At 38.2% G+C, this 858,460-nt stretch overlaps 10 protein-coding genes, 1 long non-coding RNA gene and 3 pseudogenes across 19 annotated transcripts; 9 read left to right on the forward strand and 5 right to left on the reverse strand.

The window, feature by feature from the left end:
• The first annotated feature begins 8,045 nt into the window (after nt 1–8,045).
• On the forward strand, nt 8,046–26,936 carry C4H4orf54 (chromosome 4 C4orf54 homolog). The gene is made up of 2 exons (XM_026015642.2): nt 8,046–13,614; nt 22,205–26,936. The coding sequence occupies exon 1, from the start codon at nt 8,169–8,171 to the stop codon at nt 13,575–13,577; it is 5,409 nt and encodes a 1,802-aa protein (XP_025871427.2). The 5' UTR covers nt 8,046–8,168; the 3' UTR covers nt 13,578–13,614; nt 22,205–26,936.
• Nucleotides 26,937–39,704: 12,768 nt separating this feature from the next.
• On the reverse strand, nt 39,705–84,556 carry MTTP (microsomal triglyceride transfer protein). The gene is made up of 18 exons (XM_026015646.2): nt 84,354–84,556; nt 78,817–79,004; nt 77,376–77,519; nt 71,608–71,715; nt 70,287–70,403; nt 69,834–69,973; nt 67,700–67,850; nt 65,427–65,584; nt 61,450–61,618; nt 60,526–60,633; nt 55,461–55,670; nt 53,740–53,951; nt 51,404–51,501; nt 51,165–51,286; nt 49,545–49,772; nt 44,709–44,833; nt 42,534–42,704; nt 39,705–41,029 (listed from the first exon to the last, which is right to left on the reverse strand). The coding sequence occupies exons 1-18, from the start codon at nt 84,412–84,414 to the stop codon at nt 40,858–40,860; spliced, it is 2,682 nt and encodes an 893-aa protein (XP_025871431.2). The 5' UTR covers nt 84,415–84,556; the 3' UTR covers nt 39,705–40,857.
• Nucleotides 84,557–96,016: 11,460 nt separating this feature from the next.
• TRMT10A (tRNA methyltransferase 10A) lies at nt 96,017–112,969 on the forward strand. 6 transcript variants are annotated; one of them, XM_072755585.1, is made up of 9 exons: nt 96,747–96,821; nt 97,392–97,452; nt 102,073–102,269; nt 103,103–103,265; nt 103,992–104,063; nt 105,305–105,379; nt 107,630–107,779; nt 109,416–109,521; nt 110,961–112,969. In XM_072755585.1, the coding sequence occupies exons 3-9, from the start codon at nt 102,085–102,087 to the stop codon at nt 111,227–111,229; spliced, it is 1,020 nt and encodes a 339-aa protein (XP_072611686.1). In that variant the 5' UTR covers nt 96,747–96,821; nt 97,392–97,452; nt 102,073–102,084; the 3' UTR covers nt 111,230–112,969. The 6 variants fall into 6 exon arrangements, with proteins under 6 accessions (XP_025871415.2, XP_025871414.2, XP_025871416.2 ...); XM_026015630.2 differs by lacking the exons at nt 96,747–96,821; nt 97,392–97,452 and adding an exon at nt 96,017–96,467; XM_026015629.2 differs by lacking the exon at nt 97,392–97,452 and having other exon boundaries at nt 96,676–96,821.
• An 8,084-nt stretch (nt 112,970–121,053) lies between these two features.
• C4H4orf17 (chromosome 4 C4orf17 homolog) lies at nt 121,054–471,636 on the reverse strand. Of its 2 annotated transcripts, XM_072755587.1 has the most exons (10): nt 471,273–471,620; nt 255,701–255,858; nt 254,522–254,721; nt 149,389–149,608; nt 140,884–141,093; nt 138,480–138,544; nt 134,417–134,560; nt 127,013–127,094; nt 125,052–125,238; nt 123,990–124,120 (listed from the first exon to the last, which is right to left on the reverse strand). In XM_072755587.1, exons 3-10 carry the CDS (start codon nt 254,573–254,575, stop codon nt 124,072–124,074), a joined length of 1,011 nt encoding a protein of 336 aa, XP_072611688.1. In that variant the 5' UTR covers nt 254,576–254,721; nt 255,701–255,858; nt 471,273–471,620; the 3' UTR covers nt 123,990–124,071. The 2 variants fall into 2 exon arrangements, with proteins under 2 accessions (XP_072611689.1, XP_072611688.1); XM_072755588.1 differs by lacking the exon at nt 254,522–254,721 and having other exon boundaries at nt 121,054–124,120; nt 471,273–471,636.
• LOC112932649 (sterile alpha motif domain-containing protein 12 pseudogene) lies at nt 237,475–238,099 on the reverse strand (annotated as a pseudogene).
• On the forward strand, nt 259,604–276,590 carry LOC112932667 (alcohol dehydrogenase E chain). The gene is made up of 9 exons (XM_026015643.2): nt 259,604–260,162; nt 263,871–263,972; nt 264,480–264,618; nt 265,019–265,106; nt 265,205–265,424; nt 267,356–267,616; nt 269,573–269,708; nt 270,318–270,456; nt 273,863–276,590. Exons 1-9 carry the CDS (start codon nt 260,145–260,147, stop codon nt 273,885–273,887), a joined length of 1,128 nt encoding a protein of 375 aa, XP_025871428.1. The 5' UTR covers nt 259,604–260,144; the 3' UTR covers nt 273,888–276,590.
• LOC112932670 (alcohol dehydrogenase 1-like) lies at nt 316,408–330,457 on the forward strand. Its single transcript, XM_026015645.2, has 9 exons — nt 316,408–316,534; nt 319,406–319,507; nt 322,577–322,715; nt 325,250–325,337; nt 325,483–325,702; nt 325,905–326,165; nt 327,681–327,816; nt 328,691–328,829; nt 330,142–330,457. Exons 1-9 carry the CDS (start codon nt 316,517–316,519, stop codon nt 330,164–330,166), a joined length of 1,128 nt encoding a protein of 375 aa, XP_025871430.2. The 5' UTR covers nt 316,408–316,516; the 3' UTR covers nt 330,167–330,457.
• LOC140598587 (uncharacterized) lies at nt 428,933–431,509 on the forward strand. The gene is made up of 3 exons (XR_012001043.1): nt 428,933–429,046; nt 429,188–429,286; nt 430,121–431,509. It is a non-coding gene; the product is annotated as an uncharacterized lncRNA (long non-coding RNA).
• ADH4 (alcohol dehydrogenase 4 (class II), pi polypeptide) lies at nt 433,394–454,845 on the forward strand. The gene is made up of 10 exons (XM_026015640.2): nt 433,394–436,100; nt 437,528–437,770; nt 438,512–438,613; nt 439,647–439,788; nt 441,392–441,479; nt 444,072–444,303; nt 446,687–446,947; nt 451,385–451,520; nt 452,194–452,329; nt 454,406–454,845. Exons 2-10 carry the CDS (start codon nt 437,753–437,755, stop codon nt 454,428–454,430), a joined length of 1,140 nt encoding a protein of 379 aa, XP_025871425.1. The 5' UTR covers nt 433,394–436,100; nt 437,528–437,752; the 3' UTR covers nt 454,431–454,845.
• A 110-nt stretch (nt 471,637–471,746) lies between the features above and the next one.
• On the forward strand, nt 471,747–487,459 carry LOC112932644 (alcohol dehydrogenase class-3). The gene is made up of 9 exons (XM_072755583.1): nt 471,747–471,933; nt 475,821–475,922; nt 477,957–478,098; nt 478,614–478,701; nt 482,842–483,061; nt 483,212–483,472; nt 484,072–484,207; nt 486,869–487,007; nt 487,147–487,459. The coding sequence occupies exons 1-9, from the start codon at nt 471,922–471,924 to the stop codon at nt 487,169–487,171; spliced, it is 1,125 nt and encodes a 374-aa protein (XP_072611684.1). The 5' UTR covers nt 471,747–471,921; the 3' UTR covers nt 487,172–487,459.
• Nucleotides 487,460–495,754: 8,295 nt separating this feature from the next.
• On the reverse strand, nt 495,755–564,078 carry METAP1 (methionyl aminopeptidase 1). Of its 2 annotated transcripts, XM_026015636.2 has the most exons (12): nt 563,783–564,018; nt 532,028–532,175; nt 528,514–528,565; nt 521,495–521,607; nt 520,328–520,388; nt 515,675–515,766; nt 514,075–514,158; nt 511,465–511,603; nt 509,788–509,919; nt 506,467–506,610; nt 502,083–502,148; nt 495,755–497,537 (listed from the first exon to the last, which is right to left on the reverse strand). In XM_026015636.2, exons 2-12 carry the CDS (start codon nt 532,097–532,099, stop codon nt 497,374–497,376), a joined length of 1,119 nt encoding a protein of 372 aa, XP_025871421.1. In that variant the 5' UTR covers nt 532,100–532,175; nt 563,783–564,018; the 3' UTR covers nt 495,755–497,373. The 2 variants fall into 2 exon arrangements, with proteins under 2 accessions (XP_025871421.1, XP_025871420.1); XM_026015635.2 differs by lacking the exon at nt 532,028–532,175 and having other exon boundaries at nt 563,783–564,078.
• EIF4E (eukaryotic translation initiation factor 4E) lies at nt 563,489–676,687 on the forward strand. Of its 2 annotated transcripts, XM_026015638.2 has the most exons (8): nt 563,489–563,825; nt 633,027–633,073; nt 657,600–657,706; nt 668,021–668,116; nt 670,776–670,839; nt 671,534–671,647; nt 672,931–673,070; nt 675,588–676,687. In XM_026015638.2, exons 1-8 carry the CDS (start codon nt 563,504–563,506, stop codon nt 675,700–675,702), a joined length of 1,005 nt encoding a protein of 334 aa, XP_025871423.2. In that variant the 5' UTR covers nt 563,489–563,503; the 3' UTR covers nt 675,703–676,687. The 2 variants fall into 2 exon arrangements, with proteins under 2 accessions (XP_025871423.2, XP_025871422.1); XM_026015637.2 differs by lacking the exons at nt 563,489–563,825; nt 633,027–633,073 and adding an exon at nt 656,706–657,342.
• LOC112932658 (EP300-interacting inhibitor of differentiation 1-like) lies at nt 574,810–575,562 on the reverse strand (annotated as a pseudogene).
• A 64,305-nt stretch (nt 676,688–740,992) lies between the features above and the next one.
• On the forward strand, nt 740,993–741,783 carry LOC112932673 (small ribosomal subunit protein eS4, X isoform-like; annotated as a pseudogene).
• The last annotated feature ends 116,677 nt before the right edge of the window (nt 741,784–858,460 follow it).

Here is an 858,460-nt window from a genome sequence, read left to right on the forward strand (position 1 = left end):
GGTTTTATCCAGATCATGTCCCAAAGTCAATGTTTTGTGGGCTGCTGTATTAAAAGTGTGTTGTGTTGAGTTAGAAATGGTTTTCTTGCCCATGAGCTTGCTTCCGTGGCTACAAAAGGCATACAGAGAGGACAGTTCACCAAACTTAGCCCAAAAAATCCTCTGCACCTATTTCTATTCTTAGAGGCCGTGTGTGTGATAATTATACAGAGACCAACACCAGTCTTATGGAAGGGGGTATATGTTTACAAGGACTAAAATAGTAGCACATTAAAATCAGGCAGGTGCTTGACTAGGGAATGTAAAACCATCTTCTCAAAGAGGCTCTGGAAGTTTTTATTTAAATGTTTTCAGCAAAATAAACTGTTACTAGGAAAACATGTTGTTATAAATATAAGAAGGGTCCGCGGGTTTGAAATGTATCTGGCTGATTTCTCCTTCCTTGTAGTTCCACTAAGCCTACATGCTCAGCAGTGAAAGTCAGATCTCCTGATACCCTTGATCACCCCTGGCAGCGGGCAGAAAATGGTCGGCTTTCTGAGCTTACAACAGACAATCTTTCTTGATTGATGACCCCTGACCTTTTAAAGATTATGTATTCAGAGATCTCATTTGACCCAGGGTCTCTCGTGTGGTAGAGTGGGCCAGTCTACAGGTATCTTACATTCTCCATGTGAGAAAAAAAACACAGGAAAATGAGAGTAAATAGCAAAAGAAGAAACAATGCATTAGTTCAGAGAGTTCATAATTTCTGTGGGTACTGAGAGTAAGGGTCACTTTGTGACGGTGATGGTAGCCAAAGGACCAGAGATAGGGGCCTGGAGCAGGTAGTTCAGAGGAATCGTGAGACCTCTGAAACAGGATGGTTTGTACATATTTATTTTCAGGAGAATCATCAAATTTAAATTTGTCCGATTCTCAAAGGGTTTTGGGAATTAAAAAGGATTAGAAGCTTGTCATAGGAGATCATTTTAATCAGTCTTACAAGATTCGTGAAGTTACAGAAGGTATAGAGGAGGCCATCTCAGGAAGTGGGGAGAATGCAAGACATAAGCAAAGAAACACTCTGAGAGATGAAAGTGCAAGGCATACTGGAAATGGTTTTAGATTTGTGTGATTGGGACAGGGAATTCATATGGAACAGCGAGGAAAGTAAACCTGGAAAATAGGTAGGAACTGAAATGAGGGGCAACTTTAAATGAAACTGAAGGAGGGACACCTGGGTGGCTCAGTGATTGAGCATCTGCCTTTGGCTCAGGTCCTGGGATTGAGTCCCGCATCAGACTCCCCACAGGGAGCCTGCTTCTCCCTTTGCCTATGTCTCTGCCTCTCTCTCTGTTATCTCTCATGAATAAATGAATAAAATAAAATAATAAATAAATAAATAAATAAATAAATAAATAAATAAATAAATCCGAAAAAGATTGTGTTTCCTTCTATAGACCATGGGGAATCACTGGTTCCACTTCAACTGAAAAAATATTGTGTGTCTGATACCTACAAAGCAATGTGCGGTGTCCTAGCTTGCAGGTGGGGATGGGAGACTCATGTGTAAGGGAGAAGCGTTAAAATTTGCTCGAAGCATAACAATAATTAGCAACCATTAACATTTACTCCCGTGCTTACTGTGGGCCAGTCCTTGGACTTAGTGCTTTAAATGGATTATCTGATTTAATCCTCACACCGCTGTTGAGGTGTACCCTATTGGAGTAAAAGGAAATTACATTACTTGTCCTTAGTTATACAGCCAGGAAAGGTGGAGTCATTATTCAAACTCAGGCAGTTGTAATTCCACTGCCTAAGCTCTGGAAGGCTCTTCAGTTCACTGTTTCGGAATATCCTGACCTACTGCTGCAGCCAGATATGGCCATGATCCCATGATTCTCATCAATACCAGGGTATTGACATGTCTAGAGGCTCCCAAAGTTTACTGATTGCTACTGATGTGGCAAAATGAATATTGCATGTTTCTATAAACAATCAACTTTATCTCAAGACTTGAAAAAAAATATATGACAACAGATATGAGAATATTATGCATGTAAAAATCACATTAATTTAATTTTTTAATGAACATAGCATACATGCAGAAAAGTAAACAATCACAAGCATGCAACTTGTTATACTTTCACACAGCAGATGCAATCATGCAACCAACACCCAGATGAGGCAACGGAGCTCTTCCAAAGCTCCCATCTGCCCTTTCTCTGACATCATCACCAGCAGTAGCCATCATGTAGTATGTTTTCTTTGCAGCTGGCTTCTTTTCCTAACATTGCATTTGTAAGATTTATCTATATTGCTGCCTGTAGCAGTAGACTATATAAGTGACGTTAGCTTTTAGGATAAAACCTGATGCCACAATGAAGTTATTTGCTTTTAAGGGAATATTTTCCTATTTTTTTGAGAATGAAGTTGAGTCTCCTGTTTGCTCACTTTGATGACCAGGTTTGAGCAATATAGGAGAAAGCACTCAATTTGGCATCAGAAGAAAGGATTCTAGTATTCCTCCACTACTCATAGCTGTGTGACCTTGGGCAAGTTACTTAAATTCTCTGAACTTCTTACCCTATTAATAAAATAAGGAAGTGGGAATGGGGGAATGGGGTGGGGGGGGGCAATGTCTAGGAGACCATTGAGAGAGGAGGGCAGAAGGAGTGAATGTCTCTTGTTCTACCCCTGTATGTGTTGTCTTTGCTTCAATTCTAAGCAGAATGGGCTTAACTTAAAGAAAGTTGATAGAAAAGTAAAATTTTTCTAAAATAAAATTGTGTTTTCTATTACAAAAGAAAAGCATATTTGTTGTAATAGTTCAAACAACACCAAGCTGCATAAAAGAAAATTTGATAGTAATTGTTCAATCTTACCTTCCCAGTACACAAAAACAGTTAGTTTGGTGTTTATGCAACTATAAATTTTCTATTGGCACAACTATACTTTCCCTTAATGAGTTTTATTACTGTTATTTTTGAAATGGAATCATACTAATACATTTTTGTCTGTAATTTTCTTTTTGTGGAAATTCTTTCAAGACCGAAGCATATGTTCCTATTCATTTAATGTCTGCAGAATTAATGTCTGCACAATGTGCCATAGCATGCATGCACTTTAATCAATCAACCATTCCTTTACTGATGGATATTTAGGTTGTTTTCCAATTTCTTGCTATCACAACATGTTGCAATAAACATCCCTGTACATACCTTATTTAACCCTAACATTCTTATTCTGCATGATAGATAGGAACTGTCAGGTTGTTTTCCAAAAAGTTGCTTAATTTGCATCTTGACACTTGAGTTTTGAGCAGATTGGAATGTGAGATTTGAAGCAAGGAAAGAAACAAGATCTTAAACAATTTTCATAATATTTCAAATAGTCATAGAAAATAAAAAGCTGAAAAATAAAATATTAAGTGCATCTTCAGAGGCTCCCATTTGAAATTGCTGAAGCCTGAAATCAGAAATGTGAGAAAGGGAAATATTTCCCAAAGGAACACAAAACAGAAACGTGATTTCAGCCCCCAAAATGCAATATGAAGAATTAAAAGACAAAAAAATTCCTGTCTAAAATCACAGAAATGCCACTCGTGTTATTCTGTAGACAGGCAGCTCAGTTGACTGGTAATTTAAAGTGTGTTTTAACACCAACCTGGAAAAACTTCCAGTAACTTTTAAAGCCTAGTGATGCATCTTTGTGGACCTGCTGTCCCAGACCCTTAGCAATTCCCCCCTGGAGGACCCTGCTTCCTTCGGGCTGGGATAACCCAGAGGCGAGTCAGGAGAAACGACAGAGTAAGGCTATTCAAAGTGGTCAGTTTCACACAGAGGAAGGTTTATTTGTCTCGTCAGGGTTTCACTTTGAGGTCTGGGAAGGATAATTTTCTTTGATCACAGTAAGATCTGAAACACCAAAATCTCCACTACTCCCTCAAGAGAGAACCAGATGGAAGCTTTTGTCAGGAGCCAAGGGGAAGAAGGGGAAAGGAGGGCAGGGTCTAGGAGACCACTGAGAGAGGAGAGGGGGAATTGGGTGGGAGACCAGAGAGGAGCCAGTCCTTGATACCCATCCCGACTGGAGGGGAAAAAAAGTGAGGAATCTTTTTTGCACCACCTCCGCTCTCTGTGCGCAGGCTTGAGTGTCAAAGTTTTATTTCTGGTGGTGAAGTGTTTCTTCCTGTCCTCCCAAGTTTTAAGGGCATAGCCGAGGGGTGGCATCTACAATGCACATGGCACGATGCTACAACGTGCTCTTCTTTGCCCAAGTAGATTGTGCTACTTATTCATCCTCAGGGTACATGCTGTTTTTTTATTCACAGGGATAGTTTTACACTAATCCTGCCACTCCATTTCCTTGGACTCTGTGGTGACCAGCTGGTGCCATGCACAGGCAGCTGGTTGAGGCTGTGGCATGGCTAACTGGCCAGCAGTGGCAATACGCCTGTGTGACCTCCACCTCACAGCCCCAGTGCTCAATCACCAACTGAGCGCGGTGGGCTTGAGTCACTCAGACCTGGGCAGTCAGTGCTCGAGCACTGTTAGCTGTGGCAAGGTCACGCAGCTACACATCTTCACTAACCTACATTTATTCTCTATAAAATGGGAATAATCATTGCTCTCTCGTGGTGTTTCTGAGAGGATTAAACAAGCCAGAGCATATATTTACCTCAGTAACTACATACATAACTTCAGTAACGACACAACTAAACACTTTTTGGCACACCCAGCCAAAAAACAAGTTAAAATAAAATAAAAAATAACGCGATGACTTCCCTTCAGATGTAATTCTTAGGTGTGCCTACCTGGGCCAGGAGGTGAAGCAGCTGGCCACACTCTGTCATTAAGCAGCGTCCAACAGAAAAGCCTCCCTCACATCAGTGTTTGAGAATAAATGTGCAGGTATATTATGGAAACCCTTACACAGAATTCAAAGTAATCAGAAAATCTCTCCCTCTTACTGCAATCCAGAGAAGCCTGAGAATGTCTGTGGTTAGTAAATCTTTTGTCTGACTTCTGGTTCGAGTCCAAGTTTAAACCTATCTCTTTATTTCTGGTCTAGTAGTCTATATCTGCTAAAGTGCTCTTCCTTTTGAATGATATATTTGTCTATTGTATTATGCCACTGTCAGAGACCTGGAATATAACCATATCCCTTTTTCCAAATGGTGGATAGCTTGGCCTTCATTCTCAATTTCTTTAATCATGTTAAAGTTTCTCATACTGTGATACATTTCACAAGACTTTCAGGGAATGCTAAGAACTTTCTCTGCAGAGATAAAAATAATGACACTGAGTCATTTCCTTTGTTGCTCTTTGAAATCCCATATAAAGTTATCTAACAAGTATACCTTGCCTGGTCTAGCAAGTATGCTTGCTTAACACGGGTTAACGCTGGCAATATTAGTCACTGTCAATTGCTCAAGAGTTGAGATCAGATAGGCAATCACTGAGTTCATCTGTAAAAAAAAAAATGACTATAGTCATATTAAGGAATAAAAGGCTCTATGGCTACCAAATGAGTATTTCAAAGTAATATATACTGACAGAGAACTCTGGAAATGCAGGGACAGGCAGGTTGGGGTTCTTAATTGTGTTGACTTTACCTTACAATCGGTTATTGTTTTTCCATTTATGAGTTTCTTTCTTCTTTGTCTCCTTTTTTTCAATCTTTTAATAGAGTCTGTCCTATTCTGAATTCCCTGCTTGTCTGAATTTTAAATAGAATTCATGATTTGGATTAAACCTTACCTTTTGGAAATTGACTGTATTTGAAAAAGATTTTCTTACAAGTTCTTCCTAATTCATTTAGTTAGAGAAGAGAAAAACTGCTGCGCAGAGAATGTGAAGGTAAGTACCTCTTTTAGGATAACCCTCTCTTTTTGTCTCTTGTGGAGCTTTGGCTAGGGCTGTGCTCTCTGGAGGAAGCAAGAGTCTGGAAGCAGGTTTTCATAATTTCAGGCATTAAGCAATTATACTTTAACCTACACCCGGGACATCTGACCTTCCAATTTTGTACTTTGCCAACTGCAAGGAGAAACTGCTGAAATACATCGAGTTATCATGACAGACAGGGCCATATGGAAAGTGCTGGAAAATTCCTCCTTAGGCGCGAATTGCCTTGACGGGCAGAAATGCTGCCTTCTATTCCTCTTTGGAGTGTGTATGGCCCATAGATGCATTGCTCCCTCCTAATTGTGCATTTGGTGCCACGGAGAGCATTTGGGCAGAGAAGCCAGCAAGCTTCTGCAGCATAATGGTTCAGGTTCAAGCTCTGGAGCCAGACTGCCTGGGTGTGAGTCCTGCTCAATAATTTCTTAACATCTCTGTGCTTCAGCTTTTCTAACTATAAAAACTCTACCTAACTCGTCAGGTTGTTATAAGGATTAAAGAAATTAATACATACACATCTAAAAGTGCTTCAAATCGTAAGTGTCTATTCCCTACACACAGTAAGCACTGTATAACTCTTAGTTGTGATTATTATTTTTAAGTTTTTATTATCATTAAAAATCTAGGATTCTGTGCCATTAAGTCTGGTTCTCCCTAACCCAAAAGCTGGTCGCAAATTTAGCAAATTCTCTCTTTGCTTCTTGTTCTTTCATCCCATTGCTTTCCCTCTATCTGTTTCTTTCTGTTTCCTTTTTGCTTTTACTCTCCACCTAGCGCTCTGGCTTTATACACATACTATGATACTTGATATTTCCAGTCTTTCCTTATGCCATGTTTTTAAAGGCAATGATGCGGGCAGAAGCAAATTGTCATGCGGAGAACGGCAGGCCTGTACTCTCTGTATCTTGAGTAGGGGAAGGTAAACTCTTCAGTCGTTAGGGGCTCCCACTCCATACCTACCCCACGCCTATCCAGAGGAAGGAACATTTTTCTGTGCGGGGGTGGCATTCATGTTGGAAGGGGATGGGTGATGATGTTATTTTTGTTCCCCACAAATGTGGATGTTTAAAATAGTGCTTTATTCAGTCGGCATAAGTGACACATAGACTATGTATAGTGGTGAAACTGGGCCTGGCAGGTGGTGAGGGCCAGATCTCACCAAAACCAAGTGTCGTGGTTCTCCACTGATAGCACCCAAGGACCTGTTCTGAGGGTGGCCAGCACAGAACCCCCATCGTGGGGTGCCTGGCAAGTTCACTTGCGTAACTACTAAATTATCTGAAATGGATGTACCTCAGAGCCAGTGAACTAGGACTTTGGCTTCGTGTCCATGGGGCATGCCAGCGGGTCACATTTCCTCTCTGAACCTCCCTCCAAGCTGCACTGTACTCATGAAGGGTAAGTGTATTCGTTGTTCTTTTGTGCCTTTTGACTCCACGCCCTGCAGGTCTGGAACTCAGCCAGCGAAACCGAATCATGAGGCTGCAGCTCAGGCTATATTTAATTGAAGGTTTATGGTCTTGCCACAGTTTTAGAAGTTTAAGGAACTTTTCTTCTTCTTCTTTTTTTTTTTTTTTTTTGAGATCGATTGGATACTGTAGGGATTTGAAGTAGTGTTCATTTTGACCCCATGTGCTCCTTTTTAGTGACGCTATGTAAAAGTTTATTTAAAGTGTTATGTCTGAAGTCTTTGAAAATTGCCCCTTCATACTTCCAGTCACTACGGTAAGGATCCTAGAAGGGATTCTATTTTGAGACAGATTACGTTTTATAGAGTGTAACTTTGGAGAAAAAGGGATGGAATATTTTATTCCTCCGAAAAGTTTTATTACCAGATCTCATCTGATTTGAGATGAAAGGAAAAGAAAATGCAGAGATTTTTGAGGCAAGGGTAAAGCCTACCATATGCCCAGGAGAGATTTTGAAATCTTTCTGGATTGTCCTGAATTCGTTTGAAACGCACTGCAGAATTTGGATTTTATTTAAGAACAAGGGGGAGAACCCATTCAATCAGACGTGGGAGTGAATGACGGCAGCCAGTAAAGAATCCTTTCATACCTGCTAGACCTCTCTAGGAGATTCCGCAGGGCATGTGGTTGATTTGAGTGAGAACCCCCATGCCCCCCTCCACCCTCCACCTTGTCTTTTCAGAGCCTCTTCTCTCTACCCTCAAGTGTGGTTTCAGTATGACTAGGGAATAGACACTAAAAATATTTCTGGAATGACGTGACCCACTCTCGCCCCATCCAGGAAAGGGACGACAGGCTTCACAAGAAACAGCACATGCTTTCCTTTCATTTCTGGAAGTCCCTGGGTCGACCTACAGATGCTGCTCCCTCCGTGGCCGATGGCATTCAGACTCCTCGCGGCCGCCGACGGTGCCAGGCAAACAACTGCACGGAGCAGCTCAGCCACGGGAAGCTGGCCCCGGTCTCGGCCCGAGCAGCAGCCCCCGGGCCCCCGGCCACCTCTGCCTCTGCATCCGGGAGCCTTCCCGCCTCCCTCAGGCTCGTCCCGGCCCCGCCACCGGGGCTGAAGAGCTGGCAGGTGGTGGCTGCGCGCGCAGCGGTGCCTCCAGCCTTGGGCGCAGTCGGGGCACGTGGGGGCCTGCCTAGGGCCACTCTGCAGCCCCTCCGGCCCAGCCCCGCCGCTCCCCGCTGCCTCTTCCTGTCGCTGCATCTCAGGCGCGGGCCCAGGATGGAAGCCGCCACCCCTGAGCGGGGTCCCCGGGCCCGCCTGAGCGAGGTGGGCGGCCGGGTGAGCGCGGCTCGGGAGAGCCAGGAGCCGCGGCGGCAGCAGCTGCGGCCACCACCCAGCAGCGGGCCAGCGGCCTCCTCCCAGCCAGAAGCGAAATACGTGGAGATGTGCGTTTCGGCCGCGGCCCAGGGGCACAGTCCCCGCACCCCGACACCTGCTCCGGAGCACCGCCCCGGGGAGCAGGGGGCCCCTGGGGGTCCCAGGGAGGAAGCCCAGGATGAACCCAGCGGTCAAGAGAGCCAGGCTCCGGCCCCCCCGAAGAAGCCTGCCTCCTCGGAACTCTCCAGACCCCAGCTCCCCGGCACGGCCGGCCGCGGCAACTTCTCCTCTTCCTCCTCCTCCTCCTCTTCCCCAGTGGACAAAGCAGAAGGTGGCCTTTCCAAGACGGATGACACCACCACGTCCACAGGGGCCCTGGCCACCTCGTCTTCGTCTTTAGGCTTTGAGAGTGACAGTGGTGAGAGCGCAGTGAGCTGCCAGCCCAGGGGAGGAGGAGGAGGGGGAGGAGGAGGAGGGGCAGGAAGAGGGGGGGGAGGAGGGGGAGATGGCACAGAGTGTAGGGACATTATTGCCAAGTCGCAGGGCAGCAGGGACCCCCCCAGGAATGAGGAGGCTCACTACATCACCACCCACGAGATCCAGCTGAGTGAGGTGGAGCAGGACATGGATTTTGACGTGGGACTGGCCTCCCGCTGGGACTTCGAGGACAACAACGTGATCTACTCATTCGTGGACTACGCTTCCTTTGGTGGCAGCGACGAGACCCCAGGGGACGTCACCACCCCGACGGAGGAGGAGGAGGACGACGACGACAACAGCTGCTACCTCAGCACCACTCCCAGCACCAATGCCACCCAGACTCCGAGCCCCACCAGCAGTGACCCCGCCCGCCCCGGCGCGGACAGCAGCGGTCGCCACACCAGCAGCACGGAAGTGGGCAGCGGCCCCTCTGACAGTGACCCCACGCCCCCACCCGCTGGGCCTGGCACTGCCAGTCCGAGCGAGCCCTTGCTGGAGCCCCCGGAGGCAGCTTCCCGGGCAGCCGCCGCCACCGCCGCAAGCAGCTGTGGGAGTGCAGCAAGCCAGATCCTCCTATCAATCAAACCGACTTCCCGGGCTATAAATGAGCCTAGCAACGTGCGTGCAAAGCAAAACATTATTTATGCTGCCAAGCATGAAGGCGACATGAGCCTCCGCGTCTCTACAGCTGCTGAACACAATTCAAGTTCACTGAAGCAAGACCCGGCTGCAGCCGTGGCTCAGGACCATGCAAAGAAATTCATCGCTGTCCCTGCTCGCCTGCAAACCCGGTGCGGGGCCATCCGGGCGAAGGAGCTGGTGGACTATTCCAGCGGGGCCTCCAGTGCCGTAAGTGAACTGGACGATGCGGACAAGGAGGTGCGCAACCTGACCTCCCGGGCCTTCCGGAGCCTTGCCTACCCCTACTTTGAGGCCCTGAACATCAGCTCCCGGGAGTCCTCCACTCTCTCCGAAGTCGGCTTCGGGCGGTGGTCGACCTTCCTGGACTTGAAATGCGGAGGTGTTGGAGCCCGGGTGGAGCAGAGCCTCCTCAGGAGCAGTGCGGCCTCGGTGGCCGCAGGTCTGAGGAAGGGCGGCGGGGCCAGGACCACCGCAGACCAGCTCTACATCCAGGCCAAGAAGTCCCAGACCAAAGCCTTGGAGTTCGTGGTCAGCAAAGTCGAGGGGGAAATCAAGCACGTGGAGACGCCCCTGTGCTTCCAGAAGCAGGTCCAGACGGGCTCCCGCGTGGTCACCCTCCTCGAGCCCCTGAATTTTCGCAGCGAGAGCAAAGCCAGCTCGGCCACGGGGCCCTGCAGGACCACCAAAGTCTCTGGCAAGGGCCCCGGCTCGGTGTACACGGACGATGGCTCCGAGGCCTCTGAGAGCAGCAAGCCTGCCTCCCGCGCCGACGGCCCCCAGAAGAAGTCCAAGTTTGCCTCCAGTCTGCTCAAGAATGTCATCTCCAAGAAGATGCAGCGGGAGCACGAGTTCAAGATGGAGAGGGGAGAAGTCACTGACACATCCCAGCATAACCTCTCGGGCACCTGCAAGGAGCCAGAGGGCCCGGCGCGGGGGGAGAGGCAGCAGCGGGACAGGGGCCTGCAGAGGCAGAGTTCCCGCCACTCCGAGGCGGGCTCCGAGTACACGGTGGTCAGCGCGTCCGAGGCAGGTGCCGAGGGCCCCGCGGCCGAGCCCAAATCGCCCGTTTTCAAAGCCAGCGCCCCGCGGGAGAGCAATGCGGGCTCCTGCCGAAATTTCGCGGACGGACACCCCGAAGAAGTCTGTGAAATTAAAAAGAGTGCATCAGAGACGGTCAAAGGCATCTTCCTCCGAAGTCAGAACAGCGCATTCCGGTCCTGGAAGGAGAAGGAGGCCGAGAAGAGGGAGGAGAAAGCCCCTGTCGGGAAGCTGAAGCTTCCCAAGGGGGGCGACTGGAGGGCCGACCTCGGAGAGATCTCCGCCAGCAAGTCCACCATCATGTCGCGCCTCTTCGTCCCCAACATCCAGCAGACGCCCAAGGACAAGCAGCCGGGGAAGCAGGCTACCAAGTACCCCGCGGCCCAAGCCGCGTCCACCGCGGTGATCCGGCCCAAGGCTCCCGAAATCAAGATCCGCCTGGGGAGTGTGCAGCAGCCAAGCTCCGACTTCAACATTGCCAAGTTGCTCACGCCCAAATTGGCCAGTGGCAGCGCCTCTAACCTCTTCAAGACCATCGAGGACAACAGCAGGGCGCAGCAGCAGAAACTCTTCCGGGGAGACAACCTGGAAAAAGTGCCCCAGTTCCAGGTGAGAGACGTCAGAGACAAGTCCAAGGCCCAAGGCCCCCTCCACCAGGTGAGAGATGTCAGGAAGCTAATCAAAGGGTCAGGGGACAGCAGCGACAAGGGCAGTGTTACCCCAGAGCAGGGGCTGACCGGGCCCAAACCCAGGCAGCTGGCTGCTGCAGGGGGCGGATCCAGATCCCTTTCCCCCATAGTGATTACGTGCCAGGCGGTGGTGAGCCAGAGAGAAGATAGCAAAGATAGCATGGACCGAGAGCCGAGGGACAACGTAGGCAAAGGTGGCGGCGGCAGGTTCTTGAATTCGTCCTCACCCGAAGGGACAGTCTTGGTTCACAGGGCGTCGGGCAGACTGCCCGTGGCCACCATTGCCCCCAATAAGCCTGAGCAGGGCTCCTACCTGCCTGTGCTCAAGATCGTCTCTAAGGCTTCTGCCCAGAAGACCCCAGAGAAGGCCAAGGAGGAGGAGGTCAAGGAGGAAGGGAAAGCCTCCAAGCCATCTCGGAATGCCCTGGAGAAGCTGACTGCCGCCGTGAGGTCCATGGAAGAGCTGTACAGCTTCAACAGGAATGAGTGGAAGCGCAAAAGTGACCCTTTGCCCATGATGATGGACAGCCATGTCCTGTCGCTCATTGCCAGTGAGGAGAGGGAAGGGGCTTCGGGTGCTGAGGGGGACCCAGACAAGCTGGCCAGACGACCGGGTGAGCCAGAGGAGCGGGGCTCGGGAAACAAAGGTGGTGTGGTGCTGCGTGGGGGCCCCGGGGAACGTCTGCAGCGGAGGAACTCCAACCCGAGCGCCGAGAGCGTGTCTGCCCGGGCAGCTGCCTTTGAGAACCTGGCCAGGGAAAGGCCTCGATCCCTCTATATCCCCCCAGTCCACAAGGATGCGGAGAGAACCCAGCCCCTGCAGCCCCTCCCACCACTCCCCAGTAACCGAAGCGTGTTCACAGTGAGTGCCAGCAGCACCCAGAAAACTGGGGATGTCGCTGGCAAGTTCCCCCAAGGGCCTTCTCCAGAGAGTCCTTCAGCAGCCAAGGGCATCAAATCACAGGGACTCCGGTCCCTCAAGATCTCTCCGGCCACGCGGCCACCTCCCGAGGAGGTGACCAATAGGAAAAATGGCAGCAATTTGGAAAAGAACAATAGCGACTGTGAGAATTACCTATCCATCCCTCTCAAAGGAAGCTCTGCAGCGGGAGAGCTTCCTGGCAGGCCCGGGGCTGGGAGGGAGGGGCCCCCAGCCTCCTCAGGGGCCACTCTCTGCAGCTTGCCCCCTCTGAGTGCCCGCAGTCAGGTCCCCAGCAGTCCCAAAGGTTCTCAGGTCAGTGGAACCAGCCGGCCAGCTTGGCGTACCAAACCGGATAACCCCAGGGAGACAGTAGCTGCCCCCGCAGGGCCACAGAGCCCTGAGCATCTGCCCACTGCCATCTACCACCAGCAGCCACTGCCGTTCACCCTGCAGGGAGCTCAGCCCCAGGTCCTCTGCTTCTCCCCACCCAGCATGCCTGCCCCAGCACCGGCAGGCCCAGCCCCCGTCCCTGCAGACCCTTTCCAGCAGCCGCAGCCCCAGCAGACCCAGCGCAAGATGCTCCTGGATGTGACGACCGGCCAGTACTATCTGGTAGACACGCCAGTACAGCCCATGACCCGAAGACTCTTTGACCCTGAGACAGGGCAGTATGTGGACGTGCCCATGACCTCCCAGCAGCAGGCTGTGGCTCCCATGTCCCTCCCTGTGCCTCCCTTGGCCCTGAGTCCTGGGGCCTATGGACCCACCTACATGATCTACCCTGGGTTTCTGCCCACGGTGCTGCCCACCAGTGCCCTGCAGCCCACGCCAATTGCTCACACTCCAGGGGCTAGCGAGCTCTCCTCCATGGCGGCAGAGCCCCCCAGCAAAGAGGCAGCTGCGACATTCACTGAGGCCCCATACTTCATGGCCTCTGGTCAGTCTCCTGCCTCCTCTTCCTCCTCGGCCCCAGCAGCCACGTCCCAGCTCGTGGGGGCCAAAGGCTTCGCCCAGCTGCACGGCAAGCCTGTCATCAGCATCACTTCGCAACCCCTGGGGCCAAGGATCATAGCCCCCCCCTCCTTTGATGGCACCACCATGAGCTTTGTGGTAGAACACAGATGATGAGCAGTCACCAGAAAGCAGAATGGAGCAGCAGCTGGTGAGTGAATTTTACTTTGATAATCAGTTTCAAGGGATTAAGAGCAATCCCATTGCTTTGTGTTTGCAGTGGCAGAAGAGACTGTCTGTAGAAAGGGGCATTTTGGAAGAACAGAACAAAACCCCATCCCAATGATTAAGGAGCTAATTTTCTTACCAAGTTTCCTCTTCTTCCCACTCCTCAGCCTTTCCCCCATTGACCTTTTCAAACTGCCTGAGTATTTTTTCTCACCAGCCAGCAAGTAGGAGGGAAGTGAACCTTGGATTCCTCAGGTTAGCCTTTGGTGAAGGTTGGCAGGGAAAGAGCTGAAAACTCTGTCTGGATTTGGTGGAGTGAGCTTCACTCTACTCCTGGCAGCCCCAGTGACAGAAGGCCTGAATATCCCGAGGGATCACTGGGAACACCGTTAATCTAATTCCACCTCACAAGGAGGGAGAATCACGTTGGCATTTTCTTGTTAGGAGGTTTTCTAAAATTTTGTAGAAAGGCTTCTCTCCCTCGGCCACTTCTTCTGTCTTTTGACATTTCTTACACAAAGGGACTAAGTTTTTTTAAGTCCTTGTTTTTCTGTTTCTGGATAATTAGAGTACTTTTTCCTAGGGCGAGTTCAATATAGTTTAATATACCTTACACACACATACACACACACATACACACACACACATACACACACACATACACACACACACACACACACACACACGCTTGACTGAAAAGGGGGCGGTCCTCCAGCTGCAATGGCTCCTTGGATGGGCTGCTGAGCAGACCATGTCCACTGTGTTCGGCTGCTGATCCCAGTAAGACACTCCTTTTCATATCTGCATTCTCACCCTTTGGAAACTAACCTACACTTGCCCCCTTTGAACGAAATCAAATAAAATAGATTCCTAACACCCTAATTAATCCACATTCACAGACCAGAATCCTTGCTGTAAATACAGTCCATGGAACATGAAAAGAAGTGAGTTTGGCTTGTCTGAACCAGGAAACTTCAGGTCAAACACATAATAAGACAGGGGGGCCTTCAGATAGGAGCACAAAGGTGCCCGCAGTGTATGCACAAATTTGCCCTCTCATTTCCCCCCCACCCCCCGCCCCCGTTCTCTTCAGCTTAGATAGAATGTGTTGGCACCATGGACGCTTCTAGGACTTTCACTTTTTGGCAAGATCCTGCTGAACCAAGAAGGGAGATGGAGAGGAAAGAAACCCTTTCTCTGCCTGTATGAAAGGAATAAACCATTTTTCTCTTTTCTGAACTGAAAAGGAACAGAAGAACATTGTTTCTTTGTGCAATGGCAGAGCCTTAAATTAGGGAAGTGGGAGCTTTGAATTAGAAACGCAGCCTGCTCTCCTCACCAGCCATGTGTTCTTGGACATGCAAACTCTCTAGCACTCATGACACTCATGTGTCAATAACATCCACTCCTCACAATTTACCTGAATGTCAGATGACATAATAGTATATTGCAAAGTAGGAAACCTTTTTCAATTTCAGGGACTGTTACTATGCATTGTGTTTATTAGACTTCTAGACTTTCAGCCAATGTTCAAAAATCCTTGGGTCTTTCTCTAAAAGTTCAGGTGAGAGCACAAGCCTCATTTTCCTTGCACTCTAGAAATAGATAATTGGAATTCTTCCTTTCTAAGAGATTGCAACAGGCAGTGTATGATAATCACAAAGAGGGAGTGTGGGGATTAAAGGCAAATTTATTACATCTTTTATTCAATGTAAAAAATCCAGTATGCATATGGAAGAGGCTCAGAATTAGACACTTAGTTCTGCAGAAAGAAAAGAGTAGCCTCTAGTCAAAAATGTTTTAATCTTCTGGACAGGTGGTATGTTTACCTAAAGCTATTTTGGGGCAGTTAATCCTGTGAGGCCTTTGTGTGAGCCCTGGAGGTGCAGAAGCAAGGGGAAGAGAGGACAGGGCATAGAGGAGGGAGCAACCGGGCACACGCTTGCCTGGTGTCCCTCTAGCAGCTGCGTTTGGCTTTTCTCCCATCTGCTGAGTCTGGAGAGATTAGGCATGGAGTTGTTTCCATCAGACACAGATATAAATCCAAATTTTTAGTGTTCGAGATTTGAACAGTAATTTTTTTTAAGTTTTTCCCTTTTGAAAGTACACTCTTTTATTTTAGTCCACAGCCCTAAAGATAGAAGTGCAGAAGCTGGCTTCTCAAGTGAAGAAGACTAGTTAGGAACTAACGATTAGCATTTTGTATACAGACAAAACTCTAATATCCAAACTCAGATAACTAACTAGAATCCTTCAAAACTTACCTTCCTGAAAGTTCTATGCTGCTTTCCAGAGAAAGTCAGATACATAAAAAAGAAGTGTGCAGTTCTTTGTCCTATATGACAAAAATTGTAAATATTGCTCAGATATGTTTTAAAGAATTACACTAAACACACTCATTGATCAATGGATGCTCATATGGATGGTTGGGATGAGAAGTCTTGGAAGCTGGCTTCAGTTCAAGATTTCCTGTAAAACCCAAACTGACTTCAGAGATTTTCCTTGAGATAGAGTAGGAGTTTGTGTGCCCTTTTCAACTAAGAAGTCACACCAGTGATTTGATCCAATCACAATATTTCACAAAGAAGAAAACTACAGCTTAGAATGGAATGGCTTTGCCGAGATCCCAGGGAATGAGATAAGCCAGGACCTGCAGAAGGGGCTCTTTGCTCCTGGGTCACACTGTGCCCTCATAGGTAGGAGGCCTAGAACAAAGGAAGGATGGCAAAGAAACATAATGAGCTTGGTATTGGCAGCCAGGACACCTGGACTCTACTCTGTGCCTCTCCGGACATTTGTATAAAATGAATGTTTGAGCGGAACGCACTCATTCCTTCATTCATCCAAAGAACATGAATTACCTGTTTACGCTCCACCAGCCACAGTGTACTCTGCCGTGAGGCTGTCAACACCCATGTGACTTGGTATGGTCCCACAGGCTGAGAGCCTGCACTCCAGCTGGAGGACACAGACCCGTTCACGCAGAACTGCGAGACCAGGATTCAAGTCCTGTCTTAACCTTTAAGATTCCTTCCAGCTCAAATAATAATTTCATTGTCTATTTTTAGCTACACATTGTAACAGGGAGCTTTGCTTTCTCCCCCTGTGTATATCTGAGCAGAACCAGCTGCCATGATCTCTCTCTGATTATTAGGTTATGAATTTCCCTTTGGTTCTGCTTTCACAGGTGGGTCTTTCTTGCTTCTCGCCTTCCTGTGGTCAATGTGGCAGCATTTCTCACTTTGTCATGTCACAGCCTAGCTAAGAAGATAACTAGCAATATTATTTACTTTATCCTTTCCTAGTAATGATGTCACACATTGTGGTAAATGGAGGAGGCAGTTCACAGCCAGTGGCCGAGTGGCCAGTGGTCACAAGGGGAGCCTACTCGCGAAACACCACTGTGCTAGGCACACCAGTTGCAAAACTCCACATATTCTCCTTTTCTGTCACAACTTTTCTATTCTAGGCTTTTGTTGTTTGTTGACTTTTGGTTTGAACGTTACAGAATCTTTGATGCTTTTCCTGATGAGATTATTTTGGGTTTAGTTTTCTATCGTCCAACACACAGAGCTGTTATTTTTCCCTCCCCGACATATTCACGCTCATGCTTTCTCCTGCCTATCCTCTTATAAAGCCATATTTTTGCTTTAAAACTTGTATTGAGACTTGATCACAAATGCCATTCATGGGGGCATAAAGATAAAAGAAATCGGTAATAAAAACAAAAGAAAACTTTAATTGGCAACCACACTTGTGTCACAGAAGGTCATGCAATTGTTTTTTCATTGGATGTCTGGTTTTTTTTTTTTCCCTAGAGGACTTGATCCATTTGTCTTTTCATTTCTGAGTGCACTTTACGTGGCTCCTACACGTTGGTCTCTCTTTTCTTCTTGCTTCCACATCCTCCGGCTTCTTTCCACCCCCTCAACGGAGCCGCACAGAGCAGAAGCTGAAGTGGAGAGAGAGGGGGGTTGGAAACAGGGGCAGCTACTTTTGTAGAGCTCTAAGGAGGCCCTTGAGGGCTCCTCAGATCATCACAGCCTGTCCCTTGGGTTAAAATTGCAGGAGGAGGGGCACCTGGGTGGCTCAGTGGTTGAGTGTCTGCCTCTGGCTCAGGTTGTGATCCTGGGGTCCTGGGATCAAGTCCCACATAGGGCTCCCCGCAGAGAGACTGCTTCTCCCTCAGCCTATGGCTGTGATTCTCAAGAATAAATAAATACAATCTTTAAAAAAAAAAATTGAGGAGGAAATTGGGAATCAGAGAGAGCTTAAGTGATCCTTTTTAAGTCACAGTGTCCCTGAGGGCAGAGTTGGGACTAAAAACCAGAATGATCCTACACTACAATCTCTTTCCCATTGGCTTCTCACCTGCTCTTCCTATCGCCTTCTCTTTTTCTCCCTCAGGCAATTCTTCTTTGGTGGCCCTCCTTCCTGGTGTCTGTCCTACTCACTCATTCCCCACCCCTTTCTTCCCTTACCGTTGGTTTGAGAATTTAATTTTTACCATTTTCTGCATTTTTAGTTTTTGTTTGGTGATTTCATTCCCTTTTACGGTCTCTCTTTTCCCATTCGATTTTGGTGGACTTAATGTGATGCTCCACTTTGCTTCTTCCCCCCCCCCCCCGTCCTCCCCCCCCCCTTTTTTTTTTTTTTTGTCACCCACTGGTCGCCTAAAGGACAGGTGCTCCCTCACCTGCACATTCTTTGTACCTTTGTGCAGGAGACCTGGTGGCAGGACTTGGGGCTGCAAGTGCCACATTTCATTTGTAGTTCATTCTATAATTACATTCCTGAATCAATTTGCTTATTTCTATTTTTTTCCCGTAACTCAGTCGTGGCTTCCTCTCTCCATTATTGTCTCTAGCTGCTCTTTTATTTTACTATCTTCCTGATGTCTTTTTCATCTTTCCTTGCTTTTTTTTAAAAATGATTTTATTTATTTATTCATGAAAGACACACAGAGAGAGAGAAAGAGGCAGAGACACAGGCAGAGGGAGAAGCAGGCCCCATGCGGGGAGCCTGACATGGGACTCGATCCCGGGTCTCCAGGATCACACCCTGGGCTGAAGGTGGCACTAAACTGCTGAGCCACCCAGGCTGCCCCTTTTTCTGGAGACTGTGGCTTCCCTCCAGCTTATTCTTGAGTGCCTTTCTCCATGATTGGATAGCCTTTGTATTTTCTTCTCTACCTTCTACAAACTTAACAATAAATGAAAAATAATAGCTAATGTGTATTCATAATTTATTATATTTCAAGACTTAATACCATGCCATTTGATTCTTAAAGTAAGTAGGTACTGTTTTTCATTCCTCTTTGACAAATGGAAAGATCACTTGTCCCAGATAATCAGATCACCTGCAATCCAGGCCCTCAAGCTCTGTGGCCATGCTCTCACAGGTGACCCCTGTACGCATGCTTCTTTTGCTTTCTGGCCTCCAAGCCTTGGTTTCCTGTTGTGAATTGTCCCTCTTACCTTACCTAGGCAAAGGGGGAAGAGAATCAGGTGACAAACTGACCCTGAATCTGGCAACATCTAGCATATACTAAGTCTCCATGTGTGTTTCTCTTGATTAAAAAGTTAGCTGTCCTTGGTTACTAGAACATCTTATGCCTTGAAGAGAATAAAAGGCAGTTCAGAACTTCTCGGGGTGGCTGTGGCTCTCCATTGGCGGGGGGCGGGGAGGGGGAGGGCTGGGGATGGGGTTCATACACTGTAGTTGAAGGACTAAAGGCCAAGTATGTGCACCCTTGCAGTCGGGCAGCCCTGGCTCAAATTCAAATGCTTGTATTACTTTGGACAACCGACATATCTTCTCTGGGCCTTGGTCTCTTCAACTGTAAAATGGAAATACCTGGTAGGAGTGTTGTGAAGACTGACTTATGAAACCATTACAGGGATGCCTGGGTGACTCAGTGGTTGAGTGTCTGCCTTCAGCTCAGGTTGTGATCCCAGGGTCCTGGGATCGAGTCCCACATCAGGCTCCCCGCAGGGAGTCTGCTTCTCCCTCTGCCTATGTCTCTGCCTTTCTCTGTGTCGTTCATGAATAAATAAATAAAATCTTAAAAAAAAACATTAAAAAAGACATAACAAACAGCTCATGGCACATAGAGTTCAATCTCCCTTGGAGACTAGAACCTCCTCCTGCATTCCTCAGAACAGGGGCATGAAGAGGCCCCTTCCAGAGCAGAAGAGTGGCCCTTATCTATGCAGATTTCCAGGGCAGCATCAGGGAGTGCTTTATATTTCCCCAAACTGAAGGCAATACCCAGAGCCCTGTGGACCCTTCAAGCTGGCTTATCTCTTGGGGCAGGCCAGTTGGCCATAGGTCAGGATACTCTAGTACCAAGGCCTTCCAGAATGTCATACAACTCTGGATATAGCTTTCCAGCTGCATGTAGTGATTTTCCTCTCTGTCTGGGCGCAGGTCTGTGTGGAGCAAGGGAAAATCTGACCGAGCATCCCTGCTGAACTCTGTCATGTGTTCTGATCCTATAATCATGGAAGTCATGCAGGCAAACTGCCTGGTGACATAGTATAGTCATCCCTCTCATGTTTACTGACTTCTTCATGATCCTCTGATAGGCAAAACTGGTGGGTTTTGTTATTTTCTCCTTAATAGGAGTCAGAGCAACTTCATGACTTTCAAAATTTCAAGTCAAATTCCTCTGAAGTTAATGAAAGCAGAACCAGTGTCCTGTGAATGGATGAAAAGGTGATATCCAGTTCATGGATCCCTAAAAATGTTCCCAATAGATTGTATAAATAGATTTCTCCTTCATTTCTCAGACTGTTCTCATTGTCTTATAGTAGGCTTCCCACTGCTCCCCACCACTGTCTGCACCCTCCCTGCCCCCACTACCACCCTGTATCCTTCTCATCCGCTCAGGGCATCTTTGCAAAATCTTGCCTTATGATGGAGTCAGCCTGACTTGTTGTCAGATCCTTGGGTCCCTGAATCTGAAATAACTCTTCTAAGTCTTCTATTTTCTTCTCCTCCCCTTCTAATTCTATTTTCTTTTCCTGTTGATGCTTTATATGTCTTAAGGTTCAAAAACTTAAATTTAGCAAATGAGAAGTCTCCAAACCTACCACAGCCCCTTTCATCTTGAAGGTCATTCCTCAATATAAAATACAAAAGAATAAAACAAACAAACAAAAAAACCATGAGATATATACCTATGAAATCATAATTATTCTTTTTTTAAAAGATTTTATTTATTTATTTGAGAGAAAGAGTGTGCATGCCTGAAAGAGAGCATGGTGGGGAGGGGGAGAGGGAGAGGGAGAAGCAGGCTCCCACTGAGCAAGGAGCCTCACATGGGGCTGGAGGCTCAATCCCACTGCCCTGGGATCATGAACTCAGCCAAAGGCAGACACTAAATGGACTGAGCCACCCAGGTGTCCCAATAATCATAATTATCCTTATAGACTTTTTTTTCTTACATGTTTAACGCAGGCCAATTTTTAGATGACAGGATTAAAATATCCCTTGCCGAGCTACTCTGATTGCATATAATTGATTAGATAGCTGTTATTTGATACTTCCCAGAGGTTATTTTTCACATGACAGAGTCTTCTTAATCCCTAACAAATATTACCTGTAGGCCACTCTATTTCTGTCTTCATAATATTATGTTCAAATATCAACTCCCAAATGTTAAAAAAATGTTTTTTATGCAAAGTTTTAGTAGATATCCTATATATATAGAAAGATTGGCAGAAAGGGCTCATTTTCAATAGGCCTTTGAATTTGTCAATGCTTGTGATAGAATGGATTTAACTAAGTTAAAGGCTCTAATCAGTGTATCACATTTTAGTCAAAATGCACTGTATGAAATTCTGTGTAACTTAAGTAGTGCTCATTCACTTATAAGAATTCTCAGTATAGAGTTTAGTTCTTCAACGAGATCACTAACTCATGGTAAATTTCAAATATTTCTCTTTAGCTTAAATATCATTTCTGCATGATGTTTTAGGAACATATCTATTGCACTTTTATCTCTGCTATGGATGATTTCAATGAATCTAAACATTTAACTCTAAAATCATTTTTGAGGGGATCCCTGGGTGGCGCAGCGGTTTAGCACCTGCCTTTGGATAAGGGCGCGATCCCGGAGACCTGGGATCGAGTCCCACGTCGGGCTCCCAGTGCATGGAGCCTGTTTCTCCCTCTGCCTATGTCTCTGCCTCTCTCTCTCTCTCTGTGACTATCATAAATTAAAAAAAAGAAAGAAAGAAAAAAAAGAAAAAAAAAACAACCAAAAAAAATCTCCATTTAAAAAAATAAAATAAATAAAAAATAAAATCATTTTTGAACAGTTGATTGGATTTAATTCAAGTCTCAAAGAAAGGTTCCACTCTGGGCACTTTCTTGAAGTCAGTATAATGTCTAAGTACGTTTAGAAACACATTTCCCAAACACATTTTGAGATGGGAGCTTCCTCATTATCAGTGTTGAAATTAGCCAAATAGTCAAATAAAATGTATCTTGACATTTTCCTTGCTTCTTGAAAAGTGAAATTTACTTTTAGAACTAATGATCTTTTCCTTGACTATGTTTGTTTATAGGAGCAAGACAGAAGATGGACTATTCTGTAATCTGAAGGTTGCGTTGTAACAGCACTAAGAATTCAGCTGAAAAACTTCCTCTACATGTGTTATTCTTAGTTTTTGCTTCTTATAAACCAAGTGTGTAAGTTTCTATATTTTCCTGAACAACCCTGTTAAAGACAGTTTGTGTTATTTTAGTGTTACTAAGCTGAGTGAATGGTTGCAGTTTTCCCCTGTAAAGCAGGTTCTTTTTATACTTTAAAACAGAATATAAGCTTTCTTTTCATCTTTCCCTCCTGTCCCTGTGACTAGGCAAGCCATCCCTTAAGGGTTTTCATAGCTCAATCAAAACATACGGCAGAATGAGGTTGGTTCTGTTGTAAACCACGCCGGCAGATCAATAATCTGGATCACAGATCTCCTTGGAGGTTCTCAGAATACGTGAGGATTAGCTTCCAGAGCTGTAACACATGTTCGATTTTAAATATGGTGGGTCTACATTTTGAATTATATACCAGCCAAACCTGGTCATTCCCTTGGTTACGTTCTACATGTTCTTTTATTGGGTTTAGCATGATTTCAAATGGGATTGTGAAAGATAGTGGCTTTGACTCTTGGGCTTTGTTTTGATTTTCCCATTTGTACAATGCCGTGACACTATCTGTTGCCTTAAGATAGAATGGCTTGAAATAGCAAAGAGCCAGCGATTGCGTTTAAAGTTAAGTTCTTAGTCTCAGAAAGGTATAACATGCCTATTTTCCTCCAGGAATCTGATCTTTATGATGAGTGGATAGCCTTTTTTTGGTCTTCTTTAGTGATTCCCTTCCTGCATAGTTGCATGCTCCTCTCTCACAGACTGTTTGGAGTTTGAGGAGTGGCCTGTTTGGGGCAGTAGAGTGGAATGTAAACTGATTCCGTGGCTCTGATGCTCTCCAGCCCAGCCACACTTGCTCCTTATGGGCTTAAGAGATGTCAAGAATCCAAATCACAGAATGTTTCAGCGACTTTCAATATTGCCTCAGTCGTAACTCAATTCTGAAGGTTATTTTAGTGAGTGTTCACAGTGAATCTTGAAGAGCTGATTGAACAGATAAATATTTAGATTGTCATCATTAATAAGTGTGTTGACATATATCCAACAAACGATACTTTGGAATAGATAGTCCTTACTTTTAAAAGAGAATAACTTGAAGGTTCTCCCAGGCTTTCTTTAAGGAATCTCCTCTTATCTATTGACTTGTTCAAAGATAAGGCATCCTGGTAAATTTTTTTTTAGATCCTTAATTTAGATTTTGATGCTCATTGGTCTTGGTTTCTATTTAAAATTTTTTTCTTGAAGCCATAGCATTTTATGCTATTCATGACTGAAGATATGAGTAAAAACCTGAGACTAATTTTTATATGATTTATATAATCTCATTACTTTGTACTTAGGCTTCCTATCTCAGACTCCTTTAGGAAAAATAATTCAATTTCACTTTTAGCACCTTCCTTAAAGGGATCTTGCTCTAAAAAGAAATACTGTTGGGTAGAAGAAAAGGTTTGAGGGAGGAATAGCCAGCCCTGGTCACAATTCAATCAACGCACTGATGAGTGATGAAATGAAGCATGAAATATAAAACAGCCCCTGGCCATAGACACGATGCCCTTGTACCATATTGGGAAAAGCTTAATTCCTTGGCCACAGAGGTCTTCTTACCCAGGTACAGCAGCAGCTCTGCCCTAGAACTGACTTAATTTTTCACCACTGGAGAGCTTCTCTTACAGCACCAGTTGCTCCTCATTATCCAGAGATTGGCTGGGCATGAGGTCATTGAATATTGAAAAAAGAAGGTAAAGTCAATTTCAAAGATCTCAAACCTGTAATATTCAAAGAAGCACCATGAATTCTCAGGTGTTTGAACACATCTGGCAAAACTGATCTAGGATTTGGGTGGAGATAGTACCAGAATCGACAAAGACTATTTTAAAACCATGTGTGACTTTTAGGAAAAGGCTAATCATGCCCATATTGAGTGATCATAATCAGTGATCATATTGAGTAGTCAACTGCTTGCAAGGTCTTTAAAAAGAGAGATATCTCCTTCCCTAGATAATGTGGTAGAATTCTTACCTACCAAGGACCTGGGGACCCCATAAGCTATTTATCACTATTTATCACCAGCAGATCTGAGCCTTAAGTTCTCAAACCGAGGTAAACTAGTACAGAAACTAGGAAAGAAAAGAGAACTTTTCACTTGTTGGTTCCACCAGAGAGGCCACATACTCTAAGAAGTTATCAAGTACATAGTAAATGTCCAAGGGATTAAAAATGTAACTTTAAAAATAATGTTCTATGAATACCACAGTGTTTATTGATAATTTTATGGTTCTTTATTTCATCAAACCAAAAAAACCAAACCAATGCTGCTGGCCATTTACTACCTCAAGTGATAGGAACATTTTTAAAGACATGAGTCAATCTAAATCCTCATTTTCAGTGTTTTATTATTTCTTGAGATTGCCTTGCTATTTGAATGAAGTGGTTATGTCCTTCCTGTTTCAACCAAAGATAGGTGGAATAAAACAAGAGTCTATGAAGCCTTCTTATCCATAAAACTATCACCCAACACTGTCCCTTTAGCTACTGAACTACATTTTTATAAAGTTAAAAGTACATAAAACTGTTGATAAAGCATGAGGCATTTCCTAAACAGTGCCTCAAGCTGGAGTCGAACTAGAATTGTAGAGTCTGGTTTTTGCCATTTCTTTTCAGGGTTACATGTGTGACTCAGTTTTCCAGAGGAACCATGGGGCATTGTCTGTAGAAACCTTGACCCATTTCCTCTTTCTCCGTTGGTTAAATGGTAAGGTTGACATACTCTTTATTTGCATTGTTTCTGAAAAACTGAACACATTTGTAACCAGTATGAAAACTTCAATCTGCCAGAATATATTTTCTTAAAAGCACTCACTGAAATTGCCCTCAGAGTTAAATGAAGCCCAAATATGCAGTTAGTGACTTAATATATGGGCTCTCTGTATGTCTGTATATGTCTTTATTTGTTTGTGTGTATGTGGCTCTCTATATACCACTGAGGAAATAAGCTAAACCAAATTACACTTTGACAGCTTTATGACAAATCTCAAATGTTAACACACATTTCAAACTTAGCCTTATAACACTAGGAAATATCTAGTGATATAAATTTCTTAATTTCAGATTTGACTTCATCATCTTGCCTCTTAAAGAGACTTCATGCATTTTAATTATTTTCATACTTCATAGAAATGAAAGTCTGTGTTTGCTACAAATTGAATGCTCATGCTACCTGAAATAATACTTTGGACTGCAGGACAGTATTGATTCTTAAGTAGATTGACTATAATTTCATAAGTATATATATATGTGCACAAGAAAACACAGTCAGTAATAGTCTCTGTGTTTAAAAACTATCATGGTATATACATTTTCCTACGTGGTGCTTGAGGAGTTTCATTCTACAGTTTACAAGGTGTCGGTTTGCACCCCAAATTCTCAGGGTATGCTATTTTACCCAAATACTTGAAAGAAAAAGGTGCCCTGTATTTTATCAGTACTGTTGATGGGGAAAAATTTTGTGTAGGCTTTGTTTTAGAAAACTACTTATAAAAATCAAATTCATAAACTACGTTAGGCTTTTTCATAATTTCTAAGATATATAGATAGACATGAGATATATTTTCCAGAGACTGTTTCTATATCCTTAACCACTTCTGGGTCCTGAGTAGACCTCACAGGTGCATAAAATCATTAGTAAAGCATGAAGCATTTGCTAAACTGTTACCTTGAGCTTGAATCTAATCAGAATTGCAGACTCTGGTTCTCTGGAAAGAAAACATATCCATCTGTGGCACGTGTGACTACAAGGCCCAGAGAATGATTCTGAAAATTGAACTCATTTGTATGCCCCATGTCTCAGAAGAGAACTGAACGTTCACAGCAGTGTTTGTAAGCTGTTAACATTCTTGTTTCGTGTTGCAACTAGAGCGTATTATTAGATTTATTCCTATTGAATTCAAAATGGTGCAGAATAACACACACACACACACACACACACACACACACACTACACATTTGATTTGATTTTTTTTAAAGGTTCATAATTGCTTTTTACAAGCTAGTGTTACTGGCAGAGTCCTTGTCGGGGCTCCCTGAAATTACCTATCCTACCCGGATCTATTTTCTAGCAGGTGGTCCTTTTTCTCCCTCTTTAAGAATGTAGTTTTCTATATTTACGTGTAAGTCATATTATCGTATAGTGAAGACAGTGGTGGTTGAAAAGAATGTGAAGACTGTGGAAGTTATGTCCCAAGCAGAGGAGAGGAAATCGTGTGGTAAATGGAGAAAGACATTGGGTAATGCCGAATTGTACCCCTGACTAGGAAAAAAGCCAGAGGTAAATGGAAGAATGTGAACATTAAAACTGCTCTCAAGACAGAAATCTTGGTGGAAAAGTTCCTACCTGAGGTCTGATTCAATTACAAGACACAGTGAGCTTGGCCAGCGGGACTGTGAAATCAGCTCAGCAGCTCTGAGAATTACGTTATCGATGTATTGCAGATGGAGAAAACCACTTAGACAAGGACTCTGTGAGACTGGCCTACTTACCTTTAACTGCGGCATTCGTAAGTGATTGTGCAATCTTGTGTAATGGTCTTTTATTTTGACTCTTTTGGAAAAAAAAAAGTTTTGTTGTTGTTTTTCCAGTAAAAATAACTGCGAAGAAAACATGCATTGTTTGTCTCTATTTTAACTCAAAAAAACAAGCTGTGGACATGTTCATTTTCTTCTTTATTCTAATTGAAATCCCTCACTTAACTAAAATCCTCTATCATAATGGTTCATGTCCAGGTTGTATTAATTTCTGATTGCTGCGGTCACCACAAACTTCGTGGCTTACGACAACACAAATTTGTTATCTTTCAGTTCTAGAGATTGAAAGCTGGCCTGGCTCTTTCCCTGTACCAGAGTATTTCCCCTGACAACTAAAGGACTCTAACTGCCTGCATCACTAAGTAGCATTGTGAGGTGCACCTACCAAAGTGTGTGATGCTCCAGTGACACCAAAGAGCAGCCTAGATGAGTATCCCCAAGGGTTCACACGGACTCCTGGGAAAGTAATTGTGCTAATCCCCTTTAAAGCACAAATATGAGAGGTGTACATTTTGGAGATTTAGTGCACGATGAGAATCAATGCTGTAACGTGTCCCTTAAGTCAACCACCAGTCAACTGAAGTCCCTATAAACCTTGAGATCAAAGCCCCAAAAAGATTTGAGCCCACATCCCACAAAGAGAGATACCCAGGATCCCTCACATGTGTCCAGGGGTTAGGGTTATGGGGAGAGAAAGAGTTGAAAACAGATACAAACCTTATATTTCCCTGAGTCATCTCTGGCTTCCAGCTTCTGTTTCCAGTGAATTCTCAAATTGCAGAGTCTCCATTTTGCTTCAAATGTTCATTGTGTTACTCTGTATGGCATAGCTCCACAAACTTTGAGGCAGTACACCCATCAAAACCTGAGTATTCCAGACTCAAAACTATATGTACAGCAGGATTTAGGGAAAAGTTTAGGGTGCATGGGATGGAGATCAGCAGGTGCTTCATCACATGGCATCCAGCTGCCTTAGCAGACACCTTAGACCTGAACCCCTGATATCCCTGCTCTAGATCATCTCTGGTATCTCTGGCATCAGGAAATTTCACAGGCTGTTGAGTTCATTTGTGCTTCAGCCACGCCCCGTATTGCCGCAACCCTCTCCCTTCCTTCAGCCTTTGCTTCCTCTGTTCCTCAGCTTGCTGGCTTAGAATGCTCCAGTATCCTTTTCCTGTTATTTCTTACAGAGAGCCATTTAGCCACCTAATGGAGCCCTGCTAATGCGGTCCCACTATGATATGTGCAGAAGACCTCATCTCATTACCAAGTACGCCCCTTGTCCTAGTTGGGTATTGCTAGGTAACAATCCACCCACAAACAGTGGCTTAAAAGTCATGAACACCTTTTGTTTAGCTCACAAATCTGTCGAGCAGGGCTCAGCGTGGAAGGTCTGGGTCTGCTTCACACAACAGCTCAACTAGGGACTGGAGGATCTACTTCCCAGATGGCTTACTCACATGACTGGAAAGCTGATGCTATCAGCTTGGCATTCGGCTGGGGGCCTTGGTTCCTCTTCAGCTGGGCCTCTCCATGGGCTGCTTGGGCTTCCTCAAAACATGGTGGCTGACTTCCAGAAATGAATATGCCAACACACAGTATCAGATGCTTCCAGTTCTCAAGGCCAAAATTTATAAAGTGACATGGCATCACTTTCTCCATACTTTATTAGACAAACACAGAATCCAGATTCAATGGGCTGGAACATAGATCCCACCTTTCTTGACAGAAAGAGTGTCAAGACACGTTTTAAAGGCAGCATCCTCATTAAAGTGAATTTTTAAACTTTCTTTTAAATTTTTAAACTTTCTTTTAAAAGAAAGCATAGATGCTTTCTTTTAAAGAATTCTAAAGTTGGTTCTCAAGTTAGAATAAGCTCAGTTGAAGATTCTAGAAAAAATCTAGAGTGAGGATAGTCTGTACAAAAAGCATGCTTTCTTGTGTGTGTTGGGTAGATGTTGGAGTCTCATAGGGCAGAAATCACTGTTGCATTTCTAGTGTGGAGGGGATCGATGTCCTTTAGGAATGAATGAATGCCTACTCTATGCCAGGTGCTGTGATTCCTGAAGAGGTTAGGGTTTCAGGAAGCCTTTAAATATGGTGAGAATGCCTGATATGCTGATGAAGCTCTCTATCTAAGCCTTGTCAAAGGCATGGAGAATGAAAGAGGAAACTGGCTAACAGCCACAAAGAAGAGATCCATGTCAACGACCCAGCGTGGGGCAGGCAAGGAGCAGAGGGCTAGGTGTGAAGAAAATCAGGAAAACCAGAGCAGTAGCAGGAGACCAAAAGTGAAGAAAGTGCACAGTTGTGCAGGGGGTATAGCTACACTAGAGGGTAGAGAGAGAAGCAGCCTGGCCAAAGCCCTTCAAGAGGAAGTTTATCCAACAGAAGTGGTGTGACACAGCCAAAACATATTTCTTGTTGTCCCTTGAAGTTACAACCTCAATCCACAGATTGTCCCTTGGGTGTATTCCTCTCTGAAGGCTTATGTACTTCAGTGCTACCAGATACAGAATAATAACAGGTTTTATTATACACATATGTATATGCACATGCAAACACAGCAGAAATACAGTTATTGCAGAATAACATTATTGGATTATACATATTATTATAATGTGAGAATTATATAGAGGTAGTATATATTACCTCTAGCCTGAGGTCGGCATTCAAGAAATACTCTACTACAATACGCATCTTCATTGCAGCATTTCTGCTTCTGAAAAATTCAACCTCACCGCTCTACAGGTTGCTTAAAAATTCTCAAACCCTTCATTGGGACATGTACTATTTATAAAAATAAAGCCTGTTCTTTGAAGGAAATTTAGAAAATGTTAGAATATTCTAGAAACTGAACAGTTGGGAAAATTTGTAATCACTCAGAGGTACCTGCTACACAAATTGCCCTCTAGAAATAAATACTCGTAAGTATACTTGGTACTTTGCATGCTATTTTATAGTCTCCTTTTTTGCTTCATAAAATTATAAACCTACCTCCTTATTTTACCATATTCTTAGAGGGCTAAATTTTTTTGGAGGGCTAATTTTTAACAGCTGTATCTTACTTCCTCATATGGCTATATCAAAAGTTAGTCTCATATTTTAAGTACTTCGTTTTATAGTTTAAGGCTATAAAAATGATGCTTCAATGAACATCTTTGAACACAAATTTTTCCAAGCATCTCTGATTATTTCCTTGAGATTAAACCCAAGCCCTCTAAGTGGAATTACTGAATAAAAAGGCCAAGAACACTCCTAAAACTTGTGACATGTGCTATTTTGAGATGTTCTCCTAACTCCTATATCCCCCAACTCTGCTACCTCCAAACATGCAAACATGCCATCTAGAAACTTCACATTTTAGTACATGTTTAAAATTATCCTTAAAGATGGACAGGGAGAGGGGCTTAATGATTTGCTGAAACATATATTTCATTGTAGAAACTACAAACTTTTGTACTTTTACAGACACACACACACATTCACACACACAGAGGTTATAAACATTAGAAGAGATCAATGTTTTAACTGGTTTTAAGTCTCTTCTTCCTTCTCTTGAGTGAGGATCTCAAAGTGTAGCCTCCACATCAACAGCATGGCAAATGTCACCAAATGTCAAATGGCCAAAGAGCCATTTGAAGTAGATTTCAGTCAGATCCTGAGGAACAAATCAGTTTACTCCCCCTTCATGGCCTGATGCTTTTATTCTTCCCTCCAAAGCAAAACAAAACAAAAATAAAGGGGCAAAAAATAAAGGCTAGATTGACTTTGCCACAAAGGAAGAAAAGTAATATTTTTTAAGCACTATCTTTTTTAAATGTTTGCAAAAACCCTGACATGGAAGGGTTTTCTCTGTTAGAAAAAATAATCATTGAGGAAAATGAGGATCTCAAAGGGAATAAGTTACTGGGGACTGGTATGCTAACTTGATGGCTCAAGAGCAGAGTTCTCTACTTAGGGACATCAACCTTCTTGCTTCTTTCCAAGTGGTCATACTGTGGTTGTCAGTGAACTGTAGTCCAGAGCAGTGGTTCCCAAAATTGTGTGCATGAGCGTCACTGACATCCATAGGGAACAGCTCAGTAGTTACTGAACATCACGCCTGCATGGAGGATACATAGTGCTGAGCTTGAGAAGCTCACACTATTTGGGAAAATAAGATATTTACATAATGAAAGTAATTTTTTTAAATAACATGAGACAATGGAGAAAGGCGGTCCCTCAAGTTGGTATGATTAAATCCCAAGTGGGTGGTATGGTAAAAAGTTGTGCTTGGGAAGCAGGTGTCTCAGCAGCTGGCAGCTTCCATACACAGGAAATGTGTTGGGAGCTGGGCTTGCTATGATTCCTTTGGACAGAAGGCAGAGGGAAGAATGAGCAGAGGAACTGAAAGAGTTGAATGTTGGTGTGTTCAGAGTGTGCACGCTATAGGAACAGGAAGGGTATTGTTCTGAAGAGTAGTGTATATGAGGCTGCAATGAAATGTTGAACCCGACATTGTAGGGGGAATGCATTTCCAGGATTAGAGACTCAGACTGGACCCCAGGTAGCTAGCAGAGTACACGGTAGGTACACACTTGAACTCTAGAGGGAGACTCCTGGGTTAAATCACAGTTCTGCTCTTTACCAGCTGTGAGGTCTTGGACAAGTAACTGAATCTCTCAGTGCTCCATATGACAATGGTGTATAATAATAGTTCCTATCGTATAGGGCTGTTATAAGAACAAAATGATTGTATACCTGTGAAGCCTGGAACCATCCCTGGTACCTAACAAGTGCACCTAACCTAAAATGTTTGCTGAGTCATATAGGGAGAAGCAAACTTTGGTAGGGTATAAATAATTTTAATTTTTAGAAATTATCTACTCATCCAATAAATACTTTGTATTTATGTCCCCGTTGGATTTCATTAAAGAACTAATGTCTTCTTTCCTGAGAAATGCATTAGAACATCACTGCTAGACACCTCTTCATATCTCAATAATTTGAAAGGTTCATCTCTTACTCCATGACTCTGGTTACATGGCTAATCTTCAAGCAAACTGAATGGAAGAAATATAAAAAAAGTGGGGCTAGGTACCCCAAGATGGAATGGAAGTGACTCACTTTCACTAACAAAAGGAATAATTTATTTTTTTAAATTTTCATTAAAATTTCAGTTAGTTAACATACAGTTATGTTAGTTTCAGGTATACTATATAGTGATTCAACACTTCCATGTATCCCGGCGCTCATCACAAGAAGTACACTCTTTAATCTCCATCACTTATTTCCCCCCACTCCCTCCCTTCCAGTAAACATCAAAGGTCTGTTTCTTAGTTTGGTTCTCTTTATCTCTCTTTTTTCCCCGTTGCTCATTTGTTTTGTTTCTTAAATTCCACATATGACTAAAATCATATGGTATTTTTGTTTCTCTGACTAACTTATTTTGCTTAGCAGGACACTCTCCAGCTCCATCCACATCATTTCAAATGGCAAGATTTCATTCTTTTTTATGGCCGAGTAATGTTCCTCTGTGTGTGTGTGTTTGTGTGTGTGTGTGCGTGTGTGTGTGTGTACCACTTTTTTTGTCCATTCATCAATCAGTGGACACTTGACTTGGCTATTTCCATAATTTGGCTATTGTAAATAATGCTTCTACTAACATCAGGGTGCACACATCCCTTTGAATAGGTATTTTTGTGTCCTTTGGGTAAATACCTAGTAGGGTGATTGCTGGATGGTAGAGTAGTTCTATTTTTAACTTTTTGAAGAAACTCCATACTGTTTTCCAGAGTGGCTGCACCAGTTTGTGCTCCCACCAACAGTGTAAGAGAGTTCCCCTTTCTCAACATCCTTTCCAACACCTGTTGTTTCTTGTGTTGTTGATTTTAGCCATTTTGACAAATGTGAGGTAACATGTCATTGTAATTTTGATTTGCATTTCCTTGATGATAAGTTATGTTGAGCATCTTTTCATGTGTCTGTTGGTCATCTGTACGTCTTCTTTGGGAAAATGTCTATGTATGTCTTTTGCCTATTTTTAATTGGATTATTCATTTTGGGGGTGTTGGGTTTTATTAATTTTTTAGTGTATTTTGGATACTAATCCTTTTTCAGATACATCATTTGCAAATATTTTGTCTTATTCCATAGGTCGCCCTTAAGTTTTGTTGATTGTTCCCTTCATTGAGAAGAAGCTTTTTTACTTTGAGGTAGTCCTAATATTTATCTTTGCTTTTGTTTTTTGTTTCCCTTTCCTCAGGAGACATATCTAGAAAGAAGTTGCTATGGCTGATGTCAAAGAAGTTACTATCAGGAATCAGGTAATTTCAACCTAAAATCTATTCTGGAGAGAACACATCCAGATTTTTTTATTGAAGTATAGTTAACATACAGTGTCATATCAATTTCAGGTGTACAATATAGTGATTCAACAATTCTATATGTCACTCAGTGCTCATCACACAGGTGAACTCTCAATTGCCTTCACCTATTTCACTCATCACCTCATCCAGCACCCCTATGATAAGGAACAGTTTATTCTCTGTATTTAAAAGTCTCTTTTTTTTTTTTGGTTGTCTCTTTTTTCCCTTGTTCATTTGTTTTGTCTCTTAAATTCCATATATGGGTGAAATCACATGGTACTTGTCTTTCTCTGACTTATTTCACTTAGCATTATACTCTCTTGGTCCACCCATGTTGTTGCAAATGGCAAGATTCTTTTTTATGGCCAAGTAATATTCCATTTTATGTCTCACATCTCCTTTATCCATTCATCTATCCATCTTTCATAACTTGGCTATTGTAAATAAAGCTACAGTAAACACAGAGGTGCATTTATCTTTTTAAATGTATGCTTTCATTTTCTTTGGGTAGATACCCAGTAGTGGAATTACTGGATTGTGTGGTAGTTCTATTTTTAGTTGTTTGAAGAAGTTCTATTCTGTTTTCCACAGTAGCTGTGGCAATTTGCATTCACACCAACAGTTCTGGAGGGTTCCTTTTTCTTTACATCCTCACCAATACTTCTAACTTCTATTCAAGCCATTCTGACAGGTATAAAGTGATATCTCAATGTGGTTTTGATTTGCATTTCCCTGATGATTAGTGATGTTAAGTACCTTTTCATTTGCACAGTGAAGGAAACTATCAACAGAATGATAAGGTAACTTGCTGAATTGGAGAAGATAATTGCAAATGACATATCTAATAAGGAGTTAATATCCAAAATATAGAAATAACTTATACAACTCAACACCAAAAAACCCTAAGTAATCCAATTTAAAAATGGGGAGATGACCTAAATAGAGATTTTTCCAATGAAGACAAACACATGGCCAATAGAGAACACACTTTTACATGTAATCCTAGAAGATTATGGCAGGAATCTTTCTAGTAAAAATAGAAGGATGAAAATAGCTTACAGGTTATGTGATGTTCCAAGTCAACTGTGAATAAATTAAACTTTTATTAATAGGAGGATAGCAAGTGATTACAAATTTATTCTAAATTAGCTGTAATCCCGTGATAGGAGGTAAATGACAAATTAATGTACCACCAATGATGGACTTTTATTGATCTAAATTTTTATATTCTTCTATAATCTCACCAAATAGATTATGTAATTGCACAATAGACTCTCCGAGAGTGAGAATTGTTTATCTGCACATTCAAGCTGAAGGTACACAGAACACACTTCACTTTGGAACTTCAGATATCTTGGATAGTCAAGGAATCTGATACACAACCAAAGGAAGAGGCCAATTCAGGTTGGCTAGTTGCTGGGAGGCCCCAGCTCAAATTTTACCTCCTTGATCTTTCTTTACCTCCTTTTTCTTCTTTATGCTCTCTTAGGATTTTGAACATACTTCTTTCACATCATTTGTACTATTGTGCTAAAATTATTTGTAACTGTATTAATTCCCTCACCTCACTGGTTTTCTTGAGGTGAGGCAACCTATTTTACTTTTTTTAACCTAGTACATTCTTTGATCCTAATAGACCCACCATGTTGTATATGATGACTAATTAAATCAATTAGTAAATTATATGGAAGGACTTATCATACAAACTTGGGCTGGATTGTTCCCATTTTCCCTTCCAAACCCCTCTTTACTCTTTCCACCTTTAAAGATAATTTGGATCAATAGGCACTCTTGCTTCTGGCTTCTGGTTGGTTTCAGCCAGTGGGTATCCCAGAGATCAAGGGGAGGAAAGAAAATGAGGTCATAGTGTTGGTTTCCCCGGTTTCCTCTGAGGGGATGTGGTGAGGGATGTTTGTGTCAAAAGCCATAGCTCCATTCAGTTTATGTTCTCTGGGTTCCAGTGATTACTCTCTCCCTTGACCTTTCAGGCTCCCTGTTGTTATGAGCCTCAGTACTGCACCATCTGTTGTGGCTTCCCTTTACCCTTCTCATATCTTTATGATATTTATTGAGCTCTTCCCAAATTACCCAGTTTGGATGTGCCGTCCATTTCACACAGCAACTCTGGGCCTGCAGGGTCCCTGACAGAGAAAGAGAACCTGCCAGTGAGGGGGGTTGGTGAGTAAGAATAGGTGGAAGTTTAAATACAGGTCATTCTGTTCAAGTTCTGAAGGATAAAGTCTGGGCTGAGATGCAGTCTTCCAGTGTCTTCTTCCCTCTCAAAATGCTATCCATTTCATTTATGATGTGGATTCCTCTTACTATTTTCTCTAAGAACTGTACTGGAACTTGCTTTTTTATGGCTAAATTTTAGATTCATTCTATGGTTTCTCATAAAAATACTCTTTCCTCTTGGTAATTATCACAGTCACAGAGAACAAAAGTGAAGTAATTTGGTAAAGAAAGAATCAATGAAATCTGAAGTCAACTTGGGCATGCTGAGAAGTCACGTTGTTACAAAATATGAAAATGATTTTTATAATGTGAAACTAGTGTTTTCATGATAAGTAAATCTGGTAATCTTTCTAAAATCCATGATGCTCAGGGGTGAAAATACAGAAACTAGATTCACTTTATGGAGTCAGAATATAAAATGTTATTCAGGAGTTCTATAGGACTACATATTAAAAGTTAATATCAGGGAATATTGACTAAGTGCATGCTATGTCTCAGACACTAGCGCATTACCTTACTTCATTCTTACAACAACCTATATGAGGGGCTGCTCATTTTACACAAAAGGAAGCTGAGAGGCTGGGAGGTTTATATAGTAGGAGTGTGTGGAAAAGGTGAGATGCAGGAGTATCTTAGTCCAAATCACCCTCACTGCTGTACTGTCCTGCTTCTTACCTTTCTGCATGCTGCATACAAGAGGTTTAGATATCCAAGCTATACTGCACTAAGCCCCGAGAGTTAAAGGACTACTATGTTCTAACTAGTTGCAAGGTAAAGGTAAAATAAAGTGCAAACAAACCCCCTTGCTAATAATAAGATTAAAGCTGATTTTTTTTAAAGATTTTATTTATTTATTCATGAGAAACACAGAGACAGAGGCAGAGACACAGGCAGAGGGAGAAGCAGACTCCCTGCAAGGAGCCTGATGAGGGACTCAGGACCAAGGACCCCAGGATCACAACCTGAGCCAAAGGCAGACACTTAACCACTGAGCCACCCAGACATCCCATTAGTAGAAAACATTTATCAAATGTTCCTGTATTCTTGGCACTATACTTTACATGCATTGTCTCAACTTAACCCAGTGAAGCAGAAATAATCATACCCATGTTAGAGATGACAATTGAGTCATATGCCCAAGATCATTCAACCAGTAGGTAGCGGAACTAGAATTCCAAACCAGGCCTCCCTCTCTCTCTCTCTCTCTCCCTGCAACCCCCACTGCTTTTTAGTTAACAGCTAAACTGATAAAGAGTAGTGAAGCTTCAATTGATCTGAATCTGGAAGATTCTTTATGCCAAGATAGATACCTCAAGTTCTGCTTTCCCCCTCCCTGTATTTAGGGAAGGTATTTAAACTACTTAAATGTTTTAAGCTTTCAAATAAGATTTTATTAATTTTCAAGCATATCACTTAGTGAAAATAGAACTTGAGCCATTCTCATATAATTTGAGCCTTGCTTTTATGTTCTGTGACCATGAATGTGTCACTGTTATTACTCCCCATCACCATCTTCACCAGCACTGTCATCTCGGCTATGACTACTCTCACCACTCCTACTCAGCAGTATCCTAGAGGTTCTAGCCAGGACAACCTACCAATAAAATGAAATTAAAGAAATTCATGTTGGAAAGGTAGAAGTAAAATAATCTCTGTTTACAGATGGCATGATCTTTTACACAGGAAGTCCTAAGTACCTACCAAAACTAATAAGTTCAGCAGCATTCATGACCAATATATAAAAATCAACTGCATTTATGTACACCTGCAATGAACAATTCAAAATTGAAAGTAAGAAAATAGTTTCATTTACAATAGCATCAAAAAGAATAAAACACATGGAATAAGGTTAACAAAGGAGGTGTAAAATTTGTACCCTGAAAGTTATAAAACACTGTTGAAAGAAATTAAAGAAGATCTAAATAAGTAGAAAGATGACCCATGTTCATGATTTAAGATTAAAACAACAATATTCCTAAAACTGATACATAGGTTCAACACAATCCCTATCAGATTCCTCGCTAGCTTTGTAGAAATTGACAAGCTGATCCTAAAATCCATATGGAAACTCAAAGGACTCACAATACCCCAAACAATCTTGAAAAAGAACAAAGTAGGTGAACGCACACTTCCCAAATTCAAAACTTACTACGAAGTAACAGTAATTAAGACAGTGATGTATTGGCATAAAGACAGACATATAGATCAATGGAATAAAACTGACATCTGGAAATGATTGTTTATAGTTAGTTGATTTTAAGCAAGGGTGTTAAAACAATTCAATGGGAAAGAATCATCTTCCAATAAATGCTGCTGGGACAATTGGATATCCATATACAAAGGAATAAATTTGAACCCCCTACTACACACAATAAACACAAATTAACTCAAAACTGATCAAATACCTAAATTTAAAGCTAAAACTGTATACTCTTCATGGAGGGAGCATTACTTGGCAAAGAATAGAAATAAAGGTCCCTGAGTGGGTAAGGACTTCTGGTACTATCAGAGAAAGAGACATAAGAGCCACAGAGAAAGGACACTGGCTCTGGAACTTTGTAATAAGGCTTAAAGCCTTATAGATGCTGTCCCATGTTTGCCATTTTCCTAACTATTGTCTGGATTCTTCTAGCAGCAAATTTTTTTAAACCAAAAGACTCTGGAAAGTATAGTATAGTGAATTCAGAGAGCAGGTTCTGGGAAAGACCACTTTATATTTGAATCCTAGTTTCACCATTTTCTAACTGAGAAAATGTCTTCTGTTGGGTAAATTAAATGTCTTCTATGCCCCAATTTCTCCATCTATAATTGTCCTGTCCAATTCAGTAACCACTAACCACATATGGTTATCGACTACTTGAAATGTGGCTAATCCGAATTGAGATGTGCTATACAGCATATACAAATTATATATCACGTTTCAAGGATCTAAGCCTCCCCCCCAAACTATTTAATACTTTATATATATATTACTTGTTGATATAATACTTTGCACATATTGGATTAAAATATATTATTAAAATTCATTTCACTTGTTTCTGCTTATTTTTTTAAAGTCACTACTATAAATTTAAAATTACTTATGTGGCTCACATTACAGTTCTATTGGACAGTGCTGATCTTTAACATGTAAATAATGATGCTATTGTTTAGATGTAGTTATTGTGAGAATTAAATAATTTGATACATATACAATGCTTAAAATACCTGCCATATAACAAGTACTGAATACGGTATTTTTGAAGGTGGTCGGGTTCAGTGAGGCAGGGAGCAACTTGTCATGGGCAGAAATCTAATGAGATACAGGAAATGCAGGAGCACTTCACAGAAGAAAAGCAGCCAGGCTAAATCCTTAAGGTTTGCAGAAAGGGCAGAGGACTCATGTCTGAGGGCTGAGCACTTCTCCGGCAGACATGTTTTCAGAGGACAAAGCTGTCTGAACACTGATGTTTGAAACAGTGAAGTGGTGAGAATTAGAGATTATATATATATATATATATATATATATATATATATATATAGTTATATTTCTGGCTCCAACACGTCAGAAATAGTGCTGCAAAACATGGACTATCACTCCAGCCCTCTTACATTTCTACCTTGTTCATCCAGACAGAAGTCAGTGCTTGTCCTAAGTTTCAGGTTTCTTGTTTCTTTGGAGGAAGTGAGAGTTGCTAAGTACGATCTATTCTCCAAATGGGTGGCAGTGTTTGACTTGGCCAGGCAGACACGCAGTTGGGAAGTAGCATAACACTCATGTCCAGGACACCACAGTCATCACTCCTGAGTAAATTATTTTGTACTTTCCAGAAGCAGTTGTGATTTGTTAAGCATCACATGGCTGAGCTTCCTTGGCCCATGACATATTTGGCTTAGGCCCTACACCAACTTACTTTCGCTGTAGCATGAGTAACTTTACAGAGTGCTTCTTCCAAGGTCAATGCCACCACCCATGACACACCACCCCTTTCTAGTTTTTGATTCCTGTCTCTCTTCCTGGTAACATAACAATAAAGGCGCCAGTCCAAAGCCTTATGAAAACTGGAATTAGAACTCATTTTCAAGTTTACAGGTCCTGAAGAGGTTCTCACTGTTGGTATTCTGTGGCTCATATTTCCAAGGGCTCTGACCTCTTATTAGAGAATCTGGCTTGTTCTATAGAGTGATAGAGGATTAGTTGTATATGTATCTGGGCTCCAAAAGTGGCAGAAACAGAGAAATATGGTGTTTGAAGTAATAGATGACAAAGGCAACTCAATGGGATGTCCATATATTTATTCCATCACACATTATTTAAAATTTACAACCAGTGGTGGGCTAGCTGAACTTCCATTGTGCACCCATGCACATGTGCGTGTGTGTGTTTAATGGACAAATGAGTACCTATAATCTGTTTTGAGTTTATCACTGTCAACACATACATCTGGTTTATTAATGGATATTTAAAAATGTTTAACATAGCTCTTTTACTTTGTACAAATAAAGACCATCTTTTCTTGATTTCTTATTTTAGAAGTCCAAATCCATCAGTATGAAATTCTCTTGGCCATTCTGGTTTTTGTACAGACTGTAGTCAAGCAGACTAGATCCCCCACCACAAAACACTTGAATGAAAGAAAAAATAATGAATATATGAAGATGTCCCTTATAAAGGACAGTGTTCCACATTATAGTCTCAAAGAGACACAGCACAAGTAAAATCAAATGGAGTTTCTGAAATTCATATTTCTAACTCTTACATGCTAAGTACAATATTCTTGCAGAGCAGAAGGCAGAGGGCAAAATGGCTTCCTTCTAGCAATCTGACCACATGGCCAGCAGAAAGATGATGCTGTTTTAATTCTTCATGCCTTCTACCTCAATGTTTAGTAAAACAAATGAAAAAAGAGATAAATATTCCCTCTTGAAGCTGTGACAAAAGTCTTTAAAAAATCTTATTCCCTCCCTCTACATCCTCTCAAAATAAAACAGTCTGGGTTTTTTTTTTCCTGATTGGGCAATATATTTGGTAGAAACAAGCCATGCAGAAAGTCTTCAAACATACTGATTGAAAATCGTTGAAACAAAATTGGGTTCTCCTGAGTGTACACGTATTTTGTATTGTATTTTATAAACAATTGTTTCTTCTAAGAACAATACTCTTCTCACTGTACCAAATGGGATTTGATAGAGGTACCAGAACACCAGGAATGTTTCTGGAAGTGTCACATATGTTGGCTCAAAATGACACTAAAGGTAGTATACTGAATAGGCCCAAATTTAATCATTTGAGGTTTTTTCAGAGCTTTTTACAAAAATCTTAAATACGGGTAAATATGTAAACACCGTGCTCTCAGAGAGCAAGTACATAGGCATGTCACATCATATCCCTTCTGGGAAGACAGATTCAAGTGAAACCCCACCAATAAGTTTCAAAACCAACCACTAGAAGCACTCTCTGGTTCAGGGGCAAACACCACGTTGCACATCTCAGAGTTCTCTTGGTGCAGCGGGAATTCAGATCCTGCTATGAGACTTTCTTTTCTTCTCCGAGAGATGTAACCTCTGCCTGTGGACAGCCTTTCATACTTGGTCTCAAATTGCCTACATAACAACAGCAACAATAACAAAATTACACACATAATTAAAGTTACCCCACACCCCTTAGAGCCAAGCTACTGAATGTAGTACACTTGAAGCTTCTGTTTCAAAGCAATTTGAGAAAGGATGAGAGTGCCAAATACTACCAGTTTCCATTCCCATGAATGGGCTGATTGTTTTCTTCCCATTTCTTTCTACACCAACAGATATACTTCAAATGCCTGGAATATAGGAGTCCTGCCATACATTTTTCTAGAATGAAGGACCAAATTCCTCTCAGCTTTTTGGAGATGCTGTTAAGCTTTCCAGGCTTTGCTATGTCTCCCACCCCTCATTCCAGGAGCCCCACCTTAGGAGCACTCCCCTCTTGAGTAAGTAGTAGGTCCAACTGGATTTAGGCTGAGAATGCTGACAGGCAAACATTCCTAGAGCTCTGGGCCAAATGGAATGTGGAACCATTCCAGTTAGCCTGATGAGCCTGGCGAGCCTGGCTTGGTGGTCACTGCATTTTGACTATTGGAAAGTTGATTTTTTTTAAATTCATTAATCGAGGTTTAATTCTAAACTAAGTTAATATAAATTGAGAATGGCTTAATATTCTGATTATAATCCACTTTTATTCTTTAAAAATATAACATACTCATATTTGTACTTCTATCATCATGTATACATTTCTTATATGGATCATGAAATGTCAGTACAATAAAGCAAGTGCTCAACTTTGGTCTACTTATCAAAGGAGATGATGTAAGATATGCTTGCCATTTTAAATATATAAATCACCTTCATGGTTAATAATGTGTGTCAGGGAGACCCCCTACAACTAGTAGAAGAATCAGTGCTAGTTAGCATTCTACTTCCATGTGGTAGTATTATTATAAATCACCATTATAAGATTCAAAGGACACAGGGTAAATGAGAAGCTGTAAGGTAGAAGAGGTGCTAGGTTGCTTACTTGAACACATATTTGGCATTTGAGACACTAAGAATTCTACTGAAAGCATTTTTTTTTTAATTCAAAATCCCAAACTCTCAAGCTTGAGCCAAAACTTGAACAAGTTGCTGTTGTAGGATTACCTAAAAATTGTGAATTAATTGGAGCTCTTAAACCATGGTAAATGATTGTCAGGTGTTTTGTTTTGAATGTTCTGTCCAGGAGACAGTTGTGAAGTTAACTGATAGCAAGCACACACCCACTATTTTTGCTGAAACTACATGGCAACTCTAACAGCAAATCAAATCCCTTTGTTACTTTGATAAATTCTTTCTGGACTAGAATATAATATTATCCCCAGAATCAAATGAACTAGTCCTCATATTTTCTTGGTATCCTAAAAACTGACTTTTTTTAGCCTTATCAATTATTCTCTTATTTAAAGGAAATTTACGTTTCACTCTCTTCTTACCATTTCTTTTTAAATTTCTGAAACTAAATGCTCAAAACTGAGTGTAAGCTCCTGGAGAACTGGGGACTACCCAGGAACAGGTCATGAGGACTGCTTCTTACCTGAATGGAACTCCATCCTTGTCCATCTGCATGCAAACCAAGAAGGGGTACTGCGAAAACTGTACGGTGGAAATAAACTCCAGACCCGTTTCTGTTTCTGCACTGATTTCCAGGCCAGCTTTCACAAAAGAGGAGTCCACAGTCATGCTGCCAATTATTGCCAGAGCCACCCTAAAGATTTAGGCAAAAAAAAAAAAAAAAAAAAACCCTGTTAATATCACACTTAACTAATCTGGAACAATTGCTATAATTTCACAGGGTCTGAATTCATGAATGGAAAGAAATGTGTAAAAGACTACTATATGACCTAAATGCACATGGAGTTCTGTTGGTCACCAGGGGTTGGTTAGTCCCAGGGATGAGATAGTGAAGGTCTGCCCTTGTCCCGAGCCCTTCCATAGCCTTCAATCTAGATGAGGGAATGTAGAGTCTATCAGGTACTACTGTTTGATAGGGGCATACCAAGAGCTGAGGGCAAAATGTGCCTAGAACCCAATCCTTTCAGGGAGCCGGAAATACATGAGCTAGCTTAAAACAATGTCTAAACTCACAAAGACAGCTAGCTGACGTTCATAACAATTTTCTTGGTAAATATCTCTCCGTGGGCTTCTGCATTGCTATTTCAATTCCATTTCATTACTTTCTCCAAAAGGTCTCCAGAGACATAAGTCTATGGTTGCCAAGATATTTGAAAAAATACTGTGCCCACCAAAAGCTATTCCTACAGTGGGGCACGTACCATGCATGCCCAGAAGGGACAAATATGGTGGGTTCTCCAACAGTTGCCTAGAGAAATTAGGCAGATTGGGTTGACTAGGGAACATGGCTTGGATGATTATGAGGAGCATAAACAATCCCAGTAGAAGGCTTACCTCTAGGATCACTCTAATTTAATTGTAGACTTTAAATGAAACTGTGGGAAATTACTCCCCCAATTAAGTCTGAGTTCTATGCCCAGGCTTTTCTGATAGAAGGATACTATCAAAGTTTGCTGTGCAAATTAAAGTCCCTGCTGTTGTTGTCAGTATAAAAGTAGGTCAGAGGTGATATCATGTAAATCCTTGAATCCCTTACATACCTTCTAATATCTTACACTCAACAAAGGCTTAAGAGATATTTTTTAAATGAACAAGTGAAAAATTGAAGATAGATTGGCTACAATGTGGATACCAGTAGATTCTTAGGGATACTGTGTCCTTTTTAAAAATCCAGATAATTTTTGATGCGGCTCTAGATGATTTCTTTCTGAAAAGAATTCATTTCCATTTAATTTGGGGAAATGTCTATCTAGAAAATACTTCAGAAAAGGAAAAAGAAGACCAGTTCACCGGGAAACCCTAAATTATACTCCTGATCTCTCTGATGGCCTATCCTATTTCTCATTCTTTGTTTCCTTTTAGTAACACTGTGAGTCACCTTTCACATTAAAATGATGTGTTTAAATTCTGATTTCTCAATTCCTTTGCCACAGGTTAATAGAAATCAAAACTTTAATTTTATCACTCCAATCTCACTTCTGTCCCACCATAGTTTTAAATATCAAAAGGTAAAAATTCATTGCACTTCCATTTCCTTTTCTTCAATTCCATGACAAACAGAAGAATAATTCTTTTGATTATCACACTGGTTTAGAAACATTGTCTTATGCTCAAAATAAAACACTCCATTTGATTGGACATGAACGTTACAAAAACTAAAGGAGAAAATTTTGTTTAGAAAAATGAACGCTAATGAAAAAACTTAAGGACTCCTAATGTTTAAGACTACGATTCTTCACAAAAGTGACCACTTTTTTATTTTTCTCCACTGAAGACAGCAAAGGAGGAAAGATTTAAAATCTCAACAAGAGTGATAAACTAAAAAGTTTACTTTGGAGTCATATTTTCTGACAGTATTGTCAACTACTGAAGTGGAATACCAAGAAAGGATGAATTTCTCATCCACAGGGCATGCTGGCTGTGGATGTCTTTAAAAGCGTGATAATTCTTGGCTGAGTTGATCAGATAACTGGCCCTCTCAAGAGAAGCTATGGAAAGAATGACTTCCCATGGTTTCTTCCTACCCTGTGATTTAATGATTACAAATAGAAGACATAGGTTTTGAAAAGTCAGAGAGCTAAACAATTCCAGAAGCATCTCTGCAGTTCATTGCATCGAATATTATACACATGCTTACCGATTTTTCACCCGGGTTTTAGACTCACGATACCACAGGCTAAACTCCATTGCACCTGAAATGTCAATAGCTAGACCACCCTGGACATCCATATTGGCCTTTAGTCCAGATTGCAACTGAAGCTCCTAGAAGCAAAAATACATAACAGTAGTAATAATAAAAACAAATAAATTTAGCCAACTCCTTTCCAAAGGCACATTCAATCTCCTGCTATAGATAATACCATTTGAGTTGTGCTAATGTTGGAGTCTTCCTCTAGGCTTGGAAACACATTGTTCTAACCTTGATTACTGGAAGTAAACTGCTGATTCGCTCAAGTATTTAGTCAATTAAAATACTAGAAAAGCGAAGTGCCAGTTGAGATGGGTGAGATTTTTTTTTCCAATCATTGCCTCTCTTTGGGAGAGGCAAAGGTTTTCAAGTATAGTCCCCTTTGGAACAACATCAACATACTAGGAACTTGTTAGAAATTCAAGTCTCCTACCTACTGCATTACAAACTCAGAGAATGGGGCCCAGCAATCTGTGTTTTAACAAGCCCTCATGTGATTCTGATGTACCTAAATTTGAGAACCACCTGACTGGGGAAACTGAAGGCATCTTCACCAGAAATCCAGCTGTGGCTCTGGGATGGGGGGGAGGAATTGGGCTGGATGATCTCTCGTGTCCTTCAGCACTTCTCTGGTTATGTGCTGTGTCAAATATAGGCAACTGCATCCTGCTGGCAAATGAAAGGCAGAATAAAAACTGCCGGTGTACTATACAAGTTCTAGGGATTGCCTAGATAAAGCTAGGAAGGGAAGGTACAACAATTTAACTCAGCCTTTACACCTTGCTGTTTGACATTTGGAATGACATCCAAATAAACAAACAAGTCCAACGTGAAATCAACAGTATTTTCCAGAGGGACTCATTTACAAACATAGTCTATCTTGAGCCATTTTGCAATTATCCAAAACCCATTGTTTTGTGTTGTCTGTCAGCAGTTAGCCTTTAAGTCTTGCATTTTCTGAGTGCATTAGCTGGGGTGATGTTGGCTGAAAAGTTCTTCAGTTGGATTGCAATCAGATTACCTGGGGACGGTGTTGGAAATGATAATGGCTCTGGGGGAAAAAAAAAGGCTTTCTATCCTTAATTTTGATATCCCTTCAAAGATCTTAGGTTCATGATAAGTGGCAGCATGACTAACTCCCTTGTATAACTGCCCTACTCAGACCAAACAAGCCATGCTTTCACCAACTACAAATGCCATGATTTTGCTTTCTAGAAAGGATCATATTGATCTCCCTGAATTCTCTCCACTTTCCAAAATATGTGGCAAGAAATCTCAGTCAAAGGCCTTGGTTTATCACCAAGTATACCAAAAAAGTCTCACTGTGGCATAAAGCAACTTTCAGTCTAAAAGGCACTTGAATGAAAGCATGAGATTCTCGTAACAGAGCTCAGGACACAGTAGGAGAGAGCCCTAAGAATACTTACAGCTACATTTAGTCTAGAACTAAATGTGATTGTAGTAGGACACAAGGGTGTCTCGTGCAATGTAACTAATATGAAGGAACACAAATTATCCTCAGAAAGCCAGAATAACTATGCTCAAATTTTAACCTATGCCTATGAATTACAGAACCAAGATTTCAGCATTCTACATTTGTACCATAATTGTGATTTTTCCTAAATGAATCCTACTGTGTACCTTATCGCAGAGGTATTTCCTTCTGGGGCACCTGGGTGGCCCAGTCAGTCAAGCATCCAACTCTTGATTTTAGCTCATGATCTCAGTGTCATGAGCTTGAGCTCTGCACTGAGTGTGGAGCCTGCTTAAGATTCTCTCTCTCTTCTCCCCCTCTACCCGCTCAACCTCACACATTCTCACTCACATGTGCATATGTGCACTTGTCTCTCTCTCTCTCTCTCCCTCCCTCTCTAAAAAAAAAAAAAATGAAGTATTCCTTTCTTCGGAATTTCTCCTCTCTTCTCAATTTGAAAACTATAATCCCATTAGTCTACCCAACCAAAAAAGGGTCTTTGATGTAAACTTTGGCTTTCCCACTGGCCATACGATAGGTAGAAGTCAAAACACACCAGGTGCCATGAAAAAGAGTTATTTCACAGCTTTTAGATAATGTGCCTTTTGTGGGGAGAGAGCATTTTCATTGCAGTCTGGGTTTTAAGGAGTGCCTTGGTTTTCTGGGAAGATTCCATTTCTGTCATGCAAAGGGACCATGGAAGAACTCTTATGTATAATCACAGAGGAATTTTCTTGAGCTCCCATAGAAGGACAGAGCACTGACCCTTGTAAGAGGACAGACCACTCTTCCTTGTGAAAGGGACTAAGCAAGGGATGCTTGGGTGGCTCAGCAGTTGACCATCTGCCTTCAGCACAGAGCGCGTGATCCTTGGGTTCCAGGAACAAGTCCCACATTGGGCTCCCCTCTAGGAGTCTGCTTCACCCTCTCTCTCTGTGTGCCTCATGAACAAATAAATAAAATCTTAAAAAAAAAAAAACAAGAAAGGGACTAAGCCACATAGTGCAGTGGTTCTAATTTTTAAGGGTATAAAATAAGTGGAACTAAGAGTTTGAGTACCTACTGTGTCTCCAAAGCTCGACATTTGGTATCTCTTTCAATTCCCATACTAAATCTTCCATGGTAAGCATTATATCTGAAGATTGAAAAGGAAATCAGGCCTGGTAGCCACACATGGAGACAGAATGAATACCCAGCTGTCTCTAGGGAGGATACTTTTCTATTACCACACATGACTATCACAAATCATAACTGTCTTTTGTCTCCTGGTGTGCAAGAAAGCATGTTCTGAGAAATATCATTAAAAAGATCATAGGCTTATGTCCTTGCTTGACCCAGATGCATATTTATTTAAACTATTACCTATGACCTACAGGAACAAGATACTAAAGCTTTACATTTGTAGCTAGTGTGACCTCTTGATCTTGTACCTTTGATCCCAAAGGTGTCTCTTATAGTTCAAACACGGATATTTTGACAAATTATCCCATTGCTTCCATTCAGGAGAATATGTTCTTTGCTGGCTAAAGAGGATCTCCCTTTTAAGCTGACTTTATCAGACATCCTTCTCTGAAGAGTAATCCAATTAGCCGAAAAGAGAGAGCGAGAGTAGGCACCGAGTAATTCCATCTGCCTTGGTGGCTGTGACAGGCTATCCACTGCCAAAATTTCCTTCAATGTCAGCACTTGACCTAGAGTGGTATGTGCCTCTGAAGCTGGGATGGCATTACTGGGTTGCTCTGCAGAACCAGGGAGCCTCAAGCAGCTTATTTGTATAGTAACCCCTGATCTGCCAAATGTTCCAATAGGAAACACACAAACATCGGGTTAAGTTTTAATAGCCATAGGGTGATCTTTGCCTTAGAATACATCTTAGATGCCCTCTCTTAATGAAAAGAACTTTACAAGATAATATAGATCAGGGGTTGGCAAACTATGAGCCTTCAGGCTAATCTGACCTGCTTGCTGGACAGAGTAGGAGAGAGCCCTAAGAATAAAATGTTGGAGAACGGCCACTTTCATTTGCTAATATACTGCTGAGAGCTGTTTTCACTCTATAGTGGCAGAGTTGAGTAGTTGCAATAGAGACCATATGTCCCACAAAACCTAAAATATTTGCTTTCTGCCCTTTACATAAAAAGTCTGAAGAGCCTGATCTAGATTACTATGTTTTCATGAAGATTTACAGCCCAATTCTGACCATCAGAGATTGCTCATAGGTAGCTGAGCACACACAGGTGGAGTTGAACCATCATTATTCCCATGTCTTAAAATGTAGATCACCTCCTCAGCACTCTATGGCTTCTTCAGAGATGTTTTTCATTAAGAATTCATCTCCCCTTAGGGGTGCCAGAGTGGACTCAGTCTATTAAGAGCCCAACTCTTGATTTCAGCTCAGGTCATGATCTCAGGGTTGTGGGATTGAGCCCACATCAGCCTCTGGGCATGGAGCCTGCTTAGGCTTCTTTCTTCCTCTCCCTCTGCGCCAACCCCACACCACATGCACCCGTGGACTCTCTCTCTCTCTTTCAAAAAAAAATAATCTCCTTAAAGTTAATACTGCAATGGATATATGCAACACAAAATTCTTATATAATTTACTATTTTTTCATATGTGACTTTGAGGATTAAAGGATATGACATGTACAACTGGTTGTCCTTGTCTTCATTCATACTAACTGAAACACAGGCTTATTCAGGGTGACGCGACACCCATTGAAAAACTACGTTTACCAGTTTTCCTTGCACCTAGAGATATCCATATGACACAGTTTTGATGAACAACAAAAGGGCTTAGGTTATTTTCTCCGTAATTTCTTGTTTGTGTTAGCATTAGTCTCTTCTCTTCTCTTCTTTCTCTTCTCCTCTTCTCTTCTCTTCTCTTCTCTTCTCTTCTCTTCTCTTCTCTTCCCTTCCCTTCTCCTCTCCTCTCCTCTCCTCTCCTCTTCTCTTCTCTTCTCTTCTCTTCTCTTCTCTTCTCTTCTCTTCTCTTCTCTTCTTTCTCTTCTCTCTCTTCTCTCAGTTTTATTGAAATACATATAATCTTATTACTCATATTATATTGACTATTTTCTCTTTTGCCTCAATGTGAGGAGGTGACTTCACCAGCTAACAAAGATGAAAGAAAACTCTGCTTGCCTATAACAAAGGAGAGAAGGAGAAAGGCCAGCAATACCAACTGGGCGAGTGCTTAGAATGTGACCTGTAGATGGGTGGAACCTTGTCCTGTATCCTCCAAGCATTGGGCACATTTCAAATGTGCCTGGAACACGTTAGGGATTCAATAAATACCTGCAGAATGAATAGATTACCTGAGAATGATCTGTCAGCAGAATGAGTCCCTTCACCACACTAACAGGGTCACCAGATGCTGACAGCATTTTGGACATCAAATCACTGTATCCATTGAAAAAAGTGACAGGTCTGAGCTGAACATCAAAGAGGATGGCTGACATGCCAGCATAGGAGTCAAGGTTCTCCTCCCCCTCATCAGGAGTAGCTGCAATCAAGCCCTCCAGACCTTGTGCTTCAATGACCACCTGTGAAAAAATGGAGATGACAGTCATGACAGAAGCTCCCTGCCTGTTCTGTCAGTGATGGTGAGGCTTCTGAACTATTGCTAGAACTTTCCTCAGGGTCAAAAAGTCAGATATCTGCAGCAGCTAGGCAAACAAAAACAAAACAAAAATAGGAAACCAACTCTATGCCTGAACAGAAGGTGAATTTATTTTCTTCATTTAATCCTTAAAACCTTTTATCCATTTTGTAGGTGAGGCAAAACCAAAAACCAAAAAACTCAAATGGCCAAGGCAGAACTCAAGCCCCTTCTGTCTGACTACCATGGCCAAGAGCTTTCCATTGTATGATGTCACTCTCGAGACCCTTAATCCCTCTAGGACTGTCACACATAATGAATCAGCTGTCCTTCAGAGCCCCTAAAAGGAGATGGAGAAATATTGGGATAGTGGCCATAAGGCGGCTGCTACAAGAAGGCGTGGAACATGCTAAGCCATGACTCAACACCTTTCCTGTCAAACTTTTCTCTCAAGCTGAAAGAAGAGATGATGGGGGCTCACATCAAGATCTCTCCCATAAATAGGAATCCTATATATTCTCTGTCCTCCATACCCAGCCCTGTAACCACTGGGTGTTTGACATTTCGGAGTGCATATCAGCAAACAGATGGTGATTCCTCAGGCAGAAGGACATAGTATTCTGACTGGAGTCTCATCATAGGGAATAGTAATATGATATTGATAAGAATTCAAGTTTGTGTAGTATTGGATCATTTTTAAAGCTAAATGAGCTTAATGAGAAGGTGATAACTTGAAATGCATAAAAACTAAAAATAAAGTATGTTTTGTAATTAGGAAGTCTTTATAGACTATAACGAAATTTTGGATAAAAATAAAGAGATGTAATTCAGCCAGTTGTCAAATGCCTCCACTTTATTCTTTTCTCTCCTATTGGTACTTAAAAATGTAGATGGACTCTTTAGAGAGTCAAAGTTTTTATTATGAGGAATCAACCCCCTTTTCCTAGAAACATCTAGAGAAGGAAAATATATTCCAGGGTAAGGTAAGTGGAGCCTGAAGGAATATATCTATGAATAAAAATAAAATATTTTTAAAGCATAAGTAAAATATATTAGCACAATTTCAATTTTGTGAATAGGTTTGCCTTTGAAATGACAAATAGATATTTGGCAAGTCCACTAAATCAAATCACTTAGGTTTCAAGTACATACTTGAAACTCTCTGGGGTTATAAACCATATATAGCACCCTGCAGATGATGGAATCATGAGCAACTTAAAATAGAAGCCACCATTAGCTTACACATTCTATAGTGTTACCATCAGTATGTATTTTATTCTCTTTGGACTAATTTTTTATATACTTCATTAAGCAAAACTAATGGAAAATGAGTTACCTGGCTACTGTGAAGATGAGACTTCCCAATGTACTGAAAGATGTTCAGGTTACTTCTCCTTAGAATGCCAGAACCAGAGTAAAGAATGTCAAGGCTGTAAGTAGATGCCAAATGGGGAGCACCTAATGACAAAGCAAAACAAAATAAAACAAACCCCCCATGTGATTTAGTAACAGTTCTAGCAATACCAACTTGGGGAAGGGCAGAGTCCAGGGAGAACCCCTTTCTGGGTGACATACGTGTTATGTAGCCAGTATAGGCAGAAGAGGATCCACTCTTGGAGAAACGGTCATAATTATGAGCAAGCATATCCTTCAGAACTCGACGGACCATTTTGCTGTAACACAGAAAAGGAAAAAGCTGCACATTCATTGTAATGGCTGCTTCCCATATCAGATTTGGAAAAAAAACAAATCCTCACTGGAAAAAAGAGGGGGCCAAATTTTCCTCATGCCGCTCCAAGACCGGGGAGGTGCCAGCTGGAGTACCAGCATTAGGATTAGGGCTTTCCCTTTCATTCCTCAGATATTTGAAATTCGGGTTGGTATCAAAATGACAGCAAGGCGAGGACACCCAGCTATGAATGGCTTAAACCAACTGATGACACACCTCAGGAGTGGAAAACACATGTTCTATGAATCATCATGGTTCTATTGTTAAATAGTATATACTTTCAAGGAAAACTGTACCAAACTGGGGGGGAGGGGTTGCCCAATGTTTCTTTAAACATTTTCCTATGCCTTCTAATGTTATCATTGGCTGATGATATGTTATAGTTCATTTCCAGGAATTTTTTCTACTTAATTAATTAAAGAGATATCTCAGTAAAACACATATATGAAAGATTATCTCCTCTAAAGTAAGTCTTCAACCTTACCCCATGCCTCTGTCTTGCCTGCCATCTAAGGAGTGTTGTAATCTTTCCAATCTTGACTATTTAACACTAATCATATCAGTAATAATAACATTATGATAATACCACAAAACATATCAAAATAATCAACCAAAGAAATCTGGATCTAAATCTGAGGTAGAAAATTATTGAGCGGAGGGAATGGTTACCCTATTGGTACCCCCCAACGCAATATGACTAAGTTATATCAGCCTGAAGAAAAAAGGATAAGGAGGTCATGATCGCTATCTTCAAATATTCAAAGGGCCTGCATATGGATGAATGATTAGACCTGCTCAGTCTGTTCCAGAGATTGGGGCAAATAGGGCCAGAAGGAAGTTTTCAGTTACACAAAGAAGAACTAAGTGATAGTCTCTGAATAATGATACAAATTCCCTCAGAAGAGGTGAACCCCACACCCCTGGACAGGTGGAAGCAAAAATTAGACTCCACTTGCCAGAAGACTAGACCCCCCGACACTGAAGAGAGAGATACCAAGCAAAGTGGCCTGTAATGTCCTTTCCAACTCTAACCATTCTGGCCCTGAGACTCTGACTTGCAGTGTTTGTGACGGCTTGCTTGCCTTTCCCTCGTTGCTCTCTACCCCACTGCCTCCTCTTTTACTGTCCCCTACATCATTCGGTTCACAAGACAAAGGCAGCAGACCGGTCCAGGGTCTCCTCCACAGAGTGTCATAAAAGCAAACAAAAAGATAGAAGTCAAATCCATTCTACTTGGAATACATGTCTACTGGCAGACTTTGCTTCTTCCTCCCTCACTCATCTGTTCCTTCTTCCTTATCTGTCCTGCTCTTTTCTACCTGTCTCAGTCTTCCCACACCCTCTTCTTCTACTGCCTTTAATTTTTTCCCCTTTCTCTTCATCTATTTTCCAACCTCCCCCATGTCTGTTTTCCTTTTCAACCAGAAACACTCAAATTGGACCTTTCCTGGGGATCCTGCTGTGCAAGGATCAGTAACTTGACTGATAACTCGGAAGGGGTGGGTGGGTAGAAATTTCTTTTCCAGCCCTCTCATTTAGGTGAGGAAGTACAGAGAGCTCTGGGGAAACCTCACTTTGAAGGGAGACATCAGTGAATTCAGAAGAAGAAACCTGGGGACTGGAAGGAAGATGAATCCAGTAAGAGTTCTGAGAGCGATGAAGTCTGCTGATCCCGCTCTTCATACCTTGCATAGTCCCAAAATGTGAGCCATGCCTGAGGTTTTTAACTTAAATGGTAGATTCATTTGATCTGTGATAGACAAGGCTTCAATGTCAGATCACTAACATTTGAAAAGCTAACAGTGAAGACCATTTGGTGAGAATTTACATCATTTTGCTGTGCTATTGATAAAAATCATCCTATTAAAAATGTAGCTGGGTTTTAGAACACTACAAACAAAATATATATTGGCAATATATATTTATCAGACTAAATAGGAGACGTAAAGTAAAAATCATACCCTGGGTTTCAAATCATAGTGCCAAAGTGAAGTATCTGGCCTGCTAAATAGTTCTCATGGGAGATTTGGCAAACTCTGGTTTTATGTAACATAACCTAGCATAATGACCACATCATTATTATTAGTTACATGTGTGCTACACCAATATACAAACAAGCTTGAGCAAATAAAATAAAAAAGCTTGCTTAAATAAACAGAAAGGCAGGTGCACTCTATCATACCTTGCAGGAGTTTCAAAACGTAGGATGTCCTGAACAACAGCGAGCATGTATTTATTCATTTCTTTGGGAAGCTCCCCAATAGAGAGCAGAATGTTTTTGACTTCCATGTAGGACGGATTGTTATTTAAAATGATAGTGGCTGCAGTTGTGCGTACAGTCTTTTCATGAACTTTACGATTCTGGTGGTATATCCTGTTCAAAGTCTTCTTTACCTGTTCAAAAATGTCCAAACATAGTGCACATCTAGATGTTTTAAATTGGTATTGTGAGGACTAGTTTGTGCTCTAAAAAAATATGTGTGTGTTCTTATATTTTCCAAGGTTCTTTACAATTAGTTTGGGGCCAAAATTCTGGCCAATGGGCCATGAACAGAATTGCTGTGGGTAACTTCTTGTGGGACCAAGACGCTTAAGAGCTGCTTCTCCCTCTCTTTTTACTACAACGGTAGTAAACTTAGAGCCACATTTCCCATTACCTACATGAGGCATGGCATGAATGGGAAACAAATTTCTAAAAAGCTGAGATTTTTTTAAGCTCACTTGTTATTGCAGCATATCATGATGTTACCTAACTAATAATGATTTTTAAAGAGAATACTGCCACATGTCAATGGGGCTCTGGGGAGAGTAGGCTATATTAAGTGATATTTCCTTCCATGAAGTCCTTCATGGTCTTCCTTTACCCTTTTTTTTATTAATAAATCTGATTTTTAGGGCACTTTTAGGCTCACAGCAAAACTGAGCTGAAAGTACAGAGAGTTCCTATATGTCCCTTGCTTCCAGACTCCCCCCTGCCCAACACACATGCAACCTCCCCCTCTAGCAACATCCTGCAGCACAGTGGTACATTTGTTACATTTGATAAACCTATACTGACACACCATTGTCACCCAAAGTCCACAGGCTACATTGGGGAATGCTTTTAACAAAATATTGACACCAAAGAAAATCTGCCAAAATAATTTCTGGGGACTGGAAGGACTGGAATTTTGTTGGCTACTAGCCTCGCCTAACAATATGTGGTATGGGGGGTTCTGACCTAGGCATTTATAAGCAGTCCTTTCAATTCCACTTCCCTCTTCTCTTTTCTATCTCCCCCAAATGTTGGCCTTGTTCTCGAGTATATAGAAGTTAAATAACTCACCTGAGCACAAACAACTGGGAAAAAAATAGACAGAATTTATATGTAGGTCTGTCTCAAAAGCCCTGACCCTCGCCATGATGCTTTGCAGCCCACCAACTTTGACACAAAAGTAGTGGGAAGGTGCTCAGCTGCAAACTGGAAATATTCTCAGCAGGCAGCTTATCTTGAGATTTATAAACTTTTCTGCTCTAACAGAAGTTTAACTTAGATGGCTTCCTGAAAATGTAGCTATAGGAAACAACACACATAATACTTAAGCCAGGATATTTCAGTGTTAAAAAATTTAAGAGCATCTTAAAGCTTACGGAAGTAAAGGTATTTCTGTAAAGAATTTGTTTCTTAAAATAAGAGGATGTGCTTCAATATTTTGCTTCGGGATATAGGACATTATCTATTCAAATGTAAGGCTGCTTCAGAATAGCCTTAAATTCAATTTAAGAGTTATTTCTAAACAGGAAAGAGAGATGGTTCATTTGGGGAAAAAAATAGGGTGACTTCAGAGAACTTTGCATTTAACTCAAGTTTAGACATGCTTCTTTTCCTTTTGTGAATGTTGCAAATACTCTTGGGGCACTTACCTCATCAGTTATGAAATGCACATCGTATCTCTGGAGAGTGGTGGTAGCGAGGTGGCTGACAGGCCCTTCTGCCTCTGCATATTTCAGAAGGAGTGGGATGCCTTCCGGAAGCAGAGCATTCTTCAGTGCCAGCAGGTACATCATGGTGTCCTCTTTTTTCTCTGTTCTTTCAAGTCCTCCCAGGATTAACTTCTTGGCTTCTATCACTGCCTAAAAGAATCACATACTACCTCAGACATACATATAATAAGACATTAAATAAGGCTTGGACAATACTGGCTTCACTGTTGGGGCCAAGAAAACAACCTAAATTCTTAGAAAGTTTTGCAGTGGTTGACTGACTGAGATACACAATGAAAATGAACAAGTATACTTGATAAAGGTGTGCTTTTTCAAAAATCCATATATAAACATATTCTTAAGGAACAATGAGTGCAATTAATAAGATACATTTTCTTTTGAACACATTCTGAATGTATAAAATTATTTTTAAAATTATCTTGTAATTGATTACTCATTGAACTGCCCACTCGTTGAATTTCTAAAGCAAAAATTAGATGGCACCTTTGTGACACCACACACTTTTTCTTAAGTAACAATTTGATGAAAGTACTTAGACCTTGACCATACGGTTTGTTCTAAATGTTTAAATTTGGAATCAAGTGCTTGTTTCCGCTTAAATCCAAATTTGATTAATGCTGCCATACAGTTCAGGAAATATTTCTTAAATGCCTTCTATGTGACAGATATTTTGATAGGTACTTTTCAAATATGCTCTTTAATCAAAAAGGCCCCCTTTTCTGGCATAGAATAAAAAAAGATTTGAGCATAAGTTAACAGTTTAATGGAAAAGCAAATTATAAAATAGGGACACCTGGATTCTGGTCTTTGCTACTACATCTTTTTAGGGGCTTCAGTTTCATCTTCAAAGATTCCTAAGATCTGATTCATTTATAGGATTTGCAAATTCTGAAATTAGGCAGCAGGTACACACACACACACACACACACACACACACACACATATACACATAGTAGGGAGAGAGAGAGAGAGAGAGAGAGAGAGAGAAAGATAGGAGTGGGGGAAGATATAAAAGGTCTCCAATAGAAGGAAAGATACTAAATTTCATCGGTAACCAGAGAAATGCCATTTTACAACTATCAGACTGATTAAAAGATTCAGAAATTTGATAATATACTTTCCCACTGAGGCGATGGGGAAATAGGCATTCTCATGCATTATTGGTGAAAACATAAAATGGTACAATTCCTAAAGAAGATAATTTGGCAAAAGCTGACATGTCTGCATTTTGTTCCAGCAACCCTAGCCCTGAGGTTCCATCTCCAACAGTAAGAAAAAATATGCCTAAGATTATTCATCTCAGCATTATTTGTAATTGTAAAATGGCAGAAATCACCTCGTGACCATATGCAAGAGATGCTTGAATACACTGGTATATAGTACCAGTATATATATAGTGTATATAGAATGCTGTATTTTATGAAAGAAAAAAGAAACAAAAATATGTGTGTACATCTGCTTACTGTCGCAAGAAGAAACACAGGAAGGAGAAACCAAAAACTAAGGACATCAAGTATGTGGAGGAGGCAGATGAGAATGGGTAGAAGGGCTAGGAAAGGAAATAGGATCCCTTTGAGAATGCTTTTAAAAGGTAGTTTTGACTTTTGAACCATGTTATTATTTCACATATTCAAGAAATAAAATTAAATCAACAAGGATGGAAGATTGCCAAAATTGAATTCAAACAGAAACAAACATAAGTGTATATCAAACTGTTAACATCATTAAACAGAAGAGAATAACAAAGACTTGATGCAAGAGACTTCTGAATATAGAGCTCTGGCTGTACCCATTTAGTGGATTATATTCTAAGAACAAAAAGAACTGTGATGGTCTTAAACTTTATTTAGTCTGACTTTTGTAGCAATACTGGTATAGCAATTCCCAAACTATTTCATGTGTGTTATAGGAATGAGCAAATGAATCAATATATTGATGTTCTTGAACATCAAGGTTCTCGCTGTAGAAGGAAGACAAACATATGGAATGGAAGGAAAGAAGCTTGTCGCATTGGGTTGGAATTAAAGATAGCAGTATGAGCTCGCCACATAATAAATATATATATTTTGTCCACCATAAGGGCCTAGATGTAATAGCACTCAAGTAATGTGAAGTAAAAGGGATTAAGGGATAAAATGCCAGATGTCTCCAACCCACTCTCACCTGGTTCAGTCAAAATACAAATAAAATGAGATACTAGAAATATGCAAGATGTTAAAAATTGGCAAACCTAGGTGAAGGATACATAGAGTTTCAAGGAATTATGCTATTTTTACCACTTTTCTGAAGGTTTGAATTTTTTCAAATACAAATTTGAGGAAAAATGAAATTAAGGTGGAAGGAGGTCAAAATGTAGGCAAAAAACTAATAAGAAAAAGAAATAGGAGGCTTTGTATTCAGTGAGTAAACTTGTCTGGCTGTCACAGGGCAGATGAGAGTTTTCACATTAGTAAATGCTGAAAAACTTCAGCAAATGACAGGATAGCAGATAACTTCGGGGCAGTAAAAGTATTGTATGTCCTTTAGATACCCTAAATTTTTCCTGAGAGGCAAGATAGATAGATAGATAGATAGATAGATAGACAGATAGATATTTCATCACAGAAAGTTGAAAAGCAAACGTCAACATTTACAACAGTCCATCACGTGGCTAATTATCTTCAAAGATACATTTTTTAAAAAGTTGCCCCAAAACATTAACAACTTGAATGACAGTGGTAGTGGATAGTTTTAAGCTACCTATAAGATAACTTTTAAGATTTGATGAGAACTTGGCTATCCCATTTTCAGGAAAACTTTACCTTTAATCCTTTGGTTTCCTTCTCATGCTACATTCTATTCTCTCCCAAGGTTGCAGCCACTCTGTTCCTGGCCCTAACTCCTCTTCTGGGCTGCAGGGCGCTATGGCCATCTGTCTTTTGGACATCTCAACTTGGCAGCCCAGAGGATTTCAGACTTAAACATGGCCAAATCCATAGTTCCACCTTCCTCCCACCCCCAAACTAAGTTCTATAAACTGTTTAAGTGGATAACATCACCACACCTAGTATCCTACCCTGGAAGCATATTAGTCACCCAACTTCTTAGCCTCTTTCATACTCCCCCCCCCCTCCCTAGCCCATCAGTCACTGTGTAGTATTAACTCTATCTCCTTAATGACTCTTGAATCTGTCTCATTCTCTCAACCCTACTGCTTCTCTGTTAATTCAGACCTTTACTAATTATTGCCCATTTGTTGCAAATGTTTCCAATCAGTTCTCACTGGCTCTAATCTGGTCAACAGCCAGTCCATACACTCTGTTTCTTTACAAATAAAAAAATATCTGAGCATCTCATTCATCTGCCTAAAAACTAACTGTTTTCCTCTCCTTCTACGGAATGAAGGCCAGACTTGTGAGCTTCTCATTAATAAAGATCCAACTTCTTTTCTCTTTTCTCTCTTCCCTTCTTTCTTGCAGCTATACTCTCACCTATCTGACTCACAAATATGAATATTGTGCTCCAGCTCCACAGAATTTCTCACTGCTCTCAGCATACCAGACCTATTTTGACTTTGGACCTTTTCATGCATTGTTGTATTTCTCCTACAATGTCCTTCATTCCATACTATCATCTCTTTACCTAAAAAATTCTTCTAGACTAAGCTCAAATATCCCTATTTTGGTGAAACCTTCCCCAGTACCTTCAAACAGAATAGTTTGCTATATGTCCTGTATTCTCAGAGCACTTTGCTTTATTTCAATATGATTTTTGTTTGTATTTGATACATGGACTGGGAGTTTTTTGAGGATGGTTTTTTAATGCATTTTTATCTTATGCATTTTATGCATCTTTATATTAAAGGATTAATATACCTAGCACAAAGTAGATGCTCATTAAATATTGCTGAATGGATATTTTCATATATGAGTTTTGTCTTTAGCCAAAATATTTGACATATGATTACTGAAATAAATTGGCTACTCAAATAATTATGGAAATTGAAAAATATGAGAAGTCATATGACTTTGATGTCATAGAAATAGTACAAATTTGATCTCTGCCAGAACTCACTAGGATGATATTCAAACATTTTCATTGCCATTTCTTTTTTTAGTGTTCTTTTTCATACTTAGTTTACATTCTAGTTATGGGTTGCCTCTTTCAGCACTATTTCAAGAATGTTCTCCCTGTTATTTTTAAGGGCAAGCACTCAGCAGGAAAAATAATATAGTGGTGTCCTTTTTGAGAGAGAAGAAAAATGCTGACTAGAAGCTGGCTGTGTAATAAATGTGGGCCAGAAAAAAAAAAGACTTTTTATATATTCAGTATCTTTAACTTATTTGCATTATAGAAAGATAGGCTTTGTTGGATATTAATCCATTTGGGTTTCCTATATCTAGTTAAGCTTACAAAATGAGTTTTTGGTTTTTTATGAGAAAAATGTTAAAATTGATAGTCCACTCAAGCAAATGGAGAAGCTTCGAGCAAATGAAATTAAAAACAAAATGTAAAGTTCTGTGTAATCAGAAATTCCCTCCATCAAAACTCAAAACTGCAAACCACACTTCTTACAAAGTTCTTCTCAGGGCGCCTCAGTTGGTTAAACACCTGACTCTTGGTCTGCTCAGTTCATGATCTCAGGGTTGGGAGATCTAGCCTTGCATAGGAAACTGAGCTCGGTGAAGAGTCTGCTTGAGATTCTTTCTCCTCCCTTTGCACCCCCTGCTCATGCTTTCTTTCTCTCTAAAATAAATAAATAAACCTTAAAAAATCTTCTCCTCTAGGAGATAGTCCTAGAGTCTAATATTTTTCTTAAAAAAATGAAATAGAAGGAAAAATGAATAACTGAATTATAAAGTATGTTAGATGACAATAATTGCTAGGAAATAGGGAAAGTGGAGTAGGGTAAGGGAGATTAGGAGTGCCAATGATAGGCAGCTCAGTGTGTATGACATAAAATGATCTGGAACTATATAATACATGAGATTGGATTTGCACTTACTTTGAGTTTGCAACCTTCATTCTGACACAGCTTCCTGACGAGGGCCCCAATGATGATCATAACAGTTTCTCTGATGTCATTGCTCCCAAAGGAACCTTTGAACTTACTCTATTAGCCAAACAGAGATAAAAGAGATTATCAAAACATTTAAACATTTCCAATGGACATTTTAAGAAATGTTTTTTAAGAAACAAAATAACCAATGTCTAAGAAAAATGTTTTTATGTTCCTAGATAGCAAATTCAAAATTTTGATTTGGGGACACTTAAAAATTCACTTTCTAACTTTGAATTAAAGAGTTATTAGAATCTCTCCTTTCCAGATCTCCTTAACATAGGTCTATGAACTTCTGAGAGGTTTATGGATTGGGCTCACTGTGTCAGTGAACCAAAAAAAAAAAAAATCCGTAAAATTTTGCATATGGGTAAAGAGAAGCTTCATTGCTTTTATCAGGTTCTCAAATGGTTTCATTTTCCAAAAATATTATGAGTTATTCCATTAGTTCATAAGGGGATAAGTGCACATTTTGTTTTTTAACTCTTGAACCCAAGAGAAGTCTAGCTTTTATTTCCAATATAAATTTTTTATATTGGAAGATTGTATCTCTTCAATGCATTGTATATTCAATGCCAGTAAAGACTTTTGAAATCAAAACAAATCCTCAAAAAATCAATTGTTGAGAATAATCAAGATTCACTTCCTCTGAAATTTTGTTCTATGTTATATTGTATGATAGGTGAATATAATCTTTTTAATTTTCTTACAGTTTATGTTATTTTAAAGGAATTGCAAAGAAGACACTGTGAAATAGTTTACTACAGTTAAGATTAATGAATAAGATAATAATCTAATTACTGCTTAGACTCTTAATGAACTTTTTAGCAGCTGAGAGCCTTTATTTTTCCCAGTGTTCATTTGACTTACAATGAGGGCTCTCAGGAGTTCTTCATCAGGATGGGAGGCAAATCCACAGGCATAGAGAAACCTTTCCTGGAGGACAATGCTACTGTCACTTTTGAAATCCAAAAAGTCCAAAATGGCATCTAATGAGTCTGAAGTCTGAGCAGAGGTGACGGCATCTACCAGTTGAGGTCTAAGAAAAAGGGAGTCATGGATATCAATGTTTAGTCCACTTAGGAATTATTTAAATCTCTAATATTCACAGACTCTCCATTGATTTGAGTTTCCTAAAGAAGTGAAATTTTTTTATATAAACAAAAGAAAAATGAATAACTTCCTCAAAAAGAGCTCCCTACTTTATTTTAAACCTCTCCTTTAATGCTTCTCTCTGTAACTCAACATATACTTAGAATATACAAACTAATTTTCCTGTAATAGCCTAAGCCAAACATAACTTGGAAATTTATATGCCAAAATTATACACATAAAATTATAAATTAGGTTCAAATTCTTTTCTGTATGAGTAATACATCAGATTTATGGTCTCAAATGTTGATTCTCTTTCTCTAATTAGCTTTGCAAATGTACACATTTCTCAAATGCCTAATTTAACTCAGGCGGTATTACTTAAAGAAAAGATGGGAAATCCTTTTAACTTTAATTTATATCCAAGAGAGAAGATTTTGTTCATTTTTTTTCTAAAAATAAAAAGTACCATGGTATATAGTTCAATGTTCAACCATAATGACTATGTGTGGACAGAGTAGCGCTCCTATAGGCAAGTTCATTTCTAATTATATATACCAGTCATTAGGAATCTAGTTGGGTCTGGGATGGTAAAATTTCTGAAACTAGTTGTCGTACTAATGAATATATTATGTATGTAAGTTTATTCCGCATTGTATAAACACACTATACATGTGGTTAGTGCTTTATACTTAAAAAAAGGGATATGCTTGCACTATATCATTTTGTTCCTAGCAAAAACCTAGTGAATGAAGAAACTGAGAGAGAATACTTACTAGGTACCTATTATGCAAGTACTGCACCAGAAATTTTAGGTGTGCAACTTCTCTTTTACCTTCATTTCTTTGTCTATAAGATAGGGCTAAAAATAGTGGTTACCTTAGTATTGTTGGGAGGAATAGATTACATAATCTATGTAGAGCACTTAGAATAGTGCTGGACACGTGGTAAACACTCAATAAATATATATTGTTATTAATACAATTACTTCATTTAATCCACGAAACATCTCTGTCAGTTTAATACTAATATTTCCCCTTATTTATGAGGAAAGAGACTCAGAGATGTTCAAGGCCCCATAGCTGTTAAGTGTATAGCTGGGGTTGGAACTCAGGTTTTTCTGACTCTGGTATCCATGATCTTTTAAATATATTGGTGTTTCCCAAAGTGTTTTTTTCCGTGTGATTCTAGCTCTATGAAATGTTGTAAGGAAAGGGCTCTTCAAGGTTATTTAAGCCTAGCATATGTTTAAGGAAACTTATACATAATAATTTACGACTAAAGATGTTGAAAATTTCTGCAGCCAAGAAAACTATTTGATTTGGTTTCACCCAGCATTTTTCCAACTCAGTTGCTCACAGATTTCTTTCCTCTTGGCATACTGTTAAAATTCTTCAAATTACAGGATACACACAATGGACACTTTGGGAAATATTACATTCCACCATCCTGCCTTTCACTATGCTATAATAATTAGAAGGAATTATTCTCTGTATTTTACAGATGTTGAAAGTGAGGCTTGCAGAGGCTAAATGTAAAAATTTGCCCAAAGGATGGACGCTGTTGGAGGTCAAAATTAAAAACCAGGCCTTCCAGGGGCGCCTGGGTGGCTCAGTTGGTTAGGTATTAACTCTTGATTTCAGCTCAGTTCATGATCTCAGAGTCCTGGGAATGAGCCCTGTTTAGGGCTCCCTGCCCAGTGGGGAATGTGCTTGAGATTCTCTCCCTCTGCCCCTCCCCCTGCTCTCTCTCTCTCTCTCTCTCTCTCAAATAAATAAATCTTAAAAAAAAAAAAAACCAAGTCTTCTAATTTTAGTTCATCCCAGTATCCTTTCTATTACATTATACTACGTGTGGGTTGCATATTATATGGTACAATATTACATAAATGCAAGTATCCCCTGCTTTTCCAAAGTTTATGTTAGGCTACTTTGCTTTTACAAAAGACCTACATTAGTACCTGTTTTTGCTAACTAAAAGAGATCTGAAGAAGATTTTCACTTTTACAAAAAAAGGGGGGGTAGTTAAAAGTAAAATAGTATTCAATGTGCTTTGCAGCAAGCCTGTTATAGAGGCAGCCATGCACCGTGAGCAGGAAGAGTGGTTCCACCAAGCCTCTTCCCAAGAAACTATACTCAGGATCTCAGCATCAGGCCACCATAGCTTAGAACTGTGTCTATGAGCATCTGGGCTTTATCTCAATGTATTCTGTGTATGCATTTGCAAGATGTGTCCTAAGGTATCAGAAAAACCTGAGAGGTTATTATTTTTTTTTTTTTTGGTTTGAAAATACTCAAAAATTCTCCACGTAAATTAATGACAATTCTTTGCTTTAAACTATTTTAGGTTATAAAAGGTTTCATAGGGAGGTTCTACTTTTGGGTAGCAGGAGAAACCTGTAATCTGATTTAGGAAATACATCATGAAATAATCCAAATAATTTCTATCTTAAGGCTTTTAGGACACAAATAAGGTTAAAGTTTAATGCAATCTCCATTCTAAACTAATGGCCAATTTTTAAACTTTTCTTGTCAGTACCCTTGCCTTTTCTATAAAGACAAATCTCTCTACAAATATATTTCAAAGTTTTATGATTAAAACAGGAGTCTGAGAATTTCTGACTTGTGTATCTTTCAACTTCTAGTTCAAATATTTATTTTTGAAGAGGCCAACCAACTCTGGTTAGTCATATGGAATTCCTATCAATTTTTTAAAATGTCCTCAAAGCAAGTAAATAACAAATAGAATAAAGAATAAACAGACTTTTTGAAAAAAAGCTAAATTCTTTTCTTTGTAGAATTGAGTCCTTTGAACTCAGTGACTACTGCTACTGCTACTGTGTGTGTGTGTGTGTGTGTGTATAAGTTGGCCAATTTCCATTATTTACTATGGTAATGGCTAGTTTTGGCTGTTAAATTAATTGAACCATCTTCAGTATCATTGGGGTAATTAGTATCATACAGGTGAATTTATATTTACAAATCTTTATTATAGACAAAAAAAACACTTGTATTTACAAAGTAAATTTGAGAATTAAGTCAACTATCTTTACTATGTATGTCAATGAATCACACTTCCACCAAACATTCAAATAATGTTCAGATTTCTTTTTTTCTAGATTCTCTTTGACTATATACCTTAGTTCTCAATTTTCTGAATAAAAAAAATGGCTTCAATGGGTATGGTCACTGGATCTTTAATAAAATCATAGTTGGATCAATTGGGTAATGGGCATTAAGGAGGGCACATGATATGAGGAGCATTGGGTATTATATGCAACTGATAAATTATTGAATATTATATCTGAAACAAAAGATCTACTATATACTGGTAATTAAATTTAAAATAAAAAAAGAAGTCATACCCCTTTTTTTTTGTTTTTATAATCAACTTTGGAATATTTTCAAATGTAAATTAATAGGTCCAAACACAGGGGGGAGGACATGCATCCATGTCAGGATGAAGTCCTACCCCCTCCTTATCTACTTGCCAATGTGGACCTAATTTAAACTCATAGACACTCAAAAAATGTTCATTCTGAGTCACTGCTAAAACCTTTTGTTGGCACATTTCTGGGCAAGTAATGGTTAAATTACTGTATTGTGGCATAGCTGTTTGATGAAAATGCAAAACAATGCAGTAATTAATTTGGAAGTTGGCCAGTTGATTAAAAAGGATCTTTCTTGCTTAAAAAGAAACCAATAACCTGGAAATGCTTGTCTACAGACAACCCCACACAAGATTTGGGAACTTACAATACTTCCTTGTTTTCAGCCTTTAGGATTTGGAGGATCTCTTCTCTTTTTGCAGTCCTGAGGTGCTGAATGAAGGCCAGGAAGTTTCTGGCAGCCTCAGCCTTGGAGAGGTTGTCAGGCTGCAGGTGTTTTCTGATGGACTGCCAGTGCTCCGCGAGCTGCAAAGAAACACTGCTGCAGGCTCACATGCCATTTGTGTGCCTCTGGGCATCCACATTGAAAAGGGATGTTATCCCCAGAAATAAATGTTTCCTTGTAACTGAAAGCAGAAGCTTTTTTGTATCTTACCTCAATATACCTGATTGTCACTTGCCCCTCTCACATTTCTGTGACTCTCAGAGACAAATATAGAGGCCTGCTGACCCTGTGTGCAAGTCCTCTGCGGGAGGACCACTTTTGTCTATTAGTACTTAGCTCCAAAGAACTCAGGCTCCTGGGCCAATAAGGTCATTACATAGTTACACCAAGGGAATTATATCTAAGGCCAGGCTTTGACTACCATCTTGCAACTATGCAGAATTTTCCTTAACAGCAGGATATGTTGGAGGGGGAAAAAATTAAAACTGCTAAATTATTGTGCCAGTTTTCTTGTGTAATAGGACCTCGCTGAAAATCAGTCTCTGTAATAACTGAACTCCCAAGTCTATCTCTTTATTTTATTGTTTTTATAAAGTTCAATGTTTAATTATGCTGAGGTCTGAACTGTTCATTACTTATATGTTGAGTAGTATCTAGATAAAGGTAATTCTCATACTATTGTTATTCTCTTGTGGTTTTAACAATAATAAGTAAATAATTCTAATTGGTGACATTCTGGCTTTGAAATAAGCTAAGTAACTGATTTTTCATAGTTTACCACTTTTCCCCTAGTTGTAAATAATGTGTTTAATCCCATTAGTGACCTCCAGCTCTCTTATTCTGGAATAATCAGCATGCTACCAATATTTAAATTACTCCTTCTAATAAGCAATAGACATATATTTCTCTTTTTAAAATCTATCTTGGTTATCTAAACTTAAGAGGATATTCCAAAGCAAAACTCCAGCTATCCTTAAATAAATATCTACTGGGTCATTTCTGAGGACAGAGAGCACACCAGTGTGAATTCAGATTTTCTTTTCTTTAAAGGGTTGCAATGATGACAATGTACTGAAATTGGAAAAGCAATTCCTCAAAGACATCATCCTTCCTACAACAAGGAAGAAGTAATTATCAAAAATCTAAAATGGTTTATAATATTTAATAACCATGGGGAGAGAAATAAGTAGCTCACAGCATTATAAAAGATGACTGGTTTCATCAGCCACTTTCTTAAATAATTTCCACCTTCATAGCACACATTAGAAAAATTACTGAAATATAAACTGATATATGGAAGAAAAACAAATAAAAAAATAAGATTTAAGAATGATAATTCTTCTTCCTTTTTGTTTTTTCCCTTAGTTCAATTTTGATAAATTTGAGAAATTAGCAAGGAACTAATGTCTTATACTTTAAGCAAACTATATATTAGTACTTGATAACTCTACTTCTCTGAACACCAATCATATCCAAGGGAATGGCATCTTCCGGTAGCTACCAACAGAGCATGAAGCCACGGGTTTGCTCTCCTGACAAGAGGTTAAGTATTAGGAAATGTTAGACAGAAAATTTCTGTCTGTGGGCATCCTCACAGGTGACTTAGGCAATAAATGAAATTTCTCTTTGTTGGATTGAAAATGTTAACGATGATCAATACTTTGCCTTGGAGATGTGCTATCTCATTTCTGGCCACAATTGTAGGGGAGTTTGGGGTGTGGTAAAGAAGTGTTTTCTAATTTAGTAGAGAGCTTGGTATCCTTTTTTTTGTTCTCACAGCAATACTCGGAACACTGAGCTCAGAGCTCAGTAAAATATTAACCTGAGGACTCACTGCTACTCAGCGGCAGAACTTTCAGGATTCAGATCCCTGTCCATGCTCTTGACACTATATGCTTTCCTCTAATTTCATTAAGCCCTCTATCCCCTCCTGCATACTATTCAGAAGCTGCCCTTAAGTCATAACATTTTAAATTTGGGATGAGTGGATGGTAATTATTTGTTAATCATTGTTGGATTACACATCATCTCGGGTGCATATTGTTAAGTGCTGATGCCATTATAATTCAGTGGTGGTTGGTAGCTCTTTATAAACTTTTTTTGAAAGAATTGACTGAAGCTTCCATTGGAGACAAAAGGAAAATAGAATTTTAAGCCATGATTATGCCCCTATCTGACCAGTTATTCACACTTACAGAAGGGCATCCTTTACACTCGCTCTGGAAGTTCTGTCCCATAATGGGAAGGGCTCTGTACTCTGAATTAACTGCTTTAATTATAGCTGCAACCTGCTTTCCAGGCATCAGTCTTGGGCCTGCTTCAGTGGTCTTCAGCTCTAATTTCTGCCTGTACAACCAAGGAAAAGAAATATCACATTAACAGCTTTCTTTTGAATGAACAAGCTACTGATTGTCATTCTTCTGGCAAACCAGATACTAATTTATTCATGCTACGTAGGTCCGTGTCTTTCAAACTGCAAATCTCAGTAACAGAAACCTCAAGATAATTATGAAATCTTTCTGGAGCAACAAATTTACTCAAAGGTTTGAAAAATTGAGTCTGGATTTAACAGAATACAGGGAAGAAAACTTGCCCAGATGCTGAGCAAGATATGTGATGTTACTACTTCTGAATTTAGCCCTGCTTTCTGAAAATGATGTCATCAATACAACCACACATCACTTATTAACTAAGACAATTAAGAAATCTTATTTACTAAATATTGTTTCAATGATATTTTTGCCTATTGTGCTCTTTCAGAATCTTGTCTCTTTCCCATCAAGAGGTAGAGTCTGTATCCCTATCCTTGATCCTGGGCAGGACTCTGTGACTTCCCCAACTAAGAGAGGGACAATGGAAGTGACACTACATGACTTCTAAGGCCAAATCTTAAAAGGAAATTCAGCCTTCATCTGGAATGCCAGAAGTGCATGTCCCTTCAGAGCCTTGAGCTGCTATGTACAAAGTCTGGCTCCTAAAGCCGCCATTTTGAGAGGCCACATGTTGATAAAGAGGCTCATGTTTGTGAGCCTCAGTAGTTTGAGTTTTTCCAGTCCAGATAATAAATAGATGAAGAAATAACCTTTGAACCAGCTCTGGTCGGTGACTACAACTACAGAACAGACCCGACAAGGCATGCCTTGCTGAGCCAAGGCAAGATACAGAATTCTGAGAGAGAATAATAAAATGACTGCTGCTTTTTGCACCACTAAATTGGGAGTGTTTTGCTGTAGGACAATGGAACCTGACAGACCTGGTAAGTAATTTAAAATATTTATTTTATATGAATATATATGAAAACAATATGGTGCAAAGTAAAATGAAAAATTCTATCCAGATGAGACTTCAAAAAATTTCAAGCATTTATGGTTTGAGGCACATCTCCAAAGACTTTGCATCCACTCTCCTCTGATATTAGAGCTACTTCAGAGAAAGTATTTGACAGAAATGGCATATGATAGAATATATTTAATGCTAGGACACTTCTATATTAAAATACAAAAACAACATATACTCTTAGATTTGAAAATTCTAGTTCTTAAGCCCATGAGGACTTCTTACTAGAGAAATTTTCTCACATTGAAACAACAGGCTTGAATATGGTTAAGTACTACAAATCAAAAATACAAAAATTCTGCCATATGACTTTACTATGGAACTTTTTATGTATTTCTTAACAACAATAACAACAAAAATTTCAAGGAGAGAACATACAAATGCCACCACTTTTCAACCTTACCATTGGAAACATCTAACAGAGAAATTAGAAAATAAACTAGAGTGAATCAGGTAGTTTGTCTTTTTTAAATGTAAATTTTATTCAATAAATGACTGGTACAATTTTAAATGAAATTCTATTAAAAAACAGCAAGTACTTAATATATGCCAGACAGTGGGATCCCTGGGTGGCTCAACAGTTGAGCACCTTGCCCTCAGCCCAGGGCATGATCCCGGAGTCCCAGAATCAAGTCCCACATCAGGTTCCCTGCATGGAGCCTGCTTTTCCCTCTGCCTTTATCTCTGCCTCTTTCTCTCTCTCTGTCTCTCATGAAAAAATAAATAAAATCTTTAAAAAATGCCATATAGTACTGTAGATGATGTTAAAAATAAAGGTGAACAAGATATAATCACAGTTTTCAAGAAGCTAATAGTCAAAATGAGGAAGCACTCTATATCTATCTATATATATTATATATAATGATATATATTATATATATATATATATATAACATACCTACATTTAACATTTGTAACATGTATATTTAGAAACCAAACATAACAATATAACAAAGAATAGGAAGGAAAATTTAAATTTCATCATTATCTTACTTTGATACTATATTGCCTGCAATGGTTGGTAGGAAATTCATCCGAAAAGCATGTATCTCTTCTGCAAACACAGCTATAACAAAGCTGTCTTCTATCTTATAGGTAGTAACAGCTGTGCCTTTTGAAGTGACACCCAAGACCTAAATAAATACATACATACATAAATACATATTTGTAGTTGTAACAATCAGCTTTTTATCTTTAAATCAAGTCAAATAGCAAACTCTTTTTTAAATCTTCAAACGAACTTCCCCTTAATACCTTCCCTTCACTGCCCAAACTTACAATATACGAAAATAAACCTTTTCATTTGATATTGTGTGAAACAATAACCTAAACTAAAAATTATAAACGTTCCCAAATTATACTGTTACCTTATTGTTCTATTATTTTAAATTAACTCTACAAAATGTAATTATTTGGATGCCTTAAAGAGAGTAATATCAACCATACCTGATTTGAGGTTGTAAATCCAGGCCTCTCTATTTTGCATGAATCCAAGGCCTTAATTTTGGTCACTTTGTCTTGATGAGCCTGGTATGTCACCTTACAATCCCCAGAGATATCTACCTAAAAAGAAAAGTAAAAATACAATGTTTGGGATTCTCACATGGACCATTTAAATTCCAGTGGGAAGTGGCCTGAAAATTGAGTTTCCTGATATTGCCATGGGGGGCTGACTTTTGACTCATTTTGCCCAGGCTGGCAAGACAGAAAGACAAGTAGAATTCAGTGTTTCCTGAAGCATATGGATTCTTTTCCATCCTCTTTTTTTCAGTCTTCCCACCATCCTCTTATTGCCCCAGTAATAATAAAGGATTTCCTACTTCTCTCTAACATCTAGTAAGAATTGGACAAATGGCCTGGTCATAATCAAAACCTCTGGTAAATGGGTAATTATGTGGGAAGACAACCTGACTTTTAATTCTGTATCTAGATGTGAATATGTGTGCGCATGAACATGTGTACACATGCTCTTTGACTAGCTGAATATAATTAGAAACCCTTAAAAACCTGTGGGATTAATTCAACTCATTATAAGTCACATTAACAATATGAGTGTGGGCAAATGTAGCCAGTATGGACTGTTTAGCTTCTCTGAGCCTTCCCTCATGTCTCGGCCAGCACCACATCTAGCCTTTATTCTAGCAAACTACCCATATTCCCTTAGCTCAGCCCTGCCATTAGATTTTCTCACCCACTCGTAGGTTGGCTGAATTCAGAAGAGGAAACTCAGACTCATTTCTGCCTTTGACTCAAAGTGTGATACTGGAGAAGCCACTTAACTTCTCTAGTCTAACCTTAGTTTCTTTGTCTGTAAGATGAAGGAGGCTGGTATAGACCACTGGTTCCCCAAACTGACAATGTCTCCAAACTATCTGAGAAAATTGTTATAATACAGATGCTCAGGTCCTGATCTACTGACAGAATCTCTGCGGTGAATCTAGGGAATCCATATCATAAATAAGGTCCCCATAGGATAGTGACGCACAGTGATGCCACTGAGAGGCTCCCCAATGTTTTCTGCATCTTTGTCATTCATTCTATAAGTATCCTTAGTATAATGGATTCTAATTTCTTTCACTCTGTATTTGAGTACAAATTGGGATAAATGGTAATTAGTTTCAAATGTAAATGAGACTTAACCACCCTACTCACCTTTTCTGAGCATTACCACAGTAGTAACTTTTTCACTCAATTTCTACAAATAGAAATCCATATGAGCAATTTTGGTAAGTAAATAATATTCTGGATCCTTAATCTTAGTAAGTACCTCATTGGTGGTTCCAGAGCTTAACTGCATCTGAAACAGACTAGCCAGGCCTCTCTTGAGATTTTCTATGGCCACTGGCTCATTTGGATATGAGTAGAACTCTTTGACCTAGTGGGGGAAAAAAAGACAAACATAAATGAAGCAAAAAGGCATTATGTATCAATAGCAGTATCTATCAGTCTGGGAGATAGAGACCTGTTACTTCAAAGCTAGGATTTCTTTTTTTGTGAAAAGAAGCTATTTAAGTTTCTAAGAAGCTAAACTCTGAGAATATGAAATTTTGGGAAATGGATAATTAAGTCTCTGAACATAATGGGCATAGCCTAGGGAAAGAAAGGGTAAACCGATTTAGACTGGGATTTCTGTGAAAGCAAGAAGGATTGCTGAAGGAAGAGAAATCAGGAATATTTTCTTTGAACATATCAATATGTTCCCTTCCTGTCACTCTGTTTGAAACAAAAATGAACCAGTGTTTAAAATAACAAAGAAATCAGTTAGTTCTTGGAAGAGATTGGCAATCATCACACTTGACACTCATAAGCTAGCACAGTCTCTAAGGATTATGATGAGCACCAAAACATGGCCATTGTGCCCATGGACAAACTTCCACAGAGGTGACTTTTGCTGGCCTTCCAGAGGATTCATGTTGACCCTGAGTATAAGGAGATAGAGAAGGTTGGAGGATTTGAGGTTGAAATTGCTATCATTGCATGGCCTGTCACAGGCACTGCTTTGACTCCCTTCAGAAGGCAGGAAATGAGGTTGAAATGAAGAGGATGACTGTGATTTGTCTGTAATAGTCAATAGCTTAGCTTTGTTTTACCCTTGCTATCTGTAGGCCCAGGGGTGATAACAATCTCTCATACCAATTTGATAATTTAGGTCATGTTTAAGAAACAAGAATAAAAATACAAAGATAATTTTCTGGAAGTTCTGCCACTCTTCACCCTGTATTAACTCCAAACACATCACATAATTTAGAAATAGAGAATGGATATAACTTCCTTGTAAAAATCCCCAAGGTCTCTGGTAATTATAGCTGAGCATTCCTACTGGAAATATCCTGAATGCCTTCTTATTCTCTCTAAAACCAACTATGATTTTTCAAGTAAAATAGAAAGTTCAGAAATTATGCAATGAATTCAGTTAATACCAAGCTCAGCAATTCAACCTATATGAAAACCCTCTCACACCTTAGAAGAGAATATTTTGCCTGAATTAGCCAAACCAGTACCTTAAATCTCTATTTTTATTTTCTACATATACTCTGCCTAGTGACAAACTTACTAGGTACTTTAGCCAGCAATCAATTTTAGTCATTATACTGAGCAAACCTATAAATGTTGGAATTGTGTTTGTCCAGGTTAAAAAGGAACTGGAATGGTGACCTCAGTGTCTGAAAATCCATGGTATCATATTCTCAAAGAAATCACTGGCAATTTCTCAGACCCAAGGCTGTTTCTGATGTTCTATTTTGTACACTGGGTCTTCTTTCCCTCTCAGAATTACAGTGTAACTTCCTTTTCAAATTTCTGGGAGTGTATCTCCAGATATCAGGACTACTAAAGGTTCATAGGTGGATTGCTTAAACCCAGGTACAGCCAGAAGGACTCTCTTACTGGTAATATGCATATGCCTATGGCCTGTGACTTTTGTGACCTGAGTTTTAAGTACTTCAGGAGGCAAAAAAAGGAGTTTTTAAGTGGTGAAAATACTTGTACAATCATCAGTATCCTCACTTTCCTTCCAGGCTATAAAATGATGCCTGGAATATTTATATCAAGTTTTACTTGAAATTTCAGGAAACCTAGTTCTTTGATTTAATTTTTGGGCTATACAAAAGATTAAACACTCTTTTATCAGTAGCCCATGCCTATGGATCAAGTTTTGCTCTTGACTGCTAGGTCTCTAAGAAAATGGTATTAGCAACTTTATTTCTTAAACAGATGGAACAATGTAAACTGGAAGACAAAAAGAGATTTTTTTTCATTCTTCTATTGGTTTTTATTGGCTCCCTAAACTAGAAAAGTGGACAAATATGTTCTCCTCACTTGTACGACTGCTATCTTTGGGGCCTAAATTCTGTTGTTTTAGTGTAGACCAATGAGATCCAAAGTGAAAACAGCTCTGGTATCCATATTAGCTAAATGTCAAAATGCTTAGAAGTAAGCAGGCTCTCATAATTAAAAAAAAAAAGTCAGAACTTTGCAGTTCAATCCATGTGGCTGTCACAGCAATAATCTTAAATTCATTATTTTGTAACAGGAATCAAATAAGTTTTATTATATTCAGGCCATAAAACTGATTTACTTCATTCAGTTCTGAAATGAACTCTGAATATCTGAAAGCACAGGACTCTTATCTGAATTCACAGTGCCCACAGCTTCTGGAAAGCAACAGTGGCACCATCTAGTTATACAAACTAAGTCTTCAAACCAAGGAAACCAAAAACAGAGGAAGATGGGTGAGCTGAGGAGAAGGAGATGCAGTGCCTCTTTTTATCAAATTTTGAGGGCCAATTTTAACTTGGAATCAGTCAGGATTCATTGTATTTTTTCCTTAGGAAAAAAAATGTTTCTATATATCCCCTTAATTAATATATTCTTTAAGAATAAGAGAAACAGCCAAAAGAAGCAAAAAGAATCCCAGCAAACAGACTAATCATTTTATTTAATCTACTTAGCTGGGGCTATGTCTCTAAATATATCTTTGATATATATCTAACTGTATAGCTAGGGAATGACACATTGGAAAGCAGACAAGTAAAGATATATCTGAACAACCGAAGGATTTCAGGGTGTCACATTTCTTATGGAGGTTCAATGTGTATAAAGGAGCCATACTGCCAGATTCAGAGAACAAATCAATACCTAGAAACAACACAAAATAAAGGGCCAACTAAGCAGCCATGAGGTTATTTTAATCAATACTGACAGTGAAAACCAAAAATGGAAATCTGGTAATTATCCAGTTAATTGGATTAGCATTTTAGGCCCAAAAAAGAATCCATGCTGTAACTGGAGGCATCTTTTGCTTGTCAGTGTTAATCAACATAACCAGGTAACTGTCATGTTTCCAACTTCACTTATGATTTGTAGACAAAACTAAAGCCATGCCCAAACATGTATGTGGGGAAGGTGAGTGGACATGGAAAAAAGATGATATACAACAAATAATGCATCTGAGTGTTTTAATGAGTTCTCGCTTATAATGTAAATATAAGAGCTTAAAACGGGGGCTCCGACAGGACAAAAAAATACATGCTGCTGAGCATCCTTGAAGTCACAGAAATTTCAGGAGGTAAAACTTAATTTGAGCCTGAGGTAGAACATATTTTTTAATAAAACTGCCAATCAGCAGCTCAGCCTTTCCTTTCATAATCCTCTCATAGTAGGCTGAAGTGATCCTTTAAATAATGATCTTTCTGACAGTGATGTGGCTGAAAATTCCACATGGCTTCTTAGTCTCCAGGGTCATATTTTTTTTTTCCAATGAGTACTTTATCATATCATTGATAGATACCACAGTGCACTTTAACCTGAGGCTATCGTAAATCATTGCAATCACAGCTCATGTAGAATTGGCATGTTGGAGTCACTGAAATAATGATGTGGCAGCTTCATCCCAGCCTTTGAACAGTGAGGGCACTGAGTCCTTTTGTGTGTGTAACAAAAGACTTTGTACTCAACTGCTATCCAAGAGGCTATAAAATGGTAGGTTGTTATTAAGATTATAAATGAAACTAATATTTTATGGGCTCAAGTGTCTTTCCACACTGGAAGGCAAGAGAGGAAAAAAATGGTATTTCATGTTTGTTGTGTCATATGAAAATCAGGTGAGTTAATAGATACATTGGAGGATAAAACAGGTCAACCAAAGAGGTGGTGCTTCCCAAATCCTTATAGCTGAAGACAATATAATGTGGAGGTTTCCAGTCTAGCCCCTGAAATCAGACCTTCTGTTTCAATCCCATCTGCACTACTTGCCAGTTGTGTGACCCTAGGCAAATTTCTTTACTGCTCTTAACTTTGGTTTCCTCATCTATTACGAGAGGATAATAAAGCAGCACCTGCTTCCCAGAGGTGTTCATGAGGATAAAAAAGATAATTCATGCAATGTCTTTGGCTTCCGGTGCACAGTAAGTGCTCAGTACAATTTAGCTATTATTAAGCAAGCAATAACCAAAGTCTTTCTCAAAGTTCAACTCATTTTAGCCCCATATACCCTTATAGATTCATTCCTTTAGTTTACATTCATTGAGTCCCTACTATGAGCAGGCATTGAATATACAGTTAAAGACACAATTGCTGCCCAATGCTGACTGCAGACAAATAAAGAGAGGATTTCAACATGCTGTGATAAACATTTGAATAGAAATAAGTCTAGGAAAGTATGGAGTTTGGGAGAATATTGGGAAAGTCTCCTGGAACACTAAGTTGGTGCAAGGCACGGTTCTGGGTGCTTTGGGGAGGAAGAGAGTAGAAGGTCATGAAGGAGAGAGGGGGGAGCTGGAATATACATAGGAATGGGAATTTTCTCTACTGAAACTCATAATCTAGCAATGAACACAAATGACCAAAAGAACAGTGATAGGGCCACAAGCAAGCTACAAGGTGTTAAGAGGGTTCTAAAGAGGAGTGGTTATTTCCAACTGGTTAGAAGGACATAAACTTTATAAAAGAAAAGGCCTGTGAGCAAACTGTTAGGCATGGTAAGTATTTTGACAAGGAGAAAAGAAGCAGCCTTGAGATGGGGATTCATATTTGGTTGTAGAAGTAACAACGCAAGAATCCCTTTTCGGTGCCTTATATAAAAATGTACATCATGATTAGCAATATATCACATGTCTGAAATTTATAATTTAATGTATTTGTTTTCACCTTTATTTGAATCTAGAAAATGTGAATCTAGAGACATTTTAGAGACATGTAGCACTTTAGCTCTGAAGATCCCTTACTGTTTTTCTCCTTTGGTACCTAAAATCGAGCTTTTATCTTTACAGATACATTTTTATGTATATCAATATAATATCTATACTTTTCAAAAGCCCACATATGTAATGCCTAGTAATTCACTGATCACAATTTTGTCTCAATTTCAAACATTTAATGACCAGTTTAATAGACTACAATCAAATCATAGTTATGCACATTCTACAGAATTCTCTGAGCAAACTTTCAAATGGATATTATAGTGTTCATTAAGTACTTTAATATATAAAATGCTTTTCAAAGTCATAGTTTTAAAATAAGCTCTAAGTGCTTCTTTGAAAAATCAACTCTACCTTAGGAATGCCATGCCCTTTAAAATGCTATGCCCTTTCAATTTTGTACATAGCCAGATACTGATATTCTCATGAGCTAATATCACTAATTCAAGTTAGATCATTTCAATCTCATAATTTGTCTACTTTCCTAAATGATGTACACAATCACCTGTGATGACCTAGTGTTTTAATACCTTTCTAATCCTTCCTAATTTAAGAAGGAATATAGCTTTTAATAATGCATCTCAATAAACAAATACTTGGTTCCACTATAAAGATTTTCATAAAAATAGGAAACAAGTGGCTAAAAACATAAGTGAATTCAATGCCTTGATTTACTTCTGAAGCATTTAATTTGCAATCTCTGCTTATTTGTTCTTGAAAAATTTCCATTTACTATGAAAGTAATGATATTATGATTACCTCAAAATAATAACTACTGAAAGGAAGAAAAATTTAAAGTAGAAGAAAAAAGATGGAACACCCCCAAAATCACTTTTACCTTTCCATGGATTAGATGAAGGAGTACAGGTCTTTGTAAAGCTTCCAAATTTTTCTTTCTTATGATTTTGGGTGGGTTTTTTCCTTTGAAAATGCTCTTCTCTCCTCTCTGCTCATTCACATTTTCAACATTTACATCTTTCATCTGGAATCATGGAAATATACCTGTTAGAAAAATTTGCTATGTCTATTTCCATCACAGTCTCTTAGAAAATAAAATGGGGTAAAGCAATAAACAGCATTGGCCATAATGTATTCTGTTGTTTTTCAATTCATGATTTATAGGACTTAGCCATTAACTTTAAAAGAATGGAGAAGGCATCCAAAAATTAGGTTTTTGAGTTAGGTAAAAATACTGATACTTAAATCTGTGAATTCAGGTTTACAATAATTATAACTGGAAAGTGGCTCTTTTTTTTTTTGTCACTATCACTCTCAATCATGTTGACTGTTGCTGTCTTCTGGGTCTCTTCACTTTCTTTACCATTTTTTGAAAGGGATTATAACCCATTATACTTCACTTATATATGCAAAATTAAAGATAAACAGTCTGATGACTGAACAAGGAAGTGCATAATGTTTTCTGCAAAGTACTTTACCATTGAGAGAAATGGCTTACAGAAGTGGATGATGAAGTTTTGATCCAACTTGGAAGACACAACAGCTATTAGAGTCATCCAAAGAAGCAAAGATCACTTGACATATGTATTACAATGACAACTCATTAGGAAGTTTATCAACAACTACTTATCAGTTACAAAGGAACAAATCTTGGTCCTGTGTACCTGTTTCACACGACCATGTGGAAGAATAACTGACTTTACTAGAGAAATCTATTGCCTTTAGACCCTTGAAAACAAATATGGAATCATTATATATTAAAACTGAAAGTTCAAGGCCTCAGTGGCCATCTAATTTAAACTCCTTTCTCAACACATAAATCTAAACTATCATAACTGACCAAATACTGCCATGCCAGACAGCACCTGGTTCTTACCTCAGGAAGAATATAGAATAGGTTCACTTCCTCATTGGTAATTCTATCTGTTATACGAAAGAATTCAGCAAAATTGAGAGCTCCCAATTTATCTCTTCTTTCAGTTAGAGTGATCTTAATTGTGTTTCACATGATATGGATTCTAGACTTCTTCTCACTCCTAGAACATCTCAAATGGATTCTAATTTAATGCAAATATTAATGTGAAATATAGAACTGGATATCATGCTATAGTTACCAACATATGCCTTCTTTTGCTTATTCAACAACTTGGAAAGACTAGATCACTTTTGATTAACAAGAACTTCTAAACTGTATATCTATTTATTTCAGTGATAGATAATAAACTAAATGGATATATAACCAAGAGCACAAAACAAGTGCTGTCCAATGATACACTTCACAAAGACATGTAATCTTTGCATCTCTGATAGAAAATACCTACAGTGATTTGGATCAGTTGGTCATCATCTCCATCAGGATTCCTCCACAGTAAGACGACGTCCACATTAGACGAAATTCGGTAGCCTACACTGTCTTGTTGTTTTCCTTTGCCCCGATCAAGAAAAACTTCAGTGGAATATGTGAGTTTGTACAGCCGGTCATTATTTAATGAGAGACCAGTTGTGTGACCTGCATAAAGATCGTGACACAGTCAAGGCTCAGTTGTAAGGTACCTGTCAGGCAAGGGACTGTACTTTCTTGCTATCAATGCATTCCTCATTTAGCAAAGCGGTGCCTAGTAGGAGCTTGGTAATATTTGCTAAATGAAAGATGGTTCTATTCTCCAACTGCTGAAATATAGACTTGAACAACAACAAAAAGAACAACTAATAAACAAATAAGCTTCCATTTCAGAAAACTTTAGTTTGTATTCCTAATTGATAATTAGATAACCTAAATATTGCCCTGGCTGATACTTCCTTTTTTTAAGGAGATATCGTATTGCTTTTAATTATATGGATATGATTTCTCTTCTCCCCCTAGCTTTATTGAGGTATATTGGATATGATTCCAAGTAAAGATTTAGCCAGGAATTGCTTTACAAAATTAATAAAAAAACATTTGTAATTAACATATCATTTCAGTGCAACAGATCAATGTTGAGGTAATTTTAAGGGTTAGAAGGCAGTTCCTTATTGGGTATTTAAAGACTATCCCCTGAAATGTAATTTGCGCTACTAATTATAATAAATATATTACAGTTTATTTAACCTTAGTAAACTTTTAGTACAAAGGTACATTTCAAGGCTACACTATGTAAATTTAAATTAGCTGCTCCTGAATAAAGTAATGTTTTACTACGTAAAATCTTAGTACAGGTTTTAATATGGCAGAGGCAGTTAAATGTCAAATAGTATAGTGAGCCAAAATAATTGATATATGGAGCAGCTCACGCATTCTCTAATTCAGCTTAACTTAACCCAAAGAAATGTGAAGGAGTAGGATCAAATATTTCGAATCTGATGGGGTAGATACCATTATTAGTCTCCTTTTATAGATAAGAAAAATGGAAAGGCAGAGATTATGCATTTTACCCAAGGTTACCCAGTCAGTTAGTGATAGAGTCAGGATTTGAACCCAGGCTGTTTGGCTCTAGAGACAATGCTCTTCCTTTACCACACACATCTAAACCTTTAGGTTGAACTCTTTCATTCCTAGGGAGTGAGTTAGGAATTTGCTCATATATTCAACAAGGACGTATTTAACACCTACTGGGTGGTAGGCACTTTCCTAGGTTCTGGAGTGATACCAGTTAATAAGCAGACAAAATGTCTGCCTTTGTGGAGTTTACATTGAATGAGGAGGAGATGGGCAATAAAAAAGATTATGAGGAAATTATAAAGTATTAGAAATGCTAATGAAGGGAAATGAAACAGGAAAGATAATGGGAATGCTGAGGGAAAGACCATCCTGAGAAGGTAATATTATGGGCAAAGGCTTTTAGGCTAGCCAAGGGATATCTGTGGAAGGAAGAGCCTCCTCCCCACTATCCCCACACTTTTACCTACTCCTCCACCACCCCTTTCCCACCTCCCTCACACACACATAGAGGTAATAGCAAGTTTAAAGGCCCTGAGAAGAGCTCAGTGCAGGTGTAATGGAGGAGTAGCAGGAAGGCCAAAGAGATTGGGATTAAGTGAAAGACACTACAAGAGATGAGGTCAAATAGATGCCTATGGGTGACAGGGAGATTTGCAGGGACATGAGTTAGAATTGGACTCTGAGTGAGATGGAAAGCCCCTGGAAAGTTTTGGGTGGTGAAATTGTGTTCTGACAAACCTTCAAAGAAAAGAGATAAGGAGACAAGAAATAGGAATCTAAAAAGGCCAGGAGAAGGAAGCATGGGAGGCAGGTATCTAAGAGTATACGTACAAAATCAGACTGTGTCCAAGCATCAAATCACTCAGAACCACAGATATAAGATACAGAAGACCAAAAACGTCAGGAAAAACCTTGAAGGAGACAAAGTCTATGACTACCTCTTGCTTCTTCTACCTCCAACTCTTCTACATTTTAACTGGTGATACTGCTACAAGTTCAAATGTTAGCTTTCTGGCCAGGAAAGACATTTTGACCAGATAGGCCTTCTTTTTATGATGCCTATCAAATTCCACAGAGGGCATAAAGGAAATATATGTCTTATCTAATCCTCACAGCAGTTCTGAAAGGTAAGCATTATATCACAAGCTGAGAAAAGCTGACTCTGCTTTCAATCCAACATAGCAGATAAAATGCAGAATCTGATGTTTAAATTACTGAGATCCAAGTTTTGTGGACTACACAAAGATGTCTGTTTGTTAAAATAACTACAAAAAGTTTGTAAGAAGATAGCCCCTCTTAAATTCCAAAGATTTCCAAAGTATCATGTTGATCTTTTTTCCCTTTTACTTTACCAGTCCAATGAATGTGAAAACAGACAATACATTATAGATCAGTTCTTGACTCTGATTTGTAAGTGATCAAAAAAAATAGGCCTCATTTTAGATCTTTTTCCTACTTTGTTTTTTATTTTTATTTTGTTTGATTTATTTATTTATTTATTTATTTATTTATTTATTTATTTATTTTTAGAGAGAGAGAAAGTGTGGGTTAGGGCAGAGGGAGAGACAGAATCTTAAGCAGGCTCCACATTCCGCGCAGAGCCCAACATGGAGCTCGATCTCATGACCCTGAGATCATGACCTGAGCTAAAACAAAGAGATGCTTAACTGACTGAGCCACAGTGGTGTCCCTTTCCTTTCTCTTTTAATTGTAGATAAAGCCTAAAAGGATTAAAATAAGTGGACTGTGCTGTAATATTGTCCCTGTTATCCTTTCCTCTTTAATAAGTATTTCTCTGTTTATGTTATTCAGAGATCTGGCAACACTGGACAACAGAAGCATATTTTATTTATTCTGTTCATTTATTTCTTTCTTAGGATGTTGCTCTACAGAGTATGCAAAACGGTACTTTTGTAACTGAGATTAGATAAAACCTCTTCAACGTGCCCCTTCAAATCCATTTTAAAATTTAAATGACTTAAAAACAACAAAACTCTCAGTTTTAGTCTGTTAAGAAATATCTTAAAATATGCATTTATCAAAACTAGGTAAATTCAAGGTGAGATATAAGACACATGCAATAGTGATAAGGATAGGTAATGGGATTTAGGATTCCAACAGAAAACTATAAGGCAAAAAGTAAGAGTAGGATGAAGGATAAGGGGGAAAAGATTGGAAGATGATTAATGAGAATGAACTGAAAAGTGAAGGTCAGGCTAGGGACTGAGAGAAAGACAGTAAGTGAAGGGACAGTTCCAGTTTAGAGGTAAGAAGATTGAATAGAAAGCTCATGCCTGGGTTAGCAAAAGTAAAAGTACTATAAAGGAAACACGAGGAAAGCACTGAAAATAGATCCACCATGACGAAATATGATTGAAAAAAAAGTAAGGAAAACTTGAGTCTTTAGGACATTCACGAACTCAGCCTATTCTCTTCTAAAGGAACCCTAGTCCCTACTAATCCCACCCCTCCTTCTTTTCAGTACAACCTGCACTCAACATCCACCCAGACCTGGGGATTTGCTAAACAGTTGCATTTATAATTAAGTTTGAGATGGAACAGTTAAAAAGTAAAAATAAATAATTTTTTTAAAGTTTGAGATAGATTGTGAGGTGATACATGAAATCCCAAAACTTACAATGGCCTGATTTAAAAATGGACGATTACAAGTAGTTTGTTTCTTAAGTGTCAATCATTACAAAGGGTAAGGAATCTATAATGAAGTCATGGTAACATAATACAAAAAGTTATTACATCCAGGTAGAGAGAGCTGTCAAGTCCTGTACTTTTTATTTATAACATTTGACATAAGTAGCTTGTAGCATGAAGCCAATGGTGCTTAAACTTTGGGGCCTTCACTTGGCCAAGCTCCTTCCAAGATCTTGGAAGAGAACTCTTGCCGTATCTTTTCTTGCAGTAACATTTGCAAAAGTAAGATATTTTTGCAATCTTTTCTCGAAGATGGCCCCTAAATTGTATAAGCTTCAGGTTATAAAACTCCGGAGTTACCATTGAGCTTGTACACAACAAACTAGCTATCTGTCATCTTCTAAACTGTAATTTCTGTATGTCATTGTCATGTATGTGCCTGGATGTGTGTGCGTGTGTCTTAGAGTCTCTATATGTGCATGTGTTGGAAAACATCAAGTTATCCAATTTTCTCCTTTATAGAGTGGGAAAAGATAGAAGTGTACAATAACTACTATAGTTCAATTATTTTTCTCAAAATAATAAGGGTATAAGATTTGCTATTATAGTATATAAATCTTTCATATTTCAAATGCTCAAAAATTTACTTAGCAGATAATACCAAATAAGGACTATATTTTTAAATAATAAACACTTTAGAAACTGATGAAAAATATTATCTTTAGTTCCAGAGCCTAAAGTATGATTTGCTTAACTGAAATAATTTAAATTTAGCCCTGCCTTTATTTCTTCAATAACAAAGATTGTCTCTCAAGAGAAATCTTGAGACAAATTTCACTTTATGATCAAGAACTAGTTATCCCAAAAGTGTTTTAGAAGTTTGCAAGTGAATTGTTTTATGTCACTTAGAGTACACAGTTATTAAAACTGGATCCTATCATGCTAAGTTATGTGTTAGATTAACTGGTTTTTACAGTGTGTCCTCTTAAGAGACTCTAAAAGTGATTAGTTTGCATCAGGGGCCACACTTAGAAATCCAAGGAGTTTGTTTATGTTCTAGCTGATTTAAAACAAGATTCCATATTAATACATTTCCTTCAGCTTGCACTAACCATCCCTTATAAAATATGTTTGTTCTAAAAGGTATCAATTCATATGTTTTTTAAAACCAACTTTAAAGTAGAAACTATAACTAGTAACACTATTAATCCAAAGATAATAAGTCTTATTTCTTAAATCTACACCATGTAGCCTTATTTTCTTTAATTCACTAAGTATGATAATTCTCACTTTTGAAAGGTAATGTAATTAAATGCATGCTTTACCATTTCATTCATAATTCTTTGGCAAATCAAACGCCTTTTTCATTGGGTCTAATTCTTCTTGATGTCACATTGCTAAGCAACTACAAGGAAATTTAAAACTGGATTTTCAAAATCCTCTTTTACAATTCAAATGAAGGAGCTGCATTCACTGAGTGACCAACAGCAGCAGGTAACAATAGTTGGCATTTCTTTTCTCCCTTTTAAAAATAGACCATGAATGAGAAATTGAAGCAAGGAGCACATTAGTCTATGGAACTGAAACTAAAAGGAACCTCTGTTTTCTTAATGTATGTAGGAATTTGCATTTGGTTTTCATTCCAACCCAGGCATGCCTTCACGAGTATTCCAAAGTTATGTAGTTTTGAAGAGGGTTTAATTAGGAACTCTTTCACTATTTCTCTCTCTCTCTTTCATGCACACACTGATTAAAATTAAAGTTTAGCAAAAGGCAACACAAACTTACCTTTAACAGATGCTGAATATGAAGAAATGAAGCAGAGAAAAAGCACAGCGAGGAGAATCATATTGACTAGCTACCCTCTAATGCATCCAGTTCCCAGCCAGGAGTCACTGAGAAGTGGACTCTTCTGATGGCAGCCAGGAAGTGACCCTCCTCAGAACCTGCAACAAGCATGTTTATCTTTGGGGAAAGGTCAGATTCCAAACTCCAAAATGAGGACCTAAGTTCACCAAAGAACTCACTATTAATGATTAAACTTAGGTGGGCTGTAGGTCTTGGTGTCTCATTCCATTTAATTTTTTTTTAACTCAAGAAGGAAAATCAAGAAAAATTTCACTTTTGAGATCTAAACCAGTCTGCCTTCCTATAAATTCAGAAGTGCTGAAGGACATTTGAGAAAAACTGGTGGCAATACTTCTCTATTCAATACACAGTATCATTGTCCTATATTAGGTACTTATCTGTATATTTTGCCACTTTATGTGGGAGGGTGGTGAGGATTCTCAACTAAGTTAAATCTTAATTGAGTTTTATTATGTCTTTTTGGCCAACTTGGAATTTTTTTTAATACTGTGTGGATGCTATTATTTAAGAATCACTCTGAATTTTAGGATTTATTTTTAAATTTTTAGGTTGTACTACCACCAACTACTTCAAAATAATGTTATAGCAGATAGAGGTTTCCACTTTGAAAATTAGATGGTTCTCTTTATGTGTGAAACTAATAGGGTTGTAGCAAATCAGCATTATCTATCATTAATATGCTAGCAGGCCAATTGAGGATATTATAGTAGACCTCTAGCTCTTTCTATGACAGGAAACACTTGTCTGAGTCCTCGGGCTGGCTGGTTGGAGTCCCCTATGCTTTCTGAATCCCATTTCTAGGAAAAGATTCAGAGGTAGAATTATAGCCCTTAGCACTTTTGCTACAGAAAATTAATCAGGAAATTCTCTAGAATTAAAGTGAATATACTAGTATGGCTAAGACTATGCTAACCGAAACAACACTTGTCCTTGAAAACTCCTGCAAGGGAAACCTGCTCTGAACAAAACCTACTAAAATGAGATGGTTTGGGGAGAAGGTGGGGATGTTTTTGCAGGGAATAAAGTACTGGTAAAGGGCTATTTGAATGAACTTGAAAATACAGCCATGTTCAAGTATAAAACGAGTTCTTAAATCTTCCTTCCTCTTTCTCAAACCTTTTCTAGAATCCTAACCTTAAGCTTATATCTTTTAGACAACCCAAGTAAAAGAAAGCCAATAGGGTCACGAAGTGAAGTATAAAATTTTAAAATCTCTAGAGTTAAGCCTATTACCTCTTGAAATATATTTTTGTATAAAGAACTGAAAGATGAAAATTGTTTATCTTTATCATCTACTGAGATTAGAACCTTATTTGCTATCCTAAATTTCATATACAATCATGGTTGAAGTACCTATACAAAAATAAAATGTCTGGCTGTGAGTACCACTGTAAAAGTATAAATAATACGCTTTTCTGGGCTAAACAGAAAAGGCCATTCTTAAAAAAATGTTTGTTGAGGAAATGTAAGTTTTTATGAATAACAGGAATTACAAATACAAGGTAATGTGAAAGTGCTTTGCTGCTTTACATTTGAATGGATTTCTACATGTTCCATGATATCTGCATTACACACATTGTGATATGAAGCCATTAGAGGCACCTAAACGTTACGTGCTTATTTATTTAAATTAAAGACTGGTTTGAGTCATATGTGATTCTATGAAAACTGTCTTTTGTATTTCCATTTGAGGCTTACAGTCACATAGACCTTTAATGTTTGTGGTTAGATTATGCGATTCATGATACGTGTCTCTTTGGGTAAAGTACCATTTGTTGTCAAGCGTCTACCAGAGTCCAACCAATAAAAACCACATCAGTATTGCCTAATAAAATAAGGTCTTTCATTGAGCATTTGCTTTGGACTAGAAAGCTTCTGTGAATCACAGTATTAAACAGTCATTTTAGCATGGGATGTTCAAAGAAGCCTGTTTCTGTTAGTAATAAATAACATCATCCTTTTATATTTTGCTTATAACTTTTACTTCGTACAAAGATATTTGAAAGACTTAAGATTGTTTTACCAGAAATGAAATAAGAATGCCAAATTCTTTCCATATTCAGTGAATTCTGTGTACCATGGAAGAGGCATTCTCCTCTGTTGCTCAGCTGATCAAGTAGAGCAAATGTGGTATAACATATTTGGAAGATATCTCCCCAAATTCATAACCTATTTCACATGGCATGTGAAACAGAACAGAAGCACAGCACAGTATAAAAATAACAAGAGCTATCATCTATGAAGTGATTACTATGTACAATACACTATGCTAATAAGCACTTTAGATTTTTTATAATATATTCTAACAATTTACATATTAGAAAAATGAGGCTTGGATTAATTTAGTAAAAATGACTACGAAATATAGAAAAGCAAACCTTAAAATCTAATCACTCTTCTCCTTTACTTAAAAAATATTAGAGATAGAAAGTGGAAAAATTGATTTATTAACGATGACAGAGGAATATTAACTGGGACTGTCACTAACTTTAATAAGTCTTTCACAATTTGTACAGAAGCTAACAGAGCACTTACTGTTGTGTTTAGATGTTCATACAGGCTGAACATACAGGGGGGAAAATTGATCCGTGCTAACCAGGTCAAAATCAAATAATAGATTTTAAAACAATTCTATTGAAATGAAATTCTATTGGTAGTACATGACACTGTGGAGTATCTGCTATACAATTATTTGGCAGTGATAAATAAGAGACTATGACATAAAGATGAGTGACTAATTCCAAAGTGCAGGCATGTTTCTGTTAAGTATCAGAGGTTATTAGAAGTTAACTCATTTTCCAAGATTGGAAGACAAATGAACTTCACCCATGAGGAGCTGGAAGGAAATGCATTACCTTACCAGATATCGATATAGTAAGTCAGGCTATATGATAGAGAAAAAAAAGTCTTTATATCATTAGAACACCTTACTGTGTTCTTAGGGGGGGAAATGACATTAATAGGGGAAAAAATTAGAAAGGCACTTCAAGTTACCCTTAAGTGGTCATAATAAAGTCTAATAGCATTTTCAGTTGAATGAAGGAGTTAGAATTTTCGAGAGGTCTTGCAAAAATCATTCTGTTAGGTTGAGAATATTCTTATGATGTAATGATCTCTTTTACACCAAGGCAAAATTATAGGAGAATATATAAACTATTTTAGAAAGTATACTTTAAGAATTCTCTTTGAAAAAATAAAAATCTAAGTGCCTAACACTAAATGCCTTTCCTTAACAAGAATAAACTTGAGACTTAGGTTTGAAACATTTGAAATCTAAGGCTCTCCAAAAAGGATGGTAGTTTTTCCAAAACGAAGTTAATAAACAAACTGTATCTTCACCCCATTTCCACAGACACATATTTGACAACAACAACAAAAAAACCCTTATGGTTCAATAATAACCCAACAGCTCCCTAAGAGGAGTCCAACTTTACATTATCTTTGACCACAAAATAACTGATTTTTCAGCATTTAAAGGAGAGAAATGATGACTGTCTTTCAGTAAACTACTGTAAAGAAAATAAAATTTAGATTTAGATCAGATTGATTTTAATTACTAAGGTAGCCTAGAGATTTCCTATATAGCCTGCATCTAGTTATTCCTCTTAGTATCTTACATTATTTGCAAGATTTATTTTTGGTTTTTTAAATTAACAAACCAATATTGGTACATTATTATTAACTAAGATACAAGCATATGTTATTTTTTTGCACTTTATTGTGCTTTGCAGATCAAATTGTGCCATTTTTCCAACAACATTTGCCCATTTTATGACTGTCACATTTTGGTAATTCTTACAATATTTCAAATTTTTTTCTCATTATTATATTTGTTATATTGATCTGTGATCAGTGACCTTTGATGTTACTATTGTAATTGTTTTAGGGCACCACAAACCACATCCATATAAGATGGAGAATTTAATAAATAAATGTGTGTGTTCTGAGTGCTCCACTAGCCAGCTGTTCCCCCATCTCTCTCCATCGCCATAGGTCTCCTATCCCCTGAGACACAATATTGAAATTAGGCTGATAACCCTACAATGGCATCTATATGTTTAAGTGGAAGAAATAATCACATGTCTCTTACTTTAAATAAAAAGCTAGAAATGATTAAATTTAGTGAGAAAGGCATATCAAAAGCCATGATAGGCCAAAAGCTAGGCCTTTGGTACTAAACAATTAGCCAACTTGTGAATGCAAAGTTCTTAAAGGAAATGTTAGTCCACTGAACACATGAATGGTAAGATGAAACAGCCGTCTTGCATATATGAAGAAAGTTTGAGTGGTCTGGAAAGAAGATCAAACCAGCCACAACGTTCCCTCAAGCTAAAGCTTAATCCATGGCAATGCCCTAACTCTCAATTCTCTGAAGGGTGAGAGAGGTGAGGAAGCTGTAGAGTTTGAGGCTAACAGAAAAGTTTGAAGCTATCAGGGGTTGGTTCATGAGGTTTAAAGAAAGGAGTCATCTCCATAACATAAAAGTGCAAGGTGAAGCAGCAAGTGCTGATGTAGAAGATGCAGCAAGTTATCCCAAAGATCTAGCTAAGATTCATGAAGGTGGCTACACTAAATAATAGATTTTCAATATAGAACAGAAAAAGATGCCACCTAGGACTTTTATAGCTAGAGAGAAGTCAATGCCTGGCTTCAAATCATCAAAGCCAAGCCGACTTGTGACTTTAGGTTGAAACCAATGCTCATTTGCCATTCAGAAAATTCTAGGGCCCTAAGAATCACACTAAATCTACTCTGCCTGTGTCCTATCAATGAAACAATAAAGCCTGGATGATAACACATCTATTTATAAACAGTTTACTAGTATTTTAAGCCTACTGCTGAGACCTACTGCTCAGAAAAGACTTCCTTTCAAAATATTATTGCTTACTGACAATGCACCTGATCACCCAAGAGCTTTCATGGGTGTGTGCAATGAGATTCATGTTGTTTTCATGCCCATTAACACAATATCCATTCTGCAGCCTATGGATCAAGGAGTAATTTTGACTTTAAAGTCTTATTATTTAAGAAATACATTTCATAAGGCTATAGCTGCCATAGATAATCACCTCCTATGATAAATCTGAGGAAGATCAATTAAAAACCTTATGGAAAAAAAAAAACTTCTGAAAAGAATTCACCAATCTAGATGCCAACAAGAACATTTGTGATTCATGGGAAAAGATCAATACATCAACTTTAACACGAGTTCAGAAGAAGTCAATTCCAACCCTTATGAAGTACTCTAAGGGGCTTAAGACTTCAGTGGAGGAAGTAACTAGAGATATGATGGAAATAGAGAACTAGAATTAGAAGAGGAGCCTAAAGATGAGACTGGATTGTTGCAATCTCATGAAAAAACTTTAACAGGTGAAAAGCTGCATCTTGTGGATGACCAAAGAAAGTGGTTTCTTGAGATGGAATATAATACTGGTGAAGATTCTGTGAAGATTGTTGAAATGACAACAAAGGATTTATAATATTACATAAACTTAGCTGGTGAAGCAGCAACAGCAGCAGCAGCAACAGCAGGGTTTGAGAGGATCGAGTCCAATTTTGAAAGAAGTACTACCTAAGGTAAAAATGCTATCAAACAGCACTTTTGCGTATGAGGTGTAAAGTAACAATCCATTTGTTTGGATTTTCCTTTTCCTGATTAGTGATGTTGAGCATCTTCTCATGTGTCAGCTGGCCATCTGAATGTTTTCTTGGGAAAAAATGTCTACACAAGTCCTCTGCCCATTTATTAAAAGATTTTACTTATTTATTCATGAGAGACGCACAGAGAGGCAGAGACATAGGCAGAAGGAGAAGCAGGCTCCCCTCGAGAAGTCCAATGTGGGACTCCATTCCAGGACTCCGGAATAACACCCTTAGCTGAAGGCAGGTGCTCAAACACTGAGCCACCCAGGTATACATCTCTGCTCATTTTTTAATCAGGTTGTTTTTTTAAATATGAATTTGTCTATGTACTTTACATATTTTGGATATTTACCCCTTATTGGATATATGACTTGCAAATACCTTCTCCCATTCAGTAGGTTGCCTTTTTATTTTGTTGATGGTTTCCTTCACTGTGCAAAAGATTTTTAGTTCACTATAATCCCATTTGGGATTTATTTTTTAAATTTATTTATTTATTTATTTATGATAGTCACAGAGAGAGAGAGAGAGAGAGAGAGAGGCAGAGACACAGGCAGAGGGAGAAGCAGGCTCCATGCACCAGGAGCCTGACGTGGGATTCGATCCCGGGTCTCCAGGATTGCACCCTGGGCCAAAGGCAGGCGCTAAACTGCTGCGCCACACAGGGATCCCCTTGGGATTTATTTTTTAATTATGTTTTTTTCTTTTGTTGCCCTTGGACCAGGAGACTGATTCCAAAAAAAACATTGCTAAGACTGATGTACAAAAGCTTACTGCCTATGTATTCTTTTAGGAGTTTTATGGTTCCGGGGCTTATATTCAGAATCACCCAAGAGCTTTCATGGGTGTGTGCAATGAGATTTATTTTGTATATCGTGTAAGACAGTGTCCAGTTTCATTCTTTTGCGTATAGTTGTCCAGTTTTCCCAACACCATTTATGCAAGAGACTGTCTTTTCCCCCATTAAATATTTGTTATAAATTAATTGACTATAAAACAAAAATAAAATAAATTAATTGACTCTAAATTCATGAGTTTATCTCTGGACTATATATTCAGTTCCATTGATTTTTGTGTCTGTTTTCATGCCACTACCATACTGTTTTGAATACTGTAGGTTCGTAGTAACTATCAGGTAGTGTGATACCTCTGGCTTTGTTCTCCTTCTCAAGATTGCCTTGGCTATTCAGAATCTTTTGCGGTTCCATACAAATGTAAGGATTATTTGTTCTAGTTCTATACAAAATGCCCTCGGTATTTCTGTTGGGATTACAATGAATCTGTAAGTTGCTTTGGGTAGCAAGGGAATTTTCATGATATTAATTCTTCCAATCCATAAGCATGGTACATATATTTATCTGCATCATCTTCAGTTCCTTTCATCAATGTCTTACAGTGTTCAGAATACAGGTCTTTCACCTCCTTGGTTAAATTTATTCCTAGATATCTTATTTTTTGATGCAATAATGCATGGCATTGTCTTAATTTCTCAGATAGTTATTGGTGTACAAAATGCAACAGGTTTCTATAAATTATCCTGCAAATTACTGAAGTCACTTATTAGTTCTAATAGATTTTTCAGTAAATAAAACCTTTAGGGTTTCTATACAAAGTATCATGATATCTGCAAGTCGTGACACTTTTACTTTTTCAAGATGCCTTTTATTTCTTTTTGTCTTATTGTCATGGCTAGGACTTCCAGTACAATGTTGAGTAAAAGTCTTGAGAGTGGTCATCCTTATCTTGTTCCTGATCATAGAGGGAAAATTTTCAGTTGTTTGGTTTTTTTTTTACATTAAGTATGATGTTAGCTGTGAGTTTGTCATATGTGGCCATTTTTATATTGAGGCATTTTCTTCTATTCCTGCTTTGGTAGTTTTTATTGTAAATTAATGTTGAATTTTGTCAATCTCTGCATCTATTATGATGATTATATGATTTTATCTTTTGTTTTGTTAATGTGGTGTATCACATTATTTGTAGATGTTGAATTATCCTTGCATCCCTAGAATATATCCCACTTGATCCTGACTTATGATCCTTTAAATGTATTGTTGAATTCATTTTACTAATAATTTGTTGAGAATTTTTGCATCTGCATTCATGAGGAATATTGATGGGTCTTTGGTTTTGGTACCAAAACAATGCTGACCTCATAGGATGAGTTTGTAAGTGTTCCTTCCTCTTCAATATTTTTGGAATAATTTAGGTTAGGTACTAACTCTTCTTTAAATGTTTGATGGAATTCACCTGTGAAGTTGTCTGGTCCTGGACTTTTGTTTTTTGAAGAGCTTTTAAAATTACTGATTCAATTTCATTACTTGTAATTGGTCTATTCAGATTTTCTATTTCTTCATGATTCAGTCTTAGAAGGCTGTTTCTATGAATTTATCAATTTATTCTAGGTCTTTCAACTTGTTGGCATACATTGTTCTAGTAGTCTCTAAGAAAACTATTTCCTTTTCCTGTCTTATTGCACTAGCTAAGACTCCCAGTTAAGATAATCAAATATATATGTGTACTTTCTATATTTTGTATTCTTTTCTGAGTTCTGTTGCTCTTCTTCAAATTTTCTTTTTTCCAATCGCTTTATTCCTGAGGGGGTTTTGTTTATTTTATGTTGTTCTGTCTTCTATCATTAAAAATTTTCTCTTGGTTTAAAATACTGGATTATAGTTTTTATACGCTTTTTTTCTATTTCATATTTTCTTATTATAACAACTTAAGAAATATTCAACAATAATCCTTTTTGTGGTAAAGTTTTAAGCTAAATAAGTCATTGTTTACTTTCAAGAGGGAAGGGTGGGTACAATAGCTAATTTTAGCCTCATAGTTCTAGAGCTTCCTTTTCTCATATTTTCTTAAAATGACACCTATGTAACCTTATCATTTCTGAGCTCTGTCTCCTCTCCCACTTTTATTTGAACTGCATTTTCTTTGCCTCTCTTGTTCCTGTCCTGTTCAATTTGGATTCTACTTCCAGAAATTTCTCCTTAATCATGGGCTTTGTCCAAGAAGGGAGCTCAGAATTATTAAATTTTATGAGTTCATAATCTCCATATCTCTCCAGCACTTTCAGACCTTCTCGCAATTCCCTTTGTACTTACCCTGAAATTACAATCATCCAGTTTTGCTCCTGATCTCATATTGGTCTTGCTTTTCAGGGAACACCTGTTGGCAGTTTGGGGTCCTCTCATTCTCATGGCGTTCAGATGCTCTCTTGTCTTTCTGCTATTTCCTCCTACACAGATACTGATACTAAGTTGAGTTTGTTCTCATCTGCTTGTATTTTGAGCTTTATGTGGATTCTTTTTCGCTTAGTTATGTTATAGTCATGATCTGTATTTGTTGTTGTTATTATTATTGCTTTGCTATCCAAGATGTTCTACCTGTTTTTATGAGGAGATTCAGACTACAATGCCTCCATAGTCATCTTCATAGAGCTTCAATATTCATGTCTTACTTGGGGGCCACGGGTAAGTTATGGTTTTTCAAGTTTTAAATGTTTCCTATATTTTTTAAATCAATCAAAATGCAAGTTGAAATGGTCATAATAGGTTAATTTTGCCTTGTAGATAACTTTAAAGTAATTTAAAATAAAAATTAATTTGTTTTCTTTCTTAGCCTGAAATTGACGTACACACAGTGTTACTCTATTCCCACACCCTCCCACTCCCAAGTTGCTGAAGGATACTTTTAGACTTAATGAAATAACAGAACTAGGCTTAAAATAATGGTATTTGTGATGACTGCCCAATGTTTTCAAGCCAAACATTTGGAGGATCTCATAACTGTATTTATTACTATTTTGTTGTTGTTGCTGCAAAATTCTGCTTCTATCTGAGCCCCTTTCTCACTCTACAAATGACAGTCCAACTTAACAAACTGGCTGCCAATTATCTAATTGTGGTCCATGTGTTTTGTTTAGCCTGCTCACTACTTTAAAAACAAACAAAATAGTTGCCAACACTTAAAAACAAGATTTCATAAAAATCCAGTTTCCTGGCTGCTCTTTAAAAATTGAGATCTAGTATAATGAAACTCATGTTCCTACTTGGTATTTGTGCCCTGACTAAACAGAAAATACTCTCTCTCAGGTTTGTGGCACTTTTCTCCCAGATAATTTCTCGCATTCCTTACCTTCTAGTCCTCATAGGCTTATAGGTTTGCAACCCTAGAACTAGTATCTCTTTGATTTCAAACTCTTATTTTGGCTTAAACCACCATATATGTGCTGATGATTTCTAAATCTCTATTTCTACTTAAATATCCTGCATACTCCCTAGGACCCATGTATTCAGTATCAAATTATTATTTTTTAATAAACCTAATTTTCTTCCACTATTCTCTAAATGACCCAGTTTAACATAATTACATTCCTACAGTTGTCCAAATTTTTAAATACCCTTAGGGTTCTTCTTCTTCCTTTTTTTCTCATCCTACCCACAGCTTTTCAATCATGTGTCAAATTATGACATGTCTTTGCTTTTACAGCTCTCAATATTTTGAATACCTTTCTCTTCTTGATATCTCGAAAACCACTTGCTTTCCAAGATGAAGCAAAATTAATTTCTAAAACTAAATCTCCTGTCTCCCAGAGCAGTTAGTTTCTCCTTTCCATGTATAGGCATCTCAAGCACACTGTACATTGTAAGGGTATTTATTTACAGCTGGCTCTCTCACCAGTTGATGGATTCTTACAAGGACAGAGATTATGATTTAGTTATCTTTGCATCAACAGTACTAAGACAAAAACATGAACTCAATGAATGTGTCTCATGAACAAATACATGAAGTTATACAATTCAATGAAAATAAGATTAGTTCCTATCATGAGTTTACTTCCAAGTACAGTCTATGTTATACTTCAATTTCTGATTAAATCTCCCCCCTCTTCTTGCTGGCACTTTTCTTGGTGCTTGCTTTGTACTGATAATCGAACCACTTAAATATTTGTACCTGTAAAAGTTAGACTGTAAAGTTAAAGTGGCTGTATCAAAAGAAAACTTATTGGCTCCACGATGACAATATGAATTTTTAAGGTAACTTTAAAAATTATGCTTTAAATATATAAGGATGCCAAATATTAACACTGAAAAATATGTACTCATAATCAGAATCCTGAGAGGCACTGAACAGCTGCTGAAAAATATGGCATGTCACTATGCCAGCTTGAGTTTAATGACCTACATGTGAAGGGCTACATATCCAATTACTAATCCTCCCTCAGCTACTCTTTAGCCTGATATAGAGGCAGCTGAAAAAAAGATGCCCTACTAACATCAGAAATGGATCCAGACTTTGTTGTCAATGTTTAGTCAGGAGATCTTTTAGATTTAAGACGAGGAAGAAATAGGGAGTGACCCACAACAATGTTATAGCTGACACAGCTTTTCAAGTAAAAATTGAGGGTTTAAAGCAAAAATGATTTCAGTTTTCTGACTAGAGAACTCAAATCCTGCATTTAATTTTCTGTTTATTAAAACCTTTAAACAGGCTCAAATATGTTTTCAAATATCAAGAGTAATTTACTTCGCAATTCTTCCCGTACCAATGTGGCAGTCTTCTAATTCATCCACTCAAATCTCATTCTCATCTTCAAATTCTGTAGTAATTACCTATTAGAAGTGGGCCAAAACAAAAGCTAAATAGAAAACGACAGTCTACTAGATTATGTTTCAGTTGTCCCTCAGTTGACTTGGTCTATATATAGCGAAAAGATCATATAAGGTCATGTATTATGAACAATGAAATGTCACATGATGTTTTGCAAAATAGCACAGGAAAAATAGTTCAAGGAATGAATGGCTAGTAAGATTTAGGACTATAATTTTAATAAAAACGTTTAAGCAGTCTAGATTTAAGTGCATCTTATTGGGAGTTTGACTCCTTCTTAAAATTCGATTTTTCATTTGAGTCGCGTGAAACCGTGTGATACCGAGAACTCTCTTCTGCACACATTATAGTTTGGGCATAGCTATGCTTTCCCTTCATCTTCGGTAGAGAATTCAAGAGCCCTCCACCGTTGACTCGAGTAAGTATGTCTTAACACCGCCCTCATCCCCAAAGGAAGATATAAATGAACACATGGTGCAAGTACACACTTGCTTGGAGGTGGAAAAACAGACATCACTGCAACTGCCCCTCACCCCCACTCCGAAAACTCCCAACTCCGCCCAACATGAACTCCCTCCCCTTTCTTCCACTGCGGGTCCAAACGTGGCGCAGTTCGATGACGTAAAGGCGTAAGCGTCGGCGTCTCCTACGCGTAGCTACCGTCCCTGCCTCTGGGAGTTGAAGTTTCCTAGGGAAGATTCGTGAGCTGTAGCAAGACCACTAGGAGAAGGCTCTGTGTTGGTGCTCTCGGTTCCCTGACAACTCCTCAGCTCGGTAAGTCACCTGGCACTGCCGCTGGCGTGTGCCTACTCTCTGGTCTTCTCTGGGCGCCAAAGAGGCTCTTGCAAGTGCCAGCCTCGACTAGCAACACGGCTTCCGGGGGACAGGGGAGTGGGGCTGTGGAAGCGGCGCGACCCAGTTCGCAAAGGAAGTGATGTCAGATGGAGCGCGTCCCCGGCGCCAAGCAGCTCCCTGATTGGCTGGCTGCGGTTTAATCCCTCCTCCAGTGCGTCCGTAGGCGGGTGCCTGGAGGGGAGAGTGAGGCGAGGCCCTACCCACCGGCTGTGGGGGCGCCTCCGGTCGACGTTTGTTTGGGGGTCGGGATCCGGTCCCTAGTGTATGAAGAGTGTGAGTTTCCAAATAATGAAGGGAGAGGGAAATCTAGACTCTGAGAGGCTGGAAAACGAGCTGTGGTTCTGCCACTTGGTGGCGAGAGACCGTGAGCAGCCGCCTTAGGTTTTCCCATCGGCCTCCTCTCCTTTCTCCGACGAGGGGCTGGCTGGGCGCTGTGCACGCAGAGGCCGGCCGAAAGGTGCTGCAGGTGCTGTAGGCCCCGTGCTGGTGAGCCGAGGATAGTTTCTAAGGAGGACTGAGGCGTTGGTTTCAGTGAAATGTTTAAAGTGTTAAAATTCGGCAGTTTTTCTAGAGCTATACAGAGGATAGCAACAGACGACTTTCTCCCTTTTTGTTTTGGTTGTTTTTCATTCTTCCCCATTTCCCCAGCCCAGCCCAGTCCTCCCACGGGGCCTGACGTCTGAATCAGGCGCTTCCGATACTGCAGGACTGGGCCGGCGCCTTTTAAAAAGGTTTTAGGTTTTTTGTTTTTGTTTTTGTTTTTGTTTTCTTTCTTTCCCTTAATTAAGTCAGGTCACTTAATTCCATTTTGCAGTTATTCCAGCATTCGTTTGCATCTTTCAGGAAGGGAGGCTCTGTCATAAATTATGAAGACTGTTTATTTAGCCCAACCCAAATCATAAAAGTTGAGTTTTTTGTTTTGTTTTGTTTTGGCTATTCACTGATGTATGTGTGTGTTCCCTGCTGGAAGCTGTGCTGAGAACTGCAAATACAGGGGAGATTGAGATGCCTCTTTTTTTTTTTTTTTTTTAAACTTGTCTCACACCAAATGACCTTAGTCACCTTTATCCAGTATTGGTTTTATCAGACCACCTGATAGCCTGTTTCTGTGACTAAATTGACCAACCTTGCAAAAAATTCTGTGTTAAATTTCATAACAAATATTTCTATAATTGCTGCAAAATATTGTTCTTAAGTATTTGTTGAACACGGTTGAGTAAGTGAAAATGGACCGTGTCACTGCATGTGAGGGAGGAACACAAAACCGTTGCGGAGTTTACACCGTGGCAAAAACTTTAAAAAGCAAAGTATACCTAGTGAAAGAGAATGCCACATTTTGCTTCAGGTAATCTGAACAAGCTAGTGAAATGCTTGTTGAATGGTATAGCAAGTGGGAGTTGGTACATATCTTTTGTATGTAAAGTGTGATGTAAGCAGTAATATATTGGCTCTCAGGCTAGTATCTAGCTTATCAGAGCTTAAAAAATTCACTTGCTGCAGGGCATTTTCTTAATTGGAAATAGCTTTTAAAATAATGAAAATGTCAGCTAGCTCATGACCTTTCCTTGTATTTGATAGGCTGTTTAAAAACATTAGTATGCAGTGATAAGCCAAGTTAAATTTGACTTAGACTTTTTAGATAGGAAAGGCCAAAGCTCCCCCTGGTGTACACGAGTTGTAAAACATTTCTATATTGCTTTTTTTTTTTTTTTTTTTTTTTTTTAATTTTCACATTATAGAGCCAATCAACACTGGAAGTTTTTTAACAGAATAAAGAACTAGCAAAATACGATGCCACTGATGAACGGAAGTGTTCCCTTTTGGAGTATTAGGCGTTGTTTTATGAAGACAGCAGTTTTTTGTTTCCTGTGAATTTTAATTGTGCTTTTAAGTTTACACACTTAGCGTGGTAAATAGGCTTAACTTGTTTTCTCTCCCATGTACTGTTTTGCATATATGCATTGCTGACTTCTATTTAATGTTCTGTGTATGTAAAGGAAGTAAAATAAAAGTGATTTTTTTTTTTTTTAAGATTTTATTCGGGAGAGACAGAGAGAGAGGCAGAGACAGAGGCAGAGGGAGAAGCAGGCTCCATGCAGGGAGCCCAATGTGGGACTCGATCCCGGGACTCCAGGATCACACCCTGGGCTGAAGGCAGGCGCAATACCGCTGAGCCATCCAAGTGTCCCTATGGTTTTCAGTTTGTGTAGAGTGAACTTATCTCCTAATTGTTGATTTTGTTGGGTTTTTCTCATTTCTGTCTTTTTTGTAACTTTTCATGGTCCTCTGACGGAATTATCACTTCCTCTCTCCAAACCCTCTATCTGCTGCTGATTTTGTAGATGCTCCTACCCATGGCCCTGTTACGTGCTTCATTCCACAACACAGCTTACATAGATGATTCAGAATTCTAATCCTGTAGTGTTCTAAGTTAATATGTCATCTCCTGGTTTGGCCCTTGTTGTAACTGAGAAGCTGTGTCCGCTTCCTTTAGGTTCCCCAGGTGACCAGTGTGGTATAAGCCATTAGTCTCAATTTCACCTGTTTTCAGACTTTCTTCATGGAAAGGGGAGCCTCCCCCCCCCCAACATTAGTTTAAGGGTTCACCTTAAACCCTCTGCTGAGGGCACCTGGAATGGTGGGTGCTCAGTCTGTTCAGCATCCGACGCTTGATTTTGGCTCAGGTCATGATCTCAAGGTTGTGAGATTGAGCTGTGCATAAGGCTCCACGCTTAGCCAGGAACTTATTTCTCTCCCTTTCCCTCTGTCCCTTGTCCTGCCCTGCCCCCCACCCCCACCCTGTCCCCCATGTAGCTTCTCTCTCTCCCTCTCTCTTTCTCAAATAAATCTTTAAAGAAATGTATTTTTTAAACCTGTCTGCTATCTTCCATCCTCTTTTTTTTTTTAAGCTTTTATTTATTTATTCATGAGAGAGGCAGAGACACAGGCAGAGGGTGAAGCAGGCTCCATGAAGGGAGCCCAACATGGGACTGGATCCTGGGTCTCCAGGATCAGGCCCCGGGCTGAAGGCGGCGTTAAACCACTGAGCCACCTGGGCTGCTGCCCTCTTCCATCCTCTTTAAAGCTAGGAGGAAACACACACACACACACACACACACACACACACACACACCCGCTGCCTTTACATGGCTGACTCAACATGAATAGTACCTATTTTAGTTCTTGTTTTTGGTTTTGAGAGAGGGTATACCTTTTTTGTTTCCTTTTGTATTTTATCTACTGTTGTCATGTATTTCACGATTGAGAGGATGCCTCAAAACATGAACTTTTGGCAACTATCTCTAGGAAGTCTGTCCCATTTTTGTATTCAGTAGCATAGGAATAGAACCGGAGCTATTTTTTCTTCTCTTTGAGTGACAGTGTTCTCTGAATCCTCCAACATCAGGGGTAAAGCAACACAGCTCTTTTACATTCTTTGGAAACCCTCATATTCTAAATAAGATTTTGGATGTCTAGGGGAGAGTAGAGTTGAATCTGGTTTTGAATCTTAGCTCCATCACTTCATTTGTCTTTTCACTCAGCAGTATTTTGAGGACCTCCTTTGTCCGAGATTTGTTCTAGGTGCCTGTTTTTAAGGATTAATTAGTACTTTTGTAATTTGGGGCAAGTTATTTTATCTCACAGTGCCTTCTTTCTTTGTAAAGTAGACATGATGCTGTCTACCTCATAGGATTATTTTAAGGATTAAATTAGATAATACTTTTTAGCCCAGTAAGAATTAATAAATGTTTGCTATAACCACTTTCATTACTTTCTAAAATCTGTTGTAATCACTCATTTATTCCACAAATATATAATAAGCATCTACTAAGTGCCAGGTACTATGTTAGTAATGTAATGTGGCAATATAATGTTAGGCAAAAGCAGACATCATCTGTGCCCATAGGCAGTTTCCAGTGTAAAATCAAATTGTCATTTCTAGGAGATATTTTCCCCAAACTAAGAATACTGTTTGGTTAATGGTATAAGGAAAACTTGTGAACTCTTAGATTGCTAGATGGTTCTTTCCCCCTCAGTAATATGTGACCTAGCAAAATGCCAGGACTTTTTTGTAGCTACCAAAACACACATCGTAAGATTCATCTTTCAGTTAAATTTGGTAAACTTTGTGTTTGCTTAGTTATCCCTCTGTACCCTGCCTGTTACATTACACTTTTAAAGAAAGCAAGAATCATATAATAAAACTACTGCTTAAATTATGTTCTGCAAGGTTTTGTCCTTTCCATTATCTGAATTGTTGAGATTTTTTTCTCCTAGATGTTAGCTTCTCTGCACAGACTTGTTAGCTATCTCTTTAAGAAGGGAGAAGCACAGAATTTTCTTTAAAGCCAGTAGAACATTTGCAAGCTTCATGCTTAGACTTTGCTAGGGATAAATCAGTAAATTTTTAAGTTGTAGTGTTATTAATCTGTTCAAGACAAAAGAAATCAGTATTTTTAGCCCTTTCCTAATCCAAAGGTAAGTTTAGTTCTAGACAATAAAGTTGTGGGTAGTTAATCCAATTAAATATGTTTGAGATGGTCCTACACATTTCATGACTAATTTTAGGATCAGCTTATGTATTTTATTTTATAGCCATCATAATGTGGATATTTATAATTACATATTACAGTGAAATATACTGAGAGGAAACCAAATTTGTTTTTTTCATTGTCCAAAATCTATAAATCTATAGCATATCTTTTGTCAAAAATCATTTCTGAGTATACACTCAGATAATAAAAGTAACATTTCTCTTGTACTGTAGCATTAATGACAGCTTAAAAAAAAAGATGCTTCCAAAAAAAAAAATGCTTCCTATCACTTTTTTAAAAGTATTTTTTCTTTTACAAAACAATATATTTTCATTATATAAAATACAGAAAGTGCAAGAAGAGTCATGAGTAAGAATTACATATGCTTATGTGTACATATTCTTTTTAAAACAAAGTTGGAGATAATATATATTGTTTTCTGTTTTTATTTTTAGTTAGCATAACCATTTCCCTTATCACTAAATAATTTTAGGAAATATGATTTTTACTGGATGCTTAGTATTCCCCACCCATGTTACAGATGAAGTGTAATTTATTTACACCTACCTTCTGCTGACATTCAAGTAGTCTAGTTTTTCATTGTTAAAAATTATACTGCAGTACATATATCTTTTTGCATTAATTTTGTATATATTTCTGATTCATTTACAGGGATTTATTGTGAGGAAATAAGTTATTGGGTCAAAGGGTATCATGACATTTTAAAGCTCTGTGTAACCTGGAAAAATTGTGCCGTGACTGCTAGCTAATAGTATATGCAAAAACACCCTATTTAGTCAAATGATTTTTTTTCCAGTAAATGACATTAAATTATCTAAATTTATATTTTTATTTGTTATTGATAGGATTTAATTTTAATCTTAATCACATCTATTGGTCTTTTTTTTTTTTTACTTTTTGCATGCGTGTGTGTGTGTGTGTGTGTAACTTACCTGTTCATGTTAAAAGTTGCTTTTCAATTTTTTCAGAGGCATCAAATAATGTCCTCTGAAATGTTGCCAGCATTTATTGAGTCTTCTAATGTTGAAAGAAAGCAAAGTTTAAGTGAAGATCAAGAAAAGAGCCAGAAGCCAAGATTAGGTGAACAGTTTGAACCAATATCTAAACGACAGATGAAGAAGCTAATTAAACAGAAACAGTGGGAAGAACAACGAGAACTCCGCAAGTATGTTTCAAAACACATATATGCTTCCCCATTCAGGAGTGTTGAACTTTGTAATTGTGTTAATTAAAATTTGGGGTATGTATGTTGTTAAGCTAGCACTCTCAATTGGATGTTAAAACTGTATTTATTCAGTCTAGGTGGATTTACACTACACTTTTTCTCACCCAGAACCTATTGTGAGTAGCAGCACAGTTTCTGAAATAACTGACTTAGATAAGGGATATAGTTAGCATCCATGTCCTAGATATATAGAACAGAAATAACCACCTCAGATCAAATTCGAGCCTAACATTGATTTTGCTAGAAAAACCATTGTTTTGGTGAGAGTAGTTAAACTGAAGCTATTATTGTATAATGCCAACATATTGAGGAGAAATAAACTATAGTTGATGTAGATTATAGAAAATGTATGTTTTTTTAAAAAACACTTTTACTTTGCTTTTTTTATATTCTAATGTCATTTGAAAATCATGTAGGAGATGAATGATAAAAATAAAAATTCTTTAAGTCTAAAATTCAGTATTTCATAAAGTCTTAGTATGGGGTAATAGCAATAATAAATGAAATTAATAGTCATAAGGGTTTGTGTAGAAAATACTATGTTTTTGCAAAATCATTTTCTTTCTACCTAAAGCTTTTAGATGGACCATATAAAATTACTGATATCTGACCCACAGAAGTGGTAGTTTGATGTGGTTCAGCCTGCTAACCACAGGCTGGTTAAAAAAATTTTTAAATTTTTTTTAAAAAATTATTTTTTTGTCTATTTAGAAGAGTCTTGTAAATATCTGAATATGTAAATAACAACAAAAAGTTTCAATTCCTGATTTTAGACAAAAGCGAAAGGAAAAACGCAAAAGAAAACAATTAGAGCGACAGTGTCAACTGGAATCAAACTTAGATGGAAATGACAGAAAACGTATCCGAAGAGATGTTGTTCACAGCACACTCCGCCTTATCATTGACTGCAGTTTTGACAGCCTAATGGTATTAAAGGTATCATGAATCATTGTCAGGAAAATCCTGTAGGCAAAGTAGAGTGACTAATTCTTGCTTTAAGAGGTAATATCACTTTGGTGTAAATTTATATACTAAAATGCATCTTAAAATTTTTCAAGCTCATGCTCCCTAAGTTAAACTAGCTAATAAATCGCTCTATTTTTATGTATGGAAGAGAGAGACAGATACCATAATTAGATTATATGATTCAGTAACAGCATTTTAATCATAAAGATCCAGGAGTATTTTTGCTATTTGTCCTAACCAGAAGAAGAAAGTAAGAAATGTAATTAGTTTAATAGAATTATTTCTTATTTTAGTAGTTTGAGAAAACTGGTTGTCTGAAGAATTTTAGTGAAGGGAATATGCTTCACTTACTTTACAAACCATTAGTAAATTATGAAAATAGCAATAGTATGGCTCTAAGAGTTTTTCTTCTTTTGTTTTCTCTTAAGAGAGTATTATTTTCATGAATTAGCCTTTTCAGTGGATACAAAATTGAAATTATTGATCAGTTATAGAGTATTGACTTTACTTAAGGTAATTATTGTTAGTACTTACAGAAATTGAATGGAAAATATCAGAAAGAACCTATTATTGCCAGAGGGGGGGAAAAATGTACCTGTCTAGTCCCTCTCTTCTGCTTATTCTATTCTACTAAGACTATGGCATGGCCATAGATGATTTTCAAAATGCTGCTTTAAAAATTACACTCTTTTATAGGACATTAAGAAACTTCATAAGCAGATTCAGCGATGTTATGCAGAAAATCGACGGGCACTGCATCCTGTGCAGGTATGTTTGGGGAATTTAAAATAGTTTCCAGTTTCCTTTTAAAACGTCCTGGGGAAAAGGCACAGATAATTCCAGTTGTCTATACAAGAGTTTTACAGATGCTTTTCCTTAGAGAACAAAATGCCTAATTGAAAAGTATTTTAATTTGCTACAAAAAGAAAATATTTTCAACATTTTTTCCCAAGTCAATCTTAGTCACATGCTCACACTCATTGTATTTTGTTACACGCTGACCTCATTCCTGTGTAGTTGAACATCTTCATTTAAGGATATATATATATGTATTTTTATACCAGTTTCTCAGCTGTCAATTCCTTCCCTCCCAGGAAATGAGGGAACTTCCCCCAGCTTGATGCATGCCATTGTACCTGTTGGTTAGTTACTTCTACCTAAAGGATTTTGAGTCTGTGATCATTTTGAAAGGTACTTCCTTAGACTGATTGGCTGCTGTTAAGAGTAGATAGGGTCTTTTTTCTTATTGAATTTGTTTGAATACTAAGTGACCTAAAAATTAACACTGGCTCCCTGATGTTAAAAACCAGAAACTCTTAATATATTCTGGGTAGATATTTATATTCATTATATCAAGTGGTAGTATTTTTATATTTTTACATTTTATATTCTTCTCAACCTCAATTAGACTTGAAATAGGTGTCAGGGTTTAGAATGAAAGGAAAATTATGAAGACTTTGGACTATGGGGATCCCTGGGTGGCTCAGTGGTTTAGTGCCTGCCTTTGGCCCAGGGCATGATTCTGGAGTCCCGGGATTGAGTCCCGTGTCAGGCTCCCCGCGTGGAGCCTGCTTCTCCCTCTGACTGTGTCTCTGCCTCTCTCTCTCTCTCTCATGAATAAATAAATAAAATCTTTAAAAAAAAAAAAAAAAAAAGGACTTTGGACTTATAAAAAACAGTGATGGCAAAAAAAATTGAATGAAAACTTGACATGGAAGTAGGGAGTTTGTAGAAGAGTGATCATTAAGGGAAAGTCAAATTGTAGTTGCTTGTAAACTGGGGAAAAAATGTTGATGGAATACTTGAGGTATTGTATTATGAGATACACCAAACATGTCACTTCTACCACACATTTATTTTGTATGTGTAAAGCATGTCTCAAATTTTTTTTCTAGAATGAATATATTTTATGTTTCATTGATGATCAGATGAGTATAGAAGAGAAATAAAATGTTGGATTTTAATAGTCATTTGCTCTCTCTTTCCATGTCCACCAATCTCTTTATCAGTTTTACTTGACAAGTCATGGAGGCCAGTTGAAAAAGAACATGGATGAAAATGACAAAGGATGGGTCAACTGGAAGGTAATTAAAATAGATTAATTCTCACATAATTCCAAGTATCTTTATGCTTAAATTTTTTACCTAAGTTCTACATACTGCCAATAAATATAAGAGTCAACAGCCTTTAAACCCTGTATGTCACTATACCTGAGTCTAATGTTACTAGCAGAAGAAGCCAAATAAAGTGAAATGCCTGTTCATAGCTGCTCTCATTAAATCTCACTTATTTTTCACCAACTTTATCTTTTTATTTAAATTTTTTATTTAAATTCTAGATAACATGGTAAAATTGGTTTCAGGTGTAGAATTTAGTAATTTATCGATTCATCACTAAATATAGCACCTAGTGCTCATCACAAGTGCTCTTCTTAATGCCCATCACCCATCTAGCCCATCCCCCACCCACCTCCTCTCCAGCAACTCTTAGTTTGTTCTTTACCACCAACTTTAAAACAGTTTTTTAAAACAGGAAAAATTTTAAAGGTCTGTATATCATCTTTATCTAGCAGACTGATGATACATTATTTATAAGAATGAAATCACTTTAAAATTTGGAAATTCTATTTTTTCTAAATCTGTGCCATCCCATATGGTGTCCACTATCCACATGTGAATATTGAACTCTTGAAATGTGACTGGTCTGAATTGAGATCTGCTATAAATGTGAAATATACATTGGATTTCAAAGAGAGAGAATGTAAATGTAAAATGCCTGCTTGAAATGTTTTTTAAAAATTAATTATACGTTGTAATAATAACATAAACCCCAGTAAGGTATATTGTGTTGGGTACAATGTACTAAAATCAATTTCACCTATTTTCACTTTTTAATGTGTCTACTGGAAGATTTAAAATTACATATGTGGCTCACATTTTTTTTTCTGTTGGACTTAAACTATTCTCATTTGGAAAGATGACTAATAGATTGGCTTTAGAATTAATCCCTGAAGAACCTTACCCTATTCAGAGATGTACTGGGTTAGTCCTATTTTTTTTTTCCTTTCTCAAAGCCAATTCTTAACTGTGACAAACTTACCCTCTTACATTCACTAATCCCATAATAACTGCATCTATTTTTTTGTTTTGTTTTTATTTGTTTTAGAGAGGCAGAGGGAGAGAGAGGATCCTAAGTGGCTCCATGCCCAGCATAGAGCCTGATGCGGGGCTTGATCTCATGACCCTGAGATCATGACTGATTTGAAATCAAGAGTCAGACGCCTAACTGACTGAGCCACCCAAGCGCCCCTGCTTTTCTTTTAATAATAGCCTATAGTGTGAAACATTTTCAAAAGCTTTTCTAAGTTTTAAAGTACAATATATTTACCAAGTTTTATATTCATGCCTGTTTTCCTAAGAAATTAATATAATTAGTTAGTATAGGCATACTTTCAGTTATTTTGTGTCTGGTTGAATTTGCTATTTATATCACCAGTTTTCCAGAGAATCATGAGTTCACTAGTCTCTACCCAGGTCCCTGTTAGGGCTCTGATTAAGTATTGATCAAATTAATACCATTAATACCATTTTCCAGGAAAGTGGCTATTTATTACCTAGTAAGTTATGCATTTTAGGTGAGGTGTCTCCTTCATTTTTTATTCTTTACAAATTATTAGCAAATGCCATCTGAGTCTGGCGATGCATCATCCTTTATTCTATCAATGTAGTTTGCAAAATTTTGACTGCCAACTGTTATTCAGTCTTTTACCTCTGACCTGATAATTTTGGTGGAGTAGATTTCAAATGTGTATCTTTGTAGAAACAGATGCATGGAATTTATTAAATCTATAAGTCTTTTCCTTTTGATGATTCATGCAAATGGAGAGGAAGTAATTGGAAAAAGGCATTCTTTGGTCGGAGAATAGTATGAGCAGATATGTGGACAAAAAATGTATCTTTTGTTGGAACAAAGATAAAGTTAGAAAGCTAGGTTAGTGCCATATTCAGGAAAGGGGTTTAAGTTTTATCCTACAGGTAAAGATAAAACATTGAAAGTAGGGTTGTTAGAAAGTGAGTCTGCCATCAGTATCTAGAGGCAAATTGGAGGGATCTGAGCCTTGAGACGGAAATAACAGTAGGAGGCCACTTAAGTAATTGGGGTGTGAGCTGATGACGAGTTGAAGTAGTAGGTTCTCAATAATACATTGTAAAATATTCCCCCATACTTCCTTTCATATGCTGTTGGGTGGCTTTGTCTATGGAAAAGAAAATAATCATGTTTAGCCAATTTTCACAAAATCCTATTAATAACATCTTTCTCCTTGTGTCTTTAAGGATATCCACATCAAACCAGAGCACTATAGTGAATTCATAAAGAAAGAAGACCTGATTTATCTTACATCAGACTCACCTAATGTACTGAAGGAATTAGATGAATCAAAGGCCTATGTGATCGGAGGATTAGTGGATCACAACCATCACAAGGTACTCTTAAGTTTTTATTTTTGCTTTTGCTCATTCTTAAAATGGATTTGCCAATTTTCTTGACAGTAACAATAGTATTAACGATAGTCGATCTTTTATCGAGTGCTTACTGTATTTCAGTCCACCTTTCTGGCTAAGGAAGCATTTCACATATATTACTAATTTGCTTAGTCCTCCCTATAACACAGTGAGGTTAGTGCTGTTATTTTCTACGTTTTACAGATGAACTGGAGGCACAGAGAAACTAAGTCTAAAATAAATAGTAGATGAGAAAGCAGATATTTGAAACTAGCAGATTGTTCCAGAGCCTACATGCCTAAATGATATATTGAGGGTAGATGCTGCTGCTGATCAATTTCTAGGTCATTGGTAAAATTTATACCAAAACTGATACCAAAATGATAAATTTATACAAGTTTTTAAATATGCAATTTTCATGCAGTGTGTTTTCTTTTATATTATGTATTTTTGTCTCTTCCCACCACCTCCTTACCCTCATTTGAATGAAAAATTGCAGAAATAAACTTTCTAAAAGAAAATGTTATTTCGTACTTCGCAGCTACTTTGGAGCCTGCTAAATTCAACCCAATTCAAGTAAAAACATGTTTACCAATTGTCTGAGGAAATACTGTCAGCAGAATATCAAGTAATCCATTATTCTTAAATAACATCACTCTAAATTAGATTGTCTGTAACGGTGGAATAATTTATATTCATTATATTCATCTTGTCCATTATAGTAGTCATGTGGCTGCTGGGCAATTCAAACTCAAGTAGTCACACCTGTGGCCATAACTGGTCAGTGCAGCTCTGTAGCATCATAGGGAGTTTTTATCAGAATGATCTGTAGCTTTTTAAATTTTTTTTCTTAGTGGAACAATTCTGTTTTGTTATTTGCATGGAATCATATTTTTTTCTCTGATGTATGTTTTTCTGAACTACATTAATTTTGTTTTCAAAAGCACCTGTTTCAGTCTATTATTTGTCCCTAAAATATGCAAACTATTGGTTAAGAAATCTAGCTCTTCTTTTTCCTGTACTTTGTCTTTTGGCTACTTTAGTTCTGTTTAGAATAGGCTTTAAGGATTTTAATTTTGAGGAGAAAATTTATATTCAATATTTTAATAAGGAAAAATAAAATTTGTCAGCAATTTAACATTTTTTTTCAATTCAGGTTTTCATTTACTTGTCTTTGTCATTTGTGCCTCTTAATGTTATGTGATTAAACATAGTTTTATCTTTATGTCTTTTACATTCATGGGAAGGGTAATGTTGCTTCTCTAGGAATTCAGTTTGAGTATTTTAAACTGAGAGAAAGGCAGTGTAGTATGGTGAAAAGCTATCTGAGTCAAAAGGCATGAGTTGGATTTTTCCTATGGTTCTTCCACTGAGGAGCTTTGTGATGGGGCAGGAAACATGTCTTTTGTTTCCTCCTTTGTAAACTTGTTAAAGCAAATGCCCTAAACATTCTGATGATACTTATTATCAAAAGAACGCTTCCAAATTAGCAGGTAAATACACACACACTTCACTTTGTCTCTGAATTAAGTCGTTTTTACAAAGTAATTATTCTGTTATAGACTTTAAGTTAAAATAAACCAATGTTCTAGTCCAAGTTATAGTATCTTTGTTTTAGGGACTCACATATAAACAAGCTTCAGATCATGGAATTGATCATGCACAGCTCCCCCTCGGAAATTTTGTGAAGATGAATAGTAGAAAAGTTTTGGCAATTAATCATGGTAAGCTATAAGGGGATTATGAAAATATACCAGAGTGAACAATGTGAAAAATAACATTACTTTTGGACAAGTAGAAAATATGCATCTTGCTGGAGACAAAATTATAAAATGTAATCATTTATCATTTGTTTGAATATAGAAATAATACATGCATATTTTAGAAATATTGGAAATGTAGAAAAATATAAAGAAAAATAAGCTATAATTTTACTACTTAGAGATACTTGGTAGAAACTTTTTGACGTGTTTCCTTCCAGTTCTTTTCTTATGCCTATATAATATTATTTGTTATATAATTGGATTTTTACTCTGTTGCATAAAATGTTATAAATGTGGGTGTTTCCTCCCCATTTATAATTATATTTTTCTATCATTGAATCATTGTTAATGGCTACATAATACCCCATCATCTGAATATACAATAATGTAACCATTCTTCTGTCATTGAATTTTTTCCTTTTTTGCTATTTTAGATAACATTGTAGTAGATATCTTGGACCTGAGTCTTTGCCTGGAGTTTTGCCTTTTAGGATTTTTTTTAGTAGAGATTTTTGTTAGTATACAACTATTTATTGGGCTTTTTTTATGTGCTAACCACTTTACAGCAGGCTCTAGGGAATTACAGAAATAAACTTATTCATTCAAGGAATGAACTTCGAAGACTTTTGATAGATAATAGAAATTACTTTCCCATAAAGTAATACAAATTAGGCCCTTGAGCAATATATTAAACTGAGAATACCTTGAAGACAGCATTTATATTCTTTACCTCTAATGTAAGAAAAAAAAAAAAAAGCAGGCAAGGTGTGCTCCCCAAAGTGAGTGACTCTTTATAGGAAAGATAGAAAAAATAGAGATAAATGCTAACTTTTTTGGTTTGTTTCTAGTTTTTTTTGTTTGTTTGTTTTTTTAAGATTTTGTCTATTTATTCACGAGAGAGAAAGAGAGGTAGAGATATAGGCAGAAGGAGAAGCAGGCTCCCTTCAGGGAGCCCAGTGCTGGACTTGATCCAGGATCCTGGGATCATGCCCTGAGCCAAAGGCAGATGCTCAACCACTGAGCCACCCAGGCATCCCTGTTTGTTTCTAGTTTATGTTAGCATGTAAAGGATAAAGAAGTGAAAGGGATAAAGAAGAATAGGAAGGACATGAAAAAGGTTATCCCTCCCTGCCTGTTGATTCTAATTGACAAAAGATAATGGTAAATCTTTGAGTGCTCTTGAACTGAATTGAGGAAAAGCTGGAGAAGGGATAGCAGGCCTAGAGGGACTTGGGGCAGATTGACTCTGACAATGGCACAGGAGAAGGAAGTGACATGAACAGAGTAGTTATTAGGACATATTAACGCTCTAAATGCAAAAGCAATGTATTTTAAAATACAGAATGCAGCATGGTAATGAACCTTGGCTACGAAATGCATGGAGTTTGTCTTTGTTGCAGTGTTTGAGATTATTCTGGAATATCTGGAAACCAGAGACTGGCAAGAAGCATTTTTTACTATCTTACCCCAACGGAAAGGAGCTGTACCCACAGACAAAGCCTGTGAAAGTTCTTCGCATGATCTGAAATCTGCCAGGATTGAAGATGGGTTGGACAGTGATTCCAGTGAGGAGGACAATAGCAGAAATGAACTAGAGTCACCCCACGAAGAAGAAAAGCAGGATAAAGAAAATAGCAGTGAAACTACAGTGAACTCAATACCACACTAATGTCATCTGTTGTTTTTTGTTTTGTATTTTAGTTTTTGTTTTTTTTAGTTTAAGGAAAACTTAGGAGAAAATGAGGTGCTTCATAGAATATTCTAATTGGAAGAAAATTTTATTTCCTCTTATTTCTGTTAGTGAATTTTTAAAACTTTTTTTACAGCTAAGTGATAAAAAGCCCTTATAAGAAGTATTTTTGTTTTTGCATAAAATTTAAATGTTTAATTTTTAAAGTAGTTTTCTAAGTCTCAGTGGTTTCTTGAGAATTTTACTTTATTGGTAAACTTTCATTCTCTTTTATTTACTTGATTATATTCTTTAGAATGTGCCTTCTGACCTTTCAGGTTTTTTTTTTTTTAATGTTTATATCAAATATCTTTCTGATTTATTGCCTACTTAGTTGTGGAGATAGATATTCATAAATCTCCTGTAAGTGTACCAAAATGTTCTGTATGGGAGGTTACCTCCTATTTGCAGCTTTTTTTTTTTTTAATTCAACTCAGTTTCTTCAAAGGAATATAGTTAATTTTAGAAAGAAGTATTAGATTGATAAACTCAACAAATTATTTCTTTTGGACTATGGAGCCCATCTCTGTTCCTCCTCTATGATGCCTTTCATGGTTCTAAAGCAGTCACTGGAGAGTAAAGAATCTCCTTAATGTATTTTAATTTCAGTAATGATGGTAAATTATTTAAATTACAGAATTTAATTTTTCAGGATAGATTATTTTAAAAGGCTGCTGAGAATCAATTTTGTCTTAAATTTAAAAGGAAATAGCTCTTAGCTATCATTTTCTTCTATATGTACTTTTATTAAAAAATATTTGTTCTTAAAGTGAATAAAGTTAACTTCATTATATGTGCATCTGTCTACTAGCATATAATATGCAAGCTAATATAACTTTCTGTAAATAAGCATGTATGAAAAAATATATATAATTGTGTGTGTGTATATATATATCTATATATCTGTATCTGTCCACAATCATGTATGATTCTCAGTTATCAATAACAGGACTGAGTTGCCAAATACCTGTGTTATTTGCATAAATGGTTGTGTCGAACAACCCTAAGAATTTGATTTTCAGAAAGTGCGAAAATCCGTAACTAAACATTTGTATGAGGACGTTGGCAAAGGAAGATGGGGCTAAAAGGAGATGTTTTCATTTTCTACTGGTAAATGTAGAGCAGTTTACATTTAAAGTAGTGACTGTTCTTTGTCACAGCTAAAGTAGGATTTCAGAAGCCTTCACTGAGTTTGTATAAAGTTTTTGTTCTTTTCACTCATTGGCATTTCAGATAATGTACACATTTGGTAGAAAGTTCATTAGATTTAGTATTGATGTTCACTGTCTCTTACTTTTGGTTGCTTTATTCTTAGTAATCTATTATAGCTATTCATTTAAAATAAGGTTTTAGAGCATGGTATATAAATAAAGAAAAGCCCCTATAATTCTAGAAGATCAAAGCTTATGTATTAAGTTGTATTTTTCAAAGGTTCAGGTTTTCCTGAGTAAATATGGTTCAGTAGTATGAAATCCAGTTTATCCTTGAAAAGTGTGGGGGTTAGGGGTACCAACCCCCGACATAGTTGAAAATCCATGTGTAACTTTGTCCCCAAACTTAATAGCCTACTATTGACCAGAAATCTTACTGATCATATAAACAGTGTATTAACACATATTTGTATGTTATATGTACTATATACTATATTCTTAAAATAAACTAGAGGAAATGTTAAGAAAATTGTAAGAGAAGGATCCCTGGGTGGCGTAGTGGTTTGGCGCCTGCCTTTGGCCCAGGGCGTGATCCTGGAGACCCGGGATCGAATCCCACATCAGGCTCCCGGTGCATGGAGCCTGCTTCTCCCTCTGCCTGTGTCTCTGCCTCTCTCTCTCTCTCACTGTATGCCTATCATAAAAAAAAAAAAAAAAGAAAAAAGAAAATTGTAAGAGAAAATAGATTTACAGTACTGTACTATGTTGAAAAAATTTCCCATGTAAGTGGACCCTGCATTTCAAACCTTTCTTTTTCAGAGGTCAACTATATTATGCCTTTTACTTAAATTATTTGATATGGAATGAGGCACAAGTTAATTTTGAAATGTGGGGAAAAAGTCATTACAGGCACTGTGTAGTTTTAATTGTCACTAATTTTGAAAGCCCTGTATTAGTTTCCTAAGGCTGTCATAACTAATTACCACAAGCCAGGTGGCTTAAAACAATAGACATTCTTTCTCTTATAGTTCTGGAGGTGAAAAGCTTAAAATCAAAGCGGATCATATTCACTCTGAAGGCTACAGGGAAGAATCCTTTGTAGCCTCTTGGCTTTTGGTGGTTCCCAGCAATCCTTGCTCTTCCTTGGCATTCAGCTGCATCACTCCAGTATCTGCTTTGTAATCACGTGGCTTCTGCCGTCAGTCTTCCTTGTCTGTGTTTGTGTCCCTCTTATAAGCATACAGATCTTTGGATTAGTGTCCATCATAATCCAGCATGACCTCATCTTAACCTGATTACCTTTGCAAAGATCCTATTTCTAAATAAGGTCACATCTAAAGGTATAAGAGATTAGGACTTGAACATATCTTTTGAGTAGGCACAATTCCATCCATACAAGTCTGTATCTTAGGCTGTTGATGACAAGAAGGAGACACAACCTCACAACCCTCTCAGAAAGGGCAAAATCACAATTGTAAGTATTGCTGAGGTATTTAAAAATATTTTTTAAATAATAGTAATCTTGGAGACCCAGGATCAAGTCCCACGTCGGGCTCCCTGCATGGAGCCTGCTTCTCCCTCTGCCTGTGTCTCTGCTTCTCCCTCTCTCTCTGTCTCTCATGAATAAATAAAATCCTTAAAAATAATAATAAATAATAGTAATCTTTTTTCATATTTTAATGTATTATTTCCTCTCATCATTGTTTTGGCTTACTGAGTGAGATGCCTTATTTTAAAAACTACTGTATTGGGCAGCCTGGGTGGCTCAGCGGTTAGTACTGCCTTCAGCCCAGGGTGTGGTCCTGGGGTTCTGGAATAGAGTTCCGCGTTGGGCGCCCTGCATGGAGCCTGCTTCTCCCTCTGCCTCTTTTTCTCTCTGTGTCTCTCATGAATAAATAAATCTTTAAAAAAAAAAAACTGTGTTGGAACATAACAAAGGTAGGGAATTCAGCTCGTGTTTAAATAAATGCATCAAAAGGCGATATGCCTCCTGAAATAAAATTTTCTCAGTTCATTTCTTCAAAAACCTATAGTCCTAACAAATCAAGCTCATTCATAAAGGAAGGAGCATTCTTTGGATTGATTCTCCAGAAATCAATGTGTTGTCATCTTGGAGCATTTGAAAATAATTGAGATTGGAAAAGCAAAAAAGAAAAAAGGGAAGCTATTCTGAAGGATGTCAAGGTGAATGAACAATTATGAAAGCCATCAATTATTGTCATTACAAAGTAAAGTGATAGGTCATTTCACTTTATAGATAGAGAGGCTCACAGACGATATAGGTAAAAGGTAAGAATTGTCCATAGAGTACCGAGAACATGTACAGACTACAGTAGTAAAAAGAAAAAAAGAGAAAAGAGACTGGCAGAGATCAGAATTAAGACAGTAGTGGCCTATGGTGCTCATTAAACTTTGATCTCAATTGGCATAGAGATGTTTAATGTGTTTTTCTAGCTCCTAGCCAGACACATAGAGCAGGAACCTCAAAAATGTGAAGGAGAGAAGCAGTGTCAGAATGAAGAGACAATAAAGTTAGTAGGAAGGCTTACATATTGGCACTGCCACCTGCTGTTAGGACTTTGGGGAACTTGAACCTCTGTCAGTCTTCATGTCTCACTTGTGAAATAGGAATGTTAGCCCATTTATCCTCTCGCTTAGGGTTGAGCAATCAATCTATTTGAAACCAATCAGCAGCTAATTTCACAACACTTTCTCATTGATATTTCTTCACTTCTTGACTTGTTTCCCTTGTTTCTCATTCTTTTTTTGACTATGTCTGCCCCCTTCCCCAAAATAAGCCTTTGTTTCAGACTCTGCTTTCTGAGGAATCCAGACTAGATAAGATTTTTTAAATGTGACCTTTGTAGATTAACAAAATGAACAGCCATTAAACAAAATATGGATATCACAGATCATTTAATGAAATATTTTAAAAGGCAACGAAAACAGAATGCTAATATAAAACACAAAACCAAATCTCTCCTATAAATGTCTAAAATCACCCAAATTGGATTAAAAAAACCCCAGAACCTAAATGTATGTTCTATTTAAATGATGTTATTCAGCAGTGTTGAAAATAAAAGAATAGTGAAAGCATATTGGGCTAATAATAAAAAAGTCACAATTTTAACATTGGGTAAAGATCAACACATTACTTAAGGAACAGAAGGGCATGTTGTAACGTTCAAAAATGCAATCGATAGTGAAGATTTGACAGTTGTAAATATCTAAATATCAAATAGCATAGTATTTGAATTCATTGAGAAAAAACTTTGGGAATTACATGAAATACTAAGAAATGCATTAGTATAAGGAAACTTTAACTCATGTTTCCTAACCCATGATAGTTCAAATGGACAAAAGATAAATATATAGAAGATGTAAATGCTATAATTAATAATTGATATATGCCAAGTTCTATCAGCTGAAAGCAGTCTTCCAGTGTCCATGTAATGTTCATAAAAGTATCTGTATATTAGGCCACAAAAAATGTTTCAAACATCATAAATAGGCACCTTCTTTAATGATATGTTAACATAGGAAATAAACTTGTGAATGGGAGGAATACTTTACCCTTCTTTAGTGTTAGATGTAAAAACTAGTGTAAGAGATAAAGTTGGTCATGACTTCATTAAACAATTCTAAACTGTGTTTACACATCACTTCAAAATGTATGAAAATGGACAAAATTACAAAAACCACAGAACTACAACAGATACCCTAATAGTTGGAAATTTTTATTATACATCTGTAATTGATAAATCAAGCACAAAGAAAAATTAGGATATATGAAATTGAACAACACAAATAACACATTTGTTGTAATGGATAGATCTGCAACTTTGTGTCCAACAATTTTAAAATTCTCAATCTTTTCAAGTCTATGGGACATTTATAAAATTAACCATATACAAAACATCAAAACTACCCTCAAGAAAATTAAATGATTGGTCATTTTTACAGATCACATTATCTGACCATAATGCAATTAAATCATTTAAAAATAAAAGAAGTTTGAAAAACACTGTGTTTGGGAATTGAAAAAAAAAATCGAAATAACTTGGTACATAAGAAAGTGAAAATTAAAAAATATTTGAAAGTAAATTTAATTAAATCATGGATTAAAACTTGTGGAATATAGCTAATGCAACATTTAAAGGAAAATTTATAGCCTAAATTGCTTAAGTTAGAGAAAGACTATCATTATTGAGCTATACATTTAACAAATTAAAAGAAAGACTGCAGAATAAATTCAAAATTGAAAGAGGGAAATAATAATGATAGCAGTAATAACTAAACATAGTAAAGAGGCTCAAGGCAAACACCGACTTTTTTTTTTTTCTCATTAAACTTTTGTTTTAGTGGGTCTCAAAATTCTGTGACAGATTTTTGGTCAAGTTGTTTCCATTAAAAAGTACTGATTTTAAAAATCAATAACTTAAAAGTGCCACACACGCACACACAAAAAAGAAAACAAATGGTCCACAAAACATTCTCCTTTCCTTCTGAAGATGTTACGATGCATTGTTATCATTAACCAGTCTTTTACTATTAAACTTAAATGGCCAATTGACACAAATAGTTCTGAGACCATTCCTCCGACTCTTTGAAAAGACAAATAGATTAACCTCTGGCAAAATTTAAAAAATTTAAGAGTGAGAGTGAAGACACATAAATATAGAAATTAATAATGGAGATATTGGAAACATGGATACTATAAACCGTTCATTTGAAAGTTTATATGAAATAACTAAGTTATAAATTAAAATTACCAAAGAAGAAAATTTAAAAACCCAAAGACTTTTTTAACTTGGGTAAACTGGTATAGTGTTTTAATATCTGTTTAATTATGTTTTATGGGCATATCTGTGAGACATAATAAAAATAAATGCCATCTTACACAGATTCTTTGTAGATAATTGAGAATGAGGGAACACTCATTTTATGAAGCTTATTAACTGTGCTCTTCAAGTCTTACATATTTTCCTATTTATATACACTTTTTAATCATGGGAAAACATTAAATTTACCATCTCAACAATTTTTAAGTGTACAGTTTAGTAAAGTATATTCACATTGCTGTGCAACAGATCTGTAGAAAATTCATCATGAAGCACTGAAATGCTATATCCACTAAACACCAGTTCCACCTGCCCCCCCCCAACTCTTAGTAACCATCTTTCGTCTTTGTGATTTTGACTACTTTAGATACTTCATATGGTAGAATCATACAGTATTTTGTCCTTTTGTGACTAAAGTCCTTTTTCTTAGCATAATGTCCATAATGCTGTAATATGTGACAGGATTTCCTCTTTAAGGCTGCATAATATTCCACTGTGTGTATGTACCATATTTTCTTTATTCATTCATCTGCTTCCACATCTTGGCTATTTTGAATAATGCTATGAATGTGGTATGAAAATACCTCTTTGAGATCCTGCTTTCAATTCTTTTCCATATATAAACCGATGTGGGATTGCTGAGTCATATGGTAATTCTATTTCTGATTTTTTGAGTAGTCTCTAATGTTTTCCATAATGGCTGTACTATTTTACATTCCCACTAACAATACATAAGAGTCCAACTTCTTCACATCCTTGCCAACGTTTATTATCTGTTCTCTTGATAGTGGCCATCCTGATGACTGTGAGGTGACATCTCATTATGGATTTGATTGCATTCCCTAATGATTAATGATGCTGAGTGTGTTTTCATGTGCTTCTTGGCAATTGGCATATCTTTTTTTAGAGAAATATCTATTCAAGTCCTTTGCCCATTTTTAAATAGTGATGTCTTCTGTCATTGTGTTATAGAAATTCCTTATATAGTCTAGCTATTAAGCCCTTACCAAGTATATGATTTATAAATATTTTCCCCATTCCATAGCTTGTCTTTTCACTATATTGATTGTTTCTTTTGACACAAAATTTAACAATTTAATGGAGTCCCATTTATTTTTTTTTGCTTGTTTTTTTTTTTTTTTTTTTTTTTTTTTTGGTGTCACATCCAAGTTTTAGGTCTTATATTTATGTCTTTAATCAAATTTAATTTTGTATATGGCATGTGGTAACTTCATTCTTTTGCATGTGGAATCCAGTTTTCCTAACACCATTTGTTGAAGATAGTTGTTTCCCCACTGTGTAGTCTTGACACCTGTAGTGGAAATCATTTGACCATAATGCAGGGATTTACTTCTGAGCTCTCTATTCTGTTTCCTTGGCCTAGATTTCTGTCTTTACACCAGTACCACACTATCTTAATTACTGTTGCTTTGTAGTATGTTTTGAAATCGGGGAGTGTAAGGCTTCCAACTTTGTTCTTTCCAAGATTTTTTTTTTTTTGTTTATTTGGGGTCCCTTGAGATTCCATATGAATTTTAGGATTTTTTTTCTATTTCTGCAAAAATTGTCACTGAGATTTTGATAGAGATTGCATTGAATCTGTAGATCTTCTTGGGTAGTGTGGATATTTTAGCAATATTGTTTTTCAATCCATAAGTATAGGATATCTTTCCATTTCTTTGTTTCTTCTTTCATTTCTGTTAGCAGTGTTTTGTAGTTTTTAGTGTAAAAGTCTTTTACCTCCTTGGGTAAGTGTATTCCTAAGTATTTTATCCTTTATGATACAGTATATATATAGTAAATGGGATTTTTTTCTTAATTTCCTTTTTGAATTGGCCATTGTTAGTGTATAGGAATGCAATTGATTTTTGTATCATCAACTTTGTTGAATTTTATTAATTCTAACAGGTTTGTGTGTGGGATATGTATGTATATATTTGAGTTTTCTATAAATAATAGCATGTCATATGCAAACAGACATAATTTTGATTTTCTTCTTTTTAAAAAAATTTTTTTGCCTTATATTTCTTGTTCTTGTCTGATTGCTCTGGCTAGAAGTTCCAGTACTGTATTCACTAGAAACATGGTGAGAGTGGGCATCTTTGCCTTGTTCCTGATCATGGAGAAAAATCTTTCAGTGGTTCCCCTTTCAAATACAGTGTTAGCTGTGAGTTTTTATATATATAGCTTTTATTATGTTGAGTATTTGTTGAGTATTTTAATCATGAAGGGTTTTGAATTTTTGTCATCTTAAAAACTTATGCTAATATATGAGAATGAATGAATATAACTGTATTAATACATCTAACTTAAGACATTCGAATACTAATGAACCTAAAAAACTAAAATAAATAAATAATGAAAGGAGATATTAGTGAAATAAAGTATAGGAACATTGTGGAACATAGCATTAAATTCATATGATTTTTTTGAAAGTGAAAATAAAATGTCAAAAGCCATTAGTTACCTGAATCAAAAAAATTACAAATACATAAAAATGAGACTGCAGAATAAAGATAGCAAGGAATTTAGAATTATGACAAACCTGTCTCAATTTTATGTTTAGAAACATGGATGAAATGCTTAATTTTCTAAGAAAACTAAATTTTCCAAAATCAGTCCTCCAAAATACAGAAAATATAAACAGGCCAGCTATCATAGAAGGAATAAAAGTGTCAAAGGGCTACCACCCCCCCCCCCAAAAAAAACACCAAAACTACATGGTTTAATAGGTGAATTTTACTAAGTTTTCAAGGAAAAGGAATTGTGTTATTCCAATACAGTGTTATTGTAACCTCTCTGTAACAGAAAAAAGAGGAAAAGAGAAAAAGCTTTGACATTAATTTTATGAAGTCAGCATGGTTTTGATACATATCAGTGGTGCTTAGTGGTTAAGCACGTAGGTTTCAGCCACACTTTGAGTCAGTCACTAAACCTTTGTGTCAGAGAGAGCTGTCTACCAAAACTCAATTTTTCTTTCCATAGAATACAGTTATAACTGGAATATGGTTTCTATTTAAGAATTTTATCAGCCTCCTTTCAGCTAGACTATTTTTCAACCATGGAATGTGATTAGGAGTGATGCTTGTCATTTCAAGGCCAAGAGTTTAAGCAGATGTGCCCCCTTGTGGAGGGCAGAGTAATGTCCCATCAAGATCCTAGTCACTGGAACCTGTTACACAGTAAGGGGAAATTAAATTGATAATCATGTGACCTTAAGATTATCTTGAATAAGCTGGATACTAGGCAGACCCAGTGTAATCATAGGGTCCTTAACAGTAGAAGAAGAGAGCAGACGAGTCAATGTCAGAGGGATGTGTTGTGAGAAAGACTCAACTGGCCATTGCGGGTTCTAAAGACAGAAGAGAGCCATGAGTCAAGGAGTGTGGGCAACTCCTAAAAGTTGGAAAAAGCAAAGAAACATTCTCAATTAAAGTCTCCAAAAGGAATATAGCCCCGCCAACACCTTAATTTTAGCCCAGTGAGACCCATTTCAGACCCCTGACCCCAGATTTGTAAGAGATTAAATTTGTGTTGATTAAAGCCACTAAGTTTATGGTAATTTATTACAGCAGCCAAATGAAATCAAGACTTTCCTCCACTTTCCTTTCCCTCTTCTGCCAGCAGGATGTAGTTGACAGTGAAACCCTGGGTGATGGTTAAGCCACAAGATGGAAGGATCCTGGGCTCCTGAATCACCAAGTAAAGCAAAGTCACCTGCTGACTAAAAACACATATTTTGAACTTATATATGAGAAATAATCCTCTACTGTGTTTGAAAGATGACATTTATTACAACTGTTTATATTATCCCAATGAGTACAACATTCGGCACCTCAGCTTGCTTATCAAAAAGAGAATAGCAATAGTAGCTATTTCGAATAGTTATTGTAAAAATTAAATGTTACTGTATTTAAAGTGTTTAGAATTATTACTGACACACAATAAATATGATACTAATGTTGTCATTAAAACTGCACAGATACAGGGTACCCTGGGGGGCACAGTCGGTTAAGCGTCCAACTCTTGATTTTGCCTCAGGTCATGACCTCAGGGTGGTGAGATTGAATCCTGTGGCTCCATGCTCAGCAGAGTCTTCTTAAATATTTTCTCTCTTGGGATGCCCGGGTGGCTCAGCGATTGAGCATCTGCCTTTGGCTCAGGGCGTGATCCTGGAGTCTGGGAATTGAGTCCCACATCAGGCTCCCTGCATGGAGCCTGCTTCTCCTTCTACTTGTGTCTCTGCCTCTCTGTGTGTGTTTCTCATGAATAAATGAATAAAATCTTTAAAAAAAAAAAAAAAGATTCTCTCTCTTCTCCTCTGCCCTTCCCCCCACTCCCTATCTAGAAAGAATTGTACACACGCATGCACACATACACAAAATTTATAGTATCTCTTGAATATTGTCTCAAACATTCTAAAAGATTGGCTAGTTGGTAGATAGAATCCAGCAATACACTGAAAGAATAATAGCCATGGCCCAAGAGTGGTTTATTTTAAAATACAAAAAAGTTAAATATAGGAAATTTGTTGATATCATCCACAATTAGCAATGAGTAGAGACTAGTCCCTTTCTGGCTCATAAATTAGTGATAATTTTTATATCTTTTTTGGGAGGAGGCTAGTATTTTTCCATAATCACTATGGAATCCATTCAGTATTCCCACAGCACTGAAACACTACAGATTGTGGAAAAATAGCTCAGATGTTAAAATTCTGTGTTTGTTTTTGTTTTTTCTCTATCTAGAGTTTGGGGGATGTGTCAAATTGCAGCTGCCTTTTTCTGTTATGGATGACTTCCCTGGTATCAGGACCCTATGCTTATATACATATACAGTCAGTGCAAGACTAGAAATGTAGCATACAAATAAACATACTCCTTTTATACATGGTGCTAAAATTAACTACAAATAGAAATACTGTCTCCATTAATATTTATTTAGTAGCATATACAGGTGCTTTGAGATTTACATGTGCCACCATAAAGAGGAGCTATTGATTCTCTGATACCAAAATATTTTTTAAAAAATAATTTGATACTGTTATGGAGTGAAGCTCATGTTTGTGAAAGAAATAGCTCAGTCTATAATTTCTACCTTTGGAATGTCTAAGGATAAAATGCTCTCTGGGGAGAGGGATTGTATCCTTGTTGCATACTCCTTGCTGACATTGGTTTTGTTGATATGCTTTCCTGAGTTTTAGGCCTGAGAGGAGACTTTGGTTTGCTGAAATAGTCTGCAACGGGAATTTTCATCTTATTTCTTCTGATAAACAATGGAGGCCTGTTCTCAGCCTCTGAAATAGAAAAAACCTAAATAAGACCAAAACTGAGACATCAAATATAGTTTCTGCCATGTTGTAGTAGCAAATGACATACAAAGCAAAACAACTATATGCAGTTTAGGTGAATCAAATATACCCAAATTCATAAAAGAATCTATTCTTATCTTTCTTACCACCTGCTCATTTTTTTTCTTTTCTTTTCTTTTCCCACCTGCTCATTTTTAATGAGTTACTTGTTCTATGGCATGCAGGATATGTCGTATTCTTTTAAAATCAAACATTATTTAGGAAGGAATGAATTAGAACTGGTGATCTGTAAAGGTGATAGGCAAGGATGGGACCAGTGAGAAAAAGGAAAAGGATCTATGGTCCTGATAGACAAAAAGAAAATAGACAAGCAGATTAAAACAAGTTAATTGTACTCATAAGAGCTTCCTAAGACCTATTTGGTCAGATCCAAGCAGGAATAAGGATTTGGAGAGGCACCAAATATTACCACTGGAGACGAAGAAGTATGACTGTGGGTTCTTAAACAAAACTTCTTCAGGAGCCAACAGGTAAGACATAAAGTTGAGTAATAGAAACCATCACTGTCATTATTTTGTAGTCCTAGGGTGAGGGGTTTGGTAGAAGTCAGGTACGATAGACTATCCTTCGTGTGTCAGAGTAAGGGAGTATTTTCTAACTTCTAAACTGTACTTCTTACTGCCTGTTAGCACATATAGCCTGTTTTGGGTTTAGTTAATACCAACAAAAACTGCTGGAGTTCAGAGTGGCCTCAAAGAATTCTGATTACCATATTATTCCTGGTATAAGAGACACTTGTAGAAATAAGAGAATAGACTTTTGTTTGAGGCTTATGGACATATTCATAACTGCTGCTCTATAGTCATTGTTGCTACACTTGTTTTAAAATCACGAGCTGCCAAACCCACAGGGATGTTTCAGTTGATCCATTCTGGACCAAAGTAGGACATTCTATAGTTCTTGATTCTTCTTGGTCTAAACTGTAGGATGTGGCTGGGCTTCTGGCAGGGACACAAAACTGCTCCTCTTTCTTGTGTTCCATCTTCTCAAAGAGCGTCTGCTTATGGCTGCTGGCCATTTTAATATTTTCTATGGTTGACTTAGTTTCTAGTTAAAATAATTTAGCTTGACAGTTAAGCTATGAAGAACCAAACTCTGAGGTCATTGTCCTTTTATTAGGTCAGTGCAGGGCTTCTCCTGTTGCTGGACTGGCATGACCAGACCTACAATTCCTACTATCCTGCTATCTATCTTACTTCTTAAAGAGTATCTGTCTCTGATGAGGCACTTTGCCTTTCAAAACAAAGTTAAGTTTATGTCAAACTTATCTTAATGGTAAATTCAGCAGATACTGTCCCTTAAGAATAATTAGAAATCATTATTGTATTTTACTGCCTTTAAAACCACAGTCTGTATCCCTAAAAAGTTAAATATTTGTCGGTTTCCCTATACCAACTCAGTAATGATCACAAACTGTACTTAACCTTTTGGTACTTCCTTATTTCCTTCAGATCCTTGACTTGACACTCTAAATAATTGGAGAAAGAGAAAATGAAATTCACAGATACAAACAAGTATTTTCTATAGACTGCACTATCATCAAGCTAAGTATATATGTATCCTAAATATTATATCCCAATTCTTTGTTTTTCAATGCAGATAGTATTAAGTGTACTTTCCAATGAAAAATTCTTCTTTGAGTAAATAGCTGAACAGTGCCTCATATATTATTCACTAACATAGAAAGACTGACCCTATTTCCCAGTGTCCAATTTTATGGAAACTTTAAGATGGAAACAAATTGCAATCTAAAATCTCTGTCTCACTGATTTTTAAAGTGACTTGGGTTTTGAATAGACATTTTTCTCTCAACTTAAGCTTTACCCAACTTTTAATTTTAAAGCAACAAGATTTTCTCTCTTGACTTAAATAACATCACATTTTTCACCATATTATACATATATGTATATATATATATATTCTTCTGTCACTGAAATTATAAGGTTTAAGAAAAATTTCTACTAAAATAATTTCCAATTCCTGTAATAGTTATTTTTTTCCTCTAGCGGCCTCCAGGAGCATGCTAGTGAAAATTAAGTGAAGCCATTTATTTTAATCTAGCATTGTTCTACTCACAAAAAAAATGATACTTGTGTGATATGCATTTGACAAAATATACAATAATAATACAATTTTGGTTTCCTTTATTGCTTCCATTTTTAGGTCAAATTTTAAAAAACTTCATTTTCTTAGATGTCTGGGTGGCTACAATAGGATTTAGAATGATTCTCATATTATGTTTATGAAAAAGAAAGAAAACAAATACACACTCTGGTCATTTACTGAATAAAGAAGAGACTGAAAACATCAGCATGTTTAGTGTTTTGTAAGCTAACAAAAAGAAACTTGAAAGTCCTTCCCTACCATATGCCCTCAAGGTGGCCATTATATCTAATTACCTGGTTGGCTGATGTCCTTCCCTCGATTTGGTCAGCACTTTCAATTTTGCAGGTGAATGTGGGGGAGATTTAACTTTGGGTGGCTTCTTAGTCTCTGCTGCTAGTTCTGCTGAGATGCTTCTTCGTTGAGCCAACAAGTTTATTTCAGCCAGTTCAGCATGAATCAAAGCTGAGATCCACTCTTTTTCTGATTTAAAACAAAGGGGGGTGGGCATGAAGGTTATCATTATCATGTTGGCTAGAAACATGGGATTAGTTCTTTTATCCATCATTTTAGTGTGAAAGGCTGGTAATCTATTTTCTGAGTACGGGTTTATTTGTGAGCCAAAGTTTCTGCAGAAAAGTTGGTTCACATAACCCTGATTTCTGTTGGCCTGTAACTGTAAAGTGCCCCGTGTTCTTAACTCGTTGAGGGATTTGTCCCTGAATGACAGTGGAAATAATTTTTAAATATTGAGAACAAAACCCAGCCTTTCAGGCTGCTGCCACATAAGAAAAGAAAGTATACCTGAACAAAATAATAAGTACTATATGATCTCATTAAAATACAGACTAATAATAGAAGCATATCTGTAAAGATATATACTGAAGTTGTCACTGAAATGATTTCTGCGATGTTTTGATTATTGATTTTCCTGTATTTTTCTCTGGTTCACCTAGGATTCCCTCCCAACAATAAGCATTTATTATTTGTGTATATTTCTAAAAGCTACATCATCGGGGATCCCTGGGTGGCTCAGCGGTTTGGCGCCTGCCTTTGGCCAGGGGCGCGATTCTGGAGACCCGGAATCGGGTCCCGCGTCAGGCTCCCTGCATGGAGCCTGCTTCTCCCTCTGCCTGTGTCTCTACCTCTCTCTCTCTCTCTCTGTCTATCATGAATAAATAAATAAATAAATCTTAAAAACACACACACACACAACTTTATAAGTAAATAAAAATAAAATAAAAGCTACATCCTCAAAAAAGGAAAAAAAAAAAGAACTAAAGGCTCCTTACCTCCAAATACTTCTTTTTTTTAAAAAAAAAAAAAAAGAATATTTATTTATTTATTCACAATAGACAGAGAGAGAGGCAGAGTCACAGGCAGAGGGAGAAGCAGGCTCCACACAGGGAGCCTGACGCAGGACTGGATCCTGGGACTTCAGGATCACACCCTGGGCCAAAGGCAGGCGCTAAACTGCTGAGCCACCCAGAGATCCCCACCCCCAAATACTTCTTGATTGCTTGCCAAGTAGTCTTGAATTCCTGGGTAAAGTACTATTTCCAAAATGTTCCCTATTTAAAAATGTTAGTCTATCCCTAACACACTGGTATTTCCTAACCTTTACTAGTGCAGATTCTCAAAGACCCAGACCAGCATTATGAGCATCATCTGGGAGCTTGTTAGAACTACAAACCCTCAGAAGCTTTGCTGCAGTCTGATGCCCAGCTGGGTTTCAGCACAGCTACTCTCTGCTGTTTATAGCTGTCCCACCTGAGACTGGCATGTTTTCATGGAACAGAACACAAAGGCCCCAAAGGAGGCTGGGAGATGACTGAAGCTGATGGTCTTGATGGGGCACGGGCAGAGCTATTAGAATCCAAAACTTGGATGGCTGTGCTCTGCTGTCTGTACCAGAGAGAGGAAATGGGCTCTGTGCTCAGGTTCAGAGCAGGCCAGAAGATATGCCACACCTGGGGGTGGTACCTGCAAAAGAAGCACAAACCAGCCCTGGACACAAGTGCTTCCCATCACGTGAAGAAGTTTAATTTGGGGCATACCAAACTTCGGGTCATCGAGTGACTGGGTACATGCAGGCAGTTCTAGAGGACTGCAGAGACCTGGATACTGACACACCAAGGAAGGAATAGTGCAGTAGTATCTTTGCAAATCTAAGGTAGAAAACTTCAGATATTGGCACATTCCTACTTTCCGACAATAACCCAAGCTCAGTGTTTGCAAATGCTTATTTTAATCTCACCTTTTGAGCTTGCATGAAGCAGCCACTGGAGAACTTCTGCCAGGGAATCCGTCCGTAAAATGTTACAGAGCTTTGCCAGAATCTGACAGAGAATATTAGAGTTACATAGTGAGCAAATAAATGGTGCAAGTATTATGAGATTTCCTTTACCTTCTCCACTATCTCACCTTCCCAAATGTCACCCTGTACATGAAGCTCAGTTAAGTTAATTGGGATTTCAGCCTGGGAACAGGATTTCAAATAGTATAGAGTAGAATCTTCAAAACAAAACAAAATGTGGCCAAAACAAGTAACAGTTTGGGTTAGGCATTATAGGGCTTTTCTTGTTTTGTCTGCTCTGTACCCACATTTTCCAGAAGAGAGATTAGCTTTTCTTCTTTTGGGGAATGAATCCTTCCCCCTCTGTACCATGGGGTTCTAACTGAGCTTTTCCAGTCACAGAACTGTCCCAGTCTGCACTGCTCCTCTCTATGGTGGATAAATCTAGCTGGAGTCAATTTTAGCTCAGTTCCCTGAACACAGTGGTTGGCCCAATGGGCTAGGAATATAATTCCCTTTTGTCAATCAGAATCCTTCCTTGGCTTTTTTTTTATTTGGAGCTAAGGATGTAAGTGTGAATGATAAAGGAGATAAATATATAAAATAATTGTAAAACAGTTGGACCATAATAAAGTACAAAACATTAAGCACAAGTAATGATGTTTCCAGTTTGACTGTAAATTGTATCTAATCTTAGAATTTAAACGTTTCTGAAATTCGGCCATATATTTGCATCTGCCTACCAAATGTATCCACTCAGATACACTATAGGTACTCTGAACCCAGATTACCTAAAACTAAACCCATCTTTCTCTTCCTAGAGCCTGCTCCAAACTTGGCTCCTCCTCATTCCCCTAACTCGGTGGACAGCATTAGCATACACTGAATAGATGTCCAAGCCAGACCCTGAGATTCATCTTGGACAACTTCCTTGCATCTACAATATGCTGCCAGACAACAAGTTTGGTAAATTCTTTCTTGTGGGATCCCTCGGTGGCGCAGCGGTTTGGCGCCTGCCTTTGGCCAGGGCGCGATCCTGGAGAGCCCGGATCGAATCCCACATCAGGCTCCCGGTGCATGGAGCCTGCTTCTTCCTCCGCCTGTGTCTCTGCCTCTCTCTCTCTCTCTCTCTCTGTGACTATCATAAATAAATAAAAATTAAAAAATTAAAAAAAAATTCTTTCTTGTATTTCTCAAATATCTTCATTTTTTTTATCCCCACAGTCTAAATTATCAGCAGTTCTTGCTTGAGCTACTCTGCAAAATCCTTTTCCCTAGTCTGCCTGAAATTTTTTCTGTTTTTTAAAAATTTCTTATTGAAGTATAGCTGAAATACAAGGTTACATTAGTTTCAGGTGTACGGCACAGTGGTTTGCCAATTCTATACTTTACTCAATGCTCCATGCAGTAAGTCTAGTTACTATGCAGCAATATTACAATATTATTGACCATATTCCCTATGCTGTACTTTTTATCTCCATGTCTTATTTTTTATAATGGGGAGTTTGTATTTCTTAATCTCCTTCATCTGTTTTACTCATCTCCTAACACACCTACCCTCTGGCAGCCATCAGTTCTCTGTATTTAAGAGTCTGTTTGTTTTGTGTTTTATATTCCACATGTAAGTGAAATCATATGGTATTTATTTTTGATTTATTTCACTTAGCATAATACCTTCTAGGTCCACCCATGTTGTCCCAAATGGCACAATCTCATCCTTTTTTATGATAAAGTAATAGCCCAGTGTGTATGTGTGTATGTATGTGTGCATCATATCTTCTTCATCCATTTATCTATCAATGGACACTTGAGATGCTTCTGTTTCTTGGCTATTGTGAATAATGCTGCAATAAACATGGGGGTGCCATATATCTTTTTGAATTACTGTTTTCATTTCCTTTGGATAGTGATAGTGGGATTACTAGATCATATGGTATTTCTAATTTTTAATTTTTTGAGGAAACTCCATACTGGTTTTCACAGTGGCTGTACCAATTTGCATTCCCATCAACAGTGCAGAAAGGCTCCCTGTTTTCCACTTCTCACCAACTTTTTACTGCCTTTTTTTATACTAGCCATTCTGACAGGTATGAGGTGATATCTCATTGTGGTTTTGATTTCCATTTCCCTGATGATGAATGATGTAGAACATATTTTCATGTGTTGTCATAGATTAATTGGCCACATAAGCATGGGTTTATTTCTGGGCTCTCTATCCTGAACCATTGACCTATGTGTCCCTTTTTGTGCCAGTACCATACTGCTTTATTATAGCTTTGTAGTACATCTTGAAATCTGGGATTGTGATACCTCCAGATTTGTTGTTCTTTCTCAAGATTGCCTTGGTTATGCATTGGGGTATGTCAAAAATTTTTTCTGAATCTATTGAGATGATCATATGGTTTTTATCCTTTCTCTTGTTTTGTTTTATTTTGTTTTGTTTTTTAGAGAGGTGGGGGGAGAGTGAGAGAGAGAGAAAGAGAGACAAGGAGAAAGAGAATCTCAAGCAGACTCCACGCCCAGCATGGAGGCCAAAGCAGGGCTCAGTCTCATGACCCTGAGATCATGACCTGAGCCAAAATTAAGAGTACGCTCAACCAACTGAGCCACTCAGGCACCCCATCCTTCCTCTTGTTAATGTGATATACCACATTGTTTGATTTGCAAATATTGAACTACATTTGCATCCCTAGAATAAATCCCACTTGATCATAGTGAATGGTCCTTTTAATGTATTGCTGAATTTGGTTCACTAATATTTTGTTAAGGAATTTTACATTTTTGCTCATTAAGGATATTGGCCTATACTGTTCTTTTTTTGTAGTGCCCTTGTCTGGTTTTGGAATCAGGGTAATACTGGCCTTGTAAAATTAATTTGGAAGGCTTTTTTCCTGTTTTATTTTTCAGAATAGTTTAAGAAGAATAGGTATTAACTCTTTTTTAAATATTTGGTCAAGTTCACTTGTGAAGCCATCTGGTCTTGGGCTTTTGTTTATGGGGAATTTTTTTATTACTGATTTAATTTTGTTACTAGTAACTAGTCTATTCAAACTTTCTATTTCTTCCTGGCTCAGTTTTGAAAGATTGTATGTTTCTAGGAACTTATCCATTTCTTCCATGCTATTCAATTTGTCGCCATATAAATTTTCATATAATTCTTTGTATTTCTGTGGTGTTGGTTGTTATTTGTCCTCTTCGATTTCCGATTTTATTTATTTGAATCCCCTCTCTGTTTTCTCGGTGAATCTGGCTAAAGGTTTATCTACTGAAATATTTCCTTAAAATATTATTAGTTCAATAAATATTTGTGTTTGTCGTTGATCTAGAAGCTAGAGATACAGAATTGAAATTAAAGGACAGAAAAATCTACTGCATTATATTGAGCTTTGTTATATTATTGAGATTTCTGTCCTCAATAATGCCATATTCTAGAAGACGGTAAATTGAATTTTCTCCTAATTTCACAATAAATCAATAGCCATAGCAAAAATAGAAAAAGAGTCTTATGGTATTCCCTAGGCCCCCTCTGACTAGTGGTTTTCTCATCAATATGGTGATTATACCTTGCTCCTAGCTTCTTCTAATTTACAGATCACTCAGTGGTCAACTCTAAGAGAATATAATTATTCCTTTAGTGAGAGGAAGTACAATATGCCCTTTAAGGAACTCTTCTACTCTCTTTTCATTGAGTTTTTTTCTGGAAGGTACTTAGTATATTGGCAAGTGAATTTGATCTATTAAAACTTGATTTTAGGATTTGAGATTATGGATCTAGTGTAGCCCCTACGGTAGGTAGAGCACCCTATTCTCTCTCTAGGGTTTCAGTAGAATTCCTGGTGAATTCAGCAAGGCCTCTCCAGTCTGGCACATCAGAACACTAGCATCTCTAAGCAATGTGCTACCTCCCATTAGTTCTCTTCTGCCAGGTGTCAGAATCTCATCCTGTGCGTGTGCAACTGATGTTGAACTAAAGACTCACAGAACCCTCTCCAGATGGCTGGACCTCATTCTCTCTGCAGATTCCTCTCTTTCAGTATCTTATTTGTAAATCCCAGCCACTTCAGAATCCCCAACTCTAGACTCCGTTTTTTTCTACCGAGTGAAGCTGTGCATCTCTATTTGGGCTCCACTTCTCTGACCCATGATTAGTACTGTGCCCCAGGCTGAAGTCTAGGTTGAATGTGGAAATCATCCCAATTTGTTTGCCTTCTCTTAACTGTCATAAATCTATATTGTCTGTTGCCTAATGCCTTAAAACAGTCTTTTCATGTGTTTTCCCCAGTTACATAGCTGCTTATGGCAGGAAGCTAAGTCTTGGACCTAATTTAACATGTGGAAGCAGAGTACCTTCCCTGCAATTTTGCCTCCACCTTCCAAATTAATTCTGCATATTGTATCTAGAGTGATTTTTCCAGAGTACAAATCTAGATAATTCTTATACTTACAAAATAATTTCAGTATAACTTGGTGTTTAAAATTCTTTAGTAGCTTCCCACAGCACTTCAGATGAACCTGAACACTTCAGTATGGCTTATAAAGTCCTTTATTTCTGGTTTCTGTGTAAGTCTCCAGCCTCATCCCTTGCAGCCTTCTCCCTGCACTCTCTGCATCAGTCGTATTGTTTTTAGTTCCTTGAATAAACAGTGCTCTCACCTCTTAGCCTTTACATATGAAGGTCTCTTGTCTGGGAATGATCTCTTCCATGCTTCTCTTCACCTTTTAATTTTATCTTAAACCTTCTTTGCCCTTGAAGACTCTCAGCTCCAAAATCTCCTCTTACATGTTCTTGCGATGCCTGTACAATCCCTCTCATAAACTATGTGAATGAAGTAATGAACTGTATTCCCAAACTCTAGAATGTTGTCATTGATATTAGATATTTACAAAATAAAGTGTTTGGCAGACTTCTCATGTCAAGAGTAAAGAGACTATTATTTCTATAAATTCAAGATTTGGGGGAGGAAGTCGAAAGACAAGATACTAAGAGACACAGAATTCTGTTTTTCTTTTCCTCTAAAGTAATACTTGTGAAGCTGTATACTCTTTTATACACACCCCTGCACAAATATTTTTTTACTTCATAGCCATTCAGGGTTACCCGCCTGGATAGCAGGAAACTGGAAGATATTTCAGATTTTTTTTTTGTAGAAGGCATGGAAGGTTGGAATACCACTAAAATGAGATCTATTTTTAGGACTCATTTATATAAGCCAGAAATTTTTGGTATGACCTATTTTCTCACTTTACCCTCTCTGTTTTCATTTATTTCACAAATAGCCACCAACTATTTGATAAAATGCCATGCTATGTGTGTCAGTTAATAGTTTTCAAGCGAAGTGATGAGTGCTGACTGAGTTGTAAACAAGATAAATAGGACCTTTTCCTTCAAAGAGTTTACATTTTGGGGGGATCGCTGGGTGGTTCAGCAGTTTAGCATCTGCCTTTGGCCCAGGGCGTGATCCTGGAGTCCCAGGATCAAGTCCTGCATTGGGCTCTCTGCATGGAGCCTGCTTCTCCCTCTGCCTGTGTCTCTGCCTCTCTCTTTCTCTCTCTCTGTCTCTGTCTCTGTCTCTGTCTCTCTCTCTCTCCTCTGTGTCTCTCATGAATAAATAAATAAAATCTTTAAAAAAACAACAACAAAGAGTTTACTTTTTTGTGAATTCTGTATTAATGTCCAGTTAAGTCAATTATCTGTGAGGTAGAAGATGCTTTTGAGAGGAGGGCCATTCAATAGATGCCCAAAGGTCCAGTTCTATAGGATTATGTTGCTTGTCTATTATTGATGTGCTTAAGGAAGTAAGACAGCCTTACTAAAACTGCACTTTTATGGTTTGGTTGAGTTGAGGGCCTATATAGTTAGCTGATTTTCTACAGTTCCACTTTAATCTTGGTAAAACTTTTTAATTTTTGTATTCAACATTCAGTAAATACTTATTTAATAATTACTAGATGCCTAGCATTTGTCTGGGCATGGGAGGGAAAGCAGTAACCAAGACAGAAGAGTGTGAGATCCTATAAGACTTAAATTTTAGTTTGAGTGGGGTGAAAGAGGCAGAGACTATTGAAACAAATAAACATGAACATATGAGATAGGGATGTGAAGCTGTATACTTTAGATTGGGTGCTCAGGGAAAGTATATCTGAGTGACATTTAAATTGAGACCTTAATGGGAAGAAGGTGACCACTGAGAGAATCAAAGAGATTTCTTAGCTGGAAAGTTTCTAAAGGTGGGTAATGAGCAAATTATAGAGAACCGGTGGTGCCGGAGTATATTAGGTAAGATGGACAGTGATTCTGAAGACTCTTGTACTATAGGTAGTCTTTTGCCAGAATCGTAAGGAAATCATGTATAACCACAACACTTGTCTGCAGATATTGTCCTTTCTTCTCCTTTCATTTCCTTCCCAATTTTAATTATCAGCATAATTATACCCACTGCCACTGTACCTTTTTTTTTTAAAGGTTTTATCTATTCATAAGAGACATAGAGAGAGAGGCAGAGACATAGCAGAAGGAGAAGCAGGCTCCCTGTGGAGAACCTGATGCAGGACTTGATCCCAGGACCCCGGATCACACCCTGAGCTGAAGGCAGATGTTCAACCACTGAGCTACCCAGTTGCCCCTATTTACTTTTAAAATAGTTCCTTATCAGGACTATTCAGTAACAATCCTTATAATATGCTCTGCTGCTTGTAATTGCTACTACAGATAATTTAAAACTGCTATCAAAGTCATCATTACAATATTTTCATCCTTAATTCATTGCAGTGGGTCTTACAGTGAGGCAATGTGGAGGTTACCAAAAGGATCTAAAGAAGGAAAACAAAGGGAGATAACAAACATTGGAGGATTGATTTATTCTTCATTATATGTCATTCTCAGATATAACTGTGGCTGGAGAGGACCTTCCAGTAGCCTGATATGACATATTACTATAAATATAACTAAGTTTATAATCCCAGACAGAGTAGGTTTGAAGAAATGGTATTCCACAGATAAGAGGGAAAGATGAATCTCTGCCTTAATACATGTGAAGGAAATGCATAGGTAGCAGCATGAAGTAGTGCCTCTCAAGCATTAGGAAGATGATAAAGAAAAAGATGGGGGGAAAAGGGCTGAGTTTGTTCGGCAAATGTCACGTTCTTCACTATGTCTAAACCAAAGGTTGTGTTTCCACAGCAGGGACAGGGTTCCAAGGAGAAGACTGGAAATAATAGAAGTAGGCCTTGGATTTCAGGGTAAGTGGTTTTAAATCAATTCACTTGTTAAAGCGGCACCAATAAAGAGTTTTAATGATGTTAGTAATGTGATTTTTGTACGTTCAGTTGTTCCCAAATTATGGATTTAGTAAACCTGCCTCTTACTTTGATTTCCTGATCCAGATAGTTTGGTATGCAAACAGTGTTGTCTTTGACGTCAGTCTTGGTACTTGTCACCTCTGAAGAACAAGAGCCAGCAGTAGAGCATGCCTTGGGAGGTGATGGTGGCTTTCTTATCTTAATTTCTTCCTAAATCAAAGGTATAATATAATCAATATGCATTTGCATCCACTTATAACTTCTTTGAAAATTGAATATAAGATGAAGAGAAATATTGTAGCTAAATAAGAGATACACATAAAAGTGAAGATAGGTTAGTTTTAAAGTTCCCTTAAAATCTAATTATCAAATATTTGTGTTTGGAGACAGAACACATAGTGAGATATTATTTACTTTTTTGTGAAGCCATTTTAAACCCTTGGTTAAACACCAAGATAATAATCTTTTAATATTTATTGTGTAACCTTTACTTATCTTGCTGCTCCAGATAACAACCAACTTATAACACATGAGATTTTCTGTTAAGTTAGGAAGATTTATGACAGGAAGAAGACAGTCAAAAGTTATTTTATGCAATGTCTGTGAAGACACTACATGGTGTGAAATGCTGCTTCCTTGCTCTGCTGAATGGCAGCTAAGAGCTGGGGAATTAGAAAGGTCACTATTACTTGCCTTGATTAACTAGAAGAGGAAAGAGAAAGGCTATTTTCTTGTTCCAAGAGGTGAATATACTCTTTGTAATTTAAAATTTAAAAAGGTTATAAGAGCTTTCAGTTCAAGAAGAGTTATAGAAGCCTTAGATCTATGTGCTTATTTCAAGAAAGTCTTTTAACCTTCAGAAGTGAGTGATATTTAAGACACACGGAAGCCTGAATACGTCAACTGAATTTGTCAACAAATGGGGACTGTGATGATTGGAGTTATTGCAACAATATGGAACTACTGACATTTAGTGAAAAGAAAGCTATATTATATATAGATGCATTCTTCTGTTAAAGTTTATTATATAATGAGACGTCTTGTTTTAGGGAATAGCAATATATATTTTTTGGTTCAACCTTTCCACTGGACACAACTAAAAAGGCAGATTAAAATAAAAAAAAATTAAAACTGTCAAGGAGTGACTAAAGTAGGAATAAATAGGGCAAAGTAAAAGAGAAGTGAGAAGCCTCACTTGTAGGGAATACAGTAGCCATTTTTGCCTAAAGTCATTGTAAGATTCTGTGCCCCTGGAGTGCCACTTTTCTTGTGGCAGTTTAAAAGGTCCTGAAAGATAGGACTCAAAGCACAGGACCCAAATAAGGGCCGACAAAGGGCTACTCTCTGAATACGAAGGTGACCTAGAAGTGCAATGATCCTTGAAGAAATGTACCTTGAGATCAAGGTTTGAACTTGGTTTAAGTCAGTCTAAGCTGGTAGGGTCTCTGGGTTCCTACAGAAGCAAGCAAAAAGTTATCTTTGGAAAAAAGTACTTTTATCATGAGTTTCAGATTTCTACAAATAACTTTTCATACACAAAGTCCAGCAACTAAGTCATGAGGCAAAAAGAAATTATAGTGCAAATTAGAAAAAAAATTTAACTTAATGCTGATAATAAAGGTTATGAAAGCACCTAAGGCAACCCTCAAAGAGAAATTTATAGCTAAATATAAATATTAGAAATATAAAAGGAGTCAAGTAAAGAGTAATAAAGTCTGTGCATGAAAAGAGGGAAAAGACAACATAGAGAATAGAAAACCCCACAGAATTTAGTTTTTTGATATACTAATCGATAACCTTCTGTGGAAACTGATTAAGAAAGACAAAGACATAAATTAACAAAACTGATGGGTAAAAAGGAGCATCTTACAGATACTGCATATATTTTAAAAATAATATGATGTTATTATATATAACATTATCAATACATTTGAATGTTTAGATGAAATGAATAATTTCATACTGAAAATAATTTCAAAAAGAATTAGAAAACCTGAAGAGGTCTATAATGAAACAGATTTCAAATCAAAGAACGCTATCAGGATTGAAGAGAATAATGTTATAATGATAAAAGAGTAATTTCATCAAAAGGATATAACAAATCTAAATAGTTATACTCCTAATAAGAGAGCTTCAAAATATATGACTAAAAATTGACAAAAGTACCATGTACTAACCAACTGTGCTACTGGAGTCCTTGAAAAACTGATATAAATTAAAAGAGAAATATAGAAAACTACAATAGTCAGGGATTTTAACACCTAATAACGGATAGAATAAGTAGAGAGCAAAATCAATAAGGCTACAGAAGACCTGAATGACAGTAGCAACCAATTTAAATGGTATTTATATTATATTCTACCCAACAATAGCAGAGTGAGCATTCTTTTTGTGAGCACAAAGATTTATCAAGGTTGACCATATTCTGGGCCATATAACAAGTTTCAATAAATTTACAAAGTTTCAAAGTATACAAAGTATCTTCTCTGACCACAATGGAATTAAATTGGAAATCAACCTCATAAAGTATCTTTAAAGTCTCCAAATATTTGAGAATTAAATTACATAATTTTAAGTATCCCATGGAGAAGAAATTAAAGAGTAAATTAGGAAGTATTTTGAACAGAATGAAAATGAAAACTCATCATTATAAAATTTGGGGCATGCAGCCAAAGTAGTGTTTATAAAAATATTATAATAATATATGCTCATATTAGAAAGGAAAAATGTCTCAAATCAATGACCTAAGCTTTCATCTTATATAAAAACGTGAGCCAAAATCAATAAAGTAGAAAGAGAAAATCAGAAAAATAGTTATCACCAATGAAATGAAAAGCTTATTCTTTAAGAAGATCCATAAAATTAACAAACCTCTAGCTAGATTCATCAGGGGGGAAAAAAGAAGATACAAATTCCCATTGTCAGGAATGAGAAGCAGAGCATCTCTATAGACCATATAATCATATAATAGAAGTGATGAGAGCACCTAAGCAGGAATGTCTGCTTTCATTACTTCTATTAACCATTGTACTTGAGGGTTAGCCTTTATAATAAGGCACAGTAGATGTGTGGATTTGAAACTATGATAGAAAAATTTTAAATTGGGGCTTCATGAAAGTTATACATTTTGGTTCCTCAAAAGTCATTGTTATAAAAACAAAAGGTAAGCCCCAGACTGGAAGAAAATATTTGCAAAATGTACACGTGACAAAATAATTTTTATCTAGATTACATATTTGTCAAAATTCATCAAACTGCATAATCTCAATATGTGCCTTCTTTTTTTTTTTTTATTTTTTATTTATGATAGAGAGAGAGAGAGAGAGAGGCAGAGACATAGGCAGAAGGAGAAGCAGGCTCCATGCACCGGGAGCCCGATGTGGGACTCGATCCCGGGTCTCCAGGATCGCGCCCTGGGCCAAAGGCAGGCGCCAAACCGCTGTGCCACCCAGGGATCCCCAATATGTGCCTTCTATATCATGTTAATTTTACCTGAATTAACTGTAATGTTCACAATAGTCAAAATATGGAAAGAGCTCAGATGTCCATTGACAAATGAATGGATAAAGATGTAGTATGGGCACACAAACATACACAGAATAGTACTCAGCCATCAAAAAGAATGAAATCTTGCCATTTGCAATAATGTGGGTGGAAGTAGAGGGTAATAAGCTAAGCAAAATAAGTCAGAGAAAGAGAAATATCATATGATTTCACTCATATGTGGAATTTAAGAAACAAAACAGTTGAACATAGGGGAAGGGAAGGAAAAATCAAATAAGATGAAAGAGGGAGGCAAACCATAAGAGACTCTTGGCTGTAGGAAACAAGCTGAGGGTTGTTGGAGGGAAAGTGGGTGGGGGATCAGGTAACTGGGTGATGGGCCTAAAAGAGGGCACTTGATATAATGAGCACTGGGTGTGACGTGCAACTGATGAATCACTGAAATCTACCCCTGGAATTAATATGTTATATATTAACTATCTAAATTGAATATAAATTTAAAATTTCATTTAAAAGCTGTAAAAAATACTGTGAAGTGTGCCTTTTCAGAAAGGTATGTGAAGAAAAGGAGAAGAAACAACAGAAGTTGAACTAAATAGGTAACTGTAAATAGTTGTTTCTTTACCTTTTTAATTGCTAAAGGATTCTCACTGGAAGTTTTGAAGCACTCCTTGATTTTTCTACAGGGCTCTGAAATGATATTGCAGAAAAATATATTTAGATCAAACTGAAAAAATCTCTACCACATGACACATATGTCAGTTGCTAAAATAAATGAAAGTATATCTGTATTTCAAATAAAGTCAACTCAGGGATCTGTTTACAAATATTGGAAATTTTGCAGGTAGATTTATACTACAATAACATAATAAAAATATATTTACATTTATAAAACGAATTCAATGCCCAGGAAGATGATATAAAGAAAGACTGGAAGAGCTTTCTTGATCTGAATAAACTAATTTTTTAAAGTACATTTTTCAGTATAAGACATATTTTTCTCTGTTTCCTGTCCATATAACTGTCACTTTCCCTAATTAAAGAGATTATATGTGTGCTGTTTTCCCTGTGGCCAGAAAGAGATGCATGTTGAGTTATAATTACATTTTTAATTTTATTTCTTATTTCATCAGTCTCTCAACTCTACATATTTCATAAACTCACTAACAAAATCACTCTAAAACAATTTAAATATTTGCTTAATTCCCCTTTGCATTAATTTAAAGATATATTCTCTGTAAGTGGTGCAATCTTTTTTTACTGAAGCCACAGTTAACACAATTTCTTAAAAGATAAAAAGAGTTTGTGCATTTCCCAATAGTAACTGAATTCATTAGTTCTAGCTGAACAAAGAAAAATATTGTAGAGTTATCTCTCTCCAGAAGAGAGCAGGAAGGAAGCAGGGAAAACAAAATTATGGGTGTTGAGTCTATTAAGCTAGTGTTCAGTTGTGGGAAACAGAAGCCACTCGATTTTAAGCAAAACTGTAAATGAGACAGGGAAGTGGGTGTTTGCAGTATCACTCCAAGGGCCGGAGCAGTGAGCTCTGGTGCTGACCCTCACAAATCACTTCAAGAACAGCACCTTGCACCCCACCTATCCAGGGGAGCACAGACTTTACCACAATCAGGGGGAAGGGGAGACGGGATGCTACTGACACCTCAGTTGCTGTCACAACCATCTGTGAGGCTAAACATGAGGCACTGGGTTACTGCTGCAGTCTGAAAGCCAGCATATCTACTGAATTTGCCATCTGACTCCCATAAAACTGCGGAACACTGGGATATTGTAGCAGGAAAACCCCATGTCTTCAGTCATGCTTGAGATCAGACAGCAACCAAAAAGATGACCTTAGCCCCCCTTCTGATATATAAACCTTACCAGATGGCAGCACCTAACTCCCATCAGGTGGCTCTAGCAAATATAATCATTAAGTTTCTGGGGTTTATGGTGTAAGAAGGAACACCAGAAAGAAGGTGGAAAATGGGGGCTTTGATTCTTTATTGCTACTGGGTAAGGAGGAAGAAGTCTTGAATGGATGAAATGAGTTAACAAGCGTGAGGACCTTAGAATGCAATCACATAGTAAGTTCTCTCTACTAATGATCCCTCTTGTTATCTTTTGAAAGAGAATATATCTTACCACACTGTACCAAAACAATTTTCATGTGTCCTGAAACTTTCAGTGATGGGACAAGAGAAAGAGAACAGGATACAGTTTCCGCCATCCAGAATTCCTTCTATTTTACCAAGCCCTTTAGATGTGGCCATACTACGCTTTTTAAGATATATTAGTGTAAGATATACAACATAATGATTTGATATATGCATATATTACAAAATGATTATCACAGTTAAGTGTAGTTAACCAGCCCCTCAACAAAATCACCAATTTTTTTCTTGTGATGAAAAATTTTAAATCTACTTTAGTAACTTCCATATATACAATACTGTTAACTATAGTCATCATGCTTTGCTGCTGAATAATCCTTTTTTGAGTCAATTCAATAAACATTAATTAATAGTGAACTAAAGACCAAACACTGTGCTGGGACCTGGAGAGACACCAAGAATACCAGAGACACAGAAGGCAGTAACACTGGGCCATGACCTTCAGGACCTGGCCGGCCAGTGGGAGAAGGTGGAAGCATACAAGTCCATCCCTACTGCATTTCCCTGACTCACATTTTGTCGCAGTAGTTTCCCTCTCAGTGTTGACTAAACATTCATTATTAGTACCTCTCAGATACTTTTGTCAAGATTAGAGACTAGAACCACGCCAAATATGTCTTGGACATAATAAAGACAATAATAATGTTCAGTAACATTATTGAACTACTGAAATGAGATTAAATGAGTGAAAAATTTTTATCATGAATAACCTGTTTCATAGTGAGAACATTTCCTGATTTTTAAATAAAATCACTGCAGCTGTATTAACAATCATAGAGACTATCCTCCTCTCCCCTGTCACCCCTGATAGTTCACAGGAAGCCTCAGGAAAGATGTCATTAGTTGCAAGGGACTCACCAGAATGAGGCCGTGGGGGCACCTTGACATTGTTTGGGGCTGGTGAGACTCCTCTGGCAGGGCTCTCCAGGGCTGCAGTGCTGGGTGGGTAACTGCATTTGGCAAATGGTGTCTCATCCTTCTCTAAGTGGTTGAACTGGCCAACACCCCACAATGTTCCCAGTGCATTCTCATCATCATTCACGGTACAGATGGGAATGTTATTCAAACCTAGGTAAGGATAACAGAACAACCACATTAGGTTTTTGGCAGATTTTCTTTGAATGATCAGCCAGTTCCCAACCAGATATCATTAAGTGTCCCTAAGATGTCAGACTACAAATTGTATGGACCAGGGCTGGGTGGATATTCTTTGAAGGTCAGTGTAGCAAGTTATTTTTGCAATACATGTTCCCTTAAAATGTTCTGCCATCTGGTTGGCCTTGAGAACCAGGCTCACATCTTTGATCTTGGTGTGAGAATCAAGTGCAACAGATCTGTCTCTATCCCAGATGGACTTCTCATTTCCCAAGTCTTGATGGTCAAGGAATTGTGTTAGCCCTCCCCACGAATATCACATTCAGGTGTTTGAAAACATCCAAAGTGTCTCAGTACAACAAGGCTTCGGAAAAGACATACGCTGGCTCTGTTTTGGTCCTGGCAGAAGGTATAAACAGCCACAGGAGCTAGGAATGGGAGGCAGGATGAAGTAGAATGTGAGGGAGGAAAGGAAGGAAAATACGGTACAAAGGAACCACCTTCCTCATGTCCAAGCCTTCTAGGTCCTTCACTCTCCTGTAACGGTTATTTGCTTTTGGCTCATATATTGAATTATAGGCAGATCCTCTTTTTGGTGTCAATGCCATGTCATGACATATTGGACAGCTTAGGAAATGAAGGTGTAAGGGGCTTTGCTCAATGTTAAACAATAAATTATGAGAGAGAGGAATAAGTGGTTGCTTTGTTTCCAAGAAATTGCATAGGAAGCTTCCGAATAGCATTTTTCATGCTTGCCCATTCTTCTAAATTTCCTTCTAGGCCCATCAGTCTACCCCTTCTTATCTATCTGCTCAAATTATACCAAAAAGGTCTTTGCTTAAAACCCTGTCTGAAATGTATCCCATCATACTCTGTCCCTTTATGGTTTTTTTATTCTTCCAGTAGCATTTGTCACCTATTATATCTGTTTGCACATGGCTGGGCTGAGCTGTCCTAGAATGTAAGCTTCATGAAAGCATGTATTTCATCTGTTTTGTTTGCCAGTCTATCGCCAGTGTCTAGAATAGTGCCTAGACACAAAGTAGATGCTCTACGATCATTTATCAAATGAATGAATGACACAGCCAAATATAAAGCTTTTATTTAGTCTGATACTTAGAACTTTAATGATTCCCAATAGAATGAGAATAAAATTTTTGAAGGTAGCATCACGTCTTACCATTTTATCTTAAACACTTGAGATAGTGAATGACCCAGGTGCATAGTGAAAAATTGCCTACCAAATGAAATAAAATATTAACATAGAAACAAATCAATAGAGAAATTCCTATTTTCTCTACCTTCTTTAATTAAAAATGGTAATAAGTAATATGAAAGAATTTAGATTCTAGAATTCCATAAGAAATGTATAAAGTGCAATGGCATTAAAGTGGCTTCAGAGTCAAATGGGACAATATTAAATGATTTAAAGCTAGTCAGGGAAATGTAAAAACCAGCTCAGCAGTGAAGGAGATTGAGGACAGTATCAGTAGGAATTTCATCAACTTCCTTGAATATACAGGAAAATTAGGTAATGGTGTCTTGGGCTCAGGAAGGACTGGCTCCTCTTATGGGGCATGGCCATCTGTTGAGGTTATGATTTGGAAGGACTCACCTTTCAGAGAGTGCCAGGTGAAGGTTCAAATCTCACATTCCTGCCTAATTTTCTGATTGATATACAAACCCAGTTTAATGAGAAAGTAACGAATTTTTTTTCCCGAGATGATTGTTTCGTTGATGGTGTGCTTTAACATCGGGAAGGTTCCAAACAGAAGATAGACATGACAAAATAAGAAAAAGGGACGCCTGGATGGCTCAGTGGTTTAGCGCCTGCCTTTGGCCCAGGGTGTGATCCTGGAGTCCTGGGATCGAGTCCTACATTGGGTTCCCCGTGTGGAACCTGCTTCTCCCTCTGCCCGTGTCTCTGCCTCTCTCTCTGTCTCTCTGTCTCTCTCTCTGTCTCTCATGAATAAATAAATAAAATCTTTAAAAAAATAAAAAGAAAAGAAAAGAAGAAAAATACACACTATTCTTATTCATGAGTTAAGTTTAGTAAAAACCATTGCATATGTGTATATAATATTTAAGCAGTAAAATATGAGAATATAATTAAGTTGGTAAACAGTAAAGAAATGTTTTAAATAATGTATTTTTCTATATTTATAAGTTTAATTTATTTAATTTACAGGAGTTATTTGTACCTTGATGAGAATTCACATGATAAGGATGTGAAATATTTTAAAAGAACCAAGTCTATTTAATGAGTAATTTACATTTAAACTTTTAAAGGTGTTTTTTTAATAAGTGTGTAAATGGGACTAAATATTAATCAAAGACCTCCTTGAAGTGATTGTTAAAATTTTCTAATTTATAAGTAAAATAATAAAATGTATAAGTTGAATTTTAAATGTTAAAACAAAAAGGTTTGGGATGGTTATTTTAAAATTGACTTTAAAAATAACAAGTAACTGCAATAATTTTGATTGTGCACAAAACTTTCCATCAAGAATGCCAGATATTTACTGTCAGGATAGCTAGTGCTATAAAAGTATTAGTATTCCATTTCAGACTCTCCTCTATAGGCCAAGGATGATCCAGCCTCTACAGACCAACAGGGGAGTGGGGGTGTAGTCTGTTTTTCCACTACCTTGCCCTTCCACTCTTCCTTCCCCATTCACTGCTTTCAGCTCCTCTGGAGTTGGGGTGGAGGATGAAGAAATGCTGAAAGGGATACATACAGTCTTACTTGCATTAATGGTTTTAATTAACTGTTGAGGGATCTGTGAAAGGAGATCTGTGAGGCAGAGAAGAAATGCTGGCTCTTTCTCTCATGAAGTATTTTTGTGGGTTTTTTGGAGACTCCTGGCTGAGGAAAACTCTGACACTGTTCACTGTCGTGGAAAAGGTACCTACCAGATAATTACTAACATCTCTTCCATCCCACCTTCACCCCAGGCAAATGTCACCAGCCTTTTGCCTGGAGTTGTCCTATTATAGCAGTTAGTCCTCTTGGGCTGGGTCCTTGCAAGACAGTTCTCAACCTGCTTCCTCCTGAGTTTCCACTCTAACCCCCAGGAAACAAGATCCTTTGCCTGGTCATCCGGGTGACAGCAGCTCAATCCCGGTCTGTGCTGCTGACCCAGCAAGCTTTAGCCAGCTCTAGTCAGCTCTTGTCCTGAGATTTTATTTCATTTCATTTTTAAAAGATTTTATTTATTTATTCATGAGAGACAGAGAGAGAGAGGCAGAGACTAGGCAGAGGGAGAAGCAGGCTCCATGCAGGGAGCCCAATATGAGACTCAATCCTAGGACTGCAGGATCACACCCTGAGCCACCCAGGCATCCCCTGTCTTGAGATTTTAGAAGACAATCAGACACCATTCTCTGTGTCCTCCATAAACATAGAAAATATAGAACAAGTTCACTCCAGGAATAGTCTCCCCATAATCCACTGCAGAAAGAGTGTGGGGCAGACCAGGAACAGCACAGGCACAGAGCTAGCTATTTAGTGAGATCTGTCTCCTCTCTAGACATTCTCCACAAAGGATTCCCAGCAAAGCTCTGCAGGTACAGGTGAAGGCTGTACTGCTCCTCATGAAGGGGAGGGAAGGACACAGCACCCCAATGACTCTTCAAAGAAATCTTCACTTTGTTTCCTTTCTATGAACTTTTTTACTCCTCTCTAAAGCAAAAGAGCCTAGAGATAGGCTAACATCGTAAGACGAGTTTTTAAGTTTCCTCTTAGCAAGTCATGTGTAGATGATCTCAAAATTTGGCTTTAGCTAAAGTTCTGAAAAGCCTTAGTTAATCCCATGACAAAATATAATCTTTTTGCCATGCAGTAGTGATATTCAACTTTTTTGGCTACTGTGCCCTTTGTTCAAACACATTTTACTCTATCTTTGCCTCTTGCCCAGATCTCTAGGACCCCTCAGAATACAGCCTAAAATCTTCTGCCAAGCAAATGTAAGATTTTATCTCTATAAATTTAAACTTTCCCTATTCTATGTAATAGAAGAGGTTGTAGAGATCACTAGTTTGTGAATTAAATGTTGGGCAGCCTTGGGGGCTCAGTGGTTTAGCACCGCCTTCATCCCAGGGCCTGATCCTGGAGACCGGGGATCAAGTCCCATGTCAGGCTCCCTGCATGGAGCCTACTTGTGTCTCTGCCTCTCTCTCTCTCTCTCTCTCTCTCTCTCTCTCCTTCTCTCTGTCTCTCATGAATAAATAGATAAAATCTTTAAAAAAAAAGAATTATATGGAAAATTTTCATCTTCTAGATATGCACTGTTCCCTCTTTTTAAAAAATCATCTTTCTTCATTTTCAGAGATGATGTTTTCTATCCCAACATCTCTACTCTTTCTTTTCAGAGCGTGTCAGAGTTAATCCCTGTGTTTTTCAGAGTTCTGTTGGGATTTCTTTGCTTTCTTGGGCAATAACATTACTGTTTTAACGAATATGCTCTTACTTTTCAAATCTACTTTACAGCCTCAATCAGTCCTTAGGCTCCAAGTCCTTATAGCCATTTCTCTACTTGGTCAGTTACTCCTGAATGTTCCATTGACACATCAATGTTTGATGTGTTTGTCTGAAATGAAGGTTTTAATCTTACCTCCTACAAATGCTCTTCCACTGATATGCTCAAGACTAATAGTTGGTCGACTATCCACCCAGTCAATAAACCAAACCAACAAAAAAATTAGTAGCAATTCTAGACTTCTTATTCCATCCTTAAATCCAATAAATCCTCAAGTCCTGCTAATTGTTTCTTCTTAATGTTTATCATGTGTCTCTCTGTCAAAACCTCTGTGAAATGCATTCTTGGCATTCCTCCAGTGGCTTCCCTAGCTCTGTATTACATCTGAACTTTCAGCATACTTCTATCATTGCACATAACACAGTGCATCATAATTTTTTTCTGGTGTTACTATCTCCTTCAACTACATTGTGAGCAGAAACTGGCTTATGTTGTATTGCTGGCAAAGTGCACATATGTATCACAAACAGATTTTGACATTTCTTAGACTGAATAAACTTACTGATGACTTAATTTTTTAAGGATTTATCTATGAAAATAACATTATGTCTCACGGACTAAAACATTTGATGTTGGTAAAATGGACTGTAAGAATTATCTCTGGGGTAAAACTAAGGAAACTAGTTGTAGTGTCCTTGTGCTGAGTGTGGGTTCAAAGCACATAGCTGTTAACTCAAAGTAGTTTGCTGCTCTTCTCTTCCTCCTATAATTCCAGTTACTAGGCTTTCTAGAATTAGCAGGGATAACCTTGAAAGATTTCCAAAGAAAATTTTCTATTTAATTGAACATATATTTATATGTGGACACATTACTATAAGCAAGGCTTTGTGGTAGGCGTTATAGGGGATTTGAAGACATAACAGTCCCTTGCCTGCCAATAGTTTTATATTGTATTATAGGTATAAGATAATTCAAGGCAGAATGTGAATTAACATATACAGGAGTTATATATCAAGTACTTCCAAGTATTTGAAAGTCAGAAAAAATATTACACTCATTTTGGTAGTATTTGCCTTCATAGAGAAAAGCATTCTAATTAAATGCAATGTTTTTCTCATGTGGATTTTGAAAAATCCCGTCATCAGATTTTGCCAAGACAATAGGTTGTAAGTCATCTATGACTTCTTTGTTGTAATATCTATTTTCTTTCTCTTGGCCTTTTTTTTTTTCCTGATCTTCTTTAGAAATTTGTCTTTGATAGCCACCCAGCCATTCTCACTGAATCTTGTTTTATCTCATAACGCTCTGATGGCTTTCTCTGTGCTGCTCATCTGGGCTTTTCTCTTGCTCTAAACCCCAAAATTTAATCTTCACTTCTCTGTTCTGTTGTCTTCCCTGGCCCATCCCTCTCTCTTGGATGACTGATTCAGCCTTTTAACTTATCTCTCAAGCTCTACTTAGGTCCCTGTTTCTCTTCCACTTTCTACAATATAGCTAGAATGAATTTTTTTTTAAATGAAATCACTTACTCAAGGACTCACAATTAGATAGCTGAAGTAGAATATGAACTCTCTTTAAAATCTATCAGAAGATCTAAATTTTATCTGGATGTAATTTAAGCTTCCTTCTTTCCTTCCACAAGAATTATCTAGTACCTCCCATGTGACAGCCACTCTAGGAAACAGAAATAAGTGGTGAGCAAAACAGACACATGTGTTTTCTTTCTTTCTTTTTTTTTTCACATGTGTTTTCAAGGAGCTCACAAATTAGTGGAAGATATTTGATAATAATCAAATAAAAATATTTAGTCATAAGCTGCAATAATTGCTGTAGTAGATGTGGAGATGCATCTACCCAAACCATGCCTTCAGGCCCAACACATTCATCTGCCCACTTGACAGTTATGTCAGCTACTGACGGCTCATGCTGAGTCCCTCTCTGGGAACAGCTGTCCGCTGAAGACAGCTCTCATACACGATGGAAACTTGACCAATGAGTGATTGATGGGGATTATAAAGGCCTGACCCCCTTGCTTCAAGCTGAGACCCTTCTACAGAGCTGTCCATGGCTCCTTATAGGGCTAATTGAGACCTCTTTTGTCTGTATCACAGTTTAACCTCTGCCCAATCCTGCTTCCCTGGCTTCCTATACATGTTGTTCCTAAGAGCATTCTCCAATAAACATCTTTCACACAAATCTCCAATCCAGAGTCTATTTACAGAGAACCCGATCTAAGACAATTCCTCTGATAAAGTACTATGAGAATATACCGTAAGGAAATTTAATTTAGATTGAGCATGTGGAGCCTAGAATGTCTCTTTTAAGTTACACTTAACCAAAACCTGAAAAATAAGAAACAGCAAATAATGAGGGAGTTTTGTAGCAAGAGGAAATAGTATGAGTGAAAATCCAGAGCTGGGAAAGGTCTTATTATGTGTTCAAAGAACTTAGGCAAGTCCAGTGTGGCATATGTATAATGAAGATGGGTAGGTGGGTGGGTAATGATAGTAGATGAGTCATAGGAAGCAGAGGCCACATCATAGGGAGCATTTTAGTCTAGTCAAGATAGATGTTATCCTAAGTGCATGGGAAGGTTTTGAAGGGTTTTGAGTACGACATTTAAGCAGTTAATTTGCATTTTAATATAATCTTTCTTGTTCTGTGGAGAGTGGATTGGATGAGGGCAGGGGTGGAAATAGAGCAGTTAGGAGGCTACAAATTGCAAACGTAGTAGTCAGACCAAGAGATAATAATGGCCTAGAATGGAGCTGTAACAGTGGCCATGGAGAGAAGTGACTTAATTTGAAAAATATTTAGGAGAAAATGTGACAAGATCAAGGGAAGTATTGCAAGAGGAAAGCAAGGAAAGGAAGGAGCTCAAGAAGGGACCAAAATGTATAATACCATTTACTAATTAAGGTAGACTAGTTGGAGAAACACACTTTTGAAGAAAGATCAAGAGTTCAGTTTCAAAGAACAACATTCAAGGTGTCCATGAAGCATCCAGCACCTCACATATAGGTCAAGTAGGCAGTTGATTATGGAGGTCTCAATCTTAGAAGAGAAGTCTGAGTCTACGATACACATTTGAAAGTACTTGGCCTGTAGACAGTATTTGAAACATGTGAATGAGTCAATTGGACTAGAGTCATGGGATAAATTAAAGAGAAAATGGCCAAGGACTGGGCTGTGAGGGACTCCAACATTTACTACAGAGTATTCAGGAAAAAAAAAAAAGTCTGGGACGAAGTCAGAGAAAGAGGGGGGGAATTAGGAATATATGGTGCTACAGAAACTAAATTTTAAAATGTGAAAGAATGAAAGGGAGGGAAGACATGAGGGAAACATGGAGGAAAGGAGAGATGGAGGGAGGGAGGAAGGGAAAGAAGGAAAAAGGAAGGGGAGAAAGAAGATAAAGAAAGGGGGGGAAGGGGGAAAAAAGAGCTAGAGGGTAAAATACATGCTTCTCCAGGGCTAATATTTAGCGGCCATGCAATTTGTTAAAATATTGAAATATTTTTATACCAATTGGTCAGTTGCTGTGAGCTCTCTGGCACCTCTCCAGGCCTGTTTTCTAACAGTCAAGAAATCTCAGGACTAATGCCTGGCATAGAGGATGCCTGCAGGCTCTGCTCTAATTCCAAGGCTGGTATCAGGTCTCAATGGTCAATACCTATGCCTCACCATTAGTTACATATTTTGAACAGCATCCCTGTGTTTACTCACCAGAATTATCAAGTAGCCCAAATGTAGGGAGAGAGAGACATTCTAGGACCTTAAGTCACCTTACCTTTTATGTGGCAGACTCTCCTGGGATGAGGGGTGTGCCGGACTAGAAAACAGCCTCCATTTCTAGCCATAATATGGCTGCCTTTGCTCTCAAATGGGACAGCAGACATTGGGGATTTGAGGCTCATGTTCCTGGGGTGTTGGTTTGCCCCTCTCCACTGTTGCTGCAAAAGGTCTTCAGGTTCTACCCTGTTAACCTCACTTCCAGAGGTGCTTAGACCCTGAAATCACAGAGCAACAATCATTCTTGACATTTCCTTATATGTCAAACATTTCTTCTTCTTTGTTTGCTCTAAATTGTTTCTCCTGTCAAAGCAATATAAGGCTATTTTACTTTCAGACCAAATTTTTGTAACCATTGAAATAAATACAGGCATACGTGGAACAGAAGAATTTTTCCCCAGAAAGTTCAAAACATTAAAATATCTAAGGTCACTTTGTTAACTTACCAACATAAAAATGCATAACATGGTAAAAAAAATACATAACATGGTTATTAATTTTGATACAGTAAATGAAGATGATAGCTTTAAAATATAATACTCACAAATATGCTTTACATTAATGCACCTTTCATATTATGATATGATACATAAACATATTGAAAGTCTGATTTAAACTTAGGCTTTTGGAAATAAGATAAATGAATAACTCAGGACAAAGTTGTACAGAATAACCAGGAACACCTTGATTGCTTCCATTTTTCAGCAATTATGAATAAACACTCATGTGTAGGTTTCTGTGCAGACATGATTTCAACTCCTTTGGGTAAACACCTAGGAGTGCAATTGCTGGATCATATGACAAAAGTATACAAAGTGTAGCTTTATAAGAAACTTCCAACCTGTGTTCAAAAGTGGCTGTACTGTTTTGCCACCATTTCCCACTGGTAATGAAAAAACATGGAAGAACATTAAATGTATATTGCTAAGTAGCCAATATGAAGAGCCTACATCCTGTATGATTCCAACTATATGACATTTTGGAAGAAGCAAAACTATGAATATAGTAAAAACATCAGTGGTTGCCAGGAGTTCCAGAGGGGAAATAGGGGAATAATGGATAGGTGGAGCACAGGGGATTTTCAGGGCAGTGACTCTAGCCTATAGTATACTGCTCTAAACTAATTGCAGATACATGACATTATGCATTTGTTGATACTCACAGAACTGTACAACACACAGTGGATGCTAATGTAAACTATGGACTTCGGCAGCCCCGGTGGCGCAGTGGTTTAGCGCCGCCTGCAGCCCGGGGTGTGATCCTGGAGACCCAGGATCGAGTCCCACATCGGGCTCCTTGCATGGAACCTGCTTCTCGCTCTGCCTGTGTCTCTGCGCCTCTCTGTGTGTGTGTGTGTGTGTGTCTCTCATGAATAAATAAATAAAATCTTTAAAAAAAAATAAAGCACGGCTTAAGTCACATTTAAAAAAATAAACTATGGGGATCCCTGGGTGGCGCAGCGGTTTGGCGCCTGCCTTTGGCCCAGGGCGCGGTCCTGGAGACCCGGGATCGAGTCCCACATCGGGCTCCCGGTGCATGGAGCCTGCTTCTCCCTCTGCCTGTGTCTCTGCCTCTCTCTGTGACTATCATAAATGGATAAAAATTTTTAAAAAATGAAAAAAAATAAACTATGGACTTCAGTTGATAATAATGTATGATATTGGTGTATCAATCATAACAAGTAACCACACTAATGCAAGATGTGAATAATATGGGAGACTGGGTAGGTAGGATATAAGGAACTCCCTATGCTTTCTGCTCAATTTCTCTGTGAACTTAAGAACTATGCTAAAATATAAAGCCTATTAATTGAAAAAGAAGCAACTACCTCAAATCTAAAGAAAAGTAAAACTATTTTAGTTACTATTAATAATGGCCCACATCTTTCTCTTACACCTAGTGCCTATATTGATTTTAACACTCTTTGATAATTCATTTCTCATTGATTTTAATGGATATCATTCCACAGTTCATGAATTAGCTTAGAATAATATTTTTCTATTAAGATTTCTCTTTATTATAAGTATTGATTTTGGATTGTAACTTTTTAAGACTTATAAACTCAAAAGAAATGAATCATTCTTATGAAAGGTTTTTTCCCCATAGACAATAAAAATATGAAAAGAACATATTATTTAAATAAGGAATTAACAGGAGGCCAGAAAAGAATTTGTTTAAACAAATATTATCTTTATTAGATAATCAGAAATCTCATTTACTTTATAATGAAATGACTAAAGATTTTCTTAAACCAGTATTAGAGAAACCCATCAATGCAAAACTGGCCAATGTATATCACAGATGGATTCTGTAAACTAAATCAGTTATAATAACTTCTATAAATGTGCTGTGGTTATTTACTAGAGCCCAGATACAGTTTTGTAAAATAATATGTATTTTTTTTAAAAGAAACCCAAACAAACAAAAGATACGAAAGAAAACAAAATACACACACACTTGTTTTCACTATTTTAGCTTACTAGGTATTTGCAGTATAATATGGAGCAGCAGTTCTCAACCTATTTTCCCCACCATGGTGCACATGACAGGCGATGTTCACAAGAAAAGACATGTCCCCAATGCACATTCAGATTTTAAAGAATGCATTCCACACTTGGGGAGAAGCAAAGTTCTAAATATATTTTCAATCACTGCAACTATGGTGTGTCAATAACTGATGCTCAGAAGAGCTTTATAAACAGGTTTTAACTCCAATCTTTCCAAAAATGCCATGCAGGCACATGGCATTGCAACTAAAGCCTAGAGACAGTATTAGAAAACATACCATTCTTTATATTAATTCCTTTTAAAAGCTAAACAACTTGCAAACATGAATATTTTGGCTATTATTAGTAAATATGTTTGGTCTTGCCTCACTGCCTGTATTTCAAAATCTTGGTGGAGCCCTCCTGACTTAGAAGTTACACCCAAAAGATCTGTTGAAAGTAGCCAAGTGAAAGTAGCCAGAATAGAATTTATAATTCTATTATAAATAGAATTTATAATTCTATTTTGCGTGTGATGCCAGCATTCTACTTTCACTATGAAGAAGAGGAAAACCTGTATAGTGGTAACTGAGGGAAAATCTAATTAAAATTACCATTGCCATCGAAAGAATTGTTGAAAGTGCTTCTGAGAGCAGTATTTCCTTTCCTACAGCCCACTGAATTGAACTATATATTAGCAAATCACTAAATTCTATTTAGACTACATGACACAAAATCCTCAAAATCTGTGTTTTAGAAGCATTATTAATCATCTAGTCCTGACTCTGGTCATTATTACTTTTGAAATATGCAAATCTGTATTAAATATTAATGATCTTAGTCCAAAACAACACTTAATGTTTAAAACAGGAGAACAGGGGGGATCCCTGGGTGGCGCAGCGGTTTGGCGCCTGCCTTTGGCCCAGGGCACGATCCTCGAGACCCGGGATCGAATCCCACATCGGGCTCCCGGTGCATGGAGCCTGCTTCTCCCTCCTCCTGTGTCTCTGCCTCTCTCTCTCTCTCTGTGTGTGTGACTATCATAAATAAATAATAATTAAAAAAAATTTAAAACAGGAGAACACAGTATCTGATCAACAAACAGCTGAAAGTTACTATGAATTACTAGAGATGTAAAGATTACCATTTAGGTGATGAATGCTGAACCATTTTACATTTGAAGATCCCCTAACCTAAAATGCATCCCACTCAGATTGTCATTCATGACTCTGCCTAATTGAGGCTTTCTCCAAAAGGCTTCCTTACCCTTCTCAAAAGTAGCTCCTAACCATCCTCCCAGGCTCCATCACTCTCTATCCCTTACCCTCCGTACACTGTCTCCATAGCATGTGTCATTCCCCGTCATTTTTTTAACATTTCTGTGTTTATTTTCTGCTCTCCATAGGATATCATAATCAAGCAGACAATGGTCTGGTTCAACCTCTGTATTCCCAGTACCTGTCCCATAGTGTATGCTCAGTATTTGTTACGTGAAGTTAAATGTTTTTGACAGAATAAACGTCTTTATTCCACTAATTAGCTTACTTTATTTGTATGATCTCCTCAAAGATAGGTAGTTTACTTTAAAAGATAATATACCATCACCTAAAAACAGACTTATTTGGCCTTCACATAATCTTGAAAAGAAGATGAACCCGTGGTCCATTAACTAAATCATATCTAAACTTATTGAAAATTATTTTATTGATGAATTTAAAATTATACCTGAGGACAGTTTTCAAAGAAGGTAATCTGGTTGACAGGAACTCAAAGTTGCTGATACCCTCCAAGCCTCATATTGGGGCTATACTGATGTGTCATTGATTTCCTTAATTCTTTGCACTTGAGCTGGGAATTTTCAATTGGCAGAGACAGCCTAATGTCTAATGCTTCCAAAAGAATATCACTACCTCCCTCTAATTTCTCCCACTGTTGCTCCAAGGAGCCCACGGGGCTCCCTGGTTGTTAAGCTACACTACATAGCTTAGCAACGTGGTAACATTCCTTAGGGAAATTTGAGTTCCAGAACCTCTCCACCTGCCATTCTTCTCAAAACTTCACTTAACTCCCAGCTTGAAAAAACTGCATGGCAACAGTGACTCCTCTCAGTGTCAGACATATAAAAGTGTTGAACCGAATGTGAGAGAAAGAGGAGAAAGAGAAAAGAAAGAACAATTTTAGTCATACTGATACTTTTCCCCATAATTCTGGTTGAAGAACACATACCATGCAGATGTAATCAAGTGTAATCAAACTGAGCTCACCCAAAGCCTATGGGAAGAAAGTGTGGATGATTTTATTTTATTTTATTTTATTTATTTTATTTTATTTTATTTTATTTTTTGTATTTTTTTATTGGAGTTCGATTTGATGACAGGCACTGAGGGTGGATGATTTTAGAGATAACCCAGTCATCCTGCTTGGTAGTCAGGATGTCCATGATGATGTGTATTCAATAGCCTTGAAAAAAAATTGAAATGTTAATTAAAAGCCATAAAAAGACATTAGGTAATACAGTTAAAGTCATAAAATACAGTTAAAAGCCATAAAAAGACATTAGGTAATACAGTTAAAGTCATAAAATTTCCTGTGAAAAGGGAAGGTGGAATCATACATAGCAATTCTATATATGTGCATGTACACACACACACACACATACACATTACATACATGTTGCTTCCAACTATCAGGATTAGATATCCTGGGGCTTCCTAATATTTTTCTTTTAAGACCACATGTGATTTTTAATTTCTGAATCACAGTCTCTGAAATCAATGTAGATGGTTTCTAAAGGGCAAATACTAATTTGAAGCAATGCAAGGATAGAGATTAATTTAGTCTGTTTTCTTGATTGGCTCCAAAAATTAAAAGCTAAACATCTCCTCATGCCTATAACACATTCAGGACTTATGCCATGCTATTTTACTGTATTTTATGGAGGATTTAAAGGATTTTCTAAGGCAATTTTGACATTCTGAGATTTTCATCCTACACTTTGTATCAGTTATGCATTTGCTTTGCACAACTAGTCACAGAGACTTATTTCTCCCTCACATGAGAGTTCAATAGTCGAAGGTTGGTATGAAAGCTCTATGGTATCATTATGGGCCTAGGCTTGTTCCACATTTTAGATTCATCTTCCTTAACATGTGGCTTCTCCTCCTTGATGTTATCTCTTATCCAAGATGGTTCCTGAAGTTCCAGTCACCCAAATGGCTGCTGTATTTCCAGACATCAAATGCATAATTCAGGCCAAAACTAAAGGAAAGGGGGGTAAGAGCAGACAAGGACACATGATAGCGATGTACTTCCTCCATAAAAGCCTTTCATGAGTCTCAGACAATAATCTAGATGCACTGATCACTTCTAGCTACAAGGGGGAGATAGAAAATGTAGCTTCTTCACAGGACACATTGCCACTGATTTCTAAGATAGGAACTCAGTTCCTAACAAAAGAAGGAGACAAAGTATATTGGGTTGTAATCTCTACCAGATCCTGACATTCATACCTAACCCCTTTCATTCATGTAGGTGTCTACATTTTGTGTGGTGGTACCTTTCATTAGAGAGGTTCAAGGATCCATCAGAGGGAGACATACCCCTGGCTACGTAACTATAGGTCTGTTATATTCCCTTTATGAAGAACTGGGACCTTTCTTGTCTCATTACTGGAAAAAATGATACAACTGGTTTGTTTGGGCACAATTTGCAGTAATTCTGTCAGAACGAAGGGACAAGAGGTTGCTCTGCTGCCCTGCTCAGGGCACACATATATCTTTGTTGCCTTGGTAACAGACAGACTACCAGTCTAAGATACTCTATTATTTTCAGCAAAGATACAAAATAGATGGAGAGATTTCTTGGAATATGTGCATGAATTTTTGAATGGTGATGAGTTATTTTAAAAACACTGTTTGGAGTGCTTGGGTGGCTCAGTGTGTTAAGTGTCCAACTCTTGATTTGGGCTCAAGTCATGATCTCAGGGTCATAGGATTGAGCCCCATGTTGGATTCCACACTCAGTACAGAGTCTGCTTGTCCCTCTCCCTCTGCCCCTCCCCTCCTCAAATGAATAAATAAAACAAAATCTTCAAAACAAAACAAAACACTCTCTGTGGTAATCATAAGCAGGCAACTCCCAGGTTGTTTATTGTCCACAGACATTTTGAATATTGTTATGGACTGAATTGTGTACCCCTAAATTCATATGCTGAAGCCCTAACCCCAAGGTGACTATATTTGGAGATAGGACCTTTAAGGAAGTAAGTAAGGCTAAATGAGGTCATAGGGTGAGTCCAAATCTGATAGTACTGGTGTCTTTATAACAAGAGGAAGAGACACCAGAACTCTCTTTCTCTCCAAACACACACAGAAGAAAGGCCATGTTAGGACACAGCAAGGAGGTGTCTGTCTACTAGCCAGGAAGAGAGGCTTTACTAGAAACCAACTTTGCCAGAAACTTGACCTTGGACTTCTAGCCTCCAGAATTGTGAAAAAAAATGAATTTCTGTTGTTTAAGCCACCCTATCTGTAGTATTCTGTTATGGCAGCCCTAGCAGATTAATACAAGTATGAATATGCAGAACACTCTGTTAGGTCCATTTTCTCCATATATAAGCAATGTAGCCACATCTTGGAGCTGTGAAATTCTTGGACCTTTTCATTTTTATCCTCATTTTGCATTTTCTATAAAAATGCCACTAGTGTCTGCTTAACACATAAGAAAGTAATGTAAATAATTTATGAAAAACAAAAATGCTAATTTAAAATAATACAAGAATAAAAACTGATCTCATCTGGTGCCTTGCCTACCCTATACTTTGTTCTGTCAATTTAGGAAACACATGAGTCAGCCCTAAATTTGCAACAAGTATCTGCAATCACAGAAAATAGTACTTTGTGATTACCAGAGCATAACAAAAGTACTGATGGTAAGTGTAGTAGAAAGATTCTAAATTAGCCTCCATATTTCCTCCCCGCTAGTGTACATACCCTGTATAATCCCCTTCCCTTGATTGTGGGCACAACTGTGAATATGATGAATGTCACTCCTGTGATTAGGTTACATTTTATGGCAAAGATGAAGAGATTTTGCAGATATAATTAAAATCCCTCATCAGAATTGCTATAAGCTCATCAAAAGGAGATTGTTTAGGGGTGGGTCTGACCTAATCTTTAAAAGAAGATTTAGGCCTTCCCTAAGATCAGACAAGCTTCCCAGCTAACCTTAAAGAAGCAAGCCATCATGAGTTCTACAGCTAGAAGGAAATGAATCTGCCAACAACTCCGAGAACCTGGGAGAGGACTCTAAGTTGCAGAGAAGATCCCAGACTCAGCTGGTGCATTGACTGCAGCCTTATGAGACCCTGTTCTGAAGACCCAGCTAAAGATAAACCATAGCTATACTCCTGACACATGGAAACTGTGAGGTAACAACTTTGTGCTGTTTAAAGTTTCTGGGTTCCTGGTAATTTACTAGGCAGCAGTAGAAAATTAATACAATAAAACTAATTTATGAAGACTATTCATGGTCATACTCAAATATAAAAACAATATCTGTTTTAAGTAGCAGGTTGTGATCTCTTCAAGTGAAGCAGATTGTGAAGATGGTTCACAGGATCCAATCATAAAATATATCCATGTCTTCACAGGAATGTGTTATAGTTATGGGCTGCATGTGTGTCCTAGGGAAGCAAGCCCAGCAGGTTGAAATTCAGTTGGCCTACCCTGACTGGGTGTACTGATTGTTATGAGCTATGTCCCTTCCAATTGGTTGGTATCCATGCCACCCTAGTTGTTTGATATTTTGGATATCATCTCTCATTATAGGACAATCTCTGTCTTCTCAATTTTGACAGATTGTCTAAAATTGCCCAAGCAAACCTGTTTCATGGGAGAAGTGATTTTGCCTAAACTTGACATTTAAAATGCCTCAGGTGGGAGCTCATCAGGAGAGCTCTGATGGCATAGTGAGAAGACGAGTTAGGCCAGTGCAGCACTTCCAAGTGCTTTCCAAGGTTCATAACAATTCCAAGACCCATGACAATACCTGTCACAATTCCAGGACTTTTCAGTTTCAACACACTACTGATAATATTAGTAATGCTAGCAGGAAGGCTCATTTTCTTAAGACTTGTCTGATAGAAAAGAACCTTTAGCAGAAAGCCCCTCCTTCTCAGTATTAGCTCAGCTCATTGCTGTCCCTCCATCACTCTCAGCTTTTATTCTCACTGTAGCAGAGGCCTCTGTGTTGCTGCATTTTACTTTTGCTCTTACTTTTCAGCTAAGAATGTTTTTATTTTAATAAATGTCCCACTCCACATGCTGCATATCATTCATTCTTTCCAGACTCTTCTCTGAAAATCTGTGTGCCAGACATTGTGCAAGATGCTGGGTGCACAGTTGTGAAAAACAACAAAAAAAAATCCCTGATGGCTCCTTTCTTCATAAAGCTCAAACACAGACTCAAACACATAAACCTATATAGTCTCCCAGCTTGTCCATCAAATACTAACTGTCCTAAATGTGTGTCCATAGAGGAATTAATATTTTTCCATCCAGGTCAGTTCTGGGGAAGATGGTAGAGGAGGAGCATCCTAAGTTCTCCTTGTCACATAGATAACTCCTAGATAATACCCACATAAAGGTGAACAACCCAGAAAACAACCTGAAGGGTGAAGAGATTTTTCCACAGCTTAAATGTAGAAAAGAGGCCACAATGAAGAGGGTGGAAAGGGAAGGGACATGGTCAGCAGCCAAACTGACCATCAAGACTGTCCATGGGAGGGAGGGACACCATGGGTGAGGAGAAGGGAGAGGAGCAGGCCCTACAGTAGGCACCCCAGGCATGGGGGACCCACACAGGGAAGATAAGTCCTCATAATATTTGGTTTTGAAAACCACAAGGGCTTAATTTCCCAAGTTTTTATAATCAGTGGAGCTTCACATCTGGAACTTTAAAATTCAGCAGGCTCAGCCAGAGGTCTATAGGAAACTGAGCCCCTATCCTTAAAGAGACAGCACAACAAACATCCCTGCTGAGATACAGCATTGAAGCAACAGTTTGAAAGACACCTGGGATATATAAGGGAGGGAGATTTGTTTACTAATCTCAAAAAGTGTGCTGGAAGGGTAGGGATCTTTGGGAGACTTCTCCAAGAACAAAAGAACTGGTAAACCCCATTTCCCTCTGCCCCACCTACCAGTCCAAATACAAAGACACCTGCAGGAATCAGTTCAGGGCAAACACTCTCCACCTAATGTACTAATAGTGTGTCCCCTCCACCCCCACTCCCAAATTATCCTGCAGACCCAATAATCCAACCTGGTCTGGGTAGGAGTTCTCCAAAGCAGCTACAAGTCCCCTCCAACATCAGACCAGCACAAGCCTTGCTAACACCATGCACCCCACCTCTGGTTCTCCTATGGACTCCCCAGCATGTACCCACTTTGGGTCCACCCAAAGTGGTACCACAAGCATGGCAATGTGCAAAGCAGCCCTGATGAGGCCCAACACCACTCCAAAATGACTTGCTCTGGAGAAAGGGGGAAGATGACTTGCTCTGGAGAAAGGGGGAAGATAACCATACACATCAGTCTGACTGTGGCCCCAGCAGTGGGCTGGGGGCAGACATCTGGTCTGACTCCAAGCTTCTCAGGGGACAACACAAGGGAAAGTACCCTGCATTTCTTGTTACTGCATCTCTAGCAAACACCTTGTCTGACCCAACTCAAGCGTAAGGTGGCCCCAGATTGGCCCATTAATAGGACCAAACCCTGCCAACAATAGGCAAAGAAAGTCATTGCAGGCAACTGGTCTAAAGGCAAATGTGGGTCAGCCACAATAGTAGGGTGCACACAATACACACAGGAAACACCCTTGAAAAGCTGAGTTCTAATAACTTAAGAGCACATTGCATTGAAAGGCACTACAGGATTTCTTCATAAGGCTACTATTTTTTTCTAATTTTTTTTTATTTATTTATGATAGTCACACAGAGAGAGAGAGAGAGAGAGAGGCAGAGACATAGGCAGAGGGAGAAGCAGGCTCCATGCACCAGGAGCCCAACGTGGGATTTGATCCCGGGTCTCCAGGATCACGCCCTGGGCCAAAGGCAGGCGCCAAACCGCTGCGCCACCCAGGGATCCCATAAGGCTACTATTTAGTAGGAGATATTGCCGATTTTCCTAAAATATAGAAATAGACACACAGAGTTTGACAAAATTAGGAGAGGACTATGTTCCAGGTGAAAGAACAGGACAAAAAATCACAGCAAAAAAGCTAAATGAAATGGAGATAAGTGATATGTCTGATAAAGAATTTAAAGTAAATAATAAAGATGCTCACTGGACTTGAGAAAAGAGTGGAGGACCTCAGTGAGACCCTTAGCAAAGAGATAGAAAGCAAAAAAAGAGCCATTCAGGGATGAAGAGCTCAATAACTGATATTAAAAATACATTAGAGGAAGGGGTATCTATGTGGCTCAGTTGGTTAAGCATCTGACACTTTTGGCTCAAGTCATGATATCGAGGTTGTGAAATTAAGCCCTGTGCCAGGCTCCATGCTCTGTACTCAGTGAAGAGTCTGCTTGAGTTTGTCTCTCTGTCTTCCTGCTCTCTCTCTAAAAATAACAAATAAATAATAAATCATAAATAAATCTTTTTTTAAAAAAATACACTAGAGGAAATAAATAGACTAGAGGAAGTAAAATGGATTAGTGACCTAGAGGACAGAGCACCCAAATACATAAAGCTGCTAATAACAAACACAAAGGAGGGGCACCTGGGTGGCTCAGTTGGTTGAGCATCTGACTCCTGGTTTCAGCTCAAATCATAATCTCAGGGTTGTGAGATGGAGACCTGCATCCAGTTCTGCACTCAACAGGGAGTCTGCTTGGAATTCTCTCCCCATTTGTCCCTTCCCCTGCTGCATGCTCTCTCTCACTTTCTCTCTCTCTAATTAATTAATTAAAAAATTTTTTTAAAAACATAAAAGAAGTAATCAGTAGTAATATAATAACAGTAGGGGCCTTTAACATCCCACTTACATCAATAGATAGATCATCCAAACAGAAATCAACAAGGAAACAGTGGCTTTGAATGACACATTGTACCATGGATTTAGCAGATATATTCGGAAAACTCCATCCTAAAACAGCAGAATACATGTTCTTCTCAAGTGCATATGGAACATTCTTCAGATTAGATCACATGTTAGGCCACAAACCAAGTCTCAAAAAATTCAAAAAGACTGAAGTCATGCTATATGCATCTCTTCCAACCACAACAGTTTAAAACTAGAAATCAGCCATAAGAAAAAATTTGGAAGGAACACAAATATATGGAGGTTAAATAACATGCTACTAAATAATGAATGGGTCAACCAAAAAATTAAAGAGGAAGCAAAAAATACACAAACGAAAATGAAAACCCAACAGTCCAAAATGGGATGCAGCAAAGGCTGTTCTAAGAGGGAAGTTTACAGTAACATAGGCTTACTTCAAGAAGCAAGAAAAATTTCAAATAAACAACTTGACCTTACATCTAAAGAAGCTAGAAAAATAAGAACAAAAAAACCCGCAAAACCAGTAGAAGGGGGGAAATGATAAAGATTAGAGCAGAAATAAATAAAATAGAAACTAAAAAAAAAAAAAACTACACTAGAACAGATCAATGAAACTAGGAGTTGGTTCCTTCATAAGATCACCAAAATTGATAAAACTTTAGAAAGACATTAAGAAAAGAGAGAAGGGAGAAGAGAGGACTCAAATAATGAGAAATGAAAGATGACAAATAACAACTGACACCACAGAAATACAAAGGCTTATAAGAGGATTTTATAAAATATTTTATGCCAACAAATGGAACAAACTAAAAGAAATGAATAAATTTCTAGAAACATATAAACTATCAAAACTGAATCAGGAAGGGCAGCCCAGGTGGCTCAGCAGTTTAGTGCTGCCTTCAGCCCAGGGCATGATCCTGGAGACCCGGGATCGAGTCCCATGTTGGGCTCCCTGAATGGATCCTGCTTCTCCGTCTGCCTGTGTCTCTGCCCCTTTTTCTCTCTGTGTCTCTCATGAATGAATAAATAAATAAAATCTTTAAAAAAAGACTGAATCAGGAAGAAAAAGAAAATTTGAACAGGCTAATTGCTAACAATGAAATTGAATCAGTAATCAAAAAGTTCCCAACAAACAAAAGTCTAGGATCAGATGGCTTCACAAGTAAATTCTACCAAGCATTTAAAAAAGAGTTAATGTCTATTCTTTTCAAACTCTCCCAAAAAATACAAGAATAAGGATAAACAAAACTGGAGTAATCAAAATTCCAGATTTCAACATATACTATAAAGCTATAGTAATCAAAACAGTATGGTACTGGCACAAAAACAGACACATTAATCAACAGAACAGAATAGAAACCCAGAAAGGAACCCATGAATAATCTTTGATGAAGGAGAACAGAATATCCAATGGGAAAAAAACAGTCTCTTAAAAAAATAGTGTTGGGAAAACCAGGTAGCAATATAAAAAAAAAAAAGAATGAAACTGGACCACTGTCTTAGACCATACATAAAAATAAATTCAAAATGGATTTAGGACCTAAATGTAAGACCTGAAAACCATGAAAATCCTAGAAGGGAGAACAGGTAGTAATTTCACTAACACTGGCCATGATAACATTTTTCTAGATATGTCTCCCGAGACAAGGGAAATAAAAGCAGAAATAAACTATTGGGACTACATCAAGATAAAAAAGATTCTGCACAGCAAAAAACACCATCAAAACTAAAGTACATCCTACTGAATATGAGAATATATTTGCAAGTTACATATCTGATAAAGGGTTAGAATCCAAAATATATAAAGAACTTATACAACTCAACTCACAAAAACCCAAATAATCCAACTTAAAAATGAGCAGAAGACATAAGCAGACATTTCTCTAAAGAGGACATACAGGTGGCCAACATGAAAAGATGCTCAGCATCACTTATCATCAGGGAAATGCAAATCAAAACCACAATGATATATCATCTCACACCTGTGAGAATGGCTAAAATAAAAAACACAAGAAACAAGTGTTGGTAAGGATGCAGAAAAAAAGGAACCCTCATACACTGCTGGTAGGAATGCAAACTAGTATGGCTCCTCTGGAAGACAGTGTGGAGGCCCCTCAAAAAGTTAAAAATTGAATTACCACATGATCCAGTAATTCCCCTACCTAAAGAATACAAAAACACTAATTCTAAAAGATAGATGCACCTCTATGTTTATTGCAGCATTGTTTACAATAGTCAAGTTATGAAAACAGCCCAAGGTTCATTGATAGATGAATGGATAAAGAAGTGATATATATACCACATATATATTGTACATAGATAAATGTAGAGACTATAATCCTAAGTGAATGAACAACAACATGGATGAATGTAGAGGCTATAATCCTAAATTAAATAAGTCAGAGAAAGTCAAATACCATATGATTTCACTATGTGTGGAATTCAAGAAACAAAACAAATGAAGAAAGCAAAAAAGAGAAAGAAATAGATTCTTAACTATAGAGAACACCAGAGGTCACCTCTCTGGTGGTCACCAGAGGGCATGTGGATGGGGGGTAGGGGTGGCAGGGAGATGGACAAAATAGGTGAAGGGGATTAAGAGTATCATTATCATGATGAGCACTGTGTAATATATAGAATTGTTGAATCACTATATTGTACACCTGAAACTAATATTGCACTGTATAATAACTATAATGGAGTTAAAGCTCACAAGAAGACTGTCCATCAAATATTAATTGTCCAAAATGCAATGTGGTTTCTTACATTGTTGGATTCTTGAGCACAATAAAAGGCCTAGAATGTATCTTCTTTGGGGATTACCCCACTCTTGGTTTTTCCCTTATATGCTTCACTGTCTACTAGATACTTCCACTTTGATGTCTCAAAGGCACCAGAAAAGATAGCTCCTATTCAGTCAAATAATAACATAGTAATAACATGTATGACATGCTTGTTTTCAAATCAGACTCAGTGTTGTATTGAGTACTTTATATGGATTATCTCACTTAATTTTTACAACTCTTTGAAGTAGATATTATTCTTATTAGATCTTGTTATTCTCATTTCATATAGAATATAAACTGAGACTTGGAGATATTAAATAATGTTCTCAGGACCATGTGGTCATGCTATCAGGGTCTAACCCAACTGTTTGAGGCAAGACTTGTGTGTAATCATACCTGCCTAACACAGTTAATGATTACCTCTAAACTATTTAAAGCCCTGAGCACTATGATTAACTGTGAAATGTGATACAGACACTTAGAAATGCATCCTAACATTCTAATTCTATTCTAAAGGTTTTCACATATAATATCTTTAAAGAAGCTCTTTGCACCAGACTTAAACACTTGAAATGTGGCTAGTCCACAATGAGATATGCTCTAAGTATAAAATATATATATGGAATCATGAAGGTTTGTCATTATAAATAAAATAATTAATAATTTTTAGCATTCATTATACTTTTAATTGATAACATGTTGAATAGATCAGCTTCAATAAAATGTTATTAATTTCACCCATTTCTATTTTTTTAAATGTGGCTACCAGAAAATTTAAAATTACATGCGTAGTTCGCACTATAGTTCTATTGGACGGTATTGTTTAGAAGACCAGGTATTGTGCCTTTTTTACCTTACCTCAGTTCCAAAAACATTCTGCTTCTTACATGAATTCTCTTTGGCAGGTACTGACCCTTAATATTTCAAAATTGAACACGAACAGATAGTTCTCTTTACTGATATCAGACTTCAAACTGATCTTAGGAGTATAAAGAGATGATTTGGTGACTGTTACCATAGGCCTTTATGATGCTGCAGGCTTGCTAATGGCTTTCTCAATTTTCTAGGAAAAAAAGCTAAGGATCAAGGAGGAATACCACCAAGTGTTCAATTCAATATTACCTAAATAACTAGGTTTCTGCATTGTATAAAGGAGAGCAGGAAAGTAACAACACACCTCCGGATTAGCTGATATCTAGTGATTTGGGGACAGCCAGGACATTGCAGAAGTAAATTTTTACTTAGTTTTCTTTATCTTTCTAAAGATAATTACAACAAGTGCTCTTGTTTTTTGGATAAATTAGGGAGCCACTTATGTTCACTTCTTTTTTGGTTGGCAAAGGAGGGATGGTAGATTACTATTCTGCTATGAGCTTACATACCTGTAATTCTCATATCTTTACCATAGTTTTCATTTGAGAGTAAGGAAATGGTGAAAGTTAAATTTTAAAGTTTTGAATATTTAAATAATTCATATTAAATTTTATTTTGCAATAATTATAGATATGCAGGAAGTTACAAAGATAGCACATAATGTTTCTGTATACCCTCCATCCAGTTTCTCCTAATCTTCCATTACTATTGGCACACTTGTCAAAACTAAGAAAGCAACATTAGTACATTACTATTTCCTGAACTTCAGACTTCATTCCAATTTCAACAGTTTTCCCACTAACGTCCTCTTATTCTGTTTCAATATTCAATCCAAGATGCCACATTACGTTTATGTGTGCAAGGTAGGGATTTTTAACACAGCTTTACAGAAGTATGATCCGTATACCAAAAAACTACAAGTATTTAATGTGTATAATCTGATAAATTTGGACATATCCATAAAACTACCATCACAATCAAAGTAATAGACATATCCATCACCTCCAAAAGTTTCCTTATTCCATTTTTACTGTTGTTGTTGTTGTTGTTATGGTAAGAACATTTAACATGAGATCTATATACTTTTCACAGATTTTTATGCACAATATAGTAGTATTGTTAACTATAGGCACCATGTTGTATAGAAGTTATCTATTTAATTTACTCATCTTTCACAATTGAAATTTTATACTCATTAACAACTCTCCATTTATTCCTTTCTGCAGCCCCTGGCAAACACCATTCTATTCTGCTTCTGTGAGCTTGATTTTTTTAAGAAACATCATATAGTAGAATTATGCAGTATTTGTCCTTCTGTAATTGACTAATTTCACTTAGCATGATGTCCTCCAGCTTCATCCACATTATTCCATACAGTAGGATATCCTTTCTTAGAGCTGAATAATATTCCATTATATGTAAATGCCACATCACATTTTATTTTTCCATTTATCCATCAATGAACATAGAGGTTGTTTCCACGTCTTGACTATTGTGAATAAAGCTGTTTTCAAATACACAATCCTGGGGGCACCTGGGTGGCTCAGTTTGTTAAGCATCTGGCTCTTGGTTTTGGCTTAGGTCATGATCTCAGGGTCCTAGGATAGAGCTCTGCATCAGGCTCCCCACTCAGCAGAGAGTCTGCTTGTCTCTCTCTCTGCCCTCTCCCTGCTCTCTCTCATTCTCTCTATCTCTCTAAAATAAATGGATAAATCTTAAAAAAAAAAAAAAAAAAACAATCCCTAGGACAGGTGGGAAGATTCCAGAGAAGCTGGGTCCTCTCATCTCACCTGGTCTCTGAAAGACACTACAGAAAATTAGCTCATTAGATTAGCTAGTCAAGATCTTGGAAAGGATAAAATGTTGATGTGATATAGGACAGGTGTGTTTTGAATAGTCATGTGACAAAAAGGGACGAGACTGAGTAAAATGGCATATAACTTGACCCCGCAGTGAAGGGGGTTGCCTGAGGAGGGCAGTAGGACCCAGGATGAGTGGGTGGGGCTAGTATTATATTGGTAAAATTCACCCATGTTGTTGGGAATGGTGGTAATTGAATTTTATTTCCATATGGTATTCCATTATAGAATATGCCATTATTTATTCATCTGTTTTTATTTTGATGGACATGGATTATATATATATATTTGGCTTCTTTGAACATTTTTATGCATGCATTTCTCTTGGACACATATTTATAAATGGATTGCCTAGGCACACGTTGTATAACTTTAATTTAGTAGATAAGGTCAAAAGTTTCTCAATGTGATAGTTTCAATTTATGTTGCCATTAGTGGTATGAGACTTCTGGTTGCTTCATAACCTTACAACACTTAGGATTGTAGTTCTTTCTAAATTTTGAAAGTTTGGGTAGTAATTAATGGTATCTAATTGTGGATTTAAATATTTGTTAATATATCAAGCTGAGGTAGAATTTGAATACAATCAAATTCATCTTTCTACAGGTATACAGTTCAATGAGTTTTGACAAATATGTACAGTAATATAAATACCACGACAATCAAGATATAGAATATATCCATCATTCTCACGTCCTTTGGCAGGAATTCCCTTCCTCCATCCCAATAGCCATGCAGACACTAATCTATTCTGCATCTGTATAGTTTTACCTTTTGGGGAATATTATGCAAATGGCATGTAGCTTTTGGATCTGGCTTCCTTTATTTAGTACAGTATTTCAAAGATTCATCTTGTTGATTATATTGTAGTTCTCTCCTTTTTTTGTTGTAATATGTTACAATTTATTTTTTTAAGATTTTATTTATTTATTCATGAGAGACAGAGAGAGAGAGAGAGAGGCAGAGACACAGGCACAAGGAGAAGCAGGCTCCATGCAGGGAGCCCGACGTGGAACTCGATCTCAGGTCTCCAGGATCATGCCCCGGCTGAAGGTGTTGCTAAACCACTGAGCCACCCGGGCTGCTCCTGTTACAATTTATTTATCCATTTACTATCTCATGGAAATGTGAATAGCTTCCAATTTTTTTATCATTATTAATAAAACTTCTGTGAGCACTTGTGTCCTAGTCTTTATATGGAACTGTTTTCATTTTCCTTGGCTAGATACTTAGAACTGACACAGTCAACTTATGTTATCTGTCCTTTGGTATATAAATGACCAAAAAAAAAAAGTGTATCTGGGCACTTAAGTATTTCCTGAGTATTTACTATTGCCAGTAACTGAACTAAGTCTATAACATATATACATTATTTAATACACTTACTTACATATAAGACATCTGTGACCCAGACAAATCCAGAGTTAAGAAAGGTCACACAGACCTTGTCGGAGTTGGCATTCTAATTCAGACTTACTGAACTAACACTCATATTCACAGGTTCTGGTCCATGCAGGAAGTAAATGTTACAGAGATTCTTGCAGATTGATTCACAGTATCAGCCAAAATCAATGATGAACATGAAAGGGCTCCACAAATGGTAAAGCAATATGCAAAATTAGGTGTTACTATGATGTGCTTAATTTGATTAAAGGCCAGAGATAGTGCAACCATTCAACAGACTTAGCTTTGGCCCAGAAGGAGAGCTCTGAGAAGGAAGCACATTCAGTGACTAAGAACATAGATTTTTGTAGTCAGAAAATTTTGATTTTAATCTTGGCTCTGCCTTGTACTAGATGTTTAGTTTTATAAAATTATATAACCTCTTTGGGTTAGACCTTCATTGGATAAAGAATAATAAAACCCACTGGATAAGGTTTCCTTGAAGACTGGAAGAAACAATGTTCAAGAAATAGGAAAAAAAGATCTTAAAATTTATATGGAACCACAAAACACCCCAAATAGCCAAAGCAATCCTGAGGAAAAATGACAAACCCAGAGGTATCTATCTCACTACCTGGCTTCAAACTATACTACAAAGCTACAGTAATAAAGACAGTATGGTATTGGCATAAAAATAGACAAATAGATGAATGGAACAGAATAGAGTGCTCAGAATTAAAATACTACTGTATATAGTCATCTAATATTTGACAAGGGAGCCAAGAACATCCAATGGGGAAACAGAAAGTCTCTTGAACAAATGGTGCTGGGAAAACTGGACAAACACATGCACCACAATTAAATTGGACCCCTATCTTAGACCACTCACAAAAATTAACTCTGAATGGATCAAAGACTTAAACATAAGACCAGATATCACAAAACTATGGGAAGATAATACAGGAAAGAAACCCTTTAATTGATGTCGGTAATGATTTTCTGGATATGACATCAAAAAGCAAAACTAAGCACTAAGCACTAAAGCACTAGTTTTGCCACTAAAGCAAAACTAGACAAATGAGACTACTTCAAACTAAAAATCTTCTGCACAGTAAAGGAAACCATCAAAAAATTAAAAGAAAAAAGTAAAACATACAGAATGGGAGAACATATTTGCAACTCATATTCTAATAATGGTTCATATCTAAAATACGTAAAGAAACCCAAGAGCGAAAAAACAAATAATTAAAAAATGAGTAGAGGATCTGAGTAGACAGTTTTCCAAAGAAGGCACACATAGCCATAGGTACATGAGAAACTGTTCAATATCAGTAATTATCAGGGATATGCAAATCAAAACTATGTTGAGATTTGCTATCACCTCAAATCTGTTAGCATGGCTATTATCAAAAAGGCAAGAGATAACAAGTGTTGGCAAGGATATGGAGAAAAGAAAACCCTTGTGCATTACTGGCAATCAAAATAATAATCACTGCAATTTCTGTTCCATTAGATAGTCAAGAAGTCTAGACTTATTTTACCAGTTTCCCTTCCATCTGGAGGGCGGTCACCAGGTAATTCTAAAACTATTTCACAAATGATTCCTGATTTTTCCTTGTCACTTTAGCCAGCCCTTCCTCTCACTCCAGGCTGCTGCTCTGGGCTCTTCTCCAGATCACTTCCTGCCACTAGCTATGGCAGGGAATGGTCCCAGGACTCTTTGACCCCAAGCATAATACAGACACTCCTAGTGCTAATTAAAAAGTGATCATTATCACACTTTCTATAGAGCAGCTTCTATTCTAAGCAATTTCTAATTATTCTTCACAAAGCCTAGGAGGATGGTATTGTTATTTACATTGTTTTACAGATGCGAACACTAAAGCAGCAAAAGTTTATGTAACTTTGTCATTCAATTAGAAAATATCTACATCAGAATTCACCCCCCCCCCGCCCCCCCCCCCCCCCCCCCCCCGTATTCTGGCTCAAAGGCTCTGTTCTTATGTAAGAAGCTAGCTTGTCTTCACTCATTCCCTCGTATGCAAGACTGAAGGGTGTTGAAGAACAGAAGAGAGTTAAATTGAGGAAAACATAAAACCGAATTTGGCATTTCATAGTTCCTTGATGACCACATAATCCTTACCCTATGGCCTCATGATATGTCTCAACGTCTCACCCACATCTACACACACATACACACACACACACACACACACACACACACACACATATACACCACACACCAGAGGGCATTGTGCTGTTTCCAGGATCCTCAATCCAGGTCCTACCCACCTTCTGTGGGGCCAGATAGACAGTGGCTTTCCTACTGATACTTCAGATTTACACATTCTCAACATCAGAATTATCTGGAAGATTCATCTTTCTTTGCCTCTTTCAGCTTTTAGTGGTTCCAGGTATTCCTTAGCTTGTACTTATGAGACTATTCGTCATTGGATTTAGGACCTACCTGAACGATCCAGGATTAAATGATCATGAGACCCTTAACTTAATTATACCTAGAGACCCTTTTCCCCAAAAAAGGTCACATTTACCAGTTCCCAGGGATTAGGATAAGGACATATCTTTTGGGAGGGGGGGCAGTTACCACTTAACCTAGTACAAGGTGATTATAGGGTCATGGATCTTTTGAACAAGATACTATGGCAAGGGAATAAGTGCTTGTGTGTGCATGTACACATGTATATCTGTGTGTGTGTGTGTGTGTGTGTGTGTGTAAAGTAGAAGCAATCTAGGCATCTAATTTCAAGGGTTTTCAACAGAAACCCAGCAAATGTGAGCAAGTCCCCCAGATCACACACAGAACTAGCTAGTGGCAGGATTGGTCCCATGTGTAGAAGAACTAAAAGAAATGTTGTGTCTTCAGCTTGAAAATGCTGACAGTTTTGCAAAATTCAAACTTCTATGGATGAGCTATTTGCTTCTCACACTTCTGTCCGCTCATTTGAATAAAAGGGAAAGATGGTGGAAATGTTTATTGAGTTTCTTGGGAAATTTAGGATAGACAACCTTACTTCAGCTCATCAATCAAAACAGAAAAAGAGACATGATAAATTTATTTTTTTTTTTCCAGCTTGTGGATCTAATCACTGTCAACTCCTTTCAAGTGATCTCTCTACAGGTGAGATGTTAGAACTCAAAACGGAGGTCTGACATCTGAATTCTTCTGAACTGTTCTGGCTCTGAGAAGAGAGATTGCATTCACTGGGAGAAGGGCTCTACGTGAGATGTTTAGGTCTTCATAAAAAAGGATGAAAGAACATTCTCTGTCTTTTGCATATCCGCATTAGATATTTCACAAATATCGAGAGGTTAAGGCGATAGTTTTTGATTTTTTTCTTCAAAGGAAAAAGTATAGGATATGAACAGAGGAAATAGGGAAAAGAAGCATCGGTGCGCCAATTTTTAAAAAATGCCTAATTATATATCTAAACTTGTCGGAAAGGTATACCAGGGTGATTTTTGGAGGGCCAGAGAGGAATTCAAGATTATTATCAAAATGACCTTGAGAATTCTACTCTATTTATTGCCCCCTCTCTGCGAGATTTTTATTCCTGTCACAAAGGTTAAACACCATCTTCACCACTAGGTGGCGGCAACATGCTACACTGGACACAGATTTGGCTGCGCTCAGGTCAGCGAGGGTAGGGGTCCCAGAGGCAGGACCTGCTATGGCCATTCAGTTCCCTAAAGTAACCCCTTGAAGGTAAAAAAAAAAAAAAAAAAGAAAGAAAGAAAAGAAAAAATCAACGAAGGCTTATGCACAGCTCCTTCAATAAGATCTTCTTAATAAATTAGAACATCTGCACTAGATTGCTTCCACGAGAACTGATATTTTATATGTTGGCATAAGCCATTGGCCAGCAAATGATCTTCAGTTTTCTCTTCATCCAAGATGAGCTATAAATACTTACAATACTACATCTCAGGATAGGCAGAGTGAACAATTAACATAAATGTCACAAAAATGCCTTATAAACTCAAAAGTGCTAGAGAAATATGGGCTATCATTGACTATTAAGTGATTATTTGGGGATGAAAAGTAGCTGAAGAGCCAGGCCTCCAGCAGAGACTTGCTTTACAGCTGGAGCACACTGATTGTTCCTCCAGTACTCAGTTGTCCTGTCCCCCTTTCACCCTGGGTTCACACAATGCCTGATTTGTCAGTACCCCCATGTGGCCTGAAATGTTACAGTATTGAAGGCACACTTGACAGTTCAGCTGCTCATTTATGATGGGCCAGGCATCCTTTTCTTCTTCTGGCATATTAACAGCTAACATTAATTGCACTATTTTTCTCAACCTGGTTCTGAATCAACCTACCAGGGAAGGCTTCTTAAAACACAAACTGTAGGCCCTATTACAGAGCTCCAGAATTTTTGCCAGGCTCCTCAGATGCTTCTGACATTAGTATTGTCTTTGCAGTTTAAGAAGGTTATCACCTGTGACTACATTCTTAAAAGGATTGATGAGTTAGTGTTGTCTTGGATGCGCCAGCCCTTGAATCTGTCTGGAAAGTCACCCTTGAGTATTTGTGCAGCCCAATCTCTGCATATCAATGTGGTTATACTTCCTTGCCCTTTCATATCCTGCCACCCACTTCTAATGGTGCAGAACCACCCTCAGTTGCCCAATGGGCCATTTTTGTAAGAGAACACTCACTCACCTGCCCTTGCTGTGTCTTCTAGGACCCATTTTCTGAGGTCCTATGTTTGTCTGGTTGTGTTCAGGCTGCCCATGTGTACACCTTCTGCGTTACTTTTTGCCGACTTTGCCTGGAGAGAAGAGATGCTGTAACATACTTGCCTTTTGGCTAGAGGTCCCTCAGGTATTAGTTTCCTAGGGCTGCCCTAATGAATCATACAAAATTGATAGTGTCTGGAAGCCAGAAGTTAAAAATCAAAATGTTGGCTGAGTTGGATCTTTCTGTAGTCTCTCAAGCAGAATCTGTCCTCTGCCTCTCTTGTAGCTTCTGGAGGTTGCTAGAAATCCCTGCTGTTCCCTGTAAAAGCACTACTCCAATCTGTCTCTGTGGCCACATGACCTTCTTATACAGACACTGGTCATCTGATTTAGGGCCCACCATAATCCAATACAGTCTCATATTAACTACTGACATCACATCTGCAAAGACCCTATTTTCAGATAAGGTCACATATGGAGGTTCTGGTGGACACGAATTCCGAAGGGACAAGAGTCAACTCACTTCTTTCTTCCTAGCTAGATCTTACAAGAGTCTGAAGCACCATTCAGGCTTGCTTGAGATTTTACCCACATGATGAGTCTATATCTCTACATGGAGGTTCATTTACCCAGAGAGAAAAGAACTAAAAAACCAGCTTTTCACCATTGAATACACACTTAAAAGTGGCAGTTCAGAGAAAATCATGTGAACTACAAATTTTTCAATGCTCACCACATGTACCTTAGTAAGGCTAGTTAGCATGATCAGGGAGCTACAGTGTGCCAGGCTTACCACTGATCTTCAGTAATAATAATAAAAGCTAATACTTGTTCATTAACTGTCAAGTGTTTCATATACAGTATCTCATTCAATTCTTTCAACAATTCTGTGACACAAGTGCTCTCAGTCTTATCTTCATTTTACAGATAAAGAAATGAAGACTTGCTGAAATTCGGTAATTTATTGAAGATAAAAATATTGTCAAATGGATGTCAGAGTCCAGTGATTGAATTTTTTAACACTGTTCAATGTAGTATCCCCATAAGAAAGACATTATCTTCTCCATTTGGCAGATAAGAAAGATATGAATACAAGATGTTAAGTCATCTGCCTGAGGTCTAGACAGTAAATCTGAAATGCAAATCCTAGTATACTTTACCTTCCATCTAAATTCTGTTTATAACACCTGACTGTTATTTTGGGCTCTACAGGGGCCTAAGTGATGATGGCAATGGAGAATAGAGGGTAGTTAGGATCTTTAAGGATTCAGCTGATCAAAAGAAAAAAGAAAAAAAAAGAGGCAGTAGAATTATGGATGATGACCTAGATATGTTTGATCAAAAGTTTGCTAACTCCATGCTGGTCTGACTGTGTCCGGAATTTTGTATTCAAGAGACCTTTCTTCCTTCTTGAGGCTGATTCTACGAATGAGTGAGCAAGACAATAAAGGTTTCACACTACTCTCTGCTGCTTGAATTTAGGGCCATGGAAGCTATCATAAAGCTTCAAGCTAAAAATGATAGCTCATTAAAGAGCTTGGATCTAAGACTCAGATCCCATATCTGTTTCCAGCTCTTTTCCTTTTTAGCTCCTTCAGCATCTTTCTCTTCTTTATTTAGCTATTTTGTAAACACTTCTACCACCCACCCTGAAACCATAAAAACCTTAGAGAACACAAACAGCAACCTCTTTGACAATGCTGTAGCAACTTCTTTCTAGATATGTCTCAAAGCAAGGGAAACAAAATAAAAAATAAACTATTGGGACTTCATCAAAATAAAAAGCTTCTGCACAGCTGTGCCTGAATGGCTTAGGTCTGAGCATCCAACTCTTAATCTCAGCTTAGGTCTTGAATTCAGGGTCATGAGTTCAAGTCCTGTGTTGGCTCCATGCTGGGTATGGAGCCTATTTAAAAAAAAAAAAAAAGTTTCTGCACAGGGAAGAAAACAATCACTAAAACTAAAAGGCAACCTACTGAATGGGAGAAGATATTTGCAAATCATATATCTGATAAAGGGTTAGTATCTAAAACATATAAAGAACTCATAAAACTCAACATCCAAAACACAAATAATTAAAAAATGGCCAGAAGATACGAATAAACATTTTTTCCAAAGAAGACATACAGACGGCCAACATGAAAAGATGTTCAACATCACTTATCATCAGAGAAATGCAAATCAAAATGATTATCACCTCACACCTGTCAGAATGGCTAAAATCAACAACATAGGAAACAAGAGGTGTTGGTGAGGATGTGGAGAAAGGGGAACCCTCCTGCACTATTGTTAGGAATGCAAACTGGTGTAGCCACTCAGGAAAATGGTATGGAGGCTCTTCAAAAAGCTAAAAATAGAATTACCCCATGATCCAGTAATGCACTACTAGGTATTTACCCAAAGAATATAAAAACACTAATTCAAAGGGATACATGACTTGGTATTTATAGCAGCACTATCTATAATAGCCAAATTATGAAACAGACAAATGAAGGCTAAAGAAACTGTGGAATGCATATACAATAGAATATTACTCAACCATAAAAAAGAGTGAAATCTTGCCATTTGCAATGGATGGATGAACTAGAGAATATTATGCTCACCAAAATAAGTCAATCGGAGAAAAGCAAATACCATATGATTTCACTCATATGTGGAATTTAAGAAACAGAACAAATGAGCAAAGGGAAAAAAGAAAAATAGAGAGGGAAGCAAGCCAAGAAATAGACTCTCAACTATAGAGAACAAACTGATGGCTACCAGAAGGGAGGTGAGGGGGCTGGGAGAAATAGGTGATGGAGATTAAGGAGTGTATTTACTGTGATAAGCACTGGGTGATGTTTGGAAGTGTTAATTGGTATATTGTACACCTGAAACTAATATTACACTGTATGTTAACTGAAATTTAAATGAAAAATAAGTAAGTAAATAAATAAATAAATAAAATGGACTTACTATCATGTGCTTTGTAGGGGTTTCATGAACATTAAATTGGACAATGATTAACTAACAAACATTAGCTATATCAACTGAAGGAAAAAAACCACTTACAAAGAAAGATGCAGAGCATAATTTGACCAAGGTAATTTCTAACAAATTACAGACTATAATTCCAGATAGAAAAAGGTCATCTGCTCTCCTTTTTTCACACTGGCAGAAATTTGGCCATATTGCTAGCTAAGCATATTCTGATATAAAATATTCTGTTCCATTTTTTTCCATAAAGCATTGAAATGTTTCAGAAAATTCCTGTTTATCATAAGTAAGTAAATAGATAAATACTTTTTTTTTTAATTAGAAGTTCTTTGTTTTGAAATAATCCAGAACAAGTCACAGACTTGTCAGTTTAGTCCTCTCCTTTGAATTGTTGCTCAGACCTCAATTTAGCCACTAGCTTTTCCATGATTATGCAATCTTGGGTCTTGTCTTCAATGAGAACTGCCATATGTTTCCATCCTGTCACATAACTTCATTTAAGGCCAGGGAAAAAAAGCAGAGCTATGAATCTACCTGACCACAGTTCTTTAAAAAGGCCCAGGGCTCTTCCCTCCAAGAGTGAGTTTGGCTAAGGAGCCTCATGTTTGCTAGAAGACAGGCACCTACTGCTTCATCTCAAAGTGCTATTGAGATCTGTCTTCCTTTTGCTTTTATCACCGAGAGGTAATTTACATTTTCTACTCATATATTTCCTTTTTTTTCTCCAGGCACACTATAAAAGGCATGAGAGAGTGCTACATCTATGTTCTCCGACAGAAACCAGCAAAGATAAGCCAATTCTTAAAGATGCTATAGTTGACCCTGCTAATGAAACAAAAAATGGTAAAGGATCCTACTCCATGTTTTCCTGAGACAGGCCCTCCGGGGAATTCTGGAAATAGATGAAAAGAGAGAACAAATCACCAGCTTGACTTAATAAGTACAGTGCCTGCCAGAGTCATGGCTGCCTTTTCCCAAGGCCACACCTCCTGCCTTCCAGTTCTAGGCATGCCCCCTTTCCAGTTGCTATGATGATTTGTGGCCTGCTCTTCTAAGAAACAAGCTCTAGGCTCATATCTGTAAAGAACTGCCAGGCTTGGGAGTTATTTTCAAATTGTTCTCAGCCCGATACATAGCAAAACCAATTTCTCTGTTTTTTTTTAAAAGGGGGAGATAGTGTGGGTGGTATACAAAACAAATTGGATTATCTTTTTACTTGATTCCTGACCTTCTCAAATGGAAATTCTTATGATTTTTTTTAAGATTTATTTATTCATGAGACACATACACACACACACAGAGAGAGAGAGAGAGAGAGAGAGAGAGAGAGAGAGGCAGAAGGAAAAAGCAGGCTCGTTGTGGGACTCGATCCAGGACTCCAGGATCACACCCTGGGCTGAAGGCAGGCTCTGAACCACTGAGCCACCCAGGGATCCCCTCAAATGAAAATTTTCATCAGCAGCACACTCAGCGGGTGAGTTGAGCACAATGGAGAACTTAGGCTTTAGCAAATGTGAAGCTCTTGCCTTCTTATGAAAAATTTGCTTTGGATTCTTTTCTTGGGCAGGGTGTACGTGCAGAAGAAAATTTCCTGACACTGCCAAGCACAATCTCACACAGCCGTTCTGAAAGCTGCCACACTGTGCCTGAGAAAAGGATTAGCAGAATCTTTCCCTAGCAGTTTAGAGCTGCAGAAACCCCATCCAGCCTGGCTCTCCAGCATGGCTCCAGCCCCACATGGCTTGGCATAGTGGAAAGATGAAAGGATGAGTTGCAGCTTTCATCTGGCCATCTGACCACCTGAGTTTGCGGTGCTGGGGAGAGAAAACTTTAGGAACAAAAGCCAGAAACAAATCCCATTCTGAAGGTCTGGCGTTTGCTAGAGCCAGGCAGAAGTCAGCAGGGTTCATTGTGCTTCTGGGTGACTAGCAGCTGTGTGCCACTCAGCATTACAATAGCACAAGTCTTTCTGCCAAGAAGGATGATTCAGCAACAGGCTGAGGTCCACTTCTCTGTACACAAGGGTCCTTTTTCCCCCTCTCTTAATTAACCTTATCACTTATAGTAATTTTCTTTTATTATCTATTCAACAGTTTAATAAGCATGTCTGCATGTTACTTCAAAGATCTGAAGTCAGTATAATCTCCTCTCACTTCAAAAGTCACAGCGTTTAGCATCTTGCCACAAGCACTTGCCAATCACCACTAGAGCTGATATTTGAATCCAGTTCTCCTGACCCTGGGGACTATTTTCACTTCCCTGCTGTCATTTTGAGACTCAGGTGGTCAGAGTCCTGTTTGAGGTCTGAATGGGGAAGGATCAGGGCTTGTGAGAAGAGAGCTGACAACTGAAGCTACCACGATCCTGCACACCACACACTCTCATGGACCTGTAGTGATTTAGAGTGAGCATAGGATGGCCAGTATATCTCCATTGGCCTGGGACCCACGGGCTTTAGCACTTAAAATCCCATGTTCTGGGAATAACCTCAATCCTAGGCAAACCAGAATGGTTGGTCAACCCATGTGTGGATTATATTTTGCCTCTGGCTCCACTTGAATTTCTGGTAGTACCTCTGGGTTCAGAAGATTCTTAGCCTCAAACTCAGGAAATTCTGGAGGTTTTTGAAACTCCACAACTGATCCTGCAAAACAGTTTTTACTGAACCTGGACTCCTGGTCATTTTGTCCGAAGGGTCCCAATATTTTAAATATTTTAAAGATCCAGGCCCTTGGTTACTAACAAGAAGCAAGGTGATTATGATGATTTTTGCTACTGAGTATGAACCAGGTAATGTAGGAAGTGCTTTATGATCCTCATCACTAATCCGCAGCATTGTAGTTATTACTATTCCCATTTTACAAATGTGGCAGTTGAGTTCATACACATTTAAGCAAGGCTCCAGACCCTGAACCAGGTGTACAGGATTCCAAAGCCCTTACTCCTTCCCACAGAACACTTCCCCAAGTTGCTTCCAGGTCCCCCATATCTTATTCTGAGGAAACTAGAGTTGCCTGAGTATTTTGGGATTAGCACCTTTCTTTAGAGACTTCTATAAACTTCTGAAGTGGAACCAGGTTCACAGCAGTTAGGAGATTCAGTACCCTGAGAAATTTGGCCCCAAAATTTCACAGAAACACTGTAAAGAGGTTTATAAGAGAGATCTAGCCGGCAACTTCTCCAAACCTAAATTTAGGACAAATGTGCTGTATTATCAAACACGATGATAAACTTTTTTCACTGAACTTTTTTTTTTTTAATAGATCATCTTCTGCAGTTTGGCTTTGGACATTTTATCCTCCAATCAATTCTCCTAGAAAAGGGATTAGGACCATAAAGATTTATGCACATACTAAACCTCACTCAATGCACTATTTCCTTTTTGCTTTGGAAAATTTTGTTTTATAGATGAATGTGCTATAAGATTTTGCCAAGGCCTTAAGAGGAGTTTACAATTGAGCATTTTTATGTCTATACTGGCAGCTCCCATGTTAGTACTGTTTCACTTTTGTTCATAAGTAAACAACATTTCATTGCAGAGATAAAGTTTGTTTTCTTTGGTTTAAAGACTCAGAAGAGCTGTTTGTCTATACCTGCTTAACTTTGCCTGATAATGCCTGCAAGATAGGTCAGTTTTCTTCAGCATTTTTCCTGCTGGAACAATGGTACTCAACTCAAGCCTGATCAACCAGTAGTGTGCTTTTATCTGGTAGATTTAATTTGGCTAATGACCTTATATATTACATATCACAGGAAGAGAGATATTTGTGGCAAAGCTCATACCAGTTTTTCCAAGGAAAGTGTTGTTTATATCTGTTATCTGAAACATATTTCATTGTGTTAACAGCTTTATCCAAAGACTTAGAAAGTCTGCCTCCCTGATTCACTCTTCTAGGGTAAAATCTCACTTTTTTGGGATGAATTTACTTGGAGGTATGTGTGCCAGTGCAGCCACTAAAGACTTTAAAAAATAAAATCTATTTTGGGCACCCTTTTATTGATAGAGTCAGAAGATCCAGAAGATCATAGCAGCATTACATCTTAAATTAAGAAATAGTGGCCTAAAGTGGTCAAGTAGCTACTTCAGAAAAGCTAAGTATTTGTCCAAGTAAATGAAAGCCCTTTGACATTTGAAAGCCAGTATGTAGGCTGGATTTTAGTTTCCCTTCTGCTCTGCACTTGCACCTTTATGCACACTGTTAGGACACCTCCAACACCACCACCACCACCTCCATTATGCAGTATATAATTTAAGATACATCATAAGAGCCACAAAATTTTGATATAAAGGTAACCATGCAATATATATATACACGCAAATTACACTAATTATATATATATATAGTTACTAGAGTAACTTGGGATATATATATATATCCCAAGTTACTCTAGTGTTTCAGGAGAGCTCATGAAAGGAAGCATTCTCTTTATATTGAGGATTTTTTTTTCTCTTTTTTAAAATAAACTTTTTTTTTTTTAAATTAAAAAAGTGAGGGGTGCTTGGGTGGCTCAGTTGGTTAAGCAGTTAAATGTCTGCCTTTGGCTCAGGTCATGATTGCAGGGTCCTGGGATTGAGTCCCATGTTGGGCTCCCTGCTCAGTGGGGAGTCTGCTTCTCCCTTTTACTCTACTCCTCATCCCAGCTTGCATGCACTCTCTCTCTCTCTGTCGAATAAATAAATAAAATCTTTAAAATAAAGTGAATGATGATTCTGCAGCTTGCTACGGCTGCCATATCAAAGCACACAGAATGGATGTTTAAACAACAGAAATGGGATTTTTTCCAAGGGAGAAGTCTGTGATCAAGGTGTTGGCAAGGTTGGTTTCTTCTGAAGCCCCTCTCTTTGGCTTGTAAATGCTATCTTTTCCCTGTTTTCACATGGGGACATATCTGTGTCCCAACTCCTCTGTTTATTTTTATTAAAAAATTTTATTTTTTATTTTTTGAGAGAGGAGAGAGTGTGCACGAGCTGGGGTGGGGGGACAGCAGAGGGAGAAGCAGGCCCCTGCTGAGCAGAGAGCCCCATGCGGGACTCATTCCCAGGATCATGACGTGAAGAAGGCAGATGTTTAACCAACTGAACCACCCAGGCACCCCTCAAGTTATATTTCTTTTTTTTTTTAAAGATTTTTATTTATTTATTCATGAGAGACACACAGAGAGAGAGAGAGAGAGAGAGAGGCAGAGACATAGGCAGAGAGAGAAGCAGGCTCCATGCAGGGAGCCTGATGTGGGACTTAATCCTGGGACTCCAGGATCACACCCTAGGCTGAAGGCAGGCACTCAACCCCTGAGCCACTCAGGTGTCCCTCAAGTTATATTTCTTTTTTTTTTTTAAGATTGTATTTATTTATTCATGAGACACAGAGAGAAAGAGAGGCAGAGACATAGGCAGAGGAAGAAGCAGGCTCCATGCAGGGAGCCTGAGGTGGGACTCGATCCCAGGTCTCCAGGATCATGACCCAGGCTGAAGGCAGGCGCTAAACCACTGAGCCACCCGGGCTGCCCTATATTTCTTAAACATGTATAAATTTTATATGGCAAAGATATCTTTGTAAAGTTGCCAAAAGAAGTAAAATGTGACTATTTACAAAAAATAAAACATTCTTAAGTATCCTGATGTATATACTGCAAGTTATTTTCCAGAGGCGTTTGTATAAATAACATTGCCCATTTCATCACCCCTTTGACAATACTGTGTTTTCTCATAGAATAAAAAGTCATTGTCCATATTACTGAAAGCAATCTACAGGTTCACAGCAATCCTTATGAAAATACCAACAGCATTTTTCACAGAACTAGAACAAATAATCCTAAAATTTGGATAGAACCACGGAAGCCGGGGGATGCCTGGGTGGCTCAGCGGTTGAGCACCTGCCTTCGGCCCAGGGTGTGATCCTGGAGTCCTGGGATCAAGTCCCACATCAGGCTCCCCGCATGGAGCCTGCTTCTGCCTCTGCCTGTGTCTCTGCCTCTCTTTTAAATTTTTTTTTTTTAATTTTTATTTATTTACGATAGTCACAGAGAGATAGAGAGAGAGGCAGAGACACAGGCAGAGGGAGAAGCAGGCTCCATGCACCGGGAGCCTGACGTGGGATTCGATCCCGGGTCTCCAGGATCGTGCCCTGGACCAAAGGCAGGCGCCAAACCGCTGCGCCACCCAGGGATCCCTCTGCCTCTCTTTCTCTCTCTCTCTCAAATAAATAAATAAATAAATAAATAACATACATACATACATACATACATACATAAATCTTAAAAAAAAAAACATGGAAGTCCTCAAATAGCCAAAGCAATCTTGAGAACAAAGCTGGAAGCATCACAATATCAGATTTCAAGATATATGACAAAGCTGTAGTAATCAAAACAGTATGCTCCTGGCACAAAAAATACACACACAGGTCAATGGAATAGAATAAAGACTCCACAAATAAAACCATGATTATATGGCCAATTCAGCTATGACAAAGGAAGCAAGAATATGCAATGGGAAAAAGACAGTCTCTTCAACAAATGATGTTAGGACAACTGGACAGTAATGTGCAAAAGAATGAAACTGGATCACTTTCTAACACCATACACAACAATAAACACAAGATATATGAAAGGCCTAAATATGAAACGTGAAACCATGAAAATCCTAGAAGATAGCTCAGGCCGTAATTTCTCTGATATTTAGCCATAGTAACATTTTTCTAGATATGTCTCCTGGGGCAAGGGAAACAAAAGCAAAAATAAACTACTGGGACTTCATCAACATTAAAAACTTCTGCACAGCAAAGGAAATCATCAGTAAAACAAAAGACAACCTATGGAATAGGAGAAGATATTTGCAAATAATATATTCAATAAAGGATTTTTGAAAATATATAAAGAACTTATAGAACTCAAAACCAATAAAGCAAACAATCTGATTTAAAAATGTACAGAATAGACATTTTCCCAAAAAAGACATACAGATAGATGGTCAACAGACATATGAAAAGATCCCCAACATCACTAGTCTTAGGGAAATTCAAATCAAAACCACAATGAGGGACACCTGGGTGGCTCAGCAGTTGAGCATCTGCCTTTGGCTCAGGGCGTTATCCCAGGATCTGGGATTGAGTCCCACATCGGGCTCCTTGCGGGTAGCCTGCTTATCCTTCTGCCTATGTCTGTGCCTCTTTCCCTCTGTATTTCTCTCATGAATAAATAAATAAAATCTTAAAAACACAATGAGATATCACCTCACACCAGTTAGAATGGCTAAAATCAAAATGATAAAAAATAACAAGTGTTGACAAGAAAGCAGAGAAAAAGGAACACTGTTGATGGGAATCTGAATTTGTGCAGCCACTCTAGAAAACAGTATGAAGTTTCTCAAAAAATTTAAAAAAAGAAATTCTATATGATCCAATAATTTCACTATTGGGTATTTACTCAAAGAAAATGAAGACAGTAATTAAAAAAGATATATGCACCCCTGTGTTTACAGCATTATTTACAATAGCTAAGATATGGAGTAACCCAACTGTCTATCAATAGATGACTAGATAAGAAAGATGTGGTACACAAACACACAAATATTACGTAGCCATAACAAAGGATAATATCATGCCAGTTGAGACAACAAGGATAGACTCAGGGGGTGTTATGCCAAGTAAAATAAATCAGACTGAGAAAGACAAATACCACATTCCACTCATAAGTGGAATCTTAAAAAAAAATGAACACACAAAAAATCAGAATCAGATCTATAAGTATAGAGAACAAACTGATGGTTGCTGTAGCGGGGGGAGTGGAGGATTCCATAAAATGGTGAAGGAGAGTAGGAGATATGGAATGAGTATCTCCAGTTATAGAATGAATAGGTCATAGGAATAAAAGATACAGAATAAGGAATATAGTCAGTGATACTGTAAGCAACATAATGGGACAGGTGGTGGGACACTGGTGATGAACATAGCATAATGTATAAACTTGTCAAATCACTAAGTTGTATATGCATAACTAATGTAATACTCTAACAGCTATATTCAAAAAAGTTATTGTTGACTTAAAAGAGAATTAGATCTCATTACTTATATTTAGGGGAAAAGACACTTCCCTACATATTTATTGACTGATATTCTCCTCCTTACATCTTATACATGTGTCTCCAGGTGTAAGTATGATATTTGGGAGGGCAGGAGTAATAGGAGTAGAACTCTTGATGTTTTTCTTATAAATTTGATTAAGCATTATGTATATCAAAAATGTTAATTTTGTCAGTTTTGCTTTAATCATTTTTCTCTCAGACTACTTGCTTAAATTATTGAAATTTGGAAGATTTATTTACTATTCTCAACACAAATTTTTCATTCTTAGAAGTTTCCCTTAAGACTTTTTAATCATTCTTTTCTTTTTTTTTAAGTGGGCTCCATACCCAGCAGAGAGCCCAATAAAGGGTTGGAACTCAGGACCATAAGATTGAGACCTCAGCTGAGATCAAGAATCAAATGTTTAACTGACTGAGCCACCCAAGTGCCCTCCCCCCCCCTTTTTTTTATCATTCCTAAGCATAAAATTTCCTCTATTCTCCAAATATTTGATATTTATAGATAGATGATAGATATATAGATAGATAGATGATAGATAAAATAGTTTGATTTTAAAAATAAATGTCAACTATTAATCCAGCAGGAATTTGTGTGGGATTGTGGTACGAGATTTCTAACTTCCACACTGAGCCACATTACAGTATGACCCATAAAATTTTTCTTAGAGAGGCAGAGGGTGAATATTAATTTGAGTCACTAATGGCTTTCAGCCACCCATCTATTTCCAGCATTTAACTCTTTGCAAAAGAGCCATGTAACCATCTAAAAGAGCTCTCTAGGAATGTTACATTAGTTGACAAGTAAGACAGGGAATAATTCATTTTCCATCTGAACAAATTAATTAAAATATTTTACAGGATTCTTAAACAGATTTTGGGGGAAATCAGGAAGAGTTTCCTTTTCTTTCTCTCTTTGTCTCTCTTTTTCTCCCCCACCTTACACTTTCCCTCCTCCACCCCTCTGATTTCAATAATCTCAGAAAAACAACTTAATTGAAAACTGCAGCAAAATCAGTTGGACAGATGGAGGCTAGTCATGGAGTATCTCCACACCTTAATTTTCACATCTTATAAGATGAGAAACTTTAATTAACTAGCCTGTCAGGATCCACAAGATGCAAAAATTAGGTTAGGAACAAAAAAGAAATATAGACACAAAGTCACAGACTGAGTCATTCAGGAATCCTATATGCGTCATAGGTTCATAGTGCCCTTCAGCTCCAACCATGCTAATTTTCTAATTTCTTCACCATCACTACATGGTTATATAGCATGTAAGTAATAGCTTCATTCTTGCAGACAAGTCCACAGCATTTTCTGCTTTATAAGTTTATCCTTGTAGATTAGTGATATACAGATGCCAGCTTTGTTAACTTGAAATTATAGTATAAGAACCTAGTTTCGTGAAATATTATGTGACCACAAGCAAAAACAGCTGAGGGCTAGATCTAGTCCAGCCCTGCTTCTCATGTGTTATGTGACCACGGTCAATCATTTAGTCTCTGTAGGCTTGTTTTTCCATATATCAAACATGAGCATACACAGATGATCTCTAAAGGTTGCAATTCTAGTTCTCAATGAAAATCATCCTAGGCAAATTAGAATATTATATGAAATCTTCTGTCAATATTCATATTATTTGGGGAATCTGTATTTGTAAAGACATAATTAGGACAATGGTAACTCTCACCAATTTCCTGTTATTAAATGCAAAGCAGCTGTGTTAGGGGAACAGAACAGAAGAAACACTTTTTCATTAAGGAAATAGAAGTTGTCCCATTAATGTCTGAAGAAGTTCATATTAAGGAGCTTTGAAGTATGCATGCTTAAAATGTTATCACACCTACATTGAGTTTACCATTGTTAAAAGGTTAGATTCTGAAATGAGAAGATGTTTCTCAAATTTCAGATATTAATTTTATTTTTTTTAAGATTTTATTTATTTATTCATGAGAGACAGAGGGAGAAAGAGGCAGAGATGTAGGCAGAGGGAGAATCAGGCTCCCCTTGAAGAGCCCGTGCAGGACTTGATCCCAGAACCCCAGGATACAACCTGCGCTGAAGACAGACACTCAACTATTGAGCCATCCAGGCATTAATTTTCTTACTAGTTCTTCTTTATTTTTTTTTTAATCTTTATTTTTATTTATTTATTTATTTATTTATTTATTTATTTATTTATTTATTTATTTTATGATAGTCACAGAGAGAGAGAGAGGCAGAGACACAGGCAGAGGGAGAAGCAGGCTCCATGCACCGGGAGCCTGATATGGGATTCGATCCCGGGTCTCCAGGATCGCGCCCTGGGCCAAAGGCAAGCGCCAAACCGCTGCGCCACCCAGGGATCCCTAGTTCTTCTTTAATGTTAAATATCTTGTCATACTGGATATGAAATTACTGACTTATCCTTTTTTAAAAGTTTAAAAAAATTTTTTTTTAATTTTTATTTATTTATGATAGTCACACACACACACAGAGAGAGAGAGAGGCAGAGACACAGGCAGAGGGAGAAGCAGGCTCCATGCACCGGGAGCCCGACATGGGATTCGATCCCGGGTCTTCAGGATCGCGCCCTGGGCCAAAGGCAGGCGCCAAACCGCTGCACCACCCAGGGATCCCTTAAAAGTTTTTTTAAAAAGATTATTTCTCTATTTTAGAGAGAGAGAGATCAGGGGATAGGGGCATAGCAAGAGGGAGAAAGAGTCCCAAGAAGACTCTGCACTAGCATGGTGTCCTATGTCCGTCTCAATCCCAGGACCCTGAGATCATGACCTGGGCTGAAACCGAGAGTCAGCTGCTCAACTGACTGCACCACCCAGGTGCCCCTAATGACTTATCCTTTAAAAAACAACACTACTAATCTGCTTTATTAAACCTTTTATTTGTTGAACTTTTATTGACACAGCATCTGATAAAAAGAAATGGTTAGTAATCATGACTAATGACTTCCTTTTAAATTTTCTGAAAATCAGATTGTATTGAGATTATTTTTCACAAGCAGTGAGGAATTCATTTGTGTCTGGAAAAATGACAACTGCACCCCTCATTCCTTTGGGCAGAGCCTAACCATTGGTTTCAGCATCAGATTGTTGAGTAGGTGTTCCTGTTGATCTTTCTTTAATGTTCTCCTGAACATTATAGTAACCTGAGCATTGTAGTAACAGTACAATTTTGCTCCTCAGTTACCTTCTTACACACCTTCCCTCTACCTTACATTAAGAGAGTCCTAAGAGGGCCTTACTGTAAAAATCTACTTTATGGTGGCCACATATGGTAATATCTGCATCTTGGTTCCCTCACAAGAACACCAATTTACTACAGAAAGGCACTGAAATTCAAAGTAGGGCCAGAGGCAGCAATAATGTGAACCCCTTGATGAGAGGGATCATGTTTAATAGTTCTATATTAGGCTCAGGATCTTCTAAGAGTCAACAGTATTATATTAGGCAACCATATTTAGTAAACAATTATTATATTTTCAGGAGCAAATTAAATATCCTTCCAACTTCAAAATTCCCAATTTGCCAGTTTGTACAATGTTCTTATCTTGGAACACAGAATTTAGTCATAGGACTCTGTCACAGAGATGACCACATGCTAAAAGAACCAATGGTGTCTAAGTTTCCAGTGACTGTGGGCCATGAAGCAACTGGAGAGAACTAAAGAAGGGTAAACTGAGTATGCAGATCTCAAATCACAAATTTGAAGAAAATAGGATTTGATTATCCCATCAAAGGAAATAGTACAATCAGACATTATTAAAAAGAGCCTTACCACAATCTAAGAGGATAAAAGGACCCAAGGAGAATAGATTGTACCAGAGTGAAGTTTAATTTGGCAAAATCTCAACTTTTAGCAGGCAAATCCTATGGTGCTTACAAACTTTAGAATAGTATAAGAACTTCTTGCTTGTGGCTTAAGTTCAATTCACATGTTTATTCCATCTTTTTTTATTTCATATTTTAACATTAATGACCAAGAACTTATAGCATGATGCTCTCCCTCACGCTGACAAAGTCACCCTCCCTTTCCGTCTCCGTGAACAGAATGCAATGCATTCTCAACCTGAATGCCAACTTTGGCATTATGAAGGAGCAGGGTTCAGTCAAGTTTACTCTAATGCCATTTAATTTGTCCCTGTGCTCATTTTTTTTTTTTTTTTTGGAATTGGTACAAAGTTTACTAGGTCATACAACGTTCATTTTTTAACTGAATAAACTAATATGTGTATTTGATGCATTAGATAGCATTGCTGGTTGTGGAGTACTGCTGATAGATCTTTTTTTTTTTTTTTTGCTTTTAAAAAGTGTGTTTATTTTATTTTTCTTACATTTTTACTTTATTTTTAAATTTTTTTTATAAATTAATTTTTATTGGTGTTCAATTTACCAACATACAGAATAACACCCAGTGCTCACCCCGTCAAGTGTCCCCCTCAGTGCCCGTCACCCATTCCCCCCCACCCCCCTCCCTCCTCCCCTTCCACCACCCCTAGTTCGTTTCCCAGAGTTAGGAGTCTTTATGTTCTGTCTCCCTTCCTGATATTTCCCACACATTTCTTCTCCCTTCCTTTGTATTCCCTTTCACTATTATTTATATTCCCCAAATGAATGAGAACATACACTGTTTGTCCTTCTCCCATTGACTTACTGCACTCAGCATAATACCCTCCAATTCCATCCATGTTGAAGCAAATGGTGGGCATTTGTCGTTTCTAATGGCTGAGTAATATTCCATTGTATACATAGACCACATCTTCTTTATCCATTCATCTTTCGATGGACACCGAGGCTCCTTCCACAGTTTGGCTATTGTGGACATTGCTGCTATAAACACTGGGGTGCAGGTGTCGTGCCATTTCACTGCATCTGTATCTTTGGGGTAAATCCCCAACAGTGCAATTGCTGGGTCATAAGGCAGATCTATTTTTAACTCTTTGAGGAACCTCCACACAGTTTTCCAGAGTGGCTGCACCAGTTCACATTCCCACCAACAGTGTAAGAGGGTTCCCCTTTCTCTGCATCCTCTCCAACATTTGTGGTTTCCTGCCTTGTTAATTTTCCCCATTCTCACTGGTGTAAGGTGGTATCTCATTGTGGTTTTGATTTGTATTTCCCTGATGGCAAGTGATGCAGAGCATTTTCTCATGAGCTTGTTGGCCATGTCTATGTCTTCCTCTGTGAGATTTCTCTTCATGTCTTTAGCCCACTTCATGATTGGATTGTTTGTTTCTTTAGGGTTGAGTTTAATAAGTTCTTTATAGATTTTGGAAACTAGCCCTTTATCTGATGCGTCATTTGCAAATATCTTCTCCCATTCTGTAGGTTGTCTTTTAGTTTTGTTGACTGTTTCTTTTGCTGTGCAGAAGCCTTTTATCTTGATAAAGTGCCAATAGTTCATTTTTGCTTTTGTTTCCCTTGCCTTCATAGGTGTATCTTGTAAGTAGTTACTGTGGCCGAGTTCAAAAAGGGTGTTGCCTGTGTTCTCCTCTAGGATTTTGATGGAATCTTGTCTCACATTTAGAATTTTCATCCATTTTGAGTTTATCTTTGTGTATGGTGCAAGAGAGTGGTCCAGTTTCATTCTTCTGCATGTGCGTGTCCAATTTTCCCAACACCATTTATTGAAGAGACTGTCTTTCTTCCAATGGATAGTCTTTCCTCCTTTATCCAATATTAGATGACCATACATTTCAGGGTCCACTTCTGGGTTCTCTATTCTGTTCCATTGATCTATGTGTCTGTTTTTGTGCCAGTACCACACTGTCTTGATGACCACAGCTTTGTAGTACAACCTGAAATCTGGCATTGTGATGCCCCCAGCTATGGTTTTCTTTTTTAAAATTCCCCTGGCTATTCGGGGTCTTTTCTGATTCCACACAAATCTTAAAATAATTTGTTCTAACTCTCTGAAGAAAGTCCATGGTATTTTGATAGGGATTGCATTAAACGTGTAAATTGCCCTGGGTAACATTGACATTTTTACAATATTAATTCTGCCAATCCATGAGCATGGAATATTTTTCCATCTCTTTGTGTCTTCCTCAATTTCTTTCAGAAGTGTTCTATAGTTTTTAGGGTATAGATCTTTTACCTCTTTGGTTAGGTTTATTCCTAGGTATCTTATGCTTTTGGGTGCAATTGTAAATGGGATTGACTCCTTAATTTCTCTTTCTTCAGTCTCATTGTTAGTGTATAGAAATGCCACTGATTTCTGGGCATTGATTTTGTATCCTGCCACGCTACCAAATTGCTGTATGAGTTCTAGCAATCTTGGGGTGGAGGCTTTTGGGTTTTCTATGTAGAGTATCATGTCATCGGTGAAGAGGGAGAGTTTGACTTCTTCTTTGCCAATTTGAATGCCTTTAATGTCTTTTTGTTGTCTGATTGCTGAGGCTAGGACTGTGGAACCCTTTCTGTTTTATGTTATGACAGAAGCGGACAATACTGGTTGTCACTTGACTGGATATTTTTCCAAGGAAAAGAATTCATTCCTCAAGTACAATGTGTCGTGTATCCTCACCATGCCTCAGTACATGAGATAGGGCTATGGCAAGATGCTCATCGATTTCAGTTACTTGCTTTCCAAAGTGGAAGAAAGTTGGCTCCCTGGAGCGTCCCCTCTCTGACCTGGGGCTCATAAGCTATCACAGTTACTGAAAAGAAGTGCTTCTCCTTTACCTGCACAATTTCCAAGGCAAAGAGATTTCTATCAAAGGAATTAGCCAGGAGACAGCTGTGAATCCTGTGGACATTGTCAGTACTCTGCAAGCCCTTCAGATGCTCAAGTTCTGGAAAGGAAAACATCTAGTTCTAAAGAGACAGGACCTGATTGATGAGGGGATAGCCAAAGAGGCCAAAAGATCTAACTCCAAAAAACAATGGATCCAAGCTGTTTAAAATGGACCCCTCCCAAGGGCACTTAAAGTAACCTGTTACTCTGAGCCAGCGAACCCCAGCAGTAGGAATCCATACCCTAGAGATCTGTGATTTCTGTCGCTCTTGTGATTGGCAAGTACAGTATCCTTTGGGAAGGCCATCCCCCTCAGGACTGTCCTGCCTCTGACCCTCGTGTACACTGCAGACGCTGGTTCTGAGGAACTGTTGTTTCGGCCTCAGTGAGTTTGCCTGGATGGGATCACTGTTAAACTTGAGTGCAGATCCCTCGTAGCACTGACCCAAGGTGTTCTGTTTGGTACTGTCCCTGTCCAGTCACTAGTTCTCCTCATGTCCTCTAGCCCCATGAGGTTGTGTTGTATCTTCTAAACTTTGTACTAGTGCTTCTTGCTGCCCAGATACCAGACTTCAAACCATGGTTGCAACCACCAGGACCTTTCCAGTTACTCCTTACATGTGGTTTTTTTGGAAGAACAGGGAAGAGGACGGGAGGGGCAAGATGGCGGAAGAGTAGGGTCCCCAAATCACCTGTCCCCAACAAATTACCTAGAAAACCTTCCAATCATCCTGAAAATCTACGAATTTGGCCTGAGATTTAAAGAGAGACCAGCTGGAACGCTACAGTGAGAAGAGTTCGCGCTTCTATCAAGGTAGGAAGACGGGAAAAAAGAAATAAAGAAACAAAAGGCCTCCAAGGGGGAGGGGCCCCGCGAGGAGCCGGGCTGAGGTCGGGGCGAGTGTCCCCAGGACAGGAGAGCCCCGTCCCGGAGGAGCAGGAGCTGCACCAACCTTCCCGGGCGGAAAGGGGCCCGCAGGGAGTTGGAGCAGGACCCAGGAGGGCGGGGATGCCCTCGGGCTCCCTGGGACACTAACAGGCACCTGTGCCCGGGAGAGTGCACCGAGCTCCCTAAGGGCTGCAGCGCTCGGCGGGACCCGGAGCAGCTCGGAGGGGCTCGGGCGGCGGCTCCGCGGAGGGGGCTGCGGGGCGGGAGCGCGAATCCAACAGCGCAGGCCCCGGAGCACAGGGCGCCGTGACACAGCCCAGGATCCGGCCTCCCCCGGGACAGGCAGAGGCCGGGAGGGCCCAGGACAGCGAGGACGCTCCTGCCCCGAGCTGAGCAGATCAGCGGCCCCGCCCCGGAGCCTCCAGGTCCTGCGGACAGAGAGCCCCGGAGTTACTGCGGGGGATGACTCCAGGGCTCCAGAGCTGGCCCCGCCACTGTGGCTTCCTCCCGGGGCCTCACGGGGTGAACAATCCCCAATGAGCCCTGCACCAGGCAGGGGGCAGAGCAGCTCCCCCAAGTGCTAACACCTGAGAATCAGCACAGCAGGCCCCTCCCCCAGAAGACCAGCGAGGCGGACCAGTTCCAGGCGAAGTCAAGGGACTTAAAGTACACAGAATCGGAAGATACTCCCCCGTGGTTTTTTGTTTTTGTTTTTGTTTTTCTTGTTTTTTTTTTTTTTTTTTGTTTTGTTTTGTGCTTTTTCTTTCTTTCTTTCTTCTTGATTTCTGATTGCTTCCCCCACCCCACCCCCCCTTTTTTTTCTCCTTTCTTTCTTTTTCTTTCTCTTTTTCCCCTTTTTTTCTTCTTTCTCTTTTTTCTTTTTCTCTTTTCTTTCCTTCTCTCTCTTTTTCTCCTTTTCCCAATACAACTTGTTTTTGGCCACTCTGCACTGAGCAAAATGACTAGAAGGAAAACCTCACCTCAAAAAAAAGAATCAGAAACAGTCCTCTCTCCCACAGAGTTACAAAATCTGGATTACAATTCAATGTCAGAAAGCCAATTCAGAAGCACTATTATACAGCTACTGGTGGCTCTAGAAAAAAGCATAAAGGACTCAAGAGACTTCATGACTGCAGAATTTAGATCCAATCAGGCAGAAATTAAAAATCAATTAAATGAGATGCAATCCAAGCTAGAAGTCCTAACGACGAGGGTTAACGAGGTGGAAGAATGAGTGAGTGACATAGAAGACAAGTTGATGGCAAAGAGGGAAACTGAGGAAAAAAGAGACAGGCAATTAAAAGACCATGAGGATAGATTAAGGGAAATAAATGACAGCCTGAGGAAGAAAAACCTACGTTTAATTGGGGTTCCCGAGGGCGCCGAAAGGGACAGAGGGCCAGAATATGTATTTGAACAAATCCTAGCTGAAAACTTTCCGAATCTGGGAAGGGAAACAGGCATTCAGATCCAGGAAATAGAGAGATCCCCCCCTAAAATCAACAAAAACCGTTCAACACCTCGACATTTAATAGTGAAGCTTGCAAATTCCAAAGATAAGGAGAAGATCCTTAAAGCAGCAAGAGAAAAAAAGTCCCTGACTTTTATGGGGAGGAATATTAGGGTAACAGCAGACCTCTCCACAGAGACCTGGCAGGCCAGAAAGGGCTGGCAGGATATATTCAGGGTCCTAAATGAGAAGAACATGCAACCAAGAATACTTCATCCAGCAAGGCTCTCATTCAAAATGGAAGGAGAGATAAAGAGCTTCCAAGACAGGCAGGAACTGAAAGAATATGTGACCTCCAAACCAGCTCTGCAAGAAATATTAAGGAGGACTCTTAAAATTTCCCTTTAAGAAGAAGTTCAGTGGAACAATCCACAAAAACAAGGACTGAATAGATATGATGACACTAAACTCATATCTGTCAATAGTAACTCTGAACGTGAACGGGCTTAATGACCCCATCAAAAGGCGCAGGGTTTCAGACTGGATAAAAAAGCAGGACCCATCTATTTGCTGTCTCCAAGAGACTCATTTTAGACAGAAGGACACCTACAACCTGAAAATAAAAGGTTGGAGAACCATTTACCATTCAAATGGTCCTCAAAAGAAAGCATGGGTAGCCATCCTTATATCAGATAAATTAAAATTTACCCCGAAGACTATAGTGAGAGATGAAGAGGGACACTATCTCATACTCAAAGGATCTATCCAACAAGAGGACTTAACAATCCTCAATATATATGCCCCGAATGTGGGAGCTGCCAAATATTTAAACCAATTAATAACCAAACTGAAGAAATACTTTGATAATAATACACTTATACTTGGTGACTTCAATCTAGCTCTTTCTATACTAGATAGGTCTTCTAAGCACAACATATCCAAAGAAACGAGAGCTTTAAATGATACACTGGACCAGATGGATTTCACAGATATCTACAGAACTTTACATCCAAACTCAACTGAATACACATTCTTCTCAAGTGCACATGGAACTTTCTCCAGAATAGACCACATACTGGGTCACAAATCGGGTCTGAACCGATACCAAAAGATCGGGATAGTCCCCTGCATATTCTCAGACCATAATGCCTTGAAATTAGAACTTAATCACAACAAGAAGTTTGGAAGGACCACAAACACGTGGAGGTTAAGGACCATCCTGCTTAAAGATGAAAAGGTCAACCAGGAAATTAAGGAAGAATTAAAAAGATTCATGGAAACTAATGGGAATGAAGATACAACCATTCAAAATCTTTGGGATGCAGCAAAAGCAGTCCTGAGGGGGAAATACATCGCAATACAAGCATCCGTTCAAAAACTGGAAAGAACTCAAATTCAAAAGCTCACCTTACACATAAAGGAACTAGAGAAAAAGCAACAAATGGACCCCACCCCCAGCAGAAGAAGACAGTTAATTAAAATTCGAGCAGAACTAAATGAAATCGAGACCAAAAGAACTGTGGAACAGATCAACAGAACCAGGAGTTGGTTCTTTGAAAGAATTAATAAGATAGATAAACCATTAGCCAACCTTATTAAAAGGAAGAGAGAGAAGACTCAAATTAATAAAATCGTGAATGAGAAAGGAGAGATCACTACCAACACCAAGGAAATACAATCGATTCTAAAAACATATTATGAACAGCTGTACGCCAATAAATTAGGAAATCTAGAAGAAATGGACGCATTCCTGGAAAGCCACAAACTACCAAAACTGGAGCAGGAAGAAATAGAAAACCTGAACAGGCCAATAACCAGGAAGGAAATTGAAGCAGTCATCAAAAACCTCCCAAGACACAAGAGTCCAGGGCCAGATGGCTTCCCAGGGGAATTCTATCAAACGTTTAAAGAAGAAATCATACCTATTCTACTAAAGCTGTTTGGAAAGATAGAAAGAGATGGAGTACTTCCAAATTCGTTCTATGAGGCCAGCATCACCTTAATTCCGAAACCAGACAAAGATCCCACCAAAAAGGAGAATTACAGACCAATATCCCTGATGAACATGGATGCAAAAATTCTCAACAAGATACTAGCCAATAGGATCCAACAACACATTAAGAAAATTATTCACCATGACCAAGTAGGATTTATCCCCGGGACACAAGGCTGGTTCAACACTCGTAAAACCATCAATGTGATTCATCATATCAGCAAGAGAAAAACCAAGAACCATATGATACTCTCATTAGATGCAGAGAAAGCATTTGACAAAATACAGCATCCATTCCTGATCAAAACCCTTCAGAGTGTTGGGATAGAGGGAATTTTCCTCGACATCTTAAAAGCCATTTACGAAAAGCCCACAGCAAATATCATTCTCAATGGGGAAGCACTGGGAGCCTTTCCCCTAAGATCAGGAACAAGACAGGGATGTCCACTCTCACCACTGCTGTTCAACATAGTTCTGGAAGTCCTCGCCTCAGCAATCAGACAACAAAAAGACATTAAAGGCATTCAAATTGGCAAAGAAGAAGTCAAACTCTCCCTCTTCACCGATGACATGATACTCTACATAGAAAACCCAAAAGCCTCCACCCCAAGATTGCTAGAACTCATACAGCAATTTGGTAGCGTGGCAGGATACAAAATCAATGCCCAGAAATCAGTGGCATTTCTATACACTAACAATGAGACTGAAGAAAGAGAAATTAAGGAGTCAATCCCATTTACAATTGCACCCAAAAGCATAAGATACCTAGGAATAAACCTAACCAAAGAGGTAAAAGATCTATACCCTAAAAACTATAGAACACTTCTGAAAGAAATTGAGGAAGACACAAAGAGATGGAAAAATATTCCATGCTCATGGATTGGCAGAATTAATATTGTAAAAATGTCAATGTTACCCAGGGCAATTTACACGTTTAATGCAATCCCTATCAAAATACCATGGACTTTCTTCAGAGAGTTAGAACAAATTATTTTAAGATTTGTGTGGAATCAGAAAAGACCCCGAATAGCCAGGGGAATTTTAAAAAAGAAAACCATAGCTGGGGGCATCACAATGCCAGATTTCAGGTTGTACTACAAAGCTGTGGTCATCAAGACAGTGTGGTACTGGCACAAAAACAGACACATAGATCAATGGAACAGAATAGAGAACCCAGAAGCGGACCCTGAAATGTATGGTCATCTAATATTGGATAAAGGAGGAAAGACTATCCATTGGAAGAAAGACAGTCTCTTCAATAAATGGTGTTGGGAAAATTGGACATCCACATGCAGAAGAATGAAACTGGACCACTCTCTTTCACCATACACAAGGATAAACTCAAAATGGATGAGAGATCTAAATGTGAGACAAGAGTCCATCAAAATCCTAGAGGAGAACACAGGCAACACCCTTTTTGAACTCGGCCACAGTAACTTCTTGCAAGATACATCCACGAAGGCAAAAGAAACAAAAGCAAAAATGAACTATTGGGACTTCATCAAGATAAGAAGCTTTTGCACAGCAAAGGATACAGTCAACAAAACTAAAAGACAACCTACAGAATGGGAGAAGATATTTGCAAATGACGTATCAGATAAAGGGCTAGTTTCCAAAATCTATAAAGAACTTATTAAACTCAACCCTAAAGAAACAAACAATCCAATCATGAAGTGGGCTAAAGACATGAAGAGAAATCTCACAGAGGAAGACATGGACATGGCCAACATGCACATGAGAAAATGCTCTGCATCACTTGCCATCAGGGAAATACAAATCAAAACCACAATGAGATACCACCTTACACCAGTGAGAATGGGGAAAATTAACAAGGCAGGAAACAACAAATGTTGGAGAGGATGCGGAGAAAGGGGAACCCTCTTACACTGTTGGTGGGAATGTGAACTGGTGCAGCCACTCTGGAAAACTGTGTGGAGGTTCCTCAAAGAGTTAAAAATAGACCTGCCCTACGTACAACCCAGCAATTGCACTGTTGGGGATTTACCCCAAAGATTCAGATGCAATGAAACATCGGGACACCTGCACCCCGATGTTTCTAGCAGCAATGTCCACAATAGCCAAACTGTGGAAGGAGCCTCGGTGTCCATCGAAAGATGAATGGATAAAGAAGATGTGGTTTATGTATACAATGGAATATTACTCAGCCATTAGAAACGACAAATACCCACCATTTGCTTCAACGTGGATGGAGCTGGAGGGTATTATGCTGAGTGCAGTAAGTCAATGGGAGGAGGACAAACAGTGTATGTTCTCATTCATTTGGGGAATATAAATAATAGTGAAAGGGAATATAAAGGAAGGGAGAAGAAACGTTGGGAAATATCAGGAAGGGAGACAGAACATAAAGACTCCTAACTCTGGGAAACGAACTAGGGGTGGTGGAAGGGGAGGAGGGCGGGTGTTGGAGGGGAATGGGTGACGGGCACTGAGGGGGACACTTGACGGGATGAGCACTGGGTGTTATTCTGTATGTTGGTAAATTGAACACCAATAAAAATTAATTTAAAAAAAAAAAGGAAGAACAGGGAAGAGGTAATATTTCTGAGTGTGTGTACTAGGGGGGGTCCATCCCCTTCGGATTTTACCTCACTTGAAATTTTTTCTGCCATTTTTATTGAAAGGCTGGTTTTTGATCAGTATCAAGCTGACAAGAGACCAGTATTTTTTAAAACTCTCCCAGGGATTCGTCTTGGTAACTACACATAATTTATCAGAATGAAATGGAGAGAATTGACAGGTGGTGTTTCTATAATTTTATTTGAGTTCACCTGTGGGCATCGTGGTCAGTGGAAGGAAATCAGTCCTTTCTGCCTCAGCAGAAAGTGCCCAGCCCTAAGTGTTTTCCTCTCTCCTAACCCCTTGCTCCTTTTCACACTGGCAGGGGCTAAACAGTGTCCAGTTCTCCCTTTCATGCTGCATGCTAACCAGTTCATCAGACTGCAGAAACCTTCCCCCCCACCCCCATCCCCACCCCCGTACCTGCCAGTCTGATCTAGCACACCTGTACTTTTGCATTGATTTTTGCCTGAACCTCCTTGGAGAAGTAGGAAATGACTGCACATGACTTCCAGATCTCCTCTCAGCCCATGACTCCGCAAGGCAGAGTGCCACCTGTCCCTGCCCCCTTCCAGTGTTTGCTTCTCTGACAGTGCCTTGCCCTCCTGCTTGAACTGAAGTGCTGCTGCCCTTCCAAGAACTCCTCCATTTCCTTTTTGGGATTTGTCACCATTCCCCCTGTTCCCTGCTCTCCTATTTTTGGTTTCAAAGGAAGAAATGCTCCCTCTAATTTCTCTCCAGCCCATTATAACCTGCTATCTTGGGGCAGCTTTTTTTTTTTTTTTTAAGATTTTATTTATTCGTGAGAGAGAGACACACACACACAGAGGCAGAGACACAGGCAGAGAGAGAAGCAGGCCCCATACAGGGAGCCTGATGTGGGACTCGATCCCAGGACTCCAGGATCATGCCCTGGGCTGAAGGCAGGTGCTTAACCACTGAGCCACCCAGGGATCCCTTGGGGCAGCTTTTGATGTATGACATGCCACCCTTCCCAACTTGGTCTCCTCCAGCACCACTGTCTTCATGTGGAGCCTTTCCACAATCCCGACTCTGGTCATTTGTGCCTTTCTCTTGTCATCTCTGTACCCTTCTTATACTCACTGTGGGTTGGGGGGAGCTAATTTTTAGCATGTTCAGCTCCCTGCCAGTTTCAGTGTCACTGTTAAAGTTTATCCAAAAGCAACTTCACTGGAGGTTTTCTTAAGGGATAAAGGTCTTTTACCGAAGCTAACCCTTCTCCACATGTGGTAGACTGTGCTGTTCTATATCTATTCCTCAATAAAGCATGTTCTCTGCTCAAAAAAAAAAAAAAAAAAGAAAGAAAGAAAGAAAGAAAAAAAAAAAAAAAAAGAAAGTTCCCAGTTCAGGGCCACCATAGTAAGTTGAACACTTATTAGAGATAAAACTGAATGAAGTTCCAGAAGACTGAGCTAGACTCATAAGCTTCTGTACATAAATCTAGAACCTGAAATGCAACTACCAACAAAAGTTTCCATCTTAAATCTAGACAATAAAGCTAGTACATAAACTGCAAGGAAAGAAAGGCAGAGAATGCCCAGTTTAGTTTTTGGTGCAAAATGGTTACCATTAAGGAATCCATCAATAAATTTTATTGAATGAATGAATAATACTTAAGAGAATGACTGCACTGATATCAAAGCTTCAAATTCGGAACTGAACTGAGGGATTCAGTGGCAATAGCTGAAATTTAAATTCATGGACAGTGGGTGTACTACATCTGCAGTTCTCTGTAAATCTGTGCTTATAGGTTCAGACATTTCAAAACACATGCACACATATATACATGCAAGGTATTCTTTCAGGTAATTCCTTCAAGGAAGGTCAAAACCAGTGAATCAAGAGGTCTTAAAATAGGCCCTGCTCACCCATAAGCCTTTGAATTAAGGGAAGGGAGGGGGGCAGGAGGGAAGGAAGGAAGGAAGGAAGGAAGGAAGGAAGGAAGGAAGGAAGGAAGAAAGGAAGGAACCAGAAACTATTACATTTTGTGGATTTCCCTGTGTTCAGGTATCCCTGCTACCTGATGTGAAATAAGATTAGGACTCACCTAGCAGGAAAATTACTTTTGGCTAGAATCTTCTTTAATATAGCACAGCGGAAAAATCTCAAAGTGATTTAACTACATTTCCTTCCTAGAGCTACATATACATGAATCACTTAATTGTAATATGGAGGTTTGACTTTGATGAAAAACCTATTTATTTACAAATGATTCAGAATCATAGTTATTAAGAAAAAATGAACTAGGGGTGGTGGAAGGGGAGGAGGGCAGGGGGTGGGGGTGAATGGGTGACGGGCACTGAGGGGGGCACTTGACGGGATGAGCACTGGGTGTTATTCTGTATGTTGGCAAATTGAACACCAATAAAAAATAAATTTATTATAAAAAAAGGAATTGATTATGATGTATACAGCAATGTTTGATGTGAGGAGAATAGTATAGAACTTGATTCCTTAAGTTTCTTTGTAAAATAAGGCAGGTTGATTGTAACTCTTTTTGAGTGTATTTTTACTGAAGAGAGATAATGAAGTACATGACTTCTAGTAGATTTTTATTTTAATAATAGATTTTATTTAAACATTCTAAAATGAATATAGGAATATTTCACATAACCGATGTATTTATATTATCTTCAAATCAACTCGACATATTTCTCTCACAAATAGAGCAAGAATATTAAATATCAGTAATATAAAAAAAAAAAAGAAAGAAAGAAAATGCGAGCCTAAAACAGATTTAGAATAGCCCTGTGGAGAAGAGATAATAGAGATCTTACCACTTACTTCATCCCGCTATGAGGTTAGATGGGGTTGTGGGTGGTGGCCAAGAAGGCTACAGAAGCCCCCACAACAAAAGCCTGGATAATGTAACCTTTTATAAAGGGTTGGCAAATACTGTTTTTGTTCCTTTTCTGTTCTCAGACCTTCTACAGTTTCGAATCCTCTTTGCAGTATTATTATCAGAACAAATCATCCAACCCTGATATCATACAGATCCTCTGAATTTTGTGTTCTTGATACTGGAGACATTTTGTGGGTCTAGCTTTTTTATACTACTTCTAGCATTAACAGGAACTTTTCTCTCCACAAGTTACCACTGTTTTAACTTGTGCTGTCTTTGGCCTGGGAAGGATGATCTTTCAGTCATCATGGGGTGTAAGCTGGCTGGTGCACCCAGGTTTCTTGGGATTGATCTGAACAAAGACAAATTTGAGAAGGCCATGGCTATGAGAGTCACCAAGTGCATCAACCCTCAGGACTCTATGAAGCCCATCAGTGCAGTGCTGTCAGAAATGACAGGCAACACTGTTGCCTACAGTTTTGAAGTGATTGGGCATCTTGAAAAGGATGGTAAGAGGCAAGATAGGGGAGCCACACAACACCCCTGTTTGATTACACAAAGTGAAACTCACTTTCTATAGCTTTGTTAGCAACCAACTATGGAAATACCTGCTATGTAAAAACTAGTAACCATTAAGAAATTTTGTTTAAAAAGTCAAAAGCTTATGAGCCGGTGTCCTGACCATAAGTATCACATTATACCACACTCATGTGACCAGAGTCCAAGGCAGTCAAACACCTAGACAAATTTGTGTGTTATCTTTCTTGTATATGTGGATTTCTTGGCAATGGTGATTCTATCTCTTATACTTTAGTAAGTCAAATATCACAAATATCTCTGAGGAGAGATAAGGAGATCCAAGGGGAAAGGAGACTATTCCAAATTTGGTAGTCTCTTCCTCAAAATCTGTGATGTATCCAACCTCACTCTTTACCCCTGAGTTTTATTTTCTCTTATGTGAATTTCCTTAGAACAGAAGCCTTCAACTTTCTAAAATATGTCTCCATTGCAGCAGACAGCAGCACCAGATCTCCATTTAGATTTGAGAAGCAGGTCCAGGGCTCCTGGGGTAGGGTAAAGGGACTTGGATATATGGAACAAGGTCAATCTTGCTCATGACTGAGTAGTATATTTAATTCACTTTAATACTTATGGCAATGTATGAATATTTAGCCTTTAATTTACCATTGTTGTCATATCCCTTTTGCACTCAGAATTATTCCATAACAACAAATAGCATTCTACATTGTATGTTTACAGAGCCAATATGCAATGTTGGGTATATTGTTAGGGCCTGTTGATTTCTAGTGATACTTTGATGAGCCCTGGTCTCTGAAAAATGCCCACATCCACTGCCACAATCTAGCGACTATTCAAAAAGTTATTAATAGAAAACCAGACAGGCATATGGCCCCAAAATGTGGGGTTAGTCTCCAAGATGTTCCCCCAAAAGAAACTCCTTTCTCACATCTTAGTTTATTTAATTTTCATACTAAACTTTTTTTTAAATGTCTAGGTTAATTGATTTACTATAGTTAATTCAATTTAGTTGAATTTGAATGACTTTTCAGGGCTTATCTGAAGGGCTGATATTGGTCTGAAAATAGCACAGGAATTTTCTGTTGTGTTTTGATCCATGGTACGCTGAAATGCTGTGAACACTGACCACAATAATTTCTGCTTTCTGCCTTGAAGAGCAAATGTATGAAAAAGTTAACCTGGGCAGCCCGGGTGGCTCAGCGGTTTAGCGCCACCTTCAGCCCAGGGAGGGATCCCGGAGACCCGAAACCGAGTCCCACATCAGGCTCCCTGCATGGAGCCTGCTTCTCCTTCTGCCTGTGTCTCTGCCCCGCCCCCCCCCCCCCCCCCCCCCGCGCTCTCTCTGTCTCTCATGAATAAATAAATAAAATCTAAAAAAAAAAGTTAACAAGACTAGAGTTATAATATAATGAGAATATTTTTTTAAGCAAGAAGAAAACAAAACGCATGTGGACCTAATTTAGCATCATGACTTGAAAACTGAACTGTCTGCTGGAACCACAACAAAACCAGCATGGTGGAAGGTGCTTCTCCATGAGCCAATATACTCATCTATGACCTTATGCTGCTCTTCGCTGGACACAAATGGCTGGGATTTTTTTTAGGGGTAAGGACAACAGAGTCTCTGACCTGAGAGTGGTGTCTTTAACTCTGGGGCTTCAACAAGTAAGAGATGCCTATTATCTCCTCATATCTCCCTTACAGGACTTGCAAGAATGGGTATAAAATGAGACCATGACCACAATGATGCAAAAGGTAATTACCCACCCCTCCCCTTGACTTAGGGCTATTAGTGGGCACATGTGTAATATTAGCATCTGTAACTCAAGTTCCTCAAAGGCCTGATAAGAAGCACCAGCACTGTCTCCACTGGGATGATCTTATGGGACAAGAAGTTCTAATTGATTGTTCTCAATATACATAAGAACATGTATGAAAAATAGAATGTAATCAATTCACAGCAGCATCAGAAAAAATTCTGGACTCTGAGCCAAAAGATGCAAAAGGGGCTTGTTACATTTTATAAGGACAATTGAGATTCACACTGAAATGACTGACATAGACAATGGCCAATTCTTGGTCCTGGTCTTATATGAACTATCAGCAGGATCTGATCTAACTGGTGGTTCCATTTTTCTCAAACATTCAGTTCACTTGGCTTCTAGATATTACTTTGTTCTTCTTCTTCTCTCCTTTTTTTTAATTCTCCTATCTCACTGGTCAGTCCTTCCAGGAATCTAAGCTGGATCCTCTACATCCCTCAGACATATAACTTTGGGGTATCCTAGGGCTCGGTCCTCAGACTTTCTCCTCTTTACTTCCATCTACTTCCAAGGTGATCTCCTCTGGTCTCATGGCTTTAAATACATTGTTTACAATACTTACGGTTCTATCTTCAGCCTAGACCTCCATCTGAGCTACAGACTCATATATCTAATTAGCTATCTGACACCTCCACCTGGATGTTTGATAGGCATGCAAACTTAACCTGCCCCCGACCATGCCTGATTCCACCGCTTCTACTCTAGCCCTCAACCTGTTCCTCCCAGTCTTCCCACTTCAGCAAACGATATCTCCGTCATTCCTGTTGCTCAGGCCCCAAACCTTGGATTATGCTCTTTCTCTCAAATAATGAATATTTCAGCAAGTCCTATTGGTTCTATCTTCCAAGTATACCCAGGGTCTGATCATTTCTCACCAGCACCATCACTCATCCAAGCTTCTATCCTCTCCTTCCTGCATTACAGTAACTTCTTAAATGGTCTCCATGCTTTTGCCCTTTGCCCTCATATAGAATATTCACCTCGAGCAGACAGAGTGTGACTGTTAAAAATGGAAGTCAGATCAGGTCACGCCTCTCTCAAAACCCTCTAATGGCTTCCTTTTTTCACTCAGAATAAAATCCCAAGATACACAACGGCCAAAAGCCCCCCCCCCCCATATGATCTGGTTCTCTGACCCCAGGAGCTACTATTCTTCTGTTCTCATGCTCCTCTAGCTGCACTAATGCCCTCACCTTCTCATAGGCCAAGACTTGCCCTTGTTGGCCTTTGCATTTACTCTGCCCTCTCCTTGAAATATTCTTTCCCAAGATGTCTGGCTAACTAATTTCCTTTATGTTTTTGCTCAAATGTCACTTTGTCAGGCAGCCCTTCCCTGAGCTTTATGAAGGAGTATTCCTTCCCTACCTCCCTACCATTGCTCCCTACTGCCCTTACTCTATATTTCTCCTTTGTGCTTGTCATGGATTACTCATTTATTGTTAGTGTCTCTGCACTAAAAACAAAAGGATTCTCTTGCTTCCTGAGATCAGGGACTTGGTATATTTTGCCTCTGCTATATTCTCAGCCCCGAATTGGTGCCTGATACTCAGTATATACTCAAGAGATATTTACTAATAACTGAATTTTACTTTTTAATACTCTTAAATTGTCCATAGTCTCCCCACATGACACAAATAGTCAAAGTGAAGAGGCTCAACTTAGAACTCGTATTGTTTGTTCCATAATTCAAGTTTTATTTCCTCTAAAGAATCTTCTCTAAAGAACCCCATCCATACCAACAAGCCCCTCATTCTCAGAACTCAGTTACTGTGGAAAGAAAAAAAGCTTTGGCCTCACATTGACCATGGTGTCATGGGTGACCCTGACAAAAGCTGTAACATCAGACTGCTCAGTAGGCTCCAGAGAGAATGGGAAGAAAGGTAGTGAAACCAAAAACAATGAACTAGAGACAATTCTTTCTGTAAAGACAGTTCTATGTAAAAGGAACACATACAGGGCAACAAAAAGAAGATGCAGGCATCAAGAAAGGGTTTTTTTGGTACATTTTTTTGACTTTGTTTCTTAAGAGAAGTGAGATACAGTCTGTGTGCTCTTGAGAATATGGGGAAAGATAATACTGGAGAGAGAAGGGATAAATATAACAAAATGTAAAGATCATTTAGTAAAATCTAAAGAGAAAATGTGAGCTTATTTATAGGTTGGAAAAGCAGAGAGAATGTTCCAAAACCAGTGACTGATTTCTTGGCAAAGAAATTTGACCTGGACCAGGTGATTCCCTATGTTTTACCTTTTAAAATAAAATCAGTAAAGAATTTGAACTGCTCTTATTCAGGGCAACGGCCTCTTTTTGTATAGTGATCTTAATTCCTCCCCACAGGCTACTTTTAAAATTTAATATTTTATAATTGTGCCCATTTCCTTCATATTTTATTTCTGATTATTTAATCTAGCAAGATTGATATCACTGATTACTTCTTCATAGACTTAGTATATCACTCTCCTCTATTCTCTATTAACCTTTTTTTTCTGTTTAAGTCATTGTTTATTACAGAAAAAATGAGCTCACAACAAGCAAGAGGATTCAACAGATTCGCTGGACTGATCTGGTGTGAAATAATTGCATTGATGACTTTCTTCAAATTGTGATCACCAGATAGTGCCTGGCAATTATTTTGAACAGCTGGTTGCTATTGTGCGTCTATTTATAAAGCCATCCTCTTCAACGAAACTGGGATCTTTTTTTATTTTCTTTTTTAGTTGATTTCATCTTGGCTATTTTTATCTCATGTAAAGATGTTCATTTCTTCAAGTATGCCACAAAAACTTACTTTATAGTTTTCTAAGTACTTTTTCAAATGTACTTTCTTCTAATAATTTTATTATTGTTGTTTTTGTTACCATTTCCAGTTGAAGAAACTAAGATTGTGAGTGGCAAGTAAATAACTTGCCAGACCTTGCAGGTGCAGCACCAGGATACAAACTCAGTGCCAAAGCCTGCACTCTTTCCACCACTACCAAGCTCCTTGGACGGAGCTGGCAAGTTCTGGGCAAACATGAGTCTTCTTGTCACTCTGTGTTGCTTCAGAGGGTTGGATAAGGGTAGAAGTAGGATATGAAGAATTCACACAAGTGTCAATTGGGACATCTGTTTCATGGATGTCTGAAACAGCCTTCAGAGAGCCTGTCTACAAGATGAAATAGATTTCATTCACTGAGTCTATAAATATTTACTCAATATCCGCTATGTGCCAGGGATATGGGTTTCATTAGCAAAAGGAACTATACCTTTATCTGAGATCCATAGTCTCACTAATTATTCCCCTGCATGCTTTTTCAGTGTTGTCTCTAAATCTAGTCTAGATTACTAGATCATTACATCATGAATATTCAAACTGTTTGTAATAATAATAAAAAAAACAATAGGTCCAACTGTCAGAATCACCCAAATACCTCCACTCAGTTAAGCAAAAGTAATAGCTTAATATGGCCAGTTTGAAAAATCATTATTAATTCTTGTCCAAAGAAACAAATGCTGCTTTCAGGCAAATATCCTACCTTATGCAGTAACTTCCAAATGTTTATTTATAAACCAAAGATCTTCAATTTCCACCTACTTCCTGTATACCTCCACTTTAATGTCTCACTCATATCAGCTTTGTCCCAAACAAAAGGTACATTTCACCGGTACACTTATCTCAGCAAATAATGCCACTTTTTCTGCTTTTACAGACTATAAGCCACAGCCTCATATTTGACTTTTTTTTCACTCTTCCCTAGCACACGCAAAACTGATGCTAAGACCCAGTGGTGCCCGCTCCAATATGCTCCCCTCTCATTGCTCATGATCATGACCTTAGCTCAGTCGAATCATCTGTCATCTGGACATGTTAACATAGCAGTGGGATACCAGGTCTCCTGCCTACTGCATTTTAACATAATAGGCCTTCACTAAACTGCTAAAACTCAAGTTGTTCCAAAATGCCAATGCCTTAGCATAGTCTTGAAAATCTTTACTATTGTACCACAACCTATTTTATTTACTAATGTATCCAGTCTTTCAACAACTAAGAATTTAACACCCACTCCAGAGCTGTGTCTGTGCTAGGCTCTGGGGATACAGTGAAGGAGGAGATCTCATCTACTTTTACAAGTCTGCTAGGCATCTCGGAGTTTAAGGGTGCTGCATTACCCTTCCTTCCACGCTCACCCTGTTTCCTCGTGGTGGCCTTTTTCTTAACCGATCCACATTTTTATTTTTTACAACCGGACCTCCACCCCCAACTTCTCCAGCCCAGCTGGGCTTCCTTTGTTGGAACTGACTGATGATCTTCCTCACTACCCTTAAGTATTGAAAGTACTTTGTATAATTTTAGTGGAATTATTATTATTAAAGAGAAAAATTTTACAATCCTAACTGGCTTTTTCCAAGTAAAGAGCTGCAGACCCTGAAAGGAGCTTGTACCCATGTGTCATTGCCTGCACTTTCTTCGGCTCTGTTCTTTATACTGTGACTGTGTTCTATTTGTCATACTCAGGGTAATAAAGAAGTTTCAGATAAAAAAAAAGAAAAAAAAGAGGCTTTTACTAGCCTTAAACATGTTTTCTCTTCAGCCGGAAAAAAATCATTTCCCCTTGCTAGCCTGTTGCAAATATACTGATGCTTTGAGAATTGACTCAGGTATTCTTATCAAAGACCCATGAAAAAGAAGTTAATTGGTGAGGACCTCAGGCCCAGAGGATTTCCAATAGCAGAATTTACTGGAAGATTCCTATAACAGATAGGAAGGACAATTGCTTAAACTGTCATTTGGAAGGCATGGAATCAAATTACTAAAAATGATCATTTTACCTCTCAACTTCTGAACTGTCTAGATGTTTTGAGTCTAAGCACCTGGAAGTCTTCATTGTGTGATGGTGACCTGGAGCTCCCCTATCACATTTCCCTCCATTGTGATCATGGATCTGTTTCAAAAATACAAGCAGAAGTAGATTTGGTGAAGATATATAATCTTTATAAAACAAATATTTAGAGTCTTGTTAGCCCCTGGGAATTAGCCCGGGACTTAGGTCAACAGTATTAAAATTTTAAATTTACATTTCCTAAGTCTGTAGTTATGCTGGAATTTTTATGCCTGGATTGAAATAGTTTTTTGTTTGTTTGTTTGTTTTTTGTTTTTTAAAAGAGATTTAACCAGCTGCCACCTCCTAAAACAGATTGGGCATATAAAGATAACAGTTTATGTATTTCCTAAGGTAATGGTCATTTTATGGATGGTCTTTAACACATTGTAGCCATATTTTTTTGGATTCAAATAGAAATTGTTTTTAAAAACACTTATTGTAAATTAACTTGAATTAGGTTTTCAGATCTGCTCATTCCTTGATTAGATTAGGAGAGAAATAGGGTCGTTTAAGGGCAGAGCACATTTTTTAATCATTAACTTTAAGAATAATCATTATATAACTAGGTGAAACTGAAGAACATAACAAAGTGCATGAAACTTTACCAGCATATGTTAATATTTTCAGAAAACATGCCTTTTTATACTATTACTTAAATATAAAAGTACAGATAGAATTACATTGTAATAAATATCCTAATGTTGGGCTCAGTAAAATAGAATTGTAAGTCCCCAAGTCCCTGTTTACTTAGTAATGACTCTGATTTAACAACCACAAAAAAATGTTTTCAATTTGGTGCAACTACATTGGTATATCTATCTAATGTACAACTAAATTTCTTAAAAATTAAATATTTTACAAAATATTTTGTGGTGTTATATTTTGTTGGAAGAGGTCAGTTTTATTTTGTTATTGAGCTTTTACTAGCTGTGGATAAAATATTAAAACACCTGAAAAACATATGAGATGCTTTATAAGAAAAATAAGTAAGGTGGGTATAGCAGAAATTGGGGGTTTTAATACAAAGACATAATATAGTTTAGACAAATCTGCCTTGGCAGATTGCAAAATCTCCAAATAATTTTGAGCCACTTTTATACAATGAGCATTTCCCATAAGTGGCTTGAACCCAAGGAGTAAAGTTCTCTTTCCTTCTCTTATTTGTTGATCTAGTTTAATCTAGGTTAAAAAAAAAAAAACAAAACACCAAATAGCTGAATATCTAAAAAAGTACATGGGGTTCCTTTTTGAAGTAACTTCATCATCAGCTAAGTTTGGCAATAGCAATTTTCAAGGCATTTGTCAGAGTCACAGTTTATAAATAATATACATAATACATATATAACTATGTATATTTATATACATACTATATATACAATCTCTACCTAAGAATCATTGAGAGACATTTCCCTCAGCTATTAGCAATGTTTACAGGTAGAACCCTATGACCTAATGAATTAAAAGAGCCCCCAGAGAAGAATTTTTTTTAATTGGAGTTCAATTTGCCAACAAGTAGCATAACACCTCAGTGCTCATCCCGTCAAATGCCCCCCTCGGTGCCTGTAACCCAGTCACCCCACTCCCTGCCCCACCTCCCTTTCCACCACCTTTTGTTTGTTTACCAGATTTAGGAGTCTGTCATGTTCTGACACCCTCACTGATATTTTCACTCATTTTCTCTTTTCCTTTATTCCCTTTCGCTATTTTTTATATTCCCCAAATGAATGAGACCATATAATGTTTGTCCTTCTCCGATTGACTTATTTCACTCAGCATAATACCCTCCAGTTCCATCCACGTCGAAGCAAATGGTGGGTTTGTCATTTCTAATGGCTGAGTAATATTCTATTGTATACATAGACCACATCTTCTTTATCCATTCATCTTTCGATGGACACCGAGGCTCCTTCCACAGTTTGGCTATTGTGGACATTGCTGCTATGAACATTGGGGTGCAGGTGTCCTGCCGTTCCACTGCCTCTGTATCTTTGGGGTAAATCCCCAACAGTGCAATTGCTGGGTCATAGAGTAGATCTATTTTTAACTCTTTGAGGAACCTCCACACCATTTTCCAGAGTGGCTGCACCAGTTCACATTCCTACCAACAGTGTAAGAGGGCTCCCCTTTCTCCGCATCCTCTCCAACATTTGTTGCTTCCTGTCTTGTTAATTTTCTCCATTCTCACTGGTGTGAGGTGGTATCTCATTGTGGGTTTGATTCGTATTTCCCTGATGGCAGGTGATGCGGAGCATTTTCTCATGTGCTGTTTGGCCATGTCCATGTCTTCCTCTGTGAGATTTCTGTTCATGTCTTTTGCCCATTTCATGATTGGATTGTTTGTTTCTTTGGTGTTGAGTTTAAGAAGTTCTTTATAGATCTTGGAAACTAGCCCTTTATCTGATATGTCATTTGCAAATATCTTCTCCCATTCTGTAGGTTGTCTTTTAGTTTTGTTGACTGTTTCTTTTGCTGTGCAGAAGCCTTTTATCTTGATAAAGTGCCAATAATTCATTTTTGCTTTTGTTTCCCTTGCCTTCATAGGTGTATCTTGCAAGGAGTTGTTGTGGCCAAGTTCAAAAAGGGTGTTGCCTGTGTTCCCCTCTAGGATTTTGATGGATTCTTGTCTCACACTTAGATCTTTCATCCATTTTTAGTTTATTTTTGTGTATGAAGTAAGAGAATGGTCCAGTTTCATTCTTCTACATGTGGCTGTCCATTTTTCCCAGCACCATTTATTGAAGAGACTGTCTTTCTTCCAATGGATAGTCTTTCCTGCTTTGCCGAATATTAGTTGACCATAGAGTTGAGGGGCAATTCCTGGGTTCTCTGTTCTATTCCATTGATCTGTGTGTCTCTTTTTGTGCCAGTACCACACTGTCTTGATGACCACAGCTTTGTAGTACAACCTGAATCCGGCATTGTGATGCCCCCGGCTTTGATTTTCTTTTTCAATATTCCCCTGGCTATTCAGGGTCTTTTCTGATTCCACACAAATCTTAAGATGATTTGTTCCAACTCTCTGAAGAAAGTCCATGGTGTGTTGATAGGGATTGCATTGAACGTGTAAATTGCCCTGGGTAACATTGACATTTTAACAATATTAATTCTTCCAATCCATGAGCATGGAATATTTTTCCATCTCTTTGTGTCTTCCTCAATTTCTTTCAGAAGTGTTCTGTAGTTTCAGGGTATAGATCCTTTACCTCTTTGGTTAGGTTTATTCCTAGGTATCTTATGGTTTTCAGTGCAATGGTAAATGGGATTGACTCCTTAATTTCTCTTTCTTCAGTCTCATTATTAGCGTATATAAATGCCACTGATTTCTGGGCATTGATTTTGTATCCTACCACATTGCTGAATTGCTGTATGAGTTCTAGGAATCTTGGGGTGGAGTCTTTGGGTTTTCTATGTACAGTATCATGTCATCAGTGAAGAGGGAGAGTTTGACTTCTTCTTTGTCAATTTGAATGCCTTTTATTTCTTTTTGTTGCCTGATTGCCGAGGCTAGGACTTCTAGTACTATGTTGAATAGCAGTGGGGAGAGTGGACATCCCTGTCATGTTCCTGATCTTAGGGGAAAGGCTCCCAGTGCTTCCCCATTGAGAATGATATTTGCTGTGGGCTTTTCCTAGATGGCTTTTAAGATGCTGAGGAATGTTCCCTCTATCCCTACACTCTGAAGAGTTTTGATCAGGAATGGATGCTGTATTTTGTCAAATGCTTTCTCTGCATCTATTGAGAGGATCATATGGTTCTTGTTTTTTCCCTTGTTGATATGATCTATCACGTTGATTGTTTTATGAGTGTTGAACCAGTCTTGCATCCCCAGGATAAATCTCACTTGGTCTTGGTGGATAATCTTCTTAATGTACTGTTGGATCCTATTGGCTAGTATCTTGTTGAGAATTTTTGCATCTCTGTTCATCAGGAAGGTTGGTGTATAATTCTCCTTTTTGGTGGGGTGTTTGGCTTTGGAATTAAGGTGATGCTGGCCTCATAGAATGAGTTTGGAAGAATTCCATCTCTATCTTTCAGAACAGCTTTAGTAGAATAGGTATGGTTTCTTCTATAAAAGTTTGATAGAATTCCCCCGGGAAGCCATCTGGCCCTGGACTTTTGTGTCTTCGGAGGTTTTTGATGACTGGTTCAGTTTCCTCCCTGGTTAGCGACCTGTTCAGGTTTTCTATTTCTTCCTGTTTCAGTTTTGGTAGTTTGTGGTTTTCCAGAAATGTTTCCATTTCTTCTAGATTGCCTAATTTATTGGCATGTAGCTGCTCATAAAAAGTTTTAAAATCGTTTGTATTTCCTTGGTATTGGTATTGGTGATCTCTCCTTTTTCATTCATGATTTTATTAATTTGAGTCTTTTCTCTTTTGTTTTTAATAAGAATGGCTAATGATTTATCTATCTTAATTCTTTGAAAGAACCAACTCCTGGTCTTGTTGATCTGTTCCACAGTTCTTGTGGTCTCTATTTCATTGAGTTCTGCTTGAATCTTTATTAACTCTCTTCTTCCACTGGGTGTAGGTTTTATTTGCTGTTTTTTCTCCAGCTCCTTTAGGTGCAAGGTCAGTTTCTCTATTTGAATTCTTTCCAGTTTTTTGAGGGATGCTTGTATTGTGATGTATTTTGCTCTCAGGACTGCTTTTGCTGTATCCCAAAGATTTTGAACTGTTGTATCTTCATTCTTATTAGTTTCTATGAATCTTTTTAATTCTTCTCTAATTTCCTGGTTGACCCTTTCATCTTTTAGCATGATGGTCTTTAACCTCCATGTTTTTGAATTTCTTCCAAATTTCTTCCTGTGATTTAGTTCTATTTTCAAAGCATTATGGTCTGAAAATATACAGGGGATGATCCCAATCTTTTGGTATCAGTTAAGACCTGATTTGTGACCCAGTATGTAGTCTATTCTGGAGAAAGTTTCATATGCACTTGAGAAGAATGTGTATTCAGTTGTGTTTGTATGTAAAGTTCTGTAAATATCTGTGAAATCCATCTGGTCCAGTGTATCATTTAAAGCTCTTGTTTCTTTGAATATGTTGTGCTTAGAATTTCTGTCATTTACAGAAAGTGATGTGTTAAAGTCTCCCAGTATTAGTGTATTATTATCTAAGTATGTCTTATCTTTGGTTATTAATTGATTGATATACTTTGCAGCTCCTGCATTCGGGGCATAAATATTCATGATTACTGGGTCCTCTTATTGGATAGATTCTTTAAGTATGATATAGTGTCCCTCTTCATCTCTTACTACAGTCTTTGGGATAAACTTTAATTTATCTGATATGAGGATTGCTACCCTAGTTTTCTTTTGAGGACCATTTGAATGGTAAATTGTTCTCCAACCTTTCATTTTCAGGCTGGAGGTATCCTTAGGTCTAAAATGAGTCTCTTGTAGACAGCAAATAGACGGGTCTTGCTTTATGTATCCAGTCGAAACCCTACGCCTTTTGGTGGGATCATTAAGCCCATCCACGAACAGAGTTAGTATTGAAAGATATGAATTTAGTGTCATCATTATACCTATTCAGTCCCTGTTTTTTGGGATTGTTTCCTTGGACTTTCTCTTTCTTTTACAGAGTCCCCCTTAATATTTCTTTGTTTTCCCCTTAATATTTCTTGCAGAGCTAGTTTGGTGGTCACATATTCTTTCAGTTTCTGCCTCTCTTAGAAGCTCTTTATCTCTCCTATTCTGAATGAGAGCCTTGCTGGATAGAGTATTCTTGGCTGCAGGCTTTTCTCATTTAGGACCCTGAATATATCCTCCCAGCCCTTTCTGGCCTGTCAGTTCCCTGTGGAGAGGTCTGCTGTTAACCTAATATGTCTCCCCATAAAGGTTAGGGACTGCTTGTATCTTGCTGCTTTAAGGATCTTCTCTTTATCTTTGGAATTTGCAAGTTTCACTATTAAATGTCAGGGTGTTAAATGGTTTTTATTGATTTTAGGGGGGAGATCTCTCTATCTCCTGGGTCTGAATACCTGTTTCCCTCCCCAAGTTAGGGAAGTTCTCAGCTATGATTTGTTCAAATACAATTTCTGGTCCTCTGTCCCTTTCAGCACCCACTGGAACCCCAATTAAACTAGATTTTTTCCTTCTGAGGCTGTCATTTATTTCCCTTAACCTTTCCTCATGATCTTTTCATTGTTTTTCTCTTTTTTCCTCAGCTTCCTTCCTTGCCATCAACTTGTCTTCTATGTCATCATTCGTTGTTCTACCTCATTAACCCTCATCGTTAGGACCTCCAGTTTGGATTGCATCTCATTTAATTGATTTTTAATTTCAGCCTGATTAGATCTAAATACTGCAGTCATGAAGCCTCTTGAATCCTTTATGCTTTTTTCCAGATCCACCATAGGTTTATAATTATGCTTCTGAATTGGCTTTCTGACATCTAATTGTAATCCAAATTCTGTAATTCTGTGAGAGAGAGTACTGTTTCTGATTCTTTCCTTTGTGGTGAGTTCTTCCTTCTAGTCATTTTGCTCAGTGCAGAGTGGCTAAAAACAAGTTGTACTGGAAAAAGGAATGAAAAAAAAGGGAAAAAATGGGGAAAACTAAGAAAGAACAAAGAACAAAAAGCAAAAACAAAAACAAAACAAAAGCAAAACGAAGAAAAACGAACAAACAAAAACCAAGGAGGGGGCATCCTCTGATTCTATATACTGTAAGTCCCTCGACTTCCCCTGGAGCTTTCCAGTGCTGCTCGGTCAAGAACTTGCTCTTCCCCTGTCCTTCCAGCTGGTCTTCTGGGGGAGGGGCCTGCTGTGCTGATTCTCAGGTGTGTGCACCTGGGGGAGCTGCCCCACCCCCTGCCAGGTGCACGGCTCAGTGGGAGCTGCTTATCCTGTGAGGCCCCTGTTCCCTGATGGCCCTGCTCTGTCCCAGGCACAGGGTGACACCAGGAGGAACATGGCGGCGGCCAGCTCTCCAGCCCTGGAGTAAGCTCCTGCAGTAACTACCACAGCTCCCAGTCTCCACGGGCCTGGATGTTGTGGTGGGGTGGGGGCATTGATCTGCACAGCTGGGGGGTGCCGGGTGGCATGATCGCCCTCGCTGTCCTGTGTCCTTCCGGCCTCCACCTGTCCTAGGGGGAGCGCCAGATCCTGGGCTGTGTCCCCCAGCGCCCTAGGATCCAGGGCCTGCACCACTGGAATCGCACTCCCAGGGCCACGCAGCCCCCTCCACGTGGAGCAAGAAGAATTTTTAATCAGAAAAATACATGAAATGAATTGTCTCCTATCTCAAACTTAAAAACATTAAGTAAAGACAACTGAAGTTATTTTCAAGTATAGTTATAGCAAAGGAAATAAATCCAAGAAGGAATTAGGTCGGTTTTTGAAATAAACTCCACTTGATTGGACTAGAACTTCCTATCAATTATTTTTTTTACAAATGTTACATATGCCATTATTTCATATATTTAATATTTATTATGAAACTTTTTGAAATGATTTTCCATTTCTGAACTTGTCATGGCCAAATACTAAAGAGAAAGACTTTTTATTATCTTACCAGGGAAACCTGCCTGTGAATGGTTTTTTGAAACATCAGAAAACACTGGCTGTAAGGTGAGATGAGCAAACTGATAGTTTTTGTATATTTTTCATTTTAGTCAATGAAGCTATGAAGCAGTGTCAAAGTGGATGTTATATCAAAGGACAAAGGAGCAAGAAATACCTAGAGGAATGTTAGAAGAAATATCCTTATTTAAGCTTCTTGTTTAAATAAATTTTAATCACTAAAATTTTAATCACTTAAATAATGTGTGAGAGGTATTAATTCATATGGCAATTTTTCCCCCCACTTCAACCATGTACCAAGTACTGAGTTAGGTAAATACCTAGCTCACAGTGGCAAATAAAACAGACACAGTGTCTGCCCTTATAGATCATACAGTATAGCAAAAGATCATTTAGTAAGAAAAGTAAATAAACATATATTACATAAATTTGTGCTAAGTGCTAAATAGGGGAATGACCAAGTTACTTTGTTAGAGAAAAAAAGGGGGGGTGCAGAAGGAATTTTCAGCTTTCTATAAGGAATTTTGGACAGCCAACTGACAGGATCACTTTAAGTTCACATATGAAGTTTGAGCTGGAACCAGCACTCCAGGGAGACAGGCAAAATTCTCCCATTGAAGGAACCACATGGCCAAAGGCCTGTAATTTGGAAAGATTGACAGCCTCCTACTGAGAGAAAAAGGCCAGCACAGCTAGTATTTGCCTCAAAATGTTTATAATATTGTTTGGGTTCATGAACATGAAGAAATGCTAATTCCTTAAGGACATTTTTTTAAATCTATTGATCTCAATAGTCTGCTCCCTTATACACTTGTCCAGAAAAGAACATGATTTAGTTTTCACCAAGATTGATATAAAATGATTTTTACTTAGAGGAAGGAAAAGACTATATATAGCTTTCCCCTATGGCTTCAACTCCAATCTGCAAAATTCCTTTCTCCAGCATTTTTTATTCTCATTCCTTTTATATCTAAAATATTTTATAATCCTCTGTAATAATTAGCTGAGGCCTCAAAAACTAGTCTTTATCTTTCTCCTGCATATACGTTTATCCATCTTTTTGTTCCTCACTTCTTCAGAGTCAGATTCCATGACAGAAAAAATATGACAGAAAAAGTAAAAACCCCTGCTATTCCAGGCAATCAGCCTCGGGTTCCACTAGTTCTTTCCACTACCTACTGACATTGCCAGTCACCCTATGACCTATAGAGAAGTAACTGATGCCCTCCTTGAGAGTTTAAACCATTACACATATAGTTTCAGAAAACAGGGACTATACTCCAATCCCTTTCTTTAAATATTACCTAGTAGAGCATCCTGTGCCCAATGGACACTATGCACTCTTGACTGATTCAAAATCCAACTGAGAGGATTATGTATTTCTGGCAGTACCAAGAATCCAACACACTAAATACATCATCATGTGAGCCAAAGAATTGAATGAAGTAGTAAAGTATATTCTTGGCCACCGCTTGTTCCAGCAGTCATATATTTAATTTCAAATTTGGATTTATTTTTCTCTATTGTGAATGAACAAGACTCTCACTTAAAAATCAAGTCAACATTTTAATTAAAAATAATGTTTCCTTGAACCTGCACTTGTACATTTGGGGACGGGGGGAATCATTGTTTTAACTTCACTGGAATTTGATAGATTTTGAGGCAAATTTTGGCAAAGAACCATATACTTACATAACTATTTGGCATACCTCAAATGTAGCACTATTCATTCAGGAAAGCATATTGTGAAACAAACTTGGATACAAAAAAAAAACATCACGTGTAAATATCATAGTGTGATTGTGGATTAGAGCTTTAGTCAAAGGTATGAGTGGTCAGTTGATTCAGAGGCCTGAGTTCCAACTCTCAACATTTGAAGTTCCATCTTGTTCTAACTTTCTAGAAAAGAAAGACTTAACTAGAATGAGGGATCCTGATTTCTCTGTATCTTGGAAAGGAATACTGAGGAGTGTCTACATATGAATTAAAGGTGGTAAAGCACTTCTACTTAACTTTTGCAAAATAGGGGGCCCATGCTAGTGCTTTAGTTCTGACAAATGAGAATCATAGTATGGGGTCTTGCCAAGAAGCCACCAAAGGTCCTGGAAAGCACTTGTCTGAATTCTAAAGAAACTCGAGTGAGTCAGCTTGTTAAAGGTGTAATACCTCCAAAAGAGAGAGGCCTGGGTTCTAGGACCTCAACCCTAGCACTATTAGAGGCCCTGTTTCATTCCTATTTGTTTCTAGAATGCTTGGTATGATAAATCACACCGAATTTGGATGTTATCACTTTGAAACTTAAATTACTATAGCATCGGTCATTTTTTAAAAGCCAATTTGCTCATATTCTGAGGTTTCTCTTTTTTGAATAATATTGTTTCATCCTTTCCCCTAGTTGCTTCATGAGTGATTAAGCCATGGAGAATGTGTTGTTCTCCAAAGTCTTTCCTCTAATCACAGTAAGAGTAAAATGAAGAAAGTGAGCTACTTCCCTACCCTGGATGTTTATTTCCAGACTTTCCTAGAGGAGGTCAGGCATGTTCCTTTGGTGTTGGTGCATTAGGCAATGTTTGCAGGAATAGTAAGAGTCCCTGAAAGGAGAAACATCTAATCATTCCCTGAAGTCTCCCCACCTCACTTAGGGGACTTGCTAATATGAGGTCTCTCTCTACCTTTTCAAGAATATTCTTCTTCTTTTCAAAACTTACACAATGGGGATTGTACCTGATAGTCCATGCCCAGTACTTTCCCCTAAGAATAGTTTGGCATTTTGACCTTGAGATCTGGATGATCTCTTCAACTACTGGGGGATAATCATTGGGGTAACTCAAACTCATCAAATAAAACCCTTTATTCCCCCCAAAGGGATCTATCTCCTGGGTTTTCCATTTTAGTTTGTGGTCCCACCATCCACTCAAACTGGAAAGCTGGGCATCATGCTGGATTCCTCCTCTGCACCAGTCTTCACATCTAATGATTCATCAAGGCTCCTTGGTTTTACCTCCTATATATGAATCAATTCCCTCTCATTTCCTGCTAGCTCTTGTCTGGCTTTGTTTCCTCATCTCTTGCCCAAATGCCTGTAATAACCATCAAATACATGTCCCTGTCTGTTGCAGAATGGCTCTGGACTAGCCCATCCAAGGCCTCCAAGCCCACCAAGCCTCCCAGCCCACCCATGGCAGTGCCCAAACTGAGCATTCTCCCTTTCCATTCTTTAATATACAAAAAGGCTTTCTGAGTGTAAAGGAGAAAGCATCACCAACCTCCTCATACCACATTAACTCCTGTCAGGCCCCAGAGCAGGATCCCTCACAGTCCCAGTGTAGAAAGAATGTGTGAAGTAGAGAGGGTATGCCCGGTCCATTGTGGACCAGCTCTGCTTGGGCCCCAGTTTGTTCCTATTCAGGTGGGAGAGAGAACGAGGCCTCCACCTGAAAAGGATGGATAGAATGCCAAGTGCAGGTGCACCCTGTGGCCACAGCTCAGACCACACTGATGTCTTCTCCTTTCCATCACAGCAGGAACTCATTGTTCCTTTTCCCTTAGGGAAGAGCTTTCTCTTTCCCTGGCTTATTTCCCCTGAAACACAACAGAGAATTCAGGGTCTAGGTACCATAGACTTAACTGCTTTCTTTCATTGGAAATAAACTCAGTAATACTTTGGGAATCATGACATTCTTCTAGTTAGATTTACTGAGTTTTTAAATTTAATTTTACTAGTATTCACCAAAAACATAGCCTGTATGACCTTCTTAATTGTCTCTAATCTTTGGAAATTGTCAATACTTAATGAGCAATGTTACTATCCTAAACTCTAATTAGAGTTTTCCTATTACCTTTCACCGAGGTAATTACAAGGAGAACTTTAGGAAATTCCATTTACCTTATTTCTTGTTCTTTTCACGCTTTTCCCCACAGTCCCCAGGTGAGGCATCTTAAAGGCAAATCTGATTACATCATTTCTTTACTTAAAATCCTTCATAAACTAAACTTTGTTCCATATGAGAATGAATTAAAGATCCTGTGTGATGGGCGGACTGACCTCCCACCACCCCCTGTACTACCTGACAGGTTCAGGCAGCACTAAAATGCCTGAGGTCTCTCCTGCTCACATCATGCTTGGGTTTCTTCTTCCCTGTTTTCTCTCTTGCTACTCCTCCTCCTAGAATATTATCCCATCCTGCCCCCTTGGCTTAGCAAATTCCTGCTTAGTCATCAGGATTCAGGTTAGTCTTCACTCCTCCAGAATGTCTCCTCTGACCTCAGTGCTTGTCCACTCACTCATTAACCTGGGTATGATTCTGTCATTGAGCGCGCGATGGTACATGGTAGTATTCTGTTTATGGGCCTGTTCCTTCATGACTATTCATCTCTCTCCAGCCGCCAGCAGAGAGGCTAACAAGATTAGATGCCCAGTAGTGTTTCTTAAGTAACAAATGCAATGGAAGGTTTGGAAGGTTCTCATTCCAATGAGGACTCTTCTCCTCTGCAGGTCTTAGAAAGGAATTGAGGGCGGCAGTATCTAGTGAGGCCAAAAGTTAAAACTGAGTCTACTATCAGATTAGGAAGACAGATAAGACATAACTGCTCCTTTTTGCAGGTACTTTGGGACACTCTTCCAGGTGCCTTGTTGTTTCTCTTTTCTAGTAGAGTTGGAGACAATGAAGTCATAGCCAAAAACTTGTCCTTGATGGAGACACCCAACCCTAAAATGTTGGACCAGCTGTGCAACTTACACAAAGCACATCCTTACACAAAGCATACGTGTGTCCTGCACAGTCTAGGAACTGCTTTAGGAATAAAAGCAAATGTACAGAAAATGGTCTGTTAATATGTAATCGTATGTAAATCACATTCGAGCTTACAAATGACATCAGAGGCTGAGAACTTTGAGCCAGTATGCTTATATGCCCACTATGCCTTCAAGTCTTTCTTTTTCTACTGTATTTACATTTATTAGTTTTTAATCTCACTGAATTTATCCCATTAGTCCATTTTAAATCCAATCTCCCCACATAATTCCTTACCCAATAATAAGTTACAAACAAATAAATGTAGGTTGAAAGAATGGTTTAGTTCAGTCATCTCTACGTGTTTACTTTGATGGTTGCTATACTTGCCATTTTACATTCTTCTCTTTGTTCCTTACATTGGTGAGCTTCGAACTAGTAAGCCAGAAACTAGAATTTTCATCACAATTGCGCTCATGCTGAATAGTCACTGTTTATTGACTTGTCTGGTGAACAACTCAAGGGGAGGAGCTCTATCAGTCAGGATCCTAGCAGGAAATAGTATACACAGTCTAATTAGAGTTTCACTGAAGAAAGTTTAATAACATTTTTTTCAGAGGTGCAGCTAGAATTAGCCACTCCAACAAGGAGAGATGAAGCATCTAATGTCTCATTACAGTACGAAACTGCTATTGCTTCTAAGCCTGAAGGGCAAGAACAAGTAAGAACAACCAGAATGTAGCAAGAGCTGGAACTACAGGCAGAGCAGCAGCCGCAGGCAAAGGAAACAGTCACTTCCAAACCAGGATGGGCAATGAGGAAGATAGGGAACAAACATCCAACCTCTCTTTTCTCTTGCCCTCCGGTCTTGTGCTGGTAACCTCCTTAATTCAACCTAGCCAGAATGCAGAGGCCAAGTGGGCCTAGTGTTCCTGCTGTAGGGATCAGTCTCCTGGGGGCATAGAGCAAGTCACAGCACAGATTTGCAGGGGCCAGCAGAATAGCACAATCAAGGACATAGGCCCCATTCCTCATTTTCTCCCTGATACTTAGCACTGTACTTTTCATCCGGGTCCCAATAAATATTTAGTAAATAAATGATTCTCTTTAAGTATTTACCAATAAACTAGGCTAATCCAAAAGTGACGGAATTGCTGGTGAAACTATTCATGATCCAAAAATTGGTTGACCTGACCCAAGGCCTGTTTTCCATCACTGGTTTCATTAATGATTCACCACCCATCTGCCTTTCATTATTATAACCCCCTCATAGACTTCAAGTTTTAAGACAATTTTTCTGTCAAGCATAATTTTAAAGCAACTATCATTAATCAAATCCACACATTGTCACCCAGCTTCTAATTAGCATAAAACACCTAAGGTTACCACACTAAGTTTATATAGCCCAACCAAAAGAAAAGCGATTTGACCTTTTAAGCTCTGTAATCTTACCAAGAAAAAGACACATGTTTTTTAATATCTGAAATAGGTCTTTACTCCTGTTACTTCCTTCTCAAAACTTCAAGACCCTCTAAGATCAAGAAATGAAATTTGATAAACTGGTGTCCTGTAGAATTAAAGCCAACATGAAACTTATAACTGGCTTTGTGATGACCACTTCACCCTTTATATGAATGTACTATGTATTTATATATGAACTTATTTAGCTATAGAGTAATTTGCTGCTTAAAGGAAAAGATTTGTGTCATGAAGAAACAAAGTATCCATTTTCCCCACCATGATAACCCACCAATCTATGAAATACACGTGGATCTCTAAACAGGGCATCTGGTTCCACAGCTTCTCAAATTACCCTCATCACTCCTGTAGCTGGATCCATCTTATTTCACACAGTTTCTTTCTCTATAAGATGGGAATAAAAAAAAAAATTACCCTTTGGGAACAAGGTTGTAATTTTATGTATTTTTTATGGCACTATGAGTTGAGCTTCAAGATAACTATTTTATATTACACTTTTCGGATTCTAGAAAGATACAAAACCATATTCAGTTTTCAGAGTTTTATAGGTATTAAAAGCTCATGTTAGGTAACATATTAAATTTGCACTGTGTTTCAGTGTGTTTCAGATCTAGCATTGATAGGTCTCTCTCTTGAACTTTGTAGCCACAATCCACTTTTAGGGAGAACCAAGAACATAAGTATTTTTGTCATTAACCATAAATTTCAATGGTTAATCCTGTGTATGATTAGCTTAGCTTCTATTTATCCAAAGTTCAGAAATACGGTAGATATCATCAGAACAAACTTTGTTTAGTTTTAACAAGTATTTTCAAATGTTCAGTTCATACCGCAGACTCCAAAGCCTACGGTGGGTGATGGTCCAGTGAGGCCAAAGAAAAGACCTGGGTATAGTGACAGAGATAGATTTATTAGGGAAACTTAGATACAGCGAGTCTCAGAGTAGCCAAATGGATAAAGCATCCACTGCTGGGATCTATGTGCAACTAGTTTTTATATCATAACAATGTAACCAAGCAACTGTCAGTGGCCCTTCCCCTCCCTGCACTGCCAGCATTTCCAAGGAGATCAAGGCCTGACACTTGGACGTTCTTCATTGCAAGCTAGACAGTGCCTCTCCCAGAGCCCTTGACCCTGAACACTGAATAATATGCTTTGCTGCACATTCTGCTTGATGGGAACATAGAGGGAGGACAGGATCTCTATGTTTTTCAAGATTGTGATTAACAGAAGCATTTAGGGTATGCTTGCACAAACTAGCTATCTAGCATGTACCATACAGCAAAGTGAGGCTCAAAGTCTACAATCAGAGATCCAGAGGAGGAGGGTCCCTTTACTTTGGTCACAGTGAAAGAATGACACATGTTCATTGCATGTGGATATGGTGTCTTTGATCTTTTTGGTTTCAGCTGTTTACCACATGGCAAAAATGACTGTGACAGAAAACTAAACTGGACTTTTTTTGAGGGGAGGGGGGATGACTGTGTATAGCAAAATTGCTGGCCTTGTTTTCCTCTGAGAACATGAGTTTGGCTAAGTCAAGAAGAGTTTCACAGGGCTGGTGAGGTTGGGAGTCGGGGAAGCAATGCCCTTCTGAGGAAATAAGGATATGCAGGTGATATGCACATAATTCTCCATCAAGGTGAAGGACCGTTTCTATTGGCCTTTGATCTTTTGGGTGCTTATGACTTTGAAGCCCCTGTGTAACACTGAGGACAGAGAGGAAGACTGCTTAATGTCCAGTCACTGCACAGGCCATAAGGGTGGGTCACGCGACTGTCTTGGCTATTTATGTGTTTGGGATATAGCCCATGGCCTATTCAGCCCTAAAGAGACTCTTTGAATGAACAAATATTTTAGAGTCCCTACCCTAGTTCTACCTGTAAGACATTCTGAGTCCCTATTCCACACTTCTTAAACTTCATGGCTTGAGAATATATATGGACAGGGAAAGGCCTTTAATTAGGACAAGCTTCTCTTTCCATACCCTCACCTCTTTTCCTCAGAGTCCATCATGAGTAGAGGGATTTAGACCCTTCCAAAGCAGAGAAATTCACACTAGGAAATGTCATAATCCTCCACCTGCAGCTGCCAGTCCCATGGAGTAACCCAGTGTCTCCTCACTTAGAGATCTTAGAGGCTCCCTGACAAAAGATAGGGGAAGACCAGAGTTGGGGGCTCCTGCTACAACTCAGTGCAGCCCCCAACTTCACCTGCCAGTAAGAGCCCCCAGGACTTGCCCGGACCTCCTAGGATCTCTTCATAGGTAATGGTCTGGATTGTTCATCTCTCTACTTAACCCCATCAACTCAGAGTTGAGCTTCTGTCATTAGTGACTCTGAGGCTTCTGTGCACACAGAATGTATGAGATGGGTAGGAAAGGGCAGTAGATGCATTCAGAGGTCCCAGGAAAAAAGAGGAAAGGTCTGAGTGATTGTCTTCCTTCAAGACCACACTTAGTTTCCTATTTGTAAGATGGGCATAACCCCATGCCTCATCTCCCTGCTGGATAATGGTAGGATACAGTAAAGTTGCATCAGTGAACTCTGAGTCTCTAAGCCCTATGGTCACAGTCAGACAGTAGTTCCACTGAGAAGCTAAAGGAGACCTGCAAAGACATCAATAGGAGGCTATGAGGAGCAGGAGTTTAGGATGAAGGGTGCTTCCTCCTTTACCTTCTCACCTACAGAGCCTTGTGGCTTTCATAACATCTCCAGTAAAACTAGCCTCAGTGGGATAACAGACTCAACTTTAGGTTAATTGCTAAACGGTGAAATTGTTCTCATACACATTTTAAAACTCAGCTAAAGCCTCCACAGGTGCTGTGTGAGGAGAGGGAAAAAGGAAACTAATGCTGCTGAAGTGAATGTTTGTTTTCATTGAGTCTACCCTCATTGTGGGTTTATATGTGACACCTCTCTGTAGACTCCATTTATGTTGGAGGAAAATCTCTGTGACTTTTATCATCTCATCATTACATCCCCTGACACTCACAAATCACATCTTACTAGGCTTGAGCCCCCTCAGTGGCACCTTTTACATGCAAAATATTTAGCCATCCAACTTTTAGATGACTAAGAGAGTACCCAAATTCACAATCTGAAAGTAAACCAAACCCAGCAAAATTGTAATACACTGATTTTTATGGGAGGGAAAACTGAACTGATAATACATAGTGAGCAAAAACGCAGATACTGTTGAAGAAGCATAGGCTGTGAGAGCTGGAAAAGCCCTTAAATTTCCTCGAATTCTACCCCCTTATTTTATAGGTGAGGAAAGTGGAGAATAAAGTCACATTCTTTGTGATTTTGATTGGTTCAAAAATGGGAACAGAGATAGGAACTCATGATCTTAAGTGTGGTTTCTTCCATTCCTTTCAGTGGGACATTCTACATTCCAGCAGCTGGTGTGTTTTAAATGATTAAGCTTTAGAACAGGACAAAAACTGTTCTCTGTTGCTTGCATTAAAAAGGCCAGGGAATGATGTGTACCCAACAGCCTGAAGATTCTAACCTCGGGTTTAGAAGAACTTTATAAGTTGTCTACTGGGACCATCCCTCCCATCTGGTGTTCAGCTTCTCCACACTGTGATCTATCAAAGGGTTTGCATAATCTGCTAGGACATCTCTAAGCCTTCCTGTAAGTGTTCTACTGCTCAACAAACAGCCTGGGGAAGTTGTTTGTCAGACTGATCTGCCTCTAACTCCAAACTTTGCCCTAGACCTGCTCCATAGATCTAAGAAAACAGATTTGATCTTTTTTTCCCCACATACCAGCCCCTCTCCAGATGGTTGAAGATGGCTATCAACCTTTGTCCCAAGCTCCTTCCTCTACAGAGCAAATGTCTCAGATCCATCAATGACTGGGCCAAGCAGCATGCAAAGATGGCAAAACCTCCCAGCAAAGACTATTTCCTGTGAGGCCCCCTGCTGCCTCGAATGGAAAATATATTTAGAAATAAAAAGAATATTAAGAATTTGAATTTATGAGATTTATTAAAATTAAACGTTTTACTATCAAGCATTGTCATGCTTTTCTACCTATAAGGAAAATGCAAAGGTCCTTGTGTTTTCTACTTTTTTCAATAACTACTTACCCTTACTGAGTCTGAATTCCCTCATTTATAAATTGACAATAATAAATTTGTGGGGCTATTAGAGATTATGTCAGCCCAGCAGAGTGCCTGCCACTGAGTGGACACTCCATATATGGTAGAAATGATCACAGCCTATGCTCCCCTTCACCTCTCCTAGCTCCTCACACCTCCTTCCTGTGCTCTTTGCAGGGTCAGAGTCCACTGCTCCCTCAACAGCCCCTCCAGTCTCCTCTCCAAGGTGTCTAGTAAACATTTGTCTCTCCTTTCTCTGAGTTTCTGTCACAAAACTGGCATCAGAGTTGCCGTAGTCTCCAGCTCATTGGTATGTTTTAAGCTGTCTAATTCATCCCTTGCACCATTCTTGCATCCTTTGCTTCCTGCCCTCCTCCCTCTCCAAACAAACACACAGTCTATTCTCAACCAAAGGACAAAAGAATGCTATTAAAATAGCTGTCAGATCAGGAAATGCCTCTGCTTAAAACCTTCCTGTGGCTTTCCATCTCAATTGGAATAAAAGCTGAAATCCCCTCAAAATGACCTCAATACTCACATGATTTTGCTCCCCACCACATTGCTTCTCTGGCAGCCTCCCTTTCACTCCCAGTCCTGCTCACTGTGCCCCATCCTCATGGCTTCCTTACTACTCCTCAAGCCTTCCAGGCAGACTCCCACCTCTGCACCCTTTTATCTAAAATGACCTTCCCTGTGCCTCCTTCAACTCTGTCAAGTCTATGCTAAAATGGAATATTCTAAGGGAGACCTTCCCTAACCACCCTATTTGAAGTTTATACACATCTCTCCCAGGACATTCTTGGTCACTTTCCAGTTTTATTTTCTTCTCAGCATGTATCACTAATTTATTATGTGACTGATATATCTTCTCTCTTCTCTGTAAGTCCTCACAAGAATTTGAGTCACATGGGGACAGATGTTTTTCTTAGAACAGTACCCAATATGCATCATATATTCTATCTGTTTACCTAGAATGAACCTGTGGGAAGGTACTATGATGGGACAACTGTGGGTTTTGGATTTCACATTACCATTCTGCCACTGACTGCCCTTTGGAACAGTTACTTAAACTTATAGCTTCGGGTCCCTCATGTGTGAAAAAGTATAATAGTAATTATCTTGCAGCATTTTGATGATGATATCTCAAGATGGTGAGGTCTTTCCAGTTGCAAGAGAAACTCACTCCCAGTATCTATTTACTAATGCTTTATCTATGGTTGTCATTTCCTCCATTACAGGCATGCTTTTCCCATGCAATGGGTGGTTGGGATACAGACAGCTCAGGACTCATGCCATTCCAGGATGGCAGTCCCAAAAGAAAGAAAACTTCTCTAAGAATCTTTGCCTTAAAAACCCAAAGATGAGCTCAAACAAGGGTGTCTGGGATCATGTGCCACTTCCAGCGCCAATATCTTTGGCCAGAAGGATGTGAGGCTGTAATTGACCGAGTCTGGGTCTTGTGCTCACCCCATGGCCAGGGTGCGGTAGAGGCAGCTCCATTGGGAAAATGTGGTCAGGGAAGAGTAATTCCCAAATGAAGGCAATTAAATTTAAAAAGAAGGAATAATATAGTGTTCCAAATTAAATAAAACAGATGTCCCTGACAAAGTGAGACTGTATTAATTCATGGAATTCAAAGAATGATAAATAATCAAACAATGATTAGGATAGAAAGCACCTGGACCTCAACAACAGTGATCAACAGAACTTGATTTCAGTGCAAACTTCACCTTTAGCATTTTATCTGCTTTATGTGAGTTAACTTCTCTTTCCTTCACTGAAGTCTGGATTTCTCTATACATAGTGAGAGTTAGTAACATTTCCACCACAGATTCATGCCCTCTTCATAAATGGGTTGATATGGGAACAGAGGACTTAGGCAATTCTGAGAAGCAGAAGACTTGGGCATGTGTGTTCCCTTTATGCTCCTTCTGCCTCTTTTCTCTCTCTCCTGAATCTGAGCCAGCCTTGGTAAGTGCACAAAATTTATTATCCAAACAAGTATAATTTTAAGAGTGATTGGCTATCTTACTAATTATGCTGAGACAAACCCACAGCACCCCAGAAAAACTAAGACATGGTTTTTCGTTCTCACTCTCACTCTCTGTCTCCCTTAAGACCTGTTCAAGAACTTTTGTAACAGTTACTTACATCTCTATATGAATCAAAATACTTTCTCTCCCAGGGAAATTTTAAGTTACATCAAAAAATAAATAATTTTATTTCTTTTGTGAAGGAACTAGAAGGGATTGACTTTTATACATTTAATTTTATAGGAGCTTTAAAAGATACTTTATGATTCCATGTCTTTAATCAAAGACATCCCTGCTGCCAGATAAAGGTGTGTGTGTGTGTGTGTGTGTGTGTGTGTGTGTTGGTTTTGGTTTTGACTTTTTTTCTCCATTATGGGACCCTGATCACAGCTGAATACAGGAAGATAAAGCCAACTCAATGACTGTTAGAGCAATAATAAATATTTCACTGATCAACCTCATAATGCATATATAGGCTTTAAAAAACTTTTTTGAATATAACTGACATACAGTAAACTACACAGATATAGAATATGTAATTTGATAAATTTTTATGCATAGTCACAACAAAGATAATAAACATATCCATAACCCCTACAACACCCTTGTGCCTCTTGATAATTCCATAGTCCTCCCTCCCTGCCCTCTCCCAACCAATGTAACAAGTGATCTTATTTCTGTCACTTTAGATTTTCCTTTTGCTTAAAGGATTTTCTTTAATATTTCTTATACCATGAGTCTTATGGTGAATTCTCTGAGTTTTTATGTGCTGAAAATAGTCTTTACTTCCCCTTCAATTTGGAAAGATTTTCAGTGGTACAGAAAACTGGATTGAAGGTTGTTTTTTTTTTTTTTTTATTCAGTGCTCTGAAGATACTGTTGTACTTTCTTCTTTCTTGTGTTGTTTCCAACAGGAAATCTGCTTTGCTTTTTTTGTTCTTCCGAACATGACCAATCTTTATTTTCTGGCTATTTTAAAGATCTTCTTTTTATCATTTGAGCAATGTGATTATGATATGCCTTGGCATAATTTTCTCCATGTTTCTTGTTCTTGGTGTTTATTGAACTTTTTAGACCTGTGGGTTTATAGTTTTCAGCAAATATGGAGAATTGCCAACCATTATGTCTTCAAATATGATAATCTCCCCCACTTTTTTTTTCCTGGGACTACAATTACACATACATTAGGCCTCTTGAAGTTAACTCACTTCTCACTAATGCTTTCTTCATTTTTTCCCCTGTACTTAATTCTGGATAGTTTCTCTCTCTCTCTCTCTTTCTCTCTCTCTTTCTTCAAATTGACTAATCTTTTCTTCTGCAACATCTAATCTGCTTTTAGTCCCGTCTAGTGTGTTTTTCGTGCCAGACATCTAAAAGTTCAATTTGTATCTTTTTTTATTGGTAAAAAACATAAAATTTACCATCTGAATAATTTTTAAATGTATAGCTCTATAGTATAAACTATATTTACACTGCTGTACAACAGATCTCCAGAACTTTTTCATTTTGCAAATCTAAAACTCTATGATCATTAAACAACTCCTTTTTTTCCCCCATGGTAAGTAACATTATACTTTATATTTCAACATATTTGGCTACTTTAGAAACCTCATGTAAGTGTAATCTTACAGTTATTGTCCTTTTGTGACTGGCTGATGTCACGTAGCATAATATCTCTAAAGTTCATCCATGTTGTAGTATGTGACAGGATTTCCTTCCTTTTTAAGGCTGCATAGCATTTCACTGTATATGTACTACATCTGTTTACCCATTCATCTGTCAATGGACACTTGGGTTACATCCACCTCTTGGCTATTGCGAATAGTGCTGCCATGAACATAAGCATCCAAATATTTGAGACCTTGCTTGCAATTCTTTGGATATATGCCCAGAAGTGAGATTGCTGGATCATATGGTATTCTATATTTAAGTTCTTTAGGAATTGTCAGTTTTTCGTAACATTTGTGCCATTTAATAATCCCACTAATAGTGCACAAGATTTTCAGCTTCTTCACATCACTGCCAACACTTGTTATTCTGTTTTAATAGTAACCATCCTAATTGATATGAGTGATATCTCTTTGTGGTTTTTATTTTTAATCCTGATGATTAATCATGTCTCCTCCAGAGAATAAAAAAAAGGAACATTTTCCAAATCATAAAGCTAGCATAACAATAATAATACCAAAATCTTTTAGAGCATCACAGAAAACAGGAAAATTGCAGATGAATCTTACAAAAAATGGATGGAAATATTCCAAACAAAATAAATTCAGCATAATATAAAAAAGATAATAAGGCTAAGTAGATTTATTCAAGGATGAGAAATTGGTTTAGCATTGAAAGTCAATGTATCCCAGCACATTAACAAGAAAAGAGAAAGTTATATGATGATCTTGATAGATGCAGAAAAGCATATGATAAAATTCAAATTCCAATTATGATAAAAACTCCTAGCAAAATATGAATTAAAGAAAACTTTCTTATTCTGATAAATAAAACCTACCCTACAGTAAGCATTATACTTAATAATGAATTATTGAGACTGACAATGAGGCAAGAATACTTATATAAATACAATTTCTATTAACTTTTAGTGGAACCCCTACCCAGTGCAAGGATGTGAAAAAAGAAATACAGTGGTTAAGAATCAGAAAGGAAGAAATAAAGCTTTCATTATTCCTAGATAGCATATGTGTAGAAAATCTAAAAGAATCTTCAAATTATTAAAATAGGGGAATTTAGAAAGATCACTGATGCAAAGTCAATATATTTCTGTATACCAGTGACAGACAAAATGAAATTAAAAATAAATCTACATATCACAGTTATGGAAAGACAATCCAGTAGAACTAATTTAGGAAATCTATAAATAGACTTAAAAATGCCTAACAATTTAGTATATAATAATCAAAATTTTAATAAATGCTAAAAGGACAGATAACTCCATAATTTATACCTAGATAATACTCCTACTTGATCATATTCCTACTCAGTCCATATATCTAAATAAGTACCAGAGAGATTAAGATTTATACGTATATACCCCAATTAGTATTATAAAACACATGCTAAAGCTAAAATAAGGGCCCTAGAAAAATTTTAACTGCCAATGACAAGTTGGAAAATTTTTCAAATTAAACATAAATGGTTAATATATTTTCTAGGATGTTTTCTTGCATATCAGTAAGAAAAAGACAAATCCCTCAAAGAAAAATAGGCCAAGTAAATAAATTAATAATCTATGGAAGGAAAACAAATGGTCAATTAGTACAAAAAAAATTAAACCTCAGTACTTAAGAAAATTAAAACTAAACCAATCAAAGAAAGAAAGATTTCAAAAACTGAAAAGACTAATTTGGGTTTGAATGTAGGAATCAGAGATTCTAACATATAGCTCAAAAATTATGGCATATCTATACAATAAAATACTCTTTAGCAACTCAAAAAATCATAGATGGACATTTGCCAACATGAAAATATTTTCAAAAAAAAAGGAAAATATTTTCACAACTATTGTGACATGAATTTAAAAAGTCCCAGAGTATAAGTCATATAAAATTACGTGTACAAAGATTCTGGAAGCAAATAGACCCAGATGTTATTCATGGTTATCTCTGGCGTTGAATTTTATTCTTTTTATTATCAGCATTTTATATTTCTATAATAAGCGTGTACTATTTCCCAATAAATTTAATGTCAATAATAAAGGAAACTTTATGCTGTGTTTGCAATGTCTATTAAGGATAAACATTTCTGAGGAAATTATCTGCTGTAAATATTACTGATATCTGCAACAGTTCCTTAACATTAACAGAAAACATTGTCACTGGCACTGATTCCACTTGAAATCATGTGTAGTGCACACATTTACTTTGGATGTTTAGTTTCATTGGAATTCTTTGCGATAAGGCAATTCTCACAAACGTGATAATATTGTGGGTTTTATTAGGCATAATTTTCTCTTAAGTGCTCTTATAAGAGAAGACATGGAGAACTCACTCTAACATGTGAGGGCACAGGAGAAAGTAGTCATCTATGGGCCAGGAAGGGCGCTCTCACAAGGAGCCAAATCAGTCAGCACCTTGACCTTGGACTTCTCAGCCTCCAGAACTATGAGAGATAAATGTCTGTTGTGTAGACCACTCCATCTGTGTAATTTGGTTATGGCAGCCCAAGCTAAGATAAGTGGTGAAGTATTTGCTTAGGTAAGTGTTTGGCTGGTTCTGCAGCTCTATCACAAGAAATGGAATATTACAAAAGTCCGTTTGATAAATACTATCTATGGTGAAAAAACTAACACTGTACCTGATCACTGAAGAGGAAATTAGCCTTGCCTATAAACTAACATCCACAGGAAACTACTATAAACATCAAATTAATTATGCTTGCATCTTGGTGTTGTTTTTGGTCATCTCCTAGAACTGCTGCTAAAAACAAAATTCCCCTTTGGAAGAGAACTTCATTATTTTTAGAATTATAATAATAACCTTTCAGACAGGCAGGTTTAGGTTTGACTCAGCATTGCTACTTTTCCAGCTATGTGACTTCACAAGAGTTATTTAATCTATCTGAACCCCAATTTATATGTAGTATAGAGAAAATCGTAACTACTTTAGTTTTTTTTTTTCTTAATGCATCTTTTTTCAGACTTTTATTTTAAAAATCATAGCTATTTTAAAGTGATGTTATGAGCAGTCAATGAGATGGTATTTGTTAAATGTGACTGGCACATGGTAAATTCTCAACAAGGTCTATTCCCTTTCATGGCCACCTATTTCTTCCACCTAACCAGAACATGCTCCAACCTGTACCTCAATAATAAAAGCATTGGTGGTAATTAGGGGTTTGAGCATTGACTCTTCTTTTCCATTTTAATTCTGCTTCTCTGATTATGAATATTTATAGCTTCTTAAGAAAAGCAGTATTTCTACTGTAGGAACTTCTACACCATACACACACCTCACAATATTTTGTACAAGGCTAGGGGATTTTTATAAGCCACAATTTTGATCCTTTCACTTTAATACTGAGAACTTTCAATGGCCTCCTTCTTTTGAAAAAAAATAAATGCTATCTCTTTAAAATAGTGTTTAAAATACAGTTGACCTTTGAACAACATGGGTTTGAATTGTGCAGGTCCATTTATATGTGGGGTTTTTTGAACAAATACAAGACAGTACTTATTTAATTTTCTTTATGATTTCCTTACCATTTTCTTTCCTGTAAATTATTTTATTATAAGAATATGGTATACAATATATATGCATTAGACAGCTGTTTGTTATCAGTAAGGCCTTGGATCAGTAGCTAAGTTTTGCAGAGTCACAAGTTATATGTGGAAGAGTGGCAGGGGATCTGGAGAGACTGCTGCCATCACTACTGCTCTTCGCAGCCCAGTGTTATAGTATTGCTGCTGGACTCTTCCCTCCCTCCTCACTCCCCCCCCCCGCCCCCACCATCAGGATGACATGAGACTTGAAAGAAGACAATGCATACAAAATCATCTAGGGTGGAATTTACTTAGGTCATGATTGATATTGTTGACTCAGGCTGCTCATACAGCCACTCTGCACTGAACAAAATGATTAGAAAGAAGAACTCACTGCAAAAGGAAGAATCAGAAACAGTACTCTCTCCCACAGAGTTACACAATTTGGATTATAATTCAATGTCAGAAAGCCAATTCAGAAGCACAATTATAAAGCTACTGGTGGCTCTGGAAAAAAAAAAACATAAAGGATTCTAGAGACTTCATGACTACAAGATTTAGATCTAATCAGGCCGAAATTAAAAATAAATGAGATGCAATCCAAACTAGATGCTCTGATAGGGTTAATGAGGTGGAAGAGAGAATGAGTGACATAGAAGACAAGTTGATGGTAAGGAAGGAAGCTGAGGAAAAAAGAAAAAACAATTAAGAGACCATGAGGAAAGGCTTAGGGAAATAAGCAATAACCTGAGAAGGGAGAACTTACATATAATTGGGGTTCCAGAAGATGCCAAGAGGGAGAGAGTGCCACAAAGTATATTTTAACAAATCATAGCTGAGAACTTCCCTAATTTGGGAAGGAAAACAGGCATTCAGATCCAGGAGATAGAGAGGTCCCCCCCAAAAATAAAAAAAAAAACTGTTCAACACCTCGACATTTAATAGTGAAGCTTGCAAATTCCAAGGATAAAGAGAAAATCCTTAAAGCAGCAAGAGAAAAGAGATTCTTAACTTATGTGGAGAGAAATATCAGATTAACAGCAGACCTCTCCACAGAGACCTGGCAGGCCAGAAAGGGCTGGCAGGATATAGTCAAGGTCCTAAATGAGAAGAACATGCAGTCGAGAATACTTTATCCAGCAAGGCTCTCATTCAGAGTAGAAGGAGAGATAAAGAACTTCCAAGATAGGCAGAAACAGAAAGAATATGTGAACACCAAACCAGCTCGGCAAGAAATATTAAGGGGGACCCTGTGAAAGAAAGAGGAAGCCCAAAGAAATAATCCACAAAAACAGGGACTGAATAGGTATTACAATGACACTAAATTCATATCTTTCAATAGTAACTCTGAACGTGAATAGGCTAAATGATCCCATCAAAAGACAGGGTTTCAGATGGCTAAAGAAGCAAGACCCATCTATATGCTGTCTACAAGAGACTCATTTTAGACCTAAGGACACCTTCAGCCTGAAAATGAAAAATTGGAGAACCATTTACCATTCAACTGGCCCTCAAAAGAAAGCAAGGGAGGGCAGCCCAGGTGGCTCAGTGGTTTAGCACTGCCTTCAGCCCAGGGTGTGGTCCTGGAGATCTGGAACTGAGTCCCACATCAGGCTCCCTGCATGGAACAGAACCTGCTTCTCCCTCTGCCTTTGTCTGTCTGTCTGTCTGTCTCTCTCAAGAATAAATAAATTAAATCTTTTTTTAAAAAAAAAGAAAGAAAAAGAAAGCAGGAGAAGCAATCCTCATCTTTATTTTTTTTTTTTTTGACTGAGTGACATTTTCATTTAATTAAAGCAGAAAATCAGCTCTAAAACAAATGATTATCCCTGACAAAGAAGCAGAAACTGGTCCTTTATTAATAAATTTCTAATAGTTCTTTTGCGGGCTGAGCAGTCTGTAGTGGAGAAGTACATTGGGGGGAAAAGAGAGGATAGTAGAGAGGGAGAACCCAGAACATAATGCATGTTTAAACTTTTAGAAATAGAAAGAAAATTAGAAACCATTTATTTATGCTTGAACACATGTCAAATCCTGCTAGACCAAAAGTATTATAGTAAAACTCTTTGTGTAACAAGACAAACATTCAAGACTCAGGAGATGATTTAAAAAAAAAAAAACAAATCTAGGTCAATAAAATTTGTTGTTACTATTTCATCTCTTCTTCCCTTCCATGGTGTCATCAAATGACAAAAGAAAAATACTTAGGAAGATAAATATCCAAATATATGTAGTTTACAGTAAACATGAACCAACTTGACCAACCAATGTGATAGAAATGGGATGCACTAAAACATATATTCAAATGCTTCTCATATATTTTCAGAATCACCATATCCTACCTTTATCAATGTTTAGAGTTTAACAGTTTTTGATGCTAAACATCTGTGTTGTGGAAGTGGCCTTTCAGATGTATACCTAAAAGCCACATCACATCTTACATAGCAGATACTTGAAACCTTTGAGGTCACTGTTAATAATTTTCTGTGCATTCATTTATGCCGAATCAATTTCAATTAAATCAATAAAAATGGCAACTAGCAAAACTTCACATCATTGATCCAACAAGATTCAGACTACTCAGGGTATTTGGGGGCATCAGGAAATGCTAGGCTGGCATCTCTGCTTCATTATGTCAGTTGGGAAATGAGTTTCTTAGTATCCCAATATCTTGGGTAGGCAAAAGGGGCTTAGCAAAACCATCCACCTACCAAATCTAGCATCCCAAAATAATGGAAAATGGAGGATGGAGAGTGAAAACAATGTGTGATAAGGAAGATATTAAAAGAAATCTTGGGATGCCTTGGTGGCTCAGCAGTTGTGCATCTGCCTTTGGCCCAGGTGTGATCCTGGAGTCCCTCCTCAGGCTCCCTGCATGGAGCTTGTTTCTCCCTCTGCCCATGTCTCTGCCTCTCTCTCTCTGTGTCTCTCATGAATAAATAAAATCTTAAAAAAAAAGAGAGAAATCTTTTTATATGAATAGTCTCAAGAATTTTTTTTTTTTTTTTTTTGAGAGAGAGAGAGCACGTGTGAGCAAGGTGCGGGAAGAGCAAAGGGAGAGGAAGAGAGAATCTTAAGCAGGCTCCATGCTCAGCTCAGAGCCCAATGTAGAGACTGATCTCATGATCAGTTGTGAGATTGTGACCTGAGCCAAAATTAAGATTTGGACTTTTAAACAACTGAGCCACCCAGTTTCCCCCTCAAGCATTAATTTTTTAAAAGTACATTGGTGTCTTACTATTCACATCAATGTGGATGGAACTTGATGGTATAACGATAAGTGAAATAATCAGAAAAAGACAATTATCATATGGTATCACTCATATGAGGAATATAAAAAACAGCACTGAGGATCATAGGGGAAGGCAGGGAAAATGGATTGAGAAGAAATCAGAGAGGGAGACAAACCATGAGAGATTCTTAACTATGGGAAAGAAACTGAAGGTTGATGGAGGGAGATGGGTCAGGGGATGGGGTAACTGGGTGCTGGGCATTAAAGAGGGCACATGATGTAATGAGCACTGGGTGTTATATACAACCGACTTCTATATCTGAAACTAATAATGTACTGTCTGTTGGCTAATTGAATTTTTAAAAGTACATTGGCATCAAAAGTATTTTATAAAAGAAAAAATGTATCTTTGTGAGAAGGGAAACTTACCAGCAGGCAGGTAGGTCACCAGCAAAGAGCACTGGTTTTGGAGACAACTAGTTATCTTGCCCACTGTGATGGTTACTTTTATGCATCAACTTGACTAGGCTATGGGGTATCCACACAGTGAAACATTATTTTGAGCATGTTTATGATGGTGTTTTTGGATGAGATTAACATTTGAATAGGTAGCTGGAGTAAAGCAGATTGCTCTCTCTAATGTAGGTGGGCCTCATACAATCAGTCGAAGGTCTGAAAAGAAAAAAAATCTGATCCCCATCAAGTTACAGGGGATCCTTTTTGCCTGTTTTGAGCTTGGGCATTGGTTTTTCCCTGCTTTTGGACTTGAACTGAAACACTGCCTCTTCCTGGGTTTTTGGTCTTCTGGTTTTCAAACTAGACCACCACTGGTTCTTCTGTGTCTTCAGCTTAGTGACAATAGATCCTGGAACTTCTCAGCCTCCATAATTTTGAGACCCAATTCCTTATAAGTTTCTCTCTCTGCATATAAATTATAATTAAAACATTAAGTATCTATCCCCTAGTGGTTGTTTCTCTGGGGAACCCTGACTAATATTTGCACTTTTAAACTGTGGAAAGAGCACTGCAGCTCTCTGGGCCAAGTTTCTTTATCTAGAGAATGGGGCTCATGATATCCATCTTGCAAAATTATTGTGGGGGCTAATTATAGGATTCAAAATGCCAAATGTGCAAATTAGGTGCACCATCAATCTTAGCTCCAGACTTCCCTTTCATAATAAATTGAAGATTCAGTAACTTGTGCCTTTGTGTGGAAATAAAGACAGTATCTAATGCTGATGTTAGATATTAATGATTTTGAAACAGCTGCCAAACTTTACAAAACTTTGATGGTTTCAAATATTAATCTCCAAACTGCTTCTTGTAGAGCTGAAACACTTTTCTTTCTCTCCTTCGCCCTTCTATCTTTAGAGGAGGTCCTACCACAATAGCTTTATCTTTCCCCTGCCCTGCATAGGAAATAGTGGAGTCTCCATGTGAAGTACCTTCTTTATGGCCCTGGGGGATTGCCCAAGGAAACCTATTTCATTTTGCCTGGGGAAATGGGAGTGGAATTACAGTGGTGGTCTCCTGGGAACTATGGAGGCTGGGCCACTTTCATGGACTTTGAGGACACCTGCAAGGTTAGGTGAGAGCATAGGACGGGCTCCACCCCATTTTGGGCTTTAATATAAGATATTCTCATTCATCTCAAGGGCTGAAGCTTTCATCTGAGTTTACCAGGTTACGGCAGGCAAACTCATGAAGCCCAAGAGAGTCTTATGCCATGAAGGGGCAGAGTGCCTGGTGCACTGTGCACGTGGAATCTGTAGTGTTGGGCAGTGACAGACAAGCTCTCATCTGCCTAAGCATCATGTAGAAAATACCAATGCCTGGGCTGGAGAGCCTCATTCCACAGGTCCAGGGGTCAGGTCCAGGAAGCTTGTGTGAGTAACTGTAGGTTTCTGACTTCTTCTTCTCGCACCTTCAGCTGGAGCACCTGTTGTAAGATGTGCTGCCGGAGGTTCTCCTGGGCAATCCCCATCCGCTCAAGCTTTTTGTCAGTAAGTCTCAGCAGGGCTCGCCCAGTAATGTCATGCTGTTTGAATGACTCACTGTAGATCTGATACTGATTCGGACAATGTTTCTTCAACCACTTGCAGACATCCTGCTGAGTCCACAGAGCCACTGGTTTTGACAGCTTCACCGTAGCCGACTTAGCTGTCTCAGCTTCTGTTGGCAGTCGCTTGGGGGTTCCTTTTTGGTCAAGCACCTTCTGAAAATTTTTGTTTTTAATGGACTGAGATTCAACACCTTCCCCTTCAATTTGCAGTTTAAGGCCTTCAGCCCGGGCAGAGTGATCAATACCCCGCGGATTCAAGCCACAGTGGAGAGCTTCCACAGCCATTCTCTCAGAGCTTCCCTAACGCATGCATAATTTTCTCGGCCGAGATACTCCTCCTGCCCCGCGCTCCCCCCTCCTCGCGCTCTCGCCTAAATATTCTGCGCTCATCTGCTCCTCATCTTTAAATATAAGTTTATCCCAAAGATTATAGTAAGAGATGAAGAGGGACACTATATCATACTTAAAGGATCTAGCCAACAAGAGGACCTAACAATCATGAATATTTATGCCCCTAATGTGGGAGCTGCCAAGTATATCAATTAATAACTAAGTAAAGACATACTTAGATAATACACTAATAGTAGGAGACTTCAACATGGCACTTTCAGCAAGTGACAGATTTTCTAAGCAGAACATAACCAAAGAAATGAGGGCCTTAAATGATATACTGGACCAGATGTATTTCACAGATACATACAGAATTTTCTGAATACAACTGAATATACATTCTTCTCAAGTGCACGTGGAATTTGATCCAGAATAGGCCACATACTGGGTCACAAATCAGGTCGCAGCTGATATCAAAAGATTGGGATGGTCCCCTGCATATATTCAGACTACAATGCTTTGAAACTAGAACTCAATTACAAGAAGATATTTGGAAGAAACTCAAACACATAGAAGTTAAAGAGTATCCTACTAAAAGATGAATGGGTCAACCAGGAAACTAGAAAATAATTAAAAAGATTCATGGAAACTGATGAAAATAAAGAAACAGCCATTAAAAATCTTTGGGATAGAGCAAAAGCAGTCCTAAGAGGGAAATACATCACATTACCAGCCTCCTTCAAAAAAGTGGGAAAAACTCAAATACACAAGCTAACCTTGCACGTAAAGGAACTGGAGGAAGAACAGCAAATAAAACCTATACCAGGCAGAAGAAGAGAGATAATAAAAATTCAAGCAGAACTCAATGCAATAGAAACCAGAAGAACTTTAGAACAGATCAACAAAACCAGGAGTTGGTTCTTTGAAAGAATTAATAAGATAGATAAGCCCAACCAGCCCTATTAAAAAGAAAGACTCAAATTGATGAAATCATGAAGAGGAGAGATCACAACCAATACCAAGGAAATACAAATTATTTTAAAAACATATTATGAGCAGTTATATGCCAACAAATTACATAATCTAGAAGAAATGGATACATTTCTGGAAAACCACAAGTTATCCAAACTGGAACAGGAAGAAACAGAAAACCTGAACAGGGCAATAACCAGGGAGGAAATTGAGGCAATCATCAAAAACCTCCCAAGACACAAAAGTCCAGGGCCAAATGGCTTCCCAGGGGAATTCTATCAAACGTTTAAAGAAGAAATAATACATAATCTACTAAAGCTTTTCGGAAGGATAGAAAGGTATGGAATACTTCTAAACTCATTCTATGAGGCCAGCATCACCTTAATTCCAAAGCCAGACAAACACCCCACCAAAAAGGAGAATTATAGACCAATATCCCTGATGAACACAGATGCAAAAATTCTCCTCAAGATACTACCAAATGGATCCAATAGTTCTTAAGAAGATTATTCACCATGACCAAGTGGGATTTATCTCAGGGATGCAAGGCTGGTTCAGCACTCATAAAACAATCAACGTGATAGATCATATCAACAAGAGAAAAAACAAGAACCATATGATCCTCTCAATAGATGCAGAGAAAGCATTTGACAAAATACAGCATCCATTTATGATCAAAACTCTTCAGAGTGTAGGGATAGAGGGAACATTCCTCAATATCTTAAAAGAAATCTATGAAAAGCCCACAGCAAATATCATTCTCAATTGGGAAACACTGGGAACCTTTCCCCTAAGATCAGGAACACGACAGGGATGTCCACTCTCACCACTGCTATTCAACATAGTACTAGAAGTCCTAGCCTCGGCAATCAGGCAACAAAAAGAAATAAAAGGCATTCAAACTGGCAAAGAAGAAGTCAAACTCTCCCTCTTTGCAGGTGACATGATACTCAATATAGGAAACCTAAAAGACTCCACCCTAGGATTCCTAGAACTCATACAGCAATTCAGCAATGTGGTAGGATACAAAATCAATGCCCAGAAGTCAGTGGCATTTCTATACACTAACAATGAGACTGAAGAAAGAGAAATTAAGGAGTCAATTGCACCCAAAAGCATAAGATATCGAGGAATAAACCTAGCCAAAGAAGTAAAAGATCTATACCCTGAAAACTACAGAACACTTCTGAAAGAAATTGAGGAAGACACAAAGAGATGGAAAAATATTCCATGTTCATGGATTGGAAGAATAAACATTGTGAAAATATCAATGTTACCCAGGGCAATTTACATGTTCAATGCAATCCCTATCAACATACCATGGACTTTCTCCAGAGAGTTGGAACAAATCATCTTAAGATTTGTGTGGAATCAGAAAAGACCCTGAATAGCTAGGGGAATATTGAAAAGGAACATCAAAGGCAGGGGCATCACAATGCTGGATTTCAAGTTGTACTACAAAACTGTGATCATCAAGACAGTGTGGTACTGGCACAAAAACAGACTCATAGATAAATGGAACAGAATAGAGAATCCAGAAATGACCCCTCAACTCCATGGTCAACTAATATTCGACAAAGCAGGAAAGACTACCCACTGGAAAAATGACAGTTTCTTCAATAAAAGTTGCTGGGAAAATTGGACAGCCACGCACAGAAGAATGAAACTAGACCATTCTATTACACCATACACAATGGTAAACTCAAAATGGATGAAAGATCTAAATGTAAGACAAGAATCCATCAAAACCCTAGAGGAGAACCCAGGCAACACCCCTTTTGAACTTGGCCACAGAAACTTCTTGCAAGATACATCTATGAAGACAAGGGAAACAAAAGCAAAAATGAACTATTGGGACTTAATCAAAATGAAAGACTTCTTCACAGCAAAAGAAACAGTCAACAAAACTAAAAGAAAACCTACAGAATGGGAGAAGATATTTGCAAATGACAGATCAGATAAAGGGCTAGTATCCACAATCTATAAAGAACTTATTAAACTCAATGCCCAAGAAAAAGATCATGAAATCAGCAAAAAACATGAACAGAAATGTCACCAAAGAAGACATACACGTGGCTAACGAGCACATGAGAAAATGCTCCACATCACTGACCATCAGGGAAATACAAATCAAAACCACAATGAGATACCACCTCACACCAGTGAGAATGGTGAAAATCAACAAGACAGGAAACAACAGATGTCAGAAAGGATGTGGAGAAGAGGGAACCCTCCTGCACTGTTGGTGGGAATGTGAACTGGTGTAGCCACTCTGGAAAACTGTGTGGAGGTTCCTCAAAAAGTTAAAAATAGAGCTACCCTACAACCCAGTAATTGCACTACTGGGTATTTACCCCAAAGATACAGGTGCAGTGAACTGCTGGGACACCTGCACCCCAATGTTTATAGCAGCAATGTCCACAATAGCTAAACTGTGGAAGAAGCCACATCCTTTGATAGATGAATGGATAAAGAAGATGTGATATAAGTATGCAATGGAATATTACTCAGCCATCAGAAAGGATGAATACCCACCACTTGCTTTGACATGGATGGAACTGGAGGGTATCATGCTGTGAAGTAAGTCAATCGGGGAAGGACAATCATCATATGGTTTCACTTATACCTGGAATATAAGAAATAGTGAAAGGAATTATAAGGAAAAGAAGGGAAAATGAGTGGGAAAAATTAGAGAGGGTGACAAAACATGAGAGACTCCTAATTCTGGGAAACGAACGAGGGGTAGTGGAAGGGGTGGTAGGCAGGGGGATTGGGGTAACTGGGTGATGGGCACTAAAGAGGACACTTGATGGGATGAGTACTGGGTGTTATACCATCAAGAAAACCAAACTTCAATAAAAAAAAAGTTATATGTGGATTTTCACCTGCATAGGAGTTGGCATCCCTAATCGCCATGTTGTTCAAGGGTCAACTATAATATATATTTAGATCTTACCTATAATAAATTATAGTCAACTTCACAAAATTATGTTTAATTTCAAGATTAAATCCCTCTGTTCGAGGGATTCATCCTCATGTCTTCACTTTTTGAAATACATAAAGTCCTGTTTAAATGTCATCTTTGTGGAGATTTCCCAATCGCACTGGTTTGACTTAGTTGATAACTCTTTTTTTATGCCTCTAATAAAGGATTTGTCTAACGTTACTTATACAATCTTCTTACTTATACAATCTTTAAGATTCTTGAAAGCAGAAAGAGCATCTAATTCATCTCGGTAGTTTTGTATCTGTCTCCCACTGAGCATTAAGAGTTGGCTGAACTGAATTTTTTAAAGTAAAGAATGACACCTTCATGAGATTGAGCCCCACATCGGACTTCGCACTGAGCATGGAGCCTACTTAAGATTCTCTTTCCCTCTCCTTATGCCCCTACCTGCCTCCTGCCACCCCGCTCAAGTGCTCTCTCTCTCTCTCCCTAAAATTTAATAATAATAATAATAATAATAATAATAATAGAAAAAGAAAGAGAGAAAGAAAGAAAGAAAGAAAGAAAGAAAGAAAGAAGAAAGAGAGAGAGAGAGAAAGAAAGAAACAGAAAAAATGACATCTTCCTCTATGTTTCATCCTTTCCTATCTACTCAGGATTTTTCTACAAGCTTTAATGAAAGACAGAATCATAGTACCCAATCTCACATTTCCTATATAGATCAGCATGTCCCACATGGACACTGCTCTTCACCAAAGCCCAACAGGATCTGGCTGTCTTATTTGTCAGCACTATTTAAACTTTTCCCTCCCATCCTACCTTCCAATCTTACCTCAAATCCCCAGAAGGAAGATGGAGTGTGTTGATTAGCAACAACTCAAAGGCAAAAGGAAATGTCACTGGAAGAGAACATGAGCTGTAACTAACAGAGATTTAAAGGAAATCACAAAGAAGTATGGGAGACACAAGTGAGGAATGGGGGACAATAGATGGAAGAGATTGCAATCTCGATGTCAACTCATAGTGTTTGACTCCAAGCTTTAGAATTCACAAATTCTACACATCTTAGCTCCTGCATTGTCTTTGGTGATCTTTAAATTTTAAGGTCTTGTAGGAGAAAACTGCCAATTTTATCATGAAAACAGACTTCACTCTAGAGTTGAAGTCACTGCTCCTTGAGCCTGTAATATCCTGTTGCTTTACAGCTCTTCTGGAAATTTCACTACTCCTTAGATAACAATCTTAGATTTGACCTAAGACTTGGCCTCTCTTCCCTTGTTTTAATTTTAAAATATTGCTTTAATACTGTTCATTAATATCTTTTTATCATTATCCTTCCCTAATGGTGCTTTTATTCAGTCCCTGGTTTCAACTGCTATTTGCTAATGCCTCCCAAATCTATACCTCCAGTCCAGGCCTTTCTTTGGAACTCCAGGTTCATATATGCCAAATGTCCATGGGGCACTTCCATTTGGATGGATATGAGGCACTTCAAAATTCACATGTCTAAAGTGGAACCCATTACCTCTTCCACCAACTTCTTACTTCTGTGATCCCTCTGTAAGTGCAAGAACCAGAGAATCAGTGTACATTTCTCTGTCTCCACCTCCAACATCCAATCACTAACTCCTGCCATTTCATGTCCTAAACATCTCTTGATCTCTACCATTACCCACTACTTATTTAGCTCACTATCTCACTTAAGCTGTCATGCTCTTTCCTATGTCCTACTACAATAGGCATCTACCTGGTTTTCAGTTTCCAGCTTCACCTCTATCTAATCTATTCTTCACCACACAAAAACAATGATCAGTCGAAGATGCTAAAATGATTATAAGCCTCTCTTTTCCATTTAGAAATATCCAAAATTTCTAAAATATATATATAATATGTATATATATTATATATATCCCTCCAAAGTTTCTCAATCACTCTTATTGACAAAGTTCTAAGTCCTTTTTTTTTGGCATTGCTTATGAAAATCCCCTAAATGGAGGCCAAGGCTTCCTGGAACAACTATATAATGGTTATTTTTTTCCCTTTGTGGGGACAGATGTGATTAATAGCTTTTGTTTTCTATTTTTCGCAAGCAAAATATGGCAAGGGCTGGACTCTATTCTGACTTACATTGAATATCTAGAGTAAAAGGGTACACATGTAATGTGCAGCTATCATTTCAACATTCTCTTTGTTTAGAAAATCAAATATTATTTACCTTTTATTTGTCTGTAAAAATTAGCAAAAAGCTTGTCCTCTGTATCCTAAATCAGAGCAGAAAAATGTTGTGATTAAATGCCACTATTATATATATGATTTGCCCTGAAGAAGTAATAAAAGGAAACAGAACACTCTCCTCCTCTATCCTTCCTGGGAAGGTGATCAGCTTCTCCCAACAGGAGCTCAGCTGTAAGTGGCAAGTAAAACTCTTCTGTGGTCTTCTCACTAACAAGTGAGCTATACTTGCTCTGGGTGTCAGTTTGTAAGGCAGTTAAAAACTTCCACTTTCAAGGACAGGGTTGGGCACAGCACAGTACTAGCAGATTAATAACTGGCTTCTCCACCAGTGTAGAGAACAATGACAAAGCTACAGGTGGGTGAAGAATATGATTTATAATCTATATAAGAAAAAGATCAATTGAATCACTTTTGCCACCAGACATATGTGTCTTGGCCTGTACTTCCCACAAAGTTGTGGGAAGTATTTTCTCTACTTCCTTAACTTAAATATCTAGATTATAATCTTTCTTATTAAAGAATTAAAGCTTTTGCCTTATGAATACAGTTGAGAGCATCTTACAAACTTTGGTATATAGCCTTCTAAAAAGTCCATTTTATTTTTAATGTCTTCTTTGAAACAATAGCTGGTAGTTTTTGTTTGTTGATTTTTGTTTGAATCTGCACAATTAAATTTTAATCTAATTTTTCAACTATATGACTTGTACAATTCTGCTCTTCAGAGTTAATAGGAGTTTTGTTATAGCTCAGTGATGCATTTCTTAAGTCTTCCATAAATGTTCAAAAAAGAGGATAGTCTCTATATGTAGAGTTTGTAGCATATATAATTTTACCTTATTATTTTATTATTCAAAATCTTCTTTATATATCAAGTATGTGAGTGTGCATGAGAATAATGTACATTTGAATCACCTGGGCCTTTTGTTAGAATGCAGATTCTGATTCAGTAGGTGTGGGCTGGGCCTGAGATTCTGCATCTCTAACCAGCTCTAGATGAATCCCTTGCTGCTGGTCTGCGGACCTCACTTTGAGCAGCAAATGTTTAAGTCATTGTTCATTAAGGTTTTGTAACTTAGAGGCTAGGCATCCTCACATATTGAGTAGCCCAACCTGTATGCGCTCTTCTTCCTTACATTAGATCTGCACTTCCAAGTTCCCATTAAGTGTTTGTGTCTCTCATTTTTCCCATAATTCTAACTTGTAAAATAGTACATTATTGAATACTAAGATACTTTTTGATAATGCACTTTCCTTTGATCAATACAGAATTGATACCTCTTTGTCAGGTCTCATGCTACTTTGCCTTGCATGCTACTCTATATGATGTTTATGAAATCATCTTGATTTCTTTTTCATTTGAATTTGCCCAGTATATGGCTAAAACATAATAGATATTCAATAAAATTAAATAAATAAGTAAAGCTATTGTCATCTTTTATTTTTAACCTTTATCACTTTAAGAAGTGTCTTTTAAAAAAAAAGGTGTCTTTTTTTAAAACTCACTCTAGAGTTTCTTGATGAGTCTCAAGTTCTCCTCCAGATTATTGATTTGATGTCAGAAGTGTTCATTCTATTTACTACTACTTCCACTGTGAGAGGATTTTTAAACTAATATATACCTATAGCTATTGTATAAGTTTCCCATTCACTTAGGTAATACATGGATCTAGCCTTTGCTCTAGCCTAATGGTCAAAGCACATACTTTATGGAGGCCACCCCATTCATACACTTGAAGACCAATGAAGCAAATGCTTTCTAAAATTATGATATATTTCTTATATAGATTTATTTTCCTTTATATTTAAGGGTGTGGTTCCCTTTTCTTAAGCTATAGTATCCTGTTATAAGCCTTACTGTAGATTTTTCTTGTTTGCTTTTTCTTAAATGACATCTATCTAGACACTGCATTTTTCAAAAGACAGGGTGACAGGGTGAGTAGAAGTCTTTGGTTTCCATTTTATGCTCTTGAGAGCTCATTTTGTAGCTAAAGCTAAAGACCTAATTTATGCACACAGTTCCTAGGTCATTTTACATTCACTAGCAATGCAACTGCTATGCAGTGTACACTTCTTACTTGAACAAAATAACACATAAGACTAGACTCCCTCATAAACTGTTCCTATGCTCTAACTCCATCTGCATTTACAATATTTTTCCTTAGGTTACTAAGCATTTCAGGATGCCATGTCCTTTCTCCAGGCACCTTTCATATCATACAATAGATTCATAGAAAAGCCTGGAATGAGAAGGGAGGTGTGATATTGCAGGATCTGGTAAGGAAGAGTAGAATAATTCTGATGGGCAAAGATAATACCTCATAGTTCAGGAATAGTCAAATTTCCCAATGGTCGCTTTAGGACTCTTTCATTCTTAAAAAAGTGGGGGGGAGTTGGGGCGTGGGGGACACATAGAAAAGAGATAAAATAAAATACTTTTCTATTTTCCTTGCAATTGAGTTTCTATCTGACTCAAAGGCTGAATGAAGTATGTGGTATGCTTCAAAGACTATGCTTCTCAATACAAATGGGAAATCTATTCTGACTGTGGCCATCTGAATTTCTACTGTGGACACCATTTTTTGTAGTCATTTTTTGTTTTATTGAGTGATAGTATAGCAGGCAGGCCACTCTCCTATCAGACTGAAGCCAAGGATGCCATAACCTTGGAGTACTAATACACCTCTGGTCAGACCCCTATATTAGTGAAGTATACAAGAAAATACATGAAATTCCCATTTTTCATCAGTTTTGTGTGACCTGAATAAATTGAATAATCCCAGAGTACCCTTGGTTTTATCATGGATAAAATAACTTAGATTTTAATATCCCATCCAACCACAGAATGTTTTGAACAAAATCTCAAAGTGCATTAGGAGTGTTTTTATTTTTCCTAGAGTTTTAGTGTCAGAAAGGCCTTATGGAGCAGAAGCTCTCTACTTTTCAAAAGCAGAAAACTCAGAATTTACAATGGTCTTATTGGAATATCGTGTAACGTTAACATTAAATTCAGAGTAATTACACAATCCTGAGATATTAGAATAAACATGTAGAAGCAGGTGTCAAAAGTTTAAGTTTATAGTAGAAAGAGAAAACATATACTTTTGCTTGTTTCTACTTCTTAACATTATTTTCAAGTTCTATGTGATAAATTATATGCATACTCCTTTCAATTATCTATTGTTTTTATTTTTAATTTTTTTAAAGATTTTATTTATTTATTTTAGAGAGAGAGCATGGGGGGAGGACCAAAGGGAGAGGGAGAGAATCAAGCAGAGTCCACACTGAGGAAGGAAACTGACACAGGGCTCAATCCCAGGACCTGAGATCATGACCTGAGACAAAACCAAGAGTCAGACGCTCAACTGCACCACCAAGATGCCCCTCTATAGTTTTTAGAAGAGTTTTAAAAACTTAAGATTAACTTTTACTGGACTTCTGTCTTTCAGACTCTTGAAGATGTTATTTTATTGGAGGTAGCAGAGCACGGCTTGCTTTTATTTTTACTTATTTTTATTTTTTTACTTTTTAAAGATTTTTTTTATTTGACAGAGTGAGAGCATAAGCAGGGAGAGTGGCAGGCAGAGGGAGAGGGAGAAGCAGGCTCCCCTCAGAGCAGGAAGCCCAATGTGGAGCTTAATTCCATGACCCTGGGGATTGTGACCTAAGCCAAAGGCAGAGGCTTACCCAACTGAGCCACCCGGGCACCCCCACACCCTACTTTTAAATTTAGTTAAAAATGTTAGTTAACTAATTATTCCAATCATGTGATAACATAAATAGGAAGAAACCAGCCAACTCTGACTCAAGGGCTCAGGCACTTTGTTGAAAGAGGTACTGCTCCTCTTTCCCAGTCACTGTGTGGTGTTCCAAACAGATTTTAATCCCATGAGAGCAAGATTATACATTTCTTTCTTTCTTTTTTCTTTTCATGGCAGAGGCTTTGAAACAAAATTAAAATGTGTAGTGTCATTCTACCTGGAACTTAGCCACATGGAATAAGAAATACTTTCTTCTTTTATTTCTTCAGCCGTGCAAACATGGTAAACAGAAAGGGAAGCTACAGATGGTTGTGTTTTTATTAGTGTATATGCATGTCTGGGAGGGCTTGTCTCTTAAATACCAGGATATTTTGATTTATTTTTTTATATGGTAACCCCAAAGTAATTGCAAATCACTGCAAAACATTGCAAAGTATTGAGTGAGGACATGGTAATGTTCAGATAGCAAGATGCCTTCTAGAGTGAAAGAAAATATCTTCCTAGAAAAAGGATAAATAGATGTTTCTACTCAACAACCATGCTCTGTAGCCTTGGCCAGAAAAGGGAAATTGAGAAGATACTGGAATTTTCCACCCAATTCCAAACAGCTGTAGAAAGGAATTACAGCTGTTTGCTTCTCTATAATACCATCTCCCTTTAAGAGCTTCTTCTCAATTGACCAGAAATATCCATTTGATTTGTGGCTAAAGAAATATGGATAAGGATTATTGCTATTCAATTCCTGACAATTAAAATAGGACTTTGAAGTAAGACAATAAACTTAAAAGCCAAGCTTTGTAGGGAAGATAATTTTCTTTTTTAAATTTAACTCAATTAGCCAACATATAGTACATCATAAGTTTCAGATGTAGTGTTCAATAATTTATTGGTTGTGTATAACACCCAGTGCTCATCACATCGTGTGCCCTCCTTAATGTCCATCACTCAGTTACCCCACCACCCCCTTCCCCTCCAGCAACCCTCAGTTTGTTTCTCAAAGTTAAGAGTTTCTCATAGTTTATCTCCCTCTCTGATTTATTATATATATATTTTTAACATATATATTTTTTATTGAAGTTCGATTTGCCAACATATAGTATAACACCCAGTGCTCAGCCCATTAAGTGTCCCCCTCAGTGCCCATTACCCAGTCACGGCCCACCTGCTCTCCCACTCAGTTTTTAGGAAAGAGAATTTTCTAAATTTCTTTCTTTCATTTGTTCAAACCTGGAGAGTACTCAGATTTTTTACACAATGGCAACACCTATATTCCTTCTGCTCATGATAGTTAGGCCTTGTTGCATGGTGATAAGAGGAGAATATGATGCAGAAGAAGGGAAGGAAGTCAATCCCTGTTATTAGAAGGCTGTAGGAAGGAAAAGGGAAAGAGAGAAGACATGGAAAATAGTCAGATCTGGGTGTCCCAGGTTCTCTCAGCTTCAGCCAGGACTGGGTGTTAGAAAAGAAAGAAATGCCATGAGAGAAAGAAATGCCATGAGAGAAAGGGAGTTGTTGGTTTGGGTCTCTGCAAAGAGCCCAACCACTGATCACATTGCTTGAGTGTTGACAAAGCCACATCAGAGTTTAATTTGGCAACAAAGAGTGGTTAGGCAGAGATTAGCCTTCAAGTTTGCTTTTCAAGGCAGCTTTCTGTTGCTACAGGGCAGAAACAAAAACAAAATGTTCCTTTATTCCTTCCATAGGGTAAAGCAAGAGTGAGGAGGAAGGATTGAGCAATCAGGTGACTAAAGAGGCAGGTGAAGGCCTGCACATTAGGGCCTGGACTGGTGAGGTATAAAGGGATCCCTGCCATGGGTTGGGATGGCATAACAGGAGGGCACATGGAGGACAAAGAGTTTGTTATGGATCTTGGATACTAGCCCTTTATCTGATACGTCATTTACAAATATCTTCTCCCATTCTGTAGGTTGTCTTTGGGTTTTGTTGACTGTTTCTTTTGCTGTGCAAAAGCTTCTTATCTTGATGAAGTCCCAATAGTTCATTTTTGCTTTTGTTTCTCTTGCCTTCATGGATGAATCTTGCAAGAAGTTACTGTGGCCAAGTTCAAAAAGGGTGTTGCCTGTGTTCTCCTCTAGGATTTTGATGGAATCTTGTCTCACATTTAGACTTTCATCCATTTTGAGTTTATCTTTGTGTATGGTGCAAGAGAGTGGTCTAGTTTCATTCTTCTGCATGTGGCTGTCCAATTTTCCCAGCACCATTTATTGAAGAGACTGTCTTTTTTCCAGTGGATAGCCTTATTAAACTCAACAGCAAAGAAACAAATAATCCAATCATGAAATGGGCAAAAGACATGAACAGAAATCTCACAGAGGAAGACATAGACATGGCCAACAAGCACATGAGAAAATGCTCCGCATCACTTGCCATCAGGGAAATACAAATCAAAACCACAATGAGATACCACCTCACACCAGTGAGAATGGGGAAAATTAACAAGTCAGGAAACCACAAATATTGGAGAGGATGTGGAGAAAGGGGAACCCTCCTGCACTGTTTGTGGGAATGTGAACTGGTGCAGCCACTCTGGAAAACTGTGTGGAGGTTCCTCAAAGAGTTAAAAATAAACCTGCCCTACGACCCAGCAATTGCACTGCTGGGGATTTACCCCAAAGATTCAGATGCAATGAAACGCCAGGACACCTGTACCTCGATGTTTATAGCAGCAATGTCCACAATAGCCAAACTGTGGAAGGAGCCTCGATGTCCATCAAAAGATGAATGGATAAAGAAGATGTGGTCTATGTATACAATGGAATATTACTCAGCCATTAGAAACGACAAATACCTACCATTTGCTTCCACGTGAATGGAACTGGAGGGTATTATGCTGAGTGAAGTAAGTCAATCGGAGAAGGACAAACATTATATGGTCTCATTCATTTGGGGAATAGTGAAAGGGAATAAAGGGGAAAGGAGAAAAAATGAATGGGAAATATCAGACAGGGAGACAGAACATGAAAGACTCCTAACTCTGGGAAATGAACTAGGGGTGGTGGAAGGGGAGGTGGGGGGGGTGACTGGGTGATGGGCACTGAGGTGGGCACTTGATGGGATGAGCACTGGGTGTTATTCTATATGTTGGCAAATTGAACACCAATAAAAAATAAATTTATATTAAAAAAGAAGGAAAAAGAAAAAAGCTGGGGAAATAAAAAAGAAGGCTTTTCTTAGATTGTAAAAAAAAGAGTTTGTTATGCCACTGTAACCTAAGGTGAGCTGAGAAAACTCTAGTCAACCGAGATAAACCAGACTATGGATTCCACCAGGTGGAGGACTTTAGCTACAAATGCAGTAGGCAAGCAGCCAGGGTGCCCAAGCAGACAGGGCATCCTCATGAAGACTGGCAGAATGGAATGGAAAGCATCACAAGTGCTGGGGAGCCCATCTTCCCCAAGCCAGGAAGTCATGAAGTCCTGGCTTCATAGAATAACCTGGGATCTTTCCTTTTCTAATGATCTGGTGTGGTGGTGCAGCTCAAACAACATAGAATTATCCCTTCCTTGAAGGTTTGATAAAAATTAAAAGCTGATCATTTATTTTAAAATAATCTTAACACCCAGATTTAAAGAAGAAAATTATCAAATTAAATTTAAATGCAACACCCAACTATATCCTGCTTCCGTGAGTCCCCTTACATTATAAAGATGTAGGTTGAAAATAGAAAGATAGAGGGGAAAAAGCACATCATCTAAACATTAACCAGCAGAAAGTTGGTATAGTTCTACTTATTTCAGGCAAAGTGCATTTCAGAAAAATACCTATTATAAGTAATAATGAAGAACACTGCACAATGATGGAGGTAATTCATCAAAAATGCATAGCAATCCGAAACATGTATGGACTCAATCACACTTCAAGGTACATGAAACAATAACTGCTACAACTGAAAGAACAAACAGGCAAATCTAATCATTAAAGCTAAAGAAGTCAGCACTAGCATATACATACTTGATAGAAAAAAGTAGAAAGAAAATCCATTCTGAACAACACAATACTACCAACCAATTTGAGCTAATTGACATTAGTTGACATTCAACAATAAAATAGTATGCATTTTTTTTAAATGACTTAGAACATTCATCAGGATGGACATTATCCTGGACCATATACTAATTCTCAAAAACTTTGAAATGACCAAAATCATACAGGCTATGTTCTCTGACTACCTGAAATTAAGTTAGAAACCAGTAACAATACATCTATAAAACTCCCAATGTGGAACATTATGAGTCAAAAAAGTAGGGAAATTATTTCCAAGGGAAATAATAAGATATTTTGAACTGAATGATAATCACAATACAGCATATCAAAAGTTGTGAGATGCAGCTAAACGAGAGCTTACATGGAAACTGTATAGTTTTAAATAATGATGATAGAAAATAATGAAGGCTTAAAATTGCCAGCTCAGAGGTTCTTATTAAACTAAAAAACTGAGAAACAAACCCAAAGTAAGTAGAAAAAAATAGAGAGATAAAACTGAGGAACCATAAAATAATAAATGAACAAAATGGAAAGAAGCCAATGAAATCAAAAGCAACTCAGAAAAGAACAATATGATTGATAAACCTCTAAATAGATCAATTAATTTCAAAAAGGCACAAGTACAAAATTTAGGAATAAAACAGAAGATGGTAGTACATATACTATAGACATTAAAGGAATATGAACGGAATACTATAAATAATTTTATTTCACTAAATTAGATAATTTAGAAGAAATGGACAAATTCCTTGACAGACACAGACGAAAGTTACCAATTAACCAAGGAAAAAGGGGAAATATGAAGAGCCCTATGACTATTTTTAGAAATTACATTCTTAATTAAAAATATTCCCACAAAGTAACCCAATTTCTAAGTGACTCTACTGATAAATTCTATAAATCACTTAAGGCAGAAATAAAAACAACTTTACTCAAATAACTTTAGAAAATAGAGGAAAAAGGACACATCCCAACTAAGTTTACTGTTACTATTACCTTTATAACTAAACCAGACAAATATTTTACAAGAAAACTATAGATTTCATGAATATATACACAAAAAAATCTTAGCCAAATATTAGCAGATCAAACTCAACAGTATATAAAAATGATACTACATTATGATCAAGTGGGATTTATTTCAGGAATGCAAAGTTGGCTTAACATTAAAATATTAATATAATTCACCACTGAGTAAGAGTAATTCATAACAGAATAAAAGAGAAAAGTCATATGATCATCTCAATAGATACAAGAAAAATTTTGACAAAATCCAATATCTATGCATGACCAAAAATCTCTTTGCAAACTATGAAAAACCTAAATCTAGCAGCACACTTTCTATTAATCCTACATGCTTATATTTGGGACCAAAGCAAGAAATTCCACCTTTACCAATTCATCATTTACTAGAGGTCCAAACTAGTGGTTAAGGCCAGAAAAATAAATAAAAGTCCTAATATCAGAGAGGAAGCATTAAAACTGCCTTTATTAACTAATGGCATGACTATACATATAAAACATGGTAAGAAGTCCTTAAAAAATCTTCTAGGATTAGAGGTGAATTTAGCAAAGTTATTGAATACTAGGTCAATAGACAAAAATTAATTTTAGTAGCAATGAAAAATCAGAAAATAAAATAATTATAATTAACAGTATCATTCAGTATATGAAATGCTTAAGAATAAAATGAACAAAATATGAACAAGTATCAAACATTGAAGTCATAAACATTATTGTTATATATTATGACATATATATCAATATTCATATATTATGAATGATATTAAGTGAACAGATATACCATGTTTACAGGTTAGATGACTCAATATTGTTAGGATATCAATTCATCCAAAATTGATTTATAGATTTAACACAATTCCAATACTTGCAGGTTAGTTTTGTTCTTTGGGTTTTTGTTTTTGTTTTGTAGACAAGATGGTTCCAAAACTTGTATGAAATTTCAAAAGAACAATCACCAAAACAGTTTTGAAAAATAAGAATGAAGTTGAATGAGGGGCACCTGGGTGGCTCAGTGGTTGAGTGTCTGCCTTTGGCTCAGGTCATGATCCTGGGATCCTGGGATCAAGTCCCACATCAGACTCTTCACGGGGAGTCTGCTTCTCCCTCTCCCTATGTCTCTGCCTCTCTCTGTCTGTCTCTCATGAATAAATGAACAAAATATTTTTTAAAAAGAATGAAGTTGAATGACACAAGGATTACTATAGAGCTATAGTAATTAAAATAGTACAGAATTAGACAGAGAGAGTGCATACATGCAGGGAGAGAAAGAGAGAGAGAGGGTGAGAGAGAGAGAATCTTGAGCAGACTCCCCACTGAGCAGAGAGCCTGGCTCGAGACTTGATCCCATGACCTTGAGATCATGACCTGAACCAAAACTAAGAGTTGGACACTTAACCAACTGAGCCACCCAGGTGGCCCTGAAGTAAGTACAAATTTAAACCACACTGAAATTAACACTATACCCAATACATTGGCTAAAATTTAAAAGACTGTCAGTATCAAGTGTTGGTGAGGATGTAGAACAACTGGAATTTACATACCTTGGCTGTGGGAGTGTAAAATGGTACAACTACTTTGGCAAACGGCATAGCCATTTTTCATAAAGCTCAACATCCACCTGTCACATGATGAGCAAATGTACTCCTCAATATTTATCCGGAAGAAATGAAAACATAGGTGCACAAAAGAACTTGGCTGTTTTCATACTGGTCCAAACTGCAACAACTGAAATGTCCATCCTCTGGTAAATGGATACACAAATTATGGTAAATCCATGTCATGGATCACTGTCTAACAATAAAAGGAATGAGCTACTGATAACCACAAGCTAAACACAAAAGAGAATATACTGGCATGATTTTATTTATATGGAATTATAGGATAGGCAAAGCAATCTGTATCAACAGAAAGCACAACAGTGGTTGGCTGGGGCTGAGCATATGTAGGTAGATTGACTGTAAAGGGGCATTGGAGGAACTTTTGGGGATGATAGAAATGTCCCCTATCTTGTTTGTGGTAGATTTAGAGGCCTATCAATAGGTCAAGACTCATTGAGTCTATACTTAGAATGGATGCATTTTTCTGTATGTAAAGCTGACATCAATAAAGTTAATTTTAAAATAAATAAGTAAAACCTGCTCAAAAGGTCCCAGAACCCTCAGACTTGGAAATCACCCACTGCTTGAGTGCTGTAATCTTTGAAATGTCCCTATAAGAGAAGAAGGAACTATGTGTCACATAAATAGCTCATGAACTCTAAACCCTTTCTGCTATTTTTATTTGAGCATGTAGGGTGGGGGTGGGGGTGCCTTTGAACTCTTTCATAGAGAAAAGAATATACTGCACACCAGCCTTTCCTTTAGATTCTATTTTCCCAAGGTGTGAATTTAGACTTAGGAGAAATACATATTCCTAAAGTTGTTTTTTAGCATTCTTCCCCCTACCTCTCCCTGCAACTTAGATTCCAGACAAGGCATTCCAGGAAGATACTTACTTTTAACATTAAAGTACACGAATGTTAATTCTGTTTTGAGACTACAGTGATCTACCTTGACAACTAGATTCTGCCAAGATTACCACAATTCCTGGATTTCCAGGTGAGTAGTAAATCAGAAACACCACACTCCCACAAGAATGATCTTGCTTTTTCTCTCATTTGCCTTCGTTGAAAAGAAAATTTCTTATATTTGCTGACAAGGTAAATGCCTTAAAAAACTTACCTGGGGGGATCCCTGGGTGGCGCAGCGGTTTGGCGCCTGCCTTTGGCCCAGGGCGCGATCCTGGAGACCCGGGATCGAATCCCACGTCGGGCTCCCGGTGCATGGAGCCTGCTTCTCCCTCTGCCTGTGTCTCTGCCTCTCTCTCTCTCTCTCTGTGACTATCATAAATAAATAATAATAATAAAAAAAAACTTACCTGGGCAATCTTTTGCACAGTTGTACAAACAAAGATTTTCTAAAATTTCCATTTAGCATGCAGTTTAATAAAAAAGTCATGTCTTTGTTGTTGATGCTAGCAGCACACAGAATGTCTTCTAGATTGTAAGTCAGAAAAAAAGAGAAAGAGAAAAGAAAAATACCACCCAAGTCCATCTTTATGAGCATTGATCTCTTCAAATACCAATTTGATTAAAGATATAGCATAACCATTGCACTTTTCACTTTCCCATTCCAGTAATTCTATTTGTTCTTATGCAATGGCCCATTTCCAGATTATTACAAGTTTTATACAAACAAAATTTGGCTACATCAACATAATCACCACCTTCAAATCTTTCAGTGACTACTCAAGTTTTTGTAATAATCATTTTCTAACAAAATTAAACATTTAAATATTATGTAGTTATTGAATATAGACTTTGATTCATTCTAATTCAGCTTCTGAGAGTAATTTTCTCATAAGCCTCTCAAATTTAAAAACTCACATTATCCTCTGCTCTTCCTAATCCTAGACCAGTTTATATTATTCACAAAATGGTAAATTAGCTAAGTGATATTCTGTGCCACTCTTTACAACGAATTGTTACAATATTACTGACACAGGTCACAACCATCAGAACTACTGGTTAAACAATTAACAAGTTCTAACTCTTGAAACTCTGAAATTTGCTTTATTCCAAGGAAGCCTTTTGAAGCTGACTAAATCCAGGTCTTATCCAAGGTATCCATCAGTCTCTACAATGGCTCACAAGCAAGTATAAATAGGGTGATCCCATAACTAACCATCGGATCTAGCACACTTTTTTTTTTCTAGCACACTTTTTAAAGCAAGGGGTAAGCTATTAATAATCACTCCGGGACAACAGTCATTGTCTCTGGCAAACTGAGATGTGTTATTATCTGCTATAACTGTGGCACAGGTCTGAACTGGACTATGAACTTATCAATTATCATATAAATATCATTCACAATTTCTCAGGAGACATGGTAGCATGGTAGGCAAAAAATCAGGGTTCCCGTTTCCATGAATATAAGATGTGTAACTTCACAGGTGACAATTTGGTGAAAACTAGCAAAAGTAGAAGCTCTTATTCTTATAAATAAAAATTTTTTATCACTGGGAGCCAGCAGGGCACTCTGAGGTGGGGCACTACTGCTCACCACTGCAGGCTTCGATTCCAGGGCATCTCTTGCCCCACCCCTGGAACAAAAGATGAAGTGCCAGTGCTCGATGGGCAGGTACTCCCAATCCCTAGTGGGGCTGTGCAATGCTCTGCAAACCCTGACTATGCCACCTGTGCCTTCATGTTCAGAGGAGATTTGGAAACTGGACAGAGCACAAACAGATGGAAAAGAGGAAAAGAGGAAAAGGAGGCTGAGCGAGAAAATGAGAGTGGAATATCAAAACATTCAGTATCTGAGTAGTAGGAGTTCCAGAATAAGTGAAAGAACAGAGAAGGCAGAATGGGACGGGTAAGGAAGGAAGAGCATTAATAAAACAGTTTAAGTAAATTTGCTAGAACTGAAAAGTTAATCTTCATTTTTTTTAAAGCTACTGCATGCCAATAAAATGGATAAAAATACACCCACTCAAAACAGATCAGTGTAAAATTTCAGACCACTGGGGAGACAGGACAGGCTACAAGTTCCCCAAGACAGTGTGGGGGAAGAGGAAGAAAGAATCAGGAAAGGAAAGCATTGGAGTTTGGGGCCACAAGCCAGGGAATGTGGCAGCCACCAGAAACTGGAAAAAGCAAGGACTGGACTCTTAGAACTTCTTCTGATCCTTGACTGCAGCCCAGTGATACTGACTTTGGATTTTTAGTCTCCAGAACTGGGGGGAAATAAACCTCCATAGTTTGAAGCCACCCAATTTGTGATAATTTGTTACAGCAGCAACAGGAGTCCAATACAGCAGGTTGCCCCAGATACAGAGCACACCTAGCCTATTCTGGAGCAAGCTGAAGACTCCAGGAGATATTTCTCTATAAGACAAAATTGGTGGGAGACTTAATGCATCTATTTGCCTTAAGCAGAGAATTAGACCACTACTTTGGGCATTGAATTAGTTGTAGGTAGAAAGACAAAACCAAGCTAGTTTTTTTTTTAAAACCAATGTTTAATCCTCGGGAAAAACAGAATTATTTAAGTAAAGGGAAAAAAAAATTGCAAACTATGTGACTCACCTCTAAGTAGCATTTATATAGTCCTAATAATATAAATTTTTCTGTTACTCTTTTAGGAAGCAGAAGAGAATTTTGTGGCAATGACTGCCCCAAATTTTCATTGTACAAAATGAGAAATTAATAGAAATGTCTAAAGAAAAACCAAGTTAAGGGGCAGCCCAGGTGGCTCAGCGGTTTAGCGCCTGCCTTCCGCCCAGGGCATGATCTTGGAGTCCTGGGATGAGTCCCACATCGGCCTCCCTGCATGCAGCCTGCTCCTCCCTCTGCCTGTGTCTCTGCCTCTCTCTCTCTCTCTCTCTCAAAAATAAATAAATAAAATCTTAAAAAGAAAAACCAAGTTAGGAATATAGACATACTTAGAAATGTAGAAAGAAAAAAACGAAATAGTAAGTTTCAAAAGTCAAAAGCAGTGGCTTCTAGGGAGGAGTAAATGTAGGAAGATGTAGGAAAGTCAATACTGCTGCTTCTCTTGAGGCTCTGTAGAAAACATTTTATGTATGTATAGACACATATAATTTTGGTAAAAGTGAAAATGAAAAATCAAAAACCGGAAAAATGATGAAGACAAAAGAGTTGGTTATATCCTAGGACTCATAGAATGCAAAATAGATGAAAATTCTAAAACAAATTTCATAGCCTCATGCAAATAGGAATATGTGGCTGAGCATAACATTTTCAGTGACTGTATATATAGGATTTAAAAGGTACTGAATTTTGAACATCTTGCAAGTGCTCTGGAAAACTACTTAAAGGCACATGGGTAGTGCACAAAACATTGAAGATCAGACCTCCATTCAACTATAATAGAAAAGAGCAACTGGGCCCCATTAGTCATCTATTGACTTCTCTGTTGATGATTCTGGATCTTTTGCTTTCTTCTCAATCCCCTTAAACATAATCGTTCCAGTGCTTTCTATGTCAGCAAGTTGTAACCACTAAAAAACCATCAACTCAGTCTGTGTATATATTTTTGTTTACTTGCGAGTATGCTTCCAGGACTACTCTTGGTGCCAGGAATTGTATTGGTGTCTAGTTAGGGAAATATAAAACTGAATTTCAAACAAAGTGGATTTAATTCAGAAAACTGGTTGCATAATTGTTGGAAAGCTGAAAGATCACAAAAGGTATGTTGAGGACACACGGAACATTAAGAACAGTCAGCCCTGAGGGTGCTTGGAGAACAAAAAGAAAGTTGTAAGGTTGTCAGCACTGAAACCTTAGCAAGTAGCTAATATTCAAGGAAGGTTTTCTTATTTCAGGCTCCCTGTTAATCCCTGAACAGGATTATCTCAGTTTTCCTCAAACAACTGCTTGCAGAGGTTAGTCATCATCCTCATTTTACAGATAAGAAAACTAAGGCCAAAGACAGTTAAAAACTAAATCCAAGTGCACACGGGTGGTTAGGATAGGGTCTGCCTGAATCCATGCCATGGCCACCCCACCATGCCCAGCTGAGTGCCTGGGACAGGGAGGTACGAGGTCAATACTGACTTCTATTATACAGAGCAGAAATGCCAGAGACATAAGCACCTTTGCTGTGACTTCCCTGCTGTGAAAAGAGTGCTAAATCAAACATGTTCTCTGGCTCGAGAACACTCTCTGTCCTACATTATTTGTGCTATTTCCTTGCCTCTCTAACTGTAATCTGTGGGTTAGAAGTTGGAGATCAGTGCACACAATGGGAAAACAGATCTCTGAACACGCTGTGTCAGTGTGAGAGAAGAAATACAGAATCCAGGAAAAAGAGATTAAAATTTGTCTGTAGGATAATATTTAACCTCACGGAATCAAGATATTAATTGAAACTGACATATGCAAGCAAAGTCAAGGTTTGAAAGCTGGCTCACTGCCCTTTTCTTTCTGATTTGATTTGGTTTAAGAATAAGCTGATGGGTGTGGCTTAAAGACCCCAGATGCTATGAGAGGAACAGGTTGTTGCTCAAGCAAAGTATCTATTTAAGATATCAGCTTTATGTACTCAAGCAGAAAACAGTCTATAAGAAGTCACCAGTCTCCTGGCCTGAAGAGAAAACGGAACCATGAGTACAGCAGGAAAAGTAAGCAAATTCTTTTTTTTACTTTGGAAATACATTCTTAAATAATACAAAAAGAGGTATAGGATTAATGGATAATTTAAAATTCACATCTAAGTTAGAAACAATATCTACTGAAATACAACACAGATTATGTGCTTCAATATGCAATTATACTAAACTACAATGAAAAATAGGCTATTCCTCTGTTAAGAATATTTTATAGACTGTGACAGCACTGGGATATATTTCTGATAGATTATTTTGAAGTATAAATTATAATACATTTATAGTTGATGAGTTTCACAATACTTTTTCTTAAAAAATTTAGCTCTTCATCCAGCTGAGTTTCCTATCTAGATTTAACGTTAGAGGTTAAGTAATGGTAATTTAATGTTTACTATAATATGTGATGTAACTTGTAGAGGTCATGCAAGAAACTAGAAGTGCCTTCATGAAATAATACAAAACACCTGTTTGTGCACTGTCAGTATGTTCATTTAAAAGGAAAAAAATTTTTTTCAAATTGTCTTGTTAATAATTGGTTTATGCAAAGCTTCATGTAAAAAACAAAGGAGTTTTTTCCTGTTGAATTGGGTGATCTTTAAATTTATTTTCTATTTCTTAAAAAAAAGGCTATTCCTAAATATCTTCATCAAGAATGAATAGCACCTGTATCTAACAGTCTTTACTTCCTATATTAATGTCCAGTAGTTATGATCAATCATGAATAATGTGCAAACATAAAATTCTATGTTTTTAATCAAGAAGTTATCTTTATATTAAGAAATCATAATTTAAATGTGTTATTTTTTTGGAACATAGGAAAGTTACATCTGACAAAAGTTCTATAAGAGGAATTTGATTCAGAGGGCTTTATCCTTTGAAGCCTACTATGAAATCTCTTACAAAAGGCATACTGATTTCAAAGCATTAGAATTATCCAAGGTTAAGCAAACCAACATCAACATGCAAATTCTGAATTTAAAGGGTCTTATTGTGGCATAATCCATAGAAATCCTATGGAATAATATCTTTTCCATTTAAAAAAAAAATAATAATAACAGTGATACAGTCGGAATCCCTTATTAGCAATGGAAACATCGATAACTGACTCTAAGTCTTCCATGGATTCATGCTTATTTGTTCAATTTGTGCACAGGGGCAAAGAAATGCATGTGGTCCTTCAATATAAGCAATTCATGTTGTTTAACTACTCAATTACAAAAGCCTGTGCAACTGTTTCTAGTACATGTATTAGGTTAGGAATGGATCACACAATATACTATCTTGCTATAACTTAACGATTCTGAGGTTTCTACACACACTGTGACACAACACTCCTAATCAGCAGGATTGGTTGGAAATTGCATGGGTTGCCAAATACCAGTTTTCTCATTCCAATTCTCTTTATTTTCACTCATTACTAGTTAGCCTTTACAATGGTATTACATTTCAAATGAAGAACAGTTAGGAAAAAGGAAAATTTAAAATGCCAAAACTCAGCTTAAAAGAAGAAGGTCTGAAAGTGAAAGTGTAAGCCAAATATATTTAAGAAAACAATCCACCCCTTTCGATGCAACATCAACCACTTTTTGCTTTGTGATAACACCATTTATGTTTGCCCTCCTGCATTATATTCCCTCAGAAGCTAAGTGGCAATAATGATATCTATTTTATAAGGTGGTGGTGAGAATTTAATAAATTAATGCTGTTAAGCACTTAGAATAGTGCCTGGATATATAGAAATAATTCAATAAATCTTAGTCACTGCCATTATTGTTGATATTATTATTATTTAACCTTTGTTAATCTTTCATTACCATAAGGTAGTAAAAAAATTAAGTTGGACAATTTTTTTCTTAAGTTGGATTGATCTTATTCTCTGGACAGTCAGCTTTGTGACTTTGAGAAAATTACTCAGTCAATTACAGTCAATTAAGCCTCAGTCTTCTTCTGTAAAATAAAACCAGTAATTCAATAATACTGACCTGGTAGCATCATTCTGAGGTTTAAAGATCAAGCATGTAACTTGCCGAAGAATAGAACCCTATAATTAGGACCTATCTACCATTAGTGTATTATTTCCAAGAATTTTCACATTTTGTGGGATTGACCATAGCAAAAACCTTGCAAAGTAGGAGGATTTAACATAAATAATGAAAATAAACTGTCAAAAGACTAAATCTCTATTGGAAAATTTTTATCATATTTGCAATTATGTTAACTCTTTCTAGGAAAAACCTCCCTTAACTGTACAAGCTTTGCAACAAGGAAGACAAGTTTTATATTGCATTCGTGAGCACTAAAAACGTTTTCAACTTTTATTTTTAAGAACCTCCGTGGGGGGCAGCCCTGGTGGCACAGCGGTTTAGTGCCGCCTGCAGCCCAGGGCGTGATCTGGAGACCCTGGATGGAGTCCCACGTCGGGCTCCCTGCATGGGGCCTGCTTCTCCCTCTGCCTGAGTCTCTGCCTCTCTCTCTCTCTCTCTCTCTCTCTGCATCTCTATGAATAAATAAATAAAATCTTTAAAAAAAAAAAAAAAAAAGAACCCCTGGGGGTAAGCTAGCCAGAAATTCAAGCACATCTTTCTCGCATTTTTCAATATATACATGGATCTCTGGGTGTGTGTGAGCAGGTGTATACGGCTGTAACCTCTGCAGTTTGTGTTGCAAATCTAGAAGGAATTTCTGCACATAAATTAGATGACAAAACAGCACTACCACAGCTGTCAAATGAGTGATGCAAACAAGTAGCACACGTAAGCAGTAGGCAAGACAAAGTCAAAGGAAGAGAACAGGCAACTAGAGAAAGAGAAGGCAGCCTAAGCAAATGTGCAAAGGTAATCATAAAGTCAGATAGTTTGGGCTTCAGCAGAGACTTGAGCAAAAGGGCAACAGATTTGGCGAAGAGCACTACATCTGTCAGCAATCAGCGAAATCACATCGATTTCGAACTTCATGCACCAGCCAACAGTTGTGGGTTAACAACCCATTTAAGGAGTACATTAGGAAATATGGGGCAGCCTGGGTGGCTCAGCGGTTTAGCACCACCTTCAGCCCATGGCGTGATCCTGGAGACCCGGAATCGAGTCCCACGTCGGGCTCCCTGCATGGAGCCTGCTTCTCCCTCTGTGCACCCCCCCCCCCGCCCTCTCTCATGAATAGTAAAATCTTAAAAAAAAAAAAAGAAAAGAAAAGAAGGAAAGAAGGAAAGAAAGAAAGAAAGAAAGAGAAAGAAAGAAAGAAAGAAAAAGAAATATCAGGAAGGGTCATGGGGGTGCTCAGTGGTTGAGCATCTACCTTTGGCTCAGGGTATGATCTCAGGGGTCTGGGATTGAGTCCCGCAGAGTACCACATTGGGCTCTCCGCGGGGAGCTTCTCCTTCTGCCTATGTCTCTGTGTCTTGCATGAATAAATAAATAAGACCTTTAAAATATATATATCAGGAAGAAACAACGCTTGGAGTAAAAAATCATAAAGGTGGCCTCAAAGAATATATTCCATTTTATCTCAATGTCTCATTATAGTTAATTCAGTTTCTCTTTTCTTATGTTATTGCTTTGCCTGTTTTTTTAAAAAGGTATTTTTATTCTCTTTGTAAATCAGAGGTTCTTCATTTCTATAGAACCCTTTTAGGTTCCAGACATGGGGCTAGATGTTGCACATAAAAAAATAAAAGTCACCATCCCTGACTTTAAAACTGGTATCATCTTTCTCTTCAATTTCCAGGTAATCAAATGCAAAGCAGCTGTGCTATGGGAGTTAAAGAAACCCTTTTCCATTGAAGAGGTGGAGGTCGCACCCCCTAAGGCCCATGAAGTTCGTATTAAGGTGAAACATTTTTCCATTTCTATTTAGTTTCAGGTTTAAAAATTTCAGAAAATAGTAGAAATGAAAATAAGCAAAAATCCATTTAAGAGGAACTTTTTATATGGTGATCCAAATAGTGGGATTATATTCATTGTCAAGGAGAGATATAAATACAAATCATTACATTTTTTTTTTGTTTTTTTTCAAATCATTACATTTTTAAAAAGGAACCAGAGCATATATGGTATAATCCTAATAAAATAAAAAATAACTTAAGTGTTTGTACAAGGAAAAAATTCAAAGAGATATTCATCAAGATCTGAAAATCAACTAGCATTAGATGATAGAACGTGTGATAATTTTCTTAGTTCTGATCTGAATTTCTACTTCTATAAAAAAAAAAGGACACAATAAGACTTAAGTATTTCAGAAACAGTTATTTCACAGACTATTCCAAATTGTTTGATGAGGAACAGGAAAGGTTCCTAATCTTTTTCTAAATCTAATCATCCTCCCTTTACTGTGTAGATGGTGGCCTCAGGAATCTGTCGCTCTGATGATCACGTGGTTACTGGAGCGTTTGCTGTGCCTCTCCCCACAATCTTAGGCCATGAGGCTGCCGGCATTGTGGAAAGCATTGGAGAAGGAGTGACTACAGTAAAACCAGGTACAGGAATTGATACTTAGGGAATCTGCCTCAGTTCAGAACCCCAAGCTCTTCCAGCCTGGAAAGACCTTGCAGAAGGTCTTCCTCCTTTCTTCCCTCCCTGCTGGACTCAGACATGTATGCATTCATGCAGTCATAAATTCTCTTCTTTAGCAAGTGCCTACTGATTACTTACCAGATGTCAGGCACCAGGTTAGATCCTGGAGACATGTAAGGATTGAGAAATGCAGAGCCTGCCAAAGTTCATAAACAAATAATTTCTATTTCCAATTTCCTGAGTACTATCTTCATCAGGTCCAAAGAGACAAAATAAGAAAAATTAAGTCTATGTCCTGAGCCTCCAAATCGGGGTATGGAAATTGTTCTGTGCTGATTTAAGAATTTGTTTTATACCCTCCAGGTGACAAAGTCATTCCACTCTTTACTCCCCAGTGTGGAAAATGCACTGTTTGCAAACACTCGCAAGGCAACCTCTGTGTGAAAAATGAGTAAGTTTCTGATACTCTCCTCATACAGCCAATGGTTTTGCACATCATCTATGTTCCTGTATCACACCCTGTGTGTCTCTCTGTGTTATACTGGTTAGTCTGAGCAAACCTCGGGGGACCTTGCAAGATGGTACTATCAGGTTCACCTGCAGAGGGAAGCCCATCTACCATTTCCTCGGCACCAGCACCTTCTCCCAGTATACGGTGGTGGATGAGTTTTCAGTGGCCAAGATCGATGCAGCCTCACCACTGGAGAAAGTCTGTCTCATTGGCTGTGGATTTTCTACTGGTTATGGGTCTGCAGTCAACATTGCCAAGGTAGGAATGGCGATGAATGACAAAACTGGTTACCTTTGGACTGTCAGGAACTGAAAGAGCAATTTCTCACAATAATCAAGATCATTCTTCATAGATTTATTGGTAGCTTTCCCCCATTACCACAATAACACTGAAAAGCTCTACAAAATTTAGAGTATCAGTTATGAGTGGAAATGGCCTCAGAAGGTATTTAAGAGCATATCCTAGAAAATTTATCTGTTTATCACGGATTAAAAAGTGACTAATGCTTAGTTAAGAAAAAGTAAAGATATAACTTTCAACAATTATTTTCTATATTTGTTCTTTATGTGACTACTAAATTTTAGAGCTTTGAGTTCATTTAGTAATTTTACTGTTAGCACCAACATGCATCAGGTATTGTAGGTTCAGCTAGCTTTTGAGGCAACAAAAGTAACTGAAATGAAGGGATCACCTCTGAGGAGCACCTAGTCATGGATCTTCTACTCCCAAAACTAGGATCAAAAGTAGATTTAAAGCCTTATCTGATACACCTCCAAACCAAAAGTCACCAACCCACCCACTCTGTGGATCCCATTAAGAGAAGTAATTATGCTTCAATACTGCATTTTGCATCTATTCCAATCATTAGGGGACTTCACTGATACATCTCATCTCTTGCCATGAACACACACACACATACACATGAGGCAGTAGATTTTTAAAGAGACGTTCTTTAAAGGCCTCTCTCCCCAAAATACTGGAAATCTAGCAATATCCATTCATTTTATGAAATGGAGGCCGGGAGTCATAAAGCTACTGCCCAAAACCTCACAGCTGGTTCATATGGGAGCTACAACTAGCCTATTTCTCAAACTCCTGCTGAATCTTAAACCATGATACATAATTATCTTCACCTTTAAATCACAATCACAGGTCTCAAATTTTTCTAAGTAAGGTCAAAAGTGTCATTGTATCTCATAGAATGATCACTTGGGACAGGAGAAATATTTTTCCCACACTGACTGCAGACTATAGCAGTCTAGTTTACTAAACCCTCCCTAGCCAGTTTAAGCAATTGAGAGCACATGTTTTCCAAATTTTCTGTGGCTCTAGCACTAAGTTCCTTGTGAAATTACACCATCTGTTTGAGAAGATGGTCTAATTCAGTCTACATAGAGCAGAAGCTGAGGACACTCGTAATAATTAATCTCAACCATTTTTAAATACAGATGCAATTTTTCATTGCACTATTGTTTATTAGTATATTCTTAAAAGCAAGGATAACAACACACTAAGATCACAGAGGTCTCAAGCTGTAATATCTTAATTATCTGTTAAATTTCCCCTGTTCTTAGGCTCTCCTCTAAGCTAAGGATAACTTTTTTATTTCACAGCTAATTTCTGGTCTCATGATACCAGTCATGATACTGAAAGTAATGAACGAAAGAGTTAATTGTTGAGGGTTTGACTGGATTATTTTTCAGTATCCCAGAATAATCTTTTCCACTTATTATTTCATTTCCCAAAACTTGCATTTCTGTGTGTGAAATATTAAAACTGACTGTCAATGGATTTGAGCTACTAGATTTTTTTTGCAAGATGGGAGTCACTAGAATTTAGAGCTTAAAGATCACCTAATCCACTGGCTTCCACCCTGGGCTTCCCATTGGAGTCACCTGGGAACTAGATCCCACCTGCAGAGATTCTGATGGAATTGGTTATGAGCTGTGACCTGGGCATTGAGATGTTTTAAAGCTCCCCAGGTGAGTCTAATGTTCAGCAGAGTTTGAGAACCACTCATCTAGTTCATCCCCTTAGTTTAAACAACTAAAGCCAAAAGAGATTTGACAGAAGGTTGGACGTAAGAGTATGAATAGCTCCTCATAATGGACAAGGCATGGCACTTTATGCAACTTAGGCACTTCTAGTAATCATTATTTAACCCATTTTTGCATTTTCTGAAAACACAGGTCACCCAAGGCTCCACCTGTGCCGTGTTTGGCCTTGGAGGAGTTGGCCTGTCTGTTATCATGGGCTGTAAAGCAGCCGGAGCAGCCAGGATTATTGGGGTGGACATCAACAAAGACAAGTTTGCAAAGGCCAAAGAGGTGGGTGCCACTGAGTGCATTAGCCCTCAGGACTACAAGGAACCAATCCAGGAGGTGCTGAAGGAAATAAGTGGTGGCGGTGTGGATTTTTCATTTGAAGTCATTGGGCGGCTTGACACTATGGTATGTAATATGAAATGCCCTGAGATATATGCTTCTATATTCCAGAGTGTACTTTTAGGCAGCAGAATATAAATATTATATATAAATAATATTTTTAAAACTATGAATGGTGATTTTCCATTTCTTGTTGGTTACCTAGGATATTCAGTTTATTACTATAAGAAATCTTTAATTCTACCAGCTAAGCAAATCTGCCTCAAGTAATATTTCCCCTTTAGCGAAGAGGGTCTTTTAATTAAGCCATTATAAATTTACTTTGTTAATTTTTAGTAGGAGAATTCAAGCTCAAATAAATATAGACAATACAAATTTTGTTTTCAAATTGGCAAGTTTGATATTTTCCCCCACACTCTTAATAAAATGGTTTAACAATTTTTTATATTTTAATAAATTTTGGGGTTTTTTTAATATATCATACTTTGGCCAGAAGGAATAATGGCCAATTTTAGACCAGCATCATTTTATTAACAAAAATATTGCATTTTACCATTTACCACACTGCCTCATTTTGCCACAACATACAGCACAGTGCCTGGCACATAGTAAGCACCCAATATCTTTGTGTTGGGCTGAATACTTTAGAAAGTCAACAAACTTTTCCACCAAAAAAAGTTTAAGAGATACATAACATACATATGTTTAAGATACATATCTTAAACAAAAGTTTAAGAGATACATACAACAAACTTTTCCACCAAAAAAAGTTTAAGAGATAAATATCTTTAAGAGATATGTAAGAGATACATATCTTTTTACAGATACATATCTGTAAAAAGTTTACAGATACATATGAGATATGTATGGACTGTTTATAAATTATGAGCTAATGTATATAAAATACTTAGCACAGAGCCACCTGTCAGATAGTAAACTCAATAAATATTAACTAGAGTTATTGATATGCAGTACTAATTTGATATCTTTCAGTATTTACATCATCTTTGGAACATATATAACATTACTTTCAAATAATTATTAGTTTCATCAACTGCATGAGGAACACATCTCCAGTTATATTCCACCTAATCAGAATTTTCTAGAATCCTACTGAAAAAGTCCCCAGAAACCAACAAATCCCCCTTTTGAGGTTCTCCAGTAACTCTCAGGAGTATTGGTAATAGGGAGCACCACCCTACAAGTAAAGCTCTTTGTGGCCTTGACTTGGGACAATATGCCAACTTCAGATGGTTCCAAGAGAATTCAACTTTATCCAAGTGGTAGCACTTCTGCTTATGCCTTTTTCTCCTGTTTTCCCTTGTTTTTCTTCTGTGAAATTGGATTGTTACTTCACCTGAAGATACCAAATATCCAACAGCCACATGTTCTAAGGTTACCTGGTCTTCTATACATCATACTCCAAAATCAAAGGATTAATCATTATATATTGCAGGGGTGGGGGGCAGGTCCTCAATAATTCTCTTACTATGGAACATGTTTAAAAACTTGACTGGAAGGGGAAGCCTTTCTTTTGAAGTTCCAGGAGACCATCAAGTGGACAAGAGACCAATTTTGATGATATAAATGACCTTATTATCCTGTCTGCCAACAAAACACATGGCTCAAAGTACTGGGTTCAAAATAGGTACTTGATAAATAAAGGAAAAATGACTTAATCAAACTCATTGACTGCCTAAGAGCCATGTGATGACAAAACACTACTTTTATTTGAGGAATCAGACTTTATATAGATATGTTTGTAATGATGTTCACCTCTATTATTTTATAAGGAAAAATTAAACATATACAAATTTATTCATCTGCTGTTTTTACTGAAAAAAGTATTTTCCAGGTATTTCCTAAAATCACCTACACACAATGGGGAATGAAGAAGCAAAAAACGTAATCTCTTCCCTGCACACATTCATGATCTAGCTAAATCAGTATTACATGATACTGTGCATCATTGGCGAGACTATCAGAAAATTCACTTTAATAACGCTATTAATCTTATTCTAGGTGGCTGCCTTGTCCTGCTGTCAAGAGTCCTATGGTGTAAGCGTCATTGTAGGAGTACCTCCTAATTCACAAAGTCTCTCTATGAACCCCATGTTGCTATTGACCGGACGTAGCTGGAAAGGAGCAATTTTTGGTGGTAGGTAGTTAGGCTTGATGGCTGAATTCTTATTATTAACCTCAGGAGTTCTCTCCTTTTATAAGTGACAAAGTCAGGTTTTAAAAAGCAACCAAGTTAAAAGGAAATTAAAAAATCCCTTTGTAGTTATAGGCTCCAAATCAACTAAATATGGATCTGGCACACAGAAGCTCCCAAAACACACTTTTTGGTTTTCCCAAAACTAACTAGAATATTTCAGTACCCTTCTTTTATATCCATGACTGCACAAGGCACTAAAATACCTCACAGGACCCAGGAAATCTATAGCAGTCATTTATGTGTGCTTTCATCACCTAAATTTAGGCAATTGCTAAGTTTGTTCCTTGGCTTTGGGAATAACCACCCATAGTATAACTTCTCTAAGAGAGAGCTAATAATTAAGGACCCTGGTTTATCTAGGTGAATTTTTAAAAAGTCTAACCAAAGGCAAAAGGATATTGCAACACTATCTCTTATTAACCTCAGTAGTATTAGTCTGTGGGATGTAGTACTTTCTATAAACTCATTTTAATTCTGCTTGGAAAGTCTCCTCTCCAATTCCCCCCTTACCCATGGCTGAATCTTACAATGATGTCACTTTCTTTTCAGGCTTTAAGAGTAGAGATTCTGTCCCCAAACTTGTGGCTGATTTTATGGCTAAGAAGTTTCCGCTGGAGTCATTAATAACCCACGTTTTACCTTTTGAAAAAATAAATGAAGGATTTGACCTGCTTCGCTCTGGAAAGAGGTAGATATTAATTTTTTATGGTAAGGATTGGCCAATAGAGAAAAATGGTGGAAGAATGAAAACAAAATAAAAACACCAGAGTGCCTTTGTTCTCCATTATTAGTTCAGTCTTTGGATGTAGAACATTAAGATCATGTTGTGACAAACTAAAACAGTAGTTTTGCTTTGCACTTCCTGTTCTACTGAAGCCAAATTATCTTGGTTGCAATGAATCTGAATAATCAGAGCCACTTAGCTTTATTTACAAGAGAACATTCACCATTGCAAGGAAAAAGAATCAGAACCACACAGTCTTAATTAGAACCTGGAGTCACTGCAGCCCTGCCTGGCCACCTAAAAAGGTTGACTATTAATGGCTGTGAATTTAAATTATATAAGAACTTACTCATTATGGAAGAAGGTGGAGCTACCTTGAGATTTTTTTTCTATACAGATAACATTAATTTTTAAAAAAGATTTATTTATTTGTGAAAGAGAGAGTGCAAGCACATGAGTGGGGGGAGGGGCAGAGAGACTCTTCAAGCAGAATCCCACTGAGCGCAGAGCCCCACGTGGGGCTCCATCTTACCACCCATGAGATAATGACCTAAGTCCAAACCAACAGTTGGACACTTAAACCTGAGCCACCCAGGCACCCCCAAATATCACTAATTTTCTAATTAAAAATGCTATTGTTATTTATTTTTCCACTTTACAAAGACTTTTCACAAGTAAAAATTATAGGCGTACCTTAGAGATATTGTGGGTTCAGTTCCAGACCACTGCAATAAAGCAAATATTGCAGTAAAGGGAGTCAAAGGAAGTTTTGCTTTCCTAGTGGATATGAGTTATTTTTATACTATATTGTAATCTAGTAAGTGTACAATTGTGTTATATCTAAAAACATATACATACCTTAATGAAAAAATATCGTGTTGCTAAAAAATGCTAACCCATCATCTGCATTTTCATTCGTCAGGATTCTTTTTGCTGGTGGAGGGTCTTGCCTCAGCGTTGCTGGCTGCTGACTGATCAGGGTGGAGGTTGCTGAAGTTTGGGGTGACTGGGGCAATTTCTTAAAATAAGGCAGTAATGAAGTTTGTAACATCAATTGATTCTTCCTTTCACTAGAACACTTTAGAGACCACTGTAGTGTTATTAACTGACCTAATTTCAATATTGGTGTGTCTCAAGCAACAGAGAGGCCCAGGAAAGACAGAGAGAGACAGGGGAATGGCCGGTGGCAATCAGAATACATGGATTATTTATGGATTAAGTTCATTGTCTTGTATGAGTGCATTTGTGGTAGCCCCAAAACAATTATATAATAACATCAAAGATCACTGATCACAGACCACCATAACAAATATAACAACAATGAAAAGGTTTGAAATGTAAGAATTACCAAAATGTGACACAGAAACAGGAACTGAGCAAAAGCTGTTGGAAAAATAGTACCGGCAGACTTGCTCAACACAGGGTTGCCACAGACTTTCAATCTGTAAAAAACGCTTTGTCTGCAAGGAGCAACAGAATGAGGTATGCCTGTATCGTAAAGGGGAATGCTCTTTTAAACACTGAAGTCTTACATTTTCTTCGAAGATTAGGAAAATAAGCCAATTCCATTTCCTACCTGTAACATTTAAGTATAATCACCACCTAAAAAAGAAGAATTTTGTCATCCACATTTACACGAGGCACAAGTTGTAATAGGCAGTTTGAGCTAACTCCCACCTTATAGTTGCATCACCCATGCTTTTTCTACTATCTCACACCTCTCATGAGACTTTCAACTGTAAACAGAATTTCTTAACCACTCTCACACATTACATATTATACTGGGCAGCCTGACAAATCTTATTGAGAAAGGAGAGCACCAGATTACACCCTTTCTGGAAAGCAATTTGGGTCAGAAACCTTTAAAAGGGGTGCCTGGGTGGCTCAGTGGTTTGGCGCCTGCCTTTGGCCCAGGGCGTGATCCTGGAGTCCCCAGATCGAGTCCCACGTCGGGCTCCTTGAGGTGAGCCTGCTTCTCCCTCTGCCTGTGTCTCTGCCTCTCTCTCTCTCTATGTCTCTCATGAATAAGTAAATAAAATCTTAAAAAAAAAAAAAAAAAAAGAAAGAAACCTTTAAAAAAGCTTAGCTCCTTTGTCCCAACAATTCCATTTCTAGGAAGCTATTCTACAGAAATTATCAGAGATGCAAATACACATTTATTTAAGCACCTCATCTGTTGTCTATGATATCAAACTTGGAAACACACTAAAAGTCCAACATTAAAGGGGTGGTTAAATTCCAACCATGTACTAGAAAGTAATAAAACCATTAAAAAGAAGTTACTTCATTAAATTAAGAAATTCTCAAATTGTAATTTGAGGCCACAGGATTAGGAATACAAATTTATAAATATAATATGACCCCAAGTTTTCAATATGAGCAGTAAAAAACTGACATATGTCTAGAAAAAAATGATGAAAATTCAAGAAAATATTAACACTGACTATTTCTAGGCATGATATTACAAGTGATTTTTACTTTCTTCTTCACTACTATCTTTCAGTTTCCAAAATTACATATATTTCCCCTATTAACTATAAGAATATATATATATACATATATATATATATATAATTTTTTAAGGCACAGAGACCATCTTTTTCTAAAAGTATATACCCATCAGAAGATAGTTTTTAGGAAGGACAATAGTTCCAGTGTAAATGTTATACTTCTAATCTCCACAAGAATGAAATATCTGAATACAAATCAGTTTTATTATCTATTTCGAAGAATCCTTCAACATTTCTTTATCAAAGCTCTAGTAAACCTTCAAGATGATCTTTATTACATTATAGTGCCTTCAGGCAAGTTTCTATCATTTTGTCATTTGTGCAACTTTATATTTAGGTTTATATCTCAACATCCCACACAAGATATGTGACTTAGAAAAGTTATAAATCTCTCTCTCAGTATTTTTAATCTCTAAAATGGAAATATTAGGACCTGCTTCATAGCATGGTTGTTTTAGGTGAGGTTTAAATTATAAAATGTACAAAAAGCATCTACAAAGTATGTGACAAATAGCAAGAATTAATTACATGTCATTAGCCACTGTTGTTTTGTATTATTATGCCAGATATACATGCTCTCAAAAGTGATTTTTTAAGGATGTTAATATACAATGAAGCCTAAATGACAGTCATATTCAGGATGTTATTGAGCTTAACACTGAAGAAAACCCAAGAAAGAACCAGCAATAAAGGAACCACCCTACTACCTTACTTGTATGTGTAGGGATCAGAATGAAGTATTAGGAACCACAGACAGCTTTTCACTGAGACACATCGAATGCTCCTTGGACTCTCAACATGTAAGAGTGTGGGTTATCTGAACATTAAAGCAATTAATAATCTTTTATTTCCTTTTACAGCATTCGTACCGTCCTAACCTTCTGAGGCCTTACAAATGCCTTCACTAGCAGTAGTCTTTTGGCTCCAGCACCTCCTGGAAAAGTGAACCAAGCATCATTAATTCTGTTCTTCAGAAATGCAATCAATTAATCATACATGGGAGCTTTCCAAAAGAAACAAAAACTGATGTGAAATCCTTTTTTTAAGCCAATGTCGAAAACTCAAGTGAGCTAAATGCACCATTAGCTGCAGAGCTGAGTCCAGAAAACTTTCCTTCTTAATCATTCTGCTCATGTTGATTTATGGCATCTTTCTCATTAAGGGAAAAGTCTGTATTTCCTTGACTTCTTGCACTTTTTGTACCCTTGCCACCCTTAGTCACTGAAACCCAGGGGAGGAGGTCCCCATTATACTTCCCCGCCAACATACACATGATGAGCTACTGCACTTGAACTCTACTATGTCTATTTCCACTGTCTGTATTTTTCTTTATACGAAATGTACCAAAGCCCAAGGGGAAACTATTGTCTGAGAAAGGATACACTTAGATTTACAAGTAGAGAAGTTCTAGAACTTCTATATACAGGGAATTTCATTTTTTAAAAAAATTGAAGTGTAACTGACACACAATCTTATATTAGTTTCAGATGTACGACATAGTGATTCAACATTAATGGAATTATGAAGTGATAATCACGATAAATCTACCATCTGTCACCATTCACAGTTATTACCATATTATTAACTATATTTTTAAGTGCAAGAAATTTTTTAGGGAAATGTCACATCTTTATATGACAGAGGGAAGTACACTTATTGCTTTTTTTCATACTGTTTGCAGTGAATATATTCTTTTAAACAGAAGTAGTTTCATGCTACATGTGATAAATATGAGATTCAGATATTAAGCATGAAAACTGAACTATTCCTGGAACCATATTCAAAAATCTGTAATTTTTTTGTGCTTTATTGGCTAAATATTTAGTTAATTATTATAATTAATTGAAAATTAGTTATAAAGTAATTAAAAAATAATATGGTGACTTGAAGTGTAGGGATTGTACTAAAGTAACTGCACACAATATGTAAATGGTTAACTAAGAAATGGACAAACATCCAAAACAATATATTTTCTGAGGAAACATATATGCATATACAGATGTGCATTTTTAATCTAGAACTTCTCTATTAACTACCATGTCTTAAATCTATAATCCTGAAATTAATTTAATTTTTTGAATAAATAAGAGCCTATGGTACTCATTTGCTCATGCTTTCCCACTCTCAAGAGAAGATTTGCATTTTAAGCTTCATCTCTAAATGTACATAAAAGGCTTATTTCTTTAAGGGATTTTGTCTCCAAAAGTGTTATTTGTTTCTGTGTCTACAATTTGTTGATATTGTGGAAAGGACTTTGGATTTAGAACAAGTGGCTAATGATCTATCACTTAATGGTGACCTTCAGGAAGAGTTACTCAACTTCTCTGAGCCCACTTCATCCTTTGTTTTAAAGAATTACTCTAAACACAAGGACCACAAAAACTTTCTGTTGTTGTTTTAAAATGTAAAAGATTAATTTAGTGCCTTGGGCACACTTTTGATTGTAGAGGATGTATGGCATCAGCACTGACAGATCATACAGATACAAAGAATTCTAGCTATGACATATTAAAGGTTCATGCCAGTTCTGCAGAACAGCCTTTTAAAAGATACTGCAGGGGCCTCAGAGCAGCATGCTTCGGACGGAGGTTCTCCATAGGTTGAAATGCCAAAAACCTAAAACCTATATGTTGACTCACATAATTTGGTCCATCGTAACTGAGCCTTTACTATTAAAACCAATGATTCAGTATTACACATGTACCTTGCCCAGCAGTGCCACACTCTCACCATGTGATTCTGGGTTACCTGCAGACCAAGGCAGAGAAGACAATACCTGTCAACACCCCTATCTGACAGATGGTTCACAGTCTCAGACCAACCCTACAGTCACAATGATAGTGAAAGGAGAAAAGGGGGATTGCCTTTTCACCAATGTAGAAATGGGGAGGGGAAAGTAGATGGCAACCAAAATGTGAATCAGTGTGATACAATGATGCCTGTGTCAGCTGGGCTTTTGCTGAACAAACCAGCAACTCTTAACAATCAGCACCACTCGCCTGGACACCACTGAGGTCTTAGTCCTGTCCAGTAGTCAGCCTGTCCATTGTACTTCTGTGTGCCTGCCCCCTACTGTCTGTGTGTTGGGAATGCATTGGGAGATGATGTACATCTGATATATTCATTCCCATGAAATAAATTGCTAGCAAACTAACTTTTTAACTACTGAAAAAGAGATTAAAAACTTTTACTTAAGCCATGCTCAAATTATGGACTGTATTTCTTATTTTTAGAAATCAATCTTTACCTTTAAAATTTTAAAAGAAAAAAACAGATACTGATAAAGTTTCCATGTACATGTGTTCTCTTCTCTCCATGCTGCCAGCAAGCCACATCAACAGCCATAAAAAAAGTGCTCAAGTATGTGTGTAAATGAGAAAGTGATTTATTTGCAGATCAAAGTCTTTGTTTCATGAAGCTACCAAACTTTTTCATTCTACACCTGAAACTAATATTACACTGTATGATAACTAACTGAAATTTAAATAAAAACTTGGGGGAAAAATTCAGCCTTTTTTTCTTTGTTATGGAGTTCAGAAATTGTAAAAAGAAAAAATAAAGGTTTTGTTGCATTTTTTGATGCTGGCATGAGGTCTTTTTGTCCACTTTTTTCCATATATCTGTGTACAAAAAAATTCTGTCCATTGTTTACAATGAGATTGAGTATTACATTTTGAAGTAAACAAAAGAATTTATATTACTTGACAAACTATTGTAAATTTTAAAAGGTTTCTTTACCTCAGTTAAAGTAATGGACCAATAAATCTTTTTAAAAAATTACTAGGCGTATACAGCTTCAAAAAGATTAGACAATATGATGTTAGTGATAGGGCTCTATCAACTGTGGAGTGACATGGGCAAATAGGGCATAGTTTAATTGTTTTGTCAAAGAGGCGGAAGAAGATATTTAGGGTCAAGGCAATGTTCAGAATGGCCCTAAGAAAACACCCTGAAATGCTATGGGGCCCATGTTACTCAGTGCACCAATGTTTTATGCCTGTGCTGCTAATGAAAGATCCAGAGAAAGAAGGTATGATTCTAAATGCACACATCACAAAAGTATGCATAAAATCCTACTGGTTGCCCAGAGGCCTGTATTCACCTCCAATCTCTCCTTCCTCTCAGGTTACAGATAGCAAGGGAGGAGTGGGAGAGAAATGGGCATGTGAGTATACTCCGATTGACACAGTCCTCCATGGGGTGTCTGTGGGGAAGCTGAGCATAGGTATATTCTGTAGCCAGCACCGGGCTGACACTGGTGGGAAAGGAGGCAGGTTGAAATCAAAGTATAAAAATGGAGTGGCTGGTATCCTGATAAGCCTATAATGGTGTACCAGAGTCATGGTGTCCTGCTGGTCTCCAGCAATGAAAATTTTGACTCTAAAACCAAAAATGTCCATATTTACTGGTCTACTTTAAAATATATATATAACTGTGAATGTATGTTCCTTGCATTCACTTTTAGCCAGCCACAAAATCCTTAGTCAAGATGAAGGAAATTTTCAATGTTTGCAGAGCAATAATGTCATGTTGATGGTTTAACTAACAGCTCTGATACAGTGACACAGCTCCTCCCAAAATAGTAAATAAAAAGGAGCAATGTGATTGATCTCTTAATTAACCCTTGCCATTTTACAAACCATATAAGCTGGTTTAGGATCGGAAAGAAAGTCATTTTGACAGAACCATTAGAAAAATCACACAGGGGATGCCTGGGTGGCTCAGCAGTTGAGCATCTGCCTTAGGCTTAGGCTGTGATACTAGGGTCTAGGGATGGAATCCCACATCAGGCTCCCGGCAGGGAACCTGCTTCTCCCTCTGCCTATGTCTCTGCCTCTCTCTGTGTGTCTCTCATGAATAAATAAAATCTTTTTTAAAAAAATCACACAGAAGTTGAAGCAGAGTAAGAACAAGTTTGTATATGAAAATTATATTTCTTAAACATTTGACTACTTAATTCTGTTAGTAAATGATTATTGCACAAATAACCTCTACTAAGTAGTCCCTGAAAATGTTAAAGTAACAATTTTATTGAAGTACATTAAGTTCTATTTGTCAAATACCTGGTAATATTCAGGAAATGGGTCACTGAATAAAAAGAGAAACCAAAATTAGTGAGGCAAGAATAAAAACAGAAGACTTGGGGCAGCCCGAGTGGCTCAGTGGTTTAGCACCGCCTTCAGCCCAGGGCCTCCCGGGGTCCTGGGATCAAGTCCCACTTCGGGCTCTCCTCAGGGAATCTGACTCTGTGCCTGTGTCTCTCATGAATAAATACAATCTTTAAAAAGAAAAATAAGATGAATTTTTTAAAAAGAAAATTTGCAGATTCAACAGACCACCACTTTCATTTTGTTATCTTTAGAAGGTGATATGTTTATTCCAGTCATGTTACCATTGTTCAAAATATGTTTTTAAGCCTTGACATAAAAGTCTACAAGACTTGATTTTTAAGTCAGCGGTAATAGCACAGTTAGAGCATAAATGCTGCATTTTTTTAAAGAAAGAGTTTGAATTTCAACAAGTAGTGTGGATCCCTGCAACTATCTAGTTTGAATCCTAGTAACTGACTAGTTAGTACAAATTAGCTAATCTCAGTTTCCTCATATTTGTAAAATGGGGATAATAAAAACACCCATCTACAGCATCATTGTGATAACTAAATGGGACCATTGATATTAAACATATTCCCACCTCTAGTAGTCTTTTGTTCCATGACAAATAACACCCACTGCTTAAAACCAGTACACCTCAAACCACTCCTACCTTGCTGCCTCTACCACAGGGCTTAGGAAAGCTATATACTTGCTTTCCCAGCCTTTCTTGCATCTAGGAGTGGTCATATGACATTCTTTTACCAACAGAGATATAACAAAATTGTGATGAAGTTGCCCATTTTTGATGAAGGAAGCAAGTGTGATTAGCACTATTCTTTTTTTCCTCCTTCCCCCCATTGCTTATTTAAAGATAGTTGTGAAATCTGGAACTGGGACATCCATCTTGGACCCAATGATAGCAATCATGGGAAAGGGTGGGGCAATGGGTGATTCAGATAGTTAAGCATCTGCTTTGGGCTCAGGTCATGATCTCCAGGTCCTGGGATCCATCCCCACATTGGACTCCTAGCTCAGCAGGGAGTCTGCTTCTCCCTCTCCCCCTCTCCCCCACCACTTGTGCTCCTTCTGTCTCTCTCTCTCTTTCAAATGAATAAATATTTTTTAAAATCTAAAATAAAAAAAAAATCATGGGAAAAGGTAAGGTACTTTCAGAAACACTGGTCTTAATGTCATCATGCTACTGAACACAGGCATGAAAATGTCTACCTCCAAATTCTGATTATCTGGGAAGAAAATAACCTGTAGGTGTCTAGTTCACTCTGAGTCAGGTTTTCAATTACTTGCCCTTGAATCCATTTCAAATTAATATACTTCTTAGAGCTGCTTTAGACTTCTTAATCCCCACACTGAAAGTTGAACTTAAGGCCCCCAACCTAGTGTACACCTCCTCCCTCACATAAGCCAGACAAACATCAAAGGCCATCATGTCAATGAGAGAAATAAGAAAGTGAAAAAACAAAATGAGCTACTAAAATATTTCTTTTTTTTTATAAATTTATTTTTTATTGGTGTTCAATTTACCAACATACAGAATAACACCCAGTGCTCATCCCATCAAGTGCCCCCCTCAGTGCCCATCACCCATTCACCCCCACCCCCGCCCTCCTCCCCTTCCACCACCCCTAGTTCATTTCCCAGAGTTAGGAGTCTTTATGTTCTGTCTCCCTTCCTGATATTTCCCAACATTTCTTCTCCCTTCCCTTATATTCTTTTTCACTATTATTTATATTCCCCAAATGAATGAGAGCATACAATGTTTGTCCTTCTCCGATTGACTTACTTCACTCAGCATAATACCCTCCAGTTCCATCCACGTTGAAGCAAATGGTGGGTATTTGTCGTTTCTAACGGCTGAGTAATATCCCATTGTATACATAGACCACATCTTCTTTATCCATTCATCTTTCGATGGACACCAAGTTTCCTTCCACAGTTTGGCTATTATGGACATTGCTGCTATAAACATTGGGGTGCAGGTGTCCCAGCGTTTCATTGCATCTGTATCTTTGGGGTAAATCCCCAGCAGTGCAATTGCTGGGTCATAGGGCAGGTCTATTTTTAACTCTTTGAGGAACCTCCACACAGTTTTCCAGAGTGGCTGCATCAGTTCACATTCCCACCAACAGTGTAAGAGGGTTCCCTTTTCTCCGCATCCTCTCCAACATTTGTGGTTTCCTGCCTTGTTAATTTTCCCCATTCTCACTGGTGTGAGGTGGTATCTCATTGTGGTTTTGATTTGCATTTCCCTGATGGCAAGTGATGCAGAGCATTTTCTCCTGTGCGTGTTGGATATGTCTATGTCTTCCTCTGTGAGATTTCTGTTCACGTCTTTTGCCCATTTCATGATTGGATTGTTTGTTTCTTTGGTGTTGAGTTTAAGAAGTTCTTTATAGATCTTGGAAACTAGCCCTTTATCTGATATGTCATTTGCAAATATCTTCTCCCATTCTGTAGGTTGTCTTTTAGTTTTGTTGACTGTATCCTTTGCTGTGCAAAAGCTTCTTATCTTGATGAAGTCTCAATAGTTCATTTTTGCTTTTGTTTCTTTTGCCTTCGTGGATGTATCTTGCAAGAAGTTACTGTGGCTGAGTTCAAAAAGGGTGTTGCCTGTGTTCTCCTCTAGGATTTTGATGGAATCTTGTCTCACATTTGCTACTAAAATATTTCTGTGAAAGACACCAAAGCTCCTTTATTTTGACAAAGCATACCCAACAATGAAACATGGACATCTCAAGACAGGGCAGCAAGAGAATTTTTTCTCCCCTGACTCCTGAGCAAATAGTTCTATAGCTCAGGGGTTGTGTTACACGTACCCTTTAGTATTCTGTTTAACTTAATAGTTTTGTTGACCTTTAGTATGCTTATTATGCTTAACATTAGATAGAATCATGTGAACTTTCACTTAATTCTTTCATTACAAGGGCTGTGTCTTATGCTGCCAAGACCTCACTTTATTTATATCTAATCTCCCCGGTACCTAAAATACTGCAATATACATGTCAGGGGAGCCATAAATGTTGTTTTGCAACTTAATATTTTGTAATTTAGACATTTGCAATCAGCAGTAAAGCACATTTGTGTGAAGTAATCAAATTTCATGATGTCTATTACACTGAGGGTAAAGTTTATGCTCACAAAGGAGTCTTGTTGCCTCTCTGGGTCTACATGCCCATTCAATTCTATGGTTCTCCATAGCTCATTAAAGATAGAATAATTCTTGTGAAATAACCAAAAAATTGTTGTTTCCTCTGAAACAGTTCCTAAGAGGAATTAATTACATTTATTTCTAGTTTGTTAAGTGAAGAAAAAGTGAGGAATACTAATTGAATTATAGATAATAGTTCATATATGAAAAATTAGTATTACATAAAGAAGAAATCATAACTTTGAAAGTGATTTCCTTCTGTTTTCTTTTTTTTAATAATAAATTTATTTTTTATTGGTGTTCAATTTGCCAACATACAGAATAACACCCAGTGCTCATCCCATCAAGTGCCCCCCTCAGTGCCCGCCACCCAGTCACTCCCACCCCCCGCCCTCCTCCCCTTCCACCACCCCTAGTTCATTTCCCAGAGTTAGGAGTCTTCCATGTTCTGTCTCCCTTTCTGATTCTTTTTTTTTTTTTTTAAGATTTTACTTATTTATTCATGAGATACACAGAGAGAGAGGCAGAGACACAGGCAATGGGAGAAGCAGGCTCCATGCAAGGAGCCTGACATGGGACTCCATCCTAGGTCTCCAGGATCAGGCCCTGGGCTGAAGGCGGCACTAAACTGCTGAGCCACCCGGGCTGCCCTTCTTTTCTTCTTGATATAAACTAGTTCACCATCTGGGCAATTGCAAAACTGGAAAACTAGAAAAAAAAAACAACTGATGAAACAGAGTGTTCTAGCCAGTGCCAAAATGAAACACTAAATGAGAGAAGTAAATCATTAAGAGTTTGAAAGAAGCCCCAGTATATTCAATTTTCTCCCTTCATTTGGGGAAGGGGAGATTTATATAATACACTTTCAAAATTTGAAAAAAAAAATTTAAGATTCTATTTATTCATGAGAGCCTGAGACATAGGCAGAGGGAGAAGCAGGCTTCCTGTGGGGAGCCTGATGTGGGACTCAATCCCGGGGTCCTGAGATCACGACCTGAGCCAAAGGCAGATGCTAACCATTGTGCAACCCAGATCCCCACCCCACCCCCAAATTTGAAGATTGGGACCTAGCTGTTATGATTACATAAAAAGTGCATTGCTTCAGAAGTAAAAATCTCTGCAACTGTCTGGGAGAGCAAATGTCTTACACTTCTTCCCACAAGCTGAGAAAGAAACAGGAAGCAAGGGAAGAGCTACCGTGTTTCCCACTGGGACAAAAATCTCATGACTGACAACTCCCTCTTCCCTTACCCAATCTCCTAGATCTACTGGGGGAATTGGGAGGGACGGCATTGTAGAGCCAATCGTTAATAATCTATGGGAAGCAGAACCAACAACCCAAATTGCTAATGGAGTACTTGGATCTCTTTGTTATACTTTCAGAACTATAAAAACTGTTGATTAAATACTTCACTTAAAACTCCTTTATACAGGGATGCCTGGCTGGTTCAGTCAGAAGAGCATGTGACTCTTGATCTCAGGATCATGAGTTTGAGAGCCCCATGTTGGGTGTAGAGATTACATAAATAAATAAAACTTTAAAAAAAAACTTCCTTTATATAAATATCAAAAGTAGAAATTAATAATGTTAACATTTAGCCAGTACATGGGACTTTTTAAATTATGTTAGACCTTATTTCTATTCTTGTACCATACTCTTTTTTACATTAAACTAACTTTTCCATTTTCAAAAATTTCTTAGCAAGTAGTATTCTATTGTCAGTTTCCTCTATGATTCCCCTCTTCACAAGTCAAAATCTTACCCCAAGTGACTTACCCATCTCTGCCCACCTGCCTCCTTCACCTTTCACATCACTTAAAAAGTTCCAAAATTTCCTCTCCTCCTTAAAGTCTGTCTTTATCACCTGAAAGTGATCCCTTTCTAAACATTTCTGTGAATTACATATAAAGGTTTACTCTAAATCTGAGAAAATGTATTTGACGAATAGACACAATTGTGGATGATTCATAATTACATGTTTCTCCATATATGCATCAGTTTTCTACTACTATGTAACAAATTACACAAAATTAGAGGCTTGAAAAAACATCCATTTGCTATCTCATGGTTTCTTTAGAGTAGAAGGCCAAGCATAGCTAAAGTAGTCTCTCTGCTCAGGGCCTCTCAAGTTGAGATCAAAGTGTCAGCCAGGCTGAATTCCTTTCTGGAGCTTGGGGTCCAGTTGTTGGCCAAAATCAGTTCCCTGTGGTCAGAGGACTAAGGCTTCTATGCTTTTGCTGGTGGTAGGCCAGGAACAATCTTAGCCTGGCCCCTTCCATGTGTTCTTTCATGCTTAACAATCTCCTGGTTTTCAATCCTCCTCCCATCATATTTCATGTAACATGATCATGGCAGGAATGATACCATCACCATTTGCCAGATAAAATAACCTAATCAAGTAAGTAACTGGCCTATCATATTCAAAGATGCCATCTACACTTATGTGTAGGGGATTATACAAAGGGTGTACACCAGGTTAAGGAATTCTTGGGAATCATCTTAGAATTCTGTCTACTACAATATGACTAGAAACCTCAATATCAAGTTCTTATAAATTATTAAAGAATGTGCTTAATAAAAATTGACTACCACTCTTCTCTTTAAGACTTTTAAGAATATTAGATGAGGGTGCCTGGGTGGCTCAGTCTATTAAGTATCTAACTCTTGGTTTCAGCTCAAGTCATGATCTCAGGGTTGTGAGATTGAGCCCTCCATCAGCCATTAGGCTCCATGCCTAGTGTGGAGCCTGCTTGGGATTCTCTCTCTCTCTCTCTCCCCCGCCTCTCCTTCTCTCTCTCTCTCTCCCTCTGTCCTTACCCCCCTCTTAAAAAAAAAAAGAATATTGTATAAATCAACTTTTACTATGGAGCAAATTGATTAAATAGTTCATGTGATTATACTTATATATAAATAGCATTCCAGCACAGAAGTTATTGGCTAGGCCTATAATTGAGAATTTCCACAAAAAGAGAGAAGGCACAGGCAGATGTCATAGATCTTGAAAACAGGATTATAAGAGCAACTGAAGCACGGGGCATAGAGAATAAAGGAGAAAATGTGAGTGGTATGTAATAATCACTTTAAATCTGATTTCTCATGAGATATATTAATTAAAAAAAAAAGAGAAGTTGAGGGGTGCCCGAGTGGCTCAGTCAGTTAAGCATCTGCCTTCAGTTCAGGTTCTGATCACAGGGTCCTGGGATCAAGACCCACATCAGGCTCTCTACTCAGTGAAGAGTCTGCTTCTCCCTCTCCCTCTGCCTCTCTCTCTCTCAAATAAATAAATAAAATCATTTAGTAAATAAATAAAATGGGAAGTTGACTTCAATAATTTCATAAAAGTATCTAAAATCAAATTTTGAGCATGTAGAAAACTTTTAATTTTGGTATAAAGAAATAAAATTAAAAAGAAAACAATATACAAGGAAAAATATTTACAACAGATGATTAACAAAGAATTGGTGTCTCTAATATCTAAGTGCTTTTTTATAATGAAGACAAACAGCTCAATAGAAAAATAAGCAACAGGGGCAGCCCCAGTGGCACAGTCGTTTGGTGTCGCCTGCAGCCTGGGGTGTGATCCTGGAGACCTGGGATCGAGTCCCACATCGGGCTCCCTGCATGGAGCCTGCTTCTCCCTCTGCTTGTGTCTCTGCCTCTCTCTGTGTGTCTATGAATAAATAAATAAAATCTTTTAAAAAAAAAAGAAAAGAAAAATAAGCAACAATACAAAGAGAAATACAAATGACCAACAAGCATTTGAAATGATGCAAAACTTTGATAGTAGTCCACAAAACATAAAATAAAACAAAATGAGATGTCACTACTCATCTACCAGTTTATACAACTGACAGAACTGTGAATTGTTACAAGTTTCTGAAAAGCAATTGACAACATTTATGAAAATTTTAAAACATACATGTCCTTTCCCCTAGAAATACTACACCTGGGAATCAACTCAATAGAAATAAAAGCATCTGGGTGTACGGAAATAAAGACAAGGTCATTTACTGCAATCTTGATTGTAGAAGAAAAAAAACCTTAAACAATAAAATTAACACAATATGGAATTAAAAACCTCTATTTTGAATGTTAAGTGGATATTTATAAAATTATATTTTAAGACGGATGAATATAAGGCATCATTACATGTAAATAACAAAGTACAGAGTAATGTATTGTGTGATCCAGTTTTTGTGAAAAACAAAGTAAAAATATTCCTATTTGTTAGTCTATAGGTATATATGAGCAAGGAAAAATGTGTGGAAATGTTCAAAACTGGATGCTTACCTCAGATACCCGTGACTGAAGGGAGGTAGAGAACTAAAATTATGTTTTTTAACTGTAACTGTTTGGTTTCACTTGTTATGGTGAGATTTATGGCTTTACTACCTATAAAGAAACCATGAGGAAATAAAGATTTTAGCTGCCAACATTCATATGTAATTGTGAAATGACTTGAAGTTACTGTGATTTTTGTTTTCATTTAAGAAAAAATCCTCTGGCCAAATAATTGTCTAAATAACATACACTATTCTGAGATGTCTAAAGCCTTGAGAAGATTTCAACACTCAAAGAGAAAAGACTAAAATATATTAACATTGCAGATTCCCTAATAATAAAAACCGTCAGATAATTCTATAGCAAATCCCATGGTCAACAAATGCCACCCCTGTACCCAGAGCTTCCCAGCAGCTTGTTAGTATCCCATTCTTCAACAGAAGCAAAGAACCAAAACTCACCAGACATCTGAGGTGACTCTAGCTTTCTAATATGAGAGAGAACAAAGAAAAAAAAAGAAAAAGAAAGAAAAAGAAGTTAGAATAATCCATGAAAAGAAAGAATTTAAAAATCTTCCAAAAAGTTGCTGTCAATATCCTGAAGGAGAAAAGAAGATACTGCATGCATGAAGTAAGAACAGGTTTCAATGGAGAAAAGAAAGAGCACTAGAGAATCAAATTTTCATAGCAGGAATGAAAATCCAATAGAAACATAAAAGATCTCAAGAAATTTATGCCCCAGTGTACCTTTTCTCATAAAGCTACCTGATGAAGTTCTCCCAAAGTGGCAAACTAATTCAAGATGAAGACACTAAATTCTACCTCTGAAACTAAAAGAAGAGGAAGGAGGAGAAGGGGGAGGAGGAGGGGACAAGGAGGATGACAAGAGGAGGAGAAGGCTGAGAGGAGGAGAAGAAAGGAACCAGATCAAACCATGGACTCCTCAGGGCTAAGCAAGCTGATTAGAGCGCACACCCAGAGCATACTACAGTCTGGTTCTGCTCCTAGAAGGGCATATAGACCAGGGAGGCCCAGCCTTTAGTGTGCACAGGAGTTTCCTGGACTTTTGAAGATCTAGACAGTCTGGAGTAGAGTGTGAGATTCTGATCTTATAACAAGCTTGGTGTTGATGCTGCCAATCCTCAGGTCATCTTCAGCTCACGCATTGAAGTAGCAAGCACATAAAACATGATTCCCACATGGCTGTGGGAATCAGCCTCTCCTATAGGGCTTATTGAGTGATTCCTGGGCCCATGCCCAGCATTCTAAGATGGTAGGCCTGGTTAAAGGCCTGAGTATTTTGTAACAAAACCCATAAGCAATCCTGGGGGCTCTGCCAGATAAGGAAGCATGAAAACCACTGATGAGAGGCCTCATCATGCGATGGGGTCTTACATCCATATTTGGATGGTTTTTGTAGGAAGAAAAATGCAAGACATGTTGGGAGATCTATATTTTCTCTCCCATGAGGCACAGCCAAGGTGGCACACTGAGGAAGTCGTTATCAGCTCAACACAATATCTCTGTGTTAGTCAGAGGGTAGATCTTAAACATTTGCACCACATAAAAGGAAATGATAACGATGTAACACGTTGAAGGTGTTAGCTAATGCTATGATGAAATCCTTTGCAATATAGAAATGTGTCACATCAACAGGTTGTACCCTTAAAATTACACAATGTATATGCCAATTTTATGTCAATAAAGCTGGGGGGAAAATCTCTGAAAAGAGAGAGAGAGAGAGAAGGACATGGGATCTAGGAAGCTAATGCTCCCACCTTGGAGAAAGTAAAGGGATTCCCCAGGACAAGGGTTGGGGGAAGCTCCAGGGTGGCAGGTAAACCCAGATGCAAGGCAGTGCCAGCCCATGCTACAATATGCCAAAGAGTCCGTTAGGAAAGGTGCCTGGCAATAAAATATCCAGTACTGTACCAGCTCTTGCTTGAAAATATACTGTGTCTCAACCAACTTAGATGGAAGTATAGTTGACATGTTCTGGAAAACCCTCTCAATAAGTGGTTTTAATGATGACACAACATTGATGAAAAACATGCAGCTCTAAAATTAGAATAATAGTGAATCTACACAATTATTGTGAGGATTAAATGAGTTGATCAATGTAAAGCATTTAAAATGATGCCGGAAACATAGTGAGAATGACAAAAATACTAGCTATCACTGTTGCTGTTGTGGTGGTGGTGGTGGTTGTTAGGTTATTTAACTCTGGAGTTGGGCTTCCTAGAATACTGGCTCTACCACTAGTTATTTTACTTTGAAAAATGTATGCAGGGATGCCTGGGTGGCTCAGCGGTTTAGTGCCTGCCTTCAGCCCAGGGCATGATCCTGGAGACCTGGGATCGAGTCTCACATCGGGCTCCCTGCATGGAGCCTGCTTCTCTCTCTGCCTGTGTCTTTGCCTCTCTCTCTGTGTGTCTCTCATGAACAAATAAATAAAATCTTTAAGAAAAAAAAAGAAAAATTTATGCAAACTCCTTAAGCCTCAGTGTCCTCATTTGTAAAATGTGCATCAAAAAGGTATTTATCTCATACATTAATTTTAAGAATTAAATTAGATGCAACAAGGTATGCAAAGTACCTAGCAAACTAAGTACCCCATGAATATTAGATATTGATAGTAATTATTTGTTTTTCATGGAAAATAATATTCATAAATTGAGGAGAAAACTCTCCACCATCAAAAGACTATTTTTAAATATTTTTTATATTGTCACAACCATGGCATTTGTATTACTTTGTATTATTTCAAAGTATTATGAACATTTGATATTTCTACATCATCTCAGTAATTTTATTTTGCATCTGCCAAACATACCATCAAAATGATTTAAAATAAGTCCCCAAAACATTTGTGGAATATTCAGATTGTTTTTTCGGTTGGTTCTCACAGAGAAATGGAGTGTACATCTTTGTGGTTTGGGATTTTGACTTCTCTTAGATTATTTCCCAACACCCTCAAGAGACAGGCAAACAGGATGCTGCTAGTCACTCACAATGTTCTTCATGACAAGGATCCTGGCTCCACAGCCACAGTAACACTGGCAAGTATTTCATTTGCCTCCACATTTTTGGCTTCAAGTATTAAAATCAAAATGAAATACTAATTGTATAGTAAACGATGGTTTTGAATATGGGTATTTTTCAAAGTTGCTCTAGGAACTTAAAAGATTGGTCCAGTATTCTATTTACTGTTACTAAATTCCCTCCCCTACTCTCCATTTTGTAACTTATCCCTCATGCTTTAAAGTTTTCAGACTATTTATGTACATATGTGAGAGGTTACAATTTTTTTCTAATTATTTTTAAGTAATATTAATCTTATCATTTTGCTAAGTAATTTAGTCTCCCAAATCTAAGGATTTGAATTGAGAATGATTTCTGTCAGTTATAATATTCTTTCTTAGGTTCTTGTAAATTATAAGCCCTCTAGGTAAAAAAAGAGCAGGTCTTTTGCAAAGATGCTAGTTTTTCCCTCTTGGACTTTATTATTTATTTTTTTTTAAATTAATTTTTTTTGGTGTTCAATTTACCAACATACAGAGAAACACCCAGTGCTCATCCCGTCAAGTGTCCGCCTCAGTGCCCGTCACCCATTCCCCTCCAACACCCGCCCTCCTCCCCCCTTCCACCACCCCTAGTTCGTTTCCCCGAGTTAGGAGTCTTTATGTTCTGTCTCCCTTCCTGATATTTCCCAACATTTCTTTTCCCTTCCTTTCTATTCCCTTTCACTATTATTCATATTCCCCAAATGAATGAGAACATACACTGTTTGTCCTTCTCCCATTGACTTACTGCACTCAGCATAATACCCTCCAATTCCATCCATGTTGAAGCAAATGGTGGGTATTTGTCGTTTCTAATTGCTGAGTAATATTCCATTGAATACATAAACCACATCTTCTTTATCCATTCATCTTTCTTTTTTTTTAAATTAATTTTTATTAGTGTTCAATTTACCAACATACAGAAAAACACCCAGTGCTCATCCCGTCAAGTGTCCACCTCAGTGCCCGTCACCCATTCCCCTCCAACACCCGCCCTCCTCCCCTTCCACCACCCCTAGTTCGTTTCCCAGAGTTAAGAGTCTTTATGTTCTGTCTCCCTTCCTGATATTTCCCAACATTTCTTTTCCCTTCCTTTATATTCCCTTTCACTATTATTTATATTCCCCAAATGAATGAGAACATACACTGTTTGTCCTTCTCCGATTGACTTATTTCACTCAGCATAATACCCTCCAGTTCCATCCACGTTGAAGCAAATGGTGGGTATTTGTCGTTTCCAATGGCTGAGTAATATTCCATTGTATACATAAACCACATCTTCTTTATCCATTCATCTTTCGATGGACACCGAGGCTCCTTCCACAGTTTGGCTACTGTGGACATTGCTGCTAGAAACATCGGGGTGCAGGTGTCCCGGCGTTTCATTGCATCGGAGTCTTTGGGGTAAATCCCCAACAGTGCAATTGCTGGGTCGTAGGGCAGGTTTATTTTTAACTCTTTGAGGAACCTCCACACAGTTTTCCAGAGTGGCTGCACCAGTTCACATTCCCACCAACAGTATAAGAGGGTTCCCTTTTCTCCGCATCCTCTCCAACATTTGTGGTTTCCTGCCTTGTTAATTTTCCCCATTCTCACTGGTGTGAGGTGGTATCTCATTGTGGTTTTGATTTGTATTTCCCTGATGGCGAGTGATGCAGAGCATTTTCTCATGTGCATGTTGGCCATGTCCATGTCTTCCTCTGTGAGATTTCTCTTCATGTCTTTTGCCCATTTCATGATTGGGTTGTTTGTTTCTTTGGTGTTGAGTTTAATAAGTTCTTTATAGATTTTGGAAACTAGCCCTTTATCTGATACGTCATTTGCAAATATCTTCTCCCATTCTGTAGGTTGTCTTTTAGTTTTGTTGACTGTATCTTTTGCTGTGCAAAAGCTTCTTATCTTGATGAAGTCCCAATAGTTCATTTTGCTTTCGTTTCTTTTGCCTTCGTGGATGTATCTTGCAAGAAGTTACTGTGGCCAAGTTCAAAAAGGGTGTTGCCTGTGTTCTCTTCTATGATTTTGATGGACTCTTGTCTCACATTTAGATCTCTCATCCATTTTGAGTTTATCTTTGTGTATGGTGAAAGAGAGTGGTCCAGTTTCATTCTTCTGCATGTGGATGTCCAATTTTCCCAGCACCATTTATTGAAGAGACTGTCTTTCTTCCAATGGATAGTCTTTCCTCCTTTATCGAATATTAGTTGACCATACATTTCAGGGTCCACTTCTGGGTTCTCTATTCTGTTCCATTGATCTATGTGTCTGTTTTTGTGCCAGTACCACACTGTCTTGATGACCACAGCTTTGTAGTACAACCTGAAATCTGGCATTGTGATGCCCCCAGCTATGGTTTTCTATTTTAAAATTCCCCTGGCTATTCGGGGTCTTTTCTGATTGCACACAAATCTTAAAATAATTTGTTCTAACTCTCTGAAGAAAGTCCATGGTATTTTGATAGGGATTGCATTAACGTGTAAATTGCCCTGGGTAACATGGTTTATCTATCTTATTAATTCTTTCAAAGAACCAACTCCTGGTTCTGTTGATCTGTTCCACAGTTCTTTTGGTCTCGATTTCATTTAGTTCTGCTCGAATTTTAATTAACTGTCTCTTTCTGCTGGGGGTGGGGTCTATTTGTTGCTTTTTCTCTAGCTCCTTTATGTGTAAGGTGAGCTTTTGAATTTGAGTTCTTTCCAGTTTTTGAATGTATGCTTGTATTGCGATATATTTCCCCCTCAGGACTGCTTTTGCTGCATCCCAAAGATTTTGAATGGTTGTATCTTCATTCTCATTAGTTTCCATGAATCTTTTTAATTCTTCCTTAATTTCCTGGTTGACCTTTTCATCCTTTAGCAGGATGGTCCTTAACCTCCACGTGTTTGTGGTCCTTCCAAACTTCTTGTTGTGATTAAGTTCTAATTTCAAGGCATTATGGTCTGAGAATATGCAGGGGACTATCCCGATCTTTTGGTATCGGTTCAGACCCGATTTGTGACCCAGTATGTGGTCTATTCTGGAGAAAGTTCCATGTGCACTTGAGAAGAATGTGTATTCAGTTGAGTTTGGATGTAAAGTTCTGAGGATATCTGTGAAATCCATCTGGTCCAGTGTATCATTCAAAGCTCTCGTTTCTTTGGAGATGTTGTGCTTAGAAGACCTATCGAGGGTAGAAAGAGCTAGATTGAAGTCACCAAGTATAAGTGTATTATTATCAAAGTATTTCTTGAGTTTGGTTATTAATTGGTTTAAATATTTGGCAGCTCCCACATTCGGGGCATATATATTGAGGATTGTTAAGTCCTCTTGTTGGATAGATCCTTTGAGTATGAGATAGTGTCCCTCTTCATCTCTCACTATAGTCTTCGGGGTAAATTTTAATTTATCTGATATAAGGATGGCAACCCCTGCTTTCTTTTGAGGACCATTTGAATGGTAAATGGTTCTCCAACCTTTTATTTTCAGGTTGTAGGTGTCCTTCTGTCTAAAATGAGTCTCTTGTAGACAGCAAATAGATAGGTCCTGCTTTTTTATCCAGTCTGAAACCCTGCGCCTTTCGATGGGGTCATTAAGCCTGTTCACGTTCAGAGTTACTATTGACAGATATGAGTTTAGTGTCATCATATCTATTCAGTCCTTGTTTTTGTGGATTGTTTCACTGAACTTCTTCTTAAAGGGGAATTTTAAGAGTCCCCCTTAAAATTTCTTGCAGAGCTGGTTTGGAGGTTACATATTCTTTCAGTTCCTGCCTGTCTTGGAAGCTCTTTATCTCTCCTTCCATTTTGAATGAGAGCCTTGCTGGATAGAGTATTCTTGGTTGCATGTTCTTCTCATTTAGGACCCTGAATATATCCTGCCAGCCCTTTCTGGCCTGCCAGGTCTCTGTGGAGAGGTCTGCTGTTACCCTAATATTCCTCCCCATAAAAGTCAGGGACTTTTTTTCTCTTGCTGCTTTAAGGATCTTCTCCTTATCTTTGGAATTTGCAAGCTTCACTATTAAATGTCGAGGTGTTGAACGGTTTTTGTTGATTTTAGGGGGGGGATCTCTCTATTTTCTGGATCTGAATGCCTGTTTCCCTTCCCAGATTCAGAAAGTTTTCAGCTAGGATTTGTTCAAATACATATTCTGGCCCTCTGTCCCTTTCGGCGCCCTCGGGAACCCCAATTAAACGTAGGTTTTTCTTCCTCAGGCTGTCATTTATTTCCCTTAATCTGTCCTCACGGTCTTTTAATTGCCTGTCTCTTTTTTCCTCAGTTTCCCTCTTTGCCATCAACTTGTCTTCTATGTCACTCACTCGTTCTTCCACCTCGTTAAGCCTCGTCGTTAGGACTTCTAGCTTGGATTGCATCTCATTTAATTGATTTTTAATTTCTGCCTGATTGGATCTAAATTCTGCAGTCATGAAGTCTCTTGAGTCGTTTATGCTTTTTTCTAGAGCCACCAGTAGCTGTATAATAGTGCTTCTGAATTGGCTTTCTGACATTGAATTGTAATCCAGATTTTGTAACTCTGTGGGAGAGAGGGCTGTTTCTGATTCCTTTTTTTTGAGGTGAGGTTTTCCTTCTAGTCATTTTGCTCAGTGCAGAGTGGCCAAAAACAAGTTGTATTGGGAAAAGGAGAAAAAGAGAGAGAAGGAAAGAAAAGAGAAAAAGAAAAAAGAGAAAGAAGAAAAAAAGGGGGGGAGAAGAAAAAGAGAAAGAAAAAGAAAGGAGAGAAAAAAGGGTGGGGTGGGGTGGGGGAAGCAATCAGAAATCAAGGAGAAAGAAAAAAAACACACAAACCAAAACAAAAACAAAAAAACAAAACAAAAATAAAAAAAACACGGGGGAGTATCTTCCGATTCTGTATACTTTAAGTCCCTTGACTTCCCCTGGAACTGGTCCCTCTCGCTGGTCTTCTGGGGGAGGGGCCTGCTGTGCTGATTTTCAGGTGTTAGCACTTGGGGGAGCTGCTCTGCCCCTGCCTGGTGCAGGGCTCAGTGGGGGTTGTTCACCCCGTGAGGCCCCAGGAGGAACAACCGCAGTGGCGGGGCCAGCTCTGCAGCCCTGGAGTCAGCCCCCGCAGTAACTCCGGGGCTCTCCGTCTGCAGGGCCTGGGGGCTCCCGGGCGGGGCCGCTGATCTGCTCAGTTCTAGGCAGGAGCGTCCTTGCTGTCCTGGGCCCTTCCGGCCTCTGCCTGTCCCGGGGGAGGCCGGATCCTGGGCTGTGTCCCGGCGCCCTGTGCTCCGGGGCCTGCGCTGTTGGATTCGCTCCCGCCCGGCAGCCCCCTCCGCGGAGCCGCCGCCCGAGCCCCTCCGAGCTGCTCCGGGTCCCGCCGTGTGCGCTGCAGCCCTTAGGGAGCTCGGCGCACTCTCCCGGGGCGCAGGTGCCTGTTAGTGTCCCAGGGAGCCCGAGAGCATCCCCGCCCTCCTGGGTCCTGCTCCAACTCCCTGCGAGCCCCTTTCCTCCCGGGAAGGTTGGTGCAGCTCCTGCTCCTCCGGGACGGGGCTCTCCTGTCCTGGGGACACTCGCCCCGGCCTCAGCCCGGCTCCTCGCGGGGCCCCTCCCCCTTGGAGGCCTTTTGTTTCTTTATTTCTTTTTCTCCGTCTTCCTACCTGATAGAAGCGCGGACTCTTCTCACTGTAGCGTTCCAGCTGGTCTCTTTAAATCTCAGGCTGGGTTCGTAGATTTTCAGGATGATTTGAAGGTTTTCTAGGTAATTTGTTGGGGACAGGTGATTTGGGGACCCTACTCTTCTGCCCTCTTGCCCCTCCTCTCCCTCTTGGGCTTTAGAGTCAAATCCTAGCAATGCTCATTAGCAGCTGTATAACTGTATTAGAGATACCAGTCCTTGCCTTCCTGGTAACCTTCCAAGAGTTTGTGGTCATTTGTAATAATAGCAACAGAAAATTAATACACTCTCTGTTGTAACATGGCCATATGAGGACTATGGGTAGTCCTATCACCCTACCCTCCTTGACCACAACCTGAAAAGGTTCTTCATTTTAAAAACCGATGTACTTAGATTGGGTCCACCTGGATAATCCAGGATAATCACCTTATTTCAAGATCTTTAAGAAAAATAAAAATAATAATTTAAAAAGATATAAGCACCTCTATATTTATTGTAGCATTATTTACAATACTGAAGATACCAAAGCAACCTAAGTGTCCATTGACAGGTGAATGAATAAAAAAGATGTGGTATATATATCCACCGTGTATGTATGTATATAAAAAAGAAGGCTATATTGTCATTCATAACAACATAGATGGACCTACAGGGTATTCATGCTAATAAAATAAGTGAGGCAGAAAAAGACAAATATCACATGATTTCACTTATATGTGGAATGTAGTAAACAAAACAAAAGAGCAAACAAGCAAACAAAAGACCAGAAACAGATTCACAAACAGAGAACGAACTGGTGGATGCCAGAGCAAGTATAGGGAGGCGGGTAGGAGAATGAGCAAAATAGATGAAGGGAATTAAGAGGTACAAGCTTTCAATTATAAAATAAGTGGCAGGGATGAAAAAGTACAGTGTAGGGAATATAATAAAAAATTGTAATAATGTTGTCTGGTAACTACACATCATGGCAAGCATCATGTAAATGTACATCTGAAAACTAATACAACATTGTATGTCAACTATACTTCAATAATAAAAAATAAAAAATAAAATAATTTTGAAAGCTCTTTTGCATAATCAAAAGAGCATAATAAAGCTCTTGTTAATCCTTGAACAACACAGGCTTGAACTGCACGGGCAGATTTTTTTTCAATAAATACAGTTGGGTCTTGGCAGTCTTGGCAGTCAAAATAAGTATAAACTTATTTTCCTTATGATTTTCTTTCATTTTTTTTCTTTTTAGATTTTTCTCTTATGATTTTCTTAATAATATTTTCTTTTTTCTGCCTTACTTTATTGTAAGAATACAGTATGTGTTATCAACTGCTTATGCTATCGGTAAGGCTCTTCTGGTCAACAGTCGACTATTATTCGTGAAGTTTTGGGAGAGTCAAAGGTCATATGCAATTTTCAACTGTGCACTGGAAGAGGGGTGTCAGTGCCCCTAATTCCTGAATTATTCAAGGGTCAACTATATTCATAGGTTCCAGGGCTTAGGAAGGAACATTCCTGAACCCTACTTATCCTGGCTACACAAGGAGGGATCTGTGACCTGGCCTGAAATAATCATATCCTCTCTCTGGAAAATCTGAACTTAGAAGACAGTGCTTGGATTGCAATATTATGTAGAGTTGGGCTTCATTACAAAGAGAAAGGGACAAAGAGAGACAAAGAGAGAGAGAGAAGCAGAGGGGAGTGATAGCCCTGTGACTCCTTAGAAATTGATAGGATTACCTTTGAATATTCCAAACGTTGTTCCAGGTCTCTTATGGCCATTTTGACTTTGGAAAACTGACACCCAATAACGTGTCCCCTACTCTTCTGATCTGTCCATCTAAACTTTTAGAAGGCAGGGCAAAGGTTAAGAGCAAGAAACCTGCCAGATAGTATCAAAGAAGATAGTCTTACTCTATGGAGTTTGTCCCCATGTGTTTTTGGCTGTGGGGCCATATGTTCACAGAGTGATAGAATGTCATGATTGGGTATCAGAGCTCCAAAATCACTTAGGACTTGAAAACAAGGTGATAATGGCTATAATTCCCTCAAACCCCAGGCCTCCAGGTAGGGGAGATGAGTAAAGAGGAAAATGTGTAAAAGAGGATAGTAAGAGAAAAGATTTTTTCAAGGTTCTCTATGTTGTTGATTACATCTATACCTCCCAATTCCAACTCATCTTTCTAGATGTCTTAACAAAATACCTTTCTTTCAAGGCTTCCTTGACTCTCTAAGTAGAAGTCATTCCTTCAGTTTAGTGAACAAATACCTGAGCACTCACTCTGTGCCAGGCAGTGAGTTAGGTGTTGAAAACGCACAAATGAAAAAACAGTGGAGTCTTCCTCTTTTGGAAACCATTTTGGTACTCTATTGGCACTGACTACTTGCTACCTTATATGAGGGTTTCTCTGTCTTGTTCACCTGATGAATGCTGACCCCACAGCTGTCTGCAAGCCCTTAAAGAGAAAGCATGGGAGTATATTCATTACAGATTCCTCATGGTTAGCATATGCCTGCCCTAAGGTAAATGCGTACAAAAATTCATCAAGTATTTATTAAACACCTACCTATTGCATACAAGCTACTACATACAGCTGAAAACATAAATGAAATTTAAGAAGGTTTCCTGACCAGAAATTTCCAGTAGGATTTGAAAGACTGATCTCTATACTAAATAAAAAGAGCAACAGAAGGTAATGGGTCCCAAATGCCACAGGAAGAATGCTGGTGTTGAAGGGATGACTATGAGATGGACCTGACATATCTCCATAGTGGGGCACTTTGACCTAGGTCTCAGCATTTGAGTAGGATTTGAATGACCCCAGGGGACAGAAAAAAAGAAGAAACTTAGTGAGCAAGGGCTGAATGAGGAATGGATTTCTGTTCTGGGGACAACACAGACAGAGCTTTTAAAGAATATACATCCTATACTGGAGAAAATGGAGAGGTAAGGTGGTTGGGAAGGTTCAAGTCATATTTTAAAGGGCCTTGAATGCCAGACACAAGATTTGGCAATTTCTTCTTTCATTAAGACTTCTCCAAATGGGAAGCAACTTGAAATCATAGGACTTCCCTTGCCTCTGGTAGGTGAATGTTTCTTAGCCCCCAGTCATTTCTCAATGACTACATAATTAAAGCCATGGACTAGTCATGAAATTGTTCCGTTGGCAATTATACAGAAAGATGTCTTTTATGTTAACTTATCCAACTGGACAGACTACATTTAATTACCTGGACAGACTACACTTAATTCTCCAAGATTATCTAAAGTCTACCTCAAATGCCTGCTTCTCTGAGTCCTTCATTCAGAATGGAGCATCCCTCTCTCCTCCCAGAACACTATTCCTAACTATGATATGGCACTTCCCAGATAGGTTGACATAAAACCTGGTCGTCTTTGTAATCTTGCCTTTATGGATAATAGTTGTAGCTAATATTCACTGAGGGTCATCTTATCTGCCAGAATGCCTCCTAAATGCTTTAAAAGAATTACCTCACTTGTTCATCAAACCACTCTTTGAGGAGGTACTATTACCAATCCTCATTTTAGAAATAGGGAAACTAAGGTCAAGGACAGTTAAATAATAAGTTTAAAGTTAAACAACTAGTTGGGATAGGGTCCACCTGAACCCAACTTCATGCCATAACTACTGCTCTAAATTCCCTGTTGGCACCTCTTATCTATCTTGGCCACCCTACCATGCCCAGTTGAGTGCCTGGAGTGGGAGGTATGCGGTCAGTGCTGATTGGTACTGCACGGAGCAGAAATGCCAGAGAGTGTGAGCACCTTTGCTGTGACTGCCTGGTATATGACTTCCCTGCTATGAAGAGGAAGAGAGTGCTAGAGCATATGTCAATCTCTCTACAAAAATGTCTTGACTAGTAGTAGTTTTATAACAATGAAAGAGAGATATGAATGAATATCAATTTATTTTTTTAAGATTTTTTATTTATTTATTCATGAGACACAGAGAGAGAAAGAGGCAGAGACACAGGCAGAGGGATAAGCAGGCTCCATGCAGGGAGCCCGATGTGAGACTCGATCCCTGGTCTCCAGGATCACGCCCTGGGCTGAAGGCGGGCACTAAACCGCTGAGCCACCCGGGCTTCCCTGAATATCAGTTTAACTCAATGCTGAAACTCAAGCCTAAAACTATCTAAGCAAATTTAATTGCTAAAAGTAATGATCATTAAACTGTCCCGGGTGGAGATTCAAACCCAGGTCTCCTGTGTAAAAGAGGAAGAGAAGGAAGGAAAAGGAGAAGAAAAATAAAAGTTTTACTGTGTCGTTTTGACTTCTGCATTTCTTGACTCAACTCCAGTCTAGAAAGCAGTCCCTGTATAGAAAACAGAAAACCAAAGATGGTGTGCAAGCAAAGTTCCAAACGAACTACACGAACAAAAACTCCCTCTGTAGTTGTGTGGAGAGAGAGTTAAACAAAAGTGAAGCAGACATGTAGAGAGTGAAGGAGAACACTTGGGCTGCTTCCATAGTTTGGCTATTGTCAGTAATGCTGCTATAAACATAGGGGTGCATTACTCCTTTGAATTAGTGGTTTTTTATTTGGGGACGTAAATACCCGGAAGCACAATTATTGGATCACAGGGTAGTTCTATTTTTAACTTTTTGAGGTGTTAACTATAGTAGAATTAAAATTTTAAAAGAAGAGTGAAGGGGAAACTCTCCCAGTCAGATAGGAGAGAGGAAGAGTAAGGGAGAGACAGGAAGACACATGGAATAATAAACAGATTGATGTGACTGATGCAAACAACTGAGTAAGGAGGCAATAGGAATAATAAAAACACAAACATCTTTCTATCACTAAATATTGGTGATACAGAACTTCATGCACTGACCCAGAGCTGCAGTCAGATAACCACTGACAAAACTGCATTAAGAAATTAATAAGAATTAGGGATCCCTGGTTTGGCAGCGGTTTGGCGCCTGCCTTTGGCCCAGGGCGCGATCCTGGAGACCCGGGATCGAGTCCCACGTCGGGCTCCCGGTGTATGGAGCCTGCTTCTCCCTCTGCCTGTGTCTTTGCCTCTCTCTATCTCTCTGTGACTATCATAAATAAATAAAAATTAAAAAAAAAAGAAATTAATAAGAATTAACTTGAAATTAATACCCTAGGAAGAGAAAAATTCAACCTCACCTGAGTATCTTATTTGGTCCAATACTATTTCTCTCTTTTTAAATATATTTTTTCTTTTCACATTAAAAAATTTATTTCAATAAACCAGTAATTATTCAGTTCACATCTATGAAGCGCTTACTATTTTCCAGTCCTTCTGCAAAATGCTGCCTTTACAAATGTGCCTCATTACATGGCCTTCTTCCCTGTGTGTGCTCCTCTGTATATACTCTCCTTTTCTTATAAGAACACCAGTTACATTGGATTTAGGGCCCGTGCTAATCCAGTATGACCTCATTTTACCTTAACATAATGAATTACATCATCAAAGACCCAATTTCCAAATAAAACCATAGTCTAAAACTGCAGGTGAACATGAATTTGGGGGGGTACACGATTCAACCTGGTATAGTTCTCCCAAAATTCATATCAATTCTCCATCCCATGTGCAAAACACTGTTACCTCATCCCAATATCCCCCAAAAAGCTTGACCTATTCCAGCATTAACTCTAAATTCTAAATCTCATCTAAATATCTTCAACTCAAAAACTCCAAATCTTATCATTTTAATTGGTTATGGGTCAGACTGTAGGTATGATCCATTCTGGGGCAAAATTTCTCCCTACTTGTGGACCTAACCACCCAGAAAATGAGTTATCTGCTTCTGAAGTACAATGGTAGGACGGGTATAGGATAGACAATCCCATTCCAAAAGGAAGAAATAAAGGAGTCTCTGGTCTAAAGAAAGTTATCAACCCAGTGAGGTAAGTTCCATTAGGTTTCAAGGCCCGAGAATAATTTTCGATGGGTCCATGGAGGCTCAACTCTCTGGGCCTGTCACTCTGGACTCTGCATCCACAGGCCTACCCTTAGGGTCATTTTTCTTTTATCTTAAAGGGTAGCACATGTATTTAGCTGAATAGTTCTGTCAGCTTTTTTCCTGTCTGTAGACCCCCAGAAATCTGGCAGCCTTCCTTCATCCTGTCTCTGGCTCCTTCGGTTCAAGCTGGTAGCATTTCTGCTGATAAATGTTTTCAAAAACCTTGTTTGTCTTTTGAGTATGTCAGGGGATCCATGCCATTATATAAGAGGGTCTTCCAGAGATCCTTCTTTGATAACCTCACTTTTATTCCAGGCTTCTGATGAGATCATTGATTAGATCCATGGATAACACCCACCACCTCTTCAGTAAAGGTTTGTCCAGCTACATCCTTGGCTCTGTTTCAGAGCTGCATTATCTAGATCATCAAGTGCTTTTTGCTTACCAGTTCCCTCCTCAGTTTATATTTTTCTTCTCCTATTTAATCTAGGGAATAAGGAGAAACCAGAACACACTTTCCACACTTGGCTCAGAAATCTCAGCTAAATAACCAAGTTCATCACTTGCAAGTCCTACTTTCCACACAACAAAAATACAATTCAGATGAGTTTTTTCACCTCATAACAAGGACTGCTTTTCCTCCAGTGTTCAATGAAGATCTCTCATTTCCTTCTGAGCCCTCACCAGAATCACCTTTTAATGACTATAGTTCTGCCAACAGTCTCTTTGAAGCAATCTAGACTTTTTCTATCTTGGATCACAAAATTCTTTACCAAATCCAAAGCCACTTCCTCATTTTTTAAGTATTTGTTAAAGGGGCATCCCACACCTGCATTCATTTCCTTGGGCTACTGTAACAAATCACCTTAGACTGGATAACGTAAGTGATAAAAATTCATTCTTCCACGATTCTAAAGCTAGATGTTCAAAATCAAGTGATCAGCAGAGGTGGTGACTTCTGCAGGCTCTGAGGGAGTATCTGTGCTGTGCTCTTCTCTTAGGTTTGATGGTTCCCAGCAGTCCCTTGCATTCCTGGAATTGTAGTAAGACCACTCCAATCATGGTCTGTTTGCATTTTCTCATGGCCTTCTCACCTGTGTGCACATCTCTGTGTTTCTTCTCTTCTTATAAGGATACATGTTCATACTGAATTTAGGCCTTATCCTAATCCAGTATGACCTCATCGTAACTATATACCTGCAAAGACCCTTGTCATAGTCTGTCCAGGGTACTATAACAAATATACCATCAACTAGGTAGTTTAAACAACACATTTATCTCTCACAGTTCTGGAGCCTGGAAGTCTAGGGTGCTGGCAGATTCTGTATCTGGTGAGGGCCTGTTTCCTAATTCATAGATGGCCATCTCCTTAATGGGTCCTCACAGCAGCAAGGGTAAGAAAATTCTTGGGAGTTTCTTTTTAAAAGCACTAATCCCATTCATGAGGGCTCCTTTGTCAGGACCTAATCATGCCCTAAAGGCCCTACTTTCAAGTACCATCATTTTGGAGATTAGGTCTCAATATACAAATTTTGAGGAGATTCAAACATTCAGTCTCTAGCCACCCTATTTCCAAATAAGGTCACATTCTGAGGTTCTAGATAGCGAAGAAGCTTGGATGCTGTTTAACCCAGGACATATTGTAAGTACATATTCAGTTTTGTTAGAAACTGCCAAACTATTTTCCAGCTGTACCATTGGCTGTACCATTTCACATTCCCACCAGTGATTCATGTGTGATCCAGTTTTTCTGCATCTTTGTCAGCACAGTATTATCACTATTTTTAATTTCAGCTGTTCTAATAGGTATATATATTATGATTTTCACTTGCATTCCCCTAATAGCTAACGATGCTGAATTTTTCTTTAGTGAAATATCTGTTTATGTATTTGCTCCTTTAATGATAGAATTTTTTTTTCACTGTTGAGTTTTGAGAGTTTTTTTATGTGTTCTAGATCTAAAGCTATGGTTGATTATATGATATTTTTGTTTGTTTGTTTGTTTGTTTTGATGATATGCTTTGCAAATATTTTTTCCCAATCTGTGGCTCATCTTTTAATTCTCTTAATAAGATCTATTAAAAAGAAAAAGGTTTTAAATTTTATAAAGTCCAATTTACATTATTTTTCTTTTGTGAATTATGATTTTGATACCAGGTCTCAGAACTTTTTATCAAATCTAAAGTCCTGAAGATATTCTCCCATGTTTTCTTCTAAACTTTTTATAGTTTTACACTTTTGTGTTTATATCCATGGTCCATTTTGAGTTAGTTTTTTATATAGTAAAAGGCTTCGGTTGGGTTTCTTTTCTTTTCTTTTCTTTCTTTTTTTTTTTTTTTTTTTTTGCTTATTAATGTCTAATTAATCCAAGACCATTTGTTGAAAAGATTACTCTTCCTCCATTGAATTGCTGTTAGACTTTGTCAAATTGGATGTATTTGTGTCAGTCTATTTCTGGATTTTCTATTCTATTCTATGTGTCTATTTGTCCACTAATACCACACTGTCGTGATTAATGTAGTTAGATAGTAAGTATTAAGATCAGATAGAGTAAAATTCCCCAGTTTAATTCTTCTTTTTTGCAATTATTTATTCTAGTTTCATTGCCTTTTCATATAAATTCCAGAATAATCTTGTCTATATCTACAAACATTTGCTGCAATTTTAATAGGAATTTTGTTAAATACGTAGATCAATTTGGAGAGAATGACATATTTACTATATTACTTCAAAACTTTTGGAATTCAATTTTCATTCTATAATGCCTTCCCAAAACCTACTCCTAACAATGGAAGTTTTTATAGAAATGTTTGCATTCTTTGTCCTTGACTCTTTTTTTCCTGCCTTAGCATATGACTTTTAAAAAGAAATTTTTTTAAAAGCATACACATGATAGTAAGTCTAAGCATATTGTTTTCAAAAAGCCAATGACTTTTGTTTGTAGTGATAATCAAAATTATTATTTCCATATAATCCAAATCAATACAAAATGCCAGATTGGCTCAATAACTATTGGAACTTGGGCAACCCACCCGGAGTTTACAATAGTGAAAAACTAATCCTGAAATATGCTGAGATTATTTCGGATTTGTTTATTTAAGGATTAAATGAAATATGTCCAAAGTTTTTAATAGAGATTATGGCTTATTATAACCACTTAAAAATTATAGGTTTTAATAGCAGAAGAAAAAAACATTATTATGTACAGTACCTTACATATATCATTTCATGTGATCCGCATAACACTGAGAGGTAGGTACTACTTTGGTATTTCAGAGGAGAGAAAGTCTAGACTTGGGTATATAATGAATTGGCCAAATTAATAAAGCTAATTAGCAGAGCAGTCAGAATTGAGGCCTAGGTGTATGGACACCAAGACAATACTTTTATATACTACACCAAATAGTCTTTCAAAGGCTAGTATGTAAAAACTACTAGTTACCATCACCATTATCATTATCATCATCATCACTTCTCTGTGACCAAGAAAGACGATTGCTCTCAATAGCAACACTGAACAGCAACAGAAATTTTTAAGCATTGTTAAACTCTCACTCAAAAGTTTACTATGCATAAGTAAGTACAATAAACTCCATGAAATGAGCGATAAGTAAAATGATATAATATTCAATGATAGTGAAGTTACATAAGATTTGCACTTTTGTTTAATGCTTCTAGGAATATAGACTGCTCCAACTTTTCTGGAAGCAAAAATCTTTATCAGGACCTCCACGATCACATTTGGTGAAATTTCCAATTACTACCCCGATGGAGCATTTATATGAGGCTGAACTTCCCACTGATGATGGCTATAAAAACTGGACAACATATATAATACAACCATCCAGTTTTTTTCAGATGGATATCCTATTGCTCCAGCAACATTTATTGAAAAACCCACAGAATTGCAGTGATGCTCTTATTGTAAATGAGAGAAGACATGTATGTGGATTTATTTCTAAACTTTTTATTCTGTTCCATTGGCTTATTTATCCATACTTGCTCTATTATCATGGTGACTTTTTTTTTTAAGATTTTATTTATTTGTTTAAGATAGAGCAAGCAAAAGAGAGCACGAGTTGGGGGAGAAGCAGAAGAAGGGAGAAGGAGAAGCAGGCTTTCCACTGAGTGGGGAGCGCCATGCAGGACTCAATCCCAGGACTCTGAGATCATGGCCTGAGCCACGAGCAGACACTTAACCGCTGAGCAATCCAAGTGCTCTCGATGGTGACTTAATTACTTTAATTTTATAGTTAAATTCTAATATCTAGCAATTGAGTCCTCCAGTTTTATTCTTATTCAAAATTGCATTGACTATTCTAGGTCATTTGCATTTTCAAATGAATTTCTGAATAATCTTATGGTTCATTTTAATAGAAATATATCTATATATTAATAGAAATATATCTATTATATTTATATAGATATCTTATGACCCAGAAATTCCACTCCTCAAAACTTACCCAAAGTAAAGAATGCAGTGTTGAACAAAAGCATGTACAAGGATGTTCACAGCAACTTTAATTTTATTAACAAAAACTGGAAACAACACAAAAATCCAAAAATAGTAAAACGGACATATAAGTTGTAGCATATTTATAGAATGGTATAGTACACAGAAATGAAAAATAATGAATAACTATTTTTTGCAACAACATAGATGAATTTCACAGATTCAGTATGTTGTTGAGAGAAAGTTATTAATGGTAAAAACCGTGCTTCTGCTATATCGAAATTCAAAAACAGTAGAATTATGCCAGGATGATAAAAAATCGCAACAGCACCTACCTTTCAAAGTATAGACTGAGTGCAAATATGAGGGAGTCCTCTGAGGTATTGGAAGCGTTCCATATTTCTATTCGGAAGAGGGTTATGTAGATATAAAAATAGGTAAAAATTCATTCAAGCTGTATATACTTAAGACTTCTGCATTTTATCGTATATGTGGTTTTAAAAAAAAAAAAAACTTGTTTCGAGGACTCTATTTCATACAAGTCATTCCAGACACAAACAAATATTTTGTGTAAGAATGTTCATTTGTCATTTATGATATCAAAACATGGAAATGCCCTAAAAGTACAATTAAAAGGGCACATTTACATTGTGCAGGGAATTTAACTATGAATGAAATACAATAAAGCCACTAAACGCTACGTTTTAGAATATTTAACAACATGGGAAATAGTCATACCATAACCTCAGATTTTTTAAGTGCAAAATGCAAAATTGTGTATGCAAAATTACGTATATGTATGTGGGGAACCGGCTGCGGAGCGTCTCTGGGAACTGGGTCTCACAGCCCTGGGCCCAGGGGGGTGCGCGAGCCCGGAGTTGCCACAGGGGCTCTCGACCGCGTGGTTCTGGGACGCAGCCCCTCGGCGCCCCCTCCTTGAGCCCGCAGCCTGTTCTTCCACCCCTTGAAGTGAACGTTTCTCTCTGCTTCCCAAAGTTGATTATGCCTGTAGCTAATTTGCTAAGCCTCTTAAAAACTGGAGGAGACAAAGGCTCGGAATCCGAGTCCGACTCTCGGTGCCCCTGTTACAACGTCAGATGAAAGCTCAGCGCGGCCCCGAGTCTCCTCCCGTGGCGGCCTCGGAGCATCCCGCCCCGGGCCAGCGGCGCCCGCACCGGGACCTGCAGGGGCCGTCGGGGTCCGGCGGCGGCGGGGCTCCGGGACTTGGGCGCACCGCAAGGCAGAGGGCTGTATTGTACGTTTCAGGCAGGGCAGCAATGGGGCGGGATTTGTCTAGTCCAACGCATTAGGTCTCCCTTCTGAAATGTTTGCTTCGACAAGCCTGGCGCACGCATCCGCTGCACCCTTGCGGGGACTGGTCCGACGTGTTAACGCGTGGCTGCCCTTGGTTTCCAGGAGAGGCACACTAAATGTAGATGAGACACGGGACCGAATAGGGAAGACCCTACAGCAGCAACACAGAAAGGGTTTAAATGTGCCAATTCCCATCTTTTCTGCCTGGGCTTCGGTTAAAACAGTGTTGGCACCACTCCAGGAGAAAACAAAAGCAAAGCATGAATATACGGTGCCTCCGCCCTCCGCTCCTGCAGAGGTAGTGCTGCCTGCCATTCCCTTTACCTGCCTGAAACCCTTTTTTAGAACTTGAGAAAAACCTTCTTACCAAACCTGTCCCCTCGTTTGAGGGTCAGACTCCATCGCAGGGAGCCATTGCCAATTCAGCGGGTAATCCTTTTTTCTGACCCAGAAGATCTGTTGATTCCCCCCCCCCACACACACACTGAAGAGGTTCCTAACGGCCAGGGGGCATTAAAAGGGTGCATAACTCAGTTGATTTAAAGATGTTACAGCCTCTAAGGGATAGTGTAGGAGGGAATGGTGTACAGGCCCCTCTTACTCAAGTTATATTGGAGGCTGTGGCTTGTAGGTGGCTCCTTCCTAGGGACTGGCATCAAAAAGCAAAGGGCTCCTTAACGGGGTATATATTTAAAATGGAAATCTGCGTTTGGAGACTTTGCTCAGGAACGGGCTCATATTAACAAGCACGCTAATATCCCCGTTATTTCAACATGCTTGTTGGGACTGGAAATTTTCAAACTGTCCCAAATCAACTGACATATGTTCCCCAAGCCTAAGAGCAAATTTCCCTGTCCACCTGAAGGTCTTGGCAAACCCTACCAGAACCTAGGCAATCTGTAAAGTCACTTACAAAATGCTTACAGAGACCTTCGGAAAGTGATGCTGATTTCATGGAAGGCCTTACTAAAGCAGTTCAGAGGCAGGTCATCGATGCAGGCTGTGGATGTCCTCGTCAAGCAGCTGGCCTATGAAAATGCTAAGGCCGACTGCTGAAGAGTCCCTATAAGAGATAAGGGCTCTATTTCAGATTATTTGAGAGTGAGCCAAAATGTGGGTACCCATGAACATCAATAGTTTTTGCAGCAGCTTTTTAAAAGGCCCTTAAAGAATATAAAAATTAGTGAAAGGGAATAAAGGGAAAGGAGAGAAAATGAGTGGAAATATCAGTAAGGGTGACAAAACATGAGAGACACCTAACTCTGGGAAACGAACAAGGGGTGGTGGAAAGGGAGGTGGGTGGGGCTGGGGGTTACTGGGTGAGGGGGGCACTTGGCGGGATGAGCACTGAGTGTTATGCTGTATGTTGGCAGATTGAACTCCAATAAAAAAAATTTTTTTTAAAAAGGCCCTTAAACCTCAAAAGGCAGGGAATTGTTTTAAATGTAGAAAGCCAGGCCATACGCAAAGGGAATGCCGCTCTGGCACATTTAAAAATGATGAGAATGATTCTATCTCAACACTCAGCTTATGCCCTCAGTGCCAGAAGGCCAATCATTGGTTTAATCAATGTCGCTTTAAATTCCATAAGAATGGTTCCTCTCTCCCTCCTACATTGGTGGGAAACAATGCAACAAACCCTAGACCAGACAAACAATGCGAGGGCACTCTACCCAATGATGGCAAGCGATGGATTATCTCATGTCTCAGCACCACCACAAAGGGAAGTGCTGGATTAGACCTATCTTGTAAATACGGTTTCATACTTAGCCTTTCCATTGAACTCAAGTTATACAAACAGGAATTTATCGACCCATTCCTGAGGCAATCATTGGTCTTATTGTGGGAAAAAGTGGATTGACGATGAAGGGGTTCAAGTTTTTCCTGGGGTCAAAGATGAGGATTATAGGGGTGAGTTTAGAGATATGATGACATCTAATAGACACATTGCATTCGCTGCTGGCCAATCAATTGCCCAATTATTACTCCTTTATATCCCAGGATTACAAGATAAGGAACGACTAGGAGGATTTGGCAGTACAGGTGCTCCTCGTGTACATTGGGCAGGAGAGATAACAGAGGAACAGCCTGTGCTTTCCCTGTCATTAAATGGTAAATGTTTTAATGGACTTCTCTAAGTGGATGCTGATGTAACTGTAATAGCCCGTCATGAGTGGCCAGCATCTTGGCCTTTAAAACCGCCCTCCACATCCCTTGCAGGATTGGGAACCCCCAGATGGATAGGACAAAGCTCTAGCATTGTCACTTGGAAAGGCCCAGAAGGGCCCTCAGGAAAGTCATTCCCTATATGGCTCCTATTCCTATGCCCCAATATATGGGGCAGAGATATTATAAAGCACATGAAGGTTACCATTGCCACTAAACCTAAGGGTATTTAGATAATGGAACAAATGGGCCATAAAGAAGGACAAGTGTTAGGAAGATATGGGCAGAGAATCAAAGCACCCGTCACCTACTCCTCACAGATTGGAAGACATGAGTTAGGTTATGAGCAAAACTTTTAACTGTGACCACTGCTGAAGTATCCTCAGGTCATGCCATCTCTCTAACATGGCTATATGGGTGGCACAGTAGCCTATAACTAGGGAAAAATTACAACATTTACAGGAGCTTGTTAAGCAACAATTGGAGGTGGGACATATTGAGCCTTCTCATAGTCCTTGGAACACCCCTCTCTTTGTAATCCCTAAAAAATCTGGAAAAATGGAATTTGATTCAAGACTTAAGAATGATTAACAAAGTCATGCAACCTATGGGAGCTTTACAGCCTGGACTCTCGTCACCTTCTGTAATATCTCTTGCTTGCCTTTTAATAATCATTGATTTAAAAGATTGCTTTTTTACTATTCCATTGGCTACTCAAGATAAAGAAAAATTTACTTTCTCTGTCCCTTCCATCAATAACATTGAACTAATGCAGATACCAATGGAAAGTCCTTCCAAAGGGCATGGCTAATAGTCCTACTATACGTCAATATTATGTGGCTTTTGCTTTATGCCGACCCCAAGAAACCTTCCCCAAAGCCTATATTATCCATTATATTTATGATACACTACTGGCCTCAGCCACACAATCAGACCTTGACGCCCTTCCCTTTTCTTAGACATTAAATGTCTAATTGAATGTAATTTACAAGTAGCCCCTGGAAAAAATGCAACAGACCCCTCATTTCCAATATTTGGGCTACCTTATGGATAAATCTACCATAAGGCCACAAAAAGTTTCTGTCAAAAAAACAAACCTCCAAACTTTAAAAGACTTCCAACAACTGCTGAGAGACATCAATTGGATTTGCCCTTTATTGGACATCTCTATGCATGCCCTATCACATTTGTTCAACTATAAGGTGATCCTGCCCTTAAATCTCCTCGTCACCTGAGCCCTCAAGCCAAAAAGGAATTGGAAACTATACAGCTAGCCATTAATCACTTGCAAGCTCACAAAGTTAATTCACAATTTCCTATAAAATTATAACTCATTTTTTTATTTTTTTTAAATTTTATTTATTTATGATAGTCACACACACACACACACACACACACACACAGAGAGAGAGGGAGGCAGAGACATAGGCAGAGGGAGAAGCAGGCTCCATGCACCGGGAGCCTGACGTGGGATTCGATCCCGGGTCTCCAGGATCACGCCCTGGGCCAAAGGCAGGCACTAAACCGCTGCACCACCCAGGGATCCCTAATTATAACTCATTTGATCAGATATATCCCCCACTGGGGTGCTCACAGTTTACAACTGACCTAGTTGTCTAGTTGTCCCTAGAATGGATCCATTTATCTAATCAGGAATCTCCATCCTTAACCCCATATCTGACTCTATTTTGCAAAACAATTACCAAGGGGTGTTCTAGATGTGTACAATTATTAGGAAAAGAACCTGATCAAATAATGTTACATTATTTGTAAAATTTTTGCTCACTTTTGCTCTACATGGGGAATCACCCACATATTTGGTATTCCCTATAACCCACGAGGCCAAGCTATCGTGAAATGCATGAATGCCACTCTTAAGACACAAAAAGACAAAAAGGGGGAATAGGAGACAGTTATCCCCCACAAACATTACTACACCTTTCCCTTATTACCCTCAATTATTTCTCTTTTTCCAATGATGGCTACTCTGCTGCAGAGCACCATACAAGGCTCTCATCAACATCATGCCATGGAGAGGCCCTGGTTAGATGGAGATACCCAGAAATAGGCCAATGGAAAGAACCTGATCCCCTTATAACATGGGAGAGAGATTACACCTGTGTAAAAGAGGGTAATAAAACTTGCATTTGGGTTCCAAGTTGCTGGGTGAATGAAACCTTACCATGGAGATGGAGGAGGTGATGCAAGGGATGAAGAGACTCATAATATTAAAACGACTGGTAGCCAAATGGCTCCCCATCAACATGACAGAACTCTGGCAAGAATTCCCCCACTTTGCCCCTATTAGCACAGGTGTTAGATACTGTCACCAAAAGGACTAATAGACTTATTGGGTGGTTCATAGCCAGTATTATATTGTGGGCATCATTGCATCGGCCTCCATGGCCTCTGTGGCTTTACATCAAACAATCCAGACCACCCATTATCTAAAATAATTTCAGAAAAAAATAAACAAAATAAAATAACATAAAATAAAATAATTTCAGGCCAATTATACGGAAGTATGGAAAACCCAGATTCAAATAAACCAAGAAATAATTGGAGAGGTGCAACACTTAAAGATACTATTATTTGGACGGGAGAACAATTACAGGATTTGCGATGGTCTCATAGACAGAAATGACATTTTAACACCCGATATTGTGTAAGCCAAGTCCCTTGTAATGAGTCCCAGCATGGGGCAGCCCCGGTGGCGCAGTTTAGCGCCGCCTGCAGCCCAGAGCGTGATCTGGAGACCCTGGATCGAGTCCCGCATCGGGCTCTCTGCATGGAGCCTGCTTCTCCCTCTGCCTGTGTCTCTGCCTCTCTCTCTCTCTGCATCTCTATGAATAAATAAATAAAATCTTTTAAAAAAATGAGTCCCAGCATGAATGGAATAAAAAAAAGTGTCATCTACTGGTACTAGATCCTTTACATAATGCTTCCTTGGATATTCTAAAATTGCAAGCTCAGGTTCTTGCTATGGCTCATGCCTCAGTTCCTGAAATACAAGGATCTGATGTCCTGGAACAAGAGGCTGAAGGCATAGCCTCACTTAATCCTTTTAAATACTTTAAAATACACATTTTCTCCTTCTTGCATCTATAATTTTGTTGTTTTATGTCTCCTGTTTTATACCGTCCGTCAAACTGGAATGAGGCATCTAAGCCAACAAGAAATACTGGTCCCGAAGCTAGTCATGCTTACTTTACTTCAAAAAACAAAAGGGAGAATATGTGGGGAACCAGCTGTGAGCCTCTCTGAGAACTGAATCTCATAGTCCTTGGCACACCAGGGATATGGGAGGTCCTGAGTTGCCACACTGACTCTTGACCACATCGTTCTCCAGATACAGCTCCTCCACTCCCCACTCCTTGAGTCAATAGCCTATTCTTTTACCCTTTGAAGTAAACATTTTTCTCTGCTTCCCAAAGTTAATTATTTCTATAGCCAATCTGTTAGCTCTCTTAACAAAAACTGGAGGAGACAAAGCCTTGGAGTCCAAATCCAAGTCATTCTGAGTCCGAGTCTGAGTCTCGGTCCTTCTGTCTCCCAGATTAAAATTTAGTGAGACTTCAGGTCTTTCCTCATATCATCGCCTCTGACTATCCTGGCTCTGTGGCATATATATAATATGATCTTTAAAAAAATAAAATTTATATATGTAGAAAAAAGTTCTAAAATATTTATAATGATTAATAGGTAGTGTGATTATAGGAATTCTTATTTTTTTCTTTATGCTTCCTATATTGCCTAAATTTTCTAAAATGAGCACATATTATTTATAATAAGAAAAAATATTACTTTAATAAAGAGACATGGTAAATATCTTGTCTAAACATCAACTATATTGAAGATGATGGTTTAGGAAGGGGATGAAATATAAAAGAACAATTCCATAGTAAACATTTCATTTCCAATCCCCTGAAGTTGAAGAGCTAACCATAGCTGAGAATTAAATCTATGATTATTGCAGGGGTAGCAGAGCTCCAGAGGAGACTGAATTTTCAAGCTCAGTGAATCTGTTCTGCCAAAGTCAGGAACCTGGTTGGGAATACTTAATGGTCAAGAAGAAGTGTTCTTTTCTGACTTTAAAAAGAGTCAGAAAAGGAACAACCAAAATTATGGAGAGAAACAAAAGAGAATTGAATCAAGAAATTGAAGAAAGAGTGTCAAGGAGCTGTGACCAGTAGCACTGAACCATCAAGATGACTACTGAAAATGGCCATTGGCTTTAGTGAAATGGAAATCATGAATGAAATTCAAAACGGATACTTCAATGGATTGCTAGGGTTATAAAACAGGGTGGCATATGTGAAAGAATGAGAGGAAGGTAAGAAAAAGTGAGTGTATAGCATCTTATCTTAAATGATATGACTTTGGTTTATTGATATCTTTGCAGTCACTGCCAAACACCCCCTGAAATACTGTAGAAACTTCCTGAAGCTATGCAGTCCAAATTACTCAAATTATAAAAATCAAATTATACATTGGCATCCTCTTACTCAAATTAAAAAGTTAAAATTATCCAAATATAAAAATCCACCCACAAATTGGCCAAATTGCAAAGTCCCAGTTATATGCAGGACAATTAAAATTTCTCAAAGCCAAAAAGCAAAAGCCCAAATTAATAGTATTTGGCTTATAACTCTTAACCTTCAATTCAGAGAGCCATATAAACATCCATCTTGACTGCCAGTAGTAGCTGGAAAAAGATGTAGGAAAATGGAAAGTTCGTTTCTGTTTTTCTTCTTAATGGGAGAGGGAGGACTATGTTAAGAAGATGACAAGTTGGCCTGTGGGCGGAAGGTGTGACTTTTGGTCTCAGTGTTGTGAGATAGAGCCCCAAATTGGGTGCGGAGATTACTTAAAAATAAAATCTTTTATTTAAAAAAAAAGCTGACAAGTTGCACTGACACAAGAAATCAGTAACAATGAGTTTCCTAAGCAGAGACAGGTGATAGGGAAGGACAATATGAGTAGAGATGCAGTTACATGGCCACATAATACACACATTAGGCATCCAAGGAAGTTCTTTTCTGATAACTTCATTTTAAGTCGTTTAATCAATACTTACTGAGTTCCTAATATGTATCAGGCACCATTCCAGACACTTGGAATAGAAGAAAAATATTGAGATTCAAGGTCCCCATTCTCATAGAAACTGTATCCTAGAGTAGGGAGTAAGACATTAAACACCAACAAATTTGGGAAATATATCAGAAGCAGAGCTAGTGGAACTTGTTAATGAACTGGGTATAGAAAGGGGAGAGTTTTGCCTGAAGCAACTGGGTGAATTTTCAGTGTACTGTAAGTTCATTTCCTGAGGGAAAGGGGGATGGAGAAAGATGGAGGTGATGATGGTCAGATATCTGACACAGGTGTTGAAAGACTGACATTTATTTCAGGAAATTGGACAACAAGTTGGCTAGGAAAATGATGTATTGCCAAGTACTACCAAGACTTCATTTTGTCTTGACAATACAGAATTTACAATGGAGCCAATCTGCCCTGTGATTTTCCCCAGCCACCTTCAGCTGCTCAGGGGCATCAACATGGCCGTGATAACACCTACCAAATTGTTCTACAGCTCCACAACTTGAGCTAGGTTACTTTGGTCCAGGAGTGAGCACCTCACCCAAGCTGAACAAGGAGACATTTTTGGACTTAAGATGATAGACAGATCTGAAGTCTCTTGTTATAGTTGTTAGATTTAAGAATTAAGTGGACTTTTTGTGGCCATATTTACCACCATATGGCAAAAAGCAAGACAGTGGTGAGAAAAGGTAATCATTGTGCGGAAAGACACCATCATCATAATCATCATCATTGATAATATGTATATATAGGCCATGCTATGTACTAGGAATGGTTCTAAACAATTGTCATTTGTTAACTTAATGCTGATAACAAACCTATGAGATAGGAGCTACTATAATCACCCTCACTTCATAGATGGGGAAGCTGAAGTACAGAGATGTTGGATTTCTTGCCTTATGTCCCTGCATGTAAGAGATGGAATTAAGATCGAATTCAGGTCTTAGTGCTAGCACCCACTTTGCTGCATTGCCTCACATTAGAAAGAGGGGAAATCCTACTGAGGTTGAATTGATTTGAGTTTCTCTTCCCAATTGCATTCCTACCCTTGACCTTGTTTGGTTGTTCATTCCCTTCATAATTTCTGTTAACATTTTCCCCCTTTTCCATAAGCTTATTCATGTTAGGCTTCAGTAACTTGGAAAGAAAAGAGCTCTAATACAAAAATTGGATCCCAGAAGGGAAATGGTACATTGATATCTCAGAACTGTGGATACTCACAGTGGAGTGGAGGTGACTGAGAAGCAATAAAGATTCCAATTCTTGATTTGGAAGATAGATTTTGTAGAAAAGCCATTAAATGGGCAATTATCACTGGTCATCTTGGATTCAGACCACATGCTCACTAAAGCTCTAAATTTAGGCAACTTGGAAAAAAATTTTCTTAATGTTTTAGCCATTAGCAAGATGCTATGGGAGAGACAAGCCCAAACTGGACCTCCTGAACAAGATCATTCACATCAGCACATTCATTCATTTCGAGTCACAATCTTCTCAGGCAATATTGAACATCACATCATCCAAGCATTGCTGAATAGGGACAATGTGTAGGTTCCAAGAGTAGTCCATTGGGGCAGAAATCTTCCTGACCAGGGTATTGTAGAGCAAGGTTATTTAAGGATAGAGAAGAATGAACAATCCTAAATTCCTTCAATCCCATCCAAGCACCTCTGTTCTTGTACTATCTTGCCCATAAAGGTGACCCTTCCCTATATAAAGCATAGTCACCTGACATGCCTCCCAAGAGCATTCTCCTGGCCAGGTTTCAGAGCAAAGAAGCTGAGCCTCACCCGAGCTCAGTTTCTGGTGCGAGTCTTATAGCAAGAGTTTCACAATATCCTCAGAGGAATGGTTAGTCCCTAGGCTTTATGATAAGATAGAAACAGTGTTAGGGCCAGGGCCCTGAGAGGATTTATTAATTATTAGCAGATATAAAACACTTCAAATGAAACTTATAAACAACTAACTAGAGGGCTAAGAGAGTTCTGTTGCCAGAAAAACTCCAAACCTCAAGAGCTACTAATTACTGAAGCTTGCCCCAAATTACTCTCTCCTTATAGTAACTGTGAACTGTGAAGATAATATGTTCTCAGGAGAGAAATTGCTTCATTGGCCTCCTCCAAGGAAGCTCTGGACAAATAATGTCTAGGAGATGTGAATTAGGGGCAGCCTGAGTAGCCAACCAAAGAACTCACAGTCTTATTCTGCCAATTAATAAGTCATACCTTGATGTTTTCTGGTCTATTATTTGCCATGGGATCATTATCCAGCAGAAGCCAGAATATCAAGGGTATGGCCAGAGTTATAAACTTTTAACAACCTCCCATAATGAATTGTTACACATTCTGATGTAGAGAAACACTGCAGTAAGCAAATATTAAAAGGTAGCCTGAGGTCATCATCATCCTTATCATTATCAGGAATCGCGTCATCATCATCATTATTAGCATTACCCAAAGTCCACATCATGCAGTTTCACTTCTCTTTGATTAAGCTCAAACTCTCATTTTGAATATGCTACCCATTACTTTATTTTATATAAATTCTTTCTTCCAGATGCAGTTCAAGTCTCACTTAAATAAAACTCTCTAATCATTCACAATGACCTCATATTGCTTTTAGCACTTATCATCTTTGTTACTGTCTTCTCAGCTTTTTCTTAGTACTTTGTATCATTATTTGTGCTTTTCCCATCTTTTTTGACTCCCAGAGACCCTGTGTTGTACTTTCATTGCCTGGATCCAAGGATATGTTTCATGTAACTGACATTCACATTGTTAACTAATTAGTAGATGATCTTCCTCTTAGTTTCTATCACTTGATTCACAGTTTAATAATCCTTTCATTGCCTTCTCACTCTCACTCATTGTTACCTTTTATTTTTTTTAAGATTTTATTTATTTATTCATGAGAGACACAGAGAGAGAGAGAGACAAGGCAGAGGGAGAAGCAGGCTCCATGCAGGAAGCCCGATGTGGGACTCGATCCCAGGACCCCAGGATCACACCCTGAGCCAAAGGCAGACACTCAACTGCTGAGCCACCCAGGTGTCCCTCATTGTTACCTTTTACGCTCTCCTTATTCAGCATCGTTGTTTTAACCTACTCCCTCCCCAATCACTCTCTCACATTCCTTCACCTTTACATATTTACCAACCACTTCACCTGTCTGGTTTTCCCTTGTTGGTGTGTGATTATGTAATTACTTTTAATAACTTTCGAAATGCAAACATTATAAATAATCTGTGTGGTTTGCCCAGGAGCAGTCAAGGAAGTGCAGTCCTCTCAGCTATACCTTTAAAGCACCAAGGGAAGAAAACTCACCATGGACACATCAGACCAAGTAAGTGCTACTTTTTAAATAGATCTATATCATTTCCATTACTTGTCCAAAAAGTGTACACTGAAACAAAATTAAGACACCATTTTCTCCCATCAGATTAGTAAAGATTTCTAATAATACCTAATGTTTTCCCACCTGCAGAAACTCAAACATCACTGCTGGGAAAATAGCTTACTAGACACTTCTTGGGTGATAGTTTGACAACATTGTATCAAATATCTTAAAAATATGCCTATCATTTGACTCAGAAATTTAATTTAAGGAAATATTTATTTTTTACAAGATTTTATTTATTTATTCATGAGAAACACAGAAAGAAGACAGAGACATAGGCAGAGGGAGAAGCAGGCTCCTCTCAGGGATCCCGATGTGGAACTCAGTCCCGGAACCCCAAGGTCATGCCCTGAGCCAAAGGCAGACCCTCAACCGCACAACCACCCAGGTGTCCCATAGGTTGTTTTTGTATACATGTTAACTATAGCATTGTTTTTAAGAGTGTAACACTGGAGGGGCGCCTGAGTGGCTCAGTTGGTTAAGCCTCTGATTTGATTTCAGCTCAGCTCTTGATTTGGGATTGTGGGATAGAGCCCCATGTTGGGCTCTGCATTCCTCATGGAGCTTGCTTGTCCCTCTCCCTCTACTCTTCCCAACATTTATACTCTCTCTCATTCTCTCTCTCTCTCTCTGTCTCAAAAAATAAAAAGTATAACACTAGAAGCGAGATGTGTCAAATATTAGGAAACTGGTTAAATAAATATTATAGTAAATAAAACCCTACGTGATCATTTTAAATTACCTAGAAAGCACTTATAAAGCAAAGTGCAAGAGTAGACTGTAAAACAGTATTCTTAGTATGATTACACAAACACATATAGGATATCAATTGGAAAGACCCTAAAATGTTATAAATAGTAATAGCTGGGTGCCAACCTTGCAGTTTTTCCTCTGTACCCTTGTCTGAATTTTCCAAGTTTTTTTGCCTTGTGTGTATCATTTTGAAATTACAGAAGTTTTTTCATAAAGTATAAATTTTTACTTGAGTTTGGTAGGTAAAAGCAGAATTATTTCATCCTGAAAGAAATAATGTTTTTCTTTTCTTTTTTTAAGACTTATTTATATATTTTAAGAGGGGGTAGTGTGGGCAGGAGGGGCAGAGAGAAAGAATCTTTCTAGCCGACTCCCAGCTGAGCAAGAAGACAGATTCGGGGCTCAATCTCACAACCCATGAGATCATGACCTGAGCCAAAACCAAGAGGCAGACACTTGAGCTAACCAGGCACCCCAGAAGTAATTTTTTTGTATCATTTTATTTGAATTTCTTTCCTTGGCATTTGTCCTTTTTCTTTGTAGTATAAGACATATATTAGCTCCTGTAGTGGTATCTAAATTTCTTGGAGACATAACAGATTTAGTCAGCTTAGTATATCTTACAATTACTAGTGCAGTAAACTTGCAAATGGAACATACATAAAATTATAAAGGATACTAATCCCACCAGATATTAAGATATATAAAAAAAAATTAAAGTATTCAAATTATCAAGATGCTGCTGCAAGAACTGTCAAGAAGATAAATGGGACAATAGAAACAGCTTCCAAAGAGAAACTTGTAAATATAAGAACTTATATAGTAAAGGGGCTAATTTAAGCAGAAATTAGAGAAACAATCAAGAGTTCGTACTAGGACAATCATTTAGATTCTATAATTGCACATCATACAAAAAAATAATTTTAAGAGTAAAGGATTTAGAAAGCAAACTATAAAAATCTAGAAAGAAGATAAGAAATATTTAGTCTCTACAGGGAGAGAATTTCCAAAGTATAAAAATGGAATAAATAACAAGGAGAAGATACTTCGAGTAACCAAAATTTTAAAATGTGTGTGCACATGAATGCATGCAACTTCATAAAAATTAAGGTTCAAATGTCAACCAGGGAAAATGATGTACAACAAGCTGACAGACAATAGCTCACTCCTTTAATGTGTAAAGGGGTCAAATGAATAATAAGAAAAATGCCAAGATGCCAGTAGATACTTACATTAACTATATGACCAAACACTCCACAAAACAGGAAAATATATATGACTACATAAGACAGAGAATATACTCAACATCATTAGCATTCAAAAAATGCTAGTGAAAAGAAATAGCTAGCTTTTTGTACCTATTGGATACTTTGCTTTTAATGACTACTGTCAATGCTGATGAGAGTGGAATAAATAATGTTTACAGATATTCTTTTACATTTCTAGGAATTGTGCCAAATTATTCAACATTTCTGTAAACAGCTTGGGAAATCAATTTAGCCCTAATAATGTCTTTATCTTTTCCAAAGTAATCATTACTTAAGGAAACCAAGCAAGTCAAAATTATGAACAAAGTTGGTTATCACAATATACTTTAGAATAGTTAAAACAATGAAAATGATGACATGTCTAGATAGTTACAAAGCAAATTGGGACACATTCACAGGATGAAATATAAAGTAGCCATTTAAAATTCTGATTACAAAGCATTTGAAGTCATGAGAAGTGCTCGTTTTGGCAGTACATATACTGAAGTCATGAGAAAATGCTTACTGACAAGTAAATGGTAAATGCTCAATATATGGTGATGGTTACTAGAAAAAAGCTGAATACAAAATTGCTTATAAACACGATCTCAACTATATCAAAATTCTTCTAAGAGACCGGAAGGAGATATGCTAAAATTTCAACAGGTTGTATCTGAAATTACAATGATTTTTCTTCTGTTTCTTTTTGACTTTCGTATTTTTACTAATTATAACAAATAAGTGTCATTTGTATGATAGGAATAAAAGTTAAATTTTTTCACTAAATGATATCATTTTAATATCATTGTGTCCACAGACAATTACATGCCGGGCAGCCATTGCCTGGGCAGCAAATTCTACTCTTTCAATTGAGGAAGTACAAGTTGAGCCACCAAAGGCTGGGGAAGTGCGTATTAAGGTAAATTTAAGTTTTTTAACTTTTACCTATGAAGGTAAATGTAAGGAACTCCTGTTCTGTTTCATATATATATTATATATTATTATTATATATTATATATAACTTATATATAATATGTATAAAATTTGCATTTGTGGTCTGTCCACTTTTCTTTGTAAAAGAGGAAATTGTAAAACTAGGATAAATGAATAGAGGTAATGAAACTTTAAGATATTCTTCATACTTGTAAAGTAGTGGTAGTTCACTCATCCACATAATCCTTTTGCCAGTATTGAAATTTTTACTTAAATTATATAATATCATAGGCCTATACACCTCACAATGTGACCTAGAAGGTGTTTTAAGTGGTAACTTTTTTTCATTTTTGAGGGAAAGAAGACAAGAAGTGCATTTCCTCCTACTTCTATGACACAAAGTTGATGTCAACAAAGGAATATGCAGTGACTAACAAACTAATTTTCCATCTCTGTTGTTTTGGGCTCATACATTATAATAATCTCGGAGTTTGTCTGAAAAAGTTCACTGTGCGGTAAAATTTCAATTTCTAGGAATGAGCATCTAGGACTCCATAATAGTATCCAAAGCAACTGAGAAGAGTTAACAATTATTGAACAGAACTTATATCAGGCATGGGAAAAGGCTCCTTGCCACTCATATCACCTCTCAGTCAAACTTTACCAAATCATTAAATACCCAATTTTAAGAGTATTATTGTTTTAAATCTTATTAAATATTAAATTCATCTATCTTCTAATTTGAGACTTAGGAAACTCAACTCTTGATTTAATGAACACAACAGATAGTGAAAGCCACATGCTTCTAGTCCATACCATATCTAATCAAAGTAGAGGGTATAGGAGGATGGTTATAGGAAAAAAGAAATGAAGGGAATTGTAAAGATGACAGAGGGAAAGGGAGTGAAGGGAAGTAGGAAAGTAGAAAAAGACAGGCAGTGAAAGACAAAACAGGAGAAAATGGGAAGTAACATTAAATATATTATCAGCTCCATGTCCAGTGTTACGCTAAAGATTTGATTGTAAAAAATAAAACGAAAGGTGATAAGAACGTACACAGAGAAAGGAATTAGTTAACTGACTGCTATTCAGAAGCTATATTTTTCTATTTATCAGCCATCCAAACAGCTTTTAATTAGTATTTATTTTGTACTGGGTCACCATCTGCGGAAATGTTTCCTAGTTAATTAGCCAATATGCTCTGTTCTTACACCTATACGCTCCTTCGCTACAAAGGCTAAACCCCAAATAATTAATCCACAATTCACCAAGGTAGAAGTTGCAGCAGCAAGAACCTGAGCAACACCACACTGAACCCTGGACAAAATCAAGCTAACGGACTGGATCTGTTCATAAGCACAGACAGTTCCATCTCCACTTACTGCTAGAGACAATCTCCCAAAAATAATTGCATATTCCTATCTGATATATAGAACAAACCTAATAAGGAGATTCCAGACTGCTGCATACCTAAAACAACATTTTTAGCCTTTGATAGCATCTTGAAGCCATTTTATTTTTTTATTTTTATTTTTTAAAGATTTTATTTATTTATTCGAGACACACAGAGAGAGAGAGAGAGAGAGGCAGAGACACAGGCAGAGGGAGAAGCAGGCTCCCCGCAGGGAGCCTGACGTGGGACTCCATCCCGAGTCTCCAGGATCAGGCCCTGGGCTAAGGGCAGGCGCTACACCACTGAGCCACCCAGGCTGCCCTTGAAGCCGTTTTAGTAGGAGCCCAAAGCACAGCATATTTGTCATGAGCATATCTACTTAGCGATTAGCCACAATCCTATGCCACAGTTGATCCCAGTGTCCCAGTTATAAACTTGGCCGCTCCCATTACACTTACTGGAAAAGTAGTCGGTATGCTCAGGCACATGCTTTTGTGCTTGTATTGCAGGCGGAGCAGTTATTTAGGGACCATGGTATATGAAATGCTTCATTTTTATGATCAATGTAGTTGGGTCAGGCCTATTAACAGACAAGAAAACTCAGGCCGTTAACTAAGTTTTAAAATGTCTCAGTGTCAGGCAGCCCGGGTGGCTCAACGGTTTAGCACCGCCTTCAGTCCAGGGCGTGATCTTTAAAACAAACAAAAACAAAAACAAAAAAACTTCTCAATGTCAACTAAATTTTACAGTGGTTAATTTTAACTGAAACTCACTTTTATGTTATTAATTTATTTTTTTAAGATTTTATTTATTTATTCATGAGAGACAGAGAGAGGCAGAGACATAGGCAGAGGGAAAAGCAGGCTCCACGCAAGGAACCCGATGTGGCACTTGATTCCAGACCCTGGGATCATCATGCCCTGAGCCAAAGGGCATCATGCTCAACTGCTAAGCCACCCAGGCCCCCCAATTTAATATTATTAATTTAAAGAATATTTTCAACATAGAAGTTTAAAATGCTAAAAACAGATTTCCCCAGAGCACAGGAAAAACATTCCACAATATGGGCCTAAAATTCTTTGTTTCTCAATGGTGGTGCTATTGATAATGTGGGCAAAAAGTCCTTCATTGTATGCAATTATCCCTCATATTTCAAAACTATTTGATGACCTATATATACAGAATAGATTTCAAGAAACAAAAATTTATTTCCAGACCTGAACATGTGCCATATGACTTTGGACAAGTCATTCTCAATCTTTGTTTTTTTTGTTTTTTTGTTTTTTTTTTTAATTTTTATTTATTTATGATAGTCACAGAGAGAGAGAGAGGCAGAGACACAGGCAGAGGGAGAAGCAGGCCCCACGCACCGGGAGCCCGATGTGGGATTCGATCCTGGGTCTCCAGGATCGCGCCCTGGGCCAAAGGCAGGCACCAAACCGCTGCGCCACCCAGGGATCCCCATTCTCAATCTTTGAATCTCCCTTTCCTCATCTCTAAATTAGAAACAATAAGACCTGTCCTGATTCCTCTTAGGATTGGTATAGGGATAAAATGACATAATTCATGTAAAAAAAAATTTAATAATCAATCTCAGATTTAAAAAAGAAAGAAAGAAAATTTCCAAACCAATTGATCTTTTGTCACTTAATTCCTATGCAGCTGGCATCTACAGGGATCTGTGGTACTGATGATCATGCAATAAAAGGATTACTCTCAGCAGTCTTTCCTTTCATCCCAGGCCATGAAGGAGCTGGGATTGTGGAGAGTATTGGCAAAGGAGTGACCTCAGTGAAACCAGGTAAGAAGTGGGGCCATAAGACCCTGCTTACAAACAGCCTCCCAAAGAACAACTATGCACAGAGGATGAACTTAAAATGTATTAACATATTTACAGGAAAAAATTGGTTTGCCTCTAGACTCTTCTAACTAATCATTTATCATTATATTAATTGTATCCAGTGATTCCAAGACTCACACAGTTTCCCTGCTGTCTTCTCTAGCAATCCAAAGGGCCAGTCGCTGAGCCAAGTATATATATCTATAGCTAAATGAGTATTGAGATATGACCAGTGGAATTCTAAATGATTGAAAAATATTGAGATTGTTTCTTACATATATTTGTACCCCTCACATGCTTAGCATAGTACCTATCTCAGGATTAGAATGCATTAGAATGTTTGACAAATGAATGTTCTAATCAACTGGAATACAGAATTTGACTTTTCATTGACAGGATGATAATGATATATTTCAAAGAATCAAAGAAAGCAAGTATATGTTCTTTCCCAGACTATCAAAAAAGATCTTGACATAGCTATTCTTAGCATGACTGAAATGAATAGAATGAATAAGCGCAATCACACAGATTAAGATATTACAGACCTCACAGCTTGGAGCCAGGCACACCAAGAGATTTAAGAAAGTGCATAGTCAGGACACTTGTGAAGCTCTTACTGGGGAATTGATTTAGCAAAAAATTATGGAATGTCTACCATGCATCTGACACTAGGCACACAGGAGGACAAAGGTAAAAAGCATAATCTCTATGTGTCTAATAACATAATGCAAACAGGTGGAATATATGCTCTAACTCCTCTTTAGCTAGAAAAAAATCCATTGAAAGTTTTGTGGAAAACAATGAACATTTGGAGGGGAAAGGATAAAAGACCAAAAGTTCTCCTGAATTTGAGATCCAGGATCTTTGGAATTTTTAAGAGCCAATGAAGACAACATGTGCCTTATATAAACTTGTAGAGATTTTAATGCCTTCTAAACTCTGCAAGAGGCCAAAGGAGAGAGAGCTATTTCTTTGTTAGGAAAATTTGTAGGGGCCATCCAGAACAATGTTGTAGACCTCTGACCAGGCCTTTCTAAGTCTGTGATGACTGTGTTAATTAATTTTCTTTAAAAAAAAATTTTTCTTTTTAGACCCCATCCAGCCTGTCACCCTAGAGCCCAGGTGTGCTAACTAATGACTGGATCCAAATATAATCAACATCGTGTCCAGAACTCTGCGACCTAAAACTACCGTCTGCATTAAGTGCTCCCTCTGCAAAGGGAGAGTGATCCCTTTTATTCTCTGGAATTAGCATATCTAGGAACTAAGCCCCACTAAAGAAAATATATCAGAGGCTGCTATGAGTCAGTGTGCCATCATGGGCAAAAAGACTCAATGAAAAGTGTTCTCTTATTACCTGATTGGACCACTCTAGGCAGGTGACTACACTGTGGGGCTTAAATCCTTCAAATGAAAAACAAAAGGGTTAAGCTAGATAACATCTTTAAGATTCATTCTTAGTTTCATTCTATTTCCAGAGCAGGGGGAAAGCAGACCTACAACTATCTACCCTATAAGAAATATTCCCAAATATCCATTATTTGCCCAAAAGAATAATGTCATTTCTAAAACCAGGTTATATAGTTTCTCCTTCCAAACAGTAATGGGCAACACAGGAAACAACAGGTGTCAGCAAGGATTCAGAGAAAGGGGAACCCTCTTGCACTGTTGGTGGGAATGCAAACTGACACAACCATTCTGGAAAACACTACAGAGGTTCCTCAAAAAACTAAAAATAGAACTACTCTATGATCCAACAACTGTGCACAACTAGATATTTACCCAAAGAATACAAAAATACTAATTCAAAGAGACACATGGACCCCAACGTTTACAGCAGCATTATCAACAATAGCCAATGTATGGAAACAGCCCAAGTGTCCATCAAATGGTGAATGGATAAAGAAGAAGTGATATATACATATATATATATATATATATATATATATATATATATATAATGGAATATTAGTCATAAGAATGATAAAATCTTGCAAGATGCCATCAAATGGCAAGATTTCACTTACACGGATCGAGCTAGAGAGTATTCTGCTACACAAAATAAATCAGTCAGAGTAAGAGAAATATCATGTGATTTAAATTATATGTGGAATTTAAAAATCTAAGCAAACAAGCAAAAAAAATACCTGAGAGGAAGGCAAACCAAGAAACAGACTCTCAACTATAGTAAACAAACTGATGTTTACCAGAAGGGGGGTGGGGGATTGGGGTAATAGATGATGGGTATTAAGGAGGGCACTTGGAAGTGCTGAATCACTATACCGTATACTTCAAACTAATATAACACTGGATGCTAACTAATTGGAATTTAAATAAAAACTTAAAAAGAAAACAGCAATGGCCAATGTTATCCTGGCTGCTATAACCTGCCTGCAAGTTCTTAAGCCATCCAGTGAAACTTTTATAAACATATTATTGTATTTCTGTTCCAATAATGTTTTAAACTAATGCTTGTATTATTTTTTTTTATATAGGAGATAAAGTCCTCACACTTATTATTCCACAGTGTAGAGAATGCAGTTCCTGCTTGCATCCCAAGGGAAACTTCTGTGAGAAGCAAGAGTTAGTAATTTACCCTATTATTCTTTTATCAAATTGCTGATATTGTATAAGTACAGACCTGTAACTAAAGGTACTCGCTTCTGTCTTTACAAATCCCTGTGTCTATGCTGCTGCCTCTACCTGTGTCTATGCCACCACGGAACAGTGTTCTACCTTCTTCTGGATTAATGCTGGATGGGACTAGCAGATTTACTTGCAAAGGAAAAAAGATTTATCACTCTTTCCGCACAAGCACATTCACTGAATATACTGTTGTTTCTGAGATTGCAGTGGCAAAAATTGATGATGCTGCTCCTATGGATAAAGTCTGTCTCATAAGTTGTGAGGTGCCTACAGGTTATGGGGCTGCTGTGCACTCAGCCAAGGTGAGGAAGGTACCTGTGTGTTAGTGTCTGTCATAGTGATTTGCCTGGAAAACATCAAAACTAAGCCAATCAGTCTAAACGTTCAACTGTTACTTATAGAGCCGAAAGTTTCAACTGTTGTTTTTGTTTGTTTGCTTGTTTTCTTAATTACATATGTGCCCAGGTTTGATTCCTAATATAAACATTCCTTGTGAATTTGTAGGTCACTCATGGTTCCACCTGCGTGGTCTTTGGACTTGGTGGAATCGGTTCAGCCATTGTCATGGGCTGTAAAGCATCTGGTGCTTCTAGAATCATTGGGGTTGATATCAATGAGGAGAAGTTCCCCCGGGCAAGAGCATTAGGGGTCACTGATTGTCTCAACCCTCAAAAACTCAAGAAGCCTGTCCAGCAGGTGGTCATGGAAATGACTGGAGTTGGTGCTGACTTTGCCTTTGAGGCTATTGGACTCAGTGATACCATGGTATGTGGACTTGGGGCACAGTGATTATATGCTTAAGGCGGAAGGAAGTATGTGTTAAATATCCTCACCTAGATTGGTATAAACTCTCCTGAACACATGTTTTAGACTTGAAGACCCCAGCTATAAGAACAGAACATAAATTCACTCTAAAACATTTATTTAAAAATAAAAGCAGGGGATCCCTAGGTGGATCAGTAGTTTAGCGCCTGCCTTTGGCCCAGGGCATGGTCCTGGAATCCCAGGATCAAGTCCCACATCAGGCTCCCTGCATGGAGCCTGCTTCTCCCTCTGCCTGTGTCTCTGCCTCTCTTGCTCTCTCTGTGTCTCTCATGAATAAATAAGTGAAATCTTTTAAAAAATGAAAATAAAAGCAATTTATACTTAAAAATATATTATTACAGTACACAAAGTTTAAAGATTCAAAAGGCCATAATACCAGTATTCCCTTTTCTTTATTCCTAGCTCTGCATATTTGCTTTTATATTTAAGCATAAACATTATCTAATTCACATGATAATTATGGGTCCTCTATTAGAACCATTCTTCATTCAAAAAATGAATTCCTATGCACCAATGTGTTATGTTCTAGGGATAGAAGAGTGAATAAAATAGGCACCATATTCTTGGGTCTTACAATTTAGAGGACAAAATGTAAACATTTAATATGTCTCAGTGTGTACCTAATGTACTTGATTGAAAAATAAAGGAAGAAAATGTAGTGATATAGGAAAGAGAAAATAAGGCAAAAAAGAAGAAAGGAGAAAGACAACAGGGTTATGAACCAGAAAAGGAAGTAAAATAAATAGATATAGCGAAGCACACTGTATACCCCTACAAAAGTGAATTAAAAAAAATAAAGCTTCTAGGCAGCCCGGGTGGCTCAGTGGTTTAGCACCGCCTTCAGCCTTCAGCATGATCCTGGAGACCCAGGATCGAGTCCCGGGTCTCTCTCCTTCTGCCTGTCTCTGACTGTATCTCTGCCTCTGTGTGTGTGTGTGTGTGTGTGTGTGTGTGTGTCTCATGAATAAATAAACAAAACCTTGAAAAAAAATAAAACTTCACACACACAATATGTATATAATTGTTTTGTTTTAATACAAATGAGTCAGACCGAGAACCATAGCAAGTGAGAAAGTCCAGATAAAAGGCAACAGGTAATTTCATTTAACAAGTATATGGTCCTTACTACATGCCAGACAGTGTTCTAAATGTTCTAAGAATGATAAATCACTTAATCTTCATAACAGTTCTATGATAGTATCATTCTTTTTACAAATGAAGAAACTGAGGCATAAAAAGGTTAGGTGACTTACCTAAGGTCACACAGCTAGCACAGTCTGTGCTCCTTGCCACTAAGCTCTACTGGTTCTCTAGTGAGGTCCTGTTACTGGCAACCCTGGAGGCAGCATCTGGCCCAGAAGAGGTTCAGATCTAGCAACACGATTCCTTCCACCTCTGGTGGTGGTTGTTACTTATGTGTGGGAAAGTGCTTATGGTCGTTATTGTCTTTATCAGCTTGCTGCTTGGGATTCCTGCCACCGGAGCTATGGTGTTTGTCTGATTGTTGGAGTAGCTCCGTTAAACTCAAAGCTTTCCCTGGACGCCCCGATGATTGTCTCTGGCCGGACGATGAAGGGTGTATGTCTAGGAGGTGGGTCAGTGAATAGGAGGGACTGGCTGGTTTCTCTCATGAAATCCCTTCTAACTTGGTAAGACACAGACCAAAATTCCTCTCCTTGAGGAAACAGAGCTATAATGGTAGAAAAAAACTTATCCAATGAGTTGGAAAATTTTGCAGATTTTGTAAGTCAATTTCAGTTAATTTAGTTAAATAGTTTTTTTTTAAGTTCAAATACAATTTTTATCCCCTGTAAAGTATTTTTTGGGCTTTCTCGGTGTTCCAAATAATTCAGTCGACTTCAGTTCCATGCTGGTGGGTTTGTTGTTGTGCTCTTTTAGCAGCAAAACTTCTTAGGTAGTTATAGGACACCATATATATATATATATATATATATATATATATATATATATATATATATATGTAAGATTACATAAAAGTATGTAACACCAACCTAGTGTTTTGATGCTGGCTTTTATCTTTCTAGAAGGGCCCTTGTTTATGAACAATATTGACCAACAGCTTTAGTCAATTAATATTCTCATCTGCCCCCATTTCTCTGATAGTAAATTCCCAGTGCCATCTCCATGTGTGTGAATACACAGAGGAGGAAATGTTTATGCAATAGTAAGCCCAGGAGGTGAGCTAGAGACTGCTAGTTTAAAAGGATCATTTTCAACTCAGTAACATGTGAATATTGACCCAACTTTTCTCCAAAGGAATTCTAGGTAACAGAACTTCTATAGAAGCCACACTTAGCAACAGTAGTCAATGGCTTCTGATGTATAAATGATTTATTTTCCATGTTCAGTGTCAAATTTTCAGAAGAAAATCTCCCTGATTTTTTTTTCTTTCAGTTGGTTTGGCACTTCTCAAATGTTATTACAAAGGCCTTTTTGTTTTGCAGATTATAAAACCAGAGACTGTATTCACCACCTAGTGACTGATTACCTGCAAAATAAAATTAATATAGATCTATTAGTAACCCATCAGTTGCCTTTTGACCAACTCCACAAAGCTTTCAAGTTGTACCATGCTGGAAAAACGTGAGTGCTCTATTTGATGATCTCCTATACCCTGAATTCACAGTGCAAGTGACTCCTCAAACATTTCCAAGTGGTTTTGTGAGAAAGAGATGGCTACTTGGATCCTCAATACTTTTCACATGCTCTACCTTATTCCCTACTGTCAATATCTTTCACATGTTCTATCTTACTGTCACCAGGATAAGGTTTTACCTGTAGGCCACTCTTTAGGAAAGATCCACATCAACCTATTTTTTTAAAAATGTTAAAGATTTCGATATAATGCTAATAATGACTCCACATTACATTGGTTAATTATGTTTTTTTTTCTGGTTAGAGAAATGATCTAGAATGAATGAGTTGACATTACTGGAGTAACTACTGCAAGGAATCTTAGAGGCAGAGGTTTAGCCTCCATCTAAAGCACAAATCCTTTTACATATTTCTGACAAATGGTCACTCTGCTTCAGCCAGCAGGGATGGAGTGATCACTCATGCGCCCCTTTATTCATTCAATGTCTGTTTAGTGATAGTGCAATATTTGTCAGGACTGTCCTAAGTGCCAGAGACACAGTAGACAACCAGCAGCAATAAGTAAATGAGGAATTACTCCTGTGATGAATGATTCGATTTTCTCATTCTAATTCGAAGCACATCTCCCTTTCATATTCTCTTCCCCAACTCTACCTACATTTTCTGCTTGTTAAGTGATTTTTTTTTCAATTTTAACTAGGTCTTTACATTTTACCCCACTATAACACTTTCTTGGTTTTGACCTAGCATGTCAGCACATCTAAGTCAGGAATGAAGAATCAAGAAAACTCATCTGAAATTTTATAAACAGATTATGAAAAATGCAAGGAGGGGATCTAGCAGGCAGCAGACACACTGCAAAAGAAAAGGAATACCCCAAAAATGCATTTTTTTTCTTTCTTAATTGGACACAGTGCTAGATTCTGAGGCTCACAGAAGCTGATCAGAAGCTGTAACAGAGGGTTTGGATGTCACGTAGCCTGAAGCTGTAACAGAGGGTTTGGATGTCACGTAGCCCGAAGGAACAGGGTTCAATCCTGAGTCCTTCCTTTCTGATGTTGGATCCTGACGATCCTGCTTTCACCGTATCAGGTGGTGATATTAATGATGATTCCAATCAGATGATCAGGTGATATTTCATATAAGTGAACTAAGTTCACTCCTGAAGGAGGAGTCAGGAGGGGGAACAAGTGAGAAGGTAGGCAATGCAACCTCATATGATACTGTGCAAAACTGTTTTGCTGAAATAACTGTTTCCTAAGCAATTCAATCATTTTATTATTGCACTTTTATGTTTCAGCATCCGCTGTATTCTGCTGTTCTGAGATCCCAGATGATAAAAGGTGCAAGGACATCCTTGGGGATTTCATTCTTTCCTGTATCACCTCTCTGATTGTTCCAGAATAGAGGAAGAGTATCAAAGATGAAAATGTAGTATAATTTGTGACCCAGGATCGGATCCCACGTTGGGCTCCCTACATGGAGCCTACTCCTCCCTCTGCCTGTGTCTCTACTTCTCTCTCTCTCTCTCTCTCTCTCTATCTCTCATGAATAAATAAATAAAATCTTTTAAATAAATAAATAAATAAATAAATTTAAATAATAAAGAAAAATGATTTAAGAACGTGGACTCTATTATTTTATTACCTAGATGTTAGTATTTGCTGTGTCACCCATTTAATGTTGGGCTAATTAATTAGTCTCTCTGTTATCTTCTGTGAAATGAAGAAAATATTTCCTAAGACACAGGGCTGCAATGAGGATTATATGATGCATAGGAAGTACTTAGCACAGTGACTGGCATTTAGTAAATAATCAAGTGTACTCTGGTGACTTATTTAGGTAGGGACCATGTCATATTATTCTTTGAACTTCTAACATCTATCATGTATATAACATATAAGGCTATCATATATTACTATAAATCTTATATTAGTGGTATAAATAAATCGCTATGAGGGAAGCAAAAAGAATACAATCTGTTAGTACAAGAGCTCCAGAAACTGAGTAGAGAGTGAAAAGATACACTAAACTCATTTTGGGCTGTGAAGGAAACAAGGAGTAGGGGGTAGAGAATGGAGGAAATAGGAAGTCAAGGATTATTTCTCTTGAATTTAAAAATGAAAAGATCTGAGGCTTGATGTCTTAGGAGCTCTGTTTCTAAAATGTGGCCCTGCTAAGTATATATGGATATAGATATGGATATGGATAGGGGACCCATGACCGCCCAGGTATTCTTCCCAAATTCATAGGCCAGTAGACCATAAGCTAGATTCAGCCCACTAACTCCCATTGCTTACCTCTCATTATTGGAATCATGGAGAACTACAGAGATTGAATGGAGGTAGAAAGAAAACAGCACATATGACTTTGATCAGACTTGCATCCTCTCTCTCCTTGTCAGTTCACCATATCTACAACAAGACTGTGAAGTGTTGTTATTTTATTGGTTTTAGCAACTGGGCCATAAACTGCCTATCTAATATATAACAAAACTATTTTTCCATTTTTTATTTTTTAAAAAGATTTTATTCATTTATTCATGAGAGACACACACACACACACAGAGAGAGAGAGAGAGAGAGAGAGGGGCATAAACAGGCAGAGGGCAGGCCCCATGCAAGGACCCCGACATGGGACTCTATTCCGGGACTCCAGGATTACGCCCTGGGCTGAGGCAGGCACCAAACCACTGAGCCACCCAGGGATCCCCTTTTCCATTCTTTAAATCTCTGTGGAAAGAAAAATGAGAGAGCAAGTAGAAAGGAGATTTTTATCTTCTACTTTACTTCTTATATATTATGTCAAATTTTAGAATAAACATGTATAAGTAATATATAGATACGTGTATATATAAATGATGGCAACATAAAAGATGAGTACATGGGAGTTCCAAGGAAGATAGTGGAGTATGAAGACCCTACATTCACCTCTTCCCACAGATACACCTAGATAACACCCACATCAATGTAAATAATCAGGAAATTATCCAAAGATGCAGAACAGACTCTCCACAGCTAAATGTAAAGAGGCCACACTAAAAAGGGAAGGGCAGAGACATAGTTGGAAGCTAAAATGACCCCTAAGACTGTCCACAAGAGGAAAGGACGCCATGGGTGCAGAGGGGGAAAGAGCAGATCTCACCACAGGCACCCCAAGCACAGGAAACCACACTAGGAAGATGAATTCCTGTAATACTTGGCTTTGAAAACCAAAGAGATTAACCTCATGAATCTATACAATCAGTAGGGCTTAACACCTGGAACTTTAAAAATTGGCAGACTCAGCTCTGGGAGAATGGGAAGGTGTTGGGGAACTGAGTCCCTGTCCTTAAAGAGTCAGCAAAACAACCCCATCGAGATACAGCATAGAAGTAGAAGTTTGAAAAACACCAGGGGCATAAGAAAGGGAGACTTGTTTACTAATCTCAGAGAGTATACTAGAAAGGTAAGGATCTTTGAGAGACTTCTCCAAGAACAGAGGAATTGGCAGATGCCATTCCCTCCTACTCCCCATTCTTGCATCACCTAGCCTAGATATATGGACACCTACAGAAAACAGTGCAGCACAGTCTCCACCTAGCTAGCTAACAGAACACCCTGCTTTTCTGTGGACCAGCCCCCTCCAACTCAGAAAACAGTGCAGCACAAAGTCTCCACCTAGCTAGCTAACAGAACACCCTGTGCTTTTCTGTGGACCAGCCCCCTCCAACTCAGCCTCAGCAGGAATTTTCCAAGGAGCAGCTGTAAGTCCTCTCCCACAGCAGACCAGCCCAAACTGTGCAAACACCACACGCCCCACCCCTGGATTCTGCATACCTGCCCCCTCTAACACACCCTAGGCAAGAATCCAACCAAAGTGGCATCACAAATGTGGCAGTCTTCAAATCAGCCCCAACAGGGGTTAACACCACCCCAAAGTGACTCTTGCCACAAGAAGGGGGAAAAAACACCATACACATCAGTTCAACTGTGCAGTGGGCTGGGGGCAGACATCTTGGTCTGTCTGCAGGCCCTATTCTCCTGAATGTCACTCAGGGAAAAATATCTCAATAAAACCAGGAGCTGCTTCTTTGAAAAAAAAATCAGCAAAATTGATAAAACTCTACCAGACTCATCAAAAAGAAAAAGAAAACCAGAAGTGAAAGAGAAGTGACTGACACCATAGAAATACAAAAGACTGTAAGAGAATATTACAAAAAGTCATATGCCAACAAACTGGACCACCAAGAAATGAATAATTTCCTAGAAACATATAATCTACCAAAACTGAAACAAGGAAGAAATAGAAAATTTGAACAGACCCATTACCAGCAATGAAGTTGAATCAGTAATCAAAAAATGGCCAACAAAAAAGTCCAGACCCAGACGGCTTCACTGATGAATTTTACCAAAATTTTTTTTAAATTATTTATTTGAGAGAGACAGCATGCAGTGGGGAGAGGCAGAGGAAGAGGGAGAGAGAGAATCTTAAGCAGATTCCCTGCTGAGCATGGAGCACAACACAGGGCTCGATCCCATCATGACCTGAGCCAAAACCAAGAGTTGGATGCTCAAACAACTGTGCCAGCCAGGCTCCTCACTACCAATCATTTAAAGAAGAGGTAATACCTATTCTTCTCAAGGTTTTAAAAAAATAGAACAGGAAGAAAACTTTCTAATTCATTCTATGAGGTCAGCATTACCCTAATATCAAAACCAGATAAAGATACTACACAAAAAAAGAGAACTATAGGCCAGTATCTCAGATGAATATAAGTGCAAAATTCCACAACAAAATATTAGCAAACAGAATCCAACAATTCCTTGAAGAATCGCTCATCACAATCAAGTGAGATTTATTCCTGTGAAGGTAGTTCAATATTCACAAATCAATTTCATCAATAACAGAAGGAATAAAAACCACATGATCATTTCAAGAGATGCAGAGATGTAGAAAAAGCATTTGACAAAGTACAACATCCATTCATGATAAAAAAAAAAAGCCCTAGACACAGTAGCTTTAGAGAAAATAAATCTCAAAATAATAAAGGCCGTCTATGAAAAGCCCACAACTAAAATCATACTCAATGGATAAAAATTGAGAGTTTTTCCCCTCAGGTCAAGTAAGAGAAAAGGATGACCACTCTCACCACTTTTATTCTACATACAAATTGTTAATTGTTTTAAATACTTGATGAGAGTTTATTTAAGTATTGTATACCTTCAGATCTGAGAAATATTCTATTTATTTCTTTAAAATTTCCTTCTTCTTTCTCTAATAGTTCAGTTAGTTGCCTGATATACTGTATTGCCCCCCTTTATTTTTTTTCCTGTTATAATTTCTAGGCTTTTTTTTTTGTTGGGGGTTTCTCTTTATTAGATGATTTTCAAGGACTTCCATCATCATCACATTATTATAATTTTATAATTTGAGAAATCATGCTTTAACTTTCCAAGAATGTTTCCTTCTTTGTTCTCTTTTCATAGCATCCTCTTATTTCATAAAATCAGTATCATCTGCATCCTAAACATATATATTAGATTTTTAAAAAGTCAGTCTTCTATTTGTTGTACCTTTTGTGTGTGTATGGACTATAATTGATGCTGCTAGATATGTGTTTTTGTATATTTTTATTTATTTAATTCCAGTATAATTAACATACAGTGTTAAATTAGTTTCAAGTGTACAATATAGTGTTGCAACAATTCTATACATTACTCCGTACTCATCATGTAAGTGTACTCTTAATCGCCTTTGCCTATTTCACCCATGTACCCCCCTTCCCTCTCACAACCAACAATTTGATCTCTATAGTTAAAAGTCTGTTTCTTGGTTTTTCTCTTTTCTTTGTTCATTTGAGTTTTTTTAAACTCCACATATGAATGGAATTATATGGTTTTTCTCTTTCTGTGACTGACTTATTTCACTTAGCATAATATCCTTTAGATCCATGCACATTGTTGTAAATGGCAAGATTTCATTCTTTTTAATAGCTTAGTAATATTCCATTGTACATATATGCTGCTAGTTACGTATTTTATGTGTAGTGCATTCTTGCATTCTGATTCAAGAATGAATGACTAGGTTAATTTATAGGTAGCTGCTCTTCTTTAGATTGTTACATGGGTTGATATGCTTCTGCATTAGCTTTTCTCCTGACTGGCTGACTAGAACTCTGTGTAAATGTGTGTGTGCATGTGTATGTGCATTGCTTTAATATCCATTTCCAAGGAAGGACCTCTTGCAAAGCTCCAAGCCTAACTTCAGAAGAGAACCAAATGGTTTTATACATCCCAAAATAGTAGATAGGCATTTGGTATTATTTTTATATCATTGCTTTTCTAATATTATGAAGTTATTCTGAGGTTTATTCTACCCAATGTGATGGCTAATTTGAAGCTTAGCTCTACCCATGTTCCTTACAGTGTGAGATCAAGAGAAGCTTGCTAGAGAAGGGACAACCCTACAATCTCAAGGAAGGTCTCTGAGAGAGGAGAGGAGGTTGTTCACTGGAGACTTTTACAAATTGTCTCAAAACTATATTCGTGAAGAATGGTGAACTGAGATGAGATACTCCTTGACACCAAGAGCAAGATTTCTTTACATTGATTTTGTATCCTTTACTGAATTCATTTATCAGTTCTAGTAGTTTTTTAGTGAAGTCTTAGGGTTTTCTAGATACAGTATCACATCATTTGCAAAAAGTGAGAGTTTTACTTCTTCCTTGCCAATATGGATGCCTTTTATTTCTTTTTATTGTTCGATTGCTGTGGCTAGGACTTCCAGTACTATGTTGAATAAAAGAAAGAGTGGACATCCTTGTCTTGTCCTTGACCTTAAGGGAAAAGATCTCAGTTTTTTATCATTAAGTATGATGTTGGCAGAGGGTTTTTCATATGAGGCCTTTATTAGGTTGAAGCATGTTCCCTCTAGCCCTACATTGCAAGGGTTTTTGTATTGAAGGGATGTACCATTGATAGTGACCAAATCACTGATTTTGTAAAGTTTTTTTCTGCATTTAATGAAATGATCATATGCTTTTTATGATTTTTCTTATTGATGTGACATATTATATTGATGTTTTTTGAATGTTGAACCACCTTTTCATCTCAGAAATAAATGCCACTTGATCATGATGTATGGGTTTTTTTTAATGTATTATTGGATTTAGTTTACTAAGATTTTGTTGAGAATTTTGGCATCTCCATCATGAGAGATATTCACCTGTTCTCTTTTTTTATGATGTCTTTGTCTGGTTTTGGTGTCAGGGTGATACTGGCCTCGTAGAATGAAGTTAGAAGTTTTTCTTCTTCTTGTATGTTTTGGAATAGTTTTTCCAAAGAAGACATACAGATGGCTAACAGGCACATGAAAAGATGCTCAGCATCACTCATCATCAGGGAAATGCAAATCAAAACGACAATAAGATATCACCTTACTCCTGTCAGAATGGCTAAAATCAACAACACAAGGAACAACAGGTGTTGGCAAGGATGTGGAGAAAAAAGAACTCTTGTGGACTGTTAGTGGGAATGCAAACTGGTATAGCCACTGTGGGAAACAGTATAGTTGTTCCTCGTAAAGTTAAAAATAGAACTACCCTGTGATACAGTAATCACACTACTAGGTATTTACCTAAATACAAGAACATTAATTCAAGAGGATACATGCACCTTTATGTTTATAGCAGCATTATTTACAATAGCCAACAGTATAGTTGTTCCTCGTAAAGTTAAAAATAGAACTACCCTGTGATACAGTAATCACACTACTAGGTATTTACCTAAATACAAGAACATTAATTCAAGAGGATACATGCACCTTTATGTTTATAGCAGCATTATTTATAGCAGCCCAAATGTCCACTGATTGATAAATGGATAAAGGTAATGTGGTATATATACATAGTGGAATATTATTCAGTCATTAAAAAAGAATGAAATCTTGCCATTTGCAACAACATGGATGGAGCTAGAAAGTATAATACTAAGCGAAATAAGTCAATCAAAGAAAGACAAATACCACATGATTTCACTCATATATAGAATTTAAGAAACAAAACAAACAAACAAATGGAAAAAATAAGAGAGAGAGAAGAAATCAAGAAACAGATTCTTAATTATAGAGAATAAACTGATGGCTTCCAGCAGGGATTGGGGATGGTTGCTAAATAGGCTATAGGGAATAAGGAACACTCTTGTCACGATGAGCACAGGGTAATGTATGCAATTGCTGAGTCACTATATTGTAAATCTGAAACTAATATAACATTGTATGTTAACCAACTGGAATTAAAATAAAAGCTTAAAAAATAAATAGCTGTTCCCTTATAAAATAAATAAATATAAACCTATCATATGACATAGCCATTCTATTCCTAGATATTTCCCCAAGAAACAGGAAAGCATGTCCTTTAATAATCTTGTACACAAATATTCATAGTAGTATATTTATAATAATCAAACATTAGTAACAACCAAAGTGTCCGTTAATGAAATAAATGGATGATATAGTCATCCAGTGGAACAATACACCACAATAAAAAAGGAATGAACTAGTGATCATTGGAACATAAATGAATCTCAAAATTCCAATTCTATGAGATGCAAATATATCTATAGTGACAAAACATATCAGTGATTGATTGAGGATAGGCAGAAGGATGGAGAGGAGCCAGAGGGAAAGATTACAAAGGAGCAAGAGGAAATTCTGGAGCATCACAGATATGTTCATTATTTTACTTGTGATAGTATTATAGGTATACACGTATGTCAAAATGTCACTCTTCCTTTCAGATATTAACTAGCAATGAAGGCAGCAACCTGTACAAAATTAAAATTTTGGGATGCCTGGGTAGTTCAGTGGCTGAACATCTGCCTTTGGTTCAGGTTGTGATCCTGGGGTCCCAGTATCAAGTCTCACATCAGGCACACTGCAGGGAGCCTGCTTCTCCCTCTGCCTATGTCTCTGCCTCTCCCTCTGTGTGTCTCTCATGAATAAATAAATAAAATTTAAAAAAAAAATTTTTGACTAAAAATGGAAAAGTAGCCAAATTGTAACTGGTTATTTTTGTCCATATCTTAATTAATAGGTAAAATGTCAAGACTAATGATGCCACCACACACACACCAAGAGAAACTGAAAATTTTTATTACTCATATAATGAGGTTTTCTGGTGGGAAGAGAACAGATTCTCAACCAGGTCCAAAAAATGACACAAGAGAGCAAGTTGAGGTGACTATCTCTGCCTTTTATTTTGGTTAAAAGCTAAGGCTAGGGTGAGAGTTCCATAGGGTTTCTGTTTGTTTAATCTAGTTGAATTTGAACCTAAGTCATTATGGAAAGGATTCTGTACATGGCCAGCAAGCCTGAGGCTAGAAAGAGAGGCAAAAATTCTACTGACTGCCTTCTTCAAAAGTCTAATTTTGCATATTTTAAGAGGAGAAATCAGTGATTTAGTCACTATCAATAATGTCTGTAAATCTGAAGATGATAAGGAATGTCTGGATAAGTCCTTCATTATGGCTTTAGCATGTATATATCTATATGTGGTCTTGATTCATATTTTTGCATATCTGTGAGGCAGGAAATCCTCACACTCCTTTTCCTCAGAGGGGGCAATCCTGGATAAGGAATTGCTGTTGCCATCAGTTGAGCCAGATAGTCATCTTTGACCGTAGTGTGCAAATTTGTAAGAAAGTGCATATGGAGCCAGCTGCTGCCCAGGACATTCCCTATTACAAGAATGACTACCTGAAGTTCAGCCAATTGCGCTGACCCTTGAGTCCCACCCTCCACTAGGGATGCTCAGGGTAAGAAATGAAAATCAACAACTTTCCTTGGAGGCCCATATGTATGATGGTGGCACAGCCATCTGCAAAATAAACAAACTCTTTTTTGCTGTTCATTCAGTTGATCCCAAGCAGCTCCCCATATAGCTACTGGATTCAGGAGATGGGTGACTTCTTCCAGCACCATGGCATCTGACAAGGGACTAAGGATAGAAGGCCACCCCCTCTTGCAGGTGGCATATGCCAGAGATCTGGTTTTATCCTGTAGAATCCTTATTTTCATTTTAGCAAGGAGGATTTAAAGGTGATTCCATGCTTGTAGAGGGTACTGCTTCCATGACACATGCTTAAAAGGCAATTGGGTATGGAAGGTCCTAGACTCAGGACCTGTAAAAATTTCTGTTCCAAAAGAACCTAGTACATGGCCAGCAATTGTCACTCTAATGGCAATTAGAGAGTTAGCCTGTAGGGATTTTGTGCAATGGCAGGGTTGTCAAAGCATCACATGAATAGACAGCTCAAGGCTAGTAAAGGGATATTGTGCCCCTTCAAAGGTAAAAGTAAACCACAAATAAAAGGCTGTTGAGGGGTGCCTGGGTGGCTCAGTACTTTAAGTGTCTGCCTTCCTCTCAGGTCATGATCTCGGGTCCTAGGATCCAACCTGGAGTCAGGCTCCCTGCTTAGTGGGAAGTCTGCTTTTCCTCTGCCCCTGTCCCTCCCTTCCACTCATGCTCACTCTCTCTCTTAAATAAAGAACATCTTTTTTTTTTAAAGGCTGTTAAAATAGGCACAGAATAGAATGCCCTAGTCAAATCTATAATACCAAAATATTTTCCAGTTACTAATTGCATGTAGTCTTTCATTTCAATGATATTGGTTCAGGGGCCTTAATGCATATGCCCACAGCATTCAAATTGTGGTAATCCACCATGAAAAGCCATTCATTCTTGCCATGTTTGAGAGTAGGCCAAATGGGGCTGTTAAATAGAGAAACTGTGGGAATAATCATCCTTCCTCTACATAGATCTTTTATAATGGGTTTCAATCCTTAAAAGCCCTGTTATAATTTATGTTATGCCATATTAAGTATTTCAATTAGAGACAAGAGGTTATTCTCTCAGGGCAATTATAAATGCCAAAGATTTAATTTAATTTATTACTTGCTGGCCAGAGCATCCATGCCCAATTTCTCCATGCCCAGGAGATATTTTAAGACAAGGAGCTATTTAACCATAGGAAATTTACACAAGGCAATAATTCTGATGGTTGAAATGAAAACTACTTAACTTCCCTCTGTTTTATATTTGGCAATACCCCTAAGAGTATAGGGGGTGTTTTATGTCAATTTAGTGATATTCCAATCAATATGATACCTTGTTTAAATTCAGTAGAATCCATAGGTATAACAATACCTTGAGCCCTAGGATTGAGTAAGTCCATAAAAGTTTGCCATCTGGTGCATCTCAGCAGATGTTAATTTAGAACCCACATTATAGGGCCACTAAAACTTTTTGGTGTTGTTATTCTGTTGTATAAACTTTTTATTAATTTTGGATTTCTAACTAAGTCAAGTTGTGGATGTTTTTTGGTAGTAATTGGCTATACTTTGAAGGAGTTCTCTCTAAGTTGTTTATAAGCTTCTTCCTCCAGAGTCTTTAGGGTTATGGGCCTTGCTCATTATAATGCTACTCTGTAGAGTTTAAAGAACCCCCTGACTTAAGTTGAGTTTGAATTAACACCTTGGCTAAGCCATGGGTATTTTTCCCTGTAACTCTGAGAAACGGGATATTTGTTGAAGACAGAGACATAAGCAGCAGCAGCAGCACAGCATTACATAGAATCCTAGAGGGCAGTATAGTGTCAGCATTTGTTGGGGTGGCAACTGGAGGCCTTCCATCTACTATGCTCCCCACAGCAGGGAAATCTCTTGAAGAGATCCGAGAATTCACTTCATAGCCAACGTAGTCTGCCCCTTGCACCATATCCATTCTTCTTGAATGGATATCAAGAAGAATTCTTGCATGATCAGAAGCAGCTTGTCCGTGGTTCCCATGTCTTTCTTCCTGAAGAGAAATTAAGAAAACAGACACTAACTGGATGACCAGAGGTTCCATTGCTTCAGTTCATCTCAGGACTACAACTACCACTCACTATCTCCCTCTTCTTGATCCATTCTAAATGTCCTTCTCCTTTAGCTATCATCTTAGCAAGTCTTAGTGAGTTACCTGGTGCTGGGCCCATCATTTTCCATGAAGGATCTGAGCACTTGGAAATCATTGTATTCCTGAGCAATGGTTGCTGCAATGTCTGTTCACAGTTACAATTGTACAATAGAATATTAGGAGATACCCAAGTGGATCACAGGAGTTCTACACATACTCCTCCCTGCCTCCATTTTAAAAGTGGTCCTACATATTAAGGGAAAAAACTGATGAGATCTGGCTGATAAAAGAGAAGGAAGTGGGCATAAATTACGAGAGCTTCAGGCCTGATTATGTAAAATATAAATACAGATCCCATGCAAAGATATCAAACCAGTTTATTATCTCTAGAGAGTCTAAAAAGCAATTTTTACCAGGGCCCACATCACTCTCAGCAACCTTGAGCAAAACAAATCAAGAGAAGAAAATACAAACAGGATTAAGAGTGAGAAAAGGACTAACCAAAGACAGACATTTTATTTTCATTACAAGAAATGCTAAGAAGATTTTTAGGAAAATATGTTTGTAATTCTTGATGAATAAATGATTTTCTGAGAAAACATAAATTTTTAAAGTTGACTCAAGAAGTAGAAAACTAAAGTAACCAAATATCACGGGAAAACTTTCTGCCTAGACTACTATTCCCCCCAGAACTCTGCAAAGCTGCCTCCTTCCTGTCAGTCAGCAGTTCAATTATTATCTCTTCAAAGAAGCCTTCCCTGACACCTTATCCAAACACTTCACCCTCAAGTGCTACCTCAATACCCAGCTTTATAGCACTTATCTCTACACAAAATTATTGATGTGTATATTAACTTGTTCAGTGCCTCCCTGCTGCCCTCTCTATCCACTAGAATGAATGCTTCTTGTGATCAAGGACCTTATTCATCAAGTTTACCATAGATTCCAAGGGCCTAGAAAAGGATTTGGCACAAAGTTCATGCAAAATAAAATATTCGTGGAATGAATGAAGACCAAAGGAGATAAAAGAGCTTCCGGAAAATCCTTTCAAGTAGTCTTGTATTGCAAAGGAAGATCTATCTTTAAATATAGAAACATCTCTCCTGGAAAAATAATTTTTGAAAATTAGAATAATTTGGCTGGCAGAGGAGGATTGACATATGGGGAGATGACCATGGATCTCAAACTTCTGCCCCAACCCCATTAGAGGAAAAATTAAAGAGAGGCCTGAAAAGTCACAAAAAATATTATTGGCTTATAGAATCAGGAATTCCTGTAGGAGATGATGGAGTAGTAGGGGGAACTTGAGTTTGCCTCCTCTCTCAAACACAGCTAGATCAACATCCAACTATTTTGAACAACTAGGAATATGATCTGAGGATTAAGAAAGCAATCTGCATGGTTGGATGGAGAGAACATGACATATATGAGGGTCAGTGCCGTGAACTGGGGGAGAGGAAAGACACAGGGACACGAATGGGAGGGAAACCTTTCACTGAGCAAAGTCAGGGAGAGAGACACAGCAGGAGAGAGTGAGTGTAGTGGGTAAGCGATGGCACAATAAGCCCCAGTGAGGAGCTCCTCTGGGTCACACAGGGAGAGACAGCTCCCCTTCCCTGAGTGCATTTGGAAAAGCATATTTTGCCTCTCCAAGGACAAAAGACCAGCTGGGAGCCATTGAGGAGAGCTCAACAGCAGGAACAGAGGTGTATACAGAAGGCAGAAAACCTCTTAACAACTTTTCATTGTGAGCCACAACAGGCTTAATCCATGTGCACACACTGAGCAGCTGCTTTTCTGGGACAGAACTGAGCAGAGAGCAGAGACCTGGGCAGATTGCAGATAACCTGGCTGCTACTTTTTGCTGTCTGCCACAATAGGTTCAAGTTTCTGTGACTGTTTTTCTAGGACAGAACAGACTAGGGGCCTGAGTTGCTCACAGACAGCAGAACTGATTGTAGCTTTTCACTGTGCCTCACAATAAACTCTAGCCTCCACAGAACTGGGGATTGCTTTTCTGGGACAGGACAGTGTCAGGCATGCCACAAGACTCTCCTCCAGAGGAGAGGAGTGAGCCCACGTCTTGCCAGGCCCTTTAAAACTTGGAGTTATGAATCTCAGCTACTGGCCAGACATAAAACACAGGAGATCTGTGGCACTGGACACACCCAGGGCAGACAGGTTAAAGGCAGGGAACTGATGAAAGCCCGGGACACAGGTTTTCTGAGAGAGCCTTCTGAACAGGGTGGCCAGGAGTTCTGCTCCCTGAGGCAAAGGGTAGGGTGATGGGATATCCCTCCTCCACACATACCCCTACCAACACAGGCCTCCCCAAATGTACCAATTCTACCAAATAAAGAATGCTCCAAAACGTCAGCTTCCAGTGGAAATAGGACCAGGTTTGCTTTTTTTATCTATAATTTTAAAAATTTAATTCTTTTCTTTTCTTTCTTATTTTTTATCTTTTATTTCATATATTTTCCCCTTTTTTTCTCTTTATTTTTTTTGGTATCAGGCTTATAATTATTTGTTTATTTGTTGGCTTGTTTGTTTCCTTCTCAGATTTTTTAGATTAGGCTTCTCATTTTTCTTTTCTTTTCTTTTTTCCTTCCTACTTTTTCCTTCTTTCTTATTTTTTGGAATCAGGCTTATAGTTTTTTTTTCATATTTGTATTTTTATTCCTTTAACTTTTCTCTTATATTGTATAAGGCTTTATTTTTTCTTTTCCAGGCTAAATCAAAGCACACCTAGTTAAAGGACCAAACATTCCCCACTACAAGCAAGGAAGAACTCGGTAGAGGATAGACCAGGGGAAAGAGCAGCCAAAACACAAGAGCAGAGTGTATAAAGCATATAACCGAAACACTTCCTAAAGAGTTTGTTGTTATTGGTGGTGCTGCTGATGCTTTTGTTTTTCTTTTTTTCTTTTTCTTTTTCTTTCTTCTTTTCTGGACAAAGAGACAAGATGAATAAAGAACAGAAGGTAGTACTCACAGCCAGGGATTTAATCATTACAAATATAAATAAAATGTTTGAACTAGAATTTAAAACAATAATTATTAAGATATTACCTGGCTTGGATATTACCAGCATGGAAGACACTGGAGAAACCCTTACTAGTGAAATAAAAGAACTAAAATCTAGTCAGGCCAAAATTAAAAATGCTTTTACCAAGATGCAATCCTAGTTGGAGGTCATAAAAACAAGGATGAACAAGGCAGATGATCAATCAGTGATATAGGAGATAAAATGCTGCAAAATAAGGAAGCTGAAAAGAAAAGGGAAGGAAACCTATTAGGTCACAAAGGCAGACTTAGGGAACTTAGTGATTCCATAAAGTGAAATAATATCCTTTATCATAGGAGTCTCAGAAGATGAGGAGCAGGGGAAAAGGGTCAGAAGGTTTATTTGAACGAATTATAGCTGACAATTTCCCTAACCTGGAGAATGAAACAGGCATTCAAATCCAAGAGGCATGGAGAACTCCCTCAAAATTAATAAAAACAGGTCAACACCATGACATATAAAGTCCAATAGGTCCAGAGAATCCCCCTCAAAATCAACAAAAATAGGTAAACATCTTGACTTAGCATACTGAAGCTTGAAAATTACAAAGATAAAGAGAAAATCCCGAAAGCAGCTTGGGATAAGAGGTCCTTACCCTACAAAGGTAGACACAGAAGGCTGGCAGCAAACCTATCCACAGAGACCTGGCTGGTCAGAAGAGAGTGGCATGATATATTCAATGTGCTAAATGGGAAAAAAATATGCAGCCAATAATACTTTATCCAGCAAGGCTGTCATTCAGAATAGAAAGAGATAAAAAGTTTCCAGGACAAGTATAAAATAAGGAATATATGAACACTAAACCAGCCCTGCAAGAAATATGAAAGGGAATCCTTTGAGCATAGAAGAACCCAAAACTAACAAAGACCAGAAAGGAACAGAGAAAATCTATAGGAACACTATGGCACTAAATTCATATCTTTCAATAATTACTCTGAATGTAAATGGGCTAAATGCTCCAATCAAAAGACATAGAGTATCAGAATGGATAAAAAAGCAAGATTCATCAATATGCTTCTTACAAAGATCCATTTTAAACCCAGGACACCTCCAGATTAGAAGTGACTCATTTTAGACCCAAAGACATCTCCAAGGCTTATCATGTTAATGGACATCAAAAAGAAAGCTGGAGTGGCCATGTGCATCAGACAAACTAGATTTTAAACCAAAGACTGTAATACGAAATAAATATGGACACTGTATCATACGAAAGGGGTCTATCCAACAAGAAGATCTAACAATGTAAATATTTATGCCCATAACTTGGGAGGAGCCAAATATATAAACCAATTAATAACAAAACTAAAGAAACTCATTGGTAATAATACAATAATATTGGGGGCTTTAAACCCACTCACAGCAATGGACAGATCATCTAAACAGAAGATCAACAAGGAAACAAGGGCTTTGAAAGACACTGGACCAGATGGACTTAAAATACATATTCAGAGCATTTTATTCTAAAGCAGCAGAATACACTTTTTTTTTTTCAAGTGCACATGGAACAAGCTCCAAAACAAATCACATATTGGGTCACAAATCAGGTCTCAGCCAGTAAAAAAGACTGAGATCATACTATACTCCTTTTCAGACCACAATACTATGAAACTTGAAGTCATCCACAAGAAGAAATTTGGAAGGGCCACAAATATATGGAGGTTAAAGAACATCTAACTAGGAATGAATGAGTCAACCAGAAAACTAAAGAAGAATTTTAAAAATATATGGAAGCAAATGAAAATGACAAGACAGCTTAAAGCCCTTGGGATGCAATAAAGGTTGTCCTTAGAGAGTATATATTAATACAGGTCGTCTTGAGGAAACAAGAAAAATCTCACATACACAACCAACTTTACATCTAAGGGAGCTGAAAAAAGAATAGCAAATAAACCTTAAATCCAGCAGGAGAAGAGGAAATCAGTAAAGATTAGAGCAGAAATCAATAATATAGAAATTTTTTAAATAACAGAAGAAAGTTGTTGGAGAAGATGGTGGAGGAGTAGGGTCCCCAACTCGCCCAGCCCCACCAACTTATCTAGATAACTTTCAAATCATCCTGAAAACCTACGAATTCGACCTGAGATTTAAAGAGAGAACAGCTGGAATGCTACAGAGAGAAGGATTTTTGCTTCTAACAAGGTAGGGAAGCGGAAAAAAAATAAAAAAGAATCAAGTAGGGGAGGGCCCCTGCTCCCACAAGGAGCCGGGCTAAAACCAGGTGGGGAGATCCTCCAGACAGGAAAGCCCAGCCCTGGAGAAGTGGTAATTTTAAAAATCCGCACTGGATTCTTCCCAGACGGAAAGTGCTCAGCAGAGAACTAGGCAGGATCACAGGAGGGGCAGTGGGGCCTCAGTCTCCCGGGGTCACTAGGAGAGGAAGTGCACCCGGGGGAGAGCGCCCCACACACCACAGGCCGAGCCGAGCTCGGTAAAGGACTGAAGCGCACCCGGCAGGGCCTCGGGGAGAAGCCGGTGGGTCAGGCGGGGGCTCCGCACAGAGGGGGCTGCGCCCTGCTGCCTTCCGGAGCTGCAGGCCTGGAAGCGTGATTCCAGCAGCACAGGCTCCAGATCCCAGGGCGCCAGGGGACACAGCCGGGATCCTGCGCTCCCCCCAGGACAGGCAGAGGTGAGGAGGGCACAGGACAGCGAGTACCCTCCTGTCACCAGGCGCCCTTGAGCTATGCAGATCAGCGCCCCCTGCCCCCAGAGCACCCGGGCCAGTGCAGACTAGGAGACTGCGGTAGTTACTGCGGGAGCTGACTCCAGGGTTGGAAAGCTGGCCGCTGCCAGTGGGATTGTTCCTCCTGGTGTCACCCTGGGACAGATTAGGGCCACCATGGAGCAGGGCCTCACGGTAAACAGCTCCCACTGAGCCGTGCACCAGGCAGGGGGCGGGGCAGCTCCCCCCGGTGCACACACTTGAGAATCAGCACAGCAGGCCCCTCCCCCAGAAGACCAGCTGGAAGGACAGGGGAAGAGCAAGTTGTTGACCAAGGAGCACTGGAAAGCTTGAGGGGAAGTTTAGGGATTTACGGTATATAGAACCAGAGGGTACCCCTCCTGGTTTTTTTTTCTTCCTTTTTCCAGTACAACTCATTTTTATATCAGACTGTAAATTTCCCATTTTTTTCTCCTTTCCCACCTTACCTACAATATTTTACTACCTCTTCATTTTTAAGATTCTTCCATTTTGACTTTCATATTTCTACAATTACAGGTCCTAGATATATTTTCCACTTCTAGATTCCCTTCAACATACTCAGCTTAATTTGGGGAGATATACAAGATATGGGTTTTTTGTTTTGTTTTGTTTTGTTTTTGTTTTCTCTGCCTCATTTTGTTCTACAATGGCGGAAGTTAATACATTCTAAAACATGACCAGTATGCACCTGGGACCAAGTACTATACCATGCTGGTTCATTCTGTGAGATTCCTCATTCCCATTCTGCCCCCTTCTTTTATCTCATTTATGTTTTAATGGTCTATGTTGGGGCCCTCTATAAGTATTTCTGGTTTATATAAATTTGGGACTGAGCATCTTCTAACCTACAGAACTTAATATACTCAGAAACAAGAGGATCACCCTCTAGAACCCCTCAGGTAGACTACATTTTCTCTCCACTACAACTTCATCACCACCACCATCTCCCAGGCCCCCCACTTTTTTTTCTTCTCCTTTTTTTTCTTTTCTTTTTTCTTGTTTTTTGTTTTTTTGTTTTTTTTTTCCCTCTTCTTCTTTGGGATTCCTGGCCTTTTATTTTTTACTACTTTGTTTTAAAATTTGTTTTTCACTTTAGTGGTCTTTTTCTTTAATATCATTCTGATCTTTGTTATCAATTTCTGGTCTCTGACCTTGGTAGAATCATCTAGGGTGAAATTTACTTAGGTCCTGGTTGATATTCTTGACTCAGCCTACTCATACAGCCACTCTGCACTGGACGAAATGACTAGAAAGAAGAACTTACCACTTAAGAAAGAATCAGAAACAGTACTCTCTGCCACAGAGTTACAGAATTTGGATTACAATTCAGTGTCATTAAGCCATTCAGAAGCACAAAGATAAAGCTACTGGTCGCTCTGGAAAAAAAGCATAAAGAAATCAAGAGACTTCATGATGGCAGAACTTAGATCTAATTAGGCCAAAATTAAAAATCAATTAAATGAGATGCAATCCAAACTGGAGGTCCTAACGATGAGGGTTAATGAGGCAGAAGAAAGAGTGAGTGACATAAGAGAAATTGAGGGGGCAGCTCGGTGGCTCAGCAGTTTAGCACCGCCTTCAACCCAGGGTGTGATCCTGGAGACCCGGAATTGAGTCCCACATCAGGCTCCCTGCATGGAGCCTGCTTCTCCCTCTGTCTGTCTGTCTCTCTCTCTCTGTCTGTCTCTCATGAATAAATAAATAAAATCTTAAAAAAAAAAAAAAGACAAATTGATGGCAAGGAAGGGAGCTGAGGAAAAAAGGGAAAAACTATTAAAAGGCCATGAGGAAAGATTAAGGGAAATAAATGATTTTCCTCAGAAGGAATAATCTATGTATAATTGGGGTTCCAGAGAGCACTGAGAGGGCCAGAGGCCCAGAAAGGATATTTGAACAAATCATAGCTGAGCACTTCCCTAATTTGGGGAGGGAAACAGGCATTCAGATCCAGGAGATAGAGAGGTCCCCTGCACCTAAAATCAATAAATACCATTCAACACCTTGACATTTAATAGTGAAACTTGCAAATTCCAAAGATAAAGAGAAAATCCTTAAAGCAGCAATAGACTAGAGATCTATAATTTATATGGAGAGAAATATTAGATTCACAGCAGATCTCTCCACAGAGACCTGGCAGGCCAGAAAGGTCTGGCAGGATATATTCAGGGTACTAAATGAGAAAAACATGTATCAAAGAATACTTATCCAGCAAGGCTCTCATTCAGAATAGGAGAGATAAAGAACTTCCAAAATAGGCAGAAACTGAAAGAATATGTGACCACCAAACCAGCTCGGCAAGAAATATTAAGGGGGACCCTGTAAAAGAAAGAGGAAGCCCAAAGAAATAATCCACAATACGGGGACTGAATAGATATTACAATGACACTAAATTTATATCTTTCAATAGTAACTCTGAACATGAATGGGCTAAATGATCCCATAAAAAGATGCAGGGTTTCAGACTGGATAAAAAAGCAAGACCCCTATATGCTGTCTACAAGAGACTCATTTTAGACCTAAGGACACCTCCAGCCTGAAAATGAAAGGTTGGAGAACCATTTACCATTCAAATGGTCCTCAAAAGAAAGCTAGGGTAGCAATCCTCAATCAGATAAATTAAAGTTTATACCAAAGACTGTAGTGAGAGATGAAGAGGGACACTATATCATCTTTAAGGGGTCTATCCAACAAGAGGACCTAACAATAATGAATATTTATGCCCCAAATGTGGGAGCTGCCAAGGATATCAATCAATTAATAACCAAAGTAAAGACATACTTAGATAATAATACACTAATACTTGGAGACTTCAACACGGCACTTTCTGAAAATGACAGATTTCTAAGCACAACATTTCCAAAGAAACAAGAGCTTTAAATGATACACCGGACCAGATGGACTTCACAAATACATACAGAACTTTACATCCGAATGCAACTGAATACACATTCTTCTCAAGTGCACATGGAACTTTCTCCAGAATAGACCACATACTGGGTCACACATCAGGTCTCAACTGATACCAAAAAATTGAGATTGTCCACTGCATATTTTCAGACCAAAACGCTTTGAAACTAGAACTCAATCACAAGAATAAATTTGGAAGAAACTCAAACATGTGGAGGTTAAAGAGCATCTTGCTAAAAGATGAATGTGTCAACCAGGAAATTAGAGAAGAATTAGAAAGATTCATGGAAGCTAAGGAAAATGAAGATACAACCATTCAAAATCTTGGGATACATCAAAAGCAGTTCTAAGAGGGAAATATATTGCAATACAAACATCCCTCAAAAAATTGGAAAAAAACTCAAATACACAAGCTAACCTCACACCTAAAGGAACAGGAGAAAGGAGAGCAAATAAAACCTACACCAAGCAGAGGAAGAGAGTTAATAATGATTTGAGCAGAACTCAATGAAATAGAGACCAGAAAACCTGTAGAACAGATCAACAAAGCCAGGAGTTGGTTCTTTGAAAGAATTAATAAGATAGACAAACCATTAGCCAGCCTTACTAGAATAGAAAAGACTCAAATTAATAAAATCACGAATGAAAAAAGAGAGATCACAACCAATATCAAGGAAATAAAAATGATTTTAAACACATATTATGAGCAGCTATACACCAATAAACTAGGCAATCTAGAAGAAATGGACATATTTCTGGAAAACCACAAACTACTAAAACTGGAACAGGAAGAAATAGAAAACTTGAATAGGCCAATAACCAGGGAGGAAATTGAAGCAGTCATCAAAAACCTCCTAAAACACAAAGTCCAGGGCCAGATGGCTTCCCAGGGGAATTCTATCAAACATTAAAAAACAATACCTATTCTACTAAAACTGTTTCAAAGATAGAAAGGGATGGAATACTTCCAAACTCATTTTATGAGATCAACATCCATCACCTTAATTCCAAAACCAGACAAAGACCCCACCAAAAAGGAGAATTATAGACCAATATCCTTGATGAACACAGATGCAAAAATTCTCCTCAAGATACTAGCCAATAGGATCCAATAGTACATTAAGAAGATTATTCACCATGACCAAGTGGGATTTATCCCAGGGATGCAAGGCTGGTTCAACACTCATAAAACAATCAACGTGATAGATCATATCAACAAGAGAAAAAACAAGAACCATATGATCCTCTCAATAGATGCAGAGAAAGCATTTGACAAAATACAGCATCCATTCCTGATCAAAACTCTTCAGAGTGTAGGGATACAGGGAACATTCCTCAGCATCTTAAAAGCCATCTACAAAAAGCCCACAGCAAATATCATTCTCAATTGGGAAACACTGGGACCCTTCCCCTAAGATCAGGAACACTACAGGGATGTCCACTCTCACCACTACTATTCAACATAGTCCTAGAAGTCCTAGCCTCAGCAATCAGACAACAAAAAGAAATAAAAGGCATTCAAACTGGCAAAGAAGAAGTCAAACTCTCCCTCTTCACAGATGACATGATACTGTACATAGAAAACCCAAAAGACTCCACCCCAAATTGCTAGAACTCATACAGCAATTCAGCAATGTGGTAGGATACAAAATCAATGCCCAGAAATCAGTGGCATTTCTATACACTAACAATGAGACTGAAGAAAGAGAAATTAAGGAGTCAATCCCATTTACAATTGTACCCAAAAGCATAAGATACCTAGGAATAAACCTAACCAAAGAGGTAAAGAATCTATACCCTGAAAACTACAGAACACTTCTGAAAGAAATTGAGGAAGACACAAAGAGATGGAAAAATATTCCATGCTCATGGATTGGAAGAATTAATATTGTGAAAATGTCTATGCTACTCAGGGCAATTTACTCATTCGATGTAATCCCTATCAAAATACCATGTGCTTTCTTCAGAGAGTTGGAACAAGTCATCTTAAGATTTGTATGGAATCAGAAAAGACCCCAAATAGCCAGGGGAATATTGAAAAAGAAAACCAGAGCCGGGGGCATCACAATGCTGGATTTCAGGTTGTACTACAAAGCTGTGTCATCAAGACAGTGTGGTACTGGCACTAAAACAGACACATAGATCAATGTAACAGAATAGAGAACCCAGAAATGGGTCCTCAACTCCATGGTCAACTAATATTCGACAAAGCAGGAAAGACCATCCACTGGAAAAATGACAGTTTCTTCAATAAAAGTTGCTGGGAAAATTGGACAGCCACGTGCAGAAGAATGAAACTAGACCATTCTTATTACACCATACACAAAGATAAACTCAAAATGGATGAAAGATCTAAATGTGAGACAAGACTCCATCAAAATCCTAGAGGAGAACACAGGCAACACCCTTTTTGAACTTGGCCACAGCAACTTCTTGCAAGATACATCTATAAAGGCAAGGGAAACAAAAGCAAAAGTGAAATATTGGGACTTAATCAAGATAAAAAGCTTCTGCACAGCAAAAGAAATAGTCAACAAAACTAAAAGACACCCTACAGAATGGGAGAAGATATTTGCAAATGACGTATCAGATAAAGGGCTAGTATCCAAGATCTATAAAGACCTTATTAAACTCAACAGCAAAGAAACAAACAATCCAATCATGAAATGGGCAAAAGACATGAACAGAAATTTCACAGAGGAAGACATGGCCAACAAGCACATGAGAAAATGCTCCGCATCACTTGCCATCAGGGAAATACAAATCAAAACCACAATGAGATACCACCTCACACCAGTGAGAATGCGGAAAATTAACAAGGCAGGAAACAACAAATGTTAGAAAGGATGTGGAGAAAGGGGAACCCTCTTGCACTGTGGGTGGGAATGTGAACTGGTGCAGCCACTCTGGAAAACTGTGTGGAGGTTCCTCAAAGAGTTAAAAATAGAGCTACCCTACAACCCAGCAATTGCACTGTTGGGGATTTATCCCAAAGATACAGATGCAGTGAAACAGCAGGACACCTGTACCCCGATATTTATAGCAGCAATATCCACAATAGCCAAACTGTGGAAGGAGCTTTGGTGTCCATTGAAAGATGAATGGATAAAGATGATGTGGTCTATGTATACAATGGAATATTACTCAGCCTATAGAAACGAGGAATACCCACCATTTGCTTCAACGTGGATGGAACTGGAGGGTATTATGCTGAGTGAGGTAAGTCAATCAGAGAAGGAGAAACATTATATGATTTCATTAATTCAGGTAATACAAAAAATAGTGAAAGGGAATATAGGGGAAAGGAGAGAAAATGAGCGGGAAATATCATTGAGGTTGTCGGAACATGAGAGACTGCTAACTTTGAGAAACAAACAAGGGGTAGTGGAAGGGTAGGTGGGTGGGGGGATGGGGTGACTGGGTGATGGGTACTGAGGGGGGCACTTGATGGGAGGAGAACTGGGTGTAATGCTATATGTTAGCAAATCGAACTCTAATAAATAAATATACAAAAAAAAAAACAGCAGAAAAGATCACTGAAAGTAGGAACTGTTTCTTTTAAAGAATTAACAAAATTGATAAACCCCTAGCCAGACTTATCAAAAAAAAAAAAAAAAGAAAGAAAGAAAGAAAAGAGAAAGAATCAAATAAGTAAAATCATGAATTAAGGCAGGGAAATCACAACCAAAACCACAAAAATACAATTATAAGAGAATATTATGAGTAATTAGATACCAAAAAAATCAGGCAATTTGGCAGAAATATAAATGGATATATTCCAAAAAATATATAAACTCCCAAAATGGAACAGGAAAAAATAGAAAAGCTGAACAGACACATAACAAGTAAAGAAATTGAAGCGGTCATCAAAAATCTCCCAACAAACAACAGTCCGGGGCCAGACAGCTTCCCAGGGGAATCCTACCGAACATTTAAAGAAGAATTAATCCCTATTCTTCTGAAACTGTTCCCAAAATAGAAATGGGAGGAAAGCTTTCCAACTTCTTCTATAAGGCCAGAATTACCTTGATCCCAAAACCAAAGACCCCTCTAAAAAGGAGAATAACAGACCAATATTCCTGATGAAATGGATGCAAAAATTCTCACCAATATACTAGCTAACTGAAGCCAATAGTACATTAAAAGGCTTATTCACCACAACTAAGTGGGATTTATTCCTGGGCTGCAAAGGCGGTTTAACACCCACAAACCAATCACTGTGATATGTCACATTAATAAAAGAAAGGATAAGAACCAAATGATCCTATTGATTGATGCAGAAAAAAACATTTGACAAAATACAGCATTCTTTCTTGAAAAAAAACAAAAAAAACAAAAAACCCTCTACCATGTAGGGAAAGAGGGAACATACCTAAACATCATAATACGAAAAACCATATACGAAAAACCCAGCAAATATTATCTTCAATGGGGAAAAACTGAGATCTTTTCCCTTAGGGTCAGGAACACGACATGGATGTCCACTCTCACCACTGTTGTTCAGCATCGTACGGGAAGACCTAGCCTCAGCAATCAGACAACAAAAAGAAATAAAACGCATCCAGATTGGCAATGAAGACACTCTTCATGTCACTCTTCACAGATGACATGATACTCTATGTAAAAAAAAAAAAAAACAAACCCTAAAAGATTCCACAAAAAAACTGACAGAACTGATACAGGGATTCAGCAAAGTTGCAGGATATAAAATCAACACGCAGAAATCTGTTGCATTTCAATATATTAACAATGACCCAGAAACAAGAGAAATCCAGGAATCAATCCCATTTACAATTGCACCTAAAGCTGTAAGATACCTAGGAATAAACCTAACCAAGGGGGTAAAGGATCTGTACTCTAAAAACTACAGAACACTTATGAAAGAAATTGAGGAAGACACAAAGAAATGGAAAAACATTCCATGTTCAAGGGTTGGAAGAACAAGTATTGTTAAAATGTCTATGCTACTCAAAGCAATCTAAACATTCAATGCAATCTCTATTGAAATAATACCAGCATTTTTCACAGAGATGGAACAAACAATCCTACAATTTGTATGGAACCAGAAAAGACCCCAAATAGCCAAAAAAATGCTGAAAAAGAAAACCAAAGTTAGAGGCATAAGGAGGGCACTTGATGGAATGAACACTGGGTGTTATATGCAACTGATGAATCACTAAATTCTACCCCTGAAACCAATAATATATTATATGTTAACTAAAGTTTAGTAAAAAATAAGTTCAAGGGATCCCTGGATGGCGCAGTGGTTTAGTGCCTGCCTTTGGCCCAGGGCGCCATCCTGGAGACCTGGGATTGAATCCCACGTCGGGCTCCCGGTGCATGGAGCTGCTTCTCCCTCTGCCTATGTCTCTGCCTCTCTCTCTCTCTCTCTCTCTCTCTCTCTCTGTGTGTGTGTGACTATCATAAATAAATTTTTTTTTAAATTTTTAATAAAAATAAATTTTAAAAAAAGAATTCATGTAAAAGCAGCAAATGATCAATAATGAACTATTGGGACTTTGACAACTGAGATGCACCTAAATAAATACTTCCCTGACTCTCTGAGTCCAGAGCTCATTTCTGCACTGAGTCTAGTATTGTATAAGCCATAATCACTGATATATCATCTGTCTCACCTTTAGAACATAAGCTCCATAAAGACAAGGGCTCTGTTTTATCCACTACTGAATCACAGTGGCTTTTGTAGGGGCTCAATAAATATAAACAGATGAACAAATGGGGGAGAAAACTGTGGTCCTTCATCCTCCTGCTGATCAAAATCAATTACCCTTGACAGCATGGTGACTTCTTTTTATACCAACTGGTCCCTAAACACAAAGAATCTTAGGTGCCCTGGTGACAGCCAGAGCTTGTAGCTCATGGTGACTTGTTTTCTGTTGGGCCCTTTTGGGGCCAGGACTTCCAACACTGTAGGAACCCAGAACTGCAGAAACAGGAAGCATGAGGCCTCTAGTGGGTCATTAAAAGCATAATAAATGATTCTATCTCTTCATTCCTGGACCCATGTAGACTTTACATTGGGAATGTAGCACCATTTAGAGGCTCCTGATTTAATGTATATACTATATCATGAATAATGCCATCTCATTCCTGCAAAATATGGCCTCCAAGTTAATGTTTCATTATGTCTTTAGAAAGCCATTCCAGGGGATGCCTGGGTAGCTCAGTGGTTTAGCACCTGACTTCAGCCCAGGACATCATCCTGAAGACCCAGGATCGTATCCTGCCTTGGGCTCCCTGCATGGAGCCTCCTTCTTCCTCTGCCAGTGTCTCTGCCTCTCTCTCTCTCTCTCTCTCTCTGTGTGTGTGTGTGTGTGTGTTTCTCATGAATAAATAGATAAATAAATCTTTAAAAATTTTTTTTAATTTTTATTTATTTATGATAGTCACAGAGAGATAGAGAGAGAGGCAGAGACACAGGCAGAGGGAGAAGCAGGCTCCATGCACCGGGAGCCCGACATGGGACTCGATCCCGGGTCTCCAGGATCGCGCCCTGGGCCAAAGGCAGGTGCCAAACCGCTGCACCACCCAGGGATCCCAGATAAATAAATCTTTAAAAAAAAAAAAAAGGAAAAAGACAAGAAAAATAAAGCCATTCCAGTACTTTATTAAGCCAACTAATTCTAGATTGGGTGGTTTATGATACAAGAAGGATATTTCAATGTTATAGGCCTACTGCTCCACCACCATTGCTGGGAAGTGAGTCCCCTTGTTGGAGACCATGTTGTGTGGAATTCCATGCCTATGGATCAGACATTCCACAAGTTTCCAGGCAGTGGTTCTGGCTGTGGATTTACAGGCTGAAAAGGCAAACCTGTGCTTGGAATTAGACATCTATTCCTGGGATAACAAGTCACTACTCCTTCCAGGAATGGAAGAGACCAAATATAGTTGATTTTCCACCAAATGGCCAACTGGTCTCCTTGAAGAATCATGCTATGCTGGGGATTCAGAATCTAAAAGGATGGTACCTGCACAACTATATAGTTGCCAAATGAGATATTCTTTGCTAAAAAGACCAAAACCAATTAGTGAGAAACAGAAGGAGACACTATTGAAAAAGGACCTCTAAGTCAGTCATGAGAAGATTTGGTTTTTGCTTTGCATTTAGTGGATAATCTAAATGCCCTATCTCTTGGACTTTTCCTAATTGAGCTAATAATACTTTCATCTTCACAGGACTCTAGTGAAAAATTTTTTGAACTGTTTAGCTGTATATTGTGATTAAATTAATTCTTTTTAGCTTGGTCCAAGACCACATGTGAATAGTGACTGCCAAATTCAGTATACTGATTGCCTCTGGAGGAGAAGAGAGAAGGGTGTAATCAGAGAGAAGAGGAGAGGAGGTCCAGAGGATTTTAAGTGTATTTGGCAGTTTTATTTCTTAATCCAGGCAGTTAGTATATGATGGTTCATTCATTGTATTATTCTTTATGTATGTCCTGGGGGATATACTAAGTATTGCATATTTTTAAACAGTAAAAGGAAAAAGTAGAATGAAAAACTCCACCCTGTTATATCGTAATGTTATTGGGAACAGGGCATGAGAAACTCAGAGTAGAATGACATAATAGAAGATATGCCTTGAGAAAATTAAAGTGGCGACAGAGAGAGATGACATGAATAAAGAGTGGACAATAATGATGAGCCCAATTATTAGTCTACTATAATAGTCTAAGGAAGAGATAATGAACTATAGTAGTGACATTCGAGTGGAAACAAGAGATAGAAGCAAAAATCACTACAAAAGTAGAATAAGCAGCCTAGAAACAGAAGAGATGATATTAGAAACAGCAGGGAGGGAGGAGCCTGAAATGACACTGCCTCACTGAAAGAAAGAAAAAAAGGAAAGGAAAGAAAATAGAAAATATATAGGTTAATAAGCAGACATTAGAAGTATAAAAAAGACAAGACATCCAGTATGAAAAGGACGTCTGTGGCCTTATTGAGAAAACAATACAATGAACATCCAGAGTGGTTTTGTGCTGGTCCCAACTTTTCTTTTCCTTTTCTTTTCTTTTCTTTTCTTTTCTTTTCTTTTCTTTTCTTTTCTTTTCTTTTCTTTTCTTTTCTTGTCTTGTCTTGTCTTGTCTTGTCTTTTCTTTTCTTTTCTTTCTTTTCTTTTCTTTTCTCTTTTCTTTTCTTTTCTTTCTTTCTTTTCTTTTCTTTTCTTTTCTTTTCTTTTCTTTTCTTTCCTTTCTTTTAATATTTTATCCATTTACTTGAGAGAGGGGGGGAGAGAGAGAGAGAGAGAAAGAGAGAGAGAGAGAGAAATAGCACAAGCAGTGGGAGTGGTAGAGGGAGGAGAAGCAGGTTCCCTGTCAAACAGGAGCCTGATATGGGGCTGGGTCCCAGGACCCTGAGATCATGACCTGAACCAAAGATAGACACTTAAACAACAGAGCCAACCAGGCGCCCCTGGTCCCAATTTCTTATTCCTCAAATAACCTCAATCATTAAAGCATGCTCCTTCCTTCCATCATCAATTAATTTTCTAATTGTCTCTACTGAATTTTTCAATCTTAAAATTAAAACTGACAGGTAAGCTATCAAGGAAAAAGTCTTCACTTCTCAGCCATGGAAGTTAGCTAGGAGGGGACTACTCTATTAAAGTGGCACAGTCAGTTTGGGGAATTAAGTGGGTTTCTCATAAAATAAAATTTCATTTATAACTTGATGACTAAGTAACTTCCCTTGGGACTAATCTATGTGCTTTTGCTTTGAAAGAAAGCTACTCTTCAAGGAGATAATATGATTGAAAGCTGCCTCATACAGCCTTAAGCAGACCAAAGAATAAACCTAGAGTAGAAAGACCTCTCTGTTTACAGCCCTAGAGATGGAAACTCCTTGTTCAGGCCTAGAAGATTTCTCTTTAAAGTGCTTGTGCCTTTAAAATGCCTGTAATGAGTGAATGGATAAGGCTGGCAATTCTTTGCTCTGTGACCTAATTTTCTGTACTTTTTTTGTAATGTTATTAAAATATCTGGAGCATAGAGGCACCTGGGTGGCTCACTAGGTTGTGTCCAACTCTTGATTTTGGCTCAGGTCATGATCTCAGGGTTGTGAGATGGAGCCCCACATTGGGCTCTGTGCTGGGCATGGAGTCTGCTTAAGATTCTCTCTCTCACTATCCCTTTGCCCCCCACCTCTCTAAAATAAAATTTAAAACACAAATTAAAATAAATAAAATAAAATAAAAATCTAGAGAATAAAATCTGGCCAAATTTGACTATGGAGTGCTGGTGATATACAAATAATTTACAGTATCTTCTTATACCATTCATGTCTGAATCTCTTCTATGATTTCAACTTTCTTAATTAGCAATATTTTTGTTAAGATATAATTTACAAGTTTATGTATAACATTAGACAATATTATAAAATGTAGACAACCTAAAAGAACAAAATGAAGAAAAATACTAGGGTGTTATTACTGCTCACTTTGTGACAAGAGGGACAAAAGCAAATGATAAAGGCCAGAACAAGATCTTATATAAGTTCTCTATTAACAAGTTCAAAACAGAGGTGTTTGTAGAGCATATGGCTCACTCGGTCAGTAGAGCATATGACTCACTTGGTCAGTAGAGCATATGACTCTTGATCTCAAAGTTGTGAGTTCAAGCCTTTTGTTGGGTGTAGTGATTAATTAAAAATAAAATCTCTTGGGGCAGCCGGGATAGCCCAGTGGTTTAGCGCCGCCTTCAGCCCAGGGTGTGATCCTGGAGACCAGGGATTGAGTCCCACGTTGGGCTCCTTGCATGGAGCCTGCTTCTCCCTCTGCCTGTGTCTCTGCCTCTCTCTCTCCTCTCTGTGTATTCTCATGAATAAATAAATAAAATCTTTAAAAAAATAAAAAAATAAAAATAAAATCTCTTTAAAAAGTAATAAAAATTAATGAAAATTTAAAAATAAATAAAAATGTCAAATAATTACAAAATAAAAATGGTGAGGTGTTTTTATTACAATGAGTAGACTCAGGAGTGCATAATTAAAGTCCTTAATGAAAGTTCTGAAAGTAAGCATTCTTAATTGTCTGATGGTGTGTGAAGTGATCCCCTGTGATGCTTACAGGTTGTCAGACTGTTGCTTGAACCAAAGAAGTTCCTGTCTTGCCAATCTCATTTCCCACCACATTCTCCTTTGCTTATTCTACAAGAACTCCAGGATATTCTCTGAATCCCTCAAATGCATCAAGCTCATTAACACCTCAAGTTTCTGCAATGGTTTCCTCTGTTTGAATCTCTTTTGTCAGGTCCATGTGTGGCTGGAAACATAGTAGCTGCTCAACAAATATTCATCGAAGAAAAGAAAGAACTGGAAGGAAACTATTAACAGAATTTGATCAAAAGGCTAAAAGAGTCACAAATGCAGAGAATGACAGGGTTTGAAGTTACAAAAAAAAAAGGATAATGATTAGAAAAGGTGATTCTACCAGCTATTTTAAAAATTCAGGTTATTCAATCATTACATAACTACATTTGCATTAAAGTCATTAATACACTCAGTTAAAGAAGATATGATTACTAATAAGTTATCTGGTGCATTGTCCTATTTACACAGATGAGGAAACAGACAAGTCCTGAGTCACAGTTTTATAGGGCCAGTACAGCTTAGGTATTTTGTAGGAAATTATACATATATTGACTCAAATCCTCAAGTAAAAACCTGGGGGAACATCTATGATGAGCAGACACTGCAAGTTTCTTATTAATCTCTTTATTCTCCAGTGACTAACCCAAGATATGTCATATATTGACACAATTTTAAAAGCTGAATAAAGGAATGAATAAAATAAAAATTGAAAGAGACATTAGGGTACTCCTATTTTTGTTTCTCAAGTAGACTAAACAATGACCTTATTTAGCCCCGTCAGAGGCCCATCTCATCTCCCATCTTGATTGATTAAAACACAACCAAAGTAAAGTGAGAGGTAAGGAGACCTGAAAAATTAAATGCTTCAGCATCACAAGGAAAGTTTAGATCTTTACAGTTGTCAAAGGAAACTGGTTTTAGGAAAAATGAAAGTATTCAGCTTAGTGCATTTTTATGAAAATTCTTGTAAATTATACACATTATAAAATATAAAAAGCCTTTCTGTGAGGACCCAAGAGAAATTATTCCATTTTCTAGTCTATTTATTAGAAATAAGGTATAAAATAGTAATTTTCAAATGTAGTGTGAAAGAAGTAATAAACTTAGTTTCTTCTTTTCTTTCTTTTCAAAATTTTATTTAAATTCATTAGTTAACATTTGGTATAATATGGTTTAAGGAATAGAATTTACTGATTCAACACTTACAACATCCAGTGCTCATCACAAGTGCCCTCCTTTAGTACCCATCACCCATTTAGCCCATCCCCCACCCACCTCCCTCCATCACCCCTCAGTTTGTTCTCTATAGTTAAGAGTCTCTCATAGTTTGCATCCCTCTCTCTGTATTTTTCTTCCCCTATGTTCATCTGTTTTGTATCTTAAATTTTATATATGAGTGAAATCATATGGTATTTGTCTTTCTCTGACTTATTTCATTTAGCATAATACTCTCTAGCTTCATCCATGTCATTGCAAATAGCAAGATTTCATTCTTTTTGATGGCTGAGTAATATTCCATTATGTGTGTGTGTGTGTGTGTGTGTGTGTGTGCGTGCGCGCGCGTACACACACACACACACACATAAACATACCACTTCTTTTTAGCCAATCATCAGTCAATGGCCATTGGGCTCTTTCCATATTTGGGCTATTGTTGATAATGTTGCTATAAACACTGGGGGACATGTACCCTTTCAAATCTGTATTTTGAATCTTTTGGGTAAATACCCGGTGATGCAATTGTTGGGTCATAGGTAGTTCTATCTTTAACTTTTTGAGGAGCCATACTGTTTTCCAGTGTGGTTGTGCAAGTTTGCATTCCCACCAACAGTGCAAGAGGGTTCTCCTTTTCTCTGAATCTTTACCAACATCTGTTGTTTCTCTGTTAATTTTAGACATTCTGATAGCTGTGAGGTAGATATCTCATTGTGTAAATCTAATTTATTCTACCTTAACAGGACTTTATGCTTCAGCATCTGAAGATGATATCATGTTAAGTGTCCAATGCTAGCAAATGAGGAACGATGGCAGAAACCATTCCTGACCCCTTTGGTCCCTTCTTCTTGCATCTGGCTTTCCTATTACTTTCCCAGTCTCTTTTTATTTCCTCTCATGTCCTTTTGCTTGTCATTCAGACCATTGGTTTTTCTTGGAAAATATGGCTTATCCTATCCTGGGATATGAATTAAAAAGTGAAAGGACTAAATACTCATAATCTGCCCTAGATAATTTCAATTTAAAATTATAAATGTAAAAAAAATTATAAATGTAACCAATAGAAGAACCAAAAATAATATAATGATGAAAAGCTCTAAGGAGGAAGAAGAGTGAGTTGGCTGTATCTTTCACAATATATTAATAAATTTTGTTTAAAGTTGAAAAATCAGGGCAGCCCCGGTGGCTCAGTGGTTTAGTGCCTCCTTCAGCCCAGGGCCTGATCCTGGAGACCCGGGATCCAGTCCCACATCAGGCTCCCTGAATGGAGCCTGCTTCTCCCTCTGCCTGTGTCTCTGCCTCTCTCTCTCTCTCTCTCTCTCTCTCATGAATGAATAAATTTTTTAAAAAACCTTAAAAAATAAAATAAAATAATATCTTTTAAAAAATAAAGTTGAAAGATCAAATAAGATATAGGCATATTATTTTGTTGTATGGAATACCTGAACGAAAAAGAGAAAATTTTAAGTGTATGTGCCTCTGTGTAGGAAAGTTACAAGTGAAAATTTTTTTTTTCATTATAAACCTTTCTGTTCTATTTTTTTAAGGGTTTTTTTTTTTATTTATATGAGAGAGACAGAGAGAGAGAGATAGAGAGAGAACACAAGCGGGGGAGAAGTGAGGGAAAAGCAGACTCCTTGCCAAACAAGGATCCCAAAGCAGGGCTTGATCCCATGAGATCATGACCCAAGCCTAAGGCAGATGCTTAACTGTCTGAGACACCCAGGCACCCCTGTTCTGTTTTTCTTACGTTTCTATTATCCTCCAAAATAGGTAAGTGATAAGATTAAAATGGAAAGTTGAAGGTGGACTCTCTAAAACCCAAGATAGGTGATTTTATTCATTAGCAGATCCCAGTAACCCTAGGTGTTTTGATGCTGATGGTCTTGGTAAATGACATTTTGAGAAATACTGGTATAAATATTATCCCATTTATGTAAGACTTCCTACCTTTTTTTAGATACATATGTATAGAGATTCAATAGATGATAGATAGATAGATAGATAGATAGATAGATAGATAGATAGATAGATAATTAAGAATAGAAAGTGGTCTGAAAGGATGTTCACTCAAAAGTCAATAGTGCCTATGCTAGTGTTGTGATGTTTCAGCTAATTCTTACCTTCATAACTGTAGCATTATGAATTTGTTTTTATGCAATGATCATGTATAATTTTTTTAAAAAAACAATAGTCATATGTTTAAAATTCTTGAAAAAAGAAAAAGTTTAAACTTAAAGAAAAAGGAAAAACATTGAATGGAAACTTAAAATAAAAATACTGAGACAGAAAGATAAAATGATCAAATGAAAAATGAGATAAAATAAATGAATTTTAAGATAAAGCCAACATTGACACAAGTTTCAACCAGAGATGGAGAGGTACTCTGTTTTGGTTACATCATTTTTACTCACTGTTGTTTCCATCAACACAGCAAGTACCTGAGAGCAGGCATTAGTAAATATATATTTATAGATTGAGTGCCAAGATTGAGAAACCTGATTCTAAGATCATTCTGATCCTAAAACCAGATGACATGGAATATTCGGTTGCTTGAGCCACTAAATACCCAATTCTGCATAACGTTTGCTAGGTTTCTATCCTAATACAATTATTTTCTAAATTAATCTCTTTAATTTTTTTCATTCTTTTTTAAAAAATAATATTTATTTGAGAGAGAGAGAGAGAGGGATGGGGGAGGGGCAGAGACCAAATCTTAAGCAAACTCGGTGCTGAATGCAGAGCCTGCAATGGGGCCTGAAATGACAACCTGAGCTAAAACCGAGAGTTGGAAGCTTAACTGAGCTACTCAGGTGCCCCTAATTTTGTTCCTTCTATGTTCATTTCTTCTCTGCTACTTTTCATCAATCTTTACCATTATTTCTAAATTTTTCTTTTTTCATAATTTCTTCTATCTTTCTTCATTGTTCTTCCCCCAAAAATCATGGAATTTGAGATCAGAAATCTTATTTGAGCTCCGGTGAAAATTAATCTCCAATTAATCCTTGTGAAAATCAGTCTCTCCAACTATAGAGTGATGATATGAACAATTACTCTAGAGGTTGGGTTAAGGATAAAATGAGATTATGGGTATATAATTCCCAAACCATAAAATACCATATACATTGTAGAAGTTGTTATTCTTCCTTCAACTTTTTTTTCCTTCTAAAACCCTATTGATTTTCCTTTTTTCATTCAATAACCCTCCTTCCTTTCTCTTTAGATTGTTCTCATCCTCCATTTTCTTTCTTCCTTTCTGCCTCAGTTTTTATTTCTGCCCTCGTCCTCCCTCCCTCCCTGATTGGTATGTAGTGACTATGAGTCATTCTGAGGTATGAGAACACTAATACTCATGTCTGGATTGGTGACAAGAGACACAGGAACTCTCACTTCCGCACCAGTCAGAGGGAATGATGGAGCAAGCTAAAATCTCCACAGAAATGGCTAGCAAAGTAAATCATGGTTTGCTTTTGAAATGTAGTCCTGTTATAATCTTACTTGTAGGTAAAACTTTATTATCTAAGGCTGTGTTGAAGTTGAAATACACATGCACCATGCTTTATACAATGGAAGTATTCCTGGTAATTTGTAAGCCAATGTTTAAGAAGTAACATCATAATTATGATAAAATAAGAACTGCTATTATTTAAAGAAACATCTTAATCATTCTATAAAAATATTCTTATATAAAGCTAAAATCATCCTCCAAGTGCAGCCACTCATTAATATAGGAAAAAGGTCAATAAATAATGTCTAAACTTGTACTACATAGAGATAAAAAAACTAAAAATGCAATGAATGAGTAAGAATTATAAGATACAGGAACTAAATACCATGATGAAATGTTCCACATGACATTTTATTAAGATTAATTTATTTATTTTAGAGAGAGAGAGAGAAAGGAAAAATGGGAATGAGGGGCAGATGGAGAGGGAGAGAGAAACTCAAGCAGACTCTGCACTGAGCATGGAGCCCAACTCAGGGCTCAATCCCATGACCCTGAGATCATGACCTGAGCCAAAACCAATAGTCGGATGCTTAACCAACTGCACCATCCAAGCACCCCATGATATTTTATAAGAATGAATTGGCCTAATGAAGCAAAATTAATACTGTTCCTTTTGTCCTATATCCAAAGTAATATCCAACTTTTCTTCTAATTTTCTTATATGATGAATTCTAATTTTACTTATTTAAATAAATGATTAATATTAGAAATTATAATGCAGAAGTATAAACTAACTGTGCTCCATACATCAGTTCACCAATATTAACATCTTGTGACATTTGAAATATCAAAGAGAAATCCCCTAAGAATAAAGAGTTTTATCAGATGCCTGGGCATGAGCACGACCTCTCACAAAGCACTAGCAGATGATCGATAGATAGAGAGATAGATAGATATCACAGAATGACATGAGATATATGTATAGGTATATACAGATATATACATATATATATATATATATATATATATATGCTTCCACATATTTTTGTTTCCTTTTTCACATATTTTCCTCTCTATAGATAGATATTACTGATTTCACATTACAGCAATTTTATATTATTTATTTATATTATAAGATATCATATATATATGATTGCTTTCAGTGAAGATGATCTGCATTTCAAAGTGAGGTAATGAGAATGACCTGTCAGCATACATGTGAATTTAACTATGTATTTCACCCAATTTTAGTTGAAATTTTATCTTTTTTTTTTCCAATAGATTATCATATGTCAGGCAGCCATTGCTTAGATAGCAAATGTTTCTCTACCTATGAAGAAGTCGAAGTTGATCCATCCAAGGCAGATGAGGTTCAAGTCAAGGTAAATATAAAGATTTTTAGCAAGTATGGATGTGGATATGTATATTTACTAATTTTATAATTTTAGGAGAACAAATATCATTTTCCACTTAAAGATAATTAAGGCTCCCTCCAATTTATCCTGAAATCTGTATTACTATATATAGTAGTGAAATTATATATATAATTTCATTTTGTTAAAGTGCCACGTATATAAAATATATAAATGCTGAAATATCATTAAATGCTTTAGATATCTGGTGTCTTAAAAATATTTTGAAAGTCAATATAGGTGATTGTTGATCCACAAATTTTTTTCCCCACAATTATAAAGTTATTCCAATATGCAGTTTTTAATGAAGCAGACACTCTAATCTCCATGGCCATGACTGAGAAGACAGGGACTCCTTTCTCCCACCCATAGAGACTTTCACTACAGACATTGCAAACCTAGATCACCTTCCTTTCTCCTCAGCTCTCAATGGTAAGTTCCACACCAAGAGGGGTAATGTGAAAAGAATCTGGGCTACCATTTGCCAGCACAGAGGTCAAAGGTGTCACTGGACAAGAAGTAAGTCACCCCCACACCCAGCTCTGGTACAATAGTATAGAATTTCTAACCATGGTGAAAGGCAGGAAAGAAAGATTGGCAAATGCAGTTCTGCTAAGGGAGCTGAATTTATTTGAAGACAATGTGGAGGAACTCATGCCTTAAGGCACTGTACAATCAAAACCAATAGAAATCTTAGTGATGAGCAATTAAGAGAAGGCTAAAAGCTCCAGAAAACTAGGAAGAGCAAATTTAACAGAAAGAACCAAGAAAAGCGACTATTAAAAGGTGCCCTGCTAAAATCACATTCATCCCTGGAGTCCAGAAGGCTGAGGGCATGTGCTAAGTTGCACCTACTGGAATGTGTACCAGAGCCAGCACCTGAGAGATACTAGTCATGGCTGACCATAGAGCAGCTTGAAAACATTTTCCAAAATACATGCAGATTCATCAACAAAGAATAAAAGCCTTGCTGGCCCCAGGCACTTGAGCACAACCACTGATCAAACAATAGCCAAACATTAAGCTATGCTGATCCGAGGACTTTCCTCCAGAAAGTCAGGCTTAGAAATAAAAGCAAGGGGTAAAATGACAAGCTGGGTATGACATCAGAGATGCCTACATTGGTGGAGAGTGGGGGAGTTGAAAAATAGACTTCATAGAATTAGTCTATATAACTTACTAACAAATAAGTTAACAAAAGCATCAATATCAGTGAGCTCCAGGGAAAATGGAGGAAAAGAAGAAACTAATCAGAATCCAGAGATGCTACAATATATTATCTAAAATATCCAGTTTTAAACAAATAATTATGAGACATATAAAGGAGATAGGGTGGCCTTTAAATAAGAAAAAGAATGGGTGGTCAAAATTACCTTTGAGAGGTCCCAGAGTCTGATTTCACAAAGACTTCAAATCAGCTATTATAGACACATTCCAAAAACTAAAGAAAAACATATTGAAATAATCAAAAGAAATCATGATGGCATTGACTCATCAGGAAGGAGAATGTCAATACCATCAATCTCCAGAATTCTTTCATCTTCTATAACTAAAACTCTACCCCATTACCTCTCCTATTAATCCCTGGTAACAACTATTCTCTTTTCTGTTTTGTTGTAGTTCTTGTTCTTAGTTTTGTTCTTGTTTAGTTTAGTTTAGTTTATATCCTCCTGAGTGTAAAGTATTATGTCATTGTGATTTTGATTTGTATTTCCTTAATGATTAGTGATATAGCCTAACTTTATATATATATATATATATATATATATATATATATATATATATATTTTTTTTTTAGGTTCGAGAGTGCTTTAATGGGGAGCGCTCCTGGGCAAGATTCCATGATATATATTTTTTACTGGAGTTCTATATGCCAACATATAGCATAACACCCAGTGCTCATCCCCTCAAGTGCCCCCCTCAGTGCCCATCATCCAGTCACCCCCACCCCACCCCCATCCACCTCCCTTTCCACCACCCCCTTGTTCGTTTCCCAGAGTTAGGAGTCTCTCAAGTTCTGTCACCCTCGCTGATACTTTCCACTCATTTTCTCTCCTTTCCCCTATAATCCCTTTCAGTATTTTTTATATTCCCCAAATGAATGAGACCATATGTTTGTCCTTCTCTAATTGACTTATTTCACTCAGCATAATACCCTCCAGTTCCATCCACATTGAAGCAAATGGTGGGTATTCATCATTTCTAATGGCTGAGTAATATTCCATTGTATACATAAACCACATCTTCTTTATCCATTCATCTTTCGATGGACACTGAGGCTCCTTCCACAGATTGGCTATTGTGGACATTGCTGCTATAAAAATCAGGGTGCAGGTGTTCTGGTGTTTCACTGCATCTGTATCTTTGGGGTAAATCCCCAGCAGTTCAATTGCTGGGTCGGAGGGCAGTTCTATTTTTAACTCTTTGAGGAACCTCCACACAGTTTTCCAGAGTGGCTGCACCAGTTCACATTCCCACCAACAGTGCAGGAGGGTTCTCCTTTCTCCACATCCTCTCTAACATTTATTGATTCCTGTCTTGTTAATTTTCACTATTTTCACTGGTGTGAGGTGGTATCTCATTGTGGTTTTGATTTGTATTTCCCTGATGGCAAGTGATGTGGAGCATTTTCTCATGTGCTTGTTGGCCATGTCTATGTCTTCCTCTGTGAGAGTTCTGTTCATGTTTTTTGCCCATTTCATGATTAGATTGTTTCTTTGCTGTTGAGTTTAATAAGTTCTTTATAGATCTTGGATACTAGCCATTTATCTGATATGTTACTTGTAAATATCTTCTCCCATTCTGTAGGGTGTCTTTTAGTTTTGTTAACAGTTTCTTTTGCTGTGCAGAAGCTTTTTATCTTGATTAAGTCCCAATAATTCACTTTTGCTTTTTTTTCCCCTTGCCTTCATAGGTGTATCTTGCAAGAAGTTGCTGTGGCCATGGTCAAAAAGGGTGTTGCCTGTGTTCACCTTTAGGATTTTAATGGATTCTTGTCTCACATTTAGATCTTTCATCCATTTTGAGTTTATCTTTGTGTATGGTGTAATAGAATGGTCTAGTTTTACTCTTCTGCACATGGTAGCCCAACTTTTGATATGCTTATTGGCCATCTATGTTCTGTGAAGAAATGTCCATTCATGTCCTTTACCATTTTTTAAAAATTGGATTGTCTTTTTATTATTGAGTTGTAAGAGTGTTTTAATATGTTATGGATACAGGTCCCTTACTAGACATATGATTTGCAAATGTCTTCTACTCTGTAAGTTGTATGTTCACTTTCATTATGAAATACGCTGAAATAAAAGTTTTTCAATTTGAGAATTCCAATTTACTTATTTTTTGCTTGCTTGTGCTTGGATGTCATAGCTAAGAAACTATTGCCTAACTAAGATTAGAAAGATTTCTCATGTTATTTACTAAATGTTTTATATTTAGGTTCATGATCTATTTTGACTTACTTATTATAAATGGTGTGAGGTGGAGCCAGGATGATCTTTCAAAAACAAACCAGACTCTGTGACTCCCCTGCTTAAAATTTTTACAGGCTTCTTGCTGCTCTTGAAATACAATCCAAGTTTCTCACCACAAGGTTTTCATCCTCATCTCAACTCTCCACCCTATCCAGCCTCATTTTGTGGCAGCCAATGCTGCCTTCTAATAGTTCTTAATCATGCAAACTCCTGTCTGGGTGTTTTTGCACTGCTATTCCTTACACCTAAAACACAAAATTTCTGGTGGCTACTGTCAGTCTATCTCAGTATAAAAGTCCCTTCTTCAGTAATACCTTTGCTGACCACTCAACCTAAGGTAAGTTCCTCCAACTACCTCTTATTCCTGTATTTGTTTCTTTCACAATAATTAACAAAGGATATTTTTGCTTTGTTTATCTGCTTACTTGGTTACTACCCCTCCCCCTCATTGAAGTTGTCTGGGGAGAGGGGCAGGACACTATCTGACTTACTCATCTTTATCCACAGCACCTAAGTGGCTGGCACATAACAGGTGGTCAGTAAATGCTTGTTTTAAAAATAAAGAAAAAGCACTTGACGGGATGAGCACTGGGTGTTTTTCTGTATGTTGGTAAATTGAACACCAATAAAAATTAATTAAAAAATAAAAATAAAAATAAAGAAAAAGAATGGGCATTATAAATGTTTCTTCCATTCCCAGCAACCTTTCCACTTTTGCCAATTCTAGTACTTCAGTCTTTAATTTCCTTTTGCCTGGATCTTCTTCTATTTCCCATTTTCATAGAATATACTATTTTGGAATAGAACTTCCATTTTGCTCCCCCTGCCCCCCAGCTTTTTCTTACTGCTCTTTCTCTTACTGTTTTTACATATAAGAATTAGCGCTGAGATTAAGTTTTCCATCACACAACAATTTTTTTCTTCTCCAAAACTTTCTCAATAGCAACTTAACACTAAGCTCTCCTGGTGTTTTATGTTTTCATATGAATAAGACTTTCCTCCTGAAGGAAGATGTAGGCTTTATAATATAATAGAATTTCTTTTCTAACTCAAAGAGTGGTTTATTGAGTTCTGGGCAAGTAAAATTCAATAAACACTAAGGAGCAATCAGGAGCACTCTTTTTTTTAAGATTTTATTTATGTATTTGAGAGAGAGAGAAAGTGAGAAACAGAGCACAGGATGAGGAAGAGAGGCAGTGGGGGAAGCAGACTACTTACTCCCTTCTGAGTAGGGAGCCCGATGCAGGGCATCATCCCAAGACCCTGAGATTATGACCTGAGCTGAAGGTAAATGCTTAAGCAACTGAGCCACCCAGGCTCCCCAGTCAGCAGCACTTCTTAACTTTCAAAATATCCAAAGAAAATCCAAATCAGTAAATCCAGAAACTGTTACAACCCTATAGCATTCAGAATTTAATTAACCAAGCAGTTTTTGTGTAGAAATTCTAAGAGAAAAACATGTGTTCTCAAAATCATGTAAAATAATTTCTTATGGATGACTTCCTATTTAAATAGAGGAACTGGGATCCTTTATTTGGTAACATATCTCTGCACACATTACTACTTCATATCAATTCAGCAGGATTATAATCAGAAAAAAGGAACACACCTGCATCTTAATATTAAGCTCTATTCCCTCTGGTGATAGAAATTCTTTTGATGAAGACTGTAGCCAGAAAATATGGTTAAAGACCATTTCACTTGAAAGTCTCACATTATGGATTTTTTTTGTTTGCTATCTTATTTATTACTTTTAGATATCCAAATACCTAAGAAGTGAGCCCAAAAGATGACTGAAACTTTTCATTCAAGAAATGGCATGCTTTTTTGCTTTGCTCTAATCTTCAGAGATGTATAGGAAAATGCTGTTGGTATTTTGATGGAGATTACATGAAATCTATAGATTGCTTTTACAAAAATCTATGTATTTTAATAATATTTGCTTTTCCAATATGAGCATGGATTGTCTTCCCATTTGCTTGTGTTGTCTTCAATTACTTTTATCAACATTTCATAGTTTTTAAAGTACAGATCTTTCACCTCTTTACTTAAGTTTATTCTTAGGTATTTCATTCTTTTGGTGAAATTCTAAATGGGATTGTTTTCTTAATTTCTTTCTTCTACTTCATTATTACTGTATAGAAATAGAGCAGATTTCTATATATTGATTTTGTATCCTGTACCTTTACTGAATTCATTTATCAGTTCTACTAGTTTTTTGGTGGAGTCTTTTGGGTTTACAATGATACTTCATGGTATTTGCAAATAGTAGAAGTTTTACTTCTTCCTTATGAAATTGGATGCCTTTTATTTCTTTTTCTTGTCTAATTGCTGTGGCTAGAACTCCAGTACTATGTTGAATAAAAGTGATGAGTGGACATCCTTGTCTTGTTCCTCATCGTAGAGGAAAAGTTCTGTTTTTCACCATTGAGTATGATGTTACCTGTGGACTTTTCATCATGGACTTTATTATGTTGAGTTATGTTCCTTCTAATCCTCCTTTTTTGAGGGCTTTCATCATGAATGGATGCTGTACTTTGTCAAATTCTTTTCTGCATTTATTGAAATGTTAATATGATTTTTATCCTTTCTTTTGTTGTTATATATCATGTCAATTGATTTGCAAATATTGAAACACTTGCATTCCAGGGATAAATCTGACTTGATCGCGGTGTATGGTGTTCTTAATGTATTGTTGGATTCAGCTTGCTAATATTTTGTTGAGGTTTCTGCATCTATATTCAGGAGAAATATTGGCCTATGGTTGCTTTTTCTTTTCGTACTGTCTTTACCTGGTTTTCATATCATATAATGCTAGCTTCATAGAATGAATTTGAAGCTTTCCTTCATCTTCTATTTTTTGGAAATGGTTTGGAAAGAGTAGGTATTAACTCTTTTTTAAGTGTTTAGTAGAATTCATCTGTGACACTACCTGGTGCTGGAGTTTGTTGGACATTTTTTAAATTATTGATTCAATAACATTGCTAGTAATCAATCTGTTCAAATTTTCTATTTCCTCATGATTTGGTTTCGGCAGGTTATATGTTTCTAGGAATATATTCATTTCTTCTAGATTGTCTAGTTTGTTGGCATGTGCTTTTTCACAATATTCTTCTGTGATCATTTATATTTCCATTGTGTTGGTTATTTCTCCTCTTTGATTTCTGGTTTTGTTTACTTGAGTCCTCTTTTTTCTTTTTTAGTCTGGCTAAAGAACCAGCTCCTGATTTCATTATTCTGTTCTATTGTTTTGGTTTTTTTGTTTGTTTTTTTTGTTTGTTTTTTTAGTTTCTGTTTCATTTATTTCTGCTCTAATCTTTATTTAGATTAGATTAGAATCTCATTTCCTTTTACTAGTTTTGGGTTTTCTTTCTTCTTTTTTCTAGCTCCTTTAGGTGTAAAGTTGGGTTGTTTATTTTTCTTGCTTCCTGAGGTAGGTTTGTATTACTATAAATGTCCCTCTTAGAACAGTTTTTGCTGCCTCCTAAAGATAGTGAATGATTGTATTTTCATTTTCATTTGACTCCATGTATTTTCTTATTTCTTGTTTGAGTACTTTGTTCACCTATTCATTATTCAGAGCATATTATTTAACCTCCATATATTTGTGCTCTTTGCAGATTTTTTCTTGTGGTTGATTTATAGATTCATCACATTATGGACAGAAAAGATGCATAATGTGATTTAATCTTTTTTAATTTGTTGAGACTTGTTTAATGACTTAACCTGTGATCTATCCTGGAGAATGTTACATGAGCAGCACTTGAAAAGAATGTGTATTCCACTGTTTCTGGACAGAATGCTCTGAATATATGTGTTAGATCCATTTGGTCCAGGGTGTCATTCAAAGCCACTGTTTCTTTGTTGATTTTTCTGTCCAGTTAATCTATCCACTGATGTGAGTGGGGTATTAAAATTCCTTCTATTATTATATTACTATCAATATTCTTCCATATTTATGTTTGCTTTATGTATTTGAGTGCTTCCATGTTAGGTGCATAAGTATTTGTTACATCTTCTTCCTGGATTGTTCCTTTCATGATTATGTAGTGTCCTTCTTCGTCTCTTGCTACAGTGTTTGTTTTAAAGTCTATTACGTGTGATACAAGTATTGCTACCCTGGCTTTCTCTTCACTTCCATTTGCATGATAAATGTTTTTCCATCCCTTCACTTTCAATCTTCATGTAACTTTAGGTCTAAAATGAGTCTCTTGTAGGCAGCATATAAATAAGTCTTGCTTTTTTAATCTATTCTGTCACTCCATCTTTTTTAATTGGAGCATTTAATCCATATATATTCAAATTATTGAATTCAAATAATTATTGATAGGTTTGGACTTATTGCCATTTTGTTACTTGTTTGATGGTTGTTTTTGTAGTTCTTCTCTGTTCCTTTCTTCTCTTGGTCTCTTTAGTTATAGCTTGAAGGCTTTCTTTAGTGATATGCCTAGATTCCTTTCTCCTTTTTTTGCATATTATTACTAGTTTTTGACTTGTACTTAACATTAGATTTATCTATAGCATCCTATGCATATAGCAGTCTGTATTAAGTTTTTGGTCAGTTAAGTTTGAACCCATTCTGAAAGCACTAAATCTTACTGCCTATCCTATGTTTTAGGTATATGATGTCATATTTTATATCTTTTCATTTTGTGAATCCCTTGACTGATTTTTATAGATATACTTGATTTTACTGCTTTTGTGATTTAGCTTCCATACTGGTTTTATAAGTAATTAATCTTTTGTTATGTTTGTATATACCTGTGAAATTTTTTTCCTTTCCTTTTTTTTTTTTACAAACCCTGATTATGACCTTTTCTTCTCACTCAGAGTCCTTCCTTTAACATTTCTTGCAAGACTGGTTTAGAGGTGGATGAATTCCCTTAGCTTTTGTTTGTCTGGGATACTCTTTATCTCTTTTTCTATTCTGTTTGATAGCCTTGATGGATGGAGTATTCTTGGTTGCAGGGTTTGTTTGTTTGTTTGTTTGTTTGTTTCTTTTAGCACTATGAATATATTATGCTACTCTTTTCTGGCCTCCAAAGTTTCTGTTGAAAAATCTGCTGATAGCCTTATAGGATTTCCCTTGTATGTAACTCCTTCTTGCTGCTTTTAAAATCTCTCTGTCACTATTTTTTGCCATCTTAATTACTATGTGTCTTGATGTGGACCTCTATGGGTTGATTTTGTTGGGGGATCTCTGCACCTCCTGGATCTGGATGTCTTTCTTACCCAGATTTGGAAAGTTTTCAGCTATTATTTCTTCAAATAAATTTTCTGGCCCCTTTTTTCTCTCTTCTCCTTCTAGGATCTCTATTACACAAATGTCATTACACTTAATGGTGTTGCTGAGTTCCCTTAAGCTATTCTCATTTTTTATTATTCTTTCTTCTTTTTCCTGTTCAGCTTGATTTCTTTCCATTACTTTGTTTTTCAGTTCACTGTTCCTTTCTTCTGCTTCCTTTAGTCTACTATTTATTCCCTCTACTGTATTTTTACTTACAGTTATAGAGTTCTTCACCCCTGATTGGTTTTATCTTTTTCTTTTTCTTTATTTTCTCTTTTCTCGAGTCCAGTGAGTATCTTTAGGACCATTAGTTTAAATTCCCTGTCAGACATTACTTATCTCTGTTTCATTTAGCTCTCTTGTGATTTTGTCTTGTTCTTTCATTTAGGACATATCCTTCTGTCTCCTCATTTTGTCTAATTCTCTGTGTGTTTCCAAGTTAGGAAAGCCACCTAAGTCTCCTGCTCTTGAAAATAGTGGCCTCACAAAGAAGAGGTCTTAGAGTATTCTGCTGTGTGATGTTCCCTATTCACCAGAACCTGGCACTTCAGGGATGTCTCTGTGTGTTGTGTGCACCCTGTTTTTGTGGTTGAGATATGTTGGCCTTCAAACCAGTCACTTAAGACAGCTCTCAATGCCTATCATGGGCAAGGATTGGTCCCTGTGTTGTTAAGGACTTAGTCTGGGACCACCTTGGATTTGAGATGGGTCCGACCAGATGTTTGGCAGAACTGCAGTCACACAAAACCACAGGGCACTCTCCCTGATTTGTCCCCTAAGAGGCTTTCACTGGTGGGCTAGGCCCTCCCTTTTGTGGTTTATCTCACAGGTTTGGTTCCCAACCATGTCTCCACCCTTTCTACTACTTTCAATTAGCTATGGAGACTTGTTCTGCTAGTCCTCAGGTGTTTTCTGGGTTATATACACTAAGGTGGGTATTGTCCAGGTGCATCTGTAGGTCAAGGTGAGCTTAGGATTCTCCACCATCTTCCCCAGAAACCCACAGAGCTCTTCTTGGCAAAGTTAGAAAATACTTCAGTGGTGTTTGTGATGTTACAGAGGCCTTGGGAAAATTATACACAGGACAAAGTGTTTTGGTCCTTTTTCTGAAATAGCTATACTACATGGACATAATCATAACATGTCAAACTTATAGTCCAGACTTTAAAGAATATATTCAATTTCTAGCCTAGGAAATATTGCACTTTTCTGAAGGATCCAATTTATGACAAGGCATTTTACCTCCAATCATTTAATTGCCTTTCAGATTCTGTCTTCTGGGTTCTGTGGTTCTAATATGCACATCTTGAAAAGTAAAAAGAGACTAGTTTTTCCTGTAATTTTAGGCCAGCAGGGAGCTGAAGTCATAGAAATTACTGGAGAAAGTGTAACCAATGTAAAATCAGGTAAGCAACTGGGCAAAATACAGTGTTGACCCAGTAAATTTTCCTTTCCTAATTTACTCTCTGACGTTTCCTTCAAATCACGATTAAGAGAGCCAAATGTGGGGTGCCTGGGGGGCTCAGTCAGTTAAGCACCTGTCTTCAGCTCAGGACATGATCCTAGGGTCCTGGAATAGAGCCCCACATTGGGCTCCCTGATCCACGGGGAGCCTGCTTCTTCCTCTCCCTCTGCTTGCCACTCCCCCTGCTTGTGCTCTGGCTCTCTGTCAAATAAATAAATAAATAAAATCTTTTTTAAAAAGAGAGCCAAACTCATCACATACAGACAAAAAAATTTAAATGCATTCACACACTAGATATAAAAAATAGGCAGACTAATATTCAGGATCTTCTAATTTTGTATTTGACTAAAAAGGCTCAAAGAAAAATTCTTCTTAATTCATTTTCATAGAGATTATCTCTAGTTTACTTATCCCAAATTAAACTAAAAATTACAAGTATTTACAACATGTTAAAAGTATGTACAATTGAGTTTTTTTCTACACCCACACACACTACACACTCACACCCATACATACACATAATTCTTTAAGTTGTCTAAAGTAGGCATCATCTATAATAAGGTTTCCTCCAGAATTTGTAGTTACTTCTGCATTGGATACAATTAATATTTCAAACACTCTTCAAACCACTTTACAATATCAGATATTATTCTAATAACAAATATATGTCACAGATGGGCAGCCCGGGTGGCTCAGCGGTTTAGTGCCTGCCTTTGGCCCAGGGTGTGATCCTGGAGTCCCGGCATTGAGTCCCATGTTGGGCTCCCTTCATGGAACCTGCTTCTTCCTCTGCCTGTGTCTCTGCCTCTCTCTATCTGTGTCTCTCATGAATAAATAAATAAAATCTTTAAAAAATATATATATATATATGTCACAGATATTTTATTCCCATTTTGTGTATGAGGAAACAGAAGCTTCAGCAAATTACCTATATTAATCATTTGATTTAGCTACTTAATGGCATAGCTAGGATTAAAACACAGGCTTCCTTTCCTCAAATTCTGGGGTCTTAATATAATACCTCATGATGAATATTAATTGTAGCATTAACACAGAGGTATTAATTCATTCTTTCAAAAAATACTTATTAAGCACATTAATATTAATAATGTGCAATACTCTGCTAGGCTCCTTGGATAGAACACTAATCAAAACAGACAAGCTTCATACCACAAATATTGGTGTCATTCTGAGACTTAGATAGCTGTCTATTACATTTGAACCTCAATGTTATTAAAGACAAATCTTCAATTTTTATTTTGTATTTTGAAGATTCATTTATAATAACATTGTTTCTATTTGAAAGTGAAATGATAATTAACTTCAAAAGTACTTATCATTACAAGAAAATGGTAACAGTTATTATAAATAATTTCCTATCAATAAATATGATATTTATTGCATTCAATGCCTCCCCCAATCCAGTAAGCACTTTCTTGTTCTTCTTTCCTTAGGAGATAAAGTCTTAATGTTCCTTCTTCCAGAATGCAGAGAATAAGGCTCCAGATTGCTCCACAAGGGCAATTTATGCTTGAAGAAAAAGTTAATTCTGATTTCTCTGATCTCCTTTCACCCAATTTGCTTTCATTGGTACAGGTATTGACTAGGAGCTAAAGTCTTATATTTCTCTGCTTATCACTTTATATATCTGTGAAACAGTATTCTTTCTCCCACTGGATTAATGTTAGATGGAACCAGCAGATTTATCTGCAGAGGAAGATCTATCAGCTTTATGACACTAACACATTATGACACTAGCACATTCACTGAATATACTATCATGCATGAAACTGCAGTGGGGAAAAAAACTAAAAATAAATATAAATAAATAAAAAGAAACTACAGTGGGAAAATTGATGCTGCTCATCCTATAGATAAAGGCTGTATCATAAGCAGTGAGGTGCCTAAAGGCATGAAGTTATGTTTAACCCTGCAAAGGTTAAAATGTACTTTTATGTTGTTTTTCAGTCACTCCAACTACATTCTGGGAGCAATACTGTCAGAACTCTTCTTCCATAAGAGATAACACTAAAGTGGCTTTTTTCTATTAAACACAAGTGTACCAGCTTTGAATGAATAAAGAGGTTTATCTTCTGAATTTGAAGGTCACTCAAGTCCCACCTGCATCATCTTTGGACTTAGAGGAATTGGCTCAGCCATTCTCACCCATGCAAGTCCTCTGGTGCTTCTAGGATCATTAAGGTGGACATAATGAGAGGAAATCTCCCTGGCAAAGAGCATTAGAGGTCACTGACTGTCTCAACCCTTAGAACTTCAAGAAGCCCATCCAGCAGGTGGTGGTGCAAATGACAGGCTTTGGTGTATACTTTGCCTCTGAGGCCACTGGAATCATTAATACTATGGTATGTAGTCTTAGGGCACGGTAAGAGGGAGCTGCCTGTCAACATAGGAGTATGCATTAAATTAACTTTATGAAACATGAAATTACTATAGTTTTTAACTAGTATTTTGAGCACATATGTTTTAGGATTGTGAATTAGAAGAGGTATAATTTGGGATTACTGATATGCTAATCAGTTCATTTCTAAATTTAGGCCATGAAGTCATGCCATCTGAGCCATAGAATATGTATGATTACTGGAGTAGCACCCTCAAATTCACAACTCTTCTTGACCTAATGCCGATTCTCTCTGGGAGAACCCTGATTATAGGAGGCAGGTCTTTGACTTCACATTGCCTTTTCCAGAAACCTGGATGTGCTGCATTGTCCTTGGCAGAAAAGGGAAAAGCTGAAGAGGCAGGAAAAATATTCCTCTATGAAAGGAAATAGAAGATAATATGTGAAAATAGGAAAGCACATTTTATCTTCTCCTATTACCAATAGGAACAAAAAATAAATTAATATTTTGACATTATTGGTAAGATAGAGGGTAGTTGCATTTCAGAATGCTAACCTTCCATAATTGGTGAGGAGTCATCGCACATCCCTGTGCCACTCCCCAGTATACAATAAGACTAGAAGAAAATCGCACTGTGTTGGCCACGATTCTTACCTTAACAATCACCCTAATTTGCTACTTAAGAATAAAACAGACATCTCTCATGTGGTATGTTATTTGACTCTCTTCCCAAACAACACCTCCAAATCCCTTTCACAAAATCTCACACTTGTATCCAGTAATCTTCCAGATCAGCACTTTCCAAAGAATTTTCTGCAATGATAAATATATTCTACAGCTTTGTTGCTGAGCTCAGTAACCACAAGCCATATGTAGCTATTGAACACGTCAAGTATTTTATTTACAACCGGAAAATAAACTTTTAAATTACATTTAATCATCATTAATTTAAACTTCAGTAGACAGGGATGCCTGGGTGGCTCAGCGGTTGAGCATCTGCCTTTGGCCCAGGGTGTGATCCTGGAGTCCCAGGATCCACTCTCACATTGGGCTCCCTGCAGGGAGCCTGTTTTTCCCTCTGCCTGTGTCTCCACCTCTCTCCTGTGTCTCTCATGAATAAATAAATAAACTTTTTTTTAAGTTGTAAAAAAATAAACTGAAGTTTATTTAGTAGACATATGGCTAGTGGCTACGTTATTCAACAACCCAGTTGATATTATTTTGTTCTTGGACTTTTGTCAGAATGCTCTACTAAGATTAAATTGAGAAAACTATGGCATAAAGCTAAACAACATGGGCTTTGCTGCAGATCACTTACTAGATATGTGACCTTAGCAAGTTATTTAAACTTATTAACAGTCTTATCACCTAAAAAACAGGATAAATAATAGTTCCTTTCTTATCTACTATAGTAAGGACTATAAATAAGAAAATGCAAGTAAAGCACTTAGCAAACAAGCTGATGCACATTAAGCACAAAATTAATGTTTAATTGTGGCAATTATAACAATGATAACAGTAGTTTATCAGCCCAGACAAAAGATAAGGAGGGAGACACATATACTGCAAAAAATAACTGAAGGATTTTTTGCTGTTTTAAAATACCCGGGTGTTCTTTCCTTTCTTTGTTCATGTTGCATAAGTTGATTGAATGTAAATAAAACTGTATTAGTATCTAGAAGAAACTTGCCATTGACCAACCTCCCATTATAAAAGGTTTTTTTTGCCAGAAGCTCTAGATGTCTGAATTTTCCAATTTGAATAAAAATTCAACTTCAAAAACATTTTTTAAAGACTTTATTATTCATGAGAGACAGAGAGAGAGGCAGAGACACAGGCAGAGGGAGAAGTAGGCTCCACGCAGGGAGCCCAACATGGAACTCCATCCTGGGACTCCAGGATCACACCCTGGGCCGAAGGCAGGCACTAAACCCCTGAGCCACCCGGGCTGCCCTCAACTTCAAAATTAAACTATTTCAAAAGTAGTCAACCTGGTACTTGCATAACTGATGCTTTCTTTCAATGTTAAACCATCCTTGGCTTCACTAGAGGAATTTATTTACATTTTCTAAAACTCCTCATTACGTATCTGTCATGTCTCTTTCTTCCCTTACTACATGCAAAGACTCTTAGGAAATCACCCTTAATAAGATTCTCATTCTGAATAGAAAGATTTAGAATGGTTTTTTTCCTTTCTCTCACTGCCATGCTGATGGGTTTCTAAGTTACTTAACATTCTGTATACCAATTACATAATACCCAGATATTTCAGTGCAAATTGTCCTATTAGGTAACTAAATATTTGTAGTTCAGGGCTCTGATAAAGAGTACCAACTCTCTTCTTAAAAAACAACTCAACCTTTTTGGTTTTTTAAACCATATCTTAACATTTCCTAATAACCTTAAGTACAATTTTACATGACATTTATAAAAAATATAATGTCACAGAAACAGAACTCTGCTAGGAATATAAAGACCTGGCTCCTAGGTTCATTGGCTCTGCCACCTTATAGATAGGCATCACTGATTTAAAATGCACCCAGAATTTGATTTAGTCAGATATGGTAAGATGACACACAGAGACAACTGCCTTGAAAGAAGAGTTTATTATTCATATTTCCCAAGAGAAGGAAATTGCCACATGATGTGAAAGAACCAGTATCAGGAAGGAGGCAGAAAGAGCTAGAGGAAAGAACAGGCCAGAATCTTTATTGTGGTTTTCATAAGAAGGAACAGGCAAGGCTAGATAGGTAAGTTAAGCAAATTCCAGTAAGTTCTGTGAATAGGAGTGGTCCCTAGTTATTTAGTAACTGATCCTGGGGTGACTTAGGACATGGGAATAGTGTCTTAGACAGCTGGCACTTGATAAAAGGAGGTGGATGAGGGATATGGGCTTGCAATTGGTTGGCTGCATATCAAAGACTTGCTGTTTGTTACCTGTTTGGCAGCTGTTTTCTACCTCTAGAAATGTGCTAACCCTCAAAGGGGCAGTCCTACCCAAGTCCATAGGTTTCCAAGATACCAATGCATCATAAAATATAGAAAGTAAAAAACATAATAAATATAATCAGTGAAAGATATTTAACCTGTCTAAACCTCAGTATCCTTGAAGTTATAAAAATGGGAAAAATAATGCCTGCATCTAACCTATTCAAGAAGATCAAATAGTAGATGGGATCCAGGCAGGATGCCACAAGCACCTTCTGCAACTACTTAACTACATGACTCCCCAAATACTATTAAAGTAGAGGAATTTATTTCTGAAGTTGAAATGTTATGTTTGTGAAGGAGATACATCTAGAGCCTCAGGTGGAGGGAAAATATGGTAAATCAAACCAGCTGAAGGGTAAACTGTTATAGGAGATCATTAGTGCCCTGAAGGCAGAGAGAAGTAGGCTGAAGGTCTGTGATCATGACAAAATAGGGTTCACTGCGCCAGTCCACTATTGCCCTTATAGGACCACCTACCATACTGGGCAATCTTAGCACTCCTATACAGTAAGTGGATTCTTCTATGGAATGAATTTTACACATATACAGTTCATTTGATTCTTTTGTTAGTTTTGATTTTTTTTTTCAGGTCTTGTTATTATTGACCTTGTACAGAATTTAAAACCAGAGAATCCACTCCTAAAATGGTAACTGATCACCCACAAAACAAAGCAAAGTAAAAAACAGAACTGTTTATAACCTGTAACTTGCCTTTTTACTAATCAATAAGGTATTTGAATTGCTCTGGATGGAAAGAGGTGAATACTTGTGCATAAGTGGTGTGAGTATGTATGAGTGGTGTGTATGTATAAGATCTGTGTAAGACATCTTATATATGAGACTCTTGTATGCAAAATTTTATGAAAAATGAGGTCTCAGAGCAATTATAAAAGAGGGCAGTTGTGAGAAATAGGACCACAATAAAAGACTTTTAAGTCAGTTGTGAAGAGTCCTCAACCCTTAACTCAGTAAATGTGTGACCCCAAATGGCTACGTTGGCCCATGTCACTGCCTCATCTGAATAATGGGAATAATACCTCCTCTCTGAGAGCCTCCTATAAAGATCAAATGTGAAAATCAAAGGAAAGACCAATGGAAAAAAAGTACCACAAGAGTATGTTATGATAAAATTAGCGTTGTTCTTTGAGTACTGATATACATGACCAAGAAATTAAATTACAACTTAATTAGCAACCTACTATGACTAATCTTAATTAGCAACCTACTATGACTAACATAATCTATGACTGCTTTTCCACCAGAAAAGCAACTACAAGGTACAATTTGCACTTTTATTGGTTTATTTTCAATTAACATTTTACTACTTGATATTTCAGAAGTATTTCTATTCAGCATACATTCACAAAGCATCTAATACTGATACTGCATTTCCCTAGGATATTATCTTGCCTCTCTTGGGCCTTTCCATGATATTGTTATGAATACTCACCTACTAGTGACTGACATAAATCAACAATAGTTTTTGTTGAAATTATTAATGTGCACTGACTACTTACTAAAATCAGTTAAGTAACAAAGCATTTGAAAATATAGATGCTGGATTGTTTGACCTTGAAGGCACTTTCCAGTTCTGGGGTGCCACCTATGTTTCTATGTATACTCAGAGCTAAGGAGACTAGGGTTGTATTCTAAAACAACATGACCCAAGTAGATGAGCAGAACTTTGAAACTGACCCTTATGTAGCTCTTTAAAAATCTTTTGTGGGACGCCTGGGTTGCCCAGTGGTTGGAAGTCTTCCTTCGGCTCAGGGCATGATCCTGGGTGCAAGGGTCGAGTCCCACATCGGGCTCCCTGCAGGGAACCTTCTTCTCCCTCTGCCTCTGTCTCTGCCTCTCTCTTTCTCTGTCCCTCATGAATAAATAAATAAATATTTTAAAAAATTTTTTGCTAAACATTTCACTCCTATTCCCAGGCAGTATTCAAATAAATGTATCCTATTGGTCACCAATAATGAGAGAGTATTGAAATCCAATATCACTAGTCCCAGAAAACAAGACAGTTCCCACATTACTGAGAGAGGATTAGAAGTATCACCTTCATAGGAAATTATTAGAATGCTGAGAATTTAGCAAAATTGCAGGGACTCTTCTCCATTTGAAACAAGAGGCTAATATAATGTTTCATGCAACAGAGTATACAGAAAATCTAAACTGTACATTAAGTGACATAGATTTTCAATAATTTTTTATAGTAATCTCAAAAAATTTTAGACCAAGGTGATCAAAATTTTAGGGAAAATGAAAAAGGTAAATCTAATTTCCTGAGGTGGTGAGATAGGCATTGATGCTAATTTTATGGAGTATGTGCTTTATTTATAATATGGATGGCTACCTTTGCAGAGTTTACAAGCACATGAAAAGACCAGAAAAGTTGCCATTTCTGCCCTTCATATGAACTATGGCTAAAAGATACTGACTACAAATAAGCCCAAGATATGAATTTAAAATAGTTATCTTGCCTACCTTAAAAACCTCATTTCAGGACTTGACCATAGAAAAAGGCAATCTTCACCAACATATTCACAAAATCTTCAAGCAATTTATATTGCTGAATTGGACTATGAGGAAATGTTACTTCTCTTTAAATTCACTTTATTGGAATTGGCTTGAAAATTATTTATAATTCAGGAACATTAGTTTTGGCACCAATGATAAAATAAATTAATATTACCCCATTGTAAGAATAACAGTATGTGGTAACAGAACAAAATGGATGCAAAGAACTTGAGATGAACTTTAATGAGGGAAAAAAAATTTAGACTAAGCCCCAGAATTTTATACAAAGATTCCCGGACTAGAATATTATTAACCTCCCCCAACCCCACTAACAGAAGCTATTTGTAGAAACCTTGTGCAAAGGAACCTATTGAACTTCAGCTTTCATAGGGTATGAGCAGATATAACCCCTGAGGTTATTTGCCTGTTTCCTTCATTTCATGGACAAGAAAATCGGGACCCAGCAAAGTACAGGGCAGTAATTTACTAGGATCACATAGCCAGTTACCAGCTGAATGAATTCTCCCACATTATTACTTCTCCTTTCTCTATATGTATCTTCCATGCTACTCACATCTTGTTATTTGACCCCATGCACACAATGACTCAATCACATTGAACTTCTTTCAATCTTCCCCCAGTACTCCCCACCCTCAAAGGATGATGTCAGGCTCTTGTCTCTGAGTTTCACACATGTAGTGCCTTGTTCTGGAACCCATCCATGCATAGACCCCATCCCCACCAAACTCCATGTTCCTTAACTCCCAGTCATTGTCCAAATCACAATCTACCAAGGCCTCTGAGCATCCAGAAATTTACATATACCTCTTCTCTGTTCTCAATCCAGTCTTTACTTCCTCCTTGACATATTATAACATGTCAAACATTGTATGTCAAACACAGTATGGTAATTGTCTGATTAATTATTTGTTTGCACTATTAGACTGTGGATTCTATGAATATCTAATTCATAATCATTACCTCAGCAACAAGTATAATGCTTGAAATGTCAAAGTTGCTCAGTAAAAAATGTTTTACTTAAATGAATGATTAAATAAGAACATGAATTAATGAGCCAAGGTCCCTAATAGAAATGCATTTAGAACAGAAGAATTAGAATACTGCACACATCTAGGGAACCTGCCAATATACAATGTGTAATGTATATTATTCTTCCTAATAGAGAACTATTTCACAGCTATTAAAAATGACGGTGCTGCATCACAGGAGATGAGGAACAAAAGAAAGAAGCTAAGACTGGAAGTGAATCATACCATGATGATTCATATTTAGTCACTCACAATTAGAAAATAGAGAGGCTGCAAGAATTCTCCCCTTTCCCACCAGACCACCTCATGGTCAGATGAAAGGTGATTAGAAGTTATGGAGTGAAGTGGACCCTGTAATTGTGCATCCAAATGAGATGACTACTCAGGGCTCACAACTCTCTCTTACCTTATTGTCTTTGTGTCTCATTACTAAAGTCAGATCCCATGGTTGCCACTTATCCACTGTACTCAATTCAAGAGACATTTTCTGATCTCTATGAGAAAAAGGAGGAGATAAATGTAGAACTAATATATATATATATATATATATATAATATACATATATTATATATATATACACACACATATATAAATATATGTATATATCAACATAATAATAACATTAAATTTGAATACATTAAACAATCTAATCTAAAGATAGAGATTGTCACGCTAAATAAAAAATGAGATCCAAAAAAAAAGAAGCCCTAGCTCAAATGGCTTCACTGCTGAATTCTACCAAACACTTAGAGAAAAATTAATGTCAATTTTTCACAAATTCTTCCAAAAACTATAAAGGGAGAACAAGAACTTCCCAACTTTTTTTATGAGGCCAGTATTATCCTGATACCAAGACCAGACAAAGACATTCAAGGAAAAAAATAATGGATTTATTTCTTATGAATATAGACTTAAAAATCATTGAGTACAGTGGAGTACAAAAATACTCATCAAAGTATGAGTAAACTATACCTGGCAACATTTAAAAGGAAGTACATACTACGACCAACTAAGATATATCTCAGTTATGCAAGGCTGGTTAAATATCTGAAAATCACTTAATGTTATCCACCATTTCAATAGAATAAAAATAAAAAACTACATGATAATCTCAATAGAGACAGCAAAAGTAATTGACAAAATGCAATACCATTTCATGATGAAAATATTCAACAAATTAAGAATGGAAAGGATAATCCTCACACTGATAAAGAGCTTCTATGAAAAACCTACAGGTAATATTCTATTTGATGATGAAAGACTGGATGTCCATTTTTGCCACTTCTACTCAATTTTGCCTGGACAGTCTATCTAATACAATTAGGCAAGAAATGAAATAAAAAGCAGTGGACTGGAAAGAAAGAAGGAAAACTATGTCTAATTTCAGATAAGATGATCTTACATATAGAAAATTCTTATAAATCCACTATAAACCATTAGAAATAATAAACATGGAAATGAAGTTGTAAGATACATGAATGATCAATATACAAAATTCAAAATTCAAATATATTTCTACACACTTACAAAAAAATCCAAAAAGGAAATTAAGAAAATAATTGTTTACAATAGTATCAAAAAAATATAAAACATTTAGAAATAAGTTAAACAAAAGAAATTAAAGACTTACTTGAATTTATAAAATATTATGTAAAGAAATCAAAGATCTAAATAAATGGAAAGATATCCCAAATTCACAGTTCAGGAAACTTAATATTATTTTTTGGCAATACTTGCTAAATTAATCTCAGATTTGACACAATCTCCATCACAATTATAGTTTGCTTTGTAAAATTTGACAGGATGACTCTAAAACTCTTTAGAAATGCAAAAACCTAGAATAGAATTCAAAATCCAGAAACAAACCCATATATCTAGAGTCCACTGATTTTGACAAGGGTAACAAGATATTCAATGAGAAAAGAATAATCTTTTCAACAAGTGATGCAAGGACAACTGGATATCCACACAAAAAAGAACAAAGTTAGACCCTCACCTTACATCAAATACCAGTTAATACAAAATAAATCAAAGACCGAAATGTAAAAGCTAAAACTCTTAGAAAAAATTATCAGTGTAAATGTTTGTTACATTGGATTAGGCAATGGTTTCTTAGATACAACACCAAATATAATGAAAAATAAAGAAATTGGACGTCATCAAAATTAAAGTTTTTTGTGCTTCAAAGGACACTGGCAAGAAACTGAAAATACAACGTACAGGATGGTGGAAAATATTTTAAAGTCATATACTTGATAAAAGATGTGTATCTAGAATAAAGAATTCTTATAATTTAATAATGAAAAAACAAAGAGCTTGGAATACCTGGGTGGCTCAGCAGTTGAGTGTCTGCCTTCAGCTCAGGGTGTGATCCCAGAGTCGGGATCAAGTTCCACATCAGGCTCCTTGCAGGGATTCTACTATGTCTCTGCCTCTGTGTGTGTGTGTGTCTCTCATGAATAAATAAATAAAATCTTTTTTTAAAAAAAACAAAAACAAAAACAAAGAGCTCAATTCAAAACAAAGGATCTGAACAGACATGTTTCCAAAGAAGATATACAAATGGCCAATAAATACATGAAAAGATGCTTGACATTATTAGATATTGAGGAATGCAAATCAAAGTCACAATGAGATACTGATTTGCACCACTAGGACAGCTATAATTCTTTAAAAATCAGATATCAAATGCTGACAAAGAGAAATCATAACTATCATATACTGTTGAGGAGAATATAAAATGGTGCAACCACCAGAAAGCAGTCTGGCAGTTCCTCAAGCAATTAAACATAGATATCTTCCATCTAACCCAGCAATTCAATTTCTAAATATATACCCAAGAGAAATAAAAACATCATCACACAAAAACTTCCAAATAAAAAGTGGAAATGACCCAAATACACCTCAAGTGATGAATGGATGATATAGTATATCCATACAATGGAATTTTTTGACCATAAAAAGAAATGAAGTATGGACATATAACATGTTTAAAGCTTGTAAATATTATACTTAGTGAAAGAAACCTGTTTTAAAAAAAACACACATATCATATGATTCTATGAAGAAAGGCAGGCAGGGACTCTGGGCCCCTGTCCTATAAGGAGACTATGCTTAAAAGGAAAAAGACTCTATCCCATTGGCTTGATCTGGTGGCCAGTGGCTGGCCAGCATCCCGTAGTGCAGTGGTGGCTGCTGCCCTTTTGGCCCCTGAGGCTAGGAAACACCACCCTGGAAGGAGCCCTCCACTCTTTCCAATGTGAATAACTACCTGATAGGTAGGTGAGTGCAAGGACAATAACCTGATTGGGTGACAGGCACATGGAGATCTGATTAAAACAGCCCACACCAAAGAGCCCATAAAACCTTCTATTTTTAAATACCAAATCAGCAACCCTCTTGGGTCCTATCTGTCTTCTAGAGCTTTGTATTATGGCTGGATAAACTTTGCTTTACCATGGCTCAAAAACTTTGCTTTGCTGCCCACCACTCTTAATCTGGTCTACTTCTTTGTTCTTCTAAATAACATGACCAAGAACCATAGGAACTAAAGGAAAAGAAATACTACGACAATTATTTTCATATAAAATTTCCAGAATAGGTAAATCTACAAAGACAGAAAGTAGATGAGTGATAGAGCTGGGGGGAGGGGAGCAGGGAGGGACAGAGTGGAAATGAAGGCATAGGGAGATAGAGGTGATGGAAATATTCTAAAATTGATTGTGGTAATAGGTTGCACATATCTGTGAATATACAAAAAAACTGAATTATAAACTTTAAGTGGATGAATTGTACAGTAGGTAAATCATATCTCAGTTAAGCTGTTAAAAGAAGATAGGCAAAGTACATTTCAAAACACGACTCAACTGTATGTGGTCATAAGAAATTCACTTCATATACAGGTCGAGAGAAAAGAGAGGGAAACTATATCATTCAAACATTAATCAAAAGAAAGCAGGAGTGGCTGTATTAACAATAGATAAAATGGTGTGTGAACCAAACTAATGCCATCTTGGACAAATCCACCATGATAACTATTCCATGATCTGAAACTCTCCTGAGCATAGACCCCCACACATATTCTTTCCTTTTGTTTATCCACATCCTTAGGGCATGCTCAGGGCATAACATCCTTGATCTGCCCTGGAGATATGACTAGGACACATATCTATTCTTAAACATTCTCCTTTGGGGTAGTCCCTCAGCATGTACTCCTAGCCCCTAGAACTATAAAAGCAGACCTGAAGGGAGGTGAGATTATAGAGATCTACTTGCCTTGAGGCCACCTACGTCATGCTTCTGTCCATAAGTCCTCTTAATAAACTATTTCTCATCAAGCTGGACTTGGCCTTTTTCTTCAGTCTTGACTCCTTGGACCTTTTGAAGTCAATTTGGATATACCTCCCTTTCACAGAACAGGTAGACTTCAGAGAAAATAAAATTATCAGAGGTAAAGAGGGACTTTATATGATGAAAAAAGGGCACTCTACCAAGTAGAGACAGTAATCCTAAATGAGAGTGCACCAGAGCTGCATATTTGTGAAGGAAAATTTGATAAAACCAAAAGGAAAAAATAGACAAATCTTCGATTTTAAAGATTTCAACATTTCTGTCCGAAAAATTGATAGAAAAATTAAATAGAAGGAAGGCAAAGGTATAAAAGAACTCACAATATCACCAACTAATGGAACAAAAGAGACATTTATTTATTAAACACTCCTCACAAAGGGAGCAGAATACATATTCATTTCAAGGGCCCACAAAACATACCTCAAGATAAATCATATTCTGGGCCATAAAACAAACCTTGACAAATGTAAAAGGATTTAAATCATGCAAAGTGTATTATCAAACTATAGTGGAGTTGAACTTGAAATTAAAAACAGAAATTGAACTTGAAATCAGTAACAGAAATAAAAAGAAAATTTCTAAACATTTAGAAGCTAAACAATATACTTTTTATAGGTTAAAGAAGAATACTCAAGACAAATTTTAAAAATACACTGAACTTAATGGAAATGAAAAACTATCAAAATTTGTGTGACACAGCAAAGCTACACTGAATCCAATATTTATGGCATTAAATGTTTGCATTAGAAAAGAGGAAAAGTTGTAAATCATTCACCCTTGTACTTCACAATCCCAGGAATAAAAGAGCAAGATAAAGTCAAAACAAGCAGAATGAAGAAAATAAGATAATAGCAAAAATCAATGAAATTAAAAAGAGAAAAACAGAAAAATCAATAAAACAGAGCTGTTCTTTGAAAATATCAATAAAATTAATAAATTCCTGACAATAATAACAAAGAAAAACAGATACAAATTATCAACATCCAGAATAAAAAGGGATATCCCTGTAAACACTGCAGACATCAAAATAATAAGCTAACATTATACTCAATGTGGAAAAACTGAGAGGTTTTCCTTAAAGATCAAGAACAAGACAAGGATGCCCACCATTACCACTTTTATTCAACATAGTATTGGAAATCTTAGCCACTGCAATCAGACAACAAAAAGAAAGAAAAGACATCCAGATTGGTAAGGGAGAAATAAAACTTTCAGATGGCATGATACTGTATACAGAAAATCCTAAGGACTCTATCAAAACACTACTAAAACTGATAAATGAACTCAGTAAAGTTGCAGGATTCACAATCAAAATACAAAAATCTGTCATATTCTATACACTGATAATGAAGTAGCAGAAAGAGAAAATAAGAAAAAAATCCTATTTATAGTTGCACCAAAAATAATAGAATATCTAGAAATTTAACCAAAGAGGTGAAAGACCTGCACTACAAAAAATAAAACATTGATGAAAGAAATTGAAGATCACACAAAGAAATGGAAAGACATGCCATGCTCATGAATAAGAAGAACCAGTATTGTTAAAATGTTCATACTACCCAAAGCAATCTACAGATTTAATGAAATCCCTATCAAAATATCAACAGCATTTTTTTACAGAACTAGAATAAGTAATTCTAAAATTTCTGTGGGACCACAAAAGACCTCAAATATCCAAAGCAATCTTGAAAAAAAATAACAAAGCTGGAGGTATCACAACTCCAGATTTGAAGATACATTATAAAACTATAGTAATCAAAAGGATGGTACAGGAACAAGAATAGAAACACAGATCAACAGAACAGAATAGAGAGTCCAGATATAAACCCATGATTATATAGTCAATTAATCTGTGACGAAGGAGGTAAGAATATACACTAGGGAAATGAAAGTCTCTTCAACAAATGGTAATGGTAAAACTGGACAGCTACATTGAAAAGAATAAAACTAAACCACTTTCTTTCACTATACACAAACACACACACACACACACAAAAAATAGATTTTTTTTAAAAAAAAACCTAAATGGAGAGGTGAAACCATGAAATTCCTGGAAGATAACATAGGCAGTAATTTCTTTGAAACTGGCTGTATAAACATTTTTCTAGATATATTTCCTCAGGCAAGGGAAATAAAAGTAAAATTAAATTACTGAGACTACAACAAAGTAAAAAGCTTTTGCATAGCGAAGGAAACCATCAACAACAACAAAAAGACATCCTACTTGAATGAGAGAAGATATTTGCTAAAGGATTAATATCCAGGGATCCCTGGGTGGCTCAGTGGTTTTGCTCCTGCCTTCAGCCCAGGGCCTGATCCTGGAGTCCCAGGATCGAGTCCCGTATCAGGCTTCCTGCATGGAGCCTGCTTCTCCTGCCTGTGTCTCTTCCTCTCTCTCTCTCTCTGTGTGTGTGTGTGTGTGTGTGTGTGTGTGTGTGTGTGTTTCTCATGAATAAATAAATAAAATCTTTAAAATATCCTTAAAAAAAGATTAATATCCAAAATATATAAAGAACTTATACAACTCAATACCAAAAGACAAATAATGCAATTTAAAAATGGGCAGAGTACCCGAATAAGCATTTTTCCAAAAAAGACAGAGATGAGCAATAGACACTTGAAAAGATGTTCAGCATTACTCATCATCAGGGCAGTGTAAATCAAAATGACTATGAGATATCACCTCACACCTGTCAGAACAGCTAAAATCAAAAACATAAGAAATAACAAGTGTTGACCAGGATATGAAGAAAAAGGAACACTTGTGCACTATTGGTAAAAATGCAAACTGATGCAGCAACTGTGGAAAATAGTATGGAATTTCCTCAAAATATTAAAAAATAGAAATACCATATGATCCAGTAATTCCACTACTGGGTAATTACCCAAAGAAAACAAAAATACTAATTCAAAAAGATACATGTAGCCCCTTTGTTTATTGCAGTATTACTTATAATAGCCAAAATATGAAAGCAACCCCAAATATCCATTAATAGATGAATGCATAAAATATAAATATATGTATGTAGAGATACAGATATAGATATAATATATATATATATATATATATATGCAATGGAATATTATGCAGCCATAAAAAAGAATGAGATCTTGATATTTGCAATAACATGAATGGATCTAGAGAATATAATGCTAAATGAAATAAGTCAGAGAAAGACAAATACCATATGATTTTACTCATGTGTGGAGTTTTTAAAAACAGACAACACAATGAGGTGAGCACTGTTATACTATATGTTGGCAAATTGAATTTAAATAAATTTTTTTAAAAAGAAACAAACAAACAAGGAGACAAAAATAACAACAACAACAACAACCAGAGTCTTAAATACAGAGAACTAGTGGGTGTCAGTGGTGAGGTAGGTGGGAGGATGTGTGAAGGAAATAAAGGGGATTCAGAGTTCACTTATCTTGATAAGCAATGAAAATGTATATATAATGTATAAATGTATATAATCATTATATTGTACTCCTGAAACTAATACAACACTGTATGTTAATTATCCTTCAATACAAAAAAAAAAAAGAATAAGGGAATACTATTAACTCTACATACATAAATATCACAACTTAGATAAAATGAATTCCATAAAAGACTACCACCACTCACCAGATATGAAATAGATCATTTGCATAGCCCTGCAAATATTAAGGTAGTTGAATTCATAATTTAAAAATCCCCAAAAAGAAATCTATAGACCAGATGTTTTACTGAAGAATTCCACCAAACACTTAAAAAATTAACACCACTTTTACACAATCTCTGCCAGAAAACAGAAGAGGAGGGATCAATTTCTTAAAATTACAGTTGACCTTTGAGCAACACAGGGGGTAGGGGCACTGACCCCCCTCCCCCACCCCACTACCACTGTGCTGCTGAAAATCTGCATATAGCTTTTGGCTCTCCAAAATCTTAACTACTGTTGACCAGAAGATTTACTGATAACATAAACAGTCAGATAACACATATCATGTATGTTATGTGTATTATAGGCTATATTCTTACAATAAAGTAAGCTAGAGAAAACAAGTGTTATTAAGAACATCATAAGGAAGAGAAAATACATTTACTATATTATACTATATTTACCAACAAAAATTCACGTGTAAGTGGACCCACACAGTTCAAACCCCTGTTGTGCAAGGGTCAACTGCAGTATTACTCTGGCACCAAAATCAGACAAAGACAGTACACAGAAAGAAAACTAACACCAGTAACTCTCCTGAATACAGACACAGAAATCTTTAAATAAACATTAGCAAAATGAATCCAGGATTATATAAAAGGAATTGTACACCTTGTGCAATTTGTTCTGGGTATGTAAAGCTAGTTCAATATCAAGCAATTAATAAGTATCCATCATATCAACATGATAAAAAAAAATCATATGATCATAGCAGTTGACAGAGAAACAGCATTTACCCTTCCTCTCTTCCCTTCTACCTAAAACCTGCCCACTGGTGTGGCCTTTCACAAGAAATGTATTAACTTGTCCCCAGCATTGTTTACCAGGATCCTGGGTCTTGGTCAAGACTCTCTTAGTCCACATACAAAGATTTTTCTTAAATCCAGATCCTGTCAGGCTCCTTATGCAACTTGGTTTCACTTTGAATGACTAGCTCAGCAAACCAAGAAGTGAGGAGTTTATGCTAACCTGCCAGATTTAACTAATCTAGTAATATCCTGGTTCCTCAACAATGTGACACATCTGGAAAAGCAAAAGAATTATTCAAGTTTAGAGACACGACAATCATATCTGCATTTGAGAAGCAACATAAAAGAAACGATTTTGTATACTCTATTAGAAATTTTAAACTTGGACATTTAAAAGTCCAAATTTAAAAATTCAACAGATACGCTACAAAGGTAGCTTCATGATTAAAAGAAGAGAAGAATGTTAGCGTAATTTCACTTTACATGCACTTTCACTGAGCTAAATCTATTTCAGATTATACTTAAAAACTTCCCTCAAGGAAATGGACAATCTGAATTCCTAGGCATTGGGTATAATAATAGCCTAATTGTAAAAAAAAAGCTTAAGACCCAACCTTTTGGTTAACCAGGGACCTCTGTAATCTTGACCTTTTATAAGTGAAAGCTTATACATTCAGTGACAAGAACACCAATAAAGTCATCATGAGTACTACAGGGAAAGTAAGTACTATCTTCTCCTTTATATTGTGTCATAATTGTGTCAATTGTGTGCTTGCTTATTTACCAACACCTCATCACCCAAACAGTCTCTATATTCCTAAAAGTGGGAGACAATCTTAATTTTAGCATCTCTCCTTCTCCTTTCCCTTTTATTTTATGCCTTTTAAGCACTTGGCCTTTCTTCATTTTTTTCTTTTCTTCAATAAGCAATATATCAAGCCCTGTATCAAACTTTCTAGAGTCAAAAACAACCCCTCTTTTAGTGATCTCACAGGGAGATAGAATAATTATAAAAGAACACACAAAGAGAGAAAGAGAAAGTGCTCCTAACCTAGCTTTGCTTCCCGAAGAAGGTGATACCTAAGAGGAAACTTACAGAAGAATTCACCAGATACAGGAGTAAACAGTTGTGCAGGCAAATAAAACATGAGAAGAAACATAGAAGCAAGAAATATACCCCATATAAGAATCTCCAGAATATTTTTTGTGTGTGCTTGAAGCGTAAAATCTAAGGTAGGAGTGACCAGAAGTAAGGTTTGACAGACTGATAGGGAGAAGATCGTGGAGAGCCCTGAAGATCATGTCAATGGATCCCGATAAACAACTGGTCACAATATCAGGTAGAAGAGGACCATGATCAGTATTATAGTTCAGATGTCAACAATATAGAGGATGGATATAAAATTGATGGACTCAAGCTAGGTGAAAATCAAAGAATATGGGCCATACAATAGTGGCAGGAATGGAGAAGAGGAAAGTTTCCAGAAAATTTCAGATTGTGGAGGTTGAGGGAGAGAGATAAATTAAGGCTACTTCCCAGGCTTCATTCTTGAGGAATGAATAGGTTACATGGCCATTCACTGAAACAGAATGCAGAAGGAGGAATAGATTGTATGTTGCATCACCAATGGTTGGGAAGGGGAGGGAAATGGAAAAGGGAAAGGGGGACAGGAGGAAGGAGAAAAATAATGTGTTCATATTGTTGTTGTTGTTTAAATATTTCTCTCTTTGAGAGAGAAGTGAGTGTGGGGGGGAAAGGCAGAGAGAGAAAGGGAGAGAGGAGAGAGAGAATCTCAAGCAGACTCTGCTGAGTGTGGAGCCTGATGCAGGGCTTGATCTCATGACTCTTAAATCATGAACTGAGCTGAAATCAAGTTATATTCTCAACCAACTGAGCCATCCAGGCACCCCTAATGTGTTCATGTTTTAATGTTGAGTGTGAGGTACCTATGGGACATTCAAATAAGAGATGAATAAGTAAGTCTAAAGCTTACGGACACATTTATCCAGATACAGATTTATCCAGATACAGATTGTGAAAGTCATCTCCAAAAAGGTAGTGATTGAATCTATAAAAAGAAAGGTAAGACAACATAAGAAGAGAATTCATAGTAAGAAAAATGGTGGGCTGAAATTAGAACCCCTAAAAACTACCCTGCCACTAACAACTTTCCCAGCCTTAGTTTGCCAGTGATGACCACCATTTGATGAATTACCACAACTAATGGCCTCTATTCTCTGCTCCAGAACTTATCCTTCTACCCCAAAACTGATTATCTCCCATACCTAGGATCACATATAACTCTCACAATGCAAATGCTATCCTCATGCTGAAATAGCCACTGGACAACTTCATTCATGATAATATCAAAAGTATGACACCTACCCCCTTGGTTGTATAGGATTATATAAATATAGTTAGTATTGCAAAAATAATTTGAATATAGAGACTGATAATACAAGAAAAGTTGAATTGGTATTCAAAAAGCTACATACAGCATATATTTAAGCAATGATTTTTTTTCACTTGAGTGCAAAACTGGACTAAACCTTCCAATAATCATTAATACAGGAATTCTCCATTTCATAGGCCCTAAGGAGATTCTCTTTCTGCTCCCATATTCTATTTCCCACGTATTTAGGTACAAAGCAGCCATACTTTAGAAGCCTGGTGTACCATTTTCCATCAAGGAGGCAGAAATGGTCCCAAAGACAAAGGAAGTAGGTAGAAAAAAAAAATCACATTTCCACACCAAAAATCAAAGCTGTTCACTCTATGTTATACATTCTTTTCACAATGTTCAAATCAGAAAGAAAACTACATATTCTGCTATTTCTTTTTTATCATTTCCATCATTCTTTTAATCCAGTCAGAGAAAAAGTTAGGGAGATAATGGCATAGGGTAAGTGCCCAAAGGATACTTATTTACAACTGTAATGTTAATTACTAATTAAAAGAATTCTCTACCCACAAACCATATTGTATGAATAATTCAATTATAAAGCCCCCCTGTGAAATAAATTGACTTTAATTATAATAGGAAGACACCCTTTGCTTTTCTGTGTTCCAATTCTTTCATTTCCATAATTAGTCTTTCTCTTCCACTCTCCTACCCACAAGCTTCAATGAAGGACAAGTGAGACCCCTAATGTACATTATGGTTTTACAGCTGTCTCTTCTGAACCCATTAAATCTTAAATCCTCATTTTGATTCTGAAATTAGCTAATGAAAACCACTGAATTGCTTTAAACAAATTATTATTGGCCCCTGTCTAGAATTAAAGCTAAGAAATGAATGCATTAAAAAGGTTTAAAAGATTAACAACTCTAAAACACTTTTGAGATCAAGAAAACAATGTTACTCTTTGCCTTCCATACAGATTGTGGCCATGGGGCTCTGTGGTTCAGAGATGAAAATGTTGTAGAAAAACCTCTAACTACCGCTATTCCATCATTATGGGCCATGAAGCCACTGGAATAGTTCAGAGTATGGGAGAAGGAGTGAGCACAGTGAAAACAGGTATAAATTGGCACTTGGAGCTAGGAAATTGCAGCAACTTGGAACCCACATCAGGAAAATAAAAAGCATCTCTTAAATATTAAGATCAAATGAAACAAAAGGTGAAAAGTTGACGTTTCTTAGGAAAGGAGGGATAATTATTTACAAGTAATTAATTACAAGTAATTATTTACAAGTAATTAGCATTAGCATAAAAATGCTAAATGTATCTGCATTTCTATTTTGATATCACTAAAAACAAGAAATAGAATGCACTAAAATTGAACCCAAAACAAAGTACAAATGAGGCAAGAATTTAAAAAAAAAAAAAAGAGAAGAAAAGAAAAAGAAAGCAAGAAAAAGAAAGAAAGATGAAAGAAAGAAAGAAAGAAAGAAAGAAAGAAAGAAAGAAAGAAAGAAAGAAAGAAAAAAGGAAACCGGGAGAAACTGTTGAAAATTATTAAAATGTAGCATATAATAAATAGCTGAACACATTAGTAGAACCAGATAGGAAAGGAGTCCAGAACTTGACCAAAAACATAGAGAAATCTGACAAAGGGTTTGGTTTAGCTTTCAAATTTGAGGGGGAGAACATGGATTACTCAGTAAATGATACTGAAACAACTGGATAATGATCTGGGGAAAAAAGTAAGTTGAGTTGTTATTACATTCTTTATGCCAAGAAAATAAATGTGCCATATGAATCCACTAATTAAATGTGAAAAGTGAAACCACAGAAGTGCTATACAATACCATGAATAAAATACCATGAGAGAAGGATGGTTGGGTACTTCACTTGGTTAACATCTGCTTTCAGCTCAGATCATAATCTCAGGATTCTGGGATCAAGCACCCTCTCTGCTCAGAGGAAACTCCTTCTCCCTCTCCCTCTGTGCTCTCTCTCTCTCTCTCTCTAATAAATAAACAGAATCTGAAAGAAAGAAAGAAAGAAAGAAAGAAAGAAAGAAAGAAAGAAAGAAAGAAAGAAAAGAAAAGAAAAAAATACCATGAGAGGATATCGTATTATCTCAGGAAAAGAAAGAAAACTTTAAGACAAAAATCTGGAAGATATGAAATAATACACAGATAAAGTTAATACCATAAAAAGTTTTAAAATTTTGTTTATAAAAAACAACCCCAAAGTCAACAACAAATATGACAATAGGTAAATCTTCCTAATATATAAAGAATTCTTTAAAAGGAATTTGTAAAAAATGGCCCAGTAGAAAAATGGGCAAAGGAAATACACATTATTTGGAGAAAATACATATATATACACGTGAAAAGATGCCTAACTTCAAACATACCAAATGAAAATTTAAAATACAATGGGAAAACACTGTTTATCTGACAGATTAGGAGAGAAGAGTTTGATAATATATAGGGCTGACAGAGTGCAGGCAAATGGCTACCTCAAACCTTATTCTCTGCAAAGTAAATCTGCACAACTCTGAATTTGGCAATATGTAACATCGTTTAAATGTATACATTTTAGATCCAAACTCCCAATTCTAAAAAGTTATTCCATACATCTATACTCATGTACTAACTTTATGCTGATGTAAAAAAAAAAATCACCACAGAGGTAGCAGCTTAAAGCAAAACAAATTTATTTTCTCACAGTTTCTGTAGGTCCAAAGTCTGAGTAGGGTTGATCAAATTCTCTGCTTAGGGTTTCACAAGATGGAAATCAAGGTGTTGACCAGCTTATCTGGAGATTCTGGAGAGAAATCCACTTCCAAGCTGATTCAAGTTGTTGCCAGTATCCAATTCCTTGAGGTTACAGGACTGAGGTCCTTAACCTCAGCTGACCAGCAGCCAGCTAGGGCCACCCTCAGCATCTTGAAGCTGCTCACATTCCTTCCCATGTGGCCTCTTTCTCATGTGCCCTCCTTCTCATGTGCTCACTTTCAGTCTCAAGGCAGCACTGGCACATCAAATCCTTCTTGTGTTTTTTGTTTTTTAAGATTTTATCTATCTATTCATGAGAGACACATGAAGAGACACATGACACATGATAGATTTTATCTATCTATTCATGAGACATTCTCAGAGAGAAAAGCAGAGGGAGAGTCAGAGGGAAAGGCAGGCTCCATGCAAAGAGCCCGATGTAGGATTCGATCCCGGGACTCCAGGATCATGCCCTGGGCCAAAGGCAGGTACTAAACTGCTGAGCCACCCAGGGATCCCCCCCTTCTTGTGTTTGCAATCACTTTATCTTCTGCTTTCTCCTCTTGTCTCCTTTCAAGGGCTCATGTGATTACTTTAGGTCCACTTAAATAATCCAGAATAATCACTCTATTTTCATGTTAAATGCCCAATAAACTTAATTACAACTGCAAAGCCTTCTTTTCCCTGTAATATATTCATAGGCATAATAATGCATTCAGTTTCTGGGGATTAGAATGGGACATCTTGAGGGGGTGCTGCATTTTTTAAATTCTGCCTACCACAGCCCAAGTGTGCACAAAATATTCATTGCATTGTTTTTCATGATAGGGGACAACCTAAATGTCTATCAGCATCCAAAGGACTGGCTAAATAAATTATGATATATCTGCATAATGGAATACTATGTAACTATTAAACAAAATTACTAAAATGAGAAATCTCCAAAATATATGTTAAGTAAAAAAGTAAGACCTACAAACAGGGTAAATAGTATGCTAGCCTTTGTATTTTGAACTGGGTTATATTTCCAAAAAATGCCACTGATACTGATAAGAATAACTGTCTCTAGAATGAGAAAAGGGGAAATCAGAGATTAGGGTATCAATTTTCACTTTTGTGTAGTTTAAATTTTTAGCATATCTATGTGTACTTTTTAAAACCAAAACGTAAATTTAAAGAGCCCAAATCTGGGGTGCCTGAGTGGCTCAGTTGGTTGAGCATCTGCCTTTGGCTCAGGTCATGATTCTAGGATCCTAGGATCCAGCCCTCCATCAGGCTCCCTGCTCAGCAGGGAGTCTATTTCTCCCTCTTCCTCTGCCCCTTCCTCTGCTTGTTTTCACACACACATTCTCTCTCATAAATAAATAAATAAATAAATAAATAAATAAATAAATAAATAAATAAATAAAATATTTAAAAAATAAAATAAAGAGCCTAAATCCTATAAAGGTTTTTAACTAAAAACGTGAAACAAATTTATCTACAATAGACAATGGGGCAGTGTCAGTTAAGTCCATCACAAGCAAGTTAATTCTAATCTTTTTTTTTTTTTATTGAACATTACTAGAGAAACCTGCCTACTTTTTTTTTTCTCATGGTCAAGGAAAAAGGACTGATATATAACACAGAGGAAAGCAAACAGACACTCTTTGTTCCCTGATAAAGAAGCTTATTCTAAGGTGTTTGGGTGGCTCAGTTGGTTAAGTGTCTGCCTTTCACTTGGGTCATGATCCCAGAGTCCTGGGATCAAGTCCCACATTGGGCTCCCTGTTCAGTGGGGAATCTGCTTCTGCCTCTCCCTTTGCCCCACTCTGCTTCCCACTCCCCTCCCAGCCCCAGCTTGTGCTCTCACTCTCTCTCAAATAAATAATAAAATCTTTAAAAAGAAAGAAGAAGCTTATTCTATGAACAGGTGGCATCCATACTATTTTACATCCAATCCCTAATAGCAGAAGTTGTGTAGAAAATATACAATAAGACTTGGTTCATTGCCTATGTGGCAAAATCATCTGACTTCAAGAGGAATTCACAGGAAGGCAAGTTCCTTAAGATTCAGTTGCTGAGCCCAGGGCTAGACACAAATGCTGAAGACATCCCCCTTTTTTGTAAGCGTTTGATATTTTCCACAAAATCAAGCACCATTAAATGTGGAAATAATTCTCACTTATCCTATTTTCTTGGGTGCCTTGTTGAAGTCATGAGAGCTGCTATTTCTTTACTTTGAAAAATAATAACCTAATAACTTTGAAAAATAATAACCTAATAAATGCTTTTGCTCTTTAAGAGATAAAGTTATCACATTCTTTCTACTGCACCGTGGAGAATGTTCCTCTTGCCTTAATCCTGTGGACAATCTTTGTATATAATTCAAGTAAGGTTTTACTAATATTTTCTTTTTGAAAAATTCAATTTCCTTAGAAGGAACCTTAGCTTTCTAATTCAAAATAAAAATTTGGGGTTTTTTTTGTCTGTAACAGTCAAAATCAAGTCTGATATCTGATGGTGCCAGTAGGTTTACTTGCAAGGGAAAACCAGTGTATCGCTTTGTAAGCACAAGCACCTTCTTTGAATACACGGTGACAAAAGTAATCTCAGTTGCCAAGATTGATGCAGTTGCACCTCTGGAGAAAGTATGCCTAGTTAGCTATGGTTTTTCCACTGGGTACAATACTGCAATCAATACTGCCAAGGTGAGGAGCATTTATACCCAGTATTAACAGAATTCTTAGACTATGGAGGTGAAAAGCCTCATGCATCTGGGCATGTCTGATCATTTAACCTGAGGAAGAATCACAAACCTGCCTTCCTCCAAAACTTCCCAGCTACCTTCTTTAAATGGCTGTTGAATTTCAGTACTTTGTTTTCCCCCCAAAGTCCATTAGTCCCAATCCTATATAGAGAAATAGGACAGAAAGGATTCGATTTGAATAAGTCTATTTTGAACCTAGTCAAAAAAATAAGCCTTTGCCTTCACAAGGCATTGATATTATAAATGATGCGAAGTTTTCCAAAGGAAAAGAGAAAAGAAGGGTTGTAGAAAGATGAAGATGGTTTTTAAAAACTCAAAAATAACTGGGTATAAATCAATCAATACTCCGTTAAGTCTTAAGATGCAATGAAAGTTCATTAAACTGCTTTTACTCCTACTAATTCCCAGAATTTAAAACTTTATTTACAAGTAGTTTTTTATTCCTTTAGCAAACAATATTCCACAACTAGAAATACCTTCATAAACTAAAACTCTCTAGTTACAATAAGTTTTATTTGAAAATGTCCTTTGCTTATCTCTCATAAAACGTACATACAGATTTGAGTCTTTCCAATTAAGTAAAGGCACATGTTCCTTTTGCTTTTGTTTTCTGCCTCACGTGCTCAAGTGACCCCAGGCTCCACCTGTGCAGTGTTTGGCCTTGGAGGAGTCAGCCTGTCTGTTATCATGGGCTATAAAGCAGTAGAAGCAGCCAGGATCATTGGGGTGGACATCAACAGAGATAAATTTGAGGAGGCAAAGGGAGTGGGTGCCACTGAGTGCATTAACCCACAGGACTTCAAGAAACCCATCAAATAAGTTTTATTGGATATGACAGGTGCTGGTGTGGAATTTTGCTTTGAGGTCACCATAAATCTGAAAACTGTGGTGCATGATTTTTCTAGAGGGAAAATAACTAATACTTCTATCAGTCATAAGTTCAGATTTCAATCAAATGAAAATTCTAGAATTCCCTTCACATTCCTCTACTTAATTTTCCTTGTGACCCATGACATCCCAGCTGGTATCCTCTGTCTACTCCTACAAATCTATTCACTTTTCCAGACACTGAACTCCCATATTGAGATTTCTTCTCCTGTTCTATCACACCATTCCTTCAAATAAGCAAACAGTCTCCAACAGTCAGTACAGAAAAGCTTTGTAAAGAATTCTCACTGAATTATTTCATAATCAACCCTGTAATGATAAATTCCAAGCCAGAAGATTTAAGCAAGATAAGGATAGTATTGGATTAATGACCTTATAAAGGAATGTGCTTTGCACTTGGAGCAGTCTATCATGGTAGATCTGAGTAAGCTTCCAAAGAAAATATTAACCAATTTGATTAGATGGGTTAATTTCAAAAATGAAGCAAGCAGTAGTTGTTTTCCCAGTTGAACATGGTTTATATAAGAGAATATAAATGGAGAGGGAGTTATTTCACAATGCCAGACTTGCTTTCTTTGGGGATTTGTAGAAATAATGTATTATTGGATTGCATGGCTCTCTCTTCTAATTAGCCATATGGAAACCCAAAACTGTCTCTTCCAACCTCAGTGCTTTTCTCAACTTACAAAATGTTTTCATTCCTCACTACACACAAACTCTCTTGTATGCCAAAAGGTATAACCAAACCTTTCTCACAGTCTTTCCCACAGATAGTCTTGCTATCTGAGAAATAGTCTTTGAAATTAACTAATGGGAACATGTCTGTTTGTGTCTGTTTATCACTTTGTTAATACAAGATACTATACAAACCACTCATGTCAGTAATAGTTCCCATAAAAATTATTACTGTTGTTGTTGTTATTACATGGGTGTGTTTAATATTTTCATTTTTTTAAATTTCCATTAATTGAGTCCCAAAGTGTCAGATATTATACTAGGCAGCATGCAATGCCTCATTTATGTTTCTGCAAATCCTTATAAGATAAATGTTATTTCAAATGAGGCCAGGGAGCATCAGAAAAGATTCCAGACCATTTAGCAGTTAAACTGAGATTAAGTTCAATTCTCAAGTACATCTTTTAACCCTTGCATTGTCTTGCATTGCGTTACAACAGGAAACTGCCCTGGCCTCCCACCATGAGAACCACGGGGTCTGCATTATTGTGAGGCTGTTGGCAGGTATGGAACTCAGCATCAGTGGCTTGTCGTTCTTCTCAGGACATTCTTCGAAGGGATTTGTTTTTGAATGAAGCAGAGAAGAGTGGAAATGTACAAACTTTTAGAGGGGGTAAATAGAGAAATGTCTCATAAATGCTTAAGAAGGAACATAAAACAAGAATTTTAGATTACAATTTTTGTTTCAAAACATAAATATCCAAGGTAGGGAGACAGATATTAGATATATTGAGTGACTTCAGGGATGCCTGGGTGGCTCAGTGGTTGAGCCTGCCTTTGGTTCAGGGTGTGATCCCGGGGTCCAGGGATCAAGTCCCACATCAAGTTCCCTGCAAGGAACCTGGTTCTTCCTCTGCCTGTGTCTCTGCCTCTCTCTCTATGTGTCTCTCATGAATAAATAAATAAAATCTTCTAAAAAGAAAAAAGATATATACTGTGATTTCTTTTAAAAATTTTTTTTAATTTAGTTACTTCTTGGTAAGCATTTTTAAAATGATTAGTAAAGAAACTGGTGTCCAAAGATTAGTGCAAATTATAAATTGAAAAGGAAAGGCAATATTATGATCAATAACTATACTTTGAGTTATATATCTGCCAAGTGGAATTCTTTGGAGAATATACTGTTCAACTAATATAAGTGCTATCTGACACAACTGAATTTTCATTTTATCAACTCAAAGATATTACACATAATGGATTCATGACTGAAAAGAAATACTGATAAAAAGCAAATGAGATTTCCAGAAAAAAAAATTTCATAGAATCCTTTGATTTTCCATGTTTTAAATCTGTCTTAAAATTTGCATTTTAACAGATTTTAGAAGAGCAGTTTATTGAGAAAGTAGAAAACTAAATAAATCTGCTTAGGATTCTTAGCTCATAAATAAGTAATCTACGATTTAAAAAGAAATGTATTTATCCATAGATTCTGAACAATCTGAATTGTGAGGCAAAAGAGATAAGAATTAGGAGCTATCTGAATTATTCGGACTAGTGAGCTATCTGTGATCTCCAAATTAGCTATGGCAGTGTATTGTTACAGATACTAGGAGTCTTACCCAATTCATTTATGAAGAGTAGATAAATGGCAGGGCCAGCAAAAACAAACAAATACATAAATAATTCAGTTTAAACTATAATGTTCAGTTCTTCCATCTTGGGATAATTCAATACACCTGCTGCTATTTTCCTCTACTGTACTTATAATGATGAACTATTGATTCCAAACATATTCAGCTACCTCTTGTAAAATAAGATCACCAATATTTGAAATAACTCTCTCATAAACTTTTCACTAGCTACTTAAGCATTCACATAACAATTATAATATGAATCCTTCCTTCCACCGATCGTATAATCCTCTGAGTCAATAGTTTTCTTTTTTTATATATAAATTAATTTTTTATTGGTGTTCAACTTACCAACATACAGAATAACACCCAGTGCTCATCCTGTCAAGTGTCCCCCTCAGTGCCCGTCACCCATTCACCCCCACGCCCCGCCCTCCTCCCCTTCCACCACCCCTAGTTCATTTCCCAGAGTTAGGAGTCTTTATGTTCTGTCTCCCTTTCTGATATTTCCCACACATTTCTTCTCCCTTCCCTTATATTCCCTTCCACTATTATTTATATTCCCCAAATGAATGAGAACATACACTGTTTGTCCTTTTCCGATTGACTTACTTCACTCAGCATAATACCTTCCAGGTCCATCCACGTGGAAGCAAATGGTGGGTATTTGTCGTTTCTAATGGCTGAGTAATATCCCATTGTATACATAGACCACATATTCTTTATCCATTCATCTTTCGATGGACACCGAGGCTCCTTCCACAGTTTGGCTATTGTGGACATTGCTGCTATAAACATTGGGGTGCTGGTGTCCCGGCGTTTCATTGCATCTGAATCTTTGGGGTAAATCCCCAACAGTGCAATTGCTGGGTCGTAGGGCAGGTCTATTTTTAACTCTTTGAGGAACCTCCACACAGTTTTCCAGAGTGGCTGCACCAGTTCACATTCCCACCAACAGTGTAAGAGGGTTCCCTTTTCTCCGCATCCTCTCCAACATTTGTGGTTTCCTGCCTTGTTAATTTTCTCCATTCTCACACAGGTGGTATCTCATTGTGGTTTTGATTTGTATTTTCCTGATGGCAAGTGATGCGGAGCATTTTCTCATGTGCCTGTTGGCCATGTCTATGTCTTCCTCGGTGAAATTTCTGTTTGTGTCTTTTGCCCATTTCATGATTGGATTGTTTGTTTCTTTGCTGTTGAGTTTAATAAGTTCTTTATAGATCTTGGCTACTAGCCCTTTATCTGATGTGTCATTTACAAATATCTTCTCCCATTCTGTTGGCTGCCTCTTAGTTTTGTCAAATGTTTCCTTTGCTGTGCAGAAGCTTTTTATCTTGATGAAGTCCCAACAGTTCATTATTGCTTTAGTTTCCCTCGCCTTTATATGCGTGTCTTGCAAAAAGTTGCTGTGGCCATGGTTAAAGATGTTGTTGCCTGTGTCCTCCTCTAGGATTTTGAAAGAGTCTTGTCTCACACTTAGATCTTTCAACCATTTTGAGTTTATCTTTCTATATGGTATAAGAGAATGGTCCAGTTTCATTCTTATTCATGTGGCTATCCAATTTTCCCAACACCATTTATTGAAGAGATTGTCCTTTTTCCATTGGATATTTTTTTCCTGCTTTGTCAAAGATGAGTTGACCATGGAGTTGAGGGTCCATTTCTGGGTTCTTTATGTTCTATTAATCTATGTATCTGTTTTTTGTGCCAGTATCATATTGTGCTGATGATCACAGCTTTGTAATAGAGCTTAAAGTCAGGCATTGTGATGCCTCCAGCTTTTTTTTTTTTTTTTTAAGATTTTATTCATGAAAGACACAGAGAGAGAGGCAGAGACACAGACAGAAGGAAAGGCAAGCTTCCTGTAGGGAGTCACGGGACTCCGGGATCATGCCCTGAGCCAAAGGCAGATGCTCAACTGCTGAGCCACCAAGGCATACCAGATGCCCCCAGCTTTGGTCTTCCTTTACAACATTACTCTGGCTATTTGGGGTCTTTTCTGGTTCCATACAAATCTTACGATTATTTGTCCCAACTCTGTGAAAAAAGTCCATGGTATTTTGAGAGGGATTGCATTGAATGTGTAGAATGCTCAGGGTAGCATAGACATTTTCACAATATTTATTGTTCCAATCCAAGAGGACAGAATGTTTCTCCATCTCTTTGTGTCTTCAATTTCTTTCTCAATTTCTTTCACAAGTGTTCTGTAGTTTTTAGAGAATAGATCCTTTCCTCTTTGGTTTATTCTAGGTATCTTATGGGTTTGAGTGCAATTGTAAATGGGATTGATTCCTTAACTTCTCTTCCTTCAGTCTCATTGTTAGGGTATAGAAATGACACTGATTTCTGTGCATTGATTTTGTATCCTGCCATATTTATAAATTGTTGTATGAGTTCTAGCAATTTGGGGTGGAGTCTTTTGGGTTTTCTATATACAGTATCATCTCATCTGTGAAGAGGGAGAATTTGACTTCTCTGCCAATTTGAATGCCCTTTATTTCCTAGAAGGCTAGGACTTCTGGTACTATGTTGAGTAACAGTGGTGAGAGTGGACATCCCTGTTGTGTTCCTGACCTTAGGAGAAAAGCCCTCAATTTTCCCCATTGAAAATGATATTCTCGGTGAGCTTTTCATAGATGGCTTTTATGATATTGAGATATGTTCTCTCTATCTCTACATTTTGAAGAGTTTTAATCAGGAAAGGATACTCTATTTTGTCAAATGCTTTCTCCACATCAATTGAGAGGATCATATGGTTCTTGTCTTTTCTTGTATTAATGTGGTGTATCACGTTGAAGAGTTGTGAATGTTGAACCACCTTTACAGCCGAGGAATAAATCTCACTTGGTTGTGAATAACCCTTTAATGAACTGTTGGATCCAATTAGATAGTATCTTGGTGAGAATTTTTGCATCAGGGATATTGGTCTGTAATCCTCCTTTTTTGGTGGGGTCTTTGTCTGGTTTTGGGATCAAGGTAATGCTGGGCTCATAGAACAAGTTTGGAAATTTTCTTTCCATTTCTATCCTTTGAAACAGCTTTACTAGAATAGGTATTATTTCTTCTTTAAATGTTTGGTAGAATTTCCCTGGGAAGCCATCTGGCCCTGGACTTTTGTTCCTTGGGAGGTTTTTGAGGACTGCTTCAATTTCCTTGCTGGTTATTGGACTGTTAAGGTTTTCAATTTCTTCCTATTTCAGTTTTGGTAATTTGTAGCTTCCAAGAATGCATTCATTTCTTCCAGATTGCCTAATTTGTTGGCAGATAGTTGCTCAAAATACATTCTTAAAATTATTTGTAAAAAAAAAAAATCATTTGTATTTCCTTGGTGTTGGTTGTGATCTCTTCTCTTTCATTCATGATCTTATTGAGTCTTTTCTCTTTTCTTTTTAAAGTCTGGCAAGGACTTTGTCTGTCTTACTAATTCTTCCAAAGAACCAGCACCTGGTTTCACTAATCTGTCTACAGTTTTTCTGGTTTCTATTTCATTGAGTTCTGCCCTGATATTTATTATTTCTCTTCTCCTGCTTGGTTTAGGCTTTATTTGCTGTTCTTGCTCCAGTTTCTTTAGGTGTAAGGTTAGCTTGTGTATTTGAGATTTTTCAAATTTTTTTGAGGGAGGCTTTTACTGAAATGTATTTCCCTAGCAAGATTGCCTTTACTGGATCCCAAAGATTTTGAACAGTTGTGTTTTAATGAATTTTTTAATTCTTCTCTAATCTCCTGGTTGACCCATTCATTTTTATTTTATTTTTTAATTCTTCTCTAATTTCCTGGTTGACCAATTCACTTTTATTTTTAGTAGAATGCTCTTTAAGTTCCAAGTGTTTGAGTTCCTTCCAAATTTCATCTTGTGACTGAGTTTTAGATTCAAAGCATTGTGGTCTGAAAATATGCAGGCAACAATCCCAATTTTTTGGTATCAGTTGAGACCTGATTTGTGACCCAATATGTGGTCTATTCTGGAGAAAGTTCCATGTGCAGTTGAGAAGAATATGTATTCTGTTGCATTAGGATGGAATGTTCTGTATATATCCGTGACGTCCATTTGGTCCAATGTATCACTCAAAGCCCTTGTTTCTTTGGTAATCTCCTGCTGAGAAGATCTGTCCTTTGCTGAGAGTGCTGTGTTTAAGTCTCCTACTATTAATGTTGATTATTTATGTGTCTCTTTAATTATTAATTGGTTGATATAATTGGCTGCTCCCACATGAGGGGCATAAATATTTATAACTGTTAGATCTGCTTGTTGGATAGACTCTTTAAGTATGACATAGTGTCCCTCTTCATCTCTTGGTACAATCTTTGGTTTAAAATCTAATTTATCTTATACAAGGATTGCTACCCCAGCTTTCTTTTGAGAACTATTTGAATGGTAAATGGTTCTCCACCACCTCATTTTCAGTCTGATGGTATCCTTAGGTCTAAAATGGGTCTCTTATAGACAGCATATAGATGGGTCTTGCTTTTTTTTTTTTTTTTCCAGTCTGAAACCCTATGTCTTTTGACTGGATCATTTAGTCCATTCATGTTCAGAGTAACTATTGAAAGATATGAATTTAATGTCATTGTATTACTTGTACAGTCTCTATTTCTGAAAATTGTCTGTTTCTTTGGGGTCCCTCTTCACTTACAGGATCCCTTTTAATATTTCTTGCAGGGCTGGTTTGGTGGTCACATATTCTTTCAGTTTCTGTCTGTCCTGGAAGCTCCTTCTATTCTAAATGACAGCCTTGCTGGATAAAGTATTTTTGAATGCATGTTTTTCTCATTAAGCACCCTGAATATATATCATGCTAGTCCTTTCTGGCCTGCCAGGTCTCTCTGGATAGGTCTGCTGTTAATCTGATATTTCTCCTCCCATATGTTGGGAATCTCTTGTCTTGAGCTGTTTAGATTTTCTCTTTATCTCTGAAATTTGCAAGCTTCACTACTATATGTTGGGGTATGGGTCAGTTTTTGTTTATTTGGGGTGGGGTCCTCTCTATCTTTTGGATATGAGATATCTCTGTTTCCTTCCCCAGATTAGCAAAGTTCTCAGCTATGATTTGTTCAAACATACCTCTTATCCCCTCTCTCTCTCTCTCTCTCTCTCTCTCTCCACACCCTCTGGAATCCCAATAATATGGATGTTATTCTTTTTCAAACAATCACTTAATTCTTGAAGTTCCTCTTCATAGGCTCTTAGTTGTTTTTCTCTCTTTTCCTTAGCCTCCTTTCTTTCCACCAACTTGTCTTCTGTGTCACTCACTCTCTTTTCTGCCTCATTTACCCTAGCTGTTAGAGCATCCAGTTTAGACTGCATCTCAGAGTATTTTTAATTTTGGTCTGATTAGATTTCATTTGTGTTGTAAGAGATTCTCTACAGTCTTTTATGCTTTTCTCAAGTCCAACTAGTAATTTTATCATTTTAATCCTGAATTCTCTAACATCTTAAATCCATATCTATTAGATCTGTGGTACAGAGTATTACCTCTGGTTCTTTCTTTCATGGTTAATTCTTCCTTGTAATTATTTTGTCCAGTGCAGAATGACTGTAAGTGAGTGGAGTAAAAAATATCAACCATGACCAAGAAAAATACACACTAGACAATTCCAAAGAGGTCAGGGACCATAAAATAAAAGAAAAAAAGACAATAAAGATGAAAAACAAATTTAAAAAAAAGAAGAGGGAGGGAAATAGTGGGGGAGAGTGAATATAATCTCACAAAGTGGAACAAGATGGTGATCCAGTTGGTTCTGAGTGTATTTTGGTCTGTACATTAAATTCTAAATTTATAAGAATAACAATAAAACATATATATACAAAAATAAAACTGAATACAGTGAAAGGAAGCCAAAAATGAGGAATATATCTATAACATGTAATTTTAAAATATGAAAGCCAAAAAAAAGAAAAAAATTAAAAATGAAGGGTTGATTAAATATTATAGTTAAGATGGGAAAAAGAAAATACTGGAATAAAATTTTTTAAGATTTTTTTTTAAGATTTTATTTATGTCAGGTTTAATCCAATCGGTAGTGAAAAGAAATAGAGAGGCAAGGCAAAAGTCTGTCAAAACAGGCTTTTAATGGGACCCGATCTCAGTTGAGATTCCGTGGCCTGAAGGGGAGGGAGAGAGTGGGGAAGTCGAGGGCGGGGGAAGTCAATGCAGGGGAGGGTAAGCAGGCTTTTTAAGGGGGGAAGGGGTAAGGGGTTGTGTGTCTGTACAGGATGATAGGTATTAGGGCATATTACTGGTGAAATCGGTATGGGGCAATAACTGCTTATGCCCTTATATGGGGTCTGGGTAAAGTACAGTTCAGGTTTCCTGCATAGGTCCTATCTCCCCCTGATGATGTGTCCTCACGTGGTCTGCTGGTGATGGGAAAGTTCTGAGGTGGGGGCAACAAGGTGGAGGGTCCACCACTATTTTGTTGGTGCCTCCCGATCCCCCTTGATTCTGCCAGCCCAACAATTTATTTATTTGACAGAGAGAGAGAAAGAGAGAGGCACAAGCAGGGGAAGAAGGAGGGGGAAGGGGACTTCATCCCAGGACCCTGGAATCACAACCTGAGCTGAAGGCAGATGCTTAACTGATTGAACTACCTTGGCTCTCCAAATACTGGAAAATTTTAACCTGAAAGATAAATGAATCTTAAGGAAAAAAAACCTCGAGTTCCATATACTATTTTCTCTCAACCCTGGAGCGTTCTAGTCCTGTTTGGTCAGTAAACTTGCTATTCCCCTGTTCTTCCAGTTAGTCTTCTAGGGGAGGGGCCTGCTACACTGATTCTCAGGTGTCTGTGCCTGGGCAGAGATGCCCCGCCCTTGCCAGGTGGCCAGACTCAGTGTAATCAGTTTGCCCTATGAGGTCTTTGTTTCCTGGAGGCCATGCCTCTCTTAAGAACCTAACAACAACAAAAAACTGGCTGTATCCACATCTCTACCCCCTGAGCCAAGAGCTCCCAGCATGTGCCAAACTGCAGGCTTCTTTGGTACCCACTCGCTCGGATCATCCTCAGGGGTAAGAAGGGGAACACTGATTTGCAGAATTTGAAGGGCACCGGGCAGGAGGAAAGCATTCCCCAGCTTGTGTGCTCACCTGCTCCACCCCTCCTTGCTGGAGTATGCAGAGAATCACTCAGCTTCTGTCCGTTCCAGGATCCTGAAAGGGAGTGTTCACCTGGTAGAGTACACACCCACTCCTCTTCTCCCAGATGCAAGTGGAGGGTTGCTGCATTCCATTCCTTTGCAGAGACCTAGTAGGGACAGTAGTCCCCTGATCAAACCACAGTTTGTGGTTTCTGGCACAAAAAGCTGAGCCTTCTCCCAGGCTCACTGACCTAAACCTATTTCCCTGCTCCAGTGCTAGGGAACTTTGCCAGCTCAGGCACACTGTTCTTTCTGTGCCTCCAGAAATATTGAGACCTCACTGTCCCTCCTGCAATTCTGCTCTGTTTCACCACCGAGCACTTTTGAGGCAGGGAAGACTCTCTCAGGAGCAGATATCTAAAGGTCTCAATTTTGAACCCAAGGGCTGCATCACTTTCCTGCAGCCAGTTTACAAAGGCTCCCTCCCCGACGATTTCTCTTCTCTGCACTCCTACCCTGCAAGAAGTGGTCACTTTCTATTTGTAGAGTTCCAGCTGTTCTTTCTTTACATTTCAGGTTGAATTCATAGGTGTTTAGGATGGTTATCTAGCTAAATTTGGGGGACCAGATGAAACAAGGACCCCTACTCTTCCTCTATCTTGTCTCTCTCTATGATGAGTACTCTTAAGAAAGTGAACATAAAGGGAATGTATCTCAACATAATAAAGACTCATATAACAAACCCAGAGCTACTATCATACTCAAAAATGGAAAATTACAAGTTATTCCTCTAAAATCAGGAACAAGACAAGAGTGTCCACTATCCCCACTTTCATTCACTACTGATTGGAAGACTTAGCCACAACAATTTGGCAATAAAAAGAAATAAAAGGCAACCAAATTGGAAAGAAAGAAGTTAAAGTGTCACTATTTACAGATGACATGATGCTAAATATAGAAAGCCCTAACGATTCCAACAAAAAACTGTTAGAATTAATAATTAATTCACTAAAGTTACAAGATACAATGTTAATATACAAAAATTGGTGTGTTTCTATATAGTAGTAATGAACTACCAAAAAGAAAAATCAAGATAATAATCACATTTACAATTCCTTCAAAAAGAATAAAATATCTAATAGGAAATTTAACCAAAGCAGTAAAAGACTTGTGCACTGAAAACAATTAAACACTGATGAAGTAAATTGAAGAAGATACAAATAAATGGTGAAATATTCCATGTTCATGGATGGAAAAAAGTAATATTATTAAAATGGCCATAGTCTAAAGCAATCTACAGATTCAATGCAATCCCTATCAGAATTCTGATAGCATTTTTCACAGAACTAGAACAAATAATTCTAAAATTTGTATGAAACCATAAAAGATCCCAAATAGCTAAAACAAACTTGAGGAAGAACAAAATCAGAAGTATCACACTCCTTGATTTCAAACTGTATTAAAAAGCTACAGTAATCAAAAAAGTATGGTAAAGGCATAAAAACAGACACATATGTCAATGGAACAAAATAGAGTGCCCATAAATAAACCCATGCTCGTATAGTCAATTATTTTAAAACAAAGGGAACAAGAATATGCAAAAGGGAAAAAACAGTCTCTTCAGTAAATACTGTTGAAAACACTGAACAGCTAAATGTAAAAGAGTAAAACTGGACCATTATACCATATATAAAAAGAAATTCAAAACAGATTAAAGACTTGAACATTAGACCTGAAACCATAAAATTCCTGGAAGAAAACATAGGCGGGAAACCCCTTGAAACCAGTCATAGTGTTGGGGGTGGGAGGGGGCAGGTGGGAATCTTACTCCTAAAACAAAAGAAACAAAAGCAAAAATAAACACATGGGACTATATCAAATTAAAAAGTGCACAGCAAAGGAAATCATCAACAAAATTAAAAAGCAACCTACTGAAAAGGAGAAGAAAAATTGTAAATCATATGTCTGATACAAAGCTAATATCCAAAATGCATAAAGAACTTACAGAACTCAATAAGAGAAACAAACAGTTCCATTTTTAAAAATGGGCAGAGGGTCTAAATACACACTTTTTCCAAAGGAGACAAACAGCTGGCCAACAGGCACATGAAAAAATGTTCAACATTACTAATAATCAGGGAAATGCAAATCAAAAACACAATGAGATATCAGCTCACACTAGTCAGAATCGCTATCGTCAAAAAGACGAAAATAATAATAAAAATAATAAATGTTGACAAGGATGTGGAAGAAAGAGAACCCTCATACACTGCTGGTGGGAATGTAAATTGATGCAGCCACTGTGGAAAATAGTATGGATGTTCCTCAAAGAATTAAAATAGAGCTACCATATGATCTCGTAATTCCAGCAATGAAAAAATGCCAATACAAAAAGATACAGACACATCTATATTCATTGCAGTATTATTTAAAATAGCCAAGATATAGAAAAAACCTACGTGTCTGTCAGTGGATGAATGGAGTGTATACACACACACACACACACACACACACACACATACACACAATGGAATGCTGCTCAGCCAAAAAAGGAATGAAATCTTGACATTTTCAACATCACGTATGAACCTTGAGGCTATTTTGCTTAGTGAAATAAGTCAGACGGAGAAAGACAAATACCATGTGACAAATAAAACAAAAGCCAAACTGATGGATACACAGAACAGATTTGTGGTTGTAGGAGGAGAAGGAGGTTGGGGATGCAAAATGGGCAAAGGGGGCTAGGAAGTACAAACTTCAAGTTATAAAATAAATAAATCATGGTGATATAATTCACAGTATAAGGAATACAGTCAATAAAACTGTATTAACTTTGTAAAGTGGTACATAATACCTAGACTTGTGGTAACCATTTCACAATGTATACAAATATCAAATCATTATGCTGTACAACTGAAACCAATAATATCTTAAGTCAATTTTACCTCAATAAATTTAGAAAGTGGGAGGAATAGTGTTGGACAGGCCTGCTAAACCTCCTACAATGTACACAATGAAGAATTTTCCCTGCCCAAAATTCCATTAGTGCCATTACTGAGAAACACTGCCTCACTGGACCCTTTCCTTGTTAAAAAACAAGTGGAAATATTCCTTTTTTTTTTTTTTAATTTTTATTTATTTATGATAGTCATACAGAGAGAGAGAAACAGGCAGAGACACAGCCAGAGGGAGAAGCAGGCTCCATGCACCGGGAGCCCGATGTGGGATTCAATCCCGGGTCTCCAGGATCGCGCCCTGGGCCAAAGGCAGGCGCCAAACCGCTGCGCCACCCAGGGATCCCGGAAATATTCCTCAAATGGATATGAAAATACTATATAGATCACCAAGCAAAAGATAATAACTCAGAGAACAGATCCTTAAAGTTGTCATCACAAAAAAAAAGAAAACAAAACTGTTAATTGTGTATGGTGATGGATGTTAACTAGCTTACTGGTGATCATTTCACAATATATATACATGCATCAAATCATTATGTTGTATACCTAAAACTATTATGCTATATGTTACTTATATCTCAATTTTTTAAAAATAGAAAAATACACTAGCCATTCGTGTCATGACATAGAATAGTAGTTAGAATTGATTACATATAACAGAAGCCAACTTAAATAGGAAGTAAAGTTTTATGTAGTTTTGAGAATAAGTAGGAAGGTTAGAGAACCCCACCCAGGATGAACTAAAAAAAGCAAGTAACTGCCAAGATTCTGTTACAGGATAAGAGGCTATGACAGTGTCGCTTCCCTGCAGAAGTAAACTCACCCTTTCCAGAAATGAGCAAGCCACCAAATTTTGTCTCTTGACCCACCAGGCACATTACTTAGCATAATGCTAAATATAAGGATAGTATAACTGCTAAATATAAGAATAGTATTTCTTGAAAATCATGAGAATAGAGAAAACAGAATGCCAAGCTTATGTTACCTTAGCTGATCCCACTGTCCCTGTGTAATTCTCACTTCCATAAAGTACATCTCATTCTTACCTGCTTTGCACAAATTCTTTTACTAAGACCTTTGACTAAAACCATTGCCATGATAAAAATTCTTAAGGTATTTGGCTTATTCATGAAGCTACAAATCAAAACACACACACACGCGCGCGCGCACATACATACAGAAAGTGCCCTATTTCTAACCTTTGAATTGCTTCCTTTCATAGTTCCTAAGACCTTGGTCTTTGTTATACATTAGGTATGGATTTAGAGCTCTCCAAACAGTACAACCTACACCAAGAACATCTAAGATGAGGCCCATGTTCTACTTGCTTCCAGCAAATTCTCCTCCAGAGTCAGAGGTCTCCTTCAGGAGAAAACGCTTCTATTCAAGGTATATGGTTGGGACAGGCATTCTCCTGATAACTGAGACAAATTAATGGGAAATCCTGAAAGATTTCCTGAAAGCCAGGACCTCCAGCAGTTACTTTATATGGCCCTTCTTGTACAGTGAGTCTCATATATAAAATCTGTCATTAACCTCTGCATTTCCAGGCTGGAAAAGCAGAGAGCACCTCTAAACTTGTTTCTGATTATATGGCAAAGAAGTTTAATCTAGATCCACTAATTACCCATATTCTGAATCTGGATAAAATCAATGAAGCAGTTGAGTTAATGAAAACCAGAAAATGACAAGTTGCTCATTTGTCTGAATGTTTGAGATAAAAAAAAAAAAGGTGTGTGGGGGCTGGGAAGTAATGGCTGGAATTTATATTTAAATGTTCACCTAGCCTTACCAATAGTGTTTTATTTACAATTTGGTGGGGTGGCTTGGGTTTTTTTACATGATACATTAACTAATGAAGTTAGCTCATAAAATTTTAGCTCAAGTTCAAGTTCATAGTATATAAAGAGGCCATTGTTAGTTTTTTGTTGTTGTTGTTGTTTTATATCAATAAAGGGAAATCGTCTTCAGAAGGAAATTATCATGGAAATTATCTTCCTAATTCTGATATCTACCTTTGGCCCAAAAATGAGACACCAGTTGTAAATTGGCCACTGGCATTCCCTACAAGAGAATAAGGCAACTTACATATTCTTTACCCTTGGAGCTTCATATCATTTTGAAAATTCCCACAACTGAGATAATCTGCCCATTTTTCAACTGGCCTGAGGGAAGGGACTCTAACTTACTTGTCTACAAAAAAAAAAAAAAAAATTGAAATCCAAAATAAATGTTGCTTTGGAAACATTTCAATCTTTTTTTTCTTTTTGTTCTTTTCAGTATCCAAACTCAATTGTATTCTGTATAATTTTCATGGTTTAGAAGAATTATCTACACAACACTGTTTGTCTTTTGCCTCTGATACATTCAGCAGTAGGTTCTATCCAGCCCCTACCCTCACTACCTCATCAAACATTGTTGTTATGTGACCCAGTGTCACCCAGTTTGATCTAAGTCAACCAATTCCAGACCCTTTAAACAAGTCATCCTAAGAAACTCCCATTTTCATAGCTATCTCTACCTCTGGGCCTATGTTTTCTCACACATTCTGTCTCTCCCATCCCATGAAGCTCTGTCCATTTCACACCAAAGAAACAAAACTCATCATTCATGAACTCATTAAACATTCGGGCTGAAGCAAGCTGATGGAAGAGGGTGCAGGGTGGGGGGAGTCTTCATTACATCAACTTAAATAAATCCTACTTAATAAATTAAGAAGTATTTCATTCTTAATGTAACTCACCTCAGAGAAACTTCTAGTAGTATTTCATCTTATATAACTCAGCCTCAAGCCATCACTTCTGTCTATGGCACTCACCTCTTCTCTCCTAGATTGTCAAAGCAACTTCAAGTTCTTCAATTGGCCAGGATTTTTGGCTCTCAGCAGCTCATATTACCTGGCTTTATAACTAAACCACCTAGGGATTCAGCAGAAAAGAAAAGGGGGTGGGGGGGAGTGGGCTGCAGCGAATCTTGTTATTTATCAGGATCCACACTCGCTAGGAGGCAGTTGTGGTATTAAACAATAAAACTAGTTTTTATTTCACACTCCACAGAAAGGAGGTAATTGTGTAGTGCCTTCTAATGTGTCCCACAGATTCTTTCCTCCAAGAAGTGGATGAGGGGAAGACAAGACCCAATAATGGTTTGTGGCATCCAATCCTTCTACCCTGGTCCCCTGCCACACTCCTAAACCCCCTCTTAATTCTCCTAGAACTAGGAGTAAGATTATCAGCCCTCCTAGGATATGACTTCCTTCCCTAGCATTCCCAATCTTCTCCCCATTATACACACAACAAGAGCTCCCTTCCTAGTTCAAGTCTCTTCTGCTCTAGCCTGAGCTTCCCTAGATCTGGAGCCACTGAATCAGACAGGACCCTGCATGTCAACAGATCTTGAGAGACCAGGAAATAAAATACCATTTTTTGTAACCTAAACCCACTAGTATTGTGATTTAAGATTGATCAGGAATGTGGGCTACATCCTCGGTCTTTCTCTCCGATAGGATATCATGGCTATCACATGATGTCGAGGGGCTCTTGTGAGAATCTGCTTCCCAGAGTAAGCATCATGAGGTGGACATCCTGTCTTTCCCTCAGGGTGTCTGTTCCAGGCAGATAGAGGGGATGGGTGATATCAAACCTATTTACTCTGGGATGACTCTTCACTATCTTCCCAAGTCTGAACTGGATTTTTCATGTCCAATACTACTGTGCTCTCCTATTGCCTGAGGGCAGCTAAGGCATCCTCCTGCTCTGCCTCCCAAATAAACCTTACTAACAGTGAGACCTTGGAGGAGTCTTCAGTTCTTCCAAAGTCGGAGTTTGCCCAAAAATGTTTTGCTGTAAACAAAGTCCATATTCTTTGCTCCAATAAAGCCCAATTCTTGAAGATACTCTGAATGTCTCTTTATGTTGTAGCTTATTGTGAAATTCTCTCTAACCAGACCACAAATGCAGATTTTTTTCTTTCTGTTGATACATGACCAAAAATATTACTTAAGTACTGGTGACTATCAAATCACTACATATTCCTTCACTGTTATTGCTCACTTCAAGGCTACACTGGACTCCTAACATTGGCTCCATAAATTTTCTGTAAATAAACTCTGAGGTCTGGGTTTCTGGGTCTTAGCCCCACCATTTCAGCCACATTTAAGTGTCCTGTTCCGATCACAAAGCAAAATCCTTCTATCCCTGGGTGCAGTGGATAGTTCCCTGTATAGTCACTCTCCTAGGGCTGTTTATGGATCTCCAGCCCCAGACCCTAGCCTCCAGGGAGAACTACAGCCCACAGCTTTTGCCAGCATAATAAAAAACTTTAAGAATTTTCAGACTTTTGGGGCACCTGGATGGCTCAGACAATTGGGCATCCAACTCTTGATTTCAGCTCAGGTCATGATCAGGGTCATGAGATCAAGCCTTGCATCAGGCTCTGTGCTCAGCAGGGAGTCTGCTTCAGATTCTCTCCCTCTCACTCTGCCCTTCACCCCACCCCCCAAAAAATAAATAAATCCTTAAAAAAAAAGAATTTTTGGACTTTGGCCTGAAAACAAGAATAATCACATTCTAAGCTATCACTCAACAATTAAATAGTGTGTGTCTACAATACAGAAGCCCTCTATTAATGCATGATGTGCACCCAGATGCATAATTTTGACACTATTGATAATGTTCTCTGAAAAGTTGCAAGTGATAACCATATGCTCCTGCATAGTCACAAGGAAAGCTTTATATTGATGTTGGCAAAAACTGCTCAAGTGTTTTCATATCCTATACATGAACCTCAATCTCTTATTAAATGTTGTAAAGTAACACTAGATTTCCCTCCAGCAGTGAATATTTGATGCTGATCTACACTATAATTTCAGAAGAATTTTATTGCTCCCACTCATTTCTAATATCATTTCTATGCTAGATGACCAACCACAACTGATAAGATACTGAAGAAATTCACTAGCTTCCCTTTGCCTTTTTGAGGAGCACTGATAGTCATTTAACTAATCATTTATTCACTCAACAAACATTTCTTGAGTAAATGTACATGCTGTGGGAGACACAAGAATGCCTGGTACAGCTCAATGTCTAGAAGAGAGATACACTAATAATTGAACAAAATTTAGGGGCATCTAGATGGATCAGTTGGTTAAGCCTCCAACCCTTGATTTTGGCTTGGTCATGATCTCTGGGTCTTGGGACTGAGGCCCAAGTTGGGCTCCACACTTAGCATGGAGTCTGCTTCTCCCTCTCCTTCTGCTTCGCCACCTACTCATGCTTTCTCTCTCTCAAATAAGTAAATAAAATCTTTTTTTAAAAAAAATACAATTTAATAACCATTATAGCAAAGGAAAATGCAACCAAGAAATAGGAGGAAAAATTAGTCTTGCTTGGGAAAGACTAGAGAAAATGCCATAGAGCATGTGACCTTTGAGCTGAACCTTAATAAGTATACTCAATTTTGCCAAATGGAAAGCAAGTACTGAGAGCTAAGATAAAAGCATGAACAAAAGTTCAAGGTGGTAAAAGAGTACAGTCTATCCTGGTGTATATGAGACAGTGGGAGAGAGGTGTGACTGGACCAAACAGTAAGAAGAAGGAAGTATTTCATCCCAGAGACCAAGTATTGACACAGAAGAGGTTCAAGGAAACAACTGGCATGGGATTTTTTTAAAGATTTTATTTATTTATTTATTTATTTATTTATTTATTTATTTATTTGAGAGTGAATGAGAAAGAGAACACAAGCAGGGGCAGAGGGAGGGGGAGAAGTAGACTCCCCACTGAGAAGGGACCCTGATGTGGGGTTCGATCCCAGGACTCTAGGATCATGACCTGAGCTGAAGACAGACGCTTAACCAAATGAGCCACCCAGGTGTCCCAACAACTGGCATGTTTAAAATCTATGTTTCAGAAAAGCATTATTTTGGCTGCATTATGGAGGATCATGTGGACAGGAGAGATACTGGAAGTAGGAAGAACAACTGAGAAGTTATGGATTAAAATGGACTAAAGAAAAACCCTGGAACTAAAACCAACGGGTATAGTTACAATTTACATGAAAGGCTCCTGGGGCTGCTGCCCTTAGTGCTTTATCAATATCCCTGAGGCCTTACCAGTTCCCTTGAACTTGTTGACTTCTAATTGTCAGTGTCAACATTCCCATGCCAAGGGCTTTGGCCAAAATAACAGAAGGTTTCTCTGCCCATTCCAGGGTAGGTAGACCAGAAGTTCCTGAGAATTTTTACCTCCCCAGCAGCCCTTAACTAATGCCTGACAGAGTTGCTATAAAATACACAAGCCACAGAGTATGCCATGGGATTAAACTCCAGTTGCCCATTTTGGTAACTGGCTTTAAGAATGCACTCTTAGGGCAGCCTGGGGCCCAGCAGTTTGGCACCACCTTCAGCCTGGGGTGTGATCCTGTAGATCCTGGATCGAGTCCCACATCAGGTTCCCTGCATGAAGCCTGCTCCTCTCTCTGTCTGTGTCTTTGCCCCTCTCTCTCTCTCTGTCTGTCATGAATAAATAAATAAAAGCTAAAAAAAAAAAAAAAGCACTCTTAGCACCCACGTTAATGGAAGCATTATTGACAATATCCAAAAGATAGAAGCAATTTAAGTGTCCACCATCAGAGAAATGAATACATGTAATATAGTCATGGAATATTATTCAGCTTTTAAGAGGAAGGGAATCCTGACACATGTTACAACATGGATGAGCCTCGAAGACACTATGCTAAGTGAAATAAGCCAGTCATAAAAGTACGATTAATGATTCCACTTATATGAGGTACCTAGAGAAGTCAAATTCATAGAGACCAAAAGTAGAATGGTGGTTGCCAAAGGCTGGGAGGAGGGAGGAATAGACAGTAAGTGTTGAATGGGTAGGGAGTTTCACAATTTGGAAAGAGGAAAAATGTTCTGGACATAGATGTGAATGTAAGTACAGTGTGAATGTACTTAATGTCACTAAACTGTACACTCAAAATTTTATGATATGTATATTTTATGACAATAAAAAAAATGCCCTCTTTATTGGCAGCCTTCCCTCTTTGTATCATTTCCCCGGGGCACTTTCCTATTAGTGTCCCATTCATCTTGTTAATCAAACTACTAGAAATAAAATTTTTGTCTCAAGGTCAGCTTCTAGGGGATCCAAAACAAAGATAGTTGGTATCAGAAGTAGTCCTAGAAAGCAGATCCTAAGGATGAATTCTGGAAGTGGATCATTTACGAACAGGATGACAAGAGAATACCATTGCAGTGTGCAGTTAAGATGAATGCCCAGGATTCCTGCCTCCTGTTATTCATGCCCTTGTGTAATCCTCTCTCCATAAATGTGGGCTAGACTCATTTACTCAAATTTAAAAGCAAAAATGATGAGATGTCACTTCTGAAATGGGTTTTAGAAAGACCACGGCTCCCATTTTGGGATCTTCTCTCTTGGATTGCCTGTTCTGGGAGAGGCCAGCTGTTACAACATGAAGCACTCCAAGTTCATTTGGAAGCAGGTGTGTCAAGAGCCATGTGATTAAAACTAAAAGAAGATCCCCTGAGTCAAGCTTTGAGATGACTACAGCCCTGGCTAATTCCTCCATTACAGCTTTGTGGGAGATCCTGAATCAAAACATCCGCTAAGCTGCTCCCATATTCCTGACCAATAAAAACTTTGAAAGCATAAGTATTTGTGTTTTAAGTTGCTAAACAATAGATAACTAATACACTGGTGGTAAGTGGGTAATAATCCCCCTTGGCATGTTCTTCAATTACTAAGAATCTCCTGTGGAGAAGTGGGCAGGGATACAGATTGCAGGATATGCACTGCCTTGTGCAATATCATCAGTTCTTGAGAGATAAACTGGCAATGGTAATTATAAAAACTGTGTGTTTAATTGGGTTTTATTAAGGGTCATCAATATACTGAAGGAAAAATAAAACGACAAGCTTGAGTCAACCAATCACCAACTAAGAGCATAATTGAAAACCACAAATCTTCTACAACAGCATTTAAATTTTCCCTTTATCTCCTCTGGGTAATAACCTCTGGCTATAACCAGAGGACAGATTAGGCCAAAAAATCAGGCCTAGGTATTTGATTATTAGCCAGAAAAGTCTTCATCTATAGCTCTTCCTTTAATCTCCAACACTAAAATCGGGGAACTGATAGGTAAGGGGTAAGATCTTAAAACTATGGGGAGTATCTTCAGAACCTTGCATCACAGATTCTGCTAACTAAGGCTTAAAAAAGTGGCCCACTGTCACAAGTGAGCAAGTTCTCCTTGCGTGGCCACCCCAGGAGCCTTACTAAGGTAAATGCCTCATAAGATTATACCTTCCTTCTTTCTCCACATGACTTCTCTGCCAATAAATAAGTTCAAGTCTCAGCCTGACTAGGAAAAGAATTCACCAAAATAGCCACAGGATGTGGCTCACATGTACCAGCAAAAACTGGAAAAACATGTTGAAAATCAATCATGAGCATGCTGGCCTAAGAGAACAGGATAGAAAATAAGGGAGAAGTTGTTAATATGGGTACAATCTCCTATATATAACCCAGGATTGAATCCCTGAGAAGGACACCTGGAGTCACTTCTGCGCTACTAAGATGTTCTTCAAATCTTGGGGCAAAAAAATAATGGCCTACAACAAATGAGGTGGAGATGCCAGAGGTGCTTTGGCAAAGTACCAGAAGTCAACACGTTCAGAGAGGTAGGCACATTATAATGGATCTGACATAAAAACCTGAAAATCCACCAGATGACCATGTTCCTCAGTAGAATCCAAAGGGGACATCCCTTTCACTAACACAGTATAAAATGCACCAGTGGTTCAGAAAGAACCCACTACACAATATCAATTCCCCTAATCCCTCCCCATGCAGACCAACTAGCATAATTAGACACAGAAAGAGAGGGAATGCCCAGATCAGGAACTGTCAGATACAGAGTCTGAGCTGACACTAATACAATGATAACCAAAATGCTAGTGTGTGTCCCTATTCAAGGTTTATGAAAGATGAGGCATTCCAGTTTATTAAAGAATTTGTTGGGGAGAAGAGGGAATCAATAACTTAAAGGACCTCAAGACATCTTGTTTGGAAGCTTTTTATCTGACCCTACATATTGTTTGTTGCTTTTCCAAACCTGAAAAATAAAAAAATTAATTCAGGAATCTAGAATACTTCCATTTCTCTAATTATTTTGCAATCAACAAGTAATAATTCATATCCCCTTGCAGAATACATGAAAACTTGTATCGTATCCTGTCTTGGCGAGAGCTCCTACTTCATCCTGTGTCTTTACCACCACTTGTATTCTACCTCTATCATAATACTTGTCATGAAGATAAAAGTCATACATTGATTAATAAAATGGTCTGTATTTGTTACCTATTCAGTACATAACAAATTACCTCAAAACTTATGTCCCAAACAACCATATTTTTTAGCTCACAGTTTCTGTGGGTGAGTTTTTTGGGGGAAAGCTTAGCTAGATGGAGCCCATGGTCTATCATAAGGTTGCAGTGAAGATGTCAACTGGGATTGCAGTCATCTAAAGCTTGCCTGGGGCTGGAGTAACTGCTTTCCAGGGCCTCGATCATATGGCTGGCAAATTAGCACTGGCTATTTATGGTCTATCATTTGACCACCTGGATCTAGTCATATCACTGCATGGGTATCCTCACACTATGGAAGCTGACTTCTCTCAGAGCCAGTGATCCAGAGAGAGTGAGACAGAAGTCACAATGTCTTTTATGTCTAGGCTTGGAAATCACATACCATCATGTCTACAATATTCTATTAATTACACAGGTTGGCCCTACTCAATGTGAGAGGTGACTACATGAATACTGGGTGATCATTGCATGCCATTTTGAAGTCTAGTTTACCACCTGGCTCTACCCTCTTCTAGAGCAATTGAGGGGAGGCTTGGATTTAGTTTAGAATTTATAAAAAGTGTCCTAGTTGGATAAAATAAATATTGTTGAGTTTAACTGAAATAGACCATGCAAAATGGCAAAAATAAGTAAGAAAGGGGGATCCCTGGGTGGCTCAGTGGTTTAGCGCCTGCCTTTCGCCCAGGGTGTGATCCTGGGGTCCTGGGATCGAGCCCTGCATCGGGCTCCGTGCATGGAGCCTGCTTCTCCCTCTGCCTGGGTCTCTGCCTCTCTCTCTCTGTGTCTCTCATGAATGAATAAATAAAATCTTTAAATAAATAAATACATACAAAAATAAATAAGAAGGTTAAAGGGGGCGGGGATCAGGGAAACAGGGCAATCTATAAAAATAGCCATCAACTCAACAAATGTACTGTCTTGCCCAGGTTAAGGAATGCCAAAAACCAGTCTCCCTCTATTTTATTGCCTTCTATGACACTGAACTTAGCTCAAGCTCAAGTTCAAATAAGCATTATTGAGGGGCACCTAAGTCACTCAGTCGGTTAAGCATCTGACTTCACCTCAGGCGTGATCCCAGGGTCCTAGGATCAAGCCCTGCATCAGGTGCCCTGCTTAGCAGAGAGCCTGCTTCTCCCTCTCCCTCTGCCTTTCCTCACTCACTAGTATTCTGTCTCACTCTCTCTGCTCTTTGTCTCTCTCAAATAAATAAATAAAATCTTTTTTTAAAAAAAGCATTATTAAGCATGCTTAAAGGATACAAACTTAAACAGTCAAAGGTCCTTGCTTTTGTCCTTTGCTATGCTTCAGTCAGAATTTAGTCAAGAGACAGAAACCATACCAGTTCATATAAGAAATTGTTAGGTATCAATAGAGTTGTTTACTAGTTAACTAAAAAGGCAAGAAGAGAAGACTACCATGTATTAAAAGTAGCAGCAATCCCAATAAACTGCTACAATCCTTAGGGTTGAGAGAACAAAAGGACAATGTTGTAATTATTAAAACTGAGAAGGCTGAGAGAGGGGCCCAGCCGACCTGAGACTCAGACCCCGGGGGGGGGGGGGGTGTTGGCTAGCTGGGGTCTCTGAGGATACACCATGGGTGACTTTTGCAAGTGCTGGAAACACTTCTAACTGGATTTAGCTGCTGCTATGAGAGGACATTGCTGCCATGGGGGTGAAGAAATGATGCAGGGTGATATTCACAGGAAATGTAAGCATCAAAGAATAAAACAGGAAACTTGCAGGGCACAAACAGGAAAGAGCAAGTCCTCCTTCCTTCTCCACCCTTCCAGGCTCCTCTCCTCCACAAGCCAGCAATGCAGATCTGGTTTACAAGAGTTCCAGCATCACAGAACCAAGTGTACAAGGGGGTTTGGAGTTGAGAGAAAATAGTTTAATAACTTATACAATAGAAGAACAAAGAGTGAAAAGACAGATGCCAACAATGCTGTCCACCATGTATTATACACTTGTAATCTTTGTGCATTTTTGTGTGTATCCAGAGATTTTCTAGTCACATCCCTTTGGGTTTGTAAACAGGAGGCTATGTTCTATCAGATAAGGTTATGTCCAAGTATACAAAATATGTAAAGAACATATAGAACTCAATACCAAGAAACAAATAATCCAGTTAAGAGAGGCAGAAGACATAGAGTTTTCTCCAAAAAAGACATCCAGATGGCCAACAGACGCATGAAAATGTACTCAATATCACTCATCGTCAGAGAAATACAAATAAAAACTACAATCAGATATCACCTCACACCTGTCTGAGTGGCAAAAATCAAAAACACAAGAAACAACAGGTGTTGGTGAGGAGATGGAGAAAAAGGAACCCACTTGTGTGTTGATGGTAGGAATGCAAACTGGTACAGCCACTCTGGAAAACATTATGGAGGTTCCTCAAAAAGTTAAAAATAGGACTACCCTTTGGTCCAATAATCACACTACTAGGTATTTACCCAAAGAATACAAAAACAGTAATTCAAAAAGATATATGCACCCCTCTGTTTATTGCAGCATTATTTACAATAGCCAAATTACTGAAACAGCCCAAGTGTCCATTGATAGATGAATAAAGATGTGGTGTGTATGTATATACACAATATATATATTATATATAATGAAGTATTACTTGCTCATAAAAAAGAATGACTCTTGCCTTTTGCAACAACATGGATGGAATGAGAAAGTATTATGCTAAATGAAGTCCATCAGTCAGAGACAAATACCATATGATTTCATTCATATGTGGAATTAAAGAAACAAAACAAACAAAGGGGGAAAAAAAGAGAGGGGCAAACCAGGAAACAGACTCTTAACTATAGAGAACAAACTAATGGTTACCAGAAGGGTGGTGGGTATGTCTGTCCAACAGACATTCTCTCCAATTACCTGTCTTAATGCATAGCGCCAGTCTTTGGGAGCTTCTGGTAGTCTCACAAATTATATTTAAACCCATAATTGGCTATGGATCTCCAAAATGCATAGTGACTATATACAGATCTAAGGTTAGAAGTTTATAACAGGAGGGGCACAGGATGTTTATAACAGGCACAGAAGTTTATAACAGGAGGGGCACCTGGATGGCTCAGTTAGTTTAGCATCTGCCTTAGGCTCAGGTCAAGATCCCAGGGTCCTGGGATGAAGCCCCACATCAGGCTCCCTGCTCAGTGGAGCTCCCTGCTCAGTGGGGGGTCTCCCTCTACCCCTCATCCTGGTTTGTGTGGTCTCTCCCTCTCAAATAAAATCATTTTTTTAAAAAAGGAAGTTTTTGGGATGCTTTGGCGGCTCAGTAGTTGAGCATCTGCCTTCAGCTCAGGTCATGATCCTGGGGTCCTGGGATCAAGTCCCACATCAAGCTTTCCACAAGAAGCCTACTTCTCCCTCTGCATCTCCTGTGGCTCTCATGAATAAATAAATTAAAAAAATCTTTTTCTTAAAAAAGGAAGTTTTTAACAAGAAATGTTTTTTAATGATATTGACACTCATAGTGCGAAGGCCAAATTTGACCCTTCCCTATTTAAAGATGGTCTGGAGTACAGAGGTGTTAACCCAGCTATTCAACATTCAAAAAACACACTATCTGTCAGACATAGTTGGCAGCCCCACATGCATGATTTGAACAAATCAGACATGGTCCTTTACCTTTATAGAGATTCTAGTCTCATAGGGGGGACAGACATTAAACATGTAAACACACAAATAAATACATAATTACACACTGTGATAAATATTTTTAAAAGAGGATAATTGGCTGTAATGAACCAGAATGAAAAGAATAGACTGAATCTATTTTAGATTGGAAGACAGGTTTTAAATACTAAGGTGAGCTAAGAATACTAACACAGCAATGTGTGTATATAATAGGCCTAGATACAAGGTTTGCATTTGTGCTGAGTGCTGAGTCTTTTAGAAAATATAACATTTATTGTCTTTTGTAGTACGTTCTCTGATTTTTCAGGTTTTATTATTTGGTTTGGCAACCATGCTTTGCATCTAACATTAGCAGGACATAAAAATGTTTGGGCTACAATTCCCTTGTATTTCATTATCATTTAACAACTCAGGTGTTTCTTCTGTGTTCTCTTCAGGCCTCTGACCTTTGTTTTCTCTAGAGGAAAAACACATCATGTTGACTGCTTCAGAGCAGTTCAGGTTCATTCTGAGAATGGTCTCCTGCCATAATCTGTGATCACCTAGACTTGTGTCATAAGCTGATGTCAAAGAATTATTGTAAATCCATTTAAATACTTTACACTGTATTCATCCTAATCCCAGGTAAAAAAGAGATACGATTGAACAATACCAAATTTAAATGTGAAGCTAAAAGTGCCATGAAGGAAGAGAAGAGGGTGTCCTGAGAGTACAACACAAGAGGCCCTAACTCCATCTTAGGGATTTGCAGAGAGCTGCGCAGAACAAATGATGCTTAAGCTAAAATCTGAAAAACAAGGGTTGTATTTTCCTGATACCCCAATGCTAAAATTATTATATATTATTATGAATGATCTTACAGACACACACTTGAAGATGGGAAATAGTCTTTCTTGCCTAACTAGGACCTATTAATTCTATATAATGTTTACTAACTTAACAACAATGAAAGTAAAATGAACACCATCCTAGAAGTCACAATGCTATTTACAAGTATGACAAGAGATAGGAAACTACAGAGCCTAAATTTTATGAAGTAAGCTAAACCTTTCTAGAGCACCAGCTTATCTAGAAAAAAATATGAACTTTGGATTCAAACAGACTTCAAATCAAATCTTCACTCTTTTAACAAGTATTCAAAATCCAACAGATAGCTATGTACTTTACTTGTTAATGGGAAACATACCATCCACCTCTCAGGGCTATAAGGGAGGATGAAATCATTAACAAAGTACCTAATATTCACCAGGCATTCTATAAGAGGTAGTTTCTTCCCACTAAATAAAGCCAAACAACAGTTTTAATGTAGTTAATAATTTAGATACCAAACAAAAATTATAACAGAAGTAAACTTCTATGACTCTTTTGACATCTCTGAATTAGTTTTCTTGTGTCCACAATCAGACACAGCCGGCTATAAGATTAAGCAACGAGAAACTAGGAAGCTATTTGAATCCATGGATGAAACTCTCGTCTTTTCAGGAGGAACCAATGCACACAGAGGTACTCTGGGGCTTTATTTGGTTTGCTTGTTGCTGTAGCTTTTGGCATATTTGGACAAAACCAACTGTGTTCTAACTGGAAAGTGGGAAAATGACTAATTAATAGATCCATAAATTATAAGGCTATCTTGCAATTAGATTTGTTTTGTAAAAGATATATTTGGAAGTTGGGCCTTCAATGTCCTCTCTTCATGTATTAGTGAAACAAAGGGTAGATTTTGTTTGTATCTTGCATGTGTGTGTGTGTGTCCATATGTGTTACAAATATGAGATATTTTCTCTACCCCTAGATGGTGTTGCTAAAAATTAATTTGTCAATGAGCTCTATTTAATTGGTTTAATGGCCAGTGCTTATAAAAATTGGGCACTCTGAAACTCAAAAAATAAGAATTAGCCCAAATGTTTTTTAAGTTCATGTGATATGGGATAATTGTTTGTAAATTAAATTCAACATTGCTGGTTTAATTAAAATAGAAATGTCTTTAGAGTTATCAGCATTAAATATAAAACGCCTATTCTACGAAGGTTTATTATAGGTCAAATAAACTCACGTTATCTCTTTTTGCAATGTGTTAGCAAAAATGACTTAAAATGCTGGTTAATTTTTCTGTCTCATGAAGTTTTCATGGTTAATTGTTAAGAGCAAATAGTTTAAAAAAATAAAAAGGTTTATAGGTAAGCTTTTAAAAGCTTTCAAAATCTTTGGTAACTTGAAACTTTGAAGTTTTGTTAGGTTAAATGATAAACTGAATAAATCCATTGAATAAATCTTTTCCAAATAAAATGCTAAAACCATTCACTAAATACAGGTTTTACTGCTTTTGTCTTATTACAGAGAAACTGAAGATACTTGGGTCTTCATGAGTGAACATGTTTTATGCTTTATTGAAAGTTATACAATGAAAAAACATGTTTTGGAGCACCTGGGTGTCTCAGTGGTTGAGTGTCTGCCTTTGGCTCAGGTCGTGATTCCGGGGGGCCTAGGATCGAGTCCCCCATCAGGCTTCCCGCAACCTGACTCTCTCTCTCTGTGTCTCTCATGAATAAATAGTCTTTAAAAAAAAAAAGAAAAGAAAAAACATGTTTCTATAAGTTATGAAATATATCCACAAATTTGTCAATCTAAAGAATTCTGATGTAACAGACAGTTCCTAATTGGTTACTACTTAGTTTTCATTGAAAACTGAAGTTTCTAAAAGTTAAAATTCTGATAAAATATAACTGAGACTGCTAGAAATGATAAGCAAAGCAACTCTATATGTGAGAAAGTAAGAGAGATACAAAAAAAGGTATAATAAATGAGAATACATTTTTGTTGCAGGGAAAACAAGTAATTTTGTCCTGAAATGAGACTGGTTATTTAGAGAGAGATAATTTAGGACAAAATGTAAATGAAAAAAGAAAGTTGTGCCAGGTTTGTAAAGGGAAATCTTCTGAAAAGCATTTTATGTGTGGACAGGACTAAGAGAAATGAACAACTTTTAAAGGTACACTAATATAAGACTAGAATTTGGTTTTCCCTCTGTTAGAAAGTTTTCTTGGACTGTTGGTCTGCTTGAGATAAAAAAATCATGAACAAAGGCTTTTATTCAGTTTTTATATTTTGTCTCTATCGGGTCTTCTATTGCTTAATTAAGAAGGTTCAATCTTCTCAATATTAAAAGAGCTAAATTTTTCTAACTGTGTAACCTTATGTATTTGCTTTCAGAATCTCTTATGGCCACCTTGGTTAAACAGGTAAAATTTTAAGTTTTGTAATGATCTGTGATCCTATTTAGGCATATACTTTAAAATCTTCTGATTGTAACAAACTTCCCAAATATTCAAATATTAAAATGAAGTCTACTAATTAGGCTTGCCTATTTGATATGTTAAACTACCTGGGAAGCATTGTCAGATAAGGGATGATAAGTAAACCTTGTGTGAGTGAATGCTGTAATGGTATTAGAAAAAACAAAATTCCTAAAATTCTAATATGTTTTGGTGTAATGTTATCACTTGAAATTCTAATTATTACAGCAGCCTGGGTGGCCCAGTGGTTTAGCGCTGCCTTCAGCCCAGGGCGTCATCCTGGAGACCCAGGATGGAGTCCCATGTTGGGCTCCCTACATGGAGCCTGCTTCTCCCTCTGCCTGTGTTTCTGCCTCTCTCTCTCTCTCTGGGTCTGTCATGAATAAACAAATAAATAAATATTTAAAAAAAAAAAAAAGAAAGAAAAGAAAAAGAAATTCAAGGAAAGAAATTCTAATTATTAAAATGTTATATGTCACAAAATAATCAAATCTTCTTGTTGACTGCATTAAAATGAACTCTCATCAGATTTTTAACTATGGCCATTTTGAGTCTTTTGTCATTTGTGGTTATTGTTTCACCCTGATTGCTTACAAATGTGTTTCAGCTTCAAGGAGATTCATAAAAATGACTTCTGACAAATACAGGTTTCTGGTATTTTTAATATCACAAAACTAAACTAAAAATTTCCAGAACTAACAGAAAAACTGCATTTGAACAAAACAAGAATGAGTAATATTATACTAAATTAATTGAGATAGGATGATTATAGTTTTTATGACTTGTTTGAAACATTGCTGGTTCTCTAATGTTTGCTCTTCATTTAAGGAAACTTTTTCTCTTAAGATATCTACAACTTATAAAAATTTGATTAAAAAAATGCTTTGTAAACAAATTAAAACATTTATCTTTTCTCCTTACATGAACCCTCTAGAATTCAAAAAACTCTCAGTGAGTATTCTTTCTTACATGACAATTATAATTATTTGCATAAGTTCAATAAGAATCTGTTCTCCAGGGGTACCTGGTTGCTCAGTCAGAAGACCATACAAATGTTGATTTCAGAGTCATGAGTTTAAGCCTCACACTGGGTATAAAGAGTATTTACATAAGAACTTAAAAAGGGGGCACCTGGGTGGCTCAGTCGGTTAGGTAGTTGCCTTGGGCTCAGATCATGATTCTGGGGTCCTGGGATTGAGCCCTTTGTCAGGCTCCCTGCTTGGTGGTCAGCCTGCTTCTCCCTCTCCACCACTTGTGCTCTCTCATGCACTCTCTCTAACAAATAAAATATTAAAAAAAAAAAAACTTAAAAAAATGAATCTGTTTTTGTAACATTAGTTATTTTACTAAAACTTTGACTGGAATGTCCTATTTAAAAGAGACATACATAGACTCAGCTTGACCAGACAGCTTCAAAGACCAGACAGCTTCAAAGAACTAAGTTAACTTTATGGAGCCATTGGAGCCCTTTGGAAACGTGGGCCTCATATCCTACTTACAGTGTTCCAGCAGCCTTACTAGATGAATAAGAAAATGTAACTTACTGACAGGTGCAAGAACCTCGGCATATTTGGTGGACCCTCAGGAAGAGACGACTTCACTAAAATCTACAGATACTGCAAGTGAGTTTGATGTATTTGGCTTGGCTCCTGGCCTTGGGAGGCTATTAAAAGTTCAATCTGAAATTTCTTATAGAAAGTTACAGCAAAGTAGATTTTTTTTTCCAGCATAGATTTTTTTTTTTTTAAGATTTTGTTGATTTATTCATGAGACACACGGAAAGAGAGGCAGAGACATAGGCAGAGGCAGAAGCAGGCTCCTCACAGGGAACCCAGTATAAGACTCGATCCCCGGACCCTGAGCCAAAGGCAGATACTCAACCACTGAGCTACCCAGGTGTCCCTCTCCTTTCTTTTTGATAAGTCTGGCTAGGGGTTTATCAATTTTGTTAATTCTTTCAAAGAACCAAATCCTAGTTTCATTGATCTGTTCCACTTTTTAAAAAATTTCTTTATCATTGACTTCTGCTCTAATCTAATTAATATATTTCTCCTGTTGGCTTCAGTGTTTATTTCCTTTTCTTTTTCCAACTCCTTTAGGTGTAAGGTTAGGTTGTGTATTTGAGACTTTTCTTGCTTCTTCTTTTTTTTTTTTTTTTTTTTTTTTTTTTTACTTTTCTTGCTTCTTCAGGAAGGCTTATTTTCTATATACTTCCCTCTTAGGACCCCCTTTGCTGTGTCCCAAATGTTTTGGACTGTTTTTTTTTTTTTATTTTAATTTGCCTGTGTCTCTGCCTCTCTCTGTGTCTCTCATGAAGAAAGAAAGAAAGGAAGGAAGGAAGGAAGGAAGGAAGGAAGGAAGGAAGGAAGGAAGGAAGAAAGAGAAGAAAGAAAGAAAGAAAGAAAGAAAGAAAGAAAGAAAGAAAGAAAGAAAGAGAAGAGAGGGCCCAAATAAATAAAATCATGAATGAAAGAAGAGAGATCACAAGCAACACCACAGAAATACAATTTTAAGGGAAAATTGTGAGCAATCAGAAGCCAACAAATTAGGCAATCTGGAGGAAATGGATGTATTCCAAGAAACATATAAGCTACCAAAACTGAAACAGGAAGAAATGAAAAAGCTGAACAGACCTATAATAAATAAAGAAATTGAAGCACTCATCAAATATCTCCCAATCAACAAGAGTCCAGGGCCAGACAGCTTCCCAGGGTAATTCTACCAAACATTTAAAGAAGAATTAATATCTATTTTTCTGAATCTGTTTCAAAAAATAGAAATGAAAGGAAAATTTCCAGACTCATCCTATGAGGCCAGCATTACCTTGATCCCAAAACCAAAGACTCCTCTAAAAAAGGAGAATTACAGACCAATATCCCTGATGAACATGGATATAAAAATTCTCACCAAGATACTTGCTAATTAGAGCCAACAGTACATTGAAAGGATTATTCACCACAAACAAGTGGGACTTATTCCTGGACTGCAGGGTGGTTCAACATCCACAAATCAATCAATGTGATACACCACATTAATAAAAGAAATGATAAGAACCATATAATACTCTCAATAGATGCAGAAAAAGCATTTGACAAAATATAGCATCCTTTCCTGATTAAAACTCCTCAAAGTGTAGGGATAGAGGGTACGTATCTCAATATCATAAAAGCCATCTATGAAAAGCCCACAGTGAATATCATTCTCAGTGAGGAAAAACTGAGAGCTTTTTCCCAAAAATCAAGAACATGACAGGGATGTCCACTCTCACCACTGCTGTTCAACATCATACGGGAAGACCTAGTCTCAGCAATCAGACAACAAAAATTGATAAAAGGCATCCAAATCAGCAAGGAAAAAGTCAAACTTTTACTCTTTGCAAACAACATGGCACTCTATGTAAAAAACTCAAAAGAATTCCACCAAAAAATTGCTAGAACTGATACAGGAATTTAGCAAAGTTGCAAGATATAAAATTGACTCAGAGAAGTTTGTTGCATTTCTATATACCAATAATGAAAGAGAAAGAGAAATAAAAGAATCAATCCCATTTATAATTGCACCTAAAACCATAAGATACCTAGGAATAAACCTAACCTAAAAGGTATAGGATCTGTCCTCTGAAACCTCTGGGACACTTACAAAAGAAATTAAGGAAGACACAAAGAAATGGAAAAACATTTCATTCTCATGGATTAGAAAAACAAATATTGTCAAAATGTCTATAATACTCAAAGCAATCTATACGTTCAATGCAATCCCTATCAAAATATCATCAGTATTTTTCACAGAGCTGGTACAATTCTATAATTTGTATGGAACCAGAAAAGGCTCCAAATACCCAAAGGATATTGAAAAAGAAAACCAAATCTGATGGCATCACAATTCCAGACTTCAAGCTGTATTACAAAGCTGTAATCATTAAGACAATATGATACTAGCACAAAAACAGACACATAGGTCAATGGAACAGAACAGAGAACTCAGAAATGGACTCTCAAGTCTGTGGTCACTCAACTAATCTGTGACAAAGCAGGAAAGAATATGCAACGGGAAAAAAGACAACCTCTTCAACAAATGATAATGGGGAAATTGGTTAGTCACATGCAGAAGAATGAAACTGGACCACTTTCTTACACCATATACAAAAATAAACTCAACATGGACTATATGCGAGACAGGAATCCATCAAAATAGTAGAGAACACAAACAGCAAGCTCTCTGACCTTATATATATACATAAGCAACTTCTTACTAGACACATCTCCAGAAGCAAGGGAAACAAAAGCAAAAATGAATTATTAGAACTTTGTCAAAAGAAAAAGCTTCTGCACAGCAAAGGAAACAATCAACAAATTAAAAGACAACCTACAGAATGGGAGAAGATATTTGCAAATGACGTATCAGATAAAGGGCTAGTATTCCAAATCTATAAAGAACTTAATAAACTCAACACTCAAAAAACTAAAACTTTGGTCAAAAAATGGGCAGAAGACATGAACAGACATTTCTTCAAGAAGACAAATGGCTAACAGACAGATGAAAAAATGCTCAACATCACTCATCATCAGGAAATACAAATCAAATCCACAATGAGATACCATTTCATAAGTGGCTAAAAGTAACAACTTAGGAAACAACAGATATTGGTGAGTATGTGGAGAAAGGGGAACCCTCTTACACTGTTGGTAGAAATGCAAGCTGGTGCAGCCACTCTGAAACAGTATGGAGATGCCTCAAAAAAGTTAAAAATAGAACTACTTTCCACCTAGCAATTGCACTACTAGGTGTTTATCCAAAGGACACAAAAATAGTGGTTTGAAGGGGCACATGCACCCCAATGTTTATAGTGGCAATGTCCACAGTATCCAAAATATGGGAAGAGCTCGGATGTCCATCGACTGATGAATGATAAAGAAGATGTGATATATATATGATACATTTACATATACAATGGAATATTAGTCATCAAAAAGAATGAAATCTTACCATTTTCAATGACATGGATGGAACTACAGTGTATTCTGGTAAGTGAAGTCAGTCAGAGAAGGACAAATACAAATATTAAGAATATTTAATTCTTAATACAAATAAAAATACAATTCTTAATTCAAATTCAAATTCTTAATTCTTAATTCAAATATAAATACAAATATTAAGAAACAAAACAGACAAACATAGGAGAAGGGAAGGAAAAATAAAACAAGGACAGAGAGGAGGCCGACCATAAGAGACTCTTAAATATAAGGAACAATTGAGGGTTGCTGAAGGGGAGGATGGTAGGGGGATGAGGTAATTGGGTGATGGGCATTAAGGAGGGGATGTGATGAAATGAGCACTGGGTGTTATATGCAACTGGTGAATCATTAAATTCTACCCCTAAAACTAATAATATACTATATGTGAACTAACTTGAATTTAAATAAAATCTTGAATGAAAAAAATAGAGAAATACAAATTTAAAATACAATTATATATCATTCACACCCACAGATTATCAACAGTTTTAAAGTCTGACAATTCCAAGCATAGACAAGGATATGGAGCAATGGGAACTCTGATACATAGCTGCTTATATGTGCAGCCACTTTGTAAAACTCTTTGATATTGTCTATCAAAGTTGGAGACCCAGCAATTTCACTCCTAGTCAAAATACATAACAACCAATGTGGGACATTCTATTTCCTACAAACAACCGTGCAAGTATGACTCCAAGGGTGCTCTGGCCCATAGCACTACAGTTCACAGCCCCAGAACATTGGACGGGTGGTAGGTATTTTCCTACTGCAGTCCAAAGACAACCTTACTACACACAGCCAGAGACCCAAAACCTTTGGGGCCAGGGTGATGGGCTCACACATTTGGAAGGGCAAGAGAGTAGCTCCGCAGCAGTGATGAAACAGGGCTCCCCAGGGCTGCCACAGAGTTAAAAGGAAATTTAGAAATTTGGGGCAGTGATTTTTTACCAAATGGAATAAAAATTTCAGTATTTTAACAGCTGGCATCACCTTAATAGTGTGTACTGGCTGCATATTAATCTTAAATATTCCCCAAGGAAACTTAAACACATACACAACAGAATAAATTAAAAGAATTTTTATGCAACCACTGATTTATCATAAGCAAAAAACCAAAAAGCAAAAAAGGAAAATGGATGATAATGAAAATAGACTAACGTGGATGAATCTCACAGAGGTTGAAAGAAAAAAAGACATAAAAGTATACATATACTATGATTTCATTCATATAAAGGTTTTAACAGGTAAAACTAACTATACTGTATAGAGAACCATAAATCATAAAGAAATGCAAGGAAATGATTATTAGACTTGTGGAAGAGAAGGCTGGGTACAGGAAGGATTCAGGGACAGTAGAAATGCCCTTTACACAGATATTAATTCATCTGTGTAAGTTTAATGAACTTTTCTCTATTATCTTATATTTGCAATAAAAGGGAAAAAAGTAAACATCTTCAAATAAGCTCTGGCAGCAATGGCAATTGGCAGCTGAAATGTGACTGTACAAATCATGCAAGAAATGGGCGGAGCTATGTGTCACAGCAACAAAAAGGAAAGTGATTGGAGAATAAACGGGCAGAAATGGTATTTATTCAAAGACAAAGGACGTGGAGCACGCTCAAATCAGAAAGAAACCTCCAAGGCTAGCCTGCCAAAGAAAAATGAGCACCATGGGCAAAGTAAGCAAATATACTATTTGTTTGATTTTGGGGTTTTTGTCTCTTTATATATTTGCTAAAACAAGGTTCCTTCAGGGTTACCCTCAGAAAGCAATCTAAAGTTGATCAAAATGATCTGAAAGAATTCATGCCAGGAACTTACTCTTAGGAAATTACAGTGGATTTGTCAAAACACTTACTACCTGAATTTTTAATTAAATATTACTTATAAAGGCCAAAAAAAGAGAGATTTCAATAACTATGCTATAACAACGAAATAGAATTTGCATCTGTTAGAAATAAAGTTAAAGAAAAATATGGAAAATATAGCATATTAATAAGTAGAAAAAGTAGATTACAAAGTATTACATAGAAAAGATCCCGTTTAGGGATACTGAAAAAATTTATACCAAAATCATAAAATGAGTGATAAAATTACAAGTGGATTTTGTTTCTTTTGTTCTTATTTGTGTTTTGAAATTTCTTATTATTAAAATATATTGTATCTGCAATAAGACTAATAATATTTAAAAATATAATCCAAAATTGCATAACTATCAAAAATTATGTAATCATGTTTCAAAGACTGGGAAAGCATAACAAAAGGAAAATAGTAGCATGAGAACAGAGGATTATAGGTCTGTTTGTTTCTAGTTTCCTTCAATGTTACTTATATTTGAAATTTTAAATATAATTTTAATTGTAGTTTATATAATTACATATTAATTATATAATTAATCTCCCTGTCTCCCTCCTTCTCAGGTTATTAAGTGCAAAGCAGCTATTGCCTGGGAAACAGGCAAGCCCCTCTGCATAGAAGAGATTGAGGTAGCTCCCCCCAAGGCTCATGAAGTTCGAGTTCAAGTAAGTGGGGATGTTTCCTAGACAGCACAGATAAGGCACTAAGTGCAGACTTGGCTTCTTTAGGTCAGGCCTGCATGGTATGACTGAGAGTACCTGGAGTTTCACCTATGGCGGAACTATATTTTTAGATCCATATAAAAACAGGCATTATCCCAAGAGGGGCAAATTACTAATTATCAGTTGCTACTGATAAAAAGCTTAAAATGTATTTGAATTTATCTTAATATTAATCATCAGCCTGAGGAATTTGACAAAGGAATTCACTTTAGATTGGAATTAGTTTTCTTTTTGTTTTCCAGTTGCCAGTTATTGGAAAGTGTTAAAGGAAGATAAAAAATTTGGTTCCAAACAAGGGAGAGGAAAGAGCTGCAGTGCTACCCAGGGCAGTATAAGAGTCCTGGCTGCCCAGAGGAGGGAGAAGTGTAGGTGAGCAGGGAAAAGAGACTTCACTGTATAGACAGAGATCACAGACAGAAAGCTGGGACAACTTCTCCATTTTCCCCACAGCTGGCCTGGCTTACATTTTTCCTCAGGACAGGTTTACACATGAGAATGATTAAGAGAACCTCATGAACAGAATCTTGAATAATAAGAGATATGCTGGTAATTGAGACAATCCTTTACCTGATACCTCTTTTAACTATAAAAATATTATTACCCCTATTTCATTTCATATGATTTCAACAAAATGTGCACAAGCCCTAGAAACCTATATTTCCTCCATTCCCTCTTCCTAAAAGATTTTGTTTAACTTTTCCCCATTACCTTTGATTTCTTCTCTCCTGGAGCCAGTAACTGCCACTTTATCTCTGTATGATTTGCCAGTAGCAATGAAAGTTAGAAAACAAAGGTTTATTATTTAGAAGAGGAGAATATATGCTATTTTTAATTGCTGTTTTTTCCAAAATGTAATTCTTTTATTGAGCCCCAAGACTGTTGCAAAGTTTCAAGGTGGCATTGGGCCCAAGGTTAGCCTCCTAACAACCCCAATGATATGACAGAAACAGGCCTCAAGTCTTTGGTTGCTTTGTAGATAATTGCCACTGCCCTGTGCCATACTGATGCCCATCCTATCAGTCCTAAATTTAAAGAGGCCCTTTTCCCAGTGATCCTTGGCCATGAGGGTGCAGGAATTGTGGAAAGTGTTGGGCCAGGAGTGACCAACTTCAAACCAGGTATGTTCTTTGCTGATGCCAATTAAATGGAAATGTCAGGATAATTTTAGGAACTGATAGAGTCCTGGCTTTGCACGCTATAATTGATCTCTATTTATATATGGGAACCATCTTTTCCAAAGACAAACTAAGACATACAATCTATCACAGTCTAACAATGGGACGGAATATGTGAAGTCAGAACTAATAAAATATGGAAAATATGGTCACTTTATTTATATATAGCACTGAGAAACTGCTATGAAGCAAAGCCACAAAGTGGGACACAAATGAAAATTTATAACAACTTCTAAATAAAACAGAAAAATAATTTAGTATCATAAAGAATTTACTTTTTAATGATTTTATTTATTTATTCATGAAAGACACAGAAAGGTAGAGACATAGGCAGGGGGAAAAGCAGGCTCCTTCTGGGGATCCCAATGCAGGACTTGATCCTGAATCACAGGATCATAACCTGAGCCGAAGACAGATGATCAACCACTGAGCCACCCAGGTGCCCCTCACTGAAAGGAAGTTAAGGGGACACATGGGTCGCTCAGCAGTTGAGTGTCTGCCTTCGGCTCAGGGCGTGATCCCGGGATCCAGACCCGCATTGGGCTCCCCTTAGGGAGCCTGCTTCTCCTTCTGCCTGTGTCTCTGCCTCAATCTCTCTGTCTCTCATGAATAAATAAATAAAATCTTTAAAAAAAAAAAAAGGAAAAAAGAATGAGGACTTATAGTTAGCTTAAGTGAGAAATATACATTTCTGTGTAAATGATACAGGTCTGTATCATTTTTTTCTACTTGAATGAGAATGCTCCAAACCTAGAAGTATATTAGATTCCATTCCAAACAAGACCAAAGAAATGAACTGCTCCTGTAAGTTTTGAAACCATCAAGTAGTCTAGCCAAGTAGTCCTAGCTCTGCCACTTACTGGCTGTGTGACCTCCACTAGTTAAGTCACTTCTCTGGCACAGCTCAGATTTCTGTTTTCTTAAGTGGGAGAAAAGGTATGTATCCATCTCAAAAGAATTGATCTGAGAATTAAGTGAGATACTATAGGTAAGCGTAGGGTGACTAGCACATACCAAATGTTGAACAAATGTTAATTATCATTATTAGACTGTGGTCATCCAAGGATAGAAGCCATTATTAAACTGAAATTGAGTAAAAGGCAGAAAAAATAGAATGTGAGAGTAAACTAAATGGTGACATGCAATGACATAAAGTTTAATCTCCATATACCACTGTTGCTGTGCACCACTCCTATTATATATAAGGATGTTCTGTTCCATATAGGATATTTAGAAATGTAAACAAAAAAGTCATGATGCAGAGTTGCAATGACGGCAGAGCCTCAGACAGGATTCTGTAGCTGGTGGTATCAATGCAGATTTGTTGCTTGACTGCCCAGTAGCAAAAAAAAAAAAAAAGGAAAAAGTTAAAAAGACAGTATATACATTACCTGGGGGAATCAGCAATCATGTAGAGTAACAAAATACTATAGCCATCTATACTTTATGCTAAACATAAAATATATATCATAAAGAAGATTCATCTGGTAGAGACTTTTACAAGCTGTATCTTAGGCACCATCCAACATATGGCCTTTCTTTCCAGGTGACAAAGTAATTCCACTCTACATGCCTCACTGTAGAAAATGCAAATTCTGTCTGAATCCACTCACAAATTTATGTAAAAAACTCAGGTAAGCCCTATACACTATTAGTAAGATTATAAATTGGTATAATATTTGGGGAAGTACATTGGCAATATCTGGATAAGCTTCTACCCACCAATACTAGTCCTAGATGTATATAAGAAATTGTTACAATCAAAAAAAAAAAAAAAAAAGAAATTGTTACAAAATTACTCAAGGAAACATATGCTAGAATGTTCACTGCGACATTGTTTATAACAGCAATTAAAAATAGCCCAATGTCATGCCTGAGTGGCTCAGTGGTTAAGTGTCTGCCTTTGGCTCAGGTTGTGATCCCGGGATCCTGGGATCAAGTCCCACATTGGGCTTCCTACAGGAATTCTACTTCTCCCTCTGCCTCTGTCTCTGTCTCTCTCTGAGTGTCTCTCATGAATAAATAGATTTTTAAAAACCTTTTTAAAAAATAGCTCAATGTCCACCAACAAGAGAATGGATTAATGAATTGCTGTGGAGTAACACAGTGGAATATTATATAACAACAAAAAGGGTTAAACTTGATCTACATACAAAACATAGAATAGTTTCACATACATGATGTTAAAGGAAAGAAGCAAGTTGCTGATAAATATATTTAGTAAGATATCATATACAAAATAATACAATATACAATAATACAATATACAGATATACAATATACAATATACAGGGGAGCCTGAGTAGCTCAGTTCTTTAAGCTTCTGACTCCTGATTTCAGCTCAGCTCCTGATCTCAGGTTTGTGAGATTGAAGGCTCTGCCCTCAGTGGAGAGTCTGCTTCTCTCCTTCTCAATCTCTCTCTCCAATAAATAAATAAATCTTTAAAAAGATAAAACAACAGTAATACTATATATATAATATAGTTTATGGTTACATGTGTATGCAGTTAAGGTATAAATACATTACTGAACTGATAAATGCCAAACTCAAGATAGTAGCTACTTCTAAAGGAAATGAGGAATGAAATGAGGTACAGTAAAGTAATTTATTCCAAGGTCCACAGATAAAGTCTTAGAGCTAGATTTTGACCGTAGAGAGTCTGACTCCAAAGTTCAAAACCTTTATCAACTTATTCTTTAATGAGACTACATACAGAAAAACCTCCTAAAAAGGGGGGGGAGGGGAACGCTTGGGTGCCTCAGCAATTTAGCATCTGCCTTTAGCTCAGGGCATGATACTGGAGTCCCGGAATGGAGTCCCGCATGGGGCTCCCTGCATGGAGCCTGCTTCTTCCTCTGCCTGTGTCTCTACTTCTCTCTCTCTGTGTGTCTCATGAATAAATAAATAAATAAATGAATAAACAAACAATAAATAAATCTTAAAAAAAAAAAGAAAAGGAAAAGAAAAGAAAAATCTATTAAAAAAAGAAAAGAAAAATCTATTTTAAAAAAAGGAAAAGAAAAATCTATTTTCCAGTTTTCCTTCTCCCAAAAAAACTCTAGAAGATACCTTTATTGGGCACGGAGTTTAAATATTATACTCAGAATTTGCACAGAGCACAGCAGGCGTAAATAATAACATCCATATTATTCTTTAATGTCAATTGAAGCTAGTTATTTCAGAAGCTAAAATTGTACTACTCTTACATCTAATTACTGTGCCTCAATCTCCTCATCTATAAGATGGGAATAATAATAATGCTTACTTCACAGGGTTATTATAGATAGTTAAAGCATTAATACAACCCTTTGCAAACTTTAAATAAAATAATAGATTTTGGCAATGACCATCAATTCTTTCTAACACCACAAAAAGAGAGATAATAAGGTATTATGTACCTCCAGATGAAAATTCACAGCACCACCTTTGAAATATTCCTACAAAAATATAAAACCTAAATTAAATCAACCAGTTAGATTGAAAATACTAATTAAGAGGAAATACAGGGATGGGAAAATGTGTTACACCCAATTATAGGAATGTAATCAGGAAAATTCAGAATGGAAAAACTGTACAGAACAAATGACTGTTTCTTCAACAAATAAATTTCAAAGAAAAAAACAAGGAGGGAGGTGAGAACCTATCAATTAAAAGAGATAACACACGTCAACTAAATACAATATATCAACCTAAAAGAATCTCTTTGAGATACGTAATAAAATATTTACAAATGAAACAGTAATGAGTGGGGTTTACTTCGAAACCATCCCATTGGGGAGGGTAGGTGCTGGGGAAGAGTGAGCCTTGAGGTGGGGGTTGGGGGAGTAAAAGATGCCAGAAGAACAGCCCTGAGTTGTTAACTGCTAAAGCTGGGATATAATTGCACAGGCATTCAAAAGGCTAGTATTTCTCCATTTATGTACAGTTGAGTTTCCATAAGTTTTTTTCTAAGAATTATTACATACAAACCCTCAAGAGAGTTTCTGGCACATAAAAAATATTCAATAAAAAGTTTATTATCATTATTAACTTTAGAGTACTTCTGACTATATATTTAGGTGAAAAGACTCAAGTCATTTTCTCAATTTTTCTATCTCATAAAAGTGTCATAACAAATATATAACACTTAACTTTTTTTTTTTCAGGAATGTAACCAGTGGTCTATTTATGTTCTCTCTTTATTATCTTGTTTTTTTTTTATTTTTTATTTTTTTTTATTTTCTAGTCTAGTCAAAAATCCTATTGTTGATCAAGAACTAATGCAAGACAAAACCAGCAGGTTTACCTGCAAAGGAAAACCAATTTACCATTTCATGGGGACCAGTACCTTCACTCAGTACACTGTAGTGTCAGATATAAATCTTGCCAAAATCGATGATGATGTAAATTTAGAGAGAGCTTGTCTGTTTGGATGTGGATTTTCAACTGGCTATGGAGCTGCAATCAACACTGCCAAGGTAAAAGTGGTTCATCACCAGGTTACATAAAATAGAATTTACTAGGAGATGGAGTAATAAAGCAGCTAGTTATTCTTCAAGCCTTAGCTCTGTCATTTATTACTTCTATGACTTTAGGCAAGTTATTTAACCCCTCTATTCCTACTCTCTGCAATAACATCTAGTATAAATAGGTATGGGGATAATCAAATCATATTACATATGTAAGGCACCTATCTCAGCAGCTGGCATACAGTCAGCACTCAGTTCATGTTAATTTCTTTTCCTATACTAGTATGTTAGATCACAGACTATCCCTGCCTTAAATATAGCATGCTTAAATATGTCACCTAAATATGAATGTTCACCATGGGAGAGCAGACCTAGTCAAGAGGCAACAGAAACTACAGAAACTCCCACCCATCTCCATTTAGTCACCTCTGCTTTCTTCCTGATCCTATAAATTTCTCTCCCTCAAACTGGTAATTCACCTCTGGTTCTTATCCTGTCCTTTTGTGGCTCCAAAGGCGAATCTCAGGTGGCAGCCCTGATGGTGGCAAGATGCATCCTTGGAATCTCATGTTAGAATTTAGAAGCTTTCACAAAACTATTTAATGAGAGACTGGACAGGTGTCAGTATCACTTGGATGCCTCAAACAACCTCCTTGACGTCAGTCTTCGATCCTTGAGTTCAAACTGCAAAATGCATCCAGAGTGCTCTTTCTAAACAGAAACAAAAGAACAAATGTTGTTTCTAAACAACAAATGTGAAGATTTCATTGCCCTTTCATTACTCCACTTTGCCATCAGTGGGGTAGTGATTCTCCCTAATTCTATCTACCTTCACAGGGTCACCATTCCCCATTCCCTCAACTGAGGCCTGACCCTCAGTTTCTGGGCTCCAATCACCATGGCCCCTGGGCTTTCCATACATGGCTCCCATCAACACTGCCTGGAAAGTCCCCCCCCACACACACACACAAACCCCTCTTCTGGCTGTCTCCATTTTTTTGTCATTTCCTACCAGAAACCCTCCAAACTGTCAGGCATGTACTGGGTGTCCCTCTCAGTTTCCCCTAAAGTGTCTGTGCTTATTGTCCCTGTCTCTCTTCTTATCACACTCTGGAGAAATTTTCCATTTATTTCTCCTTCCTATTAGACTATTTGCTCCTTGAGGGCAAGAACTCTCTCTTGTTCATTGTGGTATCTCCAGAGCCTAGCCCTGTGCCTGGCACACAGTAGGAACTGGATAATTTTTCAATGAATGAATGAAAAAAAGCCAGGTTCATATGCAATCCTTAAAACATCTTGATAAGGCTTGATCCTCAGCTTTGCAATCTAAATACTCCTCTTTATCAGGTTACCTGCAGTTGTTCAAGTGTCAAGGAAATAAACTCAACCTAATCAAAATTAAAAACTGATCTAATAGCCAGAATATCAAGATAAGACTTTTCATTGAGAATCAGTCAAGCAGACAGAAATGTTGTTTTTGGCTATCAGTATATTAAAAATTAAAAACAGTATAGTCAATCAGAAAAAGACAATTTCATATGGTTTCACTCATATGTAGAATATAAGAAATAGTGCATGGGAAGGGAGGGAAACTGAATGGGAAGAAATCAGAGAGGGAGACAAACCATTAGAGACTCTTAACTATAGAAAACAAACTGAGGGTTGCTGAAGGGGAGGAGGGTAGAGGGATGGGGTAATTGGGTGATGGGACATTAAGGAGGCCACATAATATGATGAGCACTGGGTGTTATATGCAACTGATTAATTACTGAAAAACTACATCTGATGTACTATACTACATAATAATGTACTATATCTTGGATAACTGAATTTAAATTCTTTAAAAAAGGAAAACATAAAATAAAATTTTGTTCTGATAACATTAAAGGGAAGAGGAAAACAAGTGGATTATTTTCACCTAGGTTTCTTTTTGTTTTTGTTTTGTTTTGTTTTTTGAGCTTATAATTTTAATGGCATTCAAATGATTCTCCAAATTTAGCCAGTGACTCATCCATTTTAATCTTGGCAGACTTCCCTCATTGGCTGTATCATTTAGCTTTATGACAGGCAGTCTTTTTTTTTTTTAGGCAGTCTTTCATTTATATGTTCCTGCCCCTACTTCACTCTCTTCCTTTAAAAAAAAAAAAAAAAAGGGGATCCCTGGGTGGCGCAGCGGTTTGGCGCCTGCCTTTGGCCCAGGGCGCGATCCTGGAGACCCAGCATCGAATCCCACGTCGGGCTCCCGGTGCATGGAGCCTGCTTCTCCCTCTGCCTATGTCTCTGCCTCTCTCTCTCTCTGTGACTATCATAAATAAAAGTTAACAAAAAAATTAAAAAAAAAAAAGTGAGACCACTTCCATTTAAAGTTAATTTATAATTTTGCTGCCTGCAGGTCACCCCTGGCTCTACTTGTGCTGTCTTTGGCCTAGGAGGTGTTGGGCTTTCCACTATAATAGGTTGTAAAGTAGCAGGAGCTTCCAGAATCATCGCTATTGACACCAACAGTGAGAAGTTTACAAAGGCCAAAGCCCTTGGAATCACTGAATGCCTCAATCCTAGAAACTTCAATAAACCCATCCAGGAAGTCATCATTGAAATGACCGATGGAGGTGTGGATTTTGCCTTTGACTGTGCAGGTGGACCTGAAGCCATGGTATATATAGTTTTTATAATAGTATATAATAAATTGCATGTATTAATATTATTAAACTATTTAATAATATAAATATTATTAAATTGGTAGTATGTATATTGATAAAGTTATTTTGAATTTAACAGTATATTTATGTGTATGTAAATTATATATTTATATAAGTATTATTTATTAATAATATCAGATTACATATATTATTAATATTTGATTAATAAATGTTAATACTTGCTTGGGTTATTAATATTTCTGTATATTCTTCCACATGAAGTTTAGCAAAAAGAGAAAACTTAGAAATAAACATTTTAAAAGAATTGTGCCTATGAGAAATGATAGAGAAAAAAAAACAGAAAAGGCAGAGTTAGAGGAGGGAAGAAGACAGGGTGACACGTGTCACCCCTAACAGCTGGAGGCATTCCATTCCAACCTAAAAGCAGAGCGGTAAGAGGTCAGCAAGCTACAAACAATCCAGTTCCGTTCGTCAGATCTTAATAAAAGGGATGCCAAATTAGGTCCACATCATAAATCTGAAATTTTCAATATATTCAATATATTAAAAACATACATACACACACACATACTGCAAAATTAAAATGTAGACCTTTTGTCCTAAGCACTACAATTCTGTATCATTCAGATTTCTTCTCTCAGGGCAAGCTACATAATTTGCAGGCCTTTCCAGGCACAGAGCCCTGAGCAACTACACTGGCTGCAGGCCCATGAAACCAGCCTTGTTTATTCTACTCTCAAAAGTGGGGTAAAGAGCCAATCACACAGACTACACATGGAAAAGTTAGCTTGCCAGACTGCCTAACCTCACTTTCCAGCGAATGGTCACTTGATGCCTATTTGCTCAAAGAGGCTAAATCGAGTTTTGTTTTGTTTTATGAGATGACTAACAATTTATCAACTGATTATCTGCCATGGATTCTTCCTATTTCATGAAGGAGATCTGTGGAGGAACTGTGGTGTTATGGCCTTTTATTTACAACTTCATTCAACGTGGCTCTCAAAACCCTCCTCTAGGGAGGTTATAAAAAATAGAATTCTGTACTTCAACATCCCAGTAGCAGGCTTTCTACAGTTCTTCTCCTTGATTTTTACCCAACTGATGCATTCTCCAGAAGAGAATGGAGATAGGGAGGAGCTGCTGAAAGCATGAGGCTCCCTTCCTGGGTCTCCCCTCTCAGAATGGTTTCATTGGAATAATGTAACTGTTTAAAGGAGGATCTAGCAGGTAATAAGCACTCCATAAATGTTAGCTATTACTGAAAACTCATGCATTAAGGACTCCTTATCCTGTACTGGTCCTTTGTGTTCAATGTTTCAGATCCTGCTTCTTAAATTATTGTTGGCATCTGCAACTTACAATGTGCCACATCCGTTCCTCCACTTTCCACAGCTCAAATTTTTTTCAAACATTGAAATTCAACCTATTGATATTATTTTTCCAGTATGGAGATTCTCAACACTGGCTACATTTAGAAACGCCTGGGGAGTTGTTACTATCATTGTTTGTATTGGTACCATTCATTGGTACCAATGAATGGGCCATATCCCAGGATATTCTCATAAGTCTAGGGCCCAGGTACAATATTTTTTACAAGTTACTCCAGTTGAGAACTACTTAATCTAAATCTTGGCAGATTCTATTATTATTTAAATTATGGAACAGACTTACAACAGAGAATCCAAATAAGAATAGATGGATTTAGTTATCACAAAAAGATCAGCTATCTACCCATCCACCATGTTTCCATAACTAAGGAAATCTAAATTTCTCAGTTGTAGAGGAAAGTCCAGTAATACCTGTGAACGAACTTGAATTCAATGACCACTAATGCTCTTAAGCAGCCTAAAGGAGGTGCCTGAGGGGCTCAGTCAGTTAAATATCTGCCTTCAGCTCACGTGGTGATCCCAGGGTTGTGGAATCGAGTCCTCTATCAGGCTCCTACGATCAAGCCCCATATCAGGCACCTTGCTAAGCAGGGAGTTTGCTTTTCCCTCTCCCTCTGCCTCTTGCCCTGCTTGTGCTCTCTCTCTCTCTCTCTCTTTCCTTGTCAAATAAATAAATAAAATCTTTACAAAGTAAAGCAGCCTGAAGAACCCACAGAACAATCATAAAGTTACATTAACTGGCAATATTATAAAGTTTTGAGAAGCCAAAGTAATTCTCATCAAAAATTATCAGAAGCTAAATAAAACCCTTTACTCGCATATGATACCCATTTTTAACTAAGTTATCATCAGGGAGATGAATCCCTTGCTTGAAGCTAAGCTCCAGAAATGTAGAACAGGCTAACAGGGGGCACCTGAGTGGCTTAATAAACTAAGCATTAGACTCTTGATCTTGGCTTGGGTCATTATCTTGGGATCATGGGATCGAGCCCCACACTGGCCTCTGCACTCAGTAGGCAGTCTCCTCAGGATTCTTACTCCCTCTCCCTCCAACCATTCCCCTCTCCCATTCTCTCTCTCTCTCTCTCTCAAATAGATGGATAAATCTTCTTTAAAAAAAGGGCCAACAGGAAAGACATTTTTTTTTGTTTCTGTTTTTTTTTGTTGTTGTTGTTTTTTGTTTTAGGAAAGACATTTTAAAATTAAAATAGAAAATAGAAGTTAATATAAATAGCTACCTTCAGGTAACAAGTCTATGAATTTTCTCCTCTCCATGGATCTCTCTATACAGCATAAACAAAAATATTTCTGCCATATAAAAAGTGCATACAGTAAAGCAGTTGCTATTTAGAAATGTTATGAAGTCAGGCGGCCCAGGTGGCTCAGCGGTTTGACACTGCCTTCAGCCCAAGGGCCTGATCCTGGAGACCTGGGATCCAGTCCCACGTCAGGCTCCCTGCATGGAGCCTGCTTCTCTCTCTGCCTCTCTCTCTCTCTCTCTTTCCCTGTGTCTCTCATGAATAAATAAATAAAATCTCTAAAAAAAATAATAAAGAAATGTTATGAAGTCTCAAAACAATAAAAATTTATTCAAATAAAATTTTCATAATACATTCTAAAAGTTCTAGGTCACTTCATCTTCCAATACTAGTAAGACAGACAAAGAGAAGGGGGAGAATTTACTTCAAATTGCTTCTTTTGTACAGTGATCAATGATGAAAAAAAGCTATACTTCCTATTGAGACTTTTGTAAAAATAAAAATTGCCCAACAAGTCAGAATTTAGTTGAGCACTGACTATGACAAAGGATATAAAACAAAGTTTATGCTTTTCTTCTTTAAGATTATTCTCGAAAATTAAAATGTTCATCTATTTACCATACAGCTTCTTGTGGAATGGTCATCCACAGTTTATATCTTTCTTAAATTTCTTAACATTTTCAACCCTTGGCATTTTTGTATTAACCTCAAACATGCAGTAGGTTAACATAACATTTTTTCGCTTGTGGAAAGATCAAGGCAACTCCCCTGGGCCACTGTCTTCCATGTAATGACTCAGCTAGTTCTTTTTTTTTTTTTTTTTAATGAGAGAGAGAGAGAGAGAGGCAGAGGGAGAAGCAGACTCCCCATAAGGAGTCCGATGTGGGACTCGATCCCAGGACCCCAGGATCATGCCCTGAGCTGAAGGCAGACCTCAACCACTGAGCCACCCAGGCGTCCCTCATTTTTGACCTCACATGTCAACATGAGGTCATCTTGATTGTTATAGCAGGAGAATGGACAGCTGGCAGGATGTATACCGGCTTTTCTGTTTTGTCTACAAAATAACATACATCACTTCTGCCGATAATCTATTGCCCAGAACTAGTTATTTAACTCTACTTCTGAGAGATAAATAATGTAGGAAAACTGATAAAATGTTTTATGAGCAGTATCTAGTGTCAGATTCTGTTTAACTGTCTTGCTCTGTTTTAAATAGCATTTTTTATTTATCTTATATTGAGATATACTAAGTTTACAATGTGTACCTCATTCCCTAGGTTCTAGTAGATACCCATCCTCTCTTCATGACTTCAAGGATTGTGTAAATTTTATGCCTCTGAAATTGCAAATGTTTTAGTACATACCCACAGCAGATCATCAAAAACTTGATTAGAATTTTTTTTTTTTTAGAATTTATTATATCTTCTAGAATTCTTTTCTAACTTCACATATTTTTTTCTTTCTTGATTTGCAATGATACACATTCCAGATTCAGCATAACTATGGTATTAAACAAGAAAATAATGGGTTCTGTTTCTTTTCAGTATCTTTTTTTTCAATATCTTTTTAGATGAAGTTCAAACTTTTAATGAATCTTCTACCTGAAACTGGACAGTGGAGCTTCAAGTATCATCAACAATGCCATAACCTCATTAGCTTGACTAATCTTATCTTATATGCAGAGTTGTATAAATTTTCCCTAAAGTATTGTACATACCTAGAGAGTTCATGTTCTACTTTTTCTACTTATTCAACTAATCCTTTTTGTTTTACCTTCTAGAGAGCAGCCCTGGACTGCACAACAGTAGGTTGGGGATCATGTACTTTGATTGGAGTAAACTCTGAAATGGCAGGATTGACTATATCTCCAGTAGAGCTAATAATGGGCCGTACCATAAATGGAACATGCTTTGGTGGTCAGTTTTTTTCTCTTTTAATTTACTCCATAGTAGTATGCAAATTCTTCCAATGAAGATTATTGAATGAAAAGGGGAAAAAATGTTGTTTAAATACTGAGTGCCTAATAACACATCTGGAGACTGCATAAAAGTTATTCTAGGAATTATTTGAAAGTAAACAGTTTTTTTTTTACTTAAATTTGCCAACATATAATATAATACCCAGTGCTCATCCCATCAAGTGCCCTCCTCAGTGCCCAGTCACCCAGTTACCCCATCCCCCCTATTCACCTCCCCTTCCACAACCCTTTGTTTGTTTCTCAGAGTTAGGAGTCTCTCATGGTTTGTCTCCCTCTCCAATTTTTCCCTGAAAGTAAACAGTTTGTATAGATGGATAACTACAATTTGCAAACTGAAATGCAATTTGCATTAAAATGAACCAACACAGAGGAACAAAAGGTAAACTTTAATCAAACTGATAATTCCTTATCTAGAAGTAGGAACTAATTTTGACAATTCTTATTAAGAAAAACTTTTAAATAAATTAAACTGTAGAAAATTAAAGATGGGAGGGATAATCCATTTGAAAACAACTCAAATCTGACCCAGTAATTTAATTCACTCAACAAACTGATTAAACTACCTCCTGTCAAATACCGTGTCTTTACTTGGCATCTTGGCCAAATTGCAGGTTGGAAAAGCGATTCTATCCCAAAGCTGGTTACTGACTACAAGAATAAGAAATTTGATCTGGATCTACTGGTGACTCACACTCTGCCTTTTGACAAAATCAATGAGGCATTTGACATAATGAACCAAGGAAAAAGGTAAATTAACAAGGAGGTTTGAAAAACCTTTATGATGACCTTATTTGTTAAAAACTAACCAGTTTGTCTTTTCTCACATTTTCCACATCATCACACATACTAGATGTGCTTTAAAGATTAAATGGTGACCTCTGGAAAAAAGAAAAGCTTTCTACTCCATTTCCATAATGTACACTGCCATACACTATTCCAACAGAGAGTGGTGATATAAACTGACACATATTTTCCCTTTCACAAACAACTGTTAATTCAGTTGGGGCTCTTCCCTAGAAAGAAAGGTTTCTACGGTATAATGTCAGGTCATTCTGGTGCAATATAGCCCTAGGTCTCCCATCATTAAATTCTGCAATTAACAAAGAATGCCCATTCCAGTCCCTTCAAGGTCAGAACCAAGTGAAAACCACTGATGTGTGAGCAGTGAATGACTCATTTAAAGAAACAAAGGATACCTCAACTCTTACTCTCTTGCTTTGTCCGGGGTCTACTATAAGATACAATCTGATCCATGGTTTTAACTATATTGTGCTCCCTTGGTACAGATCATGAGAACTAACTTATAGAAATGGCCCAACTGGAGTTCTGTAGCAACTGAGGAGCAGGAGAGACGAGGATCAATTATTTTGGTTAAAATGATTAAGCACAGCTTTCAATAGAAGCAAAGAGCAAAACACCAGGAATAGCTTCATAGAGGAGATGTAAAAAAAAGGGGGGGGGGGGACAAAACAAGAAGATATCACAAAATGGGAGTTTCACAAAATGAAATTAAAGTTACATGACATGAGTTTGAAGCAGAAAATAAATGTTGCAAAAGAAGAAAACAGGTCTATGATGTGAGGACCCTGGCTACTTCCTAGGAAAGTATTTCCTGAGAAATTATTTCTACTGACATGAACACTCTATTTTGCAAACCCATTAACTGCAATGTATCAAGAAGAAGCTCAATAGAAAGAAAAAGAAAGATTATTTAAGCTACACAAAATAACTTAGTGTATAAACCCTGCAATATTTTGCATAATCTCAATATTCTCATAAGGAGTATTCCTTATGTTGGGAGTTAGGTTGGAATTTGGGGCATTAGACCCCAAAACTCATATCTCATGCACCACCATTTCCCCCTAGATTTCTGTGTCATGGAATACACCCACAAGGAATGCTAAGTGGCAGCCAAATGGAAAATGGTGAATTACTTTATTAATAGCTGGGCAAGTCTCCCATACTTTTAAAGTAGGCCTGATAAATCAGTGAGAGAATGGAAGGCTGAGGGCTAGATACTTGAGTAAGACCTCCTACTTCCCCTCTGGCTCACTGAGAAAACCACATTACTGCCCACACTGATGGAAAGGTGACAATGCAGAAAGCAGAGGATGGGACTTAGCATACGGGTATAGGAACCACAACTGAGGATAGGCCCTCCTGCCATACCAACTGCATAGAAGCAAGGAAGTGGAGGGAATACAACACTCAGTTGGCCTCTTAAGGTGCAGTGACCCTGACTCATGGCAAGGAAAGGACATAGACGTTCTCCCTCCACAGGTAGAAAGATGTAGTTCCGGTCCCTGGGTGAAGAAAACATATATGCATGGCAACCTGCTAATGCCAGGGATTCCACAGCTCTAGCAGTTAGGTGGAACATAAGGAAGTCTCTGTCCTTGAGGCTTACCTCGTTCTTTGCTTCTACATGTTGAAGGAATTATCCATGAGTAAGAATATTTAGATTCTCAGAAAGCATCATCCCAATACACCAAGCAGTGACTATTCCAAGACAAAAACCTCACTACAATCCTAGCATGTTCTACTTTATAGCACCATTGGGCAGCACAGACCTCACCCAGGGTCACATGAAGGTCCCCAAGTTTTCCCAGCTTATTAGCACCATACATGAAGTATTATTAATTTTATGAATGGAAGAAGATGCCAAGATAAAAGAAATTAGACATAATTTGTTAATTTCTTTTTTTATAGATGTCTCTAAAGAAAAATTAAACCAAATGTCGAAATAAAAGTACAAAAATTATTTGTGGGTCTTGGTTAAATTTACCACAAAAATTATGCTGATTGTTGTCTTATTATTAACAGCCTTCGGATAGTCCTGACCTTTTGAAGACACCAGGAATAAATTGGAATACTATCTGACTGAATCTGAACCTGTCTGGTTAATTTACAACCTATAATAATGAACCAAGGATTGCCATGAATTTAAACAACTATTTATAGTTAACATCTCAACATCAAATAGTTATAAACATTACAGCATTTGTGTCCGTAAAATATATTAATATTTCCTGTTTAGTAATTATGATAACTGGTGTGTTTATGAATAGAATTATATAATGAGAATTGTTCAAAACTAGTTCTGGAGAGGTGGGAGTGGGGAATGACGGGTAAGAAGTAAAGCTAGTTGGCTATATGTTTATAATTTTTTAGGTTGGGTGATAAATATTCAGGGTTTCATTACACTGTTCTCTCTACTTTTGCTTATCCTTAAAATTCTCCATAATAAAATTTGATTTTTACTAGAATGACTACTATATATGTGTACATAAGATACATATATCTTTAAAATGTCATATATATATAATGCTGTTACATAATTTGGGGGTTTCAATAATCTACAAGCTAATCTTCTTTAATAAGCTGCTAAATAATTTCCTTCTTGACATCAGGTATTTACTTTTCTCTTAGCCCTGCTTTACCACTATGAACTATAATCACAAGTAATGGGATATCAAAAGCTATATAAATGGGTAGAGATAAATAAAAAATGAAGATTTTTTTTAAGATTTTATTTAAAATCTTAAAAGGAGGCAGAGACCTAGACAGAGGGAAAAGTAGGCTCCTCACAGGGAACCTGATATGGGACTCAATCCCTGCACCTGAGATTACCACCTGAGCAGAAAGCAGATGCTCAACTGCTGAGCCACCCAGACATCCCAAAAATGAAGATCTTTTAAGGAGAGGGTAATTTGGAACAGAGTAACAAACACTAGCCATCAGCTCACCATAATTCCTGAAACCCACTCGTTTTATTAAATGTTTACCACATGTTGAACTGAGAGAAGATAAACTTCCTGGAAGCGTTGGCAGAGAAGGGTGATAATATTTCAAAGTAGAAACTTACATTCGGGGTTACTGCAGACTCTCTTTGGTTAGAAATGGAAGGCAGTTAATCTGTCTGTAAATGCTTGCTTGGTTGCCATTGCGGGGAGTAGGATATACCCAACAGGTGGCTGTCCTTTCCCATACTATTCCCTGTATCAGGTGTGTTCTATCTCCTCCTCATCCCCTGGCCTCCTCTCCTCAATCCTTCCCCAGCTTCACGAACTTCCCACCTCCTTTTCAGCTGTTGGCAGTCCTGGAGCTGTTTGCCTTCCCAGATTTCCTTTGGCTCTTACTGTCTTTATGGAAATCTTAACACATGCTGCTTCCACTGTTAGTTTTGCAAGAGTCTGTTTGTAAACTTCTTGAAGGAAGAACAGTCTTTGAATGCATCCCTCTGTTAAGTAGGCTCAATAAATATGTGGTGCATGGGACACCTGGGTGGCTCAGCTGTTGAGCACCTGCCCTCAGCCTAGGGTGTGATCTTGGAGTCCCAGGATTGAGTCCCACATTGGGCTCCCTGCGTGGAGCCTGCTTCTCCCTCTGCCTATGTCTCTGTGTCTCTCATGAATGAGTGAATAAGATCTTTAAAATAAATAAAGAAAAAAAGAAAGAAAGAAGTGGTGCTTGACCAAGTTCATCCTCATGAGTATCCAGTTTGTATTAGCCCTTCTGAATGATATTTTTCCAAAACATTTTCTACAGGCCTCTTTTTTTCCTAAAAAGAGATTCACAAACCTCATCCTAATAACTCAGAATGGTCATTATGAGAATAAATTTTTATGTAAAATTGTGATACAGTATCTCCCCTCCCTCTCCCTCTCTCTTTCCTTCTATCTCTACGATCACTCCTGCAGTCAATGGCCCCTGCGCCTACATGTCTTCTAATTTCCTAATTCCGGTTCTGTGATTTGGAAAACAAACAAAAACTTCATTATTTTTCACAAGGCTGTTAAAATTACTTATAGAATCACTGAAAACCCAGAGTGATGTGTATGAGGTTTAAAGCTTAACTTTGATCATTCCCTTGGCAGCAAAGGCCTTTTTTTCTTATCCATGCACCTAGCTGAAACTTCTAGTAAATGTAATCACAGTATAATTCTCCAAAACATACACCTAATTCCGAAGTCACCCAAGCATTTCTTTCTTAAAATGATAAATGAATGCTGAATCTATAGGATACTCCAGGAACTAAAATCATGTACCACTAACCATTTGGCAATGTGCAGAAAAGTTCTGTTGTGCCCAAGATTGCGAATCTGAGAAACCACCAAGGAGCCGACACCGATGCAAGCACACGAGGGTTTATTTACAAGCTTGAGCTTGGGTCCAAGTGTACCCGACACAGCAGAGCAGGGACTTGGACCCCGAGATGGGATTTAGCATAGTTTTAAGGGCTGGTCTAGGGGACCTCCAGAAGGGGTGGAGCAATTCCTCAAGTTCTGTTTACATTTTTGGTATGGGGCCTTCAAGGGCATTAAGCTCTGTTCTTATTCTAATATGGGGCTTCCTGCCACTGGCTTGGGCTCTGTTCTCCTTCTAATAGGGGCTTCCTGCCCTTGGCTTGGGCTCTGTTTTTATTCTACTATGGGGCTTTCTAGGGTGTTAAGCTGTAAACTGTTTTTTTTTTTTCCTGTAACTGAAGTAAGGTAAAGTTCAGCTCTTATTCACAGGGGCCTGGGATGGCTGTATTTGTGCTAACGCTGAACTTAAAGTGGAATGGCCTTAATTTTCTCGGCCTCCACAGTTCCATTTAAAAATTGCACTTTATTTTTTTCAAGATTTATTTATTTATTGGACAGACAGAGTATGGCAGGGAGGGGGCAGAGGAAGAGGGAGACAAGACTCCCCACTGAGTGGAGAGCCTGACGTGGGGCTCAATCCCGGGACCCTAAAAATCATGCTCTGAGATGAAATCAAGAGTCAGACACTTAACTGACTGAGCCACCCAGGAATCCCTAAAAATTGCACTTTAAAAACATAAAAATAAATCTGCAAGCTACTGACAGTTATCTATTTCTCCTAAGGGCTCTCAAATTTGCTCTTCAATTTTAAATGTTACTTTTTAAAATACTAGGGACAACACACAAATCAGTATTTCTAGGATTCCAAGTTACTGAAACAAAACTGGAATGGAATTTGACCTCTCCAGGGACGCCTGGATGGTTCAGCCGTTGAGCGTCTGCTTTAAACCCAGGGCTCGATCCTAGGATCCTGGGATGAGTCCTGCATCAGGTTCCCTGCGAGGAGCCTGCTTCTCCTTCTGCCTAGGTCTCTGTCTCTCTCTGTGTGTGTCTCTCATGAATAAATAAATAAATAAATTATTTTTTAAAAAAACGAATTTGACCCCTTCAAACGGAAGAAAAATTAATTTTAAAGGTTTTGATTCTCTAACATAGTAAAATATTCAGGTCTATTTTTTTCATGCTTTTTCAGTCTGAAATTATTACAAAACTTTAAGAATGTCAGTTAATAGGGTGAACAATACTTAAATGTAGAAGGCAACACAATCACAGTATATTTTTCTGGCAAGAAAAAAATGCAGTTTTAAAGTATAATCACCCTTTGAGCATCCTAGCTGGTCGTTGTTTTCTATATGCTACTACAGCGCCCTCTGGTGTTTGTTTAAAACATTTTTTTCCCATCTACTAGATCCTATTTTCTTGAAAAAACGATTCAGGGAGAGAATAACAACTTTCACATATATCATAGTTGACATTTTAGAAAGTACTTTCATGTGCATTATTCCATGTGATTCTCCAGAATTTTCACTGGCCCATAAATTCTTGAGGGCAAGGCCATGTTTCATATTCTTTGAGTGCCTTGCTGATAGCAGGGCCTCCAAGCAATGCGCTCTATGAGGTAGGCAGGGAAAAGTTTATTAATTTCATCGAATAAATCCTGTGTTACAGGGCAAAGAAACACTACTTTTCTCACTTGCTTATGAGAGGTTCACAGAAACTTCAAACTGAACATTATCCTAAGAATGGATGGTAACATGTAGGAGAATGACCCTAGTAGAAGATAGTTGCTGAAAAATTTGGGGGTAAATTTCATGAGATTTGCAACTTCCTTTCAAATGGATCATCAAAAAAATGTGTAGAGTGTGTGTGTGTGTGTGTGAGAGAGAGAGAGAGAGAGAGAGAGAAAGTAAATGTGACAAAAAAATATTAATTGGCATACCTAGGTGAAAAACATAGAGGTATCCATTGTCCTGTTTTTCAAATACTAAAATTGCAAAATTTTTCAAAATAAAAACTTAGGTCAAGGAAAGTGGATATTTTCCAATTCTAAATTAAGTACATAAATCACTTTTTAAAATATGCCTAACAGGTGATCAGTCAACCCTGGATTAAACCCCTCATAGGTCAATTTTTTCCTTATATGGTTAAAACTAAGGTCTGCCTTCCTAGTTTTGCTCTCCAGAGCATCAGAAAGTTTAGTCCCTCTGGTAGCTGAAGACAGCTAGAATAATCCTGTCTCCTATAACACCATGTCCTCTTTATTCCTAATTAAATACCTCTAAATATACTTAGAGTCAATATTCCACATGCAAGTGTGAATAAAAGACTAAATGTAGGCCATATTTACTCTTTAGTCAGCCTGCCCCATCACTGACAAATATTGAGCTGTATAAAATTCTTAAATATTTCCTTTCTGGAATGCTCTTATTCTATCATTCTATCACTTTAACCCAAAGATAGACCATTTGTCTTCTCTGAAGTTTCAAGGTCTTTTTAGAAGGAAATTATGAGCATAAGTAGGCATTTTAAAATATAGAAGAAAAACAATATCCTCTTAATTTTATTGCTATAAAGAACATTTTTTATCCTTTCTACCAATAAAACTTGTTTTATAGGTCTACTTACAATGTAGCTAATAAAATTTCAGAACCTGACCTTAAAAATAAAAACGTTTATAATTAACCAAAGGAGTCTAAGAAAGAGATGAAAGAGATATCCCTTAGTGCGGATAGGTAAAAAATAAAATAAAATTCTGCATCATAAGCTACCTTTAAAAACCTGGTTTGATAAGGTATTAAAAAGATTTCCAAAAGAACCCAAAAACCCAACTCTCAACTATAGAGAACAAACAGATGGGAAACAAACCAGAGGGAAGGTGGGTGGGGGAAATGGGTGAAATAAGTGATGGGAATTAAGAGTACACTTACCTTGATGAGCAATGAGTAATATAAGCAACTGTTGAATTACTATATTGTATACTTGAAACTCATATGACACTACATGTTAAATACACAGAAATTAAAATTTTTTTAAAGTTTATTTTCTCAGGATCCCTGGGTGGCTCAGCGGTTTGGCGCCTGCCTTTGGCCCAGGGCATGATCCTGAAGTCCTGGGATGGAGTCCCCAGCATGGAGCTTGCTTCTCCCTCTGCCTGTGTCTCTGCCTCTCTCTCTCTCTCTCTCTCTGTGTGTGTGTGTGTGTGTGTGTGTGTGTCATGAATAAATAAATAAAATCTTTTAAAAAAATAAGAAAAAAATTTTTAAAAAAATACATTTATTTTCTCTGGTTAATATTTGCCCATGGTTAAATCTGGGTCACTGGTACCTAAATGCCTATCTATTATACTACTCTATATACTTTTCTATGTTTGAACTATTTCAATATTTATTTCAAAATAAGAGAAAATAAAATAGTCCTAGCTACAAAAAAAAAGTTTATTTTCTCTGAAAAAAGATTTTTTTTAAAGATTTTATTTATTCATGAGAGACACACAGAGAGAGGCAGAGACACAGGAAGAGGGAGAAGCAGGCTCCATGAAGGGAGCCAGATGTGGGACTCGATCCTGGGTCTCCAGGATCATGCCCTGGGCTGAAGGCGGCGCTAAACCGCTGAGCCATCCCAGCTGCCCCTGAAAAAAGATTTTTTAAAGGTTTCCAAAAATATTTGTTGGTTCTCCTCAGTAATATGAAAACATGTGTGAATATTCACAACTATTACTAGAACGTCTTCTGTTTTTTTCTAAAAGAAATCCATTCTCAGTTAATTTAGTGCTATTTGAACCAAAATGTCTTGTAAAACTCTAAAGACTTTAAAAAGTGTTGCCTTATTCCATGAAAATAACCTCCAAGAGGAATCTGCAATTCTGCTCATTATAGCCAAGATTTTTACCTGGTAATAATATTGTAACTGATATCTGTGTATTTCTAAGCAGTCTTTAAATGTTTCTGCCAAATTAAAAGAGAATCCTTAGCACTTTCCTTTCCCTCCACAGGTACAATGTAGAATTATTAATTATTTCGAAATAATGGAGTAACTAAAAGTGTATGTATTTGCTATATTTTCTTTTTTAATCTGATAGTCTGAATCCATGTTTCATTTATATTAATAAATCCATGGATGATGATACAAGTATATAATAAGGAAAAATTTCTACATTTGGAATAAGGGTAGATCCCAGTGAGAACAAATTTCTGCCCCCTTGCATGATGAAAGGAATCCAATGTAAACAATCTGTGACAGAATGGCTTAGATATTATATCATATTGGGGGATCCAGGGTTGTTAGACCTTGCTATCAATCTGAGCACTCAGAAGTGGCAGAGCCAGAACACCCTTGGTAAGGAATGTTTATGCTCTTGAGCCTATGCTCATGCCTATGGGCACTACATGTATAAGCCTACTAAGCAAACACTTGGGGGATTTGCTAAACAATATCCCCAGACTGGGTCACCTTCTTCACCTGGTAATTAACAATCTCTTCCAAAATCAGACCTTTTGGTGAGATTTACATGGAACAAAAATTTTCTCACATACAGTGCTCATGTAGTATAAAAGTTCCAGCTCACCTATCTCTTCATCAGATTTCCTTATTACCAATCTTATAACCTCATTCCTTCAAGTCCCTATCTGACCAAATCACTAATTACTGCCTATTAATCAATGTAGATTCATATCTCAGGCCATTTCATTCTTGTCAAAGAAGACTCAAAGAGATATACATAGGGGCACCCAAGTGGTTCAGTCAGTTAAGCATCTACCTTCAGCTCACGTCATTCTAGGGTCCTGTGATCAAGCCCTACATTGGGCTCCCTGCTCAGTGGAGCATCTGCTTCTCCCACTCTATCTACCCCTCCTCCCACTCATGCTCTCTTGCTCTCTCTCTCAATTAAATAAATACAATCTTTTAAAAAAAAATTTAAAGAGAGATATACATTAACTCTTAAAGTTCTGTATCTCTGTAAGATTTCCCAAATCTACCTCTACCAACTGCCTGAATTTTGTGCAGGGCATTGTAAACCAAGCTGAGATTCTCTTCCTCCTCTATTACCATATAGGAGTGGAAGCAACAGTGGAATGAACTGTGAGTCATTTGCTCAGGCAATTTACTGGGCCTTCAGGATCTGTATGGATACAGTCCTATATACATAACTCCACTTGATAATGCCATCCTCCTGGGGCATGTGCAGGCTTATAATTCTGTAGATCCAATAACACCTAGTTCATGGTGAGAAACTCAAATAGCATGATCACCCAGCATGTCACAGTTAGACATTTTCAATCATAAGCAGGACTAAGGAGAGCATTTCTTTGCTCTAAAACTCTAGGTTCTCCATATAGTTCTACTACTTGAGCCTGTATAGGCTCCATACAACATCTCGCCATAGACACTTAAAAAACAGTCAGTCCATAAAGGAAAGCATCAACGTTGTTCTCGTAACAGTCTAGACCAGCTGAACTTCTCTTGCTCTAGGTTCCACTCAAAGCTGGCAGATTTTAGGTCACAGTATCACAGGTGAGAGCTGCCCACAGATGGTGTTGTCCACACTGGCTGCTGACTCATTAGCCATTCCTCACTTCTCTATTACAAAAAGAACCTCAATGTCATTCAAGAAACAGGCAATAATGAACTCAGGGAAGGTGGGAGTCTCCTTCAGCCCCAAGAGTTAAACTAATCCCATTCTCCTTTGCTAGTGACTAATTTAGGATAGATATATGACTCTGTTCTGTGAGACATAAAAGGAAGTCTATTAGAGGGCTTTGGGGAATAATTTCTCCCTTGATTTAAAAAAAAAAAGGAGAGCTAAAAGGAAGATCTTTTCTTTCCTACCTTTGAGTGTTGTCCTGTAAGGACATGACAGGCTGGAACTGAAGCAGCCATCTTACAACCATGATGGGAAAAACAAACCAGAGCAGCTAAACCACAGCCCTGACATCACAGAACAACCAGAAGTTACCATTCTCTTTCATTAAACTGTCTAGCACTTTTTCTTGTTTTTTATTTAAATTCAATTAGCCAACATATAGTATATCACTAGTTTCAGATATAGAGTTCAGTAATTCATCAGTTGTATATAACACCCAGTGCTCATCACAACACGTGGCCTCCTTAATCCCAATCACCCAGTTATACCATCCCCTACCCACCTCCCCTCCAGCAACCCTGTTTGTTTCCTATAATTAAGAGTCTCTCATGGTTTGTCTCCCTCTCTGATTTCTTCCCTTTTGTTTTCCTTCCCTTCCTCTATGATCCTCTGTGTTATTTCTTATACTCCACATACAAGTGAAACCATATGATAATACTAGAAGCCCTAGCTTCAGCAGACAACAGAAAATAAGAAAGAAAGAAGGAAGGAAGGAAGGAAGGAAGGAAGGAAGGAAGGAAGGAAGGAAGGAAGGAAGGGAAAGAAAGAATGAAAGAAAGAAAGAAAGAAAGAAAGAAAGAAAGAAAGAAAGAAAGACATCCAGCACTTTTAGAACCAACCACCTACCCTCTCTGGCTCTGAATGACTCATGCACTTTAATATTCTTCTATAGCAAAAACCAAGTAGTCCCCAAGGCTTTGCCTCCAATACTTCATTCCAGAAAATCAGATTTGATTTTTTAGTTAACTGTTTCATCCATCCCTGCATACCCAGAGATATTCCTTAGAATCAACTGAAATTTTCACTGCTTCCAGCCTCAACCAGGTCAGGTAATTAATCCCAGATTAAGCCACCGATTGTCTGTTTTCTTGCAAAATTCCTAGTACTGCCTTTACTGATTTCATCACAAGTCACAGAAATCAATTCTGGCTAATTTAAAATGATAAGGAACTTATTTAAAAGATATTGGTTGGGTCATAATATTATCAAGAGGACTTGAAAACACTTTCAGAGATATACAGCTTGAAATTTATGTCCAAGCCTATGCTACAGAACTGATCTCATCAGGCTCCAGATGTTACAGACTGAACCACAATACTACCCCTGGATACAGGATACCACCACTGGCTTGGCTGCCATTGCTGTGCCAGAAAATTAAATCTGCAAATTAAATCTGAAGGAATAATGCTTCTGAAGGAATGCCTCTTCTCTTGTTCATACTCCATAATTCTCACCACTTGCTAGCTACTACTCAAGCCCCCTCCATTTTCCAGACTTGAAGGGAGCAGAAATTTGGAGGAAATGACTGTATTCTACATGACCACTGATAACTACTGATGCAGTCATATTTTTTTCCATTTTAAAAAATATTTTATTTAAATTCAACTTGCCAACACATAGTATAACACCCAGTGCTCATCTCATCTGCAATCTGATATTGATATTCTGTGGGTGTAGCACCTTTTAGATTCTGGATTCCTTCTTGAGAAGAGGATTTCTGTGGGTTTGACAAAGAACCCTCCACCTGACTGGGGATCTCCTGTCAGGAGAGAATGGATGGTAGATCCATTCCTTTATAAGTTGGATTCTTTCCACAACCAGCCAACTAAGATTCTGCCTTCAGCCTTTGACTCCCACCAGGGTCACCTACCTTCACCAGGTGTATCTTACTGGTGAAGTTTCTTTTAAGATTGTCTACAACTATATCCTTTTGCAGGATCCACATTTGGTCCATGGGAAAAAAAACCTGAGTATCTGACTCCACTAAGCTCTGCTCTACTTCATTCTGCCACCAAACAGACTGCTCTAGCCAGTCTCTAGCCTAGTGTTTTTTATTATTTCAGATACCAGACCTTGAGTCTTTCAGGTTCCAGAGAACATATTTCAAGATTTTTGAGTGGTTTTCTTCTCTTGGCTTCACATGAGAAAGAAGTGCTTCCATCACTCTCACCAGGTGGGGAGGGCATATATAGAACACTGGCAATGCTCCCCAAAGAAATCCTGCCTTGCAATTATTTCTGCCCTTCCTCATGAATTCTTTGCCCTTCCTTACAGAGCTCAGAAACAAGAGAGGAGCTAATGCTGGCAGAAGAAACTGTCTGTGTCTTAGCATGTCCTACATAAGGTAGGCTAGTACCTTGCCTTAGAATGTGGGAGTGATTTTGGTACCTATATTGTTTAGCCTTGAAGTTCTTAGTCAAAACTGAGACAATATGAAAAGTGCCATTTTAATTTTTTTAAGATTTTATTTATTTATTCATGAGAGAGAGAGAGAGAGAGAGAGAGAGAGAGGCAGAGACACAGGCAAAGGGAGAAGCAAGCTCCATGCAGGGAGCCTGACGTGGGACTCAATCCTGGGTCTCCAGGATCACTACCTGGGCTGAAGGCGGCACTAAACCACTGAGCTACCCGGGCTGCCCCATTTTAATTTCCTATTACCCTTAATCATGAAATTATACCTTGTACTTCTCCAACCTGTCAGGTTTTCCAGAGTCTCCAAAATTCCTGTTTGGAAAAGATAAGGTCAGGTTACTTACAATAAGGAATAACTTATATGATTACACAAAGAAAATTTACTTCTTTGGGATCACAGAACCACCTGAGAAGTCTCTGCCTCCCGATTCTGTGAGATTTATTGGTAATGAAAAATAGCAGGAAAAATTGCACAACATAATTCAGATCTGTGGCTGCAAATTTGATATCCATCTTCTCTGTATGCTATGTTTATGTGTATTTCCCAAGAGAAACGGTTTGTTGAGTAGCTTTGGAACCTTAGATTTAACAGAATTAGTACTAGCCACTTCTGGTTCCCTCATCTAAGGATTCCTTCAATTCAGACAATTTTCCTGTTCCAATTCATAGGGTCTATAGCAAGGGTTGTCTCTGCCTCTCAACTGGAGTATGTACCCAAGCAATGCCAACTAGAACTGGGCGGGGGGGGGGGGGGGGGCAGTTCCTTTGACAATGCAGAGATACTTATGGCTTCATGAACTCTTCTTTCATTTTATTCAGTACTTACTTTTCTAGCAAAGCTCTATGAAATATGCTTCCATTCCTTTAAATGTTTGACTATGTACACTCACTTGTCTGTTATAAAACCTAAAATTATGGGTCATTTTCACCTAATGAGTCTTTCAGTTCAAAATAAACTGAACTTTTTTCTTGGAAGTCAGAATCCAATACAAGTGAGCAGTAAACTCATTGTTTACTCTCTTCTGCTAGATGAAAGAGAGAGCAACATAGAACAAGAATTTAACTAAATGATGTCTGGAGGTTGATGTTCCCCATTACTTCTATCTTTTGCTGCTATGCCCATTTTGTGATCTGTGTTTGGAAAACATCACCTGTATCTGGTTAGGTTATTTCTAATCTAGTCCACACTATCTAATTCCCTAATAAAACTGAGGGCCTTTGATTTAATCTTGTATCAATTTTTCCTTCTCAAAGAAAATAGATATGACTTTCACATCTACTTGTAACTCCTGTCTTTTAAAATATATATATATATATATATATATATATATATATATATATATATATATTTTTTTTTTTTTTTTAGAAGTTTTAGGATTCACAGCAAAACTGAACACAGTTCCCATGTATCAGCTGCCACCACACACAGACACAACCTACCCCACTATCACTATGTCCCACAATACTGGTACATTTGCTACAGTTATAAACACTGACAAATCATTTATCGCCCAAAGTTCACACTCTATGTAGGGTTCACTTTTGGTGTTGTACATTTGGTGTTATACATTTTGACAAATGTATAATGACATCTACCATTACAGTATCATACAGAATTTCATTGCCTTAAAAATCTTCTCTACTCCACCTATTCATTCCTCCCTCCCCACTAACCTCTAGCAACTACTGAAATTTTTTTTTTTTTTTTACTGTGTCCATGGCTTTGTCTGTTTCAGAATGTTATATTGTTAGAGTTACACAGTATGTAGCTTTTTCAGATTGGCTTCTTTCATTTAGTAATATGCATTTAAGATTCCTCCATGTCTTTTCAGACTTGATAGCTCATTCCTTTTCAGCACTTGACAATATGACACTGTCTAGACGAACCACAGTTTATTCACCTACTAAAGGATATTCAGTTGCTTCTTAGTTTTGGCAATTATGAATAAAGCTGCTATAAAATTTGTGCAAATATAAGGCTTCAACTCATGTGGGTAAATATCAAGGAATATGATTGCTGGTAGTATGGAAATAATATGTTCACTGTCAAACTGTCTTCCAAAGTGTTCATACCATTTTGCATCTCCACCTACCAGGAATGAGAGTTCCTGTTGCATTTGGTATTCTGTTTTGGATTTTGACCAAAGAGTTGTGTGGTAGTATCTTATTGTCTTGATTTTCAACTCCCTAATGACATGTTGAGTACTTTTTCATACTCACTTGCTATGTATACATCTTCTTTGATGAAGAATTTGTTCAAATATTTTGCCTTTTTAAAAATTGGGTTGTTAGCTTATTGTTGAGCTTTAAGAGTTCTTTATATATTTTGGAAGACCATCCTTTATCAAACATGCCTTGCAAATATTTTCTCCCAGTCTGTGGCTTGTCCCATTCTCTTGACAAATTTATTTAATGAAGTCCAGCTTATCAATTATTCCTTTTATGGGTCATACTGTTGGTATATTTAAAAATCATTGCCATACCTATGGTCATCTAGATTTTCTCTTACATTATCTTCTAGGAGTTTTATATTTTTGCATGTACTTCAGGTCTATGATCTATTTTGAGTTAATTTCTCTGAAGGATGAAGGTCTGTATCTAGATTCGTTTTTTTGCAGTGTATATCTAGCTGTTCTGGCATCATTTTTTAAAACATTATTTCTTGTAATGTATATCGCATATTTTCTTTGCTATATTGTCAGAAGTCATTCACTACATTTACATGGATCATTTGTGGACTCTATTCTGTTCTATTGATCTATGTGTCTATTTTTTGCTGATACCACACTGTCTCAATTATTATAGCTTTATAGTAAGCACTGGGTAGTGTTGGGTAGTGTTATTGGGTAGTGTTATTCTCTGAAGTTAGGTAGTGTTATTCTCTGACTTTGCTCTTCTTCTTCAATGTTGGGTTGATTTATTCTGGGTATTTTGCCCCTCCATATAAACTTTAGTCAGTTTGTTGATAACAAAATAACTTGCTGGGATTTTGACTGGGATTGTTTTGAATCTTTAAATCAAGTAGGAAAGAACTGACATTTAGGCAATATCAGGTCTTTCTGTGGACATGGAATATCTCTTCATTTACTTAGTTCTTGTTTGATTTCTTTCATCAGGGTTTTGCAGTTTTCCCCATATAGATATTATACATATTTTGTTAGGTTTATACTTAAGTGTTTCTTTTTTTTCACAAGCTAATATAAATAGCCTTGTGTTTTTAATTTCAAATTCCACTTGTTGATTGCTGGCATATAGGAAAGTAATTGACTTTTGTCTATTACCTTGCACCCTACAAACTTGGTATAATTACCAATCAGATCTAGGAGCTTTATGTGGATTCTTTCAGTACTTCTACATAGGTAATTATGTCAATTGCGAACAGAAAGCTTTCTTTCTTCCTTATCAAGCACTATACTTTTTATTTTCTTGTCTTATTGCGTTAGCTAGAACTTCCAGTATGATATTGAAAATGAGCGTGAGAGAGGACATCCTTGCCTTGTGCCTGGTCTTGGGAAAAAGCTTATAGTTTCTCTTAATTAATTATATTGCTAATTGTAGACTTGCTGTAAATATTCTTTATCAAGTTGAGAAAGTTCTCTTCTATTCCTAGTTTCCTGAGAGTTTCTGTCACAAGTGGGTGTTAGATTTTGTCAGATGCTTTTTTCTCCATCTATTGATAGTATCATGGCTTTTCTTCTTTTCTTTAGTCTGTTGATATGACAGATTATGCTAATTGATTTTCAAATGTTGAACCAGCCTTGCATACATCAAATAAGTCCCACTTGGTCATACCATATAACTCTTCTTATAAATTTGATCCAAATTGATAATATTTTGTTGAGGATTTTTGCACCTAGGTTTATGAGATGTTGATCTGTAGTCTTCTCCTCTTGTAATCATTTTGCCTAAATTTGGTATTAGGGTAATGCTGATCTCATAGAACTAATTAGTAAATATCTATCTTCCTCTGCTTCTATCTTCTGGAAGAAATTATAGGTAATTGGCATAATCTTTTCCCTTAAACAGTTGGTAGAATTCACCAGTAAACCCATTTGAGGCTGGTGCTTTCTGTTTTGGAAGGTTATTAATTACTGATTCATTTTCTTTAATAGATATAAGCCTATTCAAATAATCCATTTTTTCTTTGTGAGTTTTAAAAAGATTGTGTCTTTTAAGGGATTGTCCATTTGATATAGGTTATCAATTTTGTGGGCATACAGTTGTTCACAGTATTACTTTATTATTCTTTGGAGATCCATGATGTCTGTAGTGATGTTCCCTTTTCACTTCTGATGTTAGTAATTTGTACTCCTCTCCTTTTTCTTAATTAGCCTGGCTAGAGGTTTATCAATTTCATTATCTATTCAAAGAACCAGACTTTGATTTTGCTGAGTTTCTCAACTGATTAATTTTTTTTTTTAAGATTTTTAATTATTTATGAAGACACACAGAGAGGCAGAGACACAGGCAGGCTACACACAGGGAGCCTGATGTGGGACTTGATCCCGGGTCTCCAGGACCAGGCCCTGGGCTGAAGGTGGCGCTAAACCGCTGAGCCACCAGGGCTGCCCAACTGATTCATTTTTAATTTCACTGATTTCTACTCTAAGTTTCATTATTTCTTTTCTTCTCTAACTTTGGACTTAATATGTTCTTCTTCTTCTACTTTCCTAATGGAAAATGTAAGAAAATTGATTTTTATCTTTCTTCTTTTCCAATACATACATTCAAAGCTATAAATTTTCCTATAAGCACTACTTTCACTATATGACACAAATTTTGTTGTGTTTTCATTTCCATTAGGTTCAAGTAATAAGCCAAAACAAAACCTCCTTCTCATCCTTCCCACTGAGCAACTTTCCCAAGACCCTGTTTCAATTCTGATAGCTGACAGGCCAAGCCCTGCACACTTGCTGAAGTTACAAAAGTGTGAGGATCCCCAATGACTAGATCTCTCCGGAGTTAACTCTCAAACTTATCCACAATAAGACTCCAGCAATTCATCAACTACACTGCATATTTTCCAATACCAATATTGGTTCTGCCAGAGGTAGGTTTCTCTCCAATAAGTTGTGATTCTCTGAATTCACCTGGCTCTCCAATTCTGGCATCATTGATTTGCCCTGTGATCTCAATTCTCGGACAGATCTAAGACTGCCATAAGCCCTACTCACCCTTCCAGAGCCCTGGAATAGAGCTTGGGGAAAGACTATCCACTGGAAAAAGGACAGTCTCTTCAATAAATGGTGCTGGGAAAATTGGACAGCCACGTGCAGAAGAATGAAACTAGACCACTCTCTTTCACCATACACAAAGATAAACTCAAAATGGATGAAAGATCTAAATGTGAGACAAGATTCCATCAAAACCCTAGAGGAGAACACAGGCAACACCCTTTTTGAACTTAGCCACAGCAACTTCTTGCAAGATGCAACTATGAAAGCAAGGGAAACAAAAGCAAAAATGAACTAATGGGACTTCACCAAGATAAAAAACCTTCTGCACAGCAAAAGAAACAGTCAACAAAACTAAAAGACACCCTACAGAATGGGAGAAGATATTTGCAAATGACGCATCCCATAAATGGCTAGTATCCAAGATCTATAAAGAACTTTGAACAGCAAAGAAACAAACAATCCAATCAAGAAATGGTCAGAAGGCATGAACAGAAATTTCACCCAAGAAGACATAGACATGGCCAACAAGCACATGAGAAAATGCTCCGCATCACTGGCCATCAGGGAAATACAAATCAAAACCACAATGAGATACCACCTCACACCAGGGAGAATGGGGAAAATTAACAAGGCAGGAAACCACAAATGTTGGAGAGGATGCAGAGAAAGGGGAACCCTCTTGCACTGTTGGTGGGAATGTGAACTGGTGCAGCCACTCTGGAAAACTGTGTGGAGGTTCCTCAAAGAGTTAAAAATAGACCTGCCCTACGACCCAGCAATTGCACTGCTGGGGATTTACCCCAAAGATTCAGATGCAGTGAAACGCCGGGACACCTGCACCCCGATGTTTCTAGCAGCAATGTCCACAATAGCCAAACTGTGGAAGGAGCCTCGGTGTCCATCGAAAGATGAATGGATAAAGAAGATGTGGTTTAGGTATACAAGGAATATTACTCAGCCATTCAAAATGACAAATACTCAGCATTTGCTTTGACGTGGATGGAAATGGAGGGTATTATGCTGAGTGAAGTAAGTCAATCAGAGACGAACAAACATTATATGGTCTCATTTATTTGGGGAATATAAATAATAGTGAAAGGGAATAAAGGGGAAAGGAGAGAAAGTGATCGGGAAAAATTAGAGAGGGAGACAGAACATGAGAGACTCCTAACTCTGGGAAATGAACAAGGGATAGTAGAAGGGGAGGAGGGCGGGGGGTGGGGGTAACTGGGTGACGGGCACTGAGGGGGGCACTTGATGGGATGAGCACTGGGTGTTATGCTATATGTTGGCAAATTGAACTCCAATAAAAAAAATACCAAAAAAAACCTTTTTTTAATGTAATAGAGCCTGGGAAGTTCCCCAAGGAGTACCTCCTTTGTGTCCCCTTCATCACTCTTCTCCCAGCTCAGTTTCTCCTCAGTAGAGAGCTCTTCCAAGCGCGAGGTCTTACTCGTGTCATTTCCTGACGCAAGGCGGACGAAGCGTGCATTAAGAGCACAAGATGGTACATACAGTCCTCTCCATTTCTCACGTGCTTCCAGTGAAATTCCTGGTTCCTCACCTTCCATATCTCTCCTTCATAGGCCTTTCCTACGCTGCCTGGGCTAAAGTTACAAGAGGAAAAAACCGCTCCCAGACACAGAAGTTTCGCCGCCAGGCGGACGGAGGCAGCCAGTGGAGCCGCCGCCACCGAGCCTCGCGGAAAGCCTCCCAGCTTCAGAGGCAAAACCCCGTGAGCATGCGCGGACGCGCCCCGGCCGCGCCAGGCTCAGGCCCCGCCCTTCGCGCCCGTGGCTGGCCACGCACGCCCCGCCCCCAGGCGGCCGGAGGCGGGAGCACGCCACGCCCCTGCGCACGCCACGCCCCCAGGCGGCCGGAGGCGGGAGCACGCCAGGAGCACGCCCCGCCTACGCCGCGCCCACGCCGCGCCCCCTGCGCCGAGCGCACGCCGGGCGCCGGCTTCCAGCTCGGTGCGGCCCACCCCGGATGTCCGCCCCTCACTGACCCGGAGCAGAGGACATGGCGAACCAGGTAGGCCTGGCCGTGCAGCGCTAGCGAGTCCGAGGAGTGAGGGGACAGAGGGGAAGCACAGGATGGAACCGGGGCGCTGACCGCGCGGCGCTGGGCCCGTGGACAGGCGTGAGCTGTGGATCCGGAATGGTGCCTTGGGCGAGCTGCTCTGCGGGAAGGAGGGGAAAGTATCTTTGCTGCGTTGGGCTCCTTTCTGGAAAGGGCTTGGCTGCTTCTGCGGCAGCCGGAGCGGAGTGGGGGTGGGGAGAGCCGGAGCGGGGGGGCGGGGGGGAGTATCCTGGTAGAAGTGGGTTTGGAGCGCTAGAGCCTTTGCATATTATAAAATAAGTGACTTCCCGGGGTCATTCTTGCATTTAGCAGAACTACAGCCAGAACCCGTGTTCTCCTCACCCTTAAGGTCGCCGTGCTTCACGATTGTAATTCATAATTGAACAGTTACGGTGACTCCAAAGAATGTATTTGGGGAGGACGCCTAGGTCCCTTTCAGTATTAATATTTTTGAGCACTTAAGGTACCAGGAGTTTATGTCCTCTTTTAACCCTCCCGTGACACTTCTGCGAGGTATTATCCCCATTTTACAGAACAAAAATTGAAGCTTAGGGGTTGAGAGTGCTTAGTGGTCACATTAAGATAATCAAGATTCCGATCCAGGTCCGTCCCTGTGCCAGGAACTATTCCAGGTTCCTGAAATATGCATTAGACAATGAAGAAAGCCAGAAATAAGAGAATAACGTGAATAAATCATCTAAAGTCGTTTAGTGTTTTAATGTTTTGCAAACTTGAGAAATTTTCCAGAAAGACTTATGACCTTGAATGCTGAAGTTGAAAAGAAATGGTAGACTCTAGACGATCTTTTAGACTTAACAAATTTGCAAGTTGTTTTTCCTTATTACCAAATGCCTTTATTCGGAGGTGAAAAATGATAATCCTGTGATAGTTCAGATGCTGACGTAGGGCAATTGCCTGTGGATTTAGAGTGGAGCTTTGTTTTACTTAGAATTGTCATTGAAAGAAAGAGGTTGATCTTTCAGCATTCCTGAAAATGGGGCAAAGGGGCACAAAAATTTAGATTATGGGTGAATTACAGTACAATAAGGTATTTTAAGAGAGGGACCATGCTCCCATAACTTTTTACAACATAATTATTCCTGTTGCTTAAATTCTGTAGGATACATGATTATCCTGAATTTGACCTTTTGGGACTTTGTTTTGAGATTTATGGTACATTGAGTTGAAAACAGATTCAGATGCAATATCTGAATTTTCTTACCATCGGATTTAATACCTGAACTTTAATTGTAAAAGCAATAATTTCCAGCCCTACCAGTTTACACAAGCTGCTCATCTCTCTATGTAGTCCAACTCTCCTTGCATTCACACCTTTTGTTCTATTGCTACTAATAAATATTGACTCGTTTTTGCAAAGCTACACTATGCCAAGGACTCTGTTAGGGACTATACATACTCGTTTTCATTTACTTCTCACAATAGCTTTTTGTAATTGTAGGTGTTTTGTCACTGTTTGTAACTAACACTCATCCTTTTGTATCCTAGTTAAAAGTGAAATCCATCCACCAAAGTTAAGTCTTTCTCCACTTTGTGCATTCTGTAGCATTTTATGCCTCTCCCTTTAACTTATACTTGTTGGAACTGCTGACTTTCAAGTCTGTCTCCTATAAACCCAGCAGTTTACAACCTTTATTCTGTCAACACATTTCATAAGCATTATCTGAACTAATCAAAGCTTTAGGGGTTTGTGGGGGAGGGGTGGTAAAATAGGTGAAGGAGATTAAGAGGGTCAAACTTCCACTTATAAAGAAGTCATAAGGATGTAAAAGTACAGCTTTGGGAATAAAATCAATAACATTGCAATAACTTTGTATGGTGACAGATGGATAAGCAGATCTACTGTGGTGATCATTTCTTTATGTACTTAAACATCAAATCAAGGGCGCCTGGGTGGCTCAGTCAGTTAAGCATCTGCCTTCTGCTCAGGTCATGATCCCAGGGTCCTGAGATCAAGTAAGCCCTGTGTAGGGCTCCCTGCTCAGTGGGGAGCCTGCTTCTCCCTCTACCACTCCCCCTGCTTGTGCTCTTGCTCTGACAAATAATTAAAATCTTAAAAATAAATAAATAAACATCAAATCACTATGTTGTGTACCTGAAACTAATATAATATTCTATGTTAACTATGTTTCAATTAAAAAAAATTTTTTTTTAACTCTCCTCATTTACACCTGATTCTCTGGTAAAGGAGAAATGTACTGACTAGAATTTCTAACAATACTATGCTACAGAAATATGATACAAGTCCCATATGGAGTTTTTACTTTTCTAGTAGTCACATTAAAAGTGGATAAAGGGGGATCCTTGGGTGGCTCAGCGGTTTAGCGCCTGCCTTTGGCCCAGGGCGCCATCCTAGAGTCCCGAGATCAAGTCCCGCATCGGGCTCCAGGCATGGAGCCTGCTTCTCCCTCCTCCTGTGTCTCTGCCTCTCTCTCTCTCTCTCTCTCTATGTCTATTATGAATAAATAAATAAATAAAATTTTTTTAAAAAGTGGATAAAAACTTACTCCATAATACAGTAATCCGCCCCCATCCACAGTTTCAGTTACCCAAGGTCAGCTGCCATCCAGAAGCAGGTGATCGTCCTTCTGATCTATTGTTAGAAGATCAGTCAATAGTAGTCTAACACTGCATCACAATGGCCACATCACTCATTTCACTTCACTTCACACTTCACCTCGTGTAGGCATTTTATCACCTCACATCATCACAAGAAGGGTGAGTACATACAGTACAATAAGGTATTTTAAGAGAGAGACCATACTCACATAACTTTTTACAATATAATTGTTCTATTTTATTATTGTTAATATCTTACTGTACCTAATTTATAAATTAAACTTTATCATAAGTATGTTTGTATAGTTCCAGACATCTGCTGAGAGTTTGATTATGTATCCTTCTCAGATAAGGAAGAACTACTGTATTCAAGTTACTATCCTGACATATAATTCATATTTTTTAAATACTGAAATACTTTTCCTTTTTTTTTTACTAAGTCTTCATAATCTGGATAACTTTTACACTTACAGTTTGTATCAGTATAGACTGGCCATTTTCTAAGTGCAATAGCCACACGTGGCAATTGGCTACTATATGGTATAGCAGAGTTAAAAGGGGTAGATACAGTATTTTTTTTAAGGTGTTTTATTTATTTATTCATGAGAGACACAGAGAGAGAGAGAGAGGCAAAGATACAGGCAGAGGGAGAAGCAGGCTCCATGCAAGAAGCCTGATGCGGGACTTAATCCCGGATCCCGGGATCATGCCCTGAGCCAAAGGCAGACACCCAACTGCTGAGCCACCAAGGCATCCCAAAAGGGGTAGATAGAGTATTTTAAAATTCCCCCATTCTGATGCTCTTTATGCTTCTTCCCACTTTGCAGGTTTGTACTAAACTAGTATTAACTTAAGCCATCCTTAGCCAAAGGAATACCGTAGGGTACATGTTAAGCATTCAGATTCCCTGGATCTCATGCCAGACCTACTAAATCGGATTGTCTTGGAACCTGTATTTTTGACATGCTCCTGCTTATGCATTGTAGAAGGTCATTAAATATTTAATAATAAAATTTCTTAACCAAAAGAGGCTTTTATATATATAATGGTCATCTCCATTAAATTTTTTAGTGAACATTGTTTAAGTGAAACCTAAAAATATGCAAAACAGTTCTCCATATCACTTTGAGGTGTATAGTTTTTTATGATTGTGTGATACACTTTTTAAGATTAGCATTCATCAGGATCTAAACTAACTAATAAGTAGTTTGTTATTAGTGCAGGAGGATAAACGACTTGTTCTCTTTTTTTCCCCATTTCAGGTTATCAAATGCAAGGCTGCAGTTGCCTGGGAGGCAGGAAAGCCTCTCTCTATAGAAGAGGTAGAGGTGGCACCCCCAAAGGCTCATGAAGTTCGAATTAAGGTAATGATACATCTAAGGCACTGGAAAAGAAGACTTACAATTAGGTCTCTGGGTAAATGAGTCCTCTGAGGATAAATCCCAAAGGCCAGTGTCAAGGAGAAGGCATTGAAAGTCATCCAGCCTTAGAATCACAACATCCTCCTCTTATTTTACCCCCTTCGCTTTTGCAGCACTCCTCTCCATCTTTTTAGCTTTGATATTGAGCTCAGCAGTATTTCCCATGGATCACTGGATTACTGCAATTTATCATCTGTAACCTGTGTTTAAGAAGCCTTTGTAAGCTAGTCCTCTTTCTGCCTGTTCTGTAACTTAAAATGTGTGATGGCACATTAGAAACAAAAGAAGAAATGATCTTCAGTTTTGTTAGAGGAGATTTCAAATAAGATTTGGAAAGAGGCTCCTGATTTGACTGGAGCAAGAAGCAAGTGAAGAGAAATATATATATGTGTGTGTGTGTGTGTGTGTGTGTGTGTGTGTATATATATATATATATATATATAAATATTTATATAAGTATATATGTATACAGACATAGATATATTAAAATATCTATATATAAAGTAGATATAAATATATAAATATTTATAAATACATATACACACACACACATAAAGAAAGAAAAAAAGAAAGCAAGCTTAGAGAGCTCTAAAATGTACTGAGCTTTGCAGACAAAGTCTGTATTCAGGGAATCCATAAGTCTAATGCTTCTCAACCTCCGTTGTGGCAGAGAAAGCCTCTCCAGAGGCTACCCCTGGAGAGGGGGATATTGCACAAGGCAGCCAACTGGGTATTTTTAGCATTCTACTCTGTACTTGTTTTGATATACAACTAATATTCTAGAAAAAATAAGCTCTTTCTTGCTGTGAATTAGAGTATACTTTCCCTATCTCACCTCCAAATGCTCATGCTCTTATGCATCAAATATTAGGTTGAGAAGCCCAGGGCCAAAAAGTTTCCAGGATCCTTTTCAACCCACACACCGGAATCTGCAGTCTTATAAATTTATACATTTTTCTTTAAATTTAGAAGTTAACCTGATTGTGATTATGCCACTGAAAAAGAAAATGTGTCCTGTGATGTACTAAGATGAGCTGAATGGAACATGTCATCTTCTCTGGGAAACTACTAACAAATAGCAAAAAAATGTTACCTTATAAGCAGGTGGTGTATAGGTGAGAAAGAAGCATAAATATAAATACTCCAAGACTTTTTTTCTGTGCTTTTAGTGGTTTAGTAAGATGAGTCACTTAAAAGCAGAAAGATGAGACTAAAGGGCTATTTAAGTAGAAGTTATGTGTGGCTGCTAAAAGCGGAGTTGGTTTCATTAAAAGCTCTGAATTTTGGCCCCAAATAAGCAGGCGGTCAGATTTCAGAGGTAGTCCGTACCTTCTTAGAAGTTGCATTTGTCAGGGCACCTGGGTGGGTCAGTCAGTTAAGTAAGTGTCTGACTCTCGGTTTCAGCTCAGGTCTTGATCTCAGGGTTGTGAGATGTAGCCCCAAGTGAGGCTGAGTGAGTGTGGAGTCTGGTTGAGATATTCTCTCTCTCTCTCTCTCTCTCTCTCTCTCTCTCTCTCTCTCCCTCCCCCCCTTCCCCCCCCCCCTCAAAATAAAATATATGGGGAAAAAAGAGGAAAAGAAATCACATTTGTCAATAGGGAGGAGGCTTCACAGCAGTGAAGTGAGCCCCACCTGCTTTGTACACCAGTCATATTCCCCTCCACACCTGGAGGCTCGGTGCCCATAAAATCCCCTTGTTTACCTGCTCTTGCTAGCATGCACTGAAAAGGAGATAGATGTACCATTTTTTTGCATATAAATACACCATTATTTTTATGTTTCACTTAAAAATTCTGCCAATTCTAATTGTTCAGATACCGTAGATGACAAGCACGTGCTGTTTTAAAGAGGTTAAAATACCAAAGAAATGTATCTTAGAATCAATGAAATACACTATTAAAAATGCCTTTCCTTTGGCCTGTATCTCACTCTGAATTGCATGCAAACACACTTAAATGGTCTCTAATATCCTGTTAGATTATTGCCACTGCAGTTTGCCACACCGATGCCTACACCCTGAGTGGGGCTGATCCTGAAGGAAGTTTTCCAGTGATCCTGGGACATGAAGGTGCTGGAATTGTGGAAAGTGTTGGCGAAGGAGTTACTAAGCTGAAAGCAGGTAAGGGGAATTTGAACCACTTAATTTTATAATTTCAAGTTATTTCTGCAAGGAAATTATATTTCTAATAAGCTATACACTGTTTCTTCGTGAACAAGTTATCACTTGAGTCTTTGTCAAGAAGGAAATTACTCCTTATCTGGGAAGCCACAAATATTTGAGAGCCTTTTTCATATTCTGTGACTACTGTTCATCTAGAATTATTTAAGTATATTTCCAAAACCAGTTTTGATCAATTAAACAAGAATTTTTAAAGATCCATCAGTAAGTCAGTATTTTGAAGTTCGTGGCCTTGTTCTTCAGTTGCAATTTTAAGAGCTTCATTTCAATCAAAATTTTGTACTTGTATTTCTTCCGTAGCCAGTGTCTGAATGATGTTTTGTAGGTAGAGTTCTAAGTTGAAGTTCTTAACTTTGCCAAGTCACATGAGTTGAGAGGAATGGGTATTTGCAGGGGCTGATGTATTTAGAAACAGATGCTCCCTATTCAAGATAATGTCTTTGCATGTTTCCCAGGTGACACTGTCATCCCACTTTACATCCCACAGTGTGGAGAATGCAAATTTTGTCTAAATCCTAAAACAAACCTTTGCCAGAAAATAAGGTTAGTATCTTTGTTACTTTATTCTTAAAATAATAAGTAATTGTGTGGCAGTCTACATGAATTATTTCATTCCAGCTTTATGGCAGCCCCACTTTCACTGGTATCACCATTTTCATAGATTAGAAAATTAAGACTCAGAAATTAAGTGGCTTACTCAGTATCATAACTATTAGATAAAACAATTTTCTGAACCATTCTCCTTCCATAACTCTAGGCTAAATTCGCCAAAATAACTGTTAAGGAGGGGCATACTTATGAAATTAAATGAAATCATTTTTATGGGCCATTTTATTGTCCATGAAATCGAAGTAATAAAACTCATAAGGTTATTAGGAAAACTACAAGAGATAACATAACCTCTTGACACAGAAAAGGTGGTTTTATTGTAGTAAGATAACAGCACTTAAAGAACCACAACTTTGAGGCAATTTAAGATCTCCGTGCATTCACCTTTTTTCTTCTTATTGAGGTAGAACATATGTATTAAAGTACTTAGTCTATAAATCTGAAGTGTACAGCTCAATGAATTATTATGTGTATTCGTACCTAATGGTTATAACCCCTCAGATCAAGATAGAGAACCCTAAAAAAAAAAAAAAAAAAAGATAGAGAACCCTTCCAGAACCCTACAAAGTTACTCATATCCCTTCCATGTCAGTACCTGCCTCCCTCAAGGGAACCACTGTTCTGATTTCTTTTGCTACGGGACTTCATATATATATAGAATCACATACCATGTGTTCTTTTGTCTGGTTTCTTTCTTTCATAATGTCTGTGAGATGTATCCAGGTTGCTGTGTGCATCAGTTCTTTTTGTAACTCTGTCATATTTCATTCCAAATATTTATTTATCTGTATTTATTCTCTTTTTGATGACAGTTAAGTTGCTCCCTAAATGTTTGGGGTTATTGTGATTCATGCTGCTATAAATGTTCCTGTGCATATCTCTTGGTGGATATATGTACTACTTTGTCTGGGGTCTTTTCCTAGGATTGGAATTGCTAAATGTAATACTGTGATTTCATTTAGATGACCAAATGTATACCTCTCATATGTATTTGGTTTTCTGCCATGGTTTCTGGCTCATAGCTACTAAAAGCCTTGAACTTTCCCATGTTATTTGTTATAAAGGTACCTTTGTCATATGAGTGAAGGTGACCTTTGGAAAACTGTTAGGAAACCTATGGATGGCCTGGCCTTTGGTAGGGGAAAAGGGTATATTGAGGCTGAATCAGCCAATGGCCAATATAGTCAATGATGACTATAACTAAGCTTCCATAAAACCCCAAAAGGACTGGGTTCAGAGAGGTTTGGGGCAGGTAAACACATGGAGACTGAGGAGACTGACATACCTAGAGAGCGTGTGGAAGCTCCTCAGCTTTTCCCCATACTTCCTGTGCATCTCTTCATCTGGCTGTTGATTCATATTTTTTATCATATCCATTAATAACATAAGTGTTTCTATGAGTACCATGAGCCGCTCTAGGAAATTAAAAGAACCTAAGGAAGCAGTCTTTGGAACCTCCAGTCTGTAGCTGGTGGGTCAGAAGCATGGGTAACATGGGGCACCTGGGTGGCTCATTTGGTTGAGCCTCTGACTCTTGGTTTCAATTCAGGTCATAGGGTCAAGCCCTGTGTCGGGCTCTGCACTTGGCACCAAGTCTGTTTGAGATTCTCTGCCTCTCCCTCCCCTCCTCCCTCAGCTCATATGCACACATGTGCACTCTCTCTCAAATAAATAAAATCTTAAACACACACACACACACACACACACACACACACACACACACACACGTAACAGCCTAGAACTTGCAACTGGCTTCTGAAGTGGAGGGTAGGGGGCAGTCTTTCTAGGACTGAGCCCTTAACCTGGAATATGATACTATCTCCGGGTAGCTGGTGTTGGAATTGAGTTAAATTCTCAGACACCCTGCTGGTGTCCAAGAATTGTTCAGTGTTGTGTTTGAGGGAAACCCCACATACACACACACACACACACACACACACACACACATTGGAATTGGGTCCATGACCTAGAAGAGTGAGTCATATGTGGAAGATCCATGTGTTCTACATTTGTTTTCTAGTGCCATTGACAAAATTAGTTTTTATTTTTGGGAAACAAGATTCCATTTATTTTATAACATAAGTCCAGTTGGTTTTGGCAAAGCTGGAACCAAAATAAGTCTTGTTTTGAAAGATGATTTTTTTTTTTAAAGATTTTATTTATTGATTGATGAGAGAGAATGAGAGAGAGGCAGAGACATAGGGAGAGGGAGAAGCAGGCTCCATGCAGGAAGCCCCAATGCAGGACTCGATCCTGGGACTCTGGGATCACACCCTGAGCCAAAGGCAGAGACCCTCGACCACTGAGCCATCCCTGAAAGAGAATTTTCTAACACTGTCTAAAATCTTGGGACCTATCAAGTATAATAATGGTAATGGGCTTTTTGTGGCTGTCTGTAGCCTTTTAGAGGGACAGGTCCTTTCAAAGCATAAATTGTATCCCATGTCACTTTTTGTTTGAGAAAATTCCTCTGGGACAGAAGTGATTTCTTACATTAAGGAAGGCTAACCAGACTTAAGTTGCTCTCTTAAAGATGTAACAATTCTTTATGGTAGGGCTTTGTCACATAGTTGTTTTTGTTTCTGGTCACATATTTCTCTCAAAGGAAAACCATTATTTCACCTGTGTATTTGTTTATTATGTGTATTCCAAAAGACTAGCCTAAGAATGTACATCAAGTTATAGTGCATTAATTTTACTAAAAATAACAAATATTTATTAAGCACCCTGTGCTAGGCATAATGCCTTATGTAACACCTCATTTGATTTCTATAGCAATCTATAAGTAAGATAGGATTATTTCTCTCCATTTTCTAGTGAGGAAACTAAGGCACCAAGGTTAACTAACTGGCCCAAGATCACAGAAGATTTTGACCCAACACTGTTTGACTTTAGGGCCTATACTCCTAAGCAGGATGTTACATTACCTACTTAGAATATCAAAAACAATTTTTGGTACCATTTATCATACGGTTGCCTTTGTGAGGTTTTTTCATCCTTCATTAGCATTACCAACTATATAGGCCGATAAACAAAGTGAAGAGAAAGAGAAGGGAACCTGAATCCTAGAGGACTATTTTGAAAAGATGCCTCCTAAAGATCTAACTTAGCCAATGTGGCTATTTTCATCACCTAATCTGCATAATGGCTCATAATCTGTTTGTGTAGATTCTGGTTTTGGCTCTATGCTTTAAGTTATATATGTTCAGTTTCATGATGGAATTTTAAAATTACTTCATCTGATCCTTAAGTTGTATCTATTAAATTTATTTCAATACCCAACAGTAAGATCCAGAAGGATATCAAATGTTGGAAAAGATATGTAAGGTTAAAAGTCTTTTTTTAAGTTTCTCTAATAAGGTATTGCTGAAAGGTGCTAAATTATTAACACATTAGAAATTAGACTTTGGGGGGGGCACCTGGGTGGTTCATTCAGTTGAGTATTCAACTCTTGGTTTCAGCTCAGGTTGTGATCTTTCAGGGTCATGAGATTGAGCCTTCTGTCAGGCTTAGCTCAGAAGAGCCTGCTTGAGATTCTGTCTCACTCTGCCCCTCCTGCTTATGCCCACATGTGCTCTCTTGTGATCGCATGCTTGCTCTAAAATAAATAAATCTTGAAAGAAAAAAAAAAGGTGGGGTGCCTGGGTGACTCAGTTGGTTAAACTTCTGCTTTCGGCTCAGATCATGATCCCAGCATTCTGGGATCGAGCCCCATATTGGGCTCATTGCTCAGTGGGAAGTCTGCTTCTTGTTCTCCCTCTGTCCCTGGCTTGTGCTTACTTTCTCACTCCCTGTCTCTCAAATAAAATTAAAAGAAAGAGAGAGAGAGAGAGAAAAGAGAGAGAGAGAGAAAGAAAGAAAGAAAAGAAAAGAGAAAGAGAGAGGAAAGAAAGAAAGGAAAGAAAGAAAGAAAGAAAGAAAGAAAGAAAGAAAGAAAGAAAGAAAGAAAGAAAGAAATTAGACTTTGGGTCTTAGCATAATTTTCTATCTACGTGTCATTTAAAACTGATTTCTTTTTCCTGTGCATTTTGGGAAACCTGATTTTACCCTTTTTCCTTTTTTTATTTTCCTTAGAGTTACACAGGGGAAAGGATTAATGCCAGATGGTACTAGCAGATTTACTTGCAAAGGAAAGACAATTTTACATTATATGGGAACCAGCACATTTTCTGAATATACAGTTGTGGCTGATATCTCTGTTGCTAAAATTGATCCTTTAGCACCTTTGGATAAAGTCTGCCTTCTCGGTTGTGGCATTTCAACTGGTTATGGTGCTGCTCTGAACACTGCCAAGGTAAGAGATTGGTCTGGATTTTAGCTTCTGTTCTAATTTGATACAACAGAGCTTTGCTAGAATAATGCAGTGGACCCAGTCTGTGAGAAACCTGGTGATGTCCTTGACAACTTGTGCAGTGAGTACCTCATAGACTGTCTTTACTGTTAGGTGGAGCCTGGCTCTACTTGTGCCGTCTTTGGCCTAGGAGGAGTTGGATTGGCGACTATCATGGGCTGTAAGGTGGCTGGTGCATCCCGGATCATTGGTGTGGACATCAATAAAGATAAATTCTCAAGGGCCAAGGAGTTTGGAGCCTCTGAATGTATTAACCCCCAGGACTTCAGTAAACCCATCCAGGAAGTGCTCATTGAAATGACTGACGGGGGAGTGGACTATTCCTTTGAGTGTATTGGTAACGTGAAAGTCATGGTAAGTATGTTTTGCTTTATTCTTTTCTTTTTTCTCTAGCTTTATTGTAATAAGAGCATATAATAAATATACAAAATATGTGTTAATTGACTGTTTCTGGTAAGGCTTCCAGTCAACAGTAGGCTATTAGCTAAATTTGGGGGTGAATCAAATGTTCTTTATGAATTTTCAACTAGGTAGGGGGTCGACCCCCCCAACCCCTATTTATTGTCTAGGGGTCAGCTGTACATCCACTTTACTAACTTCGAGCAACAACTTCTTTAAACCTCAGTTTCCTCTTGTGTAAAATGCAAACAGTAATAACCTCTACCTGACAACAAAGTAGATACTCAGCAGGAGTATTATTCTCCATCTGCTTCCTTTATTAAAGATATTAGAATTTTGAACTAGGATTTACTTTAATAACTAGACAGCAAATAAAAGCTTTAAATTGTTCCATTTTTTGCTAACATGGTAGTCAGGTTAATGAATTTGTTAAGTACCTGTTAAAACTGTTGAATGAAATTACATTTAATGTAATATCTCCCCCGAAGATATTTTACTGATATTCTCAGCAAAATGCACTGACTTCTGTGATTTGGTCCTATCCCTGCCTGCAGAGAGCTGCGCTAGAGGCCTGCCACAAAGGCTGGGGTGTCAGCGTCATAGTTGGAGTAGCTGCTTCAGGTGAAGAAATCGCCACTCGTCCATTTCAGCTGGTAACAGGGCGCGTATGGAAAGGCACTGCCTTTGGAGGTAATTTAGTGAGTGAACACATTTTCTCTTTTGTTATTTCCATTGGCAGAATTTTAATCCCAGGCTGATTTTTTTGTTTGTTTGTTTTAACAAGAATGTTCCCGTCTCATCATAAGTTGTGTGTATAGTTTTTGTTTGTTTGTTTTTTTGCAGGGGAGGGTGTTTCACATTGAGTCAGTATTTACTCCTGGAGCTGAGGAGATGTTCAACTTCCTCTGAAGTACAAGATCACTTTTTACACACAAATCAGTATCCTGTTGATGAGGAAATAGTTGGGGTAGGGCAGGAGTGAGAAGTTGGTTCCATGGTACGCTAACAACAGTGTCAATCACACTGTTACATTGTGGACTTAAATAGGTTATTGGCATTTCTCCCATTTTTCCAGAGTGCAGTTTTTGTTGGATATGATTATATCTCTTTTCTACATAGTACTGATTTCACCAATAACCAATACAAAGCCTTAAACTGAAAGTACTATATTAGACAAAACCTTATAACAAAATTGAAAAGCTGCCAGACTGATCATTTTTCCCTTTTGTGATCCTAAAAAAGTACATGGTGGTTTGAGGTTGCCTAACTACTGGTAGAATGCTGAGAAACATTTTCCATCTTTTTTGTGGTTGCTTAGCCAGGAAGCACAAATCATGCTTCTATATCTCAACAACCATAATTGAATGAAATTTCAAGTTTTTGTAAGTTTTTAAGACTATATATAAAAATCACATAAGTTTTTAATACTCTGTATTTAACAAAGTATCACTTAGAATCATCATCCTCATATTTTTTTTTCATCATCCTCATATCCACTTTTTTGAAGGTCAGAGGAAAAGATCAGGAAAGTAGGAGGGGTTTGGCCAAAGTTTTCTGACTTATTACTATAGAATTCATCATAAAAATGTCACAGACTCCCTGGGTGGCTCAGTTGGTTAAGTGTCCGACTCTTCCTTTCAGCTCAGGTCATGATCTCAGGGTCTTGAGATTGAGCCCCATGTCAGGCTCAGCATGGAGTCTGCTTGAGTTTCTCTCCCTCTCCTCTGCCCCTCTCCAATGCATATGTGTGGGTGTGGGTGTGCACACACACCTGCACACTCTCTCTGAAATAAATAAAACCCTTAAAAAAAAAGAATTCCTTTAAAAAAAAAGTCAAGCTGACCAAACCTGCCTTTCCAACTAGATGTGTGCCTCACGTATTTTAGAATAGAGTTTTAAAGCCACACATCTTTCTCAGGTCCTTATCTATATCTTAAAGGGCCTTCTGAGCCTGAGAGACTGAGCAAGATGATCCTAATCTCTCACTGAAGCCTCATCCTCCCAGCACATGCTGGTTGGGAAGTAAGCTGGAGCATTGGGGCCCAATGGGTGTTGTTAAAATATGACCCACAGATGGAAATAGAACTTTTGGTGTAGAGAATAGTGGTGACTGTACTTGTCTTGGTTACCAGATTTAAAGCAGAAAGAAAGGGGCACCTGGCTGGCTCAGTGGGTAGAACATGTGACATTTGATCTTGGGGTCATGAGTTCAAGTCCCATGTTGGGTGTAGAGCCTACTTTAAATAAATAAAAATAATTTTTTAAAAAAAGGACAGAGGGGCAGCCCGGGTGGCTCAGTGGTTTAGCGCCACCTTCGGCCCAAGGCATGATCTTGGAGACCCAGGATCGAGTCCCCCGTCGGGCTCCCTGCATGGAGCCTGCTTCACCCTATGCCTGTGTCTCTGCCTCTCTCTCCCTCTCTGTGGGTGTCTCATAAATAAATAAAATATTTTTAAAAAAAGGAGAGAGAAAAAGCCCCACAGTCTGTAGGGGAAGAATAATTGGTAGAGGACATAAGAATAGAGATTTGGATAAAGGCTCAAAAGACATTTTAGATAAGCTACAAAGTGTACCTGGGTACCTGGGTGGTTCAGTCAGATAAGTGTGCCTTCAGCTCAGGCCATGATGATTGCAGGGTCCTAGGATCCATCTCCTCTGTTTGGAGTTCTCCACTCAGTGGGGGGTCTGCTTCTCTCTCTGACCCTCCCCCTGCTCTTGTGCTCACATGCTCACTCACACGCTCTCTCAAATAACTAAAAGAAAATTTTTTTAAGTGTCCCTGGTTTAAAAGGTAGGAAGGCTTTTTTATTGTTTCATTGCTTCTTTCAATACAAGTGAAAGATTGGAGTATTTTTGTTTAAAATCTTAAATAGCTAAAAATTTCCCACTTTCGTTTTCAGTTTCACAGTTTTCTAGGGTTAGATGCTATCCCTAATTTCATTGTTGAATTTAAAACCAAAGAAATAAAGTCACATATCACATCACTTTTATTCTTTCCTGAGTTTTATGACTATAGAAATCTTTGCTGCTGTGGACCTAGATAGGTTTATTCTAAGACTTCCAGAGTTCTATCCTGGATAGTTTAAAACTTAGTCTCAATTGGCTAAGCTATTAATGAGATTTTAGTAAATCTTAGTACAGTAAAAGAGAAATACTCAAAAGGCATTTACTGTTTTCTTTTTTAAAGACGTGTATTAAGTTCTTTCTCCTTTGTATATGCTGATTTTGAAGTTTTTCGTTCCTCTTTAATTCATGAAAAAATTTAATCTCTTTAATGTCTGTCAGCCACTAAGCAATAAATATACTATAAAGATTTGTTGAGTGAATTAATAGACATGTGATTTCTTTTAGGATGGAAGAGTGTGGAAAGTGTCCCAAAGTTGGTGTCTGAATATATGTCCAGAAAGATAAAAGTTGATGAATTTGTGACTCACAGTCTGTCCTTTGACCAAATTAATGAAGCCTTTGACCTGTTGCATGCAGGAAAGAGGTAAGCTTCCTCTTTAGATATATATTATAAAACATAGTAATGATTTAGGGTTCATAGAGGAAGGGTAAAAAAAAAAATTATTTTAGTGGTCTTAAAAGATAGCAGTTAAAAACCTCTTTATTGCTTCCTTCTCTTACAGCATTCGAACTGTTGTAAAGCTTTAAATTCAACAGAGAAAACATGTCCATCCTTGTACTGAAGTCTTGTGGTCCACCTGGAACAGCCAGACAAGTAGGGAGATGCTCTTCTAAGTTCACAGTCTCTTAGACCTTTTCTACTACTACTTTTAGAGTAACCTTCTCTAGGGAATAATATTTTTTGTATAATTCATAAATCTCTAATCAAGGACAAGGCTAATACAGTCATAAATCTGTTTTCTGAACTCTCCTTCACATGAATAATTGCCAACCCATTAAGGAGTATTCTAACATAATAAAAGTAATTTCTGTATATGTCTAGGCTGTTTTATGCTGAATTCATTCTCATGGTTCCTATCCCCATAATCTTCATTCTTTAAAGGAAAGCTATAGGAAACAGGGCAGTGATATCTGAACCATGCCACCTTCCATCCTCAGCAATGTTTGCTTAACTTTTAAGAGTCTCTGGCCCATTTACTAAAGAACAATTTCCCCTGCCATCAGGGGCAAAGTTCATCAAAACCAAGTCTGCCTCTGTGAGATTACATTCTTGAGAATAGATCCATGCTCAGTATGTTCAGACATACTCTCCCAGTTCCTGGTAAGGCATCTACCCCACCCTGGGCACTAAACTTCACTGACAAAACTACCTTCTGGGCATAAGTAGGTGAATGTGTGTTGGTAGTGGCTCTATGAACTTTAAAGAACATTAAAAAATACATACTAAATTTCAGAGTTCCCCAGTACTTTTTCAGTTGGTAGTGGCTCTATGAACTTTAAAGAACATTAAAAAATACATACTAAATTTCAAAGTTCCCCAGTACTTTTTCAGATCGTCACATTTTACCACTTCTAGATCACACTGCCTTTCCTCTCCAGAGGTTTTTTTGTGAATTATCTGTCCACACTACAGAGGAATTATCTTTCCTTGTCACCTAGAATTTGGTGTTTTTTACTCATGCATGTTGTTACACTTTTAGTATACATATCCATTAACCTTCTAGTCTTTGGTATTGAAAACCTAATACTGTCTGGTTCTGCAGCTTTCATTTTTTACTGATTATTGTGTGATGAATCCATGTTATTGTGTATTGAATCCGTATGATGCTCTCATTCACTAATTTTAATACTATGCAATAGTATTTAGTTATATGAGATAACAGTTCCAAATGATGGCATAAAGTAGCTTCCAGAGCTGTTTCTGTATTGCTAACAACACTGGGGAAACAGTCTTGTATATCTTGATCATTGTGTTGGTTACTTAGTATGTATAGATGCTTGACCCATGAACACCATAGGTTTGACCTGCACAGATCTACTTACACATGGATTTTTAATAGTACAGTACTGTAAATGTATCTTAACATTTTTTTCTTTAGCTTACTTTGTTGTAAGAATTCTCTTTATAATGCATATTTTTAAAATATGTCAATCAACTGTTATCTTAAGGCTTCCAGTCAACAGCCAAAAGTAATATGTGGGTTTTCAAATGCGTGGAGGGTCAGCAACCCTGACCCCTGCATTGTTCAAGAGTCAACTCTATATCATAAAATAAGTATATCTTAACTTTACTAGAAATTGTCAAGTTGTTCCTCAAAAAATGGTTGGAAACTTTTGCAAATCAGATGGGTGTGAAATAGTATTTCATTACTTTGGTTTGCATTCTCCTCAGTTACTAAAGTACTATTACCGTGCATTCATATTTCCTTCTTTGTGAAGTATCTGTTCACATCCTTTGCTCATTTTCCTATTGGATTATCTTCTCTGATTAATTTTTAGAAGTTATTATAGATGCCAATTCATCAGTTTTATATTTTAATGTATGTCCAAGAATTGAAAATTCAAATAGAGAAAATTATATAAGAAAGAAGAGCAACACTCCTGTCCCACAACAAAAAGTTGATTACGGTCAAGTTTATATATCTTCCCAATAGTCTGAATGCATATCATAGCATTTATACGTATCCTTTAAAATTATGCAAAGCATATTACAGACTGTTTTTGTATTGATACACTGGATATGCCATGCACATAGATCTCTTGGTTGGAGTGAAGCCATGTACTTTTGTTTTAATACTTTTGTTTGATGTGGTTTAATTACTCCTTATAAAAAGGCTGTGTTTCTGAGCACCATCTAGTGGACTGTAAAGTAGAAAATTGGAATTATGGTCAGGATCTCTCCTTTTTGGATCTTGATGCATTCGTAGGGCCAAGCAGTGCAACCTAGAGGGCTGGAGATACACTAGGGGCCCAAATGGCCCCAAACTATTGCCCTGAGAAAACTGGAAGAAGAAATCAAAACTAGCTTCTACTAAAGCTGGTTCAAGAAATAAGCTTTTAAGCTTGTTTGATTTAGCCTAGGCTTCCAGAAACAAAAGGTAGTATTACCTTGAGCAATTGCATAAGAAAATGGACATGTAATAATGGAGAGCAAATAATTCTTTAAAAAGTTTCTTCCCTGTTACTTTTCTTCTACCTGACATATACACAAATGAGATGGCAAGCATTTTTATGTTCACCAATGTGAAAAAGCCATTTTAAAATACTAAAATAATTAACTCCAATTCTTATAGCTGGCCAATTAGTGAGTTTATTTTTCATTTTTGTCAAAGTACATACTCTTGAGCCAGCTAATTCAGTTTTACAAGTACAAGCATTTCCTGGCTGAAAGCACAATTGATCCTTTTCAAAGAACTAGTAGAAACGAGTTTGTAAGATCCTTACTATAAAGATTCTTAGATCATGGGACTATAAAGCCTTTTCAAGATCCTTTTAATACATCCTCTTGGATACCATGTAGGATGTTATGTATAATGCTGGACAAAATAGGGTTTTGGAAGAAAGTATAGATAAAAATAGCTAAAATCCATTCAGCATATGCATGTCAGCAAATCTATCCTGGTTGTCCAAAATTAGGAGTCTACTGCTTTAGAAGTATTGTTGGGAATTTTAAGTAAGTATCTTAAATTGCCTTCCAGACAGATATGTAACTTTAATATCAATGGCTAACCCAATGAATATTTCATGAAAGCTAGTATAATGTATTTTTAAGTACCCAAAATTTTACAGTATTAAGAACTAACTGTAGGGGTACCTGGTTGGGTCAGTTAAACGTCCGACTCTTGGTTTCGGCTCAGGTCATGATCTTGAGTTATGGGTGGTGGGATTGGCCCTGTGTCCAGCTCCGTGCTCAGGGCAGGGAGTCTGTTCGAGATTGCCCCTCTGCCTCTTCCCCCACTCACGCTCACACTCTGTCAAAAAAATAACTTTAAGCAACTTTTTTACTGAAAAATTTTCCTATACCTAGCTAACATTTTTCAGATCTTGCTTGCATATCCGTTTTCAGCATGTGCTACTTTTTTTACTTAACCCTACTGATGTTCACTGGAGTAAAATAGTCCATATACAGACATGTCTGACTTGGAACAAGTTCTTTATTGTATGCAGAAAACTAACATAAAGTAGGAATGGATAAAATGATGAGCTTTGAGGAGGAGGCAGGAAAAAACTGCATTATATCCAAAACTCTGTCACAGGGAACCCGTTAATGTGTGTACAACTTAAACCAAACAAATCCTCTAAAAAAATATTCATGCTATTTCCATTTATCCCACTTGAATGCAAAATTATACATAGCTGGTAATCCTCAACATGTTTGTTAGTTGATCTAGAGATAGGAGGAACATATTTTCCATGCATAGAAGGCTTCAGAACATTTTCTGCTTGGCTACCAATCTGCCAGGCCAGTGATCAAAGTCCTAAGGTAACTGACAGTTCTTTGGGCTTAGAGTCACTCATTGACCCAGGAAAAAAGACCAACTTTGGATTCAGCCAATTTTAATATGCAAAATTGGATACTTTGTCAGCAAACGCCTTTTAGAAAAGCTATACCATAAACACATTTGGAAAGCACTTTATTAATTATAAAGAGAGATTTAGATAATAAATGCATAGAACTAAAAGAATTGTGTCTTTACAGAAACAACTACAAAGTGAACAGGGACATACAAAGTCCTCCATTATACAAATTGCTTTGGTGGAACTTTTCTTTATGGGCACAAAGCAGGTGGGATGGCTTTTAAGCAGACTGGTTGTGATGCCTGAGTGGCTCAGAGGTTGAGCATCTGCCTTTGGCTCAGGGCGTGATCCTGGGGTCTTGGGATCGAGTCCCACATCAGGTTCCCTAAGAGGAGCCTGCTTCTCTCTCTGCCTGTGTCTCTACCTCTCTCTCTCTCTATCTCTCATGAATAAATGAAATCTTTAAAAAAAAAAAAAAAAAGACTGGTTTTTATCAGGTGGACATTATACCAGAATCCCTTGGGATGACATAAATTTGCACATGGTCCTTTTCCAAGAAAGGAGTGCTAATCCACCACAGAACCACCTCCAGTTTAGAATGGACTGAAATGTCCTTGACTCCCAAAACCAGGATATATGAAGCAAGATAAACAGTGAAAATGTGCTTTAAAATATTCACTGTTTAATAAGCGACTTCATACTAGAAGTTCTTATCCTTGACTGTTGTTTCCGCAGAATCACTCAGGTCTCAGATTTACTAATAAAGTTTCAAAAATTCTAGCCTGAATTTTCTGTTGACCCCTGAGCCAACTACTGAAATAATGCAGATTTGTTTTTTTCAGTCACACTATCTATATAATAAAACAGTTGTTACGTTATGGTATCACTCGACAGAGAAGAATGGCGATTTGTCCTAGTCAAGCAACCAAGTAAAAACCTAGAGAAATCAGAGCCCTGGAGTCCTGATTGTTTGTCTTGTGCTCTTCTCATGACACCAAAATACAAATGTACCTACAAGTTTTGGAAAGTGTTAGCATGTTTGTTCTCAGAGTGGGATGAGGTGCTGGGGTAACAGTAAAAGGGCTAAGCACCCAGGAGATGTAAGCAATTACTAAAAGCTTTACAGTGGTAAAAAATGAGACATCTATTTTAAAAAATAATTAAAATACTTGGAGCTCTAACAAACATATTACTGATAACTTTCCAGGAAGCTCTTCTTCAGTGTTCCACTTACTTTTTGGCACATTTAATAAGATATACCAGTGTGAACACATTTTTTAATATAGCCAGAGAATCGCCATAGACTGACACTTCTGTTTTTGCTCAGAGTCCTCAAAATAAAAAACAGGTAGCCAAGGCCACCTTATTCCTGCTTCCTTTTTCTCAAAATCACCAAATACAAACCACTGTTTTTCTTTTTCATACTTACAACCCAAAAGAAGAGATAAAGGGGAAGGCTGCCGCTTCTCAAGAGTTCAAATTCAGGAGAGCCAGAAAATCTCCATGAACTGTGTTGCAAAGTTGACCTTTCCTTAAATGTTCATTTTTTTTAAATGAAACACACTGAAAACTTTTAGGATATTAGCATAATGTAGCCTACACTGTGAAACAGTTTGCTCCCAAGGCATTAATGTCCAGATGTTCTTCTCTATTGGAAAATGGGCCACACATCCACATTACAAAGTGGCATAATTTGCTCTTCTTGTAGCCATAGAGCTTGGTAGAAGTCAAATACCAAATATAGACACAATCTTATCACACGATCTCAAACAGTGACAACATTTTTAACTCCCAGACCACTAAAATACCCTCCTCACTTCTCCTACTGTATGTTTTGCCCCAACATTCACTGTATTCATTGCTTAAAAGCTCACAGTTTATGAAATACAAATACAAAGCAGGAAAAGGTGAGGAAGATTAGTGTTAGATTTCAAAGTATCAGAATGGGGACACCTGGGTGGCTCAGCAGTTGAGCATCTGGCTTCGGCTCAGGGAGTGATCCTGGGGTCCTGGGATTGAGTCCCACATTGGGCTCCCCATGGGGAGCCTGCTTCTCCCTCTGCCTATGTCTCTGCCTCCCTCTCTGTGTCTATCATGAATAAATAAAATCTTAAAAAAAAAAAAAAAGTATCAGAATGAACTCATGATTAAAAAAAAAATGCATTTCCTGGCTCTGTTCCCTGAAAATGACTGGAAACAATGACACAGTAGTACCCAAATCTTGATTTCCAAATACCATTCCTCATGAAAAAAGACTAGAGCTCCAGAGCTCCTTGGAGAAACAGCCTGTCCCGCTGTGGTACAGGAAAGCTATATGATGAACCTACACTTTGCTATGGCAAAAAGCAAGAAAGTGCTCAAAGACTGGTAGGCACAGGTCAAAATGACACATGAATGAGCTTAAAGGTGCTTCTGCTGGCCAAATTTGGAACAATTACAGTAAATACAGTTTTTAAGAATTGATGAGCTTGCACTGATACTCAAAAACAGTAGATAGGACGGGGGAAAAATGCTTCTTTGTAAGAGTGCCAGCTAAAAAATGTAGATGGAAGGCTAGACTTAGAAAAATCTCAGTTTGCAGCCAGCAATGTAATAAAACAGTAGACTCTAGCAAGGATTATCAGTGAATGTTAAAACCATGGAGTGAATAGGATACCAAAATGGTCTCCAATTATCTCCTCCCAGATTATTTGCTTAAGAGGTTTTTTTAAGATGTTATTTGACAGAAAACACAAGGCGCACAGGGATCATGACCTGAGCTGAAGGTGGACACCCGGCCAACTAAGCTACCCAGGTGCCCCAGAAAAAAATACTCTTAAAATGGGAAGGTCTGGCAAAGCAAGTGACCAAACTCATATTGGCAATGTGACAATTAACACTGTGTCTCCTGATATTATGTGACATGAATGAGATACACCACATACCATCAACAGACTCTTCTGCCAAAATATTTATCCTGAACCTACTCGTGAGAAACTAAGAAATACAGAATCTACAAGCTAACTGGCTTGCTTTCTTAAGTGTCAATTTCATAAAAAGGTAGGCTTGGGGTGCCTGGTTACACATCTGACTTGTGATTTCAGCTCAGGTCATGATCAGAGTCCTAGAATCGAGCCCCCCCCCCCCCCCCCATCAGACTCTGCTCGCAGCATGGAGTCTGTATGAGTGTCTCTGTCCCTCCCCTTACACACGGACATGTGCACACACTCTCTCTCAAATCAGTAATAAAAATTAAAAATAAATTTAAAAAAAAGAAAGTAGGCTTGTTCCAGAATAAAGATACAGGACACATGTAGTCACAGATACAGGACAACCAAATGCCATGGGTTTGGATCTTGGATTTTAAGAAAGAAGAAAAGCTTTAAGGAACACTTGGGAAAAACTGCGACTCATGTTTATGTACTATAGATAATTCTATATCAATGTTAAATTCCTTAGGTGTGGTAACTGTATTATGGCCAGGTAAGAAATTGCTTATGTTGCATGAGACGTGCTATAATAGTAATGGGTGAAGTATGGAGCCACTTCTTTCAAAAGGAAAGTGTCTAAAGAGAGAGATGTGGCAAAGTAACAAACCTTGAACACAGGAAAAGGATTTAAGATGATTTCCTTGTACTGTACTTTGAACTTTCCTATAAATTGGAAATTTTCAAAATAAAAAGTTGGAAATGAACAATCTTTTTCAGAAGAAATAGCTTACAGATACCTTGCAGATGATTAGGGGGGCCTTAGCAAAGTGAAGCACCAGGCATTCAATTCTAACCATACAGAAAAAAAAAAAAACAGGGACGCTTGGGTGGCTCAGCAGTTGAGCACCTGCCTTTGGCCCAGGGTGTGATCCTGGAGGCCTGGGATGGAGGCCCACATCAGGCTCCCTGCGTGGAGCCTGCTTCTCTCTCTGCCTCTGTGTGTCTCTCATGAATAAAAAAAATCTTATAAAAAAAAAAAAGTGGTTCTGAGACAAAAGAATCAAGCTAAGATGGCAAACAAATTCCTAACCCTCCTCCTATTAATTGATTTGTGGGGACGCGTGAGTGGCTCAGCGGTTAAAGCATCTGCCTTCAGCTCAGGGTGTGATCCTAGAATCCTAAGATTGAGTCCCACATAGGGCTCCCTGCATGCAGCCTGCTTCTCCCTCTGCCTGTGTCTCTGCCTCTCTGTCTCATGAATAAATAAAATCTTTAAAAGTAATTCTTGCTTGTAGAAAGTGGTATAAAAGTGTTAATGAATGGATTCTCATGTACCTTAATCCATTTTATCATAAGACTTAAAATAAAGATAAATGGCAAACATATTCCCTTGCTTCTAAATTATAAGTCCAAGGGGGACAGAGGAATAGCAAAAAAAATATATATGTAGTATTTTAAAAGTTAACACCAAAAAATAAAAATATATTGACTTATTTTGAAAAGTTGGCTGACTGATACAATTGATGTTTTCATCTAAATCTAATAAACATCTGAAATTAGGTATTTACAATTAGACTACAGCCTATATTGTTTCGAAATCTCCCAAATCGAAGAAAGCATCATCACCAATGTGTTGGTTCACCTTTTTACAAACAAACAAACAAAAAAAACAAAACAAAACTATCCCATCAAGACTTTTCTTTCTTGAGCTTATTTTCTAATGATAGACAAAGAAACTCTCGCTGTTAATTCCATGATCAATACATAAAACAGTCCCCTAAATATTCATCATTGTCTTAAAATTAGCTCTCAAAAATACGGTTCCATCTCAAATGCTGCTGATAGACTCTGTTGAACCAAATGGTACTGGAATTTTTTGTGTAGTCATTAAACTCAAAGACTCTTTTTACTCAAACGGTCATGAGTTTATTTCAGATTATGAAATCAGCCACCCTGTTCCCACCACTGTCCTCTGAAATCCCCCATAAATGCAGCAAAGTTAATGACTACACGGTGGGATAATCATTCAAACTTTTAATCTCCCTTTACACATTATATTAACATTCATATTGCAAGGCATTCCATTCACAAATATTACAGTTTGATAAAAAACTTCACACACATACCCCAAAAAAGTCTATACCAGATTCAGTCACTTCACTAAATCATTAAAATAATAAAGTAATGAAAACATCATCATAATTCTCTTAAAGCAATAAAGGTCTGAGGCACTCTGGGAAAGATGTTCTCATATAACATGTCAGTGGTATCAAATTATCTTACAAGAAAGTTACCAGATACCTAGCAATCAAGTATACTCCAATGACAATAACTTTGATCTGATATGTATTCGCTGGATCCACTCCCATTTGGACTGAACTATTGAAAGGAACACAGATAGTGGGCAGCTGAGGCTGTTTCTAATGAGGTTCACAACTATGTAAAGGTAAAGTGTGTTTTCAACACACCAAGGACAGGTGCATCTCTACTGCAAGGGAACAGGTCCAGTCTTGAAAAATGTTCCTTTATCATCACTACCAGGTTTACTAAATGTGAGAAATGAACAGCCCACTTAACTCTGCCCACTGCTAAAGAGATTTCAGAACTGTGTCTTCCCATCAACCTCTGCAGTGCAATGTTTGCCCTTCTCTGAGGGTCTTCAAGGTGTGCCCTTGAAATAAAATAAAGGGGAAGAAAGGGAGCTTTTCCCCTCCATTTCGACCAAACAGAGGTCTGAAATAGCAATGTATTATAAAATTCTCATGCTCTGCAAGAGCCAGCTACTATCTGGAGCATGGCTATTTTTACCACAAACAAGATATTTAAAAACCTGATAATCCTTTTCCAAAGCGAATTTTGCCACATCCATTCACTGACAGAGTCCACATGGGAGAGGAGGTCTCACTGACCGAGTGCTTCCTTACACACAATTACAAGGGTAAATCATTAGCATGGGGAAGGAGGGAGGCCGATTCCCAATGGGGAAATAAATCACTGCAAACTAGGGGTCGATTTATGACAGCATAGAACCCTGTCAGAGCAGAATCAACACAAGCCCAGGTCATATAGTGTTTGGTAATTACATACATGGAGTTTAAAATGTATACATATATAATAAAAAAAAAATCTGCAACAACATATGTTGCTAATCTTTCAAGGATTCTCCTCTTCAACATTCACCTGGAGAGCAGCTGGCTCTTGCTGGCCCAGTTGTGGCAGTGATAAAAGCAACTAGAAGCAGGTTTAAGTAAAAAGTGCTCAAAGGCCAAGTGAGAAAACAGAGGTGCAGAGATTTCTGGAGGAAGAGGGGAGCACTGAAGAGTTGAGAATATTTCCTTTCTTCTTCTTAGCTTTTTCAGACCCAAGACAAGTTCTGGAGGACACACATCCAATGCTGTAATCCTTCCTTATCTATAGTCAAAACAAAACAAGTAATAAAAATTTCCTCTTCCATTCTGTACTCTTAATAAAATGCATAGTACAGCCAGAAGGTATTATTGAGATGTGCCATCTTGGGAGAAATTAAAATTGGGACATGAAGTGAGGCCGCGTGCTATCGAGTCGCCGGGTCAGGATTTCACAGCCAGTGTCCGTGACCAGCAGGGTGTGCTCGAACTGAGCAGACCGCTTTCCATCTCTTGTCACTGCCGTCCAACCATCTGGCCAGGTTTCATCCTGCCATCCGCCTTAAACAAACAAGAACAATTTCTTAATTCTATCACTCAGTTTTCTAAAAAAAACTCTCTAGGTAAGTGCATTTGCATGTACTCTTATATCCTTGGATTATCACAGAACAATCAGAAAATTCACTATTAAGACTCCTATTTACAAATGGTAGACAGCGGGCAGCCCCGGTGGCTTAGAGGTTTAGCACCACCTTTAGCCTGGGGTGTGATCCTGGAGACCTGGGATCGAGTCCCACGTCGGGTTCCCTGCATGGAGCCTGCTTCTCCCCCTCTGCCTGTGTCTCTGCCTCTCTCTCTGTGTCTCTCATGAATGAATAAATAAAATAAATGAACCAAAAACAAAACAAAACAAAAAAAAGACAAATGGTAGACAGCTACATGCAAAAGAATGACGCTGGACCACTTTCTTACACCATACACAAAAATAAACTCAAAATGAACTGATGACTTGAATGTAAGACCTGAAACCATGGAATTCCTTAATGAAAACATAAGCAATAATCTCTTGGGCATCAGCTTCATCAACAAATTTATGGATCTGTCTCCTCAAGCAAGGGAAACAAAAGCAAAAATAAACTATTGGGGGTGCCTGGGTGGCATAGTTGGTTAAGCTTCCAACTCTTGGTTTCAGCTCAGGTTGTGATCTCAGGGTCATGAGATTGAGCCCCACTTTGGGCTCCAAGTTCAGCACAGAGGCTGCTTGAGATTCTCTCTCTCTTCCTCTGCCCCTCTCCCTGCCCCCCTTAATAAATCCATAAATCCTAAAAAAAATAAAAACAGGTAAATACCCACACATAAACACACACAAGCTATTGGAACTACACTAAAATAAAAGGCTTTTGCACAGCAAAAGACTCCATCAACAAAACAGAAAAGCAACCTACTGAATGGGAGAAAGTATTTGTAAATGATATATCTAATAAGGGGTTAATATACAAAATACATAAAGAATTTATATACCTCAACACCACACACACACACAAAAACCACCCACAAACAATCTAATTAAAAATGGGCAGAAGAGTTGAATAAACATTTTTCCAAAGAAGACTTACAAAGAGTCAACAGGTACATGAAAAGATTCCTAGTATCAATAATAATCAGGGAAATGCAAATCAAAACCACAATGAGATATCACCTCACACCTGTCAGAATGGCTAAGATCAAAAAGGCAATAACATGTGTTGGTAAGGAAATAGAGAAAAGGGGAAGTCTTATGGACTGTTGGTGGGAATGCAAACTGGCACAATTGCTGTAAAAAACAGTGCAGAGGTTCCTCAAAAAATTAATTAATTTTAGTAGTAATTCCACTACTGGTATTTATACAAAGAAATAAAACCACTAATTCCAAAAGATATATACACTCCTATGTTTATTGCAGCATTATTTACAATAGCCAAGATATGAAAGCAATTCAAGCGTCCACTGATAGATGAATGGATGAAAAAGTATGGTATACACATGCAATGGAATAATACACAGCCATAAAAAAAGATGTGATCATGCCATTTGCTACAACATGGATAGACCTAAATGATATTATGCTAGATGAAATAAGTCAGAGAAAGAAAGAAAACCCTATGATTTCACTTATACATGGAACATAAAAAGCAAAACAAATGAATAATCAATCAGACTCTTACATACAGAGAACAAACTGGTGGTTGCCAGAGAGGAGGTGTGTGGTAGAGTGGGGGTAGTGGTACGAAATAGATAATGGAGATTAAGAGGTACAAACTTCGTTATAAAATAAGTAAGTTACAGAGATGAAAAGCATAGCATGGGAATATAGTCAATAATACTGTAATGCTGTTGGGTGACAGATGGTGACTATACTTATCCTGATGAGCACTGAGTCATCGTACTGGCCAGTGTGTTTATTGGATACCTGAGACTAACATGACATTGTGTGTCAATTGTACTTCAGTAAAAACAATAATAAAAGATTCCTATTTATACTTCAACTGTCTTATTTAGTCTTTTCAACTTCATTTTGGTCTTTAGTCCAATGAAGTAATGACGATATTTTAAACTTCCTCGGGTGTGTTAGAACTTCACATTTTTTATACTTCCCAAATATCAAATCAAGATATTTCCAAAATAAAGGCACTGGGTTTCATTTTAGAAAACATACTGATACTATTCCTTACAAAAGTGTGAGTTAAAAGTTGAATTAATGAATTGAGCTCTTTCCTGTTATAACTTTGGTATCTGACTAAACTGCAGCCAATGTGTATTGTGAAGAAAATAATCTTCTTACACTTTCATTAAAGCATTTAATTCCTGATATTATTTTTAAATGGAAGGCACACAGATGGTGAGTATAATCTGTGCAATTCTTGTAGATCACACATTCCTGTAACCAGAAGAAAGGGCTAAGAGAAACAGGGGTTGGTGAGAGAAGGTAAGAAATGACAATCAGGCAAAACAGGTTAGGGTGGGGCTGGGACTAGAGAATTAGGAAATGAAAGCACAGGGAAAAGAGCCTGAAAGAGACCACACTGGAGAGAGAGAGGAGAGTAGAGGAGGGGAGGTAGAAATAAAACGAGAAATTCTACAATTCCGGATACTACTATAAAAGTGTTTACAGAGACTTACTTTCTTGTCTCCAAATTAGATCCCCTCCAAAAAAATTAATCCATTCTTCACTCTGAGTAATCTTTATCAAACTTAGGTCTCACCGACTCAGAAAAATCCCAAAGCATAAACTCTACAGTAAAGTAACCTACTTTTTTGCAATATTCAATCCCAGCCTAAAAGAGAATATGAGGTAGCTTGAAGAATGTTAACTCACACTTTGTCAAACATGTAAAGATGAGTGATTGCATATTTTCTGATGTAATGAGTAGCCCTTTTACAACTGGATTTAAGATATAATATTCCTGGGGATCCCTGGGTGGCGCAGCGGTTTTGCGCCTGCCTTTGGCCCGGGGCGCGATCCTGGAGACCCGGGATCGAATCCCACATCAGGCTTCCGGTGCATGGAGCCTGCTTCTCCCTCTGCCTATGTCTCTGCCTCTCTCTCTCTGTGACTATCATAAATAAATAAAAATTAAAAAAAAAATAAGATATAATATTCCTCTGACTTTATTGTGATCTGCTTAAAACACGATCTTTACTAATTTCAAATCAGATATATCTGCATACTATTCTGAGGAAATTCAAATTCCTTTTTGGATTTGAAACTTACCGCTCCACAGGTAGGATTTAACCTAGAGGAGTTACACTGACATATATGCATTATAATTTGATGATTATCTGACCAGGCTCCTTGGAAAGTTATTTGCTTATACCTGGAAATACCACATTATGTCTCACCTACCAGGTGCCAGTTAATGAAAATAGGTATATAATCCAAACGTTTTCCTCTCAGGTTCTTGCCTTTCTAATATACTTATTGCTCTTGCAATTGGTTCCACATGATCAGAACTTTATTCTTATCCCATGAAGATGACAAAAACAATACCTTACATTTTGTACAGCCCTTTAATGTTCACCGGGTATTTTGTGCTGCTATAAATTGCCTCAATTCTTACAACAGCAGCCCTAGAGAATTGGCAGGTTAAAGATTGTCATTTCCATTTTACAGAAAAGGGAGCAAAGGATCATGTTATAAAGAAGTCTGTGGGCTGGATTTAGTGACTCACTTCTAAGTCACTGCAATGTGGCAGACATAACGGGATGCCACTCCTAAGATCAGGTCATAAAGAAGACCAGAAGGATCCAGAAAGGAGGTATCCTTTAATAAGGCCCCAGGACACACCAGCCCCACTACCATTGCCTCACTGTATCCTCTAATCCCAACCGAGAACTGGCTGAAAAAAAAGGTGAAGAGAACATCTGACCATCTGGGTGAGAAGTCCTCATCATGACACTGGGTTTTCATCACTGCCACAAGCCTGCCACAGGGAAGTGACAGTGAGGACATAAAAGTACCAGCACTACATGTGTCTGTGCTGTGCTTTCACGAGAGTTGTATGATCCCATCTGATGACCTGAGCAGAGCCTCTGTAGAGGCAGAACAGCTCATGAGTTTAGAGTCTGACAAACTCTGTCACATAACTAGCTAAGTGACTTTGGACAAGTTATGTAACTTCTTCAAGGATCAGTCTCCTCTTCTATATAATGAGGATAGCACCCACCTCGTAAATTGTGGAGAATTAAAGCATATACCTGTGTCTGCCTCTAAGTGGGTGGCACTACTTCTTTCCTCCTCCCCCTAGCACCCCGCCAAGCGAGCTACACAGGGTTGACGAAGTCTCTGGATTGTTACAATGCACCTCTGACAGCATCTTTTATGGAAACGGACTGGGATTCAAGTACTTCAGCATCTACTGATTCGAGAATTCCCAGGCAGAAAGTACTGCTTTCTTGCCAACCCTTATGACTTTCAGTTCTCTACAGGACACTGAATCGAGTTTGAGATGGGACAGGAAGTGGAAATGAACCAACATAAAAATACACTGAGCAGACTAATCTGATCCTGGGTAATCAAAAGTAAATAAAAATTTAATTAAAGAACATTATAGCATCCCTTTTTCTCACCTTCACAAATCATTGGCTCAATTGTGAATACATGGCCCGCCTTCATCACTCCAACTGCTTTATTTTCTGAAATTAGAGGAAAAAAATTCTGAACATGAAGCAAAAAAATCAACATTGTACTGTTGAACAGCTCACTGTAAGAGTACACACTGTTCACTAACATGAGATGATTTTTCAGGACCATCATGAAAAACACAACTACAAATTAAAGCATCCAGACCTGCCTTCCTCCAAAAAAGGCCAAAAGGTAAAAATAGGGACAGATCTTTTGAGACAATCTCAGACAAAAGTGGAGATACCAGTTTAAAGTTCAAATTAAGGGATCCCTGGGTGGCGCAACGGTTTAGCGCCTGCCTTTGGCCCAGGGCGCGATCCTGGAGACCCGGGATCGAATCCCACGTCAGGCTCCCGGGGCATGGAGCCTGCTTCTCCCTCTGCCTCTCTCTCTCTCTCTCTCTCTGAGTATCATAAATAAATAAAAAAATTTAAAAAAAAAAATAAAGTTCAAATTAAAAAGAACAGATGTGAACATCAGTAAATGAACGATTGCATTTGCTCTGCCTACCACCAGATGGCAAAAGCAGTGGCTTTCAGGGTTTCTTGTAAGGCTAGTTTCACGACCGTGACTCTGGTAATGAAGGACACGTGTCCAGAGGCTGCATCAACTACACACCATTCTCCATAGGTATGGTCTGATATCACCCACACGTTTACATTCCTGCACATCTTCCCTAATGAATAGCTATCATGCTTCTTTCTACTATCTTAGGTAGTGCCAAAAAATACTTACTGCAGATTTCCAAATCTGGCATTTGTAGATTGTCATAAAATCTAAGGCAAAAAATAATTTTGACTTTCTGTTTCTAATCCCATGAATTTTCTGTCCCAATGATCTATAACTTACTACAAAAAATATATTTTTTAATTTTATATATTTAAAAATTTATTTTATATATTTTTTTAATGTCAAGAGTATCAGTGTGGTGTCCTAGAAAGAAAAAGGATAAAGATATCTGGAGCTAGGCTGTCCCCTTACCATTAGCACTGGCTGCATGTAGCCACTGTCCACCTGCAAAGAGGCTAGTCAGAATGGTATTGGCTATATGTGTAAAAAAATAAGCTAAGTTCAAAGACAAAGTATGTGATATATCTCAACCCTTTTTACATTGACAAAATGCTGAAATGTTAATACTGTGAATGCAATGCATTAAATAAAACATTTCTTTTTACTTTTTTTAATATGACCACTGGAAATTTTTTAATTATATAATGTGCCTCAGAATATATTACTAGTGGACAGTGAACTCTAAGTTCCATTCCTGTTTTTGCCACTGACTTCATTATTCTAGAAACATTACATCTCTCACTCAACTTGACTCACAGTTTCAATTTCCCAACATACCTCACTCTGCAAATATACCTTTTCTGATTGACCACACTACTGCAGATACTAGGCTGAGTACTTTTAAAAAAATTTGTACTTGCTCTACCACCTACCTCACAGAATTATTATAAAATACGTTCTAAATGTAGAGTCTTATCATCATTACTTCCCAACCATAATGACTTAAAGTAATCACTCTAATCTAACAAGGACTTCTCTTACACAGAAGGGTGTAGGGGAGTTATACAATTTTCTAGTTCCACCTTCAGTTGTTAGGGATACCACAGAGTTACAAGCCAAAGGCGGGATCATTTATGTTTCAAAAGTGTCCTCTGTACAAAGACTCAGCAGTTTCCTTTTACACCTCCCTAAAGTGATCACAACATATTTTAATTTATATAAACCTAATTTACACTAGACTCTTCATAAACGTTATCAAACGCATAAAACAAGTACATATCTGGTCTTTGCTTCTTTTTTCAGAATTGCTTTTCTTATTCCTTTTTTTTTTTTTTTTGCTTTTTATTCCTAATTAAATGGCTTTATGTGTTTTACAGACACTATCATCACTGATCCATATCCTCTTCTCCCACAAATTCTATTTTCTTCAGTCTGTCTTTATATAATCTGTATCTAGACCTGAGTTTGTCAATTCCCTAACTAAAGGGACTTTCTTCACCCCCTTCCCAGCACACACTCTTTTTACACACACACCTTGAAACATACACATGTATCACTGTAATCAGAGTAGCTACTTCTATTCTGCTAATATAAGGTTATATCCGGTGATTACAGGGCCTACCAGGAAGGAACTAAGTTGGTTACTTACTTTCTGTTGCTAATTTTTATTTCAAGCACAATTCACAGCTTAAACAAGAACTTTGTGGTCTGCTAATAAATGTTGATATATATCAAATGCTGTGCTCTAAACTGCTTCTCCAGCTTCTCTCATTGAGAGGCTTCTCACTCATTTCCCTTTTCTTCACAGCTAGTGACACCTAGGATTTTATCAGCTCACACCTGACCTGCACCAGCAGCTGTGATCAGGCTGCCTGCACATCTAGCCTGACTTGCTCTCACACCCGCTATATGTCCTAAACACCACTGCCAAATTTGTCTTCCCGAACTAATGTCACCTTATCATTCTTCTGCTCAAAAATGTTTCAGCAAATCCCTACAATTGAAGTCAAATGTCCCTGGTCAGGAACTGCCTACTGTTAGTTTTTAACACAAAATACTCAGCCCAAGCTTACCTGGTCTCCGTTCAGTCTCACCGTGAAGCACCTACTCATGATTCCCCTCTACCTGGGATATTTTTCCCCATCTTCTCCACCAAACCACGATTTCAACCATTCCGTATTTCTCCCACAGGACCTGCGCCCAATGCTTCAGTCCTCATTAGGCAGCACAAAGTACAGAAAAAGACTGCCTCTAGAAAGACAGAAGCCAGGCGCCAATCCTACCTCTAGCATTTCCTTACTGGTCTGTGTGAACCTGAGTAAACAGTGTACTTCTCTAAGGACAGAATCTGACTGCCTTCCTTTTTCCTTCTTCCCTTTTCCCTTTCTTTTTGCAGAATCTGCTCTAAGCAGGGCTAACGGGGCACCTGGGTGGCTTAGCCAGTTAAAGATCTAATTCTTGATCTCAGCTCAGGTCTTGTTGTCAGGATTGTGAGTTCAAGCACGTGAGTTCAAGGTTGCGAGGAGCATGGAGCCTACCACATAAATAAATAAGTAAATAAACAAATAAATAAGGCTAAGAAATTATTCAGATGTGGTGATCTAATGAAATAATGCATATCATTATCATCATGATCGTTCCAAGAGTTAATATTAAGTGCTTTCCATGTATTCTCTCACTCCTAGTAACACTTCTAGGATAGGTACCATTCCCTACTATTATTCTAGATGAGAAAACAAGCTTTCACAAAAACCTATGTGAAAATGTCTATATTGCAATAACTTATACATACTTGTTAAATTCCTTCTTAGGTCAGTTTCTGTGGACAGCTTTCCTTTTTAGCACTAAATAGCAGACTTATTCCTGTGTGTCTTAGCTCTCCAAGAAAAAAGGTTTCTGGAAGACATTAATTGTCCACACTTCCTTTGTTATTCTATCAGACAGTACTGAACTTAAAGAAAGGTCTTTTGTCTATTCTCCTGTATTTATACCAACAGATAGTAAAGCATTTGCCATACGCTATGAAATCAAACCAAACCAAACCAATTTCATTTAAGGAGTCAGAATACTGATAGCTAGACCCATGGCAGTGGCTGTGAGCTATTCACTAAAACTAGTTTACTTTTCTTCTGAGTGCACAGCTAGATTACATTTCCCAACCTCTTCTGCAGCAGCATAGCCATGTGACTGAATTCCTGCCAATGAAAAGTAAATATAATTGATTTATGCCAATTCCAGGCTGGTGCATTAAAACCTCCTACACAGGGATCCCTGGGTGGTGCAGCGGTTTAGGACCTGCCTTTGGCCCAGGGCGCGATCCTAGAGACCTGGGATCGAATCCCACATCGGGCTCCCTGCATGGAGCCTGCTTCTCCCTCTGCCTGTGTCTCTGCCCTCTCTCTCTGTGACTATCATGAATAAAAAAATAAAATCTTTAAAAAATAAAACTAGCTACACTCATAAAAAAAAAAAAAAACCTCCTACACATACCATTTCATGCTTTTCCCCATCCTCCCCAGTATCTACAGATTAGAAGAGTAACCCAAAGTGAACTTGAAAGATAGGCTGAAGATAACAGAACCTGGGTCACAGAATAACTGACCTATCACCATCCTCAACAACAAACAAACACACTTTCTGGACTGTTAACATGAGTAAGATATGAACATATAGTGTGTTATGAGCAAAAATATACTTTGAGGGTCCATTTATAACAGCTTATAGATGAATAAATACAAAATAGTAGGTCCTGTTATATATTCGAATAAATATCTCTTGAATAAATGCTTAGCAAAGATCAAATCTTTGGATAGTACTTACTGGCATAATGGGGTACATTGGGGGCTGTATGAAAAAGTTTGTGGATTCCATGCCCACAATAGCTTCGAACAACTGAAAACCCATTTGCTTGGGCATGCTTCTGAATAATGTTTCCCAATTCTCTGTATCGAACACCAGGTTTCACTGAAAGGAAAGAAGACCAATGACAAAGAATAATAATAACTAATATTTACTGAGTAATTACTATCTATGTGCCAGGAACTTTTCTAAATGCTTTATATGCTACATAGAAACATATATATACAAAACTTTCAGATGAGGAAACCAAGGGACAGAAATGCTATATGGCCAGTAAATGGCAAAGTTGAGATTCAACCCAGTAGCACCTATGCTTCCTCCTTGGGTGCATAAAAGGACATGGGTGCAGTACGCTAAGGGTTTTAGGGACATACACCTTTTGTCTTCTGAATAAACCAAAGAATGGAAAACACGCATCTCTTCCTCTCCTCTAAGGTCAAGTGTGTTCCTTTTTTTAGAGAGAGAGAGCACGTGTGGGGCAGGGCAGAGGGGCAGAAGGAGAGGAGAGATAGTTCCAAGTAGACCCCCTCCACCTCCACTGGTGAGCACATAGCCTGATGCACGAATGACTCAATCCTACAACCCTGAGATCATAACCTGAAGTGAAAATTGAGTCGAACACTTAACGAACTGAGCCACCCAGGTTCCCCAAGTGTGCTCCTCTTTTAAAGTGAACAGAAGTAGTAAGGAGAGTACAGAGTCTCAGGAGAAAAAGGAACATCCAGGAAGTAACTTGACTTGTCCTCAGTTTCATTCTGATCAACTTCTCAAAGAATTACTTCCCCTGGGCTTCTTTACCCCCATAAAGGTGATCCTAAAGTTATTCACAGTTGCCTCAGAACACAGTCCTGGGGACAGGACATAGAAAGATACTTTTAACTACATTCTTCCTCCTCTGCTTAATTTTTATGACTTTTACCACTGTTTCAATAAAAACCAAAACAGAGTGGTTCTCGTTGTTATGTCTCTCCTAGCACTGAGACCCCAGGACAATCAAATCTCTGTTGATTGGACAACCAGCCAATCAAATCTCTGGGCAAACAGCTCCAGGAATCATTTCAAGCAATATATACTTGATTTTAACTATACGTTCAAGCTTGACTTTTGCGGGGGGGGGGAGTTAATAATTTTGAGGAACCATGCTGACTTTCATAATGATCTGCTTGCATTCCAATCTAAGACCTCCTATCAGCCCCAGTAGTGGGAGAGGAAGCAAAAATTTTAACCCATTTTGCATAATATACAACAAAGAAAATCAAAGGTAATGGGAGAGCATGAGAGGAGATTCTGTCCTAATTCTCAAACTAGAAACAATTCTCATCCCAAGAAAGCACTCATTAAAATCTGGAGACATTTCTGGTTGTCACAAATAGGAGTGCCAGGGTAACTAGCATCCGGCAGGTAACGACCAGAATGTGTCTAAGCATACTACCATGCACAGAAGGCCCTATGACAAAGAATTAGCAGACTCACCAGGCCAACAATGCATAGGCGGAGAAGCCCTATTCTAGAAGGATAATTTCAACAAGAGTCAAGCTCTCTACTGTGCTGCACTACCCCGAGCAGCCAAGTTAATAGAATACAAGGGGCAAGACTGCTACACACAAAGGTATTAACAGCACTTTCCAGAGACTAAGCAACTTGTGTTCTTTCCTGGCCACTGTTAGGAAGATTCTGGTTTCTGATAGTTTCTTGGCAAGTTTTACTCTTGTGTCTTTGTAAAAACAACATTTGATCACCTGTCTGGTTATTTCAATCAGCTCACAGAAAAGCAAAAGGACATACACACTGAAGGCATTATCTGGCAAAAACCCTAAAAATTATTTTAAACTACCACTTCCACAAATGAGAAACTAAAGAATATTAGTTTTTAAATAATCTAAAATGAGTAAGTAAAAAAGAAATCTCACACATTGATAGATAAAAATATCATGTTCTCACTTTTCATTCCTCCAACTCTATTAGTGAAAGTTTCATCATCTCCCATGCGCGTTAAAACAGACTCAAAACAATAAAAATAACAAATCTATGTCATCAGAGATAACTATGTGCTTGCCAAAGAACCTGGTCAATGTCCAATACTTTGTTGATATATCAGGTTTATTGTGGGGAAAGGGACGTCAGGTACAGATAATACACTGAACAATAGAGCTAAAATGTTGTGGGTTTCAACTGAAAAAACTGTTTGCCCTCAAACTGCCCTCTTAAAGTAATAGTCTGCTGGTATTCCCACTAAGTCATTCTTTCTCTCTCCTCATAAGACCCAGTACAAACAAACAAACAAATCTGAATGGGCTGTTTGTATGGACAAAGACAGCCTTTGAAAAAATCTACAGAAATACATCTCTATTCAAAGGTATTGTTCACTTAAAAAAAAATTATTATTCACCACAGTAGCAAGACGTCTAGAAAACACAAATTTCCAGTAGAGGAATAGCTGTAGAAATTTTTATACTCTGGATATAATAGATAGTCATTTAAAGAAGGGAGTATATCTATGCATTAGATACATATACTAATTTAGAAAAATCATAAAGATCTTATTGAGAAAGGAAAAGGGATTCCTGGGTGGCTCAGCAGTTTAGCGCCTCCTTCAGCCCAGGGCATGATCCTGGAGACCTGGGATCAAGTCCCACGTCGGGATCCCTGCATGGAGCCTGCTTCTCCCTCTGCCTGTGTCTCTGCCCCCCCCCCCCCCCGCCCCCCGGGTCTCATGAATAAATAAAATCTTTAGAAACAAAACAAAACAAAAAGATCCTATTGAGAAAGTACCAAATTACAGAATGCTACCAATAGTGTAACTCCATTTAACCTAACTAAACAGATACACATAGGTGTATGTGGTGTGTCTGTGTCTGTCTGTTAATGCACAAGGGAGAAAAAACCTAAATGTTAAAAGTAGAAAAAAATATATAAAAAGGTAAGAGGAAAGTATTACGGGAAGATCATTCATTTTTCTCTCATAATCTAGCATATTGTTTTTTTTTATAAAGAGAACATAATACTTATGACAGAATTAACAAATAGAAGAAAAACTGAACTCAAGAACTATACATTCCTATACATTTATCATGTTCTATATAAATAATATACATTCCTCCTCATTTATCAGCCAAAGAAAATGAAATTCCCAAATCACCCATAAATCAGTTAGTGCTAAAGTCTGAAGCTAACTCAGGGAGGGTAGAGGCAAAACTGGCAGGGACAAGGAATGCAACAAGAGCCATGTGAGGCCCATCACAACACACAGCAGCTCTAGCGGGTGCCAGCACTGATGCTGACCTGCGTCGATGGCTTGCATCAGGCACTCATACGTGGTCTGCACCAGTTTCCGTGCTCCCTCATCCACGTCTCCAACAAAAAATGTCTCATTCAAGTCCCCATGATAACCATTGCGATAAAGAGTGATGTCCACTGCAAAACAACAAATATAAAGTACAAATATAAAGACCACATTTGTTTTTATTTCAAAATAGAAGTCACTTCTCCAACATGACAGCAGCAAGCAGCTTCGTGAGCAAGACAATTTCTGCATTCTTAAATTAGACACTAATGGATATACAGTTATCACCTGTAATGCAACTGAACTCACCGTGGAGAAAAGGGACATGGTCATGCAGCACAAGTCAGAAGGTGGGCTTTTCTAGGTATAGTAGTAATTAGATCGGGTGTGGTAGAAGAAATGTATTGAGGATACATTCATGCAAGATCAATAAGCCAAATTAATAGCATTAAACGGAGGACTGTGCTACATTTTGACATTAAACAGAAAATATTGCTTTCACTTTCCATCTTTGACGAGATTTTTTTTTCCTTCTAGCAAATCCGCAAATAGGAAAACTTACACTATTCTAAACTTACTTTTCAGAGACTCATTTGCTCTTCACTTAACTGTGAAAATTCATCCTTCCCACTGTCCTCATATTTTAGAGTACGACTACTGGTATATAACTATAAAACATAAAACACTAAATGTACACATTAAATTAGTATTTTTAAACCATGAATTTTCAACCAACCTAAAGTATCACAATAGTGTGTTTGTCAGCATGACACATATATTCCTGAAAAACCTCACGCATTACACATGTAATCAAAATAAGAGTGTTTGTATAAAAAAAACAGGGTTGGCCAGACCACTCAAAACCTATGGCACTTCATACAGAGATACCCTAACTAAAGAATAACAACCGGGATAATAAGTGTCAGCTGTCTCCACTATCACTCCCAGCCAGCATCACAGCAGGGCACTCCCTGCAGCCTTTACCATATGGGCTCATGCTTCCCCATCTGACGGGGTATCTGATTCCTAAAGAGACCAAGTTATTAACCAATATTAAAAATACCATATAGGGACACCTTCTTTGTCGATATTTCTTTTAATCACAGAGAGAAATATCTTGGCATCTCCTTCCTCTGCACTTGCAGTCTCAAGACAGGTTAAAACAGTGGTCCTTACAGCCACTTTCAGGACCTCTAACACATCAAGGAAGGCACTTCTTATAGAATTTAGCTTTCTTCTTAGGGTCTTCATATATTGCTAAAAATTTCTCCTTATCTCTAAAAAGTCTGCCCTGATCTCTTCAAAATCATTAGTGCACTAAAAGGAAAAGAGGGGGGAAAATCTCACTTGAAATAACATTACTTCCACATTTCACTGACATCTTTCACCTTTTTAACAATCACATAAAATAACTGGCATTAAAGAAACTCATGCACTACCAAACCTATCATACTAAAAGTATCTTATTTTTCTAAAAGTATCTTAAAAGCAGTTATCTTAAAATCATAAAAAAAGTTTCCATATCCATAGATTTAAGATTTCTTTTAAATTTTAAACACAAAAGACTAAGTTAAAAATAGGTAGCAAGTAAACAAAACACTAGTCACTGTCAGACTCCCAAAACCTTGTTGCTGCTTCACTGATGGGGACAGAAGTCACACTTACATATTTCTTACCATTAACAATATCACCTTCTTGCAAGGGCCGTCTGTCTGGAATCCCATGGCAGATAACTTCATTCACTGAAGTACAACAAGACTTTGGAAAATTATAATAATTCAGGGGAGAAGGATAACAATTTCTTGCAATACATGCCTATAATAAATTAAAATACAGAGAAAATAATTTAGAATGTACAAAAGAAAAAAATTAACCCATATGCAAATGAACCTGATTTTAAAATTTGAAAACTGTGAAAAAATTTGTTGTACCTATGCTAATGAACTTGATATTTTATACTTTAGAAATAGTAATAAATAGTATCTTAAACAATATACACCAGACTGCAAACCAGTTTACTGATAATTGTAAAAGAAAAGCAAATTCACATATTACAAATATTTATAAATATACACAAATATTATATATGATTCTAATTTAGAATTAACTTTTTGTTAAAAATACTTTAAAATAAAATAAAGTATTAACATGTACTTTTAATGTAATTATTTTATATGTGACCAAAAAAAAGGAATACCAACATAATTAAGAGATGATAAAGTACTTACAAATACATTTAATCATTATATTCATATAGAACAACAAAGGTACCTCTAAGAAAATGGTCTGGTTTTCCTTAATCGGTCTTATTTTACTTGGATGTTTTTAATACAGTGAGAGTCATAGCATGTATGATATTTCTTTCCACACTGCTACATCTTCAGACTAATAATCTTTAAACAGCTGCATATAATATGATTCGTGAAATATATCGTAATTTTACTGGCAATTCCACTATTACTAGAAATTTAAATTAAGTTTTCTCAATTACAAAAAAAATTACAACCAATAACTACATGCCTGTCACTTTTCCCTCATTTAATAATATACTTCTACACTTCCCGTAGCCAGTATAAATAGTAGTTTAGAGCACAGCAAACCTTCTTGACTAAAAATGCCAACTCCATCACTTACAAGTTGTGTAACATTAGACAAGTTAATTAACCTCTGCCTCAGTTTCCTTTCCTATACAATGGAGGCAACAATGATGTCTACCTCATGGAGTTGTTGCAGAAATTAAATGAGTTGGTAAAAGAAGCAGGTAAAAGAGCACCTGGGGATGCCTAGTTGGTTAAGCATCTGCCTTTGGTCCTAGGATGGAGCCCCATAATAAGGCTCCCTGGTCAGTGGGGAGTCTCCTTCTCTCTATCCCTCTGCCCCTCCCTGCCATTCCTGCTCTCGAATAAATAAATAAAATCTTAAAACAAAAAGAACATCTTGGCTATAGCAAGCACGCAAAAGGCTGTTAATGCATACTATATATTTTGTAACATATGGAACAATTCCCCCAAATCAGAATTGATACATTTTTTAAATAAAATATTTTACAAGTTGAGTGCCTGAGTGACTCAGGTGGTTAAATGTCTGACTCTTGATTTTGACTCAGATTGTGATCTCAGGCATGTGAGATCAAGTCCCACTGCATGCACACTGGGGCATGGAGCCCACTTGGGATTCTCTCTCTCCTTCCCCCTCTGAACCCTCCTGACTTATGCATGCACAAACACATGTGTTCTCTCTCAGTAAGTAAGTAAGTAAGTAAGTAAGTAAGTAAATAAATAAATAAATAAATAAATAAATAAATTTATGAGCCTTTAAATAGCTCAAGACAGACTGTCAAATTTCCTTTCAAAAAGGTCGCCCCAATTTAAAGTAGCATCACCATGTAAAAGAGTACCAGCTTCATCTCCTCCATAAGGTAGTGTAAATAAACATCTTTAAAATACTTAACTAACGGGATGCCTGGCTGGCTCAACGGTTGAGCGCCTGCCTTCAGCTCAGGGCGTGATGCCAGAGTCCAGGGATCGAGTCCCACACCAGGCTCCCTGCATGGAGCCTCCTTCTTCTGCCTGTGTCTCTGCCTCTCTGTGTGTCTCTCATGAATAAATAAATAAAATATTAAAAAAAAAAAAACTTCACTAATTCAGTAGGTATTCATGATCTGCATTTGTTTATATTACCCTAGGAGGTTTAGTTTTCCATGTGATTTATTAACTAATTATTGCTCTTCTCTTGTGAACAATTGAACAATCTACTCATATAATGTGTGCATTCACTACTACTCACATACTAAGGTCTCTCCATGAGGGACAGGCAATATTGATAAAAAAGATATCCCTATATCATATTTACTACAAACATTTATCTATTTACTTCTTTGTTGCTGTAGCTATGAAAGGTAACATTTTTATACTAATCTAGTTTCAGAAGTTGTATTCTTTTTTATTTCAGAATTTTTAATGTATGGAGTGGTATGATTTATTTACAGCACTATAATTAAACAAAGCACTATAAATTAATAAAATTAATCATTTTATAAAAACTAAACTAAAACATAAAATGTAAGTTTCAGAAACAAGATATTTCAAGCTCACCTCAGACCATATATTACAGATACTTAAAAATGGAAATAAAGATTTGAATATTTTCTATATTTAACAAAATAAAAATCTGCTTTCAAATTAGCTATGTTAATTTGGACATTTTTTTGGACATTCAGAACTTAAGCTTACTTAATTTTTAGAAGCTAATAATGTGAAAAATATTTTCAAAAGGAAAGTTCTTACTAAGTGTACAGCATGATCTATTTCTTCAGTAGTTACACCAGGTTTAATCATGCCAGCAGCAATGTCCAAGACTTCTCTAGCAAGCTGTAAAAGAGAAATATTTAATACACTCAAGAAGAAATGAAATAGAAACAGAAATCTGTACACTTTGTACTATCTTAGATTTTGTAAGAGATTTGTAAAAATAAATCTCACCATGAATATGATAATCTCAAATTTTCATTTTAAAACCATTTGCATTTCTAATGTCCATCAATAAACAGATGTGTATATAAATATATAAATAAATTTGGGCTAACTAGCTTAATAAATAAGCATGAATTATTTCTATGCAAAAATGCATAGCTTACAGAACCTAAACAATAATCAATTGATGGAAGTTAAGTCTTCTCACATTTTTATACTTCCTAGGTATAGGAAGTATTTTTATACTTCCTAGGTATAGGAAGTATTTTTATACTTCCTAGGTATAGGAAGTATTTTTATACTTCCTAGGTATAGGAAGTATTTTTATACTTCCTAGGTATAGGAAGTATTTTTATACTTCCTAGGTATAGTCTCCCATTATCTGCAAGGGTATGTTCCAAGATCCTCTGGATGCCTGAAACCAGACCGTACCAAACCCAACATATGTTTTTCCTATACATATAAATCTATGATAAAATTTAATTTATAAATTTAAGGACAGTAAGAGACAAACAACAATAATTAAACAGAACAATTATAACAATATACTCTAATAAAAGTTATATGAATGTGATCTCTCTTTCTAAAAATGTCTTACTATACCGTACTTACCCTTCTGGTGATGATGTGAGATGTAAAATGCCTCCGTGATGAGATAAGGTGAAGTGAAGGACACAGGCATTGTGATGTAGCATAAGGCTACTATTAACCTTCTGACAATACATCAGAAGGATAACCTGCTTCCAGACCACGGTTGACCACAGGTAACTAAAACCGTGGAAAGTGAAACCACAAACAAGGGTGGGCTACTGTATTTCACAACAGAAGCCTTACCTTAACTTTATAAACAGCCTTAAAGCTTGCCTATGTTATGATGACTTGTGAAAATAAAATGACAAAATATCATGAATACCTGGTTCTTTAAAAAATAGTAATAATAGGGATCCCTGGATGGCGCAGCGGTTTGGCGCCGGCCTTTGGCCCAGGGCGCGATCCTGGAGACCCCGGATCGAGTCCCACATCGGGCTCCCGGTGCATGGAGCCTGCCTTCTCCCTCTGCCTGTGTCTCTGCCCCTCTATCTCTCTCTCTCTCTCTGTGACTATCATAAATAAATAAAAATTAAAAAAAAAAAAATAGTAATAATAATACAACAGGTAAAAAAATTGGCTGCCCACTAAACTAGATTACCTGCCGTATTATTTCTCAAAGAGGCTATCTAAATTATTGAAGTAGAAAACAAAAGTTGCATGAATTATATGCTAACAATCATTTAATGAAAAGTTAGTATGGCTAGCCATAGTCTTACAATGTAACATTTACTACCTTGATAAATCAACAAATCATTGACTTCATGTTTAATTACTTCATGTCCACTTAAACGTTTTAATCCCATGGTGGAAAAATAACTCTTACCCTACATACAAGTCGCATCCCTTCTATATCTTCAGATGAGAGCAATTTAATTTGAGAAGTACCTTTAAGAGCCTGTTCAGATTCAGACATTCCTGAAAAAGAAAATCAGTAAGAAAAGCCAAAATGAATGAAAAGATGTAGTACTTATTAGCATAATTGTCTTCTTGATAACACAATAATCATTTAGCCTTATTATTTAACACAATGATATCTCATCATTTGGAGAGTCCAGGTCAGATACTTTTTAAAAATATTTCCAACATGAAAAGGAAATTGCTAAACAAACTGAAGAATTCTAAAGCCAAACTCCCAAATCTATTAGAAATCAGTCAATATGGAGTACTTATCACATGACAGGCAGTATGCTGATAAGATCAATAAATGATTCACATTTAAAAAGTACCTACAATTTACAAATTGTTTTCATGATCATCAGCTAATGAAGCAATTATATACCAACCAGTGATGAATCAATTATACTCCATGATTTTTTTTAAACAAGAACCTAAATCAGTGTTTTACAAATTGTAGTCTATGACCCTTTAGTGGACCATGACTAATTTTTTTTTTTAAGTAAATGAATGGAAGAGAAAATCTTAGACTAAATCATATAGAGTAGGAATGAGTGCTATTGTGGAATGTTTGTTAATTTACATACACACACAGATCATGTTATAAAATCCATTTCTCAGGGAGCCTTGGTGGCTCAGTCAGCTAAGTGCCTTCTGCTCAGGTCATGATCCCAGAGTCCTGGGATCCAGCCCTGCATCAGACTCCCTGTTCAGCAGGTAGCCTGCTTCTCCCTTTCCCTCTGCTGTTCCCCCCACCCATGCTCCCTGATTCTCTCTCTCTGTCAAATGAATAAATAAAATCTTCAAAGAAAAAAATTTTAAATAAAAATTTTAAAAATGCATTTCATTGTACGTCACAGTCAAAAAAGTTTGAAAAATACCACCCAAACAATCTTCACTAATAAAATTAGCTTAATTCAAGTTATTTACACACTTAAAAAGTGTTACAGCCAGTATAATAATTTCAAAATTGACAAAAAGAATATAACAAACCATGAACTAATCTTTTTTATAAATGATATAAAAATCCAAATAAAGTATTATCAAACAGAATCCAAAAATCATAAAATACAGCATGACTTAAACGAGATTCCTATTAGAAGCACAAGGATAGTTCTATATTAACACATCTATTCATATAATTCATCAGAGCCACAGATTAAGAGAGGAAAAATAAATGATCATCTAGAAAGAGAATTCTGATAACATGACCAGTTATCACCTTAACATGACAAATACAAATCTCAAGTTATGAACCATCATCATGGAATGTCCACTTGTCAGCAGTATTAGTATTAGCAGTATTAACAATGTTCTGACAGTACTAACAAATGTCATTAAACAAGAGAAAGAATAAAATGTATAAAATTAGAAAGAAAAGAACTAAATCTTCATCATTTTTAGAAATAATTATGTGTCCCTAAAACAAGGGAATACCTGGTAAATAACTAGAAATACGAGTGCAGCAAGCTGGCAGATATATCAGATAAACATATCAAAGTCATATCAATTATTGATAAACATCAATTAACATATCAATTAACTTCCTCATATACAAACCATTGCTAGGAAATACAAAACATACTATTCACAAGAGTAACTAAAAGAGATAAAAGTCTCCGGGATAAATGTAACAACAACAACAAAAAACCTAATGAAGAAAAACTGAAAACCCCACTAAAAGACATAGAAGGAGACAAAGTAGAAAAACAATATTCTTGGGTAGGAATACTCAAAATTGTAAAGGTGTGAATTCTTCCAATATTAGTCTATAAATTTAATGTTATCCTAATAAAAAATGGTAACAGGATATTCTGGGGAACCAGACAAACTGATTCTAAATTTCACATGGAAAAAATAAATTAATTAAATAATTAAATTAAATTTCACACGGAAAAACAAACCTACAATACCAAAAAAATTCTGAAAAAGAGGAAAGGTGGAGGCAAAAAGGCTTACCAACTATTAAAACATTATATAGCAATAATAATTAAGAGCTTGGCAATGAGGGGCACCCAGGTGGCTCAGTAGGTGAAACGTCTGCCTTCAGCTCAGATCATGATCCCAGGGTCCTGGGATTCAGCCCCTCATCAGGCTCCCTCCTCTGTGGGGAAAGTGCTTTTCCCCTCTCCCTCCACCCTTATTTTGCTTTCTCTTGCTATCTCTCTCAAATAAACAAAATCTTAAAAAAAAAAAAAAAAATAGAGTTTGGCAATGGCACATGATTAGACAGATGAGTTAAAGAAACAGCATAGAAACCAAAAACAGACCCAGATGTGTGATAATTTACTATTAAGACACAGATTGCATTTTAAATCAGTTAAAATACAGCTGATATGTTTAAACATTAGTCATATGATAACTAGATTATTTTTCTGAGAGAAAAATTAAGTTGCACCCCTATTTAACTCCTCATAGTAATTGTTAGAGGGATCAAAAATCTTATCATACATAAAAAGTGAAACCATGAAAATAGTGGAAGAAAAGAGGAGAAATATTTCTTCAGTTTCTGAACCAAAAAGGTCTGTCTAGGTCATAAAGCCAGACACCCTTAAAAGAAAACACTTGTAAGTTTTATTACAGAAAAATGTTGAAAGTTTGTCATACATATAATGCTACAAAAGATAAAATGTAAACGTTCATTTGGGAAAAAACATTTATAACGCATACATAAAAGGACTATTTTTCCTAATATACAAAAAGTACTTATAAGTCAGTACAGAAAAAACTACTAATCTAACCGGGGGAGGAAAGGCTAAAGATATGAACAGATCAAGAGAAAGAAAAATACGAATGACCTTTTAACATATAAAAAGATGCCCAACCTTAAAATTTAAAAATATAAATTATAATAACAATTACCACAAATCATAAAACTTGGCAATATTCTATACTGGGGAAAAATATATGAAAAGAAATCCCCATATGTTTTTAAAGAGAGTAACAAATGGCAAAATGGTGAAATTTGTAGTCTCTCTCAAAATAAAAAATGCATGCATCCTTTGATCCACCTATTTACATTAGGCAATTAACCAACAGAAATACTCTCACATGTTCACAAAGATGTAATGGTTACTGCAGCCAAATTGTGAGAAGTAAAAACCTAGAAATAAACTAGCTATACATTAGTAGAGGCCTGATTTGATGAACTATGATGCATCTCCAAAATGGAATACACATCGGTCATTGAAAAGAAAGAAGTGGACTTATTTAGAATGTTATAGAATGTTTATAAGAAATATTAAGAGGATATAACAAGGTGAAAAGGTGTATATAGCGTGTTTCTTTAGTGTGTAACTGGGGGTGGGCAGACATAAAATATCTCTGGAAAGTGGTGCAAGAAACCGTTAAGAGACATTAATTACCTCTGGAGAGTAGGACTTATTTTTCACTGTGTAACATTTTATCCTATTAGAATTTACCTTATCTATGAATTTTTTAAATACAAATTAAAACTATATGCAAGAATATTAAGTATAGAGCAATGAAATATACATTCTTAACAGTATGCTACCATTCAGACTGTCCTGTCCTTCAATTCCTCTGGAAGTGGGGAACTTAACTCAATTCTAAAATTATGTTCATGGGGCATTTGGATGGCTCAGTTAAGCAGCCAACTCTTGATTTCAGCTCAGGTCATGACCTCAGTTTCTTGAGATTGAGCCCCGAGATGGGCTCCATGCTCAGCCAGGGAGTCTGCTTGTAGATTCTCTTTCCTCTCCCTCCTCCCCTCCCACTGTGGAGCACACTCCCTCTCTTTTTCTATCTCTAAAATAAATAAATAAATCTTTAAAAAAATAAAATTATATTTATAAGTTAGTACATCTCCCCACTTCTTAGAGAATAAAGCAAGCATAGCTTAGTATATTAAACCACATAAAAATGCTAATTCTCAACATATCAGACATGTAAAATCAGTCATCTCACATAGTCCAACTTAAGCTATATACACAGGCCCTAAGGTCAGACTGCTCCACTAATTTGTGCTGCAAAATACCTACTGTCTCTGGGTATCTCAGGCACCCATCCATCTATAAAATGGAGAAGACCATGGAACCCAACTCAGGAGTGGTCAAAGTATTAAATGGAGAAAGGAACACATGTAAGGAACCTAGCACAGTGCCTGACACATGGTCATGAAAAAATACGGATCAGGTACAGAATCATAATCATCCTTACTACTATTTCTATTACTGCTATAGCCCAGCCTTTGTAGTCAGACATTCAATCAAGGCCTCCACAATCTGTTTTTTATCTAAATAAATACTACAAAATTAAGGTAGGAGAATATGTTAAAATCAAAACAATTTTTTAATCTAGAATTTGATATAACAACACAAAATACATTATGTTGAATGTAGCCTTTAGCAGCTGCATAAACAATGTTTTCAGAATTGGGCAGATTTCTAAAGGGAAAAAAGAATCTTTAATTGTTGCAAATGTTCTAGTGTGTCTCAGAAAAACATGCTTACATTTACTGGAAATCCATCACTGAAAAATTTCTATAGAAAAGGCACTCCTTTCCTTTGCAGTAGTCACCAAACCCACAAACTGAAAAATGAAGAATCAGCACAGAATTTACCTAAAGGGTGATCAGCATAATCTGGTCTTTGAATATAACTTGGCACTGGCCTTGTTGGCATCTAAAAACATCAAAGAGGTTAGTTAAAACCAAATCTGAAAGTAACTTTCATTATTAAGATTTTTACTAACAAAGAAAAAAAGTAGGGGAAAACACACTGAACATAAAAGTTCCTATCATATAAATGGAAAACAAGATTTAAGTGACATCTTAAATATCCTATCTATTTCATGGAAGACCAAACTTTACTTTCCAAGTGGTTAATGCCACTCCCTTAGGATATTTAAGAAAGAAAGGAGACTGGATTTAAGATGATACATACAAACAAGGTGCCCATGTTACTCCAAACAAACCGGCAAACCAAAAACAAAAATAAAATAATGTCTTGAGGTAAATATACATCAATATGCACCTGGCCATTATCTCTGGAGGTAGAATTAAAGAGACTTTCTCATGTATTCTATATTTTTCCAAATTTTAAAAATTAAATATATATTCCTTTTGTAAAAAGAAAAACATCAGTAAACAGTTTTTAAATATTTAAGGATTGCAAACAGATTTCAACTTCAGTCAATTCCTATTCCTGAAGTCTACCTACCAAGAACATAGGAAGGGCTGGAAGTGGCAGAAAAGCCATATCTAAATTAAGAAGGAAATATATCCTGCTATAAAAAAAAAAGGAAAATAGTAATATACACTATCACTGTGTTGGCCAGAAAATATCTACCTCTTTCTTTTTTAAGATTAAAGAGTTTTTCATTCTTTCACTAAAAATTTTTTCTGCTTTGCCCATGACTGTCAATTATCCTAAATGCCAAATAATATATCATAAAAGCTAGAGAGCTAGAATGCAAATTTAATATTGATTATATAACTTATAATTGGAATACAAAATACATGCATCATTTTTAGGAAACTGGAAATTGTGCAAATTGATTTAAAAGAATGTAAAATTTTGGGCACCTGGGGTGGCTCAGTCAGTTAAAAGTCTGACTTCGGCTCAGTTCTCAATCTGAGGGTCCTGGGATTGAGCCCATTATTAGGCAACCTGCTCAGTGGGGAGTCTGCTTCTTCCTCTCCCTCTGTCTCTTCCCCTGCTTATCCTCTCTCAAATAATAAATAAAATCTTTTAAAAAATGTAAACATTTTATTACCTTATTTACTCACCAGTGGATAATGTGGTCTGAGTTTACCAGTGTATCGATAGCCTGCCCATGGATCAGTGTTAATATCACCTTCTACAGTCCAGGAAGACACTTCTCGCTTGGCCTTTTCATCTTCTGGAAGGTGGACAAGACAAGAAAAAAAGAGAAAGAATACTTCAATTGTCAAGCTACTGAGCACCAGAATACTTTATTATCACTTGTTTGGAAACCAAGCCACAGAGCCCAGGCATAAAAATCTAGCAAACTTCCACCCCAACCTAAATCACCAAAGCTGCTGCTTTCTTGCTATGTTCACCAACCCTATGATTTCCCAAAGATCCAAGTGTCTTGGGAGCTTTTAAAAGGCCCGAGCTAGACATATTCTAAGATTTTATACAGTATCAAATAAGAATAGCTGGGATGTGTGGGTGGCTCAGTGGTTGAGCATCTGCCTTTGATTCAGATCGTGATCCCAGGGTCCTGGGATAGAGTCCCACATCAGGCTCCCCACAGGGAGCCTGCTTCTCCCTCCCCATATGTCTCTGCCTCTCTCATGGAGAAAGAGGAAAGAAAGAAAAGAAAGAAAAGAGAAAAGAGAAAAGAGAAAAGAAGAAAAGAAAAAGAAAAGAAAAGAAAAGAAAGAAAGAAAAGAAAAGAAAAGAAAAGAAAAGAAAAGAAAAGAAAAGAAAAGAAAAAAGAAAAGAAAAGAAAAGAAAAGAAAAGAAAAGAAAAGAAGGAATAGGAATAGATCACAGAACTCCTTTTCCAAGAAAATGCTAAATGTATTCTCTCTACAATGTCAATTTATAGAAGGCCCAGTTTTTGAAATATAAAATCTAAGCCTAGGCAAAACTTCCCAACTGAGAGCAGATGTTATAAATGGATTCTGTGCTCTTACTAAAAGAACAGATTCTAAATAATTCCACAGCAAATTTAAAATAAAAAACAAAAATTTCCCACTTAGCTGACAAATAGCTTTCAGACAAATATTTCAAAATGCTTTGAAAATTTTATAGTCAGGATCCCCGGGTGGCTCAGCAGTTTAGTGCCTGCCTTAGGCCCAGGGCATGATCCTGGAGTCCCGGGATCGAGTCCCACATCAGGCTCCTGGCATGCAGCCTGCTTCTCCCTCTGCCTGTGTCTCTGCCCCTCCCCCATGTGTATCTTTCATGAATAAATAAGTAAAATATTTTTTAAAAAAGAAAAAAAATTTTATAGTCATCATATGTCTTTTTCAGGAAAGGAATAATAAGAAGTAGGAAACTCAAAGATAAGAGGAGGGAACCATCAATAGAAAATTACTGAAAACTCAGTAGAAAATTAAAAATCACACGCACTCACTCACTCACTCATTCCTACCAGGTTAGTTATTAATACATAATGTTGTATTCACAGAAATACAACTAAGAATTCTTTGCACATGGAACAGATCCTCAATGATATCTGATGTCAGCACTCTGACTGCATCTCATATCCACAAAGTAAAACAGAAATAACCTAAGACTTTTTTTACACAGCAGGAAATCAAATCTCTGCTACATCAAATCAACCTATACACCTTCCAATGCATACTGATCTTCTCCTGTTTACTGTTAAGCTATCATACCTTTTAAAAGTCAGACTTCACATAATTTCTGAAGTGTATAAGAAAATTAACACTCCCTTAGGGCATCCCTGGGTGGCTTAGGGCATCCCTGGGTGGCTCAGCGGTTTGGCGCCTGCCTTCGGCCCAGGGTGTGATCCTGGAGTCCCAGGATCGAGTCCCACATCAGTATCCTTGCATGGAGCCTGCTTCTCCCTCTGCCTGTGTCTCTGTCTCTCTCTGTGTGTGTCTCTCATGAATAAATAAAATCTTAAAAAAAAAAAAAAAAGCCCTTTAAACAACGTAAACATACAAAAGGGGGAGAAGAGAGAGACTCATATAATGCTAAGATAGAGAGGAACGGTGAAGTGGGTGAAGGAGATCCAAAGGTATAAACTCCCAGTCATAAGAGAAGTCAGTCCTAGGGATGTCAAGTGCCGCATGGTGACTAAACTTAACAACAAAAAAAGACAATCTACACTAACGGACTCCTCATCTTGCAGAAGAGGAAAACAGGCAACATGGCTCAAATGAGCAGAGACATACAGGAATGCTGTTTCCCAGTCCAGTATCCTCTCTGCAGAGCCCATCATCAACCTGAGATTGAAAGGAAGTTGAGGTACAAGTGACAAGAATGAAAAAATACAGCCAGTCTATGCACATTACTTTGGAAGAGAATACAATTATAATATTACATATGAAGTAGAGAAATAGTAAAGAATAAGACTAAAAAATAAGAGTAAGAATAGCAAAGGAGGGACGCCTGGGTGGCTCAGCAGTTTAGTGCCTGCCTTTGGCCCAGGGCATGATCCTGGAGTCCCGGGATCGAGTCCCGCATCAGGCTCCCCGTGTGGAGCCCCGTTCTCCCTCTGCCTGTGTCTCTGCCTCTCGCTCTCTGTGTCTCTCATGAATAAATGGATAAAATCTTAAAAAAAAAAAAAAAAAGCAAATAAAAAGAAAAGTTCTCTCATCCTCCTGAATTTTAGATCCTCCTCCCCTCTGGAGTTGAAGAAAACCACCATGAACACGAATGTCAATAGGAAAAACATCTCGCATCCCAGGACAAAAATGAACTCCATTCATCACACCTTGCCTTGGGTCAAGGATTACAGAAAACAGTTCCAAATGCAGGCCAACTGATGCCTGCTTCAATTATCACTGTATCAAGTGCTTTGTCTGAAACATGAACGTCAAGAATAATTTTCATCTGAAACACAGAACAGAACAGCCATCAAGATGTAGGCTTCTGGGTCTGATGCACTCCTGGGGACTTGTGAAGGGAGAAGAAAAGATGTACAATCTTTCAAAGCTTCCCGCTGATCTGCATTTGGGCCCTTCCACTACCTATTTTCAAAAGAGAATTAAAAGCAGACCTCCAACAAATAACTAATTCAAAGATCTCTAAACAAGTTAAGACTCAATTATGGTGGGATGCCTGGTTGCTAGGCGGTTAAGCGTCTGCCTTCGGCTCAGGGCATGAACCTGGAGTCCCAGGATCAAGTCCCACATCGGGCTCCCTGCATGAAGTCTGCTTCTCCCTCTGCCTGTGTCTCTGCCTCTCTCAGTGAGTGTCTCTCTGTGCGTGCCTCTCATTTTATCTTTAAATCAAATCTTAAAAAACAAAAGACTCAATTATGGCAATTTCTTTTCTAATCTCCATGTATAATTTACTTAGGGAAATTTACACTTTAAAAGTAAGTTAGTTGACATATTAGCATCAATTTGATCCAACCCTAAATGCTAGACCAGTTAACAGATACCTAGTAAGCATGAACTGTACTGAGGAGTCAGTTACAAAGTCACATACGAACTGGTCTTTATCAAAACAGAACAGTGTAAATAAACATCTGTAGCTGTCTTTCAAACATTACAATGCAAAAGGGTCAGCCAGGTACACTGTGGGTATTGTGGGATATACACAAGATGTGGCCCAAGGCATAGCACACCCAGGCTTCCTTCTTGAACAAAGTCCTATGCAGGGTGCCTTCTCCTACTCAGCTGACACAGAAGAACTGCACATGTCTAAGCTTTGTCTGGGACAGGATTTTCTGATCACAACCCTGACTCAGTTCTTCCAGAGATGATTATTAAACAATTGTTGAGCACGTACGAGGCATCGTACATAGGCTAAGAACTTTATGTGGATTGATTTATTTAATCCTCACAACAAACCTAGAATTTTAGCATTCTGGAGATAAGGCTTCACTTAATTCATGTTTACAAAGCTTGGTGGAACCAGTTCTAAATGATTACGTAACACCTTCTCTCTGCAATCCCAAAACCAAGCATATTAGGTGAGGAGGTATAGAGAAGTAGAATAAAAAAACTTATGTAGTTTTGGGCTGGGACGCCTGGGTGGCTCAGCAGTTGGGCGCCTGCCTTTGGCTCAGGTTGTGATCCCGGGATCCAGGATCAAGTCCCACCTTGGGCTCCCTGCAAGGAGCCTGTTTCTCCCTCTGCCTATGGCTCTGCATCTCTCTCTCATTCTGTGTCTCTCATGAATAAATAAATCTTTAAATAAATAAATAGATAGATAAATAAAGTTTTGGGTTTTTTTAAAAATAGAGTTTTCATATCATGCTTTTGGCTATTCAAAGATATTTATAAAGTCCTTTTACTGACACACACTGAATGTGTCAGTGATAATCTAAAAAAAGTGACAATCTAAAACATACTATATTATTAATAACAACTTTCACAGATCAGACTAAAAGCTAATGCTACTGGGACACCTGGGTGGCTCAGTGGTTGAACATCAGCCTTTAGCTCAGGGTGTGATCCCTGGGTCTTGGGATCGAGTCCCACATCAGGCTCCCCATGGGGAGCCTGCTTCTCCCTCTGCCTATCTCTGCACCTCTCTCTCTCTGTGTCTCTCATGAATAAATAAATCTTTAAAAAAATAAAAGCCAATGCTACTGTGTGCGTTCTGACAGAAGATACATGTTGGAAGTATACATCAAGCGAGTATCAACACTATGTGCAAAGGCTTTGCAATCTAAGTGGTCTTCTTCACCAGGATACAGGAAAAGTAAATTCTGCCCTTGAGTCATTTCTTTAACTCACAGTTGAAATTTTCCTAAGGCCTGATTAGCTTCTGCAATCAAAACAACTCCAGGTCCAGATGGCTTCACTGGTAAATTCCACCAAATATTTACAGAAAAAAGAATACCAATTGTACACAATCTCTTCTAGAAAAGAGGAGGAAACATCTTCCATATTATGAGTCCAGGATTACTCTCATGCCAAAACTAGGCAAAAATATTAAAAGCAAATGACAGACCAATATCCTGCACCAATATAAATATAAATCAGGCATCCTTAATTAGAGATAAGTATGCATTACAGTGAAAAAAGAAAAAAAAGAAAGAAAAGAAAAGAAAGAAAAGAAAGAAAAGAAAAAAAAGAAAGAAAAGAAAAGAAAAGAAAAGAAAAAGAAAAAGAAAAAGAAAAAAGCTGGGTATATCATCTTCATGAAATGAACTTCATGTTACATGTTATCTCACTATTGTTTCTTGGAATAAGATGCGATCTTCTAATATGCCCTTGGTTCCTTGCCAGCCCAACATTCTTTTCCCTTGATCCCTTTCCAGATACTAGTCTTACCCTGGATACCAACCTTCTCCACACCATTCCCTCCTCTAAGTCTCTCATCTATAATGGTATAATCAGAGTCTACTTAACAGGGTGTGAAAGATATAAGGCAGGCCAGCTGATGGCTGTCTCTACCCAATACAGCCCAAAGGGATCAAGAACAGTACTCACTCACCAAGAAAATCATCCCAAAAGATTCAAAAGGGCACTATCTAAAAGATGGCACCACAGTAAAATGCAATGAGTAAAATGCAAAGTTTCAGTTGAAAACAGTAATAATTATGTTCTTTTTACTTAAGGGGCATTAGCTGTTTAATTCTCTTGGAGTGTAGGTCATAATGGCTCTTAATTTCCCATAGGAAACCAGTATTAAAGAAACACACACTCAGGGTCATACTGTTTGTATGTTGGTTAAGCATCTGCCTTCAGCTCAGGTCATGATCCTGATGTCCTGGGACTAAGCCATGAATCAGGGTCCCTGCTGAGTAGGGGAATCTGCTGCCCCCTCCACCTCTCTCCCTGCTCATGCTCGTTCTGTCTCTCAAAAATAAATAAAATCTTAAACACACACACACACACTTCAATAAGTTAGCAAATGCTTGGGGTAGATATCCATTCTAAGCTGTTTTACTAACATACTATTTCACCTCAACCCTTCACTTCCCTATGCTTTAACTGCCTGGATATAAAATGTTAATAACTGGCTCAACTCTAAAAATATCTAACACATTAGAAATGCAGGACTTAATGTGTGACTGAATAAATAGCATTATTGAAACCAACTTCTACACTTTGATCTGAAGTAACAAATCCTGCTATTTATGCTTTCTTAAATTCTCATTTATTCATGATCCTCCTTCCTCATCTCTAACCACATTTCCTTCCACAATAACCTAGCATTTCCATTCAATGTACACTTCACCTCATAGAGCCACAGAAAATGTCTTTTTACACTTTCATTTCCCTTTCCTTCAAATGGTAAATTGACCTCGATGAGATTTTATGATAGATATATATAATCTACCTATGTTTATTAAACCAGCAAATTCCTAAAAAATACACAACTAGATGTATAAAAAATTACCAAGATCAGTAGGTTGAAACAGAAACTTTATACCAAGAACCATGTGCTGTCTGCCAAGCTTTCATTCATCAGGATGGCTATGTTGTAAGACTAGAAAGTCATTGTCAGTTTTCAGGTAACTGTGTGGACTTGTCTTAGGCCCTTAAGGCAGCCCACTAATGACATGAATTTACAGAATGATTAAGTAGCTAAAGCAGAATAGGTCATGTGAATTGGTGATAGATCTATGTGGCTGATAGCAATAGCTAAGAAGTAGCTAATAGTTTCACTCTGTGGTGTCTCAGAAAGTAACTTCAAAAAGAAAAATTGAACATATGGCTGCAAATAATAATATTAAAACAAAAAACAAAGTAATAAAATTTTGAAAAGTAAACAAAAACAAAGAAATCGGGCTAAATTTCGAAGCCAGACAGCTCATGTGCCCCTGCCTACAACACACAAACCCTTCTAGCAAAGGAAAGCAAGTGCCGAAAAATGAGGACATTCTCAGGTACTTTTCAAGAAAGATTCATCTATCCTAAAAACCATCTCATGTTTTCACATTACATACAAGATTAACAAAGAGATCACTCAGCCACATTTTATTTACACAATTACATTTTACACAATTTACACAATTACATACCACAAAGAATAAAAAATTTTAAAATACATGCTAATTCTAGCTCTTGGGATTATACTTTCAGAAACCCAAATACATATTTTCAGAACTGGAAGACTTCTAGTTTTCTGCATAAAACCCAAATCTAAGACAAATAGTACAGAGATGTGTGATTTTACTTACTTGCTTTCTTATGTAGTAACTTGTGAGTTGCCCAACTTCCTTTAAAACATTCCTAAAAGAGTAAACAAGAAAATCAGCGTCAGGTCTCCCTTAATCAGAGACATTTAAGGAATACTGTACGTAAGAAATAAATGTTGGAATCTCTGTGCATTCAATATTTGGGCGAGCTTAAGAAATGGTGATATCTATTTAAAAATTGAGATACTTCAGACAAGTAAGAAACATTAGCCTATATTATAAAGAGTAGTCACATAGTTATATTTCAATTTTATGTCACCAAATTATTTTCGAAATTATTAGGAAAATGAACTCAAGTAATAAACTGAATTCAAATAATGAACTCAAGCAATAAATTAGAAAAATGAATTCAATTAAAGATCTTATTTATGCTTTCATTCTTATAGTATTTCCATCAAAGAATTTAAAATTATTCAAACAAATCATTACAACTACTAAGAAAATTCACAAAGTCCTACAAATGTTTTGACTTTGCAAATATAAAAGAGTAACTAACATATAAGAAAAAAAGCTAAAAACATAACTGAAAGCACCCCTAGAACTATGCAGTGATCAAACCACATGACATGAGTGATGCTACATGATCACATGAGTGATGCTACAGCTCCTCCTCTCCCTCACGGTTTGTCTAAGGGCTCTGAGGAGCTAGTTTCTCCTTTCAGGGCCAGAATCTCCTACTTCCCTTTTCCTCTCCTTGTATCTTTCAAAGCCTGCCAACTGCTAAGTTAAGAAAACGCAGGTCATACCTATTGCCTCCTACTGCAATGTTAAGCCTCAACAGACTTCAAATGTGTAAAAAGATATCTGCAACATTCAAGACTTTTTTCAAAGTTGGTAAAAAGACCAGTTCTTCGCCACCCTGGAGTTCTAGGAAACTAGTTTAAAAAAAAAAATTATCTATGATTCTGCCAGAAGAGGTATTGTGATTAATTGGAAAGTCCCAAGAACTGAAATGGGAATAAGTTATTTCTTCACCTATTCAGCATAAGAAAACAAAGGTAAAATCAGTGTTAAACAGTAATTTGAAGGCAACCATAATGAATAACTATAAGTTATCATTTACTGAATATGTGCACTATATGCCCACCTCTCCTTTCATCCTCACAAAAACCTTGCAGGGCAGATGGCATTATTCCCATTTTACACATGACAAAACTGAAGCACAAATAGCTAAATAATTTACTGTCATATAACAGAATCACACCTGGCAGAACAAGAACTCAAACTCAGGCTTACCTGACTAAAGGTCATGCTTTCCCACTGCTTTAGTGTGTGGATGGGTAGGTGTGTGGGGGTGTGTGGAGAGTTTGTACTCAATTCAAAACATCAATTTAGCATCAAACTCAGAACTAGAAAACATTCAATTAAGCTCTACCATCACAAAGTCTAAAATTTTATCTTTAAGGGGTCCCAGGAGGCTCAGTCAGTTGAGCATCTGACTCTTGATTTTGGCTCAGGTCATGATCTCAGGGTCATGGGATTGAGCCCCGAGATGGACTCCACACTGGGCATGGAGCCTGCTTAATATTTTCTCTCTCCCTCTCCCCCCACTTGTGCTCACTCTCCCTCTCTCTCAAAATAAACAAATCTGAAAAAAATAAAATAAAATTTTATTTTTAAATCTAGGAAGCAATGATAACTACTAACCATTTTCATGGGTCCTCAACTGCCCTATCAAGTGGGGCAGATATCTAGGTGACGATAATATAGCAGATTAGATGAGATCATGTAAATAACACATGGGAAAGTAGATAACCAAGTGTCTAGTACCTAGCAAGTATCAAAATATGGGAATCCCTGACATCCCAGTGCTTATGGCTATGCCTGGCATTGAACAGGTTTTCTCAGTATATGATAAGAGAATGAACAAAAATTAATGTGATCATATACATACACAAAGCCTTCTTCCTGTTGTCGATGGAAATGTTCTCATCACCTTCCAGGACCAAGCTGCCTACTCCACAGACATTCTCCCCTCCCTCTCACACCAACAGAATCCTCCTATAGCACAGTTGTAATGGATCCTACAAAAAAACATTCCCAGCCTCGATGATACAAATGGCCTCATGACCTAACCTGGCCAAAATCTCAACCCAGTTGTCAGGTGGGGCCTCTGGAAAGCTTCTTAGAAAACAGGCACCTATTTTCTCTTCTTTGCCCTTTCCCAGCTTCAAACCAAGACGCTGGCTGAAGCGAAGTGGCAGTCTTGTGACCACAAGGCATCAAGCACACCCCAAGAAGCCTGGATCCCTAAGGACTTTGTGAGGCTGCTGTTCCAGTCTCAAAATACCTACCTCCAGACTCCTCATCATTAAAAATCTCCATACTTGGACCCTTGGGTGGCTCAGCCAATTAAGTGTCTGCCTTCCACTCAGGTCATTGTCCTGAGGTCCTAGGATGGAACCCCGAATCAAGCACCCTGCTCAGCAAGCACTCTGTTTCCGCCTCTCCCGCTGCCCCTCCCCCCTGCTTGCTCTCTCTCTCTCTCAAATAGATAAATAAAATCTAAAAAAAAAAAAAAAAAAAAAAAGAACATGATATAAAACAAAACTCCACACTTTTAGTTTTGGAAGATATATTAGTTAGAAATTGCATTGGATTGAGACACTTGGGTGGCTCAGTCAGTTAAGCATCTGCCTTTAGCTCAGGTCATGATCCTGGGGTCCTGGGATTGAGCCCTGTGTCAGGCTCCCTGCTCAGTGGGGAGTTGGCTTGTCCTTCTGCCTCTCTTACCTGCTGTGGTCTCTCACTCAAATAAATAAAATCTTTAAAAAAAAGAAACTGCATTGGATTATGAGAAATAAAATCTCAAACAACCATGGCATAAAAACAAATCAATCACTCCACTGTATAGTAACAGACTAAAAGGCAGGGGTAGGGGTAGGGGAAAGGGCCACTGGATAAAGATGGCCATAACAACTACAGTAGGTTGAATGATGGCCACCCAGAGACACCAGGTTCTAATCTCTGGAACCTATAAATATCACCTTATTTTGAAAAGGGGTATTTGAATGTGTGATTAAATTAAGGGTCTTGTGATTAGGGAGATTATCCTGGTAAGCCCTAAATGCCACCATCATGAGTGCCCTTATGAGAGAGGCAGAAGGAGGCTCACATACACAGAAAAGGAGGGAATGTGGCCAGAAGGGTACAGATTAATGTGGTAGAGCCTCTGGAGGGAGGACTGCCCTGCCACTGCCTTGATTTAGGCTCAGTGGAACTGAATTTGGACTTAGACCTCCCCAACTATGAAAGAATACTGCTGTTGTTTTATGCTACTCTGTGGCAATTTGTTACAGCAGCCACAGAAAACTAACACAGTAAAAAACAAGACACTAGGGCACACCAAAAGAATGAATCCAATTAGGGCACTGAGGGTGAAGGACTAATTACAGTCTTCTTGAAGCTTTTTCTGCTTACTGTACTTATTCATGGGGTCAACTCCCCATTATGCACAGTAATTTTTAAATAAGATCAGCCAAAGCACATGACTTACTTTAAGAAGCTTAACTTCAATCGGTATTTCAATCTCATCTCTTCCTTTCCTTTCTAAACTGTTCATCATCATGGATAAGACTGGCAAAAGTGATGAGACAGACTGGAATTTCCCTTGTTTCTCATTCTTCCAGCCTCACGGCAGTAGGCTATCAACAAGGAAAAACATCAGGGATGCAGAAGGAAGGGAGTAGAGAGAAACGGTCAGAGTGGGTCCTAGAATGCCAGTCTAAGAGTCAGCCAGGCCCAGAGGCAGAAACCCACCAGGGCTGCAGGCTCAATGTACCAATGCTATTCTTCAGTTGAAGGCCTTGACACCAATGCTTTCATACTAAGTATGCTTGGTATAATTTTCAATTAATTTTCAGTATGCCAGCTTAAGATAAATCAACCGAATGTCTACCCAATAAGACCCATGTATGGCTAAAGTGGCTTATACATTATCTAGGTGCTGGTATGTCCAATACTGCATCACTGCTGTAAATAGTCTACCCTGAAAAAAATTAAGGACAGATTTTTGCTCCATCACATACACCCCATTCTCCAAAATCCTAAGGTACTCCACTTGTTATGGAAGCACCGGCACAGCACAATTTGCACCTTCAACTGGCTAGCATTTTTCCTGCCATCACTAAAATTAGAATATAAATCAGAAGAAAACACGTCAAGAACAATAGAGAAAAAACTTCTGGACAGAGCAGGGTTATCAAAAGAGGACTCTTAGGTACTCTTCAGCTCCACAAACCTTGGATTCCATCTTTTAAGTAATTATATAAAAGAAGTTCTTAAAAAATTGTGATTATCTCAAAGTTAACCTCCTCCTCCCCCCTTCAAAGTAGAGCAAAATGACAGAAGGCTGAAAATAAAGAGATGGCATTTTTGAAAAAAAAAAAAAAAAAGGTATTTAAAACCAATGAGTCTGCAGCATCTGGCTGGTTCAGTCCATAGAGCATAGGAGTCTTGATCTCAGGGTTGTAAGTTTGAGCCCATACTAGTTGTAGGGATAACTTATAAAAAAAAAAAAAAAAAAAAAAAAAAAAAAAAAAAAACTTAGAAAAAAAAACAACCAACAAATCTAACATCTGGATAATAAAAGTTTCAGAGAGAAAAGGGAGAAGAGAGACCTTAGAAATAAAGTTTTCTGTAACTAAAAGACAGTAGTTTCTAAACTGAAAAGACTCCCAAAGGATAAATCTTAACTTGCCCAAGGCATACCATATGTAATTTCCTAATACTGGGGTAGAAAAGCTCTAATAAGCTTCCAGAGAAAGGGGGGAGGGCAAAAATATGTAAAAGATTATGAATCCCATGGCAACAAACTTTTCAACAACAGTGGAAGTTAAAACAAAATGGAACAATAATACAAAAATTCTGAGAAAACAATTTCCAAACTAGAATTCCAAATTCAGCCAAACTGAAACTCAAGTGTCAGGGTACAGCAAGATATTTACAGAATCTCAAAAGTTTACCTCCCGTGCAATCTTTCTCAGGAAGCTACTGGAGGAGATATTACATAAAACATGAGATTAACCAGGAGAGAGGAAGATATGATACAGACAAAAGAGAAGTAAAGGGTAATGCTTGAGAAGGGAGGTAAGGATGACTGCACTGAAGGAAGCCGGAGGGCAAGAAGTTGTGGCTAGAGGCGGTCAGTGTTCTCAAGTAAAAATGACAAAATGCCAAATGTATTTGAAAGTATTGAGAGGAATTCTATGCAATTGTGGAAGAGTTTGGGAATGAATCAGTACATGGCCAAAAGAAACTGTGAAATGAATGGGAAAGGGCAACCCGGGTGGCTAGGCGGTTTAGCACCGCCTTCAGCCTAGGGCCTGATTCTGAAGACCCGGGATCAAGTCCCACATCAGGCTCCCTGCATGGAGCCTGCCTCTCCCTCTGCCCGTGTCTCTGCCCCTCTCTCTCTGTGTCTCCCATGAATAAATAAATAAAATATTTAAAATAAATAAATAAATGAATGGGAAACAGGGGCATCTGGCTGGCTCAGCTGGAGGAGCATGCAATTCCTGATCTTGGCGTCATGAGTCTGAGCCCCATGATGGGTATAGAAATTACTTTAAAAAGAAAGAAAAGAAAAGAAAAGGAAATAGGAAAGGAGTGAGGTGCTTTGTAAGTTAGAAACATTTTGACTAGGTATGTGAAATAATTTGAGTAATCAACTAAAAAGTTACAAAAAATTATTTTAATTATGGACATTTTGCCTCCATGAGGTTGAGACAATAAACGAAGCCAATCAAGAAACATTTAAATTACTGTGAGTTAAGATTCGATACAAACTATATTTTTTAAAGATTTTATGTGAGAGACAGAGAGAAGAGAGAGCGTAAGTGGGAGGAGGGGCAGAGTGACAAGCAGACTTCCCACTATATATGTGTATCCAATGCTAAAAAACGCTTTAAAGTTTAAAATATGAATGAATTAACATCTAAAAAAAAACCACTAGGTAATTTTAAAAAGAAAACAAAAAAATTTTTTTAAGATTATTTATTTGAGAGAAAAAGCAGGAACAGGGAGGAAGAAGCAGGAGGAGAGGGGGAGGCAGACCCCGCTGAGCAGGTAGCTGGATGAGGGGTTCAATCCCAGGACCCTGGGATCATAACCTGAGCCAAAGTCAGAGGCTTAACTGATTCAGCCACCCAGGCACTCCTCGAAAGAAAATATTTTAAAACATATATATTTCCATTGCTTAAAAAAACCTTTAAACAAGGTTAAAATACAATGATTAGCATCTAAAAAAAAAATCAATAGGTAATTTTAAAATGAAAACAAAATTTCAAAACGAGAAGAAATTTACAATTTCATAGAACTGAAGTAGTCTCCCACTCGACACCACCTCAACTGTGCTGTCATATGTTACATAAAAAATGAGATTTTTTTAGGAACTCCTGAGGGGCTCAGTGGTTGCACATCTGCCTTCAGCTCAGGGTGTGATCCTGGGGTCCTGGGATTGAGTCCCACATCGTGCTCCCCACGGGGAGCCTGCTTCTCCCTCTGCCTATGTCTGTCTCTCATTAATAAATAAATAAAATCTAAAAAAAAAATGAGATTTCTAAATCGCTATTGTATAGTTAACCTTTTTTAAAATAAATTTTATGTTCTGTAATATAATAATTTAAAAGGTTTGCCCATCACCATATACATCTTATACGTCCAGATATTCAAATATAGTTTAAAACTGAAGAGTTAACTACACTATGTTAACTAAATGGAATTTAAATTAAAACTTAAACAGAAAAGTAAACATCTTCAGTATTTAATGATACCATCTAGGTTGAGTATCCATTTCAGGGCATCCAATTCCTTTAATGTGATACTTAACTTTTTTTTAGATCACTAAATCCTTTGATAATCTTGGGAAAGCAATCATTCCCCTCCACAGAAAAAAAAAAAACATACCTGTGCACAACAAACTTGTGCACAGTGTTAGTCGCTACTAAATCATTCATGCATATAAAGTGTACAATATGACCAAAGCACTTGTAAGGTGCTGGACATTCAGCAGTGAACAATATAGGCCTGGTCCAGACAAATATTACACAGCTAATTACACGATCACATAGCTTAAGTCATAAGGGCTAAAAAGAAAAATTATATAGTGCTAAGAAAAAGAGGTAAAGGGCAAGAGGTAAAGATACAGGCATGGGTCAGGATGAGGTTAAGGACTCTGGTCTCTTCCAGTAACAACAGAAAGCCATTAAAAAGTTTTAAACAAAGGAACAACCTGTAAAGACTTGAGTTCATGACATTCCTGATCTTCATCCACAAACCTAAAATTAAAATCCCTTTTCCTAAATAATAATCGAAAGAATGGTCTTGAAGAACTGTTCTTTAAGCTGTTCTTATTCAAGAGAGAGAAAATGAGAGAGCAAGCAGGGGGTGATGGATAGACAGACTTCTCTGAGAATCAGAGCATTTTATTTCTTTATTTAAAAACTTACCAAGACCAGATTGAATATTTGCCTTCTTCCTATTGTATAACTTATGAAACAGAGTGAGCATCTCTTTTATGCTTGGCAAACTGTCCTACTCTTTGCTAGGTATAGAACAGCTTCCAAATTTTATCCTTTGCACTTTCAACACCTCTGGGAGTTCCTTTAAAGCTTTTGTTGGTACTGCTTCCCCCACAACACTGCCATTCTTTTCATCACAACCATTTTCCTCATTTATGCCAACAAGTTGGCCTCATTGAGTTGTTCTGTTCTGGCTGCATGTCTAGCTGTCTAGAATGGTGAGGAATGCCAATATTCCTGTGGCCAGCTATTTCTTCTACAATTCCCTTTATGTTAAATTTAGATTTTATGTTTCTAGCATTATCATTTACCATTTCTTTACTGCACTTTGATCTTTGTTGGCCAATTCCTTCTTTCGATTATCCGTTCTTATAAAATATCACAGAAGCCATCACTGGAAAACAAGAAAGCAACACAACTACAGACTTTGCTGTCTGGATGAGAAATGAGTGAGATGCACAGTGGCCAATCACTGACAGGTTTTCAAAGAAGGGAGTGACTGGTCACTGATAAGGTGCACACCTGTGATTTACACAGTGATCCTAGGACTAAAGAGTTGGCCATGAAGTGTGTACTTTATGTAATTACTCCATGTCATTGGGAGACTGGCTTCACTTAATGGAACTATGGTAACTAAATTCATGCATATCAGGCAGCCTGGGTGGCTCAGTGGTTTAGCACCACCTTCAGCCCAGGGTGTAATCCTGGAGACCCAGGATCAAGTCCCACATCAGGCTCCCTGCATGGAGCCTGCTTCTCCCTCTGCCTGTGTCTCGGCCTCTCTCTCTCTCTGTGTCTCTCATGAATAAATAAATATAATCTTTAAAAAAATAAAAAAATAAATCCGTACATATCAAAACTGCAAAATAAGATCTACCTTTAGCAAGTACCTAGCTAGCTTAGTCAATAGAGCATGCAACTCTTGATCTCAGGCTCATGAGTTCAAGCCCCATGTTGGATATACAGCTTACTTAAAATCTGTCTTTATATAGTTGGCACTCTGATACAACCTATTTATAAAACTTTTCTAAATAGGTTATGTGAACAAAACACTTCTGCATCACCCAGCATCTTTTTTTACCCTCACAGAAGCTGACATAAATTTCCTTAAGTTAAAAAAAAAAAATCTGTATCCCAACTGATTCATTTAGAGAACACAGAAATTTACATGCCAATTTAAATGGGGGGTGGGGGGGCACATACCAATTTAAACAAGAAACATAAGGAGAAAAAAACACCAAAGAGAGGTAAAAGCAGAATTTAAAATGTTACCAAGAATTTAGTATATTCACCTAATTCGGTAATACTAAAAAACAAAACAAAATAATACTTTAAAAAAAAAAACACACACTACCTACTACTAAGGATAATTGATAGCCCCTAAAGGGTTTATAAGTAGGGACAACTCAAAACCCACAAGGTTCTCTAAAACAGTCCTTCTCAAACATGACTAGTGGCTAAAAAGCATGGACTCTGAAGTCAGACAGACTTGTATCCTAGCTTGGTCACTTATTAGCCTTTCGATACTTAGTATCTGAAGTTCTGCTTTCCTCGACTCTTATGTTGGGAAAACAACTGTGTAAAATGTGTGGCCAAGAAGTGCTCAATTCTAATTATCATCAATTTTATTATTTTTTGAGGCAATTTAAATTTTAAACTTGAAAAGATGATCACTTAAGTATCTCTACCTTTAACATGTGTCATCCCTGGCCCAGATTCTTGGCTTCTGAAAACTGATAGCAATTAGGCAGCTAGTAATTGCACTGAGCTTTGTATCTTACTGGCATTATTACTGCCCACAGAGGCTGCACAGTGGGGAAGGGGATGTAACCCCAAGTTCGAACCTGCTCCCACCACACAGACCATTAGAGAGAACAAAGCCTACTGGCTCACAGCATCTGAGTACAACCGGAGACCCATCTCTGGCAGACACAAAGGCACCCTTAGAAAGCCAGGCCTTTATATATATATTTACATTTATAAATAAAACATTGATCAGTGACAACCAGTAGTCATATTACAAGGGAGACAAAAGTCACAGATTTGCAGATTTAGTCCAACTATAAGGCCTGAACAGAATGCGTGGAGCAGCTATTTGAGGGCTCTGAAAAGAAAACCGCAGCAGGCAGATTAGGGAAGACCAAAATTTGAAGTTCCACTGATATGGTGACGAGTTCACCATCTCACCCCACATATCATCAGGGGCAACAGAAAGTGACCACTTGGCACAGACACATTGTGCTCCAGGAGAAATCCTTTAATTCTGGCTCAAGGAACGGAAGAATGATTCCCAGTGCTCCAAGAGCACAGATAATCCACCTTTTCTTCTCTCTTCTATCCTGTTACACCCCACACTCCAAGTGATCCCAAGGTGACCACCTATAACATGAGCTTGTAGGAACCAAAATTCTGAGGAAGAGGCATCTTCCTTTTCTCATCTGTGAAGCTGTAGTCCAGAGAGGGTAGGACCAAACCCCACTTTCTTCCCTCTGCCCTCTTGCCATGTAGCCCTGGACACAGACAGCATCAAGAAGTGTGCAACAAACTGGGTACTAAATTACAGCTTTCTGGCCAGAAAACCAAAAATGAGAATTTCTGAGAAACCAGAAAGTACCAGGAAGGAGCTCCAGAAAGGGACCCCATAAAGTTGTTCATAATACGACATTAACAATACTTGTGAGAACAGAACTAACTGAAAAGTCCATCATCCACATCTCAGACCAAGCCTGGATCTAACTCAGATGAGGAACGGACTAAAACAAAAATATCAACATTCACCAAAGGATTTAAACGAAATTCAAGATCTCGTAATATCAAAATTCCTAGTCTACAGTCTAAAATTATTTGACATATAAAGAACCATGAAAATTTCAACTCACAAGTGAAATGAGTCAACAGACACCAATACTAAGATGACATGAATGTTGCCATTAACTGCCAAAGGCTCAGAAGCAGGTATTATTAAAACGTGCCAACGGACAACATTCTTAATACCAGTGGATAAAGAGAAAAATCTTTGCAAAGAGAAACAGACATAAAGAAAAACCACATGGAAATTTTAAAATTGAAAACTACAGTAGCCAAAGTAAAAAACTAATTCGGTGGATCCAACAGTATAATGGAGATGACAGAAAAGATCCAGAGATCAAAAGAAACTATTCCATTTGAACATGGAGAAGATTTATTTTTAATGAACAAAGTCTCAGGGGCCAATGTGACAATAACGAATTATTAAGAGTAAAGAGAGAATGGAATAATGATAAAAAAAAAAAAGAAAAACAGGTCAACTAAGATGATATAACAGTCTAAACTATACATCTCTAACAAGAGAGCTTCAAAATACATGAAGCAAAAAGTGACAGAAGTGAAAAGAAGAGAAAAATCCATACTATAGTTGGAAATCAAAATTATCATCCATTCATAATAAAAACCCTCAGTAAACTAAGGAGAGCATTTCCTCAACTTGATAAAGATTATCTACCAAAGTCTATGGATATCATATTTGTGAAAGACACAATGCTTCTTCCCCAAGATCAGAAACCAGACAAGGGGTAGCCAGGGTGGCTCGGCGGTTTAGTACCACCTTCAGGCCAGGGCCTGATCCTGGAGACCTGGGATGGAGTTCCACATCGGGCTCCCTGCATGGAGCCTGCTTCTCCCTCTGCCTGTGTTGTGTCTCTGCCTCTCTGTCTCTGTCTCTCTCTCTCTTTGTATGTCTCTCATGAATAAATAAATAAAATCTTAAAAAAAGAAAGAAAGAAAGAAACCAGACAAGGATGTCTACTCTCAACATTCCCAATTCAACATCACACTGGAAGTCTTAGAATTCAAGAAGGCAAGAAAAATATATATAAAATGCATACAGACAGTAAAAAAAAAAGAAAACTGCTCCCATTCAAAGATGACATAAGTATCTGTATAAAAATACAAAGGAAAAAATTCCCAGAACTAAAATACCAGGTTAGCAGAGCCACAAATACAAGGTCAACACACAAAAACCTGCTGTATTTCTATATACTGGCAATATATATAATTAGAAAATGACAAAAAGCATTACTATTTATGATCACTCCTCCCCAGAAAAAACAGTATAAATGTAACAAAACATGCATAGCAGCTGAAAAACTATAACACTTATAGAAACTAAGAAACAATGATAAATCAAATAAGATCTAACTAAATGGATATCTTGTGCATAGAGTGGAAAACTAAACATCGGAAGATGTCAATTCTCCCCAAATTCATTTACAAGTTTTAAGCAATTCCAATGGGGATTGCTTTAAGATATAAAAAAGTATGGTTCTAAAATTTATATTAAAAGGCAAATAAACTAGAATTGTTCAATTTTGAAAAAAAAGAATTAGAGGAATCTTACACTTTTTCTTATGTTAAGGAAACAATTTTTCCTATTTCTGCTCTAAAAATAATTTATTAGGGGCTAATGTTGAATCTCATCAAATGTATCTTAAGCATGTACAGAAGCAATTTTTTTTGTATTTGGTGTAATGATTTGATGTATTAATAGCTTTTCCTATTATTTCATGATTTCTACCTCCCTGAAATAAACTAGCTGACTATGGTGGATTATTTTTTTTTTTTTATATTACACAACTTGATAGTATTTGTTTTGCAAAGTTGTGGCCATTTTAGGTCTCTCACTATGTAATGCTGGATATTTTAATTCAGGGTTTCCTTGCTGCCCTTTCTTCCCTTTCCTATCTGCCACCTCACTCTTACTGCCAACCCTTATTATTGCTGGCCAACAGATAATCTGTCTCAAAAATATAAATAGCCCTGCTATCTTCTTAATGAATAAAAAGGATCAGGTGGCAAGTATCTATAGAGGAAGGTTACCATCAAGCTGGATGAGCAGGACATCATCTTCCATTATAGGTAAAAGCCTGTAGAGCCTCCATTCGACATTTATTATCGGGAACCACCATTTGTTGAGAGCCTCATTTTGTGTGGGACACCTTAAATGCATTATCATTCAGATGTCACACTAATCCTAGGAAGTGGATATTAATATTCCCATTTTACAGATGAGAAGGTTATTTAACCTACTTTAGTTTGAGCCAGTTCAAACAGCTGTTGAGTGGCAGAGCTAGAATATAAATATAGGACTTTCTGGTTCCAAAGTCCACTCTCTTTCTATACAGCTACAAGACTCACAGGGCAGAGCTCAGAAGAAGCGACAGCTTGAGAACGAGGATAAAAGGGGGCAAGAAATGGGTCTGCATCACTACCTCCTCCTCACAATACCTTGCCCTCTGCATCTTTTCCATTGGCTGTAGGGACAGTTGTATCCTGTATAATAAATCAGTACATGTAAAAAGAAACAAAAACAATCTAGCAGCATAGACGAGAGAGAGGAAGACAGAGATGAGATCAAGGTAAAGGGGGACAAATTTCAAAGAAAAGGCTAAATAAAATTTTAGCTTAAGATATTTAAAAATACAAATATGAAGAATTTCTAAGTAGTTACTAAGAATTGGCAAAAGGACAAAACCAAAGGAAAAAATACGAGACTGGTCTCCAGCAGAATCACATAATCATTTAAAAAACATTTTACAATGTTAAATGTTTTCATCCACGAAGCTTATATTATTATAAGTATGCTAATTCTCTTACCAAAAGTAATTATCTCTTTATTAGAAACTATAGTAACCCATGTTATCAAGCACAGACAGGAAAACAGAATGTTTCTTATTGAATTCTGTTGAATAAAGATGCCCATTAAGAGATGTACTTTTTTTTTTTTAAGATTTTATTTATTCATGAGAGACAGAGACAGAGAGAGAAAGAGAGAGAGCGAGGCAACGACATAGGCAGAGGCAGCAGGAAAAGCAGGCTCCATGCAGGAAGCCTGATGCGGGACTCGATCCCAGGTCTCCAGGATCACACCCTGGACCGAAGGCAGACACCCAACCTCTGAGCCACCCAGGTGTCCCTAAGAGATACATTATGTACTTTGAGAACTTCTTGGGATACAGAGAAACCTGTGAACAGTGATTATTCCTAAGGAATGAGAAATAAATTTGGGAGAAGGCACCCCTCACTTTAAATTCTTGTAACACATATTACCTTTTTTTAAACAAAACAAAAAAGATATTGTAATAAAACAGATTTCCAAAATTTTCATCGAATTAAAACACATATATAGGAAAATACTCAGCATCAAAACTACACTGAATAGAAATTAACCACCCTGATGCATCAGCAGCTCCCAGAAAGGACTTTACACGAACATAATGAACTCAACTTTTAAGTTGTACTACTAAAGTTATTAAATGCTAAGCAAATCACTCCACTAGATTATTAATCCTTCATGTTGGTAAAATGCTACCTCTAAATAATAAAAATAAGCAAATATAGCCAGAATGTTATATAACATGGTTTCTTAATCCCTGTCATACTATAAGCAAGTGCTTTTTTCATTTTCAAATAAAGAGGACAAAAAAAAAAAAATCTGCCTGCTTACTCCTAGATGACCTACTAGGCACAAGGAAAATGAAGGAACAAAGTAACATTAGAAAGTTCAGGAAAATGTCCTTTCAAGAAGATACAGGCCTGTTTTATAAGTTCCAGAAATACTGTAACTAGTAACCATATTGTCATATTATGGTTTTGTAACTATTAGACTTGGTTGTTCCTACTGTGAAACTTTCAACAAATAGAAGGTTTAAGAATTGCCAAAATTAATCAATTACTTTTGAATGTTCAACATATAAAAAGGATTCCTGAATGACAGTTTACTGCACCTGAAAGTACCTATGTTGGGTCCAAACTAAGGTATTCCATGTAAAATTACTATTCAACAGCTTTCACTATTATTGATTTCTATAACTATAAAGTAGTATCAAAATGACTTCTAACTAAAGGGCATTTAAAAACATATTAAAATATGTGGTTTTAAATTCGAAACAAATGCTTTATAACCTTAGAAAAGAAACTATTTTCTCAAAAATGTTCTTCAAAGAAATCTTCCACAAATATTTTAGCAGGATGTAGGAGTCAGAGAATACTACACACGACAAAGTATAAGAAAACCCCAGAATGACGTGAGATAAATATCCCCAACAAACTATACAGTAGAGATAGAGACTTACTAATCCCAGCTGGAAAGGTCAGAGACCTAGAAGAGACTTCTTACAGAAACATGAAACAAATGATAGAATACCAAGTATGAAGAAAAAAAAAAAGAATACCAAGTATGTTTAAATATACTAAAAAGAGACTTACAAGAATCAAAGGAAGGGTTAGGGTAAAGTAAAAATAAGTACACAGAGAGCAAGTAAAGGATCTGCATGGGGAAGAAAAAGTAATCACAACATAATAATAATAGGTAAAATTTATAGTGCCTACTATTTGTCATTATTCTAATTACTTTATAGATAGTAACACTTAACCCAATGAGGTAGGTACTATTTATATACTCATTTTACAGATAAGAAAACTGAAATACACAGATGATAAATGACTTGCCCAAGGTCACGCAACTATTAAGTGGCAAGCAAACTACAGGACTGTGCTGTCAAAACCACTCACAAATCAGAAGACACATATATGGCAGGTAAAGGATAAAACCACCAAATCCTCTTCTTGCATTCCAGAAGCCTAGAGGAAGGCCTGAACCAAATCATCAGGACACAGCAATATAATCATGTTACTTACAGATATGAAATTAAATGCCAAAATAATCTATTTAAAATGTTGAAATAAAAACAAGTTCTGAGGATGTAATGTACATTATGATGACTACAGTTAACAATACCGTATTGTATATCTGAAAGTTCCTAAAAGCATAAATCCTAAAAGTTCTCAACACAAGGAAATAAAAATTTGTAACCAGTGAAATCATGGATATTAGCTAAACCTACTTGGTAATCACATTGCAGTGTATACATATATCAAATCATTCAACTTGATACACCTTAAACTTAGGCAGTTAATGTCAATGACTTCTCAGTAAAACTGGAAAAAAATTTTGAAAGAAATTACATGGTATGTGATATGAGGATTATAGAATATTTCATTCTAAGCATGTCTTTTCAAGAATCAAAACCATACTCCCTATAATGTCCAGTGCATATATACTAAGATTCATCTACAGTCAGAATTTATGTTGAATGCCGATTTCCAGTTCCATGAAGAACCCATCTAAAAGACAAGTTGCTTTCTTATTCTGAGTTAAGGCATTACACCAATTAATACATAATTAATGTATTATGTAACATTTGTATACTTTCTGCTAATAGTGTGACTGAACAATTTACTCTCCACTCCACAACTGAATATCCCAATTGGCAAAACACATAGCCCACCTTTTTAGCCTCTTCCCTGAGGGACATCACCCTTCTGGCGAACTAGGTTTGACAGACTGGCATCAAAAACAACTTTCAGGGATCCCTGGATGGCTCAGCAGTTGAGTGTCTGCCTTCAGCCCAGGGCGTGGTCCTGGAGTCCCAGGATAGAGTCCCACATCAGGTTCTCTGCATGGAGCCTGCTTCTCTCTCTGCCTATGTCTCTGCCTCTCTCTCTCTCTCTGTCTCTCATGAATAAATAAATAAAATCTTAAAAAAAAAAAAAAAAAGAACTTTCAGACTGACTGCTCCTTTCCTTCCCATCAATATTACTTCCATCCTAACACCAACTACATTCAGTGACCTATCCCTTACAGCAGGTAGGTCTACACATTCATCATTCCTAGATTATACTCAGAAGATCACGTTATTTATGACATGACAACATCCAGAACCCAATCGTCAAATCTTCCTGGATTTTAAATAAACAGACTTCTTGATTCCAATGGCAAATGCTTGCCATCTGGAGGGTAGCAGAGTTCAGTTCTAAACATTTTTCTTTTTACTCCTCTTGATCAAGGAATTCTTCTTAAAAAGAAAATTTAGAGCAGTGTTCAGTATTTAAAACAGAAAAGAGTGGCTCTGACTGAGACAGGAGCAGGGAGCTGGTGCCATTCCCACTTGTGCCCAATTCTATAGGTATCTTTCAAAGCAATTAAGCTTAAATAATCAGATGCCCTCCTCTTCTCCATTCAACCTTACCTTTCTTCAAGAGTACAGAAGATAATAATAACTGATTTTAAATACCATCTATCCCTCAGTGGGAACTGACACTTCTAAACCCTTTAGCAATTACAGCCTCTACAATTCACTTAATAATCTATTCCACTGTGATCTCTTCTGTTGATTTGATTCTCAGATGAGCTTTGGACAAACTAAAAGCAGCATAAATTTTTTAAAGGAACCATATTTTAAAACCCTTCTACTCCATCCTCACTTCATAATGGGCAGAGTAAAACTACCCAAGAAAATATATAAAGACCAACATTTAAATACCTCTTAAGTATTTGAAGGAAATTATGTTTTCCTATGTATTCTGAAAAGTCATACCCTATGTAGCAATTACTAGGATTTTAAAATAATCATCCTTAGGCGCCTGGGTGGCTCAGTCGGGTAAGCATCTGCCTTCAGCTCAGGTCATGATCCCAAGATTCTGGGATCAAGCCCTGCATCAGGCTCCCTACTCAGTGGAGAGTCTGCTTCTCCCTCTTCCTCTGTCCCTGCCCCCTGTTCATGCTCACTCTCTCTCTTTCTCTCTCAAATGAATAAATAAAACCTTGATATAAAAATCATGCTTCATTCTACTTCAGCAAAGAATACTTTCAACAAGATTATGAACGTACTCCCTGGAAAAACACAACACACTTTTACATATATTTCAGACTACTTGGTATTCTAAAAAAGTTTTAGAATGCACTGGGGATCCAACTCTGTCCCACTTTATTTTTTCTCCCAACTGTATTTTTAATGTAGCCATCATCAACTAACATTTTGAAATTTCACACATTTATTGAAAAGTAGCTATCTAACTAGCCACCTACTTTCCATTTCAGAATGCTTTCTATTTGGTTCATGCAACTTACATCAAATCCCAACTTTTTAATAAGAGGACTAATAGGATTATTCTCATTAAATAAACTGGGGAGCTATCTCATGGAACAGCTTAATTAGCTAAAGGCTTGTATTTCAAGATACATGAGGGTTCAAGTAAATGAAAGAACTAAAATATTCATAATAAACACCTCTCACCTAGAAAAGGACACCCACCTTCCTCTTACTTGCTGAAGCCATGAAGCAACCCAGTCACGGCCCTCAAAATCACTAAGGGCGTCAAGAACATCCTCACATCTAATAACTTTTGACAGCTGAACAGTGTTCTTTCCTTAAACCACAATCTCGTTCTTTTTCTTCTCCTATTCATTACTAGACTAGGACCACCCAAAATGCTAAGTGACTACCCATTCCCTGAAGAATCAACCTCTGATCGCTTAACCAGGCAATATTTCCCTTCTCATCTCTGCAAAATGTACCAATGACCTAGCTAAACTAGACTAAATACCCCAAACACACTTTCCTTGCCTTGCCACATCTGGTGTATCTGCTGCTGACACTCCCCTTTACATCCCAGTTCTCAGAAGCATTACCTACCCCTTCAGGTCTATTTCAAATGCTACCTTCTCCATATAGTGTCCACATTATACCCCATCCAACCCTCAAACCTAACAGGTTACGTGTGCTTATTTGGTACTTGTCTGAGTGCACTTTGTCTCATTGCTTTATTCTCCACCTATTTAATATAATAGCACCAAAGCACTGTGTGTTGATTATCTATTATAACTAGTTGTAAACCTTGAGTTTTCACCCCAAGAGAACATATTTCTTTTTTAGCACCAATAAAAAGGTCCAGGAGCTGATATGACATAGTGTGGTTCTTAGTCTCGGCTACGTATCAGAATCATCTGGAAAGTTTTTCTTTAAAAATATTCATGCTGGGAGTGCCTGGGTGGCTCAGTCAGTTAAGCATCTGCCTTCAGCTCAGGACATGATCCCAGGGTCCTGGGATGGAGCCCCGCATCAGGCTTCCCTGCTCAGTGAGGAGTCTGCCTCTCCCTCTGTCCCTCCTCCCTGCGTGTGTGCTCTAATAAATAAATAAAATCTTAAAAAAAAAAAAAAAAAACTCATGCTGCTTCCTACCTCATATTTAATCAGAATCTCTGAGGACAAGCTATGTAGATGATTCTTATTTATTTCCAGGATTGTGAATCACTGGAGAGCAAAAAAGTACCAACAGGGTTTTTATTTTCATTTCACTGCTAGAACAAGTTATTTTCCATTTTATTCTTCTTATCTAGTTAATCCCAACATCTCCTACTCTATTTTAGGCTCTACTGACTTGTCAAACTAACCAAAACAGTTTTCCACTGGTCTCCCTACCTGGACCGTCTCCTTTCTCTAATCTTTTCCTATTCTGAACCACAAATCATCCTATAAGTAGTTGCTAGAATTAACATTAAATGGTTTTCCTAATATGACCACTTACCCACTACTGTCTTCTTTAGAATCTATATTTTTCTTTTTCTTTTCTACTATCTCAAAACTAAAATCAATTCATGCTGATGAGGATATGAGCAATTGGATAGACAATAAAATATCAGTGAGTGTTGAATGGTCAGCTGGTACCAAGAAGGCTACATATATCAAATATAGCATGTATATAAATAAATACATACACATAAAAAACAGAAAAAAATACACTTTGACCGAGTAATGCGAATTCCCCCCTCTCAAAAAAATTATTTATATTTACTTATAATAGTTTCAGGTGAACATACTGATTCAACACATTTCACATATTACTCAGTGCTTACCACAATATCCACTTCCAAAAACTGAACCAAGGAAAATAACCTGACAAATAAGTAAACATATATGCAATTTAATGCTCACTGCAGCATTATTTATAATTGTGAAAAATTAAAGTGAATTTAGATACCCACTGGTATCAAATGGGTTAAATCCTGATTCAACCATGCAAATAAATTCTACACCATCATTAAAAATAATGGAATCAAGTTTACATAAAAATCTACAATGTTTTAGGTGTTCAAGAAAAATCAGAAGGAAAACTGGAAAATCCACAAATATGTGAAAATTAAACAATGAACTCTTAACCAATGGGTCAAAAAGAAAGACACAAAGAAAATTAGAAAATAGCTTGAGACAAATGAAAACAAAATACAGCATATCAAAATTTATGGAAGGGGCACCTGGGTGGCTCAAGTTGGTTAGATATCCAACACTTGGTATCAGCTCAGGTTGTAATCTCAGGGTAATGAGATCGAGCCTCCTGTCCAGCTCCAAGCTCAATGGGGAGTCTGCTTCAGATTCTCTCCCCTCTCCCTCTGCCCCTCCCACTCATGCGGTCTCTCCCTCTCTCTCAAGTAAATAAAAGTCTTAAAAAAAAAAAAAAAACTTAGGAGATCCAGAAAAAGTGAAGATTATAACTACAAAGTTATATATTAAAAAGGAAGAAAGGGGGCACCTGGGTGGTTCATTCAGTTAAACATCTAACTCATGTTTTTGGCCAGGATCATGATTTCAATGTCATGAGATTGAGCCCCATGCTGGGCTCTGTGCTCAGGGCAGATATGCAGTATGCTTGAGATTCTTTCTCCTCCCTCTCCCTCTCCCTCCCCCTGCCCCCAAAACATGATAAATCTTTTTAAAAAATTGAATAATAGGGGATCCCTGGGTGGCTCAGAAGTTTAGCGCCTGCCTTTGGCCCAGGGCGCGATCCTGGAGTCCTGGGATCGAGTCCCACGTTGGGCTCCTTGCATGGAGCCTGCTTCTCCCTCCTCCTGTGTCTCTGCCTCTCTCTCTCTCTATGTCTATCATAAATAAATAAAGAAATATTTTTTAAAAATTGAATAATAAATTTAAAAAGTAAAAAGGAAGAAAAATCTCAAATTAGTAACACTAACCTTTCACCTCTCAGGAAACTAAAAAAAGAACAAACTAAATCTAAAGCTAGCAAAAGAAAGGAAATGATAAAGATTTTAACAGATTAGTAAAAGAGAAAAACAATGGGGGGGGAATCAACCCAACTAAGAGTTTAAGTTTTTTAAAAGATCAATAAAATTGACAAAACCCTTAGCTAAATTAACTAAGAAAAAGGGGGAGAAAACTCAATTAACAAAAATGAGGGTAAATTCCCAGTGCATTCATTCTGTGAAGCCAGTGCTACCCTGATAACAAAGCCAGACACAAGACACCACAACAAAACTACAGAGCAACATCTCTGATAAATACTAATATAAAAATTCTCAACAAAATACTAGCAAACCAAACTCGACTACACATTTAGAAAATTATACAGCATGATGACATGGATTCCTGGAATGCAAGGATAGTTCAACATAAAAAAAATCATCTGGTCAGCATTTAAAAATCAATACTACATTAACAAAAGGAAGGACAAAAATCGCAGTCATCTCAATTGATGCAGGAAAAGCATTCGACAAGACTCAACACTCTTTCATGATAAAAACATGTAAGTTAGGAACAGAGAAAACTACCTCAACATGATAAAAACTGACAGCTTAATAGCATCAGTCATTGGTGCAAGAGTGAAAGCTTTTCCTCTAAGACCAGAAACAACACAAGGATGCCCATTCTGACCACTTATATTCAACACAATATTGGAATTCTTAGCAGGAGCAATGTAGCAAAAATAAATAAATAAAAGGCATCCAACTAGAAAGGAAAAGCAAAATTATGTTAGTTCACAAATGACATGATTTTTTTTTTAATGACATGATCTTTTATGTAGAAATCTTAAAGATTCTAAGGTGAAAAGCTGTTAGACTAATAAAATCAGTAAAGCTGAAGGATACAAAATCAACATGGGACAATTGTTTCTATACACTAACAATGAACAATCTGAAAAGGAAATTAAGAAAACAATTTCATTTACAATAGCATTAAAAAGAGTACTTAGAAATATATCTAATAAATGTAAGGAACTTATATCCCAAAACTTAACAAAAAATGGAAGCTTTATAGAAAATGGAAAGCAATCCCATGTTTATGGATTGAAAGACTTAATATTGTTAAAATGTCAGTACAACCCAAAGCAACCTACAGATTCAACACAATTGCTATCAAAATCCCAAAGACTTATTTTGCAGAAATTCAAAAAAATCATCCTAAAATTCATATGGAATCTAAAGGATCACTAAACAGCCAAAATAATTATTTTTAAAAAGAACAACTTAGAAGACACTTCTTGATCTCAAACATACTACAAAGCTACAATAATCAAAACAGTATGGTACTACCATTAAAAAATACAGACTACTGGAATAGACTGGAATCTAGACATTAACCCTCACATAGTCAAATGACCTTAGTAGAGTGCCAAGATCATTCAATAAGGAAAAAACAATCTCTTCAATAAATGGTGTTAGGAAAACTGGATATCCACATGGCAAAAGACTAAAGTTGTTAGGCCTTTATCTTATACCACATAAAAAATAAATTCAAAATGGGTTAAAGACCTAAACATATGGCCCAAAACCATAACACATAGGGGGAAATCTTCAGGACATTAGATACAATGATTTCTTAGATGTGATACCAAAAAGAACAGGTAATGAAAGCAAAAATAAAGTGGAATTTCATCAAACACTAAGATCTTTTTTTTTTTTTAATTTTATTTATTCATTTATTTGAGAGAGAAAAAGCTCAAGCACAGGAGCAAGGGAAGGGCAGAGGGAGAGGGAGAAGCAGACTCTTCACTGAGTAGGAAGCCCAACACGGGGCTCAATCACAGGACCCTGGGATCATGAGCTGAGCCAAAAGCAGATGCTTAAATGACTGAGCCACCCAGGAACCCCAAACATTAAGATTTTGTTCATCAAAGGACACAACAGACAGTGAAAAGGCAACCTAAAGAATGGAAAAAAAAGATTTGCAAATCATGAATCTGATAAGGGGTTAATATCCAGAATATACAAAGACTCCTACAACCCAACTAAAAAAAAAAAAAAAAATCAACCTGATTAAGAAATGTCAATTGACATTTCTCCAAGAATGATTTTTAAAAAAAGGCCAACAAGCATCTGCAAAGATGCTAATTATCACTAGCCATTCAGAGAAATACAAATCAAAACCCAGTAAGATATCATCTCTCACACCCACTTGGATAGCTAGTATCAGGAAAAAAAAAAAAAAAAAAAAACCTGAAAATAACAAGTATTGGCAGGGATTTGGAGAAGCTAGAACCCTTATGGGGCAGTAAACTACTGTGTAAACCATAGGAATTAATACAGATACTATGGAAAACAGTATGACAGCTCCTCAAAAAATTAAAATAAAACTAGTTATTGATCCAGCAATCCATTTTTAGAATATATAGCCAAAAGAATCGAAAGCAGGGGGCACCTGGCTGGCTCAGTGGTTGAGCATCTGCCTTTGGCTGAGGTTGTGATACTGGCGTCCTGGAACTGAGTCCTGCATCAGGCTCCCAGGAAGCCTTCTTGTTCTGTCTATGTCTCTGCCTCTCTGTGTCTCTCATGAATAAATAAATAAATTTTTTTTTAATTGAAAGCAGGGTCAAAGAGACATCTGAACTGTTCACAATAGCCAAGAGGTGAGAGCAACACAAATGTCCATCAAAGGATGAGCAGATACACAAAATGTGGTACATACATACAATAGAACACTATGCAGTCTTAAAAAAGAAGGAAATCCTGTCACATGCTACACCATGGATAAACTTTGAGGGTATTATGTTAAGTGAAATAAGACAGTCACAAAAGGACAAATACTGTATGATTCCACTAATATGAGGTATCTAAAATAGTCAAATTCATGGATATAGAAAGTAGAATGGTGTTTATCAGGTTGGGAGAAGGGAGCAAAGCAGAGTTCTTGTTTAATGGATTTCAGTTCAAAAAAAAAAAGAAAAATTTCAGGAAATCTGTTCCACAACAATATAAATATACTTAACATTAATGAAACTGTATGCTTAAAAATGGTTAAGATACTAAAGTTTTTGTTTTTTCACCTCAATAAAAAAGACACTTTAAAAAAGTTACAAAACTGTATAGTTTCATATAAGAGCAATGACTCCATTTTTTTTTTAAAGATTTTATTTATTTATTCATGAGAGACACACACAGAGAGAGAGAGAGATTCAGAGACACAGGCAGAGGCAGGAGGCTCCATGCTGGGAACCTGATGCGGGACCACGCCCTGGGCTAAAGGCGGTGCTAAACTGCTGAGCCACCTAGGCTGCCCATGTTTAGAAAAAATAAAAACAGCTAACACATTTGAGTGCCAAGCGCTGATTTAGGGACTTAGTATGTTTTAATGTTGTTAATCATACAACAACAACTCTAAGAGATAGATAAATGCTATTACTGTCCCATTTCATAGACGAGAAAACAGACAGTTTAATTAATATGTCCAAAAAACACAAAGCCAGGGTCTTTTGGTTTGTTTTTTGTTTGTTTGTTTGTAAGTTTCTTAAAAGATTTATTTACAGGGCACCTGGGCAGCCCACTCTGTTATCCAACCGCCTTCAGCTCAGGTCAGATCCCAGGGCCTGGGGATCAGGGCCCAATTCAGGCAGGCTCCCTGCTCAGTATGGAGTCTGCTTCTCCCTCTTCCTCTGCCACTCCCCTAACTTGTATTTTCTCTCTCACACACAAATAAAACCTTTGTAAAAAAGAATGGAATGAGCAATCTGAAATGAAATCTTCTTAAAAAGATTTGTGAGAGAGAAAAAGCATGTGCACATGTGTGTGCATGCAGGGGCAGGGGTGGAGGGGTGTGTACAGAGAAAGAGTGAGAGAGAATCCTCAAGCAGACTGCCTACTGAGTGCGAAGCTTAGGTGGGACTCAATTCCAGGACCCTGGGATCATGACCTGATCCAAAATCCAGACTCAGAGGCTTAACCAACTGGGCCACCCAGGAACCGCTCCCCCTCCCCCCACCACAAGCCAGGTTTTAAATGCAGGCCCCCTTGAGACACTATACATGTTTTTTTTTCTTTTTTTTTTTTAATTTATTTATCCATGAGAGACAGAGAGAGAGAGAGAGAGAGAGGCAGAGACACAGGCAGAGGGAGAAGCAGGCTCCATGCAGGGAGCCCAACACGGGACCCGATCCAGGGACTCCAGGATCACACCCTGGGCCTAAGGCATTGCTAAACTGCTGAGCCATCTGGGCTGCCCCTATCCATGCTCTTAACCTCTATGCAGTACATATAGAAAAGTCTGGAAAGATAATAAACCAAACTATTAACATTCTTTAGATCTCTCTGATTATGATGTTTTCACTATATCTATATCCAGTTCTTAACTCACCTCTTTCAGGAGGTCTTCCGAGACCTGTCATTAACCTTTACCATTTTTCTTCTACTTAGAGAAGAGGTTTTGTGTCCCTCATAGAGCTATTAGTAAAGTCTCTTAAAGATGTTACTACTCCTTCTCCTACAGGCAAAGGATACTCTGGGCAAGGGGGCATAACATATACTTAGCACCCACATCTAGATTTCTAAAGACATTCCTACCAGAAACAAAAGCTGCTTAGAGATGCGACTGATTCCAGATCTGGAATAGGGAAATTACAAGGTAAATCTGATTCCTCTTGTGCCAGAAGGCCAGGAAGCAGAGGCTAATGCAGGAGGGTCCAAAAGATACAAAAGCCACTTTGAAAGTGGTATCACTGATGGAAACTGAGACAATATGACCAAAAAGAATAAGGATTGAACTTATTTTAATGTTTAATGAAAGAAGGGGGGCACCTGGGTGGCTCAACTGGTTAAGTATCCCAACTCTTGATTTTGGCTCAGGGTCGTGGGATTAAGTTCCACTTCTGGCTCCACGCTGAGCATGGGAGCCTGCTTGGGATTCTCTTTTCCCTCTCTCTCTGGTCACTCATACCCAAACTCTCTCTCAAAAAAAAAAAAAAGAAAAAGAAAAAAGAAAAAAGAAAAAGAAAAAGAAAAAGAAAAAGAAAAAGAAAAAAAAAAGAGGAAAAAATCCAAAGGTCCCTAAACTAAAAATTGAGAAAACTACAGCTAACATTTGTGATCATTGGAAGTGACCAATATATTATCATTACATACCTTCTTAATATCACCATTTTTAAGTGGAACATAGTTTATTAACCAGTTGATGAGGAAGAAAGTTCTCAGAGGAAAAAAAATCAGCTATTAAATGACAGAATGGGGTTGGAATGGTAATCCCTATTTGCAACCCCTACTGAAATAAAAAGAGGATTCTTCTAAATTAAGAGACTGAGAGACGTGACAACCAAATGCTATGTGAACTTTGATAAGATCTTTATTCCAAAAAATAACAAAAAGCAAAAAATACAACTATTAGGGGTGCCTGAGTGGCTCAGTCAGTTAAGCATCTGCTTTGGGCTCAGGTCATGATCTCAGCATCCTGGGATCGAGCCCTGCCTCGGGCTCCCTGCTCAGCAGACAGCCTGCTTCTCCCTCTCCCTCTGCCGCTCCCCTTGCTGTGCTCTCTCTCACTGTCAAATAAATAAAAAAAATCTTAAAAAAAAATACAATTATTAAAGATCCTTGGAAGATAACTGAGATATCTGAACAAGATTGACTGCTGGTTGACATTAGGAAATTCTTATCAATTTTCTTAGATGTAATCATGGCATTGTAATTAAGAAAGAGGAATGTCCCTGTCATTAAAAGATGCACACTGAGTATTTAATGGTATGGTGTCATGTTGCCTGTGACTTACTCTCAAATGTTTCAACAAACACATACACAAATGCAATACACACACAAGCCAGCATAAATAAAGCAAACAGGGCAAAATGTTAATTTAGATTAAAGTATACTGCAATTAATTATAAATATTCTTTTTTTTAAGACTTTATTTATTCATAAGAGACACAGAGAAAGAGGCAGAGACATAGGTAGAGGGAGAAGCAGGCTCCATGCAAGGAGCCCCAATGTGGGACTCGATCCTGGGACTCCAGGATCACACCCTGAGCCAAAGGCAGACACTCAACTGCTGAGCCACACGGGCATCCCAATTATTAATATTCTTCTTTAAACTTTCTACATGTTTGAAATTTTTCACAAAAGAAAGTTAGAGAAACAAATGAAGTTGTAAAATTATTTTTTTAAGTTTTTTAAGTTGTAAAATTATTAAGAAAAAATAACTCCTTGTCTCTAACTTTCACTTAGCACCTTCCTGTGATCTATCTTTCTCTTAACCAAAGCATACTTCACATATTAGTTTCAGGTGCACAACATCCTGATTCAATCACTTTTTAAAAAGTACTTCCTGTCTGTGCAAGTAATCAGAAGTCCCTTGAGGACAGTTAAATTTATACAGGTTTACAAATATACAAATAGCCCAACAGATGTTGTTACTCATAAGTAACACAAAAGACCACATTGATAAAAATCAAATGTCTGTTAATTTCAAGTCCTAGCTAGGATTTGAAACAATATAAAGCTTTTGATGACAACAGTATAAGTACAATCACACTGGAAAAGTTTGGCACCATCAAAATAAAGCTGAACATACATATACTGTAACTTAAGAATTTTTTGCCTGGGTAGGTATAAGAATGTCTACAGTAGCACTGTCTACAAGAGCAAAAACCTGGAACAACCCAAATCTCTATTAACAAAGAAATGAATAAACTATATTAATTCACTGGAATACCACCGAGCAATGAAAATGAAGTAGAGCTACACACATCAATGAATCTCAAGAACATAATGTTAAAGAAAGCAAGTTGTACAAGAATACTAGCAATGATTTCATTTATAAAAATTTCAAAAACATTCAACATAAACAATGCATTATCTAAGGAATCAAACATATAGAAAAGCGAATGATAAACACAAAATTCAGGATAAGAAGTACCTCTTATGAGAAGAACACATTGAAGCCGCCTGGTTTTACTTACGTTCTTTTTAATGACTTAGGTACTGGCAGCAGCTCTTTCTGCCCACGGGTCCTAACCCTGTGCTTTAATAAAACCACCATTTTGCACCAAAAAATTTAAAATAAAAAATAACTTAGGTACTAATTATATAGGCATTTTCTGTATTTCTTTTTTTAGATTCTGTTGATGATTTAATATTCGTTTTTTTATTCTACTCAAAATCTAGTAACAACTGAGTAAAAAAAAGAGAATACTTATATGTAGATTCTGACTTTAAGGTACATGAAACCTCAATTCAAAAACAGTACTAAATTATTCACATAATAATTGCATTTATATTTTCTACATTTGTTTAGTAGCGAACCAGTTTTGAGTATCCAAATAGTCAAAGCTATCAGCAGTACCAGTTAGCAAATTAATCGGGAATAAAATAAATCCCCCCACCCAAAATGCCATGCCTGATGGGGGGGTAGGGCATGCCATATCTAATGGCACTCACATTTACTTATTTTACTGAACAATTTAAGCTCAGCTTGATGATAAGATAAAGTAACCCTCAGAATCTGATACAAGAGGTTGCCCTTTTGCACCTTTTATCAAGGTTAGAATCACTAAATACAGGTTCACAGAGAAGTCTCGTTGCCTCTTCATGATAATAAGGAAATTACTAACATCACAATTTCATTTGTGTCTTATACCCTAAACGCTAGAGAGGCCTGAACCTCTAGTAAATGACCCAAGTAAATGCCATACTAGCAGCTGACAGGGTTTTCAGGAATGCTTTCCAACAGACAAGGCACAGCTCTAATATACCTGGAAGAAGTCCCTATGGAACCTTGCTATAAAACAGGTAAGTTGCTGGAGACAAAAACAGGAGACAATTTTTTTTATTTTTTATTTTTATTTATTTTTTATTTTTAAAGATTTTATTTATTTATTCATGAGAGACAGAGAGAGAGGCAGAGACACAGGCAGAGGGAGAAGCAGGCTCCATGCAGGGAGCCCGACGCGGGACTCGATCCTGGGTCTCCAGGATCAGGCCCTGGGCTGAAGGCGGCGCTAAACCGCTGAGCCACCCGGGCTGCCTGACAATTTTTTTTTAAATATAAAAACACTTTAACATGATGCAGGACTCGATCCCTGGACCCCAGATCACACCCTGAGCCAACGGCAGATGCTCAACTGCTGAACCACCCAGGAGCCCCAAATTTAACTCCTTTAGATACCTCTGTAACCAGTTTAATTCAGTTAGCATAATGTTGTGGCATAATGCAGAACTTCCTTCTTTTTTAAGGCTATATTGTATTCTACTGTGTGTATATACCACATTTTCTTTATCCATTCACCCATCCATAGACATTTTGGTTGTTTCCACAGCTTAGCTATTGTGAACTGTGCTACCAGAGAACTTATTTGCAATGTATAATTCAGGAGAATTATCACAGGGTCCCTCCACCAGGTTCAACTATAGTTGCCAAACACATTGAGAAAAGAAGACCTAGCTTACAGAACGTGTTGAATTGCTCTTTATTCAAAGCCAGACACAAGACTGATACCAATCAAAGAAACTGAAATAAAAAGACCTAATTGTTGAGCTGGGAGTACTACCTGCCCAAGCATGAATAAGCAAATGCTTCATGTTAAAACAGTGAGGTCAGGAGACATTCAGGATCAAGCAGAAAGGGTAATAATTATATTTATACTCCCATTACATTATAACTTTGATCTGCAGAGATTCACAATGTTTACAGAGTATGCCTGCCTACATTATACCTACTAACTGGGTGTATGCACTTAATGTGTCTGTCACGTCTTCCCTACCAAATTTATTAAAACCAAACTAAAAATTTTGTATGCCAAACCTGAAAAAGATACGCCAGAAAAAAAAAGTGATTAAAACTTCTATATGCTAACTGTATGACTATAAGATCACACCTACTTCCACCAGCCCTTCAATCTCTTAAAAAAAAAAAAAAAAAAAAAAAAACAAAACAAAACAAAACAAAAAAACTAAACTAAGTTAAAGATTTGTTCAACTTTTGCTTATCTACCAACCAAGTGACCCTTGCTTTTTACAAGTTCTACTGGAATATAAGTATAGCTCATGCCAAAACTACAACATAAGTGTTTGTAATATAAGCTTGTCAATAAAAAGAGATCTTTGCTGACCACCACAATGCCCTCAAACCAACAATGATCTTTATAAGATCAATGAGCTTTATAAAAAGCTAGGATAGTTGTACCCAATCACCTAACTCAGAGCAATATCTCTGACATAATGCAAGAATTTAAAGATAATCCCTATAAAGTATAATATGGTAATATCTCCATCAATGATGAAAATGAGTTCCAGAAATATGCCGCATTATCAGGAACTTTGTTACAGAAGGACAAAGAGTTTCAGAGGGCAGAATCACATTTCAAAGATGCTATATGTTGGAAGGGCAATTCCTTCCTCGGTTTCCAATTCCAACCCACAAGATGCCCAGCTACTCCCTCTCTTCCTGAGACCCAATTGATCATCTTTCCTTGCCACTGCTTCTTTCAAAGAATCTACTCCAAGAATTTGTTCAAAATTTTCATAAACAGATGGGAAGAATGCGGGGGGATAGGCAAAATGGGTGAAGGGGAGTGGGAGATATTGGCTCTCAGTTACAGATAATTAAGTCACAAGAATAAAAGGTACTATATAGGAAAAATAGTCAAAGATACTCTAATAGTGTTGTATGGTGACAGATAGCAATTACACTCATGGTGAGCATAGCCTAAAGCAGAGAGATGCTGAATCACTATGTTAAACACCTGAAACTAATCTAACATTGTGTCAACTATACTAAGTCTAAAAAACTTAAAAAATAATGATGAAAAAGTTCTAAATACTGTGAGAATTACTAAAATGTGACATGGAGACAAAAGAACACAAATGCTATTTAGAAAAATGGGGCTGGGATCCCTGGGTGGCGCAGTGGTTTGGCGCCTGCCTTTGGCCCAGGGCGCGATCTTGGAGACCCGGATCGAATCCCACGTCGGGCTCCAGGTGCATGGAGCCTGCTTCTCCCTCTGCCTGTGTTTCTGCCTCTCTCTCTCTCTCTCTCTGTGACTATCATAAGTAAATAAAAATTAAAAAAAAAAAAATTTTTTTTTAAATTAGAAAAATGGGGCTAAGACACTTGCTTGACACAGGATTGCCACAAACCTTCAACTTGTAAAAAAACACAGTATCTGTAAGGCACAATAAAGCAAGTGAAGTAAAATACGTGTGTATATACATGCGTGTTCATATATATATATGTATGCCTATATATACCTCCATTTCTAGCTTTTCTCTCAGCAATGATATGTATTTTTTAGTGTAAAGATCTTTCATTGCTTTTATCAGATTTTTCCTAGTTGTTTGATTTCCTTGGGTACTACTATAAATAATATCTTTCACAATTTTATTTTTCAACAGCTATTATGGAGAAACAAAAATTATCTTTGTAATTTTAAAAACAACAAAAATTAAAATGTCATGAAAAAATGATCTTCTCCCTAAACATTTTTAAACCTTCCTTATAACTAAGTGTAATAGTATTAGATATGAAGCTACATGCGTAATAAAACTACTCACCGGGGGCGCCTGGATGGCTCAGTGATTGAGCATCAGGTCATGATCCTGGGATCCTGGGATCGAGTTCTGCATTAGACTCCCTGTGGGGAGCCTGCTTCTCCCTCTGCCTATGTCTCTGCCTATCCCTGTGTCTCTCATGAATAAATAAATAAAATCTTTTAAAATAAATAACATAAAACCACTCACTGAACACTGTGCTAAGTACTTTGCATGCTCTCTTTTTCACTTCCCCCTCAATTCCATGAGAAGGATACACCACTAGCCCTCTACTACAAATGTAGGAGAGAAGTTGGCCAAGGACATGGTAGCAAAAATTTAACCCCAGGTCAGACTATAAACCCAATCGCCTTCCACTCACACTTCCACTCTTCTAAGTTCTTTTATCTTATTAATGGTTACAAATCACTCAAGTCCTTCTCAGCTGATCCTGTAACATAGCATCTGCCTTGAGCACCAAGGGCTTGAATGCTCTTTGCTCTCCTTCTTAGGCCCATCAACCTCTTTTAAGTTAATAAACTGAGAGTCTACAGTGTACAAGGTAGAGAAAATCAAAATATGTAAAGCACAGTCTTCATCTTCAAAATATTCTTATGGACTCCTAGGAACTAGGAGTAAACTACCACACCACTATTAAAATTAGTAAACGATGGGACCCCTGGGTGGCGCAGCGGTTTGGCGCCTGCCTTTGGCCCAGGGCGCGATCCTGGAGACCCGGGATTGAATCCCACGTCGGGCTCCCGGTGCATGGAGCCTGCTTCTCCCTCTGCCTGTGTCTCTGCCCCTCTCTCTCTCTCTCTCTGTGACTATCATAAATAATAAATAAAAATTAAAAACATAAAATAAAATTAGTAAACTACTGGGATGCCTGGGTGGCTCAGTAGTTGAGCATCTGCCTTTGGCTCAAGTCATGATCCCAGAGTCCTGGGATCAAGTCCTGCATCAGGCTCCCCACAGGGAGCCTGCTTCTCCATCTGCCTATGTCTCTGCCTCTCTGTGTCTGTCATGAATAAATAAACTCTTAAAAAAAAAAAAAAACTTAGTAAACTACTATTAAAAATGGACACTTCTATAAGGAAATACCATCAAACTTCAGAAAAGTTTGATTTTCAAGTAAAACAGATGTCACTCATTTAAAGGACCAAAACTTTTCTTAAAGTTAAACACCTCAGGGGTGCCTGGCTGGCTCAGTCAGAAGAGCATGCAACTCTTGATCTCAGGGTTGTGAGTTAGAGCTCCAAATCAGGTGTAGAATACTTAAAAACTTAGAAAATAAATTATGCATTTTAGATAAAAAATATTTTTACCTTAAGTATAAAACACAGTATAACAATAAAAAGACTTAACAATGAGAGGCACCAGCGTGGCTCAGTGGGTTCGGCATCCAACTCTTGATTTTGGCTCAGGTTGCGATCTCAGGGTTGTGAGATTGGGCCTGGTGATGGGCTCCCAGCTCAGGAGTCTGCTTGAGATTCTCTCCCTCTCCCTCTGTACACCTCTCCCAAGCCATACATGTTCTAAACAAATCTTTTTTAAAAAAATGTTAAAAAAAAAAGACCTAATGTGCAGAATATTTTACATAGAGTTAAAATTTAGTCTTCACCAAAACCCTGTACTATCAATGGCCCCATTTTAAAAGAAGAGAACATTAAGCAGAGTATCCAAGTTATTTGCCCTAAATCATACAATTAGTAAATGGTAGGGGTCATGATTAATATGCAGCATGTACTTGTCTATTTAGCCTGGTGATACACTTATCACTGATTCAAACATTTACTGTCCACCTACTGCATGCATAACATTCTGTTGAGAAATAAGGGCAGTTAACAAGATAAGGTATTCATGAAGCTTACCTTCTGGTTAAAAAACAGGTAAGAAAGTAAATGAGATAATTACAGATTGTATAAAATATTCTAAAGGAGGGACGCCTGGATGGCTCAGCAGTTGAGTGTCTACCTTCGGCTCAGGTCGTGATCCCGGGGTTCCGGGCTCGAGTCCCACGACGGGCTCCCTGCATGGAGCCTGCTTCTCCCTCCTCCTGTATCTCTGCCTCTCTCTCTCTCTCTCTCTCTGTCTCTCATGAATAAATAAATAAAATGTTTAAAAAAAATATTCTAAAGGAAATCTGGAAGGTGGTGTGAGAAAGTAACTTGGAAAGGCTTACCTGTTATGGCCTCTTGTAGTTTTGTTCTCAGATTGTTCCCACACAAGCTGGCCAGGCAGCCAAGCTGGGGACCAGAAAAGCAGGCAGAGAGAAGACCGACCTCTCCCAGTGAAGATGATCAGAAAAGTGGCAGGGAGAAGCCCTAGTGTCATGTTTTCACAAATGTGTTGGCATTTTTCCACAAACCCTAATGAGACAGCGTTCTTTCTACCGAATAATACCGTGCCTAAGAGGACATCACCTTTGCCTGATGATTGTGGTTTCACAGCACCTTTTTAAAATCTCAACAAGTGTCTGTACACATTAACTCATCTAGCATTACAAAAGGCAACCTAATTTTAAACTGAACTTAAACCACATTATTCTACTCAGATGATACACAATTTCCAAAAGCAAATTATTGGGTTTGTTTTAAATACAGGTCCCACATGGGCTTCAACAAATTAGAAAATTATTTCAAAGAAACAGACTCATACCAGGTTTAACATGCTGAGTAGTCCCAATCCTATTTTTAGAAAGACAACACTCCTCATGTGCAACTTTTTCCAAATGATACTAACAAGGTCAAGGATCATACCCTATCTAAAAACAAGAGGTATACAACACAGCTAGGATCTCTGATCATGGCTTACTACAAGTGGTGTGACCTGAAGGTTTTATTTATGTATTTTGCGTAGGTCTTTATGTTTATAGATTTTATATTTAAAATATTCCTATTACTGTATTTATTGTTCTCATGTATTTGTTTTCATTCCATCCATTCATTTTTTTATATGGTAGTGTTGCATTGTACTGACAGCCTTTTAAAAAAAAAAAAAAGTGGGGGGATCCCTGGGTGGCTCAGCTGTTTGATGCCTGCCTTTGGCCCAGGGTGTGATCCTGGAGTCCCGGGATCGAGTCCCACATCGGGCAACCTGCATGGAGCCTGCTTCTCCTTCTGCCTGTGTCTCTACGTCTCTATGTCTCTCATGAATAAATTTAAAAAAACTTTAAAAATAAATAAATAAATAAAAATTTAAAAAAAAAAAGTGCTTCAGGTTTTACCAGCATTTCACATTCACTGGATAATCTGAGCTCCAGAACAACCTGTGAAGAAACATGTCAGTAAAAGTATTATCTTCCCCTCTGCACAGTGGTAGGATTGGAGCTCAGAAAAGGTTAGGTAAGACTGCACAGTACTTGGCAAGGGCAGGGCCCTGACCAGGCCTTCAGACTCTTTGTTCACGCTCTTCTCCCCACAGGATGCTACTAATTTAATACTTGAACTTTTCATGTGTCTCTCTTCACCAAACCTGGACTGTAACTAAGAGTCATACCCCTGCGGCTCTGCCAATACTCCTGAGTGCCCAAATGCAACCGGAACTCCAGTACTTTTCAGTAAACATAAACACGAGCACACGTTTCGGTCAGGACACTACTCAACGCTGGGTTTGCTCCACTGCACAAAACTTGTTAGAATGCACGGCGGCCTTACAGCATAAACCTTAATGGAACTGACTTTTTTCACTCGGTGGGAAATTCAGCAAATGAGAAAGGTGACTCATAGCACTAACTTACGGCTTTCCAGATTAATAATTCTGGAGGCCACGGCAAAAGACCGGATTACAGACCCCTATTCATCCCCACACCGAGGGTGCTTAGTGTCAGAGAGGCAGTGAAACACAGGGAGAGAGGTGGGGCTGGAGCTGGCTCTCCGGTCTGCGACCCCGGGCAGCCCACTCCGCAGAACCCAGGAGCCTCCTCCGACGCCGCATCCCGCCGGGACCAGAGGGACCACCCGGCCGCGCAACGCCCCGCACGGCTGGGCTGCCCCGCCCCAGGGCGTCCCCACCTGTCTGGGGCAGCCCGCACACCTCCGGGCCCCAGCAAGGGCAGAAGATGCGCGGCGGGAGCCCGCCCCTCAGCGCCGGGCTACCCCGGCCGAGTCGGCTTCCGCCCGCAGCCCACATGGCCGCGGCAGACCGCGCCCGCGTCCGAGGGGCCCGAGATCGCCGCAGGCGGGAGGGGGCGGCGGCGCTGCGGCTGGGGGCGGGGGGAGCAAGCGCGGCCGGCGGGCCGGGAGGGGGAGGAGGAGGAGCGCGCCCCGACCCGCCGCGAGGGCAGGCGGAAAGGGGAGGAAGTCCGCCGGCGGCGGCGCCGCGGAGAGCAGGCGTCTACCTGGGAGCAGAAGTACGAGCCCTGGATGCCCAGCTTGATGCAGGTAGGACACTGGAGCTTGGCCTCGCTGCTGCAGCCGTCCGTCTCGCACACCCGCGTCTCCACGGCCGCCATGCTGCCTGGCTGCTGGAGGAGCGCCTCACCGAGGAAGAGGAGGAGGGGGAGGAGGGAGGGCAGAGGAGGGGACAGAGGCCGAGGCGGGGGAGGAGCTCGGCCCGCCGGGCCTGGGCGCGGAAGCAGGAGGAGCGCCCGACCGGCCCAGACCACGCTGCGCGCCCCGCCCCCGCCCCGCGCGCGCAACTGGCGCCCCGCCCCGCCCCCGCGCCCCCTCGCCCCGCCCCCGCGCCCCGCCCCGCCCCCGCCCGCCGCCTTCGCCCCGCCCCCGCCCGCGGCCCCGCCTCCCCGCGCGCGGCGCGCACGTGGGGGCCGAGAGGGAGCCGGGCGGGCACCTCCACCGGCTCCACGCGGGCTCGCGCGCGTCCCGGGCGAGCGGAGCCTCCCGGCGCCGGGAGGGGAAGGCCAGGTGCGGCCCCCGGGGAGGGCCCCCGCGTCCCGCGCTCTCCGTACCTAGACAGCGCGCGGCCGCGCCTTGGGATCGCAGGGTCCTCAATGTCCCCCCACTCGCGAGCAGCTGCAAAGGACACCTCGCTCCTCTGCGTCGGTCCACCCGGCAGCTCCTTGGAAGAGGAAAGTGATTCCCTTTTCAAAGTTGTGTTTCTCCCGGGTAGTGTCGGCTCTGAGGCCTAAGGACCACCACTCAGTCATTCACAAAAAGGGGAGCCCGAGAGCTGTCAGGAGGAGCTGGGCCGAGATTTGCATCAGCCCTCCCCCGTGCCTGATGTTTTCTCACACTACCTCCCCCACTCGCGATGTACAGTGCTAGTAACACAACAACTACTGGGTATTAAAAAGAAAGCAATCATCTTCTCTATTATCCGAGCTGATTGTTCGAAAGGCGAATAGGGAAGAATTCTGTTAACCGTGAAACATCAGGGTTGAAAGGAGCTTTAGAGGTCATCTGATGCAACTTGTTGCCTAAATCTCTTCAACTAAATCCCAGATCTGCCATTTTCTAACTTGTGCTCGAATACCTCCTGCCACCAGGGAAGGGAGAGGAACCAATACTTACTGATCATCAGCTAAGTGTTGTGAACTCCGTGTTAATCTAATCCGTATTTTTTTGATCTTACGTATTTGATAGAGGAGAAAGACTCTTTTCAATAAGTTTTGCTGTCTAAGCAATACAGATAAATAATGTAATAAACTCAAATACATTTTTTAAAAGGTTTTATTTATATATTTGAGACAAAGGAAGAAAAGAGCAGAGGAGGTGGGGGCAGAGGGAGAGGGGGAGAGAGCAGCAGGGATACAGGGCTCAATCCTCAGACCCTGGGATCCTGACCTGAGTGGAAGGCAGTTGCATAATGGACTGAGCCACCCAGGTGACCTCAAATACATTTTTTTCCCTCAAATACAATTTTTTTTTTGTAAAGATTTTATTTATGCATGAGAGACAGAGAGAGAGAGAGAGAGAGAGAGAGGCAGAGAGACACAGGCAGAGGGAGAAGCAGGCTCCATGCAGGGAGCCTGAACGGGGACTCAATCCGGGGTCTCCAGGATCAGGCCCTGGGCTGAAGGCGGCACTAAACCGCTGAGCCACCCGGGCTGCCCCCTCAAATACATTTTTAAAAGTTACACCTAAGCAAGAAGAACTCAATTACTAAATATATATGTGTATAGATGCATGTGCGTTATATGGTACATGTGTATATGTATATATAAAATATTTTTTAACAAAAACTGGACCATTCCAGGCAGAATCTTTACATGCTTTCTTCAGTTATTGCATTGTGAACTTCCTTTACTGTCATTAAATACAGTATAATTTAATTTATTATTGATTTAATTATTAAATCATTAAAATTTTGACTTAATTATAATAAAATATGCCACATAATTTTAATGTCTGCATAATATTCTACTGTACGGATAATTTTTTTTTAATTTTTTTTATTTATTTATGATAGTCACAGAGAGAGGGAGAGAGAGGCAGAGACATAGGCAGAGGGAGAAGCAGGCTCCATGCACCGGGAGCCTGATGTGGGATTCGATCCCGGGTCTCCAGGATCGCGCCCTGGGCCAAAGGCAAGCGCCAAACCACTGCGCCACCCAGGGATCCCTGTACGGATAATTTGCTGTAATTCTACTGTGCTGGTAATTTGCTCCGAACAGAGCGGAGCTGGGGGGCTGCATACATAAGTTCACTAATAATAAACACTTAAGTTATTTATAATTGTTATATATTATAAGCAAGGCTTCAGTGAATACCCTTTTAGCTAGAACTTTGTGTGCATCCTTATTTACTTTGCATATATATATATATATATATATTTTTTTTTTTTTTTTTTTAAGTAGGCTCCATATGGAGCATGGAACCCAACATGGAACTCAAACTCACAACCCCAGACCAAGGCCTAAGCTGAGACCAAGAGTGAGATGCTTAACCTATTGGGCCACCCAGGTCTCCAGAAGATATATTCTTAAAAATTGAATTACTGCATCAAAGGGTTGTCACTATTTATTTTTTTATTATATAATTTGTCAAATTTTCCTTTAAAAAGCATATACAAATTTATAATCTGGTCAGAACTAGTCTGACATATTATTTCCTGAGACTTTACTAGTGCTGGTTATTATCTATTTTTGATACTTGTCATTTTGATAAATGGAAAATTCTTTTTTTATAATAAGGCTGAACATTTTTCTCTAATTATCAACATTTGTATGTTTTCCCCTATGTGTTTGCTATTATTTGTCAATTTTTCTTTTTTTCAGAATAGTACTTAAAAAAGAAAAAATCAAGACAAATTGACCACATTACAATTACCTAAACACATCAATGCTTCATTTGCCCTGGTTACCATCAGTCCTTATCCACAGGCATATTCAGTGTTCACATATTTGCAGTTATTGATAAAACTTTTTATTCTACATTTTCACATAAGATTATGCCATGGATTCATCTTAGATTTAGGAAAAACACAAAGTACTATTCCTTTTCTACTACCTGACAGCTCTATATCTGTTTGAGATTGTCATGTCTTATGGTTTGTCAGTCTTAACTGCATCCCCTTATATCTTGTAGTATGTTTAGATCCCTTGCAATCTTTTTCCATCCAATCTGGAGGAATTCCAGTTTGTTGTCCCCTGATAGGTTGTGTTCAGATTAAGCTAAACAAATAGAGGAACAGGAATTATTGAAAATTCTAGTCCAAAAGACCCCAGGGTTCTTCTCAGGCTAGGAAAGACTGGAAAAGCAGGAGACTCCTGCTTTTGCTGGCTGTCTGCTCTGGTAGCTGCTCTGTCCTTCCACCTTTAGAAAAGCAATGCTGTGGGGCAATTAAGAGCACTGATGTTGCATTAAGATAGGCAGACCTGGGCTGAAACCTCTACCTCCAACTCTCCTTCCTTAATCATGTTTCCATGAGCCACTTACTTTTTTTTAATATTTTTTTTATTCATGAGACACACACACACACACACCACACAGAGGCAGAGACACAGGCAGAGGGAGAAGCAGGCTCCAAGCAGGGAGCCCGACGTGGGACTGGAACCCGGGTCTCCAGGATAACACCCTGGGCTGAAGGCAGTGCTAAACCGCCGAGCCACCCAGGCTGCCCCTCCATGAGCCACTTATTTAAGCTTACTTTCCATATCTACAAAATGCAGGCTAGAGTAACCTACCCATAGAGTTTTGCGATGATCACATTGGATAGATTTTATGAAGTGCTTAGGAATCCCATACGTGATACTTAGTCAGCCTTGTCATTGGCTTCTCCTTCCTTGGTCCTCCTCACCCCCCACAAAACAAGCTGTTGAGTGACATAAACTTCCTAAGACCACCTTTCTAGCTATTCTTAAAATAATCATCCAGATCTCTTTTGTTTAACCATAAAAAAGTGACAAAATAGGAGATTTTTACAAAATTATGTCAGAGTCCCTGTTTTATTCTTCTCTTCCTTCTGAGATTTTAACTCAAAGTCCCGATTGGACATTTATTCTTGTTTTAATTCCTGTGGGCAAAGTTCAGCCAACCCACTTCCAGAAGAAAGAAGGGACTTCAGAATCTCAGTGAGAATTTGGCATTTATAAAGAATCTTTTTGGGGCACGTAGGTGGCTCAGTTGGTAAGCCATCTGCCTTCCACTCAGGTCATGATCCCAGGACCCAACGTCCGGGCTCCCTGCTAAGTGGGGAGTCAGCTTCCCTCTACCCCTCCTCCTGGTCATTCTCCCTCTCTCTCTCTCTTTCTTTCTCAAATAATCTTTAAAATATAGATATCACTCAACTGTAAAAAAAAAAAAAAATCCTTTGGCACTTGTTTCCTGGGACTTCTGCAGAAAGAGAAGAACTTTTGAGATTATGTCTAAGTCCAAAGCCATCTTTCCAACTAGCTACTATATTTCCAGTGTCCATGGACATTTCAAATCCAACTTGGCCAAAAAGAAACAATCTTCTATTTAGCCACTTTTGCCCTTTAAATCTGCTTTTTCTCCTGAATTCTTTGTCTGGCTTAGTGACATCCTTACCTACTCTTGTCTCCCAAATTAAAAATTAGGCCCTTTCTCTTCCTCATCCCCCCACATCAAATGAATCACTCGTGCTGTAGATTTTAGCCTCTAAATATTTTTTTAATGTGTTTTCTCTATTCTTATTGCTGCAGCTTTAGTTTAGGCCATTTTAAGCCTTTGCTTAGACTATTACAGTAGCTTCTTAACTACCTTTAATCCATTGAATCTACCCTGCCATCAAGCTGATTGTTCTCCGAGATAAATCTGATCATGGCTTTCCACTGCTTAAAATCCTTCACTAATATGGGGCTTGGAGAGCGGGAGCCAGGGTCAAAAGTTGGCCAGAGCCTGCAGAGTTGCTGGCAAGAAAATAGTCAGGACTAAGGAGATCTGTGGACCATGAAGGCCAAAGCTAAGAACACAGTCAAAGAAATAGGGGATTTGGTACATAAAAGGGAAATGAGGGGCACCTGGATGGCTCAGTGGTTGAGCCTCTGCCTTTGGCTCAGGGCATGATCCCAGGGTCCTGGGATAAAGTCCTGAATCAGGCTCTCTTCAAGGAGCCTGCTTCTGCCTCTGCCTCTCTCTCTGCCTCCCTGTGTCTCTCATGAATAAATAAATAAAATTTTAAAAAATATATATATACATATATATATAAGTTGAAGGCTAGGGTGAATCATGTGGTGGTGTATTGAAATTAGAAATATTGATGTGTGGGACGCCTGGGTGGCTCAGCAGTTGAGTGCCTGCCTTCGGCTCAGGGCGTGATCCTGGTCTGGGGATCGAGTCCCGCATCAGGCTCCCTGCATGGAGCCTGCTTCTCCCTCTGTCTGTATCTCTGCCTCTCTCCCTGTGTCTCTCATGAATAAATAAATAAAATCTTTAAAAAGAAAAAGAAATATTGACATGAACTCAAGGTTTTGATTAATAGATAATATAATATGAACATGTGTATATGTAGGTATATGAAGTTCTGATCACTAAGGATACTTAGAGGCAATAAGCATGCTTAATTTTCAGATCTTGACATACTATTCTCTACTAAATACTATTCTCTACTAAAAGGAATCCGATCTCCTTGGAGAGCTGGCTCATTCCAGGAGCAGAGCAGGGAAAGTACAAGTCTGGAAAGTCTCATTGTACCAGAACATAAGGTAGAGCACAAAAATTATGGAGACTAGAGGAAGGACACAGTAGCCAAGTCGAAGCATCTCCCACTGGCCAAACTGAATACAATTTGAACACCAGAATAAATAATGATAGTATGAGATGATAACCAACTGAAAAAAATAGTATTCCATGAGTCCTAACTGATAAAAATACATTAAATAAACAAGCAAATGAGTGGGAAAAGTAAGCACGTCTTTACAACAGATTGTCAACTTAGAAATTGGAAAAAATCTGAGAGCTTTTATTCTAAGATAACAAGACAAGGATGTCCATGATCGTCACTTTTGTTCAACATAGTACTAGAAGTCCAATCAGACAAGAAAAAGACATAAAAAGCATCCAAATTGGAAAGGAAGAAGTAAAACTTTCACTATTTGCAGATGACATGATACTATGTATAGGAAATCCCAAAGACTACCAACAATCTATTAGAACTGATAAATGCATTCAGTAAAATTACAAGCTACAAAATTAATTACAGAAATCTGTACACTTCTTTTTTTTTTTTTTAAAGATTTTATTTATTTATTCGTGATAGACATAGAGAGAGAGAGAGGGAGGCAGAGACACAAGCAGAGGGAGAAGAAGGCTCCATGCAGGGAGCCTGACGTGGGCCGTGATCCCGGGTCTCCAGGATCACACCCTGGGCCAAAGGCAGGTGCTAAACCGCTGAGCCACCCAGGGATCCCCAATCTGTACACTTCTATACACTAATAACAAAGTAGCAGAAAGAGAAATTAAGAAAATAATCTCATTTACAATTGCACCAAAAAGAATAAAATACCTAGGAGTAAACTTAACCAAGAAGGTGGAAAGACCTATACTCTGAAACTTTAAGACTGAAAGAAATTGAAGAGGACACAAACAAATGGAAAGATATTCCATGCTCATGGATTGAAAGAATTAGCATCACTAAAATGTTCATACTACCCAAAGCAATCTATAAATTCAGTGCAATACCAATCAAAATACCAGTAGCATTGTTCACAGAACTAAAACAAATAATCCTAAAATTTATATACAGCCACAAAAGACTTTGAAGAATCAATGGAATCAAGAAAGAACTGGAGATACCACAATCCCAGATTTCAAGATACATTACAAAGCTATAACAATCAAAATACAGTGGTATTTTGATAACAATATATACAGTGGTATATAACACTGGCACAAAAATAGACACATATGTCATTGGGAACAGGATAGAAAGTCTAGAAACAAATCCGTACCTGTATGGTTAATTAATCTATGGCAAAAAAGGCAAGAATATACAATGGGGAAAAAACAGTCTCTTCAATAAATGTTGGGAAAACTGGACAGCTACATGCAAAAGAATGAAATTGGACCACTTTCTTACATCATACACAAAAATAAACACAATATGGATTAAAGACTAAAATGTGAGTCCTGAAACTATAAAATTAAAAGAAAATATAAGCAGTAATCTCTTGGATATCAGCTGTAGCAACATATTTATGGATATATCTCCTCAGGCAAGAGAAACAAAAAAGTAAAGTATTGGGACTAAACCTACGTAAAACGTTTTTTGCACACCAAAGGAAACTATCAACAAAATAGAAAGGCAACTTACTGAATAAGAGAAGATATTTGCAAGTGATACATCTGATAAGGAGTTAATATCCAAAATATAGAAAGAATTTATACAACTCAACACCAAAAAAAAAAATTTTTTTTTAAATGGGCAGAGAATCTGAATAGACATTTTTCCAAAGAGATGTACAGATGGCCAACAGACACATAAGAAGCTCAACATGACTAATCAGGGGAATGCAAATCAAAACCACAATGAGATATCACTCACACCTGTCTGAACGGCTAAAATAAAAAAACAAAGGTATTGGCACAGATGCAGGGTAAAAGGAGCCCTTATACACCATTGGTGGGAATGCAAATTGATACAGCCATGGTGAAAACCTGTATGGGGGTTCCTCAAAAAATTAAAAAGATAAATACCATACATACCAGTAATTCCACTACTGAGTATTTATCCAAAGAAAACAAAAACACTAATTTGAAAGGATATATTCACCTCTATGTTTATTGCAGCATTACTTTACAGTAGCCAAAATATGGAAGCAATCCAAGTGTTCATTGATAGATGAATGGATAAAGGAGAGGTGGTATATGTATATGCAATGGAATATTAGCCACAAAAAGGGTGAGATCTTGCCATTTGTAACAATATAGATGGACCTATAAGATATTATGGTAAGTGAGATAAGTCAAAGAAAGATTAATACTGTGTGATCATTTTATATGTGTACTCTAGAAAACAAAACAAATGAACAAATAAAACGCAGGAATAGAAAGAACAAACTGATGGTTGCCGAAGGGGATATTGGGGGGAAGGGGCAAAATGGATGAAAGGGAGTGGTAAGTACAGCCTTCCAGTTATACAAAGGGATAAAGTCATCGGGATCAAAGTACAGCATAGGGAATATAGACAAAGGTATTGAAATAGCTTTGTATGGTGACAGATGGTAGCTATGCTTGTAATGAGCATAATATAATGTATAGAGTTGTCAAATCACTATGTTGTACATCTGAAACTAATGTAACATTGTGTGTCAACTATACTTCAATTAAGAAATTAAAGTAAAACTAGAAAAAATAAATAATGGAAAGAATAACAGAGCTAGAAAATCACCATACAGCAATCATTATTGCAGCGATTTATTCTGGCCAGAATCATCAACAGATGCTAAAATAAATGGACACTTTGACTAAGTGAAAGGTTCTTAAGGAACAGGATATTTACATCATCTCAATTGAACTCCCTACAAAATATTTATCACTTAAAAAGACAAAATAGCGGTGCCTGGATGGCTCAGTCAGTTGAGCTTCTGACTCTTGATTTTGGCTCAGGTCATGGGATGGAGCCCTGCATCAGACTCCATGCTCAGCAGGGAGTCTCCTTGAGATTCTCTCTCTCCTTTGCCCCTCCCTCCACTCACGTGTGCATGCATGCATGCCCTTTCTTCCTCTCTCTAAAATAAATAAACCTTTAAAAAATATAGAAAAGAAGAACTTCACAATGAGAAACCTTTCAGATACTCTCTTAACTGTGTTATCAAAGTTAAAATCACGAGTAATAAGACAAATTGACTTTGTGCACCTTCTGATATGAAACAATGAGAACACAATATATCTTCTGTGATGTTCTTGGCAGAAATGCATAATTGATTCTATTAGGAAACATCAGTCGAACCCAAACAGAAAACAATCTACAATATAAATGATCTGTGCTCTTCAAAATGTCAGTATCCCAAAGACGAAGATTTAAGGAAGTCTCCCAGATTGAGAGACTAAAGAGACATGACAACTAAATGGAATGCCTGAACCTGGGCTGGATTTTGGATAAAAAGAAAAAAATGGTCTTGCCGTAAAGGAAATACAAAGATAGTACTGTATCCTTAAGAATTTCCTGATTTTGACAGTTATATTGTAGTTACAGTATTGATTCAGCATATATATATATGAATATATAATTATATATGTATATTCTGAGAGACAGAGAAAGTAAACAAGACATTTGTGGTAGAATGTTAGCAGTTAGGGAACCTGAGTATACCAGCCTTCTTTTTACAATTCTTGTAACTTTTCTCTAAGTTTGAAATTATTTCAGTATTAAAGAAGGTTTTGTAAGTTCTTTCTAGATGCTCATGACCTGCAGAATCAAGCCCAAACCTTTGTGTATACCCCTTGCCTAACTCATTGGTCTCATCTCTCATTACTTTTCATGCCATGGCCTTGACCCTTCAGCAATAACAAACCACTCTTGTTTCCCTAAACACACAATGCTATTTCATTCTTCCATGTTCTTATACATGCTGTTCCCTCTGCCTCAACTGCCTTTCCCTACTTAATTTCTTGGTAAAGTTGCTATTTCTTCAAGATCCAGCTCAGACATCACTTCACCCATTAAACTTCAGTGACCTCAGTTCTAGCTAATCAGTACCTTCTCAGTGCTACCTCTAAGCCAGGCATAAAGTGCTATTGTTGCAATTGACAATAATTTTAAGTAGTATTTATTGAAGACTTAATTTATGCTAAGCACAAAGAGATCACAGCATCCATCTATTTATGCTCAGCATATAGTAAGTAAGTATAGATGCTAATGGGGTCACTTTTAATCTTCACAATGACCCAGTAAGTGGCTTAGCCTGGACTTGAGCTCAAGTCTGAAAGTCTGAAAGTCTGACTATAAATTCCTTGCTCTAAACCACTATACTTCATTGCCTGTAATTTTTCATCTGTCTTTCTTTTTTTTTTTTTTTTTTTTTTTTTTTTTTTTTTTTTTACACAGAACAAGAAATTTTGTTATCTCGAATGCTGGTGCATAACCAATGACAAGCGTAATTAGAGGAGGAGACAGAGGGAAACTTCAGATACTGAGGTGGATTTCTGGGGAGGTTTTAAAACCTTTAAGGGTTGAGGGCATAATTGTTCAGTCTTTCTTTTTGGATGTAGGGCTTTCCTTTTACTTGACATTTTCACTTTAACAGTTCTTATATTATGAAGTTCAACCAAAGTCCTTCACCTGTAAGTTAAATGAAAAACAGAGAGCAAGTAAAACAACTTCTCTAGTATGTAAGAGTATCAGAAATAGTCTGTTCTTTCACATACATTTTAATGTCTAACTTTGAAATTACGGACGTCTTAATTTTTGAGTTTTAAAAATGGCAAGACAAATTTTCTTGAATTATAGATCATAGTAGCTTTATAAATGATCAAGATACATGTACAAACAAAATTTCAGATCCTCTTGAAAACACATTTTGAGATAGATCACACATGATACATATTTCTTCTTGGGTTTATCTTTTTGGGATAGTGAAGAATACCCAATTTTTTTTTTTTTTACACTAACAATTTAGCCTTTGAACACTGGCTTGGACAGACCACAAAGTGGAACCTCCAGAGTTCTCTCAGAAGGCTTTCAGTCCAAACGATTCAGACATCTTGTGTCCTAAATTGGATGTTACTACTTTTTCTCACGTAATTGGTATCAGTGGGGGTCTTGTACTGGCAGTTTGTCTTGGTCATAACTTATTCTTGCAAAACCATTCCTTATAGTGAAATATGAAAGGTCATTTTCCCCAATGCAAGGAAAATAACCGGGATCAGTAACAAAGTCTAAGCGGCAGGTGTTTCAGGAACATTCTTGAAAACAGATTTCCACAGTCCTGGTAGGTTTCTTCTTCTTCTCCAACAATGCTTTCCTAAGAGCGCAGTCACTGCCCTATTCTACTCTGCACAACAACAACAACAATTTTCTTTGAAGATCGACTTTTTTCCTTGGCACCGTTACTATCTATCTGGAATGAGCCCAAAAGACCGTGGAATGTGTCGGGTCTCTCCTCAAGTAGCTTCCTCCTCTTTGAACAGCATGGAATCACTCTCTGTCAATAATCTCATCACAGCCGAGTTCTTGGGTCAGGCGATTGACAACCATAAGTGAAAAAAGCTCTTCGATAAAAGCCAACTGATCGAACGGGGTCTTCTCGGAATGCATTTGAAACCCGCCATCCAGGGCTGCTTCTCTGGCTCTGGATGTTCTCAGAAACATCTTGTTGGCTTCCTCCAGCGCCGCGGATACTCTGTAGCCGGCACCACTCGGTTGCTCCTCTTCCGGATAATCGTAGTCGCCCTCCCAGTCATCAAACTCCTCACCCTCGTCCTCGCTCTCGAAGTCAGGGCGGCGAGCTGGCCCGGCTGCTCCCCCGGGCTGGGCGGTGAGCAAGGCCTCGTTGCCCCTGCGGCTCCGCCACTGGCTGGGCCGCCTCCTGCTGCACTGGGCCTTCCTCCTCCAGCTGCGGCTGGGCCCCGTGGCGGGAGGGGTTCGGGGAGGGCTCCCGGCTCCCGCCGCCTACCTCCATCTGCGGAAGGTCACCCTCGCCGGGCATCACATCCACCTGCAGGTCATTGCTCTCTTCATACAGCTCGGACAGCTCGTTCATCTCCGACATCGTACTCGCGGCGCAACCTCTAGCCAGGCGTCCCTGCAGACGGAGCTGCGCGGCCGGGCGCTTCTTTTCATCTGTCTTTCTTGCTAGACTGTGACCTGAAGGTTTATATCTTGTTTTTCTCTCTATTCCCAATCGTTACCACAATCACAATGCTTAACATATAAGTGCTCACTAAATGTTTTTCCTTAAGTTTTTGGTAAATATGAATTATTTCAAATATACAAAAAAAAAAAAAAATCATGTATGTGTGTTTCGAGAAAGAAAGAGAGAGTACCTAGTGTATTAGTTAGAACCCAGGAAGAAGCAGATGACATTCTCAAGATGGATAATTTGGGAAGAGTGAAGGATTTCATAAAGGGACTATGTACCAACCCACCCAAGTCAGTGTCAGAAAAATGACAGAAATGCAATAACTCTGCAATAAACAGTTAACAATGGGGAAGATTTCCGTTGAAAGAAATGGCTTGAAGGAGTGAGGGGCCCAGGCAAATACCAAAACTTAGAGTGAGCTGGGAGGAGAGGGCCTCTGACAGGAGCTGTGATCGTTGCCTAAGAGACCTAACCAACCCAAAGCAACCCTAAAGTCAGGAATCTGAGACCTCATTCTCTTCCCTCCTTCCTTCCAATCCTTTAAAAGCTAAAAGGATAAGGAGCCCATGGATCTACAAGTGGACCCTGTGAGTAATCCCCTCAAGGCAGAGGGCTGGATTGAGAAGGGTGGAACATATCCACAGGGGCAAATGGAAGAAAATCCAGAACAACATTGTACCTATCACCCATCTTCAGAAATGGAATATGGCAAATATAGTTGAAGTGCTCAGTGTACCCCTCCCCAGGTAGCTCCCTCTCTCCTGAGGGGAGTCATTATCCTAAAGTTGGTTTTATTGTTCCCATGATTATCTTCAAATTTTATAGTGGCTTTATATTGTTTGTAGTCTTATCTTACCTTCGTTCTTCATTATGATTGTGACATCCATCTTTGTTGACACTTACTGCTTGAGGTTGTTTATGTTTCCTATAATATAGTGTTCTGTTCTCTGAAGATGCCACAATATACGCATTCTTCTGCTGATAGACATTTACTTTGTCTTCTACATTGTGCTCTTACAATCAGTATGGCCATAAAAATTCTTAGACTTCCACATAATATGCTGTTTAAAAAAAAAATTGAATAATGGAGTTTTCTGACAAGGACTCTTCTTTGCCCTGTCATATCCTTGTATTAGAAAAAACATGGTATGAACAATGTGTTGGGAGTCAGAAAACTGAGCTCCATGTATCTAGTTTCTAACTTTGTCTTGTGCAAAATAAGGAAAATCTTTGAGCTTTGTTTCTTCATCTGTAAAATATGAAAATCAAATGAGTTGGTGCCTATGAAAATACTTTGTAAACTAAAAAGCACCATATGAATGTAAAAGATTACTGCTTATTGTCTGCCTCCTCTTCTATAACATGTCCTGTGAAAGCAGAAAGCTTGTCTCTCTTGTTTGTTTGCTGTTGTGTCCCAAGTATCCAGAATGAGGGCTGGTACAGAATAGGCATTGCATTAGTATTAATAAGGGATGGCTAACTACTATAACAATCCCAAAACTCAGTGGCTTAAGAAAAAAGTTTCTATCTCTCTTGTGTCAGAGTCAGCTATTGGTCAGCCAAGGAAGCCCTGTCCTCTTAGTCATCAGAGATTCAGGATCCATCTTTTATCCCCACCACCTTATAGATTCTTGGGATCATCACTTGAGGATAGGCTGACACATAAGCATCCTTGTACATGAGAATTAACAGGCCAACCCTGGGAGTGATACACTTCACTCTAGCCCATTACACTGGCCAGAAGTCAATCACTGGCCACATCATATTCCAAGTGATGCTAGAAAATGTGATCACTGGAAACAAGAGAATATGAGTTCGATCAGCATCTAGCCAGTCTTTGCTATGGCATTCAATAACTATCTGTAGAATAAATAAATGAATGGAATAGGCACCTGTCAATGGACCTAACATACACTTTAAAAAAATTTTTTGAAATACCTTAATATTGAATTTGTGTTAGCTAAAATGACTACAGCATTTTCACTGTGTGTGGATAAGGTCCAGTGAGAACCTAGTGGCTTCTCAGAGGTGGGGTCTGGGGAGATTAGTTAGCAAATGCTGCTGCTGCCCTATTACTAAACCTATCCTCTAATAACATCATGGCCATGCCTACTTTCCTTAGGAAACAGAGCCAGAAGCTCCTTCTCCTCAATTCTTGCTTCCAAAATCTCACATGGATGGCCTATAATTTCAATCTGCTGGCCAAAAGACTACTTCTTTTTTATTCCATTCTCAAGCAACAAGGGCTCTACTTCACAATTTGCATCATCCCCACCACAATCTTCCTCACAGATGAACATGTTGGATCAAGTGAATGCTAAAGTTTCTGAGGTCAGACCTTAAGAAAGCTGCAGCTTCGACTTTAACTTCTCTTGGAATACTCCCTGTTGGTGCCTAACCACTATGCAAGAAGTCTAACTTCCTTGAGACTTCTGTATTTGGCTCATATTTCTTTCTTTTTTTTTTTTTTTTTTCTGGATAGCCACGTAAAAATTCAGTTTCTTGGGATTGGACATATAGTGTTTTTTTTTTTAATTTTTTTTATTATTTATTTATGATAGTCATACAGAGAGAGAGGCAGAGACATAGGCAGAGGGAGAAGCAGGCTCCATGCACTGGGAGCCCGATGTGGGATTCGATCCCGGGTCTCCAGGATCGCGCCCTGGGCCAAAGGCAGGCGCCAAACCGCTGCGCCACCCAGGGATCCCGGGATTGGACATATAAATGTGAAGGTAAAACAATACAGGTTCTAGATAATAACATCAGAAAACATCTCTGTGACGTTATAGAAGGCAACAATTCCTTAAACAGGACACAAAAGCTTAATTTTTTGAAGTCCACCCTTTTCCTTCTGCTCTGCATGCTATCATCTTAAATGAAGGATCCATCTGTGAGTGTATTTGTGTCTTGACATTATTAAATGATATTAGTCTATTTGTCTATCCCTTTGCTTCTATACCGTACTGAATATAACTTCGTATTAAGATTTGATATCTGAAGGAGCAAGTCTTCCTACTTAGTTTGTTTTTTTTTTTTTTAAGAGATTCTCAGTACTTAGCACCAGGCAGTATAAGAAAAGTGTCCATGGGAAGGTGAGGGGAACCCACCTCTGCAGGGCATCAAAGCTTAAAGAGGTGAGGAAATAGTCCATGCAGGCATGAGGGCCAGTGCAGCTCAGAATAGAGCATCAAAACCTAAGTGGGGTGTGGAGGGAGTCAATGTGAGGGACAACTTGATGCTAAGTATCAGACCCTGATGCTGCATGCACCCCACTCAGGCTGCCACCCACACTGGGCACCTTTTCTTTAGGGGATTCCCTTTTCATCCTACTCAAGCTCTGACAGTAGGTGTAAAAAAGATGTCTCTCCCAAGGGAGATGCCCGAGGTAGGATGTCAGAGCCCCAGCATGATGATATCTCTGCAGAGTAATGGACCTACCTGGGATGTCATGACCAGAGCACAGTGAGAAGAACATGCCCAGAGAGTGACAAGCTGGCAAGGGGAGTCAACCCCTGAGTATGTTGAGGAGGGTGCTTGCACAGCAGGACAGCTTAACATGGAAAGTCAGAGCCTAATGGAGGTAAGGTATGCATCCCTCCAGAAGTGCAGGCCAACATGGGTGGTCAGAGCCTATCTGTATGAGAAGGAAATCCAGAGGGTAAGGGGGCAGATGTGGGGTGTCCAAGCCTGAGTTGGGTGAGGAAATCATACCAGTAAAGGAGAAGACTGATATGGGGTGTTGGAGTCCATATATGATAAGAAGAAAATGCATACACAAGAGGGGAAGAACAACAATGGGGATTCTTTGTGTATGCTGGATCCAACAAATAAATATGTTAAGAATAAACAAAGCCAATTTTCTTTCTGTCAGAAAATGTAGTTGCAAGTAAGGAAAGGCGGAACACTAAAAAGAAACCCTGTGGTGGTGAATGAAATGGGAGAAATCAGTGTGAGCTACGGTTTTCAATATATAGACATAAATATACATTTAATTGTAAGTATATGTGCGTCTGTAAATATAAACATATTCCCTAGCTCTATCCACTGAGTGAGGCTGAGCCCTGCATCACCCCAATAGAAGGATCTTACCTAGTGCCAGATCTTGGCTTCTAAATATCAGTCTCTGGCAGCCCGGGTGGCTCAGCAGTTTAGCGCCGCCTCCAATCCAGGGCCTGATCCTGGAGACCCAGGATCGAGTCCCATGTCAGGCTCCCTGCATGGAGCCTGCTTCTCCCTCTGCCTGTGTCTCTGCCTCTCTCTCTCTCTCTCTCTCTCTCTCTGTGTGTGTGTCTCTCATGAATGAATAAATAAAATCTTAAAAATAAATAAATAAATAAATAAATAAATAAATAATCATTCTCTGCTAAAAAGAACCAAAATAATAAGAGTAATAGAATATACCCCATTAAATAAAGTAGGAAATAATGATTCACAAATCATTCACTGCTATAAAATGATAAATGAATAAATTGCCCATTTGATAAAGAATAAAATTTTTACATGATTTTAATATTTCCCCACAAATTCTTATTAATCACAAAGGAGGAAAAGTAACTTCAGAGTTGACAAGCTCAACAGATGCCTCCTTAATCAAGTAATCAAAGCAAACATCATCAACAAAGGGACAAATAGAAATGTTGGGGCTTTATATACTGTTACTGGTTTATATAAATTTGGGATTGGGCATCATCTAACATACAGAACAAAATACACTCAGAACCAAGAGGATCACCCTCTAGGACCCTTCAGATAGGCTACATTCTATCTCCACTACCACTTCCTCACCACGACCATCCCCCCCTTTTTTTCTCTTTTCTTTACTTTTTTTCTTCTTCTTTGTATTTGGTTTTTGGCTTTTTATTTTTATTACTTTGTTTTAAAATAGACTTTTCACTTTAGGCATCCTTTTGTTTAATTTTGTTCTGTTCTTATTTTTCTTTTATTTTCTAGTCTCTGACCTCTTCAGAATCATTTAGGGTTTATTTCACTTGGGTCATGGTTGATATTTTTGACTCAGCCCGCTCATACAGCCACTCTGCACTGTACAAAATGACTAGAAGGAAGAATTCACCACAAAATAAAGAACAGGAAAAAATACTCTCTGCCACAGAGTTACAGAATTTGGATTTCAATACGATGTCAGAAATTCAATTCAGAAATACAATTATAAAGCTATAATTGGGGACCCTGTAAAAAAAAGAAAAAGAAAAAGCCCAAAGAAACAATCCACAAGGGGATCCCTGGAAGGCTCAATGGTTTGGCCCCTGCCTTTGGCCTAGGGCATGATCCTGGAGTCCCAGGATCAATTCCCGTGTCGGGCTCCCTGCATGGAGCCTGCTTCTCCCTCTGCCTGTGTCTCTACCTCTGTGTGTGTGTGTCTCTCATGAATAAATAAATATAATCTTAAAAAAAAAAAAAAAAGAAATCACAAAACCAGGGACTGAATAGGTAATATGATAACAGTAAATTCATGTTTTTCAGTAGTTACTCTGAACGTGAGTGGACCAAATGATCCCATCAAAAGATGCAGGGTATCGGACTGGATAAAAGAGCAAGACCCAAGGATCCCTGGGTAGCTTGGTGGTTTAGTGTCTGCCTTCAGCCCAGGGCATGATCCTGGAGTCCCAGGATCGAGTCCTGCATCAGGCTCCCTGCATGGAGCCTGCTTCTCCCTCTGCCTGTGTCTCTGCCTCTCTCTCTCTCTCTTTCTCTCTGTCTCTCGTAAATAAATAAATAAAATCTTTTTTTTTTTTTTTAAAGAGCAACCCATCTATTTGCTGTCTACAAGAGACTCATTTTACACCTAAGGATACCTTCAGCCTGAAAATGAAGGGATGGAGAACCATTTACCGTTAAATTGATCCTTAAAAGAAAGCTGGGGTAGCAGTCCTCATATCAGATCAATAAAGTTCATAACAAAGACTGTAATAAGAGATGAAGAGGGACACTATATCATACTTAAAGGGTCTATTCAACAAGAAGACCTAAAATCATGAATATTTATGCCTCTAATGTGGGAGCTGCCAAGTATATCAATAAATTAATAACTGAAGTAAAGAGATACATAGATAATACACTAATAGTAGGAGACTTCAACACAGCACCTTCAGCAAATGACAGATATTCTAAGCAGAACATCACCACAGAAACAAGGGCCTTAAATGATACACTGGACCAAACAGATTTCACAGACACATAGAGACCTTTCCATCCAAATGCAACTGAATACATATTCGTCTCAAGTGCACATGGAACTTTCCCAGAATAGACCACATACTGAGTTAAAAATCAGGTCTCAATTGATAGCAAAAGATTGGGATTGTGCCCTTCATATTTTCAGACCACAATGCTCTGAAACTAAAACTCAATCACAAGAAGAAATTTGGCAGAAACTCAAACACATGGAGGTTAAACAGCATCCTACTAAAAGATGAATGGGTCAGCTAGGAAATTAGAAAAGAATTAGAAAGATTCACAGAAACTAATGATTCACAGAAACTATGAAGATACAACCATTCAAAATCTTTGGGATACAGCAAAAGCAGTCCTAACAGGGAACTACATCACAATACAAGCCTCCCTCAAAAAATTGGAAAAAAACTCATACACAAGCTAACCTTGCACCTAAAGGAATTGGAGAAAGAAGAGCAAGTAAAGCTTGCACCATGCAGAAGAAGAGAGATAATAAAGATTCGAGCAGAACACAATGAAATAGAGACCAGAAGAACTGCAGAAAAGATCAACAAAACCAGGAGTTGGTTCTTTGAAAAAATTAATAAAATGGATAAGCCTCTAGTAAGCCTTATTAAAAAGAAAAAAGACTCAAATTAATAACATCATGAATGAAAGAAGAGAGATCACAACCAATACCAAGGAAATACAAACGATTTTAAAAATGTATTATGAGGGCAGCCCCGGTGGCTTAGCCGTTTAGTGCCACCTTCAGCCCAGGGCCTGATCCTGGAGACCCGGGTTTGAGTCCCATATCAGGCTCCCTGCATGGAACCTGCTTCTCTCTCTGCCTGTGTCTCTGCCTCTCTTTCTCTCTGTGTCTCTCACGAATAAATAAATAAAATCTTTAAAACAAGAAAGTATTATGAGCAGATATATGCCAACAAATTAGGCAATCTAGAAGAAATGGATGCATTCCTGGAAAACCACAAATTACCCAAACTGGATCAGGAAGAAAGAGAAAACCTGAATAGGCCAATAACCAGGGAGGAAATTGAAGCCGTCTTCAAAAACCTCCCAAGACACAGAAGTCCAGGGCCAGATGGCTTCCCAGGGGAATTCTATCAAACATTTAAAGAAGAAATAATACCCATTCTACTAAAGCTGTTCCACAAGATAGAAAGGGAGGGAATACTTCCAAACTCATTTTATGAGGCCAGCATTACCTTGATTCCAAAACCAGACAAGACCCCACCAAAAAGGAGACTTATAGATCAGTATCCCTGATGCACATGGATGCAAAAATTCTCACCAAGATACTAGCCAATAGGATCCAAAAGGACATTAAGAAGATTATTCACCATGACCAAGTGGAATTTATGCCGGGAATGCAAGGATGTTTCAACACTCATAAAACAATCAACAAGATAGATCACATCAACAAGAGAAAAAACAGAAATAATACGATCCTCTCAGTAGATGCAGAGAAAGCATTTGACAAAATACAGCATCCATTCCTGATTAAAACTCTTCAAAGTGTAGGGATAGAGGAAACATTCCTCAATTTCTTAAAAGACATTTATAAAAGGCCCACAGTGAGTATAATTCTCAATGGGGAAAAACTGAAAGCCTTTCCCCTAAGATCAGGAACACGACAGGGATGTCCACTCTCACCACTGTTACTCAACACAGTGCTAGAAGTCCTAGCCTCAGCAATCAGACAACAAAAAGGCATTCAATTTGGCAGAGAGGTCAAACTCTCCCTCTTTGCATATGACATTATACTGTATGTAGAAAACCCAAAAGATTCCACCCCAAGATTGGTAAACTCATACAGCAATTCAGCAATGTGGCAGGATACAAAATCAATGCACAGAAATCAATGTCATTTCTATACCCTAACAATGAGACTGAAGAAAGAGAAATTAAGAAATCAATCCCATTTACAATTGCACCCAAAAGCATAAGATACCTAGGAACAAACCTAACCAAAGAGGTAAAGGATCTATGCCCTAAAATCTACAGAACACTATGAAAGAAATTGAGGAAGACACAAAGAGATGGAAAAACATTCCATGCTCATGGATTGGGAGAATAAACATTGTGAAAATGTCTATGCTACGCAGGGCAATTTACACGTTCATGCAATCTCTATCAAAATACCATGAACTTGGGAACCCTGGGTGGCGCAGCGGTTTGGTGCCTGCCTTTGGCCCAGGGCGCGATCCTGGAGACCCAGGATCGAGTCCCACGTCGGGCTCCCGGTGCATGGAGCCTGCTTCTCCCTCTGCCTATGTCTCTGCCTCTCTCTCTCTCTGTGTGACTATCATAAATAAATAAAAATTAAAAAAAAAATTAAAAAAATACCATGAACTTTCATCACAGAGTTGGAACAAATCATCTTAAGATTTGTGTGGAATCAGAAAAGACCCAGAATAGCCAGGGGAATATTGAAAAAAATCACAATGCCAGATTTCAAGCTGTATTACAAAGCTGTGATCATCAAGACATTATGGTACTGGCACAAAAACAGACACACAGATCAATGGAACAGAATAGAGAAAGGGTTGTCCGGGTGGCTCAGTGGTTAAGTGCCACCTTCAGCCTGGGGTGTGATCCTGGAGACCTGGGGTCAAGTCCCACATTGGGCTCCCTGCATGGAGCTTGCTTCTCCCTCTGCCTGTGTCTCTGCCTCTCTCTCTCTCTCTCTCTCTCTCATAAATAAATAAGATCTTAAAAAAAAAAAAGAATAGAGAACCCAGAAATGGGTCCTCAACTCTATGGCCAACTAATATTTGACAAAGCAGGAAAGAATATCCACTGGAAAAAGGGCAGTCTATTTAATAAATGGTGCTGGGAAAATTAGACAGCCACATGTAGAAGAATGAAACTAGACCATTCTCTTTCACCATACACAAAGATAAACTCAAAATGGTTGAAAGATCTAAATGTAAGACAAGAATCCCTCAAAATCCTAGAGGAGAACACAGGCAACACCCTTTTTGAACTTGGCCACAGCAACTTCTTGCAAGATACATCTATGAAGGCAAGGGAAACAAAAGCAAAAATGAACTATTGGGACTCAGTCAGGATAAAAAGCTTCTGCACAGCAAAAGAAATAGTCAACAAAACTAAACAACCACCTACAGAATGGGAGAAGATATTTGTAAATGACATATCAGATAAAGGGCTAGTATCCAAGATCTATAAAAAACTTATCAAACTCAACCCTCAAGAAACAAAAAATCCAGTCATGAAATGGTCAGAAGGCATGAACAGAAATTTCACAAAGAAGACATATGCATGGCCAACAAGCACATGAGAAAATGCTCCGCACCACTTGCCATCAGGGAAATACAAATCAAAACCACAATGAGATACCACCTCACACCAGTGAGAATGGAGAAAATTAACAAGACAGGAAACAACAAATGTTGGAGAGGATGTGGAGAAGGGGGAACCCTCTTGCACTGTTGGTGGGAATGTGAACTGGTGCAGCCACTCTGGAAAACTGTGTGGAAGTTCCTCAAAGAGTTAAAAATAGAACTGCCCTACGACCCAGCAATTGCACTGCTGGAGATTTACCCCAAAGATTCAGATGCAGTGAAAGGCTGGGACACCTGCATCCTAATGTTCATAGCATCAATGTTCACAATAGCCAAACTGTGGAAGGAGCCAGAATATCCTATGACAGATGAATGGATAAAGAAGATGTGATAGATGATAGATAGATAGATAGATAGATAGATAGATAGATAGATAGATAGATGATAGATAGATGATAGATAGGTCACATATATAGAGAGAAATTTGTATATCACATATATAATATATATGTACATATATATGAATATTACTCAGCCATCAGAAAGGACGAATACCCACCATTTACTTCTATGTGGAGGGACCTGGAGTATATTATGCTGAGTGAAATAAGTCAATCAGAGAAGGATAATCATCATATGGTTTCACTCATATGTGGAATATAAGAAATAGTGAAAGGGCTTATAAGGGAAAGGAGGGGAACTGAGTGGGGAAAAACTAGAGAGGGAAACAAACCATGAGAGACTCCTAACTCTGAGAAGCAAAGGGTTGCAGAAGGGAAGGTGGGCAGGGAGTTAGGGTAACTGAGTGACAGCTACTGAGTTAGGGCACTTGATGGGATGAGCACTGTGTGTTGTATTATATGTTGGCAAGTTGAACTTAAATGAAAACAAATGTAAAAAAATAAAAATTAAAAAAATAAATTCCAGTTGCACATATATTCAATTTCTTTTCCATATCTTATGTGACTCTTATGTTCTTTTTTACATTTTCTGCCCTTTCTCTTCTCCAAGTTTCTATGTCAGACAACAAGCCAACCCTTGGGTTAGGAGCCCAAAAAGTTATTATTTGGTGGTCTTTTCTCCTGATCTTAAGTTATTCAAGAAAATAATTCTCTTATCTCCTGCCAAGAAGTTGTTTATATCTGACGGCCTCAACCCCTGCAAGGTCTGCATATTTTCACTGATCAGTTCGTGGAGTCACTGCTTCCTGTGGTCCATATTTTATTTTTTTAGAGGAAGGCAAGGAGGAGAGAAGAACACAGAGAATCCCAAGCAGACTCCTCACTGAGCACATAGCTCCTCACAGAGCTCCATCTCACAACTCTGAGATCATGACCTGAGCCCAAATCAAGTGAAACACCTAACGACTGAGTCATCCAGATGCCCCCAGATTTCATAGTTTCATTCCCATTTTTTTTAATCTTCTGAGTTAGAATATATATTTTATTTTTTTATTGCCACTTTAATGAAGCTTCGAGTAGAAAATAAATGTATATTGTCATGGTGCCACATTTAACACGAAGTCATATTTATGTACAACACTGTTCATTGCTACCAATATGCCATTGAACCGCATTCTCCTAAATTTCTAATGGTATCTGATGGCAGTGTCCTTTTTTTTTAATAAGGTCTTTAAATATGATTTCTCTTCTGAGAAGAAAGCCTCCATAAATAATCTAAAATTCAAAATTAAGAGTATGTTCTATGCAGAAAGATGTTCACAGTTGTATATTTTATGAAAATTAAAACTTACATCAACCTAAATATCTAATGATCTGGGAGTAGATAATTAATTTACAGACCCCACATTTAATAGAAAATTGTATGACACCTTAAAATTGTTTTTAAAGATGTTAATGTAGATAAATGGTATTATTATTGTTAACTGAAAATAGCAGAATAAAAAATAATTGTAGAGGTGCCTGGGTGGCTTAGTTGGTTAAGCGTCTGCCTTCAGCTTAGGTCATGATCCTGGGGTCCTGGGATCAAGCCTCGTGTCAGGCTCTCTGGTCAGCGGGGAGCCTGCTTCTCCCTCTCCCTCTGCCTACCGCTCCCCCTGCTTGCTCTCTCTCTCTCTCTCTCTCTGTCAAATAAATAAATAAAATAAATAAAATATTTTTTAAAAAATTATTGTATACAAACAAATTCAAAACAGAAGCATAAAAAGGTACAGAGGAAACTTATCAAATATACATAATACCTATCATTGCATGATGGAACAATGACAATTTTTTTCTCTATACATTTCTATTTTTTTTAAGATTTATTTATGATGGACATAGAGAGAGAGAGGCAGAGACACAGGCAGAGGGAGAAGCAGGCTCCACGTGGGGAGCCTGATGTGAGACTTGATCAGGGTCTCCAAGATCAGACCCTGGGCTGAAGGCGGCGCTAAACCACTGAACCACCCAGGCTGCCCATGAATATGCTCTTGAAATGAAGGGGGGAAGCTTTTTTAAAAAGAAGAAACATTATTTAACTTACACAATGTGCTGTTTATAAAGAGTATGAGAGCCATGCTATTCTACAAACTTCCTGATTTCTTTTTAATTCATTACAAGTCCTGGATTTCAGTTCAGTTATAAAGATGGGGATTTTACAACCTGCATTTCTAAAAAATGGTGTCTAAGAAAGAGTACTGAACTCAAAAGCCTAGCAAACTCCTGAGATCATCTTTACTACTTTTCTTAGAAAATACATGTTTCAGGTACAAGTCAACCTCAGAATTAATTGACTCAAATTCTGTGCTACTACAACTCAAAAATGCAATGCCTCAGATAAATATCAACCAAGCACTACAAGGTTTAATTTGAAATATGTGTTCTACGTTACACTCTGGTTTCCCTCAATATGTTTAACAAATTAAAATGTCAAGTGGCATCATCTGCTAACCCTTTGAGGCAGCAGGAGATAGTGAAAAGTTGCTTGAATTTATTTCTGCTGCCATAGTCTTCAATGTATTACAAGCCTGCTTTAAGATTGATTACACATACAAGTTGAACTAAAAGTGATTTTTTTTAAAGAAGTGGATTTGTAGATGTAGTGTAACGCCAGCACTATTCTCATTTTCTATCTTGAGCTCTTGTGATAAATTTTTAAAAAGTGAAATCTTTGAGTGATTAGAGATAGACAAATATCCATAAATTGTGGAATATGTGACATATACATTAACACCAAGTCACATTGCAGATTCTGAACTTTATTTTCCATTTGCACTGTGGAAGTAACATGTCATCTACAGGCTAGCAAGATCTAAAAGACAGAGATTTAATTATCCATCTAAAACCATTTATATGGAAGGAAATAGCCTTTTATACTCTACTTATGTTCATGGCAACCATTTTAGCAAAGAGGGAGGCTCAGGAAAGAAGCAAGGGGAAGTACAATTCTTTTATATCCTTCACTTTGGGCTCAAATTACACAGAATGGTTTGTACCTTCCAAGTAGATGGCAGGAAAGACCACTCCACTACACCAAACCAGTTTGGTAAGGAAAGACAAGCATCTGTTTGGTTGATAAATTTATCAGCTTCTTTTCTGATAGCTGAGCCAAGCTTCTTCCAAGGCCTTCTACAGCTGCCCTTTGGCACTGCTTGGTGGTACATTCACGTGAAACAAGCTTAGTGATTTTTACTGCTCTTTTTTTTCGGAAGCAAAATGGTCCTTCTCTATCATGCTTTCCAGTTACTCTATTTGCATAGCTATATGTATCTCAAAGGAACACACACCATGTAGCATATAAATCAGGAAATTTATAGTATCCATTCATGGACATTGATTTATATAAGGACTCCATTTCAGCTCCATTCTAGGCATGTCTAAAAGCAGTACAAGAGGTGAGATTTACAGACGCTAGCAGGGAAGCCTCAAAGGAAAGGTCACGCATGCTACCAAGGTCAGAATGCCTTTGTGAGAATGCCACCTCATCCAGCTATGAGTACAGCAGCTGCTGTGTGAGAATGGCCAGTGTGACAGCACGACGCTGCTTAATCGAGTGTCTCTTGATAATTCAAAGTGTCAATGTGCAACCTGGGATTGCATAAGCTATCTACTTTGCTTTAGTCTAATCTGATCAGCATCAAAATGAATAATGTAACTAAATAATGCAATTCAGTTTTCTTTCCTTGTCTTACAGTTAGACCATATTTCTTCTCAAACACTTGGTGCATTTAGGCAAGGTTTTTCAATAATACTCTTTACAGGGGCACCTGGCTGGCTCAGTTGGAGGAGCATGCAACTCTTGATCTCGAGGTCATGCATTCAAGCCCCATGTTGGGTGTAGACATTACTAAAAGAAATAAACTTAAAAAAAAATAATAGTCTTTACAACAAGAATATTAGTAATACATCTCTAAGGATTCCTAAATAATTTTATTTTATTATTGTTTTTTATAAAGGATGTTTTATTTATATATTTTTAAAGACTTCTATTTATTTATTCATGAGAGACACACAGAGAGAGGCAGAGACATAGGCAGGGTTCAGGCTCCTCTCCCTAGAATCATGCCCTGAGCTGAAAGCAGATGCTCTGAGCCACCCAGGCTCATGTTTTCTCCATGTATTCTGGTATTTTTTACAATGATAAAGAGCATAGGCTTCTGGGCAGCCTGGGTGGCTCAGCGGTTTAGTGCTGCCTTCAGCTCAGGGTGCGATACTGGAGTCCCGGGATGGAGTCCCACATCGGGCTCCCTGCATGGAGCCTGCTTCTCCCTCTGCCTATGTCTCTGCCTCTCTCTGTGTCTCATGAATAAATAAATAAAGTCTTAAAAAAAAAAAAAAAAGAGCATAGGCTTCCAAATCCCAATGTCGTTTTATCATATTTAAAACATTGGTATTATCTATAAATACTTAGCTCTATAATTTATAAAAACTGAATAGGACTGGGGATCCCTGGGTGGCTCAGCGGTTTAGCGCCTGCCTTTGGCCCAAGGCGCGATCCTGTAGTCCCGGGATCGGGTCCGTGTCGGGCTCCTAGCATGGAGCCTGCTTCTCCCTCCTCCTGTGTCTCTGCCTCTCTCTCTCTCTCTCTCTCTATGTCTATCATAAATAAATAAATAAATCTTTAAAAAAAACTGAATAGGACATAACGACAATGACAAAACACTTTAATTGTTTTTAAAGATTTTATTTGTTTGAGAATATGTGAGAGCATGAAGAGGGGAAGAAGGGGGAGAGCTAGAGAAAAAGAAGCAGACTCCTTACAGAGTACAGAGCCTGAAGCAGGGCTCAGTCTCACACCCTGAGATCATGACCTGAGCCAAAATCAAGAATTGGAGGTTTGGGCAGCCCCGGTGGCTCAGCAGTTTAGTGCCATGTTCAGCCCAGGGCGTGATCCTGGAAACCTGGGATCAAGTCCCACATCAGGCTCCCTGCATGGAACCTGCTTCTCCCTCTGCCTGTGTCTCTGCCTCTCTCTCTCTCTCTCTCTCTCTCTCTCTCTCTCTCTCTCTCTCTCTCTCTGTCTCTCATGAATAAATAAATAACATTAAAAAAAAAAAAGAATTGGACACTTAAGTGACTGAGCCACCCAGGTGCCCCAGCCATAAAATGCTTTTAGAAAGCTCTCTAAAAAGTCTGATATTAGTGAAACTACTCTTTTAAGGCTTCCTTAAAATAAACAAAAATACAGGTCCCCAACAAAACTGTGTTATGCTCCTCATAGTTTTGAATGTTGAAGAAAAATATTTACCATCATCAGATCTCTATCTTCTTTTTCACTTAGGAAAACAATGCTTTTGAATTTGTGAGATTGAAAGAATCTTTCTGTTAGTGATATTCAAAGATTGAACTGCAATCAGCAGTGTGGTGGGGATATTCCTGACATGATTGAAGAGTTGGATTATCTGTCTCAACTCAGAAAATAAAGGAACAACTTCTAACATGCAGGGATTTCATAGGATGCTAGCAAAGCGCTCTTGGCTGTGGAATTAATAAAAAAAAAAGTTTGTGTTCATAATATTTAGAGATAGACTCCTATATAAAAATCCTACCCACGCTGTGCAAGATTATACCTGTGATGATTTAGGAGATTTAAAGAAGCAGAATGTTAATTCCAAGGGACCAAGGGCCTCTGGAATATATTAGTTTTCTAGGGCTAACATAACAAAATATCACAGACTGGGTGGCTTAAACAACAGAGTTTATTTTCTCACAGTTCTTGAAGTTAGAAGTCCAAGATCAAGATATTGTCACTTGCTTTCCTCTGAGACCACACTCCTTGGCTTACAGATGGCCACCTTCTTATTGTGTCCTTACATAGTCATCCCTTGGTCTGTATGTCTGTGTCCTAATCTCGTATAAGGACATCAGTCTTGTTCGATTAGGGCTCATCCACACAATCTCATTTTACCTTAATTGCTTCTTTGAAGACTCTGTCTCCAAACATAGTCACATTCTGAGGTACTGGGAGGTTAAGACTTCAATTTATGAATTTTGGGGAAATAGTTCAGCCCATAATATCGAGAAATATGGTCTCGATCAGATCTATCAGAATCTAGATTCAGGAAATGTGGAAGCAGTTCACAGTATTTCCCAATGGATGACCTTGCTTATGCACATAATAATTCTAGGAAGTCCAGGAAAGATGCCCCATCATATAATAGTATTTGCAGTAGTATTTGCACACATGCAGAAGAGAAGAGTCAATTACTGCTGGAAGGTATTAGCCTTCAGTAAAAATCAATAAAGGGTTAACATTTTCTTCCAGAGCCTTTGTTAAAACTGTTTAGGTTACTTAACATTGATGTCTAAAACATTTATATGATTAGAACACCTCAACTACACACTTATCAACAAATTTACAAATTTTGTCAAGAAATTGATGCTTATGTGGTATGTGTGTCAGAATAGGCTAACTTCCATTACAACCCCCAAATCTCAGTCCATGGAAGTTTATTTCTTCCACTTTCGAAGTCTTGTAGATGTTCCCAATTGGGCAGCTCTCCTAGGCAGTTCTTCTCCAAGTGGTCAGTCAGAGAACTAGGCACCTTCCATCTTATGGCATTACCATCTTAAATAGGTAGATTCCAAGGTTTCCACGGAAGGGGAATAGAACACGAAGAAGGCTAACCAGATACTAACCAGATACTAACCTCTCTGTCCTGAATGTGAAGAACATCACTTGCATTCACATTGGCTAGAACCAGTCATATGTTCTTACTTAGATTCAAAGGGATTAGAAAACAGGGTGCTTGGCTATTTCAGTCAGTGGAGCATGTGGCTCTTAATCTCAGGGTCATGAGCTCAAGCTCCATGTTGGGCATGGAACCTATTTAACATAAATAAACTAATTTTCTATTAAAAAAAAAAAAAAAAGGACCAGAAAACATAATCCTTGGCTGGGCAGCTGCTTCCCACTTAACAACTCTCCGCTATAAACACAGAATTTGAGTCGTTAATAATCCGCTAGCCCCTCTGCTGTGCACAACAGCTCCAGTGTAGGTTTCTTTAAATCCAGTCAAATTGGGAATGTAGTGGGTAAAAGCCAGACTGCAGGGTTAGAATCCTGCTCTGCTGCTTCCTGGCTGCGTGACCTTGGAAATATCACTTACCTCTAACCACATTAGCTTCCTATCTGCGAAATGGGAATTTTATTCAGAGGTTTGCACAGACTAACTGTAAAGCACTTGGAACAATGTTTAGCCCATAGTTAGCACTCTGTAAGTGTTAGATATCATTCTTACTATTTTCTCAGAGTCTGTCCCTAAAATACTCCTTGTGAGGTAGGTTCAGAAAGGTCAAGAACCCATAGCACCAGCTGCAGCAGAGTTGATACAGGTATGAGAGCTCCATTGAACAGAGGTGGCTGGAATTGAATGAATGGACCAGTATTCTTTTCTGTAAAGCTGAGTGTATGACACACAGAATAGGTCAGCACTTTATTATGGGTAGAATTCAAAAAATGAAAAGAACAAAACCAAACAAACACCCAGAGAAAAGGCAATAATCAGAAGCCATGAGACAATAAAACCCAATAGTAGTCAGAAACCATGAATGGCAAAGCTAAGAAAGACAATGGAGAGAATGGAATAGCAGCTACAAAGAGTAGCTGAGTCACCAAAATGGTATAGGACTGCAGTAGGGATCCATGGTGTCATGATAACACAATGGCATGAACTGCTAATATCCCAAATGACCTTCCGGATTCATTCCAGTGATTGTGGGAAGCCTAACTGCAGAAGAGTTATTTGTCTGCCTTACTTCAAAGTTTTATCACTTAAGCTTCCCTAGCATGTCATTTTGGCTTATGATTTGAAAGAGCTTGTCATCATAGACCCTATGATTAATTTAAAACTAAGAAGTGATCTTGGCACTTTATTCTGAAAATGCAAGTATAGTGCCTTGTGAATCTCAGTTTACAGATATAGAGGTACACAAATGTTTACCTACCACCATCATTCCACCAGGTACGTGGAAATTTAACCCTGTCCATTTTTGGAGCTGACTTCAACCTACCCAGGGCTGTTCATCATTCTAGAGTCTTCTACAGTGCCAAGGCATCACTCAGGTGGAAGAAAGGCCATTGGTTGTTGACCATCTATTCATAGCCTGGACCATGCTCTGTCTGCCTTGTCCCTTCAGGTCCAGCAGCTCAGCTCTCAGCTGCTTCTGCACCAGGTTTGCAGCATAGATATTCTTACCAAGAATTTCAAGCTTGAGGTCTCATGTACCTGCAGCCATTCCTTTCTGAGATCCATCTTCCTCACTCCCTAACAATACTACCCGAGAGCATGATCCAGGTTCCTGCATCCAAAACCAAGTCCTCTGACCCCCATTGAGTATATAGAATCTTTTTGTTCTAAAGTGAAGAAAGTTCATTTACTTCAGCTTTCTCCAAGCAATTTGGTCTCTACCTGCAACTTCTCGCCTCTACTAAAGCTTAGCCTTTTGAAATAAGATCTGGAAAGTTTTCCTGGCAACTTCAATATCCATCCGTAGTATATACTTCTTGATGAAGAAAGCACAGATCTGGCCACCTACTTAGAGAAAAGGAAAGGGAAAAATAAAGAGATAAAAGATAAATGTTTCAATATATTTCTGTTCTTTTAAAAAAAAATTGCCTGAGATGCCTGGAAACTTGGGTTCAAATTTTATGCTCAATAGACATAACAATTATAGACCCTTGGAGTGAGGATATATACTAATTTATTATTCTTAAATTCTGATTTTTAGGTTATCATTTTCATATTATTAACTTTAGGAGGTATATCATGTAAAGAAGTACACTTTTCTATCCAAATCAGTATAGATTTTTTAAAAACTGACAAATTTCATTGCAGTAAGTGCAGGAGATAGCTAGAGTCCAGTAGGTTACAGGAATGAGGGACATACTCAAGTTCCCAGGACTCAAGGAGACAGATCATTGCTTGGGAACTGCAAGGTCCATCATGATGTTCAGCAGTTCTAGTGACTCAGTAACCTTCCAGTCCAGTGACCTTCATTATATGCTTGACCATAACAAAGACGCAATTACTCTGTGTCTGATTGTCCTGCTCCAGATGCCACCAATAAACTGACCATCTTCTTTCTCTCTAAATAATGGCATTTGCTTATTTCAGCTTCTCATTCTTGGCTTCTCCTGCTTATAGGCCTCTACTGATTACCTTTTCTCAATCTTTGTGTTTTAGTTTTTGCCTGTACTACCACTTGAACACCTCTCAAGGAAAGATGATATTCATCAGCCTAACTACAATTATTCCCAACTGAGTTACTATGAAAGATCAATGCATATATGATTGACTAAATGGGTTATTGGCTTTCCTTGGATCAGATAACTGCCTTTGTTCACATCGGTAGTGGCTAAGATGAAAGGGTGATTTTATAAAGAAGAGAATTCTATGTAGAAGTAAAACTCTAGAAGAGTATTATAGGCAAGAACCTTTTTTTTTTTAATTTTTTTTTATTTATTTATGATAGTCACAGAGAGAGAGAGAGAGAGAGAGAGGCAGAGACATAGGCAGAGGGAGAAGCAGGCTCCATGCACTGGGAGCCCGACGTGGGATTTGATCCCGGATCTCCAGGATCGCGCCCTGGGCCAAAGGCAGGCGCCAAACCGCTGCGCCACCCAGGGATCCCGGCAAGAACCTTTTAGAAGGGACTGTAGACAAAGATATCCTTTTTTTTTTTTTTTAAGATTTTATTTATTCATGAGAGACACAGAGAGGCAGAGATATGGGCAGAGGGAGAAGCAGGATCCCTGCAGGGAGAGCCTGATGGGGGACTCAAATATGCCCTGAGCTAAAGGCAGATGCTTAACCACTGAGCCCCCAGGTGTCCCAGACAGATACCCTAAGGCTTACTTTGCTCAGTGTTACTATCAAAGGTAGAGTAAATAAAGGAAATATTGCTTCCAGAATATAAACATATCCTTTTCCTTTGGGGATAAAACCCCATCCTGACCCATGCAGACATGGTTTGTTTCCATGATCTCTGGGAGGCAATGACCAGAGTCTAAATTGGTACATTTCCCAAAGTCTGGGTTATTCTGTCTTAAATAAGACATTATAGAACAAGGTAGCATGTGACTACAAAATCAGATTACAAAAAAAAAATCAGATTACATATTCTATTTGTCTCTAAATTATCACACAAGTTCCCTTCAAATATCCTCAATAGTTTTGATGATGACTTCTGATGTCTAGATTATTGTATATATCCATTTGTCCAGCTTCCACTAGCTCGTAGATACTAATAAGGTCATAATATGAAGACTAGCCCATTAGTCACTGGCTTATGTCATCACCTGCATAATGCAGGACTTCAGTCCTTTTTTGAAATCTCACTTTCTTGAGGTGTTTTAGACGTTTTCAGTGGGTGTCTCACATATGCTCACCAACACACCCTGATTCAGCAACCACCCACCAGGTACCACATTTGCTCATAGGAACCTGGAACTTTTCCCCCAGCATTGTTTCCCTAACAGGATCTGTGCATGGCAACTTCTGCTGTGTTGCACTGATGTTCGAGGAGGCCTCCAGATCACTTGATGGGCACTCCAGGGATTGGGTTCCCTGCAGGGGCACCTGGGTAGCTTGGGCGGTTAAGCGCCTGCCTTCGGCTCAGGTCATGATCCCGGGGCCCTGGGATGACCCCGGGGTCTTGGGATCGAGCCCCAAATTGGGCTCCCTTGCTTAATGGGGAGCCTGCTTCTCCCTCTCTCGCTGCTCCATGCTCTCTCTCTCTTGCTACCTCCTTCATGGTCTCCGTGTCTCTCTATCTAATAAATAAATAAATAATCCTAAAAAAAAAAAAAGGTCCTTGCAGACACTGCTACTGTTCCCTGGGGCATCCCAGCTTCTGCTCTGCTCCAACAGGCATGGCACTTCTTATTGGTCTTGGCCGTGGTTCTGCCTGCCAGTAGCTGTCACCAAGTACTACCACAAAGACATTGAAGGAATATATTTCTCCCCTATCAATTTTGATAGGAGGAATCCAAACCAATGGTGTCAGTGTTTTATGGCCTTCACCGAAACACACTTTCAATTTTTACTAGAGCCTTTTCTCTCCCTAGATCCCAAACATCCACTTGTAAATGAGAATGATCTAAACAATAGCTACCAGATGACCCAGGGAGCACTATTCTCTTCCTAATAAGGCTCAAGCCCATTGCCTCTGACTTGGTTTTTCTTCAGGGTGATTTCTCCTAAGGGACAACTGTATTTTCATACAAATGGTCCTGGGGCAGCCCACCCTACCAGTTTGCCAGACATCCCTGCTCATGCCTGAAACTTATCCTAATTCCAAACTGGGACTCTGTGCTATACTTCAATACTATTTGGTATATTGTTCTTTCCCAGTTATATCTTCCAGATTAAAAGGGGATCTTCAAGTAATATGCACAAATACATATGCTTTTTACACCACTAAAACAGAAACAAGGCATTCCTATAGATAGGGAAGTGATAACATAGTGCAGAAAATACCGTAGAGACAAGAAAACCAAAACCGACTTCATGTCAGAGCCAAATACTTAGTCTAATATATGTAATTAGTTATAGACTTGCCAGGTTTCAGCAGCTTTGCAGAAATTATTGCACAAATAATAAATCATTGCATTCCAGAATCTTAGAATAATTTAGAAAGCTGTCAGTAATTCATAGGACTGAAGAACAAATAAAGACTGAATATATCATAACTCACAGAGAGTGACTAAATTAGATTTGCTTAAAGCAAAATTTTTATCCAAATTAAACAGAATTAAATAGAGAAAATAAAATGAAGTTTTGAGTTAGTTTTGTTGAGACATGTCAAAAGCATTTATCAGGAATTTAAGAACAATTTGTCATGAACAGGATTAAAGTTAACTGCAAAGGGCACTTGGGTGGCTCAGTCAGTTAAGTGCCCAGCTCTTGGTTTTGGCTCAGGTCATGATCTCAGGGTTGTGAGATCGAGTCCCAAGTCAGACTCCTATAACTGCGTGTGGAGTCTGCTAAAGATTCTCTCTCCTTCTGCCCCCTTCTCTCTCTCTCTAAAAATAAATAAATAAATAAACTTAACTGCAAATCTGATTATAAGAAGTCACTAATATAATTGATTAATCTGTTTATTTCCTACTGACTTTACATATTTCCTCAGTTTCTGTAGCACTTGCTGGTTACTTGCTTGCTTTTTAATGTTTGTACCATTCACAGAAGAGCATTTTTTGTAATAGTATGTATTCCAAAGAGTATGATAAATAAGAAGCAAATCAATAATTGGCATGTGTAAGAGAAGGGATGTTTCCCTTCAATATTTTGGCCTGTGGTCTTACAGGAACATGGCAAAGTGGCTGGGGGGAGAGCCACATGCTAGAGCCACACAGTGTGGGTTCACAGTCTGATGCTGCACATATTAGCAGGGTGAGCCAATATGGTGTACTTTATATCTCCATGCCTCAGTTTTACCTGAAAATGAGGATAATAACAGCACCTATCTCATAGGGTTGTGGAGAGGATTAGATGAGATTTCACATGTAAAGTCCTTAGGACTTTACCTGACACATGGTAAATAGTAGAAGTAATTTCTACTATTATTCCTCTAACTTATGTAAGAATACTCTTCATTTTAAGTAAAAAAAAAAAAAGTCAAAAATTTTGAACATTCAAAATGATCTGACGCTAATTTGTTTTACATATGTTGGAGACTAAACATTAAGACATTTTCAGGATAGAAACTGTTATGAGTGCTGAAGAGAAAAAAATATCCAGGAGATGTGACCAGAAATTAGAAAATTCTGAGGCTTGAGAGAAATCCTGGTGGCAGGAGATAATACTGATGGGCAAGCAACAAGCAAAGGTAAGAGATCCCAAATTACAAAGGGACTAAGGAAAACAAAAGCCAAATATTACCAGAAGACACAGAAGTCTGGTCCCCATATGAACTTAGTCTTTTTTTTTTCTTAAAGATTTATTTATTTATTTATGATAGACATAGAGAGAGAGAGAGGCAGAGACACAGGAGGAGGGAGAAGCAGGCTCCATGCCAGGATCCCAACGCGGGACTTGATCCCAGGGCTCCAGGATTGCGCCCTGGACCAAAGGCAGGTGGCAAGCCACTGAGCCACCCAGGGATCCCGAACTTAGTCTTAATAAAAGATTTCAACACTGGATATTTACCCCAAAGATACAAATGTAGTGACCCAAAGGGGCACCTGCACCCCAATGTTTATAGCAGCAATGTCCACAATAGCCAACTATGGAAAGGGCCCAGATGTTCATCAACAGATGAATAAATAAAGAAGATGTGGTATATACATATATATATACACACATACACACACACACACACACACACACACACACACACAATGGAATATTACTCAGCCATCAAAAAAATGAAATCTTACTATCTGCAACAATGTGGATGGAACTAGAGGATATTATGCTAAGTGAAATAAGTGAATCAGAAAAAGACAATTATCATATGCTCTCACTCATATGTGGAATTTAAGAAAAAAAACAGAGGATCATAAGGGAAGAGAGGAAACAATAAAATAAATTTTATACATCATTAAATAAAATAAGAGAGGAAACCAGAGAGGGAGACAAACCATGAGACTCTTAATCATAGGAAACAAACTGAAAGTCGCTGGAGGGGAGGGGGATGGCAGGATGGGATAACTGGGTGATGGACATTAAAGAGGGCACGTGGGTATTATATAATGCATATAATGAGCATTGGCTATTATATAAGATGGATGAATCACTGACCTCCACTCTGGAACCAATAATACATATATGTTGATTAATTACATTTAAATAGGGATCCCTGGGTGGCACAGTGGTTTGGCACTTGCCTTTGGCCCAGGGCACAATCCTGGAGACCCGGGATCGAATCCCACATCAGGCTCCCGGTGCATGGAGCCTGTTTCTCCCTCTGCCTATGTCTCTGCCTCTCTCTCTGTCTCTCTGTGACTATCATAAATAAATAAAAAATTTTTAAAAATTACATTTAAATAAAAAAATTTTAAGATTTTATTTATTTATTCATGAGAGACACAGAGAGAGAGGGAGGCAGAGACACAGGCAGAGGGAGAAGCAGGCTTCATGCAGGAAGCCCAACATGGGACTCAATCCCTGGTCTCCAAGATCAGGCCTTGGGCTGAAGGCGGTGCTAAACTGCTTTTATTTATGGCTGCCCCATAAATAAAATTTTAAAAAATGATTTCAGGGGATCCCTGGGTGGCTCAGCAGTTTAGCGCCTGTCTTTGGCCCAGGCCACGATCCTAGAGTCCCGGGATCGAGTCCCACATTGGGCTCCCTGCATGGAGCCTGCTTCTCCCTCTGCCTATGTCTCTGCCTCTCTCTCTCATGAATGAATAAATAAATAAATAAATAAATAAATAAATAAATATTCTCTTTCTTTAAAAAAAAAAAAAGATTTCAACACTATGTTTTGGGGAATTTAATCCTGTGAAACAATTTCTTCCATTTCATAGATAAACAGTGTAAACAGAAACTTAAAATGCCCATATCACATCCCTAAGGCCCACCTCTGATTTGTTAATTGTTCACAATTACGCATAAGAAACTAATCTAGGGATCTCTGGGTGGTTTAGCCCCTGCCTTTGGCCCAGGGCCGGATCCTGGAGACCCGGGATCAAATTCCAGGTGGGGCTCCCCGTGCATGGAGCCTCCTTCTCCCTCTGCCTATGTCTCTGCCTCTCTCTCTCTCTCTCTCTCTCTCTCTCTCTGTGTGACTATCATAAATAAATAAAAATTTAAAAAAAAAAAAAGGAAACTAATCTAGTGTCACCTGAAGCTCTCATTGTGTTTCTGCTTCTGAGTCAGTGTCACACCTGGTTGTCTGCCAGCAACCACACACATACACCCGCACACCCCTATCATCACTCTGTAGAGTTTCCCCACATTAATGCTGCTGTCAGTTGACATTTATCACTATACTTGCATTGCTGTGTTCTTGTAGTAAAGTTCAGAGGACAGGAAACCTTTCTTACACCCATGTTTCTTGAAAAAAGAAGATAGCATTCTTTTTTGCAACAAAAAATACTTTATTATACCCTGGTTATGTCATGCATTTATGCAATCTGCCTAATCCTGTAGGTATTTAAATTTCTAGGCCATGTTCAGAAACTTTGCTTAAGTGAATACATAGAGAAAACCTTAACAACTATTATCTTGGTAAAGTATTCAAAAAGAATGAAAATGTCCAGGAGAGGCTTCAGATGAATGCCTATAGGATTTCAGTGTTAAGAATGACTAACTGGCTATTTGTTTCAGATAAGTATATGGTAATAAAGAAGTATATTACAATTCTAGTTTGAATCTGAAGTGGGCACTGAATTTTTATTAAATATAATTTCAGTATTTATCTCAATGAGTTTGTGAACTTTTTCCTTTAACAGCTTGTCATCAATTTTATACATAATACATGCATACATATAGCAGGCTTTTAATAAATGCATTATTTTGCATTGCTAGAATAAATCACACTTTGCTATGATTCATTTTAAAACACAATGGGAAAAAAATAAAACACAATGGGTATTTTCGTCTAATATTTTATTTGGAATTCTTTTTCCTCTTTTTAAACATTTTATTGAGGTATAATCGACATATAATGTTATATTAGTTTGAGAGAGAGAATGAGAAATGGGTAGGGGGTGGAGAGGAGGGACAAAGGGAGAAGGTGGTTAGAAACTGACTCCTTGTTGAGCTGGGAGCCTGCTGTGAGACTTGATCCAAAGACCTGAGATAGTGACCTGAGCCCAAGTCAGGCGCTTAACCAACTGGGCCACCTAGGTGCCCCTTTGCTAAATTCTTTAAAAAAAAATTTTTTTTGCAATAAAGTTGTATATAACATGTTCATGTAAGTTTTTAAAATCTTTTCTGAATTTTTGGTTTTGATGTGGAAGAGTTTGGTTGTTATCTCACGGAGTCGAAGAATGAATCTCTCAGACAAAGAGTGAGTAAAGAGATAGAAGTATTAGCAAGAATACAGAGAGTGCTCTCAGAAGTGAGAGGGGTCCCTGACTGGGTTGCCACTGAAGGTTTTTTGGCTGGCCTTTTATAGAAAACCTGATTAGCAAGTTGATGGCCTTGAGATTTCTTGTGCTGTCATGAGTGAGTGACATATGACTGTTTTGAGTCTTGGTGATTACTTGATAGCTATCAAAGGAAGATACTCCCTACCATGTTGGAACCAGGGGGCCAGATTTACTTCCCTATCTCTTTTTTGTTGCCTTATCTCTGTTTTTGTTGCATCTCAGCGTCCTGAGGCCTGGGGATTTACAGGAGCCTGACCCTGGCTTCTCGATGTCCTTGGGATTTATGGGAGCCCAGAGATTTGTGGGAGCCTGACTCTGGGCCTTTCCCTTATCTTCCCCTGCCTAGCCCTGTCCCTAGCTCAGTTTCATTCTCTCTCTCATTCCTAACATGATAGGTTTGATTTTTCTCTCTCTTTTGTTATAATTTAAAGCTTTTAGGCTGAGAGTACCTGAAGTAACCTATCAACACAATAGGAATGGTCTTGTCAATAACACCTCTCCTCTGGCCAAGATTCTCCCTTTCTTGGAAAAGTACTTGGATGGGTACTGCCTAAATTTGTTTCTCAGACTCCTCTCATTCAGGGCTGCATTGGTAGACCAGTCCCTGCTGGCTGACACATTAACTCTTTCTTTCTTTCTTTCTTTTGATATGTTAATGCTTTCTATCTTTTATAGTCTAGTCAAGTTAGTCTAGAAGCCATTCTGTTTAGGGGGCTTCTAATTTTACCATTATTTGCTTTTGCTCTTGATATGAAAATAACATTTATTTTCTGATTTTAAAAATAGTACAAGCTGGTCATTAAACATTTAAATATTCCAGAACAGCATAAAGAATGTAAAATTGACCAGACTAACAGTGGTTAAAACACTGTTAACATTTTGGTAAGCATCCTTCCTAATCATCTTCAATTTAAAAAAAACTATTATATTATACATGCCTTAATATAATGTACTGTTTTGTTTTTTAAGATTTTATTTATTTATTCATGAGAGACACACACACAGAGGCAGAGACATAGGCAGAGGGAAAAGCCCGCTCCATGCAGGGATGCCTGATGTAGGACTCGATCCTGGTACTCCAGGATCAAGCCCTGAGCCGAAGGCAGGTGCTTAACCGCGCTGAGCCACCCAGGTGTCCCTATAATGTACTGTTTTACTCAATAATATACTAGAGGCATTTTTCTATGTCAATAACTAGAAATGTATGTTATTATTTTGATAGATATGTATTATTACATTGTATGAATTTTCCATCATTTATTTGTGTTTAATTTTAAGGAAAATCTTATTTCCTTATTTCTGAATTCTTGAAAGATCTCACCATAATCTTCCTGGAACAACACTCACTTTGAGTTTGCCAGGTGCCAACCACTCTGCTAAGACACTTCATTTGCATTAACTTATTTCATTCTTTTTATAAGGCCTGAAGAACTTGAAGCCTGAGTAACAACCAAAATCATAGACTGTATTATAGGAGACAGGGCACCATAGGTTTTCTACAAGAAAGTGATTTTTCTCCAATGTCCCCAAAGCACCACTGAAGATACCCTTTGACCTATTTGTCTGAATCTTCATTTTCACTTCAGCTAGCATTTATTGGGCTCTTGTTAACCAATTTTGATACCCAGTTTTTTCACCTATAAAATGAGATAGTTGAAATAGATGTTTCTAGGACTTTTTCCAGCTCTGAAATATTTGATTCTGGGTAAGAGACATTGTTGTGTGTTTTCAGGAGGAACTGGGACAAAATGATTATAAAATGATTTGTTTGTACAAATCATTGTTTGTACAATCATTTTGTTTGTACAAAATGATTATAAAATGTCCCTCATCGAAAGGAGAGAAAATGAGTGGAAATATCATTGATGGTGACAGAACATGAGAGACTCCTAACTCTGGGAAACAAACAAGAGGTGATGGAAAGGGAGGTGGGCAAGAGGATGGGGTGACTGGGTGACAGGCACTGAGGGGGGCACTTGACGGGATGAGCCCTGGGTGTTATGCTATATGTTGGCAAATTGAACTCCAATAAAAAAATATACAAAAAAAAAGTCCCTCATTATCAAAGAGTTTATATTATGTCAGAGAAGATAAACATATAGACAGCTCTTAAAAAGTGTAAAATGTAAAATCTTTTAAATGGAATATTATGGGAACATATTGGAGGACAAATTGACTAAAGAAGTTGGAAAGCCTTCATGGAAAAGGTAGAAATTAAGTTGGGCTTGAAGCCTAGATGCAAAGTGCAAAATCTACAAACATGTGGAGATTTAACCTGTGATTTAAGAGGAAGAGTAAAAGGGATGGAAGGTGTGCCAGATATCTTCCATTTGACTGTTTGGTTTTCCTCTTTGCTGTGTGTTTCACTCTGCTTCATCCTGCCTGCAGTTTACCTGCATTCATAAACTTGCTTTTCCTCTGGATTCCAATTGAGTTCAGCTAAATGAAGATAGGAGGGTAGGGGAAGAGTGAAGTAGGGATATTTATTACCCTACCCTGCCCAGTTTTCTCAGCTTGCTCCCTCTAATAAAGGCTACTAGTCTTGTTTAGAGACCGGCTCGATATACTTCCCTCAGTAGGTCTGGGTAATGGTCTTTCACTTGCCCCTTCAGACTTAGAGGTTGTAATACTGGCCATTCCATCCCAGAGCTAGCCTTAAGGATACTGCAGCATGTCCTGTTGACTTTCTAAAGTTTGCCCATGTCTTATAAGTAATTCCCTTACTGAATTCTCCTCAAACCACCCAGTTTAATATGCTATCCGTTACTTGCTATTTCCCTAATACTGTAGCTGCAGTTATAAGAATCATTAAATATGTCCTTACATTTTATTTTATTTTATTTTATTTTATTTTATTTTATTTTATTGTCCTTAACATTTAAATCTTGTGAGATCATGACGTATCTTATCCATGATGTGTAGGGCCCACTGTGCCCTTGTGTCCTGACCCAAAGGCTGTTATTAAAACAATCCTGTGTCATAATCACCAATACCTTAGAACTGAAGAACTATAGTATATAGCAAAAACTACTCTAGTGGAAGGCTACAAAGGCCCCATCTCAGATTCTTGTAGAAAAAAGAGAATTTGAATTTTATTCTCTGGGCAACTGAGAGCAATTGTGGGGATACTGAGTGCTGTCATTAGGCTTGAGGTATAAGAAGAATAGTCTCTCTGGACGCCTGGGTGGTTCAGTGGGTTAAGCATCTGCCTTTGGCTCGGGTTATGTTATGACCCCAGGGTCCTAGAATCAGCCTGCATCAGGCTCTCTGCTCAGCGGGGAACCTGCTTCTCTCCCTCTCCTTGCCTCTCTGCCTTGTGCTCTCTCTCTTTCTAAAATAAATAAAATCTTTAAAAAAAAAAAAAAGGAATAATCTCTCAACAGTATGAAGGGTGGGCTGGACATAGAGGTCTGAATACAGGAAGATCAATTAGGTTGCTATTGCAATGATTTAGATACAAAGTGATGAACGTCCAAAGTAAGGGAATTATGGGGCACCTGGCTGGCTCAGTCGGTAGAGGATGAAACTCTTGATCATGGGGTCATAAGTTTGAGCCCCACATTGGGTGGAGAGCTTACTCTAAAAAAATAAATAAAATATCCAAAATAAGGAAATTAGAGTGGAAATACCAGCGTGGGACAGATGTAACAGCTTATAGAAGCTGTTACAATTGCAAGAAAAAGCAACTCCTCAGAATAGCTCAACTATGAGGTTTGAGGCTTTCTAGAAATCTAGAGGGATAGCTACAAACCCAGAGATCATCCCTGTCTTAGGTGCTAGGACAACAGCCTTATTTGTATGAAACAGAGGCGGGGATCCCTGGGTGGCTCAGCGGTTTAGCGCCTGCCTTTGGCCCAGGGCATGATCCTGGAGTCTCGAGATCGAGTCCCTCGTCTGGCTCCCGACATGGAGCCTGCTTCTCCCTCTGGCTGTGTCTCTGCCTTTCTCTCTCTCTATGTCTATCATGAATAAAAAAAGAAACAGAGGGAACCTCATACCAAGAACTTTGAAGGCCATAAGCTGGTAGCAGTTAAAACTGAAATGAAGTTTGTTTTTATTTTTACTGTTTTTGTCTATGTTCAGAATTTTCCATATTAAAAAATTAAAATAATGTATTCTTTCCAAACTTTGAGAAACATCTTCCAAATACAAAAGCATTTGGACTAAAGTGAAGAAAAAAATAAAGAGGGAACATTAACATTTGGGGTTAAGAGCACAATCTCTGAGCAAGAGTGCCTGGGTTCATTTCTAAATCAAAAGCCCTAGACCCGCAAAGCCTTCAAGTGCTGATGGCCTCAGCCCACTTCCTCCATCTCCCAAACCACAGGAGGGTAGTATTCATAACACTCAACTCTTATAGAGTTTTGTCCATACATCAGGCAACATTTTAGATGTGTTACAAGCATAAAATCACTTAATCCAATAGATTCACTTTACAGTACGGTGACTGAACCACAGAGATATTAAGAAACTCAAGGGCACATGGCTAGTAAACAACAGACACCGTCCAACATTCTGGCTCTAGAACCTGGGTTTGTACATATTACATATCACAGTAAGGGATATTGTCTTATAATGAAGAGAATGTACCCATTCTCTTACCCTAATATTATAGGACAGTTTAACAGTTCCCAGGTAAAGAGAGAGTGAGCAATCAAGGAAAACCATCAATAATATTTTTTTGGACAAAAAACAGACTTAGATAGAACTGCTCATATATGCAATTATGAAGAAAAACCCTACAATTATAAATAGATGTACACACTAAAAGAAAGAAAAGAACATATGGGGACGCCTGGGTGGCTCAGCGGTTGAGCGTCTGCCTTAAGGGAGTGATCCTGGGTCCAGGGATCGAGTTCCACATCGGGCTCCCTGTGAGGAGCCTGCCTCCCTCTCTGTCTCTGCCTCTCTCGGTGTCTGTCTCTCATGAATAAATAAATAAAATCTTAAAAAAAAAAAAAGAAAAAAACATATGGTACAACTGGATGGTAGTTTGGGAAAATAAAGTTGGATTCTTACAACACGTTTCACTAAAAAAAAAAAATTCAAAGATTTAAACTCAAGATATGAAAATATAAAACTACATAAAAGAGAGATTGTTATTTTTTATTTTTTTTAAAGATTTATTTATTCATAAGAGACAGAGAGAGAGACTGAGACACAGGCAGAGGGAGAAGCAGGTTCCACCCCTGGAGCCCGACGCGGGACTAGATTCTGGGTCCCCAGGGTCACACCCTGGGCCTAAGGCAGCGCTAAACCGCTGAGCCACCTGGGCTGCCCAAGAGAGGTTTTTAAAAATATACATACTCTTAAAGAGGTGCCTACCTGGCTCAGTCGGTGGAGCACTCAACTCTTGATCTCAGTCAAGAGTTCGAGCTCCACATTGGGCATAGAAAGAACCTATTTAAAACAACAAACAAACAAACAAACAAAAAACCCAAAACCACACTCTTAAAATAAGTTACAGTATCCTAAATATGAAATAAGCCTGTAGCCATAAAACATAAAACTGATAAAATTAATCATATAAGATTTTAAAAAAATTTTTTTTTAATTTTTTAAATTCTTAAAGAGGAAAACTCATCAACAATTAAGAAAAGTGACAAACTATAAACTGGGAAAAAATATTTGCAATTCATGTCACAAATAGAACATATGAAGGGCTCCTTAAAGTCAATAATAAAATGACCTAATAACCCAATAGAAAAATGGGCAAAGGTATGAAAAGACATTTCATAAAACTAGAAATTACCCATAATTTTTAAATATAGGAAAAACACCCAACTTCATTCATTAGAAGAGACATACAAACTACAACATTATGATACCATATTTCATGAAATTACAAAGCACAAAAAGTTTGATAATTTATTTTGTTCATGAGGATATGAATCAGTAGATGTTGTCACATGTTGCTAATTAGTATTACATATTTTATTATGTCCAGGACATTTTACAATACCTATCAGAATCATATATGCACATATACTTTTACCTAACAATTCTTTTGAATTCTATTCCATACACATACATTTATGTATATGGAAATTTGTCAGAACATTCTTTGCCTTAAAAAAATGTTTAAAAAAAGAAAAACAGGTAAAAGCCTCCAAGATTGGCTAAATAAATCACCCTTCATCTGTAAAATGGCATATCTCCAGTTAACAAAAAGAAGGAAGTATTTCTATGTATACTTATATGGAAGCATCACCTACATATAGTATGTGAAAATATTATATATACGTATATGAAAAAAGTGTGTGTATACACTCAAAAATATACACACACCCAAATGGGAGTACACTATATACACTGCTGTTTATCATATATATGTGTGTATATATATACACACAGATATATATGCACCAAATGAGTGAATTAGTGTATAGTCAAAAATAAGCGTTATTCCAGAAATAAGATTGTGGATTGTATACGGGAACATGCAAGGAAATCATTAGCTCAGTACTTAAGGATGCTCACTTCTTGCATTTCTCTAAATTCCTACATTTTCTCCATTTCTCCCTCCATATCAGTTTCACCCTAGAGCTTGTTCTTCTGTGATTATGAGCTAGCTGTAGCAGTTTATGTACTTACATGCAGCCACAACTTCTGGCAAGAATGTGTCATCTCAGGTTCACTTTTCCCTAGAGTGAGGAAAGCTTCCTAGAAGCCCTCTAGTGGACAATTCCTTAATGACATACTAGCCAGGTTTGGGACATCTACCCAGTGGGAAATCTACCCCTTGAAAAAGTAATAGAATTACCATAAATAGCTTAGATCAGTAGTTCTCAACCTGAGGTGATTTTGCCATCCAAGGGGCATTTGGCAATATCTGGAGGTTTTTTGGTCACAACTTCGTGGAAGAGTGCTACTGGCATCTGATGGCTAGAAATCAGGATCACTGCTAAATATCCTTCAATGCATCGAATAAGCCCCCCACAGCCAAGAATTATCTGACCCCAAATGTCAATAGTACAAGGACTTACTGACTCAGGTTAATCATTTTTGAGGAGGGACCACTACTGGTCAACCAAGACCACTACAATAACCTTGACCTGCAGAAGGTCAAGTTTCTGAAACACATCCTTTCAAGTTATGCCTCCCCTTTTAATTTCCTACCCTGGGTTCTGTGCCTCTACTTGTAGCTAGAGTAAAACCTCCGCTAGGGACTCCAGCAGGACCACAGGGTTAGAATGGGAGAGAAGTAGGTCATTCACAGTTACCAGAGAAAGGAGAAAGCTGAAATATGGATCTAAAGATGTCGGATTAAATAAATGAATGAATGAATGAATGAATGAATGATAAAAATAAATAAAACAAAGATGTTGGATATGCTAAGGTAGTGAGAATGAAGAGATGAGGATGTTTGAGGATATTGGAAGAATTGTTTATTCCTGATGATTTTCTAGGTATGGAGGATGAGAGAGATAGTCACTGGAGGGCTAATGACAAGATTTGTAGCAAAAGAGTGACTAGAAGGCGATTTTTTTAAAAAATATTTTATTTATTTATTCATGAGAATACACAGAGAGGAGAGAGAGAGAGAGGCAGAGACAAAGGCAGAGGGAGAAGCAGGCTCCATGCGGGGAGCCTGATGTGGGACTCAATCCTGGGTCTCCAGGATCACGGCCTGGGCTGTAGGCGGCGCTAAACCGCTGAGCCACCGGGGCTGCCCTAAAAGGCGATTTTTATTGTTAACCAGGATAAAGAATTCAGGTTAAGAAACATGTTTGGTTAGGTAGAAGGGAGATTAGTAATGTTTTGGATTTCGCTTATTTTCATTAGCATTCACCTGGAAGCAATTTTTAGGAATAATTTTTATAGGGCTACATTTAAGTTTTATATCCTATTTAGTAACAAGTGTCTCCGACTTCGTTAGTCTAGAATAGGGAGAGATTCCTGGCTCACAGATCAGCTACCATATTTGTGTTCCAAGGCCCTGAATATGCAGACAGAACAGCCAAAATCATTTTTCTGAACTTTCCTTTTAAATATGACAGAGTGGGCAGCCTGGGTGGCTCAGCGGTTTAGCGCCGCCTTCAGCCCAGGGCGTGATCCTGGGACACACAGGATCGAGTCCCATGTCAGGCTCCCTGCATGGAGCCTGCTTCTCCCTCTGCCTCTCTCTCTCTCTCTCTCTCTCTCTCTCTCTTTCTCATGAATAAATAAAAATAAAATCTTTTAAAAAATAAAAAAATAAATATGATAGGGACACTACCACCAACTCCCTCTCCCTTGTAAAAGCACGAGTTTTCAGGCAGAATATATTGCAACCACTTCATTTCAGTTTCTTGGTTAAAATCACAATCCAATTGTGCTTCCCTAAATTTATACCGAGGGACATCTTTGTTGAATTTTGTTATTTTCTACTCATTATTGGAGGCGTATGCTCTGTTTTGGCATTACCCCTTGAATTATTAAAAAGCCTGGAAACTTACTCAGGAGGTCTGTTCTAATTTCTCAACTGCTCAGCTACAGAAGAGAACTGGAGAAGCAAGCATACCAGTTCACTAACAGCCTAGTTTGGGTTATGATTCTGTCTACTAGTACAAGGATACCTTGCTCGTCCATTGGGGCACAGGTCATTCTAGGTTTGGGACCCCAAAATGATAGCATGTTAACATATTTAAAAACACACTCTCCAAAACAATTTGTGAGGGAGAAAGGAGAAAAGCTTATTTGGGAGCCACATGCTAGGCCATATAGGGATTTGTCCCTGTCTCCAGATGGCCCCTTTCTTCATGGCTAATTCCGGGTAACTTTGGTGTCCTTTATTGCCAGAAAGCATCATTTGGGACCATCTCAATCCCTTAAATAGATTGTAATAAATCAGAATATCAGAAGAGAAGAGATCAAGGTCTTAGTTCCTTTCCATCCAAGAGGCTCCTTGTTTTCTATGAAAATTTGCATATCAAGAAGCATTCAGAAGGGCAGCCTTTGTCAAGCCACAAAATAAAGGGTATGGGGTGCCTGTGTTCTTGCATTTACATCACTAAAAGCAGCCACTTGGGTGATTCTACTCCCCCCACTCCAAAAAAAATCTGCTTTAAAGTGAAATTCTGTCTCTGCTTAGAGTAGTGAGCACCTGGCAATTTTTAAATTTGTTAAAGCAACTGTCAAGTTCTACCTAAACAGACAACGCATTACACTTCTGTGTTCCATTCTCACTGGGTAAGTGTACTCATCACTTTGTATCATCTCGTGCTTTTAGCTTCTTAAACTAACTGAATTTACTCTCTACCTCATTTGAGGGGTATTGGTTACAGGCTTATCTGGACAACCAAGGCCTTAGAAATCTTTGAACCATTTCTAACTAACTTTCCCTTGCCTCAGATTCATCTAATTATTTTTTTTTTACTTTAAAAAAATATTTTTTTTATTTATTTATTTGAGAGAGAGTGTGCGTACATGGGGAGGGGAGGGGCAGAGGGAGAAGTAGACTCCCTGCTGAACAGGAAGCCCAATGCATGGCTAGATCCCAGAGTCCTGGGATCCTGACCTGAGCTGAAGGCAGAGGCTGAGCCACCCAGGCTCCCCAGTCTAATCACTTATTTTTCTTTCTTATCTATCTAGACTTCAGTGCACTTTGTGACCTCATAAAAGCATCATACCAATTTCATCAGCTTGAAAGTTATTTCTTTTGCAGATATTCTTCTTCCAGAAAGCAGAACTATTCTCTCTCTCTGTTCATTTCAAATACACAGAATTGGTGACTATTACATTTTATAGGTTCTGGTGTGTTTTTCATCACACTTCACACCTTTTAGTTTCCTAGTATATGATATTCCTCTATTATTGTTGCTTAAAAAACTTTTAAGGAATCTTGGGTCTTCTATCTTTGTTTGCTATTTCTTCACAAGCTTTGGTATACTACAAATGTATATATAACCATAAAAATTTCAAACATTCTAGACATGTAAAACATGGGAGTCTCCACATGACCCTTCCCCCAACTAATTCCCCAGAAATAACCATTACTAATACACTGATATGTATTGTTCTGAATATTTGCATATTCTCATTCTTTCCAAATATACTCAGTTTTTATTCTATTAAAATAAGTTAGAGCTTATTTATCTTATAATATCTAGGTTGGTTGACTAATTATTCATCTGTATATGATCTTAATTAAGCTTTTGTCTTGGTTTTTCTTCTATACTAAATTTACACTCTTTTCTTGGCAGCACATCACTCCTTTCACCTTTCTGTAACCTACTCTTCCCTCTCCTCCAACTCTCTGATTTACATAGAAGTTACTACATTGTTACAAATGCTGTCCCTTTCCCAGGCAGAGTTGACTGGTCCAAGAGGAGTATATAACCTAAGTCAGGCCAATTATAACAAGCTGCCCTTGCTAGACTTCATTGGTTGTGGTCTGGATGTGAGCCCATGACTTAGAACCCTTCCTTCTCTGGGATTAATTTAGCATAGGACCATGGGAGTCAGTACCATTATGGTGGCAGGGCCTATAGTATAACAGTGAAGTTTAGAGTTTTTGGCAGCCATGTTTCCTATAATTTGGAGACACTTTGCAGTGAGAGAGAATGAAGTTGACATGCAGAACCCAAATAACAGGAAGAGGAGGTTTTGAAGTCATTCAAATTCCCTGTTCCTGAGACTTAGCTTCATTCTTATCTTTCCTAAGTTCTTTCATTTAAAAGATTCTCAGGATGCCTCCGTGGCTCAGTGGTTGAGTGTCTGCCTTGGGCTCAGGGCATGATCCTGGAGGGGGGGGGGGGGGGGCAAGGAGACAGAGTCCCACATAGGTCCTGCTGCAGGGAACGTGCTTCTCCCTCTGCCTGTGTCGCTGTCTCTCTCTCTCTCTCTCTCTCTCTCTCTGTGTCTCTCATGAATAAATAAAGTTTTTAAAAATAAATAAATAACAGAGATTCTCAAGTAATTTCCCTTTTTACTTATGCTAAAAGTTATTTGCGGTCCCCAAATAACATATTCTCTTTAGTTTAAGAACACTTCTATTTTGTTCCTACCATCTCTAAAACATCACTTTGTTTCAACAAAACATTTTGAGATAGTTCATTAAGGTTACACAGGATGTTCTGAATTTCCTTTTCACTAATAAGATCTTCAAAAGTTATAAATATAGGATGCTATTTCTTCAGGGAACGCTCATGTAGAATCTGGAGTGTGGAAGCTGGATCAGACTATCAGTACTTTTCCCTAGTCACCAGTGCATGGATGAAAACATGTAGTTAGCAAACATACAGTCCGGATCATATCATGTTCTTTGAGTTAGAAATCACTAAAACTGAGGTGCTTGGCTGGCTCAGTTGGTGGAGTATGTGTAACTCTTGATCTTGGGCTTGTGAGTTCAAGTCCCATGTTGAGTATAGAGATTGCTTAAAAATAAAATCTTTAAAAAAAAATCACCAAGACTGATGTAAGAGCCATGCAAACATATTCCTTTATCTTATACAACCATAATTTTTATGGTTTAAAGTACATTTTTCATCAATTCTATTCACTATCTCTTGATGAATTACATGATGTATTAATTACTAGTACTCAAAACTAGGAATTTCATTTGGTAGGTTGTGACAAAGTACCTTAATATTAATTTCTTGAAAATTTTCTTGAGGCTGGCAAACAGCAATCATTTTAAATCAGGAAAGATTACTAACCCTTAGAAGTTACATATGACCAACAATATATAAAAGAATTTTTAGAGGTTCAGGTGAGGGTGTTTCTAGAAGAGATTAGCATTTGACTGGTAGACTAAGATTGCCCTCACCAGTGTGGGTAGGCATCATCCAATCCAGAATAAAAAGGTGGAGGAAGGGTGAATTTTTTTCTCCACTTGAGCTGGGACACCTATCTTCTGCGCTTGGACATCAGTGTTCCTGGTTCTCTAGCCTTTGCACTTGCACTAGGGCTTACACAGTTGGTTCTCCTGGTTTCCAGGCCTTCAGACTCAGACTGAATCATACCGCTGGCTTTCCTGGTTCTCCAGGCTGCAGACAACAGATTGTGAGTTTTCTTAGCCTCCATAATTGCATAATTACATAAGCCAATTCCTGTAAGGCATGCGTATAGGAGATATATATATTTTTTGTGTATATATATATATATATATATATATATGTATATATGTTCTATAGTAGAATATTATTCTGTTTTTTTTTTTTTTATGTTTCTTTGGAGAACCCTAATATAGTCACATAAGGTCATTTAATGGGAATGTCTTGTCTTAGCAGCCTGAGAGAGAATTTAGTTGTGGGGATTGGAGACTATGCGTCAGTTTGTCTAAATGCTGAATCTTTACCTGTTCCCAATCCAAAAAAAATAGCTGAAACATTATAAATAACACAAAGTGTAATTTCAGGATTTTAGCATTTCCAAATATAGAAATGAGTAAGCCTCCCATCTAAGTATAATCATATTCAGCCACATTTTCAAACTGTATTACCCTAAAAAGCAATAATAATCCTTTGGGTCAGGACATATGAATTCTTTATATAGCAATTTAGAAAAAAATCTGAAAACAGCTTAAGTTGCCAGATGTGTCACATTGCAATTTAATATTTTTCACTCTGATTTACATATTTAGCTTAATGTATGTACTCAGAATTTTATGACAAGTTATGCCATTATATATTTTTCAATTTATTCATAAATTACAATTCAATCATGAACTTCTCTAGGTCTATTCAATTGTTGGTATATATTTTTAAAAATATTTATTTTAAAATGTACTAAATATCAGTGTTCTTCTACACCTCTATATCAAGTTACACCTGCTCAAAATTTTAAAGTATTATGTATATTGATTTTTGCTGGTTGTACACTTTGAGCAGTACATTCTGATGCGAGCTTGGGGCAACAAGTCATTCATTAAAGGCAAATCTTGGGCAGCCCGGGTGCCTCAGCGGTTTAGCACCACCTTCAGCCCAGGGCATGATCCTGGGGTCCCGGGACCGAGTCCCACGTCGGGCTCCCTGCATGGAGCCTTCTTCTCCCTCTGCCTGTGTCTCTGCCTCTCTCTCTCTCTCTCTCTCTCTCTGTGTCTCTCATGAATAAATAAATATAAATCTTAAAAAAAAAAAAAGGCAAATCCTGGGACGCTTGGGTGGCTCAGCAGTTGAGCATCTGCCTTCAGCTCAGGTGTGATCCCAGAATGGGAGAATTGAGTCACACATGGAGCTCCCTGCATAGAGCCTGCTTCTCCCTCTGCCTATGTCTCTGCCTCTCTCTCTCTCTCTCTCTCTCTCTCTCTCTCTTTCTTTCTCTCTCCTTGAGTCTCTCATGAATAAATCAATAAAATCTTTAAAAAGAAATTAAAAGCAAATCTTGGTGGGTCACCATTACGTTGACAGTAATTTATCCCCTGTGCTGCCCAGATCCACTCCTTTTTTTAAGTTGTTTTTTTTTTTTTAATTGAAGTATAGTTGGCACACAATGTTACATTAGTTTCAGGTATACAGATCCACTTCTTCACAAATATTCTGGAACACCTCCTCCCACATCACAGGGGACCTGTTTTCCAAGCGGAATTTGGAATTGGTAGATGAGTGGGAGGAATTACCGATACCACCACACCATCTGATGTCAAGGCTGTGGCTGAGCTTCATCATCTCCCTCCTCCACTTTTTACTCAAGGTCCTCTTCACCCTCAGAGAGCACCTGTGCTGGTTTTGGTAGTTTGTCCCACAATTTGGCGCAGGTCCTTATCCTAGGGATCTAATTCCCAGGGTGCCATGCCCTTCTTTGCCCATTTGCCTTTAAAATTAGGCAAGGAAGTGCCAGGAGGCACTCAGGTGGATCTCAAGGAGTGTATCCCCTATGCCCCCACTGCTTTAGTAGCAGTCCTACCTCTTCCAGAACAGCAGGGTCAATGACCTCTGACTGAAGGATGATTCCTTTTGTCTGCCAAGCTGGAGCTTGCCAGGGCAGTAGCTGGATCAGCCTTGGTGAGTGAGTTCATCATTTGGGGGCCTTTGGGCGGCCTTTATTCACTGTCACCATGGGTATTTCGTTCATGCACCCATTGTGTAAGCACTGAGGTGGCTGATGACAGATGATGGCTAATGTCCAGTGGACACATTTTGTTTTTTTGGTTGTTTAGAGTCTCTTCCATAGTTGACGCTCTCTGGTGGACATTAACATGTGGCTCAAGGATCCTCATACTTGTTTTTATATATATATTTTTTGTTTGTTTGTTTGTTTATTTATTCATGAGAGACACAGAGAGAGAGAGACAGAGACATAGGCAGAGAGAGAAGCAGGCTCCCCTCGGAGCCTGATGCAGAACTTGATCCCAGGACCCCAGGATCATGTCCTTGAACTAAAAGCAGATGTTCAACTACTGAGCCACCCAGGTCCCCAAGGATCCTCATACTTGTATTCACATATGTTTATCCACATGTTCTACCCAAATCCACTTGGCTCTAATCTTTTAATATTTCTTCTTTCAGGCCCTAATCTGGCTGGCTGAGCCATTCACCACCGACATGGGTTTTTAAACATTCTAACCCTAGGCCACATATCTTTACACACAAAGTGGGGGACCCAGTACAGTGTAGTTATTTGGAGGAATTTCGCTCACTGGTGATTTTTTTTTTTTTTAAGTTTTTGTTTTAATCACCCAGTGCTCATCATGACAAATGCACTCCTTAATCCGCATCACCTATTTACCCCTCCCCCACCCTGTTCCCTCTGGTAAACATCAGTTTGTTCTCCGTAGTTAAGAGTCTGTTTCTCGGGGATCCCTGGGAGGCGCAGCGGTTTAGCGCCTGCCTTTGGCCCAGGGCGCGATCCTGGAGACCTGGGATTGAATCCCACGTCGGGCTCCTGGTGCATGGAGCCTGCTTCTCCCTCTGCCTGTGTCTCTGCCTCTCTCTCTCTCTCTCTCTCTCTGTGACTATAATACATAAATAAATAAAAATTTAAAAAAAAAAAAAGAGTCTGTTTCTCCATTTGTCATTCTCACTCCTTTTTCCCCTTTGCTTGTTTTGTTCCTTAAATTCCACATGAGTGAAATCAAATCTGACTGACTTATTTCACCTAGCATTCATTATATTCTCTAGCTCCATCCACATCTTTGCAAATGACAAGATTTCATTCTTTTTATGGCTGAGTAATACTCCATGATTGATACATGTGTATATACATGTATGTATATGATATACCATGATATATATATATATATCATGCTGGTATATATACCGCGTGTATGTGTGTATACATGCACCACATCTTTATCCGTTCATTTATCGACAGACACTTGGGCTGCTTCCATATCTTGGCTATCATAAATAATGCTGCTATAAACATGGGGGTACATGTACCCCTTTGTATTAGTGTTTCTGTATTCTTTTTTTTTTTTTTTTTTACTTTTTTTTAAGTAGGCTCCACACTCAACATGGGGATTGAACTTATAGCCCTGAGATCAAGAGTCACATGCTGTATCAACTGAGCCAACTAGGCACCCCAGTGTTTTTGTATCCTTTGGGTAAATACCCTAATAGTGTGATTGCTGGATCATAAGATTATTCTATTTTTAACTTTTTGAGGAACCTCCTTACTATCTTCCACAGTGGCTGTACCGGTTTGCATTCCCACTAGCAGTGTAAGAGTTTCCTTTTTTTCCCACAGCCTCACCAAATCTGTTGTTTCTTTTATTTTTTATTTTATTTTTTTTAAAGATTTATTTATTTATTCATGAGAGAGAGAGAGAGGCAGAGACATAGGTAGAGGGAGGAGCAGGCTCCCCATAGGGAGACCAATGTGGGACTCAATCCAGGATCCTAGGATCATGCTCTGACCAAAGGCAGACGCTCAACTGCTGAGCCACCCAGGCATCCCTGTGTTTTTTATTTTAGCCATTTTGACAGGTGTGAGGTGCTATCTCACTGTAGTTTTAATAGGCATTTACCTGATGATGTGATGTTCAGCATCTTCTTATATGTCTTTTAGCCATCTGCATATCTTCTTTGGAGAAATGTCTGTTCACATCTTCTAACCATTATTTAATTGGATTATTTGCTTTTTGGGTGTTGAACTACATCAGTTCTTTATATATTTTGGATACTAACCCTTTATCAGATATATCATTTGCAAATATCTTCTCCCATTCCATAGGTTGCCTTTTAGTTTTGTTGATTGTTTCCTTGACTGTGCAGAAATTTATTTTGATCTAGTCCCAATAGTTTATCTTGTTTTTGTTTCCCTTGCTTCAGGAGACATATCTAGAAAAAAGTTGCTACAGCCAATGTCAGAAAAATTAACTGTGTTCTCTTCTAGGATTCTTATAGTTTCAGGCCTCACATTTAAATCTTTAATCCATTTTTAATTTATTTTGTGTTTGGTCCAGTTTCATTCTTTTGCACATTTTTGTCCTGTTTTCCTGTTTTCTCATTGGATATTTTTTCCCTGCTTTATTGAAAATTAATTGACCATATAATTATGGGTTTGTTTCTGGATTTTCTATTCTGTTCTATTGATCTATGCATCTTCTTTTTTTTTTTTTTAAAGATTTTATTTATTTATTCATGACAGACAGGGAGAGAGAGAGAGAGAGAGAGAGAGAGAGGCAGAGACACAGGCAGAGGGAGAAGCAGGCCCCATGCAGGGAGCCCAATGCGGGACTCAACCCTGGGTCTCCAGGATCACACCCCAGGCTGAAGGTGGTGCCAAACCGCTGGGCCACCGGGGCTGCCCAATCTATGTGTCTTCTTTTTGTGCCAGTGCCGTACTATTTTTGATTACTACAACTTTGAAATATAACTTGAAGTCTAGAATTATGATACCTCCAGCTTTGCTTATCTTTTTCATGATTGCTTTAGCTATTTAGGGTCTTGTGTGGTTCCATACAGATTTTAGGGTTGTTTGTTCTAGTTCTGTGAAAAATGCTTTTGGTATTATTAATTTTATAAAGTTTTTTATTTATTTAAGTAATCTCTACACCCGTCATGGGACTCAAACTCATAACTTTGAGGTCAAGAGTCACACACTCTTCCAACTGAGCCAGTCGGGCAGCCCTGCTATCGGTATTTTGATAGGAATTGCACTAAATGTGTAGGGATGCTATGGGTAGGAAAGACATTTTAACAATATTTGTTCTTCCATCCATGAGCATGGAATGTCTTCACATTTCTTTGTGTCATCTTCAACTTTTTTCATCAGTGTTTTATAGTTTTCAGAGTACAGGTCTTTTCACTTCTTTGGTTAGGTTTATTCCTAGGTATCTTCTTGTTTGGGGCACTCACAGGTGTTTTTTTTTTTTTTTTAAGATTTTATTTATTTATTCATGAGAGACACAGAAGGAGAGAGAGGCAGAGACACAGGTAGAGGGAGAAGCAGGTTCCAAGCAGGGAGCCTGACGTGGGACTCAATCCTGGATCTCCAGGATCACGCTCCAGGCTGAAGGCGCTGCTAAACCACTAAGCCACCAGAGCTGCCTTCACCAGTGTTTTTTAAGGCCACACCCATGTGAAGCTGCAGTGAACTTCTATTTTCAGCTTGCACCCACTTATTGAGTAGACCCAGCCATGAGCTTTCCTCCACCACCAGATGATCTCAAATAATTCTTCATACAGCTACTATGCAAGGTGAAGGAGATGGGCTGAGGCAACCTGCTCATGCCCTCTGGTCCTACTTATGCTAGATTCTAGGTGTTCAGCTTTCATTTCATAATGAATCATTGCTAGGCTGCCTAGCCTTGTGATTTGGTGGAATAGGTCTGATAGAACCGAGCTTGTCATGGGTAGTTGCAACCATATGGTCACTTGAAGTCCCACAGGCAAGTACTTCCCTTCTATCAGGGTCTAACAGCATGCCAGAACTTGTTTTTCAAAAGGAGTAAAATCCTCTGCTGCAAATGCTGTGGCCTTGCTCTGGAATCCCAGAGGCTTGCATTGGGAGTATCCTACTGCAGCTTGCCAAAAATTCCACATGGTATCTTTTACCACCGTTGACACCTCTATCATTTTAGGTCTTCTGGTTTATCACCATTGTTCCCAGAAATATACTGCTTTTGGCTTACTATCTTAACTGGAGTCAGTGGGGGAGGAGGAGCAGTTTCAGAGGTTCTCACTTGGCCTTTACCACTATGAAAAATCTTTTCTCCCAAGAGCCAAGGTTCCAACTATCAAGTAGGACTCTTCCAGTTACATCTTTGGGGAATGGTAAAATAATGATTAGGTGGGTCTCTTGATACCGTGGATTTACTGTAAGGTAGACACTAACTGGGATTCCATTTATTACTTGAATTCCATGTGCCTTCATTCTAAGAGGGGGAGCCAGGAGGATTTTTCAGGGCTCTGGGTATCAAAGTAATGTACTACTACTGTTGAGGCCAACAGTATTACAAATGTTTAGGTATTCCCTTCTCTGAGGTGTACAATTACCCAAATAAATGGTGATAGATCCATTTGAGAAAGGACTGGGAAAATTGTTTCCCTGTTACATGATTCTTTTCTCTTGGGCACTCCCCTCTTTCAGTCAGTGGATTTTGGGTCTGAAAACTGGCTCAGGTTCAGTAATTGGGCAAAAGATTATGATGAGTACATTTATCTTGATGAATACTGAGAAATGTATAGAATTATTGAATCATTATATTGTACACCTGAAACTAATAGAATTCTGTATGTTAATCATAACTGAATTTTAAAAATTGTGATGTTTTATTGATACAACTGCCTTTGGCCTTATCATCCATCATAATTTTTTGATAGTACAAATCAAATCGTGTTCTTGTTGGCTGCCCATCTATTTTGTACCTAAAGACTTCATGTCCTACTATTTCCATAATTCAGAGGGACAGGCCCCATTGGCTGCAACGTATTTTTTAATTATCACAAATATTCTTATCCTTATTGATTCAAGATTAACAACCAGAGAATCTAGATGACAAGTTTACAGGTGTTTATTATAGTGTTTCAACATTTTATAGATTTACAATTTTCCAAAATAAAAAGTAGAACAAAGGTAAAGTCTATGAATAAGTAAATATAGAAACTATTGATAAAAATTATTAACACTATATTCTCAATTATTTTTAACATTGAATGCTGATAAGTTTGTGTGTCCTGTTATGACAATATAACACTTTTAGAGAGTAGTGTGAATTCCAATATAGTGAACATTTTGTTTGCATCTTATGAACTGTTTAATTTCATTGCTGAAAATTCATCCTGAAGGAATCTCCTAAAATATGAAAAAAAATTACTCATGAATGTATGTATTGGAGCATTTTTCATAACAGAATAAAATGGAAATAATCTGAATATATAACTGTGGGGAATTGGGTAAAAGAATTCTAATATACCTGCTCAGTGGAATATTCTGAAGCCATTAATGTTACCAATGTTGTGATACACTAGGGAGGACACAATATTACTTATATAGTATTTCCATCAAAAATGCACAAATCCAAAAATGCTGTATCAACATAACAAGATCACAATAATCTTATCAGGAGTGTCAAACTGTGGTAAGGAAATAATCAGATAAACCAAAATAAGGGATAGTCTTACTTTCTTTTTTATTTTTTTAGATTTTATTTATTCATGAGAGACACACACAGAGAGAAAGAGAGAGAGAGAGAGAGAGAGAGAGGCAGAGACACAGGCAGAGAGAAGCAGATCTCCATGCAGGGCGCCTGATATGGGACTTGATCCCAGGACCCTGGCATCATGACCTGAGCTGAAGGCAAATGCTCAGCCATTGAGCCACCCAGGCGTCCCTAGTGATAGTCTTCAAAACAACTCTCTTTTATTCCTCAGAATGTCAATATCTCAAAAGACAAAGAAAAACTGAGAAATTATTCCAGATTAAAGAAAACCTAAGGGTCACTACAACTAATGCAATGCATGGTCCTGGGCTAGAAGAAAAACAATTTTATGAAAGTAATTATTGGAACAATTGGCAAAATTCAAATATTAATTATATATTTTATTTTATTTTTTAAAGATGTTTTAATTTATTTATGCATGAGAGACATAGAGAGAGAAGCAGAGACACAGGCAGAGAGAGAAGCAGGCTCCACACAGGGAGCCCGATGTGGGACTCCATCCCGGATCTCCAGGATGACGCCCTAGGCTGAAGGCAGCGCTAAACCGCTGAGCCACCTGGGGTTGCCCTGATTATATATTTTAGATAAAAGTATTAGTATTACATTTCGTGATGTCATTAATTATATGGCTCTGTAAGAAAATGTCTTTATACTTAAGAGGAATATGCTGAGCTATTTAGAGGTCATTGTGTCTGCAACTTGCTCTTGAATGACTTAGAAATGATGATGGAGGGACGCCTGGGTGGCTCAGCAGTTGAGCGTCTGCCTTCAGCTCAGGGCATGATCCCAGTCCAGGGATTGAGTCCCACATCAGGCTCCCTGTGAGGAGCCTGCTTCTTTCTCTGCCTGTGTCTCTGCCTCTCTCTCTGTGTCTCACATGAATAAATAAAATCTTTAAAAAAAAAAAGAGAGAGAACTATTGAGAGACAAGGCAACATTCTAATGATTGGCAAATTTAGAAAGATTTGTGGGCATTTACTGTTAAAATGACTCCGTAGGTTTCATAATTTTTCAAAATAAAATGTTTAAAAATGTTATCTGGTCTGTAACCAATGTTCAATTTGCAATATTTGCAATAAAAAAATCATGGGAAAAGATGCAGAGTCCAAAATTGCATATGCCCTACAATTGTAAAAACATCAAATGTTGGCATGTTGGGTATATTGTAGTAGAAGAGATTTTCCTTTAAAATTTTATTTTTCCATGCGGTGCCTGAGTGGTTCAGTCAGTTGAGCGTCTGATTCTTGGTTTTGGCTCAGGTTGTGATCTCAGGGTTGTGGGATCTAGATCAAGCCCAGTGTGGAGCCCTGCTTTGGGCTCCATGCTCAGTGGGGAGTCAGCTTGAGATTCTCTCCCTCTGCCCCTCCCCCTGCTCATGCAATCTCTCTCAAATAAATACATCTTTAAAAAGTTTTTTTTTTCTTTAATATTGTTATATTGTGTTTAAAATGAAACCATTACATATGATTAAGTGCATTTGAAAATCACCAACTGGGGCACCTCAGTGGTTGAGTGTCTGCCTTCGGCTTAGGTCATGATCCTGGGGTCCTGGGATTGAGTCCCACATTGGGCTCCCCACAGAGAGCCTGCTTCTCCCTCTGCCTACATCTTGGCCTCTCTCTGTGTGTCTTATGAATAAAGAAAAAAAAATCTTAAAAAAAATGAAAATAAAAATCACCAAGGGGAAGAACAATAAGAAATAACAAGAATAACAATTTTAATTATTTAAAAAATTTAATTAAAAATTTTAAATGCAACTAACTAACATATAATGTATTATTGGTTTCAGAGGTGGAGGTCAGTGGTTCATCAGTCTTATATCATACCCAGTGCTCATTATATCACATGCCCTCTCTAATGCCCATCACCCAGTTACCATGTCCGTGCCCCTCCTCCACCCCCAGCAACCCTCGTTTGTTTCCTATGATTAAGAGTCTCTTCTGGTAAAGTTCTAATTCTGCTTAGGTTCCTAAACCATTTTGAAAAACAAAAGTTTGTAGATGCAAACTGATTTAGTCTGTTGTTCCAACCCCAAAGTGAAATTTACTAAAGTCCAACTCTAAGTTAAAAAGCAAATGAATAATAAAACAAATTGATCTTTGTGTGGGTGTGATTTTTTAATGAGCTAAGCACCAGACTTAAGTAATGTTATTTCCTATCAGATATCTGACTTAATTTCCCAAAACAGCAACATAATTCCAAGTTTCTTTATCAGTACTTTATTTTTCTAAAATGATTTTACTTATCTATTTATTTGAGAGAGATCGAGGGAGAGGTGAGCAGGGGAGAAGCAGAGGGAAGGGGACAAGTAGACTTCTCAGAGCACACAGCCTATGGAGCTCCATCTTCCGACCCTGAGATCATGACCTGAGCTGAACTAAGAGTCAGATGCTTAACAGACTGAGCCACCCAGGCACTCCTCTTTGTCAGCACTTGAGATTTAGAAAATAGCAGGATTTTCTTCAACATTCCCTTTTCATCTTAAAGAACAAACAAACAAGCAAAAAGCTTTATGTGTACAGTTGACATAGAATGTAACATTGCTTTTTAAGACAAAAAGTAAGCTAAAATATTTAAAGGCTTTCACTCAAATATTTTCAGTCAAGTACTGTTGATTGCTCTGCCTTTCAAGTATTATATTTAGCCAGGTTTTTTTTTTTTTAAGGTTTTATTTATTCATGAGAGACCCAGAGAGAGAGCCAGAGACACAGGCAGAGGGAGAAGCAGGCCCCCTGTGGGGAGCCTGATGTGGAACTTGATCTCTTGACTCTTGGCTTGGGATCACGACCCAAGCCAAAGGCAGAGGCTCAACCACTGAGCCACCCAGGTGTTCCTAGCCAGTTTTTTGTATTTAACAAAACACTGTTTTCCCCTTGACCTTTTAATTTTAACAACAGCTGCTGATATTTTCCTATATATTTCCAAAATTTTCTTTTGGATTGTAAAATTTATGTAAAATTTTACAGAATGTAAAAGTTAAGCCCTATTAAAATAATATTGTGTTTATTCACCTTGCCATCTTACTTTATTGTAAAATGGAATAGTTACCACATTTAACTTTCATCTGAATAAATTCTCTCAACTTAGCAGGGGTGGGTGGGAGGAAGCATATAAGGATATAAGGAAGAACTTCTAAAGGTCAGATTATTTTTTTAAGGTGCTATTTCCATAAATTGCCTGGCAATTAAACTAACAGTTTGTTTCAGAACTCGGCTCAAAATGGTATTTTCGCATTTCCTAGAAGTCAGTCTTTACAAGCTAAATATATCTAGTCTGTTAATACATCTGGATCAAACCTTTTCCCCCTTCTTAAAACCTGATAATCTCAGGTACTGATACGATAAAGTATAGACCCTTGTTTCCTAACTTTCCATTTGAGAACTCTGAATGCTATTGTTTAATTTGTACTAAATGCACCTGTAAGGCAGCCTGGGTGGCTCAGCGGTTTAGCGCTGCCTTCAGCCCAGGGTGTGATCCTGGAGACCCGGAATCGAGTCCCACGTTGGGGCCCTGTATGGAGCCTGCTTCTCCCTCTGCCTGTGTCTCTGCCTCTCTCTCTCTCTGTCTCTCTCATGAATAAATAAAATATTAAAAAATAATAATAATAAATAAATAAATGCACCTGTAGAGCTGGCAAAAGCTTTCCCCAGATAGCATGTCTTTAATAGTGATTTCTCATTTTTTTCAAGATACAAATGGCTCTTTGAATATTAGTATTAATTTATAATTCATATTAGCAAGACAATCATGGTTTTCCATTAGCTACTTGAAACACATAGGGTCATATCAGAATTTTTAGTATATCTCATGTTTTTAAGCAACTTCCTAAACAAGGATTGGTATCTCTCAAACTCTGAAAATTAAAGAGTTTAGAGGCAGGTAAGCCAAAAATTCCTAATTCACAGATCTCTAAAGATGCAGTTGGAATATAAAAAGGCCGAAGGCTGATTAGCCATCCATACAATTCCTACAGACTGACATTTCTTCAGAGAATGATTACAATCTGAGGACACAAGGCAGCCCCGGAAGCTCGGCGGTTTAGCGCCGCCTTCAACCCAGGGCGTGATCCTGGAGACCGGGGATCAAGTCCCACACTGGACTCCCTGCATGAAGCCTGCTCCTCCCTCTGCTTGTGTCTCTGCCTCTCTCTCTCTCTCTCTCACTCAGTGTCTCTCATGAATAAATAAATAAAATTTTTTAAAAAAATAAAAAAAAAAAACAATCTGAGGACACAGAGAAAATTCATTCCGTGGGAGTATTTCCATTTGCCAAGCTCAGAGACAATGATTATAAAAAACAAAACAAAAGAAAACAAAAACAACTTAGTACTATTAAAAAAAAAAACGGGCAGGGGATACCTGGGTGGTTCAGTGGTTGAGTGCTGCCTTTGGCTCAGGGCATGATCCTGGGGTCCTAGGATTGAGTTCCACATCAGGATCCCCGCAGTGAGCCTGCTCTCTCTCTGCCTCTCTGTCTTTCTCATGAATAAATAAATACTTTTTAAAAAAAAGGGCCTCTGGGGTGACTGCCTGGCTCAATTAGTAAGCATATGATTCTTGATCTCAGGGTCATGAGTTCAAGCCCCAGGTTGGATGAAGAGCTAAATTTAAAAAAAAAAATTAATGGACTCTGAGCAATATATGTATAACTATTATGGATCTGGATATTTGTGTTTCCAGTCCTACATTTCTATAAATCAATATGGGAAGATAAGCTTACCATATGGTTGTGAACCTGGAATCAAAGCAAGGTGAATTAGTTGTGAAATAGTTGTATGGTTGGTGTCTAATGAAGAACAATGGACCAGAGATCCATATTTTTCTGCCAGAGCACCTTTTCTGCTGAACAATGCTAGAGACAGATCGTCAAATATTGTCATTCTAGATTTCTTTTTTATAGATACCAAGCAGGCCATCTATCACCCACTAATGCAGGCATTTACTCACATATGTAGCATGCCTCCCTGAATTTTGGGTGTTTACAATCTTGTAGACTATTTCTAAATACTGTTGATTTCATCTCATATGCTTACATTTTTTCTTAATTTCAGTTTTAAAAGGTAAATTAAGTTCATTTTGGGAGTTACCTTATTGTTGCCCAACATACCATTTACATGAATTTTTCATGTACTCTTTGCAGATTATTTCTTTCTCATTATTTCAATGATCTCACTTACTAGACAGTCCAATCACAATCCAGTCAATATTATATAATGTTAAGAGCCCTGAAGACCAAACTGTGCTGTTGGGAATGTTATTTAACCTCAGTATCCTTATCTATCTCAGAATGTTGTTTTAAAGATAAAATGAGGTTATTAAAAAATGAGGTTATTACCATGGCAAGTAAACTGCATAACATGGTGCTTGACAAATAATAATTTTTTATTACTTACATTATTAGTTTTCAGGCTAGAAATTTTATGTAGTTTTTAAAATTATATTTGAATTTTCCCAAATATTTGTTAGCAAATATTTGTTATCTACCTACAAATCATCAAAAAACTAATACTTTAATAGTGGAGACAACCTGCAATTAATTAAACAGTGTTTAATATACTCTTGGGTGAGATGCCTGCGTGGCTCAGGTCATGATCTCTGGGTCCTGGGATCCCTGCTCAGGCGAGAGTCTGATTCTCCCTCTCCCTTTGCCCCTCTCTCTGCTCATGCTCCCTCTCTCTCAAATAAATAAAATTAAAAAATATATATATATATACTCTTGGGTATAGAGTGAGGGTAATGAAGTTGACTGAAGAAAAATAAAGCAAGGGCAGCCCTCGTGGCTCAGCAGGTTTAGCGCCGCCTCCAGCCCAGCACGTGATCCCGGAGACCTGGGATCGAGTCCCGCATCGGGCTCCCTTTATGGAGCCTGCTTCTCTCTCTGCCTGTGTCTCTGCCTCTCTCTCTCTGTGTCTGTATGACTAAATAAATAAAATGTTAAAAAAAAAGAAAAGAAAAATAAAGCAAAGTAAGGAGATAAAGAGTAATGAGCATGCTAACTTAGGGTAGTCAAGGAAGACTTCCCTTAGGAGATGGCATCAGCTCTGCATCACTTGCCATCAGGGAAATACAAATCAAAACCACAATGAGATACCACCTCACACCAGTGAGAATGGGGAAAATTAACAAGGCAGGAAACAACAAATGTTGGAGAGGATGCGGAGAAAAGGGAACCCTCTTACACTGTTGGTGGGAATGTGAACTGGTGCAGCCACTCTGGAAAACTGTGTGGAGGTTCCTCAAAGAGTTAAAAATAGACCTGCCCTACGACCCAGCAATTGCACTGTTGGGGATTTACCCCAAAGATTCAGATGCAATGAAACGTCGGGACACCTGCACCCCGATGTTTCTATCAGCAATGGCCACAATAGCCAAACTGTGGAAGGAGCCTCGGTGTCCATCGAAAGATGAATGGATAAAGAAGATGTGGTTTATGTATACAATGGAATATTACTCAGCAATTAGAAACGACAAATACCCACCATTTGCTTCAACGTGGATGGAACTGGAGGGTATTATGCTGAGTGAAATAAGTCAATTGGAGAGGGACAAACAGTGTATGTTCTCATTCATTTGGGGAATATGAATAATGGTGAAAGGGAATATAAAGGAAGGGAGAAGAAATGTTGGGAAATATCAGGAAGGGAGCCAGAACATAAAGACTCCTAACTCGGGGAAATGAACTAGGGGTGGTGGAAGGGGAGGAGGGCGGGTGTTGGAGGGGAATGGGTGACGGGCACTGAGGTGGACACTTGACGGGATGAGCACTGGGTGTTTTTCTGTATGTTGGTAAATTGAACACCAATAAAAATTAATTTAAAAAAAAAACACAATAAAAGAAGTAGACACAAAAAAAAAAAAAAAAAAAAAAAAAGGAGATGGCATCAGAACAGAGACCTGAGTGAAAAGAGGGAAGGAACTATGTTACTGTCTCATTTATTAGATGAATGAGTGCTTGTTATGGTGTTTGTTAGCCGCATCCTTTTGGTTCTTAGTCACACTTCTTTATATGGGTACTGAACTATTTATATTTCTATGACTTAGGATGCCAAGCAGATTTTACAGTCCAGGAAGGAAGTGACTGGGCTTTCCATGTGCTTTAAATATCTGCCTGTGATTACACATTTCCCATTACTGACTTAGTACATGGTTTGTCAGTTCTGTAAATGAATTCACTATTAGAAGTCCTTTGAAAAGGAAGAGACATTTGGAAGAATCTATCAAAAGAAAGCTGCTAGGGTATGGAGGAAAGAATCTTGAGTCAAGAGAATTGGGTTTGAATTCTAGCTCATCACCAGCTGTGTGGATTTGCGTGTCCCCTAACCTTATTGCTTTTGTTTATCTATAAAATGAGAATGATAATGCATAATTCACATAATTGTTGTAAAAGTCGAATGAAGTAATTGATATGAAAAATGGTTGGTATGTTATAGGAAATTGATAAATGTTACTTGACTTTGAAAGCTTAAAGTATCCTTAAAGCTTATGGACTGGGGTTGGATCTCTGCATAAAAGAATTCTTAAGCATATTAGACCAAACTAAAAAGTAGAAGTAAGAAATTCATGTTACTACAATGTTACAGCATGATAATTATAATTAACATCGAGTGTTCACTGGTTTTTTTTTTTTTTTTTGAGGGTTCACTATGTTCTAAGAACTATTCTAAGCATGTTACATAGATTAACTCACTTATTTCTCACACTAATCATAGAGGTACTATTATTCTGGCCCTCTAACTCATGACAACAATGAAGCACAAAGATGGGGTTCCTGGCTGGCTCAGTCAGTAGAGCATGCAACTCTTAATCTCAGGGTCATGAGTTCAAGCCCCATGGTGGGTGTGGAGACTACCTAAAATTTTTTTTTAAATGAGGCACAGGGATGCCTGGGTGGCTCAGCAGTTGAGCGTCTGCCTTTGGCTCAGGGTGTGATTCCGGGTCTGGGGATCAAGTCCCACATCGAGCTACCTGCAAGGAGCCAGCTTCTCTCTCTGCCTATGTCTCTGCCTCTCTCTTTCATGAATAAATAAATCTTTAAAAAAAATTATCAAAAAAATGAGGCACAAAGAGATGAAATAATCTGCATACGGTCATATAGTAAGTAGTAGGATTTGGATTAGATTAGATAATTTGATATTACAGCTCATGTTCTTAAATATTAAACTAGGCAACCGTAATTTAAAAGATTACTTATCCTGTCCGAAGCCATCACCTTAGGTCTTTCTTAAAGGAACATCACTGTAGAAAGTGACAGTAACAAAAAAATAGAGTTTAAGGTATGAGCAAGTTTAAAAAGAGAGTGAATAAGGTTAAAAAAACAAAACAAAACCCCCAAAACTCAATGTTAACGTTAGAGTTTGCTTTAGATTATATCTAAAGTTAATAACCACTACTGTAATATTTTACTTTATTATGCAATTTCATATCTTCTGTCTGAAGATCTACTCATTTTTTTTAAATTTTTATTTATTTATGATAGTCACACAGAGAGCGAGAGAGAGGCAGAGACACAGGCAGAGGGAGAAGCAGGCTCCATGCACCGGGAGCCTGACGTGGGATTCGATCCTGGGTCTCCAGGATCGCGCCCTGGGCCAAAGGCAGGCGCCAAACCGCTGCGCCACCCAGGGATCCCAAGATCTACTCATTTTAAGAAAAATGGTTGCTTAATGCTGATCAGAGACTAAGAAAGGCTAAAAGAAGGCATCAAATAAGGACAGATTGTCTAAAATTCCAGGCATTAAAAAAAAAATCCCGGAAAGTACAGCAATAATATTTTTGAAGGATTGATTATAACAGAGTGATCAATTTGAACCATAGTTGAACAATGCTCAGCAAAACAAGGACTCTGATTATCTAGAAAACCTAAAGTTCCAATGACAAAGAGGTAAATAAATAAAAACAACTTATGTATTCTATCAAATTATTTAAAATCTTCTACCATGAGTTAAGTCTATAAAGGCTAGTAACATACCAGCTTGAGGAATATATTATGCAGGGAAACATCATGAATATTTATACATGCTAAATGATAACCATTCATCACAGACTCATAAGTAACAGTTACCATGATACTATGCTGGGCCATTAGTTATGTATTAACTAACTCGAAATAGACTAGTATTTCAATACCATATCCTGTTTCATAGATCTCTTTATTGTCCCTTTTCTTTTCCTTAAGTATAAGCATGAGTATGATGGTAAGACGACAAATGTAATTTTTTGTAGATTAATAGGGAAATAAAGTATAACATTTCTACTCTTTATAATTCAGATTGACAGGGGATCCCTGGGTGGCACAGTGGTTTGGCACCTGCCTTTGGCCCAGGGTGCGATCCTGGAGACCCGGGATCAAATCCCACGTCGGACTCCTGGTGCATGGAGCCTGCTTCTCCCTCTGCCTGTGTCTCTGCCTCTCTCTCTCTTTCTGTGTGACTATCATAAATTAAAAAAAAAAAATTCAGATTGACAAAAACAATACAACCACATAGACACATAGATAAAAATCTAATCACTAAATCTTTGACATGGTAAATCTAATGGTGATGTTAGGCAAAGACACATGAATGTGCCATAAAACACATGCAACAAAGTGTATCCAAAGTAGGAATAAACTAAGCTACAAAGAATAGGAGCATATACATGTATTAAAGAAGTACTAGGGGCAGCCCTGGTGGCTCAGCGGCTTAACGCCTCCTTCAGCCCAGGGTGTGACCTGGAGATCCGGGATCGAGTCCCACGTCGGGCTCCCTGCATGGAGCCTGCTTCTCCCTCTGCCTGTGTCTCTGCCTCTCTCTCTCTCTCTCTCTCTCTGTCTCCTCTATCATGAATAAATAAATAAATCTTTAAAAAAGAAAAAGAAGATAACCAGATACTATAGAAGATATCACCGAGATCAATTGTAATTACTTTGGATAGTTTAAGTACCAGTAGATAGTCTCTGTAAGTAGAAATTCATTCACCTATTTATTTAGAATTCCTCCTACTTTATAACTACTAGAGCTAAGCTGACTGGAAAAATCACCTCTGACATCCAGGGAAACCAACACATATGAAAAGGCAATGGTTTTGCACATACAGCCTCAATTATGTGTCAGTCAACTCAAGCAACCATTATGTACTCAATAATAGCTATGACACAGCTCTGGACATCAGCAACACTATAAGCAGGCAGACACAGGCAGCCTGCTTATACTGATGTTTCTAGTGTTAACATTCTTTTTTTTTTTTTTTTTTTAAGATTTTATTTATTCATGAGAGAGAGAGAGAGACGCACACACACACACACACACACAGGCAGAGGGAGGATCAGGCTCCATGCAGGGAGCCCGACCTGGGACTTGATCCCAGGCCTCCAGGATCAGGCCCTGGGCTGAAGGCGGCGCTAAACCGCTGAGCCACCCAGGGATCCCCAAGCGTTAACATTCTTAAGAAGCGTGGAAAATAGTAATGCTACACCGTCTTCCTCAGTAGAACTTCACAGTAGTGCTCTATTAGATTTATCTCCATTTGTTTTGACCAGACTGTACAGAATAACACGGTCTTAAGAAACAACAGCACGGTGTCTTAGAGGAAAAGGACATGTAGGATGCCAGCGTGAGCATCAACTTGTGACTGTTGTGATTGTTGTGAATATAACAACATTTTCCTGAACATTAGAGCCTCTGTGGACGGTAGCAGCTACACTGACACACAAAAGGGCTGCTTTGAAACTGTAAGGTTTCCTTCGCGTACATAATAATGTAAACAACGTAGACAGAAGAAAAACTTTTAAACACGGCGGCTTAAGGTAACATCAGGGGAGGCAGCTCATCCTTCGGGAGGCACGAGGATAAGCTCATTAACAAGCGCTTATCGAGTCCGATGCGTTTTCAAAGCAGGTTACAATCCTTACCGCAGCACACCCTTGTGAGGTAAGTGTATTATCATCTGTGGTTCATAAATGAAAGAGCCGAGGCGCTGGATGATTCAGCCACTTGCCTGAGGAGAATGAGTCAACGTCAAGAGTCATAGTTGACTGACCTACCTAACTCCGGAGGGTCAGTCCAGGGCTTAGTCAGCGGGGCCCGGAGTGGCTTCCCTGGCTGGCACCTGGACTTGGGCTGTTTCCGCTCACGTTAAGGGAGAGTAGTGGAGCCGACGGGGCAGAACTTTCAAATAATTTTTCCTTCCACTCGAGGTTTAGCCCTGAGCTCGTAATCTCAGGAGTTGGGTGCGCTCCCCCTCCCCCAGCCCGTGGCAAGTGGGTACGGCGGGCGGCTCGGCCCCCCCCGCCCTTTGGCAGTGGCCATGAGTGACCACCGGCGCTAGCAGAGCCCGGGGACGGGGGCCGGGGGCCGGGGGAGGGTCGGCTGCCTCGCACCACGACTCTCCATCGCCGCCTCTTTCTGAAAGCCAGAGAAAATGGTGGGAAGTCAGACAAAATCCAAATAAACAGGCAGCTAGCTTGCCCTGGGACCTCAGCTAAGCAAATGCAGCCTCACTGCGCGCGCTGAGCCTGCGGTGCCCAACTTTCCGGGGAAGATGGGAGGACAGGGCAACAAAGGGCGCAGCCGGCATGCCTGGCAGTAAACGCGACAGCAGCTCTCCAGGCGGAAGAGCACGGGACTGAACACCGACCTCCAGCACGCCGGGGTCCGCCGCCGACAACCGCGCACCCTACCCACCGAGCCACGTGACCAGTCTTTTCTTTCTTTTCTTTTTTCTTTTTTTTTAAACTTCTTCGCCCTTAAAAAAAAAAAAAGAGAGAGAGAGAGAGAGGGGGAGTGAGCGACAGAGACTCCACTTCCCAGAAGCCTCTTGTTCTCCACGCAGCCGCAGTCTTGCGCAGGCGCCGCCGGGGCCAAACGGACACGTCCGTCACGTGGACAGGAGCCGGCCAATCCGGTTTGAATCTCATTTTTTTCCTCTCACCCCCCCTTCAGGAGCGGTTGTGCGATCAGATCGATCTAAGATGGCGACTGTGGAACCGGTGAGTATTGCCTTTGGCCCCCACCCCCACCGGTCCCCGCGCTCCGTCTCCCTTCGGACTGGGGGACCCCGCGGGGCGGCGTTCCCGGCGCGCACGCTACCTCTTGCTGCCCCCTCCCCCTCTTCTCGGGCCTGACCTCTCCGCGGGCAACCGGGAGTGCCCGGGAGGCTGGCCGCGGCGGCGTGTAGCGCACACGTTCCAGTGGGGGCCCGAGAGCTGGGGGAGCGGGGTGGGGGAGGGGCGGCACGGAGCCTCCCGCGGCTCCGCGAGGTCGTCTGCTAGGGTGCAGGGTGCTGGGGGCCCTTGGCTAGGGGTGTGCGGTTTGTGTCTCGGGGCTGGAGGGGCTCCGGGCTGGCTCCGAGCGGGCGCCGGGATCCGCAGGAAGGGTGGGCGGCAAGCCGGCCTGGAATGAGATGGAGGAGGGAGCTCCGGGGCAGCCTTGCCGTGCTTCCTTGGCTGCCGAGCCCCGGCCCGGGGGTTCGCGTGCTAGGCGCGCGCGGGTCTTCAGACCGGTGGGCCAGGGAAGCCGGTGGGCGCGCGTCGCCGGAGGGTGGGTTGGGCGGGCGGGAGTGGTGCCGCGGCACGCGCGGAGAAGCTCCGACCTCGCCGAGGGGGAGCCGAGGGGGAGCCGAGAGGGGCAAGCGCATGTTACTCCAGCGCGCCCGAGAGTTGCCGGGGTTGGCGGCAGGGGAGGCGAGAAAGGTTTGGGGTGGGGAGGAGGACCTCGTGTTGCGCGGTAGGGCTCTCGGAGTAGGGTGAAGGGTGGTGGTGGTGAGAAAGGGGGATCACATTGTCCTCTCCCCTCCATGCTTGATACTGGGCTGTCATGGAGGAGGGAAGGGGGAGGAGCGAGGCCTACTGATCGCGGCTGCTGCTGGTCTGCTTGCCGGCCGGACCTGCTGCATTTCACACGCGCCTGTCTTCCATTCATTCATCCTTTTCCGCGCAGTGCGCACGGCTCCGAGAATGCGGATGGGTCTTGATCCATCCGTTCTCCCGAGCCTTTCTCTTCTGAAAGATTTCTAAGACACGGTTTATTGGAAATAGGAACTTAACTTTTAAAACTAGTTTTCTTTTTTTTTTCCTTTTCTTTTCTTTTTTTTTTTTTCTTTTTGACTCGTTATAACGCTTTCCTTTCAGTTTAGGCACCATCTTAAACTTAGTTGAAGCCAGCCGACTCCAGAACAGTAATTTGGTAGTTACCGCCCAAAGGAGAGGATATCTTTGTCAGAGTTTGGGTTTGCCAGCCCTGGCTCCCTGAAACTTACAGGCCTGTGTTGCTGTTTTAGGATTGTCACATCTAAGTGAAATTGTTTTAGAGGCATAATGGAATATTTTAACCACCAGAAGACCTTTGACACGCTGGAACCAGTTCTGGACCTTGGTTGCCAGATATTTTTGTGTATCTTTAATGATAGTTTGTGATTTTGATGATGACTTTTACCAATTTGTTGTGACTTTTTAAAGACTTCATAGCTAGCTCAAGAATTCTATAAACCTCGCGGAAGGTTTATAGAGTACAAAAAGACTAATTTTTCATTACGTTGGTGTGAACTATCCTTTGCTTGTTGCCAGAATTTAAGGCAGCTCTTCTGCTTGGTTACTTGTTTTTTTATTGGTACGTGTTCTCATTTATGTTCTGCAAAACTGGCTTTTAATTTGCTGATACAGTTAACTGACTTTAGAACATTAATGTTACATAAATAAAAAGGTAAAGGATGACTATGAAAATATTCTCTTTTAACAGTTTCCCATGTCCACTTTTTACTGGATCTGCCCTCCTGACCCCTGTACCAGTATCATTAAAAAAGCATTACAGCTGGTTATAGGGGCAAGGCTAAAACCTCTAAACTGTGAAATAATAACGCATTCTGTGAAGTTTCAGTAACATTTAGGTCCTTTGGATTTTGCAAAGCTATGCAGTTTTGTTTAAATAGCACAGAATAGACCTACAAAGTATTGAAGGACTGTTTTGAGTCAGTAAATATTTATAGCCTCTGTTATGTTTAGGAGGTTATACCAAATGTTCCTTAGAACACAAAGTTATACAAAATGTGATTCTCTACCTTGTTGACTGTAAGTCTCTTAAGGAGGTTAATTCCCAGTGGTGTGGGGGTAATACATTAATAGTATTCATTCTAGTGCTGACTCAGGGAAATTTGGGTACTGCATTTAAATTTGGGGAGTAGGGAACCTAAAAACCCAAAGTGTGTGAAAGTAGAAGGCCTGTAGTAGTTTGAACTTCTATGAAAAATACATTGAAGTGTTCATTCTTAGAATGGCAAATTTTTAGCACTCTGAATGCACCTTTTTCACAGGTTAGTCTTTCAGAATTCTTTGATTTTTAAATAGCGGGAGTTGTGGGGGTTTTTTGTTTTGTTTTTGTTTTTTGTTTTGTTTTTGTTTTTTTACAGCAGCTGATTAGTACTGAAGCCTACAAAAACCATATTCATATTTGTTCATTGCTATATCAACTAGGTTGTGAGTTTCCTTACTGCTTTTATTTTGAGCATAATCATAAGCACTTAAAAGAGTCATAGGCTTTTCCTCCTTGTCCCACCTTTCATTGGTATTAGGGGAATTTTTATCTATGGAAATTACATAAAATATCAGTCCTTTTCAATTCAGTATTATTTGATTTTCTTCAAGTGTGTGTAAGAGGTCAGTTACCTTAAGTTGTGGATTACAAATTCTAAGTTTTTTGAACAGCTTGATAGGGCAAATTAAAGGAAGCATTTTACCTTTTTATAGGTAATATGGTACAGTTTTGAACATTGAGATAAACAGTGCTTTCCTGTTATTCTTTTGGCATTTGAATTGTGGCTAGGTCAAAATTAGACAATATTGTGAAGATGGCAAGACAGTTTTCCCAGGTCATCTTGCTTCCAGTGGCTCATATTTCTTTGTAGCTTTGTCTTCTTCATTCCGTGTTCTTGGGGTGTTCTCTGACTTACAGTTCTTTAAGATAAGAGGTTTTTTAATTTATTTTTTTAAGTTAAACTAAAGGTATATAGTTTAACTTGTTTTTACATTGTATCTCTTGGATTTTAAAACTACATTAATCGCTTAAATGGAATCAACTTGGACAGGCCGCTAATCAAATGTTTCCAATTTTACTCTTTAGAAACATGTTCTGCAAAGAGTTTATTAAAAGTAAATAAGACTTAAAAATAATATTGACAAATGCATTGTATATAGTGCAGTGTTTTGGGTTTATTAAAGACTGCTGATTGACAAGCGGACCTTGCAAATTAATGTGTTTTTGCCTTAATGAAAGAACCCAGTACATGTATCAGTTTATTCATAAACCAAATAAATTTGATTCTGGTTTTTATCTTTCAAATTTCACTTGATTTTACACTTTGAGTTAATACTGTACTATGCATAATTGTTTGACTTAGTTCCAGTTTAGAAAGCAGTCATAGTTTATACACTGAAGTTGAAGAGAATACAGTGTTAAATGAATTTGGTAAGCTTAATCCAATTTGAACAGCAAATTCTAGGCAAAATTTAAAATATATTGTTTAATTTATATAAGGTTAAGAATGTAGTAGAGTGCCTGGATGTAACAGGGAACTTGTGAAATGGTTATTCTAGCAATGGTAATTTCTACTTTTCTTTCTATGCTACTCCTTGGAAATTTTCTTCCTCTTCGGGTACTTGTGAGTTTTTCCATCTTTGTTGTAGAAATTTGAGAGAGGTAAAAATGAGCGTGGAGTATAGTCTGATTTTAATATGTATGACCTTGACTAAATTTCTAAGTCTAGCTGAGAAAATGGGAATAAGATACCTTGCAGTGATTTTGATTTTCCAATTCGGTATTCAGAGATGACAGTTTGTCAGTTAGGAAGAACTAGGTATACCAAGTTCATAGTCCATGAAGGTGTTGCATGCAGGTGTATTATGCATACATATACTCACCTTTTCCCCTCTTTGCTAAGAAATTCACATAGCCATTTTTTGATTGTTAACCCCTGGTCATTGGCAAGAAATTAAAGGCTTATGATCTGCAATCCTGAGATACTCTTCTCACTCCTATACCTATCATAAAAATCACTAGTGTTCCTTCAGAAGTTCCTATTTATGTCTGGAGAAAAAAGTAAAGATTACTTTTGGCTTTCAGGTGCCTGAGAACCGGGTCAGAAAATAAGGTTTTTCCTCGGGGTTGGAACTTCTGATACATTATTCCATAGAAACAATGGGAAGCTCTAATTTAGTCACATTGTTCAATAAGTTTCTGTGGCCTTAGGACAAATCTAACCAGTATTGGATTTCCAGGGATATGGGTTTAGAGTTCTAAGCAACTGCCTTAAAAATGATCTTTAACTACAACCTCTTTGTAACAGTGATTTTTTTTTTTTTAATGTAGGCAGATCTGTATTTTCTAAAGAATTTATTTGAGAGAGAGAGAGCAGGGAGGAGATAGAGAGGGAGAGGCAGAAGCAGGCTCCCTGCTGAGCAGGGAGGCTGACTTAGGATCAGTCCCAGGACCATGTGGGACCATGACCTGAGTCCAAGGCAGTTGCTTAACCAACTGAGCCACCCGGGCACCTCATTATTTCTTTATAATAGCTACCTTATAGCACTTTTATATGTCAGGTACCACACTGAATATTTTTACATATATGAATTCATTTAATCCCACAGCAGCCCTATGAGTTAGGCATTATTATCCTTAAGTCAAATGAGAAAACCAAGGCACAAAGAGATTAAGTAACTGTGTGTGACTAACTTGCTCAAGATCACACAGCTAATAAATGGTGGGGTGGAGTTCTAACTAAAGCAGCCAAATTCCAGCCAAACCATGACCCTGTCTTTCCAGTAGCCATGTAATATGTTTTCTTATGTGATTTGGGAACAATAATTTGATAAACTTTCTAGGTATTTTGCTGTAGTTCTAAAAATATGTGGACATTTTAGGCTCTTCTGTACTACAGTGTTTGATAACTGATAACCAAAGTACAGTAAGAAAATAGTACTGTAGTATTTAAATTTAAGGACTAAACAAGTAGTTACACATAAGGTTGTATTTTAAAAGCTGGTCCAGAACATTTTGGATAGATTTCTGAAGAAAGCAAGTGATCACTTCCCTTCTCCCCCTTCTCATTTGATTTCTGAATCTTGTCACTTCAAATGATCAGCCAGTGAAAATATTTTGGTATTAAAACCAATGGAGTGAATTTTTAAAAATTTGTGATTATGGAATTTGCTCATAACTACCTTTGTACTGTTAGTAGTTTTGGTGAAAGGTCTAAGAGTTAAGTAGTTGTTTTGAAAAAGTTTCAGCATAGTAATGTTGCTAGTCTTTTTTTTCCTTTTTTTTTTTTTTTTTTTTTTTAGAGAGCGAATGAAAGAGAGAGGAGAGAGAGAGCATGTGTACATGCAAGCAAGCATGCAGGGGAGGGGTGAAGAGAGAGGGAGAATCTCAGACTCCCTGCTGAGTGTAGAGCCAGAAAGACTTGATCTCAAGAGATCATGACTTGAGCCTAAATCAGGAGTCGGTCACTCGACTGACTGAAGCACTCAGGTACCCTTAATATTGCTAGTCTTAAAAGCTGAATTGTTCCAGGAAGGTAGTAGTCAGACCATTTCTTTGAAACTCAAGTCTGCAGTAATTGTTAGAGCTAAAACGTATATTTATGCGTTTTTAGCTATATGTTTTAAACAGTAAAAAATGCTGTACCGAAATTAACTTCCTGTGCTCTGCTTATTATAGCAACAGTCAATAAGATCTTTACCTGAACTGATGATAGTTTTGTTTTTTTTTTTAAAGATTTTATTTATCTTAAAGGGAAATAGAGGGCAAGTGGGAGGACTAGTAGGGGAAGAGGGAGAGAGAATATTGAACAGACTGCGCTGAGCATGGAGCCTGATATGGTTCTTGATCTCAGAACCCTAAGACCGTGACCTCAGCTGAAATCAAGAGTTAGATGTTTGACTGAGCCACCCAGGCGTACCATGTTAGTGTTGTTACAAAGAATTTTTATGGGATTTTACGTGGTCATCTTAGGGCAGTAGCCTTTGCAGCCACAAAGTTTGGTAACTTCCAAGTATTAACTAAGGAAAGATGAAATGTATATCTTTCTCTTGTAGTTTTCCCGCCAATTCTCTCAATGAAATAAATAATAGGTGGGAAATTCATATTTTAAGTAATTTTTTTTTTCTTGTCAGGGTCACATGGTTCTAAGTGAGAGAGCTTCAAACTCAAACCTAGATCCTGGCCCCAAAGCTGTGTTACTATTCTGTTCAAAAAAAGAAATTGAAATGTTCACCCAAGACTTAAAAAGTCCAACTCTTTTTTTTTTTAATAATTTTTTTTAATTTTTATTTATTTATGATAGTCACAGAGAGAGAGAGAGAGGCAGAGACACAGGCAGAGGGAGAAGCAGGCTCCATGCACCGGGAGCCCGACGTGGGATTCGATCCCGGGTTTCCAGGATCGCGCCCTGGGCCAAAGGCAGGCGCTAAACCGCTGCGCCACCCAGGGATCCCAAAAAGTCCAACTCTTTATCTTCAGTAAAACTCCTTCCTTAAGCATAAAATTGCTGCATAGATCATCATGCACAAATGAATTAAATATAAAATCCTATCTTTGAAGGGGTGCCTGGATGACTCGGTTGCTTAAGCGGTGGACTCTTGGTTTCAGCTCAGGTCATGATCCGAAGGTTCAGGGATTGAGCCCAGGGTCAGGCTCTGTCTGCTTCTCTATCTCCCTCTCCTTCTGTCTGCCCTTTCCCTCACTTGGGTGTGTGTGCTCTCTCTCTAAAATCTTTAAAAAAAAAAAAAAAAATCCCATCTTTGAAAAGATGTACCAGATGATTTATGAGCTGTATGTGACATGGAGCAATACAAGGTTTTTTGTTTTTGTTTTTGTTTTTTAATTTGAACTTCTACACTATTTTTTTTAGTAATGTTTAGGATTGTAAAAATCTCTTTATTTTTTTTTTTAAACTTTTTTTCTTGAGTTAGTAACACATGCTCATGGCCCAAAATCCAAATGGATCCCTTTAGCAGTGAAGCCTGTGGCCCCATTATCAGAATAATGTTTTTAAATGCATTAAATAAAATACTTAGGATTACAAGGAAAACTTATTATATTGAAGTACAGTAAGGATTAACTGAGTTTATATGAAACTTTAAAGATGCTACCTGGCACAGGCTCAGTCCTTTTGTTTTAAAGATTATTCTGTCAAGGGCATGGGTGGGAGGGGCAGAGGGAAAGGGAGAGAGAATCTCAAGCAGACTCCCCACTGAGTTTGGAGCCTGATGCCGGTTATCCCATGACCATGAGATAAACCACCTGAGCTGAAACCAACTGTTGGGACTCTCAACTGAGAAAGCCACCCAGGTGCCCCAGTCCTGGTTTTTTTATTGTGAAAAACCTATTTCCTGTCTGTCTTCTCCTTTCTACCTGGTTCCCCTCTCCAAAGCATCCACACTGTTAACCAGTTTTTTGAGGATTCTTTTGGATAAGTGCTGTCCAAGAGAACTTTCTGTGATGGTGGAAATGTTATGTATTTGTGCTGTTCAGTACAGTAGCCACTAGCTCAATATGTCTTTTGAGCACTTGAATTGTGACTGATTCAACCAAGGAAGTGAATTTAAAAACTTCATTTAACTTTAATTTAAATATCCTTTTTAATTACTTGAAATATAATTTTGTATGTCTCTAGTGGCTACTAAATTGGACAATGTAGGTGTAGAATCTAGACATAACTGGTGTAAATAAACATATACATACTGTATTTGGCTTAACTTTGTAAGGTACCGTTAGATATAACCAGTTTGGAGAAATATCTAATTTCATTGTGTGAAAATGTCTGTGTGTGTATATATATATATGTATATATATTTAAAGATTTTATTTATTTATTCATGAGAGACATGGGGGGGGGGCAGGCTCCATGCAGGAAGCCCGACGTGGGACTCGATCCTGGGTCTCCAGGATCAGGCCCTGGGCCAAAGGCAGGTGCCAAACCGCTGAGCCACCCAGGGATCCCCACTTCTGTCTATATTTTAAACTTTCAAAGGCAATTATTTGCTGTTGTACGAATAATTAAAATTGTCCTATGGCCTTTTTTTTTTTTTTCTGTTGAACATTTTTTTTTTTTTTTTTTTTGAGTAGGTAGTACTTTATGTTGTTTGAAATTCAGAGTTTGTACAAAAGACTATATAGTGAAGTCTTTCTCAAGCTGATCCCATCCGGGTGGATCATCTGTAGTGACAGCCAGCATTGTCACTACCTATCTTTCCATAGATATTTGTATATATACAAGCAAAAGGATATATATTCTTTTTTAAAAAATGGTAGTCAACTGTATACATTATTATGGCATGGCATGTTTTTCACTCAATAATAGTGTTTTAGAGCATTGCATATCAGCGTATAAAGCTTTCACTTTTTTTTCCTGATGCTATGTATTGCATGGTTTGGTCTTAAACATAGTTCTATATTGTATTTCTATACATTTGGGTTAATTCCCACCATTTGATAATTTGTGGTCAGTAGCCTTCCACCAGTATCATTCCATACGTGAGATAGTATAGCTGCAAGGTAAATGTTTTGGCAATAAATTGAAAATTTTTAAAACTCTACTGGTTAGATAAAACACTGTGACTGTATAGTTGACTATCAGGCTATCATTTTTTCTTACAGCTACCCCTCCTTTTCTAATTGTGAATAATTTATATGTAAAAAAAAACATAAAAATGTTTCCATAAGTTTTAGAGAAATAAACTGAACACCTGTGTATTCATCACCTAAGACATCATGTCTTCATGATGGTCTCAGCTTCTTAGAATCTCTACTAAAGCCCCATTTGGGGAAAATCATTTGGCAAGATCATGAACATGTTCTGGGAAACATAGGACTCCACAGTTGTTCTTTGCCTGGTGTTGGCCAGGCAAAGAACCTTCAATTAAGTAAGATGCTTTATGTATTTTAAGAGTAGGTTAAAGTTGAACTCACTTGGTGTGACATTTGTAGCTGTTTCAGGAGAAGGGCGGCACAAAGGAGAGAAATGGAGCTTTGTTGACACCAGGTTAAGCTGAGTTAAGTATAGATAGAAGTCTGGGCCAAACAAACCATGGGATTCAATGTTTTGTTTTTTTAAGGATAGAATAATAAGCATCTTGATCATTACAGCCATCAGTTGAAGAATGTAGCCTGAATCACATTGCTCCAATCTGGATGTTGCTCTCTATATCTGGTGCACACCTGTCTTTGACTATACTCGTGATTCCCTCTCATCTGACTTCCTTGGTGTGCCTGTCCATTTGCTGTGGCCCTTATTTTCTTATTTGGTTTCTTATTTCATTTTGGTAGATCATATCTCCAGTAAGTTTTTTGAGAAAAGATGAATGAGACTTAAATATTTTTGAGATCTTGCCTATTAAACAATATCATATCTGGCTGGGTGTAGAATTCTTTTCTTCAGAATTTTAAAGTCATTATTCAAGGTCATTTTTTGTTGTAGCTGTTAAGTCAGATGTCAGATATTATTCTAATGGCAACTTCTTTTTCTTGTTTTTTTTTTTTTTTTTTTTTTGGTCCAGTTCTACTTTGCCCCAGAAATTTTTCTTGTTCCCATTTCACAATGACATGCTTTAGTATGGGTGTTTTCATCCACTGTGCTAGGTACTCATTGCACATTTTTGTCATTGCACTCCTATTCATCCCTTTAGATTTATCTAATTTGTGATTTTTCCTTCCCTTTTTTTTTTCTTCTTTGAAACAGTTATTCAGGGATGCCTGGGTGGCTCAGTGGTTGAGCGTCTGCCTTTGGCTTAGGGCATGATCCCGGGGTTCTGGGATCAAGTCCTGCATTGGGCTCCCTGCATGGAGCCTGCTTCTCCCTCTGACTGTCTCTGCCCCTCTCTCTCTCTGGCTCTCATGAATAAATAAATACAATTTTAAAAAAGAAAAAAAAACAGTTATTCAGATACTGGATCTTCTAGCATAGTTCTGATTTCTTGCTTACATTTTCTATCTTTTATTTTCTGAGGAATTTTATTTTCCAGTCTTCTCTGTCATAATTTTAATTTCTAGATATCTTCCCTCTCTGTCTCTGTCTCTCTTTTCTGAATGTTCACTTTATAGCTTCCTATGACTGGGATGCAACATTTTTAACCTTTTGAGGATATATATATATATATATATATATATATATATATATTTGAAGGCATTTTCTTTACCCTGCCTGTTCCCTCCAAGTTGCTTATTTTGTATTTTTGAACTCAGTGGCAGCAGTCCTGTTAAGGTAGAAGGAGGGAATTGAAGGATCTAGTTATTTTTCAAGTAGCTTTCGCCTCATTCTCTTTAATTTACCTCCTTCCTTCACTTCCAGTTCTTTTTTATTTCCCCTTCACCCCCAGTTCTTAAGGTGGGTGAGACTTTAGGATCTAGCAGTGTACATCGATCAGTAACCACTTGTCTGTGTTCCAGCTCTTTTTTTTCCCCCTGCTCTTCCCATAGTTGTGGACTTGGAAAAAAAAATGTTACAGTTTTAGTGGGATTTTGAGAGGGAATAAAATTCAGATTATTCATTTAGTCAAGCATTTGAGTACCTATCATGTCAGACATTGCGGAGTGCTTAACCTACCTCACCTTTGAGTTTAAAGTTACTGAATTACTGAATAGCAAAAAAAAAAAAAAAAAAACAAAAAAAAACACTTATAGCTTGACGACCCTTTAAAAAGTAACTTATTGTTGCATTCTGATTATAGAACACAGTATTACATTTTTTCTGAAACTAGGTAAAAATGGCAGCAAGTAATTTGCCATATTCATGTACCCAAGTGCCAATGCCTTCAAGTGTTCAGAAATTATAAGCCTAGTTAGTAATTTGCAGGATTCCTAAATGAAGGCTGTATAATTCTACTGAGGAATATGATGGCTTTAATAAAGTCATTTGCTTTTGGAAAAGATTGATACTGGAAAAATGTTAATTTTGAATTTAGTGCTTAAGTTGAGTATATTTTGAATCAAAATACCAAAATCTTTGCAGTGGGATGGGGAACAATATACTGAGGTCCACAACTGGCCTTAAGGCTACTCTTGTGTGGCCTGCTAGCTAAGTGTGTGTTTTGGAGTTGTAAAACAAAACAGAAAAAGTGATAGATCACCAGCCTAAAATATTTACTCTCCTTACCCTTTATAGAAAAAGTTTGCGGGATCCCTGGGTGGCGCAGCGGTTTGGCGCCTGCCTTTGGCCCAGGGCGCGATCCTGGAGACCCGGGATCGAATCCCACGTCAGGCTCCTGGTGCATGGAGCCTGCTTCTCCCTCTGCCTGTGTCTCTGCCTCTCTCTCTCTCTCTGTGTGACTATCCTTAAAAAAAAAAAAAAGAAGAGAAAAAGTTTGCAAGCCCCTACTTTGTAAAATGATTGTAAAGTTTATTTGAAAGAGTAAATAAATGAGAATTGGCAGTAAATTTTTGAAGAGGAGGAGAAACATGAATGAGAAAGTACTGAACAAGGTTAACTTTTAAAAATGTATTGCAGGGATCCCTGGGTGGCTCAGCGGTTTAGCGCCTGCCTTTGACCCAGGGTGCAATCCTGGAGTCCTGGGATCCAGTCCCACATCGGGCTCCCGGCATGGAGCCTGCTTCTCCCTCTGCCTGTGTCTCTGCCTCTCCCTCTCTCTCTGTCTGTCTATCATGAATAAATAAATAAATGTTTAAAAAAATAATGTGCTGTAATGGGACTGACAGATCACAAACTGAGCAGTCCAGTAGACTCAAGTATATATTTGGTTTAATATATTTTAAAATTTTGTATAATATTTGTTGTAATATATTCAGAACCTATAGACACGTGTGAAGAAATGAGAATCGTCTGTAATCCCAACAACTAGGTTTTCTTTGGTAATATTTTGGTTTACATGTTTGTGGATCCTTTTTTCTTACCTTATCTCTTCTTTGTACCTCTTTTCCTTTTTTTAAGGTTTATTTATTTGAGGGGATCCCTGGATGGCTCAGAGGTTTAGTGCCTGCCTTTGGCCCAGGGTGTGATCCTGGAGACCTGGGATCGAGTCCCACATCGGGCTTCCTGCATGGAGCCTGCTTCTCCCTCTGCCTCTCTCTCTCTCTCTCTCTCTCTATGTATATCATGAATAAATAAAAAATCTTTAAAAAAAAGGTTTATTTATTTGAGAGCGTGCATGGGCACACACGCATGAGCGATGGGGTGAGGCAGAGGCAGGAAAGAGAATCTCACACTGAGCCTGGAGTCCATTGCAGGGCTCCATCTCAGGACCCTGAGATCCTGACCTAAGGCAAAATCAAGAGTTGGAGGTTTAACCGACTGTGCTACCCCAGTTGCCCCACTTTTGCTTTTAAATAAGAGTATTTTTTTTAGGGCAGATTTAGATTCACTTTTTTTTGTATATTTTTTTTATTGATTCACTACAAAATTGAGAGGAAGATAGGGTTCTGGTATACTTCTGTTACTATATGCACAGCCTTCGCCGCCCCCAGACAACATCCCGTACCAGAGTGGCACATTTGTTACACCGAATGAACCTACATTGGCACATCATTGTTGTCTCAGGCCTTTAGTTTACATTAGGGTTCACTCTTGGTATTATATAATGTTTGGGTTTGGACAAATAAATAATGACATGTATTTACCATTGTAGTATCATATGGGAGTAGTTTCATTGCCTAAAATCCTCTGTTTTCTGCTTATTCATCTGTCCCTTCTCATCCCTGGCAACCACTGATCTTTTTTACTGCCTCTATAGTTTTGCCTTTTCCAGAATGGCATAGTTGGAATCGTATACAGCGTGTAGTCTTTTCAAATTGGCTTCTTTCACTTGGTAATATACATTTATGGTTCCTCCATGTCTTTTCATGGTTTGATAGCTCATTTCTTTTTGTGCAGAACAATATTGCATTGTGTGGATGTCCCACAGTTTATTTATGACTTCTTAAAAAGTACATCTACCAAAAAAGTAAAGTGCTCCTTGTTTAAACAGTTCTGTAATCTACCTTTTCCTATATTTACATTAGCATTTTAAAATAATTTTCTAAGTATCACATTTAATGTCTAAATTGTGAACACCATAATATATCTCTTATTTGTTGGTTGTATCTTTTGATACATGTTGACTCTACTTTTACTTCCTAACAGGAAATATGCAAAATTGTTAGTGCCCTGATACTTTGAAGAAATCTTAGAAGTATAGTTACTGATTTAAAGAATATAGGTCTTATATTTGGAAGCTTGATAGTTCATTAACTTAAGCTCAGTAAGAGGAAGTATATAACCTACTCTGTAAACCTGGGGACATTTGAAACTGTCCCTCATTCCCTAATTTTTTAAAGAAATAAAGGTTGATGTCTTCTGGAAGATAATTTATTTTTTTTTTAAAGTCTAGTTCATCTGTATTTTATTTTATTTATTTATTTTTTAAATTTTTTTATTTATTTATGATAGTCACAGAGAGAGAGAGAGAGGCAGAGACACAAGCAGAGGGAGAAGCAGGCTCCATGCACCGGGAGCTCGATGTGGGAGCTCGATGTGGGATTCGACCCCTCGACCCCGGGTCTCCAGGATCGCGCCCTTGGGCCAAAGGCAGGCGCCAAACCACTGCGCCACCCAGGGATCCCTGGAAGATAATTTAAATACTTGAAGTATGAAAGGACAATTCTAATTTTCTTACTAAAACTATTATTTTGGGGTATCTGGCTGGCTCAGTTGGTAGAGCATATGACTTGATCTTAAGATCATAAATTTGAGCGTCACGTTGGGTGTAGAGATTATTTTTAAAAAGACTATAGTTATTTATTTATTAAATATTTTATTTATTTATTCATAAGAGAGAGCGAGAGAGAGAGGCAGGCAGAGACATAGGCAGAAGGAGAAGGCAGGCTCCCTGAAGGGAGCCTGATGCAGGACTGGATCCCTGAACTCTAGGATCATGCCCTGAGCCGAAAGCAGAGCTTAACCGCTGAGCCATCCGGGTGTCCCAAGACTATAGTTTATATCACAATTTTAGTAGTTGACATTATAGAACTTTTAAAAAAACATGTAGAATTTAGAAACTTCAGCTGTAAAAAGAAAGCAGCTGCTTACTTGTTTAACCGGGACTGTAAAGATTGTTTTTTTAAAAAACATTTAATTAGTGTCATTAAATTTTAGTTATAATTTTAAAAGGAATAAACTTAAAAAGAATCAGCAGTTAAATTCTTTTAAATGTTTGCCTTCATTCTGTAATTATAAAGCTTTAAAGAATAATTGAAATAGAAATTGCCATGCTACTGGAACCAGTATAATTTTGTGAAGTGAAAATGCTTGTCCTACCTAACATTTTAATGTTATTTGAAGCACTTTTTTATTTTGTGTAATGTTCAACTTCTATAAATTTCCTTAGTTATTGTAAAATATGAGTCTTCTGGTAGCCTTGGTTTAAATAACACTGACATTTAAATTATTCATTAGCCTTGTTATCATTCTTGTTTATTTCTTAATGTCTCTATCATCACACTTTCTGAATTTGAGATCTTCTCTTAGGTTCCATAAGATACACATAGTAATTTGGTTGATGGATTACTTAATTAATTAATTTAAAAGATTTTATTTATTTGGGAGGGGGAAAGAGAAAAGAGCGAGAGCGCGTTAGCAAGAGCAGGGGAAGGGAGTCGCATATTCCTCGCTGAGCAGGATGCTGGGATCTTGACCTGAGCAGATGCTTAACTGAGCCACCCAGGCACCCTGGTTGACAGGTTTGACAGATTATTTTAAATGAAACAAGATGCCTACAAGTCTTTCTGGTAAAGAGTTAAAGATATGTGCATCCAAGTTTTAAGAATTGTATTCTAGAAAATCAGTAATTTAAGTGTGGCCTGTAGGGATTTTTTTTTTTAATATTAGTAAAATGTGGTTAAGTATATTTTGCTGTCTGTCCAGAAATATCCATTTTTAGCTATAGAGAAGCATCACTGAAAAATTTAGTGCCAGTCATTAGTTTTAGTCATGTAATTAGGTTATTGTTACTTAAATAGGTTGAACAGCTATTAAATTTTGCAGTACTTATAGCTTTGACACAATTTGTACAAATCATCATAGCTCTTCCCCTCTATAGCTCAGCTTCCAGTATTTTTTGTTGTCATTTTACATCAATTGAAAAGTACTTTTGTACTCTTTTAAATCAGAATTGATATATAGGGTCTCCCAGTCCGTTAATGTGGAAAAAATTTCTCCATTAGAGCCAGTGCTTTAAGCTTAAAAGGTTTGTATCTTGGTAAATCCTGTTGTTTTTTATACTTCAACTTTTTAGAGCATGAAGGTCACTATTTTGATTCTTTATTACAGATAAGGAAGAAGATCTGCCAAATCCAGCCTCTACTTTGTGATGACTGATGCCAGATTAGCTGGTATTACTTTAACAACCAAAACTATTGATTTAATCATTTGTGGTAACCTTCAAAGTTTACACCTTTTTAAAAAATTCTTTACAAGGCAAGTGGTAAGACTACTTGTTCTTGTGTATTAGTTAATTAATTATACTAATTGACATGTGGGTGGGTGCTGGGGGAAATGCATTGTTTGATAAAAAGAGACCTGGGAACTGAATGTTTGGAGACCAAAAAGAAGAATGCTTCTTGAGGTCTGTTTACAGATCTTAGTATTTGCCAGTATTTGAGATATTTGATCATATATATGTATATATATACATATATAGGCTTTTAGTATGCTGTCTTGTATAATAATATAAACTCTCTATAATTGGTCATTGACATTTACTTGATTTTTTTCTTAGTGGGATTTTGTGTGTGTGTGTTGGGAGTGTGAGCTGTACCATTCATCCCTTTTTTCTAGTTTATTGGCAGTGGCATGCATTTGCAAGATAGTGAAGGTGTTGAGTCTAAGGCTGAGGCACAAAACATAGTACAATACGGTAGGGTTATGCGGCCTGGAAAGAGTACCTCAATAACCATATAAAATTTATTATCCACCTCTGAGCACTTCTGGGAGTGAAGGAAGGTTCTGCTGATATAGTGAAACAATAAGCAGGTAAAACCAGGACATATAGTATCTCTAGCTGTGAACCCTGATAGTCCTGGATTCAAATGTAGAAGACAGCTAGGCCGTTTAACTTGCAGCACTTAAATCTGAAGAGCAGGGAGCATTAGTAGTTTCACAGAATTGAAAGAATGAATATGTTGAAGTTATATAAATATTGAAATAACGTATATAAAAAAATACGTAGCACACTGTTTGGTAGTAGCTGCTTGGTAAATGTTACCTATCAAGTAAAAACTCATTGTTTGGATGAAGTGTGGGGGTGGTGTTACCACTTTAAAAGTCATAAAGCAGCATTCTTTTCTGTTCTTATTTGCTTACTCTTCTCATTATTCCATATCTTTATTTAATGTATGTAGTGCCTTCAGTTTATGGAAATCTTGGATGAGTAACTTGTACAGATAATTGCAATTGTCTTTGTCGTAATAGCATTTACATTTCTCTTAAAGCCACAAATGGTCTTTTCTAATTCAACTAAAAAAAATAGAAGCAAGAAAGAGGAAATAATGTAAGGAAGTGTTATTGAAAATAGGGTATTATCCTTTATTCGGTGCTTTGCTGAACTTACCTGAAATTATAAAACTGAATGTCAGAGCTGGGATTCCAACCTGGGTAGCATGGCTCCAGAGTATGTAATCTAAAACCAGTGTGTCTCATACTCTGGTAGAGAGTGAGTGAGTGAGTTATTTATTTACTTATTTTTAAAGTCTATATATATATTTTTAAATAATCTGTACATTCAGTGTGGGACTCTTAACTTATAGCCCCAGGATCAAGAGTTGCACGTGTTCTACTGATTGAGTCAGCCAGGCACTCTTTTTACTTTCTTTTTAAACAATTCCTCATGTAATGTTTTTGTAAATCATAGAAATAGGATAAATAAAAAAAAAATCACAAAACTAAGAGCCTGAAGGTGCTGTAATTAGTTTTGACAGGTACAAAAATACTCTCAGATTGTTATAAAGTTTTCTGAGTATTTACGTTCTAATTCTATACCTACCCTGATTGTAGACTATAACCAACAGAAATCTGTGGTTTGAGTTAGGTTTGAGTTACTGCTTTAATTAACCCTTTTTCGGGACGCCTGGGTGGCTCAGCCATTTAGCGCCTGCCTTCAACCCAGGGCGTGATCCTGGAGACCTGGGATCGAGTCCCACATCAGGCTCCCTGCATGGAGCCTCCTTCTCCCTTTGCCTGTGTCTCTCTGCCTCTCTCTGTGTGTCTCTCACGAATAAATAGAATCCTTTAAAAAATTAACCCTTATTAGTGCCAGGGGAACTATTGATTTTTGCTTACTTCAAATTAAGTTTTAGGTGACGTCCCAAAGCTGTGAGGGGTGGAGGGGGGCAGGGTGCTGGAAGTTCTTAGTAATAATACTTGTTCAGTGAAGTAAGGAAAGATACTAATTGGGTGTCCTGAGGGGAAGGCTCATTGTTATTTCTAGAAGAGATAGTGTGTAAGTGTGTTTAGGTTGAGAGTTTATGAAAAATCTTGAGTGTCCACAACTATGGAAAAGCACACCATGGCTTTGGAATTTAACCATTGTAGATTTGAATGTGGCCAGAAGGAAGAATCTAAACTTTAGATTAAAGAAATGATACTATATCTGGGAAGTATTTAGCTTTATAATACTAGGATTGTCTAACAAATTTAGTATTGTGTTTGATACATGTGTTGGCTTTTGCAGAATGTTACTGCATTCTGAGATGTAGCAATATTCAAAAACTGCCTGAGATTCTTTGCAGCTAATTGTTAGACTTACCCCACCCTTGCTCTACTTTTTTTTTCAGCTTTCTTCTTTTGCTGTGACAGTTACTGAGCTCTGGAATCACTAAATTGATTATAGGACTACATTTTTATTTGAACCTCATAAACTCAGCAAATCCAAAACCAGGTTTAATATTTTGCACTTAAAATGGTTGTCTTTTCTATTCCCTTACTTGTCATCAGTCTTTAATCACTTTCATTTGTTAATGAATGATTTCCTTTATTCACAAGATGAAAAGTATACTTTTAGCCAGATCTTTGAGGCCTTTCACAGTTTTCCTTCAGCCTACTATTTTAGTCTACCTTTGGTTTCATGAGCCCTCTCTTTCAGCTTCATTGGTTCCTTACCATCTTCTAATTAAACATTGCAGCATCTCATGGCTTTGTGCTCTCCATTCTGCCCACCTGAAATATGTTATACAACTATAGTTTGTTTTTTAGGTTAAAAAATGAGATTAACAACACAGGAAACGAGATGTTGGAGAGGATGTGGAGAAAGGGGAACCCTCTTGCACTGTTGGTGGGAATGCAAACTGGTGCAGCCACTCTGAAGAACAGTATGGAGGTTCCATATTTAAAAATAGAATTATCAAAAAAAAAATAGAATTATCCTATTATCCAGCAATTACACTATTGGGTATTTACCCAAAGGATAAAAAAAAATACTGATTCGAAGGAATGCATGCAGCCGATGTTTAGGGCAGCATTATCAGCAACAGCCAAATTATGGAAAGAGCCCAAATGTCCATTGACTGATGAATGGATAAAGAAGACGTTTATAAATACATATACAATGGAATATTACTTAGCCATCAAAAAGAACGAAAATATAACAAAATAGTAAGTTGAAGGAAATTGGCAGAGAGGATGGCAGCAGGCCCTATTCCTAGCAGTGATGCCTCAAGAGTCTCAAGTTTTTTGTTTTTTTTTTTTTTCTTTGCAATAATTTACAACCTGGTTGCAAGAAACTAAAGATGAATGATAAATTTTTGGTTTTTTTTTTTTTAAGATTTTATTTATTCATTCATAGAGATACACAGAGAGAGAGAGAGGCAGAGGGAGAAGCAGGTTCCATGTAGGGAGCCTGACATGGGACCTGATCCTGGGTCTCCAGGATCATGCCCTGGACTGAAGGCGGCACTAAACCGCTGAGCCACCTGGGCTGCCCTTTGGTTTAGATTTTGGTTTAAATTTCTGCTGATTCAGAATGGATTGGTTGAGGGTGCCTGAGTGGCTCAATTGTTTGAGTCTGCCTGTCTTTGGCTTGGGTCATGATCCCAGGATTCTGGGATCAAGCCCTACAGGGGTTCCCTGCTCAGGGAGATGTCTGCTTCTCTTTTGCTCTCTGCCCATGCACAACTGTGCTCTCTCTTACTCTCTCAAATAAACTTAAAAAATGAATGGATGGTGAGGGGCACCTGGGTGGCTCAGTTGGTTAAGCATCTGCCTTTAGCTCAGATCATGATCCCAGGGTTCTGGGATTGAGCCCCACATTGCCCCACATTGGGCTTCCTGCTCAGTGGGGAGTCTGCTTCTTCCTTTCCCTCTGCTGCTCTCCTTGCTTTTGGGCTCTCTCTCTGTGCCAAATCAATAAATAAAATCTTTAAAAAAATGAATTAGACAAGTAGATGGTCATAACAAAATATGGCCTAAAGAAGAAATGTATGCCAAGAAAATAGGACTTTTTAAAAAATATTTTATTTATTAATGAGAGACCGAGAGGGAGAGAGAGAGAGAGAGAGAGGCAGAAACAATGGGCAGAGGGAGAAGCAGGCTCCATGAGGAAGCCTGATGTGGGACTCGACTGATCCCAGGACTCCGGGATCATGCCCCGAACCAAAGGCAGACACTCAACCAACCACTGAGCCACCCAGGCATCCCAATATGATTTTTTTTAATGTGCTCTTTTATATGTGGTTTTTAATATTAATGTTTTCATAAGTAAATGCCATCATGAAGTGATTTCTAAAAATTTTATTAGATTTGGTTTGTGCTGTGTGAATGAGTATTTTTATAGAGTATTTGAGTATTAGAGTATTCTATCTTGGAAATAATTGGCTATTAAAACTACTGTTGGTTTATTAACAGAGTTTAAGAAATTCATAAGTTAAAATTTGAATACGATGGGCGCCTAGGTGATGCAGTCAGTTGAATATCTGACTCTTGGTTTGGCTCGGGTCATGATCTTAGGATTGTGAGATCGAGCCCCACTTAAGACTCACTCTCCCTCTCCTTTTGCCCCTCCCCTCCATGCAGGCGTGTTCTTCCTCTTTCAAAACTCTCTTTTAAAATCTTTAAAAATTAAAAAAAAATCTTTAAAAATTTGAACAGGAGACTATTAAAATTGCGGATGGCAACTTAAAAGGCTAAATAAATGTCCACTGCTTACATTAAAAGAAAGGTTTAAATACTGAAAAGATGATACTCTCTTAAGATAAATATTTTTAGAGTGTTTTTAGAGTATTAATCTTAACATCTAGCATATTTGTATAATATTAAAAGTGAACACTGAAAGATTTTGCAACTTTAAAGTTGAGTAGTTATTTTTTAGTTATAAGAAAAATTGAAAATATAGATTCTCAATGTAAAGACTAAAACATTAAGGTAGGACTTTTAATTCAAAAGAAGCTTTTAAATTTTAGGAACTGAGTGTACTTTTTCCTGAGTTACTATCTGCTTTTAGTTCCTATGTGTCCAGAGATCTTTGATATCATCTAAGTTTTTTATCATTCTCCTAATTGTGAAAAGAGTGGAGTAACACAAAAGAAAGGGAAAATACTGAGTGGGCAGGTGACGTTTTTGACCTCGTAAAACTTATAATTATTCATACTGTAATTAATCCATTGTTTTTATGTGCTGCTGACAAACTATTTAAATAAATATTGTGAAAGTGTGGTTTGTACTGAGGATTTGGAACTTATGAGTAAATATTACTTGTCTTTTAATTTAGATAAATAAGAGAATTTGTAGTACTTAACTTTTGGAGGAAGAATATGCTGTACACTCTACCTTAAAAATCCATAAGACATCATCATTCATTGTTGCTTTGTAAACCATTCATAGGGCAGCCCGGGTGGCTCAGCGGTTTAGCGCTGCCTTCATCCTGGGACCTGATCCTGGAGTCCAGGGATCGAGTCCCACATCGGGCTCCCTGCATGGAGTCTGCTTCTCCCTCTGTCTGTGTCTCTGTCTCTCTCATGAATAGATGAAACCTTTAAAAAAATAAACTGTTCATAGTCTTTTACATACTGGTCCACCTGTTTAACTTTTCTAGTGCTTTTTGTTCTTTTTTGCATTTTCATATAACGTGGGCTTCATTTTTTTCCCTTTAGGCTGAAGACTCCCTTTGGTGTTCCTCTTATATTCAACTTATGTGTATGTGTTGATGGAGGAGAGGTTGTGTCTGCCTATGTGCATCTGCATATTTCTCTATTTATGAAGGATATTTTTCCTAGGCACTGGAAATTTTATTTATTTTATTTTATTTTAATTTTTATTTTTTTAGGCACTGAATTTTAGGTTGACAGTTTTTCTTTCAGAATGGAGATGTCATTCTGTTGTCTTAATGGCTTCCATAGTGTGTGTGTCCGTGTTCCTGTCCCTTTCCTAACTGCTTTTGATGTGACTTTTGTGAATTTTCAATAGTTTGAATCTGATGTGCCCAGATATAGTTTTGTTTGTATTGTTTTGTTTGTTTTGTTTTGTTTTGTTTTGTTTTGTTTTGTTTGTATTTTACTGCTTGGAGTTCCTTCAGCTTTTTGAATTTATGACTTTGAGTTTCCGATGAGATTTGATAAATTTTAGTCATTATTTGTATATTGCTTCTGTACCATTCTCTCTTCTTGTCCTTAGACTTTTATAACCATCTTCCACAGTGTTTCTTACCATCTATTTTTTTCTCTATATTTATTTGAATATTTCCTGTTGACTGTCTTTGAGTTCACCTGTCTTTGAGTCTTTGAATTTGTTAATCATTCAGTGAATTCTTTTTTTTTTTTTTTTTAAAGATTTTATTTATTCATGAGAAACACAGAGAGAGAAAGAGGAGAGAGGCAGAGACACAGCAGAGGGAGTAGCAGGCTCCATGCAGGGAACCCGACATGGGACTCGATCCTGGGTCTCCAGGATTGGGCCCTGGGCTGAAGGTGGCACTAAACTGCTGAGCCACCCGGGCTGCCCCATTCAGCGAATTCTCTAAAAAAAAAAAAAAATTATTTAATTTATTTGAGAAAGGGAGAGCATGAACAGAAGGGACCAGGGGGCGAGAGAATCTCTAGCAGACTCTGTGCTGAACATGAAGCCTCACATGGGCCTCAATCTCATGACAGGAGATCACAACCTGAGCTGAAACTGAGTGTCAGATGCTTTAACCAACTGTGCCACCCAGGTGCCTCATTCAGTGAACTCTTAATTTCAGGCATTGTACTTGGCAGTTCCATAATGTCTATTTTTTTTTAAAGATTTTTCTTTTCAAATACTCCCCATTTTTTTAAATCCTTTTTTCTGTCTTCATTTTACTATAGTAATCTTGGTTATTTTGTCTTTGCTGTTTTACCATAGTAATCATAATTATAAACTCCCATTACTTTGGTCGTGTCTGGATGTTTTTCTGTGAATAGGTTAATCTCTTGATCATTAGTGACTTAAAATTCTTTGCATGTCTAGTAATGTTTGTTTGGCAGGTAAATAACATTCATAGAGACAGAGGATTATGTTCTCTCTCTCTTTTTTTTTTTTTTTAATTTATGATAATCACACAGAGAGAGAGAGAGAGAGAGAGAGAGAGAGGCAGAAACACAGGCAGAGGGAGAAGCAGGCGCCAAACCGCTGCGCCACCCAGGGATCCCGATTATGTTCTCTTCTGAAGAATGTAGAGTTTGGTTCTTGGAGGCACTTAATTTATAGGTAGATTACCTTGATCCTGTCAATGACTGGTTTTAGGATTTGTTAGGCAGATATATTTCCCCTGATTCCTAGGGCATGGCCTTTCTAGGATTTCATCTGAAAGCTGAGGATTTTCACTCACCTACTGTGTCTGGATCTGAACCGTTTTCCCAGTGGTATTCAGCCTCTGAAGTCTTGGCTCAGCTGTTCTCTTCTAGACTATCCAGAGTTGAACTCTGAACATCACAGCTTAGGAACTAGCCTAGCCAAGGACCTCTGAGGGATTTTTATATAGAGTTTTGAGGTTCACACCTCTGGTAGTACCCTGTCGCCCTAGGCCCACTTAGTCCCTAACTTCCCTATTTTCTTGATCCTTTGAGACTGCCTCTGGAAACTGTCATTAATTTTAAGCTGGTGGGGTAAGGAATGGCATTTGGTAATTCTGTGAAGTTGTAAATTGACTCTGATGGAAATATGCTGGTAAAAAATGTTTGGTGATTTTAAGGCATTGACTACTCTGTAAATTTTAGGATCTTAATTGCTTTGTAAACATTTAAATTTACTACTTAAGAAATCAAGACAATAAGTTCCTATTGAGTATAGCACTTTGCTCATTGGCATTATAGTTGTGAGCAAAATCAAGACATAGCTTCTGCTGTGAGTGACTATTCATAGGCTAGTAGAAATTAGTTCCTACATATGTCATGTTGTTAAGAAAAATGTATTTTGTAAAATGAATATTTACCAACTATCCACTAGGAGATCTTTTAGATCCTTCATCTCTGATTTACATAATCTTGTTAATGTGAGCATACATTGTTTTGCTGGCTCAATTTAAATTCAGTCCCCAGACTCTTGTTGCAGTGCCTTTTTTTGAAAAAAATCAGCTTTTGTTTTAGCTTCTGGTGCCTTTCTTTGGCATTCGGTTTTGTTGACAGTAATTTATAATTGAGTGAAGAGCTACATGGAGCAATGTGGAGAACACAGATTATCCCCAAACTCCTTTTTATCCCTGATTTTTTTATTATTATTATTTTTATTTTTTAAAGATTTTTATTGATTTAATAATGAGAGAGAGAGAGAAAGAGAGAGAGAGAGAGAGGCAGAGACACAGGCAGAGGGAGAAGCAGGCTCCATGCAGGGAGTCTGATGTGGGACTCGATCCCAGGTCTCCAGGATCATGCCCTGGGCTGAAGGCAGGCACTCAACCGCTAAGCCACCCAGGCATCCCTTTCCCTGATTTTTTAGATGACTATATTAATTAGGTCTAATCTAGAAAAAGATTTAGGTTCAAGCCAACATTGAGTTTTTTTTGCCTCGGGCCAATTGAAAATAATAGCACTTTTAAGTTAACCAGATGTTACAATAGTATGACATGAAGGAAGGACCTGTGTAGTGTTGGTTTGATCAATTTATAAAGCTTTCTTTTGCCATTGTAATATAGTTCTTATACTCACCAAATTTAAGTTATACTTCCCCCACTCTCCAAACCATACATAGTATGTTAATAGTATGTTAGGGAAGACTAGGAAGACTGCTTGTTATCTTAACTTTGTTGCATGGTGTCTAACAATCTTTCTGATACCAAACTGTGTAAGTGACAGAAACTGCATATAATATTGTTATTATATTTTTATTGAGAAGTCTTCTGTTCCTAGTGAAGAAATGCTAGATTGGAGAGTCTGGTGCTTTTCTTAGTTCTAGCAGTTGGTCCGTGGTCTATTTTATGAAATGCTTTTATAATTCTCCTTAAAAGAAGAATATTGGCAGTATTGGTTCGAATTGCTTTAAAGTATTGTTATCATAGTTATGTTAAAATTTTTAAAATAATTTTTATTATTTTCCATTAGGAAACCACCCCTACTCCTAATCCCCCGCCTACAGAAGAAGAGAAAACAGAATCTAACCAGGAGGTTGCTAACCCAGAACACTATATTAAACATCCTTTACAGAACAGGTAAGCCTTCTGACGCATAGGTTCTTCTGACTTAGACAATGAAGTAAATGGTGAAATAGGACAGGTTTGGAGGAAACAGGGTGAGATTAGTTTTAGATATATTGGGTTGAGGATTCCATTTTCACTTGGATAACCTGTTTATAGCAGGCAGTTTTATGTGTGAGTCTTGAGCTCAGAAAAGAGCACTGGTTGAGACATTGGGTTTGAAATTCGTCAGTAATTGGTAGTAAGTGAAATTATAGTAGTAAATGAATCATCTTTAAAGTGAACTTGACTCAAGACAGAGGCTTGGAATACCAACTTATAAGGGATTTTTTTGGGGGGATAATGCCTACGAAGGGTTTAGACACATAAACTATAAATTGGGACAGAGTCGTGGTCAGGGAAACAAATAAAATGTGGGGGTTTTTTGTTTTTATTTTTGTTTTCTAAAGGTTTTATTTATTCTTGAGAGAGTGAGAGGCAGAGACATAGGCAGAGGGAGAAGCAGGCTTCCTGTGGGGAGCCTGATGCGGGACTCGACCCCGGGATCCTGGGATCACGACCTAAGCTGAAGACAAGACGCTCAACCATTGAGCCACCCAGGCATCCCGAAAATGGTTTGTTTTAAGGACAGGTGATTAATAGCATATGTTCCATAAAAAGATCAGATATTCTTTGGATTAAACAATTTAAAAAGGCTCAAAATTGCCATTGGATTGAATGATAAAGTCCTAGCTAATGTAGGGGAAAGTTTAGTAGAATGTAGATGATGGAAAAAGATTGGAATAGCTTGTAGAGAGTGAATATAAATGTATTATAGAGCAAGAAGAAACAACTTGAAGTTGGGCTGTAAAGGAGAAAAGGCTAGGGGATGTGGCATCTGCAGGTTAGTTGGTTTGGCTAGGGGATGTGGCATCTGCAGGTTAGTTGGTTTGTATTTAAGACAAGTTAGGCGAGGAAAAGAGAGATTAAGGTGAGTTAAGTTTCGGGGTACGTAGCTGGTTCAATTGGTAAGAACATGCTACTCTTGTTGATCTCAGGGGTTATAATGTAAATTCAAGCTCCATGCTGTATGTAGCGCCTACTTAAAAAAAAAAAAAGAATTAAACTTCATAGTTACAGTAGTTGAATAGTAGTAGCTCATATAGTTTTCTCAACTCTACCTCACACCTTCCCAGTGTTTGTGTTTTTATGGTTCATATGATGAAAATTAATATAAATGCACTGAGAGCTGATTGTGGGGGAAGACAAATGCAATGCAGAAATATTGTAAGAAAATTCAGTTCCTTTCATTTCCCTACCCCAAGACTTTTTTTTACCCTATCTACTTTACAGATCCCATAGGCCTGTGTATGTTTCACAGACATCCCTTGTTTTATTGCATTTTGCAGATACTGCATTTTTTACAAATTGAAGGTTTGTGGCAACCTTCATTGAGCAAGTATTGGTGCCATTTTTCCAACAACATTTGCTGTTTTGTGTCTCTGTGTCACATTTTGGCAATTCTTGGCAATATCTCAAACTTTTTCATCATGTTTGTTAGAGTGATCTGTAATCAGTGATCTTTGATGTAACTGTTATATTTGTTTTGGGGCACTTTGAACTGTGCTCATATAAAGTTACAAACTTAATAAATATTGTGTGTTCTAATTGCCTTACTCTCACTAGTTGTTCCCCATCTCTCTCCCTCACCTTGGGTCTCCCTGTTCCCTGAGACACAACAATATTGAAATTAGGCCAATTAATAACCCTACAGTGGCTTCTAAATATTCAAGTGAAAGGAGGAGTCCTACATGTCTCACTTTAAATAAAAAACTAGAAATGATTAAGCTTAGTGAGGAAGGCATGTTAAAAGCCAAGATGGGCCAAAAACTAAGCCTCTTGTACTAAACAGCCAAAGTTCCTGAAGGAAATTAAAAGTACTACTCCAGTGAGCACATGAATAATAAGAAAGTGAAACAACCTTATGCTGATATGGAGAAAGTTTGAGTGGTCTGGATAGAAGATCAAACCAACCACAACATTCCTTTAAGCCGAAAACCTAAACCAGAAGAAGGACTTAATTAATTCTCCTCAATTCTGTGAAGGCTAAGAGAGGTGAGGAAGCTGCCAAAGAAAAGTTTAAAGTTAACATAGGTTTGGTTTAAGGAAAGAAATGGTCTCTAACATAAAAGTGCAAGGTGAAGCAATAAGTGGTTACAGCAAGTTACCCTGAAGATTTTGCTAAGTTCATTATGAAGATGGCTACACTAAACAACAGGTTTTCAATGTAGATGAAACAGCCTTCTAGTGAAGGAAGATGCCATTTGGGTGGACTTTCATAGTGAGAGAGGAGTCAGTGCCTAAGTATTTAGAGGACAGGCTGACTTTTATGTTAGGGTCTAATATAATAGCTGGTGACTTTAGGTTGAAGCCAGTGCTTATTTACCATACTGAAAATCCTAGAGTCCTAAGGAATTATGCTAATCTGCTCTCCTATGCTTTATAAATGGAACAGTAAAGTCTGGATGACAGAACTTTGGTTTACAAAATGGTTTCCTGAATATTAATCCCACTGTTAAAACCTGCTCAGAACAAAAGGATTCCTTTCAAAATACGCTGCTCATTGACAATATACTCGGTCACCCAAGAGTTCTGATGTACCAAATGCATGTTGTTTTCATGCCTGCTAATACAACATCTGTTTTTGCAGTTTATATACAACATTTGGATAAAGGAGTAATTTTGACTTTGAAGTCTTACTATTTAAGTAAGACTCTAGCGGCCATAGATAGAGATTATTCTGATTGATCTGGGCAAAGTACATTGAAAACCTTCTGGAGGGGCAGCCCCAGTGGCTCAGCAGTTTAGTGCTGCCTTCGGCCTGAGGCATGATCCTGGAGACCTGGGATCAAGACCCTCGTCAGACTCCCTGTGTGGAACCTGCTTCTCCCTCTGCCTGTGTCTCTGCCTCTCTCTCTCTCTCTCTCTCTCTCTCTCTCTCTCTCTCTCTCTGTGTCTCCCATGAATAAATAAATAAAATCTAAAAATAAAAAAATAAAATAACCTGGAAAGGATTCACCATTCTAAGATGCCTTTACGAACATTTGTGATTCATGGGTAGAGGTCAGAATACTGACATGAAACAGGTGTTTGGAAGAGGTTGATTCCAGCTCTCCTGGACGAATTTTGAGGGCTTCAAGACTTTGGTGGAGGAAGTAACTGCAGATGTGGTAAAAATAGCAAAGAATAGAACTAGAAGTGGAGCCTGAGGACATGACTGAATTGCTGCAACTCATAAAACTTGAATGGGTGAGGAGTTGCTTGTTATGGATGAGCAAAGAAAATGGTTTCTTGAGATGGAACCTACTCCTGATGAAGATGCTGTGAAGATTGTTTAAATGACAACAAAGGATTTAGAATATTACACAAACTTAGTTGATAAAGCAGCAGCAGTTTGAGAGAATTTGAGAGAAGTTTTGTGGATAAAATATCCAAGCAGCATTGCGTGCTACAGAGAAATCCTTTGTGAAAGGAAAAGTCGATTAATAGAGCAAACTTCATTGTTTAACCACAGTTCTTAACCACAGCCACCCCATGCTTCAGTAACCAACCCCTGATCAGCCAGCAGCCAGCATAATCAAAGCAGGACGTTCCACCAGCAAAAAGATTATGACCCACTAAAAGCTCAGATGATGGTTTTTAGAAATAAAGTACATTTAAATTAAGGTTATAGTAGTTTTTTAGACATAATAATGTTACTCTTACTAGACAAATATAGTGTAAACATAACTTCTCCGTGCAGTGGGAAACCAAAAACTTCAATAGTCTGACTTACATTATTGTGATAACTTGCTTTGTTATGGTGATTTGCAATTGCATCTGCAGTATCTCTGATGTATACCTATAGTGAAACTATAAATATCTAAAAAAAAACATTTTCACTTTATGGCCTGAATATTTTTTTATCATTTCTTCATTATCATGGTAGATTTATCAAAATAAAAGTCCAAACATGTTTTATGTAGTCTTTTCTTTTCTTTTTTTTTTTTTTTTTTAAAGATTTTACTTATTTATTCATGAGAAACAGAGAAAGAGAGAGAGAGAGAGAGAGGCACAGAGACATAGGCAGAGCAGAGAGAAACAGGCTCCATGCAAGGAGCCTGATGTGGGACTTGATCCCAAGACCCTAGGATCATGCCCTGGGCCGAAAGCAGGTGCTAAACTGCTGAGCCACCCAGGGATCCCCAATATGTAGTTTTTTCGTAAGAGACCTGTGGTTCAGCGTATCCTATAGGGAGGAAGAAATTAATTCTCTAGACAGTGGACATTGTCAGCTAGTGAGTGAGCCATCACAGGTCAAATAGTTCATAAAGAGTAAAATTCTTCCTCAAGAAAGCATTATATCAAAGTCGAACAATTGATTAGCTGCAATTTCATATAATTCAACCTAAGAGTAGCACCAAAACCCTTAATGTATTTTTTAGATTTTTTTTTTTTTAAGATTTACTCATTTTAGAGGGAGAGAGACACACTGAGTGTGCATACATAAGCAGGGGAAGGGGTAGGGCAGAGGGAGAGAATCTCAAGCAGACTCCCTCACTGAGTGCAGAGCCCAATGTGGGGCTCTATCTCACAACCCTGAGGTCATGCATGACCTGACCCACAATCAAGAGTTGGACACTATTGCCTGAGCCACGCAGGCACCCCAGTTTTTTCTCTCCCATGTTTTTAGTATTATCTTATCAAAAGCTAACTCTGTATCCCTTTTGTCTATGAACACACTTTTTAGTATTATTGTTGGGAAAAGTAATCAAGGCATATATTCCTCAGCTTGAATAAAATCTGAGAAGAGTCCTGAAAATTTTCATTAGTAAATAAACTGATTAACCTTAAAATGAAGTCTCTGAGAATTTCAATTTCTCTATGAATTCTACTTCAGTAATAATATTGGATAAAATAATAGTTAGAAAAATGTTCCAAGATGTTATATGTTCAGATCTTGGTAGTTTCCTCACTATTTACTTTTTGTAAATATCGCATAATTTATTATGCATTGTTAAAAAATTTATAATTATTAGAAAGAGTAAATCATCAGGGTACAAGTATATATAAAGTAAAAGTAATCTGTTTTCCTCAGATACTCTCTTCTCCATTTTACTTTACTCTGCTCCCTGGAGTAGTAAGTGTTAAATTTGGTTTGTAGTCTTCCAAAGCTTTTTAATGTGCATATGTATCTTTACTTTTTACATATAGGTGACAGTAGTGTTGACATTTTTGTTTGTGCAGATTTTGCCTTGTTATTTTAAATTACTGCTTTGTATTAAGTGAATAGTCATGTATTTTATCAGGCTTATCTTAGTGGGTATATAGACTTTTGTTTCCTATTTACAGTGTTGTAATTTATGCATATTTATGTTTTTTGTACACTTGTGTGAATATAAGATAAAATTTCAGATTTCTTAGGTTAAAGACAATGCTCTAATAACCTTAATAGATAATTGCCAAATTATCCTCCTTTTATCAGCTTAGGCTCTTAGCAGTTTGAGAGTTCCTGGTTTCTGCATCTTCGCCAGTTGGTTGGTCCTAGTCTGATTTATAAAAACAATGTCTTATCATTTTACATTTGCATTTCTTTTATTGACATTGCAAAACTGTTTCATATATCAGTCATTTTTGTTTTTATATGTGGACAGTGTCTTATTTTAAATTTTCTTTTATTGACATTGCTAAGCCGTTCCATATATATTGATCATTTTTGTTTTTTATCTCTGGACATTCGGCTCAGTTCTTTTGTCTAAGAGTAGGGGGCGGGTATTCTTTAAAGTTTATTTCCAGAGTGCTTGGGTGGCTCAGTTGGTTAAGTGTCCCTCTTCTGATTTCGGCTCAGGTCGTGATCTCAGAGTTGTGAGATCAAGCCCTAGATTGGGATTCTTGCTCAGTTTGAGATTATCCCCATCTCCCTCTGCCCTACTCCCCACTCCCCAACTTTCTATCTCTCTAAAGAAGTCTTAAAGAGAAAGTTTATTTCCAAGTATTCTAATTAAGGATGCTAACTTAGCCATGTAAGGCATTAGGTTGAAAATGCATTATCCAAAATCATTTGTCTTGGGGAGCCTTGGGTGGCTCAGCAGTTTAGTCCCGGTCTTTGGCCCAGGGCATGATCCTGGAGTCCCGGGATTGAGTCCCACATCGGGCTCCCTGCATGGAGCCTGCTTCTCCCTCTGCGTATGTCTCTGCCTCTGTGTCTCTCATGAATTAATAAATAAAAATCTTTAAAAAACAAAAAAACCCCAAATCATTTGTCTTTTAACATTGTGCAATTATATGTTTGTTACATGGTTTAGATTTTTATGTAGCGTAGTATCACCTTTCCTCCATGGCTTCTGGGTTTCATGCCCATCTTAAGAATAACTTTACCCACATAATTATTCTTTTCAATAGTTGCACAGCAGTCTCTTTTATGGTTGTATTTTATTTAAGTCAGCAGTTCTCAAATTTTTGGTTTCATGACCTTTTTATACTCTTAAATTACTGAGGACAGGACCCCTGGGTGGCTCAGCAGTTGACCTTTGGCCCAGGGTGTGATCCTGGATTCCCTGGATCAAGTCCCACATCAGGCTTCCTACATGAAGCCTGCTTCTTCCTCTGCCTATGTCTCTGTCTCTCTCTCTCTTTCTCTCTCTCTCTCTGTGTCTCTCATGAGTAAATAAAATCTTAAAGTTACTGAGGACTCCACAGAGCTTTGGTTATATAGGTTTTTATCTATTTCCATTTAGTGTGTTAGAAAGTAACCTGAGAAAATGTAAAATTACATATTCATTTAGAAAATCCATTGCATGTTAACAAATAGTTTTATGAAAAAATGTTTAAAAATATGGTGGGAAGAAAGGCATTTTTGCATTTTTATAAATCTCAGGTGCCTGACAATAGAAATTAGTGGTATGTATTTTCATAGCTGCTTCTACATTCAGCCTGTGAAGAAGATAAGTTGTTTCATAGAGAGTATAAGAATATAGGACCTCATACAAGTACATGGTTGGAAAAGGAAGATTTTTTAATAGCCTTTTAAGATCTTATAGGTATTCTCCTTTGATAATAGGTTTTTTGTAGGTCAACTGCAATGGAGAATCTGAAACCATATCCAAGAACCTTTCCTTCTATGTTACATTAAAATCTACTGGCCTATCTTGCATTTGGAATGGGTCTTTTTTTTATCCATGCATGATTTTGCAACACCAGGGTTCATCTGGAAAGCATTGGTTCAGTGAATTATGCAGATCTTCTGGATATTGGTACTTTTCATTATACAGTATGAAAACAGTAACATTCATTAATACCACTACTAAACTCCTCACAAGTGTACTTAAATTTTAGTAAGTTTGTCGCAGTGGCAAATGGAGGCTTCCCAAAATTTTTCTCCTGAAAGCTCTTTTAAGAAATAACCATGGTTTATCTATCAGTCATGGTTAAAATGGAGTTCCATGAAAAAAGTGGCTAGTTCACTTCACAATTCAATTCCTTAAGCATTGATCGTACTTTGGAATGCAGAAGTGTTTTTGTTGTTGTTTTTGAATTTTTGCAGAATATGAAAAAAGTGTACATAGATTAGAATTTAATGAAACTAGTAATTATTGCTTCATCAGTGGCATTCTTGACTGCCGCTGACTTTTTTTTTTTTTTTTAAGATTTATGTATTTATTCATTCAAAGAGAGAGAGGCAGGCAGAGACACAGGCAGAGGGAGAAAGCAGGCCCCATGCAGGGAGCCCGACGGGGGGACTCAATCCTGGGTCTCCAGAATCACGCCCTGGGCTGCAGGCGGTGCTAAACTGCTGTGCCACTGGGGCTGCCCTGCCACTGACATTGTTACTGTGAGAGGTGGTGAAGACAAAGGGGTACAGTGACTGCTAATACAATTTGGTGCCATTGTATGGAACTTGCTAAGAAGACACTAGCAGATTTACCCTACCATTGCAATGTCAACACAGTGAAAAATAAAATAATGTCTTATTAGCATTATTATGAAAATAGTTCTTATTAGAGCTTAAAGGGTCTGCAAACCACATTTTGATAACTTGAATTTAAATGATCCCTTGTTGAAAGCACATAATATGTTTCCACATTTTCCAACATTAAGAACATTTTTATACAAACATTTTTGCCTAATCATCTAATTATGTTCTTAAGGTAAATTTTTATATGTTCAATGGCTAGATGCAGTAAAAAAATAAAAAGATTTATTTTTAATTGAGTTCTAATTGACATATAACAGTTTCAGGTGTACAGCATGACTCAGTATTTGTGTATATTGTGAAATGATCACTACAGTAAGTGTATTTATAATATCTGTCACCATGTATAGTTACAAAGGTTTTTTTCCTTGTGATGAGAACTTCTTTAAGATTTACTCTTAGCAAAAAAAAAAAAAAAGATTTACTCTTAGCAACTTGTGTATATACAGAATACATTGTCATTAACTGTAGTCACCATATTGTATATCCTTCATGACTTTTATTTTATAACTGGAAGTTTGTACCTTTTGGCCCAAAGAACCCGTTTTCACCCAACCCCTACCTCTGCCAGCCAACAATATGTTTTCTGTATTTATGACCTTGGGTTTTTTGTTTGTATTCTGTTTTAAGATTCCCCATATTAATAAAATCATGTGGTATTTGTCTTTCTTTTTCTGACTTATTTCAGTTAGCATATGCCCTCAAAGTCCATCCAGTGTCACAAATGACAGATTTCTTCCTTCTTTTTTTTCCTTTTTTTTTTTTTGTATAGGTGAATAATACCCCATTATGTACATACAACATTCTCTTTATCCATTTATTCATTCATTTATGGACACTGAGGTTGTTTCTATATCTTGGCTATTATAATGCTGCATGAACATGAGGGTGGTGCATATATCTTTTTGAGTTATTGTTTTCATTTTCTTGGGATAAATACCCAGAAATGGAATTGCTGGACGATATGGTAGTTTTATTTTTTTGAGGAAAGATTTAATTAATTTTGGAAAACCAGAGTATAGTATTTGACCTTATTACATGTATGTTTAATAATTTTTACACCTTTGCTTTTTTCTTTTTTGTCCTTGGGTAGCGGCTTGGTAAATTCACATTATCAAGTGGATGTTGAAATGTATCTCATTTTTTTGTCAGATTATCCAGGCATTAATCAGGGAGTTGTTTGGAAACCTGTCTTCAGACAACCTTATTCTCAATGAGAAAGTGAAATTTCCCTTTTGAGTTACCTTTGGTATAGTAATTCAGACAATATAACTGTACTGAAGATATTATCTAGGGATATTTAAGTATAACTTTGATGTGACATGAGTTTATCTTCCAGATATTAGAATAAAACATTTTAACAAGTATATACAGATATGTAGAAACTAGTATACGTTGTTTCAGAACATGTCTGTGATAGCATTCCTCAATGTATCCCTTTATTTTGTTATTTTCCCATTTGTGTGTTTGAGTAAACAGAATTGCATTTAATACTTTTCCCCCCATTTTTTTAGGAGTCTCATTTTCCACTCTTGACTAATACTTTTTCATTTCTATGAGAATTCAACTTTCTTGCTCTCCGCTTTCATTTCTGGTTAAATACTTCCATTTTTCTCATTTAAGTGTTTGGTTATTTCTATCATAGCACTTAGCACACTGTTGTCTCTCTACTACATTTCTGTGAATTACTCTGAAGCATGAACCTCAGGGGGTCTCTAAAGTATAGCATGGTAGAGATTCTGCGAAGTAGGTTGGGCAGTAGGTACAAAATATATACTTCTAAATGAAAGAGAAAACTAATCATTACTTGCCACTGTATTAATATCTACCATGTAAAATTATTTTTAAAGTAAATTCTTAATTGTGGTAAATAAAATACTCCATAACATAAAATTTACCATCTTAGCCGTTTTTTAAGGGTATGGTTGTTTCAGTAGTTTTAAGTACATCAGTACTATTGTGCAACTAGTGTTCAGAATTCTTTTCATCTTACAAAACTAAAACTCTATACTCATTAAGCAGTTGTTCATTTCTTTTCCTTCTAGCCCCTGCCATTTTACTCTATGAATTTGATTACGTTAGGTACCTCATACAAGTAGAATCATACTGTTTGTCTTTTTTTGATTGGCTTATTTAACATAATGTCCCTAAGGTTCATCTTCAGAATTTGCCTTTTAAGTCTGATACATATCCCACTGTATGTTTAACCCACATTTTGTTTATCTAGTTATCTGTCAGTGGACACTTGAGCTGTGTCCTCCCTTTGGCTGTTATGAAGAATGCTGCTACAAATGTGAATATGGAAACTACCATGTTTGACACTGACTTTTTACTTTTAGATGGGCACTCTGGTTTTTTAAAAATGATAAAAGCAAAACTTGGCAAGCAAACCTTCGGCTGATCTCTAAGTTTGATACTGTTGAAGACTTTTGGGCGTAAGTAACCTATTTAGGATGTTTGTTTAATTGTGTAATTTTTCATTTTGAGTCACATTCACAAAATGAAGGCTAAGGTAAACAATTAATAAATATTCATCTATAGACCTACCTTTTGTTTGTCCATCTCCTTACAACTGTTTGAATTGGTGATTATATCTCATCATTTAGAAAGCTTTAGTCTTGTCATCCTTTAGCCCTGTGTATATTCTGTATTCCTTGTCCTAAGAGATCCTTCTCCTAAGAGCCCTTTGTTGCTTCTAGAACTTTTGACAATCTTTTAGAACCTGTTCCCTTTCTTGATTGCCCAGATACCTTTGCCCCATACTCCAGAGCTTTGTTAGGTTCCCATTTGTGCAGATTTTTTTTAGTGAAACACTTGGGATTTCCTATGGTAGAGATTCTGCGATTTTTTTTTTTTAAAGGCTGAAGTGCTCAAAATTCAGGTTTGTCCAAGTATCTGTGATGGTAATTGATCAATTTCAAGAAGAATAGTTGTAATATCTTTGAGATTTCTTTTCAGATTTAACAAAACATTAAGATTTGGGGGTCAAAACTTTGCTTGACTTTGACGTAAAATTGAAAATTGTAAAGTCTCTTCAAGAAGTTTTGTAGTATTCTCCAAAAACAATTAACTTAATATGTAATTTATTTGAAAAATAATTTTTATGTCAAAGATAAAACTTGCTAAAACCGTTTTAAGAGGTGTAACTAACTAGCAGTTACCTAAAAATTCTAGTTTGTACATCTAGTATATTTTTGGATCCTATATATGTTAAATCATTGATGCATTTCTTATATATTAATCCACTGAATGTATTTTGCCCACACAAAAGAACAGATTGTCAGAAGATTCATATATCTATCCTTCTTCCAGGGTAGAGACAATATTCTTTTGTATCTTTCCAGTGATTTGCCCATATAATAGGCATTTAGTATGCATTTAAATCCCGGGGCAGGGGTGGGGGGGGTGGGGAGTATAGACTAATTAGAGAAAACTCTTAAATTGTGAGCTATACGCTTTAAGAGCAGTCACTTTATATTGAAATCATTGGCTTTTTTTTTTTTAAGTAATGAAACTATATTTAAATCACCAGTAATTCACAGATTTAATTGTCTAAAGAGGGTTATTGTATTTTGCCCTTCATCAAACATTAAGTGATTTTCTTCTTTAATTGTATTTACTTGAATCTTCTAAACCAAAAAGTCTCCAGTCTCCTAATGGAGGAAGAGCGAGAGTCTTGAACCATTTCCCCATTGAATCAGGTTTAATGTTTATCTAGTTTGTTTGGCTTTTCACCAATTTTTGTAATTGAGTTTCTAAGTGGACCTCTAATTAGAACATGGCCCCACACTTTAGTTATGTACAAGCAATGTTATTGCATAGTGGACTTAGACATATGAAGGAATTGTTTAGGTTTCTGTAAATACCTAAGCACTTACTCATTTCTCCTTTTTTCCTGGCAGATTTTGTGGTGAACAGCTGTTGAGCCCTTTGGGATTTATCTAGTCTTGTCTGTAGTTTTCTGATTCTATTTAAATATGTCATTACAGATTCTCATTACTATAAACTTAACTAAGAGACCTTAGAGCATCACAAAGGAGAAAAGAGACAACATAAACATTGGTCATTTCTACCTTGGATGCCATTGAAGGCAGTCCATTAATTTCATAAAGTTGTGCTTATTTTATGGTTACTAACCCAGGCCTCATTTGTTGCCTGGTGGTAGTTGCCAGTGGTAATGTAGTTTGGGAAGAGTGACCATTGAGTAATTAAACAGGTCTCAGTCCTCCTCTACCTTCCCCAAACTGGATTTATATGTTATCCTGTGGGATGTGATCCAAAGGATGCCAGAATCTTTCTTAAAATTCTATTTGAGATATTTCTAGATTGGGTTAAAATAGCATCAAGAGAATCTAACTAAGGATAATAGTAGCTTTGTCCATGGTCTGCAGATGTAGTAAAGATCATGTTTCTGCCTTTAATATTTACTTTCAGGCTAGTGAATATCCAAGTTACATTGATATTTGGGGAAAAGTTTAGAAATACAGATTCCAGGGTTCTAGCCCGTATTTAAGGGATTAAAATCACAAGGAGTAGGGCCAGGTGTGGTTTTTGTTTGTTTGCTTGTTTGTTTTTTTCCAAAGCTTCCCAAATGATTGCTGTGCTGACTGACTAGTAATGACTGCAGTATTTGAGACCCATTGGTCTGTTTAGGATACCTTCAAGGATAATAGTGTTGTCTTCTTTCAATCATGCAACCTTGATAGGAAGTTTGTCTTACTTTCTCTGGATTTTTTTTGTGTGTGTGTCTTTAAAACTGCTCATTAGCCTCATGAATTCTTTCATGTACTTAAAGCCACCTCAGGCTTCCTATTCCCAGTTTCTTATATATACATATGTATGCATTGAGTTAAGAAATATATCAAAATATATTTTTATCAGAATAAAATTATTAAACATATTTTCCTGAAAATCATCAAATGCTGATTCTTGAACTGACCGTTAAGATACCTGTTTGATGCATTAAAGAAATTGACTCAGTAGAAAAACAAGTAAACATGAACTTTTATCTTATCATATTTTCTAAATGTATATGTAGGTACCTAAACTGCATTACATATTCTATGTTTATAATTGTCCTTTTCTTTTACCTAGTCTGTACAACCACATCCAGTTGTCTAGTAATTTAATGCCTGGCTGTGACTACTCACTTTTTAAGGTATGCTTTAACTGGCAATTTCATATATTTATTACAAGACTGGACTGTTCATTTACTCATTAAGAGATCTTGTCAGAAACTTAGGAATAGTTAATGCTCTGAGGTTTGGAGAATAATTAAATTAGTTTTACTGGGCTTTCACATAAACAGATTTTGCCCTATTGCTGTAAGTAATTGAAATTGAGAGTCTTACTTTATGGGCACACAGTGTGATTGATTTTTGAAGAGAGCTTTGTTCATCCAGTCCAGTCTCTTTTATATATTTGAATAGGCTGGAGTTTGTCAGAATTCTTAACCTGGGATGTATTGGTCTTTGGGGTATTTATAAATCAGTTTTGTCAAGTGGTAGGAGGTGGGGCATTCATTAACCCTGAAATTGCATAATTTTGCATGTATTTTTCTAGATCATAGACATGTATGTAGCTTCTCAAGGGTATCTGCTACTCAGTGTTTAAGAACCTCAAAAGAAACTCAAGGTTTGATAGCTAGTAAGTGTCTATATCAAGAATCTTAATTCTGTAGTCCCTTGCCTCTGGATTTAAGGCCTGCCTGCTTTTTTTCCCCCACTACATCAATAGCAGTTTTATGAAGAGAAAAAAACAAGAAGTTGACAGAGTTGTTGCTTGCTCTTTCTAGTGATCTCTTCAATTAAAATAACAATTTTGTCTAATATTGTTACTTACTAACCTTGTAGGATGGTATTGAGCCTATGTGGGAAGATGAGAAAAACAAACGAGGAGGACGATGGCTAATTACATTGAACAAGCAGCAGAGACGTAGTGACCTGGATCGCTTTTGGCTAGAGACAGTAAGGTTTTAAAATTATAAAGTAGTTTTGGAATACTAAAAATTTAATTTGGATTACATTTTACATTGGTTACTTCTGAAGAGATGAGGATACCCACCCTATAAAGTCTAAGCCAGCAATTAATTTTGTTATATCATGTGAACATTGTATATTTTACATACTAGTCCAGTGAAACCCATACCGTATTACATGTCAGATATAAAGTGATTGGTAGTTGATTCTCACCTTCCACAGTAAGTTTCTCCTGGTCATTTCATTAACTTCAAAATTGCAGAACTTCACATTTTGCATAGTGTAAGTTTTTACAACCTTCTTTAGAGTATTACTGTGTATAAATTTTTTAGGTCAGTGAAGCAAACAATGAAAGCATAGCTTGATATTATTTACCTTATGTATTGTACTATAATCTAAAACTTCCGGCTTTTTAAGACATATATTAAATATGAGATAATTGGCATTTTCTATAGTGAGAAGTTAGAAGCTCTAAGCTATTAGGAGTAGGGATAATAGTCTCTTGGATTCGTGGCATTCATCACAGTGTCTAATTTATAGTTAGCATTTAATGAGTTAAACAGTGAATATTTGCATGAATTTTCTTTTTTTGAATTAAGAAACTTAAGTTTGCTTTTGGAGATTATCAGTAAATACCATTTAGAATTCCACTTTAAAAATTAGTCATTTCAGTTTTGTAAGATGACAAAAGTTCAGGAGATGGATGATTGTTATAGCTATACGATGTTGTCAGTATACTTAATGCCATTGAACCATACCCTTAAAAATGGTTAAGTGATTTAATGTCATATTTTGTCTATACTCAAATAAAAAACGTTATTTAAATGGTTAAAATGGTAAATTTTATATATATTTGCCACAATAAAAAAAAAAACTGTGTTCATGAAAAACAGCAAGATCATAAGGCAGTTAATTTAACCTTGCACAACGATTCAGTCCTTCCATTATTTGTTTGCTGGCAAGTAGAAGCAGAAGAGCAATTGAATATTAACATAATTTACCTTTCATATGTACCCTGACATCAATTGCCCCATTTGCTAAAAAAAGTTAAAATCAACTGTTAATGTTCTTGATATTAAACGAAGAAATGAATCTTTAAAAAGTCAGGACAAAGAACAATATATATAAATATAATTTAGACATTGAAAAAGTCAACTTTTGGTTTAAAAACTGTTTTCAGTTTTGTATATATACAAATGTAAGAAACATTTGTAGTTTAATAAGCAGTGAATAATTTTTTTCATGTAATTTGGGATTGAATTTTTTTAAAGCTGCTGTGCCTTATTGGAGAATCTTTTGATGACTACAGTGATGATGTATGTGGAGCTGTTGTTAATGTTAGAGCTAAAGGTGATAAGATAGCAATATGGACTACTGAATGTGAAAACAGAGAGGCTGTTACACATATAGGGTAAGTTTTGCTATTTTTATACTTCCTTTAAAATATTAAGATAACTAAAAGCAAAGTACTGTTACAACTTTAAAAATACTTGGATTTGTAGATCATTATTTTCCTTGTATTGTTTTCATGAAAACTTATAATCTTGAACCTGCTCTATTGGTTTTCATTGTCTTGTCCATATTTTTAAAAATTTCTTTTTTCCTCGCAATGGAGTATGTAATTAATGACCAGAGTATTCTATTTTGGCATGTAGCATTTTATTTATGAGAATATTAAGTCTTTTTTCTACTTTAAAATCGTAACATTAGTATTACAATACTCATAGGAATAGTAATTCAGTGAGTATTTGCAAATAGTATATATTCTGTATACATGTGTGTAAAAATTTCAGTGACTGACATTTAAATGATAGTATTTTAGTTCTGTCCATATTTTAAATGTCTGTTCTGTGCACATGTGTGTAAAATTTTCAGTGACATTTAAGTAATAGTATTTTAGTTGTGTCCATATTTTAAAAACCTACATGTGTAAGTTTTTAAATTTGGGGCACGGTGAATAATTGCCTGGAATTTCCCTATCCCCCAAACATTGATCAGTATTAACTGGGATCCTCTTTTTATTACTTTTAAATTAGTAATATTTGACTTTTAATTTTGTGTTAAAATTAAGTATTGGTCATAGGTCACAAAGTAATTGGTTTGCCCTTCGTGATTGTTTTCAAACAATATGAATTCTCCTATGAACATAATTCCTTTCTAGATTAAAAGATAATGGAGATTTTCCAGGTTTTCTCTAAAAGAGAAGTTGAGGGCAGCCTGGATGGCTCAGCAGTTTAGTGCTGCCTTCAGCCCAGGGCCTGATACTGGAGACCCGGGATTAAGTCCCACATCAGGCTCCCTGCATGGGGCCTGCTTCTCCCTCTGCCTGTGTCTCTGCCTCTCTCTCTCTCTGTCTTTCATGAATAAATAAATAAAATCAAAAAAAAAAAGAAGAGAGAAGTTGATTTGTCATCATATTCTTAACCTTTCAGCATCAAAACTTAATAGTTTTGATTATTAAAAAAAAAATTTAAAAAATAAGTATGAAGTTCTTTCCTCTGAAAATATTATATTTGTGTCAGTATTTAAAATTATTGAAGTCTTTGTGAAATATTTGACTTCAGTTTTGTAATGGAGAACTTTTTTTGTTTTGTTTTTGTTTTTGACCCAAGTTACATGGCTGAGTGCTCTGGCTTTCTGGCATTTTTATGATTAAGTGTAATGGAAGGGAATACTTTGTATCATCATATAAATCTGATAATGGTTATTTTAGTTAGAAAGTTATTTTTAGAAACTATTTGTAGGAAGGTAGTAGAATCTTCTGGAAGGTATGAGTATGAATAAAACTATCCTAGTATCATATTGGAGAATTTAGCTCCAATATATATAAATGTATGTCTTTTATTTTATTTGGGTGCTTATGTTTGAAGGTTTGCTGTCTTTTCTTTAGAATAAGTGTCCAAATTCCTAACTTTACCTGTGATGCTCTCTGTGATCTAGCCTCAGTTTTACTTAACCTTTTTAACTCATACTCCCTTTCTTTATGAGCTGTAGCCACACAGCCTTATTTAGTTCCCAGCCTTCAGATGTGCTTCATTCTCTCAGCATTTTACTTTTAACCTCATGACTTTTAAAGGGGAGATTTCTCTAATTTCACAGACAAGATTAGATCATCCTTGTTATACAATATCACAGCCCCTGTACTTACCCACGTTGGCACTCGTCATAGTTTGTTCTTAAAATAGAGTCACATGTTATTTGAAAATTAGGTTGCAGAGTTAGTATATAAGGCAGAAATGATGTATGTTTTAAATTACTCTGGAAATATCATAAAGTAATAAGTGGTAAATGTGATTTGCAGTAATATATTTATTATGGTTTATATATAAAATATAATTGTAGCATTTTATTTTATTTTTTAAAGATTTTATTTATTTACTCATGAGAGACACAGAGAGAGAGGCAGGGACACAAGTAGAGGGAGAAACAGGCTCCATTCAGGGAGCCCAACGTGGGACTCGATCCCAGGTCTCCAGGATCATGCCCTGGACTGAAGGTCGTGCTAAACCTCTGAGCCACCTGGGCTTCCCTAATTGTAGCATTTTAGATGAAAGAATTAAAGTAGACCTATATAGGCAATAAATTTTGTATAAATGAGTTATGCATGTGATGCAGCTCCACTGTATGTATTTGTGATTATTTGTTTGTGAATAATCAAATACTATAAACACCCAGGGACTATCCATGCTTTGCTTATTGATTTATTAGTAATTACATAGTACCTGATAACATAGTGGAGTCTCAAATTTTGGTTAAGTGTTTAACCAAGATTGTTGTGAAAATGAGTCAGATTTGCTAAAAGGAAAAAGTTGTGCAATTTCTTATTTCACGCTCTGAACTTTTTTTTTTTATGTAAAGAACAAGAATATCAAATTTGGTGTATGTGAATAAAAATTAATGACTACCTTTTTTCTTTTTCTTCTTCTAGGAGGGTATACAAGGAAAGGTTAGGACTTCCTCCAAAGATAGTGATTGGTTATCAGTCCCATGCAGACACAGCTACAAAGAGCGGCTCCACTACTAAAAATAGGTTTGTTGTTTAAGAAGACACCTTCTGAGTATTCTCATAGGAGACTGCGTCAAGCAATCGAGATTTGGGAGCTGAACCAAAGCCTCTTCAAAAGCAGAGTGGACTGCATTTAAATTTGATTTCCATCTAAATGTTGCTAAGATATAAGAGAAGTCTCATTCACCTTTGTCTTGTACTTCTGTGTTCATATATTTTTTTTTTTTTTTAAATTTTGGCTAGAGTGTCCACTATCCCAATCAAAGAATTAACAGTACACATCGTCCCCAGAATCCATAAATGTGTTCCTGGCCCACTCTGTAATAGCTTAGTAGAATTACCATATAAACACATTTTGCCCATCCACAATATTCAAAAAAGAACTTCCATTTCTATACCTTACAGGAAAAAAATTCTGTTTATGTTCCATTGTATGCAGGAGCATATTTTGCTGGTTTGAAAGAGTATGATGCATACAGTTTTCTAGCAATTTTCTTTGTTTCTTTTTACAGCATTGTCTTTGCTGTACTCTTGCTGATGGCTGCTAGATTTTAATTTATTTGTTTCCCTACTTGATAACATTAGTGATTCTGATTTCAGTTTTTCATTTGTTTTGCTTTTGTTTTTTTTCCTCATGTAACATTGGTGAAGGATCCAGGAATATGACACAAAGGTGGAATAAACATTAATTTTGTGCATTCTTTGGTAATTTTTTTTGTTTTTTTGTAACTGCAAAGCTTTGGTACAAATTTATGCATTTCATTCAAATCAGTGATCTATGTTTGTGTGATTTCCTAAACATAATTGTGGATTATAAAAAATGTAACATCATAATTACATTCCTAATTAGAATTAGTATGTCTGTTTTTGTATCTTTATGCTGTATTTTAACACTTTGTATTACTTAGGTTATTTTGCTTTGGTTAAAAAAAATGGCTCAAGTAGAAAAGCGGTCCCATTCATATTAAGACAGTGTACAAAACTGTAAATAAAATGTGTACAGTGAATTGTCTTTTAGACAACTAGATTTGTCCTTTTATTTCTCCATCTCTATAGAAGGAATTTGTACTTCTTATTGCCAGGCAGTCTCTATTGTGTCTTCTTGTAGTGTCTTCACCTGAACAGCATAAGTTTGGAGCACTAGTTTGATTATTATGTTTATTACAATTTTTAATAAATTGAATAGGTAGCATCATATATATGGAATTAAATTGATTTGGCTATCTTTGTTATTTATACAAGAAGGCATAGTCCTTCGGTCTTAGGTAAATAATGTACTCTTAATGTGTTAAAATTCAAGAGAATTGTTATCTTGGTGCATTACCATTTGATTGGTAGGAATGGCAGTTATAAAATTTGGTTGCTTAACTGAGATGTTGTTTTCTAAGTGTCAACATGATAGCATAGGGAAAGAGAACAGGTGGTTGGGGCTTATACATTTTGTTAGTATTGCTGTCTAAATAGAATGGAATAAATAGGTATGAAGACATATTTATATTGGTAAATTGGTGTAGTATGGTTTTATGTAAATTTTAAAACTTGATCTCTTTTTAGGCATTTGAAAGCACGTGTGAAAAACTTTGTATATAATAGATAATTGTGTATTTCAGATGCAGTAAAATGAAATATGGCTATTATAGACAAAAGGGTAAGCTCAACTTAGAGAATGAAAATCAATTTAGATAAGAGGAAAATTTGTCTTTAAATGATGATTATGAATTAACTTAAAAACTGTTGTTTGACAAAAATCTTATATAAGTAAATATGATATTAATAGTATTGATTTCATTGAAGAACTTTAAAACAGTTTAAAGGGTACCACAGGCTACCATCTAAGTATTCTCAATACCACAAACACCTCTTGTTCAGTATTCTAAAAATACTGAATTGTTTGTGTTTATAATCTCAATAGAATATATCTAATATCTGCTGCTTAAGCTTGAGTGATTGGTTAAGGTTATTTATTGTCTGTGTTGATATGTGTAGTTGTGAGCACTTCAGGAGCTTGCTTATAAGTGATGGTGGTTGTGGTGTGTTGGCAATGGGTGGGATTGGAGTAGTATATCTATTAGAAATTAATGCTCTTTCCTAATTCTAAGATGCAGTCCATTTTAAGAAGCATCAGCTTTCAGGAGTGGAGGAGGAATAATGAATTAAATGTACACATTATTCTAAATTTTTTAAAAACCTGGTTTATATGCATTTGATTATCCTTATTATTACCATTTTAGAATCATAATCAGTTTTATTTTAAGTCTTTTCTCAGTGGGTGGGGAAGATGATAAATTACTGAGTCACTTTTGGCAGATGCCACATAAGTATTACAATGATTTGCAACTTTTCTTAACTTCATTAGCCTCTTTTCTAAATATGATTAGACTGTATATGATTTTCTAACTTTTTTCTCCCTGTCCAATAGGCGATTATAAATAAATATATTTTCATAATAGAGAATTAAAGTCTTTTAACAGAAGAATTGTAATTAATTATAGGGATGCGACATATTTAACCAATTTAATTGTTAACCCAGTTCTACAGAAGGATTTGAGATATACTGTGTAAGAATTAAATAATTACAATACTTATATATTACTTATTATGTGCCAAGGAGTGTTCCAAGCACTTTACATGCACTTTAACCTGCACAAGTATCCTTTGATGTGGGTGCTTTTATCCCCATTTCATAGATAAAACAGAAGCAATGAGGATGTAAGTCACTTTACAGCTTGGAAGGTGCAAAATGGGTTTGGTTCCAGAGACCCTGTTAATCACATTAGACTCTAAATAGTGTAGAGCCTCTCTTACAGGCTATATAGTAAATTACATCAGATTGTAGTCATTTTATAGGCCAGACAGTTTACTTCCTCTGGTAATGGAACTTAAAATAGCCCCTCTAGGCTCACTCTTTTAGCAATCAACTAAATCATTTGGGGGAGTTTTGAGAACATGGAGACAAAGATAACAGGAATTTACAGATAAAGGAGTTACTAAAATTAAGTGAATATTTTCATACACAACTTTTACGTGTCTATCTTGTCTTCTAAAATAAAGCAAAATTTTCAATTTGATAGGAGTCCACATTCTTAAATGCTGTAGCTTACATTTAAAAGGATAATTTTAATTTTCTAAGGTAGTATGATAATGCAATGTTTTACATTTTAAAATTAAAACAAGTTAATGGCAAGTCTCTGTGCTACTTTTTTTTTTTTTTTTTTTTTTTAAGATTTTATGTATTTATTTGACAGAGAGCACAACCAGGGGGAGCAGCAAAGAGAGGGAAAGGGAGAGGGAGAAGTAGGCTCCTCACTGAGCAGGGAGTTGGATGATGTGATGATGCAATGTGAGCTGGATCCCTTGACCCTGGGATCATGACCTGAGCTGAAGGTAGATACGCTCAACCGACTGAGCCACTCAGGTGTCCCTCTGTGCTACTTTTTTTTTTTTTTTTTCCTCTGTGCTACTTTTTAATTGTTGTGGATTGTCTTCATTTTTCAGTAGGGGGAAAAAAAACAACTGAATTTTCTCACTCAGAGTCAGACTCTATAGACAAATGCAAGATTTTAGGTGAGACTGACACTAAACAAAATGCTAAGGCATTGTTATACAGTGTCTCTCTATGGACCAGTGTAGAAATTGAGAATAGTTATATTCTGTAGCAGTTTGATGTTGCTATCACATTAAAACATATGATCATTTTTCTGGTAATTTTGGAAAATATATTTTATAGAAGTGTGTTTTTGACAGAGTACAACATAAGGGTTAAGACTGGTCCCTCACATATAATTTGAGAAGCACTACTCCTAGGTGGTTTTCCTCAGGAGCCAAAGCCAGCTCATTTGCCCATCCTTCCCTGAAACAACTAGGTTTGTTATTGCTCTATGCCTCATTTCCTCACACCTTTTGGATTTGTGTCAAAATTTCGGTCCTAATTTGTAGCATCTTTAAATACTGTGTGGTATCCTGCTTACTATGAATTCTAAAGTAGACATTAGGCAGCTTTCCTAATACTTTGAATAGTTTAGATTTTAATATTGCTGTCACTATTCCATTGTTAGAAGCAAGAAATGAAATTGCAGACATGTGTCACATGTAGTACTGTGTTGTTGTTTTTTTAATTCAGAGGAACCTATTTTCATGTTTTAAGCTTGTCCTGTTTTCCTTGAATTCATAATTTATAATACCTCATAGTTTTACACAGGTTCTGTTCCTACTTTTCCACACCCCCCCCAAATATGTATTGAGTACTTATATTTATTATATTCTAGGTGATGGGCATACAGCAGAAAATGGAATGACCTGGCTCATGTTGTAAACTTTAAAGATTTTATTTATTTATTCATGAGAGACACACAGAGAGTGGCAGAGACACAGAGGGAGAAGCGGGCTCCACACAGGAAACCTGACATGAGACTCGATCCTGGGTTTCTAGGATCAGGCCCTGGACCGAAAGTGGCGCTAAACCACTGAGCCACCAGGGCTTTCCCTCGTGTTGTAAACTTTTAACAGCAGACATGTTTTAAAAATAAATCTCTCCATAAGATTCTACAAACAATTTTTAATTTTTTAAATTTTTATTATTTTTTAAAAGATTTTATTCATGAGAGAGGCAGAGACACAGGCAGACGGGGAAGCTGGCTTCCTGCAGGAGCCCAATGCAGGACTCATTCCCAAACCTGGGATCATGCCCTGAGCCCAAGGCAGAGGCTCAACCTCTGAGCCACCCAGGTGTTCCTACAAATAGTTTGTTATTGAAATAGAACTCCTTGGGTCTCTCTTACTAGGAGTGAGTAGTCTAGAGGTACATATAAAATGAGGTTGTTTAACATTCAACAGATCACACTATATAATGATTGGATTAGACCCTCACATGCAAATATATAGCTTTTGCAAGACTTAATTTTTACTTTTTGTTAGTGAATTATGACTTCAGTAGTGTCCACAAGAAATTTGGTGGTTCTTTTTTGGTTATGTGATTGTACTCTTAAAAAGGTACAACTTTATCATTTAACATATTGAGTATGGTGAAGCATTTTAGATGTGATCATGTCTACATTGGTGTGGTTTATATAGGTAGCAGTCCTCTAGCCACTTTCCCAAAATAATGATAGTGTTTTTTCCTTTAATGTTGGAGCAAACATAGTGTATGCTTATTTTTACTACAGAAAGGTAGAAGGTGAAAATTTCCTGTCTTGTTTAATCCTACTCTTCTTTTTCAGGGGACCACTCCCATCTCTTGTAAATGTCTAAATTTTCTGTGCACACACCAGATACATGTGTGTGTAACTTTTCTTTGAACACAAATCATTTTCTGGTGTTTTCTCATTTAATTTAGACATTTTTACCTGTCATTGAACACACAGAACATTATTTTTGTTCATTGTCTAGTGACCCATTGTATGAATGTATGCCTTATTGGAGGACTGCCTGCCTGTTTTCCCTGTCATTTTTGCCTTTTATGGTCCCCAGTGTGAATTATAGTCTTCTCTTTTTATACTGTAGTTTTTTGGTATGTGTAAAGGAAATAGTTTTCTGTTCTTTAGCAGTACTAAGTGGGACTCATTCTCTACCCTTCCCCATCCAGACTATTCTAATCCACATACATAAATCATCAGTTTTGTAACTGTCCTGCAGTGCTTCTTTGCAAGTTTTGCAATTCTGGGCCCCTTGTGATATTTTTTTTAGTGGTTTTTAATTGCTTTACTATCTTCTAATGAGCCAGCATTGTTATAAATACAAGTTATAGTTTATTTGCTGGATTGTATTTTTTTCCCAAAGACAAGCAATAAGACCTGTTCTATTTTACACCTGTAAATATTGAAAAAGCTCTAATCAAATACACTGATATTGGGCCCTGTTTTATTTTTAAGCGGTGTAATGAATTTAACTTCGTAATTTTTGAAATGAGCATTTCCCAAATACATTTATGTATTGTAACCCGTTTCCCTTGACATTTGGTTTTGTTTTTAAGGGTATTTTTTTTTCTTTATTTTCAACCACTGACTCAATTTTGTGTAAATAGTTTCTGTGAAATGCATATGTATGGATTTTGTTTTGGTATAGGATACTCTATGAAATATGTGAGGCACAAGATTTGTTCCAAATTGACCCTACTTTGTGTTGTCTGTGTCGAGGCCCTGCATGTATTATATACACATTTGGGGCCTTTTCTGTGTTCTGGCTCTGCCTTCCAGGTAATGACCATGGTTAAATAAATACTGCAGTGTTCTGCACTTCTTCAGGCATAAGGGATTTGTAATTGAGCCAGAATGACATTTAAGGGAATCATGAATTTTATTTCACATCTTTTTTCTCTACTTTGAGGAAACTACTAATTATTTACCTCCTCTTCATGCTTTTTATAAAGTGGTGTGTTTTTTTGTTTGTTTTTTTATTCATGAGAGACACAGAGAGAGGCAGAGACACAGGCAGAAGGAGAAGCAGGCTCCACGCAAGGAGCCTGATGTGGGACTCGATCCTGGGTCTCCAGGATCACACCCCGGGCTGAAGGTGGCACTAAACCGCTGAGCCACCCAGGCTCCCCTAAAGTGTTGTTCTTCATAAAGTTTCTGTATTTAAGTATTCATGTTTTCCATTTCTATTATTCTTTGGTTATCTATTCTATCACTTTGTGACAGTGACTTCCAAATATTTCTCCTTATCCATCACCTACCTCTTGGGCTTCAGATCTGTGTCTCCCTACTTAACTGGACTTTTTATGTCAAGGGTTAGCAAAATACCAACTCATAGGCTATATTTCGTCTGTATTCCGTTTTGTAAATGAAATTTTATTAAAACAGCCTCATCCATTTGTTTACTTATCTGTGGCTGTTTTGTGCTACAGTGGCAGAGTTGGCTAGTTAGAGACTGTGGCCTGCAAAGCTTAAGATACTTATTACCTGACCCTTAACAGAAAAAAAAGGCTGATCTTTTTTTCATTTCCTTTTTTAAGTCTGATCTTTACTCTAAATGTTTTGTAGCAGTGATGTTACTGGCAAAAGCCAAGTATCTTATCCTCTTCCCCTTTTCTCTTAGGCAAATCCCTAACCCCATTCCCACCCGATGGCTTTGTTAATACAGTCAAGTAAGTATGATGTGCATTGACATTTATTTCCTTTCATCTTCCACTTATAGTATCTCTGAATCCATTGCAGTTTCTCCTAATGGTCCCTTTTTTAGTGTTTGGGTTTTTACGCTAAAAGACATCCCAACTGAACTCCCTCCTTTTTGCCCATGTCTTTGGATGCTTGTTTTATCTACAGGTTAAGAACTCCTTTATTGCTCTTTTGAAAACAAAGTAACCAGAGTTTTTGCCAACTGGAAAATATTGGAGCTATGTATTAGTTATCAGAGTGATAGCTGGTGTTTTTAATTCTAAAAAAAAAAAAAAAAAAAATGATTGCAGAGTGGTTTTTGAATTATCCAAGAAAGCTTGTACTCACTCTGTAGGACTCTAATATATTTACTATATTATCTAAAGCAGTTTATGGTATGCATTTATTTGTTCCTTGTTTTATTACAGGAAGTAGAAGAATGAAAGGGGGGGAAATGTGAGAAAAGATTAAGCCAGAAGTAAGATTAGCATGCAAAATGCATTCATTCCATGAAGTCAATCTAGTGACCAAATAAAAGGGTGAAGCAAATAATTCAGAGATGCTAATAACATGCTTGGGCAACTGCCATTTGTGGCCAGTTTCTGCTGTAAGTAATCTAACAGGCTATGCCAAAGGAAGACAGGATCCAGTAGGCATTCCATAGAAAGATTAAAGGAAAAACAGCTACCTGCTCCAGTAAACCACACATGCTTTCGAGTCTAACAGCCTGCGCTCAGAGTCCAGTTCTGCCATCTATTAAGTATATAAATTTAGTCAAATTCATTGAGCTCTCTAAGTCAATTTTCTCGTCTGTGATATGAGTGATACTAACATCAGAGGGCAGTTGACTTAGGTGACATGTACAAAATATAGTGCAGTTCCTGGTATGTTGTGAATGTGAATTGAATATTAGTCATCTTCTATGGGTCTTCATAAAAAACTAGTGTGCTAGAACACCTGTAGTCTACATAATACAATGACTGACATTGTATAGTAATTCTTTTATGGGGTTTTTAAAAACGTTTGTCAATGTAAGCTGGTGAAGTGATGCAAATTGTAGTTCTGTAAATGTAATTGGGTAGGGGGCTCAACTACCTTTTGAGATCCAAGTTTATAATCCCACCCAGTACAGAGTCTCAGGGTGTAATGTAATAGTTCTTAATATAATAGTTTTTGATGGAACAAAGTTCTGTGTTAACCCCCCCCCTCAGGGTAGCTATGCATATATTGAATTGTGTGTAGTATTGGGGAGTTTTGTTGACTTCCTGAAGCCATGCCATGGATTATTAGCCTGAATGTCCTTGTATCCCCAAATTAAGGACTCCCGATCTAGGGTGATGGTAATGTGCATAAATCTTTAAATCAGTAGTTCTTAAATCTGTTAGGCATAGTACCACATATGTTAAAGGAAATGTATTATTGCACATTCTTATCTTGAAGTGTGAAATTCAAAAGTAATACAACAACTTGCTTGCCCACATTTTATTTTTATTCCCGACAGACTCAGAGAGAGAGAGAGGCAGAGACACAGGCAGAGGGAGAAACAGGCTCCATGCAGGGAGCCCAACATGGGACTTGATCCCGGGTCCCCAGGATCACACCCCGGGCCGAAGGTGGCGCTTAAACCACTGGGCCACCGGGACTGCCCTCTTACTCACATTTTAAAGAAAAATTAACAAATAACCTAACTAGAAAACAATAGCGATAATAATAGAGTAACAAGAGAAGGAAAGTTAGAGGGAAGTAGTTTTTAGGAAAATTACTTTATCTCAAGTATAACTATATTATGAAGTCTGATAATTGAACCTCTACCTATTATCAGTAGGAATGTGGCAATTCTAAAATGTAAGGTACTAAGTTACACTGAAATGGTGAATGATACTTATTTAAGTTCTGGACTAAAACTATCTTCAATATACATATGGTATTTCTAGAAAATTCAGAGTATGTTAAGGTTGTGCAAAAATTGGTTAGATTACATATACAGTTAGATTCAAATTTTCGATCTAAAGTCTAATACAAACAGATTTTTTTAAAGTTTATGTGAATGTCTGGCAGGATATTTGAATGTTGTTTGAGATACTAGTCCTTAGGTGTGTAGATCTGTTTTGTGTATGTTTATCTGTAATGCCAGCATTACTCTACCTATAATTGCTACAACCAAAGTATCTTGTGAATTTCCACTGATATGGTAGTGCTCAATGGTACTGTGCCCATTGACAGCCAGTCCTTTAGATTGTTTTCATTCTGCACATGAATCAGCTGGCCATTCTGTTCATTATACCTGTATCAGACCTATAATTCTGCATTTCTAAGAAGTTTCTGAGTGATTCAGATGATTATTGTAATCCATGGACCACACTTTTCAGGCCCAATTCTGAGTGCACTGTCCAAAAGGGTAGCTCAGATACTGAACATTTTTCTATCATTGTGGAAAGTTCTATTAGGGAACTGCAGTGAATACTGTGTCTCAAGTGATCTTTTAATAGGTCTCAAAACCAATGAGTTTTACTTTTGGACATTTATCTGAAAAACTAGCTATGTTTGTGATCATATGCTTTAGGAGCAGTGTTTGGAATAAGACTGCTGTTCTCTTTGTTAAAGTTGATAAAGACACATACGTGAATGGAATGTCACCAAATATGCACAGACGGATCTAGATCATACTGAAGGAGTTCTAAGGCATAAAACGGCATTTTTCAAAAATCTCTCTTACTACAACCTACAATAAGAAATACATTTTGTACTGTGGCTCAGTTTATCTGTATATGTATATCCCAAAACAAGAGAATCACTAAGCTGTACTCAACTTTACCATAAGGGACCCATTCTGAGATTTTTCTATGCTAGTCTGTTTCGTTTTTTTGTTTTGTTTTGTTTTTAAAGTTTTTATTTATTCATAGAGACACAGCTAGAGAGAGAGAGAGGCAGAGACACAGGCAGAGGGAGAAGCAGACACCTCCACCCTGATGTGGGACTCGATCCTGGGTCTCCAGGATAACACCCTGGGCTGCAGGCAGCACTAAACCGCTGCACCACTGGGGCTGCCCTGTTTGTTTGTTTGTTTGTTTGTTTGTTTGTTTGTTTGTTTTTTATGCTGGTCTTGATCTTCATTTAGTCACAATCTGCAGTTTGAAAATACACCATAGGAAATATACCTGGTAATGTGAGCCTATTCAAATTATAAAGCAGGGTTGTTGTTTTGTTGTTGTTTTGTTTTTTTAAGATTTACTTATCTGAGAAGGGAGAGCCTCAAGTAGACTTTGCTGAGCACGGAGCCCTACCTGGTGCTCAATCTCATGGCCGTGAAATCATGATCTGAGTCCAAATCAAGAATCCAGTGCTTACCTGACTGTGCCAGCCAGGTACCCCTAAAATTATAAAGCATTTTATACCATTTGGCCACATTAGCCATGGAAAAGTATTTATAAAGCCTTCATTGTTTGTTTATCTTTGGTTAGTTTAAGTTTTTTACTTCTTAAAGTTTTATATTTATTTAAGTAATATCTATACCTAACATGGAGCTGGAACTCAGCAACTCTGAGGTCAAGATTTGCATGCTCTTCTGACTGAGCCAGCTAGGTGCCCTGGTTTAACTTTTTAAAGATTGAAGTAAAATTAGTATATATTAGTTTGAAGTGTATGACATAATTGATAATTATAATTTGACATAATTTGATACACTTCAAGGTGATCACCACGGTAAGTCTAGTTACCATCTGTCACCATACAATTGACTTCCTTCACTCATTTTGCTCACCCTCCAATCCTCTTCCTTTCTGATAAATATCAATCTCTTCTCTGTATCTATGAGTTGTGTTTGTAAGTTTGTATTTTAGATTCCATATATAAGTGAAATATATTATTTGTCTTTCTCTGGCTTCTTTCATTTAGCATAATTTAGGGTCCATCCATGTCTCAAGTGACAAGATGTCTTTTTTTTTTTTTTTTTTTAATGCCTCAGTAGTAGTCCATTGTGTGTGTAAACCACACTTTGATTCACCCATCCATTGATGGACACTTAGGTTGTTTTCATGTCTTGGCTATTTAAATATTGCAATGAACATAATGGGGCTCCTATATCTGTTTGAATTAGTGTTTTTGTTTTCTTTGGATAAATATCCAAAGTAGAATAGCTGGATCATCTTGTAGTTCTATTTTAAATTTATTGAGGAACCTCCATACTGTTTTCCATAGTGGTGGTACCAACTTCTATTCCCACCAACAGTGTACAAGGGACTCCTTTTCTCTACATCCTCACCAACACTTGTTATTTCTGTCTTTTTGACAGTAGCTATTCTGACTGATGTGAGGTGGTATCTCATTGTGATTTTGATTTGCAGTTTCCCTGATAATGATGTTGGACATCTTTCATGTGTCTGTTGGCTGTCTGTACATCTTCTTTGGGAAAATATATATTTAGATTCTCTGCCCATTTTTTATTTTTATTTATTTATTTTAAAGATTTTATTTATTCATGAGAGAGACAGAGAGAAAGAGGCAGAGACACAGGTAGAGGGAGAAACAGGCTCCGTGCAGGGAACCTGATGTGGGACTTGATCCTGGGACTCCAGGATCACACCCTGGGCTGAAGGCAGGCGCCAAACCGCTGAGCCACCCAGGGATCCCCCATCTGCCCATTTTTTAATAGGATTGTTTGGGTGTTGTTGGGTTTTTGCGGTTTTCTTTTGTTTTGCTATTGAGCTATTTGAGTTCTTTTAGATTTTAATTAGACTCCAACAAATACAAAATATATTCCTAGGCAAATCAGTAGGCAGTGTTAAGTCTTGACCACTTAAAATAGTTAAAACATTGTAAGAAGTGATAATACTGGTTTTATTATTTTATTTTTTTGAGAGAGCGCAAGTGGGTGGAGGGGGCAGGGGCAAAAGGAGAGAAAGAGGGAGAATCGCAAGCAGGCTCCACCTGCAGCATGGAGCATGACTGAGATCATGACCTGAGCTGAAATCAAGAGTCAGATGCTTAACCAACTGAGCCACTCAGGTGCCCCAGTAATGCTGGTTTTAGGTAGGTACTCTATAGAATTATTTTTTGGGGGGAGCAATAATATATTGCAAACTACTTGCCTATTGAAGGTGACAGTTCATGACAGTAAACCTGGATCCTCTGCAATAACCTGAAAACTTACTTACCTTTGTATAACAAAGGAGCCTATATTCATCTTATCCAAGTGTGGTATTAACTTACTAAGTTAAAAATTAAATAGGTGTAGGGAATATGCACATTAACTTTATCCCACTGGCATTCTTATCTATTAAAGTTGTTTCTTAGTACTCAGTCTCCCACAAGTATTAATAAGCAGGCTTGGTATTTAGCCATTCAACAAATATTGAGGACCTATTATGCGCTAAGCATTGCTAAGTCTTGAATAGACAATGATAAACAAAATAGGACATGCTTCCCCCTCCACCATGATGATTATAATCTGTAGGTTTATATAACATAAATGAAAACATGTATTAAATGGTTACTATATGCCAGGGTAGTTTATACTAACAACAAAGCAGAACAAAAATATTTTACCTAATCTTGTTCTAATAGATTTGTAAGTATGTTCATTTTCCCTTTGTATTTGTGAAAGTTTATGCCTATACAATTCAGTGCAGAGTTACTTGATGCTAACAGATGACATTTCATTGTTAATTGCATGTTTTATCATCAGAGAAGTGGTTCATGTTTCTCCGTTGCAGTAGATAATCATTGATGTGACTTACCTTGAACCCCTCTCCTCTACTCCCTACTTCTGAAGTCATCCCTATGGCTTTAGTGTAGATTAGAATCTTAAATGGTTTATTCCAGAGCAATAATTATTTATGTGTGAACTCCAGAAAATATTGTTTTAATTTCTAATTTTGACCTATTTCGAAGTACAGAAAAATTGTAACAATACAAAGAATTTCTATATATCTTCACCCAGATTCATCAATGTTAGCATTTATCTTTAAATGCTTTACATTTTTTAAACTTTAGGGATGCCTGGGTGACTCAGCAGTTGAGCATCTGCCTTTGGCTCAGGGCGTTGATCCTGAAGTTCTGGGATCAAGTCCCACATCAGGCTTCCTACATGGAGCCTGCTTCTCCCTCTGCCTGTGTCTGTCTGCCTCTCTCTCTATCTCTCATGAATAAATAAATAAAATCTAAAAAAAAAAAAAATTTTTTTTAACTTTAAAACTTTTCCCCAAGCCTCTTAAGAATAGCTGATACCCTCCTTTGCCCTAAATACTTCAGTAAGTTTCTTAGCATATTTACTGCATGTTTTCTAAAAGCCAAGGCATTCTCTTACATAAGCATAATACAGTGATTTAAATCAGGAAATTAGTATTGATACAATAGTATAAATCTATAGAATGCAATAGTATAAATCTATAGATTTTACTCTGGTATTATCATCTGTCCCAGTAATTTCCTTCATAGCAGTTGATGTTTATATGTTGCATTTGGGTGGCATATCTCTTCAGTCTCTAATCTGGAACAGGTTCTTAGCTCTCCTTTTTGTTTAATAATAGCATTAACATTTTTGAAGAGAACATGCCAGCTATTTTGTAGTATATTTCTCAGCTTGGGTTTGAATAATGTTTCCTCATGATTAGAATGAGGCTATGAACTTTTGGCAAGTATACAACAGAAGTTATGTATTTTTCTCAAGACATCCTACCAGGAACTCATGATGCCAGTTTGTTCCATTACTGGTGATGTTAATTTTATCACTTGAGTTAGATAATTTCTGAGTTTCTCCATTGTAAACTTACTAATTTTCCCTTTGTAGTTTATAAGTATCTTGTAGTGGAACTTCCTGTTTCTCCACACATTTTATGCACAAAGTTTTAGTGCCAAATGATGGTACTGTTTCAGTTATGATGACTGACAAATGGTGATTTTTCTACTTTATCACCTTTCTGTATTTGTTAGTTGGTTTCATATTGTTAGAGCTTTCTCTTTAAGTGCAGGCTAAGGATTTCTATTTGATTGATAGTAATCCTTTACCATCATTATTTTGATGTTTGTACTGTCCCAGATTTGGCTAGTGGGAACTCTTTCAACCTGGCTCCTTGTCTTTTTGACATGCAAAGCATTGTTTGAGTGGAATTTACTTTTGAGTACAAAAGAATGTTCCAGACTTTTCTTGACTCCTCTTGTACTTTCTCTACTTCAGCTCTGAAATTGTTGATCTCTCCATGGAGCCTGATTTCCTTTAATGGAGAATGGAATTTATCCAAGATCTGGACAGTTGATATGGTATGCTCATTGCTACCAAAGTGTCTGCTTAAAAGTTCTCACAGTAGACAGAACTAGGAAATAGAAGTATGTGTGTATTTACACACATGCCTTTTTATAATTTTATATATGTATATATATCTTAATCCATGAGTTTCAACTATCTCTAATTCCAATGCAACATCCACAGGGGTCTTTGTATTCCCTCTTTTCATATGTGTAATTCTTTTCTGAGTGCAGTGAGAAAATAGAACATTATCCCTAATATATTTACCTATTTGTTCAGTCCTGAAACAGAAAATAGGTTAATAATCACTAGCCTTTGTCTTTACCAAAAGAAAAAAGGAAATCTAAGAATTCAAGATATGTTCAGAGTTCATTTAATCTTTAGATGTAGGGCATTTAGTTCAAATATTTTTCTTATTCTGTTCCCTCCTTTTTTTTTCTTCCTTCCCTTTCCCCTTTCTCTCCTTTCATCTTCCTTGAATGTGTAAAACATTAACATTCCAAAAGACAGAATGGTTTATGAAGCTATATTCAGAAAAATAACATCTTCTTCCCTCTAATTCCTTTTGTCCTTTCTACCCCATTCCAGCCCACCTCCTGTGGGTAACTAAATTCATGAGTACCCAGGTTATATTTATTTATTTTTGTACAAAGGAATAGATATATATTTTTGCTTCCTCTTATTTCTTAAACAAAGGGTAATGTACTACAGATATCTTTTGTATTTTGCTTATTTTGCCTGAGAGTATCCTGTAAATTTTTTCACATCAATTCATAAAGATCTTATTTTTATTTATAGCTACAGAGTCCCATAGTTTATTCAACCACTCTCCCTTGTGTTCCGATATTTGCAATTTCAAACTGCTGCAATGAATATTTGTTTGCAATTAATTTTCACATATCTTCAGGTTAAACTCCTAGAAACAGGATTCTTTGATTAAAAGATATAAGTGTATGTAGTTTTTGTTGATCCCTTAAAGTTTACATCAATGTACATTGCCACCTGCAGTATTTGAGAGTGCCTGTTTTCCAATGACTTCACCAACAGAGTATGTTGTTAATTTTTGAATATTTGCCAGTGGAAAATGAAGAAATGGTATTTTGGTATACTTTTAGTGTTCTCTTACCTTGAGTGGTGTTGAATATATTTTAAGGGCTGAGTTTGTGTATGTTTAAAAATTGTTCTTTTACTTATTTATAATTATTCTGGTATTTTTAATGGACCCTCAGGTAGTTACCAGGTAATCAATCATGCAGGACTGGAAATTCCTGCTCTGTTCTTAAAAAAACTTTTTTGGCCACATTTATATGCCTTTCCCAAGATGTGTGTGTGTGCACGCACATGCATGCATCCCCTAGAATCAATAAGGATAGTGTGAGAACTGGTGGTTTTGGGTTCCTGGTTCCAGTTGTTCCTGAAGCCCATATATTTCCCTACTCTTTCTGTTTTTTGTTCACTAATTTCTGCATCACTTGGCAAGTAAATCCCTTTGCCTTTTACTTACATTCATTAGATTTCAGTTGCTACCAAAATAGCCTTGAAAACCATTTTGTTCTTTTTTTTTTTTTACAATAAATTTTCATATTCTTTGGAGGAGTATTCTTTCATCTGTCAGTTTTGTTGTTTTTTTATTTTTTTTTTAATTTTTATTATTTGTTAGCATTGAGGGGGCAGAGGGAGAGGGAGAGGGAGAAGCAGATTCCCCACTGAGTGTGGAGCCCCATGAGGGGCTTGATGTGGACTCTGGGATTGAGCTGAAGGCTGATGCTTAACCAACTAAGCCACCCAGGCACCACTGTTTTATTTCTGATAGTATCTTTGATGTGCCCATTTAAAAAAGTTATTTAGTGAATTGTGAAATGTAACTGTACTTTACCGGTATTTCTCACATTTTCAGTTTCAGCCTTTTTGTACTGTCTAAGCATTCCACTCCCCTTTGTTTGTACAGCCCTCACACTAGTTCTTGTGCTGGTTGTTATAAAGAAGGCTATGCATTTTAGGGTGCAAGTGTATTTTTTCTGGTGCTCTCTGAGATCTGCCACCACTGAGTTCTGTTCACTTCTGTGCAGTCTGAGGTGCTTTTGGGCAGTACTTATCTCTGTTTTGGTATCTGTGGATTATACTTTTCCTGTGCTTCATTGCATTGGGAAAGGTCACAAGGCTTCCCTCTATATTTTTGTTTTTGAACAATTTCCAAGAGGAGAAAGGGAAAGATGCTGATTTCTAGCTATTATGCATCAGAAGTCCTTCTTCATTGTTGTTTTATGATCATGGGAAGGAAGGGAGGTAAATTTATCCTCAGTCCATTATTTTCAATTGCAAAACCAGATTTTGGTCATTTTTAATCCTGAGACCCATCTGTCTTTTTTCATTTTTATTTTTTTAAAAGTAATCTCTACACCCAATGTGGGGCTCGAACTTATAACCCCAATGCATCCTCTACTGACTGAGCCAGCCAGGTACCCCTCATTTGTCTTGAATGCAGAAGACTAATTTATTCTTATAACTAATGTGTTTGATGATAGTCATCTTCTTAGTTTTTCTTAAATGCGTGATTGCTACTCCTTTTTGTATTGTTTTGGTTTAAACTATTTTCTTTCCTTTTTTCTTCCTAAAATGTGTTTTCTTTTTGATTCTTAAGTTTTCAAAGCATTCTTTAACTTACGTTCTTTGTTAGTATTAACCATTCCATTACAGGTAAAATTTTTGCCCCCTTTTAAGAAAATACTTTAAGTTTTACAATTCTGTTTTTTTGTACTGTTTTATGAACACATTTACAGCATTAAGAGTTGTCTCTATTTTTTATTTATTACCTGACCCTGAAGTCATCATTTTTTGAAATAATGAAATCAGTTTTATTATTTTGGTCTGACTATATAAATGATATTTGCTCATCAAAAATTGAAACAATTTATAAAAAGTATTAGGACTAGTGTTAACATTTTGGTGGTCAAATTTTCATGCATTCATAATATCCAGATAAACCCAGGGCTAGTTTAGATGTTAAGCTATAATTGATGAAAGGCAATATCAACAATAGAGGTTTGTTAATTAAATATCTAACATATAATAAGGCTACCAGTTGACAGTTCTAGGGTTTACAGCAGCTTAGCAAAGTTAAGGCTTTGGATTGACTTTTCTTGATTTTCTTGACTTTCCTCTCTCAGTCACAAGATGGCTCTCATAGTTCCAGCCATAGCTTACTTAGATAACTATGTTCAAAAGCATGAAGCAAGGAAATAAGCTACTTCTCCTTGTGTCTCTCTTTTTAAGGAAAAAAAAAATCTTTCCTAGGAGATTTTAGCAAATATTTACTTTCCATTGGTCAGGTTACATGGTTATGCTTCAGCTGCAAGGGAGGCTGGGAAAGAGTGCTTCTGGCATTTTCTGCTTCTATATTGACAGGTAGACTTTGATAGCAAGAAAGAATGGTAGAGAATGACTGTTAGACAACATACAGTGTTTGTTGCATGTGAGATTGTATACAATGGTGCTGTATATCGTGTTTATTTTGATGTGCACATTTTTCAAAAGAAAGGTTTTTTTCTTACCATACCCAAACGCCATATAACCATTACTACAAATCCATTAGCTCACATTTCACTGTGCTTATCTATGCATAAAGGTCTAGAGTGAAGGTCTAGTCATTGTATTATAAAATGGCTCACGTTATGTATATTTATCTGAATCTTCCTTTTCTTGCTCGTTATATCGTAGAAATACTCCTAATCAATAGGCATAGATCTAATTTCAGTTAATTTTTTTTTTTTAAGATAGAGACAGAGAAAGCAAGCAGGGGGAGGGGCAGAGAGAGTGAGAGTCCTAGACAGGTTCCACTCCTAGCATGGAGTTACATGTGGGGCTCCATGCAGGGCTTGATCTCACGACTCTGAGATCGTGACCAGAGCCGAAATCAAGAGTTGGTTGTGTAATGGACAGAGCCACACAGGCACCCCTAATTTCAATTATTTTAAAGTCTGGAAAACCTATACTGTATGCCTACTACATTTTATTCAACCATATCATCAGTGGTGAACATTCATTCATTTTGCTAGTTTTTTCCTCTACAAGTATTGCCATTATAGACATCTTTCCTATGCATGTGTCCTTATATTTTGGAGTTTTATTTATATTATGAAGATAGTGACCCATTGCTGGGTTAAAGAGAATGTTGTCATACACAGGCATAAGTTTACACAAATTCCAAAATGCTATCATAAATTCACATATCCTCCACAAAGTATAGACGAGTTTCATTATATTAGTACTTTTACTAATGGTAGGTGTTTCCTCACTGTATGTTTGTTCATTCAGTCAACAAATACTTACCATTTCAGTCATGTGTCTGGCACTATTCCAGGTACTAGAGTGAAAAAGTTCTTGCCTTTATGGACAAGAGGAAGTCTATTGAGGAAGATAGACAATAAACAAGTAATGAATGCAATCTAATAAATATTGTACACATACAATAGAACAGTTAGTTACACTGGGTAACAGATAAGTGCTATAAAAGGGAAACAGGATAAGCAGGTGAAGCATTATGGGAAGAGGATTCTCTATTAGGGAGATCAGGGCAAATTTCTGAGCAGTTTTTGGGCAAAGACGATTAAGTGAAGGAGCAAGCCATGGTAATATCGAAGGAGGGACTATTTCAGGCAGAAAGGGCAGTGTTTCTTATTTGAAGATCAGTAGCTGGACAACATTAGCAGGGGTGGAGTGATAGGGGAAGAAAAGAAAAATGAAGTCAGAAAGGGTGGTCTAGGGTTAGATTCAAAAGGCCTTGTCAGCCATCGTAAGAAATTTGGTAAGGTGCTGAAGCTCTTAATTCTTGATAATCTGATGGATGTAAAGTAATGTCATTGGTACTTCATTTTTCTCTATAGTAATGTTTTGAAAATATTTTCATATGTGTATTTAGATTTACTCTCCTGCCTCTTACTATTTACTCTTCTGCCTATTTATATCGTTTGTCCATGTTTCTGTCAAGTTGCTCTTTATAGTTGTTTCCTAAGAGTTGTTTCACATTATAAATACTTCAATTATATCATTTAATGACTTGACTTTTGGTATGTTTTCTCATCCACAAATTAAGTTTTTTTTAAGTCAAAGCTGTCTAAGCTGTTACCATTTACAGATTTATGACCATTGTTTTCTGCATGAATTGCTACTTCTATATAATGCCTCTTTATTCTGCTATGGCTTTTAATATTATATTGAGCACTGACTGATATTAGCAGGGAGAAAAGATTTTGCCACTTACCAGCTTGTGGCTTTGGGCAAGTTTTTAAATCTGTACTCCTATTCCTCATCTGTAAACTAGGGATTATAAAAGCATCTAACTCATAGGATTATGAGGATTAAAGGAGTTAATATTTATTTTCTTTTTAAAAATATTCATTTGAGAGAGAGAATGAGAACAAGTGGGGGTGAGTAATGCAGAAGAGGAAGCAGACTCTTTGTAGGGCAGAGAGCCCGACTCAAGACTCAATCCCAGGACCCTGGGTTCATGACCTGAGCCCAAGACAAACACTCAACTGTTCAACTGACTGAGCCACTCAGGCACCCAGGAGTTAAGATTTCTAAAGATCTTAGAACAGTGCCTGGCATACTATGTATTATATAAGTCTCTGTTACCTAGCCACGATATCCTTCACTGGCTGAGTGAAGACAATATTCCCAGATAAGAAATATTCAGAGACTATACCAGCCATCTACACCAAAATATTCAAGGAAGAATTCAAACTTGATTTAGAAAGAAGCTAAACTGATTTTACCTTGTACTGAGATAAAAATTAAAAATCCAGTACTGATCTTTTTTGAGAGGAGTGTGTTGGGGGGAATGATTATTTTTCTCTTTTTTTCTGTCTAGAAGACTGTATGATTTTATCTTTGAAATAGAGAGTTTAATAAAGTGAATCAGGTGTGTATATTTTTCAAACAATCCCACGGGGCTTCTAACCTCTTCAATCTGCAGACTTAAGTTTTCTTTTATTTGTTTGATTATGTTTCCTCCATATTTTGTTAACTTCTCCTGGCACCTCTGTGATTTTTTTTTTATGAGAGATGCCTTCGGATCTGTCCAAGTCAGTTTCTCATCTTTTCTCTCAAGTCACGTTCTTTTGTATACCTGCTGACTGTTTTTGAGGTCGGCCTCCTTACTTGACCTTTAATTAGTCAAAGGTCTAAATAGTACACTTCCTGTTTTGATTTATCGACTGAATTTAAAATTTTTAAATCCATGGTTTGTGATTTGTAATCATATTTCCTTAAACATGTTGATTTTGTATATCGCAGGTGGCTTTGCCCTTCAGGAGCTCTGTTTCAGTAGATAATCTCAGTTCTGGATGTTTTGTGTGCTCTTTCTCACTGTGGCTGCTAGCCTAGGGGCTGTGCTATTTGCCTTTGCCTCCATAGGGCTCCACCCTTGCTCAGGGCTTAAGTCCTGCTAATGGTATACCTCTGTGTAACTCCTCTAGTTCCAAGAGGCACTGGCATTTTCTGTCTTCAGACTACTTGTATTCCAGCAGGTACTCAAGCTGGTACTCCAGCCAAAGGTTGTTTATCCCCTACTGAGAATGGTCTACCCCCTTGACTCCTCAGATTTGGAGGCAGGAAGGATTTAGTGAATTTATCAGTTCTCCCCACTTCAAGGGCCAGCAATGTGAAAAAGAGTAAGTCATGAGATCGAGTATGATCATGTATCAATGATTTTCAACCCTCATCCCAGAACACCTGCTCTTTCTACAGGATCCCTTGTTTCATCTGACCTGGAAGGGAAAGACCTGAGTTCACTCTCTTGGAAGAGATCTCAGCCCACATGAAGTTTAGGTTGTACATGTGTTGGCCTACTTAAGGGAAGTTGTTGGTATTTGGGCTGGAGTTGAGAAAGCTGAGCAATAGGAATGCATTCACACTGCTATCTTCCCAGAAATCTTCTAGTGTTGAGCCTATAATGTTGAGTCATTTGATAGACATTTTTGTGTAACTTGTGCAAGAAGGATTTGTGGATAATGTGTTTTCTCAGACTTTGTCTATCTGAAATGATCTTTTTGTTTCCTCTTGCATTTAAAGAAAGCTTGAAGGGGTATAAATGGTTTAACATTTTAGGGTTTTCTTTTTGAAAACTTTATAGATGTTGCTTAATTATTCTTGGCATTTAAAATTGCAGTCAGATCCATCCCTAATGTTCACCAGGTCCAAGGTAAGAGTTCAAATGGAGATCCACATACAATATATCTAAATATTTAAAATGTTTGAATCAAGCTAACAAACTTAAATATTTTCTGTTCTCTTACCTTGGCAAATAAATTTTCATTACCATAAAATTGAAAAAGATGTGTAGCTTTATGGTTTTTATAAGAGGAAAACAAAATATCAAAGATGACAGAATTTAATTATTGCACAGGTCTAGGTTTTCAACAGCAATGTTTGCATCAGTGATAAAGACCTATGTCTTTGGGGATCCCTGGGTGGCGCATCGGTTTAGCGCCTGCATTTGGCCCAGGGCACAATCCTGGAGTCCTGGGATCGAGTCCCACATCCGGCTCCCTACATGGAGCCTGCTTCTGTCTCTGCCTCTCTCTCTATCATGAATAAATAAAAAAATAATAAAATCTTAAAAAAAAAAAGACCTATGTCTTTGATTAATGCTTCTGTTTCTTTTTTCAGTATCCTTCAGGAACACTGTTTATTTTGATCCTATTCTCTATATATTTAGCTATTCTTCCATTGTTTTAGTCTTATCTTTTTCAAATCTTTATTCTGAAGAGCTTTCTCATTTGCCTTGCCTTTGTTCTAGCAAAACCATTAATTACATTCTTATAAAAAGAATTTTCTTATGATTTCTGATAGCAGTATGTAAAGTATAAAAAATATTCCAAGTGTATAATATTCAAATATATTTCATCAAAAATGAAAATTTAAATGAATACTAAAAATTATTTTTGTTTTCAAAAAGTCTTAAAATATTTAGAATTATTTATTAAAACTAAAAGGCAAAATACAAATAAATGTTTCACTTTTAAATAAAAATTAAACTTAACTTTTACAAATTTAATGAAATATTATTAAATGGTTTATATAAATAAAAGTCTTTGCAATTCTAATGTTCAATATCCATCTTGTTGCCAATGTAGAGTGTTAGTAATACATTTCATACATGTTACATCTTATATACAAATGTAAGAGTAATAATGAATTGTTGAATATCATGAAGTGTTGTACTTTGTGCACCTGATGTGAATACTTGGCTATTTGTGTCATTTTGTCTTTTTAAAGTTGTTTCATTTAGTCTCTTTTAACCTAACCAAGTCTCTTTCACTTTTCTCCCTTGAGGTTTTTTTGCCTATTAGAAGAAATCAGATCTTGTAGGATGGCCCACAGTCTGGATTTGTCTGATTGCTTAACTTGTTCCTTTATCTTTGATGATATTCCCATTAACTAGACCAAAGGTTTGGCTAGAATAATGTTGAACTTTTTTGGCAAGAGTGTTTCATGGCTAATGCTTTGTATTTCATATTGCATTCCATCAGTGAGCACATAATGCCAGGTTTGGTCACTTGGCTAAGATGATAACACCAGAGGTGTCAGTTGTAAGGTATGTTTCTCCTTTGCAGTAAGAAAGTTATCTGTGGGGTGATACTTTGGTTCTGTTCCAGTATCATCTTCAGCAACCTTTTACCCAATGGTTTTAAATTAACATTCTTGTCTGAATTATTTCATTAAGATTTACAGAAAAGTTTTCTAATTAAATAATTCCTTCTATGTTTATTAGCTGACATTTTTCTATAAAGAAGAAATTTCCCTCATCAACAGGAGATAAATTCTAGTTCTTCCCCAAAGGCAGGACAAAAGTTTTGTTCTTTACAGAATAAAGAAATGATTACCCATAAGGGATGATGAAGGCATGGGGAGAGGAGAAGGATGGAAGCATGACCTTTATATGACTTTGATTTTCTTTTACAAATGTGTTTTATAAACTTGAAAAAATATTAGATGGAGTGTAAAATGTAAACATCCAGATTCAACTCCAGTAAGGAGTTCCTGGGTAGCTCAGTCGGTTGAGCATCTAACTCTTGATTTTGGCTCAGGGTCCTGATCTCAGGGTTGGGAGATTCAGCCTAGAGTTGGGTTCTGTGCTCAACAAGGAGTCTTCCTGAAATTCTATCTCTCTCCTCTCCCTCCCCTTCTGCCCCTCTCTGCACTCATGCGAATGTGTATTCTCTCTCTCAAATAAATAAATCATCAAATTTAACTCCAATAATGAAAAAGTCTATTTTCATTTTACATTGGTAGGAACAGAGAAAATAATTATTCCAAGTGAATGTTGAATATAATACTCCACCTGTACATCCTTAATGGGATATATTCTAAGAATGAAAAGAATGCAAAGAAATCTTTTGGGGTAGGGAGGGACAGAGGGAGGAGAGGGAGAATCTTAAACAGGCTTCATGCTCAGCATGGAGCCAAACATGGGGCTCAATCTCACAATTCTGGGATCATGACATGAGCCAAAATCAAGAGTCGGAGGCTTAACTGACTGGGCTACCCAGATGCCCCAAGAACTGTAAAATCTTGAAACTAAACTAGATAATTTTATTGCTAATAGTAATATTCATGTTAGAATTATCAGGCCCCAAAATTTTCACTGCCAGAGAAAAAGAGATATAAACATAAAACCAGAAGTTCAGAAATACCTTTATAATACTAAATATGAATTAGAAATATTAACATGAAGTCATTTAAAAATATTTAAGAATATTTCCTAGTTTTGTCCAAGGAGAGAGCCTAGAGCTAATGATGCCCCAACTGGGAAAAAGGAAGATTCCCAGGTATACATGATCACTCTCGCAAAATTTGCACTAACACAAACTGCAAAGCCAGGTAAATCCAACCCTCCACCTTTCAGGTAACCAGAGAAAAATACAACTGGTCTAACTTAAGTCATCACCCTAACCTTAAGTGGGTCTCAATGCTGCCTCATGTTTGTGGTATAGCAATCTGGTCCATTCACTATACTACTCTCTTGATTATTTCACACTTCCAAGTCACTTCCTCTACCCTGTGATGGTTTTTGCTTCCTAATCCCTGAGAAAATGGAAACAGAAGAGAACTTGTTAGGCTCCTATCACTGTATCTACCCACCTATACAATTACATCTGTTTTGGCTCATCTGCTACTATAGAACCTCCCTCTCCTCACATAAGGCAGAACATTTCATGCCCTCCCATCCTGCTCTCAGGGACATGACATCATCATTCACTGTCTCTGTTATCATCAGTTGTCTCAGTAAATTATTCCTATCAGTGTATAAATATGTTATCTATTCTCTAGGAAACTTCTCCCAACCCTCATGTCCCTTGAAAGGTAATCACTATTCTGACTTTTATTACTATTCACTAGTTTTGTCTGACCTTAAATTTCATACAAATGCATCATCATATATGTACCGTTGTGACCACTTATGTCTGTAATAAGCATCTATTTTGTTGCAATTATCAATAGTTTTAAAAATTATTGTATTCAATTGTGAGACTATACCATAATTGATTCATATATTGAACATTTGGGTGGCTCCTAGTTTTTGACTTATGGATAATGCTGCTGTGACCATTTTAAAAACATTTAGGAATACCTGTGCATATATTTCTCCTGGGTATGTACCTAGGTGAATTCCTGGATCACAGGGTAGGTACATGTCATTTTGTACATAGTGCCATCAGTTTTCCTATTGCCAAACAGTTTTCCAAAGTGACTGAAGTAATTTACCTTCCATAAGTAATATATGAGAGTTCCAGCTGTTGCTTCAGATCCCCAGTAATATTTGATATTGATGATCTTTAATTTTAACCATTCTGGTAGGTATGTTCTCTCATTATATTTTATTATTTGTGTGACAAACACTTCCTTTTCATATGCTTGTTGGTCATTTGATTAGCCTCTTTTATGGCAGACCTGTTCAGGTTTTATGCCCATTAAAAAAAAATTGAGTTATATGTCATTTTCTTACAGATTTAGATATGGGTCCTTTGTTGGATATGTATATCATGAAAATCTCTTTGTGATTTGCCTTTTTACTTGTTTGTTTTTGATGAGTATAGTTCTTAATTTTAATGAAGTCAGTCTTTTATGATTAGTGTCTTTTGTGTTCTGTTTGAAACTGTCCTGAAGAAATTTTTCTGTTTCGAAAGCTGTATTGTTTTACACATTTAGAACTATGGTCTATCTCACGTTAAATTTTGTATACTATGATAGGAGTCAGTTTTATTTTATTCCATAAAATATCCAAATGTTCCAATACCAATTATTGAAAAACTATTCATTCCCTTACAGACTTGCATTGATAATCTGTCATAAACTGGGTCTTAGAATTTCTGACTATTCTGTTCCACTGGCCTATTTGTATGTATATCTTTGTGTCAATCCCACCCTGTTGTTACTATAACTTTGCATTAAATCTTAAATTCAAATATGTTCTTTTTCAAGCTTGATTGGATTCTTCTGGTCTTATTTCTTCATGCCTCAAAACCAAAGTAATATATATTTATGGACCCAATGCCAATAAGACAAATTTTAGGTTATCAGCAATCAGTTGATAGAAAAAAATATATGATACTTGAGGTAAATATTTTGAAACGTCTCAGGTGGCAAAATCTCAACCAACAGTATTTTAAGTTTCTATAGTCCACCTATTCTCATTCCTTCATTCTCTCCAGTCCAATCATGTACAGAAAGGTACCAGTTTTTAAAACGTGTGAAGTTACTGCATTATACTAGACCCATAATGTTCATAATGATATCTGTTAAGCACAGAATAAAGATATGTGAGTAATAAATCCTCAGCTTTATTCTCTGTATTATCACTGACACTACCAGGATCTATTAATAATGTATTGAGGAATTTTACATTTTCATCAGTAGTTCACAACCGGGGGCTATTTTATTTATTTATTTGACAGAGACTTTTTGGGGAGTGGTCACAACTGGGGCAGGAGGAGGCAGTAGGAAGAAGAAGGTGCTACTGACTTCTAGTGAGTAAAGGCCAAGAATGTTGCTCAACACCCTATGATGCACTAGATTACACTCAACCACAACAAAGAATTATCCAGCCCCAAACGTCATAAGGCAGAGGTTAAGAAATCCTGATCTAGATGATTACATTTTTCTCTCATTGAAAGATAGATAATCAGGCAAATAACCCACCCATTTAATTCTGCTATCATACTTGCAAAATAAAGAGAACAGCCAGCATGTGCCTTGCTGAGTGAATATGGTGCGGGGAGTGGAGAGATAGGATTTAAATGTTCGATAAACCGCATCCAGTTTACCAGAAAATAAAATCAAGAACTGAAGGAAGAAGTGGTGGTAATGTGAATTAGGGGGTCAAGAGCACCTCCCCCGTGGAGATTAGAGAAAAGGCTGACAAACTATCTCTCTCTTCTGAGGGAAACCATTCTCTCCTGACACATAATTGTAGCATTTACTACGTGGAAGAAGATGGAGATATGCCACCCTACTCTCAAACTTTCCACAGGGAAATGGTTTTTTGGTGGCTACAATATGATGTTAGTATCTACATGAAAGTCTTCTCAGTAACTTGTTCTTCAATAGCTCCTTATATCTTTTCTGGTCTTTCCCTCCCTCTTTCACTGGTTTCTTGTCTCTTCTAGAGTTTAGATTCCCAGTTCCAAGTTTTTTCTCTACTGGGTCATTTTTTTTAGCCTACAGATATACTGTTATATCTACCATCTTAAAAAAAATAAAACCTTTGCTTGAATAATTTCTGTTTCTCTTTTCAGGAAAGCTCAAAAAACTTGTTTACTCATTATATCCAATTTCTTTATTTCAATTTTTGCTTAAAGTTAGTAAGCCTTAGCCTACCTACTTGTTTCCCTACTTCCATCCTTGCTCCACAAATAGCCAGAAAGATCTTTAAAAATGCAATGCCTCCATTCAAAACACTGCAGTAGCTCCTCATTTCTTTGTGAAGGCGGAACCTCCTCATTCAGGCTCTTTCACACGCTCTGCTCTTCTCAGGAGGCGTTAGTTCCTCACTGTGTAAGCCTTTATTTAGGGCTGCTTGCATGACCTTACAACATGGCAGCTGGCTTCCCCCAGAACAAATGGTCCACGAGAGAACAGGGTAGAAGTTGCAACGTCTTTTATGAATTAGGCTAAGGAAATCACACTCTATTATATTTACAATATCCCATGCCTATTCAGTATAGGAGGGGGCTACCCAAGGTCATGAAGACAAGGAGGCAGGGATCATTGGGCCCATTTTGGGGGCATGATATCATACTTGGGATATTCTTTATAAGTGTCTAATCTCTTCTTAGCCTTTTATATCCTTATCAATTTAAATCAGGTTGTCAGTTCGCACACTCAATTTCTGTTGCCATCTTGATTATGGTCATATAAAATATATAGGTCTGTGGACCAATTTGAGTGAATTGGCAGCTGTTTACAGTATTGGATCTTCCATTCCAAGAATATAATATATATTTCCCCACTTATTTATATCCGTTAAAATTCCTCTCAGTAGTGTTTTAGGTTTCTGCATAAAATCTTTCACATTTTGGGGCACCTAGGTGGCTCAGTCAGATAAGTGTCCAACTCTTGATTTCACCTTAGGTCATGATCTCAGGATTATGAGACTGAACCCTGCATTGGCCCCATACTGAACATGGAGCCTGTTTAAGATTCTTTCTTTCCCTCTCCCTCTGTCCTTCCTTCACCCCCAGCACATTCTGTCTCTCAAAAAAAAAAAAAAATCTTTCACATTTTGAAAATTAGATCTATTTTTTAAAAATATTTATTTATTCATTTGAAAGAGAGATAGCATTCGTGCATGAGTTGACAGAGGGGCAGAGGAAGAGGGAGAGAAGCAGACTCCACAGCCAGGGAGCCAATGGGGGACTTGATTCTAAGATCCCAGCATCATGACCTGAGCTGAAATCAAGAGTTGGTCGCTCAACCGACTGAGACACCCAGGCGCCACTAGATCTATTTTATTAGATATTTTTGATGTTAATGCTAGTAGGGTATTAAGTATTCTAAGATTTAGATTTCTGGATGATTTTTTTTTTTCTGGGTCAGGCTTTTCCTACTGTGTAGGCATCATTTGGGAAAGTAGTCATCAAGGCAAATAGGGCAGACCCTCTTTCAGCCTCTTTCAGAGTCTGGGTGAGAGTCAACAATGTTATGGTTAAAATAATGAGAAAAGATCCATTATGGAGAGAGGTTTTGGAGAGTTAGCTCTCAGCAATTCTATTAGAAGAAAAGTATCTGAAACTTGGTGTATTAGTTATCTGCTGAGTTAAAAACGACCCCCAAACTTAGTGACTTAAAAAACAAAAATTGTAGGGGTGCTTGGGTGGCTCAGTAAGTTAGGTGTCTGCTTTCTGCTTGGGTCATGATCCCACAGTCTAGGATAGAGTCCCGCGTCAGGCTCCCTGCTCAGCTGGGAACTTGCTTCTCCCTCTGCCTGCCGCTCCCCCTGCCTGTGCTCTCCCTCTCTCTCTGTCAAATAAATAAATAAAATCTTGAAGAAAACCTACATTGTATAGTGTCTGTGGATTAAAGTAGATCTGTGGATATAAGTATTCTGCGGAATAAAGGAGTAGCTTAGCTGGATGGCTTAGCTTGGGATGTCTCATGAAGCTATAGGCAAAATATTGACTGGGGCCTTAATCATCTGAAAATTTCACTGGAATTGGAGGATGCACTGCCAGGATGGATATTGTCATTATGGTTTCTTCCATGCTAGTTGAATAGGTTGCCCTTCCATGTCTGTAATCAGGTCAGTATTATAACTTATTCTGCAGTAGAAAAACACCAAAGGATGATAAAATAATCTTAGCAACCTGCCTGTGCCCTAAGAGCTTTCTTACAGGAGACTGAAGTGAAATTAGCCTTCTCTTTGCCATAGGTTTCATCCAAGTTGTTCTGTATGGGATCTAGAAAAACTAAGAGATTGTTCCAGTAGGAGCCATAACCAATTCTTTAAAACTAAGTAGAACTTATATTCTGGCTACTGTTTTCTTGATGTTTGAAACTAAAAGAGAGTGAACTATACACCAAGAGTGTTCTACTATGACCTTTCCAAGAAAGGAAGTCTATAAACTGGAAATAGGTGGGTTTTTGCATAAGTAGCTCCAAATATCAGGCCACGAGCTATCTGCTGTGTTTCCTCCTGAGTATCCCTCCCTTCTTGCTCATTATGGCAGGCAGAGTATAGAGAGAAACTTCCCTACTGTGACTCCTCCTTGGCAGTGTCCCCAATGTATGACATCGTACATGTACAGCCTGTAGCTCTGTTGCTACATGAAGCCAAAACTGTTTATTTTTCAAATTCTGTTTTCTCTGCCTATTCAAGATCATTCTTTCCTTCTCATTTAATAACAAAACTTCAAATTCATTCCAAACAGTAAATGTCGAGTTTAAAGACTATAATTTGTAACTCATCTTCATCAGTGTGGCTATGTAACTGAGTTCCAGCTTGTAAACTATAAGTAAAAGGTGTTAGGTAGAAACTTTCAAAATAATTTTTTTATAAGAGGGACAGACAACTTGGTTGTGCTCTTCTACATTTTCACTCTTTCTGCTTCTTGGAATGCAGGCAGGATGGCTGGAACTCCAGCAGTCTTCTAGGACAAGTGATTGTGAGATTAGAAGCAACATACTAAACATACAGAGCAAAAAGTTAGGAGAAACAAGTCTGGTTACTCACTCCAAGTATGAAAAGACATTTGTAGGCAATAATTAAGAAAGTTCATGAATAGTAGACCTGCACTGAAGGAATTCTAAATGAAACATAAAAAAGCATCAACGAAATTTTGAAGAATTGAAATCCTACAGAATATATTAATTATAAATATGCTAGAAATAAGTAACAAAAATGCTGAAAATATTTCCATGTATTTCAAATTCACATACATACTCATTTATTTGCTTATTTATTTTCAATTCAAGTATAATTAGCACACAGTTTTATATTGGTTTTAGGTGTACAATAGAGTGATTCAACAATTCTATACATTTCCCAGTGCTCATCACGATAAGTGTACTCTTCATGAACTTCCCCCTTCCCCCCAACCATTTCCCTCTGGCAACCACCAATTTGTTCCCTGTATGATCATTTAGTCCATTTACATTCAAAGTATTATTGATAGGTATGTACTTATTACCAATTTGTAACTTGTTTTACAGTTATTTTTAAAAATTCTTCTCTGTTTCTTTCTTCTCTTGTGCTCTTCCCTTGTGGCTTGATGATTTTCTTCAGCAATATGCTTGCTTCCTTTCTCTTTAGTTTTTGCATATCTATCACAGGTTTTTGATTTGTGATTACTATTAGGTTCACATATAACATACACATAGCAGCCTGTATTAAATTGATGGTCATTTGAATTTGAACCCATTCTAAAAGCACTAAATTTTTACCCCTATGTTTTATGTATATGATGTCATACTTTATATCCTCTTATAGATTTATTTATATATTTTATATATAGAGAGTGTGTGAGCAGGAGGAGGGGCAGAGAGAGAGAGAGAGAGAGAGAAAAAGAGAGAATCTCAAGCAGACTCCCTACTGATTCTGAAGCCCAATTTGGGGCTCAATATCACAACCCTGAGATCATGACCTGAGTCTAAATGAAGAATCCATCACTTAACTGGTGGAACCACGCAGGCACCCCTCCCCTCTTTACTGATTTTTAGAAATATAATTGATTTTACTGCCTTTGTTGCTTTAACCTCCATACTGATTTTATAAGTGAATAATCTACTGCTCTTATTATGTTTACATTTACTTGTGACATTTTTTTCTCCCATAATTTTCTTACTCCTAACTACGGCCTTTTCTTTCCATTCAAAGAATTCCCTTAACATTTCTGGTAAGGCTGGTTTATTGGTGATGAACTCCTTTACCTTTTGTTTGGGAAACTCTATCTTTCCTTCTATTTGGAATGATTACCTTGCCTCAACAAAGTAGAGTATTCTTTGTTGCAGGTTTTTTCATTTAAGCACTCTGAATATATCATGCCATTCCCTTCTGGCCTTTTGCTGAAAAATCGGCTAATATCCTTATGGGATTTTCCTTGTATGTAACTTATTTTTTCTTCAAATAAATTTTCTACCCTCTTTTTTCTCTCTTCTCCTTTTGGGATCTCTACAATGTGAATGTTATTATGCTTGCTGATGTTGCTGAGTTTCCTTAACCAATTCTTGTTTTTTCTTCTTCTTCTTCTTTTTTTTTTTTTTTTCAGCTGTTCAAATTGGTGGCTTTCCATTATGGCTTCTATGCTGTATCTCAGTGGGGTTATTTACTATGCTGGCTTTGCAAGGACTGGAACTCAATTTCCCTCTAGCTCTCCTAGAGCTAAGCCTGCTAACTTTCAAAATACCTGGAGTTAAGCCTTGCTGACTATAAATACAAAATTAAATCCTACTGTTTTTCAAAGCCAAATGTTATTAAGATTCATCTTCTGAGGCAGGTTTTCTGTATCTGGTATGCCTGGTGTGGGGTCTACTCCTCTCTTCCATGCTTGTAGTGTCCCTCCTGTTTGTGGTTAATCTAGTTTTTGACTGCATCTTCATCCTCCCACCCTTTCAAAAGGGAAAGTGGAAAGTCTGTTCTGCTATTCCCTGGGTTGTTTTCTGGGTTGGCTGCACTAATGTGGCTGTTATCTAGGTGTGTCCATGGGATGAGGTAAGTTTAGGATCCTCTTGCTCCTCTATCTTCCCAGCTTTGGTCCAAGATACATATTTTCAAAAAATCCTTGGTCTAAAGAAGAAATCACAATGTAAGTAGGAACCTACTTAAAATTGATTGTGGAAATAATATATTTTTATTTTTTAAAAAAGATTTTATTTATTTATGCATGAGAGAGAGAGAGAGAGAGAGAGAGAGAGAAGCAGAGACACATGCAGAGGGAAAAGCAGGCTCCATGCAGGGAACCTGACATGGTACTCGATGCCAGGTCTCCAGGTCATGCCCTGGGCTGAAGGCAAAGCTAAACCACTGAACCACCCGGGCTGCCCCCAAATACTATATTTTTAAACTTGTGGGATGTAGCTAACACACTACTTAGAGGGAACTCTATAATAGAAAAGAAAAAGACTGAAAATTAATAAGCTAAGTACCTATCTTAAGAAGTTAGAAAAGAAGTAGAAAGAAGTGCTGTATACAACAGCAGAAATTAATGAAACAAAACAAACATACAAAAGATAAAATTGACAAAGCTAAAAGTTGGTTCTTTATAAAGATTAGTAAAACTGATTAATCTGCTCAGTCTGATTGAAAAAGAAAGCACAAATAATCAAGAACAGGAATTTAAAAGAGGATATCATTTTAGATCTTATAAACACCAAAAAAAAGTGAATATTTTTTGACCACTTTATACCAGTAAAATTGATAATTTGATTGACATAGACAAATTCCAATAAAAATGCTACTTCATAAACTTATGGAAGGAAAAGGAAACCTAAAGAGTCATATTACTTTTAAAGGACTGAATTCATCATTAAAAACTTATCACAAACACAAAATATCCAGGCCTAGATGTCACAAAATATGAATTTTGCTAAACACTTAGGTAGAAACAATCCAAGTCATTTTTTTAAAGAATTTATTTATTTATTTGAGAGAGAGACAGAGAACACAAGCAGTGGGAAGGAGCAGAGGTAGAGGGAGAAGGAGGTTCCCTGCTGAGCAGAAGCGCAACATGGGGCTTAATCCCAGGACCCCCAAATCATGACCTGAGCTGAAGGCAGATGCTTACCTGACTGAACTACCCAGGTGCCCCAGAGACAATCTAGATATTGTAAACTCTCCTGGAAAATAGAAAATGAGGGAAAACTGTCCCACTTATTTTTAATGCTAGCAAAATCTTGAAAAAATTCAAAATTTAGAAAAACCCAACAAGGACAGGATGAGAAAAGAAAATTAAGGTCAGTTTCAATTATGTACATGGATGCAAATATCCCTTTCCTCCCTTCTTTTTTAAGTTTTTATTTAAATTCCAGTTAGTTAACATATAGTGTAAGGGATTGCTAGCATAACATATAATGTAAGGGTGGGTGGCTCAGTTGGTTAACTGTCTGACTCTTGGCTCAGGTCATGATCTCAGAGTTGTGAGATTGAACCCTGTATCAGGCTCTGCACTGGGTGTGGGAACTTCTTGAGATTTTCTCTCTCTCCCTCTGCCCATCCCTGCCCCCACTCTCTAAACAACAACAACAACAACAATAATCAGCAAAAAAACAACATATACTATAAAAATGTAAGTATCCTTAAAAAATTATTTCAAAACAAATTCAACAAAATGTGAATAAGATAATATATCTTCATCAAATTGGATTTAAGTGAGGATTTCAAGGTTAGTTTAATATCAGAAAATTTATCAACAGGGATGTCTGAGTGACTTAGTGGCTCTGCCTTTTGTTCAGGGTGTGATAGTGCAGTTCTGGATTGAGTCCCACATTGAGCTCCCTGCATGGAGGCTCCTTCTTCCTCTGCCTGTGTCTGCCTCTCTCTGTGTGTCTCTCATGAAAAAAAAAAAATTTTTTTTTAAGAAAAAACTTATCAACATAGCTCACCAATTAGTAGATTGAAGGAGAAAAATCATAAGATTGTCACAAAAGATGCAGAAAAAGAATTTGATTAAATTCAATATCCATGATTTAAAAAGTACTGTTAGTTAATTAGGAATAGCAGGGAGTTGCCTTAATCTATCAAAATTTACAACAGGTTTTATGTTTAATTGGAAAAAGTGAAAAGATTTTTCATTTTGCAAATGGGAGCAAGAAAAAGGTGTCCACTTCTAGTCAACATTGTATTGGAGGTCTTAGAAAGAGCAGTAAATCTAGAAGTAGAAATGTGTAGGAGTAGGGGGGAAAAAGTCATTATTCACAGATACTATATTATGAACTTAGGGTTTGGCAAAGTTCCTGGGTTCATAAGCAGTTTATAAAGGTCATATTATATTTTCACATATCATTAACAAGCAGTTAGAAAATGAAATTTAATTAGCATTGAAAATATCTAATAAAACAGATCTTATGAAAAAAATCTGGAAGACCTTAATGCAGAAACCTAAAAACACTACTCAGAGAAATTTTAACAGACCCAAATAAATGAAGAGTTATATTCATGAAATAGAAGGTCCAATACCTTAAAGCTGTTAATTTACCCAAATTGGCTTATGGATCTATATATTCAATGAAACCTTAGTCAAAATGGTAACAGAAATTGTATGTGTAAGTTGACCAAGTGATTTAAATTGGTATGAAAATAAAAGGCTAAGAATAGATGAGACACTCATAAAGAATAATTTGTTGAGAGAACTTATTCTATCATGTATCAAGACATTTTTAAATATTAGGAATTTAAAAAATATGGTACTTTGGCGCAAGGATCAGAAAATAAACCAGTGGAATAGAATAGAAAACCCAGAATAGGCTCATACATATATGAACATTTTATTCACAACAAAGGTGATACTGCATATCAGTGGGAAAAGATAGTCCTTCAAATGTGCAGGAAAAAATTGGATATTGCTGTGGAAGAAAAGAAATTTAGGATCATAGTAATAGCACACACAAAAATAACTCCAGATGGGGGGATCCCTGGGTGGCGCAGGGGTTTAGCACCTGCCTTTGGCCTAGGGCGCCATCCTGGAGACCCAGGATCGAGTCCCACGTCGGGCTCCCGGTGCATGGCGCCTGCTTCTCCCTCTGCCTGTGTCTCTGCCTCTCTCTCTCTCTCTCTGTGACTATCATAAATAAATAAAAATTTAAAAAAACATTAAAAAAAATAACTCCAGATGGGTTAAAGACCTAAATGAAAGGGCAAACAATAAGCTTTTAGAAGACAATATCTTTATGGCCTCTGACAAAACAGGGAAGGATTTCTTAAATAAGACACAAAAGCAGGGGCACCTGAGTGGCTCAATGGTTGAGCATCTCTGCCTTTGGCTCAAGTCGTGATCCTGGGGTCCTGGGATTAAGTTCTGCATCAGGCTCCCTGCAGGGAGCCAGCTTCTCCTTCTGCCTGTGTCTCTGCCTCTCTCTCTGTGTGTCTCATGAATAAATAAATAAAAATCTTAAAAAAAAAAAAAAAGACACAAAAGCAGTGAGGTTAAGAAAAGGATTAATTTGACCACAATAAAATTAAGAGTTTGTATTTATAAAAAAAAAAAGAAAAGACCAGTATGATAGTTAAAAGGCCAGTATAGAGTAGAAGAAAGCAGCAACACATATAACCTATGACTTGTAACTAGAATATGTAATGAGGGGATGGATCCCTGGGTGGCACAGCGGTTTAGCTCCTGCCTTTGGCCCAGGGCGGGATCCTGGAGACCCGGCATCGAATCCCACGTCAGGCTCCCAGTGCATGGAGCCTGCTTCTCCCTCTGCCTGTGTCGCTGCCTCTCTCTCTCTCTATGACTATCATAAATAAATAAAAATTAAAAAAAAATAGAATATGTAACGAACCCTACAAAAACAATAAAGAAAAGGAAAGATAACTCAATAGGAAAATGGGTAAAAGACCTGGTCAACTCCACAGGGAGGAAGGATATCTGCATAGTTAACAAACCTATAAAAAAGTAGAGAATCTCATTAATAATTAGCGAAATGCTGAGTAAAAACAATGAGATAGCATCATACACTCACCATATTGACAAAGAGAGTCCTGAAAAATTAAAGTTCAACAAAAAATGCAGGACCTATAAAAAAGTAGAGAATCTCATTAATAATTAGCGAAATGCTGAGTAAAAACAATGAGATAGCATCATACACTCACCATATTGACAAAGAGAGTCCTGAAAAATTAAAGTTCAACAAAAAATGCAGGAGTGAAACAAAAAACCAATATATTGGTAGATCTAAACCCTACCATATTAATAATTATATTAAATACTAATGAGCTAAACATTCCAATTAAATGATAGAGATTATCAGACTGGATTTAAAAAGCAAGATTTACTCAATTATATACCACGTACAGGAGATGAACTTTAAATATAAAGACACAGATAGGTTGAAAACAAATGGCCAAAAGGAGATATACCATACAAACAATAAGCATACGTGGGCTGGATGGGTATATTAATATCAGTTAATATGCCTAACAGAGCTAGCATCACAAAGGAAAGCTAGGATAATTTCACACCTTGGTGTACAGACTTTTAGTAGAATATTGACAGAATTCAGTAGCACATTATTGCAATAATAGTTTATACCCTCGTTGAATTCATACCAGGAATACAAGTACAGATTAATGGAAAAAGGAGAAGAAATGATAGAAGTATCTCTAGGCGCATACAGGCATTTTACAAATTTTAACATTCTATTCTTGAAAAAAAAATACTTTGTCTTGGTAAAAATCCATTTCAGTTTGTTGTTAGCATTTAGTTCCTTGTGGTTGTAGGATTGTGGTTCCCATTTCCTTGCTGGCTGTCAGTTGGGAGCAGCTCTCAGCTCCCAGAGGCTGTTCATAGTCCTCACCATATGGCTCACTCCATCTTCAAAGGCAAAAATGTCATCTCAAATCCCTCTCATACTTGGAATCTCTCTGACTTGCACTTCTACTACCAGCTGGAGAAAATTCTATGCTTTTATAGGTTAGGTCCACCCAGATAGTCTCTCTTAAGGTCACTGATTTATACCCCTAATTGCATCTGAAAAATCCTTTTGCCATGTAACTAATACAATCATGGAAGAAATATTATGGGACAGAATGCACAGAGGCCATTAGGATTCTGCCTGAAACTGAAATTCAGAGGATTGAGGACAGGATTGTGAAGGTGACATATGTACAAATCAGCAGAGAGGTACCATGAAGCTGTGAAGAAATGTTAACAACATGTGATTCTTTCTCTGTAATCTAAAAATACTCTGAGTGGAAAAAAAATTGTTCTCACAGAGAAAAAGAGTTAGAAGATGAAAGGGGGGGAGGGCTATAAATTACAAATACTAAATTGCACATTTTTGGAATAAAGTGTCACTAATTACCTCTAACAATAACTATATGAATTATATGAAAACTATTATGAAATTCTGGTCTCTCACCATCACAAGATTTTTATGTGGGATAATTTGGAGAGGTATAGCTTAAAAACTTTTATAAAGCTTTCTTAAGTATCTCTCAAAAGTTATTTCTACACAATAAAAATAACCATCAAATTGGAAGTATGTTTGTTTTTCTTTTTCTTAACCCATTGGTACAAAATGAGTCACTAAAGCCTTTTTCAAGATTCAATGGAAGTAATTTGGCTACTCTATTATTATTATTATTACTCTATTATTATTAACCATTTCACAATATTTCAAACTAATAGTAAGTGTGTGATTAATTCTATTCTGGGGATCCCTCGGTGGCGCAGCGGTTTGGCGCCTGCCTTTGGCCCAGGGCGCGATCCTGGAGACCCGGGATCGAATCCCACGTCGGGCTCCCGGTGCATGGAGCCTGCTTCTCCCTCTGCCTGTGTCTCTGCCTCTCTCTCTCTCTCTGTGTGACTATCATAAAAAAAAAAAAAAAATTCTATTCTGATATGGGACACTAATGCTATATGACAATTATTTTTATTTTTTAAAAAGATTTTATTTATTTATTTGACAGAGAACACAAGCAGGGAGAGCAGGAGGCAGAAGGAGAGGGAGAAGCAGGCTCCTGGCTCATCCAGGAGCCCGATGCAGGGCTTGATCCCAGGACTTTGGGATCATGATCTGAGCCGAAGGTAGACGCTTAACCAACTGAGCCACCCAGGTGCCCTGACAATTACTTTTTAAAAATTTTAGGAAGTATTTTTTTAAATTAAGGTTTAATAAATTAAGGCTTTTATCATTTCTAAATGATAAAATTCCATTTCGTGGTATCAGGGTTTACTAAGTATGCATGAACATGTTTTGTGGAGAGTTTACATTGTATAGTGTATTATTTTGCATTTTAAGAATTAGTTGTCAGATACATGCCCAAAATAATCTCTGACACATATTATCCAGTTCACAGTACTCCAATCCATTCTAATTTGATCCTTAGATACAGAGTGCGTCAGTTTGTCCCTTAGAAACTAACATCTTTGTTTCAATTTTTTATGTAAATAAGCATAATCTGAATAGCAGTAGCCTGAGGAAAAGGCAACTCCCCATGCCATCGATCAATTACAAGCCTTCCTTCTTCTTTATTTGTACACCTCCAAGCTTTTAAAAAATAATATCAATTGGAAAGACATGGAAAATGATAAGAACACACTTTGTATCCACTTGGGTTTTCTTGGTTTCATTTTCAAACAGATTTTCAGTAATAATTTCCAAAGTTTTTATGAGGTGGAAGAAAGGTATCATGTCATCATAGAAAGTGCCCTGTGTTGGACCCAGGAGGTCTGGCTTCTGGGATTGACTGCTACTACTACTTGGGTAATCTTTTTTTTAAGGTTATTTATTTATTCATGAGGATACACAGAGCAAGGAGAGAGAGAGGCAGAGACACAGGTAGAGGGAGAAGCAGGCTCCATACAAGGAGCCCGACGTGGGCCTCGATCCCGGGTCCCCAGGATCACGCCCTGGGCTGAAGGTGGCGCTAACTGCTGAACCATCCGGGCTGCCCACTACTTGGGTAATCTTGAACAAGTCTCTTAACCTTTTTCTGGTCCTAGTTTTTCAACCAATAAAATAGATTTTATTAGATCATTGTTTCTCAAAGTGTGTTTCATTCACAAATCGTAAGTGCTAAAGAAAGTTTGGGAAAATTGGATTAAACCAAGTTAAAGAGGTTTCTTTAGTGCAAGATGTTGCAGAACCTTTAATGTGCCAATGTACACTGTGAATTTCCAAGGGAGAAATACATTATTTAGGATCTTTAAACTTGCCTGACTATGCAACTCTTTTATTGAAAAGCATGTAATAGAAACAATGTTGAGAAATGGTGAACCAAGAAATTTCGAGATTACTGTCCAATACTCTGGTTCTGTAATGATATCCAACCATTGTTCTAGCCCTTTAGGGACTACACTCAGATCTTGGTATTAGACTTCAAGTCTGTTCTCTTAAAAATTTGTCCAGGGGGATGCCTGGGTGGCTCAGCGCTTGGGCGCCAGCCTTTGGCTTAGGTTGTGATCCTGGGATCCGGGATGGAGTCCCACATCAGGGTCCCTGTGAGGAGCCTGCTTCTCCCTCAGCCTATGTCTCTACCTCTCTCTCTTAGTCTGTGCCTCTCATAAATAAATAAATAATTTTTTTAAAAGAATAATTTGTCCAGGGAGCAGGAGATGCAGCTTATTGGGCTTACAGTTAGTAGTGAAGATTTTAATTCTAAAATATATTAGAAGTAAAATTTAGAGATATATACCATTACTGACATTATTAACACTTGTGGGTAAAATAGATTTTTTTGACTGTAAGTAAGAAAAGTTTTATTCATTCATTCATTCATTCATTCATTTTAATTTGTTTTTATTTAAGTTCAACTTGCCAACATATAACACCAAGTGCTCATCCCATCAAGTGCCCTCCCTCTTCAGTGCCTGTCACCCAGTACCCCAAACCCCTGCCCACCTCCCCTTCTGCAACCCTTTGTTTGTTTCTCAGAATTAGGAGTATCTCATGGTTAGTCACCCTCTCTAATTTTTCCCACTCAGTTCGTCTCCTTTCCCTTATAAGCCCTTTCACTATTTCTTATATTCCCCGTATGAGTGAAACCATATTATGATTGTCCTTCTCTGATTGACTTACTTCAGTCAGCATAATATCCTCCAGTTCCATCCACATCAAAGCAAATGGTGGGTATTTGTCGTTTCTGATGGCTGAATAATATTCCATTGTATATATAGGCCACATCTTTGTTATCCATTTGTCTGTCAAAGGATATCCTGGCTCCTTCCACAGTTAGGCTATTGTGAACATTGCTGCCATGAACATTGGGGTGCAAGTTTCCGGCATTTCACTGCATCTGTATCTTTGGGGTAAATCCCCAGCAGTGCAATTGCTGGGTCATAGGGCAGATCTATTTTTAACTTCTTGAGGAACCTCCACACAGTTTTCCAGAGTGGCTGCACCAGTTCACATTCCCACCAAAAGTGCAAGAGGGTTCCCCTTTCTCCACATCCTCTCCACATTTGTTGTTTCCTGTCATGTTAATTTTCACTATTCTCCCTGGTGTGAGGTGGTATCTCATTGTGGTTTTGATTTGTATTTCCCTGATGGCAAGTGATGCAGAGCATTTTCTCATGTGCTTGTTGGCCATGACTATGTCTTCCTCGGTGAAATTTCTGTTCATGTCTTTTGCCCATTTCATGATTGGATTGTTTTTCTCTTGGGTGTTGAGTTTCCTAAGTTCTTTAGAGATCTTGGATACTAGCCATTTATCTGATCTGTCATTTGCAAATATCTTCTCCCATTCTGTAGGGTGTCTTTTAGTTTTGTTGACTGTTTCTTTGTGCAGAAGCTTTTTATCTTGATTAAGTCCCAATAATTCATTTTTGCTTTTGTTTCCCTTGCCTTCATAGGTATATCTTGCAAAGGAGTTGCTGTGGCCAAGTTCAAAAAGGGTGTTGCCTGTGTTCTCCTCTAGGATTTTGATGGATTCTTGTCTCACATTTAGATCATTCAACCATTTGAGTTTATCTTTGTGTATGGTGTAAGAGAATGATCTGGTTTCATTCTTCTGCATGTGGATGTCCAATTTCCCCAACACCATTTATGGAAGAGACTGCCCTTTTTCCAGTGAGTAGTCTTTCCTGCTTTGTCAAATATTAGTTGACCATAGAGTTGAGGGCCCATTTCTGGTTTCTTTATTCTGTTCCATTGATGCATGTGTCTGTTTTCATGCCAATACAACACTGTCTTGATGATCACAGTTTTGTAATACAGCTTGAAATCTGGCATTTTGATTTCTTTTTTAATATTCCTCTGGCTATTTGGGGTCTTTTCGGGTTCCACACAATCTTAAGATGATTTGCTCCAACTCTGTGAAGAAAGTCCGTGGTATTTTGAATGGGATTGTATTGAATGTGTACATTGCCCTGGGTAGCATAGACATTTTCACAATGTTTATTCTTCCAATCCATGAGCATGGAATGTTTTTCCATCTCCTTGTGTCTTCCTCAATTTCTTTCAGAAGTGTTCTGTAGATTTTAGGGTATAGATCCTTTGCCTCTTTGGTTAGGTTTATTCCTAGGTATCTAATGCTTTTGGGTGCAATTGTAAATGGGATTGATTCCTTAATTTCTCTTTCTTCAGTCTAATTGTTAGGGTATAGAAATGACACTGATTTCTGTGCATTGATTTTGTATCCTATCACAATACTGAATTGCTGTATGAATTCTAGCAATTTTGGGGTGGAGTCTTTTGGGTTTTCTACATACAGTATAATGTCATATGCAAAGAGGGAGAGTTTGACCTCTCTGCCAATTTGAATGCCTATTATTCCTTTTTGTTGTCTGATTGCTGAGGCTAAGACTTCTAGCACTGTGTTGAGTAACAGTGGTGAGAGTGGACATCCCTGTCATGTTCCTGATCTTAGGGGAAAGGCTCTCAGTTTTTCCCCATTGAGAATGATATTCACTGTGGTATTTTCATAAATGGCTTTTAAGATACTGAGAATGTTCCCTCTATCCCTACACTTTGAAGAGTTTTAATCAGGAATGGATGTGGTATTTTGTCAAATGCTTTCTCTGTGTCTATTGAAAGGATTACATAGTTCTTGTTTTTTCTCTTGTTGATGTGATCTATCTTGTTGATTGTTTTACGAGTGTTTAACCACCCTTGCATTCTGGGGATAAATCCCACTTGGTCATGGTGAATAATCCTCTTAATGTCCTGTTGGATCCTATTGGCTAGTATCTTGATGAGAATTTTTGCATCCATGTTCATCAGGGATATTGGTCTATAATTGTCCTTTTTGGTGGAGTCGTCTGGTTTTGGAATCAAGGTAATGCTGGCCTCATAAAATGAGTTTGGAAGTATTTCCTCCCTTTCTATCCTGCCGAACAGCTTTAGTAGAATGGGTATTATTATTTCTTCTTTAAATGTTTGATAGAATTTCCCTGGAAAGCCATCTGGGCCTGGACTTTTGTGTCTTGGGAGGTTTTTGAAGACTGCTTCAATTTCCTCCCTGGTTATTGGCCTGTTCAGGTTTTCTATTTCTTCCTGTTCCAGTTTTGGTAATTTGTGGTTTTCCAGAAATGCGTCCAGTTCTTCTAGATTGCCTAATTTGTTGACATATAGTTGCTCATAATATGTTTTTAAAATCGTTTGTATTTCGATGGTGTTGGTTGTGATCTCTCCTCTTTCATTCATGATGTTATTAATTTGAGTCTTTTCTCTTTTTTTATTAATAAGGATGGCTAATGGTTTATCTATCTTATTTATTCTTTCAAAGAACCAACTCCTGGTTTTGTAGATCTGTTCTATAGTTCTTCTGGTCTCTATTTCATTGAGTTCTGCTCGAATCTTTATCATCTCTCTTCTTCTGCTTGGTGTTAGCTTTACTTGCTCTTCTTTCTCCAATTCCTTTAGGTGAGAGGTTAGCTTGTGTATTTGAGTTTTTCCCAATTTTTTGAGAGAGGCTTGTATTGTGATGTATTTCCCTGTTAGGACTGCTTTTTCTGTATCCCAAAGATTTTGAATGGTTGTATCTTCACTTTCATTAGTTTCTGTGAATCTTTCTAATTCTTCTCTAATTTCCTGGTTGACCCATTCATCTTTTAGTAGGATGCTCTTTAACCTTCATGTGTTTGAGTTTCTTCCAAATTTCTTCTTGTGATTGAGTTCTAGTTTCAAAGCATTGTGGTCTGAAAATATGCAGGGGACAGTCCCAATCTTTTGGTATCAGTTGAGACCTGATTTATGACCCAGTATGTGGTATATTCTGGAGAAAGTTCCATGTGCACTTGAGAAGAATGTGTATTCAGTTGCATTCAGATGGAAAGCTCTCTATGTATCTGTAAAATCTATTTGGTCCAGTGTATTATTTAAGGCCCTTGTTTCTGGGGTGATGTTCTGTTTAGAAGATGTGTCATTTGCCGAATGTGCCATGTTGAATAAAGTCTCCTACTATTAGTGTATTATTATCTAAGTATCTCTTTGTTTTGGTAATTAATTTATTGATATATTTGGCAGCTCCCAAATTACCAAAACTGGAACAGGAAGAAATAGAAAACCTCAACAGGCCAATAACCAGAGAGGAAATTGAAGCAGTCTTCAAAAACCTCCCAAGACACAAAAGCCCAGGCCCAGATGGCTTTCCAGGGGAATTCTGTCAAAAGTTTAAAGAAGAAATAATACCCATTCTACTAAAGCTGTTCCGCAGGATAGAAAGGGAGGAAATACTTTCAAACTCATTTTATGAGGCCAGCATTACCTTGATTCCAAAACCGACAAGACCCCATCAAAATAAATATTCATGATTGTTAGGTCTTCTTGTTGGGTAGACCCTTTAAATATGATATAGTGTCCCTCTTCATCTCTTATTACAGTCTTCAGTATAAACTTTAATTGATCTGATATGAGGATTGCTACCCCAGCTTTCTTTTGTGGACCATTTGAATGATAAATGGTTCTCCACCCCTTCATTTTCAGGCTGAAAGTGTCCTTAGGCTTAAAAGAAGTCTCTTGTAGATAGCAAAAAGATGGGTCTTGCTTTTTTATCCAGTCTGATACTCTGTGTCTTTTGATGGGATCATTTAACCCACTCACATTCAGAGTAACTAGTGAAAGATATGAATTTAGTGTCATTGTATTACCTATTCAGTCCCTGTTTTTGTGGATTGTTTCTTTGGGCTTCCTTTTTCTTTTACAGGGTCCCCCTTAATATTTCTTGTAGAGCCGGTTCAGTGGTCAGATATTCTTTCAGTTTCTGCCTATCCTGGAAGCTCTTTATCTCTCCTTCCATTCTGAATGAGAGCCTTGCTGGATAAAGTATTCTTGGCTGCATGTTCTTCTCATTTAGTACCCTGAATATATCCTGCCAGCCCTTTCTGGCCTGCCAGGTCTCTGTAGAGACATCTGCTGTTAATCTGATATTTTTCCCTATATGAGTTAAGAATCTCTTGTCTCTCACTTCCATAAGTATTTTCTCTTTATCTTTGAAATTTGCAAGTTTCACTATTAAATGTCGAGGTGTTGAGTGGTTTTTATTGATTTTTGGGGGGGGACCTCTCTGTATCTTGGATCTGAATGCCCATTTCCTTCTCCAGATTTGGGAAGTTCTCAGCTATGATTTGTTCAAATATACTTTGTGTTTCTCTCTCTCTCTCTCTCCCTCAGCCTCTTCTGGAATCCCAATTAGACATATATTCTTCCTTCTCAAGCTAGCATTTATTTCTCTAAGCCTTTCCTTGTGGGCTCTTAATTGTTTTTCTCTTTTTTCCTCAGCTTCCTTCCTTACCATCAACTTGTCTTATGTCACTCACTCTCTCTTCCACCTCATTAACCCTAACAGTTAGAGCACCAAGTTTGGATTGCATCTCATTTAATCTATTTTTAATTTTGGCCTGATTAGGTCTCAATTATGCAGGAACAAAGTCTCTAGAGTCCTTTTTGCTTTTTTCCAGAACCACAAGTAGGTTTATAATTGTACTTCTGAATTGAATTTCTGATATCGTATTTTAATCCAAATTCCATAACTCTGTGGCAGAGAGTATTGTTTCTGGTTCTTTCTTTTGTGGTGAATTCTTCCTTCTAGTCATTTTGTCCAGTGCAGAGTGGCTGTATGAGTGGGCTGAGTCAAAAATATCAACCATGACCCAAGTAAAATACACCCTAGATGATTCCAAAGAGTTTAGAGACCAGAAAATAAAAGAAAAAGAACAGAACATAATAAAACAAAAGGAGACTAAAGTGAAAAACAAATATTAAAACAAAGAAATAAAAATAAAAAGCTAGAAGCCAAAAACAAAGAAGAAGAAAAAAGAAACAACAACAACAAAAAAAAACAGCAAAGAAAATAGAAAAAGCAAAAAAAAAAAAAAAAAAAAAAAAGGGGGGGGTGGTGGGGGGGTGGGCGGGGAGGATGGTGGGGATGAGGAAGTGGTAGTAGAGAGAGAATGTAGTCTACCTGATGGGGTCTAGAGTGTGATCCTCTTGGTTCTGAGTGTATTTTGTTCTGTATTTTAGAAGATGATCAATCCCAAATTTATATAAACCAGCAATAGTTATATAAAGCCCCAACATTGACCACCAAACCATAAACAAGATAAAAGAGGGGGACAGAATGGGAAGGAAGAGAGAATATAATCTCACAGAATGAACCAATATGGTATTCCATTGTTACTGTGTGTATGTTGGTCATGTTTTAGAAGATACTAACTTCCACCATTGTAAAACAAAACGAGGCAGAAAAAACAACAAGAAAAAAACCAAATACTGATATCTTGTATATCTCCCCAAATTAATTTGAATACGTTGAAGGGAATCCAGAAGTGAAAAATATATCTAAGACACGTAATGTAGAAATATGAAAATAAAAGGAAAAAACTTAAGAATGAAGAGCTGGTAAAATATTGTACTTAAGGTTGGAAAAGAGAAAAAATATTGGAAATTTTTAGTCTGTTATAAAAAGTCATAATGGAAAAAGAAAAAAAGGATCCTCTAGTTCTATATATTATTTTCCCTCAGTCCTGGAGCTTTCCAGTGTTCCTTGTTCAGTAAACTTGCTTTTTTTCTCTTGTACTTCCAGCAGTTCTTCTGGGGGAGGGTCTGCTGTGCTGATTCTCAGGTATCTGTGCCTGGGTGGAGATGCCCTGCCCCATGCCAGATGCTGGGCTCAGTATGAGCTGTTTATCCTGCAAGGCCTTTGTTCTCTAGTGGCTCTGCCTCTCCCAGGCACAAAGTGAAACAAAGAGGAAAAAAAATGGTGGCAGCCAGATTTCTAGTTCTGGAGTCAACTCCCCACAAGTAACTAACTGCAGTCTCCCAATCCACACTGACCTAGATGCTCCTGGGGGCAGGTGTGGGTGCACTGATCTGCACAGCCTCCTCTTATAGTGACTCTAGGGATTTTGAGGCTTCCCTGCCCCTCCCGTGATTCTGCCCGATTTCCCTGCTAAGCACTTTTCCATCAGGGTAAACTGTAAAGTTCCTGCTTCTCCAGAGCTCGGCTTTCCTGCCATGGAGGCTTTTGCTCTCTGCTTTAGCCCTGCTAGTTGTGATTCCCTTCCCCCACTTTATTCTTTTTTATTTATTTTTTTGTCTTCCTACCTTGTTAGAAGCGAAAACTTTTCTCTCTGTAGCATTCCAGTTGTTCTCTCTTTAAATCTCAGGTCAAATTTGTAGGTGTTCAGGATGTTTTGAAAATCATCTAGGTAATTTTATGGGGCCAGGTGAGTTGAGAACTACTACTTCTCTGCCATCTTGCCCCCTCCTTGAAGGAAAAGTTTTAAACTGCATTAATATTTTGCTCTATTTACTGAAATTGTTTAAATAAAAGAAAAATTGCTATTTTTGCTTTTTAATAGGTGATTATTTCAACTATTAAAGCAAGAAAAAGATTTAGGAAGCCAGCAGTCTTTAATAACAAATAGACTTTCCTCAGCCATAAAAAATGAATGAAATCTTGCTATTTGCAATGATGCAGATGGAGCCAGATAGTATTATGCAAAGCAAATAAGTCAGAGAAAGATGAATACCATATGATTTCACTCATATGTCGAATTCAAGAAACAAAACAGATGAACATGGGGGAAGAAAAGAGGCAAACCAGAAAACAGACTCTTAAGTATAGAGAACAAATGGAGGGTTACTGGAGGGGAGGTGGGCAGGAGAGATGGGTAAAATGGGTGATGGGTATTAAGGAGGGCACTTGTGATGAGAATTGGGTTTGTATGTAAGTGATGAATCACTAAATTCTACACTTGAAACTAATATTACACTGTATGTTAACTAACTGGAATTTATTTACTTATTTGTTATTATTATTATCTTGAGAGAGAGAAAGAACAATTGGAGAGGGGAGGGGCAAAGGAAGAAGGAGAGAGAGAATCTTAAGCAGGCTCCACACCTAGTGAGGAGCCTGAGTGGGGCTCCATCTTACAACCCTGAGATCACGACCTGAGCCAAAATCAAGAATTGGACACCCAACCAACTGAGCTGCTCAGGTGCTCCCCACTAACTGGAGTTTAAATAAAAACTTGAAAAAAAATAAATTTTCAGGATAAAAAAATAGCAAATAGACTTTTAAGTAACAAATAGACTTTTCGTTCTTTCTTCTTCTTTTTTCTTTTTTCTTTTTTGAAAGAGAAAGAGAGAATCTTAAGCAGGCTCCATGTGCTGCATGGAGCCCCATGCAGAGCTTGGTCTCATGACCCTGAAATCATAACCTGAGCCAGAATCAAGAGTCATATGCTTAACCAACTGAGCCACCCAGGTGCCCCTCAAATAGACTTTTCATTAACTATTCTTGTCTAATTTTTTGAGGAGTGACATGTTTGCACATTATTTGCAATTTGAAAGGACTATTTTAATATCTGCTAAGCTGCTGTTATTTTTGAGATATCTGGGTTTTTTTCTTTTTGTATCATGGAAACTTTAAATTTTTAAAAAGATTTTATTTATTTACTTGAGAGAGAGAGAGGGAGAGACAGAGATAGCAGCAGAGAGCCCAAGTGGGGAGAAGAGGGAGAAATAGGCCCCCACTGAGCAGGTAGCCTGACAAGGGCCTCAATCTCAGACTTTGGGATCATGACATGAGCTGAAGGCAGACACTCAACTGACTGAGCCACCAGGCACTCCTAAAATTTTTTTTAAATTATTGTAGTACAATTGATAGTGACACCTTTTTTTTTTTTTTAAGGTTTTATTTATTTATTCATGAAACACACAGAGAGACAGAGGCAAAGACATAGGCAGAGAGAGAAGCAGGCTCCATTCAGGGAGCCCGATGTGGGACTCGATCCAGGGACTCCAGGATTATGCCCAGGGCCAAAGGCAGATGCTCAACCTCTGAGCCACCCAGGTGTCCCATGATGCCTGTTTTGAACACATTTTACTGACGTTGTATTTGACTTCCTGAGGTACCCCTTTGGCAGGGATATTTAGACAAATGTTCCCCATGTTAATTGGATTTCATAGGTTGGTAAGATATATATTTCTAAAATTGGCCAGGGGAGTTTCCTTTTTTGTCTTGCCAAGTGGGACAAAATAAAAGCAACTAGCAAATATTGTTAATAGAAAAATGGAAAAAAATAATTAATAGAAAAAAAGTTTTTGTTAAGTGCTTTTCAATAAAAAAATTGTATAGTCAAGCAAGTTTAGAAAACCCTGAACAATGTATTTCAAAATTGGAAATTTAAAAGGAACTAGCAAAAAGCCCTCAAAAGACAAATAATAAAAGCCACCAGCATCTACTATCCCCCAAAAGTAAATAAATAAATAAATAAATAAATAAATAAATAAATTTCAACACCAGAAATTTAGAAAGGATGTAACATCAGAATAAAAGGGTTATTTCAATTTTAGTTTCCTAAAAATTTATCTGTGATGCTCCCCTTTTCCTCAGTTTTACATGGAGAAGAGAAAACCTTACTAAAAATTTCCTTTGGCCCACGGAACAGCTACTGTTTCCAGTGGAGCCTGAGGAGCTTCCTTGCTGGAGAGTCTGAGGTCCTGGTCCATATGCGACTCGCCCAAGTCAGTGCTTTACTGTCACCACTTCCATCCTGCAGTGCTTGAAAGAGGAGGTGGGTTTGTGTGTTTGTTTTAACATCTCTCTTTATTTCTTTTATACTTTCTCTTACTGGTGCTTTCTTTCTCCCTTTTCCTCCTTTAATGACACACAGTTTATTCCCCTGCCTCCTTGATCGTAACTAGATAACACAGAATCAAAATTACATGACACTCCTTCGAATACAACAAAGCAATTCAGATGCCTGATTTCTACATGGGAGAAGTAGGAGGATGGGAGGGAGGGCAGGGTTCCATGGTTGTCCTAAATGCCCTTTTGTGATTTGGAACGTTAAGCTTCTTTCACTGTTGCCTCAATCTTTGCCTGCCCAGCAACGAAGCATTTTGGGTCAATTATTCTTTGAAACATTACTTACAGTGCCACTGAGAGTTGGTGACATTTTCCTTGGGTGCCTTTCATGACCTATTTATGGTAACTGTTTTAAAAATATGCCTGGTTTGACACTTCGGAGTCTATCAGAAATGTGGGAACAGAAGTTTAAAAGGGTATGAAAACTAACAGAAAAGTAAACAAGCTCTATGTATTTTTATTTTATTTTATTTTATTATTATTATTTTTTAGTATATAGAACTAGTCTTAGAATCTAGACCTCTCTGGTCCCAAATAGCAGAGTCAAAATGAGAGCTACTAAACCATATCTTCATTTCACCATATGGTCAGTGACCAAGAAGCCAAGAAGAGGTCACTCTGAAGGGGCACACACTGGGGACCAGCACAGGTCCATTTGTGTTTGCCTGGGCTCACATGGCTGCATGGGATCCAACCCAGCCTGCAAAGTGAGGAGAAGTGTCCCTTGAAGCAGGGAAAAGGCAGTCTTTAACATTGTGATATTAATCAACATGAGATCTTCACCCAGAGAATCCATAAGGTTATTTGGTCACTCTATGTGAGCCTCAGGTGCTGGGAAGCAGTTTCTGGGTCATATTGCATAATTCCTCTAGACCCATGATTCCTCACACATCAAGTCTACAACTGCCCTCTTGAACCCTGTATGTGGTTCCTTGCTGGGCAAACAATTCATTTCAAGCACAATGTCCAAAAAGATGGTTGGAGAGGTCATCCTTTCTGTGTAGTCTAACTGCTACGGGGAAAAATTTTCTAACTACATCTAATTAGGTAAAATTCCATTCCCTTCACCAGTTGTGAAGCACATGATGCAGAATTTTGGTCTTGTTTCTTCTATCCCTTCTTTGCAGCTCTCTATTACCTGCACAGAATCACGCGGAGATATTTTTCCTTTCTTTTTTTTTTTTAAAGAAAGATTTATTTGTTTATTCATGACACACACACACACACACAGAGGCAGAGACATAGGCAGAGGGAGAAGCAGGCTTCCCTTAGGGAACCAGATGTGGGACTCGATCTGGATTCTGGGATCATGCCCTGAGCTGAAGGTAGATGCTCAACTGCTGAGCCACCCAGCCTCCCCGCTGAGGAATATAATCCCATAGTTTAAAATGTTAAAATACAGTAGGGAACCCAGTTTATGGTCTCCTTCAATTCATGTCCCTCCATCATCTGGCACCTGTTTCTAGATGCCAGCAATTATCCATTTCTTATCTTCTTTGTTCAGGCCCAGATGGAAGGAACACTTCTTGCTCACCCACAAGGTTTACACAAAGAGTTTTTTCCCCTAACTTTCTAGGCCTTGGCCCTATCCCTTTCTTCTTCCCTCAGTATGGAGTGAGTTATATGAGTTTGGGAGAAAAAATGGTGTGTGGAGCTCAGTCCTTTCCTTCTCCTCCTTCATTTTGGGAGCCAAGATGACTTCAGCAACAGACTTTTTACTCTACAACTCCGTCTTGGAAAATGCACAGGGGGAGGCTTGCAAAGGCCCAGTTCAAATGGGCAAACTGTTTTTGTGTTCTTGATATGAGCTTTATCAATAACAAAGATAATATTTTGAGTTCCAGTTGCCATTCTTTGTATCCCATCAGCCACAATATACTCTTCCAGAGATATAGACACATGGCAATTCTCTCCTCCTCTTCTTTAAAAAAACAAAAACAACAACAACAACAACAAAAAACTAGTAGTAGTATGTTAAATAGATACTGCTTTGTGTCTAGGAAGTTATTTGTTACACAGAGAAGATCCTCATTTTTCTTAATGGATGCATAGAATTCCACTGTGTAGGGATCCCTGGGTGGCGCAGCGGTTTGGCGCCTGCCTTTGGCCCAGGGCGCGGTCCTGGAGACCTGGGATCGAATCCCACGTCGGGCTCCCGGTGCATGAAGCCTGCTTCTCCCTCTGCCTATGTCTCTGCCTCTCTCTCTCTCTCTCTGTGACTATCATAAATAATAAAATAAAAAAAATTAAAAAAAAAAAAGAATTCCACTGTGTAAAAGAATCATGATTTATTTAATCAGATCCTTATTAGTGGACATTGAGGCTATTTCTAATCTTTTGCTATTACTAGTATGCTATAATGAATGACCTTGTACATGTTATTTTGCATATATGCAAATATTACGTAGTTGACAAAATCCGACAATTCGAATTGCTCGGTCAGAAATTTGCATCTATATTTGGATGCATTTCTGGTCTTTGTAATTAGTCCACTGAGTGGTCTTCCTGGCCACATACAGTACTCAACTGTGCCTTTATAATACACTTTAATATACAATATGGTATTTACAAAATGATTTTTGACTATTTCTGCTGTTTCTGTCTTGAGAGCACATTAAGTTTTTACACTTATTTAAGGAGAACTGACATCTTAATGAAAGTATTTCTTTCTATTATATGTTTTTTCAGTTATTCAAGACTCCTTTTGTAGGGACACCTGGGTGGCTCATCAGTTTAGCATTTGACTTTGGCTCAGGGCATGATCCTGGGATTCAGGATTGAGTTCTGCATCAGGCTCCCTGCGGGAAGCCTACGTTTCCCACTGTGTATGTCTCTGCCTCTCTCTATGTCTCTCATGAATAATCAAATAAATCTTGAAAAAAAAAAAAAGAAGACTCCTTTTGTGGAGTTTTAAAGTTTATTTACAGAGATTATGAATATTTTTCTAATGTTAATTCCCAAATATTTATTTTAAATTTTTAAAATTTGTGTTTGTTTTTATTCAGAAAAAATTCAGTCATAGAAAAGTTGCAAAAAACAACAAAGAGCTTCCATATTACCTTTACCCAGATTCACTAATTTTTAACATTTTGCCACATTTACTTTATTATTCTCTCTCACTATAGATATATTTTTTTTTCTGAACCATTTGGGAGAACATTGCATTTATTATACCCTTCAGCATGTATTTCCTACAAAGATGTTTTATTATATAAAAACAATATAGTGATCAAACTCAAGAAATTTATCATTGATATAAAACTATTATCTAATCTGCAGTCCATACTCTGTCAAGTGTCCCAATAACATCCTTTGTAGAAATTTTTTCTCCTGGGACAGAATCTAGTCTGCAATCATATATTGCTTTGGCTATCATGACTCTTCACTCTCCTTTAATGAACAGTTCCTCAGTCTTTGTCTTTCATGAGAATCATGACATTTTTGAAGAGTACAGGTCAGTTGTTTTATGGTTTAGTTTTGTCTGATGTTTTCTCGTGGTTAGATTCAGGTTGTGAACTTTGGCTGGAAAACAACATAAATGCTATTTTTGTTCTTGGCGTGTCTTATTCACAGGCTCATTAATATTAATTTATTTCATTTTCTGGTGATATAATTTAAATCATTAATCCATTCATTTCTTCAATTATATCTTCTAGTTAGTTAATATATATGTATATGTGTATGTATGTATGTATGTGTGTATGTGTGTGTGTATAATTGTCATTGCTTCTGGTGTTAACTTTTTACTTAACTACCTATTGGGAGAGATGGGTATCTCAAATTTCTGCCCATCTTGCAAGCAGAGGCACTGTCAACCTCTGTCCAGATACTCTTTTCAAGTTGTTGTAGTGAATAGCCTTGGAAGATAGAGATGGTGTCTTTCTCTGGAGAAAAGTTCATTTACTGTCCAGTCTTGTGGCCCTGGAAATTAACCTGTATTATGTATTTGGTCTCCTGGATCATTTGCAGTCTGATAATACTACACCTTTTATCACAAAAGCCGTTTAACAATGGATCTTTCCTGTTGTCTACTGCCCACAGGCATCTACTATTGGTAAGTATTGGAATGCCCTTCTAAAAAAACGTCTACTTAAAAACATTTCTTTTTTTTAAGAGGGGGAGAGGGTTGGGGAGGGGCAGAGAGAATCTCTTTTTTTTTTTCTTCTTAAAGATTTTATTTTATTTTTTATTTATCCATGAGAGACACAGAGAGAGGGAGAAGCAGGCTCCATGCAGGGAGCCCATGCGGGACTCGATACGGGACTCAATGTGGGACTCAATCCCGGGTCTCCAGGATCACGCCCTGGGCCCAAGGCAGGCGCTCCACTGCTGAGCCACCCGGGCTCCCCGGCGGAGAGAATCTTAAACAGGCTCCATGAGTAGCCTGACTGGGGGGGTAGCTTGATCTTACAACCGTGAGATCACAACCCGAGCTGAAATTGAGTTGTACACTTAACCTAGTGAACCACCTAGGTACCACAAAAATATTTCTGACCTTACCTCTTTCTAATCTGCACACATTATCAAGACAGTTTGGTCACTAAATTCAGCTATATCCAGAAAGGAACCACGTCCTCTTAACGTCTTCCTGGGTGGAGAGCAGGGGAGATAGGTTGTGTAGACTTATTGGGATTTTATCTTGATTGTGTCTAGGCATGATGCACCTTTATTTCCCCTAACAGCAACACTGAACCAGTCCGGTTGTATACTCTCTAAGTAGCTGTCCAGCCAAAATGAGGCATAAAGGATATAAATTTAATTCTAAATCAGGCACTTTGAGTTGACAAAGTCTTAGATTATAGGATAATGACCACTTAGTTGAGCACACAGTTCACTGGGTCTCTATGTGGGCCAGAGTAGAGGACATAATAGGTCTCTTTAAATTTTATTTTAAAATGCCCCTGTCCATCTTGCCTCTGACCTTCCCAGACAAAATGTCTGTGCAAGTAGGGCATGTTGGAAAAAAGATGAAGTAATAGCTCCTGGATTGAGACACAGATTTAGTAGCAATAGAGAGAGAGAGCAACAATTCCAGAATCTGGGGAGGAAACATTCTAGATCCCAGTGGTATAGAGGAGGGAGAGGCATTAATGATCTCCACAGTCCCCTAATCACTCCTGGAGCCTTCTTCATGAAAGAAAGTGATCAAAAATGCTCTGATGTGGCTCTTCTAAATTGTTACAGTGCCTTGAATTTAACTGACTGCTGGATCTGCCATCCCCCACCAGGTATGAGGGAAGCCAGGGGAATGTGACATCCTAAAAGTCAAAGTCAAAAGTAAAAGTCAAGTGATGGGGCACCTGGCTGGCTCAGTTGGTGAAGCATCTGCCTTCGGCTCAGCTCATGGTCTTAGGGTCCTGGGATTGAACCCAGAGTTGGGTTCCCTGCTCAATGGGGAGTCTGCTTGTCTCTCTCCATCTAGCCCTCCCTGCACTTGTGCTCTCTTTCAAATAAATAAATAAAATATTTTTTTAAAGAAAGAAAGAAAAAGTCAAGTGAAAGTGTTTCAGGAAGTATGGAAAGGATCAACTGTGCAGGTGTTGCTGCCTATATGAATCAGATGAGGACTTAGAATTGGTCATTGACATGGTGACAAAGAAGTCATTGGTCATCTTGTCTTTGCAGTTTCAGTGATAGAGACATGGCAGTGAGAAAGAAATGACAAAATAGAGATGATTGCTTTTTTTAAAGCTTATTTTTATCAGAGAGGATGTGGGAGAGAAATGGAAGCTAAATTTCCATCTTCCATGGTGGAAAGTTATTAGATGATACATAATTTTAAAATTTTGGTTAGATCAATATTCAGGGTTTACTTTATTATGACTATATAAACCCTACTCATAGAGGAGCCAGGCAGTAAACCGTGGTTACTTTTCTTTTGCTGTGCAAGTTCTTGCAGAATGCAGGAGTTGGGATTCAATCTACAAGTGGAGAATTTGGCCCTGGAATTAGTTTTCTAATGTGTGTTCCACTAATTTGACTCTAAACCCTCCACCACTGTCTAAATCTTTTTTTCAGAACCTTCATAAGTGTCATATATCCTGTCACTTGCACTAAGAATTGGTTCCTCCACTGAAATTAGAGGGAAGGCAGAATGCATGCATCTAGGGGAAGGTACGTTGGTGGTTTTTTTTGAGAGTTGTTGAGAAAGTTATTTTTGATTGCAGCTGTTTTCTCAGTGAAATAATAAGCAAGTTTATCAGTGAAAGTGAGAAAGGTCAAGGAGCTGGAAATTTAAGAAGAGAGGAGAAAGTGTGGAGCAGCTGTAGAGGAAACTGGGAGACCAAATAAACAGGAAGAATGAAACAGGATTTCCTGTGCATGCTGGGGGCCCTCCTGAGTTTTGTGATCACCAATTTATTTTTTTTTTTATTTTTATTTTTTTAAATATATATTTTTAAAGATTCCATTTATTTATTCATGAGACAGAGAGAGAGAGAGAGGCAGAGACACAGGCAGAGGGAGAAACAGGCTCCATGCAGGGAGCCTGACATGGGACTTGATCCCAGGTCTCCAGGATCACGCCCTGGGCCAAAGGCAGGCGCTAAACTGCTGCGCCACCCAGGGATCCCCTGTGATCACCAATTTAAAGCAATGCCCCTCATCACGTTGGGTAATTTCTTTCCAGCTATGTTCAGCTTTCTTTTCTTTCTTTCTTTCTTTCTTTTTTTTTTATTTTTTATTTTATTTTTTTTTTATTATTTATGATGGTCACAGAGGGGGGGGGGGGGCAGAGACATAGGCAGAGGGAGAAGCAGGCTCCATGCACCGGGAGCCTGATGTGGGATTCGATCCCGGGACTCCAGGATCGCGCCCTGGGCCAAAGGCAAGCGCTAAACCGCTGCGCCACCCAGGGATCCTCTTTCTTTTTCTTTCTTTCTTTCTTTCTTTCTTTCTTTCTTTCTTTCTTTCTTTCTTTCTTTCTTTCTTCTTTCTTTCTTTCTTTCTTTCTTTCTTTCTTTCTTTCTTTTTCTTTCTCTTTCTTTTTTCTTTCTTTCTTCCTTTCTTTCTTTCTTTCTTCTTTCTTTCTTTCTTTCTTTCTTTCTTCTATTATTATTATTATTATTATTATTATTATTATTATTATTATTGCTCTTGTTCACCTTACAAGATACATGAATGTGCTTGGAGATACAGGGTGTTTAAAATTTTTGTAGCATTTTAAAGCTGAACAGTTAGTTACATTGTTTTAGAAGCTGAGCCCTTCCCTCACAGAGAGCTCACAGAGGGCTACTGGTCCACGTTTCTGCTGATCTCAAAGCACTCCTGCCTTGCTTTTGCAGCTTTGGTCATTTCTAATTTTCCTTCTGAATCTAGTCTCTTTTTTGCTCAACAGTATACTTTTGAGTTAAGAAAACACAAGAACTTAGCTTGTGTTGCTGACCACATTTGGAAGGGCAGGAGTGTTAGGGTGTCCTCAGCAGTCCACGCACTCACGCCTTTGAGGGCTTTGGCTCATTGGAGGCATGGAGAGGACGTGAAGCAGGAGAGTTTCCCAGTTAAGTGCAGTGTTGTGCGCCCAAGTGCAGGTTGTCACCTTTTGAAAAGCATAGATGACTTTTCTTTTTGAAAGTCAGCATATATAGTATATTCATTTGTGGTTTTTCTTTGTGTTTTTAAATGTTTCATCAGAGATTATGTTTTATTTTTAAAATTTTTTTAGATTTTGTTTATTTATTTGGTATATAAAGAGAGCACGTGCAAGTGCACAAGCAGAGGGAGCCACAGAAGCAGAGGGAGAAGCAGGCTCCCCACTGAGCAGGACCCTGATATGGGACTCAATCCCAGGACCCCGGGATCATGACCTGAGCCGAAGGCAGATGTTCAACTGATTGAGGTGTCCCTGGGCTTAATCAGAGATTCAATCTATGAATCTTAAAAAAAAAAAATCATCCTCTTAAAAATCAGCTTAGCTATGGGAAATACAGAATAACTGATCTTCAGTCACAGGGAATAACTCTGCTTTGAACCATAATATAGATAAAGGAGATTTTCCTTTTCTGGTACTGAATACTTCAGTAACTCCTTACATGTCTTTCCTCATTCACTCGAAGCACCTCTGCTTTTTTTTTTTTTTTAAGGAGAGGAGGGGACTAATATTTAAAAGAAATTTGTAGCTTCTGTTGTTCTTGGCCAAACAGAGAGTCATACAGAGTAACAATTACTTCTGCCTTTCTTTATACACACACACACACACACACACACACACACACACACACACACACACAGGAGCACACGAACATAAAACATTGACATTTTGAGAGAAGAACAGAGGACAAAGGGCCCAGGGAAGGGGATGGAAATGGGGAGGAGGAGAGTCAGTGAGGTCTCAGTATTTCAGAGCATGAAAAAGAGAGGAAAGGAAAGAGGTTATGGTGGGAGAGATGGTCATGGCGAAGGAGGAGAAATTGCAGAGATGGGAAGAGAGCAGGAGAGAAGAAAAAAATAAATACAGGGAAAGCAAATTAGGCAAGCACTTGATTTGATTATGAGTCATTGATACAACTTACACATGGCTGTTGCCTTCTCCTCAAGAACATGGGTGCCTCAGGTGGGGCTCTCTCCCTGCCAGCACCTATGAATGCAGGTCCAACACATTAGTCTCTCACTGTGCTGTGAGGGACTCTTCATGCTGATGCCATGTGTATTTTCTTCATTGTTTTAATGACTGCTAGGGGGTATAGGGTTTCTTTTTGGGGTAATGAAATTTTCTGGAATTAGGGGTACAACTTTGTGAATATATAACATCTACTAAGTCGTATACTTAAAAATCAATAAAATAAGAAAAGTAAGATTCAAACCATACTTCTGTTCTTCTTTTCTAATATTGTTTTCCTCAGGAGTGGGAAAGGAGGTAGCTTCTCTTCTTTCCCTAGTTTTAAAAAAAACATGCTGAAGCATTGGTTGTTTGACCTGGACAAACAAAAAAATCATCACTAATAAGTGTTTTTGCTCAAGTCTGACTTCTGGAATTTTATTCTATTTGACCATGAAAATGTAGGCTATGCTATGTAGCTATTCACACGGTGAGCACAGAGTAGACCTAATGTTTTCAGCTGCATTAACAGCTAATTCTGATACAAGAAATCATAGTAAGCCTGCAGCTTTCTAAATAAGTGGCCAAAGTCAACTGAGCTTCCATTAGTTGTTTATTTTAATAGAAATGACCTCTGTGTTAATCCTGGAACCACCACTCGATGAAAGGAGAGAATGTTCTTTCCTGCATTACCTTCTGTAAGGACATGGTTCATACATGTCCTATCTAAAGTAGGTGCCCAATAATTTCTGATCAAGATGATAGCAGCTTGATTGTCCACTTGGTGCCTTAGTTTCTCTATAAATAGCATATGTGTCATGTTTCCTTCTCCTTTCTTTGGAGGAAAGTGGTGAGGAAAGTTGGTAGTACAGCTTGAATCTTATCTTTCTTAGTTTAGTGATTTTTAAATGTATAACTCTTTAAATTTTAGTATATTTTCGTATATTCACAAAATTTTGCCACTATTTAATTCCAGAAAAATTTCATCACCCTCCAAAAAAGCTCTGTCTCCACCAGTAGCCATTCCCCATATCCCACTCCCCCAACCTCTGGAAACCACTCATCTGTTTTCTGTCTCTATGGATTTGTCTGTTCTGGACATTTCATAGAAATGGAATCATGCAGTATATAGTCTTTTCTGTCTGGATTCTTTCACTTAGCATAATGTTTTCAAGATTCACTCATATATTAGCATATATTAATATTTCATTCTTTTAAATGCAAATCAAAACCACAATGAGATTCCACCTCACACCTATTAGAATAGCTATAACTAAAACCATAAGAAACAAGTGTTGGCGAGGATGGAGAGAAAAAGGAACCCTTGTGCACTGTCGGTGGGAATACAAACTGGTGCAACTACAGTGGAAAACAGTATGGAAGTTCCTAAAAAAATTAAAAATAGAATTACCATATAATCCAGTAATTCCACTGTTTACCCAAAGAACACAAAGCACTAATTCAAAATGATGTATGTAGGCAGCTCCGGTGGCGCAGCGGTTTAGCGCCGCCTGCAGCCTGGGGTGGGATCCTGGATACCCGGGATCAAGTCCCACGTCAGGCTCCCTGCATAGAGCCTGCTTCTCCCTCTGCCTGTGTCTCTGCCTCTCTCTCTCTGTGTGTCTCTATGAATAAATAAAATAAAATATTTAAAAAAAAACAAAATGATGTATGTAGTTCTATACTTATAGCAGCATTATTTACAATAGCTAAATTATAGAGGCAGCCCACATGTCCATCCTTAGATAAAGAAAAAGTGGTATATGTATAAAATTGAATATTATTCAGCCATAAAAAAGAATGAAATTTTGTCATTTGCAACAACATGGATGGACCTAAAGGTATAATGCTAAGTGAAATAAGTCAGATAAAGACAAATAGCACATGATTTCACTCATATGTGAAATTTAAGAAAAAAGAAGAAAAAAAGAGGCAAGCCAAAAAATAAACTCAAACCTATAGAGAATAAACAGATGGTTACCAGAGGGGGAGGTGGCTGGAGAGGATGGGTGAAATAGGGGATGGGGATTAAGAGTGTACATATCATGATAAGCACTACCAATATATGGACTGTTGAATCCCTATACTGTATACCTTAAACCAATAGAATACTGCATGTTAACCACCCTGGAATTTACAAAAAAAAATTATTCCTTTTTATAGCTAATATTCCACTACACTGATATACAGCATTTTGTTTACCCATTCATCAACTGGTGGATATTTGGGTTTTTCCACTTTTCAGCTACTATGAGTAATATTGCTATGAACATTCACATACTAGTTTTTATATGAACATACGGTTTAAATTCTCTTGGCTATATAAAACCAGGAATGGAATTACTGGTTCATATGGTAGCTCTATGTTTACCTTTTTGAGGAGCTGCCAAACTGTTTTCTGAAAATGCAGAGGGGTTTTAATTTTACCAGCAATATATGAGGGTTTCATTTCCTTTGTATCCTTTCAACACTTGTTATTGTCTATCTTTTTTGATTATACAATCATCCTGGTGGGGGGTTTTAATTTGCACTTCCCTATAGACAAATGGTGTTGAACATATTTTCATGTACTTATCGGTCATTTGGAGATTTCTTTTGGCTAAATGTCTTTCAGAACTTTGCCCATTTTTAAACTGTTTTTTTTTTTAACTTTGTATATTGTGTCTTTTTAAAATAAATTTTTTAAGGACAATTTTAGATTTACAGAAAAATTATGAAGTACAGAGAATTCACATATAATCTGTACCTAGTTTTCCTTATTAACATCTTACATTAGGATGATACATTTGTTACAATCAGTGAACCAATATTGATGCATTATTGTTGACTAAAATTTATATTTTATTCAGATTTCCTTAGTTTTTATCTAATGTCCTTTTTCTATTCTGGGATCCTATCCAGGATACCACATTGCATTTAGTTGTCATGTCTCATGGTTCTCTTGTCTGTGGCAGTTTCTCAGATGTTTCTTGTTTTTGGTGACCTCCACAGTTTTGAGAAACACTGGTCAAGTGTTTCAGAGAATGTTCTTTTGGGATTTTCTGATGTTTTTCTCATGATTAGATTGGAGTAATCTGTCTTGAGAAGTAAGGCCACAGAGGTGCCATTTTCATCATATACTATGACATGACTTATCATTGTTAATATTAATTAACTTTGGTCACCTGGCTGAGACAGTGTTTGTACAGTTTCTTTCCTCTCCCTTTTCCATACTATAGTCTTTGCAATGGAGTCACTAGGCATAGCCCACATCTAAGGAGTAAGGAGTTATGTGCCACCTCTTGAGAGCAGAATATCTACATAAATTATTTGTAATTCCTCTGTGCATAAGATTTGTCTCTTCTTATCTGTCTCTCTCTCTCTCTCTCTGTCTCTCTCATCCATCTATCTATATTTGTATAGACTCATGGATATTTATTTTATATTTTGGTTTTCACTATTTTTTTTTTTTTGGTTTTTACTATTGTTTTGTAGTAGCTTGAATTTTGTGGCAATAGAATTAGCAATGCATTTAGTAGTGCTATTGGTGAGCTCTGAAAGGTTGTTCAGTGACCTCTCAGAGCTGCCCAGATTTTTACTGTGCTTTAAACTGGACTGGAAACTTTATTCACTTGCCACAGTCAGAGGGTAGGAGGTATACACAGGAACTGTGAAATTCTTTTATGGCATAATGGCATGGTGTCATTGGCCAGATTCGTAAACTGAGTAGCTTGAAATAGATACAGACAAAGCCACAAGCAGGATAAAGGGAGAGTGCTTTGGGTGTAAGATATAAAATTCATGCTTAGTTTGCTGTTTTCTGAGAAGGTCTTAGAGCTAGCTGCTTTCCCCAGATGCATAACCGTAGAGGCTAAAGGAAATGCTACTCTTTCTTTAGCCACTCTGCCTTTCAAGTCACTTCTTGGCTCTCTGCTCCCAGAACTTGGCTCTGTGAGGTCTCCCATAGGTGTAAAGTGGAGCCATGCTCCTAGTGTCCATAGAAACAAATCAATTTTAAAGGGACACTTTTTAGACAGAATGCTTATGCCATGTTTGTTTATCTGAAAATAAATGGTCTTTTAGTTGTGTGGGGTCACAATCTCCTTGCCCAAATTTCCATTGACATTGGTCAATTAAGAATTGTACATTTATTTTATTTTATTTTTTTAACAACAGATAATTGTACATTTATTTTTTTTAAAGATTTTATTTATTTATTTGAGAGAAAGAGAGAGAGAGAGAGCGTGTGAGCATGCACAGGGGTGGAGGAGGGGCAGAGGAAGAAGGAGAAACAGATTTCCCACTAAGCATGGATGATGTGGGGCTCAAGCCCAGGACCCTGGGATCATGACCTGAGCCAAAGTCAGGCACTTAACTGACAGAGCCATCCAGGCATTCAAAGATTTAAATGGTAATTTTGAATGAATTTCCAGAGCCTGAGTTGTGGCCTAATATGAGTAGGGAAAATCCTGGGCACCACAGTCTGGGGGGAGTCCCCATATTTTGGTGGTCTTTATCTTCAGGAACCCTACTAGGTTATTACTTTGAAAGTCTGAATGCAAATGGTCTATATATACCATTTAAAGACAGAAATGGTCAGTGTGGATTAAAAAAATAAGATCTAAGTATAAGAAACCTATTTTACATGTAAATACTCAGACATATTATAAGTAAAGGATGGAGAAAGATACACCATGCTAACATTAATCAAAGAAAGCTGGAGCATATCTACATTCATTTCAGGCAAAGCCAACTTTTGAGCAAGAAAGGTTATCAGAAATAAAATGGGGGCATTATATACATGATAAACGGTTTCAAGAGGACATAACAACCCTACACATACATGCACCTAACAATGAGCATTAAAACACAGGAGTAAAAACTGATAGAATAAAAAGAGCAATAGACAAATCCACTATTACAGTTGAAGACTTCATCGCCCCTTCATTAGTAACTGATATATCATATCAGCAGTAAATCATTAAGGATATGGATAACCTAAGCAGAGCTATCAATCAACTAGATTTAATGGACAACTAGAATACTTCATCCAATATCAGCAGAATGCATATTCTTCTCAATCTTACAGTGATTATTCACCAAGATAGACCATGTTCTCGATCATAAGACACACTTTAATAAATTTAGAAGTACAAAAATCTTACAAATAATATTCCCTGATAACAATGAAAATAAACTAGAAATAAGTAATGTAAAGATAGCTGGATAATCCCCCAAATATTTGAATTTTAAACAACACAGTTCTAAATAACCCATGAGTCAAAGAAGTCTCAAAGAAATCTAAAAATATTTTTAATTCTATTTGAAAGAAACTACAAAGGAAAAGATTGAAAAAGTTGGCCACACAAACAATAGAAACAATAAAAGCTTTGATTGTCAAAAAACCTCACAGAGAAAATGGAAAAAAACAGCGAACAGAGAAAAATATCTACAGCAAATATAAATAGAAAATCCAGATTTTTATTTTTATCTATCTATTTATTTATTTATTTATTTTGAAAATCCAGATTTTTAAAAGTCACTCAGACCTCAAGAGATAAATAACATGAACCATCAGTTCACAAAAGAGCAAATTCAAGAGTCTAATAAGCATAATAAAACAATTTGCTAGAATTAAAAGAAATATATTTTTCCTTTTAAATTATCAAATATTGAAAAATGATACTATTCTATTGAGCTATACATTTGAAATTAGTGCAGTTTACTGAATGTATGCTGAAATCCATTTTAAAAGTTCTATGCAATATTGACAGGAATTTAGTAAGAAAGTCATTTTTATATTTTGCTCATAATAATTTAAATTACAGCAACCTTTCTAGAAAACAATATAACCAGTTATCAAGAGCATTAATAATGTTCATATACTTTAATCCAGGATTTCCACTTCTAAAATATGACACAATTTATACATAAAGACATCCTTTAAATGAATGAAAATTAGGAGCAAAAAATCCACAACAGATTAATGCTTACATATATTAAGGTAAATCTAGTAGGATTTTAAGAAGCTATCAAATACTACTTTAACAAGTTTTTTAGTGATAGACTGTTTTGGGAATGAACAATATACAAAATTATAAATATAGTATAAACACAATTTTATATTGAAATACCAAGAAAAAGAATGTAAGGAATTATGACAAAATAATTAGTGGTATTGTATTGCCTCTAGCTATCAGAGTTATGGGTCATTTTTTGGAGCCATTTTATTTTTTACTTCTCTATAATTTTTTGGCACAGTGCATATTTTCTAAGTGAACATTCAGTACTTCAATACTAAAAAGAGTAAATAAAAATAAACTCCGGAAAGCCGGGGTGGCTCAGCAGTTTAGTGCTGCCTCTGGCCCGGGGTGTAATCCTGGAGACCAGGGATCGAGTCCCATGTCAGGCTCCCTGCATGGAGCCTGCTTCTCCCTCTGCCTGTGTCCCTGCCTCTCTCTCTCTCTCTGTCTTTCATGAATAAATAAATAAAATCTTAAAAATAAATAAATAAATAAATAAATAAATAAATAAATAAATAAATAAATAAAATAAACTCCAAGTTTCTGAAATCCTCTGTTTTCTGTTACTCCTCCTACTAGGTCCTAAAGTATCTTCCAAGGTGAAGGCCAAAGGTCACCCTTTCAATGAAACCCCTCTTGACCCTCAGACAGTCATGCACTCCTTTGTGTTTGTCAACTCTTTCCATGTAGCTCTTACCTGTTGATCCCACTAGACTGAGGAGTAGGAGCCATGTCTTGCCTCCTATCTCCCTGATACCCAGAACAGCATCTGGTACAAAATAGATATTTAATTAATCATTATTATGATTATTGGCCGGCTCAATTCACTATCCCCCTGATTCTCTTGCTGGAGATTCATATCCTTGCCTAACTGATACTTCTGAGAAACCAAAGAAATAGGAAACCATGAGGGCAAAGACATTTCTCAGCCCCATCAAGGACCGACTTTCGTTTTCCTGCCCATGCCCACATGATTAGAAGTGGGATCCAAGACATGAGTATCATTTCTGTCCCTGGCAGGAGAAACAGCATCATGTTCTGAAACAGAATGAGTAGCTTGTGGTTATTTATGCCACAGCTGAACTCTGATCTTTCTTTTCTATAGTGAATGGATTAGACTGTCCCAAGTAAAATCAGTTGAAAACTTGTAGGCGAAAACATCTTCACATCTTAGGTTTCTTCTATAGCTCCCTTAAGATCTGGTCCTGAGAGTAGCTTTTTTTTTTTTTTTTAAGATTTATTTACTATTCATGAGAAACAGACACACACACACACACACACACAGAGAGAGAGAGAGAGAGAGAGGCAGAGACATAGGCAGAGGGAGAAGCAAGCCCCTCACTGAAGTGGGCCCAATGTGCGACTCGACCCTGGATCCCAGGATCACGACCTGAGCCTAAGACACGTGTGCAACCGCTGAGCCACCCAGGCATCCCCTGAGAGTAGCCTTTCTTGATTCAGGTCTGTATGAGCAGATGAGTCTAAATTTTCTTCCTTCATGAATGCCTAGGAAGAAGCTTTCCCACATACCTTTATACAAATGAGGTAGTTACAAAATGCATTAGTCACTATGGCAAAAAGAGCCTAAATTTTGATGCTGTTGCTTCTCTTCCTAAAAATGAAAACCAGGTCTAAAAACAATAACAACAACAAAACAGCCATGAGATGAAAGTATATGCATCGCTGGCTCTTCATGACTAGCACAGCCATGACTCATGGTCCTAAGAAGCATCTGAAGCATGTGGAAGCTCCAAAGCATTGGATGCTGGATAAACTGACTGATGTGTTTGCCCCTTGTCCATCCATTGGTCCCCATAAGTAGAGAGAATATCTCCTTCTCATCATTTTCCTAAGGAACAGACTTAAGTATGCCCTAATAGGAGTTAAATAAAGAAGATCTGTATGCAGTGTTTTATTAAGATTGATGGCAAGGTCCGAACTGATATAACCTACTCTGCTGGTTTTATGGATGTCACCAGCTTTGACAAGACTGGGAAGAATTTCCATTTGATCTATGACACCAAGGGTCACTTTGCTGTTCATTGGGTTATACCTGAGGACACCAAGTATAAGTTGTGCAAAGTGAGAAAGATTTTTGTGGGGACAAAAGAAATCCCTCATCTGGTGACCCATGATGCTTTCACCATCTGCTATCTTGATCCCCTTATCAAGGTGAATGACACCATTCAGATTGATTTGGACTCTGGAAAGATTCCTAATTTCATCAAGTTTGACACTAGTAATCTGTGTATGACAACTGGGGATGCTAACCTGGGAAAAATTGGTGTGATCACCAACAGAGAGAGACATCCTGGTTCTTTTGATGTAGTTCACGTGAAAGATGCCAATGGCAACAGCTTTGCCACCTGGCTCTCCAACATTTTTGTTATTGGCAAAGGCAACAAACCATGGATTACTCTTCCCCGTGGAAAGGGTATCCATTTCACCATCACTGAAGAAAGAGACAAGAGACTAGTGGCCAAACAGAACAGTGGGTAAGATGGTCTCTATGTGATGTGTTTGGAAGTCTTTATACTGAAAGATAATATAGCATGAAAAAAAAAGTATATGCATCACTGAATGACATGAGACCAAAGTGAATGATCTTAAATCCAAAGAGATGAGGTCTTATTCTACACATGATTCCAGAACAATGATAGAGGTTCTTTTTTCCCTCTGTGATAGTTAATGTGTCAACTTGGCTAGATCATGGGACTCAAATTTTTTTTTTTAAAGATTTATTTATTCATGAGAGACACAGAGACCGAGAGAGGCAGAGACACAGGCAGAGGGAGAAGCAGGCTCCATCCATGCAGGGAGCCCGAAGCGGGACACTATCCCGGAACTCCAGGATCATGCCCTGGGCTGAAGGCGGCGCTAAACCGCTGAGCCACCCAGGCTGCCCGGGACTCAGATATTTGGTTAAATATTTTTCTGGATGTTTCTGTGAAGGTATCTTTTAGTGAGAATAACATTTAAATCAGTAGAGCTTAGGTCTTAATAGAAAAAAAGGCTCACTTCCCCAAGGAAGAAAGAATTCTTCCAGTGCCTGCTTTTGGATTCCAGAGTCTCCAGACTGCTGGCTTACCCTGCAGATTTTGGACTTGCCAAGCCTCCAAATCATGTGAGTCAATTTCTTAAAATAAATCTCAGTCTCTCTCTCTCTCTCTCTCTCCCTTTCCCTGTCGCTCTCAATCTCAATCTTTACATTCTGTTGCTTTCGCTTTTATAGAGAATACTATTACCTCCTGCTATTGCCGAATTGTTAGATCAAGTGATGCCCCTGTGGCATGTTACCATTGAAAATAAATCTAATAAACCTGTATAAAACCATTTAGAGCTGTGGGTGAAGAGAGTACAATCCTTATTATTAACAAGGACATCTACCACTTCAGGAATATGAAGTATTTTATTGTTAACCCTCGTTTTGAAGATGAAGCCATGTTAATAGTATGTCAGAGCTGTGATTTTGCTTGGATCTTTGAGCAGGATGGTATGGGCAATGTTGAATATCCCTAGTCTTTCTCCAATCATTGGTAATGAAAAGTAGGCAGGTAAAGAACCATCTATTTCTTTGCAAGCCACTAAGTATTAGAGATTGATGCCATATTAGTTTCCAGTGGTTGTTTTAAGGGATTACCATGGGCTGTTTAGTTTTACTTATTTATTTTTTAAAGATTTATTTGAAAGAGAGAGAGCAAGCATGTGGAGGGGGAGGGGCAGAGGGAGAGAGAGAGAAAGGCTTAAGCAGGCTCCATGCTGAGTGCTGAGCCCCCAGGGGGCTTGATGTCATGACCCTGTGATCATGTCCTGAGTGGAAACCAAGAGTCAGAAGCTTAACAGACTGCGTCACCCAGGTGCCCCACCATGAGCTGTTTAAAACAACAGAAATTTTTTCTCGTTCTTGAGGCCAACAGGCACAAACCAGTTTCACTAAGGCTAAATGAAGGTGTCATGTTTCCTCTGGAGGCATTAGGGGACAATCCATTCCTTGTTTCCTCCTTCTGGTGGCTGCCAGCTTTCCTTTACTTGTGGCTTCATTCCTCCACCTCTAAGGCTTCCTGGCCACATTAGTTTTCATTTCTCTTTAGTTGCCTCTAATCTGGAACAGTTTTTAAATTTTTCCTTGACCATTATAACTTTGAGAATTTTGAAGATCATAGGCCATTTTATAGAATATCCTCCAATTTGGATCCGTCTGATGCCTCCCCATGAGTAGGTTTTGATTATGTTTCTTTGGCAGGGCTATCATGGAAGTGGTACCGTGGCTCGTTGTAGTCCGTCAGCACAGGTGTTTGACTCTGCTTCATTACTGGTGATGTTAACTTGGATCACTTGATTACAAAGGTGTTTGCTAGCCTTCTCCAGTGTAAATTTACTGTGCTTTCCTTAGTAATTAGTGAATATTGTGAGGGGCAGTACTTAGGGATTTCGTGAATATTCTACTGTTCATCAGACCTTCACTTTCTCCATTTATCTATCTAAATATTTATATATTTATATAATGGATTTCTCTGTTTCATGTGTTTTAATCATTACCCTCATCATTTATTTCAGTGCTTTCTCAGATTTAGCCAGTGGGAGCCTCTTCAAACTGACTTCTGTTTCCTTTTGACTGTCCATCTTTTTTTTTTTTTAGCACTTCCTTATTTAGGGCTGAACAAGATGTTTCAGGCTCATCATTTACTTTTTCTGTCTGAGCTCTGGGATCAGCTATTTTTCCAAGTACCCCTGATTCCTTTAGTGGATAACTATATAGATACAGTGTTATTAATTAATTAAATTAATTAAACTAAATAGACATATATTTAATTAATTTATTTATTTAAAATATTTTATTTATTTATTCATGAGAGAGAGAGAGAGAGGGGGGCAGAGATACAGGCAGAGGGAGAAGCAGGCTCCATGCAGGGAGCTGGACGTGGGACTCGATCCCTAGTCTCCAGGATCACGCCCTGGGCCCAAGGCGGCACTAAACTGCTGAGCCGCTGGGCTGCCCCGTATGTTTAGTCTAATTAATTTATTGTGCATACACAAGTGGGAAGAGGGGGAGAGGGAGAGAGATCATCTCAAGCAGACTCTGCACTGAGCACAGTCTGACACAGGGCTTGATCTCACGACCTGAGCCGAAATCAAGAATTGGATACTTTACCAACTGAGCCACCCAAGTGCTCCCAATGGAGAATGATATTTAGAATGAAGACCTGTGTGTTACATGCGGTCATTTCCATTGGGGAGTTGCTAGTCCCAGGCCCTTTCAGGGAAATTTACATATACATACACATTTACAATTATATTTGTTTATCTTACATATATTGAAAACTAAGGTATTAACCATGTTAATATCTTCAATTGTAATCCAACAATATAGACTTCATTATGATTTTCTCTCTTTCCATATTTGTAACTCTGAGAGTGAGAAACTTGCCTCCCATCATACATAGTATATTTACATAATTGATCTCACCCTGCTCATTCTCTGACACCCTGCTCTGGGCCACCACATCTCTTCACACCTTCACCAAACACCTACCTTTCATGGTCCTTCATAATGACTTTTGGACTAAATTGTTCAGAAAGGAAAGGGAACGGAAAGAGAACAATTCTGTTCAGCCAATTTTTATGGAATGTGTACTATAGGCAAATGATTATGCTGGGTGCTGTTTGGGATATAGAAGGAAACAAGATGCTTTAGAGTTTGATTAAAAATAGCATCCCATTGTAGTTTTAATTCATATTTCACTTATTATGAGTGAGGATGAGCATCTCTTAAGTTTCATGTCCCTATTTCCATTTTATTGGGCTGTTTTTATTAATACCCTATGCCTATTTTTCTACTGGGTTTGGGGTCTTTTTCTAATGATTTCTAGGAAAGGTTGAGAAGGATCTGGTTGGTCAGGGTTGAGGTCAGGAATTCTGCCAGAACTGTGCCAGGTGCTAGAGATGGATGGGAAGTAGTCCTTGAACTGAGTGTCTCTCTCTAGATTACCACAAGCGGAAAGAATCACCTGTTTCAAGTATTTAGGAAATAGCCACAAGTTCAAGTAGTGGGGCTGAAGGTTCATGGTGTGCTTCAGCAGGAGCACAGTCCCATTTTGGGCAAAGAAAGGTTCTTAGTGTGTTATGTTGGGCTCCCTAAAATCAGACTCTGATATGGGGGTTACCTTTTCAAGTGATTTTTTTTAGAGTCCTCTCAGAAGAAGACAAGTGAGAGATCCAGGACAGGTTAAAGGAGGAAAGGTAAGCAAGAATGCAGTCCCCTGGGGAGACTAGCTCATCCTGGCCCCATGGGGAAGCTCTGGAGCATGAACCACGTCACAGGGATGATCAGCCCTTCCTGGAGAGAAGCGACCTGCCGTTTGCGCTCCACATCAGTAAGTGTTTGGCTGAGGAGTGGGGAGAGCATAGCTTCCAGGTCAAGAATGGCTTCAGTTTGGTGGAGGCGAGTTCTCTAAAGGGAGCAGCTGAGAGCTGTTAGCAGCCGCCGCTTATAGCAGCTGAAAGGCAAGGGCACCTCTGGGCAGACCCTCAACAGCTCCCATTGCATTTAGTAGGACCCAGAGTCCTCCTGAGAATCCTGCAGTATGTGCCAATGCACAGATCCAACTGTGCACTTGAATGTCCCCTAAAAATGTCCCCAAATAGCAAGTGAAAACCTTTCAATAAAAGCTAATGGATATAGCCCAGAAACACAACTGTGAAACTTATGAATCAGTTTGACTTGCAGTTGCTCGCCTAGGATAATCATTTGTTATCTTGAGCAAGACACTCTGCTGGGACTCAAATGTTAGTTTATGAACATTTTGATTATTCTTGAGTCCCAGCTGTAAAATGCCAGAAACTTGACTCTTCTAAATATATCACTTAGTTACAGGTGGTAATGGCTCCAATGATGGTGGCAGAGGTTAGCCCAAGCAAGTATTTATAATTGACAATGAATGTATGAGCAGGATGCTAATGGATGGATGTGCTGATTACTTTCCCCTGTCACAAACATTGGCTCTTGTTTGGCTTAACTGTCAAACTGACACTGCAGATGAGAAATGAGAGAATGCTGGCAGAGATCCATGGTGGGGAAGAATATTAAGAAAATTAGCAAATTGTGTAACTTTTGATGATTCTTTTTCCAAATATAAATTGTTTGTGGGTGTTAGCAGGAGGTTGTGGCTTAATTATAGGCCTAAAAAAAAGCAATTAGATTTACAAGTAGGTTTAGATTTTTGAAGTCTTTCATTTAAGCACAGGAAACCAAGCTGATGACATCTTGTTGGATTCAGGTGGATACATTTGAATTTGGATGTATACATAAAACAAACATTTTGCTCTTTCCAGTCATTTCCTATTATAAATATGAGTGTTGAGTTTTTCATTATAACGTGTAATGTGTTTTTATATATACTTGCATATATTTGTTTGGCTTGTCAATAACATTGTTGTACGTATTCATGGTGGCCTTGGCTGGCGGGATTATCATTCATGAAGGTGACCACTCTTTTCAGCAGAGTTGTGTTGGTGGCTTTACGTTTGGATATTTTTCGTGGCTGAACCTATCAGCTGCTGAGTATGCCTTTCAATGTCATACATTAGCTCTTGCTGACAAGGCCCCAAATGCCGATGTGTGGGGGTGTGCCTTCCTGGCAGGAGTGTGGGTTGTAGTTATGCACAACAGACAGGCCTTGAGCTTGTGGGTACTAGTGACCTACAACACTTTGACCTGCTTATTCTGTGGGCTTTCTCATTGTATATCAGTGAGTCACAAAGCAGACAGTGAATGCCAGGGGAGCAGATGTGGTGAACACAGTGTACATGAAGTGTCTTGGAAAGAGTGACTCTGTGGACTATTGTTTTTCCAATGAATCTGCCGTGGCCCCATTTGGACCTCCTTCATTACAGCCGTAGGACTTGACTTGAAGGCATTTTAAAAGCTCCCATATCAAGAGTGAGAAGAAGATAGAGGGAACCAGCAGGTGTGTCCACTGATGGGGTAAAATGGGCTTTTAGTCATAGCCTTTTCTAGAGGAAGAGCTATGCAGGGATGTCTGTACCTTGCAGTTTTTAATCTCTGACACAGCAATGCAGCTTTGCTTTGAGATAAAGGGCCCTACTGCCTCCTTCAATTGCTGTGCGAGTTTCTCTGGGTGTCAGAATAGCAGTGGCAGGTGACACTTCACATCATGGTAGCTCAAGGCTCATACTCAGAACTCACTATATTCCCGGCACTGTGCCTAAGGAAAACATGTGCTCTATCTTATCAAGTCCTTCTAATGGCCCAGTGTGGTACTAAAGATTCTAGGAGTGAGTACCTTTATTATCCGTATTTTGCAGTCAAGAAAGCGGGATCTTGAGGAATTTGAATAAGTTTGTTGAGGTCACAGAGTTAGCAACAGAAGAGCTAGACTTCCTACCCCAACTTTCCTGATATCAAAACCCATGGTTTTAGCCACATGGTTAAATGGGCTCCAGGGCCAGTGCATGTGTGTCTGGCCATAGCTGAACTCTGCGTGCTGAGCATACACAGCACAGGTGAGTTCCTGTTTTTACAGTTACCTGGTATGGCTTTTTAATCCTAACCACTTGAACTGATATATTTATTCAGGTGAGTTTCTCTGATCACTTTAACCGAAGTTCCTGACTTGTCACCATTGTTGTTTGCTCTGCACATTTAGGTTGATACCAGATCCTGTTGCCTTCACTTTCCCAGCTCCTTGAATCGGCTCGTAACCCTTGCCACATAGTCCTAGACAAGGCTTAGGTCAGCCCATTTCCTTAGAATTCTTGTCCCCACACCTTTCTGTAGGAGTCAGTGTCAAAATCTTGCTAGAACTGTTCTCTCCATCTGTCACTGCACACGTGCTGTTCCACTGAAAGCCTTGATGGTTATCCCCCACTGAGTGCAAATCAGGGCCATGGCTTTTGCTTTCCTTCTCCAAGTCACCGAAAAGCACGTTGTTTTCCTTATTTCCATTGTCTTCCCTACCCATGCCCACTTCCACCATTACTACCCTACTCTGTCAGTAGTGCTTGACTACTGCAATGACCTTCTACTCTTATTCCCCTGTATTAGGTACCTATTGCTGTACTAACAAATGATACCAAAATATAATGACTTAAAAACAATACTCAGAAAACCAAGAGCAGCTTAGCTGGTGCCTCTGGCTCAAAGATTCTTGCGAAGTTGTTGTCATCTCAAGATTTGACTGGGGCAGAGGGATCTACTTCCAATTACTCATGTGGCTGCCACAGGCTTCAGCTCCTCATGGGCTTTGGACTGTAGGGCCTAGTTCCTTGTCATATCCTGTGGACTTCTCCTCTTCTTCCCCAGAGGGAAGCTGAGAGAGGGAGGGAGGGAGGAAATGTAAGGGAGAATATTCAAGATGGAAGCCACAGTCTTGTAGCCTAATCTCAGAAGTGATACCCTGTTACTTCTATCATATTCTATTCATTATAAGTGAGTCAGTAAGTGCAGCTTCTACTCAAGGGGAATATAGAGAGGCAGGAACACCAGGAGGTGGGAATCAGGAGGGGCTATCTTAGAGTTGGCCTACTGGATCCTCTGTCATCTACTCTTTATCCAGCAGCCAGAGATATAATTTTTTTTAAAAGATTCATTTATTTATTTTAGAGAAAGAGAGAGAGAGAGAGCACAGTGGGGTAAGGGCAGAGGGAGAGAGAGAGAGAATCTTAAGCAGACTCCATGCTCAGCGTGGAGCCAGACACAGGGCTCCATCTCAAGACCCTGAGATCATGACTTGAAGCGAAACCAAGAATCCCATGCTTAACTGACTGAGCACCCAGGTGACCCCTAGATATATAGTTTTAAAAAACTTTTTTTTTTTTAGATAATTAAAGATTCCAAGGATGTGATTTTAAAATATAAATCAGGAACCTGAGCATGGAGTCTGCTGAGATTCTTTCCCTCTCCCACTCATGCTCTTTCACTCTTTCTCCCTCCCTCACAAATAAATCTTTAATATATATATATTCAGGGGCACTTGGGTGGCTCAGTCAGTTGGGCATCCAATTCTTGATTTTGGCTTAGGTCATGATCTCAGGGCTGTAGGATTGAGTCCCATGCAGGCTCTGTGCCCAGCTGGTAGTCTGCTTGGGATTCTCTCTCTCTGCCCCTCCCCCTACTCTTTCTCCCTTTCTGTTTTGCTCTCTCAAAAATAAATCTTTAAAAATATATATATATAAGTCAGATCATGTCAGCTGGTCAAAACTTTTGAATGACTTCCCAACGTCCAAAGCCCTTATCATGACCTATAGATTCCTTCAGGAATCTCAGCTATTTTTCTGACCACTTTTCTTTCCTTTCACTCTGTCTTTGCCTCCTTTATCCTTCCTATCTAGACCTCCACTATTTCTGCCAAACCCACTCCTGCCTTGGAACCTTGAACTTGCTGTTCCCTCTGCATTAGACTCTTTTCCCTTTATTCAGATCTCTTTGGAAGTGGCGCCTTCTCAGAGACACCTTCCCTGGCCACCCTAACTAGAATGTACCCCTTGTTAGTTCCTACTCTCTTATTTGTTTTAATATTTATCCTTGTCACACATCACTTACCTGACAATTTATGTTATAATTACATGTATATTTCTGTATCATCTGCTAGAATATTAAACTCCTTGGAGGTAGGGACTTGGTTTTGTATTTTCTTGTATCCTCAGTGCCTAAGACAATGCCTCGCTGTAAATAGGTGATTTATAATATGCCTGCTGCATTGAATCATGTGGAGGCAATGAACAAGATCTATACCCACCAAAACCCAAAGGAAAAATAAAATGGTTTTTATGACATCCTTATTCTGTACTCCATACACCATGTCCTGCCCTCAAGGTAGCCGCTCAGTCATTCAAGTCCACCAAACAGCAACTTGGAGTTTCTATCATCAAGATGTTAGGATTTGAATTCAATCCTCGGAGCACACTGCAAACCCACAAAAAGCCCAAAAGTAGCTTTATGGGAAAGCTGTTTTCAGTCTCCTTTGTCTTTGAATGTGAACACAGCAGTCTTTCTCTTGGGAGTACGTAGCAAGGTGTGATGCAATTCGTGGCTGAGAGTGTGGAGGTTGATGAGCGTGGGGTGATTGAGGTGTTGGCTGGGGCAGTGGGGAATTGAGCAGTTTTGTAAGCATTTCTTGCAAGCACTGTAACTTCAGTTCAAACCTCCTGTACAGTGAAAAGCCCAAGGCTGAATGATGGATTCTGTTGTCTTGCTTCAATAATAAAATATCAAGGATATTTTAGTGTCAAGTTTCTGATGTACCTTTTAGTATGTCAGGCTTTTATCCTGAACTCCATAACTTGTGAGAAGATGCTTGAGGCTAGTGCAAGGGATGGTGAAGGGGATATGCGAAGTGATTTTTATCACAGTGTGGTGAGAAAAGAATTTCATTCTTTTTGTGTTAAAAGAGGAGCACTGGCTTTGTGCACATTGCACCTGAGAACTTGACAGGACCACAAGAGGAGTCTCTGGCTGTTTTATGGGATTTTTCCTGCTTTAAAACATTAGAATCTCTTATATAATCCACAGACTATTTTTACTGAGCAGCACTTGAATGTGAGAAGAGTCCTTTAGAATAATTTCTATGGAACAAATTTAGTGGCAGCATCTTTATTTCCTGTGTGACATGGTGGATTTTTAGAGGCCTTTAAAACAACAACAAACCCTTTTCCTCTCAAAATCATGTACTTTGGAAAACAGTAGCTTAATACTATCTGGAAATCAACTAAAATAGAAAAGACTTATTTGTCCAAATCTGGATTTTTCTCACCTTTAAAATCAGGCTAATATAGTCAATGTCTAGGATTATCATGAACATTAAATGAGATGATATAACCACGGCTCTAAGCTCCAAGTTTTACAAAGAGCAGCCCTCCCGTAAATTGTTCTCATCCTTGTTATAATATTATTATTTTAAGAAGAAGAAAGAAAAGTAAAGCATTCAACTCGGAGTCTTAACAGCAATTTAAGGAAGTAGCTCCGAAAGACATGACTAGTCAAAGAGCAAGCTGCTGCTGACCATTTTATATCAAAACGCACAACTTTCAGGTTTCAGCTGGTTAAGTACCAGTGCCTTCCTTCTATTATTCAGAGTTAAATATTATATTTTTAACAACAATTAATTTGTATGCATTTTAAGTTTTACTTAAAAAAATAGGTTATGGGGCCCCTGCGTGGCTCAGTTGGTTAAGTGTCTGTCTTCAGCTCAAGTCATGATCCCAGGGTCCTGGGATGGAGCCCCATGTCAGGCTCCCTTCTCAGTGGGGAGCCTACTTCTCCCTTTCCCTCTGCCCTCCCCCTGCTCATGTTCTTTCTCTCTCTCTCTTTCTCTATCGCAAAGAAATAAAAATCTTTTAAAAATAAAAAAATAGATAATGCATTGACTTGTTTCAAAATACAGATGGCACAAAGGATGCATAGTGATAAATCTGCCATTCTTCCTGCCACCAGCTCCCTCTTGGAGGCAACTAAGGTTAATAATTTCCTTTTTTTTTTTTTTATTTTTTAAGAGAGGGTTGGGGGTAGACAGAGAGACTCTCCATGCCTAGTGTGGTGCCCAGTGCAGGGCTTGATCTCACGATCCTGATGCTTGATCTCACGATCCACTCATGACCTGAGTGGAAATCAAGAGACACTTAACCAACTGAGCCACCCGGGCACCCCAAGGTTAATAATTTCTTGATAGTCTAGTTAAATACAAAGATTTGTGTCTCTTTTCTCCTTCACACAAAGTGAAGCGCATAGCACTTGCTCTGTATCTTCTGTTTTTCACTTAGCAAATTGTGTTAACAATAATCCTCATTTTTTAATGGTTGTATATAATTCTTTGTAGGAGTGACCATAATTTAGAAGTCTCCTATCAAGGAAAATCAGGTTGTTTCAGCCCCTTGCTATCGCAGTTACAGTGAATAATCTTGTGCACATGTTATTTTTCACAAATGCAAGTATTCTTAAAGGGTGAAATTGAACAAGAGACATTTGGTAGTAATTGCCAAAGGGCCTCTGGAGCAGTGGCATCCAGCCCCACTGTCGCCTGCAGTGTACAGGCAAGCCTGTTTCCCCACAGTCACAACCACAGAGGTGATAACAAATGTTCTTTCGCTCCGATATGTTGATAAGTGAAATTTTATTTGTATTTCTCTTATGAGTATAAATGAACACCTAAAAAGATATGCTTAAGAGCCTTTTCTGTAAACTGTTCACTCTTCCCCTTTGTGCATTTCTCTGTTGGGCTGTTGGTAAATAAGGATGCTAAAGAGTGGAGTGTACTGAATAGTGGAAAGAAATAGGTTTTCAAGTTGGTGGCTCAATACTCAAATTCTGGATCAATCTTTCATTGATTATGGAAATGCTTTTGTGCTTCTGTTTCTTCATCTCTCAACTGGTAATAGGGGTGTCTCCTTCACAGGGCTCTAGGAGTATAGCCAGGGTGCTGAGGTGCAAAAGCACCTGCTCCCAGATTTCCAAACAGACCAAGTTTGGCTACCAGCTGCTGACAAAATATCCAGAGGCAGAGACATGAGTGGTGGTAAAACAAGAAAGGAATTTAGGTCAATGAGGCCAACATCAGGAAGACAGTGGACTAGGACTAGCATCTCAAAGGCTGTCTCCAAAGTGCCAAAAATACTTCCAAGCTTATATAAGAAAAATGCAGGACAAAAGCTGGTAGATATATGTAGGTGGGCAAAGAAGATCAATCAAGTGAATCATTGTCTTGGAGTCGATGGTGGGAGGTTATTGGGGGAAAGTGGGGTCTTGCCGGCTCAGGGCAGTCCTTATTGCTTGAGGGGGTAGTTTTGGTTTCCATTAGGGATGCTTTGCCTGCAGAGTCTTTTGCCTGGGTTAAGAGATAAGCTGGAAAGATCTTAATCAATTAGAAAGTTTGAGTTAAAAGTGGAGGTAGCTGGAGTCCTCATTCAGGTTGATTAAAAGAGATAATTTATGTAACAGTACAATATCTAGCCCTTCGTAAGGAGCTCAGTAAGTTAAAAGTGGTTTTTCTTTCCCCCTCTTCCCATGATTTTATGAAGATTGCAACAGTTTTCCATATTCCTAAGGAGCCACATATAAATCTTAAGAAAAAAGAAAAGGAAAGAATGAAAGAAAAAAAAAGGCCTGGAGAGTAAGGCATAGAGGGTGGGACGGAGAAGTCAAGTTTTCTTGGCTTAGGTGTCTTGAATCCTTTTTTATCTTCTTGCCCAGAATGTTTCTAAAGCCACTTCTTCCTCTGACAGTGGTCAGGGAATACAGGCTAATTTTAATATTAGCATAAGCAAAACATAATTAGAGAAGTAAATCTGTGTCTGGATGTACTTTATGCATTACAAAGCAATATGGAATATAACTTTAAAAAGACTTTGCTGCCCAGCATTATTTGGAGAGTTATTGGGGCTTTGCCCAATACCTTAAAATTGACTTTCCCGAATTTTTTGCTGAACTAACTTGGCGCACTTTTTCTTTTTTGCTAGCAAAACAGCAAAAATGTCATCTTCTAGTCCCTCTTCTGGGCTGGCGTGTGTTATTACTCTCTGTATCAGCAGTGCCCAGCTCAGTGCCAAGCACGCAGAGGAGCCTGATTCTAATTGAATCGTGGATTGAGATGTGTGCTCTTGAAATGCAAGATGAATCACGGTTAAACCCCCAAAGAATGAAAACATCTCTGACTTTCAAAAAGGACATTGATGCATTTTTCTGCTCTATATCCATTTAATATGTGGAGTTATCTATAGAGCCGTGCTTTTCAACTTTTTTTTTTTTTTTAGTTCCCAAGATCCTATTTTTATTTCAGATTTCCTCTCTCTGACTCACTAAATGTGATATGCTATATATTCATACGAAATAAAAATAATTGTAAATCTGTTTTGTGAATTACTTAATATCTCATGGGATAGATGGAAAGATGGTAAGGTGTTGTAAAGCCATGATGGAAAAATCATGCTCTGGAAATTCCAGGATGCAATATTTTAATAGCCTCAAAGAAGGCTGAATGCTGAGGATGACTTTCTCATATTTCTTCTCTTTCTAGCCATTTTAAACTCAGTGGCTCTGCTCTCTATAGGCCTAGGTTGCAGTTTATTTGGAGTAAACATGGCTCGTTTTCAACATGGATTTCTCCAAGCTAAGAATGAGACATTCTCACAAGCCCCGCGTCTGCTCGCCAAAAGTGGACAGTCTGATCTTGTGCTTCACTTCAGAGAAAGCACATAGATGACCAAACAGTCTACATTTTCACTTCTGACAACCTGTGGCCTTTACCTAGAGACCTGCCTCCTCTGTGTGTGTGGGGGGGCGGGGGGGCATTTACAAACTCCTCCTTCCTCACACAGTGCCTCCACCCACACCCTGGGGCAACCTGAAGTCTAGCTTTTAGTGGCCAGCACATGAGCTCTCTGGTGTCTGGGAAGACTGCAGGGATGAACAACCCAAAATATCCTATATTTTAACATACTTGAGCCTTAGGAATATTTGTCAGAGGTGGCAGGATGGTCAAGTGTTTCAAAGACCTTTCTTTTTTTTTTTTTTTTACATATTTTTTTAATTAATTTTTATTGGTGTTCAATTTACCAACATACAGAAAAACACCCAGTGCTCATCCCGTCAAGTGTCCACCTCAGTGCCCGTCACCCATTCCCCTCCAACACCCGCCCTCCTCCCCTTCCACCACCCCTAGTTCGTTTCCCCGAGTTAGGAGTCTTTATGTTCTGTCTCCCTTCCTGATATTTCCCAACATTTCTTTTCCCTTCCTTTATATTCCCTTTCACTATTATTCATATTCCCCAAATGAATGAGAACATACACTGTTTGTCCTTCTCCGATTGACTTATTTCACTCAGCATAACACCCTCCAGTTCCATCCACGTTGAAGCAAATGGTGGGTATTTGTCGTTTCTAATTGCTGAGTAATATTCCATTGTATACATAAACCACATCTTCTTTATCCATTTATCTTTCGATGGACACCGAGGCTCCTTCCACAGTTTGGCTATTGTGGCCATTGCTGCTAGAAACATCGGGGTGCAGGTGTCCCGACGTTTCATTGCATCTGAGTTTCAAAGACCTTTCTGGAAGAGTGCTGGCCTGGAACCCTGAAGTCCCAGGTGGGATTATGGACAGTATACATTGCTCTAGAGGGTGGCCATTGACTCATTGAACCCTTTCCCTCTCCTTAGCCCCTTTCTCATGTTTATCCCTTTTCCTTATCACTGACATCTCCTTTGGGAATATGCACAGAATGAGCAAAGGCAACACAGCTTGATTAAATCTATGGCTTGCTAGTTAATTTGGTAAAGGAGGGTTGATTGCATTGACAGATTCTCGGTGGTTCAGCATCAAGATCCCCTTGTTCCGGAGACCTCAAACCATGGGTAGTTGAAAGTTGCACAATCTTATAAATTCAGGCTTCTAGGCTTGAACATAGCCTTAGGGATAGGAAGCCGATAGTTTAGCAGAAACTCTCACAGCTAAGAGCTTGAGTAGGGGAGTGACTCAGCAGAGGTTCAGGAGGCAGGATACTAACTGGCTGGTTTGTCTCAGGGAACATTATCTGAGGAGTGTGAGAAGCTACAGGGATTGAGGCAAAGAATGAGGTGGTTCAGGCTGACAAACTACTTCAGTCACACATGCTCCCTTTTTTCCCTCCCGCTAACTGTAGTTATTACATCAGCAACAACTGGCCCTCACAATAATTAGGGATAATAAGGGATGATAATGCACATTTGCATTATAAGTATATGTGCACACATTATATATGTAATACTCAGGCCCTCTACAGCTACAATTATTGTCTGCATGTGTGTAACTTGTTTCTGCAATGAGATGAATTCTGTAGGATATAATCAAGAAGCAGCTCTGTTTTTCTCCTGCCACTGCCTGTAAGCTTTTGGAATGCATCGAGGGTAGAGACAGTTCTTTGAACTCTTGTCACCATACTGAATTCTCTTTTTTTTTTTTTAATTTTTATTTATTTATGATAGTCACACAGAGAGAGAGAGAGAGGCAGAGACACAGGCAGAGGAAGAAACAGGCTCCATGCACCGGGAGCCCGACGTGGGACTCGATCCCGGGTCTCCAGGATCACGCCCTGGGCCAAAGGAAGGCGCTAAACCGCTGCGCCACCCAGGGATCCCTGAATTCTCTTATCATTCATAATAGTTGCTTAATAATTTCTCTTGTGCTTTCCAAATATTTGTTATATCAAATGAAAATAGTGGAGGTTTAAATTTTTCTTCTCTCATGCTTACACTTTTAATTTCATTTTCTTTTCTAAGTATGTTTACTCCAGTAAACAAGAATAGTGGTAGTGGGTATTCTTGTCTTGTGATTTTTTTAAAAGCATGACTGACCCTGCAGAAAAATGCAGACTCTTATTGAAGGCAGCTGCAAACAAACATCGTTCATATCTCATAATGTCACTTCTGATAATTAAGAGACATGCTAAGAGATTAATAAATAACAGTTTAATATCAGTTTCTTCGTTGTAGTATAGTAATGATGAAAAATTAGAGGCAGGGGAAGCCCAGGTGGCTCAGCAGTTTAGCGCTGCCTTCAGCCCAGGGCATGATCCTGGAGACCCGGGATCGAATCCCACGTCAGGCTCCCTGCATGGAGCCTGCTTCTCCCTCCGCCTGTGTCTCTGCTTCTCTCTCTCTTTCTCTCTCTCTCTCTCTCTCTCTGCCTCATGAATAAATAAATAAAATCTTTAAAAAAAATTAGAGGCAATCTAAATGTTCAACACTGAGGGAGGGTTAAACAAATTATGGTGTACCCAGCCATATGATAAAATCAGGCTGTGTTCTTTAATAATACACAACAAAGCACCCCGAAACTTAGTGGCTTCAAACAATAAACATCTATTAAACATTTATTATCTCACACAATTTATTATCTCACACAATCTCTTGGGCCAGGAACCCAGGAGAAGCTTATGAGTAGTTCTGCCTTAGGATATATTATGAGGGGGACACCTGGCTGGCTCAAGCAGTTGAGCATCTGCCTTTGGCTCAGGTTGTGATCCTGGAGTTCAAGGATCGAGTCCTGCATCGGGCTCCTGCATGGAGCCTGCTTCTCCTCCCTCTGCCGATGTCCCTGCCTCTCTCTCTCTCTGTGTCTCTCATTAATTAAAAAAAAAAAAAAAAAAAAGATATATCATGAGATTTGTCAGGAGGTTGGCAGGGGCTGCAGTGGTCTGCAGTGGTCTGCAGCTTGCCTGGGGCTGGAGGGGCTGCTTCTGAAGTAGCTCGCATAGGGGCTTGGGAAGATAGGGTCCGTTGCTGGCAGGAGGTGTCCTCACCACGTGGCCCTCCTCATAGGACTGGAGTGTCCTCACATGGTCCGATAGCTGGTTCTCCCAGAGGGAGAGATCCGAGAGAAAGCGAGGTGGAAACTATGCTGTCTTTTATGAAGTCACACTCTTATTTTCACAGTATCCTATGAGTCCTAAGGATTGGTGCTGTTCATTGTGGCAGGGGGCTACACGGGGACATGAAGACCAGGAGGCAAGAACTATTGGGGGTCAGCAGGGAGGCAGGTCACTGCAGTCTGTGCTTGGCCCCCAATGATTCATGTCCCCCTCCACATGCAAATACTCTTACCCTTTCACAGAGTCCCCAAAGTTTTATCCTCTTATAGCATCTGTACCGAGGCCAGAATCTCACCACCTAAACCAGGTCCAGGGGCAGATGAAGTTCTTCAGAACAGGTCCTGCAGTGTATTGTTCCAATTACGGTTCAAGTGTAGCTCCTCTTGAACTTCGGGGCTATGAGTTAATGGGAGAAGTTTCCTGCCCCCTCCCTTATCCGACCTATGCTTGTGGGACGGACACAGGATAATACAGTCGATAGTCCTGTTCAAAACATGGAGAACAGAGACCACTACTTCTCAGCAATTCTGAAATCCTGTCAGGCAAATGTTGGCAGCTCCTCAGTTAGGACTCAGGCCTGCTCTCTCCCGGGAGAGATATTCCCTGGCTCTTGGCTCTACCCTCTGTGGCATCCTTCCTGTTCCATTAAAGGTAACCCACGTCTTGCAGCTGAGAGAGTCTCAGCCTGCTTTCTGCCTGTTGGAGTTTGGGAGTCTGAAGTCCTCTTTTCACTTTGTATGGTTTCTATCCACTCAGTCCAACCTGGTAGTATTTCTATTGATAGTAATTTAAAAAAAAAAAAGACTTTGAAGGTCACTTGCAGAAGAGTTGTAGATGGGGTTCATTTCGTTCAACAAAAGCATTACATCTCTTCAAGAGAAGCCATTTTCTACTGTGGGCTTTTGTTGAACTTGCTGAGGAACAATACCCTTAAATCTCTTAGAAGTTCTGGAGTTCTCTGGAGTACCCCCTTAGAATTTTCTTAATCATTAAAACAGAATGTTATAAGGTACAGCCTCAGCTTCATCTGTAGACCACAGTTTTTGGGAAGAGCCCTGGATTTGACCTTGCCTTTGCATATTGTTATGAGCAGCAAGAAGAAATCAAGTGCACTTTCAATACTCTGCCTGGAAATCTCCTTGGCTAGATCCCTTAGTTCATTATATGTATTTTCTTCTTTTCAATATTTTTTGCATGTGAGAGTGTTGCTAAATTTTGTCATATCTAACAAGAATCTCTCATCTTTTAGTTTTCAGTAATATTTTCCAGATTCTCCTCCAAGCTGTTACCAGCAATGTTCCTGAAGGTCACCAGGCTTCTGCTAACAATCTCTTTGGTGTATTTTGTGCTTTCACTTCTCAAAGTCTTTCCTTCCTGCCTTTGTGAAGCCACTCCCAGGTTTTAGGTGTTTTGGTAGGTAGTGCCCTACTTCTGGCACCAAAATCGTCATCATTATGAATCCATGTGCAACAAGTTACTCCAAAATATTGTTTATTATGTTTAAAACAGTAAATATTTGCTAACTCACACAATTTCTGTGGGCCAGGAACCCAGGAGCAGATGAGTTTGGTGGTTCCATTTCAGAGTCCCTCATGAGGTTGTACTCAAGATGTCAGCCAGGGTTGTAATCATCTGAGAACTTGACTGAGTGGGAGGATCTACTTCTGTGGTGGCAAACTCAAATACCTGGCAAATTTGTGGTGGTTATTAATAGAGGGCCTCAACTGCTCACCACGTGGACCTGTCTATAGGAATGCTGGAGTCCTCATGACATGCTATTTGGCTTTTCCTATAGTGAATAATCCAAAAAAGAGCAAGGCGGAAATTATAATGTCTTTTCTCACATATCTTTGGAAGTCACACTCCATTTCTGGAGTACCTTATTGGTTACTAAGGCCAGCTCTACTTATTGTGGGAGGGTGCTTTGTAGGATTATAAGTACCAGGAGGCAATAATCATTGGGGACCATCTTGGAGGCTGACTACAATAATGACAGATAAATAATTATGGCAGATACCTAAAATAATGTGTTTTTAAAAGATATTTTGTATTTATTCGTAAGAGAGACAGAGAGAGAGGCAGAGACATAGGCCAAGGGAGAAGCAGGCTCCATGCAGGGAGCCTGATGTGGGACTCAATCCCACGACCTGAGCCAAAGGCAGATGCTCAACCATTGAGCCACCCAGGTGCCCCTAAAATAATGTTTGAAAGTTCTTTAATAACACATGAAAGAAAAGATTCAAAACTTATTTCAGTATCATCCACAAGTTAAAAATAACATTTTATGCTCTTGTCTGAGTGTGTCTATGCATGCAGAAAGACAGACCAGATGGAAAACAAAAATGTTAGCATTGCTTATTTCCAGGTGAGAGGATTGTGAATTTTTTTTTAATTTACTTATTTATGATAGTCACAGAGAGAGAGAGAGGCAGAGACACAGGCAGAGGGAGAAGCAGGCTCCATGCACCGGGAGCCCGACGTGGGATTCGATCCCGGGTCTCCAGGATCGCGCCCTGGGCCAAAGGCAGGCGCTAAACCGCTGCGCCACCCAGGGATCCCCAGGATTGTGAATTTTAAAGTTTTCTTAAATTCTTTTTGTTTCCAAAGTAAACAGTACAGTATAGGTGAATAATTTTATAATTAACAAACTTACTAATTTTGAGGACACAATTAAAAATTAATTTAAATTTGTGTTTATTTTCTTTAAGATGCAAACATTTCCCTTTGGTTTAAAAATTTAAAATTCTACACCCTTCAAAAAAAAAACTAAGGATAGTTTAAATGGCAGGAACTGTTAATTCCCAATTTGGCAATTGATGACATCTCATTAAAAGGTAATCATGCTGCCAATTTTTAAATTAATATTTGCACTAGCACAGATGGAATATGTGTGCATGCATAAATGAGTGTGTTCAATAGGAGAAGGGGGAAGACTCCTTTAAAAATCATTCCTTTGAGTTATTGCTTAGAAAAATATTCTTTTGTCTATTTAATATTGAATACTAATTAACAAGTACAAACTTATATATTTTCTCTCTATGAAAATTCCTCCACAATTTCTCCTAAAAAAAAAAGCTGAAATTTAAAGATGAAATATAAAACATTCCCATAAGATTGTTTGAAAGAGAAAGGCAAAACAAAATTTAATCAAACTGGATTTGAAACTTCCAAAAATATACCAGCCTTGAGATCCTTTGAAGCTCTTTCTGAAAATTAAGGCAAGAGTTATTTTCTTCCCTTTGGATGTGAGGACATCCAGGTTCATAAACTCCTTGTTTATTACATAACTCAGGACCCTAGAAGTCTTTCCTAACTACATCTCTATGTACTCCGGATGTGGATGTTCAATTATGCAGTTTTACTGAGGGCTGGTAGGGCTGGAGTTCCAGCTCACACATACGTATATAGGTGTCAACCATGAGGGGAAAGCTGGTTGCCCCCCTTCCTATTTCACAACATGTCTACAGATGGGCTAGAGTGAGTTCTATCACTCCTCTGTATTATGAGCTCTAGGGAAACTGGTATCTGTCTGTTCTTGTGACTTTCCACTTGTCACTTTATTACTAAGGGGTGTCACTGTTATGCATTTTGCTTTCTCATATCCTTGTAAGTTTAGGTCAAGGACCATGTCCTCTATTTCTTTTATTTCTCTGTTTGGCTACTAACATGACAAATGGCAAACTTTAAGCATGGTAATAGGCATTTAATTATAACAAATGTCAGACACCCAAAATTAAAGCCTCTAAGATGTTTATGCACTTGTACTTTTTGTTATTGTTGTTATATACTCTACATATACACAGATAAACCCCAAGTACATTTTTTTTTACTTTAAAGGGTCATTTATTGGAGTACTTGGGTGGCTCAGTGGGTTAAGTGTCTGCATTCAGCTGGGGTCATGATCCCAGAGTCCTCGGAGGGTGCCCCGCATCTGGTTCTCTGTGCAGTGGTGAGCCTGCTTCTCCCTCTCCCTCTGCCTGCCACTTTCCCTGCTTGTGCTTTCTCTCTCTCAAATAAACAAATGAAATCTTAAAAAAAAAGAGTCATTTATCTTTCAATATAATTAATAAAATGGAAAAATAATAGCCTTTTATATATACCAACCTATTTACATTTCTTTAAGATGCAAACAACATTTCCCTTTGGTTTAAAAATTAAAAATTCTCTTCATTACTTCCTATAGATCTGAGTTTCTATCTGATATCATTTCTATTTAGCTTAAAGAATTTTCCCTAGCATATCATGTAGTGGTTTTCCAGTAACTTTATTCAATTTTCACATACTCAGCAATATCTACTTTACCTTCATTTTGGGAGTGTATGTATGTATGTATGTATTTATGAGAGAGAAAGTATGTGTGCACGTACAGGGGTGGGGAAGGGCAGAGAGAGAGAGAGAGAGAGAGAGAGAGAGAGATAACCCAAGCAGGCTCCACACCTAGTGTGGAACCCAATGCGGGGCTTAGTCTCACCACCTAAGATCATGACCTGAGCCAAAACCAAGAGTCGGATGCTTAACCCACCTAGGCGACCATGGGGTGTATTTTAGCTCTTTATATAATTTAAGATTGCCATCCCCCTAACCCCCAACACCTTAAAGTTGTCTTTCTATTGTCTTCTGGCCTCCATTGTTTCTGATGAGAAGTTAGATGTCATTCTTATAGTTGTTCCTCTCTAACTTCATTTTTATTTTTTTCTAGTTGACTTAAAGAGTTTATGTTTAATTTTCAGGCAGTTTCATTACAGTGGGCTAACAAGTGGGGGGGTTGTATTTATTCAACTTTTGATTTGCTGAGTTTCTTTGCTTCATAAGTTGATGTTCTTTTATAAAATGTGAAAAATATTTGGCCATTATTTCTCCTAATATTTTTTCTACTGTATGCTCTTTATCCTCTTCATTTGAGACTTCAGTCACACATATGTTAGACCACTTGACATTGTCTTTTAAATCATTGAGGTGCTCTCTGTTCTTTAAAAAATATTTCCTCACTCTGTTATTCAGTTGGGCTCATGTCTATTGATTTGTCTTCAAGGTTACTGATCCTTTTTTTTCTGTAACATCTATCATTATTAAACACATCCAGTGAAATTTTCATTTCAGATGATTTATTTTTAAATTCTAGAATTTCCATTTGTTTTCTTTTTTGTATTTTCATTGCTCTGCTGAGACTCACATCTGTTTACTCATTATGTGTATCTCTTTATTTAATTATTAAACATATTGATTGTTTTAAAATTCTCTGATAAGTCCAACATTTGGGTCCTCTTAAGATCTGTTTTTATTGGCTACCTCTTTTCTTTATTATAGGTAATATTTTATTCCCTTTTTGTGTGTATAAAATATTTTTATTTTATGCTAAACATTATGGATGGTGCTTTGTGGGAAGTTTAAATTATTTCTTTTTAAAAAGATTTGCATTTTGTTGTGATAGGTAGGTGAATTACTAGAAGATCCTCTAAATCCCTTCAAACTTTATTTTAAGCTTTGTTAAGGTGTGTCTACTTTGATATTTCCTAATTTCTAAGGTATAAACCTTTCTATAGCACGCAGTAATTATTCCTAAAATGTGGCCTTTCTGTGGTCTCACTGAAATTTCCAATGTGCTAATATGTTTTCCTCCTCTCAGGCTAGACCAGGACTCCAGTGTCTTCTAGGATTTTATGTTCATAGTAACCCCATTCAGCTTAATCCCCAGTAGCCACTCCCTCCTAGGCCTCATGAAGTCTCATGCTGCCCATGCACAATTAAGAACCTAAGGCATATGCCCATGTAGACTTTCATGCCTTGCCCCCCTTCTGTGCTGCTCCCTCCTCTCTGGTACCTTGTCTGATGAATTCCAGCCACATTGGTAGCTTTACATTCTTAACCTCTGCCTCTTCAGCTCAGCAAGCCCACTTCTCTTGGTCTCCATCATCTTGCACTTTCGTTTGAAAGTACCCCGAAGCAAAACAGGTGTGAAAACAATGCTAACTTTTAATGCGTTCCCTTACTTCATGGGTCTCAGTTCTTTGCTGCCTCTTTCTCCCTGCCTGTAAAGAGTTGCCTCACATATTTTGTTCAATGTTATGATTATTTACAGGAGGAAGATAAGTTTAATATTAGTTATTCCTTTGTGGACAAAAATAGAAGTCATCCAACTCTAGAAAAAAAAGCAATATGAATGCTATTGTATTATTTATTGAATGTATAGATTATGTAGGCTTGAAGTTTATTTTTAATATCAATATATAAGGGTGCCTGACTGGCTCAGTCAGAAGAGTATGTGACTCCTGATCTCAGGATCATGAGTTCAAGTTCCATGTTGGGTGTAGAGATTACTTAAATAAATAAAACTTTAAAAACCCAGTATATATACTTATCTGAAAGGAATAAGAAATTACGTGGCAAGAATAGGTAATTCCTTTAGGTGTGTCAAGCCTCTTTCTGCCATATTTTGAACAAAGTGGAGGAAGAAGGCAGCAGGAATTTCCTAGCCTGTCAAGTTGAACTGTAATGTAAGAAGGTGTAAGAAACACCCTATTGATGACACAGGGTGTTTGTGATGTTCAAAGGTATGTGAAAAAGCATTTTGAAGATTTATATTTCAGAATCTATATGCTAAATTTAAAAATCATGTTTGTAATAATACTTACCAGATTTGCTACAAGGATCAAATGACTAAATAAAAGAGTGCCTGGCATATAGTGAATACTAAATAAATTATTATTTGTATTAGGTTAGCTTTTGCTTTGTAACAAATGACCCCAAATACTAATTGTGGGTCAAAACAACTGTTTCTCACAATGCTACAGTCTGTCTGGTGGTTCTTCTGATTAGAGCTGAGTTTACCTGGGCTCACTTATGTGTCTGGTGATCACCTGGCTGTCATTTAATTTATGATGGCCTCAGCTATCATGGTAGACTGTGATTTTGTCTACTACATGGGTTTTACCCACCAGCAGACTAGTTTTCATGATGATGATAGAGTAAGAGATGAGGTGGAAACATGTGATGATTTTTTGAAGTCCCTGTTTGCATCCATGTTGCTATAACTCCATTGACCAAAGCAAGTCACATAACACACCAGAAAGTTAGTGTGGAAGGTACTACCAAAGGAGTATGGATATAGGAAGGCATGAAAGGTTGGTCCATTAGTGTGATCAATATACATAACCCTTGATTATCACTATTATTTTCATTTAATTCTGCAAATAATTCGCCGGTAAGTTACGGTAATAACCTTCTTCCACATTCACTTACTTTTAGTGCACATCAGTCATCTTAGACCAAAATAATCTAGGAATGGTAGAGAACAGACTGTTCACTCTATTTTTTTTTTAATTTTTATTTATGATAGTCACAGAGAGAGAGAGAGAGAGGCAGAGACACAGGCAGAGGGAAAAGCAGGCTCCATGCACCGGCAGCCCGATGTGGGATTCGATCCCGGGTCTCCAGGATCGCGCCCTGGGCCAAAGGCAGGCGCCAAACCGCTGTGCCACCCAGGGATCCCCACTCTATTTTTTTTTAAATTGGGTCTGTTAATAGGAGATACACATAGTGCTTAGCAAAGGGTGAAGCATGTATGTTTTGCTTTCTCTCTACCACCAAACTTCTCTGCCTCTCATTAGCAAGAGACAATTGCAGATAACAATTTAATACTACTGGGTTATTTTGGAAGATGTTTTCCTTCATGGTGTATCTACAACATTCAACTAACATGCTACGTAGTTTTGTTTTGTTTTTTTGCAGGAAGTAAGATTGAGAGCATTTCAGGAATTAGAGCATGATAGGGAAATTACAAGAAATGTATACTGAAATATAGGGAGTGAGTAGAGACTAGAGACACAAAAATTTGTGTGTGACATAAATTACTATAGTTTATTGATATTTCTGGAGTATTCAAAGGTTATAATTAGTTTTTTATTTTGGGGGGGATCAGTTTTTAGGGTAGCCTTAAAATTAAAAAAAATTTTTTTGGATGTTTCCTGTTATTCTCAGGGGGAAAAATCCACACCAAATATCTGATTTGATAATGAGACTGTGCCAAGTAGCTTGGAGTTTCTTTAGATTAGGAGTTTAGAAGCTTGGCAGGGTTTTAACCCCATTTTGTTTAGGAAGAAACAAGTTTCATCATAGAATTAACTCAGGACACTCATGAAATAGAATAAAGGTGAATTTTTCACCTTTTTTATACAAATATAAGCACATATTCCAATGTTCGGGAAGTATAAGAATCTTAACATGATGGGATCTAGAATGATTTGGGGTCTTATAGAGCCTGAGTGACATCATTTCTGGAATCAGTGATCTTTATAGAGTCTTTGGATATTCACGTAGATAGGGCTGAATGTTTACTGATCTCAGGATGTAGCTAGTGGGTTGCTTTGTCTTTAAATATAAATCCTTGATATCAGGTCGTTTTTCTTACTTATCTTGTTTTCCTAAACATTCAGGCCCAAGCAAGTCTATTTTGGATAAAGGTAGCCTATCGTTGTAATGGCTGTCAGAGCTCCTACCACAAGCAAGAGCCCTGTGTAAGATCCGAAGTGACAAGAAGCCTGTGTTCCCTCTCCACTTTAAATGGAGACCACACAAAAAAGGTTGGGGGATAGCCAGAGCAGAACTATCCTATAAACTGGAAAAATCAGATTCTACCTAGATTTCCTTCTACATACACAGCCCAAGAAGATTTATTCCTTTTAATTTCCAAGATTTCTAGAAGCATAAAATTCTGTACTACCCTTTCGTCAAGATTAGATTCTATGCAATATGACAATCTGCTTTGATCAATGGCGAGCTAGTGTGCAGACACATAACTTACAAATGCCATTTGATGATGAAGGCAACTGAAAGAAACAGTTCAAAAGTAATCAGCTTTTGGATCAAATATTGACCAACTCGATTCTTTCATTTACTTATTTGTTCATTTGTTCAGTGAGTGAATCATTCATTCAGTAAACACTCAGTGAGTGCCTATTTCAGTGATCCTTAGTCAAAGGACCTCAGCTCTCTGCATCACAAACTCTTTATAAATGAGCGGCCAGATTTTGGCCAATGCATTAATTTTATTCTGATACAGATGGGAGCATTGTATGATTACAGTGATGGCTGGTTCCTAACATTGAGTAGGTCCTATAGGACAATGCTGAGTGAGACCAACTTGCTGCAAGGGACAACTAACGGTAGTAACGTCAGTGCCTAAGAGAGACCTTTTCTTAGTCAGAGAAGATCTTTGACTTCAGGAATATCTGAAAGAGTGTGATCGGGGCTGTAAACAATTTGTCTTCAATAGCAGTACTGTTCTAAAGGGTGACCAAAAGAAGACTGCAATAACAAGAAGGTTTTTTTTTTTAAGAATTTATTTGTTTATTTGAGAAAGAATGAGAGAGAGAGAGACAGAGACAGAGACAGAGAGAGAAATTATGAGCAAAGTGGGAAGACAGAAGGAGAAGCAGACTTCTTGCTGAGCAGGCAGCCCCATGCAGGACTCGATCCCAGGATCTCTGGATTATGACCTGAGCTGAAGGCAGACATTTAACTGACTAAGCCACCCAGGCACCCAATAACTAGAAGGTTTTATACATGCTAAAAACATTTTATATTTAAGGAGTGAACCTGGTAACCTATTGTTGGCTTCTTCAGCTCATAGTTTAAGTTGTACACAGATAATTATAACAGAGCCGTTGGCAAAATGCTGGGGGTAGGGAATAGAGAAATTTTATTTTTAAATAAATCACAATAGAGCCAGAAGGGAAGTTCAGGGAAGTAATCAAGGTGAGCAAAGACTGGTCCAGGTGGAGAAAGTTGCAGACAGGGGCACAGACAAGTATCAGAAACAAGAACCCTCCCTTTCTCCTATTTATTTATATATATTTTTAAATCATCAGTATGCATTAATTTTTTTTGCATTAATACTTTTCATTAAAAAATTTTTTTTGGGAGAGAGAGCATGAGTTGGGGTGGATGGGCAGAGGGAGAGGGAGAGAGAGAATCTTAAGTAGACTCCACTTCCAGCATGGAGCCTGACATGGGGCTTGAGTCACAATCCTGAGATCATGACCTGAGCTGAAACCAAGAGTGGGAAACTTAACTGACTGAACCACCCAGGTGCCCTGATATATTATTTTTTAACAGCTTATTATTGTACTTAATATTTTGGTGCTCTAATTATACCTGATTTGGCCAGTGGGACTCTTTTGAGCTGTCTCCCAAGGTCTTATAACATGCTCCATTCAGGCCCCCCTTCATGAAAGAATACCATAACTTTAGGTAGAGCACAGGGCCACCAAGTAGAGACTATGCTCTCTGACCTCCTTTGCAGCTAGGCATGGCCATATGACGAGGTCCTAACCAGTAAGATGTGAGCAAAAGTTATGTGTGCAACTACTGAGCCATCTCCTTAGGGACAAAGCCACTACTACCCTGGACTCTCTTTTTGTCAGAAAAGGGGGTAGGCCCACTTCAGCCCTGTGGAATAACTGCAATACCCCAAGAGATAGTGAAATAACAAGGTGTTGAGAACATGGGTCCTTGAATGACGTTGTAAAACAGCGCTGTTCTGCTGGCTCTGTGCCACTCACCTCTGGACTGCTTTAGGAGAAAAACTAATTTAAGGTCCTTTATTTTATTCTCTCTTTGTTACGTCAGCCTTACCCAAAGTCTTATACAATGCTCAAAGATAGAGTTATATGAAGTGGGAGGATATGTTTAGGCAAATCTTGTAACTGGAACATCCAGAAATGAGCTGGAGAGTGGTGGGAAGTAGGGCTGGAAAGGTTGAAGAGGCAAGAATCAATGCAGTTTTGTGTTCTGGAAAAGTGTGGCCATGTTGGTTTCTCACAACAGAGGAATGATGGGTTGTGTAGGATCAGCCTTGGACTTAAGAGTCCTGCAATGAGGTCTCTTCTGTTCTCTTCCCCATAGTGAGCTGCCTCCAAAACAACTAACTACACACTTCACTGCTGGCCTGTCACAGCCTTGGTCCTGAGTCACTGGCCATGCACTGTCATATGCCATACCTCTGCTCTTCCTCCAAACCTCCCAACTTTTCATTTTGTCTTTTATCTTCCAGTTGATAGCTTTACCTTGTCCCTTGAATTTCCTTTGTGAACCAGTTGTTCTGTCGACATCCTGCCTTGTCCCCCATCTCCTCTACAGAGAACTTCACTGAATACACCACAGATCCTGGATCACAGTTTGGTGAAGCTCTCTAGAAATTTATCACCTTTTTGATTAAATCTGGCAGGCATTCTACTTCTAGGAAAAATTAATGGGATAATTTCTCTGCTTATATTGAATTTTACTGCTGTGTTGTTAACAAACTCACCTATACTTACCTTCCTTCTGGTTGTGGTGGACAATTTGGAAAATATTCGGATAAAATAAGGACTTTAAGAAATCTCATTTCCAATAATAAAGACAGCAGCACTTTTTTTTCTCTCCTAATTTTCTTATCAAATTCTTTAACCACTCTAGTTCCAAGAATCCTCGACCTTCTTATCAGAACTCTTTTGCTTGGTGATGTTGAATGTCAGCAATCTGTGCTTCCACAAAACTAAATATTCACTGCAGCCCCGTATCACTGATGGCTAAATCCATCTTCCCTTCCAGATTCACTTTCTACTTTTCTCTACTCTGCTCTGTGCCCTGGGAGCCTGACCAGTGTAGATTGCATTGACAAGATCTTTGCCTTCTGGTTGCCAGGTGGATTTGGCCATTGGGAGATTCTGGCAGGAGGTCTGAGGGTATAAGGAAAGTGTGGTCAGGGTGTTTATTCCGCATGGCTCCCTTCCTGCTGGGTGGCTGGGGCTTGGCTGAAGAATTGGGTACATCCCTCTACCAAAGACAACAAGTCCTATCAGATGGCCATACCAGGTATCCATACAGCTCTGCTCTGGGCTTCAGATACTGGTAACTGCTCCCTCCGTTCATTTTTTTGACAGTCCTGGCTTCCCACTGCTACTTTCCATGGGGAGCCATATCTTCCCTTGTTGGTTTCTCTAACTCTGCCCCCTACCTTTGTAGATGGTTTCCTTATTACACTGTTCTCAATATCTAGTTTTGGTGTGCCATCTGTTTCCTACTGGAAAACTGAATGGTGCAGTGATTAAGCTGGAATTGTATAAAATGCATCAGAGCACACAGACACTGAAAGGGGGTTGGTGCATTAGGTGTATTCACTTGGTCTAAATGGCTTGATTCTTCATCTCATACATTTTTTTTGTCATTTCTTCAGGTCAGAGAACTAGTTTGTCTAGCTTGACATGGGCATGGCCTTAGAATGAATGCTTCTACAGGCATTCTGCAGGCAGAGGGAACAATTGTCCCTTCCTCACGGAGTGCTTTTTTTCCCCCCAAGGAACTTTGTCAGCAATTCACTTCCTCCCCTACCCACCTTTCCCTCTCTTCATCTCTCTCTCTCATCTCTCTATGTATCTATCTGTCATCTGTGTGTGTGTATAGACACATATTTGTGTGTGTGATACAGAATTCTTTTTTACTGATCCAATCCAAGGTAAATTACATTATGGTGCTTTACCTTTAAATACTTCAGTGCATATTTCCTAAGAATAGAATATTCTCTTACATAACCACAGTACAGTTATCAACTTCATAACTTTACATTGATACAATATTTTTATCTAACCTGGCATCCATTTTCCAATTTTGTCAGTTGATCTAATAATGTTCTTCTTGGCGCCTCATTCACACGGGATTCTGTCGAGGGTCGGGTATTACATTTAGTTGCATGCTCTTTTAATTTCCTTTAATCTGAAACATTTCCACAGCCTTTTGTATGACACTGACATTTTGGAAAATAGAGTCCCACCCTCCCACACATGCACCTTTCTTTTTAAAAATAGAACAGTCCTCATTTTGAGTTTGTCTGATGTTTCTTGATGATTAGATGGGGGTTATGCTTTTCCAGCTATAATGCCGAATGGGCAAAGTTGTGTCCTTGGCAGGGCACCGTATCAGGAGACATGAAGTTCACCAGTGAAAGTAATTCTGATCTCTGCTGAATAATTGTTAAGTTTTATTTTCTCCCCTGAACTAATAAGCAGTCTGTGGGGAGACACTTTAAGACATGTGAGTGTCCTGCTTCTCATCAAAATCTCCCCCTGGATTCAGCATCCGTTGGTGTTTCTTGTTGACCTAATTTTTACTCTGTGGCTGCAAAATAAGGATTTTCTGCCCAGGAATCCCTGAGCATCAGGCATTTGGTTCTTAGTTTTCTACTGTAAGCAGAATAACTTTCTACTCTATTTACTTATATATCTTTAAAAATCGTTGATATGGATTGCTGCATTCCCAGTTTTCAATAGTTTCTTATTGTACTTAATATTTGCTGTTCTAGTCGTATGCATTTGAGCCAGTGGGATGCCTTTGAGCTGTATCCCCAGTCCTTGTAGCATAGCCATTGTGTTTCATGTGCACATCTTTGCTTTCTGGCTTAATACCATGTTCCAGGCTCATCTTACACCTACCCTGCCCTAGAGTTGGAATCAGACATTTTTCTGAGCTGTCCTGGTCTCTTTTTGTAGCAAGCACTGTCTGGGCACTGACTATACTTGTAGCTGCTTCTGGGGTGTCTTTGCTTTTTAGCAGGCAGAACAAGGAGACATAAGCATTTATGTGTACTTATTCATAGACATATAACCACATAAAATACATGCATAGGCAGATAAACATGTATATATGTACACACATAACACTTTAGAAATCCTGAGTTTGCACAGTACCTTCGATTCCCATCCATTCTCACCAAGTTCATTCTTGCCTTGCCATTCTATTTTTGTATGACCCCTCTTGCAATGAGAACCCAACAAAATCAGCACATTTATTCTTTTGCTCAATCCTATATTACATCTAAAATATTTTCCAAATTGTTTCACCTATACCACTGAATTTAATGAATCTATTGTATTAGAGTTTTCCAGAGAAACAGAACAAATAGGATGTGGGGAGAGATGGGGGAGGGGAGAGGGAAGGAGGGAAGGAATTATTTAAAGTAGTTGGTACACAAGATTGTGGAAACTGGCAAATTCAAAATATACGGGTCAGGTGAACAGCCCAGAGACTCTGGGAAGAGCTGATACTGCAACTGGAATCAGAATTCCTTCCTCTTTGGAAGACTTCAGTCTTTTTCCTCTTAGGGCCTTCAGCTGATTGGGTGAGGCCTACCCACCATAGGGAGGTGGTTCATTTGCTTTACTCAAAGTTTACTGATTTTAAATGTTAATCTCGTGTAAAACACACTTTTGCAGTGACATTTAGATTGATGTTTGAGCATATCTCTGGGTACTGTGGTCGAGCCAAGTTGACACATAAAATTAACTATCATACTTACTAAGAAAAAAGCTTTTTTAAAAGATTTTATTTATTTATTCATGAGAGACACAGAGGGAGAGGCAGAGACATAGGCAGAGGGAGAAGCAGTCTCCCCACAGGGAGCCTGATGCAGGACCTAATCCCAGGACCCTGGGATCATGACCTGAGCCGAAGGCAGATGCTCAACCATGGAGCCACCCAGGTGCCACAAAAAGGAAAGCTTTAAAAAAAAAAAAAAAATCTCAAAGGGAAGCTTGATATGTAACAGAGGAATTGGGAGCACTCCTGTTTAAAAGATGACAGAGAGTAGAACACCCCCCTCTCCTGGCCTTGCTTGCCCTGCGTCCCTGAGAGCTCTGTGTAGCCCAGATTGAAAAATACTCCTTTAGCCCAAAGGAATCTGTGATGTGGGAACTGAAGGCAGTATCACTGGGGAAGGGATCCCTCTGGGAGGAGGGGACAAGGAAGTGGCCTTTGGAGGCCAAATCCTACCTCATCTTTGCCTCCCCACTGTGAGACCGTTCTCATCCACAGCTCACTTTGCTTCTTTTCCCTTGCTAGGATACACAGCAAACAAGGTCTTTTCAAATCCTCCTCTCCCCTGACACTCATACACTTCCTCTTAGCCATATAAGGCAAAGGAATACTATTGATTTTTTTTTTCTTTTTAAGTCCAGGGGATGGAGAGTCACTGCTGATATGAGGAATTCCCTAGGAAATTTTGTTATCTGAAAGTACACGCTTATAGTACTCCTCAGATAAATGCTTCTCTCTTGGGTAAGGCAAAGTATTCCAGATAACCATGCCTCCCACAGCCCAGATCTCATGCTTATCTGTTTTGTGCGACTGTGTTAGTTTTGCTTCAGAAGCATTTTATTCTGTTGAGACAGTGGGGAGCAGCTGTTTGATCCCTGGCCGAAGATAACCCTGGAGAGGTTCTGTCTTACGTGCTGGGAATTCTGAGCAAAATGGCCATTCACAGAATCCTTGGGAGAGGAAGAGCTCAGTTCCCACCCGAGGACATCATCCCGTTCCACGCACACACACTCATGGGACAAGAGTTTTAAATGCACAGAGTGTGAGGGCAGTCATCGGACGGCACAGGGGACACGTGTGCTTTGCTCCTCGTAGCCTCATGGTCACTGTTTGGTGCTCTCAGTCACAATCCAGGCTGCAGCTGTCCCATGTCGTTGAGGCACGAGGGTGACGTGGGGTGGGCAGTCAGCCAGGCCATTCCTCGGGGTCCTGGGGCACTGCATGCGTCACAGGCGGTGACCTGCTTGGAGAAAAAGAGCCTCAGAAGTGGAGGAGGACAGACAGCTGGGGAGAGTTCCTCCCAGCTGCGGAGAAGGTGAGCGGGAGGCTGACGGGAAACCGTGTTTGCTCACTGCTGCCCCTCTTTTCACTGCCCTGAGTGGCACCAGGTAGATCAATGCCTGCCACCCAGATTCAGCATGTCTCTTTTCCAATCAAAATTCTTCAGGATAAGGCCCAAACTTGCTTCTAATCCATGCCGTCCAACCTGATTCTCAGAGCCTTTCCAGACCCTTCTATACCCAATAACAGTATGTGTCTGCCACACCAGACTGCTCTCTGTTCCCCACACATACCTGATTCCCTTGTGATATCATGGCTTTGCATTATGCTCCCGTTCCCTATCGTGCCCTTCCACACTCTCATCTGGTGAATGCCTCTTCTTCAAAGCTCAGTTCAGACCTCACCTCTCCTGCAACGCCTTCCCTGACTTCCTCTCCCTAATTCCTTCTCTGTGTTCCATGGTACCCTGGCCACCATTCTCCCACAGCTATGATTATTCAGTACTGCATCTGCCTGGTTCCCCATGTACATGTGCATTTGTCACTTGAGGCCCTGAGACCTGAAGCCTGTTGGCTCACCTGGGGCCACTCAGCCAAACCCCATGCCCTGCTGAATTCACAGCCTAGGACCTACAGAATCTTCTCTTCTGCACCTTATGCTGACTGGGGACTCCCCACCTTGCCCTCCTTCCATAGCCTGCTACTTTCATCTGAATCTGTGGCTGGGCATCTTTCTTCCAGGACTAAGCACACATTTTAGTTCCCGTTGGCATGTGCCCTTTGGTTGTGATTGCTTTTGCGTCTTCCAGGTAATAGCTGCGTGCATTCCAATCAGGCTGTAGCATCGGGTTCCACTTCTGCTGGTAGTGGACGGCTGTCTCCAAAGAGGGAAGCCAGGCACACCACACTGTCAGTACTAAGGTACAGGAGAGCTGACCCCGGCACAGTGTCTGCCACATAGGAGGGAGCCACTGCTCACTGAAGAGGGAATAAGTAAACCCTGATACTCTCACATGATATCATTTAACACAAAACTCTGTTAACACTGCTGACTTCAGGGGAGTGATTACAGAGGATTCAGGGGAGAAGAGAGAAATGTACTTTCTACTATTCAGATGATGTTTTTTAACTATTTATTTATTTATTTAAGAGTTAGAAAGCAAGCAAGGAGGAACAGAGGGAGAGAGAGAGAGAGAGAGAGAGAGAGAGAGAGAGAGAGAGAGAGAAACAGACTCCCCGCTGAGCATGGAGCCAGACATGGGCTCAATCTCCCAACTCAGAGATCATGACCTGAGCCAAAATCAAGAGTCGGAGTCTTAACTGACTGAGCCACCCAGGCACCCCAGGATGATTTTTTTTTACCATAAATATATTTTAATTAATAATAACAGTAATAACCAGAAATTCAGACAACCATGTCATCAACACGGTGCCTATACTTCCTGTGTTAGTTTGCTAAGGCTGCCATAACTAACACTGGGTGGCTTAAACAACAAAAATGTATTTTCCCACAGTTCCAGCAGCTGGAAGTCTAAGCTCAGAGTCAGCAGGATTGCTTTCCTGAGGCCCCTCTCCTTGGCCTGCTGATGGCTGTCTCCTCCCTGCGTCTTCATGTGCTCTTCCCTCTCTATGTGTCTGTGCTCTAATCTCTTCTTATAAGCACAGCAATCGTACTGGATGACGGTTCACCCTTATCACCTCTTTAAAGACCCTTATCATTAAATACAGTCACATTCTGAGGAACTGGGGGGGGGGGGGGTTGATGTCAACCTATGAATTATGCGAGACTAGCAGGTATTAATCCCCACTAGTAGGCAGCAGGTGTGGGAGTTTCCATGAAACCTTCCTCCTGCCTCCAGCCTGCCCTGTCTCACTATCAAGAGCAGCAGGACTCACTACCTCGCCATTCCCTAGAAGACCATCCCGTAGCTCTCCCTAGTCGGATACAACTGAGCCAGGCTGACGTTCATGCAGCTGCGCACACAGTTCTCCATTCTGGCTGCACCCAGATTCACCTAAGAAGACTTAAAAATTCTGATACTAGGCTCCCACCATCAGAGATTCTGATGTAGTGGATCTGGGGGAACATCTGGGGCACTAGTGTCTCTAGGACCGCCCAGGAGACTCTGGTATGCAGCCAGGATTGAACATCATAGATATTGTTCCTCTCAGGTGTATGGAAGCAGGTAGAAATCCCAAACAAAGACAAGTGCTGCTATGCTCTCCCTGTTGCAGCTGGTGATTGAAGACAGATGGAAGCCAAGACAGCACAGGATTTTGAAGCCAAACTTTAAAATCATTTTTGGGCTGGTCAAAGCTCTTTCTAGAGAATAAATAGTAGAAATCTAGAAAATAAATAGTGGAAATCTAGAACTTCATTTTATATTACTAAAATCATAAATGCTTGATAAAAATTTTTCAATAAGTAAACAAGGAGGTGAGTGAACATGTGAATGAATGAATGAATGAATGGCCACTGCCCAACCATGACATACTCTTCACTAATTCCTTTATGATATGTCTTCTGGATTTGAAGTCTTTGAGTGATTCTGGACAAACAATTCTTCTTTTCATCTCCCCTTTCCTATATACCTAAAGACCACCATTATAACGTCATTATACAGGTTCCAAGGCCATCAATTATGTAACAGCTTTCCTTAGTTTTAGAATTTTTCTGCAGGCATAGCCATGGGTGTTGAGCAGCTTCCCAGGGTAGAGGAGCACAGTCTTTGCTGTTTCTGCTCCTTCTATCTGCAATTTCTTGAGCCTAAACGTTCCTCTGATTTCTGTCTATTCTGGGATGCTTTTCAGATGTTTTAAATGCCGTTTTCAATTTTGACCAGTTTTTATACATGTCTGCTAAGGATTTGCATGACAGCTTCACTCCTCCATGACTGGAGCCACTGATATCCAAACTTTCTGAGAAATAATAGCAAAGAATCTTTTAATGAGCATATGTTCCAAGCCAGACACTAGACTGAACTCTTTATATGGATTATGTAGCTCTGTGCTGTGGATCCTACTACTATTTTCATTTAACAAAGTTCACCTGAGGTTTGGGTTTACCCAATGTCACACATAATAGTTGTCAGAGCCAGGATTCAAACCCAGATCATGGCCTGTGCTTTTAGCCACCACAATATACCTTTTACAAAGAGAAAGAAGAAAGAAAGAAAGAAAGAAAGAAAGAAAGAAAGAAAGAAAGAAAGAAAGAAAGAAAGAAAGAAAGAAAAAGAAACCATACAAGGTTATTTTATTAATTTAGTTTACAAATAAGAGTCACAAATTATCACAGATAGTTTCCAGACAATGGATGCACATATCCCTGGGAGCAGCCATTTACAGTAGTTTGAGAATCTCTGTCAGGAGGTTGACTTGGGACTGAGTCATTGTGATACAAGTTGATTTACCTACTGATGTACAAACACATTAGTGTGGCTCACCCTACACTAGTTGATTTTTGTTAGCTTTACTCCCCACAGGAACTACAGAGCTTATAATTTTATACATGATAAGATACCACTTCACCCCCAATAGAATGGCTAAAATGAAATGCACTGATAATAATATCAAGTGTGGAGGAGGATGTGGAGCAACTGGAACTCCCAGGCATTGCTAAATGGCATGTTGTAAAGCTATTTGACTCTTTAAACCATGTTCATGTATGATTTTGATAATTACCAATTGCTTTAATTTTCCACATGAACATTTTATAAAAGAAAAACCACATGATCATTTCAATATCTAATCTAAAAAAACATTAGATAAAACTGAACAAAAATTTTCTTGACAAAAATCATTAAGAAAACTGGCAAAAGATGAAACTTGCTTACCCTGATAAAGGGCTTCTACCAAAACTCACCAATAACATCATATGTAATCATGAAAAATAAAAAGCATTTCATTACAAATCAGGAACAAAATAAAATACCCACTATATTAGTTTATATATAATATTAATTTATAATAAATTAGAGATCCTATGAGTATAGTAGGTTACAAAAAAGTGAAAAATATATAGGTTGCCAAGGGAGAAGCAAAACTGCCACTTTTCACAAATTATATGATAATCTGTAGAAAGTCTAAGAAAATCTATAGTCTAATTATTAGAACTGACCAATGAATTTGGCAAAATCAATTGTGTTTCTACACACTGGCAACAAACATTAAAAACGTTATTGATAAAGATACTGTTTTAAAGATTTTATTCATTTATTTGAGAGAAAGAACATGTGTATGAGTGGGAAGAGTGGCATGGGGAGAGGGAGAGAATATCAAACAGACTGTGCTGAGTGCAGAGCCCAATGTGTGGCTCAATCTCATGATCCTGAGAACATGACCTGAGCAGAAACCAAAAGTCCATCACTTAACGGCCTGTGTTACCCAGGCACCCCTGAAAAGATACTATTTTAAATAGAAACAAAAAAACCACAGTGCTTAAGAATCAGTCTTCCAAAAGATGTGCAAGAGGACATTTAGAGATAATTCTAAATTGTTATAAAAATTAAGGCCAATGTAGGTAGAAACATTTATCATGTTTTTAGAAGAGAATACTCAATATTTTAAAGCTATCAAATGGGGATCCCTGGGTGGCGCAGCGGTTTGGCGCCTGCCTTTGGCCCAGGGCGCGATCCTGGAGACCCGGGATCGAATCCCACGTCGGGCTCCCGGTGCATGGAGCCTGCTTCTCCCTCTGCCTGTGTCTCTGCCTCTCTCTCTATCTCTCTGTGACTATCATAAATAAATAAAAAATTAAAAAAAAAAAAGCTATCAAATGTCCTCAAATTAGTAGTATAAATTATGTGACTCTGATAAAAATTGAATATATTTCCCTCCCATCCCTTTTATTGAAAGGTTAATTCTAAAATGTATATGGAAGCATAAAGGATCAAGAAAAGCCAAGAAAAATTTGGCAAAATAAAAGTTCAGGGGCTCACTTTACTACCTACCTTATTAAAAATCTATAGTAATACAGATAACTATGAAAACAGACCAGTAGAATAGAATAGTCAAGAAACAGATTTATGAATATGTGGAAATTAAATTAAATATGTGACAGAGTTATTGTGAAGCATATTTTCTGAGCACTCTCATGTTTAGCTTTTCTCTGTCTATAACTTTAAGTGCAGTTTGAATGCAATATAGCCATGAGCCTCAAAGACACTGTGCATAAAGGAAAAACTCTTCTTTCTCTTCTACTCACACAGTTTTTCTGGCCACCAAATGTGTTTGGGTTGGGGGATTTCCCACACCAACCAATTGGGTGTCCTACAAATTTAACTCAATTCTGACAGTATCTACTGTGAGAGCAGCAGATCCCACAGCTTTAGGGCTCAGCTTCACAAGATTGCACCCCAGCTTCAGACACCAAGTGCAAATGGTCACCTCGGTTCTAAATAACAAGTAGAACAGTTCATGGAACTCAGGAAAGGTTTACTTACTAGGTTACTGGTTTATTACAAGGATATAATTCAGGAACAGCCAGATAGAAGAGATGCATAGGACAAGCTATAGGGGAAGGGGCAAGGAGCTTCTATACCCTCTCCAGCCACAATCCCAGCATCTCCTTGAGTTCACCAACCTGAAGCTCTCCATACCTTAGAGATTTTTATGGAGGTTCGTTATATAAATATGACTGATGAACTCATTGGCCATTGGTGATTGAACTCAATCTCCAGCCCTTCTCCCCTCCCTGGAGGTGGGGAGGTGGGGCTGAAAGTTTGAACCTTCTCATCATAGGGATGGTTCCCCTAACAACCAGGTCTAGCCTTAGCGGCTTTGGAAAAGTTATTTCATTATGTAAACTCAGGTGTGGTTGAGAGGGGCTTGTTAGGAAAAACACCTTTATTATTCTTACCACTTGGGAAATTCCAAGGTCTTAGGAGCTCTGTGCCAGGAATGCAAGGAAGATCAAATATATATTTCTTATCATGAATCACAATATTACATGCTGCTTGCTTGAAAGTTACTCATCTAACTTGCTAGCACCTTCCAAAAACCCCCTCCCCCATCATCACCGACTATCAAGTCTTCTCTTGCCATTACATTACATTTCATGGGAAACTCAATTTACTTTTTTTCAAAATGTTGCTTATTATTTTTATAAACTTGTTCTCATTGTCTAGTTGAAATGTTTTTCTCTCAAACAACTTAGGTAATCTCAGTTTACCTATGTATTATACCTCTTTACTACTAGAAGTAGGACAAATGCTTTTATTCATTTAATAGCTTTTCCCTTAGCAGCAGAGTTTTTAGGAACATCCTTGCCCATTTGGAGCCAGGCAGAGAAGTATATGGCAGTTGTGGTCTTTTTCTTGAAGTGGCAAGGATGTCCTATCACATTTAGAAGGCAGGAAACAAGATAAACAGAGCAGAGGAAAAAACAAAAAGAATGAAAGAATCTGGGACAAGAAAGTAGAAGACTGGTACCTTAAAATGATGAAGAGAAAGCATGTTTTCATTATAGTTCTATTATCCAAAGGTCCGCTGTGCTGACCAAGTCGTTGCCTGAGTGTGTGTTTATGGAAGAGAGTTGGCATTTTAGCATCACAGCGTCCAGGAATAGGGCTGACTCTATCAGCAGGGATTAGAGCAAACCATCTATAAGGAATAGATCCATCTATAAGGAATGATTCCTTGATTTAACAAGTGGTTTGCAGTAGAGGCCAACCTGATTACTCCCCACTCTCCCACTTAATGAGAAAGACACAGTCTTTAAAAATATGTTTGGTTTTTAAGAGGCAAATGGTTAAGATTACTAAGAGGCACACAAAACAGTGATTCAATGGGTCAAACTAGATAGTGACCAGTATTATAATAATAGGTGCTTGTGAAGTGCTGTGAGTTCTCACTACACACTAGGTACTCCACCTGTGTGGAATCCTCACCACAGCACCATAAGCCTGGGGCTGATATTATCCCATTTTATGACTAAGGCCACTGACACCCCATTAAGGAACATGCTCCCCTCACAGAGTTAGAAAGTGGCATGAAGGAACACCTGGGTGGCTCAGTGGTTGAGCATCTGCCTTTGGCTCAGGGTGTGATCCCCGGATCGAGTTCTACATCAGCCTCCTACAGGGAGCCTGCTCCTCCCTCTGCCTATGTCTCTGCCTTTCTCTCTGTGTCTCTCATGAGTAAATAAATAAAATCTTTAGAAGACAGACAGACAGACAGACAGACAGACAGACATGAATTCCAATCAGGCTTTCAGATTTCATAGGACCTGAGAGCTAGTTTTTGGAAGAAAGAATGGATGATCCAATGAACTTATCAGGTGTTTCTGGGGAGACATTCCCAGGAAACGGGGTAAGAGAAAATCAGGGAAACATTCTGCCTTTTCTAGAACTTGAACACATAACCTGGCTTCATGGGAGACTGCTTGTTCTATTTAGATGAAGTTGCTTCTGTATGGGATGACTGTCCTCCTGATGACAGCAGCGGCTTAGGGGCAGAGGGGAGGCATGAGAACCAGGAGATGGCTGTGGAAGCCCCAGTGCTGCGATGGCAGGTACTCTGAGGGCCCAGAGCCAACACCAGGTATCACGGTGACCAGAATGCACGCCTCTGACTGACCCTCTCCTATTAATGGCCCCCCACTCTCCTTTCGGAAGTGTAGACTGTATAACTTTAAAATGCAGGAATTTCAGGTTGAACAGGATGCATGGGAGGTTCCCTCCCACATAAAGGGCCTCGAAATCATGCCATTCAGGGTACTTCTGCCCAGCCAGAGGTCAGACCCAGGCCACCCAGCTCAGTTAGCACCGTTCCCTAGGGAAAAGTGCTTCATAAGTGCTTGTTATGTAACAAGCCTCTTGTTACAGAGGTCACTGGCTGACCAGCATGTTTGTCGTCCCCGGGGGCAATGAATCTGCCCATGCCTTTCCTAGCACATCGGGTGACACACATCTATTTAAGAGCATCTTATGAGAAAAGAAATAATACCACAGTAGGTGTTACATTGCAGTTGTGAGATGCATCTCAATTTCAGAAAATTAAGATGTGAAAAAAGTTGAGTCATAGAAATATCAAAAGTTGACAAAGATTTTCCTTTGCCAGAGTCCCTGCTGCTGTAAGAGAGACCAGAGACTATTTACCGTGACATCTCTTTTCTCTGTTCCCAATCATAAATAGGAGCCAGTGTCAGAAACTCACAGCCTCTCACATCTTCTGTTTGTGTGGGAGTGGAGTCTGCTTGCCAGGTAGGATGCTGAAAATTAGTGATGTCACCCAATTAAGGGAAACTTTGCTCACTGTGGCCCTTTGTGACATTTTTGTCCCACTCCTGCTGAAGAAATTGGCCCTGCATTAAGGTGATGACTCTTTTCCACACCTCATCCAAAGAACAGGTGCTCACAGGGCTTCTTTGAGAAGCCAGGAGGGTTGTTTCCACTGTGGCAATCAATCAAGCACTCTGGGGTGGGAAACGTAGTCACTGAATATTCTTTAGCCTCTCTCTGTCACTCTGTGTACCTCCACAGAGCAGCCTCCACGACAGGGGATTGACTCCTACTAGTCTGTCAGGAGAGGGGGAAGAGAAGGGAGGGAGATCCTAACCCTTCCATTTATTCTCTCTGCTTTCAAAGGAGTTCTGAATGATTAGGGCATTTTATCTGGTACAGGTAATTGAAGGTACAATTCAAAATGGCTAAGATGACGGAGAAATTCAACATATATAACAAGATTTTCCAAGGTAGGACAGTTCTGGATTTGGTTACTTCAGAGGCTCACTGATGACACCAAGCATGTGGGCCACTGCTTCCATCCTTCTCCTCAGCCATCTTCAGCATCTCAATTGTTCCATCTCTGTCCTAAGAAAGCTGCAGGATCAGCAGACATCATATCATGATGGAAGCAGAAAAGGGAACCATCTTTTCCCATGTCTCTTAAAGAGCTGAGAACTTTGTCCTTATGCCCCACCCTCCCAGGAAATACTCTCTCATCCCATTTGTGAGAAGAGGATCACATGTGTTATCACTGAAACAGTCACTCTAGGAGGAATGGAAACCTCTGTGCTGGGCTTAAATCAGTCAGGATTTATGTGATCACTTGAGGAGAAGGGGATACCTGAACAACACAGAGGTATGGGGAGGGGAACTCCTGGTTACCAACCCACTGTGTCTGCTACAAAGTTCTACAGCCAACATGACACCCCGAAACTTAAGAAACTGGCCTAGTTCCTGAAAGGATTTGTTGAAAGTATTTCATTATGGAAATTCTGGCCTGCCCTTGTTTTGGTCAAGTTTACTGGGATATAATAAGGAATTCCTAGTACCCCAGAGGTACTGGGGGATGTGCTATCCTATAGGGGGTTTGTAAGGTGGCATCTCCAAAGCTATACTTCATTCTATTTTCATTTTTCTAAAATACATACCTAAGCAAGTCAAAGCTCAAACAACCAAGTGGTATTCCCACCAGTTTCTGAGCCATCTCTCTCCTCATATATTCTTTCTTTTATGTATGAATCCTCAGGGACGCCTTTTTCTTTTCAGTTCCTTTTCTCCTCCTTTCTTTTCAGTTTCCCTTATCTTTGCTGTGTTTTGAACACCCTTCTCTCTTTGCCTGACTGATAAACTCCTGCACATCCTTCAAGACCCAAGTCAAATGGCAAAATTCACTCCTTTCCTTTAATTTCTCCTTTATTTGCATTTCCATAGTTATTGTCATCATTGTTCTAAAATCATCCCATTGCTCTTACAGCCTCCTGACAAGTTTCTCTGCCTCTTCTTGCTCCCTCTACTTGATTTTCCACACTACAGAATATTTCTAAAGTACTAATCTATTTATGTCACTCTTTTGCTAATATCCTTCATGGGCTACCCATAATGCCTGGGATGAAGTTCTGTAGCATAGCTCATAAAAACCATGTTGATTAGTTAGAGTATCTATCTCTTCCCCCTCACATTAGGTGCTTTGCCACACCAAGTGATCTGTGGCTTATGAGTGTGCTATGTTCTTTTTCACCTCCTACATTTGTGCAAATCCTATTGCCTATGCTAGGAATGTTCTCCTTCACCAACCCTCCAGGCTTCTGGTCTCAGTTGCCAGATTTAATGCCTGCAAGTCTTGGTGGGTGCTCTCTCATATATTTGTAAAGTTAGCATAAAACTATCACTTCAGGGCAGAAATAGAATGATTTTGCAGTCTTGGTTCAGTCTTAGGCACAGTGATTAAAGCTGCAAGCCTTCACTTTTGCATGAAACCATCATTTTAAAAAGTTTCTAAAACTTTCAGAATTTGTGGACCATTTACTTTGTCTACGAATCACACAAATCAACAGAAATAAACATTTTTAAAAGATTCACCATTTGCCAGAGTTATAACCATCATAATAAAAAAAATGAAACTAAAGCCTAAGGTTAACTTACTATTGTTATTAGTAATAGTGTCATATCAGTAAGAAGGATGATACCCGTTTACTATCTTTCACTAAGAGATCTGCAGATACTTTGAGCCATTGACCAGATTTTACATCTAGTTTATATCTCTTTATTCTGTGGAATTACAACATTCTAACTCGACGATGAAAGGTTTGGGAGATAGTCGGCAAGTGTTTGGGGTATCTTTTAAGTGCTTCAGACTTCTCACTAAGTGCTTTCTCTTCTCCATCAGTGATAAACTAGAAGTCCAAGGTTGGATGTTTCACCTTGGGAGATAGTGATGGATGCATTATTAAATCCAATCTGAGTGAGTTCAGCTTCAGAAAGTATTTCTTCTTCTTCTTCTTTTTTTTTAGCATGTTCTTAAAATTTAAAAATATGTTCATTATGGAGGATCAGTTTATTTCTCCAGTGAGTGAAGAAAATCATCTAGGATTGGAAAATATTGAAACACTCAGCGACCAAATCACATATATGATAATTCAGTCTTTTAAAGAAATATTGATAGCTTAGCCTCAACATTAAAAACCATTCTATTTCTGCCCTGAAGTGATACTTTTATGCCAGCTATTCAATATGTCAATAATATTGTACATATAATATTGGGAGAAATCACTTGAGATCATAGAAATAGTCTTCATGAGGGGAACCATACATCTCATGTGAGGATTTTTCCCCATGACAGTGTAGAAAAGTGGGAGTTTTAAAGTCACTGCCCATTTTTTCTCTCCCACAGAGCATGCTGAACAGTTTTATTGCTAGTGGATATAATTGGGTCATATTTATACTTGCCTTTATTTCTTTCAACCCCAAATCAAGATCAGGAGTTACAGCACTGAAGCCAATGAAGAACATAGTAATGTGGAGACAGGTATTCAGGAGCAAATTCTTTCATTCACATGAAAACTCCCTTGCTGGTTGTCCCCAGCTGTCAACACTGACCCAGTGCACTTTTCGCAATCCACATCACTTTTTGCAAGGAGTTTTCAATGAATGAGAATCTCTTTTTTATGGGAACATGCAATTTCAGTAATAAGTGCAATAAGCCCATCAAATAATTCTTCTTCATAGATGGACAGCATGTATGCCTAGTGTGGATTCATACTTAGTGTATCAGTAGTTATATCTAACTGGAACACACACACACACACACACACACCCGCAGAGCATGAAGGTGTGACAGCACCTCTACATCATATGCCATCATCATTAGGTGGCATCCAATGGTTCTTTTTGATAAAGGAATTATGTCTAATAGCTCATTCTGTTTTTTTCTCTCAAACACTGGATTTTTGTATCTACAGAAGCTTTATAAACCTCTTAGCCAAAATATGGCCTGGATCTAATTTTGCAATGAGGAACAAAATGATTAATAATGTCTTGGTAATATTGGTCTCTGCTTTTAATGACAGAATAGATTAGTTTCCTTCTGATAGGCAGTGTTTAGGGCTTGTGTTAGAAAAACTTCATTAGTCTACTATAGAGATCACTCTTCTTTATTTGAAAATTATGGGAAAGTTCTGCTGACTTCATATCACTATTTGACAAAATTTCAAAACAGTGTGTCAAGGAAAAGTGATAAATGAATTATTAGTCCAATAAAATGCAGTATAATTTTTTCATCACTGTATACTTCCTTTTTGCATTTTCTTCTTAGATTGCACATAGGAAATGATCTCATTTGCAGGTCACCTTGAACCAGAGCATATAAACTCGCATTCTATATTTTGCACTGAATTTCTGATCACCATTCACATGTTATATAAATTATATATTTTTCATATATAATTTATATATTATATAAATAACATTAGAACATTTTTATGAGTTCTTATATTTATGATACATTTTTATCATTATTTTTCATTTCGGAAAGCAACTTTGAAACTGTTCCATTTTTATCAATTATTATTTTAATTTTTTTATTTTTATCAAATAATAAAATGAATAATAAAGTTAGATATGAACTCATTCTTCTGATAATGTACAGCTCAAGTTTTAAGAATGAATTGGTTATTAAGACCGTAACAGCATTTCTGGGAAAATCACAATAGTTTATTTCAAATTTGTAAAATGTATATTGAACCAAAATCTTTTTGCTTTTCCCTCTGAACCAGCCGGGATTAGCAGTGTTCTGAGAGCACATTTTTAGAACAGTGCCTCAAAGGGTAGGCCCACTAGTGGCCTATATATTGACCTCTGCTGGCCAGAAAGGCATAAAAATTACAGGACTGATAAGTTATTCTCCTGGGTGTCATGCTGAAATACCACTTTAGCACAGAGAAAACCACAATCTCAAGTGTGGAGACTGGATAACTCAAGAAAGGAGATTGTCCGAGTTTCCTTGGTTACAACAGTGGTGATTCACAGACCTGGCAGACAGACTAGAAGCTCTCTCTCTCTCTCTCTCTACATTGCAGGAATGGAGAAAGCTCTGCCTGTCAGGCAATGATATTAGGCACCAGAAGCAACCATGGAATGTATGAAGTGCAGGATTCTGTGAGATTTGACTACAAAACAGTGAAACTGGTTTTGCAAAGCATGGCATGAAAACCAATCTTGTTAATTTAATCTATCCATTTATTCATTCATGTATTGATCCTTCAATGTACATGTACTGAGAGGCCATTTCTCTTGATTCAAACTTACTACAACCTCTGTCTTTACCTTCCCCACCCCACCCTATTTACTCCCTTCAGTAAGTTTATGCACCAGAGTTTGAGTCTCAGTTTTTAATCAGTTTTTTCAAATTGAAGTATAATTTACATACAGTGTATAGATTTTAAATATAGGTTTGAACTGTTTTGACAAATTGATATCAAAGAAGCAGAACATTTCTATAATTTAAATTTTTAATTACAGTTATTATAGTATTAGTATGAAGAAGCACTTTTGAATTAATATCTACCAGGATGCCTGGGTGGCTCAGCAGTTGAGTGCACCTGCCTTTGGCTCAGGGCGTGATCCTGGGGTCCTAGGATCAAGTCCTGAATCAGGCTCACTGCATGGAGCCTGCTTCTCCCTCTGCCTGTGTCTCTGCCTCTCTCTCTGTGTCTCTCATGAATAAATAAATAAAATCTTAAAAAAAAATGAATTAACATCTACCTGGTCATATTTGTAGGTCTCTTAAATAGCGTATGAGGTATGGCTGAAGAGAGAATTACTGAACTAGAAGATAGATTTGAAAAATTACCTAGAGGGCCCTGGGTGGCTCAGTTGATTAAGTGTCTGCCTTTTGCTCAGGTCATGATCACGGAGTTCTGGAATCAAGTCCCACATCGGGTTCCCTGCTCAGTGGGAGTCTGCTTCTCCCTCTGCCTCTCACCCCATTCATGCTCTCTCTCTCCCTTTCTCTCTCATTCACTCTCTCTGTGTCTCTCAAATAAACAAATAAAATCTTTAAAAAAGAAAATTACGTAGAGTGTAGCATATATACACAAAGAAATGGACAATAGGGAAGAGAGATTATGAAATGCTGAGGTTGTGTATCCAGAATATACAAAAAAACTCTTAAAAGTCAATAATGAGAAGACAGATAACTCAATATAAAAATGGGCAAAGGATTTCAAAAGATATTTCCCTAAAGAAAATATATAAATGGCCCATAAGGCACATAAAAAATGCTCAGCCTCAGCTAGCATTAGAGAAATGCAAATTAAAATCACACTAAGATAATAATTTCCCACATATTAGGATAGCTATAAGAAGATGGAAAGAGTAAGTATTGGGAAGGATGTTGAGACACTGGAATACACATGCCAAAATGGTATAGCCACTGTGAAGAAAAAGTTGGGCAGTTTTTCAAAAAGTTAAACATAGAGTTACCATATGACCTTCCATATATACTCCTAGATAACCATCCAAAATAATGAAAATATATGTATAAGTCCTCACAAAAACTTGTACATGAATGTTTATAGCAGCATTATTCATAATAGCCCCTAAATGGAAAACAACACCAATGCCCATCCCTGATGAATGGATAAATAAAATATAGTATGTCCATACAATAGAATATTCTTTGGTCATAAAGAGGCCGGAAGTACTTATCCATGCTACAACATGGATAAACCAAAAGAACAGTATGCTAAGTGAAAGAAGCCAGTCACAAAAGACTACATATTGTATAATTTTGTTTATATTGAACACCCAGAAAGGCAAAGCTTTTAAACAAGTAGATTAATGGTTGCTTATGGCTCTGCTGGAAGAGGAGAATAAGGAGAAATGGGCAGTGAGTGTGAATGAGTACAAGAGTTCTTTTTGGGATGAGGCATAGGGTCTAAAACTGGATTGTGGTACCAGTTGTACAACTCTGGGAATATACTAAAACTTACTGAATTATAAATTTTAAATGGGTGAATCTTATGTATCTCAATAAAGGTGTTAAAATATGATAGGCAAAACATTAGAAGAAATCTAGGAAAGAGTTTGGGGCTTTTTTTGCCTCAAAGTAAGAAAGGATATCTTAAGATTCCCAGAGTGCAAAGCATAGAGGAAATGATTGAGAAAATTAACTACCGTGATGAATCTAGCTGCCTTTAATTAAGAACTATGTGTCAAAAGATACCATAAAGGAAGAAAGAGACAAGCTGCGGTCTCAGGGAATGTATTTGCAATATATGTTCTGTATACTAAGTCTATGGCAGGTTAAAATGTGTAACCACTTTTGAAAAGAATTTGGTACTTACAGAAATTCTGACACCATCCTTCCTAGGGCTGGAATTGTGTCCAAATTGTGTATATCCAAATTGTGTCCCTGTCACTGAGTCACACCTGCGGTGTGTGGCAGGATGGTGCTGAGGGTGTAGTAACCTAGGTGTTCCATCTAGGTAACTAAGCTTGTGAAAGAAGCTTTTCTCAACCATGAGGTTCTCCTGACAAGCTGAAGGCCATTGCCACCAGCCTGAGCATGCCTCTTGGAAGGAAGTAGGAGGACTCTAACAGGATGCTCACTGACAGCCCCAGTGTAATGTGCTCCAGAATTTATTAACAGTGTACCTTAAGGGTGCCTGGGTGGCTCAGTTGGTTAAGCTTCTGACTCTTGATTTTAGCTCAGGTCTTGATCTCAGGGTCGAACTCACGACCCTGAGATCAAGCCCCATGTTGGACTCCATGCTAGGCATGGTGCCTACTGAAAAAAAAAAACAAAACCTAAAAAACAATATATTCTTTCAGTTTATAGAAGCAAAATGACATTTGCATAAGATTTATGTATTGGAGTGCTTATTTTCACTGAGCCTCTGCCATTTTTGATAGCTATACCATCTCATATTCCCCCTAGTACTATAAAACTGTCCTGGTTGCTTCACATCCTTGCCAAGACTTGGCATTGTCCAGGCTTGACATTTGTGCCAATCTGTGCAAGTACTTAAACATATAATATGCTGACTCCATGGAGATGTGTCCTGGTAGACCAGAATATTCACAGCAGCACTGCTTGAGAGCATCAAAAGCATTGATTTTGTTTTATTTCTTAATTTGGGAGTCATGGCCACTCATTTCTTTATTATGTGTGCTATTTATACATATTAAACACATATTCTGAAAATGAATGCTTCATTATAAAAATTTTAAATAACAAGTTGTTAAAAAGATGTTTATGTAGAATGCAAAGTATCCCTAGACTATTTCTATATGCATATGTAAGTGCACTTAAAAATATTAACTATTCGGGATCCCTGGGTGGCGCAGTGGTTTAGCACCTGCCTTTGGCCCAGGGCGCGATCCTGGAGACCCGGGATCGAGTCCCACGTCGGGCTCCCAGTGCATGGAGCCTGCTTCTTCCTCTGCCTGTGTCTCTGCCTCTCTCTCTCTCTGTGTGACTATCATAAATAAATTTTAAAAATTAAAAAAAATATTAACTATTCAATAGCTTTAAGGATTATTAATGTGCAAAACAGGCAACCTGGTTAAAACTTAGAGATGGGAGACAATACCCTCTGGGCACATGTTCTGTGTAACTTCCTGAGCTATGTCCAACACAGTCTAGCACTCAAATGTCTGCATGTTAGACCAGTTAGCATCGTGGGCTTTTATCTCTCCTTTGTCAAAGACTTCCAGAATTGCACCACTTAGCCCAACTTGCAGAGTTTGTTTGTTTGTTTGTTTAAGAGTCTCTTATACTTAGCAGCATCTTAAACCCTGTCTTGTTAGTCTAGCTTGGTGTGGTCCAGAGAATGAGAGGGTGAATGAGAGAGAAACCTACCACACTCAGTTGTAATAAGCATGTTGTTACACACTGACATTTAAACAGTCATGTCAAAATATTCTGCTTCAGTGGCATTTCAGGTAATAAATACAAAAATGTGAGTTCATTTTTACCACCTAGATCTGAGCATTACTGCCTGTCAGTATGATTAAAACCAGAGAGACATTCTGAAAGATAATCAATTCTATTCTTATGTGGTTTCTCACTTGTTTGTATATTATTACCCTATTAGGACAAAGATCCCATATGTGCACCAGGCAAAGAGGAGAGAGACTTTGCAAAACAAATAAAAACCTTCCAAACATACACATTCACATGATTTTATCACAATGTGTATATTATTGTGTGTGTGTGTGTGTATATATATATATATATATATATATATATATATATATATATAACAACTTCTTTATTTATAATTTAATGACAGGAGATTAGTCTGATTGAAGTTTTAGAATTATATTTGGGAATAGTGAGCCCAGAATGATAATCACTTAGAGGATGATCCCATGTCTGCATATATGCTCATATGATGATAGATAGATAGATAGATAGATAACTTAAATGGGTATACGGAAAATCCATGCTTCTTGATGATAATAAAGTCTAGCATTTATTAAGCAACTACTTATAAGAACTGCTTCTAGTGCTTGCATATACTAACTAATTTAATCCTCACAGTAATCATGAGACAGGTTCTATTATTATCTCCAACATCAAGCATCTGGACTTTAACATATTCAAAACTGATCTCCTGCCTATCCCTACCATATGCCTTCCTCATAGAATTACCATTCTAGGTTCATGGAAATTTCATCCATTCTGTTGTTCACACTGAAATCCTGAAAGTCACCTTTAATTTCTCTCTTTCTTTCTCTCTTGACCAACATATATAGTTGTGCAGTTTGTGCACTGCACAAGGTAAGGCGTTGCCATTCACACTGTAGGCATCATAGATTGTGTACTAAGTACAATGATTTTCCAACAACTACCAATTCTAATAGAATAAGTACATTATCATAATTGAGAGATTGAAGGAAAATGTCATGATTATGGGCCCCCAGTGCTCTTTTCACCATCTACACTGAATTATTGTTATGGCCTTCCTGCTTCCACCCTTGTCCTCATTCAGCCCTTGTCAGCACATTAGTCAGTATGACACTGGCAGGAAAGTCCAATCAAACTCTGCTCAAAACCCTCCAGTGAGCTGTCATTCAGAGAAAAGTCAGAGTCCTTACCACAATGGCTTCGTGAGCTCTGTCCCTGATACTGTTTTGTCTGTCTACTCTTACCCCCCGCCCCCACCTCTTGACTCTTTTACACTGGCCTCCTTATTGTGCCCACACGCCCACAGCTTCACCACCTTCCTCTCCACTCACTACTGCCCCCTCCCTTTCCACTTTTAGGTCTTCATTCAACTGTCCTTTAACGTGGTCTTCCCTGGCCATCCTATTTTGTTTTAATTTATTTTATTTTTAAAAATATTTTATTTATTCTCGAGAGACACACAGAGAGAGGCAGGGACGTAGCAGAGAGGGAAGCAGGCTCCCCACGTGGAGCCCAATACGAGTCTCTGTCCTGAGACTGGGAACACACCCTGAGCTGAAGGCAGACCCTCAACCACTGAGCCACTCAGGTGTCCCTCTGGCCATCCTATCTTAGAGTTGCAGTCCCATCCACCCTAGCCAGTCCTGGCTTCACCCACAGTCATGGCACTTGTCACCATCAATGTTTTCGATACATTCAGTTTATTCTGCTGCATTTTAGTTTGGTAAGTGTGGGCAGGGATCTTTGTTTTATTCATTGTGGATCCCAGGCAACAATTCTTGGCCCAGAGAAAGCAATTAATACTTTATAAATAAATATATCTTTATTTGACAGGTTAGGAAGTTGAGATTCCGAAATCATCAATTTACTTTTTTCAAGGCCAACAGCCAGTGAAGTGGTGAAAGCAGGATACAAAGTCAGGGAGCTGAACTTCAGACCCTGGGCTCTCTAACCTCTGCACTCTATGCTACATATCCAACAGCATGATTCTTTAATACTGATGATGATGATGATAGCTAGTATATTTAATGCCTGCTTGTGTCAGGCCCTGTGCTTTACATGTATTATTTAATTTGATATCCAGGAAACATCTCATCCAAGTCAGACTGGAGTCCTTAAAGTTTTGGCAAATTAACTATCATGCCACTCAAGTATAACTAAAGATGAACAGAACTTGATTTCCAAATCCTGAAGGACAGCATAAACTTCCCTTCTCCCTGTGGGGAAGGCAGGAAACTAGCAACTTCAAATTTCACATGAACAAATTGGAAATTGTGTAGCTACGCGAGAGACCCCGGTGTGATCATCCTATTATGGTTGGCTGCTTTGGTGCAATTTATTATTCATTTATTCGCTCATACATTCACTAGCATTCAATTATAATTCACTCCTTCAACAAACATTCATTGGATGATTGGCCTGTGATGATGTACTATGCCAAGTTCAAAGGCTACAAAGAAAAAGATAACACATTCTCCGCCCTTGAGGGCAGCCTCACAGCCTAGCAAGAGAGATGAATGCTAGCGCAAGTAATGCCACTGGGGGAATGAAGCTAGCTATACTAGAGGATCCGTACAGAATGCCACGGAAGCCTAGAGCAGGGAAGGCCTGACCAGCCCTGTCTGGGGAGTACTTCTTAGAGGAGATGACCCAGGATGAGTAGTTCACCAGGCAGGCCTGGGGGAAACGGGCTCCAGGCAGCGGAAGGGATTTGCAAAGGTGCAGGGCTATGACTCACACACGGGTGCTCCCAGCCCTGCACATAGCTAGCTCAGTATAACTGGAGCTGGAAGGCATGCGGGGAAGGGGTGGGAGGAAGGAAAACAGGAGCTGGAGGGATTTTAAATAAGGTCATGATTAGATCAGATTTTCATCTTACAAAAATGCCTCAAGAGTCTGGATGGAAACTGATTTAAGGGGGCAAGGCTAGATGCAAAGAGGCAGCAGATATCTGGCACTTTGAAGCTGCTGCTTTGATGCAGGTGTTTTGGCTGGGGGATATTTTGAGGTGGCCTAAAAATAATTACATTTTCAGCTCTTAAAAATTACCGAGTGATGTGCAAAACAGCCGTCTCACCTCATTGCGGAACCCCGCCCTGTGCCAACTCCTGAATCTGTGGAGGCTGGGGATGGGGTCAAAAGCAGGGCGAGAATTCGACAACATCTGGCAGAGGAGCCACACATAGCCCCGCAATCATGTGCTTACTGCAGCCTCCTAGCTCAGGAGGAGCCATTAATATGCAAGGAGCACACTGCTGCTTCTCTGAGACTTCCCTTGTATTTTGCAAGAGCCGGTTACTCCCCAGCAGTTATAATTGTAACAATGATTTACTTTTAGCTAATAAGCATTATTAAGTGCTTTAACCAATATGTGTTCAATTTTCCATTAGAGAAATCTTAAGAGTGGAAACCTCTGCTTTTATGGGCTTCCATCTAATGTTCAGTTTCTTTGGAGTTTCATCTTATACACTGGAAAGGAAGCTGGAGAGAGGGTATATTATGAGGACTATTTTAACTGTAATGAAAAATAAAGCCATTGTCTTATTGAACTGGAGAGTCCTGAATATAGCTGACAACCAACATAGCTGAATCTAGGGGCTCAGTGATATCACTGTGGCTCTCTTGTTCTGAGACAGGCTTTCTTCTCCACATGTCAGGATAAAGTAGTCACTGGCACCCCAACGCTCATATCTGATCAGTTGAGCAAACCCAGATAAAAGAGCACTTCTTCAAAATAGCTTCTGAAAAACTGTCCCAGGAAAGCTTCTGACTGGCTCCTAAACCATGATCCAAGGTATGTGGTATCTTTTTTTTTAAGGTTTTATTTATTTATGTTTATTCATTCGGAGAGTGTGAGTAGGATAGGGGCAGAAGGAGAGGAGAGAATCTTAAGTCGACTCTGCTGAGCATAGAGCCTGACGTGGGGCTTGATCTCACAAGCCTGAGATCATGACCTGAGCCGAAACCAAGGGTCAGACACTTAACTGACTGAACCACCCAGGTGCTCCAATATGCGGTATTCTAATTGACCAAGCTGGAGGCATGTTGTGTCTATCTATAGAGGGTTGGGGAGCAGCGGTTGGGGGTTCAGCCCTACTGGAATCCTATAGGATGGATATTTCCCAAGTAGATGGATTCCTTTTATCAGGAAAAAAAAAAGGGGGGGGGGGGAAATTATATGAGGTATCCATTCCAGGCATAAACTGGAACTTTCCTAGGCCATTTAGGAAATATGGTCACTTGGGGTACCTGGGTGACTCAGTGGTTGAGCATCTGCCTTTGGTTCAGGTCGTGTGATTCTGGGGTCCTAGGATCGAGTCCTGAATCAGGCTCACTGCATGGAGCCTGCTTCTCCCTCTGCCTATGTCTCTGCCTCTCTCTGTGTGTCTCACGTGAATAAATAAATAAAACCTTTAAAAAAAAAAAAAAAAGGAAATATGGTCACCCTCCCTATGTGGGAGAGGCTGTTTGGGCACAACATGATCCTTTATCTTTTTTCTTCAAATTGCACAGAAAATCCTCAATTATATTTCTAACAGTTCTTTCAGTGCTCCTATAATACATACACATTATGTTTAATAGCATCAAACTCACTCATGATTTGAGGGCTTTGTTTTCTTTTTATAGGTTAACCCTGATTTATCAGAATTTTAAAAAAGATTTTATTTCTTCACTTGAGAGAGAAGCAGACTTCACACTGACCAGGGAGCCAGACTCGGGACTCGATCCCAGGAGCCTGGGATCATGACCTATGTCAAAGGCAGATGCTTAACCAACTGAGCCACCCAGGGCCCCTATCAGAATTTAAGACACCCTTTTCCCTGATTATAATAGTCATCTTTAAAAAGAAAAACCTTATGAAAAAATAATATTAAGTAATATAGATGTGACTAAAATATAAAGTAAAAGTCCCTGTAACTAGGCATTCAGGGAATACAAAAGTGTCAGTATCTCTTAGTAATAAAAAACCAGTAAGTTTTGACCAAGTTTTGACCTGGATGCTTAGAGACATATAGGAAGTTATCCGGGGAATCCACAGGTGAAATAACCAGCCAGAGGCCCAACTAAGGCAGTGGTTGAGACACTGGAAAGAGGAGGACTGTGTTGAGAAATGTATTTAAGAGCTGGCACCCAGGACTGGGTGATGGAACTGAAAGTGCAGGGCAGAGAGTGATGTCCTCATTGCCGGATCAGGAAACTGCCTAGGAAGTGTGCTTCATCAGAGAACTAAGAACTATTGGAAGAAAGGAAAACTGGAAGGTGTAAACGAAGAATGGCTCCAAACCTCCTCTGGGTCTGATTTAATTTACAACCTCATTCTGGGAAGAAATGAATGCATTCCCTGACAAAATGTGTAAGCAATTTTCTGATAAACTTAATGGAATTAAGACTTATTCTGGGAACCAGTCATCATCCTCCACCTAGCTAACCATCTGTCAAGAGTCTTGTGACCCATAACCAAACATTTTCTTCCTCCTCTTTTTTTGAACATGATGATTTAACACTCTCTTTCCCAGCAAAATGCCCTGCCAAGCCTTCACCTTTGAAATGACCACAACAGGCCTTTTCTTTTGTAGCAAGATTATGATGAAGTGTCAACATGTGCTTGTAACTAGGACTTCTAGGGGAGGGAGGGTAGCATCTGCTTCATTTATAGATATTTTAAGTCCTAGTTCAATGGAGGCTTTTTAAAGATAAAAATAAAAATTTAAAAATATTCGTTAAAGTAATACACATTCACAGAAGGTTTGGAAAACCCTAAAAGTAGAAAGCATAGGAATCTTATTTTTACATCATCTTTATGCATTTTCTTTTTTTCTCCATTATTTGTAGTTTTATCTGTAAATTTTCTTTTTATTTAAAGTATATACGTGCATATGTATGTATTTATTTATTTTTAAAGATTTTATTTTTAAGCAATCTACACCCAACATGGGTTTTGAACTCACAACCCTGAGACCAAGGGTTGCATCCTCCACTTACAGAGCCAGCCAGGCACCCCTCTTTCTGTGAATTTTCCATCTAAAAACTTTAAATATTTTTTCTATTGATTTGTTGCCTTTTTAAAATTAAATAGAACTTTTTATAAATGAAGGATATTGCCCCAAATCAATTGATCTTTCTAGATGGGAGCTTGTTTTGTGGCTAGGACTTCTGTTCAGTGGTGGGTTCCCTAGCGGTTCCTCTCATGGACTTATTTTAATACTTCATTGGAAGCTAACTGCTCTTCAGCAGTTACTATGCATTAGGCACTTGTTAACGTGGCCTCCTGAGAAGAACCATTGGGCCTTTAGCTGCAGTCCCCAGGGGTGAGCACCGTGTCTGGCACATGGCAGGGAATAAATACTTGATGAATCATAATAACAGTAACATTCTTGGATGTTACTAAGGAGTAACTAAGCATGCTGCATGCATTATTTCATTTAAATCCTCAAATTCTATGAAGTAAATGCAATTATTACCACTATTTTACAGATGAGAGGACCAAGCATAAAGAAGTTAATAATTCATCTGAATTAATAATTCATCTGCCACAGTTAAAGCTGAGTTTAAAACCCAGTTCTGTGTTGTGTTGAGTTTAAGATCATTATGATGCTATCAATGAAATTGTATCTAGAAGGGGAATTTTAGACTGTGGCAAGGACACTTGACCCTGAGACGAATTCAACATGAATGTGGTCACACATCACAAAATTTGTGCCCTAACGTTATTTTGAAACAGTTTTTTTTTTTAATGAAATTGAGAGCATTGCATTCTATAACTAGAAAAATCCCACATCATAAATTTCATGTTTCTCAAAGGTCCCAAATTATAACCAGGCAAAGTTTGGCAGGGAAAGGACCCAACGGAGAGTGAAAAGACCCCACAGGTAATAAAATGAGCTAGTGATCCAGACTCGAGTTGTGAAACTACCCAGGAGTGCAAAAGGCAAAATGAGTTTCATAGAATTATCTCTTCCTATGTTGAACTTTCATAGTAGCTCAGATTGAAACCTCAGTTTTTGTAACACAAGTTAATTGAGAACATTTGCTACTCATACGATTTTATGAGTTCTGATGTGTAAAATCCTCTTCCTATATGTGGAGTCCGAATCAATCTGAACTGATTTGTCCAGTTTAGCTTGAGTTTGTATATGCAGAGGCCTGGCTACCTTCACAAGCTGGCTGCGATCACAAGGACAGCATCCCCTGCCGCCTGCCTGCCACTTTCTCAGCTCACCCCCAGGGCTGACTTGTGGGGGTCAAGCAGTTCCAGGCGTGTTATGCAGAGCCAGCTATCTACTCCTTTTCCCTGGGCTACTTATGAAGATGCCTCCAGGGCACTGCAGCTGGGGCGGGGAGACGAGTAATGGACCCCACAGAGGGGACCTACCAACCTGAGTCAACAGTGGGAACACGGTTTGGGCTTCTGACAAGCAGCTGCATTTTACCCATCTTCCTTTTAACCCACTTTCTCTCTTGCCAGTCAGTTAGAATATATTCTGTGTGTTTTTATGGAAAGAGCACGGGACTATGAATCCAAAAACACATGTCCTTATCCTATGTGATTTAGGACAAGGCATTGCAATTTCTGAGCCTCAGTTTCAATTGTAAATGAGGGATAATAATATCTTTCTTATGGAATAATTGCAAAGATCAAATGAGATAACGTATTTGAAGACACATTGCAAAACTCTACGTACCTTATACATATTTTGTCATACATAGTTTGATTCCAGTTTTATAACCAAGGAGGCTGAAAGTCATTGGGATTACAGTCACATCTCTACTAAGAAACAAAGCAAGGGTTTGAACCAAGTCTAATTCCAGAAACTCCAATCTTTTTTTTTTTTCACATGCTGCCTCCTTAAACAAATTCAAGTTGTTACTATGACTGTAATATATGTATATTACATATATATGTAGGCAATGTATGCTGGAAAATGTTAACCCTAATCTCAAGAGTCCCATTCAACACTCATCGGGACTCTGCCCCAGCTACCGCTAGTACCTAGCAAAGAGGAGAGTACCCAGGTCTAGACTTCCTTTGGTTGCACACAGATTTCCCATGGACTGGAGAGAGGGGCACAATATAAATGTGTATCCCTGTGGCACCAGCTGCTATTACTCAGGGTGCTATTTTAACACTAAACAATTCAGAGTGAAGAAAACATCCTGTGTTTATTCTTTATTCATTGTACTCTGGTCCCCTACAAATCAAGGTCACATAACAGTATATCTTTGCAAGTGGCTCTAGGTAATCCTTTTTTACCACGATGATACAATAGAAAACTGCAACCTCCTGACCATTACAAACAAACAAGAAAATGCTTGTTTTCTGTCAGATGAAGTTACTAATTAAAAATATCAGCTAGGAAAACGAAAGAAAGAAAGAAAGAAAGAAGAAAGAAAGAAAGAAAGAAAGAAAGAAAGAAAGAAAGAAAGAAAGAAAGAAAGAAGAAGAAGAAAGAAAGAAAGAAAGAAAGAAACCGGAAAAAAAAAGGGGGGGGAGGAAAATAATGAGCTATTTTCTTACTTTCTTGCCTGAGGAATCTCCTCTAAACGTTGATGTATATCTTGAGTTTGAGTAATTACAGTTTCTTTACAAGTAATAAACGTTTCTTTGTTGATTTAGTTTCTCATCCCATATTTTTCTTGCAACTGGCAGTACGACTTCTATTAATTAACTGTCTCTTTAATAATTCGTCAGTTGCCACAATATGGAAGGTTCTGTAGGCAGACATACATCTTATACACACAGCTTCTAAAATGTAGAAGCCTAAGATAGCGCAATTATTCATTGCTGTGCGAAAGTCTTTATCCACCTCCTTTCTCTGACTGGTGAAGACCTCAGCTCTCCTTCCGGCCCAGCACTTGGCACATGGGCCCCAGGATAATCGTCCACACATCCTGGAAAGAGGGCCAGAGGTAACAGAGCTTAGAGAAAAAAGCAGGGGCTCCACTGTCACCTCAAGGATTTACCTTTGATTTCAAAGCTGTTTGAAATTTAGAGCCCCAAATAATTATGGGGCCACCAGTATCAATAGATTAGGATGACTTTGTTCCTTTTTACAACTATTAAAAATGATCTTTTCTTTCTCATATGATATGCACAGTACAGACTGGATTTCAGAAAACAGCAGTAAAAAATAAGAGAAACAGAAAACCATAGTTGCACTCGGAGAAAACCTTTCCTTGTGCATGTTTCATTACATACACAAGAATGTATTGAGTAGTGTCATAGCTCACATCTAATTTTTAGCCTAAGCAACAGTTTGAACATTTATTCATGCCAACAAGTATTCATCTGCAGAATGGTTTTTTTTTTTTTTATAACTAGTGTCACGACGTAATTTTTAACAACTAGTGTTTCAGCCTGTAGAAATCTAATCTAAAGGAACACACTTCCCTCCTATGACTTGGATAAACGAGTGCCAATCTTGCCCTATTCTTGCCACTGTCATATGTTTCTTTTTTTATTATTCTTTTCAATATAAGTCAATGTGTTTGGTTTGAAAATGGTAGCTCACTGAATTATTTATAATTTTTTTCTTATTTTTAAATGAATAGTGAGGCTGAACAGTTTTTTCATATTTTTATTCATCCTTGGCCTTTTTTTCTCTAATTGTTCTTTTATATCCTTTGTCTATTTTCCTATTGGTGAATTCCTCCTTTTCTTATTAATTTGAAAGATGTTATATTTTAACAATAACAACCATTGTTTTACACATGTAACAAAGATTTTTCCAGCACATCATTTATCTTTTACTTTGTGTGTGCATGTTTAATCAACAAACATTTTTAACATTTACATTGTGAATCTCTATTAATCTTTTTTCTTTTTATTTATTTTTTATTTTTCTTTAAAGATTTTATTTATTTATTCATGGGAGACACACAGAGAGAGGCAGAGATATGACAGAGGGAGAAGGAGGCTCCATGAGGGAGCCCGATGCAGGACTCGATACCGGGACCCCAGGATCACGCCCCGAGCATGAAGGCAGGCACTCAACCACTGAGCCACCCAGGCGTCCCTCTCTTTTCTTTTTAAAGATTTTATATATTTTTTGAGAGGGAGAGAATGAGAGAGAGGCCCAAGCAGGGGTGGCGGTGGGCAGAGGGAGAGGGAGAAGCAGACTCCCTACTGAGCAGGGAACCCAGCATAGGGAGCTTGATCCCAGGACTCTGAGATCATGACCTGAGCTGAAGACAGATGCTTAACTAACTGGCTCACCCAGGCACCCCTCTTCTAATCTTTTCTATAACATTTTTCCATCTTTGGTGTTTTGTTTACAATAGGTTTCCCTATCCAAGGATTGACTGGCCAAATCTATTACGGTCTTATTTTAGACATTTAATTTGTTTGGAATTTATTTTGGTTTATATTTTGAAGTATGGATCTAACATCCATTTTTTTTTAATAGCCAAACCATTTTCCCAAGTTCATTACCAAACAATCTACTTTTATTGTATACTAAATACTTAAGAATCCTCGAGTCTGTTTCTGATAGGTCTCTGCTTTAAAAAAAAAAAAAAAAGATTTTATTTATTTATTCATGAGAGACACACACAGAGAGAGGCAGAGACACAGGCAAAGAGAGAAGCAGGCTGCACGCAGGGAGCCCAATGTGGGACCCAATCCAGGCACCCTAGGATCATGCCCTGGGCCGAAGGCAGACGCTCAACTGCTGAGCCACCCAGGTGTCCTTTGCTTTTAATGTAGAGGTGAAGCAGAGAAGATAAACTCTTCATGACATGGCAAAGGTTAGAATCACTGCCACGTCTGTTTCTATGGAGCATGGCCACAGACTAGAAATGAAGGGATGAAAGAGATATAAGTTTAAAAATGTAGAGAATTATGTTCAAATATTTAAAAGATGCTGAGATGTAGTTTTCTCCCAATTTTTCTTTGATGTGATTGGTTTTTAAAAGATGTGATTCCAGTTTAATGATTACACAAAAGTGACACATATATTTTAAAATTCTTTTTTCTGTACTAGTCTACACTAGCTTTCTTCATAAATAATATATTATCTTCTAGTAGAATCAGTTTGCACTTGGTTACAAATGCATTGCAGATAACTAGATTAAAGTTAACAAAACCAGTATTGAGATTTTTTTTCTTCAGCTGAAAATAGAGGAGATGATATTCCTTCCTTCCATTAGGACCAGTGCTAAACATCTAGAAATGGACAAACTTTGCTTTAGACGCTTAGAGAGGTTTCCATATCCTCTCTTGATGTAATCTATTCCACTATTTAATGACTTTCATTAATATAAAAATCTCTCATGTAGCAATTTAAACTTTTCTTTTTTTCTCTCTTTCCTTTCATTTTCTTTTTAACTTATTACTTAATGATGACTTTCTTTGGGCTATCGTCCCTCACATTTCTCCAGACTTAATAATTCCAACCCCAAACGCAGATCAAATCAAGATAATTTCTCTTATATTTATCTGGTGTTTAAGAACATCTGAGCAGTTAGTGACACTAATTGAGGACAAACCACACACACACAAGCGTAGGCATATGTACACTCCCTTATTTTAAAAGTATGTAAGATTGACTCCAGAATTTCCATTTCGGTTTTGGCAAAATGTGTTTCCTATTGTCTAAACAAAGAACAACTGTATTATGCTGAATTTGCTTTTTCATTTTAGTGAAAAATCTGAGCAAAACCAAAAAGGATCCCTTCATTGCTCAGGGGCCTGGAGTTGGTTGTGGGGAGGCAGAGGATCACAAGATCATGTTTGTCATGAATAGAAACTTCTAGCACTCTGTCATTGTGCATGGAGCTCTGCTCTGAGCCTGTGCTTTCAGAAGGAAGTCCTGGGGAGAGAGGGCAAACAAGTAACACATCCATGTTAATGGAATAGATGCAGAAATAATGGATTACAGCTGTAATTAGCTGAGTTATGTGCTTGGGAAGTAGGAATGGCAAATGACATGGGGCAGAAGACATGAGTTCTGACTTGAATGTGTTGGAAAGACAGATTCAGTAGGGCTTCTGGGCTATTCTCTAGGTTGAGGGACCTCAACCAAAGAACTGGGCACAGAGGAGGTCAATCCCATTTAAGTTCTGCAAAGCATCCTATCCCTGGCCCAGCTGCCATGAGAAAGGATTTCATTCACTGGGCCCTTTCTTCTCCACTCTGTGCTTTTGCTCATAGTGACCTGCCTTCCTAATTTCTACTGATGGGAGCTTCCGTTACAGGGCCAGAGACTGTGGAACCAACTTGTGTCAGATGGGTCTTGGTCAGAATGAATGATGCCTAGGGTAACAGAAGTAGGGAGTTTAATGACTTTGAATTCATGGCTAGTGGAAACTGTCTGAATGACAGCACAGATGTCCTGCTTCCTCTTTTATGCCTAACGTACAGAATTGCTTTGAGATCTGCCTACCTACCACCGATTCCCCAAGGGGTAGATCTGAAACCACAACACACTCGAATCACCTAGAACAATACTATCTTCACAGTATAAACCAGTCAAATTTTCAAGACGGCAAATTCCTGAGGTCCAGCGGCTTGGCCAGATGTGTTGGCTTCCTGACAAGCTCATATGTTGGCACTCTTTCAAGCTAATGTTTAAAAATACTCTGGACTTTTCCATTCCGTGTTTGAGACAGATGCCAAGTGCTCTGGCAGGTGGGGAGAGCAGGAGGACATGGACAGCAGGACTCAGCACCTCTTCTATTGACCCAGCAACCCTGCTCTGGCCATACCTCACTAAGGAAAGCAAAAGCTTCGTAATTAATTGCACTTATCTTTCTTAGAATGTAGCTAGTTGACCAGCTATTTTTATTCAAAGATGTCTCTTAGAGGCTCTAATTCGCAGCCCAAGTGGCTATACAAAATCTTTATGCCTTTGAACTACATACAGCACTTTCCCTGAGAGGAGTTTGGTGAGTACAATTTTCACCCACTCATTCCATTTCTAGTTTTTTGTTTTGTTTTTGTTTTGTGTGCACGTGTGCACACACACACACACACACACACACACCTTCAACATATTGGGGCTCTTGGAAATTGTCCCAGCAGCCCATGTCCCGATCTAACTCTGCATGGGTAAGACTTCACATGGCTCATTTATTGCTCTGTTACTTTCTGAGTTAGTTCAGTGTGAACAAAACACAAGACTAGAACAACTCACTCCCTAACCAATTCAGAGCAATCTACAGAAAGCTATATTCCAAGTTTTGTTCTCAAATTATATCAGGCGGAGGCATTTTTAGTAGGTTGCTTAAGCTCTACAGGATTGTGTTTTGCTTTGTTTTGTTTTGTTTTTAAAGATTTTATTTATTTATTCATGAGAGACAGAGAGAGAGAGGCAGAGACACAGGCAGAGGGAGAAGCAGGCTCCACGCAGGGAGCCTGATGCGGGACTCTATCCTGGGACTCAATCCTGGGACTCCAGGACCACACCCTGGGCCAAAGGCGGCACTAAACCGCTGAGCCACCCAGAGATCCCCAGGATTGTTTTTTGTTAAGGAAATAATTTCTTATCATCAATAAGCGGAGGGCCTAGGAAAAGCTTTTGTTGCTTTAACTTGGGCACTTGGTGTTTGTCCAGCTGCCCTGACCTCTCCTGGTGTAAGTGAGTCAGTGGGGAAAGGGAAAGGCAGTAGCCCTGGAAGGCAAGCCTAGGGATCCTTCCAGGAGGCATAAGCAGCTTCTGGACAGAAACAGAAATCACAATGGGTATGCCAAGATTTCACTACACGAAAACCATTTGATAGTAGCAACAGCAATTGAGTCACCTAGTCAGCAGTTTACTGCATGTTCTACAGAGAAATAAGAAAGTTTGAGGTCCTATGTCATCAAGAGAACAACTCAATATTTAACTTAGCCAGATCTCTAAGTTTACTCGAAGGACAGACACCTCTATGGACATCTAAGCAGATACTTACGCACTTATGTGTGGATTGGTTTGGGCTTTCTGGTTCAGGCCTTTTCAAAAGCATTTAAAATAAACTAACTTTGCCAATGAAGGTCAGAATTATTTCAATAGAGTTGAGAATTCCTCATTCAGGCAAGTTAGGGGTCCCAAGCTGGTGATCAGTGGGGTTAAGGCAGTCAGTGATTGGTTTGGTTTGCAGGATACTTTAATTTTTGGAAAAAATTGCACCCCCTGCACAAAGCAGTAATCATACTCCCTTTCACATTCAGGATTTTGGTTGAGGCTCACGAGTGTGCTCTGAGCACACGATGGGGCAGGCTTTCTGACAAATTGTTCATTCAGCCACTCACTCCTGCTAAGCCCAGTGGCCTTAAAATAAATCATGGAACTAAACAGCAAAGGACCCTACCTTCTGAGTGTTTGAGCCTCTCCTCTCCCAAGTGTGGCTCAGAGTAAGATTAGAAGAATCTTGTGTTGGCAACAGATGAAGGGATCCAAGGAGACAGGAGTGGGCCAAGGCCTTGTGGAAATTTACATAAGCCTGCTAGAAGTAGAGGCTCAGAGGCCCAGGAGGGGCAGGACGAAACCAGACCAAAAGAAAACATCTGTAATGGGCTGTTAGGGCAAGTGGGCTGCAGAGGTTGGAGCAGGCGCCTCCCACCTACAGAACAATCAAGCAGCTGCCAAAGCAAACCTTTTTCCAGTTGGGATTTCTTTTATTGTCATTCTTCCCTTCCCAGGCCTGCGGAGACTTTGAAGTAATCCTCAGTGTGAAAGCTAGGAGGGTGCACACATAAGAGGCCCCTTGGAAAAAACCTTAGGGAAAGTAGCTAAGTCTGCTGGGAGCAACTGCAAGGTGCCTGGGATGAGGAAGGCAGGAAGCATTGTGGGGAGACCGGATGGAAGAGAGACGGGTGGCTTAAAATCTTGGCCATGTCGGGCCTTCTTAAAGCTACAAGCCCTGCGGCCCTGCAGGTGGCTGCATGCAGCTCTGTGGGCAGGAGTCCTACTTCACGTGGGCCTTGTTCCTTGTGGGCCTGCCAGGGGAGCAGAATAGTTACAGTGACCCTAACGACTGTGCCCCAAACCACAAGGGATCCTTTGGAAAAAGATCCTTTGTTGATCTACCTTCACAAATAAGCAATAATTAGTTGAATGTCCAACAAATTACCTTTATATATTAAAAAAAAAAAAAAAAAGGAAGAAGAAAAGGAAATAGAAAAAAAGCACAAAACCTAGTGAATAAGGAATAGGAAGGTTAGTTCCCTGGACCACTCTCCCATCAGACTCAGACAATGGGCTTGCATTTGCTCACTGGGAACTTGTGAGAAACAGACTAGAGAGATAAAGAGAAAAGCAACCTTAGTTTTGGGGGGCAAACGCTGAGGGCTCTGGTGTTCAAACTGGGTGTGAAGACAGAACAGGTGCCTCAGCAGCCCTGCCACCAACCCCGATAAAGAACTCGGAGGGCTTGGGGTCTGAAATGAACCGTGAGCAGAGTCTGAGGGCTGTGTGGGGAAGGCCAACGGGACAGAGGCATGGAGGATGGAAGCAGGAGGCGGCCAAAGACTGCCCCCAAGTTTCTGATAACATCCAAGTGGCTGGAAGGGAATCCACAAGATTTTGCAGGTAAGAAAGTTAGCTGAGGGAGGCCGGGAGCGGGAGCAAGTGCGAGTGTAGGACCCAGCAGCAGCAGGCGTGGGCTAGGAGGGCATGCCAGCGATGGGAGAAGGTCACTGCTGTTGTCTCGGTGGCATCGTCAGCTCCAAGGGACTGAGTGGGAGCAGCATCAGACCCCACGTGGAGATGGGTTCTCACTGTTTCCAGGAGCCAGGCGCATGGGTTGTGTGGGTCCAGAATAAGGCTGGCCCGGGTTAGCTGAGGTGGGAGATGGGGAAGCTACTCTAGCAGGATCCAGAGTGGCCCACTTTCCTCCCCTAATGAACCCACTCAGTATCCCGTATCCACCCCATCCCACCCTGGAATTTAGGAAAGCCATCAGAAAGAGGAGAGGTAAAACAGACACACACACACACACAAGGAGGGGGACCTCCTGACTAGAACTGAATTTCGAGTTAAAAGATACTAATAGTCACTGTCTAGGGCTGAGAAGACCCCAGAAGTCGCACTCAGAACCTGGCAGTGAGGCTGGCTCTGCTCTAGGAACCGGCACCACGAGCACCCCCCTGCACCACCCCCCTGCAAGTGGAGGAGGTACTTAAGCAGAAGACAAATGAACTTGTCTAAGCTTTCCTATTTAGATAGCGCTAGTGCAAGAGATCCTTGTGTAATGAAGTATCATTTAACAGTAACGGTTAAGTGCCCCTTTTCTTGCTTCTCTTCAGATTCCAATTCATCAATGCAAAGGCGTTCACAGAGTCGCAGTCTTGCAAGTGTCAGTGAGGACCAAGGACCATGTCGCAACATCAGACATTTTACTCTTAAATTTGTGGTCTGGTGTTCTAGATCAGTGGTTCTGGGCACCCCCAAAGTCCCACAGACTCTTTGCGGGTCTGTGGGGGAGGGGGGTCAAACTTTTTTTTTTCCCCCTGAAATTGCTAAAATGTGATTTGCCTTTCTCATTCTCACGCTTTCCCAAGCGTGCAGTAGAGTTTTCTGGAGTTTGCAAGACACGTAAGGCTGTCACTGCTCTGAGAGCTGATGGAATCTGCGATATGTGCTTGTGTTTTAATCACCGCCCAGAATTAACTGAGGCTCCGGGGCTGCCACGGAGCAAGGGCCTGCGGTGCGTTCCTGCCGCCGGCCCGAGGCCCAAGGCCCGGGCGGCCCGAACAGGTGAACCTTGCGGGAGGGCCGCGTCGCCACCACCTGCCCGCGCCCTGCTCGCGCCCTGCGCCCCGCCGAGAAATAAACGGTTTGGAGGCTGAAAATAAAACAAAAACTTCCCGGGGGTGAATTCTAACCTGTACATATTGATAGAAGTTACCTACATAGACAAAATCTTTTCGGAGTCCTCAATAATTTTGAGTCGCTTGAAGGAGTCTTGAGACCAAAGCTTTGAAGGACCTGTGGTCTTGGGGTTGCAGGAATTCTCTGCCTTTAGGGTCCGCAGGCTTAGTCCTGGGGCCTGGAAGAAAGAAGAGGTGGACCACAGAAGAGTGGTGGGCAGCAAAGCAAAGTTTATTGAGCAAGAGCATCAGGCTCCCGGAGGGGGGTGGGGCGCTGATGGGGTTACCCCTCGAGTTTCTAAGTTTAGGGGTTTTATGAGCTCCTTTGTTGAACTAAAGCATTGGAGGTGTGCCGAGCCTGCCAATCAGGGCTTTGGTCACTATCTGTCTACCTGTTAGGTTAATGTCTCTGTGCTCATGGTCTTTTTTGCAGACGTCTGGGGGCTTAGGTCTTACCTGCTCCTTGCATGTGATAGTGACAGATGCTTTATGGTTACTTGTCTTATTTTAGGACGTTTTGCAGAAGTCATTTGTGCAAAGGCTGCAAAAACAGTGCTAGTGTGGTCCTAAGCTGCAAAACAGGATGTTAGTGTTCTTTTATTTTAGCTGTCCTGACTCTATATTTTCTTGTTGGGAGCCCTGGCCCTGACTATGTAACTGTCCAACCAACTCCTAACAGTAGGTACAGCAAGAATGAAAGTAATGATGCAGACAGGTGGGGTTAGAGGACCTAGAGGAGGTCCCACAGGAAGAGCCAAGAGGGCCCTTGGCTATGCACAGGATAGAAATCTAACTCTAGCAGGAAGTGAGAGCAAAGTTTATCGAAGATACAGAGAGATTGCAGGTACTGACAGAGCGTCTGGGAGACACGGGAAAATAGGAAGAGACTTTCATCTTTGCTCGGTGTCTGGGGTTTTTATTGAGGATTGTGGTCTGGTGTACGTGTCCTCTCAGGCATCCAGGAACAAGGCATCCAGTAAGAACAAGGACAAAGATTCAGATGTCCTTCCTAAGTCACTTATTCTTTGGAGCCAGAGGGTATAGGCATTGAGACGGCCAGAACAGGTAGTCTAGAATAGGCACATGATGGCTTCCTGGGTAATTCTTGCCCAGTCCTTCCTTAGATGTTATCTCTTGTGCTGGAGGACTCTAAAGAAATCATTAGGGATCCCTGGGTGGCCCAGCGGTTTAGCGCCTGCCTTCTGCCCAGGACTTGATCCTGGAGACCCGGAATCGAGTCCCACGTCAGGCTCCCTGCATGGAGCCTGCTTCTCCCTCTGCCTGTGTCTCTGCTTCTCCCTCTCTCTCTCTCTCTCTCTCTGTCTGTCGCTCATGAATAAATAAAATCCTAAAAAAAAAAGAAAAAGAAAAAGAAATCGTTAACTCCTTGTCCTTTACAAAGAGGACATACATTATTTGTTCTTTGAGGCATATGTAGCCTGGGGGTATGGATCCTAGCAGGAAGAGGAACAAAAAGCAGATTTTTATGGAGTCCTTCATTTTTCCTATCTCAGTAAGATACTAATTCTTACATTGGCAACTTGATGGATATTTGGTACTAGGATTACAAATGGTTTTGTTTTTATAAAAGTGTTTGTTTAGTATGATTGAATTTAATTTAAAAAATCATAATTCAGCTATATTTACATACGTTTTTAAGACCGTTAGTCATTTGTAATGATTTGTATATCTACTTTAAAATACCTTAGATGAAAAATAACTTTTTAAAAGTATAAATTAAAGTAATTTAAATTTTAAAAATTTCTGTTAGTCCTCTTTAAAAATGATAATATATACAAATTGTGCACACTGAATAAAATCACATTTTAATTTTAACTCATCGGGTATTTGCTGTCAATAGCACATGACTTAAGTAAAAATCTTCTTTACAACAACAGATGAAGTGGTCACTGTTGTAGAAACCATGAAATAAAGGCAAGAAAAATACATTTTATGGAATAACTATATAATAATTTATCAATTATATATACCAAAATTTCACTTTTGTCATTAGGAGGGCATCCTTGATATAGGAAGGTATACCTATGAAGAGTAATAGTGCATTTTATTTAACATATGACATGAGGACTCGTTTATATTCCTTCCTGGGCTTCACAGAAGTTAGGGCGGCCTGTGTGTTTTTAGCACCTCATTGGCATCTCTAATAACTCTTTGACACAGTTTCCCATCTCTAAACCACAGAGAAGTTCATTGAACGTTAAAGAGATTAAGACTTAACCAAAGGTATTCATGTCATCAGTGTAGGGGCTTGAATTATAACACAGGTCTGTCTGAATCAGTACCAATAGACACATGTCTGGCAAACAAGAGTAGAATCTGGGACACCCCAGAAGATAGGATGTGCATCATAGATGGTGGGGGGTTTTCTGAGTATAAACTAATATATGCTTGCTGAAAAAATTAAAAATCAAGTAAAGGAAATTACAGGGATAAAACCCTCCACAATATCACCTGTAATCCCACCATCCTGATGGAACTACCTTAAAAATTGCAGAGAGGTGGCATTTCTTTCCGGAGTTTTTTCTCTGCTTTTGTACACACACACACACACACACACACACACACACTTTTAAAATGTGATTGCATTATAAATTCTGTTTAAAACCGGTCTTCCCCAGTATTTTGTGGACATCTTTCCATTTGAATAAATGTAGATTTACATAACTATTTGAGGATTGTATGGGATTCCGTTTTTTTGTAGATTTGCCGTCATTTATTTAACCTTTCCCTTGTGATGGAACTTTGAGCAGTTTCCAGTTTTCAGGGCAAACAATACTTTAATATTCTTTGCACTCTCGTTTATTTCTTCAGAAAAATTGCTGAAGATGAAGTTTGGGGGTCAAGGGTAGCACCTTTTCAGACTTTTGATCTATTCAATAAATTACTTTTGGAACCACGGTACAAATTTGTATTCCTACCAGTACTGCCCCAGCGCACGTTTCCTCAAACCCTTACCAGCTCTGCATATTATCTTTCTCTTTAATCCTTGCCAATTTCACAAACCTCTGTGATATCTCAGGATTGTTTTAATTTGTATTTCTTTGATTACTATAGAAATTAAATATAATTCATTATGCCTATTGGCCATTTTTATTTCTTTTATGAGCTGCTTTATTATACTCAGGTCCTTTGCCTATTTTTCAGTTGGGATGACTTGCTCTTTAAAATTGATTTTTTGAGAGTATTACTTTCTTAAAGTTACTTTAGCCTTTAGCCTACTTTAATGCTTTAGAGTTACTTTAAAAAGATGGTTTTTCTGCTGATAACCGAAATAGTAGTGTGTGCTTATTAGAAAAAAATTAAAACCTAGAAAATACAGAGAAAGAAAAGTAAAAATGGTCCATAATCCCACCATATTTTCTTTTTTTAATATGTGCAAAGTAAAAAGTGAATGTTTTCCCCTTCCTCTTCCCACATTACAACTCAGTCAACCTTCAGTAGGTTGAATAACTTCAGTAGGTATTTTATTTTATTTTATTTTTTTTATTTTGAGAGAAAAGTGCACATGTGGGGGGAGGAGCAGAGGGAGAAGGAAACAGAATCTTTTTTAAAAAGATTTTATTTATTTATTCATGAGAGACAGAGAGAGAGAGAGAGAGAGGCAGAGACACAGGCAGAGGGAGAAGCAGGCTCCTGCTGCAGGGAGCCTGATGTGGGACTGGATCCCAGGTCTCCAGGATCATGCCCTGCGTGGAAGGCAGGCGCTAAACCGCTCTGCCACCCAGGGATTCCCAGGAAACAGAATCTTAAGCAGGGTCTGCTCCCATTGTGGAGCTCTACTTGACATGGGGCTCAATCCCATTACCTGAGATCATGACCCAAGCTAAAATCAAGAGTTGGACACTAAACAGACTGAGCTACCCAGGCACCCCAGTAGGCATCCTTTTAAACAGAAGACTTCTTTGCATATTAAAGATAAAGATAAAATGGCAATTTTCCCTTCAACTCTGTCATTATCATCATCATCATCACTATGACCAAAAAGAAACTTTGTAGTCATTTCTATTGATTTTTTTCTATTATGTACTCTGTTTTTCTTAAGCCATCTATACTCCCAAGAATAGATAAAATAAACATCTCTATATTCTTTTGATAATTTTATGGCATAGTTCTTTTTTTTTACAATTAATCTTTTAATTCACCTGGAATTTATTCTAGCATATGATATGAAGTAGTATGCCCAATGTAGGGCTTAAACTCTCTACCCTGAGCTCAAGAGTCTCACATGCTCTATTCACTGAGCCAGCCAAGCACCTCTGTAGTGATCTAACTTTATATTGGTTGAATGGTTATTCACATCATATATTGAATTGCCTATCCCTTTCAAGCTGATAATTATTAAATTATCATTTAATAATTCACATGCTTTCGGACTTTGCATTTTGGCACCAGTTTTGCATATTTAAAGATCTGGCCAGGCAGTTTTATTTTATTATTCTTGTTTTTAGAGTTTTATGGGCTATTCTTACCAGTTCATTTTATTGGTAATTATGTTAAGCATATAGATAAATTTGGGGACACAATATCTTTTCAATAATAACTGTCCTTGTGTAGGACCACAGCATTTCTCTCCATTTCTTGCTAACTTTATTTCTGGGGGTTTTGTAATTTTTATTATTTAGGTCATTTTTTTCTATCAAGGTATCTATTGGTGAAAAGAGATGGAAAGTATCTTAGAGGAGTGAATTCAGTGGTACTAGTCACTGGAAGTTAAACAGAGGTACTGACAGGGTACTGTCACAAGGGGATGTAAATGCACCTTGGCTGTATGACACATTCTGTTATTAAGGATAGGTAAATGCAAACTCCCACAAAAAAAGAAATTTATATCCTTGTAACTTGGTTTATAAGCTTTCAAAGACACAATTTTTTCCCTATGTTCTCTAGAGTGTAATATAATCGGAAAAAAGCTTCAAGCCTTCTTCAGTGTCTGAGGATGTATTTTTCAGCAATTCCTTTTCATGATGATAAGACTTTAAATCACCATATACTTAAGCCTAATAGAATCCCCCCCCCCCCCCCCCCCCCGCAGGCTGCTGTGTGTACAGTATTTCTGAAGGCAGGTTTCTTTCTTTTGCCTCACCTATTCTAAGGGTCATTCCAAACTTGAGTCATTCTTTCAAGAGTAATGAAATTAGCAAAAAGAGAATTGTTCTTATCCAACAAAAAGTGGGAAATACACATCATTTTGGTGAGTTTTATCTTATATTAGATTTCAGAGTAGTATCATTTAAAACTTCTTTTGACCGAAGTTAACCACCAATATTTTTGAAAACAAATCACGGACAGGAAACCTTATTTAAAGTTTATATAATTCAAAAGCAAATTACAGTGCTTGCTTTGGCAGCACATATACAAAAGCAAATTACGAAAAGACTACTATAGGGGATCCCTGGGTGGCTCAGTGGTTTAGAGCCTGCCTCTGGCCCAGGGCGTGATCCTGGGGTCCAGGGATTGAGTCCCACATCGGGCTCCCTGCAGGGAGCCTGCTTCTTCTTCCTCTACCTATGTCTCTGCCTCTCTCTCTCTGTGTCTCTCATAAATAAATAAATAAAATATTTTTAAAAAAAGACTACTATATATAAGAAGGCACTCATACAAAAGGGTAGGAAAAGAAATGAGCAATTATCGGGTAAAAGATTCATTAAGGCAATTCACAAAAGGGAATATCTCAATGGCCAATAAACATCTGATGAGATAAGATTATTTACCAGTAATCCTATAAATCCAAACAATGAACTACCATTTCACACATCTTTTTTTTTTTTAATTTTTATTTATTTATGATAGTCACACAGCGAGAGAGAGAGAGAGAGAGAGAGAGAGAGAGAGAGGCAGAGACATAGGCAGAGGGAGAAGCAGGCTCCATGCACCGGGAGCCCGACGTGGGATTCGATCCCGGGTCTCCAGGACCGCGCCCTGGGCCAAAGGCAGGCGCCAAACCGCTGCGCCACCCAGGGATCCCCACACATCTTTTTTATATAAAAAAAAAAAGTATGCTAATACCATGTCTTAGGATAAAATAGTTTTCTGATAGTTGGCTGGTGGTGGTATAAACTAGTTCAGCCAGTTCAGAGAGCAATTTTTTTTTATGCCATATGTGAGAACCCCCACTTGGTTTTTTTAAAATTGGAGTTCAATTTGCCAACATATAGCATAACACCCAGTGCTCATCCCCCCTCAGTGCCCGTCACCCAGTCACCCCAACCCCCCACCCACCTCCCTTTCCACCACCCCTTGTACATTTCCCAGAGTTAGGAGTCTCTCACGTTCTGTCTCCCTCACTGATATTTCCCGCTCATTTTCTTTCCTTTCACCTTTATTCCCTTTCACTATTTTTTATATTCCCCAAATAAATGAGACCATATAATGTGCGTCCTTCTCCGATTGACTTACATCACTCAGCATCATACCCTCCAGGTCCATCCATGTCAAAGCAAAAGGTGGGTATTTGTTGTTCCTAATGGCTGAGTAATATTCCATTGTATACATAGACCACATCTTCTTTATCCATTCATCTTTCGATGGACACCGAGGCTCCTTCCACAGTTTGGCTATTGTGGACATTGCTGCTAGAAACATCGGGGTGCAGGTGTCCTGCCGTTTCATTGCATCTGTATCTTTGGGTAAATCCCCAGCAGTGCAATTGCTGGGTTGCAGGGTAGCTCTATTTTTAATTCTTTGAGGAACCTCCGCACAGTTTTCCAGAGTGGCTGCACCAGTTCACATTCCCACCAACAGTGCAAGAGGGTTCCCCTTTCTCCACATCCTCTCCAACATTTGTTGTTTCCCGCCTTGTTAATTTTCCCCATTCTCACTGGTGTGAGGTGGTATCTCATTGTGGTTTTGATTTGTATTTCCCTGATGGCAAGTGATGCAGAGCATTTTCTCATGTGCTTGTTGGCCATGTCCATGTCTTCCTCTGTGAGATTTCTGTTCATGTCTTTTGCGCATTTCATGATTGGATTGTTTGTTTCTTTGCTGTTGAGTTTAATATGTTCTTTATAGATCTTGGATACTAGCCCTTTATCTGATCTGTCATTTGCAAATATCTTCTCCCATTCTGTAGGTTGTCTTTTAGTTTTGTTGACTGTATCCTTTGCTGTGCAGAAGCTTTTTATCTTGATTAAGTCCCAATTGTTCATTTTTGCTTTTGTTTCCCTTGCCTTCATAGATGTATCTTGCAAGAAGTTGCTGTGGCCAAGTTCAAAAAGGGTGTTGCCTGTGTTCTCCTCTAGGATTTTGATGGAATCTTGTCTCACATTTAGATCTTTCATCCATTTTGAGTTTATCTTTGTGGATGGTAAGAGAATGGTCTAGTCTCATTCTTCTGCATGTGGCTGTCCAATTCTCCCAGCACCATTTATTGAAGAGACTGCAATTTGACCCTATTTAATAAAGTGTTAAGATATTCATACCTCAAGGATCCAGCAATTCCATTTCTAAGAATATTCCCAAGAGTGGGGTCACCTGTGTGGCTCAGTGCTTGAGTGTCTGCCTTTGGTTTAGGTCATGATCCCGGGATCCTGGGATCAAGTGCTGCATCAGGCTCCCTACAGGGAGCCTGCTTCTCCATCTGTGTCTCTGCCTCTTTGTGTCTCTCATGAATAAATAAATAAAATCTTAAAAAAAATTTAAGAAAGAATATTCCCAAGAGAAACTTGCATGAAGGAGACATGTATAAGGATGTTCAGTGCAGCATTATTTATAATAATGAAAAATTGGAAACAACTTGTATGTATATTAATTGGGTGTCAGGTTTACATATATTGCATATCAGGGTTTTTTTCCCCAGAATAGAATACTGAATGGACTACAATTATATTTAGATATTGCTGACTAAATCTCAAAGACATAATAATGGATAATAATGTTGCAGAATAATTCCCACAGTTTGATTCCAATCAATATCATGTATTGTTTACAAATACATAATCTCTACAGTAAAACTGGAAAAACAGAGATGGGAAGGATACATACCAACTCATGATGCTGGTTGACTCTAGTGAAATAAGGAACCAACTGTAACCAGAGTGAAAAAGAGACTTCAACTCTCTCTGAAGCTTTATTTCTTTTTTTTAAAAAAAGATTTTATTTATTTATTCATGAGAGACACAGAGAGGGAGAGAGAGAGAGAGAGAGGCAGAGACACAGGCAGAGGGAGAAGCAGGCCCCATGCAGGGAGCCCAATGTGGGACGAGATCCCGAGATCCCGGGTCTCCAGGATCAGGCCCTGGGGCGAAGGCAGCACTAAACTGCTGAGCCACCCAGGCTGCCCTAAAGCTTTATTTCTTTAATTAAAAAAAAAAAAAAAAAAAAAAAAAGATTCAAACATGAAAATATAGAAGTACTTGCTAAATATTGGTAGTGGAAATAAGGATATTCTTTTGTTATTTTCTGTACTTTTCTATATGTTAAAGTAGCTCATATTTTAAAACTAAGTTGAAATAACCTACTTCTCTAATAGAAAGTTAGCCAGCCCATTTTTATGGTGATGACGCCTCCTGGACTTCATCCTCTGTGACAGACAAAATATAGTCTTCCCATTGCTACTCCACCGGGTGCATCTATATGTATGTCAAGTTTATGACATACTTCTTTTCTAATCTGTGATTTTGTAAGTTCAGAAAATCCTATCAATTCAGGGGAATTACCAGGCTCTGAGGGACCACTCATGCCAACAAGTGTAACATGATTGTGAAGTTTGATTTTTCATTATCTAAAAACTGGACTTCATTAGAAAGTATATGCAAATTTTCTGTTTGACTCCAGGAAGAAAAGGCTATCTTACCTAAAAAAAATTAATAAATTTCCTTCATTAGGCATTAAGAACCACACAGTTCTCTTTCTAGATTTCCTTTATGCCTGGGCTTTTAGCAAGCTAGAGCTAATGTAATGATCAGTTGCATTTACCATCTTATTCTAGATCTTTATTCTAGATAATTACCTTTCCATTTCCCCTATATAGTTTTTGATTTTTATTTCTGATTTATGTATCTACTGTATTTGCATGCGTTTGTAAGTGTTCTTAGAGCCATCTAACAGGAAATGCATTTTAAAGTAATAAGCAAGTCAATTGATGGATAGATGGATTGACTGACTTGTGAACCACAGATTACATTAATTTACCCAGAGAAGCATGACTGCCAAATAGACCAGCATATTTTGTCAGCTGCTCAATATATTTGCTTGCCAGTATGAAAGTCTACTTAAAAAAATTTCTAGCAACGTTTCTCAGTGAGTGCAAAATCAGTCTTTCTCACAATAATTCACACTAGGTGGCTGCCAAATTACTTTTCCCAAAATACAACCCTAGTCTTATTATATACCTGTTCAAAAACCTTCGGAAGTTCTCCGTGGTCCCTGGAATTAAGTAGACGCTCCTGTGGTGAGCATCTTATATGAAAAAAATCTCACTTCTATGTCTTCTATTTTTTTTTTTTAAGATTTTACTGTTTATTCATGAGAGACACACAGAGAGAGGCAGAAACATAGGCAGAGTGAGAAGCAGGCTCCCTGCAGGGAGGCCTGATGTGGGACTTGATCCCAGCACCCCAGGATCACAACCTGAGCCAAAGACAGACCCTCAACTGCTGAGCCACTCAGGTGCCCCTACATCTTCTGTTCTTAACATGTACCCTCTGCCTCAGCCAAACTGGAAAACCAGTAGTTTTCTGAGCATCCTTCACCTACCCACATTCACCCTTTTTGAATACTGCTTCTTCCTTCACCTATCTATCTCCCCCACTATAAAATCTTGCTTATACAGGGGCTCCTGGGTGGCTCAGTTGGTTGAGTGTCTGATTCTTGACCTCGGTTCAGGTCTTGATCTCACCCTTGTGAGTTCAAGCTCCATTTTGAGCCCTGTGTTGGGCTCCACATTGGGCATGGAGCCTACTTAAAAGAAAAAAAAAAGGAAAGGGAAAAGAAAAGAAAAAAAAAAAAAAGAATCTCCATCTATGAACTCATCTGGTGATAGTAACAGCAGATATTCTTATGTTAATTTACTTGATCCTCGTATAACCCTATATATGTATTAAGTATTATTAGCTTATTTTCTGGATCAGAAAAACTGAGGCACAAAGAAATGAGTCACTCTCCCAAAGGCACATAACTAATGAGAAATGGTGCTGGGCTTCAAACCTGGGATGGAGCTGGGATTCAGCCTGGCTCTGGAATCCCTATTGCTGAAGTTCAGGATGCAATACCCCAAAATATGGCACCTTGGCACATGGAATATTTTAAGCTGAGGGAATTTGAGAAATGGCAGGTGTAGGAAGGACTTTCTTACCTTCTCCCAAAGCAGGTCATAAGACTATCATGTGGGAGGTGCTCTACCTATACCTGGAGGAAAGGAGCATCCTTATTTCTGATGAGATCAGGCATGTTCAGGGTGGCATGGCCGTAGATGCATCCTTATTTCTGAAGACAGATTCACATTCATGACAGAGGAATCTGAATAAACACCCCCAAAATCTGGCCCTCATTCAGTGTTTCCATGATCTGTCTCTCTGCCTACCTCACCAGACCATCTCCCCCTCACTCTTGGTGCACCAGCTCCATATCTTCTTTCAGTTCCTCAAAGTCCTTCTCTATCTTTGCCTTAGTGCCTTTGCACACACTCTTCCCTCTGCCTGGTGTTCACCCATCACTTAGCCACCTGATTAGGCTCAGACTTGACTTCCTCAGGAGAGCTTTTCCAACCCCATATGCCAGATCATGGGACTTTGCCTTCGCTCTTAGAGTTCTCTATATTTTTCCTCATAGCACAGCATGGTTTGCAGTCCTGTATTCCATGTCCCATATTAAAACTGGTCCATGAGACCCGTCCCAGCACAGGGTCACTCTCAGAGACATGAACTCAAGGTGAATAATTAAAAGCAATTCCATTTACTACTAAAATCAGCCAGAGAATATCAAGGGAATCCAGTTAATGATCTACACTCCACTTTGGAACATCCATTTTGCCCTTCCTTTTGCTCTCAATCACACTTTGTATTAGAGCCCAAGAACCTTCTCTCCTGCTGCTGCCGTGTGCTCTGGGGTCACACCACTGGTTTTGAATTCTGGCTGCACCCCTTATGAACTCTGTAACCTACTGCAGTTTACTTTAACTTCTATGTCTCAGTCTTCATGTATGTAAAGTAGGGATACAATCAAACCTCTCCCAGTGTTTGGGGGAGAACTATAAGCAATGATGTTAGCAAGGTGCATTGAACTGCTCCTGAGGTATCATAAGGTAGTCAATGCAAGTTATAAAAAGGAATAGTTTAAACATTTTAATTTTATTTTTAATAATTTATGTCTCCCCCCCCCCCTTTTTTTTTGCACAAACTGTTGCTTGTCCTTAATTCTAAAGTCTAGTTGCTCTTTCCCCATTAATTAGATTTGGCATCACGACAGCTCAGGAACTCAGCTGACAAAGAAAAAATTCTTGTTGGCATCATGCAGAGGAGGGAGTGAGATCGGAAAAGCTTAGAAGACAAAGGCAGAATTCTCTTTGAAGGTTGAAAGAGTGAAGGAAATTACAAATATTGTAATTAACAACTTTCCTTTTATTTTCCATCCATCTTCCATGACTGTTTGATTATTACATAGCATCCTTCCTTGGGCCAGGCTCGAGGAGAGCAGAATCTGTTTTTCTTCCACTCACCATTGTATGCACAGTTCCTGGAACACAGCATATGCTCATATGTCTGCAAATGAATAAATGAGGGAGATCATGATGATTAAGTAGAATCATGCTGATTAAGCACTGATACAGTGCCTGGCACATACTCATTCTTGGTATTCTTCTTCTATTATTAGTCCTCCTTTAGCACCCATTTTCTTCTCTGTAAGAAATTCCTCCTGTACCAATTTTATACCTACTCTATTTCCAAAGCTCATCAGGGCCTCTTCTCAGGAAGCCTTCTCAGAACACCCCTTGTGGAGGAGGGGTGTCATTCAGGTGCTCCCACAGCACCCTGTGCTTCTCCCTAATGTAGGATTAGCTTATAACATATCTTTCTCTTCCCCAGATTGTAAACTGCCAGGGGGCAGTGACCATATCATGTTTGACTTGCAATCCCGTGCTTGGCACACTGCTGGACACATAGCAGGTGTTCAATAGATGTGAAATGAATATTATCAAATCACAGTTTCTCTTCAATCTGATTCAACATGATTTCCATGAATTCCTTTATGAAACTTGGGAAAGACTGGTTACATTTGTAATATACGTCATCTCTTAGAGTTGCATTACTTTAGCATATGGCTAATATCATTCATTAGATGTTGAGTCTTTCCAGTTTCAGAATGAAAGATGATATACTTGGTGATCCTGTTCCCAAGTGTGGGAAATCTGGTCTCCCCTCTACTCTGACTAACCCTTTTAACCTGGCTTTTGAGAGTTCAAATACATGGAAACACAGAGTTGAAAGGCTTTTCCTTCTCCAGCGAATTGCCTAAACTACCCATAGCTAATGGTTGTTGAACATATTTTCAAAGTACTCCAGTGATGGTAATGACAGAGCTTAATCACCTTTGCAGCTGAGTTCTGCCTTAGGTCAAAGAAACTCTCTGGTTGCATTCTAATCCAATTTTGTCTGGTTTTCATCTCTATAGAGATGGAAAAAAGCCAGCTAGCATCCTCCTCCAAATAAACCATCCCGTTCTCGAAGAAAGTTATTAAATCAGTCCTTGTCTGCAATTTTCAAGGCAAAGCCAGTTCAATGTTTTTAATTTTTTTCTAGTGGATCTTCTTTTCCATCGTTTTAATGGTTTCCGTTGCTTCTCTTTGGATCTTGGCCAACTCTTGTACAGCTCTCTCAAAATTTAGAAACTAAAACCTGAATCAACACTAATAAGGGTCTGACCACTGTTAAATATAGAAAAAATTGTAGGTTCTCAGCCTTTGGATGTCATACTTTGTCAGTACCTGTCAGGGAGGGAGCATGCCATTTATCCAGACATCACTAAAGCATCATTTGTGATATTCTAAAAGAAGGTTGAACAAGGATTTGCCACTCAAAAATTAATTTTTGCTTTCCAAGTAATATAAAGGGAAGCAAGGAAGGTATTTTAAATGTTCCCAATAACATACTATTTTAGGCATTCATTAATCGAAAAATAATCAACATCACACATTATCATTTGTTTTTAACTTTTTACCAGGCCAATTTAACTAAGGAGCTTTTTAAAGCATTGGTTTGGTAAAGCAAAGTGTATTTCTGTGACTATTTGAAAATGATCCTGAGTTTTGACACTAAAATATATTTTTGTACCTTAGAGCTTTTATTAATTCACTTGCCTTCTGAATTTCTTATAATTTGTGAAGATTTTTCTAAAGCAAAGCAATGTCATGTTTATACAATTTTAAAATTATGTATTTTTCTGCTTTTTCCCCTCTTTTTTTCTTTTGGATGTCTATTTTTGAAAGACTGTTCCCCAGAATAGACTTTCACATTCTCAGTTCCCCTGTTTTACCTGGAGATATGATCTAGTATTAGTATAACAAGGTAGCTAGCATGTGCCAGGATCTCTCCGCAGAGAAGGTTGGGTGTGGGGGTATCCCCGGGGTACATTTTCACTGTTCTCAACTGCTGCCCATCCTCTTTGGGACCTTTTCAGCTCCTGAGTGGGTAGATAAGAAATGGGTTCAGAGACAACCAGCCTCTGTCTGTAAGATTGCTAAATTTTGCTACTGATTTCTAAGTTTCCAACTCTGTTTCTTACGTTCTCCAAGAGTGACTCCCAAGGACCACTCCCTATTACTTAATCCCTTCCTGTTCTTTTGAAAACATTTCTGTATATCATATGGTGAAGGCTTTGTTTGAGTTCATGAAATAATTTCTTTAGATGTGTTTTTCCTTAAGTCACTTAGATTCTGTTTAGTTTAGATTATCTTTTAGTTCCCCTAAAAGCAGAGTGCTGCCCAAGGATTTGGATGCAGTGTTCTTCTGGGGAGGTTATCCCAAAGAGCAGGAGGGAAGGAAAAGGGAAGCTGGGACACAGAATGAGGAAAAGTCAATAGAAGTGTGTATTTCAAGCCCCAGCTGCCGGCAGTATGGATTCAATTTCTGAGATGTAAGGACCTCTGAGAAGCATACAGAATTGTCTCCTGAAGGACAGGAGGCCAGTGCATTTGTCCATCAGCACGGAACACAGACTCCTTAACTTATCAAACCTTTCAGATCATGGGTTGGTATGATTTCTAAAAACCTTTGGAATAAGTGGGCTGCTTGACAGGAATACATGCTCCATGATGGGACTCCTCATGAACCTCTAATTGCCCTGGAAATTGAAATTTGTGGAACAGCTTTTAATCTCTTTGGAATTAAAAAATATTAAGCTTTAATATGAATCTACACCACTTTGAGGGTACTTTCACCAATAATGCTATGGAAATAAATCTCTTTTGCCTCCCCCTCCAGTGTCAGCATAAGAAGCAAGAATTAGACAGAAACCAAAGATGGTGTTCAGGGAGACTCTGGGGAAAGAACACAAGAGCAAGCTCCACAGAGCAGATCAGTCTGAAACCCAGGGAACTCACAGGGGCTCAGCTGGGTGACCCAGATGTGTTCCTGCTTCCCTGTAACTGGGGCACCATATTAATTTGAGAAGAAACATGTTAGTATAGTCACATGATGAGAATATTTTTCTTTTTTTAAGATTTTATTTTTTATTCATGAAAGACACACACAGAGAGAGGCAGAGACATAGGCAGAGGGAGAAGCTGGCTCCCTGCAGAGAGCCTGACGTAGTACTCAAGCCCAGAACCCCAGATCACAACCTGAGCCAAAGGCAGATGCTCAACTGCTGAGCCACCCAGGTGCCCCAGTGAGAATATTTTTCATTAGAAAAAGTCTTAGGTGTAGTTTGTATATTTAGAGCAAATTGACCAGTCAGTACTAGGATTTTGAGTGTTGTGTGTAAAGAGGGCTGATCAGTGTCTCAGTTCATTCTTAGACAGTAGTTCTCAAATCCTTTTGGCCATGACCCACAATAAGGCAAATATTTTACATGATGACTCAGTAGACACCTGTCAAAATATGTAACTGAAACAAAATTTCAACAAGATAATAATTCTTATTATGTACTCTAATATTTTCTATTCTGTTCTGTTCTATTCTACTCTTCTACCCTATTCTACTTGTTCTATTCCATTTTTTAAAATGCTAGTCTAGACTCACTAAGTTGTTTATGTGACCTACCAGCAGATCACACAAATTGCAGTTGGAAAAACGCTGCTCTAGGGCACCATAGCTCTGCGCTCACAATTCCTCAACTGATTTGTTTCCTTTCATGTCATAAATCAATGTACATATAATTTGTTTCCTACTATAACTGTGGGGTTGGTTTCCTATCCAGGCTTTTTCCTCCCACCGTATCTTTTTCCACTAGCCAAGAGTGTTATAATGTAAGATATATTGTTTTGGACACACTGGAAACATTTCTAAATTTTTGGTACTTCATTCTAAAAAGGATAAGCTGTAAAACCTACAAAAGAGGGTCTTGGATCAGGATGTTTTAGGTTGTAAGCAACAGAAATCTGACTCAAATTGTCCTTCAGAACAGGAATATAATATCTCATTGTGAGGAAGTTCAGACTGAGACTTTGTTGACTCAGTGGCTCTGATGTCCCTAGGGATGCTGATGTTTCCCATCTCTCAGCCCTACCCATCCCCAGGCTTAATCTGCAGGCTGATAGCAAGATGGGGTACCTGTTCCAGGCATCACATCCAGGAGCAGCTATATCCAGAGCAAAAAGAGGGTGACTCTCTTCCTGTTGTTCCTTCATGGAGAAGCTCAGGAGCTAACTTGTCATTTCCTATTGGCTATAATGAGGCGCACATGCTGATCCCGAAATCAATGACTGGCAAGGAAAATGTGATTACCCTTAAATCAACTTATAGAGGAGACAGAGATGTCTGCACAATGAAGTGAAATCCCTGAAGTTATCTTCGATTCTTCCCTTTTGTTCCATCTCCGTATTTAATTTCTCACCAAATCTTGATGATTTTACTTCTAAATACATCCAGAATCAGACCACTTTCCCATGTCACCTGCTACTACCTGGGCTCAAGCTGCCATCTTTCCCGCCTGGATATTGCATTGCCTCCAAATTACTTTCCCTTCTCCCTCTCTTCATGCTCCCCTTTGTTCACTCCTCAACACAGAGTAACTTTGTCAAAACAGCAGATCCTGTCAGGTCACTCTGCCCAGAAATCCTCAGCAATCTAAGAATGCCCGTGAGGCTTTGCACTCAGAGCCAGACATGAAGGAATGAATCAGGCAGACATTCAGAAGGCGCTTACCTTCTATGGGGAATAGGGATATATGCAAGCCAATTTAATCACAAATTATATGGTATAGTGAATGGTAGCAGGTGCTAAGGATAAAAATGAAGTTAATTCTGACATCATGAGGTTTATATTCTTTTTTTTCTTTTAAAGATTTAGTTTATCCATGAGAGACACACGGTGGGGTGGGGGCAGAGACATAGGAAGAGGGAGAAGCAGGCTCTCCGCAGGAGCCTGATGTGGGACTCCATCCAAGATCCTGAGATCACGACCTGAGCCAAAAGCAGATGCTCAACTGCTGAGCCACTCTGGTGCCCCATAAGGTTTATATTCTAATATACTTGAAAGGCCTGGCACAGAGTAAGCCCCTAGCATGTGATAGCTACATCAGTTACTGTTTCATTTGAAGTGGCAAAAAACTAGTTCATACCAAATTAAGCAAATCAGGACAAATGCAAAAGGAGGCCTAGCTTCAGGTACAGCTACATTCAGAGGTTCAAACATCACCAGGGGCCAGTCCCTCCCTATGTATCCACCAAGCTTTTCACTATATTGGCTTCATTCTCTGGTCCATTGTCACCAAATGGGAGTGATGATGGACACCATGACTCCAACTAATACCTTCCTATTGTAGCAAGCTTACGGGAAGAGCCTATCCCAAAAGTTGTAGCCACATTTTGAACCATGTTTTGAAAAACATGCCAACATGCCTCTAATTATATTATCAGTATTAATGCCAGTTTCCTTTTTCTGTAAATTAAGTGTATTGATGATAATACCTATTTCACAGATAACTGTAAGACCTATTTGTTTGATCTATCTAAAGGCAACTTGCATAGGATTTGGCCAAAAATACACACTTTACTACTCATCATTAATTTGTTTTCAGATGTGGGTGAGTTCATCACAGTCACTGCTTTAGAGAACTAGCAGAAATCAGCAACTTTCATTGGTGCTTAAAATTAGCACTTTGTCATGTATTATCATGACCTGTGATTGTTTCTTGAGAATAGTTTCTTCAGTTATATTGCAGAGTCATCCTCCTGAAGTAAGGTAGATGAGTTTGGAACCTGAAAAGCCTGGGCTCAAACCCTACTCTGCCACTTAACCATGTAGGATCTTGTACAACTGAGTTACCTTCCATGACACCCAGTTCAGTGATTTCTAAAATGTAGATATTGATACCTACCTCCCTGGGGTTACAGGAGTGATACTATTTCCCTAGCACCATGATGGGTTAAATAGATAGTAGCTAGCAGCCTAGGGTGGTGTCCCACACACAGTGGCTAATCATCAAATGCATACTTGGGGTTAGACATACATTCTAGACCCACAGATTTGGTGGCCTGTGCCTGAACTCTTGGGGAAACTCTGTTTGCACAGGTATTCCTGCAGATGTATTCTTAAGAATTTCCATAGACACCGAGTTCTGAATAGTCAGGATTTCAAGATACTCCTGTGGTTTAATAACTATTCAAAAAGACAACATGTAATGTATGTGTGGAAGGGGCTGGCATCACCAAGTAGGGAAGCACCACATTTGGGCACCAGCAGGTGACATTGGCATCTTCTCCTCCATTCACTATGTTTCTCTTTTTTTGTTAATTTTGTTTTACTCAAAAACATCTGTTGAGGAGTGCCTAGATGGCTCAGTCAGTTAATCATCTACCTTCGGCTCAGGTCATAATCCCAGGGTCCTGCGAATGAGCCCATCTTGGGCTCCCTGCTTGGTGAGGAGTACTTCTTCAGCTCCCTCTGCCCTCCTCATGCTGATTCTGTCTCACAAACAAATTTTTAAAAAACTGAAAAGAAAAATATTTGTTGAGCTCATATTACATACCAGGCTATGAGCTAGATGTGGGGCAAGGCATAGCCTTGGTGTGAAGAAACATGGTGTTCTTAGAGAGCTGACAAGTGGCTGTGGCAAGGGCAGTCTAGGGGGAGAGGCCTGGAGTAGAAATGCTGAGTGTGGTTGAAGGTCAGTGAACACAGCCGTAGTGTGGCTGGAGCCCACGGACTGTAGAAACGGGGCATATGAAAGAACAGGTTGGGCAGTAGGATGGGACATATCATGTATTAAGGAGTTGACACTTTTATAGCACAGATCCTACCAGATGGATATCAAAAACCATCTATTGCCCACTGTGCCTTCCTAGCCATTGCTAGGCGGAAGCTGAGCTAGAAGACTAAGCAGGTGCTCCAGCCACTGTTCAAGGGCATCTTCAAGGGCAGCCAGTTTACCACCTGCTGGGTTTCCTTCCTCATGTGATTTACTTGGAATTTAAGAGGAATACAGATCCTGAAATGTGTGAACCAACTGTTTTGAGCCTACCTGGGAAATTAAGGACTATCTGATCATCTGGATTTGGAAGCAATCAATGAATAGAAACAACATGCAAGGTGTATGCTTTGACTAGGATAAGAAATGGCTTATCAATCAGATGTTCATTGCTTGGATGGCACAGGGATCTTTGCAGATGCATCTGTGCCTGAGTGGAACCTCTACTGACTTATGATAGACTTTATCAAAACAAATGTTTTTGACGATGAAAAGACAAAATCATCATCATCATCATCATCATCATCATCATCTACCCAGCTTCCTTGTTTATAGGATCATAAGGAATTGTGTCCATTTTACTAATGAAGATGCTAAGGTTCAGAAGTATTAAATGACTTCTCCAAAGTCACACAGCTTCCATGGACATGAAGCAGCTCCCAAAGCCACATCTTTAATATGGCTCTGTTCTAAAAGGGAGCATCAATGTGAGTTACAATGAAATTTTCATAACCTAATTGACCAATAAACTTCATAAATAATGACAACCATAAATATAGTATTTCTTTTAATATATTTGCACTCAGCTCTGGGAATAATAATCTAAACAGAGACACTATTTAGATTTCATTCATTCATAACCACCCATTACATTGAGAACACAGGGCTAGAATTCTTCAATGAAGAATAAACAATAGGTACTTTCTTTTCTACTTGTATGCACACTAATAATAGAATCTTAAAATGAGTTTTGTAGTCCTTCAAGGTAATAAAACCTACCCATTTTGACATTGAGCTGTCCGTTATCCAATGCAGAGCAATTTTCTTATTAAGACAATTTTCAAAGCAGTTTTAGGTTCATAGCAGAATTAAGGGGAAGATACAGAAGTTTCTTATATACCCTGACCCTACACATACATAACTTCTCCTGTTATCAACATCCCCCACCAGAGGGGTACATTTGTTACAGTTGATGAACCTATACTGACACATCATTATTACCCAAACTCTGTAGTTTGCATTAGCACTCTTGGGGTACATTCTATAGGTTTGGACAAATGTACAATGACATGTACCCATCATTGTGGTATCACACAGAATAATTTCACTGCCCTAAAAATCTTCTATGCTCCACCCAATTATCCCTCTCCACTCCCAACTCCTGGCAACCAAAGATCTTTTTACTATTTCCATAGTTCACCTTTTGCAGAATGCCATGTAGTGGGAATGATATAGTATGTAGCTGTGATATTGTGATTTGTAATAAGAAACATATATTTGGTCTTCCTCCAGTTTCTGGCACAGAGATCTTAAAACCCTAGGAATTTCCAAAGTGGTGAGAGCAACAAAGGTGTCTTTTGATATGTTAATGAGTTGACTTGTGGACTGTACCTAAGGATGGGGGCTAGTTGCCAGAGGAACCAACTCTGGCATTAGAGTTGGAACTTTCAGCCCCACTCCCCATGAGAGAGGGGAGGGGTCTGGAGATTGAGTTCAAGCCCCAATGGCCAATGATTTAATCAGTAGTGCCTAAGTAATGAAACTTCAATAAAAACCCAAAAGATGGGCTTTAGAGAGCTTCCAGGTTGGTGAATTTGCGGAGGTGCTGGAAGAGTGACAAACTCTGGGGCATGAAAAATTCGAGCCCCCTTTACCCACAGCTTCTCTTATGTACCTTTTCTGTCTAGATGTTCTCAAATTATATCCTTTTATGATAAACCAGCAATCTAGTAAGTAAAAGGTTTCTCTGAGTTCTGTGAGCTGCTACTGCAAATTAACAGCCCCAAGGGAGGGAGTTTTGGAACCTCTAATCCAGTCAGTTGGCCAGAAGTATAGGGGACAACCTAGATTTGCAACTGGTATCTGAAGTGTGTGTGTGGCAGGGAGAGCAGTCTTGAAGGACTGAGCCCTTAACCCGTGGGAACTGATGCTATCTTTAGATAAATGGTGTCAGAATTGAGTTGAACTGGAAGACACCCAGCTAGTATTGGAGAATTGCTTATTGGTGTGGGGAAGACATCCTCACCCCTGCATTGGCATTGGCACTGGAATATGGAGTAGCCTTTTCAGATTGGCTTCTTTCAGTAAGTAGTATGCATTTAAGTTTCCTTCATGTCTTCATGGCTTGGTAGTTCATTTCTTATAAGTGCTGAGTAATATTCCATTGTCTGGATGTACCACAGTATATTTGTCCATTTGCCTACTGAAGGACACCTTGGTTGCTTCCAAGTTTTGGCAATTACGAAGAAAGCTGCTATAAGCAACTGTGTGCAAGTTTTTGTGGTAGACATAGTCTTCAATTCCTTTGAATGAATACCAAAGAGCATGATTGCTGGATCATGGGATAAGAGCATGTTTGATTGTGTAAGAAACTACCAAACTGTCTTGCAAAGTGACATTACTGTTTTGTATCCCCACCAGCAGTGAATTAGGGTTTCTGTTGCTCCACAGCCTTGCCTATATTTGGTATTCTCAGTGCTCCAGATTTTGACCATTCTAACAGGTGTGCACAGTAAATTTTAATATAAGGAAAACCAAATTACTTTATATATCTGTATCTCTGATGGTTTAGTGGCAAAAAGATATACTTAAGGAATCTGAATGGTAAGGATCCCAGCTTCATCATTTTCCAGCCACGTAGCTGTGGGCAAATTCTTTAACCTCTCCATTTCTTCTTACATAAACAGGTCATGGTAATGGAAGTCTCGCAACATTTTGAGAATATCATATAAAACAACACATGTAAAGAACTCATCCATGTGTGTTCATATAGTAAGCACTTAATGAGTACATGACTTCTTTTCCTCCCTTTGTAAAACATGAGGTTCAGATCACCTCTCTTTATGATGTTAGCACATCTCTATTATCTTCCCATTGCAGTCAAGTACTAATATGACTAGACTTGACCTTCTGATTTTTCAGGATATATTTTTAAGTTATTTTACAGAATAATGGTGAACTTAATTTAAACCACTTGCCTTTTATTTTTTAGTAGCTACACAGCACATAAGCTATAACTTAAAGCAACATAGAATCTAATATTAAATACTCATTATATGCAGTATTCCTTTTTTTAAAGATTTTATTTATTTATTCATGAGAGACACACACACACACACACACAGAGGCAGAGACATAGGCAGATGGAGAAGCAGACTCCCCATGGGGAACCTGTTGCAGGACTCAATCCCAGGACCCCAGTATCACAACCTGAGCCGAAGGCAGACACTCAACCACTGAGCCACCCAAGCACCCCTATATGTAGTATTCTTGTAAAAGAATTAATTATCAAATCCTCCAATTTGGAAAATTTCTAGATTAGCAAAAGAATCTGTCAAGTAAACATGTATTGTCCTGACAGTTTATCAATTCCTGCTTAGATCACCAATCCTGGAATATACTAGAACTCAGATTTTTTAGGTTTCTGTTTCTGAATATGATGTTCTTCAAAGAGAGGTTATTAAGTTGTTTCCCATAAGGAACATACTACATACACAAGTTAATCTCACATGCAAAATCCTTTCCACACAAGAACCACAAGAAATCCAAGAAATCTACCAGAAAAGTTGACAAAACTTTCATAATTATAACAGACTGTTAGAACTAGCAACATTGGTGGCACAGAAAGGGGAGGCGAAGAAGGAAATAGAACCTAGAGAATTGGTTCAAACCTCAGCCAGAGGAATTAGGAAACTGGAAACTTGATGGTATGAGCAAGATTTGCTTTTGTTTATTTCTCGAATAAAGTAAAGGAAACCATGACCAGTGGGAAAATTCTTCCCACCTCCCCAAAGGGAAGCAGAAGGGGCCTCAGAAGGCTGTCCCCAAATAAGAAACTGAAACACTTAGAGCCAATTTTACTGCCAGCAAAATGCAGGCTGTTTCTAAATGTAGCTAATGATGGGCATATCAAACTGGGACAACTTAATTTTAATTCCAGGACATGCACATCAAAGGCTTGGTTTTCTTCATCCTGCTTTTCTGTTACTGCCATAAGTGATGTAAATAGTACACTTTCTTCTTTGGGAAGAATAGTGGGAGTGGTTTGTTTTTTAACTCTTCTGTTTGTGTGGACACACTTGACCAGAGAGAAATCTGCCAATTGTATAATAATATGTAAACAATTCCACATGCACCTCAAGACTGCAAATTCTTTGATGATAAGGGCCAGTCTTGGGCTATTTCCATATCCTTCAGTCTCTGGCTTATGCACATGGGGGAGGTATCCATGGGAGCTGGTATTCGAAGGAGAATTAAGTAGGAGTTTCCTAGAGACCTGGGGTAGTCCTCACCCTGATGGTCACAGACCAGACCAAACTGTTGTGTCCACCAAGTGAAGCAGCCAAATTAAGAGGTGGAGTCAGAGGAAGCCCCTCCCTCATGAATTTCAGACAGAAGGTGGTAACTGATCCCTCAAGGAAATCCTTTACTGAATGTTGGCATCCTTGGTAGGATAATATCCTATATGTATTAATCACTGAAACTGGTTTCCGTTTATTTTTTTTATCTTGTTCCAGTATGTAGCCAGCTATGGATCCCAGGATCACTATGGTGGCAGACTGACACATCCTGTCTTCCTCACCTCTAGAATGATCCACCTTTGGGCTCCTTCCTCTCCTTCCACCCCTCCTCTTCTTTTTCTTTCTCTTATCCCTCCTCCTCCTGCTCCTTTATCAAATTAAGCATGACCATTCACTGTTTTTCACCTAACATGCAACATTATAATTGTATATTGTCATAATACTTAGACTTCAGTTGGTGTCAACAGATCAATAGGCAATGTCAGTCAGAACAACTGGGAGAAATTAGTCATTTAGTATGGCTTTATAACCACCTCTGGTGGCAAAAAGAATAAATTATGCCATAATATTACTGGCTAGCATTTTTCGAGCACGTGGTATTTACCAGAGAGGAATGTGATAAGTATTCTGTATATATTCTTTTATACAGTTCTTGCAACAACCTGATGAAGTAGGTACAATTATTCCCATGTCACAAATGGGAAAACTATAACTTAGAAAGACAGGTGAGGTCAATTGCCCAATTTTTCACAGCTAAGAAGTGATGAAGCCAGGTTTGAACCCAAGAATTTTGATTCTTGAACTTAGATTCTTAGTTACTATGCTATTCTGCATTATATCCTAGTGGTGGGGAGGGAGGAGCACCATTCTTGTTTTATTCCCCTGAAGTTTCAGTATTCTGGGTTTAATTTTTTGAAGTTCCATCTTGTGAACTTCTGGGAGTCTACAAAGTTGTCTCAAAGTCTCTTAATTTAAAAAAATGTTTGAGGATGCAATTCTAAGCATCTTTTTTTTTAAACAATTTTCTTTATGTTATTTTATTTAACTAAACATTTATACTTTAAAACTCTGCTTCAGCTTCTAAGTGTCCCATAAACTCTGATGATCATTAGGACAAAAGCAGGAAGAAAACTCATGATCTTAGAATTGTTTTCTTTGTAACATGTGATGAGTCAGACTTGCAAAGTTCATAGCACAAAAGCTCCTGATGAATGTTAATTCTGTGGAAGCTGGCCATATCATCCTCTTTTTATAACAAAACTTTCTTTAGATGTTCTGTTTGTGGCAGATTTTCCCGGACGTAGATTAATTTTTTCCTTTCTTACTGATGCGTGGGTAGAAGGTTTATTAGGTCATAAATTCCATGGCGGTCCCATATCTATCACGAGGAGACCTTAAGAAAGTCATTCCTTGAGCCTGAGTGCTTTCACTTTTAGAATGAGGTGTGGTATAATGAAGATTCCAGTGATAGCTCCCTCCCCTGACCCTCAACCACCCAGGGCAATAAGGGCGGCCTGCCTCTGTTTAACTGGATCTTCACCCTGATTGATAAAGAAGATAGGGATTTTAGTAAACCCTGAAAGTTTCTTATGTTTCTAAAGTCAGTGTTATCCCTTTATGATACGTCTTAGATTTCCTCATCTGAGAAAAGAGATTTTCTCTTCTGTAATGCTTAATTAATAGCATGTATTCTGATAGGAGCCAGCACATGTAAATAAGAGGGTACTGGACCATGAGCCAGATCAAGAGTACTACTAAACAGATACACAGCTTTCTCCTTTTTCTTTCTTTCTTTCTTTCTTTCTTTCTTTCTTTCTTTCTTTCTTTCTTTCTTTCTTTCTTTCTTTCTTCTTTCTTTCTTTCTTCTTTCTTTCTTTCTTTCTTTCTTTCTTTCTTTCTTTCTTTCTTTCTTTCTTTCTTCTTTTTCCTTCCTTCCTTCCTTCCTTCCTTCCTTCCTTCCTTCCTTCTTTCTTTCTTTCAATTATAGCAAAATACACACAACAGAAAATGTACCATCTTAACTATGTTTAAGCATACTGCTCAGTGGCATTAAGTACTTTCACCCTGTTGTGCAGCCATCACATCACTGCCATCCATCCACAGAACTCTTTTCATCTTGCCAAACTGAAATCCTGTGGCCATTAAACAATAACTCCCTATTATTGCCTCCAACTCCAGCTCCTGGGAACAACTGTCCGACTTTCTGTCTCTGAATTTAACTATTGTTAGTATCTCATATAAGTGAAACCATACAGTATTTGTCTTTTTTTGATGGTCTTATTTCACTGAGCAAAATTTCCTCAAAATTCATCTCTTGTGACATGTTTTAGAACTTCCTCCTTTTTAAGGCTGAATAATATTCCATTTTATGTATATATACCACATTTTGTTTATCCATTCGTCTGTGGACATTTAGGTTTCTCCTCCTTTTTGGCTCTTCCAAATAATGATGCTATGAATATGGATGTCCATATATTCCTCTAAGCCTCTGCTTTCAACTCCTTTGCAAATATACCCAGAAGCGGAATTGCTGGATTATATGGTAATTCTATTTAAAATGTTTTGAGGAACCGCCATATTGTTTTCCACAGCAGCTGTACCATTTTACTTTCCTACCACCTAGCAGTGCAGAAGGGTCCCAATTTCTCCACATCCTCACAAACACTTATTTTCTCTGTGTTGTTGTTTTAAATAATAGCTATTCTCTAGGTATACAACTGTGAACAAATATTTATTTAACACCTATTTAACCATTCACTGTTTTAGGTGCCAGATCACCACAAACTGACCCTACTCTAATGGGCTTATAATTCTAGGGGAAAGAGCAGAAAGAAATAAACAGGAAATAAAATACTTGCAAATCGTGATGAATGCTGTGGAGGAAATAAGGAGATACGGCAAGATACTAATGGGGACCTACTTCAAAAATCTTTTTATGAAGGTGTAACGTTTAAGCGAGCTAAGTGGATGATAGCTAAGTGGCAGGGAAGAGTATAGAAATGAGCAAAAGGACGGGGGCAAAGGATGTGTGAGGAACTTGAGTCTAGAAAGACTTTGGATTGTTCAAGTTGTGGAGGGCATGACAGTGTGACCAGAACAGTGCAGCAGGAGGACACGAATATGGTGAAAGGCAGGGGCCTTGTTGTTCAGGTGCTGATGAGCCATTTTTCAGATCTGGGATCTTATTCAATGTTCAATAGGAGACCATTGAAGTTTAATGCGGGGAAAACAGTATGCTCTGAACTTTGGACCAAACGCTGACTTCTAAGCCTTGGGATACTAGGTGTCTTCCCAAGAGCCTTTGCGGCTTCAGGGCTGCGAAGATGATGTTCTTGGGCTCCTGGAAGCTGTAGGCACAGTGGTTAAGAACTCACGTTCTTGGGTGAGGCATACTTGGATTCAAATTCCAGCTCTGCCACCTACTAACAGTATGACTTTGAGCAGGTTGCTTAAGCCCTCAGAGCCTCAGTTTCTTTAGGAAAATGGGAATAAAGGTACTTTTCTCATAAAATTGTTTAAGGATAAAATGAGAAGATGTATACAAATCCCTTACCATAGTGCCTCGTACACATGAAACACTACTAAACACTATATTATAATCTTATATTGATTCATTCAACAAGCTTTAATGAGAGCCTATTATGTCCCTGGCTCTGTGCCAGGTAGAGAGGGGTGAAAAGATGAGACTACTGTCCCGATTTTCAGAAAGCAGCAACAGCTCAAATGTTAATGGTGCTGAGTGCAGTAGAAGATGTATTTTAAATGCACAAAGAAGATGCATACAACCAGGACTGGGGATGGGGAGTTAGAGAAGGTACCCCAAGCAAATGATAACTGAGTCAAGTATTAAAGGATGAGCTGAGGGGGGTGGAGGGCATCCAAACAAAGAGGACAACATGAGCAAAAGCCTGGAGACAAGAAGTGGCATAGAAGGCAAGAGGAAAATAAGTTGTGGTTCAGGGGATACCACATAAGTGTCAGGATGGGGACTGAGGAAAGCTAGACAGGAACTGGATCCCCGAGAATTTTGTATAACAGGTGGAAGAACTTGGGGTATATCCTGTAGGCAGTGGTGAACCATTGGAAGATTTCTAGAGTGGAATGCCTGTCCAGATTGGAGTTTGGGATAGTTCACTCTGTGACATATACAGAAGATGGATGTAATTGGGAAAAGAACAAAGAAAGGAAAACAGGTAGTGGCAGTTGCCATAAACCAGGCAAGAAAGAGATGGTGTGAGTCTGAATTAGGACATTGAACATAAAGTGGAGAGGATGAGGCAGATTTTAGAACTACATTTAGGAGGCTAAATTGGCAGAACATGGTGAGTTACTGGATGCAGAAGCTGTAAGGAATGGAGATGAGTCCAGGGTGACTAGAAGCTATTAAATTGGGTGCCTGAGTGGCTGGCTGACTCAGAAACGGGAAGACGGCTTCCTGTGAATACTATGGTGCACAGCTTTCAAGACAGAAGCCATCATCCCCGCAGCCTCCAGGAGTAATGGCAGCAGAGGGCTTGCAGCTGGTCCCCTCTAGCCCAAGGGAGCCACTTTGCTTGAGGTTACGGCCCCTTGCCAGGGGCAGCCCTCATTCATTGATGGGTTGATTAAAGGGCACAAAAGCTAAACTCCTTTTCTCAATTCAGAAAAAACTCTGGAGGACTATTTCAGCCCCAGAGCTCTCTGAAGACCAGCTGAGAGGCCTTTGTTGTGTCTGTGAAATGCTTCAACTTCTCTCCAAGTCTTCCAGGTGCTGTTCCCTAGAGCACTCCCCAGGAAATTCCCTGCACACAGATGGCTGTTTCAGTGTCTGTTTCTCAAGGGACCAGACCTTCGACAGAGGGACCATACTCTGTTTCTGATGAGTTTAGCATGGTATGTCTGTAAGACCTCTAGGTAGAGGTATCTAGCAGGCTTTTGGTCAGCTAAGCCTAAAGGTCCAGACAGAGCTGTGGCATAGAAATAAAGACTTGAAAGTTATGGCAGCACATGGATGGTACAATCCCTTAAGGACAATTTCCAAATTAAAAAAACAAAAACAAAAACAAAAACCCAGAAGTCTTTCAAAAATTCACTTAGTGACAAAACCTGACCTGATCTCTTCTGACACCAAAACCTGACCTGAACATACATGAGAACTATTTATAACCCCTGTAAAAATCCCATTTAGTGTGAATATTTCTGTGTTTCGCTACAGAGATATTCATGTGTTCGACTACAAGGTGCTGTCCCAGACTCTTCTGGGATCAGTATATAATCTCCAGTATATGCTCCTTATTACCTTCCCAAAATCTGAAAAATTTGGAGGTCTGAAGCCATTTGGCCTTAAGGGTTTCAGATAAGGGATTGCAGACTTCTAATTGGGGCCATGAAAGAGGATAAGATCACCTAGGAAAGAAGTGTACACTGAAAGCTAGCAACAGATAGGCAATGGTAGTATTTCAGTCTAGCCAAGGGAAGGGTGGCTAACAAAAGAGAGAGAGAAGAAATATTCATAAGGTGTGGTTAGTCAGGAGAGGACAGAGTCATGAAGTAAGGAGGATAGAGGGCTTTAAGCAAGAGGAGAGCTATTGGTGGACTCAAGTGCAGCAGGAGTCTAAGGGCCAGGAACTAAAGCTCATCCCCCAGAGTTGGCCATTGGTGATTGACCATGGCAAGCACAGTTTGGGGAGAGTGGCAGGGGTGGGGGCTCAAATGCCATGGATTGTGGAATGGATGGGAAGTGAAGAAAGAAATGATAGATGCTGGAGGGGCAGGGGCGTGTTAGTTGAGCCCAAAGAAAGCACTGGCTGCCGCTGTAGGAAGGCAGGGAGGAACAGAGAGGTTGAGAGATAATGAGATAAGATGGAAGAGGAGGCGGGAAGACCTCAGGTGGGGGTTAGTGCCAGGTGGAAAAGGGGAGAATGAGAGCTGGTCTAGCATTCAAGGAGGTTGGAACAAAGGGAATAAGAAACAGATTCAATGTAGAACAATGGGTGGGTAGGAAAGCCCAGAGTTGAGGTTAGTCATTTCTGATGACTTCCATTTGTTACTGAAAAAGACTAGGTCACCTGCTGAAAGTAAAGGGATGTAAATTGAAAGGGATCGTGAGGAGAGAGGTGAAAATTTGGTGTAGAGAGGGAGTCAACTAATAAGATCAGAAGGATGAGAACTTGGTGGTCTAAAGGTAGAGAACATGTATTGACATTCATTGACACAGTGGTGTGATTTTTTTTCCTTCAGCCTTCAGCTTTATGCTGAAGATAATGTCAATTAAACAACAAACTATCCATGTAACCATTGCAGTTGTCACAAAGATTATTTAATGACCAGGATAAATGTGTAAGCCATGCTGTAGGAGACATGGTTGGTACCTTCCTCAGAACCCTGTGGCATTCATCTCTGCACAGATCTCTCTGTTCCTGAGAGGCTACTTGCTGTGGTCACATGAAACTCTCTGCCAGAGGCTTTCCCCTGACCAGGAAACATGCTAGAAGTCAGGGCTAAAGGAATGCCTGTCAATTCCTAGGGGAATTCTTACTCACTCCCCAAATTCCCAGCCCAACCAATTACTAACGGGAAGTGGATGGTTAAATACTTCAGCTTCCTCAGCCTTCCTTGGGGACAATTTTGAGATGTTTTCTACAGTTTCCAAGAGTTCCCCAGTAAAACTCAGCTCCCTTGCTACAGAATGCCAGTTGGATTAATTATATACAATCTATCTACTTCCTTCCTGTGGTGATTTTTTGAAAGGCCCCAAATTCTTTGGCATTCCTCCCATTAAGGGGTAAGGTCTATGTCCCCTTCCCTTGGGGGCTTGGGCCAGCCTTGACTCAAAGAATATGGCAGAATAGACACTAAATGATTTCCAAGGCTAGACCATAAAAGGCCTAGCTTCTGTCTGGTTTTCTTGGACTCTCACTATTGGAGAAACCAGACACCAGGTAAGAAGTCTGACTACATAGAGGCAGCTGTACTGGAGAGTCCACATGCAGATGCTCTGGTCAACCATCCCGATTGAGTTCCTTGCAGACCCTTAGCCATGGGAATGGGCCATCTGGAACATCCCACCAGCAGGACCCTCAGATGCCTGCAGGCTCAGATCTCAGAGCTGAGCACCCCTGCCCCCAATTCCTGATGCACAAAATTTTATGCAAAATAAAATGATTGTTAGTTTATACCATTAAGGAGTAACCTGTTACCCAGTAACTGGAACATTTCCCTTCCCTGTATCTCTTCCCTACTTTCTTACTGGTATTTCCTGAAGTCATTTTAAAAATGAAGTATGTTCTCCTACATCTGTATTTCAGAATTTGTTTCAGAAGAACTCAAACCAAGAAAAACCATGTTACAAAAATAATGATTATGACATAACCACAACCATGAAAAGATCACTAGAGAAAAAAAAAAGAAGAAATATATAAAAATTTAACCAGGTTAATTCCTAGGTAGGAAGATCAAGGTTCATTTATATTTTTAATTTCTTTTTTGTGTATTCTGTAGAAGTTATAAAATATGTATGTATTTCTTTTATCAGAAAAAAAACATATAAAACATGGAAAAATGAGTAATATATTATTGAAATTTTTTTCCTATGAAAATTGAAATGTAATAGTTTTTACAGTTGAAGTAAGATTGTTTGATGAAGTATTTAAGGTATAACTCATTCTTCTAGCTTAATGAGCCTACTGTGCTCATGCCTGGGACACAGTGATTCTAGAACCATGTGACCCACACTCACAGCTGATTGCACCAGGGACACCATATCTGAACCACCCCAAACCAATCCATAAACTAACCAGAATTCAGCCATCTCCTCTCTAGAATTCAGCCATCTCCTCTCTAGAACTAGGAAATGCAGTGCCCATGGGGGCATTGCCAGAGGCCCGGTAGGGTCAGGAGCACAGCCAGCCCTTCTCAGGCTGATGCTACATAGAAGCTGAAGTTGTATGGGGAAGCAGAGGCCATGAGAAGGAGAAGATGCTGATGTGCTGTGTGGAGATGGGCCAAAGGCAAAGACAAACAACAAAGAAAACCTCTCTGTGTCTTTCTGTACGTGTGTGTATGTGGGCGTGTGTGCACATACTCATGTAGGGACAGAGACAGAAAGATGACTTTCCAGTTCCCATGAGGCTTGGCAATACTTCTCATACTACATTTCCCTGGGATTCTCTTATATCTCTTCAAAACCTTCTTTCACTTGACCTCACTTGAGTGGCTTCTGTTCCTTATAACCAGTAGAATCTGATCTGAATGAGCTCATTTCCCAAGACTGAAAAGCTCAAATAATACTGATGCTGTCTTAGTTGGGGCTGCTTCAACACAAATACTGTAGACTGGGTGGCTTACATAACATGTTTCTAGAGGCTGGGAAGTCCAACATCAAGATGCCAGCAGATTTAGTGCCTGGTGAAGGTCTTTTTCTTGGCTAATAGCTGTCTTCTCACTTTGGTAGATGGAGCTTTCCAGGGTTCCTTAATGAGCACGCTAATCCTATTCACAAGGACTCTGCCTTCATGCTCCAATCATGCCTCAAAGGCCCCACCTCCTAATACATCACATTGAGGGTTAGGATTTTAACATATGGTTTTGGGGAGGGGACACAAACATCTAGTCCGTAACAAATAGTAACACTAATTACTTAACAAGAAAGTATTATTCATATTCCAATTTCATCTATGAGGTGGCTGAGACATAGGTAAAGTCCACGGTCCCATGGTGGACAAATACAGAGTGGGATTCCTGAGTGGGCAGTCCAGAGCCCAAGCCCTTAACTTCTGTGCCATTCTATCCCACATCCCTGCATTTCTAGGTTGGGGGCCTGAGGCTGTTGCTTTTGGTTGATGACTCATCATATGCTGAAGAGGTAAAATGTCAAGGCTCCCCAAGCTGCTCAGTGGGTTAGAGGCTGTCTTAAAACATTAACATGTGCACAGTGCAGTGATGGGCATATCATCCTCCCTCCCCACACTTATACTCCTCAATGGTAGGTATTCATTTTCTTTCTTTTTTTAAAAAGATTTTATTTATTTATTCATGAGAGAGACACAGAGAGAGGCAGAGACACATGCAGAGGGAGAAGCTCCCTATGGGGAGCCTGATGTGGGACTCAATCCCAGGACCCTGGGTTCATGACCTGAGCCGAAGGCAGATGCTCAACCACTGAGCCACCCAGGCGTCCCGTGCATATTCATTTTCTACCCATAATTTGACTGGCAAACACAAGATTGCTCAAGAATATTAAGAGGGAACCACACACTGTAAAATGCCAAAGGACAAGAGAAAGGCAAGGAGAGCTAATGGTGGGACACAACTGTGGTGGCATCACCAGGTGAAGTCTTGGGCAGGCTCAGGTGAGCTTACAGCCTCAGGATAAGAGAGGTAGGAAGGAGGAACCAGTGCTTTCACTAATATTCTCTCATTTCATCCTTGCCACAAGCTATGAAGGGAATACCATTAAACTTATTTTAGAAATGAGCCACTCAGTGAGGCTCAGAGAGGGTGAGCGATTTGGCGAAGGACACACAATGAGTAATGGCAGAGCTAAGATTCTAAATCCTGTGCAGTTTCCATTTCAGGATACTGTCTCCTCTGTCTGGGCTACTCTACATTTGATTTTACTTACTTCTTAAGTCTCAGATTAACACCATAAGAGCTAAGGTAGCAAATCTGACCCTAACAGTATTAAAACTTAGGTAGTTTCTTTTTACTGTGAACCTCAAATTGTGCTATACAGTGACCATCTGTCTCACTCAGGAACATATAAGTCCAACACAATCAGTTTCTTACATAGGCACATGTTTTCTGGACGGAGCTGCTACAAATTTTTCAGTTTGTAAATTGAGAGCCAAGGCCAACCGAATCAGATGTTAGCAGGCTTCCATACCCAATATTAGTCTCACAGACAGACACACCGAAGAAGAAAGGACATAATAGGCAAGGAGATAGATCAACTCATATCTGATAGTACCAATTCCATAACTCATTGGAATAGTTCATCTTCTTTCAGAGCATATCCATAATACTCTGCTTGCAATTTTTTTTTTGTGAGTAACAGAAATAGAATCTCAAAAATATGTAACTATAAGGGTGAGGTTGGAAATTTCTCTCCAAGATTTCTAATGAGGAGATATGTCCTCCACATAAATAATGAGTCCAGAGTTTTTAGAGTGAAATGAGATCAGTCATTTGTGAAAGATATGTCATTTCATACTTCAGCAGCTCTCTGCGCCTTTAAAAATGCAGGGCACGGCCACGAGTTAATGCTTGTACAGGACCGTATATCTTTTAATCCAGCCTGAAAGTCAGCCCTGAAAGCAGTGCATTTAACAGAGGACATCAGTGGCTCACGAACATTCAGGAAAAGAAGAGAACCTGCTGACATGAACGTTCAGGAAAAAGAGAATACAAAAAGAGCCTTTCTGACTTTTAATTTTTTTTTGCAAACAGTGACAATAAAGGGAAGAGACAGGTCTGAGAAACAGTGGGGGAGGGGAGTCACCAGCTCCTCCAAACAGTTTCTCCACTTCCATGACCCCTATCTGCTTTCAGATGGAAGAACTTCTGAGATTCTCCAAATCCACAGCTGGCCCAAGCCACTGAAATATGACTGGACTTGTAAGAGCCATGTTTTGGGCCCTGGCCATCCTAGATGGTCCTCACCCCTGAACCCTCAAGACCCTAATGCTACTGAGCAGTTTCTTGGGAATGAGAGTTACACAGAGTCAGTGTGGAATGTGAGAAAAGCATGACTTAGCCCCAGAGAGCCTTACATAACCGAAATCCGCAGTGTACCGCTGACCAGCTGTTTGGTGATGGCTATGCCACCTGAACTTGCTGAGCCTCAAGCATCCTCATCCACAAAGTTCATTAGACGAGCATTTATTTAGCACCCGCTCTGTGTTACTCCAAGCTGTTCTAGGTGCTGGAGATACAATGCTGCCCTCATGGAGGTTTCCCTCCTGATCTCAAATCTAGACAGAAAAGTTTCCTTGAAGAATTGTGAGGACTTGAACTCACAGCACAGAGTTTCTGGAATACTGTTGAAGGGCTTCAGAGACATCAGCTCTTTTATTATGAGAAGTTGATACATTCTTACGGTCATTCCTGGTTGCCACTCAATGGCCAGGGTCAGAGCAGGTACCAGAGCATTTGCACCAGATATGGAGTTTGGTTGTCTCCTGCTTCCCGAGGAGGTTGCAACCTGTTCTGAAACTTTTGCACTATTGAACTTTAGAACTTGGCCTTGCATGAAACATGGTAAGCTCTGTCTGGCTACACAAGGTGAGCTACTCATGAGTTGCATCCCTTGACTTGTACAAAGTCTCGTCAGTTCAAGGGCTCAGGTATAAATTATTGGTTCCCAAATTTCCTTTGTTCCTAGGAACTCAGAGTTTATTCATCAATATAGCTACTCTGTGCTGGGTGCTGGGTATGGGGTTAGGGAATAGCGAGGACAAGGTAGATGTGACCCTGTCCTCTTACAGCCCATTATCTAATGGTTTGTGTGTGGGGGGGATGGGCTCAAGGGGAAAGGTTGGGGTTGGGAGTTACTTATAAATAGGCATTTAAGTGGCTATTTAGGCACACAGACCTTGAATCAGACTGCTTGGGCTCAAATGCCTCCATTTTCTCATCTGTAAACTGGAATAATCTGATTGAATTGTGGGAAGATGGGACACCTGGGTGGCTCAGCAGTTGAGCATCTGCCTTTGGCTCAGGTTGTGATCCTAGGGTCCTAGGATCGAGTCCCACATCGGGCTCCCAGAGGGGAGCCTTCTTCGCCCTCTGCCTATGTCTCTGCCTCTCTCTCTGTGTCTCTCATGAATGAATAAACAAAATATTTAAAAAACAGAGAGAATTGTGGGAAGAGTAAATGAGTTGGTATATATAAAACTCACTTAGAATAGTGCCTGGTATGTGGTGAATGCTATGCAAATGATTACACCAGTGTTGAGTCTTACTAAAGGAGATGTTATTGTAGTCTAAGGGATCAGGGAATGGTCTGGAGGAGTGTCATATGAGCTGTGACCTGAAGCTACCTATTAGTTAAGTAAAACATATCTCTCAAGCATGACCCATAGGACACCATTATGAAACTTCTTTTATAGAGACCACAGTAGAAGGAGCTGGATTGGAAAGGAAGGGAGTGGTTGGGATGTTTTCTGTGTCCTTTTATTTGGAAGACGAACTCATTGATAAAATGATGGGAGCTCAAAAAAATTCTAAAAAATTAAAAAAATAAAATGTTGGGAGCTCAAGAAGTACAAGTGTCAATCATTTGATCCAGATAACTGTATTTGTATAAATTCTACAGTCATATTGGGGAAAATTACTTGTTTTCATTAAAGGCAAGCCTTTGATCTCTGATCTGACAGCTGCATGTCTATATAAAATGAGACACTTTGACATCCACAGCTCTGATCTCAATTGGACAGGTGGTTTCCCACACACTAATGGAATAGAAAGACAATTGAGCATTATTAGATAGGAGAGAATGTCCTCACACACAGGAAAACAGCTTTTTCCTTTGAAAAACCATGATAAAGAACAGAAAATGACTGACAGAATCAGAGCTTCCCAAATGTCAGAAGAGCTGTTTCAGCTACACTCTGGCCTCTGTTGGGGAAGATTAGGATAGTTTTTAGACAAATATTGAACATACCTTAGCGTTAGCTGATTCAGAGTGGAATTTGCTGGCAAAAGAAGCCTGCTCTTGGAGCATGTCAAAAAGCTAAGATGCGGCTTAGACGTTTTGTATTCAAACAAAGCAAATTCCATGGGTAAGCCTCATTTATACACACTCACTGCAAAGTAAGTAAGCTGGGAAAAGTTAGTAAGTAAGTTAATAAGCAGGAAAATGTTAGTGTAAAACTTTCCTTGCTCCTTCATTTGGCAAATATTTAGAGAGTACACAACACACATATGCTAGATGCTGGGGATATTGTGGGGAGGACAGCCAAGGTCACTTTGCCCCAGTACTTTATAGACTAGAGGACAAGACAGATATTTATCTAAATGAGAATAAAGTCTGATGCATGTTGTGTCAGAGGAAGTAGAAGTGCCATGGGAGCTTCACCCCAAGGTGACCTAACTTAAGCCAATGATTTGGGGAAGGTGTTCAGTGTTCCAAAAGATGAGTAAGAGTTTGCCAGTTGGTGGTTGGAGAGGAGTGAGGCATACTTTGGGATGTTTATTATTTAAATGATAATGTAGGAACTATTTTTTACATATTTTGTAGAGAACATTCAATTTTCCCTTCACCATCCAAATTATTATTGTACATGTTGAGAAAAGTCAACTCATATTTGTAGTAGAACCATGAAATAAAAAAGAAGCCTTTCTTAGAATACTAATAATAGTGGGCTCTTTTGTTCAAAATGCAAATCTGATATTTTCATTTCACTTCTTTTGTCACATAGAAGAAACCATCTAAAACCAGATGACAGTGGACGGCAGGCAAGGCTGTGGAGAGACCTTGTACAATTGCTGCTAGGGGAATGTAAAATGGTGCAGTTGCTGTGGAAAACAACCTGGCAATTCCTTAGTTACCATTTGACCCAGCAATTCCACTCTTAGGCATGTACACAAGTAAAATGAAAATCTAAGTCCACATAAAAAACTTACACATGAATGTTTACTCCTAATATTCATAATGGCCAAAAGCTAGAAATAACCCCAATGTTCATCTATTGATGAATGGATCAGCAAATGTGGTATATCTATATAATGGAATATTATTAGGCCATAGAAAGGAATGATGTACTGACACATGGTATAGCATACCTGAATCTGGGAAACACTACGCTAAGTAAAATAAGCCAGACACAAAACACCACATTATATGATTTCATTTATATGAAATGTGTAGAATAGGCAAATCTATAGAGATTGAAAGTAGATCAGTGGCTGCATAGAGATGGAGGAGGAATAGGAAGACAAAGGTGGGGATGGGGGGGGGGTGGTCATAGCTACTAGGTGCAAAGTTTCCTTGTGATGCAGTGAAAATGTCCTAAAATAGACTATCATGATAGTTGCACATACCTGTGAATACACTAAAAACCATTGAATTGTATTCTTTAGATGGGTGACTTCCATAGTATATGAATTTTGTCTCGATAAAGTCATTACAGAATAGAAGAAAAGGAAAAAAAGCATATGCCAGGCACCTTCCCCTCCAGGTGTTGGAGCCAGCCAACATGGGCGCATGTGGGGTTAGTGTATGATGCAGACACATAGGCCTGCTCTTCTCTGTGAAGGTTCTTTGGCCTCTGGTTCCTTCTATTCATTTTTTTCTTCTTCCTCTATAAACACCAGGAATACTTAGGTGTCATTTTTTTCCCCTTTCTTTTCAAATCCTTATCCCCTACACTCTGATAACATTACAAGTGCAATACCTTTAACTTGGTTTGGAATTGCGATGCCTTACACTTCTATACTATAACCTAATAACCTCATTTTCAAATTTTTACCACTGTTATTAACCATCCCCACATATTTACAGTTTAGCCTTTTCCCTATGGCTTTAACCTTGCTATTTCTCCATTATTAATCTACAGGATTCAGCTCCATGGAATGGCTGATAACTCATCAGCAAGCCATGATTACATTAGCTCTCCTCTCCAGAGGCCCAGGAAAAGGATTGAGGTCAGACATGACTGATCTGATGATCCCAACTGAGCCAGTGACAGCAAACATTTTAAATGTCAGAAAAGCTGTTTTGGGAAAATTAATACTGGTGTTCATACATAGACATGATGTAAGAGTGTTAAGTAAAAATAAATAAATAAATAAATTTACAAAACCATACAATTATTTAGCCAGCTATCCAGTCCCCTTATGTAACACAATAAAATTAAAATTTTTACATCTGGCTTGTTCAGCAATCTTGGCAAGTAACTGCAAGTTAGAGAATCCAAATGTCATAAATGTTTGGTTTTTTAATGTATCCCATTTGTGGCCGCAGATTTACCTTTCTACTAATGTAATACATAGCTTAATATTAAATTGTTTGCATTCTATAAACACACTAGATTGGTGGTGGGAAGTCAGCCAAGAGTAAATGAGGAGTTCGTGGGAAAATCTACTTACTTTCAAAATTTTGCTGGAGCTAATTTGCAAGGAGAATAACCCACATGTGGATTATTGAGGGTTAGCTGTGTAATCCCCAAAGAGCAAAACACTGGGTAATGATTCCTATTGAGAGAGATTTACTGCCAGTTTCTGTGTTTCAGGGATTTTACATATATTATCTCAAATTCCTACAATACATTTATGGGGTTGATATTATTATCCACATTTTCTAGATGAGGAAACTGAGGCTGATGAAGCCAATATTCAATAGGCCTGGGCTCACCTACCACACAACATTGTCTCATTTGTTCATGCATTCATTTACTCAGCCGCCATTGTAGTGAACAAAGAACTGTCTCAATTGTGGTATAGTACCAGTGGGGAACAATTCACCAAACAAATCAAAGGAAGGACAAGTGAGAGGTTCATGTCTTGATTGTAAATAGTTTTAATGGCAAAGCCTAAATAAAAAGGAAGGATTACATAGCAGAGGCCAGCATCGATATAAAAAACCATCTTTTTCCCAAATCAAAGATCTCTAGTCAATAGGTGACAGGCTGCCGGAAGATCTCGGTTGGATCTCTAACTTGCAGCTGTGATGGGCGTCTCTCTCCACACACATGGTGCTGCTTTAGATGTTAGAGTCAGTTTTCTTTGATTTGTAAAGTTCAAAGGAACTTTGTTAGACCCAAGTTTACTTACTTGCAAGTTGAATAATAGCATATAGGCAAAAGAATTTGGGGTTGACTAGTAAGCTGTGGTCCCCACCCAAATTGCAAATATTTGGGCAAAATCAGGAAAGCATGAAATGACAAAGTAGCAATGAAGGGAAATGGACTACGCAGGAATCTGGTAACGGACTTTGATGCCCTTTGGCTTTATTGTATAATCAACAGTTCAAATCAAGCCAAGACAAATAGTAGCCAGAGAAGTAATATTTTATCTCATGGTCTCATGTGCAGGCTAGATAGCCAATCAGCTCATACAAAATACAATCCTCAATGTTCTTTTTTTTTTTTTTTAATTTCTTATTTGGGTGTAGTTGACACACAATGTTACATTAGTTTTCGGTGTACAACGTAGTGATTCAATTTCTCTGTGCATTATGCTATGCTCACCACAAGTGTAGTACCATCTGTCACCGTGCAACCCTATTAAAATATCACTGAGTATATTTCCTATGAGGTACTTTTTATCCTGGTGACCTATTCATTCTGTGAGTGGAAGCTTGTAGCTCCTGCTCCCCTTCACCCATTTTTCCCATCCCACCCCAACTCTGGCAACTATCAGTTTGTTCTCTGTATTTACAGATCTGATCATGCTTTTTCTTGGTTTACTCATTTGTTGCGTTTTTTTAGATTCTATGCATGAGTGAAATTGTCTTTCTCAGTCTGACTTCATTTAGCGTGATACTCTGTAGGTCCATCCATGTTATCACAAAAGGTTATCCAGGTGGGCCCAATCTAATCACGTGAGCCCTGAAAAGTAGAAGAATCTTTACTAGCTGTGGTTGGAAAGTGATGTGCCTGTGTAAGAAATGTTGCAATACTGGCTTTAAAGATGGAGAAAAGTGGCCATGAACCAAGGAATGTGGGCAGCCCCTAGAATCTGGAAAAGGCAAGGAAAAGAATTCTTCCCTAGAACCATCAGAAAGGAAAACAGCTCTGCTGACACCTTGACATTAGCCCAGTGAGACCCGGATGGGACTTCTGACTTCAGAGCTGTAGAGATAACCCATCTTACTGTTTAAAGCCACAAGTTAGTGGTCGTTTATTGCAACAGCAGGAGAAGATTAATATGGGAGAGAAAAAAATCAAGGCATTTAGAGAATCTGACTCCTTTGTCAGCACATCCTTCCATCCGGTAGCTCCGTGGTTAAACCTGGACCAGGATATTTCTTGGTTACGAAGCACATCTAAGTAATCTCTAGCTTCTTAGACCAAAGTCAAAACCCGTTAAAATCCTTGTTACCTTTATTGATTTATTAGATTGTTTCTTTGTTTTTATAATCACTGAAAAAATAGATTGCATGTTAATGTCTTTGAAATTTATTTCTTTGTGCCTTTCCCTTAACTGAAGATCTATAGTACAATTTAATTATTAATCAAAAAGCATTCCCTTTATCATAAAGAAATTTACCAAATAGTCAAGGGCTCTTCTTACCTTAACACTGATTTAGTTGGACCAGAGAATACCAACCAAACAATTCAGTGGGCCCACAGACTAATATTATCATTATCATCATTATGACAAATACAGACTTAGCCATTTTCCAATTTTTTACTGCTGTTGCTAAAAGCAAACCTTGTGTACTTTCCATTATAAAGTATAAAGTGGTCTGAGGCCCACATGAAAATAAGGTACAAAGTAATAGCTCAAATTAACTGTCAGTAGATAAATAGGTCCTTATAGCACAGACCTCTCTGGATTGAACAAAATCAAGTTCTCTGATTCCCTCAGTTAAGTAAATCAGGTTGACATTATCTTGTCTTTGAAGAGCATCATCTATCCTTTATAGTGGATATAAAAGAGAAAGGGCTCATATTTTGCATTCATAGCTTATTATTTCCATGCACACTACCACTTTCCAACTCTTGTAATGATCCTTTTCTCATTTGCCCACATTCTCTCCATTTTATCTCCTGCCATTGCCCCAAACAGACTGTCTAAACTTTATTCCCTGCTGCCAAAGTACAAATGATCAAAAATTAAATATCTAAAGCACATACCTGTGATGAAGCTTAGATCATTCATTTCGCCTTGTGAAAGGCAGGTTCTGTGAAGCAAACAAAATTTAAGCTTCAAGGCCTCTCTCATGGAAGAGTCCTCTCGTGCATGGACATCTTCTGGGGCCCGGGGAGGGATCCTGGCCTGTTCACACAGTTCTAGATTTCTGTGAACTTTACACAAGCAAAATACTTTCCTTGTAATTGGTTAAGCCACTCTCTTTCCACTATGATTTCCTATCTATTACCCCACTGCCGATGGTGTTACTGTTTCAGGGATCTGGTTAAGGGAAATTGGGTTGGGGGCACATTAAGTTGTGATTTAGTGGGATATATTTGTGAGGGTTGCGGTCGCTTCCTTATGTAGTAAGCTACTACTGACTGATCCAGTACAGAAAATACTCCAGGTGCTTTTCCTGCTTAAGCCAACTTATCAGGCATTATGACTTCAAAGACCAGGGTCAGGGGTCAGGTCAGGATAAGACCCTGTCCTGTAACACCTAGCACTGGAAGTATGTGGGAAGTAGGTAGAAACAAGGTTTGTAATGATCAGAGCCAAAAGCAACTCTGAGTAAAATTCCTCCAAGCATCGGATGTGTAAAAACATAAGCAGAGGATTCAGTTATCATCAATGCCTCATCAAGGCAGAAATTCTCTCCTGTCAGGGATATACTTGATGATACCTCATATACAATTATAAACTCCAAATATATTTTTATGGAAATCATCTAAAATAGATTTTAGTAGAATTCCCATCTTTCTGGCTTAGAATTCTGTGGCAGCAAGAACATGCATGTGATGCATGTGTGAAGTTACATGTTTTATGCATCCCATCTATCAATAATGAAACATGAATTTTAACTGACCATGCTAGAGGAAGACAACTAATTTTCTTTTCTCTCTGTAGAAAGCCATGCTACAAAATTGATGTGGTGTGAAGAGGTGATCAAAAAATATGCAGCCAAAATATATAAGAAAAAAGGCATCATAAAGGGATGTGAAATAATGAAAAAAAAACAAGAATGTTATCTATTTCTAGATTTAGGGACATTTGTAGTATTTATCATCTTATATTTAGAATGTTTTCATTTCTTTTCATTGTAAGTAAACACGAATTTTTATTCCTAATCTTGTATTTATAATTTTACTCTTAGAGAGTAAAAGAAGATAGAGAAATAAAATAATAGAGAAAAAAAAATAGAGAAGATTAAATAAACTTCAGGCCCCACAAAACCTACATCCACTCCTGCATCCAGTTCTAATCATTGATTACCCAAGTTTGGCAATCTGTGGGGAGACATTTATTGTTCATTGAAGGCCTTTGGTTTATTCTACTATCTTTTGTATGTAAACCCACTGGAAAAATAAGAGAAAACAAACTAACAAAACATTGTGATATGTCTGAGAGCAAGGTTCACATCCTGAGCACAGGGTCAAACAAACATGAAAGACCGTTTCTCAAAGTCTGCTTTCAGGGGAACCCAAAGTAAGAAACATGCCTGTGTGAGTTTGCTCAGGCTGTCGTAACAAAGTACCATGGAATGGGTGATTTAAACAACAGAAATATATTGTTGCATAGTTCTGGAGGTTGGATGTCTGACATCAGTGTGTTGGCAGGTTTGCTCCGCCTGAGGGCTATGAGGGACAATCTGTTCCCTGCCTCACTCCTAGCTCCTAGTGGTTTGCTGGCAGTCCTTGGTGTTCCTTGTCTTGTAGCTGCATAACCCTGATCTCCACCTCCTGTTCACACAGTGCTCTTCCTGTGTGTGTGTCTTTGTACCCCAATTTTCCCTTTTTATAAGGACACCAGTTCTGCTGAATTAGGCCCTCCTCATGATCTCATCTTTACTAATTACCTCTTCAAAAAAAAAACTTCTTCCAAACAAGGAGGTAGCAGGGATAAAGACTTTAACATGTTACTTGGGGGGTGGGGGAACACAATTCAATCCATAATGGTACCTTAATTTTTTTGTCCTTTTCTTCATTATACAAACAAGCAACCAAAACACCTGGTTGCTGATGAGAACACAGTAAAGTGACCATTCCTATATATTGCCATTGGGAATGTTAATTAGAACATTAAGAACATAAAATCTAAGTTAATACTGGAATGTGAACTCTGTAAGGTCAGGATCTTATCTGTTCTCTTCACCACAGGAACAAAAAATAGAGCTTAGCACATAATAGGCATTCAACACATCTCCTTGTTTTATGTGAAACCATGACCTTGAAATGCCTATACTAAATGGCTATTGTTTGGTGATGATCAGAATACCCAGACAGAAATGTTGCTAAATACCAGAATCTTGACTAAATAGATGGAAAGGGTTTGCCCAGCCTGAAAATCTGTTCAAAAGAAGAATTTAGATCTTTATAAAAATAATAAAATTTGTTGAATATGATGGGATTCATGCAATTGAACAGAAACTATAATTATACTTAACTGTACAGAAAACATGTATATTATATATTCAGTAAACCCCAAACAAGCTTTCCAATTCTTTCTGCACTAAGGAATTTGTATCCTTACCCTAGCTAAGTCTTTCTCATTTTTCCAATTTCATTTACAATTTCAAGTCTCACAGAAACCAAAGCAAGATTCTCCGATGCTCTAAGTTAGGTTAGGTCCTCCTGTCATTGACTCTCACAGATTTCAAGACTCTTTTTTGGTTAGTACTTACCACATTTGAACTTAAATAACAACTTGGTGGTATTATTGTTCCAATCCTTGCTTTTACGTTCAATGAAAGCAGAGCTTTGTCTTTTTCACTAAGGTAACCTCCAATGCTTGTTCAGTGGCTGGCGTGTATTTGCTGGCCAATAAATATATAGTGAATCAACTAATAAATTAGTGAAAGAGTGAATAAATGAATATACTTGAAATGTCACTAAGTGGGCAATCTCTAGTCTGGTCTAGATTCCTCTCCTTTGGGTGTTACCTGAATTCTGTTGACGCTTTTCAACTTCTTTTTCTATATCGGTATTTGCAGGAATGTGATTTTCTCTTATTGTGACCTTTATTTCTCAGCAGAAAGCCTGATTGCTTTGAGTTTGACCAAAATAATAGTCTTTATCAATTTCATCACAAAGGAGACTTTGTTTTCCTTCCAGAAGCTCTGTGAAGATGCCTACTGCTGCTTATTTCCTATCAGAGGCACCTCCCTTTTAATTGGCTGCCCCTGGCATTCTCTGTTTTTTTATTCTGGGTTTTGTGTGTTCCTAGGTCAGCAGCCTCTCTGTTCTGCCCACATTGTAAGGATGGCGGAGAAATTCTCCTTTTGGTGGACAGAGTAACTTACTGATTGAGGTCAGTGCTACAAAGAGGTCCCCACTGGACAGAAATACGTGCACGGTGAAGCTTCCTTTGTAACATTAAGACTTATTTCTGGCTTTCCCAAGGAAGGCTGTTTTCTAATTTAACTATTGCAAGTCCACTATATCTGCAAAGTATTATTTATATTATATAAATACTATATATATCTGCAAAGAAATATTTATATTATTTCTATTTAAAGACCATTATAAATAATCATATTATTTATTTATTTAAATAACAATTTTTCTCCAAATAAGGATTATTTCTTTAAGATAGTCTGTAAGTGGAGATGCTGGGTCACCCACTGAGGACCCTTTTTTTTTTTTTTAAAGAATCTTGATACAAATTCAAATAAATGTATAGCAGCATAAAAGAAGACCCTCCTTACTCAACTCTTCCTGACTGTATATTATGATTTTTATTTCTTTTTTTTTAAGATCTTATTTATTTATTTATTTGAGAGAGTGAGAGAGAGCATGAGCAGGAGGAGCTGTAGAGGGAGAGGGAAAAGCAGGCTCCCCGCTCAGCAGAGAGCCTGACTTGGGGCTCCATCTCAGGCAGATGCTTAATCAACTGAGCCACCCAGAACACTCCTGTATATTGCGATTTTTAAAAACAAATCTTTAGTTAATAGTAGTATTGCTGAAAGGTTATAACAGTTTGTTGTGTTATTTCTTTGATTATTATCAAGAATCAACACTCTTGCATATGAGCTGACCAGCTGGATTTTCTCTTTTGGGTAATGAGCTCTTTTACGAATATTCTATTGGCCAGTTACCACTGGGGCCCTATGGGTTTTCATATCCATTTGCATGAGCTCTTTTGCATAAAATATACTTTATTGAAAACATTTTTCATTTTAATATTTATCTCATGGCTTTTTATGCGTAGAATTTTCATTTCTATAGATTCAAATCTGCTAATCTTTGCTTTATAATTTCTTCTGTTATTTCTAAGCTTAAGAAATCTTCCCCCTTGTAGAAGTTTTATAAATAAATGTCTATTTTCTTTTAATGTTTCTATTTTTGGAATTTTAAATATTTAACATTTTAATCAACCTAGAATTTATTTTCATGTGTGGAATGAAGAAATCAATTTACTTTTCATTTTTTTAGACACTTGTCACAGTATCATTTATTAAATAATTCATCAGGTGCCTGGATGGCTCAGTCTGTTAAACGTCTGCTTTTGGCTCAAGTCATGATCCTGGGGTCCTGGGATCGAGTTCCACATTGGGCTGGGTTCCCTCCCTGCTCAGTGGGAAGTCTGCTTCTCCCTCTGCCCTTCCCCTCTGCTCATAATCTCCCTCTCTCAAATAAATAAATAAAATATTACAAAAGAAGTGTGTAGTGGGATGGTCCATTATCCTGAATGTGCATTAAACTTTTCAGGTGGGATCCCTGGGTGGCGCAGCGGTTTGGCGCCTGCCTTTGGCCCAGGGCGCGATCCTGGAGAACCGGGATCGAATCCCACGTCGGGCTCCCGGTGCATGGAGCCTGCTTCTCCCTCTGCCTGTGTCTCTGCCTCTCTCTCTCTCTCTCTGTGACTATCATAAATAAATAAAAATTAAAACAAAAAAAAAAACTTTTCAGGTATGTTTTAGAATGATTTTGTTCATCAATAAAAACAAATCACTGATATTTTGATGAGAGTTAAACTATTTATTTGGCTTCTGAAACTCTAAACTCTCCAAGTTTCTCCTCTATTTTACTAGTTGCCTCCTTCCAGTCTTCTCTGCTGGATTTTCTTCCTTGTCCTAAACTCTAAATGTTAGCGACCCCTTGACGTTCCTCTGTGTGCATTCTCTCCACAGATGCCCTCATCCAACCTGCCAGCTTTATGGTCCACCCATCTGCTGGTGGCCCGAGAAGTGCGCCTAAGTCTCAGATTCATAACAACTGCCTATTCAACATCTCCACTTGGAGTCTAATAGACATTTCAAGTTAATATGTTCAAAACACAGCTCTTGATTTCAATTCTCAGCTCCTGCTCCTTCCCTGCAGTCTCTGCCATCTCAGGAATTAACACTATGATCCAACAAGTTGCTTCAAGACAAAAACTTAGGGACCAGCCTTGATTCCTTTCTTTCTCTGACCCCTTACCAACCCATCAGCAAACCTTTTGTCTATCTCCAAATGGATATGGAGTCTATTTCTGATTCCCCTGCCCCTGCAACCCCAGCACAAGCCTGTTTTTTTTTCCAGCCTGAATTATTGAAATAGCCATCTAACTGCTTTTACTATTTCCCCCTCATTTCTTTTTTTTTTTTAACTTTTTATTTATTATTTATGATAGTCACACACAGAGAGAGAGACGCAGAGACATAGGCAGAGGGAGAAGCAGGCTCCATGCACCGGGAGCCCGACGTGGGATTCGATCCCAGGTCTCCAGGATCGCACCCTGGGCCAAAGGCAGGCACTAAACCGCTGTGCCACCCAGGGATCCCCTCCCCCTCATTTCTACCCTATGTATTCTCAGCACTGAGACCAGACAAAAATGTTTTTAATGTAATTAACTCACATCCTCACCTGATAAAAATTTTCCAACGGCTACCATCAGGCTTAGGACAAAACCCAGAGCTTATATGGCCCACAAAGCCCTAGAAGATCTGTCCCACTTACTTCTGTCCTCATCCCCTACCAGTTTTCACTTAGCTTGCTCTGTTTCAACAACATCAAGTTGCTTATTGTTCCTGGTAGATATCAAGCATGGTTTCATGTCTGGGTCTTTGCATTCACTATTCCCTCGCAAGAAACACTATCCCTTCAGGCAGCCACATGGCTCTCTACCATACTTTATTCAACTCCTTGTTCATATGTTACTTCCTCAAAGGCCTTTCCTTTTTTTTTTTTAAGATTTTATTTATTTATTCTTGAGAGATAGAAGGAGAGACAGAGCCAGAGACACAGGCAGAGACAGAGCCAGAGACACAGGCAGAGGGAGAAGCAGGCTCCATGCACTGGGAGCCCGACGTGGGATTCGATCCCTGGTCTCCAGGATCGCGCCCTGGGCCAAAGGCAGGCGCCAAACCTCTGCGCCGCCCAGGGATCCCCTCAAAGGCCTTTCCTGACCACTCTAAACATTATCCTCCTTTCATTCCGTCTCTTAGCTCTGTTCTACTTTTATTCAATGCACATATTACCTGACATTATGTTATAGTAAGGCTTTATTGGATGTGTCAGCTCCATAAGAATCTAAACACCATGTGCGCAGGGTCTGTGTTATTCATTCCCTGCATGGTTATCCCCGGACCCAAAGTTTTGCTAGGCATATGGTAAATGCTTGATAAACACTTGTTGAGTGTCTTAATTAAATCTATATAATTTTGAAAATATTTAAATACTTAGTACAATGTCCTCGTGTCCAGGAACACAATATATTTTTCCATTTTCTCAAGCTCTAGTAAATATATCTCAATAAAATTTTGCTCTTTTCTTTGAATAGATGAAAGATACTATGCATTAAGGCTACTTCTAAGACATTTTATATTTTTTTGTTGTTACTGTGTATGGGCTCTCTGTATTTTTTGTTTTCCACAACCATCTCAAATCTTTTTTAGAACTACATATAAAAAGGGGCACCTGGGTGTCTTAGTTGGTTATGAGCTTAGGGTCCTGGGATCGAGCCCCGCATTAGGCTCCCTGCTCAGCGGGAAGTTGGCTTCTCCCTCTCCTGCTCCCTGCCACTCTTGTGCTGCCCCTGCCTGTGCTCTTGCACATGTGAGCACTTTCTCTCTCTCAAATAAATAAACAAAATCTTAAAAGAAAGAACTACACATAAATATGAATTTTAAAAGTTTCCGACTGATTATTTCAATTATATTGGATCGCTTTTGATTCCTGTTTATCTTACATTCATCCCCTGTGTTTAATCAACTTTTAAATTATTTCTTTGGAGCACCTGGGTGGCTCGGTCTCTTAAGCATTTGCCTTTGGCCCAGGTTGTGATCCCAGAGTCTTGGGATGGAGCCTGGCATCATGCTCCCTGCTCAGTGCAGAGCCTGCTTCTCCCTCTCCTTTTGCCCCTCTCCCCCACTTATATGCACTCCCTTTTTCTCTCTGAAAGAAAAGAAAGAAGGAAAGAAAGAAAGAAAGAAGAAAGAAAGAAAGCCTTTAGTTACAAAAATATTTCTTTGGACTTATAGTTGTGTAATGACTTATCTCAAAATAAACATCATTTTATGTCTTCATTATTAATAATATACCTTTAATTTTGTATCATGTCATATTACATTGGTTATAACTTTCAAGAAAATTATTTCTTTGGACTTATAGTTGTGTAATGACTTATCTCAAAATAAACATCATTTTATGTCTTCATTATTAATAATATACCTTTAATTTTGTATCATGTCTTATTGCATTGGTTATAACTTTCAGGAAAATATTAAATAATATTCCTTATTTTGTACATATTTTTAATGGAGATATCACTAATGTTTTACCATTAAATATAATGCTAGCTATTGGTTTTAATCTTATACTTGTTCTTATATTAAGAAAATATTTTTTTCTATCTCTACTCTTAAAATAATGCTATTAGGATTGGTGTTGAATCTTATGAAATGCATTGTACATAGAAGCAATTATATTTTTTGTGTATTTGGCATAACAATTTGATGTATTATACTAATAGCTCTCCTATTATTTAATGATTTCTAATCTACTGTGGCTTTTTCCATTACTATGTAATGTAGCTAGATATTTATTTTGCAAAGTTGTAGGCATTTTATCTGTCTGTACATTGCTGGATATTTTAATTCAGGGTTTTCTTGCTGCCTTTTTCCCCCTTTCCTTTCTACCTATTTCACTGTTACTACCAAACTTTATTATTATTGACTAATAGATAATAGAGACTTCTTTGCTTCAGAGCTTGTCCCTAAAATATCTTGACATCTTCCTAATGAGTAAAAAGGACTGGGCGGCAAGTATCCAAAGAGGAAGTTTCCCATCAAGCTGGGTTAGCAGGATATCACCTTCCATTATAGATAAAAGCCTGTGGAGCCTCCATTCAACATTTATTAATGGGAACCACCATTTACTGAGAGCCTTTTTTTGTGTCGGGCACCTTATATATGCATTATCTCATTCAGATGTCATGCTAATCCTGGAAACTGGATATTAATATTCCCATTTTACAGATTGGGAAACTAAAGCAGAGAAGGGTTAAATAATTTGAACCAGCTCAAGCGGCTGTCGGGTGGCAGAGCTGGAATTTAAATACAGGGCTTTTTCTGGTTCCAAAGTTCACTCTCTAAACTGCTACAAGGCTCACAGGGCCGGGCCTGAAAGAAGTGACAGTTCTGTAAAGGGGATGAGATATAGCCATAGATAACCACATCACAAGACAGGATATAATGATTACCATGAAAAAGGGTCAAGCACAGTGTTTTTCCTTATGCTTCAGATTCACTTGGAGAATTCTGGAGAGAGCCTTTAGGAAGGAGGTAGCATAGCACGGGAAGGAGGGTCTTGTAGACTGAGAGCACCCTAAGGGCACATAATTAGGAAAGTCTAGGACATGTTTACAAAAGAAAGAACAATGCTCTTTGGTTGGCGGATTGTGTTTGTGCTGCTGTGTAATCCAAGATCAGGCTGGAAACTTAGATTGGGTTTCTATTGTTGAACTTAAAAGATAGATGAAGGGGTTTTTTTTTTTTGTTTTTTTTTTTTTTGAAAAGGTAGGCTATGGGGTTAGTTATTTGTAGTTTTTTAAACAAAGGGTTAGCATAGATCAAAGATGGGAGAATGAGACCTCCATATGTGGCTATAAACAATATAGACAAGAAATAAAGGGAGCCTGATTTGAAGTGTGGCAGTAGGAATGGAAAGCTGGGACGTGGCTAAAGATCAGATACAGGGGTAGGTTTCTTAGGTTGGTGCAGATAGGATGCTGGCCACACAGAGAGTGGCAGGATCAGAGATGCCTTTGGGTCATTGAGAGCCTAAGGCATTGGAAGGACTTTGCCCCTAATAGATGGAGTGGTAATGGGGGCAAGGCAGGCTGGTGGGCAAAAAGCTGAGGAGACACTCAGAAGTTGGTTGTTTCTAGAGAGTTTGATTTGGAACTCTGCCTAAAAATGATAACTGACTAAAAATGATAACTGACTTTGGGAGTTTGTTAATGTCTTTTATGAGAACAGTCTTAGGAAAGGTTGGAGACCTGAAGCCAAGCAGAGATTCTCAATCCTAGTTACACCTCAAAGTCACCTATGGATCCTTATACACACAAACATGCACACACACACAACACAAAACAGGAATAGCTAAAAAAGCTCCATCCTCATATCTGTTGACTCAGAATCCCCAGACGTGAAGCCCAGAGCCCTGTATAATTTAATGGTTGCATAGGTGATTCTGTAGGGCAGCCAGAGCTGAGCGCCACTGGGGCAGGGGTAAAAGTTTGCTGTGAGAAAGGAGGAAGAAAGAATGATGTGGCTCTCATTCCTAACCTGGGGGAGAGATGCACCCTCGGGGTTTCTCTGTAAATTTCCACTTTCACATCCGTCAAAGCATCTCTTCATTTTGCAGATTCTATCAATATCTAGTTAATACATTAGCAGGAATCTATCCCTCTTATTATTGAACAATAAAGAATCAAAGGGTGTGAGAACTGAAAGTAAACCATTGTTTTTGTTTAGGGGGTTGCAAACTTTCTTTCATATGGGATACACTGCAGAAAATGAAATCCTGCATGAAACCCCAATGTGCAAACTGATAAAAGTAATAGTGTTTGGAGACAACTACAGCCTGGAACCTACTTACTCTCCCATTTGCCCCCAGCAGGAACTACAGGAAGTTCTTCACATCAAGATCTCTATCCCACACGTTCAGTCTCAACTCTGCCCTTCCAGGTAAGGAAGCTAAGGTTTTTCAGTAGCCAAGTAACTGAGAGACGGTGGCAGATGATTTAGGGTAAATCCCCTACCCCCTAACACAGTTTTCCTTTCCTTTCCACGGTGTTGCCTCCCTGGCTAACATCTCCCTAAAACCTCACCTTCCATTCCAACAGAGAAAAGCATGCAGGGAATCAAATTACCCACAGCAGCTTTGGTACAAGGTTAAGTGAGGGAAGAGGCTGCACCTCCTGACTGCCCTGAACCATGTGGTTTATCTACGGGGATCTCATTTATCCGAGCTGCTCCAGTTTCAACTCTCTCTGGTGGTTCGGAACGGAGTGGCCTGTGCAATCGTTATCTGGCTAACTCAGGGAGATAAAAAACCTTGTTAGTTTTAAAGGGAAAGTTTCAGTGATTGAAATTTTATCAGTGGGATGAGCATGGACAAACGTTTTTTTTTTTTTTTTTTTTTTTTCTCGGACAAATCTGAGGAAAAAGGAATGAGACCTAAGGAATTGTAATTGAAAATGAGAATTGTTAAATGTCTTTTGCATCTTTTTTGTGACTGTCAAAAGGGCTGCTTTGGGGGCATATTTGGCATCTAATATACTTCCTAATTATCCCAAAGCCATCTCCTGGTTGCCACCCAGCGCCTGGGGAATGTTTGTCACAATGGAAGAAGCTACAACTTCTAAAGGGCTAAGATATATTTCTGACCTGAGGAGAGTTAACTTTGAATTCCTGTAGCTTTTAAAATGTATCCAGAAACTTGAAGGGTTCTTCCCAAACAATTGCATCTAGGTGATTTAACTGCTCTACTCACTCAGGCAATTTATTTGTACAATGCATGTTTGCTGAGTTGAGTTGCTAATATTTGGTTGTATCATCATGATTCTAGATGGGATCAGGAAAAGCCAGTCCACTTCTCCATTAGTATGCAGGAACATACTCAATCACAG

This window comes from Vulpes vulpes, chromosome 4 (assembly GCF_048418805.1).
Source record: "Vulpes vulpes isolate BD-2025 chromosome 4, VulVul3, whole genome shotgun sequence".
Taxonomy (NCBI): Eukaryota; Metazoa; Chordata; class Mammalia; order Carnivora; family Canidae; genus Vulpes; species Vulpes vulpes.

Coding starts and splice junctions, on each gene's coding strand:
- C4H4orf54 (XM_026015642.2), top strand. CDS start 8,169: ATGCTTTCCTTTCATTTCTGGAAGTCCCTGGGTCGACCTACAGATGCT.
- MTTP (XM_026015646.2), bottom strand. CDS start 84,414: ATGATTCTCCTCGCTGTGCTTTTTCTCTGCTTCATTTCTTCATATTCA. Junction 70,404..71,607: donor GCTCTGGAACCACCAATGAG/GTACTTACTAAG, acceptor TTTTCTTTTTAG/GTAGATATCTCTGGGGATTG. Junction 51,287..51,403: donor CTATACTGGCTACATAACAC/GTATGTCACCCA, acceptor CTTTGTCATTAG/GTGCTCCCCATTTGGCATCT.
- TRMT10A (XM_026015629.2), top strand. Junction 103,266..103,991: donor ACAGCCTAATGGTATTAAAG/GTATCATGAATC, acceptor ACTCTTTTATAG/GACATTAAGAAACTTCATAA. Junction 109,522..110,960: donor AGTTTTGGCAATTAATCATG/GTAAGCTATAAG, acceptor TCTTTGTTGCAG/TGTTTGAGATTATTCTGGAA.
- C4H4orf17 (XM_072755587.1), bottom strand. CDS start 254,575: ATGGCTATGCCGTTTGCCAAAGTAGTTGTACCATTTTACACTCCCACA. Junction 141,094..149,388: donor GAGAGTCTGCCACATAAAAG/GTAAGGTGACTT, acceptor ATCCTTACCTAG/GTTTGAATAACATTCCCATC. Junction 125,239..127,012: donor GCTTCATGCAAGCTCAAAAG/GTGAGATTAAAA, acceptor GTTTTAAATCAG/AAAAAGAGTGGATCTCAGCT.
- LOC112932667 (XM_026015643.2), top strand. Junction 265,425..267,355: donor CTGCAGTCAACATTGCCAAG/GTAGGAATGGCG, acceptor CTGAAAACACAG/GTCACCCAAGGCTCCACCTG. Junction 270,457..273,862: donor CTGCTTCGCTCTGGAAAGAG/GTAGATATTAAT, acceptor TTCCTTTTACAG/CATTCGTACCGTCCTAACCT.
- LOC112932670 (XM_026015645.2), top strand. Junction 319,508..322,576: donor CTGGGGAAGTGCGTATTAAG/GTAAATTTAAGT, acceptor ATTCCTATGCAG/CTGGCATCTACAGGGATCTG. Junction 325,703..325,904: donor CTGCTGTGCACTCAGCCAAG/GTGAGGAAGGTA, acceptor GTGAATTTGTAG/GTCACTCATGGTTCCACCTG.
- ADH4 (XM_026015640.2), top strand. Junction 438,614..439,646: donor CTCATGAAGTTCGAGTTCAA/GTAAGTGGGGAT, acceptor GTTGCTTTGTAG/ATAATTGCCACTGCCCTGTG. Junction 446,948..451,384: donor CAGGTGGACCTGAAGCCATG/GTATATATAGTT, acceptor TTTACCTTCTAG/AGAGCAGCCCTGGACTGCAC.
- LOC112932644 (XM_072755583.1), top strand. Junction 483,062..483,211: donor CTGCTCTGAACACTGCCAAG/GTAAGAGATTGG, acceptor CTTTACTGTTAG/GTGGAGCCTGGCTCTACTTG. Junction 484,208..486,868: donor GAAAGGCACTGCCTTTGGAG/GTAATTTAGTGA, acceptor GATTTCTTTTAG/GATGGAAGAGTGTGGAAAGT.
- EIF4E (XM_026015638.2), top strand. CDS start 563,504: ATGCGCGGCGGGAGCCCGCCCCTCAGCGCCGGGCTACCCCGGCCGAGT. Junction 563,826..633,026: donor GGATGCCCAGCTTGATGCAG/GTAGGACACTGG, acceptor CCCCCCCTTCAG/GAGCGGTTGTGCGATCAGAT. Junction 657,707..668,020: donor AAACATCCTTTACAGAACAG/GTAAGCCTTCTG, acceptor TTTTACTTTTAG/ATGGGCACTCTGGTTTTTTA.
- METAP1 (XM_026015635.2), bottom strand. CDS start 563,896: ATGGCGGCCGTGGAGACGCGGGTGTGCGAGACGGACGGCTGCAGCAGC. Junction 521,608..528,513: donor GTTACTACATAAGAAAGCAA/GTAAGTAAAATC, acceptor TCCACCTTCCAG/AAGATGAAAAGGCCAAGCGA. Junction 515,767..520,327: donor TTATGCTGATCACCCTTTAG/GTAAATTCTGTG, acceptor TTTCTTTTTCAG/GAATGTCTGAATCTGAACAG.